This window comes from Loxodonta africana, chromosome 2 (genome assembly GCF_030014295.1).
Source record: "Loxodonta africana isolate mLoxAfr1 chromosome 2, mLoxAfr1.hap2, whole genome shotgun sequence".
In the NCBI taxonomy this organism is placed as follows: domain Eukaryota; kingdom Metazoa; phylum Chordata; class Mammalia; order Proboscidea; family Elephantidae; genus Loxodonta; species Loxodonta africana.
In genome coordinates, this window is record NC_087343.1 from 53,625,280 (window position 1) to 54,778,712 (window position 1,153,433).

At 37.2% G+C, this 1,153,433-nt stretch overlaps 1 protein-coding gene and 1 pseudogene across 1 annotated transcript; one reads left to right on the plus strand and one right to left on the minus strand.

Moving 5' to 3' along the window:
• Positions 1 to 309,556: 309,556 nt before the first annotated feature.
• Positions 309,557 to 319,550, plus strand: ISL1 (ISL LIM homeobox 1). Its single transcript, XM_003408026.3, has 6 exons — positions 309,557 to 309,584; positions 310,403 to 310,592; positions 313,274 to 313,533; positions 315,409 to 315,695; positions 317,000 to 317,167; positions 319,421 to 319,550. The coding sequence occupies exons 1-6, from the start codon at positions 309,557 to 309,559 to the stop codon at positions 319,535 to 319,537; spliced, it is 1,050 nt and encodes a 349-aa protein (XP_003408074.1). The 3' UTR covers positions 319,538 to 319,550.
• Positions 319,551 to 687,035: 367,485 nt separating this feature from the next.
• LOC100664729 (proteasome maturation protein-like) lies at positions 687,036 to 688,146 on the minus strand (annotated as a pseudogene).
• Positions 688,147 to 1,153,433: the final 465,287 nt, after the last annotated feature.

Genomic DNA, 1,153,433 nt, shown 5'->3' on the forward strand with positions numbered 1-1,153,433 from the left:
AATGACAAATAGACCAAAAGCCCTACATAACTCTATGGGAAAACCCACAAATCTAGGACAGTTGCTGATCTAATTATTGATAGCCTAGCATCATCAAATAACAGTAAATTAGATGTAGTAAACGCTGATTTGGTAGGAGGAAAACATTCTCTACATTTTAGAAAGATTTCCATCAAAAATGGTTATTTAAGCAGTAGGATTTAGGTATGTGGAAAATTTATTTATATGAAACATTTCATTTGCCTGATGATAGTGTATAAATAAGGGGTCACTGAAAATGCTTGTCTTTCACCATCAGAAAATATTCCTAACTGAATTATATTTATTAATTAATACCTATAATTTCCTTGTTTGTGAGTAAGGGAACTTGCTATGTACATTTTAGAGTCTAAATTTACACATGCTTCCAAAACCAGTAACAAGTGATGATGATGAGATCTTGAGGATGAAGCAGCTGACTTTGGGGAGCAGCTCATGAAGGCCATTAAATATAAAAAAAAAGAAAAAAAAATTTTTAATAGCAGCAACAAAAATGGCTACTACTTGTGTTGGACTTTTAGTGTGTGCTAGATATGTGGTACCAACTTTATATGTATTATCTAATTTAATCCTCTCAAAACCTACCAAGTAGGTATTATTATATCCATTTAACAAGTAAAATACCGTACTAGTCAGAGACGTTAGGTTAGTGATTTTAAAGAATACTTCATCCAGGATTTGGAAAAATCTTTACAGAACATACTTCAGGGGATATTCTGGAAAAAAAAAAAAGGAAAAATACAGGATTTTTGCTTCCCAGTATTATGGTATATATGCTTATTGTGTTTTAAGTAAAACTTCCTTCTTGCCTTTTATTCGACATTCCTTTATGTTGGAGAGTTAATATCAGCCTCCTGAGCAGTAGAGAGATTTTCCTAGTTATCTGGGTAAGGGCTTGATCTATGAGAACTGTGTAAACCTTTGACACAGGAGTTACAACTAAAAGCATCACAGCATTGGAACAACTCTAAAAATATTGTCTCAGAAATTGTAAAAACATAAAGAACATGAGAGTTCTATGCTGGCACCTTGGCCTGACTTTTTGATATAACTCTGGTGCTTTACACAATGTTGCTATAGTGAAATTTAATATTAATTTTCAGGATATGACAAAGGAAAGACTGAAATATTAAAAATTTGGCATTGTGTCTTAAATTTCCTTTAACTATTTTAATTCCTGTGAAGCCCTTTCTAGTATGTTTGTTACAGGGCTGTGAACTGGTTCATTCCAGTTTGCTCCCCTGCTGAGAATTTGCATTTCACCTCAAATGTACTGAATCAGAATTTACATTTTAACAAGATCCCCGAGTGATTCATATGTATACATCTACATTTTAATAGGATCCCTAGGTGATCTTTATGTATACATAAGAAGGTGTCATGTATACTTTGGAGCATGGAAGTATCCCTGTAGAACAGTTTTGGATTTACGTTTGCTGGTTTCACTGGTAGGTATTTGAGGTCTTCCTGTCAAAAGGACCTCACACTTGAATGCGACACAAGCCTTAGTTTCCAGTTTCTTACAGGTGAATTTTTTTCCCCCTACCTGGTCCTAGCTAGTAAACTTTCTCTCTTGCCAGTAGGTCCATTTTTTTCTAGTCCTCTCTTAAAATGGGGATTATTCATCATTCCTGGTAGCTCAATTCCAGTTTCTTGTAAACTGGGATTGAGAGAGAGAGAGAATAAACCAGGGCTTCAAACCAGTTCAGTCCACTACAACCCCCTGGTGAGAATTTGCATTTCCATCTCAGATATACTGAATCAGAATCTACATTTTAACAAGATCCCCAGGTGATTCTTACATATGCCTACATTTTAATAAGACCTCAGGTGATTCTTATGTATACATCTAAATTTTTAATTCGGTTTCATTATATCTGGGCCGGAAATGCAAATTCTCAGCAGGGGGTTGAACTGAACTGAACCAGTTCAAAGCCCTGGTTTGTTCTCTCTTGGTATACCTGTGTAAAATTAACATATTACCTTGCTTAAAAAGTGATTAACATTGAGAATTAATATCATATGAAAAATAGCCACAAGAAAAGTAACCCTGAAGAATTTCTTAGTATGTTGGGCTGAGCTAAAACAGAAAAACTTTCCTTCCAATTTTAAAATATAAAATGCTAGGTAGAATATAAAACATCAGGGAAACAAAAGAAACAAGTAAACATATTTTTGAGTTTAAAACAAAAAAGAAAAATCTTCATGTGCCAGATAAAGAGGAAATGCATAGGTAGATAGATAAATGTGTCAGAGTTTTAGTTTCAGGATGTACAGGGAAATCAGGCTGAAATATTAGTCTTAATGGTTGGAGGCAGGGTTTTAACACTAGTGAAGAAAAGAACCTTAACTAAGTGCCTGAGTTTGCAAGAAACTGGCATTGAGCTACCAGGACTCAAGAAGAATCTACCTTTTGAAAGGATACTATAAAAAAAATTGACCTACTGGAGAGAGAGAAAGTTTACCACCTAGGACTATGTGGAAAAAAAAAAAAATTCATCTGTGAGAAATTGGAAACCAAGGCTTATGTTGCATTCAGGTGTGAGGTCCTTTTGGTAGAAAGACCCCAAATAGCTACCAGTGAAGCCAGGAGAGGTAAATGCAAAATTGTTCTATAAGGATACGTCCATGCTCCAGAGCATATACAACATATACAGAAGGCAATCCTAGAAGATGATGAACTGTGAGTAAATATTTACAAGATCCACTAGAAAATCTACTACTAGATAACCAAAAGACCAGACCAAACCGACTGCCATCAAGTTGATTCCAACTCATAGCAAAGACAGAGTAGACTGCCCCATAGGGTTTCCAAGGCTGTAAATCTTTATGAAAGCAGAGTGCCACATCTTTCTCCCATGGAGTGGCTTGTGGGTTCAAACTGCCAACCTTTTGGTTAGCAGCTGAGGCTTTAACCACTGCGCCACCAGGGCCCACCAACTACTATATAGGGAAGTCAAATTTGTACTCCAACAACTAGAGATAATGGGACAGAGAAAAAAACTTTGCAACAAAAATGTTTAAAATAGCCAAAGAGGTAAAGACAAAAAAATGAAATCATGGCCAGAACATGATGATATGGGAAAAAATACCATATTGATTTAAAAATATATATATATATAAACACTTCCTAGAAATGATAAAGGAGAGCATTGAAATAAACCCAATATCTAGTATAATTAATAATATAAAGAGAGAATTAATGAATTGAGATATAATTCCAAAGAAATACTCCAGAATGCAACACAAAATGATAAACAGGTAATATGAATGCAAAGTAGGGCAAGAAGTTTCAGGAGGGACAAGAGAATGGGTGAGAATTTTCTAGAATCAAAGACATGATTGTATTGAAAGATTATAGAAAGTTAAAGCAGGTAAACAAAAAGAAATCCACATCTACTTAAATTATATTGAAACTGCAAATTGTCAAAACCACAAAAGAGTAAAATATAAGCAAATGTAAACAGAGATATACTGACATAAATGTTTTTATTTAAAAACATTAAACCCAAAAAACCCATCATTTTCTGTCATCTAATATTGTTTTTTGACTCGATGGCACTGGGTTAATGTTGCTTTAACAACATTAGATGACAGAAAATGATGGAATAATTGGAGTGCTAAAGAACACCTGTACCCAGCTAAGTGATTATAAAACAGGTTAAAAAAATAAGTTTGCAGACGTATCAAGATTGAGAAATTTTACTACTCTCAAACTCTTATAAAAAAAAAAAAAATGACATTGAAAATAAAAGTTAGTATGAGAAGGCCCAACCTATGTCTAAAGTGCGTTTCAGAAGGAGAAACTAGAGAGAATGGGAGAAACATATTTTAGGAGGAAAAGAACAAGGTAAACAGAAAATTGTAGAGCAAGAATAAATACAAATATATATTAGTGAACATAATATGAATATATCAAAAGACAGGTACTGGAAGATTGGATCTTTCAAAATGGGACAATTTGCTACATACAGTTTCATTTCTGTGGTATTCTTGCCAAAAATATATCAGCCATGGGAAAATATCAGCTGTACCTAAATTGAGTGACATACTTTAATTTGCCTGTCATCAAACCAAAACCAAACCCGTTACCATTGAGTCAAAAAATACGAAGTTATTAAAAGACAAGGAAAGACTGAATTACTATAACAAATTGAAAGAAATTGAAGAGATACTATAACTAAATTTAACATGTAATCCTGTACTGGATCTCGGATCTATAAAAGACATTATCAGGACAACTGGCAGAATGGAACGGAATTTGTAGATTGGATGATAGTATCAGATCTGTGTTAATTTCCTGATATTTATGGTTGTATTGTGGTTATGTTAGAAGAGTGGCCTTGTTTTTAGGCAATACATACTAAAGCGTGATGGAGTAACAGGCCTTCATGTTATCAATTTATTGTAGAGTAATTAATACTACCAACTGGTAAAATTGGATGAAAAATATATACAGGAAATATTTGTATGATTTTTACAATCTTCATGTATATGTGATATCTCTTCAAAATAAAAAAGTTAAAAAAGAATACCCGTCATTGAAATTCACAACATTAATTGATTGAAAGATAAAATAAAAATATTATGATCACATTAAGTTATAGTAGAAGAATGACCTTAACTGTAAAAAAAAAAAAAAGTAGGGTTGAATTGTAAGGATGTAAGGATATCGACAACTTATATTCAGAAGGTAAAACAGTGTAGATACCCACACATGCACGTAGATACATAAAAATACATACATACATACATTTATTAAATAAAGTCATAGATAGATAAAAAGAAAGCAAACCAAGTGCTGAATATATGGGTAGTCATTGTACTATTCTATCTCAACTCAGGTTCCCTAGAAGAAGAATCTGAGGTAAGGATTTGGGTGCACTTGATTTATTGAGGGAATGCTTTACAAGGGAGATAAAGGAGAGCATTGAAATAAACTCAATACCAAATGAACAACAACGACGACAAAAACCCTGTTAGGGATGGACGAATGCATGATAGGGAGGGGGAAAGAGCCAAATAAAGATGAGATCTCGAGGAAAATCATCCCTGGCCTGGCCCACATAACCTCTCTGCTAAGGTGCCCCTCATTGGTTAAAAGCAATGCTCTAGGAAAAAAAAAAATGGGCAGCAGTGTGCCATTAACAGCCAACACAGACCATAGTTGAGGGTAGGTGCTCTGCCAGGTAAAAGGAAGCAGGCAGGCACCAACAGCAGGTGCTACATAATTTTTTTATCTTTTCTGTATTTTTACAGATTTTTATAAGTGGCAGCTAGAGGAAAATCATAAAATTTTCTTGACAGACGCAGACAAAGCAATTAATACAATCCAACATCAATTTTGCAAAATTTTACTAATTTACTAGCAAATTAGTAGAGGTACTTCTTTATCCAGATAAAAGTTATTTACCAAAACATCTTCACCAGAATATCACACTTGATGACAAAACTTTAGAAGCATCTCCATTAAAATCAGAAACAGGAAGTAAAGGGCTCCAAAATGGTTGTTCTTCACCATACGATGTGGTACTAAACACAAAGAGAAGATAAAGAAATAATATATGTAAGACTTTAAAAGAAGTAAAGTTGTTATTACTTAATGACACTATGATTTTCCATCATAGAAAATCTAAAATAATCTAAAACTATTAAAACAAGGTCTTCATAAATCAACAAAGCCAAAATGTTCTTATGTAAGAGTAGTGACCAACCATAGAAATGCAATTAAAAAAAAAAAACTTTCCACTCAGAATATCAATAAAACTTGGAATAAATTCCCTTGGAATAAATATAACCAAAGAGGCATGTGACCTATACTGAGAAAATGACAAAATGTTGTTGAAGGAAATACAAGAAATATAAATAAATGGTATCAGTTAGACAAACAGTTTTCATAGACGGAAAATTTCTTGAAATTATTATATACGTTTAAGACAATGTTTATCAAGACTTCAATGTGATTTTTACTGAAACTGATTTGAAAATTCAAATTAAAGGATAAACAGCCAAGATAGCCAACATAACTCTAAAATAAAAGGAAAAAAGAGGGGATCTCTCACACAGATATTAAGGAGTATTATAAATGCACAATTAAAACAGTGAGCATTTGATGCTGTGATAGATTAAAAGATCTATTACCCAAAGTAAAGGCCCCAGAGACATACCTGGGTGTAAGCAAGAATGTGTATGTGGTAGGGTAGAATCACAGCTCTGTCAGGGAATGGATAGACTATTCAATAAATAATGTTGGAACAACAGGCTTTCCACTTGGGAAGAAATAAATTTGATCCTTATACAAAGCTGTAAAATAAAATATAACACAGATGGAATAAACTTTTATATGTGAAAAAATAATTTTTTAATTAGATGAGTATTTAGAAGGACATCTTCTTAAACTTGGGATCACAAACCCAGTACCAGTGCCGTCGAGTCGATTCCAACTCATAGCGACCCTATAGGACAGAGTAGAACTGCCCCATAGAGTTTCCAAGGAGCACCTGGCCGATTCCAACTGCCGACCCTTTGTTTAGCAGCCATAGCACTTAACCACCACACCACCAGGGTTTCCGACTTAAAAATACACAAGTATGACTCATAAGTAAATGAATAGATTAATATATTTGCTTACATAAAACTAAATTTCTGTATGACAACACTATAAGCAAAATTTTTAAGAAAGGAAAAGAAAAACAAGTCACAGACTTAAGAGGATTTGTGTAAAGGCTATATGGCAAATTCCTGACAAAAAAAGAAAAGAAAGATAGGAAGAATGGGAGGGAAAGAGGAAAGGAGGAGAGGTGAAGAGAGAGGGAAAGAAAAAACAGCCCAGAAAAAGTGGGTAAGCCTCATAAACAGCCAATTCTCAAGAGAAAAACCTGAACAGACAACCAACAAATGAAAGATGCTAAGGCTTATTATTAACAATCAAGGAAGTACAAATTAAGATTAGAGTGAGACATCATTTCACACTCATCATACTGGCAAATTTTTTTTTTTAAGTCTGACAAAACCAAGCACTGGTAAGGGGGTGGAGCAGTGGAAACATTCATAGTCTGCCTAGAGAATGTACAGAGGTACAATCACTTTGGAAAGTATTTTGACCATATCTATTGAAGCTGAATATGCATATATTCTATGGCTCAGCAAGCCCACTCCAGACATACTGCGGAAAGTGCGTACCGGAGCATCCTTTGCAATGGAAAAATGAAACAATGAGAGCATAAATGGGTATCAATAAGAGCTTGGGTAAATAAATTGTGGTATACTAATTCGTGAACAGCAATTGTAAACTAACCTTTATATATAAATATCAATGAAGTAAAAAATGACATTGTTCAGATAACTGGCAGAATGACACAACAGCATTTATGTAAAAATATTAAAAACACGCATTTGTAGATATGTTGATACTATGTGCCCTCAAGTAGATTCCAATGCATAGCAACCCATAAGGACAGAGTAGAACTGCCCCGTAGGGTTTCCTAGGCTTCAAGGGAGCAGATCGCCAGGTCTTTTCTCTGAGGGAGCCACTGGTGGGTTCAAACCACTGATCTTTCAACCTTTTGGTTAGCAGCCGAGTGCTTAGACACTGCACAGCCAGGGCCCCTTGTTGGTAGACACACACACACACACACGTATTTTTACTTCAGAACATATATCGCCTGGAAAGATTCAAATCAGACAAAGAGAACAAAGGAGATCTTCATTTACTCTACATTATTCTATATGAAATAGAATATTCTCTGTGTGTATGTGTGCACATGAGTATGTATCCACGTGTGGGGGGGTGTGCGTGTGTCTGTCTCTGCATAATCTGAATTAAATAAGAATTCCTAACAAATTAACCTTTGTGATTTTTGATGGGAGTATTATACATTGAATTGAGCATTTTTTTTCTTTTTAAGATGAAAAAGAAATAAAAATCTAACTGTGAATCCAATACTGAGTTACGATAATCTGAGGCCAAAGGACTAACAGAAGGCATTAGGATCCTAAGAAGGAAGCCTGCAAAACACTATGCATCAAAAATGGTCATTTACCTGCCCCCTTAAGAGAAAGTCAAATCACAATGTCAACTTCCAGCTGTGCTGCTAGTTAACACTGCAGTTCCAGTGGACTCTCGAGTGTTTTCACCGAGAAAGTGTTCACGGATGCCAAGGCAGAGTGGCAGCCAGGGGGTTCTGGGCAAATGAGGCTCACAGAAGGTGGATGGTCAAGGGTCAAGGTGGATTTTCAGGGGGCCAGGGGAGGGTCAGCAAAGCAAAATAAAACAAAGTCCTGGGAAGCTACATACAGAAGATGCACTTTATTTGTGGGAGAAAAAGACATTTGGGTTATTTCAGTTCCCTTAGGCCACTGTACTTCTTTAGACTAGTTCTCTTGCTCTCTGTCTCATCACCCACTATATATATATATATATATATATATTTACACTATAAAAAAAACAACAACATAAAAGCTATGTTGTCTTTAAAGTGCAGATAACGAGTTTATATTTTAAATTTTGATTTTCATACCTTCAAAAACACTTTCTCTTACTACCCCTTCTTGCCCCAAACAAAGAAAAATAACAGAGAACTTCTTAAACCTAAGAAATTTTAAAGAAAATGGTTTTGTGCCTTAGAAAATGATCTATGCAAAATATTTCTTAGAATTTGAGAAAAATTATTTTTAAAAATGGAATTATTGCTCTAATTTTTAATACATTATATGTTTAGGTATAATATGTGCCCTTTTTGAAATATAAAATGACATATGCCTTTTTTTGCTATGTATCCCTAAGATGTTAAAAAGTTACTTTAAAAATCACAGCAATATATTGTCAAAAAGCAAAGATATAAACAGATACATGCACACTTATGTTTATTGCAGCATTTATCACAAAAGCCAAAAGTGGAAACAACCTAAACATCAACTGATAAACAAAATGTAGTATATACTTAGAATGGAATATTACTCAGTCGTGAAGAGAAATGAAGTCCTGATACATGCTACAACATGGAGGAACCCTGAAAATATAATGCTGAATGAAGTCAAACGCAAAAGGACAAGTATTATATGACCCCTCTTCTATGAAATATCTACAATAGGCAAATGTTTAGAGACCAAATTTGATTAGTGATTATCAGGTGCAGGGGGCAAGGAGAAGGGATACATATGTTTAGTAAACATTAAGTATCTGTTTATGGTGATGGAAAATTTGACAATGGACACTGGTGATGGTTATAAAACATGACTGGAGTAATTGGTGTCACTGAATTGTACATGTAAATGTTGATAGACAATATTTTCACTTTTCTTAGAGATTTTGTAACATTCAGCTATTAAGATAGCTGAATGTTACAAGAAGTTTGTAAAGTTTTCTTTTTTGTATAGTTATTGAATTAAAAATACAGTTAAACACAAATCAAATAATTTAAATTAGTTGTAATTCCACCATTCATAGAGACATTAATTCTAAATAATTTTTTTTAAACTTTATTCTATGGCTTATGACCAAAGGAAGAGCTGAACTGACACCAGATTTTAATTGACTTTGATCTTGGTGTTGTCAAAAGGTGTTTTGGTATACGAGGCTTACATAACCTAGAATTTCAAAAGATTTCGAGAGAACTGCAAAGCTCAAGTTTTCCAACTGAAATGAGCAAAGAGAACTCTAAGAGCTGGAGCTCTTTTTGTGACAGGTGGCTAAAAGCATCTCCTGGGGCAGTGCTCTGCTGATTCTTCTTGTCCTACATTTCTCTCTAGCATCTTCTGTGGCAATAATTCCTTACATGCAACAGTGATTCCACCATGGTTTATCTACCTACTAAATCTCACTGGACGATATTATTTTAGTGCCAGGACTCCTCTACTCTTTAAAGCGTGTGGTTGCAATTTGCAGACTGAGAGGAACTCTATCATAGTTTGCAAGTTCTAGAATAAACGCATAGGTGGGAAACATCTGCCAATAATAGTAAAACTATTAATGAAGCTAATGAAAATACAATGAGTGGGAATCAACTCAATGGCCCACAACAACAATGAAATCACAAGCAAGATCTATAACTAGAAACCTATCATTGGACTCAACTAAATTATAAGTCTGACATACTTTGGACATGTTATCATGAGTCCCTGGAGAAGGACATCATGCTTAGTAAAGTAGACGGTCACTGAAAAAGAGGAAGACCCACAGTGAAATGGATTGACACAGTGGCAACAATGGGCTCAAGAGTAGCAGTGATTGTGAGGATGGCACAGAGGCACGTAATATTTTGTTCTGTTGTCTATGGGGTCACTGTGAGTTGAAACCAACTCACGGCACCTAACAACAACAATTAAAAGAAAAAAATCACAGACAACACTTTAACTTACCTGACTTAGGCAAAAAGCATTTGATTAATTAATACACTTACCTGAGAAAGTATATCTAATTGCTTTGGTGACATTAAAAATGTGAAAGAAAAGCCTGACCCCTTACAATTTATTTTTGATTTTCTGAAATAGCTGGTGATATTACTCTTCAGATACGGGTGGAACATCAGGCAGAAACCACACATGTCATGGTCAAGAGAAAGAAATGAATCTTGTGTGCAATACAGAGCCATTGGAGGATTTTAAGCAGATGAAATGCATATTTGCCTTTTAAATATCGGTAGCCAAAAAAAAAAGAGGGATGAATTTTAGGAGGTTATTGCAAGAATCCTGGTTCTTGCCTAAAATCCTGCGATAGATAAGGTGTGGTAGAATGACTTAGAAGAGGTGATTTGAGAAATATTTAGGAGGTAAGATGAGGAGGAGGACTTGATAATAGACTAGTTATTGGATGGAAAAGTAAGAGAGGGGAATGAGGCAATAATCATTCCCAGACGTCACGTTTGGGTGACTGGGAAGTAGAATTGCCAGCTCCTGAGAGAAGTGATTTAAGAGAATGAGCAGGTTTGCCAAAACGGGTGTCAATGCATGGACAATAATGAATACAATTGTTAATTTTGTGGACAAATCCAAAGGCAAATTGGCTATGCACTTGGTGCTTAGGGAGAGGTAGGCTGGAAATGTGGAGTACAGAGTTTTAGATAAAGCCTTAAACATGGGTAAAATTGATCAGTGAGAGACCATGGATTAAGCAGAAAAGTAGTCATTGGCGGAAATTTAATATGGAGGCCAAGGAAGGTACACAAGCAAATGAGACTGGAAAAAGTCAGAAAACAAAAGAATACTGTCTCATGGAGAGAGTGTAAAAATTTTGATCCAGCAAATACAGCTAGTAAGGCCTAGAATGGGGTAAATTTATCTATGAATTTATATAAATAAACTATATAAATTTATATAAATAGCTTTATATAATTTATATAAATTAGCTATATAGAATTTATATAAATAGCTAATGAATATATATACATGTATATTCATCATATGTATGTATATACCTGAATGTTTGTATATATGTATATATGTTGTTAGGTGTGGTCAAGGTCGAGTAGGTTCTGACTCATAGGGACCCTATGTACAACAGAATGAAACACTACCTGGCCCTGCACTAACCTCACAATTATTGCTATGTGTGAGCCCATTGTTGCATAACAATGTGTCAATCCATCTCATTGAGGATCTTCCTCTTTTTCAGTGACAGTTTCTTTACCAATCATGATGTCCTTCTCCAGGGACTGGTCCCTCCTGATAACATTTCCAAATCTGGGAGATGAAGTCTTGCTATCCTTGCTTCTAAGGAGCATTTTGGCTGTACTTCTTCCAAGACAAACTTGTTTGTTCTTCTGGCAGTCCATGGTATATTCAATATTCTTCTCCAACACCATAATTCAAAGACATCAATTCTTCTTCAGTCTTCCTTATTCATTGTCCAGCTTCCCCATGCAAATGAGCTGAAATATATATATACACACACACCCACACACATATAACTAATGTATGTATATATATACTTATGTGCCTATACATATGTTATATATATATATTCGTCATATTTTTATTAACCACAAAACAGTTAGGATCAGAATTTCTCTTAGGAGAAACTGTTTTAGTGGACAATCCCTTGATGGGTATAAGAATACAAAATTCAGCAATGGGTCTGAAAGAATAGGAAAGAAATTAAAGGGTAGATAAATTACTCTGTTTGAAAAAATCAAAGGGATTTATGTGTTGTTTTTTGGTCTTATCTTAAAGACAGAAAGAGAAAAGTTGTAAAGCCACAAGAAAGATGCCAGAATGGCAAAGAAATATTAGGAACAAGGATGTCTAAAATTGTTTTCTTGAGATTAATCACTTTAGTAAAGCTGACTACACACACACACACAAAGGAGAAGGAATTGAGTTCAATATTTTATTGATGTTAACAGTCACAAGAGCCAGAATAATAAACAAGAATTCATTTAATCTGGAATTCTTTGAGCATCTTCTCTGAGTTTTTAGATTCTACTGTTCAGCATTCCCAAAAGTTGAAATTTAATTGCCAAAACTGATATGCTGTGTTTCCCAAAATGACTGTATATCTCATTTCTATTCAGATACTGGCTCCATCTCCTAAACTTATTTACACACAGATTATGAGCTGGGCATTCTAATTGTGATGAGGTAAAAAAAATATTAATAAGATATGGATCATGCATGAAGAGAGCTCATTGTCCACATTGTCTAGTGTGAATGGCAGACATGTAAGTACAAATAAGTGGGGATAAGAGCAATAACAGAGACATATGCAACATCCTGCAGGAACGGAGAGGAGAGAGCCAATTTATCAGTTAATTGTTCATTTATTCCTTTTTTATTCATGAAGGGGTTTAAGGTGGTTCACAATTACATGTAATAAAAGGTAAAAATGGATAACGAAGTAAATTTAGAAGAACAGGAAGTTCGAACAGATACTATGTAATGAAGCATAAATGGGTACATAAAATGCATAGTTACGTTCCTGTACATTTGCCAATTAGCTTGTAAGCTTTCTAGAAGGGAGGCAAAAAATGACAACATACTCAGTAACAGTATTCATATTATCTACTAAGAAAAAGAAAACCAATCTATTCCTAATGCTAAAACTAAAGAGTTTCTCCTCCTTGGTAATCAAGAAGAGAACAATACACCAGTCTCAACAACATGCATACATTAAATGGATTTCATAAGGCTGTATTTTATAGTGGCTCTTACAGAGGCCGATAATGACATAATGCCAAATTACATTCAATAAAACCAGTTTTACAGGAGGCCAAACCATATGGTCCAGATGTGTGGATTTCTGCTTGTATGGCTAATTCTGGGGATGGATTTTTTGGTGTCTATTGGAAACCCTGGTGGCATAGTGGTTAAGTGCTAGGGCTGCTAACCAAGAGGTCAGAAACTCTATGGGGCAGGTTCTACTCTGTCCTATAGGGTCACTATGAGTCGGGATCAACTCAACGGCACTGGGTTGGTTTTATAGGAACGCATGGACTGTATTTCAGCAGGCAAATTTTTTTCAAATTTATGGTGCCCCACCAAGTATTTGATGAGCATTAAGCAGTGGCGAGTTCAAGGTTATAGTTTTTGACGATTACTTAGGACGTAGCTATTTCAGCCTGCTGATTAAATAGAGGAAGTGTCTAACTTCTCTGGGGATGAAGATGGGTGCCAGGGAAAGCAAACATGGAATTTCAGCTGGTTTTTGAAGGAAGAACAGGAGCTTATCAGACTTAGAGTGGGGAAGCACCTATACAAAAGCAGGGTGGTATAACCACAATGCCTTCCTTATTATTAAAGATTGAGGTGAGCAGAGAAGCTCAAGGACAAGAGGTTAAAGATACAAGTTAGATGTTAAAGGGCTTTGTAAGTCCTGTCTAAAAGCTTGGATTTAGAGGCAATGAAAAAGATATAAAAACCCAGTGCCCTCGAGATAGATGATAGAGATAGAGACAGAGACAGAGACAGAGACAGAGACAGAGATAGAGATAGATATATAGGGAATTAAAATTTAAACTTTAGAAAAATAATTCCATAGTGAAAGAGTCTAGAAAAGAATAAAATTTGAGACAGAAAGACCAATTAGAAGGCAATCGTAATTACCTAGGCAAGGCTTTCCTCCCCCTGCCCCCCACCCCGGATTCCTAGGGCATTAGAGTAGGTATAAGGAGTCCTGGGGGTACAATGATTAAGAGCTCAGCTGCTACTGAAAGGTTGGTGGTTCAAACTACCCAGCCACTCCTCAGGAGAAAGACTTGGAGATCTGCTCCCTTAAGGATTACATCCTAGAAAACTCTATGAGGCAGTTCTACTCTGTCACATGGGGTCACTGTGAGTTGGGATAGAGTCTATGGCACAAAACAACAGAGTGGGAATTGCAGATCATGGTGAAAGATGCGTCTGCTCTGCGAATCCCATATTCCTACTCACAATCCTCTGGTTCAAACTTAGAAAAAAACTTTTGGCATTATTGAAACTCTTTCATTTTATCGAAGGATCCAGAGAAATTAAAATCAAAGTCTAAATTCACATTTTAATCCAGGGAAGGCATTTTGGGGGAGGCACTTCCCCTACTCCTTCCCCATCCCCTCCTCACATGGTTTGTGTGGCCAATGAGATGTGCTAATTGACTGTGTGCAATTTTTTTTGCAACCCCCTGTGAAACATTTGTTACTTTTATTACTCAGTCATTCTTAAGGAAAAGGAACCTAAATATAGAAGGAAATGTGTTTTTCTCAAACAAGTTAAGTTTTCTGATTTTACCTTCCTTTTTTTTTTTAAAGACTAGTGATCTGGTAATAGGATGAAGGTAGATAGGTTCAGGGATTTGACAAGTAGAGTTGGGCTTGCACTCTATTCTGTCTTATCTAGTGAGAGAATTAACTCCTTAACTGCTACCACCTTCCCACCTCTAGTTCTCTCTAGCATATGTCTCATGAAGCAACATTCTCAAAACATTTCAATGGCTAATGCCTAAAGAATTGAAATCACTGTTTCTTCCAGATGTGGAATGTTTTCTTGACTCTGTGCCTTTGCTCTCACAATCGTGTCCACCTGGAATGCTCTCCACCACACCGCTTCCATAGGTAGAAATCATCACCTTTCTGCAAGAATCCTGCCAAGGAGAAAAATGCAAAACTTCTCCAAGCCCAGTTGTACTTTGTTTCAACCTTTTCCATAGCACTTATCCCACTTTAACTCTCAGGGCTTATTTTAAAATCACTTGAGAGTAGAGATGATGTCACGCTTACACTTATATTCCCCATTTACACATGGTAAATACATGTACTCAGTAAATATTGAATGAATAGTGAATTTTCACTTATTCAATAAATATTTCCTCCATGCCTATCAGGTGGCAAACACTTTGTTAGGCATTAAAATACACCAATAAAAAAGAAATAGTCTAATCCAAAGAAATGTTGATGTTGGTGGGAGATTTCTCAGAAGTGTTTTCAAGCAGGGAAAAGAGATCCTGGGGAAAAGAAATGACTAGAGTTCACATCAGTAGGCAAACAGGCAAAATTGTATATTTAAAAAATGTTGAAATGGCAAATGTTTTGCTTTATATATATATACATATGTATGAATGTATATACATTAAAAAAAGGCAGATAAGAAGAAAATTTCTCTCAGAAAAGGCATTAGAATGACAACCGATTTCTTATCAGTAGCAATAGAAACCAGAAAACTGGAAATATATCTTCAAAGCCTAAGCAAAAACAACTGTCAACTCAGAATTTTATGCTCAACTCGATGATCATTCAACAGTAAGAGTAAAATAAGTGTACTTTAAGTGTAAAAACACCTGAAAGAGTTTAATATCGGCACATCACTGCCAAAAGAGCCACTCAATGAAGGAAATACATCAGAAGAAAGAAATTAAATCTGAAAAAAAGGAGTGGGATGCAAGAAGCAATGATGAACAAAGAAGCTGGTAAGAACATTTGTAAACCTAAAATAAATAAGTATAAACTATAAGTAACGATAACAATATTAATGACTAATTGGAGTTTTTTTTTAAAGATAGGCAGACAGGCATCCTAAGAATTCTGGAAAGGACTGGAATAAAAAAGAACACATTATAAGCCAAAACCTTTAAGTTTGTGTTGGCTAACAATGATGTTTCTTCCTATGGCAGTATAGATGTTTTCTTTTAAGATAGCAAGAAACTGAACTACAGAAAGACATATTTTGACTCAAAATAAGGAAAAACTTTGAAATTGGGGAAATCAAATTGTATAAGATATCATTGTAAGGGATAAAAAAAAATTAAGTAGAAAGTCTTAAAAATGCTAATTCTAAGATTTATTAATTCCATATGATGATAATTTCAGATAATGCCTGCTTGAAAGCTGATGTTTTCAAAACTCTACCAGAAGAATGATTCACAAAAATTTATTGTTCATTTCCCAAGTACAATGAGCTGTGATTTTCATTTGCTAAGATCTATAAGACTTTTAAATACCTTATTACAGATATTAGTTGGAATATCTTGGTGATACTCCCATTACATTGATATTACAATAAGTGAAAAATATTACGTCAACCAAAGCCTATCTCAACTGGCTGAAAAGTACTTGGTATTCTAATGTTTTAAATTGAGTCCAAAAAAAATAAAAATAAAAAAACCAAACCCAGTGCTGTCGACTCTGTACAAGTAATTGTCTAAAACTGAGGCAAGATTTTTCTGCAATCAGAACGTTGATTTTGTCAGGAAAGAAAGCATAGGAAATTTCTTTTTCTTCTATGTTAATCTCAAATTCCGTTTTCCAACTGATTAAGTATTAAGGAAGTAGTTTCCATGGATATGTTTGGCTGAATGAAGAGAAAAAAATAGAGAAAAGAAGGAAACAAGCTGCATCAGAAACCTCTTTTTTTTTTTTTTAATGCCTCCTAATTAGTATTTCCCTATGCGTCTATCAGTTTGTTGTACTGTGGTAGCTTATGTGTTGCTGTGAAGCTGAAAGCTATGCCACCAGTATTTCAAATACCAGTATGGTCACCCACTGTGGACAGGTTTCAGCTGAGGTTCCAGGCTAAGGCAGACGAGGAAGAAGGACCTGGCAGTCCACGTCTGAAAAAATTATGCAGCAGAAAACTTACGAATAGCAGTGGAACATTGTCTGATATAGTGCCAGAAGATGAGCCCCTCAGGATGGAAGACACTCTAAGTACAAGTGGGGAAGAGCTGCCTCCTCAAAGTAGAGTTGACCTTAATGACATGGACGGAGTCAAGCATTTGGGACTTTCATTTGGTAATGTGGCACAACTCAAAATGAGAAGAAACAGCTACAAACATCCATTAATAATAGGAATGTGAAATGTACAAAGTATGAGTCTAGAAAAATTGGAAATCGTCAAAAATGAAATGGAATGCATAAACATCAGTGTCCTAGGCATTAACGAGCTGAAATGGACTAGTACTGATCATTTTGAATCAGACAATCATGGTCCACTATGCCAGGAGTGACAAATTGAAGAGGAATGGTGTCACATTCATCTCCAAAAAGAACATTTCAAGATCTATGCTGAAGTACAGTGCTGTCAGTAGTAGGATAATATCCATATGTCTACAAAGAAGACCAGTTAATGCAACTATTATTCAAATTTACACACCAATCCCTAAGGCCAAAGATGAAGAAATTGAAGATTTTTACCAACTTCTGCAGTCTGAAATTGATCAAACATGCAATCAGGATGCACTGATAATTATTAGTGATTGGAATGTGAAAGCTGGAAATGAAGAAGGATCCGAGGTTGGAAAATATGACACTAGTGACAGAAATGATGCCAGAGATCACACGATAGAATTTTGCAAAACCAATGACTTCTTCATTGCAAATACCTTTTTTCAACAACATAAACAGTGACTGTACACATGGACCTTGCCAAATGGAATAGACAAGAATCAAACAGACTACAACTGTAGAAAGAGACAATGGAAAAGCTTGATAACATCAGTCAGAACAAGACCAGAGGCAGACTGGAATAGACCATCAACTTCTCATATGCAGGTTGAAGTCGAAGAAAATTAGAACAAGTCCAAAAGAACCAAAATACAACCTTGAGTATATCAGCCTGAATTTAGAGGCCATCTCAAGAACAGACTTGATGCATTGACTACTAGTGACCAAAGACCAGATAAGTTGTGGAATGACATGAAGGACATCATACATAAAGAAAGCAAAAGGCCATTAAAAAGGCAGGAAAGAAAGAAAAGACCAAAAGTGATGTCAGAGAACACTCCAAAACTTGCTCTTGAACATAGAGTAGCTAAAGCAAAAAAAAGAAATGAAGAAGTAAAAAAAAAAAAAAAACTGAACAGAAGATATCAAAGGCATCTCAAGAAGACAAAGAAAAGTATTATAAGGAATTATGCAAAGACTTGGAGTTAGAAAATCAAAAGGGAAGAACATGCACGGCATAACTCAAGCTGAAAGAACTAAAGAAAAAGCTCAAGCTTCAGTTGCAACAGTGAAGGATTCTATGGGGGAAATATTAAATGATGCAGGAAGCATCAAAAGAAGTTGTAAGGAATACACACAGTCACTGTATCAAAAAGAATTGGTCGATATTCGACCATTTCAGGAGGTAACATATGATCAAGAACCTATGGTACTGAAGGAAGAGATCCAAGCTGCACTGATGGCACTGGCGAAAAACAAGGTTCCAGGAATTCACGGAATACCAATTGAGATGTTTCAATAAACAGATAAAGTGCTGGAAGTACTCACTTCTCTATGGCAAGAAATTTGGAAGAGAGCTACCTAGTCGATCAATTGGAAGAGATCCGTATTTGTGCCCATTCCAAAGACAGGTGATACAATAGAATTTGGAAATTATTGAACAATATCATTAATATCACACACATAAAATTTTGCTGAAAATCATTCCAAAGTGGCTGCAGCAATACATCAACAGGGAACAGTCAGAAATTCAAGCTGGATTCAGAAGAGGACTTGGAATAAGTTATCATTGCTGATGTCAGATGGATCTTGGCTGAAAGCAGAGAATACCAGAAAGTTGTTTACCAGTGTGTTATTGACTATCCAAAGGCATTCAATTGTGTAGATCATAACAAATTATGGGTAACATTTCCAAGAACAGGAATCCCAGAATGCTTAATAGTGCTCATGTGGAACTTGTACACAGAGTAAGAGGCAGCCATTCGAACAGAACAAGGGACTCCTATGTGCTTTAGAGTCAGGAAAGGTGTGCATCAGAGTTGTAATCGTTTCACCATATTTATTCAATCTGTATGCTCAGCAAATAATCTGAGAAGCAGAGCTGCATGAAGAAGAAACAGGGCATCAGGATTGGAAGAAGACCCATTAACAACCTGCGATATGCAGATGACACAACCTTGCTTGCTCAAAGTGAAGAGGACTTGAAGCACTTCCTGATGAAGATCAAAGACAGCCTTCAGTATGGATTACACCTCAACATAAAGAAAACAAAAATGCTCACAACTGGACCAATAAGCAACATCATGATAAACAGAGAAAGATTGATGTTGTCAATTTTACTTGGATTCACAATCAAAGTCCATAGAAGCAGCAATCAAGAAATCAGATGTCTCATTGTATTGGGCAAATCTGCTACAAAAGACCTCTAAAGTGTTAAAAAGCAAAGATGTCACTTTAAGGACTAAGGTCTGCCTGACCCAATCCATGGTGTTTTCAATTGCCTCATATGCATGAGAAAACTGGACAGTGAATGAGGAAGACAGAAGAATAGATGCCTTTGAATTATGGTATTGGTGAAGAATATTCAATTTACCATGGACTGACAGAAGAAGGAACAAATCTGTCTTGGATGAAGTACAGTCAGAATGCTCATTGGAAGCAAGGATGACGAAACTATGCCTTACATACTTTGGAGTGTTATGGGGTGGGGGAACCAGTCCCTGGAGAAGGACATCATGGTTGGTAAAGTAGAGGGTCAGCGAAAAAGAGGAAGATCTTCAATGAGATGGATTAACACAGTGGCTGCAACAGTGGGCTCAAGGATTGTGAGGATGACACAGGACTGGGCAGCATTTTGTTCTGTTGTATACAGGGTTGCTATGAGGTGGAGCCATTCTGCTCACACCTAACAACAACAAGAATTAGTATTCAACAAACTAACAAAATGCATTGACAGTGACAAAAGAATTGATGGAATACTAGACAAATCTCTTAATAATTCCATTCAAGCCATATTAAACAACAATTCCCCACCTGTGTTTCTCCCCGCTCTTAAATGGCTTTTTCTTCTCTCTCATTCTTTCCATCTAAGCTGTCATCATTCTAACTCTAGTCAACAATGCCTGGACCACTCTAGTTTCCCTGCTCTTTTCAGTGTCTCCCACAATATCCTCAAACACATATATATACTTTTAAAAACATGAATCTGAGTTTAGAATCAAACTCTTTTACAATCATTTTGCAAGTGTGAAAACGGACATTTGTAGTGTTTAAATGAATGCCAGATATCACGGAGCTCTGAGAAGTAGATCCCAGGTGTTCTGTATCTTGCTAGGTATTGAAGATACAGTATTGATCTAATAGACAAATTAGCCTTAAAACACAGTGGCATTTGAACAGAACATTGGGACAGTATTTATAGGGAGAATGACTTTCACTTCAAAATTTTACTTACAAAGTACACAAAACCTATTATTCCCCATTGACTAAGTTCAGTGTTGCTGAACACCTTTTCCTAACACATAAATTGCCAGTCTTAAAACTATATTCCCCTATTTGATTGTTTGTCTATGTATTTAACTCCTTCTCAAATGTGTATAATAAAAATTGTTTTTATTTCCTTTTGTTGTTACCCAGCACTTTCAGAGATTAACATGTGTTGCTCTAATACATTGCATGAAAAAAAATGTATATATATAAAAAATATATATACATACATATAAAAGGTAAAGTCTGTTTATGTTTTCTTTATACCATTAAGATTTATACCTTTGGGGAAGAAAAAGGAGTATCACTTGTATTCATTTCCTACTTTTCAAACCAGTTCGCAAGTTTGATTTTCATATTAACATTTTCCAGATTCTACATTGAAAAATTCGTGATTTAAAATGAGTTTGAGTACCTTTGCTGAAGTGGAAAAGTTAATACAAAATTATAACAAGAAAGAAAGCAAAAGAAGGAAATATTTGTTTTTAAAATTAACAAGATCGAAAAGATATCTTATGCAATTTAGCAAATAAAAATTATGCAACTAATTCCAAGTATGAATTAGAATAAAATAACAAGAATATAATTGAATTATACAATTATGACTTTTCACCTTTATTTGAAGTTTACTGCTGTTTTTAAAATATATTGAATATATTAAAATTAAGAATGAAATGTCCTGCTAGAAAGTTAAAGTCAGCACAAATATTAAAATTCCATTATTATGTACATCATAAGGGCTAATTTTAAAAAATCATTACTTTTCTGTTAATATCAATATTAAAGCACAACAAAAACATCCAAATTTGTTTCTTAAATAAATTGGTTAGGTACATATTATGATGAATGATGTGTGATTAAGATTTGAGTTTTAGTATATAATTATTTGCCAACTAGTATCAAAATGTTTATGGTTTGAACATTGTATAATTCACTTTACTTAATATTAATTTCAGTAATGAAATGCTCAAAACATGGTCTTGAAAAGCTTAGATAGGTATTATTTAAAAACTACCAAGCAGCAAGAAATAAGAATCTACTATTGATGTGGACTATTTCATTATTTAAAAATGCTGAATTAAATCCAGCACACATTGCAAATTGTTTTTGTTTTTTCCTTTCAGCATAGTTATTCAAAGTAAAATAACCAGGCAGCCTTATCTTAGGTGAGACTGTTTGGGCTTGGAAAAAAACAAAGCCCTCTCTCCATGAGCTAGGTTCATTTCATATTTGTGTAATACCCTGGAAGAAATTAGGTTTCAATAAAGTCCATTTTTGTCACTGCATGTAGCAATGAATATCACACCCAGCAGGGCACAGTGGCACCTGGCTGTCCAGACCCCAGTGTAGCACAAACCATCTGGGGGTAATTACAACAAGGTATTCTTTAAGGACCAGATGGGACCAAGGAACAGAAGCCCCTACCCCTCCCAATCATTTACAACATAATTCCCTTCAATGATATACTTAATCCTCCCACCAGCTATGCTTTTCAGCTTGCTGTTGTCACTGTTCCTTTATGTTAATTCTGTTGCGAGACTGAGACGGGGGTGGGGGTGGGGGAGGAGAGTGCAAGGAAAAAAGCGAGAGAGGGAGAGAGAGTCACCGGCGTCTCTAGGGACCAAAAGAAATTATTCATCCCCAAATTGTTTCCACCACAGCAAGTACAGTAACAAATTTTTTTTTTCAAAGAGGTTTGAAATTATCCTAAAGAAGGTCAATGCAACAGCCCTGTGTGGCACCAGCTGAGGTTTACTCAGCCACCTGTTAGCTAGAAAGCTCTCTGCACACGCTTATGATGCATTTAACCAGTTTAAAGGGTCTTTATTGACAGGCCAGGCACCTCCATTCAGCAGGCCTGAGCCATAGGCCTGCTTTGTGGTCATATGTGGCACACAAGCCTTAATTCAATTACGCCGTAAGCCTATCCAATCTGCATCACTGCCCTTTCCCTTTTGTGCCATTTGTCTTGTACGCTGTAAAGAATTTTATTTTGAAGAGGGAAAGGCACCCTACAACTCAGTTGTCTTTATTTCTCATTTAAGATTGGTGCCGCAGGTGCGCAGCCACCTTTCAACTCCGGAAATGTATTCATCTTTAAGTGATATTTTAGAGAGAAGCATTCTTTATTGTTTGGTGACCAATCCTTTTCTGATGTTGCTGTTTTTTATTTTTTCTTAATTATGTGTATGTTCAAACTCTCCACCAAACCAACAAAGTCTCCAAACTTGAGTGTTAAAAATTTGAAAGAACAAACACAAAAGGAAAAAAACACAAATGATAGATAAAATGACAATTATTAGTTTCGTTCTACCTATTTTTTATTTAAAAAGAAATGCTTTTCTTCGAATGATCAAATTTTATTTTTGTGTTTTTTTTTAAAGTGTCTGACACCCACACCAAATATTAGTATCGGTTTATATGAGTGAGTTTCAGCAAGGCTATATTGCTTGAAAAGTTTAAGTTTCAGGTGAGATAATTAAATATATTAAATCTGCCCAAATCTTCCAAATTTCCATGTTATCTAAGCAGTGTGTATCACTGTCAGGTGCTTGACATTTTGCACACATTTATGGACAATGAAAGCATACAGATAGATTTCTCAACGTCAGGGACTCTGCTGTTTATTTTCACACTCATATTTTTCTTAAATTGAAAGTTTCCCTCTTTTTTGTATGTGATAAAATACATAACATAATTATAACCAACCAAATCCTACGTCCTGGGTCCTGTGTACGTATTAAGTATATGTTGTTGTTGTGTGTCATCCAGTGGATTCCAACTCATAGCAAGTCCATGTGACAGAGTAGAACTGCCCCATCGGGTGTCCTAGGCTGCAGATTGCCAGGTCTTTTCTTCCTTGGAACCACTGATGGGTTTGAACCACCAATCTTTCAATTAGCAGCTGAGCACTTTAACCATTGGGCCACCAGGGCTCCTTATTAAGAATATAAACCAAAAAAAAAAAAAAAAAAACGAACTCGTTGCCACGGAGTCACTTCCGACTCATAGCAACCCTATAGGACAGAGTAGAAAACAAAAACAAACAAACAAAAAAGAAAAAAAAAAAAAACAGAGTAGAACTGCCCCATAAAGTTTTTAAGGAGTGCCTGGAGGATTTTAACGGCTGACCTTTTGGTTAGCTGCTGAGCTCTTAACCACCGCACCAGTAGGGCTCCCTTAAGGATATAAAAATAAAAAAATTATAAAAAAATAGATCATTCCAAATCAACATTTCCCAAAATCATTAACTAGCTTATTATGGGACTTGAAAAGACTTCTGGGAAAGGAGAGGAGAAGCTACTTCATATTTCCACTCAAGTCCAGGAAAGGACAATAGCAGTTACTACTGTTATTCAATAAATGAGTAACAATTTCTTTTGTGTCAACTTTGATGTGTATTTTGTATGAACGTTCTCAATTTAAGTTATTCACCCCTGTTATTCCATAAATGAATATTAATTTATATTGTGGCAACTTTGATGTATATTTTGTATTGAAGTTCCATTTTTCTCTTTTCTTTATTGTGTTTTAAGTGAAAGTTTACAAGTCAAGTCAGTTTGTCATGTAAAAACTTATGTACACATTGTTATGTGACCCTAGTTGCTCTCCCTACAATGTGACAGCACCCTCCTTCTCTCCACCCTGTATCTCCCATGTCCATTCAACCAGCTGCTGTCCCCTCCCCTGCCTTCTCATGTTGCTGCCCACATAGTCTTGTGTGTCTAATTAAGCTAAGAAGCACACTTCTGACCTGTGTCATTTAATGTCTTATACCCAGTCCAATTCCTGTTTGAAGAGTTGGCTTCAGGAATGGTTTTAGTTTTAAGCTAACAGAGAGTCCGGGGGTCATGACCTCTGGGGCCCCTCCAGTCTCAGTCAGACCATTAAGTCTATTCTTTTTACTAGAATTTGAGGTCTGCATCCCACTCTTTCCTGCTCCATCCGGGATTCTCTGTTATGTTCCCTGTCAGGGCAGGCATTGGTGGTAGCTGGGAACCATTTACTTCCTTCAGTCTCAGGCTAATGGAGTCTCTAGCTTATGTTGCCCTTTCTGTCTCTTGGGCTCATATTTAACCTTATATCTTTGGCGTTCTTCATTCTTCTTTGCGCCAGGTGGGTTGAGACCAATTGATGCATCTTAGATGGCCGCTTGCTAGCTTTTAAGGCCCCAGACGCCATTCACCAAAGTGAGATGCAGAACATTTTCTTAACACACTTTGTTACGCCAATTGACCTAGATGTCCCCTGAAACCATGGTCCCCAGGTCCCCCACTCCTGCTACTCTGTCCCCCAAAGCGTTTGGTTATATTCAGAAAACTTCTTAGTTTTTGGTTTAGTCCAGTTGTGCCGACTTCCCCTGTATTGTGTGTTGTCCTTCCTAGAATAATTCTCATCTACTGTCTGACTAGTGAGTACCCTCTCCCTCTCTCCCCACCCTTGTAACCATCAGAGACTGTTTTCTTCTGTGTTTAAACCTTTTCTTGAGTTCTTATAATAGTGATCTCATACAATATTTGTCCTTTTGTGACTGACAAATTTCACCCAGCATAATGCCTTCCAGATTCCTCCATGTTATGAGATGTTTCACAGATTCATCATTGTTCTTTATTGTTGCGTAGTGTTCCATTGTGTGAATATACCATAATTTATTTATCCATTCATCCTTTGATGGGCACCATTTTTGTGCCTTAAATCACTAAATCAAAACAATTTATACAAAGAATGCAAAAGAGACCAAAGCATGTTAATTGGTAAAAATATAAAAAAAGAGAGGTTTGCGAATAATCTTCAAAATGAAAAAACTATTTCTATATATACGTAACCAAAAAACCTAACCCATTGCCGTCAAGTTGATATTGACTCATAATGACCCTATAGGACAGAGTAGAACTGACCCATAGGATTTCCAAGATTCTCTGTGTGTGCGTGTGTGTGTGTGTGTATAGGAGAAACAGAAGAAGACTGCCACACCTTTCTCCCACAGAGCAGCTGGTGGGTTCAAAACTGCTGACCTTTCAGTAAGCAGCCAAGTGCTTAGCCACTGTACCACTAGGGTTCCTTTATTTATATATATAAGTAAATTTAATATATATGCTTCTCTCAATAATTCTACGTACATTTTCATTGTGTTTTCCTATATTGTTGCTGCTAGTTGCCTTCATATCAGCTTCAAGTTATAGTGACCCCATGTACAACAGAACAAAATATTATCTGGTTTTATACCATCTTCTCAAATTATTGGTATGTTTTAGTCCATTGTTGTAGCTGATGTGTATTTTGAGTGCCTTCCAACCTAGGGAGCTCATCTTCCAGCTCTGTAGTGATCCAGAGGATTTTCATTGGCTAATTTTTGAAGTAATCACCAAGTCTTTCTTCCTAGTCTATCTTAATCTAGAAACTCCACTAAAATCTGTCTACCACGGATGACCCTGCTGGTATGTGAAGAACCAGTGGCATAGCTTATAGCATCATAACAGCACACAAGCTACCACAGTACAATGAACTGAGAGATGGATGTTTTTCTATAGTATCCTATTTTGTAAACGAGAAAAACTGAGTATTAATAGAGAGGCTAAGTATCTTGCCCAAAAGGTAAAAATTCTTTGGACTTCTAGTTGAATGCTTTTTCTATTACATCATGTTTTCTTATGACTATTTTATAAACTTGATCTGTACAATTTCATACATACATATGTGTGTGTGTATATGTATATATACATACATTTGAAAAACCTGTTGCCGTCAATTTTGACTCATAGTAACCCTACAGGACAGAGTAGAACTGCTCCATAGGGTTTCCAAGGAGCAGCTGGTAGATTTGAACTGACAGCCTTTTGATTAGCAGTCATAGCTCTTAACCATTGCACCACCAGGGCTCCTACACACACACACACACACACACACACACATGCACACACTGGATGGCACCTAACAACAATAACAGCAATATAAATTTGATTGCCATAACAGTACTTTGTGAAGTAGGAATAACAACTGAACTTTCAAAAGTGTTTTGAATCACATCAAAACAATGAGAAAAAAAGTCTTGGCCTTGTTAGTTTAATGAAACACCATTAAGATATAGGAATATGTCTTTAGCTATTTTTAAACCCTTTTATAGAATTTTATATACAGCCTTGGTGGTTCAGTGGTTAAGCACTTGGGTGCTAACCGAAAGGTCAGCGGTTCTAATCCACCAGCTGCTCTGTGGGAGAAAGAGGAGGCAGTCTGCTTCTATAAAGATTACTTCCTTGTAAACCCTATGGGGCAGTTCTACTCTGTCCCGTAGGGTCACTATGAGATGGAATTGACTATATGGCAATGGGTTTTTTTTTTTTTTGGTAAAGTTTTGAGGAAAATAGGAATGAAAGTTATTTGTCTAGTTTCACAATATTCTATGTGAATGACAACCTTATTGCATTTTGTATCTGTGTAATATAAGAATTATTTGAGATTTAAATTTTGAAGAACTTTAGCATCCTGGAATTCAAGTTAAAATATCTACCAGCATCCTTGCTACAAAATGTAAGAGCACAGCTATATATGCTTTAGAACATTTTTAAAAAGAAAAGTATTTTAAAAATATCTTTATTAGCTTTTTACAATTTAAATTATTATCCCAAATTCCGAATGTATGTTATTTTGGAAAAAATGTAACCTGTAATAACATCAACCTTGTGAAACACTTTTCATTTTTATGCTGCATTATTATATACCAAAGTACTATCTGTTAAAATTTAACTGTTATGCTCTTATCAGTAGCTCACTTCACAGAAAAAGATGGTATTACATAATGTTTATTTTAAATTCTCAGTTTCCAGTAAAAATCATTGCACATAACTCTTTCCGAAAATACATTCTTCAAGAAAATGTTGAAGGAAAAATGAAACAATTTAGAAAAACTAAAACAATAATGGATAATATATATAACTACATATAAAACTATATATGCATATATACATCTAACTTTATATAATGGTATAGATACAACTACATATTTATATCTATATATTTATGTCTTTCTATATTGATGTATTTGAGAATCCAAGCTAAATATATCTCTCTAAATCTAAGTAATAATGAATTTCAAATATTGGTTATTTAAGAAGTAACATTGGTCAAAATTGTTCGAAGCTGAAATTTGAAAACATCATAAACAGTATCAAATTTTAATTACTTTAGGATTTTGTTCGTTATTTACAAACTCTCTTACATGATTTTAGATATAAGGGAAAACCTCAGGTAACAGGAAAGTGCGGAACTTCATACTCAAGGAGACCGTAATTTTAGCTTCACGTACAAATTCTGTCCAACACTACGATGTCTCCTGAGATTCAGGTGTGCTTTGGAGAAAACTCTCATACATAACGAAGGCTTGCTCATCCAGAACTCTCCTTCCCTTCAGTAGGATTTTCAAGCACATTTAATGGCCACAGCATAGGGCATATGTGGACCTCTCTAAGCCAATTAGGCAGTTTGATTCCAAATAAACTACCTCTTTACTAGATTTTCTGGTCCTGTTAGGTCGTTTTTAGGTACCAATGCGTCAATTCCAACTCATAGTGACCCTATGTACAACCGAACAAAGCACTGCCCAGTCCTGAGCCATCCTCACAATTGTTACGGTTGAGACCATTGTTGCAGCCACTGTGTCAATGCATCTCTTTGAGGATCTCCCTCTTTTTCACTGACCCTCTACTTTACCAAGCATGATGTCCTTCTCCAGGGATTGATCCTTCCTGATAACATGTCCAACGTATGTGAGGTGTAGTCTCGCCATCCTTGCTTCTAAGGGGCATTTTGTTTGTACTTCTTCCAAGACAGGCAGATTTGTTCATTCTTTTGGCAGTCCACGGTATATTCAATATTCTTCTCCAACACCGCAATTCAAAGGTATCAATTCTTCTTTGATCTTCCTTATTCATTGTCTGGAAGCTCAGCTGATACCTGTCTGCCATGGTCGACCCTGCTGGTATTTGAATATCGGTGACATAGCTGCCAGCATCACAGTAACACGCAATCCCCCACAGTACGACACACTGACAGAGGCCTGGGGGTTCTTCCCCTAAGCATGCATAAAGTTATTTCTCCATCTTGAGGAGATTATTAGTGAGACTTTGACATAGTAAGTTCAAATATCAAGAAATGTCAACATGATGTCATTATGTCTACTGGAAAAGTGAAAATCTTAAGTTTGCTGGTTTCTACATTTTTAGAATGCCAAATAAGTGGTTTTCTCCTTGAATTTTTCATTTCAACATAATTTGGCTAAGTTGTATTTACATTTTTGTTGCTATGGCCAATAGTTTTCAGTTTAGGATGGTAGCTAGAATCAGAAAATAATATATGGCTTTCTAAACTGAAGAATAAAGGTAAACAAATTCTTTCTAACCCAAGAGGAGATGAAAATACTAAAATGAGAGCTAGAAGACTGAGGAAAAAATTTCACAACTATCTTTTATTCTTATTCTCTACCACCCTACACACCCAGATGACCTTAGCTATCTGATTGAGAAAGACAATGAGTCAATGATACATTTTCATCTTCAGAAGAAAGCTCCTGGGCATCCTCCCATTTGTCCCTAAAATGGATTGTTGTAGTTGTTTTTAGTAGCTGTTGAGTTGATTCTGACTCATATTGACCCTAAGTGTGCAAAGTAAGGTTTTCAAAGCTGTGACCTTTCAGAAGCACATCACCAAGCATGTTTTCTGTGGTGCCTGTGGGTGGGTTTGAACTGCCAACCTTTTGGTTAGTAGCCAAGTGATTAACTGTTTGCACCACTTGTCTGTATTTCAACCTTTAGCTCTGCAACGATATTCTCAAGTAGCATTAATTTTTGAGATTAGCACCAGAAGGCCACCAGTAAAGAATGTGCTAAAGTTCTTTGCATTAAGAAAGAAGCAAAAGAAGAAAGTGTAGATGTCTTATTGGAGTGACATGCTGTAAATACACATGAATGTGGGAGTGGTATGTAGGTTTTGGTGGAATTATCCGTTCATCAGTTTTGACACTCTGGGAGTGTTTGTGAGTGTTGAGTGTGTGCAAGAGTGTCAGAAAGACATGTGGATCCACATAATGTAGAAGGAGACATTAGAGCCAATAGATTAATTCCAGATCTCAAGAACATATTTAGTTATCATACTCAAAAATAGGGCAGATTGATACCTATTTAAATAAAATAATTTACTTTTTATCATCCCTGTAGCTTCATTGAACAAGTGAAGAAACTGACATAGTTCTTATGAATGAAATAATCTGCCCAAGATGATATTGCCACTAAGGATGAAAGCTTAGATTTGAATACAAGGAGGCCTCACTCCTGAGACTGTGCTGTTAACCACTACATTATACACTTACTCCAAAAACCTCACAAACACTAAGAGTTAAAAATATAATGGATAATAGCTGTATGATATGTCTACTGTACTGATACATTTGCAAGTTCTTATTCCTTTTCAGTTATCCTGTTCATCATTAGAAAAAGTCATGAAATCTGGAAATTATTACTGGGGTAAAGCCTTGGGTAAAAGATGAAGCAATGATTATCTGTGGTTTCAGAAGTTTCCCAGTATCTCTCTGCCACACTGTCTGAATGCGACCTAACACACATCTGTCAGTTTGTCATATGATAGGGGGTTGCATATTGTTGTGATGCTGGAAGCTATGCCACCGGTATTCAACTGGACCAATAAGCAATATCATGATAAACAGAGAAAAGATCAAGGTTGTCAAGGACTTCATTTTACTTGGATCCACAATCAACACTCATGGAAGCAGCAGTCAAGAAATCAAAAGACACATTGCATTGGGCAAATTGGCTGCAAAAGACCTCTTTGAAGTGTTGAAAAGCAAAGATGTCACCTTGAGGATTATGGTACGCCTGACCCAAGCCATGGTATTTTCAATCTCTTCATATGCATGGGAAAGCTGGACAACAAATAAGGAAGACCAGAGAAGAATTGACATATTTGAATGCGGTGTTGGAGAAGATATTGAATATAACATGGACTGCCGAAAGAACCAACAAATCTGTCTTAGAAGAAGTACAACCAGAATGCTTCTTAGAAGCAAGGATGGAGAGTCTATGTCTCACATACTTTGAACATGTCATCAGGAGGGATCGGTCCCTGGAGAAGGACATCATGCTTGGTAAAGTAGAAGGTCAGCGAAAAAGAGGCAGACCCTCAAAGAGGTGGATTGACACAGTGGCTCCAACAATAGGCTCAAGCATTGCAACAACTGTGAGGATAGCTCAGGACTGGTTAGTATTTCCCTCTGTTGTGCACAGCATCACTATGAGTTGGAACAGCACCTAACAACAACAGCAAGAACAACATGTCTAAAACAAATGTTGATTCTCTATAAATACTTGAATATATGTTTAGTGAGTGAATGAACAACATATTTCAGTATATTGTTCTTTGCTACTTTGGGGTGAATGAGCCAACTTAAGGAACGGGATTTTTCTTAGAGGTTTCAGGGACGAGGGACAGGGAAAGGAGGATGTGTAAGGAACTGGGGAAGTGTGGTCCGAGTGGAATGCCCAAGTAGGGAATTCAGGATGGTCTGAAATGAGGAAACCCAGTGTTAAGAGAAAGGAGACACAGGGAGATCACAGTTTAGAAAAGAATGGAGGAATGCCAAGGATAAATTTTTGCAATTTTGTAAATGTTTTCTAGCCTTGGCTGAGGCTTCTGGCAATCTCATTACAAATTCCAGGAAGCACATAAGCTTCTGGTTCTAAAAGCAGACTTGTCTAACCGAGCTGTCAACAAATACAGCAGGCTGCTGCACCGGCGTGGCTTAGCCTCTCTGTCTTCATTGTCACCTCTTCTTGATTAAGGAAAGAAATATTCTGCCTTTTGTCCGATTTTTTTAATAAAATTTCCAATTTCAGTGTATTTTTCCCCTATTGGTTGCCACCCATGTGTGCAGTATGAGAGAGCTGGTATCGTATGACGATATGGACACTATTAACAACTATCATATATTGTATGCTCACTATGTGCTGGCCACTCTGTTAAATACTTCTCATTTTATCTTCCAAGTATACTAGAAATTTTTATTGCTCTCTCCATCTTACAGATAAAGAAGCTGAGGTTAAAATAACTAGCCCAAGGTCACACATCTAGAAAGTGGTATAAACAGAATTTGAAACTCCAGAACCACACTCGTAACCACTATGCAAGACTGTCTCCTCATATATTCATCCATTAATTACCTAACTGACTAATCAAAACCACTAAACACTTGCTACCAAAAAAAACAAACAAAAACTGTCGGAACTGAGTCAATTCCGACTCATGGTGACCACATGCATTGAAGGGTAGAACTGTGCATAGGGCAGTGGCTTTTCGGAAGTAAATCTCTTGGCCTTTCTTTTGAGGCACCTCTGTGTGGATTTGGACTGCCAACCCTCTGGTGTGGGGCCAAGTACTTAGCCATTGACACCACTCAGGGATTCCTAAATACTTACTTTGTTCTGGAAATTGTGCTAAGTCCTGGAGAATACAAAAGTGAATGAGACAGTAGTTTCAATAGTGGGCTGAGGGTTTTGAAAATGAGATACACAGGACAGAACCAAAGAGGAAAAACATCCATTTCAACCTCTGCTATTCTGGACATTTTCCAGGAGAATATAACTCATAGGAATCTTGAAGAATGTATAAGAGGTCAAGCAACAATGGGAATGCAAGGCTAGGGAACACAAATCTTCTAGGCAGGAGAAATATCCCACAAAGGTACCGGGCAAAGAGTGCCTACCCTGGCCTACCTCACGCCTTTCCTCCTGCAGGTCTGTCCTTTCTTCTACTTCTGCTGGCTGAAATACTGGTTATGCTTCAAGACTCACCTAAAACTTTCTCTCTTCTGAGAATGTCTCTGAGATTTTCACAGCTGAGATGGCATCTCACCCTCCTTGAATCCTCTCTATCTCTTATTTGAACTCAGTGAATGTCATGATTACTTGTGGTTCTGTTTTACCGTCTGTCCCAGATTGAAGCATCCGAGAATATCTTTCTCATCACCCTTCCTCATAATTCTCTTGTCTGACCCTGGTGCAAAATATCCTGTCTGCACAGTATACCCCTCGTACCCTTCAACATCAGCTCTTTTGAGTTTTTCTTCAATTCCTCCTTTTAGAAATCACTTCCTTCTCTAATTCCCCTTGATTTTGTTAAATGGGCTTCCTATGTGCTCCCATCAAAAAAAAAAAAAAGTTGCTGTCGAGTTGATTACAACTCATAGCGACCCTATAGGACAGAATAGAAGTGACCCATAGGGTTTCCAAGGGGCGCCTGGTGGATTCGAACCACCAACCTTTTGGTTAGCAGCCATAGCACTTAACCACTATGTCACCAGGGTTTCCATGGGCTTCCATAACACCCACAATTTTCCCTATCACAGCAGTGGGGAATGTATCATAATTGCCTATTATTTTATATACCCAACAGATTGTCTTCTTAGTGAGGGCTTGGACCATGTCTGTTGTGTACATGTGGAATGGGCTGAATAGATATTTTTTGAATGAATGAATGGTTTGTTGAAGGTGACCATTTTCTTCAAACAGGGCACCCAGGATTGAGGACTGTGAGTGGTAGAGCCGTGCAAGGGTGATAGTTGTTGTTGCTGTTAGGTGCTGTTGAGTCACTTCTGACTCATAGCGACCCTATGCACAACAGAATGAAACACTCCCCAGTCCTGAGCCATCCTTACAATCGTTGTTATGCTTGAGCTCATTGTTGCAGCCACTGTGTCAATCCACCTCGTTGAGGGTCTTCCTTTTTTCCCCTGACCCTGTACTCTGCCAAGCATGATGTCCTTCTCCAGGGACTGATCCCTCCTGACAACATGTCCAAAGTATGTAAGACACCGTCTCGCCATCCTTGCTTCTAAGGAGCATTGTGGTTGTGCTTCTAAGGAGCATTGTGGTTGTACTTCTAAGACAGATCTGTTTGTTCATTTGGCAGTCCCTGGTATATTCAATACTCTTCACCAATGCCACAATTCAGAGGAGTCAATTCTTCTTCAGTCTTCCTTATTCGTTGTCCAGCTTTCACATGCATATGATGCGATTGAAAATACCATGGCTTGGGTCAGGCGCACCTTAGTCTTCAGGGTGATATCTTTCCTCTTCAACACTTTGAAGACCTTGCAGCAGATTAACCCAACCCAATGCGTCTTTTGATTTCTTGACTGCTGCTTCTGTGGCTGCTGATTGTGGATCCAAGTAAAATGAAATCGTTGACAACTTCAGTCTTTTCCCTGTCTATCATGATGTTGCTTATTGGTCTGGTTGTGAGGATTTTTGTATTCTTTATGTTGAGGTGCAATCCATACTGAAGGCTGTGGCCTTTGATCTTCATTAGTAAGTGCTTCAAGTCCTCTTCACTTTCAGCAAGGAAGGTTGTGTCATCCGCATAACGCAGGTTGTTAATGAGTCTTCCTCCAATCCTGATGCCCTGTTCTTCTTCATATAGTCCAGCTTCTCGGATTATTTGCTCAGCATACAGATTGAATAGGTATGGTGAAAGAATACAACCCTGACACACACCTTTCCTGACTTTAAACCAATCAGTATCCCCTTGTTTTTTGTGAACAACTGCCTCTTGATCTATGTAAAGGTTCCTCATGAGCACAATTAAGTGTTCTGGAATTCCCATTCTTTGCAATGTTATCCATAATTTGTTATGATCCACACAGTCAAATGCCTTTGCTTAGTCAGTAAAACACAGGTAAACATCCTTCTGGTATTCTCTGCTTTCAGCCAGGATCCATCTGACATCAGCGATGATATCCCTGGTTCCAAGTCCTCTTCTGAAACCAGCCTGAATTTCTGGCAGTTCCCTGTCAATATGCTGCAGCCGTTTTTGAAAACATTTGCTGAAAGGTGATAGAGTAGATATGAACTATTATCAGATAAAGAGTATTATAGATTAAGGAATTCTACCACATGAATATCTTAGCCATTTGTCCTCTATTTGTGATCATTTTACCCTTCATATTTAAGGAAGACAGCCAGACATCTTTTTGTAACTGTCTGTATACTCAGACTGAAGTTCTTATCCTAGGTTGTTGGTTGTGGCCTCTCTTTTTGCCAGGGTAGTGCCTATATGAGCTTATTCCAGTTTCTGTGAAGCTGGGTCACCCTGGTGTACGGCACAGATGGCTGGTTCTGTTCACCTGGTCTGGGCATGCTGCAGAATGCAACAGTTATCTTCAGACCTCAAATCTTGTAACCTAACTGGTACATCGTTTCCTCACTCACCACAGCCTGGTTTTATTATATCTGTAATACAATGGACATCTGTTACTTTCCCTCTAGTAACATCACTTCTTTGGAGCCCTGGTGGTGCAGTGGTAAACAGCTACGACTGCTAACCAAAAGTTCAGCAGTTCAAATCCACCACCTGCTCCTTGGAAACCCTACAGGGCAGTTCTACTCTGTCCTATAGGGTTGCTTTGAGTCAGAATCAACTCGACAGCAATGGGTTAACATCACCTCCTTGGGGAACTACCCATCCTTTGGCTAAAGGGAGGGACCTGATCCAAATCAGACTCCCTGCATCAAAATCTTGAGAGAAGTGTCACAAAACTAAAAACTTTTTTGAACTGTCATTTTTACAGCAGTGTCCTGAAGAGAGCTGTGAGACTTTGGGCAAGTTACTTAACCTCTCTGTGCCTGGATCCTTATTTATAAAATGGCGATAACTAATGATAGTATCTACATTATCACTTTAAGATGCAAATTAAAGGTGTTAATATACATCTGCCAGGCGCTCCTTGGAAACTCAATGGGGCAGTTCTACTCCGTCCTATAGGGTCGCTAGGAGCCAGAATCGACTGGAGGGCACTGGGTTACTGGGTAATATACATAAAACCCTTAGAAGACTGCCAAGCACATGTTGTTGATTTTGTGTGTCATGGAGTCAGTTCTGACTCATAGCAATGCTAAAGGCAGAGTAGAACCGCTCCATCATAGGGTTCCCTAGGTTGTATTTTTCACAGGAACAGATCACCAGGTCCTTTGTCCTGTGGAGCTGCTGGTGGGTATGAACCACCGACCTTTTGGTTAGAAGCCAAGCACTTAACCATTGTGCCACCAGAGCTCCTTGAAGTGCTAAATAGATTCTATCCATTTAGCATAGCTGTTAGAGCTTCAAAACTGCTCTGTTTCTGTCCATTATGAGGCCTGGCTATGTAAATTTTCATTCAGATTTTAGGTTACTCCAGTTTCCTTCCTTTTTTTATTATTATTTTTTTTTGTTTCTGTTGGCCTAAGTCTGTTTATGTTGCTCGCAGTTAAAAATACTCTCATAGTTACTTGTCTCGCACAGTAGATCTTTTCTCCCAAAGTGTTTATTAGACCCTAGAGGACAACACCCATCTATTATTAATCTCTACATTATCTAGAATACCAAGAGTAGTGTCCTACATGAACAAAATACTCATTTTATTGACTAAAAGACCAAATGCATGAATAATACCATTGATTCCTTTCTTTAGAGCTTGACTACTGTTTTCTTAGCAATAAAATTAGAACTAAGGGCATCATGATCTCCTTCAGAGCCCTGAAGGAGGCCACCACCAAATGCTTAACTTCCCAGGGAGGCAGCAAGTTGAAGGGAATGGGAGATTGGGAGTCCCTGGGGCCTGTGTTCCAATTTCCACCCACTGCTTATAACCTGGTGATTTAGGGCATAACTTACTCTCTGAGTCTTGGTTTCCTCATCTGTAAAAAGAATATAATAAAATGTATCCTACGGGGACTTAGAAACAAAGAGATTAGTTTATATGGCTCATGGCAGATACTCTCTTCAGCTACTAACCTTGTTTTTTGAAAGCGCCTTTTAGGTAGTACAAACAGCTAAGCATTCGACTACTATCTGGAAGGTAGGCATTTTGAGTCCACCCAGAGGCACCTCAAAAGACAGGCCTGGTGATCTGCTTCCAATAGGTCATAGCCTTGAAAACCGTATGCAGCAGACATGGGATCTGCACACACGGGGTCCCCGTGAGTTGGAATTGACTCAAGGCAACCAGTAACAACAAGGTCATTGACAGAAAAACAGGGAAATTAGGGTATTTTTAATGACAATAAACTGTTTACTTGAATGTGTAACTTGACCTACAACCAAAATGCAAACCACTCCTGCTAGTTAAAGGAAAAACACAATATATAAAAACCCATTGCTATCGAGTCAATTCCGACTCATAGCAACCCTGTAGGACAGAGTAGAACTGCCCCATAGAGTTTCCAAGTGAGCTCCTGACGGATTCAAACTGCCATCCTTTTGGTTAGCAACCGTACCTCTTAACCACTTCAACACCAGGGTTTCCACAATAAATAAAAGGATCAGGAAAAGAGTAAGATCTTTGGTTTGGGGCTTTAAAATGATGCCACTTCACCATTGTCTTAGTTTCCTATGTCCTAAGGCTGCCATAACGAAACACCAAAGTGGATGGCTTTAAAGCAGAAATGTATTTTCTCATAATCCTGGAAGCTGGAAGTCCAAATTCAAGGCTCTGTCAGAGCTATGCTCTCTCTTTGTCTTCTCTACGGAAGGATCTTTCCTTGTCTTTTTCTGCTTCTGAGAACCCTGCGTTTCTTTGCAGTTTATAGATACACATACCTTTATCTTCACTTGGTGTCTTCCCCCTGTGTGTGACTCTCTCTCTCTGTCTATTTAACCCTTTTATAAGACAACACTCAAATGGGATTAGGACTGGGACTCATCTACTTCCAGTATGTCTTTTAATATCTTCAAAGAAAGACCCTATTTCCCCAAACAAGGTCACCTTCAGAGGTACAGGGGTAAAGACTTCAACGTGTCTCTTGGGGGGGACACAATTCAATCAATCGCAACCATCAATGCAGAATTAAATGCACACTTATTTTCACCATTAAAACTGACTCAGTACCTGGCAGATTTCATGTTCACGTTGTTCGAGTCTATATTTTGTATAACATTTATTTAATAAATACAAAACTGGTCCAAAAATTACTACAGGCTGAGCATCATTTGTTAACAACTCAACTATTTCTGAATAGTTTGATACACACATTTTAAGACCAGGAACATTTTGTTTTAAATTACATTTTATCTGTTTGCTGTTTTGTCTTTAAATCTTTGTATTATTTTTTAAGTAATAAAATAATATAATCACATGAAAAATAATTTGGAAAATTAAAAAATAAAAAATAGTTTATACTGTTACTATCCTAATGTATTTATTTTATGTACTTTTTTCTCGTTTTATATAATTGTACTCTATCACACCTTTTTTTTTTATATATATATAAATGCACCATCAGGGCTCCAAATGTTCATAAAAGCAGTTTTATTATCTCAATTTATCATTCTTCATATTTTCATATTATAATATTGGGTTTCTTAACCTCAGCACTATTTTTTTAAATAATATTTTATTGTGTTTTTGGTGGGAAGTTTACACAGCAAATTAGATTCCTGTATCATGTTTTTTTTTTTTTAACATATCATAAGCATTTTTTCTCTGTATAGTTTTCTAACAGGCAGTTTTCTAGCTACAGATGACAAGGTGGAATAGATATCTGGGCTATTGCCAGTATTTTTATATCTTTTTATTATTGTTTTTAATTATTTAATAAGTATCGCTTATATTTTGACTTTAATGTAAATCCCATTTTGAAAAATATTTCATATTGAATAATTGGTAGTAAGTATTATGACTCATATCTTGTTGATACTCAAGATATTCATCTGCAGACATAGATATACTTCATGAAGACAATATGTTTATCTTTGTGTGATGAAACACCTTGGAGTAGAAAATAATAAACTCTAAGCACCTCCTTCATGATTATAGCCACAGTAAGCTTTATGAAGTGAATAATCACAGTAAGCTTTAGATAGATGGCCTGTTTTTCTGAATGTTTATTCTAATTCCTAATCCCTCCCATTGTGGAAGAAGAAACTGGGGGAAGAGGGCTGGGGAAAGTGATTACGTCATGAAATTTTGACGTAACTAACACCTAGCTTTTATATAAATCATTTGGCGTGGCTTTGGGGAGGGGTAATAGAGATTAGTGGTTGTGTAAAATCCCTTGCCCCCAAACCATTCCTTACTGCTGACCTCTAGACATACAGGTGCTTTCTGTGATACACGTGCTTACATACAGGTGCAGGGCGGGAGAATGTAATGGTGCAGTCAATCCATGCATAGGGAGGCAGGAAAGGAGGAAGTCTCTCCTAAACAGAGATTTAAAGGATAAGTAGGAATTAGTTAGAAATGGGGGTGGGGGCAGGGAGATGGAGACTGAGCACAGAGAAAATATCCTAGGAAAGGGGAACAGAATGCCCAAAGGCCTGGAGGTAGGAGAGAACAGGGCCCTTTGAGAACTGGGCATAGCTCCTGGAGGCTAAAGCATACATGGGGAGGGCAGGAGTGAACAAGACTGGGAAGGTAAACAGAGGAGCGATCTAAAGGAGTTTATACTTCTTTTGTAGTTAGTTCTAGGGATGGCTCAGTATGGAGTGTGCAGTATGTTTATTCTCATTTATTTATTCAGAAAATATTAAATGATCACTTAAAATATGCCAGGTATACAAAAACGGACAAGAATCTGCCCTTGTAGAAATTACAACTTGCTAAAGGAGACAGATATTAATCAAATAACTCCTCACATAAATATATAGTCATATATGTGGTGCTCTGAGTGTGTGAAAAAGAGGATTTGACCAGTCTGAGAGTTCTGGAAGTCTTCCTTGTAGAAGGATAAGTAGGAGCTGATAGGGGAGGGAAAAACATTCCAAATGGAGAAAATTACATTTGCAAAGGTCCTGGGGAGAACGTGGTGAATACCAAGAACTGACAGAGAACCATGGAGCCCAGAAGGCAGAGATGGGGCTGGGTCTGAAGAATAAGATGGAGCCATAGTAAGAAGTTTGTCAGTATCCAAGAATCCACAGGAAACTGAAGAGTTCTAAAATGAGTGGTGATATGACTGGATATACATTTTTTAAAGAGTAATCTGGCTGCATCGAAAATAGATACAAGGTCTGAAAGATTATCTTCCATTGTAGCCCAGAAAAGGGATTTAACAACTTGAATTTTGGAGGTAAAAATGGCTGTGGAACAGTTTGGATATATGGAGAAATATTTTTCAAGGTAAAATCCACCGGATCTAATGGATTGGATATCATTGTTGGGGAGAAGTAGGTGTTTTCTTTATACCTCTCTGGTTTCTTTATGATAGTATTCTTATTATCTAGTTTCTTACTTGCTTCTTTGAAAAATATGTAAATCAAACCATCATAATATATTTTTTAATATATCTAAATATAAATGAAGAATACTAATGAAACACATAACCATACTAGCTGTTTCAAAAATAACAAAAAAAACATTTATTGAATTACAATTTTCTGATGATTCTATGCGTGAAACCAGTTTTTCATTGTCATGTATTTTCTTGCATGGAAATATGACCACCATATTTTTCTCACATATATTTGTTAATCTTTCAGTTAAAATTATATTTACAGTATGTTAGTGAATAGCTACCTCGGTTTCTCTATAATCGAACTGATGGTAATAGAAACATAAGTACTGTGAAAAGAATAAGTGGTATTTTAAGAGTTTGAAGGAAGATTCTTCAAATCTTCAGAATAATAATCAGACCAAATCACATAAAATAAATGGAGTTTAAAAAAAATAACAATGACAGGGTTAAAAAATAGCATTTTTGTAAGGAAGAAAAACTTGCGAGTTTGATTAAAATATGGACTAAACGGAATCTGTGTATTGTGAATCTTTTCTGTAGTTTCCTACCTCACATAGCCTACCCAGCAGTTTAAACTAGACTGCTGCAGTGTGACTTTGTATTGTATTTTCTGAATTTGGATTTTTGTTGTCTTTTTTTTTTTTTTTTTTAGTGTTGATTCCTTTGTTTAATATGATCTTCCCTACCACTCCATGGAGAAATGGATTGGGAGATAGGCCTTGATGAAAAGGTAGGATTTCATGAGATGGTATGAGTGGTAATAATATTGTTAATATTGTTAACTGGATGTGGGATTCCTCTCATCTGACTCTTCATAGCATTGTTAGTACCTCTTTAAGACACCTTTACTTGGTATTATAATATATTTACATATGTTAATCTATGTCTATATTCTTTGCCCACTGTAGCATCTAATGGCATTATGGTCACAATGTTGTTGATGTTGTTAAGTGCCATCCAGTCCATTCCAACTCATAGAGGCCCTATGTACAACAGAACGAAACACTGCCCCATCCTGCGTCATTCCCACATTCGCCACCATGATTGACCCCTTTATTGCGGCTACCATGTCAATCCACCTCGTTAAAGGTCTTCACCCTCTTCCCTGACCCTCCACTTCCCCAAGCATGATATCCCTCTCCAGGGACTGGAGAAAACATGAGATGAAGTCTTGCCATCCTTGCCTCCAAGGAGAACCTGGCTGCACTTCTTCCAAGACAGGGTTGTTTGTTCCTCTAGCAGTTCACAGTATATTCAATTTTCTTGGCTATAATAATGCTCTAAAAATATGTATTGAATTACAGTTCAGACCTAGAACCAGTGAAGTCCCTAGTGATCATACCAACTTTAAAAAAAAAAAAAAACTGCATTTTTTGGCCTTCTTTAAGACACAGTAGGAGAAGTAGAGTGAAAAAAGAACTCAAAAACAAATAACCAAAAAATAAATGTTAATTTTGTGATTTCAAAGGTATTTGGAATAGAGTAGTATGGTAAGGGAAAACAGAATAACCCTATATACCACTCTATATGTGTATGTGTGTGCGTGTGTGTGTTTATGCATGTTTGTATGTGTGTGTATGTGTACATGTATTCATTGATCCATCCATCCATCCATCCATCCATCCATCCATCCATCCATCCATCCATCCATCCATCCACCCACCCACCCACCCACCCATCCATCCATCCATCCATCCATGAAAGTAGTGGGAGTCCAAGTGTTATCACTTAATTTTAAAAAAGAAAAAATATATACACATATATATGTATCATACTTAGTATCATCATCTTGCATGAAATTTACTTAACATATAAAAGATAAGTATGCTTATTTAACTCCCCTTCATAAAGTTGGAATACACACTATAGTTACTTAACTATCAATATTTAATTATTTGTGTTAGGAGTCAAGCTTTCATTCTAAATGCCTTAAGAACCTCTCTGTAAGCACCGTATAAAGAAAGAACAATTTATTGTTGTTTTTATTCAAGAACATCCTTTTTAAGCAAAGCATGATATTTCCAGTACTAGAAAACACACACAAAAACACATGTACATGAACATGCACACACATACGTACACACACACACACACACACACTCAACAATCCAGAATCAAAAGGGCAATGTTCACAATCGTCTTTGTCATCTAATGCTGCCATAACAGAAATACCACAAGTGTATGGCTTTAACAAAGAGAAATTTGTTTCCTCACAGTAAAGTAGGCTAGAAGTCCAAATTCAAGGTGTCATCTCCAGGGGAAGGCTTTCTCTCTCTGTTGGCTCTAGAAGAAGATCCTTATCCTCAACCTTCTCATGGTCGAGGAGCTTTTCAGGTGTGGGGACCACGAGTCCAAAGGATGCACTCTGCTTCTGGTGCTGCTTTCTTGGGGGTATGAGGTCCCCAACTCTCTGCTTGCTTCTCTTCCTTTTATCTCTTAAGGAGATAAGAGGTGGTGCAGGCCACACCCCAGGGAAACTCCCTTTACGTTGGACTGAGGAGGTGACCTGAGTAAGGGTGGCATTACAATCCCACCCTAATCCTCTTAACATAAAATTACAATCACAAAATAGAGGACAACTGCACAATACTAGGAATCATAGCCTAACCAAGTTGATATACATATTTTTGAGGGAGCATAATTCAATCCATGATAATACTTAAAAAAAAAAAAAAGTACAACATATTTTGAAAATCTTAAATACAATGATCATTTGATTAGCCTAACCATTGTTAGCCTAACTATTGTAACCAAAGTCTTTTACAGATTGTATGTATATGAAATATACATTTTTTTGTAAAAGGTATTTCTGAAATATAAACTAGGAAATATTAACGCAAAATTAACAAATTGACATTGCTCACAATGTCAGCAAACTTCTTTTTGTCATATATACTTTTTCCAAAAATATTAGATTTCTATAAACAGTATTCTGAGTTCCTGCAGATATGAATACATTTTAAATTATTTTTCTGGATAAAGGAAAACCAAAGTTGTAACTACGAGTTTATTCATGTAGTCTTTCTTTTCTTTAGCTTATTTGTTTGATCATTGATCTCTTCATTTTTTTCCATAAGTATGTATTGAGTTCTTGCTAGGTGCCCTGCACCATGGTAGTAAGTAAATGACATTGAACGATGAGTGAAATACTATCCTGCCACTTTAGATATAGCAGAAATGCAGCCCAAGACATTCCGTTCAAGCTTTTTTTAGTCATATAGCCTTATTCCTATAAAACTGATAATATAAATTCAGTTGTCATAAAGCCATAATTGTATAAATTTGGAAATATATGGAGAAATTTAGTCATTAAGCCATATTCCTAAAGATTGAGTAATTCATGCAGAGTAATATTTATCCGTGTTTCTTTTTTTTTTTTAACTTATCTACTTCTTGTGTGGTACTATTAATTGTCTCTCTAAGGGATATGACTCCATTCATTTTACACACAAGGTGTTTTTAAGCACCACAATTCTTCAAAATATGCCGAAACTGTTGAAATTATGTATTCCACTTAAATTTTAATCCATTTATAATTGCTATTTTTGTATGCCCATGCTATCGCCTTTGTTTCTGTCTTGGTTATTGTAGGTCAGTCTTTCACTGTTGTACACAGAGGAAGCCAGATTGGGGCCGCACATGGAGAACAACCACCAGTTCCTCCTTTTTGTTCTCCTTTCTGAATGTGTTTTATTTGCCAGCTGATTAAAGGTTATGCTTCTAAAAAACTCTCCGTAAACAGTTGGTGTAAAACAGTGAACCATGCTTTGTTCACAATCTGGAAAAACCTTTTTTTGTATATTCACAAGTGTTTATGTGGAAGGGCTACAGCCATTCTCCATGCTTACATCAAGTTCTTTTGACTATGGTAGCATACTTTCTTTAGTTTGCCAACATGGGTGATCTTTAGGAATAAACTGAAATGTGGCAGAACGTATTAAAATAGACAAACAATATTAAAGCAGAATCAGTAAAATGTTGAGAGAATCATAAAAAAGAAAATAAAATCTCAGAACTCAATTTTATTTTATTTCCTTTATTTACTTAAGTGTTTAAAACTCCACAAATAGAACATACCAATATGCATTGTTTGGTTTAGCTTGTGAGCTGGCTTTATTACTACCTGCTTCATAAGCCTTGAGGACATCGCTTTTAAAATAGGAAAAGTGCAATCTGTATGCTAGGAAAACTACAAAGAAGCAATAAATTATTGCTGTAATGACATGCTAATTAAAATTTTGCTTGTAACTCATGTAAGTGTTTGAAGCCCAGCAAATTTCTCTTTTCATTTTTGAAGTGTGAAGGTAAATTGCCCAGTGACAGTGGGACATCGCTAACAAGTACAAATTGAATAACATGCTATCTTGCTCTATTAGCCCTGACTAGCATGTCTGAATTAGATATTCAGCACACTCCCCATTGTAGGCCTGATTGATAAATGCTAAGGAGAATTTGTCAAAACAACAGGGGCTACACCCAGTGGGACATCAATATGCTCCATTTAGTCACCCACACAGCACTTCCTACGTAGGATTGTCACATAAAATTGAGACTAGCCTCTAACCAGCCATCAAGCTTGTAGCAGACGTCAGGCAGCCTGTGTTCTGTATGCATATTAGTCATATGCTTAACAATTTGGGCTGTCAGGACAGAAGCATGCAGTGACCTCTGGAGCAGAGGTTGAATTTTCCAACTACACCAAAACATCATGCTCAGCTGTTCAAGATTTTAGACCATTCCCTACCAGATCTGTGCACAGATGCAGTGCCCTAAGCTATAATCTGTGGCAGCGTCCAAATGACAAATGGCACCGGGAAGATTATTGCATTATATATTAAGTACCACAAGTCTGTAAATTATAAGTAAACTACTGTTCAGACTGTCCCTCCAGCTTGCAGGATACTTTCCCTCTCTATTCTTTTTTTAAATAAACCTAATAAATATTGGGTGAACGAAGAGATCAAAGCACAGAATCTGAATTAGCCATCTCCATTGCTAATTAGCTGCTTGAATATCAAACAGTTTTGGACCAGCTGTAATTTAATAAGCCATGATTGAGGTTGCCCTGATTTTGTTTTCCCATTGAAAATTCTTCTCAGGTGCAAGTTTGTGTGAATTTAGAATTCTTGGTGATAAAGTTGTTTTTGATACTTCCTTTGTAAACATAATTAGCAATGCAGAGTAGCAATAATAAAAATCATTGCAATCTAACGGAACCATTAAGTGAATCTGTTCTTTTATTTCTACTGAAGTATATTTAAACTCTTTACGTATGAGGTTATCTGCTCATAGAACAAAGAATTAAGTAAAATATACTAAAATCATTAGTTTGGAATAAAGTGTACACCCTGAAAATGCTTTTTATATTTTAGCTCTTAGTTTATATTGTGTAATTGAAAAGCTTGCCATTCTTTAATTTAAATCCTGCCATTTGCTATGGAAGTTTTTAAAATAAATCATTTAAGCTTCCTTTTACAAATAGTCTCATAAAATATGTTTTTATGAGAACGTATGTTTTAAGAGGATGTATTTAATAATTCTTGTTTTTGAAAACCGTGTATCTGTTGAACCTCAAGCAAAATTATTCTAACTTGAACTTTTAAGCACTTAACACAGAACACAATGGGAAGAAAAACAATCCACGTATTTCGAAGTTCTTCTTCTGTTCTGAGGCCTGAACCAGAATTATCTAAGAATGTATTTCTTATGGCACTTCTATAGAATGCAACCACAAGAAATATATGGAATATGATGAAAAATAACTATTAAACTTGTGTAATATTTCTTCTTTCTAGGGCATAAAGACAAAACATTTCATGCTTTTCCATTTCAGAGAAAACACATAAGTAAATTCTTGCCTTTTGACAAATTCTAGATTTTATATATCCTGAAGTTTTCAATTCTTTAGCTTTTTGATAAATCTCTGTGGCAGTGCTGTTTATAAGTATATAAAAATCTAACTAATCATATGATTCCTTCCATGAAAAAATAATTTTCTATGGAAATAAAAGAAATCAAGGCCCTTAGCATATGAAATAAACATTTAATCTACAAAAAAATAGTGAATGGCAAAATACTAATTTATGATAAACTACAGTCAGCATAACTGGGAAGACCACATATAGAACCTGAAACAAAGCTTTCCCAGTGCAGTTAGTTCAAGTGACACCATAGTTGTAATGATGGTCTAAGCAATGACAACACCACCATGTTGTTGGGGATTTTTATAAAGACACATTAGGGGAAGCAGGAAATAGTTGGATGCTTAGTAGTGTTAGTTAGATGACTTCCTCTAAGTAGACATAAACATTTTCTCTTAAAAAAATTTTTTTTAAATTGAGAACTATCCCAGTTACATGGGATAGCTCACATTTCTTAAAGCTAGCGGTAGCAACCAACTCTGCTTTAAAATATGACCACTTCAATTTCTTCAACAATATTTAACTTAAAAATTTATGATGAATTTTATAAATTAATTTTATTCTCTCCCTCCACCCCTCAATCTTCTACTATGAACTGAAAAACAAAGGACAGCAGGGTCCTTTTGCCAGAGGCAACAATCTGCTGATGGATATAGTAGCAGCTGAATTGCTCCCCATTCACATTCTAAACCCTCTCTCCTAATTGTCATCAGTATCATCAGTGTCACTAACTGAGACCACTGCCACAATTCTACAGCTCTTTGGAGCAATATTGCCCTGGCTTTTTCTCCTGGGGCTTGTTCCTTGCTTGGTGCAATCTCTGGAACCACTTAGCAAGGGATCTTTGTTGACTTATAACAGGTACCAGATGATGGGTTCAAACCTCTAGCCTAGTTTTACGCCCTTATGGCTGGTGCGCCTGCCACTGGTGTGTGTGTGTGTGTGTGTGTGTGTGTGTGCACAGATGTCAGAGAACAGATGATGCTTCTGCTGCTATTTTCATGAAACAGCATCAAGTTGGTGGGAATGAACTCAGTAGCACACAAGAAAATCTGACATGTAAAAAATTTGTATTGTTCTTGATGGCTTTGTACATTCTTTATTAAACCTAGCCAGACAACTCTCTAAGCTTATGTATATTTGCCGATATCATTGTAATGCATGAGGGAATAGTTAGAATCCCCTTCATCTTGCCACTGATTTCTTTGAACCTTAAATATTCTATCTTACCATTGCTTTTTATAAAAATGAGCTTATGGGAAGGTTATTCATATTAACAAATTATCTGTAAGGATTTGGAAAGAAACTCCTAAGTGGCTGTCTTAGTTATCTAGTGCTGCTATAACAGAAATAACACACGTGAATGGCTTTAATAGAGAGAAATTTATTTCTTCACAGTAAAGTAGGCTAAAAGTTCAAATTCAGGGTGTCCGCTCCAGGGGAAGGCTTTCTCTGTCAGCCTTCTCATCAATCTTCCTGAGGACTAGGAGAATCTCCACGCAGGGACCCCGGGTCCAAAGGACTCACTCTGTTCCTGGCACTGCTCTCTTGGTGGTATGAGATCCCCAACTCTCTGCTTACTTTCCTTTCTTTTTATCTCTTCTGAGATAAAGGGCAGTGCAGGCCACACTCCAGGGAAACTCCTTTTACATTGAATCAGGGATGTGAACTTAGTAAGGGTGTTACCATCCTACCCTAGCTCTCTTTAACATAAAATTACAATCACAAAATGAAAGAAAAGTACACAATTCTGGGATTCATGGCCCAGCCAAACTGATACACACATTTTTGGGGGGATATAATTCAATCCATGACAGTGGCTATTTTTTTTTTTTATAATTTTTATTGTGCTTTAAGTGAAAGGTTGCAAATCAAGTCAGTCTCTCACACAAAAACCCGTATACACCTTGCTACACATTCCCAATTACTCTCCCCCTAATGAGACAGCCCGCTCTCTTCCTCCACTCTCTATTTTCGTGTCCATTTCACCAGCTTCTAACCCCCTCCATCCTCTCATCTCCACTCCAGGCAGGAGATGCCAACATAGTCTCAAGTGTCCACCTAATGCAAGAAGCTCACTCTTCACCAGCATCCCTCTCCAACCCATTGTCCAGTCCAATCCATGTCTGAAGAGTTGGCTTCAGGAATGGTTCCTGTCCTTGGCCAACAGAAGGTCTGGGGGCCATGACCAGCGGGGTCCTTCTAGTCTCAGTCAGACAATTAAGTCTGGCCTTATGAGAATTTGGGGTCTGCATCCCACTGCTCTCCTGCTCCCTCAGGGATTCTCTGTTGTGCTCCCTGTCAGGGCACTCATCTGTTGTAGCTGGGTACCATCTAGTTCTTCTGGTCTCAGGATGATGTAGTCCCTGGTTCATGCTGCCTTTTCTGTCTCTTGGGCTCATAATCACCTTGCGTCCTTAGCGTTCTTCTTTCTCCTTTGATCCAGATGGTTTGAGACCAATTGATGCGTCTTAGATGGCTGCTTCCTAGCGTTTAAGACCCCAGATGGCACTCTTCAAAGTGGGATGCAGAATGTTTTCTTAACAGAATTTATTATGCCAATTGACTTGGATGTCCCCTGAAACCATGGTCCCCAGACCCCTGCCCCTGCTATGCTGGCCTTTGAAGCATTCAGTTTATTCAGGAAACTTCTTTGCTTTTGGTTTAGTCCAATTGTGCTGACCTCCCCTGTACTGTGTGCTGTCTTTCCCTTCACCTAAAGCAGTTCCTATCTACTATCTAATTAGTGAATGCGCCCTCCCACCCTCCCTCCCTCCTGCTCTCGTAACCACAAAAGAATGTTTTCTTCTCAGTTTAAACTATTTCTCAAGTTCTTACAATAGTGGTCTTAAACAATATTTGTCCTGTTGCAACTGACTAATTTCATTCAGCATAATGCCTTCCAGGTTCCTCCATGTTATGAAATATTTCACAAATTCCTCACTGTTCTTTATCGATGAGCAATATTCCATTGTGTGAATATACCATAATTTATCCATTCATCCATTGATAGGCACCTTGGTTGCTTCCATCTTTTTGCTATTGTAAACAGTGCTGCAATAAACATGGGTGTGCATATATCTGTTTGTGTAAAGGCTCTTTTTCTAATTTTTTTTTTTTTTATATTCCAAGGAGTGGGATTGCTGAATCATATCGTAGTTCTACTTCTAGGTTTTTAAGGAAGCGACAGTGGCTATTTTTTTTTAAATATCAATTTTTATTAATAACAACATTGTTCTGTCAATGAGAAAAAATAATTTCCTTTCACAAATGCACTGAATATTTATTCCTAAAGGTAAAGTTCACATCAAATTGAAGTTCATCCATAAACAATCATACATAAACACAAATTGATGAAAATTACATTAATTGGTTATTTCATGTATATATAGATATTTCCAATAAATAAATAAATTATAAACATATATAATAAAATTAAAATGAATATCTTAGATGATATATATGTAACTTCACAAAGTATATCAACAATTAAAACAACTGCATTTGTGAAAAAGGTCATGAGGTCTCTAAGCTTTCTATAGCTAAATTCTCATGATTTCAGTCATCAATTACATATTTTTATTTAGATTATATTATAAATTACTACCATCCCTCCATGTAATTGTAAACTCTATGAGACAACAGATAGTATCCATTTTTTACTCAGCATTTTATCCACAAATCCATTCAAAAATAAAATGGAACCCATAAAGACTGATATCCTAGGCATTAGTGAGCAGAAGTGGACCAGTATCAGCCATTTTGAATTGGCAATCATATAGTCTACTACGCTAGGAATGACAACTTGAAGAGGAATGGTGTTGCATTCATCATCAAAAAGAACATTTCAAGATCTATCCTGACGTATAATGTTGTCAGTGACAGGATAATATCCATATGCCTACAAGGAAGACCAGTTAATATGGCTTACTCAAATTTACTCACCAACCAGTAAGGCCAACGATAAAGAAACTGAAGATTTTTACCAACTTCTAAAGTCTGAAATTGATGAAACATATAATCAGGATGCGTTGATAATTACTGGTGATTGGAATGCAAAAAGTTGGAAACAAAGAAGAAAGATCAGTAGTTGGAAAATATGTCCTTGGTGATAGAAACGATGCCAGAGATCACATGATAGAATTTTGCAAGACCCACGACTTATTCATTGCAAATACCTTTTTTTACCAACATAAAGGGTGACTATACACATGAACCTCACCAGATGGAACATATAGGAGTCAAATCGACTACATCTGTGGAAAGAGATGGTAGAAAGGCTCCATATCATCAGTCAGAACAAGGCCAGGGCCTGACAGCTAATCAGATTATCAAGTGCTCATATGCAAGTTGAAGTGAATCAGAAGAAAAATTAGAACAAGTCCACGAGAGAGAAAGCATGACCTTGAGTATATCCCACCTGAATTTAGAGACCGTTTCAAGAACAGATTAGATGCACAGAACACTAATGGCTGAAAACCAGATGAATCGTGGAATGATGTCAAGGACATCACACATGAAGAAACAAGTAATTAAAAAGACAGGAAAGAAAGAAAAGACCAAAAGGGATATCAGAAGACACTCTGAAACTTGTTATTGAATGTCGAGTAGCTAAAGCAAATGGAAGAAATGATGAAGGGAAAGAGCTGAACAGAAGATTTCGAAGGGCAGCTTGAAAAGACAAAGGATTATAAGGACACCTGCGAAGACCTGGGGTTAGAAAATCAACAGGGAAGAACATGCTTGGCATTTCTCAAACTGAAAGAACTGAAGATAAAAATCAAGCCTCTAGTTGCAATATTGATGGATCCTACAGGGAAAATTCTGGTTGTACTTCTTCCAAGACAGGTTTGTTCTTGTGGCACTCTATGGCATATTCAATATGCATTGCCAGGATCACAATTCAAAGGCATCAATTCTTCTTTGGTCTTCCTTATTCATTGTCCAGCTTTCATATGCATATGATGCAATTGAAAATACCATGGCTTGGGTCAGGCGCACCTTAGTCTTCAAGGTAGCATCTTTGCTTTTCAACACTTCAGATAGGTCTTTCACAGCAGATTTGCCCAACACAATATGTCTTTTGATTTCTTGACTGCTGTACAACCAGAACTCTCCTTAGACGCAAGGGTGGTGAGACTATGTCTTACATACTTTGAACATATTATCAGGAGGAATCAGTCCCTGAAGAAGGACATCATGCTTGGTAAAGTACAGGGTCAGTGAAGAAGAGGAAGACCCTCAACCAAATGGATTGACACATTGGCTTAAACAATGGGATCAAGCATAACAACAATTGTGAGCACGATGCAGGACCAGGCAGTATTTCCTTCTGTAGTACAGAGGGTCTCTATGAGTCGGAACTGACTCAATGGCACCTAAGAACAACAACATCACAGGGAAAATATTAAAAGATGCAGGAAGCATCAAAACAAGATGGAAGGAATACACAAAGTCACTATAACCAAAACGAATTGGTTGACCTTCAACGATTTCAGGAGGTAGCATATGGTCAGGAACTGATGGTACTGAAGAAAGAGGTCCAAGCTGCACTGAAGGCATTGGCAAAAAACAAGACTCCAGGAATTGATGGAATACCAGTTGAGATGTTTCGACAAATGGATCCAGCACTGGAAGTGCTCGCTTGTCTGTGCCAGAAATTTAGAAGATAGCTAACTGATCAACCAACAGGAAGAGATCCATATTTACGCCTATTCCAAAGAAAGGTGATCCAACCAAATATGGAAATTATCAAACAATACCATTAATATCACACACAAGTAAAATATTGCTGAAGATCATTCGAAAGTGGCTGCAGCAATACATTGACAGGGAACTGCCAGAAATTCAAGCCAGATTCGGAAGAGGATGTAGAGCCAGGGATATCATTGCTGACGTCAAATGGATCCTGGGGGAAAGCAGAGAATACCAGAAAGGTGTTTACCTGTGTTTTAGTGACTATGCAAAGGCATTTGACTGTGTGGGTCGTAACAAATTATGTATAACATTCTGGAGAATGAGAATTCTAGAACACTAATTGTACTTGTGAGGAACCTGTACATAGTTCAAGAGGCAGTCGGTTGAACAGAACAAGGGGATACTGCATGGTTTAAAGACAGTAAAGGTGTGCCTCAGGGTTGTATCCTTTCACCATACTTATCCAATCTGTATGCTGAACAAATAATCCAAGAAGCTGGACTACACGAAAAAGAAAGGGGCATCAGGATTGGAGGAAGACTCATTAACAACCTGTGATATGCAGATGACACAACCTTCCTTGCTAAAAGTGAAGAGAACTTGAAGCACCAACTTGTGAAGATCAAAGCCCACAGCCTCTAATATGGATTACAGTTCAAGATAAAGAAAACAAAAATCCTCACAGCTGAACCAATAAGCAACTTCATGATAAAAGGAGAAAAGATTGAAATTGTCAAGGATTTCATTTTACTTGGACCCACAATCAACATCCATGTAAGCATCAGTCGAGAAATAAGAAGACGCATTCTAGTGGGCAAATCTGCTGCAAAAAACCTCCTTAAGGTGTTAAAAGGCAAAGATGTTATCTTGAACACTAAGATGCGCCAGACCCGAGCCATGACGTTTCCAATGACCTCATATGCATGTGAAAGCTGGACAATGAATAAGGAAGATGAAAGAAGAATTTATGCCTTTGAATTATGGTGTTGGCAAAAAATGTTGAATATTCCATGGGTTGCCAAAAGAACAAACAAATCTGTTTTGGAAGAAGTATAACCATTATGCTCCTTAGAAGCAAGGATGGCGAGGCTATGTCTCACATAACTTGGACATGTTATCAGAAGCGATCAGTCCCTGGAGAAGTACATCACGTTTGGTAAAGCAGAGGGTCAGCAAAAAAAAAGGAAGACCTTCAACAAGATGGATTGACACAGTGGCTGCAACAATGAGCTCAAGCATAACAATTGTGAGGATGGCACAGGACTGGGCAGTGTTTCATTCTGTCGTGCATAGGGTTGCCGCAGAGTCAGAACCAACTAGATGGCACCTAACAACAACAATGGGTTATCCACAGAGCCTAAAATGAAAAATCTTGTTCCTTGTATGAGTGTTATGAATATTGGTTGAATGAATATATACGTATATGAAGGGATTAATAAATAAATAAGAGTAGATGAATGAATACATAAATTTACTGAAATTACTGGAAACTTTTAGTACTTGGAATGTAGACATTCGATAGGAAGCCCAATACAAATGCAGTTAATCTTTAATGCCCATGGTGTGCTCCTAGTGCTGCACCTAAACTGGAATATCATATAACCATCTATCACGTGCTAGAGCCTTTAAAATAGATTCAATCCTTACATCTCAACAATTTCAGAGGAAAATCTCACTTTAGGTGAGCTGTTTGAACCATAGAACAAAATAAGAAACATTCCAGGTTTCTTTCCAGGAGAGATTCTGATGACCTTCTCTCTTTCACTATACCTTGGTAACTACATATTATTTGGAACATCTTTTAAGACTTGAGTTTTTGAAATGTGTTTCTCCTCTCAAAATATGCAAGAAAACATGTCATTTTCAATAAGAGAAATGCAGTGAAAATAGATGACTATTTTTAAGTATATTTAAATAGTTTTACTAGTAATGTATTTACTTTCCCACATCCTGACTTTGGGTAGAGAATTGTATCCTTTTTTTCTCTTAGTGGTTCTGTGGTGGTTTGCTGAAGACTGGATTACAGCAATGCTCCTAGAGTTTCCCCTGAGGACCACCCAAGAACTTTCTCTGCTACAAATGGTAACAGCCTGTGACTTTAGTATGTTTGCCTAAAGCATACAGTGCCTATAAAATATAAGAAATCTCCATTCTGCAGTTCCTTATGGTTACAGAAGAAATCACTTGAAAAGTTTTTCAAAAGCATTCTGAACTCAGTTCAGCGAGATGCTTCTGGTTGAAGATCAACAATGTTTAATCCTAATAAAATCTGTGTGTATGTGTGTGTGCTTGTGTACAAAGTCTTCAACTTCAGAAAAACTTTATTTGTTCAATCGTGACCCATCATGGTCATCTTCATGTGAAAGGCAACACAACTAGTAAATGCCAAGCTATTTTATTCTGAAGGGGCCTTTCTAAAGTCATGAATGTAAACTTGCTATCATGATAATAGATCTTATCTACTAATACTTTCTTGTAATTACCAAAAAGCTGTTTACCCTTGAGTTAATAAGCACTTTCAAAAGTTAAAAATAATAAATATCACCAGAAGTGGAGTTTTATATTTACTGTATGCTATGCTTTTTTTTATGCTTATTTTTAGTAGTATTACATTGTAAAACTATGAAAAGATGTTTATCACTCTTACACTTTTGCTTTCAACACATACAAAAATTATATACATATATACATATACTTAACAAATTAAATAAATTCCTAAAATAGGGTTAAAAATTGGAATCCTTATTGGATTTCCACACTGGTTAAAATAATGAGACAATTACCTCAAATATAACTATGATGAAGAAGAATTCCTGAATTCTCCAATATCACTTCTAAATCACTACGTATAAAATAAAATCTGCTATTTCTTTTTAAAAAATGTTCCTTTCCTGACTTCCTTATTTTATACAACATTGTTAGTGTCAGATTTTCAATCTCCCTAAGAGCCCTGGTAGCACAGTGATTAAGAGCTCTGGCTGCTAACCAAAAGTTTGGCAGTTTGAATCCACCAGCTAACACTGTGGGGCAGTTCTATTCTGTCCTATACGGTCACTATGAGTTGGAATCGACTCCACGGCCATGGGTATAGGGTATAGGGCAAGAGGCTATAGAAAACTGTGGAACTGCCTCGTTCCTAACTGCCAGAAGACTTGGTAACAGTCCACTTAGTTAGAAGCTGGTACAGTAATTCCTTCACAACTACTTTCAAGCTCTTTTCTTCTCAGCAGTTCCAACTGTCACTACTCTATTGCGGGTCCTTATCACTTCCCACCCAACTCTTCTTTCAGTAAACACCTGAATGTTCTTTATGAGTTTATACCTGTAATACTCAGATCTTTATGAGCAGGCACTAGATTATGCTTTTTAAAAAGTTGTTCATTTTATTTCTAACCTCATTAGAAACACCTGATGGCTGCCCATGGCTAATAGAGTAACTCTGAACTACGTTGGCTGGAATTCAGGGCTCTTGACAATCTTATTTCCACTTCACTTTCTGTCATTATCCCCCACTTGTCACTCAAGCTGGACTGCCCAACTTGTAATGCTCTGAATGTTTCTACTTCATTATTTCTGCCCACACTATCATTATTCCTCACATTTAAAATGACCTTCTCACTACTAGCCACTTAGGAACTCTGCCTCCAAAGTCAACCTTCGTAAGGTCCCTCATTCTCTGTGTTCTTCACACTCCTGAATTCCTTCTTTTTAGCAATCACCAGCTCTTATGCTATATTGCCTTGTATTAATCATTATAATGTTTATGATTACATATGTTTTATCTACCAGTTAAACTTCATGGCTTTGAAAACAGGGTCTCTATTCCTGTTTCCCCACAGGGTGGGTTTGAACTCCCAACCTTTCCATTAGCAGTTAAGTACTTAAGCATTGTGCCACCAATAAGCAGATTCCCAAAATTACTGACTGGGAGATTAAGTAAGAAATTCCACACAAAAGTTAAATTATTTTAAAGGTAGTAAAATTTGCTTAATTGAGCCAAACATTTTCTGGCCTATTAGAAAAAGTTAAATGATCACATTAAGTGAATATTTTGCACAAAATATATTTCCTTTGATATCAAGGATATTAGTTTCATTTAAAAAAAAAAAAAGGAAAACTGATTTAACCCCAATCAAAATTTATCTTTTTTTTCCTTTAAGAAAAGTCCACATATAGGTATCTCCTCAATAATAAAGTTACAGCAAAGAATTTTTTTTTAATTGTATTTGCATATATTTGAGAAGAAATGCAACGGGATGGATTTCATTCAAATATTTTACACAGAAACTCATGGAGTGCCTTGTACTTACTGTAGGTAAAAAATCAAAGGTATCTGGAAACACACTAAAATATAAATGGGCAAGTTTTTACAGATCTCCAGCTAGACACTTTTCAAAAGTTAATGGTAAATGGTAGGCGATACAGCTCTTTCCAATATCATTTTAAAAGCCATAGTTAATGTAATGATTATAATAAATATGAAACCTTCAATATGGCATTCGTTTATGTGTGTGACACTTGGCAAGAACCTTCATCCCTAAAAGTGCCTCTTAACCACAGCCCTGTAGCCTTGGTAAAGTGTGTATATTTTTGACTACTTTCCTAGGTATTTTTGATGATTCTTAAAAGTCCAATGTATGCCTGCTCATTTTACATATCTGTACTGACAAGTACGAATTATTTAGTAGGAAGTCACCAGACAGAAAACTCACATTTGCAAAAAAGAGGTACATTCAGGCATAGGGCATTCCCTTGCATGACTTGAGCAAATACTTTTTATGGACTTTGTTATTCTGTTGATTGAGAAATTGTGACTTTATAGGGTACATTTTTTTTTTTAGTCATCCCTCAATTTCTAGAATCCCCCTGCAAGGCCCTTTATACCAGTTAATTGGTATATGATCAAAATTAGAGGTTCAATCTCCAAGTTCATCAGATAGGCTTCCTCTGTTCCATAATCACAAATAAACTTGCCATCCATGTAACTCGTAAATATGTGCTTCCAATCCTAATCAAATGAAGAGCAGTTTATAGGACTATCCTCACCATCCTGAAAAAATAAACCAATACTTTAGTAATTAAATAATCTTTCGTTATAAGGAGCAGAGCAAAATCTGAAGGCCATTCAAGAGAAAAAAAAAGTAAAATTAGCAAACCAATCCCAAAATTAGATTTTGAACTTTATTAACATGATTCAAACAAAATATCTAATGATCATTTTTAAACATAATATTATAGGTTAATGATATATTGTTATATGTTAAAATATGGTGTAAGATATAAAACCTATGTTTGTTTTCTTGTATACATATGTGTATATAAAATGTATAATTATATTAAAAACCAAACCAAACCCAGTGCCCTAGAGTCAATTCTGACTCATAGCGACCATATATATATATATATATATACACATATATAAAAAAAGTATATATTAAATATAAATATAATTTTTAATGAAATAATTTTTCATTGTAGGGTTGAATTTAACAGTAGAGTCAATCCAATCATAGGTTATTTTTTATTTAGGATTCAGACTCATATGCTTTTGTTACAGATTTAATCTTAACTTTCTGGCATATGTACCATATAATTTGTTTCATGAGTAAAATTTTATAAGATAAATTCATCTATTGCTTTACAGTTCCCCTTGTTACTGTTGTTCTACTCAGCATTACCTAGTTACTTCATGCACCTACCACCATATTTACTTTTGAAGAACATTTGATTCTTATCAACAATAAAATTTGTTGTTAGAGAATTAAGTTTTGCCATTACTGAAAGTAAACAAGAGCAATTCAAGAACTATTTGACACCCAGTAACATCATTGGAATCAGTGTTTCTCATTCAAAGACCAACTCCCCCACACACCCTTGTCAAGAAGAATATGTTTATTGGAAAACATCTGCTAAAGCAGAAATCCAAAACAATTAAAATTTACACAAGATTAAGAATACAACCTACATGCCATTATTTTGTGTTTTTGTGGGAAAACATTGTAATTTTACAACACAATGTCATAAAAGATAATGGGTGTCTCTGTAAGGTAATGATGGATTCCTCAAACTACACATGAATATCTATTTTTAATTTATCCCTCATATTTTCTTGATAATCCAAGTAATATGAAACATGATCTAGACCGAGCTCAACTTCACATTAGCTATATACCCCTTGGACATGTCTTTGAGGTAGTTCACTCATTTGCAAAACAATGAGCTCAAACATAGCAACAATTGTGAGGATGGCGCAGGACCAGGCAGTGTTTAGTTCTGTTGTACATAGGGTCACTATGAGTTGGAACCCACTCAATGGCACCTAACAATGACTCTTTTTTTTTTTTTCTAAACCATAAAATAATTGTTTATTAGGGAATATTCTTATAAAGGAAAAGTGCTATATGAAAATATATGATTGAAAAGCATTGAAATTCAAGAGCAGTATAAAAGATAAAAGAATAAATTTTCATTGATGGTGACATTATACAAAAATCCAAAAGTTTTTTCCATTTTTAAAGTGGACTATCTTACCAGTTAACAAAATAAGATACAGTTTTATGCTGATCGTGACATTCACATATAAAATAATATTCAGACATGATTGTTTGAAAACTCTATAGAAGGAATTACTATGGTGGTTGGGAAATTAACTGAAAGTAATGAGGGGTCAGATCTTTAAAAGACATATTTCTGTTGAAAAATATGGTAGAATCACACTGGTTGACTTTTTCTGTAAATGGATTAAAATTTACACCATCACTGGAGATCTGTTTAAGAGCATGTGGGTTAAATACACTGAGTCTCCATCCCAAACACAGTAAGGCAGCTACAAGTCAAACATAATGACAGTGTTGATTAATTAGATACTCCTACCCCCAGCACTTCAGAGTGATTTATGGAGACACATCCTAGCCTGATCCATTGTGCTGACTGGATTAATGGAGTGAGCTAGAAAAATTCACTGGCAACAGTATCTGGCAGCCCAGCAGAACATTAACCCTTGGAGTTTTCTTATCTAGCCTATTGACAGAATATTAATTATGACAAAACATACATGTCTCACCTAATTATCTTTTGATAGCTTGGTTTATATTTGATATATAAATATATATGCATATGTTGTGTTTTATTTAGATATATTGAAATTCCTTGCATTAGAAAGAAATTGTACATAAACATTTAAGAAAAGCAGAGTTAGATTAAACTGTGTATCCATTATGGAGAGGAAGTGAAGTGAGCATATCTTTTCCCTCTCGATTATATGCTTAGAGACATAGAACTTCCTTACAGAGTGAAGAGAAGATAAAAATTCTGTTGAAAACAAAAAAAATTTCCGTTGCATTAAGAAAGTATTCACTGATATGTAATATTATCAGGTTGCCGAATGGTAGTGAATTTTGAAAAAAAAAAAAGAGCAATTCTGCTTGAGAAGAAAAAAGACCCGCTGATACAGTAAGCAATAAAATTAGAAATATTTTGAGTAACACCTAATCAGAAGCGAGTATATTAGCACATAAATTGCTTCTGGTGTATATAACTGAAGTATCATATATTATCTGAATCTCAAAATTGAAAAGCTTCATGAGCTATTTCTGAACAGTATTTAAAGCCATGTGACACTGAAATGAAACCTTCCCTAAAGCACCACAATGACGAACTGTATCATATTAGTTCAGTTTTAATTATATCTTTTTGTATTAGATCAACCCTATTCAAGTTTTTTAAATGTGCTATGTTAGACAGATGAAAACACAGCTTGTAAATAGGCTTGGTTTAAAAGCCTCTGGGTAAAAAAGTGCTTTTCAATTAGGAGAGAAAGGTCCAAGTAATAAACTCCTAATCAAGCAGCTCTACCTTGCCCTCAGACAAAATGAATAAAAAATTAATTAAAATGTTTGTGAAAAATAAGTTCTTAGAATGGTATATTAAAAATAACAATGAAGGTTTCAAAAACATGGTTAATCCAAAGAATATTCTTTTTTCGCTGATGACTCAAGGTTCCTACTTAGAAGGTGTTTATTTGTTGAGGGTTTTATTCACTCTAACGATGGTACAAAAAAAAAAAAAAAAAAAGGAAATGCCAAACTGACTAAGTTCATAAATCTTTATTGCCCAAGCCATCAGCAAAAAGAAATTCAATATCAAGCTTTAATGCCCATAGTTTACCATGCCACACGAAACCCAAATGTCAGATCGAAGCTGCTGTCTTAAGTTTGCCAGGTTGGAGTTTCTGAGGGTTCCTTCAAGGGTATGCTAAGTCAGTAATTCTCAACTAAGGGTGATTTTGCTCCCCAAGAGGACATTTTCCAATATCGGAGACATTTTTGATTATCACAACTGGGAGGCTGCTACTAGCATCTAGTAGGCAGAGGTTAGAGATGTTGCCAAACGTCCTACAATGCACACATCAGCTCCAGGAAACAAGAATTATCCAGCTTAAAATGGCAACAGTGCAGATGCTGAAAAAATCCTGCCCTAGGTGGACCAAAAAAACAAACCCGTTGCTGTCAAGTCGATCCCGGCTCATAGTGACCCTAAGGACAGAGTAGAGCTTCCCCATAGAGTTTCCAAGGAGTACCCAGTGGATTTGAACTGCCAACCTTTTGGTTAGCGGCCATAGCACTTAAGCACACCACCAGGATTTCCAAAGTGGATACTGTTGGCTTTTGTAATAAATGTTCAGCAAGCCCTAACCTTTATTCATTGTTCAGTTCCTTTGAAAACTTCAGGTAAAATTATTAAAAAGTATTCTGCCTAGGGCAGAAGGTAGAATACATTTTAATAATTTTACCTAAAATTTTCAAATGACCTGATCTGTAAATAAAAGTTAAGTCTTGCTGAACATTTATTATAAAAGCCAATAGTATCCACTCTGGAAAGCAAGAGTGCCCTGACAATTGAAAGAGTGAGCATAAATCTATAAATACACTCAAAGTGTGTTATCGCTAAAACAGACTCAAGATACTAAAAGACCTTGAAAATAGAACACAGTATGGCCAACTAAGTTCATTAGTGATGTTCCAGATGCAGAATTTTTGAATTTGGGTTTCTTAGCCATCTAAAATTGTATATTTCTTAAAAATATTTTTTAAGTACCGGAAGAAAAGTTTTTATGTCATTTAATAATAATGAGTATAAATACCAGTTGAATAAAAAGATTAATAATTCTTCTCATGTAAAATATTTTAAAAGCATCACAAGTTAATTGGGTAAATATCTCCATTGAATACATACATGCCTGAGGTTAAGAAAATCATATTCATGAGGCAAAATTTTTAAATTGTTTTTTCCAATTAACTAAAACATTTTCAAGCCAAATTGTTTCTGTGATTATCATTCAAAGGCTCTATTAGGCTGAAAATAAACTCTACAGTGAATAGCTTCTCCTCCCATTTACTCCAGAAAACCAATTTGAGATGCTTATTTTGCTCCTGCCTCCAAGTCTTCAGTTCCAACATTGAGGTTTTATTTTATAATTCTGCTAGACATTTCACATGGTTGTTCCTAGGCTAGGAAGGCTCTTTTATACTACAAATCTGTCAGAATATTACTGAATTCAAATCTAGTCCCAGTCTAGTCAAATGTAGTCAATTCAAATCAATTCTAATGGTTCCCAGCAATGCCAGCTCACAAACCTCTTTTCCTCTTAGAGAACTTGAATTTGTATCATTCTCTGGGGTACTTACTGTTATACAGCTGTCATGGATTGAATTGTGTCCCCCCAGAATATATGTCAATTTGCTTGGGCCATAATTCCCAGTATTGTACTGGTGTCCTACATTTTGTGATTGTAATTTCATGTTTAAGAAGATTAGGGTGGGACTGTAACACTCTTACCCAGGTCACATTCCTGATCCAAAGTAAAGGGAGTTTCCCTGGAGTGTGGTCTGCACCACCTTTTATCTCTCAAAAGATAAAGAGGAAAGGGAAGCAAGCAGAGTGGGGGACCTCATACCACCAAGAAAGCAGTGCCGGGAGCAGAGCCTGTCCTTTGGACCCAGGGAGACTGTGCTGAGAAACTCCTATCTGGGGAAACACTGATGAGAAGGCCGACAGAGGGAGAAAGCCATCCCCTGGAGCTGATTGATGCCCTGAATTTGGACTTTTAGCCTACTTTACCATGACGAAATAAACTTCTCTTTGTTAAAGCCATCCATTTGTGGTATTTCTGTTATAGCACCGCTAGATGACTGAGACACTGACTTACATTATTTTCTTAACTAATTTTATCCATTCACTTTATCTTACCAGTTAGATTTTAAACACCAGAAGAGCAGAAATCACATCATATATCATGGATTGAATTGTGTTCCCCCAAAATATGTGTCAACTTGACTAGGCCATGGTTCCCAGTATTGTGTGATTGCCCACCATTTTGTCATCTGATATGATTTTCCTATGTGTTGTAAATCCTATCTCTATGATATTAATGAGATGGGATCAGAAGCAGTTATGTTAATGACACATGGCTCATTCTACAAGATTAGGTTGCTTCTTAAGCCAATCTTCTTTGAGATATGAAAAAGGGAAGTGAGCAGAGAGACAAGGGGACCTCATACCACCAAGAAAATAGTGCTAGGAGAAGAGTGTGTTCTTTGGAGCCACCTTGCTTGCACTGAGAAGCTTCTGGTTCTTGGGAATATTGATGATAAGGACCTTCCTCCAGAGCCAACAGAGAAAGAAAGCCTTTCATTAAAGCTGACACCCTGAATTTGGGCCTCTAGCCTCCTAGGCTGTGAGAGAGTAAGTTTCTCTTTGTTAAAGCCATCCACTTGTGGTGTTTCTTTATAGCACTAGATGACTAAGACATCATAAATACCTTTTTAAATGATAAATGTTTAGTAGGAATGAAAGAACAAAGGAAGAGAAGAAAGAAGGGAGGAGGGGATAGAGGGAGAAAAAAGGGGATAAAGGAAGAAAGGGAGAGAGACTGGGAAAGAAGGGAGGGTGAAAGGAAAGGTGGAAGTGAGGGATGGAGAAAAGGTCCTTTGTTTTTCACTTCTGATGATATTCAGGACTAAATGCTTTCCTAGTTTTTTTTTTTAAAGTGTCCTTTTTTTTTTTTACAAGTTAACAAAATCACTATTTATTTTTAAAAATGTATTTACTTTTTTGCTGTTGTCATTGAGAATATACACAGCAAAACATACACCAATTCAACAGTTTCTACGTATAAAATTCAATGACATTGATTACATTCTTTGAGTTGTGCAACCATTCTCACCCTCTTTTCTGAGTTGTTCTCCCCCATTAACAGTTTAAGTGGCTCTAACTCTCCCTTAAAAGATACTGAAATTCACCAGACTTGGACCCTGGTCCCTAATACCTAGATATAATGCCATTTGAGGTTTCTCTGGGTTTCTCGTTCAAGATCAGGAATTCTCAGCTCCAACTGAAGAATGTAAACCCAGCTCCTAGGGATGAAAATTAGAATGTGGGAGAGGGTTAATTTTAAAGACATAATAAAAAGTTTAACATAATTTCATGTTTAGAAAAACTATTTTAATATGAAATTATGTTAGAATTTTTATTTTATTAAAAAGTTTACTTTTTATGGAAATTTATTTTCAAAAGATAAAATACAGAGAGTTCCTACATTCTGAGCATGCTTCTTAAATCAGATCTGAGCAAATTATTTCCCCATCTAAACCTTCAATATCTCCCCACTTTCTGGGATATGAAGTCCAGTTCCTAAATTGTGTAGGCAGTACTTTTTACCTTTGTAAATTTTTTTTACTCCTTTTAGTTCCTAGTTCAAACTCTAAACTTGTATCAAACCAAACTTATTTTGCTTTTTGAAACACCCAATGTCACATTTTTCCTCTGCTCTTCCAACATGTTGCATAACCTCAAAGCAGCTCCTAAGTCTCCTGCCCCTAATCTATATAAACGTACACACGCATGCGAACACACCTTTGTCATCTAATTCCTCTTTTAAATCCATACGTGGCTGTCACTTTCTTGTAAGAACTATTCCTTGACACACCGTATCCAGATCAAATGTCCTATCTCTGTGTTCCTGAGCCTCCTGTCGTACTTCTCCCCTGGCACTTAGCACACTTGAATGAGATTGTGTGCAGCACTAGAATGGAAGCTTTGTGCAAGCTTTTTTCTTTCTTGTTTTCCTTGTATTCCTAGCACTGAGCGCTGAGCCAGGCACGTAATATGTTTTCAATAAGGAAGTGTTAAATGTTAAGTGGAACTAAAATTAATTAAGTCAATTAAAATTAAATAGGCTGCTGGAGAGCTACCTAGAATATTTTTATTTCGATCAAAAGGGGAGTTGTGTTTTTGTTTGTTTGTATTGTTTTTAAGGTCAATAAACACCTGTGCTCCAGTCTCCCTAACTTCTCAATGCCTTTCTTCTGTGACAGAATTCATTTTATGTTTCGACTAGAACTTTTTACTTACAAGATTTAGCTTAAGACAGATGTCAAAAAATCCTATGGTTACCCAACAATTACCAATCTGGTATTTCATCATTGACCTCCTTCAAATCTTAAGAAGCCTTTCTTTTCTTAAATAAAAGTCTCTTCTACTCCAAAATACCTTTTAAATTAATCTACAATTTGTTTATGTACTTAACATTGCAGGACTTCTTACTATTCACAGCATTCTATCAAAAATTACTTTCTCTTAATAAAGTGTTTTGTTCTAAAAATAGAATTAGTAACTAATCATTGATAGAAATTTTGAAATACAGAGAAATATAAGAAAACAGAGATCACACATAATCCTAATATCCAGAGATTGCCACCGGTTATATTTGGTTAAACTTATTTTCTATTGATTTTCTGTCAAATATTTTTACACACATAAGATCATAATGATCAAAAATAAATTAAATCCTACATTTTTAAAATAGTTTTATATCATAAGCACCATCCCATACCATTATGCCAGTATCTCTGTACACATAATTTTAAATGACTTACTTGAGCATATCACAATTAACTTCCCCGTTTCCCTGTTAGTGAATATTTAGAGTTCTTTATGCTATGATGGAGCCCTGGTGGTGCAGTTGTTTAAAGCTACAGCTGTTAACCAATAGGTCAGAAGTTCAAATCCACCAGCCACTCCTTGAAAACCCTATGGGGTAGTTCTGCTTTCAAGGATCCCCTGTGCCACTGTACTTAGGTGAGAGTTTTTCTTCTTTCCTTGTTGATGTAACATGCAATACAGTGGTTGTTTCAATACAATGACATTATTTAGGGAACTGCCCTATAATTGCACAAATAACATAATTGAGAATTTGGGGGAAAGAACCATGGCTTCCTCTGCCTTATATGTTGCTGATAAATAGTCGTGACTCATGGAATGATAATGAGTCATGTAATTGGCCTAAAGCCCTTCCCCTCAAAAACAGTGAAATGGCAAGTTTAAAATTACTGGCAGAGGAAGATGTGGTGGCTCTGTAGATTTAAAAGGGTAGGAGTGCCTTCTGCAGTAGTTGCCTGAGAATCGATCATTCCAGAAGCATAAAAGGTATAATAACTGCATAGCAGTAACTTGGCATGGCAATAATACCCATAACAATGTTAAACTAAATAGGTTTCAGAGTTCCAAAGGTGTGCAGACATAGGGACAGGTTTTCCCACAACCTTCTGAATTATAGGAAAACCCATTGAAGCTTTGCTACAATGAACTTTACTAGATGGACATATTCTTGGCAAAAAGATCAGTAACATGTCTGTTAAGGAAAGTCATTTATGCCAACAATTTGCTTCCAGTATTGATGAGAGAGAAAAAGTCAAATAACTGGATTAAATGGCTTTTGCAGTTTGACCTCCCGGAAAAGGAAGAAAAGAAATCCAAGAGCTCTAAATGCTCAATTATAAAGTGCTTTCACAATGAAATGCCATTCCTCAGTCTGAGATACTGTAGTCCCATTAAAGATGAGACAAATAATTTTCACATTACGGCTACATTTATTATGATTTTCTGTTTCAGAGATATTGCATTTCCTCATCTATAAAAGGCATTCCTAAAAGGACAAGAACTCTAGCTTCCTTCAAAGAGTTAAGATAAGAATTCAAGGGCTCTATTTCTTTATCAGGAAACTACCGCTGCTAACCAAAAGATCTGCAGTTCGAATCTGCCAGACGCTCCTTGGAAACCATATGAGACAGTTCTACTCTGTCCTATAGGGTCTCTGTGTGTCAGAATTAACTCCAAGGCAATGGGTATTTCTTTATTAAAGAAAACAATGCATATAATAGGAAGAACTTTAGTCCTAGATTTAAGCTTGAGGATTTTTCATTCTAGTAGCATGGATGGGAAAGTCTCTGACTATAGTTAGGATACAATGAGGGAGGAGAAGAAAGGAAACATAGGTAAGAATGCAGGAGAGAAGGGGGACATATCCTGGGGGAGTACTAACAGCCCTAGTTTGGAAAATAGGTGCCTCTGAGGATGGCCTTGATGTACCAGGGCTGGGGATTGTCACAGACCAAGTGAGTGCTGACTTCAGTTTCCATAGCAGATGGCCAGACAGAAAGGTGGGTTTCTAAGAGGACGATCCCAGGCCTTTACCCACATTCTCTGCGTACCTGGGATCACAGATGGCAGTGCCAGCTGGCACATGAAATAAATGAAGTTTATGTGCTTTATTTACTCTCATAAATGATGGAGAGCAAAGTCCATCTCCATATATATATACAGTTAATTTTCAATGCTTTAATATTTCACTTGACTACAATGATATTCATTCAACTATTGGGACAATAATATCTTTGATTCAAGTCAAGAGTCTGGAATACAAGAGGTTAGCCTTTCCTGCAATCCTATGTAGATTTAGATGAAATTAAATCATTTTGTTTTTTTAAGTAAAAAATTTCAAACCCTTCTTCAATTTAATTCCATTATTTTAATTAGTTTTCTAAAATTCCCTCAAAATGTACTCTTCATTCTGGTTAGGTGTCTTCACTATCTCATAACTATGGTCTTGTTCAAAACCATGCCATTATTTCTATTGTTCTTTCTATGTCCAGCAATTTCTTTTCTCCTCTACCTTTTCCTTCTGTCTATTCCAATGTTATATGTCCTTCTGTGGTTGGGTACAGAGGTCCTTGGGTGGCACAAGTGGTGTGCACTCAACTACTAACCTGAAGGTTGGTGGTTCAAACTCACCCAGTGGCACACCCACAGAGGAAAGGCCTCGCAATCTTCTTCATAAAAAATTATAGCTAAGAAAACACTGTGGAGTAATTCTACCCTGTAACACACACAGGGTTGCTATGAGTTGCAATCTACTCAATGGCAAAGGGTTTGTTTTTTTTGTTACATTTTTGGTACAATGCCTCTTCTAAAAAAAAAAAGAAAAGAAAAGCTAAAAAACTTGAGCTTTTATGCATTGATTATCTCGGCTACGTAACTTAGCACTTAATTTTCACTCATTGTCTTCTGTTGTTTCATGTCTTGCTTCTTACCCAGAATATATGCTCTTGAGTTTAAGGACTAAGCATCATTCTTAACCTGTATGTTTCTCCTGACCCCTTGCACAGACTGGCTTATTCAGGAAGGATTATTAATTGCTTATTATTTTATTCATTTATTCCTTTAGCATGATGACAAAATAAAGAGGGAAAGAAATCAAAGAGAAAAAGTATAAAACCGAGAGATATACAGGCTTGGCAACAAGTCTCGTAAATATTCTTTTTCAGTGATCTTTGCTCATGTGGGTTGTATCTATTTTATAATTTAATCTAATTCCCTTCCATTTTTTTCTCCACCTCAATTTGTATACATGGATGCTGAATAAGCTGCTATTTCCCAAGAAATACCCCATGACTAAGAAACCATTATTTTCTACATACTTGCTGGAAAGAAAAGAACAGATTCTAACCCAACAGAATGTGATGGTTGGCAGTGCAGTCTCTGGTGACAGGCTGCCTGGGTCTGAATCCTGTATTGCTTATTAACTGTGTGGCACTGGGGAAGTCATTCAACCTCTCTGACTCAGATTGTGTCATCTGTTAGATGGGAATATTAACAGTACCCAGTTCAGATCCTTGTTATGATGACCAAATGAGATCATCAATGTAAGGGGCTTAGAAGGTACCAGGCAAAGAGTGAAGGCTCAGTAAAAGTTTGATAGTCTCATTGCTAAAAACATAACTTAATCCTGTGACCCCTCAAGATCTTATGTGCTAACACGACCTTAGATCTAAGATCTTCAAATCATCTTAGCGTTTCAAACACATGTTATAATATCCTTTAAATGACAATTAATAGTATTTCTAAATTATTCAAAAATAACATTTTACACTTCTCAGTGTTTCACATTGGGCAAATTCACATCATTTCCAAATGCATTTTACATGTTTTAATCTATCTAAACCCCAAATCTGAAATAAGGAATGAAAGCATTCTTCATCTCACATACTATAAAACTGCTTTTGTGTGTTCGTAAACACTGGGTTCATGGTGAAATAAATTAGCGCTGTAAAGTACACATATGTCAACAATTACTGAGTGCAGTAATTTAAGGCCTGATTCACTGAACTTTCCTTTGGCCAATAAGCACTGTTGCACAAGAAATGTGATTTAAGGGGCTAAAAAATCCAAAGTATAAATGTTGCAGTAACTCCATCTTTCATATTTCAAAGGGCTATAACTTTCAGAGTACTATTTCCTACACTTGTGGCTTTCCCAATTAGCTCCCTCCCACCAACATTTATTTATGCCACCATTTTCCCTGGATTAGTTCTGATTTATAAATAAGCATGCTTGTTGACAGCAAAGCAGAAGTGTGATTTAACCAAAGGTAAGAAAAATGTGTAGGTTTTAGTTTATCAAAACTTGTAATAGGCATTGGTGAAAAAAATTCACCTACAGAATATATGGTCAAGTGGTTAGGCTTTACCTGTTTGATTTAGAAGGACAATTAATTCAGATCCATTCCTCCATGTTTAAAGGTAAAACTTTCATTGACAAATACTGACTTCCCATGGTAAAACATTAAATTTCCCAAGGTGGCTGGTACAACCTACTTCCTAATATTTCATCTGGATTTTTTTTTTTTTTTTAATTTTGGAAACTATTTTGAAAGTATGACTCTAAGAGAAAACGTTTATACGTCAGAGACAAATAGCATATGTGCAATATAATTGATAGCAAGCATTTCTGTATGCTATAAAAGGGAGGGGAGAAGGTCACTAAATTCTGGGCTAAAGACAACGTGAAACTAGTCAGAGGCAGCAACTTAGATGTTGCATTTTTTTAGTAAGCACAAACACTATGGCCGCATAGTGGTTGAGAGCTATGGCTGCTAACCAAAATGTAAGCAGTTCAAATCTACCAGGTGCTCCTTGGAAACTCCATGGGACAGTTCTACTCTGTCCTATAGGGTCGCTATGAGTCAGAATTGACCGGACGGCAATGGGTTTGGTTTTTTTATGGGTTTTCTCTGCTCACCTCAAAATAAACCAACAGATAAACATACAATAACAGCAATAAAACCTCAGAAAAGAAAATGGTTAAAAGTGTATGTGTGTTGTTATAGTTTTTTACTACTCAAGGAATTGGAGAATCTAGTTTAGTACTTTAAGCAACCAGCAAATTATATTTTAATCCATGTCTGCTATATATAAATATAAATATAAATTGTGGCAGTCTTTCCCTACCTCCAGTCTATGCAATATGTTTCATTGAAAATGTTTATTTAATTTCATTCTCTCTTCTGCTTCCAAACATTCAAATTTTTCAATGTTTATTACTTGTGTGATTTTGAATGAATTATCTTTTGTGGGTCTCGGTTTCTTCATAGGTAAAATCCCTTGTAAGAATTTAATGATATAAGGCATGTGAGTTAAATGAAGGTGAGATTAATGTGAATCTGCATATTCCCATTTTAAGAAGAAGCATATAACCCTGGTTCATTAGAAATTCAATTAGGCAGAAATCTAGTTGTATTTGAATAAAATACATTAAGTTATATCGTAATGGCTTCTTGTAGATCTCCTTCTGCCCAATTTCTCACATCAAAAGTCTTAATTCTATTTGAAGATTCATTTTTTAAAAGAATATCTAAGGATGTCACTCTTCATATAAACCCTTTCATGACTTCAAATTGCTTAAGAAATGAGGAAAAACTCCTATCCATTATGTTCAAAGCCCTCCATGATATAATCCAACATCCTTTTCACCTCATTTCCTGGGTATCCAATAGTTAAGACCATGGGCCCCTCTCAAATATCACCACTGATTTTCTGTCTTTGCTTATATTCTTCTTCCCTCTGCCATAATGACTTGTTGAAACTCTAGTGAAGCTATTGTTCAAGAACTAGTTGATGAATGAAAATTAATGAATTAATTACAGTTTGATCTCTAAATCTATTAAATAATCTGTAATTTTCCCTTAATATTAACAATCTGTTGATTCTAAGTTAAAAGTCAAGTTTTTTGTTTTTGTTTTTTAAGATACTTTAAAATATTTAAAACAGTCATAAGTTTACTTTTGGGTTGGTTGACTAAAGGTTTAGTTTTTCAACCAGGTAGTTGAATCTATGTCAAAAAGACATGCTAGTATATTAATGTGTCGCTTTTGTGTGTGTGTGTGTGTGTGTGTGTGTGTGTGCTTTAAGCAGAAACCCTGGTGGTGTAGTGGTTGAGTGCTAGGGCTGTTAACCAAGAGGTTGGTGGTTCGAATCACCAGGCACTACTTGGAAACTCCATGGGGCAGTTCTACTCTGTCCTATAGGGTCACTATGAGTCAGGATCAACTTGAGGGCAATGTATTTGTTTTGTTTTGTTTTTTTTAAGTGAAAGTTTACAAACCAGGTCAGTCTCTCTTACAAAAACTTATACGTACCTTGCTATGTAGTCCCAGTTTCTCTCCCCCTAATGAGACAGCACATCCCTCCTCTCCACCCTGTATTCCCTGTATCCATTCAGCCAGCTCCTGTCCCCCTCTGCCTTCTCATCTGCCTCCAGACAGGAGCTGCCCGCATAGCCTCATGTGTCCACTTGAGCCAAGAAGCTCACTCCTCACCAATATCAATTTCTGTCTTATAGTCCAGTCCAAACCCTATTTGAAGAGTTGGTTTTGGGAATGCTTCCAGTCTTGGGCCAACAGAAGGTCCAGGGACCATGACCTCCGGGGTCCTTCTAGTCTCAGTCAGACCATTAAGTCTGGTCTTTTATGAGAATTTGTGATCTGCATCCCACTGTTCTCTTACTCCATCAGGGATTCTCTATGGTGTTCCCTGTCAGGGCAGTCATCAATTGTGGCAGGGCACCATCTAGTTCTTCCTGTCTCAGACTGATGTAGTCTCTGGTTTATGTGGCCCTTTCTGTCTCTTGGGCTCATATTTACCTTGTATCTTTGGTGTTCTTTGTTCTTCTTTGCTCTAGGTGGGTTGAGGCCAATTGATGCATCTTAGATGGCCACTTGCTGGCATTTAAGACCCCAGACACCACTCACCAAAGTGGGATGCAGAGTGTTTTCTCAATACGTTTTGTTATGCCACTTGACCTAGATGTCCCCTGAAACTGTGTTCCCCTAGACCCCCACCCCTGCTACTCTGGCCTTCAGTTGTATTCAGGAAACTTCTCTGTATTTGGTTTAGTCCAGTTGTGCTGACCTTTCCAGTATGATATGTTGTTCTTCTCTTCACCTAAAATAGCTCTTGTCTGCTATCTAATTAATGAATACCACTCTCCCTCCATCCCCACACTTGTAACCATCAAAGAATATTTTCTTCTCAGTTTAAACTATTTCTTGAGTTCTTATAATAGTAATCTCATACAATATTTGTCCTTTTCCTACTGACTAATTTCACTCATCATAACGCCTTTCAGATTCCTCCATGTTATGAGATGTTTCACAGATTCACTGTTGTTCTTTATTTATGCATAGTATTCTCTTCTGTGAATACACCATAATTCATTTACCCATCCATCCATTGATGGGCACCTTGGTTGCTTCTATCTGTTTGTTATTGTAAACAGTGCTGCAGTGAACATGGGTGTGCATATATCTGCTCGTGTGAAGGCTCTTATTTCTCTAGGATATATTCCAAGGAGTGAGATTGCTGGATAATATGGTAGCTCTGTTTCTGGCTTTATAAGGAAGCACCAAATCGATTTCCAAAGTGGTTGTACCATTTTACATTTCCACCAGCAGTGTATAAGTGTTCCAGTCTCTCCACAACCTCTCCAACATTTATTATTTTGTCTGTTTTGGATTAATGCCAACCTTGGTGGGGTGAGATGGTATCTCATTATAGTTTTGATTTGCATTTCTCTACTGGCTAACGATCATGAGCATTTCCTCACGTATCTGTTAGCCGCCTGAGTATCTTCTTTGGTGAAGTGTCTGTTCATATCCTTTGCCCATTTTTTAATGGGATTATTTGTCTTTTCATTTTTGAGCTTTTGCCATGTCATATAGATTTTAGAGATCAGGTACTAATCAGATTGGTTGTAGCCAAAAATTTTTTCCCAGTCTGTAAGTAATCTTTTTACTCTTTTGGTGAAGTCTTTTGATGAACATAAGTGTTTGATTTTTAGGAGCTCCCAGTTACCTAGCTTCTCTTCTGGTATTTGTGCATTTTTAGTAATGTTTTGAATACTATTTATGCCATGTATTAGGGCTTCTAGCATTGTCTCTATTTTCTCTTCCATAATCTTTATCGTTTTAGATTTTATATTTAGGTCTCTGATCCATTTTGAGTTAGTTTTTGTGCATGGTGTGAGGTATGGGCCTTGTTTGATTTTTTTGCAGATGGATATCCAGTTATGCCAGCACCATTTGTTAAAGAGACTGTCTTTCCCCTATTTAACTGACTTTGGGCCTTTGTCAAATATCAGCTACTCATATCTGGATGGATTTATGCCTGGATTCTCAATTCTGTTCCACTGGTCTATGTATCTGTTGTTGTACCAATACCAGACTGTTCTGACCACTGTGGCAGTATAATATGTTCTAAAATCAGGTAGTGTGAGGCCTCCCAATTTGTTCTTCATTTTCAGTAATACTTTACTTATCTAGGGCCTCTTTCTCTTCCAAATGAACTTGGTGGTTTGTTTCTCTATCTCATTAAAAACTGTCATTGGGGAGGTGGAGTCAGGATGGCGGAATAGACAGATGCTTCCGGCGAGCCCTCTTTACAACAAAGACCTGAAAAAACAAGTGAAACGAGTGTATTTGTGACAAGCTGGGAGCCTTGAGCAAAAAAGGCAAGCTTAGACAACGAACTGAGGGGCAGGGGGAGGAAGAGACTGTTCAAAAGTGGAGAGGAGTTACCGGACCTGAATCGTGGGGAGCCCTCAGGCACCATTCCTGGAGTGGCAGCAGCGGCTGCGGCAGCAGCAGTGGCAGTGGGCTGGTACTAGCGTTCAGCTGCAGTTTTCTCAGGGAAAAGCACCCAGCCACACAGCCTACTCACACCTCTGGAACCTGAGAGAGCGGGGCTCTCAATAAAAGCTAAGTACTTGCGTATATTTTACCGCGCCCCCCCCCCCCCCGCAACAGCCAGCTTCAGTGGTTGAATCCCTGGGCCTGAGATAGACCTTGGTGAGCACGTAGAGCCATCCTCCTGGCCTTGGGGAAGGAATAAATTTGCAATTAGTGGGAAAAGATAATTTGTTAGCTACATTAAAGAGGGTAGCTCAGGACAGAAGCAGCTCCTGTCCAGGCATGAACCGTCCATGGACCTTGAGCACCTTTCCTTTCTGCATGGACCTGTGTGGGCCTATTTCGGGAGAATAGGCCCTTGTTGGCAAACTCCAACCATTTCAGCTGTGCAGTGGAGAGGTGGGCGTTTGATGTTTGACATTGCTTTGCCTATTAAACAAGGTCCTCACCTACCCACATCAGGGACCTAAGGACTGGTAGCTCCACTCAGGTCACCCAGCCACCCGTGACAGGGGTCCAAAGATAACTGGTACCTCCCAGTCCTTACAACAAAAACTTTGGGTGCCCATGGTCCCTCTGCAGAACTCACCCATCAGCATGCTCTAGGGAACAGAGATGCATTTTCCTCAGAGACACTTGAGGGTCAGTTCTCAGCTCTCTGCCTTGTTCAGAGTGTGACCCCCTGCTGCAATCAGATACCAGAATATATGCCAATCACCCCTGCCCCTCTAAGACTGTAGGACAGAGCCTATACCACATACTTGATGATCAGCTACCTGGAAACCTGAGCTGAATTCATACAAGAAACTGAGTGGACTTCTAGACTGATATACCTGATAACAGCTCTAGCCAGCTGGGGACAGGACACCAGAGGTCCAAAGGCAAAAATAATCAAGCTAGCTCACTCAAGCAACTCATGGAAGTATACCAAAACAAAACAAAGCAAGCAGCTATGACACAGTAAGCAAGCATAAACTAATACAATAACTTATAGATGGCTCAGAGACAACCGTCAATATCAAGTCACATAAAGAAACAGGCCATGATTACCTCAACAGGCTGTCAAAACAAAGAAACCAGGGACCTTTTAGATGACAGTGCATTCCTGGAATTACCAGATGCAGAATACAAAAGTTTAATATACAGAACTCTTCAAGACATCAGGAAGGAAATGAGGCAATACACAGAACAAGCCAAGGAACACACAGATAAAGCAACTGAAGAAATCAGAAAGATTATTCAGGAACATAATGAAAAGCTGAATAAGCTGGAAAAATCCATAGACAGGCCAAAAAAAACCCCAGTGCCATCAAGTCGATACAGCAATCAGAAATTCAGAAGATTAACAATAAAATTACAGAATTAGACAACTGAACAGAAAGTCAGAGGACAGAATTGAGCAAGTAAAAGCTAGAATTTCTGAACTTGAAGATAAATCACGTGGCACTAATATATATGAAGAAAAATCAGATAAAATAATTTAAAAAAATGAAGAAACCTTAAGAATCCTGTGGGACTCTATCAAGAGAAATAACCTACGAGTGACTGAAGTACCAGAACAGGGAGGGATAAAAGAAAACACAGAGAAAATTGTTGAAGATTTGTCGGTAGAAAACTTCCCTGATATCGTGAAAGATGAGAAGATACCTTTCCAAGATGCTCATTGAACTCCACATAAGGTAGATGTTAAAAGAAAGTCACCAAGACATATTATAATCAAACTTGCCAAAACCACAGATAAAGAGAGAATTATAAGAGCAGTGAAGGATAAACAAAAAGTCACCTACAAAGGAAAGCCAATAAGAGTAAGCCCGGACTACTCGGCAGAAACCATGCAGGCAAGAAGGCAATGGGATGACATATTTAAAAAATTGAAGGAAAAAAATTGCCTGCCAAGAATCATATATCCAGCAAAACTGTCTCTTAAATGTGAAGGTGAAATTAAGACATTTCCAGATAAACACAAGTTGAGGGAATTTGGAAAAACCAAGCCAAAACTACAAGAAATACTAAAGGGAGTTCTTTGGTTAGAAAATCAATAATATCAGGTATCAACCCAAGGCTAGAACACTGGGCAGAGCAAACAGAAGTCAACTCAGACAGGGAAATCCAAAAACACAAAGCAAGATTATTAAAAAAAAAAAAAAGCCCAAAACAGGGTAACGGTGATGTTATTATATAAAAGAAGACAATTTAAAATAATAAAGAGGGACTAAGAAATGTTATCATACACCATCCGTATGGAGAGGAAGATACGGTGATACAAAGAAATAAAAGTTAGTTTTAAATTTAGAAAAATAGAGGTAAATAATAAGGTAATCACAAAAGAGACAAACTATCCTACTCATCAAAATAAAATACAAGGGAAAAACACAGACTCAGCAGAAACAAAATCAACAACAAATATGAGGAAAGGACAATATATAAAAAAAATCTACTCAACACATAAAATCAAATTGGAAAAAGAAACAGTCGACAACACACACACAAAAAAAAAATCAAAATGATAGCACTAAATTCATAAAAAAAAAATTCATACCTATCCATAATTACCCTGAATGTAAATGGACTAAATGCACCAATAAAGAGACAGAGAGTGGCAGAATGGATTAAAAAACAAGACCTGTCTATAAGCTGTCTACAAGAAACACACCTTAGACTCAGAGACACAAACAAACTAAAACTCAAAGGATGGGGAAAAAAATATCAAGCAAAAAACAAGCAAAAAAGAGCAGGAGTGGCAACATTAATTTCTGACAAAATAGACTTTAAAGTTAAATTCATCGGAAAGGGTAAGGAAAGACACTATATAATGATTAAAGGGACAATACGCCAAGAAGATATAACTGTATTAAATATTTACACAACCCATGACAGGGCTGCAAGATACATAAAACAAACTCTATCGGCATTGAAAAGTGAGATAGACAGATCCACAATAATAGTAGGAGACTTCAATACACCACTTTCGGTGAAGGACAGGACATCCAGAAAGAAGCTCAATAAAGACACAGAAGATCCAAATGCCACAATCAACCAATTTGACCTCATAGACATATACAGAACACTCTACCCAACAGCAACAAAGTATACTTTCTTTTCTAGTGCACATGGAACATTCACTAGGCTAGACCACATATTAGGTCATAAAGCAAGCCTTAGCAGAATCCAGAACATTGAAATATTACAAAGCATCTTCTCTGACCATAAGGCCATAAAAGTGGAAACCAATAGTAGGAAAAGCAGGAAAAAGAAATCAAACACTTGGAAACTGAACAATACCCTGCCTAAAAAAGACTGGAATATAGAAAACATTAAGGATGGAATAAAGAAATTGATAGGATCCAATGAGAATGAAAACACTTCCTATCAGAACCTTTCGGACACAGCAAAAGCGCTGCTCAGAGGCCAATTTATATAAATAAATGCACACATCCAAAAGAAGAAAGGGCCAAAATCAAAGAATCATCCCTAAACTTGAACAAATAGAAAGAGAGCAACAAAAGAAACACACAGGCACCAGAAGAAAACAAATAATAAAAATTAGAGCTGAGCTAAATGAAATAGAAAACAGAAAAAAAATTGAAAGAATTAACAAGACCAAAAGCTGGTTTTTTGAAAAAATCAACAAAATGGATAAACCACTGGCCAAACTGAAAAAAGAAAAACAGGAGAGGAAGCAAATAACCTGAATAAGAAATGATATGGGTGCTATTACAACAGACCCAAATGAAATTAAAAGAATCGTATCACATTACTACAAAAAACTATACTCAAACAAATTTGAAAACCTAGAAGAAATGGATGAATTCCTAGAAACAGACTACCTACCTAAACTAACCCAAAACAGAGGTAGAACAAATAAATAGACCCATAACAAAAGAAGAGATTGAAAAGGTAATCAAAAAAACTCCCAATAAAAAAAAAAAAAAAAAAAAAGCCCTGGTCTGGATGGCTTCACTGCAGAGTTCTACCAAACTTTCAGAGAAGAGTTAACACCACTTCTACTAAAGGTATTTCAGAGCATTGAAAAGGACAGAATACTTCCAAACTCATTCTATGAAGCCACCATATCCCTATACCAAAACCAGGTAAAGACACCACAAGAAAAGAAATTTATAAACCTATATCTCTCATGAATGTAAGCGCAAAAATCCTCAACAAAAAAACTCTAGCCAATAGAATTCAACAACGTATCAAAAAAATAATTCACCATGACCAAGTGGGATTCATACCAGGTATGCAGGGATGGTGCAACTTTAGAAAAACAATTAATGTAATCCACCACATAAATAAAACAAAAAACAAGAATCACATGATTTTATCAATTGATGCAGAAAAGGCATTTGACAAAGTTCAACACTCATTCATGATAAAAACTCTCGGCAAAATAGGAATAGAAGGAAAATTCCTCAACATAATAAAGGGCATTTATACAAAACCAACACCCAACATCATCCTAAATAGAGAGAAACTGAAAGCATTCCCACTGAGATCAGGAAACAGACAAGGATGCCCTTTATCACCACTCTTATTCAACATTGTGCTGGAAGTCCTAGTCAGAGCAATTAGGCTAGATAAAGAAATAACGGGCATCAAGATTGGCAAGGAAGATGACATGATCTTATATACAGAAAACCCTAAGGAATCCTCCAGAAAACTACTGAAAATAATAGAAGAGTTCAGCAGAGTATTGGGATACAAGATAAACATACAAAACAGTTGGATTCCTCTACACCAACAAAAAGAACATCGAAGAGGAAATCACCAAATCAATGCCACTTACAGTACCACCAAGAAAATAAAATACTTAGGAACAAATCTTACCAAAGATGTAAAAGACTTATAGAAAGAAAACTACAGTACGCTTCTGCAAGAAACCAAAAGGGACTTACATAAGTGGAAAAACATACCTTGCTCGTGGATAGGAAGACTTAACATTATAAAAATGTCTATTCTATCAAAAGCGATCTATACATTTAATGTAATTCCGATCCAAATCCCAATGACATTCTTTAATGAGATGAAGAAACAAATCACCAACTTCATATGGAAGGGAAAGAGGCCCCGAATAAATAAGGCATTACTGAAAAAGAAGAACAAAGTGGGAGGCCTTGCTTTACCTGATTTTAGAAACTATTATACCGCCAGAGTAAGCAAAACAGCCTGGTACTGCTACACAGATACATGGACCAGTGGAACAGAATTGAGAATCCAGACATAAATCCGTCCACGTATGAGCAGTTGATATTTGTCAAAGGCCCCAAAACAGTTAAATGGGAAAAAGACAGTCTTTTTAACAATTGGTGCTAGCATAACTGGATATCCATCTGCAAAAAAATGAAACAAGACCCATGCCTCACTCCACGCTCAAAAACTAACTCAAAATAGGGACAACTTTAGGAGCCCTAATTGTTGTTGTTGCCGTTAGGTGCCGTCGAGTCAGTTCCAACTTATAGTGACCCTATGCACAACAGAACAAATCACTGCCCAGTGCTGTGCCATCCTTACAATCATTGTTATGCTTCAGCTCATTGTTGCAGCCACTGCGTCAATCCATCTTGTTGAGGGTCTTCCTCTTTTCCGATGACCCTGTACTCTGCCAAGCATGATGTCCTTCTCCAGGGACTGATCCCTCCTCACAACATGTCCAAAGTATGTAAGACACAGTCTCGCCATCCTTGCCTCTAAGAAGCATTCTGGCTGTACTTCTTCCAAGACAGATTTGTTCTTTCTTTTGGCATTCCATGGTATGTTCAATATTCTCTGCCAACACGACAATTCAAAGCCGTCAACTCTTCTTTGGTTGTCCTTGTTCATTGTCCAGCTTTCATATGCATAGAATGTGATTGAAAATACCATGGCCTGGGTCAGGCGCACCTTAGCCTTCGGGGTGACATCTTTGCTCTTCAACACTTTGAAGAGGTCCTTTGCAGCAGATTTGCCCAATGCAATGTGTCTTTTGATTTCTTGACTGCTGCTTCCATGGCTGTTGATTGTGGATCCAAGTAAAAATGAAATCCTTGACAATTTCAATCTTTTCTCCGTTTATCATGATGTTGCTCATTGGTCCAGTTGTGAGGATTTTTCTTTTCTTATGGGTTATGTGGAGGTGTAATCCGTGCTGAAGGCTGTGGTCTTTGATCTTCATTAGTAAGTGCTTCAAGTCCTCTTCACTTTCAGCAAGCAAGGTTGTGTCAGCTGCATAAAGCAGGTTGTTAATGAGTCTTCCTCCATTCCTGATGCCCCATTCTTCTTCATGTAGTCCAGCTTCTCAGATTATTTGCTGAGCATACAGCTTGAATAGGTATTGTGAAAGAATACAACCCTGACACACACCTTTCCTGACTTTAAACCAATCAGTATCCCCTTGTTCTGTCCAAACAACTGCCTCTTGATCTATGTAAAGGTTCCTCATGAGCACAATTAAGTGTTCTGGAATCCCATTCTTCACAGTGTTATTCATAGTTTGTTACGATCTACACAGTCGAATGCCTTTGCGTAGTCAATAAAACACAGGTAAACATCCTTCTGGTATTCTCTGCTTTCAGCCAGGATCCATCTGACATCAGCAATGATATCCCTGGTTGCACGTCCTCTTTTGAAGCCAGCCTGAATTTCTGGCAGCTCCCTGTTGATATACTGCTACAGCCATTTTTAAATGATCTTCAGCAAAATTTTGCTTTCATGGGATATTAACGATAATATTCTATAATTTCCACATTTGGTTGCATCACCTTTCTTGGCAATAGGCATAAATATGGATCTCTTCCAGTCAGTTGGCCAGGAAGCTTCCTTCCATATTTCTTGGCATAGATGAGTGAGCAACTCCAGTGCTGCATCTGTTTGTTGAAACATCTCAATTGATTTCCATCAATTTCTGGAGCCTTGTTTTTCACCAATGCCTTCAGAGCAGCTTGGACCTCTTCCTTCAGTACCATCGGTTCCTGATCATATGCCACTTCTTGAAATGGTTGAATATCGACTAATTCTTTTTGGTATAATGGCTGTGTATTCCTTCCATCTTCTTTTGAAGCTTCCTGTGTCGTTTTATATTTTCCCCATAGAATCCTTCACTATTGCAACTTGAGGCTTGAATTTTTTCTTCAGTTCTTTCAGCTTGAGAAACGCTGACTGTGTTTACCCCTTTTGGTTTTCCATCTCCAACTCTTTGCACATGTCGTTATAATACTTTACTTTGTCTTCTCGAGAGGCCCTTTGACATCTTCTGTTCAGTTGTTTTACTTCATCAATTCTTCCTTTTGCTTTAGCTGCTCAACGCTCAAGAGCAAGTTTCAGAGTCTCCTCTCACATCCACATTGGTCTTTTCTTTCTTTCCTGTCTTTTCAGTGACCTCTTGCTTTCTTCACGGATGATGTCCTTGATGTTATTCCAGAACTCCTCTGGTCTGCGGTCACTAGTGTTCAATGTGTCAAATCTATTCTTCAGATGGTCTCTAAATTCGGGTGGGATATACTCAAAGTCATGTTTCGGCTCTGGTGGACTTGCTCTGATTTTCTTCAGTTTCAGCTTGAACTTGCATATGAGCAACTGATGGTCTGTTCCATAGTCGGCCCCTGGCCTTGTTCTGACTGATGATATTGAGCTTTTTCATCGTCTCTTTCCACACATGTAGTCAATTTGACTTCTGTGTGTTCCATCTGGTGAGGTCCATGTGTAACATTTATGTTAGTGAAAGAAGGTATTTGCAATGAAGAAGTTGTTGGTCTTGCAAAATTCTGTCATTCGATCTCCAGCATTGTTTCTGTCACCAAGGCCATATTTTCCAACTACTGATCCTTCTTCTTTGTTTCTAACTTTCGCGTTCCAATCGCCAGTAATTATCAACGCATCTTGATTGCATGTTCAATCAATTTCAGACTGTAGCAGCTGATAAAAATCATCTATTTCTTCATCTTTGGCCCTAGTGGTTGGTGCAAAAATTTGAATAATAGTCATATTAACTGGTCTTCTGTGTAGGCATATGGATATTATCCTTTCACTGACAGCCATGTACTTCAGGGTAGATCTTGAAACATTCTTTTTGACGATGAATGCAACACCATTCCTCTTCGAATTGTCATTACCAGCATAGTAGACTACATGATTGTCTGATTCAAAATGGCCAATACCAGTTCATTTCAGCTCACTAATGCCTAGGATATCAATGTTTATACGTTCCATTTCATTTTTGATGGTTTCCAATTTTCCTAGATTTATACTTCATACATTCCAGGTTCCGATTATTAATGGATGTTTGTAGCTGTTTCTTCTCATTTTGAGTCATGCCACATCAGCAAATGAAGGTCCCGAAAGCTTTACTCCATCCATGTCACTAAGGTCGACTCTTCTTTGACTAGGCAGCTCTTCCCCAGTCATCTTTTGAGTGCCTTTCAATCTGGAGGGCTCATCTGCCAGCACTGTATCAGACAATGTTCCACTGCTATTCATAAGGTTTTCACTGGCTAATGCTTTTCAGAAGTAGACTGCCAGGTCCTTCTTCCTAGTCTGTCTTAGTCAGTAAGCTCACCTGAAACCTGTCCTCCATGGGTGACCCTGCTGGTGTCTGAATACTGGTGGCATAGCTTCCAGCACCACAGCAATGCACAAGCCACCACAGTACAGCAAACTGACAGACACGTGAGGGAGGAGCCCTAATACGTGGCATAAACAGTATACAAACATTGTAAAGAATGTAGAAGAAAAACTAGATAACTGGGAGCTCCTAAAAATAAAACACCTATGCTCATCCAAAGACTTGACCAAAAGAGTAAAAAGACTACCTACAGACTGGGAAAAAGTTTTTAGCTATGACATTTCTCATCAGCACCTGATCTCTAAAATCTACATGATACTGCAAAAACTTAACTGCAAAAAGACAAATAACCCAATTAAAAAATGGGCAAAAACATGAATAGACCACTAAAGGAGACATTCAGGTAGCTAACAGATATATGCGGAAATGTTCATGATCATTAGCCATTAGAGAAATGCAGGTCAAAACTACAATGAGATTTCATCTCACTCCAACGAGGCTGGCATTAATCCAAAAAACACAAAATAACAAAGGTCAGAGAGGCTGTGGAGAGATTGGAACACTTATACACTGCTGGTGGGAATGTCAAATGGTACAACCACTTTGGAAATCAACTTGGCACTTCCTTAAAAAGCTAGAAATAGAACTACCATACGATCCAGCAAACCCACTCCTTGGAATATATCCTAGAGAAATAAGACCCTTTACACAAACAGATATATGCACACCATGTTTATTGCAGCACTGTTTACAATAGCAAAAAGATAGAAGCAACCAAGGTGCCCGTCAACGGATGAATGGATAAATAAATTATGGTGTATTCATACAATGGAATACTACGCATCGATAAAGAACAGTGAGGAACCTGTGAATTATTTCATAACATGGAGGAACCTGGAAGGCATTATGCTGAATGAAATTAGTCAGTTGCAAAAGGACAAATATTGTTTAAGACCACTATTATAAGAACTTGAGAAATAGTTTAAACTGAGAAGAAAACATTCTTTTGTGGTTACAAGAGAGGGGAGGGAGGAAGGGTGGGAGAGGGGCATTCACTAACTAGATAGTAGATAGAAACTACTTTAGCTGAAGGGAAAGACAGCACACAATACAGGGGAGGTCAGCACAATTGGACTAAACCAAAAGCAAAGAAGTTTCCTGAATAAACTGAATTCTTCAAAGGCCAGCGTAGCAGCGGCAGAGGTCTGGGGACCATGGTTTCAGGGGACATCTAAGTCAATTGGCCTAATAAAATCTATTAAGAAAACATTCTGAATCCCACTTTGAAGAGTGCCATCTGGGGTCTTAAAAGCTAGCAAGCAGCCATCTAAGATGCATCAATTGGTCTCAACCCACCTGGATCAAAGGAGAATGAAGAACACCAAGGACACAAGGCGATTACGAGCTCAAGAGACAGAAAGGGCCACGTGAACCAGAGACTACATCACCCTGAGACCAGAAGAACTAGATGGTACCCGGCTACAACCGATGACTGCCCTGACAGGGAACACAACAGAGAACCCCTGACGGAGCAGGAGAACAGTGGGATGCAGACCCCAAATTCCCATAAAAAGACCGGACTTAACGGTCTGACTGAGACTAGAAGGACCCCAGTGGTCATAGCCCCCAGACCTTCTCTTGACCCAGGACAGGAACCATTCCTGAAGCCAACTCTTCAGACATGGATTTTACTGGACAATGGGTTGGAGAGGGATTCTGGTGAGGAGTGAGCTTCTTGGAACAGGTGGACACTTGAGACTATGTTGGCATATCCTGTCTGGAGGGGAGATGAGAGGAGGGGGTTAGAAGCTGGCAAAATGGACACGAAGAGAGTGGAGGGAGAGAGCGGGCTGTCTCATTAGGGGGAGAGTAATTGGGAGTGTGTAGCAAGGTGTTTATAAGTTTTTGTGAGAGAGACTGACTTGATTTGTAAACTTTCCCTTAAAGCACAGTAAAAATTATAAAAGAAAACTGTCATTGAAATATGAATTGGGATTGCATTGTATCTGTAGATAGCTTTGGGTAAAATAGACATTTTTACAATGTTGAGCCTTCCTATTCATGAGCAAGGTATGTTTTTCCACTTATGTAGGTCTCTTTTGGTTTCTTGTGGTAGTGTCTTATAGTTTTCTTCGTATAGGACTTTTATGTCTCTGGTTAGATTTGTTCCTAAGTATTTTATTTTCTTGGGGGCTAGTGTAAGTGGCATTGATTTGGTGATTTCCTCTTTGATGTTCTATTTGTTGGTGTAGAGGAATCCAACTGATTTTTGTATGTTTATCTTGTATCCCAATATTCTGCTGAACTCTTCTATTAGTTTCAGTAGTTTTCTGGAGGATTCCTTAGGGTTTTCTGTATATAAGATCATGTCATCTTCCTTGCCAATCTTGATGCCCGTTATTTCTTTATCTAGCCTAATTGCTTGGGCTAGGACCTCCAGCACAATGTTGTATAAGAGTGGTGATAAAGGGCATCCTCGTGTGGTGCTTTTTCTCAAGGGGAACACTTTCAGACTCTCTCCATTTAGAATGATTGGCTGTTGGTTTTGTATAAATGCCCTTTATTATGTTGAGGAATTTCTCTTCTATTCCTACTTTGCTGAGAGTTTTTATTGCGAATATGTGTTGGATTTTGTCAAAAGCCTTCTCTGCATCAATTGATAAGATCATGTGGATCTTGTCTTTTATTTATATGATGGATTACACTGATGGTTTTTCTAATGTTCAACTATCCCTGCATACCTGGTATGAATCCTACCTGGTCATGGTGAATTATTTTCTTGATATATTGTTGAATTCTATTGGCTAGAATTTTGTTGAGAATTTTTGCATCTAAGTTCATGAGGGATATAGGTCTGTAATTTTCTTGTCTTGTGGTGTCTTTTCCTGGTTTTGGTATCAGGGATATGGTGGCTTCATAGAATGAGTTTGGGAGTATTGCATCCTTTTCTATGCTCTGAAAAACCTTTAGTAGAAGTGGTGTTAACTCTTCACTGAAAGTTTGGTAGAACTCTGCAGTGAAGCCATCCGGACCAGGGCTTTCTTTTTTTGTTGAGTGTTTTTATATTACCTTTTCAATCTCTTCTTTTGTTATGGGTTTATTTATTTGTTCTGCCTTTGCTTGTGTTGGTTTAGGTAGGTAGTGTTTTTCTAGAAATTCGTCCATTTCTTCTAGGTTTTCATATTTGTTAGAGTACAATTTTTCATAGTAATCTGATATGATTCTTTTAATTTTGGTTGGGTCTGTGGTAATATCACCCATCTCATTTCTTATTCAGGTTATTTGCTTCCTCTTGAGTTTTTCTTTTGTAAGTTTCGCCAGTGATTTATCAACTTTGTTTATTTTTTCAAAGAACCAGCTGTTGGTCTTGTTAACTCTTCCAATTGTTTTTCTGTTCTCTGTTTCATTTAATTCTGCTCTAATTTTTATTATTTGCTTTCTTCATGTGCCTGAGGGTTTTTTTTTTTTTTTTTTTTTGGCTCTCGTTTTATTGGTTCAAGTTATAGGGATAATTCATTGATTTTGGCCCTTTCTTCTTTTTGTATGTGTGCATTTATTCATATAAATTGACCTCAAAGTACTACTTTAGCCGTGTCCCAAAAGTTCTGATAGGAAGTGTTTTCATTCTCATTGGATTCCCTGAGTTTCTTCATTTCATCCTTATTTTTTTCTATAACCCAGTCATTTTTGAGCAGGGTGTTGTTCAGTATCCAAGCGTTTTGTTTCTTTTCTCTGCTTTTTCTGTTATTGATTTCTGCTTTTATGGCTATATGATCAGAGAAGATGCTTTGTAATATTTCAATGTTTTGGATACCGTTAAGGCTGCTTTATGACCTAAATTGTGGTCTACTCTAGAGAATGGTCCATGTGCATTGGAAAAGAAAGTATCCTTGGCTGCTGTTGGGCGGAGTGTTCTGTATATGTCTATGAGGTCAAGTTGGTTGATTGTGGCATTTAGATCTTCCATGTCTTTATTGAGCTTCTTTACAGATGCTCTGTCCTTCACCGAAAGTGGTGTGTTGAAGTCTCCTACTATTATTGTGGAGCTGTTTATTTCTCTTTTCAATGTTGTTAGAGTTTGTTTTATGTATATTGAAACCTTGTTGTTGGATGCATAAATATTTGACATGGTTATATCCTCCTGGCATTGTTGTTGTTAGGTGCCATCGAGTCAGTTCCAAGTCATAGCAACCCTATGCAAAGCAGAACAAAACACTGCCCTGTCCTGAGCCATCCTTACAATCGTTGTTATGCTTGAGCTCATTGCTGTAGCCGCTGTGTCAATCCACCTCATTGAGAGTCTTCCTTTTTTCTGCTGACCCTGTACTCTGCCAAGCATGATGTCCTTCTCCAGTGTCTGATCCCTGCTGATAACATGTCCAAAGTATGTAAGACCCAGTCTTGCCATCCTTGCTTCTAAGAAGAATTCTGGTTGTACTTCTAAGACAGATTTGTTCGTTCTTTTGGCAGTCCATGGTATATTCAGTATTCTTCACCAACACCACAATTCCAAGGATTCAGTTCTTCTTCAGTCTTCCTTATTGATTGTCAAGCTTTCACATGCATATGATGCAATTGAAAATACCATGGCTTGGGTCATGAGCACCTTAGTCTTCAAGGCGACATCCTTGCTCTTCAACACATTAAAGAGGTCCTTTGCAGCAGATTTACCCAATGCAATGTGTCTTTTGATTTCTCAGCTGCTGCTTCCATGGCTGTTGATTGTGGATCCAAGTAAAATGAAATCCTTGACAACTTCAATCTTTTCTCCATTTATCATGATGTTGCTCATTGGTCCAGTTGTGAGGATTTTTCTTTTCTTTATGTTGAGGTGCAATCCACACTGAAGGCTGTGGTCTTTGATCTTCATTAGTAAGTGCTTCAAGTCCTCTTCACTTTCAGCAAGCAAGGTTGTGTCATCTGCATAAAGCAGGTTGTTAATGAGTCTTCCTCCATTCCTGATGCCCCATTCTTCTTCATATAGTCCAGCTTCTCGGATTATTTGCTGAGCATACAGCTTGAATAGGTATTGTGAAACAATACAACCCTGACACACACCTTTCCTGACTTTAAGCCAATCAGTATCCCCTTGCTCTGTCCAAACAACTGCCTCTTGATCTATGTAAAGGTTCCTCATGAGCACAATTAAGTGTTCTGGAATCCCATTCTTCACAGTGTTATTCATAGTTTGTTACGATCTACACAGTCGAATGCCTTTGCATAGTCAATAAAACACAGGTAAACATCCTTCTGGTATTCTCTGCTTTCAGCCAGGATCCATCTGACATCAGCAATGATATCCCTGGTTGTACGTCCTTTTCTGAATCCAGCCTGAATTTATGGCAGTTCCATGTCGATATATTGCTGCAGCTGTTTTTGAATGACCTTCAACAAAATTTTGCTTGCGTGTGATAATAATGATACTGTTCTATGATTTCCACTTTGGGTTGGGTCATCTTTCTTGGGAATAGACATAAATATGGATGTCTTCCAGTCAGTTGTTCAGGAAGCTGTCTTCCATATTTCTTGGCATAGATGAGTGAGCACCTTCAGCGCTGCATCTGTTTGTTGAACCATCTCAATTGATACTCCATGAATTCCTGGAGCCTTGTTTTTCGCCAATGCCTTCAGAGAAGCTTGGACTTCATCCTTCAGTACCATCGGTTCCTGATCATATGCCACTTCTTGAAATGGTTGAATATCGACTAATTCTTTTTGGTATAATGGCTGTGTATTCCTTCCATCTTCTTTTGAAGCTTCCTGCATCATTTAATATTTTCCCCATAGAATCCTTCACTTTTGCAACTTGAGGCTTGAATTTTTTCTTCAGTTCTTTCAGCTTGAGAAACACCAAGCATGTTTTTCCCTTTTGGTTTTCCATTTCTAGCTCTTTGCATGTGTCATAATACTTTACTTTGTCTTCTCGAGAGGACCTTTGAAATCTTCTGTTCAGTTCTTTTACTTCATCAATTCTTCCTTTTGCTGTAGCTGCTCGACATTCGAGAGCAAGTTTCAGAGTCTCCTCTGACATCCACATTGGTCTTTTCTTTCTTTCCTGTATTTTCGATGACCTCTTGTTTTCTTCATGTATGGTGTCCTTGATGTCATTCCACAACTCATCTGGTCTTCAGTCACTAGAGTTTAATGCATCAAATCTATTCTTCAGATGGTCTCTAAATTCAGGTGGGATGTACTCAAGGTTTTATTTTGGCTCTCGTGGACTTGCTCTGATTTTCTTTTCAGCTTGAACTTGAATATGAGAAACTGATGGTCTGTTCCACAGTCGGCCCGTGGCCTTGTTCTGACTGATGATATTGAGTTTTCCATCATCTCTTTCCACAGATGTAGTCAATTTGATTTCTGCGTGTTCCATCTGGCAAGGTCCATGTGTATAATCACCATTTTTTTTTTATTAACTTTTATTAAGCTTCAAGTGAACGTTTACAAATCCAATCAGTCTGTCACATATAAGTTTACATACATCTCACTCCCTACTCCCACTTGCTCTCCCCTTCTTGAGTCAGCCCTTTCAGTCTCTCCTTTCGTGACAATTTTGCCGGCTTCTCTCTCTCTCTATCCTCCCATCCCCCCTCCAGACAAGAGTTGCCAACACAATCTCAAGTGTCCACCTGATGTAATTAGCTCACTCTTCATCAGCGTCTCTCTCCCACCCACTGACCAGTCCCTTTCATGTCTGATGAGTTGTCTTTGGGGATGGTTCCTGTCCTGTGCCAACAGAAGGTCTGGGGACCATGGCCGCCGGGATTCCTCAAGTCTCAGTCAGACCATTAAGTTTGGTCTTTTTATGAGAATTTGGGGTCTGTATCCCACTGATCTCCTGCTCCCTCAGGGGTCCTCTGCTGTGCTCCCTGTCAGGGCAGTCATCGATTGTGGCCGGGCACCAACTAGTTCTTCTGGTCTCAGGATGATGTAGGTCTCTGGTTCATGCGGCCCTTTCTGTCTCTTGGGCTCTTAGTTGTCGTGTGGCCTTGGTGTTCTTCATTTTCCTTTGCTCCAGGTGGATTGAGACCAATTGATGCATCTTAGATGGCCGCTTGTTAGCATTTAAGACCCCAGACGCCACATTTCAAAGTGGGATGCAGAATGATTTCATAATAGAATTATTTTGCCAATTGACTTAAAAGTCCCCGCAAACCATGTTCCCCAGACCCCCGCGCTTGCTCCGCTGACCTTTGAAGCATTCATTTTATCCCGGAAACTTCTTTGCTTTTGGTCCAGTCCAATTGAGCTGACCTTCCATGTATTGAGTGTTGTCTTTCCCTTCACCTAAAGCAGTTCTTATCTACTGATTAATCAATAAAAAACCCTCTCCCCCCCTCCCTCCCTCCCCCCCTCGTAACCACAAAAGTATGTGTTCTTCTCAGTTTATACTATTTCTCAAGATCTTATAATAGTGGTCTTATACAATATTTGTCCTTTTGCCTCTGACTAATTTCGCTCAGCATAATGCCTTCCAGGTTCCTCCATGTTATGAAATGTTTCAGAGATTCGTCACTGTTCTTTATCGATGCAAAGTATTCCATTGTGTGAATATACCACAATTTATTTACCCATTCATCCGTTGATGGACACCTTGGTTGCTTCCAACTTTTTGCTATTGTAAACAGAGCTGCAATAAACATGGGTGTGCATATATCTGTTTGTATGAAGGCTCTTGTATCTCTAGGGTATATTCCGAGGAGTGGGATTTCTGGGTTGTACGGTAGTTCTATTTCTAACTGTTTAAGATAACGCCAGATAGATTTCCAAAGTGGTTGTACCATTTTACATTCCCACCAGCAGTGTATGAGAGTTCCAATCTCTCCGCAGCCTCTCCAACATTTATTATTTTGTGTTTTTTGGATTAATGCCAGCCTTGCTGGTGTGAGATGGAATCTCATCGTAGTTTTAATTTGCATTTCTCTAATGGCTAAAGATCGAGAGCATTTTCTCATGTATCTATTGGCTGCCTGAATATCTTCTTTAGTGAAATGTGTGTTCATATCCTTTGCCCACTTCTTGATTGGGTTGTTTGTCTTTTTGTGGTTGAGTTTTGACAGAATCATGTAGATTTTAGAGATCAGGCGCTGGTCGGAGATGTCATAGCTGAAAATTCTTTCCCAGTCTGTAGGTGGTCTTTTTACTCTTTTGGTGAAGTCTTTAGATGAGCATAGGTGTTTGATTTTTAGGAGCCCCCAGTTATCGGGTTTCTCTTCATCATTTTTGGTAATGTTTTGTATTCTGTTTATGCCTTGTATTAGGGCTCCTAGGGTTGTCCCAATTTTTTCTTCCATGATCTTTATCGTTTTAGTCTTTATGTTTAGGTCTTTGATCCACTTGGAGTTAGTTTTTGTGCATGGTGTAAGGTATGGGTCCTGTTTCATTTTTTTGCAAATGAATATCCAGTTATGCCAGCACCATTTGTTAAAAAGGCTTTCTTTTCCCCAATTAATTGACACTGGTCCTCTGTCAAATATCAGCTGCTCATACGTGGATGGATCTATGTCTGGGTTCTCAATTCTGTTCCATTGGTCTATGTGCCTGTTGTTGTACCAGTACCAGGCTGTTTTGACTACTGTGGCTGTATAATAGGTTCTGAAATCAGGTAAAGTGAGGCCTCCCACTTTCTTCTTCTTTTTCAGTAGTGCTTTGCTTATCCGGGGCTTCTTTCCCTTCCATATGAAATTGGTGATTTGTTTCTCTATCCCCTTAAAATATGACATTGGAATTTGGATCGGAAGTGCGTTAAATGTATAGATGGCTTTTGGTAGAATAGACATTTTTACTATGTTAAGTCTTCCTATCCATGAGCAAGGTATGTTTTTCCACTTAATATGTCCTTTTGAATTTCTTGTAGTAGAGCTTTGTAGTTTTCTTTGTATAGGTCTTTTACATCCTTGGTAAGATTTATTCCTAAGTATCTTATCTTCTTGGGGGCTACTGTGAATGGTATTGATTAGGTTATTTCCTCCTCGGTGTTCTTTTTGTTGATGTAGAGGAATCCAAGTGATTTTTGTATGTTTATTTTATAACCTGAGACTCTGCCAAACTCTTCTATTAGTTTCAGTAGTTTTCTGCAGGATTCCTTAGGGTTTTCTGTGTATATAATCATGTCATCTGCAAATAGTGATAACTTTACTTCTTCCTTGCCAGTCCGGATACCTTTTATTTCTTTGTCTAGCCTAATTGCCCTGGCTAGGACTTCCAGCATGATGTTGAATAAGAGCGGTGATAAAGGGCATCCTTGTCTGGTTCCCGTTCTCAAGGGAAATGCTTTCAGGTTCTTATAATCACCATTTATGTTGGTGAAAGAAGGTATTTGCAATGAAGAAGTCGTTGGTCTTGCAAAATTCTATCATTCAATCTCCAGCATTGTTTCTATCACCAAGGCCATATTTTCCAACTACTGATCCTTCTTTGTTTCCAACTTTCGCATTCCAATCGCCAGTAATTATTAATGCATCTTGATTGCATGCTCAATCAATTTCAGATTGCAGCAGCTGATAAAAATCTTCTATTTATCCTGGCATAAAAATCCCTTTAATCATTATATAGTGTCCTTCATTATCTTTTTTTTTTTTTGATAACTTTTATTGAACTTCAAGTGAACGTTTACAAATCCAATCAGTCTGTCACATATAAGTTTACATACATCTCACTCCGTACTCCCACTTACTCTCCCCCTCTTGAGTCAGCCCTTTCAGTCTCTCCTTTCTTGACAATTTTGCCTGCTTCCCTCTCTCTCTATCCTCCCATCCCCCCTCCAGACAAGAGTTGCCAACACAATCTCAAGTGTCCACCTGATATAATTAGCTCACTCTTCATCAGCATCTCTCTCCCACCCGCTGACCAGTCCCTTTCATGTCTGATGAGTTGTCTTCGGGGATGGTTCCTGTCCTGTGTCAACAGAAGGTCTGAGGACCATGGCCGCCGGGATTCCTCCAGTCTCAGTCAGACCATTAAGTTTGGTCTTTTTATGAGAATTTGGGGTCTGCATCCCACTGATCTCCTGCTCCCTCAGGGGTCCTCTGCTGTGCTCCCTGTCAGGGCAGTCATCGATTGTGGCCGGGCACCACCTAGTTCTTCTGGTCTCAGGATGATGTAGGTCTCTGGTTCATGTGGCCCTTTCTGTCTCTTGGGCTCTTAGTTGTCGTGTGGCCTTGGTGTTCTTCATTTTCCTTTGCTCCAGTTGGGTTGAGACCAATTGCTGCATCTTAGATGGCCGCTTGTTAGCATTTAAGACCCCTGACATCACATTTCAAAGTGGGATGCAGAATGATTTCATAATAGAATTATTTTGCCAATTGACTTAGACGTCCCCGCAAACCATGTTCCCCAGACCCCCGCGCTTGCTCCGCTGACCTTTGAAGCATTCATTTTATCCCGGAAACTTCTTTGCTTTTGGTCCAGTCCAATTGAGCTGACCTTCCATGTATTGAGTGTTGTCTTTCCCTTCACCTAAAGCAGTTCTTATCTACTGATTAATCAATAAAAAACCCTCTCCCCCCCTCCCTCCCTCCCCCCCTCGTAACCACAAAAGTATGTGTTCTTCTCAGTTTATACTATTTCTCAAGATCTTATAATAGTGGTCTTATACAATATTTGTCCTTTTGCCTCTGACTAATTTCGCTGAGCATAATGCCTTCCAGGTTCCTCCATGTTATGAAATGTTTCAGAGATTCGTCACTGTTCTTTATCGATGCAAAGTATTCCATTGTGTGAATATACCACAATTTATTTACCCATTCATCCGTTGATGGACACCTTGGTTGCTTCCAACTTTTTGCTATTGTAAACAGAGCTGCAATAAACATGGGTGTGCATATATCTGTTTGTATGAAGGCTCTTGTATCTCTAGGGTATATTCCGAGGAGTGGGATTTCTGGGTTGTATGGTAGTTCTATTTCTAACTGTTTAAGATAACGCCAGATAGATTTCCAAAGTGGTTGTACCATTCTACATTCCCACCAGCAGTGTATGAGAGTTCCAATCTCTCCGCAGCCTCTCCAACATTTATTATTTTGTGTTTTTTGGATTAATGCCAGTCTAGTTGGTGTGAGATGGAATCTCATCGTAGTTTTAATTTGCATTTCTCTAATGGCTAATGATCGAGAGCATTTTCTCATGTATCTATTGGCTGCCTGAATATCTTCTTTAGTGAAATGTGTGTTCATATCCTTTGCCCACTTCTTGATTGGGTTGTTTGTCTTTTTGTGGTTGAGTTTTGACAGAATCATGTAGATTTTAGAGATCAGGCGCTGGTCGGAGATGTCATAGCTGAAAATTCTTTCCCAATCTGTAGGTGGTCTTTTTACTCTTTTGGTGAAGTCTTTAGATGAGCATAGGTGTTTGATTTTTAGGAGCTCCCAGTTATCGGGTTTCTCTTCATCATTTTTGGTAATGTTTTGTATTCTGTTTATACCTTGTATTAGGGCTCCTAGGGTTGTCCCAATTTTTTCTTCCATGATCTTTATCGTTTTAGTCTTTATGTTTAGGTCTTTGATCCACTTGGAGTTAGTTTTTGTGCATGGTGTAAGGTATGGGTCCTGTTTCATTTTTTTGCAACTGGATATCCAGTTATGCCAGCACCATTTGTTAAAAAGGCTATCTTTTCCCCAGTTAATTGACACTGGTCCTTTGTCAAATATCAGCTGCTCATACGTGGATGGATCTATGTCTGGGTTCTCAATTCTGTTCCATTGGTCTATGTGTCTGTTGTTGTACCAATACCAGGCTGTTTTGACTACTGTGGCTGTATAATAGGTTCTGAAGTCAGGTAAGGTGAGGCCTCCCACTTTCTTCTTCTTTTTCAGTAGTGCTTTGCTTATCCGGGGCTTCTTTCCCTTCCATATGAAATTGGTGATTTGTTTCTCTATCCCCTTAAAATATGACATTGGAATTTGGATCGGAAGTGCGTTAAATGTATAGATGGCTTTTGGTAGAATAGACATTTTTACTATGTTAAGTCTTCCTATCCATGAGCAAGGTATGTTTTTCCACTTAAGTATGTCCTTCTGAATTTCTTGTAGTAGAGCTTTGTAGTTTTCTTTGTATAGGTCTTTTACATCCTTGGTAAGATTTATTCCTAAGTATCTTATCTTCTTGGGGGCTACTGTGAATGGTATTGATTTGGTTATTTCCTCTTTGGTGTTCTTTTTGTTGATGTAGAGGAATCCAAGTGATTTTTCTATGTTTATTTTATAACCTGAGACTCTGCCAAACTCTTCTATTAGTTTCAGTAGTTTTCTGCAGGATTCCTTAGGGTTTTCTGTGTATAAGATCATGTCATCTGCAAATAGTGATAACTTTACTTCTTCCTTGCCAATCCGGATACCTTTTATTTCTTTGTCTAGCCGAATTGCCCTGGCTAAGACTTCCAACACGATGTTGAATAAGAGCAGTGATAAAGGGCATCCTTGTCTGGTTCCCGTTCTCAAGGGAAATGCTTTCAGGTTCTCTCCATTTAGAGTGATATTGGCTGTTGGTTTTGCATAGATGCCCTTTATTATGTTGAGGAATTTTCCTTCAATTCCTATTTTGGTAAGAGTTTTTATCATGAATGGGTGTTGGACTTTGTCAAATGCCTTTTCTGCATCAATTGATAAGATCATGTGGTTTTTGTCTTTTGTTTTATTTATGTGATGGATTACATTAATGGTTTTTCTGATATTAAACCAGCCTTGCATACCTGGTATAAATCCCACTTGATCAGGGTGAATTATTTTTTTGATGTGTTGTTGGATTCTATTGGCTAGAATTTTGTTGAGGATTTTTGCATCAATGTTCATGAGGGATATAGGTCTATAATTTTCTTTTTTTGTAATGTCTTTACCTGGTTTTGGTATCAGGGAGATGGTGGCTTCATAGAATGAGTTGGGTAGTATTCCGTCATTTTCTATGCTTTGGAATACCTTTAGTAGTAGTGGTGTTAACTCTTCTCTGAAAGTTTGGTAGAACTCTGCAGTGAAGCCGTCCGGGCCAGGGCTTTTTTTTGTTGGGAGTTTTTTGATTACCGTTTCAATCTCTTTTTTTGTTATGGGTCTATTTAGTTGTTCTACTTCTGAATGTGTTAGTTTAGGTAGGTAGTGTTCTTCCAGGAATTCATCCATTTCTTCTAGGTTTTCAAATTTGTTAGAGTACAATTTTTTGTAATAATCTGAAATGATTCTTTTAATTTCATTTGGTTCTGTTGTGATGTGGTCCTTCTCATTTCTTATTCGGGTTATTTGTTTCCTTTCCTGTATTTCTTTAGTCAGTCTAGCCAATGGTTTATTAATTTTGTTAATTTTTTCAAAGAACCAGCTTTTGGCTTTGTTAATTCTTTCAATTCTTTTTCTGTTCTCTAATTCATTTAGTTCAGCTCTAATTTTTATTATTTGTTTTCTTCTGGAGCCTGATGGATTCTTTTGTTGCTCAGTTTCTATTTGTTTAAGTTGTAGGGACAGTTCTCTGACTTTGGCTCTTTCTTCTTTTTGTATGTGTGCATTTATTGATATAAATTGGCCTCTGAGCACTGCTTTTGCTGTGTCCCAGAGGTTTTGATAGGAAGTATTTTCATTCTCGTTGCTTTCTATGAATTTCCTTATTCCCTCCTTGATGTCTTCTATAACCCAGTCTTTTTTCAGGAGGGTATTGTTCATTTTCCAAGTATTTGATTTCTTTTCCCTAGTTTTTCTGTTATTGATCTCTAGTTTTATTGCCTTGTGGTCTGAGAAGATGCTTTGTAATATTTCGATGTTTTGGACTCTGCAAAGGTTTGTTTTATGACCTAATATGTGGTCTATTCTAGAGAATGTTCCATGTGCGCTAGAAAAAAAAGTATATTTTGCAGCAGTTGGGTGGAGAGTTCCGTATAAGTCAATGAGGTCAAGTTGGTTGATTGTTGTAATTAGATCTTCCGTGTCTCTGTTGAGCTTCTTACTGGATGTCCTGTCCTTCTCCGAAAGTGGTGTGTTGAAGTCTCCTACTATAATTGTGGAGGTATCTATCTCGCTTTTCAATTCTGTTAAAATTTGATTTATGTATCTTGCAGCCCTGTCATTGGGTGCGTAAATATTTAATATGGTTATGTCTTCCTGATCAATTGTCCCTTTTATCATTATATAGTGTCCTTCTTTATCCTTTGTGGTGGATTTAAGTCTAAAGTCTATTTTGTCAGAAATTAATATTGCTACTCCTCTTCTTTTTTGCTTATTGTTTGCTTGATATACTTTTTTCCATCCTTTGAGTTTTAGTTTGTTTGTGTCTCTAAGTCTAAGGTGTGTCTCTTGTAGGCAGCATATAGATGGATCGTGTTTCTTTATCCAGTCTGTGACTCTCTGTCTCTTTATTGGTGCATTTAGTCCATTTACATTCAGGGTAATTATAGATAAATAAGTTTTTAGTGCTGTCATTTTGATGCCTTTTTATGTGTGTTGTTGACAATTTCATTTTTCCACATACTTTTTTGTGCCGAGGCGTTTTTCTTAGTAAATTGTGAGATCCTCATTTTCATAGTGCTTGACTTTATGTTAGTTGAGTCGTTACGTTTTTCTTGGTTTTTATCTTGAGTTATAGAGTTGTTATACCTTTTTTGGTTACCTTATTATTTACCCCTATTTTTCTAAGTAAAAACCTAACTTGTATTGTTCTATATCGCCTTGTATCACTCTCCATATGGCAGTTCAATGTCTCCTGTATTTAGTCCCTCTTTTTGATTATTGTGATCTTTTACCTATTGACTTCCATGATTCCCTGTTATGTGTATTTTTATTTATTTTTTTTAATTAATCTTAATTTGTTTGTTTTTGCGATTTCCCTATTTGAGTTGATATCAGGACGTTCTGTTTTGTGACCTTGTGTTGTGCTGATATCTGATATTATTGGTTCTCTGACCAAACAATATCCTTTAGTATTTCTTGTAACTTTGGTTTGGTTTTTGCAAATTCTCTAAACCTGTGTTTGTCTGTAAATATCTTAATTTCGCCTTCATATTTGAGAGAGAGTTTTGCTGGATATATGATCCTTGGCTGGCAGTTTTTCTCCTTCAGTGTTCTGTATATGTCGTCCCATTCCCTTCTTGCCTGCATGGTTTCTGCTGAGTAGTCTGAACTGATTCTTATTGATTCTCCCTTGAAGGAAACCTTTCTTTTCTCCCTGGCTGCTTTTAAAATTTTCTGTTTATCTTTGGTTTTGGTGAGTTTGATGATAATATGTCTTGGAGTTTTTCTTTTTGTATCAAACTTAAATGGGGTTCGATGAGCATCTTGGATAGCTATCCTTTCGTCTTTCATGATGTCAGGGAAGTTTTCTGTCAGGAGTTCTTCAACTATTTTCTCTGTGTTTTCTGTCCCCCCTCCCTGTTCTGGGACTCCAATCACCCGCAGGTTATCCTTCTTGATAGAGTCCCACATAATTCTTAGGGTTTCTTCATTTTTTTTAATTCTTTTATCTGATTTTTTTTCAGCTATGTTGGTGTTGATTCCCTGGTCCTCCAGATGTCCCAGTCTGCATTCTAATTGCTCGAGTCTGCTCCTCTGACTTCCTATTGCGTTGTCTAATTCTGTAATTTTATTGTTAATCTTTTGGATTTCTACATGTTGTCTCTCTATGGATTCTTGCAACTTATTAATTTTTCCAGTATGTTCTTGAATAATCTTTTTGAGTTCTTCAACAGTTTTATCAGTGTGTTCCTTGGCTTTTTCTGCAGTTATCCTAATTTCATTTGTGATATCATTAAGCATTCTGTAAATTAGTTTTTTATATTCTGTATCTGATAATTCCAAGATTGTATCTTCATTTGGGAAAGGTTTTGATTCTTTTGTTTGGGGGGTTGGAGAGCTGTCACGGTCTGCTTCCTTAATTGGTTTGATATGGATTGTTGTCTCCGAGCCATCACTGGGAAACTAGTTTTTCCAGAAAATCCACTAAAAAAAAAATGCAGTCAGATCCCTATCAGAGTTCTCCCTCTGGCTCAGGCTATTCGGATGTTAATGAAGCCGCCTGGGGAGGGTGGGGGAGGGAACAGAGAGATAGGAGAGTAGCACCTCAGAATATAGCCAGAGTTGCTCGTCTTGCTTGGAATGACTATTATATCTGAGATTCCCGCGGGCGTGTCGCCTATGTGTGCTGGCTGTGTGGAGATTGCCCCCGGGGGGTCTGGCCCGCTGGAGTCACGGTCATATCCTCCGCTTCCAGCCCGACGCCCAGCGTCAAGGCTCCCCTACTGGAACGGTGCACTCTCTACTCCAAAATCAGTCGCTGCCTCCCAGGGACTTCTCGTCCCTCCAGCCGCGTGGCCCTGCCGCCCCGAGAACCAGTTGAGCCTCCTCCCAGGGTTAGTTCAGATGGGTGGAGCAGGTCCCCGTGCTTGTGCCGTGACCGAGTGTCCCGGCTGTGACGCAGTTCTCCCCGCTCCAATACCAGTCGCTGCCTCCCGGGGGCTTCTCCTACTGGCTGCGTCCCACGCCGCCCGCGCGACCCGGCTGGTCCCCTTCCCTGGGTTAGTTCAGGGGGTGGAGCAACTCTCCGTGTTTATGGCGTACCTGCGTCCAGTCCAAATCCCTGCGGGACGGTTCTCCGGCTCGGACGCTGCTCTTTCTGCTCTAAGACCAGTCACTGCCTCCCGGGGACTTCTCCTACCGGCTGCATCCCACGCCGCCCGTGGAACCGGCTGGTCCCCCTCCCGGGGTTAGTTCAGGAGGGTGGAGCAGGTCTCTGTGCTTGTGCCGTACCTGACTGGTACGCTGGCTCCAGGCTCTGGAAACAATCGCTGCTTCCCTGTATTAGTTCGTTCTCCGTCTCTAAATCTGTGTTTGTTGTTCAGGGTTCGTAGATTGTTATGTATGTGATCGATTCACTTGTTTTTCCATGTCTTTGTTGTAAGAGGGATCCGAGGTAGCGTCTGCCTAGTCCGCCATCTTGGCTCCGCTATCCCTTCATTATCTTTTGTGGTGGATTTAACTTTAAAGTCAATTTCATCAGAAATTAATATTGCCACTTCTACTCTTTTTTGATTGTTGCTTGCTTGATGTATTTTTTTCATCCTTTGAGTTTTAGTTTGTGTCTTTAAGTCTAAGTTGTGTCCCTTGTAGGCAATATATAGATACATCGTGTTTTTATTTTATCCATTCTGCCACTCTCTGTCTCTTCTTTGGTGCATGTAGTCCATTTACATTCAGCATAATTATGGATAGGTATGAGTTTTGTGCTGTCATTTAAAAGTCTTTTTTTTTGTGTATTTTTGACAGTTTCTTTTTTCCACTTAATTTTTTGTGCTGAGCAGTTTTTCTTTATATACTGTCTTTTCCTCTTTCTCACTGTTGTAGGTTTTGTTTTTGCTGAGTCTTTATTGTTTTCTTGTATTTTATTTTGATGTGTAGGATTGTTAGTCTCCTTTGTGGTTACTTTAATAGTTACACCTATTTTTCTAAGTTTAAACCTAACTTTTATTTCTTTATATCGCCTTAGCTTCCTCTCCATATGAAAGATCTATTACCATATTTTTTAGTCCCTCTCTATTAACTTTATATATGTTGGGCTATTGACTTTATGTTGTCATCTTTTACATATTGATATTGCTATTTCTCTGTTTTGGGTTTTTTTTTCTTTTTGTGATTTCCCTATCAGAGCTGTCATTTGGTTGCTCTGTCCTGTGTTCTAGTCTTTGGTTAATATCTGATATTACTGATTTTCTAACCAGAGAACTCCTTTTAGTATTTCTTGTAGTTTTGGTTTGATTTTTGCAAATTCCCTAAGCTTCTGTTTATCTGGACATGTTCTAATTTGGCCTTCATATTTGAGAGACAGTTTTCCTGGATATATGATTCTCGGTTGGCAATTTTTCTCCTTCAATGTTTTATGTATGTCATCCTATTGCCTTCTTGCCTGTATGGTTCCTGCTGAGTAGTTCAAGTTTATTCTTATTGACTCTCCTATGTAGGTGACTTTTTGTTTATCCCTAGCCATTCTTAAAATTCTGTTTATCTTCAGTTTTGGCAAGTTTGATTATAATATGTCTTGGTGACTTTCTTTTGGTATGTATGTACCTTATGTGTGTTTTAATGAGCATTTTGGGTAGATATCTTCTCATCTTTCAGGATATCAGGGAAGTTTCTGCCAACAAATCTTCAACAATTCTCTCCATATTTTCTGTTCTCCTTCCCTATCCTGGTACTCCAATCACTGGTAGGATATTTCTCTTGATAGAGTCTCACATGATTCTTAGGGTTTCTTCATTTTTTTTTAATTCTTTTTTCTGATTTTTCTTCAGATATATTGGTGCCAAATGTTTTATCTTCAGTTTCACTGATTCTTACTTCCATGTCCTCAGTTCTGCTTCTCTGACTTTCTATTGTGTTGTCTAATTTTGAAATTTTATTCTTAATCTTCAGAATTTCTGATTGCTATCTCTCTATGGATTCTTGTAGCCTGTTAAAATTTTCATTGTGCTCTTGAATAACTTTCTTAATTTCCTTAGCTGCTTCATCTGTGTGTTCCTTGGCTTGTTCTGTGTTTTGCCTTATCTCGTTCCTGATGTCTTGAAGAGTTCTGTGTATTAATCTTTTGTATTCTACCTCTGATAACTACAGAAGGAGCTCTTTGTCTGAAAGATCCCGTGACTCTTTGTTTTGGGAGCTTGTTGAAGTGATCACGGTGTGCTTCTTTATGTGATTTTGAGATTGACTGTTGTCTCTGAACCATCTAAAAGTTGTTGTATTAATTTGTTTTATGTTTGTTTACTGTATCCTAGCTTGTTGCTTTGATTTGTTTTGATATCCCCAGATAGGCTGCTTGAGTGAGTCAGCTCAATTATTTGTACCTTTGAAGCTCTAATATCCTGCCACCAGATGACTAGAATCATTACTAGGTATATGAGCCTAGAAGTCCATTCACTTTTCTTGTATGGATTCAGCTTAAGTGTCCAGATAGTCAGTTACCAATTGTGTGGTTCAGGCTCTGTCTCACAGTCTTAGGGGGCAGGGGTGATTAGTGTAGGCACAGGTATCTAGTTGCAGCAGGGGGTTATGCTCTGAGCAAGGCAGGGGGTTGGCTACCAACCCCCCAAGTGTCCGTGAGGAAAGCACATCCCCGTTCCCTAGAGCACACAGGTGGCTGGGTTCTGCAGCCCGACCATGGGCTCCTAATTCTTTTGGCTGTGAGGACTGGGAGGCACCACTTATCCTTGGACCCCTGTCTCGGGTGGCTAGGTGTCATGGGTGGAGCCCCCAGTCCTCAAGCCTCTGATGCGGGTATGTGAGGACCCTGTATAATGGGCAGAGTGGTGTCAAACATCAAAAACCTGCCTCTCACCACACAGCTGAAACAGTTGAAGTTGAATATCAGGCACATACACAGTTGCAGGCTCCCCACAAGGGCCTAAGCTCCAAAATGGGCTCACAGGTCCATGCTGGGGTGAAAATCATTCAAAGTCCGTGAACCATTTGTGCCTGGGCAGGAGCCACTTCTGCCCTGAGTTTCCAGCTGAGTGGAGCTGGCAGATTTTGTGTTTCTCCCAATTGTTAATTTATTCCTTCTCCAAGCTTTTCCAAGCCCAGGAGAATGGCTCAGGGCATACAGTAAGACCTATCTCAGACCCAGGGAAATCAACAGTCACTGAAGCCAGCTGGCCACTGGGGGTGCAGTAAATTAGACACAAGTACTTATCTTTTGCCTGTTCTTAGCTCTGTTCCTCACTGATTCCGTGCAGCTCTCTGTCTCTCCCTGAGGATACCACATCCCAATCACTACAACCAGCCCCACCACAGTCATGCCAGGGGATCATGCCAGTTCTTGCCAATTTGGGTCCAGCAAATCTTCGCTGCTTCGGAACCATCTCCCTGTCCCCTTGCCACTCAGTCTCATTTCCTAAGTTTTCCTTTGATGGTCAGGGCTCCTAGCTTGTCATATATATAGTCGATTCACTTGTTTTTGCAGGTCTCTGTTGTAAGAGGGATCACCAGAAGTGTCTGACTACTCCTCCACGTTCTAATGTGTTGCATTTTTGTAGAATTGCTTCAGGGATCCATTTACTGCTATTAATAAATATACAGTATGGAAATAGCATAGGACACTTTCATTAAGACGTGGGACACTGAGGCCAAACACAGACACACATGCACATCTTCTAAGTAAACTAGTAATTTTATTAATGCCACTTGCAAGTATATATCTTTTTTCCAAATTTAGATGCCATAGTGAATTATGTAAATGAAATAGTACTTTTTTAGTACCTAAGATGTGATTAAAAATACAAGAAACTTGGTGTGAGGGGAAATATGAGGAGTTACGCTGATGTGATCCTACGTGATTTCTCCATATGGACCAAAAATTGAAGACTGAGTTTAAATGAAAAATTAAACTAAAAATACTACTCATGTAATTCATAGACAGGAGTTTTTTAACGTTCAAAGAGCCCTGTATGCTCAACATAGTCTGATCATATTTAATAATGTTAATTTATATTATAGTAAAGTAAAAGGTCAATGAAAACCAGGAAAACCTTCAAATGAGATGGATTGACACAACAGCCACAACAATGGGCTCAAACATATCTAAGATCATGAAGATGGTGCAGCATAAAGTCACCATGACTCAGGGCCAACTAGATGGCAACCAACAACAAAAACAGCAGCATTTAGATTAAGTCAATCCAACTCTCTTTAAAAGGCTGTCTTAGTCACCTGATATTGCTATAACAGAAGTACCGCAAGTGGATGGCTTTAATGAGGACAAATTTACTCATAGCGTAGGAAGGTAGAATTCCAAATTCAGGGTGTCAGCTCCAGGGTAAGGCTTTCTCTCTCTGTTGTTTCTAGGGGAAAGTCCTTGTCATCAATCTTTCCCAGTCTAGGAGCTTCTCAGTGCAGAGATCAGGGGGTCCAAAATATATGTTATTCTCCTGGTTCTTATTTCTTGGTGGTATAACGTACCTCTGTCTCTCTGTTCACTTCTCTTTTTTATATCTCAAAAGAGACTGGCTTAAAACAGAACTTAACCTTAGAGATGGAGTCCTACCTCATTAACATAAGTGCCATTAATCCCACCTCATTAACATCATAGAGGCAGGATTTACAACACATAGGAAAATCACATCAGATGACAAAATGGTGAACAATCACACAATACTGGGAATCATAGACTAGCCAAGCTGACACACATTTTGGGAGGGACACAATTCAACCCATAACAAAGGCCTAATTTACTCTTTGATGAGTTTTTTACTTACATGGTTTCTACAAATGCATTTGCTCAATGAACAGGTAAGTGCATGACAGCTGTTTAGCAGTCTGGGCAGTGGTGATTTAATCTTCCTACTCTTACATGTAGCTCAAGCTTATTTGTAATTAGATCAAGAAATGCCTTTTTTGTTTTTTTTCCTTTTGGACCAGATTTATTAATCCAACTTTTATTAGGTGCCAGACATAATGCTAAACACTGGGGATAAAAATTAATAATAAGGTAAAGTCCTTGCCTTAAGGACCTCACAGTAAATTGAAAAAGAAAATGCAAAGTTTAAGATTTACAAAGGAGTTGCTGGGGAAATAATCAATCAAGATAGAAGGTCTGTAGAAATTTAGAAGATACAGAAAAAAGAATGTCATTTGAAGACCCTGGGCTACTGAATCATTTTAAGAAAGGTCTATCAATGTTAACTTTACCTTTTTCTTTGCAATTTTCTTCTCAAATGAAGAATTTGGGATACTAAATGATTATTGCCTGAGACTTCTGGCTTTCTGCCAGCACATGACTAGCACAATATGATTGAAAAATATACTTAATCCCATCCTTGGCTCCTCATCTATACAGAAAAGCACCATGTGTCAATTTCAGAAACATCATTTTCTCCATCTTAACACACTATATGAAACCAGTTATCTAAGATCATTTTTACCAAAGTTACCTAAGTGGGACCTTAAAATTTTGCACTTATTTTCATATTGAGTGTTATGTTAGTGTCAGAAATATTTCCAATGAAAGAAATACTCTAGGTTGGAAGGAATGGTTATCTCAAAGGGAGTTAAGGGGATAAGGAAAGGAGAAACCTCACTTATTTTACCTACTTTTGTATATTTATAACAAGTTTTTAAACTTTTGTGATTAAGAAAAAAATTAGAAGCTGAACATAACACAAAAGAGGGTAAACATTTATTTGAGACTACACCCAGTAAATTGAACCAATCCAAAATATTGACACTAAATCCTCTCATTTCAAAGCAGAAATGGCCATGATTTGGCAAATACAGAGAAGAGAAAATGTGAACTTAGAGTCAACAATAGATGGTATAGAAGAAATGGTTACATATGGTTCACACAACCAATTAATAAAACTTCCATCAGAATTACCAAGTGGCTTGCTAAAGTTAGTATTTTCTCAGTGTTTGCATATAAAGCACATTTTAGGAGCTGATATATAAAATATTAAAAAGTTATGGGAGAAGGAGAATGCATAATATTAACTGCATATCTATCACCATTTTCATGTATTTTAATTCTACATATATTTCAATCCAATAAAAAATATTATTACTGTTTTATACTGTTGATATTACTTCATGTTTTCTCATGTTTGCTTTTTTTAAGTGCTCTCATCTCTTTTCATTTTCCTTCTATTTGATGAATTCCCTTTAGTATATCTTTTAGTGAGTATCTACTGATGACGTGTTATTTCAGTTTGTTTTTTTCTATAACATCTTATTTTACTTTAATTTTTAAAGCATTTTTTCAGTAGGTTTAAAATCTTAGGTTGGCAGATTTTTTTTGTTTCATTTTGTTTTATTTGTTTGTTTCCCTTTTAGAACTTTAAAGGTCTTATTCCATTATCTTCTGAATTCCATCATTTCTGTTGAGAAGCCAGTTGTCAATCTTGTTGATTATTTAAAGATGACGTGCTTTTTTCTCTAAATACTTTTAAGATCTATTTTAGGATTTGGTTTCTAACAGTTTGCTATGACATGCTCAACTATAGTATTCTCTATTTATTCCCTGTTTTATGATTATAGAGCTTCTTCAATACCTGACTTGATGACCTTCATCAGCTCTGGGAAATTTTGCCCTATTTTCACTCTCTTTTTTCTTTTCTTCTCTTTCTGGAGATATAATTACACATACATTATACTTTGCCACCTGGTTGCGCATATGTTCTGTACTCTTTGTACATTTTTCATTATTTTTTCTTTTGGTTTGGTTCTGTATAATTTCACCTGGACTATCTTTCTACGTGCTAAGACTCTTCTTTTGATCTAATCTACTGTTACCACCATTCTTTGAGTTCATACTTTTAGATATTGTATTTTTTTAGTTTTTTTTTTTTATGAGTTTTGTTTGTTTTCTGTATAGAGTCCAGTGCTCTGGAGAAATTCTCCATTTTGTCATCTATGTTCTTAAGCATATTAATCATAGTTATTTTAAATCCATATTTGATAATTTCAATACCTTGTTTACCTGTTATTCTGCTTCTATTGCTTAGTTTTCCATTTAGTTTTGGGTCATTTCATGCTCTCTCAATAAATGAGCTGTTTCCCTTTTTTTTTTACTATGACAATCAAGCTACTATAAACATATTTGTACATGTACCATGCAGTGAATTACTTAATATGGATCTCCTAGCCATAGTATTTGGGAATCCCATACAATGGCTGGGTGGGACCATGAAAAAAAAGTCACCTGACTTGCCAGTTTGGGTTTATCAGCCACTGCAACCACGTGCGTCAGCAGAAGCCTCTAGTCTGACACCTGATCTACTGATCTGGGACTTGCCAGCCTCCACAACCATGTGAGGCATTTCCTTGATGGATCATGAGCTCTGCAAGACATTGCAATGAATTACAGAACCCAAAGATGGGAGGGAGAGTACTGAGGGAAGGAGTAGTCATTGATGTTAGAAAGGAAGGAATGGTACAGAAGTTTGGAAAAAGCAGACATTTAAGACATCTTTAATATCCACCTTGTAGGAGCCAGCTTTGTGGAGATCCTTATAAAGAAATTATTCTTTTAAAATATCTTTTTGTTCTCATGTATAATAATTTAGATTGATTATAAGTACAGTAGAATTGCTGAGTAAATAAATCACGCAAACTATAGATTTTCTAGAAAATGCTAAATTGTTTTTCAAAGGAATGGTACCAATTTACATTTCCACCTAAAACAAAAAAACAAAAACCCATGTCTGTCAAGGCAATTCCTACTCATAGCAACCCTATAGGACAGAGTAGAACTACCCTATAGGGTTTCCAAGGATCAACTGGTAGATTCGAGCCGCTGACCTTTTGGTTAGCAGCCAAATGCTTAACCACTGAGCTACAAAGGCTCCCATTCCCACCTAGTGTTTAATAAATTACACTTTCCCATAATCTCAGCAACATTTACTATCGTCAGGCTTTTTTTTTATATATATATATGTTTATGATTTCCAAAAAAATCTCATTACATTATTAACAATTGTTTTGTTACTAAATATTATATTTCTTTTTCAAAACTGTTCAGATAAGTTCATCTTGGTTAACATGTAATTAAAAGTGTAGTAATCATTTAAAATATGTTTTCATGTTGTTGTAAGTTGTGTAGATTTTATTGAATTTACTTCCTTTGTGTTTATCACTGAGTTGTATCATTTACCCTATTCACCAATCGAATCAATGGCTCAAAAGTAGTTCATTAAAGGGTAAATTGGCACCAAAAATTATAACCAAAATATAAGCATTCAAAGCTACATTGGAAACATAAGTAAAGAACAGCTATATAGTATAAATAGTATTATGACTCAGTATATACTGGACCAATCAAATCTGAAATATAAGGATTTACATGAATGGACAAAAAGGAGAAGAAGGTTCTAATAAGAATTATAACCCTCTGAACATTGGATTCTATTGGATGGTCCTTCCATTTTTTCCTATCCCCCATTGCAATGTCTGATGAGAATATTGTATAAGGCTTTCTAAATGATGGTACAAATGTGTAGATTACCGAATTGACTTTTTCTAATATTCTTTATTCTATACTTACTTTTCTTTACAGACTCTAAGGTAGTGCTGCAATGTTGGTATTCGAGTTTTACCAATGTTTTGGATTGACACAGTGGCTGCAACAATGGGCTTAAGCACAGTAACAATTGTGAGGATGGTACAGGACCTGGCCGTGTTTCACTCTGTTGCACATAGGGTCACTGCAAGCTGGCAGTGACTTGATGACACCTAACAACGTTTTGAAGATATGAATATTACTAAAATTATGAACCAAAGAGTAAACAACTGTTTTAAATTCACTTTCTGAGTAATTATACCCTATGAATTTCTAGTCTAACCTACTGAATGATTAAATTATTTTGATATAAGTATAAAGAAAATTACTTCATATATTTCTTCCATATAGTCTCTTTATGATTTTACTTATGTAGACAGTACTAGTTTTATTGTCTAAGTATTTCATCTGAATTTATGTTAAAGGACTCTAACTGGATATTAAGTGAAAGAATAGTTCTGCAATGTCATTTTAAATTTAAGATTAATTTAAGTGATTTACCTTCTATTGGGCAATCTTTAAATACCTTTAACAAGTAAAAAGTCATTTCCCCCTCTGTCCAAGCCAATCATAGCTGAGTAATGTAGAAAGATTTCACAGAAGACTTTAGTATTTGCATGCTAAAATCTACTTCTTATTTTCATGCTCCCTGATTTCACTGGATGTGTTTCTTGGCGTTTTTTCAAGTGTATTTGTGTTGGGCAAGGAGCCAATGGTATTATACATGGAAACCAGGTAGCTGTCAGAAGGACTGTGGCAGCATGTCTAATTTCACTATATTAAACCTGTCACAAAATGTTAAGTAAGAGATTACAGGAAGTATGCATAGATTACAGGAAGTATGCACGGTTTATAACTTAATAAACTTGTAGTGCTAGGAACAATCTAAAATCCCTGTCTTTTATCTTCTTTTTCATTTGGTTTCACCAATCTCTTTAAACCACTGCTAGAAGGATGGGTGGAGCTATACATTTTTTAATGACCACAAGAAAGCTCTCTCCGAAGTAACAGCAATACCAATAGTTATTCAGAAATGTTTGAGAAGCTATCAAGGGTTTTCTTCTCAAGACACAGACATATCTATTTCTTATGCCATGAAAGTATAATGAATCTTGAAGATGGCTGAAGTGTAAATACATTTTTAATTTCTGAGAAATCAGATGAATTCCTAGTATAGCTAGCAGTTTCTGTTGTAGACATTAAAGTACATTCCAACAAAACATTTATTTTTTAGGACAAAAGCTTTTGAGCTTAAAACCAGGTAATACTTGCTGATTTTTTCTTTAATGAGCAGGAGCGAATCATGGCTCTGTGGTGCCTGAAGCATATACAATTTGGAGGACACTCTGTCTTATAGGGTCTCTATAAGTCAGAATTGACTTGATGGAACACAACAATAACAACTTAAGAAAAAGATAAAAATGTATTCAAAATTACGGAATATAGTTTTAGAGTGAGAAAAAAATCACAGTAAATTAAAAAGTATAAAAAGAGACCAATACCATAAATATCACCAAAAGTGCATAATATTTTTGTTAATCAATGACTTCACACATCTTTGTCATACACCATAGACTCATAGCAGATAACACGGCTAAAGTCCACTTTGTTTCCTACTACTGTGAAACCTATAAATTAACATTTGGAATAAAGTTAATGCATCATAATCTCACTCCATTTTTTAAGTTCTATTCTCTATTTCACATAAAAACAAACAAATAATGAAGAGCCTCAAAAAGCACATCTCACTTTGGAAAAACTAAGCCTATGACATTGTCTATTTTACACCAGCATTTATAGGTATATGTGTGTGATATGGGGTAGGAGTGGGAGGTTATACATGTCAAATTTGTCCTCTTAAGGAGTAAGACATAAATTAGGAAGTTTGAATTTACTTGGATGTATGCAAATTATGTGGCTCAGGGTTTTGGGGATCTTGAGTATTTCAAATTTTGTTGCACTATGGTGGCTTGCATATTGCTGTAATACTGAAGACTATGCCACCAGTATTCGAACACCAGCAAGGTAACCCATGGTGGACAGGTTTCAGCTGAGCTTCCAGACTAAGATAGACAGAGAAGGACCTGGCGGTCTACTTCTGAAAAAAAGGTAGGCAATGAAAACCTTAAGGAATAGCAGCAGATCATTGTCTGATATAGTACCAGAAGATGAGTCCCTCAGGTTGAAAGACCACTGGGGAAGAGCTGCCTCCTCAAATTAGAATCCACCTTAATGATGTAGATGGAGTCAAGCTTTTGGGTCCTTCATTTGCTGATGCGGCATGACTCAAAATGAGAAGAAACAGCTGCAAACATCCATTAATAATTGGAACACGGAATGTACAAAGTATGAATCTAGGAAAACTGGGAATCATCAGAAATGAAATGCAACACATGAACATCAATATCTTAGGTATTAGTGAGCTGAAACAGCCTGGCTTTGACCATTTTGAATCAGGCAGATTTTTTTTTACCAACCTCTGCAGTCTGAAATTGATCAAACATGCAATCAAGATGCATTGATAATTACTGGTGATTGGAATATGAAAGTTGGAAACAAAGGAGATGGATTGGTAGTTGGTAAATATGGCCTTGGGGATAGAAACAATGCCAGAAATCACATGATAGAATTTTGCAAGACCAATGGCTTCCTCATTGCAAATACCTTTTTCAACAACATAAATGACTATACATGTGGACTTCACCAGATGGGATACACAGGAATCAAATCAACTACATCTGTGGAAAGAGATCATGGAAAAGCTCAATGTTATCAGTCAGAACAAGGCTGGGGCCGATTGTGGAACACACCATCAATTGCTCCTGTGCAAGTTCAAGTTGAAGCTAAAAAAAATTAGAATAAGTCCACGAAAGCCAAAGTATGACCTTGAGTATATCCCTCCTTAATTTAAGGACTATCTCAGAAGATATTTGACCCATTGTACACTAATGACCAAAGACCAGATGAGTTGTGGAATGATATCAAGGACATCATATATGAAGAAAGCATCATACATGAAGAAAGCAAGAGGTCATTACAAAGACAGAAGAGAAAGAAAAGACAAAATGGATGTCAGAAGACACTCCAAAACTTGCTTTTGAACAGTAAGTAACTAAAGCAAATGGAAGAAATGATGAAGTCAAAGAGCTCAAGAGAAAATTGAGAAAATTTCAAGGGGCTCCTCAATAAGACAAAGAAATGTATTACAGTGACATGCACAAAGACCTGGAGTTAGGAAACCAAAAAGGAACCACATGCTTGGAATTTCTCAAGTTGAAAGAACTGATGAAAAAATTCAGCAGTCAAGTTGCAGTTTTGAAGAGTTTTATGGGCAAAATACTGAACAATGCAGGAAGTATCCAAAGAAGATGGAAGGAATACACAGAGTCACTATACCAGAAAGAATTGGTTGACATTCAGTCATTTTAAGAAGTAGCATATGATCAAGAACTAACAAAAAAAGGTACTGAAAAAAGAAGCCCAAGCTGCACTGAAGGCATTGGTGAAAAGGCATTTTGTTCTGTGGTGTTCTGAGTACCTAGCACTGCATCTGTTTGTTGAAATATCTCAATTGCTATTCTGTCAATTCCATGTGCAGGCTGGAGGCTCCAGGAATTGACAGAATAGCAATTGAGATATTTCAACAAACAGATGCAGTGCTGGAAGTGCTCACTCATCTATGCCAAGAAATTTGGAAGACAGCTACCTGACCAACCGACTGGAAGAGATCCATATTTGTACCCATTCCAAAGAAGGGTGATTTAGTCACTGAGGAAAAATGGATGCAAAATGGAAAATGATCACATGGCTCCCTTTTCATTAATTTTTTTCTTTTTTTACTAAAATGTGAATGAGGCTAGAGCCTCCAGCCTGCACATGGAAAATCCTGGCTGAGGAGAATGACAAGTGTCAGTCAAAGCAATTAGCAGCCATGATGTAGGCTTTATCCGGAAGGCAGGCATCAAAACAGAATACTCAACTGTGAAAAACTAAACTAAAATGTGGTCAGGCCAGTTGGAATGCAATTATGGGAAGTTTACCTCGGTTGCCTGCAAAGCAATAAGAAGATCAAAGACAGAAACACACCAAGGTCAGATTTAGCTGAAATAAAATAGGCAAAGAAAGTAGATGAAGCATAGAATGGGATGTGTAACTGTGTAATCTTAAAAGCAGAGAAGTCTGTGCTGGCAAATATTTCTTTTTTTAACAAGCTGACATCTAGAATGGTTTAAAATGAATGGAGGAGGGGGTCAGGGATGTTCACCCCCAGAACTGTAGATGTTGTACAGCTTTTAGCCCAGGAATACTCTTGGGCAGTGCTAATTCTGGGGTAATTTGAGAGTCTTCAGAAGTCCAAAAGGAACTGAGAGTTTTCAGTATTGCAGTTCATCACTAAGTTATTCTCCTTTCTCTCCCAACTTTCCCTACATCCTCCCCAAGCTGAAACAAACACAGGTCTCTTAATGTTCTCTCCTTTTATACGGCAACTGACTGTCCCAATTTTTCCTGGGACTAAAATGGTTCCCTGGATACAGAACTTTCCATTTTAAAACCAGGACTGTACTAGTCCAAACCAAGATGAGCTGGTAACTCTAACTGTGGGCCAAATTATCTTGCAACTAAGCCTTAATTTCACAACAGAGTAGTAACAGGGGCCAATTCTAACTCTGAACACTAGACTTCAACCCAGTGCACCTTTCATTACAGTTTGTTCTTAGTATTATTACAAACCCCCTTTCTTAGACTATATTTATCTAATATATGTACTGGAACTTATATTCACATTTATGTTTGCAACATTTATACAAAGTCCTAGGTTGATAACAAAAATACACTCCTCTATGAAATTAGGATTTAAAATGCTAATATAGAGACTTCTGTTTTTATTTCACAGTTACACTCTATGTTTATTATAAGGGGGTGTGTGTGTGTTTAAATTGCAGTTCTCTGGCTGGTGCAGGATGAAATTTATTATTAGGTACTCAGAACACCACAGAACAAAAATTGTCATTCTGATAACTACTCAATTTTCTTGGAGTGGCACTGCCATGAAAATTGAGCCATTGAGATACTGAGAAAAAAACATTATCTGAGGTCTAAAGTAACGCAGGATCTTGTGAAACCCATAAATTAACATTTGGAATAAGATTAATGCATCATAATCTCACTCCCTTTTACAAATTCAATCCTCTAGTTCACATACAGACAACCTGAAATAATGAAGACCCTCAAAAAGCACATCCCCCCGCCCCCTGGAAAAGTTAAGCCTGTGGTGTTATTTATTTTGTATCAGCATTTAAGGGTGTACACCTTTGATGTGGGGTGGGGTGGGGGAGTTGTGCAAGTCAACTTTGTCCTTTTAAGGGGTAAGAAGCAAATTATGTATTTTGAATCTGCTTCGATGTCTGCAAATTATGTGGCTCAGCATTTTGGGGATCTTAGCATTTCAAATGTGAACACTTTATGTTGAGATGTCATTGAGTAACCCTCTTTTGCTTCTTTGTCAATCATTTTTAGCACTGGAAAAAAATGCAACCCAGCACAATGAAAGCTGCCAAATTATTTCTGAGAGAATATGAGTCATAAAAGAATCATGAAATATTGATCGTGATAATCCACAGCCCAGTAAATGATGTATAGGAGCTATGAAGATTAAGGCATGTATTTATCATTGTGTTGACTCTCAGGTTCTCAGCATGATGTAGACAGAGGAGCAGTGGATTGGGCAATGGGAAACCTGACTGCTAGGTCTAGTCAATATTGATTGAGATCCTCTTATACTTGAGACACTGTACTGAGTGCTTTTATGTGAACATTTTTTATTTAATTTCCAAATGAACCTGAGAAGGCATTTCCTTTTTAGAGAACACTGGGGGTGAAAGAGTTTAAACGATGTGCTCAGATTTACACAGTGGCCAAGCCAGTATCAATCTTAGCCCTTGACGTCCTCCAGAATTCATTCTGTGTGTGTGAATCTCATAATGCATAATGTGGGGCTACACGTTAGCTAGTCTATCCACCTCATGCTGTGCGAATGTAATATATGCCAATACTCTAAGTTTGATAGGAATAATTTTTAAATGCTATGTCTACTTCATAGAAACTTTAAGAGGCATTACAATTATCGGTTGGGAAGACAATACAATTTTTAAATCAAGATCAGTGAAAAAAGCAAGATACAAAAATGTATTTATACTATAATTAATTTAAGTTAAATAACATATTTATAAGAATGGAAACTGTTATTGTTAGGTGCGGTTGAGTTGGTTGCCACTCATAGCGATCCTATGTACAGAATGAAATACTGTCCAGTCCTGCCCAATCCTCACAATTGTTGTTATGCTTGGCCCCATTGTTGAAGCCTGTGTCAATCCATCTCATTGAGGGTCTCCCTCTTTTTCGCTGACCCTCTACTTTACCAAGCATGATGTCCTTCTCCAGAAACTCATCCCTCCTGATATGTCCAAAGTATGTGAGACATAGTCTCACCATCCTTGCTTCTAAGGAGCATTCTGGTTGTACTTCCTCCAAGACAACTAAACCAAAACCCATTGCTGTCGAGTCGATTCCAACTCATAGCAACCCATACGGTTTCCAAGGAGCGCCTAGTGGATTCAAACTGCCGACATTTTGGTTAGCAGTAGTAGCTCTTAACTACTACGCCACCAAGGTTTCCCTAAGACAGCTAAAAAAATCTGTAAAATACCAATATTGTAACAATGATCACTTTAGAGTGTTAGAATTATACTTTTCTAAATTTTCTAATGTGGTATTATAATGATGAAAATTTCAGTAAATTTACATTTGTTTTAAAGATTGCAGTGAGAGAACACTGGGGCAGAAAACCTGACTTCGAGAGCATATTAAAAACGTAAAATGTGACTATTCTTACAAGCAGAGTCCTATTAGAAATTAAACCTGTAGTTGTTGTTGTTGCTAGGTGCTGTCAAGTCAATTTTTGACTCATAGGACCCCATGTGACAGAGTAGGACTCCCCCATAGGGTTTTCTAGGCTGTAATCTTTATGGGAGCAGATCAGCAGGTCTTTCCACCACAGGGCCTCTGAGTGGGTTCTGTCAACGTTTCTACTAACAGCTATTAACCGTTGCACAATTAGGGCTCCTTAAACCTACAGTAGAGTCCTCTATTTCAGAAATGAACTCTTCATTTCAAGTACTAGATGAATTATACGAGTATGTATTTTAGTCCATGATTTTTAAAGAATATTATCATTAGCAACTTTCAGTCTTACCAGTGATGAATATTAAATGATGCAAGCCTTTTATGCATGAAGAAGTAGGCTGTCTGTAAATATTAATGACTGACTGACCGCACAAAGCATTTGCCTTTTTTTCTGAAACACACATCTGCCACCTGTTTTCTTACAACAGCCTTGGTCAGAGCCTCAGCTAGTTAATATCTTTGTGTGAGATTATCGTTTGCTCACTGAAGAAATTTTAATCAATTGTGTGTGTGTTTAAGATTTCATCTTTCCTCAGAGATTCTCCTAACCTTGGGGTCTTAGAAGACTCTTCTTTAACATTTGCAATTTCGTTTGATTACTATTTCGCAGGAAGAATCACCTGGCATTTTGCTAACTATGATTTATTAGGTTAATATCATTTTCTAATAACAGATCTGCCATAAAAATAACACCCACACAAAATGTACTAAATTTTAATTAGGTCTGTGAAACTGTGTTAACAGTCAAATTGTGATGCTCACACAGAAAAACAGACAGATTTGACAACAAATATAAGGCAATATTAGAGTTGTTGTTGGGTGCTGCTGAGTCACTTCCTACCCATAGCGACCCTGTGTACAACAGAGCAAAACACTGCCCGTTCTAAGAGTAATAAACATTTAAAACTCCACCGAATCTTCACATCCAAATAAATGTCATGTTATAATAATACAACTGACAATAACTAACATTTTGAGGTGAAAATTATTATCCTCATTAAAAGCTTAACACCCATTAAGGTCAAGCAACTCGGGTATGTACAACTTCAACGTTACTGGCGAAATTAAGTGCCTACTGTTCAAAACGTTTCTCTTAATTGAAGCTTTCATAGACTCTTAGGCGGGACTCCAAAAAATAATCCTATTACTTCTTTATTTTAGTCAGTTTTTCTCAAAACTTTTGCTATTTACAAAAATGTAACCTACCCCTGAAGAGTAAAGATTCCACCTCAATGGGTAAAAAGAAAAGAGGAATCTCTAAATATTTTGAACAATGTCAGCATTACTGAAGTTAAGGTATATTCTCCAAAGGTAAAAACTTTGGTGGCAACATACCCACTTGGAAGTTTATGCTTCATGTGTGGAGTGGATAAATGGTTGGTATTTATTTTAAAAAAGTTTCAGAAACTTGAGGTGATAGTTGATGAACTACATTCTGAATATATAGATAACAAAATTCCCTTTGATAAAATATATATTAAGGTTAGCTCTCCATTGAAATCCTTCATGGAATAAAATATTATAATATTAATTCAATTTAAACTAAATATGCCATTCAGTAACTGCCTCACTGACTACACTGTAAAATGGTTTGACAACACTATGGTATCTTGCTTCTCACTGTGTTTTGAAAGCAATGGGTTGTATTGCAATATGTCAGGAGATATATGAAAACCACAAGAAGATGACATATCTTTCTGGTGCATTGATTTCACTTATCTGTTTCCATTTTTTGTTTTTAACAAACATTAGTGAATACAGGAAATGAAAATTGTCAAAGCGTGTAACATTGTTAATTGTCAAAATTAATAACTCATAGATAGAGTTGCTTCAAATGTCAGTACTTATTTGCATTAGGCATTTAATTAAATTCTTTTAAAACCCTTTCTATATCTCTATAATAATCTGATAACAATTTGTAGTTATTGGCGGAGTACACTGAAGAAAAAAGGGAATTAATTAAGGTAACATAGCCTATAAAATTTTAAGACTTATTAAAGTTGTCTAAGAGCATTATTTTCTCACCTAAATTACATAAGAAGGCCTTTAAAGGAGTATATATATATAATGTATATAAAAAAGCTTTAGTGGTGCAATGGTTAAACACTCAGTTACTAACAGAAAGGTCAGCTGTTAAAACTCACAAGCCACTCCACGGGCGAAAGATGTGGTAGTCTGCTTCCATGAAGATTATGGCCTAGGAAACTCTATAGGGCAGTTCTACTCTATCCTATAGGGTCACCATGGGTCATACTGGACTCGAAGGCAATGGGTATATACATAATGGGTATACATATATATATATATGTATACCCATTATATACATATGTTGTTGTTGTTAGGTGCCATTGAGTCAGTTCTGAATTATAAAACCCCATGTAAAACAGAAGAAAACACTGCCCTGTCCTGTGCCATCCTCATAACCATTGCTATGTTTGAGCCCATTATTGCAGCTACTGCGTCAATCCATCTCCTTGAGGGTCTTTTTCTTTTTCTCTGACTTTCTACTTTACCAAGCATGATGTACTTCTCCAGGGACTGGTCCCTCCTGATAATATGTCCAAAGTACCCGAGGCAAAGTCTCGCTATCCTTGTTTCTGAAGAGCATTCTAACTGTACTTTTTCCGAGACAGATTTGTTCATTCTTCTGGCACTCCACAATATAGTCCATATTCTTCTGAACTCCCTAATTCAAAGCCATCAATTCTTCTTCAGTTTTCCTTATTCATTGTCCAGCTTTCACATTCATATGAGGTGATTGCTTGGGTCAGGCACACCTTAGTCCTCAAAGTGACATTTCTGGTTTTTAACACTTTAAAGAGGTTTTTTGCAGCAGATTTACCAATGCAATACATCCTTTGATTTCTTGACAGCTGCTTCCAGGAGCATTGATTGTGGATCCAAGTAAAATGAAATCATTTACAACTTCAATGTTTTCTCTATTTATCGTGATATTGTTTATTGGTCCAGTGGTGAGGATTTGTGTTCTCTTTAGGTTGAGGTGTAATCCATGCTGAAGGCTATAGTCTTTCATATTCATTAGTAAGTACTTCAAGCCCTCTTCACTTTCAGCAAGCAAGGTTGTGTCATCTACATATTACAGGTTGTTAATGAATCTTCCTCCAATCTAGATGCCATGTTCTTCTTCTTATAGTCCAGCTTCTAGGATTATTTGCTCAGCATACAGACTGAATAAGTATGGTGAAATTATACAACCCTGATGTATACCTTTCCAGATTTTAAACCATGCAGTATTCCCTTGTTTTGTTTTGACGACCGCCTGTTGGTCTATGTACAGGTTCCTCATGAGCACAATTATGTGCTTTGGAATTCCCATTCTTCATGATGTTACCCATAATTTGCTATGATTTACACAGTCGAATGCCTTTGCATAGTCAATAAAACACAGGTAAATATCTGTTATGAATTGAATTGTGTCCCCCAGAAATGTGTGTCAACTTGGTTAGGCCATGATTCCCAGTATTATGTGGTCGTCTACCATTTTGTTACCTGATATGATTATCATATGTGTTGTAAATTCTAACCTCTATTATGTTAATGAGGCGGGATTAGAGGCAGTTATGTTAATGAGGCAGGACTCAATCTATAAGATTAGGTTGTACCTTGACTCAATTCTTTTGAGATATAAAAGAGAGAATCAAGCAGACAGGAGAGGGACCTCACACCACAAAGATAGAAGAGCTGGGAGAAGAGGGTATCTTTGGACCTGGGGTCCCTGCACTGAGAAGCTCCTAGACCAGAGGAAGAATGATGATGAGGACCTTCACCCAGAGCAGCCAGAGAGAGAAATCCTTCCCCTGGAGCTGATGTGCTGAATTTGTATTTCTAGCCTTCTCAAATGTGAAAGAATAAGTTTCTGTTCATTAAAGCCATGCTCTTATGGTATTTCTGTTATAGTGGCACAAGAAAACTAAGACAACATCTTTCTGGCCTTCTCTGCTTTCAGCCAAGATCTGTCTGATGTCAGTAATGATATCCCTAGTTCAATGTCCTCTTCTGAACCCAGCTTGAATTGCTGAGTTCCCTGTCGATGTGCTGCTGCAACTGCTTTTGAAGTATCTTCAGCAAAATTTTACTTGTGTGATATTAATGACATTGTTTGATAATATCTGCATTCTGTTGCATCACCTTTCTTTGGAATGGTCACAAATATGGATCTCTTCAAGTTGGTTGGCCAGGTAGATGTCTTCCAAATTTCTTGGCATAGACATGTGAGCACTTCCAGCACTGCATTTGTTTGTTGAAACATCTCAATTGATATCCCATCAATTTCTGGAGCCTTGTTCTTTGCCGATGCCTTCAGTGCAGCTTGGACCTCTTCCTTCAGCACCATCGATTCCTGACCATATGCTACCTCTTGAAATGGTTGAGCATCGACTAATTCTTTTTGATATAATGACTCTGTGTATTCCTTCCATCTTCTTTTGATGCTTCCTGAGTCATTTAATATTTTCCCCATGGAATCCTTCACTATTGCAACTCAAGGCTTGAATTTTTTCTTCAGTTCTTTCAGCTTGAGAAATGCAGAGTGTGTTCTTCCCTTTTGGTTTTCTATCTCCAATTCTTTGCACATGTCATTATAATACTTTGTCTTCTTGAGAGGCCCTTTGAAATCTTCTGTTCAGATCTTTTATGTGCTCATTTCTTCTGTTCACTTTAGCTACTCTACATTTAAGAACAAATTTCCTAGTCTCTTCTGACATCCATTTTGTTCTTTTATTTCTTTCCTATCTTTTCAATACCTTTTGCTTTCTTCGTGTATTATGTCCTTGATGTCGTCCCACAGCTCATCTGGTTTTCACTCATTAGTGTTCATTGCACCAAATCTACTCTTCAGATGATCTCTAAATTCAGATGGGATATACTCAGTTGTACTTCAGCTTTCCTGAACTTGCTTTAATTTTCTTCAGCTTCAGCTTGAACTCGCATACTTGCAGTTCATAGTCTGTTCCACAGTTAGCCCCTGTTATGACTGATGTTATAGAGCTTCTCCATTGCCTCTTTCCACAGATATAGTAGATTTGGTTCCAGTGTATTTCATCAGATGAGGTCCAATGTATAGTCACCTGTTATGTTGTTGAATAAAAGGTATTTTCAGTGAATAAGTTGTTGGTCTTGCAAAATTCTATCATGTGATCTCCAGCATCATTTCTATCACCAAGGCCATATTTTCCAACATCCAATCCTTCTTTGTTCTCAATTTTCTCATTCCAACCACCAGTAGTTATCAATGAATGCATCTTGATTGCATGTTTGATCAATTTCAGACTGTAGAGATTGGTAAAAATCTTCAACTTCTTCATCTTTGACCTTAGTAGTTGGTACATAAATTTGAATAATAGTCATGTTAACTGGTCTTCGTTGTAGGTGTATGGATATTATCCTATCACTGACAGTGTTGTACTTCAGGATAGATCTTGTTCTTTTTGATGACAAATGCAACACCATCCTCTTCAATTTGTCATTCCTGGCATAGTAGACCATACAATTGTCTGATTCAGAATGGCAAATACCAATCTGTTTCAGCTCACCAATGCCTAGGATATCTATAGGTCTTTATGGGTTCCACTTCATTTTGGTGACTTCCATTTTCCTAGGTTCATATTTCATACATTCCATGTTGTTCATTAATGAATGTTAACAGCTGTTTCTTGTCATGTTGGTCATGCCACATCAGCACGTGAAGGTCCCAAAAGCTGTGCCCCATTCATGTCATTAAGATTGACTCATTTTGAGGAGGCAGCTCTTCCCCAGTCATCTTCTGAGTGCTGTCCAACCTGAGGGCCTCACCTTCCAGCACAATATCAGACAATCTTCTGCTGCTAGTCATAAAGCACAATATCAGACAATCTTCTGCTGCTAGTCTTAAGATTTTTACTGGTCAATTGTTTCAGAAGTAAACTGCCAGGTCCTCTCCCCTAGTCTGTCTTAGCCTGGAAACTTTGCTGAAACCTGTACACCATGGATGACCCCACTGGTATTTGAAATACCTGTGGCATAACTTCTACCATCACAGCAACACAAAAGCCACCACAGTACAACCAACTGACAGATGAGTGGTGGTTCTTACCAGCATATTTATTATACTTGAACATAGAATATGAAAGAATCATAGGCCAGAGCCCCTTGGTGCCCAAAGGTCCTCATCATGTACCTGAATCTTGTCAGGTTTTTCTTTCTTTTTTGCCACTATCCAGTTTTCACTTAGTTCAATATCCTAGTCAATTAGTTGTATAGAGGGAGTATATTATAGAGCATGATTATTGTGTGTATGTTTGCTGTGTTAAACACCCTCCTCTGTGCCATAAGCAAAACAAAAAAATTTAGAACATGGCACAATGTGAAGAGTCAATATTGCTAAGGTAACAGAACTTAGACTAGAGGACAAAGTGATGCATAATAGATTTAATATAATCAATGGCTAAGTGTTATGTTTTTGTTGTTAGGTGCTGCCGAGTCAGTTCTGACTCATAGATACCCTGTGTATAACAGAGTGAAATGCTGCCTGGTCCTGTGCCATTCTCACAATCATTGTTATGCTTGAGCCCATTGTTGCAACCACTGTATCAATCCATCTCACTGAAGGTCTTCATTTTTTCACTGACCTTCTACTTTACCAAGCATGATGTCCTTCTCCAGGGTTTTGTTCCTCCTGATGACACAACCAAAGTATGAGAGACAAAGTTTCACCATCCTTGCTTCTAAGGAGCATTCTGGCTGTACTTCTCCCAGGACAAATTTGTTCGTTCCTCTGGCAGTCCATGGTATATTCAATATTCTTTGCCAATGCTATATTTCAAAGGTGTCGATTCTTCTTCATTCTTCCTTATTATTTTCCTGCTTTCACATGCACATAAGGCAGTTGAAAACACCATGGCTTGGGTCAGGCACACTTTAGTCCTCAGAGTGACATATTTGATTTTCAACACTTTACAAGATGCCTTTTGCAACACATTTGTCCAAGGCAAACTTTGTTTCATTTCTTGACAGATGCTTCCACGGGTGCTGGTTGTGGATCCAAGTAAAATGAAATCCTCAATAACTCAAATATTTTCTCCATTTATCACAATGTTGCTTCCTCTTCAGTTGTGAGAATTTCTGTTTTCATTATGTTGAGATGCAATCCATACTGAAGACTGTAGTCTTTGAACTTCATCAGTAAATGCTTCAAGTCCTCTTCAATTTCTGCAAGCAAGGTTTTGTCATCTGCATATCAAAGGTTGTTAATGAATCTTCCTACAATTCTTATGCCACGTTCCTTGACAGGGAACCACCAGAAGTTCAAGCAGAGGACGACGTGGAAGGAGGGACATCATTGTTGATGTCAAGTGGATCTTGGATGAAAACAGAGACTACCAGAAAGATATTTTCCTGTGTTTTACTGACTATGCAAAGGCATTCAACTGTGTGGATCATGACAAATTATGGATAACATTGCAAAGAATGGGAACTCCAGAATACTTGATTGTGCTCATGAGGAACCTCTACACAGACAGAAAGTCAATCATTTGAACAAAACAAGGGATAAGGTGTGGTTTAAAATCAGGAAGGGTGTGTATCAGGGTTATATCCTTTCACCATCCTTATTCTTTCTTTACGATGAGCAAATAATCCAAGAAACTGGACTACATGAAGAAGAATGTGGCATCAGTGCTATGGCATTGTAGAATCATAGAAACTCAAGAATGAGCCTTAACTTCCAGCCTATAAAACTCCATACTGGTAGCAATGATCAAATTCTCAATTTAGCATTCTCACTGGGTTATCATAAACCCTCTATTTCCAAACCTCCCACTATGAAGAACTTTGTACGGTTGCCCACTCTATTTCCAAAGAGCTCTAATTGTTTTATTTTGCTTTTTAAGTTCTTTCTTAATATTGAACCAAAATTTCTCTTGAATAAAATTCTGTCTTTTGGGATCATGCAGGAAATATCTGTCTAATGCTTTTCTTCAAGAGAGTAATTCAGATATTGAGGAAAATTCATAGATCCTATGAGTCAGAATTGCCTCGACGGCAGTGGAGTGATTCAACTCCCCAAGTTTAAGAGCTCTGCTGCTAGCCAGCAGTTCAGGAGTTCAAATGCACCAGCCACTCCTTTGAAACTCTATGGGTCATACTCTGTCCTGTAGAGTCGCTATGTGTCAGAATCGATTTGAGGGCAATAGGTTTGTTTATTTTTTATTCCTCACAGGCTGGAAGGCAATTAACAGATGACTGGGAAAGAGCTGCCTCCTTAAAGTAGAGTCAACCTTAATGATGTGAAGGGAGTAAAGCCTTCAGGACCTTCATTTGCTGATGTGGGATGACTCAAAATGAGAAGAAACAGCTACAAACATCCATTAATAATCGGAACCTGGAATGTATGAAGTATGAATCTAGGAAAATTGGAAATCATCAAAAATGAAATGGAACACATAAACATCGATATCCTAGGCAGTAGTGAGCTGAAATGGACTGGTATTGGCCATTTTGAATCGGCCAATCATATAGTCTACTATGCTGGGAATGACAACTTGAAGAGGAATGGTGTTGCATTCAACGTCAAAAAGAACATTTCAAGATCTATCCTGAAGTACAACCCTGGCACTGATAGGATAATATATCTATACGCCTGCAAGGAAGATCAATTAACACAACTACTATTCAAATTTACGCACCAACCACTAAGGCCAAAGATGAAGAAATTGAAAAATTTTTATCAGCTGCTGCAGTCTGAAATTCATCAAACATCCAATCAGAATGCATTGATAATTACTGGTGATTGGAACGCGAAAGTTGGAAACAAAGAAGAAGGGTCAGTAGTTGGAAAATATGGCCTTGGTGATAGAAAAAATGCCAGAGATCGAAAGATAGAATTTTGCAAGACCAACAACTTCTCCATTGTAAATACCTTCTTTCACCAACATAAATGACAACTACACACATGGACCTAGCCAGATGGAACACACAGGAATTGAATTGACTACATCTGTGGAAAGAGATGATGGAAAAGCTCAATATCATCAGACAGAACAAGCCCAGGGGCCGACTGTGGAACAGACCATCAGTTGCTCATATGCAAGTTCAAGCCGAAACTGAAGAAAATCAGAGCAAGTCCATGAGAGCCAAAATATGACCTTGAATATATCCCACCTGAATTTAGAGACCATCTGAAGAATAGATTTGACACATTGAACACTAGCGACAGAAGACCTGACAAGTTGTGGAATGACATCAAGGACATTATACATGAAGAAAATGAAAGGTCATTGAAAAGACAGGAAAGAAAGAAAAGACCAAGATGGATATTAAAGAGACTCTGAAACTTGCTCACCAACATCAAGCAGCTGAAGCAAAAGGAAGAAATGATGAGGTAAAAGAACCAAACAGAAGATTTCAAAGGGCTGCTCAAGAATACAAAGTATAATGACATGTGCAAAGAGCTGGAGATAGAAAACCAAAAGGGAAGAACATGCTCAGTGTTTCTCAAGCTAAAAGAACTAAAGAAAAAATTCAAGCCTTGAGTTGCAGTAGTGAAGGATTCTACAGGAAAAATATTAAACGACACAAGAAGCATCAAAAGAAGTTGGAAGGAAAACACAAAGGCGTTATACCAAAAAGAATTAGTGAACATTCAACCATTTCAAGAAGTAGCATATGATCAGGAACCGATGGTACTGAAGGAAGAGGTCCAAGCTGCTCTCAAGGCACTGGCAAAAAACAAGGCTCCAGGAATTGACGGAATATCAATTGAGATGTTTCAGCAACCGGAAGGAGTGCTGGAGGTGCTCACTCGTCTATGCCAAGAAATATGGAAGACAGCTTCCTGGCCAACTGACTGGAAGAAATCCATATTTATGCCTATTCCCAAGAAAGGTGATCAAACCAAATGTGGAAATTATAGAACAATATCATTAATATCACATGCAAGCAAAATTTTGCTGAAAATCATTCAAAAATGGCTGTAGCAGTGTATCAACAGGGAACTGCCAGAAATTCAGGCCAGTTTCAGAAGAGGACATGAGACCAGGGATATCATTGCTGATGTCAGATGGATCCTGGCTGCAAGCAGAGAATACCAGAAGGATGTTTACCTGTGTTTTATTGACTAAGCAAAGGCATTCGACTGTGTGGATCATAACAAATTATGGATAACACTGCGAAGAATTCCAGAATACTTAATTGTGCTCATGAGGAACCTTTACATAGATCAAGAGGCAGTTGTTTGGACAGAACAAGGGCATACTGAGTGTTTTAAAGTCAAGAAAGGTGTGCGTCAGGGCTGTATCCTTTCGCCATACCTATTCAACCTGTATGCTGAGCAAATAATCCGAGAAGCTGGACTACATGAAGAAGAATGGGGCATCAGGATTGGAGGAAGACTCATTAACAACCTGCTTTATGCAGCTGACACAACCTTACTTGCTGAAAGCGAAGAGGACTTGAAGCACTTACTAACGAAGATCAAAGGCCACAGCCTTCAGTATGGAATGCACCTCAACATAAAGAAAACAAAAATCCTCACAACTGCACCAATGAGCAACATCATAATAAACAGAGAAAAGATTGAAGTTGTCAAGGATTTCATTTTACTTGGATCCACAAGCAACAGCCATAGAAGCAGCAGTCAAGAAATCAATCGATGCATTGCGTTGGGCAAATCTGCTGCAAAAGACCTCTTTAAAGTGTTGAAGAGCAAAGATGTCGCCTTGAAGACTAAGGTGCACCTGACCCAAGCCATGGTATTTTCAATCGCATCATATGCATGTGAAATGTGGACAATGAATAAGGAAGATCGAAGAAGAATTGATGCCTTTGAATTGTGGTGCTCACAAGGAAGGTTGAATATACTACCATGGACTGCCAAAAGAATGAAATCCTTGGAAAGGGACATCATGCTTGGCAAAGTACAGGGTCAGCGGAAAAGAGGAAGACCCTCAATGAGGTGGATTGACACAGCGTCTATAATAATGAGCTTAAGCATAACAATGCATTTGAGGATGGCACAGGACCGGACAGTGTTTCATTCTGTTGTGCATAGGGTTGCTATGAGTCAGAACTGACCTGATGACACCTAACAACAACAGCATAGGCATAGTCTAGCCACAAAATGATGTACATAAATTGTGTGTTAATTTATAGAAATATGTCTTTAATATCTTGGATATATACACTATCCTTAAACCTCTGGGTAAAAAAGTAAAATTAATATCCAGTCTGACAAACTTTTCAGGCCCAACTCAATGATCAATTTCTTAGTAAGAATCTTCTCAATGAAAGCCACTCTAATCATCTCTCCTTTCTCTAAATACCTAATATAACTTACTACTTGGAGTTCTCATTTTGGCATTTTATCAAATAGCAAAGCACATTTATAATGTAATAGTAATATTTTCCAGCAGTCCAAGATAGACCATAAACTTAGAGAGAAAATTTATCATAGCCCATACTTTTTGGGCACAACAATAGGTTCTCAATAAATATCAGCTGAATAAATGAGGACAGCCAACATAGTTGCTTTCTGACTATACTAAGGGCTTTGGTATGCCTATTTAAATATAGTCGTGTGTGTGTTGAACTTTCTATTTTCTCAGTGTGGTTTTTAAACAATTTAATTGCGGAAAACAAATACAAAATCTTGATAAATATAATACAACATAAGTGTAACAACTTGTAAACCATCAGCTTTATGTATGCAATGCTAAATATCATTAAATCAATTCTAATATCATTACATCCATTTGCACTTCTGGTTTAGGTTGGGTTTGTGTAGCTTTTAATGTGTTTATCCCGTTTCTATAATGAAGTAGAAAATTCCTGAGGATAAATTTTAGTCAATATATAATATATAGGTAATTTCTCAAAACATGCAACAAAGTTTTCTGCTTTCAAATATGCTGAAATATGTGACTATTTGCCGGGATCATGAAGCTTAAACACAAAATGATCTTCTACTCCTTTCACTAGGGACAAATTTAACCTCTATGCCAAGCATGCTCAGCTTTTGACATAGGTTTGCTGATTGATCAGTTTATTTTGTCTGTCTATGCAACGGCCATTTTAAAAGGGAAATCTGTTGCAGGTCAGTGTTCCCTCTTCTCCTTGAATTACACCTGCAGTCCTTTAATGAAGATATTTGCAGAAGGAAAGCCTGTGACCACTGATATTTGTTCCCTATAGTTAACTAAGGAAGCAATGACTTCTTACAGGTGGAGAGGATCTTTTTTTCCAGACATTATGGTGTGTCAAAAAACCAGGACTGATTTTGCCATGAGCTAGCATGTGGCCTTGGATAAGTCACTTTGCCTCCTGAGCGTCAGGTTAATTTTCTTTAAAGTGAGGAAATCCGATTGGATTGCTGTTAAGGTCCTTGCAGCTCAAAGACCTCATGAAGCTGACTCACAAGTGAAATTGCTGTTTGAGGCAACGAGATGGACAGTAATAACAAAATGTTCAATATGTATGGAAAATCATTATTTCTTTCCCTTTTTTAAACAGCATAAATCCTCCTTCCTCCCATTTAATTTTCAGCTAACCCACTGTCATCAAGCCATTTCAATCTTTCTGGAAGCAGATCTCCAGGCCAAAAAAAGAAAAAAAACCTGGTGCTGCCGAGTTGATTCTGATTCATAGAAACCCTATGGGACAGAGTAGAACTGTCCCACGCCAACCGCTCAGTTAAGTCGCCGAGCCCTTAACCATGGTGCCGTCAGAGCTCCTTACCTTTAGATTAGTAGTTAAAAATGGTGACGTCTAGGAACTTTCAGGAAAAAGAACAACTTATGGTTTTCTCCCACAACAATAAATACTGGTTTAAGAACATGGCTGTCTACATCTGTGGAATGACCAGCTACATCAGAGGAAGTATAAATCCTCAATTCACATATTTACATGTGAGGATAAAGATTTGATCTTTGATTTTGCTACTAAAAATTGTAAATAAGCATTTAAATGATACAGAATTGTAGAATGTTATGACTTCTCCAAAGCTTCTTCTAAATATAAAGGTAAAATGAATTTTTGTATTTAAAAATTGAACTTATAATTAGGGTGCGTGTCAAAGCTTGACCGCCAGGATAAGTTTTGTACCTGTGAAAGGCAGACTGCATCCGAACTGTGATACAGAATGCCACATTGTGCCCACAGAGGGGGCTGCTATTTGACACAATGGAAAAATCTCTTGCAAGATTGATACAAAATGGGAACACAATGCAATTCAAGGTTTTTTGTTTTGTTTTGTTTCTTTTATTGTTTTGGGTTTTTTACTGCTCATCTCATCTCCACATTTGTCGTAAATGTCTCCATTTCCTGAGCTGGTTAGGCAGCATAAGGAGCAAAGAAAAAAAAAAAAATCATCAGAATCATTTCAACTGCTGGGAAAACCATAGCAAACCTGGCTGTTAAAAGCTGTTAATTGCAGTTTACAAAAGAGAAATCCCTTATCTTTGAAAGTTCACTTGCTTGAGTGACTCATTCTTCCTGGGAGGGATTAATGCTTAATTAGAAAAAGATGCTAAACAATCTGATGTGCTTCCTGAATGAAAATCTTACCTTAGTTTTAAAGATTCTTAACAAGGTAACATGCTAATTATTTAATGAATGATTTGTGCTGAGAACTAGAGATATGTGTTAAAATAGCAGCGCTTATCGTGTTTGGCACGGCTCCCAGAAATCAGTCCACTGACTGTTCTAGGATTTGGTGCCAAGCCTATTTTTTGTTGTGCTTGGTTTTGTTTTCCCACCTTTGAGCGTAAACATGTTTGTGAAGGTACAATGTTGAGAGGGGAATCAGAGAGGACCAGGGAGGGGGAGAATGGTGGTCACCGAGGTGGGGCTGGAAGAGCAACAGAAGAGAAGGGAGGAGGGAAATGCTGCCAGAACACCATCTTTCTTTTGGAGTGTAACTGCATTCTGCCTACAAATCTGTGGAAATATCTGCTCTCCAACCTTCTGTAGCATACAAGGAAGTTAAAAAAAGAGTAGCTTTTTTTTGTTGTTGTTGTTCACTTCATACAAAGGTAACAAGGCATTATAAGCCCGACTTCACACTTTGCTTGTCTGTCAGGGGGTTTTCTCCTTCACAACAATACCCCAATGTTTTGGTAGGCAGACTCCAGTTCACTTAGTAAGTGAGGAGGCATGGGTGGAATGCCAGGTATGTCTACAGAGCAAAGCAGTGCAGGCAGGCTGACGCCAGGAGAGAATAGGCAGGTACCTATTGAGTTACAGGATTTCTACAAATCTAATCCGCATGTAACGTGAGACTTATTACAGAGCCAGCCTCTGCCAGGGCTGTGAAGTCTGAGGATATGAACAGCCTCAGAAGCAATGATCCTGGTTAACCCATTGAAACCCAGCTTCAGTTGACCAAAACTAATAACTTCTTATCCTTGTAATGCTGTTGAAGGGTAATAGTGATTACAAGCTGCTTGTTAACTGCAAAAACACTCAAAGTAAGATATTATTGAATTGAAAGATATTTAATATGCCTACAGGACAGTGAACACACAATACAGCCACAGCAACGAGGGCTATTTTAAGGTACTCTAGATTTAATGCCTGACACTGGATAGTCTATACATTACTAATGATCAGTATCTATAATTTATGGTACATTTTTGCATGTGATAAATTTGTTATGAAAATTTAAAATAGCAAAGTTACTTATTAGTATTTAAAAAGTATATTTAAAGGAAACATTTAGTTTGGAGGAATGTCTTCATTAATTATCATAAGTTGATAATAAGTTTATTGAAGGAAGGAAATCAGAATCACCAACATAAATAGGGAAAGAGGCTTAGGTACTAGAGCCTCAAAAATTTATGATGTACATGATATTCTCTTCTCGATAATCAGCTAACACCCCTCTTTGGAAAATGGGTGAGGAAAAATGAAAATGTTTCTATTCTTAATAATCATAAGAATTCCAAGAATCAAGCTTGATAGGTTAAAAATGATGTCATCTAGCCATCTCATAACAATACAAATATAAGCAAAGTAAGACAATTGCCCACACTTTATCCATGTAATTGTGACAAAAGCCAAACTATAACCCAAAAGCCCACAGTACAAAGTATTCTTAAGATTCATTCACTAATGACATTTAGCCACTCTGAAATATGGCTCCGAATTACCTTTGTGTTGGATACCTTTTTTATAGGTGTTTATGTTCATTACCATATTTAACCCAGTGCCTTAAAACCCAATTTAGACACTTTAAATAAATTACATCTACTTCCAGTGTTTTATTTATTAATACAAAAATACCTAAATCAAGGGATAATCAAGTCTGCATATTGATACAAGAATTAATATTTACTGTATTCTGTGGTCCATGTATCCTGGTAGGTACTTCAGGCATGTTAGCTTATTTATGTATTTTTATGATTCCTACCTTTCCAATGAAGACACTGAGGCTCACATCAAGTAACTAGGGAGAAGTAGATACAGAATTTAACCCAAGACTGAATGACTCAAAGCCCATTTAGAGTGGAGCTAAATGTGGGAGACAGCATGGCACTTCCCCCAAAAGATGAAAGGCTAAGGATGTCAACCGTGAAAAGAATATTAGATTTTTTTATCCAGAGATATGGGCTGAAAAACCGGCTGTGCCACTTCCTAGTTTCTGCACTGACACTATTGAGTTTCTATGTGCCTTGGTGTCCTTGTCTTTAAATAGGGATATAACACACCATAGTGTTTGGGTGAGAACTGATACAGTGAGCAGAATATATTAACAGTGCAGAAGATGTGTGATGGATAATATTAATGTTAGTTTAGCTCTGTAACATAACGCACAAGTCTTCCCATAAATCGTCAACTGCGTACTGTTCCTATATATACATACTCCATGAAAACAATGGTTATTTTTTAAATGGGGGAGGAGAGGAAGGGCATCCCTCAGCTCTTGGCTGAATTGCACAGTTCAGACAAATTTTACTGAAGGAGACTGCCTCTGAGCAATATGGATGGAAAGCTTGCTTTTAAGTTGATTTGTGACATGAAGACCAGCCCGATCTTAAATTTGTTCACTCCCTTACTCTCTTTGTTTCTTTCAAGCTATTGCCAATTCTTTTTTTTTTTCCCTGCTTAACCTTTGTGGCAGATAAGAAGACGCTATTAAATCTTGAACTACTGGGTAGGCCTTTTGAAAGCAACAGTCAGTATCTGACAAAAGAATGTAGAGAGATATTCTAAGCAGTTTCTTTTTTAAAGCCAAAATCATTGATTAAAGCTAATAAATTAAGGACATTTGCAAAAATTGCATCTTTTTAATGGTGCTTATAACTCTCCAAGTTATTAGTACTTTTAAAGTTTGGTAAAAGTAAGAATTCTTCCAACGTACTGAGTTTACTGTGTGATAATATGCTATATTCATTGCTGCTTTGACTTAGGTTTTAATATGGCATGAAACATTTCCCTTTTTTCTTTAGGTCAGACACGTATTTGAAATACCAAATGTATCTTTACAATTAGGTATATTTCCAAATTTTATAAATCCTATATTGTAAAATCCCAAAGAAAATGTAGTTTAAAAGAGTTCATTTATACAATAAGTAGAATAAATGCTTGTAAATTAATTTTATAAAGAAATACTATAAATTTTTTAAAGACATTAAAATGTCTTAATGATAAATGGAATATTATACTACTTTACTTCATGTATAGTATATTTTCTCTATTCCCAGTCTTTATGTTATGATTGTCATAAATTGCATTTTTACATGTTATAAGGTCCGAACTATATTGTCATATTTCGTTTAAATAGCAAATTGTATTTTAAAGAGAAATGAATAATAAGAAAACTTTCATTTGTTATATTCATATAGTTACCGTTTCCAATACTCTTCATTCCTTTGTGTAGATCTACAAAGAATTTCATCTAGTATCAGTCATTCATATTTCATCTAGTACCATTTTCCTTCTGCTTGAAGGACTACCTTGAACATTCCTTGTACTGCAGGATTGCTGATGAAACAATTATTATTTATTTCAACTTTCATATGTCTTTAGTTGTCTTAGTATTTGAAAAAATTCTTTTTCTGTGTATAAAACTTAAGGTGGACTTTTTTTTCAGTACCTTAAAGATGTTGTATCATTGTCTTCCCACCAGTGTTGTTTCTAATGAGAAATCTGATGTCACCCTTATTTTTGTTCCTCTGTATGTAACACATCTTTTTCTCTGGCTGCTCTTTATCATTGGTTTTGAGCAATTTGATTATGTGCCTTGCTGTAGTTTTCATTATGTGCCTTGCTGTAGTTTTCATTAAGTGCCTTGCTGTAGTTTTCATCTTTCTTGTACTTGGAATTCACTGAGCTCCTGAGATCTGTGGATTTGTTTTCTTTAAATCTAGAATAGTTTTAGCTATTAGTCTTCAGATTTTTTTTTTTTTTTTCCTGCACCCTCCTTTCTTCATAGACACGTAGAAGTGCTCATTTTAGGGTCAATTATGCTGTACTCTGAGCAAGATCTTATGGACTATCCAACCCAATGCCTCTTTAATTATGAGCTTTTCCAAACTGGTAGAAACAGGCATGGTTCCAAGCCCCGTGTGAACACTGGGTAGTGTTCCCTCTAATCATTTCAGGTGGTTCTCTGCTATAATTACTTGCTAGAATCCTCCTTAGCCTTGAGTAGTTTCCTTACATCCATGGGCTGGACAGTAGTCTGATAAATACTTGAGGATGGTCCTCTGTGTATCTCTGGGTTTGTCTTTCTGTGTAATTCTCTCCTCTCTAGTACTTGTCCTGTGAACTCTTGCTCTCCTGATCTCCCCAGTTTGTTAGCTCTGTTTCCTCAACTCAAGAAGTCTCTCCCTAACTCCAATTTTGTTTTTCCTTCTTATAGTGCAGCCTAGAAAATCTGTCAAGGTAGAAAGCTGGGACAATTATAAGGTTCACCTCACTTGTTTCTGTCTCCCAGGGATCACTGACTTAAGTTGCCTAATGCTCAGTGTTTTGAAACCTGTTATTTCATTTCATATATTTTGTCTTTTTTATTGTTGTTGCTTATTTTAGTCTGGAAGGTAAATCCAGTCCTTGTTTTCCCATCTTGGTCAGAAGCAGGTAAAATTCAGTTTCTAAACTGTCTGGGGTAATTCATAGATTCTAGGAACTGAACATGTTCATTATATAGTTGAGGACATTAATGCACAAAAAATTAAGTAATTTTCACAATATCACATAACTAGTGATATTGTTATAATTATCTTTTAGTATCAAGAATTTCTTTCTTCTTATATCTATATTCTGGAATTTACCCAAGTATATTTTAATCAGAGACAGACAAATTTGCAAGGGATCGTAAAAGCTATCTTTAGCCACACCCAGGTCTTAATTTTTGCATAATGACACTGAAACCCAGAGATGTTATTATATTAAGTGTGGAACCCAGAGGCTTCTGTGGGTGTAAGCAAAGAAAGAGAACTAGTTTGACTGCCAGTTGTTTCCTTCTTCTGCTTCCTGACCTGTCCTAAACTGAAAGCAGAAGACAAGATATCACCTTTAGGAAATAGACCCACTGTGCTAATTCCAGTTTAGTCATAATTTAAAAACTAAAACAAAAACAAGAAACCAACCATGTAAAGAGAAATCCCAGGAGATCATTTTAGCCTAAGGGAGTTAGGAAGTGACAGAGTCAATGTGAACCTACAAAAAAACTGATCAATTATTAACAGGATTGCCTAAGATAATCAATAAGTCCCCAAGGATATGCCCACACTAACCACATGGAAAATGTTAAGAATAGATGGAAGTTGGGTAAGTGAATAAGGGACTTATGGAAAATGCTCTAAAACTATTCATTTTATTACCTTGCTATCTCTTCAGTTCTTTCTTCTTGAATACTACCTATCTAAGAAAAAAAAAAAAAAAAAGAATTCACACTGTAGACTAAATCTCTAATAGGCAGACACTGGTGCTACCCTACTCAGGGTATTTGTAATTTTAAAGAAGTAGCTTGATAAGTTTAAGGCTGCATTTACAAAAGTGTTTTCCATGAACATTTATAGTCATGAAATAAAAAACTTTCTGAGTCAAATGTTCGGCTTCTGCAAAGTTAAGCTTTCTTTATGATGGGATTTTTAGTCTTTAAGACCTTGATGGACACTGTGCATCTCAAAGAGAGAAATATGTACCATTTCCCAAATTTGTCCATGGAGCTATCATCTCAGGACCAGTGTTCTAAGGAATAAATATTATGGTTAAAATTTAAGTTGCCATGATAAATGGGTGGGAAAATATTTTTGAAGTTAATAACTATTTTTAAGATCTTAAGAAATTCAATTCTTGCATATGGGACCTAATGAATTCATCCAAATTAACATTTTGAAAACTAGCTTTCTAAAAGGGTTAGTTGAAAATTATACTTGAACATGAGAACTCAAAAGAAAATTTCTACCCATGATGCTTCCTGAGAAGGAACCATTGCACATTAATTGTAGAACACTGAAATTGTGTTTTTGGGGACAAAGAGGAAAAGCCTTAGATGGGCAGCATAGGAGGACAAAGTAGGGGTTCATTTTCATTTCCTTCCAAACTAATTGCCCAAAGAGCTTTTTATTTCATCAGGAAGTCCACTAACAAATGGCCTCCTTGACTTTTGCTAATTACTTTATTAATGTTTTAGCCAGACTTTAAAATATACAGTAGTATTAATATCTGAGGAGAAAAACCTTTATTGTGCATAAATTACAAATTTACTATCTCAATTGCAGTTGAGTTTTAATGTTTCCTTTCCAGAAAAGCCCTAGTGCATATTCTTCAGGGAGCAATTATGCACTCTTAAGGGAATGAACTGAATGACCTAATGGGTCCTTCCATCTTTAATTTCTGTAATTCAGGAAAGCCTCATAAAACACAAGCTTCCTTTGCAAATTAACTTTTCTCTGAAAGTATTGAAACCACTTTCTTGCTCTCCTTGGATGTATCTAAAATGTTTAACAATATTAGAAATATTTACTGAACATGTATTGCAAAATATCAGCTAAATTACACTTAATGGCTCAGGTATAGTTCTCCCTAATGATATAATTCCATAGAACATGACTTCTCCACCCCCTTTTCAATTAAGGGAAACCACCCTTTCACAACACCAAGAAAATAATTTTAGGTACAGAATCTAAAACAAAATTTTAGGGGTAAAGTCTAAAACAAAAATAAAATCAACCACACCAACAGTTAATTATGGAATATCATTTTGGGATAAAGTATAGCGCTAAAAAATCATTGTTAAACGACAAAGGCATTTACCGAAAACCACAAAAGAGTTACAACAACCCCATTTTAAACCTGCTAGTAAGTGTTATCAAATTTATGTAAGGATTTTTACTGAAAAATTAATATGTGCTAGAGAGAATGAGAATTATGGTGTTGGCAAAGAATATTGAATGTACCGTGGATTGCCAGAAGAATGAACAAATCTGTCTTGGAAGAAGTACAGACAGAATGCTCCGTAGAAGTAAGGATGACAAGGCTTCCTCTCACACACTTTGGACATGCTATCAGGTGGGATCAGTCTTTGAAGGACATCATGCTTGGTAAAATAAATAAGATGAAGACCCTGAAAGAGATGGATTGACAGTGGCTACAACATTGGATTCAAACATAGCAATGATTGTTAGGATGGTGCAGGACCAGGCAGTGTTCAATTCTTTTGTACATGATGTCTCTACAAGTTGGAATCAACTCAACGGCACCTAACAACAACAATAGAACAAAAATTTCACAGAAATATAAGCCATGGTTGTTTATCTTAAATATTTGCAATTTAGGAGGGAAAACACACCCTACTCTCATAAGACGTTGTTGTTAGGTGAAGTCAAATTTATTTTCAGCTCATAACGACTCTATGTGACAGAGTAGAACTGCCCCCATAGGATTTTCTAGGCTGTCATCATTGCAGGAGCCGTTGCGGTGCAGTGGCTAAGCACTCAGCTCCTAAACAAAATGTCAGCAGTTTGAATCCACCAGCCTCTCTGCAGGAGAAAGATGTTGCAGTCTGTTCCTGTAAAGATTACAACCTTGGAAATCTTATGGAAACCCTGATGGTGTAGTGGTTAAGAACTACGCCGATAAGCAAAACCTCAGCAGTTGAAATCTACCAGTTGCTCCTTGGAAACTCTATGGGCAGTTCTACTCTGTCCTACAGGGTTACTATAAGTAGCTATTGCCTCAACAAATAACAGGCTTGTTTTTTTGGTTTGTCATCATTACAGGAAGAGATATCCAGGTCTTTCTCCTGCAGAGCCATTTCTCCCATGTAGCTACTGAGTGGGTTTGAACTTCCAACCCTTCTGTTACCAGCCCATGCTTAACCGTTGTGCTACCAGGCTCCTCTCATAGGATAATTAGTCAGAATATAAAAAGTCATGAATTTTAAGCATGTAGGAATTCTGTTAATGTTACAAGGGTGAGGGATGCCTAAAGAAGAAGAATGGGTACACATAAGATAGATGGAGTGATCATTTGCAGGTCCTACCTTTACCTCTCAGAACTCTTGGCCAAATATCTGGAATTAGAATTATTTACCTAGGAAGGGCTTAGTGTTGCAAACTATTACCTGCAAAATTTTGCGTATACTTGCCTGTGTTTTGTTTTGTTTTTTAAATAGCGATTGGTGACTTTTATGAGATATTCACAGGTATTTGTGACCCTAACACATTTAAGTAGAGTAGGGTAGCTACGAGTCAGAATTGACAGCAACAGGTTTGGTTTGTTTTTTTTTTAGTATTATCTTTTTATGGTTGTAATCCTAAAATGAGCATGAAAACTTATTTAAATAGCATAAATTATAACCCTTAAAATAAAAACTGTTTAGCCGATACTAATAAATTAAGAGTAGTTTCTTCTTCTTTTACTTACTTGATAGAAATGTGAAGTGATTTTCAATTGAATATTATTGAATATTTTCGTTATCATTTGATACTGGTAAACTGTATAATAATTTCATTAGCACATTTCTTCCCAAATTTCAGATATAAAGTTACACCATACAGGCCATTATCCTTGGTATGTGTTTTGCAAGGATATAATATTAGAGAATAGCATTTCCAGATTTAAAATAATAATAATAATCAAGAACCATTTCTTGCCTTAACTTGGAAGAAGGATGATTGCAATTTAGCTATCTCACCCTGGTAACCTCTCATCGTTAAGTGCCATCACGTTTGTTCCAACTCATAGCAACCTTGTGTATGACAGAAGGAAACGCTGCCCTGTGGTGAGCCATTCTCACAATCATTCCTATGTTTGAGCCCATTTTGTTGCAGTCACAGTGTCACTCCATCTCCTTCAGGGTTGTCTTAGTTATCTGTTGTTGTTGTTAGGTGCCATTGATTTGATTCTGACTCATAGCAACCCTATGTAAACCGAAAGAAACACTGCCTGGTCCTGCACCATCCTCATGATTGTTATTATGCTTGAGCCCATTGTTGCAGCTCTGTGGCAATCCATCTCGTTGAGGATCTTCCTCTTTTACACTGAACCTCCAGTTTACTAAGCATGATGTCCTCCTCCAGGGACTGATCCTTCCTGATAACATGTCCTAAGTGCATGAGATGCCGTCTCGTCATCCTCACTTCTAAGGAGCATTCTGGCTGTACTTCTTCCAAGACAGATTTGCTCATTCTGTATCTAGTTATTTAGTGCTGCTATAACAAATATCACAAGCAGGTGGCTTCAACAAACAGAAGTTTATTCTCTTAAAATCTGGTAGCCTAGAAGTCTAAATTCAGGGCATCAGCTTCAAGGGAAGGCTTTCTCTGTCTGCTGGGGGAAGGTCCTTTTCATGAATCTTGCCCTGGACTAGGAGCTTCTCAGCTCTGGGACCCAGGTCCAAAAGACACGCTGTGCTCCTGGCACTGCTTTCTTGGTGGTGTGAGGTCCCCATATCTCTCTGCTTGCTTCTCTCTTTTATATCTCAAAAGAGATTGATTTAAAACACAACTTAATCTTGAAGATTGAGTCCTGTCTCATTAACATCATAGAGGTAGGGTTTACAACATGTAGGAAAATCACATCAGATGACAAAATGGTGGACAATCACGTAATACTGGGAACCACGGCCTAGCCAAATAGACACACATTTTGTTGTTGTTGTTAGGTGTCATCGAGTCAGTTCCAACTCATAGCGATCCTATGTACAACGGAATGAAACACGGCCTGGTCTTCCACCATCCTCACAGTCACTGTTATGCTTGAACCATGTTGCAGCCACTGTGTCAATCCACCTCATCGAGGATCTGCTTCTTCTTCTCTGACCCTCCACTTTGCCAAGCATGATGTCCTTCTCCAGGGAATGATCCCTCCTGACAACCCGTCCAAAGTGTGTGAGACGTACTCTTGCCATCTGGCAAGAACACTCTGGCTGTAGTAGTCCATGGTATATCCACTTTTCTTTACCAACACCATAATTCAAAGGCACCAATTCTTCTTCAGTCTCCCTTATTCTTTGTTCAGCTTTCACATGCTTGTGAGGCAAAATCACTGCATTCTGATAATATAGGAATTATAAAACATTTCTGAAAGCCACCTACTCTGCAGATAGTGGCAGATGGCAACTTGCTTTGATTAATAGCCTTTTTTAGAAGGATAAGAATAGTGAACAAGATATGATGATTGTTGGGAAATGAGATAGAAGACAAGCAAGTGAAAGATCTTTTGACTCACGTCAGCAGTGAATTTAAGCACCACATTACAGAATTTTCTGGAGACTTGAGCTTTTTGGTAAAAAGAGAAGAAATGATGTGGTTGATGGAGAAAAAGGGGTCTAAACTAAGAATCAGGTGATCTACAGTCTAGTCTTTGTTCAGTTATTTTCTACCGATAGTACTTTTGGAAACTCACTCCTCTGAATCTTGGTTTTCTCACTTATAAAGTAAAAAGGCTAGATGGATATTTTTAGCTTTCCTTCAAGTTATAAAATTGTATGTGTAGTTAAGACAAGGCATTATGATTCAATGGTACATTACTTGTTGAAGCCAAATTTTTTATCAAATTTTGGTAATTTTAGTAAATTCTAATTACTGTTAGTAAAGTCTAGAAATTTGACATTAGAATTTAACAAGTTGTTTTTTCTCATATGGACACATTTCAGAATTTAAAACATCATGGACTGATTATTCTACCAAGATGCTTTTATAAAATGCTCAATCAACAACTCATTTCTAAAACTAAGGTTTGGAATTTAAGCTTGGAGACTACAGAATAAGAACAAACAATATGCATGTTTGATTTGTGTGGTTTTTTGTTTGTTTTTTACTATATTACTAATGAATTTGGAAAATAATAGTTGACTTGGAAACTCACTAAAACAAACAAAAAACAACTCACTGACAATTATTATGGCCTGATAAAGTTCACTGAAAACTCCTACATGCAATCCCAGGACCCCTGGTAGCACAGTGATTAAACTCTCAGCTGCTAGCTCAAAGGTCAGCAATTTGAAATCACCAGCCACTCCATGGGAGAAAGATGTGCAGTCTGCTTCAGGGAAGATCACAGCCTTGAAAACCTTATTGGGCAGTTCTATTCTGTCCAATAGGGTTGCTATGAGTCTGAATTGACTCGATCACAACAGGTTACATGCAATCTCCAGTATCGTTTTCTTCATCCTCACAAAAGGATCACAAAGATATCTCAGACTTTACAAATAATATCCCCTTTCACTAGATTGGCCATATTGACTAGCTCCTATTCCTCATATTCTTCCAGACTGATCTCAAAATCCTTTCCCAGAACGTTTTCAAAACTCTCACCAAACCAGACACTTGCAGAAAGTTAAAGCTAGAATGTATCTTCAAGTCTACCTCTTTACGTTATGAGAGTCCATGAAATGTATAAAAAGCCACGTGGTTTTGAAGTTGAAGGTGGCAATGTGAAGAATAATAATCCCATTACATTCTAAATATAATTTTTAATTTTGACTTTAAAATATACATTTAAAAATGTTTTACTAGTATTTGAAATGCTTCAGCTCTTGTTGGTGGGTTGATTTGTTTGTTTTGCATTCTCTAGCAAGAGTTTGAAGACAATAAAACCCACTGCCCTCAAGTTAGAAGACAATAGTGTCTTCTAACTATTATTTTGATCTTACCCTACTATAGTAACTATTACATCACATGGCAGGTATTAATTTTGCTGATCCATTTATTTTTTTCTGCTATAATTGTCTTCCCTAGCTTCTTGTAGCTAAGTCAGATCTGCTGTGCACAAGGCATATCAGCAAATATATCAGCAATAGGTAGGACTTGACTTTTAGTCATATTACCCAAATCCCAGGATTTAAGTTCCCTAACTTCTCTTGCACTCCTTGGAAACTCTATGGGGCAGTTCTACTCTGTCCTATAGGGTCACTATGGGTAGGAACCGACTGGACGGCCCTGGTTTTTTTTTTTAACTTCTCTAAAGGAGCTCTGGAGGTACAATGGTTAGGTGCTCAAGTGCTAACCCAAAAGTCAACGATTCAAACCTGTCAGCCACTCCTCAGGAGAAAGACGTGGTAGTCTGCTTCTGTAAAGATTTATAGTCTTGGAAACCATATGGGACAGTTCTAATCTGTCGTATATGGTTGCTATGAGTCAGAATCAACTCCACGGCAATGGTTTTTATAACTTCTCTAAATCCACTATACTGCCAACCATACCTGGGGTTGAGCATGCTTAAATTACCTCTAAGTCACAACACAGTGTGGTAATTGGGCTGGATGACCCAGACTATAATATTAGATAATATTCACTACCTAAAACCCTGGTGGTGTAGTGGTTAAGTGTTGTATCTGCTAATCAAAGGGTCAGCATTTCGAATCCGCCAGGCACTCCTTGGAAACTCTGTGGGGCAGTTCTACTCTGTCCTATAGGGTCGCTATGAGTCAGAATCGACTCGACGCCACTGGGTTTGGTTTTTTTTTTTTTTTTTTGGTTTTTAATGTTCCACAATTCCTCCATTCTTTTCAGGATCAGACTTGCCCCTTACTGCTATTAGGGGTCCTTGAGCTCCACTAATTTCTGCAATACTCCTTCCCGATGGATTCCATTACTGCTCATTTGCCAAGATGACCCTAGAGTAATATGGGCAGATCTAGAGAGCAAATCTTGACTTTTTTTCCCTAAGTCAGAGTACTCTGTTATATTCCTTACTACAACAGTGTAACCCTCTTGGAATATACAGTAACTGATGCAGAGTTAGTGTTCCACCATGACTGAATTGGTGAATCATGTCTGATATTTTCATTCCCTATGAGCTCTGTCTCTGAACTTAATTCACTCCACATTCTGTCTGTACCTTTGTATCTTCCTCGGACTCTGTTTTCCCCACCTGTGCCTTTGATATTCATTAAGGAAACTGTATTTGTTTTCCAAATTTTATATTTTGATATTGTAAAACCATTTCAAAGTAATTGCAGACATCATTTCCTGCCTTTATAATTCTGCATGCATTTATAAGAATAAGAACATTATCCTATATAACCACAATACCATTATCATGCCTAAGAAAATTCACAATAATTTCATCATATCATCTAATATGACTGTATCATCTGATCACTATACGTATTTAAATATCCCTACTTGTACTTGAAAGAAGTACAGCCAGAATGCTTCTTAGAAGCAAGGACGGTGACATTTTGTCTTACATGCTTTTTTTTTTAAATTGTCCTTTAGATGAAAGTTTACAGAACAAACTAGCTTCTCATCAGTTAGTACACATATTGTTTTATGACATTGATTAGCAACCCCACGACATGTCAACACTCTCCCTTCTCAAACTTGGATTCCCTATTACCAGCTTTCTTGTCTGCTCCTACCTTCTAGTCTTTGCCCCTGGGCTGGGGTGCCCCATTAGTCTTATTTTGTTTTGTGAGCCTGTCTAATCTTTAGATGAAGAGTGAACCTGAGGAGTGACTTCATTACTGAGCTAAAAGGGAGTCCAAAAGCCATACTCTCAGAGTTTCTCCAGTCTCTGTCAGGCAAGTAAGTCTGACCTTTTTTGTGAGTTAGAATTTTGTTCTATATTTTTCTCCAGCTCTGTCCAAGACCCTCTATTGTGATCCCTGTAACAGGAGTCGATGAGTACAGTTAGGCACCATCTGTTTGTACTGGGCTCATTCTGGTGGAAGCCATGGTAGTTTTGGTCCCTTAGTCCTTTGGGCTAATCTTTCAATTGTGACTTTAGTTTTCTTCACTCTCCTTTGCTCCCAAAGTGGACCTGTGGAGTATCTTAGAAGGCCCCAGACACTACTTACCGAAGTAGAATGCAGAACATTTTCTTTATAAACTATGTTATGCCAACCGAGCTAGATGTTCCGCAAGACCATGGTCCCCACAGCCCTCAGCCCAGCAATCCGGTCTCTCAGGGAGCTTAGATGTATCTATGGAGCTTCCATGACCTTGCCTTGGACAAGCTGTGCTGGTGTATCCAGTACTGTGTACTGTCTTACCCTTCACCAAAATTACCAGTTACCTATTGTCTTTTTAGTGTTTTTCCATCCCCACCCCTCCCCTCCTTCGTAAACGTCAAAGATTGTTTCTTTTCGTGTATAAACCTTTTCATGAATTTTTATTGTAGTGGTCTCATACAGCATTTGTCCATTTTTGATTGACTTATTTCAATCAGCATAATGCCCTCCAGGTTAATCCATGCTGTGAAATGCTTTGCAGATTTATCATTGTTCTTTATCATTGGTAGTACTCCATTGTGTGTATGTACCATAGTTTATTTATCCATTGATGGGAATGTAGGTTGTTTCCACCTTTTCTCTACTTTGAACAATGCTGCAATGAACATGTGTGTGCATATGTCTATTCCTGTAATGACTCTTATTTCTCTAGGATATATTCCTAAGGGTGGGATTGCTGGATCATATGGTATTTCTATTTCTAGCTTTCCATATTGTTTTCCAAAATGGTTGTATCATTTTGCATTCCCATCAGCAGTACATAAGTGTTCAGCCTCCCTGCCGCCTCTCCAACATTTGTTATTTCCTGTTTTTTTGATTCATGCCAGTAATACCAGGATGAGATGGTATCTTATTGTGGTTTTGATTTGCATTTCTCTAATGGCCAGTGATTGCAAGCATTTCCTCATGTGTCTGTTATCCACTTGAATGTCTTCTTTGGTGAAGTGTCTGTTCATTTCCTTTGCCTATTTTTTAATTGGATTATTTGTCTTTGTTGTAGAGGTGTTGGATTTTCCTGTAGAGTTTAGAGATTAGACCTTTGTCAGATTTGTCATAGCCAAAAATTTTTTTCCAGTCTGTAGGTTCTCTTTTTACTCTTTTGGTGAAATCTTTTGATGAGCATGAGTGTTTAGTTTTTAGAAGATCCTAGTTATCTAGCTTATCGTCTGAAGTTTGTGTGTTCTTAGTTATGATTTCTATCCTGTTAGGGCTGTGTATTAGAGTGTCTAGCATTGATCCCATTTTTTCTTCTATAACCTTTATAGTTTTTAGCTTCACGTTTAGGACTTTGATCTATTTTGAATTAGTTTTTGTGTGTGGTGTGAGGTATAGGTCCTGTTTCATTTTTTTGTAGATGTACATTCAATTTTGCCAGGACCGTTTGTTAAAAAGAATTTCTTTTCCGCAGTTGATAGATTTGGGTCCTTGTCAAAGACCAGGTGACCATAGGTGGGTGGATTTACATCTGGCTTCTGAATTCTGTTACATTGGTCAATGGATTTACATCTGGCTTCTGAATTCTGTTCCATTGGTCAACGTATCTGTTGCTGTACCAGTACCAGGCTCTTTTGACTACTGTAGCTATATGGTAGGTTTTCAGGTCAGGTAGCGTGAGTCCTCCTACTTTATTCTTCTTCAGTAGTGTTTTACTAATCTGGGGCTTCTTGCCTTTCCACATAAAGTTAATGGTTGGTTTTTCCATCTCTTTCAAGGATGTTGTTGGTATTAGGATTGGGGTTGCATTCTATTTGTAAATTGCTTTGGGTAGAGTAGTCATTTTCACAATGTTCAGTCTACCTATCCATGAGCATGGTATGTTTTTTCATTTATGTAGATCTCTTTTGGTTTCTTACAGTAGTGTTTTGTAGTTTTCTTTGTATAGGTCTTTTACATCCCTCGTTAGATTTATTCTTAAGTATTTTACTTTTTAGGGCCTATTACAAATGGTATTGTTTTCATCATTCTCTTTATTGGTGCATAGGAATCCAACTGATTTTTTGTGTGTATCTTGTATCCTGCTTCTCTGCTGAATCTTTCTATAAGTTCCAGTAGTTTCCTTGAGGAATCTTTTGGGTTTTCTATGTATAGTATCATATTATCCGCAAATAGGGACAGTTTTACTTTTTCATTACCAGTTTGGATGCCCTTGATTTCTTTTCCTTGCCTTATTGCTCTAGCTAGGACTTCCAGCACAGTGTTAAATAGGAGTGGTGATAAAGGGCATCCTTGTCTTGTTCCTGTCTCAAGGGAAATGTTTCAGCTTCTCTCCATTAAGAATGATATTGGCTGTTGGTTTTGTATAGAAGCCCTTTATTATATTGAGGAATTTCCTGTCTATAAATATTTTATTGAGATTTTTTTTATCAGGAATGGGTGTTGGACTTTGTCAAATGCCTTTTCTGCATCAATTGAGATGATCATGTGATTCTTTTATTTATGTGGTAGATTATGTTGATTGATTTCCTAATATTGAACCATCTTTGCATACCTGGTATGACCCTCCTTGGTTGTGTTGTATTATTTTTTTGGTATGATGCTGAAATCTATTGCCTAGAATTTTGTTGAGAATTTTTACATCTGTATTCATGAAAGATATTGGTCTGTAATTTTGGTTTTTTGTGGTGTCTTTGCCTGGTTTTGGTATCTGGGTTATGCTAGCTTCATAGAATGAATTCAGAAGTATTGCTTCCTTTTCTATATTCTGAAATAGTTTGAATAGTACTGGTATAATCTCTTCTCTGAATGTTTGATAGAATTCTCCAGTAAAGTCATCTGGGGCAGGGCTTGTTTTTGTTGGGAGTTTTTTTTGTTTTTGTTTTTAATTACCTTTTCAACCTCTTCTCTTGTTATGGGCCTGTTCAGATTTTCAACATCATTTTGTGTTAGTTTGGGTAGGTAGTGTGTTTCTAGAAATTTGCCCATTTCCTCTAGGTTTTCGATTTTTTTGGAGTATAGTTTTTTTGCAATACTCTGTTATGATCCTTTTTATTTCAGTTGAGTGTGTTGTAATGTCCCCCATTTCATTTCATATTTGGGTTATTTGCATCCTCTCCTGTTTTTCTTTTGTCAATTTGGCCAGCGATTTGTTGATTTTGTTGATCCTTTCAAAGAACCAACTTATGGTTTTGTTGATTCATTCTATTGTTTTTCTATTCTCTATTTCATTTATTTCTGCTCTGATCTTTGTTATTTCCTTTCTTCTGGCGGCCGTGGGCTCCTTTTGCTGTTCTCTTTCAATTTGATCAAGTTGTGTAGCTAATGTTTCAATTTTGTCCCTTTCTTCTTTTTTGATGTGTGCATCTATTAACATAAATTGTCCTCTGAGCACTGCCTTTGCTGTGTCTCAGATTTTGGTATGATGTGTTTTTGTTCTCTTTTGATTCTAGGAATTTCTTCTATTCCACCTCTGATTTCTTCTATTACCCAGTGATTTTTAAGCTGGGTGGTATTCAGTTTCCATGTAATTGATTTTTTTTTCTTGATCTTCCTTTGTTAATTTCTACTTTGATGGCATTGTGATCAGAGAAGTTACTTTGTGTTATCTCAATGTTTTGGATTTTGTTGAGGGTTACTCTTTGTCTCACATACTTTGGACATATTATCAGGAGGGACCAGTCCCTGGAGAATGACATCATACTTGGTAAAATGGAGGGTCAGAGAAAAAAAAGGAAGACCCTTGAGGAGATGAATTGACACAATGATTGCAACAATGGTTTTAAGCATAACAATGATTGTGAGAATCATGCAGAACCGGGCAGTGTTTCATTCTGTTTCACATAGGGTTGCTATGAGTCAGAGAACCAACTGAATGGCAACTAACAACAACAACACTTTGTCCCCACGATGTCTTTTATAGCTTCCACCATACCCCCACCCTTACCTAGCATCACCAAAGTTCAAAGTTGTATTGCATTTTGCATTTGGTTGTAGGTCTGCGTATTTTTTAAATCGATAACAGGTCCCCAAATTTTTTTTATGATTCTTTTTCTTTGTGGAGAGTCCAGGCCAGTTGTTTTTTGTGTGTATGTGGGTATATTGTGTGGATAACAAAATTGGAAAGCAATTCAAAAAGAAAATTCTCCAAAGTGTGATTTGGGTAAAACTTTTGAGTACACATACTTTAGAATGTTCCCTCTGCTCCATTGACTTAGGATAGATTTTATTGTTATGCACAAGGAAACAGGATTAAATTCTCTGGATAACTAGGCAGATAAGCTTAAACAATACCATTTTTATTTTTAAAAAAATAGAGAAATGTGTACCTTTTTATACAGACAGGGCACCAGTTAATGGATGAATCTGCTAACCTGGTCCAGAAGAAAACTTGGACAGGTGGAAAGTAGGAAAATAGGAGAGATCTAGAGCATTTTGAGGAAATAACTCACTCGGTCTCAAGAAGATAAAATACCCAAACCAGCTGAAACCAAATCCATTGCCATTGAGTCGATTCCGACTCATACAGACACTATGTCTCCGGGAAATAGGACAAAAGAATACCCAGGAGTGAATAGGAGTGAGGGTTTCCTCTTTCACAAATTCCCTTCCCTAACTCATAAGATCTTATGAGTAAGCAATGAGGCCATCAATGTAATATGATTGGTACAGTGACTAGCACACAAAAAGCATGAAGTAATGGAGGCTATTATTATTTTTGTAGTTATTGCTGTCATCATAATTATTGTTATGGATTGAGTTGTGTCCCACAAAAATGTGTGTCAAATTGGCTAGGCCATGGTTCCCAGTATTGTATGATTGTCCTATAGTTTGTGATCTAATGTAATTTTTCTGTGTGATAAATCCTAACCTCTATGATATTAATGAGACAGGATAGATGCAGTTATGTTAATAAGGCAGGACACAAGCTACAAGATTAGGTTGTATCTTGAGTCAATTTCTTTTGAGTTATAAAAGAAGGGAGTGAACAGAGAGAGAAGAGGGGCCTCATTTCCACCAAGAAACAAGAGCCAGGACCAGAGAATGTCCTTTGGACCCAGAGTCCCTGCACTGAGAAGCTCCTAGACCAAGGGAAGATTTATGACAAGGACTTTCCCCCAAAGCCAACAGAGAGAGAGAGAGCCTTCCTCTGGAGCTGGTGACCTGAATTCAAACTTGTAGCCTCCTAAAAGGTGAGAGAATACATTTCTGTTTGTTAAAGCCATCCATTTGTGGCGTTTATGTTATAGCAGCACTAGATAACTAAGACAATCATCATAACTATTATTATCTTGAAGCTCATACCAGGGTCCTACAGAAACGAGATTAGCTAGCGTTTCTTTTGCACTAACTGCAAGAGATTTTTCCTGGTGCTTTACACATTCTATCATGTTTAATATCTTCAAAAAACCCTGTCACCAAAGAAAGGTGATCCAACAGAATGTGGAAATTATTTAACAATATCATTAATATCGCACATAAGTAAAATTCTGCTGAAGACAATTCAAAGCAGTTGCAGCAGTACATCAACAGGGAACTTCCAGAAACTAGAGCCAGATTCAGCAGAGGATGTGGAACAAGGGATATCATTGCTGATGTCAGATGGATCCTGGATGAAAGCAGAGAATACCAGAAAGACGTTTACCTGTGTTTTATTGACTATGCTAAGGCATTTGACTGTATGGATCATAACAAATTATGGATAACATTGTGAAAACTGGAATTTCAGGACCCTTAATTGTGTTCATGAGGACCTGTACATAGACAGGCCAAGAGGCAGTCATTCGAACAGAACAAGGGCACGCTGCGTGGTTTAAGTTCCAGAAAGGCGTGCATCGGGATTGTATCTTTTCACCATACTTATTCAATCTGTATGCTGAGCAAATAATCCAAGAAGCTGGACTTTATGAAGAAAAATGGAGCATCGGGATTGGAAGAAGGCTCATTAACAACCTGTAATATGCAGATGACATGACCTTGATTGCTGAAAGTGAAGAGGACTTGAAGCACTTACTAATGAAGATCAAAGACCACAGCCTTCAGTGTGGATTACACGTCAATGTAAAGAAAACAAAAATCCTCACAACTGGACCAATAAGGAACATCATAATAAATACAGAAAAGATTGAAGTTGTACAGAATTTCGTTTTACTTGGATCTGCAATCAATGCCCACGGAAGAAGCAGTCAAGAAATCAAAAGATGCCTTGCATTGGGCAAATCTGTCACCAAAGACTTCTTTAAAGTGTTGAAGAGCAAAGATGTCACCTTGAATACTAAGGTACACCTGACTCAAGCCATTGCGTACTCAAATGCCTCATATGCATTTGGAAGCTGGATAATGAATAAGGAAGAGTGAAGAAGATTCGATGCCTGTGAATTATGGGGTTGATGAGGAATATTGAATACATCATGGGCTTCCAGAAGAAGGAACAAATTTGTCTTGGAAAAAGAACAGCCAGAATGTTCATTAGAATTGAAGATGGTGAGACTTTGTCTCACATTCTTTGCACATGTTATCAGGAAGGACCATTCCTGGAGAAGAACATCATGCTTGGTAGAGTAGAAGGTCATCAAAAAAGAGGAAGACCCTCAAGGAGATGGATTGACACAGTGGCTGCAACAATGGGCTCAAGCATAACTATAGTTCTGAGGATGATTCAGGACTGGGCAGTGTTTTGTTCTGTTGTACATAGGGTCTCTATGAGTTGGAACCAACTCTTGACAGCACCTAACTAACAACAACATACCTGTGGTTATGGTCCCATCTGGGAGTGAGTTGTCTGTTATGTTAATGAGGCTGGATTAGAATGGGATATATCTTGAGTCGCCGCCTTACTAGAGGGTGTGTGAATGACGTTACCACCCTTACCCTAGTCACCACCATTATTCAAGTCATGCCCTTACTTGAGTCACATCTTTTATCTTACAAAAAATAAGAGAGAAGCAAGCAAAGATATGGGCCTCAATACCACCAAGAAGAAGAGAAAGGTAGTGGAGATCATCCTTTGGACCCAGGGTTCTTATGCTGAGAACCTCCTGGAACCAGGAAGCACACAGGGAGAGCTGTAACACTGGAGACTGCACAAAATGGTGAAAAACGGCAGCAGAGAAATGGCAGAGGCAGAGCCAGGAGACCCAAGTATTGAAAGAGAGCTGAATGCCTCTGGGCAGAAGGCTTCCTGGCAGAGTGGGGTACCCCAGGCACTTATTGGCAGAGCTAAAGGGTTTTGTAACACTTGCAAAAGCAGGACAGAGGCCAGGTCGAGGGGTCAAGGAGCTGAAGGTCCAGAGGACTAGGGTCAGAAAGAAGCCTTCCTGTGGACACAGCTAAGAAGAAGCTGTCCTGATTGACACGGACTTTCCTCCAGGGCTGACATAGAGAGAAAGCCTTCCCCACAAGCCATTACTCTGAATTCAGACTTCTGGCCTTCTAAACTGTGAGAGAATAAATTTCTGTTTGTTAAAGCCATCCATTTTTGGTATTTCTGTTATAGCAGCACTAGGTAACTAAGACACCTATTATGTGCCAGGCACCATGCTAGGCTCTGCAATAATGTATCCAAAATCCATTAAGGGTCTTCCACACTGATGTCCTTTCAGTGATCTATGAAAAGGGTGTATTATTTTTCCTGTTGGAACAAAAATGGGTGTAATATAACTTAGAATCAAATATTTTAATAATTTTTTTTAAAAAATGAGTCTTTTTAAGTAACCCAGTAACCTATTATTTGAAAAATGTCTCAGTCATCTAGGCATCCAATGCCATTAGAATACATCTTTCCATTTAGTAGATACATTGTAATACAGAGACTATGTTTACAGGGACATTATCTGCAAATATTTCTCAGAAAAGGATGAAGAAAGCTATTTGTCTTTTTAAAAAAATATGGCTTCTCACTGGTCCTCTACTGAGCCTCACGCTGGATAATCAACAACTCTGTCAAGTTCCAGATTTATCTTCAAAGTGAGTTCCTCAATAGTAACCAGTCTGCAAAATGATTTATAAGCAACAAGAGAGGAGAGGGGGAAAAGGAGGGAGAGCACATATTCAGCTTGCTATGAATACACTATGTCATCGCATTCAACAATCTCATACAGCCCTCATCCTTTAAAATGCAAAAGCACAATCTGGGAAGTCTTCCAAATTCATTTTTATAAAGGAGAAGCACTTCTCAGGACACAGGAAGCACTAAAAACAGAACTTGGAGTTTGCTATGTTGCTTCAGGATGCATTGTCAGAATTATCCAAGAAAGTTCAAGTAATGGCGGATGATGGGAAATGTGAAGTTTGAGAAATAACCTTAGCCCAATCCAATGAACTGATTTTTTTCTGCAGCCTAATAATTCCTCTTCAGTCAAGTATAAAATTAAGTGTGCTTAGAAAAATAAAGGAATTCACGAGTACAGGTTCTGACCTTCAAAATTCTAATATCTATGTCGATTAAAACAAAAACAAAAAAACCCTGCTTAGTTTTAACAGTGTGGCTGAATATTAGTGTCTTCATTGTCTAGTGCTGCTATAACGGAAATATCACAAGTGGATGGCTTTAACAAACAGACATTTACTCTCTGTTTCAGGGCTAGAAGTCCACATTCAGAGCAACAGCTCCAGGGGAAGCCTTTCTTTTTCTATCGGCTCTGGGGGAAGGTCCTTGTTATCAATTTCCTCTGGGTCTAGGAGTTTCTCAGCACAGAGACCCAAGTCCAAAGGACTCACACTGCTCCCAGCTTGGCTCTTCTTTCTTGGTTGTAGGAGGTCCCTTTCCTCTCTGCTTGCTTCTCTCTTTTATATCTCAGAATAGATTTACTCAAGACACAACCTAATCCTGTAGGTTGTGTCCTGCCTCATTGACATAACTGCCTCTAATCCTGCCTCATTAACATCATAGAGGTTAGGATTTACAACACAAAGGATAATTACATCTAATCACAAAATGAAAGATAACCACTCAATGCTGGAATCATGGCCTAGCCAAATTAATACATATTTTGGGGGAACACAATTCAATCCATGACATTAGTTCTTGTTAGGTGCCGTCAAGTCAATTCTGACTCATAACAACCACATGTACAACAGAATAAAACACTGCCTGGTCCTGCACCATCTTCACAATCATTGTTATGCTTGAGCCCATTGTTGCAGCCATGTGACAATCCATTTCACTGAGGGTCTTACTCTTTTTCACTGACCCTCTTCTAAGCATGATGTCCTGCTGTAGGATCTGGTCCCCCATGATAACATGCCCAAAGTACGTGCGATGAAGCCTTGCCATCCTTGCCTCCAAAGGAGTATAATGGCTGTACTTCTTTGAAGACAAATTTATTGGTTCTTCTAGCAGTCCATAGTCTATTAAATATTCTTTGTCAACACCATAATTCAAAGGCATCAACTCTCCTTTGGTCTTCCTTGTTCTTAACATTTAAAAGAAGAAAAAAAACGTTGCCGTCAAGTTGATTCTGACACATAGCGACCATATAGGACAGAGTAGAACTGCCACATATGCCACATAGAGTTTCCAAGGAGCACCTGGTGGATTCACACTGCCCACCTTTTGATTAGTAGCCATAGCTCTTAACCACTATGCCACTAGGGTTAGGTCCCATAAAAAGTCAGAGATTTGGGTTTTGTGTTTTTGTCTAGTTTCAAATACTTTCTACATTTGAAATGTTGAACAGCTTACTGAGAGAATACATGTGTTTCAGGGTGGTTTCTAGTACTTAAACAATTCCAGGAGAGTGAGAAAGTCGTAAACTCTCTAAGTTTCAATATTAATATATATAAACTTAAGAATTTGGACTGTACAGTCAGGTGAAGTTTGAGGATTATGGAGCTTTGAGCCAGACAATCTAAATTCAAATTCATTCATTCATTCTGCAATGACTTATTGATTCATTTTTAAAGTCTCTGTTCAAATACGATATACTTCTGGGAGCCTTCTTTGACCACCCCAATATGACCTTGGTTTAAACAATGTGTTTCCAGAGCACCCTGTTCCTCCATCTAGTCCTGTACAGTCTTCTACTCTATTTTAATTTGGCCTTTACTCACATAATACTGGAATATCCTTGAGAGTTATTGCCCTGTTTTGTTCATTTTCATATTCCAGGAACCAGCACAGACCTTATAGTAGATGATGGAAGAATAAATACATTAATCTATTTATAAAGCACTGAATTAGGCACTATGTAAAATAAAAAAGATAAATGACACAAACTCTCTTCATATGTGTCTTGCAGGGAAGTAAGAAGATGCAATGTAAGCAAATTTCACACAAGTAAAAATAAAAAGTACCAGTCCTCTTAGGCTCTGCAAATGATATGATTATAATGAACTGAATTGAGCAAATCACCTTGAGATATCATTCAATCTTAATATGACCCATAGGTTTATTGGTTAGTGGTAATCTTCAAGATTATATTTGTCAGTCACCTCATCATAAATGAATCATCTCTATGGCAGTGCCACTTCACAGTCTTTCAACCTGAGTTAAAAGACCTCCAGTGTTTAGAGATTCACTGTATCTTCAAAACACCCTTACTTTAGAGATGTACTTTGGATGGCCCTCACTACAATAGTTCTAATGGCAAGTTGTATTGAGCCTGAATCCACTTCCTCTGTGATGTTCAACCATTGATTGGTCTGCTTTTATATTATGGATCAATACACACAACTGTAATACATTCTTACAAAATTGTCCTTCAAAGACCTGTAGACAGCTCTCCTATCTACGTATACGAATGTTCTACAACAAGACAGGTTGTTTTTGGTTGCTCAAACTCCATTTCGTATCAGTACATGGAAGTTGTTTTATTTCAGGAAAAAAACAAGCTGAGTGGCACTGAAGCATGGAGAAGACAAATGCAGAAAAAAACAGCAGTTTAAATTGCAGCAATGAACACATTAATGAAAAATTTTACTGAAGCCCACACAGCAGTGAACTAATTATTAATTGTAGAAGAATATATTTATTGAAATGTACTATCAAAAATATTGTAAATTGTATCAAAGGACTTTTCAGGAAAACATTATCTCTTCCAAAAACCAGAACCAAACCCTAAGCCACTGAGTTGATTCAACTCATATTGACCCTATAGGACAGAGTAGAACAGCCCCACAGGGACTCCAAGGCTGAAATTGTAATTTACAGAAGCCGACTGTCACATCTTTCTCCAGCAGAGCAGCTGGTGGGTGTTTCAATCACTTACCTTTCAGGTTGCAGCTGAGCACTTTAACCACTGCACCACTGGGGCTCTGTCTTCAATCAGAGCTTAAAATTGGCATCATTCACTGATTTAGTTTTACCTAACCCAGGGCAACTATACTACCCTTGTGTTTCGCATGCACTGGCATTAAGTTTCAGTGAAGAAGTAGCCATAATTCTGTGTGTTATGGTAGTGAATTGTAAGAGTCATCCGAGAAGCCTTCCCTGAAACTTCCCACACTTTCCTAGGACCTTAATAAATGTTAAATATAAAAATGATTATTAAATATTTAATACATTCTTCAATACATTTTTCCAGCAAAGCTATATTTAGTCAATGTATCCATCCCCTTCCCAGAAAAAGCAAAAACATTAGCATGATTTTACCTTCTTAAATGCTTTCTTCCTCTCTTAACACCAACACCAAACCAAACCCACTGCCATTGAGTGGATTCTGACTCACAATTACCCTCTAAGAAAGAGTAAAACTGCCCCATGGGGTTTCCAAGGAGCTGCTGGTAGATTCTAACTGCCAACCTTTTGGTTAGCAGTGGAGGTCTTAACCACTGTGCCACCAGGGCCAAGTCCCAATTAATTTTCATTCTAGCATGTAATTAAATATTAAAATTTATCATCATTGACCTTTTATTATTAAGGTTTTTAAATAAGTCAGAATCGACTCTATAGCAACAGGTTTGGTTTTTAGACCAGGGATTTTCTTTTTGTTTCGCCAAAATGCAAAAAAAATATGCATGATGTATGACTTGTATATAATGCATCAATACATAGGTTTTCTATTTCTTTAAAACATTTTATTGGAAGTTTTCTGGAATAACAACCAAAACCACCAATAGTAAATATATATATATACACATACACATCTATTAAAACATTTATATATACAAATATGCATATATATATATATGTACACATATATGGTTAAGCATGATTGTAATCTGGATAAATTAGATTGCTGAGCTCATATTCTATGGGCCTAGAATATATGAAGACAGTCTTACTTTTGTCCTAAAGTAAGAACTGATAATTTGTACTACGTAAATTCACTAGATAATTGCCCGGCTCTTTACTGAGTTTGAAATAAGAAATACATATGAACAACAACAACAAAACCAATGTGGCTTTAGTAGATGTTAGCTTATCTAGTGTATAATGAAATTATTTTGTTGTTTTACAAAAATTTATTAATAACTAGTTCATTCATGGTATCTTGTTTGGCAATTGGAGATCCAAAGAAATTAAATGTGATAAGCTTTTGTCCTCAAAATATTCACATCTCCTCTACTTCTTCTTTAAGAATGATTTCTTCCTATAAAATCATCATACGCCTTTATTATTTTTCAGTCTGTCATTAACAGTAAAGTCTAATGAAGTATATATATATATATATATATATATGCATGTCATGGGGCTGAATAGTGGTGAGGTCAATCTTACCCCCATTTAATTTGATAATCTAATTTTTGTCTCTTTGTAAGCCATATAGGAACTGGAGCTTTTATCCACACAACCGAACAATCAGTATTTGTATAGTCAGTATGATTAGCTTATATTCTTTCTGAAGGAAGCCAAAGATAATAAGCAAAACAAATTGTGCAATCATTTTTTGTGAGTTTTGAAATAGTTCCAGAATTGATGTAGTTTATTTAGGAAAGAGTGGAATAAAATAGTTACACAAAGTCTACATGGCTTAACTAAGTATTAAAAAAAACTGCGCCTGTTGAGTCAATTCTGACTCATAGCAATCCTATAGGACAGAGTAGAACTGCCCCACAGGGTTTCCAAGGAGTGCCTGGTGGATTCAAACTGCCGACCTTTTGGTTAGCAGCCGTAGCTCTTAACTGCTACACCACCAGGGTTTCCATCAACTACGTATTAAGAGGGTTGAAATTAAGACCATCTGCATTTGCGCGAGTTTTATTAATGTATAACCTGTTTCTTATTTTGTGCTTTTTTCTTATTCAAACTCCCACTGCAGCTAGACAAATTCAGGTCCACATTACTTCACATATAGACCATCTCAGCAGCCCTAGTTTTTGCCACATCAATCCATCTTACACAATGCTTTCAGGGTAATCTGCCACATCTCCCATGTCAATGTCACACTCGGACTCAAAAAGCATTCAGTTCTCTACCTAGTAATTTGATTCATCTTTCTTATCAGATAGGAGTCCCTGGATGGTGCAAAGAGTTAAGTGCTAGGCTCCTAACCAGAACGTTGACAGTTCAAATCCACCCAGATGTGCCTCAGAAAAAAAGACCTGGGAATCTACTTCCAAAAGATCACAGCCTCTAAAAACCCAGTGAAGCACAGCTCTACTTTGACACACATGCAGTCACCATGAGCTGAAATTGACTCAATGGTAACTTTTTTTTTTAAATCTTATCAAATATTTTTGATTAATCTTTTAAAATAGACCTTTTTTAAAACTGGTTTACTCAGTTTCTATCCACTGACAATACCTTGTATTTATATTTACTCTCTCTGGAATCCTTATTTGGAATTGCCCTTTCAATAATGCCTTTTACCCTTTAAATACCACTAAAATAATAATAATAAAATACACAACTTTGATGATGTAACTCAAAATTTACCTACTGTATAAAGAGTTCTGTGATCTACTTAACTGGTAGTAATCTTTTCTTTCAGCTCCATAACATTCATCTAAGGATTAATAAGGAGCACTCGTGGTGCAATGGTTAAGCATTTAGCTGCTAACCAAAAGGTTGGCAGTTCAAACCCACTCAGTGGCTCTGTGGGTGAAAGACCTGAAGATCTGCTCCCGTAAAGATTACAGCTTAGAAAATCCCATAGGGAAGTTCTATAGTGTCACATGGGGTCGCTTTGAATTGAAATCAACTTGACCACACCTAACAACAACATGCCTGTGTGCTCATGATAATCTGAATCTCTAGCTGTTCTAGAAAGAGGTTCAAGGTATTATTGCTCTTGAACTGCCTTGCCACATTGCTTCCCCTGAGTCTTGCTATAAATAGAATGGAAAAAACAGGTTTTAAAGAGTTGAGGCAGAGAGGACCTGTCAGAGATACTCTCTGATTCTACAGCTGATCACAGACATGTTGAAATGTGCCCTGACTGCCCCATGGCTGAACGATTAAGTGCTGTCTCCCAGATTCTTGTTTTGATACAAACAAATGGAAAGCCAGAAAAAAAAAAAAAAAGCCTCCAAGGATTTTTGGTAGAACTCAAAGGAATCTGTAAAAACATTCAAAAAGGCCTAAGGTTAAATCACTTTATAAGCAACTTATGAACAGCAAAATTTTACTCAAGCAAATCTCAATGGAAAACCCTAAGCTCCGTCTTTAGAACCAAAAATGACTTGGTGTTATGGTTGATCATAGCATGAGTTCACTGAAACAAATTTGTTGTTAACTAGCTGTTGTTGAGTTAGCCCCTAACTCATGGTGACCCCACGTGCTACAGAGTAGAACTGCTTTATAGAGTTTTCTTGGCTATAATTTTTACAGAAGGAGCCCTGGTAGCGCAGTAGTTAAGTGCCTGGCTGCTAACTGAAAGCTCAGAAGTTCAAATCCTCCAGCCGCCCTGTGGGAGAAAGATGTGGCAGTCTGCTTCCATCAACATTATAGCCTTAGAAATCCCATAGGGCAGCTCCATTCTGTCCTTTAGGGTCACTAGGAGTCGGAATCAACTCGATGGCAATGGGTTTTAATTTTTACAGAAGCAGTTTGCCAAGCCTTTCTCTTACAGAGCTGTTGGGTAGCTTCAAATAGCCAACCTTTAGGGTAACAGCCAATCACAAAATGCTTACGTTATCCAGGCTCCTGAAACAAACTAACCCACTGAAAAACAAACCCATTGCTGTCAGTTGATTCAGACTCATAGGGTTTCCAAAGCTGCAATCTTTACAGAAGCAGACTGCCACATCTTCCACCCAGGGAGCCACGGGTGGGTTCAAACAACAGATTTTTAGGTTAGTAGCCAACCTCTTAAACCACTGTGTTACCAGGACTCCTTTGAGACAAACTAGAGAGGCGTAAACCACTTTGTGATGGTTTGAGGTATTTCTCCCAAATACATAGTCCCGTGTATCTGTCATAGTCAGGAGCCCTGGTGGTACAGTGGTAAGCATTAGGCTGCTAACCAAAAGATTAACAGTTCAAATCCACCAGCCTCTCCTTGGAAACCCTGTGGGACAGTTCTACTCTGTTCTGTAGGGTTGCTATGAGTCAGAATTGACTCGATGGCAATGAGGTTTTTTTTTTTTTTCCTTAAGTATCAATCAATGAATTCAAAAAGGGTGATTGTGGCAATTTTAATAAAGAGAATATTTGCAAAGATGTTGGAAACATTATGGGAAAACCATCAAGGAACAATGAAGCACCTCAGAGGTAGTAATATTAGGGAGATGTACCCAACTTTAGGCCTGATGAGGCAAGGGTGGGGAGCAGTTATCATAACCTGGCAACAGTTATAGCTATAGTTAACACGTAGGAGCGGCCACCAGACAGGAGTTGGGGACTATAGAAGAAGAATACTGCCAAAATAAGGACCAGCAAAGAGGAAGGTAGAAAAATAACTTTAGTAATCTCTCACTTTGTACCCTCCATCTCTGGCCAGAAGAGCTCAAATTGATGAAGGTTATAGAGTTCAATTTCTGGGTCACAGAATAGAATGGAGAATAGTTACATAAAGTCAAACAAAAAATATCCAGTACCCAGCACTTCCCTTAAAAATCATGCCATATTGGAACCAACTACCTCAGTCATTGTACCACATCTGTCTAGTCACTTTATGTTGAAAAAAGGCCGTGGGGGGAAAAGCTGGTGAAATCACTTTCAATCTTTTCTGAGACATGGATCTTCATATATTACACATCTTTTTACACTAACTTTTTGTGTAAAGTCTTTCAGGATTTCAGGATGGACTTGGCCTAAAGGCTTCCCTAAGTTAAACCAAAAAAAAAAAAAAAAAACCAAACCCAGTGCCGTCGAGTCGATTGCGACTCATAGTGACCCTATAGTTAGGGTACAGAATTTTGCTGGATAGTTTCACAAAATTCTTCCTCAGAGTTATTTTCAACGAACTATCCTTTAATCCAATAATCTGTATGATTATTAAGTTTTAAAAGCCACAGATCTGTTAACTGATTGCTACATCCTATTACATATAGTTAAGAAAATGGATAGAAACAATTAAATATTTTTGTAGCATTTATTGATCTGCCAGACTTTGATTCTGTGATTTTTCTAGATAGTATCTGTCCTTGAACTCAGTGGAATCAACTCAATATGATTTCTAGGCTTTTCATGATGATTTGAACACATATCACATGCATTTACCCAGTGGTTACGTGTTATACTCATTGTCCACTACATGGCAACCACTGAGCTAACTGTGGGGATGAATGCCAGCATCAGAGTAAAAAGAGATGGGATTTTGACACATTAAATTTCCGGAATAAGTATAAAGATAGATCATGGTTGTTTATCAATATTCTTAAAGTTTCTGAGGTTTTTAGATGTTCTAGCTTCCTTCTCTTGGACAAGATCTCATTATGGCTCTCCCAGTCACCAGTAAACTGGGTATTGTTGGGTTGATGCTGACTCAGTGACCTCATTATGTGTCAGCAGAACAGTGCTCCATAGGGTTTTCAATGGCTGTGACCTTTCAGAAGTGGATAGCCGGGTCTTTCTTCTAGGAGTCTCTGGGTAGACTCAAATCCTCCAAAGTACCCGTTTGTATCAGAGTATATTAACAATTTGTACCACCCAAAATTTGAGGAGACTTTTCACCAGTGCACGCTTTCATATGATTTTTGTACATTTAAAATTTTTTTTTTTTGCTTTTCTATGGTTTTTTTAATCTTTATCAGCTTAGTTTATTCTTTGACATTCTTCCACGGTTAAGGATAAAAACTCTTAAAATTATCTGTTTTCTGAATGCATAGTTAACCACGATTTGTTTTGATACATAATATTTTCATTGTCAGTAATTTCTAAATTATAAGTAAGCTCAATTTTATGTATCTTTTACCTTGAGAGTTAGTTACAATACCAAAACAAAAACCGTTGCCGTGGAGTCGATCCGAACTCATAGCGACCCTATAAAGACAGAGTAGAACTGCACCTAGAGTTTCCAAAGAGCACCTGGTGGATTCTAACTGCCGACCTTTTAGCAGCCATAGCACTTAACCACTATACCACCAGGTTTCCTAGTTACGATAGGGTGCTCTAATGCCCAAGTGATTTTAGTTAATTTTATACATTGTATTTTATGAGATAAAAATAATGTATATAATTTCTATTTTTGTCTGTCTTAAGCATTTTTTTTTAAGCATATCCCTAGGACTTACAAAAATGGATAGCATATAGTAGACAATCAAATATTTGTGTAATGAGTGAATAAATTATTGAAAAATTAGAAACTTAAAAGCAAAAAAGGGAGAAAGCAAAAATAAAAAAAAATGAAGCAAATATCTCAGAATGTGTAACTTCATAATTCACTAGCATTACTGTTTAGCATTATTGTCTGTCATGTCACAAATATTCAGCAAATATTGTTAACTGAGAGTACAATTGTGGGTGGTCATATTTATCAAAATTGATATTTTAATCAAAATTTTCTGGGAGTTTTGATATGTAAAATTGTATGTTTCATATTTTCATTTTGTAAATCATATCTATCTCATTGAAATTTTTGTTACTTTAGTTCTAATCTTTCTTTTATTCTTTTGTTAATGTTGGCTTAGGTCTGAGGAGTTGGTTTTAACTGGTAATGACCCCATGTACAACAAAACAAAGCAATGGCCAGTCCTATGCCATCCTCACAATCCTTGCTATGTTTGATCCATTGTTGCAGCCACTGTGTCAAGCGGCTTCAACTTGTCAAGGGTCTTCCTCTTTTTCAGTGACTCTTTTCTTTACCAAGCATAATGTCCTTCTCCAGGGACTGATCCCTCCAGATAACATATCCAAAGTACATGTAATGAAGTCTTGCCATCCTCGATTCTAAGGAGTATTCTGGCTGTACTTTTTCCATGATAGATTTGTTTGTTCTTCTGGCAGTCCATGGTATGTATGTTCATCAACAATATAATTCAAATACAGCAATTATTCTTTGATCTTCCTTATTCATTGTCCAGCTTTCCCATGCATATGAGGTAGATGAAAATACCATGGCTTGGGTCAGATGCACCTTCATCCTCAAAGTGACATCTTTGCTTTTCAACACCTTAAAGAGGTCTTTTGCAGCAGATTTGCCCAGATTTCCTGATTGCTGCTTCCATGGGTGTTTATTGTGGATCCAAATAAAATGAAATCCTTGACAATTTCAATTTTTCTCCATTTACCATGATGTTGCTTATGGGTCTATTTGTGAAGATTTGTGTTTTCTTTATGTTGAAGTGTAATTCATATTGAAGATTCAATCCATAATGAAGGCTGTAGCCTTTGATCTTCATCAGTAAATGCTTCAAGTCCTCTTCCCTTTCAGTAAGCAACGTGTCCTTTCTTACATATTGGAGTTCATTAAAGAGTCTTCCTTCATTCCTGATGCTGCATTCTTCTTCGTATAATCCAGCTTCTCAGATTATTTTGTCAGCACACAAACTGAATAAGCATGGTGGAAGGATACAAACCTGACACATACTTTTCTGATTTTAGACCATGCAGAATCTTCCTCTGTGTGTTCAAACCACTGTGTCTTGGCCTATCTATGTACAGGTTCCATATGAGCACAGTTAAGTGTTCTGGAACTCCCATTCTTTGCAATGTTATCCATAATTTGTTATGATCCACACAGTCGGGTGCCTTTGCATAGTTGATAAAACACAGGTAAACATCTTTCTGGTATTCTCTGCTTTCAACCAAGATCCATCTGTCATCAGCAATGACATACCTTGTTTCATGTCCTCCTCTGAAGACAGCTTCAATTTCTGGCAGTTCCCTGTCGATGTACTGCTGCAACCGCTTTTGAATTATCTTCAGCAAAATTTTACTTGTTTATAATATTAATGATATTCTTCAATAATTTCCTCATTCTGTTGGATCATCTTTCTTTGGAATGGACACATTCCAGTTGGCTGACCTGGTAGCTGTCTTCCAAATTTCTTGGCATAGACAAATGAGCACCTCCAGCACTGCATCTGTTTGTTGAAACATTTCAATTGGTGCTCCATCAATTACTGGAGCCTTGTTTTTTGCCAATGCCTTCAGTGCAGTTTAGACTTCTTCCTTCAATACCATCAATTCTTGATCTTATGCTACCTCCTGAAATTGTTGAACGTTGACTAATTCTTTCTGGTACAGTGACTCTGTATATTCCTTTTTTTTTTATGCTTCTTGCTTCATGGAATATTTTGCCTATTAAATCCTTCAATATTGCAACTCAAGGCTTGAATTTTTAATTCAGTCCTTTTAGCTTGAGAAATGCTGAGTGTGTTCTTCCCTTTTGGTCTTCTAACTCTAGGTCTTTGCACATATCGTTATAATACTTTACTTTGTCTTTGCCAGCATGCTTTGAATTCTTCTGTTCAGCTCTTTTACCTGATCATTTCTTCAGTTGGCTTTAACTATTCTAAGTTCAAGACCAAATCTCAGAATCTCTTCTAACATTCATTTTGGTCTTTTTATCTTTCCTGTCTTTTTAATGGCCTTTTGCTTTCTTCATGTGTGAAGACCTAGATGTCATATCCCACAACTCTTCTGGTCTTTGGTCAATAGTTTTCAAATCTATTCTTGATATAGTCTCTAACTTCGGATGGGATAAACTCAAGGTTGTACTTTTTTTCTCGTCGTCTTGTTTTCATTTTCTTTAGCTTCAACTTGAAATTGCGAATGAGCAATTGATGACCTGTTCCACAGTTGGCCTCTAGCCTTGTTCTGTTTCATTATATTGGGCTTCTCCTTTGTCTCTTTTCATGGATGTAGTCGATTTGATTCTTGTGTGTTCCACCTGGTGAGGTCCACGTGTATAGTCACCATTTATGTGAATGAAAAAAGTTACTTGCAATGGATAGGTTGCTGGTCTTACAAAATACTGTGATGTGATCTCTGGCATCGTTTCTATCCCCAGCGCTGTACTTTCCAACTATTGATCCTTCTTCTTTGTTTCCAACATTCACATTAGAATTTCCAGTAATTATCAATGCATCTTCATGGCATGTTTGCTCAATTTCAGACCACAGGAGTTGGTAAAAATCTTCAATTTCTTTATCTTTGGCTTTAGTGATTGGTGTGTAAATCTGAGTAATAATAGTAATAGCTGGTCTTCCTTGTAGGTGTACAGATATTATCCTGTCACTGACAGCTTTGTACCCCAGAGTAGATCTTTAAATGTTCTTTTTGACAATGCATGTGATGCTGTTCCTCCTCAATTTGTCATTTTTGTCAGCATTTTTCAATAGCCATGATAAGGTTTCCTCATTTTTGCTGACCTTCTAGTTTACCAAACATGACGTTCATTTCTAGTGACTAACATTCATAGCTCTTTATATTTCTTAAGTTAATACAACCTCATATGAGTAATTTAATGAGAGAGTGTAACCCATTAATATTTATTGGAAAAAACTATTTGGCTCATTTTTTTTTTCTTTTAGTTGTGTTGGTGTGTATTTTATGTCTTCTTACTGTTTCTTTTTTCTGTCAGTAGCTATAAAATCCAATTTTATTATTTTCTCCTCTCTCTAAAATTTTGTAAGTTGCATATATATATTTTTTCCTACTAATGATTATCTTTTTAACTTAACTTGAACCTGTGAGTTTTCTATCAGTGTTAAGGATATAAAGTACTCAACCATCACCACCACTTTCCTTCCTCCTCTATTGCTCAAGAAGTTTTCAACATACTGATCCACATGTTCTTTTCCATACTTCCTTCTCTTCTTTAATTCTAACTCTGGCTGTTTTTTACTAGGTAGATATGCAAAGTACCATATCTTTATGCAAATAATACTTGTTTTCTAAATTTGTTTGCCAACCATGCCCTCCTCCCAGGAGATATTTTCATAAGTGCTACTATGCCAATTTTTTTTATATGTTGTTTGTTGCTGTTAAAAAAATTATCATAGCAGCTTATGAAAATACCTCATAGAAGGAGGGTGTGGTTGGCAAACAAATGTAGAAGGTGTGTATTATTTTTGTAAAATTACAGTATTCAGTTTAGGAAAAGCATGAATGGCATACTTTGTGATTCTGTATTATTCTAAGCTGTAAAAGATACAGTACATGATATAATCTTTTCTCAGTTCAATTTTCCTGTATAGACATATCACCTATAAAATACAATTATGTAATAATGTGGGTAAAACAAGTATAGCATATTTTATTGTGAATTCTAAGAAGTATGCCCCTACTTTTCAAAGGTGTGCTCTTACACTTTAAAGGCATGCTAAACTTATTAGGAGCGTTTAGACATGTGAGATTGAATGTGAATATCATTACTAACCACTATTACAGTCCAATATTTTTAAAGATTATTATTAAATCATCTATTAATTCTTAAAGTTCAACTAAACATTGAGTTTTCTAGCAATAGAACAAAATGTTTCAACTGATTTTTCTGTTTATTTTGTTAATCCAAGGCTTTTGTTTAACTAGGGAATAATATGCCTTATATGGCATTGCAACTGTTTCAAATAGAGAGGGATCAAATTATCTAAACTCTAAACTTCACAGCTGCGAGGTTTGTTTGTATTTTGGGTGAATAGTGGGGAGAGAATATATTTCTCTTTATCTTAAATTTAAAAGCTTTTGCATTAATCAAAGTTATACATGCATTTACTTAAATATTTAATAGTTTTAAGATGATAATATTGTAAAAGAAATTCAAGTGATCTATATTCTTGTTTCTTTTTTCAAAGTAGCACTCTTTCCTAGATATTAAAAAAAAAAAAAATTAGTGACCCTTTATTAAATTCAGGAAATCCACCCAGTATAAATGATGATGAAAACACTCAATTGATGTGTTTCTTTTGAGCATAAACAAGACATGAACCATGAAATCCTTCAGTGGCTCATTACAGCTTCCAGAAACAAGGCCAAATTCCTTGGCATGCTATATAAGACCTTTTTCAATCTTGCCCACTATTCTTCCTGAAGGTATACTAAAATTCTCTCCATCTCCTAAACCACTACAGTCTTTCTCTTCTTCCTCCTTCACACCTTTATATTCACAGCTCCCTCTTTTGCCCTCTCTCCACCTTTTTCATCTAGATATCTCTTTGTCGTTTAAAACTCAGGTCTCAAAACTACCTCCTCTTAAGAGCTTGTTCTCACTACCTCAGTACCAACAAAAATGAGTAGACACTCTAATGTCCTACAATAACCTGTCATGTTTTTCTAGTTATTGCACTTACCATGCCAACTTATACTGATCTGCTCTACTGGACTTTACATTTCTTAGCAATGAGGATTGTGTCTTGTTTACCTTTCTTATCTACTACCTAAGATGTTTAGCCGCTATAATCCTCCATACCATTCCCCTCAAATCCTTAATTAGATGCAATATTTATGCTTATAATTCTCTAGCTATTTCAAATATTTTCAGTTTTACCACTTTTTCATTACAATTCAGTGAACTTTAACTTTGAAAATAACACATGATAAAAGCTGATAGAAAGTCAAGAGATCTCTGTCCTAGTCTTGGTAATATTAACTACTCTTTGAATTTGAATAATTCATGTTAAGTTTTTGGTTTGAGGACGTTATATGACACCAAATAATCAGCTTGGTTGAGTTTTTCAGGTTGCTACCATTTTTTTACCATCGTTTATCTCTAACTGAAAATTTATGATTAATGTAAGATGACTGCCTTGACTTGTAAGTTGTGTTGCTCTAGACAACAATGTTCATGTCCTTTCTTATCACCATATTGAATATTTCCGTTTTTTATCATTAAACTGTTCTTGGCCTGAAAGTGGAATCTTACTCTTTAATATTCCCAGAAAGATCACAAAAATTCCTATATTGTATTTTATGGCATTTATTTCTAGATGACAAAAAAAGAGCAGAATTTACATCCTTGTTCCTTGCAATACTATCTCTGTATTCCATTTGGGAAAATCTGTTGCAAAAGACTTAAAGTTTTAAAAAGCAAAGATGTCACTTTGATGACTAAAGTCCATCTGACGCAAGTCATGGTCTTTTTAATTGCCTCATATGCATGCAAAACTTGGATAGTGAAAAAGGAAGACAGAATTAACACACTCAAACTGTGGTTTTGGCCAAGAATACTGAATATACCATGGACTTCCAAAATAATGAACAAATCAGTCTTAGAAGAAATACAACCAGAATGTTCCTTAGAAGCTAGGATGACAAGACTTCAACTCGCTTACTTTGGGCACATCATCAGGAAAGATCAATCACTAGAAAAGGACATCAAGTTCGGTAAAATGGAGAGCCAACGAAAACAAGAGGAAACCGTGAATGAGATGGATTGGCACAATAGCTGTGATAATGGACTCAAACATACCGACAATCATGAAGATTGTGCAGGACTTAACAGTGTTTGTTCTATTATACATAGGGTCGCTATGAGTGGACACTGACTCCATAACAACTAACAACAGCATTGAGTTTACTTTGCAGTTCCTCTTCTTAAGAGCATTATCAATGGTCTGCAGGATGAGTGCTTTAAGAAATCCTAGACTCTCATCCTCTCCACTAGTAATGGCTTGAAAAAGATGTTTGGAAAGTACAAGAGTACCTCATCTAGTGACAATAATCATAACAATACAGAAGCTCTGGGTCGGTATCTAAAGCCCCTATGGAACTTTTTAAAATTACAGATGACTCTCTTCCCAGCCGCATTAAGTCAGAATTTCAGTGCTTGTGAAACTGGTATGTTGTGTATTCTACAATTTCTGAAGGCCACACAAACACACAGCTGGCTTGAAAACTACTAAAATATTATTTCACATCTTATAGTAGTTAAGACTTACATGTTGTTTTCTTTTTTTTTTTTTTCTTTAAATCTTCAAAATAGCACTATAAGTAAAATATATCCTATTTCACAGAAGAACAAGCTGAGTCTTAGGTGGTTGGCAATATTAAGGAAACTCAAATTCAGTTTACTGATTTCAGAACCAAAATCTGCCTCTACAAATATTGTTGTTGTTTTGCTGTTAAGTGCCGTTGAGTCAATTTTGACTTATAGCAACCCCATGTGACAGAGTAAAACTGCCTCATTGGGTTTTCTAGGCTGTCATCTTTATAGGAGCAGATCACCAGGTCTTTCTCCCCCAGAGCCACTGGGTGGATTCAAACTGCCAACCCTTCACTTAGCAGCTGAGTACTTAACCATTGCGCAACTGGGGATATTTGAAGATAGTGGTCTTATGTCTGTTAAATGATCTGAAACTTATCATTATACTTCTCATCACACAAAAATTGGAGATGTTCTAAAGTTCATTTTGTCGTAATGTGAAGATCTTATTTAAATGTTTGAGAACAAGATTTTCAATTTTGAAATCAGGGATATAATAGTAGTCGCTTTCTAAGGTCTTTCTTTTTTGATGGTTGAAAGTCATTATCACCCAGTCATTATAAACTTCTGATGAGAATAAACAAGGCACTTCAAATAAAGCAACAATTTAAATCAGGCCTATTTCCTACATCTGTAAATTTAAGATCATGTAAAATTCCTTGTTTTAAGTTATTTCAAGAAGGAAAGTAAATGTATGGTGTTCTCATTTTTTTATTAAAATATAATTATTGGCATATTTAAGTTACATCAATGTACTATATCTTAACTTTATAAACTTATATTTAGTGAAAAGAATAAACACTGTCTATATAAATCTTATATAAATCATACCATTTCAGCCCTACAAAGGCTCAGGAGAGAAGGATTCTTTTTAAATACCCATATATGTTTTACTGTCAAAGACTCGACTTATGCAATATTTCAAAAATGTAGTGATCGGTGATTGCATAAAGTTTGATTTCTTCAAAACCAAAAATACGTATATATTGATGCAAAAAAGAAAACTGAAAAGTGTACTTTTTTGGTATGACAGCCAATTTCAAAGACAAGAGCTGATGAGCTATGATATTGTGGTAAATTGTCCCATTATGGTATGGTTCTAAAAGGGATCTCTTTAAAATTCGTGGGCTATTCCTTTCTTTTGGTGTGTGTTTGAGCCTTTGTCAAAAGAAGGATGGCAGAATGGATTGGGCATTTTTTGTAAAAATGCTCCTATCTGAAATAAAATCTTAATATCCAAAACATCCTTTGTTTTCTCAAAATGTCCTCGCTTATCTTTTAAAATTGTCATTTTGAGGGATTTTGAGAATGAAATCATTTCTTTACTTTTTAGCTAGTTTATAGAGTGGATTTAGTGAATGGACTATGACAGTTTGTAACAAAATGAATGAAAGATTTAAGACCTTTAATCTTAGGAATACCACTTGGCGCCAATAGACAAGCAATACACTCCTTTACCAGCCCTCCCACTATACTTAACTATCCCCTTCGATGAATACAAACTTACTTACAGAGATGCATTATCTCCTAAACTAGAAGTAAGAGTTATCAGATTCTTATTTCCCTAAAATCTTTTTCCTAGGGAAAGAAAACAAATTATTAAAATATGCTTAAGTAGTTTTTCATGCGTAAGACAGAACTTTATTTTTCCACAGGCTTTAGTTTGTAAGACAATTTTAGGTTTACAAAAAAAAAAAAAACTGTGCAGAAAGTACAGAATTTCCATATTACTTCCACCTTGTTTCTCCTATTATTAATATGTTAACATTGCTGTGGTACATTTTGTTTTTATATACAATTGATGAGCCAACATTGACACACTAACTAAAGTCCATAGTTTGCATTAGAGTTCATTCTTTATGTTGTATAGTCCTACAGGTTTTAACAAATGCATAATGTTTGTGTCACCATTACAATATCCTACAGAATAGTTTCACTGCCCTAAAAATGCCCTGTGTTCCACTTATCCATCTCTCTCCCCTCTCCACCAAGCCCCTGGAGAGACAGAGCTCTTGAAACATGACTTTTAAATTCAATTGGCTAGCTGAGTACGTATCTTGAAAATATTATTCAACCGACCTAACTTGTATGTTTTATTGACACTCTATAATTCTCTTATAACAATAATGGCAAAATGATGATAATTACAGTGTTCCAAAATCTTTTTTTCTGGCTTTTCTAAATGACACTTGGTTATTTATTCAATAATCATTCATTCAAAACTTGTTTCAATACAATAATAACTAATAATGGATTAATATAAAATTCATGAAACAGGTAGGGGTTTTTGCTAATTTTGTTTACTGATGTGTCCCTAGGGTCTTCATATATATGTGATAAATATTTATTAAATGAATGAATTAAATGTATATAAAAAGTCAATCTCCCAAGCCAAGCATCTCAGTTAAGAAAATTAAACAGGAAGTGATCCCAAATATTGAGGAGTTTCTCTCTCCTCCAAATTATCTTCCAAAACTAGTCTCCATGTACCTAGGAAAACTATGGTCAGACTATGTAACAGAGAGAAGTGGTATTCTGGAATACAATTCAGGATATAAAGTCTATGCCCATTTTAACATCCAGTATTGCCAATCTATGCAGCTAAATGCTTTTTATAAATAGTAGCATTAAAATATGACTTCTTTTTTTTCACACTTATCTCAATTCAGAAACATCCATTTACGTTAATCATGCTGTACAACCATCACCACTATCATTGCCAAATTTTCCATCACCATAAGCAGAAACTCAAAACTTCGTAAAAAAAGATACCCCTATTTCCCTCCCTCCACCTCCTGGCAACCATGATTAAACTTTGATCTCTATACACTGGCTGATTTTAGGTATTTCATATTAGTGAGATCATACAATATTTTTCCTTTTGTGATTGACTTACTTCACTAAGCACGATATTTTTAAGGTTCATCCATGTGGTAACATATATCAGGACTTCATTTCTCTTTATGTCTAAGTGTTATTCCATTGTATGTATATGCTACATTTTGTTTATACATTCATCTGTTGATGGACATTTGGGTTGTTTCCAACTTTCAGCTATTATGAATAGTGCTGCAATTAATACTGAGGTACATGTGTCTGTTTGCGTTGCTGCTTTCAAGTACTGAATATATACCTAAGAGGGGAATTGCTGGGTTATCTTGTAGCTCTGGAACCCCTGGTGGCATAGTGGTTAAGTGTTGGGCTGCTAACTAAAAGATCAGCAGTTCAAATCCACCAGGCACTCCTTGGGAACCCTATGGGGCAGTTCTATTTATAACAATTTTTTTTTTTTTTTATGATAGCTCTGTGTCAAACTTTTTGAAGAACCACCAAACTGTTTTCCAGAGCGACTGTAGCATTTTGCATTCCCACCAGCAATGCATGTGGGTTCCTATTTCTTCACATCCTCACCATCATTTGTTTAAAAAAAAAAACTTTAAATTTTGAAGTTTTACAGTCATTTCAGAAAACCAAACCCATTGCCATCGACTTCATTCCGACTCATAGTGACCCTATAGGACACAGTAGAACTGCCCCCAGAGGGTTTCCAAGGAGCAGGTGGTGGATGCAAACTGCCAACATTTTAGTTAGCAGCTGAGCTCTTAACCACTGCGCCACCAGGCTACATGCATTAGGAACATAAAAATCCAGCCCCAGTTGGGAAACTACAAAATGTTTTATGTGTGGCAACATTCAGCTCATTGAGGCATTTCCAGGGATCCATTTTTAGATTTGTTTTTCTGGGTAACTTTTTTTTTTTTTTTTTAGTTCCTGTGCATTTGTATAACATTTGCTTGTCGAATTGATAATCTGTTTGAGAAGCTTGTTTTTTTCACAAATTAAAAAATCTTCAAAATAAGAAACTATTTATTTTTGGGAAAATAGTATTTGCAGAGTTTATAACAGGCTTACCAGGAAGACGAACTTTTCAAGTTACATGGTAAATTAGTACTCCACTGCATCGGCTGCCGCAAAGAACAAGTCTACCTCACACTTCAGACCAGTGATTCTGATGGGAGAGATTTAATGTACTATTTACAGGGAGAATAATATTCTCAAGTATTAAGTTTCACATGCATTTTAATGTGCAGCTTCTCATATGGTGAAATTCATGGTAGAGTTTTGCTAAATTTAATGCTCTTCAAAATCATGTTCTCAGTGAAACGCATCTCTGAGGTGTTAAACTAATAAAAGAGCATTCCTATAACCTGTTTGAATCACTGAATTATGAGAATTGGAGACTTCCTCGTCCAGACTGAAGTAATGGTCTTCCGATTGGTTCTCAAGAACTTCAGGATATTCAAAATTTAAGCAATAAAGCTGCCACTGGATATTTCCAGAAGACTAGAGGAGGATAAAACAGCACTATTTCATTATTACAACTCAAAATAGGCACCATTTAAATGTTAATGCTTTACAATCTAAATCAGAGAAGAAAAAATTAGTTTTCCTGTGCTCTGCCAGTGAAAATTGGATGTCTTTACACATCTGAAGAGCATGCTTTAAAATCCAAGGTGCATTTCATGTCCTGTGTATTGGCCACCTAAAGACGTTTCTGTTAGTGTCTACGGATGTGTACATGGATAGCGTGTGCACAAACTTACACAGTTCTTGATTTTTAGAATAACTCAAGTTTAGAGTTCCAAATCCCCATTATCCCTCTTCATATAGAACCCTCTTGTCTTGATTCGCGGAGTTAATTCAGCTCTTTGCCTGTATTGTTTGCAGCCTTTTGTCCAACCTCTGCCAAACGTAAGCAAACACTGACTATTTACTTTGTGTTAGGCTTATAATCTTTTGCATCCAAGGACAGGATTGCTGACATAGTCTGCTTACAAACCTCTTTCCATGTGTGGTGCTGTGTATGAAATGACCATATATGAAGTGTAGACCTGACTACTCTCATTATCCAAATTTTCCAGCATTTGGCTTGCAGCCGTATGGTCTTCTCCACAATTCTCCCGGAAACTTCAGGAATCAAAGGGAGACTAAATTGAGTTAAACAACCAAATATCAGAAGGAAAAAAAAAAAAAAACTTTAAAGCCGATAGTGTTATTTTCAATTCAGTATTAAAAGAAAAAGAGTTTGATTTGATCCCTACTCCATTTGACCCCTGGACGTGTTCACAAACTCTCAGTCTTCTGAATGTGCTGGTTTCCTGCCTTATGTTTACCATCCTGTTGATTTTTGTTGTTTGGTATTCTTCTGATGTAATAAACCCTGCTGAACTGAGTTTAACAGAGCACAGTTTTATGTCCATGTTTAAAGATTTGCTCTCCAAGCCTTCGTTATGTGAAGCCTTTCTCCAGCTTTTGCTATTAATGAAATATATTTATGAACAAGATATGTCAGTAACAGCACATATAAGTTTCACATAAACTTTCCATTTCTCGCCACATCTGACTATGAGGGCTAATCATAGTTACTCCAAGTCTAGATTTCCCCCAGGTATTTTGGATTCACTAACTATAATAGAGGATCACAGTGAGCTTTCAAAACCACAATCTCTTGATTTCTTTAAGACAGTATCTAGCCTGAGTCTTCCCTTGAATGTAGACAAAAGTCTCCATTCTACCGTAATCACATAAACAAACTTCCCTAATAGCCTTTTCTGCAACATTTAAGCATTTAAAAATGCAATTTTTCCCTTCGGAAACTGCAGTTCACCATCCTTTCTGTTGGCCTATAAAAGATAACAGCCATCTATCAATAGGGACCAGCACGTGGGAGAAATTTCCGTGTTGCCAAGGACTTGCTCCATTCAGGAACCTGAAAAAAAATGCAAATTTAGAATCATTTCACTGTTAACACCCTCCAAATCTTTTCTGCATTGTTCCTATATGTGCTAGTCCTTTCTCCTGCCCTCTACTAGTCTATGCCTTCATGTGGATTTCTGGCCATCCAAAGTCTCCAGTGTGAAGCTCAGTTATGATATTGCCAAAGGTAATTTACATTAAATTGTGAACTTCTAATAGATTCAGTCCTTTTAGAAGGGAATTCTAAATCTTAAAGAGGAATTTTCATTTTTAATTTCTCAAATAAATGTACAAAGAGAGTAGTTAGCTATCTAGCTAAATAGATGGATAGGTAAATGGATAGCTACATAGCTAAAATATTCTTGTCGTCCCTGTGTACTCATGTTGTCTTCCCAATCTAGAGAGACAGAGATCACAGGGATCAAAAGGGGCATTCCATTTCCAAAAGCTTGCTCATAGCTGCCCCAAAGAATTCATCACTGTATAAATAAAAGCTGAAGAATAATGTGTCTACTGATGGACAAGCATTACATCATGAATATTAAGTCTTTAAAGACATGTTTTGTAATATATTTTAAATAAAAATGTGCTTCTCTTATTTTCTCAGCCACAGCTAATAGGGTCAGGCTACTCATTCAACAGGCTTCCATCTTTATGTATATTCCACATCAAGATTAGAAGTAGATCAACAAAGAAGAGCATCCTCAAATATTTCAACATTCTCTATGAGACCATTAACATTTCTTTTGTTAGAATACTGATGAATTTCTTAAGGGTACAGTCCCACTGACGGTGTAAAGCATGGCATGAAATATAGTGCTGGCTTCTTTAATTTTTTCAACACGGTATGACTTTCCAATTGCCTCTTTCCATCATCGTATAAGAACCTCTATTTATGTTAATAGTAGGTGCTATTGTTGATAAGCTACTTGTAGCAAATGAGTCAAACAAAAAGGCATGAATTCTGCAGATGGTGGAATAATTAAGTGGGATAATCTGCATAAGCAGATTCATATTTTCATAGAAAACATTTTAATTTAATGTTTGGCTTTGATCACTAGCTTGTCGAACATCCCTAATTTTTTCATCTAGTTACCACCTTCTTTTTAATTAAAAATTGTACTGCAATTAGTGATTAATCTTTCTCCAAGTACCAGTATGATTATATTATTCTGTTATATGGTACAGATTTTCCATTATTATAATTTCATTCAGATATATAGCTCTATGTCACTGACTTCCTCAGCAAAATATTGCTTAGTGTGAAGGAAAAGCAAAATTCAATGTTAGCTTCCATTTAACTCACCTGGGAAAAAAGCACTTCAAAGTTATTGCAGACCACACATATTTGGCTGGTTGATTTTCACAGAAGAATAATCCATTGTGCTGAAAATCTTGGCTTCTTGTAGATTTGTTTGTTCTTTCACTAAACAATATTTTCTTTGGGTGACAATCCTTACAGCAAGTCAAACCTCCTCTAACAGTATAAACAACTATCAATAGGCTCTTCACCTCACATCATCTTCCACATTGGGCCAATGATAGAGTATAAAAGAGAATCCCCAATCCTCCAAGATCACTGGAATAGATGCTGAGCCAAACATTGGTAATGTGAGTAAAATCTCAGATTGCTGCTGCAACGGTAACCGAGTTCAAAGCTAGCTCAAATCATAAAGTGTGGTGAGGAAAGTGTTTGAACAGCAGCCTCTTGTTTTTCGTGTTCCTCCTCCACTAACCTTAAGTAGGCATTTATCAGTTAGCCCCATAAAAAACTGTCTTCCTTTACCTTATTATGGTCCAATTTTGTATACAGGATTGTGAAAATTTTATTTTTACTCTTTGCTGTTGTTGTTTTTTAGCTTTCAGAATTGAATTAATCAGTTAAAAGCTTAAAATCATTTAAAAGCACACACACACAAAAAAATCCCTAGTAATTCCCATTTATCTAGGTGGAAAATGGGAGTTAATAGGGAAATACATGGAAGAGGGCTTTTCGTTTGTCTAGAATAGTTTTTTTTTTTTTTTTGCAATAGCAAAAAATATAGAGAATACATTAAAGGAAATGAAACCCTACTACTATACCTGGAAAAAATAAGGGCCAACCTGGATCAGACTAAGAGAAGTTGCTAGTACTTCAAGAGCAAAAGTAGTCTTTAATCTTTGTAGAGGGCGTATCTTTTGACCTTAGTGGGAAGATGTTTCAGGACAAAGGTTCAAACATGTAGTGGGTTAGATTTGAACAGCAAGTTATTTATCTTCTGCCAGTTTACTAGCTAGAACTGTGGTTCTCAAATGTTTACGTGCATCAGAATCACCTAGAGGGTTTATTAAAACCAGATTGCTGGGCCCCAACCCCAGAGATCCTGATATAGTAGGTCCAGGATGGGGCCTGATAATTTGCTTTTCTAACAAGTTTCTAGGGGATGCTGATGTTGCTGGTCAAGGGGCCACATATTGAGAACCAGTTGGGTAGAATGTATTTTGATTTAATGTACATAAAACCCTCATAATGTGTAACTTGTTTTTGTTTCTTGTTTTTTTCCAGTGTCAACAGAAATCCTGTTGCCCACTCTACATAAACAGTTCTTCAACATACAGTGAATTGTTTATTTATTTTAATGAGCCTATCCTAGACAGTGGAAACCCTGGTGGCATAGTGGCTAAGAGCTATGGCTGCTAACCAAAAGGTTGGCAGTTCGAATCCACCAGGCGCTCCTTGGTTACTCTATGGGGCAGTTCTACTCTGTCCTATAGAGTCACTATGAGTCGGAATCGACTTGACGGCAGTGGGTTTTTTGGTATCTTTTGGCCAAGAAAGAATATACCTGAGGAGCCCTGGATTTGAAGTAAGGAATTCAGAAGTTTGAGCCTCAGTTTTTCATTTTTCTATTCTCAGCAGCTTCAAAAAGAAACCCAAACTCCATCTAGTCAATTCCAACTCATAGAGACCTTATAGGACAGAGTGGGACCCCCATATGGTTTCCAAGGCTGTAAATCCTTACAAGAACAGACTGCCACATCTTTCTCCAATGGAGCAGCTGAAGGTTCAAACCATTGACCTTTGAGTTAGTAGCCAAATGCTTTAAACCCTGTGCCACCAGCGCTTCTCTCAGTAGCTTACGATGACCAGTTACTGCCAGAAGCTTGCTTTATGCTTTATAAAATGGGAATGATACCCGTGTCCCAAAGCTACAGTGAGTTTTAAATGGCATAAGGTACTTGAAAGTCTTGTAAACAACAAAGCACTCTACAAATGTAACAGTTTATTATTATTGATCTTATTATTGACCTGAGAATTACTTCCCACCTCCAAAAATGATGATATAGAAAACACTTATCATAGTGGGTGAGTTCTGTTCACTGACCATAGTAAGGAGACAATAAATATTTGTAGACTGATTGATAAAACAGGATGGACTCGGTTTCTTGGAAGATATCATTTAATATAAAGATAAATTAACTGAGAAAACTGTATTATTCAGATGTAACAGCAAACTAAGTGAAATTAGTTGAATACAGTTGGAAGGTATTTACTAAGTGTCTACTCTATGTCCGGGTCTGTGATTAACTATTCCCTGCCCATTTTTAAAGCTATTGCAAATACCAAATGAATTCCCCATTTGAGACGTAATTGTTTCTTCGAGAACAAGCCTAATAGAGCAAAGAATTTACCTTAGGTAATTATGCTTGGCCTGTTACAGCTGAGTCAATTCTAACTCATGCCAATCCTATAGGACAGAGTAGAACTGCCCCTTAGGGTTTCCAAGGAGTGGCTGGTGGATTTGAAATGCCAACCTTTTGGTTAGCAGCAAAGCTGTTAACCACTGTGCCACCAGGGTTAAGAGCCCAGCTGTTAACCAAAAGGTTAACAGTTTGAATCCACCAGCAGCTCCTCGGAAACCATATGGGGCAGTTCTACTCTGTCCTATAGGGTTGCTATGAGTTGGAATCCATTCCACCACAATGAGTTAGCTATGCTTAGTATTTGAATTTATTCAGCATAAATCCTTATACATTGCAATAAAAAAAAATAATGTAGTTAAATTTCTAGTTCTAACTTGGGTGATATAAACAAAGAATGTTAAGTGGAAAAAAAAGCAAATCACAATGCAATACAAATTTAGTATATCACCTCTATGTATTTTTGAAATCCATTCTATATGGCTTATCTGGAGAAATGGAGAACAGAAATAAAACACGTGGATTAGTTGATGGATATTACCTTTGAGGGGAAGACTAGAGGGTTCAGTGAAGAGGGAATTTAACATTTTTCTTTGTACTTTTGTGCATTGCCCATATCTTACAGCAATAATCATTTATAGAAAAATTTTTTACTTAAATGCAAGTCTTAACCACTGTGCCACCAGGGCTCCTTAAATGCAAGTAGAAAGTGATAATTAAAAAAAAAAAATCAGTTCATTGACAGGATGCTCCTTTTTGGAAAGCAATATTCTCCTGAGTTTGTATTTCCCTTTCAAAATATCAACCAGTGAGTGAGTCATTAAGCTCCCTGTCCATGCTAAAATAGAATCCCAATCTAGATCCCGTCACTGATTATTTTCCCCTCAGCACCAGCTCACTTGGGGTTCCTGTTCTCTGTGTCAAAACGCACCACTGCTGAGCACTGTGCTCCCTTGGAGTGGTCAGTGGATGATGTCTAATCAAGAATAACTTTCTCTGCAGGTTTTCTTCCTGTAATTTACTTCCCACTGATTCTCGGGGAGGTGAGTCCACAGTGAAAATATAGTTGCTGTTTAATCAGTTCCCTTCATTTCTCTCTGAAACCCATAAGAAGATAGCATTGCAATAACAACCTGTCTCTTGGGAGGTTTTAGAAACTTTTTGGCATTTTGTCAACAAGCCTTCTCTGAAGAAACCCTGCACTAGGCACTATAGCTGGGTAGAGAATGTCAGTAAAATAGGCAACAGTGGTCCACACTCAGTTTCCAAGCCTAGAATGTAAAGTCAGATGGAAGGAATCAGATTCAAGTGTGTGAGAACAGAAATCAGAACTGATTGGAAGGCAACTGGAAACACGAGCATAGGAAGCAAGTTGTTATCAGCTGCCTTCGAGTCTTTTCAGACTCTTAGAGATACTATGGATGACAGAATGAAGCACTGCCCTATCCTGCACCATCCTCACAATTCTTGCTGTGTTTGAGCCCATGGTTGCACTCGCTGTGCCAGTCCATCTCATTGAGAGTTTTCTTCTTTTTCACTGACTCTCTAACTGCCAAGCATCATGTCCTTCTCCAGGGACTGGTCCCTGCAGATAACATTTCCAAAGTACACGAGATGAAGTCTCTCCATCCTTGCTTCCAAGGAACGATCTGGCTATACCTCTTCCAGGACATGCACATTCATTCTTCTAACATCTCATGGTATATTCAATATTCTTCTCCAACACTGTAATTCAAAAGCATTAATTCTTTGTTGGACTTCTTTATTCGTAGTCCAGCTTTCATATACATATGAGGCCGCTGAAAATATCATGGCTTGAGTCGTGTACATCTTAGTTCTCAAAGTGACATCTTTGCTTTTCAACACTTTAAAGAGATCTTTTGCAGCAGATTTGCACAATACAATACGTCTTTTGATTTCTTGACTGCTGCTTCCACGGTCATTGACTGTGGATCCAAGTGAAATGAAATTCTTGACAATTTCAATATTTTCTCTGATTATCCTGATGTTGCTTATTGATCCAGTTGTGAGGATTTTTGGGTTTGTGTGTGTTGAGGTGCAATCCATATTGAAGGCTGTGGTCTTTGATCTTTATCAGTGAGTGCTTCAAGTCCTCTTCGCTTTAAGCAAGCGAGGTTGTATTAGCTGCATATCACAGGTTGCTTATGAGTCTTCCTCCAATCCTGATGCCCGTTCTTCTTCATATAGTCCAGCTTCTTGGATTATTTGCTCAGAGCATAGGTTGAATAAGTCTGGTGAAAGGATCCAGTCCTGATGCTCACCTTCACTGATTTTAAACCATGCAGTATGCTCTTGTTCTGTTTAAACGACTGCCTCTTGGTCTATGTACAGGTTCCACATAAGCCAATTAAGTGTTCTGGAATTCCCATTATTCAAAATGTTATCTATAATTTCTTATGATCCACACAGTCAAATACCTTTGCATAGTCAATAAAACCTGAGCAAACATCTTTCTGGTATTCTCAAAATCCATCTGACATCATCATTGATATCCCTCGCTCAATGTCTTCTTCTGAATCCGGCTTGAATTTCTGAAAGTTCCCTGTTAATGTACTGCTGCAACGGTTTTTGAATGATCTTTGGCAAAATTTTACTTGCTGCAAAAGGAAGCAAGGAGGGTAAAGAAAAACTAAAGTTACTGGATCCTATTTTGTACAAAAGAAAAATAAGGTTTAAGTGTTGTCTTTGTTTTGTAGTGATACTATAATAGAAACACCACACGTGCATGGTTTTAAAGAACAGAAGTGTATTTTTTCACAGTTCAGGAGACTAGAAGTCCAAATGCAAAGCACCAGTTCTTTGGGAAGGCTCTGTCTGTTGGCTCTTGCCTCAGCTTCTCTAGCCTGGTTGTTTCTTGGTTCCTTGCAGATCTATCTCCACATGACATCTATCTTTCCCCATTTGTAATTATTTCCCTCTGTGTCTAATCTGCGCTTTTTATATCTCAGAAATCATAAGGTTTAAGACACACCTCACACTAATATGGTCTAATTAATATAACAAAGAAAACCCCATATCCAAGTAGGCTTACATCCACAGGGATAGAGGTTAAGTTTCCAACACACATTTTTGGGGAAAACAATTCAATCCATAACAAGAGTTAATGAACCTAGCTTTGAAGTTTAACTTTTAATATATAACTGACAAGATATCAAGTTTCTAAAGGTAGGCTATTATTTCCTAGAGAAAATTTAAATAGATCCTCCTTCTTCTATGGTCTCACCCACCCCAGACCTGCCTCAGTTTTTGAATGATTATATTCTACTATTTTGCACTGGGAAAAGCTGCTGCAACACACTTCTTTAAAGTGTTAAAAAGCAAGGATGTCACTTTGAGGACAAAGGTGCACCTGACCCAAGCCATGGTCTTTTCAATTACCTCTTATGCATGTGAAAGCTGGACAATGAATAAGGAAGACCCAAGAAGAATTGATGCATTTTAATTAGGGTGTTTGTGAAGAATATTAAATATACTATGGGATGCCAGAAGAATGAACAAATCTGTCTTGGAGGATGTACAAACACAATACTCCTTAGAAATCAGGATGGTGAGATTTTTGTCTTGCTTACTTAGGACATATTGTCAGAAGGAACCAATCCCTGGAGAAGGACATCATGCTTGGTAAAGTAGAGGGTCAGCAAAAAGAGAAAGACACTCAATGAGATAGACTGACACAGTAGCTGCAAAAATGAGCTTAAGCATACCTACTATTGTGAGGATGGCGCAGGACCAGGCAACATTTTTTTCTGTTGTACACTGGGTCGCCATAAGTCAGAACTGACTTCATGGCATGTCCCAGTGTAATGGTTTATCTGAATATCTGTCTCCATTCTAGACCACAAGTGGTTCAAAGGCAGAAATTCTTTGGCTCTTCATCTCAGTTTACGCAGTGATCACAGTATCCTATGTCTATGTTGAATGAATAAATAAATAAGAATCCATTTCTTTTTGAAAAATAAGTTCTTGAGACATAATCTGAGACCAAAAGATGTGAAGAGTTCTTTAAAAAAAATCTTGGATGCTACCACATAAGCCACCTCCCTCCTTTTTTTTTCAATAGGCATCATTTAGAATTCTATATATCCTTTCTTCAAATTTCAATTGGTCTTTTCCTTTTATACAGAATCTCTAACTCCTGTGACTTTCAGGATACTTTTTTGTTGTTGTTTCATTTTTCCTCAAATTGATTTCCAAACCAAACTTCTTACTGTAAAACTGTGTTTCTTATTTGTCAATGTAGTAAAACTTTGTCCCTTCATTTCTTTTCCTGAATTATTTTAAACCAAAATAAAATGAAACTGAAAGAAACTTGTCAAGGTGCCTGATGAGAATGGAACTCTGAAAGATTGTTGCCAACATTTTGTTTTTTGAGCCAGAGAAAATCACTGCTTTTGTCTTCCTTTGTGTGACTAGTTTCCTATACATTGATTGCCGCTGTGGCAAGTAACAGACAGTAAGAGAGAAGCCATTTTAGGACAAGCCTGGCACTATGCAGGTGATTTGGGACACAGAGGAATTCCAGGCCCACCCACCACAATAGAAGTAAAGAAACCATGAGTCTAGGAAGAGGCAAGAAAAGAATAACTGAAGAGGGTTCTGGGCAAGAGGTCAGGCCCAACAAGCATGTGCCAGATGGAAGTCCAATTAATTCTGAATTAAATCTGGGACAAGAAGAGAAAAGCTGTTAGAGTAAATTAATTAATTTTATGAAGAATTATAATGCCAAAAGCCACACAAAGCCAACTTTACAATCTCAACATCAAATAATTATTCTTCAAACCTAAATCACATATCCTATTGGAATTTTTTTTTTTTTACAAACCCAAAGTGGTGTGTTTTGTGTGAACTCCGTTAGTACTTGGGGCATGCCCCTTTCATTAGATAGCCAGCAAACACCATCTGGTGACTTTTCACGTGGGACGTGCTAAGCTGTAAATTCCTTTACTGAATATCCTACACTGTTCATCTTTAACAACGAATGTTCCATTGCTGTGGTGATACTTATTATTATCATATGATCATCTTACAACACCAAAGGCCCCAATATCAATAATATTATTAGGTCACCTCAAATCAAGTTTAAAGGATAAAGCCTCTATCCTTTAGCACCATGTACACGATATAGAATTGATAAGAACTGATACTGTGTCATTGGTCCATGGAAAAGACTCATAGTAAATATACTGTCAATATCATTGTTTTAATGTTTTCACACTCTTAACACTGTCTGAAAGTATCCCCTTTTTTACTGCTTACTCCCCCTCGCCCGCACCCCCCCAGTAAACCCTAAGCTCTGTTCTGTGTATGTAAGATGTTTTTTCTGTTTTTCTCGCTGCCAAATCTTCAGGGACTAGAAACACAGTAGGTGTTTAATAAATATTTTTTTAACTGAAAAGTGCCATCGATTCTGGACCATATAATATGAAGTTATATAATACTAAAGTCTTGATAGAGCTTATGAAATTAAGACCATAATAGAAGAAATTAAGAAAGGCTCCTGTTGATACAGAAAAATACTAAAAGGTACAAAAGTAAATAAGCCATAGACCTGCATACAAAGAGCAGAAATACTTTTAGGAAGAGATGAGTCTAACTTCTCAAAGACAAACAAGATTTCAGCTCACTTTTATCCAGTCTTTGTGGAATTATCATCATCTGCCTGGACTGTACTGTGTTTTAAGCCTACCAAAAGAGATGTTCAAATTGTCTTTACAATGACATTATACACTTAATTACACTATTGTCACAATTATCTGGTTATGTTGTTTGTTGTTGGGTGCCACTGAGTCACTTCTGACTCTAGTGACCCTACATACAACAGAACAAAACACTACCTGGTCCTGTAGCATACTCACAATCATTGCTGTGCTCAAGCCCATCGCTGTAGCCACTATGTCAATCCATCTCATTGAGGGTCACTGACCCTCTACTTTACCAAGCATAATGTCCTTCTTTAGGGACTGGTCCCCCCTGATAACATATCCAAAGTATGTGAGATGAAATCTTACCATCCTCACTTCTAAGGACCATTCTGGCTGCACTTCTTCCAAAACAGATTAGTTTGTTCTTCTGGAAGTCCATGGTATATTCAAGATTCTTCACAAACTCCGTAGTTCAAAGGCATCAATTCTTTTTTGGTCTTCCTTATTCATTGTCTAGCTTTCACGTGCGTATGAGGCGACTGAAAATACCGTGACTTGGGTCAGATGCACGTTAGTCCTGAAAGTGACGTTTTTGTTCTTTTAACACTTGACAGAAGTCTTTTGCAGCAGGTATGCTTAATGCAATATGTCGTTTGATTGCTTGGCTGTTGCTTCCATGGGCATTGATTTTGGATCCAAGACAGATGAAATCCTTGACAACTTCAATCTTTTCTCCGTTTATCATGATGTTGCTTATTGGTCCAGTTGTGAAGATTTTTGTTTTCTTTATGTTGAGATGTAAGCTATAAAAAAAAAACTGCAGGCTATATAGTCTTTGATCTTTATCAGTACGTGCTTCAAGTCCTCTTCACTTTCAGCAAGCAAGGTGTGTAATCTGCATATCACAGGTTGTTAATGAGTCTTCCTCCAATCTTGATGCCCCTTCTTCTTCATATAGTCCAGCTTCTCAGATTATTTACACAGCATACAGATTGAATAGGTATGGTGAAAGCATACAACCCTGATGTACACCTTTCCTGATTTTAAACCACTGCAGTATTCCCTTGTTCTGTTTGAATGACTGCTTCTTGGTCTGTGTACAGATTCCTCATGAGCATATTTAAGTGTTTTGGAATTCAAACTCTTTGCAGTGTTATCCATAACACATAGGAATCATATTGACTACATCTGTGGAAAAAGACAATGGAGAAGCTCAAAATCATCAATCAGAACAAGGCCAGGGGCTAACTGCAGAACAGACCAGCATTAGCTCGTATGCAAGTTGAAGCTGAAGAAAATTAAAACAAGTCCCATTAGAGCCAAAATAGAACCTTGAGTACATCCCACCTGAATTTATAGATCATCTCAAGAACAGGTTTGATCTTGGTTATAGTAGAATTTTAACCTTTTTTCTTGCTTTTGAAGTTCATCCTTTCATGTTATCTCCTTGGCTCCTGTACATTATAGGAGTAACTCACAAGGGACAATATGCTCGTGCTCTGGTCTCTGTTTGCTAATGCACATCAATGGTAGTAGAAGTGTAAATCAGGGCAACCGTACTAGAGAGCAGTATGACAATATGTAGTATGGACAGAAGTAATCATATCCTAAGCCTTGGGAAGACTATATATATATAAATATATATATATGATGTATATATATATATAATGTATATGTATTTGTGTGTGTATCCAAGATGACTTATACATAAGAAAACATATACAAGAAAGTATTTGTAGCCTTGTCAATCTAGGCAGAAATTTAGAAATAACCAAAAGTTCCGTATACTTGAAAATGGATAAGTACATTGTGATATAGTCACACAATGGACTATTTCACAACAAAACAAATGAATTACAGCTGTATCTGTCAACATTGATAAATCTAAGAAACATAATGTTGAGTAAAAAAAGTTAGATATAATGTATTTTATACATAATTTGAAAACATTCAAAAACACTATATAGATGTATATATATAGTAAATCTGCAGGAGAGAATGATTTAATAATAGTATTTACATTTGTGGATGGAAGAAAGGAAGTGAAGGAAATTAAGGAAATCACAGGACCACAAATGTAGCTACAATGCTTAATTATTTAAAAAAAATACAGCAAAAATATTACATGATATTAAGGTAGTTATGTGAAGGAAGTTATATCTGTATACTATACTTGACATATGCTTTAAATATTTCATAATAAAATAACTTACTTTTAAAAATATCTAAAAGCCCAAAGGAAAAGATTCATTCACAAAATGTGAGTTAAAAAGCGTTGAGGTTGGTCAGACTTACCGGGCCAGTTGAGAACAGAGGACTCCCTGAGACTATCTCCCTGAGATACTTTTGAAACCTTGAACCAAAACTAGCCCCTGAGATCACCTTTTAACAAAATAACAGTGGCACACAAAATAAATATGGTGCACTACTAAAAAAAAATCTAAATGAGAACAAAAGGTCAACAATTACTCTGAAGCAAAGATGGGAAGATAAGGGGGCAGGGAAATTAGAGTACTGGAAATGAAACAACCAGAACACAATTAAAGAAAATGTTGACATATTGTGAAAAATGTATCTAATGTCACTGAAAAATCTGTATAGAAATTGTCAAATGGGAACCTAATTTATTGTGTAAATTTTCACCAAAAACACAATACAATTTTATTTTAAAAATTGTCGAGTTTAAGACTGGCAGAAGAAAAGGAAATAAGAAGTGAGACTGAACAAGATGGGCAAAATGGAGAGGAGGAGAGTGAGAAACAGGCACAAAGAAGCAGGCAAGACTTGAAAGACTGACTGAGAATGTCTCTGTGTGACAAAGGATAAGTCTGAAGAAGTCAACCCACTGAAGACCAGTGGGTCATGAGGACAAGAGAATAAAAATGGGACAAAAGCTTGCATGGCGTGCAGATACAATGGAAGTATCAGAAGAGAGCTACAGACATCTCCGTAAAGCATGTGCATGAAAACATAATTGCTGTTGTTGTTGTTAGTTTCCATGGTGACCTTATGTATAACAGAATGAAACACCACGAGGTCCTGAGTCATTCTCAAAATTATTGTTATGTTGGAGCCCATATTTGCAGCCACTGTGTCAATCCATCTCACGAGTTTCTCTCATTTTCAATAACTCTCTATTTTACCAATCATGATTTTGTAGTGATTCCAGATGATGCGTCCAAAGTAAGCAAGACAAAGTCTCACCATCCTCACTTCTAAGGAGGATTCTAACTGTAGTTCCTTCCAGACAGGTTTGTTTGTTCTTCTGGTAGTCCATGGTATATTCAATGTTTTTGATCAGCACCACAATTCAAATGTGTCATATATTCTCAGATTTTCCTTTTTCATTGTCCAGCTTTCATTTGCATATGAGCTAATTGAAAAGACCGGGGCTTGGGTCAGACTCACCTTAGTCATCAAAATGACATCTGTGCTTCTTAACACTTTAAAGAAGTCTTTTTTCAGCAGCATTTCCCAACGCAGTATGTCATTTGATTCCTTGACTGCTGCTTCTATGGGCATTGATTGTTGATTCAAGTAGAATGAAATCCTTGACAACTTCATTTTCTTTACCTTTGATCATGATGTTTTTCATTGGCCCAGTTATAAGGATTTTCATTTTCTTTATGTTCAGCTGTAATCTATATTGAAGGCTGTAGTCTTTGACCATTGTCATCTGAATTTGCACCATTGTTTTGGGGCAGGAAACAGAAAACTAGGCAATCTAGAAAGCAGGATAAGAATCAAGAAAAACAGAAATAAAGATCGAAATACAGAGAGATTAAGAAAATAAATGAGCCTCCAAGAAGAATCAAGTCCATCACTGAGACAATTTTGATCATCATTTTTCATTAAGGAAAACACAGATTTCAACCTACAGAATCTGTTAACTAAAATCATAGTTAATTGTTCAACTCTGCACTTCTACCTACCTACCCTGAAGTAACTCTAAAAGATAAAAGCTAATTCCAGTGAGTTGGCTAACTAGTCTTACTCTTAATTGACTATATTTGACACTCCACTTTAAAAGAGAAAGATGGCCTCCTTTTGGAACAAAGAAGCCTTTCTCAGAATTTTGATGTTTTTAAAATAAATACATAGAATTTGAATAATTTAAGATCTTCAGTGTCAGTCTTTGAAAAACTTAAAAGCATAAGTAAAAATGCTGTGGATAGCCTGCAAACACACTTTCCTCTTAAGAGGGATTATTAATTATTGAACTTGTCTCTATTAGATGAGTTATTTTGAGTTGTTTTGACTCAATTTTGTTGCCAAGTACTCTGCAGAGATATTCAGTTTTCTTTCAACTTTATTTCATAACCATCTAGCTTCAATTTCCTGACGTTCAGATATATCCTAAGCTATTTAGAGGACATTTGCACAAACTCAGTTCCTTAATGCAGCAGCCATCTCGTCTCCTAGCTCATTTGCATATCACAGGGTAGCAGATGTGATGAGAAATACAATGAGGAGTAGACAGGGCATTTGACTCTTTTTAAACTTCATATTTCAAATGCAAGCTAGCACATTTGAGTTTTGCATTAAAACAAAGGAGTATATTTGTAATATAACCATAACATTTATGTCTGGGAATGACAAGGTAACAAGTCAAATGGCGTCTCTAAATGAAGTTCTCATTTTAGAAAATCGGAGGACCATAGAAGTCAATCTCTTAGTCCAATTGCCATGTAATGAGACCTCTTTGACAGGTGATATTCCAGATTGTTTGAAAATGTGAAGTATGGGCAACTTTTTCTTTTTAGCAGTAGTTGATACCATTACTGGAAAAGTCCTATTGTGCTAATATTCTTCCTCCATCAAGCTTCCATCTGTCTTCTGGTAATTTATACCCTTTCCTCCTAGGTATCTCCCCTTGGAAACAATGTAGTAACGTAGCTCAAAACAACTTCTGTTTCCAAGGGCTTGACAGCCCTCAAAATAATTCCTGACAATTTTTTTACTCTCTCTAATCTTCCCTACTTTAGGATACACATCATTAACTCTTATCAACAATTTCTCATAGGACATAATTTACAGAACCTACACTATCCTAATTGCTTTCACTCCAGACCACTGTTGTCCAACATTACTGCACGGTGGTTAAAATGTCTTGAGCTATAGAATCTGGGAAAGCTGATTGGAATCTCACTTTTGTTGCATACTAGCCGTACGACTCCATAGGATAAGTTTGGTTGCCCCAGCCCTTCTTCACTGAGCTTTCCCGTCTAATTACCACTGCCTACACTGTTCCCCGCCCTAAGAGTATCCTCAAAGAGGGAGTCTGCTTTCTCCGCTTGCACAGAGTTGTTAAGTGGTTAAGAATTTACATGCCCCCAGGAGTGAGCCTTAACCATTCACTTTTCAGTTCTGGAGTGGGAAGGCCTTAACTTATACTCCAGGCTCCCTTTTGCTAACAGATTAAAGCTACACTCTAAGACTTTGCCAAGACTGCTTCCTTACTGGCTTCCTCCTCTTTCCTGTTTTCCTTTTACCACTTTCTCACTGGTTTCTCCTGGAAACACTTTCTCAATTAATCTCTTGCCCCAGAATCATCATCTCAGGTTGTGCTTCTGGGGAACCTGGCAGAAGGCAAGAAATTACTGAAATCTCTATATCTCATTTTCCATAACTATCAATGGCTACCTAATTGTACCTAACACTAGAATTAATTTAGGTATTGAGATAAGGCATACAGCATGCCATAGTTTCAGGCGTAATGTAAATGCTCGCTAAAAAGTCTTAGTATCAGATTCTTTGTGTCCAAAATTGAACACTGCAGTCCAGATGTAGGAAGTGAAGAGGAAAGTGAGGCTTTTCCTTCTCAAGTCTGGGAAACTGTATTTACACTAAAAAAGCCTAAGAATGTTGACATTCCTTGGGAGATTACAACAATGAAAGTGCTGACCACGACCTGTCAGTTTGTCATACTGTGGTGGTTTGTGTGTTACTGTGATGTGGAAATTAAGCCACCTCTATTTCAGATACCAGCAGGGTCACATAGTGGACAGATTTCAGTGGATCTTCCAGATGAAGACAGACTAAGAAGAAAGGCCTGGTTTTGTGCTTCTGAAAATTAGATAATGAAAACCTTATGGACCACAATAGCACATTGATATAATGTTGGAAGATTAGCCTCCTAGGTTGGAAGGCACTCAAAATATACAGTGGCTGCAATGATAGACTCGAGCATACCAATGATCGTAATGACAGTGCAGGACTGGGCAATGGTTCATGGCGTCCATGGACCCAGTGGTCATGAGTTGGAGTTGATTCGATGGCAACTAACAACACAAGGACAAAGGTGCTGAAGGACTTGTGCATAGCAATCATGAACTGCTCAGCAGCCTTCCCTGCTTGCCTTCCTGTTGGCACTTCCTGGCAGTGAGCCAGAAAGCCTGCAATCAAAGACCCCTACCAGGTCAGTGTTATTTTGCTATCCTCTCTGGAGCAGCAAAAGGAGAGGAATGCTTCCAATGTGGAATAAAACAAGTGGAAATCTAGAATACTTGTCCTAAATATTAATTTCAAGGAGCTGTCAAAAAGATTAAATGTGGTATAAATCTATATGCTAAAAAAGTACAGAGAAATGGAAGCTTTCTGGGTTTGTTTGGTTGGTTGGATCACCAGGCTGCATATTTGAGAGGTATAACATCGTACAACTAATTCTGAAATGAGATTGATATTCAAGGGTCACATTCACCCAGCGCAGAGCTCGATCATTATTACATACACAGCTGAAGGGAACTGGGCCATAGTTTTAATTAATTGGCAATTTTGAGCCTCTCATGCTAGAAGCCACCTTAATGATTAAAAAAGAAATGATGTGGGCAGGCAATATAATCTGAACACGCAGCCTAAAACAACTGCTAGATTAACAACACTGAGCTTTTAAGCAGCAACCTTTTACTCAGTCCTTATATGCTAGTTTATAGTCATAAAAATGTAAATAAATGAAAATCAACATGGAATTTGGAGTTTGTTAAGAGCTCTTTAACTTCTGAAAATTTTTATTTTGTTTGGACTCCAGTATTGTTTGATCTTAAATAAAAACTGCAACTATTCCATTTATTTACGAATCATGCCCTGCTATGGTGGCTAAAATAGAAACAGTGTTTTATCTCTTACAAAGTCTTTTCATACATTATTAGGAGCCCCCGAGTGATGCAAAGAGTTAAGCACTAGACTACAAGTTGAAAGGTTGGTGGTTTGTGCTTGCCCAGAAGTGCCTCGGAAGACTGGCCTGACAATCTGTTTCCAAAACGTCACAACCTTGAAAACCCTTTGGCTCAGTTCTACTGTGAACACAGAATGGACCGGATAGCAACTAACAACAACAATCTTGTACCCAAATGTTACAACAATGTCAAATTGCTATAAAAGTTTCTACATGTGTACTCTCAATTTATGTACTTGTGCCTGAATAATAGTTCCAGGACTGGCACTGGCGAGTGGGCAAAATTTTGAACAGCACTGCATTAAAGGCTCTGAGAAGTCCAGTGGGAAAGAATCCTCTTGTGGCTTTATCCAGCCAGGCGTTTCCCAAACATATTTGCTCACAGAACACTTTAGAGGAATGATTCTTACTAACATAGTGTAGAACTGGTTTTCTTCACAGTGAAAGGGGGAGAGACTGCATGGAGGCCAAAAGATTTATTAAGGGTGAGACTGGGCTGGGAACTAGAGAAAGGTAAAGCAGAATTAGAATCAAAGACCATCTGAAAAAGTTACTGGATGTTATGAACGGAGAGGCAGAAAGATTAAAACAACAACTTAATTTTCTATGCCAGTGATGGAGTGTGGCCTAAATGGCACCGTCTAGTAGTGTTATCTTTTCTCAGACTTCAGGAGCCGATATCTAAAGCAAAACAGGGAAGTGGACAACATCTTGAAGTGGAAAAAAAAATTCAATTAAATAAAAATAGAATGACTCAGTCCAACTGGTTGCATTATCTAGCATCATTTTAACAACATTAAAATGTGGCTTTATTGAAGTTAAACATTAAAACTTGACAAAATAAAATTATTTAAAAATATCTGTAGTTTCTGTCTTAAGCTCAAGTAACAATAATGATGAGAACTTTTGATATCATTTTTGGGTAGATTGAGCACAACTTTTCAAAATATTATGTGCATACAAACCACCTGGAGGTATTGTAGAAATGCAAATTTTAATTCAGTCGTCTGGGGTGGAGCCTGAGATTCTGCATTTCTGATGGGCTCCCAGGTGAGGCTGATTCTGCTGGTTCAAGGACTATACTTAGAATACCAAGAGGATGAAAGATAAGATCCAGCTGACACTACAAATGCAGAAACTCTAATTATGAAATTACAATAGAAATTAGTTTTATTCTGTCAGATATTTACTGTATTCTCTCGCGCGTAGATTTGCTCATTAGCTTTATTAATTTCTTATGATGATATCCACTGCCAGCTGAGTAACTGCGACAAGAAGAATACAGGGGGAAAGAGGTGGGTAAAGGGAATTTAAATGAGATGCAAAATCCTGTGGGAGGCGCCAGTGAAGACTAACAGCGTGCTTTCAGTATGAGTTTGGCACCAGTGGGAGATCCCCACAGCTAACTTCTAAGTTTTGCAGAGGAAAGTGAACCTTTTATCAAGATACATTTTAGTATTGCATGGATTTTTTTATTTCACTCTAAGTACTTCATTTATCTGTTAATTTTATACATGCTGTGGGCTGAAAAATATGAATAAGACTTCCCTTTAATAGCAATGTTACCTAAAGCCAGCTACACCCGTTTTTAACAGAATCTTCCTTCTCTATTGTGTTGTGTTATTTCAATAAACTTTATTCTCTAACGAAGTTTTCCAATAGTGTCTGCTTCATTTTCATATGTCAGTACCTTCATAATTCTAAAAACATAAGCTGATGTCTAAGAAATAAGAGAGAGAGCATCCTTGCTAGCATTAGTATTCAGAACACAACGGCAAAAAGAGAAATAGCAGTTCTCATTGGTTTTCAGATATATCTTTGTTACTTTGTGGAAACAAAAGCAAAGGAATTTAAATAATGAACCTTTGAAGTCCTGGTGGCTCCTAAAATAGCAACGATGAAAACATAAGCTCTACCTTTTCATTTCTTGTCATATGGTCCTATTGAGTTTACCTGACAATTTTAACCCAGAAATGAATAATAAAAATAATTGCCCATTCTAAGGGTCTTATGTTGCTACAGGATGTTATACATAAAACAAGTTCATTGTACTTTTAAAATATGACTATGCTTTTAACAATATTTTATTACATAGGCAATGTCTTTTTCAGAAAATTTATAGATTAGCTTTCTATTATATTATTAGCCAGCCGTGGCTTCCTCTTTAGATTAAAGAATTAAAATGTTAATGGCAAAATCACAGCTCAGGAATTAGAAAGCTTCCTTTTTCTTCCAATGACTATATATTTGACTCTTTTCAATATCATGATCCAAAAAATTCATTAGGTTTGCAATAACATAGTGAGCCCTGCATATTACTTTTCTCTGTCTAGAGAAAAGGTAAGAAAACTAACAAATCTGGAATGTCTCCACTATGCCGGGTACTATGCAAGGCAATTTCACTTTAATCATCTCATAAAACACCAGGAGTCTAGATCTCCACTTTAAAAACATAGAAAATCATGAAATAGCTATAAATAGAATAAAACAACTATGAACAAGTGTAGACCATTGAACACAATTTATTGTGATAAATAATTACACCATCTCTTCACTTATTGACCATATCTTTATCCAACATTTCACATTTATGGGAACACTAAAATGTCTACTCTTCGATTATTTCACTTAAAAATGATATATGTCTCACAGTAATGAAGTGTGACGTGAGAGTAATGCCTGCTTTGATAGTTAAGGTTATGTGTCAACTTAGCTGGGTCAGAATTCTCAGTGATTTGGCAGTTATGTAATATAATGATGTGGTCATCCTTCATTTTGTGATCCGACGTGGTCATCCTCCTTTTTCACATAACTAGATTTCACACGATGACCTGGTCTTTAGAAACTAACCATGTTGATAAGTGAGGAGACGATATACTGTGACCTCACACGAAAGTTGACAATTGACTAGGCATCCAAAATATGAAAAAGCAAATGCATACAGAATGGGTCTGTGGATGTACCAGCTTCCTCCCTCTAAGCTAAACCAAGGGTCCTGGGTAGCTCTCGGCTGCTAATCCAAAGGCCTGTGGCTCGAACCCAGCAGCCACTCCATGGGAGAAAGATGTTCATTGCTTAGGCAATTAGCCTACTGTAATTTTGTAGAAGTGCTGAAGTCTTATTACCTTGAATAGTGTAAGTAAAATTGTAATGAAGATGCTAAATGCTATAATATCTCACAACACAAGAGCTTGACAATGACAAAACTGGACATGGAATAAAGACAGTATATTTGTACATTTTTATGTGAATAAGGGAGTCCTTTTAAAAACATTCTTTCAGGAAATGAACAGACACTTCACCAAAGAGGACATTCAAGATGCCAAGAGACACATAAGGAAATGCTCACCATCTCTAGCCAGCAGAGAAATGCAAATCGAAACTACAATGAGATACCATCTCACCACAGCATTACTGGCACACATCAGTAAAATGGGAAATAACAAATGTTGGAGAGATTGTGGGGAGATTGGAACTCTTATGCACTGCCGGTGGGAATACAAAATGATACAACCATTTTGGAAAATGATATGGCGCTTTCTTAGAAAGCTAGAAATAGAAATACCACGTGATCCAGCAATCCCACTTCTAGGAATATATCCTAGAGAAATATGAGTCGTCAGAGGAATAGATATATGCACACCCATGTTCATTGCAACATTGCTCACAAAGATGGAAACAACCGAGATGCCCATCAACAGATGGATAGATAAACAAACCGTGGTACATACACACAATGGAATATTACACAACACTAAAGAACAATGATGAATCCGTGAAGTATCTCATAATATGGATGCATCTGGAAGACATTATGCTGAGTGAAATAAGTCAATTACAAAAGAACAAATATTGTATGAGACCACTACTGTAAAAACTCATGAAAAGGTTTACATACAAAAAGAAACAATCTTTGATGGTTACCAGAGAGGGGAGGGTTGGGAATGGAAAAACATTTAATAGACAATAGATAAGTGGTAACTTTCGTGAAGGGTAAGGCAGTACACAACACTGGGGAAGCCAGCAAATCTGTACAAGGCAAAGTCATGGTAGCTCCACAGACACATCCAAACTCCCTGAGGGACCGAATTGCTGGGCTAGGGGCTTAGGGAACATCTAGCTCAATTGGCATAACAGATTTTATAAAGAAAATATTCTACATTCTACTTTGGTGAGTAGCACCTGGGGTCTTAAGCGCCTGTGAGCAGCCATCTAGGCTACTCCACTAGTCTCACCCCTTCGGAAGCAAGGAAGAATAAAGAAAACTAAAGACCTAAGGGAAAGATTAGTCCAAAAGACTAATGGACTACATCTACCACGGCCTCCACCAGACTGAGTATAGTACAATAAGATGGTGCCCGGCTACCACCACTGACTGCTCTGACAGGGATCACAATAGAGGGTTCCAGACAGAGCTGGAGAAAAATGTAGAACAAAATTCTAACTCAAAAAGAAATGCCAGACTTGCTGGCCTGACAGAGACTGGAGAAAGCCTGAGGTTATGGCCACCAGCCACACTTTCAGCTCACTAACAAGGTCACTCCTGATATTTACCCTTCAGCCAAAGAATAAATAGGCCTATGGAACAAAACAAAACTAAAGGGGTGCACCATCCTTGGGGCAGGGACTAGAAGGTAGGAGGAACAGGAAAGCTGGTAATAGGGAACCCAGGGTTGAGAAGGGAAAGTGTTGACCTGTCGTGCATTTGTTAAACAATGTCATACAACAATGTGTGTACTATTTGATGAGAAACTAGTTTATTCTGTAAACCTTCATGTAAAGTTCAGTTAAAAAAAGACAAAAGCTTTCTGAGCCGAGAATTTAAAAGGCAAAAGAGTGATTAGATATTTAATAACTACTTGAGACGTTTCCAAACCATTTCACCAGAAACTGAATCACTTTAACTTCATACTAAAGAAAACGGTGTTGTTCCTAAAGCTCATATAAAAACTTAAAAGAAGAATTGTTGTTGTTATTAGGTGCTGTTAAGTCACTTTTGACTCATAACAACCCTATGTACCACAGAACGAAATGCCATTCTCAAAATCGTTGCTATGTTTCAGCCCATTGTTGCAGCCACTGCGTCAATCCACCTCGTTGAGGGTCTTCCTCTTTTTCGCTGACCCTGTACCTTACCAAGCATGATGTCCTTCTCCGGGGACTGGTCCCCACTGATAACACATCCAAAGTATGTGAGACAAAGTCTCAACATCCTCAGTTCTAAGGAGCATTCTGGCAGTACTTCTTCCAAGACAGATTTGTTCATTCTTCTGGCAGTCCTTCGCATATTCAATATTCTTTGCCAACAATATGATTATGTAAAACAATATGAATATGAAAAAAGTCTATAACATTAAATAAAAATTTCAGGCTGAAAACAATGTTTTTGAAAACCCTTTAGAACATCTCAGAACTTAGATTAAAACCACTGCAAGATTTGATTTGTAGATTCTACCTATGCGATCTTTAGAACTGATCTAACACAACTGATTATACTTAAGAAGCAAAACCAATGGAAAATAAAAACTCAAAATACTGATAGGCTTTTTCTCATAACAAAATAAAATACTTGAAATAATCCCTGCCAAACAAATGAATATGAAACAACGGAAGAGATTGAAAGAAGGAAAATGGTTAGGGTCAAACTAAAGCACAAGAAATGAAAAACCTGTTATAAATGTGTAGTGTGCTCCTTCAGCATTTTAACACATTGTAAACTTTTTTAAACTTTAAAACAGTGCTCAGGTTGGTTTTATATACACACTGCTCTTGATCCTGCCTCACGCTTTGTTGCATTTGAAAAAGATTTTTCTACTTTAAACCTCTAAATATCAGGCTGAGGAAACCTGACTTAAGGGCACTTATTATAGCATTTCGCGCCTATTTTATTACATTTAAGCTACCTTGAAATCATTGGAGTGTCTCAGCTAGATTTCCCTTGAATTTATCACCTTACAAAAGCACATTTGGGTCTTTCCTGAAGGCAGTATCTTTTTCAAAAGTATCATCTCATATCAGCTTATTAGCTATGATGGCCACTTCAATTGGATGGCAATTTAAGAACAGAGGCCTTGAGTGTACTAGAAAGTTTTTGATGACTTAATAATTCCATGATTTAGTTTTTATAGTATTTTGTTTTGTAGGCATTTCTCTTGGTCTTACATTCTCAGAATCTAAAAAGGCTTTAGTGTAATGTCTAAAACTCTTCAGTAGTATTTAGATTTCCTGTTGTGAAAACTGGTAGAAGAGACGGCCTCTCATGGAGTGATAATGGACAACTGGTCATCCACTCAAAGCTCTTCTGTTGTGAGATACTATAGCATTTAGCATCTTCACTACAATTGTACTTACACCGTTCAAAATAATAGGACGTTAGCACTTCTACCACTACTCTAAAAACTTTGGAGACCACATTGCCTCATAAAATTTCTGGTTCCGTTGATATCATCAGGTTTAAAAATTCCTTTTTGATTTTTTAACACTTTCCTTGTCTCCCCATGATTATTGTTGTTGTTATTAAAAATATATATATTTTTAAATATCAAAAAATCCATCGCTCAACTACGCTTATGGCAAAACTATCTTTATAACAAAAGTATCTGTAGATTTCTACATGCTGTCAGAACATCTACCTAGAAGTTATTGTTTATACCAACCTAGTTTTATGTAGATGAGGAAACAGACCATTCTGATATATCTAGTTTTATTTCTTTCAAATTTCAGTCTAGTATTTCCAACTGCTTGCTGGGCTCTAAATCCAGATGCCCCATAGTTCCTTATCCTCAACAGGTAAAAGCCGAACCTCACCTTTTCCAACATAACTTACTGATTATCCTATATCAGACAGGGACCAATAAGGAAAACAGAAATCAATCCAGGTATTTTAACAGAAAGAATCGAATATAAATGGGTTAAATGGATGTTAGGGATGTAAAACAGAGATAGACGACAATGTTGGCAGTTTCCTTGAAAGAACCGAGGGAAGAGGCTTGGATTGTCAGAGCCTAGTAATTTGTAGAAGGGATCCCGTTAGCTCAAGACGATGAGGGGACACTGCCCTGCTGAGAAGGGAGCACTTCCAGGTTGCTGCTGGTATCTCTAAGGGGTCATGATGAGGCTGGTTCTTGGAATATCTAATAAACAACTGGAGACTGGAATTGCCAGTGAAGGAATTTTGTTGGGGGAGATAATAACAGTAACCACAATTAAACAGGAGGGCTCAAATCCTGTCCCCCTCCCTCCTGTCTCCCAGTTTTCTTCCAGTTCCCCCACTGGAAGAACATACTAAGGGAGACAGTTGGCCCAAGGAAAACGTAGTTTCCAGAGTTCTAGTCCCAGCATCACAAAGCAGACTATATTAAGTAATTAACTCTCATCTCTTCAAGATGGGAGCTAGTTACTTAATAATTAGTGCAATATATAAATCCTAATGTTCGACAGACAACTCACGCTCCCCATATACAAAACCGAACTTTGCCTTTCTACAAAACATCCTCTTCATCCTTTATTCCCAGTCTTGAATAATGAAACTGTAGTTCCCAAGCAAGAAACATGAGTGTCAATGTAAATTCTTCTTCCTTGTCATCAGGCCTTATCATTCATCCGATCATTCACTTACCAAACACTGACACTGAGGATATATCAGTATCTGTAAGGGTAGATACTGATATATCCCCAGTGTCAGTGTTTGGTAAGTGAATGATCTGTAAGGGTAGATACTGATATATCCCCAGTGTCAGTGTTTGGTAAGTGAATGATCGGATGAATGATAAGGCCTGATGACAAGGAAGAAGAATTTACATTGACACTAAAAAAAAAAAAAATTTTTTTTATAAGGGTGTATGATGTACTGTTATATATGAAAAACAAAAATCCTGCCTTGTAGAACTTATTTTTTGTGGAAAAGAGAAAGACAACATAAAAATAAGTATATTATACTACATATTGCAAGGTCTCAGCTAGTAAGGATAAGTGGAAATGCTGGGGGTAGGGGATTAGGGGCAGGAGGATGCAATTTTAAATAGTAAAGTTGGGGTAGGCCTCACAGAGAAGGTGATATTTGAATCAATATTTCAGTGGAAGTAAGGGGAGTGTTGTCATTGTTGTCAGGTGCCATAAAGTCGGGTGCAACTCTTGGCGACCCTATTTACAACAGAATGAAACACTGCCCAGTCCTGCGCCATTGTCACGATCATTGCTATGTTTTAGCCCATTGTTACAGCCACCCCGTCAATCCATCTCATTGACAATCTTTCTCTTTTTTACTTTATCAAGTATGATGTCCTTCTCCAGGACTGTTCTCTCCTGATAACATGTCCAAAGTACATGAGACTAAGTCTCACCATCCTCACTTCTAAAGAGCATTCTAGCTGTACCTCTTCAAAGACAGATTTATTCATTCTTCTGGCAGTTTGCGATGTATTCAGTATTCTTTGCCAACACCATAATTCAAAGGCATCAACTTTTCTTCAGTCTTCCTTATATATTGTCCAGCTTTTGCATGCATTTGAAGCAACCGAAAATACCATAGCTTGGGTCAGGAGCACCTTAGTCCTCAAGGTGACATCTTTGCTTTTGCAGGCTTTAAAGAAGTCTTTTGCAGCAGATTTGCTCAATGCAATAAAATGTTTGATTTCTTGACTGCTGCTTCCATGGGTGTTGATTGTGGATCCAAGTAAAATGCAATCTTTGATAACTTCAATCTTTTCTCCATTTATCATCATGTTGCTTAGCGGTCCAGTTGTGAGGACTCGTGGTTTTGTTGTTGTTGTTGTTGTTGCAGTGTAATTCATACTAAAGGTGTAATCCATCTTCATCACAAAGTGCTTCAAGTCCTTTTTGCTTTCAGCAAGCGAGCTTGTGTCATTGCATATCAAAAGTTATTTATGAATATTCCTCTAACCCTGAGGCCACATTTATCTTCATATAGTCCAGCTTCTCGGATTATTTGCTCAGCATACAGGTTAAAAAAATATGGTGAAAGAATACAACCCTGACACCCACCTTTCCTGACTTTAAACCACACATTACCCCTTCATTCTGCCTCTTAGTCTATGTACAGGTTCCTCATAAGCAGAATTAAGGGCCCTGGAATTCTCATTCTTTGCAATTTTACACACAGTTTATTATGATCCACACAGTCAAATGCCTTTGCATTAGTCAGTAAAACATAGGTAAACATATTTCTGGTGTTCTCTCCTTTCAGCCAGGATCCACAGGACATCAGCAATGATATCCCTAATTCCACATCCTCTTCTGAATCTGTCTTGAATTTCTGGCAGTTCCTCGTGGAGGCACTGCTGCATCCACATTTGAATTATCTTCAGAAAATTTTACTTGCATGTGATATTAATGATATTGTTCAATAATTTCTTCATTCTTTTTGATCGCCTTTCTTTGGAATGGTCACAAATACAGATCTCTTGCAGTCAGTTGGCCAGGTAGCTGTCTTCCAAATTTCTGGGCATAGACAAGTGAGCACCTCCAGTGCTGCATCCATTTGTTGGACTATTTCATTTACTATTCTGTCATTTCCTGGAGCCTTGTTTTTTGCCAATGCCTTGAGTGCACCTTGGACTTCTTCCTTTAATACCATCTGCTCTTGATCATATGCTACCTGCTGAAATGGTTGAACATTGACCAATTCTTTTTGGTACAGTGACTCTGTATATTCTTTCCATTTTCTTTTGATGCTTCCTGTGTCTTTCAATATCTTGCACATAGAATCCTTCAATATTGCAACTTGAAGCTTGAATTTTTTTTCAGTTCTTTCAGCTTGAGAAACGCTGAGTGAGGTCTTTCCTTTTAGTTTTCTAACTCCAGGTGTTTGCACGTTTCATTATAATGCTTTACTTTGTCTTCTGGAGCTGCCTTTTGAAGTCTTCTGTTCAGCTCTTTTACTTTATCATTTCTTCCATTCACTTTAGCTGCTCTATGTTCAAGAGCAAGTTTCAGAGTCTCTTCTGACATGCATTTTGGTCTTTTCTTTCTTTCCTGTCTTTTTTAATGACCTCTTGCTTTCTTCATGTATGACGTCTTTGATGTCATCCCTCAACTTGTCTGATCTTCAGTTATTAGTGTTCAATGCATCATATCTATTCTCGAGATGGTCTCTAAATTCAGGTGGGACACACTCAAGGTCATATTTTGGCTCTTGTGGACCTGTTTTAATTTCTTCAGCTTCAGTTTGAACTTGCATATGAGCAAATGATGGTTCTGCAGTCAGCCCCTGGACTTTATCTGAGTGATGATATTTAGCTTCTTCAATATCTCTTTCCACAGGTGTCTGTAGACAATTTGATCCCTTAGTATTTCATCCATTGAGGTCCATATATATGCTAGTGGTTTATAGTGTTGAAAAACTCATTTGCAGTGAATAAGCCCTTGGTCTTGCAAAATTCTATCTTGTGATCTTCAGCATAGTTTCCATCACCAAGGCCATGTTTTCCAACTACTGATCCTTCGTTTCCAGTTTTCCTGTCTCAATCACCAATAATTACCAATGCGTCCTGGCTGCATATTCAATCAATTTCAGACTGCAAAATTTGGTAAAAATCTTCAGTTTCCTCACCTTTGGCGTTAATATTTGGTGCATAAATTTGAATAGTAACCATATTAATTTGTTTTCCTTGTAGACGTATGAGTATTATCCTATCACTGACAGTGTTACTTCTGGATAGTTCTTGAAATGTTCTTTTCGAGGATGAATATGATGCCATTCCTCTTCAATTTGCTATTCCTAGCATAGCAGACCATATGCTTATCTGATTCAAAAGGCCAATACCAGTGCATTTCAGCTTACTAATGCCTGGGATATCGATCATTTCTTTTTTAACGACTTTCAATTTTCCTAGATTCATAATTCGTACAGTCCTTGATCCCATTATTAATGGATGTTTGTAGCTATTTCTTCTCATTTTGAAAGGAGTACCCATGGAAATACCTAGAGGAGAAAAATCTCCAAAAGAGCAAACAGCTGTATGAAGAAAGTGGACCTGGTGTTGTGTAAGTAAAAGCCATCCCTACGCTTCATGCCCATTTCCATTGACTTTTTTAGATCTTTTTTTTTTTTTTCACCTATCTGCTACAAAGCTGTTCTCTTCTAGATGGTTTTCCTGCCTTCAGCTTCCTTTCTCTCCAAGTCATACTCTAAACAGTCACCAGAGAGACTTTTCAGAAACATGAATCATTTCTTTGCGCTATTGGAAACCTTTAAAACACTCCCTTTTTAATATTCAGCATTCCTCACCTGAGGTTCAAAGACCCTTTCAATCTGACATCTCATTTTTCAAGGTTTATCTCCTGTTTTCCAATGCTACATGATGCTTTATTCATGCTAATTTCAGCTTCCCAAAGAGGTGCTCCAGGATTATTCTTGCCTCAGTACTCTGTCCCCCTGCTGAACTTCTCTACTCCCCTTCTCCACAAGCTGTAAACAAGTCTCAGGTGAGAGATTTTTCCATGAACTCAGAGATTAGGCTAAGTTAGTACTCCTTCTCTTTGCACTTTTATGTTTTGATTAGGAGCAAAGGACATAATCTCAAGAATCACAAAAATAAAATAAAGGTGGACAATAAACTTAGGAAAAATATGTTCAGTTTCAGCATCAATGTGAATAAATTAAACAATAAGATAAGGATATATTTTTATCTATCAGATTGCAGAAAAGTTTAAAGAACCAGTAATGCCTTTTGTGGTCAAAGGTTTAGTTAAAAAAAAAACACACACACACAAAAAACTGTAAATTGGTGGCTTGTCCTATTGTAAAAATCTGTTTGTTCTCTGACACTCCCCTGAGAATATGAGCCTCTAAACCTTCATCAAAGAATAGGTGCTTAAGGAAGATGCTGCTGGGTGAAGGAATGAGGGCAGCTACAAAATATCCTTGGGTCAGCAAGTGAGTGAAACAGACAGACAGAGATCCTTAGATTTCATTCTAGATGTCTTGGCATAACAATACTCCAGTGAGTGGTCCTTCTTTTTATATGTATGCAAATCTCTCAGAAAAAAAAAGACAAATTTTTGCTAGTTTTTTAAAATATAGAAATGCATAAAGAACAAAACAGAAAAAAAAATAATTTTGCCATCCTGATAATCTCAGTTGACATTTTTTAATAAGTAATATGTATGTATAGGTAGAAAAAAAGAAAGAAAGCTGTTCAGTAAGAACAAAATACGAAACCAAAAACCTTCTTCTTTCCACCCCAGTCCCTTTAATGAGAAGATTTGGGTAACTATTTTAAAGATTTCAAATGTTGGAAAAGCTTATTCCAGGTATAAGGATATAGTTGCTATGTTATTGTTCAAGCTCTTTATTTTTGGTCTATATTACAATGGATTGTTTTCCTGGGCACTACACCAAAAAACCAAACCCACTGCCGTCGAGTCGATTCTGACTCACAGCGACCTTATATGACAGAGTAGAACTGCCCCCATAGAATTACCAAGGAGTGCCTTGTGGATTTGAACTGCTGACCTATTGGTTAGCAGCCATAGCTCTTAACCACTACGCCACCAGTGTTTCCAAGCCTATATTACAATGGATTGTTTTCCTGGGCACTATACATTCTCCAAAAGCATTGTGCTCTTATTTTCATAAAACATTGAAACTGGATAAGCCTTAGATAATATACAGTTTAATTCTGTCATTATGGAAATGAAAAAACAAAGACCAGAGAGTGTATCACTAACCTAAGCCCTCAAAACAATAAATAACTAGTAGAGGCATTAAAACATTCCAAAGCTTTTGCTTTTTCATCCACAATCAATACTTACCCCCTCCAATTCAAGGAGCACACACACAAAAAGCTTAAATATGTGTCTTAAATTGAATGACATATTGCCAATAATTACTTTGCTTCTGCCCAGTACAAAATTTTAGACACAGATTATACTTCCTAATATTTGCATTACTGTTAGAACTATTCAGGCAAAAAAAATCCAAATTTCACCAGTTGTTTCACATGAGTCTGACAACTGTTTTTAAAACATTGCTAACCCTTTAATCTTGTACCCTAACATAATTTGTGTTTGCATGACTCATTACAAATAGAAGCTGAACTATTCTCTAAATATTAGACTCAATGAGAATTTCTTTAGCAATATTCCAGCCTTACAGACTCAGAACTGTTAGCAAAAAGAAAAACAGTCCTTTTATGTTAGCAATACCATAACTGGGATTCAACTTCCATGTTCACTGGATTTTTTTTTTTTTAATTACCATCAGTATTATTATTCTGACAGAGTAAGGGACTTGGGTGTGGTGCTGCAAGAGAGGAAAGACAACACAAGGCTGTGCTAAATTTTTAAAAATAGTAAGTGAAAAATAAATGTAAATACTCCCTAAAATGCAAAATACTCCCAAAATGTGTCTGTGAGACACAGAACTTAGGATGAATTACTAAAATATATCCAGAGAAATTAATAAATTCAATCTGTGTTATTTTGGGGTTACTATTTTGATAACAAGGAGCCTTGCTGGTGGAATGGTTAAGCGCTCAGCTGCTAACCAAAAGGTCAGTGGTTTGAATCCACCACAAAGACCCAGAGAGTTTATGTAACTAGCCTAAGCCCTCAAAACAGTAAATAACTAATACAGACACTAATATATTCCAATGCTTTTCCTTTTTCATTCATAATCAATACTTTACTTTAGGGGCAAAGGACAGGAGAAAGATGTGGCAGTCTGCTTCTGTAAAGATTTTCAGCCTTGGAAATCCTATGGGGCAGTTCTACTCTGTCTTACAGCATAGGGTCATTATGAATTGGAATTGACTCAACAGCAACATGTTTTGGGTTTATTTTGATAAAGGAACAGAGGTTTTATGAGCCATTTCACAAAAGAAAAAATGTAGACAATTCAGTAAAATAGAAGATTACCTAATAATCAGATTTGCAACATGGATAACAGCGATAATATTTAATGTGACAAAAACGTAGAGATTTTCACACTGTTGCTGAAGATGCAAATAAACTGGTCTGATTTTCTGGAAGGCAATTTGGCTTGCTTATTAACGTTTTTAAGGTCTCTGTGTGGCACAATTTGTGCTTGACTACTAACCTAAAGGTTGACTTTTCAAACTCACCTAGTGGCCACAGAAGAAAGGCCTGGCAATCTGCTTTCATAAAGATTACAACCAAGAAAACCCTAGGGAGCAGTTCTACTTTGTAACAGTGGGGTTGCCATGTCTTGACTTTATAATCCAGAAATCAACTCTAAAGCAAAGGTTTGGTTTGGGTTTATTAACATTTTACATGTACATTCCCTTTGATCCAGTAACTTCAATTCTAGAATCTATCCCAAGAAATTAATTGAAAAGTGCAGCAAAAATCTAAGTGAAGGGATACTTATCACATTACTTATAATAGTAAAGAGCTGGATAATATCCTAAATGTCCATCAATACAATATTGGTCATACATTCAATGAATAAGCAGTCATTCAAAGGAAGGAGGTAGACTCATTTGTATTAACACAGTTAATGATATATGATTAATTAAACAGAAAGAAGAAAAAGGGAATGGAATACCAAATATATATATATATGTGTGTGTATATGTTTAGAACAATTTTAAGCTTCTGTGTCTGTGCATATAGAGATATAGACATACATTTAGCTTGGCATAGAATACTTTTATGTACTATTTTACATCCACTTTTGTATTGTTAGATTATTTTACAATAAGCTTTTACTATATTTATAAACAGCAAAGATAACATGTTCTCATTGCGAAGGGGAAAAAAGACCTGTACACGTAACAGTTATGTTTTCAAGTTGTGAGAGCGGGAAGTCATATGGTCAAATTCCATGAAGCACTGGAGATTTTTTTCTCTTTTTATATAATGTTAACACAAAATATTACAAGTTGGTTTTGACAGGAGATAGGTATAATAAGAATAGCATGACTATGTAAGCTTAGGAAACCTTAGGTTCAGGGTCAATGTTTTCCCTTCATTTGATAATCTATAACATATGTTACAACGACAAAGAAAATGAGGCTAATGGCTAGGACTTAAACTTACCACATGATAGGTAGTGGTCTAAGTGCTTTAAGTGTATCAACTCATTTAATCTTCACTACAACTCCAAAAATTAGGTACTAATATAATGTTTATTTTACAGATGAAAAATTTGAGGTATCAAAAGTTTGAGTAATTGATCCAATGTTACAAAACAAATAAGTAGCAGAATCTAGTAAGCACTCTGATACCTAAACCCAATATTAGTATATTTCTTTCTGGAAGATTTGATATTCTTTGCCTGATTTATGCTTTTACTAGAAAAAAAAATGTAAAATTTGAAAAGCTGTTTTCTGGAAATCATGTAAATCAAGAAGCTCTGGTAGTCTTTTTAAATCAAATTTAGCTAAATATCAACCAAACCTGTCACTGTGGAGTTCGTTCCAACTCATACTGACCCTATACGACAGAGTAGAACTGCCCTGTAGGGCTTCCAAGGAGCAGCTGGTGGATTTGAACCACCGGTCTTTTGGTTAGCAGCCGAGCTATTAACCACTGTGCTATCAGGGCTCCAAAAATCAACATGAAAGTTATGTGGTACACATCTAGGATAAATCAAGCCCTACAGAGGAAGAGAGTCCTGAAGGAGCTCCCTTTCCTGTAATGGAGATGAAATACATACTTAATGCAATACAACAAGGCTGCAGAAGAGAACCTCAGAGATGGGAAGTTGGGGTGGAGGAGAGGGAGAGGAGTGAAGAGAGCAGAATGAAGAGGGTATGCGTTAGGAAGGAGGTGGTACAGCAGACTGTTTTTGAAAGACTGCTGTAATTTTTAATATGTTTTTTTTTTCCTGAGTATATTTTTAAACCACATACTCATTGTAGAAAACTTAGAAGGTACAGAAAAGCATAAACAGGACATAAAAACCACCACACTGACAGGTAATCACATTTTGGGGTATTACCAGGTAGATCAAGTCCTTGGGTGGTGCACACTGTTACCTAGCTATTTTGGCTGGTTATCAAAAGTTTGGAGGTTCTAATCCACCCAGAGGTGGAAGTAAGACCTGTTGATCTACCACTGAAAAATCAGGCATTGAAAACCCTGTGGAGCACAGTTCTACACTGACACACATGGGGTCGGCATGAGTCTGAGTCCAGACAGCAGATGGTACCAGGTGGATAAAATTTCAACAGGCAGTGTCAGAGTGGAGGTAGTTCAATGGTTAAGCACATGGTTGCTAACCGAAAGTTTGGCGGTTGGAACCCACCCAGCAGTTCTGCAGAAGACCTGGCGATCTGCTCCTGTAAAGACAGTTGTTTTTGTTGCTATTAGGGTTGGTGTGGGTGGTGGTGTTAGGTGCCGTTGAGTCTCTTCCTACTCATAGCAACCCTATGTATGACAGAATTGAAACACTGCCTGGTTCTGCACCATCCTCACAATCTGTACCATCCTTGCTATGTTTGAGCCAGCTGTTGTAGCGACTGGGCCAATCCATCTTATTGAGGGTCTTCCTCTTCTTCACTGACCGCCTACTTTACCAAGCATGATGTCCTTCTCCAAGAACTGGTGCCTCCTAATAACAAGTCCAAAGTACGTGAGATGAAGCCTCACTACCCTCCCTTCCAAGGAGCAGTCTAGCTGTACTTGTTCCAAGACAGATTCATTCTTCTGGCAGCCCATGGTTTATTCAATATCCTTCACCAACACCATAATTCAAAGATGTTTGAATTAAGGCATTGATTCTTCTTCAGTCTTCCTTATTTATTGTCCAGCTTTCACATGCATATGAGGCTACTGAAAATATCATGGCTTGGGTCAGGCTCACCTTAGTCCTCAAAGTGACATCTTTGCTTTTTGACACTTTAAAGGGGTCTTTTGCAGCAGATTTGCCCAATGCAATTCTGCATTTTGATTTCTTGACTGCTGCTTTCATGGGCTTTGATTGTGGATCCAAGTAAAAAGAAATTATTGACAACTTCAGTATTTTCTCCGTTTCCTATGATGTTGCTTATTGTCCCAGTTGTGAGGATTTTTTTTATGTTGAGGCACAATCTATACCGAAGGCTGTAGTTTTTTTTATCTTCGTCGGTAAGTGTTTCAAGTCCTCTTCACTTTCAGCAATCAGGGTTGTGTAAAGATTGTTGTTGCTTTTGTTAGGTGCTGTCAAGTGGGCTCTGACTCATAGCAACCCCAAGCACCACAGAACGAAACAGTGCCCAGTCCTACACCATGCTCACAATCACTGTCATGCTCAAGCCCACTGTTGCAGCCACTGTACCAATTCATCTCGTTGAGGGTCTTTCTCTTTTCTGATGACCCTGTACTTTACCAAGCATGATGTCTTTCTCCAGGGCCTAATCCCTCCTGGGAACATGTACAAAGTATGTAAGATGCAGTCTCGCCATCCTTGCTTCCAAAGAGCATTCTGGTTATCCTTTTTCTACGACAGATTTGTTCGTTCTTTTGGCAGTCCATGGTATATTCAATACTCTTTGCCAACACCAAAACTCAAAGGTGTCAGTTCTTCTTCAGTCTTCCTTATTCATTGTCCAGCTTTCACATGCATATGATGCGACTGAAAATACCATGGCTTGGGTCAGGCGCACCTTAGTCCTCAGGGTGACATCTTTGCTTTTCAACACTTTAAAGAGGTCCTTTGCAGCCGATTTGCCCAATGCAATGCATCTTTTGATGTCTTGACTGCTGCTTCCATGGGTGTTGATGTTGATTTTAAAAATTATGGCCTAGAAAACCCTATGGGGTAGTTCTACTCTGTCACATGGGGTAGCTATGAGCCAGAAAAACGGCAACAACAAAGGCAGAGAGGTGGGAAAGTCCGATTACATTCATGTAAACTATTTAAATTAACTGGAACAAAAGGAGGTGGAAATTAAACCTGAAAGAGTAGATTAGGAGGTGCCGTCATGGAAGAACTTAAATGTGAGGGTGAGGATAAGCAATGGGGAGTCATTCCAAGCTTTAGTGCAAGGAAACCCAAAAGCCAAACAAGTTGCCATTCCAACTCATGGTGACTCCATACGTTACGAAGGAAAGCTGAGCTCCACAGGGTTTTCTTGGCCGGAATCTTTATGGAAGCAAATCACCAGGACTTTCTTTCAAGGCACTGCTGAGTGGGTTTGAACCACCAACCTTCCAGTTAGTAAAAAAAAAAAATTTTTTTTTTTTTCCAGTTAGTAGCCCAGCACAAATCGTCCGCACCACCTGGGGACCTAGTACAAGGGAAGAATGTGTTCAAAGCCATGTTTAAGAAAGGTTAACCTGGAGGCATATTTGAAAAGATCAGAGAGGAGAAAGATGACAGTTGAGAACACTTAATAGTTAATTATAGTCTAAGGGGAATGTCACCCATGTCGTCCTAAACTAAAGAGAAAATAATACATAAAATAAAGGAAGATGGAGGTCACATAATCATAGAGACAATAAAGCTGTACACATCTTACCTGAAATGACAGTATCTCTGTGTGTGCGGTTTTTATTTTCTTTCGGTCTATTTTTTTGTTGTTTTGAGAGAACTGGAATTTTATAAGATATTCGAATATCAACTTTGACAACTCTTTACGAGTGGTTAGCTTCTTACTTATTGAATAAGTGGCTCTATTTTTGGAACTAAACATATAAGGCGAATAATAATCAGATATCTTCACAAACTAAAAGTCTATGTTGCAAAAGGATCAAGTTTTCACAAGGATTTCAACCACCCAGGGGGAAAAAAAACAGTTGCCTTTGAGTTGATTACAACTCATGGCAACCCCATGTGTGTCATGGTAGAACTGTGCTCCAGGCCTTTGTAAAATTATTATTTTTTTTTTTTGCCAAAAAATAAAATAAATTGGTTATAGGAATTTATCAAATGTAAAATTTTTTCTTGACTTTAAATGTTGCATTAATAGCAGTTTATATCATCATGCCTATAAATTATATGACATAAATAATAGATGATTCAGCAAGTCATTTAGACTCGAACAATTAAGAGAGAAATGATGTTACCGTAATGATGAAAGTTTAATAATGCATCTCTACATGCACTTAATAAATTGCTTTAGTTTGCTCTACATTTTTAGATATTGTCTGTTATTTTTTTCCATGACTAGCGCTAGAGGGTTTTATAATGCCTGTTGAAGATAAAAGAAACATTAAAGAGCCGTTAGAAGTTATTCGTGTTTTCCCAGATCTGATGCTAGGAAATATATGACCCTTAGGCTTCATTTTTCTAATTTTTGACATAGAAATTGAAGAATTGAGATCCTTACTGGTATGTGAATTCATATATATCATCGTAGGCATTTCTTAAACCCATTATGTAGTATACGCATATGCAGAAAAAGTTTTCTGCCAAATTTTGCAGGATATATTTGCCGCAAGCACTATAGGCCCGCTTTCAGATCCCCTTGCATTCCTTTCACCATGTTCCCTGCTGCTTCATTCAATGATTGATTGACATGTGGAGGAGGAAAATCCAGCTTTTTTTTTTTTTTTGCCCTAAAAAAAACCAGTGCTGTCTTTGCCCTAAAAAAAAAAAACCCACTGCCGTGGAGTCAATTCTGACTCATAGCGACCCTAGAGGACAGAGTAGAACTGCCCCATAGAGTTTCCAAGGAGCTCCTGGCCCTTAAAAACAATTCTGAGCCCTAGCATACTTCAGAATTCCTGGTAGAATCTGCCTGAAGCAACCCTCCATGGGATTTTGCCTGACATGACACCCTTAGCTTCATCCCTTTAGCTGTCTTATGTCCCCTACTTCCTGCCCACTTTCTCCTGGAGGTATTCTCTTTTCTTTTTTTTTTTTAAATTGTACATTATGTGAAAGTTTACAGCTCAAGTTAATTTCTCCTTCAAAATTTATACACTTACTGTTTTATATTAGTTGCAATCTCCACAACTTGACAACACACTCCCCCTTTCCACCGCAGGTTCCCTGTGTCCGGTCAACCAGTTCCTGTCCCTTCCTGCCTTCTCTTCCTGCCTCTGGACAGGAGACACTCATTTGGTCTCACATATCTGATTGAACTAAGAAGCACACTCTTCACGTGTATTATTTTTTGTTTTCTGGTCCCACCTAAAGCTTTGGGAATGGTTTCAGTTCTGGGTTAACAGCGTGACCAGAGGCCATAGTTTCAGGGGTTTCTCCAGTCTCTGGGAGCACTTTCTTATAATGTGAACCTTTTTCTCAGACTTGCATTCTGAGGAGCCCAATCTAAGACGCTATACCTCAAAGACAAGAGTAAACTGGTATGAAGTTCACTTGAAAACATTTTGCCACTTTCTCTTTCAAGAGACCAGGGCACAGATGTGAGTAAAACAAGACCACTGGAGAAATACGTGAAAACCCCTAGATTCAGTAAGAACTTTTAAATATTTTCATATCGAACTTAAGAAAAACTCAATATTATGTGATTCATCCTTTTCCTAACAGTAATAACTGCCATTTATTGAATTCTTATCTATGACTGTCATTGCTTTAGAATCTTTACATATCTTGTGCCATGTAGTCTTCACAGCAATTCTATGATGAGGCATTGTCTTTATTTTTCAGATGAACAGTTCTACTCTGAAACACATGGGGTCTCCATGTGTCAAAATCAACTCAATAGCAACTGGAAAGAGAAAGATAGTGGCTCTGAGATTACACAACTAGCAAATAGCTGAACGAGGATTCAAATCCAGGTGTAATCTGGCACTTAAATTCAACATTTTTCTACTTTACCTGACTGTATTGTTCTTCTGTAAGAGTGCCCTGCAATATAGTGGGTGACTGTTTCCATTGATTTACTGTTGGTTTTCCTCTGACATTTACAAGGTATTATGAGGAAGCATTTATCCAATGACTTTCACTGGAGAACTTACTCTTTGCAAATGTAAGCCATACTATCACAGTTACTTCAAAGAGTTAAAAAAAATATGAATTCTCAAATCTTATATTTTAAGAGTCCCCAGATTTGTTTGGTTCTGGTTATGTCACGGGGGTGCCCACTAAGGGGGTTATTGACAACTTGCTTGACCAGGTAGTGCAGAAAAGACAGCAATAAACCATTATGCAAGCTGTGAGTCTAGACAAGGCTATTATGTTCAATACCCTGTGGCTCACACATAACTTCTTAGATTGTATAGATAATAACTCTGGCCAACCATTTTCTGGGGTGGTCATTTCTGGCTTCTGAAGACTGACCAACTTGTTAGATTCCTATTACAGCATGTTATCCTGGAGCACATTCAGTTGCAATCTTTTATCTGTAACAACCGTAAGGGAAAACAAGAATGTCCATACAAGAGTGGAACGAGAAGCTGGAGCCATTTTGCTCTTTGTGGTCAGACACAACAACATATAATTCATATCGATCTTTGACGCTGAAAGCAGCATAACTCAAGTGGAGGCATTGTGTGTGTCTGGCCTTACAAAATAAAAATACCATCCTTGCTTCCTGTGATATCTTCCTTTAACCCTATGGAAGCAAATGCTTTTCATCCATGGAATAGTTCTGCGCTTGGTGCACTACTCTGAGTACTGCATTTTTTTCACAAATAACACACCCATGTAAATAACACACATATAACACGCATAGCGCAGCCTAGAAAAATAACATGTGGGGGGTCGTGAGGTTGTCAAAAAGTGTATAACACATGCTTTATTTGCATAAAAAAACAGTGTTTGCCATGGGTTTTACCTTAGCGGTTACCTGACAGCAAGACTCAATTTAAGAGTGGATGCTAATGAAGTTGAGTGAAGGAATGATTTACTGAAGAAGGAAGGCTGAATTATATTTATATACCCTGTAGATTGTTCAGGGTGGGGAGCATCAAAAGTAATTCATTTCCAACTGTCTCTGGAAAGATGGAAAGTAATAACCCACTGCTGTCAAGTCGATTCCGACTCATAGGGACCCCATAGTGTTTCCAAGGCTGCAAATCTCTATGGAAGCAGACGGCTACATCTTTTCCCGCAAAGCTGCTGGTGGTTTCCAACTGCCAACCTTCAGTTAGCAGTCGATCACTTTAACCACTGTGCCACCAGGGCTCCTTGGAAAGTAATTAGATGCAAAAAATAAAAATGTAATTGTTCCAATTCCTGGATATTAACTAGGATTCTTTCAGTTGCAAGTGGCAGAAACCCAAGAACATTGGCTTCTGCACAGGAGCAAATTATTACTCTCCCCATCCCTCCTGCTACTTCCTTCTGTGTTGGCACCATCCTCAGAAGGACACTCCACCACAAGTGGCAAAATGGCTGCCAGAAGCTCCCAGCTGACATTATATCTCTCAGTTACACCAGCTCTCCCCCACCTCACGATACCAACCAATGCCCCAAGTCTGTCTCACTGGCTTGTCTTCATTATTGTGTGAGAGGTATAGGGATGGCTGACCCACAATCCTAGACCCAATGGTGAAATCAACATTGCCTGAACTATATAAATAAGGGTAGTTCACACAAGAAAATTAGAGTGCTGTTTCCAAAAGAAGAAGTATGGGGCATTAGTTAGTAGGAAAAACAAAGCAAAACAGCTGTCCATTACCCTGTGACTCACTATTCTACTAGTTTTCTTTAATATGAACCACAGGAAATTTATCTCTATTTAATAAAGATGACTTCTCTGAATCCTCTACTTTGAAATCATATACTAGTTATTGCCTTTGTATTATCTGACCCTTGTTGTTGTTTTTAGTACCATAGAGTTGACCCCCCCGACTCATGGCAAAGCCCTGCACGATAAAATGAAATGCTGCTCAACAGAACTAAATGCTGCTTGGTCTTGTGTCATCCCCATAATGGGATGAAGGTTGGGCCATTGTGATCCATAGGGTTTTCATTGACTTATTTTCAGAAGCAGATTGCAAGGCCTTTCTTCTTAGCCATCTTAATCTGGAAGATCTGCTAAAACCTGTTCAGAACCATAGCCACACGCAAGCCTCCACTGACAGGCAGGTGGTAGCTGCACATAAGGTGCATTGGCTAGGAATTGAACCCAGATCTCCTGCATGAAAGCCAAAAATTTTACCATTGAACCACCAATGCCTCCTTAATAAATGTGTATCATTATGTATATCTTTATGTTTGTATCTCATCTCTTCAACAAGTTTCAAAAAATATCTCACGTAGCTGTACTATATAAACAATTAAAAAAAATATATTACCATCTAATAAAGATTGATTGGAAATAGTCATGTCAACAACAACCAGTTTTTCAAGAAAATTGCTTGAAATTTAGAGATACTTACAAGAAAGTGTAAGAAGCCCTATTGCACAAACAGTTTGAGATCAGCTACTAACCATAGGGTCGCTATGAGTCAGAATCAACTTGATGGCACTGGGTTTGGTTTGGTTTGGGTTTATTAACCTAAAGATTGGCAGTTTGAACCCACCCATTGGCTCCATGAAAGAAAGCCATGGCAATCTGCTTCCATAAAGATTATAGCCAAGAAAACCCTATGAAGCATCTGTCTGCTATAACAGATAGGGTCACTATGAGTCTGAGGTCAACTCAACAGCACCTAGTAACACAACAACATAAGAAAATGCGATTTCTTTGCATCCACCTTGTGAGGTAAGTAAATCAGCGTTACTGTCTTGATGTTACAGAAATGAAAACAGACTGAAAGAGGTTACATGGATTCCATAAAATTATCGCAACGTTCAAGGTAAGACAGTTGGTCAAGAGACAGATCCTGAATACAAACCCAGTTCTTCTAACTCCAAGCCCAATACGTTGCTATTCATACAGCATTTTTAAAATATTATTTATTGGGTGTTTAGTATGAAAGATACAAGGATGGAGATAAAGCCACTGCCCTCAAATATTCTAAAATGTTTTGGGAGTAACAGATACGTAAATAAATACTATAAGTCTGCTTCTAATATACCACCCAGTTTTTCTGATAGGAAGTTTTTACTGCAGTATCATTTAGAGGATACGTTGGGAATTGTTACGTATTTGAAGTCCCTGGATGGTGCAAATGGTTAGTGTTCTCAACTGATAACTGAAAAATTGGAGTTTGAGTTTAACCAGAGGTACTTTGGAAGAAAACCCTGGCAATTTACTTCTGAAAAATCAACCATTGAAAACCCTATGGAGCAAAGTTCTACTCTGACACACATGAGGTTGCCATGAGTTGGAATTGACTCCACGGCAACTGGTTTGGATATAGTATTACCTATTTTGTCTTTGTGTGGCACATGCTTCTGAATTCATGCTCAAATTTTACTGAGGAGTAAATGCTGGGTGGTGTAAATGGTTAACACTCTCAGCTGATAACCAAAAGTTTGTCAGTTTGAGTCCCTCTGGAGGTACCTTAAAAGAAAGGCCTGGTGATCTACTTCCAAAAGACAGTCATTGAAAACCGTATAGAGCACAGTTCTACTCTGACGCACACACAGTCTCCGTAAGTTGGAATCAACTCCATGGCAACTGAGTAAACACGGAACTAGTGGAGAGAACAAAATATTTGGGCAATTCCCATGCCAGGACTTAGGAGTACTACTTAATATACTGGGATGCAATTCATTTAATCCAAGGTGTGGGAAAGATAGTGCTAGGAAAATAAAGTGTTTTGGTGAATTAATTTTTAAAATATCTTAATTCAGAACTTTCTGTTTTCACAAGAATCTTTAGTATGTATATTATATATACACATATATACATACATATTTACACATGAATTTGTATATACATATATATGTATATATGCAAGGTCCCTGGGTGGTTCAAATGGTTTGCACTCTGCAACTAATCAAAAGGTTACAGGTTCAAACCCACAAAGTGATGCAGTGAAAGAAAGGCTTGGCTCTCAGCTTTCATAAAGATTACAGCCAAGACAACTCTATGGAGCTGCTTAGTTCTATTCTGTAACACACGGAGGTCTCCATACATTAGAATTGACTCAGTGGCAATGAGTTTGGTTTGGTTTGGTTTTGGTAAAGATATAGGGACTTATATATGCATATGGAACCCTTGTGGTGCAATGGTTAAAGCGCTCAGCTGCTGAGGTCATCAGCTCAAACACCAACCGCACCGCAGAAGAAAAGACTTGACAATCTGCTCTCATAAAGATTACAGCCAAAGAACCCCTATAGAGCAATTCTACTCTGTCCTAGAGGGTCAACAAAGAGCCAGAAGCAACTCAATGGCATGCAAAAACAGCATATACCCATAGAGAGTGCAAATATTGTGTACTCCCAGCCAAGATTTTTCAACCTTTCAATAACACAGCTAGTGTCAGTCTGAAAGAGTAATTATTGTTTTTGCACAAGTATGGTATATATAAGTAGGTGGGTGCTTAATAGTTGGGATGCCTGCTTGCTATACTTGAAACATATAGCTCAACAGAGGAGAAAGTGTTCGAGAATACCTTAGGTTTACAACGCAATTTTAAAATGGGCAAAGGACGTGAACAAACACTTCACCAAAGAGGACATTCAAGCAGCCAGCAAACACATGAAAATATGTTCACAATCATTAGCCATCAGAGGCAGGCAAATCAAAACTACAATGAGATACCGTCTCACCCCTACAAAAATGGCACTGATCAAAAAGAGAACAACAAATGCAGGTGAGGTTGGGGGAGATTGGAATTCTGCTCTACCACTGGTGGGATTGTAAATCGTTTCTTTCAACCACTATGAAAAATGGTATGGTGCTTCCTCAAAAAGCTAAAAACAGAAATACCCTATGATCTAGCAGGAGCCCTGGTGACAGAGTGGTTAAGAGATTGACTGCTAATCAAAAGGTCAGCAGTTCAAATCCACCAGATACTCCTTGCAAACCCTATGGGGCAGTTCTGTTCTTTCTTGTAGGGTTGCTATGAGTCAGCATCAACTTGATGGCAATGGGTTTGGGTTTTTGTTTTGTTTTGTTTTTGTATGATCCAGCAATCCCACTCTTAGGTATATATTCTAGAAAACTAAAACTACTGACAAGGACAGATACATGCACACCTATACTCATTGCAGCATTATTCACAATAGCAAAAAGATGGAAACAACCTAACTGCCCATCAACAGAGGAATTGATAAACTGTGGCACATACACGTAATGGGATACTATACAACCATAAAGAATAATGATGAGTTCTCAAAATATACTGTAAGGTGGATTAACCTGGAGGATATTAGACTGAGTGAAATAAGTCCATCACAAAAGGACAAATACTGTATGATCTCACTATTACAAAAAGACAAGAGTAGGTATACATACAGAAAACAACATTCTTTGATGGTTACCAGGGATGGGCGGGAGAAGAAGAGGGAATAACTGTACCTAGATAGTATGCATTTGTTATTCTGGTGACGGAATTGACTCGACGGCAGTGGGTTTTGTTTTGGTGGTTAAGGCAATACCAAATAAAGGTGAAGCCGGCACAACTTGACCAAGGTGAAAGATGACACTAAGAAGTACACAAGAATAAGGGACGATTTTGGTAAAAGCCACAACATATACTATTTAGCAACAACAGTAAAAACAACCAAAAAATTTGTGTGTGGTTACATAGGTAGCTGACCTGACCTGACCCATTGCCATCGTGTCAATTCCCCCTCATAGCAACCCTATAGGATGGAATAGAACTATCTCATAAGGTTTCCAAGGAGCAGCTGGTGAATTCAAATAGCTGGCTTTTTGGTTAGCAGCTATAGTTTCTAACTACTTCGCCACCAGGGCTCCAGTATAGACAAGCACATGTGAATATACAGTGTGCATGTACAGGTGTTTCTGCAGGAAATGTATATAGAGGTTTGTGTGTGCTACATATATATTTATATGTATAAAAAAAGAGGTTTGCATGCACTGCATATATATTCGCATATATATATTTTTTAAAAACACATATAGGTACAGTTATGGATACTTCCTAGACATAACCAAACACCTCATGGGATTGGGTTACTGGGTTTGAGGGCTTAGGACCATAGTCTCAGGGGGTAACTTGGTCAACTGGCATAACAGAGCTCATAAAGATAATGTTCTACATCCTAATTTGGTGAATAGCATCTGGGATTTTAAAAGCTTGTGAGCAGTCACCAAAGACATAACTATTGGTCTATATGCATCTGGAGCAAAAGGGAAAGAAGGAAAGCAAAGACTCAAAGAAGAAACTAGTCTAAAGGGCTGATAGCTGACGTGAACCACAGCCTCACCTACCTTGAGACCAGAAGAACTAGATGGTACCTGGCTACAACTACCTACCATTCTCACCAGGGACGCAACAGATGGTCCTGGTTAGAACGGAAAAAAAACGTAGAACAAAACTCAAATTCCTGAAAAAGGCCAGACTTACTGGACAGATAGAGACTAGAGGAACCCCCAAGACTACTGCCCTTTAAACTTGGAATTCAAACCACTCTCAGAGGTCACCTATTAGCCAAAAGACAGAAGGGCTCATAAAATAAATAATATCACCTGTGACTACTGTGCTTCTCTAAACAGTCATCTAAATGAGGCCTAACAGTCAACATTTACCCTAGACCAAAGATGAGAAGATAAGAGGGGACAAGGAGGCTAGATTAATAGAAACAGAACAACCAGAATGGAAATAATGAGAATGCTGACACATTATGAAAAGTGTAACCAACATCACTGAATAAAAACCTTATCTCCTCCCATCAGTGAAAATCAAATAAAGTTTATAAGCAGGGTTTGTAAGATTGAGCTAAAAGTTGAAGACAACATTCCTAGGAGAGATGAGGGAGTCGGAGCAAAGGAGGCTGAGAGAATATCAGCTGATCAACCACTGACCTCTGCTCGTCTCCTTCCCTTCCCTACTTTATTACTCCCCGCACCCTGCCACTCTATTTTTTTTTTTTCCAAGATGATCACGGGATTCTCACTAAACTCAATGAATTCACCTTTGTAACTTTCTTCTCACTTTATCCATTATATACTCATGGAAAAATTCACAACCCTAGCAAAACATTTTAAAATGATATATGTGTGATATGTGATCAGGGTACCATTGTATGTGTGTTTGTGTGTACATGTGGTGTGTTATTCAGGCCTTTTCCCTCTCTTCTTTATCTCATCTTTTTGAAAGTATCTTATTTCAATATAAATTTAAAAAATTTTTTTTACACTTCTGTCTTATACTTAGCACTAGCTCTATGAGAAGAGAATAATAATAAAAACAAAAAAGCGAAAACTTATTCACCAAAAAAAAACAAAAAATGAGCAAACCATAGTTTTTCTGCTAAAGGATATGCTACAATCAACAAAAATTTTGCAAAGGTCCAAGACAACTGCTTTTTCATTATCAATTTTAAGTTTCAGACAAGAAGATTATAAATGACAGGGATACCATTACTGTCTAGGAGAATTCATGTTTCTCGTGTAGGGGTGAAATAAGAACTACATCCTAAGCTTTCTTGGAAAGAAGCCACTTATCTTCCCCAGGGGTCTGGTGGGGTTTCCTGAGCTTTTTACTGGCACTAGTCAATTGTTGTTTATGGGACAATGCCAAGACTCCATGGGGTGGAGGAACTCTTATTTGGCTGGCGGGCCTATCTGGCTCTCTCCTTGGTGCTGGCTGCTTCCAAGGAGCTTGCTTCTCCCGGCTTTGTTTTAGCAAGCCAGGCTGAAAAGGAGCTATCCTGCAAAATCTTTGATGGATTAGCATCCTCAAATGACTTCTTGGCTTTGTTATCTCAACTTGACCCATCTCTCCTATGAAGTTTTCTAAATTGCCACAGTCTTGCAGGACTTAGAATTTACATGGCTTTGGAATTTAGGTTGTGGTTTGATTTCTACTGAGTAGGCACCAGCAACTTTCCTTATACAGCACCCAGTAGGTAGTAAGTACTCAAAACGTATTGCTTGATGATGATAATGATTCCTTATCATCTTTCCTGGAAGAGTTCTTAAATCATTAAAGTCTGTCATGTCTGGTAAATGTTTAAGGCCATACAGTTAGCTATGTACACCACAGTCCTCTATTCCAGCAGCCACTTCATTTTCCCCAGTCTGTCAAAAAATATAATGTTATATTTGATGTTGTATGATTTGAAAGATTAGGATGCCTGCTAATCTGTTGGATGAACAGAATCTTGGTGAAGAAAACAATTATGTTAGCACATGGGAGAACTGACATGATTCAGTAGAGATTAAACTTGTTCTCCAGGTGAAGGTTTTAGAACATGTGCATTGGAGCTTTAAACACTTGTATGACTGTCACATGAAGATCTGCTTGGAAAACTTCAGATTTATTTTTCAAGTCAAAATGACTCTAAGACTTCTTGTGATTGTCCCTCTAGTTTCTTGAAATATTCATTTGATTCAGTAAAGATTTATTTAACGCCATTTGATCTGCCCAATGCTATGTTCATGTTGTTTGTTAAAACAATTGCAATCTAATTAGTGCTTCAATATCCTTACTAGAGAATTACATTTATTATTTGCCATGTGTGAGCCACTATTCTAAGCCCTTTAAAGTATCATCCCTTTTGCTACTTAAAACAATCTTGTAAATCTAGCATTGCCTTTATCTCCATTTATGAAAGAGTAATCTGAATCCCAAAGAGTCCTAGCAATGCTGTAGTTAAGTGCTTGGCTGCTAACTGAAAGATCAGCAGTTCAAAACCACCAGCTACTCTGTGGAAGAAAGATGTGGCAGTCTGCTTCCACAAAGATTTACAGCTTTGAAAACCCATGGGGCAGTTCTACTCTGTCCTATAGGGTTGATATGAGTTGGAATTGCCATAATGGAAATGGGTTTGGTTTTTGTTTTGTTTGGTTTTTGTTATTTGTTTTGTTTTAATCTGAGTCCCAGAGAGTTTTAGTAACTTGCCCATGGTCACACACACAGTAAATGATGCAGCCAGGGCTTGCTACACAATATGCTGGGCCAAGTTCAAAATGAAAAGGTAGGTACCCTTGTTCAAAGCCCAGGGGAAAGTACCATTAAAGGTAATAAAAATAAAGGTTTTCTTTTCTTCCATGGTGATTTTGTTATTCAATATCCTTCTGAGTAAAGAAGAATTTAAATTATTAGAATGAATTTTATCATCCATCTTTATATTGTGCACTAGTAATTTTAAATGCAAATATAAGTACTTTACCCATGTGGAATCACTGAAGTTATGCAATTCGTTATTTCCTAGCTCTTATATGCATATGCGTTTTGTTCTTACCAAATATATTAGTTTCCAAGGGTTGCCATAATAAATTATCACAAACTCGTTGCTTAAAACAACAGAAATTTTTTCTCTCACAGCTTTGGAGGTCAAAAGTCCAAAATCAAGGTGTCGGCACCTCCATACTTCCTCTGAGGACTCTAAAGAAGAATCCTTCCTTGCTTCTTCCCAGTATCTGGTGGTTCATGACAATCCTTGACATTCCTTGGCTTGTAGCTGCATCAATTCAATCTCTGACTTTGTCTTCACAAGTCCTTCTTCTCTGTGTCTCTATGTATTTCCGTGCCTCCGTGTCCAAATCTTCCTCTCTTTTCTCTTATAAAGACACTAGTCTGCAAAGACCCTATTTCCAAATGAGGTCACATTCACAAGAACCAGGAGTTAGTACTTGAATATATCTTTTGAGGAGCACAGTTCAACCCACCACCCCATATCAGTAGGAAAACTACACAAAACTAAATGAAATGTTTTTATTTCACTTCTTGATTCAAGCACATTCTATCAACACTCTCTACCTTCAGGATACTAATGATAAGGGAAGACTGAAAAGAAAAGAAACCATTGGTTGTCCTATTTTTCCCTTTGTTTTTATGCCATCCTTTTCAGCATAAGTAGCTGACTAGTATAGAGAAGTAACAGGAGTAAGGAAGGATATGACAGGTTTTCTTGATCATTCATATTTCTTAAAATGTCATTGTTTTCTCTTTGCATTCCAAGTAAATTCTAGTTCAAACAGAAAGCATGGCCTTTGGGGGCCCCCAGTACTTCTACTTACTCACTCTTAGACATAACACACCTCGTAATCACTCACTGTACTCAGGCAGTGGATCCACTGGAACTCTATGCTCACGGGCATTGCAAATTCTATGTGCAAATGGGGCAACAAGAATGATGGGCATGCATATTGCATGTATCTTTTCAGCTCATGAACATGCTCCATTGCCCCATCACAAGTTCAAAGACAAAATTCGTAAGAATTTCAAGACAGCAATAGCAGAATATTAAATCAGGGGCCTGTGCTCACTCAAGCATGAACCCAGTCCTGGGTGCAGCCAAGACTTAAACTCACTCCCTCCGTCTGGTGCTGTTAACTATGATGGGAAACTGAGAACACGTTGGTTGTGATTCAATTATTTTATCTACTTGAAAATAAAAAAGTCATGGGAGGAACTCATTGTGGATGCTTCCAAGAAATGTTTATTTCCTTCTTGTACTCGTTTTTCCAATTGAGTGGTCAACTCTGTGATGTCCCAGACTTCTCCAGCTTCTCTTTTTGAGTTTCCAGCTGATTTCTCAGCAAATGGACCCATCAAAACAGGCAGAGGACTGAGGCCAGGTGCTTTTGTGATTAATCTGTGGATCTAAGCTAGGAGAACAATGCTGGGTTCATTATTCTTTAATGATAACTATCTGAAATCTAAAGTGGTTAAGCTCTACACCTGCTAACCAAAGGCTGGCAGTTCAAATCCACCAGGAGCTCCTTGGAAACTCTATGGGGGCAGTTGTATTCTGACCTATAGGGTCACTATGAGTCAGAATCCACTCCTTGACAACGGGCTTTTTTTTTTTTTTTTAATCTGAACTCTAGCAAAAGAATTAAACGCTTTACCCAGTAATAGTTGTTAAAATGGGCATTTAAGTTAAATTCTTGTCTTTGAATGACATTAATTTAATAAACATTTGAGGAGCATGTTGAGGGGAATTTGGGAAATATTCCTAGCTAGTTTTTTTTTTAGTGAGAGTGTCGCTGTGAGTCGGAATTGACTCGACGGGTAAAGGGTTTGGGTTTGGAAACCCTGGTGGCCTAGTAGTTAAGTGCTAAGGCTGCTAACCAAAAGGTCAGCAGTTCGAATCCACCAGGCACTCCTTGGAAACGCTATGGGGCAGTTCTACTCTGTCCTATAAGGTCGCGATGAGTTGGAATCGACTTGAATGGCAGTGGGTTTGTTTTTTAGTGAGCGTGTACAAATATATTTTATATGGAGATATTCAATTACAAGAGAAATACAGAAAAGAAATTGTGACTTCTCATACTAACTAAAGCTGCCACACTCATTTATTTCATAAAGCTAATGTTTTGAGTCTTTTTAGTGGTTTTCATGTATATTAATGGCTCAACTCTAACACAGAGAATATCCGCATGGATGCTTCTTCTAACCACTGGGAAAGAAATATGTTATCTTTAAGGGCAAATCTGCCTTATTGTTGCAGACATTGTGCCTGGTATTGAATCTCTGTGAACAGGCAGCATGTGGCACAGCTTGACCTTTCAGATCAGGCAGATTAAGAACATTATATTTTCCACCCAGTCAATGCAAGGCCCATGGTTAATGATTACTTAGAGACTAAATCCCACAGCTGATTTTCTCTCATTTGGAAATGATCAGAGTCCATGTCCAGCAAAATCTGGCAGTGGCATTTTTAGCAAGCTTTTTCAAAAGTAGATGCTTGACAGAGAGAGAGAGAGACAAAAAGAGCACCTTATATATCAGGTAAATTTTATTTTGCTTGTAGTTGAAACATACAGATGCATTCTTTCAAAATGGTGCATTGGTATTAGAGACTTTTAGCAGGAAAAATGCATTACATGTCAATAATAGTACTGCCTGCTTGCTTATTCTAGTTTCACATTGGTAAGTTCATTTTACATACTCTTGTCAGAAGTGCAATGAAGTAACTTGGGGCACCTTGAGGCAATGACTTTTTCCTTAACACTCATCAGCATAAGTTTTACGTCACTGAGAAGGTAAACCTAAAATGCCCATTTTTATTAAAAGTGAGCAGATGAGACGGAGATGTAGAATTAAGGAGAAGAACCACATAAGTAAGAGAATATGCATTTCTCTCCAGTGGCAAGTGTCTGGTGGATGTCTTCCTTCTCTTTGTTGTTGTTTCTGTTTTCTTTCTCTCTCCTCATTTCTTCTTTACATTCAAACTATAGATGCTGGAATGGAGTAGACAGCACTAGATGTCTACTAGATGAAGGACCTAAGCTGAACTGGAGTAGACATTGATTTCTAGCCTTCAAGGTTTTCCTGATGGATTTCATCAGGACTTTGTGACCTATCTTTCCCTACATGCGGGTCCTTTCCAAAAACACAGTGCATGCAAATAAATCACTGATCAAAATTACGTGGGAGCCAAAGTTAAAATTTAGTCCTGCTCGTTTCTTTTTGTTGTTGTTGTTTTTTCTGAACCCTTGTTTTGCTGCCTTTGAATCACCGAAGCCCCTGAGAATGGCCTACTTATAGCTTTCCAAATCCATCAACTCCACCTAAGACGAAATGCTCCCTCCTCTAAAGCCAAATCTCTGACGGTTACCTACAAACTAAATTCTTATTATTCTCTGAGCTCTGCTAATCTCAGCAATGTATTGATTTGTTATATGATTATATTCATAGACACCAAATTATGAATGACTGATATGCAACTTTTTCTGAAGTACTTAAAGGAAGTGTCTATTAGCATAAATTATTCTCAAATGAGAAAATTACTAGATTAGAAAATAAAGACATCGTATATTTACAAGACAGTCGATAATTTTTCTCTTTTCTCCCTCTCCTGCCATCTATATTAGTTAAGCAGTTGTATTAAAGAGATAAAAAATTCAGAGATAAATCGTGCAGGGCTGGTACAGTAGTGCTGCCATCCTTGACATGTGGCCTCCAACAAATCCAAGGTAACTTCTCCATTTGTTGCTATCTCCCAGTAAGACGGAAGAGAAGGGAAAGACACAGGCCATTTTTACTTCCTTTACATTGACCAGAACATAGGCATATATCCACACAAATTGCCAAGAAGGCTGAGAAATATGGCCTCTACCTGAGCAAACATGTACCTTGAAAAAAACTGCCATGCTTTAAATAGTTGTGACCATTACATTATCAAAGAAATGGAGAGTGGTTAGTGTTGAACAAATACAGACACTGCCACTCAATTTTTGTAAAACAAATTGGAGATTTGGTCATGGTGATAGAATGATTAGGTAGATTTAACAATATTACCCAGATAGTCTTGATTCTTACATTTATTGCAAACTGATACGGTCATTTCTTGAGGTAAGCCCATGAAAGGCTTCATTTGGGTGCTACACCATATACCACAAAAAGCAAAGACAAAGAATGTGTTCTCATCAAATTTGAGAATGACACAAATGTGCAGGAGAAAGCCAGTCCACACGGTGACAGAACTCAAATTCCATAAAATCTGTCCAACTGAAATAATGACCTGAAAAATTAAAAAGGTGGGAATTAATAAATATGATCAAAACAATTGTGTGAATATAGAGTGACTTAGCCATTTGCATATAAAAAATAAAAGGGTTCCCTCAAGCATAAATTCCAGAAGCATTAGCATTGAGATGTAGCTTCCCCAAGAACTAAATCCAATTAAACGAGGACAATAATATTTCTACGTAACACTAAATCAGAATGAATGCATCTGGATTGGTGTCATTGAGATGCATTTCACTTTTGAAGAGGGGCTTCAACAACCTGGAGTGCATAAATACAAGAACAGTTATTTCATATATGGAATGACTGGCAGAACTATGACTATTGTCCTTGAAGGAGACAAGGCTTATGAGGGACGCCGAATGATAGCAATCTATCATTGCTGCCAATGATAGCAATATTTGAAGATCTGTTAGCAGAGTGTGCAGTTCTCTAGGACCAAACTGGAACAAGTGAGTTACAAAGAGATAGATTTTTAACACAGTATAAAAAATTTTTTTCTAATAATTAAACTATTTTCAAAATGGTATGCCTCTGGAGGCAGAAAGGTTTCTAACCTGTATCCTTTCATAACTTCTAAGGTTTCTTCCAACTCAGTGATCTGTAATACCATTCTATATCTTTTAGAAAAGTGATTCCCTCATCTCTGTTCCCTTCACATATGTACGAATACACAGGCATGCACACATACAAATAGGCACACAACTAGCCCATCAGAAATAAATAGTGCTAGTATTGGTTATGGGGTAGGGGACACAGCCCAACTACTCCCACCACCAATCTTTCACCTTTGCCTTGGCTTCCTCTTCTATAAGGGTTAGTTTCAAGATGATGATGGCTGTTGGAATATGAATCAGCACAACATAGAATACTCAAAATCCCTAAGTATAGAGGGCTTTTCTACTTATGGGGATTTGGGCGTGTTAACCATTTAGCAATGCTTAAATAGCTGACATACTTATGTGACATCAAGGGGTAGGTGGTATGCAGCTTTCAAAAATACAGTAACTACCGCAAGCTATAGGGAAGCCAGAGTGCATTTTTCCATTTCATTTGCAATATTGTGGATATGATTACATCGTGCTTATTTCATCCTTGGGGTGTAGTGGCACAAGCACGCCCTTAAAGTCAGATAACTTGGATTTAAGTCACTGTCCTTGGACATTTTTATTCCTGTGAATGTTGTCAAATCACCTAGTCTCTAAAACCTCAATTTCTTCAGTTTTAACTGAAAATAATAATCTCTGTCTTATAATATTGTTCTGAATGTCAAATTAGATTACCATGCAAAACCCTTTGTAAATTTTCTACCAGTAAGATATTATTAATATTTTTCATATAACACTGAAATGCTTTCAAAGACCACATTTTCTCTGATTCTGAAATTTCTTATTTATCCTCCTGGATTATCTGTATCCTCTTTTCGATTTCAGGCTGGCTTTTCTCTGCCACCTGTCATACATCTGGGCCACATTTTCCATGTCCGTGTTCTTTCCCCGTGTTATTTCTGCCATCAGTTACTAATTTCTAAAATTAAAATGCATTTTAACATTAGCTTAAGAAAGAAAAAAAAAAGATAGGGAAAAAGTGGCTGTAAAATATCATATAAGCAGAAAGCCAAATATGACTGCTTTTTAATGGGAGCAATGAACAAACTCAAAGGATAGAAAGTGCACCAGAGCTCAAAAACTCCGGGGGTTTTGAAGGATTCAGAAGATGATAGCCATCTTAGTATCTAGAAGAGTTGACAATCTTCTAGGAGGGAAAAGATCAATCTCTGCAATGTCCCCCACATCCTTCCTCATATGTTGTCACCTCTTCATATGCCCTGGCTCCAGTGGCTTTTTTGCCAGATAATCACCCTTACCTTCTGGGGATATGTCTATCAAGTGTGTCTTCTCCAGGAGCAGAAACACAAGGTGAAACACTGAAATAAAAACGTTTGAGTAACCACTTCTCCTCACAAGCAGCAGCAGTAATCACTGTAGTGACTAGTATGTCCATGACAAGAGACAGTACAAGTTCAACAGAAAGGTATACAAGGGACTAAGTTTTGCTTCAGTAAGAAGTGGGAACCATTCCTGGAAGATGGAGAGGGAAATCTATTGCCTTAATGGTTGACCTTGTAGGGCTGCTATGGAGAAGAGGAGGTAACTGAAAAAAAAAAACTGAAAGAACTCCTAAATATTCTAGAACATCTTCTCTTTCACATGAGAAATAAGATGACTGAAAAATAAGATAACTGAAAAACTGGTCCAGTGAAACAACAACTTAAGAACAGACTTTTCTGCCATAAATAATCTAAGGAAATGATTTACAATTTAGAAAGAAAAATTGAAAACTGATGTCCATTGTTGCTTATGTAAAAAAAGTCTTAACCTTCATTAGGCCAGGTAAAGTTTTGGTGATTAGAGCTCATAATGTAAAATTGTGTACCATAGTGACCAATTCTATAAGTCAGTATATTCTTCATCAATGTTGCAATCAATGTAAATGAAACATTTCAAAATGTGATGCATCAAATGAGACTGGCAAAGAAAAGTGTGCTCGAAGTATTTTCTAAGCTGAAAAATTTTCTGTTATTAGCCCCAAAAGTCACAGTTGAAATGTTAACAAAATTTACGTTCATTTAACCAGAAAGGAAATTCTTGGGTTATATTACACATCTCACTTGCATGGACAGAATTGTATGCTTGTCAGAACAGAAGTTCACAAACTTCTTAAACTTTCTCCCTTGACCTTATAACCAAAACCCATTGCCTTGGAGGCAATTCTGACTCATAGCGACCCTACAGGACAGAGTAAAACTGCTCCATACGTTTTCAAAGGTGAGCCTGGTGGATTCAAACTGCCGACTTTTGGTTAGCAGCCAAGCTCTTAACCACTGCGCCACCAGGGATAGTCAAAGTCAATTATTCCTATCTCTGTGTTCCTTTGCTATCTTATACATATGTTAATTGCAGCACGTATCATATTGGATTTAATCATAAAATTTAAGCCCATAGTTTATCTATTACAGGTAGGGTTTTACAGTGAGTATAAGAAAAATTCTATTTTATTGAATGTGACTCAAATTTAAATAATCTTTTGTATTATTCATTCCTCCATTTATTATTCAACATATTGTGCCAAGTACTGTTTTGGTGCTAGCTAAGGCTCACAGAAAGTATTTGAGGGATAAACATGAAAATATGCCATCATGCAAAATGATACATGCTATTTTAAAGAAGTAATTTTTGAATTATCTAAGAATCAACAAGTCCTCATTGAGAAGGCAACATTTGACGTGAGGCTGGAGGGAAGACAGTCTTTTGCATGCAAAGAGGTTTGAGGTGAGTTTGGAGGCCTTGTCAGCACGTGAGTAATCACACCACCTCAGATTTACCACTCAACTTGGAATTTCTCAGAGCCAGAGACTGTCTTATTCATTACACCAATGTTTATCAGAGAATCTACAATATTCTAGGGACTCCATAGATGCCAGCTAAGTAAAGAAATGTCCTTTCTTATATTCTACCAAAATCATTAACTGTCATTTAAAATTGTATGTATTCAATTCAGTGAATGTGGGAAATGAATGATTACTACCATCTGAAAAATATTCAAGCCACTTGAATGTTGTTATTGTCATCCTTAGCCATGTCTCCTTCCACTTAAATAATTCAAATTATTTTATCTTCTATACGAATCCTATTTTCTAGTTCTGAAATCATATTTGTTATCACTCTGTATACTAGCTTGAACATGCAGTGTGTCCTTTCAGAAGTATATTTTGGGCTAATTCAGACCCCCCCAAAATATTGACTTATGCAATATCATTTTCCCTACACTCCTGTTATCTTTCCTTTGTAAATATGCCTTCTCCACCTATTTCTCATGGATGGATTAAATGCTTTATAAGAACTTTGGGGTTTCGATCTAGTAATTTTTTTTTTTTAATGAGGAATTCTAAAAATTATGGCCATAAAGTTCATCTATGAACTTGATGACTTCTTTCTTTTTTTTGCTTTAAGATGAGAAAATGCCACATTGGAAACTGTTGCAGTTAAATTGGTGTGTTTCGCCTGGCCCCCTAAGGAAACTTTTCAGTTGTGTTTTATCAAATGCTATGATTCACGGCGCTCTCAGTACAAGGCTCTTTGGTACCTATGAGTCTTATTTTACATCAGGAGCTGCTGAATTTTACACCCACATTTGCTAGCTTTCTAGATCCTTCGTTCTGAGCTTATTAACACCATTCAGCTATGTTGACGATGGGCTGCCAAGAAAAATAAGTGTTTTCTGCAAGGAGCAAAAATGCTTTCTATTCCCGTACGTCAGCACTTCAGTTCAGGGTTATTGCCAACAACTAATAGCATTTAAACAATAGTTTATCCAGGTGAGAGTTATGAAAATGCCCCTCTTTTGATATGATTCACCAGATTCATTATTTAAAAACTAGTGACACACATTAAAACGAATATAGAGATCTAGATCCTATTCTAAGCTTCACAAGTAACTTGCTATTTGACAATGAATTTTCACATGATCTTTCAACATCTTTCTTTTCTCATTTGTAAAATTAGGAGAATGCCATCTTTTCTACCTACCTACCATGAACCTAAAGAGATAATGCACGTGGAATCATTATAACATTATGGCATTGCATTAGCTTCTTGGGGTTGCCATAACAAAATACCACAAACTGGATGGCTTATAAGAAAAGATTCACTGTCTCACAGTTCTAAAGGCTGCGTGTCTGAAATCAGGGTACTAATCATGTTGATTCCTTCCAAGGCTTTGAAAGAGAATCCGTTCCACGCCTCTCTCCCAGCTTCTGGTAGCTCCAGGTGTTCTTTGGCTTGCAGCTGCTATGTCACATGGCATCCTTCCTCTGTCTCCCCGTCTCTGCATATCTTCTCCTCTTTTATAAGGACACCAGGCACATGGGATTAGTATTCACCCTATACCAGGATGACCTCAGTTAACCTAACTGCATCTTCAAAGACCTTATTTCCAAGCAAGGCCACATCCACAGGTACAGGCGTTAAGACTTCAACATATCCTTTTGGGAGACAAAATTCAATCTATAATAGGCCCTGAGCATATTTGAGATATTACTAATATTCCAATTTAGAGTTTGAAAAAGTTAAAATCTATAAATCAAGGAAGGTGACAAGGGAAAATCATTGCTGATTAATGGTTACTCATCTGATTTCTCATTCTCATTAAACTTTTGGTAAATTAACTATGTTCTATTTACATGACTTTCAACTGAGTATAACATGAAAACTTCCCATTATTATCACCTCGCTTTTTTTTTCTGATAAATCTTAGAGTACACTGGGGAGACAATATTCACAAGTGAGCTGAGTTCAGGGTCATGGAAAGTCATATTACCAAACTCCTGGGCTGAAAAGTCAATAAACTCTGTATAACGCCTGCTCCTAGCATGGAAAGTCCATTCGTTGCCTTCTAGAAATGAAAATGTAACCATATATATAGAATTCAAACACATGAGAGAAGTACTATGATCACAATAAGGAAAACCAGAGGTGGCTGTAACTCTGAATCCTTGCTTAATACAAAATCATCGACAAAGTCGTTGAAGGTCACTTAATACGAGTAAAAATGCTGACATAGTTTTTATAGACAAGCACAGACCCAGTAAAAGATTCAGTAAAGTATGAAGAGTGGGATCATGCACAATTTATTATTTCTTACAACTTTGTATTTCCTAATTTTGTTATAATGAACATTTACTTGCGAAATTTGAATGAATGAATTCATTGAATGAATGAATGAATCAATCAATCAATCACTGCCTATTTTTTAAGGTCAAGTATTAATGCCATCTCCTTCATGAAGCCTTTTCCAATTCCTCAGTCAACATCAATTGCATTCTCATTTGAATTATAGCTATTTGATGCATATGTTATTCCTCTTACAAAGTCAAAAATTGCTTTCAGAAATTCAGTTCAATAATTGTCCTGGGTCGATATCATGTTCGTATTTTTATACCCTGGTGTGGCTAGCACAGTGCCTTGAAACAGATAAATGTTTACTGTATTTGTTGAATTCAGAAGGTCATGACAACAAAACACAATAAATCACTGACATCAACTATAACTACCCTGGTATTAGTTGAATACAGACTGAGAAACCTAATATATGAGGTATGTTTTTTTTAAAAGCATTTGAAAATACATTTTGAAAGATATATTAAAATGAGTGAGCAGCCAGTGGAGTTTTTGAGTAAAGGATGGATATGCTGTATGCATGAATTCAGCTGCAGATAAATACACTTAATTGTCTGACAGAAAATGTCACCATAACATATTAGAACTCAGAGAGAATACAGAGACTCAAACTATGGAGAAATCAATGTGACAAGTACCCTTGAAAAGGTTAAGGCTCCCAAAAAGCTATTTGAAATTATTAGCAGTAGTATTCTGAAGGGAGAAATGTGATTGTGTGATGCTTTGAGGTGATAAGTTGTCTTATGTGGGGGTCAGTTAGGGCAGAGGAAGAGTTCATAAGAAAAATGCATTTCTGATTTATATCCTTAAACTTCGCAAGGGTTTTGACATTTAAATAAATATTTTAATATATGGATATGGACAGAAACCCTTTGTTATTCAGTCACAAACTTGCTGCTTTCTACACCTATACATGAGACATTAAGAAGGTCATTTTCTGAAATAAAACTCACTCTTCTGTTCCTGCTTCATCACACAGGCTGCTGACAATTGGGCTGCTCTGCTCAGTATGGGACATGGACCTCTATATTTGACATTGTGAAATGGTTCTGGTCAATAGAAAATACAAAATACTTAGTCATGCTGGTTAGCTCATCTGGCTAACTTTCCTTTTGGGTGTGTAATATGCAAGGAAATGTGCTGCCCAGATCCCTCTTCCGTAAAGGACTTGCTGCTTCTGTTACTGAAAGTGCTGTCAGCAAACAGCCTTCACCTGTCTGTCCCTTCAGGAATTGCTGCAGTGTCAGAGAGTTGTCTTGTCCAAGTTCACATCCTTAAGAAAGCCACCACCATTGACTGGTGGATTAAAGTGGAATTATAAAGACCAGCCCTTTTGGGTCCAACTCAGGACAACTCTGTGATAGGACATTTTAGCCCCAGAGCATCTTATGGGGTCTTCTTGTTGTTGGGCTTACTTTGTAGCTCCAATTCTCCTTTTTTCCCAGTCCTGCTTCTTTGCCCTCATTTATACAGGCATTGGTTCGAAGGTCGCTCCTAATAAAATCCTGCACATTAAGCTTTGGGTCAAACTCAGCTTCCTGGAGAATCCAAAACACAACAGGGTGGAACAGGTAAACTTGGAAAATGACTTTTCATCATCAATTAATAACATGTGCAAAGATTTGAGGAAATAATGATCCCAGAATGCTAGAGAACATTCTAGCAGTGTTAATAGTTTTTAGGAAGTTCTTCAGAAGGACACACCATGGCATGGGTGATCTTGCAAAGGGAAGCCTCATGCAAGAAAGATGGGCTCCAGCCCACAAAACTGGGCTGGAGAAATAGGTAGTTCTGAGGTTACAATGGCTATGGCTGAGAGTAGGAGGGTGTGGCCATATTATTGAGAATGCTGAAAGATTGCAAGAGAAAGGTGAATTTCATGTGATAAGCAATGAGAAGCTTGTTAGTTTTAAAATGGGAGCTGAAAATTATGTTTTAGAAAATTCTGAAAAGGCCAGCATGGAAAACAGATGTGAAAGAGAGAGAGGAAGAAAGATGGAGCAGAAAAGGATGACATTAGTAGGCTGTTACACCTATCCAACCATGACGAAGGCCAGAATGTGTATGTGTGTGCCTATATAGAGAGAGAAAGAGTGAGAGAGAGAATAAATCTTAGAGATAATTAAAAAAAAAAAAATAGCCAGAAGAGTTGTAGTATCCAAGGCTGTATACGTGAATTAAATCAAGTAGTAAATCTTTTCAAACTTTCTCTGGACGCGCACCATTTGATGACTACCACTTATTGAACACCTAAATATACTCAGAATTATACGAGGTACATTTTTATGTATTTTGTCATTCTAATTCTCATTCCCCCGTGAGATAAGTATTTCTCTTCTTAGTTTGTAAATAAGGACACTGAATTTAAAAAGGTTAGAGAAACTGTTCAATGTCTCACAGCTAATAAATGTCAGAAATGGAATTTTAAAACTGCCGTTTCAGTAAATTGTCCGTACTCTTAACCACTATACTATCACATTATCTAAAATATGAAGATGTCAATATTAAAAGAGTCTCCTTTCTTAGTAATGTGAGGCAGGAAATTGCAATTCTTCCATAAATGCTCACTTATTGCTGCCAATATATTTTTGGACTAGTCTAATGATGAGCCATTATGTCACAAGGACATTACAAGGAATAAGTCAGCTAAAACCAAACGATGTCAATGCCAGGCAAGTACAACTTACTTCTTCTCTTATTGGTATAACCTGTTAGACCATAAGAGTGTATTCATCTGTGAGCTCATATTTATATTTTCTTAATCGGTGTAGAATTTCTTTGTCCTCTACTTTAGAAGGTGGATTCTTCAGAGACTCATTGTAATTTGAAGTTTTAGTGTCACTGAAGAAAGCACTGCATGTTCCCATAATGTTTTTTATTATCTTCCCTAAGGCCCACTACTCACTGGAAAAGTAACTTTGCAGTAGGTCAGTAATGATGAAGGGGCACCAAGCATCTGCATTCTAGAAGTAGGAGCTGAGTTTGGACAAGTTACAGAGCTGCATAACAGTTGTAATAAAGATCAACCAAAGTGGACATATAGAGCAGTCTTTATGCTACAATCTTATTTGCATCACACATTCTCAATCATGTCTAAAAGGAGATATTAAGGCATATCTTGAAATGTTACCTTATTTAGAAGGATAGAGCTATTTAGAAAATGGAATAATTTGTTGAATGATGATAAACCTATTAAAATTTCTTGTTCATCTGCCTCCCAACAATCCTATTCAAGACACCCTTAAATATCTGTATCAATCTTGCAGTCTGACCATTTACTTGAGGTAATGAAGGAGACCTAGTCACAAGTTTCTTAAACTCAATTAATTGCATATTTGCGTATTCCACATATTTGATTTTTGCAGCTGAGGTTTATGAAGAACCTAGAACCCCTTTGAAACACTTATAAAAGGACAGTACCAAACCCTGGGAGGATCCTGTAAGGCCAAATAAGGATTTATAACAAGGTGTCTCGGTCACCTTCCATGAAAATGCCTTTGTCAGGTTATAATGTGTGTCCTTGTGCATCCACCCTCCTTTCAATCTCTTCACTCCAAAAATCAGCTCAAGACCCCAGACAAAGCTTCTATTTCAAGGCAACATCACATACAAATAATTTATTAATGTGCTGCAGGAAGGCACATCTAGTAGAGTTATAGGACTTTGTTCACTCCTGTGATTATGGCCAAGATACCTTTAGATAAAATGCTACCAATTGTTGAGGGTAAAAACATCATGTTAGCCAGTTAAGCTAAACAGTCTGAAAGTGTCATCATGATGACACGTCAATTGCATGGAATAGTCATTTCAAATAGAAAACCAAGCAAGTTAGCAATAATTGCATTTTGTAAAGTACGCACACACAAGAATAATGAGATTTCTCAAAGAAGCATTAGGCTTGTGGGACAGAGCCTGGTGAATCAATATCAGTGGTCTTGAAGTAGCATCTAGATAACTAATGTATACTCATTAGGTACTTCTAGAAGCCTTTAAATTTGTTCTTTCATGATCACATGATCATAACATGGCTGGCACCTTCTTATTACCCAGCTTTCACCTTTAGTATCACTCCTTTGGGAGGTCTTCCCTGACCACCCTATCCAAAGTAACTTCTCCTGTCTCTGATACATCACTCTGCCTTTTTTTTAAGTCAAGTAATATGTCAATGTCTTATATTTTTTGTTGCTTATTTATGTAATCATTTTCTCTCTTTCCCAGCTAAAATTTAAGTTCTATGAAAATAGAACCCTTTTGTGGTTGTTCACCACGTTATCCTCAGTACCTAGCACATGTCTCAATATAAATTTATGGAAAAAATACTTTAAAATCACACCAAGTTTAAGAGAATGCAAAGACAAGTCAAAGACTGGAAAAAAATAGTTACAAAGTAAATATCTAATAAAATACTTTCATCCAAAACACACAAAGAACTCTTAAAATGCAGTACTAAGAAAACAATCTAATTAAAAAGCAGCCATAATACCTGAACAGACACCTCACCAAAGAAGATGGCAAATAAGCATATGAAAGATACTCAACATCATGTGTAATTATGGAACTGCAAATTAAAATGTGACACCAATACCCCTTTACTGTTGTTGTTAGCATGATGACACATGCATAGTGAAATGCAGTGCTGCCCAGTCCTGCACTATCAGTTGTATATTGAACAATTGTTATCCATAGTATCTTAATTGACTGCGTTTTGGGCCTTTTTCTCTAGTCTACCTTAGTCTGGAAGGTCCGCTGAATCCTGTTCAGCATCACAGTTGAACACAATTACTGTTGGTTCAGCACCAAGTCCACCATTGACAGATGGGTAGTGGCTGTGCATGAGGTGTATAGACAAGGAATTGAACTTGGGTCTCCCGTGTTGAAGGCAAGAATTCACCAAATCACTAATACCTCAAATACATCTATTATAATGGCTAAAATCCAAAACACTGGCAACAGGAACCCTCATTCATTGCTGGTGAAAATGAAAAATGGTATGGCCACTTAGGAAAATAGGATAACAGTTTATTAACAAGTTAAACATTGTCTTACCATACAATCCAACAATTTCACTCCTAGGTATTTACCCAAATGAGTTGAAAGCATATGTCCATATAAAAAACATACACAAATGATTGTAACAACTTGTGATCATTAAGACTGTGTGTCAACTTGGCTGGGCCATGATTCTCAGTAGTATGGCAGTTATGACGTAGCTTGGCAGTCTTATGATGATGTGATCACTTCCATGATGAGATTTGATATAATGTGATCACCTCCATGAAGGACTCTGCTGTGAGAAAAGGATTTTCCTTGGGGGTGTGGCCTGCATCCAATATAGGTGAACTTCCTGGCAAGGCTAGTGGGCTTTTGCTTGCTCTGGATCCTGCAGGTGGCACCTGTTTACCTGACCTTGGTTCTTGGGACTTGAGCTAGCAGATTACCTGCCATCTTGTCTGCCGATCTTGGGATTCATTGATCTTCACAGTCTGTAAACCAGAGCCCTGCTGTCTGACTTGCCAATCTTGGGTTTGAAAGCCCCTGCAGGTACATGAATCAGGAGACACATCCAGTCTGACCCACAGGCTTGGGAAGCTCCAGCCTCTACAACTGCATGAGCCGTTTCCTTGATATAAATCTCCCTACATAGATATTTATACACTTTATTGGTTTTGCTTCTCTAGAGAACCCACCCTAAGATACAGCTATATTCACAATTGCCAAAGATTGGAAGCAACCACAATGTCCTTCAGTAGATGAGTGAATAAGCAAATTGTGGCACATTCATACAATGGAATATTATTATTAGGCAATAAAAATAAATCAGTTATCAAGGCATGAAAAGAAATGGAAGAACATTAAAATCATATTCATAAATGAAAGAATGCAGCTAAAAACACTATATACAGAATGGTTTCAACTATACGATATTCTGGAAAAGGCAAAAATATGTTGTTATTGTTGTTAGGTGCCATCTAGTCAGTTCCGACTCATAGTGACCCTCTGTACAACAGAACCCTCTGTACAACACTGCCCGGTTCTGTGCCATCCTAAAAATCGTTGTTATGCTTGAGCTCATTGTTGCAACCACTGTGTCAATCCATCTTATTGAGGGTCTTCCTCTTTTTCGATGACTCCATACTTTATCAAGTATGATATTCTTCTCCAGGGACAGATCCCTCCTGATAACATGTCCAAATTACATGAGACAAAGCAGTCTCACCATCCTTGCTTCTAAGGAGCATTCTGGTTACACTTCTTCCAAGGCAGATTTGTTCGTTTTTCTGGCATTTCACGGTGTATTCAATATTCTTCTCCAACACCATAATTCAAAGGCGTTAATTTTTCTTAGGTTTTCCTTATTCATTGTCCAGCTTTCATATGCATATGAGGCAATTAAAGCACCATGGCTTGGGTCAGGCACACTCTAGTCCTTAAAGTGATATCTTTGCTTTTTTTGACACTTGAAAGAGGTCTTTTGCAGCAGATTTGCCCAACGCAAATGCGTTGTTTGATATCTTGACTGCTACTTCCATGGACATTGATTATGGATCCAAGTGAAATGAAATCCTTGATAATGTCAATCTTTTTCTGTTTATCTTGATGTTGCTTATTGGTCCAGTCGTGACGATTTTCATTTTCTTTATGTGGGGGTGTGATCCATACTGAAGGCTGTAGTCTTTGATCTTCATCAGTAAGTGCTTCAAGTACTCTTCACTTTCAGCAAGCACAATTGTGTCATATTGCAGGTTGTTAATGAGTCTTCCTCCAACCGTGATGCCAAGTTCTTCTTCATATCCAATACCAATACAAGATGTTAATGACAGGGGAAACTGGGCAGGGGAAACGGGTATGTGGGAACTCTATTTTCTGCTCAATTTTTCTGTAAACCCAAAACTACTCTAAAAAATTAAGTTTTTTAAATTGTACCAAGCTCGTAGGATATGTTTCAACTAACATTTTTTAAGGATATATAATTTATGAGACTTTTATCTAGAATAGATAATCACACCACTTAATCTTCATAGCAACCCTGTGAGATAAGTATTAATATCCCCATTTTATAGATAAGGAGCCTAAGTTTCAGAGGTTTTTTCTTTATACTCCAATGTTCCATTTGGTATGTTTCCACACCGTCTATCACGTAATTACACACTTCTTTAATTTGGTTTCTAGCCGTTTGATAGATATGCATTTTGCTTACCCAACTGCAACTTAAAATTCTCAAAGACAGGGAGAATATTTTCTATTGGTTTTATCTTCCCAGTAGATTTCATCACAGTGGTGGTCATATAGATGTCGACAAATAAAATGGATAAAACGATCATGTAGGAAAGGGGAAATGCATCCCAAAACTGGGAGCAGAATATGACCCTTTGTAGAAGTCATAAAATTCCACCTCATATCCTCCAGGGAATGGATACAGTCACCTAAGAACTCAGGATCTACTTACATATCTGCTCTGTCTCAAAGCTAGTAATTGCCATAATGCAATTCTCTCTTTGGGATTCCTTGAGGGCACAAAAATATGGATTGCTGTACTGGATGCCCTCCCCTATATTTTTATATACTTTGCTAATTGTTCACATTTTATGCTGTTCTTATCCCCACTCCAAGTGATAACAAAGCCTTAGGAAAATAAAAGAGGGAGCTTCTCCTCTCAAAAAGATTGACTATCACTGGTGAAAGTTATCTCCTCATATTTTCATCTTGGTTCTATTTCTTTGTTTTTTAAATGTTGCCAAGAAATAATACACTTATCCGTGGAGGTAAACGTGCTGACACATGGAGCAAGAGTGCCTTCCAGCCAATGTTTACTAGTGGAAAGAGGTGCCTCCAGGCACTTATCGGTGGAGCTACAGAGCTTTGGAAAACGCCCCTGCATGGCAGACATGGGCAGAGAGGCCCGAAGGGCCAAGAGGCCAAGGAAGCAGAAAGCAAAGCTGAAAAGGAACACAAAAAGCAGAGTTGCCTCAGTCTCAAAGTGTATTAAAGCTCTGGGGTTTCAAAGGGTGAAGCCATAGTCTCTGGTGTTTCTAAGGGAGGACTCATCACTCAGATGGACTAGGAGAATGGTGGGTGCACCTAAAGCCTAAGAAACAGAGTTGATGTCCCAGTGGGCCTGGAAGGCCGAGCTGAAGCCTAGGGCCAAGAGGCTTCCACTCAGAATACAGAGAGTGTGCCCAATACCTAGAACCTGGAGGGCAGGTCCTTTGTGTAAATGGTCTCAGAGAACAGAGGATTATTTTCAAAGCCTTGAGAGCTAATGTAATGTGATCTGCTGACTTGCTTGGTAACTGTTATGCCTTCTTTCCCTATAATTTCTCCCATTTGTAATGGAAATGTCTAGCTTGTGCCTGTTCCACCATTGTACTTTGGAAGTAGATAATTTGCATTCCAGATTTCACAAGTGAGGAAGAATTTTTGGATTTTGGACTTGGAGTTGATTTAAGACTTGTGCTATGATATGACGGGGTGAATATATTTTACATGAGGCAAGGACATGAGTTTTGGGGAGCCAAAGGGTATGATGTCATAGATTGAATTGTGTCCCCCAAATGTATGTGTATCAATGTGGCTAGGCCGTGATTCCAATTAATGTGTGATTGTCCACCATTTTGTCAACTGATGTGAGTTTTCCAATGTGTTGTAAATCCTACTTCTATGATATTAATGAGGTGGGATGGGCGGCAGTTGGCAGGACTCAATCTACAAGATTGGATTGTGTCTTGAACCAATCTCTTTTGAGATATAAAAGAGAGAAGTGAGCAGAGAGACAGGGGGACTTCATACCACTAAGAAAGGAGTTCCAGAAGGAGAGGGCATCCTTTGGACCTGGGTTTCCTTCACAGAGGACTCCTAGTCCAGGGGAAGATTGATGACAAGGACCTTCCTCCAGAACCAACAGAAGGAGAAAGTCTTCTGCTGGAGCTGATGCCCTGATGGACTTCTAGCCATCTGCTTATGGTATTACTGTTACAGCAGCACTAGATAACTAAGACAGGTGTTTACCTTCGTTTTGTTGCCTACATGTCTTAGTTATCTAGTGCTAAAAAAAACTATGGCAGAAATACTACAAGCAGATGGCTTTAACAAAGAGAAGTTTATTCAATCACAGTCTAGTAGGCTAGAAGTCCAAATCCAGGGCATCGGCTCCAGGGTAACGCTTTCTCTCTTGTCAGCTCTGGAGCAAGGTCCTTGTGATGCATCAGTCTTCCCTTGGTCTGGGAACATCTCAGCACATGAACCTCAGGTTCAAAGGACAAGCTCTGCTTCTGGTGCTGCTTTCTTGGTAGTATGAGGCTCCCCCCATCTCTCTCCTTGCTTCTTTCTTTTATATCTCAAGAGACTGCCTCAAGACACAATCCAATCTTGTAGATGGAGTCCTGCCTCACTAACACAACTGCCACCCATCCTCCCTCATAAACACCATAGAGGCAGGATTTACAGCGCATAGAAAAATCACACAATACCAGGAATCACGGCCTACCCAAATTGGTACACACATTTTTCGGGGACACATAATTCAATCCATCACACTACACAAGGCATTCAACTGGGTGGATCATAACAAATTATTGATAACATTGTGAAGAATGGGAATTCCAGAACACTTAGTAGTATTCATGTGGAACCTGTACATAGACCAAGAGGCAGTTTTCGAACAGAACAAGAAGATAGTACCTGGTTGCCAATATGAAAAATTTTGTGCCAGGGTTGTATTCTTTCACCATGCTTATTCAATCTGTATGCTGAGCAAATAATCCAAGAAGCTGGACTGTATGAAGAAGAACAGGGCATCAGGATTGGAGGAAGACTTGTTAACAATCTTGCTTGCTAAAAGCAATAAAATCCTGACAACTGGACCAATAAGCAACAACATGATTAACAGGGAAAAGACTGAAGTTGTTGAGGATTTCATTTTATTTGGATCCACAAACAATGCCCATAAAAGCAGCATTCCAGAAATCAAAAAACATACTGCCTTGGGCAAATCTGCCGCAAAAAACTTCTTTAAAGTGTTCAAAAGTAAAGATGTCACTTTGAGAACTAAGGTGCATCTCTGATCCAAATCATGATGTTTTCAATTGCCTTGTATGCATGCGAAAGTAGGACAGTGAATAAGGAAGACTGAAGAAGAATTGCTGAATTTGAATATTGAATATACCATTGATTTCCAGAAGATTGAACATCTTCCAAAATCTGTCTTGGAAGAAGTACAGTCAGAATACCCCTTAGAAGTGAGAATGTCAAGACTTAGTCCCATTTACTTTGGACATGTTATCAGGAGGGACCAATCCATAGAGAACGACATCATGCTTGGTGAAGCAGAGGGTCAGTGAAAAAAGAAGAAAACCCCCTACGAGATGGATTGATACAGTGGCAACAACCATGGGCCCACACAGCAATGACTGTGATGATGGTGTAGGACTGGGGAGTGTTTTGTTATGTTGTACAAAAGGCCACTATGAGTCAGAATCAGCTCGATGACACCTAACAACAACATTGATGATTTTCCCTTTATTCAGAAAACAGGAAAGAGAGAAAGAAGAATGGAGACTCCAGTCTCTTCCAGATATTGGAGAGTGGAGAGCACAAGGTGTGGACATGATCGTGAAGTTACCATTTATTCAGCTGAGAATGTGCCAGGCACTACCAAGCACTTTATAGGCATTGATCCTTTTAATATTCCTATATGTTAATATCTATATGTTTACAGATTAGGAAACTAAGGTAAAGAGGGACTGGGTAACTTGCCAAAGGTAGTACAGGTAGTGAGTCACTGATCAAGAATTTTGGGAGAAGATGCTATAATTAAAATTACAATGCCTGAAAATCAAGGTCTAAGTCAGTTCCCCTGAATGCACACTCCATCTCCTAAATAAATTGAGAATATGTGGGTCCTATGAATGCATCAGAAGTCCTGGTGGTGCAGTGATTAAGCACCCAGCTGTTAACCCAAATGCTGGTGATTCTAACCCACCAGCCACTCCATGGGATAAAAATGTGGCAGTCTGCTTCCATAAAGATTAAAACCTTAGAAGTCCTATGGGTTTCTCTGTACTTTAGGGTTTTTATGAGTCGGAATCAACCCGATGGTAATGAGTTTGGTTTATGAATGCAGTAGGTTTCTTTCCATTGGATTTTGGTCTACCAGTGCTTTTTTACAGTCCTTGGTTTAGCCCTTTCTGCACCCAATTATGTTCTGCTTTGAATTTTTTTGTTGATACCATGTGTTTTCAATAATGGAAGCATGCTGAATGGAGTGTGTCTGAATTTTTGGTAGGTAGTATGGTTTTTTTTTTTAGTATGGATTTCTTTTTCCTGCCACCTCCCACAAGCCTACTCTTAGACACAGAGGGACATTAGTTGTCCCACTAATTCTACCCCAGAGTCTACTGGTACTTAAAAAAAAAAACCCATTGCTGTCGAGTTGATTCTGACTCACAGCGGCCCTATAGGACAGAGTAGAACTACCCCATAGAGTTTCCAAGGAGCGCCTGATGGATTCAAGCTGCCGACCTTTTGGTTAGCAGCCATAACACCTAACCACTATGCCACCAGGGTGGTGCATAGGCATACCAAATAAAAATTTTCAGAATTTCTACTTTTCCTACCAAAAGGTACATACTGTAAAAACAGTAATTTGCAGTGCATGCCCTTTTTTCCAGTTTCAAACAGTTATAAAGGCCCTCTTAACAGCTGCATGTGCTGTCAGTGGGAAAACAACTTTCCAAGAAACCCGAGAGGCAGAGAATGTTGGTGGGCAACCATATATCCCAAGGGTGATGAAGTTAAAGTGTCATACAGACATAGCCTTTAATCAAAAAAAAAAAAAGAGAGAGAGAGAGAAGGAACAAAGATTACATGCATTTTAAAATATTGTATGATAGCATATTACATTTATCACAAATAGGCTTTTTTAACAGCCCTGAATTTTTCTCAAATAAATTCCAAATTAATGCAGGGGTTCAAACCAGGTCTTTGACTGTCAACTCATACTTCTGCTATACAGCACTTTTCAGTTCCTGTCTGTACAATTTCCTTTTATTCTTTAACAAAGCATGATGAATTAAACATGCTATTGCATATACTTTTGGCAAGCTTCAAAGATGAGGTAATTGAATACAGTTATTATACCATGGCTTGAGTCAGGTGCACCTTAGTCCTCAAAGTAACATCTTTGCTTTTTTAACATTTTAAAGAGATCTCTCGCAACAGATTTGCCCAATGCAATACTTCCTTTGATTTCTTTACTGCTGATTCCATGGGTATTGATTGTGTACCAAGTAAAATGCAATCCTTGACAACTTCAATATTTTCTCCATTTATCATGATCTGCTTATTAGTCCAGTTGTGAGGATTTTTGTTTTCTTTATGTTGAGGTGTAATCCATACAAAATGCTGTGGTCTTTGATCTTCATCAGTAAGTGTTTCAAGTCCTCTTTCTCCTTCAGCAAGCAAGGTTGTGTTTTCTGAATATCTCAGGTTGCTAATGCATCTTCCTCCAATGCTGATGCCCAGTTCTTTATATAGTCCAGCTTCTCAGATTATTTGTTCAGCATACTGATTGAGTAAGTGTGAAAGATTACAGCCCTGATGCACACGTTTCCTGATTTTATACCACGCAGTATCCTCTTGTTCTGTTCCGACAAGTGCCTCTTGGTCTATGTATAGGTTCCACATGAGCACAATTAAGTGTTCTGGAATTCTCATTATTCGCAATGTTATCCATAATTTGTTATGATCCATACAGTCAAATGCCTTTATATGGTCAATAAAACACAGGTAAACATCTTTATGGCAGTCTCTGCTTTCAGCCAAGGTCCGTCTGACATCAACAATGATATCCCTCCTTCCACGTCCTCTTCTGAATCTTGCTTGAATTTCTGGTAGTTCCTTGCTGATGTACGGCTGCAACTATTTTTGAATAACCTTCAGCAAAATTTTACTTGCATGTGATATTAATGATATTGTTTGATAATTTCCTCATTCTGTTAGATCACCTTTCTTTGGAATGGGTACAATTATGAATCTCTTCCAGTTAGATGGCCAGGTAGCTGTCTTCCAAATTTCTTGGCATAGACCAGTAAGCACTTCCAGCTGAAACATCTCAGTTGGTATTTTGTCAATTCCTGGAGTCTTGTTTTTCACCAATGCCTTCAGTGCAGCTTGGACGTCTTCCTTCAAGATAAGTATAAACTACTAAAACTATAGCTTATCTCCATAAAGTATAAAATTAGAAATAATTAATACATTTCCATTAAATTAGTATTCTTACCCAGAAGAAATTTATTTCTTTGTGGCTATCCCAAAATGGAGCTCTAGATAGTCAGAGGCAATAAACTGGAGGAAACAGCAATTAATAGAAGAATTTATCAATCCCAAAGCTGATCATTAAAATATTGCAATGTGTTTTATTTCCAAAAGAAATTTGAGCGTATTAATAAAAGAGATGGTGTAGAGTAAGAATTGTTTCAAAGGAGTGAAATTGATTCTCTTGGCACAAACCATGGTACTTATATAAAAATCTTTCAGTTGAATCACAAAACCCATAAATACAGGCAGGGTAACATATTTGTACAGCGACAAAAATATAGCCTAAAATAATGTTGTTGTTGGGTGCTGTGGAGCCGGTTATAACTCATAGCGACACTATGAGCAACAGAACAAAACATTTCCCGGTCCTGTGACATCCTCACAATTGTTGCTATGAGTGAGCCCATTGTTGCAGCCACTGTGCCAATTCATCTCATTGAGGGTCTTCCTTTTTTCACGCTGACCCTGTACTTTACCAAGCATGGTGTCCTTCTTCAGGGACTGGTCCCTCCTGAAAACATGTCCAAAGTATATGAGATGCAGTCTCGCCATCCTTGCTCCCAAGGAGCACTCTGTCTGTACCTCCCCCAAGACAAACCTGTTTGTTCTTCTGGCAATCCATGGTACATTCAATATTCCTCACCAACACCACAATTCAAAAACGTCAATTCTTTGGTCTTCCTTGTTCGCTGTCCAGGTATTGCATGCATACGAGGTGATTGAAAACACCATGGCTTGGGTCAGGTGCACCTGAGTCCTCAGGGTGACATCTTTGTTTTTTAACACCTTAAAGAGACCTCTTGCAGCCGATTTGTCCAATGCAATGCATCTTTTGATTTCTTGACTGCTGCTTCCATGGCTGTTGATTGTGGATCCAAGTAAAATGAAATCCTTGACAACTTCAATCTTTTCTCCATTTATCATGATGTTGCTTATTGGTCCAGTTGTGAGGATTTTTTTCTTCATGTTGAGCTGTAATCCATACTGAAAGCTGTGATCTTTGATCTTCATCAGTAAGTACTTCAAGTCCTCTTCATTTTCAGCAAGCAAGGTTGTGTCATCTGCATAACGCAGGTTGTTAATGAATCTTTCTCCAAACCTAATGATATGTTCTTCTTCATATAGTACAGCTTCTCAGATCATTTGTTCAGCATACAGATTGAATAGGTCTGGTGAAAGGATACAACCCTGACACATACCTTTCCTGACTTTAAACCATGCAGTATCCCCTTGTTCTGTTTGAACAACTGCTCCTTGATCCATGTACAGATTCCTCATCAGCACAATTAAGTGTTCTGGAATTCCCATTCTCCACAATGTTGAATAAGAAAGACTGAAGAAGAATTGACACCTTTGAATTGTGGTGTTGGTGAAGGATATTGAATATACCACGGACTGCCAAAAGAATGAACAAATCTGTCTTGGAAGAAGTACAACCAGAATGCTCCTTAGAAGCAATGATGGTGAGACTGTGTTTTATGTACTTTGTACATATTGTCAGCAGGGGTCAGTCCCTGGAAAAGGATATCATGCTTGGTAAGCACAGAGTCAGTGGAAAAGAGGGGGACCCTCAACGACATGGATTGACACAGAGGCTACAACAATGGGCTCAAGCATAACAACCATTGTAAAGATGGCCCAGGACTTGGCAGTGTTTTGTCCTGTGGTACACATGGCCACTATGAGTCAGAACCGACTCAACAGCACCTAACGGCAACAACCACCACAATGTTATCCATAGATCCACACAATCAAATGCCTTAGCATAGTCAATAAAACACAGGTAAACATCTTTCTGGTATTCTCTGCTTTCAGGCGGGATCCATCTGACATTAGCAATGACATCCCTGGTTTCATGTCCTCTTCTAAACCCATCTTGAATTTCTGGCAGTTCCCTGTGGATATACTGCTGCAGTTGCTTTTGAATGATCTTCAGCAAAATTTTGCTTGCATGTGATATTAATGATATTGCTCAATAATTTTTGCATTTGGTTGACCCACCTTTCTTCGGAATAAGCATAAATTTGGATCTCTTCCAGTTGGTTGGCCAGGTAGCTGTCTTCCATATTTCTTGGCATACACAAGTGAGCACTTCCAGTGCTGCACCCATTTGTTGAAACATCTCCATTGGTATTCTCTCAATTCCTGGAGCTTTGTTTTTCGCCAATGCCTTCAGTGCAGCTTGGACTTCTTCCTTCAGTACCATTGGTTCCTGATTATCTGTTACCTCCTGAAATGGCTGAACATAGATCAATTCTTTTTGGTATAGTGACTTTGTGTATTCCTTCCATCTTCTTTTGATGCTTCCTGCATTGTTTAATATTTTCCCCATAGAATTCTTCACTATTGCAACTCGAGGCTTGGACTTTTTCCTCAGGTCTTTTAGCTTCAGAAATGCTAAGCATGTTCTTCCCTTTGGATTTTCTATCTCCACGTCTTTGACAAGTCATCATAATACTTTGTCTTTTCAAACGACTCTTTGAAATCTTCTGTTCAGTTCTTTTACTTCATCATTTCTTCCTTTTGTTTTAGCTGCTCGACATTCAAGAGCAAGTTTCAGAGTCTCTTATGACATCCATTTAGGATTTTTCTTTCTCTCTTGTCTTTTTTTTTTTATATAACTTTTATTAAGCTTCAAGTGAACGTTTACAAATCCAGTCTGTCACATATAAGTTTACATACATCTCACTCCCTACTCCCACTTGCTCTCCCCCTCTTGAGTCAGCCCTTTCAGTCTCTCCTTTCTTGACAATTTTGCCGGCTTCCCTCTCTCTCTATCCTCCAATCCCCCCTCCAGACAAGAGTTGCCAACACAATCTCAAGTGTCCACCTGATATAATTAGCTCACTCTTCATCAGCGTCTCTCTCTCACCTGATGACGAGTCCCTTTCATGTCTGATGAGTTGTCTTCAGGGATGGTTTCTGTCTTGTGCCAACAGAAGGTCTGGGGAGCATAGCCGCCGGGATTCCTCTAGTCTCAGTCAGACCATTAAGTTTGGTGTTTTTATGAGAATTTGGGGTCTGCATCCCACTGATCTCCTGCTCCCTCAGGGGTCCTCTGCTGTGCTCCCTGTCAGGGCAGTCATCGATTGTGGCCGGGCACCATCTAGTTCTTCTGGTCTCAGGATGATGTAGGTCTCTGGTTCATGTGGCCCTTTCTGTCTCTTGGGCTCTTAGTTGTCGTGTGGCCTTGGTGTTCTTCATTTTCCTTTGCTCCAGGTGGGTTGAGACCAATTGATGCATCTTAGATGGCCGCTTGTTAGCATTTAAGACCCTAGACGCCACATTTCAAAGTGGGATGCAGAATGATTTCATAATAGAATTATTTTGCCAATTGACTTAGAAGTCCCCGCAAACCATGTTCCCCAGACCCCCGCGCTTGCTCCGCTGACCTTTGAAGCATTCATTTTATCCCGGAAACTTCTCTGCTTTTGGTCCAGTCCAATTGAGCTGACCTTCCATGTATTGAGTGTTGTCTTTCCCTTCACCTAAAGCAGTTCTTATCTACTGATTAATCAATAAAAAACCCTCTCCCACCCTCCCTCCCTCCCCCCCTCGTAACCACAAAAGTATGTGTTCTTCTCAGGTTTACTATTTCTCAAGATTTTATAATAGTGGTCTTATACAATATTTGTCCTTTTGCCTCTGACTAATTTCGCTCAGCATAATGCCTTCCAGGTTCCTCCATGGTATGAAATGTTTCAGAGATTCGTCACTGTTCTTTATCGATGCGTAGTATTCCATTGTGTGAATATACCACAATTTATTTACCCATTCATCTGTTGATGGACACCTTGGTTGCTTCCAACTTTTTGCTATTGTAAACAGAGCTGCAATAAACATGGGTGTGCATATATCTGTTTGTATGAAGGCTCTTGTATCTCTAGGGTATATTCCCAGGAGTGGGATTTCTGGGTTGTATGGTAGTTCTATTTCTAACTGTTTAAGATAACTCCAGATAGATTTCCAAAGTGGTTGTACCATTTTACATTCCCACCAGCAGTGTATGAGAGTTCCAATCTCTCCACAGCCTCTCCAACATTTATTATTTTGTGTTTTTTGGATTAATGCCAGCCTTGCTGGTGTGAGATGAAATCTCATCGTAGTTTTAATTTGCATTTCTCTAATGGCTAATGATCGAGAGCATTTTCTCATGTATCTGTTAGCTGCCTGAATATCTTCTTTAGTGAAATGTGTGTTCATATCCTTTGCCCACTTCTTGATTGGGTTGTTTGTCTTTTTGTGGTTGAGTTTTGACAGAATCATGTAGATTTGAGAGATCAGGCGCTGGTCGGAGATGTCATAGCTGAAAATTCTTTCCCAATCTGTAGGTGGTCTTTTTACTCTTTTGGAGAAGTCTTTAGATGAGCATAGATGTTTGATTTTTAGGAGCTCCCAGTTATAGGGTTTCTCTTCATCATTTTTGGTAATGTTTTGTATTCTGTTTATACCTTGTATTAGGGCTCCTAGGGTTGTCCCAATTTTTTCTTCCATGATCTTTATCGTTTTAGTCTTTATGTTTAGGTCTTTGATCCACTTGGAGTTAGTTTTTGTGCATGGTGTGAGGTATGGGTCCTGTTTCATTTTTTTGCAAAGGGATATCCAGTTATGCCAGCACCATTTGTTAAAAAGGCTATCTTTTCCCCAATTAATTGACACTGGTCCTTTGTCAAATATCAGCTGCTCATACGTGGATGGATCTATGTCTGGGTTCTCAATTCTGTACCATTGGTCTATGTGCCTGTTGTTGTACCAGTACCAGGCTGTTTTGACTACTGTGGCTGTATAATAGGTTCTGAAGTCAGGTAAAGTGAGGCCTCCCACTTTCTTCTTCTTTTTCAGTAGTGCTTTGCTTATGCGGGGCTTCTTTCCCTTCCATATGAAATTGGTGATTTGTTTCTCTATCCCCTTAAAATATGACTTTGGAATTTGGATCGGAAGTGCGTTAAATGTATAGATGGCTTTTGGTAGAATAGACATTTTTACTATGTTAAGTCTTCCTATCCATGAGCAGGGTATGTTTTTCCACTTAAGTATGTCCTTTTGAATTTCTTGTAGTAGAGCTTTGTAGTTTTCTTTGTATAGGTCTTTTACATCTTTGGTAAGATTTATTCCTAAGTATTTTATCTTCTTGGGGGCTACTGTGAATGGTATTGATTTGGTTATTTCCTCTTCGGTGTTCTTTTTGTTGATGTAGAGGAATCCAAGTGATTTTTGTATGTTTATTTTATAACCTGAGACTCTGCCAAACTCTTCTATTAGTTTCAGTAGTTTTCTGCAGGATTCCTTAGGGTTTTCTGTGTATATAATCATGTCATCTGCAAATAGTGATAACTTTACTTCTTCCTTGCCAATCCGGATACCTTTTATTTCTTTGTCTAGCCTAATTGCCCTGGCTAGGACTTCCAGCACGATGTTGAATAAGAGCGGTGATAAAGGGCATCCTTGTCTGGTTCCCGTTCTCAAGGGAAATGCTTTCAGGTTCTCTCCATTTAGAGTGATACTGGCTGTTGGCTTTGCATAGATGCCCTTTATTATGTTGAGGAATTTTCCTTCAATTCCTATTTTGGTGAGAGTTTTTATCATAAATGGGTGTTGGACTTTGTCAAATGCCTTTTCTGCATCAATTGATAAGATCATGTGGTTTTTGTCTTTTGTTTTATTTATGTGATGGATTACATTAATGGTTTTTCTGATATTAAACCAGCCTTGCATACCTGATATAAATCCCACTTGATCAGGGTGAATTATTTTTTTGATGTGTTGTTGGATTCTATTGGCTAGAATTTTGTTGAGGATTTTTGCATCAATGTTCATGAGGGATATAGGTCTATAATTTTCTTTTTTTGTAATGTCTTTACATGGTATTGGTATCAGGGAGATGGTGGTTTCATAGAATGAGTTGGGTAGTATTCCGTCATTTTCTATGCTTTGGAATACCTTCAGAAGTAGTGGTGTTAACTCTTCTCTGAAAGTTTGGTAGAACTCTGCAGTGAAGCCATCCGGGCCAGGGCTTTTTTTTGTTGGGAGTTTTTTGATTACCGTTTCAATCTCTTTTTTTGTTATGGGTCTATTTAGTTGTTCTACTTCTGAATGTGTTAGTTTAGGTAGGTAGTGTTTTTCCAGGAATTCATCCATTTCTTCTAGGTTTTCAAATTTGTTAGAGTACAATTTTTCATAATAATCTGAAATGATTCTTTTAATTTCATTTGGTTCTGTTGTGATGTGGTCCTTCTCGTTTCTTATTTGGGTTATTTGTTTCCTTTCCTGTATTTCTTTAGTCAGTCTAGCCAATGGTTTATCAATTTTGTTAATTTTTTCAAAGAACCAGCTTTTGGCTTTGTTAATTCTTTCAATTCTTTTTCTGTTCTCTAATTCATTTAGTTCAGCTCTAATTTTTATTATTTGTTTTCTTCTGGAGCCTGATGGATTCTTTTGTTGCTCAGTTTCTATTTGTTCAAGTTGTAGGGACAGTTCTCTGATTTTGGCTCTTTCTTCTTTTTGTATGTGTGCATTTATCGATATAAATTGGCCTCTGAGCACTGCTTTTGCTGTGTCCCAGAGGTTTTGATAGGAAGTATTTTCATTCTCGTTGCTTTCTATGAATTTCCTTATTCCCTCCTTGATGTCTTCTATCACCCAGTCTTTTTTCAGGAGGGTATTGTTCATTTTCCAAGTATTTGATTTCTTTTCCCTAGTTTTTCTGTTATTGATCTCTAGTTTTATTGCCTTGTGGTCTGAGAAGATGCTTTGTAATATTTCGATGTTTTGGACTCTGCAAAGGTTTGTTTTATGACCTAATATGTGGTCTATTCTAGAGAATGTTCCATGTGCGCTAGAAAAAAAAGTATATTTTGCAGCAGTTGGGTGGAGAGTTCTGTATAAGTCAATGAGGTCAAGTTGGTTGATTGTTGTAATTAGATCTTCTGTGTCTCTATTGAGCTTCTTACTGGATGTCCTGTCCTTCTCCGAAAGTGGTGTGTTGAAGTCTCCTACTATAATTGTGGAGGTATCTATCTCACTTTTCAATTCTGTTAAAATTTGATTTATGTATCTTGCAGCCCTGTCATTGGGTGCATATATATTTAATATGGTTATGTCTTCCTGATCAATTGTCCCTTTTATCATTATATAGTGTCCTTCTTTATCCTTTGTGGTGGATTTAAGTCTAAAGTCTATTTTGTCAGAAATTAATATTGCTACTCCTCTTCTTTTTTGCTTATTGTTTGCTTGATATACTTTTTTCCATCCTTTGAGTTTTAGTTTGTTTGTGTCTCTAAGTCTAAGGTGTGTCTCTTGTAGGCAGCATATAGATGGATCGTGTTTCTTTATCCAGTCTGTGACTCTCTGTCTCTTTATTGGTGCATTTAGTCCATTTACATTCAGGGTAATTATAGATAAATAAGTTTTTAGTGCTGTCATTTTGATGCCTTTTTATGTGTGTTGTTGACAATTTCATTTTTCCACATACTTTTTTGTGCTGAGGCGTTTTTCTTAGTAAACTGTGAGATCCTCATTTTCATAGTCTTTGACTTTATGTTAGTTGAGTCGTTATGTTTTTCTTGGCTTTTATCTTGAGTTATAGAGTTGTTATACCTTTTTGTGGTTACCTTATTATTTACCCCTATTTTTCTAAGTAAAAACCTAACTTGTATTGTTCTATATCGCCTTGTATCACTCTCCATATGGCAGTTCAATGCCTCCTGTATTTAGTCCCTCTTTTTGATTATTGTGATCTTTTACCTATTGACTTCCAGGATTCCCTGTTATGTGTATTTTTTTTTTTTAATTAATCTTAATTTGTTTGTTTTTGTGATTTCCCTAGTTGAGTTGATATCAGGATGTTCTGTTTTGTGACCTTGTGTTGTCCTGATATCTGATATTATTGGTTCTCTGACCAAACAATATCCTTTAGTATTTCTTGTAGCTTTGGTTTGGTTTTTGTAAATTCTCTAAACTTGTGTTTGTCTGTAAATATCTTAATTTCACCTTCATATTTCAGAGAGAGTTTTGCTGGATATATGATCCTTGGCTGGCAGTTTTTCTCCTTCAGTGTTCTGTATATGTCGTCCCATTCCCTTCTTGCCTGCATGGTTTCTGCTGAGTAGTCTGAACTGATTCTTATTGATTCTCCCTTGAAGGAAACCTTTCTTTTCTCCCTGGCTGCTTTTAAAATTTTCTGTTTATCTTTGGTTTTGGTGAGTTTGATGGCAATATGTCTTGGTGTTTTTCTTTTTGGATCAATCTTAAATGGGGTTCGATGAGCATCTTGGATAGATATCCTTTCGTCTTTCATGATGTCAGGGAAGTTTTCTGTCAGGAGTTCTTCAACTATTTTCTCTGTGTTTTCTGTCTCCCCTCCCTGTTCTGGGACTCCAATCATTCGCAGGTTATCCTTCTTGATAGAGTCCCACATAATTCTTAGGGTTTCTTCATTTTTTTTAATTCTTTTATCTGATTTTTTTTCAGCTATGTTGGTGTTGATTCCCTGGTCCTCCAGATGTCCCAGTCTGCATTCTAATTGCTCGAGTCTGCTCCTCTGACTTCCTATTGCGTTGTCTAATTCTGTAATTTTATTGTTAATCTTTTGGATTTCTACATGTTGTCTCTCTATGGATTCTTGCAACTTATTAATTTTTCCACTATGTTCTTGAATAATTTTTTTGAGTTCTTCAACAGTTTTATCGGTGTGTTCCTTGGCTTTTTCTGCAGTTATCCTAATTTCATTTGTGATATCTTTAAGCATTCTGTAAATTAGTTTTTTATATTCTGTATCTGATAATTCCAGGATTGTATCTTCATTTGGGAAAGATTTTGATTCTTTTGTTTGGGGGTTTGGAGAAGCTGTCATGGTCTGCTTCTTTAAGTGGTTTGATATGGATTGTTGTCTCCGAGCCATCACTGGGAAACTAGTTTTTCCAGAAAATCCGCTAAAAAAGAATGCAGTCAGATCCCTATCAGAGTTCTCCCTCTGGCTCAGGCTATTCGGATGTTAATGAAGCCGCCTGGGGAGGGTGGGGGAGGGAACAGAGAGATAGGAGAGTAGCACCTCAGAATATAGCCAGAGTTGCTTGTCTTGCTTGGAATGACTATTATATCTGAGATTCCCGCGGGCACGTCGCCTATGTGTGCTGGCTGTGTGGAGATTGCCCCCGGGGGGTCTGGCCCGCTGGAGTCACGGTCAGATCCTCTGCTTCCAGCCCCACGCCCAGCTTCAAGGCTCCCCTACTGGGACAGTGCACTCTCGACTCCAAAATCAGTTGCTGCCTCCCGGGGACGTCTCGTCCCTCCAGCCGCGTGGCCGTGCCGCCTCCGAGAACCAGTTGGGCCTCCTCCCGGGGTTAGTTCAGATGGGTGGGTCAGCTCCCCGTGCTTGTGCAGTGGTCGAGTGTTCCGGCTGGGACGCTGTTCTCCCCGCTCCAATACCAGTCGCTGCCTCCCGGGGACTTCTCCTATCGGCTGCGTCCCACGCTGCCCGCGCAACCCAGCTGGACCCCTTCCCGGGGTTAGTTCAGGGGGGTGGAGCAGCTCTCCGTGTTTATGCCGTACCTGCGTCCAGTCCAAATCTCGGCGGGATGGTTCCCCGGCTGGGACGCTGCTCTTCCTGCTCCAAGACCAGTCACTGCCTCCCGGGGACTTCTCCTACCGGCTGCATCCCACGCTGCCTGCGGAACCGGCTGGTCCCCCTCCCGGGGTTAGTTCAGGGGGGTGGAGAAGCTCGCTGTGCTTGTGCCGTACCTGACTGGTACTCTGGCTCCAGGCTCTGGAAACAATCGCTGCTTCCCCGTATTAGTTCGTTCTCCGTCTCTAAATCTGTGTTTGTTGTTCAGGGTTGTAGATTGTTATGTCTGTGATCGATTCACTTGTTTTTCCGTGTCTTTGTTGTAAGAGGGATCCGAGGTAGCGTCTGCCTAGTCTGCCATCTTGGCTCCGCCCCCTCTCTCTTGTCTTTTAATGATCTCTTGCTTTCTTCATGTATGATGTCCTTGATGTCATTCCACAACTCATCTGGTCTTTGGTCATTAGTGTTCAAGGTGACAAATCTATTCTAGAGATGGCCTCTAAATTCAGGATATACTCAACATCGTACTTTGGTTCTAGTGGAATTGTTCTAATTTTCTTCAGTTTTAACTTGAACTTGAAGATGATTAATTAATGATCTGATCCACAGTCAGTCCCTGGCCTTGTTCTGACTGATGATATTAAGCTTTTCCATCATCTCTCTCCACAGATGTAGCCGATTTGTTTCCAGTGTATTCCATCTGATTTTGATGCTTTCTGCATCGTGTATAGTCCCATTTATGTTGGTGAAGAAAGGTATTTGCAATGAAGAAGTGTTTGGTCTTGCAAAATTCAATCATGTGATCTCTGGCATCATTTCTATCACCAAGGCCATATTCTCCAGCTATGGATCCTTCTCTGTTTCCAACTTTTGCATTCCAATCACCAGTAATTATCAGTGCATCCTGATTGCGTGTTTGATCAATTTCAGACTGCAGAAGTTGGCAAAAATCTTCAGTTTCTTCATCTTTGGCCTTAGTGGTTAGTGCATAAATTTGAATAATAGTCATATTAACTGGCCTTCCTTGTTGTTGTTGTTAGGTGCCGTAGAGTCGGTTCCGACTCATAGAGACCCTATGCACAACAGAACGAAACTCTGCCTGGTCCTGCGCCATCCTTACAATTGTTGTTACGCTTGAGCTCATTGTTGCATCCACTGTGTCAATCCACCTCATTGAGGGTCTTCCTCTTTTCCGCTGACCCTGTACTCTGCCAGGCATGATGTCCTCCTCCAGGGACAGATCCCTCTTGACAACATGTCCAAAGTATGTAAGACGCAGTCTCGCCATCCTTGCTTCTAAGGAGCATTCTGGTTATACTTCTCCTAAGACAGATTTGTTCGTTCTTTTGGCAGTCCATGGTATATTCAATATTCTTCACCAACACCACAACTCAAAGGCGTCAACTCTTCTTTGGTCGTCCTTATTCATTGTCCTTCCTTGTAGGTGTATGAATATTATCCTATCGGTGACAACGTTGTACTTCAGGATAGATCTTGAAACGTTCTTTTTTGATGATGAATGTAAAGCCATTCCTCTTCAAATTGTCATTCCCTGCATAGTAGACCATATGATTGTCCAAATTCAAAATCACTGATACCAGTTCATTTCTGCTCACTAATGCCTAGGATATACATGTTCATGTGTTCCATTTCATTTTTGATGATTTCCAATTTTCCTAGATTAATACTTCTTACATTCCAGGTTCCAATTATTAACAGATGTTTGCAGCTGTTTCTTCTCATTCTGAGTCATGCCACATTAGCAAATGAAAGTTCTGAAGGCTTGACTCCATCTGCATCATTAAGGCCAACTCTACTTTAAGGAGGCAGCTCTCCCTCAGTTGTATTTTGAGTGTCTTCCAACCTGAGGAGCTCATCTTCTGGCACTATATCAGACAATGTTCCACTGCTATTCATAAGGTTTTCACTGCCTATTTCTTTTCAGAAGTAGACCACTAGGTCCTTCTTCCAAGCCTGTCATAGTCTGGAAGCTCAGCTGAAACCTGTCTGCCAGGGGTGACTCTGCTGGTATTTGAATACAGGTGGCACAGCTTCTAGCATCACAGCAGCACACAAGGCCCTACAGTACGACAAACTGACAGATGTATGGGGATATAAAATGATATTATACTTTAATTGCTTTATTTGGGACAAAATCCTGTAAAAGTAGCTATAAAATATTATATTAAAATTTTTGTGTGCAATAAAATGTCTGTATTTGTAATTATGAGACTGCATTAAACAGAAAATTTCTTGGAATAGAGAATCAAGAAAAATCCATTATTTATATTCATATTGAAAGAAAAGGAAAATCTAGCACAAGAGTAAGCTGTCAAGTAGGTATAGTATAAAAAAATATATACTATACCTACTTGACAGCTTACTCTTGTGTAATGTGTAGCTCACTTTAAATCATGACTGGGTTTCCCTTTGTTTACATAACAGTGGTACTTTCTGTCTGCAATAATACAGAATGGCTTTTTCATTTTCAGAATTCTGATTTGAAACAACACAAGCTCCAAAACTACTGTATGCCCTGCCGTGAAACTGAATCTACATCTTCCAGTTTACAAATGAAGGTAATGAAGTATGCTGTTCATACATTTCAGACCAGATTCTTTTAGAATAATTTCCTGGTTTACTTTCCTAAGTGTTTAGCACATTCTTAATATTTATATCTTAGGAGTCGATCATTTTAATTATATATCAAGTGCAATGCATTCATTCAGCTAGCAAAGCAATGTGATAAATGTGTCATTCATCATTTTGGACCTATGGAATTATTAAATCTTTTCAATTTGTTCAGCATTCATCTTACCTAGGAATATATGAGCATCTGACTTCAGAGACAAACTTTGAATATATTTTTCATCCATTTCATTTGGTGCTAAAAAGAAGAGATCTTTGTTTTAGAAAAATGTAATTTCAAGCTTAATGATTGTTACCAGAGGAGACTTTGTATAGTTAATGCTTACAAGATAAAGCCCTGGTGGTGCAGTGATTAAAGAGCTTGGCTGCTAACCAAGAGATCAACAGTTCAAATCCACCACCCACTTCTTGGAAACTCTATGGGACAGTTCTGTTCTGTCCTATAAGATGCTATGAGCCAGAATTGGTTTTTTGGTTTTGGTATGTCTATATAGATGAGAGATAGATCAATTGATCTATTCAGTATTTCTAGATTTCTAATATAAAGTGGATGATCCCAGATTAATTTAGAATAATTTGGTATCTTCTCTTAAAAAAAAATATGTACAGCTTTCGATTAACATCCTATATTTTGTATATGTTAGCATATTCACTTATGTTCCTGAATTTTGCCTTTCTCTCATAGACCATAAGCTCTTCAAAAGCCAAGGTATTCAATTTCTTTACCCCAAGGTGTATAATTCTATGCTGTAAACTCAGTAGGCAACAAATTCTTGTTAACTAAGTTAAATCTTGATGAATAAACCTCTGGCAACTGTTAAGATATTCTGATTCATGAAGCATTCAAGTGTCTCCAAGAAATCTTTTCCTTTCGGTATGTTTGGAGAAATCTGACATTTTGGTTTTCAATTACCTTGGGTACAAAAAAAAAAAAAAAATTGAACCTAGTCTTCAAATAGGTTTTCAGGTGACAATATTATTCAACATTTTTTTGGAAATAGTTGTACATGATAGTAATTCAACAAAGATAAATGCAGCACACATTATATACTAGGGGCATTGCAGAGATATCAAAGCAACTTACAGTGTAATGGTGGGAACATGATCTCAGAATCAGATTATTTCAGTATAGTATCATGTCTCAGCTGAGTTTCCTCCAAAAATAATAACCTTGGATAAAGGCTTGAATGTTGGAAGTTTATAATAGAATATTATCCCCGGTAGTAGAGTATACTATTGAAGAAGTTGGGATCACATGAGAAAGAGGCCTTACGAAATGTATTACAGAACTTTCCTTCCCAAGGATTAAAAGTGGGAAGCATTTATTTGTACGTTACAGTCACACATGGGTCAAGGGTGACCCCCTGGGCATTAATTTTAAGAAATTTCATATTGCATGCTCATGAAGTCTGGTAAGTTCCTAACGCTCAGAGAAGCAATGAGCCAGGAAATGAGAGGAAAGAATCACAGGCCTAAGGTAAAATGCTTCCCCTTTGCACCTGTGCCAAGCCAGTCAAAGTTTACATCAATTCGCTCACTCCTACTTTAGCACTGGCTGAAGAACAAGGTGGATCCCAGAGAATATTGAAGTTTCCAATACATATGGTAAGGACTAAAATAGTGGGGTGCTTCAGAAGCACAGAGAAAAACCCTTGGAGGCCAGCATGGGCTTTGGAGAAGGCTTCTTGAAGATTATTATGGCCCAGATAAAGAAAATAGAAATGTAGGAGAATGATATTAGATTCTCAGAATGGATTGGGATCCTAAGATTCATGGCTAAAAATGCACGACTTTAAGTACCCTATGCTATAAATTCAAGAGAATTACCAGCTGTTTGCCTCAGCCACCTGTCCACAGGACTTAACGCATTGATAGCCATTTTGCAATACCAGAGTCACAAAACCAACCCACCACAACTCTTGTCCATGTAGAAGGGATGAGCTCCCTCTTGGTGGATTACAATGTTCATGAACAGGGGCAGTTTTCTCCTATATCTACCTATAGAAGAGTAATACGCTCCACTTCCCCACCAAGGAAAAAGGGATCCAAGAGAAATACCAAATCACATATGTATTTACACACTGAATCTGAAGAACTTTCTTTGTATTTCCTGAGCAAGAGAAAAGAAGAGTGCAAGAGATATCATAGTGAGGTACTTCCAAATGGGTTGAGTTCCATTACCATCTCCTACACTCTTTAATTCTGAGTTGCCCAGGAAATATGCTACTGCAGTCTGAAGGTGATAGTAAACCCAGAGCTGGGGGGAGGGAGTGGGAGGCCCTGAAAGTTAGATGAGTTTGTGTGCTCTAGTCCAAGTCAAACAACCACAGTGTGCAGCAAAGAGACATATGCATCAGAGGAATATGACCTGAGACTTCTGGATGGTTGGGAAATTAGTCAGAAATGTTGGGGAATTACTTTGGAAGAACCTCTCCTCAGTGGGTCCTCTTGGAAACAACATCTGTCCACACCAAGCCCATAAACTACAAGCTAGACAGCAGTAGAGCCAGCCGAATAGAATAATACAAGACTTGTCTTCTCCTGACTCCAACAGTAGAGAAGAGAGCCCAAGGAAGAAGAGTGAATGTGTATCTGTGTAGAGAGAGAGGGAGACAGAAAGAAAGAACATGAGCAAACCAGGTACTTCCCTTACCCCTTCTTTTTAATTAGCGTATTAAAAAAAAAAAGTTGCCCTCAAGTAGATTCCGACTCATAGCCACCCTATAGAACAGAGTAGAACTGCCCATAGGATTTTCAAGGAGTGGCTGGTGAATTCGAACTGCCGACCTTTTGGTTGGCAGACGAGCTCTTAATCACTGCTTCACCAGGGCTACCATTAATTAGTCTATCCTAGGGTGTTAAATCAAATATTAGGGTGTTAAATCAAATATGAGATTAGTGTTTTAAACAATACTGAGCCTTAAGAACTAAAATGAGACTGAATAAACAAAAGTCACTGAAAACCTATACAATTAGACTAAGATGGTACATTAAGAGAACCCACTACATACCCAGCAAAGGGCAATCTAACAGAGCACATTTAATTTCAGGTATTAAAATATAAAAACCATATCATATCCCAAAGACTCATTAATTAGTTGGTAATAAACTAACATTTATTGTACAGTTACTATGGGCCTGAACGTTACTAATTCCTTCACATTCTTTATTTTACAGATGAGGAAACTAAGATTTAGAGAGGTTAAGTAACTTTTCAAAGGACCTGTAGCAGAGTCAAGATTTTAAATCATTCTATTTGCCTGACACCAAAGGGCATTGCATTAACTGCTATGTTATAATGTCACTCTTTGGAAAGGCATCACAAGCAAACAGAAGAGCATGAGAAAGGCAGAGTGGCATGAAACAATATGACATGTATGTGGAGTTACATGAAGTTTAGCATGGCTAAAGTATTAAGAGTGAGGTGTGGAATAGAAGGAGATTAGTGCACTGAGGACAGATCACTGGGTGGGAACAAGGTCATGGGGTCCTTTTGTGTACAATGACTCAAACTCTAGTCAGTAGGCAACAGAAAAACACAGAAGGGTTTTTATGGATGCTGAACCCTTAATCTCATCCTGTTGTTGCTGTTAGTTGCTGTCAAGTCAGTTCCGACTCATGGTGACGCTATGTGTGTCAGAGTAGAACTGTGCTCTACAGAGTTTTCAAAGCTGTGACCTTCCGTAAGCAGATCACCAGCCTGTCTTCCAAGACTCCTCTGGGTAGATTCAAACCACTAGCCTTTCAGCTAGTAGTCAAGCGCTCAACTGTTTGGGCCATCCAGGGCCTACAGCTTTCAAATTCCTGTTGGTAACAAGGAAAACCAAGCAAGAGGTTCAGGTTCACAGCCATGACCACCACATGAAAAGCGACTTGAAGAATATCAATTAAAAGTCCACATTCAAAAAGTAAGCTAGACTTTTTTCTTCTCAACCATGAATTCAAAACTTCACAGTTCATTTATTTCCTAGTATTATTTTCCACACAAATATATGAATACCCAGTTTTTAAAGATCTTTATTAATTTAGCAGCTTTTGTAATTTTGCTATGGAATTTATTTTTTTGCAAAAATATGATGGTCATGAGCTAGCTTTAATTTTTATGCCTAGAATTTCATGTGACTAATTTAAAATTTAAACTTCTTAACTGTTATGAATATTTGCCTATGGACCTTTTGACAATATAGAATAAAATATAATCTTATAACACTAAAATTTCTTTACCCCAGGGATTATTTCATACCATAGGTGGTTTCAAATCTTGAGAGTATGGAATTTCAAGCTCAATTCTTCAAAGAAAGTTAGCTAATATTCTGATATTGATTATACTATTGGCCAACATTAATAGCATGCAAGCTGTCTTGAGTATCATAAAAAGTAAAAGCTACTAAAACCGAGACATTGAAAAAAAGTCAAGATACAATCAGACCTGAAAGTAGACATTTTAATGTTTAGTTTTTATGTATTCAACGTAATTTTCAAGTCACTAAAAGTATATTATCCCATTCTCTATTGTTTTATGCATGGAGTTAAAATAAACAACAGCAGAGACAAATAGATATGGACAAATACTCTTCTGAGTACACAGAGATCTTGGAACTTCTCCAGACATATCATAAAATGCATGGCATTCTGGCTGTGACATTAAAATCAAAGAGTAATACCTTTTAGATGACATGTTAAATCAAAGTTTTCCAGAGATTAAAGATTACATGGTAAATCTGGTAAAGAAAGGGCGTTATAAATCTGGAATCCTGAAAAATTTTTTTCAAAGTTCTTCATATCTCCTCCCTAAGTCAAACCCCTGAATATAATAATGTTCATTCAAACAGAGATTATGTGTTCAAAAAAGCTGCTAAGAGATTATTGAATATTTAGTGTTGCAACATACATTTATGGTTTGCAGTTTATGGAATGTCACAGTTTCATGGTCACATTAAAGCTCAACTTTGTTTCTTTTCTAAGCACACAAGTGTTGTTGTTGTTAGGTGCCATTGAGTCGGTTCCGACTCATAGCAACCCTATGCACAACAGAATGAAACACTGCCCAGTCCTGAGCCATCCTCACAATCATTGTTATGCTTGACCTCATTGTTGCCGCCATTGTGTCAATCCACCTCGTTGAGGGTCCTCCTCTTTTCCGCTGACCCTGTACTCTGCCAAGCATGATGTCCTTCTGCAGGGATTGATCCCTCCTGACAACATGTCCAAAATATGTAAGACGCAATTTCACCATCCTTGCTTCTAAGGAGCATTCTGGTTGTATTTCCTCCAAGATAGATTGGTTCGTTCTTTGGCAGTCCATGGTATATTCAATATTCTTCACCAATGCCACAATTCAAAGGTGTCAATTCTTCTTCAGTCTTCCTTATTCTTTGTCCAACTTTCACAGGGATACGATTCTACTGAAAATACCAAGGCTTGGGTAAGGCACACCTTAGTCTTCAAGGTGACATCTTTGCTCTTCAACACTTCAAAGAGGTCCTTTGCAGCAGATTTGCCCAATGCAATGCGTCTTTTGATTTCTTGACTGCTCCTTCCGTGGTGGTTGATTGTGGATCCAAGTTAAAATGAAATCCTTGACAACTTCAATCTTTTCTCTCTTTATCATGATGTTGCTCATTGGTCCAGTCGTGAGGATTTTTGTTTTCTTTATGTTGAGGTGCAATCCATACTGAAGGCTGTGGTCTTTGATCTTCATTAGTAAGTACTTCAAATCCTCTTCACCTTCAGCAAGCAAGGTTGTGTCATCTGCATAATGCAGGTTGTTAATCAGTCTTCCTCCAATCCTCATGCCCCATTCTTCTTCATATAGTCCAGCTTCTCGGATTATTTGCTCAGCATACAGATTGAACAGGTATGATGAAAGAATACAGCCCTGACACACATGTTTCCTGACTTTAAACCAATCAGTATCCCCTTGTTCTGTCCCAACAACTGCCTCTTGATCTATGTAAAGGTTCTCATGAGTACAATTAAGTGTTCTGGAATTCCCATTCTTCACAATGTTATCCATAATTTGTTATGATCCAAACAGTCGAATGCCTTTGGATAGTCAACAAAACACAGGTAAACATCCTGGTATTCTCTACTCTCAGCCAGGATCCATCTGACATCAGCAATGATAACCCTGGTTCCAAGTCCTCTTCTGAACCTGGCCTGAATTTCTGGCAGTTCCCTGTCTGTATACTGCTGCAGCCATTTTTGAATGATCTTCAGCAAAATTTTGCTTGCTTGTGATATTAATGATATTGTTCTATAATTTGCACATTTGCTTGGATCACTTTTCTTGGGAATAGACATAAATATAGATCTCTTCCAGTCAGTTGGCCAGGAAGCTGTCTTCCATATTTCTTGGCAGAGATAAGTGAGTACCGCCAGCACTGCATCTGTTTGTTGAAACATCTCAATTGATATTCCATCAATTCCTTGAGCCTTGTTTCTCACCAATGCCTTCAGAGTAGCTTGGACTTCTTCCTTCAGTACCATCAGTTCCTGATCATATGCTACCTCTTGAAATGCTCGAACATCGACTAATTCTTTTTGGTACAATGACTCTGTGTATTCCTTCCATCTCTTTTGATGCTTCCTGCTTCATTTAATATTTTCCCCATAGAATCCTTCACTATTGCTACTCGAGGCTTGAATTTTTCTTCAGTTCTTTCAGCTTGAGAAATGCCGAGCGTGTTCTTCCCTTTTGGTTTTCCATCTCCAGCTCTTTGCATGTGTCATTATAATACTTTATCTTCTTGAGCTGCCCTTTGAAATCTTCTGCTCAGTTCTTTTACTTCATCAATTCTTCCTTTTGCTTTAGCTGTTCAATGTTCAAGAGCAAGTTTCAGAGTCTCCTCTGACACCCATCTTGGTCTTTTTTTCTCTCCTGTCTTTTCAATGATCTCTTGCTTTCTTCATGTATGATGCCCTTGATGTCATTCCACAACTCATCTGGTCTTCGGTCACCAGTGTTCAATGCATCAAATCTATTCTTCAGACGGTCTCTAAATTCAGGTGGGATATACTCAAGGTCATATTTTGGTTCTCATGGACTTGCTCTGATTTTCTTCAGTTTCAGCTTGAACTTGCATATGAGCAACTGATGGTCGGTTCCACAGTCAGCCTCTGGCCTTGTCCTGACTGATAATATTGAGCTTTTCCATGGTCTATTTCCACAGATGCAGTCAATTTGATTTCTGTGTGTTCCATCTGGCGAGGTCTAGTGTGAGGTCCATGTGTACAGTCACCATTTATGTTGGTGAAAGAAGGTATTTGCAATGAAGAAGTCATTGGTCTTGCAAAATTCTATCATTTGATCTACGGCATTGTTTCTATCACCAAGGCCATATTTTCCAACTACCGATCCTTCTTTGTTTCCAAATTTCACATTCCAATCGTCAGTAATTATCAATGCATCTTGATTGCGTGTTCAATCAATTGTAGCATCTGATAAAAATCTTCTGTTTCTTCATCGTTGGCCCTAGTGGTTGGTGCGTAAACTTGAATAATAGTCATATTAACTGGTCTTCCTTGTAGATGTATGGATATTATCCTACCGCTGACAGCGTTGTGCTTCAGGATAGATCTTGAAATGTTCTTTTTGACAATGAATGCAACACCGTTCCTCTTCAAGTTGTCGTTCCCATCATGGTAGACTATATGATTGTCCAATTCAAAATGGCCAATACCAGTCCATTTCAGCTCATTAATGCCTAGGATATCGATGTTTATGCATTCCATTTCTTTTTTGATGGTTTCCAGTTTTCCTAGATTCATACTTCATACATTCCAGGTTCCAATTATTAATGGATGTTTGCAGCTCTTTCTTCTCATTTTGAGTCGTGCGGCATCAGCAAATGAAGGTCCCGAAAGCTTTACTCCATCCACGTCGTTAAGGTCGACTCCACTTTGAGGAGGCAGCTCTTCCCCAGTCATCTTTTGCGTGCCTTCCAACTTGTGGGGCTCATCTTCCAGCACTATATCAGACAATGTTCCACTGCTATTCATAAGGTTTTCACTGGCTAATGCTTTTCAGAACTAGACTGCCGGGTCCTTCCTCCTAGTCTGTCTTAGTCTGGTAAAGAAAGGGCATTATAAATCTAGAATCCTGAAAATATTTTTCAAAGCTGTTCATATCTCATCCCTAAGTCAAACCCGTGAATATAAGAACGGTCATTCAAAAAGAGATTCTGTGTTCAAAAAAGCTGCTAAGAGATTATTGAATATTTCGTGTTGTAACATACATTTATAATTTGCAATTTATGGAATGTCACAGTTTCATGGTTACATTAAAGCTCAACTTTGTTTCTTTTCTAAGCACACATGTAGGATATATATTGATTTTACCTCAAAGAATTTGGATATTTGTCTTGTTGGGGTAAAATATTAAATATTAATTAAAAGAAAAGCCTAGGCACCTGGTTTGTAAGTGCAAGACTCTTCTGAGAATCTTCATAAAGGGATCATTTTCTTTTTTTATCTTATAAAACAAGGTAGAAATCATGGTCAACATGATTTGCATTCAAATAATCAAAAGAAGGACGCTTTAAACAATAAAATGTTTAGAATTCAGTCTTTTTTTTTTTTTTTCCATTTAACAGCCCCTTCTGGAGTTCCTGGGTGGTACAGTTAATGCTCTCTACTGTTTACTGAAAGGTTGGAGGTTTGAGTCCACCTAGAAGCCCTTTGGCAGTCTACTTCTGAAAAATTAGCCATTGAAAACCCTATGGAGTACAGTTCTACCCAGATATACATGGAGTATTCACAAGTCAGAGTCAAATGGACAGCAGTCGGTTACTAGTTTTAGCTCCAAACCAAACCTGTTGCTGTTGAGTCAATTCCAACTCATAGTGACCCTACAGGACAGAGTAGAACTGTCCCATAAGGTTTCCAAGGAGCAGCTGGTGGATTTGAACTGCTGACCTTTTGGTTAGCAGCCTGACCTCTTAACTACTGTACCACCTGGGCTCCAGTTCTAGACCCAGTCAAGTTAAATACATTTTAAGAAAGATTCGATACTAATAATGAAATTTCCCGCCCAGAAAATTTAATTCTGATACAATAAGAAAATCTGTGTCAACTATTTAGTGGCTTCTTTATAATGACTATGCTAAAGGATATTTCTTTTTGACTTAGTAAAAATAGTGAAAGTATTGCAAAAGATTTGCCTCAGGTCTTCCCATTTTTAGCAAAAGGTGAATCAGTAGAGGTCATCTAAAATGCTGGATACTATTTTTTTCTAAGTTTTTTTGAAAGCATTGATGACATGGTAGGAAAATAAGGGATTCCTTCCCAGATCAGAAATAATGAGAAAGCTGGTAGAGCAGTGATAAGCACGTGGCTGCTAACAGAAAGCTTGGTGGTTCAAACTCACCAGCTGCTCTGCAGGAGAGAGATAGGGCAGTCTGCTACCATAAAGATTATAGCTTAGAGATCCTATGGGGGCAGTTCTACTTTGTCTTATAGGGTTGCTATGGATCAGAACAGACTTGAAAGGCAACAGGTTTTTTTTTCTGTTTTAATATTAATTATATCTACAATAGATTTTAAGAGACTAACTTTAACTTTTTTTTCATTCCCAGATATTTTGAAAAAAGTTTGAAGGAAGGCAGAGTAGTAAGAATTACATTTAGTCAATCTGATGTTAAAAGTACATGTATGGGAATACTAAATATGTGTCATTATTCTCTTATTCATTAAGAAATTTCAAAAATTAAGAACATACTACATGTCCTCAGGAAAGATAAATAGCTAGAAAAGGACATCATGTTTTGTAGAGTGTCAGGGAAAATGAGGGAAACTCTCAATTAGATGGATTGACACAATAACCACAAGAGTGGACTCAAACATAACAATGATCATCAAGATGACTCAGGACTGGGCAATATTTCATTCTGTTAAGCTTAAGGTCACCATGAGTCGGAACCTATTCCAGGGTAACTAAATAAAAAACAACAGTACATGATATAGAAAAGTTCTTAACATTGAAAGAAATTGTAATGAAGTTGTAAATAATTCAACGTTATACAAACTATGTAAAAAAGACCAGATCAGTGAAGTGTGACTAGCCTTCAATTAGTCAATAAGCCACTGTGTTCCTAGCATAAACTATGTACTGTACAGACACAAATGGAAGATATGATCCATGGTATCAAAGGGATTAGATTTAATTAAGAAGCCAAGAGTACACACTTCTATAGAAATTATGGAAAATAAAAGAGAAAACATAGTGAATGTTACAATTCACAAAAAAAAATAATAAAGATGCAATGTGAGTGTTCAATTGTTTCAATAAGCTGTTACAATATTATCATATGGGTTCAAAATTAATTGGGCCATGTTCAAATTGTCATATTAATGACTTTAAATTTATTCAGTACCTTAAATTATTTGACTAGAAATACTCACATTCACATTCCCTGACTCCTCTCCTCCCCTCCCATCTTTCTCCTTCTCTCTTCTCCTACTTCCCTTTTTCTCTGCCCTAGATGCATGAATTTAATTACATGGTTGTTAAACTATAGAATAAATATTTTAAATATTCTTTCTTATAGCATTTTAATTCAAAAATGGTTGCAGCAGTACGTCAACAGGGAACTACAAAAAATTCAAGCCAGATTCAGAAGAGGACATGGAATGAGAGATATCATTGCTGATGTCAGATGGATGTTGACTGAAACCAGAGAATATCAGAAGGATGTTTACCTGTGTTTTACTGACTATGCAAAGGCATTCGACTGTGTGGATCATGACAAATTAAGGATAACATTGCAAAGAATGAGAATTCCAAAACACTTAACTGTGTTCATGTGGAACCTGTACATAGACCAAGAGGCAGTCTTTTGAACAGAACAAGGGGATACTTGGTGGTTTAAAATCAAGAAATTGTGTATCAGTGTTGTATCCTTTCATCATACTTATTCAATCTGTATGCCGAGCAAATAATATGAGAAGGTGAACTATATGAAGAACTTGATATCAGGATTGGAGAAAGACTCCTTAACAAAGTGAGATATGCAGATGACACAACCTTTATTGCTGAAATGAAGAGGACTCGAGGAACTTACCAATGAAGATCAAAGGCTACAGCCTTCAGTATGGATTGCACCTCATAATTAAGAAAACAAAAATCCTTACAACTGGACCCATAAGCAACATTATGATAAGTGGAGAAAATACTGAAGTTGTACAGGATTTCGTTTTACTTGGAACCACCATCAATGCCCCTGGAAGCAGCAGTCAAGAAATCAAATGACGTATTGCATCGGGCAAATCTGCTGCAAAAACCTCTATGGAGTGTTGAAACGCAAAAATGTCACCTTGAGGACTAAGGTGCACCTGACCCAAGCCATGATATTTTCAATTGCTTCACATGCCTGCGTAAGTGGGACAACGAATAAGAAAGACAGAAGAAGAATTGATGACTTTGAATTATGGTGTTGGTGAGGAATATTGAGTATACCATGGGCTGCCAGAAGAACAAACGAATCTGTCTTGGAAGAAGTACAGTCAGAGTGCACCTTGAAGGTGACTATGGCGAGGCTTCATCTCACATACTTTGGACATGTTATCAGTAGGGTCCAGTCCCTGGAGAAGGACATTGTGCTTGGTAAGGTAGAGGGTCAGCAAAAAATAGGAAGGCCCTGAACAAGATGGATTGAGACGATGGCTGCAACAATGGGCTCAAACATAGCAATGATTGTGAGGATGGTGCAGGACTGTGTGGCGTTTCGTTCTGTTGTACATATGGTCGCTGTGTCGGAGTGACTCGAAAGCACCTAACAAGAGAAATGGTAAACAACAGCAAGTGTCTTATCTGTTTTATAATATCTTTAACACAAATGGAAGTGAAACAACTGTAATGGAGGGTAGGAAAAAGTCAACAAAGTTTTCTTTAAGTTCCCAGACCAAATGCAAACATTAAAAAACCAATATTAAGCATATATAAATGGAAGTGTTTTGGTCCAGACAGGCTGGCAAATATAACATTTAAGTGAAAAAGGCACCAAAATGCTTCCCCTTCTATTAAAACCCAAAGAATTTTAATTTAAACTTAATTAGATTTTTAAGGAAAACATTACACATTATCCAGTCTCCAAGGACATGCAAAATAATGTCCTTTGCAGGAAGTTGGTTCAGCATTGACTAGTTGCCAACTGTCAAAGTAAGGAATTTTTAAAGGGATCTGTATGCAGAGCTTTAAAAAAAGGTAGAGGAATTAATATATACATGTATAAATAATGTAACTCCTGCTATATTTTTCTGTGAAACTATTCTTTTACGATGAAAGCGATGCACATTGCAAATGGGAAAATATTCATTCCAGTTTCTTAAAGATGAAAAAGTATTATTATAATTTTACATAAATTATCACTTTTTTCTGTTTTAAGAGAAGGAACTTCAATCAAAAAAAATATTCAAGTTTAGCAAGTCATCCCCTTACAACCTATAAATCTTTTCTAATTTATTCTTAAATTCTTAAATGTCTTGATTATTCAAATGATGAATCTATAGATTAAATACTTACATAAGGGATGAATAATGATGTCTAAATTACTACTTGGGCTAAATGCAGCCATTCCTCACATTAAAAATGTGCTATTTATATTTATTATCTTCAAATTTTACGTGTGCATAATACAAGTAATTGAACTCAAAATACAGGAAATTCTTATTCCTGAGGGTATAATATTGATTATGAGCCTAAACCCTGGCCAGTCTTCAACAAATAAGAAACTTTAATCAAGGGCCATGTGCAAAAGCTCCAGGTCATGATTAGTGGTTTGAATAGAAACTAAAAGAAAATTTCCATTGAGAGAGTTTCATAGGGCCTGAAATTCTTGCTGCTAAGGAAGTAATGAAGTTGTAATGTATCTCTGTCTTCCAATAGTATTTTGTACATTACCATATGGACACCCATAGTTTTAAAATATGCATGCTTACACTTAAATGGAAAACTACATTGTAATTAAACTTTTATTAATAGAAACAATTGTATTTTGTTTTGTGTTCAATTTTTATTTCTATTTCCCATCTTCATTCTGCCTTTCTTTCCATCACCAGCCAATGTGAAATGCTGGATGCATAACTTTTTGTTTGTATGCATTCTTGTAAGATGTATAATGTGGTGTTATGTTCATTTATTTTAAATTTACACAAGTATCTTGCTGTAGAGTTCCGTCTTCTTCTTACTTTGTTTTAACGCTATATTTAAGATCTATTTTTCTGTGTTACATTTAGACTAAGGTAGCCAGCCTCCAAGATGGCTCCCAATGATTGATGCTTCTTAGTAATCATCTGGGTCAGTGTGGGTTGCCTCCCACACTGACCCAGAACTAGCCCTATGTATGATTATTAGAATGCAGCGGAAATGATGGTGTGTGACTTCTGAGGCTAGGCCATAAAAGGCAATGTGGCTTCTGCCTGGATCTTTCTCTCTGGACATGCTCACCCTTGGAACCCATGAATCATGTTGAGAGGAAACGAAGGGCACAGGAAGAGGCTACGTGTAGTCATTTTAGTCAACAATTCCAACCAAAATTGTAGACAATAGCCACCTTCAAGTGACAAAAATGTAAGTGAGTCTGTCTTTAGATAAGTCCAGCCCCTGGTCTTTGAGCAGCCCAGCTGAGGCCAAATGTAATGAGATGTGCTTCCCCAACTAAGTCTCTAATCTCTCTCTCTCTCTATCAATCTATCTGTGTGTGTACGTGTGTGAAAGAGAGAGAGAAACAGTAGTTGGGAGCTCCAAGAAGCAGATGCCAAGAACCCATAAGATGTATAAAAGATCCTTCATAGAAAATGTCTGTGAAGGATAAAAGGGGAGTGGTAAGAAGGAGGAGGCAAGAGTCTCCAGATTTTCAGGCAGGTCTGATAACTCTTGAAAAGAGACAAGGAAGAAAGGAAGATTGGGAAGGAAGAGCTTCAGACTACACTGCATTTATGAACAAGTTTTGCCAGGCACATGAGAAGCTCCAAAGTAAGGGTGCCTGTAGAGGAGTCCCATATTAGATGGAAATGACCTGGCTCTAACTCACCTATCATGCCCAGTGATTGGCTGGGAGGAACTCCAAAAGCATGACCTTGACCTGAACACCACAGTAGATAGTCGACAAGAGAGGTAGAGGTTGTCAGGTAGCTACACTCCACGGGGAAGCTTCTCTTCATGACAATCATAGTTTATTCCTTTCAAAGCACAGATCCATTTTTCTGTGGATCTTTAGGAAGTAGCTCTCTCCCAGTTCCTGTGGGTCTTATTTCTTGAGGGAAACTTAGAAGATAGAGATAAATGGGACAAAGAGACAATCCTCATTACCCGTTTCTGCCGAATCCCTTCCAACTCAATGGGATAACTATAGCCCTTGTTAATGCTGCTTTTCTCGGGACAACTGGTACTCATTATCTCCCTTCCCCACTATCCTTTATATCTATTCTCTTACTTTTGCAATTCTTGATGAATTACCTTGATGGTGCAACCTAAACTTTCATTCCTGAAAGGGCTAGGCTCTTGGTAATTATATTGTTCTCAGGCTAAGGTTGTTACACGGCTAAGGTTGTTACACATGTCCATTCATAGTTACAAGCAGGAAAAGTAGAATCACAAGGCACCCAAGTGGATCAACTGAGTTCCACACGTATTCCTCCCTGCCTCCATTGTATAAAAGAAGCCCCCTTCTTCTTGCTACCCTGATTAATTATCCCTGCCAAGATTATCACTTCTTTTCTTGCCTGCTGTTCCCTGGACACCAGGAATTCAAAATACCTAGATGACAGCCCAGAAATCCTGGTGGCGTAGTGGTTAAGTGCTAAGGCTGCTAACCAAAGGGTCGGCAGTTCAAATCCTCCAGGTGCTCCTTGGAAACTCTATGGGGCAGTTCTACTCTGTCCTATAGGATCGCTATGAGTCAGAATCGACTCGATGGCACTGGGTTTGGTTTTGGTTTTTAGAGGACAGCCATAGCTTGTAGTTCAGTGGGACCATTGTTGTGTACCCTGGCAAAAGTGTGCAAACTTTGTAGATCCTTATGCTGCAGAGCTTAGAATTGTTAAATGGAAAGGACAGAATCCCCAGTGGATCACTGAGATGATAGTCAGTGAATTTGTGATTGCCAGTCTTATGTTCCTGCTTCTTTGAACAAGAACCCTCAAATCCAGACCCAGGAATCCTCCTCCTTGCTCCTGCCAGTTTTTCCAGCTAATTTTGGAAGTTTATTTGGAATGCAATCTCTTTCTCCCTTATCAGGCGTAACATGTACACAGCTAGTTCACGGCTAAAATGTAATTGTAGTTATTGGCCTTTCAGACAGAAAAGGAGTTTGAGGCCACTACTAAGGGAGGTACTTGGAGGCATCTATATGTCATCTTGCACAGGGGAAGCCTTCAATCTTTCTAGGCAGGCGTGGGAAATCTCTGCAAATTCTGAGGGTTCAGAGGGCTCAGCAGGGACAAAATCTGCAGGGGGCATCCATCTAGAAACCCTCATCTTATATTCCAGAGTCCCAGGTTTTTCTCACCAAGGCTTTGTCCTAGCATACCAATATGGAGCTCTGTGTCTATAATCATGATGTCCTGAGTTTCCTCCTCATATGTGTCTGCTCTTCCAAGAAGAGAAGGGTCTCTTTGTAAGCCCTTTGGCTCTCATGCCTAACTTTTAACTGTTTGTTACCCACCCTTCATGTCTCATTATTCCTCTGCAGGGAATCGGTACAACTTAGTAATATTCAGTCAACTCTGCTGGCCCCATATTTTTCAAATGCCTGAATCATCACACTAGCAAGGTTACTTCTCTCTACCAGGGTTATTTACCCAGGTAAAAATCTTCAGTAACTGGGCTACTATTATGCCAGGGACAACCTGTGCTCACGCTCCACACAGGATAACATCTTGCTGACCCTCTGAGCAGTAAATGAGCCAGTCCCTGAGCCCTGTCTTACTACCTGCTTTCTTGGACTATTCTGGGCAACACTTTTGCCAGTTTGAGTTCTCCAGAAGTTGACACCAAGATGGAATTAACATGCAAGAGTTTTACTGAGAAAAATGCCACAAAGGATAAAGTAAAAGAGATCAGGAGAGCTTACAGACCATGATACAGGTCTAACACCTGTGAAAGGACAGAGGAAAGGAAGAAAGGACGGTAGGAAGGACAGTGCAGTTCTGAAAAAGTCTCAGCTAGGCTGATAAGAAGCCCCTAATCAAAGGTTGCCCACTAGAAGCATCTCACATCAGACAGAAATGGCCCAGCTTTTAACCTAAAGCAAAGATGAGGTCAGGGGGGCAGGGAAGCAAGAATGATTGAAACAGACCACCAGAACGGAAATAATGGGAATGTTGATGCAATGCGGAAAATGTGACCAATGTCATTGAACAATATGTGTAAAAATTGTTAAAATGGGAACCTAATTGGCTTTATAAATTATCGCCAAAAACTCAATATATGTATACATCACTGGCCCAGCTCTCCCAGCAGTGCCATGCTAGGAACAGCCCAGGAAGAGTGTAATCTCAGCATAAGAGCTATGGTAAATGTGGAAACTTAGCAGCTGGAGGCAGCCAGTTAACCATGGTTCCCATAAGGTTCCCTTGAAAAGAAATCTGAGGAATACATGTCTCCCTAGTGAGGAAAATAAATGTTGTCATAGTCCGAGTCCATTGCTTCTTAATGCAGCATAGTCCTCCGCAGTCTACATCCCCCACATTTTACTGATCTATTTCCCCATAATTGACACCCAGGTGGCCTCCACCCCCTTGCCACCACATTTAATGCTGTACATGACCCTACCTTCCTGTGCCAGAATTTCTTTGTATTATAGACACAGGAGAAGAATGGCTGAGTCATAAGTTATTCATACGGTTATTTTGACAAAGGCGTGGTTGATATTGCTTCAGTTTGACTGCACCCAGCCTAGGTTCTCAGCAGCAGTGCCTGTCAAATTTGGTTTTATTCAGCTTTCCAATTTTTGCTGATCTATTGGGTATATAATGATAATTTGTTGTGTATAGTTCTCTCATTACGAATGTTTTTCGACAACAGTTCATATGCCTGTTTTTGAGTTTCCTCCTCTGTAGACTGCCTGCTCATATCCTTTGCCTATATATGTGTGTAAAAAATGCAAGTATTTCTTGTTATCAAAATCTAATCCATTTCTGAAAACAGTTTAGATAGCAGTTCATTTATAGTGGAAACTTATAATCCATTAATTTAAAAAATAATGGCAATACAGATTACCCAAAAACCACAGCCAATTCCCCCCAAATATAATGAAAATTTTCTTAAAAACCTGTAAGAATCAACCAAGAATTTCTGCACAATATAAAAAAAAATTAAAATGCCAGTTGCTTAATGAACCCATTTGTAAGGTATGGTTGTATATGATATACATTATTGTACAGTCTCATATATGAGTTATGTTTTTCACCTACACTGCGATATATTGTTGATAAGCAATAAATAATGTTTAAAGAAACAAAAACAATTCAAGCTAACAAGTAGCAAAATCAACTGAAGAAGCAAGGTGATTTTTTTAGTGGTCATTTACTAAGTGAAGATTTGTCTGGATGAGGTGTGGTAGTATTGGGGAAGGGTATAGAGGTTGTAGGTCACTCTTCCTGAGTAGTAGTGGTTAAAGGTAAGTAAGAGTGAGGAGGTAAAAAGCATGTGAAATAGTAAAAGCCTGATGTTCATGCGTATTCAAATACAAGGTATGTGTAGACAGTCTTCTCTTCTTAGCACCCTAGACTCTGGAAACAGATAACTGTGAACCACCTTTCAAAGAGGTAGATGCAATGGGATGAAAAGTAAATCCAAACAGACATCCAATTGTGTTCCTTTTGCTTTGCATTATGAAGCTCCTGATCACACGAGGCTGCACTTGCATTTGCTTTTCTGAATGTGACGCTTTTGCTTGTGTGATGACCAGAACCACTTGCAACAGCAATCATTTTGTCTACGTGGTATTAAAGTTGTATTTAGAATTTGGCATTGAACGTGTATGGGTCTTCTTCCTTTGTTAAATGAATTCCTTGGTGTTAAATTCTGTATTATATGAAGCTAACTGTTCTTAATATTTTTACTATTTATCTCAATAAATCTAACCTCTTTAGCGATCTCCAGGATATTTTGCTTTACATCAATCACTTCCTTGAATCTTGGAAAAGAGTAACAAATTGTGGGACAAGTGTCTTCCATACTTTATATGCTGTGGTACAAATTTCTTTCAATGCCTGATTAATTAATTTGAGTATCTCCTTGATGTCAAAACTATTCCATAAATCCTTTGCTAAAGCAGTGCCACACCAGACACTATATGCAGTATTTGAGCAGCCAAAAAGACCACTGAGATAAAAACTTCCTAATCAATAACACTAGAGGCAAAAATATCACTCAGATAGGATCTTCCTAAGCCATAAAATAGAGGAATGTCTGCGAACATTATCTATCATCAAAAGATGCTTGTTTGCAAGACTTCCCTTTGTATGTTCCATTATAAATAATCAATAAGATAAAGCCTCTGATAACCACTAAACACTTGCTTCAGAAAGTGCTCACTTCTCTGTGTTCACTTAAGGGACTTGAAGTTCGAGGAGTAATGCACCAACAAAAAGTTTAGCTTAATGGTCTCACAGTTTCCACCTAAAAATTTTAGCCTATGTTTTAGATGTCTGGCAGTTCTTTCTTGGTGCTGTTTTTTTGCCATCAAATAGATTTTGACCCATAATGGCCCCATGTGACAGAGTAGAACTTCCCCGTATGGTTTCTTAAGCTGAAATCTTTATGGGAACTGATCTGCAGGTGTTTTCTCTAGCGGATCGCCAGGGTTTTTTCCCACAGAGCTGCTGGGTGGGTTCCAATCGCCAACCTTCTGGTAAGCAGCAGAGCATTTAACCATTGCACCATGTCCTTAGTTTTCTGAAATAAGCCTACGTGTTGCTATTTATCTCCAGAGATACCCTATTTCATCACTATTGAAAACCTACTTTTCAAAATAGCCACTTTCATCAGTAGTTTCTGTAATTCACTAGGAAGGACCACTGCAGGCTCAATATCAGCAGCAGCTACTTTCCCTGTGACCTTCAAATTAGATGGTCTCGCACGGTCTTTAAATCTTCTGAACCATTCCAGACCTGCTCAAACTGAGGTCTTTCAGTGCATCATCTCTTTCCTCCATCCCCATTCTTCACATATTAGATGTTTAATGCTACATTAACATGGTTCTCCATGGCATCTCATAATGACTGAGGTTGTCAATACATATTGTTTTTGTTCTGTGCCATAAAGTAAACTCCAACTCATAGTGACCCTATATGACAGAGAAGAACTGCCCCATAGGGTTTCTTGGGTTGTAATCCTTATGGGATCTGCTGCAAAAGACCTCTTTAAAAGCAAAGATGTCACCTTGAGGGCTAAGGTATTCCTGACCCAAGCTATGGTGTTTTCAATTGCCTCATGCATACAAAAGCTGGACAATGAATAAGGAAGACCGAAGAAGCACTGACGCCTTTGAATTGTGGTATTGGCGAAGAATATTGAATATACCATGGACTGCCAAAAGAATGAACAAATCTGTCTTGGAAGAAGTACAACCAGCATGCTCCTTAGAAGCAAGGATGTCGAGACAATGTCTCACATACTTTGGACTTGTTATCAGGAGGGATCAGTCCCTGGAGAAGGACACCATGCTTGGTAAAGTATCAGGTCAGCAAAAAAGACAAAGACCCTCAACGAGATGGATTGACACAGTAGCTGCAACAATGGGCTCAAGAAAAGCAACAATTGTGAGGATGGCACAGGACTGGGCAATGTTTTGTTCTGTTGTGCAGAGGGTCACTATGAGTCAGAACTGACTTAACGGCACCTAACAATGACAGTCTTTATGGGAGCAGATCATTGGTCTTTTTTCCCACAAGTGGCTGGAAGGTTCAAACCACTGACCTTTCAGTTGGTAACTCAGCTCTTAACGATTTTGCCACCAGGACTCCTTTGTCAATATGTAGTACATTGTTATTTCTCTAGTTTTTTTTTAATTATGCTATATTCAAGTAACATGAAATAATTCAGTACCAATAACACTTTCCTTATTCTTTTTTAAACTTCCTCACATGTAGAAAAATCATTGTATTTCTGGTAAACGGAGACAAGTGTATTGCCAGGCTTATGTTTTTTATGAGCTCTCTCTTAATACAATTTATCATTTCCAACTTTTCTTCTAATAGATGGGTTTTTCTGAATCTTTAGGCATGCTTAATTTCTTAAAGGACATTTTAATAATGTAAGAAAGAGAGCCTTGGTGATGGAGTGGTTAAGAGCTTGACTGCTAACCAAAAGGTCAGCAGTTTGAATCCACCAGCAGCTCAACGGAAACCCTATGTGGCACTTGGACTCTGTCCTACAGGGTTGTTATGAGTTGAAATCAATTCAACGGCAACATTTTTGCCCCCATTAATGTAAGGAAAACAATAGATAATGTCTAATACTTTTAAACAATGATCCTATTGGGAGGAGAACTAAGATTACTGAAACCTGGTCTACATCTTCTCATTCAGACTCTTAAGCAACTTAGATTTTTTTCCTGGTACATTACACTGTGTTTTAAATTCAAACAATGAATACAGGGAAAATTTTGCAAGCCATTATAATTAATATTTGGTTAAAAGTTCAACTATCTAGAGACACATATGTATTTGCAGCACTTTATGATTCACTCAATGACTCATTCACATAAGAGCACATGTTATTATTTGTACATTTAAGCAAGATTGAGTGAGATACAGGCATCAAGTGGCTTTGAATTTGGGTGTGGGTAGAACAATGGCTTAAAAACCAGAAAAAAAATACTGTTTACATTAAAAAATATGCACCCAGTGACGGGGGGGATCAATCTGAACAATAAGAAGACTAAATGAGTGTCCTGTCATGAAAGAAATAGAAGAGAGAGTATATAGTTTACACACAGAAAAAAACAATCTTTGATGATTTTGAAGGAGGGGAGGGGTAGGGAGGGAAAATCACTAATTAGATAGTAGACAAGTGTTAACTTTGGTGAAGGGAAAGACAATACACAATATAAGGGAGATCAGCACGACCTGACCATGGTTGTTGTCGACTTGATTCCAACTCAAGCTTCCTAGACACATTCAAATACCCTGAGGGACCAAGTTATTGGGACTGGGGGCTGGGGACCATGGTCTCGAGGGACATCTAGGTCAAATGGCATAAGACAATTCGTAAAGAAAATGTTCTACATCCTACTTTAGCGAGTAGTATTTGGGGTCTTAAAATCTTGTGGATGGCCATCTAAGATACATCTATTGGTCTCATCTCTTTCGGAGGAAAGGAGAATGAAGAAAACCAACGACACAAGGAAAATATTAGTCCAAAGGACTAATGGACCACATGAACCACAGCCTCCACAAGCCTAAGCCCATAAAAACTACATGGTGCCTGGCTACCACTACCAATGGCTCTGACAGGGATCACAATAGAAGGTCTTGGACAGAGCAAGAGAAAAATGTAGAATAAAATTCAAATTCACAAAAAAAGACCAGACTTACTGGTCTGACAGAGACTGGAGGAACCCCTGAAACCATGGCCCCTGGACATGCTGCTAACTGAGAACTGAAGCCACTCCTGAAGTCCACCTTTCAGCCAAAGATTAGACAGGCCTATAAAACAAACAGTAACAAGTGATGAACATGCTTCTTAGTTCAATTGTGTATATACGAGACCAAATGGGCAACACCTGCCCAAAAGCAAAGACGAGAAGGAAAGAAGGGACACAAAAACTGGATGAATGGACATGGGGAACCTGGGTTGTAAAGGGAAAGGGGGTATATTAGTTATCTAGTACTGCTCCAACAGAAATACCACAAGTGGATGGCTTCAACAAACAGAAGTTTATTCTCTTACAGTCTAGTAGGCTAGAAGACCAAATTTAGGGTGTCAGGTCCAGGGGAAGGCCTTCTCTGTTGGCTCTGGAGGAAGGTCGGAGTCATCAACCTTCCCTTGGTCTAGGACATTCTCCACACAGGACCTTCTGGTCCAAAGGACACACTGTGCTTCTGGTACTGCTTTCTTGGTGGTATGAGGTCCCCCTGTATCTCTGCTCACTTCTCTCTTTTATATCTCAAAAGAGATTGGCTTAAGATACTGTACTATCTTAATTTGTAGATCTCATCAATATAACTGCCGCTAATCCATCTCATTAACATCATAGTGATAGAATTTACAACATATAGGGAAATCACATCAGATGAAAATCACACAATACTGGGAATCATGACCTAGCCAAGCTCACAGATATTTTGGGGGGGACACAATTCAATCCACGACAGGGGGAGAGTGCTGACACATTGGCAGGGATTGCATCCAATATCAAAAAACAATTTATGTATACATTTTTGAATGAGAAACTAATCTGTGCTATAAACTTTCACCTAAAACACAATAAAATTTAAAAAACAATAAAATTGGCTTCCAGTGGATGCCAAACAGAGGGCAAAAAATTCCTGTTAATATTTATTTTAAAGTCTGAAGTCCATGCTACCTAGTAAGAGTGCATCACCACCTTGTGGAAATTCCTTCAAACTACAGACACATGATTCCAAGACCCAAGTGAAGTCAAGGAATAGACTAGTAAGTCAACCTATTTCATCTTCATTTAATTTACTTTGACATTATCTCTGTGTAACTCACAATCAAATCTTAGTCTCTGATCCCAGTCTTTTTATCCAACTTTAGTCCAATATTTCCAACTGCCTGGTTCACATTCTTACCTGATGCTTACTGCCACATACAATATCATAAATTCTAAACCAAACTCTTCCTGATAATTCTGTTCATATTAATGGCCATTCATACTGTGTTCAGTCATCCAGGCTAAAAAATGATTGGCCATCTTTGACTTATTCATCCATGAAAACTCACTTTGCTTTACAATTAGTCACCAAATTTTGTTAGTCTTAACTTCTAAATGTCTTTCCCACTGATTGTCTCTTTTTTTTTATCTCTACTGACAATATACTATGTTGTACCTTTGTAATTGCAAACCTAAGCCATCATAACAGTTTTCTAACCAGCATCTGTGGTTTTAGAGTCTTCTCTTCACCCACTGTCCACTGCTAATACTATATATCTTCCTTGTGTCAGTTAGGTACTTGGTTTACAATTGTCTCAGGCTTTATAGCTTCCAATACTCTTTACACAGTCTATATATTCCCTACCTTTTCTCCCACTAGTGTATTGAATATCTGATGCTCCAATCACACTCTCTACTCACTATGTCACAAATATGCTTTCATGCTCTCCTATCTCAGCTCCTAAGCTCATTTTCAATGTATATGTCATGTGTTTCTACCATCTCCGGATGTCAAATCCTTGAGAGTATTTGAACATTTTAGCAGGAAAGTATAATGAACTTGACTTTTGATAGAAAAAAAAATTTCTTCTCAATCAGAAAAGATCTTCCAATCTGGATGTTAGACGGATGCACATGGAGTAGTGGATATTAACTTGACAAAGTGGGCGGCCAAGTCCATATTGATTACCAGTGGTATTAAAAAAATGTTGCAACCATATGACTCTTACATCCAGAAATCACGTCTATCCTTCAAGAACTATATTAAGTGCTTTCATGAAGTCTTCTCTTAAATCCCCAGCCAGATGAGCCAGCTCCTTTCTACTTTCATACTGTGCCTTGTATTATAATTATCTGAGTTATTCTTGCCTCATTATTAATACTTCAATATTATAAACACCGTACAGAGCTATAGATTTCTCTTTATCTAAACGACTATAGTACATAAGCTATGAGTTCTCTCCCCACTAATACTAACAAAGCAGAATTCTATATCCACAATTAGTTTAACTCTCAACAAAATAGAAACAGTGGTGGCATAGTGGTTAAGTGCTATGGCTGCTAACAAAAATGTCTGCAGTTCGAATCCACCAGGCGCTCCTTGGAAACTCTGTGGGGCAATTCTACTCTGTTCTATAGGGTCGCTATGAGTCGGAATCAAATTGACAGCAACGGGTTCTCAACAAAACAGAGGAGTAGAGTTTGGTAATTGTCCACCAACACTCTGCCACCTCACAGGACTTCTCTCTATCTTTATAAAACTGAAAGGAGGACATGACATATGGAAGAGAGTGTCCTCTAACATGTCTTAATTCTGATTCACTTAGGTTGCTATATGACTTTCATATTCTAGCTTTTTTCTTTTTTCCTTCTGTATAAAAATCTACTTAGCTTAGAGTTTAGTAGGTATATTGGTCTTCTGGTTTTACTTGCAGCACAAATCCCCTTACTGACTAAATTTGCATTTTTAATCAAACAAATTTTAATTTTTTCAGGAGAAAAATGGATATAACTTTATCTTTCAATAGATGGTTTCTTTGTAGTGTGCAAGATAACACAGGGTGAGTTGATGGGAGAGGAACTGACCATAGAATGCTAGTGCTGGGTGATGGCTGGAGTTTGGCATGTGTTTAGAGTCACATCAGGTCACAATTGCAACATTGTTGTTGGGAGATTTAGTGGGACAGGAGGAAGCACTACAGATCTCCATTTAAGTAGGATATCCTAGAGACAGATCAGATGAGCAGTATTCAAAGAGAAGATCAGAGAAGGAAGCCTTTGGTCAAGATCGTAAGCAGCACCAGGGAGAGCTCCCTGTGTATGTTAGTCTTCACAAGCAGGAAACAAATGGTTTATTTATTCTTTTACTGCTGGCAGCTCAGAACTTTTCAAATGTGCCTGATTCCTACAGAGAGTTTACCTGACAGTATAGGTCTCAGGCCTGTTTGGTCAAGTCCCTAGGAAATCCTGGTGGTGTAGTGGTTTAAGTGCTACAGCTGCTAACCAAGAGGTCGGCAGTTCAAATTCACCAGGCGCTCCTTGGAAACTCCATGGGGCAGTTCTACTCCTATAGGGTTACTACGAGTCAGAATCGACTTGACGGCAGTGGGTTTGTTTTTTGGTTTTTAGTCCTCAGCAGAGGTTCCATCTACAACTACCTAAAAATGTTTGGGTTTTTGGGTTACATACTCCAGGTTGATATGGACCTCAGGTTAGAAGGTTAACTTGGTAGAAACCAATTCTCCATATGTTTGAAGTACTTCCTGGTCAAAGTTTTGTTTCTCCAAGATACAAGGCGCCTGGATGAATGGGCAGAAGTCCTGGCAGCAAGATAACTTGACAATATAAGAACGTTGGCATTCCAAAATGGCAAACAAAGGAATTATAAACAGTATAAAAAGGTTTTTCCTCAAAGCACGCAATATAGTGCTTTACCATTCACAGCTCCATTTTTTTTTTTATCAGGCTCAGATAAACTCTACACATTGGTTATGGGAGTATATTGGAAAATATTTAGATTATTGAATGTAACTATTGGAAAATTTTATACTGGAATATTAGATTAAGAAGCACTACCCCCTCCCCCCAACAAGTGACTATAAAATCTAGACTGAAATAAAATTTATGGAAATATTTTTTCCTTTAGAAATTAGTCTAATGTTCAATGTTCATAACCATAATTGCATATAAACAGCATTATGTTATTGTTGTTAGGTGCCATCAAGTCAGTTCTGACTCATAGCAACCCTATGTACAGCAGAACGAAACACTGGTCCTGTGCCATCCTTACAATCATTGTTACACTTGAGCCCATTGTTGCAGCCACTGTGGCAATCCATCTCATTGTGAGTCTTCCTCTTTTTTGCTGATCCTCTACTTTACCAAGCATGATGTCCTTCTCCAGGGACTGATCCCTCCTGATAACATATCCAAAGTATGTGAGATGAAGTCTTGCCCTCCTTGCTTCTAAGGAGCATTCTGGCTATAGTTCTCTTAAATCAAGATTATCCAGAAAGAAAGGCCTATGGTCAACCTTAACTTAGATATAGAAAACAACACAGCAATGAACCTACCCACTGGCTTATATTCTCTAAGAAACTTGGTAAATAACACCATTTTCCTTATTTATATTCATTCATATTTATATACAGAGGTCACTGGAATTCATAATGTTAAAGAATTTTGTAACCAACCAATAGGTGTCACAACTGTTAGGTTTTTACTTGTCACAAACCAGTAATCATTTACACATCACAAATATACTAGACACTATGAGCCTTCGAAATGTAAATTCCCTACATGCATAGGAATATTTTCATTTGGCGTAAATTATTTTATAACTCGACTCAAGGTGTAATAAAAGAAATAATAATAATAAAGTAACGCCTGTAAATTTGCTATAGTTAAATTTTTTCAGCTGCTCAATTCAACTCTTAGATAATCAAGGAGGTATTAAAAAAAAAAAAGGTTACCATCTAGTCAATTTTGACTCATAGCAACCCTATTGGACAGAGTAGAACTGCCCCATAGGGTTTTCAAGGAGCGCCTGGTGGATTCAAACTGCCAATCTTTTGGTTTGCAATAGTAGCTCTTAACCCCCATGCCACCAATGTTTCCCCAGGAGGTATAAGTTAATTCTAACTGCTTTAGCAGATAAACACCCAATTCTCTGAGGCTTAAAATAATAAATGTTTATTTCTTGCTCATGTCACAAACCAATAATCATGCTTTTGTTTTCATGACTTTCCATGTGCCTTTCCCCCACTTTAGGTTCTTAAAATAGCCTACATTCTGCTGGTGGTTGGAGAAAAGTGAGTGGAGGATTATGGGAGTTTTGTTGTTGTTGTTGTTGTTATGGGTCATGCATGGAAGTGGCTCCCATCACTTTGACCTACATTCCATTAGCCAAAGCTCTGTCAAAATGGTCATATCTAACTGTAAGAGAGTGGGAAATGTAGTTTACTTATATACCTGGGAAGAAAAGGAAATAAGTTTTGTTAGGCACACAGAATTCTCTGCTATTGAGAAGAAACATTTGTATATCTAGCAACTTCCACATTTGGTTCTTACACTGATATTTTCTCTGTCTAACACGTAAGCCACAGAGAGAATTCTTTACTTCTTGATTCCTTTTACAGTTTTCTTAAAAAGTCAATAAGCTTAATTATATATAAACTCTATTTTGAATTCTTAGCAATCATAAGTTAGACTACATTTATGCATTGTATTTAATACATATAATACATCTACTGTCATGTCTTTTGTGCTGTATTGCCCAGATTCCACTTTAGGCCTGAAAGGTTTATTCCCTTAGTCTTGGAGAAAGTTGAAGTCTAAGAGCTCTTAGCTGTCATCCCTGTCTGGGAATTATATTTGACTGAAGAGAGAGTCACCATGTCCAAAGTTATGCTCCCTTTCCCAGGGCAGCTCACATCCAATGACTGTTTGATGCAGCGATATGATTGTCCAGCTCTCCTTTCCCAACTGTGGACAATTCTGAAGGGCCACTAGAGCTTTAGAGCCCCACATGGCATCATCTGAGGCCTTGTTGTGACAGTACCACAGCCCAACTTCTCATTCAACCCATCCTGCTTCTTTTTCTTCTCCTGCAAGTGTTGTTCCTGGGAACACTCACCATGGAAAAGACATTAAACAACCAAGTATATAGAAAAATTCATCCAGCTGATATCAGTTAGCACCTGTCATCAACAACTGCAGTGCTGGGAAATAGGCACATCAATGGAGTTGCCATAGTGGCAGGGATAGTGGCTAACCATGGGCCAAACAACATGGATTCTCACTCACCAGGGCTGATATATTTACTGGTGCTGCCGAAGTCCAACTGCCAACAATGGAGACCGATGCCGAGTACCTAATATGCCATTGTCCCTAGAGAAAGCTTATTAGCCACTTGGTGGTAAGTCCATAAAGTTTGATTCCCTCCTTTTTTTTTTTTTTTTACCCTGGGAAAGGTAGTGATGTTTTGTTGGGAATTGCCACATATTGCAAGTCTGAGTGTGATTTTCTTGTCCTCAGAGCCTCAACTAGAACCACTATCTAAGGGCTTAAAGAGTGTTTAATCTACTGATAAATCATTCCCCAAAACATTGCATCAGACCTTTAAGCCTACTTTACAGAAAAGGCGGTGTGATAGTAAGCACATGACTGTGAAATCCGTTGGCCCTACCACATACCCATGCCTGGGAGCTGATGGACTCATAAAGCATGGATAGCCTATTAAAGGTACAACTGAGGTACTATCTTGGAGATGATACCCTACAACGATGGGTTTTATCTTTCAGGACACAGTATAAACCCTATATTAATAACTATTATACAGGGCTTGCACTGGGTTACTGGGATACGGGGCTAAGACCCCAATCAAGAGAATACAAAATCCCAAAAGGTAGAAGAAGGAGTGGTCCCACTTACCATCATTCTCAGACTCACTTGGGGAATTTGTACTTCTCAACCCTGCAACTCTGGGCTCTGTCACCAAGGGACACAGAAGAGTCCCATTGAACTTTAAGTTACAGCTTTTGCCTGGATAATCTGGATTCCTCATGCCAAAGATCAGCAGGCAAGAAAAGAAATCCCCATCCAGGCAGTATAATTAACCCAGATCAACAAATGTAAGTACAGCTGCTGTTATACAATGGGAACAAGGAGAAATATAATTGACACTCAGGTTGTCCAGTGGGGTGTCTCTTGGCATGCTTTCGTCCAATATTATTAGTACATGAAAAAGTACAGCAGCTGCAGCCTCAAAAGAACTTCCTAACCAGGAGATTGGACCCCTCAGAAATGAGGGTCTTGGTCACCTCACCAGATAAGCCATGTAGGCCAGCACAGTTGTTAACTGAGGATGAGGCAAATCTATAATAAAGGGTTGAGTATCAGTTGCAGTCGTCAGACCAGCTTCAGCAGTGGAGGCTGTAGATCATTCTGTTAACTTTTCTCTTCTCAGTTTACCTGAGGAAAAAAGGCCCACCAGAGTCCTGAAGGAGCTGCTCTCAACTTGTATAAAGCAAGTGAGCCAATTAGCACAAGGGTTGGACTGTCGGGGGTGCTATGCTGTCTCATTCAATCCCTCTACAGGACTGAAGAAATGATTCTCCAGCTGCTGATGGCTCTCAGTTCTCAACCTTTTCTAAGAATTACCACCAGCTTAAGGGAGCTGCCTTGCCTTTATGAGCAACTCACATCGGATGACTGGTCAATATGGAGGAATCAAGGTTCAGCTGACAGACGAGTATAAGCTTCTCTAGGCTCATTCTCATTTTACCTAATAGGAATGTAGATATATGCATTTCAAAATAGACTTAAATGTTGAGAAAATGTACTAGTTCTGAAGACAGAGAATTAAAGTTGCAAGGCCTTAATGTTTATATCCTGTAATTATAGTGAAAGATTACATTGTGTATATATGACTTAATTTTTAACCAAAGGATCTCAGAGGTTTCAGTTTCAGGACAGTCATTACTCAAATACAGTAAATTCTCTGTTTCTGTCATGATCAGGAAAAGGAATGTGTTGGTTATCCATATTCTCCTTAATAGAGAGTCCATATGTACTATATTTGAATCACCAGTTTTTAAATAATTATAATACATCAATATGCATTTACTACCCAGGTAACTGTGAAAATAACCTAATAGTTTTTTTTTTTTTTTTAATAATTCAAAAGTCATTTTAGGATCTTATTATATCCCAGGTTGATCAATACAGACATAAAATAACATTGTAATTTAGACTTTCAGGAACAACTGCTACAGGCAACTTCTGATAGATCTGCTGCTGAGTGACAGAATAATTATTATACCACATTTTGAACAGAAGCCATCAAAAACAAAACAAAACCCGCTGCTGTTGAGTCAATTCCGACTCATAGACCATATAGGACAGAATAGAACTGCCCTTCAGGGTTTCCAAGGAACACCTGGTGGATTTGAACTGCCAACCTTTTGGTTAGCAGCTGTAGCTCTTAACCACTATGCTACTAACCCTTAATTGTATTCCACAATTGAAAAGACATAGATCAAGTGTTCATTTAGCTTTGAAGTTAAAAAACTAGTTGGTCAATACATGTGACTTAAGAATAACTGGGAAAAAAAAGTGAACAGTAGTAGTAAACAAATGCAAAAATGTAGTAGGCCAGTGTTGAGTATCATGTATAACTACCCCCTCAGCTCCATGGAAACCAACTGCAATGTGAAGCTCTTTCATTAGCATCTTTGCTCACAAAAGACAAGGTTGCTCTGCTATATTTCCTCTGAAAAACTACAACTCACTTTATGAATATACCTGACATGAACTCTGCATCATTTCAGTGTTCACCCTACCTTGTTGTCAAGGAAACAGACATCAGCATCACTTAGGCCATGGTGAAAAGAAACGTGTAAAAGAACAGAAGTATACTGCCGTGGGTAAGAGTTTCCCTCTCTGAGGGACAACTTGATGAGTTTCCAGTGTTAATGAATCTAACCCAAACTCACTGCAAAGCATGAAATCAGATAAGATGCATTGAACAATGGTCACTGATGGCAGAATAATAACAAGGATGACCTGGTCTAATATTTACAGATGGATTTCTTACTTTTTTTTTATACCCATTATACACAACAGAAGGTATGTTATGTCCAAATATGAAAATGAATAATTTTTTAAATAATAGTAACTAAAAACAAGTATATAAGCAATTGACTAAATACAATTACTTTATTTCAAACTATAAATTCATTTTCTTAGGGAATGTGTTCTTACTAAGTTTGATATATTGAAATGATTAAGAACTTAAGTTCTAAAGTCAAACATCCTTGTAATCAAATTCCAGCTAGCCTCTTTAGAGGGGAGGGAGGTTGACACATGCAGAGGGATTTAAGTGAGAAGAATTTCATGAAAGATTCTTTGCAGAGGTGTAGGAAGGTAGAGAGAAGCAACAAGGGCTGGTGAGGAACCCAGGGACTTGCAAAAATGGAAAAATCATCACTAATCCCAAGAACCCAAGAAACAGTATTACTAGAATTTGGTGAGAGTAGAAGCAGCATCTAACAGGAGGTATACAGTTGTAAAAGCATGCACACTCTCCCTGGAGCAAGGCAAGAGGAAGCGGGGTACAGCAGTACAGTAGGGAAAACAATGTTAACTCTCTCTTCTTTTATCCTTATGACTCTAGCTGACACCTTCCATTGATTGAAACCAACTGGAAGCCAGAGAAAAAGGAAGCCTGAATTATTTAGTTTGAAGAGATCAGCAGAGAAGAGTGGAAAACTGGTCTGGGGAAGCAAGTGGAAAATGATGACCAACATACCCCTGTATTAGTTATATTACATGAAATGTTATTTAATTATGCTTCTGTTTCATTATCTTTGAGATACACTTAATAATAGTATCTTCCTTATAGGAATTTTATGAAAATAATATATGAAAATTCCTGAAAAATTATAACCACTCAATAAACATTTACTATTTTTAACATTTTTTTCTAAGTGAGTTTACTCATGAAAATATCAAAATACTCTTGCCATGAGATTTGGGGAGAGGAATTTAGAAGTTTGAAAATTCAGAAGGCATTCAAAACATGATTTCCAAGGAACAGGTGGTAGATTCGAACTGCCGGCCTTTTAGTTAGTAGCTGTAGCTCTTAACTACTGTGCCACCAGGGCAACACCTAAATATATTCAACAGTATTAAAGTTAAATGGAACACTAGTTTAACATTTTTTTTCATTCTTCAAAAAAGAAAATACTTTTCAAATTATAAGGAACAGTTCCTTCTTCATTATACAATGTACAAACATAGTCTCTACTTTTAATCTCTCTATAGCAGTGCCATTGACTTCATTCATATCCATAGCTAGTTGGGATCTGTGGTAGAGAGACAAATGGCCTCCAACCAGGTCCACATCCTAATTCCCAGGACATGTAAATATGTCACCTTACATGGCAAAAGGGATTTTGTTCATGTAATTAAATGAAGGACCTTAAAATAAAGAAATTATCTTGGATTATAAGAATAGGCCCAGTATAATCACAAGGGTCCTATTATGAACTGAATTGTTTTCCCCTACAATATGTGCTTCATTTAACTTGAATCCACAATCAACACCCATGGAAGCAGCAGTCAAGAAATCGAAAGAAGCCCTGCACTGGGCAAATCTGCTGCAAAAGACTTCTTTAAACTGTTGAAAAGCAAAGGTGTCACCTTGAAGACTAAGGTGCTCCTGACCCAAGTCACAGTGTTTTTAATCGCCTTATATGCATGCAAAAACTGGACAATTAATAAGGAAGACTGAAGAAAAACTGACACCTTTGATGGTGCAGGACCAGGCAGTGTTTCGTTCTGTTGTACATAGGGTTGCTATGAGTCAGAACCGACACAATGGCACCTAACTACAATCCTGATGCCCCGGATTGTTTGCTCAGTATACATATTGAATAACTATGGTGATAGGATACAACTCTGACACACGGCTTTCCTGACTTTAAACCACACAATATCCCCTTGTTCTGTTGGAACAACTGGCTCTTGATCTATGTACAGTTTCCTCTTGAGCACTATTAAGTTTTCCAGAATTCCCATTCTTTGCAATTTTATCCATAATTTGTTATGATCCACACAGTCAAATACCTTTGCATAATCAATAAACACAGATAAACATCTTTTTGGTATTCTCTGCTTTCAGACAGGATCCACCTGACATCAGCAATGATATCCCTCATTCCACATCCTCTTCTGAATTCGGCTTGAATTTCAGGCTGTTCCTGTCCATGTACTGCTGCAGCCAATTTTGAATGATCTTCAGCGAAATTTTACTAGCATGTGATATTAATGATAATTTCCTCATTCGGATGGGTCACCTTTCTTTGGAATAGGCACAACTATGGATCTCTTCTAGTCAGTTGGCCAGGTAGCTTTCTTCCAAATTTCTTGGCATAGGTAAGTTAGCACTTCCGGCACTGCATCTATTTGTTGAAACATCTCCAATAGAATTCCATCAATTCCTGGAGCCTTGTTTTATTGCCAGTGCCTTCAGTGGAGCTTGGACCTCTTCCTTTGGTACGATCGGTTCCTGATTAAAGTATACCTGTAAATAAAATCCCATTTGGGAATATGATTTTCTTTGTTATGTTAATGAGATAATATCAGTGTAGGGTGTGTCCTAAACCTAATTGCTTCTGAATTATAGGGAGCAGCATAGACATAGATAAGCAAATACAAACAGGAAGGATAGATACACTGCCATGTGAAGATCGTTAAGGAATCCAGGAATGCTGGAAAAGACAAGGATCTTTCCCCACAGCTCACAAAGAGAAAACCTTTCCCTAAAGCCAGTGCCTGAATTAGGACTTCTAACCTTCTGAACTGTAAGAAAATAAATTTGTTTTTTAAGTCACCCACTTATGGCATTTCTGTTATAGCAGCACTAGGAAATGAAGAGATGCCCTTATAATAGGGAGGCAGGAGGGCCAGATTAAGAGGAAATATGATGATGGAAGCAGAGTGTGGACTGATTTGAGGAAGATCCACTGGTCAAGGAATGCAGGTAGCATTTAGAAGATGGAAAAAGTAAGCAAAGGAAATCTTCTCTATCAACACCTTGATTTTAGGACCTCTGACCTCGAGAACTGTAAGATAATTAATCTTTGCTGTTTGAAGGCACTACATTTGTGTATGACACAAAAGGTTAAGCACTTGACTAGTAGCTGGAAAGTTGGCAGTTTGAATCCACTCAAAGGCGCTTTGGAAGTAAGGACTTGTGATCTGCTTCCAAAAGGTCACAGCCTTGAAACCCCTATGCAGCAGTTCTACTCTGTACACATGGGCTCATCATGAGTCAGAATCAACTCGATGGCAACTAACAACAACTTTGTGGTAATTTGTTACAGCAGCAAGAGGAAACTTATATAGGGTCTGTGCCGATTGTCTCCCTCTGGCTTCACAGATCCATTTGCACCCTTCTCTTTTCTGGTCTTTGCCTCTCAGAAGCCTCAGCTTCTAGCTGAGGTCAACCAATGGGAGACACTGGCAGGAAATCAGAAAACTGGGAGAGGCTAGGGAAATTATCCCTATGTGAACAGCAAGTCACTGCAGTGTTGGCAGTGGTGGTATTTCCCAAGAGCCACCAGTCATAATAAAAATGAAACCAAAACCAAACCCACTGCCGTCGAGTTGATTCCAACTCACAGTGACGCTATAGGACAAGGAGCACCTGGTGGATTCAAACTGCCGACCTCTTGGTTAGCAGTGGCAGCACTTAACCACTACGCCACCAGGGTTTCCCTGCTCATAATAGGCATCCCCTTTTCCACAGCTTTCAGAATCCTAGGCCTTGGGATAACAGTTTCCCACTGCTGTTAGTCCCAGATGCTTCACCATCCTTGCTGGTTTCCTTAACCCTGCCCACACTTCTTTCTATAACTGGTCTCTTGATTAAAAACTCTCCAATTAAACCCTTTGAGGGTGCCATCCGTTTGCTGCCAGTACAATCATTGATTAATTAACAGAACATCTTCTTCATAGTATTCATTTAAGACACAATTAATTGAGTCTTAAAATTTTCCCAAGACGCTCTGAAGGAATACCAAGCACAGGAAATTTTAAAACAGTACAATTGTCTGTCAGTAATTAAAAGTTTACTTTCTTCATCTTTCAATTGAGTTAAACATAGCTACCCCCTCTATAGAAAAAGAGAATCCTCCCCCATTTAGAAAAAAAACCTATGGTGGTTATTCATATGGCAAGTAAAATTTTACAAAGAATATTACAAAACTACCTTTAAAGAACAAAAAAATGGTTTCTAGACACTTTTTAAAAAATGAGCTAGCAAAGGCAAAAAGACTAGGGACACCTCACTGAAGTAATACAAGTCACTTTAATTTAAAGATCAGTCATATATATAGCAGTGTGATTGTTAAGGTTGAATGTCTACTTGGCTGAGCCATGATTCACAGTAGTTTGGCAGTTATGATATAGTCTGTAGTTGTATAATGATGTAATCACATCTATGATGAGATATGATATGATGTGATCGCCTCCATAATGGCATCTGCTATGAGTAGCCAAGCAGTTGAAAAGGAGTTTCCTTGGGGTTTGGCTTGCATCCAATACAGGTGGACTTTCTGGCAAGGTTCTTGGGCTTTTGCTTGCTCTGGATCCTGCAGCTGACTCCCATTCATCTGACCTCTGGTTCTTGGGACTTGAGCTAGCAGCCTACCTACAATCTTACCCACTGATCTTGGGATTCACAGGTGTTCTCAGCCTGTGAGCCAGAGTCCTACTCTCTGACTTGCCGATCTTGGGTATGACAGCCCTTTTGGGTCCATGAATCAGGAGAAGCCTCCAGCCTGACCCACAGCCTTGGGACATTCCAGCCTCTAAAATCACATGAGCAGTTTCCTTGTTATAAATTTCCCTATACATATATTTTTGGAAACCCTGGTGGCATAATGCATAAGAGCTACAGCTGCTAACCAAAAGGCCAGCAGTTTGAATCTACCAGATGCTCCTTGGAAACCATACGGGGCAGTTCTACCCTGTCCTATAGGGTTGCTATGACTTGGAATTGACTCTCTGGCAATGGGTTTTGGTTTTTTATATATACATATAATTACACCCTTTAGTGGTTTTGCTTCTCTGGAGAATCCAGGCTAAGACATTTGGTACCAAGAGTGGTTCTAGAGAAACAAAATTCTAAGAATGAGCTTTCTAAATTGGTTCTCAAGTCTGGTTAGTCCTAAAGGTGTCAATGACTCTGCTTCCATTAGTAAAGAGGGCACTGCTAATCCATGGTGTGAGGTGGCAATAGAAATACACAAAATACCACCACCAATAGATCACAGATCAGTGAAAGGTGAGGCTTTGGGTGATCTCATGTTTGATAACTTTCTACAATTTTGTCATAATAAGAAGTATAAGAAAGCTGGTTGATTGGTTCTACTTTGGCTAGACAAACTGATGAATGAAAGGGATGAGCTCAGGACTTCACAGTCAAAGCTCAGTTGCTGCATAATTTACCTCAAAGTTTCCAGTTGTGCCTTGAAAGAAAGCCAATATTGCCAAAAATCAAACCTAGGGTCTTATCGTAACAGTGGCTGAATTACAATGCCAACTGAATTCCCAACCTCAAGTTGTGTCTGAAGTTACAGTGAGGGCATTGATTGGGAAGAAATAGGATCCTGAAACTTGGGATGGGGATACATGGGCAGATAATCAGGAAGCTGGGGACACCGAGCCCCTAAATTACATTGAGTCACTCCTACCAACAGAACCAGCCCTCACTACCATCTGAAGAGATCACTCCATCTTTGACTCCTAAGCCACCCTCCACAGTAAAACCATTAGCCATTCCACCTCCATCTGATGAGTTTCACCCAGCTGTTTCTAAAGAGCCTTTGTCTGAGTCATTGCCTGAGGCATCACCTAAGGCAGATGCCTTAGAAGATGATGCTGAATGTTCTTAAAACACATTCCCACCACCAATTTCGGCTTCCAGACCTATACCTAGACTTAAGTCCCAGGGAGCCCCAAAAGGTGAAGTACAAATTGTGACCCAGGAAGAGGTACACTACATTCCAAAAGAACTGCTTGACTTTTCTAATAGGTACAAGCAAAAACCTGGGGAATATGTGTGGAAATGGCTGTTAAGGCTGTGGGGTAATGGTACAAGGAACATAAAGATGGATCAGTCTGAGTTTATTGAATGGGCCCACTAAGCATAGATTCTTAATTCAATGTTTCAGCTCGAAAGTTTAGGAAAGGATCTAATAGTTTATTTGTTTGGGATGCTGAAGCAAGAATTACAAGGTGGCCTACACTAAATCAAGTTGAAGTACCAGACTTGCCTTGGTACCCTGTAGAAGAAGGTATTCAAAGGCTTTGGGAAATTGGCATGTTAGAGTGGATTTATCAGGTTAGACCCACAGGCCCACACATGGAGTGCCCAGAAGACACACCTTTTATCATACCACGACTATGAGGAGCAAATTTGTGAAGGGCGCGTCAGCATCCTTGAAAACTGTTGTGATTCATATTTTGAGTAAGTCAGATTCGACAGTGGGAGCTGCCCTAACTGAATTAAGACACCTAATTACAATGGGGCTGATTGGACCCCATGGTGGTCGGGGCCAAATGGGGGCACTCAACTGTCAAACACAAGGTAGGCCTAGTTACCATAGTGGACAACAGAGTCAAAGCAGTAATCAGAATAGTCTGAGTCATATGGACTTATGGTGTTGGCTACTTAGTCATGGTGTCACTAGGAGTGAGATAGGCAATCTAGTAAATATTTACTTGATCTGTACAAGTGGAAGAATTCTAGGTCAAGTGAACAGCAGTCTAACTCTATTCGCCAGAAGAGAGATTCATGGCCCCTCAATCAATTCCCAGACTTTAGCGAGTTTAAAGACCCGCAATCCCTTGAATGAAGGGGAAGCCAGGTCCCCTTGAGGAAGGACCTCACCACTCTGCCAAAAATTTATACTGAACTAAAAAGGAGTCACAATGCCTGGTGGGCCTCTTTGGATTTTGGAGGCTACATATTCCTCATTTGGGTGTGCTACTCCAACCTATTTATCAAGTGACTAGAAAAGCTGCTAGTTTTGAGTGGGGGCCCAGAACAAGAAAAGGCTCCACAATAGGTTCAGGCTGCTGTGCAAGCAGCTCTCCCACTTGCCATATGATCTGGCTGATCCAATGGTGCTTGAAGTGTCACTGGCACATACAGATGCTATTTGCAGTCTTTGGCAGGCCTCTATTTGTGAATCAAAGCACAAACCCTTAGGATTTGGGAGTAAAGCCCTGCTGTCTTCTGCAGATAACTACTCTCTTTTTGAGAAACAGCTTTTGGCTTGTTACTGGGTCTTAGTAGAGACTAAATGCTTAACCATGGGCCAACAAGTCACCAAGTGGGCAATCATGATCTAGGTGTTGTCTAACCCATGGAATCATAAAGTTGGACATGCATAGCAGCACTCCATCATTAAATGGAAGTGGTATACATGTGATCAGGCCCGAGCAGGACCTGAAGGCACAAGTAAGTTGCGTGAGGAAGTGGCCCAAATGCCCATAGTCTCCACTCTTGTCACATTACTTTCCATCTCCCAGTCTGCACCTATCACCTCACCTCATGGAGAGTTCCCTAAGATCAGTTGACTGAGGAAGAGAAAACTCATGTCTGGTTAACAGATGGTTCTGAGCGATATGCAGGCACCACTCCAAAGTGGAGAGTGGCAGCATTACAGCCCCTTTCTGGAACCTCTCTGAAGGACAGTGGTGAAGGGAAATCCTCCCAATGGGCAGAACTTTGAGCAGTGCACCTGGTTGTCCACTTTGCTTGGAAGGAGAAATGGCCAGAAGTGTGATTGTATACTGATTCATGGGCTGTGATCGATAGTTTGGCTCGATGGCAAAGGATCTGGAAGGACCGTGATTGGAAAACTGGAGACAAGGAGGTATGGGGAAGAGGTATGTGGATAAAAAAATCCTCTCTGAATGGTCCAAAGAAGTGAAGATATTTGTGTCTGATGTGAATGCTCACCAAAGGATTTTAATGGTCAAGTGGATAGAATGACGCATTCTATAGAAACCAGTGATTCTCTTCCCCCAGCCACACCTGTCATTGCCCAATAGGCTCATGAACAAAGTGGCCATGGTGGCAGGGACGGAGTTATGCATGGGCTCAGCAACATGGATTTCTACTCACCAATGGCAACTTGGCTACAGCCACTGCTGAGTGCCCAATCTGCCAGCAGCAGAGACCATCCCTGGGTCCCCAATATGGCACCATTCCTGAAGGTGATCAGCCAGCAACCTGGTGGCAAGTTGATTACATTGGACCACTTCCATCATGGAAAGGGCAGTGTTTTGTTCTTACTGGAATAGACACTTACTCTGGATATGGATTTGCCGTCCCTGCATGCAATGCTTCTGTCAAAACCACCATCTGTGGGTTTATAGAACATCTTATCCACCGTCCTGGTATCCCACTCAGCATTGCCTCAGATCAAGGGACTCACTTCACAGCAAATGAATTGTGGCAATGGGCCCATGCTCACGGAATTCACTAGTCTTACCGTGTTCCCCGTCATCCTGAAGCAGCTGGGTTGATCCAATGATGAAATGGCCTTCTAAAGACACAATTATGGTGCCAGCTACGTGGCAATACCTTGCAGAGTTGAGGCAATATTCTCCAGAAGTCTGTATACGCTCTAAACCAGTGTCCAATATGTGGTGCTGTTTCTTCCATAGCCAGGATCCAAGGGTCCAGGAATCAGGGATGGAAATGAGAGTGGCAACACTCACTATCACCCATAGCGACCCACTCATAAAATTTTTGCTTTCTGTCCCCTTGATCCTATGCTTTGCAGGTCTAGAGGTCTTAGTTCCAAAGGGAAGAATGCTCCCACCTGGAGACACATCACGGATTCCACTGAACTGGAAGTTAAGAATGCCACCTGGCTATTTTGGGCTTCTTATACCTCTGGATCAAGAGGTGAAGAAGGGAATTACCATATTGGCTGGTGTGATTGATGCTGATTACTATGAGGAAATCGGATGGATGTTACATAATACAGGTAGAGTATGTCTGAAATGCAGAAGATCCCTTAGGGTGCCTCTTGGTACTACCACACTCCCACACTCTGCAATTAAAGTCAGTGGAAAACTACAGCAACTCAATTCCAACATGACTACTAATGGCCAAGACCCCTCCAAAGTGAAGGTTTGTGTCTCCACACCAGCCAAAGAACTATGACCGGATGAGGTGCTTGCTGAGGGCAAAGGGAATACAGAATGGGTGGTTGAAGAACGTAGTTCTAAATACCAGTTATGACCATGTGATCAGTTGCAGAAATGAGGACTGTAATTGTTATGAGTAGTTCTGCCTTGTATGTGTACATCAAATGTTTTTGTTGTCTTCACTTATAAAATATAAGATGTAAACTGGGCTAGTGAGTTTTCAGTTGTATGTGTGCTAGTTGTATTGTTAGGCATAAGTACGACTTTATAATTGTCTTTATTCAGTGATTGTGTATGGTTTAAGGAGTTGCCCACAAGTGCCAAGTTGACAAGGCATGGACTGTGATCTTAAGGTTGTGTGTCAACTTGGCTGGGCCATGATTCTCAGTGATTTGGCAGTTATGATGTAGTTTGGCAGTCATATAATGGTGTGATCACCTCCCTGATGGGATCTGGTGTGAGTAGCCAATCAGTTAAAAGGGACTTTCCTTGGGAGTATGGACTGCGTCCAATATAGGTGGACTTTCTGTCAAGGCATGTGGACTTTTGCTCACTCTGGATCCTACAGCTGGCTCCTGTTCATCTGACCTCAGGGTTTTGGGACTTGAGCTAGCAGCTTACCTGCCATCTTTTCTGCTGATTTTGGGATTCGTCGGTCTTCACAGCCCGTGAGCCAGAGCCCTGCTATCTGACTTGCTGATCTTGGGTTCACCAGTCCCTGTGGGTATGTGAATCAGGAGACGCCTCCAGCCTGACCCATGCATGGACTTGGAACGTTCCAGTCTCTACAACTGTGTCAGCCATTTCCTTGATATAAATCTCTCTATATACATATTTATACATTTTACTGGTTTTGCTTCTCTAGAGAACCTAGCCTAAGACAAGCAGTGAGATCATTACAGGGATAAATGAATGGTAAATAGAAGTTAATTTTTAAAATGTTATGTGCCCTTAAGGAGCTCATTTATTTTGTTTATAGTCTATCAAAACTATTACCATGGCTGCTTATATAAGCTATAGCAATATAATGTCAAATATCTGGATTGATTTAAAAAAAAAAAATCAATCTTCTAGAGATTTACTATTATACAAAAATAAATATCCAAAATTACTGAATGCACTTGTCTTTTTATATTTGCTTCTTTGATACTGTGCATGTAGGCAGAACAATTTAATTATACTCAAGTAAGAGCTGAGCTGAGTCAAAGTTGCCAAAAAAGGGAAATTTTCTTTGTATGTACATGAATGACAAACATTCACACTTTATCCATCAAAAAGGCCAAAGATGAGTTAGGCAAAGTAATACTATAGCATAATTTTAAGACCCTTCCCTGTTCTCTTCAAACTGGTCAAATAATATTTCACACAAACCCAGAAATTCTCCCCCCATCTCAAAATATCAAACACTACAGATTAATTTATGCTCCACAGGCACATGATAAAAGAATCAGGGAAGTAAATCCAACTTTTCCCCACCAAGTGAGCTTCAGATTTCTCGCATCAATTAGAATTATCTTCTATTTTCATTGTTCTACAGATTCTACATTAAACTCTTTACTTCCTCTCCCCACCTTATTCATGGATGAAAGTCATAAAGAACAGAAGACTGCAGATGACTCAATACACTATTGCTTCTGCAAATGCCACAGAGAGCCTTATATATGGAGACACAGTAGTGTCAGTTCTACATTCTCGTTGAAACAAAGATACAAGAACAGCTTCACTCTGTAGATAATTTTTTAATGCCTCGAGTCACAGGATTGTGAAAATATAAACCAGTTAAATGAGCACATTAAAGTTGTAATTTCAGCACTTGCATTTAGCTATAAAATAGGTTCCCATCTCTGCAGACATATTCAGATCAGGAACGATTCATGCTCATATTGTCCACACTAACCATTTGTTTGAACTACTCTGAGCTGCCTTCACCAAACTTACCAGCACTTGTTAGTAAAACATAATGTGCTAGAGGAGCACAAGTAGGTGTGAATGCTTGCATTTCCAAGATCAATTGAACGTTTTTACACAATATTGAAATCATGGAATTCAAACTAATAAATAATTTGCCCTTCGAAACAGAACTAAAGATAGAACCCTAATTAACATACATGATAGTTGCTCTGTCTTTAGTATGCATTACCTCCTCTTCGATTTTGTGAGAACTGTATTATAATACATGTGAAGTCCACAATATAACATTTTGATGTTATGTATTACTTCATGAACATTATTTATAAAATGTATGCACATTAATGGATATTTGCTCATATTAGTACTTATTTGCATGTTGCATATATCTCCCAAGAATATTTCCCTACCATCTGTAAGAAAATAATAAATCTATATATTACTACATAGCTAAAATAAATGTAATAGATAGGAGCAAATGGTTAAATAGCAACTAAATCCTTAGCATTTTCCATCCTGAAGTCCATTACCATTTGAACAGGAAGTTACCTACTATACTCTTTCTAATGCAACTACTATCACTAACCCCAATAACAATAATAATGTTATCACTACTGCTACAACTATCCTGCCTATAGAATTTATCTGCTTTATAATTTACAAATCACTTTCACATCACTTATTTTGTACATCAACCGTGTGATATTAAAATACAATTTTAAGTGGTAGAGATACACATGGGTAAGAAAGGAAAATTAGATTTATGTATAAGTCTCATCTACCTCTTGCAGCTAAGACTTTTCTGGGAATAGACCTTCTATTTCTATTTTTATGAAATCTGAAGCAGATACCTGCAAAATGCTTTTTCTGGGCTGGTGCTTCAAAGCCAACCAAAATTTAGCTGATATAGGGCTGTCATAGCCCATGAGAGGAGTCAACTGAAAGGAGTATGAGCACTCATTGGCAGACCAAATAGGAGGAGGGGAGAAAGTTAGAATGGACAAACAAGGGCTAGGAGAACTTGCCCTACTCTATGACAGTCCAAATGACAATGTTGGGCACCTGAGCTCAATCCAGACTAGTATTATGGTCCCAACTCTGCGTTCTATAGAGAGTGCCTCAGCAGGGTCCTTGCGCATCCTATAAGATGTGGGGGTCTGGGTGCTAAAAATCAACTTGCTTCATCATTCTGCCTTCACAAAAGTCAGCAATGCCCATCCTTTTTTTGTTTTGATTCACTAGGTGACCTGCTATGAAGCAGCATTTCAGTTTACAGACTGCAGAATGTAAGTAGATAGAACACCTAGCAAGAACAAGGTCAAGGAAACTAAATAATGAATTTGCTTCCTTTTTGGCTTCTGAGATGATGGATGGTAATTGATTACTCATCTCAAGCAAGGACTCTATGTAAAGTGAATGATTCAATGGCATCTTTCCAGGGATTATGGAGAGGTAAGAAGGTGCAATATTGTGCTTATATTACACCTCTTTCAACAATATTAAACAGAAAGATTAGTGGAAGATTTTACCCCTTGAATGCTGAAATTCAACTCAAACACTCAGAGATAACCTTCATTTTCCGACTTTCTTTTCCTAGAAATTACAAGTTATCCTAACTAATTTGAACAAAAAACTCACACTCCTTTTCAGATAACTCTGTAATTACTTTGTAGACATGGCTTATAACACTTACCTGAAAAACTAGAAAAGTGAGAAGCGTACATGATTTCACAATGAGTTTGGAAAGGGCCACTTTCCCCAACAGAAAGATGAGAAATCAGGCTGACTGCTCAGGTAAATCTCACTTCCTCCAACTTTAGAGAGAAAATCATTACAGATGGCATGTATTTTGGACCAAAGACATTTTTAGATTGCTGGGTGGGTTTTAGATAAGAAGAGGAAAGTTGAACTGTTCTTCATTTTGCTTTCATTTATGGAAGTATTTGTTGGCCCACCCAAAAAGTTTCCCAAAATGTGGCTTATTGAGATTATTAAAAAAAGATAAATATTTAGAAGGACACAACATGCTCAACATATTTTTAGAAAATGTTGATATTAGCAGCAGTAGCTAGTTGTTTATTTTACACAAGTTTGAAACAAAGACCAATCAAGATAAATCCTGCAAGTTCTATTTCACTGATCCTAGGATGTGATAGTTAATGTTTTTCTCTAAAAAAAGTATATATTTACATATGTATGGACATATATATGTCTATAGACATTTTCGAGTTCTGCTTTCTCTAAAAATACGTAGAGATGATATATATGTATATTAGAGCTTCGTGGCGCAGTGGTTAAGAGCTTGGCTGCTAACCAAAAGCTTTGCAGTTTGAATCCACCAGCTGCTCCTTGGAAACCCATGGGGCAGCTCTATTCTGTCCTGTAGGGTCACTATGAGTTGGAGTCAACTAGGCGGCAACAGGTTTTGGTTAGGTTTATATATGTATAATACATGTATTTCATGTATGATACACACATAAATATATAAATGTAAATACAATTATAATACAGATACAAACATAAATATGCATCTCCCACCAATGTAGGATATTATAGAACAACATTGATATGTGTCTAATAAAGTCTGGAATTATCAACAGCATTATGCTCCTGCTTATATAAACTATGTGTGTAATGGACAATTTATAAGTGTTCTATCCCCAGTGCTGGAGCCCTGGTGACACAGTGGTTAAGAGCTTGGCTGCTAACCAAAAGGCTGGCAGTTTGAATTCACTAGCCTCTCCTTGGAAACCCTATGGGGCAGTTCTACTCTGTCCTATAGGGTGACTATGAGTCAGAATGGGTTTTTATCCCAATGCAGTATACCGCCTCATTTGTGTCTTTTTTTCTCCTCAAAGAGATTCTCTGTGCAAAAGAGAAAAGTAGCCCCTGACATCCAGCTCTGACACTTAACTGCTGTCCTTCAGTGAGTTAGGAGCTGGTTTATCCCTGGAAGCTGGGCATTAGTATTCTCCTGTTGGACAGAAACGATCTCTCAAAACATCAGCTTCAGGCAAGGTAAGTCTGTGATCATGAAAAGTGAGTCAAAAAACAAAATCACTTGTTAATTTTGTCTTAGCAGAAACAAATACAAGGTCACTATGCAAATCATGAAAATAGCAAACATCTTCCTCTCACAGCTAATTAAGTGACTGCTGAGGCTTTACCAAGTACAGCTTTATTCTTCCTCTAGTCTTCCCTCTTGCTAGACAAGATTTATTAAGCTATTCAATCAAAGACTTATTCTCCCTTCCTCATAGCACCCAACCCAGTGAGACAGAGCCCCCATTTCTTTGAAACCTACCCAAAAACACAAACAAAGCACAAATTCTCTAAGTTCTTTCTAGCACTCTATTACTAAGTCATTCTAGAGCACTCCAAAGTTTGCTGTCTCCCTCACTGTAATGAGCAATAAACCCAACTTGTTCAGCCATAGGTGGATTCCTGTCTGTCTTTGGTTAGAAATCACTTACTTACGTAAAACTTTACCAGAATATTATGTATTATACATTGTTTGATTCAATTTATAGTAAATATACATGTACATAGATGTATGTGTGTAAATACGTAATTACATGATATGTATATCTGTATCTATATATTTAAAATCTTTGTGTTTGTATATATGTGTAAATGAAAAAAAATGGATTGGAAGGATACTCAATATATGACTAGTGGTATCTACGCTTAGGGAGTGAAGCGATATTAGGGTATTTGAAGGAGAACTTTCACTTTGACTTTTTTTTCTTTAATTTACCACCTTATATTTTTATATTAATTTTGAAATTACTTCTTAAACTTAATTATTCCTTTACATGGTCTTATTTACACCTCTGGAGATCTTTAACAGTTAGGAATTGTGTCTGGCTGTCTACATTGATGTAAAAATGAATTTATTCTTTTAATGTATAGGAAGCCCATGAGTAGATGACTATAGTTGGCAGAATTCTAAGATGTCCCCCAAGATGCCCACCACCTACTCTATGTGCTCTTTGAGTCTGGGTAGGAGTCATAAATACGATGGCATGTTATTTCTGTCATTATATTAGGTTATGTTATACGGCAAAAGTAAAGGGATTTTGCCGACGTAATTAACATCCCAAATCAGTTGATTTTGAATGAATCAAAAAGTAGATAACCTGGGTCGCCTGATTTATTCAGGTAAAAGATCTTAAATGAGGAACTGGGTTCTTCCTGAACAGAAAAGTTCTTCTGCTGGCCTTGAAGAAGTAAACATCATGTTGTAAAATGTCTATGAAGATGGCCACATGGTAAGGACCTGGGCTAAGAGCTGAGAGTAGTCTCCTCGCTGACAGTAGCAAGGAAATGGAAACCTTAGTCATAAACTGGAAACCCTGGTGGCGTAGTAGTTAACTGCTACAGCTGCTAACCAAAGGGTCGGCAGTTCGAATCCGCCAGGCGCTCCTTGGAAACTCTATGGGGCAGTTCTCCTCTGTCCTATAGGGTCGTTATGAGTCAGAATCGACTCGATGGCCCTGAAAAAAAAAGTCATAAACTGCAAGGAAGTGAATTCTGCCAAGAACCTGAGTTAGCTTGGAAGCAGATTCTTCCCCTAATCAAGCCTCCTGATGAGAATGCAGCTTGGTTGACTCCCTGACTGCACCCTTGTGAGAACGTGTGCAGAGGACTCAACTATGCTATGCCCAGACTTCTGATCCGTGGAAACCATGAGATAATGGTTATTTTAAGCTACTAAATTCATGGTGACTTGTTTTTACAGCAATAGGTAACTAATACAGCAGTCCAGAGACAGTACGATAGCCCTAGAAAATAATCAGAGATCCAGGTAACTTCTCCCTCTGTTCCTACATCCATTGTCTTCCATCTCCAAGGTCAGTCCAAGGTCACAAGATGACTGCTGAAGCTCCAGTCACAATACCTAGGTTCCAATCATGAAGGAGAAGGAGCAAGAGAGATGCCTGCTAGTTGTCTCTCCCACTTTTAAATAATTTCCCCAGAAGACCCACACAACAACCTCCACTTTTATATCTTATTGGCCACAGCTAATTATAAACCAAAAAAGCCAAATCTGTTGTCCTCAAGTTGATTCTGACTCACTGTGACCCCATGTAGTAGAGCAGAACTTCTCCATGGGGTTTTCTTGGCTGTAATCTTCACTGAAGCAGATCACCTTTAGAAGTGATACTTGGGGTGCTATTTTTGTCTGGATGGACTTGCATGGAGTCCTCTAAAACACCATTTAGTGGCTGTGTATATTGTCCAAAGGCTGTCATGTTACATGTTCTGTTTATACAAATGATGTCTTTAATGAGGAGAGATTATGAAATCAAGTAAGATGTTAAATCTAGAAACATAAAGGGCATGCGTTAAAAAAAAAAGTTCTGGACGTCTACAGGCTGATGTTGTATTGGTTAGGAGCTGTTGAGTCAGTTCCAACTGATAGCAACCCTGTGTACAACAGAATGAAACACTGCCCGGTCCTGCACCGCCGTCACAATCATTGTTATGCTTGAGCCCAATAATATTTATAAATCAGTATTACCTCAAAGTGAATACCATGAGCTCTAAGAAAGAATGCAATGATTACTATATGTTATCAGAAGAACGTGTACTGATGAACCACAAATTATTTTCCCTTTTTAATTTTTTTCCCATTAAAAAACCCTTAGGTATTCTCCATCTGTAATGAGATGAACTCAGCAGCTGCTTCTTTTGGCCTAACAAAGATCAACCTCATCTTGGCCAGTCGGCTTGGACTTTGAAGAGCGTACTTTGTGAAACATCTGAGTAGCAAAGTATTCATGCTTGGCAGAATTTGCTGTCTTTTCTGCTCAGTATTTTACCATGATTAATCCCCATCCCATCTCTCTGCTGTTTCGGCTGCTGCCACTGCCGCTGCTGTCAGTCTCGTATTTCTTCTCTATAGCAGACGCCTTTCAAATGTCGGTGGATTCTGGCTGGGTGTGACCTTTTATGGGGCACTGCTGCCTCCTATCAGGCTTTTATGGGCCTGTTGGTTTGTGCACATGTGCAGATGTTCTGACCCTGTGAACTCCAGAATGGATTCTATGAGAACAACCTTATCTGACCTTTCCAACATTTTTGACACCCAAACTTTTCCCAAGTGCATGGGTGAGAAGAATGAATCCTCGTGGTTTGGGCGTACATTTTCTCTCACGTCTAAAGAACTAGTATAGGAGGAAGTGAAGCCAGTCTGAATTGCTAACAGCAATGCTGCTGGCAGCCCTTCAAGCTGCCTTGCATAAATTTGAGCATGAGGCAGTGTTTTCAAAACACATTTCCGTTTTTATTGTGGTTTAAGTGAGCAGTTCCAAATATTTGAATTAGAATTTCTGGCATAATCCAGTCTGTAGGAAGAGCAATGGCTCACAAAAACTCTGGAAAACTTTGAAGTCTTTTTTTTTTTTTTCTTTTAATTCTTTCTCAGATCTGGTCTTCGTTCTAAGTCCTGAATCCTGCTGTTAAATGAACTAGTTACATAAGAAATTGTAGGAATCGGTATCATAGTATTTCTACCATGCCAACCTACAAATTAGTTTGAATTTTGTGTCCTCGCAGTTTACCTATAATGAGTGTACCTCTGGTGAGCATTCAAGTATAATATGCTTAAAGATGCAATAAATCTCTTTTAAAATTACTACCAAATATTCTACTTCTTTACAAAAAAAGGAACTTAAATAATTTTTTTTTTTAAGTTTTAAATGCCAGATTAAACTAATCATCAAGTCTCCTTTTCCCCAACCTCCCTCTAATGCCTATCCTGGATCTGAGTTTTGCCCTTAAATGCATAGTCTATGAGGATGAACTGGATCTCCAAGTCCCCTTGCTTTCTTTTGTTCTTCTTGACATTTACCCCACTTTTTATTTTCCTCAATTAGCTTTCTCTTCTCTAAATTTAATACTTTTCTAATCGTAGCCAAACATCTGTTTTTATCCTCTCTTTCAATGACTGATAAAGTCCCCTCCAATTTTCCTTGACCACCATTTTCAAAAGTGTGATTTTTCCATCCACTTACACCTTCTTCCACTTTGAGAGGTATACTCACGTTGCTTCCTCACTGATGGTATAATCCAAGAGAGTATATTTTCCCTGGCACAGCACATCCAAAGCCACATCAGCAGATCTACAACCGCTTGGGAACAGGACTATGAAGAGACACATCCTGTGACATTCCAGACAGCTAAATCAACATCTCAGGATTGAAAGAGATACATCATCAAGACCTAAAAGATATGATTTATATTTTTGCATACACCATATGAGAATCCAAAGTCAGTGGCACTATACAGTGCTTCTCATTACTATCATCAATGGTCTGTGCAGATCATAAAAAGGAGAGTGTATAATAAATTCTAAGGCTGAGCCAAGAAGATGAAATAGCACATTGTACCACATTCTGCAGTGAGACATAAAATAATTTGGGTTCTGATATTTAAGTGAAAGTCAGCAGGATGCTAGTCATGGGTAATATTGTTAATTTCTGATTTAGCATCATAGTTCAAGATGCAGTGATCTTTCTACGCAATTACATGTATCAGGTTGTAGGGTAGGGGTTCTTAAAATATGGCAAAGCAACAATTCAGATACATTCAAATGAGAATGCACATCAGGTAATTATTCAGTGTTTTTGTAACTAAATTGAACACTCTGATAGAGTGAAAGCTACATACTTGTTACACGTATGAATCTCCTTCTTATTATTACTATTATACTTTGATAATAGACCCTAACTAGACATTAAAGAAAGTAGTTTGTTAAGCTCAACCTTTTACTTTACATTAATTTTTTATAAATTATGAGGTGGTGGTATCTACAGTTACATTGATTTTCACATATTAATATGCACATTTAAATAAAGATCAACACACGATATTGTCAAACCACAAAAGTTAATCACAGTCATTCCTCAAGCATTACCTAGGACTTACATGCAGTAGATAACATGTGTTTGGAGACTTTCGAGTAATCAGAAGTAAAATACACATTTTAAAAGCAGTTTCTATAAAATAAGATTGACAAAACAGAAGAGTATTTTCTGAGAGCATTAATCCTTAACAACATAATTATGAACCACCATGTTCGACAGGATTTTGATTCATCGAGTTTGAAATTTTGCTCTCTTTATAAAAGCACCCCTGATTATCATTTTTAAGCCTGCTAATTTTCTTGGAAGAAGAAAGGTTATGTATTTTAGAAACAGCATTTAAAACTTTTCTTTGTGGAGTTATCTTGTAATACTAAATGGTGTTATCATTAGTATATAACACATAGTTATATATAAAGGATATTCTATATCCTTTTGATAGCTTTCATGTATATATATATGGGACGTATACATACATCAACCAACAAAACCAGTTAAAATTAAAATAGATACCTATTACCACTATTACGGTTTTTTGCTTGAAAAAAACATTTTATTTTTCATTTAGATCGAATTTTACATAATGAAGGCATACCAGATGTAAGTCAACAACAGACAATTGAGAAAAAGCAAGGAGATAATTGTTGTGTTTTGCATGGTGAACTCTTAAATCAACAAAGGAGCCCGCGTTTCTGGTAATCAGCCCACGTAAGTCCTGCGCCTGACAGCACAGCGCAGAGGTGCTTCTACGCTGTCAGTTCTTCTATTTTACATTCAAACAATTGCAGTACAAGGTGAATAAGAAAAAAAAACCTGAAAATAAAAAGCCAACTAATACTTGAATGTATCTATATTTTGGGGGTGATCTTAGGAATTAAACTGTACACTCAAATGTTCTGCATCAATTAATTGCTGTTATTTCCAGACGCTGCCACCAAGGTAAATGTACAGGGAACTTTGCCCTCCTTACAATTTTCTGGAATGTAGGCATTTAGCCAAAGTTGAGCCTCTTGCAGATGGCAGAAAGGGAGATCTGACAAAGAATCTGAAGCAATTAAAACGGTACCTGATTCTTTCATTTCTATACTTGTATTCATTTTAGGGGAAGCCGGGGAGATTGGGTCTGGGCAGGGGAAGGGGAACAATCTAGAACTGAAAGTTTATCTTCTTCAAGGGCTGCATTTCTGCGCCGGCTGCTGGAGACTGCTTTCTTCTCTGCTCTTCTGCTCTAGGAGGCCGGGGAATCTCCCAGCCGCACAGCCTCGGGCGCAGCCAGGGATCCCTTTTTTTTAGTGATCGGCTCTGCGGGCGATGGGATTCGCCTTTGCTTTCGCGGCTCCATCTGGGCCAACCAACGTGTGACCGAGGCCACCCGAGGCACTGGTCTAGAACGTGGGTGGAAGTAGATTCACACTAAGAAACTGAGTGACCTCTTAAGGAGCTGCGTTCGCCATCCCGGAAAGAATTGGGATTTGCAGGGTGTTGATTTTCTCTTTAATCTAGCAGCAGTTAGGGCGGGCGGGGGCGGGGGGACTGATTCGGTTCCATTTTTCCGTTTATGTCAATGGTAGGTTGGAATACGAAAAATGTCCTCGCGCCCAGGACGCAGAAGACTGTGGGGTGGTCCAGCTACAAGGCTGGCAAATTGGAAATCAGAAGGGGAGGAGGACAAGGGGACCGGGATGTGGGTGTCTTTGTTTCGCGCTTCTCTTACCCTAGACTCAGGCTAGGCCAATTTTCTAGCGACCTGTGTGCTTGAACGCGGGCGGGTGAAGTTCTTGGAAAGACCAGAAACTTGGCCGCGAGGCTTATGAGCCCTAAAGGGACCACAGGAGAAGAGTCCCTGGGCCCTCGACGACAGACTACCCGAGGGTAGAGCGAGGTGGCTCGGGCGCGGGTGGGAAGGGAACGTGTTCTTGACCCCTTTGGGGAGCAATAATTCAGTCGAGTGATCAAATGACGGTCTGTCTGAAAGACGTCGTGTCCTGGGCCCCTTTTTTCGTCTCAGCTGGTGTTAAGCTGGGCAAATTCTTCTCTCAACCTGAAGTCGCAAAGAATTGAAGAGTTCTCCTAACAGCATGGATCTGGAAGCAGAGATCATTGTAAACGCACACGCGCCCGAGCTCACCCTCCCATTCACTTAGGCGGGGTCGGGGCAGGCGAAGACCTTCCAAATTGTCCCTAAAATGCCGAACTGACTAGGCATTTACTGGGATTCTAAAATTTTCTCCACCCCTGAAACCACCTTCTCTTGTACACTCGGAAGATGCCACCAAGAATCACTCCCCTTCCAACCTTAAAAAAAAAAAAAAACCCTCCACCCACGCACCTCTCTCAGCTACGCCAAGCTGCTCTGACCCGCTTTAGCTACCAGGTTAATTCATAGAAAGTAGCTGTAACTCTTGGCATCACCTCCGCAGCCCACCCGAGAACTCCAACCCAGGAGTCATTACGAGTCTGTTTTTCGAGACTTTAGGTTATCTGAGGCATCCTGGTAGATTTCCGGGCTTCCAACTCCCTCCCCCTCCTGGCTGGTAATTTTCTGCTGCTCCTCCTCCTCCCTTTCTTGACCTCCTCCAAGGTACCTTCGCCTCCCCTCCCCCGCTCATCCCCAGTAAACCTCCAGCAAAAACCTCCATCGGCCGGTGGAAGTCAACCCCTCGGCGCTAAATTCAGAGTTGCTCCTCGGACTGGATTGCAGTGGAAAGAAAGGCGCCTATTTCGCTAAGAGTGCCATTTGATCAACTCGACTGAGTTCTTAACTTGCTCTCGGTTTCCCAAGAGCTCGGGTGGACCGGTGGGTGTTTTGCTAGACTCGGTGCAGATGAGGTAGATTTCAGTAGAACTGCCCAGAGCTTGGCAGCTAAAAAGACTTTTTCGCCTCCCCAGAATTCAGCTACCCCCGCGAGAATCTGATACATTTAATGAAAGCTTTGCCCAGTGGTTGGTTCGGTGCGTCCTGAGTCAGAAAGTCTTAACACATTTCACTGGCTCTAACCTGAGCTCCACTCGGAACTCGGTGTGGTTAAAAGTCACCTGTTCCCAGTTTGTTTTCCAGAAGAAAAACAACCAACAAAAAAAAAAAAAAAGGAAGAAAAATGTTTCACCTAACCCTGCCAACTGCTTTTGAGAAATCGCAGTGAATACTTCAAGAACAATTTTAAAAGGAAGAGACAAATTTCTGTCCTTGCTTGGCCGAACTACTGCTGGCAATGAGCTGAGGAAACACGCCTTCTCCGGCCTGACCGATGTTTGCGGCTTTGCGGCTGCCCGGCAGCGGGGAATTCTATCTCGGCTGAGAACCCAGCAACGGACCGCCCACGAACGCTGCCGCCGGGCTGCCCTCAGCCAGTAAAGGTACCAGGAGCGCTGGTGACAGAAACAACTACCTGAACTCAGAAACGCAGGCTGGGAAGCTTTGCGTGCAGAAGAAAATTCTTGCTAATTTACCCAGATTGTTTTAACTGCTTAATAAAGCAATTGACACCCAACAAAACCACATTCGCAGCAGGAGTCCTAGGCAATAAAATGAGAAACACAACTGAAGTTTTGTTGTCGTTGTTAACAACTGCCTTTATTATCATTGCTTAGCATTAAACAAAACAAAGGACAGGACATAATCATTTTCATTTCAACAGTGCTTGGAGAGAGACTTTTTCTGTGAAATTAGAGCGCAATTTAACTCCAAAGACTCATAATCCGTTCCTGATGGAATATAAAGGGTTAATGGCGAGTCCCTTTAAACGCATATAATTTTATCTGACCCTTGGACGTGATGAAAGATATTGATGGTTTGTATAGCCCTCTTCTACATGTTTAGCGACTACACAGAAAAAGTAAAAACAGTAAAAAAAAAAAAAAAAAGGAATGGAATGGAATACACTCGGTTTCCATTTTCAGAGGTGAACCCGTTCGTATCTCATTTCGGCTCTCCTGTGTTTCTAGATATCAGAAAATATAAATCCTTCAGTTATTATTTTTTTTATCTGAAAAAAACCTTACTCATTGAAACTGGCAGCTCAATTATTCTACTCTTTCAAACCTGATTCTGATATGGGCTGAACCTAGAGCCTCACCTCCCTGGGAGTAAGATCCCAGGAAGAAGTAAGCAAATCCAGCGCTCAGAGGAAGCTGATCAAAGCCCTTCTCTCCTTCCCAATCTTGGTTAGTTTGGGAGGAGATGGGTTTCTCACTTACTGTACCTCATTTCCCAAAGAACCAACTTAAAATTCACTTATATCTTCCGGAGTTTTAGTAGATAAATAAATTTTAAGTGTGTAATTCTATTTAAAAATTGCAATTAAGGCTTACTTGAATTTTTGAAACGCAGTTTAAAAGTATCTTGTTCAGGAATCTGTATCTGGCATTACGTCTGATGTGGAATGTTTAAATTTTAATGAAAGTAGAGGAAGAAAGCAACTCCACAGAAAAATGCAGGCAAAAGAGCCCACCAGGAGGCTTAGGTATAACAATTGCCTTTTGGAAGGTGATTGTAAGTACACATGGGCAGATGCCACACACTCAAATGGAATTTATTAAATCTCAGTGACGTTTATATTCAACAACACTGTAAAGTGTGTTGGGGTGACCTGGAGGTGGGGGGAATTGTGTTGAATAACTATTCATATTCTTCTTTTCCCTTCTTCAATAGAGGACCTCGCACCAGGGGATTCACACCACTGCTGTTGTAAAAGATAATTTTTTGACCTATTAGAATACAAAAAGGTCAAAATATGAGTCCATACTAGACAGAAGTTCTAATCCTCCCTCTGAACACAAGAGGTCGCTCCTGTGATCAAGTATTGGGGGGTACTGGTAATCACAGCTTGATGTATTTTATACAAATATTAAATTTTTTTTACAAATATATTTGCTGCACAAAGTCCACATATAGCAACAAGCTAAGGGGAATAATCAGTGATCCATTTGAACTTCAAGGTGAAGTGCAAAAATTATGCCTACTATCCTAATCTTGAATTTAATGTAAAAGATATTAGCAATAGCCACATAGAACTCCGGAGCACATTCCTCATGGCAGAACATAATTAAAAGATTCCCTCAAATTTCTCCCCTTGAGGGGCGGGGAGGTATTTTCTGCACCATTCTTTGCCTCTATCAGCTTTTTTTTTTTAGTTTAGGGACTTATTTGAAAAATACTTGTTTATAATACTAGTATGGACTAGAAACAGGAAAACACGTTTTCTTCACTGTTACAGTAGAACTGTCCATTACTAAAGGTTTTTCCCTAAACCACATGCCAGCTTGTCCATTTGGAATTGCTAACATTGACAATAACTCTTTGAAACAGTTTTATTAGTTTAGGGGATAAAATACCACAGTGTGTGTTTCTGGACTGGAGGAAGATGGACAGTGAAGTCACTTTGTGAATCTCAAGTGTAAGGCTTCTTGTAGTTTCTGGTGTTTAATTCCATGTTATAAAGGTGGCATGATGGGATATGATTGGTTAAAATCCTGTATTTACTTTTCTGCTTATAGTGGTATCTTTTTTTTTTTTTTCACTACAGTCAACTGGGTTATCTATACAGGAAACATGCCCATCTAGTGGGAAGACTTTTTCACGTTGTGATTATCAACATCAGCTTTGCAAAAGCAGCTTGACAAAAAGCTCCATGCATAAGATACCAAAGACTAGAAACTTAGACAAAACAAACTCAAAAGGAAATGATAAATTTATCAACCTATGTCTATACAGCTTTCAATTTCACATCAGCACTCTGAAATAACAATCAAAATGGAAGGGATGAGATTCAGTTAGAAATACCATACAAGAGTTCTTGGGAAGCCCCAGCTAGGTCTTAGGGTAACTCATGCATCTTAGCTTCCCTTTGCTCTGCGGAGAGGCGTATCGGCTCAAATCAAACCACTGAGGCCGGCGGAGGGTTCAGAGCTCTTATCAAGGATTAGATCTGGCAAAAGATACAAAGAAAGGAGTTTCCTAACTCCTAAGGCTTTCTCGCGGCCACAAGATACCGAAGTTATTTAAGCATTCTATGGCTTGGGTTTGTGGGCCTTTTTAGATAAAACTGGCAGTCACGTTAGATAAGCGATAGCTATTTAGAAGCTTTGGGGGAGGTGTCGATGCACTTCTTGGCCTTCCTGTGACTTTGCCTTTGGGAGGCTGTAACGGATGATGGCAACATGTAAGAAAATTATTGGGAAAAAAAAAATTACCGGCCAGTTGCGGCGAACAATCTTCTCTCTCCAGGTAGTTCCCCGGGAGAAAATGATCAGATACCCACACCCGATTAAATGAAATACGCATTTGACTGTTCTCCTGTTGTAGACTCCTTACCTACTCACCTCCTTAAACTAAAGCACTTTTAAAAATCTACAACGAGAGACAAAGGCATTTGTCTAATTATCAAAACGCCACCGACTAATTGCTTAAAAACAGACGGCAGGCAGACTAGCAGAGAGAGGAATTGAACACGATATAATCGCTTCACAAACTTTAGACTATTGGAAGATCATTTCGCTCTTCGGCTTCGGGTTAGTGCACGGCCTAATTCTAAACTGAAAAGCAGACCAGCCGGATCGGAAGGAGAGAGAGGCAGTCCGCGGAGTTCACTTGAATTTACCTGTTTCCAACCTGATTCTCCGCTAAGGCAAGAAGCATCCCTTTCTCCCACCCCAGTTTTTGTAGATCTGAGGTCGGGGATGAGCTCGGGGTACTGGGACAGCAGTCTGCGAACAATTCCTTGGGGTGTAATCATCCCCATTCTCGGTTCTTCTTCCCTGAGCAGCTCCCCGCGCACCGCACGCAGCCAGTTCGGGAACTCACCCTCCCCGGCAGCCAAGCAGGGCCAGGGTCGGGGCTGTGCGTCAAAGCACGGGACCAAATCGAGCCGAACGGCCTGGTCCACGTCCCCCCTTTGCCTAGATCCCGGGAGGGGCCTCGTCAACAGGAAGACCTACCCACCAGGCACTCGCCACCGGAGGCAGAAAAGTGAGCTCTGCGCGCACCGCGGCTAGCCGGACTGCGGGGACCCCAGGAACGCAAGGCGGAGGAGCAGAGGGAGACGAGGCGAGGGAGCAGGCGGTGCGGCCAGGAAGGAACGGGGTGAGGGGTGGCGGGGGCGGGAGGAAGAAAGGAAAAAAAGGTGAGGAAGGCCAAAAGCCCCAGCAGCCCGGCAGCTTGAGCTTCGGGGGAGAGCGGCCTGAGCCCGGAGCAAGTTGCCTCAGGAGCCCTAATCCTTTCCCTCGGGCTCGCAGAGCGGTCAGTGGCGCACGGCGGCGGCGAGGCTGAAATATGATAATCAGAACAGCTGCGCCCCGCGCCCGGCAGCCAATGGGCGAAGCGCTCGCCTGACGTCCCCGCGCGCTGCGTCAGACCAATGGCGATGGAGCTGAGTTGGAGCAGAGAAGTTTGAGTAAGAGATAAGGAAGAGAGGTGCCCGAGCCGCGCCGAGTCCGCCGCCGCCGCAGCGCCTCTGCTCCGCCAACTCCGCCGGCTTAAATTGGACTCCTTGATCCGCGAGGGCGCGGCGCAGCCGGGCAGCGGCTCTCTCAGCCTTGGCAACCCCAGGGGCCACTATTTCCCACTTAGCCACAGCTCCAGCCTCCTCTCTGTGGGCTGTTCACCAACAGTACAACCACCATTTCACTGTGGACATTACTCCCTCTTACAGATATGGGAGACATGGGAGATCCACCAAAAAGTAAGAGGCTATTTTACCTTGTGGGGCTCGGTGTGCTGTTCTGGTGCGGGGGTCTCTCTCAGGCACGGGTGCCAAGAGCTCTTCGGAGTTGCAGTTGTTGCCTGGAGAGAGAAAAAAGGTGGCTTTTTCTTGTTGCCGCCACGCCTGCATGCTTGCTGTCGGTTCCGATCTTCGGGAAAGTGATCGTACCTTGTGTTTGAATTCGCCTGTGCGCCCTCCAAAACCCTAACCTTCTGGTGCTAAGTGGTGGTGTCCTCCTAGGGAATCCTGAGTTCTCGGAGAAGGTTATTATGTTGCAAAGGTCTGTCTGCACATACAATACCCGGAGATGCAAGTTAGCATTAGACTTGCAAAAGAGAACGAGTGACAACTGTATTGATGTCTGCTCTTGCTAACAATATCCAGTCCTATGTGCTATTTAAGAGCGTGCTTCATGGAAAATATAGACATCCCTGCGTTCACTTAACGCTTGTAGTCAAAACCTTTTCTTTGACTTGACTTATCCATAATCTTTCCGAATGATTATGGCAAAGAGGGAGGAGGGGGGAAAAGAAATACAAAATGAGCGGGTTTGATTGCGTGCTAGGCTTACAAATGTAGACTATTCAAATCGGCATTTTACATATATTCCACCTCCTTTTTAAAATGAGCTGAGGTTTTGATGGCACACTTCAATTACCATCCCAAAGTGCAATACTCTTTAAAAAAAAAGGGGGGGACTCTCCCAGAGTACACCCTATAAGAGAACGACACTAAAAGTGTGTTTATCTCTGTAGGAAGTAAACGGTTAGTCAATCATGTATTTATTTTCATTTCAGAAAAACGTCTGATTTCCCTATGTGTTGGTTGCGGCAATCAAATTCACGATCAGTATATTCTGAGGGTTTCTCCGGATTTGGAATGGCATGCGGCATGTTTGAAATGTGCGGAGTGTAATCAGTATTTGGACGAGAGCTGTACGTGCTTTGTTAGGGATGGGAAAACCTACTGTAAAAGAGATTATATCAGGTACGCCATTTCTACTGCTTCCTTAATTTTGTGATATCCCTATATCTCCCTCCCCATATTTATTGTTTAGTGTGGATTTGTTTTTTTTTGCAAAGTTTGCCTTAGTGGGGTCCAGAGTGCAAAAGTTACCCTGTGTGTTCCATAAGTTAAACTGTGCTCTTCATTTTACTTTTTAGAAAAAAAAAAAACAGTGGTTTTCATAAATTGTGTGGTAGTGAGGCTTGCTAAATTATTCTTAGAATGTGTGATACTCAAAGTGTTTTCCCCTTCCACCCTGCCTCTTGCAATTTCTTTTTAAAAGATGGGTAATTTCGGGTTTCTAAACTATGAAGAAAGGTCGGTTTTATTGTATAGTTAAGTGTTTTTATGTTTGCATTTTATTAGTAACTTACAAACTCTAGACGTGTCAGTGCTTTACATGAAATAGCTAGTAGAGGCATTGTCTCTTACTTTTCTGGTAACAACTCCTTCCTGGGAAATTAAAAAAAAAAACAACCAAATATTCCCTACAAAAAGACCAGAAATTTAATCTTTTTAAATATTAACCCTTTGGTGACATCTGACTGTCTTTTCTTTCTTATCTTATCTGAGCTGATGAATTAGACGGAGCAGATCAAATTGCCCATCATCTGTCTGCGAACAATTGGTATATTTAGATAATTGAACAGCTTCCTTTCTCACATTAAAATCTGGTAACTGATAAAATGAGTGAATTGCCCATACTGACAAGGCTAAAAACCACATAGGAACTTTGTGTGTGTGTGTGTGTGTGTGTTTTGTTTTGTTTTTTTAAATTTACTCTGCATCTAAACTCTGGGCTTGGTTAATCTCAAATTTTCTCTGACCTGTGTATGTATGTCAGAAATTTCTTTCTCTCTCTTAGGAAGCCAGTGGAATTTCTTTTTAAAAAATTATTGGTTTTAATCACACAGAGAAGACATAGCAGCTTTGCTATTATTTATGATAAATGGTGGCAAAATATTATTTTTAAAAAAAATCTCCAGTGACTGTGAACAAATAATTGGCTTCGGTAAATCACAGGATTTATGTATCTGGGAACTGTATTAAGTTTAGTCAAGATTTAAATATGCAGTCACCATTTTCTCATGCTCACTTTGTATCCAGCCTTTTTACTTCTTATTTTAAAATCATGAAGTGGAAAGTATAGCCTTTTATAGACGAAATTGAGTAATGGGGGGGTTAATACTTGGTGGAGGGGGGGAGATAGGAAGAGTAGGAGGAAGTAGGGGAGTTGGGGTACCTGGGGAAGGAGGGAGGGATTTTCTAAATTGTTGGGTTACAGGCAAAGTAAAGTCCTCATCCTATGAAATAGAAGATCTCACATGGGGGGGGGGAGGAAAAACATTTGAATTTACCTTCTAACCTCTGACAAAGGAGCCAGTTTCACTGTTTACTTGATTGGTGTGTGAACTCAAGATTCTGGAGGGGGAGAGCTCACTTCGCACCTCCACAAGTATCTTTACTCCTGCAGAGAGAGTGCTTTGCTCACTTGCACACAGACTTGCAAGTGTCTAATTCTAGATACACACGTTTTAGGACACAGTCCCTTTTACCTTCTCTCCGCTCTCTTTCAAACTGTTTTGTTGTTTGAAATCCTGTAGTTGAAAGAGCAAAACACAGAGACCTGTTTAGTTTCCCAATGCCTTTTACCTGGGGGTGGGGGATCTTCCCCCCATCTCTTTCTCTCTCTCCCATTCTCTGTGTTTGCAGGAATACCTCCCTCTTCTGTTATTAGGGATAGACAGAGAGCAGCCAGGACAGTGCAGACTAGAGAGAACCTACAAGGGTTGTCCCTTGGTGAGGAAAGGTCAGCAGTGAGGAAGAACCTCAAGAAAGATCTTTTCATTTTTCAGGCTGGTCATGGCTTTCAAACAAACTGAAATAGAGGTAGATGCTCCAGCAACTTGGAAAAGATTAAAGGGGCCAAGGCAGATTTTTAACAACAGCAAACATAAATAAAAGGAAAAATGGAGAGGAAAGTTTCCATTAATATTGTTGCCTAGGAAAACTCCTTAGCTGGGGAAAAACCAGAATGTGCTTGTTTGGGAGAGGGGGACCTGGAAACACTCAGAGGTTTCATTTTCTGTTATTCTGCTTGCGCATTTTTGTGTTTGCAAACCGAGTGGGGTGACAATCCTACTCCCCAACGTCTCTTTTTTTTCCTTGGAAGAAGGACTTTTTGCTGCAGCTTCAGAGACATTTCTAGCAGCAGAAATTGGGAGACAGGGAGGGGAAAGTGTGGAGCCAGTAGCCGCGGAGACCCCTAGCCGCCTGCTAAGAGCTGCAAGGGCAACCCGGGAACCAGTCGCCAGAGCGGCGGCCCGGGTTTGAAATCCATCAATAAATTTTCCTTGTTTGGGGCAGGGCGTTTTGAACTAAGGGGTACCGTCTGAGACACAGAGGTTCATCTCAACGAAGAGGTAGTAAAAGAAAGGGAGAGAAGGAGGAAGAAGGGGAAAAAGGTAGAGAAAGAGAAGCTGGATCACGTCCATTACTCCCCTCCTGCCCCCCATTTCCAGCTTGTCCGCCAGTGCTGTTTTCAGTGTCGCAAGACTTCACGGCCTGGGTCGCCAGCGACCTCGGGCCTAAGCAGTGCACGCCCGAAGTGACCCTTTCTCCCTTTGCTTCTCTCCCCGCTCTGGACCCGGCCCCCCGCGCAGGTTGTACGGGATCAAATGCGCTAAGTGCAGCATCGGCTTCAGCAAAAACGACTTCGTGATGCGCGCCCGCTCCAAGGTGTACCACATCGAGTGTTTCCGATGCGTGGCCTGCAGCCGCCAGCTCATTCCTGGGGACGAGTTCGCGCTGCGGGAGGACGGGCTCTTCTGCCGTGCGGACCACGACGTGGTAGAGAGGGCCAGCCTGGGCGCCGGTGACCCGCTCAGTCCCCTGCACCCCGCTCGGCCGCTGCAAATGGCAGGTACTCCTCGGCCCCGAGGGAGGCCTGGTGCAGGGAGGCGGGCGCCTGGCTAGGCCAGCACTGCCCTTGCTTCTCCACTGGCGGCTGCAGCAGCCCTGGTAGCCACAGGGCAGACTGGACGGCAGCGGCAGCGGCCAGCAGTTACATGGAAGCGCACTGTGTGCTGTCTGCACCGCGCTTGGCTCTCTTGCAGCAGGGTTCAATGCACTTATTGTCTTCCTTGACATCCCCAGTACACCTACACGTCTGTATGCCTATATATGGGTACACATGAATGTACACTTGTGCACACGTGTATGTACATGCCCAAACAATACTTCTAGTTCACCTTGGCCTCCAAAAAATGGCTTACTGAAAATGAGCTTCACCTCCCCGGCAGGTATTCTCGGTGCTGCTGCTACTTAATTAAAGGGGTGGAGCCCTGGGCCCCTGGAACTTCCTCCTTTAACCCAATGCAGGAAGCTTAGGTGGCCTTAAGTCATTTAGCCTCCCAAATCCTTTTTTGCTGAAACTGTTCCACACTCCAAAACATTTTTAAAATTTATTTTTATCCTTTTTGTAGGAGAACTGGGCTTGAAAAGAGAGTCTTAACTGCAGGCCACTACAGAGAGCTGTAATTTAAGACTGTCAACAAGCTAATCTGCAGTAATTGCCTTTTAAAGGGAGCCTGCCTTTTTAAGCCATTCGTTCTATGTGATTTGGTGAGAATTTCATTTTCAGGCCTGTCGCTGTAACTCTAAATGGACCTCTTGGTGTTGGCCTGGCGGTAGAAAATCCTAAATGGTGTAGTATTTGTACCTTACAGATGGGAGGGCCCTTTCCCCAATAAAAAAAAAAAAAAAAACAAAGGGAGTGGAAATTGAGCAAGCTCGGCCAGGTCTGAGGCCAGTAAGAAGGAGACAATGTTCCCACATCTGCCTTCTGGCATGAATAGATCTGCCCTGGGTGCAGTTTTAAAGTATCATTTCTCAGTAAACACGGAAGTGAGGAAAACACCCTCTCCCCCTCTGCTTATTGGCAGCTATAAGAACTTCATCCTGGGGGATTTGTGACCAGCTTGCACCAGGGCAGAGCCAGAGGTGGCAACTCCTGTCTTATACCGTCTATGTACAGCCCGTGCCCTGCTTGTGAGAAACACAGAGGAGGCAGAAATAGGAAGGTGGCGTGGAGGCAGACGCCGAACACTTCGCAGCAGTAGTTTGTCTGGAGTCTAAACAGCTCAACAGACTTTGTTTTCCTTTGCTTTGCATTAGCCCACCTCAGGAATATCTGCATAGATTTATTACTAAGAAAGACCAGGGACTGGAGAGATGGCCGAATTACCAAGTTTCACTAGTCCCTTGACAAGACTGCCCTCTGAGACTGAAGTTCAAGGCTTTGCGGTAGAATTGTCCTCCTTCCCGTTGCAGACGTCCCAGCTAGTGTAGTGGTTCTGGTTGACAATGGCATGGTGTGCCGTTTCCTTCCCTGGTACCCTCTGGGGGCCTTCCTCGAAGAGAAGACTGCTGCGTCTGGAGGTGAGGGTACTCGATGTAACCTAGGCCGCGTCTGGTATAAGGAAAAGCGGGAGGGAGGAGAAACAACGCTGAAAATGCCGCTGCTGCTGCTGTTTCTGCCTGGAACTGGGGGACAGGCGAGACGTGTGCCACTTCGCTGTGTTGACACAGGCAGGGCGGGGGCTGCGCCCCGGCCCTGGTTACTCAGCATTGACCTCTGCAGATTTGAGTGGGAGATTTTTATTTTCCCTTTCGTCCCCTTTCTCCCCTCTGCCGCCCCCTGCTTTGTCAGTGGAGGCTGCAAAGCACTCTCATTGTCCGGGCACTGCGGATGGCGGGCGGGTGGCCGACGGGTGTTCACGGCGCCTCTTGCCCACAGCCGAGCCCATCTCCGCGAGGCAGCCGGCCCTGCGGCCCCATGTCCACAAGCAGCCGGAGAAGACCACCCGCGTGCGGACTGTGCTGAACGAGAAGCAGTTGCACACCTTGCGGACCTGCTACGCAGCCAATCCCCGGCCCGACGCGCTCATGAAGGAGCAACTGGTGGAGATGACGGGCCTCAGCCCCCGCGTGATCCGGGTCTGGTTTCAAAACAAGCGCTGCAAGGACAAGAAGCGCAGCATCATGATGAAGCAGCTCCAGCAGCAGCAACCGAATGACAAAACTGTGAGTGGCCTTGGGGGCTGGGCCGATGGCGTGGGAGGACAGAGTCCCAGCGGGAGAGGTGCCTGTGGCGCGAGCGCTGTTTTCGGTCCTGCTGTGGAGCGAGAGCCAGACCAGCGGCCTCCCACCCCCAGCCCACCCATTCCTCTGATAGGGAGATGCTACCAGCGTGCGAGCGGCCGGCGCAGGGCCAGGCAGGTCTCAGGCGACCCTGTGCAGTTGGGGCGGCTGCACCCTCCCTTACTCTCTCCCTGCCAGCCCTCGTGGGAGGGCTGGGCCCTTGTACCTGGCCTGCACCCCAGAACAGGAAGGACCGGTCATCCCCACAGCATCCAGGCCTGGCCCGACTTTTGCCAAAGTTCAGGTCGTCAGCCCCTGAGGCATCCATCGGAGAGGAAGGGAGGAACACACTTGGGTTTCAGTCTAGGTCCAGGGGTCCGTGGGTAGGGCACTCTGAGGACACGGAGACATGCCGCTCCACTTGGTGAGGTCTGTGGCTGCACCTCCAGGCCATCGAGGTCCCTGAAGGTGACCCTATGGCTCGAATAGGGCACACTCTGCCTGCAAAGTCAACCCTAGACTTTCATAGAAGCGTCAGATCTCTCACAGTATAATCCTAGGCCCACAGCAGCATCCACTTTTCAGGCTTCTTGGTTAAGTGAAGCTAAAGAGTTTCTTTCTTTTGTTTCTTTTGCTTTTTACTGCTTCAGCCCTATTTTTAAATGTCATAAAGCTAGCTGTCATTAAACTTGGCAGACTGGCCTGGACTGGGCCAGGGCACTTTCTAAGTTGGTTAGTGCATAATAAGTACAACAGCAGCCAGACCCAAAAGCTGGGGAGGAGTGGGATCAGCTGGCAGTGTGGGCCTTGGAGGGGTGGGTTGGGGAGGGGGAGCTGCTTGGAGAAAATACTCAACAAGCTGAAACTGCCCAGGAAGCCACCAAGCCTAGCAGCTGAAGGGAGGCCCAGCCTGCCTCAGCTACTTCTGGGATGCCCTGGTGTGGGAAGGTGGAAGGGAGGAATTGGGATGAGCTGTCAGTGGAAGAAGACAGAAAAAAGTCCTAGTAAATTTGGTTTAATAAGGGCCAAGCAGACCTAATGGTCCAGCTCCCAGAAGCAGAAAAACAAAACATAATAAAACAAAACCGAACTCTAATTAATATCCATAGGTGCAGCAGGTTAACTGAGCCAATAGAGGCCACTATGTAGATAATACCTGAGTCTATTTGCTTAGGCTGTGCACACAATAGAGGGAGGGAGTTTGCTCATTAACATGTTGGACCTGGGTGGTGGGGTCCTGTTCACAGAATATCCAAGGGATGACAGGAACTCCCATGGTGGCTGCCAGTCCAGAAAGACACGATGGTGGCTTACAGGCTAACCCAGTGGAGGTGCAAAGTTACCAGCCACCTTGGAAAGTACTGAGTGACTTCGCCTTGCAGAGTGACATAGATCAGCCTGCTTTTCAGCAACTGGTAAGTGTCAGCTCCCAGACTGAGGAGGCTGAATTCCCATGGAAAGGAGACTCTGGTTTCACTGCCATAAAATGAAAGATTGGGGGTGTGGTGAAGAGAAGGGAACAGGGACAGATTACCCAATAAGCAAGGTACGCACCAGGTTACTTGTGCTTATTTCCTAATCTGTAGTGCACAATTTCACCTGTTCTTCACTACATCAAAGATCAAAGACATGGTGAAACCCATGTGAAATTCTGCACTACAAATTAGTAAGTAAATACAAGTAAGCCTGTGGATACACAAGCGAAATTGTGCACTACAGATTAGTAAGTAAACACAAGTAATCCTGTGTATACCTTGCTTACTAGTTAATCACCCCTGGAAAGGAAGCAGGTACAAGGGAAACAAACCTCTTAAGAGTCTTTTCTATAAGACTGCATAATTGCACCATACAAAATGAATTTATTATCAGTCAGGCCTGCTTTGGGGGATTAACTTCAAGGTGCCTAACTAGATAAACATGCATGGAAAGGTGGACAGTGTTGCAAAATGGTGCATCTTAGTCTTTTAGAGTAGCGGTCACCTTAGCATTTTGACCCACAATTAGTAAATTTACTCCCTCCTAGAAAAAAAATTTTTTTTTTTTTTTTTTTTTTTTTTTAGAGAATAGCTGCTAGAGAATGGCATATTTAAGGACTCAAATCAAGGTGATCGTAAGACATAATCAGTGTTATTCTCAAAAGGCAGCAAGCCCCTGTCTGGGTACAATTTTTAAATATATCTAGAAGGAGTTATTCAACTAGATGATAGTACTTCTTGTCACTATTATCCCTTTCTGGGAATATCTTAATCTGGAATATAGGACTGCTCAGGCACTGTTAAGTGTGTTCAGATATCATACACAGTGACATACTGCATGGCATGCCTAGCAGAAGGAGCGTGAGCCCAACCACTCAGAGATATGCTGTTTAATCTGTCCCAGTGTTCTGCCTTAGACATTTACAGAAAACTAAACTACCTTTTACCTAAGAAAGGCTTAAACGCTCAAGATAAATAAAAATATTAAATACACATTCTTTATAATACGGTATACATATACTGTACACATGAATTTTTTTTCTTAAAAAGTAAACAGCCCTACAGTATCCTGTTCTATAAAACCTGAAGATCTATCCTAAAAACTCGCTACTTCCTTTGGCAATAAAGCTTTAGAGAAGAGATGGAGTTTAGCTTTTCACATTCTCTCAGTGGCAGTAGTTAGATAATTGGCTAGGGGTGAGTGGGTAGAAGGTCTCGGCCTCAGGTTTAAGTTTATAAGTGGAAAAGTCTAGAGGCTAGGCAGATTTGAGAAGTCCATTGACTTCACAATGGAAAAATTGTTAAATAGGGTTTTAAAAAAAAGAAGGTAGAACCTGGGATGAGGAAATAAAACTATGTGTTTTATTTTAAAGTCAGGTCAGTCTGAAGTTATTTGAGTAAAACCTGGATTCGAGAAGGAAGGGGAAGGGAGGGCTCAATAGGCATGTGCTTGCATCTTCTGAAACTTTAGGGTCAGATGAGAGCAGTGGAGAAGTTGTGGAACACAGCAAGGGAGGTTTACAGCAGCGGTGCTTTTTTGCTTAAAAGAGAGAGCCAGATATTTTAATGCGATGATGTTATAATATATGGGTCTCTTCTCGGAAGGAAGAGCCTGATTTAAAGAGAGAGAGAGAAAGAGAAAGGCCAAGAGGCAGCAGGACCAATAACAAAGAAGAAAGCCCACGCTGTGAACCCTCTGAGGAGTTAATCACTGTTCTGTGGAGCCTCCTCTGACTTGCCCATCACAGGATCTGAGGATCTAAGCTCTGCATTATGGATTTTCCAACTCAGGAAGAGAGCTTTGATGCCTAGAGACTGAGAACTGGCCTGCTCCCCAGGCAACATGTAACCGGCAGGATAATTTTATTTCAAGCATGCATGGTACAGTTGTGGTGCCATTTTATAGTGGGATCTTAAATAATTTAATGCAACATAATGTTGGGAATTCAGTTTGAGTAAAACAGAGATCTCTTAGAAGATGGGGAAGTGAGAAGATTTCTCCTCAAGTTTTTCCCGCTCATAGGCTTTAATTAAGACTGTTAAAATTCACTTAGCTATATATTTTTTTTTTTATGTGAATCGATATCTATCTACACAAACAGACTCACACACAGAAACACATATAACAAGTTTATAATCCTTTCCTGTACACAATCACAGCCTCCTTTACTCATCTCTCAACCTTCCATGCAGGTCAATTTTTCAGAAGGAGGACCGGGCTCTAATTCCACTGGCAGTGAAGTGGCGTCGATGTCCTCTCAGCTCCCAGATACACCTAACAGCATGGTAGCCAGTCCTATTGAGGCATGAGGAACATTCATTTATATGTATTTTTTCCCTGTTGGAGAAAATGGGAAATTCTAATGCTGAACTCCGAAACAAAGTATTTAATGACCCTGTCAGTGAAAACTGATTCCAGAAATGAATGGTCCACGAAATGCACGAAGTCCGTTTTGATGACAAGGTGATATGGTAGCAACACTGTGAAGACAATCATGGGATTTTACTAGAATTAAAACAAACAACAAACAAAACCCAACACCCAACATATGCTATCCAGTGACCTTAGGAGTACTGAAAAAAACAAAGACGTTTTTAAAACGTAGAGGATTTATATTCAAGGATCTCAAAAAAAAAAAAGCATTTTCATTTCACTGCACATCTAGAGAAGAGCAGAAATAGAGATTTTTCTAGTCCATCCTAATCCGAATGGTGCTGTTTCTATATTGGCCATTGCCTTGCAAAACAGGAGCTCCAGCAAATGAGCAGGAAGAGAGACTTGGCCTCCTTGGCTGAAAAGAGTCTTTTCAAGAAGGTGGAGCTACATTGGTTTGCGATGTTTTTAGTTGACTTTAACAAGGGGTTAATTGAAATCCTGGGTCTCTTAGCATGTCCTGTAGCTGGTTTCTTTTTATTTTTGACCCTCTCCCTCCTCTTTTTTTTTTTTTTTTTTTGAGATCCGTCCTCTATCAAGAAGTCTGAAGCGACTTTAAAGGTTTTTGAATTCAGATTTAAAAACCAATTTATAAAGCATTGCAACAAGGTTACCTCTATTTTGCCACAAGCGTCTCGGGATTGTGTTTGACTTGTGTCTGTCCAAGAACTTTTCCCCCAAAGATGTGTATAGTTATTGGTTAAAAATGACTGTTTTCTCTCTGGAAATAAAGAGGAAAAAAAAGGAAACTTTTTTTTTTGTTTGCTCTTGCATTGCAAAAATTATAAAGTAATTTATTATTTATTGTCGGAAGACTTGCCACTTTTCATGTCATTTGACATTATTTTTTGTTTGCCGAAGTAAAAAAAAAAAAAAGATAAAGGTTGTACCGTGGTCTTTGAATTATATGTCTAATTATATGTGTTTTGTCTTTTTTCTTAAATATTATGTGAAATCAAAGCGCCATATGTAGAATTATATCTTCAGGAGTATTTCACTAATAAACGTTTGGCCTAGATAAATAAATCAGTGCAATGATCCAGGGTCCCTCTTTTATATGTTTACAAGTAAGCTGTTAAAATGTCCGAAATTAAGAATTGCATGTGAATTGGGGGGCAAACTGACCTACAGTAGGTGTAATACTTTATCTCAAGTAGATAAGGTTCACCTTGCAATTTTGAGTTTCATTAGTTGGATCAAAGCTTGTTGGAAGCCCTTAGCACTAAGTCGTGATAATGTTACCTTTTTTTTTTTTTTTTAATGAGATCCTATCCTCTGGTCTTCTGCCTTTCCTTCCCCCGTCTCTTTTCTTACCCTGTCCTATTCCCTTCCCCCACCCAAATAGGAAGAGGGACCTGCTTAGAATGGGTTTTGATTCTGAGTCACTATTTCATTTTCTTAGAGTGAGTGCTTTATACCAAAGTCCCCTGTTCAGGATTGTCGAAGTGACCTGTATTTTAAGTATAAGCTCTTGCTAAAAGAGAGGCTTTCTGCCCAGCCCGCGAGGTATCACCATTATTTACCAGTGGCGGTTTTGAGCCTATGGAGAAATGCTGCGGGCCTTGCGCAGGACGCACTGGCGTAGAGAGAGGGTTTCTCAGCGATTCCTGAGCCAGTACGTGTTTTCTTGGCTCTTCCTCCCGCCCCCATCTTGTTCCTACGCCATTCCCTCCCCATTTTCCCTTCTCCCACAACTCTTAATTCCAAAAGCTTTGAGAAGGGCCACTGGCTAGGGCGGAGAAACCCGGGGTGTGCTGGATAGGGAAACCGCCTTTTTGGGGGGAGTAGGAGGCGGATTTGTGTGCTTTGCAGGCCCCCATCGGGGGACTCAGTTACGTGGACGTGGTCTCTGGACAGACCCTTTTAGCAATAGTTCATGTACGAGAACCAGAACCCAGGGATGCTCGAGATAAATTCCCATATTGCTGCCCAACTTTAGGCTTCTTTGTGCTCCTCGGTTTTCCGGGCGTAGAGTTAGGACTTAAGGCTACACAACTGTCCCCTTCTCCCTTTCCCCCACCCCCAGGATTCTTTGGAAACTGGGCTCATTTGTATGCGTGAGTGTAATGCCGTTTTAAATATCTGACAACTCTTAATAAATACTAAAGCTAACATACCCTAATCGTGTGTCTTGTGGCGCTACCCCATCGGATCCCTGTCAGGGAGCAGCGCGGCCTCCCGCGGCGGGGTGGGGGGGGGACGGGGCTGGAGACGGGGCGAGGCCCGCGGCCCCCCAGCTCTCCTGTCGATTTCACCCGCTCCAAACCTGCTGCAAACCGGGAAGCGAGCCTCAATTAGCCTTTTGTTTGGCATCGTTCTACATAACGGGTTAATTACAGGCTCTAACGTGGGGGCAGAGAGAAAACAAACTTTGCATTGAAAATGTTACAGTGCATTAGACATGCCCGCTGATTACTTTGATTGTTGTGTCTAATTCTTGACAGAGGGGTAATAATTTGGCCGGCAGTAATAATGGATTGTAGTCATCTGAGAAAAACAAGAGTTATGTCTTAACTCACACGGATCTTCTCCGGGAGAGGGCCTTCCCCCCCCCCCCACCTTCCCAATGCCTCTTCTCTAATCTCTTGCTACCGGACTTGACTCTTTGAGATTCCTGTTCACTCTTTCTATTGGCCTGCCTTTTCAGTCTTCCTTTTTCCTCACCACAGTACCTAGAAGGACTAACTGATAAGTATGTGTATGGATGGCGGGTCCATCCTATTGGTGTTATGCCTGCAAACATTGTTGCCGATGGTCCAATCCAAGTGTGGAACCCATTGAACCCTTCCCCAGCCATAGCCTCTGGTAGACCCTTTTGAGAAACTTACACCATAGATATGGGGGCAAGGGGGTGGGGGACTTAGGGTTTGAATGTAATAGAGAGACTTAAGTGAAGCATACATCTTTGTGATGCTTTTTCATCTTGTCATTTAGTTTTTAAGATTAGGTGTGTGTATGTGTGTGTTCGTGTTGGATGTTTTACATATATAGATGTCAGCCTATTCTGAAGTTCACAGCTTGAATTTAAGTACAGTAATTTGGCGATTTTTAGAATTTGGGGAGGGGGTGATGAGTGATTTAGTTTCACTTGCTAGATTCAAGATATTTGTTGCCTGATGGCTGAGAATGGATTGATGGGTGGATAGCGTTCTAGTTCTTGTATTATTCATAGGAAAGGTGTGTCTTCTCCTTCTAGGCTCCTCAGCATGTGCTCTAAAATGTGTTTCTGAAATGCCTTCTTGTTTGCAAACCATCTCTTGCCCACACTCTCCTTTTCCCTGCACACCTTTGGAGACCAAGTTTTGAGCTCCGCTCTTCTAATGAAATTCCTCCTGTTTGCTATTATCTTTGATCCTTCCCTTATTACTCTGAATTCTCCTTCTGGACATTATGACTCATTTCCTCTAGCTTCTGCAAGCTAAAATTTAATGCAACTAAAGACCTCTAGGATGCTCCCCTTAAATCAGGGAATCCATATCAGTATCTGCACTCTTACAGACAGGATTTTTCCCCCCTATTGTTTCAGAGCAATGACATTTTCTATTTTGGTCTACTGTTCCTCTGTTTCCTTTTCATCAAAGCAACCTGGCTTTTCACGGATTCAAAAGAGTCCTAAGTTAGAATCATAGTTGAAGACTTTTTTTTATTCTCCATTGAAATAACATTTCTGGTTATTTGGAATTCTTTGTGGATGTGTGTCCACACTTGCCCATTAGGAAGTTTTTTCGAGTTCACAATTAAAGGGATGACTTTGGGATGCTCTGTTGCTATTCACCCGGATCAACGTGTTACATACACCGTTGACCTCTTTTCTAGTCTATTTTAGCCTTTTGAATACCAGCCAAAAAGACAATGCGCTTTCAAGGTACCTAGACCTACTTTGTATTTCCCTAGCACCTTGGCTTTTTAAGCTATAGGATCGATCTCACTGAAATATAACTCAAGTCCCATGTGGATTTACTTAGCCTTTTCTTTTTTTCTCATAAAAGAAGCAAAAAGTTTAAAATCTGGGTTCAAACCAAAAGAAGAACTAAGTTTAGATGGAACCCAGCCAGTTTGTACATTTAATCTCACCCCTAATGTAAGTAAACTAAGCAGAAAGGACTTGATTTTCTTATTTGTAAAGTTGACTTCAGTCAACTTTGTAAAGGAGATTTAGAATCCAAATTATGCTTGAGTTCTATTCATTAAGAACTATTTACCTTCTTTCTGCTAATGAACAATTAAAGATTACATCACACCAAGGCAAGGCAAGTTTTCTTTGGGGGCTGGAAGAAAAAGTGAAGGGATTGTTTTTCTGCCTTTATTTAAAATGCATTACTTTCTAAAGTGGTCCAAAATCTTAATATTTAAAATAATAACAAGTAACTTGTATAGTGGGAGTTGGCGATTTTTAACTAAAACGCGAGAAGTTAATTCAGGACGCTGGCAGTCGAGCCTGTTTACTGATCTTTTCTGATTGTTGTTTTCTTGATAACAGAGCAAGCCACTGAATGGCTGTTTGAGCCCAGGCGCCACAAACATAAACTTCACAGCTTACAATGTCCCAAGTCGTGATGGAGGATCTCTCCACACCTCCCAGAGACTTCTGAAGTGTAGACAGAGAAGTTGGTTCACAGGGAGCAAAGGAGGGGGAGGGGCGGGAGGGAAGGCTTCTTAGTGTTTGCTTTGAGTATTGTTACTATCACATCCTTTAATTTTTTTTTTTGACGCTTAAGCTGTTGGCTCCGAGAAGCCAGTCTCTGTGCCTTGGAGAAGCAAGTCTCTCCCCAGAAAACTGCACCTGAGACTACTTGTTTCTCACTTTAAAAAAAAATTTATTTTGCAAATCTTTCTGCTTAATTACCTCTCTGCAAAAGCGCTCAGCATTTATAAGAAAAGTTCTAAAAAGAAAATAATATCTTCCCCCAGAAGGGGACGCCCAGATTTGGGGAAAAGATGTGGGATAAGATTGCTTTTTGCCAGGTGGGGAGAAAAGGCACAGCGTCCCGCCCTTTGGGGAACTCTATGGGAGATTCCGCTAAGCCCGAGAGCTGCTCATCCTCTCCTGGGATCCTCTTTCCTTTCCATCCGTCAAAAGTGCGTGTCCATTTCTGTGTGTTGTTATTTGTGGATTTGATTGAGTTGGCTACTTACTTGTTTTGCCTATCTTCCCAAGTACTTCTCTGTCCCCCACCCCCAACCCTGTGCGTTTCCCTTCTCCAGAGGACTGGGAGAGCAGCGCTGCTCTGCAATCGGGTGGGGAGGGGGTTGGTGAATGGGAGCCTGGACACTGGTCTAACCAGCCCCGCTACTCCCGCAGGCAAGTTAGCCCTTGATCCCTTAAAGGAGGGACAATCGTCGTGGATCCGAGAGGGAAAAAGGGTGTTGCTGGGCCCTTCTCTTTCAGGACTTGATCAGGTTGGCAGATCTGGAGGGCTAATCCAAACAAGGCGCTTGACTTGTGAGGTCGCGAGTCTAGACAGAGCTGGTGACTCGGCGGCTTCTTATCTTTCCCTGGGATCAGCCGAAGAGACGCTCCCCGGCCCGCTGCGCTCTGCTCGCCGGGGCCCGGAGCCACCGCACTGTCCAGACGGCACAACAAACAGAGCACCTGAGGCTTTACAGCTTGCTTTATTGTTTAATGGGGAATGCTGCAAAACATTCATTTGTCTTCCCGGCCCCGCGACCCGACGGATTTGCGCCCCGGCCACCGAGCTGGGTGGGGTGTGTGCTAGCGCCGGGCTGTCCCAGCCGGCCACGCGGGACAGAGTTCAGGAAAGTCCGTGCTGGCCCGGCGCATGTGGGCGCGCACGGCTCCTCTCCCCTGGCCAGGGCCTGCGGGGACCGCGCTGTGGCCCTTTTCTTTATTCCGAGCCCTGGAGGCGGAGGAGGTGGAGGAACTGTGGGAGAAAGCGTGGGGCGAGGTGTCTGGGACTAATCCAGTGTCTCTTCTAGCTGCCTGGAAATGACAGTTCTGCGCTAAAGCCACTTATGGTTTGCGGGGTCAGTGGGCTCTGACTCAAGGGCGATCAATAAAAACATTTAGTTCAGTAATAAGCTGCGTTTTTTCGAATGTACCGAGAAAAAGATGCGTCACCATCTGGGACAGGGTGTCCCTGCGCGGCCGAGCGCCCTTTCTTTCCCCGTGAGCACAAACAAGTGGCGTGACTTTCCAGTGTTTCGTGACCACTTCACTGGGCAAACCATGGGGGGCTTGACCCTCCCTAGCTGGCTTCCACCACAGAGAGGCTGGCACTTCCATCCGCTTGAAGGCATGAGGACCACTGCAATGCCCTTTTTTTGGAGTAATAGCCAAACTTAGGCATTTGTATTAAAAATTAATTTATGGCTCACATTTCAAATTAATTAAGGTGACTGTAATTCTGATCCCTACGGAAGTTTTTTTTTCCCCCCCTTGTTTCAAAAAATGGGGAGGGGTTCCTAGTTACACCTTTTTGCTCACTATTCTAGTTTGCAAATATTATGTGTGTGTGTCATGGCATAGAACAGATAATACAGCCTTTGTTTGAAAACTACCCATAAACGCAGGTGAGGGTAATTTAGTTACGTGCTTAACCGTGATGTTAACACAAACACCGCAATCTCCCAGGTTTGGGGACACTACAAAGCCACATCTCCGTGCTTTTCCTTGCCTGTCCTCAGCAACACAACTGTGTATTATGATAAAAACAAAACAAAATAAGATCCAAGTTTCATGAAATCACATTAATTTCTGTAGGGAGACTTTTCCCCCCTCGGAAAAGAATCCTTAACAGTAGTAGTTCAGTCACCGACTTTTCTTTTTCTCATGGATAAGAGTTACTGTTTATTTTGACTTGTCACAAATACAATGTGTTGTTTGAAACTTGTTAAACTTAGCAGGTATATAGAGATAATACTAGACAGGCCACTGAATGGGATAAAGTAAAATATGGTAGGAATTAACTTTTAAGGGCTATGAAGGATTTTACCTTTTTCCCAGTAGCTTTTTACTTAATATTTCTTCAAAATGCTGTTTTTTCCCCACAGTTTTATAATATAAAACAGTAGACTAGTTGTTTAATATACACTGAGGATATAATTCACAAAATGTTACTTGATGCAGGCTCTACTCTGCAGTTACTTTGATAATTTAAATTCTTTACATTCTCAATTTTTAAAAAGTTCTCACGCATTAAAAAAATTTGCCTACTGTTGTGTAAAAACATGTTTTGTCCTAAAAATTCCAACAATTACTTATTAGAACAAGTGTCAATTTGTTTTGCATTATAAAGAGGAGGCTCACTTTAAAAATAGGTTTAGGAAAAGAAAAGCTGATCTAATTTTTTGGCAAAAAGGAGGACATTTTTTAAAATATGAGTTAGATTTATAAAAAGCACATACGTGCTTTGAAACAGTGTATTTTAAGTAATAGAAGAAATACTTATAGGCCCAAATAGTGAGAAACTAATTTTAAATGCACAGAATATAACTGATAGTTATGTAAAATTTTATATCAGTAATCCAAGACTTTTTGTTATGTGAGATCAGTTCTCAAAAAAGAAATACTTGAAATAAAAATAGCCAGTGACTTCATTTGTAAAATGTAATTCTTTACTTTCACAAACAATGAACACCTGATACCTAAAAAAGATTAGAAGTGGAAAATATGAATTAGCAGCTTCTGGAAAATGAAACTGTTTAGTCCATCGTCTGAAATAATTCATTTACTTTCTTCTGTAATATATGGAAATATTTTGGACTTTACTACTTGGAATTGTGTTAGTATCAACGTACATGTCAAATTTTTAAGACTAAGATGTATCCTTGAAGTATTTACAACTTCAAAGATACTGTTACTCTTGCATTTTTTTGTGTGGCCACATTTCTACCTATTTACCAAGGGCTGAGCACTTGAATGAAGGATGGTTGTTGTTGATATGCTGTTAGGTGCCACCAAGTCAGTTCCAACTCACAGCGACCCTATGTACAACAGAATGAAACACTACTCAAGCCCTGTGCTATCCTCACAACCGGTGCTATGCTTGAGCCCATTGTTGAGCCACTGTGTCAACCCATTTCTTTGAGGGTCTTCCTCTTTTTTCGCTGACCCTTTACCAAGCATGATGTCCTTCTCCAGGGACAGGACCCTGCTGATAACATGTCCAAAGTCCATAAGATGAATTCTTGCCATCCTCCCTTCTAAGGAGTATTCTGTTGTACCTCTTTCAAGACAAATGTGTTCCTTCCTCTGGCAGTCCATGGTATATTCAATATTCTTCGCCAACACTGTAATTCAACTGCATCAATTCTTTGGTCTTCCTTATTCATTGTCCTATTTTCCCATGCATATAAGGTGATTAAAAACACCATGGCTTGGATCAGGCACACCTTAGTCCTTAAAGTGACATCTTTGCTTTTTAATACTTTAAAGAGGTCATTTGCAGCGTATTTGCCTGATGCAATACATTCTTTGATTTCTTGGCTGCTGCTTCCATGGGTGTTGACTGTGGATCCAAGTAATACGAAATCCTTGACCATTTCAATATTTTCTCCATTTATCATGATGGTGCTATTGGTCTAGTTATGAGGATTTTTGTTTTATGTTGAGATGTAATCCATACAGCTATGTGTAGCCTTCGACCTTCATCAGTAAGTGCTTCAAGTCCTCTTAGATTTCAGCAAGCAAGGTTGTGTCATTTGCATATTGCAGGTTGTTAATGAGTCTTCCTCCAATCCTGATGCCCCATTCCTTTTCATATAGTACAGTTTCTCAGATTATTGGCTCAGCATACAGGTTGAATAATATGGCGGAAGGATACAATGATGATGCACACCTTTCCTGATTTTAAACCGGAAGAATGGTATATTGCCAATAAAAACTCACCTTTGACGTCCATTATTCCATCAGTATGGACTCATAAGTCTCATTAATGCTAATGGAAAATGTCCTTGCTTGTCGTGTATTTAAAAAAAGGCGGGGGAGGCGGGGGGGGGGCAGGGTTGGAGATATTTCACCCAGCAATATCTTTGTGACAGGTGTGTTAGGGCTAGCTAAAACTACCTAACAACTAATTTGGTCACATCTAGAGCCAGTCTCATAGGTGAAAATTAGCACATGGAATGGTAGGATTGGAAATTACTTAAAGATAAATGCGTTATATGGAAGAAGAAGAAGAAAAAAAAAAGCCTGAAAATATTTTTCCCCACCTTTTAGAATTTTAGAAGTAACCCCTTATTTAATGGAAATATTCCTGCCAGGCAAATGGTATAGCTTCCCTACCATTGACAAATAAGACCAAAGCTTAAAAACCCCAAAGCTTGCTAGATATGAATTTTATGTATTTGCTTTCTATATAGGGAGTTGTTTCTGTTAAATTATTTACTATAATTTGAATGATGCCTTGTTTGTTTTCATTTTGTAGTGATGATGAATTATATGGACTCATTCTGTTGGATAAAAATATGCATTTGGGATATGTACTATGGTGCCTTTTGGGTGGCGGAAACCCGGGTGGTACCGTGGTTAAGAGCTGGGCTGCTAACCAAAAAGTCGGCAGTTTGAATCAAATCCACCAGGTGCTCTTTGGAAACCCTATGGGGCAGTTCTACTCTGTCCTATAGGATTGCTTTGAGTCGGAATCAACTTGACTGCAACAGGTTTGGTGTTTTAGTTTTTTTGGCCGGGGCAGAGAGTTTTCTCCAGGGCAAAGCTAAGTGGTTGGTAATAGAACAGAATCTGTGAACATTACAGAATTGCGTGATAGTCCGAGAGTATAAATAATGAACATGAATGTTGCTTTGGTTATTCAAGTTAAAATCTTCTAGAATAACTATACCAAACCACCCAACCCACTGCCATCGGGTCTATTCCAAGTACTCTAAGACAGAGTAGAAGTTTCACATAGGGTTTCCAAGGCTATAAATCTTTACAAAAGCAGCCTGCCACATCTTTCTCCCTCAGAGTGGCTGGCTCGTGGATTCAAAACACTGACCTTTTTAGTCAACAGCTGTGAGCTTTAACCACTGCACCACTAGGGCTCAGACTAAGGATATTATAAGTCTTTTTTAGAGGGAATATCAAGAAAGGAGTCAGCTTCTGGAGCCAGAGGTGCACAGTGGTTGTTTCTGCCATGATATGACACTTTTCTCTATGTAAAGCACTTTACAGTCATTAGTTATGCATGAGAGCTGGCAGAGCCCGTTTTCCTAATGACCTCTATACCTATTTCTCAGCACAATTCTCAGTTCCCTTGCCTTCCCTTCATATGTGCAAGAGCAGAACATCAAAGGAGCAATCACTTTTCCATGATTACTTCAGTGAGGACTATGTTAGATCAGAGAATGGAAACTATTTTATGGATATTTTTCCGTGATGTCCATTCTCTTTACTTTCAGGAATTGAGGGAAGATGCTGAGAGGTAAAAGGGTGGGGATTTGCAATAAAATATAACAAAACTATAATTTATCTCCTTAAAGCAGTGGCCCTCAAACATTTAGATATTAGGACTCCTTTATACTTTTTGATATTATTGAGGGCCTCAAAAATCTTTTGTTTATATGAGTAATATCTGATAATTTTGAGATATTTATTCATTGAAAATGGATGATCTTGAAATATTTATTCATTCAAAACAGATAATTTTGAAATATTTATTAATTTCACTTTAATACTATGTATTAATATACATATCACTAAAAAATTACTATAGTTTTCAAAACAAAAAATTAGTGGGAGAAGTGGCATTTTTTTAAATTTTTGCAAATCTTTTTACTGTCTGGCTTAATAGAAAACAGTTAAATTTTCATTTCTTCTTCTTTACTCAATCCGTGGTGATACCACAGATTATGTAGCCTCTGGAAAATCCATGCTCACTTGTGAGAATAAAAGTAAAAAGGCAAATAACATCTTAGTATTATTATAAAAAAGAGCTTTAACCTCACAGATCCCTAAAAGCCCAAAAATTCTGGGTACCCAGAGTATGTATTGAGAATGGCTACCTTAAAAAACAGACTTAAAAAAAGAAAACTATTCCCAGTGCCATCGAGTCTGATTCCGACTCATAGCGACCCTATAGGACAGAGTAGAACTGCCCCATAGAGTTTCCAAGGAGCGCCTGGTGGACTTGAACTGCCGACCCTTTTGTTAGCAGCTGTAGCACTTAACCACTATTATAGGGATACTATTACTCGAGAGAATATAGTTGCTTATATTAATGCTCTAGTGACTCAGGTTTATTTTTAAGTCAAGTCCAGATCATAGTTTTTCAACTCCATCATCTAAACACTGATCTAAATGCCCCTTGTATCTCAGGCACTGAAGAAAAAGATGTTATGATATTATCTAACTGAAATTTTAGGGCTCATTTCTAAGAACCTATAGGAGGATAGATGCTGAATGTTGACTAATCCAAACCCATTGCCATCGAATTGGTTCCGACTCATAGCGACCCCACAGGACTTCACATAGGTGGGAATTCATAGTCATGGCATTGTGAGACAAGGAATTAAAAGTGACAGTTGTAATTCAGAAAAGTCATTTGGGTTTTGGAATGAGATAGGCTGGTAAGATGAAAGACTGAGGGTTAAGACAATAAGTCAAATATTGTAAGGACTCAGACAGGGGATGAGACTTTATATTTGGCATGAAAAGAAAGGAAGGGATGGGTCTGAGAGATATTCTGAAAAATGGACAGGTGTGGAGGAGACTGGTAGTTGTCCATCAGAATTTGGTTTCCCCTTCTTCATAGATCTATGAATAGGCTGCATATCCTAGGCTCCCTTGCAACTGCATGTGGCCACGTGACTATGTCCTTGCTAATGGAATCTGAGCAAAATCACTGTGGGTTATTTTAGACTTAGATCTTGGGATAATGAGAGTGGTTCTCTCTTGCTCTCTTTTTCCTTCCAATTTTCTGAAATTCATGAAAGTCCAGCTTTAACCAGCAGATGATGACAATGCTCTGGGGGTATGGTGGAGCCAGGGGTATAGTTGGAACTAACTAGTATCCTAAATGACCTTGCGGAATGGAGTTGCCAACTGACCTGAAATGTTCACCTCTCTCTGTGAGAAATACATTTTTATCTTCTTCAAGCCACTGAGCTGTTGTGGGGCCTGCTTATTACATCAACCTAGTCTTACCTTAATATAACTGAATATCAGCTATAGCACTGAGGTAAGAAGTCATGGATGGTTCTAAGATTCTGAGTCTGGATGATAGATTCTGAATGAATCATGCAATAAATCCACTCACTCACTCATTCATTCATATATTTAAATATTTATCTTGTACTTACTAGATACCATGCATTCTCTGTTCCCCTGGCCCCCCAAGAATGATGGGGATTTAATTTTTTCCCCTCTCATCTCTAATTTTGAGATTATGTTAAAATACATAGAGCAATAAAATGAAGGCACTGTCACAATCAGAAAGATATTAGTTATCCCAGTGTTCATGAATACTATGTGGTAACTATTATAACAGTGAGCAAAACAAAGTTATTGCCTTCATGGAGCTTACATTTTTTTGTGATGGATTCAAATGATACACAAGTAAGTGCATACTATAATAAAAGGAATAATAGCTGCTATGAAGAAAAAGCAGAAAAAGCAGATAGAGACTTTGAGATAGTGATCAAAGAAGGCTTCTCTGAGGCGGTGACTTTTGAACAGGTGAACATTCTTAGAAGGGAAAGTGAAATATATATGTATTACATCACTTCTTATTGAAATTATATATTTGGGTTTTGATGTGCCCTTGATGTATTTAGGGCTGTACAGAGATAACGGAGTCTGTGTTAGAGAGAGTTAGAGAGTATTTATTTACAATACTTAGTGGAAAATGGAGAAAAACCTAGAAAGAATCTGGGCAGAATGGAAAAAGCAGGACATGAGAAATACAGCAATCGTTAAAGACACGTTTGAAAGAAAACTGACAGGAAAGGTGTAAGGAGAAAAGAGAGACATATAAATGTAAAAAATAAATGAAGAGATCAGGAGGGTGATGGGGAAAAATAAAAGACAATAGAAACGTCTCAGGAACTGAAGCCAGAAGTCTTCAAAGGGGCAGGTATGAAAAGCTGTGTCCTGTACATCAGAAAGATCAAGGAAGATAAGGACTGAGAAAATGCCTTTGAACTTGGCTGAATGGAGGTCATTGGATACCATAAAGAGGCAAAGATGGAAGCCAGGTTTAGGAGGGGTATTAGGGTAGAAATATTTTAAATATAGTTCATCTAACTCTTCACCATTGTTATTGGACATTTATTGAGTGCAGTGATTCTATAGGGCTCTGCTCTGATAACTAATGTATTTGCTGAGTCTAGTTACCAGGTTTGTGAAGAATGACTGAAGAGGAACCACAGGCTGGTACTTCTGTTATCCTGTTTATATGGGCTCTAGAGGACAGAACTTCCCAAAACGTTTTTAACCCTTTTGGCTGTCTGGCTTTGTGGAATTCAAGAAGACTCAGAAGGTTCCACAATCTAAACAGACAAACCAATTACATGTTAAACTCCTAGAGGCTGGAACTAAGCTGTCAAAAGTGAGGATGGAGAGGTAATTATGCAGTGATTTTAAGTGTCTAACCAAAGATTAGGGGGAAAAGTCCTACTGGAGTCTTTTAAAACTGTTTGAGAGGCTAGCAATTTGCTTAGTTTTATTCATGGTAGGTTAAAATGTGTGATGTTTCATCAAAAGGTAATATTCCTTGGACTGTATATTAATATACTACTAAAAGTTCAGCTGAAAAGACCTTGAAAGCAAACCTACAGGTTTGAAAAGTACATGGAATTAAAAAAAAAAAAAGAACAGTTGAACCTTAGAAATTCAGGTAGCTAGAAGCAATCCAAGTTCCCGTGTATTTTATACTGTAATACATCCCAGCCACTGAGAGTCTGCCATTCTGAAGACATTTGGGAATCAGATGGTATACGGTTTTGCGTCACTTAGGTGTCCGTGGCAAGAGAAAATCAGCACTACCATCTGCCCTAATTTACCTCTCCTGGAATGGATACCTACCAAGAATGTGTACTTTCTGTTAGTTCTACTTGGCTTTGCATGAGATGATAGGGTGTATACAACTACAGGTGTGTCTCTAAGATGAAATCTGGTAACACTTGCACACACACAAAGTTAGTTATTATTTATAGCTGAAAATAATTTTAAAAAGAGGATAAAGCATAGAGTCTTTGGTAGGTAGGAACGAAGAGAAGAAGAGAGAAGGCTTACATAAAGATTTTGAGGGGACAACCTAAAATGAAGAGAAGGGAAAAACTCACGTGATGGGTAGATAGATGCATAAGGCATAGTACAGAAAAGAGGGCCAAGACACAGGTAACATCTTTAGTAAGTATAGCTGAAAACTTGCAGTTTTAAAAAATTTAATCATGGCAATTTCTTTAATTCACTCCCCCTTCCCCCAGAATGATAGGAATTTAATTTTTTCCTCCCGATCTCTTATTTTGAGATTATGTTAAAATACATACAGCAATAAAATGAAGGCACATCTACAAATGGATTATTCTATTGGCAGTTCGAAACCACCAGCAGCTCTGCAAGAGAGAGGTGTGGCAGTTTGCTTCCTTAGAGATTTACAGCCTTGGATACCTTATAGGATCGCTGTGAGTCAGAATCGACTTGACAGCAGTGGGTATTGGGGTTAGTCCATAAATGGAAGGTATTAGTTATTCCAATGCTTATGAACTCCAGAATTAGCAAATAAAATATTTTCCAATCTAATCCTTGTTTTATTTTATTTTTTTCGGAATGAGCTATCATTTGTGTTTACCCTATGTACTTTCTAAAATGTACATCATGTGTGAAGTACATTAGTAGTGGAAAAGTAATTTAGCTCTTACAAATAGATTAATTTGATATTTTTGATTAGTTAACCTTTTTTCCAAAGACAAAATATTGACTGTTTGTCTATATGGAAAAAAAATGCCACATCAATCCAAAATACATTTGTATTTAGGAAATTGGTTTTCTTCCAGACAGAAAAAAAAAAAATGTTTTTCTTCAAATGAATGATGAAAAAGCTATGTTCATACCTGAGAGTTAATGAGAATTGTTTCCTTCCTTACCACCCACTATCTCAGGGTGGCAGCCCGAATCGCTCACTATTGCTTAGCAAGTGCACATGAACACTCTTTTCTACAAAGTTGTAGGGCTAAATTAAGATCTTGGTTTTGCAAAGCACGATGCAATGAACTGTCTCAGAAATAGGCCAGGATAAATTCACAAGTTAGCTCTACACCAAGCTGCACAGAAGCTATATGGGTGGCTAGAAGACAGAGCCAGTGAAGGAGACCTTTAGACACAACTTCTCCTAAGCTCCAAAATGTCCTAACTCTTCCTAGAGGCCTTACCTCGGATGGGTTAAACTTCCTTTCTGACCATAGAGCCCAACTTCTCCTATCAAATATGAATGAATACCGAGCAGGAAGGCTTTTGAATCATTAACCAAGATGAACTTTGTCATTAGTAAAGTAACCATATAATCCACAAGCCAGTCAGGATTGGGGACTAAGTTTGAGGCAAATGAGAAAATGGCTCTTCTTGCCTCTTGTGACTAAATTGAGACTTACTGGCGTTTGGCTTTCTAAACTCACGTACTATAGCCCCGGTGGCACAGTGGTTAAGAGCTTAGCTGCTAACAAAAAGGTCCGCAGTTCAAATCCACCAACCACTCCTTGGAAACCCTATGGGGCAGTTCTACTCTGTCCTATAGGGTTGCTATGAGTCAGAATTGACCTCATGGCAACGGTATAGTTACCATTTAGTAGTTGTCTTCTACGTGTCATGCACAAGTCTAGCTGATACTCTTACATTGTTTCTCATTTTCATCTAAAACCTATAAAAACAAATGTATCCCATTTCGTAGAAGAGATTAATCTGTAGTTGCAAGAGGTAAATAACCAGCCCAAGGTCCCACAGAATCTGTGGGTATAAACACCAATTAATTAAATGAACTGAATTGGTAATTTGCATAACAACAGTTAATTTAGATGTACTTACTCACAAAGCAGTTTTTAACTATTGGCATGCAATCAGGGAAAAATTGTTGCTGTTAGTTGTTGGGCGCCATTAAATCTGTTCCAATTCATAGTGACCCTGTGTACAACAGAATGAAACATTGCACAGTCCTGTGCCATCCTCACCATCATTGCTATGTTTGAGCCATTGTTGCAGCCACTGTGTCCTCCATTTCACCGAGAGTCTTTCTCTTTTTTGATGATCCTACTTTACCAAAAATGATGTCCTTCTCTAGGGACTGGTCCCTCCTAAAAACATGTCCAAAATATGTGAGACAAAGTCTTGCCATCCTTGCTTCTAAGGAACATTCTGGCTATACTTCTTCCAAGACACATTTGCTCCTTCTTCTGGCACTCCATGGTATATTCACTATTCTTCACCAACATCATAATTCAAAGGCATCAATTCTTCTTCAGTCTTCCTTGTTCATTGTCCAGCTTTCACATGCATATGAGACAATTGAAAACACCATGGCTTGAGTCAGGCACACCTTAGTCCTTAAAGTGATGTCTTTGCATCTGAACACTTTAAAGAATCCTTTTGCTACAGATTTGCCCAATGCAATGTGCCTTTCGATTTCTTCACTGCTGGTTCTGTGGGTGTTGATTGTGGATCCAAATAAAATGAAATCCTTGACAACTTCAGTCTTTTCTCCGTTTATCATGATGTTGCTTATGGGTCCAGTTGTGAGGAGGATTTTTGTTTTCTTTATGTTGAGGTGTAATCCATACTGAAGGCTGTGGTCTTTGATCTTCATCAGTAAGTACTTCAAGTTCTCTTCACTTTCAGCAAGCAATGCTGTGTTATCTGCATATTGAAAGTTGTTAATGAATCTTCCTGCCCCATTCTTCTTCATAAAGTCCAGTTTCTTGGGTTATTTGCTCAGCATACAGATTGAATAAGTATCGTGAAAGGATACAGCCCTGACGTACACATTTCCTGATTGTAAACCATGCAGTGCCCCATGTTCTGTTTGAACTACTGCCTTTTGGTCTATGTACAGGTTCCTCACAAACACAATTAAGTGTTCTGAAATTCCCATTCTTCGAAATGTTATCCATAATTTGTTATGGTCCACATGGTTGAATTCCTTTGCACAGTCAATAAAACACAGATAAACATGTTTCTGGTGGTTTCTGCTTTCAGCCCAGATCCATCTGATGTAAGCAATGATACGGCTCATTCCATGTCCTTTTCTGAATCCTGCTTAAATTTCTGGCAGTTCCCTGTCAATGCACTGCTGCAACTGCTTTTGAATGATCTTCAGCAAAATTTTACTTGCGTGTGATATTAATGTTATTGTTCGATAATTTCTGCATTCTGTTGGATCACCTTTCTTTGGAATAGGAATAAATATGGATCTCTTCCAATCGGTTGGCCAGGTAGCTGTCGTCCAAATCTCTTGGCATAGAGTAGTGAGCACCTCCAACACGGCATGCGTTTTTGTTGAAACATCTCAATTCATATTCCATCAATTCCTGGAGCCTTGTAAAAAGTTTTATGTATTTTTTTTTTTTTTTGAGTACCCGAATACTTTTTTTTCCTGGAAAAACAAACCCCTTAGGTCTTCAAAAAATGTGACCGTTCTAGGTAAAACAAAGTATTTATGAGTATTATTATGCTCTAATTCCAGCTATACAGGTCACTTTCAGTTTCTGGAATGCACAATTTTTTTTTTGTTTTTCTTCTTTTTTCCTTGGCCCTCTACTGGGATTATTTCCTACCACACACCATTCATCTGCCTAACCCCATCTCATACCTCAGTTTCTCTGTTCAGGTGCCAGTTCCTCAAGCAGCCTGGATTATGTGCCCAGCTATGTGTTTGCATGTTTGTATCCCCCACTTGCCTGAAGTTCCCCACAGGACAGGGACACTATCAATTTTGTTCAGCTTTTTATCCCCAGCACCAGCATAGTTCATAGTTGTTGTTAGTTGCTGTCAAGTCAGCTCTGACTCATGGCGACCTTATGTATAACAGAATGAAACATTGCCCGGTCCTGGGGCACTGCCATGATAGTTGCTATTAGTGCATAGTAATCATTCAAATATGTATTTCCTGAATAAGAAAGAGTGATTGAATATCCGACCTACCGAAGTCATATAAGAACTGCACTGTTCTGTTAAGGGCTGAGAGAAGGGCAAGGGAGGAAACAGAAAAGAAGGTAATTTCAGAATGATGACTGAGACTAAAAATGATGAAAGGCAGAAGAGAGAGAGAGAAGAGAGCAAACGCAAGAGAGCTATAACTTAGTGGTTAAGGGCATGGAGACAGACGGGCAGTCTTGGCTAGGAATACTTGCTCTCTGACCTTGAGCCTGTCACTTAGTTTCTCTGCACTATAGTTTCCACATGTGTAAAAAAGGGTTGTTGGGCTGGTTTGATGTGTACCTACTATGTGATAAGCACATGTATGTGGGATTATTATTATATTAAGAAGGGTGGGAGAAAAAAAATTTCCTCTTTAAGGAAATTTATTTTTCCATGTTGAACTGGATGCTGAGTGTTTTTGTTTTTTTCTAGTTTTTGGGTAGGGTGAGGGATGCTTTATATATTTACGTTTGTTTTGCTTTCTCCTGTTACTATTTCCTTCATGAGATTGCATATACTTTTATAGCTTTCTTTAACTGAAGAAAGCATGCAATAAGATTAAAGAGATTTTAGCAGATAATTAAAGGACAATTAAGAAAATCATACCATCCTAGTATAAATCATTTCTTTCTTGCACATTACTTTCCACAAGCATAGATTCTTATAGTTATGATTATGTGTAAAATAGTATTTATATATACATTTACAGCTATATATAATATATAATAGGATATATGTAGCATTCTGTTCTTTTTGCTTAATATCCCATAATAAACATTATTCATGTGCACTTCCAGGATCTAAAACTTCTTATGAAAATGGCTTTGTTATACCAGTTGGCCCTTAAGCTTTCTCGTTGGTTATCATTGCCCAGTCTAACTGCACTATTCCCTCTAACCTTATTGTACTTATTTTATTATTTCATCACATTTCTTTGTGTCATAGATTCCTAACATTTTAATTATGGCAAAATATTCAAAAGGTCAGTGAAACAACCCCCAAAGGAGCTTCTGGTACCATACAGTAGCAGAGGCTTTGTCCCTGGCTTGAAACTGATTATGTGAATGAACAGCGTGCACCTCTAGAAAGGCTAGCAATTCTGCCATCAGATAAATGATTGCAGCCTTCAGTGGACTGGCTCCCTTTATTTTAGCTACTGGTTGTGGAGCTGGGAAACAGAAGGCTGTATGGAGAATGAGAGCCCCGACTTTTTTCTTTTTTAACTGAAATGTCAAGCTATGTGACTATGCCCGGCAGAAGACGACCCCCTGCGAGATATGATAAGCCCTGGGTCTGCTCCACACACTATGCTGAAAATGCCGTGGGAGGGCTCCCCAAGCTGATGGAACTAATGACAGTAATAGCTCTGGGTAATTTGTCTTTTTCCTTACTGTGCACATTCTCTACATGTGGTGCACTTTACACCTACCACCAGGCTCACATCTGGAATGCTGCGACCCTCTTGGGCTTGATTCGCAGAGGTTGAATTCTCCTGTAAAGTAAATCTGACCTCTAATTTTCTTAATAATTCAGGATTATGTTAATGTTACTCAGCAACCATTGCAGAATGGCACGGGAGCCCTGAAGGAAGCTTAAGCCTTTGTACTGGAAGCATGACCAAGCTTTCCTGGCCAATTGGGTTCTAGTTCCCCCCCCACCCCCCATATCAGTCTCATAAAAACAATACAAATTTTGCAAAATGTGTAATTTACATTAACGATTCAGTGTTTCCGGTGATAGAGCATCCGGTACTTAAGGAGAAATTTTCCGTTTCGCTTTCTTGGTGAATGGATTTTCTACTAAGGATTTATAAGAATACTAATGATAGGTTTGGCTTTTTAATTCAAACTGTAAAAAATACTTAGATAGTTAAAGAGACTGACAAAAAGAATTTCAGGGATAGATAAAACAGACTTCACAGCAGTTTAATCTCAAATGCAGGGTGCTCTCAGGAAGATTTTAATGATAAAAATCCTGTTTTAGTCCTGGTTCGGTAGCAAGATTATACTCCTAATATTGAATTGGTGTCTTGTGTTTTCTGTATTTATGTTTTAAAAAAAGAGCTGTATTATTAAAAGTATAAACATCCGAACGTATCTTTTAGAAAAACAAAAATGGCCTTACGTTTTAAGAAATGTTTATACTACATTAAAAGGGTAGGCTCTTCAATTCTAGCTTTCTGTGAATAAAGGGAGAATAAAAGTATCTCCATTAAGTCAGTATGTGAAACATTCCCCCAGAGAGCCGGAGTCTTTCAGCCGTTGTGGAGGTATGAGAACCACACTGTTTGCTAGAAAAAAAATACCTACTCTCATTAATATGAGTATCTGAATCATTTAGTCAAAATATTTGTAAAGTTAGTTCTAAGTTATAAATAGGCACTTAATTTTATTATCGTTTTCTTCAACTCAGGTCGAGGAAGGTACTAGCGAAGCATTTTGTTTCCAAGGGCTAATGATTTTCCATACGTGTAAGAAATTGCAAATTGTTTATATTAATTAGTAATTTCTGTTCCTCACAAACAATGTAGGGGCTATAATCATTTTTCTATAAATAATATCTGTGGCTACAGTCGAGCCATTAAATGATAATAAATTCATCAGCAATGCACAGTCTCTTCCGGTACCTTTGCCTATTGACTCAGTTGCTCAAATTCCCCACCAGTTTGAAGGCAGCAGAGTTTCCATATCGAAGTATCAGGCCATTGTAGAATTTAGCCATAGACTCAGGCCACTCCATAAAACTCCATCAGTACCTAACTTCAGAAAGATGGCTTCCAGAAAATAATTTTTTTTTTTTTTAAACTCACTTGGATATCCTAAATGGTAGCTACCCAAACACACTTACGTAAAAACCAATGAAATTACTGAGGGAGAGGCGAGGGAGCAGCAAAATCACTAGTGGGTTGAGTGGCAAGGTGAGTATCCCAGTGCCCTCCCTGAACCATTCCCTCCCGCCAGTTCTGAGCCTTTAGGAAGGATTGCTCCGGGAAATAATAATGATCATCATTATCCCTGGGTGAAGCAAAGCAGGCTGCAGAAGGACTGCGGGAGGGGCTGATCATGACAGGTAGACTACATTGAATCTCCCTGGTCTCATCCCTTTCGACAAGATGTATGAAGACAGAGGAACGTTCTGCCTGTATGACAGGGTGAGGAGTGAGGCGAGGATGTTGAGAACGGCCTAGCTCATGAGTATGGGATTGGACGAGGGTCTGCAGCCTTTTAGTTTACCCTCTCTTTCATATGTAATGCTTTAAGAGATTTGGTAAGAAAACTCCCAGAGCAACAATGATAAAATATTAGATGGCGTCTATCTGATTTCAGCAGAATCTGTGAAGGATGGAAAGTCAGTCAGTGCATTTCACTGAATTAAATGAAGACCTGATAATGAGACAAGTGTACAGACACACTGTTCATGACAATACTAAAGTTGATGAGACTGGCTATTATTACTGATACTTTGCATTTATTGAGCCAGGTGCCCGGCATACATCATCTTGTGCAATACTCACAACAGCTCCAAATGGTCGTTATGAACATGGAGAAGGAAGCTGGAGATCAGAGAGATTCGGTGTGGAGAAGGTATTAAGATGTGAACTTAGGTTTGTCTGACAGCAAAGCTCTCAGCTCCGTCTTGTCTCTCATCCTCTAATCCACCTTCCTTGGGCCCCTCTCCCCAGCTCTTTGTGGTTTTACTCTCCATATATAGCACAGTGCTAAGAAAGCAAAGGTCTGAGTCAGGAATATGGGGGCTTGATTCCCAGTTTGGCAAGTTGAATGACCTTGGGCAGTTACCCAACTTCTCCAAGTCTCAGGGTTCTCCTCCATAAACTACAGATAATCCTAACTCATAAGGTTGTTGTTGGGAAAACAAAGAGTGAGGTAATGCATATAAACTGCTGAGCACGATAGACACCTGGCACACAGTTAGCACTCAATGAATGTAATCCATTCATTTATAATGATAAACCTCCCAAAGTTTTAAAGTTTTTTTTTCTTTCTTTCTTTTAGGAATCTGAAGTAGAAATCTTTAAAAATATATCACTTTTCTTTAGAAGTCTTATAAAATTGAAGCCCATTTATATATAAAGGCATGTTTATTTGCATTTTTATGAAACATGGCCTTTTGGATATTCACCACTTTTTTGGACACAGTTATTATGTATACAATAGTACTTTGGAATATTTTGCTTTAAACCAATTTCTTTAGTTTGTAAAAATGGTAAGCAAGACATTTTGATTTAGAAAGTAGTTAAGGTTTTATAGCTGATTTAGCTGATTCTTGAGAAATGTTGATAGTCGTTTCTCTTGGGTTGTCTTTCTCCCAGTACCCCCTTTCCTTGAGAGGTACTCCTTTGCATATTGAGGGTGGAATGGGGTGTTAGATAGTTTTTAAGAGAACCCGCTGGACACCATCAGCTGTTACGTTTTCATTGACTTATTTATTTAGCATACATTTATTGAACTCCTAACAATGCCGAAATTCTGTGAGATTTCAAAGATGTAAAAAGGAACTCTTGATCAAAAGGAGCTTATTGTTGAGCAGGGAAGCTAAAGCTTTATATATAAACAGATATAAACTGGCACGAGGGGAAGAACAGTTCATCAGAGGAAGAGAACACTTCAGCTGAAGGGAATAGGCTTCTTGGATTGAGTGGTTTTTGAACTTGGATGTAGACTAGGTATGATTTGGATAAAGGTAAAGGGAAGACATTTCAGGTGGAAGACAAAGGGACTAAAATGAACAAAGCTACGGGAGTGACAAAGCTACAGCTGTGTGCAGGAAACAATGAGGAGTCTGTTGTGCAGAGTAGAGAGATGTGTTTTTGCCTTGAGTTTGCAGCATACTCACCTGTGGAGCTTATAAAATATAAATCTTCCCAGGCTCCACTGCTACCTCTAAGGGTCTATCTGAGTCCCTCTAGAGTGAGACCCAGGAGTCGGCATATTTAAGACAGACCCCAGTTACAGAACCACTAAGAAATGCCAACATGACTGGGTAACTGGGAGTAATGGAATGGCTAGAGGGCAGACAAGTGGGTCTTAGCTCAGGCTGTACATTAAGGTCACATGGAGAGCTTTTTTCTTTTCTTCTTCTCCTTCTTACCAAACCCCCAGGCGAATTAAGTTAGAATCTTGGAGGGTGGCCTCATTATTTTAAAAAAAAAGAAAAAAATTACTACGGAAATTTTTAGATGTATACAAATGTAGGCAGAATGGTATAGTGAACACTCATCTACCCATCACCCAACTTCCACAATTGCCAACTCATGGCCAATCTTGTTTCATTTATACACCTACCATTTCTCCCCCTTCCATATTATTTTTAAGCACAGCTCAGTCTTTTATTCATAACTTTTCAGTCTGTATATCCAAATACCAAAACCAACCAAACCCGTTGCCATCGAGTCAGTTCCGACACATAACGACCTTATAGGAGAGGGTAGAACTGCCTCACAGAGTCCCCAAGAGATAAGCGCCCTGGTGGATTCAAACTGCCGACCCTTTGGTAGCAGCCATAGCACTTAACCACTACGCCACCAGGTTTTCCTGTATATCTAAATAAAGACTTAAAAATGCCACAATATCATTATTTGTTGTTAGTTGCCATCAAGTCAGCTCTGACTTAGGGTGAACTTATAATGGAACAAAACGTTGCCTGGTTCTGCCCTATCTTGAAAATCCTAGAAATCACAACAAAATACTATTAAAATCCTTAAAAAACAATACTTTTAAATATAATCAAATAACCAGTCAGTGTTGTAATTTTTTTGCTGTTTCATAAATGTGGGTTTGTATGTGTGTCTTTTTTTTTTTTTTAAGATTGAGTTGGGATTCTGACAAAGTCTACACGTTATGGAAGATTGATATGTCCCTTTTAATTTATATGTTCCCTCTCCATTTCTCTTCTTCTTCTTTTTTTTCCTCTTGTAACTACTGTTTTTTAAGATATTAGGTTGTTTGTCCTACAGAGTATCCCTCAACCTGTATTTTCTTGATTGCATCCCTGTGGTGTAATTTAACATACTTTCTAGTCATCTATTTTGACTTGGTGGTTGCATCTAGAGGTTTGATAAGATTTAGATTTAATTTTTGTTTTGCAAGACCATTTTCTGGGTGGTTATGTGTCCCTCCATCAGAAGGCACATTGTATATTTTTGTCTCTCTTTTTGTAATGTTAGCAGCCACTAATGATCAATGCCAGTTGTTAGGTGCCATTGAGTTGGTTCAGACTCATAGCAACCCTATGCACAACAGAACAAAACGCCGCCTGATCCTGCGCCATCCTTACAATCATTGTTATGCTTTAGCTCATTATTGCAGCCACTGTGTCAATCCACCTCATTGAGGGTCTTCCTCTTTTCCGCTGACCCTGTAGTTTGCCAAGCATGATGTCCTTCTCCAGGGACTGATCCCTCCTGACAACATGTCCAAAGTATGTAAAACGCAGTCTCGCCATGCTTGCTTCTAAGGAGCATTCTGGTTGTACTTCTTCTAAGACAGATTTGTTCGTTCTTTTAGCAGTCTACGGTATATTCAATATTCTTTGCCAACACTACAATTCAAAGGCTTCAGTTCTTTGGTCTTGCTTGTTCATTGTCCAGCTTTCACATGCATATGATACGATTGAAAATACCATGGCTTGGGTCAGGTGCACCTTAGTCTTCAAGGTAACATCTTTGCTCTTCAAAATGAGCAATGCGAAGATCCCATTAATTTTTTAGAAATTGCAAAATGTAGATATTTCATCTTCTCTTCATTTGTTTGCTGGAATAACTGTACAGAATTTTTCTCTCTTCTATTTGCTTATGCAGTGGTAGAGTATACATGGGAAAAGACAGGATATATAATTCCCTGTATTTGCAAATTTTCAAAATAGTGAATTAGATTCAATGCAATAGAATCTTGCACAAAGAAGCAATTATTTATTTATTTATTTACTATTATAATGAACTCGTGAGTTTAAACATATTTGGGATATTCCAGTCCCTTACAATGTTATCTTTATTAATGCTCAGATGTTTCTTCTTTATGTAGAAACATCTTCAATTTGGCTCCTGAGTTCTTTTGACATGACTCTAATAGTATTTGAAACATTACTTACTCTCTAGTATGACAAGATGTTCCAGGATCATTGTGTACATTTCCTGCCCCACACCTGCAGCAAGTTATTTATCCAAGGAGCTCTGGTTCACTTTACTGGAAAATGGCATTTCAAGACTACCAGAGAGGTGTTTCTGCTCCTTTTCAATGAACAGAGCTAGGAAAGATTTTATTTTATTTTTAATAATATTTTATTGTGTTTTAGGTGAAAGTTTACACAGCAAATTAAGTTCCCCTTTAACAATTTTTCTGTGCCATTGGTTGCAGTTTTTACAATGTGTCAGCATTCTCATTATTTCTGGTCTGTTTGTTCTGTTGCCATTGATCTAGCTTCCCTTTCCCCCTTCTTGCTTTCTCATCTCTGCTTTTGGGTAGATGCTGAGAATTGGGTCTCATATAGTTAATTGTTTCAGGGAACGCATTACTCACGGGTGATATTTTTTATTTTATAAGCCAATTTATTATTTGGCTGAAAGGTGGCCTGCAGAAATAGGTTCAATTCCAAGTTCAAAGGGTATCTTAGGGCGATAGTCTCAGAATTTCCTCTAGTGTCTATCAGTCCAGCACGCCTGAACTTTTTCAGGAATTTGACTTTTGTTCTATATTTTTATCCCATTCTATCCTTCTGTTTTGTTCCTGGCCAGAATGATCAGTAGTGGTAGCTGGGCACCATCTAGTTCTTATTGTCTTAGGTTAGAAGACATTGTGGTTCATGTGGGTATTAGTCTCGTGGACTGGTTTCTTCTTTTAGCCTTTGATTTCCTCCCTCCTCTTTTCTTCCATAAAAGTAGATACCAATAGCTGTATCTTAGATGGCAGCTCGAGAGCTCGATCTTCCTTTGATGGGAAGGGAAGTGTTTGTGGCCATTAAATTTTTTATTAAAAAATTTTTCCACAGTGTGGGATATATATGAAAAAGATGTGAATAAAGTCATTTACTTCTTATAACTTTTATTTCTAGTCCTTTATATGGTTGTTAGTGTCCATCTCTATGTTCTTTCTCATGTCCTTTTCCGAGTAAGTTTTTCATCCACATAGCTGCTTTCGAGTTCTATATCCTCCATAAAACCTTTCCTCACCAATCTTTCATTTATGATTTCTTTAATACTTCTGGTTTTATTTGTACACTGTTTTATATTCTCATATCGTTCTATAAATTCTTTGCGTATGCTTATTCTGAATTCTTGACTAAATTGTCTTATTTTTGTGTTATATTCTTCAATAAATTTATAATAGTGTATGATCTAAGTACTCAATAAATAATTATTGCTATACTTTTGGACTGGCCAAGAGAACACTTCTGAAATTGGACGTTACCAAAACCTTATTTACTTTGGTTTCCCAATGGATCTGTCCGATCATGATTTAAAAAAAAAAACTTTTTTTTTTAAGTACAATGGTTAAAGAAATCTGGTTAAATTCAGTAGACTACTATTTAAAAATCATTTTGGCAACTGGATTCAATCAGTTAAAAAGAAAGTATTTGTAATTGTGTTTTTAAAATTATTTTACAACTGTAATAAAGCCACTTGCAAGTATATGTATACAATTTCCTTGCTGAGGAGGGGTTTTGCAATAGTCCGGAGTAGTACACTTAGTTGTGCTCATGCAGAACGTGTACATACGCCAAGAGGCAGTTGTTGGAACTGAACAAAGGGATATTGTGTGTTTTAAAATCAGGAAAGGTGTGTGTCAGTGTCGTATCTAGGGCCAGATTAAGGCATGTGAGGGCTCTAGATACTGATAATCTGTGGTGCCCCTTCCACTGTTATGCTCGCATATTTTAATGGGATATGTGGATTTTATATATATACGTGTGTGATGGTTAAGATTGTATGTCAGCTTGGCTGGGCTATGAGTCTCAGTGTTTATATGTGATCATGCCCATGACTGAATCTTCTGTAGGTAGCCAATCAGTTGAAAGGGAGTTTCCTTGGAGGTGTGACCTGCTTCTGAATATAAGCAGAGGTTCTGGCATTTTTGCTCACTCTGGATCCAGTGGCTGTCCCCTGTTCATCTGACCTCTGGGTCTTGGGACTTGAGCTACCAGTTTATCTGCAGACCTTGGGATTTGTCGATCTTCACAGCCTGAGAGCGGGAGCCCTGCTTTTCAACCTACCGATCTTGGGTTCATCAGTCCCTGTGACTATGTGAATTGAGAGAAACCTCTATTCTGATCCACGGACTTGGGATATTCCAGCCTGCACGATTGTGTAAGCTGTTTCCTCAATATAAATCTCTCTCTATATATTTATATGCTTTACTGGTTTTGCTTCTCTGGAGAACCCAGCCTAAGACAACAAATATATATTTCTGTGTCTTTAGCTATCTATAATGCAACTTCTTTTTTAAATGCAACTATAATATTTGCGACTTATGCAAAAGTAGTATATGCCATTTTAGCAGAATGAGATCAACTGGATTATAAAATTTTTAGTAGATGCAGGGTACTAAGATTTTTACTATATACCACATTTTCTACAAAAAGAATATTCCACAACAAAGAAAATGAGTACGTGAACTTAGTTGTTTCAACAAACATTGTAAAATTTTGTTGATCTCCCACAGTGAAAAATTGACTTTCATCAACTTTGGCTTATTTCAATTTTGATGCTTGTTCCCTAATAAATGCTATAATTTTAAATGAACAAATGAGAAAATATCATAAGAGAAAATTTGATGATCAGAAAACAAATATTACAACAAATTACTGTATTTTATTTTTAGAAAAATCTTTCATCTCTAGCATGTTATAATTAAAAACATTTCTTTTCTTTGCTCTTACAAATTCTTCAGTGCTTTCATCACAATTCAGCTGCCAAACAATTATCTACTTCCAGGCATAAGAAAGATAACGAATCAAGTCTTTCTTGAATCATTGTACACTGATGGTTTGGGGATGAAAATTAAAGTTCTGTTGTGCAGTTTGTGATCATTAAAGTTAGGAGTATGCATAAAGCAATTTCAATATGAAAGCTTGGTGGTGCGGTGGTTAGGAACTCTAGCTGCTAACCAAAAGGCCAGCAGTTCAAATTCACCACCCACTTCTTGGAAACCCTATGGGGCAGTTCTACTCTGTCAAATAGGGTTGCTATGAGTTGGAATCTACTCAACACCAATGGGCTTGGTTTGGGTTTGGTAAGGAGCCCTGGTCTTGCAATGGTTGAGTGCTTGGCTACTAACTGAAAAGTCAGGAGTCTGCTTCTGTAAAGATTACAGCCTTGAAAACCCTATGGGGCAGTTCTGTTCTGTCCCATACGGTCACTATCAGTTGAAATCAACTTGAAGTCAAGTTTTTTTTTTTTTTTTTTTTATGTATAGTGTTGCTGTGAGTTGATGGCAGTTTTTTTTTCTTTTCTTACATGAGTAAAATTTGTCTTCCCTGAATCTGCAAACTTAGTTCTCATGTAAGAATGAAATTGTTGTACTACTCCATAAAGGTTTGTATTCAAGCCATCGGGAAAAGCCTGCACTTATTCTTGGGTGTCTTCATGCATTCATCAGGTATATCTACATTGTTTAAGAAGGAAAAGAATTTCAAACACTTCTGCCCTTATTTTCATGCAAAATCCAAGTGTGTCAATGATGGTGTAGTATGTGGTTATGCAAAATTGGTCTCTGGCACTCAATGGTACTTCTGGAGCACTTCCATCATTTTCTTGTTTCTTTCTACTGCTTCTGCAATGGTGAACTGCTTGATAATCAGTATTTGGCAGTATTTGTCTTGTGTTCTCCAAATTTTCCAAAATCTCCTCTTAAATTATGTAAATACCTTATTAATGACTGGTAGGGATCTGGGCATTATTTTAAATTTGCTTCTGAATTTTGGAGAGCTTGACTCCAAAACAAACCCATTGCTGTTGAGTCTATTCCGACTCATAGCAACCCTGTAGGACAGAGTAGAACTGCCCCATAAGGTTTCCAAGGAGCGCCCGGTAGATTTGAACTGCCAACCTTTTGATTAGCACTTCACCACTCTGCCACCAGGGTTTCTGAGCTTGACTCGTCTGATGAAAATGCTGCAATATATTATTCCACATAACAAACATAAATACATTTTGTTGGTGGTGTTTTCATCTTTTCCTTTAATAACGCTTTTTTTGTGTCTGGTCTTCAGCAATGTTTTCTAAGGTATCTAGAATCGGAGTGTAAGATTCTAGGATTGAACTTGTTGCTACAGCATGGGCATCCAAACGTGTATCTTTGAAAAATTACAGCCAGAACGCTCCTTAGAAGCAAGAATGGCAAGACTTTTTCTCACATACTTTGGACATGTTATCAGATGGGACCATTCCTTGGAGGGGCCATCATGCTTGGTAAAGTAGAGGGTCAGTGAAAAAGAGGAAGATCCTCAGTGAGATGGATTGACACAGTGGCTACAACAATGGGCTCAAACATAGCAATGATTGTGAAGATGGCTCAGGACTGGGCGGCATTTCCTTCTGTTGTACTTAAGGTCACTATGAGTCAGAACCAACTCAATGGCACGTAACAACACTAGAACAACAGAGTAGTGAGACAACCAGAAGTGGAGATTCTGATGACCCAGAGTGTGCTCTTTGTTTCCCTCTTTTGATTTTCTTTAGGACAGGTCATACTGAGGGGATCTCAAGGAAAGCTGCTGGTGATGTTTGTATGAGGCAGAAAAATAAAGATGAAAGCTAGGAGATGGAAGAAGGGAGAGAAAAGTAGTGTAATGCTAGTGCGTCAATGTTAGCTTACTTCTTCTGGATCTGATTTTGCTTCCTGTGGCCTGATGGTACTCAGGAATTCTCAGAGGGGGAAGGACAAAAGACGGCTTTTCTTAGCTTTACTGAAAATTTCAGAGAAGAGAGAAGGCAAAGGGAGATGCTGCTGAGAGAGAAAGATGTAGGCAGAGGTAGGGGACCTTTTAAGTCCTGGATCAGAGAAAGTAGGAAAGACAAAATGGAGTTTGTGTGCAAGTCTCGTCTTAAACTCATAGAGATCTTTGCACCATGGTTGAAGATATCTGTATGCAACTTGGAGTGAACTAAATTCAAATGAAAATGCCCCATGAGGTCTGGCTCTAATTGGCTATTTGTGGGAGTATCATAAATTGTAAGATTTTTCTGAGTAATGAGGCATATGGTAATTTTACTTTGTTTGTACAGAGGCTGTCAATCCATAGTAAAGTGAATTGCTAAAGCCTACACTGATCTATATATAGGAAAAGATCACAAAGGAGTTAACATGTATATATGGAAAGAACCAAAGCTTAATAAAATGTATGACAATTAACGATAACTATATTAGAGTACCAAAGTCTAATGTATGTTATACTCCAGTAATTGTTGGAGTTGCTGGTCAGCAGATTGAACTGTTTGTCATAGATGCTGACAAAGTATAGCCTAAGGATCTTGAACTTGTTACACATGTTTAAAATATATATGTAAATATACATACACACATGTATATTTTTAATGAGACTAAAGTTTTCATGCATTACAAAGTTTCAGGATTTGTCTAATAAGGCCTGAAATCTTTTTACAGATTGATGGAACTTATTATGACATTTATATACTCTAAATCCAATCATCTTGGCTTTAATGAAAATATTTTCCTTAAATATTTTGAAAGTAAAGCATCTTCACTGAATCAAAACTGACATTTTAATTTGAACTCTCCACTCTGAAAAGAGTTTGCAGTCAAAATTTGTCATTAAAAAAACTCAATGAAATGAAAAATAATGATATGCTGGCTTGCTCTTGCAAGCATCTGGAATTGAAATGCTAAAGACATATTTTCATGCTCAGTTGGCTTCTTTCACTGCCATGCAGGGATTAAATGGGAGTTAGCTCTCGGTGAAGGAGCCTTGGTGGTGCAAGGGGAAAGTGCTCATCTGCGCCCTGAAAGGTTGGAGATTTGAACCTACCAGTCCGCTTGGCAGAAGAAAAGACCTGGTGATCTACTCCCATAAAGATTACAGCCTAGTGGGGCAGTTTTACTCTGTCATATAGGGTCTCTATGAGTCCCTGGTGGCGTACTGGTTTAAGTCCCACAGCTGCTAACCAAAGGGTCGGCAGTTTGAATCCACCAGGCGCTCCTTGGAAACACTATGGGGCAGTTCTACTCTGTCCTATAGGGTCGCTATGAGTTGGAATCGACTCGACAGCACTGGGTTTGGTTTTTGGTTTTATGAGTTGGAATCTACCTGATAGCACACAACAACAACAGCAACTCTCAGTGCAGGAGAAAGAGCCGTGGACTTCAACTCAGAAGAAATGCATTTAAGACCGAGTTGTGTCACTTATCTGTGGGATGAGTTTGTCCAAGTCATTTCATTTCTTCATCACTAAAATTAAGATGATGATAATAGATATGTCACAGGGTCTTTAGACAATATTGTATGGAAAAGTGTTCAGACAGTATCTTATGTAAATATGTTATCGAGGATATATTTTACACATTTCAGGTTAAATAAAAATATACACTTTTCAGTTATCTTTATTTCAAAAGGAATACATGGTCAAGGTAAAGAGATACAGAAAATTAAAATAAGCAAAAAGAAGAAGCTGAGACTTACCCATAATCATTCCAAATAATTATTTATTACATTTATGTCATATTCATCTAAGTTTTTACCTATTCCTATAGCTTTTAAAAGTATTCTTCCTTCTATATATGCTACTATTGTGGTTTGTTGCCTTTCCCTTAACACTATATTATGATCATGTTTGCAGGACAGTATATGTACTTCATGGAATAGTATTAAGTTAATATATTTTCCTTTATGTGAAAGACCTGTAATTTACAATTCACTAAACCATTTCCTATTAATTAAACAAAAACTTTAGAATATTTACAGTCTTTTAAAAACCAAAACAAACAAAAAACCTATTGCTTTCGAGTCAATTCTGACACATAGTGATCCTATAGGACAGAGTAGAACTGCCCCATAGGGTTTCCAAGAAGTGGCTGGTGGATTCCAACAGCCAATCTTTTGGTTAGCAGCTAATAAACATTTAACCACTGTGCCACCAGGGCTCCACAGTATTTCAAAGAGACATACATATTATCTTTTATTAATCCTTGCGTATATTCGCTGGTATTCCTAGATGAAAGAATAAACGTTTTAAGGCTTTTGATACATTTTGTCAACTTGCCTTACAGGCGGACCATGCCAATTTTTACTTTGCCCGTCAGTATGAAAAGTGGCCTGATTACCATATCATAGCCAATATTGTGTTCTATGACAATAATTTGTAAAAATTATGTCATAGGTAGAAAATAACTCATTTTTTTAAATGAGCATTTTGAAATACCTGTATCTATCCTTTAATTATAAATACCTTTGGATGAATTTTTTCCTCTGTCATATATGTTGTGAATATGTTTTCCTACTTTCTCATTTGCCTCTAAGTTGTGTTTACAATGCTTTTCTCAGAGGTGCATGTTTCTAATTCATAGGTTAAAACAAACAACCAACCAGCCAAACCAGTTGCCATCAAGTTGATTCGAACTCATGAGACCCCATGTGTGTCAGAGTAGACCTGTGCTCTATAGGGTTTCCAATGGCTGATTTTTTGCAAGTAGATTACCAGGTCGTTCTTCCCAGGCACCTCTGGGTAGACTCAACTGCTAACCTTTTGGTTAGCAGCCAAGTGCATTAACTGTTTTTACCATTCCAGGGATTCCAATTCATGGGTAATAATGCTTTATTTATCTGGCACTGTCAAAGGATGAGGAATTCTACCTAAATAAATTTTTGAGGAATGCATAACTTGAAAACAAATTTTTTTTGAAGTAGAAAATCTTTCCAAATTGCATTATCTACCTCTTTTGCCTCCTGATATGAAATGTATCGAATACAGTGATATGCTAGGCATTTCAGACGTATTTTCTTCAGTCTTCAAAACAATTTTGCAAAATACTGTTACTTCTCTCCCTTTACAGCTGGAGCCACTGCAGTTGCAGAGATAATCAATAATTTCCCCAGATTCACACAGTTCATGAGGGTTTTTGCTGTTGTTAGGTGCTGCCCAATCTATACCAACTCATAGCTACCCAATGTGTTAGAGTAAAACTGTCCGATAGGGTTTTCTAGGCTGTAATTTTACAGGGGGGGATCTCCAGGTCTTTCTCCTGTGGAGCTGCTGGGTGGATTGGAACTGCCAAGTTAGGTAAGCAGCCAAGCACTTAACCATTGCACCACCAGGGCTCCTTTTATTAGAGTTAGACCTATGATTTGAGTCTAAACCGAGATCCTTTGCTTTTTATACTGTACTGAACACACTTCTATTGTGTGTTAATATTCTGAGGCCCTTAAGGTCTATGTAAACATGTAGAGCTATATTTGTATGATACCTACTTTTTATTTTTTAAATAGTTTTTATATGTGCTTCCTCAATTTCAGTAAGGTAACTTTAAATATATCCTGCTCTCAGCCTGCTTTCTTCTGACAATAGCAACAATAACAAATAAACATTTATAAAAGACCCACTGTGTGTCAGCCATTGTAATGATTGCTTGATGCTTTTCCCTACCACTGTCTTAATTTGTGGAGTGGAAAATAGGTAACTGGGTTTGAAAAAAATTAATACAAAAAAGGAGTAAAATTTCTTTGAGCAAAGACTGAGAGGCTTTTCTCTAACTAAAACTCATGAGTTCATTCTGCCTCAACTTGAGTCTCCTGAATTTATTGATGTTTATGTCACGATTGACAGTAAACACTAACTTTATCTCATTTAGCCCTTAAAATGATCCCACACACTAATATTCCTATCCTTTTATTTTTACAACTGAGAGAACTGAAGTTCAGAAAGAATAAGTTACTTGCCCAAGATTCCATTGCATAGAGTTTGTGACTTCTACTCAGAATACTTTATTTGTAGTTCTTAGGGTGAGTTATCACAAAAATAGCCTTCAAACAACTGAAAAGTTACTGTATCACAGCATTCAGTGGTAAGAGCCTAATTGAGAGAGCCAAAGTTAGGAATATAGTAAAAATTTCTGTTTATGTGGTTTAAAAATATATGCATTTAAAAATAAGGTTGAATTTAACGCTACAGCATGATGTCCAGATTGAAACCATTCTTTCCTTGTTGGAAAACAAATATCTAGTCCTCTGCTAATGATACTTACAGTGTCTTACAAAATAGGGTTGTTATTTTTATCATGATGAGCCCCCATGTGTCTGTCAGTTTGTTGTACTGTGGCGGCTGGCATGTTGCTGTGATGCTGGAAGCTATGCCACCGGTATTCAGATACCAGTGGGGTCACCCATGGAGGATAGTTTTCAGCTGAGCTTCCAGACTAAGACAGACTAGAAAGAAGGACCTGGCAGTCTAGTTCTGAAAAGCATTAGCCAGTGAAAACCTAATGAATAGCAGTGGAACATTGTCTGAGATAGTACTGGAAAATGAGCCCCCCCCGCCCCAGGTTGGAAGGCACTCAAAAGATGACTGGGGAAGAGCTGCCTCCTCAAAGTAGAGTCGACCTTAATGATGTAGACGGAGTAAAGCTTTCAGGACCTTCATTCGTTGACGTGGCATGACTCAAAATGAGAAGAAACAGTTGCAAACATCCATTAATAATCAGAATGTAGAATGTATGAAGTATGAATCTAAGAAAATTGGAAATCATCAACAATGAAATGGAATGCATAAACATCGATATCCTAGGCATTAATGAGTAGAAATGGACTGGTATTGGCCATTTTGAATCGGACAATCATATAGTCTACTATGCTGGGAATGACAACTTGAAGAGGAATGGTGTTGCATTCATCATCAAAAAGAACACTTCAAGATCTATGCTGAAGTACAACACTGTCAGCTGTAGGATAATATCCATACATCTACAAGGAAGACCAGTTAATATGACTATTATTCAAATTTACACACCAACCACTAGGGCCAAAGATGAAGAAACAGAAGATTTTTATCAGCTGCTGCAGTCTGAAATTGATCGAACATGCAATCAAAATGCATTGGTAATTACTAGCGATTGGAACATGAAAGTTGGAAACAAAGAAGAATGATCAGTACTTGGAAAATATGGCCTTGGTGATAGAAACAATGCTGGGGATCGAATGATAGAATTTTGCAAGACCAACGACTTCTTCATTGCAAATACCTTCTTTCACCAACATAAATGGCGACTATACACATGGACCTTACTAGATGGAACACACAGAATTCAAATTGACTACATCTGTGGGAAGAGACAATGGAAAAGCTCAATATTATCAGTCAGGACAAGGCCAGGGCCCAACTGTGGAACAGACCATCAGTTGCTCATATGCAAGTTCAAGCTGAAACTGAAGAAAATCAGAGCAAGTCCATGAGAGCCAAACTATGACCTTGAGTACATCCCACCTGAATTTAGAGACCATTTGAAGAATAGATTTGATGCACTGAACACTGGTAACCGAAGACCAGATGAGTTGTGGAATGACATCAAGGGCATCATACATGAAGAAAGCAAGAGGTCATCGAAAAGACAGGAAAGAAAAAAAGACCAAGATGGGTGTCAGAGGAGACTCTGAAACTTGCTCTTGAACATTGAACAGCTAAAGCAAAAGGAAGAATTGGTGAAGTAAAAGAACTGAGCAGAAGATTTCAAAGGGCGGCTCACGAAGACAAAGTATTATAACAACACGTGCAAAGAGCTGGAGATGGAAAACCAAAAGGGAAAAACATGCTTGATGTTTCTCAAGCTGCAAGAACTGAAGAAAAAATTCAAGCCTCGAGTTGCAGTAGTGAAGGATTCTATGGGGAAGATATTAAATGAAGCAGGAAGCATCAAAAGGAGATGGAAGGAATACACAGAGTCATTATACCAAAAAGAATTAGTCGATGTTCAACTATTTCAAGAGGTAGGATATGATTAGGAACCAGTGGTACTGAAGGAAGAAGTCCAAGCTGCTCTGAAGGCATTGGTGAGAAACAAGGCTCAAGGAATTGATGGAATATCAATTGAGATGTTTCAACAAACAGATGCAGCGCTGGCTGGAGGTGCTCATTCATTTTGCCAAGAAATATGGAAGACAGCTTCCTGGCCAGCTGACTGGAAAAGAGCCATATTTATGCCTATTCCCAAGAAATGTGATCCAACCAAATGTGGAAATTATAGAACAATATCATTAATATCGCACACAAGCAAAATTTTGCTGAAGATCATTCAAAAACAGCTGTACCAGTATATTGACAGGGAACTGCCAGAAATTCAGGCCAGTTTCAGAAGAGGACGTGGAACCAGGGATACCATAGCTGATGTCAGATGGATCCTGGCTGAAAGGAGGGAATACCAGAAGGATGTTTACCTGTGTTTTATTGACTACGCAAAGGCATTCAACTGTGTGGGTCATAACAAATTATGGATAACATTGCGAAGAATGGGAATTCCAGAACACTTAATTGCACTCATGAGGAACCTTTACATAGATCAAGAGGCAGTTGTTCAGACAGAACAAGGGGATACTGATTGGTTTAAAGTCAGGAAAGTTGTGTGTCAGGGTTGTATTCTTTCACCATACCTATTCAATCTGTATGCTGAGCAAATAATCAGAGAAGCTGGACTATATGAAGAACAGGGCATCAGGATTGGAGGAAGACTCATTAACAACCTTCGTTAAGCAGATGGCACAACCTTGCTTGCTGAAAGTGAAGAGGACTTGAAGCACTTACTAATGAAGATCAAAGACCACAGCCTTCAGTATGGATTGCACCTCAACATAAAGAAAACAAAAATCCTCACAATTGGACCAATGAGCAACATCATGATAAATGAAGAAAAGACTGAAGTTGTCAAGGATTTTATTTTACTTAGATCCACAATCAACAGCCATGGAAGCAGCAGTCAAGAAATCAAAAGACGCATTGCACTGGGTAAATTTGCTGCAAAGGACCTCTTTAAAGCGTTGTAGGGCAAAGATGTCAGATGTCACCTTGGAGACTAAGGTGCACCTGAGCTAAGCCATGGTATTTTCAATTATATCAGATGCATGTGAAAGCTGGACAATGAATAAGGAAGACTGAAGAAGAGTTGATGCCTTTGAATTGTGGTGTTGGCGAAGAATATTGACTATACCATGGATTGCCAAAAGAACGAACAATCTGTCTTAGGAGAAGTACAACCAGAATGCTCCTTAGAAGCAAGGATGGCGAGACTGCGTCTTACATACTTTGGACATGTTGTCAGGAGGAATCAATCTCTGGAGAAGGACATCGTGCTTGGCAGAGTACAGGGTCGGCGGAAAAGAGGAAGACCCTCAATGAGGTGGATTGACACAGTGGCTGCAACAATGAGCTCAAGCATAACAGTGATTGTAAGAGTGGCTCAGGACCGGGCAGTGTTTTGTTCTGTTGTGCATAGGGTCGCTATGAGTTGGAACTGACTGGACGGCACCTAACAACAACAACATCATGATGAGAATTTTTACAATGAATTAATTATACATGATTCCAATAGGGTAATGATTGATAGTGATGATTAAATTTAATGTGTATTTATTGAATGCTTACAATCACACCTAGCTCTATGCTGTATGATAGGGTTGGGGGAATGGAATATAGTTGGAGAAAAAGTACTGAAACATTTAACAAGTGTACATTACAGCCACCACTTATGTATCGGTTTATCATACTGTGGTGGCCTATGTGTTGCTATAATGTTGAAAGCTATACCACTGATATTTAAAATACCAGCAGGGTCATCCATGGTAGAGGTTTCAGCAGAGCTTCCAGATTAAGACAGACTAGGAAGAAAAGATTGGCAATCTACTTCCAAAAATTAGCCAATAAAAATTCTGTGGACCATAATAGAATATTGTCAGTTATAGTGCTGGAAGATGACCCCCTAGGTTGGAAGGCACTCAAAAAATACACAGTAGCTGCAAAAATGGAATTGAGCATACCAACGATAAATGGATGGCACAGGATTAGACAACGTTTTGTTCTGTTGTTTATGGGGTTACATCAGTCATAGCCAACGTGATGACAATTAACAATAACAACAACGTATATTGCAGGATAATACTGGCAAGCACATTTGTATTTTTTTTTTATCATATCAAATTTATTCCTATTCACACAGTAATTCCATGAAGCCATGGCTATCACAGAAAAAATGAGTTACTAATGTGGTGTGCCTAATTACCTCTTTTCATGACACCAAACCAGCCATTTTATGTTAGATCTGGATGGTATCCAACTATTTCGCTCAAACACAGAGAAGTATATTTTAAACTTTAGCAGTATGTTATTGTTGTTAGTTGCTGTTGAGTTGATTCCAACTTACAGCAACCTTATGTATAATAGAATGAAACATTGCCCATTGCTGTGCCATCTTCGTGATAGCTGGTATGTTTGAATCCTTAATTTCTGTCTTTGTAATCACCCAATATACATGTAAAAGTTGGATAATGAAAAAGGAATACAGAAGAAAAATTAATGCATTCAAACTGTGGTGTTGGTGAAGAATGTTGACTATACCACGGACTGCCAAAAGAATGAACAAACCAGTCTTAGAAGAAATACAATCAGAATGTTCTTAGAAGCAAGAATGGCAAGACTTTGGTTCCGTTACTTTGAACACATCATCAGGAAAAACAAATCATTAGAAGAGGACATAATGTTTGGTAAAATAGAGGGCCAACAAAAATGAGGGAAACAGTCAATGAGATGGATTGACACAATAGTCACAACAATGGACTGAAACAAGTAGCAGTGTACGAATGTATAAAAGTTGTTGATGGTCTACTTCACATTGTATAACTCTTTCCAACTTAATTTGAAATTTGCTATGGTGTCATACTTGTGCTTAAAATCCTTCAATAGTGCTCCATTGTCTATTGGCTAAAGATTTAACTCCTTAGCTCACATACCCTGCCCTTTGTGATCTTGGAATTATGAAGTACTTTTAGAATTTTTTTTAGAATTTTCAAAAGGAGCCACACTTTTTCTTGTGTGTGCTGGCCCTTCTACTTAGAATGCTTTTATGCTCCTTGTTTGCCTGGAAAATTTTCTCCTTTAGTTCTTGAATGTCACCATTTTAAGAAGACTTCCCAGATAACCAGTTAAAGCTAAGTGCTTCTGATGTAGAAGCACCTTGTTCATCCTCTTAAAATATTTATTTCATTGCCATATTTATTTATTCACATGTCTGTCCTCCCCATCAAACCCTGGACTTCATAAGATAAAGGATTTTATTAATATTTATATCAGAGTTTCTGGTAGTATTAACATCACCAGCAATAACAACAGCAATAGCAATAATGGAAGTCATTTTTTATTAGAAACTTGTTATATAACGAAGGAACCCTGATAGTGCAGTGGTTAAGTGCTCAGCTGCTAGTCAAAAGGTCAGCGGTAGGAGCCCACTAGCTGCTCTGTGAGAGAAAGATGTGGCAGTCTCCTCCTGTAAAGACTGTTGTTGTTAGGTGCTGTTGAATCAGTTTCAACTCATACTGGCCCTACTTACAACAGGATGAAATGCTCCTGGTCCTGTGCCATTCTCACAATCTTGAGCCCATTGTTGCAGCCACTGTGTCAGTCCAACTCTTGAGGGTCTTCCTCTTTTTTTACTGACCATCTGTCTTACCAAGCACCATGTGCTTCTCCCGGGACTGGCCCTTCCTGATAACATGTCCAGAGTATTCAGACAGTCTCACCATCCTCACTCTAAGGAGCATTCTGGCTGTACTTCTTCCAACACAATTTTTTTTGTTCTTTAGGAAGTCCATGGTATATTCAATATTCTTTGCCAACACTATAATTCGAATGTGTCAATTCTTCTTCGGTCTTCTGTATTCATTGTCCAGCTTTCATATGCACATGAGGTAATTGAAAATATCATGGGTTTGATCAGGTGCACCTTAGTTCTCAAAGTCATATCTTTGCTTTTCAACACTTTAAAGATACCTTTTGCAGCAGATTTGTCCAATGCAATACAGGAAGTCCCTGACTTATAATGGGGCTCCATTTTGATGATTCTGGCAGCGGTTGGTTCTGAAGTAATTGGAATGCCTCATTTTTTTTTTTAGTTTTCATTATTATTGCCTTTTATTATTACCTTTATTTGCCTTTGGGGGTTGGAAACATTACATATACAATTACAGATATATTTCAATACATAATACATAAAAAAATACACATGCCCATAAAAAAGTGCACAACATTGGCATTTTGTCAGGTGTGGTAATAACTCCACTTGCGGAAGGTTCTGGCTCACCTGGATTATCCCTGGGAATGGGGATGGTTTTTTCAGTCAGAAAATTAATGAGAGATATCTGTACAGTCTGTTTACTCACTGCAGCATTGTATGTAGTACATATTATTAATGATAAGATGTAACAAACAAACAAACAAAAAACAGATGGTTATAAGTGCAGTTAGTCATAACCTGAATGTTTATAAGTTGGGGGACTATCTGTATGTGTTTGATTTCTTAACTGCTGCTTCCATGGCTGTTAATTGTGGATCCAAGAAAAATGAAATCCTTGAGTTTCAATATTTTCTCCATTTATCATGATGTTTTTTATTTGTCCATTTATGAGGATTTTTGTTTTCTTTATGTTGAGGTGTAATTCATACTCAAGGCTGTAGTAGTCTTTGGTCTTCATCAGTGTCTTAGTCATACAGTGCTGCTATAACAGAAGTACCTCAAGTGGATGGCTTTAACAAAGAGAAATTTATTCTCTCACAGCCCAGTGGGTAGAAGTCCAAATTCAGGGTGCCAGCTGCAGGGGAAGGCTTTGTCTTTATGTTGGTGTCTTAGTCATCTAGTGCTGCTGTAACAGAAATACCACAGTGGATGACCTTAACAAGAGGAATTCATTTGCTCACAGTCTAGTAGGCTAGAAGTCCAAATTCAGGGCGTCAGCTCCAGGGGATGGCTTTCTCTCTCTGTTGGCTCTGGAGGAAGGTCCTTCTCAGCATTCTTCCCCTGGACTAGGAGCTTCTCTGCAGTAGATCCCTTAGTCCAAAGATGTGCTCTTCTCCCGGCACTGCTTTTTTGGTGGTATGAGGTCTCCCACTCTCAGCTTGCCTTCCTTTCCTTTTATCTATTGTAAGATAAAAGGTGGTGCAGGCAACACTCAGGGAAACTCCTTTTACATTGGATCAGGGATGTTACCTGAGCAAGAGTGTTACATCCCACCCTAATCCTCTTTAATCGCAGGCAGAGATTATGATTTTAACACATAGGAAGATTACAAAATGGAGGACAACCACACAATACTGGGAATCATGGCCCAACCAAGTTGACACATATTTTTGGGAGTGACAGTTCAGTCCATGACAGGAAGGTCATGGCCCTTCTGGGGAAGATTCTTGTCATCAATCTTGCCCTGGACTAGGATCATCTCAGGAACCTTGGGTCCAAAGGATATGCTGTGCTCCCAGCATTGATTTCTTGGTGCTATGAGGTCCCAAACTCTCTACTAGATTTCCTTTCCTTTTATCTCTTGTAAGATAAAAGGTGATGCAGGCCAGACCCCAGGGAAACTGCCTTTATTTTGGACTAGAGATGTGACCTGAGTAGGAGTGTTACATCCCACCCTAATCTTCTTTAACATAATCTAATCTTGCTTCATTAACCACAGGCAGAAATTAGGATTTTCACCACATAGGAAAATTACATCAATTAAAAAATGGAGGACAACTGTACAATCCTGGCCTAACCAAGTTGACACATACTTTATGGGGACACAATTCAATCCATGACAATCAGTAAGGGCTTCAAGTCCTCTTCACTTTCAGCTAGCAAGGTTGTATCATCTGCATATGGCTAGTTATTAATGAGTCTTCCTCCAATCCTGATTCTGTGTTCTTCCTTATATAGTCCAGCTTCTCAGATTATTTGCTCAGCATACAGATTGAATAAGTATGGTAAAAGGATACAACCCTGATGCACTCCTTTCCTGATTTTAGACCATGCAGTATCCCCTTGTTCCGATCTCTTGGTCTATGTACAGTTACCTCATGAGGACAATTAAGTCTTCTGGAAACCCTATGAGGTAATTCGACTCTGTCATATATGGTCACTATAAGTCAGAATCAACTCGATGGCAACGGGTTTTATATACCAGGCACTGTGCCGTTTTGCCTAAATTATCTCATTCACATAGATTATCTCTATTTTGAAAATGAAGAAATTGAGGTGAAGAGTTAAGCTGCTTGCAAATATTATACAGCTAGTAAGGACTGATCTGGGTTAATATATCAGTTCAGAGAGGCTAGGTTATTTTGCAGTTATAAACGATCTCCTCATTTCAGTGGTTTGCCATCACGAAGCTTTATTTCTTGCTCATTTTACCTTTCCATGGCAAAATGGCTATAGTCCTGCTCCATGTTATCTTCACTAGAGACCCAGGCTCATGGAGCAGACTGTATAGTATTGTTATGCTTGTGGTAGAGGTAAAAAGACATCATGACAAATCATGAGGTACTGTCTCTTAGAGTTCCTGCCCAGATGTGAAACATGTCACTTTCCTCACATTTCATCAGCTAGAGGAGGGCGACCATGCTGTCAGTAGGGTTGGGAAGTATTATCCTTCCTCAGGGAGTGGCAGGGGATAGTTCTCAACAATAATACAGTGTACTGAAGATACTAATTTGAACTTGGCTCACTTTAGAAGCTACAATTAACCAGTACTCTATATTTCCTCCCAGTAGATATTTGTTTATGGATAAATACTACCAACTGGATTTTAGTTTTCCTATCCTCACCAAATAAAAAAGTGAAAAGTGAATATAATGAAGGAAAATTACACATAATAAAAAAAGCCACACTGAGAGAAATAATCTTTATTACTGTTTAGGTAATTCTTGAATGCTATTGTTTTCAGGGCCTTTTCCTGATACATTCACTGGTCAATGGAAATAAAGAACACAAGTCCAAGTATTACGTACTACCCACCCAACCCAGTGCCGTTGAGTCGATTCTGACTCATAGCAACCCTATAGGACAGAGTAGAACTGCCCCATAGGGTTTCCAAGGAGCGCCTGGCAGATTCGAACTGCTGACCCTTTGGTTAGCAGGCGTACTAGCCCATAGCAATGTAATAGTCTTCCAGTTAAAGACCTCCATCATTCTGCGGTGTGTGCTGCCAGCCTACTTGAGAATATTGATGATTGTTCCTGTCACTTCCAGTGAGCCAGCTTTGAGCAGACCTGTGGCATACCCAGAAGTCTAGTCATGATCTGCCCATTTAGGGTGAGGGTAAGACCCAGTTGCAACAGCTTTAAGCACTATATATTGTTTTTCCTCCCAGCTTCTATGTCTATAATTTCGTAATTTTTAATACTTACATAGTATTCCGCACACTGACTAGTCATTTTTTGTTTGACCGACAGGCAGTCCCTGGGTTACGAATGTCCGACTTATGTGCAACCGAAAGTGACAAACCAACCCCATAAGGCCTATTATGTTTAGAAATTTGAGGTACATACAATGGTTCCTAATAACAAATGGGCACTACTTTGTGGTGTGCATCAAAACATTGTTATTATTATTACTGCATTATGCCGAAGATGTTTTAGTGTATCTGGAAGTGTGCCTTTAATGTTTTTTATGCATAGAAAAGTACACTATATGCTATAAGACAAAAATTTGACAAACGGAGATTAGATACAAATCATACCTAACTCTTCCCACTTAAGTACAAATTCGACTTCAAGACAGATTTAGGAATGGAACTCGTTTGTAATCTGGGAACTGCCTGTATTTCTTATTGTTGGAACATTTTTATACATAAGTTTCTGCAAACTGCCCTTATTATTTCTTTAGGCTCTTTTCCAGACATGTGGTTGCTGGGTCAAAGTATATGTGTACATGTAAAGCCTTTGATTTATATCATCAAAATGCCTTCCAGAAATGTACCAATTTATACTCTTACTAGCCATGTATATGACAGGTGTCCTGCATCTTCTCCAAAAAACGAGCATTATTTTTTAACAGGTTTCCCCTTAACACTTCATCAAACCAAAAAAACCTGTTGCCATCGAGTAGATTCCAACTCGTACCAACTCTATAGGACAGAGTAGAGCTGTCCTATGGGATTTTCAAGGCTGTAAATCTTTACAGAAGCCGACTGCCACATCTTTCTCCCACAAAGCCACTGGGTAGGTTTGAACTGCCAACCTTTTGGTGGGCTGCAGAGTGCTTAACCACTGCACCACCAGGGCTCCTTTTAACACTTCATAAGGACACTATTAAGGCATTTGTTAATATGATAAATTGGCTCTGTGTTTAATGATACAATAACATTTAAAATTATTCTGCCATATGTTATTTTCCATTGCATGCTTATTATTAAAAATTATTTAAAAATTTCAGCAATAATGATACAGATTTTCTCAATATACTTTTTTTTGTTCACCAAATAGTGAAAATGACTGAGGGAAATGTTGACTAATTTATGTACAATGGTTAATTGACATATATATTAGAAAATATTCTATATTGTTGGCAGCTTTGATGCACTAACAGCAACTTTTATGTCACTTTGCTTTTAAGGTTTGGTGAAAGGTTGTGGTGAAATGAGTTCCTTTACGTAACCTTTTGCTTTGGCTCTTTGGAAAAACAACCTGAGATTTTTGTTTTCCCCTAAGCCCTGAGGAGTTACCTTTACCCTAGTTTTCTACCCCAGAGGGTTTGTTACTTTTGTCCAGATTGACTGACATTTCCTGGGTCAGCTGTAAACAACTTAATGGTTTGCTACTTTCAGTCTAGCCCTGGGCTGCAGTCGGCCATGAAGATTGGTCTATTTTACTTACCTTGTATGGATTGGAAAACGCTGGTGGTATGGTGGTTAAGCGTTACAGCTGCTAACCAAAAGGTCAGCCATTTGACTCCACCAGACGCTCTTTGGAAACCCTATGGGGCAGTTCTACTCTGTCCTATAGGGTCACTGTGAGTCGGAATCGACTTGGCAATGGATTTTTTTTTTTTTTGGTTTTGTATGGATTGGTGAGTTTACTAGGAAAATTGTGTGATTTTCAGTCCACGAGGGGATTGGTCAGTTCACAGTCCTGTTGGGAGGGCTATGTCTTGAAATTGACAAGGAATTTGCTTATATATGCAACTGATTCCACAGAGGTTCTTTACAGGGAAGAAGACAGAAAAACCTAAGACAGAGGTGAGGAATCTCCTAAAAGAGCTATAATATGAGTCAAGAACTGTTAACACTGAAGACAGTGAGGAGCCTAGAAGGGACGCTGTAGCAGAGCTGCTGTTGACAGTAGAAAGCTGCTGTTAGGAAAGCAGCTAAGAGAGCTCAGCAAGCTGTTAGACTGGTTATGAACTGGGCCAGTTAGTAGTGGAGAGACCAACGGCAGGGAGGCCGAAGGCAGAGAGGCCTGCACGGGTGAGAGGGGGCCTACCTACCCAAGAGGGTATGTAGATGGCTGAGAGGAGGCTGGCACTGCTGAGAGGAGGCAAGCAGGGTTGAGAGAAGGGCCTGCTAGCACTACTGAGAGGAGGCCTGCATGGCTGGGAGGGGGCTAGCTCAGCCAAAAGGAGACTAGCACAGCTGAGAGAAAGGCTTGTTAGTATGGCCAAGAGAAGTCCTGCACCACCAAGAGGGGGTGTGCAGGGCTGGGAGAAGAGCCTACCTGCTTGCACGGCTGAAAGAAACTTAGAGAGCTGTCCTGCACTAAAGAAGGGAGGCATGTCCTCTCCACTTCAGGGGAGACTTCCAGACCTTGTCTATAAGCTTCCTGATCCTGATGCCAAGTTGCATCCTATTACCTCCAAGTTGATCCTGATCCTGAGTTGTAGTGTGTTACTTCCTTAGGAAACCACTTAACCGTGAGTGTGATCTGTGAGTTCTGTGTGGCTATTGGAACAAATTATCAAACCCAGCTGAGAAGTATAGACTGCCATAGAAGGAATGGCTGATGTCATAAATGGTGAATAAGTTGAAGAGTGGAGGTATGTCTGACCTGCAGCTCATAGGAGCCAGCTTTGTGCTGGTCTTGATTCTTACCCCTGGGGAATCTAGATTGTCCTGATACTACTACACAAAGGCCTTGCTGAATTTTAGTGAAGACTTTATAACAAGATCTTTCCTTATTTGAATTACTAATTTAAGTAACTTATGACCCCCCCAAAAAAACTCTTATATTGACATTAGTCTTTTTAAGAAAACAAATTAAAAAAAACTAATGACTTTTTAAAAAAATGTGATGTGCCCTAATTTTTCAGAATGGAGACAGAAAGCAGGAATATTGGGGGAACACGGACTTGTGAAAATTATCTTTTTTTTTTTTCAATGTTATTTTCAGTTTTCCCCTTTGTGATTGTTGTTTCAATTACACTACAGAATAATTAAACTCAGTTTAATAGCTAATCAGTGGCACATCTGTATGATTTAAAAAGGAAAAGTATTAAAACCAATAGACAGACACCGGTGGTCAATTGATTTCTGACAAAGGTGCTAAATGCATTCAATGGGGATGGGGCGACTTGATTTCCACATGCAAAAGAATGAAGCAGAACCCATACTTCACATCATATATGAAAATTAGCTCAAAATGGATCAACTACCTAAATGTAAGTACTGAAACTATAAAACTCTTTGAAGAAAACATAAGGTAATGCTTGGGGATCTATTTTTGACAATAGATTCTTAGATATGACACCAAAAGCACAACCAATAAAAGATAAAATAGATAAAATCAAAATTTAAAACATTTGTGAATTAAAGGATTTTATCAACAAAGTGAAGACACAACCTACAGAGTGGCAGAAAAATTTTGAGGACTATGTATCGGATAAATGTTTAATATTCAGAATATATAAAGAACCCCTACAACCCAGCAACAAAGGACAAACAACCCAATTAAAAAAAAAAAAAAGGGCAAAGAACTTGAATAGACATTTCACCAAAGAAGATAAGCGAGTGACCAATAAGCACATAAAAAAAAATGTTCAACATCATTAGTTATTATGGTAATGCAAATCAAAACCACAATGAGATACTATTTCAGTCCCCAGTGGTGGTGTAGCGGTTAAGTGCTACGGCTGCTAACCAAGAGGTCAGCAGCTTGAATCCACCAGGCACTCCTTGGAAACTCTATGGGGCAGTTCTACTCTGTCCTATAGGGTTGCTATGAGTCAGAATCGACTCGACGGCAGTGGGTTTGGTTTGGTTTGGTAGGATACCTATGAGAAGCCCTGGTGATTCAGTGATTAAGCACTTGGTTGCTAACTAAAAGGTCAGTGGTTCGAATGAACAAGCCGCTCCATGGGAGAAAGATGTGGCAATCTGCTTCCTTAAAGATTACAGTCTGGGAAACTCTATGGGGGTAATTCTGATCTGTCCTAGAGGGTCGTTGTGAGTTGGAATCGATTCTAAGGCATACAACAGCCGCGATAGGCTCTCTGTGATCAGTAAAATGGAAAACAAGCATTGGAAAGGATGTGGAGAAATCGGAACCCTCATCCACTGCTGGTAGAATTTAAAGTAGCGTAGCCACTGTGGAAAAAGTTTGACAGTTCCTCCAAAAATTAAACATAGATTTATCATAAACACAAAAAACAAACCCGTCACTCCATAGGGTTTTCAAGGGGAGACTGGTGGATTTAAACTGCTGACCTTTTGGTTTGCAGCCGAGCTCTTAACCACTGTGCCTATTGTATGACCCAGCAATTCCACTTCTTGCTATATACACGCCCAAATAGAAAGAAGAAACACAAACAGATACTTGTACACCAGTGTTCACCGTAACACTATGCATAACAGTCAAAAAGTGAAAACAACCTAAACACCCATCAACAGATGAAAGGATAAACAAAATGTAGTGCACACATACAATGGAGTATTACTCAGCCATAAAAAGAAATGAAGTCCTGATACATGCTACAAGATGGGTGTACCTTAAAAACATTATGCTAAGTGAAATGTCAGTCACAAAATAATAAATATTCTATGATCTACTTTTATGAAATATCTAGAATTTGGAAAATTTGTAGAGACCAAAGTTTGTTAGTGGTTATTAGGAGCAGGAAGGAGAGAGAAAGGGGGGATTTATTGCTTAGTGGGTGCTGAGTTTCTGTTAAAGGTGATGGAAAAAAATTGGAAATAGATCTTGGTGTTGATTGCATGACATGATGAATGCAATTAACGTCACTGAATTGTATGTGTAAAAACTGTAGAAATAGCAAATATTTTGTTACACATTTTTACCACAATAAAAGTTGAATATTTAATAAAAAATGGAATTGTGTTTTTTTCTAACAATTTCAAGTTAGAGCAGAAATGTGTTCAGATTTTTTTCTTAATTCCATTTTTTTCTAAAAAGTATCTTCCTTCACATCAGCCTCCTGAAAGTCATTACAATCTTTGTGTATTAATTTCTGTTGACTTTAATGATATATCGTTTTGCCAAAATAAGTGTTATGACTCCAAGCAATTATATAATTTCTACAGTCCTTCATGGGTGATCCTCTGTCATGTTAAAGTCCCAGTTCCTTATTATGTGTGTAGTAGGAATAGGAAAGGAATAAATTCTAAAGGGGTTTCCTTTCTCATCTTGGACCCATAGTTCCCTTGGATATTATTGGAAATTTCCCCTCAGGCAAATGTAGAATAAAAATCTTGGACCAAATTGCATGTAAGAGAGACAAGAGGAAGGCTGGATAGTTACATAGGCAGTGCAGACACCATCTCTACTTTACCATTTGATTAAATTACATAGATGATTAAATAAGGCATAATTGTGTTCTAGTATTTTCTTTCTGTTGCAACATCTTATATGACTTTGCAGACTTCCTCTTATTATTACATAGATATCATTACTGTGTTTAATTTTTATTATTATAATGGATAATGACAGATGCTATAAAATACAACCATATTCTCAGTGATGAAGAACTGAAGAGGAGCAGCAGTGGGGTGCAGAGATAAGATGCTATGGCAGGCATTTTGAAGCACACCTTGATGATAGAGTCCCTAGTTGCTAGGAAGCAGAACAGCAAACAAACCATATTCAAAGCGAAGAAAAACGAATCTGTGTGTGAGACAGAGAGAGAAAGAGAGACAGGCAGAGAGAGAGAGAGGACAACTTTAGACAAAACAATCACAAAATATAGGGGAAAAAAAAAACTACATCAATCCTGAAATACATGCTATTATTCTTGTGTTTGATTTGTTTTTGGCAGACTCAAATGGTAGGACCAGTTCCCTCAACTTTCATCTGCTTTTTTAAAATTTTATTTATTTTGTTAATTGTTGTTGAGAATATACACAGCAAAACATATAAACCAGTTCAACAGTTTCCCACAAGTATAGCTCAGTCACACTGATGACATTCTTCAAGTTGTGCAACCATCCTCACCCTCCTTTTCTGAGTTGTCCCTCCCCCATTAGCATAAACTCACTGTCCCCTAAGGTTCCTTTCCAATCTTTTGAGTTGCTGCTGTCATTTTGATCCCATATAGTTTTTAAAAGAGTGTAATGCTCATGGCAGATATTCTTGGCAAGTTAAGCTAAACTATTGTTTCATCTTAAGAAAACTTGAGTGGATATTTTTGGTTTAAGTTTTAAAAATTATCCCCACAACTTTTTTAGTTGAAAGAAAATAAAAATCCAGTTATGAAATTCATTATAAAATGGTGTTATGGTAGGGCTAGAAACCACAAACGGTTGATGAATTGGGGAGCCATCTGTCTGTGGGATATGCCAAGGCCTCGGTTGTCTGTGAATGGTGGAAGCAGGGGAAGGCACTGACAAATCTGACTGGGGTCCTCCCTGTGCTCTCGCTGAAGAGTAGGCCCTCAGACTGCAGAGAGATTGTTTGGCTGTCCAGCATAAACTGAGCACAGATTAGAGGACACAGTCCTGGATGCCCAGGGAATGGTGGTGCCAAATACAAAATATTGTTCTTACCCTCCCAAGCTTGGCCTATGCGCACTAATTTTGTGGTCTATGCAGACTGTCACACTTTTGGGTCCACGATGGCAGATACCCAGCAGTGCCTCCAACACCTACAACCCAGCCTTTTGAATATGAGTGGTGCTTGAGAAATAATTGCATCAAGAATTGATGATAGTTTAAAGAAAAACTTAGGAAGGCAAACTTGACTTCTATTGAGATCTAATTGAGTGCCCCAAACCTTGGCAAAATATTTCCTGGGCACTTTTTTTTCTAATTGTACGTTAGGTGAAAGTTTACGGAACAAATTAGATTACCATTTAATAGTTTGTACATGAAGTGTTTCGGGAACTTGGCTTCATTCCCCACAATGTGTCAGCACTTTCCCTGTTTCTGCCTGGGTTCCCTGTTTCCTTTTGTCCTGATTTTCTACCCCTTCCTGCCTTCTCATCTTTTCTGTGGGCAAATATTGCCCTTTCGTTCTCATATAATTGATTGTCCTGAGGAAAACATTCCGCTCAGGTGTCATTGTTTATTTTATGGGCTTGTCTATTGTTCGGCTGGAGAATGGTCTCTGGAAATGGCTTCAGTTCTAGCTCAGAGGGGTGTCTTAGGGCCATAGTCTAAGGGGTTCCTCCAGTCTCTGTCAGACCAATAAGTTTGGTCTTTTTTTGTGAATTTGATTTGTTGTTCTACATTTTTCTCCCGCTCTGTCTGGGACCCTCTGTTGTGATTCCAGTCAAAGTAGTTGATCCACTATCATCTTGAGATGAAGAAAAATCAAAAAACCAAATCTGCTATTGTGAGTTGATTCTGACTCATGGCGACTCTATACAGTGATTTAAAAAAAAAATTCAGTACTCTTTCCAAATGCTATACAGATTTAAAGTGCGCTTTATAGTCCAAACAGATTTAGACTGTTTTTCTCTATGCAATATGTAATTTAAATATTTGTATATATTAACATATGAAATAAAGAACATCACATAAAATAAAAACTGTTATTTTCTTACCATTTAATTGCACTTTGCATTTTGTGTGAAAGGTGCAAAAAACTGCCCGGCCAATGTCACTCTGCCTGGTGCCCAAGCACAGTGCTTATGTGCAACCTGAGCTTATGTGGTGTATGGTCAGTGGCTCACTCTGTGCAGCCTGAGCTGGTTTAAGTTTCCCATAATTTGGAGGATTACCTCAATGGGGAGGGAACAGGAACACATCCAGTGGTCCTTGGGAGACAAGCTCGGAGCTGCAGTCAACCAAGACACCACGATTTTGTCCTTGGTGTCAATGTCTCAGAGCCAATATAAATTTTTAGGGTCTCTCAACCTGATTCCACTCCCATGGTGGAGCTGTCAGCCTGAGGGTCTCATTCCTAACTTGGCTCTAAGAATTTGGATAGTTGAAGGTCTAACACAAATCCGAATGCCTTTGTCATTACTAGATCTACCTTCTTTCTATCTCTTTCTCATCTCTAACACTCTCTCCATGTCTACCTCTGCCTCCATCTGTCTCATTTGAAAAAATGGTGATATGGCATTGGACTAATCAGGTGTTTTAAAACTATCTTCCATGGAGCGCTACGAGTCTGTGAAAGTCCATTAACCTATTGGGGGACACCAGAAGTGCGTGGGGGAAACATTAAGGTTCTGGGTTTCCTCACCAGCTTTTTCCCTCTTCTCACCCAATTTCCACTCAGCAGGAAAAGTGACCTCATTAAAATGTTAAAAGAACCACATCACTTTCCTTGTAAAGTTTTTTCAATGATTTCCCACTACACTTGGAATTAAATCAAAATCCGGTCTGTGCCAAAGTCTAAAAATACATGTATGATCTGATCCTTGCCTAACACCTCTCTCTTTTTCATTCCTCAGACTCCAGCCCCACTAATCTTTTACTTTTTTCAAGTAGGCTGCGCTCTTTCTTCCCAGCGCCTTTCCAGATGTTTGCACCTCTGCTTAGAAAATTCGCCTCAATGCCCATCACCTGAATAGGTCCTTTTGTTCTTTGGGTTTCTGTTGCTTGATAGCACTATAACTAAAAGGCCTTCTCTGATTACACTCTGTTATTTTGACCTCAGACAATTATTTATTTCTGTTATAGCATTTAGTATAATTTATTCTTTTTTTTTTTTTTTCTGTTTGCTTTAAGTATGTAAGCTCCATGAGGGTAGAGAAGATGTCTGTATAGTTTATTGTTTGTTCCAGTGAGTAGCGTATTTCCTGGCACATAGTAGGTGCTTATTAAATGTTTGTTGAAGAACTAATACGTTGTCATTTTATTTTCTTTTGGGGTACACAAAAACTATTGTCTACAATTATGTTAATTTTCTATTTAAATAAAGGAATAGAAAAGTAAAGCAGGTGATTCAAGAAAAAAAAAATCCCGTTTTTATTCCATCTGTCTTTCACTCCAAAGATAATGAACAATATATGTATTTACCATGATTTAAAGAGCCCTGTTGGGGCCCTGGTGGCCCAGTAGTTAAGCGTTTGGCTGCTAACCAAAAGGTCAGCAGTTCGAATCCACCAGGCACTCCTTGGAAACCCTATAGGACAGTTCTACACTCTCCTGTAGGGTTGCTGTAAGTCAGAATCCACTGGACGGCAATGGGTTTTTTTTTGGTTTGGTGGTGCACTGGTTAAGAGTTTGGCTGCTAACCAGAAAGTTGCCAGTTCAAACCCACCAGCTACTCTGTGGGAGAAAAGACCTGACCATTTGCTCTCATAAAGATTATAGCCTAGGAAACCCTATGGGGAAGTTCTACTTTGTCATATAGGATTGCTATGAATTGGAATCAACTAAATGAAATACAACAACAATACCATTATTTAGGTGCTTGTGGGGGGTATAACAAAATATAAACTGATTTATTAACATAAATATTTTAAAATCAAACTTTCTTCAATTAGCTAAGTCAAGTATATAATAAAAATGATTTTTGCTTGCATTATTTGGGTAACCATTGCAATATAAGTCCAATGATAAAATATGAGAAAGAAATTCTACTTTCAGATAAAATCTAATAGATGACTTTCTTCATTGGCTTCAGTTCCTCTTTTGTATTGCTTTTTTCTTTTCCACGTTCTGCTAGGCAGAGGGTGAAGAAAATTTTTCTCAGTTAACTCTTCAGTTCAGGCATTGTCATGATCTATTTTCAATTAAAAATATCCTACTGATCCACAGCCAGTAGGGTATGGACTTCAAGTTATTTTTTTTCAGGTAGCGGTTATGAATTAAGCCATATTCTTTTATGGTCTCCATTTGTCCCTTTGTATGTATTAATAAGATGTGATTGTGGATAAAGGTGCCACCAAAGGTTGCTGCTGCTGCAATTTTCTCTCTGTGAAAATAACTGTATATTGAACCATAAGACAGGCTGACTTTGTTAATAATACGATCTCATGAACTTTTCTAAAGCCAGACACCCACACAAAATCTCTTCTTTTCTCTGTCTCATCTGGGGACAAGACCCTTCCTGGTGTTCTTTTTTCAGCACGTGAAACAAAAGAATGAGTCCTTGCATTCAATAACAAGTCAGAACAACTTATGTGTTTATTTCATACACTAAGATTTAAAAATATATACTGTAATTGTGAATTTCACTCACCATTTTACAATAGGGACATCTGCAACATTTCCTTACTTTTCCTGATTTTAAGAGGTGTTGATGGCTTTAACTATTGCTTTAAATATAAAATTATTTGTTAATCATAACACATGATAGATAGAAACAGTTCATGACTGTATGCTGTTTAGTTTAATAACAGACTGCATATGACGGAGTAATCCATTTCTAGATTATTTTCCACACTTTTAAACAACTGATCTCTTTAATCCTCCATATTTATTAAAGAGCAAACCTTGAAAAATGTTTTTTTATGTTTATAAAATTTGTGTTTACTTTTTAAACAACAACCTTTGTGATATAACTTACATATAATAATTGTACTGTAAATATGCAGTTTGGAGGATTTTGAAAAATGTATCCACCCATGTAAACCACTACCATATCAAGGTACCATATGCAAAAGTTCCTTTCAGCTCCTGTATAGTCAATCCCACTTCCCTCCCTGGCCCTGTGCAACCATTTATCTGCTTTCTGTCACTATAGGTAGGCTTCGTCTTTTCCAGAATTTCAAATAAATGGAATCATGTTCTATGTAATCTTATGAATCTGATTTCTATTGCTAAACATATATATATATATATATTTTTGCAATTCATCCACGGTGTTATGTGTATAAGTAGTTGATTTTGTTTTATTTCTAAGTAGTATTGCATTGTATCAGGAGCCCTGGTGGAGCAGTGGTTAAGTGCTAGATTGCTTACTGAAATGTTGGAGGTTCAGAACCACCAGTTGCTCCATGGGAGCAGTATGTGGCAGTCTGCTTCTATAAAGATTACAGCCTTGGAAACCCCATGAAGCAGTTCTACTCTGTCCTATAGGGTCACTATGAGTTGGCATCGACTCAACAGCAATGAGTTGTTTTTTCTTTTAATGACTACACTGTATGGATATGCAAAATGTGTTTATTCTTTCATCTGTTGTAGGCAGTCCTGGCTAATATGAATACAGATTCTATGAATATTTGTATATAAGTTTTTGTGTGGACATATTGAGAGTGCTGGGTAATGCATTTAGAGAGTAAAGGATAAAAAATAGAATTATGTCTATAAAAACCTCACACTCAAGAAATGGAATAAGATTAGGAGTAATTGACAATAACACAGCTGATAAGTTCTTTAACAGAGTTATCAGTAAAGTGTTGGAGAAGACTAGGTGAAAAAAAAAGTGAGGAAGCTATTAAATCACACAAAGTCTTCGTGCGTACATGTTTTTGCTTCTTTTCGGTAAATATCTGTGATTGATATTGCTAGGTTGTGGCTTCCTTGAAGATGCACTGCCCATATCTCCTGCCTGGGGAGCACAGTGATATACAGCTCCAACTGTTGCCCTCTGACTCCACCACTAAGTTTGCACAGAGGCCACCATTACCCACAGTCTTCCCATGCTTTCCAGACAATGATTTAGCACAACGGGGCTACTGAAACAGCCCATGCCCGTAAGATATGGGATTCTTCTAACCAGTAATTTTGGCTTGAAAACTTCTGGTAAAACCTTTCTTGGGACTGTGCTGCAGTCCAAAAGTCTTCTTACCAATTGTTTCTTCCTTCCCCCTCTCTTTCACAGGTATCAGACCTACATCATGGTTAGAAAACTTTCCCCACCTTCTCCAGGCTCCGTCACTTTATTGTCCACAGGTTTTCCCCAAATAAACATCTTGTGTTTCTAATCCCGGTCATGGCATCTACTTCTCAGAGGACCTGAACTAATAACACATATCATAATTATATGGTTAAATCCATTATAAACTGCCAGGCTTTTCCAGAGTTGTTGTGCCATCTTATATGCTCACCAGCAATGTGTGAGTGTTCTAGTTGTTGCAAATCTTCACCAACACTTGATACTGTCAACCTTTTTTATTTGACTTATTCGTTTAGTGGGTGTGTAGTGGTATCTCACCATAGTTTTGAATTTGCATGTCTGACTATTAAAGATGTTGGAAAATACTATTTTCATCTCATTGAATTTTATGTAATATTCACTGCCTGTGAAATGCTTTACTGTGAAGAAAATATGGGAATAATGGGAGTTTGAATGAGAGCAAATTCCAGAGAAGAATGAGAAATTGGGTAGTGGTGTACGAAAGGAACAAAACATTAAGATATCATTGGAATGCTAAACCTTGAATTTTCTTTTTTTCCCCAGTTGCTGTCTTGGTAAATCCAATAATGGTTCTAGTGGTTGTGCTTTGCTGATTACAAATAGATGAATAAATCTGTAAAGTGGTGTGTGTGTATGCATGTGTGTATTTCAATATGATTGAAGCAATTAAACTGTGTACATTATTCATTACAAGAATATAATATCTGGATAAAAAAAAAAAAAAAGAAAACTGACTGCTGGGTTTCAAAGAGCAACGTTTCCCTCCCACTTCTCTTTAAAATCTAAATGTCTACTCAAATTTTCATAGAAAAGTTGCCTATATATATTTTGTCTGTGAAATCAAATCTAGAAAGTGTGACTCTGATTTTATTTAATCCAGCTTGCCAAACACCACTGACATTATTCCATTTGAACTTCTGTTAAATATTTATTTAAATAGTCAATAATAATGTCAAAATTATAAATCAAAGGCTTAAAATGAAAGGAACATAGCAAGCCATGATGAGTTGACATAAAATTTCCATAAACTTGTTTTTATCAAAATGTAGGCCCAAATGGGGCAGCAACAATCAATGAATTTTAGAAATCACAGGTTTTAATTTTTTCTTCTTATAAAGAAGCATATGGAGAATGAATGGGTGTGTTTTAGTTGCAGCACACCTCTGGGGAAGCTTTCATATCCAGATTGATACAAGGGAATCTCTGTCTACATGCTGGTGTGACATTGTGTAGTTTTAGACACTATTTCTTGCTGATTACTACATAATCCAACTGCCACATAAATTATCTTTACAAATAAAGCTTTGCATACATATGCAAAATCCAGAATGGAGCAGTAAATTGGTCACAATTCCATGTCTCCAATGACGCCACTTCATCACTTCCTTTAGCAAGTTCGGACTAAGGGCACATTGGTGAATGCCTTTGACTAATCTCCTATCATGATGCACCTCATATTTCAATATGCAACTGGCACAGTTGGCCTTTGGGAAAAGAAGTTTCCTGCACTGTCAGTCTTTTTACCTTCCTGCCTACAAAAAAACAGCAAACTACAAAAAAAGACTACCAAAAAAAAAAAAACCTAATTTGGAGAAATGTGAAGCAACCAGACCTTTCATAAAACATGTCAAGATTAATTGCTAGTTTCACTCATGAGCTGTGTAGACTGTTTCCTCAGATTCTCATCTTATTAGATACGATGATTCATAGTCCCGTTCTTGGCAAAATGTCTGCTTCTTTGCAGATATCCCCATCAATAATATAGGCAGTGATAGGGTTCTGCCAACACTGAACTCACTAAGAAAATACAAAGGATAAAAACCTTACAAGAAACTTCTTTGGTCTTTGGTACCTTAGACTTTAAATATTAGGTAGTTCAGCTGTTTAGAACTCCCACTCTATGTAACTGTATTACAGGAATGGTCTGGATCCTAAACTAGTACTTTATTTAATCCCAATTGGAAAGCTGCTGATACGAGTTACTGAGCATTTTTCCTCCTATTCTTTTCTGTGATCTGGCAGTGTGAATTGTGAAGCTTCCATGTTTGTTAATAATTTCTTGGTCTTTTCTTCGTTCTCAATTCTCTTTTTCCTTATTGCTTTCCACTGAACTACATGCTTCCCATGTGTCTAGGGAAGACTACAATATGGTAGAATGATGGCTAATTAGAAATCAGTGAACTTCTGTGGATTTTCTGATAAATTTTTGCTTTCCTTATAAAAAGGAGAGTCACGGCTGGAATCACCCTGTCTCCATTCTTTGTCTTGAGAGGGGTATGATGCTGGGAGCTGTAACAGCCAGCTTGTGACAATGAAGTGACAAGCATGGGAATTAGAGACTTACTGACCCTGACATAGCTGGGCCTCTGAACCACTGCCAACAGCCTCCTACCTCCAGACTTCTTGTCCTCTGAGAAAAATGTACCCTACTTATTCAATCCATTCATTCTACGGCAAGCTTTCTTTTCTTTCCAGCTACAGATAAACTGATATAATTACTATTGGATACAGTGAGAGAAATCAGCTTTACCTTTGGACCCCAAATGTCTCACTGAGTGGAGAGAGGAATTTTAACCTTATCTAAGTGCAATATCTAAACAGCAGTGAAAAGATAAACCTTTACTTGTAACATTCTTAAAAAGAAAAGTTGCCATCCAGTCATTTCCAACTCATGGCTTAGACAAAGTTTTATGGACAGCAGCGGGTACTAGTTTAGCACTAAAACCAGGCCTATTTTCAAGTATACTGAAAAAAATCATTAAAATTCCCACTCTTTAGACAGACATTGAAGTTCCTCTCCTCCACTACCAAAAGCAACCCACTGCTGTCAAGTCGATTCCTACTCACAGCAGCAGTGTAGAAATGCCCCCATAGGGTTTCCAAGGCTGTAATCTTTATGGAAGCAGATTGCCACGTCTTTCTTCTGTGGAGCAGCTGGTGGGTTTGAACCACTGTGCTTTTGTTTAGCAGCCAAGCATTTAACCACTGCACCACCAGGATTCCTTTCCTCCACTACAGGGGTGGTCTATTCAGTTTCCTAGTAAGGCGATATGTGCTCCCACTTCTGCTTCTTTCTCACCACTTTCTAAAAATGACATGCCCTTTTCTTCACTTTACTGTCATTTCTCCCTGTCATTCCAAACCACCCAAGTCCCACCTTGCCTATGTAGTAGGACTAACCTGACCACATAAACTCACATTGGTCACTCCTTCCACTGAAGGAGACCTTAATGATGCTACCATTTTTTTTTTTTTAGCATTTTTGTATTACAACTTTTATTGTTGTATGTTCTGTTATGTTTTTCTTAATCTGTTATATGTTTTGATTCAGCCAGATCACATGCTTCTTGACAGCAGAGAATTTACGTGCAATAGTGCAGATGCTTCTAGTTTTAGTCATTCAAGCCACCACAACGCTATATATATGCTTGGTTTTAAATATCTACCTGTTAGAAGGTGAATAATACGTGCAATATGTAAAGCACTCTTTAAAATCTCAATATAAAATCCCTAAGATCCGAATAGAATAGTGTACAGGAACTTGATTAGATAATGTACAAATAAATTCAAATGACAAAAAAAAAAAAACTATGAAAAAAAATCAATCTTACTGAGATTGAAAAAAATCAAGTTAAAACAAGATGCCGTTTTTAACCTATTGAATTAAAAACAACTTTTACTTCTAAGATGATATTGGAAGTGGTAGAGTGAGTGGGTCACTGTCATACACTGCTTTGGGAGTATTATTGTCTCTTCTTCTGGAAAAAGCATTTTGACAAAATATTCAAGAGTTTTAAAAGAGTTTGGAATACTTCACCCATTTTTAAGAATATTGCCTTAGAAGATACGAGATGAGTAAATATTCACTGAAGAATATTTTATAAAAGTGAATCCCTGAAGAAGAAGCAAAACTCCTTAACCTCCTTATTCAGAAATAATAGGTGAATTGTTAACCTGAGAACAGGTCACCATGAGAAAGCATTCAAGTATTTTTCCAGGAGCTCTAGAAAAGGGAAGGGTGGTAGGAGAACTTTCTTAAAATCTGATGGTGAAAGAAAGAAAAAAAGGATAGAATAGGATTTTTGACATCAAAGTGGGGGAGAATCAAAGGATAACATTAACACTTATTTGAGTGTTTCATAAGCATGTTAGTAAGAAATGAAAAATATTAACATTAGTTATTTTGACAATAAATACATTTAATTGATGTGATCAATCCTAATAGATCTCAGAGTTGGAAACAATAATAACAAAGATAATAATATCCAATATTTATTGAGTGCATACTAGGTTCTGGGTCCTGCACTGAGCATTTTACATATATTTCTCATTTATTTTCCTCCACAACTTTACTAAAGTAGGTTCCAATGCAAATGAGAAAACTAAAGCTTCAGAAATTAAATGACTTGCCGAAGTAACACAGTTACTGAGAGATGGTGCCAGAATTTGAACTTAAGTCTAACTCCACATTCCAAGTTTTTAACCACTTCTTTGATATTTGCTTATGTTTATCTTAGAGTTATATCTTAAGGCTAGTTACTTAATATGGTGATACATATTCATCTACATGGGAGGCTTCACATTTGGTAGAGAATGCAGAGTTTCTCTGACTCCAAGTTCTATCTCTGTCCTTGGGCAAGTTACTTAACCTCTCTAAGCCCCAGGTTTTCCTGTAAAACATGGATAATAATTTCTACCTTAAGGATTATTGCGCAAGTTTAAGTACATAAAGCATCCATCATGGTGCATAACACATGTACACAAATGGTAGTCTTTAATGTTATAATACCATTGATAATATGCTCTGTGCTTATTTGGCTAAAGATACTGAAAAGAGGCAGCATTGGTTATAAAGGACATACAGATAGGAATAAGCTTTTCAACATAAAGATTCGACATTCTTTATGTTGTACTATAAATACACGTTTGTAGGCTTTTTTCATTTGGGCTTCCCAAAAATGAGATTATAAAATACTTACTGTTCTTGTTAATCAATACCTCACAGAAAGCCTCCATGTCAACTGGAGCAGTTCTAATTAACTCTTTTTATAGTTGCATACTATTCCATGGTACATATACCATGATTATTAAGCCATTTAGCCACTATAAAATTATTTTATAGGGCCGAGCCAACGTGGCACTATCGACAGAAGCACCATGCTGTCCCTCCACAGCAGAGACCTGAAAAACTAACTAAAACGGAGACAAAAGTCAATCCTGGAACCCTAAGTGTCAAATGAAGGGATAAAGAACTCAACCAAGAACTGAATGGGATAAGAAACTGACTGAGAATAGAGAGTGAGGAGAGATACAAGAGGAGGTTCCCTATCAGCTAACATAGCATGGATTCGCCATCTTGGACTCCTGTCGGAGATCAGCAGACAGTGAGTACAGGAAAGCAAGTTCACAGAGCTCTAAGCAGGACATAGAGTACCCAGTAACCAGTGATACGTAATTTCCTACTCTCCACCCTTCTTCTCCCTGCTTGGCCTCTGCCACTCCCCAGGTGGCTGAAGTTGCTTGGCCGGCTGGGAGGCACTGGCTCCGTGTCGCTTGGATTCACCCTGCACACAATGGATGGCTCCTTTGGTTCCATTTCATTGTTGCTTTTTTCAGCTTCTTATGATTTTTTTCCCTGCCTCTCACTTGCTCCCACTCCTTTCTTTCTAATACTTGGCTCCGTGTGCCATCTCTGCTTCTTCTTGATAGGCTATGAAGTGCTGCTTGGCTGGGAAACTGCTTCACCAGTCAGCACTGCCACACTGGTGGTATCCCTTGGGCCTTTTTTTGTTTTGTTTGCCTTTTTTTTTTTTTTTCCTTTTAATGGCTCAGGAGCCGCTTCTAGCCAGGCTGTATTGCATGGCTTGGACACCACTCCCCGGTCTGCACAGCTCTATCAGTGGGATCCCTGGGGGCATTTCTTTCTTTCTTTTTTTTTTGGCCTTTCTTTATTTCTGTTTCTCATCTCTCTCTGCTTACTGTCTTTTCCTGTCTCCTGAATACCTAGCTCTGTGTGCCATCTCTGTCCCTTCTAGTCAGGTTGCACTGCACGGCTTCAGAGCCACTTCCTTGGTCTGTGCAACTGAGCCAGCGGGATCCCTGGGGGCCTTTTTTTTGTTTGTTTATTTTTCTTTTCTCTTTTCCTTTTTGTTTTTGCTTCATTTCTCAGTTTCTCATCTCTCTGTGCTTTCCTCTTTTTCTGTCTGCTGAATACTTGGCACTGTGTGCCATTTCCACCCTTTCTAGATGGGCTATGTTCTGAGGCCTGGGAGTCACTTCCCTGGTTGCTGGTGGGATCCCTGGGAACACTCCTTTTTAAATTTTCTCTTTCTCTCTCTTTTTTTTTTTCTCTTTTTCCTTTTCCTTTTATTTTTTCATCAATTCTTGGTTTCTTGTCTCTCCACTCCAATGGCAAGCTCCCTCAGCACTTTTTTTTTTGGCTCCTGTTTCTCTATCTTCTCCTCTTTCCCATACCCATCTTAGCTCCACACATCACAATCTCCCCCTCTCTCCTGGCTACCTGCAATGTGCACTGAACATCACACCCCCTGGCAGCACAGGCACGGCCTACCAAAACCTGCACTACATTGGCCCTGGCCCATTCTTTCAGACCTCGTATGTTCCAAAAACAACCCATCCCAGCCCCTTCTGTTCAGCTGGACCTAACCTGCTGACCATAGCTGAGTAACTGGCTCTGCCCATTGGATGAGGAGGTGAAACGCATCATGCCACCAGGCAAGCAAACAATTAAGCCCACCTGCTCAGACATAACAAAGTAAAATTAAAAAATCAGGATGAAACAAATAAATCTACAATCAATAAATGAAGAAAATAGCTACTAATGTCCCAAAGACAGCAAGCAACATCAAAACATATGAAAAACAGGACAGGATGATTCCAGTAGGCATCCAAAATAAAACACCAGATGACTTTCCAGCAGAAGAAAAGGCACTAGAACCATCTGATAAGAATTCACATGTCTAATATTCAGAGCTATTCAAGAGTTGAAGCAAAAAGCAGACAAAAATGAGGAAACAATAGACAAATTCATGGAAAAGGAAGACAAATTATTGGAAAATATAGAAAAAATGGAAGAATTCTGGAAAATAATACAGGAACAAAATGTCAAAATAAATTCAAAAGTAGAAATCATACAAAAACAACAATTAGAAACCAAAAAGATAAACAACAAGATTTCAGAAATGAGCAGTGTCACAGAAGGTCTGAGGAGCAGGTTTGAAACAATGGAAGACAAGATCAGTGAAACTGAAGACAAATACTTGGATACCACATTGTTTTAGGAAAAATCCGAAAAAAGAATGAAGGAAAATGAAGCAACTCTGAGAATTATGTGGGATACAATCAAAAGCAAAAATTTGCAGGTGATTGGAGTTCCAGAACAGGGCAAGAAAACAGAAAACAAAGAAAGAATCATTGAAGAATTGTTGAGAGAAAACTTCCCTAATATCATGAAATATGAAAAGCTGACCGTCCAATAAGCTCAATGAACCCCATATAGGACATACCCCAAAAGAAAAACACTGAGGAACATCATAATTACACTTGCTAAAATCAAAGGAAGAATCCTGAGAGCAGCTTGAGAAAACGAAAAGTCACATACAGAGGGGAAACAATAAGACTAAGCTCTGATTACTCAGTAGAAAGCATGCAGGTAAGAAGACAATGGGATGACATATATAAAACCTTGAAAGAAAAAAATTGCCAGCCAAGAATAATGTATCCTGCTAAACTCTCATTCAAATATAATGGTGAAATTAGGACATCTCCAGATAAACAGAAACTAAAGGAATATGTAAAAACTAAATCAAATTTACAAGAATTATTAAAGGGAGTCCTTCAATTCGAGAACACACATCAGACCACAGCCTGAATCTAGGATGCGGGATTGCACCAGCCAGGAAATGAACTCTCAAGGACTATTCAAAACCAAAAGATTTACAACAGGGAACCGGAGAGGGTAAACAATAATGCCAAATCAATAAACAAGCTATTAAACGGTTAGGTATAGAACTTTCAAATGGAGAGGAAGGTAAGGTGATACCAAATATTAATAGACTGGCTCAAACTAAATTTGAAGGTAACCACAAAGAAAGTTAACAAACCTACTCAATAAAATGAAGAAAAACAAAGTCTCAGTAAAAACAAAATCTACACTAAAAAAGAAATGAAAAAAAAATCCACAAACAAAAGGAATTCAGCACAGGAGAGTAAGAGGAACAAAGAAAACATCAGCACCAAAAAAAAAAAAAGCAATACAAAGTGACAGCAATAAACTCACAACTATCAACAATTACACTGAATGCAAATGGCATAAATGAATCCATAAAGAGACAGAGAACGAGAAAATGGACAAAAAAACAGGATTCATCAGTACACTGTCTACAAGAGACACAACTTAGAAACAAAGACACAAATTTATTAAAAATCAAAGGATGGAAAAAAAAATATATCAAGCAAACAGCTACCAAAAAGAGCAGGAATGGCAATACTAAGATAAAAGAGACTTTGAAACAAAATTCATCATATAGACAAAGAAGGGCACTATATAATGATTAAATGGATGATCCAGCATGAAGACATAACTGTAATAAATATCTATGTACCCAGTGACAGGGCTCCAAAATACATAAAACAAACTCTAACAGCACTAAAAAGAGAAATTGATGGTTCCACAATAACAGCAGGAGACTTCAACAAACCACTCTCGGTAAAGGACATAACATCTAGAAAGAAACTCAATAAATGTACAGAATATCTAAAGGACACAGCCAACTTGAACTCACAAAAAATATATATATATAAAACATTCCGCCCAACAGGTGCAAAGTACACATTCTTTTCCACTGCACATGGAATGTTCTTCAGAATAGACCACATCTTAGGCCACAAAGCTACCCTCAGCAAAACCCAAAACACTGAGATAGTACAAAGTATCTTCTCTGATCACAATGCCATCAAAGTAGAAATTAACAACAGCAAAAGCAAGGAAAAAAAAAAAATCAGTTACATGGAAACTGAATAACACCATGCTTGAAAACCACTGGGTAATAGAAGAAATCAGATATGGAATAAAGAAATTCCTAGAATCAAAGGAGAATGAAAACACATCATACCAAAACCTTTGGGCACAGCAAAGGCAGTCCTCAGAGGCCAATTTATAGCAGTAGATGCACAGATCAAAAAAGAAAAAAGGACAAAATCAAAACATTAGCTATACAACTTGAACAAATAGAAAACAGCAAAAGAAGCCCACAGCCACCAGAAGAAAGGAAATAATAAAGATCAGAGTAGAAACAAATGAAAAAGAATAGGAAAACAATAGAAAGAATCAACAAAACCAAAAGTCTCTTTGAAAGGATCAATAAAATCAACAAACCACTGGCCAAATTGACAAAAGAAAAACAGAAGAGGATGCAAACAACCCAAATAAGAAATGAAATGGGAGACATTACAACACACCCAACTGAAATAAAAAGATCATAAAAGAATATCGTGAAAAATTGTACCACAACAAATTTGAAAACCTAGAGGAAATGGACAAATTTCTAGAAATGCAGTACCTACCCAAACCAAAACAAACTGAAATAAAAAATCTGAACAAACCCATAACAGGAAAAGAGATTGAAAAAGTAATAATAATAAAACTCCCAACAAAAGAAAGCCCTGGCCCAGATGGCGTCACTGGAGAATTCTACCAAACATTCGGAGAAGAGCTTATGCCAGTACCACTCAGCCTATTTCAGAACATAGAAAAGGAAAAGATACTTCCGAATTCATTCTATAAAGCCAGCATAACCCTGATTCCAAAACCACTCAAAGATACCACAAAAAAAGGAAATTACAGACCAATATCTCTCATGAATATAGATGCAGAAATTCTCAACAAAATTCTAGCTAATAGAATTCAGCATCATATTAAAAAAATAATACACCATTTTACCAAGTAGGATTCATACCAGGTATGCAAGGATGGTTCAACATTAGAAAATCAATCAACGTAATCCACTACCTAAGTAAAAGTATCACATGACCATCTCAATCGATGCAGAAAAGGCATTTGACAAAGTCCAACACCCATTCCTGATAAAAACTCTCAATAAAATGGGTAAAGAAGGGAAATTCCTCAACGTGATAAAGGGCTTCTATACAAAACCAAAAGCCAACATCATTCTTAATGGAGAGAGGCTGAAAACGTTCCCGTTGAGAACAGGAATGAGACAAGGATGCGTTTTTTCACCACTCTTATTTAAAATTGTGCTGGAAGTCCTACCTAGAGCAATAAGGCAAGAAAAAGAAATAAAGGGCATCCAAATAATGAAGAAGTAAAACTGTCCCTTTTAGCAGATGATATGATAGTCTACATAAAAAAAGATGCCATGAGAAGACTACTGGAAGTAATAGAAAGATACAGCAGAGAGCAGGATACAAGATAAACATACAAAACTCATTTGGATTCCTATACACCAATAAAGGGAATGATGAAAAGGAAATCAGGAAACAATACTATTTATAATAGCCCCTAAAAAATAAAATAAAATAAATAAAATACTTAGGAATAAATCTAACCAGGGATGTAAAAGGCCTATACAAAGAAAACTACAAAATGCTACTGCAAGAATCAAAAGAGATTTACATAAACGGAAAAACGTATCATACTCATGGATAGGTAGACTCAAGATTGTGAAAATGATAATTCTGCCCAAAGCAATTTACAAATACAATGCAATCCCGATCCAAATACCGACAATGTTCTTTAAACTGGTGGAAAAACTAATCATTAACTTTCATTATATGGAAAGGAAAGAAGCCCTATATATGGAAAGGAAAGAAACACTATTGAAAAGGAAGAACAAGGTAGGAGGACTTGAATTACCTCACCTAGAACCTACAGCTACCATACAGCTACCATAGTCAAAACAGCTTGGTACTGGTATAAAGAGAGACACACTGACCAATGGAACAGAATTGAGAACCCAGATATAGATTCATTCACTTATGGTCACCTGATCTTCGACAAGGGCCCACAGTTCATCAAGTGAGAAAAGACAGTCTTTTTTACAAATGATGCTGGCAAAACTGGATGTCCATCTGCAAAAAAATGAAACAGGACCCGTACCTCACACTGTACACAAAAACTAATTCAAAATGGATCCCAGCCCTAAAGATAAAACCAAAAATTATAAAGATCTTAGAAGAAAAAATAGGATCAACACTGGAGACTCGAACACACAGCATTAACAGGATACAAACCATAAATAACAACACACAAACTCCAGAAGATAAGCTAGATAACTGGGATCTTCTAAAAATTAAACACTTATGCTCATCTAAAGACTTCACCAATAGAGTAAAAAGAGAACCTACAGCTGGGCAAAAAATTTTGGGGTATTACAAATCCGACAAAGGCCTTATCTCTTAAGTCTACAGGAAAATCCAACACCTCTACAACAAAAAGACAAATAATCCAATTAAAAAATGAGCAAAGTAACTGAACAGACACTTCACCAAAGAAGACATTCAAGCAGCTAACAGATACACGAGGAATTGCTTGCCATTACTAGCCGTTAGAGAAATGCAAATCATAACCTTAATGTGATACCATCTCACCCCAGCATTACTGGCACGGATCAAAAAAAGAGAAAATAACAAATGCTGGAGAGGCTGCAGAGAGACTGGAACTCCTATTTATTGCTGGTGGGAATGCAAAATGATACACTCATTTTGGAAAATAATACGGCATTTCCTTAGAAAGCTAAAAATAGAAATACCATATGATCCAGCAATCCCATTCCTAGGAATATATCCTAGAGAAATAAGAGCTGTCATAAGAATAGACATGTGCACACCCATGTTCATTGCAGCATTGTTCACAATAGCAAAAAGATGCAAATACACTAGGTGCCCGTCAACAGGTGAATGGATAAACAAACTGTGATACCTATACACAATGGAGTACTATGCAATGGTAAAGAACAATGATGAATCGGTGAAGCATCTCACAAAATGGATGAATCTGGAGGGCATTGTGCTGAGTGAAATAAGTCAATCACAAAAGAACAAATAATGTTATGAGACCACTACTATAAAAACTCATGAAAAGGTTTACACACAAAAAGAAACAATCTTTGAGGGTTACGAGGGAGGGGAAGCATGGGAATGGAAAAGCACTAGACGATAGGTAAGTGGTAACTTTAGTGAAGGGTAAGGCAGTACACAGTACTGGGGAAGCCAGCACAACTTGTACAAGTTGAGGTCATGGAAACTCCGTAGACACATCTAAACTTCCTGAGGGACTGAAATGCTGGGCTGACAGCTTTGGGGACCATGGTCTCGGGGAACACAGATGTTATGCTCAATTTGCATAACATAGTTTATAAAGAAATATTCTACATTCTGCAGTAGCATCTGGGGTCTTAAAAGCTGTGAGCAGCCATCTAAGATAATGTACTGGTCTCATCCCTTCGGGAGCAAGGGAGAATTAAGAAAACTAAAGGTACAAGGGAAAGATTAGTTCAAAAGACCGATGGACCACAACTTACCACAGCCTCCACCAGACTGAGTCCAGTAAAACCAGCTGGTTCCCGGCTACCACCACTGACTACTCTGACAGTGTTCGTAACAGAGGGTCCTGGACAGAGCTGGAGAAAAATGTAGAACAAAATTCTAATGCATAAAAAAGTATCAGACTTACTGGCCTGGCAGAGACTGGAGAAACCCTGAGAGTATGCCCCCCGGACAGCCTTTTAGCTCAATAATGAAGCCACTCCTGAGGTTCACCCTTTAGCCAAAGATTAGACAGGCCCAATAAAACAAAATGAGACTAAAGGATCACACCAGCCCAGGGGCAAGGACTGGAAGGTAGAAAGGGACAGGAAAGCTGGTAATAGGGAACTCATGGTTGAAAAGAAAAGAGTGTTGATATGTCGTGGGGTTGTTAACCAATGTCATAAAACAATATGTGCACTAACTGATTCATGTTGATCACATGTGTTACAGAATACAACTGCTCTATAGGGTTTTCTTGGCTGTAATCTTTACAAAAGCAGATTGCCAGGCCTTTTCTTCTGTGGTACTGCTGGGTGGGTTCCAAGTGCCAACCTTTCGGTTATCAGCCAAGTGCAAACTGTTTGTGCTGCTCAGAGGCCTTGAAAACCTTGAACTCATATTAAAAACCTGTTGTCGTTGAGTCGATTCCAACTCCAAGTGACCCTATAGGACAGAGTAGAACTACCTCGTAGGGTTTCCAAGGAAAGGCTGGTGGATTTGAACTGCTAATCTTTTGGTTAGCAGCCGCAGCTCTGAACCACTGCACCACCAGGGCTCCTGAACTCATATTAGGGAGTAAAATTTTGTGCTATGTGTTATATAGAGCGGTCTCACCTATTTAGGTTACCTTCCTGACCTCTAAAAGGTGTTAATCTTGGGATGCCTTGTAACTGCCTGTAGCAGAGATATTTGTTGCTCATCAGCTATCCATGAGCAGCCTCCTATAGCTGGGCTATGTGACAAGTTTTGGCAAACAGATTATGATCTGATCATGTGTGACAATTTTGTGATGAGACAGGTAAAACCCCCTGCACAATCTTTGTAATTTTCCTTCCTGGAAGTCATGTGTTGAGAATGTGGGGACGTAAGATGAAAGTGAGCCGGATTCTTGAGTCAACTGCCGGATACGAGCTCCTGTGGAGAATTCCCAGACCCACAGAAGACTCTGGGTGAAAGAGAGTTAAAAGAAACTCTCATGTGTTCAGCCACAGAGATTTTGTTCTACCTGGACGACCAATTACATAGTTTTTAGCAGTATGCTATTACATCTGTTTTGGGCACAGGTACTATATGTAATTACTGTTAAATTAACCTTTTTTTTTGGAGTGGTAAGATAGTAAATGAGTGAAAACCCACTTTAAAATTAAAAATATAATTTTCTTTACAGGTGAATTAACTTGAATCGGGTAAGCCTTTCACAGTTCTACCAAGTAGTGAGTCTTATTTTTAGATTTTTCTCAATTTGTTTTTTATGGTGTGGTTAAAATAATCAGAAGATATACTGATATGTTCTCAGTTCCCTAATTCTTAAATATGCATAAATACTTACAGTAGCAATCATATATTCAGAGAAGTAATATCCACTTAAATTCAGTAAAGAATTTTCAAGCAAAACCAACTTTCATAAAGTCTCTTTAATTAGTTGCATGCTGGCTTTTGAGGTTTTAGGAGAGAAGTAAGCATGGAAATGTAAAAGTGGAACAAATTCCCCCTTTTACACTAAGAGTGCACTAGGCATGAGCGAGCCTCCTACTGTTCAGTACCTATCTGTGAACAGTAGGAAAAAAATGAATACTTTAGAGATGCTCTTCTGGGCGTATGCTTTAGAGTTAAGCACAATTACTCTATGTACAAAGCAATCAGAGGGTAAAGAAAGTACCCTTTCCTTTTTCAAAAAATACAATAGATTTTGTATTTTTGGAGGCCTCCTTCTAAAGTTCTTTATTTTAAGTGTCTGGAGATTTTCTTTAGACATTTGGGGGCCCTCATTTGACATCTTCCAGGTACTAAGAGCTTTATCTTCCTTCTCAGAATAGAGGACTCTTGATAATTACATTACTCTCTTTGCAGAATTACTTACTATAGAATTCAATACTTACTGATAAATGCTTTCGCAATTAATATATTAAATAAATAAAATTAAAGTCTATAATATGTGTAGGCTGGATTTAAAATAGTGTTTAAATTCTGTTATTGTTGTTAGGTGCTGTCAAGTCAGTTCCAAATCACAGCAGCCCTGTCTGTGTACCACAGAATGAAACACTGCCAGGTCCTGCACCATCCTTACAATCGTTGTTATGCTTGAGCCCATTTTTGCAGCCACTGTGTCAATCCACCTCATTGAGGGTCTTCCTCTTGTCCGCCGACCCTGTACTTTACCATGCATGATGTCCTTCTCCAGGGACTGATCCCTTCTGCCACATGTCCAAAGTATGTAAGATGCAGTCTCACCATCCTTGCTTCTAAGGAGCATTAAGCTCTACCTCCTTCAAAAAATGGCTTGAGGCAGCCATAAGATAGCAGATAAAAGCATGGTGTTTATGGTCAGCAATATTAAGGGAGCTTGGTTAGGTATTTTAATCTTCCATAGGCAGAGGTTTGTCATCTGTAAAATGGGAAATGATAATCCAAATTTAACCAGATTTTTATGAGAAATAATATTTTCATCAGGGTCCTCAGGGACCTATGCTTTGTCTAAGCCAATGGTCCTCACTTTTCTCAATACTTTAGCAGTATTTGGTGGGGCTAACCACTCCTTGCCTTTTCAAACAAACTCCTCCTGCCCCCCCACACACGTAGGGTTCTCTCATACCCACAGACCTGACGTTGGGTTTCCTGTGGTCTCCCTGGCCACTTGCTCTAGCAGACTTCATGTTCTAGGAGAGCCTCAAACAATCTCATTAGGTCTTGTGCAGCTTCGCATACTGCTATAAACCAAAACCAAACCCACTGCCGTTGAGTCGATTCCAACTCATAGTGACCCAATACGGCAGAGTAGAACTGCCCTATAAGGTTTCCAAGGAGCTGCTGGTGGATTCAAACTGCCACCTTTTGGTTAGCAGCTGAAGCTCGCTATAGCTCTTAACCACTTCACCTCCAGGGCTCCAATACTGATATATACCAAAAAAACAAACCCATTGCCATCGAGTTGATTCCTACTCATAGAGACGCTATAGGACAAAGTAGAATTGCCCCATATAGTTTATACTGCTGTAGGATGGTCATATGCTGGTAAGGCACAGATTTCTCTCACCAGCTGCTACCTTTATCTTAAGTTCAAAAATCATGTTTCTAATTCCCTATTTCACATCTGATATCTAATTCACATCTCAAACTTAAAATGACTTAATAACTCTTGATAGTCTCTGTAAACCTTTCTTATCTCAGTAAGTGGTATGATCATCTGTCCTGTTGCTCAGACCAGGAACCTAGGAGTCATTGTTGACTCTTTTTTCTCACCCTCTGTACTTCAGTAAGTCCAATTTGCTCTACCTCTAAAATATATTCTTGATTCATCCACTTCTCACCATCTCTGTTGCTACAATTTCAGTCTAAGGCACCATTGTAACTTGCCTGTATAACTAAATACAACAACCTTCTCATCGATTCCTCTGCCTCCACACTTGCCCTACTATATGCTAGTTTCTAGCAGCTAGTGATTTCATTAAAGCATTAAACATCATGTTTTGTCCTGTTTAGACCCCTTGAATGGTTTGCCATTACATTTACATTCATATCCAAACTTATGATCTAGCTCCTACCTACCTCAGAGACTTCATCCCCTTGCTTTTTGTCTTCATTTGTTCTGCTTTAGCACTCTGGTCTTCTGTTCCCTTTCTCAGACATGTCAAGCTGGTTCCTATCCCAGAGCTTTTACCAGATGCTTAGAACCTTGGTGCTAGATGTTTGTTATAGCTGCCTCTATCTCTTTAATTCAGATGTTAATTCAAATTTTGCCTCCTCAGAAAAGTCTTCCCTAAGCACCCTGGTGAAAACAGCTCTCCAATTTACTGTATATCATGTTACTCTAGGAAACCCTGGTGGTGTAGTGGTTAAGTGCCACGGCTACTAACCAAAGGGTCAGCAGTTCGAATCCAACAGGCGCTCCTTGGGAACTCTATGGGGCAGCTCTATTCTACTTGACGACACTGGGTTTTTTTTTTTTTTTTTTTGATGTTACTCTATGTATTTATATATAGCCCTTAGCAATACCTGAGATTATTTATTTACATCTTTATTGCCTATAAACACCCTACAACACACACCTCCCCATTGCCACTAGAATGTAAGCTTCCTGCAGTCAAGATTCAGTTTTTCCTGCCTCTTGATGTAAATCCGGTGCCTAGCACTATGCTTGACATATTGTAAGGGCTAAATAAATGGTTATTGGAATTGTTGTTGTTGTATTGCTATTTCATTTAAAGTTCAAACACTCGCCAATGTATATACTAGTAGAAATGGCCTATCAATAATTTCTGCACCCATTCGTCTTTTTATTCTTAAAACGTGTTACATGTTGATTAAAGCTGCTACAATGTGGAGATATTGGTTAACCCTGACTTCATTAGGAAGCGAAAGACTTGTAACAACAGGATTGTGGGTTACCTACGTACCTGCAGTTGCCATCAATGTCTGTAATCTTAAAACCACAGAAATGCAAGGTTACTAGAGATCAGCTAGTTCAACCACCTCATATTAAAGAAAATTAAGTAGAAATCTTTGCCTTAAGAAGTTTTATTAATTATTTACAAATACAATTAATTATATCACTGACTTTTTTTCTCCTGCTATAGGCATTGGCTAGTTTTTGCTCTTTAATTAATATCTCTTTCCTGCCCCTTTTTCTTTGTTTCCTTTGTTTACCTTTGTAGAATGATGTTGGTTCTTTTTGCTAGTGTGTAGGTTGATTCCATTGATTATATAGCATTTATACAAAGTCAGAATTCACTTTCATTTGAAGAGTATTATAGCCCAAATGAGGATTTTGTATTTCTTTATAATTTCAGAATTTATTCAAATCAACTTTTAATGGCTATACAAGGACCAGTCCCTTGAGAAGGATATCATGCTTGGTAAAATAGAGGGTCAGCAAAAAAGGGGAAGACCTTCAATGAGATAGAGTGACACAGTGGCTGCAATGGTGGGCTCAAGCATAACAACGATCATGAGGATGGTGCAGGACCCAGTAGTGTTTTATTCTGTTTTACATACGGCCGCTATGAGTGGGAACCAACTAGACTGCATCTAACAACAATATCAGAATTTATTAAAATCAACTTTTAATGGCTATAGAAGTTCTGAGTAAACAGAATTTTGTTTTAGAATTAAGATTCAAACAATTCAAAGTTTATGCCATCTTGTTTGAATTCAGGTATATTGTGAATCAGGATTTTCTTTTGTGATATTGTACTCAATAACCCTGGTGGCACAGTGGTTGAGAGCTATGACTGCTAAAGAAAAGTTTGGCTACTAACCAAAAAATAAGGCCAGCAGTTGGAATCTACCAGGCGCTCCTTGGAAACCCCACGCAGTTCTACTCTGTCTTATAGGGTCTCTATGAGTTGGAATCGACTCGAGGGCAACGGGGTTTTTTGTGTGTGTGTGTGTGTGTAGCTCCTTCCAGATGCTAATTCCATGAACTACATACTCTGCATCTGTGAGCCTCATGCAGATTCTGTAGATGATTAGGGATTGGTTATGTAATACTCTTGCTCCACCTTATTTTTACAGCTGCATCAGACTAAACTAGTAAGTAGATCCATGTATAAATACAGCTATGAAATTAAGAATTTAATTTTCCATTCTATAAAAAAAAAATTATTGTATATATGTCATTTTGATGGAGATATTTTTACTCTTTTTTCTGAAAAAATAGAATATTTGAAGATGAATTAAATAAATTTTGACTAGAGGGAAGAAAAAGAAAAAAAAAAAAAAAAAAACCAGAGAGGATGTGAAACCTGGGGGAGAACAGAGAAAAGTTATTGCCCTCGAGTCCTACTTCTACTAAATGTATGAGAATGGGGAATAAACAGTAATGAGCATCTGCTACTGGCTCTTATGATGGTAAGAAAGCAAGAATAAAATAAGAATTGCTGGATCAATTGCCCAGGAATTTGAAACCACAGGATGTTGTAGTCCTTTGGGATTCTAAATATCCAGGCATCTGTTAGGTAGCAGATTCAGCTAAAAATGGATCATCAAAGGAATTCTGAAATTATGTTGAGGACAAGTTTATAATCCATAAAGAAGGAAATCAGTCACTGGGGAAGTTATCCTGGAAGAATGTAACTATTTCAAATAATTGAGCTACTAAGTAGAAAAAAAAGGTCATGGAAAAAGTATTTCCAAAAAATTTAACCCTTTTACTTCTCCTTTTCAGCTCCCCTCCCACCTTACAAAAAAAAAAAAAAGCCGACTAGAGAGGAGAAAACCAAGATAGGGTATACAGAAAAAAATAGCATTCACCATAAGGTGCTAATGGACTATTCTAAATGAATTGTAATTTAGGATAATTAGCTTGATAATTCTCTGACAATATTTTACCATCACATACGTAAGTGTTCTCCTTGTTCTTTGCATTTTATTTAAATTTATTTCTAGAAGAAATTGAAATGTGAAGCATAACCTTTAAAGGAGGGTGGAATATAGATTGGATTCCCAAACTATAGTGTCTCAAACTGGGGTGGAATTTCTCAGTGATATTAGGAATATTCATTTGTGGTTCAACAAACACTAGGTAAATACCTACTATGTGCTAGGTGCTAAGAGTACATTGATGAAGAAAAACAGGCAAAAATTCCTGCTTCCATGGAAATTCCCTTCTTTTTAACAGGAAAGAGAGTGTTTGTATTACCATTTACAGGAGAAAAAATTCTTCCAGAGAAGGGTAATGGTAAGGTTATGTCACATTAACCCATTTACCCCTCTTCTCTTTAATGGTAGGAATTCCCTCCGCTAAAGACCTTCCTTGAGTATATTATTTTTTACTTGTCTTTCTGTTTAGCACTTTTTACCAAATAATGCACAGGCCATAAACATGCGAGCTTTCCCAAACTTGATAAAATGAGAAGAAACTGGGAAATACATACAACTCCTTTTGTTTTTGCGTTCTTGTGGGCTTGTGCAGTCACTGTTCCTTCATATCTTACACAGCTGGTGGGTCCATGAAATCAAGAGAGCTCTCCGGTGATACGGGCATGTTGGTAGAGGATCAGGAGTAGGGCAAAAATGAGTTACAAAGCAATTCCTTTACAAAATGCATTATGGACCCAGATTTTAAACTTATTCTACCACCAGGATTCCTCTCATTAATGTACACAAGTCTTCTAGCTCCTTTTCTCTCTCATTCAGGTATCCTTTTTGCCTGCTTTGACCAATTGATCTCCCAACCTGTAGAACCACGGGAAAGATCTATTAGCATATTAGAGAAATGACTTGTCTGTTGGAACCGAAAGTGTGGCCTCTGATGCATAGTTAAGTTACCAGCAGATGATTCAATTTTACCTACTTTCCCCTTTTTAAAATTTATGTTTTTGTTAACTGCCTTTGAGTTAGACCCCAACTCATGGTGACCACATGCACAATGGAATGAAATGCACCATCCCCATTATAATTTCAGATTGGACTGTTGTGATCTATAAGGTTTTTATTGGCTGATTTTTGGGAGTAGATCTCCAGGCTTTTCTTCCCAGCCTTAGTCTGGAAACTCTGCTGAAACCTGCTCAGTATTATAGCAACATGCAAGCCTCCACTGACACATGGGTGGTGGCTGTGCATGAGGGTCCTTAGTCAGGAATCAAACCAGGTCTTCTGCATGGAAAGTGAGAAGGTTACCACTGAACCACCAGCGTCTCTTTGTTTAAATTATAGCTTAGTGTTATCGACATTTAGAAAAAATTCTCTTGGCGACACTTATGTTTCACCACCAATTTGTAGTGTACATAGGCTGGACATTATTTAGGCTTTTTGGTTCCTGTCTCTCCAGTTGGTATTTTTGCTTCCTGGTGTTTTTTTTTTTTTGGTCATTTAATTGCTCATTGACAGTTCTATTGGCTATTCCTCAAATTAATCAGTTTTGATAGTTGGCTGATTTAGGCTGATGTGTAGAGGAATTTTAAAACATTTGCTGATACAGGTTTGGGGGGATATCTATAGTTTTGACATTGGGGACTTGCAGCAAATTTGGCACAGGTAAAAGGCATTAAAGCCCTAACCCTTCTGAAAATTCCCAGGGCTTATTTTAATGGGCTAGGCATAGTCTCACTGTACAGCTCAGATGGAGCCTTCCTATTTACTTTTACAGCTCACCTCTTTAAGAGAGAACATTTACAATGGAAAACAGCAGCCAGGGTTAGAAGAATTTAAAAAGGAAGCTGTTAGTGCAGCAGTAAAATTTGGCCAGGTAAATTTTTTTCCTCTCTCATTAGGTTTCAATCTTTTTCAGGATTATGACTTATCCAAAACAGGCTAATGTTGAATCAGAGCTTTCAGTTTTTCAAAAAATTATGACATGTTTGTCTAAGCTCTATTTGAACTTGACTAACTGTATTTTGGGCTTGAACTTCAATAATTCTTTTATTAACTTTTTCAGAATAAGAACTTCAAAAGTAAATGCTTGAGCTATGTCATTAGTTAGGTCTTCTAAAGATTTATTGAATTTAAAATTACTTGAATCTCTTTAATAGCTTCATCAGTATGGAAACATGAGCTTTTGTGTTTATGTATTTTTCTTTTTAAAAAACTTTTTATTATGACACTTTACAAACATAACCAAAAGTAGAATGTACAACAAACCCCATAATCCATCACCCAAATTAAACAACCATTAACATTTGGCCATTTATGTTTATGTTTTAATAATCATAATTTTAGACATTAATAGGAAGAATCATCGTGCATTGTTTTGGAAAATGCTAATAAGTGTCCTTAGTCTCTAAAGAACTGTGCTTTTGGTGAATTTCCTTTTAAAAAAGTAGAATATTAATTGTAGTATGCTAACCAAAAAAAAAAAAATTGCATTTTAAATGTAAGTTCCTATTTCTGCTTTTTCTAGTAATTACTTAAAATTTGATGGAGTATGAAGATTTGTTTTCCAAATGTCAGCTGTTCTCTATTCCTGCTTCAAAGCCAGCATTGTCAAAAGGGAGACAAGCTGGCAATTTGCCTAAATAGCAGTGGGGATACATCGTCTCTTCTGGACTTATATTCTTAAATACCACCTTAAAAACCTGTAGATAATTACTACAGCAATGTTGAAAATATTAATTAAGAAAAGAGCTAATAATTATTGTGCTTGAGATTGAAAGTGATATAATTAGACTTAAACTGTGAGGTTTTTATTTGAAATTGATTAAAACCTTCAATGGAAACAAAGTAAAGTATTATAATGAAATGTGCAAAGACCTGGAATTAGAAAACCAAAAGGGAAGAACGTGTTCAGCATTTTTCAAGCTGAAAGAACTGAAGAAAAAATTCAGTTGCAATATTAAATCCTGGGGACAAAACATTGAATGATGCAGGAAGCATCAAAAGAAGATGGAAAGAATGCGTAGTCACGGTACCAAAAAATATCAGTCAATGTTCAACTATTTCAGGAGGTAGTATGTGATCAAGAGCCAATGGTATTGAAGGAAAAAGTCAAAGCTGCACTGAAGGCATTGGTGAAAAACAAGGCTCCAGAAATTGATAGAATACCGATTGAGATGTTTCAACAAATGGATGCAATGCTGGAAGAGCTCACTTGTCTATGCCAAGAAATTTGGAAGAGAGATACCTGGCCAACCAACTGGAAGAGACCCATATTTATGCCCATTCCAAAGAAAGGTGATCCAACAGAATGTGGAAATTATTGAACGTTGTCATTAATATCACACACAAGTAAAATTTTGCTGAAGATGTTTCAAAAGCAGTTGCAGCAGTGCATTGACACGTAACTGCCAGAAATTCAAGCTGGATTCAGAAGAGGGTGTGGAATGAGGGGTATCATTGCTGATGTCAGATGGATCTTGGCTGAAAGCAGAGAATACCAGAAAGATGTTTACCTCTGTTTTATTGACTATGCAAAGGCATTCAACTGTGTAGATCATAACAAATTATAAATAACATTGTAAAGAATGGGAATTCCAGGATACTTAATTGTACTCATGAGGAACCTGCACATAGAGCAAGAGGCAGTCTTTCAAAGAGAACAACGGGATGCTGCATAATTTAAAATAAGGAAAGATTTGCATCAGAGTTGTATCCTTTCACCATACTTATACAGTTTGTATGCTGAGCAAATAATTTGAGAAACTGTACCATATGAAGAAGAATGTGGCATCAGGATTTGAGGAAGAGTGATTAACAACCTGTAATACGTAGATGTCACAATCTTGCTTGCTGAAAGTGAAAACTGTTTAAAGCACTTACTGAGGAATATCAAAGACCAAAGTCTTCAGTATAGATTACACCTCAACAAAAAGAAAAAAATCCTCACAACTGGACCGATAAGCAACATTGTGACAAATGGAGGAAATATTGAAGTTCACAGATTTTGTTTTACTTGGACCTACAATCAATGTTCATGGAAGCAGCAGTTAAAAAATCAAATGAAGTACTGCTTTGGGAAAATCTGCTGCAAAAGACCTCTTTAGAAGTGTTAAAAATCAAAGATGTCACTTTGAGGACTAAGGTGCGCCTGACCCAAGCCATGGTATTTTCAATTGCCTCATATGCATGCAACACTGGAAAATGAATAAGGAAGACTGAAGAAGAATTGATGCCTTTGATTTATAGTGTTGGCGAAGAATATTGAATATGCCTTATACTGCCAGAAGGATAAACAAATCTGCCTTGGAAGAAGTACAACTAGAATGCTTCTTAGAATGAGGATGGTGAGACTTTGTCTCAAGTACTTTGGACATGTTATTAGGAGGGACCACTCCCTGGAGAAGGGCATCATGCTTGGTAAAGTAGAAGGTCACTGAAAAAGAGGAAGACTGTTGGTGAGATGGATTGACACAGTGGCTGCAACAATGGGCTTAGACATAGCAATGATTGTGAAGAGGGCTCAGGATGGGGCAGTGTTTTGTTCTGCTGCACATAAGGTCACTATGAGTCGGAACCAACTTGACAGGACCTAACTACAATGGATAAAATGATTTCTTTACAATAATAGAATTTAGCAGACTTTGGGCACGTAATCTTAATAAACAGTGGAGAAATTTGATTATGCTTTAAAAAGCTATATGCTTTAGGCATACTGACATTTTCTTTGCTGAAAATTTCAGACATTTTCTATGAACCCTCTTTAACTTTTTCCCAAATTACTGTTTATCCATGTTAAATACTTCCTTTAGTTTTTTTTTTTTTCCTTCTGTCTCAAAATGTAGAAACTTGAAATTGGGAATAAGAAAAAGACAAAGGAATGGGTCTAAGCTTTCTCAAGCTACATGATGCCATTTTGAAAAGCTTGGCATTGACAGGCTGGGTGATGGTTAGGAGTTTTGATTGCTGACGCTAGTGTTGCTCTTGGGGATTATGATATCCCTGTGAAATACAGTTCCCTGCTCTGCCTGCAGAGAACTGAACCACATCAGTCAAGCCTTGTTGCCTGAGCCTATGAGGTCATCATTATTACTTCATTTTTTATTCCTACATAATCCAAGCTGAACTTCAGAAGTGTTTCGGCTTTTCCCATCACAAGTTATTTCTCTGAAACACAGAAATGCCTTGAGAGAACTTTTATGAAATGCATACTCTTCCACGCATCTTAAGTATGTCGTTAAAACAGACTGATATTCTGGGCAAAAGATCCGTGATATCTTAATCAACCTCATTCGAATCAAGTGGTTTTTCTCAATGCAAATAATTCTCTGGATAAAAAAGACAGAAGTGTGCAACTAATGGAAAAAGGATGACAGTATTCATGGAGAAGGAAAATGGAGTTATCAGATAAGAATGAAAAGAAATTATTTGATATGAAACAGTTAGTGAACTAATGAAAGCCTGATGAGTGCTAGAGAGTGCTAACATCCCTAATTAGCAATTATGTTACTAGTTTGTTTAGTAATAATGAATTTCTGCATTTCACAAAGTGGTTAAGGACATAGGCTCTGAAAATTGATCTAGATATGAATCTCAACACTACCACCTGCCAGCTCTGAAGACATTGCTTCCATCTGATGTTACAGGAGCCAGTAAACTTATTCTGTAAAGGACCAGATAGTATTTTAGCTGGTGCAGGGTTAAGCACTTGGCAGCTAACTGAATGGTCTCCAGTCTGAACCCACCAGCTGCTGTGCAGGAAAGGATGTGGCGGTCTGCTTCCTTAAAGATTACAACTTTGAAAACCCTGTGGGACAGTTCTATTCTGTTCTATAAACTTGCTATGAGTCAGAGCTGATTTGATGGCAAGAGGTTTGGTTTTGGTTTTGAGCCATACTGTCTCTTGCAACCACTCAACTCACAGGATGAGCATGGCTGTGTTCCAGTAGAACTATTTATGGACACTGAAATTTGAATTTCATATACTTTTTATATGTCATAAAGTATTCTTCTTTTGAATTTTTCCAAACACTCAAAACTGTGAAAACCAATTTTAGCTTGTGGGGTGAACCAAAACAACAAAAAAAATCAAAGTCAGTGGATTGGATTTGGCCTGCAGGCCACAATTTTCTGAAGCCTGGTCTGTAACACTGATTCTCAAATTGTGGTACACATAGCGGCAGCACCGAGGGACTTCTTCAAAATGTGAATTCTCAGGTCTTTCCTTAGACCAACCAAATCAGAAACTCTGGGGATGGGGTGCAGCAGTTTTTGGCAAGTCCTCCTGGTGATCCTGGTTCATGCTAAAGTTGGAGAATCATTGCTACTTAGCCACATTGAGTTCTTGTGAGAATTAATGAGATAATGAATGGACAGTGCTTAGCATGATTTGAGGCCACCTTATTTGTGTTATACACGTGTTACCTGTTATAATCAAGGTTCAAGTAGGTTGATTGTAATTTTGATCATATTTCTTCTTCTTTTTAAAAAGATGACAGACTGTAAAATAATAATTTGAAGGAATTTCATAAACAAACTAGTGAAGAGAATAAAAGGTGAATAATTCTAACTTTTTTTTGACTAAATTTATAAAAACACGAGGATTAAGAAAATTAATTCTCAACAATCTGACAGACAATTATTTTCTTGGAAAACACAATACTTCTAAAGCTAACACTTCTTCAGCCTGTTAGTAATTAGAATATTATAGGAACAGCGTTTATGGCATCACAAATCTTGTAACATAGTAAATTCTTGCTGAACAAATAAACACAAATTCAAACTTAAAGAACAAAAGCCCATAAGCATTTCTTGCTTTTCATTTCTGCATGAACATGTAGGCCCAAGGAATAAAATCTGGTCCCTCTGATCTGGCTTATCAAATTCAGTTTCTGCGTACCTAGTGCATCTTAATTCTGGTTCAGATAGGACCGATAAAGCCAACAGTAAAAACAGTTTACCTTGCAAAATAATTTATTAGTGCTGCTTGTAAAACTAATGTTATGGGAGCCTGCTTTCTTATGGGAACCTGTATCGTTATTGAGCTAAACGTTTTGAAATATAAATAATTAAAGGAAAGTAAAAGAAGATGGTACTGTCAGAAAAAGACCATTTACATTTCTTTGGTTTTAAGTTTAATATTGTATTTAGAAGGTCCTAAATAATCACAGGCGAACAGAAAACATAAAGAAGATGAGAACTGACAATTCTGAACGCGGACCACACAGCTAACCAAACCTAACACAATGGAGGGAAGAAAGGAAAGTCCTGTCTTTCTCATAATTACCTACATATATTCAAAGCTTGTTTTTGCTATGGTTTATCTGGATAACCATGACTATGTAGGTTTATGAAAATATTCCATACAAAGCAATCCGAATTGTTATTTTCCTCTCATATGTGCAGAGTTTATTGCATATGCTCACAAAATTTCTTGGGTAACAGCTGGCCTCTTAATGTTTGCATCACAACCAGCGACTCTGCAAAAGCAGATGAAATCCTTCTGTAAATTTAAGTAAGCTGAAAATTAAAGAAAAAAAATGATTAGACAAGTCCATGGAATTAGAAATGTTTTGTTAAAAGTTTTCTCGTTTTCTTGTATTTTAATAAAGACCACATGATATGAGGCTTCTTTCTTGGCTACACCCACTCTGGTTGCCATTTCTGTGATAAAGGTCAGATATTCTTTCAGATTTTTATTTTGTAATTTTCGGCAGGCTTTGCAAGAAGAGCAATGATGTCAAAGCATGCTCCCTTGCAGCACATTGATGCATTTTTGACAGTTATTTCTGATAAAAATATTTAATAAAAACATTTAAAAATTTTAATAAATTTCATAAGGCATCAATTGCATCTGTAAAATGAACTCCAACTTAAGATCTCTAAAAAACAAAAGATATCGATGGATTCAGAGTTAATATGAAATTGTCATAGTCATCAAGTAATACAATGTTGAGTTTAACCCCAAATGTAAACAACTACATCCAAATGTTTCCTACCTTTGTGTCTGCAAGTTGCATAGTTTCCTATGGTCAACCTTAACGTTATTACCTAAATTGAATGGCTGGAACTGTGGGAAGCCTGGAACCCTCCCGGATATGTCTGAAGTTTTCTGGAGTGTATGTTCTTCTCCTAAGCAAGTGCACATTTGTGGACCCCTGTGTATTGTTGCTTACTCCTGCCTGAGACTATTGGTTCCTGTGGGATGCTACCCTTCTTCCTTTATCCTTGAAAAGCACCACAAACTGAGGCACATATAAGTGGAACCTTTTCCTTCAGGTTCATGTGTGGCAGAATATAATTACAGACGAGGAAACACTTCAATATTATGCATCATCATCAATGTTCCAAGTAATTTACTGGCCATACCACTCCATAAGGAGTTTCTCATGGCCTTGTCCCTATGTAAGTTCTAGCCTCTAGCTGTGCATTGAGAATCCTTTTTCTTTTTTCCCCTAAATCTTTCTTTCTCCTCATTCCAATACCCTTCTTCTACACTGCTAGCAGGAAAGCCAAATTCTTCTAGATTTTGTAAAACAATAATTAAGCTTTTTAAAAAAAAATCTCACACTACTCATCCAGCCCTGCCCAAGGATCTGACCTTTCTCAACTAAAAGCATACACCATGAAGGTGTTAAAAAAAATAAAAATAAAAAAGAATCATCTCCCCAGGGATGAATTTTGACCTTTTTCTGGAAGACAGAATCCACAGTAGTGGGTTTTGCTCCGGTAGCAATGGTGTTTCTTTCTTTCCCATGTATAACAGTATATTCTGCCCAAGCAAGCCACCACGCTCTCCCATTGGTTATTTTTAACCCCTGTAATACCATTCTCCATCCTATCGTCACACAGTTTTTATAAATGGATAATTTGATCATGCCATTCTTTTGGTTAAACTATCAGTAGCATCTCACTGCTTGCAGGATGAAGTTTAAAATCCATAACAGAGCCCACAGAGCTCTATGATCCCCATCTGGCCCCACTGCCCCATACCTCACCTGCCTTGTATGACTCTTCTTTTCCAGTCTTCTCTCTCCCTGCACTGGCCTTTTGACTTCTGGAATAGAGTATGCTCCTTCCCACCAGAGGCCCTAAGTGTTTGTTGTTCTATTTTTCCTGGAAGCCCCTCACTCTTCATCTAGTGATTTTTTACTTATCCTTCAGATCTCAGCTTAGAAGTTTCTTCTTAAGAAAACTTACTCTGGCCCACAGCTAAATTTAGGGCCCTCAATGTGTACTCTCTTGGCACTTCTGTACTTCTCTTTCTTAAACAGAACAACCAGTCGATTCCGACTCATAGCGACCCTATCGGACAGAGTAGAACTGCCCCATAGAGTTTCCAAGGAGCGCCTGGCGGATTCAAACTGCCGACCCTTTGGTTAGCTGCCATAGCACTTAACCACTATGCCACCGGGGTTTCTCTTTCTTAGCACTCATCAAAATTGATTTGACTGGACATTGCTGGCTTTGAAGATGGAAGGGACCGCAAGCCAAAGAATGCAGGCAACCTCTAGAAGCTGGAAAAGGCAAGGAACCAGATTCTCCCCTAGAGCTTCCAGAAGGAATGTAGCTCTGCCAATACCTTGATTTTATTCCACAGGACAGGGGCAATGACTGTCTTATTCACTGTTGTGTATCTAGTGCTAACTACACCGCTAGGCAGATAGTTGTCTTTCCATAAATATTTGCTGAGTAAATTAATGGCAGAGCAAGAATTCAAACTAAGGTCTTTTGGCATGATGCAGTGTCTCTTTGGCCTTGAAGCAGATACTACTTAAAAAAAAATTTTTTTTTTTTCCTCCTAGAAATCTGCCTAGAAGTCATCTGAAATCAGATGTCTTGGTCAAATTTAGACAGTTGAGAAATTTTTCCCAAATATATATCAATCTACTGTGCTATGACATCTCAGACCATCTAGAAGGGAAACGTATTGCAGAAGTATTTATATGATCCCTTTAACTTCTTTAGGCAGGAGGATGGTACAGTTCTCTGCCACTAAAATCTGTGCCATGCATGTGCTTCCATGACACATTGTTCAGAAGATCCAGAAGCAGCTGGGTGGAGAAAGGAATGCTGTCTGTAAGCCAGACATGATATTTTGGATCCCTAGTTATCCACTCCATCATCCAACTGTCAGTTTGTCATACTGTGGTAGCTTGAGGGTTGCTATGATGCTGAAAGCTACGTCACTGGTATTTGAAATACCAGCAGGGTCACCTGTGGTGGACAGGTTTCAACAGAGCTTCCAGACTAATACAGTCTAGGAAGAAAGGCCTGGTGAGCTGCTTCAGAAGGTTATCCAATGAAAACCCTATGGATCACAACAGAATATTTTCTGATATAGTGCTGTTAAGATGAGCCCCCGAGCTTGGAATGTACTCAAAATACACAGTGGCCACAACAACGAACTAAAGCATACCAACAATTGTGAAAATGGTGCAGGACCGGGCAACACATGTTTTATTCTGTTGTATAGGGTCACCATGAGTTGGCGCCGATTGGATGACAAGTTACAATGAGACAAAGTTATTCACTGTTTCACTCAAGGCAAGCCTAGTCTCATTAGAAGCTTATTTCCTCAGATGATATAGACACAGTTTCATCTTTTCAGCCACTAGGCAGAGGTGTAACTAAGGTATAGCAGATAGGGCACGTGCCCTGTGCACTGCTTGAGGAGGGATGCTAATAAGCAGTTTCTGTCGGCCATCGCAATTTCCCTTGCCAGCTGTGAGAGCTCATTCTACAATTTAAAACTAATTGCCATAGGCACTATTTTCCATAGGTAGGCCCCTGGCCACTTGCATAGCAAAGCTGGAGCCTCTGAGGATTTCTGGTGCCCATGGCATACAGGGAGGAGTGTTCAGGGCCTTAGCTCTCCACCCTGCATGCCGAAAGTTCCCGATTACTACCTACGTAATGAAATAGAATAAATCACAAAGTTTCAATATGATAAAAATCAGACTTTTAATTCTTTCCTTTTTGGTATTTCTCTCTAGTGAACAATTTGGTGGGTGAATATCAAGTTATTGGAACTCAGTACATTACCACTCTGTATGCCTTGTATTTTTAAGATGGAATGAAAGAAGGGAGAAAAAAAAAAAATCCTAAATGATTCTTTTTATCATTTCCAAATACAGTAACTCCACCAAGTAAAATCACAAAGAAATTAAAGCTGATTAAGGAACATTAGGAAAGCTATCAATGCATTTTTAAAAAATCAGGAAAAAAAGTCATAGCATTCATTAAGTCCTCAGGGGAGGAAAGATATATTCTACCAAATCATAACAAATGAAATGTATTCCTATTATTTTTTGTCCAAGACTCCTCCAGCACTTATACTAAATTCCGGAATGCTTCAACAACTTCAGACTGATAGAATGTTAAATGCAGTAAAGGATGTTAGTGGGAGACAGAAAAAGAACACAACATTTTGGGTTTCTGGCTAGCCGTTACTTTACAGAACATAATTTTGGTAAAGTTTAGATGATCTTGCAAATTTACACATATTATCTCTTGGATTGGAAAATAAACATTCTGTTATAATTTTGAGAAGTAGGGTTCAATAAAAGGGGTGTTTATTTTCTTCAAAAAGAGTCTAAATTATACAAAATTCGGAGATGTAAAAGTAGTAAAACAACTTTCCGATCATGGCGAAGCTTCTCAAGAAGGTTCTCTGGTGAAGTTTCTGTAAAAATTGTTTTGTGAGGGGAGCCAAAGAGGCTGAGCTGCTTGCTGAAGTGTAAAAAACAAAGCAGCAACAGGACTACTTCAAGACATCCCAGGCCCTCCTAATTTTGTCTGAAGTGTAGGCAGGGAAGGAAACCCTGGCTCAAGAGCAAAACCCACATGGCTGGATCTATCTGAAATAAAATTCCATTCCAACTTAGATCAGCAACTTAAGCTCAGCAAGATTTTGTAAAATGGTATGGGGAGCAATCCAGAGGAAAACAGAAACAGAAGTGAACCAATTCCAAATTGATTTCTTTGTAGGAAGTGAATAGCAGATAAATTCCTCTGATAAATATATCTTGTTTCTATTATCAGTTTTACCCAACGCCCAAATCATGCTGCTTCAAAGTTTTTCAGGATTCCACCAAAGTAAATCTATGATCTCTAAAAAAAAAAAATTGATCTCTAGCTTCCTAAATTTCATTTCACCTCCATTTAAGGAAACATGATTTTTTTTTTCCCTCCCTTAGTTGTTCTAAGACTGAAAATAAAATTGTGATCCTATGACTTTGCAGTGGTGGGCCTTCCATTTATGCACTAGATACCTTCGCAGTCTCTGCTCTTCCAGCCATGATGACCAGACCATCTTCCGCACCATGCTTCTCCATGTTGTGCTACGTTAAACTAGCTTGTGGGGCACATCCCTTTCATAAATATTTCCATCTAAAAATACAGTGTTATAATAATGGAGAAACAATTTAACTTTTGGTGCTTTATTAAGCAGATAACTTATATTTGCTTTGATTATGCTGACAGTGAAAATGTACAGAATTACTATAAAGAAGATCTGATAAAGCGCTGTGTCTGTAGAGAAGGCAAGCATGGCACAGCTTCTATTTTAAACTCATCAGAACTTCAATTTGCCATTAAATATGATAAATTATTTTGGAAACTGGTTTCTTCAGAAGATAGAAGTCCATTTTTGAAAATGGGCAAAAAACATACAATCAACTCATGTTAGATATATGTAACAAGGAAACCTATTATAACAAGAAAAGTCTTACATTAATCAAATATTGGCGCTACAAAGTCATCTTGTGAAATAAACTCCTTGCATTGCATGGTTGCTATGTCACTGAATATTGGCTGAGTGCAGTGACACTTTATTTATCTGACATTTTTGTTGGCTCTAGTAGTTTTCATGTTAGGGATTTTTCTGATTAACTAAAGCCTACTCTTTTACAGGGCATTTAAGAAAATTGGAAAAAAAGTTTTGATGTAAATGTGTCTAAATGCTAATATACTTTTCCTCACATTATTGGTCATAACTGAAAATTAGTTATTTTAAACTTATGCATGTAGTGTTAACGTGGAATGCAAGACTGTTCCCTCTCTACCTGAATGAAGGCCGTAGACTGTCAAGTTTTGAGTGTTTGCCTTTTCTGTTCCATCCCTTGATGTTAGAATGACAGTAAGTCTTTGACAACACCCTTTGTAATGGCATAGTTGAGATCTGAAACTTTGGATTTATTGGGGGCTGCTCGAATTGTTCTCAGAGAGATTCAGAGTTCAAAGAAAAGACTTTCCCTGTTAGTAGTGTGTCAGAGCATTAGTGCATTTTTAATTTTGGTTCTTTTTCTTGGAATATATTTCCAATTTATGAGTGGGTTTTGTTGCAATATATATATATATATATATTTCTAAATTGTTTGGTAGAAACTCAGACCATATTTTTCAATATGTGAGTGAGAGTGTGGAAAGGCCAGATTCCTGCCCCAGCCTACTTCCCAAAGATTATTCAACAACTTCATCATTTTGCAACTGACATGATACAAATCGAACCACAAAGCCCAAATCTGGGAGAACATCTGGGCCTTAAAATGGGCCTTGATTTCTTAACTCCCAATTTTACTTCTTTCTTTTTGAGATTTTTGAGTTTGTAGGAGGCAGAAATAAGGGAGGGTCACTAGGAGTTGGAACTGACTCCACGGCAATAGGTTTGTTTTTAGGTCAGGTGGAGGAGACCAAAAGGGAATCAATAGCTAGACAAAGCACTTGCAACACATGGTGGGAAAGTTTCCTCATTGACTATTAATGCACATATGTTAAAAAAAAGTCCAAGTTCTTCCTTAACAAAGTAAAAAAGTCTTAAGAAGTCACCTATAATTTTGAAAATCCTTTAAGCATACAGCATTTTTGGCATAGTCAATGTGAGGAATTGCATTTATTTACAAGGACTAATTTGCCCTAGTATCACCGTTTGAGGCACTTGTGTGTGGCAGAGAGACCCCAGTGAAACAGTGAAAATGTGGCTCCTTTATTCTAGTAGATGAAAGTTTAATGAGAATCAATAACTAAGAAGACAACCAAATTAGTTACTATTTCAAACACAGGTAATTTAAGTAATTTTGAAGAGAAAAATGCATTATTTTAGATAGAAGTTAGCTATTTTTCAAGTTGCAAGATACTCAATTGAAATATTTCTTAAAACTTAGGTACTAATTTGCAGTGAGGGTGATGTCACTATTGGTCCATAGCACTTAATAAAGGCAGTTCATCTTCCTGTTTGTCAATTTCCTAATTTTCAAAATCAGTGATGATGATCAGATGTAACTATCTGTAAACGACATGTAATATAGCCACACATAGCTGAAGGTACATGGAAAACTGTAGATAGAACTAGAGGTAGCAAAAATACAGTGGAATTATTTCCCTGGCTTTTCCTTGATCATATAAATCCAAGCCCACTGCAGCTTTCTGCTGCGTCTATCTTTATGGTATATAATTGAGGATTATGGAGGACACTTTAGGAACAAAAGAAGAAAGAGAAGGGGACAATTCAAATTTGCAAAAAAGCAGAATTAGCTTTTTTTTTAGAAGGACTAGAATTTTCTCTCTCACCCCCTATTTTTAGGACTCGTTTCTGATCCTCCTTCCGCATTTCTGCCTCCCACCTCAAGCCCTAATTTACCATTAACAAGAAGTACAGAATCAGCCTAGGGAACAGGGAAAACAAAATGTAATTTATTTATTTAATACAAATTACAAAAATGATTTAAGGAAAGTAAAAGTAATAACCGAATTTGAAATTCAGCCAGCAATTAAAAACTAACATCCAAGCCCTTTCTCATTTCTATTAAAAAAAAACATTAACAGGGAGGATGTCTTTCGTATGACTAGCAGTTAAAATCATGATTTCATATCTCATGTGAATTAAAACAATAGTGTTGAATATTGAAACACCATTCCAATATTACAGGGATAGATGAGGTTTTTAGCAGCAGAAGAAAAAGACAACCAAAATAAAGGTGGAGCAGGAAAAAGGACATCATTAAATAATTAAAAAAAAAAAACATTTTGAAATTATTAACTGAACATTTAATAGATTTAGCTCTTATAAATATGATACGCATACTTGTTTCTTGACTTCTATAAGCAAACTTTAAAAGATAATAGAACATCGACAGCAGCAGATGACTTTTGAGTGTGATCATCAAATGTGACAAAGTTTTCTAACTGAAAAATTGAAGCGAATACAAAAATAAATGCATAAATGTAGTTTATACAGGATTTTATACTAAAGAACGATTTAGCTAAGTATAGACATTTTACTATTTTTAACAGATGACTTGATTACAGTCAAATGATAGAACACATATAGGGGAATATATGAATATATTTGATTTAAAGACAACTGTCATAAACAACACAGTTATAATTCACTTTAGCAGTGAAACGCAATGATTACACAAAAGGTACAAGTCAAATAATTCTATGATAATCTACATAGCAAGTGGATGTAAGCATGAACTCTGACAGCTAGAGAATGTAAAGGATAAATCCAAAATACACCAACTAGTATATTCTTTTGATTTTAATCTATCAAAACATGCAAATGTTGATTTTAGTCAGTACTACTTACAGTGGTTTGTCAAAGCACAAAATGTGCCTTGGCAATTTTAAAATCTTTTAAACGGTAGTTTTCACATCTGAGGTCTCTCTTCACACAATTTTGAAAATTGTGGAAATAATTATGTCTATTTGCTACGAAGTAAAATGTGAAGAAAGAGAATATCACTAAAAAGTATTTAATCAGAATTTGCATTTGCATCCCTCCGTGACACACACTTTGAGGTACTTTCTTAATCATAATATTAAAATTAAATATTGTAATTAGTATACAGCAATGTTTTGGGTTTGATGTTAAAAAAAAGATGAGAATCATAAGTATTAGAGTTCCCCTGGGATTGCTATTGATCAAAAGGTTGGGTTGTTTTGGTGTTTAACCTTCTGAAAGGACATACTGAGAAATATTTTTTGAGCTTTAGAAAATTTACCAAAACCAATTTAATATAATTTAATTTTAAGTGGTGAGATTTAAACCAGTCATTTTTGGTAAAAAATTTATTTCAGAGAGTATGCCTATGATTAACTATGGTTAAGTCACCTTATTTTTAAACTGAACTTGTTTGAACAAGCTACTTTTCATCTTCGTTTTCAAATTACGATAATGGAATCTCTAGTTAATCTTAATGCCAATTATTTCTGTCTGAATTAACTTGCGATCTTTATTGACACATAGAAAACTAAGGTGTCTCTTTTCTTGCCGATAATTATATTGTTCTGGTTGTTAGAATTAAGACTGTCACTGCTTTGTTCAAAGCTGGTCAGGGCAAGTTTTTTGAACTTGGATTTATTACCACTTACTTGTCTTCGGGTCTTAGGGTTACTATGAGTTGGAAGCGACTCTATGGCAGTAGGGTGTCTTAGGTCTACCACATCCATTAAAGTTGTGACAAAGACCTTCAACTTAGACTTTAAGATATTAAAAGGACAAGAGCATCAATGAGAGACTCTCCGTACAAACAAGGTTGGAAATATTTATTTGTGCAAGAGAAAATTTACTTTGTGGCTGTGTGCCATTTAACAAAAGTAGCCTTGCTTTAGGTTTCAATTTTCTCAAATAGAAGAAATAGAAAGAATATGATCCTTGAACTTTATGATTATACTATACCAAAGAAAAGGAGACATTTTAAAGGATAAGAATTAAAGTACTTTTTAGCAGTTTTTTTTTTTCTATTACAGTTTTTTTCTCCTAATCTTTAAGTCTGTGCTTTTTTTTTTTCTTACTACATTGATACTTTTCTATGTGACTTTACCTGTCTTTCTTCCCAGCCATTTTTCTCTCCCTCGTTTTCTTTCAAAGCATTTTTTCAATCAGCACATGAGACTCTGAAAGAATATTATTGAGTCTTGGCTTTTTCCTCAACTTTATTCAGCAAAGCCACTGACTTGAACAAAAGCAGTACTGTACCTGCTCTTGGCCGCCAGAAACAATGACGAGCGAGGGCCTTGCTAAGATTAGATGTAATTTTAAATGCAGCAGGGACGAAGGCTCCCTCCCACTAACCCCACTCCTAACCCCCTACTGTAATTCCACCACAGTGAGCAGTTGAAAAATCCCTGACCAGAGCCAGACTGCTTGGTAAGCGCCACCTAACAGACATAGAAACATGATCTGCCTCATTTTCAGGCTTGGCAGACATTTTGTGCATAAAAAAGAAAAGAAAAGAAAAGGGGGGGGGGAAGGGCATCTTTGAAACCAGACACAAGCAAACTTTATACAGTCCCAGTTTTATAGTTTCAGGAAGGACATAAATTCGAAATATCGAACAACAAAAAAAGAAGGGAAAGAAAAAAAATACGTAGAAAACAATTTATTTAGTTTTGTTTTTGAAAGGTAACCATCCCTTTACATCTAAGTTAAATTGTTGGATGGATTGCGTAGGATCTTAAACTATTGAAGAAAGCCTAAATGTTTGTGACTTCTTTAATGAATTTAAGAACCTAGACGTCCAATATGCATTTTTTTTCTCAGAAAAATTTACTGTTTAATCCTGTGAAAGAGTGTCGGGGAAACTTATTTTCTTTTTATCCTTTGGATAAGAACCATGAACTAATAGATGTCTTGACCTTCATGTGTCATTTTTTGTTCTGACCACCAAACTATATTGACTCTTTTTTCTTGCACAAGTAGGCAAATAATAATTTAATCTTTGTTGCATTTCATTTCTACAACTGTTTATGTATTTTTGTATCTATGTACCTATGTATATATCTATCATCTCTTTTCATAAACACAAAACACCAATTTTTAGATTTAAAGAGGAGACATTACGTATTGACATCAATGAAAATGTTCTTTGCTTAGTGAATTTTACGGGTACAACTTACTCGGCCCACACATATGCTTTTATAACATTATCTTAACTCTTGGTCTTTGTGGCTAAGCTAATTTAAACTATATTATATAAATTGTTTTTAATCTAAGGCAATGATTTTACAACATGGATAAGAACTCCTTAATTTGTCAGATCTAAGATGCTTTTTTGGTATCAAATGTTCTTTATAGGGGGCATGACTGTATGTTAGAAAAAAGTCATATGTTGAAACTGGATAAAGAGTCTTAATTGACTAAATTTGAGAGGCGTACTAATCTCTGAACTTCTGATCCCATAGTAGTAGGTGTTTTTGAGTTAATACAAGGGGACTAATCTCTATACTCCCCTAGTTATGGAAATTAGTGGTGTTTTGTGTATGGAGCCTACCTATTAACGTCGCAAACTCATGGCATGTATATGCTACTATTACCCTGATTCTTCTCATAAAACTTCAGAAAGCTGAGAAAATACTTTTGGGATCTTATTCCCTACCCCAGCTCACCCTAAATTCTTGTTTTGTTTTCCTCTGAGAGAAGAGAGACGGCTGAACAGTCAGAATTTTTGTAAGATTTCAGCTAACTAAACTGAAAACCAAACCAGTTGCCCTGGAGTTGACTCTGACTCATGGTGACAGAGTAGAACTGTGCTCCACAGGGTTAACGGTGGCTGATTTTTTGGAAATAGATTTCCAGGCTTTTCATCTGAGGTACCTCTGGGTGGACTTGAATCACCAACCATTCGGTTAGCAACCAAATATTTAACTGCTAGCACCACCCAGGGACAGCCCTTCAATTACTGTAACTAGATTCCACTAAACAATACTGAAATGTGTTATCTTTGAAAGAAGTGAACTATATTGACTTATTTAATTGTTTTGGAGAGAAAGTTCCTCTCTCTTCTTTCTCTTTCATTTTTTTTCCCACGTAACCAAATATCTTTAGTGCTCTTCTACCTCTCTTTTGTATCTTTCTCTATCTATTTCTGGAAAGATATGGACAAGGGCAGCAAGATTATTTCTCTTTGACAGCCTCTTTGCTTGCTCAGTGGCCTCTAAATACTTCTAGATTCTCAGCAATTTTCCTGGGTAGTTTCTTCCACCCTTTATTCTTTCCTCCCTCCTTTTGTCCCTCAGTCCCTCCCTTCCTTCTTCTCTCACTTCCCTTCTTTCTCTCTCAAGTGAATTTATAGTTAAAGTTGGCCCCATCTTCTTGGTCTAGACTTTATACAAAATCATCAGGCTTCACACCCTGAGAAATTTACTATGATTTTCTAAATTTGCTATTTTTTCACATTTATTACTTTTGATGTATATCTATTTTATTTGGGAGCAAAAAGAAATGAAATTACTTTTTACACGTCAATAAATACTCATGATAGGATAATGACACTTCATCATGAATCGAAATACTGTTTTCTGCATGACGAATGTATTCCTGTAAGAATTAGAGATGATCTCCTGTTTCAGTATATCTGTTCCTGCCTGTTTTTAGTTTATTTCTGCTACCATTCTTTTGAAATCCTTAATTAATACATGTTTGTAGTGATAATACCACAAAATACCACAAGATCCACATAAAAAGAACAAAACCAAGAATAATAATAATAAAATTATATTTCTAGCACTCACATAAAAAGTTTAATATATTTTCAGACATTTTTCTATCCAAATATTTTCATATTGTTACACACATGAGATCACTATGTACACAGAAGTTTTTAGCCATTTTAACTTAGTATATCACAAGCATTGAAAAATCATTATAAACAGTAAACTGAATGGTTATAAGTGTGTATTTTTATCTTTTTAATATCTGCATTGTGTGGCTATAGAATATATTCAAACCTTTTTGTCTCTGATCCTCCTCTTTCTTGTTCTATTATAATAGCGTCTGTAGATCACATCCTCTTGGCTCTTTGATCTCCAGCCTCGGTGCCTTTTTCATTCTGCCTTTTCCAAATGGAGTGCCCTTTCCTCCTTTATCTGCCTGTCTGGAAATTGTGTCTACCCTAATGTCTCAACTAGCATGTTCCTTTCTCAACAGAACCTGCAATTCGGCTTCATCCTCTGCATTCCTATCATGCCTTTAGTATACTTTCAGTTACTGAATTTATCACACTCTGGGTATGGGGTGGCACTGGGCTGGGTCAGCGATCAGGCTTGGCTAGGCTGGCAAGGGGCATTAGCAATGCACCCTCTGATGGGTCTATGACGCAAGCTCCAGGTAGAGCAGCCTCTAGATGGCACAGAGTGTGTTCGGAACTCCTTACTTGTCATGGAAGGCAGGGAACCCTGAAGCTGCTGCCTGGCTGGTTCTGTAATTTCGATTGGCCCAAGGTGCCCTTTGTGAGAAGACGGGAACCCAGATGATAATTGAGGTTCAAGCAAATGCAAATCTGATTGAAAGACTATGGGTTCCTCTAAAGCAGATAAGCTGGAAGAAGAGACAAGAGATCTCCAAGAGAAAGTCATCTGTTAGTAGAGGGAGCCTGACTGGCTGTCCCTGCTATGTCTGGGGAAGGCGACTGCTGTGTAAATAGAAAAACTTGCACCACTAGGGATTCAAAGGCTTTGCTATGTAAAGCCATCCTGAAAGAATAAGTCAAGCTCAGAGGCAGAAGCACACATCCATACAGAGACGGCTTAGTGTTGAGGTCCCTGTACAGTTCAGTCCTGCTTAGCAGGAGTGTGGAGAATGGCATGGACAGAGACATGCTGGCAGCAGAGTGCTGAGGTCAGTGGAGCAGAAGGACAGGGCAAGTGCAAAATCCTGAGCAGAGGGAGCTTGCTTGAGAAGCCTCCTCCCCATGGTCCCCCAGTCAGCCCGTCAATGACTGCCAGAGGAATCCCACGCAGATTTCACTTCCTGTTTTTTTTTTTTTTTAGTCAGAGCAGTGGAATTTAAGCTATGGCTCTCAGTGTGATACATAGATACACACAGGAGTTGGATCTTATTTTACCCTTGCATATTCCTGGGGCTTAGTACACTGTCATCTGTATAGATAGTTGTCATTGTTCTGTGCTGTTGGGTCGATTCCTACTCATAGCTACCCAGTGTGACAGAGTAGAACTGCCCCATAGGGTTTTGTAGGCTGTAATTTTTATGGAAGCAGATTACCAGGTCTCTTCTCTTGCAGAACTGCTGCTGGGTTCGAACTGCCCACCATTTGGTTAGCAGCTGAGTGCTTAACCATTGGGCCACAGGGTTCCATATATACATAGTAGTTTCACTTATTTATTAAATTCATGGATATCACTGAGACCTAATATTTACTTGGCATTATTCTAGGGACTGGCACAAAAATTGTGAGCAAAAACCAGACATAGTTCTTGTTCTCATGGAGTTTAATGTTCATTGAACTGAAATTGAAGCAAATAAACTTACATTTTATTACTTTTCTATCTCTTCATGTAGTCTATTTTGAAATACAGTAACACAAGTTTCACTTTCTTTTTATAATTATGCTCTTAAAAATGTGGAGAAGCAAGTGATTCTAGAACACAGGTTACCTAAAAAATCACAAATGTTCCTTTATATATTTTTAATGTAAATTAGTACTTTGGAAGGTGCATTAATTGTTTTCTAAATCTCTAGGTCAGTCAGCTGCTTTAGAACCCTAAGTTGTTCCTTACCAGATGGGATAAATGCCTGTATTTTCTATATGTGCAAGCAACTTATTAGAACTATAATCTTTATTCTCTTTATTTTGACCTGCTGATGAAATAAAAAATGAGCAATGATAATTATTTTAAACTGGATAAAAAAATACATATTATTAATTTCATAATGTGTTTAAGGTATTATGCTTAGTCCTGGGGAAGAATAAAAGGGTATGTAAGAGATAGTTTCTACTGTCAATATAGTACAAAAACTAGTGGAATTGGCCAAAGATGTAGTTTTTCAAGATTAATGGGCTGCAAAGTGCTACTTTCCCCATGCTGTTGACAGATCAGAACCATGTCATTCAGCCTGGATGGGAGAGAGGGACACGCCATATGTGCGGGACACAGGCAGGAAATGGCATTGACCAAACAGCAAGAAATAGATTCTGTACCTTCAGGCACTCATTTGTGCAAAATTGATGTATCCAAAGGTGTTTCTAACTATTCTATTTCTCACTTGAGTTCTGTTATTTTTTAAGTCCTGAAATGTATGAATTTTCTACAATAATAATTAGAAAATGGACAGTATAGAGAGTGCTTTGAACAAAACCCACCCCATTTTCAAATCCTTAGTCTCTCCTGAAGACAGCTTAATCTGACGTGGACACCATTTCATGTTTTATAAAGAATGGTCACACATTTAATATTTTATTAGAATCTGTGAGCCAGGTGTTAGTATCTCAATTTAATAGGTAACAAAACAGAAACAGTGATATTAATTAATTTCCCCCGTTTGACTGAGACATGGCAAGAATTTGGTCAGTAATCAGAAAACAAACATAAAAAAAAACAATTTTTCTCTTTGGGCAAAACACTATAGCTCTAAGTGTTTTGGGGAAATCCTCATGATATGAAAGGTGTAACCTCTGTCTTCAAAGACCTTCTGCTTCAATGGGATTGAAGGAAACCACATATATAAAAGACATAGATCATTACATTAAAAAGTGTAAAATAACATCGTGTAAGTTATAGGCATAGATTCTGAGGTCATATGGAGTAATACTATAGCCGAGTGATGCTAATGCTACTAGTACTACAGGTATTCCTTTCTCACTGTGTAGGAGAGGTGTTGAGTGACTTGCTTTGAGTCTTTAGAAATTTATCATAAAATAATAGCAAAGAAATCAGAAGAGTGGGTTCCTGGGCAGTGGAAGGGTTTCATGGAGAGACTGTTTCCTTTCTATCTTCCAATTTCATCACTAGCTCAATGAAAAAGACAGGAAATAAAAATGCCACTAAAATTTTACTAAAATTCCATATAAAAAATGCACATTCACATATGAAAAGAAGCCTAAGAGACGATGTAAACACTTCAGGTCTTAAGCTAGAATCCTTCTCTGTCTGAAGTTTTCAAGCCAGGGTGGAAAAGTGGACTCCTTCTCCACTCCTTCTTGCTTCTTTCAGAGGCTGCTTGGAATAGGTCGTAGAGGACTATACATTCCTTTCGAGGAAAACCTTGAAGAAAGGGAGAATGCAATACCTCTCAGCTCCATGTAATGCAAGGTGATACTTCTTAAACCACGGGTTTTATTTTACAATAGACCTACAGCACATATTCCCACAGGCATAACACTGACCTACACTGAGAAGTTCAGAGATACATACTAATTAGGTACTGAAGTTTTTGAAGAGAAAAAGATTTAAAAAGAAAAAAAGGCTGCCTACATCTCTCAAGCCCCAGGGCAGCTACTATTTACATGGACAGTGATGAGTTATATGGGCCCAGGCCTCTCAGCTTGCTGTTCTTGGAGAAACACTGGAAGTGACTTTTGCTGAAATAAATTTTTTTCATTTATCCTTTCTCTCTTTCAGTTTTGATGGAAAGAAATCTTTATGAAGGTATTAAACCAGGAAGCATGTTTAAAGGTAGATAGTTGAGATGTGACTTTTTTTCTTTATTTTTGAAGCCAATAGTGGTACAGAATGGAATTGCTTAAAATTTCTATTCATTCATTCGTTCCTTAGATGTTTTGTCTGGAGCCTAGCCGATAAGACTTCAGGCAAGCATTTATACAAGTAAAAGAGGCATTTCTCTAAGCCTTCAGTGGAAATGATATTTGCCTAAATTCCACCAGCATTTTCAGTTACAACCACAGAAGAAAAATATTTTGGATGATGTCACCAGCTCAATATTTTTAAGTTTTATGAAATTTTCATGTTCTTAATATACATTACTTTTGTGAACAATATTAGGATGACATTCTATCTAACATTATTTACAACCACTATTTTGTTGTTGATGGCCAGACTATGCCTTACATACTTTGGACATGTTGTCAGGAGGGATTAGTCCCTGGAGAAGGACATCATGCTTATTAAAATACACGGTCAGAAGAAAAGAGGAAGACCCTCGATGAGGTGGATTGACACAGTGGTTGCAACGATGGGCTTGAACATAACAAGTGTGAGCATAGTGCAGGACCGGGTAGTGTTTTGTTCTGTGGTACATAAGGTCGCCATGAGTAGGAACTGACTCGACAGCATCTAACAACAACAACGTTTTGTCGTTAAAATTGTTGTTGTTAGTTGCCATGGAGTCTATTCCAACTCCTTGAACCACCAACCTTTTGGCTAGTAGTCTAGAGTTTGTTTTCACCACCCAGGGAGTCCATTAAAAGTGTTAGATGCTATGTTAATTGTAAATAAGTTGGGAGTCTCTCAGTCTAACTTTTCCAATAAGTTAGTCTGTATGTGCCTTTATGCAGATTTTTAAAATTTCTTTGTGTCTTAGTTTTCTTCATGTGCCCAAATCCATTAATAAAAGCCTCTTCCCTAAACTACAGGATTTGGAAAAACATGTGAAATATTATTTGTAAAAGGACTCTGATAAATATGAGTGCTATAATTTTGAAATATTCAACTTAGCTCTTTCTACTAACCAGAATATGATACGCAATATTGTTAATGCTATCTGTGCTACTTGAGGAGTCCTGGTGATACAGTGGTTAAAGCACTTGACTGCTAACCAAAAGGTCAGTGGTTCTAACCCACCAGCAGCTCCAAAGGAGAAAGACGTGGCAGTCTGCTTCTGTAAAGATTTACAGCCTTGCAAACCTTATGGGGCAATTCTGCTCTGTCCTATAGGGTTGCTATGACTCGGATTTGACTCGAAGACAATGGGTTTGGGTTTGTTTTCTGCTACTTTGTTATTTATTTTAAACTAAAAATATACTTAGGCCCTACAGATGTCCCAAGACTGCAACGTGGTACTGTCAGAAATGCATAGACTTTGATGTCAGGGAGAATATAGCTGAAATCCAGACCCTGCTACCTACTGTAGGGGTGATCTTGGACAAGCTATTTATCTTCATTGAGCTTCAGTTTCCCCATCTTTAAGATAGGGATAGCAATGTCCATGTAATTGGGTTTTTACACAAATTAAGTGAGGTTCATTGTTGACCATAATAAATACTGACTATGTGACCTGGGTTCCATTGCTGGACGATGCACCCGATGTGCAGCACCACCCATCTTTCAGTGATTGTTTGCGTGTTACTCTGATTCTTAACAGGTTTCCACAGAGCTTCCAGACTAAGACAGACTAGGAAGAAAGGTCTGGCAGTCTACTTCCAAAAACCAGTTAGTGAAAATCCTATGGATCTCTATGGGCTGATCTGGAAACAATCATGGGGATGGCACAAGCCTGGGCAACATTTAGTTCCACCGTACATGGGGTCACCATGAGTGTATATATGTTGGGGAGGGCAGCTAACAGCAACTTACAGATTAGGCACTTTTAGGAAGTTGATTAAGATATGTGCATGATAGTTATTTAATCAATATCTGGTCATCTTTTTAGTGTTCATAGGGTTACTATGAGTTGAAATCCACTCAGTGGCAATGGTTTTTTTTTTTTTTTTAAACTATTACTTGATAGTGATTACCTTGGTAGTCTTAAATATGTATTCCACAAAATGTCTGAAACAAATAGAAAGCAGTTAAGTTAGGAAAGCTAGAATATTTAGTTTTTAATTTCCTAAAAATAATGATTTTAGGCTTATCTTAGTTATCTAGTGCTGCTATAACAGAAATAACACAAGTGGGTGGCTTTAAGAAAGGAAAATTTATTCTCTCATGGTCTAGGAGGCTAGAAGTCCAAATTCAGGGTGCCAGCTCCAGGCGAAGGCTTTCTTACTTTGCTGGCTCTGGAGGAAGGTCCTTGTCATCAGTCTTCCCCTGGACTAGGAGTTTCTCAGCACAGGGACCCTGGATCCAAAGAACACACTCTGTTCCTGGCACTACTTTCTTAGTGGTATGAGGTCTCCCTGCCTGTCTATTCGCTTTGACTTAAGACACAAACTAATCTTGTAGATTGAGTCCTGCCTTGTTAACATCATAGAGAGAGGATTTATAACACATAGAAAAATCATATCAGTTGAGAAAATGGTGGACAATCACACAATACTGGGAAACATGACCTAGCCAAGTTGACACACATTTTTGGGGGACACAATTGAATCCACAAGAAGGCTTAATTTACCTAGATATTATCTACATTAGCAAAAATTAAAAAAAAAGTTTAGCAAGAGATAGAGTATACGGGATAATTATAAGATTTGCCTTGAATGGATGTGATAATTTCTTCTGCCCTACCCTGATCTATTTACAGAATACATTTTTAGTCCCTAAGTTTTTAGAATAAGGGCCTTTATTTATTTATACTTAATACAAATAAAAAAATGATAGGCTTAGCTGAAATTATTATTAGCTGTCATTATTTGATAAGTACCTTGTTTCATTATTATTTACTAACTTCACAAAAGTTTACTTTATTTAAATTTGAGCAAAAATTTTAAAAGTTTTCTGTATTTCCTCATTGTTACCTTTCTATGGAAACTTGAGGTAAAAATTTCTGATAATAAAAATGATTTGGTCTGACATGCACCATTGTCATAATGGTATGGAATTCTTAAATATTTTCATTACTTTTGTAGATTTCTTGGATTTTTTTGGTTCTTTTTCTATACCGCCAACCTAAGAGTCAAAAAGAATGACCTATATTAATGACTGTAATTATACTTTTAGAAATGGAATGAAAGTCATGCGTTTCCATGACATTAGAATAAGGCACTTAAGGGATTACAGTCATCCATGACTACTTGGAATTTATTTAATTTTTAAAGAAACTAACTGAAGAAACCCTCTATGCTAAATTTTATGAGGTAAAAAGCAAGAAATTGATGCATTTAAAAAATTGTTTTTGAAAGAAAGCACACTTATGGTAATTTTGGTTATTATAGTTGAAGCTTTAAAAAATAATATGGAAAACTAATTCTTTTAGAAATCATTTTATGCATTTGTTCATTATGTCCATGCTGCCTAACAAAATAATCTAAGATAATGGAAATACCAGATAAAAGATTGGTTAGGGTGTTCATTGGAGACATAAGAAAAATTATAGCATTTATTTAAGAATTATGATAATAAGAGTCAGGGCTAAAGAGGAAAGAATTTCTCTTGAATTGGTAACAAAGAACACAATGCCATATGTACTCTTCCAGTGGCTTAGAGTTAGTGTCAAAGAGTCAATGAGTTAAGGGAACAGTGAAGGAATTGCATTTTTTTTTTTTTTTTGGTACATAGCTCTTTCTGAGAAAATGCTGTAAGACACTATTTTGTGATTCTCTCCTATTATGTCATATTGTCCTACAGTGATAATTTTCATAATGAGTAAATAACTGTCATTGGAGATTAACAGCTCCAGAAGATCCTTCTGACCTGGAGGAAGAATTTTGTGAATAGACTGTATTCTGTGTTTTTAATCAAAAAGAAATCATCATTTGCTTGTCAGATTCAGGACAGAGATTGGTTCTCATAAATCCATGGGGGAAATACTTTGTAGGTTAAAAGGAGTGGGCTTGTGGGTGGTGATGGTGGAATGTTCTTTTCATTCCTGGGCAAGCAGAAAGAGGATTTGTTTCCAACCATGACTCAGGAGGATTTATTTTACCAAAATAAGTGAAAAAATGCCTGAAAATCTAAAATAAAATTAGGCTCTTTGCTCTCTTTTTTTTCTTTCATGATATTTCTAGGTCAGTGTTAGTATTTTAGGAGCCCTGGTGGCGCAATGGATAAGAGCTTGGCTGCTAACCAAAAGGTCAGCAATTCGAATCCACCAGCCACTTGGAAACCGTATGGGACAGTTTCACTCTGAGTCAGAATCGACTCGACGACAATAGGTTTGGTTTTTGGTTTTCTTAGTATTTGGTGCAGATTTCTGGAAAACAGTGCCTTCTATGTATTTGTTGTTGTTAGGTGTCCTCAATTTGGTTCTGACTCATAGTGACCGTATGTACAACAGAATGAAACACTGCCCAGTCCTGAGCCATCCTCACAATTGTTATGCTTGAGCCCATTGTAGCAGCCACTGTGTCAATCCATCTCATTGACGGTCTTTCTCTTTTTTGCTGACCCTCTTAAATGTATTAGACATTTAAAAATATCTCGAGTGATATTTAGACAACCTGGAAGTACATTCAGAACTCTGTATTGTTTTACACTGACAAAGTGTTAATTTTCAGAATCCCAATCCATCCTTTCTATAGAGAATTGCGGATGCATTCATAAATCTGGCCATAGACTATTGGCACTTGCTGTTAAGGTTAACTTCAAATAGCAGGGAAGGTAACTATGCTAAACTATAGTTCAATTTGAGAGCCATTAAAAGTATAGTCAAATTATCTGTTTTTTTTTTTTTAACTAAACATTGTTATAATGAAAATGCCTATTTTACAAAAGTGACTAATACAGAAAAAATGCAAGATTCTTTTGTGCTATGTCAGTAATTTTAATTGAGTTCAAAATTTTTAAATTGATTAATGAAAGGAAGCAAGATGAAATGCCATGTTTTATCTCACAATTATTAATATAATATTTTTTAATAAATTATTACAGCTAACTTTAAACACTTTCTTTTGAAAAATATATTCTTATAAAATAATCTTAGTTCCTTATATATTCAATTTATAACAGATTTAAAAAAAATAAATTCTTTATATGTCAAAATTACAAGCAGTAAATAGGTTGGATAACAAAACCAAACCAAACCCACTGCTACTGAGTTGATTTCAACTCATACTGACTCTAAAGGACAGAGGAGAACTGCCCAATAGGATTTCGAAGGATGTAAATCTTTACAGAAGCAGATTGCCCCATCTTTCTCACACAGAGCAGCTGGTTGGTTTGAACTGCCCACCTCTTGGTTAGCAGCCGAGCGCTTTAACCACTGTGCCACCAGGGCTTCTCATAGGTTGGGTAAATGTCTATAATTCATGGCAGAATATTTGAGGATAAACACTTTAAATCTAAGTCAGGCACTTAAAAATATTTCAATACATGAGGCTTTTCATTTATTTACCTCAGTTTCCAGAAATTAAAGAAATAACATTAGGAGTAAAAACATTTTTAGACTACAAAGAAAAATAGAGAAAACAAGCTAACCACTAGATAGATACACACACACACACACAAACACATACGTGCATGCTTTTTGACCGATTCACTAGATACATAAGGCATTGATCTTCCATTGTTTACCTAAATCATGAACTTCAGCTTCTAGAAACTATTTCACCTTTCCACTGAGACCACTAAATGTGACATGCACATTTGGCTGTTAGTTACTAGATTAAAACCAGCTGTTTTTTTTAGAATTGCCGCTAAATAACTTGTAAATGATAATAACCTCCAAATAGGAATTGGACATCTTAAATGAAAACAGTGGATACAAGAAGAGTAAAGGTTAGTATCTAATTTAATGCAACTAAATTAGTACACCTTTTCAGTTTAATGAGTACTTCTTACCTGAACTTTGCCGAGCCCTAAACAACATATTGCTTATTTTCTACCTAGACAACATTCTTGGACCTTACTGATAAACTAGTCTTGTGCCTAAGTGATACACTACAGCAGTTTTAAGAGTTAAAGTAGGCAGAGAAATTAACAGTGCTGATAGTACTGAGTTACACATTTTAAAGTGATGCCTTTGTCCTTTGATATCATTTCCCCACAAGGTTATCATTGAAACTTCTTCCTTTCGAAAGAATTGTATTTCTCAGTCAGCTAAAGTAGCTGACAACACAGTGTGAGTTGACATGCAACTCTAGTTCCGTCTTCTTTTTCTTTTTGGAGTTCTCTTAAGAGATTTTAGTTATCTGTCATCAGGCCCAAGTTTAGATTCTCTCGAGCCAAAGCAGTTTGGAATGTGTTGGTGAAGAGGACACTCTAGACAGCACAATACGCTTGTCTACAGGGTGAGCGTGAAGAAGAATGCTAAGAGGTTGTAGTAATGCTGCTTTGGCTAGCATGAACCATGCAGAGTGGAGGAGATCCACTGGAAATGAATCCCGGTGCTGAAAGCGTGCACTTCAACCTTTCAGTTTGTACACAAGCCTCAGAGCAACAGTATTATCTGGCAATTGGCCTTCTTATGCCTAATTTTCAACCCACAAGTAGGAGTGAGGTTGTTGAGGATGTCCTCACACTTAGAGTTATTCATTTTGCAGAATGACTCTACTTAGCACGTTAGGAGGGAGTCCTGATGTCTAAGTGCTGATCTGCTCCGTAGTCATTATTGTGTACCCTTCAATTAAGCAGTCCAGATATGAGTTCTTTTAAGATAAACGTAAAGTGATTATGGTGGTGGTTACATGGGAATGCACGTTTGTCAAAACTCATCTAACACTTAAAAGAGGTAAATTTCATTGTAAGTAAATTACACCTCAATAAAGTTGATTTAAAAGAAAGAAGTTTAGGCATCTCAAAGTGTGAAGAACTGTTAGATAAAAGAAGAAAGCTGCTGTCATCAAAAAAAAAAAAGATGTGCTAATTTCTGCTGTTGTTACAGGAATAAACTTTTCTGAGTAGAGAATACTTTCACTGCTTGTAATAAATAGTAAAACCAATCTAGGACTGATTTATTTTACAGCAAATTATACAAAAAGGATGCCTCTCTCCGTCATATTCCTAGGGATTTGCCTGGTGCTGGGCACAGAACAGTTATATAGTAATATTAGTGGAATAAATGATGTCTAAGAGTTCAAAATGTTGTTAAGCATTATTAACTTAAAATATATTTTAAAATGTATAAAGCAAAAAAGAAATTGTGATAGAACTAGTCATTTAGTTACTCTGTTGTTGTTGTTATTGGGTACTATCTAATCGATTCTGACTTATGTCAACCCCGTAAGACAAAGTAGAACTATCACATAGGGTTTTCTTGCTGTAATCTACACAGAAGCAGATTACTAGATCTTTCTTCCGCAGAGCCACTGAGTGGGTTCAAACCCTCAATCTTTTGGTTAGCAGCTGAGCACTTAACTGTTGTGCTACCAGGGCTCCTTTTTAATTACTCCATAGCTATTAAATTATATTCGAACATGTTCACTGAATATCCTTCCATGCTATCATATGTTACTCCATATTTGGCAAGTTTCCCATGTTATTACATTAACTTGGGTGGTCAACATCAGAAGTAACAATCCAAGCTCAATATAACGTGTTTAATTCTGATTTGTCCTTATAGAATAATCAAGGGATTTCCTGTCTATTTAATTTCAAGTAAATGATACTTTCTACAAACTGATACATAATCATGTGCCTATTTTGCAGGGGTGGATGGGAAAGTAATACCAAGATCTAAAATCCTCAGTCTCTGTTTATTCAAGGAGGTGGGGAGGGATGTGGGGGAAGAGTATTAGAGGCTCTCTCCTTACACATAAACACAGTGCTGTGTGTGGTAGTGTCGTCGTAAGTGTTTAGTATGATTTTGTGGAGGGCGCTGAAGCAAGGATTACACCTCAGTTGTGACTGTCTAAGAAGCCCGTCATAGACTGAATTGTGTCCCCCCCAAAATATGCGTCAGCTTGGTTAGGCCATGAGTCCCAGTATCATGTGGTTGTCCTCCATTTTGTGATTGTAATTTTATGTTGAGAAGGTTAGGGTGGGACTGTAACACCACTCTTACTCAGGTCACCTCCCTGATCCAAGGTAAAGGGGTCTTCCAGAGCCTTCTTCTATCTGCCAAGTTCAAGGAAAGTTGTTGCCTCTTGCAATCTCTTCAGCGTGTTTAAAAATATAATCAGTAACTTTTCTACACAATCTTCTTTTTTCCACCTGAGTTGTCTTTCTTGACGAATAGTGTTATCTATTCAGTCCCAAAGTTAATGACTCCCCATTAATCTGGAATATCATACCACCACATTGTTTATGTATTTGGGTCCCCAATTAAGGAATGAGTTACATAAAGACAAACACTTTGCTCCATTCATTAAAAAAAATTGAAATAGACTTTATTTTCTGGAACAGTTTGACATTTACAGAACAATTGTGCAGAAAGTAGTGTTCCCATATACCTCTCCCCCGTCCTCCGCACACTGTTTCTCCTGTTATTAACATCTTGCATTCCTGTGACATATTTGTTATAATTGAAGAACCAGTATTGATACATTATTACTAATGTTTCAAACAAAACAAGGCGGTACTGCATGATTTAAAATCAGGAAAGGTGTACATCGGAGTTGTATCCTTTCACCACACTTATTCAATCTGTTTGCTGACCAAATTATCCCAGAATCTAGACTATACGAAGAAGAAGGTGACATCAGGATCGGAGGAAGACTCATTAATAACCTGTGATATGCAGATGACACAACCGATGAAGATCAAAGACAGCCTTCAGTACGGATTATACTTCCACATAAAACGAAAGTCTACAACTGAACCAATAAGCAACGTCATGATAAATGGAGAAAATATTGAAGTTGTCAAGGATTTTATTTTACTTGAATCCAAAATCAATGCCTATGGAAGAAAAAAAATTTTTTTTTTTTTTGTAGCAGTCAAGAAAGCAAAGGACGTATGCATTGGGCAAATCTGCTGCAAAAAAACCCTTTTTAAAGTGTTAAAAAAGAAAGATGTCATTTTGAGGCCTGAGGTGTGCCTGACCCAAGCCATGGTATTTTCGATTGCCTCATACGCATGTGAGAGCTGGATGATGAATAAGGAAGACTGAAGAAGAATTGATGCGTTTGAATCATTGTGTTGGTGAAGAATATTGAATAAACCCTGGACCGCCAGAAGAAGAAACAAATCTGTCTTGGAAGAAGTACAGCCAGAATGTTCCTTAGAAGCGAGGATGGCAAGACTTCTCAAGCTCTTTGGGCATGTTATCCGGAGGGATCAGTTCCTGGAGAAGGACATCATGTTTGGTAAAGCAGAATGTCAGGAAAAAGTGGAAGACCCTCAGTGAGATGGATTGACACAGTGGCTGTAACAATGGGCTCAAACATGACTATGGTGAGTATGTCACAATATCAGGCAGTGTTTCGTTCTGTTGTACCTAGGGTTGCTATGAGTTGGAGCTGACTCGAGAACACCAAACAACAATAAAAAAGCTCAGAGTTTACATTAGGGTTTACAGTTTGTGCTGTACAACCCTATGGGTTTTGACAAATGCATTATGTCATGTGTCCACCATTATAGTATCATACAGAACGGTTTCAGTGCCCTTAAAATGAGCCTGTGTTCGACCTATTTGTCCCTGTCCCTGAACCTCTGGCAACTGCTAATCTTTCGTTGTTATCAGTTGCTGTCAAGTGAGCTTTGACACATAGCAACATTATACATAACAGAATGTAAAAATCCCTGGTCCTGTACCATCTTCATGATTGTTGGTGTGTTTGAATCCATTGCCGTGGCTATCGTGTAGTGCCTTCCAACCTAAGGAGCTCATCTTCCCGCACCATACCATACAATATCCCTTTCAAGACCCAATTATTTTCTACTTTAAAATTTTTATTGATACCATGTGAGAGACTGACTTGTTTTGTAAACTTTCACTTAAAGCACAATAAAAAGTATTAAAAAACATTTTTTTTATTGATACCATATGTTTTCAATAATGGAACCATGCTGAATCACTGAATATATCTGAATTTCTGATAGGTAGTATTAAAAAAAAAAAAAAACCTGTATAGATTTTTTTTTTCCTTGCCCCTTCTCACAATCTTACCCTCATAGTTCAGTGGGATACACTTAGTTCCACTAATTCTACCACCAGAGTTCTCCAGAGTCCACTGGGACGTATGTGTCCCAAATGAAAATTTTCAAAATTTCTATTTTTTTGACTAAAAATTCAGACACCTCATACAATGAAAACAGTAATTTGTGGCACATGCCTGTTTCTTTGGTTTCAAACAGTCATAAAGGTCCTCACCTTGCAGTGTCATGCACTGTCAGTGGGAAAGCAGCTCCCCAATAAATCTGAGAGGCTGAAAATATATATCCCAATGGTCATGAAAGAGATATTCTGTTGTGATCCATAAAGCTTTCACTGGCTAATTTTCAGAAGTAGATCACAAGACCTTTCTTCCTAGTCTGTCTTAGTTTGGTAACTTGGCTGAAACCTGTCTATGATGGAAGAACCTGCTGTTATTTGAAATATGGGAGGTATAGTTTCCAGCATCATAGCAACACACAAGTGAACATAATACAACAAAATGACAGATGGATTATGAACTGATCTTTTTTATTATCTGTAGTTTTACATTTTCCAGAATGTCAAGTAATTGGAATCATACAGAATTTAGCTTTCATATATTGACTTCACTTAGCAATGTTCATTTAAACTTCTTCCAAGTGTTTACATGGCTTCATAGATCTTTTTTTATTTTATTTTTTAATTTTTTGCTGAATAATACTCTAATGTATGGATGTACCACAAGTTTGTTCATATATTTATATGTAATCTTGTTGAAGGTGATTTTCGTTCCTTTATGAATAAAGCTGCTGTAAATATTTGTGTGTAAGTTTTTATGTGGACATATGCTTTCATCTCATTTGGGTGAATACCTAGGAGCAACACTGCTGGATTGTCTGGTAAGCCTATGTTTACCTTTTCAAGAACTTGCCAGACTATCTTCCAAAGTGACTGTACCATTTTCCATTCTATCAGCAGCTAATGTGTGTTCTTGTTGCTCCACATCCTTGCCTGCATTTGGTGTTCTCAGTGTTTTGGATTTTAGCCATTCTTATAGGTGTATAGTTGTATCTCATTGTTGCTTTGATAGGAATTCTCCAACGACATATACTCTTGAACATTTTTTCCATATGCTTAATTCCCATCTGTATACCTTCTTTGGTGGCTCCATTCATTTTTGAGTAAACTCAACCTAGCATATGGACAATGAATTAGAAAGACTGAAGAAGAGTTGATGCCTTTGAATTGTGGTGTTGGCGAAGAATATTGAATATACCATGGACTGCCAAAAGAATGAACAAATCTGTCTTGGAAGAAGTACAACCAGAATGCTCCTTAGAAGCAAGAATGGCGAGACTGTGTCTTACATACTTCGGACATGTTGTCAGGAGGGATTAGTCCCTGGAGAAGGCCATCATGCTTGGCAGAGTACAGGGTCAGCGGAAAAGACGAAGACGCTCAACGAGGTGGATTGACACAGTGGCTGCAACAATGAGCTCAAGCATAACAATGATTGTAAGGATGGCTCAGGACCAGTCAGTGTTTCTTTCTGTTGTGCATAGGGTCTCTGTGAGTCAGAACCGACTCGACAGCACCTAACAACAACAACAACAACAAGCATATTCTAGGCTTAATCATGGTTATAAATAAATGAATGAAGATGAGGAAACAGACTAAGAAATATGAATGACATATTAAGAATCATGAGTGATGTTCAGGTTTAAGTCTTGGTAACAGGAAGAAGGGCCATACCATTCCAAGAAAGGGAAGGAGGAAACATAAACTCATTGTTTGCTTGTCTATTGTTTTTAGGCTTGGTGTATTGATGAAACTTGCATGTGGAGAGATTCAGATTTTATTGGGAAATGTTATTCTGTACTTGACAAAGAAATCAGAGAATACTCAGGAAAGGAAGCGATGGGAATGGCACCTTCAGCGCTTGGATGCAGAGAAATAAAAAAGGAGAAATGTCTTGAAACTTTTAAGAATGGCTAATAATGTCATCCTGATTTCCATTATAGAAAGGGAGACATCCAGGGGAAGCATTTGATTTTAAACACACTGTGCCTGAGGTCAAAGTTGAGTACCAAGTTGTAAAGCCCCTGCAGATTTGTTTAGACTACTAAAGAGAAGCTAAAAAGACAACTGTTGAGCTGGAACAGTGTCCTGTCACAAAAATCAAAGGTGATAGGACAATGGTCTGTTTAGTTTGACTAATCTGGTGAACACTGTAGTTTCCTCTGCTCACCATTGTGTAGAACAGCCATGAAAAGAGACGTTAAAAAAAAAAAAAAAAGGAGGTTGATCAACCACATTGAAAGAAATTAACCTGAATGAGGATTGGGCCATTTGACTTAGTGACCATGTAGAACAAATAAGGGTGGGAGCTAGGTAGCAGGTGATTAAGCAGAAAGCATATAGTGAAGGAGGCAGTAACATAAGGCATACTTCAAAGAATTTGGAAGAAAATGGAAGGAATAGCAAAGTCCAAATAATTTTATTTTTATTTTAACTTCCTTCCTTTTGATTTTTATTCTTTTATTTGGGGGAATGAAAGGGAGTCCCTGCTATATTTATAGGTACATAGGAAGTAGATAGAAGAATGAAAAGGGATAATTGAGTGTAAACCAAATTTAAAATGAGTAACCAGCTTGAAAGATGCTCTCTGATCGAATATAGCCTAGTTGGTGTTCCATAGTTTATTCACAGCACTAGTCTGCAAATAGTTCTCCCTTAAGGGCACAATGCTACTTTGGTGGCCTGAGTCCAGGATTTTGGGGTGACCTTTTTCCTGAATTGGGTATGTTCAAGCATGTAGAGACCTAATCCTACCTGTGCCCTTTGCATACTTTACTTTGTGGTATTAAGGAAAATGGGCCAAGGTAGCAAATGGAAACATGGCACAAAAATTTGGATGCTAGCTATGTGTACAGTGAATATGCTTTGCAATCTTGATTATTTTTAGTATTTCTTTGGCTAGCAGTTTATTTGGGGAACACAAAGTTAATGCTTTCTTAGGTGCTTCCTGTGGGGATTTTATCAAGTGCAAGTAAAACAAAATAATTAGAATGTTCTATAGAATTCAAAAGAATTACCTTTTATATTTTATTCCAAGTTTCTTTGTGAATATTAATTCATTGATGCTAATGTTAGCTTTTCCATGTAAAACCTCCCTATGCAGCAGATAATCGGTTAGTGTTACTATCTTTTATGGCGCAGGCAGCACTCCTATATTTATGTCTTCTTTACTTTGTTGTTGTTGTTGTAGTTAAGTACCATCGAGTCGGTTCTAACTCATAGAGACCCCACGCACAACAGAATGAAACACTGCCTGGTCCTGCGCCATCCTTACAATTGTTGTTATGCTTGAGCTCATTGTTGCAGCCACTGTGCCAATCCACCTTATTGAGGGTCTTCCTCTTTTCTGCTGACCCTATACCCTGTCAAGCATGATGTCCTTCTCCAGGGACTGATCCCTCCTGACAACATGTCCAAAGTATGTAAGAAGTAGTCTCACCATCCTTGCTTCTAAGGAACATTCTGGTTGTACTTTAGGGTAAATTAAAAAACTGCTAAATACATTAGTGTATATTTTTCTGGTGATTTAAAAAATTCGATCCAGAATTCACATTTAAGAGATACTTTTAAAAAAGCTATTATTTAACAACTTAACTGATTCCCACATGTACAACAAATTTGAATTCCAGTAGCTTCAAGCCTAGAAAATGCCTATGACTGATTTAAGCTATGTTTTACACAGTAAGTTAACATAAGAAATATCACATAATAAAACAGCATTTACTTAATACATAATACTTTGACATTCTCAAGATAAGCAGTAAATAAAGAAATCCCATTTTTTTCTTTTCCTAGAAATATATGCATTTCTGACCCAGAAAAGTACCTACAGTTTAGTAAAAACAGTCAATTCTTAAGGAAAAAGCAATTGCTTCTTGGTGCTGTCATCATTTCTAAAGAGATTAATAGAAGTTGACAACATGTGCCATTTATGTGTCAGGGTGATTAGCAAAATCTTCTGATATGTAGAATTATTTGTCAGGTAACACATTTCTAGTTCTCTCTTCACCTTTAAATGGATCTCTCTATTTTGGGTCATTCCTATCTGTATCTGAGACCCAGGCTTTAGCACAATTCAGAGCTATGAATTTTGCTTTCCTTTTTATTCCACTTTTTAAAAACACTCAACACATCTTTTAAAAAGTATCTGCTTTAGTTTTCAATGCAGCAACACAACAATAGTAAAGTACAAAATGACACAGATGATAAGGCTCTAGTGACCAACTTGAAATTTAGGTACTTAACCTCCTTTATTTGTGTAATTCTTTTAAGTTTGATTTGTACTCATTTCATTTTAAATATATAAAATAATTTCTAAAATAAAATATTGATTCATCAGAAATATGTTACCAACAGTTTTCAATATTAACAGGTATCTGATGCCAATATAATTTAGAGCCTTACTCTTTATATTTGTATATTTAAATATTTATTCTGAAAAACTAAGAAAACAAAAAACCTTCAGAAAACTCAAAACACTTTCTCACTAATTCTAATTTTCTCAATTGCTCTATTTGCAGTGCTTTAAGACTTTTATGATTGTGCAGTTTTTTTTTTTTTGAAGGAGTAAACCCATGAACTTAGTTAGGTAAGAGGAATTTCTTAGAGTGCTGGCATTGAGTTCATGCCTAACTATGTTTTTGAGTTTTTAATAGTTAATATAATTATTTTTTATTATCAAAGTCACAATGCTTGTAATTTGACTAGGTATAAAATTAACATACCACTAGTTTTGAGTAGGTATAAAATTAATATATCACTAGTTTTTAATTTTATATTGAGGGGTATACGAAGTAAATCAGAGGGGAAGACATTTTTGGACAATATTTCTTTGGCATAACTGCTTATTCAGAGAACTGCATCCCTGCTATTCTAATTGGATATGTAAACCATTAGTTCCTCTATTGCTTTTATTTTTGTTTTGGTAAATCGACAGTCTGTATCTATTTGGGAAGTACTACCTCTACTTCAAAAAAACACCAAACCCAACGCAATTGAATTGTTTTCGACTCCATAGGACAGATTAGAACTACTCCATAGGGTTTACAAGAAGCAGCTGGTGGATTCGAACTGCTGACCTGTTTTTAGTTGACAGCCATAGCCGGTAGCTCTTAACCGCTGTGCTACTAGGGCTCCTCTACTTAAAGGAATTTGTAATATTTTTATAACAATGGGTCATGCAATGCATTTTTTTCCCCTTGACCGTGTAAAATTTAAATTGTACGCATATGATTTCAAACACAAATTTGTGTTTCTGTACGTTAAGGGAAATAATATCTCCTGGGCTATAATACTTAATATTGCAATTTTCTAAAGCAGTCCAGATATTTCAGCAAACAAACAAAACAAAAACAGAAAAGCAAACAACCATATCCATTACATTAGTAGACTAAATATATTTGTCAAATTCTCAAATTCAATTTTCAGTTCTTTCTATTACTACGTCTAATTTTGCATTAAATTTGATTTTGATGTATTGAATAAGAATAAATTTTTTAAAAGCTCTCTTTTCTATTTATAACGTACAGAAAATGTTTTAAGTTACATTGATGAAATGATAAGTTTTTTTTTTGCTTTGCTGAGCCCGTCTTCATAAACTGGCACTTAAAGGGTTGTTTAATTGGAGCAGTTCAGAGTCGGATCAGCGTTTCCCAGTGGCACGTATCTCTAGCGGTAAGTGTGGAAGCCAACTCGGAAGAAATACGTTTGAAGTGGCAGAACTAATCATGCAGAGGCAATTTGCGATTTTTCTCTCTCAGCCTAGATAAAGCAGAGCATTATGACATTGGCTGCGCTGAGCAAGGTCAATTTACTGTGAAAAGCCAGCTATAGATTCCAACTTCAAATAGACTTTATCCTGCATAGCTAAAAACAGGATTTACCCTATTGCTTACACTACAGAATGGGCAAAATGAAGTGGACAATTCAATTAGGATGCACCCGTATTTGGCATGCCTTTTTTTTTTTTTTTTTTTAACCGTTTCAGTTGAGCAGTTTGTAACCGAATCTGAAGATTTCCCTGCTCTCTGAGAACAAAGTATAAATTCTGGGCTGTTCATGTTCCATGTAATAAAGCTTATTTTTGAGTTTTTAACTTTAATCAGTAAGAATCTACCATGGAACTATATAAAACAAATGCATTGTTGACTTCCTTTTATTTCATTTCTTTTTTGACTTAAAAATGAATGATTTCTCTCAGAAATGTACACAGAACTGTCTTTATAAAACCATAGCATGTTAAAAGCACAAAAGAACTTTTTTTAGTTTAGCATTTATGTAATGTGCTGTATTAATGCATACCTGTTATCCATAATACAGGAGACAATTCATAAAGATGATCCTACCCCTTGGAGCAGATGGATTAGATGTTAAATTCTCATTAATTTTTGGAAATAATTATGTTTATGGGAGTAATCACATAAATTGTTTGGCTAATCACAGTGAATAAACATAACCCTATCCTCTAAGCAATGGGGGAAAAAACTCTTCTACCTTCTTTTTTGGCTGATGTCCAGAGTAGATTATTCTTATGAAAAATGAAACAAGGGTGCACCATAATTAGCTGTTCAGAGATTCAGCCATCTGGGATATCCATGTTTTAGTGCATTTAAGTTTATTAGGTGCCTCTGAGAGCCTTCCTTTGGCCATGATTTATATTGATAATGGTGCAAATAATCAGTTATATTCAACATATTATGAAAGTGAGATGGAACTTGTTCCCAGAAGACTAGATCGAAAGAAAATGAAGATATGATTAAATGCCATTATTGTTATAGTTTATAATACAGATATGCATCCATGCCTCAGGCATAATAGGTCTGCAAATTAATTTACTAGTAAAAAGTTTTTTGGACCATATTCAGGTGTTCCTGTTAAAAGTTTGTCAGGTGATGGACCTCAGTGGCATTGACATTTGCTCCTAGAATCACATAGAAGACAGGTAATGTTTCCATTTGTTTATCGAGACGCTGAGGTCACACAGAGCTCATTGGTCAGCTGAGCTGAAGAGGCCTCCTTGCCTTTGCTGACCCAGTGATTGGCAGTAATGCAATATTTTTTTAGAATTTATGATTCTGGTTAAAGGACAGGGTAAACATGTGACTTAGGATAAAAATGAGGAATCATGAAAAAGAAAATCATGGAGGAAGGTTCTCCTTTTAAATAGAAGTACAGAATCACAAACTGTTACACAAACTCAATATATTTGAAAAGATATATAGGCATTTTTTTTCCATAGTTGAAATTACATGTAAAGTACATATGTGTAAAATAATTTTATTTTTCTTTTTTCTAATTTAGGCATTTTAGATCATTTGAATATTGAGCTGTTTTCTGTTTTGAGAGACATTAATTCTCTTAGATAATCCTCCATAATTCAGAATTTCTTATGAATTTGTAATAGTTAGGGTGGCAAACTTGATTGATATTTCCATTGTATTACAACTCAATTTCTTCTGGAAGAAATATCACCTAGTCAGTGATTTGCATTTGCTATATTTTTATACAAGCAGAAGTTGAGATTTATAAAAAACAGGGAACTTTAAAAAACAAAGTATATCTATTTTGAATGCAATTTTAATATATACATATTTTTCTGTAACTGTGATTGTTACACACTGAAATAAATGATATGGATACCGCCATATCATCATGTCACATCACTGGTCTCAGCATTCATTCAATCGACCTGGCTAGCTTCAAAATGTACTGGTGCTTGGTCCCACTCCCTGAAATTATGATGTCATCGGCCTGGGCCATGACCTGAGCACATCATTTAAAGGTCAAAGATGCCAACCATTTCTTGGACCTCATAATGCCAAATTGCTGGTCAGTTCATTAGAAATGTAGGGGTAGATATTGTAGATTTTAAGAATTTTTTTTTCTATTATTTATCCAGATTATTTCTTTAATTCTCCATCCTTCCTAAGTAGAGCCCAGATTATAACTGTGTGTGTGTGGAGTAAACTAATTTCTCAGAAACCAGTTTTAATACAAACATTTCAGTGTTGCACATATGAAAGAACTTTAAAAGTGCTGTTTGAAATGCACGTTTACAAATTGTTTCTTTATTTGCCATTTAACAATCACCACAATGGCAATTTTACCTTGAGTAAAATTACATATAAAATGATATAATAGATGTGAAGTGCTTTTTAAAGTTAAAAAAGCAAAACAAATGTGAAGTATTGGTATTCAGGTGCTATTGTGTATCAACAAATTCACTTAATTGAGAAGTCTTTATGTTCATATTTAACCCTAATCCAATCATTCCCATCAGGAAGAAAATTTAAGTACGTCCTTATGTAGTCTGTTTGACATTTGACATTTTATCTAACCTTAGTCAAACTTCTTAAGGCTTTAGAGTTCAAAGATTCCTTCCCTCCCCATTGCTTTTTGTTTTCATCTCCAAGAAGCACTCAAGTACATATTCTACATTTGGATAATCTAACCATGACAAGTTAATACTCTTGATTTAGTGCCCAAATAAGACACATCTTCAGGCTTAGTAATTATCAAACAAGTTATGAAATTATTTCACTTTCTAACCTGCCATGGCCAAGATAGTTGACTTGCAAAATACAGTTTAATTACTCTTAAAATTACACATACCCCTTCAAAAAGAAATGTATCCATGACTGAAGTCAGCAATCTGTGACAAAGCCAACTTTCTGCCCCTCACTGAGAAGCCACTGAATTTTGCCTTGTTTACACTTAACGTTTTAGGGTACAGCTTTATCCCTAATTTCTCACAATTTAATAAACAACATACTGTCTGTTAAACGATACAGTGCGGCAAATGAACAAAACAAAGGGAAGTCATTTTCGCCTCCACTCCTACTCTCATCACAGGAAATAACCCCGTCTCTCTGGAAAACACAAAAACTATTGGGATAAACCAGGTGAAGTACAGTGTTCTTGAACAGAACAGGCATGCAATAACTTTTTAAAAATTGAGCAAGAAAATATCCTTATTGAGACTTCATGGAAAGCTTTTAGCATTACCTGAATAGTCAGATAAAAACAAGGAAATAACTACTTTGAATGGCATCATATTTGCCTAATCTTTCAATATATTAGAACATAAATTTATACTGGAAAAAAAAAAAGAGAGTGAGAGAGAAAATGAGGGAGTAACTTCTGGAAAGGAAAATGCCATAGAGATTAATTTACAGAAGACGAGAAAGTGAGCAGAGAGCCGATACTGGTACTATATCCAAACTTAGTTCTTGCATATTTGTAGGAAAATTTCTCCCCTTGAATTGAGATACTCACCTGAACATGTGTAGCTACGTATGCATGGTTAGGTTTGTGAGTATGACTGTGTGTGCATGTGTGTATACACACATACGAAAATGGTGTTAGCAGAGTATAACAAAACAGGGTTTTTTGTTTTTTTTTTAAGTAAGAGCTATGTGCAAAAGAAAAGGCAAGTTGAAGGAGTGGCATGCTACACCTACAGAAAAGAGTAGGAAAAAAAAAAAAAAACTTGACCAAGGTTTTTAGAATAATAAGGTACCATGCCCACTGAAACTAAAATGTTGTCTCTCATTTCTGAATTTCAGATTTAAACAAGTGTAAATGTATTTTATGTACTGCTTATGAGAAATACTGATTTTTAATATTTAGCTGTCTGTGAAATTGCGATTACCCAGAATGACAAAGAGAAACCAGAAAATGAATAAATAAGCAAACAGTCCTCCTTTAGATTAATCTTCAGGAATCTGTTTTGTTCTAACTACGGTTAGCCCTAGGGTTATCCCCTTTCTTCACGGTTTATAAATTCTGGCGGTCCTATGATGAGATGGGAATCCTATCTGCTTTAAGCACATGGAAACCCTGGTGGTATAGTGAGTGGTTAAGAGCTTTGGCAGCTAACCAAAGGCTGGCAGTTTGAATCCACCAGGTGCTCCTTGGAAACCCTATGGGGCAGTTCTACTCTTACCTGTAGGGTCACTCTGGGTTGGGAATTGGCTTGATGGCGATGGGTTTTTTTTAATGTCCTTGGCAAATTAGAATAACCAGTATATTTTGTCATTATTAAACAGAGGTAGATATTATTTTGATTTTTTTTTTCTTTATATTTTCTTTTTCTTACTGCTATTTTGCTGCTGTAATTCTGGAAAGCTAGCATTTAACTTCTGAGAACTGCTTGTTTAATCCTTTACCTAAAAGCATTTGAAAGCTTTAAAAAAAAAAATTCTTTGTTGTAAAGGATACTGCAGGCACCAGGGCAGTGGTTAAAGGATACTACAGGCACCAGGGCAGTGGTTAAAATTTTGACTCATGGCAACCCCATGTGTGTCACAAGAGAACTGTGATCCATAGGATTGTTAATGGCTGATTTTTTGGAACTAAATCACCAGGACTTCTGGTGTGCCTTTGAGTGGGCTCGAACCTCCAACCTTTCAGTTGGCAGCAGACCACATTAACCAATTGCACCACACAGGGTTGGCTAATGAGGGAGCAATGGATTAGTAATGGCAGGGGTTTCTGGTTACAATGAGAAGTAGAAAGGCTACTGGCCCTGATGAATCAAAGACTAATGAGTCTTCTGACTTTCACACAGTAAAATGACACAGTTCCAAATGTTAAGAATGTGACCACTGGAAGGTCCACCATGGAGTAATTGCTGTTTATGTTTGAAAAACATTCATCTTGAGACTATGAAGATGAAGCAATGGGAGAATGAGAAAATGCCAGTCTAGTGGGAAGGGAGGGGATGAGATGGCAACGTGTCTGAATTCTGGCTTTGGCATTTGTAATACTACATAAACCAGAGGGTTGCTCCAAATCCAGTTTTCTTCTCTGCAGAAAGAAGATTTTATTCCTTACCTATCACAAAGTAAAACTATGAAGACTTGTGATCTTAAGGAGCTTCAGTTTGGAGATATTTTGCTTATATGATGTTTTAACTTTAGGCAGCTCTGCATCCTCCCTGAAGTGTTCCTTGACCTATGAAGCCGAGTTAGTCTTTCTCGCCCTCCTTCCCTTCCTTCCTTCTTCTGGGACTGTCTTGCTGTAAAGTGCTATCCTGGACTGCTGTGTACAGCTATGCAGGAGGTGTACAGTGCAGGGCGCCACACCTCAAGGCACCATGTTCATTGGCTATTTATTTAGGCAAATTTCAGGCTGATGGCATTCGAGTGGTTTATTCTAACAATATTCACATATTACAAAAATTTTCTGACAGATGGAAGTATTTTGACAAAGGAATACCTTTTATCTAATTAGCACAAAGCATTGCTGGGGCCAGCAGGGGCCCAACCAAACTGTACTCTGATTGGATGTAGGTGTGTCTTCCTCTATTGACAGTGGCTTTGTGAGGGAGGGCTGGGACTGTTTCTTATGTTATCTTCTCTCTCCCACATTTCTGAAGCAATAAGACCTGAACAAGAACTTAAAAGCCATTGTAGAGGGGACTTTTGCATCTGGGAGAGGGATAAGTGAAGCAGGAAGTGATTACCAGTCTTATAGTTGCAGGTCTTATGAATGTTTCTATATAAATTTAAGATGCTGTTATTGTTAGTATTAATACCTCCAAGGTAAACCATTTAGTATGTTATAGTTTAAATGTTATTAATTGTACTCATGAAACAATGTGAAAAGAACCTGGAAAGTTTTTGTTTTTTTGTTTTTCTCTTCAATATTCCAATCTCCCCTGCCTCCAAAAAATACTCTAAAAGAATTGTTATTAAAAAAAAAAAAAAAGAAATCTGAGCACATTTGTCCATACTTGGGTGAATAGTGTAAGCAGTACATTGGGATGGTGTAACAGGGTCTCTTGAGAATTAGAAAGTAAATTTACTCTCTGAGAGCTAAACCATGAATCAAGATATGATAGAACAAAGCAGATACTTTCAAAAGCATCTTAAAAAGAGTCCAGTAAGATCTGGCTTTAACCCTACTAAAGTATTAACACGTATAAAGAAGGAATGTGTTAATCAAAAACGGGCTTGGTCTTCCCCTTAAGGTTAGGAGCTGGAGGCTCCAAGAGGCAAACTTGTGCCTCTCCTGGAAGGGTCTACACCTCATCAATCCTGGATCACTCCAGTACATTCCAAATTAATCTTCTCAGTCCCTGTGTCCTAAAATCCAGAGTGAAGATTTCAAAAGAAAAATAAGATTACGTCATGCTCGTGTTAAAACTCCAGTAGCTTTCTAGTACATTTAGAATTTCTTACCCTGGTGGTGCAAACTATTAACATTCTTGGCTGCTAACCAAAGAGTTGGAGGTTTGGGTATACCCAGATGTGCCGCAGAAGAAAGGCCTGGCCATCTACGTCCAAAAAATGAATCATTAAAAAATCCTATGGAGCATAATTCTACTCTGACACACATGGGGTTGCCAAGAGTTGGAATTGACTCCATGACAACTGGAATCCTGGTTGACAATGCCCCATGTGAGTTGTCTCTGCCCATGTTTCAGCTACATCCATTAGCACTCTGTTCCCTGTCACCATCCTCCGGACACTCTGCCTTTCTTTGTGTTCCTTGAGCATACAACCTATTTTCACTAAAGCTAGGGCTTTTGTCCCAGCTGATCCCTCTGTCTGGAAGGCTTCACCAGGCAGGCCTATTCTTAGACTGTCAGCTTAAAGTCATTTTCTCCAAGAAGTCTTCCCCACACCATCTCAGTAGAAACCCAGTTATTCCCTATTACACCAATATATTATAATTATCTCCATAACTATCAGACATCTATCACTATCTGATCTTCTGTTTAATTGAGGCAGACATTGCCCAACCATCACCAACATTTTTTTTTTTCCTGTTACACAGCTTGGCAAGGGAACACAGCAAGGAGCTTACTGGTTAGCCAGGAGAAAGAGAGATAATGAGACTTACCTCGAGACCAGAACCATGAATGAAAGTCAGGGTCAGGGTATCCAAGGCACGTCTGGGAATCCACGCAGAGGGCACATACAGGTACGGCCCCGAGGAGTTCTGGGAGGTTGAATTCCAACGCAGAGTTAGGTGTGCTGTTCTGAGTTGTAGCACAGCCACACATTTGGTCCTGGACTAGACAGACAGCTAAGCCAAAAAACCAAACCTGTTGCCACGGGATTGATTCCATCTTGTAACAACCCTACAGGACAGAATAAAACTGCTCCATTGGGTCTCCAAGGCTGTAATCTTTATGGAAACAGACTGTCACATCTCTCTCCTTCAGAATGGCTGACGGATTCGAATGATGGGCCTTTTGGCTAACAGCTGAAAGCTTTAACCACTGTGCCACCAGGGCTCCTTGGCAGACAGCTAGGAACTAGGAAATCCTGAGGACTTGGAAGAGGTGTTTGAAGCACTGCACTTGGCAGGTGGCCTGAGCAGAAGGCACAGGGTACCAATCTTGAAGAACTTCTATGAGGGACGTTTCAGCTCTCAAACATTCCCTGCGAAGACAGAAGTAAATACAGCCAGGATATAGGCTAACTTTGGCTAGTAAATGAATACGGAGCTAAGAGCCAGCATTATGTTCTTACTCTGTAGCATTTTTTATTTGTCCTCGCGACAGGTCAAATCATGTCCTTTTCCCTCTAACCTGCAATCATGACTCTTTATCTAGGTCCTTAGGCATAGTTTCAAGCATATTTGAACTCAGTCCAAACTGGTTCATTTTAGCTCAATTCCCCTGGAAGCAAGCCTTCCAATGACCCACTCCTTTTTCTCTGTTAAATGCAACATTGTAGTCATTGTGGAAAAGCAAGGAGCAATGTAAGACCTTTGTGTGTCTGTATGTTTATTCACCCTCATGATCTCAGCAATGCTAGTGTTAACAGCCTAGATGTTTTTCAAATTTAGTTCAAAACCTGTCTTATTTTGTTTCTAATTTTGACTACTGTGAATTCCATCTCAACTGAGATCAAAGATAGCAATAGGAAAAATTTAAAATTACAAGTCAGTCGACTTAAAAATCAGGAGCTTACACAGAGGAAAGTTTGTAATTGCTGCCAGATAATCCCCATGGCATGTATAAGTGGAGCCCGCCAGAATGCCGCAGGGGAATTGTCAGAATGAGAATCAAGGGCTTCAGCTTCAGGCTAAAAAGTCAGGATAAGCTTCTGACTTACATTGCCACCCATGACTCAAAGAACATCTATTCATTCAAATGACAGGTTTTCTAGTTTAAACCATACGAATGAAAAGGAACATGCCTTTCGCTGATGCATCATTGTTGCTGTGGTTTAACTTCTTAACCCCTCTTCCTGTTGAAGATTCCTTCACATCTGAAGAGTGTCTACAGCTCCCATCACTAATTACATTTCCACCTACTAGGATCTGAAAACTAACAGTCGGAAAGACATTCTCCTTTGACGTGTGCACTTAAAATGGTGTTAGACAAATTTTTATTTTGGTTTATTTTGCAAAGGAAAAACTCTTTCTGATGATCAATATAATCAATAAAATAATTATTTCTTGGTGAGCTGTACTCTGATCTATTTAAATCAGCACATATTTAAAAACATGACTATTATATTTATGGATCCATATAGCTGCTCCTGGAAACCCTGGTGGCATAGTGGTTAAGTGCTATGGCTGCTAACCGAAAAGCTGGCAGTTCGAGTCCACCAGGTGCTCCTTGGAAACTCTATGGGGCAGTTGTACTCTGTCCTATAGGGTCACTATGAGTTGGAATCGACTCAACGGCAACGGTTTTTTTTTTTTTTTGGTTTGGGTTATAGTTGCTTCAGGAGCCCTGGTGGCACAGTGCTTGAAGTGCCTGGCTGTAAACCAAAAGGCTGACAGTTCTAACCCACGAGGTGCTCCGCAGGAGAAAGACGTCACAGTCTGCTTCTGTAAAGATTACAACCTTGGAAGCCCTGTGGAGCAGTTTACTCTGTTCTACAGGGTCGCAAAGAGCTGGAGTCGACTCAGCGGCAACAGGTTTGGTATAGTTGCTCCATTTGAATAACCTTGTATTATATGCCTGAAAAGCTTAAATTTATTCTGAAAATGTTAAATGGTATTAGTGTTTAAGAACCCTGGGTGGCGCAAACAGTTCACACTCTTTTACTAACCAAAAGATTGGCAGTTCAAAGCCACCCAATATCACCACAGAAGAAAGGCCTGGTAATCTGTGTCCATAAAGACAATAGGCAAGAAAACCTTACGGGCAATTCTACTCTGTAAGACAGGGGATTGGCACGATTTGGAATCGGCTCAACAGCAATGGGGAATGGGAAGATTAGTGTTTACAGTTTAATTTTATTTATTGTATTTGAATCAACAAAGTATTCTTGCTGCCTTTAGCAGGAATTTTAAGAAAATATATTAGCCTGATTTGTTATATTTTCACAAAGGTAAGAAAATATCCAATATCCTGACTTTATATATTTATTTCTTTTTTGACTTTTTATTTTGAAACAACTTTAGACTTAGAGAAGAGTTGCTCTCATATACCCTTCATCCAGCTGCCCCTAATGTTAACATTTTATATATCATGGGAGAAGTATCAAAACTAAGAAATTACCATTGGTACAATACTATCAACTGAGCCACACACTTTATTCAGGTTTTCCCAGCTTTTTCATAATGTCCTTTTTTTTTCCATTCCAGGATCCAATTCAGGATCCCACATTGCATTTATTTGTCACGTCTCCTTGTTCTCGTACAATCTTTAACAGTTTCTCAGTGTTTTCTTGTCTTCCTGATACTTGATACTTTTGAAGAATACTGGTCAGGTAGTTTGTAGAATGTTCCTCAGTTTGGATTTATCTGACATTTCCTCATGAAGTTTTATAGTTTTGGGAAATATACCACAGAAGTGATATGCTCTTCTTAGCACATCACATCAGGGGTTACATGATGTCAGTATGTTTTATTGTATGTCAATATCGATCACGTGTTTAAAGTGGTGTTTGCCAGGTTTCTAAACTAAAAGTTACTGCTTGTCCCTTTACTTACTCTATTTGTTAGAAATAAATCACTAAGTCCAATACATTCTCAAGAGGAGGTGAATTAAGCTCCATTACTTGGAGTTAGGTGTATCAAAGAATTACGCTTTAGATTATGAAGGAACATATGTTAGAACCATCACAATGACTAATAAATCTTTTTGGAGAGAACATTTAAGGTGTAAGGGTCAATTACAATTTAATTGTCAAGTCTGCCCAAGACTTCAGATGCCAGTTCAAGCTTGGGATTCTCATGCTTCCTCCCCTCACTTCTCACCTAAAAAATCTCACCTGCTGGCTACAAATTCAAGAGCATCCCCTAAGGATACCAGCCATAAGGTTTGGGATTTCCAGTCCCCCCTTACTTTTCACTTGCTGGCTTTCACCACTTTCTTGGATTTGATAATTTGCTAGAACAACTCACAGAAAACACCATACTTACGATTACAATTGTATTATTGCAAAAATGATATAAATGAAGAGATACCTAGGGCAAGATCTGGAGTGGTTTCCAACACAAAGCTTACATGTCCACAAACAGGACATGCTACCTCCCATGTGTCTATATAGAAGCCTCATTACATAGGCATGATTGATTGATCTCAACCTCAACCCCAAGCCCCTCTCTAGAGGTTGGGCTGACAGGATACCATGATACCATGGGTCTTTCTAGCCTGGCCAACTCCCAACCAAGAAGCACCTCTTTAAGATAAACTCTCAGATGTGGTCTGGAGGCCTCATCAAAGACACTTAAGTCACTGGGGAAAAAATCCAAGGTTTTAGATGTTGTCTCTCAGGAACCCAAGGACAAAGTCCACCTTTGTTGAGTAAAGTTCAATTCTTTACCCAAATATCCCACTTATCCTTTAAGTTCCCACTAATTTTATTATTTATCTTTGGAATTTGCCTGCAGGATTTACTACTGCACTAATTTTCTAATTCTTGGCTTATGTAAGAATTGCCTCTTCTCCCCTACTTACTTACTTAATAAATTATTTATATCATCATGGACTCATGGATATTTATTTTATTCTTTGGATTATAATCCATTATTATTAGTAGTTTATTGCTCAAGTAGTTCTAGCTCTGGCTATTGGGAGCTCTTTCAGACTGACTCCTGTCTTTGAAATGGCTCTATTCTAATGATTTTTTTTGTTTGTTTGATCATTTCCTTACTTCCTCATACCACAAGATGCTCAGATCTATCTTGTAATTTCTCCATCCTAGCCTTAGAATTAGCCATTTCTCCAAGGAGTCCTCGTTCCTTTTATTGGAGTAGGAATGAGAAAGCAAATGCCTTTGTTGCTACTCAAGTGTCACTGGATCTAGCACTCAAGTGTCACTGTCCTCTAAGCAGCCAGAGCTAGGAAAGGTATGTATGTATACAATGCATAAGCACATACCAATCTGTATTTATATTTATTTGTATATCTATCTGTGTTTATGTGTGTATGTATATATGTGTGTGTGTACATATATACACATATATATGTATATGTGTGTGTGTGTATATATATATATATGTATAAAACCCAGTGCCGTCGAGTCGATCCTGACTCATAGCTACCCTACAGGACAGAGTAGAACTGCCCCATATATATATATATACACACACATATGTATAAAAACCACAAACATATATATATATACACACATGTATATACATATATACATATAAATATACACATATGTATATACATATATACATATAAATACATATACACACTGTAAAAATGTGTGGGGGCAGTGTCTGACCTCCTCTAACTTCACAAGGAGGAAGAAGACTCAACAACAGCCCAAGGCTGATTCCTATGAGGCAGATATGCATCCTCTCTCTACCAGCTTTACCAGTTCTGACACCAACTGTCCCTCCCACGACACTCTATGTTTCTCTGCTGGGCTTGATAATTCATTTGCAATGGCAACACAGGACTCATAGACCATACTCACCATTATGGGACTTATTACGAAAATAACAGGTTAAAATTCAGGCTCAGGAACACTCAAGATACAGTTCTTCTATCACAACAGCCTCTCCCCAGCCGTGCTCATAGGAACACCTCTCCCTGGCCCTCGGCCTTCACCCAAAGAGCACTCAGCTTTCTTTCTCCGTAGGCTGGGAAGGCTACCACGCCATCTTCTGCTGCTGAGTCTCTGCTGTTGGGTCTTTCCTGCCACTGCTTCTCACTGGCTTCAAGGTTACAGCTCCCTGTCTGTCTCCTGGGTCCAGGAGCTTCTCAGTGCAGGGATCCCAGGTCCAAAGCATGTGTCGGCTCTTGGCTGTTCTCCCTTTGTGATGCTGGGATTCTCTTCTCTGTTCTGGAATTGACTCTCTTTTAAGGCAAAATTGAGCAATCCCCTTGGTGGGCCACAATTACCCTACTACATAGTCCTGCCCAATCACCTGGGTTGGAGTTACAAGAACATTGCTAGAAAGGCCATACAAAAATAATCACACCACATACACATACACAAAGATAGGTATAAATATAGATGGGTATTACATATAGGTTATATACATAACATGCATTTTCTCGCTCTGTTTGCTTAGAGGACCTAGATGCAGTGATAATCCAGTAGCAATAAATGTACTTTGTTTCTATTTCTACTCCAACAAAAAGAACTAGGACTCTTCAGAGAAATGGCTAATTCTAAGGCTGGGACTGGAAAATCACAAAATGGATCTTGTGGTGTGAGAAAGTAAGGAAGTGCTCAAAAAAAGTAAGAGAAGAATAGAGGCATTTCAAATGGAGGCAGGAGGTTATCCGAATAGATTTGATGCATTGAATACTAATCACTGAAGACCAGACAAATTATGGGATGACATTAAGGAAATCATACATGAAGAAAGCAAAAGGTCATTAAAAAGACAGAAAAGAAGGAAAAGACCAAAATAGATGTTGAGAGGACAAAGTATTATAATGAAATGTACAAAGACCTGGGGTTAGAAAACAAAATGGGAAGAACATGCTGGGCATTTCTCAAGCTGAAAGAACTGAAGAAAATTTTCAAGTCTCTAGCTGCAATATTGAAAGGTTCTATAGGCAAACCTTTACTTTATAGGAAAAATACTGAACAATGCAGAGAGAGAGAAGAAAAAAAAAAAAAGAAGATGGAAGGAATACACAGAGTGACTGTACCAAAAAGAATTGGTTGATGTTCAGCCATTTCAGGGGGTAGCATATGATTAAGTACCGAAGGTACTGAGGTAAGAAGTCCAAGCTGAACTGAAGGTACTGGAGAAAAACAAAGCTCTAGGAATTGACGGAATACCAATGAGATGATTCAACAAAGGATACAGCGCTGCAAGTGCTTACTCGTCTATGCCAAGAAATTTGGAAGGCAGCTACCTGGCCAGCTGACTGGAAGAGATCCATATTTGTGCCCATTCCAAAGAAGGGCGATCTAAAAGAATGCATAAGTTATTGAGCAATATTATTAATATCACATGCAAGTAAAATTGTGCTGAAGATAATTAAAAAACAGTTGCATTGACAAGGAACTGCCAGAAATTCAAGCTGAATTCAGAAGCAGTGAGGAATATCATTGCTGAGGTCAGGTGGATCTTGGCTGAAAGCAGAGACTACCAGAAAGATGTTTACCTGTGTTTTGTTGACTGTGCAAAGACATTTGACTGTGTGGATCATGACAAATTACGGATAATATTGTGAAGAATGAGAATTCCAGAACATTTACTTGTGCTCATTTGGAACCTGTACACGGACCAAGAGGCAGTCATTCAAACAGAACAAGGGGATACTGTGTGGTTTAAAATCAGAAAAAGTGTGCATCAAGGTTTTAGCCTTTCACCATACCGATTCAACCTGTATGTTGAGCAAATAATTTGAGTAGCTGGACTACATGAAGAAGAACGTGGCATCAGAATTGGAGGAGGACTCATTAACAACCTTTGTTATGTAGGTGACACAACCTTGCTGAAAGCAAAGAGGATTTGAAGCACTTTGATGAAGATCAAAGACCACAGCCTTCAGTATGGATTATACCTCAACATAAAGAAAACAAACATAATAAACAACTGGACCAATAAGCAACATCATAATAAATGGAGAAAAGATTGAAGTTGTCAAGGATTTTGTTTTACTTGGATCCACAATCAATGCCCATGGAGACAGCAGTCAAGAAATCAAAGGACATATTGCTTTGGGCAAGTCTGTTGCAAAAGACCTCTTTAAAGTGTTAAAAAGCTTAGATGACACCTTGAGAACAAAGGTGTGCCTGACCCAAGCCATGGTATTTTCAATCACCTCATATGCATGCAAAAGTTGGACAATAAATAAGGAAGACCAAAGAACTCATGCCTTTGTATTATGGTGTTGGCGAAGAATACTGAATATAACTTGGGCTGCCAGAAAAACGAAGAAATCTGTCTTGGAAGAAGAACATCCAGAATGCTCCTTAGAAGCGAGGTTGGCGGGAGTTCATCTCACATATTTTGGACATGTTATCAGGAGGGATGGTCACTAAAGATTGCCGTCATGCATGGTAAAGTAGAGAGTCAGCAAAAGAGAGGAAGACCCTTAAAGAGTTGGATTGACACTGTGGCTGCAACAATGGGCTCAGAGCAAGGATTGTGAGGATGATGCAGGACAGGGCAGTGTCTCATTTTGTTGTTCATAGGGTCACTGTGAATCGGAACTGACTTGATGGCACCTAACGTCAACATATATATATATATGTATGGATATGTATGGAAACCCTGGAGGCATAGTGGTTAAGAGCTATGGCTGCTAACCAAAAGGTCGGCAGTTTGAATCCACCAGGCACTCCTTGGAAACCCTATGGGGCAGTTCTGCTCTGCCCTTTAGGGTCGATATGAATCAGGATCGACGTGATGGCAATGGGTGGGTTTATATACATATATACCCAAAAAACACCCAGTGCCGTCGTTATATATATATATATATATATATATATATAGGAACCCCTGGTGGCATACTGGTTAAGAGCTATGTCTGCTAACCAAAAGGTTGCAGTTCAAATGTATACATGTATATATATTTATATATATATAACTATAAAACTATACCTATACCATACAATTTGTATAGTGAAATAAATGTACTGATATCTCCAACTTCAACTCAGCAATTCAGAATTCATTCTAGCATTCTACTTTTGCTTACTTGTATCTTCTTTCTCTTACAATGAGAATTCTGGCTCTCCCTTTCTATAAACCAAACCAAAACCAAACCCAGTGCCGTCGAGTCGATTCCGACTCATAGTGACCCTATAGGACAGAGTAGAACTGCCCCATAGAGCTTCCAAGGAGCTCCTGGCTGATTTGAACTGCCGACCCTTTGGTTAGCAACCATAGCAGTTAACCACTAAGCCACCTGGGTTTCCCTTCATTTCTATAATACACTTTAAAATTCATCCATAGTATCCATCTAAATCATGTTCAATGAGATCCATCTGAATCAAACCTCAGTGAGATGGATTGGCACAGTGGCTGCAATAATGTGCTCACACATAACAACAATTGCGAGGATGGTGCAGGACCAGGCAGTGTTTTGTTCTTTTGTACATAGGGTCTCATTGAGTCAGAACTGATTGGACGGCATCTAACAATAACAGCAACAACATGGGAAACAAACTTACCAGCTGGAGTATAATGTTTGTATACAGTTATTTTTGTCTCTAGCCTTACAATATCTAGTGTAAGCATTGTTTCACAAAGTTATTTATGTTATGTCCTTTCTTACCTACTCAGTTCAGTGTGCTTATGTCATACAAGTAAAATAAAGTTAGATTCGTTTGTCATGGTCTACATTCAATTTTGGCTTCCCCTGACATACTGGTTGATTTTATTTTTAATTTCCATACAATATAATTCATACTTTTGGTGTATGAGCTTTGACAAATGAATAAAGTCATTTATCTACCACCATAGTACCAGGCAGAAGTCCATCTTTTCAAAAATTCCCTTGTACTGCTCATTTGTAGTCAAACTCACGCCTCACTCCCAGTTCCTGAAAAACTACCCATCTGTTTTTCTTGTCTACGGTTTTGTCTTTTCTGGAAGGTCATACAAATAGAATCATACAGTATGTAGCCATTTGGGTCGCTTAGCAAGTAAGATTCATCCTGATTGTGTGAATCAATAGTTTACCCTTTTTTATTAATGAATAGTATTTTTTTTTAATTTCATTTTATTTTTGTGCCACAGTTTGTTTTTTATTCACTGGTTGAAGGGCATCTGGGTTGTATTCAGTTTTTGTAATTATGAATAAAGCTACTATAAACATTAGTACATAGGTTTTTGTGTGAGCATAAATTTTCAATCCATTTGGGTAAATACCTAGCAATGGCAATGCTGGATTATATAGTAAATGTACATTTAACTTTAAAAGATATCTCAAAACTGTTTTCCAAAGTTGCTGTTGCATTCCATCATCAGTGTGTAAAAATTCCAGTTACTATAGATCTTATCAGCAGTTTGTATTGCCTTTTTTTTTTTAGCCATGCCAATAGGTATATAGTAATATCTCGTTGTGCTATTAATTTGCATTTCTGTAATGGCTAATGTCATCACCTGTCTATCAGTTTGTCATACTATAGTGGCTTGCATGTTGCTGTGATGCTAGAAGCTATGCTACCAGGATTTCAAATACCAGCAGGGTCATAGTCACTCACGGTAGAAAGGTTTCAGCTGAACTTCCAGAGTAAGACAGATTAAGAAGAATGCTTGGCAATCTACTTCTGAAAATTAGCCAGTGAAAACTTTACAGAGCATACAGAATTGTCTGACTTACTTGCTTTGGATATGTCATCAGGAGAACTCACTTGCTAGAGGAGGACATAATGTTTGGTGAAGTAGAGGACCAAGGAGGGTGAGTGACAACCTTGCTGAGAGGGATTGGCACAATAGCCGTAAGGATGGACTTGAACATGCTAGAAATCGTGAAGATAATGAAGGACAGAGCAACTTTTCATTCCATTGTATATAGGGTCACCATGAGTCTAAGTCAACTAGATAGCTACAAGCTTTCCTTCCTTCCTCCCTCTCTCCCTCCCTCCCTCCCTCCTTCCTTTCTTCCTTTTTTCTTTCTTCCTATCTACCTACCTCTCTCTCTATCATCTCTCTATCTCTATCGATCTATCTATCGATCTATCATCTATCTATCTATCATCTATCTATCATCTATCTATCTATCTATCTATCTATCTATCTATCTATCTATCTATCTATCTATCTATCTATCTATCTATCTATCTATCTATCTATCTATCTATCTATCTATCGTCCATCTTATCTACCTACCTACCTACCTACCTACCTACCTACCTACCTACCTACCATCTATCTATCTACATCTACCTATCTAAGGAGCCCTGGTGGTGTGATGGTTAAGCTTTCAGCTGCTAATCAAAAGGTTGGCAGTTTGAACCCACTAGCATCTCTGCAGAAGACCTGGAAATCTCTTTCCGTAAAGATTATAACCTAGGAGCCCCTATGGGGCATTTCTACTCTGTCCTATAGGGTTGCTATGAGTCTGAATGGCACCCAACAACAGCAATACCTATCTATCTAATGACTAATGAAGTATCTTTTCATATGCTTATTTGCCATTGTATATCTTCTTTGGTAAAGTGTATTTTCAGATCTTTTGCCTATTTAAAAAATCAGGTTGATTGTTTTCTCGTTTAATTTTGAATTCTTATATGTTCAGGGAAACCCTGGTGGCGTAGTGGTTAAGTGCTACAGCTGCTAATCAAAGGATCAGCAGTTTGAATCCACCAGGCGCTTCTTGGAAATTCTATGGGGCAGTTCTACTCTGTCCTATAGGGTCGCTATGAGTCGGAATCGACTCGACAGCACTGGGTGGGGTTTTTTTATATGTTCGGGATATAAGCCCTTTATCAGATGGATAGTTTGCAAATATTATCTCCCAGTCTGTGGCTTGATCTTCTCATTCTTTTACCAGAGTCTTTTGCAGAGCATATTTTAAAATTTTGATAAAGTCTGATTTATCAAATTCCTCTATAATGGATTGTGTTTTTGTTGTCACATCTAAAATTTTGTGAAAGCCAAAGTCATGCAGAATTTCTCCTGTTTTCTTCTCCAACATTTACAGTTTTATACTTTACATTTAAAAGTCTATAATTCATTTTGAATTAAGTTTTGGATAAGGTGGGAGGTATGTGTCATTTTATTGCAGGTTACGGAGTTCTGGTTTGATAGTTTTTTTCTTTCAGCATTTTAAAGTTGTCATCTAATTTTGTTCCTGTGTGCATGGTTTCTTAAAAAATATTGGTTTCTTAAAAAGTTATCTTACTTTGTCTTCTTTAAGCTCTTAGGTACGTGGTTTTTGTCTATCACTAATTTTGAAAAAATTGCGGCCATTAAATTTTCAAATGTTTCTTCTGCCCTGTTCTCTCTTCTCCTCCTGGGGTTATAAATATACATATGTTATACTGTTCGATATTGTCCCATAGCTCTTCAGTATTCTGTTCTGTCTTCTCATCTGTCTCTCTCTTTTTTTTTTGCATGCGTGTGTATGTTGTTTTGAGTAATTTTTTTGACCTGTTTTTGAGTTCATTTATTCTTACCTTGGCTTCATTGAGTCTACTGATGAGTCTAGCAAAATCATTCTTCATTTCTGTTACTGTGTTTTAATCTCTGTCTTTCTCATTTGGTTATTTTTTATAGATGCCATCACTTTGCTAAAATTACCTTTCCAATTCTATATATATATGTTTTTTACTTTATCAATTAGAGCATTAAATATTAATTGTAATGATTTTAAATTCCCTGTCATCTGTGCTGTATCAGAGTCTGATTCTGATGATTACATTTTATATTTTGAGGATATTTTTTTCTTTTTGTAAACTTTGTACTTTTTTGTTGAAACCTGGACATTTTGCACAGGATAGGAGATAGGGAAGTATTTTTTTTTTTTTTTAATGCTTGGAGATAAGCAAGTCTTTCCTTCTATTTGCTAGCATTTAGTGTGGGAATTTTTGTTAAACAAATCAACATTTGGCACAGTGGTTAAATGTTCGGCTACTGCTAACCAAAAGGTCAGCAGTTCAAATCCACCAGCCACTCCTTGGAAACACTATGGGCCAATTCTACTCCTCCTATAGGGTCACTATGAGTGAGAATCAACTTGAGGCAATGGTTTTGTCAAGAGTTGGGCTGATTTTGAGATTTGTTGTTGCTATGGTTCCTCCTAGGCAACACACTCTCCATATTCCTCAACACAGTGTCCATAATTGGCATTTAAGATGTGGACTGATTTGCCAGGGACAATTTTCTCATTGTTGTATTCCTTTGTTTTGACTGTTCCCTTCATGTAGCCCCCTGGAGAGAATTGTTTTATAAAGCTCTCCCAACTGTATCCCACTGTTATACTTACCTGATGCTTGTTAACCTTGTAATGGAAGAAAGTGAAGGAGGGTGTTCTTGGACGTACTGTTTAAACTTCACTCTTAGACAAGTACTATGCCCTGGTCTCAGAGTGTGATCTTCAGAAGCGTCGTTTCCACTCCATCAGCTGTAGTGCTGGGCCTAGGACATCTTCCTGCTCTTCTCCATGAATAAGGGCTTTCTTTCCTCTGTCTCCTTTCACTAGCTGCAACAGGTTTCCTCCAGTACACTAACGCAGCAGTTTTATTGCTCTTCCCTCTATGTGTTAAGGCTTTTCTTCCATAGCGGAGATAGGAGAGATGAGTCTGTGGGAGTTTCTGCAGCAGTTGCTGGTGTTTCCCCCAGTCAGTATCAAGAGAGTGTATTTCTTAGGATTCTTCCTGATCTTACCTGTGAGTGTCTGGTCAGGTGTGTGGACAGAAAGCCTACAAAGGTGTGAACTACCCTATCTCTATACTCCCCATGTACTTTATACTTTTACATTAGCCCAAATTTAACTTTAGTATTTTGTTTAAAAATTTTAACTCTGTCTCCTTACTTTACGTGGCTTATATGACATCAGTCAGCACATACGCCAGGTATGGAAGTGCCTGGGTTCTGTTTCTTTCTGTAGGCACATTTTTTTTGGCCCAGATTTACTTGTTTGCCCTGCAACCTCAATTCTCCAGTGGTTCAAGAAACATCATTAATTTGAAGTTTATCTAGCTTTCCCCTTGATGGCATGATAAGAACAATGCTATTTCCAGCTCTCTACATCTCCATTCTAAAACCAGAATGATTAATTAATTGTTAATGATTTTGCGAACCATGGTGGCATAGTGGTTAAATGCTACGGCTGTTAACCAAAGAGTCGGAAGTTTGAATCCACCAGGCACTCCTTGGAAACTCTATGGGGCAGTTCTACTCTGTCCTATAGGGTCGCTATGAGTTGGAATCGGCTTGACGGCACTGGGTTTGGTTTTTTTGGTTTTTGAAGATGTAAGGTTCAAAGTTCATAGTATAAGTATGATTAAGGATTCCCTCCCTCATTTTACAAAATGTTCCACATTACCCAATGACCAGTAAATCCATCTTGTATTGTTAAGATTATGAACAGACTTAGTTAAAATGAGTGAGCTATTTTCTTTTTTTTTTTTTTTTTACTTTTATTGTGCTTTAAGTGAAGGTTTACAAATCAAGTCAGTCTCTCATACAAAACCTTATACACACCTTGCTACATACTCCCAGTTGCTCTCCTCCTAATGAGACAGCCTGATCCCTCCCCCGACTCTCTCTTTTCATGTCCATTTTGCCAGCTTCTAACCCCCTCTACCCTCTGATCTCCCTTCCAGGCAGGAGATGTCAACAGTCTCAAGTGTCCACTTGATCCAAGAAGCTCGCTCCTCACCACCATCCCTCTCCAACCCATTGTCCAGTCTAATCCCTGTCTGAAGAGTGGGCTTCAGGAATGGTTCCCAGCCCGGGCCAAGAGAAGGTCTGGGGGCCATGAATGCTGGGGTCCTTCTAGTCTCAGTCAGACCATTAAGTTTGGTCTTTTTACGAGAATTTGGGGTCTGCGTTCCACTGCTCTCCTGCTGCCTCAGGGGTTCTCTGTTGAATTCCCTGTCAGGGCAGTCATCAGTTGTAGCTGGGCACCATTTAGTTCTTCTAGTCTCAGGCTGATGTAGTCTCTGGTTTATGTGGCCCTTTCTGTCTCTTCGGCTCATAATCACCTTGTGTCCTTGGTGTTCTTCATTCTCCTTTGATCCAAGTGGGTTGAGACCAATTGATGCATCTTAGATGGCCACTTGCAAGCATTTAAGACCCCAGACGCCACTCTCCAAAGTGGGATGCAGAATGTTTTCTTAATAGGTTTTATTATGCCAATTGACTTAGATGTCCCCTGAAACCATGGTCCCCAAACTCCTGCCCCAGCTATGCTGGCCTTCGAAGCATTCAGTTTATTCAGGAAACTTCTTTGCTTTTGGTTTAGTCCAGTTGTGCTGACCTCTCCTGTATTGTGTGTTGTCTTCCCCTTCACCTAAAGTAGTTATTATCTACTAATTAGTGAATGCCCCTCTCCCACCCCCCCTCCCTCCCCCATCTTGTAACCATCAAAGAATATTTTCTTCTCTATTTAAACTATTTCTTGAGTTCTTACAACGGTGGTCTTATACAATATTTGTCCTTTTGCAACTAATTTCGCTCAGCATAATGCCTTCCATATTCCTCCGTGTTATGAAATGTTTCACAGATTCATCACTGTTCTTTATCGATGTGTAGTATTCCATTGTGTGAATATACCATAATTTATTTATCCATTCATCCATCGATGGGCACCTTGGTTTCTTCCATCTTTTTGCTATTGTAAACAGTGGTGCAATCAACATGGGTGTGCATATATCTGTTCGTGTAAAGTCTCTTATTTCTCTAGGATATATTCCAAGGAGTGGGATGGCTGGATCGTATGGTAGTTCTATTTCTAGCTTTTTAAGGAAATCCCAAATCGATTTCCAAAGTGGTTGTACCATTTGACATTCCCACCAGCAGTGTATAAGTGTTCCAATCTCTCCACAGCCTTTCCAGAATTTATTGTTGTGTGTTTTTTGGATTAATGCCAGCCTTGTTGGAGTGAGATGAAGTCTCATTGTAGTTTTGATTTGCATTTCTCTAATGGCTAATGATCGTGAGCATTTCCTCATGTATGTATTAGCTACCTGAATGTCTCCTTTAGTGAAGTGCCTGTTCATATCTGTTGCTCATTTTTTAATTGGGTTGTTTGTCTTTTTGTAGTTGAGTTTTTGCAGTATCATGTCGACTTAAGAGATCAGGCACTGATCGGAAATGCCATGGCTAAAAACTTTTTCCCAGTCTGTAGGTAATCTTTGTACTCTTTTGGTGAAGTCTTTGGATGAGCATAGGTGTTTGATTTTTAGGAGCTCTCAGTTATCTAGTTTTTCTTCTGCATTGTTAGTAATGTTTTGTATGCTGTTTATGCCATGTATTAGGGCTCTTAACCTTGTCGCTATTTTTTCTTCCATGAGCTTTATCGTTTTAGATTTTATATTTAGGTCTTTGATGCATTTTGAGCTCGCTTTTGTGCATGGAGTGAGGTATGGGTCTTGTTTTATTTATTTGCAGATGGATATCCAGTTATGCCAGCACCATTTGTTAAAAAGACTGTCTTTGCCCCAGTTAACTGTTTTGGGGCCTTTGTCAACTATCAAGTGCTCATATGTGGATGGATTTCTGTCTGGATTCTCAATTCTGTTCCATTGGTCTACGTATCTGTTGTCGTACCAATATCAGGCTGTTTTGACTACTGTGGCAGTATAATAGGTTCTAAAATCAGGTAGAGTAAGGCCTCCCACTTTGTTCTTCTTTTTCAGTAATGCTTTACTTACCCGGGGCCTCTTTCCCTTCCGTATGAAGTTGGTGATTTGTTTCTCCATCTCATTAAGAAATGTCGTTGGAATTTGGACCGGAATTGCATTAAATCTATAGATCTCTTTTGGTAGAATAGACATTTTTATAATGTTAATTCTTCCTATCCATGAGCAAGGTATGTTTTTCCACTTATGTAGGTCTCTTTCAGTTTCTTGCAGAAGTGTGTTGTAGTTTTATTTGTATAAGTCTTTTACATCTCTGGTAAGATTTATTCCTAATTATTTTACCTTCTTGGGGGCTACTGTAAATGGTACTGATTTGGTGATTTCCTCTCTGATATTCTTTTTGTTGGTGTAGAGGAATCCAACTGATTTTTGTATGTTTATCTTGTATCCTGATCCTCTGCTGAACTCTTCTATTAGTTTCAGTAGTTTTCTGGAGGATTCATTAGGGTTACCTGTGTATAAGATCATGTCATCTGCAAATAGACATGCTTTTACTTCTTTCTCGCCAATTTGGATGCCCTTTATTTCTTTATCTAGCCTAATTGCTCTGGCTAGGACCTCCAGCACAATGTCGAATAAGAGCGGTAATAAAGGGCATCCTTATGTGGTTCCCGATCTCAAGCAGAATGCTTTTAGGCTCTCTCCATTTAGGGTGATGTTGGCAATTGGCTTTGTATAAATGCCTTTTATTATGTTGAGGAATTTTCCTTCTATTCCTATTTTGCTGAGAGTTTTTATCATGATGAGTGTTGAACTTTGTCAAATGCCTTTTCTGCATCAACTGATAAAATCATGTGATTTTTGTCTTTTGTTTTATTTATATGATGGATTACATTAATTGTTTTTCTAATGTTGAACTACCCCTGCATACCTGGTATGAATTCAACTTGGTCCTGGTGAATTATTTTTTTGATATGTTGTTGAATTTTACTGGCTAGAATTTTGATGAGGTTTTTTGCATCTGAGTTCAAGAGGGATATAGGTCTGTAATTTTCTTTTCCTGGTGTTGGTATCAGGGATACTGTGGCTTCATAAAATGAGTTTGGGAGTACTCCGTCCTTTTCTATGCTCTGAAATACCTTTAGTAGTAGTGGTGTTAATTCTTCTCTGAAAGTTTGGTAGAACTCTGCAGTGAAGCCATCTGGGCCAGGGCTTTTTTTTTTGTTGGGAGTTTTTTGATTACCATTTCAATCTCTTCTTTTATTATGGGTCTATTTAGTTGTTCAACCTCTGTGTCCCTTTTAGTAGGTGATGGATGGAATAAAGTAATTCATAGAATCCAATTCATCCATTTCTTCTAGGAATTCATCCATTTCTTCTAGGTTTTCAAATTTGTTGGAGTACAATTTTCCATAGTAATCTGATGGGATTCTTTTAATTTCAGTTGGGTCTCTTGTAATATCGCCCATCTCATTTCTTATTTGGGTTATTTTCTTCCTCTCCTGTTTTTCTTTTGTCAGTTTGGCCAATGGTTTATCAATTTTGTTAATTTTTTCAAAGAATCAGCTTTTGATCTTGTTAACTCTTTCAATTGTTTTTCTGTTTTGTATTTCATTTAGTTCAGCTCTTATTTTTATTATTTGTTTTCTGCTGGTGCTTGAGGGTTTCTTTTGTTGTTCCCTTTCTATTTGTTCAAGTTGTCAGGATAATTCTTTGATTTTGGCCTTTTCTTCTTTTTGTATGCATGCATTTATTGAGATAAATTGACCTCTGAGCACCACTTTCGCTGTGTCCCAAAGGTTCTGATAGGAAGTGTTTTCATTCTCATTGGATTCTATGAATTACTTTATTCCATCCTTAATGTCTTCTATAATCCAGTCTTTTTTGAGCAGGGTATTGTTCTGTTTCCAAGTGTTTGATTTCTTTTCCCTGCTTTTCCTATTATTGATTTCCACTTTTATGGCCTTATGGTCAGAGAAGATGCTTTGTAATATTTCAATGTTTCGGATTCTGCTAAGGCTTGCTTTATGACCTAATATGTGGTCTATTCTAGAGAATGTTCCATGTGCACTAGGAAAGAAAGTATCCTTGGTTGCTGTTGGGTGGAGTGTCCTGTATATGTCTGTGAGGTCAAGTTGGTTGATTGTGGCATTTAGATCTTCTGTGCCTTTATCGAGCTTCTTTCTGGCTGTCCTGTCCTTCACCGAAAGTGGTGTGTTGAAGTCTCCTACTATTATTGTGGAGCTATCTATCTCACTTTTCAATGCCGATAGAGTTTGTTTCATGTATTTTGCAGCCCTGTCATTGGGTGCCTAAATATTTAATTTGGTTATATCTTCTTGGTGTATTGTCCCTTTAATCATTATATAGTGGCCTTATCCTTTCTGATGGATTTAACTTTAAAGTCTATTTTGTTAGAAATTAGTATTGCCATTCCTGCTATGTTTTGATTATTGCTTGCTTGATGTATTTTTTTCCATCCTTTGAGTTTTAGTTTGTTTGTGTCTCTAAGTCTAAGGTGTGTCTCTTATAGACAGCATATAGACAGATCGTGTTTTTTAATCCATTCTGTTTATCTGGAAATGTCCTAATTTCACCTTCATATTTGAGAGACATTTTTGCTGGATATATGATTCTTTGCTGGCAATTTTTTTCCTTCAGTTTTTTGCCTTCTTGCCTGCATGGTTTTTGCCAAGTAGTTTGAGCTTATTCTTATTGGCTCTCCCTTGTAGGTGAGTTTTCGTTTATCCCTAGTTGCTCTTAAAATTCTCTCTTTGTCTTTGGTTTTGGCAAGTCTGATTATAATGTCTTGGTGGCTTTCTTTTAACATCTACCTTATGTGGAGTTAAATAAGCATCTTGGAAAGGTATCTTCTCATCTTTCATGATATCAGGGAAGTTTTCTGCCAAGAAATCTTCGACAATTCTCTCTGTATTTTCTGTTATCCCTCCCTGTTCTGGTACTCCAATCACTCGTAGGTTATTTCTCTTGATAGAGTCCCACATGATTCTTAAGGTTTCTTCATTTTTTAAAATTCTTTTATCTGATTTTTCTTCAAATATATTAATGCCAAGTGCTTTACTTTCAAGTTCAGAGATTCTGCCTTCTACTTGCTCCAATCTGCTTCTCTGACTTTCTACTAAGTTGTCTACTTCTGTAATTTTATTATTACTCTTCTGAATTTCTGATTGCTCTATATGGATTTTTCCAGCTTATTAAATTTTTCACTATTTTCCTGAATAATCTTTTTAATTTCTTCAGTTGCTTTATCTGTGTGTTCATTGGCTTGTTCTGGGTATTGCCTCATTTCCTTCCTGATGTCTTGAAGGGTTCTGTATATTAATCTTTTGTATTGTGCCTCTGGTAATTGCAGGAAGGCACTTTTATCTAGAAGATCCTTGGATTTTTTGTTTTGAGAGCTTGTTGAGGCAATTATGGCCTGCCTCTTTATATGACTTGATATTGACTGTTGTCTCCAAGCTATCTATAAGTTATTGTATTAGTTTATTTTATGTTTGCTTACCCTGTCGTAGCTTCTTGCTTTTTTTTGTTTTGATATGCCCAAATGAGTTGCGTGAGTGAGCTATCTTGATTATTTTCACCTTTGGAGCTCTGACGTCCTGTCCCCAGATGCCTAGAGCTGTTATCAGGTATATCAGTCTAAGAGTCCACTCACTTTTCTTGTATGAGTTCAGCTCAGGTGTCCAAGTAGCTGATCATCCAGTGTGTGGTACAGGCTCTGTCCTACAGTCTTAGAGGGGCAGGGGTGATTGGTAGGTGCCAGTATCTGATTGCAGAAGGGTGTCATGCTCTGAACAATTCAGGGGGCTGAGAATCATCCCCCAAGTGTCTCTGAGGAAAGTGTGTCCCTGTTCCCTAGAGCATACAGGTTGGTAGGTCCTGGAGACGGACCATGGGCACCCAACGCTTTTGGTTGTAAGGACTGGGAGGTACCAGTTATCCTTGTACCCCTGTCATGGGTGGCTGGGTGACCTGAGTGGGGGTACCAATCCTTAGACCCCTGATGGGGGTAGGTGAGGACCCTGTTCAATATGCAAAGCAATGTCAAACATCAAACACCCACCTCTCTGCCGCACAGCTGAAACAGTTGGAGTGTGCCAACAAGGGACTATTCTGAAATAGGCCCACACAGGTCCAAACAGTAGGGAAATGTACTCAAAGTCCACGGACGGTTTATGCCTGGACAGGAGCCACTTCTGTCCTGAGCTTCCCCAGTTAGTGGAGCTTGCAAATTATCTTTTCCCTGAATTGTAAATTATTCATTCTCCAAGGCAGGGAGGATGGCTCTAGGCACTCAACAGGGCCTATCTCAGGCCCAGGGAAATCAGGCACCGAAGCTGGGTTGGGAGTGTGGGGTGGGGGCGGTGCAGTAAAATATACGCAAGTAGTTAGCTTTTGCTGAGAGTGCTGTTCTTCTCTGGTTCTGGAGGTGTGAGTAGGCTGTGTGGCTGGCTGCTTCTCCCTGAGGAAACTGCAGCGTAACGCTAGCATTAGCCTGCCACCACTGCTCCTGGGAATGGTGCCTGAGGACTCCCCGTGATTTAGGTCCAGTAACTCCTCTCCACTTCTAAACTGTCTCTTTCTCCCCCTGCCCCTCAGTTCATTTTCTAAGATTGCCTTTGATGTTCAGGGCTCCTAGCTTTTCATAAGTATACTCGTTTTACTTGTTTTTTTGTATCTTTGTTGTAAGGAGGCCTTGCTGGAAGCATCTATCTATTCTGCCATCTTGGCTCCGCCTCCTGAGCTACTTTCAACCAAAGACACCTATTTAGCATTCAAGCCTCAGAAATTTAGTGGTATTGGTGTTTCATTTTCACACAGCAGCATTAATGTTACATAAGTCAATTCTCTCAGTAAAAGAATGCTTGCTGCTCTTTAAATACTCTCCTTGTAGTTGTGCAAGTATTTCTGTGCCTTCATGTAGTATAGTGCTGGTAATAATATCTGTACAACAAACATTTATGAAGTTCTTCCATATCATTAAATAATAGCAGAAATCATATAATCTAAGAATTGTTATTATTATTGTCCCTCATTTACTGACCAAAGAACTAAAGATTAGCAGCAAAGGGACCTGTGTATTGTTGTAGGAAGGTATTGGGCAGAACTGAACCCCAGACTTTAGGCATCCAGTCTAATCATGTTTTTGTTTGTGTAAATTGTACCAAAATTCTAGTACTTAATTGTACCAGAATTCATACCAGAATTGTTGTTAATTCAACAAACATTTATTAGCCATCTAGGTTTTTTTTTTTAGTCTGTTTATGACCCTGTGCTTAATTAAATTAATTAAATTGCAATCTTAAACACCTTGAGGACTTAACAATCTATTGGAAGAAACAACATGACATGCAAAAAACAAAACAAAACATTGCCATGGCATCTGATGCTAACAGAAAGGGCATGACTTTTGCGGTCATAGAGACATGGGTTCTAATTCCTGTTTTGCTACTTTGTAGTTAAGTAAGCTTGGAAAAATTAATTTCTTACTTTAACTTTCAGTGTCAAGGAAACTCCAGGTGATATTTCAAGTTATCTACCAGCACTGGAGATAGTTTCCACAATCATCATAGCAAAGTCCTAAGCTTTTCTCTGATTGGACCATGTCTGAAAGATCACTGTAGCAAAGGGGATGAAATCATTCTGATTGGTTAAGGTCAACTGGGGGCCATCCCTGGACCCCAGAAAAAAATCAGTCTGTCATAAAATGGGTGGCTGGTATAAAAGGGGAAGCAGTGAAATGGATGCTGTAGAGACCACCACTGCGTCTCATTCTTAACTTTTTTTTTTTTACCGTGAACAGTAGGACCTCTTTACTTGCATTCAGCTATTTATTTTCCTCCATTTAAAATTATTATTGGTGCTTCAGTTTTTTTATTTCTAAGGATTAGATCACCTAGAAAAAGATCATATCAGCATTTCAAGTGCGAAGAAGTATTGAAACAGGGAAAAGGCAAAGTTAAAAGGAATGCGGTGAGGGAAGGTTTTAATGATAGATGGGGAGTTAGCAAAGGCTCAGAAAAAAAAAAAGAGAGATTTGAACAGAAAGACGTAGCATGCAGACAGAGAGCCAATGCTAGCTCATTGTTAAAGAACAATACAACAGAATTTGGCGTTAAAGTGGCTGCGTTAGGAGAATGATACCCTTATGTGTGCCTGTGATTGGTAGGTTGCAATTACAGTTAACTATGAGGAGATTCACAAGTAACCTCATACTGCTTTTCCTAAACGAACACTTAAGGATATATTTATCACCACACACAAGACTTAGCAGTAATATTTCTAAAGTATCTTATGTGCTTTGATTCATACTTTTTCATGTCTTTCTTTTTTTCTACACTGATGTAAACAAAAGCAGGAATCATGAACAGTCAGACATGAGGTTTTGATTTAGTTCTAAAAGCTCCTCACAGAGAAGTTGAATGCTGTTTGGAAGGACTTTTTTCAGTGGAGCATGTGGTAAGAAAGAACTTATTCCTTCCTTAAGAAAATACTATATAGGCCTCAGCGAATACACCTTAAACCCGTTGCCGTTGAGTCTTACACCTTAATTATGTGATAACATTGACAATGATAATGTGTAATAGTTGAATTACTCTTTTCAAGTTTTGAAGTATGTTCAAACCTATTTCATGTGCTTCATTCAATCTTCACATTTTTATGAAAGCAGATCAATCTTTTTACCACCTACTTTTTAAATGAGGAAATGAATATTCAATGTTGAGTGATTTTCCCAATGTCACAGAGTAAGTGGAGCCCTAGGGACTGGAACAAAGAGCTTCTGACTCTTCCATAAATAGTGTCTTCGATATAGATGGCATCACAATTGTCACTGTGTATACATTATGTTGCTTTAGAAGAAGGTTGTATATTTTGAAAGGCAATCATAATCGTTTTTGTTGTTAGCTGCTATTGAGTTCTCTCTGACTCATGACCACCCTGTGTATAACAGAGTGAAAACTTGCCTGGTCCTATGACATCTTCATAGTGGTTGGAATGTTTAAGTCTGTTGTTACAGCCATTGTGCCAATACATTTCATTGAGGGTCTCCCTTACCTTCTCTGGCCTTCCACGTTACCAAACATGATGTTCTCCAGCAATCAGCTCTTCCTGATGATGTGTCCAAAGTAAGTAAGTCAAAGTCTTGGTCAGTATTCTGTGATCCACAGCGTTCTTTAGTTTTTGGAAGTAGACTATCAGGTCTGTCTTTTTAGTGTGTCTTAATTTAGCAGTTTTGCTGAAACCTGTTCACCATGGTAACCCTGCTAGCATTTTAAATACCAGTGGCATAGCCTCCGGCATCATGACAACATGCAAGCTACTACAGTATGACAAACTGGCAGATGGGTGGTGGCAATTGTTTTGTTTATTTAGTAACATTCATTTTATTTCTACTTAAATCTGTACTGGAGAATTAAACTTTAGGTGGTCCCAAAGTAAGGAACTCATAGGCTAGCCCAGAATTCCATATATAAAACTCAATCTCTACTGCTAAACTTAAAAGTTTTGGAACACTATTTAAAAAGTAGAATCTAATTGTTAGTCACTGCTAAGTGTTAAGGACTATAATGAAGAAGAAGGAGAAAAAGAAGAAGAAGGAGAAAAAGAAGAAGAAGAAAAAGAAGTCCTCTTCAAATCAGTAATTATATTTGAAAACTCAAAAATAACCACACTAATGATTGCATTTTCTCATTATATCAAGTTCTAAGAGATCTTACAGGTTATTTAATTAAGACTTACTCTATGCAAAATGTACTTTCCTATATCCCTGAAGGATGAGTATCCTTTCTCAGATTGAGTATTTCTCTAGAGGGAGCATAGAGCTGATTAGCCCTTATAGCAGCCCATGATACGAAAAAATGACAACAAGATACAATCTTCCGTACACTTGTCTGGGATCCCTCTCCTATCAGTCTCAGAAATTCCCCCAGATTTACACAAAATAACAACACCTCCCTCTTACCTCGTACTTGGAGCCCTGGTGGTGCAGTGGTTAAAAGTTTGGCCGCCTACCAAAAGGTTGGCAGTTTGAATCTACCAGCCACCCCTTGGAAACCCGATGTGGCAGTTTTACTCTGTCTTGTAGGGTCACTATGAGTCATAATCAACTTGAGGGCAACAGGTTACCTTTTACTTACAGCAGCTGTTCAAAAACACTTACTGAGAGCATGATATAGGCACTCTTCTGAATGCTAGATTTGGCATCAGAAGCTTTGAAGAGAAAGATTCAAGAAAGCCAGTGCTAAACAATACAGTGATAAGTACAATGCACCGTCTCTTGGGAGGAGTCCCTGAGTGGTGCAAGTGGTTGAGGGCTCAGCTGCTAACTGAAAGATCAGCAGTTGAGTCCATGCAGAAGTGCCTTAGGAGAAAGCCGTGGTGATCTGCTTCTGAAAAGTCAACCCATGACAACGCTATGGAGCACAATTTTACTGTGACACACGTGGGGTTACCGTGAGTTGGAATGGACTTGATGACAACTGGTCTCTGGGTCTATGGAAGCACCCAGTCACTGCACTTTCACTTGGTTGCCCTCTAGTATTCTATGGCTCTTTGAGTAGAATAATAAGAGTAACAGCAGTAATAAAAGTACAGAACTTACCAAATGCTAACTGCTGTGCTTGCATGATCTCCTTTAATATAGCAACCTTTGAGAAATCTGAATGTGGGAAAAATTAAGTAATTTTGCTAAAGATCGTAGCACTAGCAAGTGACCCTGACTAAGTTCTTGCTTATATTCAGGAAGAATTTATTGCTGTAGTTTCAGTAAACGCATACTATTTTTTTATTATGAACTTGATGTAATGGTGTCTTATATTTTTCACTTTCAGTAAGTTTTATCACACTCTTCACTGCAATTTAGAAGCCCCCTGGGTGGTGCAAGCAGTTTGCACTCAACTACTAACTGCGAGGTGGTAATTCGTTCCCACCCAGTGGCACTATGGAAGAAAGTCCCGGAGATTTCTTTCATAAACATTATAGCTATCGCCACTGGCAACCAAAAAATATGACAGTGATTATACAGGTATGTATATAGGCATGTATGTGTATGGGTGTGAATATGTGGGTACTTATGCATGCACAGATGATGTATCTGTAGGCATATGTACATACAGATATGTGTGTGCATGTATGTAAACCACATAGGGGACACAGTTACAGATTCTCACATATAACCAAACACCTCATGAGATTGATTTTCTGGGTTTGAATGCTTAGGACCATAGTCTCCTGTGACAACTCAGTTAATTGGTATAATATAGTTTAGAAAGTGTATGTTCTACAATCAGAATGTAGTGACTAGTGTTTGAGGCCTTAAAAGCTTTTGAGCAACCATCTAAGATAGAACAATTCGTGTCTACTAATCCAGAACAAAAGAGAAAGAAGGAAAGAACTAGATAGTGCCTGGCTACCATTAGATCAGGACCACAATAGATGGATCTAACCAGAGCCACAATAGACGGATGCTGATAGAATGTGAGAAAAGTGTGGAACAGGACTCAAATTCTTAAAAAGCCAAGACTTACTAGACAGGTTGAGACTAGAGGACTCCCTAAGACTATTGCCCTGAGGTACTCTTTAAACCTTAAACTGAAATTATTCCTTGAGGTCACCTTTTAGCTAAATAACAGATTGGCTCATAAAATTAAGTAAATCACCTGTAAGTAATGAGCTCCTTTAAAAAATAATCTATATGAGACCAAATGGTCAAAAATTACTCTAAAGCAAAGATGAGAAGGTAACTGGGCAGGAAAATTAGATTACTGGAAATGGTACAACAAGAACAGAATGAATGGGAATGCTGGCACATTGTGAAAAATGTAACCAATATCATTGAATAATTTGTGTAGACATTGTTAAATGGAAACCTAACTTGCTGCGTAAGCTTTCATCTTAAAGAATAAAATGTTATTAAAAAAAAATATATATATAGCCAAGAAAGCCCTATGGAGCTCAGTTCTACTCTGAAACACATGGGGTCGCCATACGTCAGAAGCAACTCACTGGAAATGGGTAAACTGCAATTTAATACTTTATTGAATTTGATATTCCACCAAACAAACCTCATCAGTGTACACAGAGTATTCACAGTTGTAGCAAAAATTATTTTTACACTTCAAATTGGTTGGGAAAAATTTTGGTTGCAAGAGAGTAATATACTATGCAATTGGATAGAGAATCAGAACCCGAAGTGTAGTAGTTTGTACTCCATATTTTTAAAGTATTAATATTTGGAATAAAATTGACTTGTACTTGAAATTCAGTTTAGCTACTTTAGCTGTTTGTCACTGGGTTGGTTCCTTAATCTCTCTCTGCTTCCACTTCTTACTTAGAAAATGGGGATGATAGTAATATCTAACTTGGAGAGTTATTTTGAAGATTAAATGAAAAATGATATGTACAGGGCTTAGAACAATGCCTAGCACATAGAGGAACCCCAAGGTGTTGCTAGTATCCTGCATAGGTCTGGAGGGATTTCTTAGGCTGTTGGGAGACTGATTCCAGATCTGGGTATGGAAGATTCTGTCGTGTTATTATTTGGTAGTGGCATGGTCTGCTGTAAGGGCTAATCAGTACTCTGTTGCTGAAAATATTCAAGCTGGAAAGGGGGATGTAAGAAAGGGGAATTTACATTTGGTGGGAATTTAGCAGATGACCTGTAAGAGCCCTTAAGACTTGGAGTGTTGATTTAATTAAAAAATGCTATCATTAGTGTTCTGTTTGTATTTGAGTTATCAAATTTAATTACTGATTTCAAGAAAGGTCATCTTACTTCATTAAAAATTTGTTCTTACTGTGCCGGTCAGGGAATAATAATTGATTTGAATTTTCCCAAAAGTGTCCCTAGACTCATAATATCCTTGACTAGTCTATGAATTCTTTTAAAATATAAAATACTTTATGATTCAGAAGTGTCAGGAAGGTTTTTTGTTTGTTTGTATTTGCTTTTTGTGTTTTTGCCTGCACATTTTTTCCCTTCTAATTTAAATTAGTTACAGCACTTAATGACTACAAGTATAGTGCTTTTATTTTTTTGAACAGCTCTCAGGATAGAACATGTGCTCTCCTGTTAGCCACAGTCCTTACCATTCCCTAATGTGCTGCCCATAGACAGCTTTGTTCGTTTTTGTTACTTTCTTGGTCTCTGTAGGCACCTGAATTTGCAATCTCTGTTCTAACTTATTTATTGTTCCCATTGATTCTTGCAACTGCTCAAACTGACCTCTCCTTTGACCTAGTGTATATTTAGGAGAGGGAAAATTGGGTTATATCAAACATCGTAGAATCCTAGTAATGTACTTTGATCTAATTTTTTAAAGACTGGTGGGAAAAAAAGAGTAGTTGTCTAAGTGCTCCGAGAGTGAAGGGCAGGTGTTGTGAAGTAGGAAGGAGCCAGAAGAAAGAAAATAGATGTAGTATATTGTGAGTTCATAAAAGCTCAGAGAAAGTTAAAAATGGAAAAAAAATAGCCTGTATAGTCAGATCCATCCTTGCTTATACAGATCAGTGTGGTAAAATTTGGCTTTAAAATGGCTTTGGTAGGGGAGAAATATGCCTGCTGCCAATTGCCTTCATGCTTTCAAATGTGAATAAAGGTTAACATTATAGATTGAACACAAAAACATCTGGCTTTGGGGACTGGGTTGGCAGTTAAGCATATCGATTCGCACATTTCTTAATGTATTCTTTAAGAAACACGTTTAGATGCATGTCTTGCAAGCAAAACAGCACAGATGTGGTGAAAAGTTTTGGTTAAAAAAAAAGTTTGATAAAATATACCTACCTTGACACATTTAAAATTTATTAACATTCTGTGGTGTCATCTATTAATCCTTGTTCATTCACTTGACAGTTGTGTTAGTTAATAGTAACCTCACTATCAATCCTATACTCTTGGCTCAAAAACATGGTGATGTACTATGCTTTTGAATATCTACTTATCGGTAGTCAAATACCTTACAAGAAAAATGGGTTTATTCATATCACATAAAGTGTACAGTAGACAGAGATATGCAAAAGTATTGATAAAACATGGAATAATCTTTTAATTGCAACATTAAATTATCTAGAAGGAATTTACGTCGTGGTTGTTGCACATAGATTTTACACAAAGCACATGTATGATATGAAATGAAACAAACGTGGTTGTGCTACAGTAAGAACTGTACACTTTCCTACTACATATTATTTTGCTATCAAGAGTTACATTAAATCCTATTTAAGAGGCTGGCTCTAGCATATGTACCTATTTTAAATGCAACTTCTTAAAAATTTATAGGCAAAGTCCTTCAATGAGCAATGAAAAGATGATTAAAAAAAGACTGTTGAATAGAAAAACAGCAGGCAATAGTAATTGATTTTGGATACGGTCTTACTTTTTATGAATAAGTCTGCAAAATATCAACATAAAGAGTACAACTTTTTAATGAATATAGCCTTAATACTGAAAGCCAGTTCAAACAGTGAACATTTAAAAATTCTCATGACATGGATTACACCCTTGTGGTTCACACAGCACATGTTGCATTGGTTTGATTTTACTACCCTCCCTTTCTGTCTCCTCAGGAAGAATAGGAGTACAAGGTAAAACATTTGGTTTCTTTAAAAAGAATCTATGTCATTTTAGTTTTCTACCCTATTTTTTTTTTTACCCTATTTAGAAAATGGCATAAGTAATGCCATACAAAAGCGGACCTGTCTTTATGGGAACTTCAAATTTCATGTGTATTAAAATATCATTATCATTAATAAATGCTGGCTTTGTATGAGGTACTATCCAGAACCACCAGAAAACATGGTACTTGACCACAAAGACCTTTGTGATTAAAACAAGAACATAATAAGAAATACTTACTTACCCATGTAAACAATTTACCAGCTCATTCTGTACTGTGGAGCTGTGAGAGTGGAATTAGCATTTGTAACTGCTGCTTTGTCCTCTTTCTAACTTCCCCAGGCTGAGGAGGCATGGAATGGCGGAGAGTCCTCTTTGTTTTATCAATTAGCTAACCAAATAAATATGCAATCTAAACAATTTTTTTTTCATGATACATCCTGCAGTTCCTTCCATAAAGAAATCCCAGTCATCACCATCTTCAGGAAAGAGTAAAATGAAATTGAATTAGAATGACCTGACCAGACAAAATGAGTTCTGAACTGTATGCATTTGGGTAGATAAGCAAGATGATTTCACCAAATGAGAATCATAGTAATAATTTTATTGAAGCTGAGTCCAAATAGTAGTAATTGTAAAAGTAGTCTAATTGGAATTATTACTGAATTCCCATTAAGATCTTGATCTTAACTACAACCACAAAAGACAGAAAACACACTAATTGCTCATTAAAAGACTAATTATATTAGTAAAGTTGGTAAAGGAAGTGAAGGATCAAATCCTGATTAGACTTTTGAGTATATTTAAATTGTGTTAATAAAAATTAGAATTTGCATATTCTTAATCTGTGATAAGGAAACCCTGGTGGCGTAGTGGTTAAGTGCTATAGCTGCTAATCAAAAGCTCGGCAGTTCAAATCCACCAGGCACTCCTTGGAAACTCTATGAGGCAGTTCTACTCTGACCTGTAGGGTCGCCATGAGTCAGAATTGACTCGATGGCAATGGGTTAACAGGTTTTAATCTGTGATAGGAGATGCTTTCTTGTGCAACCCCGTTTTCATGAAAGTGTTTGACTTAAGGTCAGGTGTAATAAACTTAAGCTAGTATAAATAATCTCTTTTTTTGTGAGTATAAATAGTTAAAGATGGTCAAAGGAGTCACTTTTAAAAATGGCACTCTGAGGTTAAATTTATCTCTTATTTACAGCTTTTAAAAAATAGTAATAGAAATTAATTGTTGTTGTTAGGTGCCATCAAGTCTGTTCCAACTCATAGCAATGCTATGTACAACAGAACAAAACACTGCCTAGTCCTGCACCATCCTCATGATCCTTGTTACGGTTGAGTCCTTTGCTGCAGGCACTGTGTCAGTGCATCTCACTGAAGGTCTTCCTCTTTTTTGCTGACCCTCTAATTTACCAAGCATGAGGTCCTTCTCCAGGGACTGGTTCCTCCTGATAACATGCCCAAAGTATGTGAGATGAAGTGTTGCCATCTTCCCTTCTAAGGGGCATTCTGGTTGTACTTCTGCCAAGACAGATTTGTTTGTTCCTTTTGGCAGTCCATGGTATATTTAACATTCTTCCCCAACACCATAACTCGAAGGTCTTCTGAATTCATTGTCCAGCTTCCGCACACATATAAGGCAATTGAAAACACCAGGTTTGGATCCTTAAAGTGACATCTTTGCTTTTTAACACTTGAAAGAGGCCTTTTGCAGCAGATTTGCCCAATGCAACTTTCATTTGATTTCTTCACTGCTGCTTCCACAGACGTTGATTGTGGATCCAAGTAAAATGAAATCCTTGACAACCTCAATCTTTTCTCTGTTTATCATGATGTTATTTATTGGTCCAGTTGTGAGGATTTTTGTTTTCTTTATGTTGAGGAGTAATCTATACTGAAGGCTGTGGTCTTTGATCTTCATCAGTAAGTGCTTCAATTCCTCTTCACTTTCAACAAGCAAGGCAGTGTCATCTACATAATGCAGGTTGTTAATTAGTCTTCCTCCAATCCTGATGCTGCATTCTTCTTCATGTAGTCCAATTTCTTGGATTATTTGCTCAGGCTATAGATTGAATAAAAAATAGGTATGGTTAAAGGATATAACCCTGACTCACACCTTTCCTGACTTTAAACCATGCAGTATCCCCTTGTTCTGTTTGAACGACTGCCTCTTGATCCATGTACAGATTCCTCATGAGCACAGGTAAGTGTTTCGGGATTCCCATTCCTCAAAATGTTATCCATAACTTGTTATGATACACATAGGCAAATGCCTTTGCATAATCAATAAAACACAAGTAAACAATTTTCTGGTATTCTCTGCTTTCAGCCAGGATCCATCTGACATCAGCAGTGGTAACCCTTGTTCACGTCCTCTTCTAAATCTGACATGAACTTCTGGCAGTTCTCTGTCGATGTACTGCTGCAGCCACTTTTGAATGATTTTCAGCAAAATTTTACTTGTATGTGATATTAATGATATTGTTCAACAATTTCCGAATTTGGCTGGATCACCTTTCTTTGGAATAGGCATAAGTATGGATCTCTTCCAGTCGGTTGGCCAGGTAGCTGTCTTCCAAACACCTTGGCATAGATGAAAGACCACTTCCAGCTCTGCATCCATTTGTTGGAACATCTCAGTTGGTATCCCATCAATACCTGGAACCTTGTTTTTTGCCAATGTCTTCAGTGTAGCTTGGACTTCTTCCTTTAGTACCATTGGTACTTGATCATATGCTGCCTCCTGAATTGATTGGATATCAACCAATTTTTTTTTTTTTTGATACAGTGAGTCTGTGTATTCCTTCCATCTTTTTTTGATGCTTCCTGTGTCACTTAGTATTTTGCTCATAAAATCTCTTAATATCGCAACTCTGGCCTTGAATTTTTTCCTCAGTTCATTCAGCTTGAGAAATGCAGAGTATGATCTTCCCTTTTGGTTTTCTAACTCTGAGTCTTTGCACATGTCATTATAATACTTTACTTTGTCTTCTCGAGGTGCTTTTTGAAATCTTCTGTTGAGCTCTTTTACGTCATCATTTCTTCCTTTTGCTTTAGCTACTCAAACTTCAAGAGCAAGTTTCAGAGTCTCTTCTGACATCCATTTTGGTCTTTTCTTTCTTTCCTGTCTTTTTAATGACCTCTTGCTTTCTTCATGTATGATGTCCTTGATGTCATTCCACAACTCCTCTGGCCCTCTGCCATTAGTGTTCAAGGTGTCATATCTGTTTTTGAGGTGGTCTCTGAATTTAGGTGGGATATACTCAAGGTTGTATTTTGGCTCTTGTGGATGTGTTCTAATTTTCTTCAGCTTCAGCTTGAACTTACATATGAGCAGTTAATGGTCTGTTCCACTGTCATTCCTGGCCTTGTATTGACTGATAATATTGAGCTTCTCTGTTGTCTTTTTCCAGAGATGTAGTCAATTTGATTCTGGTGTATTCCATCTGCCGAGCTCCATATATATAGTTGCCATTTATGGTATTTGCCATGAAGAAGTCATTGGTCTTGCAAAATTCAATCATGCGATCTCTGGCATCATTTCTATCACCAAGGCCAAGCATCAGCCAGTTTGTGGTACTGTGGGGGCTTATGTGTTGCTGTGATGCTGAAATCTATGATACCACTATTCAAATATCAACAGGGTCACCCATGGTAGACAGGTTTCAGCAGAGCTTCCAGACTAAGACAGGCTGGGAAGAAGGACTTGGTGGTCTACTCTTTTAAAAAGTTAGCTAATGAAAACCTTATGAATAGCAGTGGAACACTGTGTGATATAGTGCTGCCAGATGAACCCCTTAGGTTGGAAGGCACTCGAAAGAAGACTGGGGAAGTGCTGCCTCCTCAGATTGGAGTCGACCTTAATGATGTGGATGGAGTCAAGCTTTTGGGACCTTCATCTGCTGATGTGGCATGACTCAAAATGAGAAGAAACAGCTGCAAATATTCATTAATAATTGGAGGGAGGAATGTGTGAAGTATGAATCTAGGAAAATGGGAAATGGTCAAAAATGAAATGGAAGGCATAAACATTAATATCCCAGGCATTAGTGAGCTGAAATGGACTGGTATTGGCCATTTTGTGTCGGACAGTTTTACGGTCTACTATGCCAGGAATGACAAATTGAAGAGGAATAGTGTTGCATTCATCATCAAAAAGGACATTTATAAGTTCTATCCTGAAGTACAACACTGTCAGTGATAGGATAAACAAATCATGTAAAGAAATGGAGAATACAGAAACATGTATTAACTCTTTGTCATATTTGTAGGAAAATTAAAACCCAGTTTTTTATTTGCTTTTAATTTTGTGTTAGTGTTTTTATGACATTCAAATTTTTAAAATGTAGCACATTTGAATAGATTGTTCTTATTTGATAGTTTCTTCCATTGCTTTATGTATCAAAAGTCTTTCTCTAATATAAAACACAATAAATTTACTGTCCGTTTTTTCTATAATGGCTTAAGTTTTTAATCCATTTGGGATGTTTTTAATGTATTATGTGGTATGGGGGCGTCTAATGAATCTATTCCCCGATGCAACAGCTTTTTATTGCGCACCTGTAAATGCCAGGCACTACTTTAGGTACTGAGTATAGAGCTGAGAATGAAATAGAAACCTCATCTTGGTGGAGCACATATTGTAGTCCTTTTTTTCCCCAAATATTTAACCAATTTTCCAGCACCATTTTCTTACTACTCTTTTCTCACTCCATTTATTTCTGATGGTATTTTCAAATTGTTTTAAGGAAGATATGCTTTTGGGTAACTTTTTCTTCCATTGACCTATTGACATTATATAAATACAACTGACTATGTAGTAGATTTTAATTTCTGATATGACATATATGCCCGTTCTCAATATTCCTCCCTGTAAATATTTTCCTGGCCTATTTGTAGTCATTTTTTCTCCAACTCTAATTTAGAATGACTGATATATAAGCATATACTAAAATGCTACAGCTGAAATTTGTATCAAAATTATGTTACTTCCAGGAACTTAAAAAATCTTTTTCTTAATTGAAGTCTCCTTTTATATCACTTTGTATATTTTTAGTAATTTTCTTTGTTTATATTCCATATATTTCTTGTTGAAGTTATGTCCTCTCTTTTAGATTTTTACTGGTCTTATGAATAGAATATTTTCATACACTTAACTGTTTATTGTTAATATAAAGGAAAGGCTTTCTATATTTATTTGGTGTATTATCCATTTCCGTATCTTCCTTTTTCAAACAATGTTTCATTTCAATCTCTAGGCTGTTCTGGGTAGATAGTTTTGCATCAGTAAATAATTGTGATTTGGCTTGTTCTTTCCAGTAGCTGTATTCCTTCTTTATGTTTTATATCTACTACTTAGTCAAGAAGTCAAATGATGTATTGCATTGGGCAAATCTGCTGCAAAAGACCTCTTTAAAGTGTTCAGAAGCAAAGATGTCACTTTGGGGACTAAGGTGTGTTTGAACCAAGCCATGGTATTTCTATTGCCTCATATGCATGTGAAAGCTGGATGATGAATAAGGAAGATTGAAGAAGAATCGGTGCCTTTGAATTATGACATTGGTGAAGAATATTGAATATACTGTGGACTGCTGAAAGAATGAACAGGTCTGTCTCGGAAGAAGGAGAGCCAGAATGCTTCTTAGAAGTGATGATGGTGAGGTCACTCTATGTTTTTATTATGGTGAAACTTTGTCTCGCGTACTTTGGATATGTGTTCAGGAGGGACCAGTCTCTGGAGAAGGACATCATGCTTGGCAAAGTAGAGGGTCAGCGAAAAAGAGGAAGACCTTCAACAAGATGGATTGACACAGTGGATGCAAAGGTGGGCTCAAGCACAACAATGACTGGGAAGATGGCACAGTACTGGGCAGTGTTTCATTCTGTTGTACATAGGGTCTCTATGAGTGGGAACCAATTTGAAGACATCTAACAACAAAAACAATTTAACTAAAATATTCAGACTTATACTGTCTAGTCATTTCCTAAATTTATTTTTAAAAGCATATAATGGTTTGCCATTAAATATGAAGTTGCCTATCAGCTTAGTCAAAGTGTTCTTGATCATGATTAAAAAACAAAAAAAAACTATCTTGCCAAAGGTTACTTAAATTTTTTTTGATTGTTTTGTCATTTAGCAGAAATTATAGTTTTTCTATTCTAGGTAGAAATTCTACTTTGTCATTCTGAAGTATTTTAAAAATTCACTCCTATAATTATTTTAGAAAATTTGTGTATATAGTCAGAAGTTGTCATACACTAATAATACATAAAATTGTTCTGTATTATTCTTTTTTGTTGTTCATCTATGTTAGATTTTGAATTTATAATTACCATTAAATTAATCCAAAGGCTTTTAACTGTGTGTGTGTACACACACACTCTAGAGTTATTATAATAGCATAAAATATTTCCATTTCTTGGAATTTGGAAATAATTCCCCTGAAAAGCTATTTTGATAAAAGTATCTTTGGAAGGTAGTTCTTTGAGAAATTTTAAAATTTCATTTTCAGTTTCATTTTACATTAGCTAATGCTTTTGGTTTAAAATCATTGAAAACTGGTCCATCCTGAAAACATGTCCAAAGTACATGAGACGAAGTCTCACCATAGTGAAAACATAGAGTGACCTCACCATCATCACTTCTAGGAATCATTCTGGCTCTACTTCTTCTGAGACAGACCTGTTCATTCTTTTGGCAGTCCACAGTATATTCAATATTCTTCACCAACATCATAATTCAAAGCTGCTGATTCTTCTTCTGTCTTCACAGCCCCTGAGGGTAAGTGACAAAACTGAATAACACAGCAAGCCCCTCCATGCCTAATGTGCCCAGCACTTGGATTAGGCAATCTCTTCCAGAGCTTCTTTCATTATATCTCATACAGGTAAGGAGGGAATAACACGATCAGCAATTTATTCTCACTTCTGGGTAAGAGTTTTCTGAAGACAGTAAGTCCTTGAAGAACTGGAACACAAATTGGGGAAATTTTGATGGGTGTTTTGGAAGCAGAAACACAAAGCCTGCTTTTCCTGTGAACTATCTAGTTGGAAATTTGAATAGCTAGCCTGCAGCAGCTACTAGAATAGAATAAGGCCATTGAGTACCTGAGAAAAATGAGAAGGAGCACCAAAAAAAGCAAGTGGAGGATGACCAAAGAACAACTTTCTGACTTTTTTGTTGTTATAGTTTATCAGTTATATCATCTGTGTCACATGTTTTCTCCTTCTTATCATCATCATCATTACAATCATGAAAATATACTACTACAATATCACAGATCATTTATTGCTAATTAATTTGTCATATATTTAATGACTACTTACTACGCATGGATTTCTATACAAGGCATTATGGAGAATATCGATTAAAATGATAATAATTTGTTTGAGATGATAGTATAACTAGTTGTCAAGGGGTTTATTTAGGGAATCATCCTAAAGACATATCACTGTGAGCTGGTGAAACCAAGGAAGGCATCAAAGAGAAGATAGGACTTGAAAAAGCCTTTGGAATAGAGTATACTGCTTGGCAGAAAGTATTTTTCTTTGAGCATTAGTGTACCAAGGCAAAAGAGTGAAATGAGCAAATTGGCATTTAGGACTCAATCTGGAAGTTGTGTGTAAAATGAGGTGTAGAAGGGAAAGACTAAGACAGGCAAACCAGTTGAGAAGTTACTATAATAATCTAGAGAAATGGTTAAGCGCCTAAAACATAGAAGCTTTGTGATGGCATAGAAATATCACTATTCTGTGAGGCAGATGATCTATAAATAGTTCTGTAATGTCTCTGGGACACTGTTTCTTCATTTATAAAATACAGGGTATGGATTATCTAGAAACGGCTTCCCAGATCTAAAACAATGGGATCTGATCTGATTCAAATTGCAGTCTTCCCTTCCTTCTCTACTAGAAGGCAATTGAGGGAAAGCCATTTTGAACTTTTTGGCTCCTTGGAGTTTGAAAAAGACCTTTGGTCTTAGTTTCTATCAACAAGATGACAAAGCCTTCAGTTATTATCTGCAGCTCAGTCAAAACTTCCAGCAGTTATATGGATGAGTGGCAAGAAATCTATTTGTGATCCACCTGGTCATGGGGTTTAACATCACCTAGATAAAAGCATTGGGTTTTTTTTTTTTTTTTTTTTTTTCAGGTAAAGGCTTAAACTCTTCTGAGTATTGCTAAAAGTATTTTATTCATATAAGGTTTTTTATTTCTGGATTCTAAATTTTTTGACTCCTGTCTTGGGTATTAAAGAGGATTTGGGCTATTAAAATTTGAATTTCAGTAAGTGGAACTAGACAGTAATAAAATATTATTTAAAAAAATTTTTAGATTTATTGATTCTTTCTCCATTGAAAATATCATTCCTCACCCCTACTTCAGGTGGTCACAACAATTAAGAAGCAAATAAAAATAGTGAATGATAACCTGTTTTCCAGGAAGTAGATGCAAATAAGATACATTACAAAAGAAATGGCTATAGAGAAGAAAGATGTTACATTAAATGAATGAAATCTTCGTCTTGCTTGTCCCTCCCTGCCCTTCATATCATGGTTATTACATTTTGCATTCAAATCACAAGAAATATTTCCATAATGAAAACGTAAATCAATTTTTGAAGACCTTTTAAAAATTAATATGCATCCAGCCTGTGAGAGACACAATAGTACAGGTTTCCAGGAGCAAAGAGGAAGTTCCTGGAAATATTGCAGATTTCAGGCAGAAATACCAGGCCATACTCTTCAGAAAGATAAAAAGGATTAGTGTTCATGGAAGTTAAAAAAAATAAATGGCTTCAGTAGCAAAATGGTTGATGAAAAAGGCCAAGAATTACTTTTCAGCTAAAATCAAAGTTTAGGCTAAATTTTACTGTCTCTCTCTTTTTGTTAACCCTGACTTTTAATAAGTTCTCCCTCAAAATCTTGGGACTTGGCAGAAACAGAGCTCCTAGTTGTCCTTTATTTAGAGATGTTCCGGAACATGGTTTAGAGTGGTGCAGTGAAGTCTGTGGTTTCACTGACAGGGAGATGTAATAAAGATTGGAAGGTAGCAGCTGGTTCCTTAGGCGATAGATGTGGTGTAAGCCTTCTTGGGTCAAAAGAATGATGGTAGACTTTCAACTATATTAAGAAATATTTTTATAAAAAGTTTTCATGTAGACAAATACGTGGGAAGATTAACTTTAAGGAAAGGCATACTTGAAGACAATGTTAAAATACAATTAGCTATGACAGGTTTTGTCACACTGTTTTTCCAAAGGTTAAATTTAATCCAGAAATGTCATATTTGATGTTGTGAAATTCTTTTACCATCAAAATCATGATACTTGCGGAATGAATCAACACATGCAAAAATAACATTTCAGATCATTTCCCTCATATGTGTTTCTTTGAATTATGTTATCGATACAATTGATTCTGAAGCTCTCCATTTAACAAAACCTGTAAATACTTAGATGTTACTTCGTGTGTGATCTGATTTTACAAAATATTTCAACAGACATTTCAACGTATTTTAAAAGTGGGCATTTTTCTTGCCTGCTTTTTCACATGAAATTTTAATAATGTGGAATTTATTCTTATTCTGAAATGTTGCTAGTTCAAAGGGTTTGGAAAACTGAAGCATCCTTCAAAGTGCTTTGAAAGATTTTGAAAAACATCTTTCACAAGCAAATTGGTTTTTTACAGACTGCTCCACTCACTGACACACCAAGACACTTCTTCAAATGTTGTGGACAGGCAGGATGCCACAGCGGCTGAAAGGGCAGTCTTGAGACAGACAAGCTACAATTGTGGAGAGAGAGATTTAAAGAAAAAAAAAAAAAATCAAGAATCTCTCAGAGTGGGGAAAATTCATTCACCAAGTATTACCAGACCCATTGCTGTTGAGTCAATTCTGACTCATAACGACCCTATGAGAGAGCGTGAAAAACAATGCCAACCGTTACCACTCTGCAGCCAGCCAGACTTACAAAGACAGCATGAATTCCTTCAGCAGTGTCTTTGAACTTCAAGATTAGCAATAGCTCTGCTCCTCAGGAAAAATATATTTTCAGGTACATTACCTACATTAGAATAGAAAATTTAAATAGGTGATTTCCACAGTTTCCAAATAGAAGACCTCCCTGTAAGTCTTTTTAGAAAATCTCATTTGATTGGAGAAATTCTCAAGGCTTTTAGATTGAGAAAATATATAATAACCAGAACTATTAAAAAATGTACACCTTTAAAAGTGCTATTTTATTCATCACAGGTTTATTTACAGTCCATTGAATTTGATACATCCATGTTTTTTTTTATGTACTGTTTATGGAAGCATTGCTTATAGTTTGGGACCTCTTGCAAGAACTCTGGTTATTGGGAACAGCTACACTGGCCTTTGTTTCCTAAAATTTTCTTTTTGGCTGTTTTACATTTACATTTATCAAGTTGGCATTTTTAACTATGAATATAGCTCAATTTACAAGTTTCTTAGTTTTAGAAAGCAAGTTATGTTTATTGCAGTAGGAGAGTTTATTCAGAAACTCGGTTATAAAGTCTTTGGGAAGATGAAGATTTATTTTATACAGTAAATAATTTGTGTTTCCAATATTTATAATTTTATGTGTTATGTAACAGATGAAGGGCTTGATTTAAGAGTTGGGCTATACGTGAAACTATCAGACACTTAGAATATGAAAGAAAGATCTTTAATACCAGCAATAACTTACTGGCTGGTCAGTAGGACAGTACAGGTAATAGATTTAGGATAAAGAGCTCAAAGATTAAATGCTAATTTAGATTTTTTTTTTTTAACCACACTTGTAACTGCCACATTGGAAAACAAAAGAACAGCCTGGGATTCAGGGGAGTGCAGGGAAGGATTGTGGGTCAGAAGTAGAGACTGGATCACAGAACTGGTACAGCCCAAAGACCAGGAATATATGAAATGAATTGACAACTAAAAGGAAGTATATGGGAGGGATAGGTAAATACCGTACTTGCACATCTGAGGCACTTCACTGTAGGTAGATAGGGGCCACTGCTAAAATGAAATAGTGGGAAAATGTATTTTGTTAGGGTCATGGTGGTATTTAGATTACAAATTCTCCATATCACCTATTGACCACTGTGCCACCAGGGCTCCCAATGTATGAATGAGAGTGATGAATTTTGAAACAATAAAATGTCTGTCCTTTTAGAAACCCAGAAGGCCTACAAATCTAGTTACTGGAAACTCCTTCAGTTAAATCATTGCCATTAAAAACTAATTTACAACTTCGAAATTAAAGGACACCAACTCTAAAATTTTAACCATCCAAGATAGCTATACAAATTTCCACAGAAACTAAGAATTAACAGGTCATGGTCTTTAAAGCTTAGGGAAAGGAATTAAAAAAAATATTGAGTATGATATACTATAAAAGTGAATTCTTTGTTGTATTTATACTCAGAATATGAAGGCTTTCTCTCTTGGTGTTAACTTCAAAAATGTTATAAAAATTACAGATTTTGGATGCCCCAGAATTGGAATTGAAATAGAAATATCTGTAAGAATCTTATGCATTATAATGGCAAATTAAATGAAGATATATTTTCAAATTAACATTTTTGTTAACTTTCCATTCACCACTTGTCCAGCAAGTTCACAAGCTAATATCTTGTATTATTGTTCTCACAGGTGGTAATCAAAAGAAAGCAACTCCACAGAGTTGTGCTATTGTTAATACCATTTTTCTTTTATTGGTAGAAATGATGTTACTTGAAGAAATCGTCCCTAAATTTACTGACTATATTCTTAAAAAAATCTCTGTCCCCCATGTTTTTTGAGAAAAGGATCTCTCTATACTGTATTCTTGACATTAATAAATAACAGAAGTAGAATATAGTACCTTAAGTTTTCATTGTTAGATTGCTTATTTTTTTCTCCTACTAATGTATATTCATACAACCTGTTTTACTTTCTTGCCATTTATTGAATTGCAATTCAAACTGAGACCATTACAGGAGAAAAATAAAGTACTATGGAATGACACAAGAAGCACATTGAGTTTTAGGAATATTCTAGAACATTGTTTTTTTAAAGCTGAAGTTTTTTTTTTTTTTTTTAAATAAAAAGGCATAGATAGCTAACAGAAAATGTGAACTATTTTCCAGATTGTAAACTATAAATTGTTTGGTTTTTAGAAATCTAAAAAGGAGAATGACATATCTTTACTGTAGAAGTTGTTTCTCACATGCTCTCATTGGCTCAGCGTTGATTGATTGGGTTTTTCCATTTCCATTACTAACAATGGCTCTCAGGAAAAAAAAAATCAGTCTTTGGGACTCTGAAAAAGGATTTTTGTTTATTTTGGTTGCTAAAGAGTGGAAAAAAGCACACACTTATATAAAAAACAAATACTCCAGTTGAACTTGAGGCCTTAGGTGGAATTTACACTAAGCATCACAATATAGGGACAAATAAGAAAGAAAAAATATTTTGTGAGAAAAAAACAGAACTTTAATATTGCTGAAAATGTACATAGAGTTCTGTATAGGAAGATTTAGCTTATAAGGAAAAGTCCGGGTAAAATTTCAGGCTTTAAGAGAATACTAATAAAGTGAAGATTGACATTAACCAGACCAGGCTATAAATACCACACAAAGAGACCAAACAAGTCCTCCCCTGACAGGTCTGGCCACCTCTCTCCTTCAGAGCAAACCTATAATGAACAACACTGGAATGAAACCTGTTGTTCTTTTAGGGTCAGCGAAATGTAATTTGTTAGTTAGAACACTTTTGTTTTGGATGAGTTCACATTTGTGTATTTACCTGATTATTGTGTTCAACACAGATTAAATCATACAACATAATGGACGGAACAGACAACTCTCGACAAGTGCCATCATTTAATCACCTCTATTATCTTTCTTGACTTATCATTCAAACTAATATGGCTTTTTTTCTCTCAATATCATTTTGATGTGGAGGAGGAAGTCGCTTTCTTGTTTAAGAAAAATCTCTAATTACCCGTGCTGAGAAAAAGGGAAACATTTTCTGGGAAGCAGACCTACCTCTTTATCAGCTCTATCCTATACTCTTGGAAAATACTAGTTCACAGAGCTTAATATATACTTCTATTTAGTCTTTTAAATTTGTATCATGTAAGTAATATATTCTAATAGGAATATCATACTCTGCAGCTATTTGTTAGAAGTAAAAAATAGTGACTTGTTAAATAAATGTGCAATATTCCATAATGAACATGTTTTGTTATCTAGTGTTCAATCTCCCAACAATGATTTTAAGGGTACAATTTCTGATAGAGTTCTTAATAAAACCACTTTCAGGATGCCATCTTCAGTCAATATAAACATGAACAATATATAAAGGTATTAATTACCTTTTCTAATAGACTTGTCATCTACAAAATACTTGTCATTGAAAATATACATTGGTTAAAAATTATAAGTTTTATTTTAAATTATTGCCTGATGATTAAAACCCATTGGCACTGAGTCAGTTCTGACTCATAATGACCCTATAGGACAGAGTAGAACTGCCCCATAGGGTTTCCAAGGAATGGCTGGTAGATTGGAACTGCAGACCTTTTAATTAGCAGCCATACCTCTTAACCACTGTGCTGCTAGGGCTGATGATTAGGAAATATCAAAGAAATGCTAATAGATACCTTGTCTTGTAAGAGGAATATGCTAGCAACTGGGGTTACAAAATTAAATCTCATGTGATCAGAAAAATGGTATTATTATATGTAACTTTCCAAATTAAAATATGTTCTATGAAATGAACATTTGTAAGGAACACAGGAGGCATATGTTGATTTTACTAGTGACTCAAAGTGCAAAGGTTGTTTTACAAAGAAAAACAGTCCATAACAAATAAATAAATAATTGACAAAATTAAGATTATTTCTGATACTACCTATAAGTATTTTCTTTTCTACAGAAGGAGATTAATACTTTATATCTGACTAATTGTGGTCCAAGCAAAGCCAATGCCTCAACTGTGTTCCTCCATAACGACATTAACAATGCGGGCCTGTGCGGCATAAAATTTGAACTACATCTTATAAAGTTTAGGCAAATATGTGGCTCCAACTTGAAGGAAATACATTATTTATCAAGATTCTTTCCTTTCCCTAGTACTTTTTCTGCTACTCTTTCTCCTACTCTTTTTCTAACTACATTTGATTTTTAGGATGGGTTGCCATTTTTTAAGAACCTAACTTTTCTTCAAAGAATATCCTGAAACAATGACATCTGTATTCTTGCTATCATCCTGCAAAATGCTGCTGAAACAATTTATTCAGTTCAACATGGATGAATAAAATTCCATTTCATTATTATTGTAAGTTAGTTCTGTTTCCCTCTATGCATCTTCCGGGTGACTTGAAGCCAAAAGATTATCGCTTACTTACCTTTGTAAGTCTTCTGCTTAGGCCAATACCTCACACATAAAAAAAAAAAAAAAACATAGCAAGTGTCAAATAAATAATTTTTGGATGAACAAATGAATGTGTGAATTTATGTCATAGAGGTACTTATCTTAAAGAAACATTCACTGGATTCCTTGGAATGTTGTTTGATATACTCATTTCCAAAGTAGGTGAGAGAGTTGAAATCATATGTAGTAAATACCAGATATCTGAGGCAGTGATTTTCAAATTGTGTTCCAGGAAGTCCTAGAGTGTTGTTTGAGGGAGGAACAGGGAGGGAGAGGAGGCAAATATGTGGCTCCAATTTGAAGGAAATACAGATTCTAATTTACATATTGGCATAAATAAGATATTCTTTGAGGAAAAGGCCGTGCTCTTCAAGAAAAATTTGATAACCCCTGTTCAGTGACTTGTGGAGGTAATTCAGAGGTGATATAAAGGCTTGATTTAGATTAAAATCATCACTATGAGAGCTTGGACTTTTTTTTTTTGTTCTCTGTTATATCTGCAGCGTGAAGCACAATCTTGACACATGATAGGTACTTAAATACTTATTTTTATCAGTCCTGACAATGATAAATTGGCCAATTGCCTGCATATAAACAATAATATTTCATTCCAATAAGCCCCAAAACCAAAAAAAATCTGTTGCCATTGAGTCTATTCCTACCAATTAGTTTTAGTTGTTTCTCGTTTTCTTTCTATGCTTATGCCTGAGTTCTTATAAGTTCAGTGTGTTTCAATTCTCAGTTTTGAATTTGTAAATTTTACATGAGTTCAAAGTAAAGTGAAACAGATTTCCTTGAAACTGTCAATGGATCAGTGTTTAAAAAGGGGCAATTTAAAAGAATGCATTTAACAATGAATTTGATGAGACTGTTCAGGCTGAAAATGAAGTGACTCATGGAACCATACTTATACTCATCAACTAATTATGCAGCTATTATCATCCATATTGATAAGCATACACCCAACGAAAGCAGTGTTCTGAAAATTCACGTAAAATCAGGTGAAGACACAAAAGCCATTCGTCTTTTGGGCTCAATTTTTAGAGGATATAAATTTCCCATGTTCTCAATGAGCCTTACGTAGTGAAATTTTACAAAATAATTCTGTTTGCTGCCAAATTATTTTGGAACACTAACAAACATAAAAATGAGATTGTTAATTTCTTCTACTGTATGTTAAAAAAACTTAAGTTATGAAGAATGTACGCAACAAAGTTTAAATATGTCAGTTTAAAAGCATCATGAAATCACTCAAAAGAACTTAATGAACCAGGTGTGAGGAAAGATCACACATTATTAAAAAAATACTTATTAAGCCTTCCTTCATAAACATTGCAACAAGCATGTGAAATGGACAGGCGGTGATAAAATATAATTGGTGCCATTATCTGATGATATAATCTAGAGATGAACCCAAGAGTGAACACCTAAGATAGTATTAAAACCAAAACCAAAACCAAACCCTTTGCCATGGAGTCAATTCTAACTAATAATGACCCTATAGGAGAGAGTAGAACTGCCCCATAGGGCTTCCAAGGAGCAGCTGATGGATTCGAATTGCCAGCCTTTTGGTTAGCAGCCTGAGTTGTTAACCACTGAGTTACCAGGGCCCCCCACTGTGGCTCCAGATAATATTAACTGAAATTTAATATTATATGGCCTTCAAGGAGATGGGTTGATACAGTAGCTGCAACAATGGGTTCAAACATAGCAACTGTTGTGTGGATGGCTCAGGACCAGGAAGTGTTTTGTTCTGTTGTACATAGTGTTGCTCTGAGAGGAAATTGACTCAAGGGCACCTGACAACAGCAACAACAACATTATGGGATATTTCAATAACTCAACTAGACAAAGGAAAGGTGTTGCAATTTTTTTCATATTTCTGTACAATATACTCATACAGTACAGTAAGAAGAAGTTCTACTACTTATAAAACATTTGAAAAATACATGGTGAGAATTTTTAAACCTTTTATCACATCATTAAATAAGTTGGCAAAGATCCAGTGATGTTTGTAGTAACTGAGAACAATGGCAAAAATGTAGAAGTAGTGGTTTATCTAAAAGCTGTTGCAGAAAAATATGTTTAGTTTTTTTCGTTGTATGGTGTGCAGATAGATATGTTAGTTCTTAATATGCATCACCTTTCATCACAATGTTAGATAAATGTCATATAAATTAGGTATTTTATTAAGATGTGATCTTCCACTTGCAGATTTCTCAGAGCTATTTGGGGTGACATAGTAATGAGTTTTTGAAATTCCACTTTTTTAATGGTAAAGGTTATTGACACAACTCATCTATCGGTTTGTCATACTGTGGCGGCTTGCATGTTGCTGTAATGCTGAAAGTTAAATACTAGCAGGATCACTCATGGTGGAGAGGTTTCAGGGGAGCTTCCAGACTAAGACAGATGGGAAAGAAGAACCTGGTGATCTACTTCTGAAAAAAACTGACAGTGAAAATCTTTTGGATAGCAGTGAAACATTATCTGATATAGTGACAGATGGGGAGCCCCTCAGGTTGGAAGGCAGTCAAAATACAACTAGGGAAGAGCTGCTCCTCAAAGTAGAGTCGACCTCAATGATGTGGATGAAGGGTCTGCATTTGCTAATGTGGCACTACTCAAAGTGCAAACATCCATTAATAATCGGAATGTGAAATGTATAAAGTATGAATCGAGAAAATTGGGAGTTGTCAAAAATGAAATGGAATACATGAAGATCAATATCCTAGGCATTAGTAAGCTGAAATGGAGTGGTATTGGGTATTTTGAATTAGATAATCACATGGTCTACTATGCCGGGAATGGCAAAATGAAGAGGAATGGCATTCATCGTAAAAAAAAAAAAAGCACTTCGTTGACACATGTAATGAAGATGCATTGATAATTACTGATGATTGGAATTCAAAGTTTGAAATAAAGAAGTATCAGTAGCTGGAAAATATGGCTTTGGTGATAGAAACAACGTGCGAGATCTCATAATAGAATTTTGCAAGACCAATGACTTATTCACTGGAAATAACTTTTTTTCAACAACACAGATGGCGACCATACACAGGGACCTCACCAGTTGGAATACACAGAAATCAAATTGACTTTACCTGTGGAAAAAGAAGATGGAGAAACTCATTATCTTCAGTCAGAACAAGGCCAGGAGACAACTGTGGAACCATCAATTGTTGATATGCAAGTTCAAGTTGAAGCTGAAGAAAACTTAAGTCCACAAGAGCCAAGGTATGACACTGAGTATATCCTATCTGAATTCATAGACCATCTCAAGAATAGATCTGATGCATTGAACACTAATGACTGAAGACCAGACAAGGTGTGGGATGACATCAAGGACATCATAAATGAAGAAAGCAAGAGGTCATTAAAAAGGCAAAGAAAAAAAAAAAAGACCAAATGGATGTCAGAAGAAACTCTGAGTCTTGCTTCTAAATGTACAATAGCTAAAGCAAACAGAAGAAATAATGAAGTAAAAGAGTTGAACAGAAGATTTCAAAGAGTGGCTTAAGAAGAAACAGTAAAGTATTATAATGAAATATGCAAAGACCTGGATTTAAAAAAACCAAAAGGGGAGAACAGGCTTGGCATTTCTCAAGCTGAAAGAACTGAAAAAAAAAAAAAAATTAAGTCTCGAATTGCAACATTGAAGGGGTCTATGGACAAAGAAGATGGAATCTTCAAAAGAAGACGGAAGGAATACACATGGCCACTGTCCTGAAAGAACTGGTTGATGTTCAACCATTTCAGGTGGTGGCATTTGATCAAGAACCAATGGTACTGAAGGAAAAAGTCTACGCTGCACTGAAGGCATAGACGAAAAACAAAGATTCCAAAAACTGATGGAATACCAGTTGAGATATTTCAACAAACAGATGCAATGCTGGAAGCACTCACTACACCATGAAATTTGGAGGACAGTTACTTGGCCAAACAAATGGAAGAGATCTATGTACGTGCCTATTCCAAAGAAAGGTGATCCAACAGAATGAGGAAATTATCACATGCGAGTAAAATTATACTGAAGATAATTCGATATGATTGCAGCAGTACATCAACCAGAAGTTGCCAGAAATTCAAGCTAGATTCAGAAGCGGACATGGAATGAGGGGTATCATTGCTGATGTCAGATGGATCCTGGCTGAAAGCAGCAAATACCAGAAAGATGTTTACCTGTGTTTTATTGACTATGTGTTTTCTTGGCATAACAAATTATGGATAACATTGCAAAGAATGGGGGTTCCAGAACATTTAATTGTGCTCATGTGGAGCCTGTATATATAGACCAAGAGGCAGTTGTTCAAACAGAACATGGGGATACTGCATAGGTTAAAATCAAGAAAGGTATGTGTCAGGGTTGTGTCCTTTCATTATACTTATTCAATCTGTACGCTGAGCAAATAACTCGAGAATTTGGACTATGGAAAGAAGAACTCCACATCAGGATTGGATGAAGACTCATTAACAACCTGTGATATGTGCTGGGCAAATCTGCTGCAAAAGATCGCTTTAAAGTGTTAAAAATCAAAGATATCACTTTGAGGACTAAGGTGTACCTGACTCAGGCTATGATATTTTCAATTGCCACATTTGCATGGGAAACCTGGACAATGAATAAGAAAAACCAAAGAAGAATTGACGGTATTGGTGAAGAATATTGAATATACCATGGTCTGCCAGAAGAACAAACAAATCTGTCTTGGAGGAAGTACAGCCGGAATGCACCTTGGATGCGAGGATGGCGAGACTTCATCTCACGTACTATGGACACGTTACCAGGAGGGACCAGTCCCTGGAGATGGACATCATGCTTTGTAGAATAGATGTTCAGTGAAAAAGAGGAAGAATCTCAATGAGATGGATCGATATAGTGGCTGCAAGAATGCGTTCAAACATAGAAATGATTGTGAGGATGGCACAAGGCCAGGCAGTGCTTCATTTGGTTGTATATAGGGTAACTCAGTTGGAACCAACTCGATGGCACCTAACAACAACTAAAGTTATTGACTGATCCATGACAAGGTATTAGTATAAATGTTTCAAATGAGACAAAAACATTTTTGTTTTCTCATGGGGACTCCATTATCTAAAATTAGCTCAGATGTATGGTTTCCCAAGCACGCATATCTTGCTAGTATTTGGAGTAAACTAGAGAAGCTTCATTTAGCCATGGAGGAATACCATGTAACCCTACTTGCTTTAAACTGCAGATAAAGTGTCAATGATAAAAATAGATCTTAAAGGTTTTGATTTGATATGCAAGACAAAATATATTTACTGTTTTTAAACTTTGATAGAGATAGGCTGCTTTGGCTAATTTTAGAAAGTGACTTTGTTTAACACAGAACGGATAAAAGAGACATTTGAAAATAATTTTCTTCCAAAGAATGATAATTTGTAATGGATGAAGAACTATTCATCAACCGATCTGAACTTGAAAATTTAACAATTAAGGACTGAGAACAGGTGATAGATAATGTTAGTGATTCAACCCTGAAACAATTTTCTGTTACTTCTCCTTTTGTCTGCAGGATGAGTTAAATTGAAGAGTATCACAAAATTGCTGGTTGAGCTGTTAAAAAACTGTCATCATTTGCAATTGTTCTATGCATTGTGGATTTGTTTTTACATGGTGCAACCCAAAACAAAACACAGAAATAATTTGAATGTTGAAGCTAATATAAGACACTAACTCTCATTTACAATCTCCACTTTCACAGTTTTGGGTTGAAAATAGCCATCGTGTTCTCATGGATTGTCTTTAGAATAAATATTCTATGTTAAAATTTGAAAAATAAATGCAGACAAAGATATTCCCATTTTCTGTATTTATCTGTTGTGGTTCTGTGTTAACTTTCGTTTGGAGACAAATGCTTGTCTGCTACCAGTGTTTAAAAGGTGGGCTCTGGATGTCCTATTAAGTATTCTTGTGAGAAACACACCTCTGAGTCTAGTTTCCTCCTTTAAAACATGGTGATTGTAATTCCTAACTTCCAGAGTTGTTGTGAGAATTAAAGATAATACGTGAAGTGTTTACAGAGATAATTTATGAAGCAATATTTAAGCACTTCACATAGTGTCTGTCCTGAAATAATCATGCTATAAATTGTTATTATTATTACTCAAGGAGGTACCGTCTTTGTGAATGAACATAAAGGATTCATTGTGAGCATTCTGAATTGTTCTGGCATTTCTGGCTTTAATATCACAGCTCAGTTTCTAACATGTTAAACAATCACAGTAACTTTAAGATTTCAGAAATTGCCACATGGGTTTATGGCCACGAGCCTGTTTTATTTTGTTGTTTGTAAAGCAAAGTCCTCTGACCCCTGAGTTAGCTATTCAGAGATCCAAGTTCACATTTCTGCATAGTTCTTTGTCTTAAAATCGAGAAGACAGCTTGTGAAAGTGCATTGACTGGCTTCCCTTTCTTCTAGCAATAAGCCTGTACTTTTGCAAGAATTCTTCCCTCAAGCTGCGTTCTAATAGTCATTAACATAAAAACATACACATAATGGATAAATGCAAAACTAAATGAGTAATGTGAATGAGCAGAGATGTTGCAATTTAGACTACTAATTTATATTTACCCAAATTATAAATATTATTAAGTGTACCATAGTGTACGTGTTAATGTTTTAAAAGGTATTTTCAGATAAAAACAAAAGGATTTTTCCTCTTCTTTCTTTGAGAGAAATAGAAGATGTGCGGGGGGGTGGCTAGCATTACAGTACATCAGTTGGTGTCTCTGTTCTCTTCATAGTATATCATGTGTCAAAACTCCTCTCTTTAAAATAACATAAATGACCTTTTGGTGCCATAAGCTCTGGCTGACCTTTTAGTAGCCATAACAGTGGCAGAGAAACAATAAAGATACATCAAGCAAGAGTTACTTGTTGTCACGGGGATACTCCGGGCATGAATCGGAGTACTATATGGGATTTGCTCTACTAAATTTGTAAGTAGAAATTAACAAAAGGACTTTCTATCATGAGAATCGACTTCATGACCTTGAAGTGGCATTTAAGCATTTCAGTTAATATAAAGCTTACAACAGTCTGCACTTTAGAGAAAGTGACATTTTCAGAATATACTTAAAGTGAGTGATGTAAATATCAACACTTTCAAAGCTACATATATAGCTTAAAGTAAGTTTATTAATGGAAAATATAGTTTAAACACAAGGGTAAAAAGGTAAAAAAAAGTGTGGCTTAATTTAGGAAAATTTAATAGAGAATAATAGGTTTTTTTTTTTTTTTTCATTTGACTTCTCGTTAATTAAAATGTTAACATCGGCTTGTCACAGAGAAACTCTTTCTTTTCAAAGGACTTGGAACCACACACTGGCTGATGTTTGAAATCCTGTATCTATATGATTTATCTGTAGGGCACTATTTGAACATTTATTATCTTGGCTGTCCAGAGTTTCTAATTTTGTTTATGTTTTTCATGAAGTGAGGAATCACAATTATGAATTTATATAAACCCAAACCCAGTAGTTAAATAAGATGAAAGACTTGAATTACTTCAGTACATTCCAGTGTGTGCAAATTGGGATTCTGGTTACAATGAAGCTCCGCTTTTAGTTAAGTTTCTCTGGGTGGGGTGTGTGGGGGTGGGATGAGGGGATGACTTCATCAAAGGGAACTGGGTCTGTGTAAGGGCCTGCCAAAGAGCTATGAGATCAGCCCTTCAAATAAGGTTCCAGCAATTACTTATTTGCATCCTGTTATTTGTTCATTGATAGCCACCTGTGATCATTTTTCTCTTGTTATTTTTGATGTAATCTTTTAGAGTTTTTTTCCTTAATTCTCAGTGTTTTTTTTCTTTCTTCTTTTCCTTATCATTCTCAAAATCTATAGCAAAAAAAAAAAAAAAAAATAGAGCCTCTCTTAAAATAAAGGAATAATTGTTCAATTTTCTTAGGCATTTTTATTCAAATTAGCTTTTAAAGCATTGTGTTTTTAGTCTCAGATATACTCCTCATACAATTAAAATTTGGATTTAAGTGTGTAGTAACTTTCATTTGTGAACTTCTTGTAAATAACTCTTGGCCTCTTCCATTTATTCTACAGGCATTCTATTAAAAGTCTACTATAATTCTTATGTGCTGGGCTCAGTTCTGAGCTTTATTCTCGCTGGGTGCTGTCCAGTTGGTTCCCACTCATAGCGACCCCATGTGACAGAGTAGAGCTGCCTCATAGAGTTTTCTTGGCTGTAATCTTTATGATAGCAGGGAACAGCTTGCTAAGTCTTTCTCCACTGGAGCAGCTGGCTGGGTTTGAACCTCTAACCTTTCATTTAGCAGCCCAGTGGTTAACCGTTGCACTATCAGGGCTCTTTGTGTTAAGCTTTAGAAAACAAAAATGACTAAGACAAAGACAATGCTCAGAAAGAACAAATCCTGTTGAATTGTGCTGTATTCTATTCTCTCTCAAGTTCAACAACATCGTGCTAAAATGATCAGTGGATTTGGTACAAATGATTCTCTTAAGGAATCACTTGTCTTAAGAGGGTGAAGGGATGAGGGAAAAGAATGTATAAACAATATCTTTAGTAGTCTTGAATAGAAATAAATTTAAAGGTGTTATTAGTTTTCCTCTTCGGAATGCTTCTCCTCTCTGTCACCCCAAGTAAGAACCCCCTTCCTCTCATCTTTGCTTGTCTTTAAATCAAGTCTCACCTTAAGATACAACCTCTTTCAAACAGCATTCTGTTGTTCATCTTTAGTGAGCATGCAGAATCTTCTGGGGGCACTTATTGCCCCTCATTTGATATTAGTACAGTGAAAACCGAGAGAGCTGAAATTTATGGGGCTCCCTTCTTTATCTGGGTCTCACAAGTTTTCTGCCTTTGACAGAGTACAATCTCACTACTTTTCTATTACTCCTTTTAGTGGAAAATATTTGAGGTTTCCTTCTCTGACAGGTTTCAGCCTTACACAGGTTTCGGCTTTCACAGGTTTCACTGTACATACTTCCACAAATCATTATTTATTTATTTTTAATGTTTGTCCTACATTTTTGATCAGGATTTAAATCTTGCAAGGAAGGATCCATGCCTTCTAGGGTTTTATGTCCCCAGTGAGGTGTTTTATTCACGCTAGACACTCTGGAAAGGATTGTTGGTGATATTGTTTACTATATGTAGCCAAATACAGCAGCTAACTTAATGCTGGTGATAAATAAATATTCTTTTTATCTTATTAAGTAATACACATGATCATAAGAAGAAGAGACATGAGTAAACATCAAAATCTCGGTAAGCCAACAAGTGACACAAGTAATGGTAGCTTCTACTTCTGCAGGGTTCATTGAAAGCATGACATAAGGAGTAAAGTAATGAATTTCTGAACAGGGAGGAATTTTAAGTGACACCCAAATAGAAGTATTCCCATTCCATAAAAATTTAGGAAAGCTTAAAAATAAAACATCATGCTGCACTTGCAAGTGTTCAAGCCTACGTTTCTTCAATCTGTTTTCCAAATGGCAGCCTCTTTAAAGCAGAAATCTGACACTGCTATCCTTCTGCTTAAACATCATTTGGTGACTCTGCTTTGCCCTCACGATGACCACAAACTCCTTAGCATATCGTTTATGAATTCTCGTGATCTGCCTCCCGGTTTCATTTCAGTATTGTCTCTCATGGCCTCCATTCTGTTTGGTAGCCAAGTTGAATTACTGCCCCCTATAATATCATCTCTTCCTTTGGGCCTTGTAAGTGATACTTCCTTATGGAATAACCTTCCTTCTTCTCTTTCCTCAGGTAAATAATTTCTTAGGTCTCTCAGATATCACCTTTTCTGGGAGGCTTCTCATTCTACATTCTACTCAATTCTAATTGCAGAGTGGGAAGCCATTTTCCCAGGATGTTATACAACTCAGAGGCCCTATCTGTGATATAGTTTTAACCTACTTCATACTTTCTAACAGCTTTTTAGGTTAGGTTTCACTCCCCATTCCCCAGAAATGTGGTCTCCCTAAACAGTCATACAGGTGTACTTATAAAAATGCAGACTGTCTATCTTGGACCTACACATCAGAATTGCTGTTGGTGGGGTCTTGACTTTTGCTTTTTAAACAAGATATCCAGTATATTCCTTTGCCACTTAGAGTTTGAGAAATATTATAGTTGACTAGATACTCCTTGAAGTAAACAACTGTGTCCTAGTGACTTTTATGTCCTCAGCACATGTTCTAGCATACAGGAGTGTTAAGATACATTATTAAATATAACAATCAAAACAAACATTTTTGTGACTATTTTCTGAATGAAGTAATCTTCCAATTATAAGACTAAAATTCTCAATTAAAAAAAAAAAGAAAACCTCTCTTTTAAATTGTTTAAAAAATATCTATGACAACCGTGGGGTAAAGAATCTACCCTAAGTATAAGGCAGCCTTTGTCCTTGGCTCCAAAAGAATAACCCTTGAAATAACTGGAGTGCCTTGGTAAGGGACTTTGAGGCAACACCTGAGAATTTGTGCTGGCAAGTGGGGTCTAGCCAGACCAGAAAAGGCTCACCCGCGAGGCTCAGGAGGCATGGTTTATTCTATCGTGCAGGACTCCCTGATAAAAAACTCTGAATGCAGAGGCTCAGAGAGCTTTTTGATTGACTAGAACATCTGCTCTCAGGAGTGTAGTGCATCTCTTGTGACATGAAAGCTTCACGTTTGTCCCAGACCTCACCCTCTGTGTCTTTTCATTTGTATCCTTTATGGCTATAACAATCAATGTGACAGAGTAGAATTACTCCATAGGGTTTCCCAGGCTGTAATCTTTACAGGAGTAGATAGACAGGTCTTTCTCCCTTGGAGCCACTGGGTGGGTTCCAACCCCTAACGTATCAGTTGGCAGCTGTGCACTTAACCATTGTGCCAACAGAGCATAGTTGTTATTTGAATTCTAATATGTCATATTTTGTAAGTTTACAATCTATGTTGCCAACCAGAATATAATTCCTGAAGGAACTGTCTTACACTTAGGAATGATTGCACTTAGCAAAGCAAATAACAAATAATCAGTGCTAAATTGCTGTTTGACTTGGTGGCTCTTACTCTGTAAAACTCCTCTCGATAGCATATTACTGAAGTTTCTCAAGTTGAAACAATAGATTACAACTGATAGTTGGTAAAAAGCTTTTGTCCTTCAGAGAAAATTTAATTTCTGCTGGAAAAACATAATTTTAATAAATACAATGAATAAATTGTAATACCATTTTTACATTTATTTCTGATTATCATGAAGAATATGAATCTACGGTACATGTAATGCATATCAGTAGACATCACAATTATTGCTAAAATTTTTAAAAATATTTCACCCTGTTACCAAGTTCTTATAAAAATAGCCAATCTTTATGAACTTGTGAAACATGAATAAAACAACAGCTACCATACAGTTGGAAAAAGAAAACTAGAGCTGTTTTCGCTGGATAAAATGCCCATTTTCCTTGAAAGGTAAATAAAGTAAATTTCTATATGATGGTTGCTTATTTTTATATCCTAAATAAAAAAAAAATTTTTTTATTATTTTAGTGTATATACTGTAATATCGGAAGGATTAAAGGTTTTGTGTGTTGTGAAATTTCAGTTACTATAGTAATAGTAAAAATCAAGGACTTTTTAGTTCTCTGGAAACAGCAGTTTATATTGACTTTATCTCTAAGCATTCTATACAATCATTTTGCCAGAAAAGAGACCTTTGGAAAACAAGAATCCACTCAGGAAAACACCTTATCTAAGAAACCATTCTGAAATCATCCTGTGCCATTCCTTCAGGATGTGTTTGGTGTTCATCATTCATGTTTAACTAATAATCTGTGCCTCTATGTTTGTACACACATAATAACTATTTGCTTATGATGTTTTCTCTTCAAATACATGGTGAGCTCCTTGAGGATGTGGACTGTAATGGTTAAGGTTGTATGTGAACTTGGCTGGTCCATGATCTTCAGTGATTTGATAGTCATATGATGATGTGATCAGTACCATGATGAGATGTGATATTATATAATTACCTCCTTGATGTGATCTGCTGCAATTAGCCAATCAGTTGAAAGGAAGTTCCCTTGCACATGTGGCCTGCACTGAATATGAGTGGCTATTCTGGCAAGGCTTGAGGGCTTTTGCTTATTGGGGATCATGCAGCTGGCTCCTGTTCCTCTGACCTCCGGTTCTTGGGACTTAAGGTAATAGCTTACATGCAGTCTTGCCTGCCGATCCTTGGGATTCATTGATCTTCATAGCCTGTGAACAAGAGCCCTGCTCTCTGACCTGCTGGTCTTGGGTTTGCCAGCCCCTGTGGCTACATACATCAAGAGAAGCCTGATCCACGGACTTGGGGCATTCCAGCCTCTACAACTGTGTGAGCCATTTCCTTGATATAAATCTCTCTCTCTGTACATATATTTATATGCTTTACTGGTTTTGCTTCTCTAGAGAACCCAGTCTAAGACATGGATGATACCATTTTCGTCTCCTCCTAGCATAGTACCTGATATAGTGAAACCTGTGAGAGCTGGAACTTGGTGGGACTGCCTTATTTTTCCGGGACTTATAAGTTTTCCTCCTTTGACATGATGCAGTCTTACCACTTTCCTATCGTGCATTTTAGTGGAGAGTATTTGAATTTTCCTTCTCTGACAGGTTTTTTTTTTTTTTAAGGAAACCCTGGTGGTGTAGTGGTTAAGTGCTATGGCTGCTATCCAGGAGGTCAGCAGTTCAAATCTGCCAGACACTCCTTGGAAACTCTATGGGGCAATTCTACTCTGCCCTATAGGGTCGCTATGAGTCAGAATCGACTCGACGGCAGTGGGCTTGGTTTTGTTTTGGTTTTGGACAGGTTTTTGCCTTATACAGTTTCCAGCCTTTGCAGATGTACTGAATTTAGTAAATATTCAGTAGATTTTACTGGATTCATACATAAAACCATGAAAAATATACAGAATGAATCTGCCTTAATCCACATACTGCCTCCCAATATTGGTTATTTCTAAAAATTAAACACATATTCAAAAGACAAACAGAGGTAGAGAAATGCACAGTAGTGAACCCATAAAGGCAAGAGTTCATTCTTTTTGATAAGTTAAAACAATTAACTCACTGCTTTGAATAATTATTAAATGAACACAAATCTGTTTTCGAGCCCCAATATCTGTGCTAAAAATTGGATGTGTGAATATTGTCCTCACCCAATTACAAGCCTATTTTAGTGTCTGTCTTATAACAGAAATACCACAAGTGGATGGCTTTAACAAAGAGTTTATTTTCTCACAGTCCAGTAGGGTACAAGTCCAAATTCAGGGCATCGGCTCTGGAAGAAGGTCCTTGTGATGCATCAGTCTTCTCTTGGTCTGGGAGCGTCTCAGCGCAGGAGCCTCAGGTCCAGAGGATGCGCTCTGCTCCTGGAACTGCTTTCTTCATGGTGTGAGGTTCCCAGCTCTCTGCTTGCTTCCCTTTCCTTTTATCTCTTGTAAGATAAAAGTGGTGCAGGCCACACCCCAGAGAAACTCCCTTTACATTGGATGTTACAATCCCATCCTAATCCTCTTTAACCTAAAATTATAATCACAAAATGGAGGGCAATCACACAATACTGGGAATCATTGCCTAACCAAGCTAATACACACATTTTTTGGCGGGGGGGAACATAATTTAATCCATGACGGTGTCTGTAACTCTTTTTGAGGTAGATAGAATTTCTATATGTAAGCTATGGATTTTGGAGATACTTATAAATCACCCAGAATGTCTCCTAAAAGAAACACCAAACTAATGATTCAAGATACTTAGGCATAGAAATGGCTCCAGGAAAGAAATAATGATTAAAAAAAAAAAAAATCTAGTAGAACGAAAGAAAACGATGAGGCGAGATAACCCAATACAGGGCAAAGGAGCCATGGGTGTTTGGAAAGGTTAACAGGAGGGGCTATGGATCATTTGGTATGGTTACAGTCGATGGGGGTAAGAAATTTAAACAGTAATGTCAGATGGCTTCACAAACAGTAGAGTTGATTCAGATTTTAGCAGAAACCATACCAGAAAAGGGTTGAGAAGGACAATTGCCTACCTGGCCTGTGTTGAAACAATTATGATCTCTGTGGTCCATGTCAAACTTAGTGGTTATTAAACTGTAACTGTAAATAATCTATGTTCCTGCCTAGAAAGTAGGACCAATTTTGTTCTGAGTCACATGTGAGGTGCTAAATGCCAGGCTGATAGAGGGAGTTGAATAAATAATTATTTGCCAAGTATTTTATTTCCTAATTTAAAAAAAAGCATATCTTTTCTTGAAAATACAGGTCTAAGTTTCAAAGTCCAGATTAATTAGAAACAATCTTAGAGTAAGAGTAAACAACATATCACAGCTGTTCAAAAAAGAAAAAGGAAATGATTACTGGAAATCCATTGCTGTCAAGTGAATTCCTACTCATTGTGACCCTATAGGACAGAGGAGAAGTGCCGCATAGGGTTTCCAAAGCTGTACATCTTTACAGAAGCAGAGTGCCACATCGTTCTCCCATGGAGCAGCTGGTGGGTTCAAACTTCTGTTCCTTTGGTTAGCAGCTGAGTACTCTAACAACTATGCCACCAGGGCTGCTATAAATCAAGACAGTTTTATAGAAGAAAGAGTAGTTGTCTGCCTTACTGAAGAATATAATGTCAAGAGTTAAAGAGAATATTATGGATTGAATTATGTTCTCTAAAAATGAGTGTTGGAATCCTAACCCCTATACCTGTGGATATAATCCTGTTTGGAAATAGTTTTGTTGTTGTTGTTGTTATGCTAATTATATCATACCTGAGTAGGGTAGGTTCTAAATCTGATCTCTTCTGAGTTATAAAAAGAGTAGATTAGACACAGATTTACACACACATAGAGGAAGACAGATGCCTTGTGGAGACCACCAACAAACCAAGGAATGCTGGGGTCATAGAAGCTGAGAGAGATAAGGATCTTCCCCAATAGCTAATGTCCTGTACTTGGACTCTAGGTTCCTGAACTTTGAGATAATAAATTTCTGCAGTTTAAAGCCACCCACGTGCAGTATTTTTGTTATGGCAGCACTAGGTAACTAAGCCAGAGGATATTGGCAGAAAGAATTGCTGACTAAAGATGGGAGATGGGAAAGTGTAGCTCAAGATTTGGAAACCTAGAGATGTTCAGTTTAGCCAGAGTATTAGGATGATGGTAGTACAGAGGAAGAAAGTGGGTGACAAAACTGAAAAGAAAGCTGTGCTAGAAAGTAGAGGAACTCAAGAACCAACTTGATTAATGCTAGCAAGGAAATGATATGATCATATTTGTGGTGTTTCAGGGGAAAACAGCAAGAGGGAAAAGCTGGCTCACCCAGGAGAGGTGCAATAAGAACTAGATGTAGGTAGAAGTGCTGAGAATTACATCTGAAAGAAAGAAAATGAATTTAAGAGATAGTGTAGAGAATTGACTCATAGTACTTGACACTACATGAATTGAGAAACTGTGAATAATATAACGAGAAAAATTTCGGTGTCAAAATTGATAAAATCAGATTTGATATTAAAAAAATTGTGCTAGCGATAAATATGGGGAATTCAGGAAGTTTTATTGAAAAATAATATAAGTTCCATTTTTAACTTGACGTGCTTGAGTACTGAAAATAAACATGTATGCTTAGTGTCTAACACAGTCACAGGTTTGTAATAGATTCTTAATAAGTATTTGAGGAATGAGTCAATGAATAAATAACTGAATGAAGTTATCAAATATCTGTAAGACCTTCAGTGGTGGATATAAGAATCTTAGCACTATCTGTAGAAGTTGACATACAAAATTATAGGAGTAAGAAAATTCTGGGCAGGCTGGAATAGTTTACTTCAGACCAACAATATCACCAAGAACAATTAGAAAAACTGAATAAAATACCAAAATCATATATTTAAAGCTAGTAGAGAGCAGCTGCTAAAGCAATAAGGTTCAGGAGTTAAGATTCCAATAAGGAGAGACATCAGAAGTGAATGAATAATTTGCAATTGCTTTTTGCCTGGGGGACATTTTATTTATTTGGAACATAAGCAAAAGACTGAATTCAGGCTTTATTGGGACAGAGGAACACTTTGTGGGATAAAGAAACCTCCTGGGACATACAAACCAGCTTTTGGCACTGTGTGAGTAGAAATGACAAAACTGGAATTTTGAGGGGACTCAAGCACATAACTGGTTTCTCTCTTAAGATAATAGTTGCATTCTGAAGCTTCACAGGTTAGGAGGCCAAATAAATAATTCCTACATCTCTAAAAACCAGAGAAGAGTTTCTTTTCTTTTCTTTTTTTTAAATAGTCTTTTGGTGCTAAGAACACAAATACTGGCATTCAAGACTCATCAGGGTTTGGAACCATAAGAACATACTGGGTCCTCTGCAGGGCTTGCCCCAGAAACTAGGATAAACCAGATGCCAACTAAGCCTTGCAAAAATTTTAACCAGCCTTAACTCTACTCAGTTCCTGGTTGGATTAAAAATAGTTATCACCCTCTGCCCATGTGACTAGCAGAAGACAATATGAACCTTCTCTTTAGGAAAATGTCATCATGTGAACACCTCTATAATTTTTTATGAGCAAAGTCTGCTAATCATTCAAAAACTATTAGATGCCATAGGCAGCATGAGATAATATGTTGAAAACCAAGGCAAACAGATAATAGAAATAGGCGCAAAGTTGATCCAGATACTGAAGTTAGCAGATGAAGGCTGTAAGACAGCAGCAGTTGATATGCTAAAGAAAAAAGAAGGTATTTAAAATATAGAGGACAGATAAAAAAGATGAAGATATTTTAATAGAAAATGAGAGTCTACTAAAAAAAATCAAACTGAAAATTTTGAACTGAAAAATACAATATGTCTAAAAAAAGAACTCAAAAGAAGACTTTAGCAGTAAGCAAGTTATTCACAGCAGAAATGGGTTTCCTGAACTAGAAAGGAAGATAACATAAGTACGTCAAATGAAGTACAGAGAGAATAAAAAAGACGGAAAAGAGCACAAGTCATGTCAGACAGACCTATCAGTAATTAGAATTCTGAAAGGAGAGGAGGGAGAAAATTACACACAAGTAATGCGTGAAGAATTAATGCATAAGAACAACAAATAGTATAAGGGCACCAAAACGTTGGACGAAAAAGATATACCATGTAAATACTAATAAAAAGAAAGCCTGATATACTTACATTATTATCTGGCACATCTACTTTTAGGAAAGATATATTACTAAATATAAAGAGGAACACTTCACCATTAAGTATACCTACACTAAGATGAAATCACAAATGTATATGTTCGCAGTGATTGAGTTACCTCACTCTTGAGAATTTGGGAATTAGGGGAAGATAGGAAGATAGAAGATTTGAGGACAGACACAGTTTATTGAGGAACTTCTGCTATGTTTTGAGTACTGAGTTAGATATTTAATGCACGCTTCTTTAAAATTTACCTAATGAGATTGAGAACTAGGCATTACCCTCACGTTACAGTTAAGAAAATGACAATTCAGAGAGATTAAATAATTTTCTCCAAAGTAATAGGAAAGGCTAAGTTTTATTTATTTATTTTTAACTAAAAAACCTATAGCTGAAGAAAAACAAAACAGGACAATAACCAGAGGAGGCAGTCAGGTTAAATAGAAGTTTTTTTTTTACATACGGGGAATGGCTTGTCAAGGGGCCAGCAGAGTGAAAGTTACAAAAAGTAGTCGGTGGACAAAGAGCAAAGAAATTATGACAGAGGGCCTCTATGAAGTCACGAAAGCACAGATTCTTAATAAAAATCAGTTCTGGCTTCATTGGTTTAAGTCATAGCTGACAAACTCAAATACCTACAGAAGCCAGGCTTATAAAGTAAATGTGTGAAGCAGGTAGAAAGGAGAAGGTAGAAAACCAGTGGGCAGGTGTATCTAAATGGGTCATCTGTGACTCACATTCAGTAGATTGTTAACCATCTGGGCTTTCCTGCCAGCATTACCAGAAGTGAGCTGTGGACTGCCAGTTTGCATCCTCTGCCTTCAGAAAGAAAGTATTTTGCTTCAAGATGGTGGTTTGTAACTAGAGATCAAGAGAGGGGTCAGGTGTGAACACAGAAAAGCTAGTTCAAAGTGACTTTAGAAAACATTCTAACACTGAGTAACAGAAAAAAATGTCATGGAGACTGTCAAGGCTGGTAGAAATAGAATGGTTTTGTAATATTAAAGAATCCTATGATAAGCATTCGGGAATCCTTAAATAATTACAACTAAAAAGGTGTAAAAGGATCAGTCCCTGGAGAAGGACATCATGCTTGGCAGAGTACAGGGTCAGCGGAAAAGAGAAAGACCCTCAATGAGGTGCATTCGGGAATCCTTAAATAATTACAACTAAAAAGGGGTAAAAGGATCAATCCCTGGAGAAGGACATCATGCTTGGCAGAGTACAGGGTCAGCGGAAAAGAGAAAGACCCTCAATGAGGTGGATTGACACAGTGGCTGCAACAATGAGCTCAAGCATAACGGTGATTGAAAGGATGGCTCAGGACCGGGCAGTGTTTCGTCCTGTTGTGCTTAGGGTCACTATGAGCCGGAACCGACTCGACGGCACCTAACAACAACAACAAAAGGTATAGCAAGCATAGATTCATGTATGACATGTAATATTATGATTGCTTTTTTAAAGCACATTTCCACTTACATGTGCATTAATCCATAGTTATTAGCTTTGCAATTCCATAATAACAACTGTACGTATCAAGCAATAACTACCCATTCCGCACTCTCCCTCTCCCAAGCCCTTGGTAAGCTATAATTTACTTTCTTCCTCTATGAATTTGCCTATTCTAGATATTTCCCATAAATGAAATAATACAATATTTGCTCTTTTGTGTCAGGCTTATTTCACTTCGCATAATGTTCTCAAGCTTCATTCATGTTGTAGCATGTATCACGACTTCATTCCTTTTTGTGGCTAAATAACATTCCATTGTATGGATCTACAATGTTTTGTATGTGGTTATCCAGTTTTCCCATCACTATTTTTGAAGAAACTGTTCTTTCTCCGTTGAATGGTCTTGGCACCCTTTTTGAAATCTATTGACCATAGATGTGAAGGTTAATTACTTGGCTTTCTGTTCTATTCCATTGATCTTTATGTGCATCCTCATGCCAGTAGCACATTTTTTTGATTATTCTAGATTTGTAATAAGTTTTGGAATCAGGAAGTGTGAGTTCTCCAACTTTGTTCTTTTTCAAAATTGTTGTGGAGATTCTGGGTCCCTTGAAATTCCATATAACTTTTAGGATGGGTTTTTTCACTTCTGCAAAAAACACCATTGAGATTTGGTAGGGATTGCATTAAATCTATATATCACTTTGAGTAATATTGTCATCTTAACAATGTTAAGTCTTCCAATCCGTGAACATGGGATCTTTCCATTTATTTAGGTCTTTTTAAATTTCTTTCAGCAACATTTGTAATTTTCAGTGTACAAGTCTGGTGTTTGCTTGGTTAAATTTATTCCTAAGTATTTCATTCCTTTTTATGCTACTGTAAATAGCATTATTTTCTTAAATTTTTTTTGCATTGTTCATTGCTAATGCATAAACATACAACTAATTTTTGCATGCTGATTTTATATCTTGCAAATTTGCTGAAAATTTTTCATACCTCTTAGAGGTTTTTTGTGTTGATTCTTTAGGAATTTTTAGAAATAAGATATGTCATCTGTGAATAGAGACAGTTTTATTTCTTCCTTCCCAATTTGAATATCTCTCTTCCTTTCTTTCCCAATTGCTCTGGCTAGAACTTCCAATACTATGTTAACTAGAAGTGGTAAAAGTGGACATCTTTCTCTTTTTCCTGATCTTAGGAGAAAAACTTTCAGTCTTTAACCATTGAGCATGGTGTTAGCTGTAAGCATTTCATATATTGCCTTTATCGTGTTGAAAAAAAATTTCCTTCTGTTCCTAGTTTATTGAATTTTTTTTTATCATGAAAGTGTTGGTTTTTGTCAAAAGTTTTTTTTATCCATTTTCATTCTTGAAGGATAGTTTTGGTGGATATAGAATTCATGGTTGAGAGTTTGTTTGTGTTCTATCAGCATGTTCAGTATACCATGTCACTGCCTTCTGGTCTCCATGGTTTTGGTGATAAATCAGATGTTAAATCTTGTTAAATATGCCTTATATGTGAAAAGTTGCTTTTCTCTTGTTGCTTTTAAGATTCTCTTTATTTTTTGACAATTTGACTATATTGTATCTTAATGCGGATGTCTTGGAGTGTACTGCTTGTACTTTGTTCAGATTCATGGATTTGTAAGTTCATGTCTTTCATCAAATTTGGAAAGTTTTTGGCCATTATTTCTTCAAATATTGTTTTTGCATCTTTCTTTCTTTCTCCTTCTAAGATTCCCATCATGCATATATTGGAATGCTTGATGGTGTCAGATAGGCCTCTTTGGCTCTGTTCATTTTCCTCATTCTTTTTCCTTTCTGACCCTCAGACTGAATAATTTCAGTTATCTTATCTTCAAGTTTACGGATTCTTCCTTTTGTCTGCTCAAATGTGTAGTTGAAACTTTTCGCTGATTTTTTAATTTCACCAGTTGTATTTTTCACCCCCAGATTTTCTATTTGGTTCCTTTTTATAACTTTTATCCATTTATTGATATGTTAATTGTGTTTATACATAATTTTTCTGATTTCCTTTAGTTATTTGACCGTGGTTTCCTTTAGCACTTTGAGCATATTTAACACAGTTCATTTAATATCTTTATCTAGTATGTCCAATGTCTTGGGCCCTCATGAATGGTTTCTGCCAATTTTCCTTTGAATGTGCCATATTTTCCTGCTTTGTGTGTGAGCGGGTTTTATATGCATTGTGATTTTTTGTTGAAAACTAGACATTTGAATATTTTAATGTGGTAACTGTGAAAATCAGATTCTCTACCTTCTCTAGAGTTTTCTGTTCTTGTTAAAAGTTTAACTTGTGTCCAGTCAGAATTTTGACTGAGATTTCCTTGACCACCAGAAGTTTAAAACTAACAAAGAACCTTTACCAGGTTTTTGTACATTGTCTTTGTGGGGAGCACTACTTTAAAATTCTGCTTTAGACATCACTTCCTGCTTGCACTGAGTCTATAGTTCAATCACTGGTGAAAACTTAGGGTCTACTCAGGTCTTTTCTGAGTATGCATTCTGTAATGGGCATGTTTGTGGCTTTCTAAATTCTCTAATATACACCAGTGTTATTGAACGCTCTCCTTCCAGCTTTTCCTCCCTGGTTTTAGATGGTCTATCGTATGTCCCAAGGAGCCCTGGGGTGCAGTGGTTAACTGCTCAGTTGCGAATCAAAAGATTGGTGGTTCAAACCCACCAGTCGCTCCATGGGCGAAAGATATGTCAATCTGTTTCCATAAAGGTTACTACCGTAGAAGCCCTATGGGGCAGTTCTACTGCGTACTGTAGGCTTGCTATGAGTTGAAAATGACCGGACAGCAATGGGTTTTGGTTTATTGTATGTCTCAACTGTAATCTTTTACACTAGATGGCTGTGGGTTTTTGTTTATCTTAAAAGGTTTTTAAGCAATATTCCCCATTTTTTTTAGTCCTGTGTGTGTTTTAACTTAGAAAAAAGACAGAGAAAAACACCTTGTGTCAGTCCTTCAGGTAGACTTCAGACAGGTCAGAAGAAACAAACAAAATAATTTGAAAATAAGTTCTGTTCTGCTCCCTCCAGAACCAGGGGCCAGGGTCCCACACTAAGAATGTGAGCTGTCATCTTCAAGACTGCTGCCAAGCTGGGGAGAAGGCAGAACAAGGGCAAGTAGAACCTTCACAAAGGTTTACAACCATTTTTAAATTCACTTTTTCTTGAGTCAGTGTTTGCTTGGTTTCTATAAAGCTTTGGCTGTTTTCCAGAGTTATGACAATGTTGGTTCTGATGATTTCTGGCTGTTTTTTTACCCCTAATATTTCTGTGGAAGAAAGGGTATTTGGAGCTGCTACTTCACTAATTCGTTCAGTAGACATTTCTTAGGCCCTTATCTTTCTGATCTCTATTGACTTTTCCTTTTTCAAATTCTAGGACTTTTAGACCATTTTTCCCTGGAACAAATAATTAATGCATTAAATTCTTCTTTTTGTTTCCAGAAGCAGTTGGGCATTCAACCATGGACTTTGTTGATAGAATGAAATTTCAAAATGATCTTTTCAGTCTAATCTTGTTTATTCATTGCCTACCCCAGGTAAGACTTACATCCACAACCCCACTGGGGGAAGCATTTATTAGTCACACTGTGCCTCAAATGTTTTAGTATACAGCCTTCAAGTTGGCTAATTACACATTCAATTTTAGCAATTACTTTTTCCATCACCTTTGGTTATTTTCTTCTATTAATCCCGGGTCTTTTCACTATTACCCTCCTTTGAGGGTAATGAAATTGTCATAGCCTCCCTTCTCCGCTTAATGTGCTTTGCACATACTATTCACTTAGTAACTCCTAGTGTGATAGCTTCACAGCCATAGTTTGTAAATCAAAGTAATTCAATTTTTTCACAATGCATTCTTTAATGTAAAACAACAAAACACCATTTTAACTCATGCAGCCCAGTCACATTGTTATTAATCACCTAGTAAACTCCAAAACAAGAAAAGTGATTTATCTGTGGCTAGGGTGAATTTTATATTTTGACTATTCCAATATGTCTGGTGATAGAAGCACATTTATTAGTTGACAACTCTCCATTTGACTTTATAAAGCACTGGATTCAGTTCATTTTGAAACTTAACAAAAAATTTTCTCTTACCTGAAGCAGAGAAATAAATTGGCTATACTTATGTTATGAGGGAAAAAAAAAAAATGCAAACTCTGAAGAATTACTTTTTGGGAGATTGCCTTACTTCAATTAATGGCACTCTTTCAAATATCTTAAATCCTACTCCTTTGCTCAAAACTCTTTCTATTATCATAAATTTATTTTGTTGTGTTAGGACAAACCTAAACTGATGAAATCAAGTGGAAAATGGAGAAAATTTCAGATAATTTAAGTAAAATAAGTTTTCTTCATTATCTCTATTTTTAGGTAAAATATTTTCTTTAGAAAAACCTGATTATACATAGGCTTCCTTGAGTTCCCTTTCTAATAATGTATATAGATAAAAAATATATATATAGATAGATAGATTGTATTATTTAAAGTTTCTGATTCTTATGGACTTTTGACTTGGAGACTTGGCCTACTTAGATAAATAACAGCATTAGCAGGGTTAACATGTATCTGGGGAATTGAGTGAAAAGTCAAATATTAGGATCCATTTGAGGAGTTTAAGACATTAGAAAGTTTATTCAAATAGACATATAAGTCTTCTACCAGAAGTCTGAGTCCGTATACATAAAATAAAATGAAGAGCCAAAGTAATTTTCTCTTAAACTCCCAAATTTATCTCTTGAATGTAAAAATACGGATAACAGAAGTTGAATCATCGGAATTTGTCTCTCACTTTACATACTTATATTTGTCATTCAAAACTAAGATGAAATGATCAGTACCAGAATGATGTAAAATGAGAAAGGAACAAATATAAGGTAAAGACCTTTTCCTTAGAACAGAGATTATCTGTTATAGCCCCAAAATTATAAATTACTTTTTTCCTGTATTTACTACAAACATTCTAATATATTAGCTTCTTTCTAATTTCTTTTTTGCTTTCAAAATGTTTCATAATTGCCTATTTTCCACTTTGTTGTACCCTCATTAAAATAGTTTTTTAAACGCAGCAGATACGATGATGTTGGGACAATTTTCTCATTAAACGGGGAAAATAAATTTATTGCTTATATTAAAAAGCACAGTATAGGTGAATTGAATACTTAAATGTGAAAAATAAAAATAAAAAGAATTAGAAACTTTGTGTAGAAGGATTTCTTAAATGAGGAAAAAAGATCATGGAGCAAAAATCGGAAGGATTGCCCACATCAAATATAAAGGCTTTTAATAAAAAAAGGGCAACATTTAGGATATGTGTAGCAGACTGGGAAAATACATTTGCCTTGTTCTAAAACTGACAAAAGGTTAATATCTAAAAGATGGCTCATGCAAATCAAGACAAAAAACAAAACAAAACGCCACTAGAAACCAAGTAAAAAAATCGTCAATGATAAAGGAAGAAAAATCCCAATGGCTCACAGGTACATAAAAAGATGGTTAGCCCCACAGCTACTCAGATAAATATAAAGTAACACAAAAATAAGATATTAATGTGCATCCACTTAGTAAAAATTAGAAAGTCAGGTACGCTATATTGGCTAGAATATGGGAAAAGATGGTTTCTCAGGCACTCCTAGTCACAACATAAGCTGGTACAACTCTTAGGAGAAAAACTTAGGTTTCATTGCTATTAAATGAGTTTAATGACATATTCTAACGTCTTGATGTGTTTCTGAAATAAAATATTATGACGCGGTTCATCCTTTCATGCTCAGAAATTTTTAGAAGCACTATATGCAATTTTGGTCTGAACGTTTTAGAACAGATGTTAGAGTGGAAACCCAGAAGAATACAAAGATGTTCAAAGACATAGAAACACCATCTATGAGATGGAAAAAGGAGATGGAGTTGTATAGTTCTGAATAGGGAAGGTAAGATTAGGTCCTCACGCTTATTCATCAAGACATACAATGACAACAACGACTTCTTCATCAGTAAGCCTTCAGACAGAATTTTTTGATATCTGTCTTGTCCTCTGGAGAGCTGAGCTACTGAGTAGTTTGAAATTTGGCTCTTCTTTAGCCAGCCACTAGCATAAGATACTTTCTTGAGTTTTTCTTTTAGTTCTATGACTTTTTTTTTTTTAATAACTTTTATTAAGCTTCAAGTGAACGTTTACAAATCCAATCAGTCTGTCACATATAAGTTTACATACATCTCACTCCCTACTCCCACTTGCTCTCCCCCTCTTGAGTCAGCCCTTTCAGTCTCTCCTTTCTTGACAATTTTGCCGGCTTCCCTCTCTCTATCCTCCCATTCCCTCTCCAGACAAGAGTTGCCAACACAATCTCAAGTGTCCACCTGATATAATTAGCTCACTCTTCATCAGCGTCACTCTCCCACCCACTGACCAGTCCCTTTCATGTCTGATGAGTAGTCTTCGGGGATGGTTCCTGTCCTGTGCCAACAGAAGGTCTGGGGAGCATGGCCGCTGGGATTCCTCTAGTCTCAGTCAGACCATTAAGTCTGGTCTTTTTATGAGAATTTGGGGTCTGTATCCCACTGATTTCCTGCTCCCTCAGGGGTTCTCTGCTGTGCTCCCTGTCAGGGCAGTCATCGATTGTGGCCGGGCACCAACTAGTTCTTCTGGTCTCAGGATGATGTAGGTCTCTGGTTCATGTGGCCCTTTCTGTGTCTTGGGCTCTTAGTTGTCGTGTGGCCTTGGTGTTCTTCATTTTCCTTTGCTCCAGGTGGGTGGAGACCAATTGGTGCATCTTAGATGGCCGCTTGTTAGCATTTAAGACCCCAGACGCCACATTTCAAAGTGGGATGCAGAATGATTTCATAATAGAATTATTTTGCCAATTGACTTAGAAGTCCCCGCAAACCATGTTCCCCAGACCCCCACGCTTGCTCCGCTGACCTTTGAAGCATTCATTTTATCCCGGAAACTTCTCTGCTTTTGGTCCAGTCCATTTGAGCTGACCTTCCATGTATTAAGTGTTGTCTTTCCCTTCACCTAAAGCAGTTCTTATCTACTGATTAATCAATAAAAAAACCCTCTCCCACCCTCCCTCCCTCCCCCCTTCGTAACCACAAAAGTATGTGTTCTTCTCAGGTTTACTATTTCTCAAGATCTTATAATAGTGGTCTTATACAATATTTGTCCTTTTGCCTCTGACTAATTTCGCTCAGCATAATGCCTTCCAGGTTCCTCCATGTTATGAAATGTTTCAGAGATTCGTCACTGTTCTTTATCGTTGCGTAGTATTCCATTGTGTGAATATACCACAATTTATTTATCCATTCATCCGTTGACGGACACCTTGGTTGCTTCCAACTTTTTGCTATTGTAAACAGAGCTGCAATAAACATGGGTGTGCATATATCCGTTTGTATGAAGGCTCTTGTATCTCTAGGGTATATTGCCAGGAGTGGGATTTCTGGGTTGTATGGTAGTTCTAACTGTTTAAGATAAGGCCAGATAGATTTCCAAAGTGGTTGTACCATTTTACATTCCCACCAGCAGTGTATGAGAGTTCCAATCTCTCCGCAGCCTCTCCAACATTTATTATTTTGTGTTTTTTGGATTAATGCCAGCCTTGCTGGTGTGAGATGGAATCTCATCGTAGTTTTAATTTGCATTTCCCTAATGGCTAATGATCGAGAGCATTTTCTCATGTATCTGTTGGCTGCCTGAATATCTTCTTTAGTGAAGTGTGTGTTCATATCCTTTGCCCACTTCTTGATTGGGTTGTTTGTCTTTTTGTGGTTGAGTTTTGACAGAATCATGTAGATTTGAGAGATCAGGCGCTGGTCGGAGATGTCATAGCTGAAAATTCTTTCCCAATCTGTAGGTGGTCTTTTTACTCTTTTGGAGAAGTCTTTAGATGAGCATAGGTGTTTGATTTTTAGGAGCTCTCAGTTATCTGGTTTCTCTTCATCATTTTTGGTAATGTTTTGTATTCTGTTTATACCTTGTATTAGGGCTCCTAGGGTTGTCCCAATTTTTTCTTCCATGATCTTTATCGTTTTAGTCTTTATGTTTAGGTCTTTGATCCACTTGGAGTTAGTTTTTGTGCATCGTGTGAGGTATGGGTCCTGTTTCATTTTTTTGCAAATGGATATCCAGTTATGCCAGCACCATTTGTTAAAAAGGCTATCTTTTCCCCAATTAATTGACACTGGTCCTTTGTCAAATATCAGCTGCTCATACGTGGATGGATCTATGTCTGGGTTCTCAATTCTGTTCCATTGGTCTATGTGCCTGTTGTTGTACCAGTACCAGGCTGTTTTGACTACTGTGGCTGTATAATAGGTTCTGAAGTCAGGTAAAGTGAGGCCTCCCACTTTCTTCTTCTTTTTCAGTAGTGCTTTGCTTATCCGGGGCTTCTTTCCCTTCCATATGAAATTGGTGATTTGTTTCTCTAGCCCCTTAAAATATGACATTGGAATTTGGATCGGAAGTGCGTTAAATGTATAGATGGCTTTTGGTAGAATAGACATTTTTACTATGTTAAGTCTTCCTATCCATGAGCAAGGTATGTTTTTCCACTTAAGTATGTCCTTTTGAATTTCTTGTAGTAGAGCTTTGTAGTTTTCTTTGTATAGGTCTTCTACATCCTTGGTAAGATTTATTCCTAAGTATCTTATCTTCTTGGGGGCTACTGTGAATGGTATTGATTTGGTGATTTCCTCTTCGGTGTTCTTTTTGTTGATGCAGAGGAATCCAAGTGATTTTTGTATGTTTATTTTATAACCTGAGACTCTGCCAAACTCTTCTATTAGTTTCAGTAGTTTTCTGGAGGATTCCTTAGGGTTTTCTGTGTATAAGATCATGTCATCTGCAAATAGTGATAACTTTACTTCTTCCTTGCCAATCCGGATACCTTTTACTTCTTTGTCTAGCCTAATTGCCCTGGCTAGGACTTCTAGCACGATGTTGAATAAGAGCGGTCATAAAGGGCATCCTTGTCTGGTTCCCATTCTCAAGGGAAATGCTTTCAGGTTCTCTCCATTTAGAGTGATATTGGCTGTTGGTTTTGCATAGATGCCCTTTATTATGTTGAGGAATTTTCCCTCAATTCCTATTTTGGTAAGAGTTTTTATCATAAATGGGTGTTGGACTTTGTCAAATGCCTTTTCTGCATCAATTGATAAGATCATGTGGTTTTTGTCTTTTGTTTTATTTATGTGATGGATTACATTAATGGTTTTTCTGATATTAAACCAGCCTTGCATACCTGGTATAAATCCCACTTGATCAGGGTGAATTATTTTTTTGATGTGTTGTTGGATTCTATTGGCTAGAATTTTGTTGAGGATTTTTACATCAATGTTCATGAGGGATATAGGTCTATAATTTTCTTTTTTTGTAATGTCTTTACCTGGTTTTGGTATCAGGGAGATGGTGGCTTCATAGAATGAGTTGGGTAGTATTCCGTCATTTTCTATGCTTTGGAATACCTTCAGAAGTAGTGGTGTTAACTCTTCTCTGAAAGTTTGGTAGAACTCTGCAGTGAAGCCGTCCGGGCCAGGGCTTTTTTTGTTGGGAGTTTCTTGATTACCGTTTCAATCTCTTTTTTTGTTATGGGTCTATTTAGTTGTTCTACTTCTGAATGTGTTAGTTTAGGTACATAGTGTTTTTCCAGGAATTCATCCATTTCTTCTAGGTTTTCAAATTTGTTAGAGTACAATTTTTCATAATAATCTGAAATGATTCTTTTAATTTCATTTGGTTCTGTTGTGATGTGGTCCTTCTCGTTTCTTATTTGGGTTATTTGTTTCCTTTCCTGTATTTCTTTAGTCAGTCTAGCCAATGGTTTATCAATTTTGTTAATTTTTTCAAAGAACCAGCTTTTGGTTTTGTTAATTCTTTCAATTGTTTTTCTGTTCTCTAATTCATTTAGTTCAGCTCTAATTTTTATTATTTGTTTTCTTCTGGAGCCTGATGGATTCTTTTGTTGCTCAGTTTCTATTTGTTTAAGTTGTAGGGACAGTTCTCTGATTTTGGCTCTTTCTTATTTTTGTATGTGTGCATTTATCAATATAAATTGGCCTCTGAGCACTGCTTTTGCTGTGTCCCAGAGGTTTTGATAGGAAGTATTTTCATTCTCGTTGCTTTCTATCAATTTCCTTATTCCCTCCTTGATGTCTTCTATAACCCAGTCTTTTTTCAGGAGGGTATTGTTCAGTTTCCAAGTATTTGATTTCTTTTCCCTAGTTTTTCAGTTATTGATCTCTAGTTTTATTGCCTTGTGGTCTGAGAAGATGCTTTGTAATATTTCGATGTTTTGGACTCTGCAAAGGTTTGTTTTATGACCTAATATGTGGTCTATTCTAGAGAATGTTCCATGTGCGCTAGAAAAAAAAGTATATTTTGCAGCAGTTGAGTGGAGAGTTCTGTATAAGTCAATGAGGTCAAGTTGGTTGATTGTAGTAATTAGATCTTCCGTGTCTCTATTGAGCTTCTTACTGGATGTCCTGTCCTTCTCCGAAAGTGGTGTGTTGAAGTCTCCTACTATAATTGTGGAGGTATCTATCTCGCTTTTCAATTCTGTTAAAATTTGATTTATGTATCTTGCAGCCCTGTCATTGGGTGCATAAATATTTAATATGGTTATGTCTTCCTGATCAATTGTCCCTTTTATCATTATATAGTGTCCTTCTTTATCCTTTGTGGTGGATTTAAGTCTAAAGTCTATTTTGTCAGAAATTAATATTGCTACTCCTCTTCTTTTTTGCTTATTGTTTGCTTGATATACTTTTTTCCATCCTTTGAGTTTTAGTTTGTTTGTGTCTCTAAGTCTAAGGTGTGTCTCTTGTAGGCAGCATATAGATGGATCGTGTTTCTTTATCCAGTCTGTGACTCTCTGTCTCTTTATTGGTGCATTTAGTCCATTTACATTCAGGGTAATTATAGATAAATAAGTTTTTAGTGCTGTCATTTTGATGCCTTTTTATGTGTGTTGTTGACAATTTCATTTTTCCACATACTTTTTTGTGCTGAGGCGTTTTTCTTAGTAAACTGTGAGATCCTCATTTTCATAGTGTTTGACTTTATGTTAGTTGAGTCGTTACGTTTTTCTTGGCTTTTATCTTGAGTTATAGAGTTGTTATACCTTTTTGTGGTTACCTTATTATTTACCCCTATTTTTCTAAGTAAAAACCTAACTTGTATTGTTCTATATCGCCTTGTATCACTCTCCATATGGCAGTTCAATGCCTCCTGTATTTAGTCCCTCTTTTTGATTATTGTGATCTTTTACCTATTGACTTCCAGGATTCCCTGTTACGTGTATTTTTTTTTTAATTAATCTTAATTTGTTTGTTTTTGTGATTTCCCTATTTGAGCTGATATCAGGATGTTCTGTTTTGTGACCTTGTGTTGTGCTGATATCTGATATTATTGGTTCTCTGACCAAACAATATCCTTTAGTATTTCTTGTAGCTTTTGTTTGGTTTTTGCAAATTCTCTAAACTTGTGTTTGTCTGTAAATATCTTAATTTCACCTTCATATTTCAGAGAGAGTTTTGCTGGATATATGATCCTTGGCTGGCCGTTTTTCTCCTTCAGTGTTCTGTATATGTCGTCCCATTCCCTTCTTGCCTGCATGGTTTCTGCTGAGTAGTCTGAACTGATTCTTATTGATTCTCCCTTGAAGGAAACCTTTCTTTTCTCCCTGGCTGCTTTTAAAATTTTCTGTTTATCTTTGGTTTTGGTGAGTTTGATGACAATATGTCTTGGTGTTTTTCTTTTTGGATCAATCTTAAATGGGGTTCGATGAGCGTCTTGGATAGATATCCTTTCGTCTTTCATGATGTCAGGGAAGTTTTCTGTCAGGAGTTCTTCAACTATTTTCTCTGTGTTTTCTGTCCCCCCTCCCTGTTCTGGAACTCCAATCATCTGCAGGTTACCCTTCTTGATAGAGTCCCACATAATTCTTAGGGTTTCTTCATTTTTTTTAATTCTTTTATCTGATTTTTTTTCAGCTATGTTGGTGTTGATTCCGTGGTCCTCCAGATGTCCCAGTCTGCATTCTAATTGCTCGAGTCTGCTCCTCTGAGTTCCTATTGCATTGTCTAATTCTGTAATTTTATCGTTAATCTTTTGGATTTCTACATGTTGTCTCTCTATGGATTCTTGCAACTTATTAATTTTTCCACTATGTTCTTGAATAATCTTTTTGAGTTCTTCAACAGTTTTATCCGTGTGTTCCTTGGCTTTTTCTGCAGTTATCCTAATTTCATTTGTGATATCTTTAAGCATTCTGTAAATTAGTTTTTTATATTCTGTATGTGATAATTCCAGGATTGTATCTTCATTTGGGAAAGATTTTGATTCTTTTGTTTGGGGGTTTGGAGAAGCTGTCATGGTCTGCTTCTTTAAGTGGTTTGATATGGATTGTTGTCTCCGAGCCATCACTGGGAAACTAGTTTTTCCAGAAAATCCGCTGCGTCCAGTCCAAATCCCGGCGGGATGGTTCCCTGGCTGGGATGCTGCTCTCCCCGTTCCAAGACCAGTCACTGCCTCCCGGGGACTTCTGCTACCGGCTGCGTCCCACGCCGCCCGCGGAACCGGCTGGTCTCCCTCCCGGGGTTAGTTCAGGGGGGTGGAGCAGCTCTCTGTCCTTGTGCCGTACCTGACTGGTACGCTGGCTCCAGGCTCTGGAAACAATCGCTGCTTCCCCGTATTAGTTCGTTCTCCATCTCTAAATCTGTGTTTGTTGTTCAGGGTTCGTAGATTGTTATGTATGTGATCGATTTACTTGTTTTTCCGTGTCTTTGTTGTAAGAGGGATCCGAGGTAGCGTCTGCCTAGTCCGCCATCTTGGCTCCGCCGACTTTTTTTTTTTTTTCATGGACTGAATTGAGGTTTTAAAATGTATGCACCATTACCTTAATTAAAATAAATTAGAAAATCCAAGTGTGCCTCTGGTGATTGCCATGTTTGACTCCATCTCTTTCACAATCTTAATTCTCTTTTTAAATTAAATAATTATCCTTATGATCAGTTTTAAGATAGTTGAAGCATGGTATCAGTTAGTGGACTTATTGTGCCCTTCTGTGAGGAAAAATGAGAGTAGAAGACATGGTAGCACACCTTCCTGTGAGGCTTCCAGCTATAATTTTGTTGTCTACCCTTAATGTTTACATCACTTTTTCATCCCTTCCCAAAGCTACAATGGCTGCGTAATTGACTCTAAAGAAGTCTCAAGCTAAAGAGTGTTGCTCCATAGAAGAACCTTTTTACTCACATGCTGAAGATTCGGGTTAATTTGGTGAGTAGACCATCAGTTTTTTCAATTTTTAAAGTGTCATTTTATGACGAGTATAGTTTTTTTTATAGGTTTACCATGTACAAAAAGTTTTGTTGTTGCTGTTGTTGGAAGCATGATATAGTATATATTACTAAAGAAATCTTAAAACTAGCTTCCTGACACTCCTACTGTACATAAAAACTGTAGAGTAAGGAAGAGTGGAAAGAATTGTTTAGGTTTATAGAATCTAAACTTTTCTGAGGGACTTTGTGATTTTTATAAATGGGGTTTGTAAATGTAGTTTAGGAAATAAAGTGATTGGTATTAAAGTATATGAAAGGACTGTGGGACATTAGAAAGAGCACCAGATTGAAATCATGAAAACTAGAATCAAATCTCAGATCTTCTTTGAATTAAGGCACAAGCCTCTTAACTTCTTGGATTCTCATTTTCTCCATTTGTAGACTAGAAATAATACAGATTTACAGTGAAATGTATTTGTGACTCTGACTAAAAAATGAATCTTGCTTGTATTTTGTAAGAGGGAGATTTTTGAGCTGGTATTTGTTTTCAGTAAAAATGTGAATAGTTTCCTTACAACAAAAACAAACAAAAAAATAAAGTAAGAAGTCTTTTTTAATATGGCATAAAGTCTGATTGGCCAATATTAATCACTATTAATATTCCAATCATTGAAAATTTTCTGAGTTCGAGGTTGTTCAATAGGTGAGCAGAAACCAGCAAGCCCTCTCATGGACCTGTATTTACACACAGATGCATCCACCTTTCAAAATAATTAGTTTCTAACAAAGTATTGTTTATATGTCTTATGCAAATTGGTCTGAAGTGTTGCTCAGACAATCTTATTATATTTAAGAATAAAACTTCCATCAGGAAATTGTACAAAAGAAAATGGACACACCAGCTGGATAAATCTATCATATGTGAGGGTGGTGGGTGGGGTGGGGGGAGAGGCAAGCACTTTTAATTAGCTGAGTGAATGCAGTTTGCTGAACACAGAAAGCACAGCCTTAGTCATATTAAAATGTGCCTAATTTTCTGTGAAAAAGTCCCATCTGAACAGGCCTGACCACAGTCAATCATACTAAAAGCCACTGGTGCTTAATTTGATTTACCAATATAAAATGCAAATTAAGTTATTAAGTGGAGTGGCAGACAGAGTAGGGCCCCTTTCAAACCATCAAGTTAAATGCAAGCAGGCAGCAAACTGGTTGTGCAAAGAAAATTGTAGCATATTCGTTTGATTAGTGCTACAAAAATTTAATTAGCTTAGCTAATTACTTGACAAATTGCTCTACACAAGAGAAAAAGCAGAGGAGTTTTTTTTTTCTTTTTCTTTGCAAAAATCCTGTGTGTATTTTAGCCCAAATGCTATCTGCCAATTTGCAAAAGCATTATTAAATGAATGGAGATGGTCCCCAACAATAGCAAATTGTATAATGCATATAATTAGACAAGGCCCACACAACGGTTCCCGTATGTCCATACACTCTCATGACTAAAAATATTTAATACAATATTTCTATGTAACTAGTGTCAAAACAGATTATTACGAAGAAATCAGTTGTTCTTAAGAAAGAAAATATTACACATGATATAGAAAATAGATGTTTGTGAAATCCTCACTCCGCAGAGAAGTTTGTTTGTTACTATTAAATGAGTAAGGGTGACATGCTTAGGTTTATCATCATAGAACAGATCTGTAGGCCAAAACAGATGAGGGCAAAGATGGAGTGAAGAAAATTGCCTCTTTGTGATACATTTGCAGAGTAAAGCTATAAAATAATATCCAATGGAGTCTACTGACATTTTATTGAACAAATTTCTTCAGTATTTATTAGCCTTTGTCCCTTGCTCTGTTTCTCCTCAATCACTGTGTAGGATAGAGGAGACTTCAAACACTCACATTTGGAAGAGCTTGAAAGTTGTGTGACTCAGAAAGAAAGAGAATTTCTAGCCTACTGATAGATTTAGAATAACCTTGGGTAAAGAAAAACATTCTTCTAAATTCAAAGGGAAGCTTGATTTTCTTAGAGAAAGTATGTCTTTATACGAATATTTGTGACAACTAAAAAAGGGATTTCATATAGCAACAGCTTTATTTGGGGGGCATGATAATTTTTATTCAAAGACCCCTAATATTAAATAACGCAAATGGAAGAAGAGGGAGGGGAAGTTGTTAAATTTACAATTCAGAGCTGAAATTCCAAATACATTTTTCAGATAATGTATTTGTTTTTTTTTGTTAATTTTTTTACAGAACTAGTTAGCCACTTACAGCCCAAGCACCATGGTTTTACAAATAGATAATCTCTTGGCCTGTTGAAGTGGAAAAAATAAGTATCATATTTTATAAACATAATGCTTTGCAGTTAGTAACTAGATATTCAACCTATTCTAAAATAACATTTTAGGAAACTACAAACTGCAAGAACACTTTGTGAACAATAATTTATATTTATGCCGGCTATCCATTACTTTTTTGCAGTGGACATTTCACAACCTTAGGGTAGGACTCATGGTGAGGCAGTGGTTAAGCACTTGGCTTAACTACTAGCCACTCCACAGGAGAAAGATGTGACAGTCTGCTTCTGTAAAGGTTACTGCCTTGGAAACCCTCTGGGACAATTCTACCCTGTCCCATAGGGTTGCTATGAGTTGGAATCAACTCGATGGCAATGGGTTTTTTTTTTTTTTTTGGTTAACTTTAGGGTAGAACACAAATACAATTATACTGCACAATGCAGATACAACAGACTTAGGAATTTATGTAATACCATTGTCATTACCGCCATTTTATTCTGAAGGGTCACTTTTACACTTTTAGATTTACAATAACCACCAAAGCAAATAGGGTGTAAAATATCTGTAGGATATGGATTATGTAGATGATTTTACTAATACAGAACAAAGTTCTGGGATAAAATTTGTGGACTCCTTGACCACACAATTGACCAGTATTTGCTGATATTACATTTAAATCCTTGAAAGTGTCATCTATGTTAAGTACTCCGTATGTGAATGCAAACATAAATTCTGAGGAACACCTACAGAGTTATAAAGTACAAAACTCAGTAACAAAGAAATTAGTACCTTTTAATACTAAAGAACTATATGGACCACTTGAGGGTTTTTTCCTTCAGGTTACTGACTGATTTTCTTTACGCTCCACTTTTTCAATATTTATATTTAATTTGATAAGCTGACTGTTATGGATTGAATTGTTTTCCCCAAAAATGTGTGTCAACTTGGCTAGGCCATGATTCCCAGATTGTGTGATCATCCACCATTTTGTCATCTGGTGTGATTTTCCTATGTGTTGTAAATCCTACCTCTAGGATGTTAATGAAGCAAGATTAGAGTCAATTATGTTAATAAGGTAGGACTCAATGTATAAGATTAGGTTGTGTTTTAAGTCAATCTCTTTTGAGATATAAAAGAGAAGCGAGCAGAGAGACATGGGGACTTCTTACTATCAAGAAAGCAGCACATACTATCAAGAGAGCAGAGCATATCCTTTGGACCAGGGGTTCCTGTGTGGAGAGGTTTCCAGACCAGGGGAAGATCGATGACAAGGACCTTCCCTCACAGCTGACAGAGAGGAAAAGGCTTCCCCTGAAGGTGGTGCCGTGCATTCAGACTTCTAGCCTTCTAGACTGTGAGAGAATAAATTTCTCTTTGTAAAGCCATCTACTTGTGGTATTTTTGTTACAGCAGCACTAGATACCTAAGACAGTGACTGATTTTTTTTTTTTTTAAATCTGGTAGAAATAGTCTAATAAAGGAGATGAAGAGTGAGACATTTTATTAAGGGCATGAGTATAAAATACCAAAACATACTGACTTGTAAATATATTCCAAATGCTTTAATGTGTTAATATTGAATGTGCTTGACTGTCCCATGGCTGCGGGCATACTAATTGCTGATGGAACTACAATCTTTGATTAAAATTTTTATATGTTGTTTGAACAAATCACATACATGTTTATTAATATTTTTTATTGCCATCAAGTCAGCCCACATTTGTAGTGAACTTATGTATGACAGAACTAAAAGTTGCCCTGTCCTGTGTCATCTTCTTGATTGCTGGTATGTTTGAGTCCATCATTGTTGTTGTCGGTTGCCATCAAGCCCATGTTCTTGTTGTGTTAGGTGCCATCGAGTTAGTTACAACTCATAACGACTTTACATACAACAGAAATGAAACACTGCCCTGTCCTGCACCATACTCGAAATAGTTGTCATGTTTCAGTCCTTTGTTGCAGTCACTGTGTTAATGCATCTCATTAAGGGTCTTCTTTTTTTTCACTACCCTGTACTTTACCAAGCATGATGTCTTTCCCCAGAGACTGGTCCTTCCTGATAACATGCCCAAAGTACATGAGATGAAATCTTACCATCCTTGCTTCTAAGGAATATTCTGTCTGTACTTCTTCTGAGACAGATCTGTTTGTACTTCTGGCAGTTCACTGTATATTCAGTATTCTTTGCCAACACCATAATTCACAGGCATCAATTTTTCTTAGGTCTCCCTTATTCCTTGTCCAGCTTTCAAGTGCATGTGAAGAGATTGAAAAGACCATGGCTTAGGGCAGACACATCTTAGTCTTCGAAGTGACATCTTTGCTATTTAACACTTTAATGGAGATCTTTTGCAACAGATTTGCCAATGTAATACATCCTTTGATTTCTTCACTGCTGTTTCCATGGGCATTGATTATGAATTCAAGAAAAATGAAATCCTTGAGAACTTCAATATTTTCTCTGTTTATCATGATATTGCTTATTGGTCCAATTGTGAGGAGTTTTATTTTCTTTATGCCAAGGTGTAATCCATACTGATGGCTGCAGTCTTTGATCTTTATCAATAACTGCTTCAAGTCCTCTTTGCTTTCAGCAAGCAAAGTTGTGTCATCTGTATATCCCAGGCTATTAATGAGTCTTTCTCCAATCCTGATGCCATGTTGTTATTCATGTAGTCCAGTTTCTTGGATTATTTGCTCAACATACAGATTGAATAAGAATGGTAACAGGATAAATCCCAATGTACACCTTTTCTGATTTTAAACAATGCAGTATTACCTTGTTCTGTTTGAATGACTGCCTCTTAGAATGCAAAGTTAGAAACAAAGACGGAGGATCTGTAGTTGGAAAATACAGCCTTGGTGATAGAAATGACATTGGAGATTGCATGATAGAATTTTGCAGTACCAACGACATTTTCATTGCAAATACCTTTTTTCAACAACATAAATGGCAAATCTACACACGGACCTCACTGGATGGAATACACAGGAATCAAATCAACTAACCTGTGGAAAGAGATGATACAGAAACTCAGTATCATCAGTCAGAGCTAGGCCAGGGGCTGACGGTGGAACAGACCATCAATGCAAGTTCAATTTGAAGCTGAAGAAAATTAAACTAAGTCCATGAGAGCCAAAGCACCACCTTGAGCATATCCTACCTGAATTTAGAGATCATCTCATGAATAGATTTGATGCATTGAACACAAAAGACTGAAGACCAGATGAGTTGTGGCATGATATCAAGGACATCATGTATGAAGAAAGCCAAAGGTCATTAAAAAGACAGGAAAGAAAGAAAAGACCAAAACGAATGTCAGAAGAGACACTGAAAGTTGCTCTTGAACATAGAGTAGTAGCTAAAGCAAATGGAAGAAATGATGAAGTAAATGAGCTGAACGGAAGCCTTCAAAGGGGAGCTCCAGAAGACAAAGTAAAGTATTACAATGAAATGTGCAAGAACTTGGAGTTAGAAAACCGAAAGAGAAGAACACCCTCTGCAGTTCTCAAGCTGAAAGAACTGAAGAAAAAATTCAAGCCTCAAGTTGCAATAGTGAAGGATTCTATGAGCAAAATATTGACTAACCCAGGAAACATCAAAAGAAGATGGAAGGAACACACGGAATCATCGTACCAAATACAATTGGTTGGCCTTCAATCATTTCAGGAGTTAGCATATGATCAAGAACCCATGATACCGAAGGAAGAGGTCCAAGCTGTACTGAAGGCACTGGCAAAAAACAAGGTTCCAGGAATTGACAGAATGCCAATTGAAATGTTCCAACAAACAGATGCAGTGCTGGAGGTTCTCACTCATCTATGCCAAGAAATTTTGAAAACAGCTACCTGGCCAGCCTATTGGAAGAGATCCATATTTGTGCCCATTCCAATGATAGGTGATCTAACAGAATGTGAAAATTATAGAACAATATCATTAATACCATGTGCAACTAAAATTTTGTGAAGATAATTCAAAAAGAGTTGCAGCAATACATCGACCTGGAACTGCCAGAAATTCAAGCCAGATTAAGAAGAGGATGTAGAATGAGGGATATCATTGCTGGTGTCATATGGATCTTGGCTGAAAGCAGAGAATACCAGAAAGATGTTTACTATTAAGTCCATAAAACATAGCTACTATTTATTGAGCCCCTAGTATGTGAAGGCACAAGTCTTGTGTTTATACATATCATTCAATTCTTCTAAAACCTCAAAAAAAAAAAAGTATTATTGTCACTACTTCAGAAAGGCTGAGATTGAGGCTAAGAGAATTTAAGTAAAGGACCAACGATCAAAGAACTAAAACCAAAAAAAAAAAAAAAAAACCACAAAAAAACAAACCCAAACCTGTTGTCGAGTTGATTCCAACTCATAGCAACCCTACAGGACAGAGTAGAACTGGCCCATAGTTTCCAAAGAGTGCCTGGTGGATTTGAACTGCCAACCTTTTGATTAGCAGCCATAGCACTTAACCACTACGCCACCAGGGTTTCCATCAAAGAACTAGTAGCTGACAAATCAGGGATTTTAAGTGAATTGGCTAAATTGTAATACCATGTTTTTTCTTGTGCCATGAATAGGTTTTGGAAATGTACGTTTTTGTGTGATTTTATGTATATATGTATGTAAGATATATAATTGGTGTGTTTGTATAAAATTTGATATTTCATTAAATCACTGAGTTTGTGATTTGTATATGTGGGTGTAATATATCCTATTCTCATGTACTACATTTTTACTCAAATAACACCCACATTCTATCTTTGCTCGCCAACCATGCCCTTTCCTCGTGAGGTATTTTCATAAGTGCCACTATGCCAATTTGTTCTACATATTGCTGAAAAAAATTAGCATAGCATAGTTAAGAAAATGCCTTGCGGGGGAAAACATGGTTGGCAAGCAAACATAGACGATGCATGTAATTTGTGTAAAAATACAGTACATGTTTATCTTTCCATCTGTCTTCTTATCCACATAACAAACAGGGTTTATAGAAAATATTAACAGTCATGCCATTAGTATATTAAAAAAACAACAACTGTATTTCAGTCATATGTCTGAACAATTTGATGATGGGTATTCAGAAATTCAAAGCCCATAGATTTCAGTGGTCTATATCAACTATGGTGATTTAGACTGTCAAGCCCTTTGGAAACATCTTATCCGCTAAAGTTGTATGGAAGCCCTGGTGATGTAGTCATTGAGAGCTTGACTGCTAACCAAAAGGTGACAGTTCAAATCCATCAGCTGCTTGTTGGAAACCCTATAGGGCAGTTTTACTCTGTCCTATGTGTTGCTATGAGTTGCACCCAGCTCGAAGGCAGCTAACCACAGCAACAACAATGAAGTTGTATAAGCAGAGTCTTTTTTTTTTTTTTTTCCAGACTGGAGGCATCAAAAGAAAGTAAAACAAGGGAAGATGGGACAGAATTTGAGTAGAAAGAGCAAAGGTTATATGTACATGACAGCAAATGTTTCGGGGAGGAACACATCGGTGCATAAAGACGAGCTTAAAACACATTTTAGCCTCTTTAAAGACTTCATTATCTCTAAGTGTTGCTATTTTCTGAATAAGAAATATCCAGGTTTCTTGATAGTAAAAGGATTTGTCTTTTCTTTTACATTTTGTAGGTTAAATTTAAGACGACTTGTTGAAGACCCATACATATGTATGGTCAATGAAGTGTGATCAGTCAGCTGTATACCTTTCAACATGCAACTGATATTCATGAATATTTTGTTTCAAATGTCTGATAGATAATAAAGCATTGTCCATATAGAAATATCAATCTTCTTGAAACACATTAAAAAAATTGGTGAAGTTCCCCCAAACAGGTTTTCCTAGACTTATGAAGTATTCAAGTTACCATGACCCACACTTAGCATGTCTTTTTTTTTTAAATACATCTCATCTTTAGTAATTTGTACTACATACAGTGTTGCAGTGCCTAATTTATTGATGTTAGCATTTTTTTCAGATGTTTACTTCCGGATGTTCACTTCCAGATGTTCAAAGATTGAATTTATAAAGATACTGATAACAAAAGGCAAGAATAATGAAAACTAAAAATAAAAACAGGTATTTGTCTTTTGTCAGAACTGACCTATGACGGAGTCATTGGAATGAGCCCCATTGGCAGTCAGGGACTACCTGTAGTATTTAAACTTTAAAAAATCATTCTTCAGATTTTGAACTGATGGATAATATAGAACAGTCTAAGGTGTATAGGGTTAAAATTACACATTCACTACATTTTTTTTGCTGGGATAGTGTTAGGGTTTGTGACCCAGTGGCTGCAACAATGGGCTCAAGCGGTTGTGAGGATGGCACAGGACCGGGCAGCATTTCATTCTGTTGTACATAGAGTCACCATGGGTCAGAACTGACTTGATGGAACCTTACAACAAAAACAACAATTCAATTATTAATCAATAACAAATAATAATCCCTTCAATATTGCGTTATCACTTCCATACCCAGAAAACAAAACAAAACAAACAAAAAACACTGTAACTCTCCATTTAACTCAAAACCTCTGAGAAGAAACATGCAGAATAATCGAATTAAAATTTTTTTTTTTTATTTTGGATCAAATTATTTCCTACTATCTGTTTGTATTTCTAAAGTGCCTTGACTTAGTCAAAGGAAACAAACACCCTGTTATATGGAGAAGTCATATTACAATGAGGAGAGCCTTGCCAAGTGTGTCCTCCACCATCTGCTGGGTCCAGTGAACACTTCCTCCCGTACTTCCCCAGGTTGGAGAACTTTCCTCACGACAAGTGACCTGTTGTACATCTGTTCTTTTCTGTGCTCACTAAGGAAAAGTGCAGGCTATGGCCTATAGTTTCATGTTACTGTGCTCCATTACATATGTCACCTGCGATGCAAAGTATAAACATAAAAGCTGCCATGTAACAGAATAATAGATGTCTGCACTTCCTGAAGTGAGAAGACATCAGGAAAGAATGCACACTTACACAATTCCTGTTTTCCCTGCTACTTTCATAATCAGGCAAATTTTTCCTGCTACTTAAATGCAGAAACAACAACAACAAATTTGCCAGAAGAAAGCAAAATTTAAGCACCGCAAAAAACAGAATAACTCAAGGGCTAATTTATCTGAATTTTCTATATCAACTAATGAGCTAAGGAATTTATTCTGATAACAAAGGAAATATTTATGAAGATCATTGCAATTCAGTTTCAAAATCTCAAATATTTGAGGTATTAAGAGTAAAATCTTCACCTCTTGTCATTATAAATATAAAGCTAGCAAGGATTTTTATCATCTATTATTTATTTGTACAAGAGTTCATGGTGAATTTTACAATAAGAGGTTATCTTGAACATTTGGGCAAAATTGTCCGATTTACTTGCTGTTAGCTGTGCAGACTGGATAGGGTGCAGGTGAACGCTGCATAAAGCAGAGAAAACAGGGACAGTTAGTTCTCAGCTTCTTTAACTAGGTGGTTTAAAAAGTGACCTGTATCAGGAAACTTCATTTTAATGCTTTAACTTAAGAACTAAAAATAAAAACAAATAAAAAAACTCCTGAACTTTCCACACTAAAAATCATGATTTTCAGGAGTTCTTTAGTCTATAATATTTTTCCTTAGGATATAAATGTCTCTTCTTATTATGCCATACATCTGTTATGCCAAATGTGATGGTTCTTCCATTTGGCCTATGTTGTCGGGCTAGAAAAACAAGGGTGATGACGACGATGACGATGATGATCAGGATGATTGTTGAATCTTAGAAATTTGATTTGAATCAATTGCAGTTTTAGAAGGAAATCTTAGGCCAGCTTACTTGCTGTCAGAATGGTCAATATAGCCATAATCTCAGGGTATGTTGAACCCAGAGAATTTTTATCTCCCCAGTACTAAGTCGCTAGCCGAATGTATCTGAAACCATTGTGTAACATTTAATGTGTTCCGGTACTGGGTAGTAGAAATTATTTCTCTTGCCTTAGCTGTTAGCTCCATTTACTGCTTCAAAGTTACTTAGATAATAAGAACAGAAGCCACTAAGCCAATTAGGATCTGAGAGTTTCCCTTTGCTTCAGTGGTTATCATCTTGGTTACAATACCATGTTTTAAACTTGAACTAGGTACTGTTGTATGGTGCCCCGAAAAGCTAAGGCACTTGTGAAAGTGGGATTAAGTAAGTTTAACATAATGGTTGTACATTAAGCCTACAAAATAATTACTAAATATTAATGCATGGTGTGATCAAATAGGTGAAATTATGGTTTTGGGAGGCAAAAAATATAGTTTCCTATTAGAGCTGAAAATGCAGTAATATCTTTGCTGCATAAGAAACACTTTCCTGCTTTTTTTCCTTCCTCATTATTAAACAATAATTGTGAAATAGTAATTATTTTCTTTCCTTTTCTCAATGCTGGAGAAATTATTATCTAAGCTTCAACAGCACAGTCTGTTCATCTGAAAAGGATTTTTTTCTTCTTCTACAGATCCAAGTACCTTTGAGTTTTAGCAGCGTTTATAGATTCCCAAGAGGTTTTCGTTGCTTTGGGGCCGATTATGTCTTTGTTGCTCTCAAGAATTAAAAACAGTTGGTGCAAGTCACATTAACACAAGGGCCACCTGTACTGAGATTCTAAAGTGAAATCCAGCTAGGTTTACAGTTATCATATAGGGCCTGCATTAATCAGCGTGTCCTTTCACTTGCCTGAGAAAGCAGCTTTCCTTCCTCAGAAGTTATAATCGAGGGCAGAATCGCCTTAATGTGATCTCTTAGGAAGGGCCTTTTATCAATCTGGAATATTCACAATAAAACTGCAAATTATCTTTGTTTTCCCTTAAAAGGAAACTGCCGATGGGAATACATGAGAAGAATACTTTAAACACAATGAGACTTCTATAACCTGATCAATTGTTCACGTCTCAAAATGTCGAATTGTCTCCATGGCTGATAAGTTACTGGCTTCTTTTATTTCCTAATATTCTCTAAAGTATTGGTTACACATGTGTGAAACATTCTTAGTTTATCATGAGACTAGAAGGCTACCATTACAATCTATGAATATATTTTAGATAGCTGAGAAAAGAGGTCTAATGCAGCATGGCCATTTGACCATCTTGGTCTGACTAAGGTTTCTTTACAAAGGCATGGGAACACCAACTCTTGCTGCAGAATGCTACCAGTTTTCTTTTGTTTCCCTTTATATGGGAAAATTTTATGGACTATTCAAACAAAAAAATAATAAACACATAATACCAAGATCAAAGAAATGAATAATCCTCCCTAAGGTTGTGACTATTTAAAAATATTCGATTCAGAAGCTATTTTCGAAAATATCCCCTGAAATCTTCTTAAAACCAAACAGTAGTTTAGCTTAACTAGTAAAAAAAAAAAGTCAGCCTTGAGCACTATGCTCTTTTAAGAACTATCTATATGGCATCAAACTGACAACAGCAACTAGAAAGCTTAGATAGGAAACTTAGGGGGCAGTGAGTTTACGTTAACGAGGGAGGGACAACTCAGGAAAGGAGGGTGAGAATGGCTGCACAGCTCAAAGAATGTAATCAGTCACTAAATCGTGTAGGTAGAAAGTGCTGAATTGGTGTGTGTTTTACTGTGTATGTTCTCAATAACAGCAAAATAAATGAAGGAAAAAAAAGCTATTTAAAAAAATCATGATCAAGCTCCACTGATTTCAATTAATACTTCAGGTTTACTCTTTTTTTTCTACTAAGTTGGCAAAAAATATTGAAAATACTAATATTTTAAAATCCTAAAACCAAATCTCAGACTTTGATGGTAACTGCTTTTACTTTATAGTGAAAGAAGACTTTTAAATTTCAAAAATCATAATTATTGACACGTTTTCTTAGTAAATTCCTTTATTACATAATTTTAACTTGTTACCTCAGTATTCCCTTCTCTTCTCACAATAACTACTCTATTTCCTTGTGCCTAAGTATAGAGACCTGCTTATATGTTATTCTTATCTTTGATTATAATGTCTGACAAATAAAGATAAGCATTAGATATCCAAGGTTAATTATATTATATATATATGTATATTTGCAACAAGTCAGTTTTAGAGATATAAAATTATTTTAATAAACTATTTTGATAGCCAAGTATAATAACTGTGGTAGCCCCAAAAGAGAAATATATACAACCAAATTCTCTTTTAAATTGCCATAGGATGAAGGTATAATTATTCTAAAAGTATATATTGTTTTGTTTTACACTTTCAAACATTTGCCTTTCATAAATTTCCCCCATATAAAAGTAAATTCTGTGGAGAATTATGTATAAATAGTCATAGGAAAAATGTTTTTTAGGTTAGTTTAAAACAGTGGGTTAAACAATCAAGTGCTATGAAAAAATTGATAAAGGCTGTTTCTTGTTACGTTTCAAAATTCTTCTAGAACTCATTTCCCCCCAATGGACACATACACTAGTGAGTTGTTCACAAACATTAATTTTTAGAGGAAAAAATGATCAGTAAGTCTGATAATTTGTTTTCTCTTTTCAAATATGAGTATCTAGAAATACTTGTTTTTTCAAATAGTAGAGTAAAATGACCTTACTGTACTTTTTTTGTTTTCAAAGTTACTGAAGGGAGGGTAATATTGTCATCTCCTATGGGTATTATCTAAAAGTTCCCATTCATTCACCATTCATTCAATTTTTCACAAAATTTTTATGTATTCCTGAATTTACTTCTTATACAGATTTTATTGAGTGAGGCAACGGGAAGCTATATTAATAAATATGATTATGAAACAGGATAAAATAAATATACTCAATTTTAGATTATTCCAAATATTTGATAGTAGCATAAAATAGACAATGCAAAAGGCAGATTAAATAATTAAACTTTGCGGGTTATCTGTTCAAAATTTATGGACCTATAGAATGTGTGCAATGAGGAATATGTGAAAAACATAATCTATATCCATTTTATCGAGGGAATTATAAAAAGCTTTAATATTTACCTGTGAAATATGTTTTTTGGATCTGTATTTGAATGCAGGTATTTCTGACAGTAAGAAAATTCCCTTTGTAGGGAGTGATGAAGCCAACGTCTAAAGACTCAATGGCCTGGGTCAAGAAGCTTAAAGGTTTCTTGTCTCAGGGACCCCGTGCTTTCAAATTCTCCTAGAACCCTCTTCATTCTGAAGGTAGACCTTTTTCTCTCAGGTTAATATAAGTTTATTCTCTCAAAACTTCCCTGAAGCAGAGAATAAGTATAAACATTAAGCTTTAATTTTTTTTCTGCCGGTGAGCAATTGAGGTGTCAACAAAACCATGATTAATGACATTCCATATTAAATTTCATGAAAAGTAACTAGATAACATTAAAAATTACTCAAGGAGACAGTACTCTTTCTCGAACACTCCAACAATTGCATATTCTTGTAGTTACTCAAAAATTAAATATTTTGGGCAATTTGTTAAAAATGGGTAAGAAATTTACTTAGTTTTGTCTGAAGGCGCTTATTAAGCCCTGTGATCAAAAATAATGAATAAAAAGGTTTACTTTTGTTGAGGAAATTTCTCTTATGAGGAAGAGAGAACTGAATCAGATTTGGAGCCCACATGTGTTTATTCTATAGAGACAAATATTACAAAATTACAAGCCATGAAACCAGAGGAATTAGGATGGTTCCAAATAGAACAAAAATATATCATATGAACCTTGTAACTTGCAGGACCACGGAGTCCTCTAGCTACATCCCTCATTGTAATTGCTTTGCACATGTAAGAAACAGAAAATATGTATTTTTTTCTTCCCAATTTGCTTCATTTCAACATCTTTTTCCCCCTTCTTTTCCTTTTTCATCTTTAATAGCTGATAGGAAATAGGATCATAAGACACATCCTGAGAAAAAAACAAATGTAGCAAATTGGTGGTTTTTCGAATCTATCATTCCCCTTCTTTTGCAGAGAGAAAACAGTTATACATGTACCTATACATATTGTTCCTTTAAAGAGACGTGAGGTGTTCTTTTATGAAATGACATTTATTACTCATTTTCTCCCATTCACTTCAGTAGTCACACATTTATTTCTGCCTGTTCATGGCAGACGTCAAACAATTGTTTAATATTTTGTGACAACGGCAACCAGTGATTCATAATTCCCAGATAAATGTCACTGTTTCTAGGTCAGGCCTTTGGATCACCATGGGTTTGTATAGTGGAAACTCTAAATGCATGACTTTCCTGTTACATAACTTTACTTTCTGTTCTGCTCTGTTATTTGTACACTTTTATAAAGATTAAAAAACAGAAAAACTGATGTATTCTAGGGAAGAGAACTAGCGTTGATTGAGCCCTCTATTATGGCTATGAACCTTTAGATAAAATAATTCACATTTGTAAGAGCTTTGTTTCCTACAGATTACTGAAATAATGAATATTTCGTTATAGAAAACTATAAGGAAGAACATAAAAATAAGCAAATGTTTCCACCCAGCAAGATTGTTGATATTTTCAAATATTTATTCCATGAGGCTATATATGTGTGCATTTTTGCTCATGTTTTCAAAACATTTTATATACTTATATGTATGTGTGTGTGTATTTGCATGTGTATATGTATATATATATACACACACATACACGCTCATATGTGTGTATGTATATGAGTAGGCATCGACTCGACAGCACTGGGTATGCATGTATATTTTTCCTCTGCTTTTTTCAAACATTTTCCATTCCATCAAATATTATTTCAAAATATTATTACTAATGATAGCATATTACAAGAGGTGAAATATAATTTACTTAAAATATTGAGACTTTAAAATATTTTTATTTTACATGCAACACTCAAGTGCATAAATTATTGCAGAAAACCAAAGTCTGGAACAAGTGAGCAGCATAACAGAAAACTCTTCTTTCTTAAGGCAGAACTCCCAAGGCTACCTTCTCAAGTTTAAGTGCGAAGCAAAGGTAAAGCTGCTTCACAAACCAAGTTTATGCAAGGGAATTTGATTTAATCCTGAGCAGAGCAGGGAGCAGGGAGCAGGAAGGCACACGATGTTGTAATGACTAGCCAGTACTTACATGGATGTGCAGCAAAAATGTCTATCCCTTGGATGGTACAAATGTATCAGAAGCCCTACATTTAAAGGAGTCCCTACTAATAGTATCTCCAAGGGCTTGGCGTAAGCAAATTCAAATCCTCTTGGGAGTAAAGAGCCTTTATCCTAGGACAAGACAATTTGTAAGTAAACTAAAAAGAGAGAGAGAGAAAGAAAAAACAAAAAAACCACTAATCTCAATACCAGCAGAAACAGAGCAGCATAAGAAAATCTAGAAATGATTCAGAACTAATAATTACCAGGCAGAGATTATAAAACAACTATGCTTACTCTATTAAAAAATTCAAAGACAGACTGGCAAATACCTTCGGGGAACAGGAACCTCTATAAAAATAAATGAGCAATTTGAAAAAGAATCAAATAGAATGCTAGAAATTATAAAAATACAAAAATTAAAAAATGTAATTGATGAAGGGTTTAACATAGATTAGATAGAGCTACAGTGTCCTGGATTTTGGATTATTTGAAACCATTCAGAATGTAGCACAGGAAAAAAGAGATGGAAAATATAAAAGAAAGGGTAAATATTAGGAGGCTAGAGTAAGCTATTCTTACACTTATTTAAGGAGAATTCTGGAGAAAAGAGAAAAAATAGGACAGAAACAGTATCCTGAAAGATAATGGCTGAGAATATTCTACACTATATAAACTAAAAAATCCCAACAAATCCAAAGCAGGAAATATAAAAATCAATCTACACCTAGATACATCAAAGGGATCCTGAAGAATGCCAAAGATGAAGAGATGCTAAAAGCAGTCAGAGAAGACAAATTAACTTCAAAGAGGCAAGAGTTAGACAGCCGACTTCTCCACCACAGTAAAATAAAAAGAAATGCCAGCCTTGAATCCTACAACAAGCAAAAGTATCTTTCAAGAATGAGGGTAAAATAAAGACATTTTTCTGCAAATGGAACCAGAGTTGGCCAGCAATGCACTCTAGCTGAGGATATCCTCCAGGGTGTACTCCCAGCACGAAGAACCAGGTACTAAGAACCATGAATCCAGATGGAAGACGTGAGATAAAAGAATTAAGGAGCTAAATACGTTGTACATATCTAAACAACATTGAAAATACAAAATAATAATCTATTGAAGGGTTAAATATAAGACTAGGCAAGATAATAATAACTAACCTTTCAGTATTCACATGGAAGAAAAATGAAATTGTATCCCGATCACACACTACAATACAAAATCATTACCAGTGGATAAAAAATTTAAATGTGAAAGGCAAAACTATCAGCATTTAGGAGATAACTTATAAGAATAGCTCTTTCATCTCAAGGCAACAAAGGACTTTTTAAAACACAAAGGAAAGTCTCGATAAATAAGAGCTTCTGTCCGTTGAAAGTTACGCTAGAAAAGACTGAAAATATCAGCCACAAAGTGAGTATGGTATTTGTAAAACTTACAACAGAACAAAACAAACAATCAAACAAAAAAGAATACTAGTGTTCAGAATATATAAAGAACTATGTATACTGAATCATTTAGTAGAAGGAACAATACCCAATTTAAAATTAGGGGAAAAGGTTTATGCAAGCATTTAAAAAAAAAATGGAAAAATCAAAAGGATCAACCTAACTGATAACTGGAGAAAGAAAAATTCAAACCACAATGAGATACCATTACAAACTATTAGCAAAAAAAATACATATACGTATACGTATACATATACATATACATATGAGTACTATGCATTGATAATGATTCTTACATTGCTGGCAGGATTGCATATCAGTGAACTTCTTTGGACAACAGTTTGGTAATTTTTACTCCTTGGGATACACCCTAGAGAAATTCTTGTCTATGTCCACCAAGAGACATGCATAAGAGTATTCACAGCAACATTGTTCATTGTAGCCTGAGTCTACAAAAACTCACATGTCCACTTATAGTAGGAAAAAAAAAAATTTTTTTTTTTAATGGACACTTAATTTGTGGCGTATTCACATGAAGGGTTATTATACAGCCGTGAAAACGAGGAAACTGGATCTGTGCTTAACAACATGCGTGAATTTCATACATATACTGTTCTGTAAAAGAAGTAAGGTAAAAAAATACAGTTCGAAGGTAGGCAAAGTGACCATATCTTTCAAGGGCACATATTTGAGTTGCAAAACTAAAAAGAAAAGCATGAACTTGATAATCACAAATGTCAGAAGGGTGGGTAACTTGGGAGGTGGAGGAGGCTGTGATCTCTGCAGTTGAGAGCTGGAGTGACTTGTATCAGCTTAAAAGAGCTGATTGTTAAATTTTCAGGAATTTCCCCAAAGGGTTGTTAACCACTGTAACTTGAAATTGACCATCGTGAAGGCATTTACATAGAGAAAATCAGCAAATGGTACGAATCAGAGACTTTTGGTTATTGTTCTTCTGGAGAACTTGTTAAATATTTACCAGCACGTCATTAGGCGTTGGTCACTGGAGCTTTTAGTCATCCCGTTTGTCTGTTTTTATACTGGGCAGTGGTTAAATAGGTTTTCACTTCCTAGTTTAAGCTGTCATATATTTTTATGTGCTCCTTTGTATATGATCTCGCAATAAAAACAAAATATTTTTTTCTTTGCTGATTCCCTGCTATGAGATTTTACTTTTAAATCTTTGACATATCAATAATATATTTCAGTAAAAAAGAGTGAATTATGAGATGAAACCTCAGTTTTCAAAACTTAACAGCAATCAAAACTGGATTCAGATGCAAGATTGTCCAATTCCAAAGCCTATGGTCTTACAGAGGCCATCTCAAGTGTGTTGTGTACTGTTTACACTGTTAACCATTTGTTTTTTTCACACAACAAAAATGTAGTGCCCTGCTAAAGAGCTGCAAGGACATAGCAATGTGTTATGAATTCACTTTCGCAGCACCTCTTTATTGAAGAGATGAAATGGTTTTGGTAACCAAGTGATGAGCTTGATTCCAAAATGCAGAAGTGATAAAAGCCAAAGAGAAACCCTCTCAATTTAAATGACTATAAGACAACAGAACAGTATTATGAAGGACAAGAGACTGGAGATGTATATACAGGTTGGCACATGTTCTCATGATGCAAAATCACTAGTCGTATTTTCTTAATGTTTTCTTTTAGATTTCTGAAAAGGATACCCAGAGTCAGAAACATTTTAGATTGTTATTGCCTTTAGCTTTAACATAGTGCTTTGAAAACAAGTAAAACGTAAATATAAATCACTTCACCTCACTGGTCATTTAAATTTTCTTTGCTGTCAAATCATACATCGTATCTGTGATGCCTGGGTTTTCTTCTTTGGTCTTATTTCTGCACAGACATGTTTTCACCAAAAAAGTGCCTTTTTAGGCTTATAGAAGTCTATCCTGGTAAGTAAGTAAAATCATGACTGCTAATCAGAAACTTCGTGTTTAATGCCGCTGGCTGTGACGCAATGTAATTTATAGCTTTTTTAATCCCCCTTGATGCGATGCAATGTTTCTTTGCTTTCTTCTAGGAAAGATCATGCCATATTAAACAGAGTTCTGATACGTCACGCTCTTATTATATTACAGAAACTACTAATCTTTAGGCTGCTCATGCAGACTCCCTATTCCCGAAGTAATCCATGTCAGGTCTTGGACTGCTCTCTTGAGAGTTTGCCATTTTTAAGGAGGATGAGATCAGTTTTATTGTGCAAAGTGATCTTGGCTTTATGCAAAAGATGCCCTGATTTCAGATGTTTAATAATAGGTTTATTATTTTTCACTCATAAATGCGTACTACATAAGTGTAATATAACTGTACAACCATTGTTCATGGTACTCTTTCTTCTGGTATTCTCTACTGAAGGGCATTCAGTGAGACAGGATCATTTTTGCTACTTTTAGACGTTTGGGTGGGGAAGGTAGGAGAATAAGAGTATGAAAGAGTAAGACAGAACAGAATGAGAGATCTTAGCAAAAATTGATTTTTTCTCCACTGGCTGATTTTTGGAAGTAGATCACCACTCCTTTCTTCCTAGTCCACCTTAGCCTGGAAGCTCTGCTGAAATCTCTTCAGCATCATAGCAACACACAAACCTCCACTGGAAGATGAATGGTGGTTGCGCTTGAGGTGCATTGGCTGCCACTCAAACCCAGGTCTCTGGCATGGTAGGTGAGAATTCTACCACTAAACCACCACTGCTCTGCTTTCATTGGTTCACTTGACTGCTAACCTAAAGGTCGGTGGTTCCACCTCACCCATTTGTATGGTGGGAGAAAAGGCCTGGCAATTCTATGGAGCGGTTCCACTCTGTAGCACATGGGGTCACGTGAGGTAGAATTGACTGGATGACAACTAACAACAACAACAACAACAGATTTTTAGCATCATGAGAAAATGTTTATTGAGGAGGAGACTCAACTTTATTCTTTGGATTAGGATCGAATTTTCCGATAAAGTGAAGTCTTGTTGGGAAATCAAATCCATGGAAATCTGAAGGATCTGGGTGGAAGAAGATGCTCACAAACAACTTTAAAAAATGTTTTGATGAATGTAGCTGTTACTACAAATAAGGTTTCCATAGCTATTTCTTTGAAAATATTCCCAGGTGACACTGATCTACAGTTGTCAGTCCAAAAGCTATGAGTGAATAGAGAATACATTTTTGTAAGATTAACACATAAATAATTTAATATTTTTATTTTTAATACTTAGCATGAGTAGTAGTAATAGGAATTTGGACAGCATTGTATACTAATGAGCTATTTCATTTTATTTTAATTTTTTATTTTATATTGCGTTATACTAACAAACTATTTTATATTGATGAGCTATTTTATTATCACCTCAAAATTACTACAACTGCCCCTTTAAAGGAGATATTCAGCAACAGCTGTCTTTCTCACTTTAGTGTCTGCCCAAGATTTAATGGTTTCAAAATGCTAGAGAAAGTTCTGTTCATCAGAAGGATGACGGTACTGATGGTGGCCATATCTCCACTTCCTGTATGTAGAGATAGTTTGGGACAGGTATGTCAAACACAAAATAGAGATGGAGCTTAATCAGAAGTGTTAAGCATCATGAATCACTTTTAAAAAATAATAAGGATGCTACAAAATAACTTCTTTAAGTGATAAGTATGCAATACCATTGCAAATAGTGCTTTTAAGGCAGAATTACGCATACCGTAGAAAAGTAGATTGTGTAGTTTATCATCCACCACCCGTCTGTAAGTCTGTTGAGCTGTGGTGGCTTGCATATTGCTATAGTGCTGGAAGCTATGCCACAGGTATTTCAATTACCAGCAGGGCCACCCATGGTGGACAGGTTTTAGTGAAGCTTCCAGATGAAGAAAGGCCTGTTGATCTACTTCTGGAAATTAGCCAATAAAACCTCATGGGTCATAACAGAATATTGTCCCATATAATGCTGGAAGATGAGCTCCTTAGGTTGGAAGGCACACAAAAGACGCAGTGGCAGAAACAATGGATTAGAAAGATGGTGCAGGACCTGGCAGTGTTTCGTTTTATTGTATATGGGGTCTCCACGAGTAAGAGGCCACTCAATGGTAACTAGCAACAATAGTTTATTGTATTTTTGTTTATAAACAAAAATTACTTTTTTTTTAATAGATGGTGAAATGGTGCATGTAACTTCTAAAGTTTTAAAATTAATCTTCAGCAAAGATACACACATTTCAAAGGTAAAGTGTTTGGTTTGTGAAAAATCAGATTTGCCCTTCTACCCAAATTCATTTGATGTGTACCTGAACACATGCTTGGCCACTTTTTACTGTAGCGTCCCAACAAAGAGAAAAGAATAGGAATGGGATCTCTTCACAGCCTCCGTTGAACCACTCTCTGGGCCATTATAAGTGGTAACTGTTGTAGTGAGATTTTGCTCTTTAGAGCGTCTGGTAGCTAAATCTTTCCAAAAAATATTGAAAAACCAAACCAAACCCGTTGCTGTCGAAACTCACATTTGCTGCCTTTGCTTTTAGAAGTGAATTTGGTCCTGTTAGACCCATGCAGATGGTAGACCTCATCTTGTAGCATAACCTCTGCTTCCCATTTTCTGAAGGTTAGTGTCTAGGATTAAGAGACTTTCGACAAATCTCAGCTGCTGCAGAAATATATGTGCTAGGAATTGAATCACAGCCAGATTAAAGTCATTGCATTCAGTGTTTAGTAAATTTAATATTAGTAGAATAATTTCCTTAAATTCAATAGGGACAACTTACTGTAGAATTTTCAAAATGAACCACATTTAGGGTACTACTGAGAAATATTGTCTATCACAATGGAGATGGGAGGAAGACTATCATGTGATAAATTAACAATGCTGCATCACATTGTTTCCCTATACCACTCTATTTTTTTGGAGGCATATTTAGCATGAATTTACCATTTCATAAATCTATATTAATTAAATTAGGTAGGCATTTATTGAGAATTTGTGTGCCAGGAACCCTGCTGGGCTTGGAGAAACAAAAGGTCACATATAGATATGCCTGATTCCTGCTCTCAAGTGAAGTTCAAGTCAAGTTGTGAGTAAATGATGTTTATATAAAGTACGCTCAGTGCTAGATAAAATGTGATAAATTCTGTAAAAATGATATAAATTTTCAATTCTGTAAGGATTTTTGAGCCCCCATGATTTACAGATTAAAATTCTGGTAGACCTCTAAGGTAGGGAAAGAATAAGACACAGTAAGTTTACAATCTAAATCTAAGAGAACAAATTATGAAGGGGGTCCGTGGGAAGTCAGGAGGTGGTATCATTAGAAATTGGTCAAAGATGACAGAATAGATAGTATGAGTAGAGCTAAGAGACAAGAGGTTTCTACAAGCAATGATAACCTTTAAAAAATGTATGTAGACATAATCAGTCATGTTTTACAAGTGGCAATATACAACTCATCTAATTTGTTCTATAATATAATAAACATTTATTGAAAAACTTTTGTGTGCTGAGTATTATTATTGGCATCAAAAATAAAAAATGAAAAAGGTATCATCCCTGCCTTCATGGATATTTTACTCAAATAGAATACATGAGAGAAAGGTAGGAATTAGAGGACATAGTATATATAGACTCGACAGCACTGGGTCTTGGTAGTGTATATAGGCAGTCCCCAGGTTACGAACGAGTTCTCATTCCTAAGTGTGTCTTGAAGCAAATCTGTAGGTAAGTCAGAAGAAGTGCATATGTTTCTTATTTAGCCTTACTGTAGCGGAAGAAAAGGCCGGAAGACTTTTCAATGATTTAAGAGCCACACATGCAGCAAGTGAAGGTGATCGTGGAGAAGAATTTGTTCTGAGTAGGGGATGGTTCAATCATTTCAAAGTGAGGGCAAATTTACATAACATTAAAGGGCAGGTTCGAGTTGTCTGTAAATAGGACGTTTGTAACCCAGGGACTTACTGTACTGCCATATTATTGATTGTAACTGAGGTGGGGATGAAGGAAATAGGTTGGGATGCAGGAGGAAATATTTGAAAGTCTATATTTTTTTTTAATCTAAAACGTAAAAGATAACTAAGTTATCTAGTATTTGATGTGCAGATTGACTCTGGTGCCCTTACAGTGTTTTACTCTATGTATGATAGCTTGTTGTGCTCGGGGTCCTGAAAGAAGAATGTGGCTTCCATACCAGGAGGGTCTGATAGGGGTATCATCCCCTGTTAGCATAAAGCTTATTGTAATATACTACAATGTATACTGGTTGCCATGGAGTCAATTCTGACTCGTGGGAGCCCCATGTGTGTAAGAGTAAAACTGTGCCCCATAGAGTTTTCAATGATTGATCTTTTGGAAGTAGGTTGCCAGGCCTTTCTTCTAAAGCACTATCTGGATGGACTCAAACTTTCAACGTTTTTGTTAGCAGGAAAGCACATTAACCCTTTGCATCACCCAGGCATTCTCTGTAATCTTGCAGTGGATACGTAGCTAATGAAGTGCAAACACACACATATTTATTTATTTAAAAATTTAAATTTAATACACTTTATATATTTTTAGGGCAATTTTAGATTTATAGAAAAATTGTGCAGGAAATACAGAGTTCCCAGATATCTTCTCTGCCTCCTCACACACAGTTTCTCCTATTATTAACATCTTGCATTAGCATGGTACATTTGTTACAATTGATAAACTAATATTGACACATTATTATTAACAGAAGTCCATGACTTACATTATGGTTCACCGTTTGTGTTGTACAGTTCTATGGGTTGCAACAAGGGCATAAGGGCTTTTATTCACAATTATGGAGAAGAGTTTCTCTGCCCTTAAAATGCTTTACCTATTCATTCCTCCCTCTATTCCTGTGAACACTTCGCCCCTGACATCCACTGATCTTTTTACTGTTTCCATATGACGAAACTAGCCCTTGCAACTTGTGGCATAGGCTTAATGTTTGAGTTTGTGGAATAGAGATAATATGAACGATGCAAGCCAAAATCAAGAGAATGGCTGAGTGACACTCCTAGTAAAACACATTAAAATTTAGGTAGAACTGAATTGGCATGATTAGAAGTTTAAGTGAAGAGATGAAATTATCAAGATTTACCCTCAATAATTTTTTTTTTTTAAATATTTATGTTGAGACCTGGTTACAAAGTGATTAAACTCCTGGCTGCTCACTGAAAGGTCAGCCGTTCGAACCTATCAGCTCCTCCCAGGAAGAATGACAGGCAGTCAACTTCCATAATGATTACAGCCTTAGAAGCCCTATGGGGCAGTTCTACCCTATCCTAGAGGGTGACTATGTATTGGAATCAACTTGAGAGCAATGTTTTTGTTTTTTTTTGGTTAATGTTAATGAGGTGTCTATTGTACTTAGAGGTTTACTAATGATATTATAAATTCATCGTGATTAACAAGTCATGAAAATTTTATTTATTTCATCTTTATTTGTATTTAATTATTTCAATTTTATGTACATATATATTTTTTTTAATATATAAGTAGAATAGTTGTTGCTGTTAGGTGCCCTCAGGTGAATTCCAACTCATAATGACCCTGTGTACAACAGAACAAAACACTGCTCAGTCCTGCTCCATCTTCACAATTATTGATGTATTTGAACCCATTATTGCAGCCACTGTGTCAGTGCATCTTATTGAGGTTCTTCCTCTTTTTCACTGACCTGGTACCTTACCAAGCATGATGTCCTTCTCCAGGGATGTTCTCCCCTGATAACATGTCCAAAGTACTTGAAGTCTCTGTATTCTCACTTCCAAGGGACACTCTGTCCATACTTCTTCCAAAACAGACTTGTTCATTCTTCTGGCAGTCCATGTTATGTTCAATATTCATTGACAACACTGTAGTTCAAAGGCATCAATTCTTCCTCCATCTTGCTTTTTCATTGTCCAGCTTTTGCATGCTTATGGGGCGATTGGAAGTATCATGGCTTCGGTCAGGCATACCCGACATCTTTGCTTTTCAAGACTTTAAAGAGATCTTTTGCAACAGATTTGTTCAATGCAATAGGCCTTTTGATTTCTTGGCTACTGCTTTCATGGGCTTTGATTGTGGATCCAAGTAAAATGCAGTCCTTGAAAACTTCAGTATTCTCTCCATTCGTCATGATGTTGCTTATTGGTTCAGTCTATGATGATATTTGTTTTCTTTATGCTGACACCTGGAGCCTCAGTGGTTAGGAGCTTTGCTGCTAAACAAAATATCAGCAGGTAGAATCCACCAGCCACTCGTTAGAAATCCTATGGGGCAGTTTCTCTCCTTTGTTTAGGGTCCCTATGAGTTGGAATCAACTCGATGGCAATGGTTTGGTTTTTATATTGAGTTGTAATCCATATTGAAGGGTATAGTCTTTTATCTTCATCACTAAGTGCTTCAAGTCCTCTTTATTTTCAAAAAGCAATGTTGTATCATTTGCATATCACGGGTTGTTAATGAGTCTTCCATCAATCCTGATGCTGCGCTCTTCACGTAGTCCAGCTTCTCAGATTATCTGCTCAGCATACAGATTGAATAGGAATGGTGAAACGATACAACCCTGACACACACCTTTTCTGATTTTAAGCCACACATCATCTCCTTGTTCTGGTCAAGAGACTGCCTCTTGGTCTATGTACAGTTTCCACATGAGCACAATTAAGTATTCTGGAATGCCCATTCTTTGCAATGTTATCCATAGTTTGTTATGATCCACACAGTGAAATGTCTTTGCATAGTCAATAAAATGCAGGTAAAAATCTTTCTGGTGTTCCCTGCTTTTAGTCAAGATCCATCTGACATCAGAAATAATATCCCTGAGTAAAGTACTACATCTATATAATTAATAAAAATTCCTTGACAAGGTCAATATTTTCTCTCTTTATCGTTATGTTGCTTATTGGTCCAGTTGTGAAGATTTTTATTTTCTTTATGTTGACAGGTAATACATACTGATGGCTGTAGTCCTTGATCTTAATCAGTAAGTGCTCCAAGTACTCTTCACTTTCAGCAAGCAAGGTTGTGTGTGAAGTTGTCAAGGATTTCATTTTACTTGGATCCACAATCAATGTCCATGGAAGCAGCAGTCAAGGAAACAAATGATGTATTGCACTGGGCGAGTCTGCTGCAAAAGACTTCTTAAAATATTAAGAAGCAAAGATTTCACTCTCAGGACTAGGGTACATCTGACCCAAGCCATGATATTTTCAATCACCTCATATGCATGCAAAACTGAATAAGGAAGACCGAAGAAGAATTGATACCTTTAGGTGTTGGCTAAGAATACTGAATGTACCACGGACTGCCAGAAAAATGAACAATCCTGTCTTGGAAGAAGTATAGCCAGAATGGTCCTCAGAAGCAAGCATGGTGAGACTTTGTCTCACATACTTTGGATATGTTATCAGGAGGGACCAGTCCCTGGAGAAGTACATCATGCCTGGTCAAGTAGAGGGTCAGGGAAAAAGAGGAAGACCCTCAGTGAAATGGATTGACACAGTGGCTACGACAATGGGCACAAACATAGCAACCACTGTGAGAATGGCTCAGGATCAAGCAATGTTTTGTTCTGTTGTACACAGGGTCGCTATGAGTTGAAACAGACTTAACTGGCACCTAACAACAACAAAAACAAAATTATTTTTTGTGCGGAAAAATATTTCAGTGCTGGGGTATTTGATTTAATGTTTTGAAAACATTTCTCCACATGAAGGTTATAAAGACTCCCGTTAAGGTATAACAACAGAGGGAGAATGAGATGATATATTGTGACCTTGTACATGCAAAATTGCCTTTATTAAGAAAATGAATATACCTGGGGTTTAAGAATTAGACAAAATCAAAAGTGCCATGTAGTTATGGAATGATTGAAGGACAGTTTTTATTTTCTTTTTTTATAGAATTAGTAAGTAATGAAGAGGAATATATGTGGATAAAAATGGAGTTCAGAATAGATCATACTTGAGGATTTAGGATAGTGTGTGTCTTAAACTGAGTTCTATAGAACACTATACAAGATGTTAGGGACATTCCAAGATAAAAAGTCATTCTATGATAAAATGCATTTTGTAAAATGTGGGTAAATTAACAGTTTTGTTGATTGCATGTGTTCGTAAGACTTTTGCTTATCACTATTGTGAAAACCAAAGAGGGGGACATTGCATGCAAAATTTTCAAAGTGTACTTGACCATGGGTCAAAGGATTTATGTATCTATGTATCTGTCTGTCTGTCTGTCTATCTCTCTATGTCTGTCTGTCTATTATCTATATACATACAGAAATCTCTATAAATATTAATTATATATTCATAGTCTTGAAACAACTGTTAATATTTTCTGCAACAAAGAGGTCCATGGACAGTGCCAGGTAGTTGGGAAGTAAATCTGGCAATATTTGAAGTCCGTGAGGAGGCTGAACTGAATTATTAAAGAAGGAAGTACAAATAGAGTTTCTCCATAGGGTTTCCATGGAGCTCCTGCTGGATTCGAACTGCTGACTTTTTGGTTAGCAGCTAAACTCTTAACCACTATGCCACCACAGTTTTCGCAAATAGTGAAAACCTTGAAAACAAAGTGATAAACTTTTAGTGTAGGGACGACTGGAACAGTTAGAGCTAAGTTGAAGAACAGAATTAGAAGAGTGTATTGCTGCCAGGCAAAAAGAGTGAAAGGCTAGTCTCATCTGCTGTGTGCCATAGTGGTGTGAAGAAGGAGTATTCTGAATTGACAATCTAAATTTGGTGGGAGAATGACGGTGCAAGTCAGAGCTTCCAGAAGAATGATGAAAATAGAGAACATGGAGACAAGGTGGATAAAAAAATGTGAGGATGGAAAAAAAAGCAACAAATACCAACTATGTTCAGGTAATATATTCTGAAGGGTGAGAGCAAAGAGGGGCAGGGTAGTTGTGAGCATTGTTATAAGTGGAGTGGAACGAACCAGAAATATGAGAGAGACTAAAATGCAAGTAATGTTTACTATAATTTTTGAAGTAAGACCTCAGGAGACAGAGATTGAAGCCACAAGTGAGGCATATGAAGAAGAAGGAACACTTATTCCTCTAAGACAAAAGGAAGGTGGGAAATGTTGGCTGAAGTGCCTTAGGTTAGTTACATTCTTTTCTGTAAATTCTCAGTAGAGAAATTCATAAACATTTAATTTCAAAGGTAAAATAGAACTCACTGAAAAATTTCCTATCACTAATATTGACTAGGGAGCCCTGATAGCACAATGGTTAACCAAAACAAACCCACTGCTGTCGAGTCGATTCCGACTCACAGCAGCCCTATAGGACAGAGTAGAACTGCCCCTTACAGTTTCCAAGGAGCGCCTGGCAGATTCCAACTGCGTACCTTTTGGTTAGCAGCCGTAACACTTAACCACTGCACCACCAGGGTTTCCACAATGGTTAACAGCTCGGCTGATAACCAAAATGTCAGCAGTTCGAATCCACCAGCCAAAGTCTGCAGTTCAAATCCACCAGCCGCTCCTTAGAAACACTATGGGGCAGTTCTACTCTGTCTTATAGGGTCACTATGAGTCTGAATTAACTCTATGGCAATGTTTTTTTTTTTTTTTTTAATATTATACTTAAAGTTTTCTTTATATCATTTATTAATTTTAGTACTAGAATTCAACATTTAAGGGCTGAAAGGTATATGAAGTTAACTGGTTATATCTTTATCTTTATCCTTACTAGATCTAAAATCTCGAATGAAGTTCAAAAGTAATTAAACTTTTGCAGATGATTAAGAAATATAGAGGAGTAAACCTGCTTTTCTTCGGCTAATTGGAGTTAAGTCCCTGAGCTGTATGTACTCCTCATTCTGACAATTTTTCATTCTGTAAGTAGAAATTCATTCATTTGGTGTTGATGTTTTACAGTTATTTTCAATATTTGAATATCTTTCAAATACAAAAAAATTAACATAGGGCCTGGATTTCAAGCCTCTTATTTGAGCCACAAATACATTTATTTTTTATTTAGATTAAAAACCCATAGACAGTTTATTTCTTGGGGGTTTGAGTTTTACTCATACCTAATTTTCCATGGATATGTTTAGGTAATTTTCTAAGAGTACATATTTTAAGTATTTTGATGGAATGATAGACTACTGTTGGTAATAATGAATACTTTAGAAAATGTCTCTGCAACAACCACTAATTAGCTTCATTATAGCCCACAGTTAATTCCTGTGAATAACTTATGTAAATGATGATACTCTAGTAGTTTCTCTGAATTTCCTGACAATGAGATTTTGAGAGTGTTAAGTGTGGCAAATTTTTGACAGCAGGTACATTTCTTTGTTGCATATTGAGAAAGGAATAATCCAAATACTAGAATTTATTTAGCTATGGAGGTTTTTCCTTTTCCAAAAGCTTTGAAAGTATAAACTGGAAAAAGCAGGCTAAAAAGAGCTTCAAGTTTGATTTGCATCTTAAGAACAAAGAAACAAATGAAAATGTGACTATTGTCTTTATCTTCACTGTTATTGTGTGCAGTATCCTTCTATAATCTTTTCTTGTAATGAGACTTAATAGCTACCTTTGAGATATTAATGGAAATTGTCACAGACAAGGGAGGTATTACTGCATCTAATGAACTAAAGTAAGACTAAAAGGAAAGGAAAAGGAACAATAAGTAAAATCTGCACAAATAAAAAGAATTTAACTAGTTTCTGAAATTTAACCCTATAAATGACTGTGAGACAAAATATAGTGAAGGAAATGCATTACTAGTCAATTTTCTAAAATAACTTTTTCAAACGCAATTGGAAGATTGTTTTAAAAATACTTGGATTTGAGTGGCATTTAAAAATCTTTCAACTTTACATAGTACCTAAGAGGTGAATTTTATATTGACCAAAGGACAAGTCAGATCATGAGGTTTGTTGCAGCAAATAAATAGATTCAGAGAATAAACCACAAGCATTCAAGGACTATAATGGGTAATATTTTAAGGAACCTTCCTTATAATGATTTCAGAAGGATTCATCTGTATATTGAACAGTTATGTGCTAAGTTAAAGGTGAAATCAGATTTTTTAAGTTATAATACTATTAACTCTGCCTTTTTTAATGCTCATCTTTGGGTTATACTAATCTTCAGAAAAGTTGATGCTTAGGTAACATAATCTCCTGAATTTACACTCTTTCCCTTGTTTCGCAGAGCTGAGTGGCGAGCGGCTGCCATTTAAGCAGTAGTCTATTGCCGTCTGATTAAATGAAGGATGTACAATTGAGCTGTCAAGTAGAGAATTATGAGGTTGGTACATAAGTTATGATGGCAACCAGACTTTTTTTTTTTTTTAGGGCATTCCCTGAGGAACAAATTGTAAATAACGCCATCTAAACTTCCTGAGAACAAGATGCATGCCAGGTTTCTGCCAGGATAACAGTTGATGTCTAATTGAGCCTGGGATTGTTAAAATGTCTCCTTTTTATAGTCTCGAATAATGTAGAGCTAATGAACAGATTCCATCTCAGATTTGAAGCATCAGCTCCCTAGCAAAGACTCTCTTATGATTTAACTTAAACAACAAAAAACATAGAAAATACTCTTAGCAAAACCCTCATCTACATATAGATTTTTTTTGTATTTTAATTTTTATTAAAAATGATAGGTAAATTAGTCACAGCACTAATACAGCCTTTATAATAAAAGCTGATTGGCGAATTAATTGTTCTTGTAAACTACATTCCATTTTAACCATATATTTTGGGTCATGAGAGAACAACAACAAAAAAAACGAATAATTTTCCATTGCTGTCTTCTTTTTTCTCTGATTTTCAGACAAGTAGAACATTCCCGAAATTTTTAGACAGTTAATGCTTATCCCATGCTTAAGAAGAAATACTTATTTTTCCCTTCTTCTGTGGATATTACAAACAGAGATTAGTGGCCTCTCACTTCAGAATTGTCAGCAGTGAAGTGGCATGGGCTATTAACATTCTATTGTAAGTGGTCAGAAGCTTCCTTTGGCATTCCTGTCAAAAGACCACTAAACCCGCCAGTTTGTGCTGTTTTCACTAAGATAATCCATTCCTGTTCTTTTTGATTGGCTAGTGACATTCAATATGCCACATTTGCTAATGATCCTGTGTACCTATTGAATCTCTTTGACTTAAAAGAGTAATAAAATGTAAGTCTTAAATCAGGCTACACTTCTACTGATATTCTGATTTGTCTTCCACAGAAATGTTTATTCCTGAAAATGTAAAATGAAATGCAATGAGTATTTTTAAACTACTTTTTATTAGCCAAATAAGACTAAATATAATGTTGGTTGGACATCAGAACAATAAAAAATGCCATTTAAAAATCTAGATGTCCAAAGACCAGAATTCAAACTTTCCTGGCTCTGTGTCTCCTCTAAATTGTATGCTTGATACAGGTTTTATTACAGTCTAACCTGTCACTTGTTTGTTTAAGGAATGAAGTAACAATACATATTTGTAAGGAAGGGGCCCTGATGGTACAGTGGTTAAGAGCTTGGCTATAACTAAATGGTTGGCAGTCCAAGTCCACTGGCTGCTCTTTGGAAGCTCTATGAGGCAGTTCTACTCTGTCTTATAGGGTCACTATGAGTCAGAATCAACTCAACAGCAACAAGTTTTTTAGTTTTATTTGTAAGGGAAATATACATATGCTCTTGGTTTCCTTGTTGTTGTTAGGTGTCGTTGAGTCTGTTCTGACTTATAGTGACCCTATGTACAACAGAACGAAACACTGCCCAGTTCTGTGCCATGCCCACTATTGTTGTTATGCTTGAGCCCATTGTTGAAGCCACTGTGTCAATCCATCTCGTTGAGGGTCTTCCTCTTATTTGTTGACCCTGTACTTTACCAAGCATGATGTCCTTCTCTAGGGACTGATCTCTTCTGTCCACATGTCCAAAGTATGTAAGAGGTAGTCTCGCCATCCTTATTCCTTATTATTGGTTTCCTTAGTCAGTTAATTTACAAGGTATTACTCTTGGGGTACTCGCCCCAATTTTTCTAAATCTCAAATTTTCTACATCTAGGCTAGGAATCAAAAGATAAAATGAGTTTTCATATTTTGAGTATACACCTGTAACATGACACCAGTCTTGTGAGATAATTTTAGATGTGTTTTCTAATTCATTCATTTATTCATTAAAATCAATTTATTACAAACTTATTTTTATGGCAGGTATTGTGCTAGACATTTATTTGAGCTACAACAGGAATTAAATTAGACAAAAATTCCTACCCTTATTTAGTTTACATTACATGGAGAAAAAATAAAAAAATAGTGGATGTATCGGATGAGGATAAGTGTTACGAAGAAAAATAAACTAAGGGAGGGAGATAAGGAGGGTTCCGCAGAGGAGGAGTGGCGGTGATGGTAATGGTGGTAGAATTCTAAGGCTTATATACCTAAAGAATCTGTGCTAAGAATTTCTATTTAGAATTCACCCATATTTTGCCAACTGTTAAATTTGTGTGAGATTGATTATTTAGATATGAGAAACTCAGTTGTGTTAACGGATAACTCAAATTTGATGAACTTTCCTTTAGTTTTCTTTCAAGCTTTTATATTTGCTAATTATTTAAGCTATGATTTAAACCTCCCCACATTTACATTGTGTTAGCATAGTGGGTTAGCATATGAAATTCTGTAATCTCCTTCAGGGAAGATTTTTGAAAACAGGTGAACAATTACTTGGGTTCCATTGAGATTTAGTGCTTTGTTGAGGCACATTGACTTTGAAATTCACCCCCCATCCTATGAATCTAAGATGTGAGTGTGTATGTGTCCATAGATGAAAAATATTGTGTAGATAGAGAATGCTATTTTGATTGTGTCTACGTTCTAAAGATTAGAATTCTAATTTAAAGTGCAACTCTTCATAAAAAGGAAAACAGTTTTTTTTTTTTTTTTTTTTGCCATCTTCACTTGGTAAGTAACTCTGATGAAATAGGTTTTATTTTGAACTTATTTTTGTTGTGTCCAGAAAAGGCTGCTTTTATGGACTTTGAGGAGCCAGACTAATTGTGACCTAGTTTGAACAGGACAGCTTTGCTTTTATTAAATGGTGTCCAAGGTTAATGTCAGACAGCATAGATCAACCTCTGTCCTTCCCTAGGCTTCAATGGGAGTTATATGAGAAGGTAGGGTGTGAATTTGCCCCTACGAATCTAACAGACAGTGGAATAACCCAGATCATGGTTTTAGAATCTGGTGATTGTTTTTTATAAAACTGATTAATCTCTTTGACAGATACCATGCATTTTTTCGGAGTATAAGTGAGTTTCTCTTGAGGAATAAATAACCTTGCAGCAATTCCCATACAAATTTCTGTCTACCAATATTAGCTTATCAATAAAAGGCACAGTTAAAGGATTTTATTTTTAAAAAAGCCTCTCTCTGCTGTGTAATGTTTACCAATTTCTAATTTGCATTTCTTCTATATTATAACTAAATTATTTCATTCACAAAAATTTCAGTGCATCTAGTTTATACTAAAAATATTTATTTTACTAATCATTAAATATGTTTTCTAAATAATTATAAAACTTTTCCAAATATATGCATTTATTCTTTTCCCCTGCTATCTTCAAGAAGGAAGCCCTGGTGACGTAGTGGTTAAGGTCTACGGCTGCTAACCAAAACATTGGCAATTTGAATCCACCAGGCGCTTCTTGGAAGCCCTATGGGGCAGTTCTACCCTGTCCTATAGGGTTGCTATAGGGTCGCTATAAGTCAGAATCAACTCTACAGCAGTGGGTTTGGTTTTTTTTTTTTTTTGGTTTATCTTCAGGAAGGTAAATTGCTGCATAAAATCAATTTTTCATCCTATTTTATATGACATTGTATTCAAGAGGTTATATGTAAGGTGATAAAAATTAATGTGGTGCTTAGCTTAAAGAATACCATAGTTACATTATAAACTCATATATTTCTTTTCCACTGGCAGCAAATTTCTAATTTTCAATAATTGGTATATACCTTCACATGGAATGTATAACTTTTCCATTTTATTGTTGGATAAAAATAAAATAAAATCTATTTGTAATAAAAAAATTCAAATATTTTATTGCATCTCTTACTGGGCTTGTTCAGACACTTTCATCTTTAGCCTCATAGTGAAAGAAAATAAAAATATAATTAATAAGAATATCTTTGGAATAGTAAACTAAGCTTATCACTGCTAATGCATTATTGAATAAAAGAAATAGCCATAGATAGTAAGGCCACTTTATTAGGTGCCTGATAATGTTCATTTTAAATAGCTTTTCTCCCATGGAGCAAATAAAACATATTTTGAGATAAAAAAAATTTCATGTAAATGTTTTAGCAAATTAAGATACATTAATTCCTTCAGGGATTAAAAAAAACATTTATGAGAATGAGTTTTGTGCTGGGGATGTGGGTAAAAACATATGAAGAGTTTCCTACCTAGTGTAAAAGATATGGAATGAAACAATAATAAAAATATAATGGAATTGAAAAAGAGTGGAAATATGGGTAAAAACATATAAGAACTAAAAAATGGGGAACTTCACACAATGGGTCAAAAAGGCTTGAAAAAGGAGGTGATACCAGAGTTGTGCCTTGAAAGATAACTAGAAGTTCACCAGGTAGGAAGCTGAAAAGGGGTTAAGGGTGACAGACATCTAAGACAACAGGAAGAAAAAAAAAAAAAACCAAGATCAAAAGGGATGAGAAAAAAAAATAAAACCCACAGACTGTGGATTCCAACTCTTAGTAATCCTATAGGAGAGAGTAGAACTGCCCCATAGGGTTTTCAAGGCCGTAGTCTTTATGGAAACAGACTGTCACATCTTTCTCTGGCAGAGCTGTTGGTGGGTTAGAACCACCGATCTTTTATCAGCTGAGTGCTTTAACCACTGCACCACCAAAAAGGTGAGAAAGATGACATATTGAGGGAGCTCAGAGTAGTTTGATTTAACTGGAGATGGCTTCCTTGCTTTAGAGGAACCAGGGCCAGGCTTGGTCATAAAGACTCTTAATTCGTTTATTCACTCATTTACTCTAAAAAGATTGGTAGAGAATTAGGTGGTTTCTCTACTACTGTGTTTTTCAATATGATTGTTTTGTGTCCCTGTAAATTATACCAATGCATTCAACAACTATTCCAGAGGTCTCAGCCTTCAAGTAGAAAAGGTAAATTTGTAGGCATTGTAGTCAACGAATAAGAGACATCAGTGCATTCATGTTGAGTATACTAACTATAAAAATCTGTCAGTTTGTCATACTGTGGTGGCTTGCATGTTGCTGTGATACTGGAAGCTACACTACCAGTATTTCAAAAACCATCAGGATTACCCAATATGAACAGTTTTCAGCAGAGCATCCAGACTTAGACTGGGTAGAAGGACCTAGTGAATAGTAGTGGAACATTATTATAATGAAATGTGCAAAGACCTAGGGTTAGAAAACCAAAAGGGAAGAACACACTCAGCATTTCTCAAGTTGGAAGAACTGAAGAAAGAATTCAAACATGAAGTAGCAATTCTGAAGGCTTCTATGGGCAAAATACTGAAGGACACAGGGAGCATCAAAAGATGGGAGGAATACACAGAGTCACTGTACCAAAAAGAATTTGTCAACATCTAACCATTTCATGAGGTAGCATATGATCAAGAACCAACAGTACTGAGGAAGTACAAGCTACACTGAAGGTACTGGCAAAAAATAAGGCTCCAGGAATTGACAGAATACCAAATGAGATGTTTCAACAGTGCTACAGGTGTTCATTCATCTATGCCAACACATTTGAAAGACAGCTACCTGGCCAATGGACTGGAAGAGATCCATATCTGTGTCCATTCCAAAGAAAGATGATCCAAAAAAATGTAGAAATTACTGAACAATATTAATATCACATGCAAATAAAATTTTGCTGAAGATAATTCAAAAATGATTGCAGTAGTACATTCACAGGGAACTGCCAGAAATTCCAGCCAGATTCAGAAGAGGACACAGAACGAGGGATATCATTGCTGATACCGGATAAGTCTTGGCTGAAAACAGAGAATACCAGAAAATTGTTTTATTGACTACCAAAGGCATTCAGCTGTGTGGATCATAAGAAATTATGGATGACATTGCCAAAAATGGAAATTCCAGAACACTTCATTGTAATTATGTAGAATCTGTACAGAGATCGAGAGACAGTTGTTCAAACAGAATAAGGGATATTGAGAGGTTTAAAATCAAGGAAATGTGTGCATCAGGATTGTATCCTTTCACCTTACTTATTCAACCTGTATGCTGAATTACGGTAGTGGAAAAGAATATTGACTCTACCATGGGCTGTCAGAAGAAAGGCCAAATCTGTCTTGGAAGAAGTACAGCCAGAGTGCTCCTTGGAAGGGAAGATGGTGAGATTTCATCTCACGTACTTTGGACATGTTATCAGGAGAGACCAGTCCCTGCAGAAGGACATCATGCTTGGTAAGTAGGAAAAAAACAAAAAACAAAAAACATTGCTGTCGAGTCTATTCTGATTTATAGCGACCCTATAGGACAGAGTAGAACTGCCCCCATAGAGTTTCCAAGGAGTGCCTGGAGGATTCAAACTGCTGACCTCTTGGTTAACAGGTGTAGCACTTAATCAGTATGCCACCAGGGTAAAATAGAGAGTGAGCAAAAAAGAAGAAGACCCTCGAGGAGATGGATTGGCAGTGGCTGCAACAATGAAAGGGCTAAAACATAGCAATGATTGTGAGGATGGTACAGGACGGGGCAGTGTTTCGTTCTGTTGTGCATAGGGTTGCTATGAGTCAGAACCAACTTGATGGCACCTAACAATAACAAGAACACACGAACCACTTAGAAATAAAAACATTTTATCCATTGCTTGTTCTTTTGCTTTCTTGTGTTGCATTCAGTATAGAGAAAAGAGATAGGTAATCATCTAAATCTAGAGGGCAAGGGTTATGAAATCAGCCTTTGGGGTATAGCACACAACATGCTTCAGATGTATCCAGTAAATACCGGTTACCTCTTAAGTACCGGAAGGTGGGGTACACGTATGGATATGACACACTTCTTACCCTTGATGATTTTATGACCTCTCAAATTAGACAGAAATAATCAGATATTTTCAAAACTCTGTGGTAAATTATAAGAAAGGATCATGGTATGCAGGATGCCTGGGAGCAGGGTCTTCCAAGAATTTAAACAAGGCTTCTTGTAGGAGACAGGGCTCAGCTCAGTCTAAAAGAGTGCATAGTGAGTTGTAGAAAGATCCTAAGTAAAAGGCAGGAATTTTCTTGGTGTTTGCAGGAGCACAAAGAGTTTGAAATTCTTAGAGTGTCAAGTATGAAGCGAGAGGATAAGGTTTAGAAAGTTGAAGCCATAGAGATAGACAGGGGCCAATCAGGTCAAAACCAGTTGCCATTAAGTAGATTCTGACTCATGGTGACCCCATGTGTATCAGAGTAGAACTGTGCTCCATAGGGTTTTCAAAGGCTGATTTTTCAGAATTAGTTTCCTAGTCCTTTGTTCCAAGGAGAGTCTGAGTGGATGCAAACCTCCAACCTTTGGTTAGCAGTCCAGCATGTTAGCTCTTCGCACCACTCAGTGACTCCGGTCAGGCCCCCACCCAAAACCCATTGCTGTTGAGTCGATTTTGACTCATAGCGACCCCACAGGGTTTCCAAGGCTATAAATCTCTACAGAAGCAAACTACCACATCTTTCTCCTGCAGAGCCACTGGTGGTTTCAAACTGATGGTCTTTCAGTTAGCAATTGAACACCTTAATCACTGTACCAACAGGGCTCCTGTCCAGTCAGGTCAGGGGAGTTCTTATAGTCGTCTTGTGGAGTTTGGAATTTTAACAGGGACTTTAAATGGTTTTCAATAGGGAATACCCAGACTTGTATTTTAATTAGAGATCTGTAGCTGCAGCGTGCCTGATATACTGGGGGAGTGATGAGGAGAAGAATCTGAGCTCTAGGGTTGGAGGGACAGTGCTGGTCTTCTTCATTACTTTGTCACAATCACCTGCAAACTGAGTAGGTGCTCCATAAATTTTTGTTGAATAAATGAATGAATGAATAAAACATTTCAGCTGTTATTGATGAAAGAGTAGGTAGAGAATCAGAGATGGATATAAATATAGAAAATTTTTCTAAAAATTAAGATTAGCAACATGACGATTAGTTCTGAGAAGGAGAAAAAGGAAGTTAGAATGATTGAGGACTTGGTGGAAGGGACAATTTTTGGTTATGTGGATTTTTGGGTATGGAACACACAGATAGAATACACATATGCTTGCTTCTTGAAGTTGCATTCATATTCCTGGCTGGCATACAACCAACATTAGTAAGACCCCAAAGGAGTTATTTCTTGTTATCTTTTTCATCATATGTATGATATACCACTAAAGAGATTGTGAACCAATTATGGGCAGAAACTGTCTAATAACTCTTTAATCTTTTAAAATGCCCAACACCAAAACTATCGCCCTCGAGTTGATTCTGACTCATAGTGACCCTATAGGGCAGAGTAGAACTGCCCCATAGGGTTTCCAAAGAGTGGCTGATGGATTCGAACTGACAACCTTTTGGTTGGCTGCTAAGCTTGTAACTGCTATGCCACCAGGGCTCCAATGCACAGCAAGGCTTTCATTAAATATTTGTCAATTGAATGCATTATTGTTCTAGCTTAAGTCAAAATCTCAAATAGTATATTTTTGGAAAAATACACAATTTCTTAGCAGATACAATAATACAATCCTATCCTAGAGCCCCCCCTGGAATACAATCTTCAGCAAACATGCCATAGGAAATTGAGTATAGTTGACACTCTCTTATAATTTGTTCCTTTGTGTGCTTTGGTATCTCAGCCTTAGTGTTTGGTGCCTGAAAAGTGACTTTTACATCAAACTGTGATCTGTAAGAATGATGGCAAACATATTTCCTTTGCCCTACGTTGCTGTTTCCACTTGATACATAGAGTCCAATTTGGAACCTAGAGCTAACCCTCCTGTTTGTTATTCTAGCTTTCTACTGTGACTTGCCAGTCTCCAGCCCGCTGTCTTATTTCAGGAAGATTTTTTTGGGTACATATAAAATAAGCCTTAAAGAGTCTGTTAATCTATTTAAATAGACGTAATTACTTAGGCAGGGATTATTTTCTAGAAATAGCTCTTTTTCTTCTTAGGAGAAAGAGAAGGAAATACAATTCACAAAAGTACAACTACATTCTTCATGAAGAGACGTGCTTTTTAGTGTAAAAGGCAAAACTTGAATTAAGTTTAATATATGAATTTATATGAAGGGCTTTGAGCACATCAAGAAGAGGAATTATAAAGGTAGGAAACATGAACCAAATTTATGTCTACAAATTTATCTCATAATAGTTGAAAATATCTTGCATTGTTTTTGTTAGTGGAAACTAAGTATGCCGAGCAACACTTAAAGAAATAAAACAGTAACAGAATCACTTCATGCTTAAATTTTCTTATTCTAACTCCTGAAATTTACTGCCATAATTGCGAATTTAATGCACTTTTATTTTGGCTAGTTCCTGTAGGTAAAAATTCTGATAGAAACAAACTCACCTTGAGTAAAGAACTTTCCAGAATCACAAAATCAGTAGTAAGTTGAAGCCCCATAACAATAACTAATTCAATGAGTTTAACTTAGATAGGCTATTTAAACGTACAATATCTTTTCTGTCTCTTCCATAAAGTGGAAAAAAATGTATCTATATTTAAAACTTGCTATTTGGGACTGCTGATGAATATTTAATTAATTTATATACAATTAATGTCCCACATACTTCCAAAGCAGCTTAACCTAAAATGCACTGTGGGGGGTGGAGAAGGAGGTAAGTCCTAAATATATTTTGGTGAATGAATAAACCAACCAGTGAGAAAGCATTTGATATGGGCAATGCATACTCTAAATATACATAAAAATTTACATTTCTGTTTGTTATAAATATTGAAAGCATTGAAAACTTATCTTCTAATTTTATAAATTTATATAACTATTTGTAAATCTAATATTATTTGTGGCTTTCTCCAATACTCTGCTTGATTCCAAATTTTTTCTTCTTTATTTGAAATGAACATTGCCAAATAATTTCTATACTTCTACAAAGGTTGTACATAAGAAAAAAAGAAAAGCTATTACTTAATACAACAAAAAATAATTCAATTGAGACCTCAAAATTAGATTCATTCTTTATGTAACAAGGAGGTAGACAAGTGGATTAAGTATGAATAGTATCTCTTCAGCCTGTAAAGTTGTGTGGTCATAGTCATATATTTCTAATTGTGTAACTTGGCTATGTGCTCAGGAGAACGTCACTTAGATGTCCTTGTCCTGAGCATTTTGGTTTTTAAAAATATATGATCCTTCTTTAAAAGCTTTCAGGCTTTAGCCTTGAGGTAGTAAATCAAGTGTACCTGAATACGCATTATAACTGTCTAATCCATGAAAGTGATACTCTATTTGTTTTGTGATATTTGATTCCCTGTTAAATACTTTAAAATGGAAGTGTCTCTCTGGCTGTGTGGTGTGAGGGTACTTAATATATAAGAGGATTCACTTGTCATGAATGTATTTAGAGGGTCTTAAAATACTTCTCTAGAACAGAGTATTGAAGAGTCATCTATTCATTGCCCATCTCTAAAAGGTAAAAGTTGGCAATTACAATGTATCCTGAGGGACCATATATTTCTCCTCCTTCTATCTAGTTTCAGTTTGGAAGTGCATTAAAATGGAGTTAGAAGGGGGTCTTAGGAAACAGTAGGCTTATATATTGCCTACTAGCTTTTAAGATAAAACTCAAAGTGGGAGTATTTGAGTTGAAACCTCATTAGATTTCCCAGAATTCTTTCATTAGGCAGAATGCATTCATTAAAAACTATTTCTTCACATATATACCATAAGCCCATTGTTGCAGCCACATAGAGAAAGAGAAAGAAGAGAGCGAGAGAGAGAGAACTTTCTTCTTCTGCCATTAAGAAATATCACCTATAAGAAATAGAATATTGATTTGGTAATATAAAGTATATCTGTGAATAGAAAATAAAATCTAAAGCAAGGACAAACTTTAAAATAAGTTACATATCTATAATAAACATTTATAATTTGTTTCCAAACAATAACAGAGCATACCAAATTAAAGCTGAACTAACACATTATAGACATTCGTGAACTACTTTAACTAAATTTGAAGTTTAGGTTTGTGACAAACCTATACTTTCAACTACTTTGACTTTTCACTTTGAATCAGTGCTCACATTTCTATGTCTGTTTTCAGCATATATCCAATTTTACATAAGTATAATTATTCAGGACCCTGGTGGTGTGGTGGTTAAGCACTTGGCTGCTAACTGAACTAGTGTCACTAACTGAAAGTTTGATGGTTCGAACCCACCAGTGCTCTGCATGAGAAAGCTGTGGCAGTCTGCTTCCATAAAGATTAAAAAAAAAAAAAGTTTTTTTTTTTTTTTTTTAAATCCTGCATGCCACTTCTACTCTGTCCTGTAGGGTGACTATGAGATGGCAATGAGTTTCTTTTTTAACAATTATTCAGCAAGAGTTTATTGAACGCCTCCCAAATGCTAAGTTCTATTCAGTTGTTGTTGTTGTTAGGTACCATCAAGTCGGTTCCGACTCATAGCAACTCTATGTACAACGGGATGAAACACTGCCAGATCCTGTACCGTCTTCGCAATGGTTGTTATGCTTGAGCTCATTGTTGCAGCCACTGTGTCAATTCATTTTGCTGAGGGTCTCCCTCTTTTTCACTGGGTTCTAATCTAGGTATTAGTAAAATAGTATTGAACTAGACATGCATTTATTTGAAAATATTTATGAAGAACCTGTTTTATGACCATGATTCTTGTAGGCCCTGGGGATATAACAGGGGGGGAAAAAAAAGTATAAACTTCCAGTCCTAGTGGAGTGTGTGTGTGAGGAAGGCAGAAATTAAAACAAAATAGTTAGGTGGCAATAATCCTCTGGAAAAAAAAAAAAAAAAAAAGCATAGGGAGTGGGTGGTGGTATGGTGACAGTATTTGCAATTTTCAATAGGGTAGTTAGGGATGTCTTGACAGAGAATGTGGCATTTAAGTAAAGACCTGGAAAGAGATGTTGTCAGGAGGTAAGGCATGAAGATACATGAAGGAAGGCTATTCAAGAAGGGAGAAAAGCAAGAGTAATGGCCCAAAGCAGGCATCAGCATGATGTTTCAAGGAACAAGGAGAGATTATGAGAGACATTTATTATGAGAGAGATATAATCAGGTGCTAAACTGCAAATAGAGTAACTACTGTAAGAATGTAAGTGAAGGCCTCCCTGAGGAGAGAGCATTTTTACTGTCTTATACGTGACGAAGGGAACAAGCTGTATAATGATAATGTGTTGTTGTTGTCATTAGGTGCTGTTGAGTTGGTTCTGACTCACAGGGACCCCATGTACAACAGAACAAAACACTGCCTGGTCATGTGCCATCCTCACAATCATTGTTATCCTTGAGCCCATTGCTCCAGCCACTGTCTCAATTCATCTCACTGAGGGTCTCCGTCTTTTTCACTGACCCTCTATTTTACCAAGCATGATGTTTTTCTCCAGGAATTGATCCTTCCTGAATAACATGCCCAAAGTATGTGAGATGTAGTCTCGCCATCCTTGTTTCTAAGGAGCATTCTGATTGTACTTCTTCCAAGACAGATTTGTTCCTTTTTTTGGCAGCTCATGGTATATTCAATATTCTCCGCCAATACCACAATTCAAAGGTGTCAGTTCTTCTTCGGTCTTCCTTATTCATTGCCCAGGGATAGAAATATTTTAGGCCGAGGCTTTTTGGATGTTTATACTAGCTACTCCCTGTCTGTATCATTCCTATCCCAGATTATCATCTGTCAGCTTTCCATGAACAAAATGAAACGTCTTGAAGGCTAGTGTAAGGAATTTGCATTTTATTCTGAGATGAGTAAGAATGAGTGAGTGGAGGGTTTTAAAGAGGTCATACTGACCACTATGTAGCGAATGGACATAGAAAAAAGACAAAGATAAAAGCAAGAGACCTAGTTAGACATGGATTGCGATAACCCAGCTAAAATTGCCGGTGACATGGCATAGTGTGGCTGTGGGAAAAGTAGATAAGAATTATTTTATTTAAACAGAAGGATTTACATTAACATTTAAAAATGATCTTCACAGTAACTTTATAATAACAATTGGCATTTCTTGAGCCCTTTCTGTTTCCTGAGTATTGTGGTAAGCACCGAATAAGCAGCATTTTACTTATTTTCACATCAATCCTATGGTATAAGGTAATTATCCCCATTTTACAGATGACAAAACTGAACTTTAGAGAGGTAATTTTAACTTTCCCAGATGTATACAGTTAGCACATATTAGAGCTGGGACTCTAACCTGGTCTGCTCATAACAAAGGTCATGCATTCAATCCCTGCTTTACTGTCTTCCCAAGTGACCATGCTTTATCTTCTGCCCTTGACAGCACAGCGATCTACATTTCAAGCCTTGTAACAATACTGTTCATCAGTTCTAATCTCTTCTTAAAACTTGAAATGAATCAAAGGGAGGGAAAGTCTTTCCCTCCCTCTTGGGGACTAGAAGATTCTAAAAGTAAATTCCAGTGAATGTCTATACAATTTTATTTTCCCAGGCTACTTATCTCCTTCAATCTGACCCAGCCCAGACCCACTTTTTTTTGGCCAATTCCACATAAATTCTTGTGTGGAAGCCGTTTTTTGTTGTCATTGTGGATGGAAATCTAGGGAATCTGTAGTCTATTCCCTTTGATAGATGTAAATTTAGGTTCCCCAACCATGATCGTGAGTCTTTGTCTACCACTTTCCCTCCTGGCCCAATTCCAAGAGATAAATATAGTTTTAGATAAATTATAACCTTAGATTTGTGGAGATGTTTTACACATACAGAAACAAACAATCCAGTAAAATATTTTATAGTTTAATCTATTTCTATTTTGAGATAATGTCCTATGATAGAAATTCAATAAAGTCCTTGCCCTGGGGAAATGAATGGAGGCACTAAGCTTCCACTTCTTAACCGCCATGCATGTTGGACAGAACAGTTACTGCTAATGAGGACAAACTCTAATGTAAAGAGACGAGCACTCGATTTGGAGTGAGCATACACGAATTCAGGATAGTGAAAAGATGATACATATCACACTTAACCCATAGTCTGGCACTGAATGGGCAATTTATGTTCATTAGTTCCTTAGTAGCACAATTGTCATCTCCATTTTACAGATGAAGAGAATGAAGGTTATAGAGGGTAAGTGGCTTTGAAGAGGTCACACAACTAGCAACTGACCAACAGTTGAATCAAACTAGTTTGATTCCACAGACTGCTTTAACCACTGTGCTAGACTGCTTCCTTCTCCTACCTGTCTTTCCATCCCATTGGGACAGCTTTCAAATCTCCGTTTACTGAAGGAGGATTAACCTCAGTGATCTATGTATCAGACCATTCTTTCTCTTTTTCTTTTATAGTTTCTCCCATCTTTGCAAGCCAAAATCGCCATCTAGCAACAGGATGCCCACTGGACTGATTGTATAAACTGGAGTTCCTAGGCTGAGGAACACGGATATTATTAGCCTCTGATAATCCTTGTTGTTATTATTTTGTGCCATCCAGTTGATGCTGACTCATAGCGACCCTATATGACAGGGTAGAACTGCCCCATAGAGCTTCTAGGCTGTACTCTTTATAAGATCAGATCTTTTCTCCCTCAGAGCCACTGGGTGGATTCAAACTGCTGATCTTTTGGTTAGCAGCTGAGTGCTTAACCATTGCACTACCAGGGCCCCTTATCTGATAATCATTATTTCTAAACTGAAGAAGATGATGTACAGGTAAGTCTTGGGAGCTGTAAACAACTATATAAGTGACTGTCTTTAAAAAATGATTATGGTAGTGTTTGAAAAGCCTAGTCCTTTTGATACCATGAAAGCCAGTTTCTTGCTGGCAGTCATTTGCCATTCTTATAAATAGAAGAGGCATGAGTGAAGGGTCAACACTTGTGTTTTCCCTCTGATCATGTAATTTAAGACAGCAGAAAACTATTCTGTGTGAAAAGAAGATCATTCTTTGCATTTCTTTAGTCTCATAAATATATCAGGAAGAAATGCCAAATAACCAGTGTGGTTTAACTTACTACCCTATCCTTATCCCCTTAAAAACAATGTTATGTATTCCAACCCATTTGAAATGTACCTTCCCTTAATGAGCCATCATTTCAGTAGCCTGGAACTTCCTAACTGACCAGCATATACATGATCACTTTTTTTTTTAAGTGCAGTATTGTCATATCTAGTGACATAATGAAAATGTTTTACTGTGTCAAGAGTAATTTACTAATACTTCTCATGGATTCCACCTGCAAAAACTTTGTCCCTGAAAAGAGTTGCCCATTGCCTAAGGCTTCATCTAGGTAGTTTGCATAATCTTTTCTCTCTGCCTTTCTTTCTAAACAGTCAAGAGAGAACTGTAAAACTTCTGCGGAGTGCAGAGGACTTTTATAATGACCAAAATCTGTTGGTTAGGATTTGGGTTTAATGTAGTATCTTACAGAAGGAGAACTATTTTTCACTGAGCCTGGAAAGGCTGTGCTGCATAATGGTTAAGAGCACACATGCTGAACTTAACAGACTTAATTTAAATCTCTCCTCTGCAGGTTACTAGTTGTGTGAACTTGGGCGAGTTACTTACTTCAATTTTTTTCCTCTCTAATGTGGGGATTATAGCAGTAATGACCTCATAGGGCTCTTAAACAAAAACCAAACCCAGTGCCATCAAGTCGGTTCCGACTTATAGCAACCCTATAGGACAGAGTAGAACTGCCCCATAGAGTTTCCAAGGAGCGCCTGGCAGGTTCAAACTGCCAACCCTTTGGTTAGCAGCCGTAGCACTTAACCACTATGCTACCAGGGTTTCCCATAGGGCTCTTATGAGGATTAAATAAATTAATTATCAATGATCATAAATTTAGAGACTTAGCTCTGTATTCATTAAATACATCATTTATAATCATTGCATTATAGCCTGTTGATAATCGGTAGCTCTGGGTCAAACAGTTGTTCAGCATATGTTTAGTAACTCTTGAACCAACACAAACACAGGTTCAAGAATCCAGATTTACAGACAGTTTTAGCTGCTTGCTAAAGCATTCTAAGGGCAGCTTCAGTCACCCTAAGAATCCATGATATTTTTATCTTAATGGGATCTCCAAATTCATTTAGTCTAAACTCTCTTTTTATAGATGTAAATCTCTGATTAGGATGACAAGAGCACAGCTGGTCAATAGCAGTGCCAGGACTAGAACTCAGGTCCCTGGCCTTTCAACCCAGTTTCTAGGAAATAATGCACTCACTGCTTTTAATGCATTGATCTCCCAGTTTAAACCCTATTACAAGTTTATTCCTAGTGTAGTAGCCAGGATAATGGCCTGATAAAGACGTTCAGTGGTGGTTCAGTGGTAGAATTCTCACCTTCCACGGTGGAGACTGTCATGGATTGAATTATTTCCCACCCTCCGCCCCCCCCAACATGTGTGTATCAACTTGAATAGGCCATGATTCCCATTGTTCTGTGGTTATCCTCCATTTTGCAATTGGGATTTTATGTTAAAGAGAATGAGGATGGGATTGTAACACCCTTACCAGGTCACATCCCTGATCCAATGTAAAGGAAGTTTCCCTGGGGTGTGGGGTGCACCACCTTTTATCTCAAGAGGAAAGAGAAGCAAGCAGAGAGTGGGGGAACCTCATACTGCCAAGAAAGTGGTGCCGGGAGCAGGGTGCATCCTTTGGACCCGAGGTTCCTGCGCTGAGATGCTCCCAGACCAAGGGAAGACTGATGTATCACAAGGACCTTCATCCAGAGCCGAGAGAGAGAGAGAGAAAACCTTTCTCTGGAGCTGATGCCCTAAATTAGGATTTGTAGCCTACTAGACAGTAAGAGAATAAGTTTTTCTTTGGCAAAATCACCTACTTGAGGTATTTCTGTTATAGCAGCACTAGATAACTAAGAGAGAGACCTTGGTTTGATTTCTGGCCAATACACCTGAAACACAGCCACCATTTGTCTGTCATTGGAGGCTTGTATGTTGCTACGATGCTGAACAAGTTTCAGAGGAATGCCCAGATTAAGATTTATGAAGAAAAGCCCGGTGATACATTAAAAAAAAAAAAATCAGCCAATGAAAACCCTACTGATCACAATAGTCTGATCCCGTTGTACATGGTGTCACGATGAGTCTGCAGTTAACTACAACGATGTCCACATCCTAATCCTTAAAACTTTTGAAGATCTTACTTTACATGGCAAAAGAGACTTTACAAATGTAATGAAGTTAAGAATTTTGAGATGGGAGATTACCCTGGATTTTCCTGGGGAGCACAAATGTCATCACAAAGGTCTTTATAAGAGGGAAGCAGAAGGTCAGAATGAGATGTGATGATGGAGGCAGAGGTCACAGTGATTTGAGAATGCAGTCATGAGTCAAAGAAGCCTATGTAGATAGAAAAGACAAGGAAATGAATTTTCTTCTAAATCTTCAAAAGAGATATAGTCCTGCCGCACCTTAGTTTTGACCCAGTAAAATCAATTTCATACTTCTGGCCTCCAGAAGTGTAAGAGAACAAATATATGTTGTTTTAAGCCACTAAGTGTATGGGAATTTGTTATAGCATTAACAGGAAACTAATACTAGTAATGTAAGGAAGGGTTTGCCATTCTGTAACTCCCTCATGGCTGTGGCTCAGGGTTTATGCTTACTATAAGAGGAGCAAAGTGTATTTAGGGCCCAACATAATATGAGAACTCATCAAAATTGTTAGATGTATGCCGTTTTATTGACCCAACTCTTCCCATTGTTTCAAATGTTGCCACATCTATATATGTTGTTGTTTTTGTTAGGGGCCGTCGAGTCGGTTCCGACTCATAGCGACCCTATGCACAACAGAATGAAACACTGCCAGGTCCTGTGCCATCCTTACAATCGTTGTTATGCTTGAGTTTATTGTTGCAGCCACTGTGTCAATCCACCTCGTTGAGGGTCTTCCTCTTTTCTGCTGACTCTGTACTCTGCCAAGCATGATGTCCTTCTCCAGGGACTGATCCCTCCTGACAACATGTCCAAAGTATGTAAGATGCAGTCTCATCATCCTTGCCTCTAAGGAGCATTCTGGTTATACTTCTTCCAAGACCAATTTGTTCATTCTTTTGGCAGTCCATGGTATATTCAATATTCTTTGCCAACACAACAAGTCAAAGGCGTCAACTCTTCTTCGGTCTTCCTTATTCATTGTCCAGCTTTCACATGCATAGGATGTGATTGAAAATACCATGGCCTGGGTCAGGCGCACCTTAGCCTTCAGGGTGACATCTTTGCTCTTCAACACTTTGAAGAGGTCCTTTGCAGCAGATTTACCCAATGCAACGTGTCTTTTGAATTCTTGACTGCTGCTTCCATGGCTGTTGATTGTGGATCCAAGTAAAATGAAATCCTCGACAACTTCAATCTTTTCTCTGTTTATCATGATGTTGCTCATTGGTCCAGTTGTGAGGATTTTTGTTTTCTTTATGTTGAGGTGTAATCCATACTGAAGGCTGTGGTCTTTGATCTTCATTAGTAAGTGCTTCAAGTCCTCTTCACTTTCAGCAAGCAAGGTTGTGTCATCTGCATAACGCAGGTTGTTAATGAGTCTTCCTCCAATTCTGATGCCTTGTTCTTCTTCATATAGTCCAGCTTCTCGGATTATTTGCTCAGCATACAGAGAGTGTAAGTATGGTAAAAGAATACAATCCTGATGCACACCTTTCCTGACTTTAAACCAATCAGTATCCCCTTCTTATGCCCAAACGACTGCCTCTAGATCTATGTAAAGTTTCCTCATGAGCACAAGTAAGTGTTCTGGAATTCCCATTCTTCGCAGTGTTATCCATAGTTTGTTATGATCCACAGAGTCAAATGCCTTTGCATAGTCAATGAAACACAGGTAAACATCCTTCTGATGTTCTCTGCTTTCAGCCAGGATCCATCTGACATCAGCAATGATATCTCTGGTTCCACGTCCTCTTCTGAAACTGGCCTGAATTTCTGGCGGTTCCCTGTCCATATACTGCTGCAGCCGTTTTTGAATGATCTTCAGCAAAATCTCTACATAGATAGTTTTAAGTCTCTAAACACAGTATATAAAAACTATAAACATTTGGAGAAAGTACAACATGTTTCAGAAACCCTGGATGGCACAAATGGTAAATTCACAGCGACTAACTAACCAAAAGGTTGGTGGTAGGAGGCAACCCAGAGGCTCCTCAAAAAAAAAAAAAAAAAAGGCCTGGTGATATATTTCTGAAAAATCAGCCTCTGAAAACTCTATAGAACACAGTTCTGCTCTGACACACACGGGATTGCCATGAGTTGGAATTGACTCAATGGCAATTTTTTTCAAATTGGCTTTGAATTAAATTATTCTAAATATGTGGTGATACTCTGTGGTGGATCAGAAGGAACTAAAGTGTTACTTGATAAAACAACTCTACAGTGAGCCATAAACCTATACTTATTGTTCCAAGAGACACTGTGGACTGAAAGTAATTAAAAAATATTTTGATATATTTATGCCCAATAGACGTATGAGAGATTATTAGTAAAAGTAATTAAGATATTTCCGGCGACCATCTATAATGTTTAAAGTTGATTGCAAGAAGGACAAAATCCCTTTTTATAATTAATGCACATTAGCTACTATTATGTAGAAATTGTTGACTGGGTGCCAGACACTGTGTAAAATGCTTTACCAACATGTTTTATTATATTTAATCTTCCTGTGGTGCATTGAATTACCCATGATGTTGAACTTTCACAAAATGATTGGGCGAGATTGTGCAGATAAGGTGCTTATGGCAAGGGGATTGGACAGTTTTTCTAATGCAAATAATGTGCATTGAATTCTTCTGGGGGTGGGGCCATGCAAATAAGGTACCTAGAACCGTTGTAGGGGATTAGTCGGTTTTGTCATTCTGCTAGACTTAGGAGAAGCCAATTCCAGAGGTGGGGTAGGGGGTCCATTATCATCACAAAAAGAGCTGGAATGAAGTGTGTCTTTTAAACCCAGGGTCTCGGTGCTAGGAACCTCCTAGACCCAGAAGACACCTCGATATAGTGAGTTGGCAACAGTTGGCAAGAAGTGGCCGCAAGCACATCAGAGTCCAGCAGCAGAGAAACCATGGCAGCAGAACCAGGAGACCAGCACAAGGCAGCTGCAGTGGGCTTAGCAGTCCACAGAGTGAGGTGGCAGCAAGGCCTAACAAGGGCCCTGCAGCAGCTGGCTAAGAATTAGCAGCTGGCTAATGACTGAAGAACTGTGTCTTGAGTTGTTCCTGTTACTTCCAAGTTGATTCTGATCCTGAATTGTAGCTTGTTGCTTCCCTAATCTCATGATCATGAGTATGGACTGTGAGTTCTGCGTGGCCATTGCAATGAATTATCAAACCCAGCAGAGAAGTAGCATGCTACGGGAGGGATGGCTGGTGTTAGAATTGGTAAAAAGGTTGTTGAGTGGAGGTATGTGTGACCTCCACCTCACAGGAATCTGTTTTGGGCTATGATGATGTTGGTTCTCTCTCCTCCTCCTTGTGAAATTAGAGGACTTTTGATGCTGTTTTTACACTTCTCAATAAACTTGTGTTGAAAGTATTATGATCAGGTACTTGGCACATAGTAGGCACTAAGTAAATAATTGTTGCATGGGTGAGAAAACTGTGACTCAGTGCGGTGTCCAGGAGGAAGAAGAACTGGCATTCTAACCCTAGCTCTCTGACTGCAAAAGACCAAACTTTTCAACCCTCAACGTGCTGTGCTCCAGCACTGTGGCCTATAGAGGTTATTACACCAGCCCTGGGTTGTGGTGCCACTGAGCAGTTTCTGTTAACCCAGTACAGCCAGTGTCCTTTCTCAGTCACTGTAATGTATTAATTAAAAGATTAACCAGCTTGACTTGTAATTTTGAACTGATATTATGGTATAGTTATCTAAAAGAAGGTATCAGATGTTTGGACAGGAGCACAATTTCAATGCTTGCCATAGGCACCATTTTCTGTAGAAGCACCATTGTGTGTACCAGATTAATAGAAGCTGCTCAGTTGTGCCACATGCCCAGGGCTGGCGTAATACCTGAGATACTTGCCATACCCTAGTTATCCCTCTGCTCCAGCATCTTGTCAGAACACAGGATGTTTCATGGATTTGCTTCATTGTGTTGAATTCTTATGATGCTTCATACCTATTCGTGAATGAATGGACCTTAAGATCCAGAAAGCTCAAAGAACTTTTAAAGGCACCCTTGTTCTTACCAAGTGCATTTAATGGCAATATATTAAAGAGAGAGAAGAACACATTGTAAAATTATGTTCTAAACAAAAATTCTTAAGCATTTATCATAAACATTTATATATTGCATAATTCCGTCTAGAGTTTATAGCTATACGCACTGGAAGTTGGGTTTAAAATTCATAAGTACCTAATGATTCCCTCATATATGTCTGTTGTTATTGTTAGATTCTGATTCATAGCGACCGTATGCACAACCGAATGAAACACTGCCTGGTCCTGTGCCATCATCACAATCGTTGCTATGTTTGAGCCCGTTGTTGCAGCCACTGTGTCAATCCCTCTTATTGAGAATCTTCCTCTTTTTTTGCTGACCTTCTAGTGTGCCAAGCATGATGTCCTTCTCCAGGGACTGATCCTTCCTAATAACTTGTCTAAGGTAAGTGACATGAAGTCTTGCCACACTTGCTTCTAAAGAGCATTCTGGTTGTACATCATTCAAGACAGATTTGCTGGTTCTTCTGGCAGTTAATGGTATATTCAGTATTCTTCATCAACACCACAATTCAAATCCATCAATTCTTCTCTGGTCTATCTCATTCATTTTCCAGTTTTTGCATGCGTACGAGGTGATTAAAAATACCATGGCTTGGATCAGGAGCACTGTCTTAGCTACTTAGTGCTGCTATAACAGAAATATCACAAGTGGATGGCTTTAACAAAGAGAAATTTATTCTCTCAGTTTAGGAGGCTAGAAGTCCAAATTGAGGGTGCCAGCTCCAGGAGAAGGCTTTCTCTATCTGTCGGTTCTGGAGGAAAGTCCTAGTCATTGATCTCCCCCCTGGTCAAGGAGTTTCTCTGCTCAAGGACCTCTGGTCCAAAAGACATGCTCCCCCCCAGTTCCTCATTCTTGGTGGCATGAGGTCCTCCTGTCTTTCTGCTGGCTTCTCTTTTTTATATCTCAAAAGAGATTGACTGAAGATAGAAGCTAATTCTGTAGATTGAGTCCCGCCTCATTAACATAACTGCCTCTAATCCTGCCTCAACATCATAGATGTAGAATTTACAATACATAGGAAAATCACATCAGATGACAAAATGGTGGACAATAACACAATACTGGGAATCATGGCCTAGCTAAAATGACACATTATGGGGGACACAATTCAATCCATAACAAGCACCTTAGATGGTATATGTCTTGTTATTGTCAGGTGCTGTAGAGTCAGTTCTAACTCACAGAGACCCTATGCACCACAGAACTAACAGACCTATGTCTGGGCACTAAGTATTTAAGAAATGGAGAAAAGATTAGAAAATCATCAAAAATCCCTTTAGGAATCAAATTGTTTTATGTAAAACTGAGTCCAACACATAGATTTGCGATGTGAATATTGAGAAAAATATAAAATGCTATTGTATCACTCAAGATAATTAGCTTCATTATTTGTAGTCACTTTAATAACTAAAATCCAAACAAATGTTAATTAAGGTTTTCATGTATACCTCATTTGTTGTTGTTATGAGTTGCCATCAAGCTTGCTCTGACTCATGGCAACCTTAGGTATAAGATCAAAAAGTTGCCCAATTCTGTGCCATCTTCGTTATGTTTCAGTCTATTTTCATGGCTATTACACTTCACTTAGTCTTTATATTATTCTGAGAAGACTATATTTCCCCTCAAAATTTTAATCTTTCTTCTAAAGGTAATATTTATAAATTCTTATTTTAAACACAGATGTTATACTAGCCTTTTGTGAATATAGATGCCCAGGTCTTACAATTCATACACAGCAGTTACTATTAGGAAATATTTGTTAGGAACACTTAAATTATATACAAAATAAACACAGCACTTTCCTTGTCACACTTTTTTTCTGGTAAGTTTCCCAGCAGTCAGTCAGGTCATTCACATGTTGAAAAGATTTTCTCCACAAGTTTAAATTATTTACCACATGGCTCTCTACCTCTGTTTTTTATGACTTTTTTTCACTATTTTACTGTACCTCAGTTTCTAATGCTATAAAGTATTTATTTTAAGAATATCCATAGAAGCTTAATTAAAGAAAAATTACATGGTGGCATTTCAGAAATAAACCAGATAATGATCCCCATGAACAAGGGGGCCATTCTATGAAAAAAATGATACTGTCTGTCCTAAAGGCCTTGGGTATATAGGCCTAGTGTTAAGCACTCGGCTACTAACTGAAAGGTCAGTGGTTCAAATCCACCAGCTGCTCTGTGGGAGAAAGATGTTGTAGTCTGCTCCCATAAAGATTACACAGTTCTACGGTGTCTTTTAGGGTTGCTATGAGCTGGAATAGACTCGTTGGCAACAGACTTTTTTTTTTTTTTTTTAATCTGTAAAAAAGATAGTATAGCCATAACTAACAAGAGAAATACATATACCCATAAATTCATTCTTATTAAGGGTCTTTTAAAATTATCGCATAATTAATATGAATGATTTAGTCATTATGTAAGTCAAAATGCCATTTTTGTGACCAGCCCCTGAAGCCACTGATTTTTATCTTCTCATCTACTTCCATTTGGAGGATGAGTAGCTCAGGTTATTCAATTCATGATAAAGATGTTTAGTTTTCTTCAACATTTTTATAACATAAGTAAATTATTCCTCTTTTACCATCCTTGGAAAAATAACAACACACACACACACACACACAAACAAACAAACAAAAAAACCTTGTGATTGAATGATTAGTAGATGAGAAGAGATGCTAAAGATCTGTAAGATAAAACTGAAAAGACCTTGTATGTCTCATTAGGCCTGCTTAAAGGAATGGTGAGTTCATAATTCAAAGGAGGAAATAAACTTTACATTTGAACTTATCACTGAGTCTTTAGCAAATCTGTTACATAGCATTTTCTTTATTTATAAATTAATTTGCCTACAGTATTCTAAATTTGAAATTTGGAAGACAGCTACCTGGCCAATCTACTGGAAGAGATCTATATTTGTGTACATTCCAAAGAAACGGAATCCAATGGAATGTGGAAATTATTGAACAACATCATTAATATCATACACAATTAAAATTTTGCTGAAGATAATTAAAAAATGATTGCATAGTACTTTGACAAGGAACTGCTAGAAATTCAAGCTGGATTCAGAAGAGGGCATGGAATTAGAGATATCATTGCTGATGTCAGATGGATCTTGGCTGAAAGCAGACAATACCAGAAAAATGTTTACCTGTGTTTTATTGACTATGTAAAGGCATTTGACTGTGTGGGTCATAAAAAATTACGGATAACATTGTGAAGAATGAGAATTTGAGAACACTTGATTGTGCTCATGAGGAACCTGTCCATAGACCAACAGTCTTTCAAACAGAACAAGTAAATACTGCAAGGTCTAAAATCAGGAAAGATATGTGTCAGGGTTGTATACAGGCTATTCAATCTGTGTGCTGAGCAAATAACCCAAGAAGGTGGACTGTATAAAGAAGAATGCAGCATCAGGATTGAAGGAAGGCTCATTAACAACCTGTAATATGCAGATGATATAACATTGTTTGATGAAATTGAAGAGGACTTGAAGCACTTACTAATGAAGACCAAAGGCCACGGTCTTCAGTATGTATTACACCTCGACATAAAGAAAATAAAAATCCCGATGACTGGACCAATAAGCAACATCATGATAAACGAATAAAATACTGAAGTTGTCAAAGACTTCGTTTTATTTGGATCCACTATCAACGCCCATGGAAGCAGCAGTCAAGAAATCAAACAGTGTGTTGCATTGAGCAAATCTGCTGCAAAAGACCTCTTCAAAGTGTTAAAAACCAAAGATGTCACCTTGAGAACTAAGGTATGCCTGACCCAAACCATTGTATTTTCAGTTCCTTCATATGCATCCAAAAGCTGGACAATAAATAAGGAAGACAGAAAAAGAGTTGATACATGAATTATGGTGTTGGTAAAACATATTGAATATACCATGGACTGCCAGAAGAACAAATAAATCTGTCTTGGAAGAAGTATAACTAGAATTCTAGTTATATTAAAAAAAAAAAAAAAAAAAAAGGATGGAGAGAATTCTAGTTATACTGGGACGGGGAGACTTTGTCTCTTTCACTTTGGACATGTTATCAGGAAGGATCAGTCCTTGGAGAAGGATATCATGCTTGGTAAAGTAGAGGGTCAGAGAAAAAGAGAAGATCCTAGGTGAGATGGATGGGCACAGAGGCTGGAACAATGGGCTTAAACAGCAACCATTGTGAGGATGGCGTAGGACTGGGCAGTGTTTCCTTCTGTTGTTCTTAGGGCCTCTATGAGTTGGAACTGACTCGAAATTACCTAACAACAACAACAATATTATAAGTTGTGAACTTATGATGGAGTGCAAACAGTTAAGTTCTCAGCTACTAGCCAAATGGTTGAAGGTTTGAACCTTGGAAGACAGGCCTGGCGATTTGCTTCCTTGAAACCACTATGGAACAGTTCTACTCTATACACGTGGGCTCCCTGTGAGTTTGAATTGACTGGAAGGCAACTAACAACAACAAACTTATGATAATTAATTAATATCTATGCCCACAAAAAGAATACTCATATTAAAACCAGAAGCTTTAAATGTCGATAACTGCTTGTTGCTGGTACGATGACTTGGATGACAAGCACGTGTTATAATGAACATTTCTTAGGTAGAACATTAGGCCCTTCAGAGCTAGGAACCATCAATACAAGCTTTTCCAAAATACTACAAGAACTGACAGATGAAACAGAGTATTTTCTGTCAAATTTTAATTAGAGATAAGCCAACCTTGATTTAGTTCTTCAGGGGAGTTATTTGTAAGCTCTACTGTACACTTCTCCAGCCTATCCTGAAAATAGGGTCTATGATTTATGTGTATAGTGTTAGTATCTAAAAGCTGCCTGGCTCCAGGCCCAGCTTTTCAACTGATGCTTCCCAGTGTAATAACTACTAGGTATTATAATTCACTTGGCTCTTGTCCTTCGGCTGCTCCTGGCTGGAAGTCCCAATTCAAGTTAAAGAGTGGTGATGCGTGAACTTTTAAAGATTTGTAGGTTTGGGTATAACACCAGATGCTTAGCTAAAGTGTATGCTGACTTGTTTTAAGTTAGGTTACTAATTTGTACCTGAAGGTCAGGAAAAAAGATAATTTGGGGGGAAAAAATAGAATGTTTCCTGAACTTTGGAAGATGATTTCCAATGTTACTACATTGAAAGAGATTAATTTACAAAATTTTAAAGGCTTATCTATTTTATTACAGTGACAATTCACTGCTATACCAAATACACACTGACCGATTCTAGTGTTTTATGACTCACATCTACAAAATGACCATGTTTCACAAAATACACTTTTTAAATTTAACTAAAATCATTTTTTTTTTCCAGTTTCTGTTGACCTGGTTTTAACTCATCAAGACCCCTGTGCATATGAGTAGAACTGTGCTCTATAGGGTTTTCAGTCACTGATATTTTGGAAGTAGATTGCCAGGCTTTTCTTCGGAGAAGCCTCAGAGTGGACTTGAACTTTCCACCTTCTGGTTAGCAGCCTAGAGTTAATGGTTTGCACTACCCAGGGACTCCAAAATCACTATTTGCTTTGTTGCTGTGTGCCAGAAATCAAATCTGAAAAGGTTTCAGATGCTTCTCTGACAGTTAACAGTCATGGTATATTCTTATGTTTTCCAAGGCTTTGGAACAGGAGATTCTATTCACATACATTGATGTTTCTCAGCTTTTAAGTTGAAGCACCCACACCCTCTGTGAGCCGTCTAGAAGTGGAGAGGTCCCACAGTGACTTTGTAAGTGGAATCCAGTGAGATTTTTTGAGTGATTAGCAAAACAATAAATCTAAGCAAGATTGAAATCTCCAGTGAATTTATTGTATGGCTACCATTGTACACAAGCTGAAGCCTACACACAAGATCTTATAAGGTGATCTAAACACTAACCAGAATCTTTTTAATATGGTCTGAGAGAATGTGTTTGAAAGAAATGTGCTTCTTGGAGAAAAGCCATTTTTCCCCATTTACACTATGTGGGTCTCCGCTTATTCATAGTGGTGGTTCTGATGGTAGGACCAGATGCTGTTATAGGAATATCACTTCTTTTAATCACGATGAAAGTGAAATTAAAATTCCCCAAAGAATTGAAAAACATGTGCAAATTTACTTTTGGCCTGAAAGGGTTCTACGGGTGAAATATTGATTAGCTTGGGTAAACACACTATTGTAAAGAGAATACACTGGTGTGCTTTCTTAGTCATGCGGCCATGGAAATGGTCTACAGAGCCAATCAGAATGTTCCATTATTTCTCTGTGGAGATGATTCAGAACCCAGAAGTTTTAACAGCAATTAGAATGAAAGTAATAACCTTTTCAGAATCTGTAGCTTCTGGTTAACCCTTTTCAAATATTGTACTATATAGTAATGTGAAAGTCACCTAGAATTTTTAAATGAATTTTTTAAAATTTTCCACAGAAGCCAAATAGAAATAGTTTTTTTTTCACTCTACCAGAAGTGCTAGTATTGATTAGGGAAGATTATCATGTAGGTAGGAAAACAAAAATCTTGGGATGTTAACTGTGTCTATTGTGAAACTACCAAGACTCTAACTGTAGAACACTTGTGAAACCTTGAGAGTATGGAGGTACGAGAGCATAAGCAGAGGATACGTATCGACTTTTAATCATACTAGGACACTAGATTGAGACCAGAATTGAAAACTATTACTTTGTCTTTTCTCCTTCTAATCAAATTATAAGTGGTATATACAGATAACGGTAAAGAATAGGGTTTGATTTTCTGAAAGTCGGCTGTAAAAAAAATTGCTGTTAAGAATGACTTGCAACTTCTGATGATAACCCTCCACTTCCAACAATGGCAAAGGGATTCCAGAGATACTAGTCAAAACCATGAGCCTAAGAATTTTTAAGAGTAATTGATTTACCATCATCTTTTCTCCTAATACCCAACCCTACCACTCTACCAGTAGGTAAAGACTTCGAATAGATCAAGAAACTTTGATTTCCCATAAAGCTATCTCAAATTGAGGCTGCTCATTCTCTCAACATCTCTTCTTGTAGGGCCAGTAGGTAGGGTATATTGTCTTCATTCCATTCTGCCATTCCTAGACTTTAATTCTTTCATCTTCATAAAAACAAAAACAAACAAATCCAAAAGATCTATTCAGATCACTGGGCTTTGAGTTCCGATTCTCTTGTTCATGTATATATATTTTTTCTTTAAATAATTCAAGATAATTCACTGATACATGAAGATGACATTGACAATTGATTAAAAAGCGTTTTCCCTTTTACTTCAAATCCTGCTACCAACTTGGGTGTCTATAATATCCTCCTGGATGAGTCATTCAAAAAGCTTCTGATAGGTCCTAAATCCAATGTCTGATGTCCTTATTGGGAGAGGAAGATTCGAGAACAAAGACACACAGAGGAGAAGACCATGTGAAGTTAGAGGCAAAAACTGGAATGATGCAGCTAAAAAAAAAACAAGGAATGCCAAAGATTGCTGGTAATCTCCAGAAGCTAGGAAGCAGCAAGGAAGGATTTTTCCCTTGAGCCTACCCTACGTATTTCAGACTTGTAGCCTCCAGAACTACGAGAGAATAAATTTCTCTTGTTTTAAGCTAACCAATTTGTAGTAATTTGTTATGGTTACTGTAGGATATGAATACACTACCCCTTATTATCTTTAAAATACATCTTATAGCAGCATAATGACTTTTTTAGGGATTATAATGCATGTAAACATAATACATATGAAGAGTGCTGAATAAAATTTAGTAAAAGGGTTGGGTAAAAAAGACTATATATTTTTATAAATTTGCTAAACTTTTCTTAGTGCTATAATGGTAGCCTAAATTGCCTGGGAGATGTTAAGAGTGGATTTTGTAATTGCTAGAGGAACCATTAAATTAAATCTCCCCTCCCGCACCATGTCAGTGGAGGTGGAATGGAGAAGCTGGGGCCCTGGTGGCACAGTGGTGAAGAGCTCTGCTGCTAACAAAAAGGCTGGCAGTTCGAATCCACGAGCTGCTCCTTAGAAACCCTTTGAGGCAGTTCTACTCTGTCCTATAGGGTCGCTATGAGTCGGAATTGACTCAGTGGCAATGGGTTTGATTTTTTTGGTTTTTTGACCTTGCAGTAATGAGGCAATGGACCACTGGACCAGTGCAGGAAGAGGACTGCTGAAATACAACATTTAAATAAGACCCAGAGTCTTATAACATAGTACCCTAAATGTCCAATTTTCAATCAAAAGTTAAATCAATGTACATTAATTGTAGTAACTGATGTGTTTGGCATTTTATGTGTTATCTTAATACTTTCTCTTGGTTACATTTACTTGTTTCCTTCTTTTAACCCTTCAATTTTACTAAAGGATGATGCAAATGGTTAATACACTTGGCTTCTAAAGAAATATTGGAGGTTTGAGACCACCAGAGGCACATAGAAAAAAGGCCTGGTGATCTACTCCCCCCCCAAAAATCAACCGTTGGAAACTTTATGGAGCACAATTCTGCTCTGACACATGTGGGGTCACCACGTATCGGAATCAGCACTGATGGCAACCGATTTGGCTTGGTGTGTGCTGTATGTGTGTGTGTTCGTGGAAGACCAGGAAGGTAAACTACCATTTCTCATTACATCGTAAGAGTACATACTATTAGCATGACTTATTACTGTTGGTGTTAATCCTGAACATCTGGCTGAGGTTGTTTGTCGGATTTTTTCACTATAAAAATTCCCTTTTTTCCTGCTTTTCCTACGGTCCTCTTTGGATGGGAGTCACTATGCACAGAACACACTTAAGGGGTAGAGAGCTATGCTTCATTTCCTTGAAGGTGGAATATTTACATAAATTATTGGGAGTTTTTCTTCACAGGAGATTCTATATTTTCTCTCATTATTTATTCAATCATTTATTTATATTCAGTATAGGCTCATGGATATTTATTTTATACTTTGGGTTACAAGCCAATATTATGTAATTTACTTCTTTGCTCATCGTGTTCCAACTTTGGCCATTAGGAGCTCTTTAAATTGACTCCTGTGTCTCTTTAACATACTTCCATTGTTGGTTTTAATTAATTTTTTTTTAAAGCACTTCCTTGCTTCCTGGCACTACAAAATACTCTAGGCACATTTTATATAGTCCCTGTCCCATTCTTAAAATCAGATATTTCTTCAACAAGCCCTGGCACCTTTTATTGGAGAGTAGACTTAGAAATCCACATCTGGATGCTGGGTGTTGCTTGTTGCTCCTAGAGTATCATTACTTATAAACCTTCTCAGTTGACAGAGCAAGGAGATATTTGTATGTACACTAATCCCTGTCCATGCATTTATAAATAGTTCTATATAACTGTCTGTATCTACATTAAGCTATAGATGAGTTCATACCGAAGTCTTCAACTCTAATCCATTACCACATGGGTCCCCTAGCTTATCTGTAACTTTCTACTCTACAGTGAATGCCCATTCTGCATCCATTTACTTAATTGGTCAATTCCAGTATACACTTATAATGGTTTCAAAACTGTTAACCTGTGCCCTCAGGGGAAACAACTCTACCAACTAGAGTACGGTGTTTATGTAGAGTTCCTTTTGTCTTTAACCTTACAGTCTTCCTCATTTCCAAAGCTGCTTAGGTCTGCACTTTTTCCCTACCCCTTTCAGTGAGGTGATTTCATATATTTGTAGTAGATGGATTCTTTTGTCACATTCTGCATTCCATTCTTGCATCCCTTGACCTCCGAAATGGTTTTATGTTCGCATGCATTAAGGATAACTGTTTTGTAAATTCTAAGAGTTTTCACAAATGCGTAGTGTAATATATTTCCATTACAATTTCATACAAAAGAGGCTCACCACCTTAAAAAATCCTGTGTTAACTTTCCCCTTCTCCAATCCTACGTCAACCATTGAACTGTGTATAGTCCCTATAGTTTTGCTTTTTCTAGTATGTCACGTAAATGGAATCATATAATATGTAGACTTTTCAGACAGACTCATTTCACTTAGCAATATGCATTCAATATTCATCTGTGTTTTTGAATGGCTTGATATCCCATTTCTTTTTATCACTGAATAGTATTTCATTGTATAGATGTACCACAATTTGTTTCCCTATTGGCCTGTTGAAGGACATCTTTACTATTTCCAGTTTTTGGTGATTATGAATAAAGCTGCTGTTCACTTTTGTTGCAGATTTTTGTGTGAATATAAGTTTTCAAATTACTTGAATAAATACCTAGAAGCACAAATGCTGGATCTCATGGTTAGACAATGTTTAACTTCATATATATATTTTTTGGGTGATCATAAATTTTAATTTCTCTTGGTCAAGTACTGGAAGCCTTGGGGCCATAGTGGTTAAGTGCTATATGGCTGCTAACCAAAAGGTCGGCAGTTCAAATTCACCAGGCACTCCTTGGAAACTCTATGGGACAGTTCTACTCTTTCCTATAAGTTCGCTGTGAGTTGAAATTGACTCGAAGGCAATAGGTTTGGCTTGTTCGGTTTTGGGGGCAAATACTTAGGAATGGAATTTCTGGGTCATATGATATGTGTATGTATATGAAACTACAAAGCTGTTATCCAAATTGACTTTATCATTTTGCATTCCTACCAGCAGTGTATGAGTGTTCTAGTTGCTGTTCATTTTTTGCCAGTGTTTATTTTTCTTTTTTAGTTTTAGCCATTCTTATAGCTGTGGTACCTCATGTAGTTTGAACCTCATTTCTGTGATGACTAATGACCTAGTGCATCATTTGATGTGCTTATTTGCCACTTGTATACCTTCTGTAGTGAAGTGCCTGTTCAAATCTTTTGATCATTTTTTAATTGGGCTTTTTTGTTTTCTTATTATTCTGTTTGGAGAGTTACTTGTATATTCTGGAGACAAGTCCTTTGTCATAAATTCTTTTAGTTTTTAGCTTTATTAATATATAATGTACCCATTGTAAGTATCCAGTTCAATGATTCTTAGTAATAGTATTTATAGATATTTATGACTATCAGCACAATCAAGTTAGTTAAGTATTATATATGGAGCTTTCTATTTACTTGAAGAATTTTGCATGTTCTTATGGCCTTCTGCTTCTCTCTTTACTACCTAAAACAATTTTTTTCGATTTGAACTATGGTTTTGAGTCCAAGATACGAGTATTAAATCTTATCATTTAGAGACTTTTTAATCTCTTTAAAAATTATTTTTGTAGTTGTCTTAAGCTTTATATTTTATTATGAATGGTCATTTTCACTTAATTTTATGTTCAACTTATTGCAGCTTACAATGCTTTTTATATTTTTGACTCATTTTGAATTTGCAGACAATTAACAACTGTTATTAAGATCACAGGGTAAGAATAGGATAAAGGCAGATTGAGTGGTGCAAATGTTGATTCCCACACCTGTGTAGGAATTCCTACACCTATGGTTTAAAAGTTCAATTTTTTTCCTATATTGGAAGGCAGTTACTATGTTAGTTGACTATAAACTCACTATAAGTCAGTGGCGAGCTCAGTAGTAAGTTACTAGTAAACCAATAATCCATTAAATCTTAGGCTGTCTTACCCAATTTGAGTGACTGGAATACTGAGGAGAAGATTCCCACTTCAGTATAAACTGACCTGAGGCATTTTGGAATGGTGGGTTCAGTTTAGTTCGCCATTACTTAAAGGAGACATTGACAAATTAGAACTAATACACAGGGCAACCAAGACACTAAAAGGCCTAGATATGGTGTCACATAAGGAATGTTTGAAAAAACCTGGAATGTTTAGTCTGTAAAAGGAAAGAATGATGGGGGTGTGGATTGGTTGGAGGAACATGATAGCCATCTATCTTTAAACATTCACAGGACCAACAAAATAAAGAGGTTTTTTTTTTTGTTGTCACAAAAGGACTCGCAAGTAATGGTAGATTTAAGTTCAAAGGCAGCATAGTTTGACTTATAGATATGAGAATTTCTTTAAATTTAGAAATTCTAAAATGGAATGGGTTTTCTGACTTAGATGCAAGCTTAGCAAGAAATGGGCTCCAAGGTCAATTGTATGTAGGAAACTTGCCTAAATATCCTTGAGGTTTGCTAATTACTATTCTTCTTGAGTCTATACCCATCAAGCACTATCTTCTATGAAAGTTGCTGAATATATGGCTTCGATAGTCTTCTTTTGCCCTCGGTATTCTTCCCTGGAGAAATGATGAATTCGAAAATGAAATTAGAACTTTAAAGATGGATAGCTTTTGAATAGACAGAGAAGTAGTTAACTTTAAATGGTGGGACTGCATGTATAAGGGATCAGAAAGAAGCATAAACAAATATGTTATTTTCATAAGACACCAAGTAGACAAATATGATTGAAAAATGAAGGTACCTGCAAATGTTTATGAAAAAATCATTTGGAATCAGAGATTAGGTTTGTCATTGATGGTCATCTATGATGTGCACAGCATAGATTAAATGATCATTTTATAATAATCTTACTTGACCTATCATCAGTCATTGATAGAGCTGATCACTCTCCTCTTTAAAAATATTCATTATTTGGCTTCCAGGATACTCTGCCTGCTAGATTTTTATTCTATCTTTCTGGCTTTTCCTTTCTAGTTTTCTTTACTAATTCTTCCATACTTATTTCAGTAGTGGTTTCATTCCAAAACATACATGGCTTTATATGGCACCTGTCAGTTGATATCTCCCAAACTTATATACCCACTTTCTATTCCTTTCCTGAATTTTACACTCAAGTTATAACACTGCCTACTTGATATCATCCCTTGGATATTTAATAATCATATCAAAGTAAACATGGCTAAAAATGAATTTCTGCTATCTCTCCCCCATAACCACAACCTCCTTTTCTTGTAGTATTATTCCTCATTTTATTAAATTGTAGCTCTATTATTTCAGTTGCTCAGGAAACAAGATGCATTCTTGATTCCTGTTTTCACCTCACACCACACACTCAATCCATCAGTAAATCCTGTTAGCTCTATCTTCAAATGATATTCAGAATCCAACCATTTCTCACCTCCTCCAAAAAAAAAAAAAAAAAATTTTTTTTTTTTTTTTTCCATGACTACCACCCTGATTTTAGGCAACGGAGGAGAATTTTTAAAGAGTGAGTTACTCAAATGTAGACTTAGGAGTGTTGAATGTTGAAAAATATTGTTAATGAAGTTTGAAAATCTGGTTTTTGGTGAGTAGTGAGAGCAGAAATAAAGTTGCAAAGGGTTAAGATAAAAATAGCATAGTGGATGATGTAGTATGCCACCAAGATCTCCTTCAGGACTGAAGCTCTCATTTTTCAAGCTTCTGGGAATATTGGTAGCTCACAGCTCGTAGCCGAATCTGTCTCCCAGAATTGTCCTTTGTTGATGGAAACCCCCTCACTCAATGACATGACCCCTCTTCTGGGAGAAAATTACAAGACTGGTCAAAGAGGAGGTACACCCCCTTGCTATAAGACAGAATAACTCCACAGGGCCCTTTAACTCCAAAGCCATTAGTGAAGTCTGATGAGGCCTTTGCCATGACTGCATATCAGTTCAACTACTTCTGTCCAGTCTTCCTTAACTCTCCCACTGGTGTTGTTCCTAAAGGCCCTCTCTAAGAAACTTCCTGCGTTCAGTTCTCTCTCCCAAGGCCTACACCCAAGCCAAGCCGTTTTTCAGATATCCGTCATAATGGATAGATCAGACATCTGAGAAATAGCTCAAAAGAAAATGTGTGCTGAAAGTTGGGAACAAAAAACATTCCTGTTTATGATATACATAAAGTTATATTACCTACATTCTAAAAAATTCAACTGAAGACATTTTGGTTCAATACTGATTATTAAACATCCAGGGTTTCCCAGGACACTATGTTATTTGCTCTTGGGAGTATAAGAGAAAGATGTCCGTTGCCCCCCAACCTTAAAGTAAGTGCATTAATTGATTCAGACTAAGGCTGGAAACCTCCCAGGCTACAACGAAACTCACGATTAACAGTCTGCAGATGTGCATGATGTTGTGGAAATGCACTGTGACCGTGAAGGTTGTGAGATGATACCAGTCTGTGTTTGCAAGACTTTCATTCGAAGATACTCTAAGCATCTGTAGACTATTTAGTATTTCAAATACATTTTTAGTTCATTAAACAGGTGTTCATCTGTAGTTCCAAGAACTCAAAAAGAATATAAATTGGCTTATAGCCATATCATCTTATAATGTTATCCTTGCTGATCTTGGATTATGGCAATATATGTACGGAGAGTTCTTAAGAAATCTCTGAGAACGATAATAAATGGTTCAAAGGTAACTAATTGTCAGAATTTTTAGGAAATATAATATGTTGATTCTAATACTAGGAACATTTACATGACGACATTAACTGAACTTTATAACTTTGGACTTCTCTAAAAAAAAAAAAGTTCCGTTTTCCCCTAGCCCACATAGGAAAACCAACAAGAATTCAGCGTCTCAACTTTCAGCATGTCTACTCTCTCACACGTGTACTCTGCTGGTAATCTATGTCCCTGGACTAAACTAAAGACTCTGTAAACTTGGATTGTAATAAAACATGGAAGATAAAAAAGCACTAGCTGCTAAGTTGAGAAGACCTACAGCTAGGAGAGAAATCATAGGATTATAGAATGATAAGGTAGGTTGCGGCACATTCAGAGGCAGAGAAGTTGTAAAAATACTATGAACACCTATCCACCATATTCTTAAATACTTCTCAGGAAGGAAATTCTCCAAGCTTCTTTAGAAACCCAGAATTTTATAGCCTATGCCATCAGTCTTAATAAATCCCTCTATGACAGTCGAAGTCCATTTCCTGTTTTTATGTCTTTAATGCTCTCAGCCTATAATAAATTTTTGCCATCCTAACTGAGCAATTATTGAATCTGCTGTGTGTTCTGCCTGCTTTTCTGTCCCCTCATATTCGATGTGGATAGCCTAATTTTTGTTATCCAAAATACACCTACATCATTCACATCTACATTGTTTTTATTCTTGCCCCCCAAATCATACATCAGTGTTGTTCAAATGACCAGATTGTGGCATCATTATGGGACAACCATAGTAGTTAATTTCAACCTAAGGACATCCATCCCATAGTGATGCTGTAACGTGTTCCTAAAAGACTTCACACCTACTTTTGGTTAGGAAATATGAAGGAAGTGTAAAATATTCGGTGATACATAAAATGATTACATATAGCAATGCTTACTTTATTTCTGATTTTTAATCTAATGCCTCATCCTATATTTTAAAACTAATGTTTCCACCATTGCTCTGTGTGGAGATGAAAGAGTTGCTTCTATATCATGCCTGGTTTTCTCATCTGAGTAATGTTTACACAATTTGTAGGAAACGGCTGGCTAACAATTTCTGGATTAAATTTTTATTTACAAAGTCCTGCTCAGAGAGTAAGATTGAATCTCAGAGTTTCCTTGGTGAATAAGCTTACGTGGCTTATTCCTATCCAGGCTCCCCTTTTAGGTAACACATTATCTTAATCAGTATACACTATGTGTCTGACACTGTGGAGTGATTTAGAGAAATTCTACTCTCCCAGATAGATGTTTTTTTGGCCATGACATTTAAGCAAGGCAGATGCTTACTTTATCAAGAGGGTTAAGAATTGGGTTTATCATGTTTTCTTTTGACAAGTGTAAATGTTTAGCCCAAGTATTAATTAATAGTTTTTTCTTGTGCACATCTAGAAAAACAAAATGGTTTTGCTGGCAAATATCTAATGGAATATAAAAAAGTGATTAATTGCAATTGTATTTGAGACTCTTTGCGTAATTTAAACTTTCCCAGCAATATTTCACAACAACATCATGACAGGTTTTGAATCCCAATGGTAGCCTGTCTATCTGACCATCTGTTCATCTTTCTATCAGTCCAAATGCATTTGGCTAGAGAATAACATAACTCTCTTATAAGTCTGATTCCCTAAGTCAGGAAGGAAAGGGACATAAATGGTAGCAGCATTGTTATGCACACCACCAAAGTTTGGAGACACAACCCATTTTCCAAAAGCACAGCATATACTTGAAAAATTGCATTATCTAGCTGCATGTAGATGGAGTCTCTGGGTGGTGCAGATGGTTAACGGCCTTGCTGCTCTCTGAAAGGGCTGTTGGAGTCTGCCCAGAGGCACATTGGAAGGAAGGCTTGAACATCTACTTCTGAAAGATCGTCATTGAAAACTATGGAGTACAGTTCTACTCTGACACTTGTGGTATCACTATAAGCCAGAATAAACCTGATGGCAAATGGTTATTTTTTTAAACTGGGTAGTAAATACAAAAAAAGCTATGTATGAGAAGATTGCAAAGATATATTGTTAAGCTAAAAAATAACCAGGGCATCCATTATGTATAATGCAATTCCTTTACATATTATTTATATATATATAAATACATATTATGTATTATATATTATACATACATATATAAGAAAGAATTCCTAAAAAATAATTGGACAGGATACTCACAAAAGTATTAAGAGTGATCACTTGTGGGAAAGATGTGAGATGGAGTACAGGTTGAAGGCAATATTTAGCTCTGAATTTTAAAGATAAGTATAAAAATTGTTTTAACAAGTACAAAATTTTTTTTTTTTTTTTAACAATTTAAAACATTTGTAAGACCAAGCCATATAATTTTTCTTAGCAGGAAATGAGAAAGTAGTAGCTTCTTTGCATTCTTTCACATCCTTCTATGTGGACATGTTGTGTGGTGTGAATGGTTTGTGCTTGACTACTAATCCAAAGGTTGGTGGTTCAAACTCACCCAGCGGCACTGCAGAAGAGAGGCCCAGAGATCTGCTTCTGTAAAAGATTACAACCAAGAAAACCCTATGGAGTAATTTTACTCTGTAATACATGGGGCCACCCTGAGTCAAAATTGACTCGATGGCAACAGGTTTAGTTTGGTTTTATGTGGACACGTTAACTAGGGGTTAATTTGAATGACACTGTTCTGCTCCCTTTTTATGTAACACATCATTTTGTTCTTTCTTGTTAATATGTCTCCCAAATCGTTTGATTTTGAAATCAAACTCAATGAAATTATCATTTTTCCCTGAGGCAAAAGAGATATATGTCAATGTCCAGCAGTTTTTGGAACTGTAAAATTAACTCTTTTTTTTTTTTTTTTAGAGAAAGTTTTTAGCAATATCCTAATAAGGAAATGAAGATTAATCTGAAAGATATAGAAAAACTCCTCTAGAACACAAAATATCTCTGGAGAGTTATAAATGTTCCCAAAATTATATTAAAAACACAACAACTTGTGAGCTGAAACTATTGAAGTGCTGAAGCCACCCATAAAAAGCCACTCATAAAACGGTATGTATTTTTTATAGCATCAGGTGTGAACATTATGAGGTGGGGAACAACTTTATTTAGAATTCACAATATGCTGTTAAATAAACCAATAAAAAAATTTATCTACTATCCCCTCTTTGCTACTTGCGTTTTTACTTTGGGTCACATTTTTTCTTCTTCATGAAAACCTTTCTTTATATCTAATTCTGTATACAATCCTATGCTGATGGTAACATGTGGTTGGTAATGTCCCAGTAATTGGCTCTCTTTATCAGACATAGTTAACATAATCACCTTTTGCAGATTCTCAATCATTAAAAAAAAATCAGGCGATGGCTTTCTAATGGCAAGTTCAGTTACAGAACTCTGAATTTTGGTCTCAGTGCACCACGATTTCTGTCTTAGGAGCATTAGGAAGAACACAGATAGCTTTAATGGTGAAGATAATTATTCTATGTTCTTGTCTATTTTATTTGTGTGATCAGGGAAAGCCTCTCTGATGAGGCGAGACATTGGGTAAACTCTTGAATAGACAAAGGGAGAAAGATACGGCCATCTGGGGAAGAACATTCTGGACCCATGAATCGGCAATGCAGAAGCCCAAAAGTGCAAGTATGCTTGTGTTGCTGGAAGAAGAGCAAGGTGGCAAGTGTGTCTGAAGCAGGATGAGCTTGTGCGAGAGTAGTAAAATCTAAGATCGGAGATAGTAACTAGAACATATAAAGCACTGTAGGACTTTGGCTTTTCCATAGGACACTGGCTGTGCCATATCTACAGAAAAGCCAACGTCCTACAGTAGTGCCACATGCCCAGGGCCAGTGCAATACCTGCCATACCATAGTTAAGCCTCTGTTTAAGGCTATACCCTACTTTTGATAAGACTTTGGCAAATTTTTTGGTCTCAGTGATTATAGTATCAAAAAGAGTAAATTAATTTCATAAATGTCTATGGACACACATTGTATTTAAAATTTTACGAATCTTTAATTTCTGAAGAGCGTTCTATCTAGACTTCTCAATGCAGAATTTAGTACTTTTCTCATATCCACATTCATTCATTATTTAACATAATGAAACTAGAAAATGGAAAAAAAAATCACCTTTGAGTGCTTAGATGTGAAAAAGAATGCAAAAAAGACACAGAAAACACTATGGAAAATACTTTTGATGAAGTTTTAAGTGAAATCTTAAATTAAAAATAACATCCTAGCATAGTAATTTTACTAGCTAATTTTTTTTAAATATATTTTCATCCAGTCTGAGTTAATGTCTTATAAATTAAAAAGAAAATGAAGATGATTTCTAAAAATAAAAACATAATAAACATGACCTTGGAATTTTTATCCTTTTCTGCTTAATGAATACAATTGATGTTCTGTAGGAGTAATTTATCTGAAACTACTGTACTCATTATGTGAAATTGTCTCTAATTATTATTTTCAGGCAACTTGGCACAAATAGACCAAGTTCAAAATTACACTCCTCAAGGAATCTATGGTGTTTTGAGAAACAGAAAGTTATAACTTTATGTGTATAATCATGATGTCAAATCCGCAGCTGATTGAGTGGAACGCGATGGCACTAGTGCTACCTAGAAGCTGGATACTGAAATGGGATTCAGTAAATGTGCATTTTACTCCCACCTGGTCCTCCTTTTGTGAGACACAGAACTACTCTCCTACATGGAAATGAGCCATGCGGCTTTACTCATATAACGGCTAAGATTAGATTCAGTTTTGAACTCATTAGTTGAAAGGAGGCACTTCATTGTTGTAGTATAATACAACTGTGTTCAGAACTGGCAAAAGAAAAAAAAAAACAGTCAATGATACAGATATGTTTGGGTAATGATCAGTCCCATTAGTAACTCTAGCCACTACTGAACTTTCAGAGAAGGAAATAAATATTCTCGTTGACTATAAAAGCTCTGGTTTATATCCTGGCATCACACTTGATTTCATTCTTTTTCGCAGAAGTTGCGAGCTACTCACATTGACAGTGGGAACAAGGAGTCTGATAAAATAGACCTCCTAGAAGAGGCCTTGCCTTCTCAATACTGAAGAGGATCCTGGCCCTCAAAAAAGTCTTTTCATAATAGGAGCTGGCCCAACAAATGCTTTCTGCCCCAGGGGCCTGTCTTACAAATAGTCATTCAAAAGAAGTACAAGGAACTGACTGACAGGATGGAAAAGAAATGTGGTTAGGTTCAAGAGAGGTTATGTTGCATTTCAAAAAAAAAAAAAATGCTGGTTTAAGAATTTCCTAAAATGCTCTAGAATCTCAAAATGCTGTAATCAAAAGCAATTGCAAAAATTTACTTTGACATTTGTTTTACATTTTGTAATCTTGTGGAAATCACACCTCAACCTTTTACAGTTTTTTTTATTTGAACACACTTTAAAAAACCTTACGGGAATGAATACATTAAAGACATATTGCTACAAAGTCAGAAAGTCAGGAGGTATATGTATATTTTGATCAAGTCAGTATGAAATCTTTTGGTCTAAAAAACTCTTGAGACTAGAAAACATACATCCTTCCTGATTGCTTACAGAGAATCTAAAGAGATATACACCACCAAGAAATCATTTCTAGCTGAATTCTAGGAGTGATACGTGGTCAAATAGGATTCCATTATACAACACTCAATTGTATCCCCCAGTACAGCTGGAAATACTGGCATTTTACATAAGTCCCCATCTGACACAATTCTGCAGTCACTTTGAAAGACATAGACTACTAATTACATTTAAATTATATTAGTTTCTGCTCATAAGCTGGCTAAAGATTCTGGAGATTTTACTTTTTTCTTCTCCAAGCTCCTCCGTTCCAGGGCTGGCAGGTTTTTTAGTGAGTTCTCAGGACTTGGTTTGTAATTTAACACTTCACGTGAAATCATTTCACTGAAGCAATTGTTTTATCTCCAAAATGATCCTAAGCTTGGCTCTGATCTCAGGAACGTTTGTGAGTGGCACGTTGCCCTTGCTCACCTGTTTTATGTTTCTCCTCCTCCCTTTATCTACCTTTTCCACACAAGACCAATCCGAAGTGTGTGTCATTTAGGTGTCACCAGGTCTGTGAGACGTGAAAAGCTCTGCCAGTTAACATAAAACAAAATCCCCGAGGTTTCATGGAATCACATTTCCCTCCTCCAAAGAAAGTTGAGAAGAGGGGCAAGGTAGCTTTAGAGTGGGAGCTTGAATGAGGACACTTTGTCCATGAATGGAAACTCTACATTCTTTGTTATTTTAACAGGCTGTGTCTGTTCTCCTTGAAAGAAATTGTATGAGAGAAGATTGGATTAAGTAGTTTTTATTTTATTTCAAAGCACTTGTACACTTTTCCAAAGATCAACTTACTTAGCCAAGTAATAAACTCTTGTTTTACAATAAAACTAGTGTATACTATATCACTCCAGCTTACTACAAAATACAGAATTAGAGTTGGGAAACAAAACATTTGTTTCTTTGGTGAATGAGGCATATATCATTACCTATTCACCCTGCCAGATATAACTTGAACCTCTTAAGCTGTTCAAAAACATACCCAACTAGTTAATCTGCTTTAGGAGGAAAAGAAAAAATATCTTTGCATCTACTCAGCCCCCTGTTTTCTTCCTTTTTTTATCTTAGCCATTTGAAGTCTGAAGACTGTCCAAGTTTATATTTTCTTTGCATTTTGTGTCTTTTGAAAAGTTAAAAATGTTTCTTGCATTTTTTCAACTCTGCTTTTCCTAGTTTTTAAAGGACTATAGTTTCATAGTGAATAAATGAGTTCATTCGGCTTTTTACTTCTCATCACATATAACCACCATATATAGACTTTAAAATTGTAAATAAGCTCAAACAGCAATATAGTTTACTTTTCATACCCTGAAGTTCCCTAGAAGATTAGTGTTTATTTTTTTCTTAAAGACTTGTTCATATCACATTTTAGCCTGTTTAGGTGTCTCTGAAACTTTACTTTTAGAAAGGTCTTTATCATTATGAATTTAGCATTTACTTACACACTGCCATATGAAGATACAACCTATTTTTATAAGTGCTGCTTAATTGATTGCTACTTTAATTTTACTTTCTTGCTCACAGATTGGCCAATTCTTTGATCATTTACTTTGTTTTTACCTCTCTGTATAATACTCAATTTTGCTGCAGAAAAAATAATTAGGTAATTTGCATATCTTTTGAATAAGTGTACCTTTTTTCAAAAAAAGATCCATAAATTTCAGGTTAATGTCATTTTTATTGGATTCTGTTAACTTACTTACATTCTACCTCTTGATGGATTCATATTCTACTGTGGTCACTACTCCTTTGTCTACAAACCCCCCAGAGAGAAAGTTGTGGGTGGTCTCAGCAGATACATGAATTAACCATTTGATTTCCATTTCCACTAAATGCTCCAGGTTAAGTGATTATTTCAGCCAGAAGTAATGCTTTCAGACATGTTACTACAGGTGAATCGACTGAAGTGAAACGAAGATCTTGTTCAGCCTTCTTTGCATGTTACTGGCTGCATGATCAAGAAACGTAACACCCTGTCTGAGTTCAAAATAGTAAAAACCTATCAACTTTTCCTAAATGAAAATAGTGAGGTATTGGTATGAAACTCTCCTATCATTCCAAATTGTGCCTTTAAGTCCGCAGAAAATTTGGGAGTATGTTTGGCTTACTTTAAGGAGCCCTGGTGGAAGTGGTTAAGTGCTTGGCTGCTAACTGAAAGGTTGGCAGTTTGAACCCACTAGCTGCTCTGTGGAAGAAAAATGTAGAAGTCTGCTTCTGTAAAGATTATAGCCTTGGAAACCCTATGGGGCAGTTCTATTCTCTTCTATAGGGTTGCTATGCATAGTAACCAACTTGACCACAATGGGTTTGGTTTTGGTTTTGGCTTATTTTATCAAGGGTTTTGAGGGAAGCTGCTAACTGCAGGTCTGAATAGCTAAGCCTCATCTTTGACAGACTCTTGCATTTCTCTTATTTATACTTCCTCAATCATGCATATGTTCTAGAAATAATATGAAATTTAAATGAGATAATCTTTGCATCCAGAAATGAATTTCTAGATCTTTTATTTTTTCATACTTGTACAATTCGAGAAAAAAATGGCAGAAATAACACACTGCAGAATTACAGGTGTGAGCTCTTCCATGTTCTTATGAAGTCTTACATATGTGATGCTGATGTTGTCCGGCCTTCAGGGGCACACATACTCCCTCACTGAAAGTAAATTTATACTGGGGAGGGCCCTATCAGTGGAATTAGGGAATAGTCTCCCATTGGAGTCTGCAATATTCATATTCTTTAATCCAGTGTCTCCCAATTTAGATATTATAGGAGACCTTGTAGAAATGGAGGAAGACAGGGTAGAGAAACAAAATGAGAGTGAAATATAAGGAAATAAAAGAAAGAGAAGAGACAGAAATAGTCATGGAAGTCAGTATGGAAAGAATAGCCAATTATGCCTTTAGATTTGTCTTATAAGCAAGCAATTTGCGAATTAAAAACAAGCAGAAAAACATAAAATATATTAAACATATGTATGAAACATATGTTAGCATGAAGTATTTTTTTAATTCTACAAAACAACATGGCAAGATTGTGGCTTTGAATGTTGGTTCCAGCATGTACAATCTCTGTGATCTTGGGCAGGTAATTAACTACTCTGAGAATCATTTCCTCATCTGTTAGTGGGGGGTTGATAAAAAATGAAAAATTTTACCTAGGACACTTGGTGGCAGCCATATTGTTTTTAAAGCTGGACACACACCTCTCCTACACACTGGGATATACACAGACACGCATTTATTTTTCACATCAGAACAATAATATAAAGAATTTTTATCATCATTTTATAGCTGAGAGAGCTGAGTCACAGTGAGATAGAACAGTTTTGTCTAAGCCCATGGTTTGAATTATGAATTTATGCCCTAAATCATTATTTACACTTCCTCAATCATGCGTATGTTCTAGAAATAATGTGAAATTTAAATGAGATAATCCATATAATGTGATTAGAAAAGCAACAAGCATGTAAACAGCTCTCAATAAAGGTTAAACAGGATTACAATTACATGCAAGGTAGGTGAACAATTTTAATATTGGTTATATTACTTTTTTCCAAAACCTTGGAAAGTAATTATTTTACCAACGAGGAAACTAAAAGTAAAAGAAGTTACATGAATTATCTTGGTCACATAGCAAATATGTTGCAGACTTGAGAATCAAATCTTTTCTGAATTCAAATCTTTTGATTGTAGTCCCTGATGTGTAGCGATACTGATTATAGCTGTGAATGTGTTAATAAGTGGTATTCTTTTACCGCCTTCTCTCTCTCTCTCTCTCCACAAACACATACATACACATACACACAAACTTTGGTGAGGATAAGCTGGAATTTGGAAGTGAGTGAGTGAAACTATTCCATGTGCAGATACTTATCTTAATATATTGTAACAAAGCAACTGAGTTTCCTTAAGGTGGAAACTTGAAATTCCATGGAATCATGAGAACTGCAACCTTTGAAATCAGACAGACCCAGAGTGGTTCCTATTCCCTAGTTACTAGATATTTAATCTTGGGCAAATTACAAATATTCTCTAAATCCTTTATCTATTCTAGAAAATGGATATAATAATACTATGCAAGACTTAATTTAAGGATTCAGAACATTAAAAATGATAACTTTATGATCATGCTCTTTCAGCTAGAAGTGGCTGCCTCTATCCCTTGGCTTGTGGCTTCTTCCTCCATCTTCAGAGCTCATCATTTCAATCTCTGTGTCTGTCATCGTATGTCCTTTGCCCTGTCTTTGATTCTTGTGTCCCTCCTATAAGGATATCTTGTGATGTTATCCAGCCCACCCAGAATGTCCAGGATAACCTCCCTATCTCAAGATCCTTCACTTAATCACATCTGCAAAGTCCCTTTTGCCACATAAGGTAACACTCACAAATTCCTAGGATTAGGACATAGCCATATTTGGGGGCTATTATTTAGCTTATAATGAAGAACTTATGATGTTTTATCACTCATGACAGGCAATCACTGTGTAATTAAAATATTAACAGCAAGGGCTAAGACCCATATGTCCAAAAGTTCTAAGCAACTTTCCATGCTCATTCTCACAACGACACTATCAAATTCTGTAATGAGAAAACTGCGGCACAGAGTGGTGAAGTAACTTGCCTGGGATCACATAGCTATGATTCTAGAGAAAAGCTAGGATTCTAAGCATGGCCATCAGATTTCAGAGTTCCAGATTTAATAATGTCGCTCTACTGCCTATTAAGGAAACCTTGGTGGCATAGTGGTTAAGAGCTACAGCCGCTAACCAAAAGGTCAGCAGTTCAAATCCACCAGGCTCTCCTTGGAAACCGTATGGGGCAGTTCTACTCTGTCCTATAGGGTCGCTATGAGTCAGAATCGACTCGACAGCAGCGGGTTTGGTTTTGGTTTAGTGCCTATTAACATGAACATGCTTAGTATCTGTTCTCAGACTGTTCAGGTTCCTTAGATAATTATAGAATAAGAGTCAGTAGATAGGTAAGTGGGATTTTTCACCAGTGGGCCTGTGATAAATGAGACCTCTCTGCTGAAGCATCTGGGTGAAGGGCTTCCCTATTCCTGGTTGAAACAAAGCCTGATCTCAGCCAATACTAGCTCGTCTTCCTGGTGCTTTCATTAGCAGATGTAGCTTGCCATTGTTGATGAAAGGCATTTCCTTACATCATTTCTTGGACCTTCCTCCAGGCATAAACGATAAAATCCAACTTGTGCGCCCTCTTCCTGAGAATTCTTGGTTTCAGATGTACCTGAACTTCCCTTCACTCTCCAGCATTCAATGGCACTGAGTTAGTGAGAGAATATTCCCAGAAGGGAAGGAGAACAAGGCAGGAATGAGCACTCTATCAGCCATTGGTCTTTTTCAGAATCATAATTTGTTTAATAGATGCAGTGATATGATGCTGTTTCTCACTTCCTACTAGATCCATATCTACATACATCAGCCTTCAAACACTGATACACAATATATTCAGCTTACAACTTTAATTACTCCAGGGCACTATCCTGTGCTTCAGCTGGGCCAAACTGATTGCTATTTCTTACTTCCCTGAGGTAGCAGGGCTCATGCCTCTCACCCCTGCTTGCAAAACCCATCTTCCTCAAAAACCAGTTATTTGACCCTTCTGTTGACTTTGTATTACTCTTGTTATATCCCTCCTGTGAGAAATAAACCTGGAAGACCCTACATGTGTAGATAGGAGGAAAGGCCGTGAGGTATAAAGAATCATAGGGAGAAAGCCTTTTGGCTAATATATCAAAATATTAATTTTTTGAAGGTAAAAGACATGGAAGCTCTTGCAAAAGAATGAGCAGATACCAAACTTATAAAGTCCTTATCTGTGAAGATGCCAAAACTTTCTTATGACATATCTTAAGATGGCAGCCAAACATTTTCATGGATGACTTCAGTTTGGCAATTCTATGAGCCAAACGTATTTCTCTAATTCAAAAATTTCCTTGAAATATTTGATTACACGTTGTTGACTCATGTATTAAGTCTGCAAATTTCTTTAAGGTAAAGAACAACTAGTCTGCTTTTATCTCCTTTAAGCACATAATCCAGATACAAGTATATGGTAGAGCCTCAAAGATAGGTTACATATTTTTTCCTATGGTAAAATCCAATGACCAAAACAACATTAATTGAATGACTGTATAAGTGGGAACAGTTGGTTAGCTATGAATGACAAACATTTGCTATGCCTACTTATTTCTGCCAATAGATAGATTTGTCCTGTGAATAGAAATAAGGCTTACACAGCCCTGGTGGCCCAGTGGTTAAGAGCTCAGGCTGCTAACCAAAAGGTCAGCAGTTCAAATCCACCAGTCACTTCTTGGAAGCCCTCTGGGGCAGTTCTAGTCTGTCCTATAGGGTTGCTATGAGTCAGAATCAACTGGATGGCAGTGGTTACAGATGGGTTATTGTCAAATAAGAAATTATTGTTAGTATAGACTAAAATTAAAAAAAAAAATCATTAAAGAAATTTTGGACTCCTGACTCACAGGAGATGAATTTGATGAGATCAAACAAGCACTAATTTACTTGTATATTCTAATTAATTGCATGATTCACTCTATTTCGAGTAGAAAATGGAAGCTAGTGTATCACTTTAAGATTAAAAATAGAATTTTAAAGTATGTTCCAACCAAGTTTATATCTAATAAAAAAATAGAACAGGAAAATCCATTAAATGCCTGAAAGCCTAATCTGTGATAATTATATTGGTCATAAAGCCAAGAGCAGGCTCTGGAACATGAGAATAAATATAAAAGATGACAATACTCTTTGGCAGTGGTGTGTCAAGGAGGAGAGGGCCTGAGCATGGTCTGCCCTGCTAGAGAGTATTTTATCACTGAGATAGTTTAGAATTGCCAGCACATGGTGATAATAAAAGACAGACTTGCATTTAGTTGGTTTATTTTTGTTTTATAGTTCTCTACAGATAATGTAACCCTTTAATACGTAGATCCAAACTGCTTCCACTCCTTCCCGCCTTGGTATACAACTTTGTTTTGATGATCTAATAAATGGAGCATGTGTTTTCTTGAATTTATTTCTTTCCAGCCCACCAAACTCATGCAACATTGCTTTAGCATTCCCTTTCCCTCTCTTCAGAAACGGTGGTAGTGCAGGGGTTAAAAAGTATGGTTGCTAAACGAAAGGCCGGCAGTTTGGAATCCACCAGGGCCTCGTTAGAAACCCTATGGGGCCATTCTACTCTGTCTGATAGGGTCACTATGAGTTGGAATTGACTTGACAGCAACGTGTTTGGTTTTTGGTTTTGGTTTCCCTCTCTTCAGGAGTCCTGGTGGTGCAGCAGTTAAAGCGCCCAACTGCTAACCAAAAGATCTGCGGTTTGAACCCACCAGCTCCTCCGTGGGAGAAAGATATGGCAGTCTGCTGCATCCATAAACCCTATTGGGTAGTTCTACGCTGTCCAGTAGGGTTGCTATGAGTGGCAATCAACTTGACGGCAACGAGTTTTATAAAAAACCAATTGTAAAACATGGTGATTCATGCTACGGTAATGTTTGCTGTAAAATGTATGGCGGCCAAGAGAAAGGAACAATTGATTTTCCTTGAAGCAGAAATACCAATGTCTTGTAATTGAACTGGAGTTTAAAAGATGAAAATGAGCCAGCCTGCTGAAGTAGTAGAAGAAGGGCTTCTGTTTTTGTATTGACAATTAAAGAAGGAAATAACTAGATAACTTCTTTTGTGCGAAGGCTTTGCTTAGCTCAGGAGGATTATATGCCTTGCAAAAGTGGGCATTTGGAGGTAGGATTGTGTAAACTACAGAATCACCAAATAGCGGATCTTCAGTCAATCCAGGAGGAAACATATTTATTTGGGAAGATCTTCTGGCACCCCTCAAATCTTACCATGTAGGTGATCACCTATCTTCTGTATACAAAAGACTGACCCAAGTTTTGGTTCTGTAATTGAGACACTCCAAGAAAAGGAGACATAAGGTCATTTCTACCAGATAAATAATGTATTTTAATAGCTGGAAAAAATTAATGAACTCAGAGTTGTTTTAAAATACACGATTTAAGTTTTTGAAAAAGAAATCGCCTCAGCTTCCCAGTAGGGTTGTAAAATAGAAGTACTAGAAAATGTCCATTCAGGTTATAAAAAATTAAGTAGTACTGGAAATTATCTACGTAATCCTGGTTTGTAGGATTTCCATTTCAGGAAAATGCCTGTTAAGGTTACTACACGTTTTTGTTGGATCAAGTGACATTGCATCATCTTTCTACCGGACTAACTAGACCTCAAGGTCTTGGAATGCAGTGTAGCCCCCATTCTTACCACCTCTGCTCTGTCCTATTGTAGCAGCAGGAGTAGCTTTTTATCCAAGGGTAATGACGGCTGTTATCCTTATTGACATAACGTGGTCTCTTTCTACTCATTTTTTATTTCTCTTTCCAGCTAGAAGATTCCAAGTAAGCAATAGAGATGTTTCCAGCAAAAAAAAAAAAAAAAAGCATTGATAGAGGTGGCAAGAGAAAGTACTCATTCCCTTTTCCCTTGTATATTTTTCTCCCTATTTCCATTTCCTCTTCTGACTCTGTACAGCCTATCTGGTTGCTACTTGAGGGAAAAGCTCACACACCTAATTCCGGTAAGCCTTTGGCAAGCAAAGTCCCTGTTTAGATAACACCTCTGAACTGCTGGCATTAGCAGATTCTATACTGTGGTTATGCCTATGGGGACATTAGTTTTTATTTTCTGCTTGTTTTCCCATCCTTAAATTCAAACTCATTAAGGATGTATGCTTTTGCTGAAAAAAACTACTCTGTGTGTGTGTTGATGTACAAGGGTGCAAACGGCTTTTAAACTTACAATTCTCTTCAGTAGGTTTTGAAATACCATTTGACAATTTTTTTTCATGGAAAATACAAATATTTGCCAATCTATTTTTAAGCATGAAAGAAAAGCCTTTATTCACAAATTGTTCCACTTCCTATTTGGCTTGTTAGCCTCCAGGTATATACTTCTGGGCACAGCTGGTTTCTAAGCTTTTCGGGAAGCTCCTGTCTCAGAAAAAAGACATGTTCACCAGATTGCCATTGAACAGGGGGTAAGATTTTATTCACTTCACCATCCCTTTCCTCTTTGGGATTGGCTTCTTTTTGTTCAGGTGCAAATGTCTGTGAACAGCTGTCTGGAGAATGCTTCCAAGACTTGTGGTAGAAAATAAAAATATTTTCTTATTCAGTTATAGCAAAAACAACAACAACAGCAAAGAACCTAGGCTGGCTGTTTTTTTCTTTCTGAGCCTGTGAGTACTAGTTCCACACTGTCCCCTCATGGGAATCTGGTCCAATCAGCACAGTGTAGGCTGACTGCCAACAAATTTTGTGCAGAAGTAGCACTGGCAGGAGTTTGTTTGGGCTGGACCATATGTAACTTAGAAAGACTTTTTGTTCCTATTCTAGAAGCATTCTTAGGTGGGCTTCTTCAACCTTGTCCTGGTACCCAACCGGCTTTCTGCTTTGTCTTGTATGGCAGAACTATTAGTTGACTATCAGAAAACCAGACTCGATCAATTTCTCCTTTGCCGATTCACAATAGAGACTGCCTTTTCAGCCTCCCTGGGAGCCAGAGGTGACCAAGTATGGCTAATAAGCTCTCTATTGGGAAGTTTTTAGAAGGTTTTTGTTGCCTTATAAAAGATAAACGTGATAGAAGAGCTCATTCTCATTTTTTAAATGTTTTGAACATGAATGCTATGTCTGGAGCTAAAGCAGCTATTTTGCCCCCATGGAGCAATAATCATCAAGACAACCAGCCAACGGTAAAGAATGGTATATTGAAAAGCTAGAAACAAACTGAATCTGATAAGACAATGGAATTACTGATCTATCTTGAGATGACCCATCCCCAGATTTGTTTGTAAGTGTACAATAAAAGTTATGTTTTAAGTCACTGTTAGTTGGTGTTACGAATTGAATTGTGTTCCCAAAATATGCATTGCAAATCCTAAACCCCTATTCCTGTGGATGTAATCCCATTTGGGGAGTAGTTATATAAATGAGATCATATCAGTATAGGGTGTGTCTTAGGTCAATCACCTTCTAGATATAAGAGAAGATTGGGCACAAAGAAGGATGCACAAACAGAGGGGAAGATACACACCACATAGGAGATGACCAAGGAGCTGAGGAATAGAAATTGAAAAAAAAAAAAAAAAGACAAGGACATTCCCCCAGTGCCAACAGAGAGAGAAAGCCTTCTCCGAGAGCTGGCACTCTGAATTCAGACTTCTTGCCTTCTAAACTGTGAGAAAATAAATTTCTGTTTGTTAAAGCCACCCACTTGTGGTATTTCTTTTATAGCAGCACTAAGAAACTAAGACAGTTGGGTTCTCTGTTGCTTGCAGCAGATATCATTTCTAAATGTTACTTTTAGATAGAGTGTTAGACATGTGTAGCATCTCCACCCAAGTGGAAGGAGGTTCCAAATCCTTTTTACCCCACCAGCTTTGGGGGAGCACTGAAAATATGGAACTCTACCAAGTAATGCATATAGATGGTCAAAAGATGATTCAGAAAGCAAAGGGAGTGATTGTCTCAGCATGCGTCTATTTATATTATGGTTACTCCTACCATTATAAATTTTACCTCTCGGCATAGCAGCTCAATTGTTTGCCTTTGGAAGATAGTCTTGAACAATACTGTAATCCACATAAAAAATCCTTTAGAGATACAGGAGAACCTCTAATCGTTAATCGTTACAGTTCATGTGTCCTGCTGTTTCACTCTCACCAATCGACTCCTAAGGACCAGCTACATAGAACATGTTGCGTGTCTGAGAGCTGCTCAGAGGAAATTAACTTGTCAATGTTCATGTCTATTTTGAAAGTCCACTGGAAAATTTCTTTTAAAATTTGTTGGCACAGACTTTTGGGAAAATAAAATGTGCATACCCCTTGACTCTACAGTTAGACGCCTTGGGATATTCCTTAGATTTATTCACTTTGTTAAATTGAAGATGGCTGTAAATTATTTGTTACTTTTTTCATTGCGTGGTAGTGTCTAATCCCCTCCCCGCCCCGAATTTGGGCTGGCCTTGGCGGAGTCCTTGACCAATAGAAAGTGGGAAAACTGGTGTTCTAAAGTTAGGTCACAAATACAGTGGCATCACTAAGGTTGGTGTCACCCAGTGCAATAACTCATGGTGTCATTCCCCAGCCCACCACCCAGTCCATGCTGGGCAGGGCCATTTGGCGAATCCGTCTGATGGGCGAAGCGCCTAGCCCCACTCCTGACCCACTCCTGGCCTCGCCCCCTTGCCTCCTGACCCCACCCCATCTTCCACCTCCTGGCCCCACCACTCTTGGCTCCCAGCAGCTCCTCCCCTCTCCCATGGCCAAAGTGAAGACCCTTCTCTCTGCCCAGTGACTGGCGGGTGATGGAGGGGAGGGGTAAAGAGTTACTGCACTGGGTAACACCAACCCTAGTGACTGGCGGGTGACTGGGGGGTGATGAGTTACTGCACTAAGTGACAACAACCCTAGTGACTGGTAGATGGTGGGCAGGTGATGAGTTACAGCACTGGGAGACAAGTGACACCAACCCTAGTGACGCTACTGCCTTGGTGGTCCCTCCTCTGGTGGTACCAGCCCTCCCGCTGTTGCTGCTGCTACCATGAACCCTGGGATCATTTTGGTGTCACCTCCTTCCGACAGTATCAGGGTGTGTGGTCCCTATCCCCACGCGCCCCCCTAGTGATGCCACCGCATACAAAGCCTTGCCGCTTCTATCTGGGCCTCTTAGAATACTCTCATTGGAAGATCTAAGTTGCTAAGTGAGATGCCTGACTATGTGAGACTGCCTTGCTGAAGAGGTTACTTGTACACCCATCAGTCAATAGGCGCAGCTGAGGCCAGCTTTCTAATCATACTTGTAAAAATGCCAGACACCTGAAGGAAGTTGCCTTGAATGCCAGACCAGCATATCTGGCACCTGAATACAACTCAATGACCTCCATTCATGCCACGTGAAACAGAGGAATCTCCCACAAATTCCTGACACACAAACCCTGAGATAAAATAAAATGATGGTTGTTTTATGCAGAAAAATTTTGTGGTAGTTTGTTACGCAGCAAAAGATTACTGAAACACTCCGTGTAAGAGCAAAAAGACATATACAAAGATGCTCACTGAAGCATTATCTGTATAAATTAAAACTTCGGGATAATATAAATTCCATAAACAAGGGACTAGTAAAGAAGCAAATCTATGCAAGAATACCTTGCTGCTGGCTGTCAAAATGATTGGGATAAATATATGTTTTCTATGAAATAATGCCTCTAATGCAGAAAGGTAGTAACATTACGTGTTGAGAAACATTATACGCAGTATGAATTCACACACGTATACGCACACACACAACCACGCGCAAATATGTTTAGATAGGTATGTGTGGGTGTGTGGGTGTAACAAACAATGAACACAAAACTATGCACAAAACTGTTAATATTATCAATATCATCTGATGAAATTTGGAGTGGGCCTTGGAAATGAAGAGGGAGCCCTGATACTTCCTTACTGTTTTATGTCTTTTTTCATTTTGCCAGGCGGTTTAGTTTTTTTTTTTTGGTGGTGGTTGTTATTTGCATTGCTTAGGCAGTAAGCCTTAGGAAAGTTTGGAAATCATCAAGAGGTAGAAAAAAAGCAGATACTACAATTCTACTATCCAAAAAAACCCCTTCGTATTCTAGACTTTTTCTGTGTATTAAGTTTCATCTTTAATGTGGTTGTAACATTAGGAAACCCTGGTGGTGTAGTGGTTAAGTGCTACAGCTGTTAACCAAAGGGTTGGCAGTTTGAATCCGCCAGGTGCTCCTAGGAAACTCTATGGGGCAGTTCTACTCTGCCCAATGGGATCGCTATGAGTCGGAATCGACTCGACGGCACTGGGTTAATGTTGTATCATTTTACATCCTGTATGAATGTGGGTTTTCCAGATTTCAGACCATGATATCAGCAGCTAATTATTTTGTTTTCTTCTTCCACTAGCTAGACTTAGGACAATATTCATTAGTAATGGTTTCTTCCTGCAGGCTTGGATTAAGTCTCATAGTGTCCTTGGACTGAGTTTGATTCTCTTTATCATGTTGAGGAAGAGCCTTTATTTTTTATGTTAAAAAACAACTTATACTAGTTAACGGTTCTTGGGTTTTGTTGTAGTCTTTTTTCGGTATCTAATTGAAAAAGTTATAATATTTTTTGTTTAACTCGTCTATGTGATAAATTTCATTAAGGAGGTTTCATAAGGATGAATACTTTGAGACCATTTTGCTGTAGTCTGTTTAGGATTTTGCACGTTTAAACTCAGGAAGATTGGATAGAATTCTTTTCTGTACCTTTGTCAGCTTTTATTTGCAGAATAGTTCTTGCTTTTTAAAGTGAATTCGGCAACCTTCCATTTTCACTCTATGATTTTCAGTAATTTTTGTAGCACAGGCATTATCTGTCTTTTGAAAACTTGGAATAAATCAAGCGTAAAAGCATCTGCCTCTGGAGATGTTTTTGCGTGTGGTAATTTTTTGACAGTTTCAAAAATTTTGCTTTATTGATTTTTTCATTTTTTAATCCCTTTGGAATTAGTTTTTGTTATTTATATGTTTTTATTTATAAAATAGTCCAATTCTAAAGATTATTAAATATTTTAGCATTAATTGTTCTCAGTTTTAAAATCTCATTTAAAAAAACACTATTGAAATATTCACTAATGCTTGAAATATTCACTAATTTCTGAAATAATTTGATTAATTACAATTTTTAAAGTCTCATATTATTTCAATTGGTTTGTCGTATGAATAGTTCTGCTTGCAGTTTCATTATTTAATTCCTTCTGATTAATCTAGGCTTTGCTTATTTTTCTCTCTCTTTTAAGTAAAATCCTTAAAAGAGTATTTCATTTATTTTAAAATTGATGAAAATACATTTACTTTGAATATACGTTTGATTAGATCTCCTTAGTACAATGTTTACGCTTATTGTTTCTATTTAGTGTGTTGTTCATGTTAATCTAATTTTCTCCTTGATCTAATAATCTAATTGTTATGTACAAAGGTGCTTATAAAATTTCCAAGTGATTTAGTTCTATTGATGTTATTTAGTCTTTTTTTGTAAATGTTTCCAGTTTTTATTTCTTTTAACATACCAAATCATTTATTGTCTCTATACAACTAAAGAAGAAAAATCTTTTGTCTCATTTAAATATTGTAGAAGCAATTAACCACTTTTTAAAATTTTTGTGAAAATAGATACAGTCACACACCGTTTCAACAATTTCTATACGTGCAGGTCAGTGATGTTGATTACGCTCTTCAAGTCGTGTAACCATTCTTGCTGTACTTCTCCAAATTATTCCAGCACCATTGACTTAAACTCACTCCCCACTTAGCTTCTCATCTAACCTTTTAAGTTGTTATCAATTTGATTTCACATATAGAACTCATGTAGTGCTTTTTAAAAATAATATTTTATTGTAATTGAGGTGAAAGTTTACACAGCAAATTAGGTTACCATTTGACAATATCTACACTAATTTTTCAGTGACATTCATTATATTTGTCTCAATGTGTCAGCATTCTCTTTAATTCTGTTCTGTTTGTTCTGTTTCCCTGCCCACACCCCCACACCCCCACACCCCTTATCTTCTAATCCTTAGAGTGATTATTGGCCTTTTGTTCTCATATAGACAATTTTTTACTGGTGGACTGTACTTATGGGTGCTATCTTTTATTTTGTGTGCCAATCTGTGATTTCACTAAAAGGTGACCTCAGGATATGGCTGCTCCAAAGTTTCTAAGACACCCGACACTACTCACCTCACTAGGATGCTGGACATGATCTTTGTGGTGCCAGTTGACTGAATCCTCCCATGAGACTAAGTTCCAAACCTTTCAAACCTGGAGAATCGGTCCCACAAGGCGTTTGGTTATTCTCTATTTAGTCTTTTGTTACAAATTTATTTTTGTATTTTGTAGTTATTTGTTGCAAAAAGACATGCTTTTTTTTTTTCATCTTAAAGAACAAAATAAAATGGCATTCTTCATATAATTTTATATGATTTCTACTTTATGTTATATGAATGTTGCCATTTATTTTTCATAGTTACCTAATCTGTATTTGCCCATCCTTTTACTGTAAATACATATATATAATTTTTTTTTATTTTGGTAAAATAGCACAATTTACCATTTTAACCATTTAAAGTATATTCTGTAGCCTTAAGGACATTCACAATGTTGTGCAACCTTCACACAACCAAGCTAACCATTTTAAAGTATACATTTCAGTAGTCTTAAGCACATTTAGGAAACCCTGGTGGTTAAGAGCTATGGCTGCTAACCAAAAAGATTGTCAGTTCAAATCCACCAGGCACTCCTTGGAAACTCTATGGGGCAGTTCTGCCATATCCTATAGGGTGGCTATGAGTCAGAATTGACTCGACAGCAACAAGTAAGTACATTTACAATGTTGTGGAACAATCATCACTACTAAACTTTTACTTCCATGTTTTAAATAATATTTTGTTCTTGGTGTCCTTTTTAAATATATAGAACCAACCTATAACTGTTATAAAACACACTGACATATCTTAGTAGGTTTCCTTTATTATTTTTTACATCTAAATTCAATGTTTTAATGATTAAACTTTGTAATTTCTTTTATTTAATTGTGTGTTTTAATTTTATGTTTTCTGAGTGTTCCCCTTTTTATTATCTTTTGCTAGATAATTATTTTACCTACTTAAAGATCTTGGAATCTTTATATTCAGATAGTAATTTTATTTATGTTTAAATAAAAATTGTTAATTTTTCTTTAACTAATCGAAGTTGAGAACAGTACAATTCAAATATATCCACCTTTATAGGACAAAAGTTTCCTCTGCTGTTGTTATCGTACGTGATTGAGTCAATTCCCACTCACGGCAACCCTGTAAGGCAGAGTGGAACTTCCCTGTGGGGTTTCCTAGGCTGTAATTTTTACAGGAGCGGATTGTCTGGTCTTTTCTCCTGTGAAGCAGAGCACCTAGGGCGATTACCACCCTTAATGCCATCCTCAGTAATTCAGTTTAGCAAGAAACCTTTCGAATTTTTACTTTGTATTATTGTTATTTTTCTTTTTTTGGAAGAAAAATAATTCTAGAGAGCATTCTTGAATTTATTGTCATTTTTTTGTTCCTGAGTGGTATATAAGTTCATTTAAATGTGAAAATGTCATTGTGTTGCTTTAAAGCAAAAACTATAACTTGGCTGAGAATAGAAAACAAAACATGTTACTCATTAAGGGTTTATAGATACTGCTTCGCTTCCTTATTGTATTTACTGTGGAGCAGAAATTGGAAGACAGCCTGATTTTTTCTGTATCTTCTGAGTTACTATTTTCCTTGTTGTTGAATGTTGAACAGTGCGTTAGCTTTAAAATTTAAACATTTAATTTGGTTAATGCAAAGTAATGATGCCTTTTCTTAATTTTCTACTCAAAGTAATCCACCAAGTACTTCATGGAAGAAAGATGTGGCAGCCTGCTTGCATAAAGACTGCAGCCTTAGAAACCCGATCGAGCAGTTCTACTGTCCTATAGGGTCCCTATGAATCGAATCGACTCAGTGGCAATGGGTTTATAATAAACATAAGAAAGTTTATTAATCTATAGCTCACATCCTTTTTATGAACATACTAGTGAATTTTCTTTATTATTTTTATCTGATGATTTATTTTCATGTGTTGTTTTTTTTTAAATATTCTTTTTATTATTGAAATTCAATTTTTTGAGGCATTATTTGCATATTTTAAAATGCACCGTTCTTTAGTGTTCAATTCAATGTAACCACCACCAAAAATACACATATTAGACAATCCTTTTGAGGTTTTCAATAACTTTCTGACAACTATTACCGTGGGTTGCTTTTGCCAATTCCAGAAGTTCATATGAATGAAATCATACAGTGTATATTCTTTTGTGTCAAGGTTCTTTCACTCATCATGTTTGTGAGACTTATCCATGTTAGTATGTGTATCAGGAAGTTGTTCCATCTCATGACTGAGCAGTATTCCATTGTATGAATGTACTAAGATTTGTCCATCCTTCCTCCTCTTGATGGACACTTGGAGGTTTATAGTTTTTGACTATTATGACTAAATCTACCATGAACATTCTTGTATAAGTCTTCATGTGGATGCATTTTTAATTTTTCTTAGAATAATACTTAGGAATGTAATTGCTGAGTCATAATGTAGATGTAGGCTTAACTTTAAGGAAGTTTCCAAATAATTCTCCACTGCACTCCATTTTGCATTTCCACAATGTATTGAAGTTCTAGTTGCTCCACACCATCACCCTTTAATGTCATATTTTGTTTGTTTGTTTTATACTTTAGATATTCTAGCTGATGTGGAATGGTCTCTCACTGAGGATTAATTTTGCACTTTCTGATCTTAACGGTGTTGAGCATTTTTTCATGTTGTTACTGTCCATTCACTTATCTTCTTTTGTGAAGTATCATCTCAAGTTTTTGTCCAGTTTCTTATTAGTTATTTACCTTTTTATTATCATTTTATAGGAGTTCTTTACCATCTGTCTACAAGTTCTTTGTCAGATAGATGTAATGCAAATGTTTATTTTCCCAGAGGGTTTTTTTTTTAAGTGTAGACTCTCTCTAGAAAAAAATTCTAATATCAGTTAAGTCATACCCATGCTGGGTGGGTCCTTGTCCTAATTCCTTCTGAGTGGTGTCTTATAAAAGGGGAGAATAGACACACAGATACACATAGGAGGAAGACAGATGCCATGTGATGACAGAGGCAGATGCAACTATAAACAGCAAAGGAATTCGAAGAATTGCTGGCAGCCACTAGAAACTAGGATTGAGGAATGGAACAGTTCATCTCTCAAAGGCCCCAGAAGGAATCAACCCTCCTGGGACCCTCATTTGGACTTCTAGCCTCCAGAATGGTTAGAAAATAAATTTGTGTCCTTTAAAGCAACCACTTTGTGATATTTTGTTATGGGAGCCCAAGGAAACTAAGATAACCATTTTGCATTCTCACCTAGTCGTAAATTTATGAACTCACCTTTAGTTTCTGAGTTTTCTCTTCCATTTTATCAAGCTAATATTTATTTCCTTCAACATAATTTTTAATTAGTTACTGTATTTTGGTTTCCATGAAGTTTCATTAATTTTTATTTTTAGTGTCCCTTCCTAATAGTCTGTTTTGTTTTTCGGTGCAATAAAAAAAAAAAAAGTCTGTTTTGTTTTTTGGCACAATAGGTTTTATATGAAAATTCCTATCTATAAAGATCCAAAGCTGGAAGAGAATTGAGATGCAACTACTGCTATGAACTTTGACATAGACTAATAAAAGGACTACTCATACTTAAAGTGGGTCTTCTCTTTGAGTGCTTACCAGAGCATAGACAAATGTGAAACATGAAACAGTCCCCTCATGATGCACTAAATTTATAAATGTTCTTTGGAAATATTTCAGCAAAAGAGAAAGAAAAAAAATAGAGATCATGGGAAAACAGAATATGCTTGCCTTTTATACTTACATAATAATAAAGCAGAGGTTATACCTATAATAACCCATTGTTTTTGAGCTGATTTCAACTCATAGTGACCCTATAGGACAGAGTAGAACTTCCCTATAGGGTTTCCAAGGAGTGGCTGGTGGATTTGAACCGCCAACATTTTGGTTAGCAGCCAAGCTCTTAATTACTACGCCACCAGGGCTCAACACCTATAATAATTTGGTGTAATTATTAAAAAGCAAAGATGTCACTTTGAGGACTAAATCGTACCTGGCCCAAGCCGTGGTATTTTCAGTTGCCTCATACGCATGCAAAAGCTGGACAATGCATATGGAAGACCTAAGAAGAACTGGGTTAAGTGGTTAAGGGTTACAGCTGCTAGCCAAAAGGTCAGCAGTTCAAATCCACCAGTCTCTCCTTGGAAACTCTGTGGGGCAGTTCTATTCTGTCCTATAGGGTTGTTATGAGTCAGACCCAACTCGATGGCAATGGGTTTGGTTTTTTTTGGTAAGAAGAACTGACATCTTTGAATTATGGTGTTGGCAAAGACTATTGAATATATACCATGTACTGCCAGAAGAATGAACAAACCGGTCTTGGAAGAACTATAGTTAGAATGCTCCTTAGAAGGGAGGATGGTGAGACTTTGTCTCACATACTTTGGACATGTTATCAGGAGGGACCAATGTCTGGAGAAGAACATCATGCTTGATAAAGTAGACGGTCAGCAAAAAAGAGAAAGGCCCTTAACAAGATGGATTGACAGTGATGGCAACAATGGGCTCAAACATAGCAACGGTTGTGAGAATGGTACAGGACTGGTCAGCATTTCATTCTGTTGTACGTAGGGTCACTATGAGTGGGAGCTGACTCAAGGGACCTATCAACAACGACATTACAACTATAATACTTAGGTGAAATATAAACCGATACTTTCAAATCTTGAGAGTTATTAAATATTGTAACAATATCAAAAACACACCATACTATGCAATTTTTTTGTGTCATATCTTTAAAACACAACAAATTTTCACAAGTGTAACTTAAGACTTGCTTTTCTAAAAGTTAGTGGAATTTATCAAACAGGTCTTGAGGTACTACTAATCAGTGGGTCTGTGATATCTACTACCCAATACATAATTGTAATTCATTTTTTAGTGAAAGCGAATGTGCTGCAAATAATTCTGGAGCTACTGTACTGTAAATGATAACTTATAGTTTATTTTCACCAAGTATTCACTTAGCAGCCCTTCTGCACTGGCATCTTAAAAATTCAAATCCAAAGACTATAGAAAAATAACATATAGTTATCGTTATTAAATTAATGAAACAAAACCCTCTCCACTTTTGAATAAAGATTATGGAGTTTATGTTTTGGCAAGGCTGATATGAATTAAAAACAACACTTCTTATCTGATAATAATAGCTACTGAGTAGCAATAAAGCTAGGATGTCACAGTTGGTCATTGTGTTAACACTTAAAATTTTGATCCTGTATACTCTGTGGTGTCCTTAGATAATGGACTACCTCCTTTCATATGGCTAAAAATGACAATGACAAGACAACAATAGTGACAGCCACAACAACAAATACCCACATCTAGGATAATGCACAGCCAATAAGTATGAGGGTGCTTTTCCTTCCTGTTTCTTTTCCTTTTCTCTTCCAAACAGAGTAAGTTGGCAAACTTGGAAAGGAAGGGAGGAATGTGAGAAAACAATAAATTGGGAGTTGAAGAAAAAAAAAAAAACTGGAGCTGTGAGGACTTGGTTGCTTTTGAAACCAGAAAAATAATAAAATGAGTAAAAAATAGAAGATATAAAAAAAATTATTACCCCATATGTTATAAAAATACTCATGCTTTTAATATAAAATGTGGACTATAGAAAACAAAAGCTTTAAGAATATAAAATCCATACATAACTCCACAATCTAGGACTAGCCACTTCATATTTTGGTGTGTTTCCTTTAGTCTATATCCCATCTACACACACAAATCATTTTTTTTTTAATTTGAAATTATGTATTACAAATTTGTCTCCTTTTTGTACTTTGTACTATGGTGAGTTCATTTCATTATGCCATTAAATTTCTTTGAAAATACTGTTTTTAATTTTTTTAATATCATTGAAGAATTATGCCAACATTGTTTCAAGTATCAGAAATTCTCTAATATAAACAGTGCTTCTGATAACCTCTTTGTGTCAATTAGTACACAACTAACTGGAATGCAAAAACTCAATTTTTAGAGTTGATATAAAAGTTCTGAGTTTTAATTTTTTTTCTACACGTAACAAAATAACTCTCTTGAAATCTTAGAGCTGTTTATGATGCTGCATGAGGATGCATACTACACAGGCTCAAATGAACCAAACCAAACTCACCGCCACGATTTTGACTCATGGTGACCCTCATAGAGTTTCCAAGGCTGTACGTCTCCAAGGAAGCCGACTGTCACACCTTTCTTCCTTGGAGCAGCTGGTGATTTCGAGCCACTGACCTTTTGGTCAGCAGTCGATCACTTTAACCACTGTGCCACCAGAGCCTTCTGACAGCACAGGCTCAAATATTATCACTAAAATATAATTACTACCCTTATCGTCCAAACCATGGATGGGACACTTTCTTAGAATTTGAAAAAAAAAAAACAAAGATTATTGATATATAGTAAACATTTTAATGCAGTAATAAAATTTTGGGTTATATCGTGAAATATTGCTGGACTAGAACATAAATTTAAGAAAATTTGTTGCTGTAGCAAAAATGCATAAGGACAATAACCAGTGTCATGTTGCTTTGTCACCATGGGCTTGTAACTCCCATGAAATGATTGGGTAGGACAAGCAAATAATGTGCTCATGGTCCACCAAGGAGATTGGACAGCTTTCTCCACCTTGAGGGGGTTAAAAAAAAAACATGCAAATAGACTGTAAGGAACCCTGATGAGGGGATTGGTTACTTTTGCCATCCACTAGGCTTAAACGAGAACCAATCCCAGATCAGAGGGGGGATCCTCACTACCACCAAGAAGAGACAGGAGCACAGTGCACTTTTGGACCTGGGATCCCTACACTGAGAACCTCCTAGACACAGGGAACAGAGAGAACTTTAATACTGGTGATATAAGAGGGCAAGAGGTACTGGCAGAGAAGCACCAGCAGCAGAACCAGGAGATGATGTGGTGGGCTTCCCAGCCCCTGGAGCAAGAAAATTGAGTGCCTTTGAGCAGGAGGCTTGCTGGTGGAGTGGGGTGCCTCTGGGCACTTGTCAGTGGAGCTAAAGAGATTTATAACATTTGCCGGAGCAGGACAGAGGCCAGGCTGGCCCAAGAGGTCTAAGAGGCCTGAGCGGCCAAGGGGCTGAGGGCCAAGAGCTGAGAGGCCGAGGGCCAAGGAGAGACGTACCTGAGGGCATAGCTGAGAACTGTCCTGACAGAACTGTATCCTGCATTCCGGATCCTGAATTGTAACCTATTACTTCCGTAATAACCCCCCTAATTGTATTACCTGTGAGTTCTCTGCGGCCATTGCAATCAATTATCAAACCTAGCTGAGAAGTGTAGAGTGCTGTGGGAGAGACGGGTGGTGTCAGAATTGGTAAAAAGTCTGGAGAGAGGAGGTATGTCTGACCTCTGCCTCACAGGAAACCACTTTTGGCTGTTGATGCTGACAGTGATTCTCTTCCCTCCTCCTGAAGTTGGAGGAGGTCAGATACCCCACTGCGCCATTTTTATACCAGTACATGCATGGTCTATTCCCACTGATTTTTCCACAGTAATCAAACCTTCCACCTATATCTCTAAATTCCTTTAACTATGGTTTAAGCTTACTTATATTAAATATAATTGCTATTAATTTAATAAGTCTGCTAATTATGTAGATACTCTTAACCCAGTGCTGTTGAGTCATCTTAAAAAAAAAAAATTTTTTTTTTAAGTCATCTTAGACCTCTTAAAATATCTTATTTTTTAAAATAAACGGAATTGTAAACATCCTTAAGCTTTTGACTATTTAGTTTAATATAATATATAAATAAATTATTGGGAGTTCCCAGATAATGTATGATATCAATTTTGATAAAGGAATATGCATATTTTTAATTACCTAAAAAAAAATATGGGGGGGTCAATAAAGTAAGGGAGACCTATTTTCCTTTTTGCTTTCCATGTGATTAGGATTTTTTTTTTGTAGGGAAGAATTAGCTTGTTATTTCAGTGCCAAAAATACATTTTTCTTTTGGTTGAAAGATCTTTTAGATCAATAATAGAATAATTTAGTTGATAAATTTTGAGAACTGCTTTTAAACCAAATAACTGCATTTATATATGTGCTTAAAGATTATATTTTGTCACATACTCTGTGTGTGTATGTGTTTGTGTGATGTCTAGTTTATCAGTTATTCTTTGCTTTTGGAAGTACCTTTGCTGACAAGTTAAAAGTTTCCCAAGACAATGTGTTCACTTTGCTGAGGACTGACTGTATAACTAACAGGAGGTGAAAACTGAAAAACACAGGCATTTTAAAAATTAACACTAACAGTACTTAAAGACTGTGGTTCCTTACTTGTGCTTCTAAATAACAAGATAGATGATAGTAAATTCATTGATTTGGTTGTGAACCTAGGGAATAGTAAACTTTTTCTACTAAGAACAAATTTAAGTACATATTTGCTCCTATGGTGTGTACATCCTAACAGCCATTCACAGTCAGTGATAATTATCAGCATTTCTTTTCTATTGATGGCTGAATTAAAACAACAACAACAACAAAAACTATCTAAGCAGGATATTTCTAGACATGAACTATATATTTATATAACTATTATTTCAAACTACAAATTCATTATGATTGCATAATGAAAATTAATGTGCAGGGAAAAGCACCTGTGAAAAATTTCTTTTTGATTTCATTTTACATGTAAATTAGTTTGTTATGGTATTTTACCCCAGGAGATAGTGTGATGTCTAGGAATCATCTGTTTCAGACTAATGTTGTCTTAACTGTGGGATCTTGGATAGGTTGTTCAAATTTTCGAGCCTTGCTTTCCTCACTTGGAAAGTAAGCACAGTAATACACACCTTTTTGTGAGGATTAAATACAAGTATGTGTGAAGAGTATTTTATATATAGAAGGTGATCAATAAACTGTAGCTTTTTTTTTTACTCTCAATGCATTTAAGTATTAGAGATTTTCCCTTAAAATGTAAGAGAATACATTTTTTTCCCCCTCAAAATGATTGTTTATAAGCATAAAAATACTAGACCAATAATTTTGTCTAACTGGAAGCCCATATGGGCATCTGTATCACATTTTGAAAATGGAAATTGCTAGACGGGTAGTTAGTCCATTGCATTTGCAATAAATGTATCACAAATTTTATTTAATAAGCTCATCAGATTTCTTCAAGAAATGGTAAAAGGAAGTGTATTAAAAGTTTGTCTTAAAACAGTATAATTCAAATATTGCCAATTGTCATTCAGCTGAAGTTGTTTTCCTCCAGGCTTACTTGACCATGGGAATTCTCTGAGTAGGAGGAAATGCATACTTCTTAGAAATCTGGAATCCTGGACTTCACTCTAGACTTGCAGTCTTGAGACTGCTGGCCCAGAAATATGAATTTTGGGGGGAGGTAGGAAAATTATATATTTTCAGAATGTTTTAAGATTAGGAAAGTCTGGAGAAAACTGAATGGAAAGATACACCCAAATAATATGGTGAGATAGATATGAATGAATGACTTCAAAGAGTTTTGTTTTGATATCATCATAAATGGCAATAACTCTTACCCTAAATAACTTCATTCAATGGGTCAATTTGTCCCATTATTGAGGGTCATATTTCAAAGCTGGCAGGAACATCAAAAAAAGTCTGTGTTGTTGCTTTTAACCAGCTATTCTGCAGAGCATGACTGAGGTTTTCTACAGGTGATGGGATGGGGCCAGTACATGCTGTGAATGTTACCCTGGTAAAAATAATCTCCCCATGCTTATTGGGATGACAATTTGTGATCTCAATGGAGTACTTGTCCGGACAATTGAAGAAGATCTTGATCAACATGTGGTCTTGCCAGCAGGTATAGTTGTGGCCTTCCAGAAGAGTGTCAAGGCTTAGACCTTTCAGAATAGAATGTTAGCTCATTCACCTTCCTGCTTTACGTAAAAACGATATGCACATTTCCTCAGTGGATGACATAGGATTACAACACTACTATTCCTGGGTCATAAATTATAATTGATAACAAAATCTCAACCAAACATTGGCAGAAAATCTACATGTGATACATTCACTTCTCTAAGTATTCATTTTAGTTCACAATCATATGGCACATTTTATTCCAAAGTGCTGGTCTCACCACCACCTCAGAGTAGGGCTGGGCTGGCAGTAGGAGGGTGATTAGGGAAAGCTTTCTAGAGAGGGATATGGGTTTACTATGAGAGAGCTATGTCTTGGAGTTTGAGTAAATATTATCTAGGAAATAGAGGATGGATAGGCATAGGAGAGAATGGCCATTCCCATAGTAAGGTCAGGTTTCTTACAGCTCAAGAAATGTCCAGCAAAATAGCATGAGTATGTTTCTGTTTTTTGCATCCATTTTATTTGCTATAAAAGTTAGATTATATAGAGTACTGGTGTGTGATAAAGTACTGAAGGAACTATGTTCTTTTACACTAGAGACTTAAGATTTTCTCCGGAGTTTTAATTAACTAAAAATCACTAATATGATCAAAATAGTTGTCAAGTGTCAAAAATTTAAAATAGCATCCTCTAATTGCTAAATTCTAATCTTTTGGCACTTTTCTCCAAATTATTTCACATTTTCAAGATGTATAGTTAAGATCTCATTGTCTTTTAATTTAATTCTTATTCATTACAATAAATTATAATTTATCTCCATAAATTAGTCAAAAGGGAAACTTAAGCACTAATATTTCTGTATATCTAACATTTATTTGGAGCCCTGGTGGTGCAGTGGTTAGGAGCTCAGCTTGCTAATCACTGCCATTCCTTGGAAACCCTATGGGGCAATTCTACTTTGTCCTATAGGATCGCTGTGAGCCAGAATCGACTCGTTAGCGATGAGTATGGGTAACATTTATTTGTTTTTTAAAATTCCTCCAAAACATTATGACTCTAATGAATTTGCATTGTCATTTCACAAGTGATTCTATGTTGATGGTCTTCCTTCTCATGTAAAAGCATCTCATATTTAATTAAACACATTTCTGTTAGGCTTTATCATACCATCTTATTTTTCCCATTGGTCACTGTGCTTACTCATACTGCTGTAGATATTAGACAAAAGAATTCTGGATCAAAAATGATTCATAAGTGTGCTAATTATTCTCTCTTCTCTCCCCACCTCCTGTCTATTCCCCACCCTTCTGTGTTCTTGTGCACGAAGGTGGGCTTCCAGTTGAGCTTGGCCAATGATAGATTAGAGGATGGGAGGAGAGAGAGGTCAAGATACTTCTCCCATGATCACTCCCTGCATAAATGCTCACAGCATTTATGACCAGTGGTAGCTCTTTATACTCTCGTAAAACTACGTCACAGCCCTCCTCCATCAGCCCATTGGTTGATATGGACATCTTGCTGCTGTTAGTGTTTGTTCCCTGTTTTGTTCTTAATCTTGACTTTCATTAAATCTCTTCATTTGAACTCTTTGGGGAAAATTCTGTTTCTGACAGGGCTTCTGACTGATACAATAAGTTAAAAAAAAATTAAGAATCCCCAAAGCTATCACTCAATTTTAATTTGAAAAATCTTGAGACTATGTGGTCCATGTATAAATTTTCAAACTAAATCTAAGTCATATGCAAATATTCGCAAAGCCCTCTGTTTCATACTAACTTGTGTTGGTAATGTAAACTTTCTGGGATAGAGAATACCTTTTGAGAAAACGGCACCAATAGCAATAATTCAATAATTAGTTTCATAGATTTCTATGTTTTCACATCCATCTTGGTTCCTTTTTTTGCCATTTCTTTTCACAGAAAACAAATAGCTGCTGATCTTAAGGGATGCTATTATTTTTCCCCGAGTCCCTGGGTAGTACAAAGAGTTAATGTCCCTGATTGCTAACGGATTGGCAATTTGAGTCTACCCAAAAGTACCTCAGGAGAAAGGCCTTGTGATCTACTTCTGAAAAATCAGCCACTGAAAACCTAAACAAGCACAGTGCTATTTTTTTTTTTTTTTAAATTTCTCCTGTTTTTTCAGGCTGAATGTTGTCAAAACTTTACTCTTTAGCTCAGAATCAGAGAGCTAAATTTCAGGAAATTAAATTCAGCAAAAAACATTGAAATTGAGGAAGAACTTTCTTATGTCACATTCTGAAGTATCAAAAGTACATTCTTTGAATACTCAAAACAACTTTATTTCAATTTATTTAAATATTTAGAGGCTCCCTAAATCACATGTTTAGGGATTAAGGAGGATTAAAGATCCTGCTGAAGTAAGATTAGATCTGTTGTTGCTGTTGTTGGGTGCCGCCGAGTCTGTTCCAACTCATAGCAACCCTATGCACAACAGAATGAAACACTGCCAGGTCCTGAGCCGTCCTTAAAACAATTGTTATGTTTGAGTTTATTGCTGAAGCCACTGTGTCAATCCACCTCGTTGAGGGTCTTCCTCTTTTCCGCTGACCCTGTACTCTACCAAGCATGATGTCCTTCTCCAGGGACTGATCCCTCCTGACAACATGTCCAAAGTATGTAAGATGCAGTCTCGCCATCCTTGCTTCTAAGGAACATTCTGATTGTACTCCTTCTAAAACACATTTGTTCATTCTTTTGGCAGTCCATGGTATACTCAATATTTTTCACCAACACCACAATTCAAAGGCGTCAATTTTTCAGCCTTCCTTATTCATTGTTCAGCTTTCATATGATTATGATGCGATTGAAAATACCACGTCTTGGGTGAGGTGCACCTTAGTCTTCAAGGTGACATCTTTGCTCTTCAACACTTTAAAGAGGCCCTTTGCAGCTGATTTACCCAGTGCAATGCGTCTTTTGATTTCTTGACTGCAGCTTCCATGGCTGTTGATGGATCCAAGTAAAATGAAATCCTTGACAACTTCAATCTTTTCTCCATTTATCATGATGTTGCTCATTGGTCCAGTTGTGAGGATTTTTGCTTTCTTTATGTTGAGGTGCAATCCATACTGAAGGCTGTGGTCTTTGATCTTCATTAGTAAGTGCTTCAAGTCCTCTTCACTTTCAGCAAGCAAGGTTGTGTCTTCTGTATATGACAGCAGGTTGTTAATGAGTCTTCCTCCAATCCTGATGCCCCATTCTTCTTCATATAGTCCAGCTTCTCCGATTACTTGTTCAGCATACAGATTCAATAGGTATGGTGAAAGAATACAACCCTGACCCATCCCTTTCCTGACTTTAAACCAATCAGTATTCCCTTGTTCTGTCCAAACAACTGCCTCTTGATCTATGTAAAGTTTTCTCATGAGCACAATTAAGTGTTCTGGAATTCCCATTCTTTGCAATGTTATCCATAATTTGCTATGATCTACACAGTCGAATGCCTCTGCGTAGTCAATAAAACACAGGTAAACATCCTTCTGGTATTCTCTGCTCCCAACCAGGATCCATCTGACATCAGCAATGATATCCCTGGTTCCACATCCTCTTCTGAAACCGGCCTGAATTTCTGGCAGTTCCCTGTCGATATACTGCTGTGGTCATTTTTGAATGATCTTCAGCAAATTTTGTTTGCCTGTGATATTAATGATATTGTTCTATAATTTCCACATTCGATTGGATCACCTTGCTTGGGAATAGGCATAAATATGGATCTCTTCCAGTCACTTGGCCAGGAAGCCATCTTCCATATTTCTTGGCATAGATGAGTGAGCACCTCCAGCGCTGCATCTGTTTGTTGAAACATCTCAATTGATATTCCATCAATTCCTGAGCCATGTTTTTCCCCAACGCCTTCAAAGTAGCTTGGACTTCTTCCTTCAGTACCATCAGCTCCTGATCACATGCCACCTCTTGAAATGGTTGAACATCGACTAATTCTTTTTGGTATAATGACTCGGTGTATTCCTTCCATCTTCGTTTGATGCTTCCTGTGTCTTTTAAAATTTTCCCCATAGAATCCTTCACTATTGCAACTCGAGGCTTGAATTTTTTCTTCAGTTCTTTCATCTTGAGAAACGCCGAGTGTGTTCTTCCCGTTTGATTTTCCATCTCCAGCTCTTTGCATGTGTCATTATAATACTTTGTCTTCTTGAGACGCCCTTTGAAATCTTCTGTTCAGTTCTTTTACTTCATCAATTCTTCCTTTTGCTTTAGCTGCTTGAAGTTCAAGAGCAAATTTCAGAGTTTCCTCCTACATTCTTCTTGGTCTTTTCTTTCTTTCCTGTCTTTTCAAAGACCTCTTGCTTTCCTCATGTATGATATCCTTGATGTCATTCCACAACTCCTCTGGTCTTCGGTCACTAGTGTTCAATGCGTCATATCTATTCTTTAAATGGTCTCTAAATTCAGGTGGGATGTACTCAAGGTCATATTTTGGTTCTCATGGACTTTCTCTTATTTTCTTCAGTATCAGCTTGAACTTGCATATGAGCAATTGATGGTCTGTTCCACAGTCAGCCCCTAGCCTTTTTCTGCCTGATGATATTGAGCTTTTCCATCGTCTCTTTCTACAGATGTAGCCAATTTGATTTCTGTGTGTTCCATCTGGGAGGTCCATGTGTATAGTCGCCGTTTATGTCAGTGAAAGATGGTATTTGCAATGAAAAAGTCGCTGGTATTGCAAAATTCTATCATTCAATCTCTGGCATTGTTTCTATCACCAAGGCCATATTTTCCAACTACTGATCCTTCTTCTTCCAGACTAAGACAGACTAGGAAGAAGGACCCAACAGTCTACTTCTGAGGAGCCTTAGCCAGTGAAAACGTTATGAATAGTTGTGGAACATTGTCTGATATAGTGCTGGAAGATGAGCCCCCCAGGTTGGAAGTCACTCAAAAGATGACTGGGGAAGAGCTGCCTCCTCAAAGTAGAGTCGACCTTAATGACGTGGATGGAGTAAAGCTTTCGGGACCTTCATTCACTGATGTGGCACGACTTAAAATGAGAAGAAACAGCTGCAAACACCCATTAATAGCTGCAACCTGGAATGTACAAAGTATGAATCTAGGAAAATTGGAAATCATCAAAAATGAAATGGAACACATAAACATCGATATCCTAGGCATTAGTGAGCTGAAATGGACTGGTATTGGCCATTTTGAATTGGACAATCATATAGTCTACTATGCTGAGAATGACAACTTGAAGAGGAATTGTGTTGTATTCATCGTCAAAAAGAACATTTCAAGATCTAACCTGATGTACAATGCTGGCTGTGATAGGGTAATACCCATACACCTATAAGGAAGACCAGTTAATATGACTATTATTCAAATTTACCCACCAACCACTAGGGCCAAAGATGAAGAAATAGAAGATTTTTATCAGCTGCTGCAGTCTGAAATTGATCGAAAATGTAATCAAGATGCATTGATAAATACCAGTGATTGGAATGCAAAAGTTGGAAACAAGAAGATTAAATCTACTATAATAAAAGTAATCATCCTATAAACCAGTGCTATAGTAGACATATAAAATGAGCCACAAATGAAAACCATTATGTAAGTTTAAAATTTATAGTAGTCACGTTTTAAACAGTAAAAAAGAAACTGGTAAAATAAAATTTTAATATATTTTACCTAAAATAATATTTTAATACAAAATTGGTACAGAAATTATTTATGAAATAGTTTATTTTTTTCATACTAAAGACTTAGATGGTGCAGCTGTAAACATTCTGGGCTCCTATAACTCTTGGATTGGAATAAGGGGGTTTACCTTCTGAGATCCACCCCCAGTTGCTTCCCCTTTAGTCTCTTACGTATTTCACCTAGTACTGAAGGTTTTGTTTCTTGGAAAGACTGATATCCAAGCTCTTCAGCTATATTTCATTAAGAATCGGCAGAACAATCTCTTTGTAAGGACAACAAAAAGTTCCTTTCCCAATACTTCCTGCTAAAGAGAGTTAGTAATCGGGGTGTGTAAGGCCCTCCCTATCACCTGTCCTGCCCGGCAACAGGTGGCAGATGAACCATTTGACCACAGGTCCCCTCAGACCACAATACTAAAAGAATCAGCCTTGAGCTGGGACACGGGTACTCCTGCTGCCACCCACCCAGACCTCTGCTCTAATGGTACCTCTGACACCACTGTGGACAGCTGCATGCGGGTTACTCCGTACCATTCATGGTTTACCTCAGGTTGCTGTGATTGCACTACTGTAACACACCCTTTTCACATGCACACACACCACTATCACGCTGCCCTGGAGCACTTGGTGTCTTCCCTTCACTAATAAAAAGATACAGCAAATTTAAAGTGTAATTTTTAATTAAATTTCGGTGAGTAAGAATTTATTCTTTAATCTGTCCACCATTGTAAGCTGTATTTATTTTCTTCCTGAAGATCTAGTGGCCAGGCTTATGAAAACAATTCCTAACCATAATAAAAAAAAAAAAAAATAGCTCATCTAAATAACCAAGGAAAGAACGCCAGTTCTTGTTGTTAAATTAGCATGTGTACTTATTCAAGCTTAGTAAGCCCTCAATAGTTGTTGGTTGATTTTGTCAGTGTATTCTGAAAATACTGGGTCATTAAAGGAGACAATTAGTATTAAGAGTGCATTCAGCCTCTAAAATCTAGAGATCTCAACCAAAATACCAGTTTCCAATGTGACTGGCTGTGTGATATTGGGAGTATTATCTAATACTCTCAATCCTGGTTTTCTCTCCTGTAGTTTGGAGACAATAATAGTACTTTACTTACAATTATGAGGGTAAGCCAAGTAATACATTTGATGTGCATTACACAGTGTCTGGCACAAAACGGAAGTGCACTGTGAGCGTTGGTTATCATTATAGTTTTTATTATGCATCACAGAGCCACCCCCAGGAGAGCTCTGGGCTAAGGTAAACCCTTCTTTCATTTGCTTAATATTTACTGAACAAACTCTAGATTCTGGGTGCCGTGCTCAGCAGTGAAGGTATAAAAGTGAACAAAATGGACAGTCCTTAATGTTTTGGTCTTTGTCTGCTGGAGGATACAGACAATTATACAAATGATCACTCAAGGTGCTTTGATAGAGGATGCACAGGGTGTTATTGTGGGGCATCAAACCTAGATTTTGCAGGTGGGAGAAGGAATCAAAAAAGCTTTCTGGTGAAAGTGAGATATAAACTGAAACGTGAAGATGTTGACCAGTCAAAGCGCAAGGGAGGAAGGTGTAAAAATTTCAGGCTTGGAAAAGCCGCACATGCAAATGCATAGAGATAAACATGGATGGCTCCTTCAAGGAACTAAAAGCAGTTCAGAAACTGAATGGAAAAGCACAAAGACAGAACTGTCAAGGTTTTATCCCAGAAATATAAGCAGCGGTTCATCTATGTTAGACCAGGATGGGTCTCTTGGTTGAGGAGTGACTTCCTCTCTCTGCTTCCAGGGGCTGCCATTTTATGACTTCCTTTTCCCTTCAGGGCTATCATAAATGCTCATTTTACCCCAGGGTTGTCTCCTTCGGGAGGTTTCCTCCCTGTGCCCTACAGCTCAGCCTTTTTCCTTCTTGCGTGTGGAATAGCTCACAGCATCAGTTGGGTTCTAAACCATTTGACAATGTTGCTACTTTTCTTAATTTAAGACACTGCTCAATCTCAATTGTCTGAGGCTGATACCACACATTCATTTTCTTGAGCAACTTTGGATCTGGTTGTTCTGTGTCCTGACTTGAGCATGAGGTGATCTTGTCCCGGCAGGGTGTTTCTGGAAAGCGGCCACTTGAAACCACTCTGATCAAACATAAAAAGGAAATCTCACAGGCAGATTATTGCCATGGTGAAGTGAGTTGCCAGACTGTGATTTAAGGGGACTTTCCACTCTTCCAGGAGTATATAGAAAGAAATCACTCTAGAATACAGAAATTCATACTTCTTAATTTTTTTGGTTAATTTTGAATAAGATTGTGGTTTTCTTGGGGAGATGGAGAGGGTATGTGTGTGATACATTTTGTACATCTTATAATTACTGCCAACATTTTTCTACATTGTAATCAACTTCTGTTAGTGCCTGGCTGTTAAAATTACCTGAACTCATTTTGCTTCAAGATAAAATTATTAATACATGATATTTACCTTCCATTTTGGAGGGCTTTTATTGTTAAAATAAGTATTCATCATTAAATAATTTATAAAAGTATTGCCAAAAGCTTTTCAGAACGGCGTGTGACTTAGAGTGTGGGTAATCTACTGTAATATGTATTGTATAAATGATGAACAGTAGTGAAGTTTTACAAAAATGAAATAAAATGCAGAAGATCAGGAGTTTCTGCCCCTCTTCAAGATGCAAACGATTTTTTGATCTCATTTTGTGCCATTTTTCTTCAACTTTTTTAAAATTTAGTATTTTATTTCCTTGGCCTAGAAAATTTTATTCTTTTTCTCCTACTCATATCCATTTTCCTTTTCTTCAGATATGAATCTAAATCATCCTCTCTAAGGAGTTTTTCCTAATTCTCCTACTTTAGGCTGGTAACTCCAAAAGCACCTGTCACATAAATGTATATTTTATATTCTCTTGCTTTGTGTTGTGTGTGTGTTTGCATGTGTTTCTCTAGTTTATTGAGGAGAGGAAGTTTGTTCTATATCTTTATTGTTCACATCTTTAGCACTCAATAAACATTTCACAAGATTTTATTGAATACATTAGCCAACTTAGATATTATTCTTAAATGTGCAAGATATTTGATTTGTGAAAAAGGGAAAACAAATTGATTTCTCCACATTGCTGTTTTTGCATCCATAAAATAATATTTGTCAAATATCTCCCAGTAAAATGTGATGGTTATTCTAATAATACAATAGCTTCCTCATTGGGTATATGTGGAAAAGTGGAGGTTGGGGTGTGAAGTTACACAGACTCTTCCATTGTATCAATTACTTTGAAATATAGGTTAAGTTCTTTGGGAGGAAAATTAAATTTTATACTCCACATTGGTCTAATTATCATACTATATGAATAATTCATTAATCTTTTTTTTCATAAGGCTATCACGGTTATTTAATAGGCCTTCTAAGGGTCTCAAAGATGTAACAAGTTACTCAAGTGAGTAACTTGTTACATATATTACAACCATTATTTGCCTTGTTCCCTAGTAAGTGCAATAGAACTGAAATTAGTTGTATAAACCTGATTAGGGGTAAAAATTTCCCCCTGGGAATAACCAGAGGGTGGCTTTTTCTCTTGTACAGGATTTGATGTTGTATTATTGTGCCATATACTTTTGATTCACTAACTCAGCTCCATTGTGCTGAGTAGTAGGCAGAAGGGAGGTCTTTAGAGTCATCCATCTCTATACTGGAATTCTAATTCATTCTACCAAAAAGTTCTAGGGAATGCTAGATAACTGCTCTAAGCACCCACTTAATCATCTATGAATTAAATATAACAATGTTACCGACTTCATGTATTAGTTGTGAAGATTACAAAATACTAAGGATGCAACTGGAACCATGGAGTACTCAAATAAAAAAAAGCTATGACTACTACCATTGCTGTTATTCCTACCACTATTATTTATATTATTTATTATTAAAATATTATATTATTTATAAAGAAACTTGATCTTCATCGGTTAGACAGCTCTGGTCCTTGTTGTTGTTGTTAGGTGCCATCCTGTTAATTCTGACTCATAGTGACCCTATGACACTGCCTGGTCCTGTGCCATCCTCACAATCCTTGCTAAGTTTGGGCCCGTTGTTGCAGCCACTGTGTCAGTTCATCTCCTTGAGGGTCTTCCTCTTTATCACTGACCCTCTACTTTATCAAGCATGATGTCCTTCTCTAGGGACTGGTCTCTCCCAATAACATGTCCAAAGTATGTGAGACAAAGTCTAGCCATCCTTGCTTCTAATGAACATTCTGTCTGTATTTCTTGCAAGACATATTTTTCGCCAACATTGTAATTCAAAGGCATCAATTCTTCTTTGCTCTCCCTTATTTAGAGTCCAACTTTCACATGCATGTGAGGTGATTAAAAACACCATGGCTTGGGTCAGGCACATCTTAGTCCTTAAAGTGACATCTTTGCTTTTTAACACTTCTAAGAGGTCTTTTGCAGCATATTTGCCCAATGCAATGCATCATTTGATTTATTGACTGCTGCTTCCGTGGGCTTCCATGGGTGTTTCAATTGTGGATACTAATAAAGTGAAATCTTTGACAAATTCAGTCTTTTCTCCATTTATCATCATGCTGCTTACCTGTCCAGTTGTGAGAATTTTGTTTTCTTTATGCTGAGGTATAATCCATACTGAAAGCTTTGGCTTTTGATCTGTTAGTAAGTTCTTCAAGTCCTCTTCACTTTCAGCAAGCAAGGTTGTGTCTTCTGTATATGACAGCAGGTTGTTAATGAGTCTTCCTCCAATCCTGATGTCCCATTCTTCTCCACATAGTCCAGCTTCTTAGATTATTTGCCCAGCATACAGATTGAATAAGTACGGTGAAAGGATACAACCTTGACACACACTTTCCTGACTTTAAATCACACAGCATTCCCTTGTTCTCTTTGAAAGACTACCTTTTGGTCTAAGTACAGGTTCCTCATGAGCACAATTCAGCATTCTGGAATTCCTATTCTTAGCAACGTTATCCATAATTTTTATGATCCACATAGGTGAATGTCTTTGCATAGTCAATAAAACACAGATAAACATCTTTGTGGTATTCTCTGCTTTCAGCCAAGATCTATCTGAACATCAGCAACGATATCCCTGGTTCCATGTCGTCTTCTGAATCTGGCTTGAATTTCTGGTAGTTTCCTGTCAATGTACTGCTATAACCACTTTTTAATAATCTTCAGCAATATTGTACTTATGTGTGATAATAATGATATTGCTTGATAATTTCTGCATTCTGTTGGGCCTTGTTTCTTTGGAATTGATACAAATATGGATCTTTTCCAGTCAGTTGGCCAGGTAGCTGTCTTCCAAATTTCTTGGCATAGACAAGTGATTGCTTCCAGCACTGCATCCCTTTGTTGAAACATCTCAATAGGTATTCCTTCAATTCCTGGAGCCTTGTTTTTCACCATTCCATTCAGTGCAACTTGGATTTCTTCCTTCAGCACCATCAGTCCTTGATCATATGCTACCTCCTAAAATGGATGAAAGTCAACCAGTTTCTTTTTCGTACAGTAACTCTGTGTATTCCTTTCATCTTCTTTCGATACTTCTTGTGTTGTTCAGTATTTTGCCCACAGAATCCTTCACTATTGCAACTTGAGGCTTGTATTTTTTTTTTTTTTCCAGTTCTTTCAGCTTGGGAAATGCTGAGCTTATTCTTACTTTTTGGTTTTCTACCTCCAGGTCTTTGCAAATGTCATTATAATACTTTGTCTTCTCGAGCAGCTCTTTGAAATCTTTTGTTCAGCTCTTTGACTTCACCATCTCTTCTATTCTGTTAAGCTACTCTTCACTCAAGAAAGAGTTTCAGAGTCTCTTCTGACAGCCATTTTGGTCTTTTATTTCTTTCCTATCTTTTTAATGACCTCTTGCTTTTTTCATGTATGATGTCCTTTATGTCATTCTACAACTCATCTGGTCTTTGGTCACTAGTGTTCAATGTGTCAAATGTATTCTTGAGATGGTCTCTAAATTCAGGTGGAATATACTCAAGGTCATACTTTGACTCTCATGGGCTTGTTCTAATTTTCTTCAGTTTCAACTTGAACTTGTATATGAGCAATTGATGATCTGTTCCACATTCGGCCCCTGGCCTTGTTCTGACTGACGATATTGAGTTTCTTCACCGTCCCCATTCAAGGAGGTCTGCGTGTATAAAAACCCATTGCTGTGGAGTTGATTCAGACTCATAGTGACCCTATAGGACAGAGTAGAACTGCCCCATGGGGTTTCCAAGGAGCGCCTGGTAGATTCGAACTGCTGACCTTTTGGTTAGCAGCTGTACCTCTTAACCACAACACGACCAGGGTTTCTCCATGTGTATAGTCGCCGTTTGTTTTGTTGGAAAAAGGTATTTGCAATGAAGAAGTTGGTCTTGCAAAATTCTATCATGTGATCTCTGGCATCATTTTTGTCACCAAGGCCATATTTTTCAACTGCTGATCCTCTTTTTTTTCTGCCTTTCACATTCCAATCACCAGCAATTATCAATACATCTTGATTGAATGTTCAATCAATTTCAGACTGAAGAAGTTGGTAAAAATCTTTATCTTTGGCCTTGGTGGTTGGCGTGTAAGTGTGAATAATAGTCGTATTAACTGCTTTTCCTTGTAGTCATATGGATATTATCCTATCACTAACAGTTGTACTTCAGGATATATTTTGAAGTGTTTTTTTTGATGATGAATGCGATGCCATTCCTCTTCAATTTGTCATTCCCAACATAGTAGATCATGTGTTTGTCTGACTCAAAATGGCCAATACAAGCCCATTTCAGCTCACTAATGCCTAGGATCTCAATCCATTTCCATTTTTCCATGTATTCCATTTCATTTTTGACTATTTCCAATTTCCTGGATTCACACTTCATACATTGCATGTTCTGACTATTAATGGATGCTTACAGCTGTTTCTTCTCATTTTGAGTTGTGCCACATCAGCAAATGAAGGTTCCAAAAGCTTGGCTCCATCCACGTCATTAAGGTCAACTCTACTTTGAGGGAGCAGTTCTTTCCCAGTTGTCTTTTAAGTGTCTTCCAACCTGCAGGGCGGGGCGGGGGGGGGGTGGTCTCATCTTCTGGCACTATCAATGTTCTGCTGCTATTCATAAGGTTTTCACTAGCCAAATTTTTCAGAAGTAGACTGCCAGTCCTTCTTCCTAGTCTGTCTTAGTCTGGAATCTCAGTTGGAACCTGCCCACCAAGCATGACCCTGCTGGTATTTGAAATACTGGTGGTAAAGCTTCCAGTATCACAGCAACATGCAAACCTCCACAGTATGACAAACGGACATGTGATGGAGAAAGCTCTTAGAGGTCATCTAATTCAGCTCTTCTTATTTCTACTCCATCAAATATTTAAATTTCTTCTACAATACCCTTGACACATGATTATTCAGTACACCTACTCCTTACTTATTGACTATCTTGTTTTCCAACATTTCTCATTTATGACAATAATAAAAAATCTACTATCCGGCTCTTGTGCATTAACCACACATATCTAGTATTAACTTTTTCATGACCAGTAGGACAAACAACGCCTGCTTACATTTTCCACCTGTTGGGTCCAAGGGGATATATGTGTCCCACATAATATTCTGTGATTTGATGTTGTCATCTTCCATTTTCACATAATGCCAATTTTTGCATGATGGCCTGGCCTTTGGAACCTAACTGTGTCAATGAGTGATAAGTGGGTGTATAGTCTTCTTTACTTGTCACGTTTTACTTGGAAACATGATCTAACTAGGAATTCTCCAGTTTTCGATGAAAGCCATTATAATTTTGGACAGCTCTGATTGATGTAAAGTGCTTTTGCAAACACACAGATACACACACACACACATATTTTCTGTATATTCACTGTGTATGCATTTTGTGGCCTTCTTCCACTGGATTCATTTCAGCCTTGTGGCTGTGTTACAGAGCATTTAAAATATATAGGGAGACAACGATCATTCTACTTCCAGATATGGAAAATTCATTTTGATGTCTTTGAACTTGAGTTTGTTCCCCATCCTGACTTCTACTGCTCATACATGGTCCAATGTTTCAATTTTTTTTTTTTTTTTTTTTATTATTGCAAAGGTCTTAGCAAGGAACGCTCATGGCACAATAGTTAAATGCTCAGCTGCTAACCAAAAGGTTGATGGCTGAAATCCATCCAACAGCTCTGTATGAGAGACCTGGGGATCTGCTCTAGTAAAGATTACAACCTAGGAAACCCTATGAGGTAGCTCTATTATGTCACATGGAGTTGTTATAAGTTGGAACCAACTTAACGGCATCTAACAACAACAACAAGGACTTAACTTCTGGTTCCATGTAATTATTTCAAAGGTTTCCATAACTATTTTGGAAGTCCCTTAAACTGTTTATTCATGTGAGACTCACAATACACTAAAATCCCTAAGTCTCTCAACTTACAAGTATGCATTGACATTTTTATTATTCCTAGTAATTTAATGTTAAAATTGTGTAAAAAAGCAAAGTTAATAATGTACACTCTCATACCATTACTCAAGTTATTTAGCAGGACAAAATTGAGTCAGAGTTTTGAAAAATATTAGCCTTCACAGTAAGAAAGTACTGTAAACAAACACTTTTTTGGTATTGTCTTGCTTTCAATTCATTAAAAGTTCTCTCATCCAGACCACAGCTATGGCTTTTGACCACTAAGATGTCATGAGAGATGTCAAATGTATTGCAAGAATCATAATATGCTAAATCTGCAGATGTCTTCTTCTCAAAATGAAGTTCATCTCAATCCATTTATTTTCCTTTGCTGATTCCCGGTAGCCGTAGCTTCCTGCCAAATGCTCAGAAGTTATTATTTTATAGTGCAGTCCAGGCTTTTTTTCACTATTAATTATATGGTCACATATCTGCAGTTCAAAAGAAAAGTATCAGTTTTTGATAATTAAAACTCTTAAAAAATCTAAGGTTAATCACCCTATGTTCCCCTTCATAACTGCTAAAATAGTGCAATACACTTGTAATACCCTTGGCATGCACAGACACTTAAATTTTGTTTGTTTGCTTGTTTTATTGACTTCCAGTCAATACAATTGCACCTTTCCAATTGAAAGATTATTTTTATAGGGAAAAAAAAAATAGAATGATAGTAGCATATATACTTACAACTGTATAAATTACTGCTTTATTTGACCCTAGCTTTGGCTTTTTTGGCTATGAGGTTAACATAATTATACTTTTCTTTCTTCTTTGATTTTGACTGTGGCTCCTTCTGAATGTACAATTTATTTTGCCATAATTATAAGCATTTAGCTCACTCTAGAAGCAAGGGAACATTGTATTTATACTTCTTTGAATAAGAATATATTATAAAAAAGAGAGAGAACCAAGTCTTAGAAAATGCCTATTAACTTCAAAAAAAAAAAAAAACTCTAGACAATTTTTTAGACCTTAATTTGTTCCAGAAAATGTGATTGTATTAGGAATAACAAGGAAGAAACGAAAGAGATTTTTAATAAGAATATTTTTTTCTTGATTCAATCATTCAATCAACAGACATTTATTAAACAACTGATGTATAGTATACACTGTACTACAGACATAAAAATAGCTAAAATGTGGTCCTTGACTGCAGGCCACTCACAGTTTAACAGAAAAAAGGACCAATAAATAACAGTAGAGTGTATTCTCAGTGTTACGATGAAGGTAAGCATACGAGATTATGGGAGAACACAGGGGGATCACTGACTTCAACTCAGGTTTGGGGATGAGTTAGAAAGACTTCCTATAGAATATAACATCCCAGCTGTGACTCAAAAGACAAATATAAGATAGCTGTACAAAGGTAGAAGGGACTGGGGGCAAAGAAGCAGAGTATAACAGGATTAGGAAGGAAAGAGGTTAAGGATGGAAAGGAATTCTAAGAAGAGGATTCTGTATGTTTAAAGGCACCCAGGCATGATACCATCAGTGTATTCAGTGAACTCTGACAACATTGAGATGGCCCCAGAGTAGGGTGTGTGTTTGACATGTTTGAGGGGAGAGGAGGTAGGAGATGTGGTGTGAGAGAGAGAGAGAGAAAAAGAGATGAATCTGGATGGTAATCTGTCACCAGAAAATGAAGGAACTTCTTGACCAGATTTCATCTTGATAAGATTTTAAAAAGCGGAATGCCTTGACAAGATGTTTTAGAAACAATGAATTCTCACTACATTACTGAAGGTGTATGTTTTGCATCTAAGAAAGTTGAAGACACTAACCTGTTTCACTCACACATGTTCAATATCTATGACTCAATATGGCTATTAAACAAACTTATTCAGAGTGACTGTCAAATCCCAAGGTCAAGGGACTTTCTAAGCAGCAGATGTAAAACCTAAAAGCTCAGCAGAATATTACATAATCTATGTGTGCTTTATAGACAGAGTTCTAAAGATTTATCTTTTGTTCTATTCTGTGTTGACACAGTCAACTGACCTATTGTGAAGAATCACATAAATTCCCAAACTGTCTGGATGATCTCCACATGCAGTGAATGTTTGCCAGTTGCTTTTCCCCCAAGATGACATTGGGAAACATGTTTATACGCTGATGCATAAAAAGGTTTGCAAAGTTATTTAGCTTTTTTTTTTAACCTTTATTTACAGATACAACAAGAAAAAAGTTTGATTTTAGGAACAAATAGTGCTATATTTTTCAGACAATTTTTTCCTGTTAAAACCAAAAAAACATATATAGCATATATAGTTATAATTCATTTATCCAGGGGACATTTTTTCTAAGATACTCATCAATCTGGAACGCAGCTAAGACCCTATGGGTAAAAAAAAAAGTCTCCTGAGAATACAAATAAATCTCCTAACTCTGACCACCAAAGCTTGTGTAGCTTCTTAAAAGATGTTTTCACATCCAAATTTCTCAATTGACTCATATCTTACCAAATATCTAAACAAGTTTGGTGGTTATGATTTTTTCATCTGCAGCTGATGGATGTCACTTAGAAAAGTGAATGAGTGTATTTGCATGTGGACGGTTGGTTGTATGTGTGCTTTGGAGTTTTATTGGGTTGAATTTTGGAGGCTGACAGACTAAACAGTATTTGATGATAGGTGGATAGTAAAGATGAGAGATAAGGAAGGAAAAAACAAAACCTTGAGATAAGACAAAAAAATCTTTAAAATTGTAACAATCACCAGCCATTCCTAACATCACTGTATCTGCTCAAAATAGTCACTACAATTAATAATATTGATTTGTCACCAAGGAGTTTTAGAAGAGTGTATTCTTTGGAGGATTTTTTTTTCACACTAAATGACCAAAGGCTATTACCCACACTTTTTTTTTTAAGAGATAACCTCATTTATCTGCTAAATATACTTACAATGAATACCTACTTCCAGATACTGGGTAGATGAAGTTCTAATGTCTTTGCTTAAATAATCATTTATATTGCACATGTGAACTATTACTGCTAATTAAAACATTAATTATCAATAATTTATTTTTGCATTTTCTGAAATAAAACTCAATAGTTCTAAGGGGCCCAGGTGGTACAGTGGGTAAGCACTTGGCTGCTAACTCAAAGGTGGGTGGTCGGAACCTACAGGTTGCTGCTCTGTGGAAGGAAGATGTGGCAGTCTGCTTCCATAAAGATCACAGCCTTGAAAACCCCATGGTGAAGTTCTACAGGGCTGCTATGAGTTGGAATCAACTGGACAGCAATGGATTTTAATAAATGGCAGGAAACCCTGAGCTAAATTATACAGCAACAGCAAAGCTAACTTTGTTCCAAGTGTTTAATATGTGCTTTTGCTTTGTAGTACACATATGTCCATGGTTTCATTTAACACTTACAATAACTATAGGAGAAAGATATCATTATTATTCCTAACTTAAAGATGTTGAAAACAAGGTTTGAAAATTTGGTCCCAAGTCACAAAGTTAGTACATAACCGGGCCAAGATTCAAACCTACTGAGCACCACCTTGTCTTAAGCTGCACTGTGGTATATCTTCAAGTCTTTTGATTTTCAGTGATTGGCATGCCTGCAGATGACACACTGAAGCACTTTACAGGTATGTATCAGGTTGCAATTGACTGCTTCTTCCCAGCAAATAGTTATCTAGTCAAGTGCCAAGCTGTTTTATCTTTTATCTTCTTAACACTTTCCATTGTCAGAGTGTCTGCAATTTGCTGCCTGGCAGTGGCTGGAATAAGAAACAGTTGTTGCTATTGCTTCTACCAATGCTATTGTAAATCATTTTCATTGTGGCCAGAGCTACCACCCCTGTTTCTCATCTCTATCACTTACCCTACCAAGTGGTCACTTTTCTGCCTTCTTGAACTGTGTAGCTTTTACACATGAGTTGTGAATATCACTACCTAATGCGATGTTCTACTTTATTCCATGAGAATAAGGATCAGAGTTCACTAAATATAACTTTTATTTCTCCATTATTTCTGAACTGAAGGATCAGTAGTCAGAAAATACGGCCTTGGTGATAGAAGTGATGCAGGACATCACATGACAGAATTTTTCAAGACCATGGCCTATTCACTGGAAATACCTTTTTCAACAAAATAAACAGTGATTATATACACGGACCTCACCAGATGGAATACATAGGAATCAAATTGACTACCTTTGTGGAAAGAGAAGATGGAGAAGCTTGATACCATGAATCAGAACAAGGCCTGGGGCTGACTGCAGAACAGACCATCAGTTGCTCATATGCAATTTCAAATTGAAGTTGAAGAAAATTAAAACAATCCATGAGCCAAAGTACAACTCAGTATATCTCAAATGAATTTGGAGAGCATCTCAAGAATAGACTTGATGCATGGAACACTAATGACCGAAGATCAGATGAGTTGTGAGATGACATCAGGAAAAAAGAAAAATGTTATTAAAAAGACATGAAAGAAAAGATCAAAATGGATGTCAGAGGAGACTCTAAAACTTGCTTTTGAATGTAGAGTAACTAAAGCAAATGGAAGAAATGATGAAGCAAGACAGATGAACAGAATATTTCACAGGGTGGCTCAAGAAGACAAAGTATAATAATGACATGTGCAAAGACTTGGAGTTAGAAAACCAAAAGGGAAGAACACTCTTGGTATTTCTCAAGCTGAAAGAAATGAAGAAAAAAATTCAAGCCACGAGTTGCAATATTCAAAGATGTTAGGGGCAAAATATTGAATGACTCAGAAAGCACAAAAGAAGGTGGAAGGTAATACGCAGGGTCACTGCAGCAAAAAGAAATTGTTGACATTCATCCATTTCAGGAGGTAGCGTATGTCCAAGAAGTGATGATACTGAAGGAAGAATTCCAAGCTGCACTGAAGGCATTAGTGAAAAACAAGCCTCCAGGTATTGACAGAATTGAGATGTTTCAGCAAGCATATGCAATGCTGGAAGCACTCACTCATTTATGCCAAGAAATTTGGAAGACAGCTAGCTGGCCAAGTGACTGAAGAAATTCATATTTGTGTCCATTCCAAAGAAAAGTAATCCATTGGAATGCGGAAATTATCAAGCAATATTATTAATACTCCATGCAAGTAAAATTATGCTGAAGATAATTAAAAAATGGTTGCAGCAGTACATCCACAGGGAACTTCCGGAAATTCAAGCTGGATTCAGAAGGGGTCTTGGAATGAGGGATATCATTGCTGATGCCGGATGGATGTTTGCTGAAAGCAGAGATTACTAGAAAGAGGTTTATCTGTGTTTTATTGACTATGCAAAGACACTCAACTGTGTGGAACATAACAAATCATGGATAAAATTGTGAAGAATGGGAATTCCAGAACACTTAATTGTTCTCACTGGAAACCTGTACATAGAAAAAGAGACAGCCCTTTAAACAGAGCAAGGGAATACTGTGTGGTTTAAAGTCAGGAAAGGTGTGCATCAGGGTTGTATGCTTTCACCACACCTATGCAATCTGTGTGCTGAGCAAATTATCTGAGCAGCTGGACTACATGAAGAAGAATGAGGCATGTGAATTAGAGGAAGACTCATTAATAACTGGTGATATGCAGATGACACAAACTTGCTTGCTGAATGTGACGAGGACTTGAAGAACTTACTGATGAAGATCAAACACCACTGCCTTCAATATGGATTGCACCTCAGTGTAAGAAAACAAAAATCCACACAGCTGGACCAATAAACAACATCCTGATAAACGGAAAAAGGATTGAAGTTGTCATGTTTTCATTTTACCTGGATCCACAATCTATGCCCCACGGAAGCAGCAGTCAAGAAATCAAACAATGTATTGCATTGAGAAAATCCACTGCAAAAGACCTCTTTGAAGTGTTCAAAAGCAAAGATGTCAGTTTGAGGACTAAGGTGCCCCTGACTCAAGCCATGGTATTTTCAATTACCTCATATGCATGTGAAAGCTGGATGATGGATACAGAAGATTGAAGAACAATTGATGTCTTTGAATTACAGTGTTGGTGAGGAATATTGAATATACTGTGTGGACTGCCAGAAGAACAAAGAAATCTGTTTTGGAAGAAGTATAGCCAGACTGCTCCTTAGAAGTAAGGATGGTGAGACTTTGCCTCAGATACTTGAGATATGTTATCAGGAGGCACCAGTATCTGGAGAAGGACATCATGCTTGGCAAGGTGGAGGTTCTGTGAAATAGAGGAAGACTCTCAACAAAATGAATTGACACAGTGACTGCAACAATGGACTCAAACATAGCAATGATTATGAGGGTGGCCTGCAACTGGGCAGTATTTTTTTCTGTTGTACATAGAGTTGCTATGAATCGGAACCGACTAGATGGCATCTATCAACAACAAAAACATTTGTCATTATTGGTTATATTTAAGGCACTTCACCCATCAAAATTCTTCTAGGTTTGTTTCCATGTCAGACTAATTCTGTAAATCTAAATTTCTTAAGGCTGAAGTCTATAGTTCGTGTGTGTGTGTGTGTGCGTGTGTGTAGTAGAAAGGCATAGAAACAGAAATGAAAAAATATAGAGATTTGAGACTATGATTACTCAGATCTTAACTGATTAATTTTAATGAAAAAAATTAGCACTTTAATTTATGTGGTTCATTTAAACAAAACTTTATTTCCAATAGATTATAAAGCAATGTTGTGGTTACTATGAGTCAGAATGGACTAGATGGCAGTGGATTTGGTTGATTTTGGTGGTTACAAAACAACATGTAGGTAAATATGGACTAGTTCTTTCAACAATAAAATCTCAGCTTACTAATGGCTGGGTGGGGTGAAGCACAGTTGGCACTTAACCATACATTGTCATACCACTTATGCATAATTTTGGGGACATAAATTGATAGAACTAAAGAAACATAGTTGAAGTTCAAGCATAGATATTTGCTAACTTAGAGACAAAGAATCCTTTCCATTGGATGTCTAGTCCCTGAAACAAGTTAAAGGTCAGAGTAATAAGAACCTATTATGATCTCCTTCTATAAAGGAGAACATGAAGGAGAATCAGTGTTAAATGAAGAAGAGGACAGAGAAAGGACAACATTAGAGACATTTCTCTCATCTATATTTTATTAAAGTTCCCACCAACACTTCATGGACCAAAGACACACAATGATCACATTGTTATATTATTTTAGTTCATATACTTTCTGTCCTTAGAGGACATTTCCTCATGTCTGGTCCCAACCATGACATGCCTTTAACATTTGTGTAACGGTTTGACTCAAGCCCCACTTTTACTGAGGGTCTTAATAAACATCCTAAAAAAAAAAAATCCTAGTACACAGTAATTTCTATTTTCTTTTGATATTTATTGGTCTTCTCTAGTTTTATTTCTTTATTATACATATTGTCTAAAAAATATCTTTAGAAGTTTAATATGATGGGGTAATTGAAGGCAAAGAGACTATTTCAAAACACATGGTGCTGAAGGTCTGATAAAAAAATGAAAATAGAAATAAAGGACTTCTATGAATTCCTGATATTCATGAAACAGAAATTAAACCATGTCTGTCAGTTCTTTCAGAAACTAACTTCTAGATTGTTTTTCCTAGCAAAGTCAAGTCCTTGGGAAAAACTTCTCTGCTTTGCCTTCTCTCCGAAATTTAGAAGCATCTGCACTTTTTTTTTTCCCAAGTTGCTTTAGGTATGACTATCTTGTCTCTTGCAAGATACAGACCTTGTCATTTATTGCTATAATAGGATTCCATTTTCTAACATGTTTCATGAAAAAAAAATGGTCCAACTAGGCACTCTTTGCATAAAACTTCTAAATCAAATGCCTTTGAGAAATGCTGCATAATTTAAGCTTTTGCTGAGTAGCCTTGGGACATATTGGACATTCTCTAATATGATCACATGTACACAACTTAAAACTAGAGCAAAACTTTAATCAAACCAATTTTTATTGTAAAAAGTTAACTCACAATTGTCTAAGGGGTTCTTGATACTGCACTTTCTTTTTCCAGTTGTGAAGTCTGTAAGACACATCACGAAAACAATGTATTTTTAAGGGAAGAATTTAGTGTCATCACAGCTTTAAATATAACCCATAGAGATAGCCTGTTATCACCACTGTAACCAGCTCCCTTCCTTCTATCTCTCTATTTCTTTAATCACTTTGGGAAAGCAAATCCCAATGCTAGCATGCCATTATGACACAAGTTGATAACAAAACTGCCCAAGTAGAGAAAGCTCAAAGTTTAAGCTGCTTTCGCTGTAATTGCTTCCCACTTTATTGCCTAAATGGTGCTAAATAACTAATTGGTTGATTCAAGGGAAATAAGCTTGTAATTTTAGTTAAAATAATTAAAAAAAAAAGTGTGCTTGACATAAGTAGCTTTAAAGAGACATTTAGTAAGTCTTAGAATATATTAAGTTCTTGTCGCCACCCTACCTCCACATCAGATATATTTCAGTGACAGGACAGGGAAAATTCTCTAATGTATTGAAGGCCAACCGACAACCTAGGCTCATTCTACATTTGCCTTTGCTTTCAATTGCTCATGTGAGTGCTATTCTGTTGGTAGCTGTGGGTATCTCTATCACAGCCTGGGTGTGGCTACAGAACTTCAAAGTATCAGAATAGGCAATGAGAAATAGGAAAAAAATTAAGGTTTTTTTTTTTTTTTTTTAAAGCCATTTAATTCAAGCCTTTTTAAAACGATGCCTAGTTCTTGGTTCAATTTTTAGTTTGACATACTTTTACCTCTTATACCATCTATTTTTACTACATCCTGTAACATTATCATAATTCTTTCCAGAGGGTGGTTTTTTTTTTTTTTTTTTTTTTCAGTTTCGAGTACAGGGCAGTGTGATAAAGGGACAACATGCTTCTATGGATTTATTGAGGGGCTCTCAAGATTTTAGAGAACAAGGTTTAAATGGATGGGATGGGGAAATAGCATGCTAGAAAAATAATTATCAGGGTTTTATTACCTAAAATATACAAAATGGATTTTTTAGACACGTCTCTGTATGGTAAATAAAATAATACAAAAATATTTGAAAATTTCCTAAATTTAAAAATAAAAAATATCTAACTTTTAAACACAGTGTAGTATTTCCCATGTCTCTTCAAAACTGAGGTCATGGCTGTGGTGGAAAAATGGTACAGTTTTAGATGGTCTTCAGAAGGTGACATGGGTAAAAATGTTGATAGTTCGAATTCACTGCTCATTAAAACCATTGCCATTAATGGCACTCTGAGGAGGTCCATGTGTTTTTCATTCTTAACACTGTGTTCCCACTAGTAAATAGAATTGACTGTATCTTTTGCTGATCTCTACATCAACCCTGTCCAGAAAAATGTTTTATGTTACACATTTTACAAAATAATTATCCAAAATAAGTTGTTATTGTATGCAACTTCAGCGTAATTTATTATTTTTGAAATTTAAACTATGATATAATTTTCCTTCATTTAATAAGATGGAAAGAACTATGATTTTTGAAGTCAGGATTAAGAAACAACTGATTTGCCACAGTTTTACTTTGCTGGTATTTTAAAAGCCAAATGATCTAAGAATACACACATTTACTTATCTCACAAAGACATAATCACACTGTCATCCATTTTTGAACCACAAAAGATGGATAGTATAATGTCTGTTTAAACCAGGTTCATTAATTATCGGAACTGATAAGTGTTTCATCAGGTATATACAGCAGATAACACTTATCTTTTCTCATAGAAGAAAATGATTAAAGTAATTCTTCTACACATTTTGGGAGGAAAAAAGGCTGCTCTACTGAGACTTTCATAATGTGATACCAGATAATATACTTTGCCACAGATGGCAAAGTTACACAAACACAGTTACTGATAACTTAGTTCACATCCAACTAGGGCAGCTCAATGCCAGAGAAAAGTCATTCATTCTGACTATAAATATTACACAACCTTTAATTTGTTTTGTTAGAAATATGGAATGGCCATAAAAATCTCACCATCAATTTTAGGGTTTTTTTTTTTTTTTTTCCTGATATGCCTTTCAGGAAATGCAGAACATTCTCCTTAATATAACACAGTGAGTGATCAGTAACAATGGGAGGGTAAGGTGCAACACATTGGGTCTCAGTGGTGACACTGAAACATAGAATATAGAACATTGGACTTATAACAGATATTTACTAATTCATTCTGCTTATTAAGGCTGATACAAAAAAATTAATTTTTTTTCTGCCCATATAAAAGTAGTTATTAAAATCATTATTTTTTTATTTTTCTCAATGAAAAATTGCTTTTTTTAGGAAGTGTTTAAAACTCAAGAATTCCATCTGCTTAAGTATGTTTAAATGCATGAGAAAGGAGGAAAATAATATTCTTTTGTTGTTGACAATTAGGATCAGAAATAATTAATTTTGTATAAATGAGCCTTTAGGTCAAACGGTGAAATCTATTTTCCATTGGAAAACAGCCTGATATTTTACAACAAAATGCATGATCATAGCGTATTTCATAAGGATTATGAAGACTATTGACAAAATGGATTTCATAAATTTATTCATTTGCTCTCTCATGAGCAGCCTTAAGTTGTTCAATTATTGCTGAGTACATGTTCCTTAATTATGTTTGTTCCATATTTTATGTTATTGGATTAAGAAGCAATCAGATCACATGACCAAACATATCTCTACTCCCTTTTCAAGTTCCTTTCTTTACTTTCAGACTGGGAATATCTTGCAATGTTTTCTAACGAGTTAAAAATAAATTTTACCTATACAAATTGTATGACTCTATACACTTTGGAACTGACTTCTCCTTGGAATATATTGTAACATATTATATTAAGTTTGTTTCTGCCATATGCTAACTCTAAGTGATCTTTTCATTACACAAGCACCCTAGAGGAATACTCTCTATGAAACTGAAAAATAATCATTTCCTTTGCCTTTTAGTTTTAAAATATCTGATAGATGGCAACATTTGTGTGCTTGTGGCACTCAGTTTAACCACATTATCTCACTGTCAGATTTACACTTACAGAATTCTATGCAATCAAGTAAGTTCTTTTAAAACCTAGTGTATATTGTGATATTGATCATGCCGAACATTTTGGATTGTAACGTCATTAATTGGATAACACACGGTTCTCCCCATAGGCAGTTCATTGAATAATATATTGCTGCTTAGGGTCGAGACACATGAAATAACTCAGTTGTGAGTAAACTACTTAAATGCACTTTGCCAACCTGAGTGAAACAAATGTGTGAGGATATTAAAGTGAAAACACCAGAAATGAACGCCGTCAGATTTGTGTGTTGTTTAATTTTAACTGCACTCTGCTGGCGGAATTCTAGTTTGCCCTTTTGAATCATTATCAATTCATTTGAGGACTCAAATAAACATTGATAAAGGACTCCAGGGAAACATAAATGGCAAGAATGCTCAGAACAGGCATAGAGAGATAGGCCACCGTTTTAGGAAGGCACTGCTTTTCTCCTGAATGTTGTGCTGACAGTTCGTGTTTCTACAGATTCTTAAGAATGCTTTAACATCATTCCAAAAAAAAAAGATAAATTAAACAGGTTAAAAAAAAAAAAAAAGAGTTAATCCCTTGCTTATTCTGCCAAGGCTGAGAAAAAAAGTTAATATTATTTTAAAATCATTGGACTCTATGTGCACAATTGTTATTGAGAAAAAGAAACACAAATATTAAAAAAAAAAAGTTTTGAACCTATGAGTAAACAGGTATATTTTGGTCAATCTAACCATCTCTCCAAAATTCTAATTACCCATGCTATACCTACCCACCAAGTAATATTGTCCATGTTGGACTGAGTTTAATTGAAAATATTCAAAACCAGTTTGCAAAAAACAAGTTAGAATAACATTTAAAAAATAAATTTTAAACTCATTTTGGAAATAATCTTTCTAAAAACATGAAAGCTTTCTTTTTCTCTATCTTTTTTCTTTTTATAACATCAGGTCATTCTGAATATTGTATCTACTTGTACTAAACTGAATATTTTAATCCTAATTCAAGGGCTAACACACATGAGGTTGTGAAAATTTATGAGATGGAAGATTTATTTTATTGATTAAAATGTGTATTTTTTTTCACAGCAAGTATATTCCTTCACTCTAAAAGCCAATGTAAATAATGAGCTAGCACTAAATTCACTAATTATGTTAGTCTTAGTTAGCAGCAGATTGAGTGACAGCCGTTTTTCTGATTCTCTCTCCTCTTGCCTGACTCCAGATTAGAACTGGCACCATCCCCTATGCTAATGAACATCTAATTAGAGACACCTCCCAGTCAATAAGCCACTTTCTTATCACCGGTTGTATTACCTGACAAGCCCTTTCTCTCCAGTCTTGGCCCACCAAGAATCTTCATTCATTTTCTCTTCTTCTTCTCTGCGAAGTGAACTGATCCCGCATAATCCCTGGAATAACGTAGTTTCTCTTGTGGAAGAGCAGTTTCCCTCTCTCCCTTTTACATCAAGCTAATGGAGCCCGTAGGTATCTTATTGATCTTTTCTCTATATGGTTTCCACAAGGATTTGACAGACTTCCTTACAGGTAAAACATCCAGGCTTTCTGAAGTGGCTATAAAGCTTTGTTTTTGATTTTTCTAACTTTTTTTTTTTTCTTGAAACCCTTGCTCATCTGTAATCTTTAAAAGCTCAGTTGATGCCATGCAGAGCAAAGCCTTATTTCTTTGCAGAACTAATCTAGACACTGTCTAGTGTTGAGTACAGTTGTCTGATTCAAATCTTCTGTTACAAAGCAGATGACATCTAGCTAGATGTCATGAGAAGAGCCTAACAATGACAATTCACTTATCCCTTAGAAAGAATCAATTCTCCCACAATGCATCTGTCAGAGAACTCTCACTCAGTAAAAGCAATTTTTCTAGCTGTCTGACACTGTAATTGCTCTTAAATTTTCAATGAACGTTTTACAAGGACTCCCCTGAACCATGATGAAAAACTTAACTTTTTTCTAAAAATGAGAGGCTGACAGGATGAAAGAGGTCTTTCTCTTTAAAGCCTTGCTTGCTTGAGTAGGAATTCTTTCATATCATCAACAAGCTGTTGAATAGAGGATAGATTACTTTCCATTTATTTCATCAATCAGATTAAAGGCTCTCCTTCACAATGCCCTTTAAACAAGAGCTGTTTATGATGTCCTCCCAGGTTTGACTTTAATGTAGTATTAAATCACTATGGACAGTGGAGTCTGCAAAGAATATAAATATGATGAATATCTGACAACATTTAAGTATTGCATATATTTGGGTCATTATCTTCATTCTTGTCATAAAAAGGGTGGGGATAAACAGAAGAAGAAAAACAACTATAGATTTGCTGTTCCATAGTCTGAAAAAAAAAAAAAAGGACTCAAATTCCCTTTTATGGATCAGTAAGCAGAAATGCCTAGCATAGCTGTGATGTTTTTTCCCTTAAATCAGAAAATTAAAAGACAAATAATTTAAAAAGGAGAACACAGAGATTTCTTTATTTTTATTCTCTTCTAAGCTTGAAATATAGAATTTATATTTCTCTGTGAATTCGGACTGAAAAACTGAAAAACTACAGGTAGTATGATAGCCTCTCTTTTAAGATTTTCCAAAAATAAAACAGGACCAATTGAGCTATTATTTTACCAGCAATAGGACAGTCTTTTTAAAATAGGTGCATGTTTCAAGTAAGTTAAAATACATTTCTTTAGTATGTATATGTGTGAAATGTGTGTATTTACTGAGTAAATGATAAAAAAAAATTAAATGCATCAAAATTCCTTACTTCTTAATTCAAATGTATGGTATACCTGTGTTCAAACCTTCTATTTTAGGCATGTGGTGATATTAAAGCTGCTTGAAGATCAAAATTAAACTTTATCTCTAATATAAGTAATCCCAAAGGAGAAGAAAGGATACTGTAATTGTAGAGTTTTTAAAAAATATAACAAACTCTGTAGGGGAGTTTCAAAGTCATCTTGTCCTATTTTCCACCCTCTAGATGCAGCTCCCAAGCAACAGCTCTTGTGTTTTCCCATCTTCTGCTGGGATATTTCAATAACCAGAATCTCACTACATGCCCTGGCAGTTTATTTATTTTTACACAGCTCTGTTTATCAGACAACTTTTCCTAATTATGGGACCAATCTTAACTCTGGGATACATTAGACATTGTTCTATAGTGCAGTACTTGGATGTAAACTAAATTTAAAAATAGAGCCCTGATGGCGTGATGGTTAAGCATTTGGAGCTAACCAAAAGTCTGTGGTTCAAATTCACCCGACAGCTCCGTGGAAGAAAAGACCTGGTGATCTGCTCCAGTAAAGATCACAGCCTTGGAAACTCTATGGGGGAGTTTTACTTTGTCACATCGGGTTGCTGTGAATCGTAACTGACTCACTCAAAGGCACCTAGCAACAACAATAAGTTAAAAATATGTAGAAAATAGAAGTAAATATTCGAGTATTAACATAATTACTTTTTTGAAGGCAGTTCTCTTGTTCTCTCCACTTCTTTTTTTTGAACCTAATGGCTGTCAGTTCCTTCAACCATTTTTCATGCATTCATTGTAACAATTTAAAAGGACTAAGTCACCTAGGAATTTTATCTATATAATCTCATTGAATTGTCGGTTGGGCTATCTATGATAGACATATCTTTTATCTAGAGAAGAAAAATGAGCAAGAAAGATTAAGTCAATTGACCAAGTCACACAGTTAGCAACTAAGAGAGTCAGAATTCAGACCCACCTCTGTCAGACTCCAAAGACCATCATCCTTACATAATACCACATTGTCACTAGTCCTTTTATGCCATCATCCTTCTTTGGTTAACCTTCTAAATTCACATTTCTCTAAACTGGGAAACCATAAAAGTGGGAGGAGGAAAATAGGATAGTGTTCTTGTGTTTCAGACAGGAACCATGTTGGCTATGCTCAGGAAGATGGCAGTAGAGATAATGTCTGGAGAGAAGTGGACAGATTATATACACTTATTGATACCTTTTTATCCCTTCCTTCCTCCCTCCTTTCCTCCATCGTTCTATCCCTCCGTCCTTTCCTGTCTTCCCCATCAAACACACACACACTCACATGTTCTCAAACACACATTTTTATTAACTTTCTTTTTGTGTCATAAGCATACCATGTATTATGACACCTAAGTCATTGATCACATGTTTGCAATTTGGGTAGGGTTGAAAACTGTGCTCTTCAATATTCTACCTAGAGGCTTTACTTCTAGACAATATTAATCTATTAATTGGCTATGTTTCTGTCAGTTATCAATTGTCTTGGATAAACCCAATCACCGAGTCTACTTTTCTTCATCTTGTCAATAAGAAACTCGTTAAAGTCTCTATTAAGTGTCTGTTTAAAATATTAATAAACTATATATATGACATTATCCTAATCAACCCATTTAGAACCATTCCAGAAAGAAGGTAAGGCAAACTTGGTGGATTTTTTTTTTTTTTAGTGATGAAAATGATTCTTTTGATCCTCATATTTTTTAAATCTTTTTCATAGTATATGTTGTCTATAAGTCATCAGTTTATGTCTGTGCTTAGTTAGTCCTGTGACTTGTGCTGTATGCACATGCTCTTTTTAAAATCTGAATTAGTCTCAGAGTCACTTAGTTACAGATTTATGCACAGGGTAATGAAAGCGGGGTAGTAATTTTCAGCTATAGAGTGAGAATTCTATTCTTCAAAAGAGCCTCAATTTTTGGAATTATCTTTCTATTAGTGTCTCATTTCATGGATTCATATGCATGTTTCTTCTTTGTATTTACCTTGGGCTTTGATCAGCCTAGGGTAGACCATTTGGGAAATAAAACCTCATTTGTTTTTATTTTCCTTCCGTTGATCTGCTCTGGTCCTCTGTGCTTACAATTTCATTAAGAAACCTGAGAATTTCAGGTGGGATCTCCTTTTTACCTCTGCTAATATCTACCAATGTGTGTACGTTTATTTGTCTGAAACTCATCCTACCTCCTTCTGCTGTGATTGTCGTTCCTCTCTATCCTTTGAGGTATTTGTTTCATCTGTTATTCTCTCACTCCTCTGTTTGCCAATTCCCCTTTGTTATTTCCTCAAATCTCTACCATTACAATATGTATAAATACAACAAAGACCTACACCCTCTAGCTAGTCTCATGTCTCTTTTCCCTTACAGCCAAGAGTCTTAAAATAGTAGACAAATCTCATCACCACTTTTCTTCCCTCCTTTTCAATCCTCAATCCATTGGAATCCAACTACTGATAAGTGCCTGGAGACATCCCATTCCACCAGAAAACCTCAGCTGGAAGGCACTCAGCTCTCTTGCTCCATGGATCAGCTCTTGTGCCGTCTCCCACAGGTCTCCGTTTCTGCTGCTACTGTTTCTCTGCTGCTGCTTCTCCTTGTTTGCATGTCTCTGGTATTACAGCTAGCCGTACTTCCTTCTGAGCCCCCGCTGGAATTGTCTTTGATGTCCATAATTCCACCAACAGCATCTTAAAGGCAACCAAGGCTTTTACTATTAGGCACTTTAAAACTCTTCCAGCCTCTACCCATTACTCAATTCCAAAACTGCTTCCACATAGTAGTTATCTGTTAGAGCAACACCCCACTTCCAGTACCAAATTCTGTCTTAGTTATCCAGTGCTGCTGTAACAGAAATACCACATCTGGAAGGCTTTAACTAACAGAAATTTATTCTTTCACAAGTTAGGAGGCCAGAAGTCTGAATTCAGGGTGCCAGCTCCAGGGGAAGGCTTTCTTTCTTTGTCAGCTCTGGGGGAAGTTCCCTGTCATCTATCTTCCTAGAAGCTAGTCTAGGAGATTCTCAGCACAGGGACCTCAGGTCCAAGGGATGGCCTCCATTCCCAGCATTTCTTTCTTGGTGGTATGAGGTCCCTCTGCTCTCTGCTCATTTCTCTTTTATATCTTTTGAAATATAAACCGTGTTCAGAATCCACTTGCCCAGTCAACAGAAACAGTATCTGTATTTCTGCTTTTGCCTCCTATAATATATCTTCCTTGCTGAAGCCGTAGACGTCTTTTAACAACATAAATCAGGTCATGGCATAGTATCAATTCCTCCTGTTTAAAATTACTCAATGTTTTACCATTGCACATAGAAAACAGTCCTATCTCCTTTCCCTGTCCCAGTATGACCTGATCACTATCTTTCTCTGCATCCTCACTTCATACCAGTCCTTCCAACTCACTGCCTTCCAGCTACACTTACCATCTTTCTTTTTCTGAAACATTTGATACTTCTTTCTACTTTAAGATCTTTACATAATCTGTTTTTCTTTCTGTGTTATTCTATACCAATAGTCACAGGACTCAGTATTGTCTTTCATATCTCAGTTAAAATGTCACCTTCTCAAAGAGACCTTTCCTGATTGTACTAATTAGTGTAGCAACTGACTATTTTCATGACATCACCTTATTTTATTTTCATCAGAGCACTTACTACTACAAGATATATGCTTAAATGTTTTATTTCAATGTTTATTTTCTGTAGCTAGAATGCAATTTTCATTCTAGCTTACATTCAGAGAGCAGGAAGTTTTTCTTTCTTGTTCACCACTGTATCCCTGAAGACTAGAGCAGTGATACACGGTAGGTATTTAATGAATGTTCTGTTTTTTAATAAATACACAAAATGCTTTTTTTTATTGACCATTCTGGTCTTTTGTTTTTTTTCCTCCACTCCGTTATAGCTGTCATTGCCATTGGTGGACACCATTTCCACATCTGTTAGATTACAGATTACTGAGATTCTGTTTCTTTTTTCAACTTCTTTTCTCTTTGTGATTTCTTTTATATAATTTCTATAGATCTATTTTCAAGGTCACGAATTTTGTACGTGTGTATGTGTGTGCTATCTGCTGTTAGGCCCATCCAATAAATTTTTCAGTTGAGATATTATATTTTTAGTCCTAGAATTTCCAGGTTTCATTTCTGCCCTGAAGTTCATTTTCTCTTCACCAATTATATCCATTGTTCCATGTAGATTTTTAAATATGTTCATCATTGTTACTGTAAGATATTGTCTGGTAAGTTCAACATCTTATTTGTTCCTGTTGGCTTCCCACATCCCACTCCATCTGGTCTATTGGTTAAATTTTTCTGATTTTCCCTACGTCTAATAATCTTCTATTGTGGATTATATGTTGAAGAAACTATGGATTCCATTATCTTCCTTTAAGAAAATGTTGAATTTTGTTCCAGCAGGCCATTAAATTATTGAAAGGTCACCTTAATATTGTGGAAGCTTCCTTTAGGTTATATTAGAGTCACTCTATACCAGTTGTGCCCTTATCCCTAGACCAAACCTCTAGTTTTGCCTTTTATTTCTTATTAATGGTCTTTCTAGAGTTCAATGTAAAGACAAGAAGTTTTTCACAAATTTTCTAACTAGGTGGAACTTTAAGTCTAAACTCTGTCTTCCTAGGAACAGGCAGTTTCGAAATCTCTGTTCAGCACTTTCAGTCTTCCAGTTATGGTATTCTTTGGGCTGCTTGGAAACTCATACCATGCATGGACAATTCAGGAGACAGACTTGGATTTGAGGAGAGGATTTTTGAAAATAATTTTCTTCTTTTCAACTGTTTTCTGACATTGCCTTTTTAATTTTCCAGCCACCCTGCCTGCCTCAAACTCCACCTTCTGATTCCTCAGCCTCTTTCTTTGTGTCCCTATGTTACCCTGTCTTGATCTAGAATAGGATAATAGCTAAAATTGTTTTTGAAAGTATTATTTTGAGTTTTGTTCAAAAAATCAGCAAGTAATTGATCTAGAAAGAGAGAGTGAGGAGCTGATCAAAAGCTGGTGTTAACGCATGCATTTTTAAGTACAAGTTTGCTGTAGATGTTAGCTGTGAGCTGCCCATTTGAGTCAGACAATTTGTTCCTACCTTATTTTTCTGATAACGTGATGGTGGTTTACACAGAATGAGTATGTAGAACTAAGTCCTGTAAAACCTGCTGCCCTATCCAGTCAGAAGTGATTAACTTACTACTTAGTAAGCTATACTCTGTTGTATAATTACTACCTATAACCATATTTCCAGTGGTTATCATTTCCTCTTTTCTGAGGCAAAGTCTAACTTAACAGAATAAACTCTATCTGTTGATTTTTTTTAATCATAAATATTAGATGGTTTCTACAGTAGGCTTTCCTAATTGCGAACACTTGTAACAAGTATTTAGGGATTTTAGAAAAATCCTGTTGATGGCCTTTTATTTATTATGAGGTGGAGACCTTTCTGAGATGTGCTTTTGAAATTACAGATGCACTGTCTGTTGAATTTCCAAAGAAGATTCTCAGTGCATTTATGTGAGGGCACTTTTAAAAGTCAACCAGGAACATTCTAGAAATGAAAAATGTAAGTCCAAATCCCTTTATATTACTGTTAAAGAAAACTGCAGACCAAGCAATTAGAATATTGTAGTCCTTAAAATATGAGGCTATATTTCTACTGGAGCTAATTGATTTTACATCTGGCATGTTAAAAGAATTTATGAAACTTGAATAGTGTCTTTGTTTATACCTTAAAGCCTCAGAATGAATTCTCTAGATCAGCATCCTTGAGCAGAAATAATCTGTTTTGAAATATAATGTGATTTCAAATGTAAATCTAACTAAGATATTGAATAAGAATTATTTCTTTTAATAGTATGGAGGATTTTGGAAACCTTTCACATATAAAAAATAACAGTGATTTATTTTAAATTGTGATAAGAAAAATGACCAGTGGAACATATTAAAGGGAAAAGTGATATTATATTATAATATATAAAGGAAAACAATTTTGTGTTAAAGGAAAACAAGAATTTACATTTGTAATTAATAAAATGAGTCTTCTTTGGGAGGCAGAGGAGGAGGAGGAAAGGGAAGGAACTCACATTTAGTGAACACAATGTATGTTCTAGGTAATAAGAGCTAATACTTAGGGAATCTTATTTTAGGATAGGTGCTTTTCTAAACCTTTAACATTCATTTACTAATTTAATCCTCACAACCACCCTAAGAAGTAGCTGGGTTACTATTTTCACTTTAATAATGAAAAAAAAAAATTGAGACGCAAAGAGGTTAAATACTTGCTCAAAATCCCACGGGGAGATGTGATAGAACTGGGATTCACACCCAGGCAGTCTGGCTCCAGAGCATATACACTTAAACTTTATAATATATGATCTATTCCAGTATTGAGTGTTCACTCTGCCAGAACAGTTTTAGGGGGTTTATATCCATTATGTATTTTAAATTCAATAGAGAAGAGGTAAAGCACAGGATCACTGGTCTATCTTTACATCAATAGGTAAGTTAGCTCCCTGTGTCTGTGAGGACTAGCACTCTGTCTCCTAATGCAAAGTGAATAGGTGATGAATGGGAAATTTGTAGAATTAGAAGCTTCTGGCACTCTATTCTCTGCGTCTTTTCATTAGCCTGTCTCCTGGGTGCTTTTTGCCAATATAAAATATTTCCAGGTCCCCCTCTATTAAAAATTAACGGCATTTTGCCATAGAAATTAAGCCATTTTCTTTGGGAAAAAATGTCTTTGACTAAACCAAAGAAACAAACTTAAACAATCTTTTTTGTTTTTCTTGGCTTTTTTTTTTTTTCTTTTTAAAACACTTGTTTAAAGCTGGGATTGGATGATTCACTGGGTACTGACTGGATTATGATGAAAATTCTTTGTACAAGAAGTAGAAAATATCCTTCATCCACTCACGGTTTTTCTAAATCTTTTCTTTGGCTTCAAAATTCATTGGAACCATGTATCATTAAGATAACTTATGTATGATATCTGCACATAGGTTTTTGTAAGATTTTATACATACAAATCATGATGACAACAGTTTTTTTGTGTGTGTTTTGTTTTCTGCTTTCTATATTCCCTTGCTGTTGTTTTTCAAGTGCCGTCCAGTCAGTTCTAACTCATAGCGACTCAATGTATAAAAAAATGAAACATTGCCCAGTCCTGTGTCATCCCCACAATCTTTGCTATGTTTGAGACCATTTTTTCATCCACCATGTCAATTCATCTTATCTAGGTCTTCCTCTTTTTTGCTGACCTCCTACTTCACCAAACACGATGTCTTTCTCCAGGGATTGGTCCCCTCGATAACATTTTCAAAGTAAGTGGGACAAAGCCTCACCTTCTTTGCTGCTAAGGGGCATGCAGGCTATGCTTCTTATGTAACAGCTAAAGGAAGTTCATTGATCTTGCTGATAAATTCCTCGTTCTGAAGATTTCATAATTTTCACTCTAACATTGTAAATTTTATTTTTATCTTTTGGTAACATCAAACTCTATAAAGAAGCAAGTGTCCTTTGACCCAAAGAAAAAGTTTAAATAAATTCTCTCAGAACAATTTTCTAAATAGGGTTTTTTCAATTTATTCAGAAAAGGAGCCCCGGTGGTGCAGTGGTGAAAGTGCTTGTCTGGCTACCAAAATGTTGGTGATTTGAACCCACCAGCCACTAGCTGGGAGACAGATGTGGCAGTCTAATTCCGTAAAGATTTACAGCCCTGGAAACCTTATGGGGCAGTCTTATTCTGTCCTATAGGGTCATTATGAGTTGGAATCGACTTGATGGTAACAGATATGGGTATGTATATATTTTTTCTTTTACCATTTTTTGCCATTTCAACATTTTTCATATGTACAGTGGCATTAAATCCATGTATTATGTTGTGCACCATCTGATTCCAAAGAGAGCTTTAAAAATGATTTCTGGGAGCAGTTAATCAGAATAGCTAGTATTGTGTTAAAATAAAGTAACTTGTGATGATGACAAAATTTGAATTTTTTCTGAAATTGGATGAACTGTATGTTAACTTCAAAAAATAACACAACTACAACATTCAGGGAAAGAGTGGGTTAAGGAAACAGATCCAAATATTTTCACCTAAATTAGTGGCTTTTCAACCTTCTGAATTCAATTTAAGTAAAGTTGAATGAGATGCGTGCTTTGAATATTATAAAGGCTGGTTACGTGGAAGCAATTCTGTATCCTCAATGCCACGGCCTCACATATCTTATAGTTGTGATTTTTAAATGTTAAGTTGTATACTGTCTTAATTAGAAAAAAAAAATAGCTGCTATAACAAATAGCCCCTCAGAATTTCAGTGACTTAACAAAATAGATGTTTGATGGTTGCTCGCATAAACATTTACGGAGGCTGTTTCTGGTAAGGAAGTGTCTCCCTCATGTAGTGATTCAGAGGCCCAGACTCTGATATGCAGCTTTGCCATGACCCAGGGCCTGCATCTAGTGACAAAAAGGAGAAAAGGCATGTGGAGAAGGCATGCCCACTTTTCAAAAAATGTGGGCTCATTGAAAAGATTAGTAGAATTTCCACTTTTATATGAATAGGAAGCTGGACAATATAGTCTCTCTCTGGCTAGCTACTTCCCAGCAACAACTTTAAAATATAGAGAAGAACAATTATTTTTGCAGGAAGTTAGCTGTCTTTATTGCAGATACTCACTGAAATGTATTCTTTAATTCTTGTTTAACTATTAAATTATATTCTTTTATTGCTTTTATTTTTTTTGTAAGTTCCTTCCACCTGCTGGTCACTGTGCTAGGTGCTGGAGACAGAAATATGAATCAAGTATGCTCTCGACCCTCCAGAAGTTTACAACAATTTTTGGCATGGTAGAGTGAAGGGGGACTCTTAATGGTGCAATTTGAAGCCAGTGTAATAATTGCTATGGTATGTCATGGGAGATAATTGGATTACACAGAGGGGACATCTGTCTCAAACTGAAATTCTTTGAGAAATGTATTAATCAGGATTCACCCAAGAAAATAAACCATTCTAAGAATTAAAAACAAAGAGGATATAATGTAGCAAAATGATTACAAAGATTATGGAAGAGCTGGAAGTCCAAACAGAGAACAGTGAGGCAAACTAGAGACTAGTCGCAACAGGAAACTCAGGAGAGACAAATGGAGAAAATATTCTAGAGGCCAGAAGCCAGAATCACCTGGAGGAATCTGTAATAGTGGCTGGAGCTGGACTTCTCAAGGAGGCATAGATGCTGCTAGAGGTAATGTTTGAGGCACAGAGAGAGGGAACTCCTTTATCTTGCCCTCTAATCTCCAGTCAGAAGGCAGCTGACCCAGGAGCCTAGAAGACACAGCCTTCAAGTGTAATCCATGGCAAAGCAGAGGAAGAGTGAGGAATGAATCTGAGACCATATGACAAGGACTGACATAGAAGTTTTTTTTTTTGAGGAATTAGCTTCTGAGCTGAGTTAAAAAATAACTAAATAAATAAATTGGAACTAGCTATGAATGGAAAGGGAGAGCAAAGTATTCTAGGCACAGGAAAAAATAGTGAAAGACATTGAGGCAAGAAAGAGCACAGCAGGATCTGAAATCTGCAAGTAACTCCAGATAACTATAACACTATAATTTAAGACTTGCAAGTTTGGGATAGCAAGAGATAATGTTGGAAAGGAGAAAACAGGAACAGATCATAGAAGCCATGATGTTATGCTCCGGAGCTTGGAAGATATTGTGCAAAACAATGCAGAGCCCTTGAAGGGTTTAAAAAAAACAAATAGTGACATGATCTGTTCTGAATTTCAGAGATTGGAATAGAACAGTACCAGTAAAAGGAAGGAAAACCTGGTGGCATAGTGGTTAAGAGCTACGTTTGATAATCAAAATGTCGATAGTTCAAATCCACCAGGTGCTCCTTGGAAACCCTATGGGGCAGTTCTACTCTGTCCTATAGGGTTGCTATGAGTTAGAATCAACTTGACAGCAATGCATTTGATTTGCTTTTGGTTAGAAGAAGGAAGAAGAGCAGCTGGTTTCCAGGGTCTGGGGGAGGAGGTAGTCTATAGGACAGAGCAGAACTGCCCCACAGGGTTTCCAAGGAGCACCTGTTGGATAGAAACTGCTGACCTTTTGGATAGCAGTCAAACACTTAACCACTGTGCCACCAGGGCTCCATTTTGCCCATGAAATCATTTAAAATTGCAACTCGAGAATTACACATTTTCTTCAGCTTTTTCAGCATGAGAAATGTAGAGATAATTCTCCCTTTTTAGCTTTCTAAATCCGGGTCTTTGCAAGTTTCATTACAGTATTTTACTTTGTAAACATTTAAAGTCAAGTGGAGAGTTGTCAACTAACAAATATGCTTCTGTCACTAGGCATATTGGAGCAGCCATAATATAAGATTCACACTAACCATTGAAACCCTTTGCCGTTAAGTAGTTTCCTACTCATAACAACCCTATAGGACAGAGTAGAACTGCCCCACAGGATTTCCAAGTAGTGGCTGGTGGATTCAAATTGCTGACATTTTGGTTAGCAGCAGATCTCTTAACAACTGCACAACCAGGGCTCCTTTTCATTACTAGTTTCCACAAAGTGGTAGGTTTTGCCATGAAGAAAAAGACTGGCAAACGTCTTTCTTGTATGGCATGAATGAGGGCAAAAGGCTAGGGATAGTATGGAGAAAGAAATAACCAAAGAAAAACAAAAAAAAAAAAAAGAAAACCACCAAACCCACTGCCGTTGAGTTGATTCCGACTCATAGAGACCCTATAGGACAGAGTAGAACTGCCCCATAGAGTTTCCAAGGGTAACCTGGCGGATTTGAACTGCCGACCCTTTGGTTAGCAGCTGTAGCACTTAACCACTATGCCACCAGGGTTTCCAAACAAAAGAAGATAGATGTCTTAAATAAAGGAAGAAGAGTAAAGGATGAGACCCCATAGTGACACACTAGGAAGATACTAACTACCTCTAGGGTGGGGGATGGCCCTAAGAACAAGCTAACGGGTTGGTGACTCATGCTGATCACACATAGGTCAGAGTAGAACTGTGCTCCACAGGGTTGTCAATGGCTGATTTTTTGGAAATAAATTGCTGGGTCTTTCTTCTGAGTTGCCTCTGTGTGGACTAAAATATCACCTCCAACCTTTTTATGCTACAAGTATAACTCACAACCTTTCGGTTAGGAGCTGAGCAGGCTAACCATTTGCACCACCAAGGGACTCCCAGTACAAGCTAGGTTTTAGTTAAACAAGGAGGTGGTAGGGTAGTTGGAGAAGAGGATGAGAATCAAGGAAATATTATCTTTCGATTAAACCTGCACTCGGAGGGCATAATGAAAAGAAAAAAATAGCAGCCGAAGAATCAGAAGAGGAAATTGGGAAAGAAATGATGGCACTGCATCATAAATAGTCATATCATCATTGCAATAATATTGTAAAGCTTTTTTATGTAACTTCATACTAATTGTTGAGAATATAGTGTGTCAATATTAATGGCCTACACAGACAATACAAAAAGTCTACCTGATATACTTTAATATGGAATTTAGGTTAATAGATATTCTTCTTATGTGGATGAATGCTAATAGAGATGTATTTACTAAGATATGCATATATATCTCCATTATATTACCATTTTCACACCTTGAAATCGTAGCCAAATTTATAATGCTTAAATCCCTTTAGAATACTATGAAATGAATTTCCATTTGTTAAATAGCACCTTGGTGACCAAAAAAAAAAAATTAAAATTGCCTGCAAAAATACATAACATACAGCTAGACAGTAGCTATCAGAATTTGCTAGCACATGTTCTCAAAAAATATTTATGCAAAGAAACAAAAAGGAATATTACATCATTCTCCAGAATATGATGACCAATGAAATTTAACTTACATAAATTTTTCTCACTATGAGTCAGAATCAATTTGAAGGCAATGGGTTTGATTATTTTGGTTTTGATTGGTAATAAATATAATAAAAAGAAGTTTCTCATGAAAAAGATAGATGTTTTTTAGTTGGTTGATCAATCTTGCCATTTGGACACCCATCTATCTATCTATCTATGCATGAGCCCCACCAATGGTTTTATCATTTGTGTGTGTGTGTGATTTGCTTTATCAGCACAACTATAAAGTGGTTTAAAATCTAAGAAACTGAATTGAATTGAATTTGAAGTGATTTGTGGCAATTTCCCAAGATCTAATTATTTTTCCTAAGTCACAAAATCATGTTTGTTATGTATAATAATACAAACACAGAAGAAAATTTGTGGATACAGAAAAGTAATGATAAATAGGTATCTGCATTTTTAACTGCAACAGTGGAAAAAGATTTCTGGGAAAATGCTGCTTCGAGCCTACAAGTTCTCTCTGTCTAGTAAAACCAAAAACCCATCCTGTCGAGTCAATTCCAACTCATAGCAAATCTATAGGACAGAGTAGAACTGCCCCATAGAGCTTCCAAGGAACACCCGGTGGATTCGAACTGCCAACCCCTATGCTACTGGGGTTTCCACTGTCTAGTAAACCCCTCTTTATCTTGGAATACAGGTTTTCCCCAGTGAGAAAGCAAGTGCATTTTTGTATTCCTGCAAAGCCACTAGAATTTATATTGATAATCTTGCCTTAAAATAAGATTTTGTTGAAGAGAAAATTCTCAGAAGAACGTTAGAGAAATATACGAATATGTAGGAAGAGGAGGTGAAAATGGCTCCATTTTGTGATAAGGGGCTTAAAAAAAATATGTAACATGGTTTTGAAGCAGAAGACTTTCTGCCTGACTGTAAGAAGCTTCCAGATTTTGGCACATTATTTACACAAAAGGAGTACTTGTTAAAACACTACCATACAATAGATTCATACATCCCAGTTTCAATTAGCAGGCTCATTTATTACCCACCAAGATCTGAAACTGCAAGGTGAGGTTAAAGTGTCACCGAGGGTGTCTTCATCACTTCAATATCATTGCCTTAAAAGGCACTGACCAGAAGAAGCAGATGACCTCATTTCAAAATTATTACAGTACAGAGAACTCAGTTTCAACATTATAATTCATTTTCTCATGGAATATTTCAAATTTATTATCAGTTTCCTGACACGTAATGGCTAATCGTTAAGGATAGCCACTTTAACATAATATGAATACGCATTTCTCCATAGGTGATACAACAGTTCCTGCATTAGCATTATTGACTAAGGTGCATTTAACTTCTTCACTAATACTTAATGGAAGGTTAATGTATAAGTCAGGAGATTAAATGGCTTTTACTTAAAACAAGTATATTGATTAAAATAACTTAGTGAGGTTTTTAAAGCTGATGATATAAAAACAGTCACACGTTTTAATATTTTATTTAATATTAAGAGCAAATTGTAGGGCACAGCAGATCAAGATTAGTGGAAGTTATTGCGCTAATTACTCGTGGAACCAATTCTTGCTCGTAGTTAACAAATGGATATCGTATATTGAAAGGCCACAAATCATCCTGGTTATTTCTAGTGTTCAAGGAGGCCCTCTGTTTAAGAATTTCCATTGTTTCGTGCAATGTCCTCCATGTGTGCCTTACTTGTATCTTACACCTGGCACCATTAAAAGATAAAGTAACCTTCCAAAAACAGAGCTACTATTCAATATCACTGAAATGTAGCTCTCTTTCCTTTTTTTAAAATCCTATTATTATTTAAATCAGTGTTAAACCTAATACATCAAATGCTTACCGTGAATTAACTAATGTTACTTTACCATTTCCTTTCTTTGCTCAAAACCCAATATTCCACCAAAACATAGTCGACTAACAAATTGGCCCTGTAATAGTATGATATATGATGCCCAAGATCATTCGCTTCTTTGATTTTGTTTTCACCTAGAAATAGTCACCTTATCTCTTCAAAATTACACCTTCAAGTTCTTGCTCAGTTTTAATTTGAGCTTTAGAAGAGAGATTTGATCTTCTCAAGAAAAAGTTACCAGGATCCATGTGAACATCTTGCTAGTGTAATAGCAGACTAAAGAACACAGAGCAGGCTTGCAGTGTATTGTAGAAGCCAAACCAGAGTAGAAGTAGTGTAATTAGGCAATAAAAAATCTACAGTGTTAACTATACTCATCTATCAGTTTGTCATACTGTGGTGGTTTGCATATTGCTGTGATATTGGAAGCCATGCCACCAGTATTTCAAATACCATGGTGGACAAGTTTCTGCTAAGACAGGTTTCCAGACTGAGACAGACTTGGAAAAAGACCTAGCAATCTACTTCTGAAAAATTAGCTCGTGAAAACCTTATGAATAGCAGTGGAACAGCAGCTGCAACAATGGGTTCAAACATAGCAAAATTGTGAAGGTGGTGCAGGACCGGGCAGTGTTTCATTCTATTGTACATAGTGTTGCTATGAGTTGGAACTGACTAGATGGCATCTAACAACAAATATTTAGTATAAAACAAATGAAATAGTGATAATGAAGATCCTCACACTTACATAGTACTTAACATCAGCTAGACAATGGTTCTAAGTGTTTTGCATTTATACCTCAACACAGTTCTGTGACTAGGTACGGTTACTATGCCTAATTTATAGATGGGAAACTCAGGTACAGGAATGTTAAGATACTGAGGGTTAGAGGTGCATGGTAACTTGTTGAAGGACATGAAGCATGTAAGTAGCAAAACTGGGAGTCTAATCGGGATAGTGTGGTTTCACAGGCTGTGTTCCTAACCACCATGCCAGATAACTTTCAGGCTTTAAAAACAGAAAAACTGAAGTTCCAATTCCGAGCTGCCATTTACTAACTGTTCCAAGTCTTGGTTTCTTTGTCTGTTTAACGTTGTTGTTAGTTGCCACTGACTTGACTCTGACTCATGGTGACCTTATGAATAACAGAATGAAACACTGGCTGGTCCCTTGGTGGGCTGTGGATTGGACTGTTGTGATCAATAGGGCTTTCACTGGCTGATCTTCAGAAGACGATTGTCAAGCCTTTGCTCTTAGTCCATCTTAGTCTGGAAGCTCTGCTGAAACTTGTTCAGTATCATAACAACAGAAAAGCCTCCACTGACAGATGGTGGCTGTGCATGAGATGTATTGGCCAGGAATCAGCTAGGGTCTTTCATATGGAAGGTGAGAATTTTACTATTGAATCACCGTTGTTCATTTGGGACATACGTATGTTAAAAATTGATTTGTTGAGGTTTGACTTAATGATAGCTAACAACAACAATATGTCCCAAATATTCACAGACCATGCCATACTAAAAAAAAAAAAAAAATTTTATATTGAAATTTAACTGGGGAACCCTGCATTTTTATTTACTAAATTTAGCAACTCCATAGGCTGATTTAGGTGTTTTTGTAGTGAATTTATTGATTCTTAGAGATTTTGATTGTTGATGTTTTGACCTTTCCCAAGTAGGTGTAGTCCTCTACCCATCATCTTTCTGTACCAAATGAGACTCAAAACCAGTCATATTACATTTGTTATAAATGCTCAACTTATAACCTGTATTGTTGTGAAGATCAAGTTGATGAATGTAATTCTTTTAACTTCATTTAAAATGGTAGATGTTTAGACAAACAAAAACACTCAGAAGACGTTGTTGCTGTTGTCCGATGCCATAGAGTGGATTCTGACTCACAGAGACCTTATGGGACAAAGTAGAACAGCCCTATAGGGATTTCTTGGATGGGACTTTTATGGAAGCAGATCACCAGGTCTTTCTCCTGTAGAGCCACTGAGCAGGTCTGAATCACCTACCTTTAGGTTATCAGCCAAGCTTTTAACTCTCGTACCACCAAGATTCCTTCAACTGTAAATTTCTGAATAGAAAAAGATTTTTCCATAAGCTTTCTCAAAATATTAAAAAAAAAAAAATTGAAACAGTGCCTGCTGTTACGGAAATATACACATGAGTGAAATTTGTTCCTTAGCTTGTAATCATAAACTTTAAAATATATTGAACCTTCCTGGAATTTACCAGAAGGAATTAAAGAACAAAGAATGCAATTCTTAAAGGGAAGATTTCACATTTTATTCTATTAAAACATTAAAAAAAATTATAATGAGATACTATATCACACCTACTAGAATGGCTACAACTAAAAAGACTGTCAATACCAAATGTTGGAATGATATGGAAAACCTAAAATTCTCATATGTTGTATATAATACAACTACTTTGGAAAACTATATTTCTTATAGACTAAAATATAGAAATAAATACCTTAAAAAAGTTGCCATCAAGTCATTTCTGAATCAGTGACTCCATAGGACAGAGTAGAACTGCCCCATAGGGTTTCCAAGGAGTGGCTGGTGGATTCGAACTGGTGACCTTTTGGTTAGTAGCCTAAACTCTTAACCACTGTGCCACCAGGGCTCCAATAAATACTTTATGGCCCAGAAATTCCACTGATATTCAATCAAGAAAAATTAAATTGTATGTCCACACAGACTTGTCCAAGAATGTTCATAGTGCCTTTATTCATAATAGTTCAATATTGGATTAAAAATTAAGAAGTCCAGGAGAATTTGTCAACATATTGTGGTATGTTTATACAATGGACTACAACTCAGCAATAAAGAAGAATGAACTGCTAATATATTCAACACTATGTATGAATCTCAAAATATTGTGCTAAGTGAAAGAAGCCAGACACAAAGCAGTACAATTTGTTTTGTCCTACTTATTTGAAATTCTGGCATATGAAAAACTAATTTATGGTAATATATATCAGAAAGTGGTTGCCTGGGGTGGGTGGGAGACAGGTATGACTGCAAAGAAACAGGAGGAAACTTCCTGGGGTGATGGGAATCTGGGGTGATCGGGGTACGTAGTTACGTAGATGTACACATTTCTCACAATCTATCAAATCGTACACTTGAAATTGGTGCCTTTTACTGCATGTAAACTATACCTCAATATAAAAAGAATATTGGTGGGAAACAAATCAAAGCAAAAAATTTAAGACATGTCAAGCTTTGACTTTATTTACTCACATTTCCAAACAGCCAGGCTTGGTTTAAAAAGCCTCTTATAAACAGTTTAAAGATTCAAGTTATAAAGCATGCAGATGGGTCCTTTCTCTGTTGAGATCTAGAGGGATCACATGCGAGGACTAAAAGGAATGCCTTCTGTGAGGTGCTGTCTGAGTGTTTATAAAACTTGCCCTACCTGTGCAAAGGGATCTTGAATCCATAGAATGGATTTTATGGAACATTCGCCTTCTGAATGAAAAGAATCTCTCTCGTTTATAGTCGTTCTCATTTAGTCACTCTTCCTGCTCTTTGTTTCAGCAGATCAACATAATTCAAACTGTAAAAGTAGGTATTAGAGATGGTATCTTTCTCATGCTATACAACTAGTGTAGATGTGATTGCTCTCGACTAGTATTTAAACGCTGTATATTCATGAGTTTACTCTCATAAATAGAGCTGCTTAGGTAAAAGGGTGACCTCTAGAAGTTCATAATCTCAAATAAATAATAAATATTCAGAACCACTTACCAAGGAAGGTGTGAACATGAAATTGAAAATGACCCAGAAACAATACAGGCTAACAGAGTCATTCTGGATTTAATTCCTAGGGCTTCCCTGGCCATGAAGAGTAGGAAATTGAAGCAATCACTCTGCCTATTTTTCAGTAGCTTTTGGCTAAAAAACAAAAGGAAACAAAAACAAAGAAAAAACCATAACTTTTATAAACTATTCAGATTTCCTACATTTTGCTTATGTTACAGCCAACATTCATGAAGTACTTATGTGCCAGGCACAGATCTAAACAACTTACTTGAAATCTTTAATTCTTACACCAAATTCTATTAAGGAGATATTATTGTCCCCATTTTAAAGGTGAGGAAATTGAGGGATAGAGAAAGAAACAGAATAAAGATAACGCTATCTTCTTTAGAGGAGTATTGAGGTAAATCTTAGGACATGTGAATCTTGTAGAAGATCATGTACATCTTTGTATGCGTACATGTGAGAGGAAAAATTTCGTGACAAAAGTTCATCACCGATCTCCAAATCATTATGCTTTTAAAAGACTTCTAAATCCCTGAATAGTCAGCCTTTGAGCTGTCAGTGTTCCCTGTGTAAACTCTAGTACAATCCTGGTCTGAGTTCCTCGTCTGCACATCTCTGCATAGGTGAATATCATGGCATTGTTAGTGAGTGAAAGGAGTGACCTTCGTTTTTATCTCTTGGCTGCTCAGTGGAAGGTTGGTGATTCGAACCTACCCAGCAGCTCTGTGGGAGAAAGACCTGGCGGTTGGCTCCTGTGAAGATTACAGACAAGAAAACACTATTGGGCAGTTCTACTCTGTCACATGGGCTTCCTATGAGTCAGAATTGACTGGATAGCACCCAACAACAACTTCTCCAAAGGATTTAGTCTGCTATTCACCGTATAAATTATTTGTGATGAAAGTTCCTGTTATTCGAATGCTTCCTGGGTGAGTGTGGCTCTAGTAATTTTAAAACTACACTCTAACAGTGGCTTTGTGTGAAAAGGTATAATTACATTATAGAGAGATACCTAAGAAGGTATATAAAGGGGCATAACTTTCTGGAATAATGGGAGGTTTTTATGGTTGGACTCTTCTATATACATGTTTCTTATCCCATATTTTGTCAGTGTAAATATTTAAATAATTGATTAAAATTCTTTGGAAAAATGACTTTATATATAGCATGAATATGAGAGTCCATGGAAGTTTATTTTTTACAAAGGTACATGCAAATTTGTGTTAAAATTTCATATTATACAAACCTATCCAAATATTCCTAACATTATTTTTATTTTATTGCATTCAGGATCTTTAAAACTACTGCCATATGATCACCTTTTCTCCTTCCTTGGCTTTCAAGTCTTAATTACCAGTAAGAGATGATAATTGTCACTAACAACTTGACACTTTGAACTGTATCTTTATATTATTTTTATTCTGGCAAAAAGTAGATGTCACCAAAGTTCCATTAAAATATTTTATCTCAGAAACATCACTGGAACATTTATGACAATTTGCTTTCCCTTTTGAGTCATACTTTTTAAAAATCACTCATATACTTAATATGTGATATTGACATTTTAGATGTGATTAGGAATATGTTATCAATATTAATTTGAAATCCTAATATATTTTCATAATTAATTTATTCTGAATGAAAAAGAGCCCAAGGCCTTTATCGCATTACATATATTTCCTTAAAATGTAGTTTCTCTGTTCTATGAGTGATTTGCATGGGGTTATATGGGATCTGATGAGTTCATAATGAGATTAGTATAGTGTCTGGCACATAGGAAACCCACAGAGAGTGTTAACTTTTATGATGATGCAAAATTCCTTAAATAACTTGACCTTTGTAAAATATATAACACTTTTTTAAAGTAAAGTTTAAGAAATGTCAATAGAGTTAGACTATTTTAAAGCTTAAAGATTACATTTTACTTAGAAGAAAGAAGGTTGTACTTTTAACTTGATGATACTAAAACATGTAGAATTCACCATGTTTACCTTTAAACTCATGAAATGTTAATTGATCAATTCTGTATTAAACCAAACAGTTACATACTAAATCCAAATGATATAAATACGTTTAAATTCCTATTACACTAGGATATCAGTGAAAACAAAAATCCTCGCAAGTGGATGAATGCAAAAATGGCATGAGGGCAATGTCTGACCTCTTCTAACTTCACAATGGGAAAGAAGAATCAAGATTAACAGCCCAAGGTTGATTCCTATGAGGAAGGGGTCAGACGTGCCTCTTCTCTCCTCCATCTTTACAAATTCTGACACCAATTGTCCCTCCCACAACACTCTATACTTCTCTGCTGGGTTCAATAATTCGTGGCAATGGCCACACAGCTCACCGTCAATATTCACAATTATGGGGTTTATTAGGGAAGTAACAGGTTAGAATTCAGGCTCAAGAACATTCAAGGATACAGGTCTCCCATCAGGACAGCCTCTTCCCAGCCATGCTCAAAGGTATACCTCTCCCTGGCCCGCAGTCACTGCCCCCAAACACTCAGCTTTCTCCCTTCATGGGCCAGGAGGCCCACTGCACCATCTCCTGCCAGGTCTTTCTTGCAGGCCTTTCCTGCCAGTCTCTCCTTCTTTGGTAGTGGTGGTCTCTTCTCTTTCCAGCCTCTGGGGTGGCTCATTTCAAGCCCAGCAGAATGGCAAAACCGACCAATTCCTTTGGTGGGCCATAATTATAATATCTGTACAGTACTGCCCAATCACTTGGGTGGAAGTTACAGGAACTTGGTTAGAATGGTCACACAAAAGTGATCTACGGCATTGCCACCAATAAGCAACATCATGATAAGCAGAAAAAATATTGAAGTTGTCAAGGATTTCATTTTACTCGGCCCACTATCAATGCCCATGGAAGCAGCTGTCAAGAAATTAAAAGATGTTTTTGCATTGAGCAAATCTACTGCAAATGATCTCCTTAGTGTTGAAAAGCAAAGATGTCACTTGAGGACTAAGGTGCGCTTGACACAAGCCAAGATATTTTCAATCGCCTTATATGCATTTGAAAGCTTGACAATGAGTAAGGAAGACCAAAGAAGAACTGATGTCTGTGAATTATGGTGTTGGCAAATAATATCGAACATACCAGAAGGACGAACAAATGTCTCTTGGAAGAAGTACAGCCAGAGTGCTGCTTGGAAGCAAGGGTGGCAAGACTTTGTCTCACATACTTAGGACAAGTTATCAGGAGGGATCAGTCCATGGAGGACATCACGCTTGGTAAGGTAAAGAGTCAGCTGAAAAGAGGAAGACCCTTGAGAGGTGGATTGGCACAGTGGCTGCAACAATGGACTTAAACATAACAAGGATTACGAAGATGCCCCAGGACTGGGCAATGTTTCGTTCTGTTGTACGTAGGCTTACTATGAATAGAAACTGACTCAAAGGCAACAACAACAACAATCACTGATAAGATTACTGCATCGGTTAGAAAGAACTGGCGTTGAGAATTTGACTGAACAAGAAGAAACTGGTATGCAAAATTATTCAGGGAAACAACTTTTAAAGAAGTAGAGCAGGCTAGAAGGATGAGACAAATAGGATAACCTTAGTTAAGAGAGGATCTAGGGCAGAAAGAAAGGCAATCACAAGATGGTAATCCTATAAGGTAGTCACTGACTTAGGATGGGGTTCCGTTTCAAAGACTTCATAATAAGCTGGTTCTGAATTAAGTTGAATACCTCATTTTTTTTTCCATATTATTGCCTTTTATTATCCATATCTATAAATCCAATCTTTATTTGTTTTTTGGGGTTGGAAACATTGCATATAAACTTACAGGTATATTTTAATACATACATAAAAAATACACAAATCATAAAAATTTACTCCAACAATGAAGAAGAGTTGATGTTGGCTTTTTGTCAATTGCAGTAATAACTCCACTTGTGGAAGGTTCTGGATTATCTGGGTTATTCCTGGGAATAAGGTTGGCATTTCTAGCCAGGAAATTAGTGAGAGTTATCTGTATGATCCTTTTCTTTTTTTCTCCATATGTTTCCCAGTAACATCTCACTGCTTCCTGAATCTGCCTGTCGACTTTATCAAAGTGATCAATGCTTGGGTCCATGTTTTCGAGCAACTGAAGCCCTGATTTAGTTCAGAAAACTAAATCTATATGGCACTGTTTTAAAGAGTAAATCATAATCTTGAACATCTATGAGTGAACGTCCGAGAATGAGAACATCAGCAAATTATGCACCGCAACATTGTATGTAGGAGATATTACCAAAGATAAAATGTACAAAAAAACCCCCAAACAAAACAAAACAAATAAACAGATGGTTGTAAGTGTGGTTTGTGGTAACTAGAATAGAGCGTAAGTCAGGAACTACCTGTAGTGTTTATTCTATGTGCTACCCTATTTGGCAATTTGGATAAGTAGTCTTGGAGCCACAGATTGTTAATTCCAGCAGTAAATCCAACCCTTGACTCAGTGCTGGACATACATTTTGTGATTACATCAGTTTGAATCCTGTTTCCTTTTAGATGCCCATTCTGATCATGCCTGCTGTTAGTGTGCCTTCTTGAAGCTCCCACAGCAGCCATCAATTACCCTAACAGCTTATCGAACTGTGTTGAAATATCCCTTCTTTGTCTATCTCCTACAATAGGACATAGGCTCTGTGAGTACTGGCATGTTTTTGTTTTTTTTTCACTGTTGGAAACCCAGAATATGCTAAACAGCCTGGCTTATAGTAATCACTTAATAAATACTTGCTGAATGACTGAACACTTAAATTATTTTTGTTCAATACTGACAGAACTGGTGCCTTTGAATTGGGTTTAAGAAGACAAACATACAAGTTGTGAGTATGTGGGTACTGACACTTCCATGCTGTATTGGCCTTGTGAGGAAAGAAAATTACTCTTCTTTGAGATGATTTGGGGCATTAAATCTCCATTCTTTGGGTAAGAACATTGGTATTGGATTTTTAGGAGACCTCTGTCAAAATGTAAGGCAAGAAGGTTCACACACTGATCTCTTTTTGGCCAACACCACAATCTTTGGTATTATCAGTTAATGCTTTAGCAGGGATTTACAGACATGTGATAGCAGTCAGAGTAAGATCAGTGTGTATGTGTATTTGTACGCATACATATGTATGCGTTTAAGTGGGGAGATTCTGTGAAGGGTACAGGGTGTTACTTGTACAGGGTACCAGAAAGAAGACAGGGGCATCACACAGGATTCAGGAGGATGCTCAGGCAATTCTACCTCCGCCACACTTTAGCTCAGGTGTGCCTTTGTTGTCAGTGCTCTCCTCTATGTGGATTTGTGTGTGGACTCATGCTTTTCGATTGAAACATCTAAGTTTTAAATTTGATAGAAAAAATCATTCATCTTTCTTACTTCAACTCACATCTTTATAGATGTGACATTAAACTCTATGTATAGAATATCTCTCACCAGCCCTTGATTTCATGGCTCTACCTTACTACAGGGATTTTTTTTTTTTTTAAATGGGTATGTAGTTCTATCTTCAAATCCAAAATGAAGAGAAGCAAATATACCATCCTTTACCTCCAAAATGTTTCTTTTTGACAAACTACCCAGACTAAAAAACTTCATCAACTCCTTTTTCTTGAACACCGATATCTATTATCATATCTTTCTTTAAAATGACCCTTAATGGCCCCTTTCTTTACCAGTTCCAAATGCTACTGTTCTAAAGTTGTAGACTCAAATGCCCCCAATAATCAGACAATTAAATGAGTAACACAATCTCTGTAAAGGAAAAAAAAAATATGTTTATTCACATTAAAACCACAACTTTTATTCACACACACACAAAAAACAATTTGAAGGCTGAATTTAGCTCTCAAAGTTTCCATTTGTGTCAGCATTATACCCCACTCAACTATTAGGGTCAGCATCAAGAATGTGTGATCTATGCAGTCACATGGGGCCTGTCAGAGTTTCCAAGTGCTGCTATAGCTGAAATGCCAGGACAAGATGACAGAAATTTATTTTCTCACAGTTCTGGAGGATAGAAGTTCGAATTCAGGGCAGTGGCTCTAGGGGAAAGCTTTCTCTGTTAGCTGGGTAAAGAATCCTGTCTCTTTTTAGCTTCTGTTCCTCTATTTATTGGTGATCTTCATGTAGCATGGCATCTACCTTCCTCCATCTGTGTTTACTTGCTTCTGTGCCTAATCTCTTTTTATATCTCAGAAGTGATTGGCTTAAGACATACCCTATGTTGATAAGATCTCATTAACAGAACAAAGAAAATCCTATTCACAAAAGGATTACATCCACAAATACAGGGGTTAGGTTTTAAAACATATTTTTAAGGGAACACAATTCACTCCGTAGAAGGCCCCATGCCTAGGAGGCTCCCACAGTTGGTTAAATACTTTACTGTCATCATCTTGAAATTCTTCATAATTTTTGAACAAAAACAAAAACTAAACCAGTTGATGTCAAGTTAATTCCAACTCGTGGTGACCACATGTGTTTCAGAGTAGAACTGTGTACGACAGGGTTTTCAACGGTTGTGATCTTTCTGAAGTAGATCACTATGCCTTTATTCTGAGGAGCCTTTGGGTGAATTTGAACTTCTAACCTTTCGAGGAGTAGCCGAGTTTCATCACCCAGAACAAAAACCAAAAACCAAACCCATTGCTGTTGAGTATTTCCAACTCAAAGCAACCTTGTAGGATAGAGTAGAATTACCCCATAGAGTTTCCAAGCAGCAGCTGGTGGATTTGAACTGCTGACCTTTCGGTTAGCAGCCAAATGCTTAACCACTGTGCCACCAGACCTCCCTTTAGAACCTGTCCCTTTTCAACCTGATTTCTTAGAGTTTCTAACATGAATCCTCAACCCAAGTCAAGCTGGTTTCACTACTATCCCCTACTTAGTGAGTCCTTACTCATGCTGCTGCTTAAACCTAAAAATCCATACTGAAGGCTGTGGTCTTTGATCTTCATTAGTAAGTGCTTTAAGTCCTCTTCACTTTCAGCAAGCAAGGTTGTGACATCTGCATAATGCAGGTTGTTAATAAGTCTTCCTCCAATCCTGACGCCCTGTTCTTCCATCTTCTTTTGATGCTTCCTGCTACGTTTAATATTTTCCCCATAGAATCCTTCACAATTCCAACTTGAGGCTTGATTTTTTTCTTCAGTTCTTTCAGCTTGAGAAATGCCAAGTGTGTTCTTCTCTTTTCGTTTTCTATCTCAGGCTCCTTGCAGATGTCATTATAACACTTTACTTTGTCTTCTGGAGCTGCCCTTTGAAATCTTCCACTCAGTTCCCTTACTTCATCACTTCTTCCTTTTACTTTAGCTATTCAACTTTCTAGAGCAAGTTTTAGAGTCTCCTCTGACATCCACCTTGGTCTTTTCTGTCTTTTCAGTGACCTCTTGCTTTCTTCATATATGATGCCCTTGATGTCATTCCACAACTCTATTCTTGAGATGGCCTCTAAATTCAAAATACTCAAGGTTGTATTTTGCCTTTCGTAGACTTACTCTGATTTTCTTCAATTTCAGCTTGAACTTGCATATGAGCAAATGGTGGCCTGTTCCACAGTCGGTCCCTGGCATCGTTCTGCTGAATGATATTGAGCTTTTCCACTGTCTCTTTCCACAGGAGTAGTCGATTTGATTCCTGTGTATTCTATCTGGTGAGGTCCATGTGTATAGCTGCTGTTTATGTTGGTGAAAAAAGGTGTTTGCAATGAAGAAGTCATTGGTCTTGGAAAATTCTATCATTCGATCTCTGGCATTGTTTCTATCACCAAGGCCATATTTTCCAACTACTGACCCTTCTTCTTTGTTTCCAACTTTCACATTCCAGTCACCAGTAATTATCAACGGATCCTGATTAGCTGATAGAAATCTTCAGTTTCTTCATCTTTGGCCTTAGTAGTTGGTGCATAAATTTGAATAATAGTCATATTAACTGGTCTTCCTTGTAGGCATATGTATATTATCCTACCACAGCATTGTACTTCAGGATAGATCTTGAAATGTTCTTTCTGATAATGAATGTAACACCATTCCTCTTCAAGCCGTCATTCCCAGTATAGTAGACTATATGATTATCTGATTCAAAATGGCCAATACCAATTTGTTTCAACTCACTAATGCCTAGGATATTGATGTTTACGTGTTCCATTTCATTTTTGATGATTTCCAATTTTCCTAGATTCATACTTCTTACATTCTAGGTCGGCTCTACTTTGAGGAGGCATCTCTTCCCCATTCATCATTTGACTGCCTTCCAACCTGGGGGGCTCATCTTCCGGCACTATATCAGACAATGTTCCGCTGCTATTCACAAAGATTTCACTGGCTAACTCTTTTTGGAAGTAGACTTCCGGGTCCTTCTTCCTAGTCTGTCTTAGTTTGGAAGCTCATCTGAAACCTGTCCTCCACGGGTAGCCCTGCTGGTATCTGAATACCGGTGGCATAATTTCCAACATCACAGCAACACAGAAGCCCCCACACTACGACACTGGCAGACACATGGGGGAAAACATTGCCTAGTCTGGAGATATTATCATGATTGTTACTACATTTAAGTCCATTGTTGCAACTATTGTGTTAATCCATCTCACTGAAAGTTTCCTTCTTTTTTCTAGGTCCTCTACTTTATCAAACATCATGTCCATTTCTATAGATTGGTCTTTCCTGATGACATGTCCAAAGTGAAGGAGTCGAAGTCTTGCCATCCTTGTTTCTAAGGAACGTTCTGGCTGTATTTCTTCTAAGACTGATTTGTTCATTCTTTTGGCAGTCCATGGTATATTCAAAATTCTTCACCGACACCACTGTTCAAACCCATCAATTCTTTTGTCTCCCTTTTTTATTTTAGAAGTTTGGCACACATGTGAGGATATTGAAAAGACCATGGCTTGGGTCAAATGCAACTTAATCATCAAAATGATATAGTAATAACAAATCCTACTGGTATTTACTGTGTGCTTCATGGACGTTGACCTCTCTATCCATCTAAATTATAAGTTCCTAGAGAAGAAATATTACACACTCAGCCCCTATAATTCCCAGCACAGTGCTAAACTCATAAATACTAATTCAATAATATTTTTAAAGTGCTGTCTTAAAAGTATTTTGGCAGGTCAAGAACTTTCTCTAAAACCTGTTTAAAATTCAACTTAAACTTAGGTACCTTAGTACACCTAAAGTGTAATGCAATTTTCTGACTCATTAAAAAAAAACAAAAAAACAAATGAAAGTAATCATGACCATTTTTTAAAATACCCAATAGCTCTTGAGAAATATCTTGGTGATTTAAATGCCAATGAATTAAAATTACATGTGTTAAAGTCCCATTGAAATATATATGTGGACAAATACTTGTCAAACTATCTTTTAGTTTTTTCCAGCTCTCAAATGTCTGAAAAATAGTTCAAGATACTTTGGCAAAATTGAAGCACCGTGGAACTCTCCAGTTTTTAGTTGTAGAATACTTATTGCCAGTGTTCTATCCCCACATGTGATTTTTATCCACAGTAAGTATACTAGTTTCAATAAAACTGTCCAGGTGGTGACCAAAGAGCCCATAAATTTTGCATATTTCTTTCTTTTTTTACTTTTAGAAACTTGTTATTAGGGATTAAGTGTAGGAAGAACATAAGGATCTGAAGGTTCTGAAACTGAAAAATTGTAATGCAGCACCTAAAGCTATTTACTCTGCAAATATCTTATGACTGTGTACGGACAACACCTCTTTCTGGAAGAACTAAATATGAAATAATGAAATAATGTGAATGTATCAAGTAGAGTATTAGGTTAAAGTTCCTGTTCTGGAACTAACAACAGGTGGCCATGGCATAAGGTGTACATATGGCTGAGAGATGGTGCTACTATGAACTATGCTCACAGAAACGCATCTTGTAACCCATGGGGAATAGAGATTCTCTGGCATGGGAATAGAGACTCTGTGGCATTGTGACTCTGTGAATCTTCTCATATACAACAGATGTGAATGTTTATCTCAAAATCTTAGTATTAGAAGGGATTTTTACCCTTCTAGTCCATTCCCCTGTCCAATAAAGAAATTTCTCTAATAATATTCTTATCGGATTGATTACTTAAACTCACCCAATACAAATAAGTCTTTTATTCGTGCTTGTTTAACACAAATTATACTCCCTTTCCAAAAGTCCTTTACTATATACATTGATAACTGACAGTGTACACTGATAGTGTAATTTATTTTTCATACAACTGGAATTAACTGGATACCCATGTTCATTTATTTTAAGTGATGTGGTTATATGTTTATATTTATACTTATATTTATATGTGTGTATGTGTATATATGGAAACCCTAGTGGCATAGGGGTTAAGTGATATGGCTGCTAACCAAAAGGTTGGCAGTTCAAATCCACCAGGTGCTCCTTGGAAATTCTATAGGGAAGTTCTACTCTGTCCTATAGGGTTCCCGTGAGTTGTAATGGACTTGATGGCAATGGGTTTTTTTTGAGGGGGAGGGTTATGGGTATGTATAGCTCTACTGTCTGTCCATCATCTATCGATGCACACATACATACACACATATATGATCCAGAAGAAAACAAATTTTACATTTCAAGTACTTAAATTTAAGTGGAGATTCTTTCTCATGTTGTATATGTTGGTTACCTCATGTGTGTGGTATCATTGTCTTATTCACTCCAAGGAAACTGACTATATATCCATATGTGCTATTTAAATTTGGTGTCCTGGTGCAGTTATTTATTGTCTTTGCTAGGATAATAAATTAAATATTCACTTCAATTCAAATAGGCATGATTTCTTTTATTTGATCACTCTAGTCACTCAGCATATTTACTCTTCCATAGCCTAATTTGAAATAAGTAACAATGTGTTAATTATAGACAAAACTTACCTTTCTTTTAATGTTTTAAAGCAGCCATCTTAGGCACTTCAAACTAATTTCCCTTCAAGTGTGTCAATGTATGTTAGTTGGGAAAAGATGGCAATGCAATTCCTTAGCAAATATTATAATTGAGCCGTATTATGCCAGAGTAATTATATTACACTTTAAACCTATTATAATGAAGGACAGGGAATTGTTTTCAAAGAAAAAAATTACGATGTTAAAAAACCTAAAAGAATAAAAATAGCTGACAACCAGGGAGTCCAATTCTCCTTAGTACACTTGTCAGATACGCTTGTCATTCCTGGTAACATGTTGAGATCATGAGAGAATCATTAACTCTTTCTAACTACAAAGGCTTATATTCAGGGCGTTTCTGCATCAGTTCTCTCTCAAAACCTGTTCATCTTCAGGGGAGTAGTGGAGCCTACAGTAGCTCTCTGTCACTAATTGTTTAGACATCCACTTGTCCAAAGTCAAAGGGCTGGAGAAGATGATTGCTTGAGGGTCTTTTCAGCTTTTTGCTATCGCAGATACCCAAGAAAGAAAGAGAAAATGATAAACTTGTCCTCAATAGATTTCTCTCTTACTCATTAACCTATACAACTACTGTTTATAAATTCTCATCTGCAGTCTCCACCCTTTCTTTTCAGGATTCTCTTTTTCATTGGCCATTCCTTTTGGAAGCAGCTCTGGTGGCACAATAGTTAAGCACTCAGCTGCGAACTGAAACGCTGGCAGTTCAAACTCACCAACTACTCCACGGCAGAATGATATGGCAGCCTGCTTCTGTGAAGATTACAGCCTTGTAAGCTCTATGGGACAGATCTACTATGTCCTATAGGGTCGCTATGAGTCAGAGTCCACTGAATGGCAAACAGCAACAACAACAACTCTTTTGCAATTTCAAAATCAAATGCCTCTTTCCTCATTGTCCATTCTTTTTGTAGTTTTCTCCAAACCTGGATATTTGAAAAGAAATGGCAAAAAAAAAAAAAAAGTTTCAAAAACTTGGAAAGACCTTAATAGTTCTTATATCATAACCTTATACTGCTAAATATTATAACTGCTTACCCAACAAAACCCTGTGCCGTCTTAGTGGCAGTCAAAATTGACTCAATAGCAATGGGTTTTCTTTTTGGTTTTAGTGGCAGTTCCTGAATGGAACGAATGATCAAAGCACTTGGCAGATAACTGAAAAGTTGGCCATTTGAGTCCACCCAGAGGCCCTTTGGAAGAAAGTACTGGTGATCTACTTCAAAAAAGCAGTCACTGAAAATCCTATGGAACACAACAGTACTCTGAATCACATAGGGTTGCTGTGGTCAGAATCTGTTTCATGGCAAACTTTTTTTTTTTTTTTTTTAATGGAAAGGACAAAGGTTACAGAAAACTCAGTTTGTATGTTTATTTGTTCTCTACATTAAGGGAAAATAGTAAATTAACATTGAGATTTTTTTATCTAAGAAAAAATTTTTTTGTTTTGTTTTTTCATCTAACATTGTATTTATTTATTGGTTTGTTTATATATCACTTTATTCTAGAAAGAATCAGTTATATCACGTGTCAGCAAACTAAGGTTCTTGGGCCTAATTTGGCCTACCTCTTTTTACCTGAATAAAGATTTACTGGAACACAGTCATGCCTATTCATTCACATATTATCTATGGCGTCTTTCTCACTGTTGTGACAGACTTGAGCAGTATGACTTGCAAAGCCAAACATATTCACTATGTTGCCATTGAAACATATACTGAGATATACTCTAAATACAAATTTTTTAAATTAGTTTTGATATAAAAAAGATACTTATCTTAAAAAAGGTGTTTTGCTCTATCTCTTTCTTTTACCGTCCATCGTTCTGAAACTTGCTCTTGAATGTTGAATAGATAAAGCAAATAAAAGAAATGATGAGAGGCTCCAGATGAATAAGGCATTACTGAAAAAGAAGAAAAAAGTGACTGACTTTAGAACCTATTATACTGCCACAGTAGTCAAAACAGCCTGGTACTGGTACAACAACAGATACATGGACCAATGGAACAGAATTGAGAATCCAGACATAAATCCATCCACGTATGAGCAGTTGATATTTGACAAAGGCCCCAAAACAGTTAACTGGGGAAAAGACAGTCTTTTTAACAAACGGTGCTGGCATAACTGGATATCCATTTGCAAAAAAATGAAACAAGACCCGTACCTCACTCTATGCACAAAAACTAACTCAAGATGGATCAAAGACCTAAGTATGAAACCTAAAACAATAAAGATCATGGAAGAAAAAATACGGACAATGTTAGGAGCCCTAATACATGGCATAAACAGTATACAAAACATTATAAAGAATGTAAAAGAAAAACTAGATACTGGGAGCTCCTAAAAATCAAACACCTATGCTCATCCACAGACTTCACCAAAAGAGTAAAAAGACTACCTACAGATTGGGAAAAAGTTTTTAACTATGATATTTCTGATCAGCACCTGATCTCTAAAATCTATACGATACTGCAAAAACTCAACTGCAAAAAGACAAATAACCCAATTAAAAATGGGCAAAAGATATGAATAGACACTTCACTAAAGAAGACATTCAGGTAGCTAACAGATATATGAGGAGATGTTCACGATCATTAGCCATTAGAAAAATGCAGATCAAAACTACAATGAGATTTCGTCTCACTCCAACAAGGCTGGCATTTATCCAAAAAATACAAAATAATAAATGTCGGAGAGGCTGTGGAGAGATTGGAACACTTCTACACTGTTGGTGGGAATGTAAAATGGTACAACCACTTTGGAAATTGATTTGGCACTTCCTTAAAAAGCTAGAAATAGAACTACCATATGATCCAGCAATCCCACTCCTTGGAATATATCCTAGAGAAATAAGAGCCTTTACACGAACAGATACATGCACACCCATGTTTATTGCAGCACTGTTTACAATTGCGAAAAGATGGAAGAACCAAGGTGCCCATCAATGGATGAATGGATAAATAAATTATGGTGTATTCATACAATGGAATACTATGCATCGATAAAGAACAGTGAGGAATCTATGAAACATTTCATAACATGGAGGAACCTGGAAGGCATTATACTGAGTGAAATCGCAAAAGGACAAATATTGTATAAGGCCACTATTATAAGAACTTGAGAAATGGTTTAAACTGAGAAGAAAACATTCTTTTGTGGTTGGGGGGGGGGAAGGGAGAGTGGGAGACGGGCATTCACTAATTAGATAGTAGATAAGAACTACTTTAGGTGAAGGGAAAGACAGCACACAATACAGGGGAGGTCAGCACAATTGCACTAAACCAAAAGCAAAGAAGTTTCCCGAATAAACTGAATGCTTCAAAGGCCAGTGTAGCAGGGGCAGGGGTCTGGAGACCATGGTTTCAGGGGACATCTAAGTCAATTGGCATAATAAAATCTATTAACAAAACATTCTGCATTCCACTTTGAAGAGTGGCATCTGGGGTCTTAAATGCTAGCAAGCAGCCATCTAAGATGCATCTATTGGTCTCATCCTACCTGGATCAAAGGAGAATGAAGAACACCAAGGACACAAGGCAATTATGAGCCCAAGAGACAGAAAGGGCCACATGAACCAGAGACTACATCATCCTGAGACCAGAAGAACTAGATGGTGCCCAGCTACAACTGATGACTGCCCTGACAGGGAACACAACAGAGAACCCTGAGGGAACAGAACAGCAGTGGGATGCAGACCCCAAATTCTCATAAGACCAGACTTAATGGTCTGACTGAGACTAGAAGGACCCCAGTGGTCATGGCCCCCAGACCTTCTGTTGGCCCAGGACAGGAACCATTCCTGAAGCCAACTCATCAGACATGGATTGGACTGGACAATGGGTTGGAGAGGGATGCTGGTGAGGAGTGAGCTTCTTGGATCAGGTGGACACTTGAGACTATGTTGGCATCTCCTGCCTGGAGGGGAAGTGAGCGGGTGGAGGGGGTTAGAAGCTGGCAAAATGGACACGAAAAGAGAGAGTGGAGGGAGAGTGCGGGCTGTCTCATTAGGGGGAAAGTAACTGGGAGTGTGTAGCAAGGTGTATATGGGTTTTTGTGTGAGAGACTAACTTGATTTGTAAACTTTCACTTAAAGCACAATAAAAATTATTAAAAAAAAAGAAGTGATGAAATAAAAGAGGTGAACAGAAGATTTCAATAAGACAAATTAAAGGATTATAATGAAATGTACAAAGACCTAGGTTAGAAAACCAAAAAGGAAGAACACACTTGGCATTTCTCAAACTGAAAGAACTGAAGGAAATATTCATGCCTCAAGTTGCAATATTGAAGGATCTATGGGGAAAATATTGAAAGATGTAAGAAGTATCAAAATAAAATGGAAATAATACACAGAATTACTGTACTAGAAAGAATTGGTTGATATTCAACCATTTCAGGAGGTATCATACGATCAAGAAATGATAGTATTAAAGGAAGAAGTCTAAGCTTCACTGAAGGTATTGGTAAAAAATAAGGTTCCAGGAATTGACAGAATACCAGTTGAGATGTTTCAACAAATAGATGCCACAATGGAAGTGTTCACTTATCTATGCTAAGAAATGTGGAAGACAACAGCCTGGCAAATGAGTAGAAAACCAAGTGAAAGAAAGGTGATCCAACGGAATGTGAAAATTATCCAACAATAATATTGATATCAAAAGCAAGTAAAATTTTGCTGAAGATAATTCAAAAATGGGCTCAGCAGTACATCAGTAGGGAACTGACAGAAATTCAAGCTGGATTCAGAAGAGGACATGGAATGAGGGATACCATTGCTGATGTCAGGACTTTGTTCAAAGCGGAGAATACCAGAAAGATGTTTACCTGTGTTTCATTGACTATACAAAGGCATTCAGCTCTTTAGATCATAACAAATTATGGATAACTTTGCCAGGAATGGGAATTCCAGAATACTTCATTGTGCTTATGAGAATCCTATACATAGACCCAGAGACAGTTGTTCAAACAAACAGAGGGATACTGCATGGTTTAAAATCAGAATGGTTTGTGTTAAGGTTGTATCCTCTTATCATACTTATTCAATATGTATGCTGAGCAAATAATCCAAGAAGCTGGACTATAAGAAAAAGAACCCAGCATCAGGATTGGAGGAAGACTCATTAACAACTTAAACTATGCAAACAATACAACCTTGCTTGCTGAAAGCTGAGGACTTAAAGTACTTACTGATGAAGATCAGTATGGATTATAGCTCAACCTAAGAAAACAAAATTTTTCACACCTAGACCAATAAGCAACATCGTGATAAGCGGAGAAAAGATCGAAGTTGTCAAGGGTTTCATTTAGCTTGAATCCACAATCAACACCCAGGGAAGAAGCAGTCAAAAAATAAAAGGACATTTTTATTTTTTTTTTATTGTCCTAGTAGCACAGTGGTTAAGAGCGTGGCTGCTAACAAGAAGGCGGGCAGTTCAAACCTACCAGCTGTTCCTTGGAAACCATTTAGGGCAGTTCTACTTTGTTTTACAGGGTAACAATGAATCAGAATCAACTCGATGGCAACGGGTTTGGATTTTTTTGGTTTATTGCATGGGGCAAATCTGCTGTAAAAGATCTCTGTGAAGTGTTCAAAAGCAAAAATTTCACTTTGAGGACTAAGGTGCACCCCAACCAGGCCACTGCATTTTCAATCACCTCACATGCATGCAAAAGCTGGTCAATGAATAAGGAAGATGGAAGAAGAATTAAATGCTTTTGAATGGTGGTGTTGGCAAGGAATATTGAATATATCATGAACTGCCAGAAGAACGAACAAATTTGTCTTGGAAGAAGTACAGCCACAATGCTCCTTAGAAGTGAGGATGGAGAGACTTTGTCTTACCTACTTTGGACATGTTATCAGGAGACACTAGTCCCTGAAAATGGACATCATACTCGGTAAAGTAAAGAATCGACAAAAAAGAGGAAGCCCCTCAATGAGATGGATTGACACAGAGGCTACAGCCATGGGCTCAAACCCAGCAATGATTGTAAGGACTGTGTGGGACCAGGCAGTGTTTCATTCTGTTGTGCCTGGGTTTGCTGTGAGTCAGGACTATCTGGACAGCACCTAACAATAATAACAGCAACAACATATATTTATGTGTATTTGAGAAAATACTATGGCAACACACTTTTTAAAATACAAAAAATTAAACAGGTTAGAAATATATTGATATATTGATAAGTAAGTTTCCTACCAGAGAAGACTTTTCTGAAGGTCGATGGATGACTTTCAGAAGGACAATTTGCCTGATTTTCATTATTTCTAATATAAAATGTCAACTTATGTTCCATATGTTGGTTTGTTCTTTGTTTATTGTTATATTTATGTTTTTATTTCCATATCACAGTAATTTATTTTGAGAACCAACACTGTATGTGTTAATAGTTTGTGCTTTCTAGTTTTAAGAGGCTTCCATTCTAGATAAACCCCAATATGAATTTAAAAGAGAGTTAGCAGTTACTGTAACTTAGTAATATGCACAACTTAGGGTCAGTTGTATAGATTTATAGGTCATATAGATCAAATATCCCTATTTAAATAAACAATATGTTGTAGTAAGTGCCTTTTTTACTCATGTGTTGGAAATGGGCTAATAAAATGATATTAATTTGATAATAATATATTATTAATGCTACGGACAAGGAAATAAGCTATACGTGTTTTAAGTTTGTGCCATAGGTGTTTTGTGCTTCTTATTGTTGGTGCTCAAGTCATCTCTGCAAGTAGGGTGCTAGTATATTTACTTTGCATTTAAAGAGTCTCAGAGAAAATGTGTACCTAAGGCCATAGAGTTAGAGGACATTTTTGCCAGGATTTAAATCTAATTATAGGATAAATATCAATTTATCTTCCAATGGTTCACTGGCAAGAAAATCTTCAGTAAAAGTGTTATTGAGCACTGAATTTAGGTTTGTAGTGACAGAAAAATTGCATTGATTAAGTAGGCTTACACAGCTGATTAATATAATTGCTGTCAACAAGTTATACACATGTAAAAAGTTGAATAGGCTGGCAAAATTTATGTGATAGAAATATTTACAACAACAACAACAAAAAGACTAGCTGCTGAGGCTGCTTATGTACAACCAAACACCTCATGGGATTTGCTTTCTTGGTTTGGAAGTTTAGTGTCATGGTTTCACGGAACATTCCAGTTAATTGGTTTTATATCGTGTTTAGTGTTTCTGTTCTATCTTTGAGTTTATTGTGTAGTGCCTGAGATTTTAAAAGTTTGCAAGCAGCCATCCAAGATACAGCAATTGGTCTCCATCTGCCTGAAGCAAGAGGGAAGAAGGAGAGTCAGGAATAGTTGGAAGGAATGGAATGTATGGCTGCCTCCTTTACCATGATACGAGAAGAACCAAATGGTGCCGAGCTACCATTACTGAACATTTTGATCAAAGATTCTATGAAAGAATCCTGATCAAAAGGAAGAAAATGTTAGAACAGGATTTCAGATTCTTACGCAATCCAGACTTTCTGGAGCTGTGGAGACTTGCCGAGCCCATGAAATTATTGCCCCAAGATAATCATTAAACCTGAAACTAAAAATACTCCCTGAAATCTTCTTAAAAGCAAACAATAGTTTACCTTAACTAGTAAAGAATGTCTGCCTTAAGCACTGTGCTCTTTTAAGATCTATCTATATGAGATCAAATTGACAGTAGCAATTTAATGATTAGATAAGAAACTTAGGGGGCAGTGAGTTTATGTTAACAGGAAGAACAATTCAGAAAAGGAGGGCAAGAATGATTGAAGACTGTAATCAATGTCATTGAATTGTATATGTAGAAATTGTTATATTGGTGTATGTTCTGCTGTGTACAATCCCAACAACAACAACAGAATATAAAAAGAAGTATAATGACTCAAATATTTGGTAGTTCAATTGACAGATTCATGAAAAAGTAGAAACCCTTCAGGAGAATACCCTTTAAAGAACATTCAGTTCAGTCTCTTCATTATACAAATGCGGATGCTGAAGCACCATCACTTTTACTGAAGTTTTAAAGAAAAAATAAAATTGTCTTTGCTTAAGAAATTAATATCTAACACCTCCAAGACTAAAAAGTAATTCTCCTACCTTCCAATGTAGGAGTCTTTCTATACAAGTGTCTCTCTCATTCATTTGAGCAATGTTCTTCTTCCATATGATCCAAAGTACAAAAATAAAATTTAAAAGTGAGATTTGGGCCTTGTCCTACTTGCTGATAAATTTAGAATGAAGATATTTACTGGAAAAGGAATTTGTATTACCATATCTTTATTAAATTTTATATTTCTATGACTCACACAGTGAGAGCAAATTGCTTGCTTTGAAAATGTTATACTGAGAAAAATTCAATGTGATTCTCAAATTTATTCTACAAATCAGTAAGAGCATCAAGAAGGTATTTTTGCAATTTGATTTTAAATTCTGTCATCAAACTCACATGGAAACTCATTGAACTCAGTTTAAAATTTTGAAATTTTCATTCCACGATTGTGTTGTTTTAATCCATACAAAAGGCTATTTCTTCATCAGCAAGTGCTTCAAGTCTTCTTCACTTTCAGCAATCAAGGTTATGTCATCTGCATATAGTGGGTTGTTAATGAGTCTTCCTCTAATCCTGATGTCACGTTCTTCTTCATATAGTCCACTTTCTTGGATTATTTGCTCAGCATACAGGTTAAATAAGTATGGTGAAAGGGTACAACTCTGACACACAGCTTTCCTGATTTTAAACCAGGCAGTATCCCCTTGTTCTGTTCTAATGACTACCTCTTGGCCTATGTACAGTTTCCTCATGGGACAATAAGTGTTCTTGAATTTTCATTTTTGCAACATTATCCATAATTTGTTTCCACACAGTCAAATGCCTTTGCGCAGTCAATAAACCACAGGTAAACATCTTTCTTGTATTCTCTGCTTTCAGCAGAGATCCATCTGACATCAGCAATAATATCCTTCATTTCAGGTCCTCTTCTGAATCCAGGTTGAATTTCTGCATTTCCCTGATGATGTACTGCTATAACCCTTTTGAATGATCTTCAGATAGTTTTACTTGCTTTTGATATTAATCATATTGTTTGGTAATTTTCACATTCTGTTGGATCAGCCTTCTTTGGAAGGGCACACATACGGATCTCTTCCAGTTGGTTATCCAAGTAGCTGTCTTCCAAATTTCTTGGCACAGACAAGTGAGCACTTACAGTATTGTATCTGTTTGTTGAAACATCTCAGTTGGTATTCCATCAATTCCTGTAGCCTAATTTTTCTCCAGTGACTTCAGCAGGACTTAGATTTATTGCTTCTTCAAAAATGGTTCTTGATTTTATGCCTCTTGAAATGGATGAATGTTGACCAATTCTTTTGATGCTTCCTACACTAGGATTAACAATATGCATATTTAAAGCTACATTTATTTTCACTATGGTGAGCTTCATATGGTGGGCATCAGGATTGGAGGAAGACTCATTAACAACCTGCGTTATGCAGATGACACAACCTTGCTTGCTGAAAGTGAAGAGGACTCTAGGCACATATTTTTATGCATAAGGCTGGAGCAGTTTTGCATACAGGCTAGATTGAGTATATTTTGGAGATCACATTATCTGAAACAAGTGGCATCTTATAAATTTCTGACCTTATCTCATTGCTGCTGTTTTTATCTGCAAGTTGATAATGCATGGTAACCCTGTGGGTGCAGAGTAGAACAGCTCCATTGGGTTTTCAAGTCTGTGACCTTTTGGAAGCAGATTGTCAAGCCCATCTTTCCAGGCTGCTTTGGGTGGGTTCAAACCACCAGCTTTTCAGCTAGTAGTCCAGATGTTAACCTGTTGTGCCAACCAGGTACTCCTATCTCATTGTTGTTGCTGTGTGCCGTCTAGTGGATTTTGACTCATAGCGACCGTATATGAAAGAGTAGAATAGCTCCGTAGGATTTCACAGGTTGTAACCTTTATGGCAGCAGATTGCAAGGTCTTTTGCCTGCATAGCTGCTGATGGATTCCAACCACTGACCTGTTGGTTAGCAGTAGAATACTTAGCTACTGACCAATGGGACGCCTATTTCATTGCTGCTGTTGTTAGGTGCCACCAAGTCAGGTTCCAACTCATAGTGACCCCATGTACAACAGAACGAAAAACCTTGTTTAGTCCTGTACCATTCTCATAATGGTTGCTATGTTTTAGCCCATTGTTGCAGCCACTGTGTCAATCCATCTCCTTGAGGGTCTTCCTCTTTTTCGCTCGCTGACCCTCTGCTTCACCAAGCATGATGTCCTTCTTCAGGGACTGGCAACTCCTGAAACATGCCAAAGTAACCCAGATGACGTCTCACTATTCTCACTTTTAAGAAGCATTCTGGCTGTACTTCTTCCAAGACAGATTTGTTAGTTCTTCTGGCAGCCCATGTTATATTCAAAATTCTTCACCAACACCGTAATTCAAAATATCAATTCTGATTCTTTCTTCCTTATTCGTTGTCCAGCTTTCACATGCATATGAGGCCATTGAAAATACCATGGCTTGGGTCAGTTGCACCTTAGTCCTCTAAGTGACAATTTTGCTTTTTAATGCTTTAAAGAAATCTTTTGCAGCATGTTTGCCCAATGCAATATGTCATTTGATTTCTTGACTGCTGCTTCTGTGAGCGTTGACTGGGGAGCCAAAGAATATGAAATCCTTGAAAATTTCAATAACTGCAGTCTTTTCATCGTTTATCATGATGCTGCTTATTGGTCGATTTGTAAGAATTTTTGTTTCTTTGTATTGAGGTGTAAGCCATACTGAAGGCTGTAGTCTTTGATCTTCAGTAAGTGCTTCAAGTCCTCTTCACTTTCAGCAAGCAAGGTTGTGTCATCTGGATATCGCAGGTTGCTAATGAGTCTTCCTCCAATTCCGATGCCCTGTTCCTCTTCATATAGGCCAGCTTCTCAGATTATTTGCTTGCCATACAGATTGAATATGTATAGTGAAAGGATACAACCCTGATGCACACCTTTCCAGACTTTAAACCATGTAGTACTCCCTTGTTCTGTTCCAAAGGCTACCTCTTGATCTGTGTACAGGTTCCTCATGAGCAGAATTAAGTGTTTTGGAATTCCCATTCTTGCCAATGTCATTCGTAATTTGCCCATAGAATTCTTCAATATTGCAACTTGAAGCTGGAATTTTTTCTTCAGTTTTTTCAGCTTGAGAAAAGCCTGGAGTGTTTTTCTTTTCAGGTTTTCTAGCTCCAGGTTTGCACATTTCATTATAATACTTTATCTTCTTGAGCTGCCTTTTAAATTCTTCTGTTCACCTCTTTTGCTTCATTATTTCTTCCATTCGCCTTAGCTACTCAACATTCAAGAGAAAGTTTTAGAATCCCTTCTGACGTCCATTTAGTCTTTTCTTCCTTTCCTGCCTTTTTAATAATTTCTTGATTTCTTCATGTATGATGTCCTTGATGTCATCTCACAACTCACCTGAACTTTGGTCATTAGTGTTCAGTAAGTCAAATCTATTATTGAGGTGATCTCTAAATTTAGGTGGGATATACTCAAGGTCATACTTTGACTCTCAGGGGCTTATTTCAATTTTCTTCTGCTTCAACTTGAATTTGCACATGAGAAATTGATGGTCAGTTCTGCAGTCAGCCCTTGGCCTTGTTCTGACTGATGATATTAAGCTTTTCCATTGTCTCTTTCCACAGATGTAGCCGATTTGATTCCTGTGTATTCCATCTGATGAGGTCCATGTGTATAGTCGCCGTTTATGTTGTTGAAGAAAGGTATTTGCAATGACTAAGTCATTGATCTTGCCATAGTCTGTCGTAGATCTCTGGTGTCACTTCTATCACTGCCATATTTTCCAACCACTGATCCTTCTTTGTTTCCAATTTTCGCATTCCAATCACCAGTGATTATCAATGCATCTTTATTGCATGTTTGATCAATTTCAGACTGCAGAAGCTGGTAAAAACCTTCAATTTCTTCATCTTTGGCATTAGTGATTGGTGCCTAAATTTGAATAATAGTCCTATTATCTGGTCTTCTTTCTAGGCTCATGGATATTATCCTACCACTGACAGCATTGTACTTCAGAATAGATCTCGAAATGTTCTTTTTGGCAATGAACGAAACACTGTTCCTCTTCAATTTGCCATGCTAGACCTTGTAATACCATATGATTGTTTGATTCAAATGGCCAATACCAGTCCATTGCAGCTCACTAATGTCTAGGATATCTATCTTCAAGTGTTCCATTTCATTTTTGACAACTTCCTATTTTCCTAAATTCGTACTTCATACATTCCACATTCTGATTATTAATGGATGTTTGCAGCTTTTTCTTCTCATTTTGAGGCATGCCACATCAGCAAATAAAGATCCTGAAAGCTTTACTCCATCCACATCATTAAGGTTGACTCTAAAAATTTTTTTTTTTTTTTTCTACTTTGAGGAGAAGCTCTTCCCCAGTTGGCCAGTGAAAACCTTAGGAATAACAAAGACCATTGTCTGATATAGTGTCAGAAAAGGAGCCTCTCAGGTGGGAAGGCACTCAAAATATGACCTGTCTCATTGCAGCCTCTTAAATATTTTTCTCGTTTTATGAGAGTTTTTCCTCCATAGGTGTTTTAAAAGAGGATCTTTTGAGGTAAATCTTAATGCCTCTTATGCCTTCACATTTAATAATAATTTGGCAGAATATTAAATTCTAGTTCCAGAGGTCTTTTCTTTAGAAGCTTTTAGTATGCTCCCCTAAGTCTCTTGGCTTTTAATGTCTCTGTGGAGAAGTCTGTTATCAGTCTAATCTTGTTTCTTCTGTACGTGACCTCCTTTTCTTTTTAGAAAATTCTAGAATCTCTCTTGGTTTCGATGTACTTAGATTTACCTCTAATTTATCTAGATTTTCCATCTATTCTGCTTGGCATTATATTCTTTTAATATTAAGCGTTCATTTTTTTTCTTTAGTTATTTTGAATTCTCAGTCATTAGTTCTTCAAATATTCCATTTGATATTTTATTTTTTTTATCTGTTGCCTTGGGCCATTATATAACTATCTTATCCTCCAGATTTGTTAATACTTTGTTTACATGATCCATTGAACCTCTCCTGACAATTGCTTTTTGGGAGTTTCTACAAATGATCTTTGAGTTTAAGAATGTGTTTTTTGGCCCTTTTTATTTTATTCATTTTCCCATTTAGCTAATCCGTTCTATGTTTTAATTATTATGACTTTTATTATCAGTCTGTCTTCTTGGTGATTATTACTTCAATTTTTCATTTGCTCTGTGAGTATAGTTTTATTGCTTTAAAAAATACTGACTTTTCTGTACTATCAATTCTAGTTTATCCAGTATGTGTGTATATATATATATGTGTGTATATATATATATATATATATATATATATATATATATACGTATAAACACAAACCCATTGTCATTGAGTCTATTCCAACTCATAGCGACCCTATAGGACAGAGTAGAACTGCCCCATAGGGTTTCCAAGGAGCAGCTGGTAGATTTGAACCACCCACCTTTTGGTTAGCAGCCATAGCTCTCAACCACTGCTCCACCAGGGTTCTAGATTATACTTTGTTGTTTCTATTTTATTTTTGTTGTGCTCCTCAATTATTTTGACTGTGAGCTTATTTCCCCATTGTGTATCAGCTATATTGGCTGGCATTGTAAAGGGTAGGTCTTGACCCTAGTCCCTAGCTCTTGAAATTTCTGATGGATTTGGAAGTGGGAGACGCCCCAAGGTTATGTTTTCAAAGTTCACAAACCAGGTTTAAGTGACTCTGCTTGCTCCTCCGTCATCAAGTGACTCTGTTTTCTAGGGGACCTCTATACACCTAAAAATCCTGTTGCCATCTAGTTGATTCCAACTCATAGCGACCCTACAGAACAGAGTAGAACTGCCCCACAGGGTTTCCAAGGAGCAGCTGGTATATTCAAACTGCTGATATTTTGGTTATCAGCCAAGCTCTTAACCACTGTGCCACCAGGACTCCTTTATACATCTACTCCTCACTTATCAGTTATCTTCCTATTTGACATTTTCCATAATAGTAAAAATTATACTATCTATTTTTTGTATTAATGAAATACATCTGGCAGTAATGAACACCAAGGTACGAGGTGAGAGTAACACTGGCTGTGATGGTTAAGGTTATGTGTCAACTTGGCTGGGCCATGATTCTCAGTGGTTTGGCAGTTATGTAATGTAATTTGGCAGTTACGTAATAATGTAATCTGGCAGTTATGTAATGATGTAATGTGTTATTTATGTAATGATGTAGTCATCCTCCATTTTGTTATCTGACGTTGTCCTCCTCCTTTTTTGCACAATGCCGATTTTCACATAATGACCTGGTCTTTGTAACCTATGTCCATAACAGAGGAGTGGGTGTACCTCTATCTGACACTGCTCTATACTGAGTTTTCTCAGTTGATCATGACTGCCAAGTTGTAGTTTGGAAATGAGGGAGCCCCGGTGGTGCAGTGGTTAAATTCTTGGCTGCTAAGCTAAAGGTCGGTGGTATGAAACCACCAGCCTCTCTATGGGAGAAAGATTTGACAGTCTGCTCCCATAAAGATTACAGCATTAGAAACCCTATTGGTGGCTAAGGGGCACAATCAACTTCAAGGCAATGAGAAAGTTTAGAAGCAGAGTAGAGGAGAGAGCACTCGCTCATCCCCCAACTGTTATCTACTCCTAAAAGTTGCTGTGTTGGCCTGCTCTCTTCTATTCTGGAGTAGTGAGGTAGCAATAAGGCACAGAAAAAGCTCCCCAACCAACAGCCTGTAATATAATCATCTTATTGGGAACTGAAAATCTCAGTCAAGACACAGATGCACACACACACACACACACACACAAGGAAATAATTACTGCAGTATTTATATGATAGAGAAAGAAAATGAGGAGTAATATATGTGTTCAATAGTAGGGTGTGGTTAAATTAATTAAGGTACATCTATTTACTGGCATAAGATAATGAATTAGATATACAAATGTTACTACAGATAACACTTCAAGAAACGTTATTAAAGGGGAAAAAAATCAAGGTGCAGAAACACTGAGATAAATGTAGAAGATAAAATGCTGATAACTGTAATTTTTGTTTTCTAACATATGCTTAGAAATATTAACTGTGCTGTTGTTTGGGATGGGGGAGTTCTGTATGGATGAGGAATTTATATATTATTATATAAGTAAAATTTCTAAATACATGGACTATGATTTTTTTTTAATTTAAAAATTCACTTTGCTAGTACTCTATAAAAAGTTTTACTTTAGGATCCATTCTACAGCATCCTTTTTGGCAATGGTTCCTAGCTTTTTTCTCCTTAAAAAAAAAATCTATTTTATAAAACATGTTACATGTTCTCAAACACATGTACACAGGCACATAATTACTTACGAATTTGTACCCTGGTAGAAGACACTACTTACATGTAGTACTGTATTTGAACTTACATGCTAATTAATTAAAGTTAAAGAAAGAAATATTAATCAGGATAAGTTTAAAAAATTCAATTATCATACTTGTCTTACTGAAATTATTTAGCATTAGTGGAAGCTAATATTTTGTTTTATTTTAATTTTATGTTTAAATTTCATACTAAATAATTTATTCATCTTATATAAAATCTCTGCAGAGAAACAATCTCTATGTTAACATAAATGAGCTTGTGAAAGAATGTCAAGTGATATTATGAAACTGCCCAAAAAGAGATTTGTTGATATTAGATAAATCGAGGCATCACTTGTCAATTGGTCTATTTAGAAAAGATAGTTGGAAAGAAAGACAAAAGCCAATATTCAAATTACCTGTGTGATTTGTTCTTTTTTGACTACAGATTGTCAATGTGAAAAGTGTGGTGAAAGGAGACAGTAAAATCAAAATGTCACTTTCTTTCACAGATCAGAATCCTGTTTTATTTTATTTTTTTGTGGTATAGGAGATATAACGAGCTCTAACAATGGAGCCACACTTGCCCTCTTTGGGCTTGTCAGTCTTCAGTTTGAAGTATTATTTTTAATGGCCTATCTAGAGAGTTTATTTTTGAAAGAACACGAATATATTAAGGTGCTTAATCTATCAAAAATTTGCTTTGCTATTTCATGATCAGTTAGTGTTCTAAAGTTTGGTGGACCTTGACAGATAATGTCAGTTGATTCTAAGGCTATGTCTACACGGATAGCAATGCATTTCGGAAAAGCGTTCTTACTCTAATCTGTAGTCAAATCAATTATTACTAGCTTGCTACACAGTGATTCAATCAGAACCTATAATTTAGAGTTTTCACACTAATTTCACTGGTAAATTTGATGGAAAGCAATAGTTGTGGCAAGATTCTCAGAAATGTTTGCAAACACAATAGACACAATAAAATTAAGTTTAAACTAGAATACCTATTCTCAAGGTGTGTTTCTGGGTTGCAACAGAAGAATAGATTTTTTTTCCTGAGCCATTTCCTGCTTCCGTTTCTCCCCTTTCTTGTTTTTATGGATCTGATTACTCTAGCAACTGCATTAAACTATTTGCTTTATTCTAGAACCTTCAGACTGAAATCTGAATTTTGAAAAATGAAGCCGACATAGAGGGAAGAGACTTGAGATACAAGAAAATTTGTCAAATGAGATAGGGATATGAGAGGGGTTTAATGTGAATGAAAGAGAGAGGTGGAAGGAGAAAGAAATTTTGTCATTCCTGGCAAAACAATGTTCAGCCTTGTCTGAAGCCAGAAAAATTCCTGGACTTTTAAATTCTTAAGCCATTCACATTATTTACCTAAATACAATCGCATGAACTTTGTTATGGATTGAATTGTGTTCCCCCCCACCCCCACCCCAAAGTTATGTTGAAGTCCTAACCTCTGTAACTGTGAATATGGCCTTTCCGGAAATAGAGGTTTTCTTTTTTATGTTAATGAAGTCATACTTGACTAGGATGGGTGCTAAACCTAATCCCTTCCAAGTAGTATGGGTGCTAAACCTAATCCCTTCCAAGTAGTATATTATAAAAAGCGTGGAATAGATTAAGACACATGCAACCAAGAAACGCCAAAGAGTGCCCAGAGCTACAGAAAGCTGAAACAAAGACCTTCCCCTAGAGCCCACAGAGAGAGCTAATGCCTTAAATTCAGACTCCTAGCTTCTCAAACTGTAAGATAATAAATTCTTTCTCTTTAAAGCCACCCATTTGTACTTCTTATTATTGCAACGCTAGTTAACTAAGACAAACCCCTACATTTTTAACTCCAGAAATACCAGGTTTGTTATTTTAAAATTTGTTTTTGTCTGAAAACTCTCTCCACACATTCCTTTCAGAAATTACCCAGAAGGGTGTCCATGTGTCTCTGAATCAGTTTCGGTTATTGCTCACAAGCAAACTAAGGCAGGATTCTATAACTTGAAGCCCTTCCCTTATGATTTCTTTTTTTTAATTTTTTTTTCCAGCTGCTAATTATCTTTTTTTCCTTTAATTTTTATTGTGCTTTAGGCAAAAGTTTACAAATAAAGTCAGTCTCTCATACAAAACCTTATATATATACACCTTGCTATATATTCCTAGGTGCTCTCTCCTTAAAGAGGCAGCACATTCCTTTTCTCCACCCTCTGTTTCTATGTCCATTCAGCCAGCTTCTGTCCCCCTCGGCCTTCACATCTCCCCTCCAGACAGGAGCTGCGCAGATAGTCTCATGTGTCTACTAGATCCAAGAAACCCACTCCTGACCAGTATCATTTTCTGTCTTGTAGTCTAGTCCAATCCCTGTCTGAAGAGTTGGCTTCGAGAACGGTTCTTGTCTTGGGCTAACAGAAGATCTGGGGACCATGACCTCTGGGGTCCCTCTGGTCTAAGTCAGACCATTAAGTCTGATCTTTTTACTAGAATTTGGGGTCTGCATCCCACTGCTCTCCTGCTACTTCAGGGATTCTCTGTTGTGATCCCTGTCATGGCAGTCATCGGTTCTAGCAGGGCACCATCTAGTTCTTCTGGTCTCAGGTTGATGTAGTCTTTGATTTATGTGTACCGTTCTGACTTTTGGGCTCATACTTACCTTGTATGTTTAGAGATCTTCATTCTCCTTTGCTCCAGGTAAGTCGAGACCAATTGTTGCATCTTAGATGGCCACTTGCTAGCATTTGAGACCCCAGATGTCACTCTCCAAAATGGGATATAGAATGCTGTCTTAATAGTTTTTATTATGCCAATTGACCTAGATGTCCCCTGAAACCATAGTTCCCAAACCCCCGCCCCTGCTACTCTGGCCTTCAAAGTATTCGGTTTATCCAGGAGACTTCTTTGATTTTGGTATAGTCCAGTTGTTCTGACCTCTCCAGTATTGTGTGTAGTCCATCCCTTCACCTAAATTAGTTCTTGTCTAATAGCTAATCAGTGAATCCCCCTCTCCCTCCCCCCTTTCATAACCATCAAAGAATATTTTCTTCTCTGCTTAAACTTGTTCTTGAGTTCTTATGATAGTGGTCTCATACAATATTTGTCCTTTTGCATCTGACCAATTTCATTCAGCATAATGCCTTCCAGGTTCGTCTATGCTATGAAATGTTTCATAGATTCATCATTGTCCTTTATCGATGCATGATATTCCATTGTGTGAATATACCATAATTTATTTATCCATTCCTCCATTTATGGGTATCTTGATTGCTTACATCTTTTTGCTGTTGTAAACAGTGCTACAATGAACATGGGTGTGCATATATCTGTTCGTGTAAAGGCTCTTATTTCTCCAGGATATATTCCAAGGAGTGAGATTACTGGATCATATGGTAGTTCTATTTCTAGCTTTTTAAGGAAGCTCCAAATCGATTTCCAAAGTGGTTGTACCATTTGACATTTCCACCAGCAGTGCACAAGTGTTCCAATCTCCCCACAACCTCTCCAACATTTATTATTTTGTGTTTTTTGGATTAATGCCAGCCTTGTTGGAGTGAGGTGGAATCTCATTGTAGTTTTGATTTGCATTTCTCTAATGGCTAATAAACATGAGCATTTCTTCATGTATCTGTTAGCTACCTGAATGTCTTCTTTAGTAAAGTGTCTGTTCATATCTTTTGCCCATTTTTTAATTGGGTTATTTGTCTTTTTGTAGTTGAATTTTTGCAGTATCATGTAGATTTTAGAGATCAGCTGCTAATCAGAGATGTCATACCTAAAAACTTTTTCCCAATCTGTAGATAATCTTTTTACTCTTTTGGTGAAGTCTTTGGATGAGCATAGGTGTTTGACTTTTAGGAGCTCCCAGTTACCTAATTTCTCTTTGCTATTTTTGCAGTTCTAGTAATGTTTTGTATATTGTTTATGCCATGTATTAGGGCTCCTAGTGTTGTCCTTATTTTTTCTTCCATGATCTTTATCAATTAGATTTTATATTTAGGTCTTTGATCCTTTTTGAGTTTGTTTTTGTGCATAGTGTGAGGTGTGGGTCTTGTTTCACTTTTTTTTTTTAGTTTCTACGTATTTAATTAAAAAATCTTTGTTATATACCGGGTTCATAAAGAATAACTTATAAGGAAGAACAATGGTAAAAATATATTTTTAAAGAAATTACTATGGAAATTGATCTTGAGTGAGTAAGTGTATGTGTGTATGAATATTCTAATTATCTCTGAACATTTAAGCATCTGGTAACATATAAGGTAAGAACAAGGAAAGGTAAGTTTTACTTTTCTTTAACAGAGTTATTTAGCAAATATATTACATAAACATATTATAAACACAATGTTAATTAAGATATTAAATCTGTGAAGTACAACAGTTTAGTCTACATCTGCTGGTTGCTTTATTTACTTTTTCACTTTAAAGACAAGTCCAAAATCAAAACTTCTGATCTTGTAACTTTTAAGGCTAAAGGGATCAAAGATTCTAAACTATCAAAAAAATTAAGTATTATTCTTACTAAGTACTAATGGACAACATAGAAACAAGATAAACACTGTTTCTGCATTTAATTTGAAGTGTTGCCACTGAAATCAATTACAAATATTTCTTCTGAAAGATGCTACTATGAAGGTTACAGACTCAAATATTGACAATGGTTTTTCTCAATTAAATTTACAGAATACCTAGAAATGGGTTTAAATGGAACCTGTGAACAGTTTTATAATATTCATTAGCAACATTTTCTTAAAGACATATAAGATTATTGTTTTAATGTAAAATAGGAATTTTAAAATCATCTCCCCTTAATGCTTTCAACTGTCACATAGCCATAACAAAAGACCCAAATAATTTCAAATCATCAGTGATACCATTTAGGCAAAAATTGTTCTATGTCAGTACTTTTAATGTTGTATACATCCAATAATAGAAAAAAGACAGCTCTACATAAGATACAGCCCAACTATTCTAATTGTCAGCACACCATATTACAGTAAACCAAGATTATATTCCACCAACGAGTATGGTTCTCCCATTACTTCACTTTGTGATGGATCATTAAGAACACGTTCAAAACCAATAGTCTCATCATTACCCCTCAAAATATCCAGCGAAAGGTTGGAGCTCACAAGAAATGGAAGACGTTGAGCCTGCTGCACCGCCTTGAATTCCATCTGCAATTTTAGTGGAGCAAACAGACCCTGGATGTTTCTCAGGGTGGAAAAATTCATTTTATCTTGGTTGAGCTGAAAAATTTTTCTGATAATTCAAGAGGATGACTGGGCAACAGTTCATTTTTCACAGAAGAAAAACCTTTTCGAAGAAGATCGTGATTCGCAAAAAGGCCACTCGTTGAAAGTTCAGTAACTGGAATACTGTCTTTTAGCTGAGATCCAAGTCCTCTGGAATTCATCTTCAGCCCGCTCGCCGCACCACCTTTCAGCCCTGTTTCCCTCTCTTGTTTCATTTTTTTGCAGATGGTTATCCAGTTATGCCAGCACCATTTGTTACATTTGTTAAAAGACTGTCTTGTCCCCATTTAACTGATTTGGGCCTTTGTCAACTATCAGTTGCTCATACGTGGATGGGATTATATCTGGATTCTCAATTCTGTTCCACTGGTCTATGTATCTGTTGTTGTACCACTACCAAGCTATTTTGACTACTGTGGCAGTAAAATATGTTCTAAAGTCAGGCAGTGTGAGGCCTCCCACTTTGTTCTTCTTTTTTAATAATGCTTTACTTATCCAGGGCCTCTTTCCCTTCCATATGAAGTTGGTGATTTGTTTCTCCATCTCATTAAAACATGTCACTGGTGTTTGGATAGGGATTGCATTGTATCTATAGATTGCTTTGGGCAGAATAGACATTGTTACAATGTGGAGTCTTCCTATCCATGAGCAAGGTATGTTTTTCCACTTATGAAGGTCTCTTTTGGTTTCTTGCAGTAGTGTCTTGTAGTTTTCTTTGTAGATGTCCTTTACTTCTTTGGGTAGATTTAATCCTAAGTACTTTACCTTCTTAGGGGCTATCATAAGTGCTATTGATTTGGAAATTTCCTCTTTGTTGCTCTTTGTTGGTGTAGAGGAATCCAACTGATTTATCTATATCTTATATCCTGAAACTCGGCTGAACTCTTCTATTAGTGTCCATGAAGATTCCTTAGATTTTTCTGTGTATAAGATCACGTCCTCTGCAAACAAAGATACTTTTACTTCTTCTTTGCCAATTTGGATGTCCTTTATTTCTTATTTAGCCTTATTGCTCTGGCTAAGACCTCCAGTACAATGTTGAATAAGAGTGGTGATAAAGGGCATCCTTGTCTGGTTCCCGATTTCAAGTGGAATGCATTCAGGATCTTTCCATTTAGGATGATGTTGGCTGTTGGCTTTGTATAAATGCCCTTTATAATGTTGAGGTATTTTCCTTCTATTCCTATTTTGCTGAGAGTTTTTGTCATGCATGGGTGTTAAACTTTGTCAAATGCTTTTTCTGCATTGATTGATAAAATCATGTGGTTCTTGTCTTTAGTTTTATTTATACGATTTATTACATTAATTGTTTTTCTAATGTTGCACCATCCCTACATACCTGGTATGAATCCCACTTGGTTGTCGTGAATTATTTTTTTGATATGTTGTTGAATTCTACTGGCTAGAATTTTGCTGAGGATTTTTGCATCTAAGTTCATGAGGGATGTTGGCCTCTAATTTTCTTTTTTTGTGGAGTCTTTACCAGGTTTTGGTGTCAGGGTTATGCTGGCTTCCTAGAAAGAGTTTGAGGGTATTCCATCATTTTCTATGCTCTGAAATACCTTTAGTAGTAGTGGCGTTAACTCTTCTCTGAAAACTTGGTAGAATTCTCCATTGAAGCCACCAGGACCAGGGCTTTTCTTCATTGGGAGTTTTTTCATTACTTTTTCAATCTCTTCTTTTGTTATTGGTTTGTTTAGTTGTTCTGTCTCTGTTAGTTTAGGTAGGTAGTATGTTTCTAGAAATTTGTCCATTTCCTCTAGGTTTTCAAACTTGCTAGAGTATTACTTTTCATAGTACTCTGTTATTATTCTTTTACTTTCAGTTGGGTCTGTTGTAATAATATCGCCCATCTCATTTCTTATTTGGGTCATTTGCTTCCTCTCCTGTTTTTCTTTTGTCAGCCTGGCCAAAGGTTAATCGATTTTGTTAATCTTTTCAAAGAACCAGCTTTTGGTCTTGTTAACTCTTTCAATTGTTTTTCTGTTTTCTATTTCATTTAGTTCTGCTCTAATTTTTATTATTTGTTTTCTTCTGGTGCTTGAGGGTTTCTTTTGTTGTTCCCTTTCTATTTGTTCAAGTTGTAGGGATAATTCTTTGATTTTGGCCCTTTCTTCTTTTTGTATGTGTGCATTTATTGATATAAATTGACCTCTGAGCACTGCTTTCTCTTTGTCCCAAAGGTTCTGATAGGAAGTATTTTCTTTCTCATTGGATTCTATGAATTTCTTTATTCCATCCTTAATGTCTTCTGCAACCCAGTCGTTTTTGAGCCGGTTATTTTTCAGTTTCCAAGTGTTTGATTTCTTTTCCCTGCTTTTTTCTGTTATTGACTTCTACTTTTACGGCCTTATGATCAGAAAATAAGCTTTGTAGTATTTTGATGTTTTGGATTCTGTTAAGGCTTTCTTAATGACCTAATATACGGTCTCTTCTAGAGAATGTTCCATGTGCATTGGAAAAGAATGCATACTTGGATGCTGTTGGGTGGAGTGTATATGTTTATGAGGTCAACGTGGTTAATTGTGGCATTTAACTCTTCTGTGTCTTTATTGAGCCTCTTTCTGGATGTTCTGTCCTTCACTGAAAGTGGTGTGTTGAAGTCTCCTACTATTATTTTGGAGCTGTCTATCTCAACTTTTCAATGATGTTAGAGTTTGTTTTATGTGTCTTGAAGCCCTGTCATCGGGTGTATAAATATTTAATATGGTAATATCCTCCTGGTTTATTGTCCCTTTAATCATTATATAGTGTCCTTCCTTATCCTTTGTGGTAGATTTAAGTTTGAAGTCTCTTTGGCAGAAATTAGTATAGCCACTCCTGCTTTTTTTTGATTGTTGTTTGCTTGATATATTTTTTTCCATCCTTTGAATTTTAGTTTGTTTGTGTCTTTAAGCCCAAGGTGCATCTCTTGTAGGCAGTATACAGCCGGAATGTGTTTTTTTAATCCATTCTGCAACTTTCTGTCGCTTTATTGGTGCATTTAATCCATTTACATTCAGCGTGATTATAGACAAGTATGAGTTTATTGCTGTCATTTTTGATGCCTTCTTTTGTGTGCTTTTGACAGTTTCATATTTCCACTTGCTTTTTTGTGCTGAGAAGTTTTTCTTTGTTGATTGTGTTTTCCTCTTTTTCCTTGTGGTTGAGTTTGTTTTTGTTGAGTCTTTGTGGTTATCTTGTTTTTTATTTTGAAGTGTAAGCTTATTAGTCTTCTTTGTGGTTATCTTGATATTTACCCCTATTTTTCTAAGTTTAAACCTAACTTGTATCTCCCTATATTGCCTTGATTTCTTCTCCATATGGAAGATCTATCTCTACTTTACTTAGTCCCTCTTTATTGATTATTGTCATAGTTTGCATAATGACATCACTGATTCCCTGTTTTGAGCTTTTTTTTTTAAAAAATCTTGATTTATTTTTATGATTTCCCTATCTGAGTTGATATCTGGTTGCTCTGTTCTGTGCTCTAGTGTTGGGCTGATATCTACTATTATTGTTTTCTATCCAGAGAATTCCCTTTAGTATTTCTTATACTTTTAGTTTGGTTTTTGCAAATTCCCTAAGGTTCTGTTTATGTGTAAATGCCTTAATTTCACCTTCATATTTGAGAGACAAGTTTGCTGGATATATGATTCTTGGCTGGCAATTTTTCTCCTTCAATGCTTTATATATGTCATCCCATTGCATTCTTGCCTGCATCGTTTCTGCCAGGTAGTCTGAACTTATTCTTATTGATTCTCCTTTGTAAGTGACTGTTTACTTATCTCTGGCTGCTCTTAAAATTTTCTCTTTATCTTTGGTTTTGGCAAGTTTGATTATAATATGTCTTTGTGACTTTCTTTTGAGATCTACCTTGCATGGGGTTCGAATAGCATGTTGGATAGATATCCTTTCATCTTTCACAATATAAAGGAAGTTTTCTGCCAACAAACCTTCAACAATTCTCTCTGTATTTTCTGTTATCCCTCCCTGTTCTGGTATTCCAGTCACTCACAAGTTATTCTTCTTGATAGAGTCCCGCATGATTCTTAGGGTTTCTTCTTTTTTTAAAAAAAAATTCTTTTATCTGATTTTTCTTCAAATATATTGGTGCCAAGTGATTTGTCTTCAATCTGACAAATTCTGCATTCCAGTTCCTCAATTCTGCTCCTCTGACTTTCTGTTGAGTTGTCGAATTCTGTAATTTTATTGTTAATCTTCTGAATGCTGTCTCTCTATGGATTCTTGCAGTTTATTAAATTTTTCATTATGTTCTTGAATAATCTTTTTAATTTCTTCAACTGATTATCTGTGTGTTTCTTGGCTTTTTGTGTTTGTTTCCTTATCTCGTTCCTGATGTCTTGAAGAGTTCTGTATATTAATCTTTTGTATGCAACATCTGGTAATTCCAGGAATATGTCTTCATCCAGGAGAGCCTTTGATTCTCTCTTTTGGGAGTTCTTTGAAGCATTCATGGTCTGCTTCTTTATATGATTTGATATGAACTTTTTTCTCCAAGCCATTTAGAGATTATTTTATTAATTTATTTTATATTTGCTCACTGTGTCCTAGTTTCTTGCATTGCTTTGTTTCGATACATCTAAATAAGCTACTAGAGTGAGCTAACTTGATTATTGGAGCCTTTGAAGCACTAATGTCCTGTTACCAGTTGACTAGAGCTGTTACCAGGTGTATGAGCCTAGGAGTCCATTCCCTATTCTTGTATTGATTCAGCTCTGGTGTCCTGATAGTTGATCACCTAGTGTGTGGTGTAGGCTCTCACCTAATATCTTAGAGGAGCAGAGGTGATGGGTGTATGCATTGGTTTATGGTAGTGGCAGGATTTCTTAATGTACAGTTTAAAGTTGAGATTTTGCTCCATTCCAATCATCATGACCATCACTCCACCTAAGATGGACCAATGGTTACATCAGTTTCCTGGATGTTTATGAAGTTGTAATTAGTGCATCTTTGTGTTTGAAAAGCTACACCGCTGCTTCTTGTTTCCAGTGCCAGAGATCTGAATCAGAATCTTTGGGAACTGTGGAAGATTCTGTTGTTTTTCCTTTGCACTCAGTTAGGGGAAGGTTCTGCAAAAGAATTTCCAAAGTATCAAACTACTTCACTGTTAGGGGTGCAGCGCTTTGATATGCCACCAGGGCTGTCTGGACCAACCTTGAGAATGTCAATATTGTCAAGAGCTTACACCTGAATGAAGCTCTGCTGTCAACATATAGATAACCTATGAAGTTGCAGTTCAACTCTTCTTGAGTTTTCGTGGAGATGGCAACCTTCCACTGTATTTCAAGGTCCTTGATCTATTTCATTGCTCTTGTAAAGTCAAAGGGAAATAGTTAGAAAACAAAAAAAACAAACCTGTTGCCATAGAATCAATTTTGACTCATGGTGACATAGTTAAAAAAGAGAATGGATTCCCCTGCAGGACTGTCTGAATGCCTATTACCCAAATGTTCAGTGAAACAGTTCTTCAACCCCTTCACATAGTCCCGTCTTCCCTAGGGAATATACAAACTGCCAACCAGGTCTAGTTAGTTTCAGAGTCGTCTGCCAGTCTATGTGAAGAACTACCAGTCACCTCCAACACTTTTGTAAAAATTATCTGTAATGTCTTCCAATGTACTACCTGGTATTGTAGCTTTGCCAGGCCTCAGTACACTTTCTCATTTTCCTCATCTGTAAATCAGGTAAATAACAGGTCTTACCTCAGCGGGTGAGGATTAACTGAGCTAATTTATGTGAAATATTTCTAACAATATCTTGTATAATAAGTACTCAATTAGGGTTAACATTACTGTTGCTATTTTACTGTTATTATTTTTGTTTTGATTTTTTTGTTAATTCTGAACACCTGAAATCCAAGAGTATCTGAGCTTGGGTTCTGTAGAACACAGAGCCTGAGGCAAGATCTTACACGGCATCGTTTTATTTAGGAGAGGGGTGCAATACAATAAAGCAAGGATGACGGGGATAAAGAAATGATGGAGGGAAGAACAAAGAACCATTTAAAAAAAAAAAAAAATAGAAGTAAAAGTAAAACAGCAAGTAAGAGATGTCCAAAGCTTCACCAAAAACATAGCTGATATCTCGAGATCTCTCCAGGGTTCTTATGAACTGCATCTTGAAACATTGTATCAGGTGAGAAAAAGACGACATTTTCTGCCATGTCTACTGCCTCTCCTTGGTCAAAGTTTGCTATATATTGTGTTTTCTTTACTGCCCCATTAGTTTGTACCACCTTGTGAAGCAACACAAGCTACAGGACACAGGTGAGCCAGGAAGCCAATGGCAGTCTTCAGCTTCCTGCCATCAGCCTACAGCTGGGCGAAACCTGATGAGCCAGAGTATATGAGAGGTTGCCGAGTGGCTTATCGAACATTTTGAGCGTCTCAGCCGCAATGGAATCCCTGAGGTGAAAGGCAAAACGTGCAGAGCACGAGGTGGAAATGACCCTCTGATGCGTTGTGCCCTAACCTAGCGTGACAAGAGGGACTTGGCCTGGCCTGTTAAGCAAGTGACATTCCATGTAATGGCCCTTCTTTCCCATCAATCCTAAAATGGTAGCCAAGGAGTTCAAAAGCTTCCCTTCAATAAGTAACAAAACCAACACCTAGGGCTACAAGAACACGATTAGTGCCAGGTGACCTTGCTGGTGAGACATTAAAAAGCATCAAGTAGAAACAATGACCAAAAGAATCTGCCAAGTCAAATAATTGGGTCCAGCAAAATCAGACAAGTGCATACCACACACCTTCACATTAACAATGTCTCTTAAGAATCAATTATTTTTAGTTTATTACCAAAGAAGAGAGGTATTTTCTCTTCAGAGCTATTATCTACCCTGAAGAATGACTCTGGAAGAATCTACCCTAGGTCATATACCCACCTGTTATGGATTGAATTGTGTGTCCCCAAAATATGAATTGGAATCTTAACCCGTATATCTGTGGATGTAACCCAATTTGGGAATAGGTTTTTTTTTTTTTCCTGTTAATTAGACCGTATCAGTAGGGTGTGTCTTAAACCTAATGATTTTAAGATGTAAAAAGAACAGATTAGAGACAGGGAGAAGCAAACACAAATGGGGGTGAACATAAATGCTATGTGGACATTGCCAAGGAACCAAAGAACGCTGGGGTTACAGAATCTCAGACAAAGGTTTTCTCCCAGGTCAGACAGAGAGAGTCTGCTGGTGCCCTGAATTTGAACTTCTGGCCTCCTAAACTGTGAAAAAATAAATTTCTGTTTTTTAAAGCCACCCACTTGTGACATTTTTGTTACAGCAACACCAAGGAACAAAGAAACCACCCGTGGGCTAATAGTTTCATTCAAAAGAATTCAGGGCCATTTGATGTCAGCCAGGCTGACTTGTGCTCAAATTCAAGGGACTCAGAACCCTGGATTGACAAATGCATGGAGAGACAGAGTTCAAATGAAAGACATATGAAGTATAACAACAGCAACAAAACCTATGGCAATCTCTTCTCTTTCTGTTTTTGTCTTTTGCTCTCTCTTTCTGAGCTTTGTTTATTTATTTTTTTTTCTGGTATTTAAAAAAATCAGTGTGTGTTTATTAGATTTATTTAATTTAAAATATTCCTATTTGAAAGTTAGTGGATTTTTGTTATCTAAACAAACAAGAATTTCAGGACATTTTTCCATTATTTCATTGATTGTACCTTCTTTTAATCGTCTCCTTCAGAGACAGATACATTAATGCTTTTGGGTTTTCTGCATTTAACCTTCATATTCTTTTTATTTCTTTCATATTTTCCTTTTCCAATGTAATTTGGGAGAATTTTTCAGATTATATCATTCAGCTCAATAATTTGATATTCAGCCATGTCTATTTTGCTCCTTAGCCTGTCTATTGAAATTTTGATTTCTGCAATCATTTTTTTTGAATTGTACTTTAGATGAAGGTTACAGAACAAACTAGTTTCTCATTAAACAATTAGTTCACATATTGTTTTGTGACATTGGTTGCCAAGCTCACAACATGTCAACATTCTCCCCTTGTTGACCATGAGTTTCCTATTACCTGTTCCCTCCTGCCTTCTCGTTCTTACCTCTGGGCTGGTGTGCTCATTTACTCACACTTTCTGTGATCTTTTTTTAAAATTCTTTTTCTTGTATTATAAATATTACACCTTAATGCATAACTCTGTTTTACTAATTATTTCTATTACAAACCTTGTAATTTGGCCTTTTATTATCTCTGTTTCCTTGGGGATTACTTTTTCAATTAAGACTTCAGCCATCATGATTTTAATTACTGTTCTCATGTTAAGAATATTATACACTAATTCTCTGATTTTATCAATTACATTAGCTTTTTAAAAAAATTAACCCAGTGAACCTGGTGATTACATCTTCTATTTGTTCAGAACATTGAACATAGTTGAAAATCTGTAATATTTACTGATTCTTGGTTATTTGTTTCTTTTTCTAAAAGTCTAGATAATCACTCTAGATAGTTGGAGAATATTACAAGATAAACATCATCAGTAAATGCTGATTATGATTGCAGGTACATAGATAGGTTTAGGGGCAGTACAAATGAGTAGATTATATTAGTAGCTTGACTTCCTCTTGTGGGAGCTCTTTCTTCTCTCTCTGCCCACTGTAGGCATCCTGTGAGTCTCCTTCAGTATAAACCCACTTCATTTGAAGAACTCTGTCACTGGATTTTGTCTGGGGACAAACTACTATAAAAATGAAACAGTGCAGCTGTTTCATTGTCCTTTAGCTAATGACTTCAGCTTCAATATGAATTGATCACTATCTCATTTCCTGCTCTTCACTTCTTGGACTATTTTCTTTCTTTTTTTTTTCCTGTGAATATCCACTGATTTAAAAGTTATATGTTTACTGTGGAATGTTGTAAGTCCATAAGCTTTGTGTAGTCTTTCCAATAGTCTGATACCATTTGAATTATACCTTCCAGAAACTCCTTAATATTTTGTTCTGCTTTTGGCATAGTTTTGACTTTCTGAAACCATATATATATTTTTCTTATTTATCCTTTCATTTTAATAGGATTTTGAGAAAAGAGAAGGGCTAAATAATTGTGCTTCATAGGCATCCTGAGACCATACATTCTGGGTCATATTTTAAATGTATTAGAAAAGTTCTTTTAAACGTATACCTAATAATAAATACACAGGATCTGGAGAAGCTTTTTGTAATGTAAATACATTCATTTTTAATTTCTGAATTTTCTGCTTATTGTATTTAATATTGATGTAAACCAAATAAATCAATAAAATATTTTAACTTTGCTTTTTTCCTTCATGTACAGAGGGTCATCCTCACTAGCAGAGTAACTATCAATGAGTGCAAACAGGTATCATTTCATCACAAATCATTGCCATTATGTTTTAAAGCACAGTTCAGCAACCATGTATTTCTTCATTCAAATCTCTACAAAAACGTCACTTTAAAATTGAAGCCTCAATGTCCTGGAATAAAAAATATGGGTTAAGTATGGGTATTTTTACAAATTATTTGCATAAGTCAAAAATCCAGTGCATTAGACCAAAGGACTAATAGACCACAGCTATGACAGTCTCCACCTGTGTCTACCACCACCAACTGCTCTGACAGGGATCACAATACAGAGTCCTAGAGAGAGCTGGAGAAAAGTGTTCAACAAAATTCTAACCCCCCCCCCCCAAAAAAAAGACAAAAGACCAGATTTACCTGTATGACAGAGACTGGAGAAACCTCAAGAATATGGCTCCCGGACACTCTTTTAACTCAGTAATGAAGTAACTCCTGAGGCTGACTCTTCAGCCAAAGATTAGACAGGCCCATAAAACAAAAGGAGATTAAATGGACACACCAGCCCAGGGGCAATGACAAGAAGGTGGAGAGGGACAGGAGAGCTGGTAATGGGGAAACCAAGGTAGAGAAGGGAAGAGTGTTGACATGTCATGGGGTTGGCAATCAATGTCACAAAACAATATGTGTATTAGTTGTTTAACGGGAAACTAATCTGTTATGTAAGCCTTCATCTCAAGTACAATTAAAAAAAAAATCCAGCACATTAACTATAGAAGGAAGAAACAGAACAAAATTCTTTTTGGGTCATCCCTTCAATAGATCGATTTGAATACTGTTTAAAATGTTTGTGAATAGCTTGTGAAAACTTCTTACAATATATTTAGGAGACAGAAGTTATAGCAACATGGAGCAAAATACATAAACTAAATTATTGTGTTTATTTGAACAACAAAAACCTTGACAAATTTTTGAACTGCTTGGTTTTCTTTCAAAATTACATCAAAAGACTTGCGTTTTAATAAGCTAATTTCTCTAACGGAGGAGTCCCTGATTTGTACTGCATAAGTTTCAGGGACTATATCATAAATTTCAACAGGATAAAAGTAATTGTATTTCCTTTAGGAATAGTTTTGTAATTTCAGGTTGAATTCAAGACTAAGAAGAGCTAGCGCAAATTGTAATTAATCTGGGAAATAATTCAAAATAGTAAAAAGCGTTAAATTATGATATATACAACAACACTGAAGGATCTCCAAATAATTTTGCTAAGTGAATGAATCCAGACACAGAAGGCAATATACTATATGAGTCCATTTTTATAAAATTCCCAAAATGGAATAACTATAAAGATGAAATTTTGAGGAGATAGAATTATTCTACATCATGATTCAGGTGCTAGTTCCATGTTGTTGTGTTGTTAGGTGCCACTAAGTTGGTTCCCACTCACAGCGACCCTACGCACAACAGAGCAGAAACACTGCCCTGTCCTGCGCCATCCTCACAATCATTGTTATGCTCAAGCCCACACTGTTGCAGCCACTGTGCCAATCCATCTCGTTGAGGGTCTTCCTCTTTTTCACTGACCCTCTACTTTACCAAGCATGATGTCCTTCTCCAGAGACTGGTCCCTCCTGATAACATGTCCAAAGTATGTGAGATGTAGTCTCACCATCCTTCCTTCTACGGTGCGTTCTGGTTGTATTTCTTCCAAGATACATTTGTTCATTCTTTTGGCAGTCCATGGAATATTCAATATTTTTCACCAACACCACAATTCCAAGATGTGAATTCTTCCTCAGTCTTTCTTATTCATTCTCCAGCTTTCATATGCATATGAGGCAATTGAAAACACCGTGGCTTGGGTTAGGTGCACCTAAGTCTTCAAGGTGACATCTTTTTTAACTCTTTAATGAGGTCTTTTGCAGCAGATTTGCCCAATACATCGTATCTTTTGATTCCTTGACTGCCACTTCCATGGGTGTTAATTATGGAATCAAGTTAAATGAAATCCTTGACAACTTCTATCATTTCTCCATTTATTATGATGTGGCTTATTGGTCCAGTTGTGAGGATGTTTGTTGTCTTTATGTTGAGGTATAACCCATACTGAAGGCTGTGGTCTTTGATCTTCATCAATCAGTAAGTGCTTCAAGTCATCTTCACTTTCAGAAAACAAGGTTGTGTCATCTGCATAAAGCAGGTTGTTGATGAGCCTTCCTCCAATCCTGATGTCTTGTTGTTATTCATATAGTCCATCTTTTTGGATTATTTGCTCAGCATACAGACTGAATAGGTATGGTGAAAAGATACAACCCTGAAGCACAGCTTTCCTGACATTAAATCGTAACTACATATGTTTATCTGAGATCATTGAACTGTACACTTAAAATTTGTGAATTTTCCTACCATAATGGCTTACATGTTGCTATGATGTTGGATTCTATGGCACTGGTATTTCAAATATCAGCAAGGTCAACTATTGCAGACAGGTTTCAGTGGTACTTCCAGATTAAGACTAGGAAACCTAGTGTTATACTCCCAAAGATTAACCAATGAATATTCCATGGATTTCAACAGAATATTGCCTGAAATAGAGCTGGAAGAATTGCTTTTGCTTAATTAATAAATAGAACATTATGTTTTCACTAGAAGCAGCCAATAATATCTTACAGAAATTAGAAAAAAAGAAAAATGTGGAGTTTTTGTGAAGATGAGAGACCACAGTATTTTAGAATTAAACAATAAAATTGTGCTTGTGTAAGTCAAAATGGTATGAATAGGATATTTTATAAAATTCTATCTAATACTGTTGTTCTTTCCCAGAATACCACCAAAAAACAATAAGAAAGAAAAAAAAAATTTTAAAGAAAATCAAAGCAAAACAAACTAGCAATAACAAGGGCAGAAGAATGAGAAAAGAATGAAGATTCAAGCACAGAGGGAAGTGAAACATGTGTTATCAGACAGGTGAAAACAGAATTCTGAACCTGCAGTGAGAAATTCAGCAATCAAGCCATTTGAGCCTGAAGAATCTCCCAAAGGCTCAGGAATTAGTTATACCAGTTATACTTAAGAGCAGGGCGTGTCTTAGTTATCTAGTGCTGCTATAACAGAAATATCGCAAGTGGATAGCTTTAACAAAGGGAAATTTATTCTTTCATAGTCTAGTAGGCTAAAAGTCTGAATTCAGGGAGCCACCTCCAGGGGGAAGTCTTTTTCTCTCTGTTGTCTCTTTGTCATCAATCTTTCCCTGTCTAGGAGCTTCTCAGCACAGGGACCCTGCCCAAAGGATGCGTGCTTCTGTTAGTACTACTTTGTTTGTGGTATGAGGTCTCCCTGCCTCTCTGGTTGCTTCTCTCTTTTGTATCTCAAAAGAGATTGATATAAAACACAATCTAATCTTGTAAATTGAGTCCTGCCTCATTAACATAACTGCCTCTAATCCTGCTTCATTAACATCATGGAGGTAGGATTTACAACACATAGGAAAATTACATCAGATGACAAAATGGTGGACAATAACACAATACTGGGAATCATGGACTAGCAAAATTGACACACTTTTGGGGGGGACACAATTCAATCTATAACAGGGGGCAGAAAGGGAATAATAAGAGTTGGTTGAATGTCTATTTGAGGAAGTTAGATCCCCTGTCCTCTTCTGCCATTCTATGAGGCAATTTTCCTCACCACAGCAGAAAACTATAGGCTTATTTTTGAAGGAGGGTAAACCTAGAGCAAGGAGCTCTGGTGCCACAACGCTTAAGCATTCAGCTGATAACCAAAACATTAGTAGTTCAAATCTGCACAGTGGCGCTATGGAGGATCTGGTGATCTGCTTCTATAAGCATTACAGCCAAGAAAACTCTATGGGAAAGACCTACTCCAGCACTCGGGGTTGCTATGACTTGGAATCTACTTGATGATGACAACAATAGCAACAATAAACTCATGGCATCGCTACTATGGTATCTCTAGACACTGTTGAAGGCAGGGGTAAAGGGATAGTATGACATAAAAAGAGGATGATGTGAATGTATGCATAACAGATCAGAGCACCTCCCTACTCCTTATCTCCAGTTAGGTTCCTGAGAAGCTGAAAACTGAGGTTCCCTCCAGGACGAGAGGGGGCAAAGTGTTCCCAGAGCCATTTCAATAGCTTTAGAATAAAAACGCAAAGGCACTGATCTTGGAGATTACCCAAGGAAATTCCCCTTTAAATTCAAGTTACAGTGAGATTCACAATCAACGAAACTCTTATCGTGCTGAGAGATTTTGATGAGCTTTTTAGTATTTCATTCTTTAATACTATAAACTGAAGCTCATCAGACAACTGAGGAATGCCTTTAACCAGAAGGACAGACACTAAAACAAAGAAATAAACACAGTAAACAAATACATACACAACAAGCATCTATAAAACTATAGAAGGAACAAAGGGCTTATGAAAGAAGCAAACTTTAAAATATATATTAAAATGATAAGAAAAGATAATGCAGTAGACAGGGTAATATAACAAGAAATATTTAAGTTATTAAAAATTAAAACAAACAACCAAACAACAAACAAACATGAAAGCATAAGTGAACAATGATTCCATAGGATATTTGGGAGAAAATATAAGGAAAATTCCTAGACAACTGAGAAAAAGACAAAATTAGAAAACTGGAAGATAAAATATAAGAAAATTAGAAGACTAATGAGATCTAATTTAAGCAACATCATGATAAACAGAGGAAATATTGAAGTTGTCAAGGATTTCATTTTACTTGGTTCCACAATCAATACCCATGGAAGCAGCAGTCAAGAAATCAAATGACATATTGCATTGGGCAAATCTGCAAAAGACCTCTTTAAAGTGTTCTTTGAAGACTAAGGTTTTCTTGACCCAAGCCATGGTATTTTCAATCACTTCATATGCATGTGAAAGCTGGACAGTGAATAAGAAAGACCTAAGAAGAATTGATGTCTTTGAATTATGATGTTGGCAAAGAACATTAAATATATTGTGTGCTGTCAGGAGAATGAACAAATATATCTGGAAGAAGTACAGCCAGGATGCTCTTCAGAAGAGAGGATGGCAAGACTTGGTCTCACTTACTTTGGACATGTTATCAGGAGGGACCAGTCCCTGGTGAAGGACATCATTCTTGGTAAAGTAAAGGGTAAGTGAAAAAGAGGAAGCCCCTCAACAAGATGAATTGACACAGTGGCTGCAACAATGGTCTAAAATATAGCAACGATTTTGAGAATGGCGCAGGACTGGGCAGTGTTTTGTTCTGTTGTACATAGATTGCTATGAGTCAGACCTGGCTCAATGGCATCTAACAGCAACAACAATTATGAATAATAGAAATTTCAGGAAGAAATGACACAGACAAGAAGAGAGAAAACAATCAAAGAAATAATGCAAGAAAATTTCACAGGATTCAAGGATATGCATTTCCAGATGGACAGTAGGAAAAATGACCTATATGAAGGCATATCATGGAGAATTACAAAATCTCACAAGAAATTAAGACATATGTTCTTCACACTTAAGAGCAACATAGAAGAAAAAAAGCAAAAAACAAAACACTGGTACAATGCCTTCACTATTCTAAAGCAAATTGATTTCTAGCCTAAAATTCTATCTTCTATCAAAGTATCAATCAAGGATGAAGGCAGAGTACAGACATTTTATTACAAACACTAGCCCAAAAATGTTACTTCTCTTGCATTTTTCCTCAAAAAGATACTGGAGGCTGTATCCACCAAAACTAGGAAGTAAAAGAAATCATATGGATAAAAAAAACTTGCAATTCAAAATAGGGAAAAAGATGGAGTCCTCAAGATGATGGTGAAGGCAAGTTCCAGTATACATCTGTTCCTCTGATATGAAAGACAATAGTACAAACGGAACATATCAAAGTGCTCCCAGAGAGGGTTTGTTTATTTATTTTTTTCTGAGAAAATAACATTGATTTGTTTCAATGTCTTGAAAGATTTAAGCAATTGACAGTTTGAGGTTAAACTGTGATAAGTAAATAGATAACAGACTAGCCAAAATAACAACAAAAGATAAGTCAATACTTACTCCAAGGGAAGAAAGCTGGGGCAGAAAACAAAAACCAACTCTCACAAGTCATTAGGGCTGTTCCAAAAATAGTTGGTTCTTTTATTCCACTCACCTAGTAGTATTGTCCATCTATACTCACTTGGGAAACCCTGCTGTTGTAGTGGTTAAAAGCTACAGCTGCTAACCAAAAGGTCAGCAGTTCGAATCCATCAGATACTCCTAGGAAACTCTATGAGGCAATTCTATGCTGTCCTATAGGGTGGCTATGAGTTGGAATCCACTTGACAGCAATAGGTAGCGTGCGTGGTGTATTCAATTCAACTCAGTGGAGCTATGTCACCTGATTTGGCCAAAGCAATGTGAGTAGAAGTGATATACAGTGTTTCAAGGCAGAATTTTTGCGAGTCCACAAATGTCTTTTATTTGTACCACCAAGAAACGACTAGGATTGTAACTGACAATGTCTCAATGCCATGGGCCAATGTGCCACAGTGAGATACATAACGATGTGGAACAGAATACCCAGCTGCCCAGTAAACGAAATGTAGAAGTGAGTGAGAAATATATCTTTGTTTTTTGTTTATTTGTTTTTTAATTACAACACGTGAATTAAGTTTTAGGATAGGGCAAGAGATGGAGAGAGGTATGAGGCTGGAAAGTTACCCATTGCCATTGAGTCAATTCTGACTCACAGCAACCCTATAGGACAGAGTAGAACTGCCCCATGTGGTTTCCAAGCAGCGCCTGGTGATTCAAACTGCAGACCTTTTGGTTAGCAGCTGTAGTCCTTAACCATTATGCCACCAGGGTTTCTGCTGAAAAGTTAACTACCCAAATTATTCTAAGATGAAACACTTGGCAAAATTGTCATCTATGATAACATGAAACATAAATAAAGTACCTAAAAGTCTTGTGATTTTAGGTAATAATGTTGAAAAATAGAATATTGGTAGTGAGGTTTGTTGTTATTGTTTGTATTTGAAAAAGGACTGCAAGGAAGTTAGGAGGTGAAAGAAAATTGGCTGATTTCCAAGCATGTGAGAAAGGCAATAGTGATAGAGAATTGTGTGGTAGGAAGTGGAAATTGATTCTCATCCTTAACCCATAAATGATAAAACTAAGGTGTTTGAGTAACAATGGCCAGTTAGAATTTAGTCTTGTTGCATTGATCAAATCAAGCGTTCAGCCATTACACTCTGTATTACAATCTCTAAATAAATTAAGGTGGTACAAAATAAGTCCTTTCCAGTGGACAACATTGCTCATGGAATAAAGACTAAGGCTCTAGCTCTCTCATGACAACTGATTTCGTCAAAGTAACCGTATATAAGTCTAGAGTAAATAAGACAGTCTCAAAAAGAGTTGTGAGTGTTATTGGAACATGTATCAGATGAAATAAAATGTACTTACAAGGCTGAATAATGTTTTAGGTGGCTTGTATTGCTAAGGAAACCCTGGTGGCAGAGTGGTTAAGTGCTACGGCAGCTAACCAAACGGTCAGCAGTTTGAATCCACCAGGTGCTCCTTGGATACTCTATGGGGCAGTTCTTCTCTGTCCTATAGGGTGGCTATGAGTGGGAATTGACTTGACGGCAACAGATTTTTTTTTGGTTTGTATTGCCAAAAGAAAAACCTGGACCAAAAGACACTGCAACAGGGATACAATATGAGAAAGATGTTGAGAGATCATATTTCACAAAGCCCCTAGGAGAAAAATGAAAAAGAAAGGGCTTCGCCAGCATAACAGAAAGGGGAACATAGAGCAATGGACCAGGGACTAATCAAGGAAGACTTTTTACCCCACAGTATGAGATTGTTACTACTTCTATCTGAAGGTATTTTAGAATTCTTTCAGATTAGTGATTGCTAAGATTTATTTATTTATTTTAGTTTTTTTTGTTTTGTTGTTATTGTTGTTGTCCATGAGTTTCTGGACTAAGAAAAGTCACCTCTCTACTGGGTATTCATTATCACAACATACACTACTTTGTGATTGGAAGGGATTTTCAAATTTTGTCCCATGGGAGAAAAGAGAGAGAACTTCATGTAAGGATTGCAATGTAACATTCATTTCGCTATTTGAATGGGAATGCCTATTGTGGTTATCTTACACCTGCACCAACATTGTATGTTGGGTGTTCGGGGAGCAGATAACTTGTACCTTGATTCACAGGTCTTTAGATCAAGATGAACAGTACTCAAGGAGCTGCACGCATGGAACTACACCTGAGGAATCTCATTTGCATCTAGACCAGATTTAGATGATTAGATCTTTTTGTGAGCCTGAACTTGACACCACAATGTAATAAGAATTTGTGCACGGGTTGGGGGGAGGTTTCTGGAGAGATGAGCATATTTTACATATGACAAAACCAGGAAAAAATTAAACCTGTTGCCTTCGAGTCTGACTCATAGTGACCCTATAGGACAGAGTAGAACTGCCCCATAGGATTTCCAAAGAGTGGCTGGTAGATTCAAACTGTCAGCCTTTTGATTAGCAGCCAAGCTTCTAACCACTACACCACAAGGACTTCTCACATACGATCGGAACATAAATAATTCATAGCCACAGGGCTAATTGGGAAGTTTGATATAATCCTACAAATTCTTTGGTGCTCCTCCCTTTGAGTCTTGGTGAGCTTATGACTCTCTTTGACCAACAAAGCATGGTGGAAATGATGCTATATGACTTCTGAAATGATCTAATTAAAGCCATGCAACCTCTATCTTGCCCTCTTGTGACACTAGCTCTGAGTAAAGACAGGTGTTACGTAAAGGCTAGACCATCATTTAGAAAGGCCACAAGTAGGTGAGTTTGTGGTCAGCTGTAGCTGAGCTCCCAGCCATTATCTTCCAGCCATACGAGAGAGACATCTTTGATATCATGCCCAGTTAAATCTTCAGATGAGTGTAGCCCAAACAAAGTCATGCTTGCAACTGACATGTTGTTGTTAGGTGCCGTCAAGTCCGTTCCGACTCATAGCGACCCTATGCACAACAGAACAAACAAAACACTGCCCAGTCCTGCGCCATCCTTACAATCGTTATGCTTGAGCACATTGTTGCAGCCACTGTGTCAATCCACCTCATTGAGGGTCTTCCTCTTTTCTGCTGACCCTGTACTCTGTCAAGCATGATGTCCTTCTCCAGAGACTCCTCCCTTCTGACATGTCCAAAGTATGTAAGACGCAGTCTCGCCATCCTTGCCTCTAGGAAGCATTCTGGCCGTACTTCTTCCGAGACAGATTTGTTCGTTCTTTTGGCAGTCCATGGTATATTCAATATTCTCCTCCAACATCACAATTCAAAGGCATCAACTCTTCTTCAGTATTCCTTATTTATTGCCCAGCTTTGACATGCATGTGATTGAAAACACCATGGCTTGGGTCAGGCGCACCTTAGTCTCCAGGGTAACATCTTTGCTCTTCAACACTTTGAAGAGGTCCTTTGCAGCAGATTTGCCCAATGCAATGCATCTTTTGATTTCTTGACTGCAGCTTTCATGGCTGTTGATTGTGGGTCCAAGTAAAATGAAATCCTGACATGAGAAACCCCAAATGAGAACTTCCCAGCAGAGAGCTTCCTGAATTTCTGACCCACGAAATCATGGATGATATAAAATGGCTGTTTTAAGCCACTAAGTTTTGGGGCAATTTTGTTATACAGCAATAGTAACCACAAGACCTACCTATAGTTTATTCTAAACAGAACAGACAGTGATCTATTTACAAATAAAGTGAGACCATGTTACACCTGGGCTGGAAAATCCTACAATGGCTTTCCATTTTATCAGAGTAAATGTCAGAACTCACACAATAGCCTACAAGGCTGTACCCAATGGACCCCATTCTCTGATTAATTACCCCTGTCTTCCGCTTTATCTTCCCCTTACTCAGTCAGCTACAGCTGCACTGGCCTCTGTACAATTCTTATATCCTGCCCTGGACATTCACTTCTTAAGGCCTTTGCCTTTTCTCTAACTATTCTCTTTGCCTGGAACCCATTATTTCCAAATGTCCACTTGGCTAGTTCCTTCATGATCTTTGTGTTTTTGCTAAAATCTCCTTTCTCACTGAGGTCTACCCTGAGCCCTCATTCATGAAACGCTGGTCCCCCAATGATTTTCTCTTAAATCTATTTATTTTGTCTAGCACTTGTCATCTTCTCACATATAGAATTCATTATCTCTTTTTATTTATTAAGTCTATTGTTCATATTCAGTCTCACTAAAACATAACATCAATGAAGGGGGAAATATCTGCGTGCTCTTTCATGATATCCCAAATACCCATAACAATGCTTGAGGCATATTAATGGCTTAATTTTAATTTAATTTGCTGAAGCATGAATGAAGGGTATAAAAGAATTTTAGTAGAAAAAATATATTTGAAGATTAGCATTTATTCACATTAACTTCAGTGTATATTTTTCTCCTAAATTTTACCTGACAATTGAAAATTTAAATTTTATTTAACAAATTTTTCCCAACTAATCTGTCATAACAAGAACTCATTAATTTTTTTAGCCAATGTGCCATGGATGTGATGTTGCTTTCAAAAACAAAGGACAAGAAAGAAAGGCTCAAATCCCAACATGGCAAATCAGGCAGATTTTAAACCTCAGGATGACAAATTATTTGTCTTTTTAACACAAAGTTGTATAATGTTATTTCACTTTTAAAACTTTTAAACTTGAGAAAATCAATAACCCAAATTCAGATTTTGGATCTTGCCAAAGGCTTATTAATCTTCTATAAATAATGAAATCCCCAAATAATACTGGCATGTTGTCCTCATCACACTCCTCCATTAAGTCACACCCATGAAGTCATTTTAAGCTAACATACTTGTCATTCATAGCAGTGCTCCCAAAGGACTATCTTTGTCAAGGACTCCTATTTTGTGTTTATTTAAATTAATTGATAACTAAGATTTTTTTGGTTCATTTACCCAGTTATAGTCTCATAGCTGTGTGGGAAAACATTTCGAATCAAGCAGGGTGAAAAGCCCTTGAGCTTTTCATTAATTTCTTTGCTGACATCACACAACAAAAATTTGCCGATGCAACTTCTACACATTTCAGAAATATGTGTAATTTGCTTTTTAAGCTTATTTTGAAACTTGTGTAATATAAAAACAATTATTACTTAGCAAAATTCTAGGTGCTGGTAGTATAAATGGGAACACATACCTCGCCTTGTAAAATAGACGACATCTATGGGGTATCTACGAGAGCTTCCACAGAGAACACATCCGCTGAACATCCACTTCATTTGCAAGAGTTCAAAGGATAGCCGCTCTTCACTGAATGACATCAAAAAGAATTGTAAAAATATCTTGTCAAGAGCATTGCTGTGCTGTCTAGCTTTTTAATTGTAGCATAATGTTAATGGTATTAATGTTTCTGCAAAGACACACAGAGGTCAAGGATGTAGGCAGGGAGAAAAAAAGGGAGAGGAAGAGAACGTGTGCTAATTATATTTTCTGGGCATTTGGTAAGATGATGTGACTGCCTGTAGTAAACTATATTAATGCTGTATTATAAGCCTATGATCTGATTTTAGAACAATTCTTTGGGTATAAGGAATTCAAGTAATCGGCTTGACAAGCCAAGGGTAAAATATAAAGAAGTTGGATTAATATTTTGAAAATATACAGAAAAAAATTAGATTAACATATTGAGGAAGATTTGGTCAGTAATGGGCATATCTTGGCATTCGAATTACATTTCCTAATTTAGTTTTTAGAATCAAAGCCTTTATTGACATATGCATTTAAGAAGTCTATTTACTAAGGGATTAGAATTAATATTTGGTGTAGATATATTAGTATATCTCCATATAGCTACACATCTTAATTATTTCTGATCTCTCAAAAAATGTATGCACAGGGACACACCTTTCTATACACATTCCCATATACAGACACACCATAGCCTCATTTAACTCGAAGGAAAGAATCAATTGCAAGCGTTTTGGCCTGTATTGCTAAGATAATTTGCTTATTGTTTCAACCTAAATGAAACCAAATAAATGAGTATTTTTAAACTTCCTTTTCACTTAAAAATCTTTATACATATAAGTATTAATTCTAGAATACACCCATAAAATCTTTAAATGTAGACGCAGTGTCAGGATTTCCCCCCGGTACCATAAAAAGACCCTAATGTAAGCTTCGTATTCATACCTTGTATATTTTAATACTGAAAGCCAAGCCTGTCATTGTTATCAAACACGTGATGTGACCTACACTTAGCTTTCCCAGATACATAACTTTCATGTGTGAAGAAGAGATGGAGCACTTTTGCCTTCCTTAATCAAAATTTGCAAGTTCTGTAATTCTCTTGATGCTCACAGAAACAAAGCAAGCCCAGCTCGCCCAGCAAGTGTATCCGAAAGCTACAAATATTTGCCATTCAGAAAACCTCAGTGAGGGTTTAGTTATTTAAAACTAAAGAAAGAAAATTACTGTTAATGATTGGTTTCAGCTAATGAAATGTTTTTATGCAAATAGGTGAACCCTAAATATGACCTGGAAACAAAAGATGGCTTAACAGTTACTATTAAGCAATACATTAGTAGATCAATTAAACAGAACTTCTTTTTAATGAATGTGCTGTACCCTCGTTGCCATAGAAACCTGGAAAGAGAAAGCTTCAGAATGCTAATAGCATGAGAAACACCACAAAATGTTTGTAAACACACACCTTGAAATTTGTATGATCAGTTAAGTAATAAAAGGGTGGTGCAAAGAATTCCCCAGCAGAGAATGGGCACAATTCACAATTGAAGGTATTCCATTTTTTTTTTTCATTATGCAGATCAGCCAAAGAAGATGCCAGACAGTATTATAGGTCACACTCACATGCATTAGCTGATATAAAAAACCATTCTGCTTTCAGGGTTTAAAAGAAATTATATCTGAAACATGAAGGATTAGTGAAAAATTCATGTTGGTTATTTTTCAGAGTGAAGATGAAGGCAAGACAGGGTTAAAAACAACAACAAAAAAAATGAATTTATTATGCCCATAACATTTTTACCCAAAGACACAGTATCTATAAGCCCTTTTTCTCCTTTATTGTTTTCTTCCTCTAATTCTCTTGTTGGAAACCTTCTTTTTACCTCTTTGTTTTGGTGCATGCATTAATAATATTTGATTTGGTTTAAACAATTCCCTAACAAACCGAAATGTCTGGAGCTCTATAGACAAATACTGTTATTAATGCAAGTGCAATTACTGAATTGAACAAGAAAAATAATTCGGGCCACTTTAAGTTCCTGACTTCCAATGATAATTACTCCAATTTGGGTTATACTTTAAAGAGAAACAAAGCAGCTAAATAGCAATTCTATTCATCAAAGAATTAATTTCCCTCCTATTCACCACATGACAGAGTATTGGATTCTTTTAGAATCTAATAAATCTGAAATTCCACAACCATTTTGTATCAAATTTCATTTATAATTATTGTAATAGCAATTGGGACAAAGGGAACATTCTGGTATCTGTGAAAGGAAAGATAAGATGGAGAGCTAGGCATTGTACTCAGGAACCTACAAATCTGACACAGTGAGATTTTCCCTGGACAGCGGGACCTGGCTGCTCCATGATTGGTGAGGAATAAAAACCTTTCTGCAGCCCCTTGCATTGTCTTTGCTCCACCTAAGCTAATCACTGGAGAGCTGGAGTTCCTGCTAATTGCATAAAGGTGGCCAATGTGTTTGTGTATTTTCCAATGATAGTTTCCTTAAGGAAAGCATGCTACTTCTTCAGAATATTGCCATGGGACATTCAGAGGAAATTACATGTGCTACATCTCTTTTCAAGAAGTCCTGTTTTTCTTCCTGCTCCCATATTTATTCAGGCTCCATCTTCTGAATTCTTGACTGGGAAATGAGGTGATTTTATAACAATTTATTACCTCATCCTCTCAAGTATTATACATTGAAAATCTTTCAAAGGTCTGGGGGAAATAAATTGTGACAAATTTCATATTAAGCACATTGAAGTGAACAAAACAGCAAGACATGTGAGAGTATTGTTGCTCTTCAAATGAAAAAATAATAATAAATGAAAATACAGGTAATTACATGAAAACAACTACCTACCAAACAAGCAAAATAAACAAATGAAAACCTTTGTCATATTCACTTTAGATCTTTCTTTTTATACAAGAAAGAAAGAAAACTGTAACATTAAATATAAGTCTGTAATCTTTTCCAGGCTTAAGTCCTCCTTCTCTCCCCAGAGGTAACCACATATGACCTTGAATTTAGGCTGTAACATTCAAGTCAAAGTTTCATATGAAAGTACTCATAAATAACATGGGGAATATTTTGTGTACCTTCAATAACAGTATTTTATTTAAAAAATATTTTCATGTTTAAATATAGAAATCTAGTTAGGTCATTCTAACACAGTATTTCTAAACATAATATACCAAATGTTATTCATCCATTAACCTATTGATGAATATTTAGATAATTTTTAGTTTTTTCCTTATGAAAAAACGCTGCTACATGTAAAATCTTTGCAGATGCCATGTGTGTGTCGGTGCTATTGGTTAACCTGGAAATATAGCTGGAAGTGGAATTGTTAGGTCATGTAATTCTACCTTGCTGAATATTTGCTAGATTGATCTTAAAATGTTTTTAACAATTTTAATCCTCACCGTCAGTGCATAAGAAATCTAATTCCATTCTCCCTTCCTAGTAACAGAATTTTTGGGTGTGGCAAATGGTTAAACTCTTGGCTGCTAACCCAAAAGTTGACAATTTGAGTCCACCCAGAGGTGCTTTGGAAGAAAGACCTGGCAGTCTACTTTAAAAAATCAGCCATTGAAAACCTTTGGGGTTCTATTCTGACACACAGGTGGTTACCACGAATAATAGTAGACTCCAGGGCAATTGGTTTACTAACAACATGCATACACATTACATTCTCACCAAGTTTTTTTTATTTTCAGACCCTTAATTTTTTCAAACATGTTGGGTGCAAATGTGACACGAATGAATAATTGTTTAAATTGCGTTTTCATGATTGCTGGTGAGGCTATCTTTTCCTGTTTATTGACCATTAGGTCTTTCTCTTTATCTGTGTTCTCTTACTTTCAGCATGCTCCTGTTTACTAGGTTGTCTTTTTCATTTTGATTTAAGATTTCTTTATATATTTTAGAAACTAATAATTATATATTATATGTATATCAAATATCTTTTCAGATCTTGGGTTCTAAAACTTATTTACAGTGTCATTTATGGCATGAAACTTTTAGATAAGAATGTAGTCAAATTTATCAATTTTTTCTTTATCGTATGTACGTATTGTTATATCTTTGTGAAATTCATCTTAATGAAGTAATAAAAGATTCTTCTTTATTTCCATCTAACGTTTAACATTTTGTTTATTTCGGACTTTAACATGTCTAGAATTTATGTGCATGGTGGGATCTAATTTTATTTTTCATGCCACATGGATAGGCGATGGTCCCAACATCATTTCTTGAAGAGATCATCTCTTCTCAGTTGAAATTTACACCACATTTCCTAATATGCTGGGATTGATAACTGATTACCCTATCTTGTGCCATTAAATTACGTTTCTATTTCTAGACTAATATCTCACTGTTTCCAGTGATGGCTCTATCACAATTTACTATAAGATGGCTTAAATTCCATTTCCTTGGTTTTCTTCTTTAGAGTTATTTTTGAGCTCTGTTTTATCAGTTTTTCAAATTCCAGGAAAAATCCTTTTGAAAATTTGAGTGGATTTGAATTAAAAATTGAGGAGAGCTAATTTCTTTAAGATGTCTGTTACCATGGTAAATCTCTCCACTTATTCAGATCTTCTTTTAGAGTCTTACAATTTTTTCTCCATAAAGTTCCTGCACATTTTTTATTATAATAGTCTTAGTAAACTGAGCCTATTTTGGGGGATAAGATAGTTTTTGTCTATTAGGTTCTTTAATGGATTCTACTGCATTATAAAAATACTTTGATTTTGTATATTGATCTTTTTGAATTCTCATAGACTTTGATTTTAGATTCTCTTAGATTTTCTATGTAGACAGTCATGTCATCTCAAAACAATAATTTTCCCACTCTTTTTCAACCTTTATTTCTCTTATTACTTCATCTTATTTTATAGAATTGGTTAGGAATTCCATGAATAGGAATATTTCTAAAACTAAAATAGTCAAGCAGTAGATTTGCTGTGTGTTGTAGGTATATATTTTTACCAGAAAAAATCTACTTCTAGTACAGGTTGGGCAAGGTTTTTTTTATTAGTGTTTGTTAAATTTAATTGAAGTCTCTTTTGGATCAGTTCGGATAATAATATTGTTTTGTCTCCTTTAATTTGTCAGATTTACTTGTCTGATCTGTTAGGCTATGTGATTTTACTGATTTTAAGAAAATTTTTAGTTATTGCCTCTTGAGAACCTACCTCCTTGCTATTCCCAATATTCGCATCTTCTAAGATTTCTATTGCACACATTTTAGAGTTTCATAATCTAACCTCCATATTTCTTAACTTCTCTTTCATATTTTCCATCTCTGTGTCTATCCAGGCTGCTTTCTGCTTGAATTCCTAATTACTGTCTTGTAGTTCACTGATACCTTCTTTAACTGTATTCATTCTAATATTTTTGTCCATCTATAGAGTATTTGGAAACCCTGGTGGCGTAGTGGTTAAGTGCTATGGCTGCTAACCAAAGGGTCGGCAGTTCGAATCCGCCAGGTGCTCCTTGGAAACTCTATGGGACAGTTCTACTCTGTCCTATAGGGTCGCTATGAGTCGGAATTGACTTGACGGCACTGGGTTTGGTTTGGTTTTGGTTATAAAATATTTTAGTATGAGTTTGTTAAGGATATTTTCATACATGAGTTATAAATTTATCAAATAATTGTATGTATAAGTTCAAGTAATTGTGTTGCCTTTGCACCCATAATTTTCTATTTTTAAATTTCTGATTGATTTTTTTTTATATCAACCTCTTCTTGATTGAACTCTGCTAGGTTTTATTTCATAAGCCCTTGTTCTTTCGCATTGCTTCTTAAATATCTTTTTGAAGATCTAAAACTTAAACCTTTTTAAATGTCACTCGTTAGATTGTTCTGTTCTTTCAATTTCCTAGGAGTGAATTTTTCCATTTGTTAGATTGTTGGCTTCTGTATATTTTCTTGCACTTTGCAAAATTGAATTGACTAAATGTTCTTTGTTTTTATTTGTTGGCAATTTCTTCTTCTTTCTCCACAAATTAATTCCTCTGGACGTAGCAAACTTTTATTCCCTCTGTCTGTCCTCTTGGATTCACTGTTCCAGACCAAGTTTTATATTCGCATTTAGGGGCTCTGCTCCCTGGGGAATATTGCAAATCCAGGTGCTGAGCCATCAGGTAGTTTGTCCCAGTTGCTAGTCTATGTTTCCTCCCTCCCGCCTTCCAAGTCAAGCAGCCCTCTCTTGAAGACAGCACTAAAGAGTAATCATAGACTGTATTTCACATTTATTACAATTGGAGGATTCTTTTTTTTCTCAGTTTTTAGTTTGCTTCACTGAGTCTGACTTGGTCTCATACACATGAAAATTCTTTTGATGTCTCACAGGAGTTGAACTTTCCATTACTGTGCTTCAGCCCTTGCTTACACTACGACAGTGAATTAAATTTTCATTCCATAGTAATATAATCTTGCTTTTAGAATTGATAAAAAAAAAGATGTGTTTAATTTTAAGGTTCATATTTTATTTAATATTGATACATTTTTGGAGTAGATAGGCCAAAATGAACTGACAGCACCATATTTATTAGGAAATTCATGTTATTTTTGATTACCCTGGAGGATATGATATTTTATAATGGATATATACATATGGGAAACCCTGGTGCCGTAGTGGTTAAGTGCTATGGCTGCTAACCAAAGGGTCAGCAGTTCGAATCCACCAGGTGCTCCTTGGAAATTCTATGGGGCAGTTCTACTCTGTCCTATAGGGTCGCTATGAGTCGGAATCAACTCGACGGCACTGGGTTTGTTTTTTTTGGTACATACATGTGATCATTTCTGGAAGAAAGAACTTGGAGAATGTAGGTAGTAAGCTTCAGGGTATTACTTGTATTTGTTTCCCAATAGCCTAGGCTATTAAGGCATCTGTTTGATACGGTTTGGTTAACCAAAGACCACCTTATTGGAATGTTAGGTAGACCAGATGATCATCCTGAGTGTAAAAGCAGATTATATCTAGGAAAGTAAGGCATTCATTCATTCATTCAATCATTCACTCAGGACTTATTTATAGACTGTGTGCTTGGTGCCAGTCACTGGACTAGTACTAGGGCTAGTAGGGCAAGAAGATGAAGTCACAATCCTCAAGGTACTTGTAGCCATTGGCCTATTGATATCTTGTGAGATTACTTTGTAGCTACATGATAGTTCTAAGAAAGTATATAAGAGGAAATATATTAATGCTACTTTCTGTAAAAAATCCACCGGACTCCTAATTAGTAGATTAACATTATAGAGGCTTATTTCTGGTATGGGTACCAGAGATCTCCTCAGGGGCTCTTCTGCAAGCAGTAACTCAAAAATCCAAGCTGCTTTTATTTTATGATGCTGTCATTTTAAACACATAGTTTCTAATGTCACCACAGAAGGATAATAAGAAGTGGAGGTTTCAGGTAGAGATCTTTTAAGAACCAAGTATGGGAATGGCTTATATCATTTTTATATATATTCTTCACCAAGAAGTTAGTCACATGGCCCCAACTTAGCTGCAAGAGAAGCAGGAACACACAATCTTCCAGTGTGCCCAGGAACAGGAATTACATTTGTGAGCCCCAGTTTTCTTTGTTGTAGGTAATCCTGTAATAACAACTACTAATAATAGGGAAAAGGAGATGTATGAAGAGAGAGATGTGAAGGAATTCATTTTTACGCTAAGTAGAATTCATTCTCATTAACCTTATTTAATCTAAAGAAAAATATTAGGGTGAAGTTTCAAAGAACATCTGAAGATATGAATATTCGATATAGTCCAACCTTGTTGTTGTAAGGTGCTGTTGAGTTGCTTCCAACTCATAGAGACCCTACATACGACAGAAAGAAACACTGACTGGTCCTGTGCCATCCTCACAATCGTTGTTATGCCTGAGCCCATTGTTGCATCCACTGTGTTAACCCATCTCCTCGAGGGTCTTCCTCTTTTTTGCTGATCCTTTACTTTACCAAGCCTTATGTCCTTCTCCAGGGACTAGTCCCTCCTGATAACATGTCCAAAGTATGTGAGAAAAAGTCTCACTATCCTTGCTGCTGAGGAACATTCTGGCTCTACCTTCTTCCAAGACAGATTTCTTCTGGCAGTCCATGGTATATTCAATCTTCTTCCCCAGCACTGTAATTCAAAGGTGGCAATTCTTCTTCAGTCTTCCTTATTCATTGCTCAGTTTTCACATGCATATAAGGTGACTGAAAACACCATGGTTTGGGTCAGGCACACCTTAGTCTTTAAAGTGACATCTTTGGTTTTTAACACTTTAGAGGGGTCTTTTGCAGCAGATTTGCCTGGTGTGATACTTCATTTAATTTCTTGACTGATGCATCCATAGGCATTGATTGTGGATCCAAGTAAAATGAAATCCTTGACAACTTCAATCTTTTCTCCATTTATCATGATGTTGCTTAAGGATCCAGTTGTGAGGATTTTTATTTTCTTTATGTTGAAGCGTAATTCATACTGAAGGCTGTGGTCTTTGATCTTCATCAGTAAGTGCTTCAAGTGCCCTTCACTTTCAGCAAGCAAGGTTGTGCAATCTGGATATCATAGATTGTTAATGAGTACAGGTGCTTTATGAACACAATTAAGTATTCTAGAATTTTCTGTCTTCACAAGGTTAGCCATAATTTGTTATGATCCACACAGTAAAATGACTTTGCATAGTCAATAAAACACAGGTAAACATCTTTCTGGTATTCTCTGCTTTCATCTGGGATCCATCTGACTGAAGCAATGATATTCCTCATTCCATGTCCTCTTATAAATCCTGCTTGAATTTCTGGAAGTTCCCTGTTGATGTACTGCTGCAACTGCTTTTGAATGATCTTCAGCAAAATTTTACTTGTATGTGATGGTATTAATGATAACCCACTGTCATCGAGTCAATTCTGACTCATAGCGACCCTGCAGGACAGAGTAGAACTGCCCCACATTGTTCGATAATTTCCACATTTTGTCGGATCACCTCTCTTTGGAATAGGCATAAATATGGATCTTTTCCAGCCAGTTGGCATAGACAAGTGAATACTTCCAGAGCTGCAATCATATGTTAAAGGATCTCAGTTTGTATTCTGTCAATTTCTAGAGACTTGTTTTTCACCAATGTCTTCAGTGTAGCTTGGACATGTTCCTTCAGTACTATAGGTTCTTGATCATATGCTACCTCCTGAAATGATGAAAGTCGACCAATTGTTTTTGGTACAGTGTGTATTCTTTCTATCTTCTATTACATTTCTATTGCTACATAACAAATTACCACAAATTCAGCATCTTAAATCAACACTCATTTATTAGCTTACAGTTATGTAGGCCAGAGTTCCAGTTATACTCAGTTGAGTCCTATGCCCAAAGCAGGTTTTTGCTGGACTGGTTTATTATGTGAAGGCTCTGGGAAAAAATTCACTTCCAGACTCCTTTGTTGGAAGAATCCAGTCTTTGTTGTTTTAAGTCTCATATACCTATTTTCTTTTTGAATGTCAGCTGAAGGCGGATCTCTTCCCCAAGATGCTGCCCACATTGCTTGCTATGTGGCCCCTCCATTTTCAAAGCCAGCAACAGCATGTTGAGCTTTTCTCAGCCTTCAGGTTTTTCTGAATTTCACTTTTTCCTTACTCTCCTGCTTTTAATGATTCATATGATTAGATCAGCCATACTCAGATAATTTCCTTATCTTAAGGTCAACTAAGCCATATAACATAACATAAAATAACATAATAACATGTTTCTGCATTTAGGGTGGAACACCTTTGGAGCACTATTTTAGGTATTCTACGTACTACTGGTATATTTAAGGATCTCTGGTGGTATAACAGTTAAGCATTTGGCTGCTAACTGAAAGGCTGGGTGTCTGAACTCACCCAGAAGCTCTGAGGGAGAAAGACCTGGAGATCTCATTCCATAAAGATTACAGCCAAAAAGACCCTATGGGGCAGTTCTACTCTGTCACTTGGGGTTGCTATGAGTTGAAATTTACTTAATGGCACCCAACAACACTGACGACAAAGGCAATGAAAACCTCCAGGAAGAACAAAGTAATGTTTTTGACCAAAAAAAAAAATACACTGGAGCATGATTTTGAGGTGACTGTGCATGTAGTTCTTTTTCAGAAAGCACCAAGAATCAGTGTCTAGATTTGCTTCCATTCCCCACACTGAACTGTCATATTATTTATATAAAAACCTCACTTTATTTCACGATTAACTACTCTCATCACAAGTAGTGAAATATAGTATTATCTCAGTAAGAGATAAATGTAACACTTGAGGACACTTGGATGCTTTCCTCCTGTGAAGTCAGGGCTTAGAATAAGTGGTAGAGACTTTATTGGGAACTATAAAGCTACGAAGACTGTATATTCACTTTTATGTACTATAACAGCAGTACAGGCAAGAGTTTCCGAATCTGTAGGACCCTGTCAATGACATTTTACGTGCTGGGTGGTTACAATGAAGATGCATTCTCTCTTTAAAGCTTTGAACATGGAAGTATGAAGAGCAAGAACTATGTGGATTGATTGGCACTGCCAAGCATACAACTGGGGTTCATATATAAGAAAATATGTACAATATTGGTGCCCACACATGTTTTGTAAGCTAAAGTGAAATAGTCTTCTTTCTAATGAAACAATTTCAAAAGTGGATTGAAATTTCAACCAACATAAACTTTTCTTCTGATGTATAAAATTACGAAAATTGTCATTAAGTGCACTTATGGGCGACAGTAAATAGAAAACAAAAATTAGTCTAGATTAGTTATATATCAGTTGCAAGTACTGTCCATAGTGATTTCTCTATAGAGACATCATCCACTCTGGATAGGATATCTTGAAGTCTCCTAAGAGTCTTTTTCCCTCTTACATTTAATTGTAGAGTGTGCGTAAAATATGAAGTCATTTTAACAACATTCTAAAACAAAACAAAACCTGAATTAGTATTCAAATTATACAACACTACCAAAAAGTATAAGGTCTACATGCAAAAAGCAGCAGTGGTTAAAAGCTCAGGCTGCTAATCAAAAGTCGGTAGTTAGAATCCACCAAGAGCTCCTTGGAAATCCTATAGGACAGTTCTACTCTGTCCTATAAAACCAAACCCATTGCCGCTGAGTCGATTTTAACTCATAGCGACCCTATAGGTCAGCGTAGAACTTCCCTGTAGAGTTTCCAAGGAGCACCTGGTGGGTTTGAACTGCCGACCTTTTGATTAGCAGCTGCTGCATTTAATCACTACACCACTCTGTCTTATAGCGTAGCTATAAGACAGAATTGACTCAAAGGCACCTTTTTTTTTTTTTTTTAATACTAAGCTTAGGTGTTCAAGTTGGTCTTCTTAAAATGCTTTTCCAGAATACCTATACAATTATCTTTAGTAACATTACAACAAAGCAAAATAATTTCATAACAAATTCATTCAATGAGTACCTATTTAGTGTCAATTATGGAGTTGCCGTGAGTTGGAATCGACTTGATGGTACACAACAACAGCAACAACATAGGTCAAACCCTTCTTTTCCCCTGGAGGGGTGGGGAGTGGGTGTTGTCTTCAAAGCCCACAGGCATTTATTTGTATTAACATTCTCAGCTGTGATAATTCTTTTTCTTTTGAGGAATTAATCTGTTTTATTCTACTGTTTAAACTCAATGTGCTGTTAAGCCTGATGTCTGACTACGGTAGGTGAATAAGGTCTTCTTGTTTCCAATATATTGCATTAGCATCCTCTTCCTGTCCAAAGAAACTTCCAGACCATTTGTCTTCTAGCTTCGTATGAAACCATGTTCCTTTGTAACTCATGTTAGTTGGCTAAACTAACCATTACTCCCCCTTCTACCTCTATACTCTAAAATTTATTAGTTGTGTGATCTTGGTCAAGTTAACATTTCTAAGTCTATTGTTTAATAACTTACTACATATGTTTTCTTGTGTCCCAGACCTTAGGTCTTTTTCCCAAGATCCAAAACTAAGATGAAGGTTATTGATATATTTTTTCAGTTTCATTATGCACTACCCTGCATCTATAAGCTATTTAGAATAGTGTTTCTTGCAGGAAATGCATCCAGAATTTTAAACAAGAAATTTAAAAGCAAATGTTTGTTCTACAATAATTTAATAAAGAAAAGATTTTCTTTACTGGATCTATATAAGACTAAATACCAGCATCTTTTAAAAGTATACTTTTATAAAGTTAAGGAACTTCTATTATTTATGTAAAACTCATTACTTTAGCTCTAAGGTTCTATGCGCACAGCAAGAAAGTCAATTAGCTCCACAAAGGAACCACTTCCTGTCCTTATTAAAGAATAAGTAGCCTTTGCAAAAGAAAAATATGAGCTATAGTGTGCCTCCATTTAACATGAATAGAAAACCATGGGAGTAAAATGAAATATTGGAAAAGGCATGTCCTCAGGGAAAATAATAACCTTACTCTATGAAATAAATTTAATTAAAGTTTTAGCTATACTTTGATCCTAACAGCCAATTCTTTCATTCTCCTGTTTATCAATCTTTAACTACAAAATTTTCTGCTTCTTTTGTATTCTTGAATTTCAACTTGACCCAAGGAGAGAATAATAGTTTCATGGTTTCAAAGAGCCTCTTCATAATTATCGATTTTGTTCTACTTCTTTAAAAAATAAATGCATGAAAGGGTTTGTACTTTGTTGTTGCTAGTTGCTGTCAATTTGCTTCTGACTCACAATAAACCCATGTGTGCAGAGTAGAACTGCTCCATAAGTTTTCTAGGCTGTGACTATTTGGAAACAAATTGCCAGGCCTGTTCCAAGGTGCCTCTGGGTGGGTTTGAGCTGCTGACCTTTCAGCTAGTAGTTGATAGCTTAACAGTTTGCACTATCCAGACATTCCTGTTTATAATTTACTCAAAATATATTTTAACCCTCTTAGCCTTTAAATAATAGATACTTGAATGAGCTACTTTAATAATCCACAGATGGTGCTATCAATATTTGTATCCTGAAACAGAGAAATGGTACTTTGCTAGAATGCAGCAATAGATATTGCTGTGGATTCAGTTGTGTCCCCCCAAAAGATTTGTTGAATTCCTAATGTCTGGCACCTGTGAATGTGACCTTATTTGGACATAGAATCTTTGGAGATGTAATCAAGATAAAATGAGGTCATTAAGTGGGCCCCATTCTAATATGGCTGATATCTGCATGAGAACAGGAGAAAAGGTGCAGACACAGGCATAGAGAGAGGATGCCCTGTCAAAATGAATGCAGAGATTGTAGTGATGAGTTCACAAGCCAAGGAATGCAAATAATTGCTAGCATACCAGAAGGCAAGAGAAAGGTATGGACTAGGTTCTCTTCTAGAGCTTTCAGAGAGAGTAGGACCCTGGTAATATCCTGATTTCGAAATTCTGGCCTCCAGAACTCTGAGAGAACAAAGTTCTGTTGCCACCTAGTAGGTGGTAATTTGTAAGACATCTTTAGGAAACTGATGTAGATTTGGTCTCCTTTTCAATAGTCAAGAATGAACAGTTATACGAAAACCAAAACCAAACCCACTGCCGTGGAGTCGATTCGGACTCATAGCGACCGTACAGGACAGAGTAGAACTGCCCCGTAGAGTTTCCAAGGAGCACCTGGCAGATTCGAACTGCCGACCTTTTGGTTAGCACCCGTAGCACTTAACCACTACACCACCAGGGTTTCCTGAACAGTTATAGAATACAGAAAAAAAGAAAGACCTACTACCACCCCCATAGTTTTCCAACATTTTGTACACGGCAGATACCCCAGTGAAACCCAGCACTCTTCGTTACATATCTGCTTGTTTGGAAATCAACCAGGAATGAGCACTCTGTTTCATGTAGGTGGACACATAGAAGGGCTTCGGTTCCTCCTCTTCAGTTCTCCGGAGACACCCAGTTCCTTAATACTGAAGCTTCTGAAGTGAGGGCTACAATTTTCTCCCGTTTCTCAGTTTCATGCCAGCTTTTAATATCCTCTAACACACGGGGTCTCCATGCGTCGGAATGGACTAGATGGCAACTACCAACAATAACAACAACATAATGAAATAAAGCAAAGTAAAACTTCTACGCAAACATCATTCTGCAAGCATTTTGATTCACTTCTCTCTCTCTTGAAACAAATAACAGTAAACAGAACAAGTAATATAAGGGAAAATTTTTTTCTTCCATTCTCAATTAAAGAAGAAAACATCTATAACACCAGATACCAAACAGAAAGGACACCGATAAAAAACTCAGAAACTTGAACAAATGAAGAAGGTGAAGAACAGAAGACACATGTTATTAATAGCTGAAGCACTTTTTTTGAAAAATTTACCCGGTGATATTTTCATTAGAATAACAAGGTACCTGTGTGTGAGAATATTTTGGGAGATGTTATGAATGCCTTTGTAAATAGCCATCTGAACTTTTCAGAACAGACAGCATATCTGCAGAGGAAAACCACTTTGGCCTGCCATTTGTATAGTCTGCCAGCTAACATGTAACTATTGGAGACCCTTGGAAGTGAGCAGAGTCGAATGCACTAGAGTAGAATAAAGGACAGAGGGAGAAAGCAGTCTGTGATGAAGGGATCCAGTGTGAGACACGTAGGACACCAACTCTGTGTGAATGATTCTATGGGCTTGTTTCCATTTTCAACTACCTCGATGAGCAGTCCTGCATTTTTTATTTTCTAATGAATAGTTGAGCATGAATCAAGTCAAATTTATCTCTTTGCCCTAAAACCGTCTCCCTCTAACTATATTTCCCTGTATGGCTTAATGTTATTCTCATGCTTCTTGGTCACCAAAGCCTCAGAACTCATGAGTTATCTTTGACTCCTCTTTCTCTCTTGCTCCTTAGAGTTAACTGCCTGCTAAAGGCTATTACTTTGTCTGCCAATATGTCCTTTCTCTTGTCTCTTTCGTTTCTTTCTCATAGTACTTAATTATTTCCTTAGTCTCTATCTGTAAGCTTCTTGTCTCCATCATCCCCTCTACTTAATCCATTCTACATAGTGACACTCTATTTAAATTCCTCACTGTTCTACTATGCTTCTCTTCCTCTCAACTTCTCTTAGACTACTTAAATGCAAAACTAAGCATTTAATTTGTGTCAAAAGATTAATATTTTGAAACTTACAAACCATCAACTCCAATATGCTTTACCTTCACCTAGTAAACATCTTAGTATAGAACACCTTTCAGGCTTCTTATTTTTATTTTTTCCTTTTTTGTCTTGTATGAGGTTCACATTTTCCCTCTCTTTCTTCTTTGAATTCCAATAGCATTTTTGCTTTTTACTACTCATTCAACGCCTGTACTAGACTTCATTCTTAAAAACAGAGAACACTTTGTTAAGGGAGTGACATTGTGCATGTGAATAAATTTAATTAAGACACCATTCCCGCTTTTTAGGACCTCAATTTTTGGAGTGCAAGTACAAGTGGAATAAGTAAATTAGTCATTTTTTTTTAAAGTGCTATATTTTTGTAATATATCTATATATCTACATTTATATATATGTAAATGTGTATCAAAATACTTCAGTTCCATTCAAGGCAGGACTACACATAATGCCATTTTTATTGTTCTGGATGATGGTCAAGATGATGTTGCTGATGATGATGAAGATATATTTTTGATAAGTTGAATAAAATAGCCTTTGCCCTCTATGAAATTCTGTGCTAGGTGACTGCACACATGTTATCTGAGCTCTTGAAAGAGGACCTAGTATGAGAGATATGTAGCTTTTGCTCCTTTAGGAACAGAATTTGACAGAAGAATATCTATGAGATACAAATACACAAAATACCTATTTGGACCTTCCTTTTAGTCTATTGTAAATTGAGCAGCACAAGGAGATAAAGGTAGAGATGGAGATAAATAAGTACGGATGTAGATATTTCAAGAGAACAATCACTAAACATTCCATTGTGTCAACTAGGAAACTCCCTGGCATACCTGTAAGAAGATGATGTGTAGGGTGACAGGATATTTCTGCATTTTCTTTTATCTTTGTCAGGTGTATTTATAACCATCTTTGTCAAAGCCTATCTTGGGAACCAGGTATTTTCCCTTTGGAGGTGATTAGGAAGCCCAGTTGGCATAGAGAGAAGCTTAATATCATCAAAATGATGGTTTTGTTAGAGCAAAAGGGCCACAGCCCCATCAAGTAAGACACTCACTTGGCCTGCAGACTAGGCCCCTGAGTCATGGTCCTGGTGCAGAACTGTCCTTTGTTTGCTTTTCCCTCATTTAACTGGCCTTCACTTATTCCTAGTGTGATTACTCCAGGTGCATAAAGCTGAGGAGCCTGAAGCTACTCTGGGGATTAAACAATTTTAACTATACATGAGTTATTGGAAAAGAAACTGTGCCACCAGAAGCTTTACAAAAAGGAAAAATATATATATCCTTTCATTTATAAAGGGCCGAGGCTGTCTTCCTGATAACCATATCCTGTTTCCTTTCCACACACGTCTCTCAGACAGCAGGCACACTTTTGCTACCACTCTTTCCTTCTGCACTTCAATATGCTTTAACTGCATTTCTCTAATATTGAAGAGCTGAAGGATGCGGATGGAGAATATAGCTTAATGCAGGCTTTGTGCCTATTACCTCAGGAAGGAAAAGCAGTGTATGGCAGTCCCTCAGGAGATTGCAAGTGCCACCATGTCAAAATTCATCAGAGTTCTAGTTTACTTCATGTCATGGCAAAGTGCCAACTCAGCTCTAGCTCAATTCTCTTGGGTTCAGATCCAACTGGCAAGGGATGCATTTCAAAACTCAGAAATGCATTTCTCTTTTGCCTTTTCTATATTTAACTTTTACGTATGCTTAAGTTCAGATATCAAATAACTTTTTATATGCATGTATATATCTCATGCATGTGTTGTCTATTTGTATCTGCTGCCACATCAATAGAGACTATTATTCTACAAACACGCACACACACACACAAACACACACACAGAAGGACATACACTTGAGTGATTCACTAAATGGCAACATAAACTAAAAAACCAAATCTTAATTATGCTAACTATTTTCCTTTCCACCGATATAAATGCAATGAAATGTGCTTTTCCGTTTGCTTTTGAATAAGTTGATCAGGCACTGGACAAATAGCCTATGTATCTATGGTGTTTCGTGTAAGAATCTTCCTGAAGGGAACTGTCTTGATGTTTGCAATGACTTTTTAATTTCCTCATCAAGACAGACAAACACATTGACAGATTGAATGAAAAAGTGTTAGATAAACTATACAGTAAGAGACAGAGAGAGAAAAAGAATGATCATGAGAAAGAAAGCAAGTACGATGGAATATTAACAAAAAGTGAATCCAGATAAAAATTATGCAGTATTCAAATAACAAGAGAAGAAGAACAACATAGCACTCCATGTAAACACAGCATAATACTGACAAACATTTGATGAATCCTCTTCACATTTTAAAGAAGAGAAAAGACATCCTATGTCAGGGGTGGAACTTTTCTATGAACCCTGGATTGGGCTCTATGGCATCTGGAGATTCATCTTCGTTCTAGGATTTTTCATCTAACTGGGAAACTACAGGGCCCAAATAAATGTAGACCAAAATTCAGGAAGTCACTAGGGACCGTGATGAGGCAAGACATCACAAGAATAATTTAAGCCAGAAGGAACTAGCTTTGGTTTCAGCTTGACAGAGAAACAGAGGAGAATTTTTAAAAAGTTGGCCAGCAGCAAAGCATGGGAAAAAAAGAAAAATTGGCTTCCATCCAAACTGGCATATTATTAAAATATCCCCTTTCCAAATCTGTAAGTAGGAAGGAGGAATACATGAGGGTGGGTGAAATGAAGGCTGGGTGAAAAATTTAGTCAAAGTTAAAAGGTCCTTGGCAAGAATAAAATGAAAAGGGGGGTCATTGTGCTCTCTAAATCAAATTGACAGTCAATCAACGCTGTCAAATGCAACCTAATAACAGCCACTATTCCCCCGGGAGAATGTCAAAAAAATGGAACTTCTTGTCACTTTTGTGTTTGAAATTTGGGGCTTTCCTCTAATGCCTAGATTCTGAACTACTCTCAATAAGTAAAAGGAGTTGGAATAATAGAACAATTCTATGTTCTGGAAATCACTTTGCTCCCCTGCAGGAGTCAGGAAACATCCTAGCATAAGTACAAGCAAACTTGAACTGGGTTGACTGTTGGCCAAACAATCCAATAGCACTCAGGTTTCACAGCCAAATTACTGTAGAGAGAGTTTATCTAAAATATCCTGCACAGAGCTGCACTGAGGACAGAGATTTGACTTAGTGAGGACTTGAAGAATTAAATTTATTTCTGCAACAATTCAATAAACGTGTATTGAGAGTCTAATATGTGCCAGGCACTGTGCTAAATGCTGAGAGCAGGCACAGCTCACAGGGAGGGTAGTGAGACAGTAACATGCACAGTTTCAATGTTTAGCAGGAAGATTCTGCTGGATCATGACCTCTCCCATGAGGTTCCCACAGGTCTACCAAGGGCTCCAGATATACTTAAAGGTTCAGTTGGTTTCTTTAAATATGGGCTATTATTGATATCTTTGAGAAACTCTGGAGAACATGAATTGAATCAGGACTCTCTAGAAACTCCCTGGAAGGACTTAAAATCTCCAAATAAGACCCAGTAACAAACACAAATATCAAAACCTTCTTTAATTAGAAATTTATAGAGGCTTTATATGGACATTAAATAACTAGGTAGGTGCTATCAAGTTGGCTCCAACTTAAGTACAACAGGAAAATATGTTGCCCTGTCCTGCATCATCCTTAAGGTTGCCAACACACTGAGTCCATCATTGCCAGTACTGTGCCAATCCATCTTTTAGCCCTTGTTGGCCTTCTACTTCACTAAACATGATGCCTTTCTCCAGTGATTGATCCGTTCTGATCAAATGTCCAAAGTAAGTGAGTCAGACAATGTTCTGGTGTGATTCATAAAGTTTTCATAGGCTAATTTTTAGAAGTAGATTGCCAAGCCTTTCTTCCTAGTCTGGAAGCTCTGCTGAAACATGTACACCATGGGTGGTCCTGCTTGTATTTGAAATACTGGTGGCATAGCTTCCAGTATAACAGCAACATGCAAGCCACCTCAGTACAACAAACTGACAGAAGGGTGGTGGATAGGGACATTACCCCAACTTGACCAGCAGTTCTGAAAATTAACCAACGAAAACCCTATTGATCCCAACAGAATACTGATATAGTGTTGTAAGATGAGCCCCTGAGACACCCAAAATACACAGTGCCTGCATCAATGGGCTCGAGCATACCAATGATCCTAAAGATGGTGCAAGGCCAGGCAACAGTTTGTTCTTTTGTACATCTGGTTGCCATGAATTGGAGCCAACTCAATGGCAACTAACAACAGCAAGAATCTCCATGAAGATCCGTTTAACTCCACGGTAATAAGCAAAGTCTTAATTTTATGGTGTCCTAAGAGTTTTTATTACTATGGTGGCAAGGTATTAGTATTGAAATACTAACTTCGGTTATTTTCCCTAGTGTTTTCCTGTTTTCCACTGATAGTTTTTCAATTTTCAACCAGCCAGCAGGGCCCCTGGTGGTACAGTGGTCATGCGCTTGGCTGCTAACTGAAAGGTTGGCAGTTCAAATCCACCAGCTGCTTCTTGGAAACCCTACCGTGCAGTTCTACTCTGTCCTGTAGGGTTGCTATGAGTTGGAATTGACTTGATGGCAATGGTTTTATCCAGCCAGCAGGTAGGCATTATGTATTCTTTGGGAAAAGAATGTGTGTTGTGAATTGAATTACGTCCCCCAAAAATATGTATTGTAAATCCTAACCTCTATGGCTTTGGTTATAATCTCATTTGGGACTGGGTTGTCTCTGTTATATTGATGAGGCAGGATTAGTGTAGGGTGTGTTTTAATTCTATCTCTTTGAAATATAAAGATAAAAAGCAGCCTAGCAAGTAGAGTTGGGGGAAGAGAGATGTCAAGCCACTTGAAGGTAGCCCAGGAGTGGAAACTCAAAGAGGTAAGGACTTTTTACAGAGCCAACAGAAAAAGAAATCCTTTCCCTAGAGCAGGCACCCTGATTAGGACTTATAGCTCCCTAAACTGAGAAAACCAATTCCTGTTTGTTAAAGCCACCCATATGTGGCCTTTCTGTCATGGCAGCACTAGGTAACTAAGACAAAGTGATATAAGGAAGCAGAGGAAAAGGGAAATTTCTTCCTGACTTTTGAATTCCAAAAGTTAATAGGTAAATTTGTTAGGAAGAAACATCCTGAATAAGACTATCCTATCTATCTGTCTGTGGACCAGAAAGCCAGTCTCTTCATTGTGAGATAGGAGGAAAAACTGAGAAATGTGTCCGTGGAATCTTGTCTCTTGCTAGTAGTGTTGGACCACTGGGTAAAGGTGAAAACTCAAAATGTTTCATGAGAAAAAGAGACCTGTGCTCCATTTACCTGGTAGAGTCCCAGGTGGAGGCAAACCTCAAGAACGAAATGGCCACATAGGCTAAGACTTATGTTGCTTTGATAACATTATACTTTTTGTCCTAATGATAATAATGTTAGTAAATTTTAAATTTATATGATGTTTTATTGTTCAAAATCTTTTTACATAAACCTATTTCTTTGACTATATTATGTGACTGTTATAAGAAAAAAGAGCACTTGGTTTGAAAACCGACACAAATTATAAATTTTTCAGTGAATCTATTTTGGTAGACAATTATATTTCCAATGTTAACTTTCACTAACACTGATTTGCTTTTTACACCAAAATTTTGAAACATTCCCTGGGGTAAAATAAATGGGAAGCCTACTAGCTCTACCATGAAACATACTTTTTTTCAGGTGCTGGAAGAACAAAGTCAGAGAAGATCTGCTCTGCTGTGACTTGAGAATAATTGAGCTCGCTTGGAATAGGAGCTAGGCATCCTATTAACAGTCCAACTTCATTTCCTAGAGATCTATGCAGAGATCTGGTGCTCCAGATGTGGCATGAATCCAGTATTAAAACCTGAGCATTCTAAATCAGTCTTCTTACTGAGAAAGTCCTATCAAAAGAGGTTGGTTATTGTCATATTGATTCCTACCTTACCAATGGAAGACATTTATAGAATTATTTACTGGGGAATCTCCTTTGTGTACTCTGGGGTGACAGAAGAGAGACAAGAGAAAGACAAGAGACAAGAGATGAGAGAGAGAGAGAGACAACACAGAGAAGGAGAATAAAAAGCCAGTATGTTAACATATGAACATTTTTTGAAAATAAATTTTCATCTTCCTTTTCAAAACAAAGTCCAGAAATTCTCCCATCTCTGAAAGAAATTTAAAAATAAATTTCACTACTTTTAAAGATGGCAGTACCAACATGGATAATACAGACACGGGTATACTTATTGGGATTCCATCTGGTAAGATTGTTTTATATGATGATACTTGCATCTGATGACCAGGCAATTTATTTCCAGCAAAATCGCGTAGCTTTACGGAAGATCATCCAATAAAGTGTCAAAATTCAATACTAGGGAATATAACAAGAATGTCTTGAAAAACACTAATCGAGAACTCACTGTGTCCCGGTCTTTTAATGATAAGAGAATGAGTATGACCTCAAACACGACCTCTGCCCATTATGTACGTAAAACTTAAATTTGAACTGGTAATAGATACCCTTTCTGATAGAATTTGGACAGTTTCTGTAAGAAATAGCAAGGGAGAAGTGGTTATATGTCTGAGTTTAAGGGAACATCTCGGCACGCAAAGTAGGAAGAAGGGATACACATGCCATTTTCTAAGTAAATTAGATGAAGTCAGTACAGTAGTGAGTTAGGATAAAATTAAAAACAACAACAGCAACAATTCGCAAAAAGACTGTCCAATTTGAAAGCCACATTTCCTATGGTTAATCTGCCTTGTATGTAATTAAAATTTGTTTGCAATTTGGTAAGATTTTCTGAAAGAAACTGTATGTCTTTGCTCTTCTGTAAGAATTACCACCGATAACTTTCTATTAAGGATTTGCCTCACTGTGAGAGGGTATTCATACAGTTTTCATCCACTTTTTTAATCTACTTTCCCTTACCGCATTCCTACCCCACACTCAAGTGGCCAAGGACAAAGATGTACACTAGATTCCAAACTGCTAAATTCATGGGGTCAACTTGACAGCAACTAACAACAACAAGAAATTCAAAGGACATCTCAATGGCTGTGAAAATAAATACATGAACCAGAAGAACTAATTTTTTTTTCCCTTCAGCAAGACTTAATACACAGAATAAGCTGGAAAGAAAAGAGAGAGGGAGAGAGTTGTTGATCCTGAATGTAAGAGAGGGAAGCAGAATCATCCCCTACCCACCAATGATCAGGTGTACCGCTGAGGATTGGAAGACCAAAGGAGCCAGGGAGACTGGCATTTTGCTGTCAGATTCCAAACAGCTGAATTAAACTTGAAAAAATCCAGATATATTCATAATAGCTAACTAAAGTTTTAATTATCAGCTCTTTGGCCTCAGAAAACAGTTTTGCCCTCTAACTCACCTAATTTCCATGTTTCATATTTATAATCTTAAATCATTCTGGATTTTTTGGAACATGTTGACTTCTAAAATATTAACTTTATATACACTGTAAATCCCAATATAGTGAAATATAAAACACCGCCTTCTCTTCCACAAAGCTGAGCTCTTTTTAACATATCTTTCTATCTATCATCTATATGGATTTAATATATACAGAGATTATATATGTATATGTGGATTATACATGTATACACATACACATATATATATATGGATTCTTCTTATGAAAAAAATTGAAGAAAATGTGAAAACCCATAATCTTCTCTGGAAAAATTGTCATAAAATACCTCTGCAAATCACAATCTGTCAGTAAATACACTGTACTCCTCAGTTGGGATTTGCTGCATTTTTGTTTGCTCCTTTAGTTTTTTTTTTTTTAGATACTAAAGAGCTAAATTTAATGAGATCTAGGATTTATGTTCTCTATAGACATACAAACGTGGTGTGATTAAAAGGGTGCTATCTTTTACCTATACTGGGAAACCCTGGTGGCGTAGTGGTTAAGTGCTATGGTTGCTAACCAAAAGGTTAAGGGCTTAGCTGCTAATCTAAATGCCGGCAATTCGAAGCCACCAGCAGCTCCATGGGAGAAAGACGTAGCAGTGTGCTTTCATAAAGACTATAACCTAGGAAGCCTTACAGAACATTTCTACTGTCCTGTAGAATCGATATGAGTTGGAATCTACTTGAGGGCAATGGGAGAAGCCTATATTGGATACTGCCCTATGCATTTGTCTTCTATGGATTTTAAAGCTATATTTTCTCCAATAGCCATCCTTTTATTATTTTTGTTCCTTATCTCTAGAAAGAAGTAACTGTAAGAACAAAGTTTCTAAGGCAAATTTTCTCTAGGGTTTTCCAAGTCCTTGGCCAAAAAATTAAATTGTCTCAGTGAAAGTTCTTATTAGAATAGCCTGTGAAGTGCTACTTAACTTCCTCTAATTTTATATCCTAATTTTCAATATAATAGAAAAGTGTAAAACTCAGGTAATCTAATAGAGTACTGGTCATTGCGTAATATTTCTTCAACAAAATAATAATGATAATTTTAGCACACTATAGATATTTTGGCTACTGCATTCAATAAACATTAATGAATTATTTTCAGTCCATTTCATCATTTTTCTTGATATTTCAATAGCTGGTTATTTTAATAGTGTACAAAATTACTAACACCCAACTCTGTTAAGAATTTACAAGATTTTTTTGTCTACGCACTTTTAAAATGTGATGTATAATTTGTTTTTCAGAAAGGAATAAAAAAGTATATGCTAAATTAGTGTGTACATTTTTACATACAAGAAGGATAAGAGCCGCTTAGCACTTGTAGCGTTACATACATTGATCAAGACAGGATGTATCCTTATGTCTTTATTTGATCATTCTTACAAGTAAATTGTACGTATTTCATGGCTACTTTATACACTAACATCACATAACTATCACTTATACCACGAAAACAAATTTAACTGACAGATGAAACAGCAGCAAAAAGCTCTTGAGGTTTTCAGATAAATAATTTGCAAAATGACTATATATTTACACCATGGACTTTAATGGCATTTCTCCTGTTTAAAATATACGTAATAAATACATGAAGTTAGTTTATCCAAATATGTACATGAATTGGAGAACAATGTTTTCAAAATATAGTCAGAAAATCACTCAATATATACTTATCCAATCTCAAGTAGCTGTTTCTGAACATTTCTCCCTTTCAGATTTCTAACGGGAATAACACAAAGTAGAAAGCTCTCCAAAAACCATTTTCATATAATAGTAAAATTGAATAAATGCAATACAAAGGTCTGTATTATGCAAATAAATTATTAATATTACACTAGAAACTCCAAAAAGCCAGAGATTTTATTTTTTGAAAAATCTCTCCTATCTAATGAAATGCCTGTCCGCAGAGCTAGTTCAAACACATTCAAAAACTGAACCCCATCTGCCTCATTTCTTGGATCCTGCTGTAGGTTGAATTATCTAGGTATTGGAATCATAAAAGGGAGGAGTCTGAATTTGGAATCAACTCGATGGCAACTGGTTTGGTTTTTGGTTTTTTAAGCTTCAGTAAAATGTTAAGGTTAGTTAATTATTTTCTTCTTAGACATATCCCAAGCTATCATTTCAGTATTTTGTTATTCCAATGATCAAGAAATTCCCATTCATAACCAACTGTGATGGTTAAGATTGTGTGTGAACTTGGCTGGGCCATGATTCTCAGTGTTTTGGCAGTCATATAATGTTGTGATCACATCCCTGTTGGGAGATGATATGTGATCTCCTCCATGATGGAAACTGCTATGAGTTGCCAATCAGTTGAAAAGGAGTTTCTTCGGGCTTGTGACCTGCATGGAGTATAAGAAGACATTCTGGCAAGGCTTGGGGGCTTTTTGCTCATGATGGATCCTGCACCTGCACCTGGCTCCTGTTCGTCTGACCCCTCCAGTTCTTGGGACTTGAGCTAGCAGCTTACCTGAGGTCTTGCCTGCTGATCTTGGGATTAATCAATATTTGCAACCTGTGAGCAAGAGCCCTGGTCTCTGACCTGATAATCTTGCACCTGATAATCTTCCCTGCACCTATGTGATGGAAACCCTGGTGGCTTAGTGGTTAAATGCTATGGCTGCTAACCAACAGGTCAGCAGTTAATCCACCAGGTGCTCCTTGGAAACTGTATGGAGCAGTTCTACTCTGTCCTATGGGGTCACTATGAGTCAGAATCGACTCGACGGCAACGGATTTTTTTTGATTTTGCAGCTTTGTGAATCAGGAGAAACCCCTATCCTGACCCACAGACTTGGGATGTTCCAGCTTCTACCACCACATGGGCCATTTCCTTGATATGAATCTCTTTATATATGTGTATTTGTACGCTTTACTGGGTTTGCTTCTCTAGAGAACCCAGCCTAAGACACCAGCCAAAGGCTAAGTTTATTATTATTATTATTGGAAAAGCAGTATTTGAAAATAGAAATATAGTATGATACTGTTAAGAAGAATTTTACACTTGAAGGTAAAGAAATATGTAAAGATATCAAGATGCTAATTTTCCTAGGGGAACCATGTAGAGATGTACAGTTCAGGGACTCAATGGCCCCTACTACAGGTTGATATCCAGTCCTCCATTCACTAACCAAGCCATGGAGGCTACTACAGGACTGCTTCAGCCTGGTGGAAGGGATGCCCCTCCACCCTCCATGGAGTAACCATCTGTTAGCCAAATCAAGAGCCTGAAGACAATGTCTGTCTGGAGGAACTAGAAGGCACATCTTTTTTAAACTTTACAAATTAGAATCTCCTCTAGATTCTTTGTGGGCTAGCAAAGGTCCTGATTTGACCTATCAGTTTTTGATGCCTTTAGGAAGAAAAACAAAACTCATTGATTCCAACTCATAATGACCCTATAGGACAGAGTAGAACTGCTTCATAGATTCCTAAGGAGCCACTGGTGGATTTTAATTGCTGACCTTTTGATTAGCAGATGAATTCTTAACCACTGCACTACCAGGGCTTCTTAGGAAGGAAAGTAGGGTGTAAATGAAAACAGAAGTAAAGGAGCTTCACAACAGGCCCACCAAAAGGTTTAGAGGCATAATTTAGTCTCATAGGATAGTCAGTTGATTAGCTAATTGCAGAAGTGATGATGGTGGACAAAAAAAAAAAAAATTTTTTTTTTTTTTTTTTTGATGGTGGACAGTGCAGAGTTATTTGCAGGAGAAATCAAAAAGAAAAATGCATCACAGCCTCTTGTCCAAAAATTCATCAAGTGCTTATGAACATTATCCATGAACATTTCAGAATTTTGGTTCAAAAAAGGAGAAAAAAAAAAGAAAGAAAGAAAGAAAACAAGTGAGGAAGGGAGGGAGGGAGAAAACAAGAAAGGAAGGAAAGAAGGTTGCTTTGACATTTTGATCATATTCGCACTCTAGTAGTGAAAGAATTTCAGATTCAGGATGGACTTTTGAGATCACCGAAGACAAAAGTTCCATTCTGCAGATGAGGAAAATCAGGACCAGGGATATTGTGAGCTCTTCAGGTTAGTTAACCTTGGAAGACAGGCCTGGCAATCTGCTTCTGAAAGGTCACAGCCTTGAAAACCCTGTGGAGAAGTTCTGTTCTGCACACATGGGGTAGCCATGAGTTGGAGTCAACTCAAAGACAACTGACAACAGTAGGGGGGAAAAAAATCGGATATTTTTTTTTTCAGATTTGAAAGTTCCACTTGATTGTTCTTTACAACATGTCTGTATTTATCAACCTTTTACATGCACTACCCTGGTGGTGTAGTGGTTAAGAGCTACAGCTTCTAACCAAAAATGCCGGCAGTTCAAATCCACCAGTAGTTCCTTGGAAAAACCCTGTGTGACAGTTCTACCTTGTCCTCTAGGGTCGCTATGAGTCAGAATTGACTCGATGGCAGCGGTTAAGTGTCTATAAAGAAGCCCTGGTTGTGCAATGGTTAAGCACTGAGTTGCTAATCGAAAGGTCAGTTGTTCCACGGGAGAATCCTTAAATATTAAAACCAAACTCAAGGCCGTCAAGTTGAGTTCTGACACATAGTGAACCTATAAGACAGAGTAGAACTGCCCCACAGGGCTTCCAAGGCTGTAACTCTTTAGGAAAGCAGACTGCCACATCTTTCTCCTGCCAAGCAGCTGGTGAGTTTGAACTACGGACTTTTCAATTAGCAACCAAGCACTTAACCACTGTACCACCAAGACTTCTCCCCAAAGATTACAGTTTTGGAAATCTTATGTGGCAGTTCTGCTCTGTCCTGTAGGTTCACTATGTGTCGGAATTGACTCAATGGCAATGAGTTTTTTAACTCTGTATATGGTTGGTGCTTTTTAAAATCATTATTTACAGATGAGGGCACTGAAGCACAAATAAGTAACCTAAAATCACACAGCTGGTGATTGACCAAATAGAGATTCAAGACTAGGCTGTGTGATGCCAGAGCCTGTGACTTTAACTTTCATACCTTACAAATTACCTTAATACTGATTGTGGTATTAGGATATTTACACATAAAATAAGAAATCATTCAGTATGATGATAAGACTGATGTTTAGGATAACTATAGGAGTTCTGAGAGGAAGGGCATCCACACGAGTGAAAGTGGACAGAAAAGGCATCCTGAATGTGACTTAAGTTGGATCTTGAAAAATAGTGTTTCGATGGCATTATAAACAAGGAAATAACCAGCTCAAAAGAGTCAGGAGTGACCGAGTTATATTCAGGAGAAAATGAGTATTTCTGGACAAAACATAAAATTCTGTTTGAGATATAATAAAATGTAGGATTTCATAGATGGGACAGGGTTATGTTATACAGATTTTAAAGCGTCAAGTAGAGATATTTTCACCGTTTCTATTAATTTTTGACAGTAGAAGTAATGAGAAACAAATGGTTACTAAACAGAGGAAATATCATGAGACATTATCCCTTGGTCTGGCAGCAGTTAGCCGTATTTGGTTTTGACTAAAACATAACTACATAAAAAAAAAAGATACTGCAAAATCTTAAAAATTGTTAATGTCTTTCCTGGGATTATGCTTCTCATTATGATAGTTTCATCATATTTTTCAACTTTAAGTACAGTGGACTCAGAAATTATAAAAAAAGTTTGATATCAGGCAAAACTGTTAGTGTGAATTGGCAAAAGCTGTTGGCCAAATCAGAGCCCTGGTGGCGCAGTGGTTAAGCCTTCAGCTGCTAACCAAAAGTCAGAGGTTCAAATGCTCCTTGAAAACCTTATGGGGCAGTTCTACTCTGTCCTATAGGGCTACTATGGGTTGGAATTGACTCAACAGCAATGGGATTTTGGTTATCCAGATCAGATAGAACATGCATGGACAAAGAAAAATTAATTTGAGTTAAATTGACTTTTAAAATGAAACAATCAGACAGTGGAAATTTCAATTTGATTAAATACAGAGAAAATCATAGCAATTGGTTATTTCAGGGTATTTGGGCATATTCCCCACTCTGCTGTATTTCAACCAGTTTTTTAATTCAGTTTTTATTTGATTATTAAACACCACATAATATATATTGGGTAAATAATACTAAATCTGATATTTTTTTATATCACATAGGAATTGTCTTGATGGAAAGAGTAAAAAAGAGATTTACTAGTCTCACAAAAATCACAAATTTCAAAAATATAATTTTTATATGTGCACCACAGTCAAATGTGGATGGACACAAACTTTTATCTCGCATCCTGATAATCTGCTGAACTCTTCTATTAGTTTCAGTAGTTTTCTTGAGGATTCTTTAAAGTTTTCTGTGTATAAGATCATGTCATCTGCAAACAGAGATAATTTTACTTCTTCCTTACCTATCTGTATGCCCTTTATTTCTTTTTCTACCTAAGTGCTCTGGCTAGGACCTCCAGCACAATATTGAATAAGAGTGGTGATAAAGGGCATCCTTGTCTGGTTCCCGTTCTCAAGGGGAATGCTTTCAGTCTCTCTTCTTTTAGGATGATGTTGGCTGTTGAATTTGTATAAATGGCATTTATTATGCTGAGGAATTTTCCTTCTATTCCTATTTTGCTAAGAGTTTTTATCATGAATGGGTGTTGAGCTTTGTCAAATGCCTTTTCTGCATCAATTGATAAGATCATGTGGTTCTTTTGTTTTATTTATATGGTGGATTACATTGACTGTTTTTCTAGTGTTGAGCCATCTCTGCATACCTGGTGTGAATCCCACTTGGTCATGGTGAATTATTTTTTTTGATATGTTGTGTAATTCTATTGGCTAGAATTTTGTTGAGGATTTTTGCATCTGAGTTCATGAGGGATAAAAACCAAAAAACCAAACCCAGTGCTGTCGGGTCGATTCCGGCTCATAGCGACCCTATAGGACAGAGTAGAACTGCTCCACAGAGTTTCCAAGTAGAGGCTGGCGAATTTGAACTGCCAATCCTTTGGTTAGCAGCCATAGCACTTAACCACTACACCACTGGGGTTTCTTCATGAGCAGTATAAGTCTGTAATTTTCTTTTTTTGTGGTGTCTTTACCTGGTTTTGGTATCAGGGATATGCTGGCTTCATAGAATGAGTTTGGGAGTATTCCATCCTTTTCTATGCTCTGAAATACCTTTAGTAGTAGTGGTGTTAACTTTTCTTTGAAAGTTTGGTAGAATTCTTCAGTAAAACTGTCAGGGCCAGGGCTTTTTTTTGTTGTTGTTGGGAGGTCTTAATTACCTTTTCAATATCTTATTTTGTTATGGGTTTATTTAGTTGTTATGCATCTATTTGTACTAGTTTAGGTAGGTAGAATGTTTCTAGAAGTTCATCCATTTCTTCTAGGCTTCCAAATTTTTTAAGGTACAATTTTTCATAGCAATCTAATATGATTCTTTTAATTTCATTCGGGTCTGTTGTGATATCGCCTATCTCATTTCTTATTCAGGTTATTTGCTTCCTCTCCTATTTTTCTTTTGTCAGTTTGGCCAATGGTTTATCAATTTGGTTAATTTTTTCAAAGAACCAGCTTTTTGGTCTTGTTAACTCTTTCAATTGTTTTTCTGTTCTCTATTTCATTTAATTCTGCTTTAATTTTTATTACTTGCTTTCTTCTGGTGCCTTAGGCTTTCTTTTGTTGCTCTCTTTCTATTTGTGTAAGTTGTAGGGATAGTTTTTGATTTTGGCCCTTTCTTCTTTCTGGATGTGTCCATTTATTGCTATAAACTGGCCTCTGAGCACTGCTTTTTCTGTGTCCCAAAGGTTCTGATAGGAAGCGTTTTTATTCTCCTTGGATTCTATGAGTTTCTTATTCCATCATTCATTTCTTCTATAGCTCAGTTGTTTTTGAGCAAGGTGTTGTTCAGTTTCCAAGTGTTTAATTTCTTTTCCCTGCTTTTTCTGTTATTGATTTCTACTTTTAAGGTCACAGAAGGTGCTTTGTAATATTTTAATGTTCTGCATTCTGTTAAGGTTTGCTTTATGACCTAATATGTCATCTATTCTAGAGAATGTTTTATGTGTGTTGGAAAAGAAAGTATACTTGGCCGCTGTTGGGTGGACTATTCTATGTATGTCTATGAGGTCAGGTTGGTTAACTGTAGCATTTAGATCTTCTTTGTTTTATTGGGCTTCTTTCTAGATGTTCTATCCTTCACTGAAAGGGGTGTGTTGAAGTCTCCTACTATTACGGTAGACCTGTTTATCTCACTTTTCAATGCTGTTAGAGTTTGTTTTATGTATCTTGAAACCCTATCGTTGGGTGCATAAATATTTAATAAAAAAAAAAAATTATTGGCCCGTTAACAATTATATAATGTCCTTCCTTATCCTTTGTGGTATATCGAACTTTAAAATCTATTTTGTCAGAAATTAATATTGCCACTCTTGCTCTTTTATGATTGTTGTTTGCTTGATATATTTTTTTCCATCCTTTGAGTTTTAGTTTTTCTGTGTCTTTAAGTCTGAGATGTGTCTCTTGTAGGCTGCATATAGATGGATTGTTTTTTTATCCATTCTGCCAAACTTGGTCTCTTTATTGGTGCATTTAGTCCATTTATATTCAGTGTAATTACAGATAGGTATGAGTTTAGTGCTGTCATTTTGATGTCTTTTTTTTTTCTTTTAATATTTTGTGCTAAGTAGTTTTTCTTTATATATTGTCTTTTCCTCTTTTTCATTGTCGTTGATTTTGTTTTTGCTTAGCCTTTATGTTTTTCTTCTATTTTATTTTGGTGTGTAGAATTGTTAGTCTCCTTTGTGGTTACCTTAATATTTATCCCTATTTTTCTAAGTTTAAACCAAACTTTTATTTCTTTCTATCACCTTGACTTCCTTTCCATATGGAAGATCTATGACTACATTTTTTAGTCCCTCTTTATTGGTTTAATGTTGTCTTCTTTTACATAATGACATCACTGTTTCCCCGTTTTGAGTGTGTTTTGATCTTGATTTATTTTTGTGATTTCCCTATCTGGGTTAATACCTGGTTGATCTGTCATGTGTTCTAGTCTTGGATTGATATCTGATGTTATTGATTTTCTAACCGGAGACCTTCCTCTAGTACTTCTTGTAGTTTTGGTTTGGTTTTTGCAAATACCCTAAACTTCTGTTTATCTGGGAATGTCATAATTTTACCTCCATATTTGAGAGACAGTTTTGCTGAACATATGATTCTTGGCTGGCAATTTTTTTTCCTTCAAAGCTTTATATATGTCATCCCATTGCCTTCTCTCTTGCATGGTTTCTGTTGAGTAGCCAAGCTTACTCTTATTGACTCTCCTTTGTAGGTGATTTCTCTTTTATCCTTAGCCACTCTTAAAATTCTTTCTTTATCTTTGGTTTTGGCAAGTTTGATTATAGTATGTCTTGGTAACTTTCTTTTGGAATCTACCTCATGTGGGCTTAGATGAGCATCTTGGATAGACATCTCATCTTTCATGATATTAGAGAAGTTTTCTGCCAACAAATATTCAACAATTCTCTCTATATTTTCTGTTATCCCTCCCTATTCTGCTACCCCAATCACTCGTAGGTTATTTCTCCTTGATAGAGTCCCGTATGATTCTTAGGTTTCTTCATTTTCTTAAATTCTTTTATCTGATTTTTTTTAATATATTGGTGCCAAGTTATATCTTCAGTCTTACTAGTTCTGACATCTCTTTCCTCAATTCGCTTCTGACTTTCTATTGAGTTGTCTAATTCTGAAATTTTGTTGTTTATCTTCTGAATTTCTGATTGCTGTGATTCTGCAGATTCTTGCAGCCTATTAAATTTTTCATTATGCTCTTGAATAACCTTAATTTCTTCAACTGCTTTATCTGGTGTTCCTTGGCTTGTTCTGTGTTTTGCCTGATCTCCTTCCTGATGTCCTGAAGAGCTCTGTATATTAATCTTTTGTATTCTACCTCTGGTAATTCCAGGAATACATCTTTGTCTGAAAGTTTCCTTGTTTCTTTGTTTTGAGAGCTTGTTGAAGTCATCATGGCCTCCTTCTTTACGTGATTCAATATTGACTGTTGTCTCCAAGCCATCTATAAGTTATTGTATTGATTTATTTTATGTTTGCTTACTGTATCCTAGCTTCTTGCTTTGTTTTGTTTTAATATACCCAAACAGGCTGCTTGAGTGAGTTAGCTTGATTTTTCGCACCTTTGAAACTCTGATGTCTTGTCACCAGATGACTAGAGCTGTTACAAGGTATATGAGCTTAGGAGTCCATTTGCTTTTCTTGCATGGGTTAAGCTTAGGTGTCCAGGTAGTTGGTCATCAAGTGTGTGGTACAGGCTATGTCCTACAGTCTTAGAGGGGCAGGGATGATTGGTGTAGGCACAGGTATCTGGTTGCAACAGGGGGTCACACTCTGAGCAAGGCAGGAGGTTGACAACTCTCGTCCGAGTGTCTGTGAAGAAAAAGAGTCCCTGTTCCCTAGAGCACACAGGTGGGTGATCTCTGCAGCCAGACTGTGGGCACCCAATGCTTTTGGTTGTAAGGACTGGGAGGCATCACTTACCCTTGGATCCCTGTTGTGGGTGGCTAGGTGATGTGGGTGGACCCAATCAGTTCTCAGGCCCCTGATGTGGGTAGGTGAGGGCCCTGTTTAATAGACAGAGATTGGTGTCAACCATCAAAAACCTGCCTCTCCACCACACAGCTGAAGCAGTTGAAGTCAGATCTCAGGCACATATGCCATTGCAGTCTGCCAACAAGGGCCTAAGCTCCTAAAATGGGCCCATTCCTGTCCATGCAGGGATTAAAGGTATCCAAAGTCTATGGACTGTTTGTGCATGGACAGGAGCCACTTCTGCCCTGAGTTCTCAGCTTAGAGGAGCCAGCAGATTACCTTTTCCCCCAATTTTTAATTTATTCCTTCTCCAAGGCTGGGAGAATGGCTGAGTGGACAGCAGAACCTATCTCAGGCCTAGGGAAATCAACAGCCACTGAAGCCAACTTAGGGGCTGGGGGCACGGTAAATTAGATGCAAGTACTTATCTTTTGCTGAGAGCATTATTTTTCTCTGATTCCGGAGGTGTGAGTTGACTCTGTGGCTTGCTATCTCTCCCTGAGGAACCTGCATCCTGAATGCTACCTCCAGCTCCACTGTGGTTGTGCCCGGGGATTGTGCCTGAGTGGTGCTGGTTCCCACCAAGTCAGGTCCAGCAACTCCTCGCCGCTTCTGAACTATCTCTCCCTCCTTGTGCGGCTTGGTCCAATTCCTAACTTTGCCTTTGATGTTCAGGTCTCCTAGCTTGTAATATATATATAATTGCTTCACTTGTTTCTTGGGGTCTTTGTTGTAAGAGGGATAACCAGAAGCATCTGACTACTCCACCGTCTTGGCCCCGCCTCTCTGGATACAACTTTTAAAGTATTAAGTGTTTTAGTGGTAATGATTTTCCGACTCAGATAAATAAAACAGAACACTTGTTTTGGCATCATTTAATCTAGTTATATTAAAAATAACAAACAGAAGGATTAACTTAGTAATTCCTACTGTATTTTTTAAGTACAATTATAGTCACTAATTATAAGTTAAATTTGATTAAACTACCATTCAAAAAGTTTATTAGCAATTTTATATTCTTTCATAATTTGGAAACATTATTTTCACTTACCTAAGGGCTAATGGTTTTATTGTCATTAGAACTCTTTAGAAACATAGACATAATAATTTCAGAATGAAAAAATGCTTAATATAAAATGCAAATAATTCAAAAGTGTTAGCTAGGTAAAAGGTCTAATTACAGTCTTACCATGTTGTTTAAAGCTGCATGCATTTTCAATATTTTTATGAAGAATTGCCTTAAAGCATTCTATAAAATATAGTAGTGTTTTAATTTGCTCTCATAAAAATAAAAACAGTTTTTGAAATAGAGAGAAGGTATATATATGTATACATATATAAAACTTTAATGATAAAATATATCGTTTATGTATATTTTAATGATAAAATAGAAAAGAATACTTTAACTGTAAAGTGCCCTACTTTTAAGATGGAGTCCCTGGGTGGTACAGTTAATCCATTTGGCCACTAACCAAAAAGGTGGGGGTCTGAGTCAACCCAGAAGTACCTCAGAAAAATAAGCCATTGAAAAGCCCTATGACAAACACGGGGAATCGACTCAATGACAATTAGAAAAAAAAAAAAGAACAACATTTAAGTTAGAACAAATAATTATTAGGAACATTATCCCCTTCAAAAATTTTACAGGAATTTATTCAATGAAGTAATTCCAAAGGTATATATATCACAGAGATGAACATATTCAGTCAAATCACCCATAACTTTTTCATCTCTTGTGAGATGTATGGAAGATCTGAATCACTTATACGAAAGGTTGCAGAGTAATACCTCTCAGACTTTAGTATTCATCAGTATTACCTTGAGGGATGTTTAAATACAGATTTCAGAGCCCCATTTCCAGAATTTTGAAGTCAGTAGGTTTGGAGTGGTGCCCAATAATGTGAATTTTGACAATGTTCCAGTTGATGGTGATACTCCTGACCTGGGGACCACATCTGGAGAACCATGAAACTCCAGGTGGCACAAATCATTTGCACTTGGCTACTAACCAAAAGGTTGGTGGTTTGAACCACCCAGCTGTACTGTGGGAGAAAGGTCTGGCAATCTGCTTTCATAAAGATTACAGCTAAGAAAACTGTATGGAGCAGTTCTACTCTGTAATACCTGAGGTGTCCATGAGTCAGAATCAACTTGATGGCAACAGATTTGTTTTTTCGTTCTTTTTTTTGGTTCTAAAGCATGTAAAATACTGATGAATACTCTGAATCAAGGAAAAAATATATTAATTATGGTCTTTCTTCCACTTTTCCTTCCTTCTATTGAACAGATACGTGTCAACTCATGAACCAGTTGTAGGACAAAAGGTCATCTCTATTGTAATGGAAAAAAGTCCTAGACCAGAAGAAAGAAGAGCTGGGACAAGTCCTATTGGTTGCGTACTAGATGTATGTCTTTGAGTAAGTTAAAAATGTTCTTGAGGAAGGGGGCCAAGATGGCTGACTAGGTAGACGCTACCTCGGATCCCTCTTGCAACAAAGACTCGGAAAAACAAGTGAATTGATCACATACATGACAATCTACGAACCATGAACCACAAACACAGACTTAAAGAGTTGACCTGAGTGACAGAGACGGAGAACGAACAACTACAGGGAAGCAGAGACTGTTTTCGGAGCCTGGAGCCAGCATCCCAGTCAGGTAACCTTGGCGCTGGGCTTAGGACTGGGCCCAGGGGAGCTGAACACAACATCCTGTGATGGAGCAAACACAGGGCGCAGCCCCACTCCCCTGAACTGACCCCAGGAGGGGGCCCAGCATGTCTGCGCGGGTGGTGCAGTGACGTGGCTGGTGGGAGGAGAAGTCCCCGGGAGGCAGTGACTGGTTTTGGAGCCGGGAGTGCGGCGTCCTACCGGGGGAACCTTGGCGCCGGGCTTTGGACTGGGCACAGGGGAGCTGAACATGGCATCCTGTCATGGAGCAAACACGGGGTGCAGCCCTACCCCCCTGAACTGACCCCGGGAGGGGGCCCAGCTGGTCTGCGTGGGTGGCAGGAGGAGAAGTCCCCGGGAGACAGCGACTGATTTTGGAGCTGGGAGTGCAGCATCCCAGCCAGGGAACCTTGACACTGGGCTTTGGACTGGCAGCGGAGGAACTGACCGTGGCTTCTGCGGGCCAGACCCTCGGGGGCAATCTCTACACAGCCAGCACACATAGGCGACACGACCCTTGGGAATCTCAGATAAAATAGTCATCCCAAGCAAGATAAGCAACTTTGGCTATATCCTGGGGTGCTACTCTCTCCTGTTTTTCTGAACCCTCCCCTCCCCTTCCCAGGCGGCTTCATTAACATTGGAATTCCCTGAGCCAGAGGGAGAACAGCTCCGACTTCGTGGCTTTTCTCCCCCCCCCCTTTTTTTTTGATCTTTTCCTAACTCATTCTTCTGGCCTGAGAGAAGCAACCACAAAAAACCCAGGGACCAAAAATCCTTCCGTAATTGGACTAAAAACACAGAACCAGCTCCAGCCAAGCATATATGATCCATATCTAGGGCTTTCATCCCTACAGGGAACAAGGTGGCTATTATAATGCAAAGGCATTTCTGGTAGGGATCTGACTGCATTTTTTTTTAGCGGATTTACTGGAAAAACAAGTTTCCCAGGTCTGATATCTCTTCTTATTCAACAGAGTCCTAACTGACCCACAACAGGGAACTGAGGGCTGAAGCTCCCCCCAGACCACCTAGCCTCTTGCCTTAGCTGTCTAAGGAGGGTGACACCTACCAATCTGTAGAGGTACTTGCATTGGGGATCTAAGGTACAGCTGCAGAGCCCTCCCACCAAAGTGCTTTAGGAATAGAGACACACCTACCTCACTGACACTTGGGGGAAGCCTGTGAGCATCCTATCCCCCTGGAGTGTGAACCCCAGCTGCTAATAGAATCTGGTGCACACAACTATCACCACTACTTCTCAAGGTGGATAGGTGTTAGGGTGCAGCACACACTAGATGACCCAAAATCAGATTCTACTCAAGAATAGTGAATAGACTCAGGCATATATATCTGGCAACAGTCCAAACCAGCTGGTAGTAGGTCATAAGTAAGTCAAGGGCTACAACAATCAAGACAGCACAATCTAGTAGCCCATCCACGTATATTGAAAGAAAACAAAAGAAGATAAGACTCAGTGAGCAAATATAGAATAAATCACTACAATATCTTAGTGATGGCTCAGAGACAGCAGTCGATATCAAATCACATAAAGAAGCAGACCATGACTGCTTCTACAACCCCCCCAAAAAAAGAATCAAAATCTTTCCCAAATGAAGATACAATCCTGGAATTATCAGATACAGAATATAAAAAAATAATTTACAGAATGCTTCTAGACATCAGGAATGACCTCAGAAATGAAATAAGGCAAACTGCAGAAAAAGCCAAGGAACACACTGATAAAACAGTTGAAGAACTCAAAAAGATTATTCAAGAACATAGTGGAAAAATTAATAAGTTGCAAGAATCCATAGAGAGACAGCATGCAGAAATCCAAAAGATTAACAATAAAATTACAGAATTAGACAATGCAATAGGAAGTCAGAGGAGCAGACTCGAGCAATTAGAATGCAGACTGGGAAATCTGGAGGACCAGGGAATTAACACCAACATAGCTGAAAAAAAAATCAGATAAAAGAATTAAAAAAAATGAAGAAACCCTAAGAATCATGTGGGACTCTACCAAGAAGGATAACTTGCGTATGATTGGAGTCCCAGAATAGAGAGGGAGGACAGAAAACACAGAGAGAATAGTTAAAGATCTGCTGACAGAAAACTTCCCTGACATCATGAAAGACGAAAGGATATCTATCCAAGATGCTCATCGAACCCCATTTAAGATTGATCTAAAAAGAAAAACACCAAGACATATTATCATCAAACTTGCCAAAACCAAGGATAAAGAGAAAACTTTAAAAGCAGCCAGGGATAAAAGAAAGGTCTCCTTCAAGGGAGAATCAATAAGAATAAGTTCAGACTACTCAGCAGAAACCATGCAGGCAAGAAGGGAATGGGATGACATATAGAGAGCACTGAAGGAGAAAAACTGCCAGCCAAGGATCATATATCCAGCAAAACTCTCTCTGAAATATGAAGGTGAAATTAAGATATTTACAGATAAACACAAGTTTAGAGAATTTGCAAAAACCAAACCAAAGCTACAAGAAACACTAAAGGAAATTGTTTGGTCAGAAAACCAATAATATCAGATACCAGCACAACACAAGGTCACAGAACAGAACATCCTGATATCAACTCAAATAGGGAAATCACAAAAACAAATTAAGATTAATTAAAAAAAAAAAAAAAGCTCAAAACAGGGAATCACTGAAGTCAATATGTAAAAGATCACAATAATCAAAAAGAGGGACTAAATACGGGTGGCATAGAACTGCCATATGGAGAGGGATACAAGGCGATATAGGACAATACAAGTTAGGTTTTTACATAGGAAAATAGGGGTAAATATTAAGGTAACCACAAAGAGGTATAACAACTCCATTACTCAAAATAAAAACCAAGAAAAACGTAAAGACTCAGCAAACATAAAGTCAAATACTATGAAAATGAGGATCTCAGAATTTATAAAGAAAAACGTCTCAGCACAAAAAAATAAGTGGAAAAATGAAATTGTCAATGACACACATAAAAAGGTATCAAAATGACAACACTAAACGCTTACTTATCTATAATTACGCTGAATGTAAATGGACTAAATGCACCCATAAAGAGACAGAGAGTCTCAGACTGGATAAAGAAACATGATCCGTCTATATGCTGCCTACAAGAGACACACCTTAGACTTAGAGACACAAACAAACTAAACCTCAAAGGATGGAAAAAAATATATCAAGCAAACAATAAGCAAAAAAGAAGAGGAGTAGCAATATTAATTTCTGACAAAATAGACTTTAAACTTAAATCCACCACAAAGGATAAAGAAGGACACTACATAATGATAAAAGGGACAACTGACCAGGAAGATATAACCATATTAAATATTTATACACCCAAAGACAGGGCTGCAAGATACATAAAGCAAATTTTAACAGAACTGAAAAGTGAGATAGACACCTCCACAATTATAGTAGGAGATTTCAACACACCACTTTCGGAGAAGGACAGGACATCCAGTAAGAAGCTCAATAGAGACACGGAAGATCTAATTACAACCATCAACCAACCTGACCTCATTGACTTATACAGAACTCTCCACCCAACTGCTGCAAAGTATACTTTTTTTTCTAGCACACATGGAACATTCTCTAGAATAGACCACATATTAGGTCATAAAACAAACCTTTGCAGAGTCCAAAACATCGAAATATTACAAAGCATCTTCTCAGACCACAAGGCCATAAAAGTGGAAATCAATAACAGAAAAATTAGGGAAAAGAAATCAAATACTTGGAAACTGAACAATACCCTCCTGAAAAAAGACTGGGTTATAGAAGACATTAAGGAGGGAATAAGGAAATTCATAGAATGCAACGAGAATGAAAATACTTCCTATCAAAACCTCTGGGACACAGCAAAAGCAGTGCTCAGAGGCCAATTTATATTGATAAATGCACACATACAAAAAGAAGAAAGAGCCAAAATCAGAGAACTGTCCCTACAACTTGAACAAATAGAAAGTGAGCAACAAAAGAACCCATCAGGCACCAGAAGAAAACAAATAATAAAAATTAGAGCTGAACTAAATGAATTAGAGAACAGAAAAACAATCGAAAGAATTAACAAAGCCAAAAGCTGGTTCTTTGAAAAAATTAACAAAATTGATAAACCATTGGCTAGACTGACTAAAGAAATACAGGAAAGGAAACAAATAACCCGAATAAGAAATGAGAAGGGCCACATCACAACAGACCCAACTGAAATTAAAAGAATCATATCAGATTATTACGAAAAATTGTATTCTAACAAATTTGCAAATCTAGAAGAAATGGATGAATTCCTGGAAAAACACTACCTACCTAAACTAACACATTCAGAAGTAGAACAACTAAATAGACCCATAACAAAAAAAGAGATTGAAACAGTAATCAAAAAACTTCCAACAAAAAAAAGCCCTGGCCCAGACGGCTATACTGCAGAGTTCCACTAAACTTTCAGAGAAGAGTTAACACCACTACTACTGAAGGTATTTCAAAGCATAGAAAATGACGGAATACTACCTAACTCATTCTATGAAGCCACCATCTCCCTGATACCAAAACCAGGTAAAGACATCACAAAAAAAGAAAATTACAGACCTATATCCCTCATGAACATAGATGCAAAAATCCTCAACAAAATTCTAGCCAATAGAATTCAACAACATGTCAAAAAAAAAATTTGCCACGACCAAGTGGGATTTATACCAAGTATATAAGGCTGGTTTAATATTAGAAAAACCATTATTGTAATCCACCATATAAATAAAACAAAAGAAAAAACCACATGATCTTATCAATTGATGCAGAAAAGGCATTTGACAAAGTCCAACACCCATTTATGATAAAAACTCTCAGCAAAATAGGAATTGAAGGAAAATTCCTCAACATAATAAAGGGCATTTATACAAAGCCAACAGCCAACATCAGTCTAAATGGAGAGAGCCTGAAGGCATTTCCCTTGAGAACGGGAACCAGACAAGGATGCCCTTTATCACCGCTCTTATTCAACATTGTGCTAGAAGTCCTAGCCAGAGCAATTAGGCTAGACAAAGAAATAAAGGGCATCCGGATTGGCAAGGAGGAAGTAAAATTATCACTATTTGCAGATGACATGATCTTATACACAGAAAACCCTAAGGAATCCTCCAGAAAACTACTGAAACTAATAGAAGAGTTTGGCAGAGTTTCAGGTTATAAGATAAACATACAAAAATCACTTGGATTCCTCTACATCAACAAAAAGAACATCAAAGAGGAAATAATCAAATCAATACCATTCACAGTAGCCCCCAAGAAGATAAAATACTTAGGAATAAATCTTACCAAAGATGTAAAAGACCTATACAAAGAAAACTACAAAGCACTACTACAAGAAATTAAAAAGGACATACTTAAGTGGAAAAACATACCTTGCTCATGGATAGGAAGACTTAACATAGTAAAAATGTCTATTCTACCAAAAGCCATCTATACATACAATGCACTTCCGATCCAAATTCCAGTGTCATTTTTTAATGTGATAGAGAAACAAATCACCAACTTCATATGGAAGGGAAAGAAACCTCTGATAAGCAAAGCATTACTGAAAAAGAAGAAAGTAGGGGGCCTCACTCCACCTGATTTCAGAACCCATTATACAGCCACAGTAGTCAAAACAGCCTGGTACTGGTACAACAACAGACACATAGACCAGTGGAATAAAATAGAGAACTCAGATATAAATCCATCCACATATGAGCAGCTGATATTTGACAAAGGCCCAGCGTCAGTTAACTGGGGAAAACATAGTCTTTTTAACAAATGGTGCTGGCGTAACTGGATATCCATTTGCAAAAAAATGAAACAGGACCCATACCTCACACCATGCACAAAAACTAATTCCAAGTGGATCAAAGACCTAAACATAAAGACTAAAACAATAAAAATCATGGAAGAAAAAATAGGGACAACCTTAGGAGCCCTAATACAAGGCATAAACAGAATACAAAACATTACCAAAAATGACGAAGAGAAACCAGATAACTGGGAGCTCCTAAAAATCAAACACCTATGCTCGTCTAAAGACTTCACCAAAAGAGTAAAAAGTTCACCTACAGACTGGGAAAGAATTTTCAGCTACGACATCTCAGACCAGCGCCTGATCTCTAAAATCTATATGATTCTGTCAAAACTCAAGCACAGAAAGACAAACAACCCAATCAAGAAGTGGGCAAAGGATATGAACACACACTTCACTAAAGAAGATATTCAGGCAGCTAAGAGACACATGAGAAAATGCTCTGGATCATTAGCCATTAGAGAAATGCAAATTAAAACTACAATGAGATTCCATCTCACTCCAACAAGGTTTGCGTTAATCCAAAAAACACAAAATAATAAATGTTGGAGAGGCTGCGGAGAGATTGGAACTCTTATACACTGCTGGTGGGAATGTAAAATGGTACAACCACTTTGGAAATCTATCTGGCGTTATCTTAAACAGTTAGAAATAGAACTAGCATACAACCCAGAAATCCCACTCCTCGGAATATACCCTAGAGAAATAAGAGCCTTCACACAAACAGATATATGCACACCCATGTTTATTGCAGCTCTGTTTACAATAGCAAAAAGCTGGAAGCAACCAATGTGTGCATCAACAGATGAATGGTTAAATAAATTGTGGAATATTCACACAATGGAATACTACACATCGTTAAAGAACAGTGATGAATCTGTGAAACATTTCATAACATGGAGGAACCTGGAAGGCATTATGCTGAGCGAAATTAGAGGCAAAAGGACAAATATTGTATAAGACCACTATTATAAGATCTTGAGAAATAGTATAAACTGAGAAGAACACATACTTTTGTGGTTACGAGGGGGGTCGGGAGGGAGGGTGGGAGAGAGTTTTTTACTGATTAATTAGTAGCTAAGAACTGCTTTAGGTGAAGGGAAGGACAGTACTCAATACATGGAAGGTCAGCTCAACTGGACTGGACCAAAAGCAAAGAAGTTTCTGGGATAAACTGAATGCTTCAAAGGTCAGCAGAGCAAGGGTAGGGGTTTGGGGACCATGGTTTAAGGGGACTTCTAAGTCAATGGGCAAAATAATTCTATTATGAAAACATTCTGCATCCCACTTTGAAATGTGGCGTCTGGGGTCTTAAATGCTAACAAGCGGCCATCTAAGATGCATCAATTGGTCTCAACCCACCTGGATCAAAGGAGAATGAAGAACACCAAGGTCACACGATAACTAAGAGCCCAAGAGACAGAAAGGGCCACAGGAACCAGAGACCTACGTCATCCTGAGACCAGAAGAACTAGTTGGTGCCCGGCCACAATCGATGACTGCCCTGACGGGGAGCACAACAGAAAACCCCTAAGGGAGCAGGAGATCAGTGGGATGCGGACCCCAAATTCTCACAAAAAGACCATACTTAATGGTCTGACTGAGACTAGAGGAATCCCGGCGGTCATGGTCCCCAAACCTTCTCTTGGCCCAGGACAGGAACCATTCCCGAAGACAACTCATCAGACATGAAAGGGACTGGACAGTGGGTAGGAGAGAGATGCTGATGAAGAGTGAGCTACTTGTATCAGGTGGATACTTGAGACTGTGTTGGCATCTCCTGTCTGGAAGGGGGATGGGAGGATAGAGAGAGTTGTAAGCTGGCAAAGTCGTCACAAAAGGAGAGACTGGAAGGGCTGACTCATTAGGGGGAGAACAAGTGGGAGTACGGAGTAAGGTGTATGTAAATTTACTTGTGCCAAAAAAAAAAAAAAAGAAGAGAGCAAACACTCCCTTTCTCCTAGTTCTGACTGACTGTAATGTGGTGAGCTCTTACCTTTCCTTTTCACCTGGTATAAATACAATATGAATACTCTGTTCATAACAAGAACTACAGCCACAAAGAAGCTTCCATGAGAACAACAAAATAAAATAAATTCATCAGGGTAACCAGGAGCTAATCTACAACTGACTAGTGAAAGCACATGAAAATCCACTTTCAGAATGGCTGTTAAAGGACCCTTGTCATGATGGACGATTAAGACTCCACAGAGTCAGCAGTGGTGCCTGGAGCTGTTCTAAGCTTAGAAGTTACCACCTACATTCATTTCATCTAAATAAACACATTTTATTTAAAAAAAAAAAATAAGTTCTTGATTATTAGTTTCTTCCTAGGAAAATAAATATTCTCAACTTGTAGACTGTGTGTACAAGTGTTAAATAAATAACTGTATATTTGCTTTGTAAAAGGTATATTCCATATGAATGGAAGATTCCAAAATATTTGTTTAGAGCTCAGAATTTCATATAGAAGCAAGGTTATGAATATTGGTTAGGTATTCACTTTAGCTCACAAAATCTGCTTGATCAATACTGAGCATGTTTCAAATATTAAAACTCCATTAAGGCCATCTGTAGTGCTTTCCTCATAGGCAACAAACCTTTGATGTCATTTTCTAGGATGTTTTCAACTCTGTTAAATTTCTACTGAACCCATCACAGTTTCTAAGGTAGAGTAATTGCTCCAAAGCATTTGTTAAATTGTATATATATACATCTTTTGAAAAGTCCAACTGAATAAATTGGACATTTATTTTCAATTTATCTTTGATGCAGGCATTTGAAGGGGAAAAAGCTGTTGTAGGTTAAACTGAAACCCACTGCTGCTGAATTCATTCCTAGTCATAGCAACACTACAGGACAGAGTGGAACTGCCCCATAGAGTTTCCAAAGAGTGCCTGACGGATTCAAACTGCTGACCTTTTGGCTAGCAGCCATAGCTCTTAACCACTATGCCACTAGGGTTTCCATTATTAGGTCGGGGGAATGATATAGCAAGTCTTGACTTTCTGTAAAACTTCAGAGGTTGATGCCATTATCTCCTTAATATGTCTTTATTTCTTTTTAAAACCATGGTTTCTCCCTATGTATGGTGTTACTAGCTCTATTCTTGAATCTTTCAGATATGACTAAATGCAGTCAGGGTCTATAGATTCACCATACACACACGACTTTCCCTCTAAATGCTGACCAATTTCTCATTATCCAGAGAAAATTTTTTAAATTATTATTTATTAAATTCTTTTAATACTACTTTATTAGACTCCTGTGTTCCTCACTCTGATTTTATTATTTATGAGTCATATTGCATCTCTAACTGGAGAAAGGAGCCACATGCTAGCAAGATGGTTGCTCTTTTCAGTTGTCAGGCCTGGTAGAAGGCACTCTTCAGCCTTGTGGCCCTATACCTTGCTCAGGATTAACCTCAGGATAACATTGGACTTCCATTGCTATTGCTCAGGATTACACTTCCATAGCATTGGACTGGGGGCAAACGTGAAGATGGCCTGGCCCTCTAAACTCTAAAGTCTATTACAAATTGGAAAGAAGAATGCTTTGACTTACATACATAAGTTTCTAAATAGTCATGGAAACCACAATTAAGTAGGGGCACTAGGCTCTATTGTTTCTACTTTCAGGAGCCTACAGGTAAAGCTCTTCTCTATAGGGGATGAGGAGCTCTAGTGAGTGCGCACTAAAGAAGTAGAGAACCATATGTGAAGGGCTACTCTTTCAGGTATCTACCCTACTAGCCAAAAAAAGAAAACAGAGGGAGCCTGTGTAAAGCAGTAGGGAGAGAAAAAGAGCTGATGTTTGTGGTAGACATATTGGGGTGGGAAGCAGAGTAAAACCCAGGAAAAAGGAGGAAATAATTCCTAAATTTTTGAGTCATTAATATGTAAGAGACATCCTAAATTTGGCTCACGAATATAAAATTTGCTAAACAACTGTTAATTGGCGAGTGGGTTTAATGTAGTAAGGTTAAAATAGCACAGAGGCCTTTGCACAGACTGCTTGTTGTTGTTGCTGTTAGGTGCCATCGAGTGGGTTCCTACTCATAGCGACCTCATGCACAACAGAACTAAACACAGTCAAGTCCTGCGCCATCCTCACAATCATTGCTGTGCTTGGGCCCATTGTTGCAGCCACGACCTTCCTGTTTTTCACTGACCTTCCACTTTACCAAGCATGATGTCCTTCTCCAGGGACTGATTCCTCTTGATAACATGTCCAAAGGATGTGAGACGTAGTCTTACCATTCTTGCTTCTAAGGAGCACTCTGGTTATTCCTCTTCCAAGACAGATTTGTTCATTCTTTTGGCAGTCCATGGTATATTCGATATTCTTTGCCAACATCACAATTCAAAGGCATCAATTCTTCTTTGGTCTTCCTTATTCATTGTCCAGATTTCACATGCATATGAGGCAATTGAAAACACCATGGCTTGGGTCAGGCACGTCTTGGTCCTCAAGGTGGCATCTTTGCTTTTCAAAACTTTAAAGAGGTCTTTTGCGGCCAATTTACCCAGTGCAATGCATCTTTTGATTTCTTGACTGCTGCTTCCATGGGTGTTGAATGTGGATTCAAGTAAAATGAAATCCTTGACAACCTCAGTCTTTTCTCCATTTGTCATGATGTTGCTTATTGGTCCAATTGTGAGGATTTTGGTTTTCTTTATGTTGAGGTGTAATCCATACTGAAGGCTGTGGTCTTTGAAGTTCATCAGTAAGTGCATCAAGTCTTCTTCACTTTCAGAAAGCAAGGTTGTGTCATCTGCATAATGCAGGTTTTTAATAAGTCTTCCTCCAATGCTGATGCCCCATTCTTCTTCATATAGTCCAACTTCTGGGATTATTTACTCAGCATATAGATTGAATAGGTATGGAGAAAGGATACAACCCTGATGCACACCTTTCCTGACTTTAAACCATGCGGTATCCCCTTGTTATGTTCGAACGACTGCCTCTTGATCTATGTACAGATTCCTTATGAGTACAATTAAGTGTTCCAGAATTCCCATTCTTGGCTATGTTATCCGTAATCTGTCATGATTCACACAAATGACTTTGCATAGTCAATAAAACACAGGTAAACATCTTTCTGGTGTTCTGCTTTCAGCCAGGATCCATCTGACATCAGCAATGATATCCCTGGTTCCATGTCCTCTTCTGAATCCAGCTTGAATTTCTGGCAGTTCCCTGAGGATATACTGCTGCAGCTGCTTTTGAATGACCTTCAGCAAACTTTTGCTTGCATACGATATTAATGATATTTGATAATTTCCACATTTGGTGGGATCACCTTTCTTGGGAATAGGCATATTGGTACCACACAGATCTCTTCCAGTCAGTTGGCCAGGTAGCTGTCTTCCAAATATCTTGGCATAGATTAGTGAGCACTTCCAATTGTGCAGCTGTTTGTTGAAAGCACATCAGTTGGTTTCTGTCAATTCCTGGAGGATTGGTTTTGGCCAGTGCCTTCAGAGCAGCTTGAACTTCTTCCTTCAGTGCCATTGGTTCCTGATCATATGTTACCTCCTGAAATGGTTGAACTATAACCAAACGAGGGTTCTTGTCCTGTCCTATTAGCCAGTCAAAATAAGATGGAGGCCATACTACCAGCTGCAAGGGAAACCCAAAGGGGAAATTTATTGGCTGTGCAGACAAGGAGCAATGTAGGGTCTAACCACCATAAAGCCATGTGCTCCCTGTCTGAGGGGGTTGGGGAGCTTTTTATTTCCAATGGCATCTGGGGATTGGGTTTGGTGCCTGGAAGTCTCTGCTCTTAGCCCTCCTATGTCCACATTTGGAGGTCCGGATGTTGTATCATGTCGGTGATGTTCGGATTCAAAGATAGATTGAGGACACAGCTCTTCAGGTCCTGCGCATGTGCCAAAATCTTGATTCGTGCATGAGCTGGATTCTGGCACCAAATTCAAACTCTGTTTAGGGCTGCAGCATGGTCAGGCCAAACCACAGTTAGAAGTTGTGGGTTGGTGGGCTATGAGGGGGGTAGGGAACATGGTGGAGCAGGGGGAAGTCTCTGTGGAGGCTTCAATCCCCCCTCTAACAGGTTCCTTTTAATCTTAAAAGGGATTTATGGCTGAAAGTATCATCTTCTGTAGCTTCTTCCTGCTGACTAGGGGCGCTGGTGTAGAACTGGGCTCTAGCTGGAACCTGCTCAGGGAAGTTGGGGTGATACCCCTGTCGTGGCATCATCTGCAGTTGGAACTTTTGAAGCCTGGAAGATACAAACTTTCCTAAAAGGTTAAAGAAACAAGGCCTGAATACAAGCAACAGAATGGCCATGGCCAAGGATCTTAGAAGGGGAAGACACAATGTTAAGTTCGGGATAGTTTCCTTTACTATATCTCAGATATCTTGTGAAGTTGGGCCTTAGTTGAACTTGTGCAGCCATTTATTACGGAGGGACTTGAGTTCTCAACAAGGGGCTGGGAGCCATATTACTGCACTTGCCTCAGTTGGGATTAAACCCCGTGCCCTCTTTAGTCTACTACCTGAGGCTTGGCTAGGGGCCTAGTACATGCAGACACTGGTGCCTGAGAGAAACAAAAATCCTAGGGAACATTGACTAGTGGTTGTGACAGGGCCGATGTTAGAAGCTGTCCATCCACAGCCAGGACAACGACAAGCTGGGCCATGGTCACCCAGGCACAAGTCAGACCCACACACCCAGACACATCCACTGGGAGCACACAAAGATTCAGTGATGGCACAGCCGCCGAGGGTGGCACCAGCTCGTTCGAGCCAAGTGTCGCTCCACAAATTCGGGGTCAGGAGACCACAAAGCCCAGGTTGGCACACTCGGCACTGGGAGCTTTGGTATTTTTTCTTGTGGCATTGTAAATGTGTTTTAGAGGTAAATGAGTGTGCCCAGGGGTGTAGGCCCCATGTAGTTGGGCAAGCAATAGGCAAGGAGCAAATAAAAAATTCTTGGGAAATTCTTGGATATCTTTTCTCAGTAGGTATCTCCATGTAACAGACTTGGTTGGTCAGATTAGTCTGGAGATAAGCTGTCTCATTCCAATTGTCTGGGGTTTTAGCAGTGGAGTCAGTGAGACCCTGGATAGTCCCCATTGTAATTAATGAAAGATGGGCCCAGGGAGAGACCCATCGCATGGGGAATCTAGTGGTGTTTTTAGTAGGTGGGGCACCTGGACTGGGACTGCCTCTACATTGTCTTTAGTTCTGGTGGAGCAGAGGTGAAGCAGACCTAGTAATCTTTTAAGTGGAGAGTTTTTGAGGTGTTTATGAGATAATTATCCTTCTATTCTGCAGGCCCTGTTTTTCTTCTAGAGAGACACAGGAAGTAAACAAGCAGGATATAAGGCTGCATATAGGTGGTAAACTTGAACAGAGTCATGAAAAACAACCTGCAAAATTGCTAGGGGATGACAATCAACTGGCACAATTGTTATCACTTTAAATCTTCTGAACCCTGGCTTTTTCAATTATTATTGTCTTGCCAATTCTTACTGTTCTGCAGAGCTTATTGGTCAGTATTGTGAGTAGGAGCCAGCTCAATGCGAGAGCTGTGGGTCCATGCTCCCTTTTTGGTGATCTTGATTGCAGTGCAGGGGTTTGTTCTTTTTTCGGGTCTGTTTTTTTTTTTTTTTTTGTAGCCGTAGTGCTCCAGTTCTTGGCACGGAGAGAGACTTCAAGTTGTGGAAGAGTCTGTCACATCATGTACCTGTAATGAGAGTGAAGCACACCTGCCACAGAGCATAAATATCGTTTAATAGCGAGCTAGCTTTGTGCATGTCTCTAGCCTCTAAAGTATCCTCAGGACCCAGAATAATGAAGCCCTCCCACAAGTTACAGAGGAGGGTATGCCCATACATAAGCTCAAAACAGCTTACCTTAAGTTTGGTTTGAGGTGCAACCCTAGTCCCGAACAGAGCCAAGAGAAGGGTCTTAGTCCATGCTAATTAGGTCTACTAGCAATGTTTGGTCCAGTGGGCTCCAATAGTCTGGTTTACCTTTTTCTTGCAACCTTTTTCCAGAACATATTCTTGGTGCTTAGTCTCCTCTTATGCTGCCAAGAAGATCCTGTTGTCTCTTTTTTTTTGTAAGTAGTAGTCTTTAATATTGAGAGGGACCATACAGAGTGACAAGTGGTATGGAGCCAGCTGCTCACAAAGCTCTAAAATCTGATCCAGTAGCAGAATAAATTAATACATTTACATTTATGTTTTTCCTGGAAACCAAGTATAGTCCATTCTGGAGCCATCCTTCCCTTTCTTCTCTACCTTTCTGCTTTCTTCTTACCTTTTTGTTTTTTCTTCCTTTTTCTTGCTCTCTACCCTTTTACTCTTCCAAGCCTCATCAGCTGTTTCTTCCCTGTCCAGCCCCTCTTTTTTGTAACTGTAAAGGTCTTCTGTAGCTTATGGCAAGCTAGAATCAGTCATTACTACTGGTGTCACAGTTCTTGCTGCTCACTTTTGGCTTCTAAGTTCGCCCTTTGGTGGCCTTGGGACACTACTGTATCTTCCTGTTGATGTCCTTTGTGGTGTACCACAGCCAGAGCAGCAGGGAGTGACACCACCTCAAGGAGTTGTAAAATCTGTTGGCTGTGTTTGATTCTTTACCGACCCAGTTTAAAAGCTCTCTTTGTTTCTACAAAGTCTCATAAACATGTAAAACTGACAACATGTACTCCAAATCTATATAAATGGTTACTCATTTGGACTTGGCCAGCTGCAAGGCCTGGACCACCGCAACCAGCTCAGCTTTTTGGGCTGAGGTTCCATTTGGGAGAGTGTTTGCCTCAAGGACCTTGGTGTGGCTGACAACTGCGTAGCCCACTCTGCTTTGGCCACCCTCAACGAAGCTACTCCCAGCTCTGAAGATCTCTAAACTGGCCTCTCTTAGAGGTTGATTTTGTAGTTCTGGACAGCTGGCATGGACACAGGCCCACTGTCTGGATGCAGTCACAGTGGTTGGAGTCTCTCAGGGACAGAGTGGGAAGAGGGGTGGCTGAATCAGGAGCAGCAACAGATTGGACCAATGTGCTGGGATTACTGACTGGAGAGGTCTAGTATTGAGTCACTCAGTACTCACTCTCTGTCAGGACACTGTCTTTGCCAGTGGCCCTCTTGCTCACAGTAAGCACACTGGTTCTCTCCCAGCAGGGGTCAGGGCTGGGCCTCACTAGAGTCGGCAGGTCTTTTCCTTCTAGGGAGCCTATACCGTTTCTGTACCCTTGCTGCTATTGCTGGTAGGGTAATCTGGCACTTCCTGTCTTTGTCTTTTTCTCTGTTGCTATAGACCTTAAATGCCAACTTGACTAGGTGTTCAACAGTCATAGTTACTCTTCCCTCTATTTTGTGAAGTTGGTTCCCAATATCTGGGGCACACTGTCTTATAAAAATATTACTGACTATGTGAGCATTTGTTGGGTCCCCCAGGTCTTGATTAGAATATTGTCTAAAGGCTCTATAACTCTTTTGAGGAAGGTTACAGGGTCCTTTATCTTTACACTGGTTAATTTCAGGTACTTTATTCCAATCTAAGAGCTTAGGCACTCCACATCTAAGGCCCACTAAAAGACAGTCCCGATATCGGGTGAGCCTACTGTATTCCACTCTGCGATTGCAGTCCCAGTGGAGTCTTGAAGGGGGAAGAGGTCATCGACTGCATCTCTGGTCCAATGAACATTACGTCACCTCTGGGCTTCCTCTCCGGCCTTGTCTAGGACCATCTTCTTCTCTTCCGGGGGGAGGAAGGTACTTAAGAGAGATTGACAGCCTGCCCAGGTGGAATCAAAAGAGTTAAAGATGGCAGTAAACAGTTTATATTTGCACCGGAGTTGTTTCGTGGAGGGGATACTGGCCGGGGGCTAGCCTTGCTGTTGTCTCTGCTCTGGCTTTGTGGCACCCAGGGCCACATTTGTCCCTCGATAGGATGCCTCCCCTCCTCCAATTGTATGGGGAGATGGCAAGGGAAAATTTCCAGGACATTTGAGCTGCCTTCCCTGCTTAATTCTCCACCCTTTTCCTCTGCCCAGCACAGGTCCAAGAGGTGAGCCACGCACGCAGCTGGAGTTGTAAGGGCTGTTCATCACTAACCCTGGTGGCTGCACATGGACTTTCTCTTTTTCCCACAATCACAGCCAAATTTATCTCAATTCTCTGAAGTACAACTTAAAGGTGAACGCTTTGGAATATTTTTAGGGTTATTCCTGTTCCTACACCCACACCCTCCCACAAAGACACACAGACATACAAACAAAGAACACCAGTTTTAAACGCATTCAGACACAAGGATGCCACCTTCAACCTAGAGGAGCACCCACCAGACAAAGAATAACAGTGTGAAAAGGATGTCCTCTAAACCAAAAACCAAAAGCTGAATCAAAACCCAAACCAGGACTTAACAAAAACCGATGACCATAAATTAAATTAGCCATTTTCTGCTGTTGGAGAGCAGAGATAGAAAGAAAGGGGAAGAGGAAAAGAGTGTTCCAAAAGAACGATTGTCATGATGGCAGGGCAACCTCTGAGGGACTTAAAATACCCTCTATCGACTACCGGTTAACCTTGGGTGATCACAGATGGACAAAGATCATCACCGATGGCAGAGTGACCTGATACCCTTGGTTTCAGATGGGGTGAGGGACCCCAGCTAGGCTGAGGACAGGTCCCAGGGGCTACTATCCCCACTTCCTTCTTTTTACAACCCTTTTTTTTGGGGAGGTCAGGTCTTAGGACTGCGTTGTTAACCACCCTCTTTTTCGGCTAGCTCCCCGGGGGGACTGTAACCCCCCTCAGGGAAGATTTTAACCCCGGGCTAGATGACCAATGGAACAACCTGGTCCCACGCACTTACCTGAATTCAGAGGCTTTTCCCATCCAGTTTCCAGTTTCTGTTTCTGAGCTGAGGTGGGAACCCTGCGACCTCATCCTGGGAGGCAGGGATCACAGTGGCCACCCAAATCTCCTTACCGACCAAACAGGGTCGGGTGCACCTTACGCGGTTGCGAGGATCTGGATACTCACCGCTCAGGTTTCGGAGTCTGCAAGTTCCAGCCAGAGTCGCCAAAATCTCAAACCGAATGAGGGTTCTTGTCCTGTCCTACTAGTTGATTGAAATAAGACGGACCCCACACCACCAGTTGCAAGGGAAACAGAAAGTGGAAATTTATTGTCTGCACAGACAAGGAGCAATGTGCTGTCTAGGGATCATAAGGCCACGTGCTTCCTGTTTGACTAGGTTGGGGAGTTTTTACTTCCAATGGCATCTGGGGGTTGGGTTTGGTGCCCAAAACTCTCCACCCTTAGCCCTCACATGTCCACGTTTGGAAGTCAGGATGTTGAATCATGTTGGTGAAATTCAGGTTCAAGGACAGATTGAGGACACAACTCTTCAGGTCCTGTGCATGCACCAAAATCTTGGTTCGTGCATGAGCTGGATTCTGGCACCCAATTCAAACTCTGGTTAGGGCTGCAGCATGGTCGGGCCAAACTACAGTTAGAAGTTGTGGCTTGGTGGGCTGCGAGGGGGCGGGAAACATGGCAGAGCAGGGGAGAGTCTCGGTGGAGGCTTCAGAACGTCCACCAAGTCTTTTCGGTATAGTAGCTGTGTGTATTTCTACCATCTTCTTTTGATGCTTCCTGAGTTGTTTAATATTTTCCCTGTAGAATCCTTAAGTATTGCAACTCCAGGCTTGAATTTCTTCTTCAGTTCTTTCAGCTTGAGAAATGCTGGGCGTGTTCTTCCCTTTTGGATTTCTATCTCCAGGTCTTTGCACATGTCATCCTAATACTTTGCGTTGTCTTCTTGAGCAGCCCTTTGAAATCTTCCGCTCAGCTCTTTTACTTCATCCTTTCTTCCTTTTGCTTTAGCTACTTGATGTTCAAGAGCAAGTTTTAGAGTCTCTTCTGACATCCATTTAGGTCTTTTCTTTCTCTCCTGTCTTTTTAATGACCTCTTAACTTTTTTCATGTGTGATGTCCTTGATGTCATTCCAGAACTCACTGGTCTTGGATCATTAGTGTTCAATGCTTCAAATCTATTCTTGAGATGGTCTCTAAATTCAGGTGGGATATACTGAAGTTTGTACTTTGGCTCTCGTGGACTCCTGCTAATTTTTTTCAGTTTCAACTTGAACTTGCATACGAGTATTGATGGCCTGATCCATGGTCCAACTCTGGCCTTGCTCTGACTGATGATATTGAGCTTTTCCATCATTTGTTTCTACAGATATAGTCGATTTGATTCCTGTATGTTCCATCTAGCAAGGTCCATTTGTATAGTTGTCATTTATGTTGGTGAAAAAGGTCTTTGCAATGAAGTCATTGGTTTTGTAAAATTCTATAATGTGATCGCTAGCACAATTTTCTGTCACGAAGGCCATATTTTCCAACTACCAATTCTTTTTTTTTGTTTCTAACTTTCACATTCTAATCACCAATAATTATCAGCGCACCCTGATTGCATGTTAGATCAAGTTCAGACTGCAGAAGCTGGTAAAAATCTTCAATTTCTTCATCTTTGGCCCTCAGTGGTTGGTGTGTAAGTTTGAATAATAGTCGTATTAACTGGTCTTCCTTGTGGGCATATGGATATTATCTTATCACTGACAGCATTGTACTTAAGGATAGATCTTGAAATGTTCTTTTTGATGATGAATGCAATGTAATTCTTTTTCAAGTTGTCATTCCAGGCATAGTAGACCACATGATTGTCCAATTAACAGGACCAATACCAGTCCATTTCAGCTCACTAATACCTAGGATATCGATGATTATGCATTCCATTTCATTTTTGATGGTTTCCAATTTTCATAGATTCATACTTCGTACATTCCAGGTTCTGATTATTAAAGGATGTTTGCAGCTGTTTCTAAACATTTTGAGTTGTGCCACATCAGCAAATGAAGGTCCCAAAAGCTTGATTCCATCTGAGTCATTAAGGTTGCCTCTACTTTGAGGAGGTAGTTCTTCCCCAGTTGTATTTTGAGTGCCTTTCTACCCGAGGGACTCATTTTCCAGCGCTATATAAGACAGTGTTCTGCTGTTATTCATGAGGTTTTCACTGGCTAATTCTTTTCAGAAGTAGACTGCTGGGTCCTTCTTCCTAGTCTATCTTAGTATGGAAGCTCGGCTGAAACCTGTCCACCACGGTTGACCCTGCTGGTATTTGAACACCAGTGGCTTCTGGTATCACAGCCACTCACAAGCCCCCTCAGTATGACAAACTGACAGACACGTAGAGGCACAAAGTATTCATTTCTGACATATCTGTTGATCACATAACAGATTTGAAACTCTTGAAAGAATGAGAAACAATTAAGAATGGTGTTCTTAGAAAGAACTAAACTCAGTAAAATATAGTTTTATATTTTCCAATGTGAGGCTGAACTTACATTTTAGCTGTTTTTCCTCTTTCAAACTGGTAGTTTGGGGACATTGTAGTTATACTATCTTGTATGAATTTGCTGCTGCAAAGATGTCCTTTTTTTCCTGACTTCTAGTTAGCAGAGTATTAAAACTACTAAAATAACTTAATGTTATAATCAGGATAAATAAATCATTACTCAACTCCTCCTCAAAGTGATGCACATTAAACTACCTGTGCTCCATCTCTAAGTACTATGTATTTTATTTTTTTCTCTTTCTAATGATAAGCCTCCACCTCATCGGATTGTCCTTTATTTGGATTTTGCCTTACTTCAATTTTGTGCTCTTAAAATCTATATATTCTGTACTTTCTCCATTCTTATTCCATAAATTTCAATGACCTGCAACTCTTTCCTAAATTTTACAACTTCATCAATTCTATTTCTATTAACTAAGCCTCATACATTTATCTCTCCAAGAAGAAAATTTTTTTGTTTGGATTAGTATTTGCTCCTTACTATTGCTCTACGTAAGTCTAAGTTTATTTCTCCCTTTTCAAGAAAGCCCACCTGTTACATTTTTCATCTTTTGATTAGTCCTCATCACCATTTTACTCTTGAAACACATGGTTTTCAAGTTTGCCAGTAATTTAATGTTGATAACCATACTGTTGACTAAAATTTCCTTAAGCTACAAACATTATTTATGTTGGTCAATATATGGCATTTTGGTATGCAATGTGGCAAATTCATGCATGCATTTAAAAAAGTTTTTATCCCATTGTATCTGAAATTTCACCTCCGTAATAACCACTCTAAATGCCTTTAAGCACTTCAACCTGTTTCAGTTGACTGCAAAAAAAAATGCTTTATTTTTTAGCTACTGTTTTCCTTCTTTTACCCCCTAACATTGATACTAAATGCTGTGCTATATATAGTAATATAAAATCATGAGTTGCATTATATGTGTTGTCCCAAATTTGAAATTATTGTTATTTTTTAATTATTCTGGCAAAATGCATATTCCATGTTGTTGTTAGCTGTCATTGAATCAGTCCCTGATCTAATGGATTGGACTGTTGTTCACATAGAGTTCTCACTGGCTGATTTTTCAGAAGTAAATCACCAGGCCCTTCTTCCTATATATTTCTATATAATTCCTCAAACACAGTTTTAACCATTTTTAACTGTACAATTCAGTGACATTAATTATACAATGTTGTGCAACCATCACCAGTATCCATTTCCAAAAGTTTGTCATCATCCTAAACAGAAATTTAGTACCCATTAAGCAGCAACTCCACATTTTTTCCTCCTTCTAATCACTTGACAACCTGTAATCACTTGACAACCTGTAATCTACTTTTGACTCTATGAATTTTACTATTCTATATTTTTCATATAAATAGGATTATGTAATATTTGTCCTTTGTGTCTGGCTTGTTTTACTTAGTATAATGTTTTCCAAAGCTCATGAATGCCATAGTATATATCAGAACTTAGTTTCTCTTCATGACTGAATAATATTCCTTTGCATGTATATAGCACATTTGTTTATCCACACATCTGGTGGCAGGCATTTGCCTTGTTTCCAACTTTTGGCTATTATGAATAATGAGGCAATGAACATTGTATACAAATATCAGTTTGAGCCCCTTATTTCAATAATTTTTTTGTATATACATAGGAATGAAATTGCTAGATCATATGGTAATTCTGTTTAACTTTTTCAGAAACTACTAATTTTTTTCCATACAAGCTACACAATTTTACATCCCCACTAGTAACGAATGAGGGTTCCAATTTCTGTTCATCGTTGTCAATATTTGTTATTTACTGTTTTTTTGTTTGTTTTGTTTTGAAAAAAGACCATTCTACTAGGTATAAAGTGGTATTTCATTGTAGTTTGATATGCATTTCCCTAACGAGCCCTAGTGGCACAGTGATTAAGAGATTGGCTGCTAAACAAAAGATTGGCAGGTCAAATCCACCATCCACTCCTTGAAAACTCTATAGGGCAGTTCTACTGGAAATGACTTGACGGTAGTGGGTTGCTTTTTTTTTTTTTTTTTGACCAGTGAGTAGAGCATCTTTATACGTGCTTATTGTCCATGTGTATATCTTCCTTGAAGACATGACTTTTCAAGTCTTAAGAGGATTAAAATCTAGACTCAAGATGGGTTAAGGTAATCAGAGACAATATAATATAACAAGAAGATGAGAAATGTGAACCCTCTTTACATGAAGAGATCATAGTATGAAGGCTCCATTTTTTTTTTAATTCACAATGTATAACATTTAGTGAAAACAAAACAAAATTAATATGCTGTCTTAGGCTAGATTCTCTAGAGAAGTAAAACCAGTAAAGCCTATAAAAATACATAGAGAGGTTTATATTAAGGAAATGGCTCTTGCTTTTATAGAGGCTGGAATGTGAATCAGGTTGGAGGCTTCTCCTGATTCACAGAGCCACAGGGGCTGGAGAACCCAAGATCAGCAAGTCAGACAGCAGGGCTCTGGTTTACAGCTACACAGGCTGAAGAATCCCAAGATTAGCAGGCAAGATGGCAAGTAGGCTGCTAGCTCGAGTCCCAAAAACTGGAGGTCAAACAAACAGGAGCCAGCTGCAGGGTCCAAAGTGAGTGAAAGTCCAAAAGCCCTTGCCAAAGAGCCCACCTATATTGAATGTAGGCCACACCCCAAGGAAACTCCCTTCCAACCGATTGGCTACTCACGGCACATCCCATCATGGAGGTGATTGCATTATATCAAATTTCATCATGGAAGTGATCACGTCATCATACAACTGTTAAACTACATCATAACTGCCAAACCACTGAGAATCACGGCCTAGCCAAGTTGACTCATAACCTTAATGACCGTATATACCAAACAAATAAATGACTACACATCTGGAAAACAAATCAAATAATAGAAACAAAATTAAAGATCATTGAAATATTAGAATTAGGTAACAAACATTTTAAAATAGTCATGTTTAATGTGTTCAATAAAGTTGAAGTAAAAGATGGTCAAAATAAAGAAAAAGATGAAGAATATTACCAGAGAATTGGAATCTATATAGAAAAGATTAAGTGGTCATTTTGCAATCTAAAAAATATGACACAGAAAATGACTGATTAGAAAAGATTAACAATAGATGTGACAAAGCAGAAGACAAAATACTCTAGAATACCATTCAATGAAAATTCCCAAACTGAAGCACAGGAAGAAAAGAAAGAAAATACAAAAATAAATAAATAAATGAAAGATATGTGTAGTTCTCAGTGAAAAATCTTTATGTATGTATGTGTGTGTGTGCGTGTGTGTGTATCTTCTCCTTCTGATATGAAATCATATATATAGGGTAGAAGCCAAAATTTTTCCCAAACTGGTAAAATACATGAAACCACCTATAGGAGTAGTTTGTGAATCTCAAAAAGAATGTATTAAAAAAAAAAACCAAAAACGTGTATTTTGTATAAACGCCATTAAATACTAAAGATACAGGTATATTTTAAAAATTGCCAGAAGATGATAATAAGATTGCCTTCCAAGAGGCAACAATAAGATTTACAGATGACCTCTTAACAGAAATAATCGAAGTCATAGGATTATGGAGTAACATATTTAAAGTGTTTAAAAAGCAAATAATGATGATTTAGAATTCTATATCAAGCAAAAATTATCTTTCCAAAGTGTAGTGAAAGAAAGACTTTACAGGAAAACAAAAGTGGAGAAACTTTTATGCACCAACTTCCAACAACAACAAAAAAAAATTACCAAAAAGATACAATTTACAATAGCATCAAGAAACATCAAATACATAGAAGAAAAACTAATGGAAGATGTATAAGGACTATATATTAAAAAACTAACGCATTGTTGAAACATTTCTTTTTCAATTTAGATGAATTTATATGAAGTTTATGGATTATTAACCCCAATATTTTAAAGCTGTCAGTGATCCTCTATTAAATTGATAAATTCAATGCAATTCCATTCAAAATCACAGCTTTCTATGTCTCTTTCTCTGTGTGTGTGTCTGCAGAAAATAAATTGACTGAAGAATTTATATTGAAATGCAAAGGGCTGTGTATGAGCAAAGCAAACTTAAAGAACCATAAAGCTATGGGACTGTCGTTGTTGGGTGCTATTGAGTCAGTTCTGACTCATAGTGACCCTATTTGCCACAGAATGAAACTGCCTGGTCCTGTGTCATCCTCACAGTTTTTGTTATGCTTGAATACATTGTTGTAGCCACTGTGCCAATCCATCTTGTTGGGAGTCTTCCTTTTTTTTCACCCATCCACTATTTCACCAAGCATGATGTCGTTTTCCAGGGACTGGTCCCTCCTCATAACATGTCCAAAGTGTGTGTGATTTGAAGTCTCACCATCCTTGCTTCTAAGAAGCACTCTGGTCATATTATTTCCAAGACGGTTTGTTCATTCTTCTAGCAGTCCATGGTATATTCAATATTCTTTGCCGACACCATAATTTAAAGATGGATATTCTTCTTCAGTCTTCCTTATTCATTGTCCAGCTTTCATATACATATGAGGTGATTGAAAACACTATGGCTTGGGTCAGGCACAACTTAGTCTTCAAGGTGACATCTTTGCTTTTTAACACTTTAAAGAGATCTTTTGCAGCAGATTTGCCCAATGCAATGTTTCATTTGCTTTCTTGACTGCTGCTCCCATGGACGTTGATTGTAGATCCAAGTGAAATGAAATCCTTGACAGCTTCAATCTTTTCTCTGTTTATCAGGATGCTGCTTATTGGTCCAGTTGTGAAGGTTTTTGTTTTCTTTACACTGAAGTGCAACTCAAAGCTATAGTCTTTGATCTTCATTATTAGTAAGTGCTTCAAGTCCTCCTCACTTTTCAGAAAGTAAGGTTGTGTCACCTGTATATTGCAGGTTGTTAATGTGTCTTCCCCCAGTCTTGATGCCCCATTCTTCTTCATATAGCCCAGCTTCTCAGATTATTTGCTATAGGGCTTACTCTACCTGATATCAAGACAAAAACTACTGCAATTAAGCCAGTGTTAATTCTCTCTTCATTTTGTATTTGTCTATATCAAGAATTGACAATCAGATCAATGGAACAGAATAAAGAGTTCAGAAAATATCCATACATGGTCCCTGATTTATGAGAATAGTGACACTACAGTGCAGTGGAGGAAAAAACAACCCTTTCAATAAAGGTGCAGTGTCAAATGGATATATATATATGAAAAAAAATGTATACCTCTAACTCATACCATACACTAAAATCAATTCCAGATGATCTAAAACTGAATGGTAAAACAATAAAGCTTTTAGAATAAGAAGTAAAAAAAAACACTTGGCTTTGGAGTAGGTAAATATTTCGTAAACTGGACATGAAAAACAATAACCATAAATTCAAAAATATTAAACTGGATTACATTAGAATTAAAAATTTTAGTTCATTAAAAGGCACTATTACAGAGTAAAAATGGCAAGCTACTGAACTGGAGAATATACTTGCAATATATTTATTTGACAAAGCACTACTTTCCAGAATGTAAATAGAATACCTCCCAATCTACAAGAAAAAGCAAATAGTCTGATGAAATATGGGCAAAAGTATCGTGCAAGAGCTTCACAAAAACATGTATCCAAATGATCACAAAACATATAAAAATGTGCTTGGCTTAATAGTCATTGGAGAAATGAAATCTAAAACATTAAGCAATTCCAGCACATCACTACCAAAACTACTAAAATTAAAAGACAGAAAATGTCAAGTGTTGGTAATGATATGGAACCACCAGAACTTCTATATGCTGCTAGTGGAAGTGTGCACTGGCACAAGCATTGTAGAAAACTACTTGGTAATAACTACTAAAGCTGAACATGTACACACCTTATAACTCAGTAATTCATAGCAGCATGATTCATAATGGCTAAAACTAGCATCATACATTTATTAACAATAAAAAAGACATTTATAGTATATTTATTCATACAATGGAATACTATACAGCACTTATAAAGAATGAACTACAACTACATGCAACGACATGAACAGATCTCACAAACATAATATTGACTGAGAGAAGCCAGATTCAAAAAAGCACACATAGCAGAAATGAATTTATATAAAATGTAAAGGCAGAGAAAACTAATCTGTGGCATTAAAAGTCAGAGTAGTGGTTAATATTGGAAGGAGCAGTAACTGGAAAGGGAAATGGGTGAGGGCTTTGGGCATTCTGGAAGAGCTCTTGCTCCAGGTGTTGTTTACACAGGTGTATTCCCTTTGTGAAAACACTTCTAACTCTACAATTATGATTTGTGCACTTTTCTTTAAGTTTGTCATAGTTAAATAAAATTTATAAACAAATCTGTGGGACACAGCTAAAGCAGCTCTTAGAGGAAAATTTTTATTCTAAAACACATTTCACAGAAATGTGAATAAAGAGAAATAAAAGTTCAACTCAAGATGAGCATCAGAGGAAACCCAAAGACACAAGGAGGAAGGCAATAATAATAGTAATAGTAAGGGGAGGAAAAAAAAAAAAAGAGAGAGAGAGGGAGGGAGAAGAAAACAAGCCATATGTACAGAGTATTAAAAATATCAAAGGTTTATGATTTGAAAAATTAGTATGGTAAATGCTATACTTATATTTTTTGTATATTCCTTTAGTAGTTGCCCCCAGTTGAATGTATATGCTGAACTTATATTTTTCAACAAATTGCATAGTATCTTCATATGCTTCCTAAAAATGATGGGAACTTAGCATGCCTTAACTTTCCTTCCAGTGCCATCCATGTCATTTTTCTATGATACCTAGTTTGTTTTTAATACACCATCAAATTTATGTATTTTTTACTGTCTGAATTTATACTCACTAAATTTGTCATCTTATTTTAAGAATTTTTTTTTCTTATTATTGCTTGTTGCCTCACATTCCTTCCTTCCAGTTTTATTTTTCTTGGTGTAGAAGCCTATTCAGAAGGCATTTTTTTCAGCAAGAAATTGTAGGTAGTAATTTCCCAAGTCTTTGCATGTTTGAAAAAGTTTTGCACATTTTCATACATTTGAAAATGTATGAAACAAGATAGTTGCATGAAAGCATAACTTTCTCTAGATAATCTAAATAGAAAAAAAATAATTTTTAAATAAGATAGGCAAGGCATAGCCTCCCCAAGAGGCTTAGAAAGTTTATCTTAGAGGCTATGCAGGGCTGGTCTCATGGAGACTCCACTGCTGCCATTACTGTGTGCAGACTCTGGCATAGCTCGCACCACAGACATTGGACACTACACGCCAGGTCCTCTGCTACTACTACCCCTTAAAGCCTGATTCCTCCTGTGTCACATCGTCAGGAAAGCTGAATTCCGTGCACGGCCTCTGCTTAATTCCAAACAGAAGTGTCATGTGAGTGCATCAGATCGGAGGAATCTGTATCACACACGTGCACTGAAGATATATTGGGAGAATGGAATAACCAGCTTTGTGGCTTCTATTACCAAGGCAGGATTAATAATGCCAGAGACTCCCAAATTTAGGAAGACTGTTCAAACTAGCGGGGAATGAGATAGTTAGAAAATATGACAAAGGTCTACTACATCCTCACCTGTAAATCATAATTTTGCTTGGTTTAAAATTCTAGGTCATGGACTTCATTTTCTACCAATGTTTTTAAAGTTGTCTCTCCACTGTATCCTGCTATGCTAGTTGCTGGTGAGAAGATGGCCAATCTTGGTCTCACTGTGATTCTTTGTAAGTGATCAGATATTTCTCTCTTGTGACCTTTAGGATTTCTTTTATCTCTGATATCCTGCAGTTCTACTGTGTTGAGGTCAGTAGTGGACTGAACATGATTATTCTATTTGTGGACTTTTCCAATCTGAAGAACATTTCATCATGGAAGAATCTTAGCCATAATTATCCTTTGGTTATTGTCTATTCAACTTTCTCCCTGTTTGCTTCTAAAATGTTAAATATATAATGAAGCTTTTTAATTATTCTTACATGTATCTTAATTTATTTCCAGATTTTCTCTCTCTTTATAGTATAGTACTGAGGTTTTCTAGTTTCTATCTTTCATTGTAGACACTGTTTCTTTAGTTGCTTCCTGGTTACTTTTAAGTTCATCTATTATAATTTCTTAAAATACTTGGACTATTTTTTTCATTTCTAGTATTTCTAATAAATTATTTTCCATAGGTTCAGTAGTTGGAAAATATGGCATTGGTGATAGAAAGATGCTGGAGATTACATGGTAGAATTTTGCAAGACCAATTCATTAGACATACCTTTTTTCAACAACATAAATAGTGATTATACACATGGACCTCATCAGATGCAATACACAGGAATCAAATCACCTATATCTGTGAAAATGTGACAATGGAAAATTATGACATTATCAGTCAGAGCAAGGCTAGGGGCCAAGTGTGAAACACTTCATAAGTTGTTCATACGCCAGTTCAAGTTGAAGCTGAAGAAAATTAAACAAGTTCATGAGAGCCAAAGTACAATCTTGAGTATATCCCACCTAGATTTGGAGACCATCTCAAGAATAGATTTGACACATTGAACACTAATGGCCAAAGACCAGATGAGTCATGGAATGACATCGAGCACATCATACATGAAAAAAGCAAAAGGTCATTTAAAAAAGGCAGGAAAGAAAGAAAAGGCCAAAATGGATTGCAGAGAAGACTGAAACTTGCTCTTGAATGTATAGGAGATAAAGTGAATGGAAGAAATGATGAAGTAAAAGAGCTGAATAGAATATTTCAAAGGGAGGCTAAAGAAGACAAAGTAAAGAATTATAATGAAATGTGCAAAGATGTGAAGTTAGATAACCAAAAGGGAACACATTAAAGAAATTATTGGCAACGGATTTGCCCAATGCAATATCAGCAAGCAAGGCTGTATCCTCTGCATATAGCAGGTTGTTAGAGTCTTCCACAAATTCTGATGCCACATTCTTCTCCATATAGTTCATCTTCTGGGATTATTTGCTCAATATACAGAATATCAACACCCATGGAGGCAATAGTCAAGAAATCAAATAATGCATTGCATTGGGTAAATCTGGAGCAAAAGGTCTCTTTAAACTGTTAAAAAGCAAAAATGTCACCTTGAAGACTAATGTATGCCTGCCTCAAGCCATGGTGTTTTCAGTCACTTCATATGAATGCAAAGGCTGGACAAATGAATAAGGAAGATCAAAGAAGAATTGATGCCTTTGAATTATGGTGTCAGCAAAGAATATTAAATATACCATGGACTGCCAAAAGAATGAACCAATCTGTCTTAGAAGTATAGCCAGAATGCTTCTTAGGAGCGAGGATGGTGAGACTATGTCTCACATACTTTAGACAGGTTTTCAGGAGGGATCTGTCCCTGGAGAAGGACATCAGGTTTGGTAAAGTAGAGGCTCAGCCAAAAAGAGGAAGACCTTCAGCAAGATGGATTGACACAGTGGCTGCAACAATAGGCTGAAGCTTAACAATGATTGTGAGGATAGCGTAGAACAGGGCAGTGATCCATTCTATTATGCATAGGGCCACTATGGGTTGGAACCAATTCAATGGGACCTAACAACAGATCGAATAAGTATGGTGAAATTACACAACCCCAAAACATACCTTTCCTGACTTTAAACCAGGCAAAGTCCCCTTCTTCTCTTTGAGAGACTGCCTCTTGGTCTATGTACAGGTTCCACATGAGCACAGTTAAGCATTCTGAAATTTCCATTCTTGGCATTGTCATTCATAATTTGTTATGATCCGCACAATTGAATGCCTCAGCATGGTCAATAAAAGACAGGTAAACATCTTTCTGGTGTTCTCTGCTTTCAGCTAGGATCCATGTGATTTCAGCAACGATATCCCTCTTTCCACATCCTCTTGTGAATCTGGCTTGAATTTTTGGCAGTTCCCTGTTCATGTACTGCTGCAACCACCTTTGAATTATCTTCAGCAAAATTTTACATGTATGTGATGTTAATGATATTGTTTGATAATTTCTGCATTTTTTTGGGACACCTTTCTTTGGAATGGTCTCAGGTATGGATCTGTTCCAGTCAGTTGGTCAGGTAGCTATCTTCCAAATTTCTTGGCATAGACAAGTGAGCACCTCCAGTGCTGCATCCATTTGTTGAAACATCTCAATTGGTATTCTGTCAGTTCCTGAAATTGCCAATGCCTTCAGTGTTGTTTGAATTCCTTACTTCAATATCATTGTTTCTTGATCACATGTTACCTCTGAAATGGTTCAATGGTGACCAATTCTTTTTGGTACAGTGACTCTGTGTATTCCTTCCATCTTCCTTTGTTGCTTCCTGTGTCATTCAATATTTTGCCAATAGAATCCTTCAAAATTGCAATTTCAGGCTTGAATTTTTTTCTTCAGTTTTTTCAGCTTAAGAAATGCTGAGAGTGTTCTTCCCTTTGGCTTTCTAACTCCTCATCTTTGCACAATTCATTATAATACTTTTCTTTGTCTCCTCGAGCTTCCCTTTAAAATGTTTTGTTAGTTTCTTTTAGTTCATCATTTCTTCCACTAGCTTTAGTAATTCCATGTGTAAGGGCATGTTTCAGAGTCTCTTCTGACATCCATTTTGGTCTTTTCTTTCTTTCCTGTCTTTCTAATGACCTTTTGTAATGACTTCTCTTGTCCATGGGGTCGCGATGTGTTGGAGTCAACTTGATGACACCTAACAACAACGTGGGCAAATATTTCCTTGGGTATGAATCCTTTCCATTATTGGGTTCACTCTTTCACTTTCATGATATTGGATTTCCTCACATGGTTTGTAATTTCTTCATTTCATGTTCCTAGGGAGTTTTCCCAGTGAGCTCTATTCTGTACAAGGTTTGAGTGAACTGGAGCCCAACTGTAGCAAATATGAAGCTCAAGCTCCACACCTGGGAGCAGTCTGACCTGTATTTTTGTGTGTGTGTGTGTGTGTGTGTGGGTTGAGAGTGATTCTACTTCTTTCCAGCCTTAGTAGATAGTATTCTGAACCTTATTTATGAACAGAGTGAGGCCAAAGGCCTTACCTATTGACCTGTTGTTCTGGCTGTCCAGCATACAGGGTCTATGCTTACTAGTTCCATTCTCAGTGGACTTTGGGACCATGACCGAGATGACTTGTTTTAAGGTCTGGCTTTCCATTGGCAGTGTGTCTTCATTCCTTCCTTCCTCTATAGGTTTCCTCTCTGTTTCTTGTCAACAGAGATTCACCTTTTCAGCATTCAAACCTGGCTATGCACTTATATATTATTTTTACATTCTTTCCATTATTTCTACATGTTTGGAGTACTGCCATTTGACCTAGTATTGCTATCTAATTGAATTTTGAGTTGAGAAAATGTATCTTTAGTCATCTCCTTTTATTCTTTTCTTTTCTCCTAGTTTCAATCTGGTTTTATCTTGGGCTTTTTTTACTATGAAGAGTATTTCAATAGAGAAAAGTCCTAGCCATAAACACTTTAAATATTATTTTTATTATTTTTATTCATATACATTTTTAATAGTGGAAAAGTAGAAATTTTAATATTTCTATAGAGATATTTTTAAAGCATATGCTTTCTTATATATTTAGTTTTTAATAGTGAAAAAGTAGAAATTTTAATAGTTCTATAGAGATATTTTTAAAGCATATGCTTTCTTATACATTTAGCTATAAAATTATCTCTGTCATTTATTTTGGTAAAAATTTACATATTTTCTGTGATTTTAAAATTTGTTTACTCAATGTCAGTCAACCTATATGAAATTTCAAGTAATGGATTATTTATTAAAATGTATAAAACATTTTGGAAACAACTGTTCAGTATGCTGGCACAGAGTAAATTAGTTCAGCTGAGTTAGAGTAGCAATGGGAATAAATCTACAATGGCACTAACAGGTGTAACTATGTTCTTGTTTGCTTGCAACATGGATGTTACAATTAAATCTTGTCAAAAGTACAAAACAATAATAGACACCACCCATGACAAAAACAATTAATTAAAAAATATAGTTTGTCATAATTTAAAAAAATAGAAGTTATATTTCATGTCATAATGAGTTAATGTTAAATTACCAAAATAGCTGAAAAGCTTAAATTAGATATTAGTGACCATTCTACTCATGGACACAGAGGAGCTATGACAAATACATTTAAATATGCTTAATGCTCCACAACCTACAAAGCCAATTAGTGGCAATAAAATTTGTATTGAATTTGGATAAATTTTAGACAATTAGCCATCTTCTAAATGTGATTTTAGCCCAGTAACCCAATGGGACACATGACTTATCCACATTTATTACTCATTAGAGAAGAGTAATTCCTGTCATAGCTGAACATCAAGGGATTCATTGTCATAAATTCAGATCAGCTAATGGACTCTGTAACCCTTTTTGCCCAAATACAAATCCCTAGGTAAGATACATGAAATACAAATTGATCATTGTGTTTTAATACAGATTGGATGTGTACTCATTCCTGAAATTTTCCAGCCTGCATATTTTCAAATATTTTATAGAATTTATAGCTATATGTATACTCTGTGAATTATATGAGTTCATATATATGTGTGTATACATATGTGTGTGCATGTATGTATACTCTGTGAATTATATGAGTTCATATATATGTGTGTATACATATGTGTGTGCATGTGTATACATACATATGTATTTATATAGAAATGTATGTATATATGTGTGCATATGTATATCTATGTATATAAAAAAGTCCCATTGCCATCAAGTCAATTTCCAATCATAGTGACCCTATAGGACACAGTAGAACTGCCCCATAGAGTCTCCAAGGAGCGCCTGGTGGACTTGAACTGCCGACCTTTTGATCAGCAGCCATCGCACTTAACCACTAAGCCACAAGGGCTTCCATATATGTGTATATATATGTGTGTATATATTCCATATATGTGTATATATATGTGTGTATATATATTTCTTCTCAAAGTACACCCAAGCTTTTAGATTTATATATATATTATATAAATATTTTGCCTGCAAATTATATATATACACATAATCACATATACATACATCTACATATGCATTCACATTTTACATTTTCCAAGTCAGTTTCAATATAATACACTGCACAAAAAGTCTCATGATTACTTACTACCTGCTCATCAGTTTGAAAAATATTACCACCAGACCTCAAACAGTGTACTGCTCTCTTTTTGTATAACCCTATTTCTTTCTTATTTTTTCCTTATTATTTCTTCTTCTCTAATAACCTGCCCCATTGTCTTTGGGAAGAGACTACTTTTCACTAAAATTCTTTCAGTTCTTTACCATCCACAAAAGACACGGAGAGTCTCCAGGAAATCACACACATATTCGTCCAGGGCACAGGTCACTTTTGTTTACACATGGGCCCCGTCTCTTCATCCGTCTCTGAGGTGCTGATGCTTTAGAGCCGGCAGCTTGCTGCCTTATTTCCTAGCAATGACATTTCCTGTCAGCAGCAGAAATGGCAAACCAGCTTTGATTTTATGAGAACTGGCCTGTGACTTTCCATCAAACTCAAACCATACTATGCTTATGCGTGTGGAAAGGACTTAACAATACCTTTAGTTTTACATCTCCAACTGTATGCTGTCTGCCACTTCCTTTGGATATTATCAAAATATCAGAAAAATAATTTCAGTATCCTATTTCCTTCTTGACTTTTTAGCTTATTACATCTTCAAAGAAGTGTTTTTGATTTAATTTTTTAAATGTTTTATTCAAATGTAAGTTCAGCCACTATTGATCCCCATGAGATTTTGGAAGGAGATTGTCACTAAATTAGGGAAAAGAAAAAGCCCAGTAAAGTAGACAGACACGCGCACACGCACATACACACACACAACCAAAAACAAAACAAACAGAAAAATAATCTACAAGAAATTTTAAGCCATTAAAGCCATTTCTCTTTAAAAATAAATTTAATACCCTTAATAAAATACCAATTAAATATAAGAGATTCCTTCGACGGCACTGGTTTGGGTTTTACATACAACTTGGGGAAAGTCACAGAGATATAATGAGTAGTGGGAATGGCCTCTTTGAAAGCCAGTACAATAATGATGCTTGATTTCTTGGTACTAGGCTATGATTATAAGTCTTAGCTCTTCTCTGAAAAGAAATAGTATATTCTTATTATTTCCTAGAATGAGAAACTATATGAGTCAGAATAGACTCGACATCAGTAAGTGGGAACTAGGCTAAGCCTAGGATTCCACTTGGCCCAAAGAGGCCTTCTCTCACCACCCTCCTAAGATGGTAACTCCCTTCCATTCTTCTCTACGACCCTGCAAGCTTTAGTGTTTTTCACTGAGTTTATTACCACATAATGCATTGCATTTTTATTTGTCTGGTTAGGCATTGTCTGTTCTCCACAATAACATGTAAAAATCCATGTTTTCAGGAATTTTTTTTTAATCTCCAGCACCTATAAAAGAACTGGTACATCGTAGATCCTTGATAAATACATATCAAATTAATGAATGGGTATATAAATACATTATATTTCCATAGTGCTCTGTGTTTTAAAAATTCTTCAGCCACCATACCTATTGATTTAATTCAATTAAATTTAATTTCATATATAATTCTTCTACTTAATTTCTAAATTAATGTTCATATTTAATTCTTCCTATACCAGGTAAAACACTGACGGAATATTTGAATAATATTTTAAGACAAGAATAAGAGATTTTACAGGAAAAGAACTAATTAATTTTAAAACAAATAAGTTATACAGATATTAACTTAGAGAATAGTGATATAAATTCAGGAAAGTAAAGTCTGAGCAGATGTCATTAAAGCAATAAGAGGTGAACTGGGTTTGGGAAATTGAACAGAATTTACAGAAGTGGTAGACTGTAAGAAGGGTACTGGGAGAATATGTAAAATTTTATGAACAAAAAAGGATAAGGAAGGGCAATTAAGGGTTAATTAAGAGAGCAGTTTGTCTGAAAGTAAGGACGGTGGAGGGAGGAAATGATAAGAGTAGCAGTTGAGGTTGTTTATGTATAGCCAAACACTTCACGGAATTTGATTCCTTGGTTTGGGGGTTTAGGGTCATGATTTGATGGAAGATCCCAGTTAATTGGCCTAATATTATGTTTAGTGCTTCTGTTCTGCCTCCTAGCTCATTGCATAGTGCCTAGGGTCTTAAAAGTTTACAGATACTCATCCAAGGCATGGCATTTGGTCTGTATTCACCTGAAGCAACAGAGGAAGAAGGGGGGTCAGATATAGGAGGAGGAAATGGAATGTGAAGTTAATTGCCTGCATGAACAACTGCCCACTTTGCCACGAGACCAGAAGCATTGGATGGTGCCTGGCTGCTATTACTGAACGTTTTGATCAAAGATTCTATAGAAGAATGCTGATGAAAAGAGGGTAAATACAGAATGGAATTTCAAATCCTTATGGAATCCAGATTTTCAGTAGCCGGAGGCTAGATGAACCTCTGAAACTATTGCCCTGAGATAATCTTTAAACCTTAAACCTGAACCTGCAAACATCCCCTGGAGTCTTCTCAAAATCAAACCATAGTTTAGCTTATCTAGTAAAGAATGTCTACCTTAAACATGTGCTTTATTAAGATCTATCTATATGAGATCAAACTGACAAGAGCAACTTGGAAGATTAAACAGAACACTTCAGGACAGTGAGTTTATATTAATGGTGGAGGAACAACTCAAAAAAGGAGAACAAGAATGGTTGTACAACAGGAAGAATGTAATCAATGTCACTGAATGGTACATGTGCAAATTATTGAATTAGTGTATGTTCTGCTGTGTATAATCTCAACAAATAACAAAAACAAGATAAATGAAAAAAATGAATTGAGAGAGATCTTTTTAAAACACTAAACAAACAAAAAAATATAAGCTCCTCAACGGAGACCTTTCTCGAAAAGAAGTAGATGTGAGACAAGCATATTGTTTATTGGAGATGAAAATCCTTCAGTAGCAGGGACTTCCAAGGGATGAATAAACTTCTTAGTGGTGCTTTGTGGGCAGCATGAGGGTTTGAGGTACAGGAACGAGAAATGTTAACAGTAGGGAGGATATTGTTGAACGGATTATCTGTTTTTTGCAATTTCTACTTGAGGTAGTTTTGACCATTTTGCACAAATGACAGTGACCTCAGAGATCATCTCATCCAGTGATCCTCAACCCTCAGTACACATCAGAGTCACCTACGGAACTTTAACTACCAATCTGAGCCCCATCCCCAAAGACAGTGATTTAATATCAGGCTACAATGGACCCTGGGTATCGGTAGTTTTTAAATCTCCTCAGGTGATTCTAATGTGAAGCCAGGGTTGAGAACCACTGATCCAGCCAAATGCCTTCTCTTTATAAGTGAGGCTCAGGGCCATACAGATTATAATGGTTGTCACCTATTCATCACTTTACATTTCATTCTAGAACTGTATTTTCAAGAAAGCTTTTTTAAGTGGGTCTAGTTCATAGATAACAAGTTGCTGTTGGATCAAATCCAACTCATGGCAAAGCCATGTGCATCAGAATAGAACTGTGCTCCCTACGGTTTTCAATGGCTGATTTTTTGGAACTAGATTGTCAAGCCTTTCTTCCAAGGTTCCTGTGGGTACAGTCCAGCCTCTAACCTTTCAGTTAGCAACTTAGCATGTTAACCATTTGTACCACCCAGGGACTCCCATAATAAGTGCAAAGAAATTGGGCAGAGAATTATGCTTCCCATAATATCCTGTATAGTATTCTCGTGGCATATGCTGCCTCACCCTATTCCCTTCCTTGCTATTGGGATATTTCTTTAAGGGCGGAGCCACTGACTTGTTTATTATTTATGCTGATATTCCCCAGTGTATAGCACAATGTTCAGTAAACATTTATTAAATAAAAGGCTAAATGAATGCAAACCAGTCCCACACTTGTGGGGTTATTTTACTGCTCTTTCCATTGCTTCCTCCAATGTTCCTATTCTCCAAACGATCACTTCAACTTTGAAGGGAGGTGAGAAAGTCTTGGTTCAACTGTCTTCTTTAGAGTCACTAAAGACCATTGTTGACTACTAGCTATTCTCGCCATAAAACCAAAACCAAACCTGTTGCTGTCGAGTTGATTCCCACTCTTAGTGACCTTGTAGGACAGAGTATAACTGCCCATAGGATTTCCAAGGAGCAGCTGGTAGATTTGAACTGCTGACCATTTCAGTTAGCAGCCAAGCTTGCCCTAGTTAGTCATCTCATTTTCTAAAGAATAGATCTCAGACTCTTTACATGACGTTCAACGTCCTTAACAATAAGGTCACAGACTATCTTTCTAAATTTATTTTCTAGAATTCATCCTCAAATTACTTTAAATTCCTTCCAAAAAAACCTTCTGCTTTCAGACCAATTGCCTTTTCCTCTACGTGGAATTCCCTCCCCCACCTCTTTTCCATCTAGCTAAGGCCCATCCATCCTTTAAATTGCAGCTCAGATATCACTTCCTCTTCGTAACATTTCCCTGACCTCTCAGACAGAACGGATCACTTCCTATTTCATGCTCCCTTAACACTCAGGACTTTGTGCAGCAGTGGGAGGCAATCAGTGTGTGTCCTCTCCCTGTTCCAGCCCCAAGTCCTGCCTTTGAGCATAGAAGATGCCATGGTTTTATTTAATTGTATATCACCAGCTCTTAGTAGGATAATAATGTACTTGGTCCCTAGTAAATGTTTGTTTATTAAATTCAGGTAGAAGCCTATTCATTTGTTCTTAGGTGTTCTCTGGGTTTGCATGTATGACTATGAAAAGAACCTAATTCAAATGATTAAATCGTTGACAAACCAAGCAAACTTTGAAATGCAGGCTTGGTACTATTAACTAGAATTTAAGACACTCAATATAGTGCTAAATTCCAGCTCTCCAGTTGTATATAAGTCTCTAAGCAAGCTAACAGTATTTATAGCATACTACAAAATAGGCTGTATGGTACAGTGTAGCATGGTAGTAGGCTGCTGCAGATTACAGTTGTATAAGTTTGGAGAGACAGCGTCTATTGTTTTTTGGACAGCACCTGAAGACCAGAAATCTTCTTTGACAAAGTGAAGGGGAAGAGACAAAATGGCATGCACACATTTTGCCTCCTAGGTAAGGGTTTTGAAGTTTCCTTAAAGCTAAACTACTGAGTTTTCATATTATTCCCTTTTTGATTGTGCGTAAGGTAAAACACACAAAAGCTATGAGGGTAATTAGCTGGGGGTTAGAAAAGACATGGTCCAGCCATTCTATACATGCCACACTCTTTCCCATACTCTCAGGAAGACATGCGTTTTCTGCTCCAAATACCGCATGACTATTTCTGCATACAGGGTATTGGTGGTTATCTTAGTCATATAGTGCTGCTATAACAGAAATACCACAAGTGGATGGCTTTAACAAAGAGAAATTTATTCACTCACAATAAAAAAAATTTTTTTCAAACTGCGAGCCTGCTCATCAATTTTCGCCCTGACTAGGAGCTTCTCCACGCAGGGAACCTGGGTCCAAAGGACAAGCTCTGCTCCTCGCACTATTTTCTTGGTAGTTTGAGGTCTCCCCTCTCTGCTCGCTTCCCTTTCCTTTTTATCCCTTGAGGGGTAAAAGATGGTACAGGCCATACCCCAAGGAAACTCCCTTTACGTTGGATCAAGGCTGTGACCTGGGTAAGGGTGTTACAATCTTTAACATAGAATTACAATCACAAAATGGAGGACAACCACACAATACTGGGAATCGCGGCCTAAACAAGTTGACACATATTTTGGGGGGGACACAATGCAATTCATGACAGTGGTTCAGTGTTAAAATTCTCACCTTTTATGGGAGAGACTGGGGTTCAACTTCAGGCCAATGTATTCTTGTGCAGCTACCACCCACTGTGTACTTCTGAAAATCAGCCAATGAAAACTCTATGGATCAGAGTAACCAATCATGAGGATAGTGCAGGACCAGGCAGTGTTTTGTTCCATTGTACTTAGGGTTGCCATGAGCTGGGGCCAAGTTCAAAGCAGCTAACAACAACAAAAATATAGTATACTTTCTTAAGCTGGGTTCTCTAGAGAAGGAAAGCCACTAAAGCAAATATATATATATATACACACATTCACATATATATATATATATATATATATATACACATATATGGGGAGAGAGAGATTTATATCAAGGAAACAGCTCATGTGATTGTAGAGGATGGAACGTCCCTAGTCTGTCGTTCAGAATAGAGGCTTCTCCTGATTCATGTAGCTGCAAAGGCAGGAAAACCAAGATCCTCATGTCAGAGGGCAGGGCTCTGCTTATAGGCTGTGAAGATCAATGAACCCCAAAATCAGCAGGTAAGCTGCTAGCTAAAGTCCCGAGAACCAGAGGTCAAATCAACAGGAGGCACATGCAGGATCCATAGAGGGCAAAAGCCAGAATGTCCACTTATATTCAGACGCAGGGCACAAGTCTAAGAAAACTCCCTTTCAACTATTGGTTACTCACAGCAGACCCCATCATGGGGGTGATCACATATAAACACTGAGAATCATGGCCCAGCCAAGGTGACATACTATCTTAACCATCACATGTATCATAGTATATATAGCATTTATCTAATTTATGTAAAAGTATGAGAGTAGCATATTCTTTATTATTAGTTTCCGGTGTCCACCCAGAATTTAGCCTTAAATTCAAGCTAATAAGACACTCCCTCACTTTTATGAATGAGCATTGAAACTTCTAATTAATGTATTAATATTTGTCTGTGTGTGTGTGTGAGAGAGAGAGAGAGATAGAGACAGAGACCAAGACAGAAAGAAACAGAGGGACAGACAGAGACAGAAAGAAAGAGAGATTTGACTGGGAAAGTAAATTAATCCATGTATATTCCAGGAAAAAAAGAAAAGTCAAAACTTTAAAAGTAAGGAAGATGTAGGAAATGAAGTTATTTTCTTGTATCCAGGTCCTCTTGTAAATGTAGGGAAAAAAAAAATGCTACTGTTAAGCAAGGTCACCATTAGACAAAGTTAATTACCTCATTAGAATAAATTATTTTAAAGTTTGAGAAATACTGCAATCTTATTTGAAATGATGGTAAATGATTTAGTTGAGCAAGGATTAACTGAAGAGGAATGTAAATATGGCCCCAATTATGTGCAAAAGGACTCAGTCAAATAAAAACAGCAAGAAAAAGATGTAGAGGTTCAGATAGATGAATGGGACCTTAGAGGTGCTTTTTAGAAAACTAAGCCTTAGGACCATGAACTGACTTGCCCAGGACCTCATAGCTGGTTCTCTGTGAAACACTGGCCCCTCTGTTTGGATTGTCCTTCCCATTCCTCTGGGTGAAGCTTACCCATCCTTGAAAATCACAGGTGAAATCTTCTTGAGGAAGAAGTCCAAGACCTCCCCAAGCTTGTTTATATGCTCCTCTTCATGATGCTCATCATGTGTGTCATCACCACACTTCCACATATAGGGTAGACATCCATGTGATTGTGTGTCCAGTCCCAGCCTTCCTCCCACTCTTGGTGCTGCATCCTTATTTACGTAGATACCTAGAGAGCTACCACTTTCTTAAATGATCCTGGCTACCATTGAGTTTTTTAGGGTTTGGTACCTAATTTCTTCTAAGACTATCATAATGCAAACTCCTTTCTTTTTAGAGTTTATTTATTTATGTGTATATTTTTGACCATGCCAGCTAACTCACTCCCATTTTTTAGCTAAATGGGTTGTGTGTGCCTTATGGTGGTAGACTTTTGGAGTAGACGATGTTGCCATTTTTAAGAATAAAGATTATGAGAAGAGGAACAGTTTTGGGAGCCAAGACAGATCTTTAAGTCTGAATTTGAAACACTGGGGAGTCCTGAGCATATGGCGGTTGAAACAGTGATAATACAACACATGCAAAGGCTCTGTATGTGATAGAATAGACACAAAGCTGTGTTATAAAATTCTCTTCCACTGAAAATTTCACTGGTGAGCTGCACCTGTGGTCTTGCAACTGGACATTCCTAGAGTTCTAGGATATGATCAAATGGTGATGTAGCTGAAGCTCCTTGGCTTTTGGGACTTCCAGTGATAGATACAGTCCTTGCGTTACTGTCTGAAACTAGTTTAGTAAGACACAAAGTGCAACTGTTGATTCCCTGAAGCGATGTATACAACATATGTTCTAATTAAAATTTTACATTAGTCCCTTTAAATTAAGTTCATGAGTCATGCTGATTGTCTATTTTTTCCTATCCTTTGTCCTTCAACTCCCTTACCTGAAGGTCCTGCATGAGAAGGATGGAGAAAATGTATCTACCGCGAGGAACACATTCACAAAGGTCTGAAGAATGAAAAGTGGGACCAAGCTGCAGAATTGAAGCTTTGTGTGCCATTTTATTGCCAGCATTTGTTGGTTTAAGTAGTCACAGTGGAAGGTTGAGGGGCAGACAAACCCCCACAGAGCCTATAGGATTAACTTGAGAGTTGTGTGCTCTTTCTAGCAGCAATGATCTGTCATCCCTAAATGCCTGAAGAGTGACCCAGAATTCTGGGAGTTATTAAGACATTAAGACATGCTTTGTATAGTGTCAGGCTGGGGGACTATGAGCAGGAAGTCAGACAGATTCCTCCTTATGGCTTTCACCCATAAATTATTCATCTACGCTTAGATACTTGCTTTGTTTATTTGATTATATATGAAGAAAAAAGCCCATTCTTCGGCTTTTCTAATTTGCTCAGATAACGTGCAAGTTTTGGAGCTAGACAGGGGTTTAAATCCATCATGGACATTATGATTTTGGGCCGATTATAGTAACATCACTAAGCCTCAGTGTCTTCATTCGTAAAATGGGGATAATAATAACTGACTTCTTGGATTGTTGTGATGAATAAATGTGGGAATAGACGTTGAACTCCGGGAAAAGTTTCTGGCATTCAATAAATTCTTTATAGATGGTCATAATCATTAAACCACAGTAAATTGGCACTGTGCTCTGACAAACTCTAGAGAATCCAGGCTCTGTATCAATGTACTTTTGGAGAGTGAGCAAATATTTTCCTTCTCTTGCTGCCTGGTAGTTACGGTACAACTGCCAGTAGTATCAGGACAATTTTTAGGGAGATGAGAGAGAGAAAAAGAGAGAGAGAGCTGATGAAACACCTTTTGCTTCTAGCCTCAGGGGAAAAACAGCTGTTCAGCACTCAGTGGAAGCTATGGAAGTATTAAATTTCTAAATGCCTCAGATATATAATATTTATGTTTAATATTTTTAATTAAGATTTTCAATTCTATACATATATTGCTTTATGAGCAATGACAATTCATACTTTAGAACTCTATACTTTTCAAAACCCTGCTACACAAATTACCTTATTTACCATAATTCCCAGAGAAGAACAAGGGTACATATCTTCTCCCCATTTCCCTCAGAGGGAATTTGAGAGGTCAAAAGAGAGAGGGGCTCCCTGTCATTTGGAAGATGAAGTTTAGAACTAGGAAAAGCATTCAGGTGTTCTGGTCTTCTGTCTCTGTAGCTAACTACTGGGGCCCTGGTGGCACAGTGGTTAAGAGCTTGGCTGCTAACCAAGAGGTCAGCAGTTAGAATCCACCAGCCAGTCCTTGGAAATCCTATGGGGCAGTTCTACTCTGTCCTATAGGGCCGCTATGAGTCAGCCTAGACTCTGTGGCAATGGGTTTGATTTTTTTGTTGTTGTTGTTTTTATAGCCGACTAACTCCTCACGTGGAAACATTTTCAGGTATTGAGGCAGTAGAATATAATATACTACAATCACAATTGCTCGTATATAACACAAAAATATTTTTCCTTGAATATGCCTTATGGCAGGATTTCAAATAACTTCCAAGCATCTTTTGTCATCTCATTAACTTGCATTCCATTTCTGAGGTGGAAGAGAAAAGACTATTGTTAATATATGGTATTGACAAAGATCTGTTCTAAATATAATGGGTGATGGTGGTGGTGATTAATGTTGGAGTCCAGTATGTACATTTTGGGGACCATTGAAAATGAAATCATTTAAGGCCAACATTAGTGAGTAATTTAAATGAAATACTTAGGGCCATAATGTAATGCAAGGAGATTTTTCTCATGTTACGCATTTTCAAGAAATTTTAGAATTTTCTTTCAATTTTTTTTTCATTTCATTTTAGAATCCTGACTGTAAATATGCAATACAATATTACAAGTATTTTGGATAAAATAACATGGGGACTTTTTATCTCAGTTAAGCTTTCATTAGCATAGTTATAAATTTATAAAAATTGTGTTTATGCCAGCACAGCCCTTGTTAGGGTTTATTTGCTTTTAAAGAGTTACAACTTCATTGACACCAAAACCTATTGTTTAAAATTGTCTTGAACTAGAATATTCTAGCATAAAATAGTAACTGTTAAAAAATTCCATGTATTAAAATGTTCTAAGAACATAAATATTTTTAAATAAATTTGCTCTCAGCATTAAAAATAATATTTAGTTCTTCAGGACAACTACTTTTGATTTTTGAAATAATCTCTAAAGATTTTCCTTCATTCATTTGGCTGTACAAACTCAAAAGTTATAGAAATTTGACAATAACACTTTCGTTTCCTGCATGCTAAGACACAAAAGGAAAACAACAACCATATTTCTGCTAATATCCTCTCCAGCCCAGTGCCAGTAATTCCATATCTTCTGTAATACCTCAGGTGACTGGAATCATTAATCCCATGTTTTGAAAATTATTTAAGATTGAAGGTGCCACTGTTGTACGTATTGGTTCAGTCTCTAGAGCCCTAAGAAAAGATTTAGTGCATTTTCAAAAGAATTTTGCAGGTAGGAGCCCAAATGGATTTTCAACTAGGCCTCAACCTTTTTGAAACCTACTGATGTTGAATAGTCTTTTACTGGTTGCCATGCCAACTGATACCAGAGGAACACTCTGCAGTGTGTTCATCCCCTAGAAAGCTTCACCAGATGTCTTCAACAAATTGCTATGAAAAGACTTTGGTCTGTCAGCCTTGTTAGGAGATAAAAATCAGACTAAAAGACGTCCCTGCCTCCACTTCTGATAAAACCAGGCCATAAAATATGTAGACTTGTTCTCCTCTCACAATAAACCCGTAAAATCTCTCACCCCCACCCTAGCCCTCCTTACTTCCTGTAGCAGGATTTTTAAAATATTTATGCTCTTATTTCTACATGAAGCAGAGGCCATTATGTGTTGCAGCTGACACTGTCTGGCCAAGCAAAGCGAGAAGCATCTGGCTGGCAGCAAGGAAAGACAGCAAGTTGATAAAATATTGATTTACATAAATCAACACCCTTTAAATATTGGTCTTTTGAAGAAAAAAGAGCTTTCATGTTATTTCAAGTTCCAAAGTGTTAAAATGATAAATACAGAGTCAGCTACATCACGATTTTATATTTCTAACCATGAATATCTATAGTGATTGGGACTAAAACAATCAAATTTTGTTTACTTGAACATCAAACGGGCAGAGAGAGGTATTTCTTTTAAACATATTTTAAATATTTTCCTAGCTGAATATTCCTGAATATTAATCGGTTTTCTAAAATAATAATAAAAAAAAGAACTTATGTTATTTAAAAAAAGAGATAGAAGCCTGACAGATAGGGCCTGCATGAAATATTATTTACATGTACCAATTGGCATCTGTATGTTAAAATTGCAGGGTTGCACGTGCAAATGAATCATTGACTGTCAAATTACCTGTTTGCATATGCAGTTATTCCACAGAGTATGAAAATGTGTGGAATTTGCATACACAATTGAGGCTTGCGCGCTTACGAAGCCTGATTTTTAAATAGGACTTCAAAATCTTACTTCTAATTAGCAAGCCAAGGAATTACAAAATTGGATCCAAAATGTATGTTGAGCCACAGTGTTGTACTGCAGTTGAAATTCTGTGAACACCAAAGCCCAGACAGAACGCTTAGACTTATTAGTGATACAGCGCTATCTGTTTGTGTTTGCAGGCTCATATGGTCCTTTGTCATTCTGTGTGTGTTTTATGTGTGCCTGTGTTTGAGTGTTTTAGATATGTTTGTGTTTGAGTGTATTAGATATGTTTGTGTTTTTAATATCTGCTGAAGGAAGATTTTTGGAATTATGAGATAAATCCCATATAGTCTTATAATTATATCTTGTCAAATCTTTCTAGGAATTCAATTAGTTTGGTATCAAATCATCTGGCTGTGTGATAAAAAAATTTAGTCATTAGCTTCTATGTTTTGTTTCCATAGGTCTAGAGAGCCAGATCAAGTGAATTTTTCTCAAGATTTCAAAGCTGACCAGAGCATGGGTATTTATAACTTGGTTCTTCATAAAAAAATTGCAAGAGAGGCGTTATATATAGATATACATATACGTATGTATACACACACATACATATATGTGATAATTTTTTTTATTATTTATTTATAAAATATTAGAAATTTTCATCATGGAGAAGGAAATTTAGATAAACATTTTAGTATATTAAGGATGGTGCTGTACGTGAGAGAAGATGACTGACTATTGCATGTCCTCAGAAGACTAAAAAGAAATGAATAGAAAATAAAAAATAAAATGAATAGAAAATAGGATACATAAATACCCTATTTTAGACAGAAGAAACATTTTTCTAAATTAAACTAAATATTGATTTTCTGTATGCATTCCCTTTATGTAGGTATTAAAAAGGGTTCTTTCTTTAATCTGGGGTGTTTTAAGAGGGACCCTTCCAGTAGTTTATTTGGGAAGTAAAGGAATTGTGGAATTGAGAAAGATAAGGCAGACTGTAAAGGTTGATTTATCAAGATAGCCATCACTTTTTTTAAACTGGAGAAAGTCTGGGAGCCAGTGTAACAAGCATGCCACAAAGTTATCCAAACTTTATAACCAGAGTTACACACCACACCTATCAGCCATTGGCTGCTCTAAGTTAGGTCGCTGCACACTAAAGTGGAAGAAAGAGACCTTTATCTTCTGATGGGCACGGACAAGGCTTGCTACAGTTATGAATGTATCTTTTTCCCTTAATTTTTCCCTTTATTCTATACATACATTCTAGTAACTTCACATACTCATACTCAAGCAACTGCTCTGCCTATATTAATACGTTTATTATCTATCACATGAATTGATTTAACTCTTATTTATTGTTGGTGGTGGTTGCTGTCCAATCAGCTGCAACTCATGGTGACCTTACATATAACAGAACAAAATGTCACTGGTCTGGTGGCTTCTCCGTCATCTTTGATATGTTTGAGCCCATTGTTAAGGTTATTGCATCAACTCAGTTTATTCAGGGTTTCTCTTATTTTTGCTGACCCTCTACCGAACATGGTGTCCTTCTGTTGAAAAGCAGAACTGCCTTAATAGGGTTTTCAAGGCTGTGACCTTTCTGAAGCAGATCTCTAAGCCTTTCATCTGAGGTTCCTATGGGTGAGTTTGAACCAACAACCTTTCATCAGTAGTTGAACACTTAATTGTTTGTGCTAAACAGGGACTCTTTTTTTCAGTTGTCATTGAGTCAATTCTGATTCATGATGACCCCATGTGTGCAGAGTAGAACTGCACTCCATAGAGTTTTCAAGACTGTGAACTTTCAGAAGCAGATAGTCAGGCCTGTCTTCCGAGACACCTCTGGGTACATTCAAACTGCCACCATTTTGGTTAGTAGTGAATTGCTTAACCATTTGCATCACCAAGGAATCCTTGGGGACTCCTCAGATAACACTAAATAAATAAATTTTTGCAGCATGGCTGTCCAAATTTAGTATGTACTTTAGAACCATCCAGGGTACTTGATAAAAACATGGCTTCCCCAGCCCCACCTCCAGTGGTTCTGATGCAGGTTGCCCATATGAACTATATACTGAGAATATTGATTATCAGGACAGTGCCACTTTAACTTCTATGCCAAAGAATACCACTACAATATGAGTTTCATATTCAGTCATTTTTTAAACTCATGGCTGATCAGTAACCAAGTTATTTTGAGGTAACAGAACGACACAACAAAAGAACGTCAATCTAGTACCTGGAAGACTGGACTAAAGCCCTGACTATACCACTTGTTAACACTTATTAGCTTTGTGAGTTACAAATGACAATTAACCTCTCTGAATCCCAGTTTCATCATCTCAAAATAATTTAGTAAAACTAATGTATCACACGGAAGTTCTTCAAGTGTTTTTTCAAATGTATTAATTTTTGATTGTTCTTTGGCTATCATGCACCTTCCCTCATACTATACACAGCAACCCACATTTAATCATCACAATAATTTAAATGTATTGGCCTATGTGAGATGTAATACTGTTTCTCCTCCTTAAAATCTCTGCCATTTGAGGCAGTTCACTTGACCACTTGGGGTCTTTTCTGTTTTGTATTAATGAAAACATTGGGCTAAAATTCTTTCTTAAGTTCCTTCCAGCTATGATGCTCTGTGAGTAACTTGACTGTTTTTATTTTTTTCATAATAGATTGCAAGCTATTTGCCCAACATTTCCTTTTATAGGTTGGGTTCCCAGAAGCAGATGCTGAGAAGGAGTCTGGGGTGCACGATATTTACTAGGAATCAACAACTCTGGAAGGAAGGGGGTGAAAGCAATTTGGGGCAGAGGGAGAAGTCAAACTGCTATCTAGGCTCCACAAAGCCAGGGCCAACCTGGAGTAAGTATTGTCTGCCTTTTTTTTCCCAATGGAGTTGAACTGGTAGGACCTTTGTGCTCCCCCTCCTCTCGTTTAGTTGACTGATGCAGGCCGCCCAGGGAAGGGCATGATTTTAGGCAGCTCTTAGCAGCTGAGGCCTATCCGTCCCTGAAGAAAATGACAGCTGGAGGCTATCTGCTGACTGCATACAGAGCAGCTGGTTAGCAAGTCCTTTCTTGGAGAAGGATCTGGGCAAGTTCATCTTCACTTCTACCATGGTTCCTAAAGACCAAAATAATATGGCGAGTAACTTCCCTGTAAAAGAAAGATTTCATTGGTTGTTAACATTGTTTTATAACCAGTTCTATCATTTACTTAATAGCTTTTCTGCAAACCTGCTCCAGTACTGATGCTTATAATAGTGATTTTCAAGTTAATATTGTTTGTGGCCAAGAATACGGAGGGAGAGACCATAAATTGTTGCTCTCAGAGTGGGCCAGCACATTTACCTCTCTTGGAATCATTAGTACTTGGGCGCTAAAACAAACGTGTCTTTGATATGTGAACAAGAAACTTTTAAATTATTCATAGAGGCATTGTACAAAAGTGTCTTTGTATGTTCTGTGAGAGAGGGGAATGGTAACCCTCATGGCCAGGCTTGACACTATATAACATTTGAGTTACTATCTTCCTTCCTTGTTGTCCCATTACACTTTGCTGTACATGCATTATAAACTTTTTCTTTTGGGGTTATCAGTTCCAAGAAGGCAAGGTCCATGTCTGAAAATGTCTTACTCATCACTGTAGTAGACATTGTCAGTGGGCTGCCCCAAATCTGCTCTGTCCACCTCTGAGTTCATCTGCAGCTGTGGTAGAAAGTTTTCTGACAGTCTGACATCTTTCTACCTTAAGTGCCTGCTTCTCTCTACTTTACCGTCTTAGAACAACTAAGGATAGATAAAAAAAAAAAAAAAAAAAAAAGGATAGATGGCAGAGGTTATTCCCTCTTTCTTATCCCACAATCTTCGACCAACTGCCAATGAGAGGTGGCATTCAAATGATGCCTCCTCCCTGTCTTCAGCTTTTCTCAGGATATCTTAGAATGTCTCCAGCAGAATCGAGTCTCAGTTTCTCTCTTTTCTTATATGGTTTGCTCACTCCCTGTCTCTCTTTCCCTACTTCCTCATTTGTGCTTCCTATAATGACCTACTAAGCAAACTATCTGTTCCCAAAGCCTTGACTCAAAATCTCCCTTCGGAAGAACCCAAAATAAAACAGCCATTGTATCTTCAGGACCTAGTGTCTGTCATTTAATAACTCAGTGATTATTTGTTCAATTCTCTGATTGTGCTGAAGTCCCATTGATTTTTAGCTGAAAATCTTGAACTAGGAGCCAGAGGACCTAGACTTTAGTCTTTACCACTTACTGATTATGTGACCTTGGGCTCTGGGATTCAGCTTGTTCCTTTGTAAAATAACAGTCTTCATAGGGTTACCATCAGCTCAAATAGCATGGCAGATGTATATGAAAGCACCTTGTAATATAAACATGTTCTGTTTCACTTTGATATTTATTTTTGTATGTAAGTTTCCTACAGTAGTTTTTAAGCTCTTTGTGGATAGGGATTATGTTTCATTAAACATTATATTTCTAGAAGTGCATAGTGTGGAGCCGAAAAATGGAATACAATGAATATTTGATGAATATATTTAAAATGGCCAATGTTATGCTTAGGGATGTAAAGGGCGAAAAGAACAATAGACATGGCTCCTTTCACTGGACTTATCTATTTGGAATAAAAATATTAGCACACGTAAAGCAACTAGAGAGCTGTGTGGTAAGCTACTAGCCAATTGCTGAAGGGGTTAAGAGAAAGATCAATAGTCAGCATATTTGTCAGGAGAGATTATGGAAGAAATGGGACCTACAGTAGACCTTGAAGGCTGGGCAAGAAGCAAGCTGTCTAGAAAAACTGTCAAGAAGTGGGATCAACATGAAAGTGTATATAGGAGGAATGAGGGACTTGCTATGTCTTGGAGACAGGTAGTAGAACAATCTGATTAGATTATAGAGAGCAGAAAAGTAGTATAGGATGTGGTTAAGAGTGCAAACTTTGATTTCCTCACACCTGCCTGGAGTATCACTGGGCTCTTGCTCTACCAGCAAAATCACCATTTTTATATCTTTATAATGAAGATGATAAAACAATCCCCAAGCTTGTGTGAAGATTCACTTTTATGATGTTGTTAGATGCCATTGACTTGGTTCTGACTCATAGTGACCCTATGCCCAACAGAACAAAACATTGCCCAGTCCAGTGCCATCCTCACAAGTGTTGCTGTGCTTGAGCCCATTGCCATAGCCGCTGCTTCAGTCCATCTCCTTGAGGGTCTTCCTCTTTTTTACTGACCCTCTACTTTACCAAAAATGATATCCCTCTTCAGGAACTGATCCCTCCTGATAACAGGTCCAAAGTATGTGAGATGTAATCTTGAAATCCTTGCTTCTAAGGAGCATTCTGGTTGTACTTTTTCCAAGACAGTTTTGTTCTTTTTTTTGACACTCCATGGTATAGACAATATTCTTTGCCAATACCACTATTCAAAGGCATCAATTCTGCTTCCGTCTTCCTTATTCATTGTCTAGCTTTAGCATGCATGAGGTGATTGAAAACACCATGGCTTGGGTCAGGCACACCTTAGTCTTCAAAGTGACATCTTTGCTTTTCAACACTGTAAAGAGGTCTTTTACAGCTGATTTTCCAATGCAATGCATCTTTTGATTTCTTGACTGCTGCTTCCATGGGTGTTGACTGTGGATCCAAGTAAAGTGAAATTCTTGGCAACCTCAATCTTTTCTGCATTTATCATAATGGTGCTTATTGGTTCAGTTGCGAGGATTTTGTTTTCTTTATGTTCAGGTGTAATTTATACCGAAGGCTGCGGTCTTCGATCTTCATCAGTAAGTGCTTCAAGTCTTGTTTGTTTTCCGCAAGGTTATGTCATCTGTGTAATGTAGGTTGTTAATGACTTTTATGATATAAGTGAAAAATCTAGTGAGGTGCCTGAATTCTCACTATACAAAATAATTATTAAATTCTTACTGCTCTTTTACTTGTTTTGTTGATGAATAGTAAGTATAGGTATGCTATGTGGTTCAGGAAAGCAGGCTCTTTCAAATCACCATAAACTTGATGTATTTGTCCTTTGATTTTTCCCCTCACTTCAAAATTTAGCCCCTACTAAGAAACAAATTAGAGCTCTGGTGGTGCAATTGTAAAGAGCTCCAATGCTAACCAAAAGGTTGGCAATTGGAATCCACCCATATGCTACACAGGGGAAAGATCTGGAAATGTGCTCCCATAAAGATTACAGTCTAGAAAATCCTATGGGGCAGTTTTAGTCTGTCACATGTGGTTGTTATGAGTCAGAATCAGCTCAATGGCATCCAGCAACAACAAGAAACAAAGATGGAGTAGGAAGAAAAGCCTGATGTACTTCCAAAAATCAGCCACTGAAAACTCCATGAATCACAAAGGTCTGATCCACAACCAGTCATGGGGATTGTACAGGACCTGACAGCATTTGTTCTTTTGTACATGGGGTAATCATGAATTGGAGCTGACTAATGGACAGCTAACAATAATAACAGGAAACAAAACAATAAAAAAAATTAAAAATTTTACTGGATATTCAGAGGACCTACTACCACCACATACAGTCTTTCAAGATTTAGTGTAAAAAAAGGGGCCTGGGGCAAAGGGGTATTATATTTCCAAGAAAGTGAATGCTATTGTGTTTTCCAGGTTTCTCATCTGCCTTTTTATTTGATATTTCTCTCTCTCCATTCAGGAAAGCTTCAGGAGGAAAGGTCATAGCTAAGCAGGTTAGTGATTTCCAGCAATGTGCTTGTTGAATCAATTTTGCAGTAACAAATGGATGCAGTGCTGGAAGTGCTCACTCACCTATGCTAAGAAATTTGGAAGACAGCTACCTGGCCAAGCGGCTGGAAAAGATCTTTATTTATGCCTATTCCCAAGAAAGGTGAGCCAACCAAATGCAGAAATTATCAAACAATATCGTTAATATCACATGCAAGTGAAATTTTGCTGAAGACCATTCAAAAGTGGTTGCAGCAGTATGTAGACACAGAACTGCCAGAAATTCAAGCCAGATTCAGAAGAGGATGTGGAACCAGGGATATCATTGCTGATGTCAGATGGATCCTGGCTGAAAGCAGAGAATACCAAAAGGATGTTTACCTGTGTATTATTGACTATGCGAAGGCATCAGACTGTGTGGATCATAAGAAATTATAGATAACATTGTGAAGAATGGGAATTCCAGAACACGTAATTGTGCTTATGAGGAACCTGTACATAGATCAAGAGGTAGTCATTCAAACAGAACAGGGGGATATTGCCTGGTTTAAAGTCAGGAAAGGTGTGCATCAGGGTAGTATCTTTTCACCATACTTACACAATCTGTATGCTGAGCAAATAATCTGAGATGTTTGACAATATGAAGAAGAAAGGGGCATTGAGATTGGAGGAAGACTCACTAACAACCTACAATATGCAAATGACACAACTTTGCTTGCTGAAAGCGAAGAGGACTTGAAGTGCTTACTGAAGAAGATCAAAGATCACAGGCTTCAGTATGGATTACACCTCAACATAAAGGAAACAAAAATCCTCACAACTGGACCAATGAGCAACATCATGATAAACAGAGAAAAGATCGAAGTTGTCAAGGATTTCATTTTACTTGAATTCACAGTCAACGCCCATGCAAGCAGCAAAGAAATCAAAAAGTGCATTGCATTGGGCAAAATGGCTGCAAAAGACCTCTTTGAAGTGTTGAAAAGCAAAGATGTTACTTTGAAGACTAAGGTGTGCCTGACCCAAGCCGTGGTGTTTTTATATGCATGTAAAAGCTGGACAATGAATAAGGAAGACTGAAGAAGAATTGACGCCCGTGAATTGTGGTGTTGGCAAAGGATATTGAATAAGCCACAGGCTGCCAAAAGATTAAACAAATCTGTCTTGGAAGAAGTACAACCAGAATTCTCCTTAGAGGCAAGGATGTCAAGACTACGTCTCACATACTTTGGACATGCTATAAGGAGGAATCAGTCCTAGGAGAAGGACATCATGCTTGGTAGAGAACAGCAAAAAAGAGGAAGATCCTCAAGGAGATGGATTGATACAGGGCCTGTGGCAATGGACTCAAGCATAGCAACAATTGTGAGGATGGCGCAGGACAAGGCAGTGTTTCGTTCTGTTGAACGTAGTATCACTATGAGTCAGAACTGACTCGAAGGCACCTAACAACAACACAAAAACTAAATGCAGTTATTTTGGGAAGAAATAGAATTGATTTTATATTTGAATATCACACAAATAAGGTGTCAAACAGTCATATAATTACTAATTTGCAGGATATGTATAACTTCAACTTTACCGTCAAATTCTTCTCCAAAATTTATGAGAATTTAGCTATCATCACGCCTTTGCCAATACTTGATATTGACAAACTTTTTTTTTTTTTTAACAATGTGATGGGGATAAAATTGTATCTTTGTTTTGTTTTCATTTCCCTATTTATTTGTGGGGTTGAGAATCACAAACTTGGTAGGAAAGTTATATATAAAACAAGAGAGTGGATATTTTCATAAGCATATCACCATTTGGAATTCCTAAGTGAATTTTGGAAACCCTGGTGGTGTAGTGGTTAAGAGCTACAGCTGCTAACCAAAAGGTCGGCAGTTCAAACCCACTAGGTGCTCCTTGAAACTCTATAGGGCAGTTCTACTCTGCCCTATAGGGTCACTGTGAGTAGGAATCGACACCACGGCAACGGGTTTCGGGTTTTTTTATTTGGTTACGTGAATTCTATTTAGAGCTTTTGTCGTTTTGTTACGGTTTCTTTGTTTTCTTATTGATGTATAGTAGTCTTATTGGAGTTCTGGTGGTGCAGCAGTTAAGAACTTGGCTGCTAGCCAAAGGTTTGCGGTTCAAACCCACCACTTGCTTTTGGAAACCCCATGGGGCAGTTCTACTCTGTCCTGTAGGGTTACTCTGAGTCAGAATTGACTGGACACAACAGGTTTGATTCGAGTTTAGTAGTCTTACCTTAATTGGATGCTAATTCTTTGCACGTTACATATATTTTCCTCTTGTTTAAGGCAAATTATTTCTTTCAGAAGCTTAAGATTTTGATATAGTAACATTTATCAATCTTTGGGGAAACCCTGGTGGCGTAGTGGTTAAGTGCCACAGCTGCTAACCAAAGGGTCTGCAGTTCGAATCCACCAGGCGCTCCTCGGAAACTATGGGGCAGTTCTACTCTGTCCTATAGGGTTGCTATGAGTCGGAATCGACTCGACGGCACTGGGGTGGTATCAATCTTTGTAATTTGTTAATAGTTAAGATACTTCTCACAATTCCATATTTTATTCTAATAATCACCAAGTTTTATTTATCACAGGTAGATTTTTTACCCATCTAGGGTAAATGATTCCTCTTTACACTGAATTTTTAAAATATCTTCACCATTTTTTATTGAAGTTCTATGTATACTTAGATCTCTGTCTAAGAGCTTTATTCTATTCTGCTGACCTATATTTTAATTTCTTTGTAAATGTAACATAATATTTATTGCTATGGCTTTATAAAATGCTCCAGTTCCCAGTATCGTGAACTTCCAGCTTCCTTGTTTGTTTACTCAGGATTGTTTTAAGCTATTGTCAGACATGTGCTTCCTTAGAGCTTTAGAATAAGTTTGTCTTATTGTAGGAATAAACCAATGGGAATTTTTTTGGAATGTATTGAATTTATGGATAACTTTGAGAACTGACATCTTTCTAGAACATGTATAGTCATGATTCAATTTTATATATTCACACCAATCCATCTATTTATATACAAACATATAAATGATCACATATTGAGTGGTAGAATTTGGGGTACATTTTTGCTTTTTCTTTTGTGCCTTTCTATATTGCTTGGTATGTAGCAATAAAAAAAAAAAAGCTATCCTTCTAAAAATTTACAAGAGTAATATAATGTTCCATATACATTTTAACTTGATGTCAGAGTGAACACAAAAATGGTAAAACATATTTCTGAATAAATGACAATTTCCTTATAACTACCTACATGACCTGTTAGAGTAGATAAAGTTGGGACTCTGTCCAAGACTCCTGGATTTATACTTACCCATTCTATGTGCCCTTCTGCTGGTGTCTGTGTTCTTTGATTCTAATGGCCTACACCTACTACTCTCTCTGGAGGACTATTCAACGGCTTACTAGGTCTGCTTTGACTACACAGGCAGAGGAAGAGTTGTTTACAAATTTTCCTCCTCCCACATGACCAATGACTGCCATTGTAGGGTACAAAAGCACAGAAAACACAAATTTTTTGGTGTTCTTTATGCTCCAGAGCTCCCAGCTTGATCAGACTGAGGCAGACTTTGCCTCATATGCACACTTTCTTGGCTTCTTCTGCTTTCTTGTCCTGCTTTCTTCAATCTCTTACAAATGTCTCTTAGGAGCACTTCATAATTAAGTAGCTTGGAATAAATCTGGATCTTATGGTCTCCAGGAGCCCTAGTGGCAGAGCTCAGCTGCTAACCAAGAAGTTGGCAGTTCGAATTCACCAGCCACTCCTTGGAAATCCTGTGAGGTAGTTCTATTTTGTCCTATAGGGTTACTATGAGTTGGAATTGACTTGATGGCATTGTTTTTTTGTTTTGTTTTGTTTTATGGTCTGCATGTGACTTTTCTCTACATTTTTAAAAATACCTCAGGATTATTTAAAACAAAATGAAATGGAACTTGGTTATAGGCCCATCGATCTTTTGAATCATGCACTATCCCAGTGGAAAGTAGGTATAAAATATAACCATATAAGATCCTTAAAATATGATGAATGTTACCTTTTCTTCCTCTAAAATGAAGAAATGAGAATATTTTTAAAGGTTATGATGCTTCTAATGTTTACAATAGAAATTTGTAACCGTATCAGTCATATTAATTGTGATGTTTCCATTATAATTTTTGTTGTCTTTAGTTTGGAAACACTATGCATGAAATTTAATTCAAAATATATGGAACAAGTTATGTTTGTTGCTGTAAAATAGCTTAAACGTCTCTCATGATAAGCAATGTTAATCTTAAAAGCAAAGTGATGTACAAAGTGTGTGATTTATAGATTATTTATACAAATACCATTCTATTCCATGTAGGCTTCTAAAGTTTCTAATTTTAAAACTAAGGTATGGTGACACCATCCAACCATTTTCTCAGTGTCACACTTGAGACAGTGGCCCTCATAATCCACCATTTTGATTCATTCAGCAGCAGAAGAATTGAGCAATGAGCACAGATAACCGTAGGACAAGGTGCTATTCATTTCTATAGTGTAATCTGTCTCCCGCTGTTTTTGCTTATTACTGCCCTCTGCTTCATTTTATTTCCCTCAGGAACTTGCATGCCACTTGGACAGGGTAGTAGAATTATCACTCAAATCAGCCCCATTGCTGCTTGACCAATGAATAAGAGCCTGATGATTCCTTGATCCCTGTTTGGATTTATACATTTTATCAATGGTTAATGTGGCCTCTGCCTGAAGTCCCCCACCCCCGTCTCCCACACTCCTTAGAAAAAGGAAAGCAAGTACTTCAAATACTAGCATGGAATGGAAATGATCTATCACTCATCCAGCTGCTTTCCCTCGTATTTCTCATCTCCCTATTCTCACACCCACTTTAATATAAGGTATTATTTGAAACAATTATTGGGAAATTATGTTATTTGGAGTGAATGAAATGAGTTTGGTGGATTATAGACTGTGACTTACCTTGATTCAGCTTCTATCTGAACTAAATCCTTTTTTTTTTTTTTAAATATAGTAAAGATAATAATTTTTGATACTACTTTACAAAATTTCTAGGGATAAAAAAAAAAATTTCTAGGGATATGGAGGTTGAAATGGTGTCTCTCTTTGTTCTGTGTGGCAGGAACATGTAAGAAATAGGACCTGGGGCCAGAGAACCTGGGTTTAAATTTCTACTCCATTGCTTATTTTCTATGTGATTTTTGTTCAATTTATTTGACAACTCTGTAATTCAGCTTTTTCATTAGTAAAGTGGAAATGATAATAGTACTTTCTTTTTGCCTATGCACCACTGGTAAAATGAATCTCTGAAAAATGTTTTTATAAAGTTGTGAGAACTAAATGAGACAATAGCACAAAGTATAGCATATAGTAAAACTCAATCTGTGCTATTATTTTTGGCATTACAAGTCATACTTTAAGAACTTTTACTAACTCATTGGTGTCCCTGGGTGATACGAATGGTTAAATGCTTGACTACTAGCTGAAAGGTTGATGGTTCGAAGCCATCCAGAGGAACCTCAGATGACAGACATGGTGATCTGCTTCCAAAAGGTCACAGCCTTGAAAGCCTTTCAGAGCAGTTCTACTCTGTCTACGTGGGGTCACCATGAGTCAGAATCGACTAGATGGCAACTAACAACAAAAACAACTAATTCATTAAGCTTTTTTATGGAAACTTCCTACATGCCAGTAATATGCTTGCTGCTGAAAATATCAAGATGAATAAGACAGAACACTTTCTGGGAGACTTATGAGGCTAAAGGAAGAGTGAAACCATGTACAAATGATTACAGTGGACTATATTGCTAACCAAAAGGTCAGGAGTTTGAATCCACCAGCTGCTCCTTGGAATCTCTATGGGGCAGCTTTGCTCTGTCCTATAGGAATCTACTCGGTTGCAAAGGGCTTGGTTTTTGGTTTTGGTATAATAACTATGATAAAGGTTTATGCAAAGAACCTAGGAGACAATGTCTCCGTACTATCCCCCACCCATGACTATATTCCCTATCCAGGTTCCCACTTTATTTCACTTCATATCATCATTATTAACATGTTGTATATTTTTTCCATGTATTTGTTTACTGTCTGTGTATACCCACTAGAATGTAAACTCATTGAAGAAAGGGACTTGGTTTAGTTCATTTAGTTTACTGCTGTCCCCATGCCTGACTGTTTGCACACAGCTGTTGTTGAGTCAAGTCCATTCCACCTCATGGTGACCCCATGTGTTACAGAGTAAGACTGCTGCATAGAGATTTCTTAGCTGGAATCTCAATGGAAGCAGATAATAAGGTCTGCTGGGTGGGTTCAAACCACTAACCTTTGGGTTAGCAGTCAAGTGAAAGCCATTTGTACCACCCAGGGACCTTGGCACATAGTAGGTCCTCAACAAGTATTTATTGAGTGAATGAATTATCAAATGCTCTCCAATTCAACACCAATTTCAACAAATAGCCAAAAGGTTTTCTCCTTCAAGCTCTTCTGTGGTTTTAGAGAATGAGATGTAAGTTGAAACTTCTCAATTTATAACACTAATATAAGAAGATGAAGAAATACAGTAAATGCGTATCAATTTTTTAAGACGTCACAAATTTAAGGGAAATAGCCAATTCACTGGATGGGAGCCCACAAGACAGGCCTAATAAGATGAAAATTAAAGGAGGTAAGTTGAAATTCTTACAATTACGGTCAAACTAGGAAATTCTAGGACTAGGGAGGCTTTACTTAATAGCAATCAATGGAAAACAAGACCTAGGATATTTAATTGATTGCAAAGATACGATGAGCCAAGGCCACTTGCCGAAGAAAGCTAAGACCAAAATATACTTTCAGTCTGTTTAGTAAAGAACTTGGATTTAACATTCCTAGTCTAGTATTTTTTAGTCTAGTGTATACTGTGAAAAACATTTGAAGACGAATGCTGACTTCTGGTGTCAAAAGTTGACCAGAATCCCAAATGCTCTGGGAATCAGGTCATATAAATATTAAGCAAACTAGGGGTGTCTGGACTGATAAATAGAAGATTCAGGGAAAAACATGATTGCTGCTTTCAAATACTTAAGAACCACTTTAAGAGTTTACTTTTTTCCCTAATAATTTGTATGTTGTCTATCTGTTGCCATACAGATGATTCTGACTCAAATAGCAATGTTTTAGGACAGAGTAGAATAAACCCCACAGGATTTCCAAAGAGTGGCTGGTGGATTCGAACAGCCAATCTTTTGGTTAGCATTCATAGCTCTGAACCACTATGCCACCAGGGCTCCAATAATTTGTATTATGACACAAAATAGATAACACAGGCACTGTAATCAAATGGAGCTGATTCCAGTTCTAGCACAGACAAGAATTACCTGTGTGACTTTCGTCTCAGGACCTTCAGTTTCCCATTATCTAAAACAAATACAGTTAAACTTACATGATTGCTCAGATGATTTAAAATACTACTGGCTAAGCATGTGGCACAAATTAGATATTCTATAAATGATAATCACTCCCCATGCTTCCCAATGGAAGAAGTAGTACTAAAGGCGTTACAGGAAAACTAAAAAGAAACAAACAAAAAAGGGGTCAAATATGGAATCAGCTAACTCTCAGCCAAGTTCAATATCACTGGGAAAGTTTAAATGGCTAAATGGCCATCCACCAGCATTTTCAAAGGGTCTCATTCAATTTCATTTGTCTAATACCTACTGGGGTCTCTATCAATACAATGAAGTTTGCTCTAGGGAAGTCTAATACAAAATAAGCCCCAAAGAGAAATAAAATGTTTCCGAATAATTATTATCATTGCATCTACAGATTTTATTGAATTTAGAAAAAAAAATACTTTCATGTATCAGCATATCTTCATAGATTGGTAGAACAGTCTTGAGAGACAGGATAGACTTTGAATCCCCATTCTGTCATTTAGCATCCTTGAACTTTTAGGCAATTTCTTAATCTTTCTTAGCCGCAATAAGTAAACTAGAGGTGATATCAACTCATAGAGTAATTGAGAGTGAATATTCTGCACTTTGTGAAAAGTCTAGCACATATCAGTCACTCGGCAAATAATTATCCTCTCTTATTACTCTCCAGATAAATACCAAATTATGATCACTTTTCTCCTCTTTTACTTTTTTTTTGTTATTGAGGACCAGAATGCAGTAGTAGCAAAATAAGATTTGAGAAGAAATGTCCAGAGGTGCTTGAAGATAAGAGTAATCAAAATATTAAAAACAAAAACCAAACCATTTGCTGTGGAGTAGATGTTGACTCATGGCAACCCTACGCATGTCAGAGTAGAGCTGTGCTCCATAGGGTTTTCCGTGGCTGATTTTTTTCAGAAGTAGATCTCCAGACCCTTGTTCTGAGGTGCCTCTGGGTAGTCTGCCAATCTTTTTGTGAGTAGCTGAGCATGTTAACCATTTGTGCCATCCAAGGACTCCACTCAATATATAGGTGTGGTGAAAAGAACAATGGACCAAAGAGTCAGGATATAAGGATTGGGTATATGTCTGCCACTTTTTCCCTGTTGCCTTGATTAAGCCAATTAAATGCTCCCTTTTCCACATAGGACAAATAACAAAAGTTCTCTTATCCAAATATGAGCAAATCACAAGATAAATATGAGTACTGTTATGTACCATTGATCTTATTCAACAAATTTTACATTTTATTTTCAAGATGGCCAAGTATATTATCTGTATGGAATGAACAGAAAGACAATGAAATGAATAGGAAATAATAGGATGTCTATAAAAAGGCTACTTCTTCCAGGCAAGAGTGAATTATAATGATCAATATGTTGTCTTTTACAGAACATAAGGAAATAAACACACCATAATTTTAAGTGAGTTAGCTCGCAAAGTGTTATTATACTTTTAATAATAACGTGGATAGTTTTAAGTGTTACTTGCTTGCTAGATTCTAAGCTGTATGAGGGGAGGAAAGGCATCTCTTCTGTTTGTTTCTGTATTTCTAGTCCTGTATGGAAAACATACTCAATAATTAGATGTTGGATGGACAAATAAATGAATCAAATAGGGCAACTAAGAATTTGTACCACAGAGGTACTACTAGCAACCCATTCCCGTCCTCTCTCTCTCATCCCACCCCACTGAGCAGTTGCTATCCTTTCCCTGTGGACCTTTTAATGTCAATTTTATTTTTCTTGATTGAGCCTTTTAAACAAAAAACTCATAATATTATCCTTGCATCCATAATGGCTGGGAAATCGTAGGGCATCAAGAAGCATATTATGAATGACAGAGCAGGGGACCCAACAATTTCAGACAGGAGAATTGTTGATGCTGACAGCTAGACTTCAGGCAATATCTCGACTTTGATTGTGAGGCATCTCAACTTCAGCACTGAATCATTACGGCCAACTTTCCTACATCTTTTTTTCTGTTACACATGCCTAGACACATACTTACAAGCAAGGGTTACATTCAAAGTATTCGACAATTGCTAGAGCTTAGGCACTAACCAGTCGAAATAGGGGCCATCCATACACCAGCTACAGAAAGGTTCATAAGTCTCTTACATGCTTGCCATTATTTTGTAGATGCTGAATAGTAAATTGGACTGGGGGTTTATATAAGAGGTGCCCAACTGTTACACTGGATGGGGCAGGGAATACCGGAAAGCATGGAGTGGTGACAATGTACTGGGAATATTTCAAAGTCTTACCAATCAGTATGTCTGTGCTGGAACACACTGGCTGAATATCAGCTCTGCTTAGTAACATGTGTTAATAAATAAAGAAACTGGCAAAATGTCATCAAATTTTACACATTGGAATCCTGCCAGTTCTTTTTTGACTACCACAATTTTTAACAATCTCTGCTGACATCCCTTTTCTTGAAGAATGCAGACTGGAAAATGAATGGGGAATTTTAGTATCTGCAGAAATGTGAATGGTATAACTAAGTATTTTACAGAAGCTTGATTTATAGAAGGGGAATGTGAAATTATGTGTGAGATCTAAAATTGCAATCTCTGGGGATCTTTTCTACTTTTCAAAAGAGAGGCAGGGCAGGTCAAAATTTTATTATTTTTGGCAAACGGCCAAAGAAAGTCTTACAATGTGATCTTAACATGTTTGAAAAAATTCTATCAGAACAAAGTTAGAGTGAGATTCTGAGCATACAAGTTGATAATAATAGTTGAGAGTTAATTTCATAAAACAAGAACACCAGATTAATACTTTGCTATGTTGTTCTAAATTATAGTGTCTTAATTAGCTTTGCATTAGCTTCTGTGAATGTCAGAGAGACTCCAAACTCTTAGAGTCACGCTATAAGGACTTTGTTTCCTAAATTATTCAAATCAGAACTTTACCCAAGATACTTCATATATGATTGCAGATTCATGCAACAGAATCCACTGCTATATAAAAGGGGGTTTAACTCAAGGATTCCAGCATTACCTAATTACTGGTTTACGAGTCCTGGGCTCTTGCTTTTAATTGCATTTGTTGCCAGCAAAGAAATTTAGATTAACGAAGTAGAATTATCTACTTCAAATTATATTAAAATGACTTAAAGCAGGTGAATTTGGAACAATAAATCTTTTATGAACACTTTGAATAATCTTTATTCTTGGTGGAAATTTGAATATATGCAAATCCTCATAGATATAGTTAAATATAAAAATTGTATCTTGAATTAAATTATAAATATTTTAAAAGCTTAAACCACAATATAAGTACATTTATGAAATATGTAAGATTTTTTTGATTGTTAAATAATTCTTTCACAATCTGGTAAACAATAAGTAAACAAACAGAAGCTTTCACAAAATGGGAATAACAATTTTGTTTGAATCTGAACATTCTAAAAGAGTTGAAAACATATGGTATTAAGGACATTTAAAAAAAAAATTCTGACAAAATAAGTTCCTAACAACAACAACAAAAGCCAAACAAATAAAAAAACTCAAAAGAGATAAATCGTGGGCTCTTAGTTTGTTTCCTAACATGAGTATTGAGATTTTGAGATATGACACTATCAAGATTTATTCCTGAATTTTCTTAGTTAATTGGCTCTTAAACAGACAACTTTTGATTAACTTTTTTTCTTCTCATTCATTAAAAAAAAACTAGATTTTTTTTTTAGACAAAATAATTGCTATTTAACTTCTTCACATAGCCTTAAGAAATTTAAAATCATGTTCCAAATATACATTCTTTATAACTATAAATCTTTATTTTTTTAAACATAAATCTAATGAAAAATGCATAGGATTATTTTTTTCCTTGACTTACTTCTTCAGCAAACTAAAAAACTGTTTGCTATTTCGTTCTACAATAACAACAGCACAATGAATTTGTAAATCATAGTAAAAAATGGGTAATTATATGGCAACAGAACCTGTCTAACAATAAACCAAACTTGTCTCTTTTCCAGATAAGGTGTCATGTTGATTTGAGAGGTAAATAGGAAAAATGTTTTCTCCCAATTGAATCTTCTGATTCACTGGGGATATGAAATCATCGGTTGGAATTATAGTTGGGAGGGAAATTGATCCAATGTCCAGTTTGCGTTGCCTATTTCATGTTTGGAAACCCTGGTGGAGTAGTGGTTAAGTGCTATGGCTGTCGACCAAAGGGTCGGCAGTTCGAATCCACCAGATGCTCCTTCGAAACTCTATGGGGCAGTTCTACTCTGTCCTTAGGGTCACTATGAGTCAGAATCGACTCGACCACACTGGGTTTGGTTTGGTTTTGGTATTTCATGTTTAAGGAATATAGTCTCATATCAACAATAAACCCACTGAAAAACCAAACTCATTGCCATCAAGTCGATTTCAACTTCTAGTGACCCTATGGGACAGAGTAGAACCGCCCCATATCAACAATAGCTCTTATTTTTAATTCTACATGCCTGTGAATTTCAGCACTTTCTTTCATATTCTAGATTTTGGGAAGCCCACATTCCCTAGCTTGTTTGTGAGTTTTTTGGTTGCCCCTCAATCTTTTTAAATTTATTGCTAATAGATTTTCTGAATGCCCCACCCCACTAAAACTGATCTTCTTAACTGCTCTTGCCAACTCCTACCCACACCCAATGGAATAAGGTATACCTTTTATACCAAAACCAAAACCAAACCCACTGCGGTTGAGTTGATTCTGACTCATAGCGACCCTATAGGACAGAGTAGAACTGCCCCATAGAGTTTCCAAGGAGCACCTGGTGGATTTAAACTGTCAACCTTTTGATTAGCAGCTGTAGCTCTAACTACACCACCAGGGTTTCCAGAATAAGGTGTATCATTTCTAATTTTTTGCCAATAATATCCCCAGAAAAAATGGATCAAGATCGGAGGTGTTCATTAAATCCTACAATATCTTCAATATCCTCTTTCACTAAGGCTTCTGGTCTACTTGTGTGGCATTTATAATGCTAAGCTCTTATATCAAGTATTTTACCACCTGGAATAAAAGCCACTTGAGAGGGGAATTAAGTTACAAATTTTGCATCACAGTATTCTTATATCAAAGTGCAAGGACATAAAAAAAAAAAAAAAAGTTGCCATAGAGTGGGTTCCACTTATAGTGACCTTACAGGACAGAATAGAACCACCCCATAGGGTTTCCAAGGAGTGGCTGGTGAATTCAAACTGCTGACCTTTTGGTTAGCAGCCAAGCTCTTAACCACTAGAGCATTAGAGCTCAGAGGGTGATTAATAAAACTTGGTTTTTCTTCATACATAAGTTTCTCCGTCCTTTTCTATATAACAATGGTAATAAAGAGTAAAGGATGGAAACAGTTGAAATTCTTCTGGTTTATAAACATTCAGGATGCCTTCCATTATTAAATGCATTTTTACAAAATTACTTTGAATAACAATTTCAATAACAAAAAAAAAAAAAGAAAAGGAAGAAGACACTAGTGCTTTTTTCCCACTTTTGGTAGTCACTGGTGTAGATCACCATTTCTGATTCTGCTTTCCAGTCACATGGTAGGATTGTATTTGCTGGCCATTGTGGTAAGGATCTGGATCTTGGATTGTGAACTGAGATCACCACTTTGTTCATAAAAAGTAATTAAGTAATTTCCAAGACAGGTTACGTTTGAATGTTGTAGTTTGTTCTATCGAGTCAATTCTGACTCATGGAGACCACATGTGTTCACAGTACAACTGCTCTATAGGGTTTTCAAGACTGTGACGTTTCAAAAGCAGATCACTTGGCCTGTCTTCCCAGACCCATCTGAGTTGGTTTGACCCACTAGCCTTTTGGCTAGTAGTCAAGCACTTAACTGTTTGCACCACTCAGGAGCTCCTACATTTGAATAGTGACACAAAAATTCATATAAGTTACCAATCTTAATGTAAAATGTACATAAAAACCCATTGCCATTAAGACAATTCTGACTCACGGCAAACATATAGGACAGAGTAGAACTGCCTCATAGGGTTTCCAAGGAGTGGCTGGTGGATTTGAACTACTGACCTTCCGGTTAACAGCCAAGCTCTTAACCACTCCACCACCAGGTCTCTGTAAAGTGTACATAGCGATAGCCAAATTGTCTGTTACTCAATTGTTTTGCTTTTAATCGAAATAACTATTACATGGCCCATTTTTGTATACCTACTGTCCTTAGTGTAGTATTTGTACTTTACATTATCTTATTTAATCATCTCAGCCACCTAAAATGATTTGTTTTTCTCCATTTACGCATGGTAAACCTGAGGCCCATACAGATTAAGTAAACTGTTAAAGGGCACACAGCCAGTAAGTGGCAGAGTCAGTATTTGACAATAGCAAAGCTCTTTGTCTCTCAAGCCTGTATTTATCTCATTGTGTCACAATGAAGTGAATTCAATGTAAAGGTAATTAAACGTGTGGCAATAATAGTAAGGTATTTATTGTTACAGTTGACAACGTGTAACTATTCTGTGCCAGGGACTTGGCTAAAATATTTTTACTTGGTATTTAATCCTCCCCAAACTCCAATATTACTGTCACCATTTTCAGATGAAAAAACTAAGGCACAGAGAGGTCAGATCACTTGCCCTAATCTTGCACGTCTATAAAGTATGAGTGTTGTGATTGAACCCAAGGCAGACAGAAGCTGGGGGCCATAGAATGTTTGTGAGTGAATTTAAGATTCTGGGTACACACACAAAGGAGGAAAGGTCTGAGCAATTGCTTAATAGTTTTTTTTTTTTTTAATTTGCACCAGTAAGTGGTGATACGTAGCTATCTCAATATTCCGCTATACTTTCCCTGTCCAGATAGTAACATAACTATAATGTAATCTGTACTGAAACATAGTTATTACTATACAATCAATTAATTATGCAGAACTCAATTCGGAAACATTCTTTTGGCCCAAGTGGGTGACGTTCTGTTTCTACTGTAAAGATTTTATTTAAGAAAATATTCTGGGCTCAGAAAAGAAAAAAGAAGAGGAGATGGGTAGAGATTCTTAAGAGTTGGTTAAAACAGACTCTTCAGAGTACTAATTCTTAGGTATGCAGGGAAGTTGAAAAAGCAAAAACAAGTTAAAAAAAAGTGGATGAGCCCAAAAGCAAAGCAAAAAAAAAAAAAAAAGTTTATTTCAGTCATTTTAAGCTGTACTGGCATTGATGGTCAACAATAAGCGGATATGCAGAGGACACAGCCGACCGCATGAAGTCTACCTCATGGTGCCTGCCATCTCATTTGGATCTCATGCAATGCTTCAATTCAAAAGGTTCCGTCCAAACTTGTAGCTCCTGTTACTTTTCAGAGCACTGACTCCATACTGACAAACTTACTACATTGTGATTTGACCATTGTTAAATGAGATCAGCTTTGTGATTTATATGTGGGGAAACCAACCCTTTATTTTAGCAAGAAAATATTTCTAAAATATTGGTATTTATCTGTGTTGTTGAAGGACTACAAATGTTTTTTTCTTATGGTAAATACTTTTTATGCATTCAGATCTAAATAAAAACAATGAAATAAATAAAATTTGAAAAAGTATTGCTTTATAACCGTTTTTATTGGTTAGAATGATCTTGAAGATCACCTAAGTTAAAGTGCAATCCAGCTATATTGATCTACTTGATATGTTAAAGTATGGAATTGCATAAACACCATTTTCATTGCTATTATTTAAATTCAAACAAGGCTAGGTTTATAATAAAATGTTATAATATAAAGTTCTTGTGTAATGCAAATAATCTATAAAATTTTTTACTATGACTTCACCATTCTAATTTTAATGAAACAATAGTAAAACATTTTCTATGTTCTTAATTTTATATACAAATGTTTCTGCTAAAAAAAAAAAAAAACCCTGATTTTCTCACAATTGATGAAAATCTAAGTGATCTATTTCTTCAGAAGACTCCATCAATATCTATAGATTAATGTTACAACCAAAAATCAATATGAGCAAATTATTTCACCCCCAGATTAGTGTTAGTGTTTTAATTGTACAACAGTACAATAATTACTTAAAACAATATTTCCTATATTTCATGGTGGTTTTAATTGGAATTGCATTTATTTCAAAAGAAGCAAGCAACACAACCACAGCCAATTTCATGATTAAAAAAATATATATGGTCAGGAGTAAAGAATATGTAAATATCAAAAAATGATGAACTGATGACACATGTACAAAGTGTTCTTACGAGTAAGAATCATGAAGCAAAAAAGAAAAAAGTCTTAATATGTAAAAGTCATAAACAATCACTGTCCAATGTTTTGTCTGAACCCAGTATTTACTCTATTTAAGATGAAACCCCAGATTAGAGTGCACTAACTACAAAGTCAAAGTTAATTAGTCTTAACTAACAGACAAGTGGTAAACTGCTTGAGGTCAGCTCCACCCTCAAGAAAGTGGACATTAGTGAGAGGTTTTAAAGCACTGTCTGTTTTTATAGGCAGTGCAGGGAAAGGCTAAGCCAATAAAATGTGATGGTTTCATTCTATATTTTAATAGCAACCTCCAAAAGACAGAACACTTCCCTGTGATTTGGAGGCAAAGCCTTGTACCAAGTTAAAAATGATATGTGAACAAAGAGAGTTACTGTCATTTGACTTTGATCCTGAGCACGGAACTTAACAAGTTAATAGCAATCAAACACATACCAACCATTGGCTTTTCTGGGCAGGACCACTCGTGTCTTGTGCTACAAAGAGTCCCAAAGGGCTACAAGAAGACTCCCTCAGTTTACCCAGCTGATAAATCATAGAGGCTCACATGGGTCTTGGGAGGGAGAAAGAACCACAAATCTAAGAATCTTGGGATGTTATTGGGAAATGTTAGGCTTGCGCAGCTGTAGCCAATTACGGCTTCATTTTCTCTCCACTCGTCTTTGGTTGCATGCCATAACTGCACGGGGCATTGAGGTTTATGGCTCTAAAATAGCCTTGTCATTTTGTGAAGCCTAACAGAACAAAGAGGTTTGATAAATGGTTAAAAAAAAAAAAAAAAAAAGGTGTTCCTTAGGAAGCTGCTGCAATCAGTTTCGTTTTTTGTTGTTTTCAAAATCCCCCTCAAATGCCTGCTGAGCAGGTCAATATTGATGGCACAAAATTTATGAGAAAAATTAAAAGCTGAAAAAATGTTTTGCTTTGTTTGCAAGGTGTTTGGCTTCATACTTTGGTAAATTAAATTCAATAAATTATGTATTCTATTTATCTTAGAATGAACACTTACATGGAAGACCAGAGCAAAAATGTTATAAATGGATCAGGAGGAAGATACGGACTCCAACTCTCAATAGCTTCAAAGTTTTCATTTCAGACCCAGCAAGAAGCACTGATGATTTGTTTTATTGCCGTATTTATCATTTATGTCATCACTTAATATACAAGGAAAAAAGTTATGGAATAATGTACATATCATGTGTTTCAGCGCCAGTAGGCCCATCAGCTGATACACACTATTGACCACTTAGAGTGAGTGGAGAGGTCTATTAAAGAATATACAAACACTTTATAAGCTCCATTATTTAACTTACTATTAAGTTTGCCTATCTAAACAAATTTCAGTTTATTGAAAAAGAAATCATGTGGAATTCTGGAAATCAGTGGCTTGAAAAAATTCTACTAATTTGCAGCAGACTACGGTAGCAACAGGGTATTTTTCTTTCCACTGGTATTCAAGGTAATTGCAGCAGCAATGGGATTCAGACTCTTCCACATGAAATTTGTCTTCCATCCAATCAGCGCAAACAACTAATGCACCTCAAGGTATATTATATCCTACCCACTTCCCAATAAAGTCAGTGGTGTCTAATCAGACACCTATTGTTAGAAGAGTATCTGAAATTGATACAATCATCACACTGACCCAAAGTTGTCAATTATCTTATATCTTTAGTTTCTTCTTTCTCTTCTCTCAGAATTTATAAATTCAGTTAATATTGTAATATTAACTACAAAGTTTAGAAAGTCATTGTAGAAATCATAGGTTTTTCAAATTATTTGCAAATATAATTTTTAAAAAATGCTTCAAATACTTTTTTTTTTAATTTGGTACTTAACACTCTGACAAATACTATGTGCCTTTCGAAGAAAACTAGTTTTAATTTAATCTGACACATATTATCTGTTTTTTTTAAAGCACTATATAAAGCCTATGCTATAGTCTAAAATGGAAACCCTGGTGGCATAGTGGTTAGGAGCTACGGCTGCTAACCAAAAACGTCGACAACTGGAATCCACCAGGCCCTCCTTGGAAACACTATGAGGCAGTTCTACTCTGTCCTATAGGGTCATATTATGACTTAAAGATTTCTGGAAGTTCAATTTTATTTCTATTATATTCCTTATGTATACATGCATGCAAAGCAAAAATCTACCAGGTTTAAAATTGCTATAAAAATTTATCATTATTACAATAAATCCTTAAAAAAATCTTTTTTTTTTTTTTAACTTTAAACTACTTAGACATTTCAAATGAGTAGATGATAAACTTCTTAAGGGCAGGGCCCAGAATTTTTTATTCTATGCAATCGGAACCCTAAATACGCTGGATATTTTGACATTATGCTACACAGTAGAAGAATAAGACTCTAATGTTAAGCAAGCATTTCCTATATTGCCACTTACCTCCACAAAGTTTGTGTTTGTTTACTCACAGTTTAGTGGTATCAGTTCCTTAAAAGCCAGATGATCCCAAGACATTGGTTGTAATAAATTAATAGATTACAAGCTGAACACCACTGGTCTTACCATAGTAATAAAAAAAAAAAAATAGTAATAGGAGCGTTAAAATACTCATTCCCCTGGTTGTTCTTTGGCAGTGTGTATGAATTCTTTTCATTCACATTTCAATCTCTATCCAATTTATTTTTCTATGTTATCAGAATAGTAGTTGTAGTATAACAATTATGTCAATGTGCTACAGGATGGTTAGAGTTACAAAGCAGAGTCCCTGGGTGGTGCGTATGGTTAACACTAGGCTACTGCTCAAAAAGTTGTTGGTTCAAACCTACACAGAGGCAAGATGGAAGAAAGTCCTGGCAATCTGCTTTCCAAAGGTTACAGCCTTGAAACCCTATGGAGCACAGTTATGTTCTAAAATACATGAGGTCACAATGAGTAGGAATTGACTCCATGGTAAATTTTCTGGGTTCTTTTCTTTTTAATATAGTCACAAGACAGTATTTTCTTAGAATCTCTCTTACCAAAATCACACAGCAGATAGTGGTTTAGGAGCTAGGAAACCACATGGAAATAACTAGGATATAGTTCCTAATAATATACTTAATGAAATAGATCAAGTTCCATATAATATTGAGAACTCAAACATAAAAGTGTAAAACAAGATACAGGCCAGGAAGGTCAACTTTACAGGAAAACAAAGTTTATTTTTACTAGTCTTATGGAGAGAAGAATGCATGAAATTTTTGAATTCTCATCTCCCAGCAAAATGTGACTAAGTGCAGTTAACATTGTAAGCCTGTTTACAATAAACAATTTATCAAGAAAAGATAATGAAGCTAATGTGTAACTTAAGTATATAAATGCAAATGTGTTTTTATTACACTCATAAACTGTGGCACAAATGGAAAGATAATTACCATTTCTCAGATTCTGACTTCTCCACCCTCAACTCCAGTTGTTGTTTGTTATAAAAGCAGTTGCTAAGAATGTATGTGCATGTGCTTGTGTGTGTGTATATATATACACACACATACATATGTCAATGACATGGGAAGCAGATGCCACCCATAAGATAAATGATGTCATTGTCATTTGATCTCCTAGGCCGTAAACAGCAATACAATTAGGTCATTACCAACTAAGGCTATGTACATGTGACAAAATTGTTTCATAAAGAGAATGTTTGGAACACCTGTTTACAGAGCTGCTATCAATATTTATATATCCATGTAGAAAATGATATGTAAGCAGATGGATAAAATTTAAAACTCTATCAAAGCACAATTTCTTTAATTGCTCTAAATAAAACATTCCTGCAGTTGGTGGAGATGCAATTAGTTATGTGCTATATTCATTACCATTTTCCAGTGTCATGGTTTTCATAATTAGGAAAACTGAGAAGGGTATTCATCATAACATCAGTGGTTGGTACAAAATTCAACTTCTGAATCTTCAATGGTAGTTGTAGAGATTTGAAATAAACTCAACAACAAAATATTTAGCAAATGATGTCCCTCTAATTTCTCATGGTATTAATATATGGATGGGCAAAATCAACCCTGAAAAATATATGTTAATTGGACCTAAAAATTTGAATCTAATATATTGAGAAATTTGTTTCTTTTTAACCAGATCGTTCTACATTATGTTCATGTTTTTGTTAGGGGCTGTCGAGGTGGTTCCAAACCATAGATAGCCTATGTACAGAAGGACAAGACACTGTGGCTTCCTGAACCATCCTCACAATCTTTGCTATGCTTAAGCCCATTGTTGCAGCCACTGTGTCAGTTCATCTCATTGAGGGTCTTCCTCTCTTTCACTGACCCTCAACATTACCAAGCATGATGTCCTGCTCCAGGGACTGATGCCTCTGGACAATGTGTCCAAAGTACTTGAGACAAAGTCTTGCTATCCTCAGTTCTAAGGAGCATTCTCACTGTACTTCTTTCAAGACAGATTTGTTGGTTCTTTTGGCAGTTCATGATATATTCAATATTGATCACCAACACCATAATTCAAAGGCATCAATTCTTCTTCAGCCTTCCTTACTCATTGTCTAGCTTTTGCATGCATATGAGGTGATTGAAAACACCACGTCTTGGGTCAGGTGCATCTTAGTTCTCAAAGTGACATCTTTGCTTTCTAAAATTTTAAAGAGGTGTTTTGCAGAAGATTTACTCAATGCAATGCGTCATTTGATTTCTTGACTGCTGCTTCCATGGGTGTTGACTGTGGATTGAAGTAAAATGAAATCCTTGACTATTTCAATGTTTTCTCTGTTTATCATGATGTTGCTTATTGGTCCACTTGTGAGGATTTTTGTTTACTCTATTTTGAGGTATGATCCAGACTGAAGACAGTAGTCTTTGATCTTCATCAATAAGTGCTTCAAGTCCTCTTCACTTTCAGCAAACAAGGTTGTATCACCTGCATAACTCAGGTTGTTACGTAGTCTTTCTCTAATCCTGATGCCACATTCTTCTTCATGTAGTTCAGCTTCTCAGATTATTTTCTTAGCATAGAGATTGAATAAGTATGGTGAAAGGATACAACCCTGACACACACCTTTCCTGATTTTAACCCATGCAGTATCTCCTTCTCTTCAACCTACTGTCTCACAGTCTATGTACAGGCTCTACTTGTGCACAATTAAGTGTTTTGGAATTTCCATTCTCTGCAATGTTATCCATAATTTGTTATCTTCCACGTGGTCGAATACCTTTGCATAATCAATAAAATACAAGTAAACATCTTTTTGGTATTCTCTGCTTTCAGCCAAGATCCATCTGACATCAGCAATGATATCCTTTGTTCCATCATCTCTTCTAAATCCCACTTGAATTTCTAGCAGTTCCTTGTCGATATACTGCTGCAGCCACTTTTGAAAGATCTTCAGCAAAATTTTACTTGTGTGTGATATTAATGATGTCATGTGACAATTTCTACATTTTGCTGGATCACCTTTCTTTGGAATGGGCACAAATATCTATCTCTTCCAGTTGGTTGGCCTTCCAAATTTCTTGGAATAGATGAGTGAGTACCTTCTGCATGGCATCTGTTTGTTGAAACATCTCAATTAGTGTTCTGTCAAGTTCTGGACCCTTGTTTCTCAGCAATGCCTTCAGTGCAGCTTGGACTTCTTCCTTAAATACCATTGGTCCTTGATCATATGCTATTTCCTAAGATGGTTAAAGGTCCACAAATTCTTTTTGGAACAGTAGCACTGTCTATCCATTCTGTCTTCTTTTGATGCTTCCTGTGTCGTTCAGTAATTTGCCCATAGAATCCTCCAATATCACAACTCGAAGCTTGAATTTTTCTTCATTTCTTTCAGCTTTAGAAATGCAGAGCACATTCATTCCTTTTGATTTTCTAACTCCAGGTTTTTGCACATTTCATTACAATGTTTTATCTTCTCCAGCTGCCCTTTGAATCTTCTATTCAACTCTTTTACTTCATCAGTTTGTGCATTTGATTTAGCTGCTCCATATTCAAGAGCAGGTTTCAGAGTCCTTTCAGACCATGAAATATCCAATATCTAAAATATTCCAAAATACGACCTTGAGTATATTCCACCTGAATTTAGAGACCTAGTTCAAGAATAAATTTTGATGCATTGAACATTAATGACCAAAGATCAGAGGAGTTGAGGAAGGACATTATTTCCATAGGCTCTAAATTATGTAGTCTTTGGTTACTGGCAGAATGAAAATATAACCATGTAATAGTGTGATTAAGGTCATCAATTTAACTTTTTGGAAACTTTCTAACCATTTATACTCTTAAAAATTAACTTTGAATTTAGCCATGTTTTAGTTATCAGACATTAGTAAAATTGCAATGTTAAAATCAATAGAGTCAATCTTCATTATATAATCGTAGAATCAATCTTCATTATAATCTCTCTCTGTAACAACAAATCAAAGTTAAAGAGCATAAAAGGAAGAATATAATGCAGAAGAAAATACGGTACATATGTAAATGATGATTGCAACACAGAAAAACAATGGACCTGAAATGCAGTTAGAAGAGCTGGCTTAAAATTATTTAAAAAATTAATATGACAAAATTTTGTCAAATTTGATAAAAGAGAGAACTCGTAACTTGAAAAACTTAGGAAATATAACAGGCTGTAACATGTGTTGAAGTGATTGTTTTATTAAAGAGTATTATAGAGAAAAAATTAGAATTATTCTGAAAATGTGCAAAAATATTTTAGAATATCTTGGAATCTGTGAAATTAAATCACAAATTTGTAGAAAGTATTAATAGTCTCTGACACTGTGGAAGACATTGAAAAATAGTCATTTAAAATAGTTTTTTCATCTAGATGGATTTTTTTTTACCATTCTTAAAATTTTCCAAGAAAAAATTTATTTCTGTTAAGTTACCCTAACAAATGTTCATCGGTGCTTATGTGCTGTATTGCTCATTTCACTTAGTAGAAGTGATTTTGACCTGAATAAAGCTTTGAGAAACATCCCAAGGAGGAGTCATTCAAAGCTTCTCATGGATTATATTCTTTTCATTCTGCTACCCCAAAATAAATCGATTATATGTAAGGAAATCCTAGAAAACCAGTGAAAATAACCTTAGAATTTACAAAACGATGATTGAATATAAGATGAATAAAATTCGATATGATTTTATGTTTATAAATATCATGAGAAAAATATTACACCATGAAAGTAAAAAATGCCTAAAATACTATAAATGTGTCTAAAAAGAAATATGTGGCATAGATACATAAATATATGAAATATTAAGTATAGTTAAAAATAAAAATATAAATGCATATTTGAGTATGTGGAGAAATAACTTCAAAGTGGTAGTACACGTATTTTACGGTACATGAACAGCAAATACTATAAATTCAGAAGGAGCGTAAGGAGGTAAGTGGAACTGAAAAGAGATACTTTTGAAATTGTTAATTTTATAGACAAGCGACCTGAAATAATGCTGGGGAGGTAAGTGGTGGCTATAATAAAAACTTATATTTATTTCACGAGCAATGGAGCTCATTGAAGAATTTGAAATGGGGGTGGAAAGGATAGATTTTTAATTTTTAAAATGATTGCTCTGCTGTATAAAGAAGGCATGGAGAGAAATACAACTGAAGGCAAAGAGGTCGATTAGGATGCCTTTTCAATTTTTAAAGAGAGAAATGATAGTGCTTTGAACTAGGGGGTTGGAGTGGAGATTGAGAAAAGGAGGTATTTATAAATTTAAAAGGCAGAATCTATAGGGTTTGACAGTTGACTGGTGAGAGAGTGGGTGGATGAGAATGACTCTCACTTTTCTGATTAAGTATTTGGTAGTAGCTCTATTGGATAAAATTAGGGAAAGGAAAAACTCAGTTTAGTTTTGGATATGCTGTTTGTTACATTTGTGAAATATCCAAGCAGAGAGTTAAGTAAGCAATTAGATATATTATCTTGGTAACCCAGCCTGAAAGTAAGTTTCAGGATTAACCAGTGCAGAAAATATTTGAATTCATGAGTATGGTCCTGCTCACCTATGGGGATAATGCAAATAAAGAAGAAAGGGATAGCAATTATCAAATCCTGAGTACTCTTCCATGGAGAGAAAGAGGTGCCAGAAAAATAGCCAGACACTGGACAGCCAATGACCTACAGGTGATGAATATTTCAAAAAAGAGGAAAGGGATCGATTCTGAGAAATATGGCTGAATCATCAAGTAAGATTAGGAATGAAAGCTATCCATTACTTAATGCAGCATGAAGGTCATTATTGGGGCTATTAGTAAGGTGTCTTAGTCATCTAGTGCTGCTATAAGAGAAATACCAGAAGTGGACGGCTTTAACAAAGAAAAATTTATTCTCTCACAGTGTAGTAGGCTACAGGTCCAAATTCAGGGAATCAACTCCAGGGAAAGTCTTTTCTCTATGTCAGCTCTGGAAGAAGGTCCTACTTGTCAGAAAGTTGCAATTATTGTCAATAAAATTCAGAAAAGAATCATGGAAATGAGTGGCCAAGGTATTAAAAAAAAAATAAAAAGGTGTTACTGGACACAAAATCACTGGATAAAGGAAGGTCAAGGAACTGAGAGGCCATAGTATTAGAACAATCATCTATATGAATAGTGGAACCAGCAAGACTTGTGGCAAGAGTAGTACTGAAGAGAATAAGAGTGAGCCGAGTGTTAAATCTTTGAGAAATTAAGGGAAATGACCCAGAATTGACTCAACAGCAAATTTTTAATCCTTACTGAAGTCTGTGGCCTTTGATCTTCATCAGTAAGTGCTTCAAGTTCTCTTCACTTTCAGCAAGCAGGGTTGTGTCATCTGCATAATGCAGGTTGTTAACGAGTCTTCTTCCAATCCTGATGCGGTGATCTTCTTCATATAGTCCAGTTTCTCGGATTATTTGCTCAGCATACAGATTGAATAAGTATGGTGAAAGGATACAATGCTCATGCGCACATTTCCCCTGATTTTAAAAAACACAGTACCCTCTTATCCTGTTTGAAAGACTGCCTTTTGGTATAAGTACAGGTTAGTCATGAGCACAATTGTTATGTAATTCCCATTCTTCGCAATGTTATCCATAATTTGTTATGATTCACACAGTCAGATACCTTTGCGTAGCCAACAAAACACAGGTAAACATCTTTTTGATAATCTCTGCTTTCATCCATGATCCGTCTGACATCAGCAATGAAATCCCTTGTCCCATGTCCCCTTCTGAATCCAGCTGGAATTTCTGGTAGTTCCTTTTCTATGTACTGCTGCAGCTGCTTTTGAATGATCTTCTGCAACATTTTACTTGTGTGTGATATTAATGATATTGTTAATCTTTGCATTCTGTTGGATCACTTTTCTTTGGAATGGGTACAAATATGGATCTCTTCCAGTCGGTTGACCAGGTGGAACTCGAAAAAGGAAGTGAAAAACTGAAGCAACTAACTTAATACTGAAACAAGATAAAGCTGTCTTTAAATAGTAAGAAAACCTTCTTTTCAAAACTGTCTCCACCCCTCCACCTCCTGACATGGCAGCTTCAGCTTCAGCAGAGTCAGACCACAGTTCCATTCTTAGAGAGGAACTTGATCTCTGTATTTGGAGTGAGCAGGGTAGGCTTTGCTGGTGGACTGTTTAGTGTACCTCTTCTTATCTGTCTGGGAGCTGGCTGAAACACTGAAGACTAGACCTAGCACGAATCTGGAATATCACATACACTCTCAGAGCTAACACACTGTAAAATTCTAATGTCCCAGCTTCAACAATGACAACAATAAATCACAAGGTTTGCAAAGAAACTGGAATTGATGGCCCATTCAAAAGAACAAGACAAAAAAAATAAATAAATTTTCTCTATAGAAATTCAGATAATGGACAAAGGAGCTTAAACAATAGTATTAAATATGCTCAAAGAACTGAAGAAAACACAGACAAAAAAATCAAGAAAATCATGAAAATGATACATGAACAAAACAAGAATATCAAGAGATAGACACTATAAAAATGAACCGAGCAGAATTATTGCAGCTGAGAATTACAGTAACGGATATAAAAATTCAATGTAGGAGATCAACAGAAGATTTGAGGTGGCAGAATAAAGAAGCAGTGAACTAGAGGTTAAGACAATTGAAGTTATTGAGTCTGAAGAGCAAAAAGAAAGAAAAGGGATGAAGAAAATTGAGTAAAAACTAATGGAAATGTGGGACACTCCATTTATGGAAATCCCAGAAGAAGAAGAAAGAGAAAAAGGGAAAGAAAGAATATTTGAAGAAATAATTGCAGAAAATTTTCCAAGTTTGATAAAGATGTTTATATTTAGATATGAATCTTAAAAACTCAAGAAGCTCAATGAACTCTAAGTAGGATAACCCCCAAAAGAGCCACACTTACACGCATTACAGCCAAATTCTCGAAAACCAAAAATGAAGAGAGATTCCTAAAAACAGCAAGAGAGAAGTAATTTGTCACATACAAGGAAGATTAAGTATAGGTTTCTTCTCAGATTCTTGGAGCCAACAGACCTTCGAATGTCCTATTTAAAGTGTTGAAAGAAAAATATTGTAAAACAAGAATTCTATATCTGGCAAAACTGTCTTTCAAAAATAAAGGCGAAATTAAGACATTCTCAGAAAAATAAAAGATGACTGAGTTCATGAAAACTAGACCTGCCCTATAAGAAATGCTAATGGGAGTTTAGATAGAACTGAAAGGTTACTAGACAATAACTCAGAGCTGTACATAGAAAAGAAAGATCTCCAATAATGGTAATCTCATGGGCAAATATGATGGTCAGTTTTATGAAATTGTTTATAACTTTAGCAGTTATGTCCTACATAATTCCAGAATATGTGAATTATTCTCCAGGATATACCACATGCTAAGTTACAAAACAAGTCTCAATAAATTTAAAAGATTGAAATCGTTCAGAGTATCTTCTAAGATCACAATGGAATGACACTAGAAATAAATAACCGAAGAAAAACTAGAAAGTACACAAATATGTGGAAATTACACAGTATTAAACAACCAATCGATCAAAGAAGAAATCAAGAGAGAAATCAGAAAATACTTAGAGTCCAATGAAAGTGAAAGCACAACATGCAAAAAGTTATGGGACACAGTAAGCAAGTGCTCTGTGGGAAATTTATAGTGGTAAACATAACTAAAAAAAATTTAAAAAGCGAAAGATCTCAAATCAACAGATGAACATATAAACTAAAGGTGGTTTATCCATACAGTGGAATATTACTTATTAATAAAGAGAAATGAAATTCTGGTACATGCTATGACATGGATAAGCTTTGAAAACATTATGCTGAATTAAATAAGTCAGACATGAAAGACATACATTGTATGTTCCAACTGACATGAAATACCTAGAACAGGCAAAAGCATAGAGACCAAAGTCTATTAGTGGTTACCAGGGGCAGGTGGGAAGAGGAAATGAGGAGTTATTATTTATGGGATCCTTAGCTTCTGTTAAGAAGCCGTTGTAGTGCAGTGGTTAAACAATTGGCTGCTATCCGAATGGTCGGCTGTTCAAATCCACCAGCCGTTTCTCAGGAGGAGGATGTGTCAGTCTGCTTCCACGAAGATTTACAACCTTGGAAACCATAACAGGCAGTTCTACTCTGTCCTGTAGGGTAGGTATGAGTCAAAATTGACTCAACGGCAATGGGTTTGTTTTGTTGTTGTTGTTTTATTCTGTTAAGGAAGATGAAAAAATGTGGAAATGAATAGTAGTGATGGTGAACATAATCAATATCACTGAATTGTAAAACATAAAAAATTGTTGAAATGGGAAATGTTATTTTATATGTATTTAACCACAATGAAATTGAGAGAGAAGGTTCAGATGTAAGAGGGTAGGTAGATGTAGTAGTGGAAGCATATGATATTCACTTGAAATTGATTCACTTTTCTAAGTGACTTGAAAAGCAAGATAAAGAATTGAGCAAGAGAATGGGGAGAAGGTATTGGAGTTTTGAAGAGGGAAGAAGAGGTAGAAATAATTGTTTTGGAGAGAGAGAGAAAGAAGTAGGAAATACTGCTTGATTTTCAAACAGCATACAGGCTACTTATGTTTAGTTAATATGAATTTAAAATAAGACCCGACAGTGTGTGTGTGTGTGTGTGTGTGTTTCTCCATCCATATTCAAGTGTGAGATGAATGAACAGAGCATGTAAAAAACAGTGGTTTAACCAAGCGGAAATATTTAAAAAAAAAAAAAAAGAAGCAAAGTTTTGGTGCTAATGCAAAGTAGTAATTTTAATGATTGGCCTTGAAATTTAAGCTTGATAAGAGTTGAGACGCTGGTGGCATAGTGATTAAGAGCTATGGCTGCTAATCAAAAGGTCGGCAGTTCGAATCCGCCAGGCACTCCTTGGAAAGCCTATGGGACAGTTCTGCCCTGTTGTATAGGGTCGCTATGAGTCGGAATCCACTCGATGGCAATCGGTTTGGTTTTTGGGTAAGAGTTGAGACGTGGGGGAGGGGGACAGTCGCATCAGTGGATTGTAGGTCTTGGTGGAATAAAATGAGAACTAAAAAAAAATTATGAGCTGTGAAGATAGTAGCTGATGGAGGTAGAGTAAAAAAAAAGATACTTAAAAATTGAGATTTTAAGAAGGTTGCAATTATTGTCAATAAAATTCAGAAAAGAATCATGGAAATGAGTGGCTGAGGTATTACTGAAGACAATATCAGTGGATAAGAAGAGGTTAAGAAACTGAGAGCCCATAGTATTAAAACAATCATCTATATGGATAGTGGAATCAGCAAGACTTGTGACAAGAGTAGTATTGAAGAGAATGAGAGTGTGTTGAGTGTTAAATCTTTGAGAAATTAAGGGAAATGACCCAGAATTCTGTAGATGATTGCAAAAGAAAGGATTGTGGGTGAAGTAATGTGATGACATGAGATTCAAGTTTGAAGCTGTTAAGGAGCAGAAAGGAATAATGATCTGAAATCAGTATTAAGGAACAAGGACACCTCTACCACCTAAGGGTATGAGATATATGGGAAGAAGACAACCACCACTTGACAGGGTTGTAGGAGAATCAGTGTCTTCATGGGAGAGCATTTTCTTTAGAACAAAAAAGACAAAGAGGCTTCAATAAAAGAAGTTGAATGGCTATTTAATAATAATTTGGAAACTTTCACTATTTGAAAAAATATAGTTGGATACATATCTTTTGCTACATAGGCAAACCAATTCCATAGAAATCAAATTATTGAATGAAAAAAATTCCAAAAAATATAAACATGGGTTAATATTTAAGTGACGTTTGTATTAGTAAGAACTGTCCACCATAAAATCAAAGGAAATAACCTCATGAAAAACATTTTAATTAAAAACAAAAAAATCTGGAACACATATTTACCACCAGTATGGCAATGGATTAACATCCTTAATATATACAGGACACTTATAAGTCCATAGAAATTAAAAGACTGTCATAAAATAATAAAAAAAAATGGCCATCAAGTCAATTATAACTTATAGTGACCCTAGAGGACAGAGTAGAACTGCCCCATAGGGTTTCCAAGGAGCACCTGGTGGATTCAAACTGCTAACATTTTGGTTAGCAGCTAAGCTCTTAACCACTGTGTCACGAGGGGTCCCTGGAGCACACCAACTGTCTTAATTTCTTAGTGCTGACATAACAGAAATATCACAAGTGGGTGGATTTAACAAATAGAAATTTATTTTCTCACAGTTTAGGAGGCTAGAAGTCTGAATTCAGGTCACAGGTGGTAGGGAATTCCCTCTTTCTTTCAGCTCTGGGAAAACTCCTGGTCTCAGATTTTCTAGCTGGCCACCCATGGAGTTTCTGGGCTTGTAGCCTGGTCTGCCTCCACAGCCTTCAGATAGCATCAGTCTTCTGCCTTGTCTGCTTTCTTCTGTGCCCAATCTGCTCTTTTGTATCTCAAAAGTTGATGGGCTTAAAACACACCCTATATATCGCTATGAGTCAGAATCCACTCAATGGTAGTGGGGTTAGGTTAGTGGGGGATACTGACTTGGCCTCATTAACATAACAAAGAAAACAAATTCCAAATGGGGTTACATCCCCACATATTTTGGGGGAACACAATTCAACCAGTAACGCCAATGATCCTGAAGATGGTGCAGGACCTAGCAACATTTTGTTCTGTCATATGTGGGGTTGCCATGAGTCTGAGCCCTGCTGATAGCAACTAACAACAATAACAACAGGCAATCAATAAGTTTTTTTTAATTGACTAAACTACTGTCCCACCCCATTGTCAACTACATTAAATATTATCTTTATGAAACTAGTCATTGCTTCCTCAGAGACTGATGGCTTCTAGCCTAAGTAATGCAATTGTAGGTGAAAATGCTACAGAATGAGAGCCCCTGGTAGGTTCAACCTGAACCTGACAGTATAAACCATGCAAAGTTAAAATAATCAAGCAATTATACATTATCATGTATACAGGAATAGAAGTAAATTAGAAATACAGAATTATCTTGGACATCTATATCGCCTAATATTTCCATAAAAAACAGAATTCCTCCAGAATTTACTATCACAGAAAACTTTAATGAAGGACTGCTTACAAAGATGTGGTAGAGCTGATGGAGCCAACAAGAGACAATGAGATCCTCAAGGATTGGCAGGAGAAAGAAGTAATGCCCATTTTCAGGGCTAAGGAAACAAGGGAAGAAAAGTTATGTTCCCAAAGTTCAAGGAAAGCTGAGCCTCGGAGCAGGCCACTCAACAGGAACTGTAGTTATGGGTGGACACAGCTAGAGACATAGTGTTGAAACAGGGAGGGAGTAGGGAAGAAACGCCCCAACCCCTTTCTCTACCCCCATCCCCATTTCTTGCCAGCATTTCCTTTTGTTTGAACCCAACTGGAAGCCAGCCAGCAAGATTGGCCTCTCCAGCACAGATCAGGATAGCAAAGAACAGGGAATGGTTGTGGAAGTATATATGTGACGGATGGGGCATGGATGGGGAAGAAGCTAAAACGCACTGGGCTTCCACTACAATTTTCAATTTCCCCTCATACTTTCCTTTTGTACAACTCTGCCTCTGGGCATGGTGTGAGTTCTATTAGCCTGGAACTGTAAACGATGGCTAGTTGAGATGTCAATAAAGCACAAAATGTCAACATAGGGACTAATACAAAGTTAATTTATCTCAAACTTGAGAAGATATTAATCTCATTGACCTGATTTGAATAATAATATTGGATAGTCATGGTCGGTAATAATGTAATCATGTGTAACATAGAAAACCCTTTCTGTCAGACATATCACTTCTATCTAATCGCCTTGAATGCATCTAAAGTGTTAGCATTCACAGAAGGTAAACATCAGATTCAAAGACCTTTTTTATATTTAAACAAATTCTAAGCAAATTATGGGGAAAATTTATCTGTCTCTAACTTTTCAAGGTGGACAATAGGGAGATTGGACATAGAATTGGAGTATTTATACCAGTAAATTCTCCTGTTGTATACACACACACACACACACACATATACACATGCTCACAGGCACATCAACTCAAAACAATAAAGATTCTGGACCTTTCTGGGTGAGAGCGAAAGCAAGAGACAGAGAAAGAGTGTGTGTGTATTTTCTAAATTTTTTCTGTGGATATTTTATATTTTTTACTAAAGTGAGTAACGACTATACAATCCACACACCACTGTCTAATATATGTTTAATTAATATTGCATAAAAGGCTTGCTGTGGTTTTTTATGCAAATAGGACTGTAAGTATATCTGTAGGTTTTTCTTTTCTTTCCTACTTTTCTCTTTTGGAGTTTTGCTCTCCCGAGGTACAAAACAGAGCAACAAAATTACCTTAAAGAGGGTTTCTGAATCACAAAGGAGAATTCTTTATGTACCTTGTTTCCATATGAAAGTAGGAACACTTGTGCATAAATGGCTTGCATCTTTTTTTTTTTTATGAATTGGGCCTTAAGTGCTCATGATTGTCGTTGGTATTCAGTTTTTCATCATTAAGTAGCATTGAAACAACAGGAGAAGAAAAAAGAAAACATTTTGTACCTGCGGTACACCCTTGGACAACAGAGCTTTAGGAAAATAACTACACTCTTATCCTTTTATATGCATAAATTATGCAGGGACAAAGACACGTGCGAATTGATGAAAAGGCAAATCATATATTTCTGAAACATTAATAGTCGAAGCCGTAGTCAGGATATAAAAAAAATTGCATTGATTTTCTTACTTGATTCACATGCACTCTCATATTTTGCCAATCTATATGGCTACATTGACAAAATTAGGTTGCTCTGGCTGAAGAAAAGAATAATTCTCTTTCTAACTGTAGGGTAATACATCACCTCTCTTACTACATTACCTAATAACCATCCCAACGAGTGAAGAAGAGGGACATGGCATCCTGATTTTTTTAAGGTAGGTTTTTAGTACTCTATTACTTTATATTGCTAATAAGGTGAAAGGTTGGGGACAAGTGGAGGGTTTCTATAGAACATTTAAAAATATATATAATAGAAAACTCTAGAGAATGCTTTATTTTTGTCTCCAATCCCAAGTTACAAGCACAGTGGATATTGATGAGCAAAAATTTTCCCCTATCCGTTGAGTTTGATGAAAGAAAATGAGTTGGAGTTTAAACCTTCTACCACCAGCATCTATTGAACTTTCAACGAAGTTCTTTCTGATACTTCCTGAACTTCTAGCTTGTACATTACAGGTTCATAAACATTTTATCACTCAAACTATTACCACTAATCATTCTCTTTAGTTTTATTGTGTAAGATAGGCTTCATTTCTACAAGTGGTAAATGTTTGAGTTTTGGTGTTTTGAAATCAATCAGAAATGAAGGATCAGAAATTAATGCCTCCAGTATGGTGGCTCAGTGGTTAAGAGCTTGACTGTTAACCAAAATGTCGGCGGTTGAAATCCACCACCTGCTCCTTGGAAACCCTAGGAGGCAATTCTACTCTGTCCTGTAGGGTCCCTGTGAGTTGGATTTGACTCTACGGCAATGGGTTTTGTTTTTATTTGTGTTTTTGGTATAGTTTACAAATAACATCATATCGGTATTTTAACTATCTTAATTATACATTCACGATCTGCTTTCCTTGCATGCTAAATTGAATATTAATTTCTTATACAAATTTTTTATTTTCAAACATCTAGAGGAAACTGAGACAATAATAATAGTATTAAAAAAAACTATACTGGCTAACTTTTACTGGGAAATTACTGTGGACCTGGTATTATGCAAATTCTCTCTCATGCATTATTTCATTTAATTTTCATAACCCCTGTGAGCTATTACTATTGTCCTTCATTTACATAAAAGCAAAACTGAGAATCAGATAAGAAATTCCTCAGTCACAAAACAAATAATTAGCAGAATCATGATTTGACCTATGTTATTTTATTGCAAAGATGATGAATTTTCTCATTCCATGGGATATGGCAGCGGAGAGCTTTGAGGAATAACATAGTACATGGCAAAAACATCAGTTTATAAAATTAATGAAATAAATTAGTCATAACATTGATAACAATACCATGTTAATTAATCCAAATGCTCTGTGTAATTAGCTGATGAAGACTGAGGGCCTCTGCTAAATTTTCCAAAACCTATGTTGCTATCAAACTTTGTTCCATTTTGTTCTTTCAAATAGACAACAAATAGATCTGCTAGACTTCAGACAGTAATTGTTTTAGGGGGAGCCTTTTTTGTAGATAATCTTAATTGATATGCTTTCTATTTAAATGTCAATTAACCTTGATTTTCATCTTTTATTATTTAAAATAGGTACTGAATAATTTTGTTGCACATATAAAACTACAAACCTTTAATGAAGCAAATTGCTTATGAAGCTCCTGCTTAATTAGTTCAGTCACTTGCTGTCACTCCTAATTAGACAACTAAATTTCCTACATTTGTAAAATATCACATTTAGTATGAACTTAACACTGACAGCCACTGGTTTCATATTCTATGGGTACATTTGTGGGTTCACTTATAAAAACTTGGCCTTTTAAACATGTAGGTTTCACTCCCGTTTTATTTCAGTATATATCACGTTATCATTTTTTCTTTCAATTTATGGTTTATTCAAAAATATTTTTGATATCCGATTTTTAAAAAAACTATATAAAAATTGATTGTTAACGACTTGGTTGATTATATTGATTTTTATCACACGTAGAACAATTCTGGAGACATCTCTTGTTCATTTTTTTCATGAAATCCTCTGGGATGTTCCCAGTGTCCTTGCTAAGCACACAATTTCTTCTACCTTCTCCAATATCTGTTCAACATAATCTCCAACATTCTGTCCTTTGTGTATGTGCCAGATTCAAATATAAGTCCACCAAATCTTCTCAAATTCTGATTCCTTTCTCTAATTCAATTTGGATTTATTGCATGATGTAACTATATCTCACATTCTACGCGTAAAATGTAAAAGAGTTTCATTTGGCTAAAGGCAACTGATATTATGAAAAGTCAATTTTTTTTTCTCTTGGTCTTAGGATTTAATCATCGAAGTAGGGAATGAAGAGCTTACTTTTCGTATTTCACTTCAGTAAGCTTTATTTTTTAGAACAGTTTTAGGTTATAGAAAAATTGTGTAGAAAGTATAGAGAATTCACATATACTTCCTCTTCCCAGCACACTGTTTTTCCTGTTACACCCACTCCTCACTTATTGATATACTTAGGTTCCGAAGACCAGGTCATTACGTGAAAATCAGAGTTCTACAAAAATGGAGGATGACCACTGACAAATTATATCATTACATAACTGTCAAATACATCATTATGTAATTGCCAAACCACTGAGAATCACGGCCCAGCCAAATGAGCATATAACTTTAACAATCATACCAGCATTGCTTTTACCTAAGACCTCAGCATTTGTTACTGTGAGGCGTTAAGTCGTTAATGTGCAAAATAGGTAGTACGTTTTTTTACCATTGTCAAAAATGCAAAATGTCAGATAATGAGGTAGTCAATAAATGAGGAATAGATATATAAACATCTTGCATTCCTGTGTACATTTGTTACAATTGATGAACAAATATTGATCCATTATTATTAGTGAAAGTCCAAAATTTATATTATGGTTCATTCTCTCTTTTCAGGGTACAGTTCTATGGATTTTGATAAATGCATAATGTTATAAGTCCACCATTATAGTATCATATACAATAGTTTCGTTGCCCTAAAAATGTGCTGCACCTATTCCATCCCTCCCGCAACACCCTGAACCCTTGGCAGCCACTGATATTTATCATCTATAGAGTTTTATCTTTTCCAGAAAGTCATTTATTTGGAATCATATAGTGTGTAGAATGTTCAGACTGGCTTCTTTCACACAGCAATGTGTATTTAATTTCTCCATTTTTCTTGTAACTAGATAGCTTTTTTTTTTTTAGTTACTGAAAAACACTCTATGTTATGAAAGTACCAGAGTCTGTTTATACATTCACCTATTGAAGGACATCTTGGTAACTTCCAATTTTTGGTAATTATGAATAAAGCTACTATAAACATTCCTGTACAAGTTTTTATGCAAATATGTGTTTTTCAAAACATTTTTGAAAATACCTAGGAGCGTGATTGCTAGGTTAAGCCAGGTTTACTTTTGTAAGAAAACTCCTGAAGGTATTCTAAATTGACTGTATTATTTTGAATTCCTACTATTAATGAATGAGAATTTCTGTTGCTCCACATTCTTGTCAGCATTTCATACTGCCAATGTTTTGGATCTTAGTCATTCTAATAGATGTGTTTGGTGAACAGGTTTCAACTGAGCTTCCAGACTAAGACAGACTAAGAAGAAGGACCTAGTGGTTTGCTTCTGAAAAGAATTAGCCAGTGAAAACCTTATGAATAGCAGCTGAATATTGTCTAATACAGTGCCAGAAGATCAGCCCCTCAGGTTGGAAGGCACTTGACATATGATTGGGGAAGAGCTGCCTCCTTAAAGTAGAGTTGACCTTAATGGTGTGGATGGAGTCAAGCTATTGGGACCTTCATTTGCTCACATGGCATGACTCAAAATGAGAAGAAATAGCTTCACACATCTATTAGTAATTGGGATGTGGAATGTACAAAGTATGAATCTAGGAAAATTGGAAATCATCAAAAATGAAATGGAATGCATAAATATTGATATCCTAGGCATTAGTAAGCTGAAATGGACTGGTATTGGCCATTTAGAATCAGACAATTGTATGGTCTGCTATGCTGGGAATGGCAACTTGAAGAGGAATGGCATTGCATTCCTTGTTAAAAAGAACATTTTAAGGTCTATCCTGAAGTAGAACCCTGTCAGTGATAGGATAATAGCCATACACCTACAAGGCAGACCAGTTAATACTATTATTTAAATTTATTAAAAAACCACTAAGGCCAAAGATGAAGAAATTGGAGATTTTTTATCAACTTCTACAGTCTGAAATTGATTGAACATACAATCAGGATGCATTAATAATTACTGGTGATTGAAATGCAAAAGTTGGAAACAGAGAGGAAGGACCCACAGTTGGAAAACATACATTTGGTGATAGAAATGATGCTAGAGATTGCATGATTGAATTTTGCAAGATCAATGACTTCTTCACTACAAATATCTTTTTTTTAACAACATACAGGGTGACTATGCACAGGGACCCTACTGGATGGAATACACAGGAATCAAATCAACTATATTTGTGGACAGAAACAGTGGAACAGCTCAACATCATCAACCAGAACAAGGCCAGGGGCCAACTATGTTACAGACCATCAATTGCTCATATTCAAGTTCAAGTTGAAGCTGAAGAGAATTAGAACAAGTCCAGGAGAACCAAAGTACAACTTTGAGTATATCCCACCTAAATTTACAGGCCTTCTCAAAAATAGATTTCTTGCCTTGAACACTAGTGACTGAAGATCAGATGAGTGGTGGAATGACATGAAGGACATCATACACGAAGAAATCAAGAGGTCATTCAAAAGACGGGAAAGAAAGAAAAGACCAAAATGGATGTCAGAAGAGACTCTGAAATTTGCTCTCAAACATCTGGTAACTAAAGCAAAAGGAAGAAATGATGAAGTAAAAGAGTTGAACAGAAGATTTTGAATGGCTACTTGAGAAGACAAAGTAAAGTATTATAATGACGTGTGCAAGGACCTGGAGTTAGAAAACCAAAAGAGAAGAACACACTTGGCATTTCTCAAGTTGAAAGAACTGAAGAAAAAAGCCAAGCCTGAGTTGCAGTGTTGAATGTTTCTATCAGGAAAATATTAAATGACACAGGAAGCATCAAAAGAAAATGGAAGGAATACGCAGAGTCACTATACCACAAAGAATTGGTCAACATTCAACCATTTCAGGAGGTAGCATATGATTAGAAACCAGTAGTGCTGAAGGAAGAGGTCCAAGCTGCACGGGCATTGGCAAAAAACAAGGATCCAGGAATTGAATAAATACCAATTGAGATGTTTCAACAAATGGGTGAAGCTCTGGAGATGCTCACATGCCTATGTCAAGAAATTTGGGAGACAGCTACCTGGTCAACCAAATGGAAGAGATCCATATTTATGCCTATTCCCAAGAAAGGTGAACAATATTATTAGTATCATACAGAAGTGAAATTTTGCTGAAGATCATTCAAAAGTGGTTGTAGCAGTACATCAACAGGGAACTGCCAGAAATTCAAGCTGGATTCAGAAGAGGACTTGGAATAAGAGATATCATAGCCGATGTCAGGTGGACCCTGTCTGAAAGCAGAGAATACCTGGAAGATGTTCACCTGTGTTTTATTGACTATGCAAATGGATTCAACAGTGTGAATCATAATAAATTATGGGTAATATTTTGAAGAATGTGAATTTCAGAGCACTTAATTGTGCTCAAAGGGAGCCTGTACCTAGACCAAGAGGCAGTAGTTCGAAGAGAACAAGGGGATACTGTGTGGTTTAAAATCAGGAAATGCGTGTGTCAGGGTTGTATCCTTTACCATACTTATTCAATCTGTATGCTGAGCAAATAATCCAAGAAGATGGACTACATGAAGAAGAATGGGGCATCAGAATTGGAGGAAGGTTCATAAACAACCTGCATTATGCAGATGACACAATCTTGTTTGCTGAAAGAGAAGAGGACTAAAATCACTTACTGATGAAGATCAAAGACCATAGCCTTAAGGATGGATTACACTTCTACATAAAGTAAACAAAAACCCTCTTCTGGACCAATGAGCAGCATCATGATAGAGAAAAGATTGGATTGTCAAGGATTTCATTTTACTTGGATCCACGATCAACACCCATGGGAACAGCAGTCAAGATATCAAAAGATGCATTGCATTGGGCAAATCTGCTGCAAAATATGTCTTTAAAGTGTTCAAAAGCAAAGATGTCACCTCTGAAGACTAAGATATGCCTGACTAAAGCCATGGTGTTTTCAATTGCTTCATACGCATGTGAAACTTGGACAATGAATAAGGGAGACTGAAGAAGAATTGACTCCTTTGAATTTTGGTGTTGGTGAGGACTATAGGCTATGCCATGAACTGCCAAAAAGAATGAACAAATCCGTCTTGGACGAAGTACAGCCAGAATGCTCCTTAGAAGGAAGGATGGTCAGACTTCGCCTCACATCCTTCGGACATGTTATCAGGAGTGATCAGTCCCTGAAGGACAACATGCGTGGTAGAGAAGAAGGTCAGCAAAAAAGAGGAAGTCTCTCAAGGAGATGGATTGACACAGTGGCTGCAACAATGGGCTCAAGCATAATAACAGTTGTGAAGATGGGTGCAAGACCTGGTAGTGTTTCCTTCTGTTTTACATAGGGTTGCTATGAGTCTTAACCAACTGCATCTAACAACAAAATAGGTGTGTTGTTATTGTTGTTGTCATTGTTAGGTGCTGACAATCAGTTCCAAGTCATAGTGACCCCATATACAATAGCATGAAACACCGGTCTTGTGCCATCCTCAATCCTTGCTATCTTTGAGCCCAATGTTGCAGCCACTGTGTAGTGTAGGTGTGTAGTGGTTTTAATTTAGAATTCCCTAATGAGACATGATGTTGAGCTTATTTGTCATCTGCATATCTCCTTTGGTGAGGTGTCTGTTCAGATTTTTTGCCCATTTTATGATTGGGTTGCTTGATTTCTTAATGTTGAATTTTAAGAGTTCTTTGCAGATTTTGGATGCAAGTCCTTTATCATATATATGCTTTGTGATATGTGTCTTTTCATTCTCTTAACAGTGCTTTATGCAGAGCAGATGGTTTTATCTTTAATTTTAATTAGTTTTTTGATGTATGATTCATTACGAGTGAATTCCAGTGAAAGATGTAAGACGTGTCTAGGTTAATTTTTTGCATGTGGATGTCCAATTGTTCCAGCAGCATTTGTTGAAAAGAGTATCCTTGCTCCTTTGAATTGCCTTTGCTTCTTTGTCAAAGATGAGTTAGTTATATTTTGGTGGGTCTATGTTTGGACTCTCTATCTGTTCCACTGACCTATTTGTCTGTTTCTTTGCCAGTACTATACTGTCATGATGACTGTAGCTTCACAGTAAGCGCTGAAGTTGGGTAGCGTCAGCACTCTAACTCTGTTCTTCAGTATTGGGTTAGCTCTTCTGGGTCTTTTTTCTTTCCATATAACTTTATAACTATTTTGTCAATATCCACAAAATAACTTTCTGGGACTTATTTTTCATATTTTAAGCAATTTTTTTTTTTTGGAAAGAGAAAGATGCCTTGACTCTTTTTTTTTTTTTTTTTTTTGCTGCTGTTAGTTGCTGTAAAGTAGGCTCTGACTTCTGGGGATCTTATGTATAACAGAATAAAACATTGCTCAATCCTCTGCCATCTTCATGATTATTGGTATCTTTGCGTTCCTTGCTGAGGCTATCTCTATATTGACAGTTTCCATCATTTTTGCTGACCCTCTACCAAACATTATGTCCTTTTCTACTGATTGGTCTCTCCTGATGAGGTGTCCAAGGTAAATGAGCTGAAGTCTCATCATTCTCTCTTCTAAGGAACATTCTGGTTATATTTCTTCTGAGACTGGTTTGTTCATTCCTCTGGCAGTCTGGTCAATCTACTGGTATGGCATATTTCAGTGTTCTTCACCAAAAACCATAGTTCAATGCATCAATTCCTCTCCTGTCTTCCTTTGACATTGTTCGCCTTTAATTTGGTTATAAGAACATCCTCTATAAAAATAGTAAACACCAAATGTAGTAATTCTATCACATATCCTCCTTTTCAAAAAGAAATAAAATGTCAGACAGTACATACCTGAAATTTGAGGAGTGAAATTATTACTGAAAGATTAAGTCTCTGGATTTTTGAGGCGTGAAATTATTACTCAAACAGTAATATCACTTCAGAAAAATACAGAATTCAGAAACACAATGGGATAAAATTTTAATTATAGTGATTATTACTAGAGTACATTATGATACAGAGAGTATATTAAGGCTAGAGTTTAAATAAACTTTCACAATTTTATTTCCTTATAGTTTCCAGGGAAGCTGAGCAATTCCTTAATATATAATGTTCATGTTAAGGAATATTCACAAGGCAGAGAAAAGAAATGGGGCAATAGTTTTAGCAGATTCCGGGAAAGCTGACTAATATCCCTGGTCTATTTCTCCTCTGGGCATGTGGCCAGACTACATTTCCTAGACCCATGGAAACTGAAAGGAGCGAAGTGATTAGTTCTCATTAGTGGAATTAAGCAGCAGTGATAGGTGTCATTCTACGCTGATAAGATGAAATATTCTTTCTACTATTTTTTTCCTTCATATCCTGGTCTTATACGTAAGATCCTGTGGAAGGCTCTGAAGATTTATAGAATGGCAGAGGCAAAAAATAGAAGAAGCTGAGTTTCTGCATTGTTGTGTGGTAAAAGGAATGAACCCCCACGCCCATCCCTCCAGCTCCTGTTGACCTGTGTTGGACTGTGATGTGAGTGAGAAATTAACCTTTATTATGGTAAGTCATTGAGATTTGGGGATTTTTTATTGTGTCAGTTAGCTTGCCCTGAGTAATATAATAGAAAAAAATTATAGAAAGAGGATTCCAAAGAAAAATCAGTAACAAACAAACCATATACAGTGTGGTACATATCCAAAGCTAAATGAAGTGACAAACTATCCAGAAAAGTTGAGAGATGAAGAGGGGAAATGGGCTGGTCAATCTAAAATAGACACCAGGGAACAGGGAAATTTAAAGATATAACCAATGTAAACAAACTTTTGAAAGATACTTGCCATACCTTGGAGATGATGTCGAAAGCTGAAATTAGATTCACTAAAACTGTTGTTGTTGTTAGGTGCCGTTGAGTCTGTTCTGACTCATAGCGACCCTATGCACAACAGAAAAAATACTGCCCCGTTCTGAGCCATCCTTAAAATCGTTGTTATGCTTGAGCTCATTGTTGCAGCTACTGTGTCAAGCCACCTCATTGAGGGTCTTCCTCTGTTCCACTGACCCTGTACTCTGCCAAGCATGATGTCCTTCTCTAGGAACTGATCCCTCCTGACAACATGTCCAAAGTGTGTAAGATGCAGTCTCGCCATCCTTGCCTTTAAGAAGCATTCTGGCCACGCTTCTTCCAAGACAGATTTGTTCGTTCTTTTGGCAGTCCGTGGCATATTCAATATTCTTGGCCAACACCACAATTCAAAAGCTTCAACTCTTCTTTGGTCTTCCTTATTCATCGTCCAGCTTTCACATGTATATGAAGCAATTGAAAATGCCATGGCTTGTGTCAGGGCACCTTAGTCTTCAAGGTGACATCTTTGCTCTCCAACACTTTAAAGAGGCCCTTCGCAGCAGATTTACCCAATGCAATGTGTCTTTTGATTTCTTGACTGCTGCTTCCATGGCTGTTGATTGTGGATCCAAGTAAAATGAAATCCTTGACAACTTCAATCTTTTCTCTGTTTATCATGATGTTACTCATTAATCGAATTGTGAAGATTTTTGTTTTTTTTTATGTTGAGTTGCAATCCATACTGAAGGCTGTGGTCTTTGATCTTCATTAGTAAATGCTTCAAGTTCTCTTCACTTTCAGCAAGCAAGGTTGTGTCATCTGCGTAACGCAGGTTGTTAATGAGTCCTCCTCCAATCCTGATGCCCCGTTCTTCTTCATATAGTCCAGCTTCTCGGATTATTTGCTCAGCATACAGATTGAGTAGGTATGGTGAAAGAATACAACCTTGACGCACACCTTTCCTGACTTTAAACCAATCAGTATTCCCTTGTTCTGTCCAAACAACTGCCTCTTGATCTATGTAAAGATTCCTCATGAGCAAAATTAAGTGTTCTGGAATTCCCATTCTTCAAAATGTTATCCATAATTTGTTATGATCCACACAGTCAAATGCCTTCGCATAGTCAATAATACACAGGTAAACATCCTTTTGGTATTCTCTGCTTTCAGCCAGGATCCACCTGACATCAGCAGTGATATCCCTGGTTCCATGTCCTCTTCTGACACTGGCCTGAATTTCTGGCAGTTTCCTGCTGATATACCGTTGCAGCCGTTTTTGAATGATCTTCAGCAAAATTTTGCTTGCGTCTGATATTAATGATATTGTTCTATAATTTCCACACTCGGTTGGATCACTTTTCTTGGGAATAGGCGTAAATATGGATCTCTTCCAGTCAGTTGGCCAGGAAGCTGTCTTCCGTATTTCTTGGCATAGATGAGTGTGCACCTCCAGGACTGCATCTCTTTGTTGAAACATCTCAACTGATATTCCGTCAGTTCCTGGAGCCTTGGTTTTTGCCAATGCCTTCAGAGCAGCTTGGACTTCTTCCTTCAGTACCATCGGTTCCGGATCATATGCCACCTCTTGAAATGGTTGAACAACGACTAATTCTTTTTGGTATAATGACTCTGTGTATTCCTTCCATCTTCTTTTGATGCTTCCTGCATCGTTTAATGTTTTCCTATGAAATCCTTCACTATTGCAACCTGAGGCTTGAATTTTTTCTTCAGTTCTTTCAGCTTGAGAAATGCCGAGCGTGTTCTTCCCTTTTGGTTTTCCATCTCCAGCTCTTTGCACATGTCATTGTAATACTTTACTTTGTCTTGTCGAGCCACCCTTTGAAATCTTCTATTCAGTTCTTTTACTTCATCAATTTTTCCTTTTGCTTTAGCTGCTTGATGTTCGAGAGCAAGTTTCAGAGTCTCCTCTGATATCCATCTTGGTCTTTTCTTTCTTTCCTGTCTTTTCAATGACCTCTTGCTTTCTTCATGGATGATGTCCTTGATGTCATTCCACAACTTATCTGGTCTTCAGTCACTAGTGTTCAATGCATCAAATCTATTCTTGAAATGGTCTCTAAATTCAGATGGGGTATACTCAAGTTCATATTTTGGCTCTCTTGGACTTGCTCTGATTTTCTTCAGTTTCAGCTTGAACTTGCATATGAGCAATTGATGGTCTGTTCCACCGTCAGCCCCTGACCTTGTTCTGCCTGATGATATTGAGCTTTTCCATCGTCTCTTTCCACAGATAATAGTCAATTTGATTTCTGTGTGTTCCATCTGGTGAGGTCCATGTGTATAGACACCATTTATGTTGGTGAAAGAAGGTATTTGCAATGAAGAAGTCATTGGTCTTACAAAAAAAAAACACGTCTTACAAAAAGTTATTATTCGATCTCTGATCACTAAAACTTCCCTCAAAAATTTTGTTTTTAAGGAGCTAGTATGAGAGTACATATAAATTGCATAGGTTTTCTTTTTCTTATTTGTCCTAATGATTTTTATATAAATACTACAGAACCTTGAAGAACTGAATATACTTAAGTTTGGACTAAAGTATATGGTTGTCGTTATTGCCCTTCTTCTATCTGTCACTACTCCCTACCTTAGTCAATTTTCCAGAAAATCTTAGTAGTAAAAAAATTTGTGGTTAAAAAAAATAAGACATTATGAGGAAGACAGGGTTGTGGAAATACAATAAGAAGAAACGTATTTTAAAGTTGCATTTTCGCAAAAATAAAATAAGGAAGGTCACACTTAAAGTATGCCATCAGCATATTTGAAATTCTGAAACTAAAACTATTTGTTAGGGTACTATTTTTATGTTCCCTCCCTCTTCTTGATCTCCCTCATTGCAGCTCAGTAAGAAGCTATGATGTGTTTGTTTTGTTTTAGTTAATATTATCAGTGTTGTTGTCGTTGTGTGCTGTCGAGTTGGTTCTGACTCATAGTGACCCATAAGAGGGCAGTAATACAGTAATATAGAGTTATTATGAGTCAGAATTGACTACATGGTAATGGGGTTGGGTTTAATCTTTACAGGAGCAGATCACCGGGTCTTTTCTCCCTTGGATCCTCTGGTGGGTTGAACTGTGGACCTTTGTATTAGCAGTCAAGCACTTAACTATTGTGCCACTAGGGTGTTAGTAGGAGTGGCTTTTCTCTTTCCATCTCATCCCCTCCCCCACCCCATGTCAGGTTCTCTGTGAAAATAATCAATGCCTTTCTAAGTTTCCTACTCCTGCTTTCTAGCTGCTAGTCTTGATTTTCATTTCTCTCCAGGATCCCAGAATGTAAAGTATCTTGAATGCTTGAGATGGGGTGGGAGAGTTAAGCACAATTGTGTGTAATCCTGATTTCTAAACTCCATTCCCTCAAACCCAGGATTATAATTTTGCCTATCATCACTTGGTGCCTCTCTTCCTTCTTGTATAGTGCTCTAAAGTGTAGATTGAATATTCAGACTTTACTTCCTCAATTCTTTTTGCATTTCAAGGATATTTGCATTACCTAAAGCTTCCTTTCTTAGTGTCTAGAATTAAGACTAGGTTCTTAATTTTCATAATTCTGAAACTGACACACTTAAAATTGGTTAAAAAATGAAAAGATGTGTTGAAATGAGTTCCAATGTGCTGCTGTTTGACAGAGGATGCCCTGTTTGGAATGGTGCTAATCATAGACTAAATAAATATTCTAAATTAAGATGCTGAATTAATATGTCCATGATTTTATGGTGCTTCAGCTTTTTAATATAAAATAAAAGATTACCATAATTTAAGATAAATGACATATGTTCCTTAAAGAAGAATTTTCATAAAAACAATTTAGGAACAGTTAATAGGATTCTTAATGAGCTTCTGTTTAAAATTGTCTTTTTGTCTTTGTGTTGAGAACTTTTCTCAATGTTAATACGCTTTTGAAATTAGAGCAGGAAATGTATACCTAGAACATTTGAGTCAACATTTTTTTTATGCCCAACATTGAAAACAATATGAATAAAATATGTAGAATGGCTCACTTTGCCAATTGTGAGCGAAGCTAAAACTGAAAAAGCTGGAATTATCAAAATTATGAACTAGATAGTCCATATACAAAAAAAAAGTGTCATTATTCTTCCTGTCATCACCTCATCTTGTGACCTCAAAACACCGTTCCTCCCCAATATCAAAACATATCATTCAGACATTGTAATCAAAATAGTCTAGTATTGGTCCAACAATAGATGCATAGACCAGTTAAATAGAATCCAGATATCAGAAGTAAATCAATCCATTTATAACCCATTGCTGTCGTAGAAACCCTTCATGACAGAGTAGAACCCCTCCATAGGGTTTCCAAGGAGCGACTGGTGAATTCTGACTGCAGACCTTTTGGTTAGCAGATGAGCTCTTACACCACTATGCCACCAGGCTCTAATCCATTTATGGACAACTGATTTTTGACAAGGGATCAAAGTTTATTAAATGGAGGTGCACCAATCTCCTTAATAAATGGCGCTGGCAAAACTGGATATTCACTTCCAGAAAAAATAAACACAGAGAGAAAACTACGGGACCAAATCTTTTGTAAAAATAGGATAATAAACAACAACAAATGCACAAATAGCAGAAGACAAATAAGATAAATGAGACCTCATGAAAATTAAAAGCTTATGTTCATCAAAAGAGTTTATCAAGAGTAAAAAGAGAATCTACTGGCTGGGAAAAAACCTTCAGAAATAACATATTCGATAAGGGCCAAATGTTTAAAATTCATAGAAAACTTCAACAGCTCAACAACAAAAAGCCAAACCCAATTATCAGATGGGCAAAGGACATGAACAGAAACTTCACCAAAGGGGACACTTGAGCAGCCAACACACACACGAAAACACGCTAAGGATCGTTAGTCATCAACCTGCCCATTGCCATCAAATATATTCCTACTCATAATGATCCTAAAGGATAGAGTAAAACTGACCCCGTAGGATTATTTAACTACTTGTAACCAGGGTTCCTTCTTAGTAGCCATTAAATCTATTGCCATTGAGTTGATTCTGATGCATGGTGACCCTATAGGACAGAGTAGAACTGCCCTACAGGGTTTCCAAGTAGCACCTGGTGGATTTGCGCTGCCGACCTTTTGGTTAAAAGCAGTAGCTCTTAACTACTATGTCACAAGGGTTTCCATTAGAATGACGTTAATCAAAACTCCAATGAGATACCATCTCACCCTGACTAAAATGACACTGATAAAAAAGTAACGGATAACAACAAATGCTAGCAAGGACATGGAGAGACTGGAAGCTCTATCCATGGCTGCTAAGACTGTAAAATGGAACAATCGCTATGCAAAATGGTATGGCACTTCCTCAGAAATCTAGAAATAGAGCTACCCTATGACTCAGCAATCCCACTCCTAGGTATACGCCCTTAAGATGTAATAGAAGTGACACAGACATATGCACACCTATGTTCATTACATCATTATTTACAATAGCAAAAAAAAAAAAAAGCAAACAACCTAAGTGCCCATCAATTGATGAATGAATAAGCAAAATGTGGCACTTATATACAATGGGATACTATGCAACCTTGAAGAAGAATGATGAGTCTTTGAAACATATTATAATGTACATGAACCTAGAGGACATAATGCTAAGTGAAATAAGTCAATCACATAAGGACAAATATTGTATGATCTGTATTTTATGACAAGAATATGTGTATGTATGTATATATGTGTGTGTGTATATATACATATATATATATATATATATATATATATATATATATATAGAAACCAATGTTCATTGGTGGTTACCAGGGAAGTGTGGGGGAGGAGGTGGAATCACACTCTAGATTATAGACTCTTGTTATTTTGGTGAAGGGAAAAGCGATACTGAATGTGGGTATAGTGAACACAGCTTGCCCAAAGTAAATGATATGGCTAAGAAGCTCTCAAGAGAAAAGGATGCCCGTACTAAAGAATTTGACATATATAATTTGACAACAACTCCAACAAAGATCCAAAAAAGAGTGTATGGTCACATATGCATGGGTAGTGGCATAAAGGTATATGAGTAGGTACAGGTGAATACATATGTGTGCACAGAGAGGACTATTCATATGTATGTGCGAGTACAGATATGTGTGTATGGGCATATATATTCATAGAAAAAACAACTACAGATACTTCTCAGACATAACCAAACACCTTGAGAGATTCATTTTCTAGGTTTGAAGGCTTAGGATCTTATTCTTATGGGCAACTCAGTCAGTTGGCTTAATATAGTTCATAAACTTAATGTTCTGCATCCTATTGAAGTGAGTAGTGTCCAGGGTCTTAAAAGCTTGCGAGTGGCCATGTAAGATGCAATAATTGGTCTCTACTCCTCAAGAGCAAAAAAGTAAGAAGGAAACCAAAGCCACAAAGAAGAAACAAGTCTACGAGGCTGATAGCCTACACGAGCCACAACTTTGATTACCCTTAGACCAGAAGAACTAGATAATGCCTGGCTACTACTGTTAACTGTTCTGACCAGGAGCACAGTAGATGGTCACAGACAGAATGGTAATAAAATGTAGAACAAAACTCAAATTCATAAAAAGACCAGACTAACTGGACCATTTGAGATCAGGGGACTCCCTGAGTCTATTGCCCTGAGATATTCTTCAAACTTTGACCTAAAACTATCCCCCTGAGATCACCTTTTAGCAAAACAACGAAGCAGCACACAAAATAAAGACTATTACCCGCATGTAATTTTTTTTTTAAGGTGCTCTACTAAAAAACCATCTATATGAGGCCAAAAGGTCAACATTTACTCTAAAGCAAAGATGAGAAGATAAGAGGGCAGGGAAACTAGTAATGCTGGAAACAAAACCACCAGAACACGATTAAAGAGAATACTGACACAATGTAAAAAAATATAACTAATGTCACTGAACAATTTGTATTAAAAAAAAAAAAAAAAAAAACCTGTTGCCACTGAGTGGATTACCACTCATAGAAACCCTAAAGCACAGGGTAGAATTGCCCCATAGGGTTTCCAAGGAGTGCCTGGTAGATTCGAACTGCCAAGCTTTTGGTTAGTAGCTATAGCCCTTAACCCCTGTTCCACCGCGGTTTCTGACAGTTTGTATAGAAATTGTCAAATAGGAACCTAATTTACTGTGTAAACTTTCATCAAAAATACAATAAAATATTATTTAAAAAGATAAATAAACAACACTATCCCTATTCACTCTAGATTTAAAAAAAAAAATTTACTTCGTATTTCTAGCTTTGATTCCTTATCACCTGTCTATAAAAATATATAATTATTTCTATTTTATAAATCTCTACTCGCAACTGGTAAAGAGATATGATTAAGGACGGACAACATTATGCAACACGTGTTGTCAGGCATGGCATGGCAAATAGCAAATTTTCTTTAACGATCTTTGATTTAGGAGATAATATTGAAGTCATTATTCCCTGCCCTTGAGCATAGAGAATGTGATCCAGCTGGAGCTGAGCTCACAAGGACCCACAAGGAAGCATCAACTAGGCCCTGAAGTATAAAGACAATAGCAAAGATAATCTTGGAAAATATCTTTTAGAGAAATTTTCACATAAGCCAGAGCACAAAAGGCTTTCCACTCTTATCTTTTTCTATTAGTATTTAGTGAATGAGAAATTTGTTGGACCAATGAAGACCCTCTTGACTGTCATTACTGAAACCTGTACCAACGATTGTTAAAAAAAGACAATTCAAAATGTAGGATCACAGTTTCTAGCCAATCCGGGAAAAGGTGAAGTTTTCAATGGTTTTGCCCATTTTGTAATATTAATAAATACCAACGACTCTGTAACATTTTTTGGACTTGGGCAGACATGGCTGCGGCAGCATGCTTGTCCGTTTTCCCAATCTTGCCGGTCCTGTAATATTTCTTGAACTTGGACAGACGTGGCTCAAGCAGCACACTTGTCCGTTTTCCTACTTCTGTCTGTTCTGTAACATTTCCTTGGACTCAGGCAGACATGACTCTAGCAGCATGCTTGTCCACTTGCCACTTTTGCCTTTTTAAATATACGCCAAATAAAACTTCCTTTTTGCTTTACTAAACTTTATGATGTTTTTACCCTACAGCATATTAAATCATTTCTTGCATTTAAACTTGCACAGTGTCCTTATCTAACCTGTTTAAAGGAAACAGCAGAGTAAAGTTTCTTTTAAGGTTAAGGGTAATAGTTTACAGTTTTTAACATTCCTTACTCTACATTTTAGAAAATAGTTGTTGTTATTATTGGGTGCCATCAAGTTGGTTCTGAATCATAGCCACCTTATGTAAAAAACAAAACACTGCCCTGTCCTGTACCATTCTCACAATCATTGCTATGTTTGAGCCCATTGTTGCAGCAATGGTGTTAACCTATCTCTTTGAGGGTCTTCCTCTTTTTCATTGACCCTCTACTTTACGAAGCATGATGTCCTTTTCCAGGGACTGGTTCCTCCTAATAACATATCCAAAGTACATGGGATGAAGTCTTGCCAATCTTGCTTCTAAGGAACATTCAGGCTGTACTTCTTCCAAGACGGGTTTGTTCATTCTTCCGACAGCCCATGATATATTTAATATCAAAGGTATCGATTCTTCTTCTGTCTTCCTTACTTATTGTCCAGCTTTCACATGCATATAAGGTGATTGAAAATACTGTCTTCGGTCAGGAGCACCTTAGTCCTTAAAGTGACATCTTTGTTTTGAACACTTTAAAGAGGTCTTTTGTAGCAGATTTGCCCAAGGCAATGCTTCCTGTGATTTCTTGACTGCTGCTTTCATGGGTGCTGGTTGCGGATCCAAGCAAAAAGAAATTCTTGACAATTTTGATCTTTTCTTCATTGATCATAATGTTGCTTATTGGTCCACTTGAGGATTTTCGTTTTCTTTATGTAGAGGATGTAATCCATACTGAAGGCTGTAGTCTTTGATCTGCATTAGGAAGTGCTTCAAGTCCTCTTCACTTTCAGCAAACCAGGTTGTGTCATCTGCATATAACAGGTTATTAATGAGTCTTCCTCCACTCCCTATGCTGTGTTATTCTTCATATAGTTCAGCTTCTGGGATTATTTGTTCAGCATATAGATTGAATAAGTATAGTGAAAGGATATAGGCCTGATATACACCTTTCCTGATTTTTAAACAACACAGTAACCCCTTATTCTGTGCAAACAACTGCCTCTTGGTCTATGTACCGTTTCCGTATAAGCACAATTAAGTGTTCTGGAATTCCCATTCTTCACTATGTTGTTCATAATTTGTTATGATCCACACCATTGAATGCCATTGCATAGTCAATAAAACACAGGTAAGAATCTCTCTGGTATTCTCTGCTTCCAGCCAAGATCCATTGGACATCAGCAATGATACCGCTTGTTCCAAGCCCTCTTCTGAATCTGGCTTGAATTTCTGGCAGTTCCCTGTTGATGTTCTACTGCAACCACTTTTAAATGATCTTCAGCAAAATTTTACTTCTATGTGATATTAATGATATTGTTCAATAATTTCTTTATTCTGTTAGATTAACTTTCTTTACAATGGGCACAAATATGGATCTCTTCCAGTAGTTTGGTCAGGTAGTTATCTTCCAAATTTCTTGGTATAGAGCTGTGAGCACCTCCAGTGCTGTACCTGTTTGTTGACACATTTCAACTGGTATTCTGCCAATTCCTGGAGCCTTTTTTTCACTGAAGGCTTCAGTGCAGCTTGGACTTCTTCCTTCGATACCATTGATTCTTGATCTCATGCTACCTCCTGAAATGGTTGAACTTCAACCAATTCTTTTTGGTACAGTGACTCTGTGTATTCCTTCCACCTTCTTTTTGATGCTCCCTGAGTCATTCAATATTTCCACCCCCCACGAAAAACAAACAAAACAAAAGCTGGTTGCCTACGAGTCAATTCTGACTCATAGTGAACATATAGGACAGAGTAGAACTGCCTCATGGAATTTCCAAGGTGCAGCTGGAGGGTTTGAACTGCGGACCTTTTGATCAGCAGCCCAGCTCTTTACCACCGTGGCACTGGGGTTCCATTTTGCCCACAGAATCCTTCAATATTGCAACTCAAGGCTTAAATATTTTCTTCAGGTTTTTCAACTTGAGAAATGAAGAGTATGTTCTTCCCTTTTGGTTTTCTAACTCCAGGTCTTTGCATATCACGTTATAATATTTCACTATGTCTTCTCGAGCTGCCCTTTGAAATCTTCTGTTTAGTTAATTTACTTCATCATTTCTTCCATTCACTATAGCCACTCTATGTTCAAGAGCAAGTTTCAGAGTCACTTCTGACATCTGTTTTGGTCTTTTCTTTTTTTCTTACCTTTTTAAAGACCTTTTGCTTTCTTCATGTGTGATGTCCTTGATGTCTTCCCACAACTTATCTGGTCTTTGGTCATTAACGTTCAGTGTATCAAATCTATTCTTGAGATGGTCTCTAAATTCATGTGGAATATACTCAAGGTTATACTTTGGCTCTTGTGGGCTTGTTTTAATTTTATTCAGCTTCAACTTGAATTTGCATTTGAGCAATTTATGGTCTGTTCTGCAATTGGCTCCTGGCCTTGTTCTGACTAATGATATTGAGTTTCCCTATTGCCACTTTCCATAGACGTAGTCGATTTGATTCCTATAATTTCCATCTGGTGAGATCTGTGTGTATAGTCTCCATTTATGTTACTGAAAAGAGGTATTTCCAATAAATAGGCCATTGGTCTTATAAAATTCTATTATGCAATCTCTGGAGTCATTTCTATCATGAAGGCCATGTATTCCAATTACTCATAGTTCTTCTCTGAGTCCAACTTTCACATTCCAATAACCAGAAATTACCAATGCATCTTGGTGGTGTATTTGACCAATTTCAGACTGAAGAGGTTGGTAAAAATCTTCAATTTCTCCATTGTTGGCATTAGCATTGGTGTGTAAATTTGATTAATAATTTTGTTAACTGAAAGTCCTTGTACGGATATGGACATTTTCCTATCACTGACAACGTTGTACTTCAGGATAGATCGTGAAACGTTCTTTTTGACATTTTGATATAATTTGATGAATGCAACTTCATTCCTCTTCAATTTTTGTCCCTGGCATAGTAGACATATGATTATCTGATTCAAAATGGCCAATACCATTCAGCTCACTAATGCCTATGATATCAGTCTTCATGTAGTCCCTTCCATTTCTGATGACTTCCACTTTTTCTAGACTCATATTTCATACGTTCTATGTTCCAATTATTAATGGATGTTTGCAGCTGTTTCTCCTCATTCTGAGTCTTGCCACATCAGCAAATGAAGGTCCTGAAAGCTTGATTCCACCCACATCATTAAGGTCTACTCTACTTTGAGATGGCAGCTCTTCCCCAGTTGTCTTTTTAGTGACTTTGAACCTGGGGGCTCATCTACCAGCACTATCCGACAATGTTCCACTGCTATTCATAAACTTTTCACTGGCCAGTTTTTTTCAGAAGTTGATCACCAGGTTCTTCTTTTCAGCCTGCCTCAGTCTGGATGCTCTGCTGAAACCTATCCACCATGGGTGGTCCTGCTGGCATTCGAAGCACTGGTAGCATATCTTCCACATTGCAGCAACATGCAAGCCACCACAGTACAACAAACTGATATACAAATGGTGGTTTACAACATTACAACTAAAATCAATGTATAACTAAAATTATATCAAAAGAAAAAAGTAATGAAAATCCAGATTATTGAACCAAATCCTCAGATAATTGAAATAAAGTTGTATTTCCTCCTGAATTAACTTAAGCTGCCTCTATAATTTGCACCGTTCACTTGGCTTTCAGAGTGAATATTGAAATGCCCCAATGTAAATTCAATTTATGCATTTGTATTTCTTAACCCAATTCCAAACCGAAGAGAATTTTGAAAATTACTTGGAATACATTTTTGGCAATGAACTTGCAGAAAGTTGAAACCAGAGTGTAACTTCGATTTTCCTTATACAACAATGACTCTGGCAACTTTTGCATATTGCCTTATTCCTGACCACTTCATACCTCACAATCAGTGCTTTTGTGAAACAGTCTTCCTTCTGCAATCACGTCAGTATGACCACCCTCTAATACCACTCTGAAATGCCTTTAGAATCAGGATGACAGATTGTGCCCAGGATATAATATTCATCCTGCTCACATCAATCATTAGTTTAAAGGAAGGACTAATATCTCTAGCTAAGAAAGCAAAGTTTTACCATAAAAATAATACATGGTTATGCATATTTAGTTATAGTTTTTGGCATATTACTAAATAAATAAAATCAGGATTATTAGTAAGAAAACAAGGAGAGATGAATTATACTACCCAATTGCCTATTTTCATGACAATAATGAGACCAAGTTATAGTGATAGCAAAAAAGGAAAAGATTATAAATGCAATTGATGAAGGGAAGGGGATTATATTATATCAATCAATAGTGCTTGCCTTAAATGAAGCCTTTACTTGAGATTTAAAAGAAATAATGAAAACATAAATGAAAATTCTTAGAATTTCACAGATAGTCTTTATGGCAATATTTATTAGAAAAGCGATGTGGGAATATACCACAATTTGGCATAATGACCACTGCCTGTCAGGGTCTATTCCAAGATCAGCCACTTACACCTGGTTTACATAAAAGTAAAAGATTCATCTTCAGTGTTTCATCCCCCTGGGGTTTTATTTCCTTTCCTTAAGGATGGATTTCTCCTCAGAAAGTAGACTGCCTTTACTGAAACACGGGCTATTCAGTGGACCTCAGACTTTCATGGAAGTATTAGAAGCATGAAATAAACATTTCAATACACTAAATCTATCTGATCATGGTTTGTAAGCTCAAATTTCTTTAACAAAAATAAATGAAAACCAAAGGATTTTTATTTTTAATAATTATCACAGTAATAATTTCCTTGCATTTCTTCATGACTATCCTTCCAAGAAGGACAAAATTTATGAAACTTCTTTGCCAAAGGCAACAATACTAGCTAGAGAATATGATTGACATAAAACACATAATTTACATGAAAATACCTTAAAGTAATTTTAAAGTAGTTAATACTAGTGCAAACTACTGACGGTTGGATTAATGTGTAAAATGAACATAATCGAGTCATAATAAACAGGTATCAGAATTTCGATTATATTTTCTACTGGTTGATGTTTCCAACCTCCAAAGGTCACACAGGCTTACAGTGCTAAAAATCAATCGGCTTTTTGCAACTTAAAAGTTTTACTTTTTTATATTATTTTTTAAGTGTTGTCATTCTCATTTTTTTTTTCCTGAAGATGTAAAGGATCATCAAAATTTCACATTTAAAAAGGAGAATTATTTTCTTTATTAACAACAACCATTTAGCCAGAATCTATCATTGTTCTAAATATCCTGGACATAATGTGGTAACTTGTCAATAAAAGATAAAATTAAGTTAAAAAAAGGCTTTTGGTTAATTAATGGCTATATGTGATTATTTACTATTTTTCCTCTTTGCTAATTTTTTTAAAAGAACAGTATACAACTGACAATGTTAAAATACCCAAGTGTGTACTTAAAATATGTAAACAACTCTTATATGTGTATGTATATAATTAGTTCTAATTATTTTATCATTTTTAGTTAGATGAGGAAAGGCATATCTGTATTATGATTTTGGAATATATCTACATATGAAAAAAAAAAAAAAAAAACCCGTTGCCGTCAAATCCATTCCCTCTCATAGCAACCCTGTGTATAGGACAGAGTAGAACTTCCCGATATGGTTTCCAAGGAGGGGCTGGTGGATTAGAACTGATAACTTTTAGGTTAGCAGCCGAGCTCTTAACCACTGCGTCGCCAGGGCTCCACATATGAAAATAAAGTAGGAGGAAATGGTGCACACTGCAATGTTAAGAGCCTTTATTTCGACGTAATGCGATTAAGGGTAATATGTGTTTACATCTTTACTTCTTCGTACTTCAATGTTTCTCCAATTTAGGGGACAGATCTTCATGGAGAAACATTGTTAAGAGCAGCACACGAGGATGCTAAATGAGTGTTTCAAAAAAGGGTTAAGGAGAATTTGACAATATATGAGGGAGAGGCAAGTGGCCTTCTTGGGGCAGCCAGATCTCTTTTGCTGTAAAAGGCATAATTCCAGGCTCGTGACAGCGCTGCAAAGAGGATGGAACGGAGGAACGCTGAAGCGGAAGAGCCGAAGAGAAGCACGGGTTTTACTTGAATGACCATAGGTAGCTGGGTTTGATCAAAACGGCGATGAACGTGAATGGTGAACATGGTAAGGTTATTGCACTCTTACATTGGAGACTATAGCTTGAGGATTTCGTTGTTGTTGCTTTATCCTGTTTTATTCATTTTATTTGTTTGTCCTCTCCACCCCCACCCCCACGTGTGCTAAGAGGCCTAAAAAGGAAAATATATCACTCCGGTACTCACGCATATTCTCAGTGTTGCTCAGTTGTGGTGGGGAGAATATGTCAAGGTGAAACACAATTTTCAATTTCTTAAATCATTTAAACAGTGATGCATGTATTTGATAAAACAATTTAACGAAGTCATAACTGTGAATTACAAAATTTCTTTATTTCAACAATAATTCTAGATAGATTTACAAAAAATAAAACATAGGTGGTAATAATTGCAATAATGATTTATATAGCATATTGTTTTCCATAATGAAGGGTAACTTTAAAATTGTCGTAATACTATGAACTTATTTTTAAAATGTGTACTAGTTTCACAGCAATTTTAGCTCTTTTTTTTCCTGCTAGCCATTGTTTTAGAAGAATAGTTCAGAAAATTAGTAGGCAAAACCTTAAAATATGTATATATTATGTATATTTAAAACGTTGTCAGCCATGTGTAAACTACTTCAATATAAAATGACCATGACAAGACGTAAGGTAAATTGTTGGTATAGAGTTAAGGCTATTTTGAGTTCTGCAAATATGTACAGTGTGTCTGAGCTCAACTTTTGATCTAGTTGTTCTATACAAGTTGTATTTAACATCTTTGATCTCTGAGTTAGTGATCTAATCTGCTGTATAACTTAGCTTTTATTGATCTGTTCTCATGCTAAGCAAATCAAGTCTCACTTTTATGGGGTAGATTGAAAAAGATAGTAAAACTGCCTCTGAGACAGCGGTTTAAATCTGTGCAATAACAGTGAAAGCCAAGAGATAAGACTTTATTACACTGCCAAACTTCACATGAACTCAAAGTGTCATTAAATAGGTATGTGTCATTTGCCACAGATATTTATTTTACTAGAGAGCTTGGTTACCACCCGTTTGGGAAGCAATGTAGTACATTTTCTAATATCGTAGAATGTATTGCTGGTCCAGTTACCTGCTTTTATAGTGGCATTTTGTGTATAACATAGTTTTCTTCTTGAATGAATTGTTTATTCTGATTGATCACTGTCTGCATCCACTGGCTTTTCTTTCCTTTCAATGTAGCATCAAAAGCAATAGAGAAGAGGAGGTGTATGCTGGGTTGCTTTTGTAATGTTTGATTTTTTAAAACTATGTTCAAGGGAAGAAAAAGGCAAAATAATATGCATTTGACTACTTTTGGTGGCCCCTATAATGTTATTCCTGCTGCTTCAATTGATATTTTAATCACAAAAAAATGGAAGAAGGCAATGCAAAAATTGAGCATCAACTGATATTTGACATGCTGTCACTTGCACTGTAAAGGACATTTTTTTCTGTTGAAACTGGAACTAAGAACTTTAACAAATTGTGACTTTGTTAAAGTAGTGCCTGTGGGGTCGCTATGAGTTGGAATCGACTTGATGACAACAGATTAAAGAAAAACAAACAAACAAACATTGCCATCAAGTGGATTCTGACTCACAGTGACCGTATAGGACAGAGGAGAATGCCCCATAGGGTTTCCAAGGAGCACTTGATGGATTCGAACTGCTGACCTTTTCGTTAGCAGCCATAGCTCTTAATCTCTGTGTCACCAGGGTTTCCACCTGATGTACAGCACATATGAAAAAGTGCAGAAAAGAAGAAACTACTTTTAATCATAATTACAAAATTCAGTAAATCATCAATAATGTTTTAATAATTTTAATTATTAGACTCATAAATATATTAACTATTTATCCTACTTTTCAGTTTAATATTTCTTTAAACTTACAATTCTTAAAGGCTCTATAGTATTCAATCATATGAACACAATGATTTACTTAATTATTTCACTGTGGTTGGACGAATGTCATTGTCAGTTAAAAAACTGCTACAATAAACATCATCATGCTACAATCTTTAACTTTACTTCAGGTTTTTACCTTATGACAGGCTTTTTTAGAAGTGGAATTATTGAAATGAATATTATAAATACTTGTACACATTTTGCCAAATCGCTTCCAGAAAAGTTACATCAATTGTTAATAGCTTCAGCCTTTTGTGAGTGTCCATCTGACTCTACCTTCAATATACATAATCATTTATGCCTTATAAGTAAAAGAAAGCATCTAATTTTTAAATTAATATTTCTTTCATTAATATTAAGCTGAATATTTGTCTATGAGTTGTTATGTTCATTACAAAAAAAACAAAAACAAAAAACACAGTGCCATCGAGTCGATTCCGACTCATAGCGACCCTATAGGACAGAGTAGAACTGCCCCATAGAGTTTCCAAGGAGCGCCTGGCAGATTCCAACTGCCAACCCTTTGGTTAGCAGCCATAGCACTTAACCACTACGCCACCGGGGTTTCTGTTATGTTCATTAGCTATTTTTATTTCTTTTATGTGAATTGTCTTGGTTATCTATTGGAACCTCAGTATTGTCATATAAGTCAGTACATCTTACACTGTGTCCAGTTCCTAGCTGAGCTACCAGCTGACGGAAGGCAAATGAGAAAGCCAGGTAAGATGATCTAAGTCCACCTCAGATCAGCAGAACCACAAAACTGTCCTGTGGACTCACGAACAATAATAATTATTAGAGGTGTTAATCCGCTAAGTTTTGGAGTGGTTTGTTACACAGCATTAGGTAACTGATAGAATTATTTATCTAGCAAACCAGAGAGAACATTTCCAGAGCACCTGGAATGAGTTTTCAAAGACCAAGGGCTTCTTTTGCTCAATTCGTAGTAAGCAAACTTGCATGAAACTCTAAGACAAGATTCTTTTAGCGGGATAAAATCCACTCTTTTAGTGAAGTCTTCTCTTTCAGAAAAATGACCCACAGTTTCTCATGCAAGAGGATCTTTCTGATAAATTTCCGGTGTCTCTTACAAGTAGTACTGAAACTTCTGTGTTCCCTTGAGTTTAATAATGCAAGGTAAAGACATAAAAGCTTAGTCTTCCCTTTTTCTTTGACATTTTCCTGCTTGAGATAGGCCACTTAAAATAAATACCAGAGGCCAATAATTATTGACAGAGTTTTATTCTTGTAATAGGGAAGTAGTCTAAACATCAAAACAAAGAGACAGTGATTGTATTATTTTCTGGCTGTAGACAACAGAATCTCATACCAATTCATATTTCTTTGGAGGGAAGCAATAATACCTTATTTGCATAGTATGGCATGAATTATTTTTAAAAAGCAATTTTCTATATAAAAAGAAATGTGCATTTAAGGGAAAAAGAATCTCTCTCTCTCACCCTCTCTTTTTTTCCAGCTACTGTGTTTTTACTCAAATAATGAGAATGTTATATATTTTTTGCCAACCACACAACCCCTTCACTCATTATTTTCTCAGGCATCCTGTACCGTATATTGTTCAGGCATATTATCTGTGAAAAATATGGTAGCTCATAGATGCCATGGCATTCAGCAATGGAGACAGGTAATAAAACTATACTTGAGAGTTACCATTAAACAAAATGCTGATGATAACTTTGAAATACTTTGCACCACAATTAGAAATTGTTCAATCGAATATCAATTTTCCTTGTAGAATCTTCAGATATGACAATATGGTGAATTACTCAGACCTTATTATGTTTTTCTGGCGTAGTGGTTAAGTCCTACAGCTGCTAACCAAAGAGTCGGCAGTTTGAATCCGCCAGGCGCTCCTTGGAAGCTCTGTGGGGCAGTTCTGCTCTGTCCTATAGAGTCGCTATGAGTCGGAATCGACTCAACGGCACTGGGTTTGGTTTTTGGCTTATTATGTTTTTCATTTATATATTTCCAAATGTCAAACCACCCTTATAAATTTAGAATGTCTTTATGACTCAAAGTTAAATCTATGTCCCATTTATTATTATTTTTCCACATATTATGATTTTAAAAGGAGAGGCATAACTGTGTATATTTGTCATGCTGGACGTTTTATCTCAATGAAACCAATCAGAGTTGGTTTTCTTTCATTTCCCAACGTCTGAAATAATTTTTTTTTTATAATTTTTATTGTGCTTTAAGTGAAAGTTTGGAAACAGTGGTGGTGTAGTGGTTAAGTGCTATGGCTGCTAACCAAAGGGCCGGCAGTTCAGATCCGCCAGGTGCTCCTTGGAAACTCTGTGGGGCAGTTCTACTCTGTATTATAGGGTCGCTATGAGTTGGAATTGACTCGACAGCACTGGGTTTGGTTTCTTGGGTTTAAGTGAAAGTTTACAAATCAAGTCAGTCTCTCACACAAAAACTTATATACACCTCGCTACACACTCCCAATTACTCTCCCCCTAATGAGACAACCTGCTCTCTCTCTCCACTCTCTCTTTTCATGTCCATTTCGCCGGCTTCTAATCTCCTCTACCCTCTCATCTCCCCTCCAGGCAGGAGATGCCAACATAGTCTCAAGTGTCCACCTGATCCATGAAGCTCACTCCTCACCAGCATCCCTCTCCAACCCATTGTCCAGTCCAATCCATGTCTGAAGAGTTAGCTTCAGGAATGGTTCCTGTCCTGGGGCAACAGAAGGTCTGGGGGCCATGACCACCGGGGTCCTTCCAGTCTCAGTCAGACCATTAAGTCTGGTCTTTTTATGAGAATTTGGGGTCTGCATCCCACTGCTCTCCTGCTCCCTTAGGGGTTCTCTGTTGTGTTCCCTGTCAGGGCAGTCATTGGTAGTAGCCGGGCACCATCTAGTTCTTCTGGTCTCAGGATGATGTAGTCTCTGGTTCGTGTGGCCCTTTCTGTCTCTTGGGCTCATAATTACCTCGTGTCCTTGGTGTTCTTCATTCTCCTTTGATCCAGGTGGGTTGAGATCAATTGATGCATCTTAGATGGCTGCTTGCTAGCGTTTAAGACCCCAGACACCACTCTTCAAAGTGGGATGTAGAATGTGTTTTCTTAATAGATTTTATTATGCCAATTGACTTAGATATCCCCTGAAATCAAGGCCCCCAAACCCCTGCCCCTGCTACGCTGGCCTTCGAAGCATTCAGTTTATTCGGGAAACTTCTTTGCTTTTGGTTTAGTCCAGTTGTGCTGACCTCACCTGTATTGTGTGTTGTCTTTCCCTTCACCTAAAGTAGTTCTTATCTGCCAACTAATTAGTGAATGCCCCTGTCCCACCCTCCCAACCTCCACCCTCTCCTAACCACAAAAGAATGTTTTCTTCTCTGTTTAAACTGTTTCTCGAGTTCTTATAATAGTGGTCTTATACAATATTTGTCCTTTTGCTACTTCCTAATTTCACTCAGCATAATGCCTTCCATGTCCCTCCATGTTATGAAATGTTTCACAGATTCCTCACTGTTCTTTGTCGATGTGTAGTATTCCACTGCGTGAATATACCGTAATTTATTTATCCATTGATGTGCACCTTGGTTACTTCCATCTTTTTGCTATTGTAAACAGTGCTGCAGTAAACATGGGTGTGCATATATCTGTTCGTGTAAAGGCTGTTATTTCTCTAGGATATATTCCAAAGAGCGAGATGGCTGGATCGTATGGTAGTTCTATTTCAAGCTTTTTAAGGAAGCACCAAATAGATTTCCAAAGTGGTTGTACCATTTGACATTCCCACCAGCAGTGTATAAGTGTTCCAATCTCTCCACAGCCTTTCCAACATTTATTGTTTTGTGTCTTTGGATTAATGCCAGCCTTGTTGGAGTAAGATGAAATCTCATTGTAGTTTTGATCTGCATTTCTCTAATGGCTAATGATCGTGAACATTTCCTCATGTATCTGTTAGCTACTTGAATGTCTTCTTTAGTGAAGTGTCTATTCATATCTCTTGCCCATTTTTTAATGGGGTTATTTGTCTTTTTGTAGTTGAGTTTTTGCAGTCTCATGTAGATTTTAGAGGTCAGGTGCTAATCGGAAATGTCATAGCTAAAGACTTTTTCCCAGCCTGTAGGTAGTCTTTTTACTCTTTGGTAAAGTCTTTGGATGAGCATAGGTGTTTGATTTTTAGGAGCTCCCAGTTATCTAGTTTTTCTTCTGCATTCTTAATAATGTTTTGTATACTGTTTATGCCATGTATTAGGGCTCCTAACGTTGTCCCTAGTTTTTCTTCCATGATCTTTATCGTTTTAGATTTTTTATTTAGGTCTTTGATCCATTTTGAGCTCGTTTTTGTGCATGGAGTAGTGAGATATGGGTCTTGTTTCATTTTTTTGCAGATGGATATCCAGTTATGCCAGCACCATTTGTTAAAAAGACTGTCTTTCCCCCATTTAACTGTTTTGGGGCCTTTGCCAAATATCATCTGCTCATATGTGGATGGATTTATGTCTGGATTCTCAATTCTGTTCCATTGGTCCGTGTATCTGTTGTTGTACCAGTACCAGGCTGTTCTCACTACTGTGGCAGTATAATAGGTTCTAAAATCAGGTAAAGTAAGGCGTCCTACTTTGTTCCTTTTCAGTAATGCCTTGTTCATCCGGGGCTTCTTTCTCTTCCATATGAAGTTGGTGATTTGTTTCCCCATCTCATTGAAGGATGTCATTGGGATTTGGATCAGAATTGCATTAAATGTATAGATCGCTTTTGGCAGAATAGACATTTTTATAATGTTAAGTCTTCCTATCCATGAGCAAGGTACATTTTTCCACTTATGTAAGCCTTTTTTGGTTTCTTGCAGAAGTGTACTGTAGTTTTCTTTGTATAAGTCTTTTACATTTCTGGGAAGATTTATTCCTAAGTATTTTGTCTTCTTGGTTGCTACTGTAAATGGCATTGATTTGGTGATTTCCTCTTCGATGTTCTTTTTGTTGGTGTAGAGGAATCCAACTGATTTTTGTATGTTTGTCTTGTATCCCGATACTCTGCTGAACTCTTCTATTAGTTTCAGTAGTTTTCTGGAGGATTCCTTAGGGTTTTCTATGTATAAGATCATGTCATCTGCAAATAGAGATACTTTGACTTCTTCCTTGGCAATCTGGATGCCCTTTATTTCTTTATCTAGCCTAATTGCTCTGGCTAGGACTTCTAGCACAATGTTGAATAAGAGTGGTGATAAAGGGCATCCTTGTCTGGTTCCCGATCTCAATGAGAGAGCTTTCAGGCTCTCTCAATTTAGGGTGATGTTAGCTGTTGCCTTTGTATAAATGCTCTTTATTATGTTCAGAAATTTTCCTTCTATTCCTATTTTGCTGAGAGTTTTTATCATGAATGAGTGTTGAACTTTGTCAAATGCCTTTTCTGCATCAATCGATAAAATCATGTGATTCTTGTCTTTTATTTATGTGGTGTATTACATTAGTTGTTTTTCTAATGTTGAACCATCCCGGCATACCTGGTATGAATCCAACTTGGTCATGTTGAATTAATTTTTTGATATGTTGTTGAATTCTATTGGCTACAATTTTGTTGAGGATTTTTGCATCTACGTTCATGAGGGATATAGGTCTATAATTCTCTTTTCTTGTGGTGTCTTTACCTGGTTTTGGTATCGGGGATATGGTTGTTTAATAGAATGAGTTTGGTAGTATTCCATCCTTTTCTATGCTCTGAAATACCTTTAGTAGTAGTGGTGTTAACTCTTCTCTGAAAGTTTAGTAGAATTCTGCAGTGAAGCTGTCCGGACCAGGGCTTTTTTTGTTGGGAGTTTTTTGATTACCGTTTCAATCTCTTCTTTTGTTATGGGTCTATTTAGTTGTTCTACCTCTGTTTGTGTTAGTTTAGTTAGGTAGTGTGTTTCTAGGAATTCATCCATTTCTTCTAGGTTTTCAAATTTGTTTGAGTATAGTTTTTCATTGTAATCTGATATGATTCTTTTAATTTCAGTTGGTTCTATTGTAATATCGCCCCTCTCATTTCTTATCCAGGTTATTTGCTTCCTCTCCTGTTTTTCTTTTGTCAGTTTGGCCAGTGGCTTATCAATTTTGTTGATTTTTTTCAAAAGACCGGCTTTTGGTCTTGTTAATTCTTTCAATTGTTTTTCTGTTTTCTATTTCATTTAGTTCAGCTCTAATTTTTATTAATTGTTTTCTTCTGGTGCCTGTGGGTTTCTTTTGTTGCTGTCTTTCTCTTTTTTCATGTTGTAGGGATAATTCTTTGATTTTGGCCCTTTCTTCTTTTTGGATGTGTGCATTTATTGATATAAATTGGCCTCTGAGCACCGCTTTTGCTGTGTCCCAAAGGTTCTGATAGGAAGTGTTTTCATTCTCATTGGATTCTATGAATTTCTTTATTCCATCCTTAATGTCTTCTATAATCCAGTCTTTTTTGAGCAGGGTATTGTTCAGTTTCCAAGTGTTTGATTTCTTTTCCCTGCTTTTCCTGTTATTGATTTCCACTTTTATGGCCTTATCATCAGAGAAGATGTTTTGTAATATTTCAATGTTTTGCATTCTGCTAAGGCTTGCTTTATGACATAATATGTGGTCTATTCTAGAGAATGTTCCATGTGCACTAGGAAAGAAAGTGTACTTGGTTGCTGTTAAGTGGAGTGTTCTGTATATGTCTATGAGGTCATGTTGGTTGATTGTGGCATTTAGATCTTCCGTGTCTTTATTGAGCTTCTTTCTGGATGTCCTGTCCTTCACCGAAAGTGGTGTGTTGAAGTCTCCTACTATTATTGTGGAGCTGTCTATCTCACTTTTCAATGCTGATGGAGTTTGTTTTATGTATCTTGCAGCCCTGTCATTGGGTGCATAAATATTTAATATGGTTATATCCTCCTGGTTTATTGTCCCTTTAGTCATTATATAGTGTCCTTCCTTATCCTTTCTGATGGATTTAACTTTAAAGTCTGTTTTGTCAGGAATTAATCTTGCCACTTCTGCTCTTTTTTGATTGTTGTTTGCTTGATATATTTTTTCCATCCTTTGAGTTTTAGTTTGTTTGTGTCTCTAAGTCTAAGGTGTGTCTCTTGGAGGCAGCATATAGATGGATGTTGTTTTTTAATCTATTCTGCCACTCTCTATCTCTTTATTGGTGCATTTAGTCCATTTACTTTCAGGGTAATTATGGATAGGTATGAATTTAGTGCTATCATTTTGATGTCTTTTTTTGTGTGTTGTTGACGGTTTCTTTTTCCCACTTAATTTTATGTGCTGAGTAGATTATCTTTATATATTGTCCTTTCCTCGTATTTGTTGTTGTTGGTTTTGTTTCTGCTGAGTCTCTATTTTTCCCCTGTATTTTATCTTGATGAGTAGGATAGTTTGTCTCCTTTGTGGTTACCTTATTATTTATCCCTATTTCTCTAAATTTAAACCTAACTTTTATTTTTTTGTATCGCTGTATCTTCCTCTCCATATGGAAGGTGTATGATTAATCTCTTAGCCCCTGTTTATTATTCTAATGTTGTCTTCTTTTATATAATATCATCGCTGTTACCGTGTTTTGAGCCTTTTTTTTTTAAATATATATATGTAATCTTTCTTTGAGTTTTTGGATTTCCCTGTCTGGGTTGACTTCTGGTTGCTCTGCCCAGTGTTCTAGTCTTGGGTTGATACCTGATATTATTGATTTTCTAACCAAAGAACTCTCTTTAGTATTTCTTGTAGTTTTGGTTTGGTTTTTATGAATTCCCTCAACTTGTGTTTGTCTGGAAATGTCTTAATTTCACCTTCATATTTAAGAGATAGTTTTGCTGGATATATGTTCTTGGCAGGCAATTTTTTTCATTCAATTTTTTAAATATGTCCTCCCATTGCCTTCTTGCCTGCATGGTTTCTGCCGAGTGGTCCGAGCTTATGCTTATTGGCTTTCCTTTGTAGGTGACTTTTCGTTTATCCCTCGCTGCTCTTATAATTCTCTCTTTATCTTTGGTTTTGGCAAGTTTGATTATAATATGTCTTGGTGACTTTCTTTTAAGATCTATGTTATGAGGATTTCCTTGAGCACCTTGGATAGATATCTTCTCATCTTTCACAGTATCAGGGAAGTTTTCTGCCAACAAACCTTCAAGAATTCTCTCTGTATTTTCTGTTATCCCTCCCTGTTCTGGTACTTCAGTCACTCGTAGGTTATTTCTCTTGATAGAGTCCCACATGATTCTTAAGGTTTCTTCATTTTTAAAATTCTTTTATCTGATTTTTCTTCAAATATATTAGTGCCAAGTGATTTATCTTTGAGTTCAGAAATTCTAGCTTCTACTTGCTCAATTCTGCTCCTCTGACTTTCTATTGAGTTGCCTACTTCTGTAATTTTATTAGTAATCTTTTGAATTTCTGATTGCTGCCTGTCTATGGATTGTCCCAACTTATTAAACTTTTCATTATGTTCCTGAATAATCTTTCTAATTTCTTCAATTGCTTTTTCTGTGTGTTCCTTGGCTTGTTCTGAGTATTGTCTCATTTCCTTCCTAATGCCTTGACGTTTTCTGTATATTAAACTTTTGTGTTCTGCATCTGGTAATTCCAGGAACGCACTTTCACCTGGAAGATCCCTGAATTCTTTGTTTTGAGAACCTGTTGTGGTGATCATGGTCTGTTTCTTTATGTGACTTGATATTGACTGTTTTCTCTGAGCCATCTATAAGTTATTGTATTAGTTTATGCTTGCTTACTGTCTCGTAGCTTCTTGCTTTGTTTTGTTTTGGTATACCCTATGGGTTGCTTGAGTGAGCTAGCTTGATTAATTTTGCCTTTGAAGCTCTGACATCCTGTCCCCAGCTGGCTAGAGCTGTTATCAGGTATATCAGTTTAGGAGTTCATTCAGTTTTCCTGTATGAATTCAGCTCAGGTGTCCAGGTAGCTGATCATCAAGTGTTTGGTACATGCTCTGTCCTACAGTCTTAGAGGGGCAGGGATGATTGGCATATATACTGGTATCTGGTTGCAGCAGGGGGTCACGCTCTGAACAAGGCAGGGGGCTGAGAACCGACCACTAAGTGTCTCTGAGGAAAGTGCGTCCCTGTCCCCTAGAGCATTCAGGTGGGTGGGTTCTGCAGAAGGACCATGGGTACCCAAAGATTTTGGTTGTAAGGACTGGGAGGTAGCAGTTATCTTTGGACCCCTGTCACGGGTGTCTGGGTGACCTGAGTGGAGCTAACAGTCCTTAGGTCCCTGATGTGGATAGGTGGGGACCTTGTTTAATAGGCAAAGCAATGTCAAACATCAAACACCCACCTCACCACCACACAGCTGAAACGGTTGGAGTCTGCCATCAAGGGCCATTCTTCTCAGGTTCCAGAGGTGTGAGTAGGCCGTGCAGCTGGCTGCTTCTCCCTGAGGAAAGTGGAGCTGAATGTTAGTATCATCCTGCCGCTGCCACCACTGCCCCGGGAATGGTGCCCGAGGGCTCCCGGCGATTCAGGTCCGGTAACTCCTCTCCAATTCTGAATCCTGTCTTCCTCCCCCTCCCCCTCAGTTTGTTTTCTAAGCTTGCCTTTGAAGCTCAGGTCTCCCAGGTTGTCACAAACACACTCGTTTCACTTGTTTTTTTCAGGTCTTTGTTGTAAAGAGGGCTCGCCAGAAGCATCTGTCTCTTCTGCCATCTTGGCTCCACGTGAAATAATTTTTAATCATTTTAATTACTTATTCTTTGACTTCATAAGTTAGTCCATTTAGAAAAAAGTTGTATATACAGGTTATCCAATTTATTTCTAATTTTATGCTGATATTGAAATGCAGTTATTTTTATAGTTGTTTCATTGGCGTTTTTTCAAATTTATCAGTGTATAATACTGCAAATTGTGCAGTTATTTAATTTCAATTAATGCATTATAAATACTACATTTTCTCTTCTCTCCATTGTTTCTTATATTTAGATTAACACATTCTCTATATGCCTATGTTTGAATATTATATCTACCTTTCTTTCTGTATTACCCACCTATCACTCTATATATTTATTGATATAAGTTTGTATTCACTTATTTTATCAGTTTTCCTCCTCACTGCCTTTTTACTCCATTTTCTATTTCATAGATTCCCCCCTTTCCCTTTACAATTAGCTTTCTTTCCCCTGTTTGGAATTAGCTCGTTCTTTATCAACTTAAGTTCAGCATTTTGGTTCATTTTCTTTCATTAGTGAAGGTGAAAACATTGATGTCTGTGGATTTACCTCTTTAGAGCAGGAGAGCAGCCTAGAAAGAATATACTAATCAGCTCATCTACTGTATCTAGCACATATTTCCCTTTTCTTGTCATAAATATTATTAGACTTTTATTTTTAAATGGCAATATTAGTTCTTACAACTTTTAAAATCTTTCTCCTACTTGCTTAAACACTTCAGTGTCCGAGTCATTCCTTTAGTTTTAAATACTTTTGGCATTAAGTTGTCATTACAAACAACGCAAATGGGTAAGTTAGAAATGCTGTTAACATTATCATGCACTTTAGCCTTGGCTCGGATTGGGTAATTTTATAACTATAGTCTCACCTGATGGAGAGAAGAACCTGAAAAAATAGGACAGAAGAGAAATACATTTTGAAAGAGTGATAAAAACAATGTATATAGAATTTGAGTGTTAAAGGCAAGTGTTTTGAAGTCTGTGTACTTCCACTAACCATAATGTTTTGGAGATTTTTCCACATTGTTATGTATATCAATAATTCATATTTTTTTAAATTGTTGAGTAGTATTCCATTGTATGAATATACCGCAATTTGTGTATTCATTTTCTTATTATCATTGGGTTTCCCTATAGGCATTTAATTCTTTTCCATTTTTTAGCTTTTTGACATGCAATTGCTATAAACATTTTCATGCATGTCTTATTGTGAATATGGGTTTTCATCTTTCTTGGGAAACCAAATATAAGCAGAATTGCAGGGCTATTGAGTGAGTGTATGTTAAACTTTAGAAGAAACTGTCAAAGAGGTTTTGCAAAGTGTCTGTTCCATTTTGCACCACCACAAACAATGCATAACATTTTTAATTACTCCACATACCATTTAGTGTGGTTAGATTTTTTGTTTTTGTTTTTTAATTTAGCCATTCAGTTGGTGGGTAGTGTTATCTTCTTGTGGTTTTAATTTTCATTTATCTGAAAACTAATATATTGAATACCTTTTCCTATGCTTGTTGATCATTCATGTATTTTCTTTTGCTAATTGTGTAATCCAGCTCTCTCTAAAAAGGGACAGATAGTAAATATTTTAGTCTTTGTAAGCCACATAAGGTCTGTGTCACATTTTTTTTTTCTTAATAACCCTTTATAAATGTAAAAAACAATCATAGCTTATAAGTCATATAAAAACCAGGTTATAGAACAGATTTGGCTCCTGTGCCATATAGTTCACTGACAATGCGTCTATCTAGCCTTATATCCATTTTTAACTAAATTGTCATTTTATTATTGATTTGAATTGTTTATGTATTCTGGTTGTATCCTTTTCAGGTATATGTATTCTAGTCAGATATTTTATATATATTATTATTGGTTTCAAATTTAATTCATGGAATGTATTCTGTAAGATAGCAAAATTTTATAATTTACTGCAATTTTCTTAATGGCCTACCATACGTTCTATCTTGAAATTATATTTGTGCTTGAATAGAAAGTATATTCCATATTGGGGGGGGTGCACTGTTTTATAAACTTTAGTTATGTTTGGTTGGTTGATATTATTGTTTAAAATTTTTGTATCATTCTTTATTTTTTTTGTAAAAAATACTCTATCAGTTACTAAAGGAGGAATGTGAACATCTTGATGTATGATTATGGAATTGTTTATTTCTTCTTTTAGTTCCTTCAATTAATGTTTCCTTATTTTGAACTTTTTATTAGGTATAAAGTTAGCACTATTATGTCTTCCTGAAGAAATGACCTTGTCCATGATGAAATACCTCTTCATATCTCTAGTAATACTTTGTTAATGTTTACTTTGATATTTATGTGGTCACAATAGCTTACTTATATTTACAGCTTGCATTGATATTTCCTTTATTTGATTTTTGAATCTAACCTGTGTCTTTTTAAAGTATATCTCTTACATAGAACATATATTTAGATCTTGTTTTTTGTATTTAATCTGACAATCTCTACTTGTTAATTGGGATATTTATCCATTTATATTTATTTTTATTATTGATAAGATTAAGTGTTAGTCTACCAATTTGTCATTTATTTTTGTTTTATTTTTCTTCTCCTACCTCTTTTTTGGTTTTCTCTGCTTCCTTTTCCAACTTTCTTTTTGCATGGAGTGATAAAGTTAATATTGCATTTTCTTTTCATTTTTATTCCTACTCTATTATTTTTTAGCCATATATCTTTGTAACTTTGTAGTAGTTACTCTAAGAAATTAGCACATGGATCCTTAACTTTACACAATCTCCCAAATCTAATTAGATCCAAACTATTTAGAAAAGCCAATTATGAATAAAGAATCCCATTCTTTATGCCATTATTGTCATTATTTTACTTCTACATACATTATAAAGCCTACAATGCAATGTTATTTTTTGACTTTTCATTCAATTGTTTCCTAAAGAAATTAAGAAAAGACAAAATTTAGTCTTATATTTTCTAACATATTCACCACTTCCTGGGTTCTTCATTCTTTTATGTTAATCCTAATTTTAATTCTTTTAGTCTGTAGTAATTCTCTTAGCATTTCTTATAATTTCATATCTGCTGCTGACAGATTCCTTCAGCTTTTGCTTATGTGAAAGGATCTCTTATCTCGAAGAATAGTTTTGTTTGATCCCTAATTCTGGGTTAATGTTTTAATGATTTTTTCTTTTTTTTATATATAGCACTTCTAAAAAGTGGTATGTGGCATTGTTTTTGTCTCTATTGCTTCTGATGAGAAGTTAGCTGTCATTTGTTTTATTAGTCTCCTAGTGAAGTGTCCTTTTCTTGTAGATGCTTTTAAGTCATGCTAGACCATGACTCCCAATACTATGTAATTATCCTCCATTATGTGATCTGATGTAAGTATCCTCCATTTTATGTGTTGTAAATCCTAAGTCTCAGTGTTAATAAGGCAGGGTTATGTGGGGTATATCTTGAGCCATACACTTACTAGAGGGCATGACTCAAGTCACAGCCTTACTCAAGTCACAACCTTACTCAAGTGTCTGTTGTAAGGGAAGTTTCCTTGAGGGTGTGACCTACATCCAATATATATGAATGCTCTGGCAAATCTCTCTCTTGCTCTGGATCCTGCATTCAGCTTGTCATCACCTGACCACCAGATCTTGGGACTTGAGCCAACACCTGCTGTCTGACCTGCCGACTCTGGGGTTTACTAGCTTTCGCAGCCCTGTGAGCCAGCAGCTTGCCATCTGACCTGCTGCTTCTGGGATTTCCCAGCTTCCACAGCCCCATCGTTTGATCAGCCGATTCTGGGTTTGTCAGCCCCTGCAATCACATGTCAGGAGAAGCCTCCAGCCTGATGGCTGATCCATGGATTTAGAACTTGCCAGCCTCCGCAACCATGTGAGCCATTTCCTTGAGAGAACTCTCTTTCTATATGTATTTATTATATACCCTTCACTGCTTTTGTTTCTCTAGAGAACATAGCCTAAGACACTATGATACAGCTAGGTAGGGGTTTCCTTTTATTTATATTGCTTTAAATTTGTTCAGATTCTTAGATCTGCAAGTTGACGTATTTTTCAGGCATCAGGCATTAGTTTCACAAATATTGTTTTTTGCATCATTCTCTCTCTCTTTTTTATTCTGGGACTCCAATTATATGCCAATTATATATGTTATAACCATTGATATTATACACTGATCCCTTGATTTTTTCAATATTTTTGACTCTCATATATAATCTATGTTCAAATTCACTGAGTTTTTATTTTGTAGGGTTTAATTTTCTGTTAAGTCTATCAAATTAATTTTTCATTTAAAATGTATTTTTCAGTTCCAGAATTCACTATTATTACTATTGATATTTTCCTATTTCTTGTCGAGATTACTCATTTGTTCACTCATTATGTTAATCATTTTCTTTAACTTCTTTTTTTTTTAATTTTTATTGTGCTTTAAGTGAAAGTTTACAAATCCAGTCAGTCTCTCATACAAAAATTATTTATGCCTTGCTATATACTCCTTTTTTATATATATACTCCTAGTTGCTCTCCCCTTATTGAGACAGCACACTCCTTCTCTCCACTTTCTATTTTCGTGTCCATTCAGTCAGCTTCTGACCCCCTCTGCCCTCTCATCTCCCACCTAGACAGGAGCTGCCCATATAGCCTCGTGTGTCTACTTGATCTAAGAAGCTCACTCTTCACCAGTGTCATTTTCTATCCCATAGTCCAGATCAGTCTGTGTCTGAAGAGTTGGCTTTGGGAATTGTTCCTGTCTTGGGCTAACAGAAGGTCTGGGGACCATGACCTCTGAGGTCCTTCTAGTCTCAGTCAGACCGTTAAGCCTGGTCTTTTTACCAGAATTTGAGGTCTGCATTCCACTGCTGTCCTGCTGCCTAAGGGATTCTCTGTTGTGTTCCATGTCAGGGCAGTCATTGGTTGTAGCCGGGTACCGTCTAGTTCTTCTGGTCTCAGGTTTTAACTTCTTGAATACATTTACCTGATACATGTTGGAATCTTATTTCAACTGGCTGATTTTTGTTTTCCATATGGTCACAGTCTCCTTCATTTCACATTCCTAGAAATTGTTTATTGTATGTGTGACAATGAGGATAAAATGTGGAAAGTTTTGCTTACCTTACCTTTCTTTAAAAAAAAAGTATTGAGTTATGTTCATGCTTGGTTTATTTTTTGTTTGATCCAGTCTTTTTTTTTTTTTTTTTCTTTAGTTTTAGGACTCGGGCAGGACTTAGGCCTTACTTTAAAATATACGTTTTACCGTTAAGGCATTGTTTCTCTGTGGTTTCAATTGAATTTCTGAATTTCTCAGGGAGATCTTTATATTTTGTGTGGTCAGAGTATCTAATGTCTCCAAGCCCTGTATAATTTATGATCTCTACATCACTCAATCTTCCTTCACATGTGTACATCCCAATCCTTAGCCATGACCATGGTGACAACCCACCTTCCAATTTCTGGATCACCTTTCTGTGCAAATTTCTTCTCCAAATAATGCTGTTCTTTAAATTATAGCTACTTACAGCTACCTTCTCAGCTCAATGAAAATTTCTTCTCTGCTTTGGCACCATCTGTCTGCATTGCATGTCAGAAGGTATCTCCAGGCAGAAAGTTGGAGCTAACAAGTAACTTATTCCCTGCATTTGCCTTATATTAGGAAGGCCAATCCTAAAATGCCTGTTTTCCAATGCTTGAAAGTAGTCACTTCATATATTTTGTCTTCATCTATTTAATTTATGCCAGAAAAGCAAGTTCAGCAACAGTTGCTATGTATTACCCAAAGTGGAAATCTCCTCTCCATTCATTCTTACCAGAACATTTCGTCACTGCTCCATCAATACACGATGCTCATTCTTTCAACTCATCTCTGCCACTGAGTAGGCAACTGTTTGAATTGTTAATTTTATCCACTGGTGTTTGAGTTGTAATGTCCAATCTTATGGACACTAATTCCATCTTAACATTTAATTTAATTAACCAAATAAATGGACCTGGTTAAGTATTACTACAACCAACATAAATACAGTTCTATTATAAACCTACTTCATCATTTTCATACACATGCATATAGACACACATCATACTTACAGGCTTAGAGATAAAAAATGTAGAGAGATACAGATTATAAGCAAAGGGAAATGTAAATAGAAAGAAGCAGAGTGGGAAGAAGCAAAGGAAAACAAATCAATGTAGGTTTTTATATTAAATTGCATGAAAGACTCTCTCTTATTTTTCTCAGAGTCTTCCAAGGCATAACATAGTACATGAACAATGTCATAAAACCCATTACCGAAGAGTCTATTCCGACTCATAGCAACCCTATAGGACAGAGTAGAACTGCCCTGTGGAGTTTTCAAGGAGCGCCTGGTGGATTCAAACTGCTGACCTCTTGGTTAGTAGCCATAGCACTTAACCACTATGCTGCCAGGGTTTCCTCAATATAATAGAATAAATAATTATTTGATGAACTTAATATATACACGTTATGGTTTAATTGTGTTCCCTTAAAATGTGTGTCAATTTGGCTAATCTATTGTCTTAGTCATCCAGTGCTGCTATAACAGAAATGCCACAACTGGATGGCTTTAATAAAGAGAAATATATTTTCTCATAGTCAGTAGGCTAGAAATCCGTATTTAGGGTGTCCGCTCCAGGGGAAGGCTTTCTCTCTCTGTCGTCTCTGGAGGAAGGTCCTTGTCATCAATCTTCCACTGCACTAGGAGCTTCTCTGCGTTGGAACACCAGATCCGGAGGACGCACACTGCTCCCGGCACTACTTTCTTGGTGGTATGAGGTTTCCCAGCTCTCTGATCACTTCCCTTTCCTTTTATCTCTTGTAAGACAAAAGGTGGTGCTGGCCGCACCCCAGGGAAACTCCCTTTATAATGGATCAAGGTTGTGACCTGAGCAAGGTTGTTACAACCCACCCTAATCCTCTTTAACATAATCTAATCTAGGAAAATTTTATCAATCACAAAGTGGAGGACAACCACACAATACTGGCAATCATGGCCTAACCAAGTGGACACATATTTTTGGGGGGTACAATTCAATCCATGGCATTCATGATTCCCAATATTGTGTGATTGTCCACTATTTTTTCATCTGATGAGATTTCTGTATGTTTTGTGAATCCTACCTCTATGATGTTAATGAGGTAGTAATAGTGGCAGTTACATTAATGAGGCAGGACTTGATCTACAAGATTAGGATGTGTCTTAAGTCAACCTCTTTTGAGATATAAAAGAGAGAAGCAAGCAGAGACACATGGGGACCTCATACTACCAAGAAACAAGAGCTAGGAGAATTGTGCATCCTTTGGACTGGAGTCCTTGCACTGAGAAGCCCCCAGTCCAGGTGAAGATTGATGACAAGGACCTTCCTCCAGAGCCAACAGAGAGGGAAAGCCTTCCCCTGGAGCTGAGGCCCTGTCTTTGGACTTCTAGCCTACTAGACTGTGAGAATAAACTTCTGTTTGTTAAAGTCATCCACTTGTGGTATTTCTGTTATAGGAACACCAAATAACTAAGACAATGATATACTATACCTCAGTGGTTATCAAACAGGAGAGATTTTGTCCCTTAGGAGGCTCTTGGCAATGCCTGGAGACATTTTCAATTGTCGCCAATGAGGAGTACTCCTGGCATCTAGTGGGTACAGGACATGAATGCTGTTAGACATTCTATAATGCACAAGGCAGTCCCCCACAGGAAAGAATTATCTGGTCCAAAATATCAGTAGTGCCAAGATTGAGAAACTCTGTTTTATCTGATATCTGTTCTATAGACACTCATAACTTTAGACTGACATAAATATATATTTATTCATACAATATTCTGACCTCTTAATGTAAAATAGTACTTTGTGGTATTCTTACTCTCCTTCCCATGCTTAATTAATTTTTTTTTACATATATATAAGTTCTTTGGATTTTTGGTGGGGGGGTATGTGTGTTTCTGTCTGTATGAAATGTTTGAGATATTTATTCTTCCTCTTTCTCACCTAAATGTAAATTTCAAAATAATAGGAATGCCATGTGTTTAGTCAGCTACTACATTCGTCATACCTTGCCCAGTGCCTGACACATAGAAGGCATTCAGTAAATAGTGAATGAATGTGCAAATACGTGAATGTATTCTTAAATATTCACAGATGTATTTTGTTTGAATTTCTATTTCTGAAGGGCTTTTTGAAAAGAATAATTAAAAAAAAACTTAGACAAACAAACAAACAAAACCTGTAAGTGCAATTCTCAGAATTGCTTTGTTAAAACCTGGAGTAAGATGTCAAATACAGAAAATGTTACTCTATACCTCCTTTCATAGTTTACAAACCAAATGGTAAATGTTACACGTTTTACTAACCTTAGACTTATGAAATCTCTGGGTAATTACCAGATCATAGGTTTATTGAATGCTTATGACTGTAATTTTTTATGCAAAAATTCAAAACTCAACTGAGTGCTTAGACCATTTGTGTGTGTGTGTATAACTGCTGAATGATTTCAATAAAAGCTATTCCTAATTAAATAGGTGAGAATATTTATGTTATATATAACATTTACATTATCCATAAATGACACTGACTATTCTCTTGAAAATATACACTGTTTAAACATTAAAAATAAGTTGGAAAAAATTAAAAGAGGAAAATTAGACCCTAAATAGGTAGAGCTGTATAAAGCAAAATACTAATATTGAATTTGTAGATGTCTTTGTTTCATTGCTATAAATGTTGGCATTTACAGGAAGGAGTTGTGATGTGTAAGGTTGTGTGTCAACTTGGCTGGGCCTTAATTCTCAGTGGTTTGGCAGTAATGTAATGATGTAGTTCAGCAGTTATATAATGATATAGTTTGGCAATTATGCAATGATGTAATTTGGCAGTTATGTAATGATGTAATCATCCTCCACATTGAGATCTGATGTGATCAGTCACTCAATTGTATGGGGATTTCTTTGGGGATGTCGCCTGCATCCAATATAGAAATGGATGTTATGTCACAGCTTTTGTGCTCTCTCTGGATCCTGCATCTGGCTCGTGATCATCTAATTTCTGGTTCTTGGGACATGAGCCAGCAGCCTGCCAGATTACCTGTGGGTCTTGGGATTTGTTGGCCTCTGTAGCCTGTGAGCCAGAAGCCTGCTGTATTACTTGCCGATCTTGGATTCATCAGCCTCCAAAGCCTGTGAGCCAGCAGCCTGCTGTCTGACCTGCCTATCTTGGGTTCTACGGACCCTGCCGGTACGTGAGTCAGGAGAAGTTTCCAGCCTGACACCTTCCTGATCCACGGACTTGGGATTTGCCAGCCTCTACAACCATGTGGGCCATTTCCTTGAGATAAATCTCTCTCTTCTCTCTCTCTCTCTATATATTCTTCACTGGTTTTGCTTCTCCAGAGAACCCAGCCTAAGACAGGGATTGTGCATTTTTCAAAGTTTTTCAGCCTAATCTATTTGAATCAACGGGAAATTAATAATACTAGGACATGACAAAGAAACCAAAAGCAGAATCTAAAATACTAAAGACTACTTCACATTTCACCATCATGGTCCCATTTGAGGAATCTCAAATACTTTGAAAAGACTTTTGAGATTACTTTTTCTTTCTTTAATATATTTTTTAAAATGAGATTACATAACTTGTTCAAAACCACAAAACTAGTTAGAATCTTCTGACTCTGTTTCTACTTTATTAAATTATACTCATAAAATGTACTCTAAAGTACAAAATTATTAACAAATAAATAAGGGCAAGGGTATATAAAAGTTAAAATATATCATATAAAATAAATTTACTGAAAATATGAGTATAAGTTATAAGTCAGGAAATAGTTTCAGAATTTTTTTTTTCTTTTAATTGTGCTGAATCTGAAGAAAATGATAGAGGTCTGTGCAGTCTCTCAGGATTAAATTCACAATTTGTTGACCCCTGTTGTTCTGAAAACTCACTTTAAAAAAAAATTGTTCATTGTGTGCTTAGATAAAGAGAGGGATCTAGAATAGAAAATAGGATGTGGGAAATGTCTCTTTGTTAAAAATATCTCTTTTAAATACTCTAATAAAATTTATAATCTCATTTTTAATTAAAATACACTTATAAACTATTAACCAATCACCACATCAGTGATATCTTCTCTGCATACCCCTTTTTGCCCAAAAAATCATCTCCTTTGGGGACTGGGAGTTTGGAAATGGAATTACAAATGCACTGGATGAGACCCATTTGAGTCAGAAGGTTATACTTCCAATGAAGGTGTAACTGAATGGCATATCACAGTTGGATATTGCGAGGTGACATGTAAAATAAAGTTTTAGGCTTATAGAGAGGTTGTTTATAGTTATATTTATTTCAGAGACTTCATAAACAGGCGACAAAGGTGATTTTGCTCACACTCCAGGGGAAACCACCACTCATCTGTCAGTTTTCATATTGTTGTGGCTTGCATGTTGCTGTGATACTAGAAGCTATGCTACCAGTACTTTAAATACTAGAAGAGTCTCCCATGCTGAACAGGTTTTAATGGGGCTTTCAGACTAAGACAAACTAGAAAGAAAGACCTGGTGACCTCTTTCTAAAAAAATTGGCAAGTGTAAACTTTATGAATAGCAGCAGAATATTGTCTGGTAGAGTGCTGGAAAATGAGCCCTTCAGCTTGGAAGGCACTCAAAATGCAACTGGCAAAGAGGCGCCTCCTCGATGTAGAGTTGACCTTAATGACATGAATGGTATCGAGCTTTCAGGACCTTCATTTGCTGACATAAAACACTTCAAAATGAAAAGAAACACCTGGAAACACCCATTAATAATTGGAACATGGAAGTAGAAAGTAAAAATCTGGGAAAACTGGAAGTGTGCAGAAATGAAATGGAATGCATAAAGATTGATATCCTAGGCATTAGCGAGCTGAAATGAACTAGTATTGGCCATTTTGAATCAGACAATCATATGGTCTGCTATGCCAGGAATGACAAACTGAAGAGGGACGGTGTTGTGTTCATTGTCAGAAAGAACATTGCCTGATCTCTGCTAAGGTACAACTCTGTCAGTGATAGAATAATATCCATATGCCTACAAGGAAGATCAGCTAATATGACCATTATTCAAATTTATGCACCAACACTATGCCAAAAATGAAGAAATTGAAGATCTTTGCCAACTTCTGCAATCTGAAATTGGTAAAACATGCAATCAATGTGCGCTGATAATTACTTGTGATTGGAATGAAAAAGTTGAAAACAAAGAAGAAGGATCGGTAGATAGAAAATATGGATTTTGGTAGTAGAAACAATGCTGGAGATCGCATAACAGAATTTTGAAAGACCAAGGACTTATTCATTGCAAATACCTTTTTAAACAACATAAATGGTTACTATACAAGTGAACCTCTCCAAATGGAATACGCAAGAATCAAATCGACTACATGTGTGGAAAGAGTGGAAAGAAACTATGGAGAAGTTCAATATCATCAGTCAGAACAAGTCCAGGGGACAACTGTGGAGCTGACAATCAATTGCCCATATGAAAGTTCAAGTTGAAGATGAAGAAAATTAGCGAAAGTCCACGAGAGCAAAGTATGACCTTGTGCAAACCTTGTCTGAATTTAGAGACCATCTCAAGAATAGACTTAACACATTGAACACTAATGACTGAAGATCATATGAGTTGTGGGATGACATCAAGGACTTCATTCATGAAGAAAGCGAAAGGAAAGAAAAGACCAAAATGGATGTCAGAAAAGACTGTGAAACTTGCTGTTGAATGTAGAGCTACTAAACCAAAAGGAAGAAATGATGAAGTAAAAAAGCTTAACAGAAGATTTCAAAGGGCTGCTCAAGAAGACAAAATGAAGTATTATAGTGAAATGTGCCAAGACCTGGAGTTAGAAAACCAAAAGGTGAGAACATGCTGAAAGAACTGAGTCAGTATTTTGCCCATAGAATCCTTGAATATTGCAAATCAACACTTGAGTTGCAATATTCAAGGATTCTATGGGCAAAATATTGACTGACACAGGAGTCAGTATTCTATTCTTTCTCTATGCTTATTTGATCTGTTTGCTGAGCAAATAATCCTAGAAAGTGGAACTATATAAAGAAGAACACAGCATCAGGATTGGAGGAAGACTCATTAACCACCTGAGATAAGACGATGACAGAATCTTCCTTGCTGAAAGTGAAGAGGACTTGAAGCACTGTCTGATGAAGTTAAAGACCACAATCTTCAGTTTGGATTACACCTCAACATAAAGAAAACAAAAATCCTCACAACTGGACCAATAAACAATATTATGATGAATAGAGAAAATATTCAAGTTGTCAACGATTTCATTTTACTTGGATCCATAATCAATGTCCATGGAAACAGCAGTGAAGAAATCAAACAACATAATGCAGTGGACAAATCTGCTGTAAAAGACCTTTTTTAAAGTGTTAAAAAGCAGAAATGTCACTTTGAGGATTAAAGTGCTCCTGAGCCAAACAATGGTGTTTTCAATTGTGTTATATGCGTATGAAAGCTGGCCAGTGAATATGGAAAACCAAAGAAGAATTAATGGCTTTGAATTATGGTGTTGGTGAAGAATATTGAATGTATCATGGACTGACAGGAGAAGGAACAAATCTGTTTTGGAAAAGGTAGCTGCCAAATGACCCTTGGAAATGAGGATGGTGAGACTCAGTCTCACATACTTTAAACATGTTATCAGTAGACACCAGTCCCTGGAGAAGCTATCGTGCTTTGTAAAGTAGTGGGTCAATGAAAAAGTAGAAGATCCTCAAGGAGATGGATTGACACAGTGGCTGCAACAATGGCCTCAAGCATTCCAATGATTGTCGGGATGATGCAGGACTGGGCAGCGTTTCGTTTTGTTGTACCTAGGGTTGCTGTGAGTTGGAACTGACTCTACAGCATCTAACGACAAAAAAAAAAAAACAGGGAAAAAACATTACCTAAAGTACAACCTTGGGGAAGCGACATGCTGACACTCTCAGAGAAATAAGACATTCTTCATAGAGAAATGTGATAATGTTCACTTATAAATTCCGACTTATTTGTAACTGACAACCAGTTATTCCTGCTAGTATGAGTTCTTGAGCTCACTGAATTAGGGATCTTTCTGTCTACTAATACAATTTTCAAGGGTGCTGTCAACAGAAATCTATTCCAATTTTCTATCAAAACACCCAGAAATTATTTTCTTTCCTTGAGATGGTGTAATATTTGATTTGAAAGTCCACCATACCATAGAGCTTTTCAAGTGCCTCCAAACCATTCAGGAATGCAGAGTTTGTTTAAGACTAAAGTGATCAATTGAGAGTAATAGTTAAAAACAAATAAACCTTATCAACTCATTCATTTATACAAAATGACTAAAGAGTACCTACTGATACTCTAGGTTTTATGGAAAATGTTACAAAACATCTAAGGTACAATCTCTAACGGCACTTAACATCTAGTTTAGCCAAGACAAAGGGACATGAAATCATAGTAACCAGGTGTACACAATAGGCTCCAAAGTGTCTTAACACACAGTCTCCTCCTGCCAAATGGCTTGCTAGTGAAGCATGTGGAACTTCAGCTAGAGAGAAATAGGCTAATGGTGTTTCACTTCTATCCTCTGCGGCAAGCTGTACTTACATCAGTGACAACCATCTGAGGGGGATATTTCAAACCTCTACACACTAGAAACAACCCCGCTTCTTTCTAGGGGATGAGAGTGCTACTTGTAACTTTGCTTTGCCTGGTTAAAGGAGTTTTTTTTTTCTCTCCCTGTTATAAAAAAAAAGTGTGTGTTGCATTTCAGGGGTAAAGTTGAAAAGGGAAAGGTCAAAGTGGGATTGGAATTTAGGAGACAAGTTCATTTAAAACAGACCAAGAGAATCTTGATCTTCAGAAGCACTAAAAGACTTTGGGAAAGATGAGCCTGGGGAGAAGGGGCAAGACTTTAGAAATAACATCCTGAAAAGTAGATCTAAACACGGCATGGTCGTTTGTGCCTAATATTCCAAAATTGATTTTAAGAAGCAAAATATTTTGGCTGGCAAAGATACACAGCTAATCAATGGAGAAGTCTGAGGTGTTAATAGTTTAGCCCAGTCTAAGTTTGAGATAAAGTAAGAAAGGTAATATTTCTTGAAGGAATTTTGAGTTCCTTTTGTTTGACTCTTTGTTTACAACAAGTCTATCAGTATTATTTTGGAATGTCTATTTTCTTTTGTCTCCAAGATCGTATCTCTCGACTCTGAATCTGGTAAATAGTTCCTGAAGTACTAGTTAAAATTCCCTTGATCCTACTCTGAGACAGCCCTGAAAACTTAAATGAATGGTGTTTGGTGATCTCAGTTCAGTCCCCTGTAAATGTCCACATCACAAAACCACAACACTTAATTTCAGGTGATTGATTATCTCTGCTTAGCTTAAACTCAGGCGTGAGTCAGCCAGAAGACTTTATTACCCTCCATTCCAGTGAGGGTGGTCCAGCCAGGTCAAAGTCGAGGTCAATAATAGGGCAGAAAGGTACTGGTTTTGCCAGTAAGCAGGCCTACTCTCCACCAGAACAAAGAACTTCACTCCTCAGAGATGCTGTTTGCCCAAACGATGCAGTCACCACTCAGTAAAATGCTACACTGAACCTGAATAATATATTTGGCCAAATAAAAACCTTTCCATTCACAGTTTGTTTACTTCTTCATTTAGGCAGTGCAAGTATTAAATGTGATTAACTTATGAAACGCTTTAATAATATTAAACTAACATAATCTGATTCATGAATTAAGATATTTATTAAAATAAAAAACCCACAAAAATAGAGGACACAATTTTAAAAGTAACTTTTACTAGAAAAAATTTTAATTAAAATAAGACTCTTAAATTTAACTTATAAAAAACCCTATAATACTGTGAAATGCTTATCAATACATTCATAGTTTTTTTTCTAAATAGCAATTTTATATTTATAGTTAAAATTCAAAACCAGAATTTCTATACACTTATTTTTTATTCAAAAGTCACATTTCAAAGTATAGCCCAATATTACTCATTGTAGGGGATTTCAGATTTTGCAACTGCAGCAAAATAAGATGATCCATCAGCACCGACTTATAAAATTGTTTCATGTAATTTTAGTGGAAAAATATGATACAAAATATTGATTCTAATAGTAACATTCAGAATCAGATGCTAAAATACAGCAAATTATCCAAAAAAGTAAATTTGGCCCTTAATTAGATGCTTTCACATGAGTTAGCACAGTACATTATGAACTAGAATTATATTCTTAATAAGGCATGAGTGAAATTGGATGAAAATAATAAGTCAGTAGGAAAACATGCAGGATAAGATTTTAGTGGGTAGTCAAATAGGCCTTTGTTTAAATGTTACCTTCATTTCTTACTAGATTGTGGATTTTGGAGAAATTATTTAAACTCTCTGAGCATTGCCCATGAGTTGTCAAGTTAGGGTGGAGGACGTATGGGGGAAAATTTCTACCACATAGATTTGTTGTAAAGCATAACATTATTTACTGTGTGTGAAAACACATGGCAACTAGCTGTTCAGTGAACAGTTTCTTTTTATCCAAGTATTCATAAAGATGACTTCGAAGAAAAAGTTAGAGCTAAAGACTCAGTTCAAAACTTAGTGACTGAAGTTTTAATTTCCCTGCAGTCGTTAATTTTCTAGGCAACATCCAATTGAGTGGAAAAACTTAAATTTTATGTCATTCATCAATTAGAAAATTAATTATCCCAACTTAAATTGGGTGGTAGGCAATAGAAAGTTCCTCCTGTTGCCATGACTTGAGGAAATGTGGCTATGTTCCGCGTGGATATAATGAACGGCCCCAGGGCTGTCCTTACATTTTAACCATCAGTGCAGACTACCGTACATGCAGTTTACCAGTGGCAATCGATACGTGTCACTACAACAATCGAAGTGAATCAACCGTGTCCCAGTTACACTAAGAGTCTTAGAAAAGAGAGATTTTTTTAGTGCATTTATTTAAAGAAAAAAAAAATTTCTCCCTATAAGGGCTTTCCAAACTCTATTTGATACAAAATTTCATTACATAGCAAAAATTCTTTTACTTTCTGTTGTTGTGTGCTGTCAAGTGGATTCCAACTCACCGCAACCACATGTGACTGGGTAGAACAGGCTCATAGGGTTTTCTTGATTATAATTTTTACGGAAGCAGATTACCAGGTCTTCCTCCCGCAGATCCTCTGGGTCGGTTCAAGCTGCGAAACTTTCAGTTAGCAGCGGAGAGCTTAATTTTGTGTCACCAGCCACAGCTGTGATAAAAGTGATAAAGACATTACAGAGGTGCGGAAAGTAAGAAATGAGACTCCACTAATCTCTAATCCTGCTTTCCTGGGATAAGCACTATAAAATACAATCTACTATTTGGAGCCCTGGTGGCACAATGGTTAAGAGCTTGGCTGCTAACCAAAAAGCTGGCAGTTCAAATCTACCAGAAGCTCCTTGGAAACCCTGTGAGGCAGTTCTACTCTGTCCGATAGGATTGCTGAATTGGAATCGACTTGATGGCAATGGGTTTGGTATCTACTATTTATCCCTTTACAGTTTTCTGTGTATATGAAAACATATATCCTTATGTATTTTAATAAAATTAGAAGTGTGCATATATGTGTGTATATTACAAAAATTGTACCCTATTTTGGTTGGTCCGGTATAGACTAAGAATCTGGGTTGAAATCCAGGCTCTGCCTTGTGATTTTGGGTAAGTTATTCAACTTCTGCTGTGTTTTGGTTTACACAATATTAAAATGGAATGATAATGAAGTTATCCTAGAAGAGTTGCAAAGTTTTCAACATAGTGTATGTGCTAAGTAATATTAGCTATATTTTTTTAATGTAAGAATATATAAAGTTTTACCATTTTTAACTGCAGAGTATTGAGTAGATATACCGTATTTCCTTTAACTAATTCCTTATTCATGGACTTTTATATTATTTCCATTTTTTTGGTAGTATAAACTGAGTAATAATAAACTCACTTGAGGATAATTCTTTGTATACTACAGTGAACGCGTCCATAAGGCAAATTCTTAGAAGTGGAATTACTAAATAAAACAATGTGTACATTTACAATTTTGGTACGGTCAGATTATTCTTCTGACAGGTACTGATTAAAATACTATGAACTGTCTGTAAGAAATACCTATTTCCTTAAGCTATCCACAAAACTAGCTATCAGCAATATTTTTAATCTTTACCAGTTTAATTAAATGGAATAGGATTCATTTAGTCAAATACATATTTATTTGCTTATTATATCAAACATCTCTTCATGAACTTCATAGTCATTTTCCTTATTTCTTCTATAAACTACCCACTAAATGCTTTGCCCTTTTTTTCTTTCAAGATTTTCACCTTTTTTTTCTTATTCATATCTCAGCACTCTTTATATATTAAGAATATTAACCACCTTTTATGTCAAAAAGCATGAATGATGTTGGCAGTATTCTCAGTCACTGCTTTTCCCCAATAAGATTTCATCATTATATACATTTGAGGCACTTAATTAAAAAAAGTCTACATATGTATTTAAAAAAAAAAAAATAATGTATTTAGATAATAAAAATCATACGGGTTTAATTTTTTTTTCCTCTAGAACTAAGACAATTTTTACTTGCTACTTTTGTAAAAATTGTAACCTGTGATAGCTTTTGTAAATACACAAACACTCCGTAGGCCACTAAAGATCTAAGCATCCTGATATGCTAATTTACATAGTTACATTTTAATTTAGGTTTACTTGAATCTCCTTATTTGTGTTCTATAAAAGAGAAATTTTTTACTTTATATTTTAAGCACTTGATTTCTCTCTTTAGGAGAAAATTTTTATACAGTTGTCAGGGTGCGCTTTTAAACCACAAATATGATCACGTTTAAAGTCCTTTTAATGCCTTCTGTGTGCAAATGCTTAAGACGGCTTATAGCAGGGCCAGTCAAAGTGTTGGCTGAGGAGGAGTGGCATCAGCATCAGCCAGACCTTATTAGAAATGCAAATTTAGGGACCCACAGCAGACTTACTGAATCAGAACTGATGCTGAGGCTTGAGAAGTGCTGAACAAGACGCTGAATGAACTGATGTCCAGTCTTCCTTTCTGACTTTGTTTTCTCTTGCTCTGTTGTTGATCACTGTGCTCCAATTGCACTGGATTTCTTGCAGCTAAATGTTCCCTTCTATTTCAAGTCTTCACATCTTTTCCCTTTGCCTGGAATAGTTTTATTTTCCTTTTGTTCTGTTAACTCTTATCCATCATTTAGATCACAACTTAAACGCTACTTCCTCAAGGAAGTCTTCCACCATCAAACCACACCTTTCCATATTCTATGTTCTAATGGTTCCCTTATGGTTCTTGCTCTTCTTCTTATTTTTTTATCGGTACATGCTAGGGGGGTTCTTATATCCCCCAACACCCTCCCTCTGCTAATTCCTAATCATAGAGAGTCTGTGCCTGTTTTTGTTTTTGTTCTTGATCCTCTCATTTGTGCTCAATTCCAGGACTAGAAACTCTTGTTCTTCCAGTCTCTTTTGGAGCTAATTTTTTATGATTCTGCCCAACAAAGAGTAGATCACCATCAAGTATCATTGTTGAATATGATGCCCACGTGAAGATGTTGTGAATCTTTAATTACCGAACTAAGGGACTTCACCAAGGATACACCCTTTTTCCACCAAGGATTTATTTGTGTTTTGGTCACTATGGACCAAGTGTAATTTGGAATAAATTTATTTTAAAATTTAGCTGCTTCTTCACACTGTTTCCCAAATTATAAAAATCAACCAGGCATTTTTCCTATGATGATTAAAGTATAATATCTTCACACTACAATGGTATCTAATATATATGTGTGTGTATATATATGTGTGTATGTGTATAACACTGTTAATATAATCCAATGTTAATTTCCAGTTCACATTAATCTTTCAGTATTAATATGGCGAGTTGTTCCACATCTCATATGCTGTTAGAAAAGCATCATTGTTTAAACCTTAGAGAGACACCTGTCTGGTTTTGTACGTGGGTAATTTTTAATTGTATTATGTCAGGAAATTGTTTTTCTTTTCCCTTGTGTGTTTGTTCTCTTATCACTCATCCCATCTCACACTTTGAAATCTATCCTGACTCTAATAGGATAAGATGATTAATCATCATAGAAGCTGACATGTATAACACAGAACAATAAAGAAAAAAGGAAACAAAGGGAATCTGAGTTCTATACCACCATCTTTGGTAAACATGAGAAGTGGACAGCTACATTTTAAATTGTGAAAGAAGGATTTTATTATATTCTTATAATACAATCTGACCATATTTGAATTAAAAGTATGTTGCATATATTATACATTATTCTAAACATTAAATATCTAAATGATTGAAAAATCAGGCTTGTTTTCCTTCACAGAAGAGGAAAATAGTAATTTGTATGGTTCATATATATAAACATCAATTTCACATTTAAGAAACAGATTATCTGTATCCTATACAGTCTCTATAAGTTGGAATTGACTTGACAGCAATGGGTTTGGTTTTGGCTTTGGTTGTTCCACATAACAAGATGGAGTTTTATACAAACTACTTTACTACATAGATACCAATCTTTTTGTAGAAGGAACTACAGGGTAAAATTATAAAATGGATAGGAGGCATTGATAGAACAATATAGAAAACTGTCCTCAACTTAAAAGGAAATATTAAAAAAAAAAATTGCTCAATATAGTATTTGTCTTGTGTAATACAAAGGCTATGAACTGGCATTCCACGAAATCCCACAGACTGAGTCATTTGCTGATGAGCAGATCCATAAAATGTGGCTGATTATATTCAAGTACTTGTTTAAATTTTTTTCCTACTATAATGAGAGCTTATAATTATTGGGTTCCTAATAAATGCCTGGCAATTATTTATTCTTTAATTAAATTATCTTAGCAATATAGGTATTACGGTCTCAGTTTTTAAGTTGCAGAAACTGAGGTTCGATGATACAGTAATTTTTCCAAGGCCAAATAGCTAGGAGGTAACAGTCAAAATTTAAACATAACCCTGACTTCAAAGTCTGTGCTCATTCCATTCCATCCTTCGGACCAAGAAGTCTCAAATGTTAGGTGTTTATCAATATACTCAAATAATGAGGGCCAGCTATTTTGAGCTGGCATAGAAGCTTAAAGCTAGATATAGCTGGTGACCCTTAAAAAAAACAAACAAACCCAAACCCGATGCTGTGGAATTGATTCTGACTCATAGTGACCTGAGTCGGTGATCCATAGTTAATGAGTTATATCTGTATAATTATCTTATAACTTTATCAGAGGGCTAATTTCTATGCAAACCTGTCATCCAATATATTTTACTATTACTAAAACTAAATCGGAGGATAGGGACTACTCACTGAATTCCATCCTGGGAAATCATAGTGAATCAAGTAATTCTAGGTTTAAGCAAAATGAGGACCAGAGTACTGATTTGTTGTTGTTGTTAAACATCTTTATAGCTGAGTATACTGCTTGGTGTGTGCTAATGTCATTGTTTCACATTGCCTTGATTAACGAGGAAATGTTAAAGACCAAAGTTTTCAAATCTCTCACATTTAGTTCTGCTTCCAAAAATCAAGGTAAAATGTGCAGGTATTATTTTCCATCTTTTGACCAGTATAATCATTTTGAATCTTAAATAAAAGATCATTTCAGATCTTTGAGTTTAGAAAGACTTTCTTTTTGCTCGGCAACTGTAGATCTCAGCCTGAGGAAGCATGATTACATTGCAAATATTTTACTATCTTAATGCCAGCTCCCACCATCTTCTTGATGAATCAACTCAGAGACAAAATTATTAATCAAAATGGAAAGTGTTATTACGGAAGAGATTTTATGAGAAACTTGATCCATAATGAAGACCTTCTGCTGTAACTTCATTCCTTGAGATACCAAAGGTATGATTTTGAAAGCTGTTAATGGTGCCATCTCTGTTCTTTGAACTGGGCATCCAGCAAAGATGCAGGACTCATGCTACAGAAGCTCCAAATCTAAAAAAACATATTCTACCCACAATTGTTCTAACAATAAGTAACATGGCAAAATTTATAAACAGCACTTTTATGTCTCAAAGTCAATGTAAAATTTTGGTAAAATTATATGCTTAGCAATTTTTCTTTTCCTGTTTTTAAAATTTGGGCTTAAGGATGTGACTTTGATTCTAGTTTTCCTATAAGGAATTCCATGCCCCTAGGCTTTAGCAATGGGTTTTGATTTAAGAATTGACGGAGCTCTACGCTATATGACATAAATGAATTCTCTTTATTCAACTTGAAAAGACAGATTTTAGTCATTTGTTTTGCATTGTGCAACAAATATATCTGAGAATGTGGTTTTAGCTTCCTAAAGAAATTTTTAAAAATAAAAATCTTAAACAATACATAAAATTTATTTCAGAAATTTATGGGTGTACCTATCTAAAATAATCTATGCAGAGAACACAATTATATCATATTAATGTCATTTCTAGTAATACAGTCTAAGGAAGGAGTAGGTGGGGACGGGGAGGGGAACCAAGCTAAAGCACAAGGGCCAGGGAAGGCCACCTGGAGAAGGTGACACGTGAGTGACACCTGGCAGGGGATGAGAGATAAAACTATAAACTGCAAGTCTAAGTTCTAATATAGTGAAATGTTTCAACACTATTAAATGTAATGTTAGATACACAGAAGACTGCAAAAAGTAAAATATATGCTGTTCTTTCATTACAGGGCCTTTTCTATTTTCTGAAAAGTCTTTTTTATTTTTAAAACATTTTTACACTTATATTTTCTACATAAAAACAAATTTTAGTAGTCATGGCCAAATATGTTAAAATGGTTACTAAATATTAAACTTATATTCTTCTATTTCTAAAACATAAAAGTAAAAAAAAATATTTCAGATGTTTATTTTCACAATAATTGGGTGGGAAAAAAAGCTCACATTGATATTTACTCTGTCTTTGAATGATGTAAAATCCAGTAGAGCATGAATACTCTTAACATATATGAGAAAAAGATGGGATAAAAAAAATTTTTTTTCAAGCCACAAGCCTGTAGCTATAGGCTATGTAATCATTCAGACCAAGAAAGCATGTAAACATTTGCACATTTATTCAATCTCAAAATCTACACTTGTGTCTAACGATTTAAGATTTCCTTTTAACCTCTGACTCTTAATAGCATTGGCAAGTCCTCTATAAAACAAGAATCTGCTATAAAATAGGATTACATTGGGCTTTCAAACAATAAATGAAAGGCAGAGGAGTAGTAAAAGGAGAGAAAGATCAAATACTCTGTTTTTCAGTCTAAATTTTAGTCTCTATTTTTATGGGAAGCTTTTTTGTGTCACTTGGTAGTTCTGAAAGTCTGGAAAGTATGTCCAATATATTTTGAATAATAATCAATAGGGATAGCTTGAAAATGTTTTATTTTTGAAGAAAGGATTTTCATTGCATTCCCAAAGAAAATCTAAATGTCTAAGAATCAAAACAATTGGTGAAGAGGGGAACACAAAGGACCAAGACTATTGTATTGTCTGTTTACTTTGTTCAGTGGTGGTGTGGTCTCTTTTCTGAAGACATGATTAGATGGGATGACCATCTGACTAGCATGCACACGTCCATATTTCTTTTTCACCCAGTGTTGGAGTTGGGTGAAGTGAGCATTTCCTCCAAACAAATTATGCACAGGAAGCTATAAAATAGACTAAAAAAAATTCCCAAAGTGTGGTAAGCTCATCATAAATGGTGTGACAATATTAATTTAAATTTCTCATAAGTGATATTTAAGGAATTACAAACTTTAGGCATCATTCTTAATCTGTAGTATGGGGATCTTTTATCAAAATATTTCTATGAACCCTTTGTTTCCTAAATACATGAACAAAGTAAAGCAATGCATTTTTTAGCTTAGTATTTCTAAAAACACAGTAATTAATATATACAGGAAAGACCCTAAAGGGGAAAGCCCTCGCTTCTATTGAACTCAAGGGAATTTCACATACTTTTTTTTTTTTTTTATTGTTTTACTCTTCCTGGCAATACAATGAGGTAAGTGTTGTTGACGTTATGTGGTGTGGAGTAGGCCCCTGACTCTTGGTGAGTCCCTGCACAACAGAACAAAATGCTACCTGGTCCTGTATCATCCCCATGACTAGCTTGTAAATTGGACCATTGTGATCAATAGTGTTTTTATTGGCTAATTTTCAGAAGTAAATCCCCAGGCCTTTCTTTCTAGCCTGTTTTAGTCTGGAAGCTCTGCTGAAACATGTTCAGCATCATAACAATGGGCCAGCCTCCACTGATAGACAGGAAGTGGTTGTGCCTAAGGTGCGTTGGCTGGAATCGAACCCAGGTCTTCTGTATGGTAATGGAGAATTCTACACCCAACCACCGGTGTCTTGAGGGAGGAGTTATTATTCCCTATTACATATGAGAAAACAGTCAGTTTAGACAGGGTAGTTAGTAACTTGCCAAAGTTACTTTATCAGCTGTTGAGTCGGTTTCGACTCCTAGTGGCTCAGTGTTTCAGAGTAAAAGTGTACTTCATAGGATTTATTTGGATTTGACCTTTCAGAAGCAAATTGCCAGGCCTTTCTTCCCAGTCACCCCTGGGTGAATTCCAACCACCAACCTTTCAATGAGTAGTCAAGCACTTAACCATTTGCACCACCTAGGGACTCCCAAAGATGCTTTAGTAAATGAGTCCAAAAGCTTCAAACCCAAACTCATTTATGCCTAATTCCAAGACCTAAGGCCTTTACAAATTAGGGCACAGTCTTATGTGTAGGTTAATACATTAGATAGTTATTCAGCAAAGAATTGTATCTACTTTCTTATATCACCTAATTTTGTAGGGAAGGATCTGTATTTATCTGCCTTATAGCCAAGGATCTTACTTCCCTGCCCAGTTAGGCAGTTGTATCAATATCTTGTGCTGCAACCTGAGGAGACTGGGAGTGCCATCTTGACTCACAGGCCAACTCAAATGCCACTTTCACTTGTCTGGACTTCCCGAGTTCACTCAGTGTAACTAATAAAATTTAGAAGTGTCCTCAATTTTGTAACCTGTCCCCCTCCCACCCCCCATGTCTGACTGTCCCAACAAATCGTGAGCTCTTTGGGGACATGTCTTCTAATAAAATGAAAAATATACCTGAGAGAATAAAAAATAGATTCTACAGAAATGCAAATTAAAACCATGAAGAGATACGACTATACTTATTAGAACGGTTAAGATTAAAATACGTTGACAATTCCAAGGACTGGTGAGGATGTGGACCATTTAAAACTCTGATACATTGCTGGTGGGAATGTGAAATGTTACAGCCATTCTGGGAAACAGCTGGTGGTTTCTAATAAAATTAAACAGACACTTCCATATAACTCCTATTCCTGGGTATTTACACTAGAAAAATGAAAACCTATGTTCACAGAAAAACTTATAAACAAATGCTCATAGAGGCATTATTTTTAACAGTAAAAACTGGAAATAATCCAAATGTTCTTAATGTGTGAGTGAATAAACAAACCGTGGTACATCCAAACAATGGAATACTACTCAACAATAAACAGAATGAACTCTTGATATGCATAATGTTGACAAATCTGAGTGAAGTAAGGCAGTCTCAGATGGTAACATACCGCATAATTTTATATGACATTCTCAAAAAACTATGTTGACAGAGAATAAATCAGTGGTTTATAGGCTTTATGGGTGGAGGGAGGTTATGACTACACAGGGAGAACATGAAGGTTTTTTTTGGGGGGGAGGAGGGGTGACGAAAATATTCTGTGTATTGATTGTGGTGGTGGTTACATGAATCTACATACATGTTGAAATTCATAAAGTTGTACTCCACAGTAAAAAAAAATGAATTTTACTGATAATTTTAAAAATAAAATGTCTTCCCAACACTCTTCCCCAAATAATATTAGAGATCAAAGAAATGCAAATTAAATCTTATTTCCCTCATCTTCATTATAAGCTAAAAAAACTGACTTGTTGCCGTTGAGTCAATTCCAACTCATAGCGACCCTATAGGATAGGGTAGAACTGCCCCTGTAGAGTTTCAAAGGAGCACCTGGTGGATTCCAACTGCTGTCCTTCTGGTTAGCAGTCTTAGCTCTTAACCACTAGCCTCCAGGGTTTCCCAGTAAGAGGCTTTGAAATTTTCTGCAAATGATTTTTTTTTTTTAAGCTTAATATGGAACATCTATATAACTAAACACCCGTTGCCATCGAGTTGATTCTGACGCATAGTGACCCTATAGCGCAGAGTAAAACTGCCCCTTAGAGTTTCCAAGGAGCACCTGGTGGGTTTGAACTGCTGACCTTTAGGTCAGCAGCCGAGCTTTTAACCACTGAGCCACCAGAGCTCCAAATAATTAATTGATAGTAAAGTAAATGGTATGATTAATTCTCTAAAAGATGCGTTATAATTTTAAAGTGGATTCTCTTCTTATACATTTATTTCTATGAATTATTTTCTCAGACAATTGGAAGGCTTATGAATGGTAAACTTTTGGTCTTTGTGTGAAAATGTCTTTATTTCACATTCTCTTTTGAATAACTGTTTAGATATGCATAGAATTCTGGACTGTCAGTTGCGTCTGTTATATCTGAAGAGAAGCTGGTGTGATGAGTAGGCTAATTGTGTTTTCTTGTGGGCAATCTGTCCTTTCTTTCTGTTGCTTGTAAGATTTCCTTTTTGTTTTCCATATTCTGCAGATTCACCATGCTGCAGCTGGGTAATTTGTTGTTTTTAAATCTTGCTCAGTACTCTGTTTGATTCCTAAAATTATAGATTTCATCTCTTTCTTTGATTCTGGAAAATTCTTAGCCATTATCTCTTGGAATAGTTCTTCTCCCATGCTATTTTTTTTTTCTTTTATATAGGCAATCCTATTTTATGCCTAATAATATGTATTTTATGCCTATGAATTATTTTTCTTATCCAAATCCTTTTGTAGACTGCAAGCTTTCCCAGTGCTTCTCTCCATTGGCGGGTGGGTGTTTCCCAGATTCTTAGAATAAAAAAAAAATAAAATAAAAATTTTTTTTTTTTTTAGAATAAGGAGCACTTCATGGCTTCAGAGTTCAAGGCTTTCCCGATATCCAGAACTGTGGCCAAGTCGCCTTATTCTTTCTGGTTGTTAGAACTTGAGATTTAGCACCCAGATCCCGGGTTTTTTTATAGGCCAGCCTCCATGGGAAGTTGCAGTTTCAACTTTCCCTTACTACGCTGACTTATTCCCCCCGCGTCTTCATTTTTAACATCTGCATACTTTAAATTTTTCTTTAGAACTTAGCAATATATTAGAATGACTTTTTATAATATTTGATCTGCATTTCTATGTGCTTGTGTGTGTGTGTTCACCATGGAAGATGGAAGTTCTCTCACACACTTACCAAAGGCTGACAATAGCTTTAGAAAAAAATGTAGACTGTAGATTTACAGATGATAGGATAGTCCCCATCCCCACTACCCACATGAATAAACACAGTGCTCTTTTAAGGACTTTCACTAGGAAGTGCTTGATAAATATTTCTTTAAGGAAAGAATGTATGAATGAAAAATGGCTGGAACATTGTGCATTAATGTGTGGAGAAGAACCTCAAAAGTGTCCCGATTTTTGATTATAGAAGGTTAATCACTTTTCTAATTTATCTCTCCAACAAGCAAATGCATTACATTTCTTCTATTTGCCAAATCATGAGTAGCCTTCAAAAGTCAGCAGTCCAGTCCAGTGTCTGCTTGTGTGTGTGGGTGTACATTTGTTGACTAATCATTCCACCAATAGGATGCATGCTAAAATCTAGGAGTGTAGCAGTTGTTATGGAAACACAGAATTAAAAAATCTGACCTTGTCAGACAACATGGACTGTTGCATTTGAATTGAGTCTTAGTGGATGCATAGAAGTCTGATATTAGGTAACAGACAATAAGGGAAAGACCATTTTAGGCTATGTGGACTATAGTAAATACCAAGGTGAAAAATATGTGAAAGGGGAAATAAGAAGTAAATATGGCTGGAGAATTGCATATTTGTTTTGGACTTAAAGAAGGGCTAGGAAGGCATAACCCACAAAAGACAGTCGCCATGGAGTTGATTCTGACTCAGCAACCCGATAGACAGAGTAGAACTGCCCCAGATGGTTTCCAAGAAGTGGCTAGGGGATTCGAACTGCGGATTTCCAGTTAGCAGCCGAGCTCTTAACCACTGTACCACCAGGTCTCCAATGGGAGGTAAATTTACAAACTTAGGCAGAGTGAGAGCATGAAAATCATGTCATCCTAAGAAGTTTGGATTTTACTGTAGAGGAGATACAGTGTCATTAAGAGATGTTAAGAAGGAAACGATATGATCAAATTAGAGATTTATAAGTCATGAGCTTAGAGCAGTGTGGAAGTGAAAGAGACTAGTAAAGTGCCTGGCAATAAATTGTGAGGGCCTGAGTAGTGATTCAGTCAACAAATAGTATTCAGCCCATGGTAACTTATTAATCAATTTGAATGGCATCTAAAAACTGAAATTGTTGATTCTCTAATGAACGTGTTGGAGATTATTTGCTCAGGCCCTAAGAAACTCTTCAAGTCCCTAACAGATCAGATACATTTGTAAAGTCTCTTTAAGTTTTTTGACAGTGGTTGTAATAAGTATACGGCTATGACATAAAAAAACGTCTACATAGCTAAGTTTGTATCTAGCCAAAACGGTTCCTCTCACACAGTTTTAAAATTACGGCCCAAATGTGAATTATGAACAGATTTGCTTTCACCAAATTCAGGCATCCTCATTCACTGTCCCGTCATCTGCAGACAATGCTTAATTGGTTCTCCGTTTCAATCTAACTGAAAGTACCACGAATAACTTTCTTCAAAAAAAGAGTCAAAAGCAAGGCATAGAATTTTAAAGTGCAGCTTTTGTAGTAACATTTCGAGTAATTTCTGGAAGTTGAAAAATGCTGATTGGTCGCCTAGGGGGTTATGCTAAGGAAAACAAGACAGAAATCCAAGCTGTAGAATTCATGAAAAACTTTGTTCCAGGCAAACAATAGTGAAACCCAACGTTGCCTGAAACGGGAAATTTGAGTCTGCAATCTGTTAGACTTTAGGCACTGATAAGTGATAAGATTCTGTGCTGTGTTTTGAAAGGAATACAGTAAACACAATTCTAGACAGACTTGCCTCAGGCTTAACATGACACTTAAGTGCTCTGTAAGTGAAAAGAAAAGGCAATTCTGGACACATTACAAACTGTTTTTTATTTTCTAGTATTAAAGCTAAATGCCAAGTAATATCTACCAACGGGAATAAAGTTCTCTTTATTGTGTTTCATCAAGTCTATACAAACTTTGATGTGAGGGAGAAAATAATTATTGCTTTAAGTAGGAATGTATACGAACATTTGAAAATCCTTTAGTTTTTGAGCATGTAACTATTCCAAAACAAGCCAAAGGTGATTACAGCATAAATTACCGCTTGTACGTAAATCCGGGTTCAAATTTATTTTCTATAGTGGAAAAAGTAATAATTAAGTAATTGTTAGTTTTAACAAGCATACTTCCCTAACACATAGTTTTCCTGTATAAACTTCCAACCCAGGAAGGGAAGAAACAATAACAACTGCCGTATCTTATGTTGGGGCAAGTATTTGATAATCTAAGGTAGAAATTAGCTTGATTTTCAGAAATAAACCATGCCACTAGAGTCTTGGAATTAGGGTAATTGGTGGAACTGTATGTGGTGGCTTCTTTAAATGTTTCCCCATGTATTTAAAAATAAGAAAATAAAATGATATATAAACATTAATTAAAAAAAAAAGAATTCTTCAGTGTTAGAGCTTGTGGATTTCCATGGGGTAGAATATAATACAAAATTTGAATGGGATTTGCCTTAAAATTATGGAAGAATTTTCTGTTGAAAAAAATTTCTACAATTTGATACTGAGACAAATTTTCTTCCCTTCTAATGATCTTAACTAAGAGGAGTCATTCATGTACTTTACAATTACATGTACACAATTGAAATAAGACAAACAGAAGTTTGATAATTATATGGGCTGAATCGAAAAAATTATAAAATTACAATTTCCCTTTTATCCATTTTTAGCTCCTCACATTTCAGCTTTGTGTTGGCTATAAAGTCACCTTGTCTCATTATTATGGGAATTGCATTTCATTCTATTACATCTCTAATATGTAAGATTTACAAATTAGAGCAAAATATTTTTTAATATATTAAAAATTACTATTGAATTTTTTTTTTAATTTAAAGCACCCCCTATGTAATTTACAAGATTAAAATAAGAAGTTTGTGAAATGGACCAAGTAATTTAATATCAATACATTTTATCTATAATTTCTTTGAAGTCAAAGGCAAAGGGAGAGAAATTTCACTTAATTTAAAAGGGTTTATAGCAACAGCTTTCCCTCGTGCTATTCTAGAAAAAAATTGTGTGATATATTTGAAAGAGCAAGAAAGATTTGAGATTGAATCTCTATTCTACTACTAATAGCCTTTTGACATCAGGAAAATTAACATTTAATGAATAAAATATACGACTAATCCCATTTTCATCAGATATGAAATGGAAATAACAACAACAGCAATCTTAGATCAAGAGATGAGTATATAAAGGAATTATCAAAGTAGATTTTCAATAAATGAAAATTATGGTAGGGCTAGAAATAGTAGTAATTAGCAATGGCATGTTGTTACCACACTGAAGAACAAACAAAATAAATATTAGTGTTCTAAATTAGTTGTTATTGGTAGGTGCTCTCCAGTCATTTTTGACGTGTAGCAACATCATGTGACAGAGTAGAACTGCTCCATCGGGTTTTTCTTGGCTGTAATCTTTATGGATGATCTGGTCATTCTCCAGTGGAACAACTGGGTGGGTACCTACCACCCTTTCCAATAGCAACAGAGCACTTATTTGCTTGCTTCACCAAGGTACCTTTTTAAGTTGGTACAGTTACTTTAAAAGAACAGATTTGTTTTAATCAGCAAATGTCTTTAAAAGAAGTTTACATTACTCTTAATTCCAATTTAATAATATTTCTACTCCTTATGATAGTTTATCTTTACTTAAGATATTGTATACCAAATCAAAATCAAGAAACATTGTGATAGACACCATGAGACGCAATGAAGACGCAAAAGTGAAACAAGAGCTACAATCCGTTTAAACAAATAAGTATGTATACACATAACTGTTGGAGTATAGAAAGTGTTGATAGAATTAGGGAAACACCAAGGATTGAGAAACCATCTAGCAGACTGTAGGAAGATGATTCTAGAAGTAGGGTCTTACAGAGGAGGTAACAGGAGAATAGAGTTAGAATAATAGAATTAAAAAGGCCAGACGACTAGGTGGTAAAGCAAGAGGGCTTTTCATGGTAAATGCCTGAATTGATGAAACTATTTCACATTTTGAGGAACTGCCTTCAATGTAGTATTGTTGTTAAGGTTTGATAGAATAAACATGTTATACGGGTGGGGTTGAGAAGGAATACAGAACCAGATCTGTTGTTCTAAGAGCTTGAGATGTTTTCTCTTTCTTGCAAGAGATGGGGACTAATGATCTCGTCATCTATTTATTTAAAGAACAACATTGCTAAATTTCCATTTAGTTAAAAAAAAAGAGAGAGAGAGGAAAAGAAAAGAAAATGTGGGGAGAGCATTAGATGATGGAGAACAAAAATCAAAATCAAGGCCATAATTTGCAGAAAAAAACCCAAGGGCATGGATTTATGTAAAAGAGCAAAAATGCCTTCAGAGATTATGCAGTGAACTAAGTCAGAAGACAGCAGGTATTTCATTTCAGTTTCAAAGTTTATAAATCATGATTCTCACTGCTACTCATACCATTTCTTCACACTTAGAAGAATAAAACACTATTCATGTTTGAAACAGCCTGTTATTTTACTTTAAGTGGTCAAATTATAAATACTTGATATACTTTTCTAAGTTAACCATTACTTAGCTAATTATACTTTAACTGGTTTACACATTTCTAATTATAAAATAAAGTGAATTTACTGGGAAATCTTTGACTATAAGTTACAGTAAGTCAAATGAAGAAAAAAATCCTTACTAATTTAATTACAGAAAAAGAAACACTGTTTCTTATCTGATGCATTTCCACATATATTTAGTCCACAGACATTAAAGAATCTAACCAATTCTTAACCATCGTGCACTGAAAATAATTCAGATATTTTCAAATTATTCACAATAATATGGTAAGCATGCTTGTGCAGAAATCACTGGGAACACCTCTGATAATTTCTTTAGGATAAATTCTACATGCATGGGGAAGGCATTTTTAAGCCTCTTGATGCACATGAAGCTACCCTAAAGAGAGGCTGTGCCAATTTCATTGCTCACTTTTCTCACGATTGCTGGGAATTATCATGTTTTAAGTGCTTTTAAATTTGATATGAAGCAATCATGATATCATGATATCATGATTGCTTCACTTAACATTTCTTTAATTACCAGTAAAGGTGACTTTCACCACTCATCTGGCACTTTGCCATACTATGGTGGCTTGCATGTGGCTGTGATTCTGGAAGCTAAACCACCATTATTTCGAATACCAAATACCAGCAGGGTCACCCATGGTGGACAGGTTTCATTGGAGCTTCCAGACTAGGACAAACTAGAAAGAGGGACTTGTCCATCTACTTATGGAAAAAAAAAAAAAAAATTGGCAAGTGAAAATCTTATTAATAGCAGTGGAACATTGTGTGATATGTGCCAAAATTTGAGCATGTCAGATTGAAAGGCACTCAAAAAATGACTGTAGAAGAGCTGCCGCCTCAAAGCAGTTGTTGTTAGGTGCCATCGAGTCAGTTCTGATTCCTAGTGACCCTATGCACAGCAGAAGGAAATGCTGCCTGGTGCTGCGCCAGCCTCACAATTGTTGCTATGCTTGAGCCCATTGTAGCAGCCACTATGTCAACCCATCTCCTTGAGAGTCTTCCTCTTTTTCACTGACCCTCTACTTTAACAAGCATGATGTCCTTCTCCAGGGACTGATCCCTCCTGATAACATGTCCAAAGTATGTGAGATGCAGTCTTGCCATCCTTGCTTCCAAGGAACATTCTTGTACTTCTTCCAAGACAGGTTTGTTCATTCTTTTGGCAGTCCATGGTATATTCAAAATTCTCCAACACCACAATTCAAAGATGTCAGTTCTTCTTTGGTCTTCCTTGCTCATTGCCCAGCTTTTGCATGCGCATGTGAAGCGATTGAAACACCATGGCTTGGGCCAGGTGAGCCTTAGTCCTCAAGGTGACATCTTTGCTTTTTAACACTTTAAAGAGATCTCTCGCAGCAGATTTTCCCAATGCAGTACCTCTGATTTCTAGACTGCTGCTTCCATGGGTGTTGAATGTGGATCCAAGTCAAATGAAATCCTTGACAGCCTCAACCTTTTCTCTGTTTTTGATGATGCTGGAAACCCTGGAGGCATAGTGGCTAAATGCTATGGCTACTAACCAAAGAGTGGCTCTTTGAATCCGCCAGGCGCTCCTTGGAAACTCTATGGGGCAGTTCTACTCAGTCCTACAGGGTCGTTTTGAGTTGGATTTGGTTTTGGTTTATCACAATGTTGCTTACTGGTCCAGTTGTGAGGATTTTAGTTTTCTTTAGGTTGAGGTGTAATCCGTACTAAAGGCTGTGGTCTTTGATCTTTCTCAATAAGTGCTACATGTCCTCTTCACTTTCAGCAAACAAGGTTCTGTCATCTGTATAACCCAAGTTGTTAATGAGCCTTCCTCCAACCCTGATGCCCTGTTCATCTTCATATAGTCCAGCTTCTCAAATTATTTGCTCAGTGTACGAATTGAATAGGTATAATGAAAGGATACAACCCTGACACACACCTTTCCTAACTTTAAACCATGCAGTATCCCCTTGTTCTTTTTGAACAACTGCCTCATGATCCATGTACAGATTCCTCATGAACACAATTAAGTATTCCAGAATTCCCATTGTTTGCAATGTTATCCAGAATTTGTTATGACCCACATAGTCAAATGCCATAGCATAGACAATAAAACACAGGTAAACATCTTTCTGGTATTCTCTGTTTTCAGCCAACATTCATCTGACATCAGCAATGATGTCCTTGGTTCCATGTCCTCTTTTAAACCCAGCTTGAATTGTGGGGAGTTCCCTGTTGATATACTGTTGCAGAGGCTTTTGAATGATCTTCAGCAAAATACTGCTTGCGTGTGATATGAATGATATTGTTTCTTTATTTTGTGCATTTGGTTGAATCACCTTTCTTGGGAAGAGGCATGAATATGGAACTCTTCCAGTCGGTTGGCCAAGTAGCTGTCTTCCAAATTTCTTGGCATAGATGAGTGAGCACTTGCAGTGCTGCATCCATTTGTTGAAACATCTCAATTGAAAGCCCATCGATTCCTGCTGCCAAGTTTTCTGCCAATGTCTTCAATACAGCTTGGACTTCTTCCTTCAATACCATTGGCTCCTGGTCATATGTTACCTCCTGAAATGGTTAAACATTGACCAATTCTTTTTGGTATAATGACTCTGTATATTCCTTCCATCTTCTTTTTATGCTTACTGTTGTTTAATATTTTTCTTGTGAAATCCTTCAGAATTGCAACTCGAGGCTTGAATTTTTTCTTCAGTTCTTTCAGCTCGAGAAATACTGAGTGTGGTTTTTCCCTTTTGGTTTTCTATCCCCAGGCCTTTGCATATGTCATCATAATACCTTACTTTGTCTTCTCAAGTTGGCCTTGGAAATCTTCTGTTTAGCTCTTTTGCTTCATCATTTTTTCCTTTTGCTTTAGCTACTTGATGTTCAACAGCAAGTTTTAGAGTCTCTTCCGACATCCTTTTAGACCTTTTCTTTCTCTCCTGTCTTTTTAATGACCTCTTGCTTTCTTCATGTATGATGTCCTTGATGTCATTCCACATCTTTTCTGGTCTTTGGTCATTACTGTTCAATGTATTGAATCTATTCTTGAGATGGTCTCTAAATTCGGGTGGTCTCTAAATACTCAAGGTTGTACTTTGGCTCTTGTGGACTTAATCCTATTTTCTTCAGTTTCATCTTGAACTTGCATAAGAGTAATTGATGATCTGGTCTGCAGTTGGCCCCTGACCTTATTCTAGCTGATGATATTGAGCTTTTCTGTTGTCTCTTTCCACGCATGTAGTCAGTTTGATTCCTGTGTATTCCATCTGGTGAGGTCCATGTGTATAGTTCCTGTTCCTGTTGGTGAAAAAAGGTATTTGCAATAAAGAAGTTGTGGGCCTTGCAAAATTCAATCATGTGATCTCCAGCATCATTTCTATCGCCAAGGCCATATTTTCCAACTACTCATCCTTCTTTGTTTCTAACTTTCACATTCCTATCACCGGTAATTATCAATGCATCTTGATTGCACGTTCTATCAATTTCAGACTGCAGAAGTTGGTAAAAATCTTCAATTTCTTCATCTTTAGCCTTAGTGGTTGGTGCATAAATTTGAATAATAGTCTTATTAACTGATCTTCCTTGTAAGTATATGGATATTATTCTATCACTCATAGAGTTGTACTTCAGAATAGACCTTTAAATGTTATTTTTGACAATGAATGCGACATCATTCCCCTTCAAGTTGTCATTCCCAGCAAGGGCACCATATGATTGTCTAATTCAAAATGATCAATAGCAGTTCCTTTCAGCTCACTAATGCCTAGGATATCAATCTTTATTCATTCCATTTCATTTTTGACAATTTCCAATTTTCCTAGATTTCATACTCTATACATTCCAGGTTCCAATTTTTAATGGATCTTTGCAGCTGTTTCTTCTTATTTTGAGTCATGCCTCAAAGTAGAGTCAACCTTAATGAGTGGATGGAGTCAAGGTTTAGGGATCTTAATTTGCTGATGTGGCATGACTCACAATATCCATATGCCTACAAAGAAGCTAAGTGGGTTATTATTCAAATTTATGCATTAATCACTATCCAAAATGAAGAAATTGAATTTTTTTTACCAATTTCTGCAGTCTGAAAATAATCAAACGTGCAATCAAGATACATTGATAATTACAGTTGATTGGAATGCAAAAGTTGGAAACAAAGATCTGTAGTTTGGAAAATATGGTTTTGGTAATAGAAATGATGCCAGAGATCCCATGATGGAATTTTGCAAGGCCAATGATTTATTCAATGGAAATAGCTTTTTCAACAACATAGTAGGTGACTATACCCATGAAGTAGAGAGTCAACAAAAGAGAGGAAAAAGCTCAAGCAGGTGGATTGACACAGTGGCTACAATGATGGATCCAAGCATAGTAATGGCTATTAGGATGGCACAAGACCAGGAAGTGTTTCATTATGTTGGACATAAGGTCACTGTGAGTTGGAATCCACTCAAAATCACCTAACAACATACACTTGCACCTCACCAGATGGAATATATAGGGATCAAATTGACTACGTTTGTGGAAAGAGAAATGGGAAAACTTGATATCATCAGTCAGAAGAAGGCCAGGAGCCAACTGCAGAAAAAACCTTCAATTGCTCATGTGGAAATTGAAGTTGAAGCTGAAGAAAATTAAAACAAGTCCATGAGATCCAAAATATGACCTTGAGTATATGTCTTTTGAATTTAGAGACCATGTCAAGAAGAGATTTAAGGTATTGAACAAAAAAAATCAGACAAGTTGTGAGATGACATCAAGAACATCATACATGAAAAAAGCAAAAGGGAGGAAAAAAGAAAAGATCAAAATGTATGTCAGATGAGACTCCGAAACATGCTCTTGAACATAGAGCACCTAAAGTGAATAGAAAAAATGAAGTAAAAATGCTGAACAAATTTCAAATAGCAGCTTAAGATTGCAAAGTAAAGTATTATAATGAAATGTGCAAAAACCTGGAGTTAGAAGACCAAAAGGGAAGAATAGACTTGGCATTTCTCAAGCTAAAAGAACCAAAGAAAAAATTCAAGCCTCAGGTTGCAGTATTGAAGGATACTATGAGCAAAATATTGAACTACACAGGAATCATCAAAAAAAGATGGAAAGAATACACAGTCACTGTACACAAAGAAATGGTCAATGTTCAACCATTTCAGGAGGTAGCATATGATCAAAAACTGATGGTAATGAAGGAAGAAGTCCAAGCTGTACTGAAGACACTGGTGAAAAACAAGGCTCCTGGAAATGACAGAATAACAATTGAGATGTTTCAGCAAACAGATGCGGTGCTAGAAATGCTCACTCATCTATGCCAAGAAATTTGGAAAACAGCTACCTGGTGAACCTACTAGAAGAGATCCTTATTTGTGCCTATTCCAAAGAAAGGTGATGGAACAGAATGTGGAAATCATCAAACAATATCATTAACATCACAAGCAAGTGATGCTAAAGATAATTCATAAGTGGTTGCTTAGTTCACCAACAGGAAACTACCAGGTATACAAGCTGGATTCAGCAGAAGACATGAAATGAGAGATATCGTTGCTGATGTCAGAAGGATCTTGGCTGAAAACAGAGAATACCAGAAAGATGTTTACTGTGTTTTATTGACTATGCAAAGGCATTTGATTGTGCGGATCATAACAAATTACGGACAACATTGCGAAGAATGGAAATTCTAGAACACTTGATTATGCTCATGAGAAGCTGTTTATAGAAAAAGAAGAAGTCATTAGAACAGAATAAGAGAACACTGTGTAGTTTAAAATCAGGAAAGGTGTGTGTCAGGATGGTATCATTTCACCACACTTATTCAATCCCTGTGCTGAGCAAATAATGTGAGAAATTGGAGTATATGAAGAAGAATGCAGCACCAGGATTGGCGGAAGACTCATCAACTACCTGTGACATGCAGATGACACAACCTTGCTTGTTGTAAGTGAAAAAGATTTGAAGGACTTACTGATTAAGATCAAAGACTGCAGCTTTCAGTATGGATTATTCCTGAACATAAAGAAAACAAAAATCCTCACAACGTGACCAATAAGCAACATCAAGATAAACAGATAAGATATTGACGTTGTTGAGGATTTCGTTTTACTTGGATCCATAAACAATACCCATGGAAGCAGCAGTCAAGAAATCAAACAGCATATTACAGTGGACAAATCTGCTGCAAAAGACCTCTTTAAAGTTTTAAACAGAAAAGATATCACTTTGAGGACTAAGGTGCACCTGGCCCCAGTCATGGTATTTTAAATTGCCTCTTATGCATGGTAAAATTTGACAGTGAATAAGGAAGATCTACAAACCATTGATGCCTTTGACTTATGGTGTGTTGGTGAAGAATATTGAATATACCATGAACTGCCAGAAGAATGAACAAATCTGTCCTAGAAGCGCAGCCAGAATGCTTCTTAGAAATGAGGTTGGTAAGTCTTTGTTTCATGTATTTTGGAAATGTTATTAGTACAGGCCAGCCCCTAAGAAAGGATATCATGATTGGTAAAGTAGAGGATAAAGAGGAAAGTGAAGAAGACCGTCAACAATATGGATTGACACAGTGGCTGCAATAATGGGCTCAAACATAGCAAAGGTTGTGAAAATGGCACAGTACTGGGCAGTGTTTTGTTGTGTGTACAGTAGTTATGAGTCAAAACTTACTCAAGAGCACCTAACAACAACAAAGGTGAATTCTTTTTTCATAGAATTTTGAGAAACAATTTTTTGCTATTTTCTAGAAGCTTGAAAATAAAAAACGTAATAACTTTTTCATTTACACAAAACATCCAAGTAAACTACCACCTATGTAAAGATAAAACTACAAAGCCCTTTTTTTCTCTTTCTTTCATTAAAATTTTCTCCTGATTTTCTCTAATTAGCTTTAGAGAGGTATATTTTTTTAATGAAAGAATTGAAATATGAGGTAATTAACCAGGTCTTACAGAAAACCTAAAAAACAAAAAAACCCAGTGCCGTTGAGTCAATTCTGACTCATAGTGACCCTATAGGACAGAGTAGAAGTGCCCTATAGAGCTTCCAAGGAGTGCCTGGCGGATTTGAACTGCCAGCCCTTTGGTTAGCAGCTGTAGCACTTAACCACTATGCCGCCAAGGTTTCCAGTCGGAAAACACTATGGAACAATTCTAATCTGTAACGCATGGGGTTGCCATGATTTGGAATCAACTGGAGAGCAACGAGTTTGTTTTGGGGGGCATTTAGTCACCAATTGTTGGAACAGGAAAAGACAGATTAATTGGTGATAGGAAGAAATTGACAGAACAGTTTCATGTTGTTTTTGGTCTCAGAAAACAAGATAATTACCTTATGGGGTAACTTCTATCATAAACACTGTTACGAAAGAACCACCAATTGGTATACTATAGATAGGTCTGAAATTAAGGTTGTAAAGCCCGGGATTAAGGATATACAGAAGATATTGTGATTTGCTCAACCAAGTACCCATCACAGGAGGCATCAAGACAAAGCTTCATAACATACAACTTACATAGTCACCTGGTGGTATTATTTCCCAAACCTCTGTAAACCAACCACATTTCTGGGTCAGACACCAAGCAAAGTGTTCTGTATACCATTCATTATATTCTTTCCATTGCCATTAATTGATTAGTTTCAGAGCTATAATTATCTGAATAATGGGGCTTCATTTGAAAAGGAGAGGGTAAAATAAGAATAAATTGTCATAAAAATGCAACTAATTTTATTGAACACGTTTCTGACTAGAAGTAAACTCATAAGACTAAAAATAAAGAAATTAATAATAACACGAGGCTACGCCCTTAAAATTTTTGAACTTAATAAACGTGAGATTTGGAGTTCAATAAAACTTCTAAAAATTGTTCAAAACACATCAACTGGTTCCAAAATAGAAACTTAACTTTACAAATTTAAATTCCAAAGACAGGAAGTAAAGGCAGTAAAAGTTCAGTGCTAAGGGAATTTGTTGACAAAACCACAGGGTCATTATATGTACTATTTGAGGATTTGCAAAGGCCTGAAGATGTTATATGTAATTTTACAACATCTAAAACCAAGAGGTCGGCAGTTCGAATCCACCAGGTGCTCCTTGGAAACTCTATGAGGCAGTTCTACACTGTCTTATAGGGTCACCGTGAGTTGGAATCAACTTGATGGCAACGTTTTTGTTTTGTTTTGTTTTAAATGCGGCATTTATTAATAGCAAATAAGAATACTGGAGAATTACAATCCAGGTAGAGTCATTTTCCTAACTACAAGCCTTCTGAAGTAATGAGCTTAATTAATTTGTATTTACCAATAGAACAAAAGAGAAACATACCCTTTCCTTTGTGGTTCCTGCCATCAAATCTTGAATTGACAGCATTAAAGAAGAATATCGTGTACGCTCTGCCCATGAACAAGGCTAGATTTAAACAGATGGTTTTTCATTCAATAACTGTTCAGAAAATGTTCTTTAAACTGAACTGAATTCACAGGCCTATTATTTGTTCCGAAAATCTGAATTTGCATTTTCTGCTGTGCAATAAGGAAAATGCAGGGCTGGTTTTGTAGCATAATTCCAACATTTAGATTAACTCCCAGGCATCCTATTAGTATTGTGGACACTATATTATTGTTCTACTCAAATAACTTTTTGCATAAAATAGAAGGTTTTTAAAAAATTGACCCAAACAATAATTGCCATCATTTGTGTGTTAACCTTAATAGGGATATTACTGAAGAAAAAAATGAATTATCTAGCTAATTAACTAGCAAACTTTAGTAAATGCTTGTTTTAATGCAATCTTAATGCAGTTCTTAGCATCCAAGACACACACACACACAGACACACACACACAGACACACACAGATACACACACGCACACACATACCCACACACAGAAGCATCAGAGAATTTTAAAACTGTCCTGGTTATCGGCTTATCCTTGTAAGCTTCTACTTATCTTATCAAATTCAGGCATCACTTTTGCTTCCTTCTGCTAATAAGGTCTGGAGCAGAGCTTTTCTCTACCCGCTTGGTAATTCTTTTGCAGACAGAGTCTCAGCCTGTTGGCTCTCCCCTCACTTATCTCTCTATTTAGCTTTTTTTTTTTTTTTTAAGTGCAACTACAAATCCAAACCCATTTTCCTCCATTGCTGGAATTTTAAGATTTCTGACAATATGAAACATTTTTTTTTTCTTCATCAAAATCTCTTTTCTAAGTAGATTTTGGTTTTCTGGATGTCTAAATGATTGCGTGGGAATTCCAGGTCGTGATTAACCTAACATTTGTATACACTGGTGTGTTTTTTGATCCAAACAAATCTTGTTTTACTATTTTCAAATGTTATTAGAGTTAGTGTGGGTATGTGGTGAACACTGATTTCTATAATCTGAGTAATACGAGTACATATATATTTTTAACAAAATATTCCCATGCTGAATTAAGAAAACAAAATTATGAGAATCGGCATATTAAGAATCTCTTAAACCTATCAAACTATGGTTTTAAAATATGCAGACTGTTTCAAGTCAAGTTCCATATTTTCATTAACCTGCAGTGTAATTAATTTTTCTGGAAATTACTTATACAAACCAAATTCAACATGAGTAAGAATGAGAAAATATGACCTTGAGCTTTCTGAATCTCAGTTTTTTTGTCTGAGAAGAATAAGTGAAAGAACATTATTTATTACTCAACACAGTGATTGATGAATAACAGGGTTTCAGTCAATCGCTGTTGTTGTCAGGGGCCATAGAGTGGATTCCTTCTCATTGTGATGCAGTCTGGCAGAGTAAAACTGCCCCAGACGGTTTTCTTGGCTGTAATCTTCACAGAAGCAGATCACCAGGTCTTTCTTCTGTGGAACAGCTGGGTGGGTTCGAAATAGTTAAGCGCTTGACCACTAAACTTTTGATTAGTGGCCAAGCACTTAACCATTAATGCCACTAAAAAAAAAAAAATTCTGTCTAGTTGATTCCAACTCATAGAAACCCTGTGGAACAGAGTAAAACTGCCCCACAGGGTTTCCAAGGAGCACCTGGTAGATTTGAAATGCTGACCTTTTGGTTAACAGGTGTAGCTCTTAACTACTACACTGCCAGGGTCGACTCTTCAATCAACCACTAACCTACTGATATCCACTTGATTCTGACTCTTGGTGACTTATCCCATAGGGTTTCCAAGGCTGTAATTTTTTTTTCTTTCTTTCTTTCAAATCGTGTTTTAGATAAAGGCTTACAGAGCAAATTAGTTTCTCATTAAACAATTAATACACATGTTATTTTGGGACGTTGGTTGCCAACCCCACGACGTGTTGACACTCTCCCTTCTCAACCTTGGGTTCTCCATTACCAGCTTTCCTGTCCTCTCCTGCCTTCTTGTCCTTGCCCCTGGGCTGGTGTGCATATTTAGTCTTGTTTTGTTTTATGGTCCTGTCTATCTTTCATTTTTTTTTTTTTTTTTCTATCTTTGGCTGTAGGGTAAACCTCAGGAGTGACTTCAGTACTGAATTAATAGGGTGTCTGGGGGCCAGACTCTTGGCATTTCTCCAGTCTCTGTCAGACCAGTAAGTCTGGACTTTTTTTGTGAGTTAAAATTTTGTTCTACATGTTTCTGCATCTCTGTCTGAGATCCTCTGTTTTGATCCCTGTCAGAGAAGTTGATGGCGGTAGCCAGGCACCATTTCGTTGTGCTGGACTCAGTCTGGTGGAGGCTGTGGTAGTTGTGGTCCATGAGTAAAGGCTGTAATCTTTACATAAGCAGACTGCCATGTCTTTCTCCCACGTAGCAGCTGGTGAGTTCCCAATGCTGACCTTTCGCTTAACAGCCAAGTGCTTAACCACTGTGCCACTAGGGCTCCAATCAATCACTAGGGGCAGAAAATAAGAATGTATATTGTATTCATGCTTGAATCGAGCAAGAATAATGCTTCTGGCACTTTTGTCTAAGACAATGCACAAATTAATTAATTATCAGTCTCCTTGTCTATAACCTAGTAATAAAAATTAATAATTCAGAGGATAATTGTAAAGATAAATGAGTCAATATAAACAATATATAACTGAATGTTTTGTTATTGCTACTACTATTATTAATATTTCTATGAAATGAGATAATCTATACAAAGTATGTGGTACCATTATTACTGTTGTTGTTGCTTTTAGATTAGCCCATGATACCAGTTAAATAGTAATTGTTATCAATTTATAAATGATAGCTTTGGAAGACAGATTTCAAATTCAATAGACTTTTCATAAATCAAAGGGCAGCAGAAGTAAACAGATTGCAGCTTCATCAATATTCAGTTAAATTAGAGCAGCTGAAGAGAACAGAAGTGAAAGGAGGAGAAAGAATTGATTATAATTTGAGAAGGATAAAAAAGAAAAGAGTATAAGGAAAAAACAAAGTACAGTGAATATGCCGTGTCCTGCCACAGCTTAAAAAGCAAAGTTAAGGACATGAAACAAAATGAAGGGCACAGCATGTAAGAACTCTGAGGTAAACTTCCCTATGAACTGAGAACTTGTGAAAACCTTTCCGGAATTCTGCAGCATGTGGACAACTCCCAAGCTTAAGAGGAATGTGAAAACTTGGAGAGGGTTCAGAGGACAGCCACAAAGATAATGAATTGGTTGTAAAGTAAGACCTACAAGGAAAGGTTAAAAGATCTGGAATTATTCAACTTGGAGGCAAGAACTAAGAATTTATTTAAGTCTTCAAGTTAAAAAATATATGGTGCCCATCTCAGTCTTCTCCGTGAATTAAAAGGAGGAAATCAGTTTAAATCTCAGGACGGAAAATTTATGGAATTTAAACAATAATTTAACAAGCAGGTTCATTACACATCATTAAGGGCTCCTGAGAGTGGTTTACAAAATGTACATGCTCCTTTAAGTTGTATAATTTATTTACATATTTATTTTAGTTAGCTGTGAAGGTGCAGTCTTTGATGAAGAAGAGAAATAGCCTAGATGACCTAGCAGGGTCCTTTCCAGTCTTAAATTTCCCTGAAATCTGGAGTTAAGTATTAATAGTCCATTAAATCATTGCCACATTTCAAGCCTTGCCTCATGTTCAGTTTGCTTTAGGACTGGCGGTGAGGGAACAAAGTTGAGGTGATTTGGACCAAGGTAAGTCCAGGAGAAGAGGCCAGGGTGGGAGCTGAGAAGCTAATGAATGTGGACCAGTTGGTAGAGGAGCATCCCTGGCAGAGGAAACAGTGGATTAAAAGCCCAGGGGTGTGAATAACGGAGTTGACACACACATGCAATGGGGCATAATTTGGGTGTGCTTGGAGCATATTGTCCATGCAAAGAAATAGTAGGGGTTGGAAGGCACGGAGAGATTGACTGACATAGGACCACGCAGGGATTTTAATTTCATGATGAAGTTAATCTTAGTCTCTTAGGAGTGAAGAAGATTGGAAAGGTATTTTAACGGGAAATACTGTGATGAAATTTGTGTTTTGGGGAAGCGATACTGACAACAATGTGAAAGGCAGATTACAGATGAGAAACACTGGCTGCAGGAATAGCCGATAGAGCTATGTCTATATTCAGCCATCCAGTTGAGAGAGAATAAAGATCTTAACTAAGATGCAGTAGGGATAGTAAAGGAAGACAAAATGAGGGCCATTTAGGAGATAAGATGAATGAAACTATCTATATGGTTGTCAGGTGTGGGGATAAGAGAGAGGGACCAGGTATAATTTTTACCTTGATACCTGTGGCATCTAAGTGAAAAGTCATGCTGTTAATAAAGAAAGAGGGTGCTCATAGATACAAAGCTTTCATTGATTCATTTGTTTATCAATTCATTCAACAAATAAGGAGTTACTTAGGATCAGGCATTGAATTAGATACTAGTTGACCAGGATGCTTATTAATAAGGTAAACGTATGGCCTGATTTGCTTGGGACAGTCCTGGTTCACATGTGCTATTCTCATACATATCCTCACTACTTAGAGGACTCCTTTCTTTCTCAAAAGAAGCCTTGTTTGGAAGATGAATTACTCAGCCTACCTTTAAGATGCTATAGTCTAATGATAGAGCACTATAAGATAGAAGATAATTGTAGTATGTTAATAAAAAGTGCATACAAGTGCTAGGAAAGCATAAATATATGGCCTGTTATCTAGATTTGGGAGGGTAAAGAAAAATTTTTTAGACAAATAAAACTAGGTTGAATCCTGAAGAAGTCATATGATTAAGCCAGGTGAAGGGAATGGGATGACTCTGTATGTGTATACGTGTGTGTGTGTGTGTGTGTATGTGTGTGACATAAATGGAGACAGGCAGTCAAAAAGAGCAAGTTTATGGTGAGAAATCTTGAATTCAGTTCTGGGCACTTTGATTTTAAAGAGTCTGGGGGAACATTCATATGTTGGTAACAAAAACCTGAACTCAGAAGGCCTGGAGAAAGGGACCATAAAGGGTGTATTCAGCTGCATGTAAAATTTTTGATATTTTTTATACACACATATATATAGAGAGAGAGAGAGAGAAATTTATATCAAGGAAATGGCTTAAGTGGTTGTAGAGGCTGGAAAGTCCCAAGTCCATGGGTCAGGTATCAAGCTGGAGGTTTCTCCTGCCTCATGCAGCTGGAGGGGCTGATGAATCTAAGATCAGCAGGTAAGATGGCAGGCTGCTGGCTCAAGTCCTGAGAACTGGTGTTCAGATGATAACCAGCCAAATGCCTGATCCAGAACAGAACAAAAGACAGTGAGCTTTGCCAGAAAGCCTATATATACTGGATGTAGTCCATACCCCCAAGGAAACTTCCTTTCAACTGAATGGCTGCTCATAGCAGGTCTCATCATGGAGGAAATTACATTATATCAGATCACATCCTGGAGGTGATTACATCACTACATAACTGCCAAACTACATCATAACTGCTGGACCACTACGAATCATGCCCCAGCCAAGCTGACACACAACCTTAACCATCACAGACTCTATCACAATCTATTTCGGTAGACCATTTTAGTGCTTGCTACCAGAGGCCTCCTGGTTGGAACAAAGAATCAAATCTTTACCCTTGTCCATTGTCCTCCTCCTCCCTCCCCCCCTTCCACACCCCCCCCCACGCAAACTAGATGCCTCAAACTGGATTCAATAAAGGCTTGATGCTAGTAGTCAGAGTTTAGTTTTGGATTTGATTCTAGAACTCCAGCTGATAAGCCATCGGGATTAGTTTTAAAGAAGCTCACTTAGCATTATAATCTTCTAAAGCTTTGCACTTTGCTTGTTAAGTCTGTTTTTTAATTAAATGCTTCAACCTTAGTTATAATCAATTCTTTTGAAAGAAACAAGGCACCTAATTGGAATTTTTTTTTTGTTCATTTTATTGTTTTAAAAACTATTGTAATTGAGGCTTCATATGGTTGTCATGTTTATTTGGAGTAGTAGATCCAAGTAAGAACTGTGTTGCTTCCAAAACACCATTAAGTATCCTAAAATATATCTCTTATATATATATATAGACATTTCCTCTTTTAGCTCTAACTATTTGACACTATCAACTAGAAATGAAACACTCTGTTTTTGCAACTGTATGGATATGCTTCCCTATTTTGTAAAGTACAATTTTGGTCAAACAGAAAATATCATTCCCTCAAAGTTTGTCCTTTATCTTTTTTGGCTTTATCTTTCAAGCTAAGGCAGGACAATTGTTCTTTCGGTGTTTCTTTCCCTTCCCATATTGACAGGTGTGGGTTTTTTGTTGCTTTGTTTTTTTTTTTAATTGTCTTCCTAGAGTAGTTCTAGATATGCCCTCATTCTTAGATCTATCTAATTCTTAATCTGAAGAGTTAATACTTTTTTTTTTTTTTTTTTTTAGTCTTCAAAATGTTCTGTGAGGCCTTGCAAATCAGAGAGGGGACAGTCTGCCATCTTATCTTTGTACTCCCTACTCAATCTGCCACTTCAGATTTAAGATAATCAATAACAAAAGTAAACATGGCAGTTGCAATATTTTCTTCCTGGCTAGAACCAGGTTACTTACTGAATGTGTTAATGAGATGGTCTCTAATATCTGAAATATATTAATTTTTAATCACTGCATATTAAAAAAATGGATTTTAGAAAATCAATTTTACAGGAAAGACATCAAGGATAACCTCTAAGAGGTCTTCTTCTATTTTATACTCCTTTTATATCTTTTTTTTTTTTTTTATCTATCCTTGGCCAAATTTTGATTTATATGTTTGATATCTCTTTGGTAATCAGTTTACTCTGATTTCTCTAACCAAGTCTTAGCATCCTCTGGTCCCCAAGAGGTAATTCCTGAACTATATGTCCCAAGGGCAATACTAAATTCTTTGGTAAACTGTTGTCTTTCCATGTGAGGGTTCAGAAATTCTTTAAATGAAAATCTAATTTTAACTAAGGTTTAAAGCCTTAAATGCTGTTCATTGTCTCCTGATGTGTTATAAGACAGTGTGAGAATTTGTATTTCCAGTAACAAGAGTGTATGGGAAAGGCTGGTAGAGGAAAATAAACAGGGTCTAGAAAAAGGGCCGAAGAAGGAGAAGGAACAAAGCAAGGGGTGGTGTGTTGGGGAAGAAGGGTAGTCGAAGTAAATAAGGAGATTAGGAAGAATGTCAGAAAAGAGTTCAATCCAGAGTTGGGTCCAGAGGAGGACAGTTCAAGTTTCAATTTTAGATCCTTCACATAGGTTCTCTTTTTCTCAGGGTAGCAGTTTTAGAATTTTCCTATACTTTAAAAGCCATTTCATATTAATGAAAATAATGCTGGTCATTGAATAATTGAAGTCTCAGAAGCCTTTAATTTCCAAGATGCCACAAGAGTGAATTATTTTATTTGAATTCCAAGTTCCCTAGAGAGGGCACTGAAATCCTATGCTGCTCTTCGTAAAATTCTGCAAGACCTTCAAATATTTGGACCTTTTGTCATTTAGTTATGTCTTTACATGTAACCAAGGCAATGACCCAGAGATTCATTTAATAACTGATGATTACTGATATTCAAATGATCAGACAACCGGAACCAAGAACCTCTCTATTACACCATCTTGTCTATGAGAGCTCCTAGTAGTGAAACAAATCAGAGTTTTTCATCAAGAGAAATTCAAAGAAAGAATATTTGTCTAACTGATGCTCAGTGTAACAGAGTATATAGGAGTTAGTAGTCCAGTATCTGGAAAAGGGAGCTGTCAATTGCCTCTTGCACGCTCTAGCCTTGTCAAAATGGCCTGGGCTAAGAAGCAAGATGGTCCAAACCCATACACTTTTAAGAATGTAACACCCTCCTAAAATCAGATACAGAAACATGATGTTATTAGAAATATTCATAGCTACAACATAAAAAACAAAAAATGCTTTTTTTGAAATATATTTAAACACATAGGAATAGCCTCACAAAACATTAAAGTTGGAAGTCAGGAGACAAAATTCTATGTACTATAATATCACAAATTTGCAAAAATACTTCATGGAGTTTTAGAACAGACATTAAGGCATTATCCTAAAAAATTGAAAATGGCAATTTTTGTTTTGTTCTGTTTTGAAACTATTGTCAATTTGATTTATTTATTCCTACCCTTTTCTGGATAGTCTTAAATTTTCCATATGTGTCATATGTTGATTATCTAATTATAAAAATGAGAAAAATATTAAACTCCATCTTTCTATATATGTTATTTGGGTATTTATGAGAAGCAATATCATTTTCAAATAACTTGCAGCATTTGTACCTATCTCTTTTAAATATGTATTACACATATCTATATACATATATATTATATTTACATTGTTGATGTTGTTAGGTGCCATCAAGTCATATATTTACATATATACATAATTACATATATTTTTCACATAAAATTGGAGACAAATGCCAAAATATTATTGTGACATCAACGTCTCAATAAATAAAAATGTCCATTCTGTAATTTGTATTTTAGAACTCCATTCAATGAGATCTAAAATACTGACATGTCAAATACTGCATTTTTACTCAAATAGAAAAAAAAAAAAATTTTTTTTTTTTTTTTTTCTTTAGGGCATGCCTTAAATGTTTATTTGCCAGCCATGCCCTCTCTCTCACTAGGTATTTTCGTTAAGTGCGTCCACTACTAAGTCGAAGTTTCAATTTGTTTTTGTCAAATGTTTTGAGAGTGGATAAGTGAAATCCTTTCCATTCTCTTCCTCAGTATGTTTACTGGAAGTGAGAATAAAATTAATATACTTTTGTTGTGTATAAACAGGGTCCAGATTCTTTTCAATGTAAGATACTTAGTACTTAGGAATCACTCAAGGGGAGAATGTGTAATTATGGCTAAGTTTTTATAATATGTTGACCCAAAAATTATCTGCCTGATGAATAAAAATGTTATTCACTTATGTAGCCAGTATATTTTCTATTTGGGTGAATTTGAACTGTAAAGCAATTTTAAAATAACTTTTATTTCAGTTTCAAGCAGGTTTGTATGGAAAGAAATTCATTTTCTCAATTCCAGTGAATGAACATATGGCACATCTTTGGTGTCCTCTGTTTACAATTATTTTTGAAATGTTGTTTTAGATAGCCCTTTAAAATAAAGTAAGTATAGTAATTAACATGATTTTTGTATGAATATACAATAAAATTCAGTGCAACCGGTTTTCTGATTCTCCTACTTATACTAAAGAATTTGGAGAGAACCAAAGTATATTTTTCCAAGGAGTTAAAAATGTTGCAGATATCAACAATGGGAGAAGGTAAACATATGTGAAAATGAAGCAATTATATTTTTTAATGATAGATAATTGTTCTATAATAAAAAATGATTCATGGAATTTATACCTTGAATTCAAGCTTTAAGTTCTCCAGCTCTTATTAATATCTTAGGAAACAAACATTTTTCCTTGTGCAATGTGGAAAAATTGTTAAAACCATGATTGTACTAATATGTTTTCAATTGTCATTCCTTGATTTCTTAGAAATTAGTAATGCTACAAGTAACAAATTTATTAAAACGTTACAAGAAAATTAAGATCTGACAAAATGTTATGAATTTCCAGCTCGAAAAATCGTATGCTGAAGCCTAAAATTTTGTGCATCTTAACTGCAACTAAGTAGCTTAGAAATGTTAGAATTTTTTTTTTCAAAATTACTGCTATTTTAATAGGAATTTAAAGTTATTTTATAACTTTTAGTAAACATGATACAGACTAAGACAGCAGACAAAGAGATAAACACACGCAGAAACCTGTCCTGTAGTTGGTAGTAGGCATATGCTGGAGAGCCAGGCAGAGCCTGGAATAAGGGTTAAAGGGCCAGCATATGGAGCCTAAAGTACTTCAGAGCCTGGTGGTTTCAATTCTAAGTGCTACCGTGGGGCTCATAGGAACCTTCATTGTTGCAAAAGAGTCACCAGCTGGATCAAGATTTGTAACCACATTAGTAGCAAGTTTTCTAGTTGTCAGCGCTTGGGGCAAAAGATTGTAAGAAGTGAACAGCTGTCTCCTTAGAGAAAAGAGATCAGCTTTGGTGAATCCTGTGACAGTTCTGCCTCTGACTGAGAGGTTGATAGGGTTCACACAGACGAGGTTCTTAAAATGTAGCTTCAAGGTCAAAAGGGGAAAGAATGAAAAAAAAATTGAATACTGCTAGGATTGTTCAGTTAAAAGAAGCTAACATAAAAATAATTCTTGCAAAGAGTGTTTGAAGAAGGGCAACAGTACACCATTTGATTACCATTGGATCGTGATGGCATGCAGTAAGTTATTAAGTAGATCTCGGTCTTTTTGTTTGTTTGTTTCTAATATATACAACCACAAAAACTTTGAATAATGCATTTTGTTTTTCTGAACTAAAATTATATTCAAAGATCCTTTGTGGCATGTCATAGATATTGGTAACTCTACATAATATGAAGAACAATATTATAAGAACATAAATTTCTAAAAGTGTATCTTACAAATACGGTATTATTTTCAGTGGCCCTTCCTATTGCATTCTCAGTTGAACGGGTGGTCATTCAGTTGCAATTGGGTCAATAGACAAATCCTTTTAAGGTAGCTAACCCCATATTGAATACATAATTTTTTTTTCTTTCTATATTGCCAAATTGATGATTTAAAAAGGGAGCATGAGAATATTATATGCAGGTGAGAATAAGTTATAAAGATATTTTGAAGCAAGTCAGAAATAATACATGAGAAATGGAGAGCAAAAGAGAGAGATAAAGTGTAAGCAAGAAATTGGCCTAAAGAACCAAGAGATGCTAAGAAAGAAACAATATGAAAGCTGCAGCCAATGGACACATTTTACTGATATTATGTTTTTGGTCAGTTTTACCCCATCATATGTTCATTAGCAATGAATGTGCTACAAGGACTATGCTAGAGTCATATCCTTTTTGTAAAGTAGGACACTAAATATCACATGCATTAAGTAGGTATTATTTTCCATAACAAAATACCTCCATCATCCCTAATGAGGTGGTCTGAATACTCATACTGTTTACACTCAATAAATGCTTAATAGTGGTAATAATACCACAAATAGCAGGTAGTTTAAGGAATAAAATTCACCTTCCCATGTTATTCTCTTCCCCCAAAGAATAAGATGTCTTCTCTGGAGCTTTTTCATCTGAAGTCATGTGAGTATTTTTCATTAACATGAAGGCAGCTCTACTTTGATGAACTCTTCTGCTGCACTCAGGAAAGATTATAAATAGGCCAGATCATAATCTAGTTGTGTCCACGGAAAAGAGTGCTATAGGTTGTCCAAACATTGTGCTCATCATATCTAATATAGCTGGTTTGATTTCACTGAGAGTCTCTACAATCCTTAGTGATAGATGAAGCATTTATTTTACTGAATCATTGTGGCTGATTACACTTTGTAAGAGATGGGGGGCGGGGGGCAGGACAAATTGTGTGAGTAGGGTTATGACTTAAATGAATATATACTATATTAAGATATGACAAAAATCTGTAAAGAGTCTTCTAACAATTGTGTTCATTGCCAAAAAGAACATTTCAAGATCTATCCTGAGTATAACACTGTCAGTGATAGGATAATATCCATATGCTTACAAGGAAGATCAGTTAATACAATTATTATTCAAATTTATGTGCCAACCACTAATGCCAAAGATGAAGAAATTGAAACTTTTACTAACTTTTTCAGACTGAATTTCATCAAACATACAATCAAGATGCATTGATCGTTACTGGTGATTGGAATACAGAAGTTAGAAGAAAAAAAAGGACTGGTAGTTGGAAAATATGGCTCTGGTAATAGAAATGATTCCATATATCACATTATAGAATTTTGCAAGACTAATAAGTTGGCCGCTAACCAAAAAGTAGGCAGTTTGAATCCACCAGGTGCTCCTTGGAAACCCTATGGGGCAGTTCTACTCTGTCCTGTAGGGTCGCTATGAGTTGGAATCAACTCGGTGGCATCAGGTTTGGTTTGGTTTGTTTTGGTTCAATGACATATTCATTGCAAATACCCTTTTCCAACAATATAAATGGCAACTATACACATGGATCTCCTTGGACGGTATACTCAGGGATCAAATCAACTGCATCTGTACAAAGAGACAATGGAGAAGTTCAATATCATCAGCCAGGACAAGGCCAGGGGCAATTTGTGGAAAAGCCCATCAATTGCTCATATGCAAATTCAAGTGAAGATGAAGAAAATTAAAACAAGTTCACAAGAGCCAAAATACAGCCTTGAGGATATCCCACTTGAATTTGGAGACCATCTGAAGAATGGATTGTATGCATTGAACACTAATGACCAAAGACCAGGCAAGCTGTGGGATGACATCAAGGACATTATACATGAAGAAAGCAAAAGATCATTAAAAAGAAAGAAAAGACCAAATAAATGCCAGAAGAGACTGAAACTTGCTCTTAGTTGTAGAGCTTCTAAAGAAATGGAAGAAATAATGAAGTAAAGGAGTTAAAATAAAGATTTCAAAGGGAGGCTCAAGAAGACAAAGTAAAACATTATAATGAAATATGCAAAGCCCTGGAGTTAGAAAACCAAAAGGGAAGAACACACTTGGCATTTCTCAAACTGAAATAACTGAAGAAAAAACTTAAGACTCAAATTGCAATATTGGAGGATTCTATATGCAAAAAGGTAAATTGAAGAATTGATGGGTTTGAATTATGGTATTGGTGAAGAATATTGAATAATCCATGGACTGTCAAAAGAATGAACAAATCTGTCTTGGAAGAACTATAACCAGAATGCTCCTTAGAAGCAAGAATATTGAGATTGTGTCTTGCTCATTTTGGACATGCTGTAGGCGGGACCAGTCGCTGGAGAAGGACATCATGCTTGATAAAATAAAGGGTCATCAAAAAAAAAAAAAAAAGGGAACACCCTCAATGAGACAAGCTAACACAGTGGCTGCAACCATGGGCTCAAACATAGCAACAATTGTGAGGATGGTGCAGGACTGATCAGTATTTGATCAGTATTTCATTCTATTGTGCAGGGGGTCGTTATCACTCGGTCCTGATTTGACAGGACCTAAAACAACAACATCCTAAACTTGAAAACATAACTCGCCTTTAAACTCACAGAATTAATTTTAATTTATTAGTCTCTCCTGATGAGTCATTGTAAGACCCTTACTCATCAGTCTTTAATTGATTAACAAAAATAAAATATTTTAACTACTTCTTTCTAAAAAAATTATCTAATGTGCTAAATGGAGAGCAACAATAAGTGTTTTGTTTTGTTTTTTGTTGTTAACAAAACTCTGAAAAGAACAAAAGTGCTATTTTGCCATGTGGTTGTTAAAGCTCAATAAATCTCACTGCATATAATTATATTGTCATCTTGAAAATGAGATATGCTATTGATTCAAAACATTGTTACTTTTTACATCTAATGAAAAATATTGACTACCTAGGTCAACCTTGAGGCAAAAGTAAATTTTGCAGGATAAGCATTTTTTACAGTAGTTTTTTTGTTTTGTTTTGTTTTAATTTTATTTTAATAAATGTTCAAAAATACATAAGCATGATGGAAGAATAAATCTGTTTAAAGAGGTTTAAACACCACCACTCACAGATAAACTGCCCTTTGTCAGCATGTACTTGACATCTGAATGAGTCTATTCTCTGTGTGGTGAGGAGTCAACACAATAAAATGGCCATTGCTGAATCATCAAGTGTTTTGGGGAATATACCAAAATGCTGTCTAGGTGTTCTGACACTGATTTCCAGAGAAGTCACTTTTACCATAGCACCTCACGGGCAAGAAGACACAAAGAATAGTTACAAATCCAGAGACAGTAAATACTGAAGCAGCCTTTCCTTGGCCAGTGCTTTGCATATAATCAAAGTCTTCTAAAGGAGTATTGTCTGATCTGTTCTAGAATTATGGAAAGAAGTAAATGAGGAATCTTTGATTTGATGGGAATTTTCTTTCCCAAATCCCTTCCTGACTCATTCATATGAACTTTATTTTGCTCATTATTTTAATTATTGTTGGTATTGTTTAAAATGTATCATACGTAAGTTTTTTTTGTTGAAGAAAGAAATCAGACACTTAAAAATAAGGTAGAAAGTCACTGTACTAAATAAATATATATAATTCTGAAATAATCTGAACATTTAACATCGTTAAATGCTACATCAGCTTCTCATATAATCAAGTAGTTTGACACAACAAAATGACTTTAAAACAGAATATTCCTTCAAAAGTCAGCATTAAAAATTAGAAAGAATCTAAAACAACACACCTGTAATTTCAAAGTAAGATATGATAGATATTTTGTTATAAAATGATAGATCATTTAGATTTAGGGTATGTATAAAATAACTCAATTAATTATAATTTCGGGTAAGTAACAAGTGTGTGTTATGGACACAAAGCTACTAACGGCTGTCTCTAAACATATCCTGTATAACAGATTTAGTAATAAAAACTATATATAGCAAATGTTGCCATTCTTTACCAAAAAAGGAGGTAAATAGATTGGGAAATTCATAAACAATGCCTTGCAATTTAATCCCTGATAAAATCATTGAATCGTAAGAGTTAATACATGAAATGAATGATCGTTTAGAAGTCAGCACTGATTCCATAGACTAGACTCACTTATTCAGCATGGCCTTGTTATATTCCTTTAATTGTAAATGGCCCATATAGATATCAGGTATTAAAACTCAAAACCAATTTTTGGTCTCTTCTGCAACTCAACTTTTATCTTTGGATTCCTACTGAACGTGATTTGCATTCACATTGAGTTCTGTAATATCCACAGTTATGATTAAAGAACTTCTCTCCCCACAGGTTTGGCTCTACAAAATCCTCGTTGGCCAGTGCATAAGAGAAGAGCATTTAGGAAATGTTTAAAATAATCAAATTTTCATTTTTAACAGGTAATCTAAACTCAGATATCAAGAATCTGTTGGGAACATAGTATTTTGGACACAGTGTATCTTCAATTGTCCAGTGTCCCATTTCTTTGTGAGCCTGCTGGATAAAATGTAATATGCTTGGTTTGTTCATGTAGAATAAAGCAAATCAAATGTGGAGGAAAAGACTTAGCAGCAAGTCATAGGCTTTGTAATTATGACCTTGGTCATCATTTTTGATAGAAATTATACTGATACTTGTCACTATTATCATATTAGTTTGTACGTGCCTGCTAATTGATTCCAACATCCACTCATTAATTCACAGGACATCATGGACTTGATATTTGCCGGGCACAGTGCCGATGCTGAATGCCAAAGTGTTGAATTGGCCAGAAATAGGCCCTCCCTTTTGCTGTTTATAGTCATAAAATCTTTCAAGATAGGAAATAGATTTATTTGTTTAACTGTATTACAAGTATGCACAATAGTTGCTTAATATTTATGAATCCTGATTTTAAAATAATAAATTTTAAATATTACATTTTCAAAATTTTGGATGTTGTTGGAGATATAGTCAATGGTATTAAACAAGAAACTAAGACTTAAAAGATTTTTTTTTAAATCTGGATTTTTCTTTCTGGAATTGCATGAATAAGATAAAATTTTAAGGATGTGCTTAAAAATTTCATAACAGGAGATTTAGCTTTAAATATGCAAAGAATTGTGAAATGGAACATGAATTATATATATCTTGTATAGCTCCAAATGGAAGAAAATTATAAAGAGTTAGACACTTGACTCTTAGGGTAAGAATCAGGAAAAGTGGAGATTTAAAAAACATCCATTCACACTTCACTGAGGATGGCTGTGAGAGAAAATAGAGGCCTGAAGACTCACTGGAGATACCTTTACCCTGCTGAGAGCTGAGAGTCCCAGTATTTCTTGTCACAAGGGATAAGAAAATCATCGTGATGTTAGCTGCCATACAATCTGCTGAAACCCACTCAGCATCATAGCAACATGCGAGCCTCCACTGACAGATGTGTGGTTGCTGCATATGAGCAGCTCTGGCTGGATACTGAACCTACATCTCCTGCATGGAAGGCCAGAATTCTACCACTGAACCACCACTGTTCCTCTGAGGAAGTCATTAGCAAGAGATAAAGCTACAGATCAGAAACCTGAAAAGCAGAAATCTGAAAGGCTAAAATCAGAATAATTTGGTTACAAATAACTGGGAGGTTTAATAGAAATGGGTATGGGGAACATCTAGAGAAGAGGGAAGTCTTGACTGAAAAGAGGGTTTAGCCTAGGAACATCTGTAGCTGCCATTATCCAATCATGACATCCTTATTATATGGGGCCCTAACTACTTTTCTGCATCAGATTTGGGTTCCTGTAGGAACATGATTCCTGGAGAGACTAAAGCATAATTGAATTTATATTTATTATGCATGCTTTAATAAGTAAAGCTGATAAAAATTACATGCATACCTCATTATATTGCACTTCATTATGCTTTGCAGATATTGTGTTTTTTACAAATTGAAGGTTCATGGCAACTCTGTGTCAAGCAAGTCTATAGGCGATATTTTTCCAACAGTATGTGCTTAGTTCATGTTTCTGTGTCACATTTGGGTAATTCTTGCAACTATTTCAGTATTATTATATCTGTTATGGTGATCTGTGATCAGTCATCTTTGAGGTTACTATTGTAATTGTTTCGGCACCACAAACTGCACCATATAAAATGGCAAACTTAATTGATAAATGCTGTGTGTGATCTGACTGTTCCACCAACCGGCCATTCCCCCACCTGTCTCCCTCTCTTCGGACCTCCCTATTTCCTGAGCATGACAATATTGTAATTGGGCCAATTAAAAACCATACAATATCCTCCAAGTGCTCAAGTGAAAGGAAGACTCACCACTTCTCTCAATTTAAATCAAAAGCTAGAAATGATCAAGCTTAGTAAGGAAGGCATGTCAAAAACCTATATAAGCCAGAAGCTAGGTCTCTTGCACCAAATAGTTAGCCAAGTTGTGAATACAAAGAAAAAAATTCTTGAAGTAAATTAAAACTACTCCAGGGAACAAAAAATGAAAAGAGAGAGAAACAGCCTTACTGCTGATACGGAGAAAGTTTCAGTGGTCTGGATAGAAGATCAAACCAGCCACAACATTACCTTAAACCAAAGCCTAATCCAAAGTAAGACCCTAATTGGCTTTAACTCTATGAAGGCTGAGAGAGGTGAAGAATCTGCTGAAGAAAAGTTCGAAGCTGGCAGAGGTTAGTCTATGAGGTTTAAGGAAATAACCAGTCTCCATAACATAAAAATGCAAGACGAAGCAACAAGTGCTGATGTAGAAGGTGCAGCAAATTATCCGGAAGATTTAGCTAAGATAATTGAAGAAGGCGGCTACAGTAAACTACAAATTTTCAATGCAGACAAAACAGCCTTATATTGGAAGAAGATGCCATCTTGGATTTTCATAGCTAGAGAGCAGAAGTCAATGCCTAGCTTCAAGGCTTCAAAGGATAGGCTGACCCTTTTGTTAGGGGCTAATGCAGCTAGTGATTTTAAGTTGGAGGCAATGCTCATTTACTGTTCTGAAAATTCTAGGGCCTTTAAGAAGTGTGCTAAATCTACTCTGCCTGTGCTCTATAAATGAAACAGCAAAGCCTGGATGACAGCACATCTGTTTACAACATGGTTTACTGAATATTTTAAGCCCAATGTTGAGATCTACTACTCAGAAAAAAAGATTGGTTTCAAAATATTACTGCTTATAAATGTAGAAGGAGATTAATGTTGTTTTCAGGCCTGCTAATGCAACATCTGTGCTGCTGCCCATGGATCAAGGAGTAATTTTGACTTTCAAATCTTATCATTTAAAAATATATTTCATAAGGCTATAGCTGCCATAGATAGTGATTCCTCTGATGGACCCGGGCAAAGTAAATTGAAAACCTTCTGGAACGGATTCACCATTCTAAATGCCATAAAGAACATTTGTGATTCATGGAAGGAGGTCAAAATGTCAATATTAATAGGAGTGTGGAAGAAGTAGATTCCAATCCTCATGGATGACTTTGAGGGGTTCAAGACTTCAGTGGAGGAAGTAACTGTGGATGTGTTGTGAATAGCAAGGGAACTAGAACTAGAAGTGGAGCCTAAAGATGGGCACTGGATTGCTGCAATCTCATGATAAAACTTTAATGAATGAGGAGCTACTTCTTATGGATTAACAAAGAAAGTGGTTTCTTAAGATGGAATCTACTCCTGGAGAAGATGCTGTAAACATTGTTGAAATGATAATAAAGGTTTTAGAATATTATGTAAATTTAGTTGATAAAATAGCAGCAGAGTTTGAGAAGATTGACTTCAATTTTGAAAGAAGTTCTACTGCAGGTAAAATGCCATCAAATGGCATCGCATGCCAGAGAGAAATCTTTCATGAGTCAGCCGATGTGGCAAATTTCATTGTGGTTTTATTTTGAGAAATTGCCACAGCACCCCAACCTTCAGCAACCACCACACTGATTAGTCAGCAGGCATCAACATCAAGGCAAGACTCTCCACCATCAAAAAGACCATGACTCACTGGAGGCTCAGATGATGGTTATTTTAATTAAGGAATGTCCATTGCTTTTTAAGTTATAATAATATCGCACAATTAGTTGACTACAGTGTAGTGTGAACATAACTTTTATATACACTGGGGAACAAAAATAATTCATGTGACTAGCTTTATTGCAATATTTGCCTTATTGCAGTGATCTGAAACTGAATCCGCAATATCTCCAAGGTATGCCTGTACAATGAGATTCCTTGTTTCCTATTACTGGAAGAATTCTGAAGCTGGGTCTGTCTCTAAATCCTTCATAATGGGAAAATTTTTCTTAAAGATTTTCCAAAAAGATTATTTATTTCACATATGGAACTGTAAATTTAGGGTTTGTTGAAAACCACAATGTTTAAAACTAGTTCTACACTGTGTTTTGAAGGTATCAGTAGTCAATCCACCAATGTATATGTTGCATGCAAGTTACCTTGACCTGTGAATTTCTAATTGTGTAGACTAAAAAGAAATTGCTTAATTTAATATGATGGCTGAACCAAATTATTTAATATTTAATAACTAATTTATTAAATATACTTTAATATGATGGCTGTAATCACATTATTCTGACTTTAGCCCTTCAATTTTCTGCTTTTCAGGTTCTCTTTTCTGTTTTTTTCTATACATTATATAAGAATATAAATTAGTGATTAAAAAAATTCTGGGAGCCAAGAATTTCTTAAACTAAATGAAAATTTAAATAAAGTGACTCTTTTTATTACTTTTAAAACTTTGGGATAATCCTTCAAAACCAAGTTATCACCAACATTAAAAAACAATACTGTGAGCCACTGAAGATGTAAGTTGGTTCCCACCCACTATTTAAATGTAAGGACAAAATATAAGCCTCAACAATCCCTTTAAATAAAGACAGACCCTAAAACACTTACAACCAAAGGATGAACAACAAGACCTCTGAATTTCAGTAGTTCCTTCCAGTACATTTTCTCTAAACCAGCTTTTTTTGTTGTTGTTTTTGTTTTTCTGCTATTTATTATTTTTGTTTAGTTTTTTTTTTTTTTTTCTCTTCTCCCTAAAAGAAGAGTGGTGGGAGAGTTGGAAATTCTCTGGGCTACAGGATAAATCCCACTTGGCTGCCTGTGACTGCCTTATTTAGCATCCAGTAATACTGTGGAGCAATGCTCACCATTTGTTTCATAGTCTTTTATGTAATATATATTTTTAAAATTGATTGTACTATTTTTTAGAACTTTGGGGGCTGGTGGTAGTCCCTTTTTCAGCCTAAATAGACCCACTGCTGCTGCTAAAAGATTTTATTTGGAAAACAGCCCAAGATCCCAGCTTAGTCACAGATAACCATGCCTTCCCCCTACAGCAAAGAACCAGAAAATAACGTGAAGCAGGAAAAGATGATAATCTGGGAACCTAGAACTGGAAATTGAAGAATGAAGAGTTGAATCCAACACCAAAAGGGCAAAACACTGAATGAAAACAGTGAACGAGGACTTACAGATGGTAGGCACCCTGCCAGCCAGTCCCACACAATACAGCCATTTTGTGAAAAGTGAGTAGCATTCCCAAGTGAGGAACACAGGAAGGCAACTTCACAGAATCCCTATCGGAAACAGAGATACTGTGTAGACAAACATGGAGCAAAGCAAGGTGAGCAGAACATGAACTGGATTTAGAAGGGAAAGTTCAGGAAGGTGGCTGAGAGCCCTAGGGATCCAGGCAACCACAGAGCAGGGAGGGAGGAAGAAAATTGGAACAGAACTATTCACTAGCAGTGGTCCCTTATCGTTTGGGTAGGAGGTGCTGGCAGAGTGGAGGACCCTTGTAGTGGTGGCTAGAGATCTGGCACCTATCCTGACTCAGGACACTTTCATCCACTCACATTTGGTTCAGCCCAGGTCCTGATCACTGGCTATACTCAGCAGGGAGTGCCCTGGTGCCTATGCCAGGACTGGGGGAACATACTCTCCCAGTCTTCCCTCTATCTTCCCAATGACCACTGGTGTGCCTTTCTGCCCCCCACTCAGTGATCCATGGCATGCAATCTCATGCTGTCAGACCTGTCCACCCACCCCCCTGCTGCCTTGCCTGTCTGGCAATCAGCAGCATGCTCTCCTGCCACCAGAGTCACAACTGAAGGCACAAGACACCCTCTCCCCTGCCCCTGCCACCCTACGTGCCCAGTGACCAGCAGTGCAAGTTTCCATGGCACCCACCCAGTGACCAGTGACCTGTACGCCCTTGCCCTGAGCATCTGGTAACTGGCGGTGCACACACACAGCATCCAGCCCAGTAATTGATGAGAACACTCCCTGTACCCACAACCTGGAGACAGGCCAGAAAGACACATCACCTCATCAGCAATGCAAGTCACATCCTGACAGGTGTCATCTGCACATCTGTCAAACAATGAGAAGGAAATCTCAGTGCCCTCATTCAAAGTCCACTAGGCTGCAAACAGTTCCTGTAGGCCGTGTGTACACACACTGAAAACCCTTGATGCCCCATGACCTACTGAGACACCAATTCATACACACACAGTGGGACTACCCTTTCCATTTGAGTAGTTCTGCCCACAGAGGATATGGAGGCATCCTGGCCTGACCTCCAGAGAACACTTTAACTGCTAGCACAAACATGGAAGGACTTCACAGTTCCACAAGAGTTTTGGAGTGACCCTGGCAACCCAACATTTGTCGTCCAATATCAGGGAAAGAACCTGCTCTCCCGCCTCCACTCAATCCAGTAAGGGAAGACACAGGAGCCTAACTACAGAGGATTATCATGTACGTGTGATCCACCATACCCGCTAGTGAAAGTAAATCATGCCCAGCCAACAGACACTACCAAAGTCACACATAGACCAGAACAACAATTAAAATAATATAAAGGAAGAAAGATATTCTAAACATAAAGGGAAGAAACAAAGTTCCAGACATATCAAAACAAAACAAAACAAAATCAGCACATTACAAACATATGTACAATCAGTCAGTTAACAGATTAATGCCTCAGAGACAGCAGAAAATAACAAATAGTATGAAGAAACGGGATATAATGACTCAAACAAGTGAGCAAAATAAAGGGGCAGAAAACCTTTCTGAGGAAGAAATGGTAATAGAACTACCTGATAACAAATTCAGAAGACTTACATATAGGACACTCAAAGAGATCAAGGAAAACATAAACAAAAATCCTAGAAGAATTCAGGAAAACAATACAAGAACAAAATACAAAATAAATAGACGATTAAAAAAAAAAACCCTAGAAACCACAAAAAAAGTAAGAACTAGAAACCCAAAAGATCAACAATAAAATATCAGAAATAGGTAACTCAGTGGAAGGACATAGAAGTATATTGAATCAATGGAAGAAAGAATCAGGAAAATGGAGGACAAATCCCTTGATACTAATTTGTTTGAGGAACAATCTAAAAAAAAAGGATGAGGAAAAACAAAGAAAGCTTGAGTCATGTGGGACACTATCAAGGGAAATAATTTACGTGTAATAGGAATTCCAAAAGAGGATTAAAAAAAAAGTACAGAGAGAATTTTTGAAGATTTATTGACAGAAAACTTCCCTAATATCATGAAAGATGAAAAGGTTTCCATCCAAGAAGCTCAACAAACCCCATACAGTATAGATCTCAAAAGAAGTTACCAAGACACATCACAATCAAACTTTCCAAAAAACAAAGAAAGAAAGAATTCTGAAAGCATCTCATGGAAAATGATTTATCACCTACAAAGGGGCATCGATAAGACTAAATGCTGATTTTTCGGCAGAAACCATGTAGGCAAGAAGGCAATGGAATGACATATATAAAAACCTAAAAGAAAAGAATTGCTAAACAAGAAACATATATCCAGTAAAATTGTCTTTCGAATATGGTGGTGAAGTTAGGACATTTCCAGAAAAACAGAAATTAAGGGAATTGGTAAAAACTAGGCCAACTTTACAAGAAATATTAAAGGGAGTCATTTGACCAGAGAACCAATGACATCAGACAACAACCTGAGATTAAGATACATGACAGCATCATCCAGGCACCAACTCAGACGAAGAGTTCTCAAAGGTAAAATAAAGCTACAAAACTGAAAACACAGAACAGAGATGTCAATCTATAAATGACAACAACTTCAAAACAAAAAGGAAAAATAAATGGTGTAACCATAGAACTTCTGTATGGAGAGGCAGTAAGGTGATATCAACATAGAACAGACTGTTTTAAACTTGGAAAGATAAATTTCAAAGTAACCATAAAGAAAATTAATAAATCTACTCACTGAAACAAAGAAGAAAATCTAAAACACTCAGTAAACACAAAATCAATAACAACAAAGAAAACAAACAAACAAAAAAATCTGTAAACAGAAAATTAAGTAGAACAAAGAAATCATTAAGACCACAAAAAATAGTGTAACAAAATGGTAATGATAAATTCATACTTATCAATAATCATACTGAATGTTAGTGTTTAAATGCACTAGTCAAGAGGCAGAGAGTGGCACAATGTATTAAAAAAAGACCCATTAATATGTTGCGTATAAGAAATATGCCTTAAACCCAAAGACATAAATACATTAAAAAAACCGAAGGATGGAAAAAAGTATTTCAAGGAAATAGTAACCAAAAGAGAGCAGGAGTGGCAATAGTAATCTCTGATAAAATAGACTTTAAGTCAAAGTCCATTATCAGAGACAAACAAAGGCATTATAAAATGCTTAAAGGGTCAATTCACCAAGAAGATATAATGATAATAAATATTTTTGCACCCAATGACAGAGCTCCAAAATACAAAATTAAACTCTAACAGAACTGAAAAGAGAAATGACAGCTCTACAATAATAATAGTAGAAGACTTTAATACGCCATTTTTGATACTGGACAGAACAACTAGAAAGAAACTCAACAAAGATATTCATTGCCATCTAGTGAATTAAATGACTCATACTGACCTTCTAAGAAAGAGTAGAACTGCCCCATAGGGGTTCCAAAGCTGTAAATCTTTACAGAAACTGACTGCCATATCTTTCTCCTGCAGAGTGGCTGATGGGTTCCAACTACTGACATTTTGTTTATTAGCTGAATGCTTTAACCTCTGTGCCACCAGGGTTCCTCCAACAAAGATACAGAAGATCTAATTAACACAATCAACAATCTCAACTTCATAGACATATACAGAATACACCACCCAACAGCATCACAGTACACATTCTTCTCCAACACACATCATTCTCCAGAATAGACCATATTTTAGGCCACAAAGCAAGCCTCAATACGTTAAAAAAAAAATACAAGCATCTTCACTGATCATAACATGATAAAATGAGGAATCAATAACAGAAAGAACAAGAAAAAATTAAATACGTGGAAACTGAATAATATCTTACTTAAAAACTATTGGAAACCCTGGTGGCATAGTGGTTAAGAGCTATGGTTGCTAAACAAAAGGTTGGCAGTTCAAATCCACTAGGTGCTCCTTGGAAACCATATGGAGCAATTCTACTCTGTCCTATAGGGTCATTATGAGTCAGAATCGACTCGATGACAGCAGGTTTAGTTTTTTGGTAAAAACTATTGGCTTATAGAAGAAATTAAAAATGAAATAAAAAAATTCTTAGAATCGAATGAGAATGAAAACTCACCATACCAAAACCTTTGGGACACAGCAAAATCAGTGTTCAGAGGAAGATTTACGAAAAAAATGCACACACAACAATAAAGAAAAGAGGGCCAAAACCAAAAGCTTAACCCTACAACTTGAACAAATATAAAAAGAGCATCAAAAGGAATCCACAGTCACCAAAAGAAAGGAAATAATAAAAATCAGAGCAGAAATCAATGAAGTAGGAAACAGAAAAACAATAGAGGGAATCAACAAGACTAGAAGTTAGTTCTTTTGAGAGGATTAATAAAACTGACAAACTGATGAGTAAATTGACAAAGGAGAAAAATGAGAAGATGGAAATAACCAAAATAATAAATGAGACTGGTGACATTACAACAGAACCAACTGAGATAAAAAGGATCCTAACGGGATATTATGCAAAAATGTATTTTAATAAATTTGAAAACCTAGAAGAAATGTGCTAATTTTTAGAAATACACTACCTATTTAAACTAACACGGAGAGTGGTAGAAAATTTGAACAGAGTCATCAAAAAAAGAAGAAACTGAAGATGTCCTAAAAACAAAAATCGTGACCAAAAAAAAAAAAAAAAAAAAGCCCCAGCCTAGACGGCCTTACAGGAGAATTCTACCAAACATTCAGAGAAAAGTAGACACAAATTCTACTCAAATTATTTCAGAAATAGAAAAGGAATAGTCCCTAATTAATTCTATGAAGCCAAAAAAAGCCCTGATATCAAAGCCAGGCAAAGATATAAATAAAAAAAAAAAAAAAATTACAAACCAATATCCCAAAAATGGAGGTCAGAAGAGACTCTGAAACTTTCTCTTGAACATAGAATGGCTAAAGCAAAAGTTAGAAATGCTGGACTAATGGGCTGAACAGAAGATTTCCAAGAGTGGGTAGAAATGAAAAAGTAAAGTGTTTCCATGACATGTGCAAAGACATGGAGATAGAAAACAAAAAGTATATTTCTCAAGCCGAAAGAACTGAAGAGAAAATTCAAGCCTTGAGTTGTAACACTGAAGGATTCTATGGGGAAAATATTAAACACCTCAGGAAGCAACAAAAAAATGGAAGGAATACACAGAGTTGTTATACCAAAAAGCGTTGGTTGACGTTCAACCATTTCAGGAGACAGCATATGAACAGGAACCAATGGCGCTGAAGGAAGAAGTCCAAGCTGCGCGGAAGGCATTGTTGAAAAACAAGGCTCCAGGAATTGATGGAATATCATCTGAGATGTTTCAACAAACGGACACAGGACTGGAGGTGCTCACTTGTCTGTGCCAAGAAACGTGGAAGACAGCTACCTGGCCAACCAATTGGAAAAGATCCATATTTATGTCTCTTCCCAAGATAAGTGATCCAACTGAATGTGGAAATTGTTGAATTATATTAATATCACAGAGAAGTAAATTTTTCCTGAAGATCATTCAAAAGCAGTTGCAGCAGTGTATCAACAGAGAAATGCTAGACATTCAAGCCAGGTTCAAAAGAGGACATGGAGCCAGGGATATCATTGCTGATGTTAGATGGATCCTGGCTGAAAGCAGAGAATATCAGAAAGATGTTTACATGTGTTTTATTAACTATGCAAAGGCAAACAACTGTGTAGATCATAACAAATTATGAATAATGTTGTGAAGAATGGGAATTCCAGAATGCTTAACTATGCTCATGGGGAACCTGAACATAGATCAAGAGGCAGTTGTTTGGACAGAACAAGGGATTACTGAGTGGTTTAAAGTCAGGAAAAGTGTAGGTCAGGGTTGTATCCATTCATCATACCTATTCAATCTGTATGCTGAGCAAATAATTGCAGAAGCTGGATTATATGAGGAAGAACAGGGCATTAGAATTGTAGAAAGACTCAATAACACCTTGCCTTATGCAGATGACACAACTCTGCTTGCTGAAAGTGAAAAGGACTTGAATCACCTACTGATGAAGATCAAAGACCACAGCCTTCAGTATGGATTATATCTCAACATAAAGAAAACAAAAGTCCTCTCAACTGAACCAATAAGCAAGACCATGATAAATGGAGAAAAGATTGAAATTGTCAAGGATTTCATTTTACTTGGATCCACAATCAACACCTATGGAAGCAGCAGGCAAGAAATAAAAAGGATTCATTGCATTAGACAAGTCTGCTGCAAACCTCTTTAAAATGTGAGAAGCACAGATGTCACCTTGAAAACTAAGGTGCCCCTAACCCAAGCCATGGCGTTTTCAATTGCCTCACATGCATTGGAAAATTGAATGGTGCATAAGAAAGATCAAAGAAGAATTGACACCTTTGAATTATGGTGTTGGTGAAGAATATTGAATATACCATGGACTGCCAAAAAAATGAACAAAGCTGTCTTGGGAGAAATACAGCCAGAATGCTCATTAGAAGCAAGAATGGCGAGACTGTGTCTCACATACTATAGTCATATTATCAGGAGGGATCAATCCCTAGAGAAGGATATCATGTTTGGCAAACTAGAGGGTCAGTGAAAAAGACAAAGCCACTCAAGGAGGAGGATTGACATTGTGGCTGCAACAATGGGCTCATTGTGAGGATGGCACAGGACAGTCCAGTGTTTCCTTCTGTTGTACATAGTATTACTATGAGTCAGAACCGAGTCAGTGGCACCTAACAACAGCATAAAGAATAATGAGGAGTCCATGAAACATAACATGGATGAATATGGAGGAGATTATGTTGGAGAAATAAATCAATTGTATGGTCCTGCTATTATAAAAAATCAAGAATAGATATACAATCTCTATTTGCAGATGACATGATCTTATACACAGAAAACCCTAAGGAATCCTCCAGAAAACTACTGAAACTAATAGAAGAGTTTGGCAGAGTCTCAGGTTATAAGATAAACATACAAAAATCACTTGGATTCCTCTACATCAACAAAAAGAACATCGAAGAGGAAATAACCAAATCAATACCATTCACAGTAGCCCCCAAGAAGATAAAATACTTAGGAATAAATCTTACCAAGGATGTAAAAGACCTATACAAAGAAAACTACAAAGCTCTACTACAAGAAATTAAAAAGGACCTACTTAAGTGTAAAAACATACCTTGCTCATGGATAGGAAGACTTAACATAGTAAAAATGTCTATTCTACCAAAAGCCATCTATACATACAATGCACTTCCGATCCAAATTCCAATGTCATTTTTTAAGGTGATAGAGAAACAAATCACCAACTTCATATGGAAGGGAAAGAAGCCTTGGATAAGCAAAGCGTTACTGAAAAAGAAGAAGAAAGTGGGAGGCCTCACTCTACCTGATTTCAGAACCTATTATACAGCCACAGTAGTCAAAACAGCCTGGTATTGATACAATAACAGGCACATAGACCAGTGGAACAGAATTGAGAACCCAGAAATAAATCCAACCACATATGAGCACCTGTTATTTGACAAAGGCCCAGTGTCAGTTAATTGGGGAAAAGATAGTCTTTTTAACAAATGGTGCTGGCATAATTGGATATCCATTTGCAAAAAAATGAAACAGGACCCATACCTCACACCAAGCACAAAAACTAACTCCAAGTGGATCAAAGACCTAAACATAAAGACTAAAACGATAAAGATCATGGAAGAAAAAATAGGGACAACCTTAGGAGCCCTAATACAAGGCATAAACAGAATACAAAACATTACCAAAAATGACGAAGAGAAACCCGATAACTGGGAGCTCCTAAAAATCAAACACCTATGCTCATCTAAAGACTTCACCAAAAAAGTAAAAAGACCACCTACAGACTGGGAAAGAATTTTCAGCTATGACATCTCCGACCAGCGCCTGATCTCTAAAATCTACATGATTCTGTCAAAACTCAACCACAAAAAGACAAACAACCCAATCAAGAAGTGGGCAAAGGATATGAACACACACTTCACTAAAGAAGATATTCAGGCAGCTAAGAGACACATGAGAAAATGCTCTGGATCATTAGCCATTAGAGAAATGCAAATTAAAACTACGATGAGATTCCATCTCACTCCAACAAGGCTGGCATTAATCCAAAAAACACAAAAGAATAAATGTTGGAGAGGCTGCAGAGAGATTGGAACTCTTATACACTGCTGGTGGGAATGTAAAATGGTACAACCACTTTGGAAATCTGTCTGGCATTATCTTAAACAGTTAGAAATAGAACTACCATACAGCCCAGAAATCCCACTCCTCGGAATATACTCTAGAGATGCAAGAGCCTTCACACAAACAGATATATGCACACCCATGTTTATTGCAGCACTGTTCACAATAGCAAAAGGCTGGAAGCAACCAAGGTGTCCATCAAAGGATGAATGGGTAAATAAATTGTGGTATATTCACACAATGGAATACTACGCATCGATAAAGAACAGTGACGAATCTGTGAAACATTTCATAACATGGAGGAACCTGGAAGGCATTATGCTGAGCGAAATGAGTCAGAGGCAAAAGGACAAATATTGTGTAAGACCACTATTATAAGATCTTGAGAAATAGTATAAACTGAGAAGAACACATACATTTGTGGTTACGAAGGGGGGAGGGAGAGAGGGAGGGCGAGGGTTTTTTACTGATTAATTAGTAGGTAAGAACTGCTTTAGGTGAAGGGAAGGACAACACTCAATACATGGAAGATCAACCCAATTGGACTGGACCAAAAGCAAAGAAGTTTCCGGGATAAAATGAATGCTTCAAAGGTCAGCGGAGCAAGGGCAGGAGTTTGGGAACCATGCTCTAAGGGGACTTCTAAGTCAATTGGCAAAATAATTCTGTTACGAAAACATTCTGCATCCCACTTTGAAATGTGGCGTCTGGGGTCTTAAATGTTAACAAGCGGCCATCTAAGATGCATCAATTGGTCTCAATCCACCTGGAGCAAAGGAGAATGAAGAACACCAAGGTCACACGACAACTAAGAGCCCAAGAGACAGAAGAGGCCACATGCAGCAGAGACCTACATTATCCTGAGACCAGAAGAACTAGTTGGTGTCTGGCCACAATCGATGACTGCTCTGACAGGGAGCACAATAGAGAACCCCTGAGGGAGCAAGAGATCAGTGGGATGCAGACCCCAAAATCTCATAAAAAGACCATACTTAATGGTCTGACTGTGACTAGAGGAATCCCGGCGGGCATGGTCCCCAAACCTTCTATTGGCACAGGACAGGAACCATTCCCGAAGACAAATCATCAGACATGAAAGGGACTGGACAGTGGGTAGGAGAGAGATGCTGAAGAAGAGTGAGCTAATTATATCAGGTGGACACTTGAGACTGTGTTGGCATCTCCTGTCTGGAGGGGGGATGGGAGGATAGAGAGAGTTGGAAGCTGGCAAAATTGTCACAAAAGGAGAGACTGGAAGGGCTGACTCATTAGGGGGAGAGCAAGTGGGAGTATGGAGTAAGATGTATATAAACTTATATGTGACAGACTGACTTGATTTGTAAACGTTCACTTGAAGCTCAATAAAAGTTAATAAAGAAAAGAAAAAAAAGAATAGATATACACACAGAAAGCAAAGTTCTTTGATGGTTACCTGGGATGGGATGGACAGGGAAAAAGATTTACTTTCTAGATAGTAGATACTTGTAACTTTTGGTTATGGGAAAGGCAATCTGAAATACAGGTGAATTAAACACAATGTGACTAAGGTAAATAAAGAAAATTAGAGGTACGTGAGAAAAAGGGACCATTTCAGTAAATGCTGTAACATGTACAATTTTGCAACAATGGTAAAAACAGCCAAAAAATATCTGAGTGTTTACATAGGTAGATATAGATGCATATATGTGTGTAGGAAGGCATATGGGAGTAAATGCACATGCATGTATATGTATACGGCTGCTAACCAAAATGCTGGCAGTTCGAATCTACCAGGTACTCCTTGGAAACTCTATGGGGTAGTTCTGCTCTGTCCCTATAGGGCCACTATGAGTTGAAATTGACTGGACACTAACAGGTTGATATATGTAGGCATACGTAGATACATGTTTGTGTGTGCCACATATATATCTACATATGTAACAAACTACATAGAAGGCACATTTACGGAGGTTTCCTGGACATATCAAAACAACTCGAGGGTTTGGTTTACTGGGTCAAAAGTCTTGGGACCATAGTCTTGAGGGACAGCTTAGTCGATTGGCATAACAGTTCACAAAGATAATGTCCTATATCCTAGTTTGGTGAGTAGCTTCTGGGGTCTTAAAAGCTTGCAAGCAGATATCTAAGATACAATTATTGGTCTGAGCTTTTTTCTCTTCTTACACTCATATAGAGCAAAAGAGAATGAAGGGAATCAAAGGCTCAAAGAAACTAGTTCAAAGATTAATAGCCTACAAGAATCACATCCTCTTCTAACCTGAGTCCAGAAGAACTAGATGGTGCCTAGCTCCCTTTACGGACTGTACTAACCAGGGACATAATAGAAGGTCCTAGATAGAATTAGAAGAAAAATGTAGAACAAAACTCAAATTCCTAAAAGAGATCAGACCTAATAGACCAATAGAGGAACCTCCAAGGCTATAGCCCTAAGCTACCCTTTGAACTTGAAGGTATTTCTGCCAGTCACCTTTAAGTTAAATTATAGATTGGCTTATAAAATAAATAATATCACTCATGAGTAATGTGCTCCTTTAAACAATTAACTGTATGAAACCAAATGGTCAACATTTACCCAAAAGCAAAAATGAGAAGGCAAGGAGGGGAAGAGGAGCTAGATTAATGGAAACAAAACAAACAGAATAGAAATAATGAGAATGCTGACATATGATAAAAATTGTAACCAATGGCACATAACAATTTGTATAAAAATTGTTAAAGGGCAACTTTATTTGCTCTGTAAAATTTCAGCTAAAACACAAAAATATTATAACAAGAAAAAGAAAAAAGGTAATCTGAAAAAAAAAAAAAGGTTTATTTGACCACCCACATTTCCCACATTTGAAAGCACAACCTCCTTCTCTCTGTTTTCTTGAAGAGGCAGTCAGCAAAGCCTGTGCAATAATAACTGTGAGCAGACTTCAGGCTCAGAAAAATGTCACAGCTGGATCCCTAGAGCCACCAGTGACCCCATTCAATCAGTGCTCAACTGCATGACGCACCCTGAAACTTAAAATGAAAGTCCCGGATTCATGGCCAAAAATATGAACTCCCTACTGGCTCTTCCTGTGGGAGTAATTGAAGTTCTCCGTTAGCTCACAGACAGTTACCTACAAGCTCCTTCTGTCACAGATAGCAAGGTAAAAAGGCACAACTGTAATGTTTTCTGCACAAAGGCTTTGACTGGGATGCAGAAAGGCTTAAAAACAGCAGGCATATGTGTTTTAAAACAACATTTTGACAGATAAAGTCAAGTCATAAAATACAGTGAACTTATAATTGCCTCTGTTATTGGGGGGAATCAAAGAATGGAATAGCCCAGAACAGGATTATGCGAGCTAATCAGATTTAATTTTATTTTGCTCTGGAGACCACAGAATATATGCATATGTGTGTACACAAACTATAGGAAATGAGAGATACTTTTTAGACCCAGATAAATTTATAAGAACAGGAAAGCAGCAATAGATTAAAATTTTGTTATATTTACACCTCTTTCCACCCCACCTTGGAAACCCTGGTGGAATGCGGTTAAGAGTTCAACTGCAAACCAAAAGGTCAGCAGCCTGAATCCACCAGGTAGGTGCTCCTTGGAAACACTGTGGGGAAGCTCTACTGTGTCCCGTAGGGTCACTATGAGTCAGAATTGCTTCGATGGCAATGCGTTTTTTTTTTTTCCCCCATCCCACCTCAAGCTAAAAGTCACATGTGAATGTGCCTGGAGGATAGCATATTAAATATCAGAGGCCTGCCTGCATCTACGTTAGTGATGCTGGATACAAACTGGACTGAGAGAATTTTTCCACAGGAACATTGGGTAATAAACACTTGTAGCAAACGATTATCATATCAATAATCGTTAATATTATCAGCATTTTTTATGACTTGACACATTTATTATCCCTGGCTGCCCAGGGACCTCTCATATTCTGAGTTTATGTTTTGTTTTCCCCCAACAAAATCCCATTTTCTGAAAGAGATCCATATTTATGTCTATTCCCAAGACCGGTGATCCAATAGAATGTGGAAATCATCGAACAAAACTGTTAATACTACGCGCAAGTAAAATTTTACTGAAGATCATTCAAAAGTGGCTGCAGCAGTATATCCACCGGGAACTGCCAGAAATTCAAGCTGGATTTAAAAGAAGACGTGGAACCAGGGATATCACTGCTGATGTCAGATGGATTCTGGCTGAAAGCAAAGAATACCAGAAAGACATTTACTTGTGTTTTATTGACTATGCAAAGGCATTTGACTGTGTGGATCATAACAAATTATTGATAACTGTGCTCATGAGGAACCTGTACATAGGTCAAGAGGCAGTCGTTCTAAAAGAACAAAGGGATACTGCGTGGTTTAAAATCAGGAAATGTGTTCGTCAGGGTTGTATCCTTTCACCATACCTATTCAATCTGTATGCTGAGCAAATGATCCAAGAAGCTGGACTATATGAAGAAGAATGGGGTATCAGGATTGGAGGAAGACTCATTAACACCCTGCCTTATGCAGATGGCACAACCTTGCTTGCTGAAGGTGAAGAGGACTTGAAGCACTTACTGATAAAGATCAAAGACCACAGCCTTCAGTATGGATTACACTTCAACATAAAAAAATAAAATCCTCACAACTGGACTAATAAGCAACATCATGATAAATAGAGAAAAGATTGAAGTTGTCAGGGATTTCATTTTTCTTGAATCCATAATCAACACTCATGGAAGCAGCAGTCAAGAAATTAAAACATGCATTGCTTGGGGCAAATCTGCTGCAAAAGACCTCTTTAAAGTGTCAAAAAGCAAAGATGTCACCTTGAATACTAATATGTGCTTGACCCAAGCCATGGTGTTTTCTATCGCCTCATACGCATGTGAAAATTGAACAATGAACAAGGAAGACCAAAGAAGAGTTGATGCTTTGGATTATGGTGTTGGTGAAGAATATTGAATGAACTGCCAAAAGAACGAACAAATCTGTCTTGGAAGAAATACAACCAGAGCGCTCCTTAGAAGCAAGGATGGAGAGACTATGTGTCATATACTTTGGACATGTTAGCAGGAAGGGCCAGTCCCTGGAGAAGGACATCATGCTTGGTAAAGTAGAGGATCAGCGGAAAATGAGGAAGACCCTCAACAAGATGGATTCACACAGTGGCTGCAACAATGAGCTCAAGCATAAGAACAATTGTGAGGATGGCACCAGACCAGGCAATGTTTTCTTCTGTTTTACACAGGGTGATTACGAGTCAGAACTGATTTGACAGCGCCTAACAACAACAACAAACAAGCTTTGTTGTTACTCTGGCAGAACTAAGCGTTCAGGAAGGAATAAATCTTTTCCTTTTTTCGTTGCCATATATTTCAAGTATCTATTTTTTCTATATCATGAAAGCAATTTTAATACTAGTGACACATATTAGAGAAATATCATATATTTTGGCATACATGTCAAATCATGGATCAGAATTATTCTGGAGGATGGTTAAATCTATTTTAACAGGACTCCAAGGACCAAAAGGTCTTGTCTATACAATAAATTATAAAACTTAATCATGCCAGCAAGTTACAGATCCCATTAATTTTAGAACCAGACTCAGGACCTGTTCTGGCACGGGAAACCATGTTCAGTAATTTGAATCCATATGATTGAGGTTATTTTAACTTTTCAAACTTCTAATTTATTTTATTCTTATGAAGTGTGGCAGATTTTTTTGCTAAGGTTGCTGGGGTTGCACAGTGGTTAAGTGCTTCACTGCTAACCAAAAGTTGGCAGTTCAAACCTACCAGCAGCTCCTTGGAAACCCTATGGGGCAGTTCTACTCTGTCCCATAGGGTTACTATGAGTCAGAATCAACTCAATGGCAATTTTTTTTTTAGGGTTGCTGTAACAAACTTCCACAAACTGGGTGACTTAAACAGAGATTTATCGTCTCACAGTTCTGGAGGCTAGAAGTCTGAATTCATGGTTTTGCCACAGAAGTGTTCTTTCCGAAGGCTCTAGGAGAACATCCTTGTCTCTTCCAGCTTCTGGTAACCTCAGTGCTGCTTGGATTGTGGCAGCACAACTCTAATCTCTATCTCTGTGTTCACATGGGCATTTTTCCTCTTTGTATGTCTTTCTCTGTGTCTTTGCCTCTTTTGGTCTTTTTATAAGATCATCGATCATATTGGATTAGGGCTTACTGTACTCCAGTATGACCTCATGTTAACAAATTTCATCTTCAAAGACCTTACTTCTAAATAAGGTCACAGGTACCATGGCCTCCAATATATCTTTTTGAGGGACACAATCCAATCCATGATAGCTGGTTTATCTTTTGATTAGAGAGATTAACAGAAATTAAATGACTCTAAAGATCCATTGGAGATGTGTGTTCATCATGGTCAAGGAACTGACATGCTGAGAATTGAAGGAAAGGAATCTTTAATTTAATAACTGAGGAGTGATGAGCATGTAAATGAATTCTTATTGAATAAAGAAGCATTTGTCTCAAAATTTTCCTTAAGCAAAATCATAAATTGCTACTAGTATATAATGTGATAATTTTTATTTACATAAAATATAGCTGTTTATTAGAGAATAAATATTTGTTTTAACTCTATTAACTGTATGCAGGTAGAAAAATAACTTTTTCATTTTTCTGTCACTAAACAGATAAAATAGCATAAGGACAAATCAACAGAGAAGCAAAACAAGGCACTGTCCCAAATTTGAATGGTTGAATGGAGCTTTGATTTTAACTGTTTCTTTCCCTTCTCGCTGATGTCATAAACCATTAGGTATTCAAAAATAACGAAGAGAAGCTTCATGAAAAAGAGTTGCATGACCCCGATAGTCTTCTTTTAAAAAAAGGTTTTTTTTTTTTTTGCTATAAATCATTAACTTTTCCAAAAGTGGAGAAAATATTTTGTTAACAAGACTGTGATATATCTTGGATGTAGACTATGGAAGGTAATGAAATATCACCTGCAATTGCATGAATGTTCTCAATGAGAATCTGCAAAGACTGCACATATCTATTTATCAAACACTTACTGTGAGTTAGATGAATTCACTTAATGTTGTGAGGTGGGTTCTATTATTATCATCCCCATTTTATAGATGATTAAATCCAAGTCCGTGGAGCTAAGTGACCACTCAGCCACTAAGTAGCAGAGTCGAGAGTCCTCTGCAGGCTCCAGAGTGGGTGGTCTTAATTGCCATGCTATGTTTTCTCTACTTTGCAAATTTAGTTCAGAGACTGGAGAACTAGTTATTGACAACCCTTTTGAGTTAAAGTGTACTGCCCTCTTAAAACCCTTGGCACGCTTTTGGTACCTTGAAAGAGTTGAGCCATTGTGGTCAAAAACCAATTTCTTGCCATTTTGTGTGTGTTTGCAAAGGAGGAGGGGTAAATCCTGATTCTAAATAGAAGATAATCTAATGAATCTTTCTTAATTTTGCAAAGTAAAACAAGTCAATTCATAGGATTGGGTGCTTGTAATATAATTCATCTACCAAAAATTCAATTTGTCCTGGGAAGTAGTGTATTATAATAGTCAAGTTTTTGAAATAAGACTTCAAGTGGAATCCCTATCTGGCCATTTACTTTCTGTCTGTGCCGCAGCATTTTTTTTTTTCAACCTCTGTAAACAAAGGTTTCCTTTTTGTAAACTGAGAATGCTAGTAATAGCATCCTCCTCATGTGGTCATGAGGGGATGGAAGGGTGTTCAAGGCACTGCACAACACAAGAGGTCTAGCAATATTTAACTCAAGTTTCTTAGAGCAGTAGTTCTTAAGCTCTGTCGATCATCAGACCCTGCATGGAATTTCTAAACAACAAGTAGCTGGACCCTAACCACCCCCCCCCCAAAAAAATTCAGAATAGCAGTTAAGGATTGAAAATACTTGCTTTATATAAATTGCTCTAATTTTTTTTCGGTGCTGATAAGACCTCACAGGGCTGTGGCTCCTCATTCAAGTCATCTCAACCACGTCACACCTTAGAGCAAAAGAAGCAGTTAACACTGCATGTTGTTGTTGTAATTATGTGATATTGAGTCAGTTCCAACTCATAGCGACCCCATGCACAACAGAAAGACATGCTGGCTGATCCTGTGCCATCTTCACAATCGCTGCTATGTGTGAGCCCATTGTTGCAACCACTGTGTCAATTCATCTGGTTGAGAGTTTTCCTCTTTTTCACTGACACTCTACCAAGCATGATGTCCTTCTTCAGAGACTGGTCTCTCCTGATAACATGTCCAAAGTAAGTGAGATAAAGTCTTGTCATCCTCCCTTCTAAAGAACATTCTGGCTCTACTTCTTCCAAGAAAAATTTGTTCATTCTTCTGGTGGTCTGTGATACATTCAATATTCTTCGCCAACATCATAACACTACATGACAGGGGTTAAATATTCTTCAAGTGATCATGGATTGCTGAATTGCTCACTCTGCTTCTGGCTACTTTCTGGTTTAGAGTGGCAGGTATGCTTGGCTCAGTTACAGGTATCTAAGGAGTTGAAGTGTTGTTCAATGAAGATTAAAGATTTACCTATTCTATTATTGATGAGGAAACCCTGGTGGAATAGTGGTTAAGTGCTACGGCTGCTAACTAAAGGGTCAGCAGGTAGAATCTGCCAGGTGCTCCTTGGAAACTCTATGGGGCAGTTCTACTCTGTCCTATAGAGTCGCTATGGGTTGGAATCAACTCAACGGCACTGGGTTTGGTTTGGTTTGGGTATTATTGATGAATATTTGGGTTGTTTTCTAATTTTGTCCACTATGAGTATCGCTGCTATGAAGGTTCCGTACATGTCTCTTGGTGGAAATAAGCATCCACCTACTCAAGAATGGAATGAAATTATTAGGTCACTGGATATACGTGTGTTCAAGGTCCTGTCAAACATTCTGCTAAAGTTGAACTAATTCACATATCTGCTATCAATGTTAGAGAGCTCCAAGTGTTTCATATCATCATAAACATCAGATATTGTTACTTTTTCAAACTTTAGCAATTCTGATGAATGTGCAGATATTTATTATGTATAGAGGACTCATGCACAATCATTCTTTTGCTGGGTAGAAATGATGGATGAAGTGGAAGTTCCTGAACTTAAAGCAATATGCTCTAATAGGCAAGATAATGCATACTCAAAGGGAAAAATCAGAGGTCAGAATTATAACATAAAGGGTACATGTTTTGGCAATTAAAACAAGCCTGAGGTCAGAAGTTGAGAAGATTAGTCACCTGTAACAGAGAACAATAAAAATGGAAACCACTCAAATGGCCCAAGACAGAGACTTCAAACAACATGAAGAAACTCTTGCTGCTATTTTTTGGGGTCAAGGGATAGGCCTCCCAGAAAAAAGTGGCTATGTCAAACCAAAGTCCTTTATTCATTTTTCCTACCATCTCTGCGGATCCTCAGAGTTTCTTGTCTGTTGTTATCTCCTCGTTCATACCCATTAACTTTCTCGTCATTTTACTTGTCTGGTGGTAATACATCACCTGATTCTCTATTAATTATACATGCATACCCAATAAAAACCCAGTGTCGTCGAGATAAGTTATCATAAAGCAGCTAGCGTTTTTAGAACCCTCCTCAGATATTTAAAGGGTTTTCATATGCATTAGTTAGTTTAAATTTAATGACTACTAACAAAGTTAAACAGAAAAAAATGAAAAAAAATTTTTATCATAGAACATTTGTGATGCAAGTTTCAGCTGATTGATGATTATGATACTGAGCAATGTCGTTCTCCCTACACCTAAACTTTTCCTTCAAACAAGGAGCTTTATTTAATTATTTTTATTTATGCGCTCAGGTTAGTTCATATCATTGGTTTGTTCCTTACCTATTGGATGGAATTGACAAAGTTGCCTGTCTAGAGTAAGTTTTTACAGTTGAAGAATCTTCTCTATTTTCTTTGCTCAATTTATCCCATTTTGTCACTTTCTATGTATATCCTGGACCTGAGTGATTTGCATTTTCTTTTGGAATATGTGTCTTCCTTCTAATTTACACCTGTTGAGTTAATCTTTCATGCTGGGCAAACATTTTTCAAGTTCTGGCTTTCTGAGTTACTGATTATGTGACCTTATAAAATTTACTTAATCTCTAAGTTTACATAACCTCTAAATTTCATCTCCTAATAATTGAGATGGAGCCCTCATGGTTAGAGGTTAAGAGTAATGGCTACTAACCAAAAAGTCAGCAGTTTGAATTCACCATTCGCTCCTTGGAAACCCTACAGGTCAGTTCTACTCTGTCCTATAGGGTCACTATGAGTCGAAATCAACTGGACAGCAATGAGTAATAACTGAGACAACAATTTTCTGCTTTATAAGATCTTGCGAGAATTAAGTAAAATGCCTTAAAGGTACCTGAATTTCATCATCTCCAAAGCTAAACCCATTATCTTCCTCTCACAAAGTTTGTCTTCTCCAGAATGCAGTGCCTCAGTGATTAATATTTTAATATATCTATATTTTCAAGCCTGAAATTCTGCAGCCTTCCTTGACATTTTTCTCTCCCTCCTGCTAATGGCCAATCTGTCACTAAGCCACCCTGAATTTATGGTCATAGTGAATAGTTTAGAATATATAATTATGTATTTGCCTATTTGTTCTACCAATGTCTGGATTATTTCCTCTTTATAATTACCCAAGGACTGGATTCAAGTTTGTTTAGCTTAGCAGTCTAACTCTAAAGCCTATCTCAGTGCCAAGAATAAGAGAATTCTGAGTAAATATTTGTAGACATAGTTAATAATGTAAGTAGCCTAGTTATGTCCTGGGTGGTACAAATGGTTAACTCTGGGCAAACTGAAAGTTGGTGTTCAAGTTCACGCAGAGGTGCCTTAGAAGAAAGACATGGTGATATACTACCAAAAACTCAGCCATTGAAAACCATGTGGAGCACAGTTCTACTCTGACTCATATGGGGTCAGCATGAGTTGAACTGACTTGACAGTAACTTTTTTTCTAGTTATGTGCTTAACATAACAAACTTTTATATAAAATCAACTTTTTTTCCTTTTTCCTTACTCCCATCATCTTTCTGCTTGTTATGTCTGATTATTTAAGAACTTCTCTATAATAGACATAATTTTGACTTGTTCTTTCTCTCTGACCTTCAACTCTTGGCTATATTAACCCAGTTGCTGGCCATGGAAAGACATCCTATTCAGGTAAAATGTGATTTCTTTGTGCCAGGCTCTTTGTCTTATACACACAGCTGATGGAAGTAAAGGCAAAAGAAGATAAATTTGCAAAGAAAAATAAAATATAATATTTACAATTGGTCAAAGATCTACAGGCAAGTCTGTTATAAGACACCCACTCCTAACTTATTGACATGGTTCAGCTCCAGAGACCACATTGTTATGTGAAAATTGGCATTTTGCAAAAATGGAAGATAACCACATCAGATTACAAAATGGAGGATGACTACATCATTACACAATTTCCAAATTACATCATTACATATCTGCTAAACTACTGAGAATCATGGCTCAGCCAAGCTGATATGTAACCTTAACCATCACAGCCAGCTTTACTCTTGCCTCACACCTCCGTGCTTGTTACCGTCAGATAAAAATATACATTGTTAATTTGCAAAATAGATAGTAGATTTTTTTACCATTGTAAATGCAAAATGTTGGAAAACGAGATAGTCAATAAGTGAGGAGTAGGTGTAGTTTTTCATTTTTCTAAATATTTCTTTAAATTTGAAAAGGGAACATTTACATTGTCAAACATATGAGAGTTTGGAGAGCATTTAGAACCATTCAGACCTACCTCATATATCCATTCTGCTACTGCATATCAAGCTCTTTTATATTTTATTCATCACTCACTATATACAGCACATCCTAGCACACAGTAAGTACTCAATGAACATTCGCTTAAATGATTTGAGTGGCCAACCCTACTAGTAAAGATTCTACTTTCTGAAGTTAAATAGAACTGTATACAAATTTGGTAATTATTTAGGAGTTTCTAAAATAAATAGTGGAATACTAGAGGCAATGTGCATATCTTAGTAAGTAAAATTTCGAGAAGCACTCTCCCTTAAACATGTATTGTGAATAAAACATGCTATTTATCAGACATTCTTGGCACATCTACGTCACTCATTAGACTTCACCAGGTGAAGACATTCAACAGGCAAACCACATTGATGTAGAAATATAACTATAAGCCATAATTAAGGGATCATAGATCTCTTTTTATCGTTTAAACATACAAAATTGCCACTGTTCCCATATTTAACTTTTATGGTTTTGCCATAATAATCAAAGACATTATATAGGTATCTGATTGTTTATATAAAGCAGTTATCAATAAGAATACTGTTGCAATTAATTCCACAGAGCTAAAAATTTCATGGAAATCAACTACCTATAACTTAATGAAATAAAATTATAATCATAATTTTAGAATACAGAAAAAAATTTCTTTCCATAAAGTTGGAGCATGCTCGAAGCTGGTTGGATTAAATGTTCACTCACTATTAGACTTAATATAAAGAAAATTTTTTTTTATATTATATATAGTTGCAACTAACCTACCTTATTTTATTTATTTTTTTTACTTATTTATATCTATTTTTCATTCATTTATATTTTTATGCCTAGGATTTTTATTTTTATTATTATTATCTTTATTCCCCATGTCTGTCAGTTTGTTGTACTGTGGGGGCTTGCATGTTGCTATGATGCTGGATGCTATACCACCAGTATTCATATACTAGCAGGGTCACCTATGGCAGACAGGTTTCAGCTCAGCTTTCAGACTAAGACAGACTAGGAAGAAAGACCTGGTAGCCTACAGTAGCCAGTGAAAACCTTATGACTAGCAGGGGAAAATTGTCTGATATAGCCCCAGAAGATGAGCCCCTCACGTTGGAAGACACTCCAAAAAATGACTGAGGAAGAGCTGCCTCCTCAAAGTAGAGTCAACCTTAATAACATAGATGGAGCGAAGCTTTCAGAAACTTCATTTGGTGATGTGACATGACTTGAAATGAGAAGAAACAGCTGCAAACATCCATTAATAATCGAAACGTGGAATGTACAAAGTATGAATCTAAGAAAATTGGAAATCTTCAGAAAATGAAATGGAATGCATAAACATCAATATCCCAGATATTAATGAGCTGAAATGGACTGGTATTACCCATTTTGAATCTGACAATCATATGGTGTACTATGCTGGGAATGATAAATTAAAGAGGAATGGCATTGTACTCATTGTCATAAAGAATATTTCAAGATCTATCCTGAAGTACAATGCTGTCAGCCACAGGATGACATCCATATGCCTACCAGGAAGACTAGTTAATATGGCTATTATTCAAAATTACACACCAACCACCAAGGGTAAAGATGCAGAAATTGTAGATTTTCACCAAATTCTGCAGTCTGAAATTGATCAAACATACAACCAGGATGCATTGACAATTACTGGTGATTGGGATGCAAAAGTTGGAAACAAAGAAGAAGGATCAGTAGTTGGAAAATATGGCCTTCCTGATAGAAACGATACCAGAGATCACATGTTAGAATTCTGCAAGACCAATGACTTATTCATTGCAAATACATTTTTTCATCAGCATAAATGGTGGCTATACACATGGACCTCATCAGAAGGAATACACAGGAATCAAATTGACTACATGTGTAGAAAAAGACAATGGAAAAGCTCAATATCATCAGCCAGAACAAGGCCAGGGGCTGACTGTGCAACAGACCATCAATTGCTCACATGCAAACTCAGGTTGAAATGCAGAAAATTAGAACAAATCTACAATAGCCAAAGTATAACCTTGAGGATATCTCACCTGAATTTAGAGGCCATCTAAAGAATGGATTTGATGAGTTGAACACATAATGACAAAAGACTAGATGAGTTGTGGAATGACATCAAGGACACTATACATGAAGAAAGCAAGAGATCATTAAAAAGACAAGAAAGAAAGAAGAGACCAAAATAGATGTCAGAAAAGACTCTGAAACTTGCTCCTGAACATTGAGTAGCTAAAGCAAACAGAAGAAATGTTGAAGTAAAATTCCTGAGTAGAAGATTTCAAAGAGCGGCTCGAGAAGGAAAAGTAAAGTGTTATGATGACATGTGCAAAGACCTGGAAATAGAAAGCCAAAATGGAAGAACACCTTCAGCATTTCTCAAGCTGCAAGAATTGAACAAAATGTTCAGGCCTAGAGTTGCATTACTGAAGGATTCTACCGGGAAAATATTAAACAGTGCAGGAAGCATCAAAATAAGATGGAAGGAATGCACACAGACACTATACTAAAAAGAACTGGTCAACATTCGACCATTTTAGGAGGTATCATATAATCAGGAACCTATGGTACTAAAGGAAGAAGTCCCAGTTGCACTGATGGAATTGGTAAAAAACAAGGTTCCAGGAATTGATGAAATACTAATTAAGATGTTTCAACAAATGAATGCAGGACTGGAAATGCTCAGTCATTCTATGCCAAGAAATTTAGAAGACAGCTACCTGGCCAACAAACAGGAAGAGATCCATATTTATGCCTATTCCAAAGAAAGGTGATCCAACCAAATGTGGAAATTATCGAACAATATCATTAATATCACACCTAAGTATATTTTTGCTTAAGATCATTCAAAAGTGGCTGCAGCAATATATCGACAGGGAACTGCCAGAAATTCAAGCCGGTTTCAGAAGAGGTTGTGGAATGAGAGATGTCATTGCTGATATTACATTGATCCTGGCTGAAAGCAGGGAATACCAGAGAGATGTTTACCTGTGTTTTATTGACTATGCAAAGACATTTGACTGTGTGGATTATAACAAATTTTGGATAACATTGCAAAGAATGGGAATTCCAGAACACAATTGGACTCATGAGGAATCTGTATGTAGATCAAGAGGCAGTCATTCTAAAAGAACAAGGGATACTGCACGGTTTAAGGCCAGGAAAAGTGTGTGTCAGGGTTGTGTCCTTTCACCATACCTATTCATTCTATGCTTAGCAAATAATCTGAGAAGCTGGACTATATGAAGAAGAATGGGGCATCAGGATTGGAGGAAGACTCATTAGCAACCTGCATTGTGCAGATGACACAAACTCATTTGCTGAAAGTGAAGAGGACTTGAAGCACTTACTGATGAAGATCAAAGACACACCTTTGGTATGGATTACACCCCAACACAAAGAAAACAAAAATCTTCACAACTAGACCAATAAATAACATCATGATAAATGGAGAAAAGATTAAAGTTGTCAAGGATTTTATTTTACTTGGTTCCACAATCAACAGCCATGGAAGCAGCAGTCAAGAAATCAAAAGAAGCATTGCATTGGGTAAATCTCCTGCAAAGGACCTGTTTAAAGTGTACAAAGATGGCGCCTTGAAGACTAAGGTGTGCCTGACTCAAGCTATGGTGTTTTCAGTCGCGTCATATGCATGCAAAAGCCAAATGATGAATCAGGAAGACCAAAGGAGAATTGATGCCTTTAATTGTGGTGGTGGTGAAGAATACTGAACATACCACGGACTGCCAAAAGAATGAACAAATCTGTCTTGAAAGAATTACAGCCAGAATGCTCCCTAGAAGAAAAGATGGTGAGACTACTAATCAGGAGGGATCCGTCCCTGGGGAAGTACATCGTGCCTGGTAAATTAGAGGGTCAGTGAAAAAGAGGAAGACCCTCAATGAGATGGACTGACGCAGTGGCTGCAAAAATGGGCTCAAGGAAGCATAATAATGATTGTGAGGACACAGGACCTTGCAGTGTTTTGTTCTGTTGTACATAGGGTCACTATAAGTTGGAACCAACTCAACAGCGCCTAACAACAACAGGCTTTATATGATCACCATCTCTTCCTGAGCCTGTTCTTCAATATACGCTACTAACCTTACCTTTTCATCCTGTGTTGGCTGGTGAAAGACATGGCTAATTAAAATTTGAAAGACAATTTTTATTCCATGTTTGAAATGAATCCTTCTGCAGTGAATATTATCCTACTTTGAAATATATTAATTCTGAACATTAAATATAATTGCTGTGTACAAATAAGTTTTACATATGGCATACAATTGGACTAAAATTTATCTGTCAACTATTTAAAAAAAAAAAAAAAACTTTATCATGGTGACGCTTATTGGTCCAGTTGTGCAGATTTATGTTTTCTTTATGTTGGTTTGTAATCCATACTGATACTCATAAGTAAGTCCTTCAAGTTTCACATTCAGCAAGTAAGGTTGTGTCATCTGCATATAATAGTTTGTTAAATAATTTTCCTCCAATCCTGATGCTTCCTTCTTCTTCAATGTTGAACTTGTCAAGGATTCCACTTTATGTGGGTTGACTATCAATTCCCACTGAAACAGCAGCTCAAAATATCAAACAACAGATTCCATTGGGCAAATCTGCTGCAAAACACCTGTTAAACACTCCAATTAAAAAGATTGTCAGATTAAATTAAAAAAATAAAAAGATCTAACTATATGCTATATGCTGTCTATAAGAGACATACTTCAGATTGAAAGACACATGTAGACTGAATGCAAAATGATAATACCGTTCAAACAGTAACTAAAAGCAAGCTGGAGGGCTATTCGAAATAGATATTAAGATAAAAATTGTTACTAGACTCAAAGGATATTTTGGAATAATAAATGGTTCAATCAAGCAAGAAGAGTTAACAATTATAAACATATATGCAACTGACAGAAAGCCCCAAACTACATGGAAGAAAAACTGGAAGAATTGAAGGGAGAAAAAGACAATTCAACAACAATTGGAGACTTCAATATCCCACTTTTAGTAGTGGATAGAACACCTAGACAGAAGGTCAACAAAGAAATGGCAAAGTGATGCTATAGGTCAACTAGCACTTCCAGACATCTATAGAATACTCCATTCAGCAAGAGTAATACACATTCTTTTCAAGTACATGTACAACATTCCTCAGGATAGACCAGATTTTTTGGTCATAAAACAAGCATCAGTAAATTTAAAATCATTGAAATTATACAAAGTATCATTTCCAACTACAACGGAATTAAATTAGAAATAACAGCAGAAATAAATTTGAAATATTCGAAACAAAGATTTTTAGAATGTAATAGTGAAATTAAAAATATATTCCTAAATAATCAATAGGTCAAAGTAGAAATAAAATAAAAATTACAAAATACTTCAAGATGAATTAAAAAATAAAAAACAACATATCAAAACTTATGGAAGGTATCTGAAGAAGTATTTAGAGAGGCATTTATATCTTTAAACACCTGTATTAAAAAAGAAGAAAGATCTCAAATTAATAATCTAACATAGAACCTTAAGAAATGTGGCAAAGCAAAGTTAAACACAACATAGGCAGAAAAAAAAAACAGGCAGAAGCAAGCAAATAATAAAGACTAGAATGGTAACACATGAAATAGAAGAGAAAAAACAAAGAAATTCGATGAAAAGAAAATATAGCTCTTTGAAAAAGTCAATAAAATGTAAAAACTTTGCATTTACAGTAAATTGATTTTTGACAAGAGTGCCAAGGTAATTCAATGGGGAAAGAATGGTCTTTTCAACAAACACTGCTCAGACCACTATATAAGCCAAAAGCTAAACCAATTGCCATTCAGTCAATTCTAACTCATAGAGACCCTATAGGGCAGAGTAGAACGGCCCATGTGGTTTCCAAGGAGCGGCTGGTGGATAAGAACTGCCAGTGTTTATGGCTAGCAGTCCATCTCCTAACCACTGTACAACTACATACAAAAGAATGAAGTATGACCCAATCTCACAATATATACAAAAACTAATTTGAAATGAATCAGAAACCTAAATGTAAGTGCTAAAACTATAAAACTTGTAAAAGAAAACATAGTTCTCTTTCCCTTACACCATACCCTTTCATAACTCTGATCCTAAAATAATTTATCAAAAAGCATGGAACCGATGACCTTTAATTTCTATATTGATATTTTCTTAGACCCTGGATTTTTCCATTTGCCCATCATAGTCCACCCATTGTCAACTTGGCACCTGTACGCATCCCTTAAACCATATACAATCTCTAAATAAATTACAGTCATATGTCGGCTTAACATGATACAACTAACATGTGTACAACTAAAAATGCACTTGTCCCCTTTACATCTCATATTTTATAAGTGAAGAAAACAAAAATAATTGATGCACACATACAAAGAAGAAATACAGTGATCACAGTCCTTGTTTCTGCAACTGGTCACATGTTCATAAACGGTATTTAGAACTACCTTCTTCTGCCACCAGCTCCATATTCCCTTTGCTTTCATCAAGTGCCTCAGCTGGTCATGGTCTTCACCTGTTGTGGTGACCCAAACCTTCATTCTTGAAGGGTCTGGGACTTTAGCAGCCATATTGGAATTGGGTTGCTGTAGTTTTCCATTGACTTTAATCACAGGGCATAGTATTACTAAGAAATGTCCTAAGGAATCTCCTGTATTCCAGACATATTCTTATTTACTTCCATTAAGAAATATCAATCGGATTTCCTTTTGATAATCAGGATCAATCACACTAGGCAATACAGTAACTCCCTTCTTGCTTGTTGATCCAGGGGCATGAGGATCCCAAAGTGGCTGGGTGGCATTCTTAACATCCAATTCAGTGGAATCATTGTTCCCTGGTAAGAACATTCCTGTTTTTGGAACTAACACCCCTAGACCCACAGAGGATAAGTTCATGGGGACTGGAAGCAAAAATTCTGCCAGTGGGTCACTAGGGGTAATAGTGAGTGGCACCACTTCCATTTCCACCTCTTGATTCCTGGACCCAAGAATCCTGGTTTGGGAGATAGTACCATATGTTGGATCCTGGTTTGGAGTACATACAACCTCCGGGAGAATATTGCCCCAACCCTGCAAGGTACTGCTACCTAGTTGGCACCATAATTGTGTCTTTAGAAGGCCATTCCAACTTTCTATCAAGATAGCTGTTTAAGGATGATGGGGAACATGACCCTATGCACAACAGAACGAAATACTGCCCGGTCCTGAGCCATCCTTGCAATTGTTGTTATGCTTGAGCTCATTGTTGCAGCCACTGTGTCAATCCACCTCGTTGGGGGCCTTCCTCTTTTCCGCTGACCCTGTACTCTGCCAGGCGTGATGTCCTTCTCCAGGGACCAATCCCTCCTGACAACATGTCCAAAGTATCTAAGACACAATCTCGCCATCCTTGCTTCTAAGGAGCATTGTGGTTGTACTTCTAAGACAGATCTGTTTGTTCAGTTGGCAGTCCACGGTATATTCAGTACTCTTCACCAACTCCACAATTCAGAGGAGTCAATTCTTCTTCGGTCTTCCTTATTCATTGTCCAGCTTTCACATGCATATGATGCGATTGAAAATACCATGGCTTGGGTCAGGCGCACCCTCATCTTCAGGGTGACATCTTTCCTCTTCAACACTTTGAAGAGGTCCTTTGCAGCAGATTTACCCAATGCAATGCGTCTTTTGATTTCTTCACTGCTGCTTCCATAGCTGTTGATTGTGGATCTAAGTAAAATGAAATCCTTGACAACTTCAATCTTTTCTCCGTTAATCATGATGTTGCTCATTGGTCCAGTTGTGAGGATTTTTTCGTTCATGTTGAGGTGAAGGGGGGAGGAACATGGTAAGACCTGTGAATTCCATGAGCATAGGCTCATTGATGCACTTAATTTTCTGTGAAGTGAGTCCCTTAATCTGAGGCCATGTTGTGTGGTGTATCAGGGCAGTGGATAAGGCATTCTGTAAGTCCACAGATGGTAGTTTTAGCAGAAGCTTTGCATGCTGGAAAGGCAAATCCATATCCGGAATAAGTGTCCATTTCAGTAAGAATAAAATGCTACCCTTTCCATGATGGAAGTGGTCCAATGCAATCAACCTGCCACCAAGCTGCTGTATGATCACCCTGAGTAATGGTGCCATATCGATGACTCAGTGTTGGTCTCTGCTGCTGGCAGATTCAACATTCAGCAGTGGCAGTAGCCAAGTCGGCCTTGGTGAGTGGAAGTCCATTTTGCTGTATCTGTGCATAATATCCATTCCTGAAACCATGGCCACTTTGTTCATGAGCCCAATTGGGCAATGATGGGATTGACTGGGGAAAGAGGATGACTGGTTTCCACAGAACGTGTCAGATGTTTTTTGCAAGGGCAAATAGTTGAGTTGAATGGGTGTGTGGTAGGGAAAAATGTTCCTGTATCCTTCAAGTCTTTGTTCATGGCAGTAATCTCTGCAATTCCTCCAGAAGTGTAATATTGCTTTTGGTTTACTCTTTTCCTAGGTAGTGGCTATTCTAATGGCTTCCACTTGGCTTTTCCTACCACAATAGCCCTTACTCCACTTGTCAGCGATCCAATGTGGGGATTATGCCAATTGCTGATTATATATATTTTAATTATGCTTTCTGGAATTGGGGAAATCACTACAGGATGGGTTCAGGGACCCACTGGACCCAATGTGAAATGACCTTGAGCTAAGACTTCATTATTAACCTCACCTCCCTATGCCCCAACTCTGACTAGTGGGCCACAGTGAAGTTTTGGTTCTCCTGAAATTAATGTCTGTTCAAACGCAGTATTCAATAATCCCTGAACAGTCTGATTACATCCTTTTCTCCAGTGAACAGTCACTGTAGTAAAAGGCCATAGAACCCTTTGGGGAAGGCTGGGAGAAAGATCCACAGTATAGATTTTTTGCAATGTAGTGAGGTCCTTCCTCAAGAGGTGGTGGCCCCTGTTCATTCAAGGAGTTGTAGGTCTTTAAACTCATTCAAGTCTGGGAATTGGTTGAGGAGCTGTGACTATCCATTCTGGCAATTTGAGTTAGACTGCCTTTAGTTGGCCTAGAATTCTTCTGCTTGTACAGATCAAGTACATATTTAGTAGATTTCCCATATGTTTCACTCCTAGGGACACAATAACTAATTAGCCAATAACAGGAATTGATAGTAGTCAGAATATTCTGATTACTGCTTTGACTTCACTGTCCATTAAGTTAACAACACCCACCTTGTCTTTGTCAATTGAGTGTCACCACTTGGCTCCTACCACCACGGGGTCCAATCAGCCTCACTGTATAGTTAGGAGTCTTAATTCAGCTAGGGCAATTCCCACTGTCAAATATGACTTACTTAAAATAGCAATCACAGTAATCTTCAAGGATGTTGGGGCTCCCTTCACAAATTCATTCTTCACCATTGTGGTAAAAGGTGTGTCCTCTGGGCACTCCATGAATGAGCCTGAGGGTCTGACCTGATAAATTCTAACATGCCAATTTCCCTAAGCCTTTGTATTCCTTCTTCTACAGTATACTAAGACATGTCTTACACTTCAACTTGATTTTGCGTAGGTCACTGCTCAATCCATGCTTCAGTGAACCAGTCAAATAAACTATTAGTTCCTTTATAAATGTCTGGCACTGAAACACTGAAGGTCTGTGCCAAATGGGATCATATCAGTAAACTCAGACTGATACAACTTTATATTCCTTGCACCATCATCCCACACCCTTAATAGGCATTCCCACACGTATTCCCCAGGTATTTGTTTGTGTACATCAGAAAAGTTAAGCAGTTCTTTTGAAGTGTAGCATACCTCCTCCAGGGTCATACTGTGTACTTCGCTTTTTGGGCCTTACTAGGACTTAAGTACAGATATAGGTCTACAAGCAAAAATGGGTGGTGGAAATGTGTTCTGAGAACATTCAGCAATGTCTTATAAGGTATCTGCCTCAGGTGATGCCCCAGGCAATAACTCAGACAAAGGCTTTTCAGACACAGCTGGATTAATCTTCAGACTGGGGTTGAGGGGCTAATGGTTTTACTGGGAAAGGTCACTTAGCAGATAAAGATGGAGTAATCTTGTCAGATGGGAAGAGTGAGAGGGCTGGTACTTTTAACAGGAGTTATTCAACAGAATTTAAGGGCTTAGTGTTACCAACTTCCTGATTATCTGCCCATACATCCCCAAGATTCAAGATACCATTTCTTTACAATCAATGTCCTCACTTTAACTTCAGATGCCATTCATGGTTGGGAATTCAATTGTTATAATTCAGCCACTCTTATGATAACACTCAGGGTTTGGTTTTTAGCAAAATCAGCTATGTTACTCCAAGAAATAAGGCTTTCTTTCAGTGCACAAGTGGCAACTTTGAGGTGGCTTTATGTGGTGCTTGAATTGTGGCTCTGAAGCCCCAAGTTCATCTCTTTCTTTTGCCACTGTCTGGTGAAAGCAGAACCAACCAACCAGCTTCCTTATACTTCTCATTCTGACAAAAACTGTACAAAAGTATCAAATATGCAATGACCTGGAGCCCCACCTCTCACAGTACTTGATCCACTGGTTTTGATATTTTGTATATTTCTATCATCATCTCACATTATGGATTAGCACTGCCCTCTTTATTACTGGAAGCAGAGTCAACATCTTTAAGACTAACCAGACTTGAGAATCAATTTAGAAATTTCACCATTACACTTTTGTTTCTCTAGAGGAGCTCTTGGTATCCAATGTTTCAGGCTAAGTTTTCTAAAGAAACAAAAGCAGCAAAGTGTGTATATAAATAGAAAGAAAGAGAGATTTATATCAAGGAAATGGCTCACATGGTTGTAGAGGCTGGAAAGTCTCAAGTCCATGGGTCAGGCATCAGGCTGGAGGCTTCTCCTGACTCACATAGCTGCAGGGGCTGACAAATCCAAGATCACCAGGCAAGATGGCAGGCTGATGGCTCAAGTCGCAAAAACCAGAGGTCAGATGATGATGAGCTGAATGCAGGATCCACAGTGAGCAAAAGCCAGTGAGGTTTGTCAGGACATCCATATATACTGGATGTAGGCCATACCCTTGAGGAAACTTTCCTCACAACTGATTGGCTGCTCATAGCAGATCTCATCATGGAAGCGATTACATTGTATCAGATCTCATCATGGAGGTGTCTGCATTATGGAAGAATGATAAGTCCAATGTCTGCCAGATTACATTAATACGTAACTGCCAAACCACTGAAAATCATGGCCCAGCCAAGTTTACACACAACCTTAATGATCACACAATGCAATGGACTATCATTCAGCATTAAAAAGGAAAATGAAGTAGATACATGCTACAATTTAGATAAAACTTGAAAACATTGTATTAAGTGAAAGAAGCCAGACACAAAAAGCCAATTATATGACTTCACTCTTACGAAATGTCCAGAACACGCCAATCCATAGAGACAGAGAATAGATCAGTGGTTTCCAGGGGCTGAGGAGAGAGGGGAAAGGTGTACAAGCTTTCTTTTTTGGGGTGAAGAAAATGTTCTGATATAGGTCATAGTGATGGCTGCACAACCTTGTGAATATACTAAAAACCACTAACATGTACACTTTAAAAGAATGAAATTTATGGTACGTGGATTATATTTGAATTTGGAAACAAAACAAAACAATACAATCCCTAAAGTTGATTTGGTCTATGACTTGTGTTTACCAATCCCTGTTACCAATATAACAATAATGGCAGTGATGATGATGGTAACCCAAAAAACCAAACACGTTGCCCTTGAGTCTATTTCTACTCATAGCAACCTTGTAGAATAGAGTAGAACTGTCCCACTGAATTTCCAAAGAGCGGCTGGTGAACTGCCAACCTTTCGATTAGCAGCCGAGCTTTTAACTACTGCACTATCAGGGCTCTGAGGATGATGGTATCTGGATACAATAATAATTTGGTTGTTAAAATCATTTTATATATCATTTCCACCATGCATGTAGTAACCTAAAGATTAAAACCATCATCTACAAAAGAACTTTATGAATATTTATTACTTTCCTATGTCAAACTCTAATTTGTTAGATTTCATTTAAAGTAGTTTACATGGAACATTGGAGGGGAAGGAATCCAAGAGACTGTGAAATTATGTCAGATTGTTTATAATGAGGCAAAGGGAGCATGATTCAATACTTGAGATTTTCTGCAGATGAGGAGCTTCAAGTTAATAAAATTCTGATCCAGCAGACCCTACAGAGAATTTTTCACAGCCGTGAGATGAGAAGTTACGTTTATGACTTAGATTTGGAGATTTCCTGATGCAAGCTGGAAATGATGTGTGAAATGAAAATCCTTCCCCATATTCAAAAAGGAACATATGTTACTGCCTTACTGTCACTGCTCTGACACAGGTTTAGTTTGTTTTTCTGCTCTCATATCTGTCCACCTTTATCCTTTCCATGTTCTGGCACACAATGATATATAAAATCCTAGCTCTCTTATTATTAGTATTACTATTCAAGTATGTATTTTGGGTAAATTTCTAAGGGTAGACTTTTCCATGAATGAAAATCCCAAATGGCAAAAGAAGTTCAAAAGTTATTTAAACATGGCATACACTCAAGCAGACATGATTCACTGGGGCAGTAATGATGATAAAGGTTTATGTTACAGTAAAAAGATGATACCACATTAAGAAGCGTGCTAAATAATTGCATTTTTTCACACCAGCACACAGAACAATATGACGCTTGCTGAAATTCAGTTGAGCATCAATAGCAATTGTTTAGCCCATCAGGTGCTCATTTATGAACTTTTGCAAAGAAAAGACTCAATGGTTTTTATAATTCATCTTGTTGGAAAGGAGAAATGCAATTTTATGTCTTTTTCTTGGGTCCCCCCCCTTCTCTGAACTTCTTTATGAACTTTTTCATAGTTCTCTTCTGCCTTTTTATGTTTATTTAAAAGAGAACGATAATTATGTTCTGCTCTTACTTCACTGGGTCTCAAAGAACCCCGTATCTGATATGTTACATTTCTTTTTCTCTCAACACCTCAGTCAGGGCAAATAGAAAGTCAAAATGCTGGTGAAGAAATAAATAGCAATTTGTTTTCTAAGGACTGCATATTAACTAACGAACTGGTGGAAGAAGAGAGATTTCCTAGACTGCAGACCAGTTTGTATTTACTATGCCAGTCTGCACAGTGTACACAAAGATGTCTGCTTTAGTTAAGATTTGCAGAGTAAATCTGACTTATAAAAAATAGTGACTGTAAAATAAAAGGTCTTTCAAAGCCATGATCTCGTGTGTTATCTCTATGCTATCACAAAAGCCATAATCAAAACTTCTGGGATATAGTTTTAGTTCTGCCTTGAATGTGTCAGTCTATATTTTTTTCACATTTCATAGCATAATTTAGATTAAGGAATATAAATATATATGTATGTATTTATTTATATACATGAAATGAGATAGTTTTATATAAAAAACCAAACCCTTGCCACTGAGTTGATTCCAACTGACAGCAACACTGTAGGTCGGAGTAGAACTGTCCCATAGAGTTTCTAAGGCTTGTGGCTTTGAACCATCCATCAACCTTTCAGTTAGCAGCAAAGTGCTTAACCACTGTGTCTCCAGGACTCATTTCTAGTTTTATGTGTATATAATTACCCCATTCCACATAGGTATCTGAAGAGAAATGAATTATTTTAACCTTTCCTTCAGTATTGTGGGATTGAGACATTGGCTTAAATCAAATACAGTGTGAGTATAGGTACTCTTACTGCAGTTAAGGTTATTTCCTTTCTTTTTCCTTTTCTGTTTCCTTGTGTCTTTACGTTTACGCCTGTTTTCACTTTCTTTATACCTTGCGCCAATTTCCTAAGAAAAGCAGGGAGTGGCTCTGAGCAGGGATAGGATTTCCAATCCTAAAGGAGCATATGATATTTTCCAGAATTCTACACTATTTCTGGGTTTTGTTCTCCATATGTGATTCAGCATTTAAAAACCCACTGCTGTTAGATCGATTCCATTTGTAGCGACCCCATAGGGTTTCCAAGGCAGTAAATCTCTATGGAAGCAGACTGCTGCTTCCCCGGAGCCACTGGTGGTTTCAAACTGTCGATCTTTCAGTTAGCAGTCGAACACTTTAACCACTGTGCCACCAGGGCTCCTTGGTCTAGCCTTTAAACACTTCTAAAATTAAAAGGCCACGTGCACCACTACTATTGAAGACCAGGACACTTTGACCCGGGGACCTTTTTGTCCAATTATAATAGTGCTAGGTTACCTAGGCTTGTATCTAGTGTGCTGTACAATTAATCACCTGCTTAAAGCGGTTAAAATTCTCTTGGGCATCATTTTCCAAATCTTGACACCCCCTCTAGAAGGTAAGCTTCTTGAGGGAAGGGGTGATTTTGTTTGCTTGTTTGTTCATTTTTATTTGCTTGTTTGTTTAACACATTATTCTAACAGCTAACAGAGGGTTGGCGTAAAATACGTGCTCATTAAGTAACAATTGACAGAATGATTTCTCTCAGACAATAACTGGAGTGATAATGTCCAAAATATTTAAATTCTAAATTTTCTAAGATTTTATAACTATAATTAAAAGAAGGATATATAGTAATACTTTTCAATATTACAAAACTAACATAAAAGATAATAAGTGAAATACATCATTATACATGAGTTACAAATCTTTTGAGTCAATTAAATGCATTCTGTCATGGTAAACCCCTTCCTGCTATTAACCTAAATCATTTATATTTAAATTTCCTCCATCAGCTACGTTTTGAAAGGACCCTATCTCTTTTGCAGATATGACCCAAGACATATTTTTGCCAAAATTTAATAAGATTTCAATTTCTTACCCTATTTTTCCATTTCTCTCAGAAGCTGTCAAAGCAAATCGCATTGAGCTTGTTTTATCAAAGAACCTCAAAGTCTGTGGTTAGTTATAGGAAATCGAAGCAAATTGACACAAATGGAAATTGACTTCCGTACTCAAGGAAGCAGAAGTCTAATTTCTGAGGTGCTTGCTGTCTGTGAAAATTTTTCCCACACTGCTCGACGTCATTCCTGCAGAAACTTTAAGATTCTTTAAAAGTATCTACAAAATTAGGTGAAGGGTAAAATTATGAATTTCCCACTTGGAAGAAAGTGGCTTAAATTCTATCCAATTATTTGCCATGACAACCAGCTAAACACAAAAGGGCTAGAATGGATGGAGAGTACTGCCTCTATAATCATCACTGTATGTCCTTCAAATCATGGATATGCAGCACCACTATCCCCAGCTACTTCAGGGCCATAAGCCTACGCGGTAATTACATGCTTTGGAACACTCCATTTAAGTGCATCAATAATATAGTGAGAGAACGTGTTCTTTAATTCTGCACCTGTAAATGGAGGGAAAAAATAAAGAAAATATCTCCTTAAGAATAGAAAAGGAAGAAAAATAAATTAGAAGTCTAAACTATTTTTAAGCTGCTTTGTGAGGTTTCCCTGTAAAACTCAGATGATTAATAATACAAAGTCTTCCATAAATCCAACCATAAGACAAAATATCTCTGTTTAAGTGATGGTAAAGTTTCAGACAGAGGCAAGTAAGTGATGAAAAACAAAAGATACTACTAAATAAAGCTTGATGTATTATCTTTAATGTCCCCATGTGACTGGGTATTGCAAAATCCCAGGGTTATTTTTCTTTTCATTGCCATATCGCTATATGACTGCCGTTAGCGTGATTTAGAAGATAATGCCTACTAATCCATGACTTTCAATTGCAAAAGTAGCGATAACACATCATGACATTACAAAATTGTATTGCTGCAGGGTGTTTGTAATACATTTTAGAATAAGGTGTATGTATGCCTGTGTGCATGTATGCATACATGTCCGCTTGTGTGTGTATTTTATCTTATAGACTTAAAATTCGTATTTTTCTCGGAACTGGAAAGTTAATATTGTCAGTTCCACAAAGAAGATAGAGACCACTAGAACCACAGGGGGAATTAGTCATTGGTGTAGAATGATAAGACCTTCTCCTTTCTACATATTTCAAGAAAATAAAATGGTTAATTTTTAGAAAGAAAAAGTCTTCCAAAAGTATTTTTTCCTTTTTATTTATTTTTATTGTACTTTAGATGAAGGTTTGCAGAACAAACTAGTTTCTTATTAAACAGCTAGTATACATATTGTTTTATGTATACATATTGTTTTATGACATTGGTTAACAACCCCACGACATGTCAACACTCTCCCTTCTCGACCTTGGGTTTCCTTTTGCCAGTTTTCCTGTTCCCACCTGTCTTCTAGTCCTTGCCCCTGGGCTTGTGTGCCCTTTTAGTCTTGTTTTGTTTTATTGGCCTGCTTACTCTTTCGCTGTAGGGTAAACCTCAGGAGTGACTTCATTATTGAGCCAAAAACCATACTCTCAGGGTTTCTCCAGTCTCTGTCATACCAGTAAGTCTGGTCTAAAAATAAAATATTTGTGAGTAACTCAATTCCTAACATTTTTGTGGAATTTCAGAGAAATTCTTGGGAAAGTTATCCACAGAAGATTTATAACAAAGTTAATATGTTTATATTGAAAAAAAGTAATGAGATTCCCAGTGGTCCATCCTATATCATTCCACTTAAGAAAAGTAAAAGAATGAGGAAATCTATATAGGAACCAATGTTTATTATGCAAATTAGCCAGCGTTTTCTAATGAGGACACTCAGTGTAAGATACGCATCTGGATATGCACTTCAAAATACCAACCCAAAACAAAAACAATCAAACCCATTGCCTTGGAGTCCATTCCAACTCGTAGAGTCCCTACAGGACAGAGTAGAACTTCCCCCGCAACGTTTCCCAGGAATGGCTGGTGCATTCCAGCTGCTGACCTTTTGGTTAGCATCAAGGCCCTTAACCACTGATATTTACATAAGACAAGCTTGGCATAATTTCAGATTAACCCTGTAAAACTCAGGAAAATTGATATGTAATCATGCAAAATTCATGAAGGAGACAAAAAGAATGTACTGAATAACTAGAATAGAATATCTTGCTTTCAAAACGTAAAGAGTTATTCCAGAATGAAGTTGTATTTGTTTTCCCTTGTCATTGTGGATTTGTAAAGTGAGGAATGTGCCCATCTTTTCCAAAAAGTCTGAGTGTGGATTCTGTTAATTTCCACATATTTACTTCTTGAAAAAGATGATAGATTCTTTGAGGACCAAGAACATTTATTTCCCCCATTATTTAATGAATATATACTTTTTAAAAATAACACATATTTTGTGAAAAATATATTTTAATTTGCCAAATGGCAATGATTGCTTACATAACAAAATCATTACGTTTTCAAAGCTACACATAGAAACTTCCCCCAAAAGTTTCAAACATTATTATTAGAGTTACATATTTAATATTTGCTGTTTTTTGTTTATCTATGATCTTGGAACTCTGAAAATATATATTGGTTTAGGCAGAGTATTTAGTAATTTGTATGGAACTCTTATTATATAGACATGCTGCTGTTAAAACAATATTTTATTATAGAGGAAAACTACTCTTTTGAAGTTTAAGATTGCTCCCAGAATAGAGCAATGAACAATGAACAATCAGCCTACTAACTCTTAGATCAAACAGCCCTTATTTTTTGAAGGAAATCCAAATAATCATCTGAAAGCCCAAGCTTGTTAGTATTTACAATTTCTGTTCTCTTGCTGAACACACATGAGCAGGCCAATTGTTTACAACCAAGTGAATGGTATTATCCTATTGCTGAGACTTAGCTTACAAAATGTTGTCTGGAGAGAATTACTACTGTTGAATTTTAAGTCCCTGAGATGGTTTTATGACAGAAGTACTTGAAGAATCTTTCCAAAATTACAGAAAAAACCGCACAACCTTATTAATGCTTTATTAGTGGTGCATATAAGAAAAAAAGAATAGGTATTTAAGTTTGGGTGTCCAATGACCACATATGCAAACTTTTTTTTGTCATTTTGCTTGTTTTGGCTTCTGTTTTGTTTTGTTTTCCTAACTGGATGGTTGGTAATCGATAATATTAAGGTGAAATAACTCTAAAAAGGTAGGTGATCACTTGATTGGCCTATAGCTATGATCTCAATGAAAATCTTAGCAAGAAAGTCACCTTTACAATAGGCAACTGAATAAGGGATATTAATCAGACATATAGAAACTATCTCCTGGTGTCATCTAGTGGCTGTATTTCATCACTGCATAAAAGAAATACTGATTTTTCTAAGTAAAAAATTGTTTTATTACATTTGTTTCTGACTGACTGGAGTAAAAGAAGCTGCCATTTTTAACAGACAAGAGAAGGTTAGTAGCAATCAAGCCTTTCTGAGCCATTCACCCTGGCCCTTTGCTGTGCCTTCTTATAAGGTCAAGACACTTCTCCGGAAAGCTCAGTTATCGTACACTGGTGTGAAGGTGCCGTGTGCTGCCCCATTTAGGCTGCATGACTGAGTGACTGGGTGTTGTTAAGGGGCATCCACAGCCCATACACAAGGTATGTTCTCTTAGCTGGCTGAGCAGCACTCAGGGGATTCTGACAGATTGAGCTGACATGCTAACAATCTGATTGCAGATGGCAATGGAAGGAGGCTCGAAGTGAGAGAGAAGAGTCCCCTGACCCTTCTGTCATCCACTCTTTCAGTCTCTATCCTCGGATAGGAAGACTGCACAACGATCACAGGGAAAGGTGACATAGTGAAAATAACTTATCCACAAATGTGCTGAAATGTCATGTCTAATGTTATAGTTCCTTTAAGACGAACTATAATTTCTAATATAACTTTTCAGTTTTGAAAGGAAAGGGCACCAAGCCTGGGTTGACAGAAATAAATTATCCAGATAATTAAGGCTAACTACTCCACTTTCTCCTACTCCCTGGCCCACGCGCAGACAATAATAGGGCTCAATTATTTATAATTCAGGAATATTTTTGTCATAAAAAAAGGATTTTCTGTAAAACTGGTGTTTGAATGGCTCAAAATTATAATCCTTTAGGAAGCAAATTATTAACAAATTATAATCAGGGAATTTACAAATTCTAAACTATAGTTTCTGTTATTACGGTCAATGGAAATAAAAGATAAGACATGATAAGAAAAATGAAAAAAAATGTGAGCGTGGTACTTCATATTCATTTGTCTATAATGGCCTGAATTTTTAGGGCGATTCTGTGAGTTTCTGTTATTTTTTGATTCATGGATTTATCACTATTAAGCAAGACATTCCTCCATATATTTATAGGCACTTACTTTATAAGACTATGTGAGCATTTCTTTTGTTGTTGAATTTGCCATTAATTTTTATTGATATTTGCCTTTTCATGTCTATAGGTCCTTAATTTCTTGATATCTTGCACACAGGCACATAGTAGAAAAAAAAACATTGAATGAGAAGATGAGTGGACATTTCCTAAAATTTCTGTTGCCCTTTGCTATAAAGGAATTCATTACTGCTAGTATTCTGACAATGCGAATGCATGTGCTACATATACAGATGTCTATAGGAGAAATGTGTGTGTATGTACACACATGTACATGTATAAAACCAAAAAAAACAGACCCGTTGCCGTCGAGTTGATTCTGACTCATAGCGACCCTATAGGACAGAGTAGAGCTGCCCCACAGAGTTTCCAAGGAGTGCCTGGTGGATTTGAACTGCTGTCCCTTTGGTTAGCAGCCGTAGCACTTAACCACTACGCCACCAGGGTTTCCGGTGCATATATATATATATATACACATACACACATACATGTTCAACAATAGAACTCTCAATACATACATTAATCCAAAATATATACGACAATTTAGTGTTTGGTGCATCCCTTCAAAGCATATTACCTTTCTTCTAAAAAGAGAAATCACTTAATTTTGTATGTTGTGTGAGAAAGAATCATTTGTTTTAAGGCGATTCCAGTTCTAATCATTGGGCTGTACATTAATTTGTCTTATAGAACAAGTGATTCAGAGTGATGAAATAGCTGGGTGAGGCGTGTGTATTCGTTAATAATCATGAAAGCACAAATCAGATTTTGATTCCAATAATAGGAACTATAACTATCCCAAGTCTGAATCATAAAACCAATCATAATTTTAAGTCTATTAATACATTTTTAAAGGCTATTTCCTGATACTGCAGCTAAACCAGAGTGCAGAGAAAATATATATTTTTTAAATAAAGCAGATAATTTTAATATCTTAGGTGAAGAAAATAGAGTTCTGTCTTAATGTCCTCATTCTCATTTCTTTTGAGCCTTCTCAGCATACAAAATATATGCTGTATAGTAAAGAATTGTATGAGTGTTTGCCAGCTCTAGCAAATACAGAATCGCCCTCTTTCTTCCTTCTATCTAATAGTAGCTGTGATGGCTGATTTTCATCCACCGTCTTGCACCGTGAGAATGGCAAAGCAGCAAGGTAGAAGTCACTGCCTGGGTCCTGATGACTCAGGCAAAATATTAGTTCAAGACTGCCATCTCTGGGCTTCTTTTACATGAAAGAGAAATAAAATTCTATCTTGTTATGTTAGTTTTCTATTGCTTCATAACAAATCAGCACAAACTTAGTGGCTTCAAAGAACAGTTATTTATTGTGTCACAGGTCCCATGGGTCAGAAGTCTAGGTGTGGATTAGTTGTATCTTCTTTTAAGAGTCTCACCAGACTGAAATCAAGGTGCTGGCTGAAGTTGTAATCTCATCTATGGCTCAGAGTTCAAAGTTCTCTAGTTTCTTCCAGAATTATGTTCATGGTGATTTTAAGACTGAAGTCCCCACTATATTGCTAGGTGTCAGCTGGGGGCTGCTCAGATGTTAGAGAATGCCCACAGGTCCTTCCTACATGGCTTCCTACATAGGCCCTCTTACAACATGGTATGTCACTTACCCAAAGTCAGCAGAAAACTTTCTGATAATGCCAGGAACTCTTCTTTCAGGGAGGCCCTAGTCCTTTATAAGGGCTCACCCAATTCGGTCACACTCACCTAGAATAATCTCCTTTTGATCAACTAAACTCAATGCATTTAGTACTTTAATTACATTTACAAAAACTCTACTTTTTTTTTTTTTAATTTTTATGGTGCTTTAAGTGAAAGTTTACAAATCAAGTCAGTCTCTCACACAAAAACTTATATACACCTTTTTACCATACTCCAAATTGCTCTCCCCCTAATGAAACAGCCCACTCGCTCCCTCCACTCTCTCTTTTCACATCCATTTCATCAGTTTCTAACCCTCTCTACCCTCTCATCTCCCCTCCAGGGAGGAGATGCCAACATACTCTCAAGCGTCCACCTGATCCAAGAAGCTCACGCCTCACCAGCATCACTCTCCAACCCATTGTCCAGTCCAATCCCTGTCTGAAGAGTTGGCTTTGGGAATGGCTCCCGTCCTGGGCCAACAGAAGGTCTGCGGGCCATGACCACCAGGGTCCTTCTAGTCTCAGTCAAACCATTAAGTCTGGTCTTTTTATGAGAATTTGGGGTCTGCATTCCACTGCTCTCCTGCTCTCTCAGGGGTTTTCTGTTGTTCCCTGTTCCCTGTCAGGGCAGTCATCCATTGTAGCTGGTCACCGTCTAGTTCTTCTGGTCTCTGGCTGATGTAGTCTCTGGTTTATGTGGCCCTTTCTGTCTCTTGTGCTCGTAATTACCTTGTGTCGTTGGTGTTCTACATTCTCCTTTGATCCAGGTGGGTTGAGACCAATTGATCCATCTTAGATGGTCGCTTGCTAACGTTTAAGACCCCGGACGCCTCTCTCCAAGGTGGGCTGCAGAATGTTTTCTGAATAGGTTTTATTATGCCAATTGACTTAGATGTCCCCTGAAACCACGGTTCCCAAACCCCCATCCATGCTATGCTGGCCTTCGAAGCATTCAGTTTATTCTGGAAACTTCTTTGCTTTTGGTTTAGTCTAGTTCTACTGACCTCACCTGTACTGTGTGCTATCTTTCCCATCACCTAAAGTAGTTCTCATATACTATCTAATTAGTGAATGCTCCTCTCCCACACTCCCTCCTTCCTCCCTCTCATAACCATCAAAGAATATTTTCTTCTCTGTTTAAACTATTTCTTGAGTTCTTGTAATAGTGGTCTTATACAATATTTGTCCTTTTGCAACTGACTAATTTCACTCAGCATAATGCCTTCCAGATTCCTCCACGTTATGAGATGTTTCACAGATTCATCACTGGTCTTTATTGATGCGTAGTATTCCATTGTGTGAATATACCATAATTTATTTATCCATTCATCTGTTGATGGGCACCTTGCTTGCTTCCATCTTTTTGCTATTGTTAACAGTGCTGCAATGAACATGGGTGTGCATATATTTGTTCGTGTAAAGGCTTTTATTTCTCTAGGATATATTCCAAGGAGTGGGATTACCGGACCGTATGGTAGTACTATTTCTAGTTTTTGAAGGAAACACCAAATCGGTTTCCAACGTGGTTGTATCATTTGACATTCCCACCAGCAGTGTAAAAGTGTTCCAATCTCTCCACAGCCTCTCCAACATTTATTGTTTTGTGTTTTTTGGATAAATGCCAGCCTTGTTGGAGTGAGATGAAATCTCATTGTAGTTTGGATTTGGATTTCTCTAACGGCGAATGATTGTAAGCATTTCCTCATGTATCTGTTAGCTACCTGAATGTCTTCTTTAGTGAAGTGTCTGTTCAAATTTTTTTGTCCATTTTTTATTGTGTTATTTGTCTTTTTGCAATTGAATTTTTGCAGTGTCATGTAGATTTTAGAGATCAGGTGCTGATCGGAAATGTCATAGCTAAAAACTTTTTCCTAGTCTGTAGGTAAACTTTTTATTCTTTTGGTGGTCTTTGGATAAGCATAAAAAAAATAGGCCTTTGATTTTTAGGAGCTTCCAGTTATCTAGTTTTTCTTCTGCATTGTTAGTAATGTTTTGTATACTGTTTATGCCATGTATTAGGGCTCTTAACATTGTCCCTATTTTTTTCTTTCATGATCTTTATCATTTTAGATTTTGTATTTACGTCTATGATCCATTTTGAGCTTGTTTTTGTGCATGGAGTGAGGTATGGGTCTTGTTTCATTTTTTTGCAGATGGATATCCAGTTATGCCAGTACCGTTTGTTAAAAAGACTGTCTTTTCCCCATTTAACTGTTTTGGGGCCTTTGTCAAATATCAACTGCTTATATGAGGATGGATTTATGTCTGGATTCTCAATTCTCTTACATTGGTCTATGTATCTGTTGTTGTACAAGTACCAAGCTGTTTTGACTACTGTGGGGATATAATAGGTTCTAAAATCAAATAGAGTAAGGCCTCCCACTTTGTTCTTCTTTTTCTGTAATGCTTTTTTACTTGTCTGGAGCCTCTTTTCTTTCCATATGAAGTTGGTGATTTTTTTCTCCAGCTCATTAAAGAATGTCGTTGGAATTTGGATGGGAATTGCATTAAATCTATGGATCTCTTTTCGTAGAATAGATATTTTTATAATGTTAATTCTTCCTGTCCATGAGCAAGGTATGTTTTTCCACTTTACGTAGGTCTCTTTTGGTTTCTTGCAGAAATGTACTGTAGTTTTCTTTGTATAAGTCCTTTACATCTCTGGTAAGATTTATTCCTAAGTATTTTATCTTCTTGGGGGCAACTGTAAATGGTATTGATTTGGTGGTTTCGTCCTTGATGTTCTCTTTGTTGGTGTAGAGGAATCCAACTGATTTTTGTATGTTTATCTTGTATCCTAATACTCTGCTGAACTCTTCTACTAGTTTCAGTAGTTTTCTTGAGGATTCCCTAGGGTTTTCTGTGTATAAGATCATGTCATCTGCAGACAGAGATAATTTTACTTCTTCCTTGCCAATCTGGATGCCTTTTATTTCTTTATCTAGCTTACTTGTTCTGGCTAGGACCTCCTGCACAATGTTGAATAAGAGCGGTGATAAAGGGCATCCTTGTCTGGTTCCCAATCTCAAGGGGAATGCTTTCATGGTCTCTCCATTTAGGATGATGTTGGCTGTTGGCTTTTATAAATGCTCTTTCTTATGTTGAGGAATTTTCTTTCTATTCCTATTTTGCTGAGAGTTTTTCTTATGAATGGGTGTTGAACTTTGTGAAATGCCTTTTCTGCATCAGTTGATAAAATTATGTGATTCTTGTCTTTTGTTTTATTTATGTGGTGGATTACATTAATTGTCTTTCTAATGTTGAACCATCCCTGCATACCTGGTATGAATCCCACTTGGTCATGGTGAATTATTTTTTTGATGCATTGTTGAATTCTATTGGCTAGAATTTGTTGAGGATTTTTGCATGTAAGTTCATTAAAAAAAAGGGATATAAAAAAACCAAAAAACATACCCATTGCCGTCAAGTCGATTCCGACTTTTAGCAACCCTATAAGACAGAGTAGAACTGCCCCATAGAGTTTCCAAGGAGCACCTGGCAGATTCAAACTGCCAACCCTTTGGTTAGCAGCTGTCACAGTTAACCACTATGTCAATATAGGTCCGTAATTTTCTTTTTTTGTGGTGTCTTTACCTGGTTTTGGTATCAGGGATGTAGTGGCTTCATAGAATGAGTTTGATAGTATTCCATCTTTTTCTATGCTCTGAAATACCTGTAGTAGCAGTGCTGTTAACTCTTCTCTGAAAGTTTGGTAGGACTCTGCAGTGAAGCCATCCGGGCCGGGTTTTTTTTTTTTTTTTGGTGAGAGTTTTTTGATTACCTTTTCAATCTCTTCTTTTGTTATAGGTCTATTTAGTTGTTCTACTTCTGTTGGTTTAGTTAGTTTAGGTAGGTAGTGTGTTTCTAGGAACTCATCCATTTCTTCCAGGTTTTCAAATTTTTTAGAGTACGGTTTTTCATAGTAATCTGATATGATTCTTTTAATTTCAGTTGGATCTGTTGTAATATGGCCCATCTCATTTCTTATTTTGGTGTTTTGCTTCCTCTCCTGTTTTTCTTTTGTCAGTTTGGCCAATGGTTTATCAATTTTGTTAATTTTTTCAAAGAACCAGCTTTTGGTCTTGTTAATTCCTTCAATTGTTTTTCTGTTTTCTATTTCATGTGGTTCTGCTCTAATTTTTATTATTTGTTTTCTTCTGGTGCCTGAGGATTTCGTTTCTTGCTCTCTTTCTACTTGTTCAAGTTGTAGGGATAATTCTTTGATTTTGGCCCTTTCTTCTTTTTGTATGTGTGCATTTATTGATATAAATTGACCTCTGAGCACATAGTGTCCTTCCTTATCCTTTATGATGGATTTAACTTTAAAGTCTATTTTGTCAGAAATTAATATTGCCAGTCCTACTCTTTTTTGATTGTTGTTTGCTTGATATATTTTTTTCATCCTTTGAGTTTTAGTTTGTTTGTGTCTCTAATTCTAAGGTGTGTCTCTTGTAGGCAGCATATAAACAGATCATGTTTCTTAATCCATTTTGCCACATTCTGTCTCTTTATTGATGCATTTAGTCGATTTACATTCAGCATAATTATGGATTGGTATGAATTTAGTGCTATCATTTTAATGTTTTTTTTTTGTGTGTTGTTGACAGTTTCTTTTTCCCACTTCATTTTATGTGCTGAGTAGATTATCTTTATATATTGTCCTTTCCTCATATTCGTTGTTGTTGATTTTGTTTCTGCTGAATCTCTATTTCTTTCTTGTATTTTATTTTGATGAGTAAGATAGTTTGTCTCCTTTGTGGTTACCTGATTATTTACCCCTATTTTTCTAAATTTAAACCTAACTTTTATTTCTTTGTATTGCCGTATCTTCCTCTCTTTATGGAAGATCCATGATTACATTTATTAGTCCCTCTTTATTGTTTTAATGTTGTCTTCTTTTATGTAATAATATCCCTGTTACCTGGTTTTGAGCTTTTTTTTTTTTTCTTAATCTTGCTTTGTTTTTTTTATTTCCCTGTCTGGGTTGACTTCTGATTGCTCTGCCCAGTGCTCTAGTCTTGGGTTGATACCTGATATTATTGATTTTCTAGCCAAAGAGCTCCCTTAAGTGTTTCGTGTAGTTTTGGTTTGGTTTTTACTAATTCCCTAAACTTGTGTTTATCTGGAAATGTCTTAATTTCACCTTCATATTTAAGAGACAGTTTTGTTGGATTCTTGGCTGGCAATCTTTTTCCTTCAATTTTTTAAAGAAGTCATCCCATTGCCTTCTTGCCTGCATGGTTTCTGCATAGTAGTCTGAGTTGATTCTTATTGGCTCTCCTTTGTAGATGACTTTTGGGTTATCCCTAGCTGCTCTTAAAATTCTCTCTTTATCTTTGGTTTTGGCAAGTTTGATTTTAATATGTCTTGGTGACTTTCTTTTAACATCTACCTTATGTGGAGTTCAGTGAGCATCTTGGATAGACATCTTCTCATCTTTCACGATATCAGGGAAGTTTTCTGCCAACAAATCTTCAACAATTCTCTCTGTATTTTCTGTTATCCCTTCCTGTTCTGGTACTCCAATCACTCACAGGTTATTTCTCTTGATAGAGTACCACATGATTCTTAAGATTTTTTCATTTTTTAAAATTCTTTTATCTGATTTTTCTTCAAATATTCTAGTGCCAAGCGATTTATCTTCAAGTTCAGAAATCCTGACTTCTACTTGCTCAATTCTGCTCCTCTGACTTTCTATTGCATTGTCTTCTTCTGTAATTTTATTGTTAATCTTCTGAATTTCTGGTTCCTGTCTGTCTATGGATTTTTCCAGCTTATTAAATTTTTCATTATGTTCCTGAATAATCTTTCGAATTTCTTCAATTGCTTAATCTGTGTTCCTTGGCTTGTTCTGCATTTTGCCTTATTTCCTTCTTGATGTCTTGAAGGGTTCTGTATATTAATCTTTTGTATTTTGCCTCTGGTAATTCCAGGAATGCACTTTCATCTAGAAGATCCCTGGATTCTTTGTCTTGAGAGCTGATTGAGGTGATCATGATGTGTTTCTTTATGTGACTCAATGTTGACTGTTGTCTCCGAGCCATTTATAAGTTATTTTATTGGTTTATGCTTGCTTACTATGTAGCTTCTTGCTTTATTTTATTTTGATATGCCCAAACGGGTTGCTTGAGTGAGCTAGCTTGATTATTTTCACCTTTGGAGCTCTGAAGTCCTGTCCCCAGATGGCTAGAGCTGTTTATCAGGTGTATCAGTGTAGGAGTCCATTTACTTTTCTTGTAGGAATTCAGCTCAGGTGTCCAGGTAGCTGATCATCAAGTGTTTGGTACAGGCTCTGTCCTACAGTCTTAGAGGGGCAGGGGTGATTGGTGTATGTACTGGTATCTGACTGCAGCAAGGGGTCACTCTCTGAACAAGACAGGGGACTGAGAACCAACTCCCTAGTTTCTCTGATGAAATCAGGTTCCTGTTTCCCACACTGTGCAGGTGCATGGGTCCTGCAAATGGACTGTGGGCACCCAAAGTTTATGGTTGTAAGGACTGGGAGGTACCAGTTATCCTTGGACCCCTGTCGTGCATGGCTGGGTGACCTGAGTGGAAATACCAGTCCTTAGGCCCCTGATGTGGGTAGGTGAGGAAACTGTTTAATAGGCAAAGCAATGTCAAACATCAAACACGCACCTCTCCGCCACACAGCTGAAATGGTTGGAGTCTGCCAACAAGGGCCTGTTGTCCTGAAATAGGCCCACACAGGTCCATGCAGAGGGGAAAGGTGCTCAAAGTCCATGGACTGTTTATGCCTGGACAGGAGCTGCTTTTGTCCTGAGCTCCCCGAGTTAGTGGATCTGGCAAATTTTCTTTTCCCCCAATTGCAAATTTACTCCTTCTCCAGGGCTGGGAGGATGGCTCTAGGTGCTCGACAGGGCCTATCTCAGGCCCAGGGAATCAACAGCCACTGAAGCCAGCCTGGGGGTAGGGGGAACTGTAAAATGTAAGCAAGTACTTAGCTTTTGCCAAGAGCACCATACTTCTCTGGTTCCAGAGGTGTGAGTAGGCTGTGTGGCTTGCTGCTTCTCCCTGGGGAAACTGCAGCACAACACTAGTATCAGCCCTCAGCAGCCACTCCCAGGAATGATGCCAGAGGGCTTCTGGCAATTCAGGTTTGGTAACTCCTCTCCACTTCTGAACCTTCTCTTCTTCCACCTGCCACTCAGTTCATTTTTTAACTTTGCATTTTATGTTCAGAGCTCCTAGCTTGTCATTAATATACTCATTTCACTTGTTTCTTCAGGTCTTTGTTATAACAGAGCTCACCAAAAGGCTCTGTCTATTCCGCCATCTTGGCCCCGCCTCCTGTTTCTGTTTTTTAATGATCCTGTTACATGTTGTACTTAATTTTCCAAATTATCTCAAATTGTTTTCATAATTAGAAGGAATAACAATGCTGAAATCAGTAAAATTACTGTTAAAACATGCTATACTGTACTTTAGGTGGGTGTCAAGCTTCATGGAGAAAGAAAATGAGATATTTTTATTTCCTTTTAGTTATTTGCTGTTTTCTGTCTTCATATGGTTTAATTCATATTTTGAAAATAACACTAATGAGAAAATAATACTTGGCTTTTTATGTTTTAGATATCTATAATGAGTCCAAGTATCTAATTAATTTTTCTACTTGATTACGGTCTTCTCAATAATTGCCTTCTTGACAACCTCTCACCTTGGATTTTATATGACCAGTGGAGTTTATAAAACTTGCTTGTGATTGAAAAGCTGTATTGCCATTTCCTTTTGCATTTTTCCCAAAGGCCTGGGGCAAAATGTTGAATATGGGTGTGTTTTTTTAAACTAAATGTGTATTTGAATTGTTCTATATTAAAAATATTAATAACCATCCTACAATCATCCTTATGATTTAGACACTATCTGGACAAATCAGCTCTTTCCTACCAGGATTCACAAACTCAAATGACTACAGGGACCAAGCATGAATTATGAATAAGTTAAATAAGTCAGGTTTTAGGCAACAGGGTATGGTGGGCAATGTGATAAACTAGATAGTAAACTTTCCATTCAAAGGGCATACCCACCAGAAAACACAACCTGATTCATTCAAGGTCGAGTCTACTAAGTTTTTCAATTTATGTATGGAAAATCGATAATCCAGATATCTTTGTGAAATAAACCATTTTTAAGTGTCAATTTCACCTTCAAAAAATTTGTGAACAGTGTAGACCAGTAAACGTAGCTTCTAAGTGAATGTGGCCCATAATTTAACAGTTTGCAATGTCTGCTCTAGGCGAATCAGTTTATATAACCGGAGTAAATATTTTATTGGAAGGTTGTGGACATAAGTTAAAAGTCTAGTTCTTAATAAGTGCTTTTGAATTAGAAGTTATATTAATTTGATGTTTCATAAACAGTTGAATTTTCTGTTTTTCAAGTTCTTTCACTTTTACTAATTGATACAATATAAAGATACCCAAAGGACTTTGTCATGAGATTTTTGTACAAAGCATTATTTTTTGTAACCAAATAAAAACTTTATATTTTATTTTGTAAATAAGACAGACCTGAGCTAACTTTTGAATAATAAAAAAAAAAGATCAATTTGTTCCAATTAGGTATAAAACCAAAAAACCAAACCTGTTGCCATCAAGTCAATTCTGACTGATAGCAACCCTATAGGACAGAGTAGAACTGGCCCATAGGGGTGGCTGGTGGATTCCAACTACTGACCTTTTTGGTTAGCAACCAAGCTCTTAATCACTGTGCCACCAGGGCTCCCTTTTATAATATGTGTATTACATTATATAATAAATGGGTTATAAATGTTCCATAGGCTTTTCTTTTTTTCTATGTACAACCATCTGGCCAGACAGGACTTTTGTCTCCACAATCATAGTGAGCCTCTGAAATCTGAGGAGGTAATTTTCCTTTTTCATGTTAAAGAATCAAGTATGTATCAAGAGAAGAAATGTGTACTCTGTTTTGTATAAAATTTTCTGCATTTATAGCTTCTTTAATGAATAATTAAGCATTTAATTATATAGGCTCTACTTAGATGTAATTGAACACTGGATTTCATTAATTTAATAGATATGTTTTTGTCCACTCACAACTATTTCTGAAAGTTGACAAACTTCACTATGTTTTTATTTTGATGAAGAAAATTTACATCAGCTCGAACCTGGCAGCCGACCTGTGCTGAAACTATGGGGGGAATACATACAATCTCTGACTCCTACATTTGAACTAGGCTCTATTATTCTCTGGAGACCTTGAGTGGTTCAAATGGTCAACACACTTGGTTGTTAACCAAAAGATTGGAGGTTTGAGTTCACCAGGAATCTTGTCAGAAGAAAGGCCTGGAAATCTACTTCTGGAAAAAAAAAAAAAAACACAAAAACCACCAGTAGAAAACCCTGTGGAGCACTGTTCTACTGTGACACACATGGGATTACCATAGTCAAAGCCAACTCATTGGCAACTGCTTTATTTTCTTGTTTTGTTATGTTATTATTATTTTCTACTCTTTGAAAGTTACTTAGACACTAAGAACAGAGAAAATTTATAAACCTCTGGCAATGTTCATTTTTTTCTAATCTGTAATCTCCAAATGGGCAGGGACCAAGTCATCTTTGTTTACTGTTCCATTCCCAGCACCTATTATGCTGACATATCATTACCACTTTAAAATACTTGTTGGATTCTTTTATTCAGTAATCAAATGACTTAAATAGCTCTGATAAGCAAGCCAACCAGCATTGTAGGATCAGAAGGCAAGAGAAACTAAATGTTCCAAGAAAGATATGTTTCTTAGTAAAAAGTGAATGACTGCATAAATTTGGAGTAGAATATCAGTTTTGGGAGAGGCACACATCTATTACATGGATGATTCCACACTTTGATCTTTTCAGAGACAAGAGAAAGCAATTTTTGAAACCCTTTCCTGTGTTTTGTACCAATGTTAAAATTGCTCATCAAATGAGAAATAAAAGTATTTCAGAGTCAAAAAGGTGAGTTAGTTCTTGCTCACATATGTGCACAAGAAAAATATTACTCTTAAAAATACAATTCAAATAAAAATCATCCCTCTGTGCTTCAACTTTTCAAAAAGCTACTGTTTATTTACCAGTTGCCATTGAATTGTCTGACTTATTGTGACCCCCTGAGTGTCAGGGTAGAATTGTGCTTCATATTGTCTTAACTGGCTGATTTTTTGGAAGTAGATTGCCAGGCTTTTCTTCCGAATGTATTTTTTTTTTAATAATTTTTATTGAGCTTTAAGTGAACGTTTACAAATCAAGTCAGTTTGTCACATATAAGCTTATATACACCTTACTCCATACTCCCACTTACTCTCCCGCTAATGAGTCAGCCCTTCCAGTCTCTCCTTTCTTGACAATTTTGCCAGTTTCTAACCCTCTCTACTCTCCTATCTCCCCTCCAGACAGGAGATGCCAACACAGTCTCAAGTGTCCACCTGATACAAGTAGCTCACTCTTCATCAGCTTCTCTCTCCTACCCATTGTCCAGTCCCTTCCATGTCTGATGAGTTGTATTCAGGAATGGTTCCTGTCCTCGGCCAACAGAAGGTTTGGGGGCCATGACCACCGAGATTCCTCTAGTCTCAGTCAGACCATTAAGTCTGGTCTTTTTATGAGAATTTGGGGTCTTAGCCCACTGATCTCCTGCTCCCTCAAGGGTTCTCTGTTGTGCTCCCTGTCAGGGCAGTTATTGGTTGTGGCTGGGCACCATCTAGTTCTTCTGGTCTCAGGATGATGTAAGTCTCTGGTTCATGTGGCCCTTTCTGTCTCTTGGGCTCATAGTTATCGTGTGATCTTGGTGTTCTTCATTCTCCTTTGATTCAGGTGGGTTGAGGCCAATTGATGCATCTTAGATGGCCGCTTGTTAGCATTTAAGACCCCAGACACCACATTTCAAAGTGGGATGCAGAATGTTTTCATAATAGAATTATTTTGCCAATTGACTTAGAAGTCCCCTTAAGCCATAGTCCCCAAACCCCCGCCCTTGCTCTGCTGACCTTTGAAGCATTCAGTTTATCCCGGAAACTTCTTTGCTTTTGGTCCAGTCCAGTTGAGCTGACCTTCCCTGTATTGAGTATTGTCCTTCCCTTCACCTAAAGTAGTTCTTATCTATTAACTAATCAGTAAATAACCCTCTCCCACCCTCCCTCCCTCCCCTCCTCGTAACCACAAAAGTATGTGTTCTTCTCAGTTTATACTATTTCTCAAGATCTTATAATAGTGGTCTTATACAATATTTGTCCTTTTGCCTCTGACTCATTTCGCTCAGCATAATGCCTTCCAGGTTCCTCCATGTTATGAAATGTTTCACAGATTCGTCACTGTTCTTTATCGATGCGTAGTATTCCATTGTGTGAATATACCACAATTTATTTACCCATTCATCCGTTGATGGACACCTTGGTTGCTTCCAGCTTTTTGCTATTATAAACAGAGCTGCAATAAACATGGGTGTGCATATATCTGTTTGTGTGAAGGCTCTTATTTCTCTAGGGTATATTCCGAGGAGTGGGATTTCTGGGTTGTATGGTAGTTCTATTTCTAACTGTTTAAGATAACGCCAGATAGATTTCCAAAGTGGCTGTACCATTTTACATTCCCACCAGCAGTGTATAAGAGTTCCAATCTCTCCGCAGCCTCTCCAACATTTATTATTTTGTGTTTTTTGGATTAATGCCAGCCTTGTTGGAGTGAGATGGAATCTCATTGTAGTTTTAATTTGCATTTCTCTAATGGTTAATGATTGAGAGCATTTTCTCATGTGTCTCTTAGCTGCCCGAATGTCTTCTTTAGTGAAGTGCGTATTCATATCCTCTGCCCACTTCTGAATGTACTTGAATCTCCAACTTTTTGGTTAGGAGCTGAGTGTGCTGTTTACACCACCCAGGGATTCCTTTCACAAAGTAAGAGGTGACAAATACGCCAGCATATGTAACAAGCTGGTGAATAAATATTTTAATTAGTTACTGCTGCACACTATTTCACCCCAAAACTTAGTGGCTTAAAATAACATTTTACTCTTCTCTCGTAATTCTGCGAGTTGACTAGGCTCAGCTGGTCAGTTCTTGGGGTCTGTCATGAGATTGCAATTAGATGTTGTCTCGGTTGCATGACTAGATGACTGAGGTGTCTTCTTCGCTCACATTTCTGGGATTTTTGCTGGAATGGCTGGAAATATTAAGGGCTGGGTGGGGACCAGTTCCTCCACATGGCCTCCCCACTTGGTCAACTTGTGTTTCTTCATACCCCAGCAGTGTCATGGTAGTTCATCTTCTTAAATGCAGCTGGTTCCCTGAGCAACCATTCCAAGTTTTCAAAGCAAAACCCCAAGTTTTCTTCTGATGTAACCTTGTTGCATTGTATTGACTATAAGTTTGTCAAAGCATCAGCCAGATTCTAGAGGAGGGGATCACTTCAAGGCACAAATACTGGGAGGTGTAATTAATTGTTGGGACATCTTTGGAGATCAGCTACTTCAATGAAACTTGTTTTACACATTTTTTATAGAGGAGAAGGAGCCCTGGTGGCACAGTCATTAAGAGCTTGGCTGTTAACCAAAGTTTCGGCAGTTAGAATCCACCAACTGCTCCTTGGAAACCTATGGGGCAGTTCTACAGTGTCCCTCGGTGTCAGTATGAATTGGAATCAACTTGATGACGACAGGTTTGGTTGTTGGATTTTTTACAGAGGAGAAACTCATAATGACTCACAGTGACCTTATAGAACAGAGTAGAACAGTTTCACAGTGTTGTCTATGCTGAAAGCATTATGGGAGCAGATTGCCAGGTCTTATCTCCTACCAAGTGTCTGGTGGATTTGAACTGCCAACCTTTTGGTTAGCAGCCAAGCATTTAGTCATTGCACCACCAGGGCCACTATGAGTTGGAAATTGCCATGGCATACAACAGATGATTAGAAAAGAAGCCATGGTGGAGTAATGGTTAAGCACTCAAATGTTAACTGAAAGGCCAGTGGTTTCGACCCATCAGATGCCCTGAAGGAGAAGAGACCTAGTAATCTGCTTCTGTCAAGATTAATAAAATAAAAAATATATTGCCATCAAGTCAATTGTGACTCATAGGGACTCTACAGGACAGAGTAGAACTACCCAATAGGATTTCCGAGGCTGTAAATCTTTATATAAAAAGGCTGCCATATCTTTCTCCCGTGGAGTAGCTGGTGGTTGGTGGGTTTGAACTGCTGACATTTAGGTTAGCAGCGGAGTACTTAACCATTTTATCACCGGGAGTCCTTCTTGTAAAGAGTACAGCCTAAGAAAACTTATGGGGCAGTTCTACTCTATCCTGTTGGGTTGCTACAAATTGGAATTAACTAGATGGTATATAACAACAACAACAAATGGAGTAGAAAGTTCATAGGCTGTAAAAATGTTTAATGCAGATGAAACGGGTCCATTTTGAAGAAATATCCATATTTGTAAAAATCCATATAAATAGCCATATTTAAAAAAATGTTGTTGAATAGGTGTATGTTGTGCTATATATATTCTCACTAACAACAAAAATAAAATAAATTATTAAAAAAATTAAAAACTCACACTGTAGATTCAAGTAGCCAAAAAACAAGACCACTTCTAATATTTGACAGTGTGGTAGTCGGTATGGTTAAATGACTTTGGTCTCCAATTTTGTAAAAACAAAGGGAAAAAAGCTCTTTATATATTGAAACAATTATTTTCATAAGTTTCTGCACCACTTGCTTCAATCTGCCAAATTTGATGAAACTGTTTCTTGAATGGTTGGAATTATTATTAAAAGCTGATAACTATTTTTACTGTACCAATGGGTAATAACATGAAACATATTACAAAGGTTTAGGTATAAACTGAAAATGTAAATGTTTTTCAAGAACTTTTGGGGAACATAATTAATTTTCAGCAAAAGGAAAGGAAACAAGGTAACGGTGCACATAGGAATTAATCTGGGTTCAAGATTTAAGCTTTTGGTGACCTAAGTATTTTCTCCTTTGAATATTTTGTTGAGACCATGTGTTTCCACTAATGGGAGGCATGCTTATTAAAGGACAAAATTCAGAATTTTTGTAATTAGTTATGGATTTTGACACCCATTGTCTGGGATCACATATGCCCCAGAGGAACCTGGATGTAGTAAATCCTAGCAATATGAGCCAATGATAAATTTTTAAAAAATATTTTTTAACTTCACTTCTTGAAAATTTGTAAAACGTTAGGTAAAATGTGAAGGCAACTGGCAATGGCTGCACATACATTTTATTCCATCTCCTTCTTCTTAGCCTTTTCATTATTTTTCATGAAACTTTTCAAACCATAGTTGAATGCATTCTTCCTTACTGCAAAAGCAGTACTTACAGCCCAAATAAAGCCAAGGTGTTTTTTATCTTAGGGAAATTACTGCTACAATGTATTCTTCATTACTGCCAAATAAAACTAAAGGAATTTTAACCTTAGGAAAATTACCACTAATATGTATTCTTCATTATAACAATAGCAGTACTAACAGCTAAAAAGCAGAAATAGCTGCCCAGCAATACTGCAGAACCACTCATCATGGTGCCTTCCACCTGCTATATGTAGAAGCAACAATTGTGCCCTAAGATTGACAGCATGGTAAGAATAACTTATAGGAGTTTGAGGCTCTTGGAAAGGTCCACTGCATTGCTTAATCCCTTATTGCAAAGGCATTACTTACTGTTCAGAATATAGAAAAGCAGGAAGCCAGTAACACCTGAAAACAATGAATGACATCAAAGAGAAAATGGCCACTATTACTGAATTAAGATTTGAAATAGCTTATTCTCAGATAAGTACATTCTCAAGAGAATACAGAAACTGGGAAATGTAGTGAGGAGGTTTTCTCACAAAAAAATAAAGGCAAACCTGTCAAAAGTCTAGAAAATTCACACATTCAGGAGGTATTACCTAGGGCAATGCTCAGTCTACACAAAAATGAGGTTCCAACTCAGGGTCCTTAGTTTCATGTATTTCAAAAGGCTCCTACCTTGAGGCTAAATGTGTTAAAATCAGGCTACCTCCTTCCCAAAGAACTCCAGAGGCATAAAAATGGTTGGGATACTGTATGTCCCACAGATCGCCAAAGGGTTTTAAGAGCAGAAAATAGCATCCTTGGGTACTGTAGGTACTTTTAAGGTCTTTATGTTGGTATGCTTTATAGTTTCTTAATTGGCCTTTGTTTTCTTAAGACACCTAGATGGTAATTTCATCATTGTTGACCTCGATTTAGCATAATGACTCTGTTAATAGGTCTGATTAATATTTTCAAGATGGGCTTTATTGAGACCTTCTTACAGTATTAATAGAGTAGGTTATTAAAGAAAACTAGTGGATCCCAGTGACGTTTCCAAAACTTCGTATTAAGAACAGGAACAACATCAATTCCAAGGTCACTCAGGTTGTTGGCAGAATTCATTTCCTTGTGGTTATAGGAAATGGGGTCACTATGAGTCGGGATCAACCCCATGGCACCCAACAACAACATAGGACTGAGGCTTTCAGTTTCTTGCTGGCTTTCTGCTTGAGGCTGTGCTCAACTCTATGTTGAAGAATCTCCTAGCATCTGCTAGTAATGCCATCAAGTCAGTTCTGACTCATGGAAACCCCATTTGTTACAGAGTAGAATTGTTCTATAGGGCTTTCTTGACTGTAATCTTCATTGAAGCAGATTGCCAGGCCTTTCTCCCAGGGTACCACTGGGTGTGTTTGGACTGCCAAGTTTTAGGTTAGTAGTTGAAACCATTTGTGCCACCCAAGGATCTATCTGCTGCTAGGATGGAGTCTTATGCAATGAAGTGTAGTCATTCTCCTTACTGCTCCACGTAGTGAAAAAATACAATGCTATAATATTGTTGTTGTTGTTAGGTGCCAACATGTTGGTTGCTACTCATACAGACCTTACGTACAACAGAGTGAAACACTGTCTGGTCCTGCACCATCCTCACAATCATTGGAATGTCTGAGCCTATTGTTCAACCACTGTGCCAATCCATCGCATTGAGGGTCTTCCTCTTTTTCACCGACCCTCTATTTTACCAAGTATAATGTCTTCCAGGGACTGGTCCCCGCTACTTCATGTCCAAAGTAAGCAAGAAGTAAGTAAGTTTCACTATCCTGCAGGCTGTACTTCTTCCAAGACAGGTTTTTTTTTTTTTTTTTTTTTTTGGCAGCACATGGTATTTTCAATATATAAATCAAAAGTGTCAATTCTTCTTCCGTCTTCCTTATTCATTATCCAGTTTTTGCTTGCATATGAGGCAACTGAAAATATCATGGCTTGGGACAGGTGCACCTTAGTACTGAAGGTGACATCTATTTTTGGAAAACTTTAAAGAGGTATTTTGCAGAAGATTTGCCTAATCCAACACTTTCTTTGATTTCTTAACTACTGCCTCCACGGGCTTTGATTGTGGACCAAGTAAAATGAAATCCTTGACAACTTCAATATTTTCTCCATTTATCCTGATGTTGCTTATTGGTCCAGTTACGAGGATTTGTCTTTTCTCTATGATGAAATGTAATCCATAGTGAATGTTGTAATCTTTGATCTTCCTCAGTAAGTGCTTCAAGTCCTCTTCACTTTCAGCAAGCAAGATTGTGTCATCCGCATATCACAGGTTTTAATGAGTCTTCCTCCAATCCTGACACCATGTTTTTCTTCTTATAGTTCAGATACTCAGATTAATTGGTCAGCATACAGTTTGAGTAAGCATAGTGAAATGATACAATACTGACCCGTACTTTTTATGATTTTGAACCATGCAGTATCCCCTTGTTCTGTTTGAATTACTGCCTCTGAGTCTATGTGCAGTTTCTGCATGAGAATGTTCTGGAATTCCCATGCTTTGCAATGTTATTCATAATTTGGTATGATTCACATAGTCCAGTGCCTTTGCGTAGTCAATAAAACACAGGTAAACATCTTTCTGGAATTCTCTGCTTTCAGGCAAGTTTCTTCTGACATTAGCAATGTTACCCCTTGCTCTATGTCCTTTCTGGATCCAGCTTGAATTTCTGGCAGTTCCCTGTTGATACACGGTTGCAGCCAATTTTGTATTATATTCAGCAAAATGATTTTATTTGCGAGTGAGCACCTCCAGTGCTGCATCCACTTGTTGAAATATCTCAAATGACATTCTGTTAGTTCCTGGACCTTTGTTTTTGGCCAATGTTTCAGTTTAGCTTGGGCTTCTTCTTTCAGTATTTGTTCTTGATCATATGCTACCTCCTGAAATGGTTGAACATCTAACAATTCTTTTTAGTACAGTGACTGTGTATTCCTTCTATCTTCCTTTGATGCTTCCTGTTTTGTTCAACATTTTGCCCATAGATTCCTTCAATTTTGTAACTCGAGGCTTCGATTATTTCTTCACTTCTTTCAACTTGAGAAACGTTGAGCATATTCTTCCCTTTTGGTTTTTTAACTCCAGTTCTTTGCACATTTCCATTATAATACTTTACTCTTTCTTCTTGAGCTGCCCTTTGAAATCTTCTGTTCACCTCTTTTACTTCATCATTTCTTCCATTCCCTTTTGCTACTCTTTGTTCAAGAGCAAGTTTCAGAGTCTTTTCTGACATTTATTTTGGTCTTTCATTTCTTTCCTGTCTTTTTAACGACCTTTAATGATCTCATGTATTATGTCCTTGATGTCATTCCACAACTCACCTGGTCTTTGGTCATTAGTGTTCAATGTGTCAAATCTATTTCAAAGATGGCCTCTAAATTCGGGTGGGATATACTCAAGGTTATACTTTGGCTCTCGTGAACTTGTTTTAATTTTCTTCACCTTCAGCTTGACCTAGCATAGAAGCAATTGATAGCCTGTTCCACAGTGGGCCCCTGGCCTTGTTCTGACTGATATTGTTAAGCTTCCCCATTGTCTCTTTCCACAGATGTAGTCAATTTGATTTCTGTGTATTCCATCTGGAGATGTTCATGTACATAGTTGCCATTTATGTTGAGGTAAAAAGGTACTTCCAATGGATAAATTGTTGGTCTTGCAAAATTCTGTCATGTGGTCTCTGATCTCTGGTGTCCTTTTTATCACCAAAGCCAAGTTTTCCAACTACTGATACATCTTTGTTTCCAACTTTCAAATTCCAATCACCAGTAATTATCAGTGTCTATTGATTGCATGTTTGATCAATTTCAGACTGCAGAAGTTGGTACAGGTCTTCAATTTTTTCACCCTGGGCATTAGTGGTTAATGCATAAATTTGAATAATAGTTGTATTAATTCATCTTCCTTGTAGGCATATCTTTCCAAGGAGCGGCTGGTGGATTTGAACTGCTGACCTTTTGGTTAGCAGCCGAACTCTTAATCATTGCACTACCAGGGCCCTACGTCTATAATATAGTAAGCATTTAATAATACTGTTTGTACGTGAATGATGACTTAACTATTCTCTTTTCTTAGAGAGAACTCTTTTTTTTTTTTAGCATCTTTGACATATTCTTTTCTATTGATTAAAAGCAAGTCACAGTTCCTAACCTCACTCAAGCAGAGGTGATTACACAATGCAGTGAAGACATGGAGATGAGTGTGGGTGGGAGTGGGCTAGCAGGGCACCTTCGAGTCTGTCCCCATTCCATGCTTATGTCCCATTTATGCTATACTATAAAAATAGTGTTGTTTCATACATTGTTTTTGTGAAGGTCCTTCTCTTTATATGCGCTGTCTTTTCCATACTTGTTTACTAGGCACAAATTCACTTTGTCTTACAAAATAATTTCTTTTACTTTTTTTGAATAGATTTTCTTGAACCATCCCCTGAAAGGGGTGATAGTATGGAGATTTATCACAATTCACTTTGTACCTTATATTTGCTTTTTTTATTTCCCCTGTATCACTTCTAACGTATTGCAAAAGTTTGTTTAGTTGTCTGCTTCCCTTTTTCCCTTACCTTTGTGAGCTTCTATGAAGATGGGACCCATATCTTAATTATATTTGCATATTCAGTGCCTAGAGCAGAGCTTAACACTTAAAGAGTTGTTTGAATGAATAATAATTTCCTAGAAGTAGTACCCTTTCAAATAGCCTATGTATTGATTGTGTACCTGCTAAGAAAAAAAAAAAAAGAAGGCTAAGTCTGTTTGCTCTCCATTGGCAAGGCAACAACAGGTCTTGTGTTTATAAAATATTCCATGCCACTACATTTGTTTCAAAACCTCAGGACTTTATTTCTGCATGACCTAAAAAGTCTTCCTTGTTTACCTTGAACTGTAATGATTTTTCTCTTATTCTTAAAAAAAGAGTAGAATGTTAACAACAAAAACAAAAAAAGCCTTCCTTAACACCACCTATACAACAAAAGAATGTGAAAGTCAGACTCAGCTCCCTGAAAATGCCATATAATACAATATCATTATTAGCTTATTTTGCAGATTTCACAAGAAGGGAGCCCTTCTCCTTTTCATACCAAATGTAGATTCTGTTACAGAGAGTGTTTTGAGATATGAGTATTTCAGTGAGAGAAGAAGATACAGGAGCCACATTCACTCCATTCGGGCTTTCTTTTCAGGTTTTGTGGAAACATTTCCAGAACATCCATTTTGTTAAATTCTGGTTCTTTACCCATTGAATACTCTGATAGTAGAACCACAGGGGGAAAAAAAAATCATGTGAAAAAGCGTGATGTACATGTTTAAAGAATTAAATGTCTATTCTAGGAAGGTTTTAATCCTGAAAAATAATCATCAGAAAAAGCTATAGTTTCATTCTCTTGCATCCCTGTGAATGTTTTTGAATCTTTGATATTGTACTTCTCTAATCATTGCAGAGTCGCGATGAGTAGGAATCGACTATATTGCAATGGGCTTTTTTTTTTTTTCTTGGTTTAATCAGTAAGGATAAGTTATTTTAATGACCATCACAATCAAAATATTATGTGTTAATAACACAAATAATGTATATTTGGCATTGAGGGTGTGACAAAGAAAAACTGCTATTTCAATATTAAATATATTTTTTGTTCTTGTACTAAAAGCCACCTCTTTAGCCAGTAAAGCTATTACACATTTAGAGAAAAGTTGCAGCCCATTTTCCAAGATCTGTCACTATTGAGTTAATTCCAAATTATAGGGACCCTACTGCAACCCTAGGAGCCCAGGTGGGGCAGTGGTTAAGAGGTTGGCTGCTAACAAAACAATCAGCTGTTCAAATTCACCAGCTGCTCCATGGACTAAGGAGCCATGGTTGTGCAGTGGTTAAAGTGCTCGGCTTCTAAGCAAAAGGTTGGTGGTTGAAACCACCAGTCACTCTGCAGGAGAAAGATGTGGCAGTCTGCTTCCCTAAAGATTTAAATCCTTGGAAACCCTATGGGGTTGCTTTGAGTCAGAATGGACTCCACAGCAGTGAGTTTGGTTTGGTTTTGGTATAGCTACCATATAGGACAGAGTAGAACTGCCCCATAGGGTTTCCAAGGCTATAATTTTGGTGGAAGGAGCCCTGGTGGCCCAGTGATTAAATCGCTCAGCTGTTAACAAAAAGGTCGGCGGTTTGAATCCAGCAGCCATTCCATGGGAAAAAGATGTGGCAGTATGCTTCCATAAAGATTACAGCCTTGGAAACCCTATGGCCCTATGGGGCAGTTCTTATCTGTCCTATAAGGGAGTTCACTTGGAGGTTTAATTTTATAGAAGCTGACTGCCACATCTTTGTCTAACAAAACAACTGGTAGGTTTAAACTGAACTGCTGATTGCTGGTTAGCTGCCGAATATTTAACCACTGGGTCACCAGGGCTCTTCACAGCCTATTTTAGTAAATACAGAAGATTTTTTTGCCCACAATGATATAGAAAATAAAGTTAACCATCAAGTTTTATTGTTTACTGATAATATTTTATTTTTAATTAAACCTTCCATTTTGCAAACATATATAGTATCATGAAACTATATGAAACAGTTTCTCATTTTTAAAATAAGCATTTGATTGTCCACACTTTCTGAGAGTGTTGGTTTTTTCTGTTTTATTAAGAGTTCTTTATATATTACTTAGAACAAAACTTTGTTCATTAATCTTTCCATAAATAGTTTCCCAGTTTGTATTTGCTTTTCTAACTTATCTGTAGTGTTTGAGAATGCAGAAGTTTAAAAATTATATAATCAAATCTATCTATATTTTTATGGATTTTTTGTGCTTAAATAGCTTTACTGCATAATTGTTTCAAAAATCAATATTTTATTTTAGTCTTTTTGTGATTATGGCCTCAATCTTCTTTGTGTTTACATTTTTTTTAATTTTGAAATAATTGAAGACTTGGAGCTAGTTGTGAAAAGAGTACAAAGTTTCCATGAACCCTTCAACCAGCTTCCCTGTATGGTAACTTCATGTATAACTACAGCTCAGTATCAAAACCAGGAAATTGACGTTCGCACACTATTGTTAACTAGACTTATTCAGATTCCAGTAGTCTTTACGAGCACTCTTGGGTGTGTGTCTCTGTGTGTGTGTGTGTGTAGCTCTGTGACATTTATCCCATGTATAGATTTGTGCAACCACCACAATCAAGGTGCAAAATGGTTCCATCTCCTCAAAGGCACACCAATCCTCAGGCCCACCCCTAGCTCCTGGCAACCACTAATCTGTTCTCCATCTATACTTTTGTCATTCAGTGAACATCGTATAAATGAAATCATAGAGAATGTAATATTTTTTGATTGACTTTTTTGTTCGGCATAATATTGTTGTTGTTGTTAGGTGCAGTCGAGTCAATTTTCCACTCATAGCAACCCCAAATGACAGAGTAGAACTGCCCCACAGGATTTTCGTGGCTGTAATCTTTTTTTTTTTAAATCTTTACAGAAGCAGATTGCCAGGCCTTTCTTCCATGGGGCTTCTGGGTGGTTTAGCAGCAAAGCACTTAATTATTGCACTACCAGGACATAGCCTGGGTTTAACTGTTAAATGAGTATTTTTTTTCATTATTTTATTTTAAGTAATATTGCCCCTTTTCCTTTTCTTATATCTCTGCTTGGTTTTGTTATTTAACTAATTTAAATCAATTTATGTTGTTACCAATTGTGACTGAAAAGGGGTTGGTAGACGCTCCCACCTCCCTCTCCCATTCAGATGAGGCATTATTAAGGCTTCTAAGTTGTGCTGCCCTATGACTGTGTCCTGGCCTTGACTGTACCGCTGGATCTTTCAGCCCTTTTACCCCTGACTCTTGTAAGCCTGTGCTTAGGAGACACAGGAGACACATCGCTAAACTCTCCTTAAGGCTCAAATCGCTGTATAGCGCTACTGAAAACTCATGATCCTTATAAAAAAGTCCTAAAACTTATGATTTCTGATATTGATAATAATGTATAACACTAGCCGAACTTTACTGAGTATTTGGTATACACCAAATCCTTCATGTTGTTCTCTGGGACCATCTGGGCATTGTCTCCAACCTTCAGACTCTGGAAAGAGGCCCTGCCTTTCAGACTCTGGACAGCTGCCCCTCCATCATGGATATTGGCCCTGTCTCCTCATTTTTGGGCAGCCCTGTTTTCCTGATCCTTTGGATTGGTGGCCCTGCCCCCACCACTCTGAGTGACCCTGTTTTCTCAGCCCACTGGCATGCCAGCCCCACGCTCCACAACCAAGAAATTAATTTTCTTACAGTCTGGGAAGCTAGAAGTCTGAATTCAGGATGTTGGCTTTAGGGGATGATCTTTCTTTGTTTCTTCGAGAGTCTCATACTTGCTGGCAACCCTTGGAGTTCCTGGGCTTGTAGACGCACCTACCTCTGTGTGTGTTAAATCTCTTGATGTCTGTTTCCTATTTTGATAAGATAATAAGAAAGGATTAGGTTTAGGACCCACCCTACTCTGAAATGACCTAATTAACATAACAAAAGAAAAACACTGTTTTGAAACAGGGTCACAATCAAAGGTACAGGGGTTAGGATTTCAACTTAGTTTTTAGATGGACACAATTAATTCATAATGAAGGCTCTAAAAGAAGTCTTCAAAAACATTTCCTGGGGGGAGGACCAAACAACTTGATTTATTGCGCCCTAAACTATACACAACAGGCAAAAAGTAGTTCCTTACATGGAAATTGGGAGGAACATTGTTAAAAAGACTTCCTTGATTCCAGGTAGCTCTTATAAGCACAAAATAGCCAGCGTAGTAATTTTGCTAGCCAAAGACTATTTAAAATCTGGGCTTAGATGATCTAATGGAGAGGTTTTCTCCTGAACTTCCAACTTATTACTGTCAGATTAAATAAAACTTTCAATTAAAAGATTCAGCTTTTTTTTTTTTTCAAGATAAAATGTTCACTTGAACAGCACATTAGATCCTTTGTGATTTATATTTATAGAATAAAAAAGTTCCCTATCCTGACAACCAAGGCGGAAACCCTGGTGGCGTAGAGGTTAAGGGCTGCAACTGCTAATCAAAAGCTCAGCAGTTTGAATCCACCACATGCTCCTTGGAAACTGTATGGGGCAGTTCTACTCTGTCCTATAGGGTCCCTTTGAGTCAGCATTGACTTGACAGCAATGGGTTTGGTTTTGGGTTTTCGACCACCAAGACTTAGCTAGTGTGGTTAGAACTTCAGTGGAAGGAATTAATGTTCATTTCTGAAAAATTATTGTAAAATTGAGCTTTATGCTTATTTCTACTTACTGCCACTTAGCCCACCCTAGATTTATTCTTCTCTTTGTATCTTTGTTTTTGATAATATTTTGTCCATTGGGGTTACAGTGGAGTTCTCAGGGGCTTTATGGACTAGATATAATTGAAAACTACTGAATTATTCTATGTCTTAACTATGACTGGCTTTGTTAATTCTCGGAATATATTTGACCTCAAGATGATTCCTCATTTTCCATTGTCTTTGATTTTTTTTAAATTCTTTTAATAACCCAAACAGTAGCATACATAACACTGTCCTTGCAATATTAATTAGGTAAGTAATACATTTTTATATCTATTGCAGTGGCTTTTGCAATCAAGTTGGAATAAATACAGCAACATTGTTTTCCAAAATGTTACTTGAGGAAATCATTATTATCCTAGAGAAAAATGAAATATCATATAGTATAAGAATATTATATATATTTTAAATTGCTAACTAAAAGATTACCAGAGAAAACTAAAATTAATCCTAGTTTTACATTTATGCTGTAAAAATTTAATATTTCTCTTCAGATAAAACATTTAGGGCATTTTAAAACTTATCATGCTCAATTATTAACTATGACCAAAGTGTCAGAATCCTTATGAAATGTTAAGTAGTGTGCAGGGACAGGAATTTCTGAGCATCTAAAAGCAAGTCAAGAAATATATCCATCCTAAGAATCAGTTAATATACGGAACAAAATACCTTTGTTATAATTCTATTTTCTTACTGTTTTAGTTTTAAAAAGTTGGTTTACCTTTCCACTCACTTGTGGATATTCTTGTTCAAATCTCTGATGAAATAAAAACATTTATTGAAAAAATGTTTACCTTTGAAAAAATGTTGTCCTTACATTAACTCAGGTTGAGACAAAATTGCCATATTCTAAATGTCCCCTAAAAAGCTTAAAAATGCAGTGGATTTAAATGTAAATATTTCCTTTGGTACTTGTGATGCAAAAATACAAGAGTCTTTGAATTGCCCCACTGTTCAGAGCAAAGCAACGTCTGTACCACATCCAATATGATCTCACGTGCACTAGAAATTGGAGAGGTTAAAAGCTCTTCTATTCTTTCCCTTTCAGTAACTGCCTTCACCCTTCAGGTCCACACTTTCATGTGCCAGACCCAGTGGAGCTGTGTTAACATTAGCACAATCCCCCTGACAGAAAGTCAGATCAATTGTAAGTCAGTTCTTTACTGAGATAAACAGCTTTAAGGGCTGACTGGGAGCCCACTAGACAAAATAAATGTGTATTTATTACCCTAGCCTTGTTTACCCCTCATACCTGCTTTTTTTTTTTTTTTAAATAACATTAAGGAACCCGAGTCTTAATATAATTGAGAATGCAATTAAAAAAAAAAAAAAAAGCTCTCTATCACCCCGCAAAATTAAGTTTATGTGACTGGTTTTAAAGGAGTGGGAAAGGAACTAACGTTTGCCATGTGGATTCACTCCTTGCCAGGTACTCTGCATGCTTCTGTTGGTTCATCCAATGGGCGCCTCTGAGAGGTTGATACCCTGCCTTTCTTATTTCATTCATGAGCCATTTCTACAAGCATCACACAAAAGTGCATTTCTGCAGACAGCATTTTGGAATCCATTATTTGTTTTATCTGCACAACACCACTATGAAATGGGCGTTGCTCCCATTTCACAGAGGGAGAAGCCGAGGCATAGAAAATTTATCCCAGGATAAGCAACTACTTCATGGAGTAAACAGAGCTTTGACTTAGCCCTGTTTAACAACAAAATAAATGAATTTCCATTTTCCTGCCTCACCAGTTGGATGTTTCTACTAAGGGTGTGTGTGTGCACCATCAGTGATAGAAATGTGCCAGTTAAGAGCAGAATGTATTTTCTCAGTCCGAATAGTGCTGATTTGAAAATAAAATCAGATTTTTCTCATCAGATGAAAGAGAACATTTTTTATGAACTTTTTACACAGCTGAGTAACAGGAAATAACATCCCCTATATTTTTCAGAACTTTGGAATTTGCAAGACATTCTCACATACAAATTAACTCATTTTGATTTTAAAAACAACAGTGAGTATGTTTTATGAATTTTCCAAACAAATTAAAGCCAGCAAGGTTGGGAAGCTTAAGGAGGGGGTACAGGGCTAGGGGTTGAAAAATATATTTTATTACATGGTCAGTTATCGATTGAATTGTATCCTCCTGGTTTTTTTTTTTTTTTTAATATCTTGAAGCTCTGGTGGTGCCATGTTTGAGAACTTGGCTGCCAACCAAAAGGTCAGCAGTTTGCATCTACCAGCCACTTCTTGGAAACCCTATGAGTAATTAATTCTACTCTGTTCCGTAGAGTCTCTATGAGTCAGAATCAACTTGATGGCAATGGGTTTGGATTTTCTTTTCTTTTTTTTTTTTTTTTTAAAGATATCTTAAAGTCCTCGCCTGGGGTAGTGAGCATGACTTTGAACATAGGATCTTGAAGATGTTATCAGTTAACATGTGGTCATACTAGAATACAGTGGGTCCTAATCCAATATACCACTAAGTGGTGTCCTAATAAAAGAGGAGAAGAAACAAAGAGAGATAGACAAAGGAAAGATGGTCTTGTGAAGTTGCATCTACAAGCCAAGAAATGCCTGGGGCTACCAGAAGCTGGGAGAAACAAGCAAGTATCTCTTCCTGGAAGCAAAGGAGCATGATATGGCTGATTCATTGATTTGGACTTCTAGAACCCCGAAGTATGAGACAATACATTTTTCCTCATAAACTCTTCAGTCTGTGGTAGTTTTGTTACGGCAGCCCTAGGAAACTAATACATGGTCCCAAACAAATGAGAAGCAGCCATTATAGGAAACAAACAAAAAGCTCTTACTGATTTTGAAGTTCTAAAACCTCCTCGCCATTTGCCAGCTCAGAATACAGTGCGAGAACACTTTAGTCCTTACCTGGGAAGGCCCTCATTTCTTTTTCTTCAAAGTCGGGATTAAACTGAGATAATTTTACTTGATAATTAACTGGAGATAATTTCTGAGATTCCTAAAAGCATTCAACTCAATTTTAACATAGGTATCTCTTGATCTAGATAATGTTGGCTAGGAATTTAAATCTGGTGTTTCTTGGGAGATTAAATATCTCCCCAACATTTCAGCAAATGCACTAAGGGCTTGCTTGGATTCCATGGGCATTTCTCCCAAGGCTCGTGTTTGTGTCTGCTATTTCTGGTTTGCATTATGTGTACCCAGGTGTGAAACTCTACCCCTCCTTGGTTGCCATGAACAAAAGAAAATGAAAAAAATGATAATTTAAAAATATTGCAGATTCTACTGAAGATGTAGGCATCACAAGGAGGAATCCTACAACACACCACACACAAAAAAACATTTTTCAATTCCACATTAGACATTCCTTTTCATAACAGTCATATTGGGCACCCTGCCAATGGTGATTTGTCGTTTAGTCTCACCCTTATTCCAACTTCTTTTTCAACTTCTTTCTTTCCCTCTTACTTTTAGTCTGTCACTGCCCTGAAAAATCCAAACTCTTCTCTTTACAACTCTCTCCAGCTCATAATCCTGAACTTGCCTGGGTGAAAGGAAAGGAAAAGGAGGGAAGGGGAGGAGAGAGAGGAGAAAGGAATTGAAGGAATGAAAGGCAGAGAGGAGGAAAGGAAAGTGAAGGGAAGGAAAGAATAAAAAAGCAAAGGAAAGAAGGGAACAAAAAGACAAGTTAGCCTATTTTAGGGAATATTGACTATACCATGGACTGCCAGAAGAATGAATAAATCAGTCTTAGAAGAAATACGACCAGTATCTCCTTAGAAGCAAGGATGGCTAGACTTAGCTTTGCTTACTTTGGACATGTCGGCAGGAAAGACCAATTGCTAGGAAAGGACATAAAAGTAGAAGGTCAGTGAAAATGTGAGAAACCCTCAATAAGATGGATTGACACAGTGGCTGCAACAATGGGCTCAAACATACCAACAACTGTGAACATGGTGCAGGACCAGGCAACATTTTATTCTCTTATACATAAGGTCACCATGAATAGGAACCAACTAGACAGCAACTAACAACAACAACACCTTTGTTAAGTTCCACTTTCTGTAAATGGTGTTATTGTTGTTGTCAGATGTTGTCAAGTTAGTTCCAAGTCATAGTGACCCAATGCACAAGAGAGCAAAACTCTGCCTGGTCTTGTGCCGCCCTTCCTTACAATCGTTGCTATGTTTGAGCCCATTTTTGGCAGCCATTGTGTCAACCCATTTCTTTCAGTGTCTTCCTCTTTTTTGCTGACCCTCTACTTTATCAAGCATGATATCCTTTTCCAGGGACTGGTTCCTCCTAATAACATGTCCAAAGTATGTGACACGAAGTCTTGCCATCCTTGCTTCTATTGAGCATTCTGGCTGTACTTCATCCAAGATAGATTTATTCATTCTTCTGTAAATGCAAGTCTTTTTTAAATGCCATTTTTCTCTGTTGCACCAACTGTTTAAAGTATAAAAAAGACACGTAATTAAATGTCCCAATTTAAATATACATATATCATTGTCATAATCTCCTCATCTTATAAGGTTTGATGATGTAATGAGAGAAGCATATAAAGCATTGTCAGTTCTTAGAAAAGCACAGTACTGTAGAATATACAAAGCTTAAAGGTCCAGACTTCACTGATACAGAAACCAAATATTGTGTTTTAAAACTTAGCAAAAATATTAATGCATGTGTTTGGGTTAACCAAACAGAATTTTTTTTCCAGCTTGGATAAATCATGATTTTTCAGTTACCGCAGGGCCTAACACAGGGATAGGCACAGGGATAGTTGACAGATTCAGTCAGTATTTCTGAAATGAGTGAGTTCTCTCACTTAAAGCATGATTCTATACCCTGAAGGTACCCACTCCATTTGGATAAACTGTATTTGAAAAGTTAGAGGTTAAAAAATATGGCAACTGTAACCTGCTGCCTTCCCTTCAATCAGGCCTTGCGGTAGAATTAACGTTAATGCTTTGTTGACAGGCCGCTGTATAGATTAGGGGAATTATGGTTCAAAGGAAAGGAATCTACCTTCACTTTCCTTCGTGGAAGGTTGCACCGATGCATGGGTGTCTATAACCATTTGTTCTCACCTGGGTCTAACTTTAAATGTAGGCTGGTGCTTTTCTTTCTGAATCGCATCCAGGCTTCATAGACAGCAAACTCTGAGTTCTTTCAAAAGCGAGTCGGGATTTAGTAAAGCAATTGGGTTACCCTCCTGGCGCACGGAACAGCAACACAGCTGAGGAGGATTGGTGTTATTTAACAGCCAACAAGAGAATTTCCAAGCCGTCCTTCCATGAGATGCCTATGGGACAGGCTAGAAAACAGGGAATGCTGGTTAATCTACCCTTGACATAATTTAACTTTCCAGGTTAAGCAAAAAACTTTTATAGATGTTTTTTAAAAGGTAAAAACACCTTCTGGATCATCAAAACATTCTTAGTAAGCAGTGATTTGATGAGTTATTTATAAATTAATCAGAATTTTTTGAATACATTTTCCTTTAAAGTAATACATTTCAGTGAATGTGAATGTAGTTGATACAGTCAGTGGGCCACTGGATCTCCAAATGCAAATGTGCCTATGTGTGGACTTCTTTTAGTCTACTAAAAAATAATCTAATTTTAAGAGGTATGCAAGAGGAAGAGAATACTGAGTTTTTATAATCAGGTAAGATTCATCCGGAACATACATCATATAGTTATACATTTTTGTTGGGAAACATGAAAAAAAAGTAGAAGTTTCAATATTTTGTCTGTCATTGGTGAGCTGCTTAAATCAGGATCATGGCGTCACTAGATATCCTCGGCCCTACAGCTAAAAATCCCAAAGATTTTGCCAGGACAACATCTCTCTACAGAGTAACCAAGAAAACCAAACCCATTGCTGTTGAATCAATCCCAACTCATGAAGACCCTACAGGACAGAGTACAACTGCCCCATGTTGTTCTTAGGTACCGTTGAGTAAGTTCCGACTCATAGCGCCCCTATGCACAACAGAACTAAACACTGCTGGGTCCTGTGCCATCCTTACAATCCTTGTTATGCTTGTGCTCATTGTTGCAGCCACGGAGTCAATCCACCTCGTTGAGGGTCTTCCTCTTTTCCGCTGACCCTGTACTTTGCCAAGCATGATGTCCTTCTCCAGGGACTGATCCCTCCTGACAACATGTCCAGAGTATGTAAGACGCAGTCTTGCTTTCTTTGCTTCTAAAGAGCATTCTGGTTGTACTTCTTCCAAGACAGATTTGTTTGTTCTTCTGGCAGTTCATGCTATATTCAATATTCTTTGCCAACACCACAATTCACAGGCATCAATTCTTCTTCAGTCTTCCTTATTCATTGTCCGGCTTTCACATGCATATGATGTGATTGAAAATACCATGGCTTGGATCAGGCTCAACTTACTCTTCAAGGTGGCATCTTTGCTTTTCAACACTTTAAAGATGTCCTTTACAGCAGATTTACCCAATGCAATGTGTCTTTTCATTTCTTGACCTTTGCTTCCATGAGTGTTGATTGTGAATCCAAGTAAAATGAAATCCTTGACAACTTCAATCTTTTCTCCATTTATCCTGGTGTTGCTCATTGGTCCAGTTGTGAGGATTTTTGTTTTCTTTATGCTGAGGTGTAATCCATACTGAAGGCTGTGGTCTTTGATCTTCATTAGTAAGTGCTTCAAGTCCTTTTCACTTTCAGCAAGCAAGGTTCTCTCATCTGCATATCGCAGGTTGTTAACGAGTCTTCCTCCAGTCCTGCTGCCCCGTTCTTCTGCATATAGTCCAGCTTCTTGGATTATTTGTTCAGCATACAGATAGAATAGGTATGGCGAAAGGATACAACCCTGATGTACACATTTCCTGACTTAAAAACAATCAGTATCCCCTTGTCCTGTCCGAATAAGTGCCTCTTTATCTATGTAAAGGTTCTTCATGAGCACAATTAAGTGTTCTGGAATTCCCATTCTTCACAATGTTATCCATAATTTGTTATGATCCACAGAGTCAAATGCCTTTGCATAGTCAATAAAACACAGGTAAACATCCTTCTGGTATTCTCTGCTTTCAGGCAGGATCCGTCTGACATTAGCAATGATACCCCTGGTTCCACGTCCTCTCCTGAAACCAGTCTCAATTTCTGGCAGTCCCCTGTTGATATGCTGCTGCAGCTGCTTTTGAATGATCTTCAGCAAAATTTTGCTTGCGTGTGATATTAATGATATTGTTCTATAATTTCCACATTCAGTTGAATCACCTTTCTTGGGAATCGGCATAAACATGGATCTCTTCCAGTCAGTTGGCCAAGTAGCTGACTTCCACATTTCTTGGCATAGACGAGCAAGCACCTCCAGCGCTGCAACTGTTTGTTGAAACATCTCAATTGATATTGCATGAATTCCTGGAGCCTTGTTTTTCACCAATGCCTTCAGAGCAGCTTGGACTTCTTCCTTCAGTACCATTGGTTTCCGATCATATACTATCTCTTGAAATAGTTGAACATCGACAAATTCTTTTTGTTATATTTTATTCTTTCCATCTCCTTTTGATGCTTCCTGCGTTGTTTAATATTTTCCCCATAGAATCCTTCACTATTGCAACTTAAGGCTTGAATTTTTTCTTTAGATCTTCCAGCTTGAGAAAAGCCGAGCATGTTCTTCCCTTTTGGCTTTCTACCTCCATCTCTTTGCACATATCATTATAATACTTTGTCATTTTGAGCAGCCTTTGAAATCTTTTGTTTAGTTCTTTTACTCATCATTTCTTCTTTTTGCTTTAGCTGTTCGATGTTCATGAGCAAATTTTAGGGTCTCTTCTGACATCCATCTTGGTCTTTCTTTCCTGTCTTTTTCAATGACCTCTTGCTTTCTTCATGTGTGATGTCCTTGATGTCATTCCACAACTCCTCTGGTCTTTGGTCACTGGTGTTGAATGAGTCAAATCTATTCTAGAGATGGCCTCTAAATTCAGGTGGATATACTCAAGGTCATATTTTGGCTTTCATAGACTTGCTCTGATTTTCTTCTGTTTCAGCTTGAACTTAGTTATGAGCAATTAATGGTCTGTTTCACAGATGGCCCCTTGCCTTGTTCTAACTGATGATATTGATCTTTTCCATCGTCTCTTTCCAAAGATGTAGTCAATTTGATACCTGTGTTTCTATCTGGCGATATTCATGTGTATAGTCATTGTTTTTGCTGGTGAAAGAAAGTATTTGCAATGAAGAAGCCGTTGGTCTTGCAAAATTCTATCTTTCCATCTCTGGCATTGTTTCTGTCACCAAGGCCATATTTTCCAACTACTGATCCTTCTTCTTTGTTTCCAACTTTCACATTCCAATCACCAGTAATTATCAATGCATCCTGATTGCATGTTCGATCAATTTCTGACTGCAGCAGCTGATAAAAATCTTTTATTTCTTTATCTTTGGCCTTAGTGGTTGGTGCGTTAATTTGAATAATAGTCATATTAACTGGTCTTCCTTGTAGGCATATGGATATTATCCTATCACTGAAAGCATTGTACTTCAGGATAGATCTTTAAATGTTCTTTTTGATGATGAATGCAACACCGTTCCTCTTCAAGTTGTCATTCCCAGCATAGTAGACTATGTGATTGTCTGATTCAAAATGGCCAATACCAGTCCACTTCAGCTTACTAATGCCTGGGATATCGACATTTGTGCATTCCATTTCATTTTCGACAATTTCCAGTTTTCCTAGATTCATACTTCGTACATTCTAGGCTCCGATTACTAATGGATGTTTGCATCCGTTTCTTCTCATTTTGAGTTGTGCCACATCAGCATATGAAGGTCCTGAAAGCTTTACTCCACCCATATCATTAAGGTCAACTCTACTTTGAAGAGGCAGCTCTTCCCCAATCTTCTTTTGAGTGGCTTCCAACCTGGGGGGCTCATCTTCCAGCACTATGTCAGACAATGTTCTGCTGCTATTCATAAGGTTTTCACTGGCTAACACTTTTCATAAGTAGATTGCTGGGCCCTTCTCCTCGGTCTTAGTCTGGAAGCTCAGCTGAAACCTGTCCTCCATAGGTGACCCTGCTGGTATGTGAATACTGTTGGCATACCTTCCAGCATCACAGTAACACACAAGCCTCCACAGTATGACAAACTGACAGATACGTGGGGGACAACTGCCCCATAGGGTTTCCAAAGAGTGCCTGGTGGATTTGAACCACCGACTTTTTGGTTAGCAGCTGAGATGTTTAACTGCAGCACCACCAGGTTTCCCTACAGAGTAAAGGGATGTTAATTCTGCAGTTTTTCGTTCGGCTTCTAGAAAGGTCTTGGTCTAGAAAGATCTTGCTGTTGCCTGAACAGGGTACTGTGCAGGTTTAAGCCCAGGATGAACATTGTCTCAGGAGGCATGAGTACAGACATATATGAAACCAATCACAGGCGTTAGGCTTTCAGTTAGAAAATAGAGGCTGCATGTATATACTCAGTCACAGATTCTTCAGTACATACTGACTCAGGAGTAGAGAAGCGGTTAAAATATGTTCCTAATGTTGTAAAGTGCAGTGGTTAGGAGCACAGTCACTGGAGTTTTAACCAGGCTCAAATTCTGCTGACTCTCCTGCTTTCCAGCTGAACGTCCTTGGCTGATTTACTTTATCTGCCTAAGCCTCAGTTTCCTTATTTTTAAAATGGGATAAAGTGAGGCTAGTAATACCTAACCCATAGCTGGTTGCAATAATTGCATAAGTTAGATAATTGATGGCAAGCACAGTGCCTGTGTTGAGTGCTTGATAAATATGAGCCACGTTATAGTTACAGACATTTGGCTCTGGATTTGGTGATATCCCGGAGCTGTGGGTCACAACCCTGCCTGCACATTAGAATCACCTGGGGGACTTTTAAGACATGTCAATGTCCAGGCAAACCCCAGAGATTAATTCAATTTAAAGCTCCCCAGGTGATTCCAATGTGCAGCCAAGGTTGAGACTCACTGCAGTAGATGCTCAGATTTTCAAATCTATAAGGGCTTTTAGTGATCACAAAACCAGTGCCCTCATTTTACAGATGAGAATGAGGACGAGCGTAGTTCAATTACTCGTGTAGGATTGTTTTTAGTAAGAGACAGAGAAAGGCCCGGAATAGAAGCTTCCTGATTCCTAGCCAGAGCGCTTTCTCCTGTACTGAGTAAATCAAAACCTGGCATAGTCCCTCTGATTGTTTTAGAGATTTTCTAATTTATTAAGTTAACTAGTAATGAGATTTAGTATCCAGGTGGTCAAAAGAGCCTGGTTAGTATAACATAATCTTTGATAAGGGAATATTCCTAGAACTTTATTTGTGGTATTCCTCTCACTTAGTAGCCATTGCATGTAAGAGAAACTAAGCTATTTTATTAGGGAAAGGAGATATATGCATGATCCCCAAAACTCTGTTATTCATTTGTGTTTACCCCCAGGGCAAAGAAGCAAAAGTAGTTTCTCCATCTTATGCAAGTTTCTTAGGCTCAAGGTACAAGTAGCTGACCTGCACTAAATGATCTCCAAAAAGCTGGAGGGCTAGAGAGCAGCTTCAAGGCTGTGAGCTTGCAAGGATGCCTCCCTGCCTCCTGTTGCCCTAGTTACACAGCTGCTGGAGCAGGGGCGCTAATTAGGCTATGTGCCTTGCTCCTGACCATCTGGACCACACTGCCCAGTCACATCCCCAGTCTCCCTTGGGGCCCTTCTCCCTGGAATTTTGCACCACACTCTGCCCTACCTACCACAAGCCCAGCTTCAGGCCATGCCCCTTACTCGGGCTCAGTGAGGGCTTCAGCAGTTGAGCAGGTGCCATATGGAGAACTGTGAGGGTCAGTATCAAGCAAGGAGCCCCAAAGTATAAAGTAACCAAGAAAGGAACAGTGCAGGTGAAGTAAGTCTTGTGGGGCTAAGTTTGGATACTTCGTCAGAAAGTAGAAACAATTTCATTGTTTTAGTATATTCTCAAATCAAAATGTGTAAAGCTTGTAAATATACTTGTGAAATCAGAGCATTTACAGAATTAGAATATGCCTTATTGTATTTTTTTTTATTGTATGCATGCTGTAATACTTCACTCTGTTTGCATTTCATTTTCTATGATAGAATATGGATAACATTTACTTTTGAGTAAAAAGTAAGATCCCAGTATATAAATTAGAATGTCATTTTCAAGCATTTCTGGATCTTTCTTTTTTTTTGTAATCCAAGTTTCTTGATGAAGAGTCCTCAATGAAATTCTATTAAGAATATCTATATTGGGCTATCTATTTTAGACTTTTTATGATTTAAGTAAACCAAGGCATGTATTCTGTTTATTTTTTCAGGAAATCAATAGTTATATAAGAGTGTCTGTTAGGAATTCAAAACACATTGCAGTTTTTGTGTAATATGATGTTAAGGTTTGTTAATAATTTGCACAAACCATTACTCTTAAAAGAAATTGAACTGCATCCAGGCTAAAATTCCCAGATTCATCCTCCTTCTGCCAAATGTTATTAGAAGCAAGTTAAAAGTGGGCCTGCTGTCACTGTGACCCTAGCTGACCTCTTAATTTCTTGAGTTCAAGTCCAATTAACCTCTAGGAAGAGGCACAACTGTTCTAACCAGACAAGTCAATAGAATCCAATAGTAATCATTTCATTTTCTGCCTTGTCAAAGGGTGGCCCTCCCACCTAACCCATTTCACACAAAGGTGGTCATTTATCACCGTTTAGAGAACTGTACTGAGCCGTGTCCCGGCCCTGCCTGAAGTACATTCATCAATTGCTCAGACAGAATCTGGGCATGTCATGAGGTGGGAGGGCTTAGCAGAAGGTGCTACTTGAAAACCTTCCTTGTCTGGACATCCTGTTGGTGTGCTTTGCATAATGACACCCAAAGTTTGGATTCAGACTGAAAGTGGTTAATGGGTAATGTATTTCCTTCAAAGAAAACCATCCCCTCCATGCCTAATATCTAAGGCCTTTCTTCCCAGAGCAGTCAGAATTTTTTTTTTTTTTTTTTAAATGCTGGCCTTGAGATTATAACATGAAAAAGCGTTAAAAAATAAGAGATGTGTGTAACCAAAGCCAGTTTCTGTCTAGGCTGCTCCTGTCAAAGTGGGTGAAAGAGCATTACCTGTGCTTACATAAAATAAAGTTTGCTGTAAACCAGTTTCCCAGTCATTTGTCCAAGATTAACCTAAGGTCTTCATTGTAGTATATGTATTACCTGAATTGGTTCTCTGAAATAAGAATATATATAATATATAATATATACATATACACACACACATATATGTAATATATATATGTATACATCAAACCAAAAAACCAAACCCATTGCCGTCGAGTCGATCCTGACTCATAGCAACCCTATAGAAAAAAGTAGAACTGCCCCGTAGAGTTTCCAAGGAGCACCTGGCAGACTCAAACTGCCGACCTCTTCGATAACAGCCATAGCACTTAACCACTACACCACCAGAGTTTCCGATATATATACACACGTATATAAATATATGTATATATATATATATTATATATATCTTTGGAAATTATATTTTTCCTCCAATACCAACATGATTTAAAAGATCTAAAAGCAAATTATATTGAAATATTTTAAATGCTTCCAATTAAATAAAATATCAGCATGGAATACTGATATTTTATTTGTATTACCATGATGGGTACACACACACTTCTTATGCCTTAATTTTTATCATTTAAAATAATATGAAGAAGTATAAATAAGAAACTGGTTATTGCATGATCATTGTGAAAATATGTAATAGGCCTACCCTGGCAGCCATTTAAAACTAACAAAATTTATCAATACTGGATCTTTTGAGGCACTCTGGGTTTACTTTTTGTTTTTTAAAACAAACATCTTCTGAAATAAGGAGCAAAGTTTCATGGCATTACTAATATATTGAATCCATACATCATATTGAATCCTCAGATCATTTATGTTCCTCTATTTCTTTTTTACATTCTATTTCTACTCTTATTACCAAAGAGAATTAATCTTAAGGCACAGATAAGCATTAAAATTGGCAGAATTGACAATTGCAGCCCTAGACTAAGTCATTCTCCAAAAGTGAGGTCACTGAGGATGCAATGGTCATTGAAGAAGTAATGGACCCTAGGTTTAATGAACCGGTCCCTTGCTTTCTATAGCAACACTGTCCAATAGACTTTCTGCGGTGATAGAAATGTGTTTTATGCTGTTCAATACAGTAAACAAATTTAGCCACATGTAGCTATTGAGCACTTGAAATCAGGGCTTCAAACTAGTTATTTTCAGTTTGACCCTCAGCTGAGAAGTTGCATTTCCACCACAGATGTACTGAATCAGAATCTACATTTTAACAAGTTCCCCAGGTGATTCTTATGTGAAATGAAAATTCTTACCAGGTGGGTCAAACTGAAAATAATCAGTTCAAAGTCTTGCTTGAAATATGGCAATTGTTACTGCGGAGCTACAGCGTAGTACCTAGAATTTCCTCATTTGTTTGGTAGGACTTAGCAGATAAATTCTGCCATCAAATGTTAACAATCAAAAGAACCTCAGCCTTTCAGGTGTACAATCAACCTTAAACTCCATGGCTACACTTACATTCTCATTGAGTCTGCTGGATTTCAGGTGTGTAAATACCAATGCGTGCATGGTGAGGCTATGCCTCACCTCACCTCACAATAACGGGATTAGAGCATCAGTGAGGATAGTAGTACGTGTGTGGGGGAATTAGTGCTATCTTAATACTAAGTAGAATGTAAAATTTTATGTTATCACACACTCTTCCAGGATAGTCTCAAGGTGGTCTTAGTGTGGTATACATGGATTCTTTTTGGTAAACACAAAGGGTTTAGGTTCTTTTTGACATAAGAAATTATTGATTCTCATTTTTAAGCACATGTTTCTTGGGGTTAACAAAATTGTCTTATGCAAACAGGTTGACATTTGATGTAAATATTTTAAGATCTACACAGAAATTGACATAAGTAAAAATTTAGACAGCTTTTGAATTATTATTATAGAGATCTGGAATATTGTTTCTGTGAAGTAGCAAACTGTCCTCCTGTGACTGTTCACATGCATGAGACAAAAAACAGCAGTGAAAAAAATCTCTCTAATTTAGTTTTCCAGTTTCCTACTGTCTTGTATTAAAAGCTACCTAATAGAATTTATAGTTGGAGAAACCTTTTAGGCAGCACTCTTTGTATTTTTTATTAAGTCCAAAGTCAGAGAATCTACTTAATGTCAATTTTGTACAATGGTTATACTGCACATCATATTTTATTTTAAATCTACAGGACATGATGATAAATTGATAATTGACCCCAAGGCCATTATAAATAAAGAGTCCCTGTTTTTCATTAGTACAGTATTACCTAGTCATAAGGGAAGGAAGACCAATGCTAATTTAACCCTGAGAAGTGAGCAATCAAGAACTGGGGGTTTTAAAGCCACACATCGAAAGAAGGCAAATTTCTATTTGTGAACAGTAAAAGAAAATGTGATTAAATGAATATATAATTAGAAACATGCCCAAAAGAGTTCATGTTGTGTGTTGATAAATAGAACATTCTTAAATGTATCTACTTTAAAAACATCTAGCTGGGAAATAAACTAAATACTGTCAGGTAATACAATTCTGGGTAATATTTTTGTTTAGGAGTATCTGAGAATAGTTATCTCACCTTGACATCTCTACCCCAGAAAGGAGCAGTTTTAATAAAAGCGTGTTCATACAGAAAGGTTGCTTTAAATATGCTACTCAGACTCATATACATATTATACAACCGTGTGTATTTTACTTTTCTTAGCTGTACTGGCTCTTGCTTCTTTCGTAAATTGACAAAATGTATTTTGGGGTTCTTGCTTCAAGAAAAGGTACCATGGAGAAAACAAAGTCTACAAAACATAGTCACTGATCTTGAGGAGCCACATGTTGGGAGAAATAATACTCGCAGGAGGTAAAATGTTATCGATATAAGAGCAGGTGTTAACCAATTACTCTGCCCTGGGAAAAGAATGAAGAGATACCATTAATTTGAGAGAACAAAGAAGAACAACAAGAGATAGGTGGCATTAAAAACGGCCTTGAGAATGAGCAGAATATTAATTGATAAGATGTGGTTGAGCTCTTTGCTTCAAAGAACACTATCTACACAGTGAAAAGAATCCACACAAATATTTCAAAAAATATTTGAAAATCATATATCTGAAAAGGGACTAGCATCTATATCTATATCCATAGATGTGTCTGTCAGTCTGTTGTACTGTGGTGGCTTGCGTGTTGCTGTGATACTGGAAGCTTTGCCAAAGGTATTTCAAATATCAGCAGGGTCAACCTATATGGACAGTTTTCAGCAGGCCTTCCTAAAACAGAGCAGGAAGGAGGACCTGGCAGTTGGATTCTGAAAAAAGTGTTCAGTGACAACTTTATGAATAGCAGTGGAACATTGTCTGATATAGTGCTGGAAGATGAACCTCTCAGGTTGGAAGGCACTCAAAATATCACTGTGGAAGATCTGCATCCTCAAAGTGAGTCAGCCTTAATGACATGGATGGAGTCAAGCCTTCGGGACTTTCATTGACTGATGAGGCACGACTCAAAATGGGAAGAAACACCTGCGAAGATCCATTAATAATCAAAATGTGAAATGTGTGAAGTATGAATCTATGAAATTTGGAAGTCACCAAAAATGAAATGGAATACATAAACATTGATATCCTAGGCATTAGTGAGGTGAAATGGACTGGTATTAGCCTTTTCAATCAGATAAACATATGGTCTATTATGCTGGGAATGACAAATTGATGAGGAATGGCATCACATTCATTGTGAAAAGAATATTTCAAGATGTATCCTGAAGTACAATGCTGTCAGTGATAAGATAAATCCATATGCCTACAAGGAAGAAAGTTAATTTTAATGTTATTCAAATTTATGCACCAACCAACAAGGCCAAAGAGGAAGTCTAAAACTGATCAAACACACCATCAAGATGTGTTGGTAATGACTGTTGATTGGTAGCTGGAAAATATGGTCTTGGTGATAGAAACCATGCATGAGATCTTGTGATAGAATTTTGCAAGACCAACGACTTCTTCATTGAAAATACCTTTTTCACCAACATAAATGGTGGCTATACACGTGGACTTTGTGAGATGGAATACACAGGAATCAAAATGACTACGTCTGTTAAAAGAGACAATGGAAAAGCTCAATATCATCAATCAGAACAAGGTCAGATGCCGACTATGGAACGGATCATCAATTGCTCATATGCAACTTTAAGTTGAAGGTGAAGAAAATTAGAAATTTAGAACAAGTCCACAAGAGCCAAAAAATGACCTTAAGTATATCCCACCTGAATTTAGAAACCATCTCAAGAATAGATTTGATGCATTGAACACTATTTACTGAAAAACAGATGAAGGACATCGTACCTGAAGAAAGCAAGAGGTCATTAAAAAGAAAGAAAAGAAACAAAAGATCAAAATGAATGTCAGAAGAGACTCTGAAAGTTACTCTTAAATGTAGAACACAAAAGCAAAAGGAAGAAATGACAAAGTAAGAGGTTGAACAGAAGATTTCAAAGGGCTGCTCGAGAAGACAAAGTGAGGTATTATAAAGATATATGCAAAGAGCTGGAGATAGAAAACTAAAAGGGAAAAACACACACAGCATTTCTCAAGCTGAAAGAACTGAAGAAAAAAAAGTCAAGCCTTGAGTTGTAATAATGAATGATTCTACAGAGACATTATAAAACAATGCAGGAAGGATCAAAAGAAGATGGAAGGAATACATGGAGAAACTATAACAAAAAGAATTGGTGGCTGTTCAACCATTTCAGAGGCAGTGTGTAATCAGGAGCTGATGGTACTGAACGAAGATGTCCAAGCTGAACTGCAGGCATAAAAAAAGGCAAGACAATAACAATTGTTGGTAAGGATGTGGGGAAATTGATGCCCTCATACATTGCTGGTAGGAATGTAAAATGGTACAGCCACTTTGAAAACAATTTAGCAGTTGCTCACATAATTAAACATAGTTACCATATGACATAGCAATTCTACTCATAAGTGTACACCCAAGAGAATTGAAAACACATGTCCACACAAAAACTTGTACACAAATATTCTTAGCCTCAAGGAGGGCTTCAAATGGTAGGCTCAGGAGTTTGGCATTTATTTGTTGATAATTATGTGTCAAATTAATCTGGCACTATTATTTTATATAAATTTGAAGGAGAACAAGCTAGAAAAGGCAAATCAGCTACCCACAGTGCACATGATCTACTCTGAAAATGAAGAAAATATCATACCTGGAGGCTAAGGGGATTTGGGTAAGATCAGGAGGCATGGGTTGAGCGGTTAAGAACCAGCTGATAGAAGCAGTTTCCCTGAATCAAAAATTCCCTCTGACCAAAAGAAAAATACCTCTTGGTACTTATGATATGTACCAAATAAAATGAAATCTCTGTATTTTTAAAAGAAAAAGAATGCTTTCTCTTTTACTTTATAAATGTTAACTGGTAAAAAACCCATTGTCATTGAGTCGATTCCGACTCATAGCGACCCTGTAGAACAAAGTAAAACTGCCCCATAGAGTTTCCAAGGAGAGCCTGGTGGTTTCGAACTTCTGACCTTTTGGTTAGCAGCCCTAGCTCTTAACCACTGCGCCACCAGGGTTTCCTTGTAAATGTTATTAGATATCAATTATGATCTCTTCTTGAGGCTTTGCTAATTATTTTAACAAAGGCTTTTTTTCTTTATCAAAAAAGGTGACTTGTCAACACTGAGAAAGTGCAGCCTTACTCAGAGTTAGGAATTTAATCAAATTTGTAAAGGAACTAGAGACTAAAGTAAATCTGAGAGGAAATAGAAAGTATGTATGGACAGGGGTATTTTGGGCCATCTATTTTTTTTCTTTTATCAGGTGGACAATGTCCCTTTGCAAAAATACCAAATGTATTAATAAACTTTTCAGGAAAATTTCCTTCATAGAGGAAATAGGATATTCCTAAGAATAATTGAGAAAAAGGGCATCATTACCTCTTGCTGGTATCTGTGATCAGCCTGCATATCAAATCATCTTCTGATGGCCTAGCCTGTCCACCACAAGTGCTAGAATTTCATTGGTCTTGAATATATTATTATTTATACAAATTTGTGTATAAAACACTACATAATTAAATTCTAAATTATTTCTGCATATATTTCAGAGAAGTCAAAGGCAAATACTAGAGCAGTTGCTAACGTTTGCTTAGAAAATCTAACTTTTCCTGGAAAAAACCAAAACCAAGTCCGTTGCCAAGTCAATTCTGTCTCACAGTGACCTCATAGGACAGAGCAGAACTACCCCATAGGGTTTCTAAGGCTGTAGTCTTTACAGAAGCAGATTGCCCTATCTTTCTCCTGCGGAGCTGCTGGTGAGTGCAAACTGCTGACCTTTTGGTTATGTAGTGGAGAAAACTTGAATTCTTCTTAAAAGTAAAACAAAGAGTTTATTAAAGGTTTGGCACAGTTCCAACTGAGAACAATGCAGCTCATGAAAAGGAATCCATGAAATTGGAGCCATGATAATCATTCAAATATTTTTATAGAGTTTAGGCAAAGAACTTATTCAATCTGTATGCTAAGCAAATAATCCAAGAAGCTGGACTATATGAAGAAGAACAGGGCATAAGGATTCAATAACAACCTTCGATTTGCAGATGACACAACCTTGCTTGCTGAAAGTGAAGAGGATGTGAAGCACTTATTAATGAAGATCAAAGACCACAGCCTTCAGTATGGATTACACCTTAACATAAAGAAAACAAACATCCTCACAACTGGACCAATAAGCAACATCATGATAAACAGAGAAAAGATTGAAGTTGTCAAGGACTTTATTTTACTTGGATCCATGATCACTGATCCACAATCAATGCAGTCAAGAAACCAAAAGACACGTTGCATTGGGAAAATGTGCTGCAACAGACTTCTTCGAAGTGTTAAAAAGCAAAGATGTCATTTTAAGGAATAAAGTATGCCTGACTCAAGCCATGGTGTTTTCAGTGGCCTCATATGCATGTGAAAGTGGGACAATGAATAAAGAAGACCAAAGAAGAATTGATGCCTTTGAATTATGGTGTTGGTGAAGAGTAGTGAATATACTATGGATTGCCAGAAGAACAAACAATCCATTTCGGAAGAAGTACATCCGGAACGCTTATAAGAAGCAAGGATGGTGAGACTTCATCTCACATACTTTGGACATGTTATCAGGAAGTACAGTCCCTGGAGAAGAACATCATGCTTGGTAAAGTAGAGGATCAGCAAAAAAGAGGAAGACCCTTAAGGGGATGGAGTGACACAGTGGCTACAACAATGGGCTCAAACAGCAACAGTTGTGATGATGACATAGGACTGGGCAGTGTTTCATTCTGTTGTACGTACAGTTACTAAGGGTCAGAACCGACTCCTAGGCACCTACACTAACAGACAAAGAACGGGGACTACAATATTCTCGTTGGTTTTCAGGCAATCAGGGAAGTTAGAGACAGATTTTCTCAAAGCTGAGGTTTCTTAGTAATTCGGGCGGTAACATATAGGTGGAGTTCAGGGATTGGTGACTTAGACTGCAGGGTACATGCAGGTAGGGCGGTACACGGGAAATCACAGGACAATGACAGAACATGTTGACCTGGAAACATGGTATTAAAACTGCTTTCTCAAGCATGCCTTTTCCTGGGGTTCCACGGTAAAGGAGTTTTTTTGGATAATGCTGCGCATCAAGGCCCTCTGGGGACAGGCTATGGCATCTTGCATCTGCTTGACCACAGACAAAAATATTTCCTTTAGGATATAGTTTTAAGGATGACTAAAGGTTAAACACAGGCGAGGAAAACTGCTGTTAGAGGTGCAACTTTAAGATTCAAAATGGATTGCAGACTGATGTCAAGACTTGACAGAGTTAAAGCTCTGCTTTCAGGCTGCTCTACTGACACACATCAATTGCCTCAGATTTTAGACTCTCATACAATTAATAGCAGAGTGCTTAACCTCTGTGCCACCAGGGCTTCTTTTCTTCTTGAAGAACAGATAGGTAAATAGAGACAAAGAGAATGTTTTAGGTCAGTGTTTCCCACATCAGGAGAAAGGAAGGCATTGCAGATTTTTTAGCAGGCCAAAGGTATAAGAAAAGTCAAGTTTAAGCTATTTGGCACATTATGGAAGAAAGTTGGACAGGGTATTTCAGGATGAACAAGGCTGGTAAGAATCCAACTGCAATACCAGTGAAACTTCAGTATATGTGGTGGATGGCCTTGGAAACCAGAAGATGAATTGATGTGGCAGGCTTACTATTGACCCCCAGCAAGAAACAATGATGCTCTTTTATCAATTCAAGGGCAGTAAAAATGGAGAAGGGAGTTGAATATTAGCGGAAGTTTGAGGAAATCATTAAATGAGGCTAATTCAGAAGTGTGGAAACAAATTATGGCTAGCTTTGGATGTCAGGAAGAATATTCAATATGATAGAGAATATGAATGGGAGGCATAAAGGAAATGCTTACTTGAAAGGCAACCTCATGTTTCTCTGCCTGGTGACTAATAAAATGGTAGTGACATTAACAAAGAAAGGAAAGCTAAGAAAAAAGACACCAATACCATGTATTCATAGATTCAACCAACACTGATTATGTTCTATAGAATTTGCACTTAGCAGGGAACAGGAGTACAATAAAGACTCCATTGTCCAGGTGCTCATAATCTAGGGGAACAGGTATCTATAAAACAATTACAGCACAATGTGGTAAGCAGAAAGGTGGGAACAAGGAAATGCCCGTGGACCATGAGGCACAGAGAAGGCCTGTTTGAGGTATGTATTCAAAGTTAATAGGAGTTCACCAGGCTAGAAGCATGAAAGAATTTTAGAGGTCTGAAAGTAGTATTTGCAGCCATGGGGAAATTAAGAGCAGGAAAACTCTGGGCAATGATGAGAAATTCGGTGAGGCTGGATCCTCAAGTACTGAGGAAAAAGATGATAGAAGATGGAAAACCAGAAAAAGCACTGTTGGTGATAATGTTGTCGTTGTTGTTAGGTGCCATGGAGTTGATTCCAACTCATGGCAACCCTATGTACAACAGAACAAAACTCTGCCCTGTACTGCATCATCGTTATGCTCAAGCCCATTGTTGCAGACACAGTGTCAATCCATCTCGTTGAGGGTCTTCCTCTTTTTTGCTGACCCTCTACTTTACCAAGCATGATATCTTTCTCCAGGGACTGGTCCTTCCTGATAACACATTCAAAGAATGTGAAACAAAGCTTCGCCATCCTTGCTTCTAAGGAACATTCTGGTTGTACTTCCTCCAAGACAAATTTATTTGTTCTTTTGGCAGTCCATGGTATATTCAATATTCTTGGCTAACACCACAACTCAAAGAAGTCAATTCTTCTTCATTTTCCTTATTCATTGTCCAGCTTTCACATGCAGATGAGGCGATTGAAAACACAGTGGCTTTGGCCAGGCACACCTTAGTCCTCGAAGTGACTTCTTTGCTTTTTTAACACTTTAAAGAGGTCTTTTGCAGCCGATTTGCCCAATGCAATGCATCATTTGATTTCTTGACTGCTGCTTCCACGGGCGTTGATTGTGGATCCAAGTAAAATGAAATCCTTGACAACTTCAATCTTTTCTCTGTTTAACATGATGTTGCTCATTAGTCCAGTTGTGAGGATGTTTGTTTTCCTTATGTTGAGGTGTAATCCATACTGAAGGCTGTGGTCCTTTGATCTTCATCAGTAAGTGCTTCACGTCCTCTTCACTTTCAGAAAGCAAGATTGTGTCATCTGCATATCGCAGGTTGTTAATAAGTCTTCCTTCAGTCCTGATGTCCCGTTCTTCTTCATATAGTCCAGATTCTCAGATTATTTGCTCAGCATACAGATTGAATAGGTATGGTGAAAAGATACAACCCTGACGCAGGCAATGGGAAACCAGTGAAGGTTGTAAAGCGTGGAAATAACACAATTGTACTTCCATTATAAAAAGATTTATTTCGTCGTGCCAGTGCGGGGTGCAGGTCCTGAGAAAGCTGGCCAGAATTTTGTTCTCTTCGAGATGAGAGATGAAATGAGGACCTCCTCAGAGCCTGGTGGAGGGCATGGAGAACAGGCAACAGGTCCAGGAGCTATTTAGGAAGTTGAATTAACAGAAATCAGTGATGAGATAGAGGGAGAGAGTGAGAGAGAATGGAAGCTGTCAAGGCAGAGTCCAAGGTTTCTGGTTTGTGTGAGGTAAAGTCGATGTGTCATTTACTGAGATATGGAAGATTAGAAGAGAAGCAGGTCTCAGGTGGAGGAGGGACACCTACTAAATTCATACTGGTGTATGTTGAAATTGTGTTGTCTGTAGTATGCTTCTTTGGGCTCTTTGAGAAAAAAAGAGAAGTCAAAAAGACATGGTCATCTCTGTTTCTCTTTTCCCTGAAATGGAAAAGATGATTAGCCTATATATTTTCTTGCATCTACAGTGAGAAAATAATTTTATTCTCACCATGGTTATTAGTGCAATTTAATTGCTTTAGGACTTTTCACCTTTTGATTTAGATAAAGAGCATTTGGATTCCTGAACTAGCCTCAAGCATTTTTGCGCCAGGGATTGTGCACTTTCATTGATGTTGGAACTGAGCCAGTTATTTATTGCTCTCTTGAAATAGCCCATGAGGAAGAGAGGTGGCTGAGTATTTGAAATTCAGTATCTGACTACTGTTGTCGGCTCAGTAGGCCTAACAGTGTTTACAGATAAGCTCAGAAAAAATGATACTTACATTACAGGCCTCCAGGTATTTAGGAAATAGGTGTTCTGTTATGGTTGAATGGCCATAATCTAAATAAAACATCAGGGTTTTCCCATGCGCATTTCTGAATAATATGTATCACTTCTTTATAAACACATCAAGTAGTTCACTACCTATGTGGTGAGATTTAACCTAGAAATCTCTTCTTCTTTCTCCTTAGTCTTTATGTTGTTGTATAGTTAGGTGCTATCGAGTCGATTTTTGACTCATAGCAACCCCATGTAACAGAGTAGAGCTGCCCCACAGGATTTTCTAGGCTGTGTTCTTTAAGGAAGCATATAGCCAGTTCTTTATCTAGTGGAGCCACTGAGTGGGTTCAAACCACCAACATTCTGGCTAGCAGCAGAGTGCTTAAACTTTGTGCTGCCAGGGCTCCTATAAAGTCTTTATACATAACTATTTTTATTGATTTTTAAAGTGTAAAATTATTTTAGGTTATAAAGATTTTATTATGTAATAATAGATATAGTATCTAATTCCCTACCCTCAAGATGTTGATTTAAATTCACATTGTGACATAATTGACTGATATAGGAGAAAGTACTCAGGTAATGGGTACTTGAGAGGATAGGAAAGTCAGAGTATGGGAATTAGAGAAAGGGAAAATAGTTATGACTCAAATATAAACTTTTTTTATCTCACCATTTTTCATTACCTCGAGGTCCCCAGACTTCATGTGTTTGTGTATGAAGAGTTTTAAGAAAAATAAACTATATTGTGGAGACCCTGGGTGGCATAAATGGTTGACTGTTCAACAACTATAGTCAAAAGGTTCGCAGTTCGAACACATCCAGGGGCACCTCCGAACATAGGCCTGACAATCTGTGTTTCTGAAAGGTCATGACCCTGAAAATCCTATGGAACAGTTCTATTCTGCACACATAGGGTCACCACGAGTCAGAATCAATTCAGTGGCAACTAACAACAACAACGTTAGTGGGAAAAAGTCAAGGCTGAGAATCTGAAAATCTTTCTGAAAGTAGCCACTGAAGCTGCCACTGTCTAGTCATTTGTTCACTGATAGTTCTCTATCTGGAAAGGAGAGTGGAACTGGTGTGCCAAAGGGAATCTACAGTAAACGATAATGATGATGCTAATGATAGATATAACTTGAGTGAATATATAAAATATAAGTCTGTGAGTATGTTTTATAATATCTACATGTGTCTTTTGAGAAGTCTAATAGCAGAAAGACTAGGGTTCAAAGTGGCTGTCTTGGTTTTGGATTTTTAAAATTAATTATTTAATTAAGTTAAAAAAATAATATGTAAGCATTGCAGGCCCTGCTAATATCTTATCAACAATCTCTTAGAAAGAGAGGAAGAAAGGAAGGGAGGAAGGAAGGAAGGAAGGAAAGGAAGAAGGGAGGAAGGAGGAAGGAAGGAAGGGAAGGTAAAAGAGGAAAAGACAAAATAATTTTTATGAGATTTTTTTGAGGTAAAATAGTGTGCAATCAACTCAATAGGTGATAAAAGAAAAAAATAGTAAATAGTAATTGAATTAAAATTATTGATTTGTATTAAGTAGCTCTTTAGTGAGGCTATTTCCCTGTATTCATTTCTATCTTGTCTCTGCTAAGCTGTTGTTACCAGAATAAGTGTGAATAAGCAAATACACGCACATTTACTATAGCAAACAGGCCGCCCAGAATCTAATTAGACAAAACTCTGCCCATCTGCTCTGCATTATCATGGGGCCTGCGCAAATGGATGTTGTTTCATTACTAAAAGGCAGAGTGATGCAAATTGAATTGAGCTGGACTTCCTCTCAGACAGAGACCAGGGCATGAAGTCAAACTCTTGCTGTGAACTAACAAAGCACCACTGGGAAAAAGTAGGCTGAGAGGGGATTTCTTTTTCTAAGGCCACATGTCTAGTACTTAGTAGAGGCCATAAGGGAGTGTTCATCCCATTGTTTGGTACAAGGCGACATGAGTCGCCACAATATAAACCTTGTTGACTATGCAAATTGTTGATTTTAGTACTTACTCCCTTGTGACAGATGCCCTCTGAGTAGCTGTATGTCACGGCATGTTGAATTTCATTGAACAGAAGCGAGACAAAGACTAGTAGTCCTGACATGAGATTTTATTCAGAAAGTTAGTAATTTGCATTTAGTACTTAGTAAGATAATGAAAATATTTCGATACAACTGTTGCTCAACATAGTGTCCATAGCATGCAACAATTTTCAAAGCCCCTTTTATGTGTTGGTCCTGCACAGAGAAATTTCAAGTAGTTTTGACAAGTTCTCCTTTAATAAAAAAAAAAAAAAAAGAAAAAAAAAATTTTTTTTTAGGGGTAATTAATTGCTGATGTTTTCGAAAAGGTGGAAAAATAGACTTTGGCTTTAAGAAGTTATAGACTTAGAGGAGCTAAAAAGCTAATATTGTATTAAAAGTTTTACATTTTGATTTTGGAAATAGGCTTTGAAAATGACATTTTTCTCCATATGATAAATTTGTGCCATTTTCTCTGGTAAAAGCTATTTTCCAGCACAAATGGATACATTTTATCCTGGATTCCATTCATGCTTATTTTTGAAAATGTTTATCTCTTTGTAGAAATGCACTCTAATAAGGATCCAGTCTTCCAAGCTTCAATAGGAGCAGAAGAATTAGGCTTTATGTTAAATTTAAAGGTTTTTTTTTTTTTCCAAAAGTATTTTTCCTGATGAAAGGTTACACTATATCCAAAAAGAACTGCACACAACTGGTAAAATTGTAAAAACCAGAGACCTATGGTGACAGATTCAATGTTTCTTCTTGTTCTTTTAGCCACAGGTAAGCTGGAAGTAGGGAAAAATAAGTCCTTGTGTGCCCTTAGCCTTCCCTGTTGCTTCGTTCTCCACTCAAAGCGTTCATTCCTAGGTTGTCTAAGGTAGTCATATGTGATCAGCTAGTAAAACTCGTGCCTAGCATCCTAGGGAAGAATCATATAACAATTCTATTCTGCAAGAATAATTTAAGAGATTTGAAGTGTTGTTTCTGTTACACTTCTTGAAAAATGCCAAAATTCTTACTTCCCACAGACTGGAAACACCATTTCCCAGATGAGTAGGAGGCATCATTTTTCACTGGGGCAGCAGACACATGCTTCTTATGACACCATCCAATACCCATGAATGACATCCATGATTGATGATAGAAGTCCTCAACCTAGCACTCGATGTATCCATTGCTATCACTGCCTTCTGATAAGCTGAGAACTGCTTGCTATCCTTGCTCTGCTATCTGGAAGACCAAATATGAGCCTCAGTTGTAAGTAGTTATTCCAGCTCAGGAAGAAGTAAATCCATTAGCTTGAATGTTCTGGAGAGGAGCATCAATGGATGCTGAAGTGGTTTTCCTGTTTTGTTGGATTGAATGAAGTGTATACCAAATAGCGTTATGATCCAACAATGCTTTTCACTTACAGTTTCCCTAAATGACTCCTACCTTTTGTGAATCTTGATATTGTGTTATCTGTGAACTGAACACCTGGGATCAATATAGCCTTTTGGATACCCCATTCAGCGTTTCCCTTGACATTTGTATAAAGATGGTCATTCTGGACTCCGTGTCATTGACTGTCCCTTGTCCCTTCAATCACTATTCACACTAATCCTCTTTCTTTGTTGTAACAGGTGCACACTACCCTCTTGTTCTAACATTCTCTTTTCTACTTGTTGTTGGCATTTGCCTTTTTTTCCTTTCTGTCTTTGTTTTTGAGCATATGAACCTGTATCTATTTACCTTGATTATATTTGGCTCTACATACTCATCTGATCAGATTTGTCTATGTACAAATTGCTGTGTTTTTATAAAGTTTCCCTGGTAACTATGTGTCCAAAACATAGTCCCCTGTCTGAATCTTTCTTTGACTCTATCTACAGTTAATCTTCACTCATGCTTACTACCTATTATATATTTAACTTTTGCCCCACCAAAAAACTTTGCTCCCGGTAAATCCTAGAAATGAAGTTATATTTGTAGAGATTCAGGTATAAAATTACGCTCTGGATGAGCATTTCAGGGGAAATAGCACCTTCCCATTGACTACTCCAATATTGCAAGATATAAGTAGCAGTTTCTCCTCCTGGCATTAGCCCTTGGCACAAGTAAGGAAGAGACAACAGTGATTCATATTTGGATAATATACTAAACAATTAAACCTGATTCGGTGACTCTGCCTCACTAATTACTATATCTTTATACCAAGAGACTTACAGAGATTAAATCAACAATAGATGGTTGATTAGGAAATAAATTTTGATTCATAGAATTACTAAATTACTGAAGTATTTATTTTGTTTCCAGGATATATTAATTTAGAGATAACACCTTTAATTCACTTTAAGCAAAGTAAACTGCTATCAGACTTTTTAGTGTATGGTTAACACTTGTATTGCTTCAGATCTGGGGATATTTGAACAAGGATTGGAATAGGAATAAAGATAGAAAATGTTACTCTTGAGATCCATGACTGAGAGTGAGACATACATATTTGCTGAATAAGTCACTCCATCTCTTGTAAAAGAATTCAAGACAAAGATCTAAAACTCAAGTATTTCAGGAAGCCAGATTGGTGATATAAATGAGTGAAATCAGCTGGGTGTGGGTAAGCCAACAGAATTAGTGAGGATGGTGAGATTTTGTCTCAACGTACTTTTGACATGTTATCAGGAGGGACTAGTCCCTGGAGAAGAACATTGTGTTTGGTAAAGTAAAATGTCAGTGAAAAAGAGGAAGACCCTCAACGAGATGGATTGACACGGTGGCTGCTACAATGGGCTCAAACACTGAAATGATTGTGAGAATCGGGCAGGCCCAGGCAGTGTTTTGTTCTGTTTTACATAAGGTCGCTATCAGCCGGAATCAACTCAACGGGGCCTAACGACAACATTGAAAACTGGAGAGCACCTAATTTTACTAGTCATCTCCCCGTATTAGTGGCCATCTTCTGGTAATTCTAAAGAAACAAGAAAGCTAAATTTTTGTGTGAAAATTTTAAATGCCAGTTCAAATGTTTAAAAACCCCGTAAGTCTCCCAAATGTCTGCAGCCTGCATTTTAGCCTGCAGACTATCGGTTTATAACCTTGGGTATAATGTATTAAGCTTATTTTATGCCTATTTATACTATAGTTTTGTGGAAGAAAAATTTTCATCCAATAAGGAATTGATACGTATTAATTCAGGTCTCCTTGAGCCTGGCACATAATAGGGACTCAATAAATATTTGTTGAATGAATGTTCAGATTTTTTCCTAAGTATAATTATACCTTTTTCTTTGTAGTCATCTAATATATGAGTCTAATACTGACTACTACTATAATGGGGTTATACCCATTCTATAAGCCATACCAAAGCTAGAATAAGTACAAATCTAAAATCAGCAGAAATTAAATTTTTGATTGCAGTATATTGTTTGAAATTCTCAGTATCATGGCATTGATAAGTCATATATTACCACATGTTAATGGTGATCAAATGTTATAAGACCAACATATCTTTAATTTTTCTTTCAATTCAGAAGTGTTTGTGTATTTATTTTCCAGCAGGAGTTAGTTCTTTTGTTTGGCAGAGTTTAGTAACGCAGAGGAACACATGGTGTGTAGCATGTTCAATTTAAGTTACCTGGGAGTGATATCACATCTGCCCTAGAGCCTTAGTGCTCTTTGAGGTCATGGATCCTTGTGTTCAATAGATTCCTTTAGTTGTTTTCAAATTATTTTGAATGAAATGCTCAAATTTGTATACAATAGAAATTGTTTAAATATTTGGTGTAATGAAAGTAAATTGTTACAATATTTGCCTTTTGGTTGTGGTTTTTTGTAAAATTTGTTTTTTTGGTTGTAGTTTGTTGCTTGTTTTGAGGGGAGAGGATCTGTGTAATAATCCTTCTTTTGGGTGCTGTTAAGTCGGTTCTGACTCACAGCAACCCTATGTACAACAGAATGAAACATTTCCTGGTCCTGTGCCATCCTCATAATCCTTGTTATGCTTGAGCCCATTCTGACAGCCGCTGTCAATCCATCTCCTTTAGTGTCTTCTTCTTTTTCACTGACCCTCTGCTTTACCAAGCATGATGTCCCTCTCCAGGGAATGATTGCTCCTGATAACATGTCCAAAGTATGTGAGACGTAATCTTGCCATCCTTGCTTCTAAGGAGCATTCTGGCTGTACTTCTTCAAAGACAGATTTGTTAATTTTTTTGGCAGTCCATGGTATATTCAATATTCTTCACCAACACCATAATTCAAAGGCATCAGTTCCTCTTTGGTCTTCCTTATTCATTGTCTAGCTTTTGCATGTATATGAAGCAAGAGAAAACACCATGGCTCGGGTCAGGCACATCTTCCTCTTCAAGGTGACATTTTTGCTTATTAACACTTTAAAGAGGTCTTTTGAAGCAGATTTGACCAATACAATGCATCTTTTGATTTCTCGACTGCTGCTTCCATGGGCGTTGATTGCAGATCCAAGTAAAATGAAATCCTTTACAACTTCACTATTTTCTATGTTTATCATGGTATTGCTTATTGGCCCAGTCGTGAGGATTTTTGTTTTCTTTACATTGAAGTGTAATCCATAATGATGGCTGTAATCTTTGATCTTCATTAGTGTCTTAGGTTGTGTTCTCTAGTGAAGCAAAGCCAGTAAAGTGTATAAATATAGAGAGAGACAGATTTATATATAGAAAACAGCTCATGCAATTGTAGAGGCTGGAACATCCCAACCCTGTGGATCAGGATAGAGGCTTCACCCAATTCATGCAGCCGCAGAAGCTGGCAAACGCAAGATCAGCAGGTCAGGGAGTAGGGCTCCTGCTCACAGACTGCGAAGGTCGAGGAATTCCAGGATTAGCTGGCAAGAACCCAAGATTTCTCCTGATTCACATAGCACAGGGGCTGGCAGACCCAAGATCGGCAGGTCAAGGAGCAGAACTGTTGCTCTCAGGCTGTGAAGATGGACAAATCCCAAGACTGACAGGTAAGCTTCTAGCTCAAGTCCCAAGAACTAGAGGTCAGATGATAGGAGACAGCTACTGGATCCAGAACAAGCCAAAAAAAAAAAAAAAAAAAAGCCTTGGAAGGTGAGCAGGAAGGAAGTAGGCTGTGGAGAGTGGAGAGATGAGGGCTGAGGGGGTGTTAAGCTGCCACAGGCCCTGACCCCACTGGTACCACTCAGCACATTCCATTATGGGGGTGATTACATATCAAATTTCAACAGGGAAATGAAAATTATACAACTGCAAAAAACACTGAGAATTATGGCCCAGCCAAGTTGACACAAAATCTTAGCCATCACAATGAGTAAGTGCTTCAATTCTCTTCAATTTCAGCAATCAAGGTTGTGTCATCTGCTTAACCCAGGTTGCTCATGAGTCTTCCTCTAATTCTGATGCCCCATTCCTCTTCATATAGTCAGTGAAAATCTTATGAATAGCAGAGGGACATTGTCAGATATAGTGCTGAAAGATGAGTTTCTCAGGTTGGAAGGCACTCAAAAGATGACTGGGGTAGAGCAGCCGCCTCAAAGTAGGGTCGACCTTAATGATGTGAATGGAATCAAGCTTTCAAGATCTTCGTTTGCTGATGTGGCACAACTCAAAATGAGAAGAAACAGCTGCAAACATCCATGAATAATTGGAATGTGGAATGAATGAAATATGAATCTAGGAAAATTGGAAGTGTAATAATCAACAGTGTTAAATTTGCTGTGCAAATGTAAATCAGAGGGGATGGTTTATTGTCAGGCTTTTGAATAATATTATTTGTTAATGTGTGATTTTAGTCTCCATCTGGAATTTATTGGTTCTCCTTTGAGATGCCTGTAAAAAAATGGATTGATAACACTGGGCAATAATTGCTTAGGAACCACACACACCCATGTATCACCATGTAAAAACAGAGACTGGCACAAGCAAAACCTAGTAGCAGGCTTGAACAGGCTTTTGAGGAACGGTTGTAAGTCCCTATCCCTAAATTAGAATACCTTGTTGAATCTTCTTTGAAGCTGACTGGTGACTGAATCCTGCCCTTATGATCTCGTTGACTGCACTGGCAGTTCACTGCATGGAAAGAATACTTTAGGAAAAATTCCAATTCCTCAACTTAGCTAGGATATTTTGGCAATGTATAGATTATGACAACTAAATTTGTAGGGTCCTGCTGCACTATTATAAAGAGCCTTAGTTGCACAGTGGTTAAGCACTTGGCTGCAAATCGAACGGTCAGAGGTTCAAAACCCCCAGCTGCTACACTGGACAAAAACTTGATAGTCTGTAAATACTATAGCCTTGGAAACCCTGTGGGTAGTTCTACTCTGGCAGTGGTTAAGAGCTCAGCTGCTAACCAATAGGTCGGCAGTTCGAATCCACCAGCTGCTCCTTGGAATCCCTATGGCAAAGTTCAACTCTGTCCTATAGAGTTGCTATGAGTAGGAATCAACTCAACAGCAATGAGTTTGAGATTTATAGGGTCACTAGGAGTTGGAATCGACTTGGCAGCAATGGGGTTTTTAATTTAATTTTTTTACTGTACTCTTGACCGCTATACACATCTTTGCTATGAAGCTGTATTTTATGATGGAGGCAGGGAAAGGACTGCTTGATAAAAAAGCACCTGGTAATTAAGGAAGATACAAACAAAACCTTCTCATGAAAGATTTCAGTTCTGGTCACTCAAGCCAGGGGTTGAGAAGCCAAGGTAATCCTTTGGAATTCTTTTGTGAGCAATAACAGAGCCTGACTTTGGTAAGCCCTTGACTTCCAGACTGTCTGAGTGCACAATTGATAGGCTTAATCACCAGCCAATAATGCCTCTTCTCTAGGCTATTCTATCAGTCAGGCCTATTGCTTTACATTATGAGATTTTGATAGTACATACAAAGTTGTAGTAAAAACAATTTTCACGTTGCATTAGCCACAAAAATTAAGAAATGTCAATGCAAGAAGTTTGAACTAGGAGTACACCATATGGTGTATATAACTTTTTGTATGAGAGACTGACTTGATTTGTAAACGTTTACCTAAAGCACAGTAAGTAAATTTAAAAAAATGAAAAGTGAACTGAAAATCATGGATGAATAAGGGGTAAGTGGTGTTCACTGGTGGTTTTAATGCTTTAGGCTGGAATTAGGGTCAGTAAATGAAAGAGGCAGGAAATGGGACTAAGAGATAGTGGAGAAGTTATCAAACTGTTCAATATTAAGGTAGAAAAGCATTACAAGGCTTTTTGATAGCTGAATGGTTTGTGTATCTGTGAGTGTTGCTGCAAATGAAACAATTTTTGGTTGGGTATTTATTGAGGAACTATTTTTAGATTGTATTAAATAACATCATATCCAACCATGTTTTTTCTGCTTTAATTACTGTGAAAGCAAGGCATATTTCAAGAAAAAAAAAATACAGAAAAAGTAGAGTGGGAGTTATTTTCATGGCAAAAAAGGAATCTCTGATTTAAGACTATACCGCAGAAGGTAATAGCTATTCATTCCCTTTAGTGTCTTTTTAGGTTAATTTAGGGCCAAAGTGTTTGCTTAAAAAAACATGGTTAAATAAATGAAGCATAAATGTAAGAGATGTGTGTTTTTCCCATTTGTACAAAAATATGTATTATTTTCAAGAAACTATAGAATGTTAACTTCTTTTCATTGAAATAATTGAACACCTTAGTTACACCAAAGTTTACAAAAAATGTGAAACTTCTAAACCTAACTAATATAAGTTAAAATGACTCAATTTTTAACAGTCGTAAAATTTATTTTCCAATAAAGAGCTTGTAATCATAGTTTAAACAGAGCTGTCTTCATCATTTTGTTGCTTAAGAGCACTTGGCCCATGAAATAAGAATTGTAATGTCACTTGACCGGAGGGTTGTGAGCAGGAAATGTTCTGATACGTGAATATTACCACCAAAGAGTCTAGAAAATTATAGGTGATCAATAAATGTTCATTTTTCTGCCTCACCTTCACTTGTGGCCCGTCCTTCTTACTATAACAATCTGTCTCTTATTTGAACCATTTTTGTTAAAATTTACCAGGCATATTACTTTGTGCCATGTATCCTTAGTTATTCTCTACCTTTAATTGGCTGAAGTATATCTTCTTAAGCAAGGCTATAAAGTTAGATTTATTTTATATCAATAAATATTCTTAAGTAAGCTCTATACCCCAAAAATCCCTGGGCCATTTGAACCACACCAAAAGACACATAGTTCCCCAAATATCATGCAAACTTTCATGACTTTTTCCTTCTGATTATTCCTTTTATACTCTATAGAATATCATTAGTTGGCCCAGCCTCCTTGTATCCAAGGCATATGAAGCTACCTTAACTTTCACATTTATAGTACATTTAAGTCACTTATAGTCTCTGATAATCATGACTTATTTCAGAAAGAGGATCATGTATCCTTCAACTTCATATCTCTGGTACTTAACACAGAATCTGGCCTATAGGAGGTATACAATATAAAATTGTTGAATAAATGAGTCTTAGACCATTAACTAAGGAGCCCAGGTGGTACAGTGGTTAAGAACTTGGCTGCTAAATTAAAGGTTGGCAGTTTGAACCCACCAGCTGCTCTGCAGGAGAATGGTGTGGCAATCTGCTGCTGTAAAGATTATAACCTTGGAAACCTTATCGGGCAGTTCTACTCTCTCCTATAGGGTCTCTATGAGTCGGAATTGACTAGATGACACACAACAACAAAAACAGATTGTTAACTATTAACCAGATACAGAAACCAGGCAGTGAAGCTGTGCTACGACAAGATAGGTTTCAACATTTTATTAATCCCCTGGTGAATGAAGGACGGTTTTACGGAGGAGTGACATACATCACTTCCACACACATTCCTTATCCAAAGTAAGTCATCCCTGTATATAACACTAAGTTTGCTTAGAACCACATTTCCTTTTTCTACTCAGAAGTTGATGTTACTGAACAGTAGTAATGCCACCACACTAGTCAGTATTTATGAGACTAAATACCAGATCCAGATTAAATATTTAAAATGAAATGATGGCATATATTACAAATATATATACACACATGTCATGAATTGCATCCCCCCAAAAATATGGCTAGGCCATGATTCCCAGTACTGTGTGATTGTCCACCATTTTGTCACCTGATATGATTTTCCTATGTGTTGTAAATCCCACTTTTATGATGTTAATGAGCCAGGATTAGAGGTACTTCTATTAATGTAGCAGGACTCAATCTATAAGATAAGGCTGTCTTCAGTCAATCTCTTTCAAGAAATAAAAGAGAGAAGCAAGCAGGGAGACATGGGTACCTCATACTACCAAGAAACAAGAATCAGAAAAATAGTGTATCCTCTGGACCTGGAGTCCCTGTGCTGAGAAGCTCTTTGACTGAGGAAGATTGATGACAAGGACCTTCCTTCACAGCTGACAGAGAGAAAGCCTTCCCCTGGAGCTGGCACCCTGACTTTGGACTTGCAGATTCCTAAACTGTGAGAAAACAAATTTGTTTGTTAAATAAATTTGTTTGTGATATTTCTGTTATAGCAGCACTAGATAACCAAGAAAACGCATATATTTTTTATGTATATATGAAGAAGACTAACTTTTGCAGCTAGTTAACTTTATGGTCACCAGAAAGAACCGCATTAAAATCCTTGAATGATGTTGTTATTGTTGTTAGGTGCTGTTGAGTTGATTCTGCCTCATAGTTACCCTATGTATAACACAAGGAAAAACTGCCTGGTTCTGCACCATTCTCACAATTCTTCCTATGTTTGAGCCCATTGAAGCAGCCACCATGTCAATCCATCTCACTGAGGGTCTTCCTCTTTTTCGCTGACCCTTTACTTTACCAAGCTTGATTTCCTCCAGGGACTGGTCCCTCCTGATAAAACGTCCAAAGTACTTAAGCAAAGTCTCATTATCCTCGCTTCTAAGGAGCATACTGGCTGTACTCCATCCAAGATAGATTTGTTAGTTCTTCTGGCAGTCCATGGTATGTTCAATATTCTTCACCAACACAGTAATTCAAAGCATCAGTTCTTCTTAGGTCTTCCTTATTAATTATCCTGCTTTGTCATGCATATGAAGTGATTGAAAACTTCATGTCTTAGATGAGGCACACCTTAGACTTCAAGGTGACATCTTTGCTTTTCAACACTTTAAAGAGGTCTTTTGCAGTATATTTGCCCATGCAATAATTGGTTTGATTTCTTGACTGGTGCTCCCATGGGAGTTGATTGTGGATCCAAGCAAAATGAAATTGTTGACAACTTCAAAATTTTCCCCATTTACCATGATTTTGTTTACTGGTCCATTTGTGATGATTTTTATTTTCTTTACATTGAAGTGTAATTCTTACTGAAGGTCACAGTCCTTGATCTTCATCAGTAAGTGCTTCAAGTCCTCTTCACCTTCAGCAAGCAAGGTTGTGTCACCTGCATAACGTAGGTTGTAAATGAGTCTTCCTCCAATCCTGATGCCATATTCTTCTTCATATAGTCCAGCTTCTTGGATTATTTGCTCAATTTACATATTGAATAAGTATGGTGAAAGGATACAACCCTGATGGATACCCTTGTTGATTTTAAACCATTGCAGTATCCACTTGTTCTTTTCAAACTACTGCCTCTTGGTCTACGTACAGGTTCTTCATGAGCACAATTAAGTGTTCTAGAATTCCCGTCCTTTGCAATGTTATCCATAATCTACATAGTCTAGTGCCTTTGTTTACTCAATAAAACTGGTAAACATCTTTCTGGTATTCTTTGCTTTCAGGCAAGATCTATCTGATATCAGCAATGATTCTCTCATTCCATGTCCTCTTCTGAATTTTGCTTGAATTTCTGGCAGTTTCCTGTCAACGTACTGCTATAAGCATTTTTCCGGTATCTTCAGCAAAATTTTACTTATGTGTGGTACCAATGATATTATTTGATAATTTCCACATTCTGTTGAATCACCTTTCTTTGGAATGGGTACAAATATGAAACTCTTCTAGTCAGTTGGCCAGGTAACTATCTTTCAAATTTCTTGGCATAGTTAAGTTAGCATGTCCAGTGCTGTAGCCATTTATTAAAACATCTCAATTGGTATTCCATCAATTTCTGGAGCCTTGTTTTTCACCAATGTCTTCCATGTAGCTTGGACTTCTTCTTTCTCTACCATTGGTTCTTGATCATATGCTACCTCCTGAAACAGTTGGACATCAACCAATTATTTTCGGTACATTGATTCTCTGTATTCCCTCCATCTTCTTTTGATGCTTCTTGCCTCCTTCAGTACTTTGCCCATAGAATTCTTCAGTATTGAAACTTGAAGCTTTAATTTTTTCTTCAGTTTTTTCAGGTTGAGAAATGCCGAACGTGTTCTTCCTTTTTGGTTTTCTAACTCCAGGTCTGTGTACTTTTCATTATCATACTTTATTTTGTCTTGTTGAGCCACCCTTTGAAATTTTCTATTCATCTCTTTTACTTCATCATTTCTTTTATTCGCTTTAGCTACTTGATGTTAAAGAGCAAGTTTCAGAGTCACTTTTGACATCCATTTTGGTCTTTTCTTTATTTCCTGTCTTTTTTATTGACCTCTTGTTTTCTTCAGGTATGATGTCCTTGATATCATTCCACAACTCGTCTGTTCTTTGACCGTTAGTGTTCAATGCATCAAATATATTCTTGAGATGGTCTCTAAATTTAGGTTTGATATATTCAAGTTGGAAACCCTGGTGGCGTAGTGGTTAAGTGCTACGGCTGCTAACCAAAAGGTCGGCAGTTCAAATCCTCCAGGCACTCCTTGGAAACTCTATGGGCCAGTTCTACTCTGTCCTGTAGGGTCACTATGAGTCGGAATTGACTCGACGGCACTGGGTTTGGTTTTTTTGGTTTTATACTCAAGTTCGTATTTTGGCTCTCGTGGACCTATTTTAATTTTCTTTACCTTCAACTTGAACTTGCTTGGAAGTAATTGATGGTCTGTTCCACAGTCGGGCCCTGGCCTTGTTCTGACAATATAGAGCTTTTCCATTGTCTCTTTGCACAGATGTAGCCAATCTGATTCCTCTGTTTTCCATCTAGTGAGGTCCATGCGTATAAAAAAAATTAGACGACGTTTATTTTGCTGAAAAAAGGTATTCGTAATGAAGAAGTCTTGGTCTTGCAAAAGTCTATCATATGATATCTGGAGTCATTTGTATCCTCAAGATCATATTTCCAACTGCCAATCCTTCTTCTTTGTTTTCAACTTTTGCATTCCAGTCACCAGAAATTATTAATGCATCTTGATTGTATGTTTGATCAGTTTCCTTCTGCAGAAGTTAGTAAAAATCTTCAATGTCTTCACATTTGGCTTTAGTGGTTGGTGTCAGAGTTTGAATAATAGTCGTATTAACTGGTCTTTCTTGTAAGCTTATGGATATTATCCTATCGCTGACAGAGTTGTGCTTCACGATAGATATTGAAATGTTCTTTTTGATGATGAATGTCACGCCATTCCTCTTCATTTTGTCATTCCCTGTGTAGTAGACCATGTGATTTTTTTATTCAAAATGGCCTATATCAGTCCATTTCAACTTACTAATGCCAAGGATATTGATCTTTATGTGTTCCATTTCATTTTTTGATGACTTTCAATTTTCCTAGATTCATTCTTTGTACTCCATGTTCTGATTATTAATGGATGTTTGTAGCTGTTTCTTTTCATTTTAAGTTGTGCCACACTAGCAAATGAAGATTCCAAAATGTCCATTCCATCCATGTTGTTAAGGTTGAGTCTACTTTGAGGGAGGAGCCCTTCCACATTTGTATTTTGAGTTCCTTCTGTCCTGAAGGGCTCATTATCTGGCACTATATCAAACAATATTCTACTGCTATTCATAAGGTTTTCATTGACCAGTTTTTTTGAGAAACAGATCACTAGGTCCTTCTTAGTCTCTCTTACTCTGAAAGCTTTACTGAAACTTGTTCACCGTGGGTGACCCTGCTGGTATTTGAAATACCAGTGGCATAGCTTCCATCATCACAGCAACATACAAGTCACCACAGTATGACAAAATGACAGATGAGTGGTGACCAAAATGATATCAGTTACAATTATATTACACATCTCAGAAAAGTTACAAAGAAAATATAATGTCACCACCTAGTAAAATATTTGCTTTATATTTCTTCTAAAATCTACCTTTCAAGCCTCCCAATGAAAAACATATTGTTATTTTGCACAAGCCTTTATGAAACATTAAACTCTAAGTTCCTTAATGCCTGTGATATATATGGTAGAGAGTCAGATACAGCCCAGAGAATTACCTAAATCTTCTGCTGTAAAAATATTGTACAGGCAATAACATTTTGGGGTAGTTTACTCTGTCCTATTAGGTCACTATGAGTCAGAATTGACTCTACGGCAACAGGACTTACCCTCCTGAAAGTTATAAATCAACCTTTGCCAAGAACAGTTGCTAATACATAGTACATGAGTTATTTGAGAATGATGAAGACTTTATATTACTAACGATATGAAAAAATTACATAAGGCTAAAAAATTCCTACCTTAATTTGGCAATTAAAGTTGGAGTCATTAAAATTTACCATGCAAAAATAATAGAAAACACCCAAGTATATAAGAAGTTTCCTCTTTTGTTGGAATTCCAAACTTTTAGATTCAAAATCCTTGAGGTTAATGTAGACAAGCAGCACACCCCAAATCTGTAACTGGGAACCCTGGTTTGATGCATATTCTGAGGGAAGATTGCCACCTACTGGATCGCCAACACCACTCCTTCAGATCTTATAGCTAAACATAAAAAAAAAAAAAAAAATGGCTCCTTTAAAATAACATACTTTAAAAATAAACCCCAGTTGTATTCAAAAACTTCACACATGTATTTCAATAGGAGCTTTGAAGATGTCAAATTATTTCAGTCATTCTCCAGAAAAAGCTATAAGTGAACTGCTTCAACACTCGCTGCAACTGCTGCCTGCTCCAGGGCTCACCCTTTAACTCTTTGGGGTGAGATAGAAGAGATTATGACTTTTTAAACGTCAACTGGGCATCATCATCTGGATTTTCTGTCTCCATCAAACCAAACTATCATGTTGTATTTTTAATGCATACCTGTGCTAAAAAGACAATCATATTTTTAACATTTTAGCTGTTTGAAGCAGCTCTACTCTCTATAAAGTTTTCATCTTTAAAGTTATTTTTGGACTTCGTACTGCAAGTGTGTGGACATGTAGCATGACAACGCAATTTAAAACATGTTGGTAGAAGTGGCACAACTCTTGATGACTTCCCTGGGCAATGGCATACAACTGAAATTATACTTCTTCAATTCAGTTGCCATAGCACTGCCTTTTGTAACAAAAGCAAGCAATTTCAGCCCTATCTTTCAGTATTGGAGAAAGAAGGGTAGATCTGAGGCTACTTACAAATCCACTGTTGGTATTAAAGGTAAAAACCTTCTAAATATCACTGTATTAATATAACATGTTCATATTTTAGTGGTTCAGTATAAGAGAAGACAAAGACAAGAGTCAAACATAAGAAGCAGTACAATGAAGCAAACTGCCGACTGGAGGAACAGGCCTAGAACAAGACAGTCGAAGGAGAAGAGAAAATGGAATAAAAATAAGGTATTAAGAGTAATCACTAAAAAGAGGGTGTAAATAGTTGAGATGACAGAATGGAAAAAAAAAGCAGTATGCAGAAGGTAATGGGATATAGAAAGAACAAAATAGCAAAATCAAAACTTTGGTATTAAACAGACCTGGGATCTTTGTGGTGCAGTGGTTAAGAGATCGGCTGCTAACCAAAAAGGCTGACATTTTGAATCCACCAGCCACTCCTTGGAAAGCCTATGAGGCAGTTCTACTCTGTCCTATAGGGTCGCTGCAAGTCCACATCTACTCCATGGCAATCGGTTTGGGGTCACTAGCAGTCACTGGGTGGGGCAAGCAAACAGTTATGCATTTGACTTCTAACCAAAAGGTTGATGTTCCAGCCCTCTCAAAGGGCACCTCAGAAGGAAGACCTGTTATCTGCTTCCAAAAGGTAACTACCTTGAAAACTCTATGGAGTGTAATTCTATTTTGCACACATGGAACACCACAAGTCAAAGTGTATTCGACAAAAATGAGTTTGGTTTTGGTTTATGGGTCATTAGCAGTGTAATTTTGAATGAGTTCTTAAATTTTGCTAAGGATGCATTTCATGCCTTACAAAATGGAAATTCTTGTTTCCCCATAATTTTTGTTTTTATTAAATTAGGTAATGTATATAAATGATCAACTTAAGAGCGTGAAACACAGTAAATATTGTCTCTTCCTTTGAAGAGGTTAAATGCCGTTATTGTTGTTTTTAGGCGCAGTCAAATTGGTTCCAACTCATAGCGACCCTATGCACAACAGAATGAGACGCTGCCCTGTCCTGTGCCCTCCTCACAATTGTTGCTATGCTTGAACCCATTGTTACAGCCACTGTGTCAATCCATCTCATTGAGGGTCTTCCTCTTTTTTGCTGATCCTCTTCTTTATCAAGCATGATGTCCTTCTGCAGGGACTGATCCCTCCTGATAACATGTCCAAAGTATGTAAGATACAGTCTCACCATCCTTGCTTCTAAGGAGCATTCTGGTTGTACTTCCTGCAAGACAGATTTGTTTGTTGTTTTAGCAGTCCATGGTATACTCAATATTCTTTGCCAACACCACAATTTAAAAGTGTCAATTCTTCTTTGGTCTTCCTTATTTGTTGTCCACCTTTCCATGCATATGAGGTGATTAAAAACACCGTGGCTTGGGTCAGATGCACCTTAGTCCTCAAGGTGACATCCTTGCTTTTCAAAACTTTAAAGAGACCTTTTGCAGCCAATTTCCCCAGTGCAATGTGTTTTCTGATTTCTTGACTGATAGTTCCATGGGTGTTGATTATGAATCCAAGTAAAATGAAATCCTTGACAACCTCAATCTTTTTTCCATTAATCGTGATGTTGCTTTTTGGTCCAGTTGTGAGGATTTCTGTTCTCTTTATGTTGAGGTGCAATCCATACTGAAGGCTGTGGTCTTTGGTCTTCGTCAATAAGTGCTTCAAGCCCTCTTCACTTTCAGCAAGCAAGGTTGTGTCATCTGCATAACACAGGTTGTTAATGAGTCTTCCTCAATCCTCATGCCACGTTCTTCTTCATATAGTCCAGCTTCTCAGATTATTTGCTCAGCATACAATTGAATAAGTATGGTGAAAGGATACAACCCTGACACACACCTTTCCTGATTTTAAACCATATAATATCTCCTCGTTCTGTTCAAACAACTGCTTTTTGATCTACGTACAGATTCCTCATGAGCATAATAAGTATTCCGGAATTCCCATTCTCTGCAGTGTTACCCATAATTTGTTATGATCCACACAGTTGAATGCCTTAGCATAGTCAATAAAACACAAGTTAAAAAAAAATAAAAATAAATTTTTTAAAAGAGGAAAATAATAACACCTTTAGCTATAAAAATGTAAAAATAAATAAAGAGAGATGATAATAAAGGACTTAGGTTAGGGGAACAAAAATAAAAATGAATAAAAATGGTAACAGCAGCAGAAAAAAACAAGATATTGGTAGGAAAATTGATGTGGTAGTAAAAGCAACACTGGCTCAGTATGATGCCCATAGTTTCAAAAGAGTCAAATATGCATGCAAATGCCATTTGCATTGGCTTAACCGCACCAAATAATCAATTTAGCTGTTCTTTTAAGAGTCTTACCTGTCTGACGTTTTCAATTTTTACTCATAAGTTTTCCGTTCCTCTCTCTTAAAGTCACATTGCTACTTTGGCAAGAACTTTCTGGACACTTCCATTTGAATATCTCACCCATGTCTCCAAATCAAAATTTCCATAATGGAATATTATTATCTTCATTGTCCAACTTGATATGCTCGCCATGAGCTTTTTCTTGATTAATACCATTAGTGTTTTCTCAGTGGAGAGGTTACTTACCTTGGCAATTTGACTGTTTTGTCTTTCTCTGTCACCATCCCTTCTGATGTGATGTGATGTTTGCTGCACTGGTGGTGGTGATGATGATGAAAACTAGAATGCATATTTCAGAATTTACATAGTGTTTCCCCATAAAAAAAATTTTTTTTTTTAATTTAATTTTTACCTAAACATTCTTCCATTGAATTCGTACCCTTATTTCTATATCTGTCAATATTATTCTGGCAAATAACTATTTCTTGCCTCATATGTAGTGTCTTACATGGTTTAAGGATCTTCAATCAATTTTTAAAGGACAATTAATTTTTTTCTAAAAATAAAACTAAACTCCTTATCAGAACTTTCAAGATGTTCCAAGATCTAGTAAAATTTGTTTTTTAACCTAATTTTCTTTGTATATTCCCCAGTACCGTCTTTCTGACTGCTTTTCCTCCAAGATGACTTTGCTCATGTTTTTCTCTCTGCCCATCAAAAGCCCATTTATATTTCCAAACCTTGATCCATTGCCAGCTTCTCTATGATTCCTTGTCCAGTAAGAGACCAGCCAGCACAGAAGTCATTAGGTACTAGTCTCTAAGGGACTAAAACATCACTAGAATAATTGGAACTGTTTCTGATCAAATGGGTACCTGCACACATGGAAGTGTCTTCGATTGCACCTAGTGATTCAAATTTAGTGTTTTGAGCAGGTCATTAATTTATCATTTTGAGGCCAAATAATGGATAGTGTAGATCTGCTTATTTGAAATTAGTGATTTATTTTTTCACCAATAATTTCAAACCTTCTCAAACAGTTAACTAATACAGCATGGAATTTTTAAAAATAAATAAACAAGGGGCTGATAGTAACCATAAAGAATTGGGAACTGTTTCCTCTCTTTCTTTTTCTTTTTTTTCTTCCAGAACAAGGGAATCAGTTGGTCAGTGCAAGAAATTGGTAAGTAAATTTATTTGTCTATATAATATTTATTAACAGAAAATTTATGCCAACATCTCCTAAGTAAATACTGAACAAATAATGGAATCATATTTTTTGAAAGACCTTGAGTTTTTTTAGCCTACTCAGGCCTTCCATTGCTTAGGTTCCTCTGAGGCTTTGTTTCTTAATTGTACTTGTTGTCTTATAAAGAGTTGAGCAGAGGTTTGTCTCCTCTAGGAAGTCCCAGGAAGGCAGACTTTTTATCTTAGACAATTTTGTGCTAGAACATAAACATGAACAGTTCCCACAACTAAAAGTCAAGAATATACCTTATCCTCACCGTCCCGTATTAGTTCTGGGCGCAAAGTCTAGTAAAAATGTACATTTCATTGTATGTTTTACATTGGTGAGTAGTCGAAATGAGTTATAAAGATTTAAAATAACAATTAACTTGAATTTTAGATTATTACAGCATAACTAAACACTCAGGATTTCAGGCACACACACAAAGACACACTAAATATCAGATTTGAAGTTAGAAATAAACTTGGCCTGTGTATCCAGTAAAGATTACTGTGCTCATAAATGTAACCGTTAAAAAGGAAATTTACCCTCAAAAGCAGCTGTACAAGTTATCTAGCCTTTTTTTTTTTAATTTTAGATTTATAAAAACGATGTCTCAGCTGCTACCTTTCAACAATTTTACTCTGAAGCAATAAATAATTCAATGTGCTAATTTGACAGATGACTCTCCAGGAGCCTCCTACCATTACTAGCATCATTAGGCCATAATATGCATGACGAGGACGGGCCATTCAGCAAATGTCCTTCACTTGTTTACCTCTAAAGAGCTGTACTCTGCACAATTAACTAATGAAGCATTATGGCTCTTTTTTTTCTCTTCCCTGCTATTTCAATATATCAATGCAGAGAGTCCGAGGGAAAAATATATTCTGTTTCCTTTTGCTAAATAAGTGTTTACGGGATGGTTAAGACTCTACCGTAGCTCCCAAATGAATAAGGGGAAAATAATAAGATGGCCAAAATGGATCCTCATCGTCATTATTATTATTACTTCCTTTCTCTCCCATAATTTGTGAAGAAAATGTAAAAGCAATTTGGTGTTGAAATGCCAAAGAAAAAAACAGTGTTCAGATTGCCTGCTTAATATCTGCTGACTATCAAGAACTTGTACAATGTCACCATCAAGTTAGACATTTTTATTCTCATCTAAAAACTTGATCACATGTTAATTTTCTCAGACTCATACTCAAGTTTACAATTTAATACTTTTTTTTAATACTAAAATAACATTGTGAATACTTGAATTGTAAATATTCTAATTGGATTTTTGTGTATGGATCTACCCTTACTTTACAAATCAACAAAGTTTGTGCCTACAGATTTTTAAATGAAGTCACTAAGTCCATGTCTAAATAGTTTTACCCCACAGAATTGAATTAAAGAAACATATATCAGCAGATTTGACTAGTGTTATTTCACTAAACATTTGACTTGCCAAAAGTTTTTATCACTGGGGAAAGACAATCTAAAGTGATATCAATTTTAGGGACCTCTTCCTCTTGTTTTCAGAGGCTGTGTAATAGGTTCTTAGTTAATGAAGAAATAATTACATCAGTCACATTCCTGGTACTTTTCGTGGCTTAAAAAAAAAGAGCATAGAAAAGAAACAGCTCAAGTATTCCAGTTGTAAGAAAAATGGGAGGATCATAGGACTAAGGTGCAGGCATTCCCTAGTTAGGAATGAGATACATTCCTAAATCTGTCTTTAAGTCGAATTTGTAGGCAAGTTTTTGGAGTAGGTACATATGGTACTCATTTAGTGTCACAGTCAAAGGTTTGTCTTAGTGTATAGTAACTATTTTACCTTTCTATGCATATAGAAAACACTTTTCCAAACCGTGCAATGTTTTCATGAGTGTTGCAAAGTAGTATGGGCATTCAATATTACAAACCATTGTATTTAAATGAAATTTGTAACATAATACATCTTATGGCAGTACATTTGTAAGTATGAGTTTAGTCTGTAAATCCACCATCACCTAGACCCACAGTGATGTGGATGTTATTTTCCAAGAGTAATAGCCAAAGTCATGCCTCTTAGGCGTAAAAAGTTATTTTTTTCTAGTTGACAACAAGGTTCAAGGACAATTATTAGAATGCTTCTCTTTGTACAAATTAAATAATAAGTAACAATAATCATCGTGTAAGAATAATAATAAAATAGCTGTGATTTATTAAGTACCAATTCTGTCTAAACCTTTTATTCTTATTCCATGTATGAGGAAGACATGAAACAATCATATGAAAGGCTTCGGGTTCCTCCATGAAGCTTGAGGCTACAAGAAATATTTACCTAACAAAGCAAGAGAGAGCCATTATATTTCTATAGGTACACAGATAAATTCTGATAGATATCAATACATGTCAGACTCATAGTCTGTAAGATGTATGAGGGGTCTCAGAATTACCCCTGAAAACTCTATACCACATTATCCTACTTGTACAATCTATTCATTCACTCTTTTTCAATAGACCCAATTATAAACATGCTTACTCAATAATGAATAATTTTAGTAAATAATTCGAGCAATTTTTAATGCAAATGTTCCTGGGGGCAATACCATATGGTAAATAATAAACACAATTAAATCTGATAAAATTTCTCATGTTTTGTATTTAATAAGGTGGGTTCTGTCTAACTTTAAAAGTATTCTCTTCTATCCATCTATGAAAATGAAATAAATTAGATGGAGCATATAAACCTTATTTTTTTTTTAAATATAATAAAGAGTAGAAAAAAAAACGATTTGAATTCCAAGGAAAGTGGTACTTACCTTTTACGTTGGAGAGAAAGCCTTGTATCATCTTTATGAAAAGCATCCCTTTTATGAAAAGATGAGAAACTGAAATAAGACATGGGAACATTTCCAAACAACTATGCTGTAGGGAAAGGAGTTCTGGGGGCACAGTGGTTCAAAACCAACTACCATTTCATGGGAGGAAGATGTGGCTGTCCGCTTCCGTAAATATTACAGCTTTGGAAGTCCCATAGGGCAGTCCTACTCTGTCCTACAGGATCCCTATGAGGCAGAATTGATTCAACAGCACTGGGTTTTTGGGTATACAGTAGGAATTTCACAAGCTTGAATATATTTGGTGTAAAATTTCTCCAGAAGAGCATAAAAATCACATATTTATACAAATTATTCTCCCTTTCCATAGAAAATGTTCAACACACGGTTTACTTATTTTTGTTAAATGTGATGAAAAATTGTCTCACTATTTGAAATACGCACTTCACCTATTGGTCTGGAATGTGCATAACCTATAATCTATCCTAGATACTCTATTCAGTGAAAAGAGACTAGGTATGGAATACCTTGCAGAATGATTAAAAGCTTCTTAAATATGGAATGAGAAGACTTTATTTTAAATGGTTGGTAGTTTATCCACAAAAGCTATCCAGCAAAATTAGTATAGGTAACAATATTACAGCTTATAATTAAAAAAATTACCTCTAAAATGTTAGGATCTTGGCGTATGATATGTTCCAAATATCATTAGTGAGCTTTGAAATTTACTAGTAATTATTGTATATTAAAGTTTAGTTTAAAATATGGTTTCAATCCAATAGAGTTACAAATTAGTAAATTATTTAATGAGACTCATAAATCACAAGTACTAAATAAATGTACATAATTTCTATATAAATTCAACTATAATCATCAGAATTTAACCAAGAATATCTCAAATCTTATTTAAGGCTTCTAATGAAATAAGTATTCCTTTTTTTTTGTAAGGAAAAAAAATTAAAAGCTACATGTGGTATTTTTCTAGAGCTTTGCTCTTCACTATGCAGTAATTTCTCTTTTTTTTTTAGTTTAATATTACTGAGAATTCAATAATGTACCACTAAAAAAAGTCATACTTGCAGTAAATACATCCCAGGAAGGCATACTCCCTTAGATATACCACTTAACTGAAGGCTCACAGTTCATTGAAGATATTTCTGTTTATTTTGATATCTTTTGTTAAAGAAATCCACAGTAACAATGATGACCAGACAAAGAAAAGGAATAAAAGCCATTCATCCATGAATGGGTAATTGAATTCCCTCATATTTCATAAACAGACTGCCTATCTGCAGGGTTGTGTTTTCTTTGAATAACTTTCCGTAAAATGTTTTTCTTTATAAGATGGGGAATTACAATAATGTTTAAGAACTCAAGGTCAAAATATTTCTAAGTTAGTTTATTTGATGGTTGCATTGCCATGAGAGGAGGCACCCCTCCCTTTCCTCCTCCCTCTCTCCTACAAATTGCCTTTAGACTGGATGTTTATTGCCCAATGTAAAGAACAAAACAGGGAGGTAATTAAGCCCAGAATTGCCTGCTGGTACTTATGACAATCAGGCCACCGGCCTCAGCCTAGAAGTCCACCCAACTCCAAAAAGAAGGCGCCTCAGTTCTGAAACAAAGCCAAGCAGCAAGACATCATTACTGTTAATTACTTGATAAACAAAAAAGACTTGGTGTCAGTGGCAAAACACCAAACTCGGTGTGGCAGCTGATGCTGTAAAAGACAGTTGGCCTCACTTTGTCCTGTTGAGCATTGTACTGTGAGATGATCCACCTCCATAAAGAGCTCAAGTAATTATACTCCAACAACTGTGTTTGTATGCTCTGTACTCTGTATTGTGCCCTAATAACAACAAACAACCTGTCCTCTGGAAACAGGTGACATCTGCTAAACATCAAATAGAAAAAAAAAAAAAAAGTCATGCTTTCAAATCGTGATTTATTAATTTATAAGCCAAAGGACATGAAGGCTGGAGAAAAATATGGAAGCACACTGAAGTTTGTAGCTCCTTTAATCAATATGAATTAAGTAAAATGTGACATAAGTTTCACAAAACAATCGGTGGTCTTTTTGTGCTACATAAAATTTTTAACAATAAATATATATATACCAAACCCACTGCCGTCCCGTCGATTCTGACTCATAACGACCCTGTAGGACAGAGTAGAACTGCTCCATAGGGTTTCCAAGGAGCACCTGGTGGATTCAAACTGCTGACATTTTGGTTAGCAGATGTAGCTCTTAACCACTGTGTCACCAGAGTTTCCTATATATATGGCTATACATATATATGGTTTTGGTTTGTTTTCATTTTTTTCCTGTTATCACTGATTATGCTTGAAAACCAACCAAAAAAATTGGTGAATAGAGTAGATTGGCAGACATAATATAGTCAAATTTAGTGAAGACTATGCCATGGAAGATGTATGTCTATGTAAGTGCATAATATGGAGTGGATTCAGTGAATTTGGGTGTCCTAGGGAAGATGGTGTAGAATTTATGGTGTTATTGGATAAACCTTGTTTGCTCCTTGCCAGCTGGGTGGCCTTAGGTGAGTTATGCTTCTAAATCTGTTTTCTCTTCTATAAAATAACATTAATAATACATCTCTCCCAGCATTGTTATAAGGACAAAGGAACACAGTGCATATATGCTTAGCATAATACCTAACACATAGTAGGAGATCAATAAATTGTGGCTTTGATAGTTGACTTGGTAAAAGTTCCTTTCTTTGAGACAGTGGCTATTTAAGACAATTAAGTACCACAAAATGAGCCAAGTCACAGCAAATTTGGCATCTATGTGCAAGTAATTTATAGTTTCCACTAACTGAACCCTATCAATTAAAGTAAGAGAGCCAAAAGGCTCTGAATCTTTGAAACTTCAGTACTTCAGACATTCCTCACACACCTTCCAGGATAATGGGATGGTTAAAAGCATTGATTTGGAAGTCAGAAAGACCTAGGTTCAAGTACAGGCTTTGTGGCTTGTTAGTGCTGTGACCTTGGGGAAGTGACTTAAACCTCTTATTTCTTACCTTAAAAAATGAGGTGTATAGGACTAGCCACCACTTGTCTGTCAGTGCGTCCTATTGTGATGGCTTGTGTGTTGCTATGACGCTGGAAGCTATGCAACTGGTATTTCAAATACCAGCAAGTTCCCCCTTGGTAGACAGGTTTTCTCAGAGATTCTAGACTGAAACAGACTAGGAACAAAGGCCTGGAAATCTATTTCTGAAAATTAGCCAATGAAAACCTTATGAATCACAACAGCACATTATCTGACTCACTTGTTTCAGACACACCATCAAGAGGAATCAATTGCTAGAGAAGGATATCATGTTTGGTGAAGTAGAAGGCCAATGAGGGAACGGGTGGCCCTCAGTGAGATGGATTGGTACAATAGCTGTGGTGAGCATCATGGAAATTGTGAGGATGATGAAGGACCAGGCAACATTTTGTTCTGTTGTACATAAGATCTCCATGATTCACAGTCAACTCCACAGTAGCTAACAATAACAACACAGGGCTGAACATGTTAGAACATGAACTATCTAAGTTTGAATCACAACTCCACTATTTACTTCATTACCTACTGTGTATTTGACTTAATCTCTGTATCTATAAAATGAGGGCAACAGTAATAACTATTTTATAGGGCTGTCCCCCCATGTGTCTGTCAGTTTGTCATATTGTGGGGGCTTGCATGTTGCCATGATGCTAGAAGCTATGCCACTGGTATTCAGATACCAGCAGGGTCACCCATGGTGGACGGGTTTCAGCTGAGCTTCCAGACTAAGACAGACTAGGAAAACGGACCCAGCAGTCTATTTCTGAAAAGTATTAGCCAATGAAGACCTTATGAATAGTAGCAGAATAATGATATGGTGCCAGAAGATAGGCCCCCCAGATTGGAAGGCACTCAAAAGATGACTGGGGAAGAGCTGCACCCTCAAAGTGGAGTCAACCTTAATGACATGGATGGAGTCAAGCTTTCAGGACTTTTATTTGCTGATGTGACATGACTCAAAATGAGAAGAAACAGCTGCAAACATTCATTAATAATTGGAACCTGGAATGTATAATGTATAAATCTAGGAGAATTGGAAATCATCAAAAACTAAATGGAATGCATAAACATCAATATCCTAAGCATTAGTGAGCTGAAATGGACTGGTATTGATCATTTTGAATTGGACAATCATATGGTCTACTATGCCGGGAATGATAACTTGAGGAGGAATGGTGTTGCGTTCATCCTCAAAAAGAACATTTCAAGATCTATCCTGAAGTACAGTGCTGTCAGTGATAGCAAAATATCCATACATCTACAAGGAAAATCAGCTAATACAACTATTATTCAAATTTACACACCAACCACTAAGGCCAAAAAGGAAGAAATTGAAGATTTTTACCAGCTTCTGTAGTTTGAAATTGATCGAACATGCAATCAGGGTGCGTTAATAATTACTAGTAATTGGAATGCGAAATTTGGAAACAAAGAAGAAGGATCAGTAGTTGGAAAATATGGCCTTGGTGATAGAAACAATGCTGGAGATCGCATGATAGAATTTTGCAAGACCAATGACTTCTTCCTTGAAAATGCCTTTTTTCACCAACATAAACGGCAATGATACACATGGACCTCACCACATGGAATACACTGGAATCAAATCGACTACATCCATGGAAAGAGAAGATGGAAAAGCTCAATATCATCAGTCAGAAAAAAGCCAGGGACTGACTGCAGAACAGACCATCAAGTGCTCATATGCAAGTTCAAGTTGAAACTGAAGAAAATTAGAACAAAAACCAAAGTATGACCTTGAGTATATCCCACCTGAATTTACAGACCATCTCAAGAATAGATTTGAAGTGTTGAACACTAATGACCAAGGACCAGAAGAGCTGTGGAATGGCATCAAGGATGTCATACCTGAAGAAAGCAAGCAAGAATTAATTAAAAAGAAAGCAAAGAACAAAATGGATGTCAGAAAAGGCTCTGAAACTTGCTCATGAAAGTTGAGCAACTAAAGCAAAAGGAAGAAATGATGAAGTAAAAGAACTGAACAGATTTCAAAGGGTGGCTCAAGAAGACATGTGCAAAGAGCTGGAGATAGAAAACCAAAAGGAAAGAGGGCACTCAGTGTTTTTCAAGCTAAAAGAACTGAAGAAAAAATTCAAGCCTCAAGCTGCAATAGTGAAGGATTCTATGGGGAAAATATTAAATGACACAGGAAAGATCACAAAAAAGATGGAAGGCATACACAGAGTCATTATACCAAAAAGAATTGGTCAATGTTCAACTATTTCAAGAGGTGGCATATGATCAGGAACCGATGGTACTGAAGGAAGAAGTCCAAGCTGCACTGAAGGCACTGGAGAAAAACAAGGCTCCAGGAATCGATGGAATATCAATTGAGATGTTTCAACAAACAGATGCAGCGTTGGAGGTGCTCGCTCATCTATGCCAAGAAATATGGAAGACAGCTTCCTGACCAGCTGACTGGAAGAGATCCATATTTATGCCTATTCCCAAGAAAGGTGGTCCAACCAATTTTGGAAATTGTCAAAAAATGTCATTAATATCACACACAAGCAAAATTTTGCTGAAGATCATTCAAAAGTGGCTGCAGCCATATATCAATAGGGAACTGCCAGAAATTCAGGCTGAATTTAGAAGAAGATGTGGAATCAGGGGTATCGTTGCTGATGTCAGATGGATACTGCCTGAAAGCAGAGAACACCAGAAGGATGTTTACCTGTGTTTTATTGACTATGCAAAGGCATTTGACTATATGGATCATAACAAATTATGGATAACATTGTGAAGAAAGGAATTCCAAAACACTTAATTATGTTCATAAGGAACTGGCACACAGATCAAGAGGCAGCTGTTCAAACAGAACAAGGGGATACTGAGTAGTTTAAAGTCAGGAAAGGTGTGTGCCAGGGTTGTATCCTTTCACCATACCTATTCAATCTGTATACTGAGCAACTAATACGAGGAGCTGGACTATATGAAGAAGAACGGGGTATCAGGATTGGAGGAAGACTCATCAACAACCTGCTTTATGCAGATGACACAACCTTGCTTGCTGAAAGTGAAGACTTGAAGCACTTACTGATGAACATCAAAGACCTCAGCCTTCAGTAGGGATTACACCTCAACATAAAGAAAACAAAAATCCTCACAACTGGACCAATAAGCAACATCATGATAAACAGAGAAAAGATAGAAATTGTCAAGGATTTCATTTTACTTGGATCCACAATCAGCATCCATGGAAGCAGCAGTCAAGAAATCAAAAGATGCATGACATTGGGCAAATCTGCCACAAAGGACCTTTTTAAAGTGTTGAAAAGCAAAGATGTCACCTTGAAGACTAAGATGCACCTGACCCAAGCCATGGTATTTGCAATGGCATCACATGCATGCAAAAGCTGGACAATGAGTAAGGAAGACCTAAGAAGATCTGACACCTTTGAATTATGGTGCTGGAGAAGAATATTGAATATACCATGGACTGACAAAAGAACAAACAAATCTGCCTTGGAAAAAGTGCAACCAGAACACTCCTTAGAAGCAAGGATGGGAAGACTGAGTTTTATATACTTCAGACATGTTGTTCAGGAGGGATCAGTCCCTGGAGAAGGATATTGAGCTTGGTAAAGTACACGGTCAGCAGAAAAGAAGAAGACCCTTAACAAGATGGATTGATACAGTGGGTACAACAATGGGCTCAAGCATATCAACGATTGGGAGCCTGGTGCAGGACAGGGCAGTGTTTCATTCTGTGGTACATAAGGTTGCTTTGAGTTGGAAATGACTCAACAACACCTAACAGCAACAAACAGGGTTGCTATAAAGCTGAGTCTCTATTAGATATGGCACATAGAATAGTGCCTGCCATGATAATGTTATAATGATTAAAATATTATATGATTATAATGATAGGAATGTTATGATTTGTTCTTCTTGCCTGCTACTTAAGGTCTTCAAGACTTTATCTACCTGTGATACTAAAAACAACCAAACAACATTGCCATAGATTGGATTCCAACTGACAGGAACCCTATAGGACAGAGTAGAAGTACCCCATAGGTTTTCCAAAGAGTGACTGGTGGATTTGAACTGCCAACCTTTTGGTTAGCAACCAGATGCTTAATCACTGTGCTTGCAGGGCCCTATACTAAATAATACTAAATATTATTATTAATAATCACTACCTGCACATGCATCTCACAGTGCAACCCAAATCCTCCCCATGCTTTTCTGAGACTTCAAAATGTGATTTCTCATTTGCTTACAAGATAATCGGTTACCATTGTGACCACTACAATCACCACATAGTGCTGTCTGTACCTTCTGTCCTTCTTTGGTTCACTCTGTTTTACATACCAGGAGCCCTGGTGGTGTATTGGTTGAGCAATTGGCTGCTAACACAAAGATCGGCTCTTCAAACCCACCAGCCATTCTGTGGGAGAAAGATGTGGCAGCCTACTCCTGTAAACAACACAGTCTTGGAAACCCCATGGGGCACTTCTGCCCTGTAGTACAGGGTAGCTATGAGTCGGGATCCATTTGATGGCAATGGGTATTTTATACACAGTATCAGCAAAACTGCTTGAAAGGTCTTCTTTTGACATTGCTATCATAAAATCCCAAGTATCTGTCATTCAAAGTAGTTAAAACTTCCCCTTCTCAGAGAGGGTCTCCAGCAGACATGGAGGGAAGAGAGACTTTTGCAATTCTCAGACATATTCTATCATCTGGAGGGAGAACAATGAAATACAATCCTCATGTCCCAAGGCCCATAAAAGCTCTCATGAAACCAGCTCCTAACTTCCACGTTCCTGAGCCTCTAATCCAGCCCACGAACTGAAGGAAACCAAACCCAGGGTCATCATTTTCACTGTCATGATCTCTCACCTCACAAACTCCAAAGCCATGATGACATCATGCTCAAATCACTCCTTGAAAGATGAAAATTTCGTTAATGCAAATTATGTGTCTTTCTGTGTAGACCCACAGCACCTATCTCTTTAATTTATATGAATTCATAGAAATTAATCAAACTCAAATTGCATACTTGAAGCCTCAGAAACTGATTATTTCTGAAGGATCAGAGACCACTGATTATAAAATCCTGTTCTTTTGATACAAAGACAAATTTGTTGCTTGCCTTTCATAATAAAGATGTTAATCTGACACAGCCTTCTATTCAGTGCAACAGTCTTGTATAGTAAAGTTCTCTGAGTATTTTTTTTACTGTCAATAAAGGGCAATGATAGCAAAAAAATAAAAATAATAACACATATTGTGCTTTATAATTTTGTCTACTTTATTTCATTTAAACCTAAATTCCAAAATAATAATTCTCCAAAAGCAAATTCTAAATAATATGTATACTGAAGTTATCTCGCTCATTGGCTCAAAAACCATCATAATCTTTAAGGAAATTGATTAAAACTTCTAAATTCCTGACTGGTAAAAAAAAAAAAAAAAATCCTGTCTACTATTTAAAGAAGGGTCCTTTGTATACAGATCTGAATCATCTTTTTATTTTTTCCTTTATGATAGGCAGTTTTTGCTAAAGTGCATACCTAAAAATGATATTTCAATAAAACATATGCTAAAGAATATTGATTAGATGTTGGAAAGGTCGATGAAAAGATTATTATAATATTTCTGTTTTTATACATTTGTATTTCATTAAAAAAAAAAACAAAAAACAAAAAAGCAGTTGCCCTCCAGCAGGTTCCTTCTCATGGTGACCCCTTGCGTAACAGAACTGTGCTCCACAGGATTTTCAGTGGCTGACTTTTCAGAAGCAGATTGCCAGCCTTTCTTTTGAGGTGCCTCTATGTGGACTCAAACTGCCCACCTTGCAGTTAGCAGCTGAGCTCCTTAACTCTTTGTGCCACCCAGGGACTCCTTGTATGTCATACAAATGACTTAATAAATTAAATTAAAAAAAAATGTGAAAGTGAAGCTGTGGTTCAATTAATATAAGTAAATTTTCAAGTGTTAATGAAAACTGAAAATGTCACAAAGTTATAAAGGTGCTTAAAATGTATATTTGAAATAGAACCGTGGACTCTTGTAGATCTTGCAAAGCCAGGATAACGAATTGAGGCGGATGCTTCCTGTGATACTACCAGACAGCAACCTATGTCAGCTTCACACTCAACAAGACACAGATAATGAGGGAATTGTCCTTGATTCATGTCCTCTCCACAATATTGTGATCCGTGAAATGGCAAAGTGATTGTCATTTTGTTCCTTATTTCTCTCACCGTACTTTTTACTAATATCCCTCAAAATTCACTTTCTTGAAGTTTTACAGTATTTGTAATAACAAAGCACTTTGAACTTGTGGAGTAGAAGCTGTATTCTTTATAAAGATTGGCTTTATACAAATTCTTATGCAAAATCTTGGGATAGATGTTTTCAACAATGAAGCCAAAGCAGTATTTTAAAGTTAACCATTTATAGAGATTATCATACACAGGTTTTCAGAATGTACACACTCAAGAATCAGATTTTTTGCATGTTTATGTTAACCAAGTTTTTGTGCTGAATCATCCGATATTATTGCTGTTTTTGTTGTGTGTCTCATTCTATTTGCATTAAATGACCTTTTAGTCCCTAGTCTAAAGCAATAAAGTGAATGCTTCCTGTCCTATCGATTAGGAAAGACCTATTTTCACACTAATAAAATGAGATGCCGTGTTTAATAAAATATTTTTTCTACCACTGGCTGTAGGTGAACAGAGACTTGACAATGTTGGCACAGGTCAACTAAGAGGACGGAGGTCAGCTCTGTGGTAAATCAACTTCCAGGAACAAATCACTGGACACTATAAAAATCAAAAGTGGTTCTTTAAGAGACCAGCTTGACCCTCCTTAACCAGAAAATAACATCTGACCTGGCAGTGAAATTTATCACAACATTTCAATTAAAACTTGGCAGGCATGCTAGCAGCATACTGTTCTTCTACTGTTGACCTTGGTACAGGAAAAACAGAGAAAGGAGAGGAAAAAATGGATATTCTTGGTTCATATTACATAACAAATATGATCTGTACAATAAAACTTTTTCAGCCACATGAAGTTTTGTAGAAACAAGATTAACATTTTAAATATGGATGAAAAACAACTTTGTATCAGTTATTTTTTGTTCAGTTCTTTACATTATCTGCATCCTTATAATTTTAAAATAGCCTGTCACTGGGAGAGAGAGAATTATCTGTAAAGCAATGACCTGATTGGTGTTTTATTTATTTTATATAATAGTAAGTATCTGCAGTTGGTCAGGTAAACAAAAAACATTCTTGGGTATCTCTCTTTTAAACGTATTCTTTTTAAATCAATTATGTATTCATATTTTTTTGTTTTAAGTAACTAAACTTGATCCTATGGTTTTTCTTCCACCTCTACCAAAAAGAATCATGCCAAAAATCGAGAGAAAAAGTGATCTTATACGTGGCAGTCCATTTGAATGCAGTAACTGTGATGCGATCTTAATACTCAGTATAATACATAATATTTAAAGATGAGTTTTAATGTATACAGCGTGTATGAATTGTCTCATCAGCTCTGACCACATTGGCAGTGCTAGGAAAATGTGCACAGCTTGATTGAACTGATATCACACTTTTGCCAATACCGGTGGAGTCAATTCCAACACATAGCGACACTACAGGACAGAGTAGAGCTGCCCCATAGGGTTTCCAAGGCTGTGATCTTCCTTCCGTGGAGCGAATGGTGGGTTCGAACCGCTGACCTTTCAGTTAGCAGCCGAGCACTAAACCAATGCACCACCGGAGCTCCTTCTTTTAACAATAAGGAGTCTTTATAAAATAGAAAAATCTTAAAGTGACATAAAAAGTTTACTTTCCTTGAATTATTTAATTTTGCATTGCACTTCACTATGAAATAGTGGTAGGGGATAAGGACATTGCCTTCTCCTTTGCCATCTGTGTAACCCATCAAAGACAAGTCATTTTACCTTTTCTCATCTGTACAAAAAAAATGATGGATTTGGATAATTTTAAGATGTAGTTTAGCTCCAAATATTTATAGTCTGTAAATATTTCATCTACAAAATAATAATATAATCCAATCAGTTGCAGAGTCGTAATAAAGTTTAGGGTTTTCTAAATTCCAGGCATACATTTGAAACTATAGGTTCTGGTAATACTTGCAGAGTGAAGCTACCATATACAATTTGCCTTATCAATACAGGCGTTGGAAACCCTGCTGGCAGAGTGGTTAAGAGCTATAGCTGCTAACCAAAACGTTCACAGTTCGAACCCAGAAGGTGCTTCTTGAAAACTCTATGGGGCAGTTCTACTCTGTCCTGTAGGGTCACTATGAGTCAGAATCAACTTGATAGCAACTGGTTCAGGTTGTACAGGCATTAAATCTTAAAGTCAAACAGAAGGCAGAACTAGTCCAGTTGAGTAATCAGAGGCAAAGCTTGAGAAAAGCATATAGAGTCATTGTATTGTATGATTAGGCAGACAGATAGATATAGATTTTTATACATTAGGGTCACTAGGAGTGGGAATTCAACTTGACGGTAATGGGTTATTTTATATTAATGATGGTATCAAAAAATATAAACATATTCTGAGTCATATGTCAAAGTCTCTGTTAACAGTTTTATTTTCAATTCATCACAAGCTCTTGAGTAACAACGTGAGATGTATTATATACATGAAGGAAAACTGAATAAAGGCTCAGTACACTGTGCAAACAAAAGGTTTGCAAGAGAGCAAATATAGAAAAGCAAGGTGTGACACGCCATATTGGCATACCAAAATGAAAGGATAAGTTAAGTGTAGAATATTCTCTTGCAAACTGTAATATATTTTCAGCAAAACATCATCAGTAATTGCATTAATGTTTTTCATTTGAACATTTTTAGAATTTTGACTTTTTTTAATTTGTAACTTCTTTTTGTATAACAAAAGTTGACTCAAAGTAGTAGATAGCAACGGAAGTTTGAAGCGTTGGGTCAGTGATAAAAGAGCTGTGGAAGGATATTTCCAAGGCAGATGGAGTGGCTTGTTAAAGGCTTGACGAAGACTTAATAGAGATTTGAGGCAGAGAGAAAAAAAGTGATCTCTGAAGTGAGATGAAATTAGAAATGTTGGCAAAGTTAAACTGTTCCTGGCAATTGTTGTGTTATATCTTTATTCGTGGTTTCAAATTGCTCCAATACTTAGAATAGATTTGTAAATGAATTACTTAAATTTTATAAATCAACAAATAAGTATGTTTGCATACTCCATTTAGATGATGAAGATTAATATATTTCTGAAAGTTTTCTCTTGGGATGAGATGACAATGAAAGGGCTTGGTTCAAACCTCCTTTCAAAAGAACCTGTCGAAACACGGTTGGCTGAAAGCCTTCAGCTGCCACCACTTTCCATGTACTGAGGGGGTCACACTGAAGGGTGTATCCTGTGCTGCCCTCACCAATGACTTAGCACAGGAGGAGGTACTAAAAAAAAAAAAAAAAACCCGAGTCGATTCTGACTCATAGTAACGCTAAAGGACAGAGTAGAACTGCCCCATAGAGTTTCCAAGGGACATCTGACAGATTCAAACCACCAGCCTTTTGGTTAGCAGCCATAGCTCTTAACCACTACACCATCAGGGCTTCTGGAGGGTGTACTAGAGCTGGACAATTCCTACCTAACTTAGGACTCTTTTTATGGACAAGCTTAGCATGGAGACTTCTCATACACCTGGTCAAGGCTTTTTCAGAACTGTTCTGTGGGCTAATGCTCTTTCTACCCAATCCTTCCTTCTCTCTCTCCTTTCGAAAAAATCAAACTGGTATGTGGTCTGAAAGCTGTAGCCTCCCTCACCCCCCATCTAAAACACTGCTCTCTTCTTTGTTCTCTTTCGCGAGTGATACCTTCAACATATCACTTGCATGTCTAATCTTTTCTTGGCTTTTGCTCATCAGAAAATACTGACAGTGAGACAGCAGCAATAACAAGGTTCTTGGATTCTTTACATTTCCTGTGGAGCCCAGGTGGCACAGTGGTTAAGAGCTATGGCTGCTAACCAAAGGGTCAGCAGTTCAAATCTACCAGCTGCTCCTTGAAAACCCTGTAGGGCAGTTCTACTCTGTCTTCCAGGGTCACCATGAGTCAGAATCAACTTGACAGTAACGGGTTTAGTTTAACCGGTTTTACATTTCCTACAGGTATTTATTGAAGACAAATACTCATTTGTTACCAGAAGTTGAAAGAGTTTCCTATTTTTATGTCATGTGTAGTTTGAGTTCTCTTAGATAACTCCTTGTATTTAAAACTCAGGACGAGTGAAAAAATAATTAATTCACAAGTCAACATATCTTAAAACATAATTTTTCCCTTTGCTTTGCTGTCTAATATTAGTTAGAAGCATGACTCTAAAGGATTTTAAAAGTCAGATATATATGTTTGCAAAATTTTTAAAAGACTAGTTCAGAAAAGTGGAGTTTGGGACATAGATAAAATCGACTCTAAATATTATTAAAAAATTAATAACAATAATGTTAATTTCTTAATATTATTTATTGAATGCTTCCTATGTGCTAACTACTATAATTTTCATAAAATAATTTCCCATAATTGTAAAATAAGTATACTTTATCTCACAAAATGACTGTTGTTCTTTGTCTTAGCTAAAAGATGATTAACCGAAACCAAAAACCAAACTCATTGCCATTGAGCCAATTCCAATTTATAGAGACCATATAGGACAGAACAGAATTGCCTCACAGGATTTTAAGACTGTAATCTTTGTGCAAGCAGACTGCCACATCTTTCTCCCACGAAGACTGTAGAGTTTGATCTTCATCCGTAAGTGCTTCAAGTCCTCTTCGATTTCAGTGAGCATGGTTGTGTCATCTGAATATTGCAGGTTGTTAATAAACCTTCCCCCAGTCCTGATACAACATTCTTCTTCATGCAGTCCAGCTTCTCAGGTTCTTTGATCAGCATATAGATTGAATAAGTATGGTGAAAGAATTCAACCCTGACCCACACCTTTTCTGATTTTATATCGTGCAGTATCCTCTTGTTCTGTTTGAATGGCTGCCTCTTAGTCAATGTACATGAGCACAATTAAGTGTTCTGGAATTCCCATTCTTGAGAGTGTTATTCAAACTTTGTTATGGTCCACACAGTCAAATACCTTTGCAAAGTCAATAAAATGCAGATAAACATCTTTCTAGTATTCTCTCCTTTTAGCCATGATCTATCAGACATCAGCAATGATATTCCCCAATCCAAATTCCAATTCTATATTCAGCTTGAGTTTCTGGCAGTTACCTGTCCATGTACTGCCACAGCCTCTTTTGAAAGATCTTCAGCAAAATTTTACTTGCGCATGATATTAATGATATTGTTCGATAATTTCCACATTTGGTTGGATCACCTTTCTTAGGAATAGGCATAAATATGGATCTCTTTCAGTCATTTGGCCAGGAAGCTGTCTTCCAAATTTCTTGGCATAGACAAGTGAGCATTTCCAGCACAGCCTCAGTTTGTTGAAACATCTCAGTTGATGTTCCGTCGATTCCTCAAGCCTTGATTTTTACCAATGACTTCAGTGCTGCTTGGACTTCTTCCTTCAGTACCATTGGTTCTTGATCATATGATACCTCCTGTAATGGTCTATCTTCTTTTGAAGCTTCCTGTGTTCTTCAACATTTTGCTCATAGAATCCTTTAAAATTGCAACTCAAAGCTTGAATATTTTCTTCAGTTCTTTCAGCTTGAGAACTGCTGAGCATCTTCTTCCCTTTTGGTTTTCTAACTCAAGGTCCTTTTACATTTCAGTATAGTACTTCGTCTTCTCAAATTGCCCTTTGAAGTCTTCTATTTAGATTTTTACTTCATCATTTCTTCCTTTCACTTTAATTACTCTGCTTTTAATACCAAGTTTTAGACTGTTTTCTGACATCCATTTTGAGCTTTTCTTTCTTTCCTGTCTTTTTAATGACCATTTGCTTTCTTCATGTATGATGTCCTTGATGTCACCCCACAACTCATCTGGTATTCATTCAGTAGTGAGCAAAGCATCAATTCTATTCTTGAGATGGTCTCTAAATTCAGGTGGCATATACTCAAGGTCATGCTTTGGCTCTTATGGACTTGTTTTAATTTTCTTCAGCTTCAAATTGAACTTGCATAGGAGCAATTGACGGTCTGTTAAGCAATCAACCCCTGGCCTTGCTCTGGCTGATGTTATTGAGCTTTGCCATCTTATCTTTCCACAAATGTAGTCAGTTTGATTCCTGTGTTTTCCACGTGTATAGTGACTGTTTATGTTGTTGAAAAAAGGTATTTGCAATGAATAATTCATTGGTCTTGCAAATTTTTATCATGCTATCTCCTGCAACTTTCTATTGCTGATACTATGTTTTCCAACTACTGATCCTTCTTCTTGGTTTCCAACTTTTGCATTCTAATCACTAGTAATTATCAATGCCATTTGTTTGCATGTTTTATCAAATTCAGACTGCAGAAGTTGGTAAAAATATTGAATTTCTTCATCTTTGACGTTAGTGATGGGTGTGTAAATTTGAATAATAGTTGTACAACTGATCTTCCTTGTGTTGTTGTTATATGCCATTGAGCCAGTTCCAACTCACAGCAATTCAATGTACACAGATGGAAATATTGTCTGGTCCTTAAGGCATCCTCATAATCTTTATTATACTTTAGCCTGTGTCAACACATCTCCTTGAGAGTCTTCCTCTTTTTTGCTGCTCTTCAAGTTTACCAAGAATGATGTCATTCTTCAGGGGCTGGTCTCTCCTGATAACATGTCCACAGGACATGAGATGAAGTCTCATCATCCTTGCTTCTAAGTAGCATTCTGGCTATACTTTTTCTGAGACAGATTGTTTGTTCTCCTGGCAGTCCATGGTATATTCAATATTCTTCACCAACACCATAATTCAAATATGTCAGTTCTTCTGTGTTCATTGTCCAGCTTTTGCATGCCTATAAGATGATTGAAAATACCATAGCTTGAGTCCGGCACACCTTAGTCCTTAAAATGACATCTTCCACCACTCACTCAAAGTGAGTCTTCTACCAATGTTTATGCATTACTCTTCATTTATTCCATCTTCTGGGGTTATTTGCTCAGCATACAGATTGAATAAGTATAGTAAGGATACAACCCTGACATATATCTCTCCTGATTTTAAACCATGATATATCCTTTCATTCTGTTTAAATGACTGTCTCTTGATCTATGCATAGGTTCCTCATGATCACAATTAAGTGTTCTGAAACTTCCATTCTTCAAAATATTATCTATAATTTGTTATGATCCACACAGTCAAAAGCCTTTGCATAGTCAATAAAACACAGGTAAACATCTTTCTGGTATTTTCTGCTTTCCACCAAGATCCATCTGACATCTGCAATGATATCCCTCATTCCTTGTCCTCTTCTGAATCTGGCTTGAATTTCCGACAGTTCCCTGTTGATGTATTGCTGAAACCATTTTTGAAATAGTTTCAGGAAAATTTTACTTGTGTATGATATTAATTATACTGCTGGTAGTTCCCACATTCTGTTGGATCACCTTTCTTTGGAATGGGCACAAGTACGAATATCTTCCAGTCAGTTGGTCAGGTAGCTGTCTTCCAAATTTGTTGGCACAGGGAAGTGAACACCTCTAGCACTACATCAGTTTGTTGAAACATCTCTACTGGTATTCCATCAATTCCTGGAGCCTTGTTTTTTGCCAATGCCTTCAGTGCAGCTTGGACTTCTTCGTTCAACACTATGGGTTCTTGATCATATACTACCTCCTGATATGGTTGGATTTCAACTAATTTTGGTGTAGTGACTCTGTGTATTCCTTTTATCTTCTTGTGATGCTTCTTGCATCCTTCAGTATTTTACTTATAAAAAACCAGACACATTATCATGGAATGGACTCCGACTCATAGCGAACCTATAGGACAGAGTAGAACTGCTCCACGGGGTTTCCAAGGAGCAGCTTGTAGATTCAAACCATGGTCTTTGTCTTGGGCTGGGTTCTCTAGAGAAGCAAAACCAGTAAAGTGTATAAAATATCAAAGAAATGCTCACATGGTTGTAGAGGCTGAAATATTCCAAGTCTGTGGGGTAGGATAGAGGCTTCTTCTGATTCACTTAGCCGCAGGGGCTGGTGGACTCAATATGTTAGATCAGAGAGCAGGGCTCTTGCTCATAGGCTTCGAAGATGGATGAATCCCAAGATTTGCAGGTAAGATTGCAGGTAAGCTGCTAGCTCAAGCCCCAAGAACCAGAGGTCAGGCAAAATGGAGCCGGCTCTAGCACTAGCAAAAAGCCCCCAAGCCTTGCCAGAATGTCTGGTTATATTCAACGCTAGCCACCCACCCAAGGACACTACCATTCAACTGATTGGCTACTAAGAGCAGATCCCATAATGGAGGTGATAACATACCAAATCTCAACAGGGAAGTGATCACAGCATTATACGACTGCCAAAACACTGAGAATCATGGCCCAGCCAAGTTGACCCACAATCTTAATGATCACAGCCCACCCCGTGTCAGCTTGGTACCTGTACCCAAACTCATTGCTTTTGAGGCGATTCTGATTCATAACAACTCTATAGGACAGAGGAGAACTGCCCGACAGAGTTTCCAAGAAGCGCGTGGTGGATTTGATCTGCTGACCTTTTGGTTAGCAGCTGTAGCACTTAACCACTGTGTGACCATGGTTTCCAGTACACATCTCCTTAAGCCATACATATTCTCTGAATAAAGACAATTATAAAATCATACTGGCACCTAACATAATACAAGCAACACAAATACAACTGAAAATGTACTAGCCCTGTTTAAATATTATATTTTATAAGTGAAAACAAAAATGTTTGATGTACACGTTTGTTATTGTTGTTAGGTGCTGTCAAGTCAGTTCCAACTCATAGCAATGCTACTATGCACAACAGAACGAGAGACTTCCAGATCCTGAGTCATCCTTACCATCGTTGTTATGCTTGAGCTCATTGTTGCAGCCATTGTGTCAATCCACCTCGTTGAGTGTCTTCCTCTTTTCAGCTGACCCTGTACTCTGCCAAGCATGATGTCCTTCTCCAGGGACTGATCCCTCCTGACAACATGTCCAAAGTATGTTAAGACGCAGTCTCACTATCCTTGTTTTTAAGGAGCATTCTGGTTGTACTTCTTCCAAGACAGATTTGTTCTTTCTCCTGGCAGTCTGTGGTATATTCAATATTCTTTGCTAACACCACAATTCAAAGGCCTAAACCTTATTCACTGTCCAGCTTTCAAATGCATATGATGCGATTGAAAATACCATGGCTTGGGTGAGGCGCACTTAGTCTTCAAGGCGACATCTTTGCACTTCAACACTTTAAAGAGGTCCTTTGTAGCAGATTTACCCGACGCAATGAGTCTTTTAATTTCTTAACTGCTGCTGCCATGGCTGTTGATTGTGGATCCAAGTGAAATAAAATCTTTGACAACTTCAATCTTTTCTCTGTTTATCATGATGTTGCTTATTCATCCATTTGTGAGGATTTTTGTTTTCTTTATGTTGATGTGCAATCCATAGTGAAGACTGTGGCCTTTGATCTTCATTAGTAAGTGCTTCAAGTCCTCTTCACTTTCAGCAAGCAAGGTTGTGTCATCTGCATAATGCAGGTTGTTAATGAGTCTTCCTCCAATCCTGATGCCCTATTCTCCTTCATATAGTCCAGCTTCTTGGATTATTTGCTCAGCATACAGATTGGATAGGTATGGTGAAAGAATACAACCCTGACACACACCTTTCCTGACTTAAAAACAATCAGTATCCCCTTGTTCTGTCCGAACGACTGCCTCTTAATCTATGTACAGGTTCCTCATGAGCACAACTGAGTTCTTAGAATTCCCATTCTTCACAATGTTATCCATAATTTGTTATGATCCACACAGTTGAATCCCTTTGCATAGTCAATAAAACATAGGTAAACATCCTTCTGGTATTCTCTGCTTTCAGCCAGGATCCATCTGACATCAGCAATGATATCCCTGGTTCCACGTCCTCTTCTGAAACCAGCCTGAATTTCTGGCAGTTCCTGTCAATATACTGCTGCAGCCACTTTTGAATGATCTTCAGTAAAATTTTGATTACGTGTAATATTAATGACATTGTTCAATAATTTCCACATTCGGTTGGATCACCTTTCTTGGGAATAGGCATAAATATGGATCTCTTCCAGTCAGTTGGCCAGGAAGCTGTCTTCTGTATTTCTTGGCTTAGACGATTGAGCACCTCCAGCGATGCATCTCTTTGTTGAAACATCTCAGTTGATATTCCATCAATTCCTGGAGCCTTGTTTTTCGCCAATGCCTTCAGAGCAGCTTGGACTTCTTCCTTCAGTACCATCGGCTCCTGATCATATGCTACCTCTTGAAACGTTTGAACATCGACTAATTCTTTTTGTATAATGACTCTGTGTGTTCCTTCCATCTTCTTTTGATGTTTCCTGTGTTGTTTAATATTTTCCCTATAGAATCCTTCACTGTTTCAACTCAAGCCTTGAATTTTTTCTTCAGTTCTTTCAGCTTGAGAAACACCGAGCATGTTCTTCCCTTTCGGTTTTCCATTTTCAGCTCTTTGTACATGTCATTATAATACTTTACTTTGTCTTCTCGAGACGCCCTTTGAAATCTTCTGTTCAGTTCTTTTACTTCATCAAGTCTTCCTTTTGCTTTATCGGCTTGATGTTCAAGAGCAAGTTCCAGAGTCTCCTCTGACATCCATCTTGATCTTTTCTTTCTTTCCTATCTTTTTAATGGCCTCTTGCTTTCTTCATGGATGATGTCCTTGATGTCATTCCACAACTCATCCAGTCTTCGGTCACCAGTGTTCAATGCGTCGAACCTATTCTTCAGATGGTCTCTAAATTCAGGTGGGATGTACTCAAGTTCATATTTTGTCTCTCATGGACTTGCTCTGATTTTCTTCAGTTTCAGCTTGAACTTGCATATGAGCAGTTGATGGTCTGTTCCACAGTTGCCCCCTGGCCTTGTTCTGACTGATGGTATTGAGCTTTTTCATTGTCTCTTTCCACAGATGTAGTCAGTTTGATTTCCATGTGTTCCATCTGGTGAGGTTCATGTGTATGGTTGCCATTTATGTTGGTGAAAGAAGGTATTTGCAATGAAGAAGTCCCTGGTCTTGCAAAATTCTATCTTTTGATCTCTGGCATTTTTTCTATCACCAAGGCCATATTTTCCAACTTCCGATCCTTCTTCTTTGTTTCCAACTTTCACATTCTAATCACCAATAATTATCAATGCATCTTGATTGCATGTTCGATCAATTTCAGACTGCAGCAGCTGATAAAAATCTTCTGTTTTTTCTTTGGCCCTAGCAGTTGGTGTGTAAATTTGAATAACAGTCATATTAACTGGTCTTCCTTGTAGGCATATGGATATTATCCTATCACTGACAGCGTTGTACTTCATACAAAGCATGAATACTGATAACTATTACAGTCTGTTTCTGCCAGTGGTCACATGGCTGTAACTGATATTTAAAACTACCTTCTTCCACCACCATTTGCCCTCTGCAAGTATCTCAGCTAGTCATGGTTCTTTGCCTGGTGGGGCGGCCCAAACCTTCATTTCTGAAGGGTCTGGGCCATTAGTAGTCATATCGGAATTGGGTTGCTGTAATTTTCCATTGACTTTAATTACAGGGCATAGTATTACTAAGAGATGTCCTAAGGATCTCCTGCATTCCAGACATACTCTTCTTTACCTCCATTATGTGATATCAATCCAATTTCCACTTGGTAATCAAGATCAATCACACCAGCCAGTGTGGTAACTCCCTTCTTCGCCAGTTGATCCAGAGGCATAAGCAGCCCAAAGTAGCCTAGCTCTTTATCACTGTACTACCAGGACTTACTTTAAAATTGCAATTTGAGGGTTGAATTTTTAATTCAGTTCTTTCAGCCTGAGAAGTGCTGAGGGTGTTCTCTTTTCATTTTCTAACTCCAAGTCTTTGCACATTTCATTATAATGCTTTACTTTGTCTACTTGAGCCACCTTTTTAAATCTTACGTTTTGTTCTTTTACTTCATTATTTCTTCCATTCGCTTTAGTTTACTCTGTGTTCAAGAGCAAGTTTCAGAGTCTCTCCTGACATTAGTTTTAGTCTTTTCTTTATTTCCTGTCTCTTTAATGACCTTTTGATCTCTTCATGTATGATGTCCTTGGTGTTATCCCACAACTCTCCTGGTCCTCTGTCATTAGCCTTCAATTTGTCAGATATATTCTTGAGATGGTCTCCAAATTCAGGTGAGCTATATTCAAGGTTTTATTTTGGTTCTCGTTGACTTGTTTTATTTTCTTCAGCTTCAGTTTGAATTTGCATAAGAGCAATTGATGTCTGTTCTGCAGTCAATCCCTGGCCTTGTTCTCACTGATGATATTGATCTTTTTCCAACAACTCTTTCCACAGATTAGTAGGTTTGAGTCCTGTGTTTTCCATTTGGTGAAGTCCACGTGTATAAAAAATAGTTGTTATTTATGTTGTTGAAAAAGATATTTGCAATGAAGAAGTCTTTGCAATCTCCAGTATCATTTCTATCACCGAGTCTATATTTTCCAACTACAGATCTTTTTCTTTGTTTCCAACTTTTGCATCCCAATCACTAGTAATAATCAATGTACCTTGATTTCATGTTTAATCAATTTGAGACTGCAGAAGTTGGTAAAAATCTTCAATTTCTTCATGTTTGGCATTAGTGATTGGTGTGTAAATTTGAATAATAGTTGTATTAATTGGTCATCCCTGTAAGGGTGTGGATATTATCCTACCACTGACAGTGTTGAACTTCAGGATAGATCTTGAATTTTTTTTTTTTTTGACAATGAATATCACATCATTCCTCTTTAATCTGTCATTCATAGTAGACCATGTGATTGTCCAACTCATAATGGCCAATGCCTGTCCATTTCAGCTCATTAATGCCTAGGACATTGATGTTTATGTGTTCCATTTCATTTCCGATGACTTCTAATCTTCCTAGATTCATAATTCTTACATTCCATGTTCTGATAATTAATGGATGTTTGCAGCTGTTTCTTCTCATTTTGAGTTTTGCCATATCAGCAAATGAAGGTCCCAAATGCTTGACTCCATTCACATTATTAAGTTCAACTCTACTTTGATGAGGCAACTCTTCCTCAGTAATATTTTGAATGCCTTCCAACCTGGGGGACTCACCTTTTGGCACTATATCAGGCAATGTTCCACTGTTATTCATAAAGTTCTCACTGGACAATTTTTTCAGAAGTAGACCACCTGGTCCTTCTTCCTAGCCTGTCTTTGTCTCGATGCTCTGTTGGAACCTGCCCACCTTGGGTGACCCTGCTGATATTTGAAATACCGGTGGTATAACTTCTAGTGCCACAGCAACACACAAGTCACATAGCAAACTGACATTTAGGGGAACAATCTTTAGATAAATTTAATTTCCTTTGATAGGTAATGTATTAGTTTTCTATTGCTGCCATAAAAAAAAGTTACCACAAACCTAGTGGGCTTAAACATCACAAATGTATTATCTTACACATCTGTAGGCCAGTAGTCCAAAGCAGGTCTCAGTAAGCTAAAATCAAGGTGTCCACAGAGCTGCCATCTTTTCTAGAAATTCTAGGGAATAATCCATTGTCAGCTTCTAGAGGTCACCCACATTCTTTGACTCATAAATCCTTTCCTCCATCTTCAAAGACAGTAACATTGTATCTCTGACCATTCTTTGGTAGCCCCATTTACCTCTGGCCATAGTCAGAAAGTTTTCCTCTTTTTAAGGGCCCATGTGATTACATTAGACACACCAAATAAATTAGGATAATCTCTTATCTGAAGATTCTTAACTTAATTGATCTACAAAGCCCTTTTTGCCATGTTACCATATTCACAGATACTGCAGGGTTAAGACATGGGATTTTGGTGGGGGGCTTAGTCTGTTTACCCAGTTTTAGCTTCTTGATGATGATAAAAAATTTAACTGAAGAAAGAGAAAAAAATTAGATTCAATATTATTATGTCCAAAAGTACTTACAGCCTTTCCTTTTAAAAATAAAAGTCTTCATTCACAATGTATAAAAGTTATCATAGACTTCATAAAATAAATCTTCAATAGGCTTTGTAGCACATGGCTTGCAAATAGAGGCTCTATGCTCTATTGTATTTGAAGTGGCAGTGTGATAATTCAAAACTTATTACAATAACTCCTATATCCTGACATCATAATTAAAATCAATAATAGCGTCAATGTCATACGTTTGTATACAAATCACGAATCTGTAAGCATTTCAAGCATAAAATAATAATATAATTTTGAATCATGTTTTCAAATGCTCTGATCTGGGACTGACAATAATAGGCCGGCTCTATTTAGAAAATTGTCAAGAATGGCAAACTATCATTTTAAGATTGTTTTCCCTTGGTTTGTTATAAAATCATCAAAAAACAGTGAAATAATATGTATCAGTTGTAGATACAAGTGAGTGGATGAGGTTCCCCAATGCTTCCTTTCTTCCACATGAAGCAGGGCCTGAAGTTAAGTGGTCAGTTACTGCATGGAAAGGTGGTTAGGTGGTGCGGGTGGTTAAGCACAAGACTACTAGCTGAAAGATTGGTGGTTCAAACGCATTCAGGTGTTTTAGAAGGCAGGCTGGCTGTTTCCCAAATGAAAGATTTGCCTTGAAAACTCTATGGGTCAGTTACATTTTTCACATGTCGGGTCACCAGGAGTCAGAATCTACTTCACGGCAACTGACAACAACAACTGCGTGGAGTAAATAATTTTCCAAACCAGGAAGGAAAAAAATCAAAGAGGCCCTTATCCTTTGTACTATTAGATTGAGGGAGGAACGTATCAGCACTCAAGGAGTTCCTACTATCATGTAAGGCCACTTCTTGTTATGTCATCATTAGGTTCTTCCATGTTTGATTTCTTACTGAGATATTGGGCCTACAGAGGGCCTGTTATGACCTACTATATTTTAACATACATTGTTAAAATATTGATCCATATAATAGACTTTTGACATGGTTTGTTTTTTAGAGATAGGCCAACTATTCTAACAAAATCTTTCTTGTTGTAAATGTTAACTGTGACGATTTGTTATTTTTTTCCAAAAAGAGCAACTCCCACTTTGTGGTGACTCAACAAAATGAATTATTTAGCATATATTCATCCATGGTGGTAAACTGTTTCTATAGAAAATGAAGACCACTAAAATATCTCCTGCTGAATACTTATCAAAATGTTGCACAGATAAGAACGATATAAACTGTGACTTAGGTGGTTGTACTGCATTGGAAGACTCCCAAAAAACTAAACCCACTGCCACTGAGTCGATTCTGATCCACAACAACCCCACTGGGTTTTAAGGCTAAATCTCTATGGAAGCAGGCCGCCATGTGTTTCTCCCACAGAGCCACTGGTGGTTTTTAACCACTGACCTTTCAGTTAGCAGATGATCACTTTAACCACCACACCACCAGGGCTCCTCGCATTGGGAGATGAGTGGTATGATAATCCCTGAGAGGAGCAATAAGTATGTGGCTTTCCTGGAGGGTAACTAGTGAAGAACTGTATGAGGTCTAGAGTGTTTAAGAGGGAGATGGATTTGGAACACGGTAGAAATATTTACAGAAATCAGAAGGCCACAGTGGAGGCAATGTGTAATCCAGTAATTTCCGCTTTAGTCAAATCATCATTTCCAAGTGAAGACAACAAACACTTTGTACTATTCAAGTACAGAGAAAGTACACTACCCACACATTGTTCTGAAAAAACTAGCAGCAAAATATGCAACAAAAGAAAAAAATGCATGCAGAAAAACATTGAAACACAGTAATAATTCAATATTTATTAGACCTCTCTCAGTTATCATCAGATCAAGGAGGAAAACAATGACTACAATAATAATGGGCTTAATTAACATTATTAACATGCTGATATATGTGATATATAGATGGAATTTGGAAACTCTAGTGGCGTAGTGGCTAAGTGCAATTCAAATCTACCAGGCTCTCCTGGGAAACTCTATGGGGCAGTTCTACTCTGTCCTATAGGGTCACTATGAGTCAGAATCGACTCGATGGCACTGGGTTTGTTTTTTTTTTTTTTTTAATAGGTGGAATAAAGTAACCTTACAGCAGAAAGTAAAACCTTTCTTGTAACACTGTATATTTATAGATATTGAACACATAAAAAGCCCCAAAGAACTGCAAATAGCAAAATTTACTAACTACTTATTTGGACATGAATAACCTAATACTATTTTTTTTTAAGTATTAATAAAGAGATAAAATCAAAATGACAAGTTATATAAATAAAGACAAAAATAAAAACCTTTTCATAGTTTATTTTCATATTGTTTTCTTCAAATATAAAATACATTAAAAATTAGAAAACCATAAAACAAAATCTATGAACTAGACACAAAGATATTGTAAGAAGCAAATGTGCTTTTTTGTCAAGTAACAATAAATGCAAATAAAAGAATACACATTCATCTGAGGAATTAAGAAATAAAACAAGAAAATGAACCTAAAGAAAATAGAAAAAGACTTATAGATTAAAAAGCATATTAAGGATAATACTACAGAATTGAAAAATACACTGCCATGTTTTTTGACAAAGGCAACAACATTGTGAAAGACATAAAATCTATTAGAATCAAGAAAAATATATAATACATATCATAAATAAGAGATGACAACTTTATTTAAAAATTTAAAAAATTATTTCAACAGATGAATAGTTTATATTTCTTTATACTTCATTTAGTAATATAAAAGTAAAATAATTTTAATTCTTTCAAATTTTTGGATTTTTTTAAACTTTACAGTTTACATTGGAAATTCCAAGGAAATGTTTTTATTAAGAAATGCTTTAATAAATTTCACCACACCTTGAAATGGAAGGAGGAAACTTATAAATAGATGCAAAAATTATAGTTGATTGAATTCCGTATCTCTTCATAGTAAAAATTTATAAAAGGATACATTGTAACATAATAAATGCTATATTTTAACAGCCAGTATCAACCTAAAACCCAGTGCCGTCGAGTCGATTCCGACTCATAGCGACCCTAGAGGACAGAGCAGAACTGCCCCATAGAGTTTCGCAGGAGCGCCTGGTAGATTTGAACTGCTGACCCTTTGGTTAGCAGCCGTAGCACTTAACCACTACGCCACCAGGATTTCCCAGCCAATATCACCTTTACCATTATAAAAATTTTTATTAAAATCAAGTATTAAACAAACATGCCTTTTACCTCTACTCAAAATAAATATTTTTCTAGAAGTGTTGGTCATTGCATATAGGTAAGAAAAATAAATGTTCTGTTAAAATAATAACATTTCTAAAAACTGCTGTAGTTCAGGAAATTACAGATTTCATTACATGGAACGCAACCAACTTAAAATATAAAAGATATATTAAGAATCCTCAGTAAGGTGGCTGGCTATAAAGTCGACATCTAAGATAAAATAGTTTTCCTGCCTGATACAAATAACCTGTAGCAAATTAAAATTGGGAAAACCTCATTTATCATAGTAATCAAATATACAACTTTATGGAATGAATCCTAACCTGCCCCCCCCCAAAAAAATGGCAGGACAAGTGTGGCTAAAATTAAAAGTATTAAAAATATATATGTATAAATACATGTTTCCTCACCTAGGAAGTTAAAATATTAATTCTCTCTAATTAAATGTATATGTGAAATGTAATATAAAGTTGCATGTAGATACAGATACACACACATACATAAAATATTTTGACAAATGTATTCTCAGGTTCATATGAATGTGGAAAAAGCAAGAATAATCCCAAAGATTTTTACAAAAACATTACTGAGAAGGGACATTCAATGCCAGATATTAAATGGAATCGTATAGCTAAAATAATTAAAGAAGCATACTAGGGACACAAAATACTCATCCAGAACAATATAACAAAACAGAATGCTCATAAACATATCCATAAATATTGAGTTATTTTATAAATGAAATTTTTTACATTTCAAATCAGTGATACGATATCATGTTTAGTCAATAAAGCCCTGGAAATAGAAACTGAAGATTTGGGGGAAAAAAAATGATTAAACATTATATGAAACTATAAAAAAAGATTAAATACATACACAGACTTTGTAATTTTTTTTATAATTTCACAGTATTATCAATATTTTTTATAAGCAGAGGTAGCATACAAGCACAAAAGAAATGATTGGCTGGTTAACATTTGATGCATAAAGACCTTTTAGAAACAAATGAAACAGAATATCTTAGAATAAATTGAGCTAATGACATGAACAGGCAAGTTAAAATATTTGAAATACTGATAGCTTTCCAAACTATATTAAAGAAAAACCCTCTGTATTAACAAATTCTTAATCAAAATGCTCGTGAGATACCATTTTTCATCCATCAAAGGGAGAATACTGATTTTTATGGTTGAATAACTAGTCTGTCATGTGTATTATAATTAGGCTTAAATCTTAGCTTTACATTTACTAAATTTGTGACTTTGAGTAAATTATTTTAATTCTCCATGTTTTTATTTACTCATCTGGAAAATAAAAAATGTTATGTCCCTACTTCAAAGGTTTGTTGTGAGTATTAAATGAGCTTGTGCCTGTACAACACCAGACACAATGCCTGGCACATAGGGAATTGGAACACTAAAAAATATTAGATTTAACCTAAATTATAATGTTTTATTATAAAAGTGAACTGATTTATATATCACTTAGTTCACTTTTATAATAGAACATTATGAAAAAATTAAAAAACTTAAGTTGACATGGATGAAATGTTCATGATCTTTTGACAAGTGAAAAAATACACAAAGTAAATATGAAGTTTTTTGTAGGGTTGAGGGAGCTATGACAGTAACTAGTACTAGACTAGCTTTTCTAGTGAAAACTATAAAACAGAAAAAATATATAAGTTGTCTGTTTTCAGATATTAGACATCCCCATGTAAAAAGATCCTCATGATTTGAGTCCCAAGAAACCCAGACCCCTCCTGGGGACACTTTACCAACCATGTCACAAGGAACTAGAGTTCAAGCAGAGCCCAACAGAGTTTGGGGGTAGCTGAAAATCGTAGGCAGGGATTTAGAGGTGAGAGATGTGTGCAAAGTGAGGCACCCAAAATTTGTGTAGTTTTCACTTGCCATCTGTTAAATCTTATGTAGTTTTCACTTGTTCTTGGCTAGGGACCCACAGCGAACAAAATTCTGCAAGTCCCTGGCCAAGAGCAAGTGAAAACTACGTAAGATTTTATAGACAGTGTCTACTCTGGGCAAGAGAACAGAGCAGCACAATAATGACACGGAAAGAAACAAGAAAACATGATCTATAGAAATGATCTATGGACAAGGAAAAACAAAATCATAGGCATCAACAAAGAGATGGCCCAGGTACTGGGTTGAGCAGAAAAAAAATACTTTCAAACAGCCATTATAAAAATGTTTAAAGTGTTAAGAGAAAATATGTTAAAAAATTGAAATAAAATAGGGCTTTAGTGAGGGAACTGCAAAGAAATGTGAACTACAAAACAAGCATCAAAAAGACATTCTAGAACTGATGTGAAAAAAAAAAAGAATCTTTGAAAGCATGTAATAAGAGATCTGAGAGGACAGAAGAGTTGCTGACCTTTACAATAGTATCAATAGAAATAATCTCGTCTGTAAAATAGATTAACAGAATTGAGGATGAATGAACAAATGAACAGGCATGCCTTGTACCAAAAAAAAAAAGTTGAAAACTGAAAACGCATGTAAAAAAAGCCTCATAAGGACAAAGTAAGAAGTGGAGGCCTTTTTCTTGCCCTCAAAAAAGTTTGAGTAAACACTAGCCAAAAATTTCCTAAGTTTGATGAAAATATTTACTTATGGATTCAAGACCTTAAAAACCCCAAGAAGGTTAAATGCAAAGAAAACCATATTTAGGCACTTCTTAGTCAAACTGCTTGAAACTGCTGAAACCCATGTTAAAAAAAAAGTAATAATAATAAAAAATAAAGAAATGCACTCAGAGTAGATCACATATCAGAAACAATGGAAGGTAGAAAAATTAGAACAATATCTTTAAAGTGCTGAAAGGGGAGGAAAAAAAACCCAAATTTTATAGCTAGAGGAAATATCCTTTAAAAGTGAGAATAAAATGAAAACATCTTAGATGAATAAAAAAAAAATAGATGATAAAAAAATTTGTTTTCATCAGATCCACGCTATAAGTAATGGTTAAGGATTTTCTTCAGTTTGAAGAGAAATGAACTCAGATGGAAAAGTTGGTTCTATATAAAGGAAAAAAGAGTACCAGGAGTGGAAAATGGATGGGTTAATATAAATGACTCTTTTTTTTTTAATTTCTTTTTTTTTATTGAATTTTAGGTGAAGGTTTATAGAACAAACTAGGTTCTCATCAGTTAGTACACACATTGTTGTATGACGTTAGTTAACAACCCCACGACATGTCAACACTCTCCCTTTTCAACTCTGGGTTCCCCTGGGTTGGTACGCCCCTTTAGTCTTGTTTTGTTCCATGGGCCTCTTCAATCTTTGGCTGAAGGGTGAACCTCAGGAGTGTCCTCATTACTAAGTTGAAAGGGTGTCCAGGGGCCATACTCTCAGGGCTTCTCCAGTCTCTGCCAGGCCAGGAAGTCTGGTCTTTCTTTTTGAGTTAGAATTTTGTTCTCATTTTTCACCAGCTCTGTCTGGGACCCTCTATTTTGATCCCTCTCAGAGCAGTCAGTGGTGGTAGCCAGGCACCGTCTAGTTGTACTGGACTCAGTCTGGTGGAGGCCGTGGTAGATGCAGTCCATTAGTCATTTGGACTAATCTTTCCCTTGTGTCTTTAGTTTTCTTCACTATTCCTTGCTCCTGACGGCGTAAGACCAGTGGAGTATTCTAGATGGCCACTCACAGACTTTTAAGACCCTGGATGCTATTCACCACAGCAGAATGTAGAACATTTTCTTTATAAACTCTGTTATGCCAGTTGAGCTAGATGTTCCATGAAACCATGGTCCTCACAGCCCTCAGGCCAGTAATTCGATCCCCAGGGAGTTTGAATGTGTCAATGGAGCTACCATGGCCTTGCCTTGTATATGTTGTGCTGTCTTACTCTTCACCAAAAAGTTACCACGTATCTATTGTCTATTAAGTGCTTTTCTGTCTCCACTACCCCCTCCCTCATAACCATCAAAGATTGGTTCTTTTTGTATGTAAACCTTTTCATGAGTTTTTACAGTAGTGGTCTCGTACAATATTTGTCTTTTGTGATTGACTTATTTCACTCAATAATGCCCCCCAGATGCATCCACGTTATGAAATGCTTCACAGACTCATCATTGTTCTTTGTCATTGCATAATACTCCATTGTGTGTATGTACCACAGTTTGTTTATCCATCTTTCGATGGGCATCTGGGTTGTTTCCATCTTTTTGCTACTGTGAACAATGATGCAATGAACATGGGTGTACACATATCTATTTATGTAATGACTCTTATTTCTCTAGGATGTATTCCTAGGAGTGGGATTGCTGGATCATATAGTATTTCTATTTCTAGCTTTCTGAAGAAGTGCCATATAGTTTTCCAAAACGGTTATATCATTTTGTATTCCCACCAGCAGTGCATAAGAGTTCCGATCTCCCCACGGCCTCTCCAACATTTGTTATTTTCTGTTTTTTTTGATTCAGGCCAGTAATGCCGGGGTGTAATGGTATCTCATTATGATTTTGATTTGCATTTCTCTGATGGCTGGAGACCGTGAGCATTTCCTCATGTGTCTGTTGGCCACTAGAATCTCTTCTTTGGTGAAGTGTCTTCATTTCCTTTGCCCATTTTTTTAATGGGATTATTTGTCTTTTTGTTGTAGAGGTGTGGGACATTCTTACAGATTTTAGAGATTAGACCTTTGTCTTATTTGTAATAGCGAAAAAACTTTTTCCTAGTCTGTAGCTTCTCTTTTTACTCTTTCAGTGAAGTCTTTTGATAAGTATAAGTGTTTTATTTTTAGAAGATCCCAGTCATCTATTCATACATACAAACTTCCTGGGGATCAAATTGTGTGTTGTTGGATTTTGTTTGTGCCCTGTTAATGCTGTGTATTAGGGGCTGTAGCATTCATCCTATTTTTTCTTCTATAAACTCCATAGTTTTTGGCTTTAGATTTAGGTCTTTGATCCATTTTGAGTTAGTTTTTGTATATGGTGTGAGGTATGCGTCCTGTTTCATTTTTTTTGCAGGTGGACATCCAGTTTTGCCAGCACAATTTGTTAAAAAGACCGCCTTCCCCATTTGATGAACTTTGGGCCCTTATTTAAGATCAGGTGACCATAGGTGGATGGATTTACATCTGGGTTCTCAATTCTGTTCCATCGGTCAATGTACCTGTTATTGTACAAGTATCAGGCTGTTTTGACTACCATAGCTGAAGATAGAAAATCAAAAGGGAAGAACATGCTCAGCATTTCTCAAGCTGAAAGAACCAAAGAGAAAATTTAAGCCTCAAGTTGCAATAGTGGAAAACTCTTCAACGAAAATATTACTCAACATGGGAAGCACCAAATGGAGATGGAAGAAATACACAGAATCGGTGTACCAAAAAGAATTGCTTGACATTCAACCATTTCAGGAGGTAGTGTATGATCAGGAACTGATAGTAATGAAATAAGATGTCCAAGCTGCTTTGAAGGCATTATCAAAAAAACAAGGCTCCAGGAATTGGCAGGGTGCCAATCAAGATAGTTCAACAAACAGATGCACCATTGGATATGCTCTCTCATCTATACCAAGAAATTTGGAAGATAGCTACCTGGCCATCCGACTGGAAGGGATCCATATTCGTACACATTCTGAAGAATAGAGATCCAACAGAATGCAGAAATTATTGAACAATACCATCAATATCACTCTCAAGTAAAATTTTGCTGAAGATCATTCAAAAGTGGTTACAATACTACATCGACAGGGAATTACCAGTAATCCAAGCTGGATTCAAAAGAGGACATGGAACCAGGGATATCATTGATGATGTCCGATGATCCTGGCTGAAGCAAAGAATATCAGAAAGATGTATACCTGTGTTTTATTGACTATGCAAAAGCATTTGACCGTGTGGATCATAACGAATTATGGATAACATTACAAAGAATGGGAATTCCAGTGCACTTCATTGTGCTCATGAGGAACCTGTATACTTAGACCAAGAGGCAGTCATTCAAAGAGAACAAGGGGATACTGTACGACTTATAATCAGAAAGGGTGTGTGTCAGGATTGTTTCCTTTCACCATACTTACTCAGTTTTAAAGGTGAGCAAATAATTCAGGAATCTAGACTACATGAAAAAGAACATGACGTCAGGATTGGAGGAAGACTACTTAACAACCTGTGATATGCAAATGACACAACATTGCATGCTGAAAGTGAAGAGGACTTGAAACATCTGTTGATGAAGATCAAAGACTATGCCTTCTGTTTGGATTACACCTCAACATAAAGAAAACAAAAATCCTCACAACTAGACAAATAAGCAGCATCATGATAAATGGAGAAAATATTGAAGTTGTCAAGAATTTCATTTTGCTTGCTCAACACCCATGGAAGCAGCAGTCAAGAAATCAGATGACACATTGCATTGGGCAAATCTCCCACAAGATATCTCTTTAAAGTGTTAAAAATCCAAAATGTCACTTAAAGGACTAAGGTGTGCCTGACCCAAGCCATGCTGTTTTCAATTGCCTCATATGCATGTGGAAGCTGGAAAACGAATAAGGAAGACTGAAGAATAATTGATGACTTTGATTTACGGTGTTGGTACAGAATATTAAATATATCTGGAACTGCAAGAAGAACAAACAAATCTGTCTTGGAAGAAGTACAGCCAGAATGCTTTTTAGAAGGATGGTGAAACTTCATCTCACATACTTTGGACATGTTATCAGGGGACCAGTTTCTGGAGAAGGACATCAAGCTTAGTAGAGGGTCAGCAAAAAAGAGGAAGACCCTCAATGAGATAGATTGACACAGTGGCTGCAACAATGGGCTCAAGCATAACAAAGATTGTGAGGATGGTGCAGGACCAGTCAGTGTTTAGTTCCATTGTACATAGGCTGGCTATAAATTGGAATCAACTGGAGGGCACCTAACAATAACAACAATACACCAATAATTGGATAGCACACATGCTTTTCAAATACAAATGGAAAATTAAAGAAGATAGACTACAGGTTTGGACATAAAATAAATCTCAATAAATTTCAAAAGCTTGAAAGTAAAAAAAAAGTTCTTTGACCAAAATGAAATAAATTAGGAAAAGAATTAACAATAACATATCCTGAAAATCACTAATTATTTAAAAATTAACTCTCTTCAAAATAACTGTCAAAGAAGTTGCAAAATAAATTAGAAAGTAATTTGAACTGAATGAAATTGAAAATACACATATTGAAATTTGTAGAATGTAACTGAAAAAGTACTTGAACATAAAACTATAGATTCAAATGTTTATATTAGAAAAATGAAATATTTAAATCAAATAACCCAAATTTTAACATCGAGAAATTAGAACAGTCAACAGAAAATTAAAGTAGCCAGAAGGAAATAAATTATTTTAAAAAGCTGAAAACAGTGACATAGAAACCAAATAGAAGAGAAAATGAGCAAAGAAAAAATCTGTCTTTGGAAAGATTAATATAATGGGTAAAGACTCAAACAAGACTAATCAAAGAAAATAAGACTGTAATCCAAATTACTGGTATCAGTAATAAAACAGATGATTTTACTCTAGATTGTACAACTATGAAAAGGTTAGTGAGACCGTAGCAAAAAGATGGTAACAACCTAGATGCCAATCAACAGATGAACAGATAAACTATGGTACATACACACAATGGAATACTATGCAACAATAAAGAACAATGATGAATCTGTGGAGTATCTCACAACATGGATAAACCTGGAGCGCATGATGCTATGTGAAATAAGTGAATCAAAAAGACAAATATTACGTGAGACTACTACTATAACAACTCATGAAAAGATTTACACACAAAAAGAAAAAATCTTTGATAGTTACGAGGAAGGGAAATTGTGGGTAGGGAAAAACACTAACTTGACAATAGATTGGCAGCCTTAGTGGTGTAGTGGTTAAGTACTATGGCTGCTAACCAAAAGCTTGGTTGTTTGAATCCACTGGGCACTCCTTGGGAACTCTATGGGGCCGTTCCACTCTGTCCTATAGTGTTGCTATGAGTCAGAATCGATGTGATGGCAGTGGGTTAGGTCAAACAATAGTTCAGTGCTAACTTTGGTGAAGGGTAAGGCAGTACACAATACTGGGGAAGCCAACACAACTTCTCCAAGGCAAGGTCATGGAATCTCCATAGACACATCCAAACTCCCTGAGGGACCAAATTACTGGGCTGAGGGCTGTGGGGACCATGGTCTCAGAAAACATCTAGCTCAATTGGTATAATATAGTTTATGAAGAAAATGTTCTTCATTCTACTTTGGTGAGTAGTGTCCGAGGTCTTAAAATCTTGTGAGTGGCCATCTAAGATGCTCTGCTGGTCTCGCCCCATCTGGAGCAAGGGAAAAAGAAGAAAACACAAGGGAAAGATTAGTCCAAAGGACTAATGGACCACAACTACAACAGCCTCCACCAGACTGAGTCCAGCACAACTAGATGCTGCCTGGTTACCACCACCACAGGGATCACAATAGAGGATTCTGGACAGAGCTGGAGAAAAATGTAGAACAAAATTCTAACTGACAAAAAAAAAAAAAAACAGTCTTACTGGTCTGACAGAGACTGGAGAAACCTCAGGAGTATTGCCCTTTGACACCTTATAGTTCAGTAACGAAGGGACTCCTGAGGTTCACCCTTTAGCCAAAGATTAGACAGGCCAGTAAAACAAAATGAGACTAAATAGACACAACAGCCCAGGGGCAAAAAAAAGGAGGAAGAGAGAACAGGAAAGCTGGTAATGAGGGACCTAAGCTTGAGAAGGGGAGAGTGTTGATACGTCATGGGGTTGGCAACCAGTCATGAAACAATACGTATATCAATTGTTTAATCAGAAGCTAGTTTGTTCTGTAAGCCTTCATCAAAAGTACAATAAAAATATTAGTGAGAAAATATTATGAACAGTTTTATTCAAAGATAAAAATTCAAAATCCTTGTAAAATATGATTTTTGAAGCTAGCCAGAGAAAGACTAAAAATTTAATTAATCCTAAACTTATTTATTAAATAGAATTAGCAATATAAAATTTTCCCATAACTAAATTCTAGGCCATGATGACTTCACTGGAGATTTATATCAAATATTTAAGGTAGAAATATTACCAAACTTACTCACAATCTTTAAGAAAATGGAGAACTGGTAACTTCAAAAGTATTTTTATGATTCTACCACATCCCTGAAACCAAAGCCCAGCAAAGACTTTACAGTAAAATATTCCGCATGAACCTAGAAACAAAGCTCTCAAAGAAAATATTATCAAATTGAATGCAGCAATAGAATAGACAAAAATCTCTGTGGGATCATGAGCAAGTAAGGCTTATCCTACAAAATTTTGTTCAACATTTAAAATTAATCAATGTAATTCATCAGAGCTGTGATGATTCAGTGGTGGAATTCTTGCCTTCCATGTAGGAGACCTAGTTCAATTCTTGGCCAATGGACCTCAAGTACAGGTACAACTCATCTGTTAGTAGAGGCTTACATGTTGCTGTGATGCTCAATAGGTTTCAGTAGAGCTTTCAGACTAAGACAAACTAAAAATTAAAAAAAAAAAGACAAACTAGGAAGAAAAATCTGGCAATCTACTTCTTAAAATCGGCCAGTAGAAATCCTATGGGTCACAATGGTCTAATCCCCGTGTGTCCGAGGCTGACTTCAAGGCAGCTAACAACAGTGTGGAAACTGGTGGCATAGTGGTTAAGTGCTACGGCTGCTAACCAAGAGGTCAGCAGTTTAAATCCTCCAGGCGCTCCTTGGAAATTTTATGGAGCAGTTCTACTCTGTCCTATAGGGTCACTATGAGTCAGAATCGACTTGACGGCAGTGGGTTTTTGTTTTTTTTTTTTAACAACAATGTGGGAGAAGGTATGCTTGGAAAACCATCTGGAACTTCTGAAGACTCTAATTCAGGTTTTTCTTTGCTTTTTAGAGCTTATTGAAGTTTCTAATGAAGTTTGAAAAGGACATTTAATATGAAAGTAAATTTATATAAATATCACTTGGTGACAGACCTTTGGATATTGGATGGAGATGGAGAGGAGTTTAAAATAATTTTGGATTTGCAGGTATGTTTGCAGATATGATTACTGGAAGAATAGCAGTACAATAAAGACAAAAGGAAAATAAATTTTATTTTATGGTAAGGTATGTGGCTTCTGACAATTGCTTACCAGGTTGAGGATTATATTTAAGTATAATTTATGCTTAATAAGAATTTTTTGAGAGAATATGTGATGAAATAATGTGTAGGAATAAAGCTATCATGTCATAGAAAGCTAAGGCTAAGAGACATATTGGCTTGCTCCTGGCCATTGAACAGTGAGTTTAGGTTAACAATGATTTTTTTTTTTTTTTTTGGTAATAATTTCTATAATGTAAGCTTCCTGAAGCCAGGGACTATCTTATTCATTCAGTGCCTAGAAGAGCATTTGGTACTTGGACATGCTATAAATATATGTTAAATGAATTAACATCAGTTATAGTCAACTCCCTCTCCAACACCTCACCAAAACCACGCATATAATGAACTTTGCACTTATATTAAGACAACAGTAAATTATATTTAATTCATTAGAAAATATCAGTTGCCAAGCTTGTTAAGGCAGAATGATTGTCTTTAAGAAACTAGAGCATGTAGAAAATTTCATTTTATCCTAGTATCATGTCAGTTCTACTCTGTCCTATAGGGTTGCTATGAGTCAGAATCAACTTGATGGCACTGGGTCTGGGATCATGTCACCCTGATCTGACCCCTTCACTAGTTCAGCACTCTCCACTCCTTCCTACCATATCACAGTCCTTAAAGAAGCAAGAAAAGACTAGAACCTTGTAGGGATTTAGGATAAGACAACAATTGTTATCCTGTTTAGAAGCAGGGCTGGCTTGTTTGTTTGTTTTCAATTTCTATAGAATATTCACTTTTATTTCATATTAATTTATACATTTTTAAATTTTTTTTATTGCGCTTTAGGTGAAAGTTTACAGAGTAAATTAGTTTCTGTTATGGATTGAATTGTGTGCCCCCAAAATGTATGCTACCTTGGCTAGGCCATAATTTCCACTATTGTGTGATTGTCTACCATTTTGGCGTCAGATGTACTTTTCCTATGTGTTGTAAATCCTACCTTTATGATGTTAATGAGGCAGGACTCAATCTACAAGATTAGGTTGTATCTTGAGTCAATCTCTTTTGAGATACAACAGAGGAAAATTAAGCAGAAAGATAGAAGGTTTTCATACCACCAAGAAAGTAGTGCCAGGAGCAGAGTGCATACTTTGGACCTAGAGTCCTTGTGCTGAGAAACACCTAGACCAAGGGAAGATTGATGGCAAGGACCTTCCTCCAGAGATTACAGAGAGAGAAAGCCTTCCCCTGGAGCTGGCTGCCTAAATTTGGACTTCTAGCTTACTAGACTGTGAGAGAATAAACTTCTGTTTGTTAAAGCCGTCCACTTGCCGTATTTCTGTTATAGCAGCACTAGATAGATAAAACAGCTTTCCTTTTGATAGCATGTAAATAACATGTTCCATGACATTGATTGCATTCCCCACAATGTGTCAGTATTCTCCCCATTTCCGTCCTGGGTTCCCCATTTCCTTTCGTCTAGATTTTCTGCCCCTTCTTGCCTTCTCATATTTGCTTTTGGGCAAATGTTGTCCCTTTGACCTCCTATAATTGGTTGATCTAAGGAACATGTTACTCTCCGGTGTTATTGTTTATTTTATGGGCCTGTTGTTTGGTTGAAAGATGGTCTCTGGGAATGACTTCGGTTCCAGGTCAGAAAGGTGTGTCTTAGGGCCACAGTCTCAGGGGTTCCTCCAGTCTCTGTCAGACCAATGAGTCTGGTCTTCTTTGTGAATTTGATTTTTTGTTCTACATTTTCTCCCACTCTGTCTATAACCCTCTGTTGTGATCCCTGTCAGAGCAGTCAATAGTGGTAGCCAGGGACCGTCTAGTTCTGGTCTAGGGATTGTGCAGGCTGTAGTTCATGTAGTCCATTAGTCCTTTGAACTAATTGCTCCCTTAAGTCTTTGGTTTTCTTCACTTTCCTTTGCTCCAGATGGGAAGAGACCAATACGTGTATCTTAGACAGCCATTGGCAAGCTTTTAAGACCCTAGATGCTACTCACCAAAGTAGGATGCAGAACATTGTCTTTATGAACTACGTTGTGCCAATTGATGTAGATGTCACCCAAGTCTATTGCCCTTTGCCTTCAAGCCTAGGAACTTCACTCCATAAGGTATTTGATTATGTCTAACAATTTTCATTGGCTGTGACCTCTGGATACTCTATTTTCTATGAAAATATACATGTAGCACCTGCAAACATGTATGCAGAAATATCCACAACCAAACCTTTATTTGCAGGTGGGTGTGCTTCCTTACACCCTCCCACACCTCTTTAGCATATCTATGTATCCATTCATAAATTATTGTTTGTTAATACTGTTGTTGCAGGATTGTTTATGTTATAATAATTACCATAATTACCATAGCTACCCTTTATTCTTGTGTTCTTTTCAGTGTCTTCCTTTGCCATGGTCATGTTGTGCTGATTTCCCCTCATATTCTGTATTGCCTTTCCCTTTACCAATATTAACATGTGTCTGCTATCTAGCTAGTAATTTTCCCAACCCCCCACCTCACATTCCTGGTGAACATCAAAGAATTTTGATATTCTGGGTGTAAACCAATGACTAATGCCAAAGGCGAAGAAATTGAAGATTTTTTCCAACTTCTATAGTCTGAAATTGATAAAACATGCAATCAAGGTGCATTGATAATTACTGGTGATTGGAATGTTAAAGCTGGACACAAAGAAGATTGGTAGCTGGAAAACAATGCTGGAGATCACATGATAGAATTTTGCAAGATCAATGACTTATTCATTGCAAATACCTTTTTTGTTTTACCGACACAAAGGTAGGCCTTACCGGATGGAACACAGAAGAATCAAATCAATTGCATCAATATAATTAGAACAAAGCCAGGGGCCAACTGCAGAACAATCAATTGCTCCAATGCAAGTTCAGGTGAAGTTAAAGAAAATTAGAATAAGTCCACAAGAAACAAAATATGACCTTGAGTATATCCTACCTGAATTTGAAGACCATCACAAGAATAGATTTGACGCATTGAACATTAATGATCAAAAAACAGATGAGATGTGGGATGACATCAAAGACATTGTACATGAAGTAATCAAAAGATGGTTAAAAATACTGGAAGAAAGAAATGACAAAAATGGTTGTCAGGAAAGACTCCGAAATTTGCTCTTGAATGTAGAGTAGCTAAAGCGATGGAAGAAATGATGACGTAAAAGAGCTGAATAGAATAATTCAAATGGTGGCTTAAGAAGAAAAAATAAAGGATTATAAAGAAATGTGCAGAGAACTGAAGCTAGAAATGAAAACACAAGAACACACTGGACATTTCTCAAGCTGAACGAACTGAAGAAAAAATTCTAGCCCTGAGTTGCAATATTGACAGATATTCTATGGGCAAAATATTGAACAATACAGGAAGCATCAAAAGAAGATGGAGAGAATATGTACAATCACTGTACCAAAAAGGTTAGGTTGATGTTCAATCATTTTAGGAGGAAACATAAGATCAAGAAACGATAGTATTGAAGGGAGAAGTTCAAGCTGCACTGAACACATTGATGAAAAGCAAGGTCCCAGGAATTGATGGAATACTCATTAAGAAATTTCAATAAACGGATGCGACTCTGGAAGCACTCACTCATCTATGCCAAGAAATTAGGAAATCAGCAACCTGACCAACTGACTAGAAAAGATTCACATTTGTGCCCATTCCAAAGGAAGGTTATCCAAGATAATGCAGAAATTATCAAACAATGTCATTAATATCAAGTCAAGTAAAACTTTTCTGATGTCAAAAATGGTTGCAGCAGTACATTGACTGGGAACTGCCAGAAATTCAAGCTAGATTCAGAAGATGACACGGAATGAGGGGTATTATTGCTGATGCCAGATGGCTTTTGACTGAAAGCAAAGAATACTGCAAAGATGTTTACCTGCCTTTTATTGAGTACACAAAGGCATTCAAATATGTGCATCATAAAAAATTATGGAAAACATTTCAAAGAATGGGAATTCCAGAATACTTAATTGTGTTCATGCAGAGCCTGTACATAGACCAATAGGCAGTTGTTGGAATACAACAAGGGGATATTGTATGTTTTAAAATCAAGAAAGTTGTGTCAGGGTAGTATACTTTCACCACACTTATTCAATTTGTATGCTCAGAAAATAATCTGAAAAGCTGGACTGTATGAAGAAGAATATGGTATCAACATTGGTGGAAGGCTCATTAACATACTGTGATATACAAGTGACACAATCTTGCTTGCTGAAAGTGAAGAGGACTTGAAGCACTTACTGATGAAGATTAAAGACTACAGCCTTCTGTGTGGATTACACCTCAACATAAAGAAAACAAAAATACTCACAACTGAACCAATAAGCAACATTTTTGTAAACAGAGAAAATATTGAAATTGTCAAGGATTTCTTTTTCTTGCAATCCACAATCAATGCCAATGGAAGAAGCAGTTAAGAAATCAAATGAAGTATTGCACTGGGCAAATCTACTGCAAAAGACCTCTTTAAAGTGTTCAAAAGCAAAGATGTCACTTTGAGGACTAGGGTGTGCCTGACCTGAGAATGGTGTTTTCTATTACCTCATATGCATGTGAAATGTGGACAATGAATACAGAATGAAGAATAATTGAATTACGGTGTTGGTGAGGAATATTGAATATGCCATGAACTGCTAGGAGAATGAATAAATCTGTCTTGGAAAAAGTAAAGCCAGAATGCTCCTTAGAAGTGAGAATGTCGAGACTTGGTCTCACTTATTTTGGACGTATTATCAGGATGAACCAGTCCCTGGAGAAGCACATCATGCTTGGTAAAACCAGTCCCTGGAGAAGCACATCATGCTTGGTAAAGCAGTGGTCAGCAAAAAAGAGGAAGACCCTCAATGAGACGTATTGACACAGTGGCTGCAACAGTGGGCTCAAACAGCAAGGATTGCAAGGATGAAGTGGGACCAGGCTTTTGTTTCTGTCGTACATAGGTTCTCTATGAGCTGGAACCAACTCAACAGCACCTTACAAAAACAAGAACCCTTTTTCTGTTTTTTTGTTTTGTTTTAATAATAGTGGTTTCATACAATATTTGTCCTTTTGTGATTGACTTATCTCACTCAGCACAATGTCCTCCAAATTCATCCAAGTCGTGTGATATTTTGTAGAGTTGTCTTTAGTATTTATCATTTTGTAGTCTTCCATAAAAAAAAAAAAAAAAAAATTTATTGTGCTTATGTACCACAGTTTTTTAATCCATTCATGCATCAATAGGTGCTTAGGTTGTTTTCCATCTTTCAGCTGTGGTGAATAACACTGCATTGAACAGGGGTGTGCATATATTTATTTGTATCACAGCTCTTATTTCTTTAAGATATACACCTAGGAGTGGGATTGCTGGTATTTCTATTTTCATCTTTTCAAGGAAGAGCCATTCCATTTTCATCATTTTACATTCCCACCAGAAGTGTATAAGATTTCTAATCTCCCTACCACCTTACCAACATTTGTTATTTTCCTTTTTTTTTTTTATTAGTGCCATTATTGTCAGGGTGAGATGGTATCTCGTTGCAGTTTTGATTTGCATCTCTAATGGCTAATGGGAGTCCTGGTGGTGCAGTGGTTAAGCGCTATGGCTGCTAAACAAAAGGTTGGCAGTTTGAATTCACCAGCCCCTTCTTGGAAATCCTATGGGATAATGAGTTCTACTCCGTCCTACAGCATTGCTATGGGTAGGAATCGACTCAACGGTAAGGGTTTTTTTTTTTTTTTTTTTTAATGGCTAATGAGTCGGATTCGACTCGGGCAACTTGTTTTTGTTTTGGTTTTGGTTATGGCTAATGATCATGAGTATTTCTTCATGTGTTTGTTAGTCTCCTGAATGTTTTCTTCAGTGAAGTGTCTGTTCATGTCCTTTGCCCGTTTTTCAATTGGATTATTTGTCTTTTTGCTGTTGAGTTGTTGAAGTTTCCTATATATTTTAGAGATTAGACCTTGTCAGATATGTTGTAGCCAGAAAATTTTTCCCAGTCTGTATTTTCTGTTTTTATTCTTTTGGAGAAGTCCTTTGATGAGCCTAAGTGTTTAATTGTAGGGGGTCCCATTTATCTAGCTCCTTTTCTGTTGTTTGTGCATTTTTAGTTATGTTTGCTATTCTATTTATGCCATATATCACTGCCGCTAGGGTTAGTCCTATTTTTTCTTTCATGATCTTTATAGTTTCGGCTTTTATATTTAGTCTTTGATCTATTTTGAGTTAGTTTTTGTGTATGGTGTGAGGTATGGGTCCTTTTTCATTTTTCGACAGACGAACATTCAGTTTTGCTGGCACCATTTGTTAAAGAGACTGTCTCTTCCCTATTTAATGGAATTTGTTGCTTTGTTGAAGATCGGCTGTCCACAGGGGATTTGATTTATGTGTGGGTTCTCAGTTCTGTTTCGCTGGTCTATCTGTATGCAGTTGTATCAGTACTATGATTACTATGACATTATAGTAGGTTCTGAGAGCAAGTAGTTCGAGGCCTCCTACTTTGTTCTTCTTCTTCAGTAATGCTTTACTCATCTGGAGCCTCCTTCCTTTCCATATAAAATCGGTGATTAATTCCTCTATCTCATTAAAGACTGCTGTTGATATTTGGATTGGTATTGCATTTTATCTATAGATCATTTTGGGTAGTATTGACATTTTCACAATGTTAGTCTTCTTAACCATGAGCATGGTATGTTTTTCCATTTATGTATATCTCTTTTGGTTTCCTGTAGTAGTGTTCTGTAGTTTTACTTGTATAGGTCTTTTACATCTCTGGTTAGATTTATTCCTAAGTGTTTTATCTTTTGAGAGGGCTATTGTAGATGGTATTATTTTCCTAAATGCTTTTTTGAAACTGTCTTTGTTGGTGTAGAGGAATCCAACTGATTTTTCTATGTTGATCTTGTATCCTGATACTTTGCTGATTTCTTCTATTAATTCCAGTAGCTTTCTTGTGGAATCTTTGAGATTTTCAAATCATATCATTCAGAAATAGGGAGAGTTTGACTTTTTTTTTTTTTTACTAATTTGTATGTCCTTTCTTGCCTTATTCCTCTAGCAAGGACTTCATGTATAATGTTGAATGAGAGTGGTGAAAAAGGGCATCCTTGTTTTTCTACTACCTAAGTGGTTTTTAAGAAAGGTGTTAGTCAGTTTCCATGTATTTGATTTCTTTCCCTTGCTTTTCCTGTTTTTGATTTCTATTTTTATGGCATTGAAATCAGAAAATACTTTGTATCATTTGGATTTTTTTTTTTGAAGCTTACTTTGTGGCTTAAATTGTGGTCTATTCCGGAGAACGTTCCATGTGCACTGAGAAAGAAGGTATACTTTGCTGCTGTTGGGTGGAGTGTTCTGTATATGGCTAATAAGATCAAGTTGGTCTATTGCTAAGTTTAGATCTTCTGTACCTTTGTCAAGTTTCCTTCTGGTTGTTCTGCCCTTCACTGAAAGTGGTGTCTTGAAGTCTCTTACTACTATTGTGGAACTGTCAATTGCTCTTTTCTATGCAGTTAGCTTTATATGTTTTGGAGCTGTGTCATTGAGTGTGTATACATTTATTATGGTTATGTCCTCTTGGTGGGTTGACCATTTAACCATTATGTAATGTTCTTCCTTATTATTTATGGTGGATTTTACCTTAAAGTATATTTTATGAGAGATTAATATTGCCACTCCTGCTCTTTTTTTGATTATTGTTTGCTTGATATATTTTTTCCCATCCTGTAGTTATTTATGTCTTTGTGTCTAAGGTGTGTCTCTTGTAGACAGCATATTGATGGATCATGGCTTTTTTTTTTTAATCCATTCTGCCAACCTCTGTCTCTTTACTGGTGTATTTAAGCCATTTACATTCAGTGTGTGCGTTGATTAAGATTGTATGTCAACTTGGCTGGGCCATGATTCTCAGAGTTTATATGTGATCATTCTCGTGATGGGATCTGCTGTGAGTATCCAATCACTTGAAAGGGAGTTTCCTTGGGCATGGGATGTACATCTGAATATAAGCAGACATTCTGGCTTTTTGTTTGCTTTGGATCCTGTGGCTGCCTGCTGTTCATCTGACCTCTGGTCCTTGGAACTTGAGCTATCAGCTTATCTGCCAATCTTGGGATTTGTCAATCTTCACAGCCTGTGAGCAAGAGCCCTGCTTTCTGACCTGCCAATCGTGATTTTGCCAGCTCCTGTGGCGACATGAATCGGGAGAGGCCTCTATCCTAATCCATGGACTTGGGACAGTCCAGCCTCTACAATCGCTTGAGCTCTCTTTTTGACATAAATCCCTCTGTATATATGTTTATAAGCTTTGCCGGTTTTGCTTCTCTAGAGAACCCAGCCTAAGACAGCGTGATTATCAATAGGTATGAGTTTACTTTTGTTATTTTTTATGCTTTTTGTTTTTTGGTGGTGTTGATGGTTTCTTTGTTCCACTTAAGTGAGTTCTTTTTGTTTGGGATTTTATTTTCATTTCTTTCTTTGTTGATTTATGTTTACAGAGTCTTTATGTTTTTCTTCTTTATTATTTTGATAAGTAGGTTTGTTAACTTTCTTTGTGGTTACCTCGAAATTTACATTTATCTTCCTAAATTTAAAGTAGCCTTTTAATGTGCACACTCATGTTCATCACAGCATTGTTCACAATAGCAAAAAAATGGAAACAACCTAGATGCCCATCAGCAGATGAATGGATAAACAAACTGTGATACATACACACAATGGAGTTCTGTGCAACGACAAAGAACAATGATGAATCTGCAAAGCATCTCACAACATGGATGAATCTGGAGGGTATTATGCTGGGTGAAATAGGGCAATTACAAAAGGACAAATATTGTATGAGACCGTTAGTACAAAAATTCATGAAAAGGTTTACACACACAAAGAATCAATCTTTGATGGTTATGAGGGAGGGGAGGTATGGGAATGGATAAGTGGTAACTTTAGTGATGGATAAAACAGTACAAAACTGGGAAAGCCAGCACAACTCGTATAAGGCAAGGTCATGGAAGCTGCATAGACACATCCAGACTCCCTGAGGGACCGAGTTGCTGTGTGGACCATGGTCCAAGGAACATCTAGCACAATTTATAAAGAAAAAGTTTTACATTCTACTTTGGTGAGTAGTGTCTGGGGTCTTAAAGGCCTGAGAGCAACCATCTAACATAATCCACTGGTCTCACCCCTTCAGGAGCAACAGAGATTGAAGAAAACTAAGGATACAAGGAAAGATTAGTCCAAAGAACTAATGGACCACAACTACCATGGCCTCCACCAGACTGAGTCCAGGAAGACTAGATGGCACTTGGCTACCACCATTGACTGCTCTGACAGGAATCACAATACAGGGTCCCAAACAGAGCTGGAGAAAAATGTAGAACAAAATTCTTACTCACAAAAAAAAAGACCAGACTTACTGGCCTGACAGAGACTAGAAAAACACTCAGAGTAAGGTCCCCGGACACCCTTACAGCTCAGTAATGAAGTCACTCCTGAGGTTCACCCTTCAGCTGAAGATTAGACAGCCCCATAAAACAAAAAGAGACTAAAGGGGCACACCAGCCCAGAGGCAAGGACTAGAAGGTGGGAGGGGACAGAAGAGCTGGTAATAGGAAACCCAAGGTCAAGAAGGAGACTGTTGACATGTTGTGGGATTGTTAGCCAATGTCGTAATACAGTATATGTACTAACTGTTTAATAAGAAGCCAGTTGGCTCTGTAAAACTTCATCTAAAGTACAATAAAATATAATAATAATAATAATAAATAGTCTTTTATTTCTTGATATTGCCTTGACAAAATTTATATACACCCTGCTGTATACTCCTAATTGCTCTCTCCCTAATGAGACAGCACACTCCTTCCCTGCACTTTATTTTTGTGTCCATTCGTCCAGCTTCTGACCCCCTCTGCCCTCTCATCTCCCCTCCAGACAGGAGATGCCAACATACTCTCATGTGTCTACTTAATCCAAGAAGCTCACTCTTCATCAGTATCATTTTCTATCCCATAGGCCAGTCCAATCCCTGTCTGAAGAGTTGCTTTGGGAATGGTTCCTGTCTTGGGCTAACAGAAGATCTGGGGCCCATGACCTCCAGGGTCCTTCTAGTCTCAGTCAGACCATTAAGTCTGGTCTTTTTACGAGAATTTGAAGTCTGCATCGCACTGCTCTCCTGCTCCCTCAGGGGCTCTCTGTTGTGTTCCGTGCCAGGGCAGTCATCGGTTGCAGCCAGATACCATCTAGCTCTTCTGGTCTCAGGCTGTTATCTCTGGTTTATGTGGTCCTTTCTGTCCCTTGGGCTTATAATTACCTTGTGTCTTTGGTGTTCTTCATTCTCCTTTGCTGCAGGTGGGTTGAGACCCATTGATGGATCTTAGATGGCAGCTTGCTAGAGTTTAAGACCCCAGAAGCCACTCTCTAAAGGGGGATGCAGAATGTCTTCTTAGTAGATTTTATTATGCCAATTGACTTGGATGTCCCCTGAATCCCTGGTCCCCAAACCCCTGCCCCTTATTCACTGGCTTTCATAGAGTTCAGTTTATTCAGAAAACTTCTTTGTTTTTTAGTTTAGTCCAGTTCTGCTGATCTCACCTGTATTGTGTTGTCTTTTCCTTCACCTAAAATAATTCTTATCTACTTTCTAAGTAGTGAAAACCCCTCTTTCTCCCTCCTTTCCCCCCTCCCTTCTCTCATAACCATCAAAGAATATTTTCTTCTCTGTTTAAAGTATTTCTCAAGTTCTTATAATAGTGGTCTTATACAATATTTGCCCTTTTGCAACTGACTAATTTCACTTAGCATAATGCCTTCCAAATCCCTCCATGTTATGAAATGTTTCACGGATTCATCATTGTTCTTTGTCAGTGTATAGTATTCCATTGTGTGAATAGACCATTTTATTTATCCATTCTTCTGTTGATGGGCACCTTGGTTGCTTCCATCTTTTTACTATTGTAAACAGTGCTGCAATGAACATGGGTGTGCATATATGTTCTTGTAAAGGATCTTAATTCTCTAGGATATATTCCAAGGAATGGGATTACTGGATTGTATGGTAATTCTATTTCTAGTTTTTTAAGGAAGTGCCAAATTGATTTCCAAAGTGGTTGTATCATTTTACATTCCTGCCAGCGGTGTATAAGTATTCCAGTCTCTCCCCAACCTCTCCAACATTTATTATTTTGTGTTGTTTGGATTAATGCCAGCCTTGTTGGAGTGAGATGGAATCTCATTGTAGCTTTGATTTGCATTTCTCTAATGGTTAATGATCATAAGCATTTCTCATGTATCTGTTAGCTACCTGAATGTCTTCTTTAGTGAAGTGCCTGTTCACATCCTTTGTCCATTTTTTAATTGGGTTATTTGTCTTCTCATTGTTGAGTTTTTGCAGTATCCTGTAGATTATAGAGATCAGACGCTGATCAGAAATATCATAGCTAAAAACTTTTTCCAGTCTATAGGTAATCTTTTTATTCTTTTGGTGAAGTCTTTGGATGAGCATAGGTGTTTGAGTTTTAGGAGCTCCCAGTTATCTAGTTTCTCTTCTGCATTGTTGGTAATGTTTTGTATACTGTTTATGCTATGTATTAGGGCTCCTAGCATTGTCCCTATTTTTAATTCCATGATCTTTATTGTTTTAGATTTTATATTTAGGTCTTTGATCCATTTGGAGTTAGTTTTAGTACACGGTGTGAGGTATAGGTCTTATTTCAATTTTTTGCAGATGGATATCCAGTTATGCCAGCACTGTTTGTTAAAGAGACTATATTTTCCCCATTTAACTGAATTTGGGCCTTTGTCAAATACCAGTTGCTCATATGTGGATGGATTTATGTCTGGATCTCAATTCTGTTCTGTTGTTCTGTGTATCTGTTGTTGTACCAGTATCAAGCAGTTTTGACTACTGTGGTGGTATGGTAGTTTCTAAAATCAGGTAGATGAAGCCTCCCACTTTGTTCTTCTTTTTCAGTAATGCTTTACTTACCCCGGGCCTCTTTCCCTTCCATATGAAGCTGGTGATTTGTTTCTCCATCTCATTAAAAATTTTGTTGGAATTTGAATTGGAATTGTGTCTGTAGATAGCTTTTGGTAGAATAGACATTTTTACAATGTTAAGTCTTCCTATCCATTAGCAAGGTATATTTTTCCACTTGTGTAGGTCTCTTTTGGTTTCTTGAAGTACTGTCTTGTAGGTTTCTTTGTATAGATCTTTTATACCTCTGGTAAAATTTATTCCTAAGTATTTTATCTTCTTGGGGGCTACTGTAAATGGTATTCATTTGGCGATTTCATCCTCGATGTTCTTTTTGTTGGTGTAGAGGAATCCAACTGATTTTTGTATGTTTATCTTGTATCCGGATGTTCTGCTGAACTCTTCCATTAGTTTCAGTAGTTTTCTTGAGGATTCTTTAGGGTTTTCTGTGTATAAGATCATGTAGTCTGCAAATAGAGATACTTTTACTTCTCCCTTAGCTATCTGGATGCCCTTTATTTCTTTACCTAGCCTAAATGCTCTGGCTAGGACCTCCAGCACAATGCTGACTTAAGGGCATCCTTTTCTGGTTCCTGATCTCAAGAGTAATGTTTTCAGACTCTCAGCACTTAGGATGATGTTGGCTGTTGGTTTTGTATAAATGCCCTTTATTATGGTGAGGAATTTTCCTTCTATTCCTATTTTGCTGAGAGTTTTTATCTTGAATGGGTGTTTTGAACTTTGTCTGACTTCTTTCTTTGTCTTGGTTTTGTCAAATGTTACTTTGATACATCTTGACAACTTTCTTTTGGGGTCTATCCTGTGTGGGGCTTGTTGAGATTTTTGGATGCATATCTTCTCATGTTTCAAGATACAAGGGAATTTTTCTGCCAGCAAATCTTTGAAAATTCTCTCTGTGAGTTTTTTTTTTTTTTTTTTGGCATCCTCCTGTTCTTGAATTCCAATCACAAGTAAATTTTCCTCTTTATAGTGTCCCACATATTTATTAGGCTTTCTTCATTCTTTTTCTCTGATTATTCCTCAAACAAAATGGCGTCAGGTGATTTGTCCTCTATTTCACATATTCTGTCTTCATTGATTCAATTCTGCTCCTGTGTCCTTTTACTGAATTGTCTGTTTCTGAAATTACGTTGTTAATCTCTTGGATTTCTAGTTGTTGTTTTTGTATGGTTTCTTATTGTCTGTTTATTTTATCATTTTGTTCTTGTACCATTATCTCAAATTCTTCTATTGTGTTGTCTGTGTTTACCTTGATTTTGTCTTTTCCTTGTTTTTGTCTGTGTTTTGCTTGATCTCTTTCTTTATTTCTTGGAGAACCCTATATATTAGTCTTTCGAATTCCTTATCAGGTAGATCCATACCATTTCTTCCACTGTAAGGTTTTCTGATTCTTTATTTTGTTCAGTCACTGGAGCCATCTTGTCCTGCTTCTATATGTGGTTTGTTGTTGTCTGTTGTCTCTGAGGCATTAAGGTTTTATTATAATTAGTCATTTATTGTATGCTTATTTACTGCATCCTGATTTTACATTTTATTTTGATGTATCTGAGTAGGGACGGCATGCATTCTGCCATCTTGGATTGCCTCCTTATTTCACATTTAAAGAAAAAAAAATGTATTTACATGTCAGACTAACCTTTTTGTGTGGATATAAAGAAATATCTAAAAAAGTAAACGATTCTTCATAGAATGTGGGAGGGTTTTTTAATCTTCAATTACTTTATTACATCTCTCAATGTCAGTTTTTCAGAAGGCATTTGTTCCATTCTCAACACATATGCTACATCAACAGTGTCAAGGAGTGTCTATGTCACAGCTGGTATCCCAATGGAGCTTTTAATTTCTTTTGAGATCATGTTCCCTTTGTGACATAAACATACAATAGACAAATATATTGAAAGAGATAATTTTCATAGTTTTCATATTTGATCTATATTCATGGTCAAAGCCATAATCAAATATGTTCTCATTGGATAAACCAGCTAAACATATGATCTATATTTATTTTTGATGCAAAAATATAAGGAATATTGAAAAATCACTTCAGGATTGATATTGCATAAGGTTACTTTAATTTTCGTGCGAAGTCCAAGTGTTGTAACAATTATGGCTCATTCTGCTGATAAAGAGAGACCTGTATTCAGTAACTATTTTCAATTCAACACAGACTGTGTTTTTGCCAACAGGCTTTTCAACAACTCGGACAATCCAGCTTAGAGAGGTTAGAATTTAGCCACTACACTGTCATCATTTTGTCTCAGTTCCTAAATTATCTGCTTTTTTTGCACAGAAATCACAGTTAAATTCCTTGTTCTTGTTCATTCTTGAGTTCTTCCTCTCAGTTATCAGTATAATAAACATGATTTTCTAATGATTATTTTCTTTGTATTACTCACGGCTTTCATTTATCACAGTATATGAAGGTAAGAAAAAGGAAGACGTGGAAGGGAATCTAAATGGAATGTGCTGCTTTTAATTTAGCTTCTATGGGGAGAGCAATAGGTCTTTCATCTAAGTTATTTCACTCATCTCCTTGGCTGTTCACCTTGTGTTTATTATGGCCATCCTATATGACCTTGTAGTGCAGAATTACCCTGGAGTCTTCTCTTTTCTGAGATTATGGTCACCTGTGAATATTTGAATGATGATTACCAATTCATATGCTTCAGAAAATAGCATAATATATATCCTGTAATAGAAATACAAATAAAAAGGGTGAATGAAAAATAATGGTTCTGATCTATCACACAAGGATTTAAACGCAAGATCTTAAACTTACAGAGAAAACTGCTTTGTTTAAAACTGAATTCCTTTCCTCCAATTTGAGAAAGAAATGTCTTTAAAGTTTAAGGGGCATGGATCAAGTTTTGTATGTAGAGAGTTTCAAGAAAAAGCAATTGAAAAACTCTTTACATTACTTGTATTAAAATGGAATGTCCTTGTTCCCAATCCTAAAAAGGGCACTCACAGAAAAAATAAAAAGGATGAATGTTTCCCTTCATTTACACATCTCTCTTATACAAATATTTTATGTTGGGATCTCTTGAGTTGGGTTAATTGAGACTGGAGAAAACATGTAAAAAGATAACTACACTCTTTCAAATGAAATAAATCACAAAATCATCATCCTTATTATTAGGACTCTAATCACATTGGGCTTATAACAATAATTATGACAGCAGTGATGTTAATGAAGAGGGATGGAGATGGAGAAGCAGCAGCTGCATCGTGCTGAAACATTATAACTTGATAACAACATTTTCGTTCTTCCTAGAAGCTCTTCAGTGGGAATATAGTGGGAACAAACTTTTCACTGAAATGTGTCCTGCCTGAATAGTCACAGCAACTATTGCACGAACATATATATATTATTTTTTGATATATATATATATGGTTGTGAATATATCCATTTAATTTTGTGTGTGTGAAATTAATTTATTGGATTTAGGTTTGAAATTAGTGCTTTCATTAAAATTTGGGTCAAAATCCATTTGTGAATAAAAGAAGAACGAGGATGGTGAATTGAATATTGCATACACAAATGAAAGAAATACAGAAGGTACAGCCAATATCCTCTGATGGCAAAGACTGATACTGTGATGACAAGTTTGCTTTCTCTTTTCTTCAGGAATTCACATTGTTGATTACTGACAAAAAATGAGGAGAAATGTTGGGGTGATTAAAGTTAATATATTGGCTCATAAACTTTAATGCATTTGATGATGTGTAAAGACCTGACCAGTTCAATCACCAAACAGAAATTATTTCCAGCAAAAAGTACTTTGCACATTTGTAAGTGCTATGCTGCCATGATCAATGAAACAACATCCTTAGTCGATATAACTCATTAAAAATTTTACATGTTTTAGTTTCCTATAAAAATACATAACTCATTAACAATTTTACGTTTTAGTTTCCTATAGTCTTATATATTTCTGTTGTGTTTGACTGTAACCTCTTGAATACAGTCATATCTTATTCTTACTCCTAAAATGCCATGAGAACTTAATACTTTGCATAAAACAAATCTCAAGAAACAAACAGAAAACCCAGGCCCTACATCTGTGATATGAACTTTCAATACTAATGGTTCATTCTCTTGGCATTAGATTTTGATTCATATTAAATGTTGCTTTTTGCTTAGGAGAGATGAGACATTTAACTTTATCACTCATTCATACTTAGCATGAATCAGTTTATCAAGCGCTGCCCTGAGAACCTGTAAATAGGATCTGGGGGATTAAGAGCACATGATACTGCTGAGTGCCTAAGAATTAAGAGAAGGCCATCATAAGGAAGGTGGAAGGGAACTAAAGCCCAACTTTGTTTATTCAAAATTTTCACTGATATTTACTTCATGCTACAAAGCAAGAAAGGACACTGATTTACTCTTTAAACTAAACAAACCAGCATCATTTTTAGAGGCATATAGATGTTATTGACGGCGTCTGGTTGACATTCTGGTGCATTTCTTTGACATTTATCACTGTTAAGCTTGAGAAAGGTATCATTATCTTCAGTGCTCTCAGCCACCCTCACTCCCTACCCCCCATTCTAAGAAGCTGGGTGACATAAAAAGATCTTCATACAATCTTTTTTTTTTTTTTTGACTCTGATTCTTCAAAAATAATTCAGGCCCGTGGAAATCTGCTTCTCGTAAAATGGTATTTGGTGTATGGAATGATTTATTTACATATTTATTCATTTGCCAGAGAATGGGGGAAGAACGGGTGGAGCTGAGGTCAAATTCACGTATACCATAAGATGTGTGATTGTAGAGCTGGCAACAGCTCCACAGAAATGGGTTGACTGTCACTGACTGGAGAACTGTCATTCCCATCATGGTTAGGCATATTAAATGGCACGACACGTTAGCAGGGCATGTCAATTCAGCAAAGAATGATGAAGACTAAGCTACATGAATTCTAATCTGGAAAGTGTTAGGAAACTGCTTTGTAGCCTATGATTCTGATGTGAGAAATGATAATGCCCAGTTGGTTGTCATAACAAGGGAGAACGAAGGATTGTTTACAAAATTGTAGGTCTTAGATGGAAATTTCTGACTTTTACTCTTTATTTTATTATTAAGTAGGAATCTAAAACATACAGAAATGCAAAACATACCCAAAGTCCAAATAAAGATGGGCAATGATGATGTACTTGGGAGACATATCCAATGTAGAAGTTTTTGAAATATCAAGAAAAATGATGAGAAGTCAACATTCACAAAGCAAATGTGAAAGAGCTAATATAAAGAGGATCTTATTCCCCTTGACTTTTAAAAATAAAAGCCATTTCTTTCTCTTAGGAGAGAAATTAAAAATGTAAAAAGCTACAATTAGTCTTCACAGTTTGAATTGTAAATTTTTAACAGAAATTTGTGCTTCTGAAAACTTTAGTTCAGTTGTAGCACACACTGATTTATAACATTATCTTATTTCTATAGGTAAAGGTTCAAAATAAATTCAGAGGTAAAAACCTAATAACATCAAGAGATGGAATTTGAACACAGATTCTGAGATGCAAGACCAATTGAAAGCACTTGTGATTCTGTCATACAAAACCAGGATAAAACTATTTACTAGGATCATACAAACGTAAAAAAGTTTGCAAGTCAACCAAATGCTTTTTTTTTTTCAATTATAGTGAAGAAATTTTATTATCAATTTTTAGGAAACTCTTATGACTGACTGGATAGTGTATACTGTGTCTTTTGATGAATCATATTTTCCCCAGCAAATTCATTATTTCCTTCTAATGATTTTGGCTTATCTCATTTCATAAGGAAATGGTCAATAAAATACTATGTTATTTTTTTAATTAGGATCTTTTGGTTCTTAGATTTTGAGCAGGGTCTTGAACAACAATTCAAGCGACTTTGATCAAAGTCTTCAGAAAACGTAATGTTTTAAGGACACATTTAATTGGATCACAGTTTGAAGTGGTAGCAAAGTGAGTTTGCCCTTTGTCATAACGTACCTAGGAATCCTGATCTATATTCCTGATTGCTATTGATTTTTTTAGATTTCATTATAAAATCAATAACCGTTGCACAGGGTAAAATAGTTTACAAGGGTTGCAACATACTGTGTACTTCTGAAAACATAGTGAGCTCGGCGAAGCCACCCAGGCAGCCAATTAGGAGAAAACATCTATTAGGTAAAAACAGGGCAGTCCCATTGACTGCTATTGATTTTCTTAGCCCTGTGAAAAGACAATCAATTAGATAAAGAAGGCTAATGTTACAGCTGCAATTTAATAACCCCTAAAAAAAAGAATGAGGGCTATTGATTCCTGACATGGAATGTTGAGGCGTATTGAAATATACTGAACTTCACCTGTCTTTTAATCAGGCCAGCAGAGAAGAGAAGAAGCCTGCTTTTTCAGCCTTGTGGTATAAGATCCCAATTATTAAAGGGCCTTGGTGATGCCAGACCTAAGAGATGCAAATGAAACAGAACTTTAGAAGAAACACAAGCCCAGATTGCATACTAAATCATGGAAGCTATTGACAGAAACTGTCTTGGTGAAGGTTGTTTCTTTTTTCCATACAGAGCTCACCAGAGTACCACCTGTCATTTTCAAAAGCAAAGTCAGTTTTGCCAACCAGCCGTGAATGACAAATAAAGCTTTATATGAAACACAAGGGCATATTATGTGCTATTGTGAGTTCTGCTAAGTGCTAATTTATCTGGCTTGTTCTCTTCAGCAAACACACGCACAGACACATGAAATAATCCATCTAATTATGTAGCTATTTAGGAGAAAAACAAAGCAAGGTGTTTTTGTGTGTCACAGAAGGTACATGATACAAGAAAGGTTTTCACAAAACCTAACACAGCTAATGAAAATAAATGAAATGCTGTAAGCTGTAACAATTTTAGAACAAATAAACTTTTGCTAGTTTTGGATTTCAGGAGTCCCAGCTGCTTTTCATAAATAGATGAGTACTTTCATTCAATTTTTTTATAGTCCCTAATTGGAAATGGCTAATAGGCCTTGTCTCTTTCAAATATAAAATCTGGGCTAAAATACCTCGTATAGATATTTTTCTTTATGCTTTTCTTTTCTATTGCATGTATTTGCTTCTTTCTCTCTCATTATATATATGCCTTTTTACCAGCAGACAGCTGCTATTCACAATAATTGCTAGGGCAGTCAATTATACTTTAAATAGACCTACTTGAGGACAAATGGTGGTCTAAATTGTACTAAAGGCATACCATACACAAAGGCTATGCCATTTCTAGTATCTGAAATATTCTAAATATTCCTCGGCAGCAACAGAGTTTGTATACCTTACTCCAGACATGTCAGAGGTTTTCTCTGAAACATTTCCAAGAGTGTCCTATTCTGTAAGCCATTACATAATTACTCAAATTTTTATTTATAAACACATGAATGTTGTGCTAATTCCCCTACTTACATTTAAATAGCATAGGACACTATTGTAGGAGATCTATTTTATTGATAATATTTTCCTTGTCGCTTAAAACCATGGGTATTCAACAAAACATGCATGTTTCTACTCACCATCATGGATGTTTCAAATATAGCAACATAGAAAGACAGGTATACAAGGAAGCTTTTGGAGATTCTTTTGTGTTCTTGAAGGGTGCCTTTTGTTTTTTTTAGGAGTTACACATTTATAAGAATAACTCTGTTGATTTAGACAAAGACGAGCTAGAATTCAAGTTCAATATCAAAATGGGTAAATAGGGCTTTGTTATAATCATGCCTCATACACAATTTTAATATTAGAAAAAATGTTAGAGACAATGTCATAAGAGAGCATTACTTTTTAGTTTATAGCAATAGAAGCTTGGTATAATAGTCAACACAGTATTGATTGGCAAGAAGAGCACAATCCATAAAAATCTGAAATGCTGTGTTTATAGATAACCCATTGACATTGAGTCAATTCTGATTCACAGTGACCCTATGGGGAAGAGTAGACCTACCACAAAGGGTTTCCCAGGCTGTAAAATCTTTACAGAAGTAGACAGAAGTACACTGCCGCATCTTTCTCCCATGGAGCCGGTGATAGGTTTGGATCACTGACTTTTGGTTATCGAACCAGAGCTTAAACTACTGTGCCACCAGGGCTCCTTTGTGCTTATAGACAAATCACAGTAATACTGTCTTTAGAATTCAATTTTTGGAATGTAAAAATGTTTATCTTACTAGAATATTAAAAATGTATTCAGACACTTGGAACATCATGTGAAAATGTCAAGTATTCCCTCACTTTGTTTTTCAGTTTCAAAGTATTACATATATGTCATTTATTCTCTAAAGCATATTTTTCTATTGAACATGTAAGAACATTATCTTTATCTACTAGCCATATGTATCTTGGGTAAAATGTCACCTCTCTTATGCATCTTGAGTGTGTGTTCTGAATTGTATCTTGACCTTAAAGATTTAAGATAGCCCCCCACCCCGCTGCTAGATTAGTATAAGTGAAAAAATACATAAAGCAGAAATACAATCTAGATTATAAAGGATCCCACCCACCCAGTGCCGTCGAGTCAATTCCGACTCATAGCGACCCTATAGGACACAGTAGAACTGCCCCGTAGAGTTTCCAAGGAGCACTTAACGGGTTCGAATTGCTCACCCTTTGGTTAGCAGCCATAGCACTTAACCACAAAGGATAAGAACCTATTAAAAAGAGGGTCCTAAAACTGCATATTTAAGCAGCAAGGAAGGGGGTTTTGACACATCTATATTTGAGATATTGAAGTAACAGTTCACTGTCCAACACACAAAAGAAAAGTCCCTCTCTAAGACATCTTCCTCAATTTTCCAAGGTTGTAGAAATAAAAACTTCACTATAAAGCATATGGCTAGTGTAGCAACAAAGTCAAGTTAAAATTTTAAAATGTTAAAAATTGGTTTATGAATTAGTGAGGGCAAGCGGATTAACTAAAAAGATTCTAGTGGAGATGGTATAGGCCAGCGATTAATGACACTGGCTCTAAAGGCAGATCAGTATATATAGTTAACAGGCTCAGCTGCTAACTGAAGGTGGGGGGTTTGAGTACACCCAGAGGCACGTCAGAAGAAAGGCTTGGCAGTCTACTTCTAAAATATCAGCCACTAAAAACCCTGTGGAGCGCAGTTCTACTCTGACACCCATGGGATCTCTGTGAATCAGAGTCAATCTGATGGCAGCTGTTCATCCTCTGGATCCCCCACTTCACAACTGTGCAATGCCAGCAAAATGATTTAACCTCTTTGTTCCCCCAAGAAATTATAGAAGAGTGGCTGACAAATGTGGTTGTTGTTATATTCGTTGTTATGATGTTGATTATGGTTTTCACTACTAAAACATTTGCCCTAAGAATACTTTGAAAATTAAAAACAAACAAATAAAACTATTTTAAATTGTGACTCTTGTCTAAATAGAGCCACTTAATGTGCAATCATTGGAGAAGTTTAAAAGTTAACTATAATTAATGCTTAAAAAATTGAAGAATTTTAAGTTATGGTTGTACTTTTTATAAAAGTTCCTTTAGTTAAATAATATAATATATATTTAAAGCAAAAAGTTGGCTTATGTCTATGTGTGTGTGTGCATTGCTCTTGGATTTGCTTTAGATGTCCAAAAAGTGATTGGAATTTGGTTCATCTGAACCTATATAATCTTTGACATGGAATGGAATTATAGGTTATTATAAACTCTACCTAGTAATTCCAGTTTTACTGCAGAATAAATTTGAAAAATGAAAGAAAATCTTTCAACTTTTATCCACTTCACTGCATGTATTTTTTTATGACTAATTAAAAAAAATCTTGCTTCCATTCCAAAAATACAAAACAACAACAGATAAGGACTCTGGGAATGGTAAGCATAAGAAATTTCAATGGAGAAACCTCAAGAGTATGGTCCCTGGATACCTTTTAAATCAGTACTGAAATTACTCCTGAGGCTCACCCTTCAGCCAAAGATTTAGGTAGGCCCATAAAACAAACAATAACACCCGTAGTTCAACCATGTATGTGAGACTAAATGGCCACACCAGTCCAGGGGCAAGGACAGGAAGGCAAGAGAGGACAGTAAAGCTGGACGAATGGAAATAGGGAACCCAAGGTTGAGATGGGAAGAGTGTTGGCATGTTCTGCGGTTGGCAACCAATGTAACTAAACAAGATGTGCATTAATTGTTTAATGAGAAACTGATTTGCTGGATTCAGAAGAGGACGTGGAACCAGGGATATCATTGCCGATGTCAGATGGATCCTGGCTGAAAGCAGAGAATGCCAGAAGGATGTTTACCTGTGTTTTATTGACTATGCAAAGGCATTCGACTGCGTGGACCATAACAAATTAGGGATTACATTTCAGAGAATGGAAATTCTGGAACACTTAATTGTGCTTGTGAGAAATCTGTACGTGGATTAAGAGGCAGTCATTTGAACAGAACAAGGGGATACTGCATGGTTTAAAGTCAGGAAAGGTGTGTCAGGGTTGTATCCTTTCTTCATACCTATTCAATCTGTATGTTGAGCAAACAGTTTGAGAAGGTGGACTATTTGAAGAAAAATGGGACATCAGGATTGGAGGAAAACTCATTAACAATCTGCTTTATGCAGATGACACAATCTTGCTTGCTGAAAGTGAAGAGGACTTGAAGCACTTACTGATGAAGATCAAAGACCACAGGCTTCAACAGAGATTACACCACGACATAAAACAAGAATCCTCACAACTGGAACAATAAGCAACATCATGATGAACCAAGAAAAGATTGAGGTTGTCAAGGATTTCATTTTACTTGGGCATGATTAGTCAGAGAATTTCACTTAATCCTATATTAAACATTTAATCATATGTTTTTATCATATTTTATGCTTATCCAAACGATTTTCTCAGAACTCCTTGAGTATGTAATAGTGCCACTGTTTTGATATACGTATCTTTCTGTCCAGCATTTGGAGCCTCTGAGTGATGCAAACAAGTAATACACTTGGTTGCTAGCCTAAAGGTTGTTGATTTGAGGTTCATGTCCACCCAGAGGCTCCTAGGAAGAAAAATCTGGCAACCTACTTCTCGAAAATCACCTATTGAAATCTTATGAAGCATAATTCTACCCTGACACACATGGGGTCATTCTGAGTTGGAATTGACTCCATGGCAACTGTTTTTTGTTTTTAAATCTAGTTTTAGAGTTGATTACATTCTTATTGTTCTTATTTTAGTAGGAATGACTAGACTCTTAGCTTCTTGAAAGATGAGTGTACTTATAATTTATCTGTGCCTCTGCCCATACTGCATGATATGTAATTGGCATTCACTATGTATTTGCTGAATGAAAAAAAAAAAGAATGACTGTGTGACCTACTCACAGTTCCTGGACATATCTATGTCATTCAAACATCCCTCACAAACTACTTGCAATTCTTGCTTTTTACCTTACATAAAACAAGACTAACTCTTCTTCTGGACTAGTCTCCTTGCCAGTATCTTTTCCTTTTCTTAAAATTGTATGATCTTCAAAGTGCTCTTCGTCCTTCATTTTCTCTTGCATTTCCCTGTCTTCTCTCAAGTTCCTCAGAGATCTAATCCAGTCTTTCAGTGTCAAGTCTCACCTTTATTTGGGAGCTTTAGCCCATATTCTTAGTGGTCTGTTGGCCACATCTACTTAACCTCATGCTAATGGAACTATATTTTAAACAAAATTAAAGTAATTTATTAATCTGAGTCTGAAGCATTAAAAGTACATAACGTTTGACTCAATTCTATCTTTGTGAAATACCCTATGAATATAAGTAAGAATATGGCCTAAAATGTGGTGGAAACGATGACCAAAATGTTCCACAATGGGAATAAGGCGTGTATACTCCATTACTTCTAGGCAATTGAATATGGCACAGCTATGAAAAATACCGTATTCTAACATTTATAAATTGACATAAAATTATATACCTAATATATTATTAAATGTAAAAAATAGACAAAAATATGTGTGGCATGGTTCTTTTTTGATTAAAATATGTAAATAGTTATATTGACCTCCACAATCATACTATCTAATAATGAGTGGAAAGATTAGGACTCATTTTATCTTAATTTTGCCAATTTATGATTTTTATTTTTCATATCTATATCATGCACGCAAGTAGACACATTTATATAAATAATAAAAATTACCTTAAAACAAATTGAGCTCGATTACCTTTCTGCAGGAAATACCTTTTAACTGGGAATAGCATCTACAATTTATAGACCAATTCTAAAACAAACCACTCAGAAAACAAAGGAAAAGTGTTAATTTTGTTAGGAGCCCAAAGGCACAATTCAGGAAATATACACTGCTTCTTGTCTCCTTGATTGAACTAGGGTTTTTATTACACTGAATTGATGTGGCATATAGATTAAATGAGGTTATATTACCTAGTAGTAGAAGAGTATATGATTTCCTATGGGCAGGTTGCAGTGGTTCAAGGATTGGACACTATTGGAAGCTGAGTAGTGGCATGACAAGGAGATAAGGTGATGGTGAAGTACATATTAGGCCAGGAGAACTGTATGCAAAAGGACAAAATCATGACAGTGATTCTGACAACAGGAAGTAGTAATAATACCTGGAAAGCAAGTTTCCTAAGGCTGTAATAAAAACTAAACTAAATCTAAATGAAAGCATAAGTTTAGAAAAGCTCTTGATGAGTGTCAAAATCATCCCATACAAATAATTTACAACAAGGTAGTACTGTGTTTATTTACAGATGGCATGATTGTGTGTATGAAATCTCTTAATGAGTCTACAAAAGACCTAAATACAGAGAATTTAGCAAAATCAAATGATACAAGATCAATATGCAAAAAATTAATTGTATTTCTATGTACTAGAAAAAAATGGAAAAACAAACAGTATTATTTGCAATAGGATAAAAATACAAAAACTGTTTTTGAATGGTTATAACAAAATATGTTTGAGATCTCTACACAGAAAACTATAAAACAATTCTGAGAGATATTAATGAATGCCAAATTAAATGGAGAAATATAACATGTTGATGATGAGAAGACTCAATATTGTTTAGATGTTAATTCTAAAGTAATCTATAGACTTAATCCCAAACAAAACCTCAGCGGAGTTATTTAAAAACTAGACAAACCAATTCGAAACTGTTTATGCCAATGCTAAGGATCTAGAGTTAGCAAAACAATTATGAACTAAAAAAACAAATTTGGAATACCAGTTACAACATTTATTATAAAGTTGTAGCATTTAAGTCAATGTGTATAGATCGATGAGACAGACCAAAATACAGAAATATACATATATAGTCAAATAAATTTCAACAAATTTGCCAGGACAATTCAGTGAGGAAAGGATACTTAAAAAAAAAAAAAAAGGTGCTAGAATAACGGTATGTTTGTGTGTGGGGGGGGTCAACTGAACTTGTATATTACTCAACTCATACACAAAAATTAACTTGAGATAGTTCATAAACCTAAATAAATATACTAAAACTATAAAACTTACAGAAGAAAACACATATAAAAAATATTCACAATCTTGATGTTAGCAAAGATTTATTAAACAGGACACAGAAAATACTAACCACAAATGAAAAAGTAATAATAAATTGTGTTTAATCAAAATAAAACCTTCTGCTTTTCAAAATAAACTGTTAGGAGAAAACAAGAACAATACATATCTGACAAATGACTTGAATTCAGAACATTTAAAGAACATTTGTTCTTGTTTATTGCGGAATATTCTTAAAGTATTAAAAGAAAAGAATTCCCAATTGTAAATTTTGTGTCTGGCAAAAATATGCTTCAGAAATGAAAGGTAAATAAAGATTCTCAGACAAAGAACAAAAGAAGAGAATTTGTCACAAGTAAAGATACTCTTAAAGAACGGCTAAAAGAAGTTCTTTTTTGGGTAAACAGAAGGGAAACATTAACAGAAGAACGTATGGAAGTTCAGAAAGGAAAGAACATTGACAAAGGTAAATGTAGGGATAAATTTAAAAGACTATACTTCATATGATAGATATCCATGATTTACTTCTTATAATTGACTTCTCATGAGTTTCTAAAATCGGGTTTGATTATGAAAGCTCAATTTGAAGCTATCTGATATAGTGTACAATGTAGCAGTAATACTGAAGCATACTTTAAAAAAATGGGGAAAGTAAATGGAGCTAAATGAAAGTAAGGTTTCTACATTTTCTTGAAGTGGTGAAACATTTATAGCAATATACTGAGGTAACAAATGCATGTAGGTATATGGGTATTTATGTAATGCATAGAGCCACAACTAAGAACAATACAAAAAGTGATATCCTCAGCACAAATAAACCAATATGGAATCCTAAAAAAAAGTTCATATAATGTACAGAAAGGCAAAAAAAAAAAAAAAAAAAGTGAATCAGAAGGATGAGAAACAGGAAGCAAAGAAAAAAAAAATAAATTAAATGTTGCCTGAAGCCTTTACATATCAATTATTATCTTAAATGCTATGTTCTGAATACACCAATTAAAGAGCAGAGGTTGTCAGAGTAGATAAAAAAAATGCGATTCAACCATATGTTATCTGTAAGAAACTATCTTTAAATACAATGACATAGATTGGGTGAAAGTTAAGAATGGAAAAAGATGTACCATGCAAACTTCAATCAAAAAAAAGAAAAAAGAAAGAGTGACTATATTAACATCAGATAAAAGTAGACTTCGAAGCAAATACAATTAGTAGAGACAAAGAGGATAATTACATAATAATTAGAAGATGAATTTGCCACGGAGATAATAATTTTAAATGTGTATGCACCAAACAATAGAGCCCTTACAAATCCACAGATACAGCCGAATTCCAACAACCCAATCTTAGCAAAAGACAGAATAAATATGTAGAAAAACTGCAAGGGTGTAGAAGAACTGAATCACCAGCCAACAGGATCTAACTGACATGTATAGAACATGCCACCCAATAAGAGAATATACGTTCTTTACTCATGCCTATGGAATATTCACCAACATAAACAATATACTAGGCCTTAAAAAAAAAAAAAGGGAAAAATGTTGAAACAGAGATTGTCGTTGTTAGGCACCATTGAGCTGGCTCTGAGTCATGGGTATCCCACATATAATGGAACAAAACATTGCCCAGTCCTGCATCATCCTTATGGTAGTGGGAATGTTTGAATCCATTCTTGCAGAGATGAAAGAAAAAAAAAAAAAAAAACAAACACTAAGTAATCCGTTTAAGGAGGAAGTATCAATGGGAATAAAAATATGAATAGATGTGAATCAAAATGAACATATATCAAAATACGTGAAACTCAGGTAGTAGTGAGAGAGATACTTATAGTATTAAATGCTTACATTAAAAACAAGGAAAAGTTTCAAAACAATAATCTAAATTCTTACCTAAAAGAAATAGAAGAATAGCAATATAAATTCAAAAGTAGTAAAAGGAGGACCTTATAAGGATAATAAAACAAATTAAAAACAAGAAAGCAACAGAGGAATATCAACGAAACAAAAAACTAGCTTTTGAAAAAAAAATCAATGAATCTCTAGTAAGACTGACACAAATCATCAATATCAGGAATGAAACAGAGTATATCACTACTGATCTTACAGGCATTAAAAAGATAATAATGGTACAAACAGCTTTTTCCCTATAAATTCAACAACTTAGAAGAAATGTAGTAATTCCTCAAGAACCACAGGATACCAAAATCCCGACAATATGAAATAGATAACTTGAATAGTTTTATAACTGTTAAAGAAATTAAATTTGTAATTAAAAGCTCTCTAAAAAATCTCTAGGAAAAGATAGTTTCACTGAAAATTTTTATTAAACATTTAAAGAATTAACAATAACTGAAATGCCAAAACCACTGCCGTAGAGTCTATTCCGACTCACAGCGACCCTATAGGACAGAGTAGAACTGCCCCATAGAGTTTCCAAGGAGCGCCTGGTGGATTTGAACTGCCAACCTCTTGGTTAGCATCCGTAGCACTTAACCACTATGCCACCAGGGTTTCTGAGGCACTGGGTAATTAAGCATTTTGCCCAAAGAACAAAGTGTGAAGGACTGGGATTCATGAAGGAATCTGAATTCAACATCCAATCCCTTAACCACTGTACCGCACTGCCCCACATGTTTACTCTCTCCCACGTACACAAACACACACACAAAGTTGCCATCCTATATGGCAACTGTATATGTGTAATGTAGAGCTAGCTGTTCCACTGGATTTTCAAGGCAGTGCCCTTTCAGAAGCAGGTCACCAGCCTTTTCTTCAGAAATGCTTCTAGGTGGGTTTGAACCACCAGCCTTTTGGTTAGCAGTCAAACACTTAGCTAATTGCGATACCCAGTATACCTACACACATTCCTCAGGGAATGTTTAATAAATACGTGCAGTGGTAAATTAAAACTAGAAAGTACTTTTGATTCTAGACCACTTATTCCAAAATTTAATTTGTAAGTAAAGGCATTAGAAAATAGGTTGCAAGCAAAGAATAGATTAGTTTTGTTAAAAGTTTGTTTTGGTTGTGGTAAAAGACTACTCAATACCTCCCCTTTACTAGTAAACTAAATTAGTCACTATTACAAAATTCCAGGAACAAATTTACATGAAAGAGGAAATACTAGTTCCCTTGCCTTACTTCCAACATATATTTGCGATGAGTTAGGAATACATATTTAGGAATCATTAAAATAATTTGTAATTAAAATCTTTTCAGTCAAAAATACATTGATGTATATGGACAATACACAGAAGATCTAGCTGCTTATGTGGATAGATAGGCATTGTTTCCAGAAAGCACATAATCTCATATAGGGCACAGAAAGAAAAACAATAATAAATAAAATCCCAAACTGGAACCATTTTTAATGCACTTCAAACATGAATAATGATATGTAGGAAAAAACAACTTATTTATATATAATCTGCTTTCCTTGTCAATGTATCATATTTTTTTCGAATGTTTTGTGGTGAATGACATCAGTCAGAGGCAGAGCTAACATAAAATAGAATTCTCATCCAACTAACAAAAAATATTATGGGCATTGCCGTTTCTAATTATTCATTACTAATTTGAGGTGAAAATTTGTGTAGTAGTGAAATGATTTCAATCTCCCTATGCTGTTTGATTTTATTTTATTCAGTCAGGGACATTGGTCTTGGTGTATAGTGGGATTTTTTTTTTTTCCTTTTAAGTCAGTGAATCTCCCATGTAGGGTCCCCAGAAGGCATTCCTCCATTCAATAATTTTGTGGCAAACTCTAGAGCAGTGAGCATTACTGAGCTTGCTGAAGCAGACTCAAAGTATAATTAGCAACCCACTCACAGGTGCCTGAGATCTTTCACCCTCCGGCTTTCCCTTTCACACTTCCTCATTTTCCTCCCCTCACTTGCCTTAGTATGGCCTGCTAATGTGAGGAGTGAGTGAACCCATTAGGCTGTAAGGGAAACTATAAACGTGAAGAATTTTAACACGGGCAATGACCGGACGAATCGCAAATGCAGTCAAGTGAAGGATTCAGAGGAAGTATGATCTTGGAACTACAGAGTGCAGTTGAAGAGTCTGGTAGAACCTGCTCTGTCCCTGCTTATATCACTGGCACATGTAAAAAGTAAGCCAAAATAAGATTCCATGTCTATTTTAGGTCAAGGAACCAGAATATGGGTTAAAATGAAAAGCCTAGTGAGAGAGATTCCTCAACTGACAATGAATTTTCCACAGCTCACAAAGTAAAAGGCTGCTGGAGAATCAAAAACCTACTTGAAGAAACATTAAAAGGAGAACCCTTTCCTTCTGGCCACGTGTCAGGCAAGAGTAGGAGAATCTCCTAGAAGCCCCCACAGCTGATGGTTCCTAATTTCTAATTAGAATTGTGTCAAATACCAAATCCTACACCTGGCAAGGGGAATGGGAATACCATGATTGTTTTAGGCTAATCAGAATTCACCCTCTGGACCTGGGGAAGAGCCTACGGGAGTGTTTGTTATATTGTTAACCAACTGTAACAGTCACAAATTAGGGTGTCTGATTACAGTTGAAACCACAGCAGGTTTCCAGGATACTGGCCAGTTAGAATGATAAAAATAGAGGTTGCTCCGGGAATGGTTTCTGTCTTCGGCTAACAGAAGGTCTGGGGACCATGACCTCCGGAGTCCTTCTAGTTTCAGACCATTAAGTCTGGTCTTTTTACGAGAATTTGAGGCCTGCCTCCCACTGCTCTCCTGCTCCATCAGAGATTTCACAAAGGGAACTCTTCAGACAGGAATTGGACTGGACTATAAGACAGAAAATGGTACTGGTGAGGAGTGAGCTTCTTGGCTTAAGTAGACACATGAGACTATGTGGGCAGCTCCTGTCTGGAGGGGAGATGAGAAGGCAGAGGGGGACAGCAGCTGGCTGAATGGACACAGAAATAGAGGGTCGAGAGAAGGAGTATGCTGTCTCGTTAGGGGGAGAGCAACTAGGAGTATATATATAAAAAAAAAAACTAGGAGTATATAGCAAGGTATATATAAATTTTTCTATGAGAGACTGACTTAATTTGTAAACTTTCACTTAAAGCACAATAAAAATTTTTAAAAAGGTTGCAATTGCAAATGAAAATATTTCCCTCTTACTCTTTAGATGATTGCGTAAAGACATATAAGACCACTTTTTAAAACTACTACCTACATGTCTTCTAAGTCAGTTTGAGCAGAGAGCAATTTAGAGCATTAAAAAAAAAAAAAAAAATTTTTTTTTTTTTTGTGTGTACACTCACATGTGTGCATGTTGGTGCATTGAAAAGAGTATTTATTCAAACAAAGTTATGTCTTCAGGCATATTAAATGTACTAAAACAGATGGGTAACTATGAGTCTGAATCAGCCTGATGGCAGTGGGTTTGGTTTGGTTTTGGTTTTTAAAATGGAAAAAGAGAAGCTTTCAGGAAATTTGTAATATGAAATACTTTGGTCAAATCCTATGGGCAGGAGGTATCTGAGATGGCAGATTCAGCATATTTGGCAGCCTAATCTTCCTACTTCTAATTCCAAGAAATGATAAAATATGTACATATAAAATAATCTTCATGATTTCAGTGATGATAATAAAAATGAGTTCATTCTTTAATCCCGGAAGGAAATCAAACCCAAAAGAGGCAAAGAAGTGACTTATTGCCTGACCCTGCTGCCTTGGATATAATCAGAGTCTGAAGCTAGGGGATTCCTAATAGATGGCTATTTGGGGCAAGGATCCCAGAGATCAGGGTTAAATGACTGTGAATCGATACAAGCATAAGTTTTTGAGTTGGTCACAAATCTGGGCAACTGGGACTTGACCCTTCGAGGTCCTTTTAAGAAACTGTACAGAATACGTTACAGATGTGTTCGCCTCTTGCCCAGTTGTAAAAGGTGCCCTGTAAGTTCCAGGTTGCACAGATAGATTCCTATAGGCATCTCACACCATAGCTTCAGAGAAGAAGTGGTTCTGAAAGTGAGAAATAAGCCAGGTGCATCTGAGACAAGAGGCAGTCAGTTTGCAGTTATGCAGAGCTATTGCCGCAGCAATGACGGGGCCTTAGTGCAGGCTGAGAGAATAAAGCACAAGGGGTATCCAACATACCCACCAAGAGGATGTGAAGTGGGTACAGTAGTTTTTTGTTCCTGTGTAACAAATTATTCTAAACTTAGAGGCTTAAACCAACACCCATTTATTAGCTCATAGTTCTGTATGTCAAAACTCCACACTAACTTGGCTGGGTTTTCTGCTTAGGGACTTAACAATGCTGAAGTCAAACAGGCTGGCTGGGCATTTATCTGGAAGCTCTAGGGAAAAAATTTGTGTCTAAACTCATTCAAGTTGTTGGTGGAGGACTGAGGTCTACTGTTAGCTGAGTACTGCTTTTAGCTCCTACAGGTCATTTTAGGTACTTGTCCCGTGCCCCACCCCCAGCCCCCAATCTCAGCAGCTGAGAACCTCCCTCTTATAAAAGTCTTTCTCCTGCCTCAAATCTCTGACTTCCAGTTCTGCAACTAGTTGATAACTTCCATCCACTCAGTCAATTTCCCTATATTACGGTCAACTGATTCATAGCCTTAATTACATATGTAAAATCCCTTTGGCCATGCAACACAACATAACCATGGGAGTGATACCAAGAGTAAAAGTCATGGAGCCATCTGAGAATTCTATCATCCACAGTGGGGAAGAAGTACACAATACTCTCACACCTAGACAATTCACAGTGAGCACCAAGCCAAAAATAAAAATCTAAAGATACCTCCAGATAATATACTAGATTACTTAAAAAGGAACAATGATGAGATTAACATCAAACTTATCCCAGCAGTATTGGATAGTACTATATTTGAGCCCGTTGTTGCAGCCACTGGGTCAATTCATCTCATTGAGAGTTTTCCTCTTTTTCACTGACCCTCTGCTCTACCAAACATGAAGTCCTATTCTAAGGACCAGTAAATCTTGATAAAACGTCCAAAGCACATAAGACAAAGTCTCACCATCCTCGCTTCTAAGGAGCATTCTAGATGTACTTCTTCCAAGATATATTTGTTGGTTCTTCTGGCAATCCATGATATATTCAATATTCTTTACCACCACCATAATTCAAAGGCCTCAATTCTTCAGACTTTCTAATTCATAGTCCTTATTTTCCATTCCTATGTTGTTGTTGTTGATAGGTGCCATTGAGTTGGTTTCAATTCACAGTGACCCTGTGTAAAACAGAATGAAACACTGCCCAGTCCTGCACTATCTTCACAATCGTTATGCTTTAGGCCTTGTGGTAGCCACTGTGTCAATATATCTCGTTGAGGGTCTTCCTTTTTTTTTTTTTTATCACCCACTACATTACCAAGCATGATGTCCTTCTCCAGGGACTGATCCTTCCTGATAATATGTCCAAAGTATTTGAGGCAATGTCTTGCCATCCTCTCTTTCACGGAGTACTCTGGCTATATTTCTTCCAAGACAGACTCGTTCATTCTCCTGGCAGTCCATGGTACATTCAATATTCTTCACCGACACAATAATTCAAAGGCATCAATTCTTCCTTGGTCTTCCTTATTCATTGTTCGGCTTTCACATGCGTATGAAGCAGTTGAAAACACCATGGCTTGGCTGAGGTGCACCTTAGTTCTCAAAATGACATCTTTGCTTTTTAGCACTTTAAAGAGGTCTTTTGCATCAGATTTACCCAATGCAATGCATCATTTAATTTCTTGACTGCTGCTTCTGTGGGTATTGATTGTGGATCCAAGTAAAATGAAATCCTTGAGAAAGTCAATCTTTTCTCCATTTACCATGGTGTTGCTTATTGGTTCAGTTGTGAGGAATTTTGTTTTCTTTATGTTGAGGTGTAATTCATACTGAAGGGTGGTCTTTGATCTTCATCAGTAAGTGCTTCAAGTCCTCTTCACTTTCAGCCAGCAAGATTGCGTCATCTGCATAGCGCAGATTGTTAATGAGCCTTCCTGCAATCTTGATGCTGCATTCTCCTTCAAACAGCACCCCTTCTTGGATTGTTTCTCAGCAAACAGATTGAATAATTATGGTAAAAGGATATAACCCTGATACACACATTTCCTGATTCCACCCAGTATCCCCTTGTTCTGTTAAACCACTGCCTCTTGGTCTATGTACAGTTTCCACATGAGCAAATTAAGTGTTCTGGAATTTCCATTCTTTACAATTTATTCTTAATTTGTTATAATCCACACAGTCTAATGCCTTTGCGTAGTCAATATAACACAGGTAAAAATCTTTCTAGTATTCTCTGCTTTCAGCCAAGATCCATCTGACATTGGCAATGATATTCCTTCTTCCACATTCTCTTCTGATTCAGGCTTGAACTTCTGATGGTTGCATGTCAATATACTGCTACAAATTTTTTGAATTACCTTCAGCTAAATTGTACTCGTGTGTGATATTAATGATATTGTTTGATAATTTCTGCATTCTGCTCAATCACCTTTCTTTGGAATAGGCACAAATATGGATCTCTTCCTGTTGGTTGGTCAGGTAGCTCTCTTCCAAATTTCTGGGCATAGACAAGTATGCTCTTCTGGCATCGTATGCATTTGTTGAAGCATTTCAACTGGTGTTCCATCAATTCCTGGAGCCTTGTTTTTGCCAGTCCCTTCAGTGTTGCTTGGACTTCTTCCTTCAAGACTGTCAATTCTTGACTGCATGCTACCCCTTGAAATGATTGTATGATGACTGATTCTTTTTGGTACAGTAACTCTGTATACTCTTTCTAACTTCTTTTGATGCTCCCTGCATTGTTTAATATTTTGCCCATAGAATCCTTCAGTACCGCAACAGGAGTCTTGAATTTTTCCTTCAGTTTTTTCAGCTTGAGACATGCCAAGCATGTTCTTCCCTTTCTGTTTTCTAACTCCAGGTCTTCGAACATTTCGTTATAATACTTTACTTTGTCTTCTTGAGCTGTCTTTTGAAATCTTCTGTTCTGCTGTTTTATGTCATCATTTTTTTTTTTTTCCATTAATTTTACCTACTCTAATTCCAAGAGCAAGTTTCAGAGCCTCTTCTGATATCCATTTTGGTCTTTTCTTTCTTTAATCGTGTTTTTCTTGCATTACGGCCTGTTGCCTCCCAACAACTTGTTCAGTCTTCAGTCATTAGGGTACAATGTGTCAAATCTAATCTTGAGGTGGTCTCTAAATTCAGGTGCAACAATCTCAAGGTTGTACTTTGGCTATGGTGGACTTGTTTTTTCTTCAGCTTCAACTTGAACTTGCACATGAGTAATTGATTGTGTGTTCTGCAGTTGACCCCTGACTTTGTTCTGACTGATGATAATGAACTTCTCCATTGTCTCTTTCCACAGATGTAATCTATTTGATTCCTGTTTATTCTATCTGGTGAGGCCCACATTTGTAGTCACTGTTTATGTTGTTGAAAAAATGTATTTACAATGAATAGGTCATTAGTCTTGCAAGTTGTATCATGAGAACTTTGGCATCGTTTCTATCAAGGTCATATTTTCCAACCATTGGTTCTTTTTGTTTCCAAATTTTGCATTCCAATCACCAGTAATTTTCAATGCATGTTTGATCAATTTCAGACTTCAGAAGTTGGTAAAAATCTTCCATTTCTTCATCTTGGCATTAGTGGTTGGTACATAAATTTGAAAAATAATTGTATTAACTGGTCTTCCTTCTAGGTGTATTAATATTATCCCATCATTGACAGTGTTGTACTTCAGGATACATCTTGAAATGTTCTTTTTGACAATGAATATGTCTCTATTCTTCTTCAATTTTATCATTCCTGGCATAGTAGACCATATGATTATCTGATTCAAAATGGCCAATACCAGTTCATTTCAGCTCACTAACACCTAGGATATTGATCTTCAAGTGTTCCATTTCATTTTTTACATTGAATTTTCCTAGATCCTTACTTCGTACATTCCATGTTCTCATTACTAATGGGTGTTTGCAGCTGTTTCTTCTCATTTTAAGTCGTGCCACTTCAGCAAAAGAAGGTCCTGAAAAATTTACTTCATCCATATCATTAAGGTTGACCCTCCTTTGAGGAGGCAGCTCTTCCTCAGCCATATTATGAATGCCTTCCAACAAAAAAAAAAAAATTTTTTTTTTTTTTTTTCCAATGTGAGGGGCTCATTTTCTGGCACTATGTTGTACAATGTTCTGCTGCTATTCATAAGTTTTCACTGGCAAATTTTTTGAGAAGTAGACCATCAAGTCCTTCTTCCTAGTCTGTCTTAGTCTGGAAGTTCTACTGAAACCTGCCCACCATGGGTGCCCCTCTTGTTATTTGAAATACTGTTGGAAATGACATATAAAGGTAAAAGTTTACTTAGAGTTGGCCTTTAGACTTCTAATTACCTGTTCTACAAAGCCAGGTAGGATAAAACAACAACAACAACAAATCCATTGCTATTGAGTTGATTCCGACTCATGGTGACCCAATGTGCTACAGAGTAGAACAGTTCCATAGGGTTTTCTTGGCTGTAGTTTTACAGAAGCAGATCATCAGGCTTTTCTTCCATGGTGCCACTGGGTCAGTTTGAACTACTAACCTTTAGTTAGATTAGTAGCTGAGAACAACTAGGCACTTCTTAAGAAGCCATATTTCCCTAAGTTTTCATGAACCAGACTTGTCTTCTCTACAGTTTGCAGTGGCAGGAAGGGAAAGGCTACTAATCATGGGTCTCAGAACAGATAACACTTTCCTAAAGCATTAGCTAGAATGATCAAGAAAAATGTCTTGATTAAGGCAGGAAGGACTAGCTGGAGAACTTCAAGGTGGTTTTGGTGCAGATTAATCACCTGCAGAAAGAACATTTTAAGGTCTGCCATTAACTCAGATCCATTTCTGGATCATTTTACTGAAATGCAAGTTACAGATCGATGGGGAACACACAAGTGTTGTAAGAAAGGTTGGGAAACATACATCTTTGAATACAAGTCATTTGTTCTAGAAGCCCATTCAGGAGATGCCTTCAAACCCTGGAGAGGTGGTTTCCCAGTGGTCCCATGGGTTGTGTTTTAATAAAAGATAGACAAAAGACTTCCCAGGAGCAAAACTGGAGACATGAGGAAACTATTGAGAGATCATTCACTTGTAAAAATATAGAATTTGATTACTTCAGGGAAACTCAAGATTATAGGGACTTATTTTTCAATATAATCTAATTACCATTGAGATCAGCACAATGACAGGGTATGCTTATATCCAACTCTGAGAAAATAGTGTAGAGAAGCCAAGTTATATCCTAATTTTAGTTCTTTATAAGCACAGTTCTTTATAAGTACTCTTAGGATTGGATTTTTCCAAATATAGATGAAGAATAATCTCCTTTGAAGAAGAAAGCAAATAATTAAAGGCTTGCCAATAAATAAATAAGTCCAACTGGGAATTAGAATGTCCAACAAGATGGGGGAAATTTTCTATTATAATGAGTATAATTTGGCTGCAACATAGGAGCTGAGCATTCTCATTGTTACTTATATTTAAGAGTCTATAATCAGTTTATTTTTTACTTATTCATGAGTTATTTAATGCATCTAAATTGCTAAGCAATTGCAATTTAGAAAAAATTAATTATTGTGCTATTTTTCTTGTAGGTAGAAAACATGGTCTGTATAATTTATTTCTTTTAAAATTGTATTTATGATTTGGGGGCTATTTTTAAATATTTATTTGAATTTTATGGCAACTAGAAAAAGGATATTTGTTAACATGGATCTAATATATAAATATGCAAATAAAGAAAGGCAGGGTACAATTTTGAAATTTCAACCAAAGTCTTTCTCTCCCCATTTTTTTATATGAACTCCATGCTGTCACTTGGGCAGCAGCAAGGAGTAATATACTTACTCCCTCCAGGCAAGGTTGTATAGCAGAAAAACAATGGTGAACTCTTGAGTTTTAATCCATCTGATCTTAGTCTACAGGGTGAAATGAAATCTGGCGGTCCCAGAGAGATTTGGTAGGTGGGATGGGGTGAGAAGCTATACAAAAAAGGACATGGCTTAGACAGTTTGAAATATGCAGTGACAGAGAGCCACAAATATGCTTTATTTTAGGTACCCTGACACAGAGAACCATCACTTGTGTGTTGACTCTAAGACTGCCTCTCAAAGCCACTTTTAGTCATGGATATCACTGCATGCTAAGTTCAGAGAAGTTCCCCACTGCCCTCTGCCCACTAAGTGTATCAGTCAAAATAAGCTGCATTATGCTTTGGTAAACAGCACCCTGTATCTCTTCTATAAGCCATCTCAGAGGCTTTAAAGAATAAAGGTTTATTTCCCACTTAAGCTACCAATGGGTAGGCCCCAGGATTCTGTTCATCACAGTCACTCAAAGACCCAGGCCTGGAAGGGTCACATTGATAAGTAATCTCATGATAGGGTATAAATGGTGTGGAGAGTCAAACTCTGGCAATTAAATGTTTCCACCTGGAATTCACACATGTCACTTTCATTCATGAATTTTTTGGCCAAAGTAAGTCACATGTCTATACCTAACTTCAAAGGATCATGGAAGTTCATGTTTTTCATGTTCCCAAAAGCAACGGAGAGCCAGATATTGGTGAATGGTCATTGCGACTACCACACCATGCCTCGCTAGATATCCAACTACAGATTCTCACCAGCATTCTGGATCCTTCAAAACCAGTTATCATTGAATTGACTCCAACTTATGGTGATCACAGTAGAAAGTGTGTCACAGTAGAACTCAGCTTTCCAAAGTTTTTCATAGTTGATTTTTCAGAAGTATATCAATGGGCTTTCCTTCTGAGGAGAATCTGTGTTATCAGCCAAGCGTGTTAACCATTTGCACCACTCCATGACTCCTCTGCATTCTTAAGCCTATCTTTATATACTTTCCTGGAATTCTGTCTTTTCAGAATCTGGCAGGTGAGATCTTAGTGACACCGCTTGGCATTTATCCTATGACTCTTTCTCTCACCTTCCTCCTAAATCCATTTTAATAGCAAACACTGATGCACTGATGGGAGCATACTCAAGGTATTGTTATACTAGCAACTGGATCATATCTCAAATACCTTTCTTGGAAAAAGCATCAAGTCAAATATTATTTCTCTTGAGCTGCTCCTCATATTATAAACCTGCTAACAATAACTACTACAGTCACTTATTTATTGTACTTTTTCCTATTTTCTATGGATTCCTATATAATTACAAAGAAGGAATGACTTTTTGGATCTTTTGTTTGAGATAAGGCAAAAGCTACCAAAATTTGGTTCCAAAAAGGCCAGGTATATTAGACTTTGTTTGATGGCAGAGACAGCTTTTGTTCTGTCATTTGTATGTTTTTATTTTGAAGTATATATGGTTAAAATTTTTCAAAATACAGGGGACCAAGATGGAGAAGTAGTCCGATGCTTCCAGTGATCCCTCTTGCAACAAAGACCTGAAAAAACAAGTGAAACAATTATATATAGGACAAGCTAGGAGCTCTGAACATCAAAGGCCAAGTTAGAAAATGGACTGAGTGGCAGGTGGTGGGAGAGATGGTTCAGAAGCGATGAAGAATTGCCAGATCTGAATTGCTGGGAACCCTCAGGCACCATTCCTGGAGTGGGCTGGTGGTTGCATTCCAGACATGGTTTTCTCAGGGAGAGACAGCGAACTTCACAGCCTACTCGCACCCTGGAACCAGAGAAGAACGGTGCTCTCGGTAAAAGGTACATACTTGCATTTATTTTACCATGCGCTCAGCCCTCAAGCTGGCTTCTGTGGTTGTTGATTTCCCTGGGCCTGAGATAGGTCCTACTTCATGCTCTGAGCCATTCTCTCAGCCTTGGAGAAGGAATAAATTCACAACTGATGGAAAAGATAAACTACCAGTTCGCTAAGCTGAGGAGCTCAGGATAGAAGTGGCTCCTGTCCAGACACAAAAAATCTGCAGACTTTGAATATCTTTCACCCCTGCATGGACCTGTGTGGGCCCATTTCAGGAGAATAGGCCCCTGTTGGCAGACTGCAACTGTTTCAACTATGCAGTGGAGAAGCGGGTGTTTGACCCTTGACACCACTTTGCCTATTAAACAGGTTCCTCACCTACACACATCAGGGGCCTAAGGACTGGTGGCTCTACCCATGTCACCTAGCCACATACGACAGGGGTCAAAGGATAAGGGGTACCTCTCAGTCCTTACAACCAAAAGCATTGGTTGCCCATGATCCAGCTGCAGAACACACCCACCTCTGTGCTCTAGGGAACAGGGATGCACTTTCCTCACAGTCATTCAGGGGATGGTTGTCAGCCCCCTGCTTTGTTCAGAGCATGACCCCCTGCTACAACCAGGTACCCTTACCTATACCAATCATCCCTCCCCCTCTAAGACTGTAGGAGGACTGAGCCTGTACCATACACTTGATGACCAGCTACCTGGACACCTGAGCTGAATCCATATAAAAAAAGTGAAAGTACTCCTAGGCTCATACACCTGGTAATAGCTCTAGCCATCTAGTAACAGGATTTTAGAGCTTCTAAGGTGGAAATAATCAAGCTAGCTCACTCAAGCATCCTATTTGGGCATTCAAAACAAAACAAAGCAAGGAGCTAGAATACAGTAGCAAACATAAAATAAACTAATACAATAACTTATAGATGGCTTGGAGACAACAGTTAATATCAAATCACATAAAGATAGCTTCAACAAGCTCTCAAAACAAAGAATCAAGGAATCTTCTGGATGAAGGTGTTTTTCTGGAATTACCAGATGCAGAATACAAAAGGTTAATATACAGAACTCTTCTTGACATCAGTAAATGAGGAACACACAGATAAAGCAGTTGAAGAAATCAAAATGGTTATTCAAGAACATAATGAAAAATTTAATAAGCTGCAAGAATCCATAGAGAGACAACAATCAGAAATTCAGAAGATTAACAATAAAATTACAGAATTAGACAACTCAATAGAAAGTGAGAGGAGGAGAATTAAGGAAGTGGAAGGAAAATTAGTGAGGCTGAAGGTAAAACACTTGTCGCCAATATATTCGAACAGAAATCAGATAAAAGAATTTTAAAAAATGAAGAAAACTTAAGAATCATGTGGGGCTCTATCAAGAGAAATAACCTATGAGTGATTGCAGTACCAGAACAGGGAGGGATAACAGAAAATACAGAGAGAATTGTTGAAGATTTGTAGTCAGAAAACTTCCCTGATATCATGAAAGATGAGAAGATATCTATCCAAGATGCTCATCGAACTCCTCACAAGGTAGATATCAAAAGAAAGTCACCCACCCAACCCAGTGCCATCGAGTCAATTCCGACCAGGACATATTACAATCAAACTTGCCAAAACTGAAGATAAAGAAAGAATTTTAAGAGCAGCTAGGGGAAACCCCAGTGGCATAGTGGTTAAGTACTACAGCTGCTAACCAAAAGGTCAGCAGTTCAAATCCCCCAGGCAGTCCTTGGAAACTCTATGGGGCAGTTCTACTCTGTCCTATAGGGTCACTATGAGTTAGAATCAACTCGACAGCAGTGGGTAGGGTTAAACTAAAAGTCACCTGCAAGGCAATGTCAATAAGAATAAGCTCAGATGACTCAGCAGAAAGGATGTAGGCAAGAAGACAATGGGATGACTTATATAAAGCATTGAAGGAGAAAGATTGCCAAGCAAGAATCACATATCCAACAAAACTGTCTCTCAAATATGGAGGCAAAATTAGTACATTTCCAGATAAACAGAAGTTTAGGGAATTTGTGAAAGTCAAACCAAGAAATACAAAAGGGAGTTCTCTGGTTAGAAAACCAATAATATATCAACCCAAGACTAGAACACAGGACAGAGCAACCAGATGTCAACCCAAATAGGGAAATCACAAAAATAAATCAAGATAAAAAATGCTCAAAACAGGGAAACAGTGATGCCATTATGTAAAAGAAGGCAACAATAAAACAATAAAGAGGGACTAACAAATGTAGTCATAGATCTTTCATATGGAGTGGAAATCAAGGTGATATAAAGAGATAAAAGTTAGGCTTAAACTTAGAAAATGGGGTAAATATTAAGGTAACCACTAAGGAGACTAACAATCCTACTCGTGAAAATAAAATACAAGAAACAAATAAAGACTCAGCAAAAACAATATCAACAACAACAAATGAGAGGAAAGGACAATATATAAAGATAAACTACTCAGCACAAAAAAAATAAGTGGGAAAAAGAAACTGACATCAAAATGACAGCGCTAACCTCATATCAATCTGTAATTATGCTGAATATAAATAGACTAAATGTACCAATAAGAGACAGAGAGTGGCAGAATGGATTTAAAAAAAAAAAAATCCATCTATATGCTGCCTACAAGAGTTACACCTTTGACTCAGAGACACAAACAAACTAAAACTCAAAAACTAGAAAAAAAAATATCAAGCAAAAAACATTTAAAAAAGAGCAGTTGTGGCAATGTTAATTTCTGACCAAATAGGCTGTAAAGTTAAATCCATTGCAAAGAATAAGGAAGGACACTATATAATGATTAAAGGGACATTATACCCGGAGGATATAACCATATTAAATACTTATGCACCAATGACAGGGCTTTAAGATACATAAAACAAACTCTATCAGCATTGAAAAGTGAGGTATACAGAAAGAAGGTCAATAAAGACAAAGAAGATCTCAATGCCACAATCAACTGACTTGACCTCATAGACATATGCAGAACACTCCACCCAACAGCAGCCAAGTACACTTTCTTTTCCAGCACACATGGAACATCCTCTAGAATAGACCACATATTAGGTCATAAAGCAAACCTACACAGAATCCAAAATGTCAAAATATTACAAAGCATCTTCTCTGACCGTAAGGCCATAAAAATAGAAATCAATAACAGGAAAAACATGGAAAAGAAATCAAACACTTGGAAACTGAATAATGTCATGCTCAAAAACAACTGGGTTATAGACGACATGAAGGATGGAATAAAGAAATTCATAGAATCCAATGAGAATGAAAACACTTCCTATCAGAACCTTTGGGACACAGTGAAAGCAGTGCTCAGAGGTCAATTTATATCAATAAATGCATACATACAAAAAGAAGAAAGGGCCAATATCAAAGAATTATCCCCACAATTTGAACAAATAGAAAGAGAGGAACAAAAGAAACTCTCAGGCAGCAGAAGAAAGCAAATAATAAAAATTACAGCAAGATTAAATGAAACGGAGAACAGAAAAACAATTGAAAGAGTTAACAAGACCAAAGGCTGGTACTTTGAAAACATTAACAAAATTGATAAACCGTTGGCCAAACTGACTAAAGAAAAACAGGAGAGGAAGCAAATAACCCAAATAAGAAATGAGATGGGAGTTATCACAACAGGCCCAACAGAAATTAAAAGGATCATATCAGATTACTACAAAAAATTGTAGTCTAACAAATTTGAAAACCTAGAAGAGATGGATGAATTTCTACAAACACACTACCTAGAGATGGAACAACTAAATAAACCCATAACAAAAGAAGAGATTGAAAAGGTAATTTAAAAACTCCCAACACAAAAAAGCCCTGGTCCAGATGGCTTTACTGCAGAATTCTACCAAACTTTCGGAGAAGAGTTAACACTACTACTACTAAAGGTATTTCAGAGCATAGACAAGGACAGAATACTCCCAAACTCATTCTACGAAGTCAGCATATCCCTGATACCAAAACCAGGTAGACACCACAAAGAAAGAAAATTACAGACTTATATTCCTCATGAACTTAGGTGCAAAAATCCTCAACAAAATTCTAGCCAATAGAAATCAACGACATATCAATAGAATAATTCACCATGACCAAGTAGGATTCATACCGCTAAGCAGGGGTAGTTCAACATTAGAAAAGCAATTAATGTAATCCATCATATAAATAAAACAAAAGACAAGAACCATATGATCTTATCAATTGATACAGAAAAGGCATTTGACGAAGTCCAACACCCATTCATGATGAAACCTCTCAGTAAAATAGGAATTGAAGGAAAATTCCTCACCATAATAAAGGGCATTTATAAAAAGCCAACAGCCAACATTATCCTAAATGGAGAGAGTCTGGAAGCATTCCCCTTGAGATCAGGAACCAGAAAAGGATGCCCTTTATCACCACTGTGCTGGAGCAATTAGGCTAAATAAAGAAATAAAGGGCATCCAGATTCTTAAGGAAGAAGTAAAAGTATCACTGTTTGCAGATGACATGTTCTTATACACAGAAAACCCTAAAGAATCCTCAAGAAAACTACTGAAACTAATAGGAGGGTTCAGCAGAGTATCAGGATACAAGATAAACATACAAGAATCATTTGCATTCCCCTACACCAAAAATGAGAACATCGAAGAGGAAATCACCAAATCAATACCATTTACAGTGACCCCCAAGGAGATAAAATACTTAGAAATAAATCTAACCAGATATGTAAAAGACCTATACAAAGAAAACTACAAGACACTACTGCAATAAGCCAAAAGAGACCTACAAAAGTGAAAAAACGTACCTTGCTCATGGACAGGAAGACTCAATGTTGTAAAAATGTCTGTTCTATCCGAAGCTATCTATAGATACAATGAAATTCTGAACCAAATTCCAATGACATTTTTTAATGAGATGGAGAAACAAATCACCAACTACTTCATATGGAAGGGAAAGAGGCCCCAGACAAGTAAAGCATTAATGAAAAAGAAGAACAAAGTGGGAGGCCTCACACTACCTTATTTTAGAACCTATTATACCACCACAGTAATCAAAACAGTCTGGTACTGATACAACAGCAGATACATAGGTCAGTGGAACAGAATTGAGAATCCAGACATAAATCCATCCACGTATAAGCAGTTGATATTTGACAAAGGCCCAAAGTCAGTTAAATGGGGAAAAGACAGTCTTTTTAACACATGGTGCTGATATAACTGGGTATCCATCTGCAAAAAAAGAAACAAGACCCATACCTCGCATCATGCACTAAAACTAATTCAAAATGGACCAAAGACCTAAATATAAAATCCAAAACAATAAAGATCATGGAAGAAAAAATAGATCAATGCTAGGAACCCTAATACATGGCATAAACAGTATACAAAACATTACTAATAATGCAGAAGAGAAACTAATTAGGAGCTCCTAAAACTCAAACACCTATTTTCTTCCAAAGACTTCACCAAAAGAGCAAAAAGATTACCTACAGACTAGAGAAAAGTTTTTAGCAATGACATTTCCGATCAGAATCTGATCTCTAAAATCTACATGATACTGCAAAAACTCAACTACAAAAAGACAAATGACCCAATTAAAAAATGGGCAAAGAATATGAATAGGCACTTCACTAAAGAAGAAATTCAGGTAGCTAACAGATACATGAGGAAATGTTCAAGATCATTAGCCATTACCCAAACCCAGTGCCGTCAAGTTGATTCCGACTCATAGCGACCCTATAGTCATTAAAAAGAAAAGTGAAAATCAAAACTACAGTGAGATTCCATCTCACTCCAGCAAGGCTGGCCTTAATCCAAAAAACACAAAACAATAAATGTTGCAGAGGTTGCGGAGAGATTGGAGCACTTACACACTACTGGTGGGAATGTAAAATGGTATAACTACTTTGGAAATCGATTTGGCACTTCCTTCAAAAGCTAGAAATAGAACTACCATACAATCCAGCAATCCCACTCCTTGGAATACATCCTAGAGAAATAAGATCCTTTACAAGAACAGACATATGCACACCCATGTTCATGGCAGCACTGTTTACAATAGCAAAAAGATGGAAGCATCCAAGGTGCCCATCAACAGATGAATGGATAAATAAATTATGGTCTATTCACACACACAATGGAATACTATGCATTGATAAAGAACAATGATGTCTCTGTGAAACATTTCATAACATGGAGGAATCTGGAAGGCATTATGCTGAGTGAAATTAGTCAGTTGCAAAAGGACAAATATTGTATTTGACCACTATTATAAGAACTCAAATAAACAGAGAAGAAAATATTTTTTGATGGTTACAAGAGTGGGGAGGGAGGTAGGGAGAGAGATATTCACTAAGGATAGTAGACAAGAACTCTTTTAGGTGAAGGGAAAGAACACACAATACAGGGGAGGTCAGCACAACTGGACTAAACCAAAAGCAGAGGTTTTCTGAATTAATCCGAATGCTTCGAAGGCCAGCGTAGCAGGGGCGGGGGTTTGGAGACCATGATTTCAGGGGACATCTGGGTCAATTGCCATAATAAAATCTATTAAGAAAACATTCTGCATCCCACCTTGGAGAGTGGCATCTGGGGTCTTAAATGCTAGCAAGTGACCATCTAAGATGCATCAGTGGGTCTCAATCTACCCGGAATAAATGAGATTGAAGAACACCGAAGACTCAAGGTAATTATGAGCTCAGGAGACAGAAAGGGCCACATAAACCAGAGACTACATCACCCTGAGACCAGAAGCACTAGATGGAGCCTGGCTACAACTGATGACTGCCCTGACAGGGAACACAACAGAGAATCCCTGAAGGAGCAGGACAGCATGGGATATAGACCTCAAATTCTCTTAAAAAGACTAGACTTAATGGTCTGACTGAGTCTAGAAGGACCCCGGGGGTCACGGTGCCCAGACCTTCTGTTAGCCCAAGACAGAAACCATTCTCAAAGCCAACTTTTTAGATGGGGATTGGACTGGGGTATGGGATAGAAAATGATACTGGTGAAGAATGAGCTTCTTAGATCAAGTAGACACATGAGACTATGTGGGCCGCTCCTGTCTGGAGGAGAGATGAGAAGGCAGAGGGGGACAGAAGGTGGCTGAATGGACATAGAAATAGAGGGTGAAGAGGAGTTTGCTGTCTCCCTAAGGGGAGAGGAACTAGGAGTATATAGCAAGGTGTATATGAATTTTTGTATGACAGACTGACTTGATTTGTAAACTTTCACTGAAATCACAATAAAAACTTAAAAAAATTCAAAATACAGTTTATGTATGTCCTGATCTATTTTCTGGAGAAATGCCAGCTATACACTCTGCTATGTCTCAGGTGAGTTTCAAAATGTAAGAAACATGGGTAATTCCTATATGCATTATTACCTTTCAAAAGGTAGATAAGACAGGCAGGCATTAACAAAAGTAATATGTTATAGGAAAAAAACATACCTTGTGAACATAGATGTGGAAAAGAGTCTATTAGAGGAATCAAGAAAGACGGCATGGAGATGCCATTTTATAAATATTGTTTCTTCCCTCAGGCTTTTCAGCTTCCTACCATTGAATCCTCTCCAGCAATTGGAGGCTGAGGAGAGGATTTGTTAGTACTAGGGAACAACTTCTAGAGCCATATTTCACCTGCTAATTCAAGTGATGTCACTGCTAGTCATATAACCATGCAGAATCTGTTGGGACCAGGAGCCTGGCACTGCCTCCAGCACCCGAACCAACCTGCTTTGGCAGAGTCTGGAAGCTTCTACAGCTTTTTCCATTCACAGAAACATCCAGTGACTGCTGTCATGTGAACCCTCCCCTCTCATTTGTTCAACAGTTTTCTACCAGCCAAAGTCCTGCTCTGATTCATTGGATAGGTGACATCAGTATCACATGGCAAGGAAGGCTAGTTAATAGAGTGATTCTTTTAACCTACATACGTAATGAAGGATTTGCAATACAGAGAAATTTTTCCAAATGCAGAAGAGGTGTTCCAAAATATTAGGTCAGACACAAATAACAAATGCCTACTCACGTCTATTTCTTCACTGTCCAACACTAATAACCCCCCTTCTATTTTTTGCTATTAAGAAACACCAAAACCAAAACCATGAATCAACTATAAATCATAAATCAACTCTCTTACCTACAAGCAAAAACATGTTTATTTTCTCCCAAGAAAAGGAAGGCATGATTTCTCAGCAGACTTCCTGAATTCACTTATTAGTGTATCATTTTATTAGATTCCCTAGGATTTTAAACATACACAATCATACCATCTGTGAATTCAACTGCTTTATTTCTTTCTCTCAAATCAGTATGCCTTTCCTTTCCTTTTCTTGACTACTGCACTGGATACCCACCCAGTGCTGTCATCACTTCTAATTACATTTTATTGAAGGTCCTATCCATCCATTGCACTGGATAGGACCTTTAATAAAATGTAATTAGAAGTGATGACAGTAAAAATATTTGCCTTATTCCTGATCTTAGGGGAAAGCATTCTTTGTTTTGCCATTACATATATTCTTGTAGCTCTTTTATAGATGTCTTTATCAGGCTGAGGAGGTTCTATTCTATTCCTAGTTAGTTAAGGATTTTGTCATGAATGGATATTGAATTTTCTCACTCTTTCTGTATTTGTAGATATGATTGCCTGTTGTTCCCCTGTTAATGTACTGAATTGCAGTCTTGGATTTTTGAGTGTCAATCTTGCATTCCTGGGATACAACCCACTTAGTCATAAAGCAACATCATATATATTGCTGATTTTGATTTGCTAATAGTTTTTTTTTTTTTTTTACTGTTCACATGGATTCTGGTCTATGGTTTCTTTTTTTATTTCTTTGTCTGGTTTTAGTGTTGGAATAATGCCGGCTCATAAAATACCTGAGAAATGTTCCCACCTCCTCTTTGTTTTTTTTGTTTGTTTGTTTTTTCAGAGCATTTGTGCATGATTGATATTACTTATTTCTTTGATAGACTCTACCGGTGACTCTGACTGGGACTTGACTTTTCTTTGTTGAAAGCTTGTAATTACAAATTTATTTATGTAATGAATGTGGGGATGTTCATATCTTCAGCTCCTTCTTAGGTCAGTTTTGATAACATGTTCTTAAATAAGCAATTTGCCTGCATCATCGAAAATGTTGAACATACATACGGTAGATCATAATATTTTTAAAATGTATTTTAATATCTTAAGATCTGCAGTGGGTCCCCGTTTTAGTGCCTGATATTGGTAATGCACGCTACCTTTCACTCCTTCGATTCCTCCTTTGCTTGGTAGTACTTTATAGCTGTTAATGGTATTAACCATTTTAAAAGAGAAAGCTGTAAATACTCCTCCAGACACTGTTTTATCTGTCTCCTACAGATCTTATGTGTTTTGTTTTTAGTATCATTTGATCAAAAACTTTGTAATATGCCCTGTGATTTCTTCTTTGATTCACACTTAATAGTAAGATATTTGATTTCCAAATATTTGAGAATTTTCTCACTATTTTGTTTCTGACTTCTAACTTAATTCTGTGTCGGTCAGAGAATGTATTCTGTATGATTATAATTCCCTAAAATTTATTGAGATGTATTTTATGGTCAAGGACATGGTATACCTTGATGAATATAGTTTTTGAAAGTGCTATAGGAATCTGTGCATCAGTAACTTGATCCTCCAAAATAGTGCCTTTAGTGGGCAATCTGTTCCAATTAAACATATATAAAAATTTAGGCACTTTATCTCCTGTGCACACCATGGAATGCTAGTGTTCAATGCTTAAGGCCAATGAAATCCTCAAGGTCAACCAGGTTTTCACCGAAGTCAAGAGCACTTAATTTGGAGACAGTTTGTAAATTGAAGTTCCAGGTTTTCACTTACCACCTGTGTGAACTTGGGCAAATCACTTAACCCCTCGGTTCCTCTGTTTCCTTATTAATAAAATGCATCGGAGAATGAGTAACTTGAAAGATCTATCCTGTTATAAGGTAGTATTCTTGTGGAAAATGAATTTGAAAGGATGACTCTGAACTCAGAATATTTCAGGTTTGAAGACACATCCAATCTGTAATTCAGGTTTTTCTATTCACTTTTCTTTTACTCTAGTTCACTTACAGCTCCTCTGGATCAAGATATAATTTCCAAGGATTTGAAAAGTGTAAGATTTTTTTCAGAACTTCATTTACAAGAATTAAATTAATTTATCAGCTCTATTCAATATTACAATTTTAAAGCACAAGGATATTATAAGGGTTAACTTATTTAAAAAAAAATTTGTAAATCTTGTTATTTGTGATTATACCTAAGATTTTTTTTTTTTTTTTTGGTAAGCATTTATAAAGTCTTGAATAATTGTACAGACTGGGTATATGATTTAGTGCATTATTAAGAGAGTTAAATGTTTTCTTTCTCTAAGCCGATTACTGCAATTCATATATGAAGAATAGTGGCTAACTTTATTTCATACCTATTTTTTAAATTTTCAATTGTTTTGATTAAAATCGTAGAGAATGGAACTGGGGATTAAATAATCATCCGTTGGAATGCATTCACATTACCTTTATTTGCAAGCATCTATTTTTTATAATGCTAGATACTTGCATATAAAGGTGAAAAGGCTTTGGAAAAAACCTTAATATATGCATTTATCATCTTGAACCCAAAATATATTTGATAAAATCTAGTTGCTGAGAGTCGGAATCGATGGCACTGGGTTGGTTTGGGTAGTCTGTACCTTAAGTTTATATGTAAGAAATTTTTCTAGAGAACTCAGAGGTGTTGAGTTTTACTTTTGAGATAGCTCAATGCTGAGCAGAGATAGTCCAGAAGTACAGGGCACTATGGAGGCCCAGTGATCTGGGAAATTACACAATGATTGGAAAGCTTTAGATTTCTACAGGCTACTGGGGATTCAAGGTAGTATAGATATCGTGAACCCAAGATATCCCAGGTCATGTCAAGTATAAAGGAAAGAATTGAATTCTGAATATTTCCAACCAGTGAAAATATCTGGGGGGTTGTGTAGAGTAGCTAGGGGAGGGAGTCACTCAGAGCATAATTAAACTCGGTTGTTAAAAAACAAATTTAAAAAAGTGTGAGCTAAGTGGTTCACAGAACTGTCAGTAACACAGTTTTGCATGTGTGCCTTTTGCTTGGCTAGAGACTAAAACAATGAAGACGTAAAGAAGCTATTCCTAAATGGAACAGAGTGTAGTGAGATTACTTTAACTAAAATATAAGGTTCTGTAGTTCACCAGAAGTACTTTAGCTATGGTTCTTGAATTCTTCCCAGTGGTTTTCAGTTAGGAGGTTTGATAAGTAACATTTGAGAGTATCGGGTCCAGGCATAGCTTGGTTTCCTGCTTACAAACAATGTGGCAGGGAAATATCTGATTTTCCTGGATCAAAAACAGTAAGCTCAACTCCCTGTCATGATCAATTCCCACCTTAGGAATTCCTCCATAGATAACTAAATCTGAAATGAATTATCTCTGCATCTACCATAAAGCAACTAAATTTGTTATAACATTAAAAAAAAAGATGAATAGAACCTCAGGGTTTTTTAGTTACCTCTGCTTAGGGGTTCAAAGTTTTTATTCTATAAAAAAGATCCATTCTCAATTGATTTTTCTTTTTAAATTTTTCATTAAAATCTCAAGTAGCATATCAGATAATATATACCTAATGCACGTAATAAGAAACCCTGTTGGCAGAGTGGCTAAAGCACTCAGCTGCTAACCGAAAGGGCAGCTGTTTGAACCCACCAGCTGCTCCGCGGGAGAAAGATGTGGCAGCCTGCTTCTGTAAAGATTTACATCCTTGGAAACCCTATGGAGCAGTTCTATTCTGTCCTGTGGGGTCCCTATGAGTTGGAATCGACTCGAAGGCAGTGGGTTTTGGGTAATGTGCACAACAGATTTCTTCATTTTCAAGTGTGTCATATAATTTACAAAGCTTATCTCATTTCTTCATTTCTAGTATGTATTTGAACCTAATTTGATACCATTTTTTTAGATAGTCAAAAATATCAATCACTGCAGCCAACATATCATAGGATCTTTTCATTATTTGACAGCTTTGACAGATATTATTGATTTGGCCAGCAACTGCAGCTAACCAGAAGGGGACAATGTGACAGTTTTATGTAACAAAAGGCACAGTGTCATGTCAACTGAACTAAATGTTGTACAAAGTGACAGCAGGACAAAAATCCTTTCAGGCTTAATTTTCTGCTTCATTTTTTTTTTTTTTCTACCATCAATATGTAAGGCAGTGCAGTAGGTGACACAAATTAGCAGGATGGAGCAAAAGGTCCACCCTGCCTCTGTGGCTATACTTGACTTTTCCACCACAGAGTGGCAATTATTTTTAAGGTGAATGAGCAAGAAGAGCAGCTTATAGTAATCAAGCTACCCCTATAGGAGAAAATATATCCCTTATCAAGATGCTTTATATATTTCTCCTAGGTGGCTTTTGGGAAAAGATGAAAGGAAAAAGTCCCCATCTGCTAGGTCATGCCTACAAGATACATTCTGTCAAGTCTTAAAAGCAACAACAGCTCTGCCTGTGGGATACCTAGTAATTATTATGCGGAGCAGCCCAGTGCCCGCTGCAGTTCATTGTTCTGCTAACACAAGACCGAATGAGAACAGTGGCTCCAGGCTGTGAGTAGATAAAGTGCAACTTTTTGATTTTGCTCTTCTAGGGATCCTGCATTGTGTGGAGTCCATGAGTGACATCTTTGGTCTTCCTTGGGGCTCAGCAAGATAGAATCAGTCATGCTGAGTTAAACAATGAGTGAAGGACATAACCTTAGCAGTGCCTGTCATTTTTTCCTCCTAATTCAATCTACATTTAATCAATGAATGTAATTTTTTGTTTGTTTAAGTCTCACATACAATGGATCTTCAGGATTTTGAAGTAGTACACCTTCACCTTGACCCTCTCTGCCTTTTGAACTTCAACTACTATATTAAAATTAGAATGTGCAGATAGGGTGGGCAGCAGAGGGACCCTGCTAGCTACTCTTCCTGTGATTTCCCTCATGTGTACTCTTAATGGAGCTTTGGAAATAAAATTAGTTAAATGATGAGTTGGAGAAAATATCGTTAAATATGGGAAATACAACAGGAACAACCGTGAGAATAGCATAACAGAGTTCAAGAACTGATACAGAAATACAAGCTTGAAATAAAACAGGAGAAAAAACTACATTTTGTAGTTATTTGCTGTTCACTTTGTGATAATGATTTGAAGGTTTATTTTTAGACTGTCAACATTACTGGGAATAACCAGGAGTAGCTTATGCAACTTCAAGGTCTTTATTGATTGGTTTAGCTAGTCTTAATCAAAATCTGTCTTACTTTCCACTCATGGTGATTAAATAAGTCTGAGAGAGCTTGCCACCAAGTGTCTGACATTTTAAGAGTTCATAAAAAGTGCTGATCTCAACTGTTTAGTACCAGTCAATTGTCAAACTGGGAAGCAAAATAGAAGATAGACTTTGGAGCAAATGGATTTACTTAAACATACGCAATTAACTAAATGCTAAGATAAATAAGAGAGGTTTTCAGGGTGTCAAAAATAGACAACAAGGTTTTAATATATTTTTTTAAACATTACTGTTGCTGAGATGTCAAATAAAATAATAATAATTATCTACATAAAATATAAGTGAAAGCCAACTAGATGAGGTACCTTTATGGTGAAATCAAAGTTTTGCTTTTAAAATAGCCATGGAAGGATCTGGAATGTTGGAAACCTGATTTAAATTTTAAGAATAATATTAATACATGATTTCCCAGTGCTGCTCCATGATAACCAAAACCTGCTGCTGTAGAGTCAATAAGACTCATAGCGACCTATAGGACAGGGCAGTACTGCCCCATAGGATTTCCAAAACTGTAGTCTTTGTGGAAGCAAACTGTCAAATCTTTCTCTCGCAGAGCAGTTAGTAGAACAAAACACCAACCTTTTGGTTAGTAGCCACCAGGTCAACCATTGCGCCACCAAGACTCCTTTGCTCCATGATACTAATGGAGAAGTAATCAGACTGTGGAGCCCTGGTGGCACAGTGGTTAGGAACTCAGCTCCTAACCAAAAGGTCCGCAGTTGGAATCCACCAGCCACTCCTTGGAAACCCTATGAGCTGGTTCTACTCTGTTCTATAGGGTCAGTATAAGTTGGAGTCAACTCAAAGGCAATGGATTTAATAAGACTTTGGAGTCCTTGGGTGGTGCAAACAGTTTAGCTCTCAGATACTAAACAAAAGTTTGGAGGCTCAATTCCACCAAAAGGCACCTTGGAAAAAAGGCCTGGCAAGGTATTTCTGAAAAATCAGCCGTTAAAAACCCTATTAACCACTGCAAACTGTTCTATTTTGATACACATGGGGTCACCGTGAATTGGAATTCACTGGAAGGCAACCAGTGGCTAGTTGGGAAATTTTGGGATATTTTAAAGTTGCACAAAAATTAACTAAACTTTTCATCAGTATATATTACTGTCATGGATTGAATCATGTCCCCTAAAAATATGTGTCCATATGGCTAGGCCATGATTTCCAGTATTGTGTGATTGTCCACCATTTTATCATTTGATATGATTTTCCTATGTGGTATAAATCCTACCTGTATGAAGTTAATGAGGCAGGGTTAGAGGCAGTTATGCTAATGAGGCAGGACTCAATCTATAAGATTAGATTGTGTTTTGAGACAATCTCTTTTGAGATGTAAAAGAGAGAAGCAAGCAGAGAGTCATGGGGACTGCATCCCACCAAGAAACAAGAGTCAGGAGAATAGCGTGTCCTTTGGACGAGGGGCCCCTGCACTGAGAAGCTTCTCGACCAGGGAAGATTGATGACAAGGCCCTTCCCCCAGAGCTGACATGGAAAGAAAACGTTCGCCTGTAGCTGGTGACCTGAATTTGGACTTCTAGCCTCCTAGACTGTGAGAGAATAAACTTCCGTTTATTAAGACCACCCACTTATAGTATTTCTGTTACAGCAGCATTAGATGACTAAGCGGATTACCTATATATTTTGCAAGAATTAATTTAAGGATTAAGACAATTAATGCAAGGATTAATTTAAGAATTGTTTCACTGTCTTCATTCTTTTCTTCTTTTATTTGGCATTCACAGAATACCTACAGTATGTTCAGCATTGTGATAAATGATATGACAAAGTTTCTGAACTTAAGGGGCTCAGTCTACTTGGATTGCGTTTCATGTGCTTTATCATTTAAAGCAATATAATTTCACCATCATAAAATGCTTCAAATATGTTGGCTAAATTGTACTTAGTGTCGAAAGCTAAATGAAGTCTTTCAGGCCCAGTGCTCACAGGGAGAGCTCACTGTAAAAACACCTATCTTGTGAAACTCAATTTCCTTTGCTGAATCTTGGGGCCTCCTCACCTGACGGATGCCCTTAGGGCTAAAATGGTACACCAGAAGCAGGATGTATCTCAGAACCGAAATAACAAAAGTCCAAGACCATGTGTGAAACCCAAACAAAAAGCCAGGGGGATAATCCAGAACTGTATTGAATCAAGATCGTTATTGTTTGTGATGATGAGCCAATTCAAACTGCTCCGTAAGGTTTCTTGGCTGTAATCTTTAAGGAATCATTTCACTAGGCCTTGTCTTCCACAGTGTTGCTGGGTGGTAGTTGGAGCTAAATACAGAGATAATCGTTATAAAATCGATGGGTAGGAACTTGTAAGGCAGAGTGAGAGTATGTGGAAAGTATCCGAAGGTGATTGTCAAGACCGTGCACTATTTATAGTTTGTGTTTATGTGCCAGCTAGGAAAAGATAAATATCAAAATCCATCTAAATGGCTATATAGTTTAGCACCCACTTCTTTTGATAAATATCTTTATTGCCTCCTCTTTCCTTCTCAGGTAGATTCCTGGATCTTCTCAAAGAGTCTGTATGTTCTTGGTTGTGATCCTTGTTATAGACTTGACTGTGTCTAAGTTTAGGAAATAAATGTTTCAGGCCATTTTATAGAACTCATAATGGGCTTAAAAGATTTTGGTCTCTATTTTAACTCAGCTCTCAAATATCAGAATGGACACTGTCAAAACCATTTGACTTTGTCAAGCTTGTGTTGCTTTTTAGCTAATTGGATGTCGGCGGACTTTCATTTGAGTGTGTGTGTGTGTGCGTGTGTGCACGCGTTTGTGGGTATGTATATGTCTCCTTTGTTAATGGTAAACGTTACTACATCATAAATGAAAGATTTGATAGCAGTAGGATAGAACAAAGTTTCTGACATTGATATTTAATCAACTAACTAAATAATCAAAATTAGTCTCATTTATCTCCTTTGGAAAGATATATAAATTTTAGGTTAAAAACAACTATCTTTTAGAAATGACTCTTTTGCTATCCAAAAGTTCAGAGAGAAAAACAAAATAAAGTCTGGATATTGATTCTGAGTACATCTTATTTTGTGCTTTGCCTTTTTTTTTTTAAACTCCCTGAGAAGAATAGTTGCTTCTGACAGGCTGAGGTATTCTAGAGGCAGAGATGCAGGAAGCTATAGCATAGGTTATTAATCATATTAGATTGTCAGAGCTTTAAGTCACCTCAGCAGGACTCATTGCTAACTTCTCTGAATGAATCTAACTGAACCTTTTCTGTGACCTTGGTTACCTGAACCAATCAGCATCGTCGTTTTCACCTATCCGAAGCAGCACTTCAGTGTAGGAATGTGAACGGCTTCATAAAATAGATTGAGCCTTTGACCCCCAGGTGGGTGGTATTTTACTTCAGACAGATTGTTGGCCAGCCCTAGTTTCTTCCAAATTCCAACTGCAGCAGGGGATTTTTGGACTAATCAGAGAATACAAAAAGTACAGATAATCAAAATCTGGGGACAGTGTTTGTCAGCAAAGAAAAAATACTTTAAAAATCTATTAGACAAAAAGTAAATACTATTTTTTACTGCTAGTGACAAACTGAATTTGTAAGCAATTCTCATGCAATATAGTAAACTGGAGTAATGGTGAGAATGGTTATATCCGAATTTGAAACATCAGTAAATCATTACTGACCATCTTGCCAAGCTCCTTACTAGCTGGTGGAAATGCAGTGATAAATAAGTGCTAGTTCCTGTCCTTAACACAAATATATCATGCTATTTTCATCTTTACAATTTTAAAATTTAAAAAGAAGAAAATCACTTTTTGATTTCAAAATTTACTACAAAGCTACAAGAAAGATAGTGTGATGCTTATATAAAGATAAAGACCAAAACGTAGGATGTACAGTACAGAAATAAGTCCTTACCTTTAACGGCAATTGATTTTCACAAGAGTGTAAGACAATTTAATTTGTAAAAAAATAATTTCATCAACATTTGGTGCTGGGACAACTGGATATGCAAAGAATGAAGTTGGAGACTTATCTTACACTATACATAAAAATTAACTAAAAACCAGTCATAGACTTCAATGTAAGGGCTAAAACTATAAAACTCTTAGAAGAACACATAAGAACGAGTCTTTGTGACCTGGATTAGGCAACATTTTCTTAGATATAATAGCAATACAAGCAACAAAAGAAAAAAAAGAGAGATAAATTGGACTTTTTCAAAATTAAAAATTTTCTGATCAAATAGAAGCAACAAGAAAGTGAAAAGGCAACCCATGGACTGGGAAGAAATGTGACAATATATTAAGATCTCTTAAAGCTCAGTAATAAAAATACAAATAACAAACATTTGAGTAGATAGACATCTCTCCAAAGTAGGTATAAATGCCCAATAAGTACCTAAAAATTTGCTCTACATCATTAACTTGTTCTTGAGTCTATTTTGATTCATAGGGATCCTATAGGACAGAGTAGAACTGCCCCATAGGGTTTCCAAGCAGCAGCTGGTGGGTTTGAAGTGTTGACGTTTTGGTTAGCAGCCAAGCTCTTAACCACCCTTAACCATTGAGCCACCAGGGCTTCTCTATATTATTAGTCATCAGGAAAATGTATATCACAACCACAATGAGAAATCATTTCACAAGCATTGTTGTTGTTGTTAGTTGCCATCAAGTCAACTCTGACTCATGAAGACCCCATATGTACAGAGTAAAACTGCTCCACAGGGTTTGGAAGGCTGTGACCTTTTGGAAGCAGATTAACGGGTCTGTCCTCTGAGGCACCACTGGTTGGGTTCAAGTCACCAACTTTTCAGTTAGTAGTCTAGTAGTACTACAATATGAATGAACCTTGAAAACATTATGTTAAGTGAAAGAAGTCAGTCATAAAAGACCACCTATTATATGATCCAATGTTGTATAAAATGTACAGAGAAGGCAATTGTTAGAGGCAAAAAGTGATCCCTCGGTCTACAGGGTTTGGGGAAAAATGGGAAGTGACTGATAATGGGTACAGGGTTTCTTTTTAGGATGATCAAGTGTTCTAAAATTAGATTACGGTTGCCCAAGTCTGTGACTATACTAAAAACTATTGAATATTTTAAAGTATATTTAAAACTATTGAGTTATAAATTTAATTGATTGAATTTTATTACATGTAAATTATATCTCAATTGTTTAAAAATTATATGGAGAAATAAATAGTTAAAGCAGGAAAAAAGGCTATATAACATATAGAGGAGCGATGATAGGAATGGTTGCTTTTTTTTTTTTTAATCAGTGAAAAATATATGCCAGCTACAGTAGAATGGGTCTTCAAAATGGTAAAAAGATATTAGCTATTAAAAAAATTTTTTTTTTTTTTATTAGCCTAGAATAGCTTGTGGCATGTCCATTCAATGGAATTGTATGCAGCTTTTAAACAGACTAAATTATACCTCTATATCTATATCTATCCCTATCTCTATATCATCTACTTCTATCTCTATCTTTATGTCTAGATATATTGATAGATAGATATTGGAGCCCTGGTGGCACAGTGGTTAAGCACTCAGCTGTTAACCAAAAGGTCAGCAGTTCAAATCCACCAGCTGCTCCTTGGAAACCCAATGGGCGAAGCAGTTCTACTCTGTCCTATAGGATCACTAACAGTCAGAACTGACTGGACAGCAATGGGTTATATAAATATGTGTGTATGTGTATATATACATATTTATATACATAAAACAGAATATCTGGATAAGACCTGAAAATCATGAATGAATAAGTTTATTTGATAAATATTATTTAGAAATTATAATTTTTATAGACATATACATACATTTGATCAATTATTACTAAAATCAGATATGAAATTTTCTTTTCAATCATGTCCATGACATTTACAAGCTCTACCAGGCTCTTTATTATATCTGATCATCCCACTCTCATTTTAGTGTAAACATTCAAGAAAAATTATTCTCAACCTCTTCAGCAGTAGTGTTAGTAAACACAACCTGATCAGCCAAAAAAAGAAAAAGAAACCAAATCCATTGCTGGTGAGTCGATCCCGACTCATAGCAACCCTATGGGACAGAGTAGAACTGCCCCACAGGGTTTCCAAGGAGCACCTTGTGGATTTGAACTACCAGCCTCTTGGTTGGCAGCCATAGCTCTTAACTACTATGTCACCAGGGTTTCCAAACAGTGGAATTCCTTTTTCCCCCCTTTGGAGGGAGTACTGAAGGTATGAAAAGGTAAAGAAGTCAAGAATAAGTAATAGATTTTTTCCTTTCCTTAATGATATACAAATAAAATTAACTCAGAAAGCAGATGAATGAGATAATATATACAAGGTTGGACTGTAAAAGCCTATGATATTTTCTACAAGGAACATCACTCCTGCAAGACTCCAAGAAATTGCCATAGTTTCTAGGCTGCAGAGCATTAAACTAAATACCCATTTCTTATGTAGGATGTAAAAATAGCATTTTCATTTCCCTGTCTTTTCTGTGATCACCAAGAAAAGAGTTACATCTTTTCAGATATCCTATTTGTTGCCATTAGGATAGAGTAATATCATAGAAAAAGACATGCTGTATACACATATACTAAATTTTTTCTTTCAGATTTGGGATGACAGCAATAAGCATATACATCAGCAAGAAAAGTGATCCTGAGAGAGATTTTGTGTGAACCTACAACAGTCAGATTGGAGTTGTAGCATTCTCATTTTTTTTTTTTTTTTTAAGTAATTGAGTAATTTAGAAACCTCCTAATTTAGGAAATACAACTTTAGGAACCAGGATGTTGTACAGTAATAGAAGTATCAAAATGTCTTTCTCACTTTTCACAGATTGGAAACATCTCAATCAGCTGAAACCTTTAGATGTCAAAATTTTAATCAAAATACGAAGGGAGTGTATATGCTTTATATTGAGTGATGGTATAAAACCTATTTTTACTTTAAAATTAACTTAAAAGGAACCCATGTTTCAAATGTTGAGAACCAAAGCGGAGACTTGATTTTATGAAATTGTGAACAATTCCTAGCTATTAAAACTGAAATTGTTCTGAAAAGCAAAAGCACTGTGACACTCTGCTCTCTGCCACTAAAAAAAACAAAAAGAAAAAAAGAAAATGTTTTGCTTTCAGAAACCTGTATCCAAAATTTTGAGCTCAGTTCAATTTCTGTAATAAACGGTAATCAAGAGAGTTGTTCTAGAGAATTCTTAAAGAGTGTGGTTTATTTCACAGTGTTGCTTTTCAATAATATGTATCTATTGCTCTTTTCTAATTAAATTTTTAGTGCTTCTCAGTCAGAATATGAAATCTCATGACTGTATCGATGGGATTAAACATCAGTAACTTAATTTTGGGGGGTAGTGGAGGTCAGTGGTAGAATTCTCACCTTCTATAGAGGAGACTGGGTTTTATTCCCAACAAATGCACCATAGCCTCCACCCATTAGTCAGTGGAGGCTTGTATGTTGCTATGATAGGGAACAGATTTCAGTAGAGCTTCTCAGCTAAGACAGACTAGAAGAAACACCTGGAAATGTGCTTCAAAAAAATCAGCCAAGTCTGGGGTCTTAAAAGATAGCAAGCAGCCATCTAAGATGCGTCAATTGGTCCCAACTCACCTGGAGCAAAGGAGAATGAACAACACCAAAGACACAAGGTAATTATGAGCCCAAGAGATAGAAAGGGCCATGTAAACCAGAGATTCCATCAGCCCAAGACCAGAAGAACTAGATGATGCCTAGCTACCATCAATGACTGCCCTGACAGAGAACACAACAGATAGTCCCTGATGGAGCAGGAGAAAAGTGGGATACAGAACTCAAATTTTAGTAAAAAGACCAGACTTAATGGTCTAACTAAGACTGGAGAGACCCCAGAAGACATGGCCCTGGACTCTCTGTTAGCCCCAAACTAAAACCATTCTCGAAGCCTACTCTTCAAAGATTAAGCTGGACTATAAGACATTACCACAGCTGCTAACCAAAAAGGTTGGTAGTTCAAATCCACTAGGCTCTCCTTGGAAAGTGTGGGGCAGTTCTACTCTGTCGTTATGAGTTGGAATCAACTTGTCGGCAATGGGTTTGGTGTTTTGGATAACACATTAAATGATACTTGTGAAGAGTATGCTTCTTAGCTCAAGTAGATATATAAGACTAAATGGGCAGCTCCTGTCTGGAGGTGAGATGGGAAGCCAGAAAGAGACAGGACCTGGTTGAATGGACATGGGAAATACAGGGTGGAAGGGAGAAGTGTGCTGTCACTTACAGGGAGAGCAACTAAGGTCACATAACTATGTGTGTATAAATTTTTATATGAGAAACTAACTTGAAGTGAAAACATTCCCTTAAAACACACACATGCACACACACACAAAAAAAAAAAAACAAGAAAAAAGAAAAAAAAATCAGCCAATGAAAAACCTATGGATCAAAAAGATCCGATCTTGTTGTGCATGGGGTTGCCATGAGTTATGGCCAACTCACCAGTAGCCAACAGCAACAGCAATAGCTTAATTTTCACCTGCTATTTGTATATGTCTACTAGACACATTTGGTAAGCATTGCTAACTAAGTATGAACTTGTCTTGAGGGGATTCCTCGTGAGGTTCTAGGTTTAACCCCTAGATTTTATATGTTGATTGTGGTATTGAAGAAATTATATTTAATTCATAATTTCTTACCATTTCTTGATTTTTGTCCACTTTAACAACACTGCAGGTACAGTGCTTTTTTTCTATGTCAAATCTGATTATAACACTTCCATGCCGACATGTCTGAGCATTTCCACTGACTTTAGAAGGAAGTTCAAACTCCTTAATAGGGTACAATGTTCCTCACAACCTCCTTCTTCTCTCTTTTACTCTCCACCTCTAGAGCTAAGCATGACAAACTACTTCCACTTTCCTGAAACTAAGTATATCTACTAGATTCTAAGATCTTCTGGAAGTGAAAAACACTCCCTAGAATAACTTTCTTCTTCCTCTTGACCTAATCCCTATTTGGACTTAACAATTGCCCACTCTCTTCAAAAAGTCATTCTTTATCCCTGTAGTTTGGCTTGACCAGTTGCTGTTGAGTTGATTCCAACTCATAGCAAACCCACGTGTGTCAGAGTAGAACAGTATTCCATACGGTTTTCAATGGCTGTTTTTTTTTTGGAAATAGATTGCCAGGCCTTTCTTCCCAGGTGCCTCTGGGTAGGCTTTGACCTCCAACCTTTAAGTTAGCAGCCAAGTATGTGAATTTTTTGCATCACCCAGGGATGTCATAGTCTGGCTTACGTTCTCTCATAGAGAGCTCATTCCTTTTTCTGTTTGCCAAATATTTATTAAGCGTGGGAAAAAAAATTTTTTTTTTTTTTTTTATGTTCAAGGCACTATCCTAAGGATTCGGGGTTCAGCAGTGAACAAGACAAAACCCTGTTCTTATGATTCTTACATTTGGATTAAAAACATGAGTATACGCTTAAAAAAAAAAATCTTAGCCTGGTACTTTTCCCTACCGTATCCTGAGTGCCTATTTTTTGTTGCTGTCTGTCCTCTATGGGTCGGAATTGACTCGACAGCACTGAGTTTTGTTTTGTTTTTTTTTTTTGGTTGTTTATAGTAGTTAGTAAGCTTCTTGGAAATTATAATGTCTTCTTTGTCATTGTTTCTTACAGGATTTATCTCAGCAACTAGCACGTAAGGAAACTTATTAAATGCTTATTGTGAGTGAAGAAATGAATATTTCAATGCTTCCCCATCATCCACCCAAGGAAATGATAGAGTTATGTGAAATTATTGGTATGTATGTGTAGTAATAAGACGCAGAGGATATTTTGAAGCAGCTAATCTTATCGAGGAGCCCTGGTGCCGAAATGGTTAAGAGCTCGGCTACTAATGAAAAGGTTAGCAGTTCGAATCCACCAGCCACTCCTTGGAAATCCCATGGGGTAGTTCTATTCTGACTTATAGGGTCGCTAGGGTCAGAACTGACTCAATGGCAACTGGTTTGGCTTAATCTTACCAATGTAGTAGAACTGTCCTTAACACTTCTGCTGTTCATGGATTCCTGATTTATTCTGAAATAAAACTTACCCATTGCTGTAGTGTGGATTTCCAACTCACAGTGACCCTGTAGGACAGAGTAGAACCACCCCATATAGTTTCCAAGGGTGTAAATCTTTACAGAAGAAGGTTGTCACATCTTTTTCCTATGGATCGGCTGGTGGGTTCAAACCACCAACTTTTCAGTTAGCAACTGATTGCTTAACCCCTGTGCCACCAGGCATTTACCATACCTCACATCTATCTTGCTATATATTTATAGTGGTTATAAAAGAAATAACAAAAAATGACTTAAAAAAAAGATTGGACACAGTATGGGTGTGCTGTTTAACATATGTGATTCACTCAATTGTTTGCAGGAGGTCTATGAGGTAGGGCTATGATCTCCTTTTTACCAAGAATATTTCAAAACTGAGGCCAATAAAGTCAAGTGACCTGCCTAAGCTAAACAGGTAATGAGTATTAGAGCGGCAGACAAACCTGACAGGCACTGTGGTCCTGATAGTTAATTTGCTTAATCACATATGACATTGTTGTTAGAGTTAGGGTCATACAGCAAGTGGTAAAATACTTTGCTGCCCACTAGAGTCAAAGAGGTTTCTTCGTGCCTTAGTTTCTTCATCTCCACATGGGTATGAGATGGGAATTAAATGACACTGTCCATGGAAAACATTTAGCACAGTGCTTCCCACATAGGAAAGCCTCTTTAGGTATTATCGTAACATTGTTATGCAATGTCAAACATATGGTAATATTTCCCACCATAAATATTAACTATTTTTCCTCTTAGCAGGATCATTTAAATGTTATTATTTAAAAATGTACACAAAATGCTTAATAGTAAACTTCTAGAAAGAAACAATATTGTTTTATTTATTTTCACTGTTATATTATCTTCCACCAGCTTCGCACAGTGGCTTATGCAAAGTAGATGTTCAATTAAATGTTTCTTGGATTGGACAAATAAAACAACAAATAGATACTTATTGAAACTAAACCAAATGACCATCGAGTTGATTCCGATTCATAGTGACCCTATAGGACAAAGTAGAACCTCCCCATAGGGTTTCCAAGGAATGCCTGGTGTTTTCGAATTGCCAACCTTTTGGTTAGCAGCCATAGCTCTTAACCACTATGCCACCAAGGTTTCTAAGAACCCATCTAAAGGTACCAGAAAAAACCCATTGCTGTCTAGTCGATTCCGACTCATAGTGACCCTGTAGGACAGAGTAGAAGTGCCTCATAGAGTCCCAAGGAGCAGCTGTTGAATTTGAACTGCTGACGTTTTGGTTAGCAGCTGAGCTCTTAATCACTGTGCCACCACAGCCCCAACTAACTTACAATTATTTACATCTTAGAAAGAAGACAGCTGGTAATATGTATAGAAAAGAACTACCATTGCTAAGTGATAATTACTGGAGCTCATGTGCCAGTGCTCATGGACGCAGCAGTCAAGAAATCAGATAATGTATTTATTGTATTGAGCAAATTTGCAACAAAAGGCCTCTTTAAAGTTAGAAACAACAAAGACGTCACTTTGATGAGTAAGGTAAGTGCTTCTGACACAAGCCATGGTCTTTTTAATTACCTCATAAGAATTCAAAAGGTGGACAATGAAAAAGGAAGATGGAAGGAAAATTGATGTTTGAATTGTGTTGGTGAAGAATATTGAATATACCATGAGCTGTCAAAAGAACAAATAAATCTGTCTTAGAAGAAATACAACTGAAATGTTTCTTAGAAGCAAGAAAGGCGAGACTTCATCTTGCTTTCTTTGGATATGTAATTAGGAAAGACAAACCATTCGAAAACCATCGTGTCTGGTAAAGTAGAGAGTCAGAGAAAATGAGGAAAACCCTCAGTGTGATGGACTGACACAAAAGCCACAACAATGAGCTTAAGCATATCAAAGATCATGAAGATGGTACAGGACTGGACAATGTTTTCTTCCGTTATACATAAGGTCACCATGAATCGCAGTCAACTTAATAGCAAGTAACAGCAATAACGACAATATGCCAGTACCAGTAAATTAGGAAAGTATGCTGAAACAAATTAGAACAAATTATATCATTGACTATTTTGAATATAATATGATTAAAAGGCACTTCCCCTCAGGTACTGTCTTTGGAAGTGGAAGGATAGGTTAGTTGGCAATATTACCTACGGTGCTTCTGGAGGACATCCAAGTTTATTTCAAAGGCATTGGTATGGATTGGATTGTGTCATCCCAAAATGTGCATCAACTTGACTAGGCCATGAGTCCCAGTATTGTGTGGTTGTCTACCATTTTGTGATCTGAGGTGTTTATACCTAAGTGTTGTAAATCCTAATCTCTATGATGTTAATGAAGCAGGATTAGAGGAAGTTACTTTAATGAGGCAAGACTCAATCTATAAGATTAGGTTGTACCTTGAGTCATCTCATCTGAGATATAAAAAAAGAGAGAAAAGCAGAGAAGAGAGGGACCTCCTACCATCAAGAAAGGAGCACTAGAAGTAGAGTGTGTCCTTTGGACCTGGGGGTCCCTGCTCTATGAAGCTCCTAGACCAGGGGACTACTGATGACAGAGACCTTCCTCCAGAGCTGAAAGAGAGAGAAAGCCTTCCCGTGGAGCTGGCATCCTGAATTAATACTTCTAGCCTCCTGAACTGTGAAGGAGTACATATCTGTTTGTTAAAGCCATCCACTTGTGGTATTGCTACTGCAGCAGCACTAGAAAACTAAGACAGGTGTTATCTATTTTTATTTTAATCAAAACCAGGGAATGATCTATCCAATCAGTAGAGCAACTTTCTCATTTCCACACTTTGTCTGTAAATAAAGCATATACATGCTTTCTCAGGATGGAGAGAGCTAGGAGTTATTTTTGATATAACAAAGCAATCAAGCAGCCAGCATTTTGCAGACATTATTGCAGGCAACCAACATTTTTTACAAGGACAGCTGTACATAAAGAATTTTTTTTTTTTTTTTAGGGCTAATTTCAGGAAGGTACTAATCCAAAAGCAAAGTGGAATGGGGCAAGATGAATTTCACAAAAATAAGTCAAAGTGTATCTTCAGATTTGATACCTATCCTTTTCATCCTTTTGTTAGCTAGGGAGACTTCTCGCAATTTTATCTAAAATGATTTTTTTCTTAATTGTATTTAATTTTTCAATTGTGGTATACATGTATGTAACAAAATATTTGACATTTTGTCAATCTTCATACACCTAGATCAGTGATAATTACGTTCATCATGTTTTTCAGCCATCACCCTTATCTGTTCCCAAATTATCTCACCCTAAACAGAAGCTCAGTGTCCCCTGAGCATAGAATCTTTCTTTTCCCCTCTCTCTCACCCACCTGCCCCTAGTAACTACTAATAAGCTTTGGTCTCTATATACTTGCCTATTCTAGATATTTCATATAAGAGGAATCATAAAATATTTTTCCTTCTGTAACTTTCAATATGTCCTTTTGTAACTTTCAGTATTTGTCTTCCATTCAGCATAATTTTTTGAGGGGGAGGCTAAAACAACCACAACTTTTTCACTCATAGTATGAAGTCTGTAATTCTAAAATTAAGATGTTGGTAGGGCCATAATCTCTCTGGAGACTCTACGGCAGAATCCTTTAGCACAATGTTTTTAAGGTTTATCCATGTTGTAGCTTGTATCAGGACTTCATTTCTCTTTATGGCCAAGTAATATTCCATTAAAATATATCACATTTTGTTTATCCAGTAATCTGTTAATGGGCATTTATGCTGTTTCTACTTTTTGGCTAGTGTGAATACTCTTGCAATGAACATTGGTAGACACGTATCTGTGTTCTTGCTTTCAGTTCTTTTGGGCATATACATAGGAGTGGAATTACTGTATCATATGGTAATTCTACATTTAACTTTTTGAGGAACCACCGAACTGTTTTGTACATCGGTTGCACCATTTTAAATCAATACCTCTCTTTGTGCTTGAGTTTCCTATTGTAGACCATGATCCAGTGTCTAAACTTTTTATCTAGACTCATTAAACATCTCCTAAAATTTTCTGGGTGAGGTCAACTCTATCTCATGACTATAGTCAATATTCTTATGTCCAGAGAACAGAATAAAAGTATGTTGCAGGAAAGTTACAGGAAGCATTAATGCTGTAGAGAAGGAGGAAGTATGAAGTAGGAAATGCAAATAAAGTAAGTACCAAGAATGTTGAAATGAGTAGAAAGTGATTGATCAGAGGGGTAGCTTCAAACAAATTTGTTTGGTGAGAGACTTGGTGTAGGAAAGAGACTTGCATGCAGGAGAAAAAGAGTTTAATTTTTGGTTTCAAGATGAGAAGTATGGTCACGAAAAGTCTGTGTGAGAGAGAATTCAGCCTGGGAAGGAGGAACATTGTGGTGATGGTTATAATTAGCCCATTTCCAAAATAATTAAAATTGCACATGTATGAGCCAGTGTGGAAAAAAATCACCTCAAGAAACAGGGAGAATGGAAAATGAAGCGATTTGGAATAAATTAGGGTTCTCTTTTTTGCCATATTACAATTGAAATTAGGATCAAACCATGATGTTTACAGTGTTTGTTCTTCCAGAAAAATTTAAAATTAGATTAACAAGAAAGAAGAATATTAAACAAGGAAGAATCATAAGTGATGGTATGGTTCAGTTAAAGGTGATTTCAGGGTATTGAGACTAACACTGGGGAACACATTCCCAAGAGTAGAGAAAGAGCTAATGAAAACAACCGAGGGCTTCAAGTAAAAGAGTGAGGTGAGGTAATGCAGACCTCCTAGGATATTTGACATTGTAGACAGGCAGATACATGAATAGCTGCCACTGGGTCAATTTTGACTCGTGGCAAACTTATGCAAAACAGGATAAAACTGGTTCTGTGTCAACCTCAAGATTGTCTACATGTCTGAGTCCATTGTTGTGGCTATTCTGCCAGTTCATTTCACTGAAGGTCTCCCCTGCCCTTGCTTGTCCTCTTTTTCACCAAACATGATATCCTCCAGCAATTAATACCTCCTGTTGTGTCCAAAGCAAATGAGTCAGACAAAATTCTGTTGTGATCCACAATGTTTTCATTGGTTAATTTTTAGAAGTAGATTGCCAAGCTTTTCTTCCCAGTCTGTCTTAGTCTGAAAGCTCCGAGCAAGCCAGTAGGTATTTAAAACACTAGTAGTATAGCTTCCAACGTCACAGCAACACTCAAGATTCCACCGTATGACAAGTAAATGCATAGAAATACTAGATGAAATATAACAATAAATTGAGTTTGTCACTGAATTCCAGAGCAAGAAAAACTCCAAGAACCAGAAAAAAAGACAGAAATTGAATATGATGTAGAGCCTAAACTGAAGTCAAACAAGTCGTACTGCATTGGAGCAATATATGTGGAGGTAACTGGGAGCTGAAATGTTGAAGCCTATATAAAAACTGATACACAACCTTAAACCCTGAGGAAGAGATAGCCAAGACTTTACTAGATGCATATAGCCAGGAGCTACAAGGGTTGTCCAATCATAAAATAAGGACTAGAAAACTTCTACCAACCAGTCTAGGGAAGCTCTAGCAAGTCTGCTTGGGCCAGTATCACCCCCTGGTGTGAGGTTCAAATTCATGCTAAGTATGTTTTTTTTATGGGGCTAAATGAAAATATCTGTGGCACCTTAGAAAAAAAAAAAAACATAAATGTCCTAGTAGGAAAATGATAATCAAAAAATAAACTTTGAAGTGTACTGCAAATTGAAAAAAAAACTAAATTTAGACTAATAGGGGACTAAAGATATTTAGGAGGAAAGACTCATTAAATTGAATTTATTATTTGAGACAAAAGAGATCCTCAAGGAAAATAGCTTTAGATGAAATAAACTCATAGCAAATATTTGTATGTAAAAAGAAAAAGATATAAGCAACAAAGAGAGAGATACAAGAAGACATGAGCAAGAGAATGCGTATGACTAGAAATCCTGCAATTCTTTAAGCGAAAATTTCAAAAAGCACTTGAAAATAGTCAAAAGGCATAAAAAGAATGATAGACTATAAAGAAAAAAACTGGTAGTTTTGAAAACAGCAACTAGACAGAAGTTCCAGAAATGAGGAAGGCAGGGCTAATAATTAACTGCTCAAAGTTCCATTCAAGAAAAAAGAATTAGTGGATTGTAAAATATTTCTGAGTGGCATCAACATATGAATAGCATGCATTTCAGAAAAAGAGAATAGAAAAAAACAGAAGAATCAGTATTATAAGTGATAATGAATAAAAATTTTTTGAAGAAAAACACTATGTCCAGAATGGCAACATAAAACGCATTCAAATTTAGACATGGCAAACTGAAAATTAAAAAAAAAAAAAAAAAATTAACACAAAATAAGAAACTTTTAAGAGCTACTGGTGAAAAAAGACAGGTTATTGATGAAATTATTTATGAATGACCTGATAGCAGATCTCTTGTTAGCACCGCTAGATACCAGAGACAATTGTGTGATACCCTTAAAATAGGCTAGACAGCCTTCGACTAGGATTATATACTCAGGAACACTATTGTTCAACAATGAGAGTAAAATAAATACATTTTCAGGTGTATAAAAACCAAGAAAAACAAAAAAAGTTCTTTAATGACACTTGCTGAATGAGTTACTAGAAGATGCATTTTGGCAAAATGAAATTGAACTCAGAATTAAGAAGTAGAGTAGAAAATGTAATGGAGATCAAACAAAGTGAATATGCAGGTAAATCCAAAGATTGATTTATTGAAATATATGACTAGAGCGTCAGGAGCCTTGGTGGTGCAGTGGTTAAGAGCTCAGGCTGCTGAGTAAAAGATCAGCAATTTGAATCCACTAGCTGCTCCTTGGAAACTCTATGGGGCAGTTCTGCTCTGTCCTATAGGGTCGCTTAACAGCTATAGTTTTTTTTTTTTTTTTTAAGAGTGACGGAAGAGTTAAGAACAAGTTTCAAAAAATATATATATATATTTTTAAATGGAAAAAAATGTGGGGCATTCAGTATTCAGAATATACTCTAAGATGTTAATTATGTTTGATTAAAAAAATGTAAAGTAAAAGGAGAAACTAATCTTGGTGAATGTGCAAACCTGTAGATATTGCTAGAATATGTCAGACTGCTTGAAAGGAACAAGAAAAAATAGGAACAGGTGGGGACTATTTCCTCAAAGAGTACTGATTGGATTCAGTACCCCTGGTATTAGAAGGTTTGTGGCATTTAAGTCAAAATAGTCATAACTAGAGAAATATCTCCAGTTGACCCGTTTACATTCTTTTAGTAGGATAGGGTTCATGAGCTTTATCCAAGTGTGGCACTTGTTTAGTGACAGAATTATGAGCAGAGCAGATAAGAATGGGCCCTGCAAAGTCAAAGTGTTTGCCTATTTTGTAAATATAATAAGTAGTTATTTCTCGTAAGCCACAGACACACCTTTACTTCGCTTAACAAAAATGCACGTTTTTTCATTGATGGCTTAGGACTTGCATAGGACAGAAAGCAAACTTATTATGGTAAATGCCTATAATTAGTCCACAAAGACAGCATTCGCTTCTACAAAGTGACTGAATAGAGAAGCCCGCATATTTTCCCGAGGCAAAATTCTCCATTTTTACAATGAATTTTAACTTAAAAGAAAAGAGTTCTTTTGTCTGAAATTGCTTTTTTCCTTTGTGGCAAATCCCTTCACTAGGCCTGATTTTGAGAAAAGATACATGAAATGCTCAGTGCTACAAAACCTTGAAAATAAGCATTCTTTATTGGGATTTGAAAGATGGAACGGTAATGAATTACTCTCCTGGTGTTGACAGTTCTGATTATAGTCAACATGAACAACAGGTATTTAAGAGAGTGGTTCTAAGTTTTTCATATATGAAAGGCTGCATCAAATAAAATGTATGCTTGGATTACAAGTCCTAAATAATGTGAGACTGTTTAAAGATATAAATTAATAGAATGCAGTCACAGTCGTGGGGTTTGTTATGATGTCGCCGTTTCACCCTGCTTTTACATAGAGCAGTGCCTGGCTGGCACAACAGCCTTTTCTTCCTGTAGGCTTTTTATTTTTTAAAATGAAATGTATCACCAGCCAAAACCAGGCATTCCATCCATTCTTCTTCCCTCACTTAAAATCTTTGGTGACACGTCGCATTATAAGTCAGTCAAATCCTTCTTACTAACTGATACAAATCCTACCTGTTTTTCCTGACTTGAATCTTGCACACCATCCATTTATTCCAGAAATAGCCATTGAGCACATTTATTAGAGTTATTCTAGGTATAGGGGATATAGTATTGAACAGAACAGGCCAAAGTCCTTGCCTTTGTGGAGCTTATATTCTTGAGAGGGAAATACAGCAAATTAGAAATCTAATAAAATATGTAGTTTAAATGGTGAAAAATGCTAAGAAAGTGTGGTGATTAATTTTATGTGTCAGCTTGGCTAAGGTGTGATTTCCAAGGTTTTTCCAGACAATAAACTTGTTGCTATTTCCTAACGTAATGCAATGCGATGGATGTGACACGATGCGACGTGATATAATCACTTTTTTTTAATAATGTGATCTGATATGGTCAAAAAAACAATTGAAAGAGGAGCTTCCTCAAAGATGTGGTCTGACTCCAGGATATAAATGAATATTCTAGCAGAGTTCTCCCTCTCTTTTGACCCTGGACTGTTCTCCTGCTGGACCTACAGATCTTGGGACACAAGCCTGCAGAAGTCTCTGGACTGCTGCCTGACCTGTGGACCTTGGAACTAAGTCTGCAGAAGTCACTGGCCTGCCAGCTGAGCTATGGATTTTGGACCTGCCAGCCCATAATTATGTTAGCCTATCCCTTGAGTTGTTGGTAGTAAGTGCCTTTGAGTCAATTTCCAATTAATTGTCACTCCATGTGACAGAGTAGAACTACACCATATGGGTTTCTAGCCAGCAATTTTTATGGGAGCAGATCACCAAGTCTTTCTCCCAAGAGCAGCCGAGTGGGTTCAAACTGCCAACCTATGTATATATATATAGCCAACATATATATATACATGTATATATACACACACACGTATATATATATATATATATATAAAGCCAATATTTTATGCATTTACACATATATGTGTGTGTCTCACAGGTTATTTTATATATGTGTATATATATATATATATAAATATGTAAAACAATCTAAAGAACCCAAACTAAGCCAGGGAAATGAGAAATTATGGAGTGCAATTTTTAATAGAGTAGACAGATTCAGATTTACTGGGAATGTGATATTTGAGTAAACATTTGAGGAGGTTGGGCATGCGATATGGAAACAACTGGTGGAATTGAGTTCCAGGCAAAGACAATATTAGTAGGTGCAAGTACTCCACAATTTGAGGCCAGAGCTATCATTTAAATGTATAAAATATGAATTAATTGCTATGCTTAAATAACTTCAAGTATGTTCTATTTTTTTTTTTAAGGTTAAAATATTGTAAGTAAATCCTATACAATAGCCTATAAGTTCCTTCAAGATTTGGCTGCAGGACACTGATCCTCTCCCACAGCCCTGTTCCCTATATGCATAGGCTACACTGCCTGTTCCTGACAGCAGCAATTTTTAAAACACACTGGTCACTTTATCACTTCAGGCTCTTGCTCATTTATTTTATTTTTTTCCCAGTTCTTGTGTCTGGCTACTTTTCATTTTTCAACTGCAAGCTTAAATGTTATATTTCAAAGAGGACTTTCCCGAACATCGTGTTTTTTTTTTAAAAAAAAAAAAAGCCATCTAGTCTATTCTAACTCATGAGGAGCACATGTGTGTCAGAGTAAATCTGTGTTCCACAGGATTTTTAATGATTGATTTACTGGAAGTAAATCACCAGGCCTTTCTTACAGGCACTTCTGAGTGGACTCTGCCAACCATTCAGTTAGCAGTCAAGCGTGTTAGCCATTTTTACCCCTCAAGGACTCTACCTATTATTTAGGACATGCAATTATTCTCCGCTGCCTAATCTCAGTAGAGAAGCATCCTGGTTAATTCTTTCCTAATGTAATATGTATATATGCATATACATTTTTTCTTTTCTTCTCACTTCTGTATTCACTACTTTACTCTGCCTCTTTCTCTAAAATGTAAGAAGCAGGAAGGCAGTGATGTTTTTTGTATTGTTTCTCTTTCTGCTGAAGTGGTCTTTCCTCAGCTTGTACCATAGTCTGTGTGTTGTTATCCTTCAATTCTCAAATCTAATGTCACCTCCTTAAAGGTCATCCTTCTCTAAAACAGCTTTCTTTGATTACTCTGTTTCAGAGGTCTAAATGCCCTATGGGACAAGCATGTCTCCAACAACTGTCACTCCTAGCTTTCTACGACAACAAATACAAATTATATGAGAAAACAAGAAACAATACAACACACTCACAAGGGACATATGAATCTGCAAATCAGGTTCAGGTATAAGATTGATGTTGGAACTATCTTATGGGGAATTTAAAATAGTTATAACTGATACGTTAAAGGCTCTATGGAATTATACATGATGTAAAATCCGAAGGATAATTTTAGCAGAAAGATAGAAACTATAAGAATCATATAGGAATGCCCCAAATAAAAAATGCAGTTATGGAGTTGAGCAACACCTCTAACTGTATCATTAGTAAACTTGAGAGTGCAAAAGAAAGGATTGATTAACTTAAATATAGTTTTATAGAAAGTACCCAAACTGAAAAGCAAAGTGAAAATAGGTTAGATTAATAGAGCACTCAAGAGCTGTGGAACAGTATTAAACAGTCTGATGTACATGTAAATGGAATACTAAAAAGAAGAGAGAAAGAAGGAGGTAGTAGAAATATTTGGAAAAAAAAATGACAGAACAATTTTCTAAATTAGTGACAGGCACCAAATCACAGATTCAAAAGAATCAAAGAACATCAAGCAGGAAAAATATAAAAATCAAAACAAAACACTAAAAAGAAACATTAGGTGTAAAATAAATATTCAATTTTTTGAGAACAATTAATGGTGAGAAAATCTTATAACCAGAAGACGACAACGACTAAGAAGAAGGAGAAAAAACACACTACATATGGAAGAACAAGGGTGAGAATCACAGATTTCTCTTCAGAAAACATGTCAGGTAAATGGCACAGGTAGGATAACTTTAAAGTGTTTAACATAAAACCCTCTCAACCCAGAATTTTACACCTTGTAAAAATACCTTCCAAAAATGAAAAAGAAATACTTCCTCAGGTAATCAAAAACTGTGGAAATTTATTGTCAGCAGATCTATTCTATCATGGTAAAGTTTTAATGTCCAGAATATATAAAGAACTCCTAAACTCCTACAACTTAACAGCGAAAAAGCCAAGCAACCCAATTGAAAAATGGGCAAAAGACCTGTATAGCTATTTTATTAAAGTGGGTATGTGAATGGCCAACAAGCACATGAAAAGATGTTTATTGTCATTAGCCATTAGGGAGAAGCGAATCAAAAGCACAATGAGATTTCACTTTACTCCTACTAGAATGGCTAAGACTTAGAAAAAATATGGAAAATAACAAATGTTGCTGTGGATATGCGGAACCCAGAACTTTCATCTATTGTTGGTGTGAATACAAAATGGTGCAGCCACTGTGGAAACGGTCTGGCTTTTTCTCAAAAAGTTAAATTAGAGCTACCATACGACCCAATAACTCCATTTTTAGGTATATAGCCAAGAGACTTGAAAGCAGCAAGGCAAACAGAAACATACACACAATTGTTTGTTGCAGCACTATTCACAATACTCAAAAGGTGGAAACAACCCAAATGTTCACCAACAGATGAATGGGCAAATAAAATGCGGTAAATACATTCAGCGGAATACTATTCTCCCATAAATGCAAATGGTCCTGATACATGGCACAACATGCGTGCACCTTGAAAACATTATGCTGAATGAAGTAAGTCAGTTACAGAAAGACAATTATTGTTTAATCTCACTGATAAGAAATACCTAGAAGAGGCAAATGTATAGAGAGTTTAACAGTGTTTTCCAAGGGGAGGAGAGAAGGGAAAGTGGGGAGTCATTGTTTAGGTAGCGTTGAGTTTTTGTTTACGGGGATGGAAAATTTGGCAAAGGGTACTGGTGATGGTAACATAACTCGATTGATGTAATTGGACTCATGAATTGCACACATGAAAAATGTTGAGATGGTGAATGTTGTGTGATTTATACTTTAAACTGTGTTAGAAATTATTCATGTGGAAGAAATAAGATACCAGATAGAAACAAAGAGCACTGGATGTGAAATTAGTTAATGTATAATAAATTAGTTAATATATAATAAAAATTCATATTTGCATGTTTAATTGCTTTAAAGGTAACTGACTTTCTCATGTAAAAACAAAAATAGTGTTTTGTGTGTTTATAATATGCGTAGACGTAAACTATGCCAACAGAACAAAAGATGGTAGAATACTATGGAATTTACTGTCCTTAAACTCTGCATAAGTCATTTGATATTATTTGAATGCAGACTCTGATTACTTAAATATGGGTATTGTAAATCCAGAGCCCTGGTGACACAATGGTTAAGATGTTGGCTGCTAAGTAAAAGGTGGGTCATTCAAATCTACCACCCACTCCTTAGAAATCCTGTGGGCCAGTTCTACTCTGTGCTACATTGTCTCTATGACTCTATGAGTTGGAATCATTTTTTCTTGTTCTCGTTGTTGCAAATCCTAGAACAAACACAAATATTTTTGAAGCTGTAATACTAAATTATTGGAATTGAAAAATATAATTATGAAAATGCTTAGTAACCAAAGAGAAGACATAAAAAATAGTAAAGACACAAAAAAATGTGTAAAAACAGGAAAGACATAGCAAAATAGATTTTTAACACAACATATGAATGATCACACTAAATTTAAATAATCTAATAGTAAAAGAAAATTTTATACTGCATAAAAAATCAAGCCTCAATTCTATGCTGTCTATATGAAACCCACTTTAAATATAAACACGTATGTATGTCAAAAGTAAGAGAATGGAAAACTGTACAATGGAAATATTAATCAAAAGAAATCAGAAATAGTTATATTGGTTTCAGACAAACCAGGCTTTAAAATAAGTAATGTTACCAGGAATAAAGAGGGATATTATGTGAGAATAAACCCAGAAACCCAGGATATTATGTGAGAACAAAGAAGTCAATTATCCAAGAAACATAAAAATACTAAAATGTTTATACAACTGAGAGCTTGGAGTAAAAACCTAGAGCAGAGCTGAAAAGAGAAGTTGACAAATACAAAATCAGAGTTAGAGATATGTAACATGTCTCTATCAGTAATTGTTTTGGATTGAATTGTGTCCCCTAAAAAGATATATTGAAGGCTTAACCCCTGTACCTGCGAATGTGACCTTGTTTGGGAAAATCAGGTCTTTCTTTGAAGATATTATCAGTAAGGTCATACTGGAGTAGGGTGGATCCTAGTCCTAATTCCTGAGAGTGGCGTCTTATTAAAGGGGAAAAACAGGTACACGCTGGGTAAAGCCAGCTTGTGATGTTCTGTCTACAAAACGAGAAATGCCTGGGGCCATCAGAAACTGAAAGAGACCGGGAAGGATCTTCCTTTAGAGCAAACAAGGAAACAGCATAGCCCTGTCCTGAATTTAGACTTCCAGTTTCCAAAACTGTGAGAAGATAAATTTCTCTCCTTTAAAGCTACCCACTTTTGATATTTTATTATAACAGCCCTAGAAACTAAGGTAATAGTTGATAAACCAGTTAGGTAGATATCCAGTAAAGATACAGATGGCCTGAACAATACTATGAACCAACATGACTTCACAGCCCACCGAAAATGCAGAACACACATTCTTCTCAAGGGCACATGAAATATTCACCAAGATAGGTGCATATTCTTGGCCATAAGAAATACCTCAACAAATTTAAATAAATAGATAGCAATCATACAAATGTGTTCTTGCACTGGATAATCCAGGCACTTGATAGCAATCTTGATTTTAAGGTCAGTCTATTAGGAACCTTGATTCCCCTTTGCCGAGTAACCTACGTATTCACAATATCAAGAGATTAAGACATGGGCAACTTGGAGAGCCATTATTCAGCCTACTATAACTACACAGGGTAATGCCAGGCGAGAATTAAGGCATACACATCTTCTCAATATTCACATATGTCAGCATTATAATATGCTTTTGTCAGCTGGTATAATTGGTAAATTTCCCTCAGGTCCTAGCGTATACCTAGAGATGGATGGCTTTCAACTTAAACTTCAGCATTCATTGATAACTTTGCAAAATCATCTAAGTAATAAAGTTATAATTGTGGCTTTATCATTCTTATATTTACCTGTGGAGTCCCTGGTTCATGCAAACAGTTAATGAACTCAACTGCTAACTGAATGTTTGGTAGTTTGAATCCACCCAGACATGCCTTGCAAGAAAGGCCTTGGTGAGCTACTTTCCAAAAAAGCAGTCACTGAAAACCATGTGGAGCACAGTTCTGCTCTGACTCACATGGAGTTGCTTGGCATGAGTCAGAATTTATCACAGGGCCAAGTAAGGCCTAAGGGCATTTATTCGTATTCAACAAATGTTTATTGAATGTCCACTCTATGGAAAATACTGGGCCAAGCAGTGATTCATTCTTTCTTCACAGAATATTTCTATTTCCTATTTTATTTAATCAAGGTGGTAGCTAAATCAGATTATTTTTATTTTTTTTTTTTTATAATAACTTTTATTAAGCTTCAAGTGAACGTTTACAAATCCAATCAGTCTGTCACATATAAGTTTACATACATCTCACTCCCTACTCCCACTTACTCTCCCCATCTTGAGTCAGCCCTTTCAGTCTCTCCTTTCTTGACAATTTTGCCGGCTTCCCTCTCTCTCTATCCTCCCATCCCCCCTCCAGACAAGAGTTGCCAACACAATCTCAAGTGTCCACCTGATATAATTAGCTCACTCTTCATCAGCATCTCTCTCCCACCCGCTGACCAGTCCCTTTCATTTCTCATGAGTTGTCTTCGGGGATGGTTCCTGTCCTGTGTCAACTGAAGGTCTGGGGAGCATGGCCGCCGGGATTCCTCCAGTCTCAGTCAGACCATTAAGTTTGGTCTTCTTATGAGAATTTGGGGTCTGCATCCCACTGATCTCCTGCTCCCTCAGGGGTCCTCTGCTGAGCTCCCTGTCAGGGCAGTCATCAATTGTGGCCGGGCACCAACTAGTTCTTCTGGTCTCAGGATGATGTAGGTCTCTGGTTCATGTGGCCCTTTTTGTCTCTTGGGCTCTTAGTTGTCATGTGGGCTTGGTGTTCTTCATTTTCCTTTGCTCCAGGTGGGTTGAGACGAATTGCTGCATCTTAGATGGCTGCTTGTTAGCATTTAAGACCCCAGACGCCACATTTCAAAGTGGGATGCAGAATGATTTCATAATAGAATTATTTTGCCAATTGACTTAGAAGTCCCCGCAAACCATGCTCCCCAGACCCCCAGCGCTTGCTCCGCTGACCTTTGAAGCATTCATTTTATCCCGGAAACTTCTTTGCTTTTGGTCCAGTCCAATTGAGCTGACCTTCCATGTATTGAGTGTTGTCTTTCCCTTCACCTAAAGCAGTTCTTATCTACTGATTAATCAATAAAAAAACCCTCTCCCACCCTCCCTCCCTCCCCCCCTCGTAACCACAAAAGTATGTGTTCTTCTCAGGTTTACTATTTCTCAAGATCTTATAATAGTGGTCTTATACAATATTTGTCCTTTTGCCTCTGACTAATTTCGCTCAGCATAATGCCTTCCAGGTTCCTCCATGTTATGAAATGTTTCAGAGATTCGTCACTGTTCTTTATCGATGCGTAGTATTCCATTGTGTGAATATACCACAATTTATTTAACCATTCATCCGTTGATGGACACCTTGGTTGCTTCCAACTTTTTGCTATTGTAAACAGAGCTGCAATAAACATGGGTGTGCATATATCTGTTTGTATGAAGGCTCTTGTATCTCTAGGGTATATTCCTAGGAGTGGGATTTCTGGCTTGTATGGTAGTTCTATTTCTAACTGTTTAAGATAACGCCAGATAGATTTCCAAAGTGGTTGTACCATTTTACATTCCCACCAGCAGTGTATGAGAGTTCCAATCTCTCCGCAGCCTCTCCAACATTTATTATTTTGTGTTTTTTGGATTAATGCCAGCCTTGCTGGTGTGAGATGGAATCTCATCGTAGTTTTAATTTGCATTTCTCTAATGGCTAATGATCGAGAGCATTTTCTCATGTATCTGTTGGCTGCCTGAATATCTTCTTTAGAGAAATGTGTGTTCATATCCTTTGCCCACTTCTTGATTGGGTTGTTTGTCTTTTTGTGGTTGAGTTTTGACAGAATCATGTAGATTTTAGAGATCAGGCGCTGGTCGGAGATGTCATAGCTGAAAATTCTTTCCCAATCTGTAGGTGGTCTTTTTACTCTTTTGGTGAAGTCTTTAGATGAGCATAGGTGTTTGATTTTTAGGAGCTCCCAATTATCGGGTTTCTCTTCATCATTTTTGGTAATGTTTTCTATTCTGTTTATACCTTGTATTAGGGCTCCTAGGGTTGTCCCAATTTTTTCTTCCATGATCTTTATCGTTTTAGTCTTTATGTTTAGGTCTTTGATCCACTTGGAGTTAGTTTTTGTGCATGGTGTGAGGTATGGGTCCTGTTTCATTTTTTTGCAAATGGATATCCAGTTATGCCAGCACCATTTGTTAAAAAGGCTGTCTTTTCCCCAGTTAATTGACACTGGTCCTTTGTCAAATATCAGCTGCTCATACGTGGATGGATCTATGTCTGGGTTCTCAATTCTGTTCCATTGGTCTATGTGTCTGTTGTTGTACCAATACCAGGCTGTTTTGACTACTGTGGCTGTATAATAGGTTCTGAAGTCAGGTAAGGTGAGGCCTCCCACTTTCTTCTTCTTTTTCAGTAGTGCTTTGCTTATCCGGGGCTTCTTTCCCTTCCATATGAAATTGGTGATTTGTTTCTCTATCCCCTTAAAATATGACATTGGAATTTGGATCGGAAGTGCGTTAAATGTATAGATGGCTTTTGGTAGAATAGACATTTTTACTATGTTAAGTCTTCCTATCCATGAGCAAGGTATGTTTTTCCACTTAAGTATGTCCTTTTGAATTTCTTGTAGTAGAGCTTTGTAGTTTTCTTTGTATAGGTCTTTTACATCCTTGGTAAGATTTATTCCTAAGTATCTTATCTTCTTGGGGGCTACTGTGAATGGTATTGATTTGGTTATTTCCTCTTCGGTGTTCTTTTTGTTGATGTAGAGGAATCCAAGTGATTTTTGTATGTTTATTTTATAACCTGAGACTCTGCCAAACTCTTCTATTAGTTTCAGTAGTTTTCTGGAGGATTCCTTAGGGTTTTCTGTGTATATAATCATGCCATCTGCAAATAGTGATAACTTTACTTGTTCCTTGCCAATCCGGATACCTTTTATTTCTTTGTCTAGCCTGATTGCCCTGGCTAAGACTTCCAACACGATGTTGAATAGGAGTGGTGATAAAGGGCATCCTTGTCTGGTTCCCGTTCTCAAGGGAAATGCTTTCAGGTTCTCTCCATTTAGAGTGATATTGGCTGTTGGCTTTGCATAGATGCCCTTTATTATGTTGAGGAATTTTCCTTCAATTCCTATTTTGGTAAGAGTTTTTATCATGAATGGGTGTTGGACTTTGTCAAATGCCTTTTCTGCATCAATTGATAAGATCATGTGGTTTTTGTCTTTTGTTTTATTTATGTGATGGATTACATTAATGGTTTTTCTGATATTAAACCAGCCTTGCATACCTGGTATAAATCCCACTTGATCAGGGTGAATTATTTTTTTGATGTGTCGTTGGATTCTATTGGCTAGAATTTTGTTGAGGATTTTTGCATCAATGTTCATGAGGGATATAGGCCTATAATTTTCTTTTTTTGTAATGTCTTTACCTGGTTTTGGTATCAGGGAGATGGTGGCTTCGTAGAATGAGTTGGGTAGTATTCTGTCATTTTCTATGCTTTGGAATACCTTTAGTAGTAGTGGTGTTAACTCTTCTCTGAAAATTTGGTAGAACTCTGCAGTGAAGCCGTCCGGGCTAGGGCTTTTTTTTGTTGGGAGTTTTTTGATTACCGTTTCAATCTCTTTTTTTGTTATGGGTCTATTTAGTTGTTCTACTTCTGAATGTGTTAGTTTAGGTAGGTAGTGTTTTTCCAGGAATTCATCCATTTCTTCTAGGTTTTCAAATTTGTTAGAGTACAATTTTTCATAATAATCTGAAATGATTCTTTTAATTTCATTTGGTTCTGTTGTGATGTGGTCCTTCTCATTTCTTATTCGGGTTATTTGTTTCCTTTCCTGTATTTCTTTAGTCAGTCTAGCCAATGGTTTATCAATTTTGTTAATTTTTTCAAAGAACCAGCTTTTGGCTTTGTTAATTCTTTCGATTGTTTTTCTGTTCTCTAATTCATTTAGTTCAGCTCTAATTTTTATTATTTGTTTTCTTCTGGTGCCTGATGGATTCTTTTGTTGCTCAGTTTCTATTTGTTCAAGTTGTAGGGACAGTTCTCTGATTTTGGCTCTTTCTTCTTTTTGTATGTGTGCATTTATTGATATAAATTGGCCTCTGAGCACTGCTTTTGCTGTGTCCCAGAGGTTTTGATAGGAAGTATTTTCATTCTCGTTGCTTTCTATGAAATTCCTTATTCCCTCCTTGATGTCTTCTATAACCCAGTCTTTTTTCAGGAGGGTATTGTTCATTTTCCAAGTATTTGATTTCTTTTCCCTCGTTTTTCTGTTATTGATCTCTAGTTTTATTGCCTTGTGGTCTGAGAAGATGCTTTGTAATATTTCGATGTTTTGGACTCTGCAAAGGTTTGTTTTATGACCTAATATGTGGTCTATTCTAGAGAATGTTCCATGTGCGCTGGAAAAAAAAGTATATTTTGCAGCAGTTGGGTGGAGAGTTCTGTATAAGTCAATGAGGTCAAGTTGGTTGATTGTTGTAATTAGATCTTCCGTGTCTCTGTTGAGCTTCTTACTGGATGTCCTGTCCTTCTCCGAAAGTGGTGTGTTGAAGTCTCCTACTATAATTGTGGAGGTATCTATCTCACTTTTCAGTTCTGTTAAAATTTGATTTATGTATCTTGCAGCCCTGTCACTGGGTGCGTAAATATTTAATATGGTTATGTCTTCCTGATCAATTGTCCCTTTTATCATTATATAGTGTCCTTCTTTATCCTTTGTGGTGGATTTAAGTCTAAAGTCTATTTTGTCAGAAATTAATATTGCTACTCCTCTTCTTTTTTGCTTATTGTTTGCTTGATATACTTTTTTCCATCCTTTGAGTTTTAGTTTGTTTGTGTCTCTAAGTCTAAGGTGTGTCTCTTGTAGGCAGCATATAGATGGATCGTGTTTCTTTATCCAGTCTGTGACTCTCTGTCTCTTTATTGGTGCATTTAGTCCATTTACATTCAGGGTAATTATAGATAAATAAGTTTTTAGTGCTGTCATTTTGATGCCTTTTTATGTGTGTTGTTGACAATTTCATTTTTGCACACACTTTTTTGTGCTGAGGCGTTTTTCTTAGTAAATTGTGAGACCCTCATTTTCATAGTGTTTGACTTTATGTTAGTTGAGTCGTTACGTTTTTCTTGGTTTTTGTCTTGAGTTATAGAGTTGTTATGCCTTTTTGTGGTTACCTCATTATATACCCCTATTTTTCTAAGTAAAAACCTAACTTGTGTTGTTCTATATCGCCTTGTATCACTCTCCATATGGCAGTTCAATGCCTCCTGTATTTAGTCCCTCTTTTTGATTATTGTGATCTTTTACCTATTGACTTCCATGATTCCCTGTTATGTGTATTTTTTTTTTTAATTAATCTTAATTTGTTTGTTTTTGTGATTTCCCTATTTGAGTTGATATCAGGACGTTCTGTTTTGTGACCTTGTGTTGTGCTGATATCTGATATTATTGGTTCTGTGACCAAACAATATCCTTTAGTATTTCTTGTAGCTTTGGTTTGGTTTTTGCAAATTCTCTAAACTTGTGTTTGTCTGTAAATATCTTAATTTCGCCTTCATATTTCAGAGAGAGTTTTGCTGGATATATGATCCTTGGTTGGCAGTTTTTCTCCTTCAGTGTTCTGTATATGTCGTCCCACTCCCTTCTTGCCTGCATGGTTTCTGCTGAGTAGTCAGAACATATTCTTATTGATTCTCCCTTGAAGGAAACCTTTCTTTTCTCCCTGGCTGCTTTTAAAATTTTCTGTTTATCTTTGGTTTTGGTGAGTTTGATGATAATATGTCTTGGTGTTTTTCTTTTTGTATCAATCTTAAATGGGGTTCGATGAGCATCTTGGATAGATATCCTTTCGTCTTTCATGATGTCAGGGAAGTTTTCTGTCAGAAGTTCTTCAACTATTTTCTCTGTGTTTTCTGTCCCCCCTCCCTGTTCTGGGACTCCAATCATCCGCAGGTTATCCTTCTTGATAGAGTCCCACATAATTCTTAGGGTTTCTTCATTTTTTTTAATTCTTTTATCTGATTTTTTTTCAGCTATGTTGGTGTTGATTCCCTGGTCCTCCAGATGTCCCAGTCTGCATTCTAATTGCTCGAGTCTGCTCCTCTGACTTCCTAGTGTGTTTTCTAATTCTGTTATTTTATTGTTAATCTTTTGGATTTCTACATGTTGTCTCTCTATGGATTCTTGCAACTTATTAATTTTTCCAGTATGTTCTTGAATAATCTTTTTGAGTTCTTCAACAGTTTTATCAGTGTGTTCCTTGGCTTTTTCTGCAGATATCCTAATTTCATTTGTGATATCATTAAGCATTCTGTAAATTAGTTTTTTATATTCTGTATCTGATAATTCCAAAATTGTATCTTCATTTGGGAAAGATTTTGATTCTTTTGTTTGGGGGGTTGGAGAAGCTGTCATGGTCTGCTTCTTTAAGTGGTTTGATATGGATTGTTGTCTCCGAGCCATCACTGGGAAACTAGTTTTTCCAGAAAATCCGCTAAAAAAAAACTGCAGTCAGATCCCTATCAGAGTTCTCCCTCTGGCTCAGGCTATTCAGATGTTAATGAAGCCGCCTGGGGAGGGTGGGGGAGGGAACAGAGAGATAGGAGAGTAGCACCTCAGAATATAGCCAGAGTTGCTTGTCTTGCTTGGAATGACTGTTATATCTGAGATTCCCGTGGGCGCGTCGCCTATGTGTGCTGGCTGTGTGGAGATTGCCCCCAGGGGGTCTGGCCCGCTGGAGTCATGGTCAGATCCTCCGCTTCCAGCCCCACGCCCAGCGTCAAGGCTCCCCTACTGGGACGGTGCACTCTCAACTCCAAAATCAGTCGCTGCCTCCCGGGGACTTCTCGTCCCTCCAGCCGCGTGGCCGTGCCGCGCCCGTGAACCAGGTGGGCCCCCTCCCGGGGTTAGTTCAGATGGGTGGAGTAGCTCCCCGTGCTTGTGCCGTGACCAAGTGTCCCGGCTGGAACGCTGTTCTCCCCACTCCAATACCAGTCGCTGCCTCCCGGGGACTTCTCCTACCGGCTGCGTCCCACGCCGCCCGCGCGACCCGGCTGGTCCCCTTCCCGGGGTTAGTTCAGGGGGTGGAGCAACTCTCCGTGTTTATGGCGTACCTGCGAGCAGTCCAAATCCCTGCGGGACGGTTCCCCGGCTCGGATGCTGCTCTTTCTGCTCCAAGATCGGTCACAGCCTCCCGGGGACTTCTACCGGCTGGGTCCCACGCCGCCCGTGGAACCGGCTGGTCCCCCTCCCGGGGTTAGTTCAGGGGGGTGGAGCAGGTCTCTGTGCTTGTGCCGTACCTGATTGGTACGCTGGCTCCAGGCTCTGGAAACTATCGCTGCTTCCCTGTATTAGTTCGTTCTCCGTCTCTAAATCTATGTTTGTTGTTCAGGGTTCGTAGATTGTTATGTATGTGATCGATTCACTTGTTTTTCCGTGTCTTTGTTGTAAGAGGGATCCGAGGTAACGTCTGCCTAGTCCGCCATCTTGGCTCTGCCTCCTAAATCAGATTATTTTTATGAGGTAATGAAATGTTCATAGTTTAGTGCAATTAGACTGTAGAAAGACCATGGAGAGATTGACTCTCTTTCAGTATAATAGGTGCTCCAAATAAATAAATAAATAGAAGAATATAAAACCATTAAAATTGGTGACTGTTTAGTGGCCTGTCTTACCAAATATTATCAAGTTATTTGGAAATTGAAGTATCTAAACCATCTTCTCTAATGCTTTTCATTATTTGCTTGTATTGGTGGTTCTCAGAATAACTTTGTCGCACAAGGGATATTTGCCAATGTCTGCAAATATTTTTTTATTTTAGTTTCTGCTTGAAATCTTTTATTTTATTTTTGTTGTTGTTGTTGAGATTATACACAACAGAACATGCACCAACTCAGAAATTTCTACGTGTATAATTCAGAGATCCTGACTACATTTTTCAAGTTGCGCAACCTTTCTCACACTCCTTTTCTGAATTGTTCCTCCCTTATTAACATAAACTCATTGCCCCTTAAGTTTCCTATGTAATCTTTCGAGTTGCTGTTGTCAGTTTGATCCCATATAGATAATTCTTAAAAGAGCACAATGCTAAGGCAGATATTCTTTAGCAGTTAAGCCAAACTATTGTTTGCTTTTAAGAAAACTTCTGGCGATATTTTTGACTTAAGGTTAAACATTTTGATTGCTATTTTTTTTTTTTTTTTTTTATGATTAGGGATAGGTGCGTGGGTGCTACTGAGATAGAGACAAGAAATAAAATTTGGTCCAAAATGTCAATAGGGCCAAGATTGAAAAACCCTGACTTACATGAGCTAAATAAAAATACTCTATGGATGTGCATGAAACATACAAT

Coding starts and splice junctions, on each gene's coding strand:
- ISL1 (XM_003408026.3), top strand. CDS start 309,557: ATGGGAGACATGGGAGATCCACCAAAAA. Junction 313,534..315,408: donor TCGGCCGCTGCAAATGGCAG/GTACTCCTCGGC, acceptor TCTTGCCCACAG/CCGAGCCCATCTCCGCGAGG. Junction 315,696..316,999: donor AGCAACCGAATGACAAAACT/GTGAGTGGCCTT, acceptor TCCTGTTCACAG/AATATCCAAGGGATGACAGG.